At 41.3% G+C, this 889068-nt stretch overlaps 3 protein-coding genes, 1 long non-coding RNA gene, 1 other non-coding gene and 2 pseudogenes across 21 annotated transcripts; 4 read left to right on the forward strand and 3 right to left on the reverse strand.

Annotated features, from left to right (window-relative positions):
- The first annotated feature begins 47839 nt into the window (after positions 1-47839).
- Positions 47840-746502, forward strand: PTPRG (protein tyrosine phosphatase receptor type G). Of its 4 annotated transcripts, none has more exons than XM_058288182.1 (30): positions 47861-48715; positions 207568-207672; positions 445944-446123; positions 457020-457168; positions 529659-529754; positions 583484-583550; positions 604014-604171; positions 612918-613110; positions 631632-631816; positions 635524-635632; positions 639750-639799; positions 641512-642280; positions 653808-653940; positions 666130-666216; positions 685796-685887; positions 698193-698284; positions 706046-706142; positions 710774-710856; positions 711041-711175; positions 712166-712300; positions 713763-713935; positions 715435-715570; positions 716085-716231; positions 726853-726946; positions 727838-727914; positions 728359-728487; positions 733554-733700; positions 734382-734524; positions 740785-740920; positions 742357-746502. In XM_058288182.1, exons 1-30 carry the CDS (start codon positions 48631-48633, stop codon positions 742501-742503), a joined length of 4329 nt encoding a protein of 1442 aa, XP_058144165.1. In that variant the 5' UTR covers positions 47861-48630; the 3' UTR covers positions 742504-746502. The 4 variants fall into 4 exon arrangements, with proteins under 4 accessions (XP_058144168.1, XP_058144165.1, XP_058144166.1 ...); XM_058288183.2 differs by having other exon boundaries at positions 47892-48715; positions 653811-653940; XM_058288185.2 differs by lacking the exon at positions 666130-666216 and having other exon boundaries at positions 47840-48715; positions 653811-653940.
- LOC139437648 (uncharacterized) lies at positions 400462-406010 on the forward strand. Its single transcript, XR_011647543.1, has 2 exons — positions 400462-401178; positions 405234-406010. It is a non-coding gene; the product is annotated as an uncharacterized lncRNA (long non-coding RNA).
- Positions 410652-411146, reverse strand: LOC101426621 (peptidyl-prolyl cis-trans isomerase A pseudogene; annotated as a pseudogene).
- On the reverse strand, positions 689095-689200 carry LOC111761647 (U6 spliceosomal RNA). Its single transcript, XR_002794943.2, has one exon. It is a non-coding gene; the product is annotated as a U6 spliceosomal RNA (small nuclear RNA).
- Positions 746503-760226: 13724 nt separating the features above from the next.
- On the forward strand, positions 760227-786128 carry LOC139437698 (ferritin heavy chain pseudogene; annotated as a pseudogene).
- Positions 786129-816928: 30800 nt separating this feature from the next.
- On the forward strand, positions 816929-833937 carry CEP15 (centrosomal protein 15). Of its 14 annotated transcripts, none has more exons than XM_058288897.1 (6): positions 816932-817035; positions 817656-817854; positions 818392-818473; positions 821484-821607; positions 830875-830949; positions 833583-833937. In XM_058288897.1, the coding sequence occupies exons 3-6, from the start codon at positions 818421-818423 to the stop codon at positions 833715-833717; spliced, it is 387 nt and encodes a 128-aa protein (XP_058144880.1). In that variant the 5' UTR covers positions 816932-817035; positions 817656-817854; positions 818392-818420; the 3' UTR covers positions 833718-833937. The 14 variants fall into 14 exon arrangements, with proteins under 14 accessions (XP_058144883.1, XP_058144880.1, XP_058144878.1 ...); XM_058288895.1 differs by having other exon boundaries at positions 817656-817773; XM_071212133.1 differs by having other exon boundaries at positions 816954-817035; positions 817661-817854.
- Positions 833938-861697: 27760 nt separating this feature from the next.
- FEZF2 (FEZ family zinc finger 2) lies at positions 861698-868159 on the reverse strand. The gene is made up of 4 exons (XM_004482453.4): positions 867274-868159; positions 866829-866963; positions 866505-866637; positions 861698-865632 (listed from the first exon to the last, which is right to left on the reverse strand). Exons 1-4 carry the CDS (start codon positions 868114-868116, stop codon positions 865370-865372), a joined length of 1374 nt encoding a protein of 457 aa, XP_004482510.3. The 5' UTR covers positions 868117-868159; the 3' UTR covers positions 861698-865369.
- Between the last annotated feature and the right edge of the window lie 20909 nt (positions 868160-889068).

An 889068-nucleotide genomic window follows, 5' to 3' on the forward strand; every position in this document is an offset into this window, starting at 1 on the left:
AAAAAGGTAAAATCATAACTGTTATGCAAATATAAAATGAATGTGTGAGATCATTCAACTGATCAATAAGGGAGTCAGTAATATGTTAAAAAACAGTTCAAAGAGCATCTGAGGAGCTAGATATTTATGGTCAATTTTAGTATAATATTGTTGGGTTAGATACAAAACTCATTAATGTCCAACAGGGCCATAAACTATAACTTTTAGAGCAGGGGTTCTTAACCAGGGTCTGTGAAAAGATTTCAGGGGGTCCATGAGCTTGAATTGAAAAAAATCAACTTGATTAGATATCCAACAAGATATATGTGTTGCCTTGTCAAATACTACACCACAGTTTAATATTCTTAAGATAAACATAACAGTCTACACATTGACATGCATTTAAAAAATAAAATTTAACTTTCTTATATTTTTGATGTACTGGATTATTATTTAATGTGTTAAGAAAGAAGGACACTTGTATAGTATTATATGTTTTTTATTTTAGTAACTGTATTTCAATATATGTAACTGATTTCTCTTTAATTTTATTTTACGCAATTAAAAACGATATTCCTTGGAGGAGAGTATGGGCCATGATGTGGACCATTGTCTATGAGGTGCAGAGGTGCCCAAAGATGTACTTACCAAATCCAATGGATGTGTCATGATGATGGGAACGAGTGTTGTTGGGGGGGGGGAGAGGGGGGGTGGGGGGGTGGGGTTGAATGGGACCTCACATATATATTTTTAATGTAATATTATTACAAAGTCAATTAAAAAAAAAAAAAAAAAAAAACGATATTCTTGGGAAACAGACTTGGCCCAGTGGTTAGGGTGTCCATCTACCACACGGGAGGTCCATGGTTCAAACCCCAGGCCTCCTTGACCCGTGTGGAGCTGGCCCATGCACAGTGCTGATGCACGCAAGGAGTGCCCTGCCATGCAGGGGTGTCCCCTGCATAGGGGAGCCCCATGCGCAAGGAATGCTCCCCATAAGGAGAGCCGCCCAGCACGAAAAAAAGTGCAGCCTGCCCAGGAATGGCGCCGCATACGTGGAGAGCTGACACAACAAGATGATGCAATAAAAAGAAACACAGATTCCCATGCTGCTGACAACAACAGAAGTGGACAAAGAAGAACACGCAGCAAATGGACACAGAGAGCAGACAACAGGGCAGGGGGTTTGGGAGGGGGAAGGGAAGAGAAATAAATAAAAAATAAATCTTAAAAAAAATAAAATAAATAAAAATATTTTTGTAGGGACGAGTTGGTGCAGGTGTGATATATTTATTAAATAATACACAATATAGTGTGGACTTAGTATGAATTTTATTTTAATGTAGCGTGTTCTGAGTGCAGTGGATAACTACCTACAAAAAGGTTGGTAAGATGGTAGAGATGGTTTTCTGACACCGTGGGAAAACTTGAATTTCTAAATGTTTGCCTGAAATGACCATTGGAACAGGTGTTGAACCATGTTGGGTTATCAGGTACTAAAATTATGGGAAAGTTGTAAAATGTAATTTAGAATAATCCTAAAATTTAATTTAAAGATGTGCTGATGTTGAGTGTCATAAAACTATCTACCGCTACATTCTGAGAAGGCGTTCATAGTTTTCATCTGACTGGCAAAGAGGTTGTGGAACAGAAAAGGTTAAGAAACCCTGCTTTAGAGTTATCTCAATGAGATAATTATCTACAAGTTAACTTCTGTCCCTACTACAGATGTGAAATGACCCAGACAATAGAAAGCCAACCCAGCACTCCTCTGAAAGAACACCCAGTAACCTCTTCCTTATTTCTAAGTTTTGGATAGATTTTATGACATCATATGGGAGTCCAAATTACCAGTTCGGACGTCATTGTTAGTGAATGTTCTTTCCATCTTTGGAGAGGGCTGCCGTTTTTCCCCGTCAGTTGGCCTTGTTCGGGGCCACCCCAATCCATTAGAAATGTTGTACTTAAACTGGAAGGGAAAGTATTGACATCTAGCTTTCTCCCACTGAGTATTTCCTAGCTCCTATGCACATTTCCCCACCTCTTCCCAGCTATTCTGTGGGTAAGTTTGCCCATATACTTTGCTGTAGGATATAGTTAACTGTGTTACCAATAGACAAGAAATAAAAATAGTACCAGGAAGGAAGTGGATGTGGCTCAAGCAGTTGGGTGCCCTCCTACTGAAGGGTTTGGCTCCTGGCGCTCCTAAAAAAAAAACAAGATGAGCAGGCAGAGAGAGCACACAACGAACAGACACAGGGCAGGCAGTGAGTGCAAACAACCAGGGAGGGGGGATATAAAAAAATAAAATAAATCTTTTAAAAATAGCGTCATTTTCTCTGCCTACAGAGCTAGATTCTCAAACTCTTGCCAGTAATTCCAACAGAAATCCTTATCAAGCACTTAGATTTGTGCCTAAGAGATTAGATTCCTACTTTCTGAATAACTGCTCTTATACGCTGGCTGCCTTTGGTAAATGTAAAGATTTAGCTGAAAGGTTCACTGGAGATTTCTGAAGTTTTTTGTTAAGAGTATTGTCAAATCAGCAGATTTCTAGGAGAACAACAGAGAGAGGAAAATGAGAGACAGAGAGAAAGGAGATGGGGGGACCATGTTTGTGCAGTACTTCAGTTTTTACTAAGCATTTTGAGAGTGACAGAACTCTTTGAGAATATAAAGAAAGCTGAATACTTTACACCCAGGAAAATGCACATAGATATATAAACATAAAACTTTGCAATTTCATATGATTTTGTTCCTTCAAAAAGGCTTCCAGGTAAAGAATTCTTGCTTGGGTCCCTCAAAACCAGCAGAAATGGCCAGGGTAAACCATCTTAAAATGTTCTATGCGAAGGGAGTAGACATACCTCAAGTGATTGAGCACCTGATTCCCACATACGAGGTTCCAGATTCAATCCCCAGCCCCAATTCCTCAAAAAAAAAAAAAAAAGTTCTGCGTGATCTCTGTAAATAAAATCTCTGGTCTGAAGCTTTCATCTTTTTGCAAAGTTCTACATAATGTATGAAATGGCTCCCTTTATTTACAGGTTCCAGAAATGAGGAAATCCAATTGTGAACAGGGAACAAAGCACCAAAGAAGAAAACTTCTTCATAGATTGGCTTTTTTGGAGTTGCCTGTTTAGCTAATTAGTCAACTAATGCTAAAAGACATTAATTTTGAAAAATTTATTTATTTTGCCTCCCCACATTTATTTGTTCACTGTCACTTTTATGTACACAGATTTCTGGTTAATGAAGTCTGTATCGCCTTAACCAGCATGCATTTCAGTTTTAGGCTAAAAGTGCAATGAGCTCTAGATGACAACTTCTAACTGAAATTAATCTTCTTTCCTGTTTTCTCAGCTTGAATACTTTTTATGGGCCTTTATGCCTTTCCTCTTACAAACTCATTATTTTCATCTATTAATTTACTTTTTAATTACTTATTTCTGCCAAACTATGACAATAATATTCAATGGTTCTTGATTTAGTATACCTTTGTCTACTTCAGGATAAAATGTCAGAATGGTCTCTTTTTTTTTTTGGGTCTAGAATTTAAAGTAAGATTTATTTTGCATGTACCATTAAAGGTAATAAACCTTCTGGTGTCAGTGAAGAACACAGCAGCATCAGGTGCCACAGGAATACCATCTTAAAAAAAAAAAAGATTTCTTTCTTTCTTTCTTTCTTTCTCATCTTCCCTCATGTTTGCACTTGCTGTCTGCTCTCTGTGTCTGTCCATTCTGTGCTTGTCTTCTTTTGAGGAGATACCAGGAACTGAACCAGGTCCTCCGATGTGGGACTGAGGCACCAATCACTTGAGCAACCTCTGCTCCCTGCTTTTTGTGTCTCTCATATTGTTTCCTCATTGTGTCTCTTCGTTGCATCATCTTGTTACATCAGCTCGCCACATCAGCCCATTATGTCAGTTCTCTGTCTTAAAGCTCCTCTTTTATGGAAGGCACCAGGAACTGAACCTGGACCTCCCATGTGGTAGGAGGGCGCCCAACTGCTTGAGCCACATCCGCTTCCTGGAACTCCTTCTTTACACCATTTATTTCATTATGAAATTTCAAGTAAAATGTCATAGAGTTGTTAAAAATTGCTTCTGGAAAGATGAGGAGGGAGCTGTAGAACCAGGGCTGGTAATCAGTTGCCATGCACTGGTACCCAGCCTGTGGTTTTGCACCAAGCATCTCTTCTCTTTGGGGCCAGTGTTCATTCTGATAGTCAGTCATCTGTTTTGATTGGCTGAATATCTGGGGACTAATTTGTCCTGGTCTGCATGGGACTTCCCCAGTTTTAGAAATGAAAGTCCCTGGGAAAACTGGGATGGTTGGTCACCCTAATTACCCCCTTCAGCGAAATCAAACATCCCTAATTTAAAACTACCTCAAGCCCACATTTTGTGAATGATTAACTCTTTTCAGGTTTGTAGTACACCCAGAAATTTTTTTTAGTTCAATTTATAACACATTTAAGACTAGAATTCAAATTACATGACTTTTATGTAGGAGAAGCCTTATAAAAGAAAGATTCATTTGCATTGGCATTTATGATGGAAAGAATTTGCATATTTCTTGGGATTTTAAAAATAATGATGTTTTTAAAAGTGATAGATAAGGAACTCTGCCTAAAAGATGTTAATCTGAGAATAGTATGAGATAGAATTTCTCCCAGAGTGTAGATGTGGTTATTCTTGGTTTTAGAATTGAATTGTATTGGTTGGAATAGGTAATAAATGTACATAGTTCAGAAGTTCAAAAGGAACAAAAATATGTAAGTACAATGCAGCATCTCCCTCCTCCCCTTATCCCCTAGCTAATCAACTGCCCAAACAATTGTTATTAAGTTCTAGCATATCCTCCAGAGATATTCTGTGCAAATACAAACAAACCTATTTCTTAGAGAATAAGAGGGATGATTACTAGAGATGAGACTTGAGGGGTGCCAGGATATGCACAGGGTACCCCAAGGGGACCTAAGCAGGAACATGATGGGAGAAGGCCTCCCCTTCAGGATGAATGGGAATTGAAGGATAGGAGTCAACTAAGCTTAAAAAAGGCAAGGAGGGAAACGGACTTTGGCCCAGTGGTTAAGGCGTCCGTCTACCACATGGGAGGTCTGCGGTTCAGTCCCCGGGCCTCCTTGACCCGTGTGGAGCTGGCCCATGCGCAGTGCTGATGCGCGCAAGGAGTGCCGTGCTACACAGGGGTGTCCCCCGCGTAGGGGAGCCCCACGCGCAAGGAGTGCACCCATAAGGAGAGCCGCCCAGTGCAAAGGAGGGAGCAGCCTGCCCAGGAATGGCGCCGCCCACACTTCCCGTGCCGCTGACGACAACAGAAGCGGACAAAGAAACAAGACGCAGCAAAAAGACACAGAGAACAGACAACCGGGGGAGGGGAGGGGAATTAAATAAATAAAAATAAATCTTTAAAAAAAAAAAGGCAAGGAAAGAATTTCCAGGAAGAACAAAGGAACACATGGGCAAAGTCAGAGAGTGGAGCAGGTTGGGACATTCAGGGAACTGCAAGTAGTACAGGAGAGTTAGAGCTAAGGGGACAAAAATGGTGGCGACAGGGAGAGATTAATCTGGACAGAGTCAGCAAATACCCTCTTTTGTTTTAAACGAGTGTGAGCCAAAGAAAAACAGATGAAACCTCCACCAGGGAGAAAAAAACTATAAAAGATATCAAAAGGCATGCCTCTTGATGCCTAGCCCAGCTTAGACCAATGTCTGGACGATGTTTTAGATGACATAGTGTGGGGGAATAGGGTATCTGCTACTATACTTTCAAGACCAAACTGAGATTTAAAGGGATCTTGTGGGAAGGAGATGTGGCTCAAGTGATAAGGTTTCCGCCTACCACCTGGGGCCTCGTGGTGAAAAAGAAGAGAAAGCGTGCCTACGTGATGAGCCAGTGCCTGCATGGTGAGGCAAGTGCTTCCACAGTGAGCCAAGTGCCCACAAGAGTGCCCACGCGGTGAGACAGTGCCTGTGCAGCAAGCCAGTGGCCATGTGGTGAGCCGAGTGCCCACACGGTGAGCCAGTGCCCATACAAGTGAGTCACACAGCAAGATGATGATGCAACAAGGGAGGGACAAGGGCAAGAGTCAAAGTGAAGCCAGCAGAGACCAGGAACTGAGGTGGCACAGCTGACAGGGAACCTCTCTCCACATTAGAGGTCCCCAGGATTGAATCCCAGTGAATTCTAGAGGAGAAAAAAAATGAGAAGACAAAAAGAGAAATAGAGACAGAAGATCACACAGCAAATGGACACAGACAGCAGAAAAAAGGAAGGAGCGGAGGGAAGAAATAAATAAATAAGTCTTTAAAATAAATAAAGGGATCTTGTATGGCCTTTTTCAAATGAGTATTTGATTTAAAATGTGATATATGCTCTTGATTTTTGTAAAAATCCACACACAGTGAAGAAAATAATATGAAAGGTAAAAGTCACCCATCCCCCCTTCTTCCCACCCAAAGTGATTGATATTTATGTTCTTGTTTTCCAGCCATTATTATTGCTTATTCCAACCTAATTTTATAAAATCTGTTTAACTTTTCCCCCCACTTATCAATATATCATAGAAACCTCACATTAGGTGATAGAGAACCACCTCATTCTTGCAATAGCAGAATGGGTATATAATAATCTATATGATCTATGTAATTATTCTTCTACTTATGGGAAATTAGGTGATATCCTTTCTCTTTCTAACTCTCTTACAAGCATGCACACACAGACACAAAGCTGCAGTGAATACCCTAATATATCTTTTCACATATGTGCAAGTATATCTGTAGGGTAATTTATCAGAAGTGAAATTACTGCATAAAAGAATAGGTGCATTTCATGAAGGATCGTGGGAAGATGGCAGAGTAGAGAGCTCCAGGACTTAGTCCTTCTACCAAAACAACTATTAAATAGGCAGGAGCTGTCTGAAACAATATATTGGAACTCCAAAGGCCATGAAAAAACTATACAGCATCCAAGAAAGAGCAGAAGGAAGAGGCTGATAAATTATGTTAAAGAACAGTAAATTGCTCTCACTGTACAGCAGCTACCATTGTTCATGTCCCCACTCTCATAGCAGGCCACTGTGGAGTCCAGCCCCTGGCTAACTGTTGGTGACAGAAAGGAACCAGCTCCAATTCTCTTTCCCAAGAAGAGGAGTAAGCATGGCTGATCACTGATCATGGCTTTTGATTAGCAAATTGGATAACTGGGAGCCTGGGTCTGAGGGCAACATGCCCCAGACAAGGGCAGCAACAGCCATTGTTTCAACCCACCCCAGACAGGTTATGGTGGTAGAAATTTAAAGACATTTTGCTTCCTCAGGGATGCAGGGGACAGTTAGCTGAAGGGCTACATTTGCTGGACAGGCCAGAAAAGCTCAGCTTTGGTGAGCTTTTAGAGAAGCTCATGGTACCCTTCCTGACCCCATCCCCAGACTACTTTGGAGCTGGTCTGAACCCCCTTCATGAGTCCCTGGCCCTATTTCATCTGGGAATAACTGACTTGGGAAAGTCCTCTCCATTGCACCCTCCTCCCAGAATTTTCCCTCCAGGTAAAAGCAACTTGAAACAATAAAAGGAGTGTAAAAAAATATAGATGCAGAAGGTCTGGGACAAAGAGCTCTTTGGATTCAAACATCTGGGAGAGGGAGATGTCTCTGAGAAACAGAGGGGACAATCAAACTTCTGTATACAGGGTAATTCCAAAACAGTTAACAAGCAAAAGCCCAGGACAAGACAGAGGCCCAGAAAGACAGAGAAAACCCTGCACACTATGTTTTCCTTGGGAAGACCTTCCTGATAGGAAGGCTGAAGTCCAAGAAAATCTTGTTCTTATCACCAGCTAGTTACAGAACCAAGAAATGGACATCTCAGAGAATAAATCCCAGGGTTAACATTTCAAAAGATTAAAATGTACAGCATGCAGCAAGAGTATAAGACAAACAAATAAACAAGAAATGATGACCCATCCAAAAAAAGAGGATAAAAATCCAGAGAAAACAAAAAGAAGATGAGAAAGAGGACACAGCAAACAAAGACTTTTGAAAAAGTATTCTAAAAATGCTCAAGAAGATAAAGGAAAATACAGAAAAGGAACTAATGGATATCAGGAAAACAATGAGTAAAAAAATGAGACTCTAAAGAAATAGAAATTTTAAAAAGGAACTAAGCATAATTACTGGAGTTGAAGACCACAATAACTGAAATGAAAAATACCCAGGAGGATTTCAAAAGAAGAATGGAACTGACAGAAGAAAGAGTCAATGAACTTGAAGACTGGACACTTGAAATGAGCCTGGTTGAAGAACAGGAAAGAAAAAGAAATATTTAAAGGGAAGCCTAAGGCACCTCTGGGACACCACCTAGTGCACCAGTATATGCATTATGGGAGTCCAAGAAGGAGAAGAAAGAAAGGGGCAGAAGGGATATTCAAAGAAATAATAACAACTTTCCACACTTAGCAAAAAAACATGAATATGCACATCCAAGAAACGCAGTGAACATCAAGCAGGATAAACATGAAGAAAAATATATCATGGGGAAGTGGATGTAGCCCAATCGATTGGGCTCCTGTCTACCATATGGGAGGTCCTGGGTTCACATCCGAGGGCCTACTGTGAAGGCAAGCTGACTTGCGCCTGCAGAGAGCTGACAGACCGCACCCACAGAAAACTGATGGCCCATGCCCAAGGAGAGCTGACGGCCCGCAACCGTAAAGATCTGGCACAGCAAGATGATGTAACAAAGGTAGACAAGCAGACACAGAAGAAGGCACAGCAAACAGACACAGAGAGCAGACAGCAAGCAAGCAGCAAGGGGGTGGGGGGAATAAATAAAATCTTATATATATATAAGTGCCATATATTAATCACACTATCGAATGCAAAGGACAAGGAGAGAGTTCTGAAAGCTGCAAGAGATAAACAATATTTTACATACAAGGGAGTCACAATTAGATTTAGTGCTGATTATTTTTCAGAAACTATGGCGGCAAGAAGGCAGTGGGTTGAAATACTTAAAGTACTGAAGGGAAACCACTGCCAGTCAAGAATTTTATATCTGGCAAGACTCTTTCAAAAAATGAAAGGGAGATTAAGACAATTGCAGATAAACAAAAGCTGAGGGAGTTCATTATTGCTAGACTTGCCCTATAAGCAATGTTAAAAGGAGTTCTTTCAAATGAAAGGAAAGGATATTAGATTGTGGATCAAAGCAGCATAAAGAAATAAAATCCTGCAATAAAGGTAACCATTTGGGTAAATTATAAATGCCAGTATTATTATAGTGTTGTTTGTTAAGTAACTCCACTTTTTATACCTATAGGTATTAAAATGGAAGGGCATAAAAAGAAATGATTAATCTATATTTTTGGATAGACCATGTGCAAAGATATAAGTGGTAACAAGTACAAAAAAGTGGTGGGGGAACAGCATAGTACAGGAAAAAATATATTTGCATGCTATTGAAGTTAGGTTGGCGTCAAACCAAATATGACTTTTATATATTAGGCATGTTAAATTTTAACACCCAGGTAATCACTCACACAAGAAATACATAGAAAATACATCCAGATATAAATTAGAAGCCACTCAATATGGTACAACACAAAAAATCAAATAAATATAAAAGTGGGAAGCGGATTTGGCTCAACGGATAAAGCATCTGCCTACTACACAGGAGGTTCAGAGTTCAAACCCAGGGTCTCCTGACCCATGTGATAAGCTGGCCTACACCAGCGCTGATGCATGCAAGGAGTGCCATGCCACACAGGGGTGTCCCCCACATAGGGGAGTCCCACGCGTAAGGAGTGTTCCCCATAAAGAGAGCCACTCAGTGTGAAAAAAGTACAGCCTGCCCAGGAATGGCAGCACACACATGGAGAACAGATGACGCAACAAAAAAAGACACAGATTCTCAGTGCCACTGACAAGAATATAAGCAGACACAGAAGAACACACAGCGAAAGGACACAGAACGCAGACAAACTGGGGGGGGCGGGGGGGGGCAGAGGGTGGGATGAAGCAAAGGCAGTGCTGAGAGGGAAACTTTTAGCTCTAAATGGTTATATTAAAAAAGAAGAAAGACTTCAAATCAGAGAGCTAACCTGAAAACTGAAAGAACTAGAAAAAGAAGAGCAAACTAAACCCAAAGTGAGCAGATGGAAAGAAATAGCAAATATTAGAAATAATGTAGAAAAAAATAGGGAGAATCAACAAAACTAAAAATTAGTTCTTTGAAAAGATCAATAAAATTTATTAACCTTTAACTACACTGACAAAAAAAAAAAGAGAGGAAACAAATAACTAAAATCAGAAATGAAAAAGGGGACACTACCGACTGCTGAAATCAAAAGGATTATAAGAGGATATTGTAAACAACTGTATATCAATAAATTAGATAACCTAGATGAAATGGATAACTTCTTGGAAACACACAAACTACCTACATTGACTCAAAAAGAAGATCTCGACAAACCAATTACTAGTAAAAAGATTGAATCAGTAATCAAAAACCTCCAGGCAAAGAAAAACTCTGCACCAGATGACATCACCAGGGAATTCTACCAAACATTTCAGGACCTAACTCCAATTCTGTTCAAACTTTTCCAGAAAATTGAAGAGAAGCGAAAACACACCCTAATCATACTATGAGACCAACATTACCCTCATACCAAAGCTGGAAAAAATACCACAAGAAAGGAAACCTGCAGACCAATATCTTTTATAAATATCGATGCAAAAATCTTCAACAAAACACTAGCAACACAAATTCCACAGGATATTAAAACAATTTTACACCATGATCAAGTTGGTTCAACATAAGAAAATCAATTAATGTAATATACCACATTAACAGACTGAAAAGAAAAAAAATCACATGATCATCTCAGTTGATGCAGAAAAGGCATTTGACCAAATCCAGCACAAACAAACCAACCAAAAAACCACAACTTAGAATGCTAGTAATAGAAGAAAACATCCTCAACATGATAAAGGACATCTGTGAAAAACCCAAAGCTAATATCCTACTTAATGGTGAAAGAATAAATGCTTTCCTTCTAAGATCAGGAACAAAACAAGTATGCCCACTGACACCACTGTTATTCAACATTGTACTGGAAGATCTTGCCAGAACAATTAGGCAAGAAAAATAACTAAAAGGCATCAAAACTGGAAAGGAAGAAGTTTAAATTTCTCTATTTGCAGATGATATGATCCTATATACTGAAAATCCTGAAAAATCCATAGCAAAGCTCCTAGAGCCAATAAATAAATTCAGCAAAATGGTGGGATACAAAGATTAATACCCCCAAATCAGTAGTGTTTCTATACACAAGCAATGAACAATTAGAAGAGGAAATCAAGAAAAGAATTCCATTCACAAGAGCAACTAAAAGAATCGAATATCTAGGTATATATCTAGCCAAGGCTATGAAGGAATTGTACACAGAAAACTAGAAAATGTTGCTAAAGGAAACCAAAGAGGACTTAAATAAATGAAAGGGCATTCCATGTTCATGGACTGGAAGACCAAATATCATTAAGATCTCAATACTACCCAACAACTTTCTTTGTAGAAATGGGGAAACCAACCATCAAATTTATATGGAAGATTAAGGGATTCTGAATGGTTAAAAACCATCTTGAAAAAGAAGAATGAAGATGAAAGACTCACACTTCCCAATCTTCAAACTTAATACAAAGCCCCAGTGAATATCAGTTTGCTAAAGCCTGCTGGGAGAAATACACCAGAAATGTGTTGGCTTTTATAATGATTTATTAGATTAAAAGCTTATAGTTCTGATACCATGGCAATGTCCAAATCAAGTGTCATCAGAGATGCTGTCTCACTAAAGACTGGCTGTGGGCACTCAGGTGTATGGCTCATCTCTCCCCTCTGCTCCAGGCCTCTCTCTTAGCACCTCAGGGTTACACTGTCTCAACAACTTTTTTTTTCCTGTGTGCTTCTACTTTCAGTCCTCCATTTATAAAGGAATCTAACAAGAGGACCAAGATCTACCATGGGTCACACCTCACTGATGTAATCCAATCAAAGGCCCCTAACTGAATCCAATCCAACCAAAGGGTCTCAGGCTCACAGGAATGGATTAGTTTCAAGAAGATGATCTTTTCTGGAAATCCAGACAAAGCTTCAAGCTTTCAAACACAGTAATCAAAAGAGCACTGTACTGGCACACAGGCAAACATACAGACCAATGGAATCAAATTGAGAACTCAAATCAACTCACATTTATGGCCAACTGATTTTTGACAAGGTGGCAAAGATCACTCCACTGGAAAAGAACAGTTTTTTCAACAAATAGTGCCGGAAAAACTGGATTTCTACTCTCATGCACACACAAAAAGACTCCTACCTTATACCCTATTAAAAAAATCAACTCAAAATCAATCTAAGAGCTAGAATTATAAAACTCATGGAAGAAAATGTAGGGAGGCATCTACATCTACAGGACCTTGTCTTAGGCAGTGGTTTCTTAGACTTCACACCCAAAGAATAAGAAACAAAAGAAAAATAGATAAATGGGACCTCAATGAAATTTAAAACTTCTCCGCCTCAAAGGATTTTATCATGAAAATAAAATGACAACCTACACAATGGGAGAAAATATTTGGCACCATATATCTGATAAAGGTTCAATATCTAGAACATATAAAGAACTCCTTCAACTTAACAATAAAAAGACCAACAACCCAATTACAAAATGGGCAAAAGACTTGAATAGACATTTCTCCAGAGAAGATATACAAATGGCTAGAAAGCACATGAAAAGATGCTTAACATCATTAGCCACCAGGGAAAGGCAAATCAAAATCACAATGAGATACCATTTCACACTCTTTAGAATGACTGCTATTTAAAAAATGGAAAATAAGTTTGGAGAGGATGTGGAGAAACAGGAACACTCATTCATTACTGGTAGCAGTGTAAAATTGTGCTGCCCCTGCAGAAGACACTCTGGTGCTTCCTTGGAAAGCTAAGTTTAGAACTACTATATGACCCGGCAATTCCACAAATAGGTACATATCCTAAAAATTGAAAGCAGGGATTCAAACAGATATTTGTATACTGATGTTCATAGCAGCATTGTTCACAGTTGCCAAAAGATGGAAACAACCCAAGTATCTATCAACAGGTGAATGGATAAATAAAATGTGGTATGCATACAAATGGAATATTATTCAATCATTTTAAAAAAATGCTGTTCTGAGGCATGCAATAACATGGTTGAACCTTGAAGAGGTTGAGTGAAATAAGCAGCCACAAAAAACCAAATATTGTACGATCTTCCTGACTTGAAACAATTAGAATAAGTAAACTTATAAAGTCAGAATCTAGAATATTGGTTACCAGGGAAGGGTGTGGGGATAGGGAATGGGAAGCTAAGGCTTAAAATGAAGAGGGTTCCTATCTGGAATAATGGAAATGTTAAGGTAATGGACAGTGGTAATGTAAATGCAATTAACAGTACTGTAAAATATCTGAATATGATTAAAAGGGAAAATATTAGATTGTATATATGGTAACAGGATTTTTTTAAAAAATCCATGGAACTGTACTACACAAACAGGGAACCCTAAGTTAAACCATGGGCTTTAATTAATAGTACAGTTATAAAAATGTGCCCTTATCAATTTAACAAATGTCCCACACCAAGTCAAGGTGTTGGTGGTGGGGTGGTATATAGGAATCCTATGTTTTATGCATGATTGTTTTGTAAAAAATAATAATAACTATGAAGCCCATACAGCAAAAATGAAAAAAAAACAAACAACAATTAACATGTAATTTTAAAGAATACAAATTGTGTCTATTCGGTACACACCTAAAAGATTTTGTTCACATGTAGCCAAGAATCGAAGAAAAGCATGGGAAAGTAAATACAGCTATATTTTTAGGGCTGAAAATATCCTAAAAAGCTGTTTACTTCAAGCTTTATGTCTGTTAATATTATCATGTTGTTTTGAAACAAATAAGGAATAAATTCTAGATGACCCAGGAGTGAAAAAAATAGAGTCTGTGCATTTAAAATGTTGATAATACTCTCAAAATGTATTCCCAAAAAGTACAACTTCCTCTCCCAAGAGTGGTGTATGACAGCCTCTATATTCCCATTTCCTCCTCTCCTCTCCATATTATCAAAATGCACTAGCTTGACCAATTTGATTCATGAAAATAGTATCTCATTCTTACTCTAACAGCATTTCTTTTATTTTTAAGGTAGGCTAAGTATATTTTCCTGTGTTTACTGACCACTTGGATTTTCACCCGGTTCATGAAGAATTCTTTTGCTAAGCAGAGAATCATTTTTCAAAGTGATCCTCCAGCCTCTATGATTTATCCCTTGCTAAGTTTGGGTCGTCATGAATCAGCCAGTACAAGTCATTTCCAAGGGATAACCCTGCACAGGTCACTCTTATTTTGAAAAAGCTGTCCCTTATCCTGCTGACCCCTCTGACTCCATCCCATTTCTCTCCTTTGTTTTGCTGCCAAGAGGTTGATTCTTATTTCCTCCTTGCCCACACTGTCCTCTGTTCCCCGAGATCTGACGTCTGTCCCCACTGCTCTAAAAAAAGTTCCCTCTGCAGTGTCAGCGAGGGCCTGCTTATTGCTAAACCCCGTGCCCTTCCCCTCTGGAACCATTCTTGATTTGTAGGAGTCACTTCAGATGCCCCCTGTGCTCCCTCACCTCCCTGGGTCTCAGATACCTCAGGAGATACTGGTAAGAATTCCTTTTCTGTCCTAGTGTTGTTGGGGGGTTGGAAATGAGAAAACGGGTGTGCTTTGTAAGCTATAAACTGACATAAATACATGCTGTTTTTGTGGTTTACCTGGGCCCCTGCAGTTCCCAGCACAGGGTTGAGCTTGATGTGGACACGCTGATAAACTGTCTCCCTTAGTTCTCTCTCTCTCTGCGGTGACTTTAATAAGTACCTACTGGGAAATGGATGTAGCTCAAAAGATTGGGCTCCCGTCTATTATATGGGAGGCCCCGGGTTCGCTTCCCAGGCACAGGCAAGCTGGCCCGTGCCTGCAGAGAGCTGGCGCAGCAAGATGACACAACATAAGGGAGACAAGCAGGCACAGAAGAACACGCAGTGAATGGACACAGAGAGCAGACAGCAAACAAGTGGTAAGGGGTGCGGGATAAATAAAATAAATCTAAAAAATTAAATTAAATTAAAAAAACAACCCATGGCTAACATTTGTACTGAAAGGTGAAAGACCATTAAAAAATAAATAAAATGAGTACCTACTGTGTGCCAAGCAGCAGGTGAGGTGCTAGACCACCTGCAGGAAACACTTGTGAGTCGCCCTCACTGAGCCTTGAAGATGTGCCAGCACTATCTTAGGGACCACCATGCTTAATCCCCGTAACAATTCTCAAAGGCAAATACCATTTTACCTCAGTGTTAAAGACAGGAATTTGAACCCATGTGCCTTTGAGTCCTCATTATACTAGAGACCTACTTGCCTTATACGACTGTTGGGAGAAGTAAGCGCGATATTGTAGCAGCTTAATGAAATCAAGTGTGTGTGGATCAGATAGCCAGGTGCTTAATAAAGGAAGACACTAACTCCAGGACCAAGAATATTAGCTCAGGTGAGAGCAGGTTCCAGACAGGATTGACAAATGCTAGAGCACAGGCCTCTAGGGCACTTTGATTTTCCAGGTGAGTACAGCAGCCACACTGCATGATGATCAGGCTGTGCCAGGAGCAATTACCTATTTCCAACTCGTTCCACAGGGGTCCATAATTACTCCTGTTTTATTCACTCCTTTTACAGCATCTTGCTGGAGGAAACAACAAGGGATCAGGTGTCACACTAAAGACCTGAGTCCAGAGAAAGGCTTTCGATTCAAGTCCCCGCAGGCAGAGAGCAATCTATTTCCTTGGGAGAGGAATGGAAGGACTTCAGGATGCAGGGGATATTCTGTGGAAATGGGCACCCAGAATTTGGGATTCTGAGTAATTATGAACATTTATCAGATTAGTTTAAGACTGAAGCAAAGTTCACTGGCCAGTCATCATTCCAAAAAAAAGAAAAAAATTACACAAAGCCAAATTGTTCCATTAGAAAATACACTTAGCCCTATGATGCTTAAAAAACATTTAAGTACTATTATCCAAGCACAAATTATGACAAGTACTGCTGCTGTCATTTCTCATCCAATCTAAGACTTTGATAGTAAGATACCCCAGCCACTTTTTAATGTACCACTGAGAGTAAAACCGCTGCTAACTAAACTGGGACATGCCACTAATTGTAATGTGTACCATAATTTCAAAGAGATTTAAAATGTGAAAAAATAAATGCATCTCAGAATGGATAAAATTGTTAACAGTAAGAACTAAAATGTTAGCCTTTTCCATGTATGGGGCAATCTTCCAGCTGCTTTGCATACGTTACCTTATTCAATCTTCAGAACCCTGTGGAGGAGTCCTTATTCAAGACATCTTTCCAGGATGAGGAAATGGAGGGTTGGAATCATCTGAACCACACATCACATCACATAAATACCGCAGGAACCCACATCTGTTCAACCACCCCCAAGTGCTCTTTCTGTTGCCACAACCAATCAATTTGTAAAAGGTCCGCATGTCCTTGGGAATGCATAGCAGATAACGTGGAGTCCCTGAGACCGTGAGGTTCCTACCAGGTTAGAGAATGAGTGGAGGTGGGAGAGCTGCCCGGGCACTACCATTATGCCAAATGAGCCTGGGACGTGCTGAAGACACGTCTGGCTCCCTGGATAGTTTCACCAAGGTCTAACATCAAAGAGCACAAGTCAAGTTCAAAGACACATTCTGGAACAATTTACCAACAGGTCGTTATTAATCTCAAGCAGTGAGCTGATGGTGAAGAGGGTAGAAGGAATTCACTCAGTCCACCCTAACTTCTTAATATTAGAATGCTTGGAGCATTCCCCAGGCAAGGCCGGCTCCTTTCGAGCATATTCTTGTGGAACTCTCTGATGAATGCTGGAAAAACAGTACAATCCTACGTACTTCCATTATGAAATGCATACTCGCAGCCAGGGCTGCTCAGCTTTCTCACACTCTTGCTTGGGGCTGCCTTACCCCTGTCCTCATCAGCTGAGGAAATGGACAAGGAGGCCACACAAACAGGAGTCACAGTTAGGTAAAAGCCAGCCCAATCCCATTCAAACTAGTTTGTCTCAAGAGGAGAAAGCAGCTGGGTGTTTTTACAAGGAAAATCAGTTTTGTGATTAAAACAGACAGCAGTGCCCTCAAGCAATGCTTCCCAATCTGACTGAGTTTTAGTACTCACCTGAGGAGTCTCATTAAAAATATTGGTGCCTGCCCCCAGCCCCCAGACCTACTAAATCAGAGAGTCTAACAATAGGATCTAGAATTTGTATTTTTTTTAGCAGTGCCCCAGGTGATTCTTCTGAGCAAGGAAGTTTGGAAAACTCTGCCCAGGAGGCAGTTCTTGCTTCGGCGGTAGCGCTATTGAAATAGGTGTTACCCTCTGCCAGTAAATTGCTGGAATGTAAATTAACTTCAGGAAAATTTGATAATAGAAAGATTCCTGGCTCTTACACATTATTTTCTCTTAAAACACACGCAGTTTTTCCAGCCAATTGCCTGGACATTGATGAAGATGAGTTGCACCATTAGTGGCTACAGCACAGGAAGGAAACTCAGGAGCTATGGATCAGGAATCCTAATTTTAAAAGTATCAGTTTTAAACAGTATCAGTTGTGCTTGATTATTATTCCCATTTTACAGATGAAGATTGTAAAGCCCAAAAGGTTAGTAACTTACTAGAGTCAAGCATGTGTGGGGAAAATGAGAGATGAAGCGGAAGAGAGTCTAAACATGAAATTGCCCCTTACAACCTCGAGGTAGAAATGTTACCTTAAGCCTTTTAAAAACTCTTAGGGTGGAGCTCAGAGGTTGAGTCCTGCTTTGCAGGTAGGAGGTCTAGGGTTTAATCTCTGGCACCTCCTTTAAAAAACAAACAGGGAAATGGCTGTGGCTTATTCTGTTGGGTGCTGGTCTACCATATGGGAGGCCCTGGGTTCATGTTCTGGGGCCTCCTTATGAAGGCAGCCTCACCTGCACACTGCAGAAAGCTGACTCAGCAAGGCGACCCAACAAAAGAGGAGACAAGCAAAAAATGCAGAAGAACAGCAAGCAAGCTACAAGGGGGGAGGGGAAATAAATAAAAATAAATACAGACACAGAAGAAGACACAGCAGATGGACACAGAGCAGATAGCATGCAAAAAGTTGCAAGGGGGAATAAAAAAATTTTTTTAAATAAATCTATTAGGGTTTAAGATATGAGAACTAAGCTTTACTCTAAAGGAAAATAAAGTCCAACTCCTCCTGCATTTTAACCTCAACCAAGAAGAGTTGTCAAAATCCAAACATATAGGTGCCAAATGATGAGGGGTTTTCCTTTGTAATTGGTCTACTTATCATTCCTATAAAGATTGAAAAAAATATTCATTGTATTTCAGCTGCATACATTTATGGTTCTAATTGCAAAAGGACAAAGTTATGAGAAAGGGTTTTAATTTATATACAAATCCAAACAAGACGGCTCCGTCCATGAGAGTATTGCTAAAAGAATCCCTTAGCTCTGCTGATCAAACTTCAGTGTGCGGCTTGGAAAAGAAAAAGAAAGCAGATTCCTGGACCCCAGTTCCTCGGATTTTAATTCAATAGGTTAGGTCTGGGGTGGGGCCCAGAATGAGTACTTTAATATAAACTGCTCATGTGTGAGATTCTGTGTTAGTTAAACTTATTTGCAACGGCTTTCTACTCTCACTGTTCTCTTTCCCTTCAAGACAGCCAGTTTTTTTATTCAATACAGAATTGTCAGAGGTGACTGAAAGAGCTCCGAGTTTCAGGAAAAAAACGGTCAATTACCAGCAGAATGATTTATGAAGTGAAATAACTCACTCATTTAGGCAAATAGGCTCCCCCTTGTGGAACATCTTCTATGGCAGGTACAGGCTTCATAAATGAACCACCGTCTTGGGGGTAAGTTGATCAACACAACTCAACCCAGAATCTTCTTGTGGTTGTCAGAGCTAGAAATCTGGGAAATCCGTTTGGTTTCCTGCGATCTACTTCACATGATTTCTGATGCCTTGCATTCTTGTCTCACTGGTGGTGTGAATTGAAATTAATTGAATTAGCCTCTCTCCAGTTTTTATTTGCACAAACCCACAAAGAATTTAATTCTGCATTTTCTGCTTTCCTCAAGGCCCTCTCCTTTTTGAGGTAAAATCCTTAGATAAACAAATCACCAACGAAAAGGTTCTTCCCTTGGTTATTTCCAAAGTAGATAAGCTAAATGAATTTTATATAATAGGTTCCATCATTTTGAAAACCAATATTTTTCTTCAAAATCTCTTAATTCTATGATAATCTCCCGTAATATGTGTTTGCTATATTATTTCAGATTAGTCAATTTTGCTATGGAAAATGAGAGAAGCAAACTAGGGAAAAGAGAGGAAACTAAACATAGCCGTAAATAGCTTATGAGACACATTAGATGTAGATTAAGTAGAGCAACATGTCTTACAACCATAGACAGAAAGGGATGGAAAGAGCAAGAGGCACCAAATACTCCTGTTTCACAAGTTAGAGACGAGGGAAATTACATTGCTGCAATGGGTGCCGTCAAGTACATGAGGCTCAGAAAAGAGGCACTCAATATTTGTGAGCTCTTAAATTGACTTGCTGTGGTGACACCATTCTGGGACTATGGTGCTGCCCAAGAGTTGCCTATGGGGCTCATCAGGCTTTTGGGGAAGCTACAGCTGTTGGCCAGGAGTACATGCTGGTGTGGCTCTGATAGAGTAAGTAAGTGTATGTTAAAGCCCTTAGTACTTTCTGTCTTCAGAACCTCACTTCTGGTCCTCATAAACACATCATGGGCTGGGAATACTGATGTGGGAGAAAGATAGTGGAGAGACATGATATGTGAACACCCTGTAACCCAGAATTTCATAGTGTGGGCCTTTCACCCCCATGGTACCCTCTATTAAGTATTTCAGCCTATCCTATCTTGTCCCCCTTGCTTCACATGTGTTTTAAATTGATTCAATAAACCACATGATTTGAGCATCTTAATTTGGTTTGTGAGACTTTCATTTAAGTGACCTCTGAGTTAACTTGCCTGGTAGTGTATTTGGAGACTGTCATTGCATCAAGGTACTTTCCCACACAATGTCCCTTATTTTTATCTTGTCTATAAATCATTTTAAGATGCTTCAGCAGAGACAATGTGTTATGTATGTGCAAGCCAGTGTTACTCTACCACTCCAGCTGTGGTGAATTAGCTTACAAAAGGCCCTAATCAAGAATCCATACTCAACAGCTGAAGGATCCTATTCAGGCACCACCACAGCAGAGACGCCCCCTTCCTCTGGAGGTTCAACTATCCGCTCTGAATTAGTTTTAGTAATTAACTTAAGAGATGGTAAATTTTTAAGGTGTGAAGTGATATGAAGTTAGCAGGAAATACTGTGCAGGCTTCTTCACACTGACATGGATGAGGTTTAATTACCTGGTGAACCCAGAAGCCTTACACCTCCTGAGCAGCACCTAAAGCTGATAATTCAGTTCTAGTCTGTGTTGTCTCCATGTACTCGAGGAAGAATTCTTTCATCTGATGCACCTAGAGAGTTAGACACATTTGCTTCAGAATAAATTTTATGAGCAAGATGCTATTGTTTTAGGTTGCTTAAGGCAGCCAATGCAAAATACCAGAACTCGGATAGCTTTTACAATAGGGATTTATTAGAGTAGAAGCTTACAGTTGCAGGGCTGTGAAAATGTACAAATCAAGGGATCATCAAGAGATGCTGTCTCACCAAGTTGCAGCTGTGGGCAACCAGGCACATGGCAGGGTCATCTAAAGATGCTTTCTCTTGGAGCTCAGCTGTGGGCAAACAAGTCTGTGGCTCGTCTCTGCCCTCTCCTCATTGCTTCAGCTTCAGCTGCTCTGTTGATTCCAGCCTCCTACCTCTGTGTCAGCCTCTCAGGATTTCTCTGTCTTTCTGTACCTGCAGGCAATCCTGGAGTCCTCTCCCACATGGTGGGGTAAAATGGCAGCTCTCTTTCTTGGTGTCTCTGCGTGTTTCTCCCCTTTATGTAAAACTCCAGCAAGAGGACCAAGACCCACCCTGGTCACACCTCACTGAAGTCCTCCAATCAAAGGTCCCCAACTGAATTCAATCAAATGAAGGGGTCCCACACCCACAGGAAAGGAGTAACTCCAAGATCTTTTCTGGCATTCACAAAAAGCTTTAAATTCTCAGCTATCAAAGTTCCTAAATATGACAGATAACAGGGACTTTATAGAGTTCACAAGACTGGATGTGTCTACTGGTTTAAATGGCAGAATTAGATTTGAGAATTGCCTTCCTTGTTTTCATTCAGTCATTGTCAGGGAGGTGAACTATAGCCCTCACTTACCTCTAATTGTTGTAGATGATCAATTTTCATCATAACCATCATTTATGAATGACCAAATATTCTTACATCCATATGAAGCATGCATTAGTTACCTATTGCTGCATAACACATTATCCCCAAACTAAGTGGCTGAAGACAACAGGCACTTATGGTCTTATAGTCTCCATGGGTCAGGAATTCAGGAGTGACTTAGGTAGGAGGTGCTGGCTCCAGGTCTTTCTTGCAGTTGCCATCAAGAAGACAGCTGAGGATGCAGTCCCATCTGAAGGCTTGACCGGGGCTGGAGGACCTGTTTCCAACATGGCTCACTCACATGCCAGCAAGATGGTGCAGATTGTTGACAGAAAACCTCACCTGTCATGTGAATGTCTCCATAGGGCTGCTCGGCATCTTCTGGACCTTGAGGTTGGCTTTCTCAAGATTGAGTGATCCAAAAACAGCAAAGTGAAAGCAGCAATATCTTTTATGTTCCATCTCAGGAGTTACACACACTGTCATGGCCACATTCTAATCTTTAGAAGTGAGGAATTAGGTCTGTTCCACATGCAAGGGGCAGGAAGTTAGACTCTACCTTGTATAGGGAGGAGTGTCAAATAATTTGGGGACATATTTTAAAACCACTGCAAGGCACTTTCTTGATCCTCATCTTTGCAAATCAAATGTAATTTATTCTATCCCCGCCATATTCATATTATGTGGTCAAGCACTTAGTAAGTGCCAGGTCTTGCTATAGATGTTAGGAATACTGTTCTGAACAAAAGCAGATGAGGTATAAGATGGGCAGGATGTAGGAGACAGCTAGTTAAGGATAAACCCAGAGGCAATTGAAAGGGTTTTGCCAGGTGCAATCATAGGGAATGGTGGGGACTATGGTGAAAAAGAGAAAGCATAGTCTGTCTATAGAAGGGAAATAAGGAGTTAGCATTTGCAGACCTTCTAATTGTTCAACAGAAGATAGAAATACATTTATGAAATTTCCAGAATTTTAATGTTAGCAACTAATTCAAATGTTTTTTACAAAACACTGTGAAGGGAAAAAAGCAACAACAACAGGGGGTTGAATTCAACCAATGTTCATTGCTTATTAAGGTCTAAAATTTTTTTTAAAAAAAGCAAACCCTGATGATTTTAGGATAATGTGAGTAAAAGTAACTTTTAGCTAGTGGTTGAAAGATGAGGACCTTGTTTTCTTTCAGTAATATTGTCAAATGGACAAAATGTAAATAGCAAATAGACAAAAGCATTTATGGAAAGAACTGCTATCATTTCAATGTTACCGATGAGCTTGGAATGGATAGGTAAAATGATAGTATTTTTTTCAAGGCTTAAAAACAATAATCTCTGGTAAATAGAATAGAAAAAATGGAGAAAATTTGGGGACAGTCTGCATTTAAATAAAATAAATTTGTAATGCAATATCCTGTATACATTTTTGTGTTTTCACATTATCAGATAAACATGTTTGGTATGATTGATAGATAGGTAGTTAGATAGATAGATAGATACATAGATAGATAGATAGATAGATAGATAGATAGATAATGTCCTAAATCCAGACTATTGCTTTTGGTGGTTTAAAAAATAAGAACTATCAATACTATTAATTGACCAATGCCCTTGTCATTAATTTTCCCCCAATTATTTATCTTGTTCTAATCTAAGTCTTCAGGTTAAAATTAAGAAATAGAAATTATGATGTAACATGTTTTACTTTGATAATGTAAACTTTGCGGTCAGTAAGATTTAATCTACCATGCTTTCAAAGTTAAATAAATCATTACTGATATTTTATAAATAAGAGGGGCTGTGGATATATTGTTTAAGGAGGTGAATGATTTCTGTAGATAAATGACAGGATTTACGTCAAGATGATTATTGCTTAGAACTAGTTTTTAGCTTCAGATTCTTAGTTCAAGTTTTCACTTATGACCTTAGACAAATTTTTACATCTCTCTAAGGTTTTTCTTTTTACATTTGTAAAATGGAGATAAGAAGGTGTGCATTTCAAAGTATTGGAGAGAGAATGGGATCATACAAGGGAAGTCCTGTGCACATTGTAGTGCTGACAAATGTCAGCTATTGTTGTCAGTGGACCACGTGCCTTCCATATGGCCACCTCCTGGGAGAGAAGTCAGCTCACGTCCTATAGATCTTGCGGACCCTTAAAATCCACAGGATTCCTTGTAGGCTTCAATTTGGGCCAACAGCTGCTTTCTTCAAAGATAGTTTAACATCACCAGGTGGGTATTTGTTAAGTCCCTGAAAAATTGCCTTAATGGTCTTTGTACAAGTTCAAATCCTTGAATTTTGTCCCTGACCTCCTCTCTCAGAAAGGGTAAATCACTTAAACTCTCAGCTTCTTTGCCTGGAGAAATGAATAAGAAGTCACTTTCCCAACAGTGATATTAATTAGTAGAAGTAAAGTGTTTTTGGAAATGCAAAATATGGTTAATTTTTAAAGGGTAAAATATAAACGTTAAGTGCTTTGAGTTTTATCACACTGTGGAGGGAACGTAACCATTTTAACTCTTTTTTGGAGGAAAGCATTAGGTGGTGGCAATAATGCTTAGCTTTCAGAAGCCTGGGTTCATTTTGAGCAGAACTAAGAGGAGTCTTGGGAGATGAAGCAAGCTTTTAAAAACTGGAGAAAAAAAAAAAAAAAGACAAAGGAATTTGATAGAACTTCTTTCTCTTTGAGATCTCTTTAGTGCAAATGAATTTGTTTTCTCCAGTTTTCAAAGATTTTCACTATTGAATAGCTCTTTCTTTACTATGGGCATAATGGCATTCAAATTTCTCGTTTGTCATCAAGGGGATCTCTTTTGAGTATTAAATTGCTCCTTTTTACCTGTGGAAGTGAGGGTCCCTGAGCCACTGAATTAATGTAATGGATTTTATGAGCTGGTTTATATCAGTGAGATGTTCTAGAATAACGTTTGCTTAAAGAACTATTTAGCTTTTCAAAATGCAAGTATTGTCCATTTGAGCAATGACATACACACAGAAATACAAAATGGAGGAAAAATTGTCACAGCCCACATTGAAATAAAAGTTGCCAATGAACAAGGATCCTGGCTTGTTTTTTTGTTTTGTTTTGTTTTATTCCCCCTTGTGACTCGCTTGCTGTCTGTTGTGTGTCTATTCGCTGTACACTATTCTGTGTTTTTGCTTATCTCCCTTTTTTTGTTGTTGCATCACCTTGCTGCGTCAGCTCTCTGCGGCATCTGCAGGCCGGGCAGCGCTCCGTGACTCTTGCAGGGCGAGGCTGCCTTCACAAGGAGGCCCCAGGACGCGAACCCAGGGCCTCCCATATGCAGGACAGGAGCCCAACAGATTGAGCCACAGCCGCTTCCCACTGGCTTGTTTTTATTTCATAAAGTATTCATTTCTTCTTCTTTTTTTTAAATCACAGCACTTAAAAATCTCCTTTTGGGTGGTTGAACATTACCAGGTGGGTATTTGTTAAGTCTCTAAAAAATTGCCTTGAAGATCTTTGTACATTTGTATATTGTCCCTACTGTCTAGAGGAGATTGGGGCAGTTGGGCTTGGTGACTTTTCCTGAGTTTGTGATGGAAGCTAATGAAAGAGCCAAAATTAGAAAGACCAAGTTCCTGCGCCGGTGAACCCACTTCATTCCAGGCAAAAGCACTTCACATTACTGTTTCCTGTTTGGTCTCCAAGGAGTTCAGCCCCTCCAGATTCTTTTTTCTTTTGTCTGACCTTCCAAAGACAGGGACATTTATCAAAGTGCTCTCTTCAAATGATCTGCCTGGCACCAGCCATTTTAAGATTTTACATAAAGCACTGGCTGGTGACACCCCAGCATTTAATGAATTTGTTTGAAGGAGACCGTGAGTGTCAGAAAAGGGACTAGCTAGAATGATGATAGAAAGGACTGGGAAATGGGTCCCATGAGGGAAGGATGGAATTAGCAGAGAGAAGGAAAAGAAAATCTAAAGAAGGCCTGCCAAAAGAAGTATTAAAGAAAAGAAAAACAGTAATTGGCCTTCCACGGCCTTTAAGATCAGAGCTGGAAATCAAAAGACTTAAATTGCAGGAAAGAGGTTAACAGAGGAGGAAAATTTCTGTTTTTGTCTCTGAGCTGAAAGGTGAATAACTTTATGATAATGATGTACTTACAGAGTTTAAATACAATGCTACCTGGGGCAGGGGAATGGACTAAAGGAGCCTATTGGGCCTCTTTGAGCCACAGGGTTTCAGATAAGTGCAAAAAAGCTCAAGCATGAGAATCTAAGAGGCAAGCAGAGGCAAGGCTCTTTGTCAGAGGCACATTCTGATTCAGTGGACCTCGGTGGGGCTGGGATTTGCATTTCTCAGGATCTCCCAGAGGAGGCTGCTGCCCCTGGTCAGTGGACTACACTTTTCCCCTCTTTTTAAAAACATGGTACAATTTGCCATTTCAACCAATTTTACATGTACAATTCAGTGGCATTAATTAAATTCTCAATGTTGTGCAACGATCACAACTATTTCCAAAACGTTTTTTATCACACCAAACAGAAACTCCGTATGCATTAAGCAATAACTCCTCATCCTCCCTGCCCTATCCCACCCCACCTCCAACCCCAGGTAACTTCTAATCGACTTTCTGTCTAAATAGTCCATGTAAGTGGAATCTTACAATACTTGTTTTTTGTGTCTGTCTTATTTCACTTAGTACAATGTTTTCAAGATTCATCCATGTTGTAGCATGTCTCAGAACTTCATTCCTTTTTACAACAGCATAACATTCCATTGTAAGAATGTACCACATTTTCTTTATCCATTCATGTGTTGATGGACACTTGAGTTGTTTCTGCCTTTTGGCTATTTTGAAGAAAGTGTACAAGTATCTATTTGAGTCCCTTCTTTCAGTTCTTTTGGGTATATACCTAGGACTGAAAATGCCAGGTCATAAGGTATTTCTATATTTAACTTTCTGAGGAACTGCCAAATTATTTTCCACCTAGCCTGCACCATTGTACATTCCCACTAGCAATGTATGAGGGTTCCAGTTTCTCTACTCCTCATTAGCACTTGCTATTGTCTTTTTTTTTTTTTTTGAGGTACCAGGGGCTGACCAGGACCTCATAAGTAGAAAGCCAGCGTTCAATCATTGAGCCACATCAGCTTCCCCAAGTGGGTTTTTTCACCTGTTTTATTGTTTTTGTTTTTGCAGGAGGCACCAGGAACTGAACCCAGGACCACCCATGTGGATAGCAGTTGCTCAGTTGCTTGAGCCACATCTGCTCCCTATCTTTTTGATTATAGTCATCCCAGTGGGTATGAAGTGGTATCTCATTATGCTTTTAATTTACATTTCCTTGATGACTAATGATATAGAGCATCTTTTCATGTACTTATTGGCCATTTGTATATCTTCTTTGGAGAAATGTCTTTTGAAGTTTTTTGTCCATTTTTTAAATTAAGTTGTTTTTCTTTTTGTGGTTGAGTTGTAGGTATTCTTTAAATATTCTAAATATTAATTCCTCAGACCACCTTTTGAAATGTGATGCTCTACAGCTGTGCTGTCCAAAAGAATGATAATGTCAGTCATATATATAATTTATAATTTTCCATTAACCACCCTATAAAAAGAAACAGGAGAAATTAATTTTAATGTATTTTATTTAACCCAGTATACCCAAAATATTTTCCATGTAATCAATATAAAAATTATTGATGAGATAGTTTTGTTATTTTTTAAAACTAAGTCTTTGAAATCTGGTGTTCATTTTACATTTATAGCATATCTCAATTTATACCAGGCACATTTCAATTATTCTATAACCAAATGTGGCTGGTGGCTCCTGTATTGGGCAGTGCAGGTCTGGACACTCCAGCATGAATATAGGACAATCCAAATGCTACTGGTGAACTGAAAATAACTGTGCTTTTTAGTAGTGAAATCTCCTTGGGTGGGTCCAGGGAAGCCCTGGGGCATCATGAATTCTCAGCTGTAGAGCAGGGATTCTCAAAGTTTAATTATTCATCAGAATTCCCTGAGGACAGGGTTAAAATGCAGATTCTTGGGCTTCTTCCCCAGAGATTAAAAAAACTTTTTTATTATGAAAAAAAAAGTGACTCTGTACATGAATATAGGAAAAGTAGAATATTGAATCTCTACCCTTTTTCTAATGCTATTAATGAGTTTGTTGGAGAAACTGGGTTATTTATTCCTCATTTTAGTTAGCTAAAGGTTGCCAAGGCAATATACCAGAAATAGGTTGGGTCTTACACTAGGGATTTATTACTTTATAAACTTATAGTTCCAAGGCTGAGAAAAATGTCCATATCAAGGCATCAGGCAAAGCTCTTGCCCAGAAGACATGGCTGCAAGCAATCCTGGACTATTATCATATGGCAGGGCACAATGGCTGCATCTGCTCTCTCCTTTCTCTTCCGGGTCTTGTTGCTCTCAGCTTCTGGCTGCCTCCAGCTTTCTCTCTGCTCCTATGGCTTTCTCTCTCCCAGGTTCCTGTATTTCAGCTTCTTGCTCCCAGGGCTTTCTCTCTCAGCTTCCACGGGTTCCTCTCTGAAGTCCTGGCTCTTTTCTCTCTGCTGTCTCTCCATATTCATCACATTTATGAAGGACACCAGTAAGAGGATTAAGACTCAGGCTGGGTCACACCTTACCGAAGTAATCTAATCAAAGGCCCTTAACTGAAGTGACTTAATCAAAAGATCCAACCTACAATAGGTTCATACCCACAGGAATGGATTAATTTAAGAACACAATTTTCTGGGGTCCGCAAAAGCCTCAAACTACCACATCCTTCTTGATTTGGCTAATTGCTATCCCATGGTGTTGTTTTACTTCTTCTTCTATTCTCCTCATTTACTGTAAACTGGCATTTATGGCTAGAGAATTGATTAGATTCATAGTCCCAGAGAGTTCTAATTATAGCAGGGATTTTCAACCTAGCTCCATATTGGAAACATACGGGAAGTTTAAAAATAAATAAATAACTGAAGCCTGGGTCCCACCCTAAGCATCCTGGGCAGTCTTGTGTGCAGCCAGAGTTTAGCAGCATTGGATTAGACAAATTCTGGCTCAAAACAAAGCAAACACTGGTTCCATAAAGCCCTTCTACATCTCCTCATCATTCTTTCTTAAGCAGCCTTGAGAAGGAGCCCCAGAAACAGCTCCATGTCACCTGGGGAGCTTCAAAATATACCAATGTCCAGACTCCACCTCAGAAAGACTGAACCACTTGTTCTGGAGTGGACCCTGGTGTCTTTAGTTTTAGAGTTTCACCTGGTGATTCTCATCTTTAGTAAGGATTGAGATCTAGGACAGTGCTTCTCATACTTTAATGAGCATATGACTCATTACGGTATCGTGTTAAAATGCAGTGTCTGGGTGGGCCTCAGACTCTTCATTTCTAAGGAACTTGCAGGCAGTGCTGATGCTGCTGGTGCCACAGTTTGAGTAGCAAGGGTGTAGATGGGGTGGTATTCGCCATGAAGCTAGAAAGAACCACGTATGAATTTTGCTTTTGTCACGTACTAGCTGTTTGGGTTTCAGGAAGTCATTTCACCTCTGCAAGCCTTTTTTCTCACCCACAAAATAAGGACCACAAAGCCCACTTTTAGTCCATCACTTGCCACTGTTCAGTAAATGGTGCCCTACTGTTGCCTGGTGAGAACGGCATAGAGGCCTAGCTGAATGCTGACCCTGAGGTCTCTTCCAGTGGTGCCAGATCATTAGTGGGGAAGTATGCTTGGGCATTGTAGCAATTTGATATGGTTATGAATTCCAAAAATAGATACCGGCTTATGTTTGTAATCGAGTCTGTACCTGGGTCTGATTAGTTATGATTAGAGCTTTGATTGGGCCACATCATTAGGGCGTTGAGTCCCTGCCCCTTGGTGGATGGGGACTCACAGATAAAAGGCATGATGAAGGACAGAGTTGAGGGTTCTTCCTTTTGGAGTTTTGATGTTAGTGTCTGATGCTGAAGTCTTAAACTGGAGCCCCAGGGAAAGAGACAGAACCATTTGCCTAATAGTCTACACCTGACCTTATAGAGAAACTAGAGGACCTGAGCCCAGAGAGAAGCAAGACTTGGGAAGAGAGGAACCCAGGAAGCCTGAACCCTGACAGATGTCGGCAGCCATCTTGCTTCATGTGGAAATAGACTTTGTTGAGGGAAGTAACTTATACATTATGGCCTGGTATCTGTAAGCTCCTACCCCAAATAAATGCCCTTTATAAAAGCTGGCAGGCTTCTGGTATTTTGCATCAGCCCCCTTCGGCTGACTAATACAGTCGTCTAGCAGACCCTTTGCTGAAAAGCATTTAAATAAGTATTCTCCACCAGCATCTGTACTCGTCTGCTGGGTGGCAGACTTACTGCTCAGCAAAGCCGAATTTGAGATTATCCATGCCGTGAGCTGTCTTTCCACTTCTTGTCCTCATTCCCTCTGATGGGCTTCCCTCCCCTTTGCTTCCCCCAGCACTCTGGATTAATCATCTTTATGTCGTCATAAATCACAGCCAGCACTACATGTTTCTGTGATTATGTTGAAGTAAAGACCCTCTCTTCTCCCTCTACTGTCTGCCAGGCTTGCCCCATCTGCATCTCAGCAGGTTCTCCATGCCCTGAGTTTCATTGCCAAGAACGCACATCAAGAGGAGTGTATCTATCCTGAAGTTTAGAAAAGAATCCCTACTGTAAACTTACAAGCTATAGGTTTGGAGCCTCTATTTTTAGCCATATGGACCAATTTGGAAGTTATCATTTGACTCCGTAAACTAAACCAAAACTACCTTTTTCTCATTAAAAAATCATTTATATTTATTCTGTTTTTTGAAGTTGACAGACAAAAACGTTTGCTGTGGCTTCCTGCCTTCACAAATCTGCCTTCCAGCATTATGCTGCGTGTTAACAGGTCACAGTAGAAACTGATTAACACCATTAACAGTTTTCCAGTTCAACAGCCCTCTTCAATCTGAATTACTTTTAATATTTGTCTGTTTCTCCCCACACGCTCCTCATTCAGGCACCTGACTCAATATCAATTTCAAGTTCCCATTATGTCTTCTGAGGGGATCAAATAAATTAAAAGACTTTCATTTGTTTCCCAGTAGAGACGTCCTTATGCTAAGAAAAGTGACAGAAAACGTGTTTTTTATTCAGGTTAGAGGGGGAGAAAAGTTGTAGCCTCTCCATTTCAGTGTTTTAAAAGCAAACTATTTGTTAACCAATTCAATAAGCAATTATTGCGCACTTGTTAAAAACATCACACTGAGTGCTGGGGAGGGGAACTAAAGAGATGAAAATAATGTTAAGTACAAAGTCGCTGTCCTGAAGGACCTGGCGACCTAGAAAGGGAGAGAGATCTACGTACATGAGTACCTATAATATGAACATAATGTGAAAGATTTTCTCAAAGACTTCCCAGGGCCAGTGATTTTCCTTTTATATTCGGTCCATATTGCAAATATTATCCATTGGGTTGTAATTATTTGTTTAATGTCTATCTCCTTGGGAGAGCTGGAAGGAAACCTTCTCTCAACATCCCTAGGGTCTAAGCAGGGTCTTGTGTACAAAAGGCACTTGATGACAAAGAGGGAGGAGGAGGAGAAGGAAGAGAGAAAGAGGGTCTGGGAGGGATTTTGCCTTAAGACTGAGAAATGGTGTCTAAGCCCAGCTTCAAAACCTGGAAAAAATAACATTGGGTAAAAGTGAGGCAGAAGACATTCGAGGTTTAAGAAATAGGAGGAGAGGACCGGCCGGGCTAATTTGAAAAAAAAAAATCCCTATGTTTGCAGTTCCTACTAAATCCAAGAGACAGAATGAGATATTTTAGGAGGGAGGTTAAGAAGCAGATACCTCAGTGGTGGAAATGCCAATGACTGAGCTGGAAAGAGTCCTGGTGGCAGAGCCACCGCCTTTGTATGTTAACCCACACCCACCTTTCCTTGTATGGATGGAGCCCTAATTACGTGCAGCGTCTTTTCCAGGTTCTGGGGACCCAGTGGCGAACAACCGGGATAAGGGATCAGCTATGAGCCAAGGAACACTAAGACTTGCCAGCAACCATGGCAATCTAGAAGGAGGCAGGGACGGCGCCTTCGCTCAAGCCTTCGAGGAAGCGTGGCCCTGCTGACACCTTGGTTTCAGCCTTTGAGCCTACAGAACCGTTAGGCCATAAATTACTGTTGTTTTAAGGTACTTTGTTACAGCAGCCCTAGGATAACTCATATACCCAAAATGTCAGTAGTGCTGAGGCTGAGCAGACCTGAGCTAGGGGGACGGGCAATTGCCAAGACCCACAAGTGGACGTTGGCCCTTCAGTCTAAGGAGCAGGCAGGACACTGATGTGGAGGGAACTTTCTAGGCCTGGGGAGAGTAGAAGGTAATGAGGGAGAGAGGCAGGTGACGACCATATCGTTTGGGGACCTTGCTGGCTGTGACACCTAAATTGTGGCAATTTAGAACAACTAACCTAAAGATTATAGCTGCTACAAATTATGATTTTCGATGGGAAAAAAATAGTATTTCCTTTAATAACCTCAAAACCAGGCAGTGCTATGGTTGCTATTCCTAGCTCTCTGATAATAAACAGCAAAAAATGATTGCAGTACACTTTTCTTCTGAGGGCTTAAAGAAAAAACTTCTAAAAATTGGCTCCTTCCTTCTGTAGATGAACAAATTTCCTGCAGCGAAGAGGGACCCAGAAAATGGAATCTTGTTTAACTTTGTTTAATCTAATTCTCCAGTTTTGTCATATATCTTTATGGCTCTTTCGCCCACCCAAATTGCTAATGTGGAAAAAAAGACACCTTCATTACTGAGAACTTAGACATGATGGATGATGATGTAATGATTGATTTGCAGTTGTTGGAAAACTGAGATGCACAGGCTAAAACCTCAATAGAGAAAAGCAAGATTGAACTGGGATGTGGCTATTACCGTGGCTGTAGAGATATATGAAATAATATACCTTTAGGGGCTTTTGACATATACACAAATGTATAGTTTTTATAAACATATTGATAAAGACTTTGTTAATCACTTGCTTTATCACTCAGGCATGCAACTAGTAATATTGAGCATCTACTTCATGGAAGAAAATGTGTATGCTGTTGGAAGCTAAAAAGAAAAATAAGATAGGGTCCTTGGTTTCAAAGAATTTATGGTTTCTAAAATCACATAGTCAGTAAAGTACAATGTCATTCAGAATTAAAGAAATCCAGATAGAAACTAGAGATATCTGAGGTTTCTGCCTATCCAGCATATAGCCTCGGTGTTTTAGTAACAGCAGCTTGGTTTTTCTTTGGGAAACTACCTCTCCCTCACTCTCAGTTCATGTGGATAGGATTGGGGGGGAGGAGGGGTTGGCATATGACCCAGGCCCGGCCAACCAGCGTGTTCTGCTGCATTCAGCTCACAATAAGGTGGCTCAAAGGAAAGGCAATGCAGAAATAAAGGTAGAGACACAAAAGGGGAGACAAACCTGGGACCAGGGGACTCCCAGCTTCTGGAACTGAGAGCCTCAACCCTAGATTTCCCATCGCATTTATTGGGAAACTACTAAGCAGCTGTTTGCTATCTGAACTGCAACATCATTTACAATAATAGGGAACAACTGCAACATCTAACAACTGCAACATTTAACAGGTGTAACATTTACAATAACAAACAGGTAAGCCAGTTTCCCACAACAATATTCCATTCCTCTGGCTGCAGGGATTGACTTAAGAATGGACACAGATCCAACAGTCTGTGTCTGATGAGAGTCCCATCCAAGAGGGGGCCTGGGCTGAGGATAAACTCAGCCCATAATAAAAGAATCGGAGAGGCTGAGTCTTGCTGACATTATCTACACCCCTTTATCCTGCCGTTCCTGAAGCCAATCTTCCCTGCACCACTAAAGTCCCATTTTAAACATTATTTTAAAAATATGTACAGTAAAGTTGGCTTATTTTTGGTGTACAGTTTTATAAGTTTTAGCACACACATAGATTCATGTAATCACCAACACAATCAAGAAACAAAATGGTTCCATCACTCCAAAAACTCCCTCATGCTGTCCCTGGCAAAGAAGATTTGTTCTCCATCCCTAAAGTATTAGGTCTTTCAGAATGTCATATAAATGGAATCATACAAATGTAACTTTTCGAGACTGTTGTTTTTTTTTCACTCAGCAGAATGCCTTTGAAATTCATCAAGTTGCCTGTATCAAATTTCCATTTCATTGCTGAGTAGCATTTCATTGTAGAGATATACCACCATTGGTTTATCAGTTTTCCTACTGTAGGATATTTGTGTTGTTCCCAATTTTGGATGATTATAAATAGAGCTGCTATAAATATGCACATGCAGGTTTTTCGAGAACAAAGGTTTTCATTTCCTTTGGGTACATACCTAAGAGTGAGATTGTCAGGTTGGATAAGTGTTTAATTTTGTAAAAAGTTGCCAAATTGTTTTCCAGAGTGGCTATACCATTTCATATTCCCATCAGCAATGCATATTCATTCTAGTTGTTACATGTCCTAGTCAGCACTTGGTAATGTCAGGTTTTGTTTTGTTTATTTGTTTTGTTAAGCCATTCTATTAGGTGCCTAGAGATAACTCATTGCGATTTTAATTTGTATTTCCAAATGGCTTATGAGGCTGAACCTCTTTGTGCTTATTTGTCTTCAGTATGTACTTCTTGGTGAAATGTCCATATCTTTTGCCCATTTTTGTTTGTTTCCTTACTGTTTAGTTTTGAGAGTTCTTTATATATTCTAGATACAAATATTTTGTTGTACTTGTGATTTGCAAATATTTTCTCCCAGTTTGTAGCTTGTTTTTTTAATGCTAGCAATGTCTTTTGCAAAGCAGAAGTTTTATATTTAATCAAGTCATAATCATTGATTTTTATTCTTTTAAGGATTGTGCTTTTAGTGTCACGTTTAAGATTCTTTAACTCAAGGTCACACATTTTCTCCTATGTCTTGTAAAATTTTTTCATTAAAAAATTTATTGAAGTGTATCATTCACACATAAACATACATAAGCAATAAGTGTACAGCAAAAATTGTGAACTTACAAAACAAACACACTTAATGTCATACATGGCTCCCATACTTCACCCCACCACCAATACCTTGCATTGCTGTGAAACATTTGTAACAAATTATGAAAGAGGATTGTCAAAATATTATCATCAACTATAGTCCATATCTTACATTTGGTGTATTTTTTCCCAACACACCTTATTATTTTTGTTGTTGTTGATAAACCATATAATTTATCTAAAATGTACAATCAATGGCATTTGGTATAATCACTTAGTTGCACATTCATCACTTCAATCAATATTAGAGCACTTTCATTACTGCAAAAAAAGAAAAGAAACACAACAAAAAACAAACCACTATCAGACTCATATGTTAGCGCTAATTACAAATCCTATTATATGCTTTCACCATTTCTATTATATTTAGTTCATAATAACAAAATCATACAATATTTGTCCTTTGGTGCCTGGCTTGCTTCACTCAACATAATGACCTCCAGATTCATCCACGTTGTCATATGCTTCACGACTTCATTTGTTCTTACAGCTGAGTAATATTCTATAATGTGTATATACCACAGTTTATCCATTTGTCAGTTAATGGACACCTGAGTTGTTTCTATCTTTTGGCAATTGTGGATAATGTCACTATGAACATTGGTGTGCAGATGTCTGTCCGCGTCACTGCTCTCAGTTCTTCTGGGTATATACCTAATAGCAGTATTGACAGGTCATACGGTAGATCTATATCTAACTTCCTTAGGAATCTCCAACAGACTTCCACAGTGGCTGTACCATTCTACATTCCCACGAAGAGTGAATAAGTGTTCCTATCTCTTTACATCCTCTCTAACACTTGTAGTTCTGGTTTTTGTTTTTTTTTTTTAAAGATTTATTTATTTATTTATTTCCCCTCCCCCCCCACCCTGGTTGTCTGTTCTCTATGTCTATTTGCTGTATCTTCTTCTTTGTCCGCTTCTGTTGTTGTCAGCGGCACGGGTATCTGTGTTTCTTTTTGTTGCGTCATCTTGTTATGTCAGCTCTCCGTGTGTGGGCGCCATTCCTGGGCAGCCTGCACTTTCTTTCACACTGGGTGGCTCTACTTATGGGCGCACTCCTTGCACTTGGGGCTCCCCTACACAGGGGACACCCCTGCGTGGCAGGGCACTCCTTGCGCGCATCAGCACTGTGCATGGGTGAGCTCCACACGGGTTGAGGAGGCCCAGGGTTTGATCCGCGGACCTCGCATGTGGTAGACGGACACCCTAACCACTGGGCCAAGTCCACCGCCTGTAGTTCTGTTTTGTTAATAGTGGTCATTCTAGTAGGAGTGAAATGGTATCTCATTGTAGTTTTGATTTGCATTTCCCTAAAAGCCAGTGATGTATCAATAGAGATGATTATGTGGGTTTTTTCCCTTCGATTTGTTAATGTGGTATAGTACGCTAATTTATTTTCTTATTTTGAACCACATTTGCAAACTAGGAATAAAAATCATTTGATTGTGATATATAATTGTTTTTACATGGTGTTGAATTTGATTTGCAAGTATTTCATTGAGAATTTTGCATCTATGTTCATTAGAAAGATCAGTCTGTAATTTTATTTTCTTGTAGTGTCTTCCTCTGGCTTTGGTATTAGAGTGATGTTGGTTTCATACAATGCATTGGGTAATTTTCCCTCCTTTCCAATTTTTTGGAAGAGTTTAAACAGGATTTGTGTTAATTCTTCCCCAAATACTTGGTAGAATTCACCGGTGAAGCCATTTGCTCCTGGCTTTTTCTCTTGGAAGATTTTTGATAACTGATTCAATCTCTTAACTTTTCATTGGTTTGTTGAGTTTCTTTATTTCTTGTAGAGTAAATGTAAGTTGTTTGTGCATTTCTAGAAATTTGTTCATTTCATCTATATTGTGTAATTTATTGGAAAACAAGTTTCCTAATATTCTCATGGTCCTTTTTATTTCTGTGGGGTCTGTCATAATGTCTCCCCTTTCATTCTTGATTTTATTTGTATCTTCTCTCTTTTTTTCTTTGATAGTCTTGCTAAGGGTTTGTTGATTTTTTTTTTAAATATTCTCAAAGAACCAGCTTTTGGTGGTGTTGATTTCCTTTATTGTTTTTTGTTCTCAATTACATTTATTTCTGCCCCCCCCCCCCCCGCCCAATTTTTCTTTCTTTCTGCTTACTTTGCAACCAGTTCGCTGTTCTTTTTCTAATTTCTTTGGTTTTCAGTTAGGTCTTTGACTTTAGCTCTTTCTTTTTTTAAATATAGGCATTTAGGGCTATACATTTCCCTCTCAGCTCTATAGCCTTTGCTATATCTCATAACTTTTGTTAAGTTGTATTCTTATTTTCATTTCTCTCGAGATATTTACTAATTTCTCTTGCAATTTCTTCTTTGACCCATTGAATATTTTGGAGTGTGCTGTTTAGCCTCCACACATTTGCAAAATTTCCCCTTTCCTGTCTATTATTGATTCCAGCTTCATTCTATTATGACCAGAGAAGAAGTTTGTATAATTTCAATCTTCTTAATTTATTGAGAGCTGTATTGTGGCCCAACATGTGGTCTATCCTGGAGAAAGAGCCATCAGCCCTTGAGAGGAATGTATAACTTGCTGATTTGGAGTGCAATGTTCCATATATATGTCTGTCAGTTCCAGCTTGTTTATCATATTGTTCAAGTTCTTTGTTCCTTGTTGGTATTCTGACTAGTTGTTCTATCTATTGATGTGAGTGGCATGTTGAAGTCTCCAACTATTATTATAAAAAACATCCATTAACCTTTCAGTTTTCATGGAGTTTGCCTTATGTATTTTGGGGCACCCTGGTTAGGTGCATAGATGTTTATGACTGTTACTCCTTCCTGGTGGATTGTCATGTTTATTAATATATAATGGCCTTCTGCATCTCTAAACACTGTTTACATTCAATATCTGTTTTGTCTGATACCAGTTTACCTACCCCTGCTCTCTTTTAGTTAATATTTGTGTGAAATTTCTTCTTCCAACTTTTCACTTTCAGTCTGTTTGCATCCTTGGGTCTAAGGTGAGTCTCCTGCGGACAGAATACAGATGGCTCATATTTTTACCATTCTGTCAGCCTGTGTCTTTTGGTTGGGGAGTTTAATCCATTAACATTCAGAGTTATTACTGTAAAGGCATTATTTCAACAATTTCATCTTTTGGCTTTCATATGTCAAATTTCATTTTTGTCCATCTTTTTACCTTTTTGGTTACCCAATCTGATAGTCTTCACTTCTACACTTTCCTCTAAGCTTTCTCTCCTCTCCCGTCCCCTCCCCTCCCCTCCTCTTCCCTCCCCTCTCCTCTCCTTTCCTCTCCTCTCCTCTTCCTGGTTAACTCCTTCTGGTGTTTCCAGCAGAGCTGGATTCTTGTTTATGAACTCTCTTAATTTCTGTTTATCTGTGAATATTTTAAACTCACTGTCATATTTGATGGACAGTTTTGCTTTAAATTTGTATGAACCTCATTGATTAGTTTTTCCAAGTCCTGTGTCTTGTCTGGTCTTTGCCTGAGTCATATCTCCCTTTTTCTTGGTATGTTTTGTAATTTTTTGCTGAAGTCCAGGCATCTAATTATAATGCTGAGTTTACTCTGATGATCAGTTTCTTTTTCTTGCCTATGGATTTATTGTTAAGAAGTTGTATGCTACCACTGTCCTTTGACTCTTGATTCAACTTGTTCTAGATATTTAGGATTCCCCCTGTTTAACTGTTCAAACCAAGACTAAGTACCCTTAAGGGGTACAGGCCAGTTTCCAAGGTCCTTGGAGAGTGAGGCAGTAAAGGCACCTGATTGCCTCTTATTTATTATTTTTCCTTTTTCATGCACTTTTCTTGTCTGCCAGCAGATGGTGTTCTTTAGCAGAGCTCTCAGCTCAGACCCCATGTGCTAGGGTGGAATGCTTTCAGTGTAACTCCATGGAGGGTGGTACAGAAACAATGTCCCCAGGGCTAGCCAAGTTTCACAAACTTTCTCAAAAGCTTTTCTCTTCCCTTGGCTGGCTATACACCCATCCCTCTGCCTCCTCACCAACCAGATGGGCAGTAGGATGTTTGAGAAGGCATATTATCTTTGGCTCCCTGCTGGCTCTTAGTGAAAACAATGCTATAGCCCCACCCAGCCTGGAAGTATGCCCACCCCTCCAATGGAGCAGACCAAGTTCACTGGCCAAAATCTGAATTTACTGTAGGTTGTGTCCCTCCCTCTCCCCTTTCTTGAATAAGAGGACACCTGTAACCCATTCAGTCTCCAACCACTGCAGTCCACAGCCTCTGCAGTCCACAGACTACTGTTTGCTCCAAGGTTGAGGGGATTGGCATCAGCTGCTGCAGCTGCAGCTTTACTCAAGGGATTTTTCAGCCAGCTGAGACTCCTTTCCTTCACCCTTCTCTCTTCTGGGTTTTGTCTCACCTTCCCCTGGTGTCCTGAGACCCCGAGCAGGCACCAGTCTCTGCCTCTCCTCTAGCTATTTTTTTTCTGGAAGAGACCTGATCCATCCTTCTGCCTCTTTAATCTTCTGTCCTCCCAGAAGCCCTCTTCTAAACTGTTTATAGTTTTATATGATCCATTTTGTGTTAATTTCTGTGCCAGGTGTGAGGTGTATGCAGAAGTTTATGTTTTTGCATATGAATATTCAATTGTTCTAACACAATTTGTTGAAAGACTATATTTACTCCATTGAACTGCCTTTGCACCTTTAAAAAAATCAACTGGCCATATTTGGTAGGCCTATTACTGGATTCTCCTTTCCATTGTTCGATGTGTCTTTCCTTACACTAATATCATAACTCTTGGTGTATAAATTATGTAAGGCTTTATAGAAAGTCTTACAATCAGGTAATGTGAAGTCTACATCTTTATTCTTTTTCAAAATTGCATGGTTATTCTAGTTCCTTTGCTTCTCCATATAAATTTTAGAACCAGTTTGTCTATATCTACAAAAAGTCCTGTTAGTACTTTTTATTGAAAATGTGTTAAATCTATAGATGAATTCTATGAAAATTACCATCTTAACTATAATGAAAATTACCATCTATGAACATGGTATGTCTCTCTGTTTATTGAGGACTTTGATTTCTTCCACTGGCAATTAGTAGTTTTTGGCATAAGATTTATACTTAAGTATTTCATTTTGGGGGGGTTATTGTAATTGGTATTGTTTTGAATTTCAGTTATTCACTGCTAGTGTATAAAATGCAAGTGATTTTTGTAGGTTGACTTTATATTCTCTGAACTTGGTAAGCTCACTTGTTAGTACTAGGAACATTTTGTACATGTCTTGGGACCCTCAATCTAGGCAGTCATATCATCTGCTAAAAAGAACAGTTTTATTTTTTGCTTTCTATTCTTTATGCTTTATCCCCTGCCTCTCCCCACCTCCCACCTCCCAGTTTTATTGCACTGGCTAGGACTTCTGGAACAACATTGAATAGGAATGGTGAAAGTGGACATCCTTGTTGCTGATCTTAAGGGCAAAGCATTCAGTCTCTCACCATGAATTATGGGGTAAGCAGCAAGATTTTTTTAGATCACTTTATCAGGTAAAAGAACTTCCCTTCTATTCCTAGTTTGCTGAGAGTTTTTCTTATGACTGAATGCTGAATTTTGTCAAATGCTATTTCTGCTTTAATTGATTTGGTCATGTGATTTTTCTTCTTTAGTCTGTTAAAATGATGGAATATATGTTTGATTTTCAAATATTGAACTGGACTTGCATTCCTGGAATAAACCACAGTTGGTTTTGTTATATTGTTCTTTTTACACATTGCAGGATTCAATTTGCTAATATTTTATTAAGGATTTTAAGTTCCATTTTTGTTTAAGCCAGTTGGAGTTGGAGTTCTGTAACTTGCAAGTATAAGAATCTTGGCTATTATCTACAGAACAAGCGGAATGCTGTGAGAATGCAGAAAAAAGGACAATAATTTTTGACTGTTATGATCAGGGAAGACTGCACAAAAAAGGGGATATTTGAGATGTGTTTAAATGATGGGTAAGATCTCTTTTATTTTACAGGTAGGAAAAAGAGAATATATGCAGAGGTTCCTGTAGTTGTTTGAGCAAATAATTTGAGACTTACATCACAATAGTAAATTGTTTTAAAAATTGAAATAGCCTTATTTTTTTGAGATTGCATATATAGCATGCAAATTGTAAGGATTTTAAATAACATTTAAATGAAAAGGAAAATATTCATCCCTGTAATATCAATAGATAAAATCACAACCACATGAATACAATTTTTAATATATGTCATCTACAACAGTATGTATCGAACTTTGCTGCAACTTAGAATTATCTGTGGGCTTCGAAAATACTGATGTCTGAGTTAAAACTCTAGACATTGTGTTTTACTTGGTATGGGGTGTGGTCTCCAAATCAGGATTTTAAAAAGCTTTCCTAGTTTTAAAAACATGCAGTTGAATGACTCTAATATGCTATAAAACAATGGCATAAGCATTTGCTTGTTACTTTTTAAAAATGGAATCAACTATTTTTGAATACTCAGAAGACTATTTTATTTTTAAATCAACTTTTTATTTTGAGATAAATATAGATTTCTTTGCATTTGTAAGAAACAATATAGAGAGATCAAATGTACCTTTACCCAGTATCCCCCACTAATAATATGTTACAAAACCATAGGATATTGACAGTGATATAGTCAAGATATAGAAACAATCCATCATCAAAAAGATCGCTCATGTTGAATTATTATAGCTATACCAACTTCTTTTCCACCTGACTTGCACCCCCCTCCCCAATCCTTACCCTCTGGCAACCACCAATCTGGTCTCCATTTCTTTAATTTTGTCATTTCAAGAATGTTATATAAATGGAACAAAATAGAATGAAACCTTTTGGGATGGGCTTTTTTTCACTCAGCATAATTCTCTGGAGTCTCATCCAAGTTGTTGCGTATATCAACAGCTCATTCCTTTTTATTGCTGAGTATTATTCCATGGTGTGAATTTACTGCAGTTACTTTCACACTCACCTGTTGAAGGACATCTGGGTTGTTTCTAGATAAGGGCTATTATGAATAAAACTGCTATGAACATTCACTTACAGGCTTTTCTGTAACCTAAGTTTTCCTCTCCCTAGGATAAATGCCCAGGAGTGCAATTGGTAGGTTGCATGGTAGTTGCATGCTTAGTTTTTAAACAAACTACCGAACTGTTCCCTAGAGGTGCTATTCCATTTTACAGTCCCACCAGCAATGCAGGCAGGATGTGGTTGCTGCATCCCAGCCAGTATCTGCTCAATTTTTAATTTTAAGCCATTCTGTACATTTGTCACACCTGTGTTCATTCTACATAGGTGTGTAGTGATATTTCATTGTAGTATGAATTTGCATTTCCCTAAATGTATAGTGATGTTGAATACCATTTAATAGTATTTTTTTTTGCCATCTGTATATCCTCTTCAGTGAAGTTCATACCTTTTTTCCAATTTTCTAATTGGATTTGTTTTTTTATTTATATATTTATAAAATGAATTAAAATACTAATATTAAAATAAATCTATATTAACATTTTTATTTATAGTTACATATTTATATTTATTTTTATTATATATGTATTCTATTCTAGATACTAGTCTTCATTGGATATGTGGTTTGCAAATATTTTCTCCCATTCTATTTGTCTTTTTGTTCTCGTAACAGAGTCTCATTTATCAATTTTCCTTTTATGGATTGTGGTTTTGGTGTCAAGCCTAAGAAGTTTTTGATTAGCACTACATATGCCTAGTCTTACTTTTTTTTTAAAAGTTTTATAGATTTGCATTTTACATATAAGTCCATGATTCACTTTAATTAAGTTTCATATAAGTTGTGAGGTTTAGGTGAATGTTCAATTTTTTTCCCCTCTGGATGTCCACCTGCTCCAGCACCATTTGTTGAAAAGGCTATTGTTTCCCCAGGAATTACTTTTGCACTGTTGTCAATTATGTGTTGGACCAGTACTGTCCAATAGAACGTTCTGGGATGATGGAAATGTTCTACATCTGCATTCTCCAAAATGGTAGCCCTGGTCTCTTGGGTTATTGAACATTAGAAAATGTGGCTAGTGCAACTGAGTAGCTGAATTTTAAAAATAGATCATTGTAATTAATTTAAATGGCCACATGTAGTTTTTGGCTACTGTATTGAATGGTGCAGCTTTGGACATCTTTCCACATATTAAGCAATATTTGAAGTATGTGTTTGTGTACAATGTACATCTAAATTATTCTGCATAACAATAAACTGACTCTACCAAATAAATATTAATTTTCTTTTCCAAAAAAATTTGCATATGTCTGTATTATAGTGGAGAAGGAAGTAAAATATGTTTTAGAAATTCAGATTTCTTGCATAGAAATAGTATCAGGGCTGCTTTCAAGAGCAAGTAACGAACAACTCTACCAACAGTGGCTTGAACAAATAGGAATTTGCTCTTCTTGTGGAAGGAAACTGGAGGTGAGCACCCTGTGAATGTCATCAAAGATGCAGGCTCATTTCCAGCGTTTCGCTCTTCCCTCCTGGGCTTCCTGATTTTAGCTTCATGGAAGCAGGAGGCTGCTACAGCTCCAGCACCAGATCCAAGTCTAAGTCAAGATGAAGGGGAAGAAAGGAACTGCCAGCTAAATCTATCCACCCCTATTTTAAGGGTTTTATTATGAAAAATTTCAAACATATTCCATGTGTGGGACAGAGTATAAACTACATTCCACGCTTAGTGGCAACGCTTCAATATGTGTTCATCAATTGTAACAAATGTACCACACTAATGAAGGATGTTGCTAATGTGGGAAAATGTGGGAGGGTAGGGAGCAGGGCATATGGGAATCCTCTATCATTTTTATGTAACATTTATGTAATCTAAAGTATTAAAAAAATTAAAGTATTAAAAAAAGATATTCCAAAGTAGACAGATAAGTGTACTAAACATGTACCTATCACCCAGCTTCAACAATAATCAACTCTTAGCCAAGTCTGTTATTTTGAAGTGTTGTTATGAAGCAGGTTTCAGGCATCATTGTAATTATATTTGCAACCATTTCAGCATGCTTGTTTAAAAGAGAAGATTCCTTTATTTAGACATAAATCTAACACCGCTATCATGCTTAACATTTTAACAATAATTCCTTAACATCATCAAGTATATGATGTCTTATAAATGCCATAATTTTTTATAGTTTATTTGAATCAGAATCTCCTGCAAATGATTGTTTTCTTTAAATCTACAGATTATATCTTCATTTCTCCCCCTCTTTCTTTTTTTCTTTGCAATGAATTTGTTGAAGAAATAAGATGTTTGTCCTGTAGTTTCCCTGGTCTGGGTTTTGCTAATTGAATTCCTGTGACGTCATTTAACATGTTCTTCTGGCTTCTGTATTTGCCAGAACAAAGGAAAGCAGAGTCACAGGAGGGGGAGAGGGAATTTGGAGCCATCATTTGAGTTCCATTCTTACCTGAAACCTTGAACTCCACAGCAGTAACATAAATCAATAAATTCCTCTTTTTATTTATTTTTTTAAACTCCATTCAGTTGTTTCGGGCTTCTGTTACTTGTAACCCAAAGAAACTTCTCAGTCATATTTGTTATTGCTATTTAATTCTACTTTTAAAATAGTGTATTTACTAGCACCACTCTTTGTTCACTTAATTCTCTGAACAAGGAAAACAGGCTTTATTAATGACAAATATTCATGTTATTAGAGGACTTTGAGTTTCTACATTTTCCCAGAATAAATGTCTTGCCAAGTCTTTTTTAGTTACGAGTAATAGAAACCTAACTCAAAGAGGCATAAGGGAAAAGGGAATTTATTACTCAAGTGACTGAAAAGCTCAGGATTTGCTCTGACTTCAGATACGACTTAATTTAGGGACTCAACTGATAACATCAGGGATCATTCGCCCTCCAGCTCTCTCCTTGATATTCCTCAGGGTGTGCACTTTACCTTTAGGTGGGCTCTTCCCAAGTAGGGTACTCCCCGTAGCTCAAGGCTTAAGTTCATGCAGCTTGGCAAGCCCAGGTGGAAGTTCCCCAATTGACTCTTGTTGGACCATCTAGAAACAAGAACCCCTCCCTAACCAATCAGGTCCGCTCCAAAGGTCAGGGCTGAGACACATGTTCATGCTAAGCTTGTGAAGTGGGGAGGCAGAGGGTGGGAGTGGGAGATGAGGGGCTAGGCTCGTCAAGACCATCTGGGGAGTGTAGTGCAAAGGAAAACTGGAATGCTCTTACCAGAAGAAAAGAAGTGGATGCTGAGCAGGTAGAAAATAACAGATGCTTACTTCCCTATCACATAGGCTTTGTGAGCAGATAACAGTAATAGCTTACATTTATTAAGTGCTTATTAGGTGCCAGGCACTGTTCTAAGTACTTTATACATATTCACTCCTTTTAATCCTCTCAATTTAGGAGCTGGTGTGGCTATTATTCCTGCTTTACAAATGAAGAAACTGAGGCACAGAGTGGTTGAATAGTTGTCCCAGATCATGCAGATATAAGCAGTATCAAAATCCAATTAGGGAAACAGAATCAATAAGAGATATCTGTCGATAGTATGAGATTTTATGAGTCTCACCTGACCTTGGGGATACACAAGTCCAGGTTCCACAGACAGGCTGCAACCAGGGGCTCAGATGAAAGTCCAGTAAAGGTCCTTGATGAGTTCTGGGAGACGTTGGCTGTCTGAAGAGCTGGGAAATTCTCACTCAATGCTGGAATCACTTCCCCTTTTAAGGTATTCAACTGATTGGATACACTTATTGCTGATGGCAATCTCCCTGACTGATGTAATTGTAATCAGCTATCTATGATTTACCACTGCAGTAAAGTCAATGGTGACTGAAGTCCATAAATGCCCTTGTATTACAATTAGCCTAGTGCTTGCTTGACCAAACAACTGGGCACAACTACCTGGCTGAGCTGACACATTAGCCTAACCATCACAACTGATTTTAGAACTATTGCCTTTAATATCACCAGTCTCTACTCAAAATAGGTCAACAGCACTGTGTGGTAGGCAGAAGTCTAAGATGCCCCCCAAGATCCTGCCCCTGTGAAAATCCCTTTTTCGTGAGTGTGCATGTAAGGGGTTTGCCACTCCCTTGGCTAGGTTATATAAGATTGCTGTAGCAGCCTGTAGGGCGACTGCCCTGCCAGCTTGGAAGAAGTAAGCTGCTTAGGACTCAGGGTGGCTTTGGGCTGAGAGCCAGCAGGAAAACGGGGATCTCAGACCTACAATCACAGGGCCTCCTGCACTACTAGGATAGTGGTAATTCACTCAATCCAACACCATCTGAGGTTTCCCCCACTTCCAGAGGTTTTTCCCACCCCTATTTTCAAACTGCTTCTCCAACTATCATTTCACTGCCTTTTCACATCAGATGAGGCAGACAGGTTTGGGTTCAGAACCCCAGCTCACTCACTGGGGGAGCCATCATTTTACTCCTCTGAGCCTGCTTCTTTGTCTATAAAATGGAGGAAAGTAATTCTTGCACCTGGCAGAATTGTTGTAAGGACCCCTGACAGAATGGAGCATGTACTTTGAAAGGGGAGCGCCACAAAGTCCAGGGCCTTGTCTGTCTTTTGCACAGCTGTATTCGCGGTATACCCTACCCATAGTAGGTGCTCAATAAAATTGGTGACCGAACGAATGGTTCATGGAAAGAACTCAGCTCAGCACCTGGTGGAGGGTGAGCATTCCAAAAGGGAGCTATTCCTCTGACCATTTCATAGAGGAGGAAACTCCCCTGGGAATGCCCACCAGGTGTCTGGATTCAAATTCCACAGATTTTCCCATTTTATCACTCAATCTCAAATAAGGTAGCTGAACATAGGGGGCTAGTCTAACCTCTCAGAAAATCTGACTAAGGGACATCACCTAAACACAACACTCCCAAGAAAACTAACTCTCGCGAGTATTTATGGCGAGTCAGGATTCCAACAAAACCAGGAAGGACCACATTCCAAAGCAAACAAACCCGCTTCATTCTACACCCTGCCGGAGGGTGTTCACCTCGGTGCAGCTAAAGATAGAGCTCGGGCCCTCCCCGGGAACTTCCTGGCTTTTATTAGTTTGTAATTATAAACGTAACTTTTCAAAGGTTTTTCTTTTGCAAGTGTGGGTGTGAAACTGCTTCCCTAATCACATCTTGCGCGAGGATCTCCGAACATCTGTATCTTCTTTGAAAACCTAGGATCCTGTTGGGATGTTTGGGTGGGTGGGTAAGTCTGCGTGGTGGGGTGAGACAGCAGGGGCAAGTTAAAAACACGTCAAGACGGCTTAGAAACAGAGGCAGAAAAATGAGACAAAAATTACAAATGGCTAATTACCTTGGCTCAATTACACGTTCAATCAAGAGCCTGCCTCCCCCACTTCTAGCACCAGCCTACGAGGAGAAAATAGGGCGCTTAGAAGTCTAAGCGATAAAGATCTTCTCACCGAGTGCCAAGGGACAAAACTCATTACAGATAAGCCCGGTTCTCCCATTTCCCCCGGACGCCTCTCCCCGATTGCTAAAAAGGCTCCCCGGAAAGCTGCCAGGAAACCAGTCCAGCCCCGCGTCAGTGCTTTCACCCGCCCGGGGCGGGAAGGAAGAGGGGTGAGAGGCGCACTTCCTGCGTCCTCCCCGCGGCCAGGCCGGGGTGCGGGAAGCTTCCCTGGAGCTGCGAGTTGGGAAAACTCCGTCACCGACCCGTCGTGGAGCGAGGGAAGAGGCCGGGGCCCCGAAGGGCTGGATTTTGCAAGCCTGGGATCGCTATCCCACCCCTCCCCCTCTTCTCAGCCGAGGACTTGGCCAATGGAAGCCCGAAAAGGAAGGGGAAAAAAAAATTAAATCCCAACGCAGCCCGAGTGCAAAGGCCGCACGGCTTTGTTTTCCGGCGGGCGACTGCGCGGGGCTGGCAGGGCGGTAAAACCCGACAGGCGACCCCCTCTCCCTAAAACGCCGCCCTCCTCCTCTTCCCAGATCAGGGCCAGTGCCCTTCCTCCGGCTCCCCCGACAAATCCCTGATCCGCGAGCTGCGCGCACCGCGGGGACCTCTCGCTAACCCCGCACGGCGCGCCGCGGCTTTTAAGAGCTCGCAGAAAAGGAATCTGGTCAAGTGACGGCGGCCCCAGAAGGCAGCCGCCCTCCCCACCCCCTCTCCGAGCCCGGGCCAAAGCCGCCTCGGGTCCCCAGGCCGCCCCGGCAGAGTCGCAGCCCCTGGGGCCGCGCGCGAGGGGCGCCAGGCGCCCGGACTCCAGGCGGGCGGGAGCCGAGCGTGGCTGCTTTAAGAGCGCGGCTCGCGCGCGCCCTCGCCGCGCGCCCCCTGCTCGCGCGCCCCCGCCGCTGCCGCGCGCCCCCTGCTCGCTCGCTCGCTCGCTCGCCGGCTTTAAAGTCGCTGCCAGGATCCAGGCTCACATGTTACTTCCTGTATGGAGGCATGGCCAGTTTCCAGCCCCGCGCTCCGCGTTCCTCCCCAGCCTGCGCCCGAGCCACAACTTTCAGGAGCATGGACTGAGGGCGCCCTCGCCCCAGCGCGCCTCTGAGATCCTTTGTGTCGTCCTCCGGCCGTTTCTATTTTTGGGGGCGCCTCGCTCCCCCCGCCTCTCCCCTCCCCTTCCCCGCGTGCAAACATGCCTCCTTCCTTCCCGGGGCCCTGGAAGGAGCTGCCTGCCTGAAGCCCGGAGACGCCGCGCCGCCCTCGGCCCCACCGCCGCCCGCCGCGCTCGGGCAGCGCTGCCGACTCAAGTTGGGGAGCCTCGGCCGCTGGCCGCCGCCTGCGGACCTCGCCCGCCCCGGGCCCGGGGCATCCGCGCCGCCCGCAGATCCTTGCCCTGACCGCTCGGCTCGCTTTTTTGTTTTTTTGAACCGAAAGAAGCCCTGGTCTGCCGAGAAGATCGTTCCCGGCGAGGCTCCGCGTTCTCGGTTACTTTTTGAGGTTTCGCGGGGGGCGCTCGGCGGCTGCCAGGATTCCAGGGGGACTCGGGCCGCCGAGCGCGGGGGGCCCGGGAGCGGGCGTGCAGGGGAAGCGCCGGTGCTTAGCGGAGGCTCTCACCGAGGCAAGAACTTATTCAACAAGTTTATCCCCCTGCCTTCCTCTTTTCGATGTGCGTTTTTGGACATGCGGAGGTTACTGGAACCGTGTTGGTGGATTTTGTTCCTGAAAATCACCAGTTCCGTGCTCCATTATGTCGTGTGCTTCCCGGGTGAGTGCCAGCCGCCGAGGGGACGCGGCCCGGGCCGGCGAGCGGGGGCTGTGCAGTTGTCGCCGGAGCGCGGAGCTGGGGCGCCCGTCCCGGGGACCCCTGAGAGGGTGGAGGGTGGCCGAGCGCCCGAGGAGGAGGGAGAGATCCGCTCCATTGGCTCCTGGCGGCGTTTGGGGGAGTCTGGTGGCCCGCAGGGGCCGGCCAGGCTGGGGCCGGCCGGGGAGAGGTGGGGGATCGCGGGGGTCTGCTCTGCTTGATTATTATTTTTTTTTGGCGGGGGGAGGGGCTCGAGGTCCTGGAGCCGGGAGAAAAGGGGATTCGCTCTACCGCTCCGTCTCGGATCCGGAGGGCTAGAGCCGGGGGGGCGGTTTGGGAGGCTGGGGCCGCAGGGAGGATATCGGTGTGGGTTTGGGGGAGAGCAGGGTGCGCGGGGATGGAGGGAGCTAAGGACCGGGAGACTCGCTTTGCTGCTCCCCAACCCTTTGGAGAGGCTGGTGTTTGGGGGATGGAAACCGGAGGCTGGCCATGGAGGGGATGAGGATGTGGGGAGCAGCCTGCCCGGTCTTGGGGCCCGGGGCGACCCTCATTCGGGTCTGGGGCAGGATGCACTTGGGTGCCGGAGCGAGACAACCTCCCCGAGCCCGGGGGCTTAGGTGCTTGGGCGTGGGCGCGGTGGGAGAGGAGGGAGCTGGCGGCTTAGGGAGATCCGTGGCTCCCGGAGCCGCGCCCCCCTCTCTCCCCCAGGCACGGTGCACAACCGGGCTACCGGGTTCGGGGTGGTGCTGGCGGCGGGTGGGCGGCAGGGCTCTTGCTCGCGCTCGGGGGGATTTTTCCTGTCTGGGGCGCCTTGCCTACCTTCATCTTTGCCCTTCTGCAGGCAGTTAGTTCACTGCCGACAGACCCAGCCCTGCGCGTTTCTGGCCAGGTTAGGACAGGAGCAATATTGGCCACTGATGATAATTAATCACTGCACGTAACGGGGTGCAACTCGGAGACCCTTCGCTTCCAGCCCTGCGCGGGCAGACCCCCTCCCTCTCTCCCCTCGGGGAGGGTGGGGAGGGCCTCCTCCGTCTCCCCTCCTGCAGGCCCTGGGGGCTGCTGCAGCCTGAGCCCCTACAAGCAATCCAGCCCCCTCCCCGGGGGAGCTGGGGGTGGAGGCCACGTCCTCTGCTCTAACCGAGGGAAGGGATGGGAGTCGCTTTTCATCTCTCGCTCCCTTAAGAACTGAGAGCCCCTCGCTTTTTGTCCTCTCACCCGCCAGCTCCTGGATACCCGGAGATGGGGAGTATCAGAGCCAAGAAACAGAGGGACATGCTTTCGATGTTTCCGCTCTCCCTGGACACCGCCGCCTCTCTCCCCGCGGCGCGAGCGCCAGGTTTTGGTGCAGCGGGTACCCCAGTGCCGTCGTGTGCCCCGGAGCTGGTTACCCTTGCGGCCTTCGGGAGCCCGCTTGAGGGGGGACTGGCAAAGGTGTGCCCTTCGTGGACTTGGGGTGGCCCTGAGGGACAGAGAGGGAAGGGGAACCCCTCACAGCATCTTTTCTTTGGCACCCCCATTTCCATCGCACTTTCATATCCCTTTGCCCCCTTGGAGCCGCGCGAGCTCCAGCCCAGAAAGCCAACCTGGAGGCCAAGCGGGGGTCGTCCACACTCGTCTGGAGGTCTGGGGTTCGCTCATTAGGGTCCTGACACCGGGGGTTGGAGGCAATGGGGACATCTCCCCAAACAGCAGCCCCCTTTCCCTTAATGATTCCTACTCATCGTTCGTATTAATCATCTCCCTCTGCTAGGCTCCCGTTCCTGGACTTGCCGGGTGAGTGGACAAGCCCTGCTGGCACGTTGGAGGTACCCAGAGGGTCGAGCTTTGGTAAAGACCACTCTTCGGTGGGGGCACTGGGAGGCAGCGCAGGGCAGGCATGTGAAGTAACAGGGATTTCTCGGTTCCACTTCTGGCCTTCTCTTTATGTCCGGGAACATACAGAGTTGACCAGTGATGATTTTCTTTTTGCTTGGTGTCTGAGGAAGGTTGAAACCAAAACTGGGACCGCCAGTGATGTCGCCTTGGTGGGGCTTTGCCAGTTTTCCTCTTCCTCATTTTCTTTCCTGTTCCCTCTGCGAGGTACCTAGCCCTTTCGCTTGACCAGGGGCCCTAGGAGGTCGGAAAAGGAAGAGGGACCGAGTGAGGCGCGGACAAGGCGGGGGTTGGTTTGGGAAATTGCCGCCCCGGAGGGTGCAGCAGCCCTAGAGGGTGCAGCAGCCTGCGGTCCTTGCAAAGTTAAGGCGCCTTAGCCTTAGGAGAGGATGGCTTTCCTTTTTTTCCAAAGGTGCCTTGACGCCGCCGGACCTCAGGGGGCGCCCCGGAGCCACTCGCCGGGCTCCTGCCACGGCTTGGCCGTCTCGGCGGGACGGCGGTGGGGGCCGGGATGGGGCGCGGGCGGCGGAGGCGCCCCGCACGGGGAGGCGACTCGGGCTCTGCGCCTGCAGCTGGTGGGCTCTTGCCTGGGTGGGGGCCGGAGTTCTCTCTGGGACACCCCCTTGCCTGCGGTGGCGTGGGAAGTGTTTATCTGTTTTGGATAAAAATGCCCGTGGTTTTTGAATTAGGGTCCTCCTTGTGCCTCTTAACCAAAATCTTGTGTTACGTGGTTTTATTTGTTTTCACTCAGAACCCCACCAAATGTTCCGTTGCGTTTCAATTCTGAGCTCCTTTTGAGGATGCCGGATAGCTGTACTTTGGGGACGGTTTGGGAGCACAGCCTTGGTATGGGTCTTTTCTTTGGGATCTGCAACAGTGGCTTTCAGCGTTTCAAAAGTGGTATGATAGGTGTAGGGGGCCGTGGCAAGTGTAGTGTTTCAACTGATGTTTTCAAGTACGAAGCAGACGTGTTATCAAACCTAATATCGGGCGAGTTATGTTCTACATCTTTTAAAAAATTCTCTTATGGAAAATTTTATAAACATAGAAAAACATAATGGACCCACCACCCAGGCATCAACAATGACCGACTCTCGTCTTCTCTCAACTATAACCCCCCAGCCTCCCTCACATATATATTTTTTATAGCAAATCCTAGATATATTTTGTTTAAATATTTGGTATATGTCTGTAATCATTGAGAATTTAAGTGCCTCCGATAGAAATTAAAATATGTTACTGAGAGGGTTAATATTTTATTTGTTTGACGTTCTTTAGCTATTGAGCAGAAACTACTTAAAAAAATTTTTTTTATTGATTTCTTCTCTCTTTCCACCCTCAGAGTGAAGCCCTTCTCTTTGGTTCTGATATGTTTTATACAGTAATTACATCTAGGAAGCTGGCGCTGGAACCGTTTCAGATGGATAAGCTCTGCTGTGCACGTTGGATGTGTCAGAATTGGACGGTCCATGATTGATGCCCAGTGACTCTCCCTCCAAGCCCCTCTCTCCGTGCATTTGCATGTGATGCTTTAGTCCGGATGGGGCTCTTTTACTGCCGCCTTAGAAAAAAGCCGAAATAGTATTTATGAAGCGGGCAGCCTTCCTCTTAGGGATAAGGTTGAGAAATCATCCAGTTGTTTTTTTCTTTTTCCCCTCAAGTGTCTTGTTTGAAAATGAAGGATCTTTATCCAGTCTCTGAGCTGGGGCTTTTTAACGAAGTCCCTTTGACACGGTGATGGAATAATACCTTTGTTTCCTTTAAACGGCGTTCACAGTAGAGGGTTGATGAGGTTAGAACATTAACCCTCATAGGACTATTTGGAGGTGGCAGTTGCCAGAGGCAGAAAGGTTTTCGGGCTAGGTTGTCTGAAATGAGAAAGGGGACTCGCCCGCAGTGAAGCATCTCCCCTTAGTTCTAGACCTGTTTACGCTGAAATTACGCTCTTGTTTACATGAAGCCTTGCCGGGAATGCTGATGATTTAACACTGCAAGGCAAAACAAAACAAAAACACTTTTAGGTTCATCTTTCAGTTTTCTTGTGAAAATCTCCCAAGGTAAAATAGTATAATGGATTATCCTGGTGCACCAACTATGCTCTCTTACCATTAATGTAAGAGCACTTACAGACGAGAGCAGTTGCTTAAGGCCCTCTCTCCCCACCTCTTGCCTGCCCTCTCCACTTAGCTTTTCCTGGAAACTTTTTAACCAGAAGGCCAGCAGGTGCACTTGTATTAGTTTTACCTAATACCTAATAGATGAAGAAAGTGAGTAAGCGCTGCTTAGAGGGTTGCTGTTTTCTTTAACTCGGGGTAAAAGTAATTTTTAAAATCTGGATTTCCATTCAGTGTTGTACTTAGAGCGTGTGGGATGATAAGGAACTCATTTTTAACCAGGGTGAAGCTTGTAATATGGGTATGCTTTCTGAATTGCAAGGTTTAAAATGAATTTATGATAAACTCTTTAATCCTAGGGTGCACCTTTCACGTGGCCACATCTCCTAAGGCAGAGCTTATAGGAGAAATTCAGGGCATTCGAAATCATCTCAAAGGCCCCTGCCCCCCACTCCCGTACCCCAAGCCCAGGGTACTCTTTGGTTACTGGTTGACCACCATCAGATTACAGGTGGTAATTGCTGACACTGTGGCTGTATCTGTGTAGAGAACAAAAGTCATGTTTATCTAATAATGTAAAGGAAGCCAGGGAAGTGGGTCCTGTCTCACTTCTCTTTTAGTTCTCCATCTGAGCTTGATCCTCGGTAAAGCCGGTAGTGAGAAATGTTCTTCTGAGAAGAGCCTGCCCCCAACAGGCAGTGAGAGCTTCTTGTGGAATTTGGCAGCAGCCGTTGAATTTGTCCCAGAATGAGGTTGCCTGGGCACACATTAGGCCCTCAGTAAATATTTGTCAGCGGTTTCCCTGTCTGGGATATGCGAGTGATCGTCTTGCTTACAAAGAACTGAACCCAGGACTGTGTCAAGGTTCTGTGCCTAGGGAAAGTCAAGTGTGCACCTTTATTGAAAAAAAAAAAAGTTATGTTACTGACTTTGCTTTGATTTTTAAAAAAATGGTTTTGTTTTTATTTTGTAAACAACAAAGGGTAAGTGTTTCAAAAATCCTCATTTACTCTCCCTCCCTTTTTCCTATAATTTCTTTTTTGTCTCAAATTTCTGAGACTACAGAATTGTTAATGGCTTTTTTAAAAAAGTATAATGTAGGGGATTTTTACTTTCAGAAAAGTCTATGACTATTTAAATGCACAGCAGATGAAAGTGTACTCATACTTTGAGAAGGATTATGTGGTTTATAAGTCATGGCTGTGCAAGATTGTTGAAAGGAACTAGAAGACTCCATGTGAGATCTCTCCTGTAAGGACATTATATCATTGGATACCTTTTCACCTGGTACCATTTGTAGCAAAATGTTTGGTGTTTTGACAAAAATGTATAACTTACGTGAGATGGCTTGCCAGGAACAAATTTTTTTTTTTTTTTTGATCGCAGCCTTTGATGCTTATGACTATTTTAAAAAATATATTATTTAAAGAGCTTTTAGGGTTAGATGGTGGAATGACAGTTTGCTGACCAGGAAAGGTATCTGGGTGTTCTTTCCCAATCCGGCCCACCCCCCAGCTGAACTTGCTGGTGTTATTGTCGTGCTTGAGGTAGAGAGGGAGTGGGTAACTTTCACATTGAGTGAGTGCTTTGATATCTGTTAACCAGTTTATGGAAATGGCTGTGCTATTAATATTTTGTCAGTATGTAGCAAGCAGAAATCTTTTAATGCTTTTTATTTTCCTTCTAAACCGGGTAGCCATGGAAAGTTGGGTAAAATCTAGTGAAGGTCATAAAAAATATGACCTCTGGAGCCAGCTGGCCTTTATCATTTACCAGCGGTGTTGCCTAGCTGTGCTGCCTTGACCAAGTTACTTAACCTTTCTGTGCCTCGAGTGTTTTTTGTTTGTTTGTTTGTTTTGGTGGAAGTGGTTGTTTTCCTCCTTGAAATAGGGTAATGTTAGTACCTTGACTTTCCTAGGTTTTGCAAGGCTTGAAAGAAAATGCATGTTAAGATCTTAAGCATTGTGCATGGCATACAGCAAGTGTTCAATAAATTAACCTTTTTAAAATTATGTGCATTAAAGAGATTTGGGTGGCATATGAGAAGAGGTAAAGGCAAGTGAAAAGCACAACTGTGTGTGTGCAAAGAAAACTTTTAAAAGTTTGTCTGATGATCTTTGTAGCTGGCCTTGCTCTTGGGGTGAGGAAGAATCAGGGCTGGCATGAGGACATCCTGTGTAAATTTAGACTGGTTACATTTTGAGGTCTAAGGAAATGAAAGAGCCTCAGTGAAGCCTGTGATACCTCCTCGCCCACGTAGCAAAGGTTCCGGCATACGCGGCTTTAATGGGAAACTGCTGTGTGCGGGCTTCAGTGCTGCCTGTGGATCTCCCATGCCCTGGTGTGGCTCGTCCCTTGTAGAAAGAGCAGCTTGGTCCTCGACGCTGAGCTGCTTCTTACCCTCTCAGACCTTGTGGACTGCATGGTGACCCAGGAGGGTGGGTCTTTTAGCCCCTCATTTCTGGGCCTGTCGTTTGATGCCACTAATGGGATGCAAGCAGGGGTGTTGGGCTGTTTGCTTTTCTTTTGCAGTTGGGTGATACCTGAATCTGTCTTCACGGATTCAGACCTAGAGAACGTACAAGAACCACAAACCTGTGCTCAGCCCTTGCTCTTTAATCCGTTTTTTTGCAAACCGAAATCAGCATGATGGTTTTCTGGCCAAACAACAAAACATGATTTTAAACTACTCAGCTTAGCTATTTTTGGGCTGTAGCAAAGTGACACAGTTGGCTGCTGAAATCTAACAACTAAAAGAAGAAATGAAAGCATAATTCATGGGATATGTAACACTTCCACGTGAGAAAATAGAACAACTGGTCTTATTTTTGGTTTTGTGATACTCTTTTCTAATGAGAATGAAGCAGGGTGTCGATTGATAGTTCAGGGTATACTCTAAGGGATTCAAGCCACTTATATGAATTCTGGAGGTGTTTGAGTTTTCACACCTCATAACTTCTGCGGTGTGCTTAAATCAGATAAATTCATCAATTTGGAATCATTTGGATAGGTGATGGCTGTGGGCAAAGCAATTTGCTAAGTATAAAAGCATAGTCCAGACTAGTGAAGAGATGTCAATGACTTTTCAAGAGTGGAGCTAGCCAAGAATTGCCAAAAGGATTTATTTTCAAATCAGTGGCTATTTATGAATAAGTTCCGTACATTAAAAACAAGAACAAGAACAAAAACAGTGCACAATTTTTCCTGAAGTGTTTCCCTTCAGCAAGTAAGAGGGCTAAGAGCTGCCTGGAGATTTGGCTCTGTCACTTGGTAGCTGAGCTGCCTTGAGCAGTTTTACGCAATGTCTTAGTTTCCTGGGACAAAGGTGCAAAGTACCACAAACTGAATGGCTTAAAACAACAAACTTCTTGTCTCCCAGGTCTGGAGTCCCCAAGGTTGATGAAATCGAGGTGTCAGCAGGTCCATGCTCCGGCTGAAACCTGGAGGGGAGAATCTTTCCTTGCCTTCCTAGCTTTTGGTATGCGGCAGCAATCCTTGGCATTCCTTGGCTGGCAGGTGGAGCACTTCAGTCTCTGCCTCCGTCATCACGTGGTGGTCTCACTGGTGTCCAAAGGATACCACGCTGGATTAGGGTTCACTGTAAGTGCAGTTTGGTCACATTTTAACTAATCAGGTTTTCAAAGTCCCATTCATGGGACCATGGGGTTAGGAGTTGAACATGTATCTTTTTTGGGGGACAGTTCAACCAATAGCACCCAGTCTCTTGTGGAAGTGGGGTTGGGTGGCATTGGGAACCTTGGAGTCCCAAAATATACACATGTCGTATTCAGGATCCACAGTAGGACTCGGGAGGCTCAGGTTGAAATTCTTGGCCTGTGGCAGCAGTGTTACCTTGGGTAAACTGGCGTTTCTTTTTCAATCTTTAAAATGCGAAGAGTGGTTATAATAGTGCACACTTAGCAGGTACTTACCATCATCCAGGCTCTGTGCTGAGTGCCCTGCGTGCCTTTAATCCTTCCTGTAAGTAGGAACCACGATTATCACCATGTTAGGGCGAGGAAACCGAAGGTGAGGGGGGTTGTCACTTAACCAAAGTCACCCCGGTGGTATGTGGGGGTGGGTAGCATGTCTCTCATTTCTCAAGATGACTTTGAATTTCAAATCGGTTGCTATTTGAAGACAGTTGGAGCTGTTTTTTCTAATCGCACAGGAGGGCTAATTAGGAGACAGACCCAGCCTTGTGTACTTCTCCCTCCCACTTTTCCCATATAAGCAGTCTCATAAACACTGGGTGAAATAAAGGTGTCTTTGTGTGTTTGTGATAATTAAGTAAGAAAATAATGCAATTAGTGTAGGATTTTATTTGGTTACATTGAAGAGGTGACCTTTTAGCAAATTGCTTTAGCTTCTGAATGAGCTGGTAATAACTTGATAGAGTGAGTTTGGGGTGGTGAGTTTTTTGACTCTACTTTTCAAAATGGTCTAAGTTGATTTGGCTTGTAATTTGAGAACTCTTGTTTGGGGCCTCAATTATGGTTACCTTATAATAATGTTGGTGTCATTATCCCATATACTGGTTAAGGGCGGGCTGCAGGCTTGGAATATTTGACGTCAGGAAAACGTCTGGGAGAGTTGTACTCGACAAGATGGTCTGGTTTCCAAATTTTCCCTCTGGAATTTAGAGCTAGCCTGGGAACCAGCCAAGCCAGCTATGGAATCTTGGACAAGCAAGACCTTTGATTTCCTTGGGGTTGTTTGCCTCACCCTTAAATGGCTTCTGACATTCCTTTTGGAATTTTAGAGATTGTTGAGTCCAGGCTGGACAGTTTGGAAGTGTTGTGGCCTTATTGCAGTCTGTAAATCAAATGCCTGGTGCATATTATATTGTGTGTTGTGTGTTACAGCTCTTGTTAACTTTTTCCTCTGAGAATTTGCTTCCTAAGGTGCTAAGAGTTCTTTGATTATTTTGCTAACCTTGCAACAGATTATCCCCAGGGAATAGCAAACAAGATGGTGAGTGGGTCTTGGTTAATGAAATGCCTGTAAGCTTTTTTTTTTTTAAACCAGTTTTATTGGTACATATTAATAAAGCATACAGTTCATCCAAAGTGTACAGCCAATGGTATTTGGTATAATCACATAGGTGTGTATTCATCACTTCAGTCATTGTTAGAGCATTTTCATTATTTTAACAACAATAATAATAAACAGACAAAATTCTTCACCTCTTAATCTCTCTGTGCTTCCCCTGCTATTTTTTGGTTTTTAAACTTTATATTTTATTTCTCCTGAGTCCAGAAAAGAAAAACGGAGAAATGACAGTTGTTTGGGTCGTCTGGAACTCTGCAGGGGGCATCTGGCTGGCAGATGTTCTGTTTGACCGTTTGTCTTTTAAAGGAAAAAACTGATTTAAAAATTGGGAAATTTCATATTCATGTTATCAACAAATATTTTTCAAGTACCTACAGTGTGCCAGGCCTGTTGAAGCACTGGGGATACAGTGGTGACCAAAATTAGAAGGAAATTCCTGCCCTTGAGGGTTCCTGTAAAAATCTGGACTACTGCTGAAAAATTGGAAGGTGTGCCATTCTAAGGTTTGTGTTCCTTCTCAGTGACAATAAGCTGGAATTAAGTAGAGGTTGTCTCTTGAGCTAGAGCACACACCTGGCTTGCAGAGGTTATTTACAATACTCAGCGGGGTCCCTGGAGGTGCTTGTTGCAGCATATAGGTAGGTGATTTCTACCTGAGGGATGGAATTTTGGTTTCTTCTTGTTTCTTTTCTTTTGTTTGGGCTTTGTGTTATCCGGATTAGGTTGTGTGTGTCTTTGTGTGCATGTACACTCACCATGTATTTTTTTTTTTTAAGATTTATTTTTTTATTTATCCCCCCCCCCCAGTTGTCTGCTTTCTGTGTCCATTTGCTGTGTGTTCTTCTGTGACTGCTTCTATCCTTATCAGCAGCACCGGGAATCTGTGTTTCTTTTTGTTGCATCATTGTTGTGTCCACTCTCTGTGTGTGTGGTGCCATTCTTGGGCAGGCTGCACTTTCTTTTGCGCTGGGCGGCTCTCCTTACGGGGTGCACTCCTTGTGTGTGGGGCTCCCCTACACGGGGACACCCCCGTGTGGCACGGCACTCCTTGTGCGCATCAGCACTGCGCATGGGCCAGCTCCACACGGGTCAAGGAGGCCCGGGGTTTGAACCGCGGACCTCCCGTGTGGTAGACGGACACCCTAACCACTGGGCCAAGTCCACTTCCCATCACTCATGTATCTTTATTCCTATCAGTCTGGCCTATGAAGGTGAACCTGGCCTTATCCTGGGTGTGTCCTTTTTTTTTTTTTGGCATGTGGCCTGATATAAATTGCTGTCAGTTTGTTTAAAAAAAAAAGTTTTGTTTGGATAAAATCTCATTTGATTTAAGATCTTGCTCCCTTGCTAACTTTCTTTGACCAAACTACCTAAGGATGGGATGATGTAGGATGGGAAGAGGTGGGTAGGGGGAGGAATGGAGAAATACAGTGACCAGCAGCAAGATCCTAGTGATTATTAATTTTGAAGATGTCATATTAGTAGATCCCTTGCCAAAGATAGTAATTTTTTCCATGTAGTATTTGTACATTACACCCCTGTGTGGATTTCTAAGGGACAGAAATATCATGTCTGAATTTTCTCAACAATGGCATATGAAAATCTGGGCTTTGGGTTGAGTATAGGGGCCAACTTTTGGCATGGACAGATGGAAGATTTGAGGTGGGTGATTCTTTCATCCTAATTTCAGCATGTGTTCTTTAAATGGTCATAATAATATGCTTTTCATGTATATATATTCCCCACAATACGATTCAGAACCTAATTAGACTGTATACTCTTGCTTGTTTATTAAGAAAAAGGAGTGCAATATTATACCAGAGCATCTAGGTAGCTTGTATTTAGCTGTATTTGTGGCCTGCCAGAATGAATAGATAATTCTTTCTCTTTTTACAGGACATTTTACAGGGCGTTGATATCAGTGTGTATTGTTTCCAGAATCTCGCATTAGTATAGTGCATTCTCATGCGACATGTGATACCTAAGGTTCACACGTTCCTTAAGAGAATTCCAAGCATCTCTACTGTCATGGTGTTCAAAGTCCATTTAAAAAATGGGAAAGCTAAATTTGTACCTTCTGGTGTTGGCCACCAATATAGCTATTGCTGAAAACAAGATATACTCTATTTAGAAGCCAAGTGTCTTAGGGGAGAGCAGGATATATTTTGATGGTGGCAGTGGTAATTCTTTTCTTCCCTTTCTTTAGTGGAATAATTTGAGCAACGTTCTGCATCAGAAGTGTTGGCTTTAAGGTTTGTTTAACTGAAGTAGGCACTCTTCACTTCGGCTTTGCCTCTTCTAGAGAGTGACACGCCCTGTGAAGAGAACAGCAGAGGTTGCATGAATTGACCACAGAATGTGAAGATGAATGTTAACTGTGGAGTGTATCTGTTGCCTCGTAAAGGCTTTGGACGCATTGGCTGACCACCTTGTCTACCCCCTTTGATTAGAAATGGATTTTGACTGGTGCATCATGATTCCAAATGCACTTAGTTTTCTAGAACACATTGCTAGTCGATGCCTGCCCTATTTTATTCCTCTTCCGACCAGTTGTTTGCTCTTCTAAAGCTAGTCATTTTCTCTTGTGTGTGCAAAGGCCATGAGCGGAGGGTGTGAAAAATACTTTGACGGTTTTAGGTTTCATCGCCTCATTTTCTCCATTGGTCAGTTTGGGCAAAAGTTGCTGAAATTATTTCATGTAATAGAGAGGGTGGCTCTTGCATTAGAGTTCTTTCTGAACAATTTTTTGGGAGGTGATTTTTAAGAGAAAAACTTCCCGGTTTCTGTTGAAGCTTCTTATCTGACGTGAGAGAGCTGTCTGATCATGAGGTTTCTCCTGGCTGGTGACTAAGGGAGGGAAAAGTAGTTTCTGGGGAATTTGGGAAAAATGTAAACACTCTGATCAGATACTCAAGGGAGACTGGGGGAGAAAACTCTTAGTTAATCTTTGCCATGAACTTTTTTTTTCTTTTTTTTTTTTTTTTTAGGTACGGGGGCTGGGCATTGAACCCATGACCTTGTATATGGGAAGCTGGCACGCAACACAGAGCCACATCAGCTTCCCTGACCTGGTTTTTTTCGTCTGTTTGCTTGTTGTTTGTTTTTTTCTGTTCTTAGGAGGCACCGGAACTGAACCCAGGACCTCCCACGTGGGAAGCAGGTGCTCAGCCGCTTGAGTCACATCCGCTCCCCTGCCTGGACTTTTAAACAGGGGTTTCAGGGACTGAGACTTGACAGGTAGATTCTGATGGAAGAAGCCAGTGGCAAACGCATGTTTTTATGACTCCCATGGATGTGGGTTTGAACCCCAGTTTTGCCCTTCCTAACTTAGGCCAGTTCCTTGACTTTATTGCTTTCATCATTTGTAAAGTGGGAATTGTGAGAGTCTCAACCTCCTAGAGTCCTTGTGAGTATTAAATGAGATCAGGTGTGCAAAGCACTAGGAAAGCATTGGTTGCATGGGTTCTAACAGGTGGTCCTGTTTTTAATAGCTCTTAAGGTTTACAAAACAAAATGTTTGTATAATAAATATGCTCTCAATTAATGCCATGGAACCCCCTGAAAAGGTGGGAGAAATGGAGCTCAGGGAGAGTGGAGATCCACAGCTAACGAAAGGATAGAACCAGAATTTGAAGTCATCTTTCTTGGTGCTACCAGGTCCCCTTCTTAGCTAGCTGAGCAGGTAGTAGGTAGTAGATGACTGTGAAAAATAAGGTGCACGTTGTTACTCAGGAATGTTTTCTGTTGACAGGGATTTACCAAAGATGGGTATTAGGCTTTAGAAGGTTTTTATTTTATTTATTTTTTTGATGTACTGGGCTGGGGATTGAACCTGGGACCTCATATGTGGGAAGCCACTCAATCACTGACCCACATTGGCTCCCTAGGTTTAAATTTGCCCTTTTGGTCCCCAGTTTGAAGGGACAGGTTTATAGCTACTCCTGGCATTCTCACTGCTGAAATTGTCTGTATGAATATTCTCTAGATGCCTTGCTGTATATCTCTGCATTTGTGGGGGGCCCATCCTCTGACTTGGGTGCATACGGATGAGACATTAAATGAAAGCCTGCAGCACATGTTCAACCTCTTCCTGCCCCTGTGCTCCTGTGTTATTCAGGTTTTTCTCCCAAGGCACTGGGGGGAGATTGGCATTTCAGCCAACACTCCCCAGTCCCATAGCCATGGCAGACGTTGCTAATTGATCATAGAGCTCTTTTCTTCCTTTGCAAGAGGTGGCCTGGGAGAGAAGACCTCTGTACTACACTGGGACATGAAAGCCAGCCTTTGAAAAATAGCATCGTAAGAAGAAGCATATCCACTTTTATATCCTTGCAGATAGGTTAGCTGCTGCATGGGCAATTTTTAAACCATAGAACCATTTTGAAATTGACTTGAAGGAGGGAGCAGGAATCAAGAGCAGGTACCAAGAGCAAAGCTTTCCCAGCCTCTGGAATTGACTTGGGCTCATATTAGACTCAGATTTGTTTATTCAGGGGAAAAAAGCTATATCCAGCTTCTTGATGGCAGTTACCTCATATTTTAATTGGTGAGATTCGCTCGTGGAGGTTTAGGGATCTCAAATTCATTGCTTATTTTTCCTTTCTTCAAAGCCCAGAGGTTTTGCATCGATTATGGCTCTTGTAGGACTGTTTGTATTCCAAAGCGACACCTTTCCGAATTCTTAGCTATTTAAGTAAGTGTGAAGTGTGGGCTTAGTGACATCAGCTTTTAAAACTGTGACTGACTTAATGGATCCTTTTTCTCTGTTGTTTTTACCTGGCAAAGTGTCTTGTGTTTATTCTGAATACATTCAGTCTTACCTGTAGGGTGACTTCTTTCTCAGAATTTGAGTGGCCTCTGATCAGTGTTATTTTTGATAAGGAATTTGGAACATGCAAATGAAAGGCAAAAGGATTTCTTTTGTGAAATTGCCACCAGGTAAGTTTTTTGTGTTTGGTAATATCCCAAGTGCTTGGATAACATCAAGTAATTCCATATTTGGTTCCTAGGCATGAATTTTTCTTCCCTCAAGGTCCCTTCTGATGTTGAGCCTTAACTTTGTTTATGATGAAATGTCCATAGTGCTGCGCTGTCCAGTATGGTGGCCACTCACTGGCTACTGAAATTTGAAATATTTCTTGAGATGCATTTTAGGTGTAAAATACACACTGGATTGTGAAGGTTTACACAAAAGAAAGTATGTAAAGTGTCTCCTCAATCTTTTCATATTAAATACCCATTGAAACAGTAATAGTTCAGATACATTGGACTAAGTAGAATATATTATTGAAATTAATTTCACCTATTTCTTTTTCCCTATTAATGTTCTGACCAGAAAATTTAAAAATATATATGTGGCTTGCTTTGTATTTTTGTTGGACAGTACTGGTCTAGAGTGTTCATTTTGACCTTATCGCACCTTCTAAAAAGAGCATTTCATGGCTGCAGTCATCTGTGTGGCAATTATCTCTTTCCTTTCCCTGCCCCTTTAAAATATAGAATCAAGAGGAGATGCTTGTCGTTGATGAAGAGAGGGATGTCTTTCTAGAAAGAAAAAAAAAAAAACTGAACACTCAGTCATGAGGAAAGCACTGGAGTCCAGATGTCAAGATAGTGAGTTGGGGTCAGCTTTGTGTGCTTGTTTGCCCATCTGTGACATGGGCTAATAGTCCTTGCTCTGTAGGATGGTTTGAGGACTCGGTGAGATAAGCTGTGTAAGGCATTTGGTGCAGGTCTGGTAGATGGTAAGCACTTGAAAATAGAATATGTTTTTGTTATTTTACTGATTTTTGAGTGGGCATTTAGCAGAGTATGTGGCTTTGACTTCTTCCTCTGCTGCTTCTTGGTGATGCATTGTGGGATCTGTAGAAGGTTGCAAACAGACTGGCATGTTTAAAACTCCAGCCTGTGCAGTTGAGGAAATCCAGGGACAGCATTGCATTCTTGAACATTCTGATCAAGCTCATGTTGAGCATTTTTTAGAGTTTGCAAGGCAGAATGGACATTGGAGATCTTCAGGGATTCTAGGTGGCCATCGGAAGCTTCTTGGGAAAATTCTGATCCGTGGCCCACTCATTCCTCCCACTGGTCGGGGTGGTTTAGAATTACTCCGCATGCAACATCCTAGGCCCTTGCATTTACTTTCCTGAGAATTTATTTTACTGATACCCAAGTCTCCACTTCTAGTTCATAGCCAAGCTTGTCCTAGAATCTGAGCTCTGGCCTCTAGGTTATTACCAGTGCATGGCTCAGGGTCATACCTGGCTGTGGGTTTGGTCAGACAAACTTGGCTGGCGGGCTCTGCATCTTTGCAGCATCGAGCCCTCCAAACCCCCCTCTTAGGGCTTTTGGATCCTCTAACAGAATGTTAGAATGGTGACTCTTCCAATTGGGATAAGTGGAGAGTATTTGAGACACATCCAAAACATGCTCTTTCCAGAGAGCTCTGTTAGGTTCACCCTGAAGGGCTTCTGGCTTCCGGCTCTTGTAGATCAGTGCACATCTGCGGGCCAAGAACTGGGGTAGGGGTGGCCGATGGCTTGGTGGGGGTACAGGTAGAGGGAGGCAGCAGGTCAGCTGGGAAAACCCCATCCCTATTTAATTGTTTTTCAGGTTCATGATGGGAATGCTTCCTTCCCAGGGAAGGTTTGGCAGGGTGGATACAAACCTTTTGTTTAGTGTGGGTGGTTTCCAGTTGTCAGTTCTTTTACAAGGATGTAGAAGTGGTCAAGTGAGGCTGTTGAAGAAGCGTCGGCGGGTCCCAGGGCCATCCGAGGCTGCCTTAGAAGCCCAGGGGAGGAGCATTGAGCCCAGCTATGCAGGGCCACGTGGGAAAAGAGAGGAGTTCTCTCTGGTCTTGTCATCCTCTTCAGCAAAGCCAGGTTTCAGAATGACTCTTAAAGGAGACTAGTTCTCCAGACCATTCTGTCTGCACAGAGTTTTGAGTTGACCTTGCCGAATTATCAGTGCAAACGTCTTTTTAGGGAGTGCTTTGATCACCTGCATCTGCGGCCGGCCGTGCTAGCTGTCTCCCCCGTTCCTTTAGCGGGGCGTGGCCAAGGGAGGCTGGGAGGTAGACTCTGGGGTGGTGTTTTCCATTGTAAGCCATGAGGTTTAGGAAGAACAGCTAACCTCCCCAGCCCTTCTTACGGGCTTGAGGGCTGGGGTGTGGGGTAGGGTAAGGAGGCTGGGCTACAATGTCTTGAAAAATTCCTCTGATCCTACAGATGTTTTGACAGTATTGTTTACACATTAGACTATAAACCACCATTTACTGAACTTCAGCTATGGGCATGGTGGATGGACCTTATGTTAGGGGCTGCACACACCTGATCCCTTACTTCATCCTTAAAACTGTGCAAGGCCCCTGTGCTACCTTGTATTTCACAGGCGTGCAAATAGAAGTTTTACTCAGTTAACAAGCAAGTGGTGGACGTAGGCTTCTGACCCCAAAGCCAGTGTTTTTTTTTTTTCCCCCCTAGCAACATGGTGCTTCTGTTCTACATAGAGAACCATTTATGAACACCTTGTGAATTGCACTTAGGGGATTGAACTCTGGGTCCTTTCGGCTGATGGCTGAGTTCTAAAAAAGGGGGAAAATTGGGCAAGTGAAGAACCAAGGCTAACTTGGCCAAGTTTTTTTAATTCTGTGGCACTTGGCCACAGTAGGGATATGTGAATAACGTCAAGTCTTTGCATGTGTTCTGATGTAGAGCTGACAAAATGCTAGAATGTGGTTTAAACTTAAATAAATGATAAGCATGTTAATAAAAGGTCAGGGAAAAAAACATTTGCTGGGTAAGTGTGTCTTCTATTCCTGTAGCCAAGAATAAAGTAAAAGAACTTAAGGATTATTATTTTCTTTTGGTTGCAGAAATCCTTCAGGAGCTCTTCCCTGTTACCTTGGGTAACGGGCTATAATTAGACCCTTCATCCTCACAGGGCATGTTAGCTGGGTACTTTGTGATTTGTACTGGATTCAGGAGTTTGAGTAGTTACAGAGAATAAATGTCTTTTCACGGAGGAGTACTATTTGGTTTCCTTCATTGCTGTATTAGAAAAGCAAGACCTCTGACTTTTCACAGTTATGGGGTCTTGGTCCACCAAGGTGTTTGGCCATAATATTTTTGCCAGCCATTCGTAACTAAGGAAGCAGTTGTACGGTTTGGGTTGAATTTTTAACTTTGCTTTCTTAGTGGTGGATACTTCTAAAAGCCGAATGGGTAAAACTGTTTGAATAATGATTCCGCCTTCCCGTGCTCTCGGTTGGTTCTAAGCCTAGGTAAGCTGTTAAAAGCCAGTCATCAATTCCCTGGGAGAAAGTTGCCAAGGTTTGTTTTTTTCTTTCTTGCCACACCTGTTGATTAGTCCCAGACACTAGCTAAGCAGACAGGGAGCGGGACAGCTTGGGGGTGAGAAAGAAGGTCCAATCAGTTATCTTTCTCCACACAACAGAAAAGGATAGTCGCAGTATCCTTTCCCCCCCCTCACTTTTGTCTCAGTACGGCTGTGGGGCTTCTTGTCTTCTGTGACGGTCAGATTTATATGTAGCAATTTGAGAGCATTGGCCATAAGACTACGAGAGGGGGAAAGCAGTGGTGCAAACGGGCACAGGATACATTTTTAGAGAACCTGTTCTTCTTTATCTTGGCGGTTTTTATACTCTTATTTTTTTTGGCTGTGAATGCTGAATAATAGTATCCAAATGGTAAAAGTTACAAGGATTACATCCGTGTGTGGCTGAAGTAGTAAGAGTTTTCAATACATTATTTCTCATTCTTCTGGCACGAACTCTGAAAGAGACACTGCTTCTCTAAAAGGCAGTGGACACAGGGTGAGGCTGAATAATTGATCCAAAGTAGGGAACACGGCCAGCAAGTAGCATAATTTGAATCCAGGGAGACTTTGTCTGTGTTTGACAGGAGTGGAGTCAGTGTTGAACTTAACCTTGTGTTCTTGTGTCTGGATGCTGGGAAGGGAGGATGAGCACAGTCACTCCTGGGTGAAGCCGTTGACCTCTGGACCTCACTGTTGCCACTCCACGGATAAGGAAACCAATATCTGAGCTGTCTAGTAGGACAGCATTGTAAAAATTGAACTATGAGGAAGTATCCTTGTGCACATTGTTGCAAGGGAAGTAAAGGGTTAGTGCCAAATATTAGTGGAAACTCTATGTGTTTAGCACTTTCTTGGTGTTTGGGGGATTCTAAAAATATGATAGAATTGGAGATAGGATGAAAGCACCTAACAGTTTGTGTAGTTGTGTGAGGCTGAAAATAAGAAAATGCTGAAATTCTGATTCCGACCCTAAGATTGAGGAGCTGTAGAGGAATGCTAGAGGTGCTGCAGGTGCTCTGGCTGCAGGTGCTCTGTAGCCCTTTTGAGCCTGGCTGCTATTTAGATATGCACATGGAGCTGGAGGAACTAGGGAGCAGAGGCAACTCCAGGAGGATGATTGCCCTTACTGGGAAAATGGACCTATTTCCTAGGGGCAAGTCTGGCACTTGCACCCACGTGTATCTTGTATCTTAGCTGCTTCCTCATGGCATAAAGCCATGACTGTCAGCATGCAGATGGACACTGCAGAGATTTGAGGGGCATGGGAGCCACTCTTGAGTGCATTGGCAAGACCTAGAATGCTAGGCTGAACCATTTGGTCTTGATTATTTTTTTTTTTAAGGTGTGTTTATTCCACAGCCCACCCCCATTGTCTGCTCTCTGTGTCCATTGGCTGTGTTTTCTTCTGTGTCTGCTTGTCTTCTCTTTAGGCAGCACCAGGAACCCGATCCTGGGACCTTTTTGAGTGGGAGAGAGGTGCTCAATCTCTTGTGCCACCTCAGCTCCCCGGTATGCTGTGTCTCTTATTGTCTCTTTGTCTGTTTTTGTTGCGTCATCTTGCTGTGCCAGCTCTTTGTGCGGGTCAGCTTGCTGCGTGGGCCAGCACTCCACTTGGACCTGCTCACCGTGTGGGCCAGCACTCCACTTGGGTCTGCTCACTGCGTGGGCCAGCCGGCTGCATGGGCCAGCTCTCTGCTTGGGCCAACTTGCCTAAACCAGGAGGCCCCAGGAATTGAACCCTGGGCTTTCCCATATGCTAGACAGGAGCCCAATTGCTTGAGCCACATCAGCTTCCCTGGAATTGATTCTGTTGTCAGTGGAAACTTTAAAATAAGTTAAGTCAAGGCTGAACGACTTTCTCACAGTGGCCTTGGACACTGGGACCATAGTGTCTCCCTGCTTTGTCCTGGACTAGCGTCAGTCCCAATTTCCTCATCTAGAAGATGGGATAATGGTCCCTAGCTCAGAGTCCATGTAGGAATTAAATGAGCGTTTGAGTAAAGCCCTGGCCCCCTGTTTTTTGTGGTGGTGGTGGGTGGTATTATTATTGTGTTGTTACTGTTTTGCCTGCCCAGCATCCTTTTGCCTTGTTTTTTCCCAGCAGCACCTTTGTTTTCCTTTGGGTATTGCTCTGTCTCCATAGTCGTGATGGATTGATTGTCTGCTAATCCAGGACTCTGTCCACCCATTTACGGGAGCCTATAACCCAGACTAGGCTGGCTGGTCACACCTTCTTCTCCCTTGAATTGGAGGCTTGGGCCAAGAGTCATGAGGGTGCCGTCCCCTGTCTTGATTCCTGTTCCCTGAATCGCCACAGCTGCTCCGATCCTTGCCCTCAGAAGCTGGGAGGTTTGGCTGCTGATTGGATTCTGCTAGATGCTCGAGATCCTTTCAGTGCAGGCTTTTTCTGCCTACGTTAAGCAAGGGGCGAGCCTGGCCATCTCAGTCTTAAAGCACCAAAGCCTCTTGAAATATGTAAGAGGCCAGGGAGCTAGATGCTAGATGGGTTGAGGACGGGAGCCCTCTCCCCCGCTTGCCAAAAATAGTCCTTTAACACTGTTACATTCCTCAGTTTGGTTTTTTCCAAGTTCATTCATTATGAGCTTTTTATCTTGGGGAGCGAGAGGACTTTTATTTTGGTGCTAGGGACAGGTCTCCGGAGGAGACATGCTGGTAACACTTAGCCTTAACTGCTTCTCTTGATTTTATTTGTAAATTGGAATCCTAAGGATCTGTAAGGAAACCAGTAAAACTTAATTGAACAACATTTAGAGCCTGAATTAAAAAAAATAATAAAAAGAGTTCATAATGGTAAGAGGCCCTGGAGGATGAGATTAACGCGGAGCTGCTTGTCTGGGCGTATATTTTGTCCACACCTAATCCTGTCTGTCCCATTTTAACTACCGCCTGGACTGGAGGTCAGCCGAGAGGCTGATTGCCTTGAGTTCATCCCTCTTCTCATATCTTGTCCCTGCTCGCAGTTTCCTTTTCTGGCGTTATTGGACAGCAAGTGTTCCAACCTAAATTAAAATCAATAAGAAGCAATTTCATTTGCTTTTAACTTCTAAGACAAGCCGCTTCCAGCGGATCACTGTACTTTCAAGTAAAGTTTAGTGTTTTTTATTATTATTATTTAAAACTCTCCCTGGCTGGTGTCCAAAATACATTAATTTTTCAGTGTAGGACTTCACTTATATTGTCTTATTTTGATTTAAGACCTCGTCAGCACCATCATCATCTCTGTAAAATTGTGACTGTTGGTGTTTGGATTATTTTTGTGTTTTATATATCTTTGGTAATCAAAGTGCTGGTGGGTCTGCCCAGCCACCAAGTAGCTCAACCCCACCCAGGCCCAGTGGAATCAAAATTTGCATTTCAATAAGTTTTCCAGGTGACGGATGCATATCTGAGTTTGAAGACTACTATTTGTACGTTTGAATGGGAACATCATTTTATTCTCCTTGTTTTTAAGGCCCTCCCTCCTCAACTGATTACTAAAGTAAAACACATATTCCTTGTAGAAAATGGGGAAATTCCGAAGGCATATGGAGGAAAATAGACGTTATCTTAACCACATTACCCACTGATAACTAATGACCTTATCATGTTGGTATATAGCTTTTTGGTGGGTGTCTGGATTTAAAAAAATTAGAATCATATGTGACTATTAACATCTTTTATTTAGCATACAGCTCAGTTCTTAGGAGATGAAAGATGAAGACTTTTAAGTCTTCCTTTGGTTAATGGCTGCAGATTCTTGAAGGAGAGGTCTCCTTTCCTTCGAAAACTGTATCTATGAATTGGGAACCTGTGATGTGCCAGGCACTGCTACCTGCTTGTGGAATCATCAGGTTGGTAATCAGAGATTAAAATGAGAATTAAGACACTTGGTTAGGCTTTTGAATCCTAACATGCATTTTTGTTGAAGTCTCTGGACAGTTGAAACAAAGGCAGTTTAATATGGTTTGTTTTTTGCTGATTTTTTCCTTTTTAAATTTCTTTCTTTGTTTTGTTAGTATGGATTATTGGATGAATTGTTACCTTAATTGCTATCATTAGATGATAGGTTCCTCTTATTGAGTAGACATTTTTCATCCCCAGATATCTAGGATTTGAAACTTAAGGTGAGAAAGGAGAACCTTGTCAGCTGAAAAATTAAAAAAAAATGGTGGTTTGGTGGTTGTCTTGGCAGTGGAAGTGTGCTAATTACACTGCCAATTGTAGCATCTATTTATGGTGGAGGCACTGGGGACCCAATTAGCAAGTCGTTTTTGTGTGAGGGCTTTGGGATTGGACTTTGGACTCTGCCGTGTAAAGATGCTATAGCAACGGACCAGGACATTTTTGGTGCAGGGGAATTGGGAATGAATGGACTTAGATTTGTGCCACCTTGGATTGCCACAGGTTACCAATAAGAACCTAATGCTGTCCTTTTCCTTTTGTTCATTTGAACCAACAGTTTTCCCGCAGGGCAAACAGGCTTCACGGGAAGGAACAGGCTATCATGATGAGGCCAGTAGGATCCTGTGAATCAATGAACCGGAGGCTCCGGGGTGGAAGAGGCAGTGGGATCAGGGTGGGATTGTTGTGGAATTTAAGAGAAGTTCAATTATTTGAGTATAGAGAGGCCAGGACTCAGCAATGATTTTGAGAAGGAAAAATGGTTTATTGACGGCCGGCCGGACTCCGGAGCTTTCAGTTTGAATCCCGAGCCCTGAACAAGATTTTCAAACGTCTTTTATACAGAGAGGAAAGGCCAAATGGTCCCTTTGTTTCAGGTCTCAATAGGCTTCAATTAGCATATATCTTCCACATCTTAGGTAAGCTTTTAGCATGGACTCCAGACATTCTAGATAAGCCTTTAGCACATTTGGTTTTTGCATTTCCCCTAAATACTTAAAGTTTATAGCCCCCGCATTGTTAAACATTTCCTGGGACTGGAGCCGCTGCCAGTCCCCAAGGGCAGGACTGCAGCCCCCCACCGTTCCACACCCACAAGTCAAACAACTTAGTTATCTCTGAAGAGACAAAGAGCCCTCCACCCATAGCCCACATCAGGATCTGACACATCCCTTTGGGCTGGGTGCCCCATTTGTCTTGGGGCTCTTTCCCTTCCCTGAAAGGAATCTTGGATCCAAGAACACTTGGATTCTTTGACTGGCACGATCTGGAAATGAACGGCAGGACCCCAGGAGAGATTGGGCACTGGTTTTCTCTACTGCTTCTTCCCTGTCACTTGTAGGGCCGAGTATCACTCAAGTATGTGTGCCCGCTTTCAGTACCCTGCCCACAGGAGGGCTCGCCTTGTGGGTAACTGTGCAGAGAGAGGTGGCCTGTGACAGTGCCCGTTGAAGGGACCACTGTTGTGGGGGAGAGGGAGAAACGTTTCGACCCCTTTGTATCTCACCCAGGGAGGAAATTAAGGGCCCATGGGGACTTTACACACAGTCTTGATTTTGGCTTTATTTGCTTGCAGCACCAATGGACAAATTTCACCTTGTTGTGAAATAGGAACCCAGATAGCAAATGGACATGTTCTCTCTCTAAAGGGCTTTTAACAGAGACCTTGTAGTTCTCACTTGTTCTTTTCCTTAAATTTTAAAATTTTTGAAATAATTTACAGAGTAGTTGTAAAAAACAGTGCCAAGAATTCATAAATCCTCTTCTGCCCAGGGTACCCGAGTGTTAAGTTGACCATATTTGCTTTCTCTCTCTCTCTGCACCGGCAACAGAGAGATGCACGCACACACCCGTGTAAAAGTGCGCATGCACATTTTCTTCTAAACAGTTTGACAGTAAGTTGCAGGCCTGATTTACTCTTCAGTACATCAGAGTGCACTTCCCCAAAACAAGGACAGTCTCTTACAGAAGAACAGTACAATTGTCAATGTCAGAAAAGTAACTTGATACTGTTTTATTTGTTACCTAATGAACAGACCTTATTCAAATTGAGCCAATTATCCCACCCATGTCTATTCTAGCAAAACAAAGGCTTTGTTTTTTGCTATTAAACTTTGTCCTCGACAAGGATCCAGGTATATAATCATAACTTCCATTGGGTAGTGCTGGCTCTGGAGCAGTTGCGCAGGGTTTCTTTGTCTTTCATGACCTTGCCCTTTGGTGAGTACAGGCCACTTAAATTTTATCAGATTTCCTTCAGTTTTGGTTGGGTGATGCTTCCTCATGATTAGATTCAGGTTATCATTTCTTCTTCTTTTTTTTTTAAAGATATATTTTTAATTTATTTCTCTCCCCTTCCCGCCCCTCCCCCCCTTTGTCTGCTCCCTGTGTGCATTTGCTTTGTATTTTTCTGTGTCCGCTTATATTCTTGTCAGTGGCACCCGGAATATGAGTCTCTTTTTGTTGCATCATCTTGCTGCATCCTCTCTCCATATGTGTGGTGCCACTCCTGGGCAGGCTGCACTTTTCTTCGTGCTGAGTGGCTCTCCTTACAGGGCACACTCCTTGCATGTGGGGCTCCCCATTCCGGGACACCCCTGCGTGGCATGGCACTCCTTTGTGCATCAGCACTGCGCATGGGCCAGCTCATCACACAGGTCAGGAGGCCCTGGGTTTGAACTGTGGACCTCCCATGTGGTAGGCGGATGCCCTATCTGTTCAGCCAAATCCGCTTGCCTATCATTTCTTCTTTATTGCACTTACGGGTCCAGTTTCTGAGAAGGGGCAAGAAGTTGCCTCAATGTTTTTTTTTTTAATTTTTATTGCATATTCTTATTGATGGGAGAGAAAGTTTTCAATGTGCAGCCTCTAATATACTTATTTTCCTAAATTATAGCTGTACTATTATGCTAATGTTATATACATTATAAAGCATTTCCAAAATGTAAATTGAGAGGGATACATTATATGTACATACCTATATACTTGAACATTTTCATACATACCCATACATGTATATGAATGAATAGATCTTATGTTCAAGTGCTAGAGAATACTATAACAAATAGCAATTACAGTCAGCTCTTTATAAGGAGGAAAAATTCATTACATGGTAGGTTGGGATTCTTGGTCTACTCTCTAGGTTGTAGGATCTCCTCTAACACAGGAGTATGTAAACTAAAGTCCAGAACCAAATCTGGCCTGCTAAACTAAGAATGTTTAATATATTTTTTAATTGTTTGAAAAAAATCAATAGAAGAATAATGTTTCTGAGCATGTAAAAATCTTATGAAATTCAAATTTCAGTGTCTATAAATAAAGGTTGATTGAAACACAGCCATGCTAATTTATTTACATATTGCCTCTGGCTGCTTTTGCCCTACAGTGGCAGAGTTGAGTAGTTGTGACAAAGACTGCATGGCCTGGGAGCCTAAAATATATTCTGGTCTGGTCCTTTATGGAAAATGATTGCTGACTCCTACTCCGACACTTCATAATGAAACTGTCTCTTGTTGAGTGCATGGTAGGTTCCAGGTTTTGTACTTAAAGCTTTGCATGTATTAATTTAATTCTTTTGTGCCCATCTTAAAAATGAGAAAACTTTGGGGCTAATGGACAGAAAAATTTGCCCTGCATTACACAACCAAGTGGAAAGTGTCAGGACTGGGCTTTGAAAGGAGCTCTTTTGTATCTTGGCTCTTGGGGGTTCACAGTCATTCTAAATTTTGAGAATTCTTATGGTTGTTGAGGTGTGTTGGGGGTGAGATCCTAAAAAAAAAAGTGTGGGTAGCCCAGGCCACTAGACTGGCCTGTGCCATCAGGGTTGCCTTGTCCACGGCTACGTCCTTAGCCTATTGCTTAGTAAATGAAAGGTGGAGGGGCCTAACCCCAACTCCCAAGCGAAGACAAAGTGGAAGGCACTAGATTTGATGTGCAGGCAAAAGCCACTTCAGGTTGGGCTGAAGCAAGAGTCTCATAGCCTCGGGGCAAGAAGCTGTGAGGTGTTAGGCAGGAGATGAGGCTCAGAAGCCAGGACGTGAGCAATGGCTTCCGGGACACACTCTGGTGGGTGGTGACTAAACACAGCACAGCTCTTTGGGAAAGCCTGGGCCCTGTCGGTATGTGCTTCCCCAGGGTAGCATCATTTATTTCTGATTGAGATGGAGGGACCCAAGAGCCAGGGAGCACCTCCTGCTGGGGTATGCATCCCTGGCCTGTAGTTTGTGCTATAATTTAAAAAATAAATTGCGTACATAATATATGATTATGTTCTTTTTTTAGAATGTTTCAGCTGAAGTATAACTGTTTACTACCTCCCCTAATCCTGCCTCCCCAGAGTATAAGTCTTTTATTTTAATATGTTTACATATTATATACATTTATATAAATAAAAATTATTTTAACAGAAACTATATACAGGCAGACCTTGTTTTATTGCACTTTGCTTTGTTGTGCTTCACAGATGCTGCGGTTTTTTTTTGTTTTTTTTTTTAACTAATGGAAGGTTTCTGGCAGCCCTGCGTGGAACAAGTCTGTTGTTGCCATTTTTCCAACAGCACAGGCTCACTTCGTGTCTCTTGGTCACATTTGGTAGTTCTTGCAATATTTTAAACTTTTTCATTATTATTACATCTGTTATGATCTGTGATCAACGATCTTTGATGTTACTGTTGTGATTGTTTTGGGTACCCCGAACCATGCCCATGTAAGAGGGACTTAGTGGATAAGTGCTGGGTGTGTTCTGACTGCTCCGCCCATCCTCGGTTCCTACCTCTCCCTCTCTGTGGGCCTCCCTATTCCCTGAGACAAAACAATATTGAAATCAGGTTGATTAATAACCCTGCAGTGGCCTCTAAACATTCAAGTGCAAGGAAGAGTCCCCTGTCTCACTTTAAATCAAAAGCTAGAAGAGGAAGCCATGTCAAAAGCCAAGATAAGCTGGACTCCAGGTCTCTGGTGCCAAACCTTTAGCCAAGTTGTGAATGCAAAGGAAATGTTCTTACATGAAATTAAAAGTGCTACTCTTCAGGCAACACCCAACTGCTAAGAAAGCAAAACAAATTGATTGCTGATATGGAGAAAGGTTGAATGGTCTGGATAGAAGATCAAATCAGCCACAGCACTCCCTTAAGCCAAAGCCTAACCAGAGCAAGGCCCTAACTTGCTTCAATTCCATGAAGGCTGAGAGAGGTGAAGAAGCTGCAGAAGAAAAGTGTGATGCTAGTAGAGGTTGGTTCATGAGGGTTAAGGAAAGAAGTCATCTCCATAATTTAAAAGTACAAGGAAAAGCAGCAAGTGCTGATGTAGAAGCTGCAGCAAGTTATCCAGATCTGACTACTATAACTGATGAAGGTGGCTACACTCAACTACAGAATTTCAGTGTAGATGGAACAGCCTTCTGTTGGAAGGAGACACCATCTAGGACTTTCATAGCTAGAGAGGAGTGGTCAGTGACTGGCTTCAGATCTTCAAAGGACAGCCTGACTCTTCAGTTAGGGGCTAGTGCAGCTAACTGGTGACTTTATGAAGCCAGGTGCTCATTTATGATCCTGAAAATTCCAGGGCCTTTAGGAATGATGCTAAATCTGCTTTGCCAGTGCCCATAAATGGAACAATAAAGCCTGGATGTTAGCATATCTGATTAAACATGGTTTACTGAAAATTTAAAGCCCCTTGTTGAGATCTACTGCTACAGAAAAAAAGATTCTTTCCAAATTATTGTGCCCATTGACAATGCCTCCGTTCACTCTAGAGCTCTGCTGGAGATGCCCAATGAAATGACTAGTGTTTTCAGGCCTGCTAACACATCCATTCTGCAGCCCATGGATCAAGGAGTCATGTAGACTTTCAAGTTTTATTATTTAAGAAATACATTTCGTAAGGCTGAAGCTGCCAGAGATGGTGATTCTGTTGATGGAACTGGGCTAAGTCAATTGAAAACCTTCTGGAAAGGATTCCCCATTCTAGATGCCATTATGAACATTCATGAGTCATGGAAGGAGGTTGAAATATCAACATTCAGAGGAGTTTAGAAGAAGTTGACTCCGACTTTTATGGATGACTTTGAGGGGTGTAAGACTTCAGTAGAGGAAGTAACTACAGATGTGGTAGAAATAGTAAGAGAAGTAGAATTAGAAGTGAAGCTTGACAATGTAATTGAATTTGCTTCAGCCTCATGATAAAACTTTTAATAGATGAGGAGCTGCTGCTTAAAGATGAACAAGGAAAGTGGTTTCTTGAGATGGAGTCTACTCCTGGTGAAGGTGCTGTGAACATTGTTGAAATGACAAGGATTTAGAATATTACATCAACTTAGTTGATAAAGCAGAGGCAGGGTTTGAAAATATTGACTTCAGTTTGAAAGAAGTTTTGCTGTGAGTAAAATGCAACCAAATAGCATTGCATAGTATGGCGAAATCTTTGTGAAAGGAAGAGTTGATCAATATGGCTAAATTCTTTGTCTTATTTTAAGAACTTGTCAACAGCCACTGCAACTGTCAGCAGCCACTACCCTGATCAGTCAGCAGCCATCAACATTGAGGTAAGACCTTCCACCAGCAAAATGATTACGACTCACTGAAGGCTCAGATGATGGGTAGTATTTTTTAGCAATAAAGTGTTTTCTTTAATTGAGGTTTGTCCCATTTTTAAAAAACATAATGCTATTGCACACTTAATAGACTACAATATAGTGTATGCATAAGTTTTATATGCACTGGGAAACCATAAAATTCCTGTGACTCGCTTTATTGCATGACAGTCTGGAACGGAATCCAGTATGCCTGTATATTGTGTGTATTATTCTCCTGCTTGCTCTTTTCTATTAATAGCTTTTAAAAATATTTCATTGTTGATGCGTAATACAGTTAACAGAGTTCTTTTGATTGTAGTATGATATTCCGTTGTTGAGAATAGGCCACAGGTAGTTAGCAAAGATCACTTACAGTTTTTTGGCAGTATTAAACCAATGTTGAGACAGCAGTCTTTATGTGTGCCTCCTTATGCATGTTTGCTGGCATTTCTGTAGGGTCAATTCAGAGAATTGGAGCTGCTGGTCACTGGATAAGAGAAACGAGGATCCTTGGCTAGCCCTTCCATCCCTTTGGTCCTGGACACTATGGGGTGTGATGCAGTTTTCTGAGCTGATTCTTTTAGCCTTGCTTGTCGTGTTATGTTTTCTTTTTCTTTCTTGTTGGAGGCTGAGAGGGCATGGAGATGAGCTTGCTGTGACATTCGCAGGCCAAGTGTACATGAGCACATGGATGTCCGCACACTGTATGACTGGCCCTGTTACCGGTTTCCCTCCCTCTCTTTGCTGTGGAGTGACAGAAAAGATGTGTCAGTGACCAGGGCATCCTTGACTTAATGCTGAACTGTCTTTCAGCAGGAGAGGCCAGTGAAACCTCTGGTTCAGTGGTGTAGAAACTAGATGGAGAGGCAGGGGGAGGAGCAGAGGGCAGTGAGGAAAATAGAGGAACTGGAGAGAATCCTGCAGATGCAGGCTTTGAACTTGACAGTGAAAGTGTGAGATGTTCCTATTTAGAAATATTCCCGGAAGCACCAGTATATGGGGGAGGGAAGCAGGAGCTTTGTTTGAAACTGGGTAAATAGATTCGGTTTGAATCCTGTTTCTAGGCTTTGCAAGAGGATCCCTGAGAATCCTTAGTGAAAGGAGAATGGGAAGTTTCCAGAAGAATAATGGACGTGAAGTGCCATACACAGTGCCTGAGACTTACCATGTGCTGATTGTTGATTAGTTATCGAGCTTGGTCCTGAGACTAGAATGGATAAATAAGACATGTTCTTGTCTTCAGAGCACACACGATCTAGGAACTGGCATGCAAGTAAATGAGCATAAACAGAAAGTACTGGATGAGCCCAAAGGAGGGAGGAGAAAATGCTTAGGGCTTCTTCTTTCAATAAGGAATCTTCCCTTTCTTTGGAGCTTAAAACTGTGCTAGAGCAAGTGACTACTGTCACACACCATTTTTGCTTATATAAAGTTATGCCTAATCAACATGATTGCAAATTATTTTCTAACTTGTATTAAACACTTATTTTTTTTTTGAAGGGTGGGTGGGTGCAATCTGCCCAGCTCATGAAACTTCCATAACCACCCTGTCTTTGAAGATCACTCCCTGAAACTGCACTGGTTCTATGCATTCCCACAAACATGTGTTCCTAGTTTTAACAACCCTATCTGGAAGAGACCAGTCTTTTCCCACAAGTTTTAGCAAGATGACTGGGGCTTTTACTGGACCCGCTGTGGACTTGTCCCCCTCTTTACTCTATTTGTGAAGACTATTTCCCAGGGATAGTGGATGCTGGCCCGGCAAAAACAACATATATTTTGAACGGGCCTAGGGTATTCTATGCTCTGACCAGCAGAAGCAGCAGGTGGCAGCTTGTTGGAAATGCAGAATCGTAGAATCTTGGGCCCCATTCTGGGGTTTTCTGGATCAGAATTTGCACTTCACAGGATTCCCCAGCTGATTCCTATGCATGTTGAGATTTGACTGGTGCTGGGCTGGGACAAGTCAGGGCATCCTTAGATCCCCGCTTTGCAGCATCTCCCCTTACACACCCCGGGCATCTCCAGCCCTGTCACAGCAGCCTCTGTCTGAACCCACAACAGTGTGTGGCAGGAGAGAGGCCCCACCAAGGTGAATTTCTTTTAGATGGCCCTGCCGTTTCCTTTAAGCCCAGGAGCCTTTCTTGGTAAAAATAGCGAGGTTAAATAAAAAGGAGATGACTCAACCAGTCCTCACAGCCTGGTAGCTGTGGTTTCATGAGTAGGAATTGCCATTTAAAGTCTAGTCCTAAAACGTAAGCTGTGTACACAGTTCTTGTTCTCTTCGCTAACCGAAATGAAACCGGTTTCAAAATTTGGAGGTGAAGTTTTTATAATAATCATTTGCATCAGCTCTTCTTCCTGTTCTCTTCGTTTACTTTCAGAGCAAGGCGTTTTTAATGAGGAGAGAGAATTAGAAAAGCGGGTCAGGGAAACCAAACCAAACGAAAACCAAACGAAAACCAAACCCCCAAAAAAGAAGCAGAAAGAAAACCCCTGCTGAGCTCTCTCTAGCCTTTCTCAGTTCTTTACAGTGCTTGAAACATAATATTCTGTTGCTGCTAAGTTTAATAGCTAGCCGATACTCATCAAGGCCTCATTTCTTTCAACCTTGCAGACAGTTGAAAAGATATCCAGATTTGTATATTACCACAGCAAACAAGTTCTCTTGTTTCCTTAATCACTTAGAGCTTCATCACCATTACAGGCAGCAGATGGGCAGCTGTGTTTAAAAAATAAAATGCATCTCAGGGTGTTCACTGTGGCATGTAATGAATGTGTATTGATTGTCAGAATTACTTTAAAAACAATAATAATTTTATAACCGGACTCTAAACGGTGACCTAGACGTAGTTCTTAACATGGTATCCAGCTCGTTCCTGAAGATTTGGATGGAATCAGCACGGGTGTGGGTGCCAGTTCTCTAAAATGGATTTAAACACCAAGAGAGCATGAATATGCTGTCCCCTCAGGAGGGAGCCTGGTGGACTGCAAGGCCGAGCCTGCGTGTCTGCTTGCGTACAGTGCCGCTGTGGGTTGTTGGTTATCCGGGCATTTCTTCCTGTCAGAGCAGTCCCAGTATGACCTGACTTGGTGGCTGCTGTGCTGAGAGGCTCCAGTGAAGCAAGTCCGGCCTTCATTGTGGCTGCGTGACCTTGGGAGCCCAGGCCAAAGAGAGGCGGTGATTCCAAATCTGCTCTGTGTGAGCACCCGCACTCTGTAGCCCCTCCCTCATCCAGATCAGTTATTTTTGTTGCAGCACACCCAGGGCTGGTGTTTTGTTTTTGTTAGGCGCAGTGTTTTTTCAATTTGGCAAATCCTCCTTAAGTCCCTGCCTTGTGCCAGGCCCCTGGTACAGCAGTTTGAGCCCCAAATCTGCCGTTTGGTTGGCCCTGCCAGTGGAGCCGACATCCCCCGGCGTTTGGCACGTCTGTAATTTGTACTATGCTAATAAGCTGGCAAACCTGCTTTCAAGGCTGACTCTTATCAATAAAGCGTGACAGAGAAATCTGCACCGTGTGTTTGGGGAAATAGTTTATAGGAAGAACTATAATGTTACCACAAATTTGGCCTGATCTAAGAACAGCTAAATTCTGAAATGGACCAGGGAATTGCTACAATTAGTGTACTTTCCCCCATTTAACCATTCTTAATCTGTTGTGGGAAAATGGAGTTTTTCTTAATCAGGAGAGAAAGTGAGAAATCCGGTCTGTTTGTTTACAGATGTTTGTCATTTAGTCAGAACAAACAGATGACCGTCTCCGTGTTTCGGTTTCCATCTGGAGAGGATACGTGTGTTGCAGACAGTAGCAATCATCTCCCACCTCCCTTGACTGAGGGAGCAAGACGTAGGGCATTTCCTTTGTGCCCTCAAGGAGACGTTTTGCCATCTGTGTTTGCTGAGGGTCAGTTTATTTCCACCAGGGGTGGGCGGTAGGATCAGCAGAGTGATCATCACATTTTACAATTACTAATTGTACTTCTGTTTTTTTGAGATGGGAATAAAAAGGCTGATGATAGTTTTACTTATCTGCTCAAATAACTTAACTGAAGTAAAACTATGGGAGCTCCAAGGTATCTTTTCTTAGAGCTGGAATGTATCATCAAAATCTGGTGCTCTCTGAGACATGTGCCACTGTTAGGCCTCAAGGCAGGGCCTTTATGGATAACCAGAGATGGCAAGAAGAAAACTTCAACAGAAGAGTTAGGCAAACTCACATTTATTACGTCTGCTGCAGAGGTAAGGAGCCAAGGCCAGTCCAGAGTGACTCAGACCCGACTCCCTGCGCTGCAGTTTACTCTCCCTTAAATACCCAAGTTATTACTTAGCATTTACTTTGATTATGCTTTAGTTTTTATGCATATGGATGAACATTAGTTTTTATGCATATGGATGCATATAGCCGGTTATATAGTTGTATGATTAGTATGTTTAGGAAATCATACTTGTACATACATTGCGTGATCAAGAAAGGGGCAGACAACTCCACCCTTGGGTGGGAATTTTACTATGTTAATTAAGCAAGTTGAAGTGAGGACAGCAAGGGGGCTGCTTCTGCACATATCTGGCCAACCGGTTGAAGCTGGTTTTTATACTTCATTGCTTCAGCAGGATATTCTTGACCTTCAAAAGCGGAATTTGGCACAAAGAGAGGGTTGCATCTCACTACCTTCTGATTTACATACAATTCTTTTCTTTGTATCTTAGCAACAGGGAGCGAAACAAATTACTTTCAGTTATTCAGTTATCATACATCCATCACCACCAGTGTTGCAGTTCCAAAACGGACTCCTGTGAAAACTTGGGGGAAGCTTGCATTTCCTAAGAAGTCTTAGAGAATTTTATTCTGATAACTTGGTAGCTTGGCTGTAGGCCTTGACCTTTCTATTAAATAAAATTATTAATGTCAGATGCCAAAGCTGGTAGGCTGTGGTACCATTTATATCCACAGGAGCAATCAAGCTCTGGGTGATTTAAGATTTACAGGTACGTCTGGGTTTGTGTTTTAGAGTCTTTTAACAGTTTTACAGGTTTGGGTCACTAGGTTTATATAATGACTAAGAAACCAAATTGGTGTTCACATTTGGATACAAATATTTTAAAAATTAATATGTTGTATTTCTTTTATACTTCTCTTCCTTTTAAGAAACTAAGTTTGAGGTGGCTACAGACTGAACTGTTATCACCATTGTATTCTTTAGCAAGACTTGAAAATTGAAAATAGTTTTGAAAAGAAGTTTTTTTTTTTTTTTTGCCATTTAATTTACACCTAATCTACCTTCTAGGTAAAACCTATTTAAGCAGAAGGACAATTTGCTTTGGAAACAAATTTAAGCAAATTGAATTTGTATTTGGTTTCATGGCTTCTGTTAGGCAGTTTAGCCTTGACAGATAACTTGGCAGGTATGGAAAATGGATGGGTTTTCAATCAGTATTTAGTAACTTTGACCAAAAAGTATTTCAGGACAGAAAGCATTCCTTAAAAGCGGCTCATCTTTGAAATGCCTAGATTAAGGAAAAAGTTTTATTTGTGTTTTTCTATGTCTGCTTGTATTCTCATCAGGAGTCACTGGAGATCTCTGTCTCTTTTTTGTTGTTGTTGCGTCATCTTGCTGTGTCAGCTCTCTGTATGTGTGGCACCACTCCTGGGCGGGCTGCGGTTTTGCGTGGGCTGGCTCTCCTTGTGTAGGGGCCACTCCTTGCATGCATGGCACCCTTGTGCGGGGGCATCCCTACGTGGGCCAGTACTTGCGCACAGCAGCACTGCATGTGGGCCAGCTCACCTCACGAGCCAGGGGGCCCTGGATATCGAACCCTTGAACCTCCTATATGATAGGCAGATGCTCTGTCTGTTGAGCTACATCCGCTTCCCTACCCTCTCATTCTTGAACCCCCAAAATTAGTCTCCGCTTTTTTCCATTTTGTGTATGATAACACTGTATATACGCATTTACCTTAAAATTGAATCAAATTTTACTTTAAGTTTTACTTTGCTTCTCTTGTGTGAGACAACATACATATCCACTTATACAAGTTACAGGATTATTTTGCAAACAAAATGACCAGAGAGTTTCAAACTTAAAAAAAAAAAAAAGGTGGAATCCTTTCTTCAAATATGATTTTTCTTGTTGAAGCACTGGATGTGAAACACATAGGATGACTTCTTTAGTTGACAAATGGTGGGCGGCAGTGGCTGAGTTCTTGGCCATCTTCAATTCTAAAACAAGGTATTTGGTTTCAGTCTACTCCAGTTCTTCTCTCATTCCTGATAAGAAAATTTAAGTCTGAAGAATTTGAGGTGTGTTCAAGGTCACCATGAGTTAGTGGCAGAAGTGGGTTTGAAACCCAGATTTCCCACTTGATATAGAGATTGTTTCCTCTTTGACAGATAGAAAGGATGATGAACAAAAATAATTGCATGAGGGAAGCAGATGTGGCTCAGGCAATTGGGCTCCCATCTACCATATAGGATGTCCAGGGTTCCATACCCAGGGCCTCCTGGTGAAGACAAACTGGCCCTTGTGGCGAGCTGGCCCACATGGAGTGCTGCCCTGCACAGGAGTGCTGCCCCACACAGAAGTGCTGGCCCATGCAGAGAGCTGACGCAGCAAGATGACGCAACAAAAAGAGACACAGAGGAGAGATGATGAGTTGCAGCAGGTCAGGGAGCTGAGGTGTTGCAAGAGAATGATCGCCTTTCTCCCACTCCGGAAGCCAGGATCAGTTCCCAAGGCCGCCTAATGAGAATACAAGCAGACACAGAAGAACACACAGTGAACGGACACAGAGAGCAGACAATGGGGGAAGTGGGGGGAGAAATAAATCTTAAAAAAAAAAATTGCATGAATATGCGTTTAGCTTCTCAACTGCTTTTCAAAAGTGGGTAATTTTCTGAGATTTTTATACAATTTAACCTAACTTTTAGTAACTGTATATGTGATTGAAATTAATGCTGTAGCACATTTAACACCAAATTTCTTGTTTCCCTGTTGTTAGCTGTAGTATACCACCAACTACCCTGCTGTCTGTGGCAGCTGAGTTCATTTGTTTAAAGGTCTGAATTAACCTTTTTACGATGTAGCCTTTGGTGTTAGATCACTGTCCTAAACTTAATAAATTAGATTTCACATTCTGTGTGTTGTTTGTTTATGTCATGTGTATAATTTAATCTATAACAATGAGTACATTTGCGAGGACATTGAAAACCCTGTAATTCTTTGAGAGATTTTTGCAAGCTATTTAATCATTTTATTTTTGCCATGTATTGATGTTTGTGTGGAAATAGATAAGTGATTTGTGTTAGGTGTAATTAGGATCATTTTAAAATATGAAATTTGTCCCCTTAAAGCATTTTGGAACCATTATCTTGGAGTATAAAACAAAATCAAACTTTATTCTAGCATGAAAAATCCACTTAAAGGGTATAATTGTTGCCACAGTTTGTTTTTCTTTACCAAAACCAAGATACGGCTTTGAAACCAAGGGGCATTGGCCATGGGAAGGAGCTGTTGGCACGGAATGAATAGAAATTTTGCACATGGTTGTTTTGAAACTCAGCTACTTTTGTTCAGGGTTGACTGGTCTCAGTGGTAACAAGCTTAAAATGAAATAATGCCTTTTTGCCAACACCATCTTGATTCTTCTTGTATGGACTGCTTGAGCCAATGTAACGCATAATGTAGAGCAAAACAAGGAATCGATAAAGCCATTAAGCAGCTCACTGTCTGGCTAGGAATGTTGATGAATGGGTCCGCGTTTCCCCTTGGGTGTTTTTATTCACCTCTGGAAGAAAAGGAGTGGGCTCGCAAAGTAGATTGGGAACAGCTTTTCTTCCCTGGTTGAGAAAGTGCAGCTGGTGTCTTTTGTCTTTGTACCTTGGAGATTACTTACCTTACATCCTGTCCACCCCCTTTCTGTTTCTTAACTTTGGGTTTATTAATTGACGGTAGAGTGGAGAGGTATCATCTACATGCATTAAACCTTGGGAACCAGTTAAATTGCATCTCCAACTTAGTCACAAGACCAGTGCTGAGAGTGTGGTGGCTATAATATGTGAGCTTGGAATGAACTGCAGTATGGTGGGTTTTATGTCGCTAACATCTGAAGAATAGCTCTGACCAAGCAGCTTACTGATTGAGATTAGTGAACAGAGCTTTTTCCAGGTGCTTTCACATATCCTTGGTCCCTTACCACGGCAACTACATTCATGAGTATGAAGTTTATAGAGCATTTATAATAGAATAAAAGGGGGTGAACCTTGTAGATGAGCAGGAACACTCTGAAATCTTCCACTCATCTTCTGTTCTTTAGGTATCGAAAAGCTTAACGGGGAAGTGGATGTAGCTCAACTGATAGAGCATCTGCTTACCACATGGGAGGTCCAGGGTTCAAACCCACGGCCTCCTGGCTCGTGTGGTGAGCTGGCCCATGCATAGTGCTGCCGTGTGCCAGGAGTGCCATGCCACGCAGGGGTGTCCCCCACGTAGGGGTGCACCCGGCAAGGAGAGCCACCCTGTGCAATGAAAGTACAGCCTGCCCGGGAGTAGCATGGCACACGTGGTGCAGCATACACTGAGAGGTGATGCAGCAAGATGACGCAACAAAAAGAGACACAGATTCCTGGTGCCACCAAGAATGCAAGTGGACACAGAAGAACACACAGTGAATGGATAAAAGAGAGCAGATAATGGGGGGCAGGGTGGAGTGGGAAGGGGAAGGGGAGAGGAATAAATCTTTAAAAAAAAAAAAAAGCAAAGCTTAATGATTCTAATCCCGAAATACTTGCCACAGACTTTGCTTTACTTTAGTCAAGCTCAGTGGGTTGCAACTGTTGGTATGTGCAAGGATCATTACACAATGTATGTCCTCTACTCTTTGTGTGACTGAAGGGATTTATTAAGGTTAATCTTGACTCTGAGATCTTGCTGCACTGACTTTGAAATTAACTCCCCCTTTCCCAATAGATGGGAACTCATTGTATTAATTAAAATTTGGTCATGAAGTATCTTGCCTTTTTAGGAAAAAAAAAAACTTAAGGCAGGGGTTCTTAATCAGGGGTCCATAGAAGGATTCCAGGGGTTCATGAGATTGAATTGAAAATTTAAAAAAAACATTACTCTTGGGAAGCGGACTTGGCCCAGTGGTTAGGGCGTCTGCCTACCACATGGGAGGTCTGCGGTTCAAACCCCGGGCCTCCTTGACCCGTGTGGAGCTGGCCCATGCGCAGTGCTGATGCGCGCAAGGAGTGCCGTGCCACGCGGGGGTGTCCCTCGCATAGGGGAGCCCCACGCGCAAGGAGTGCGCCCCATAGGGAGAGCCGCCCAGCGCGGAAGAAAGTGCAGCCTGCCCAGGAGTGGCGCCGCACACACGGAGAGCTGACGCAGCAAGATGATGCAACAAAAAGAAACACAGATTCCTGGTGCCACGGATAAGGATAGAAGCAGTCATAGAAGAACACACAGCAAATGGACACAGAGCAGACAGCTGGGGTGGGGGTGGGGAAGGGGAGAGAAATGAATCAAAAATCTTAAAAAACAAAAACAAAAACAAAACACATTACTCTGGTGGGGATGTGGTGGTGTGGGTGTGATATACTTATTAAATAATACACAATATAGGGTGGACTTAGTAAGGGGTCCGTGGTTTTCACCTGACTGGTGAAGGGGTCCGTGGAACAAAAAAGGTTAAGAATCCCTGCCTTTAGGTTATGTTTTTCAAGTTTTCCTTTTTTGTGGCACCTATTTTGCAAATGAATCTTACTTGAACTCTCAATATGTGAAATAGATATGGAAAAAAATGTTTCTCTGATTGAATGAGGGTAGACCTGATCTGGCTTTCCCCCTTCCTTGGTATTGAGCTCCCTAATCCAGAACATAGTTAGGGAAGACTCTGAGAAACCGTAGTGTGTGAGCATGTTTGCCATGTGATGGGAGTTTTAGCGAGCGCCAAGAGGGAAATTGCTACACTAAGGATATTACAGTATTATGTCCTTCAAGTAATTACAAGTTATTTCTATATTCTTTTGTTCATTTATTCAGCAAAAATTGAATGCTATTTGTGTAAGATGTTGGAGACTCAAAGACCAATGAGATGTAGTTTCTTCTGTAAGAGTTCTTCACCCACATCCATCCACCCAACATAACAAGTGCTTCCTGTGTGCTATGCCCTGTTCTAGGTGGTGGAAAAGTGAACGAATCCGACAAATATTACCTGCCTTCCTGGAGCTTGTGTTTTAGTGAGGCGAACAAGCTAACATGTTAGAAGGCTATGAGTGCTAGGAAAAATGAGAGGTTAAGGGAAATTGTGAATTGTTGGAGGTGGTGGTTGAATAGGTTACCACCTGTTTGAATAGACCCCATTGGAAAAAGTTGACATTGATTAAAAATGTGAAGGAGGTAAAAAGTTAGACATGCAGTATTTGGGGGCAGAGGGAATTGACAAATCACTCTCATGCGTGATCTCATTTGGGTTCTACGATAACCCTATGGATTGCAGGCCCTGTTTTAGTCAACAAAAGCCAAGGCTAAAGTTATCCAGAGTCAAGTTCCCAGGAAATAGTGATGGAATTGCATCCTGCCGGTGGCTTTGTGTGAGATACAGCTAAGCTAGCTAATTGGACAAATGACTATGTGATTGTGTGAATGGGAACTGTCTTAGGCTTCTATTTCAAGCCCTTCTAGCCTCTTGCCTGCCTGTGTGTGCCAGAGGAGCTGAGACTGTAAACTGTCGGGCTCACCGATGTTACTTGTCGCATTATGTGTTGATTCAGATAAAATAATGGCCCTTTCCCCCTTTGTGGCTGAAGCACCCAAACTGGTGGTGGTAGCACATTCCAGAGGGGGATGAGACCAGCTTGGTGGTATCTGTCAAGCTTCCAGCTTTTAGGTGGAGTTGTGAAGCAGGTTGCTTCTGGGGCTCCAGGTAGCTGCCTCCTGCGCACGGGCTTCTAATTTTCTCTCTGGGTCACACTAAATAGTTCATTGTTCATCAAGGAGAGGGGAAATTGATTTCAAATTACTTCTGTATTGGTTAAAAACTGAACTGCCAGAAATGCTTTATGGGATCAGGGAGAAGATAGGCCCAGGGTTTTAGCTGCACTAAAACTGCTTAATTAACCGAACACTGTCCCGGCAGTGTGACTCTCTTCTGCAGAGGTGGTTGGCTTTGAAGACCATACTCCTAGGGCCAGGCTTAGCCAGGACCTGTGACAGTGGAGGATTTATGCTCTGTGTGCTTTCCCCTTCTGCTCCCTGCGTCCATCCCTGGGGTCTGTGGAGTGCTGGAGCCTATTTGTACCAGCTTTTGAGAGGTGACTGTTAACATTTTTGAGTTTTGTGAGCTGGTTTTTAAACCTAGCCTTTTAAATTGTGAAACTATATAAACTTAGTTATATGTTTAAAAAGTTATGAATTACCCACAACTCATTTCCTGATTATTTTACTGCATTTTACTATTATCTATGCTCTTGAAGTTCTTTTCGTGTATTGTATCTGTATGGTGGAAATAGAATACTATATAATGATAATGCTACTGCACCTCTCTTTTCTACTCTCAGGTTGATAGTTTGAAATTGGCCGTGGTGGGAATATTTATATCAAGGAAATTAGCAAATGCAACAAATCAGCCCCCCTCCTAGACCTTAATGATAAATACTGACTGTGAGATTAGGCTTGTGTGTCAGCTTGGCCAGATAATGACACCCAGGCATTGGCCTGGTCTAATTGTACTATGAGCACATTGCGTGTATTTAACTCAGTGAGTTGCATCTATGGCTGATTTCTCTACAGTCAACTGAGGAGAAGGCCTGCAGTGATTTCAGCAGTCAGGGAGAGAAGTCCCATCTCTTCTTTAGCCAGCTTCTCCTGGGGAACTCATTGAGGACCTTCCTTGCAGTTCCTGGCTTGCAGTCTGCCCTATAGAATTTGGACTTGTGTGTTCCCCTGGTCATGCAAGATAGTTTGTAAAATGTACTATTTCCAGCTATCTTCTGTTGGTTCTCTTTCCCTAGAGATTCCTGCCTAATATACTGACCAACACACCACGTCTTCCAGTGTCCACAGGTTGCCTATTGGGACATGTTGCCCAGCTCAAATAATAAAAATAAACATAAATGTCCATATGTATAATGATTTTAGTGGCTTACTATACACTTACTAGGTATTATTCTTTTCTGTGTATCTTTTCATTTAATCCTCTTATTTAACAAATTAGGAGTTGGGGTGGGCACATTAGAGTAACGGTCTCTGTACCATAGCTAGCCTGTGGCATATTAGATATTTGCAGCCAAGTGTCTGACTACTGTATTAGACTATTCCCTCTTGTCAGAACTTGTCCTGGGTTTCTGTTTCCTCAGAATCCCATTAACTGTGCCAGATCTACATGGAGGGTCAGCTGTAGAAGAGAAGGAGTTGCTATATATAAAATTTATTACAGAATTAAGGCACCAAGGCAAGTGCCCTTTCTCCTTTCGCTCTCTTTTTTTTAAAAGATTTATTTTTTATTTATTTCCCCCCGCCCCGTTGTTTGCTCTCTGTGTCCATTCGCTGTGTGTTCTTCTGTGACCACTTCTATCCTTATCTTTGCTCAGGGGGAAATCAAGGTCTTTGCAGCTGGGGCTGTGATCTCATCTGAGGCCCAGGATTCTCTTCCAAACCCACTGGCCAGTGGCAGAATTCCATTTCTTGCAGCTGTAGGAGTGAGGCCTCAGCTCCTGGAAGCTACCTGCCTTTGCCTGCCATGTGGCCATCTCCACGCCATGGAGGTTTGCTACTTCAAGGCCAACAGGCTAAACCAGGCTGTTTCCTTGAATCTTTTTCAAAGGCTGGCTTGATTAGGTCAGGCCCATGCAGGATGATTTCCCTTTTGACTAAATTAACATCAGTCGATTAGGGGCTCTGCATCTGTGAAATACCTATACCTTTGCCATATGCTAATGGCTCCAAGCAAATCACAGGTTCCACCCTGACTCAAGGGAGGGGACCGTGCGGGCCTAACACTGGGTGAAGATCACGTGGGCTACCTTGGAATTCTTTTACCACATCTGGATGTCTCTGACACTGTCACACTTGGAGTTTGGACACACTTATTCCCTCCTCTACCAGGTGTGCCCACGTGGTTTATGTTCACGATATGGTTTGAGGATACTGAGCCCTAACCCTTGGCAGGCTTTTTATAAATAGCCTCTGGCTTACCAAGTCTTGGACTTAGTATTATTAAGCTATTTCTTCAGACCCTTTGCTTAAAGTTCCTCTGGCCTCAGACTCTGGTGTTTTTATTTATTTTTTCTTCTATTTTTGAAACATTCTTAATGGCAGACAAGGGAACATTGCTTTGAGTTTTCAGTTGGAAGGAAGAGAAATGAGCTCGAAGTAGCTTAAACAGATAGAAGAACTTTCTGTTGCTATAGCAGAGATGGCAGTGGATTCAGATATAGCCGGATCCTATAGCAAAGATGACAGTGGATTCAGATATGGCTGGATCCAGGTCCTCAAACCAAGTATCAGAGCTCTGGTGGGTTTTTTTTTGTTTGTTTGTTCATTGTGTTTTGTATTGCTAGCGTCTTCTGGCAGCTTTTGTGATGTGTATAGAAAGATGGAACCCTCACCACCCTGGCACCTGTGGATTTATAACTCCTTGTCTTTAAGTAGAGAAACTCCTCAAGAGTCCCAATAGTCACACCTTACAGCTCTTTTTATTTTAAGATTTATTTTTCATTTCTCTCCCCTTCCCCGCCTCCCCAGTTGTCTGCTCTCTGTGTCCATTTGCTGTGTGTTCTTCTGTGACCGCTTCTATCCTTATCAGCGGCACCGAGAATCTGTGTTTCTTTTTGTTGCGTCATCTTGCTGCGTCAGCTCTCCGTGTGTGTGGCGCCACTCCTGGACGGGCTGTGCTTTTTTCACGCGGGGTGGCTCCTTATGGGGTGCACTCCTTGGGCATGGGGCTTCTGCATGCGGGGGACACCCCTATGTGTCATGGCACTCCTTGTGCGCATCAGCACTATGCATGGACCAGCTCACCACACGGGTCAGGAGGCCCTGGGTTTGAACCCTGGATTTCCCATGTGGTAGGCGGATGCTCTATCAGTTGAGCCAAATCTGCTTCCCTATATCTCTTCATTATCAAGACTTGGGTCACGTTCCCCTGAACCAGCAACTGGACAGGCTTCGATTATGCCACCATCGGTGTGATTAATGAAGGTCGAAAGCCCCAGCCTCTGAGTGGCTTTCTCTTAGAAAAGCGGCATCTTTGTCAAGAGAAGAGGGCAGGTACATTGGGAAGGTGAAAATGACAGATGGCCACTTCAGAACCTCAGTGACCAGTACAACCTATCCAGGTCATCTTGGTGTAACTTCGGGGTTAGAACTGGTATTTCTTTCTTGATCCCACAACTGGTGAAACTGAAGTGGTTGTGGACAGCCACGTGTGAAATAAAAACTCTAGGTAAGTGACGGTTCCTGGTAGGTTTTGATATTGGTGTAAATCCTCTGTCTTGTTGACATGAGTATCCTTTTAATGTTTATGAATATTGTCCTGAGAAAATGCTGCGTGAGTTTAGAAGTCGGATCCAACTATGTTCTTGGGGATTCATTAAAACTGAAATGCCTGGGGCCAAATGCTAGCCAGATGCATCAAACTGCACTAAATCTGAGCCTGCAGGGAAGCTGATCAGTCTGCTTGCTCATTTTATAGGATTTCTCTTTCCCACAAAGTTGCAGCTGCACAGATTCTTTAAATCTTAGATAGCATTTTTTTAATTAATTTTTTTTTTTAGTCTGAGTGAAGGTAACAAATATGTGGCTAAAAATTTGATTATTAACCCCAGTCTCCCCTCTTGCTTCTCTCCTTGGAGGTAAATTCTCTGGCCTAGTATGAAAATGCCAGCTCTTTGGGTTTTATCAGTTGAGAGCCCTTTTCTCCAGTTGGTATCTGTGATGGCCAGTATGAGGGTTGCAGGTGTAAATAAATGTCACCTGGGCTCGGGAAGCTCAGGTAAAGGAGTAAAGTAGGAGAGCAACAGGGAGCGGCCGGGACCTGGGAGACCCAGACGTGCTTCTTGTTCCTTCATTCCTGGTGTGAATTCAAACCATTGTCAGATCTGGTATCTCATGAGAAGCTACGTAGATATCTGAAATTTCACTTGATTACCCCCAGCTTTAAAATTTTGCTAATGAGTTCAGTTTTTATTATACCATGAGGGCTGAAAAAATGGTTTTTTAGCTAGACTTGCCGTGTGGATGGCCAGTTTTGCTCTCTGGTCTGCACATTTCTTGGACCAGAAATCCTATTACTGGAGGCGGCGGACTTGGCCCAGTGGTTAGGGCGTCCACCTACCACATGGGAGGTCCGCGGTTCAAACCCCGGGCCTTCTTGACCCATGTGGAGCTGGCCCATGTGCAGTGCTGATGCGCACAAGGAGTGCTGTGCCATGCAGGGGTGTCCCCTGTGCAGGGGTGTCCCCTGTGTAGGTGTCCCCTGTGTAGGGGAGCCCTACGCACAAGGAGTGCGCCCCGTTAGGAGAGCCGCCCAGCGCGAAAGAAAGTGCAGCCTGCCCAGGAATGGTGCCACACACAGAGAGCTGACACAGCAAGATGACGCAACAAAAAGAAACACAGATTCCCATGCCATTGATAACAACAGAAGTGAACAAAGAAGACACAGCAAATAGACACACAGAACAGACAACCCGGGTGGGGAGGGGGGAGAGAAATAAATAAATAAATCTTTAAAAAAAAAAAAAGTCCTGTTAACGGGGCTGGGCTGTTTGCCTCCTCAGCATCCATTTCCATCCTACCCTATAGAACCTCAGTTTTGCACTGAGCGTGCAGCTGGGGAGAAGCTGACCCCAACCCTGCTACAGTTGGGTTTATCTGGCTTACTTGCTGTCGTTTCCCTTACCAGCAATTTGTTCAGGAGTGGCTGTCTGACCTGTGTGTCCAGTGGAGAAAGAAGATGTGTCTGCTGGGCCCAATGGGGGAAAGTGGCTTCTCTCCCAGCCGCCCAGGAGCCCCAGGTGCCATGAGGATGTGCCAGCAGGATGTGCCTGTAGCGCTGTTTTGCTGCCAGCCTCAGGGTAAAGTTGAGGAGAGTGCAACCTAGAAGAGAAGGACAGACCCTGGATTCCTGTAGATAGCCTTGAGCCCTGCAGTCAACTAACCCTGAAGGCTGCCCTTTCTCTGCAGTTTTGTGATAAAGTCTTTATTATTCAAGGCAGCGTGATTTGGCCTGAGAAGCCAGGGTAGGGGAGAGACTTTTTCTAGATCCCACAAACCATGGATGATAAAGAAGGCCTTTCCTGCGGCCAGGCTGAGCTATTAGTGATTTCGGGCAAGGACGATGGGAGAATTTAATCCTGTATCCTCCTTGCTGTTAGCCCCCGGGGGGTTTTTGTTAAGGAGGGTGGGCTCAGTGGGCAAGAGGAGTATGGTCATTGCATGTGCCCTGGAGGCTGGGGGCAGGAGTGGTGGCAGTGCCGTGTGTTTGCTGCGATGATTTGGGGTCAGGTTCAGCCTGAATGGGATACCAAGACCTTCAGTCCTGTAGAAGGTTAGAGATGCATTAATAATAACTAAACTCTGACCTTTTCCATTTATGACATTATTCTTCAGAATGATGATCCTTCACTATGAAAAGAGCCTCATCCTTCAAGGAAAGGCTGAGTTATACTCAGGCTAAATCACAGAGTTTCAGACTCAGAAGAGTACTATACAGAAAGGGTTTCCTACCTGACCTTTGGTTCTCTGTGAAGGTCAATCAAGTGCAAGCACCCCTCCACTCTAAGCAATCCAGATGTCTCTGTTTCTGGTTGTTTCTTTTCTTTTTTCATTTCTTTTCTTTTCCCTTTTCCCTTTCCTTTTCCTTTTCCCTTTCCTTTTTCTCCTTTCCTTTCCTTCCCTTTCCTTTCCTTTTCCTTTTCCTTTCCTTTCCTTTTGTTGTTTTTTGTTAAATTAAGAAATAACCTTGCATCTTAAGAAAATGTTTTATCAATTAATCGAAGTTATTCCAACCTTTCTCCAATCAGTTAAAAATTAAAGACTGCTCTTTTAGTGTTAATAACCCAGAAGAGTTTTGATCATTTACAACTGATTTTCACACGTCAATTTTTTTTTCTGTCTAGTATGGACTGATAGTGAGGCACGTGGTTAGGAATAGCAAAGGCTCTCATTTAAAGAGCTTGTCTGATGGCACACTGCCTGGGTTAAGTCCCGGCTCTGCCACCTGCTGGCTACGGGCCTCTGGGTAAATTGCTTGATTTCTGTGCGTCAGTTTCCTAATCGGTACAGTTAAGGTATTGACCTTGTAGGATTGTGGGGATTAATGATTTAATACATTAGTATGTTTAATGTGCTTGGAACAGTGGCTCCTGGCAGGCTGTAAGAGCTGTGTGTTTACAAGGCATAGTCACAATGATAATGATGTCAGCACTAGTATTACTGGCTATTTGGTCTATGTATTATCACTGTCTCTTGGATTACAGGCGATTCATTTCTAGTTGTGAAAATTACCCTGAGAATAAAGCATGGGGGAAGGCTCCCAGTGGGGCAAGGATGCTGGTCTTCATAGCAGATGGGTAAAAAGATTAGTGTATTAGTCTAAATGGATTCAGCTGTACTTGGGGTGCCAGTAAGCAACTCTGGAACTGAATGCTGCGTAAGTGCTCACCACGCTTAAAGCACAGGACATTTAATAAGATCCACATGACTCTGTTAAATGACCATTCCTTTTGAAGGTAGGTTGTTCTCTCATTTCATTCACTTAAACAGTATTTATTCTCTCACTGTCTCATTCTCTGTTGTTCCGAATGGCAAAAGCAGTATGAGTTTTAATGCTCTCGTAATGATTAAAAGCATGGGTTTTAGAGCTGATGAAACCTGGGCCATGTTCCCACCATGCACTGCCATGACCTTGTGAGGCCCTTAGGCAACTCTTCTTGGGCTCAGTCTTCACATTTGTAAAATGGGGAGAATGGTCCTCAGAGCCGTACTGTGGAATGATAGAATCATGTATGTAAACTGCCTAGCCCAGTGCCTTCCTCATCGAGTTTTATTTTCTTCTTTTTTTTGTTTTATTTGTAGCCACCATCTAGGCTACCAAGCCAGCAAATTTGAAAGCCTTTTCCTGGGCTTGACAATGTATGTTGGGCCATTGCTGTGGTTTCCAGGTGGAGATGTCTGAGAAGGGGGCCTATTTTTATAGGGAAAGGAGCAATTGTAATTTTTTTTTCACTAGTAACTATGTTTTTCCAGTGGGCCTTTAGTTTATTTGGAGCGGTTTGTCTGAAGTTTGAGAGTGAATTAAGGTAGAGTTTGGCAAAGATTTTCTGTCGCGCCGGTGGATATTTTTGGCTTTGCAGCCACACTTCTCTGCTGCACTGCCTCGCTGCACTCGAGTGCAAAAGCAGCCTTAGACAATAGTCAGGGAAGGGGCGTGGCGTGTTCCAGTTCAACCTGATGGACACTGGGAAAAAAATTTTTTTTCCAGATTTACTTTTTATTTCTTTCTTTCCCCTTCCCCACCCTCCCCACCCCAGTTATCTGCTCTCTGTGTCCATTCGCTGTGTGTTCTTCTGTATTCACTTGTATTTTTGTCAGTGGCACTTGGAATCTGTGTCATGTTTTGTCACATCATCATGCTGCGTCAGATCTCCATGTATGTGGCGCCATTCCCGGGCAGGCTCCCTTTTTTTGCGCTGGGCAGCTCTCCTTATGGGGCGCACTCCTTGCGCGTGGGGCTCTCCCATGCGGGGGATACCCCTGCGTGGCACGGCACTCCTTGCGCGCATCAGCACTGCATGTGGGCCAGCTCACCACACGGGCCAGGAGGTCCTGGGTTTGAACTTAGGACCTCCCATGTGGTAGGTGGATGCCCTATCCGTTGGGCCAACTCCGCTTCCCTGAACACTGAAATTTGAATTTCATATACTTTTCATGTGTCATGATATCTTCTTTTGATTTTTGTCATTTTCTTAAACCAGCAGCTTGTGGGCCATGCAAAAAGAGGTAATGGAAGGGAGTTTGCGACGCCTGCCTTAAGGTTTTGACAAAGCATGTTATGATCCATGCAGTACAGAGAAGGCTCTCATTTAAAGCGTTTGCCTGGTACGTGTCTTGTAATCTGAAGCACCAGTCTGTAACATTCTTAGCAACTGTCAGTTTTCTTGGACACCCTATAGCCATAGTGAGCTGTTTGTATATTTTGGGTAATTACAGGTAGTTCTTTCTGGTAGAGTGTGTGGCCTCTTTCCAGTTAGAAATGTTAATGCTGCAAGCCCGGGTAGCTGCTGGGCATGAATTGCCTGATTGCGCCCCTGAAAAGCTGTTACCTTCTCCATTGCTTCTGCGAGGACTTCTGTTTTAGGCATTTTCCAGCCAGTTTTATTCCTTGATTCCCACCCTCCCTGCTCTTCTCTGCATTAAGAATGCATTAGTGTATTCTCAATGCATCACTTAGGATTCTGGGAGGAGGCATGGAGCAGTTATGTCCCATACTAGTGAGATAATGGATAGAGATAGATTGCCAGGTTGTAAATCATGTGAGAGAATTTGATGATATCAGCTTTGGTAGGGGGTAGGGGAGTGGATCTTCTTACTGGTTTTGAATTCTCTGGTTCCTGGAATTACCTTTTTGTGTGCTTATAATCATTCGAAGGAACAGCCTTGGCCAAGCACTAGAGGATGCCGAAGACCAGTCAGCTTTGTCCCACATTCTCCCTCCGTTCTCGCTGTCCATGCTCACCCGGTATAATTTCAGACATGAGATGTGAAATGCTTTCTGTAGCCTGCAGAGTGGAGTACACTTAACACTGTCAAAGACTGGAAAGGACATTTAATCTACCATATTCAGAAGTGAAGAAAATCACAGCCTTTAGACTAGGATACTCAAAAAACTAGAAGCATTCTAGCAAATGTAATTACCGGCAATAGAAAGCAAAGAGCTTTTAAAAATCCTTTTTAGGAGAAATAAACTGCATTTTTTACTTTTTGACTTAATGCAAAGTGATGAAAATACGCTAAAAACATGTTTGTTGGTTTTTTTAAATAGACCAGAGACATTAGAACCTTCTCATCCAGAAAATCCAGCTTCCCTTTTAGCAGAACATCAGGATTGCTTCAATATTTAGGTATTAATATTCCCTTGTGGCTCAGTCAGCTCTTTGAAAATGAATTTCTCCGCACTCCTGTTACAATTAAAGATAGACATGCTGAAGTGAAAGGGGATTTGTGTGTTTCTTCGATTGGAAGGATGTGCTGAGCCCAATGAACCTCTTCTCAAGGTTAAATTATCTATTTAAAACCCTCCCAATTACAGTGCCAGGTATAATTTTTGATGAGATTCAAAGAGAACAGATGACTTAATCTGTGGAGAGAGTTTCTCTTTGTATGGAGGAAAGCTGTGAAATAAAAATGACTGGACATTGTTTATTATCTGGGAAAGCGGTTACATAAATTGAACATAATGTAGTCTCAAAACATGAACTGTTATTGGGTTACTGAAGGCATCATAAGAGCAGGGGGTCGAGGTGGCTTCTTTGCCCTTTGTGCTGTTTTAAAGGCTTGTGAGGTAACCAGAATGACAACCACCATCGACATACTGTGGCCTCTCTATCTTGAATCATATCCGAGGAATCTGATGAATCTAGTTTTTCATGAAAGGTGGTCTCATGACATGGCTTTCTAGAACAACCACAAAAGTCCTGTTGGATTGACCTCTGAAATAAATCCTGAATCTCTCTGACCAGTGCGTTCTATCTCCGATGCTACTAATCTGGTCCCGGCCACTATCCCCTCTCACCTGGACCACAGTGACAGCCTTTGAAGTGGCCTCCCAGTTTTCAGAACAGGAGCTTCCCATTGCATGTTAAAAAAAACTGCAGTGCTCACCTCTGGACTCCAAGTCTCTGCTTCTGACTCACCTCTTCTCCTGCCACTCCCCCCTCATCCACTAGCTCCAGCCTGTGTGACTGGGATGCTCTTAAAGACCTGGCCTTGTCCTTCTCAGCCTCCTTTGTTCTTATTTGTCCGAGGTTGCCTCGTTAGTGTAGTGGAGTACAAATCCTTGAGCCAGACTAGGAGGTTCAGATCTTTCCTGTGTTACTAACTGGATGCCCTTGAGTGAGTTATCTAAATCCTTCTGTGCCTCAGTTTCTTCATCGTTAACTTGACTGTAAATAATAATACTTTCTACGTAAGGTTGTGAAGAATAAGTGAAGTAAAATACAGAAAGGACTCAGACCATTGCATTTGTACTTTCTAAGCACCGTATCAGTGCTAGCTGATGGAACTATTGTGTTAATAAAACCAACTTTCCAATTATCGCCTATATCCCTTGGAGTTTTGCATGGTGGCTCCTTCTCTTGCACCTTTCAGCTCAAGTTCTCTTCTTTCTAAGTGAACTTTCCATACCACCTTCTGAAAGGGCCCACCAACTCCATACCTCCCTTGCATTCAGCCATTGCAGCTTCAAAAGAACAAAAACAAAAATTAAAAAACTGGAAAGAATTGCGAAAGCAGCATAAAATTTCCCCCTCCCCTGAACCAGTTGACTGTTGCCAGCCTGATGCCCTGTCATCCCTGAGTGCTTGAACACATGTTTCCTACAAACAAGGACATTCTCCTACAACGACACAAAATGTCCATAAACATCCATTCATACTTCACTTTCCCTATAATGTCCTTAAAAAAAACCAAAAACTCTTTGCGATCGTGTGTTATATTTAATTGTCTCCTTCAAATCTGGAACAGTTTCTCAGGCTTTCCTTGACATTTATGACCTTGATGTTTTTGAAGGTAACAAGCCAGTTATTTCATTGACTGTCTCTCAATCGGGCCTTGTCTGAAGTTTCTGCATGATTAGATTTAGATTATGTATGCATTTCCGGCAGAAATATCATAGAAGTGATGATACTCCTCTCATCACATCCTATCAGGTGATACATGATTTCGATTTGTCCCATTACTAGTGATGTTTACTTTGATCACTTGATAAAAGCAGCATCTGCCAGGCTCCCCATTGCAGAGATGCTCTTTTTGCCCTTTGTAATTAATAAATATTTTTTTCAACAGGTCTTTTGAGACTATTCTTCTCAAACTTTCAACCTATTTATTACATCAGTTTGGACTCATGGATTCTTACTTTTCTTAATGGGTTATAATCTGTTACATCATCATTTTGACCTTCAGATTGCCTCACATTTAGGTAGTGAGAGTTCCTTCCAGTCGGTTCCTGTGTCCTTTGACATGTTCCCTTCATTGGAATGCTTCCTTGCCTTCTGGAACAAGAGGTTTCTGGCTTATCTTTTAATTTGCTGGCACAGCCTTCGATTCGGTCAAGGAGCTGAGGTGCCAAGGAGCTCTGATTCCTTTTAGAGGAGAATCACATTTAGAAACCAAGATCTGGGCATTCATTAGGTGTGCTTTTTGCTTTTGGGATATTGCAACTCCCAGACCCTCTTAGTGGACAAGTAAAGGGATTATAAATGTATATGTATATAAATACACATACACATTTACATCTGTGTTTCTGTATCCTCACATATGAAAAGTAATGAGTTCCATATCTTCATTTGTAGTTCAACACCTTGTGGATTCTTTTAGGTTTCTCCTCTGTATATTTGTAACTCCCTTCTCTCATAATGAAAAACCTGGCTCCCACTATCTTCACTATATTTACTTAATCAATCTCATCCATGTTGGGCTGCTCCTGCGTGTAGACACCCTTTCCATCTCTCTTAGACACCACCCCTCCATGCCAGCCTTTCTCCTCCCCTGGTGCAGATGCTCTCCCTACCCCACTTGGGCACCCTTCTGGGCAGGTGGTGCCTTTATGCAAAGAAAGAAGCATCCACCCTCCTGGCAGAAAGCAGCCCCATGCTGTGGTACACAGCTTGGCAAGCAGGGTATATGGGCTGGATTTCACTTCTCTTGATTGGCTGAGCACTTTTGTACACAAAATATGCAACTTGATGTGGCAGCCCTTAAGGTGTCCAAGGTGGGCTCCTAACTCACCTTGGTATTGAGGTGCAGCTGCAGAAGTGTGGCTGTGTTGAATCACGGTGATTCGAGAAAGGGCTTTGCAGGTAATGGACTTCTGCCATCAGCACTGGATGTAAGAGAAAGCCTGGTTCAGTAAGAGGAGAATAAAGCAGATGGACAGAGGGGATCAGCCCGGAGAAAGAAGACTGGGGTCCTGTTCCTAGTTTGTGTCTGAAACAAGTAGCATCCTACCCTGGGGTTTTAAGTAACTGTCCTCTGAGTGACTATCCTTGGAGAACTTCTTCCAAGAACCAGATGGCCTTCATTTCTTATAGGAAATCCACTCTCAAGATTAAGCTACCAACTGAAGCAAGCTGCATGGCCAAGCCTGAAGTCCAGGGAGAGGAAAGTACACTGTGGGTGGAATTGCACATTTACTTGGCAAAGGACCAGGATACAGGGGCCAGTTATTCAGAGAGGTCAAGCCATTTGCCAAAGGTTAACCTGCTAATAAGTCGCAGAGCTAGGAATCAAACCAGGTCTGCTCAACTAAAGTGTCAGTTTTTAATCATTCTATTGCTTCTGGATAACATAGTTAGGAACTTGATCTGTATGTAGGTTTGTCGGGTTGCACAGGCAATTTGCAAGGATGTTCCTTTCTTCTTCCTCCTGTTCTCTTGGACATAGGAGGTTTACTTTCAAGATGATAGTGTGAATCAGATAGAGAACTTCTTCCAAGAACCAGATGGCCTTCATTTCTTTCTTTCTGATTAGCTATATAAAGCTAATTGTCCAACTGAGAGAGGCTTAATTTTACAGACATACATGGGAAGCAAACTTATTGTTTACAGCTTTCCAGCCCCTTCTTGCCTTCTTTGCCAGAGGCTCTGCTCCAGCAGGATAACCTGAATCCAACACTACAGAACTTTGGAAGAAGTTGGAATTTTATAAGGAATCAACACATAGTGGATAGGTATGAAAGCATTTCTCTTTAATTCTGTAAGTTAAAGGTGCTCCTGTGTAGTTCTTAGGTCCTCCATTTTAGCTCTTTGTATGTGTCATATTTTAGATGCGTTTGACCAGCAGCAGCAGTTTGTAGAGTGTTTTCCAGATAATGTCTGCATTGATGTCCTGTAGGCAGAGGGCTGATTGCTGTGGAGACCATATCGAGGAATTGTAATATAAAAATTACACTGAATTATAAACTTGCAGGAACACATTATTAAAACTAATTCTTAAGCTTACAAAGAGGCCAAGTGGCACTTGGTCAATCTTATCATTTAGTGTGGGGGAAGAATTATTTTGCATTAGAGGAAATATTACACTAATGCATTGTGCCCTTTATGCAGAATAAAAAAAAGTAGTAGTGGCTGGAGTACAGGATTGATCATTGCTCTGTGAAAGATGGTAGGCTGACTATGTTAACATAATCCACAAACCTTTCTAATTCAAAATGTGAAAACAAATATTAATAGTGAAGTTTATATCCATTAAGAAATCGGTAAATTAGTTAAGTCTTCCAAGCCTAGAATCTACCATAAAAGGATGGGGTGGGGTGGGAAGTGTATGTGTGCGTGTGTGTGTGAGCATCCTGCTAACAGTTGAATTGTGAATTCACGTTGCATTCCCTTGCAAGGATGTGCCATTTTTAATTAAGATTAAAACATGGTGGGGTATTCTAAATTAGGCCTGATTATAATTGCAGATGGCAATTGAGCTTTTGGAAGCTGGATTCCTTAACTGTTAAATAAAAATTATCATTTTTAGTATTGGTTTGCTGAAGTTTGGCATTGATAGTATAGGGAAGAAAAATCACCCTTTTATTTCCTTTGAACTAAATATCATAGCATATCCATCCTCTATTCTAAGTGGATTTGGCTCTACAGAAACTTTTAAGGTCTTGAAGATTAATCCAAATGAAAATTTTTGGCCCATGCAGTTGACTTTCTGGGAGCTTTCTGTTGATAAATATGGAAAATCTGCAACATATTTTACAGGTGTTCTTTGGATAGTTATTGAATCAATGCAATAATAAAACGGCAGGATTCTCTATTCTGGTGAGTACATTTGCCCATTAGTAGAATTATAATGATCAAAATTAGTACCTCAGCATTGCCTTCTTTTTGGTAAGCAAATTTTACTTGAGTAAGTGTCCCAGAAGGGTTTATGTGCATAATAGACTATTGTCTGGGTAGCAGTGGACTTACGTGTAGAGTGCTTATATGGACCATACACATAAAATTTCTGCCTGTTGATGGATATGTAGATCCATTAAACAAGTGATTCTTAAACAAGTGATTTTTGTCCTTCAGGACATCTGTCAGTGTCTGGAGACATTTTTGATTGACAGGACGGGGGAACGGTGCTACTGGCATTTGGTGGGTAGAGGCCAGGGACGCTTCTCACTATCCTAAATAGAATGTAGACGGCAGCCCCCCACAACAAAACTTGCCTGGTGTTAGTATTGCAGCTGTTGGGAAGCCCAGAAGTGAATAATGAGCTTCTTCCATCTCTCACTATAAAAATGGGCATGGATTCACCTTGGATCTACTGCATTTACTCTCCCATTATAGTCCCAGTGGGTAGCCTGGTAAATGTGAATTGATGTCAAAGTTGAGCAGTGGACCTCAGTGATGTATTAGGTGAGTGGTGTGGCAGACCAGCCAGAGGTTTGCAGTAGGCCAGGTAGTAGATTTGTTTTGAACTATGGGCTTTTGGGAAAATGAATTTCTTTAACCCCTAGGGAGTCTACCTTTGTTAGGGCAGTTGTCACCTTTCGAGTGTTAATTCTTGTAAGTTGGAGTCTTGAAAAGGCAATGATGAATACATCTTAATAAACGACATCACACAGTTTTGTTACTCCTTCACGCTGTATCTTACCTAATGAAGATTGGCTGTGTACAGTGTTCACAGCTTAATTTTATTGCATTTTGTGTACACAGCTCAGAAAATGAAGAGACCAGGGAACCAGTATTGAGTAGAATAATAAAAGGACTTTCTTGAATGGTGGCACTTTTGACTTTTTTTTTTTCTTGCTTGCTTTCCGTGACTGGAGGACTAAGGAAGGAGGATGTCATGGGGCTTGTAAACAGCTGATAACAACAGGCTTCATTTACATTTTGTAGCTTGTGTACCCCCTCTTCAAGCACATGTGTAGGGAATTGCAATTGCAGTTTGCCCATTATGTGTTGGCAGTAATCTTTCAAAAAAAATTTTATGTTTCAAAATCAGGCAGCCAACAGCAGTAGCCAGTGATATATGGGGCTATTGATGTGAATTGAATTTGCAGAGGGAAAATGGGATTTAGTTGCAGTATGAACTTATAATGAGGTGGCCTCACTTATTTGTAATGGTCAGCCGTTGTTTGTGCCCAGGATCAGCTAGGAATCAAGTACCTTTTGAGGAAACTGAGAGGAAAATGTTCAGTTTTGTTGTGTGTGGCGTGTGTGTCCCAGGTAATGAAGTGGTTTCAAAGTGATGTTATTTAGTTTGGCTATCAGGAGTGGTGGAAGTTAATCTTACCCTTTTAATAAATGCATTGGGGATCAATGGCTTTCATTGATCTCATTGTCTTAGTTGGGTTCATACCCTCATATATGTATATTCGTTTTTTAAAAAAATTTGTATGTGTCCTTATATTAGATCTTAAGAAAATTATAAAACGTGAAGTAAAAATTTTTTATGAATAGTGGGTTAAATATTTTGTCCTCATTTCTCCTCATATCCCTCATGTGTCCCTGGGTATCAGTGCTGGAAATGACAGGTGCAAGCCAGTGTGAGGCAGTGGAGACTGTTAGGCTGCCCTCCTTCCAGACTGCAGAAATCCTGTTAAAATCAGTGACTTAGTCTTGACCCTTTATTATGATTGTGCCATGCAAGCTGCGCATGGGATTGGAGGAATGGTTCTCTTTCGTGTGGAGTGTATGTTAAAAGTAAATGAAAGTTGGCTCAAACTCATCTTTTTATGTTAGATCTGGATGCTGGACCTCAGAGTTTACTTTTCCTGATTTATCTCATTAATTTACCACCTTCTTTCCTTCCCTCCTCCTTTCCTTTTTTGTACCAGGGGAGATTGGGACACAGTATATTTCAAATATGTTTCTTCTCTAAGGTCAATTACAGTTCATGAATTAAGAATATGGAGTTTGAAGGTAGGATAATTTTAGTGTTTGAGGAAATGAATGAGTGAATGAATCAGTAGATCCCTACCTTAGTCCAAGCTGTAATGATTGGGTGGTCTTGCTGTGGGAAGTTGGCTCTGATTGTCAGGTGTCTCATCTGTGAAGTGGAGATGATTGCTAACCTATGTGGTTCCAAGTTGAAATACCCAGGCCGTAGGCATCAGAACAGTGCCCATTCACTGACGGTATAGTTATTCTTTCTTGAAAGTCTTGAAAATCTTTGAAAGTCTCCACTGACTCTGGAAATCAACTGATTGCGCCATCCTCAGAGCTCTTACATGCCAGAACTGGCATGTCATATAACTTTGTTTTTTGTTCTACAGACCCCTTTACCAGTCAGGTGAAAACCACAGACCCCTTCTCAGAATGTAGTGGCAGATAGTCTTATAATACTCACCTAGCATCGGGTCTAACAGCTACCATAGTTTCCAAGTATGGATGAGTGTAATAAGCGATTTTTCGAGATATACAGCAACTGTAATGTGATAGGAAATGAATATGACTATAATTTATTGCGTACATTCATAAGTGAAGGAAATGTACATTTCAGTTAGAGGTCAGAGAAAATAAAAGATAATAAGTTGATTTATTTCAGTTCAAACTTGTGAACCCCCTGAAATCTTTGGACCAATGACCCCTGGTTAAGAAACCCTGACTTAGATGTTCTTTTTCTTTCCTTCTCTCTCAGTCAGTTTGGTATCTGGAGGGTAGAAGTCAGGTAGAAAGGCATTTTTGTGTTTAACTTCCTCAAACTTTAGCTTTTAAGTTGAATGAGAAGAATTGCTTTGGAATTAGAGAAAGTGAATGGGGAGAGGGGAGCTAGAAGAATTTCAGGAAGAATACTTTTTAAATTGTAATTAGTGCCAAACAGAAGTTGGTACACTTCTGTAGTTTTCTGTTGTCAATCACTTTTGATGATAATTTTTTTGTCATTATTTTTAAGTGACAGATTGTAGTACATATTTTAGGACCTGCCATCCATTTTGATTTGAAAGATTATGTTGTCGGAATTGTAGACACCGCAGGTAAAGATCTAATTTTACTAAAAAACAAGGGCTTATGAATCTTGTAAATTACTTTCCCTTGCAAGTGAAAGTGTTTTTCTCTGATTTATTATGCAAATAATTTTAAATCCTTATAACTGAGCAAACTAAAACTTTTCTTGTATTTTAGAATCTGTTTTCTAATGTAAGTCTTACCTTAATATCCAAGAAGTATAGGTTTTGTGGATTATTGAAGAAAAATGAGGGGCCCTCGATTTTGGTTATTACTAGTTTAGCAACTGTTTCCCAGTGACTCCAATTCTCCCTAGTGGATCAGTCACATCCTTTTTAACAACTTGTCTTCAGGAAAGCACATTTGTACCCTGTATGTAACAAATGGAGGTGATTATTTTGCTGGCTTTTCTAAAAGCAATAATGTTATTTTCCTGTTCCGGAATTTCAGAGAACACTCACTGAAGCTGAAGGAGGCTATGCTTGTGCTGTTTATCTTAATATCAGGGAAATAATATTGTGTGAAAATCAAAGTGTTGCAATAGGGTCTCCTTGGTTGCAAGCAACAGAATGGATTCTGACCGACTAAAGCAAAAATTCAGAAGGATATTATGAAGTTATTCTTAGGATAAAGGAAACGCGGGCTAACCAAGCCCTGGGAAGGGCAGGATCCTGGACAGTGGGAGCCAGTGGCCAGGGGGTGTTGGAATGAGTCGGCGCCTACCACATCCTGTTGCTAGGGCCAACACTCTGCTCTCTACTCAGAGCTCTTCCAGAGCAGAGAATTCTGGTTGGTTTGGCCGGAGAGTTCAGGATACCTGAAGGTCATGTTACCAAGGCCCGCTGCAGGGGAAGATTGGGGCCCTCCTAATGTGGGGAAGTGGGGAAAAAGGACAGTGATGTTAAAAAAAGAGAGCGTTTCCTTTCTCTAAGGTTTTCCATTACAGACAGGACTTTAGACTCCAACCACGTTACTGAATCTCCTCCTGAAAGTCCTTGTTTTGTTCAGGAGGTAGAGCCGGGACTACAACTATGGACACTTGGACCAGTTTTCTTTCTCTTTGCACGAGGCTAAAGAATCTGCTCCTGAGTGATGCCATCTAAAAATCGGGAAAGAAAATCTCTTTATATTAGCAGAGAAAAAATATCAACATTCTTGTGTAAATCTAGGCCTTCTGTAATGGGACTGGGGCAGTTAAAGAAAACACCAAGAAAACTTCCAGCTGCTTTTTGTAGAGGCCAAGTAAAGGAATACCTGTGAAAGGCATCACCTATTTGAGTGTTAGAAATATCACTTGAACAACAAAACACCTGAGGCGACAGTAGCGGGCAGAGTAAATCTATTCCCAAATATTATTGCTAAGCACCAAATGCAGCTCTGCTATTTATTCAGGAAATGCTGTTGGTCGTGGACTCATCAAGAGCTCTGATGGTCTGGTCTGCCTGCTTCCTTGGGTTCATGTGCTCGACGGTTTTCAGTTTATCTTCAAACCCAAAAAGACCTCGGAGCTCAGGAGCAGTTCCTGGGGAGATGAACGTCCTCCAGGCCTTTTTCACTTTAGGTCACCTCTTGGTAAAGGTTTTGGATTTGCCGATGGTACAGTATACGGAGGTGGTTCCCAGCTTGAATTCTGTAGTAAGGTGAGACGTGGGTTTGAATCTTGACTCTCATTTAGTAGCTGTGAACTTGGGCATGTTTTTTTGTGTTTTCTTTTTTTAAACCTCTCTGAGCGTCTTGTAGAGTGCCTAATCAAGATCCATTCTCTCCTACTTCATTCTAATTGAATTCTGTGTTATTGGGGATGACAGTGAACCTAATTAAAAACAACAACAACACACAAAACTACATTTCCCAATAGTCTATTCAGAGAGGGGTGCTTGGATTCCATGACAGCATGTATTGAGTGCTTATCACGATGACAGCTGTGGCTTTCCCTTTTGTATTTACTGTTACTGTTACCATATATTGCATAGGTACATAGATAATGTATTATCATTATATGATACTCTCTGACTTTGTTTGGAGAAACTATGAAAAAATCAGATATTTCTTCATGAAAAGTGGCTCCCCCAAAAGCTGTCTTGGAAATGACTTCTCACATTTCTAGATTCTAGAATCAATGAGGGTTTGTGAAGGGGCAATTTAAATTTCAAGGTGTTCATAGGATGTTCTTGGATTTGGATCTTTACTAGGTAGATTTCAAGCTCCTCATGGAGAAATACAAGAGTTAGTCCCCATCCTTTAGCCTAAAGTGTTGACGTGGTCACATGCATACGTGTCATGGAACATTTGGTGCTCCTGGTGAATCCATTGACAGTGATGCCCTGCAGAGAGCCTGAGACAGACAGCCTTAGGACATTGAGAGCATTTGTAATCATACCGCTTCTAAACATTTCAGGCTCCAAAGCATGTTCACTGAAATTTCCACGGATTGGTGAATTTCAACTCCATTTAAATTTAGAAAGAAAAAAAAAGTTAAACTAACCCGGAATTCTTTTCAGCTGCCTCCCTTTTTTTTCTTTGCACGTATTTCAGGCATTGAGACCATTACCTCCTGCATGAAGCAGAGAAGTTTAGGCTTTAAATAAATAACCTTCCTGTTCTGACAAGGTCTTTTTTGAAGATAACTTTTAGGCAACATTATGTGTTTGCAGGGACTTGTCTTCAAATAAAAGGCATAATTGAAAAGCAGCCGAAAGGGAATCAAGAGTGTGATTCAAGGGTACGGTAAAATTGATGATATCCCTTATTGCTTCATAGATGAATTACTTCATGATGGCCTTTTTTCCCAATAAAGCTTAAAACTAAAAATGCATTTTTCTGTACTCTCATTGTCCATCCTGACAGCACACACAAAAAAGGTTATTGTTTACCTCCCCCTCCCTTAGCAGTGATAGTAGAAATTGCTTGGAAATCTATATTTGCCTGCTGATGTGTCATTAAAAACTGATTTGTAACCTGAATTCCATTTTTCATTTAACATAAGACGAGGCGTTGAGTTTTCCGTATTTGCAGAAGGTGGGATGTCTAGGGGACTTGAATGCAGTCTTTTTCATTTGGAGTATTGGCCTTCAAAACCCACTTACGCCGAGTAAGGTCAAATGGAAAGAAGGTGATGTTGGTGTTACTTCTTGCTGCATCTACCAAACTGTCATCCACCTCTGAGGCGTGAGCCCAGCCAGGGAAGTAAGTTCTCTACATGTATCCTGCCCCTGGATACCAAAGGTGGGCCTGTCCCCAACCTCCCAGCCGTGTCAGGGCTGAGCCACAGGCTCACTGGTGGGGAGAGAAGGCTGGCTGGCAAATCATGAAGGGCCTTTTACATTTCTCATCCAGTTGAATTTACATGACAAACCTTACCACCCGTGATGTACTCTTCCAAAAAAAAAGGGAATGAACTGTGAACTCGAATCTTATTGAGCCTTTAGTCTAGATCAAATGCTGGGGAGAGAGCATACTATAAAATGATGGACCTGGCGCACCATCAGCTATGCCCAGAATGTGGGGGATTCTGTACTTCAAATGATGTTGTTTATTCAACAAATGTATGGAGCAGCTTCAAGAGGCAGAGAAGAACCTTGACCTTTTAAGAGACATGAGACATCACCTAATCTAAGGGATGGATTTAGGATCCCAATTTGAACAAATCAATGCTGAAAAGAATTTTTTTTTTAGACAGGGAAGTCTGGGTGCTGGGTGTTATAAACTTTGAGGTATTGCTGGTAATAGCATTGTAATTATATTTTTAAAAGAGTCCTTATCTTTTAGCAGTAGATGCTGAATTAGTTACAGGGGAAATGATGGTGTCTTGGATTTGCATTAAGATGGTAGGGATATAGAAGAGAAAAGATTTGCCATATAAGGGGAATGGAGGTGGCTCAAGGCATTGGGCGCCTCCCTCCCACATGGGAGGTCTGGGGTTCAGTTCCTTGTGCTTCCTACAAAAAACAGAAGGGGAATTTCTCTCTCTGCTTTCGAATGTTTGAAATTTTCATGAGAGGGTGTTAAAAAAAGGACCTTGTTGTACTATCTTCATGATGGCTGCTGATTTTACAGGACTTACTTGTTTTTAAGTGTTCCTGTGATGATGAATATTTGCATAGATTACCTTTTACCCCAGTGTAATTTAAGTTTAAATATGGTCACTAACTGCAACAACCAAGGCTGGTAGAATTGGTGGGTTCTATTTAATGACCCATTTTCCTTTATTTGAGCTTGGTCCTATAGAATAAAGGGGTGTTTTATTCATCAGACTCTTTTCACTTAAAATTTTCCTTTTTATGGAATGCCTTTGTAGGAATTAGCAGGTATTTAATTATCGATGGGAAGATTCTTTATTTGCTATATGCAGTAGAAAGGCATTAAAAGAAGTTTTAAATATGAAAGATTCAGATGGGAGAACTTGGGGAAAATGAATGCATCTGTTCTCTTGTGTCCTGGGTTTACTAAGGTCAAGGGAGGTATGGTGTAATGTTTTGCAGCCTCATTGTAAAACAAGCCAAAGGAAAAATCTTCCTGCCCTTTGGTCAAACATTCCTATGCGACGAGAACACCAGCTAAAATGGAACATTGCCAAGGATTTTTTGGGTCATACCTTAGCTCTTAAGCTTAGATAGTTGGGATAAGCCAGGATTTATGGCTGGATTTATCCTGTCTCAACATTTAGCTATTACTTCCACTTCCGCATTTTCCTTGATGCTACAAGTTTTTCTTTCTTTTTTTCCTTTTTGGAGTACTCACTGTATATATTCAGCTCTGTGCTAGACACTGGGGGACAAGATGAAGAATTATGTATGTTTTGTTCTGTGGTCTAACTCAAACATAAACTGTCTCCTTAACTTTCTCCTGTTTCTTTGTGACCTTATTTTCTGTTTCAAGTATCATTGCCCTATGAACTTCTAATCATCTAAGGTGGATGGTGATGATGAATTATTTAAATCTGGGCAAAAGATGTGGCTAAATTGAAGCAGTTTGGTGATGAGGAGGGTTGAGGTGACTAGCTCCCATGTATCTAGTTTTGACTGAGCCTTATACTGCAGGAAAAAATAGCTAATTTATTCCATCCTAAAACCTTGCATGGTATGCATTACTCCCATTTTACAAGGAATGAAAGGCAGCTCAGAGCATTTGATCACTTGATCAAGGTCTGATGACTCTTAAGTCTCTTCGTTGGTATTTGCCCCCAGGTCTGTGCAGAGTCACGCTTGTAACCACCATGCCGTGCCACTTGCATTCTCCAGGATGTTCTGTTGTAAGGACAATTTTTCATTGAAACATCTGCCATCTGTTTTCTTGATGAAGTTGGTTCTTACTGCTTCCATATGGGAAGTTGAGGGGCAGGTAGGAGGAACAGTTGGGAGACAGAGACATTTGTGCCTGTAAACAATTCACTTTCAGCACCCGCAGGAGCTTAAGGTTCCTTCTCTTAGGTAAATAAGCTCAGTATTCTCTGGATAAAAGAGGGGCACAGGAAGGACAGACAACCATTGGTAGGCTCGGTTACTGGGAAATGGCTTCTCTTAGCTCTTCTGCAAGGCTGCTTTGAATTAACCTCAGGGGAAAAGGTCTCCATGATGGAATATAGAGCGAGCTTTGTGAACAAAGCTCCTTGGAAGCCACTTGCATTGACAGGAAAGCAGTATCTTCTTAAAGCTTGTAACTTCTATTACTGTTGTGGTCTCAGGTAAGAAGGAGGTAAAGATTCTTATTGTAGATTCTTTTGAAGGCATGTGGAGTTTGTGAAGTAATAATACATGGCAGATTAAGATTAATCTCCTGCAGGCTTGCGATGTTCATGGGGCTTGTGTGTGCCCCTGTCTTCAGCTTCTGGCTCTTTCCCCACCGCCCACCTGCCCTTCCGTCCGGCTGGTGAGGAACCAGCATGCCAAGAATGAAGTCTGATGTCAAATCAAAATGACTGTTACACAGTCAGAGGTGGAAGGAGAACAGCCTTTTAAAGTAATGGGTAGTAAATCAAAGAAGAATTGGAGAAAGTTCCGCAGGCTGTGCTAATGTGCCTGAAGTTGCTGAACACGGGCTAATGACTGAGACCTGCATTTAAGTGGTGTTTTGATGTTTCTAGGCCACAGGGCAGTAGGAATTAGCGCTATGTGTGTGTTAAAGGGATGATATTATTGGTAGGAAACAATATAATGGCGAGAGGTGTGTATGCTTGCTTCCTGGACCTTATGCTGGGCCTTTTTTTATGAGCTTGTTGACCAGAACAGATTTTGAAATAATCTTCAGTTTATTTAAGAGATTGTCCTGAATTTCATTCTGAAGTTTCCTTGAACTAACCCGAATTTTATGCGAGCAGAGCCCTATCCTTCTTTCTTTTAATTCCACTATTCTGGCTTTGTACTTTCCTATAGAAATATACGTTTACATAGAAACAAAACATTAAAAACTTTTTTTTAGTGTTTAAGTACCAGACTATAAAATACCTGTATTTGGTGTTTTCCTATTGATAGCGACTTTTTTTTTTTTTTCAAGTAAAAGATGTTTTGTCCTGTTGTATGCCCCCAATCAGAAAAAATGTTACAATCTTGCTTTGGTAAACACTTCGGGGATCTTTCTAAAGTTTGGTTAGCTGAAAAAATGTTTCCAGTTCAGTTGACGTTCTTTGTAGTGTGTTTGTGGTTTGGCATGGTTTAAAATATTTACCATCTTGTGTCTTATTCTTGATCTCTGACAAAAAGAGTAGAAAGAAATATTAGGGTACCTTCCCTAAAGTGCTACAGTAATTGTCATTTACTTAGAAAATGTATTTTTAAGATTAGCTAAAATTCAGATCTTCCAAATATTGTGGGCAGAATTTGTTATTGGGAATAAGGAATCAAAGCTGAATTATACTGAAATTTACATAAAAAAGATGAATGGCTAGAAGGTTGTTTTTTTTTTCCTTTTTGCCAGATACAAAGATCCTTCCAGTTTTGTTAAGTGAATGTATTATTTTCCAAAATTATATTTGCTGTATATAGATTGATGTTGCCAAAGTTTTTAAGCCTAATAAAAAAATAAACTGTTAAGTAGTTTTTTTATTTTTATTTTTTAAAAGATACTTAGATTACATAAATGATGCATAGAAAATGTGGGGGATTCCCATATGCCCACTTCCTTCTCCCCCCACGCTTTCCCACATTAACAACAGTCTTCATTAGTGTGGTATATTTGTTTTAATTGATGAACACATATTGGAGCATTGCCACTAAGTGTGGATTATAGGTTACCTTGTAGTTTAAACTCTCTCCTGCATAATTTTGTAAGTTATGACAAGATATGTAATCTCTATCTGTCACTGCAACATCATTCAGGACAATTCCAGTGTCCTGAAAATATTACACCTATTTTCACTGTCTCCCTCCCCTCAGAACCTTCAGTGGGCACTGCGTCCACATCAATGATAAAAGTTCTTCCATTGCTAGAATAACTATGTCTATAGTAGAATAACAGTAAGTGTACTCTAGTCCATTGTTCATCCCCAATCCTGAGGATTCTGGTGTGGTGATGCCCACTCCACCTCTAAATGAGAGGGGCTTAGATCTCATGGGGCAGATGGATGGGACTCTCTTTATTTTTTAATTTTTTTTTTTTTGTATGGGACTCTCTTGCAGTTCAAGACTCTCTGTTCCTTGGGATAGTCATTTATTCTATTTACTTGTTTAGGAGACCCTTGGTCATTAAATGGAAATTGCAAACACATGAAAAATTCTCCCTTGATTTTATGTGACGAACTGGAGGTATGGAGATGATTCCCTGCTCTCAAGGAATTTGTAATATGGTCACAAAGATGGACATGTAAACAAGCAATTGCAGGGAAGCAGATGCAGCTCAAGTGATAGGGCTTCTGCATACCATATGGGAGGACCTGGGTTTGATCCCTGGGGCTTCCTGGTAAAAAAGGAAAAGGGAAAGCATGCCTGCGTAGCAAGCCAGTGCCTGTGTGGCGAGCCCAGTGCCCGCACGGTGAGTCAAGTACCCGCATGAATTCCTGCATGACGAGCTGAGTGCCCATGTGAGTGCCCGCATGGCGAGCCCAGTGCCTGCTTGGTGAGCCAGTGCCTGCACAAGTGAGTCATGCAGCAAGACGATGATGCGACAAAGGGGAGAATCAAGGTGAAGCACAGCAGAAACCAGGAACTGAGGTGGCGCGATTGACAGGGATCCTCTCTCCGTCAGAGGTCCCCAGGATCAAATCCTGGTGAATCCTAGAGGAGAAGGACAAGAAAAGAAGACAAAAAGAGAAAAAGATACAGAAGATCACACGGTGAATGGACACATGCAGCAAAAAACAGGGTGGGAGGAGGGGGAGGGGGAGGTGGAAGGGAAGGAAGAAAAAAAAACAAACGAACAATTACAATAGAATAATATAGATGCCCTGACTGTCCTCTGGAGTGAGAACAGAAATAGGGAGTGATGAATTCTGCAGAGGTGAGATTTGGGTCAAGAATCCAAGGTCTAGAGGAAGTGACACATAGATAATGCTTATAAAACTGGATAGAAAGTGATGAGTGTTAAAGGAGGTGGACGGATAAAGTACTCTTTGTTTCTGGTGAAAGAAATTGCTCCTGTTTTTAGAAAGGCCTCAGAGAGGAGAATGTTAAGTCTTCAGTGAGATTCAATTTGCAAAGAGCTGTCAAATACACCCTCTTTTAGTTGGGGAAAATCTGGGAGGTAGTTGAGATATGTTAGATATGGGCTCAGAGAGGTAGGGTGACTTACCCAAGACCATACAGTGGAGTGGCTCCATGAGCATGTATTAAGTTAGCATGTCTCACCATTTATTCCACCAAGAACCAGAGTGATAGATCACATCACTCCTCTTCATCTCCCCTGCCTGCTCCTCCACTTCCCATCACATAGAATAAAGTCTCATGCCACACCCTTGCTTACTCTGCTGGCTCTTCCTGGAACACCAAACTTGTTTCACTGCACAGCTCAAACCCATGATGTTTCACTTGCATAGAAAACCCCCTCATCCCCCTGCCTTTTTTATCTGCAATTTTTTTCTTTATTTTCTTTTAAACATTACATTAGTCCCCATATACCCCCACCCCCCTTACCTATTTGTCCCACAGCAACAACCTTTTCCATCATCGTGGCACATTCACTGCACCTGGTGAATACATTCTGGAGCAGTGCTGTACCACATGGACAGTGGTCTACATTGTAGTCTACGCTCTCCCCCAGTCTACCTAGTGGGCCATGGCAGGACACACAGTGTCCAGCATCTGTCCCTGCAGCACCACCCAGGACCACTCCAAATCCTGAAAATGCCCCCACATCATCTCTCTTCTTCCCTCTTGCTACCATCATCAGCTACCGTGGCCACTTTCTCCACATCAGTTCTACAATTTCTTCTATTAATCACAGTTCCACAGTAGAACACCAGTAAGTCTACTCTAAACCATACTCTATTCCTCCATCCTGTGGACTCTGGGATGGTTATGTCCAGGCCCCCTCTACATCAAGAGGGGGCTTAGATTCCACATGGATCATTCCCCTTCTTGATATGGCTCAATGGTAAAATATCACCTCATCGGGAGGCTTCCCTGACCTACAGCACACTGTGCTCTCCTAGCAGCCTGCATCTCCCTTTCTTGTTTTGTCAGGGCACTTAGCCCTATCCGTAGTTATAATTATTTGTTTCTCTGTTTGTTATATTCCAAGTGGAATGGGCATTTCATGTTAGGCGATGGCAGGGATTTTTTGGTTGTTATTCACCGCTATTTCGCTGGTACCTGGGATACAGAAAGTAGGCAGTAAGTATTCATAAATGAATAAATGAATCTTTAGTTGCTGAATAAATGTCTCAAGTAGTTTTCGAAGAACCAGAAACAAAATGATGGGGATGACTATAAATTCTAACTTATAGGTTGGAAATCTGGAATTTATTTGGGACTGGGCTGATATAAGACCCTTAGGTTATGATTTCAGTTCTTGATGACTCATTTTTAGTTTATAGAAATAGAGTTGATTTTTATCTATTGATCATTTATCCTGCAGCCTTTCTGAACTTATTAGCTCTCGTAGTTCTTTTGTGTATTCCTTAGGATTTTTTTATATGCAAAATCATGTCATCTGCAAATATAGTTTTACTTCTTTTCTTTCCAATCTGATGCCTTTTATTTTTTCTTTTGTGTATTCCTTAGGATTTTTTAATACGCAAAATCATGTCATCTGCAAATATAGTTTTATTTCTTTTCTTTCCAATCTGATGCCTTATATTTCTTTTTTCTTGCCTAATTGCCCTGGCTTGAATTTCTAGTTCAGTGTTGAATGGAAGTGATGACAGTGGACATCCTTGTCTTCTTCCTGACCTCAGGGGCAGCGTTTTCAGACCTTCACTGTTAGGTATGATGGTACTTATTGATTTTTTAGCAGATGCCCTTCATCAGGTTGAGGAAGTTCCCTTTTTTCCTAGTTTGTTGAATGTTTTTATCATGAAAGATTATTGAATTTTGTCAAATGCTTTTTCTGCAGAAACCTAAAATTGCAGACTAGAATTCTTTATAAAGCATAGATTGCAAGAAAAAACTATGCTTCTTAACCCTTGCTCTGCTCCTGATGCTTGCTCAGCAAAGATTTGTGTTTCTCCCTTTTCCTCTCCAGAGCTCCTTAAACACAGAGGTCAGTTAGGACAGTATTTGTCACCAAGGTTACCTAAGCATATTGTACAAGGGTGCATCTCCTCTGGAAGCAACTCTAATGACAGGATGTTTCCCTACAAGTTTCAGAAACAAACATCTGGAATGTGATCTTATATTTGACGTGCATGCTGTTGCTGTGTTTGTTTTGTGGGTATAATACTGTCAAAGCACTGTTGAATGAGCTGATTCTGAGCTGTTGATATAGTTCAGACCTTGGCAGTTCTCTAATCTCCTTGAAGCTTTAGTGTTTGATTGCATTAGTTTGCCCTGCAAATAGTCAACTGTGTAAGTTATCTCAAAGTGAGAATATATCTAAAGCCTGTACTTATAATAGGCAGGGTTTGAAGGAGAGCCGAGACCTTGTAAAATACACATGTGGACTTCCTGAGCGTGTAATAGACTTAAATTTACTCGTTGGGGCCTGTCAAACAGCCATATTACAGGCATGATTTGGTTGCATGGAACGCCTATTGTTGATGTTAAAATAACATCCTGTAATATGAGTTGGCAAAAAAAAAAAACAAGCTATCAAGCATGTGACTGAAGGAAAAGGTGATATATACATGAAATTATATTGTTTTGATATTAGTTCAGTAGTTGAAGGCCCATTATTCTATTTATTGGGAGAATTCTATCTGATACTACTCCATTAATTCAAGGTATTAAAGTGGCACTGTTATTTCTTAGAATGTTTGCATCCTTATTGGAAAAGAGCATACATTTTTATTAATGGAACTGCATTATCATTGGGATCTGTGTTTAGGACTGGGGCCTGCCCCTTTTAATTAGTGAATGCTGTTGGATGCTGTTTCAGTTTGCTAAAAGCTGCCGGGAGCAATATACCAGAAATGGCTTTTACAATGGGAATTGTTTTTAGGTTAAAAGCTTACAGTTCTGAGACTGTGAAAGTCAAGGCATCATCATGAGAGTCTTTTCTTCAAACTGCAGCTGTGGACACCTGGCAGGGCACAGTGGTGGTGGTGGCTCCTATCTTCCCTCTCTCCCGGGCCTCTTTGTTTTCAGCTTCTGGCCAAAGTGGCTTCTTCCCAGTGTCTGCCTCCTGGCGCCTTTTCTCTCAGCATCTGGGTGCCTCTCTGTCTCTGCGGCCTTCTTGCTATGTCTGGAGCTTTTTTCCTCCTTTTAGAGGATTAAGACCTATCCTGGGAAGCCGATTTGGCTCAGCTGATAGAGCATCCACTTACCACATGGGAGGTCCAGGGTTCAAACCCCAGGCCTCCTTGACCCGTGTGGAGCTGGCCCACGCGCAGTGCTGATGCGCGCAAAGAGTGCCGTGTCACACAGGGGTGCCCCCGCGTAGGGGAGCCCCACTTGCAAGGAGTGCGCCCCTCAAGTAGTGCCGCCCTGCTCAAAAAATAAAAGTGCAGCCTCTCCAGGAGTGGCACGGTGCACACGGAGAACTGACGCAGCAAGATAATGCAACAAAAAGAGATACACAAATTCCCAGTGCCGCTTACAAGAATGCAAGCGAACACAGACTAACACACAGCGAATGGACACAGAGAGCAGACGGGGGTGGGCTGGTGGGGGGGAGAAATAAATAAAAAAAATCTTTAAAAAAAAAAAACCAACAAGACCTATCCTGGGTCATGCAGTCTAATCAAAGTCCCTTACCTGAAGTAGTTTAATCAGAAGGTTCCACCTGCAATAGGTTTATATACCCAGGAATAGTTTTAAGAACAGGATTTTCTGGGGTCCATAAGGGCTTCAACCTGCCACTGATGGTGTTTCATTTGGTAGAAAATTTATATAGCTCATGTTGTGTTACCGAAAATGCTATTCCAGTGAGATGCTATGAGAAGGGATCATCATTCTGTGCCTTCTCACCAGGTACTCTGTGAAGTATCTTTTCATCATCATCAATTCCTTTTTACAAAAATAAAAAACTGTGTTTTAGGCTGATTGGTTCCCTAAGGCCATAACATTAAGTGCTGGAGTATGGATTTATTATATCAGGCAGTCTACCTCCATATTTTATACTCTTAACCATACCCTAGGGACTAATTCTTCAGTCATTTGAATGTCGCCCACGACAAATTTTAGGATTATAGTATTTTAAAGATAGTCTTTTAGAGCTTTCAACCTAGAAGTGAAACAAAATCCCTTTGGTAGTATTCTCGTCCAATACTTGGTTAACTCCTGCTTGAATACTTCCAGCACTGGAGAACTCACTACTTCATGTTGGTTGTCTTTTTCGTTGCTGGGTAAATTCTTCCTTATTTTGAGTCAACCTAAAGATGAGGCAAGCGTTTTTATAAGTTACAGGAATTGTTTCATTGTTATTGCTATAGAAAATTAATTGCTTCAGATGCCTTTTCTTCTTTTGTGTAACAGCTTTATTGAGATATACTTTACCATACAGTTCTCACTTTTAGAGTGTTTTTAGTATATTCGTGAAGTTGTGCAATCATCACTGCAATCAATTTTAGAACATTTACCGTTGCCCACTCTTTAGCATTCTTCTCTTCACTTTCTCCCACCTCCTCTCTTCCAGCCCTTCATAACTAGTAATCTACTTTCTGTCTATAAATTTGCCTATTCTGGACTTTTCATATAAATAGAATAATATGTGGCCTTTTGCGACTGGTTTCTTTCACTTAGCATAGTACTTTCAATGTTCATCTATGTAATAGCATCCATAAGTACTTCATTCATTTCATGACCAGGTAGGAGTTCATTGTGTGTTTACATTTTGGTTATCCATTCATAAGTTGAGGGACATTTGGGTTATTTCCACTTTTTCACAATTTAGGAATAGTACAGCTGTGAACATTCATTCCACATGCTCTTTTCAGTGAACTGCCAAGTCTCTCAGCTCCTGCACTCTATTTATTTGTTAATCTGAATATAATATTTTATGGTAAAATGTCATATTGCTGGAGTATGTCTGTTTCTACCTTGACAGAAATTTGACATTTTGATTCATTCCAACCTCACATTGTGCCAACTGTGCCATTCTCTAGCTTCATTGGAGCCATAGATCAAAATACTGTATGGGGTGGCGTGGCCTCTCTGCCACGTGGCTTGCTGTTGTGGACGGGGCGGGGCCTCTCCTCCTCCTAGCCGCTGCTGTGGGTATAGTTAGGGGACGAACACATTGTGATGTTAAGAGGAAATATTCCCATTTTAAAAACATTCAGTGTTTCCCCAGGAATAAAACGTTGTGGTGTTAGAGGATTATCCGTGCCATTTTCTCCTCTGTGGTTAGGTTCATTATTTCAGGTATTAATGTAGACCAGAGTCTTGGTTCTGGCTCCCTGAGGATCAGCATGGCCTTGGGCAAGTTATTAATATTTGCAGCTTCACGAGGTTACTCTTCTAACCTGGAAATTGGGGATACTAGTGGGACTTAGCTCTCGGCGCTGTTGAGAAGACTGAATGAAACTGTGTAGGAAGCATTCATTCCTGCAGCGCATTGTGCTAAGGCTGTACTTGGAGAGAGGCAGTGGAGGCCAGAGAATTCTCTCTCTGCCAGAATTGGAGCTGCTCATCAGGGAGAACTCTTCCTCTTCTTTTGGAGCCTGTTACCTTCAGGTTTCAGTGTCTCAAGGAAGTGCTACGGTTGGTAATGCTGGAACACACATCCGGGGATCTTCAGACCTCTTGGGAATTGAGCAGCGTTGCCTCAGTGCTGCCCCTTCCTCTGTGGTGTGGTCTGGCATTTTTTGGTTCTGTCTGTGTCATTGTTGGCCAGGTGCCACCAAACAAAGATGTAAGTCTCGCACCCGAAATTCTGCTGTTCACCGTCAAGAGGAAAGTGCCCACAAACATAGGCTGGGCCTTTGAAGACCTTGACTCTCCAGTGATGATGATAAGCGAGGTTAGCCATCTTATCATTCCAATCTGAGAATTATTATTCATTCAAACTGGCATAATCTCAACAAGAGAACTGTGTGTAATCTCTGCCTCATAATTGGATTTTAGTTATCACTTTTTATGAACCTATTATTAAAAACTTTCTTGATTGGTTGTCTTAAAAAAAGGGGGGGGTTGTCACCCTGAGGATAATGTAGCATTCTCTAAATATTTTCAAACCTGTGGGGCAGAGCTGTGATTTGTAAGTATTTGCAAATGACCTTATGAAAACCAAAAAGCTGGAGGGAAGAGACACATCTTCCTGCTCATGTTTTCAGATCCTGTTATGGAAATGCTGTGGATGATTTTCTTATTTAACATTATCCCCTCTAAGGATATTTAAACTAATGTTTGTATATAACTGATTTCTTTCTGTTATTTTTAACAAATTTGAGGACGGTATCTATGTCTGGGTAAGTTGTCTTCTCCTCCCTCAGAATAGAAAGTACCATAGAGCAGTGCTTCTCAAATTTAAAAAATGGACAGACTTCTACCAAAGGGGGGGACATCTTGCAAGAACCTCGAGAATTTATCCAAGCCCCACAAACATAAACTATTTGTTTTATTGGAAAGCGGACGTGGCTCAACTGATAGAGTATCTGCCTACCATATGGAGGGCCCAGGGTTCGATACCCAGGACCTCCTGACCTGTGTGATGAACTGGCCCACGCACAGTGCTGATGCACGCAAGGAGTGCCGTGCCACGCAGGGGTGTCCCCCGCATAGGGGAGCCCCAGGTGCAAGAAATGCACCCTGCAAGGAGAGCTGCCCCTCATGAGAAAAGCGCAGCCTGCCCAGGAGTGGTGCTGCACACATGAGAGCTGACGCAACAAAAAAGAGACACAGGTTCCTGTGCTGCCTGATGAGAATGCAGGTGGACACAGAAGAACACAGCGAATGGACACAAGAGTGCAGACAATGGGGGGGGGGGGGTTGGGGCGAGGAGGAGAAAGGGGAGAGAAATAAATAAAAATAAATCTTTAAAAAAAGAAGGAATAGCGTTTAGGACTGGGTAACCAAATAATAAATGGGCATGGTTTCCTTCTATAAAATTATTTTGACTAAAAATGAAGAAGGAATGCTAGAATTAGAATATCACCATTTTGCAGCTCCTTAATAAGTTGATGGATTTAGGAATTGGGCATCAAAACTTGCTAATCTAACAAAAATTGAGACAGCCGGACATTATGTGTACCTGAAGGTAGAACACATTTACTTTTCTAGGAAGTAGTCTTGCCAAAAAACAAAACCACCCACACATACACAAAGACACAAAGATTCCCTAACTCTGATGAAGTGTCCAAGTACCAGTTTACAGGAATTACAGAGGACCGAGAAACACAGTAAATGCCACACTATAGGAAGACAGGGAAATAGGAATTGGCAAAGTCCAGATTGGTCAAAGATCATTTGTTTAATGAAGAAATTGTAAAGGGGAAAAGTGAGATGGAGAGAAAAATTTATGGATTAAAGATTTTACGAGTCATACGAACTAATCTCTGTATGGACCTTATTTGGATCCTGACTCAAATGAATTAATTAGAAAAATCCAGTTATTTGGAAATCGGAACCCTGACTGGAAGTGGGATCATATTAGGGAACTCTTGTAAATGTTTTTTTTCGGTGTGATTATAGTTTTGTGGTTTTACTTTTTCAAGAGGCCCTGTCTTTTAAATATTTATTGGTGAAATAACTGAAAGTTGTTTCAAATAACATGGAAAGGGTAAATATGGGTCAGAGAGTATATTGCAGCAAGACTGGCTGTGGGGCTGGGTGGTGAGTACCTGGGGGTGGGGCTTCTTTATATTTTTTACATTAGTATTTTTTAGGAATTTTCTAAAATTAAAAATAGGGAGCTATGTTAAGACAGCTCTAAAATTCTTTTCTTATTTTCTTAATGTAAAAGCAACACATGTTCATCATGATAAATCCAGATAAAATTAATCTTTTTGAATTGCTTTGTGTGCAAATACATGTCTCAATTAAAAAAAAAAAAGAAAATAAATACAATTGTACCCTATTTAAATCTGCCCTTTTTGGTGATCTATTTGAGTGTTATCTTAGGCCATTAAATATTCTTCTAAAGCCTTTAAATTTGACTGTAGAGAAATGTTTGATGTAATGCTAGTACCTTGATTTTATTTAACTATTCCCTTATTGCGAAATAAATGGTGCTTCCAATTTTGGATATTATAATGACTGGTGTAATGAAAATCCTTCTAACTAAATCTCTACACATACAATAAGCCTTCTATCCTTAAGATAAATTCCTTGGGAGTGCTAAGGCAGTGTTTCAGATAGCATTTATTTGTTTGTATGCGTTGCTTATAAAATGTCTTTAGCTCTCTTTTGAGTGGATTTCTTTTTCTTTCCAGAATAGTACGCTTCTTGAAGCCAGGTCCCACATTTTCCTTGTTAAATTACTTGAAAGTGGTCTGTTGTGATATACACAGCAGTGTTCATGAGCTTTGGTTATGCTACTTTTTTAGAAAACAAAGTTACTGTGTTAACCGTTATAAAACATAAAATTTCCCATTTTAACCGCTTTCAAGAATGTAGTTATTATGCAAACAGATTCTTCATCTATTCTAGTTAAAGGTCAGATGGTTTCCTCCAACAGAACAGTATTTCATTGTTAGGCGACTAGGTCAGAAGGCTTTTGGCCATCTCTAAGTGAAGACCTGACTGACAAATGACTGATGTTTCTCTAAGGGACTGGGAGTCCTGGCCCACTGAGGCCTCTGCTTTCCTCGGCCTTAACCCCATGGTCACGAGATGCAGCAGCAACTGTCAACATCCTGTCCTTCCCCAGGTTAGAGACAGGAAGCAGGGGCTGCAGCATGGAGCTTAGGCTGCTCTTTTGGGTCCTCTCCTTACCAAGGAGGACAGCTGCTTTCCCAGAAGACTTCCAGCAGACTTGCCCGCATCTCTGACTGGGTCTCTGCAGAAGCTTCGCGGTATTCAGGGTGCAGACCTGTCTTTCTGCAAAACGACTGGGGCACGTGTGCCGTTGGTCTTTGGGGTTTCTGAGAAAAGGCCAGGGCCTTTTTTCATTGTGAAGCACAGATGTCATTCTACTGAGTCTTGTTAGAGAAGCTTGCAGACAAATGAAGGAAGCAAACCCAGATCCCTTTTCCTGGGAGTATTGTCTATTGTCTTTTTGCCTGGGAATGTACTCTGTAACTACCCAAACTGTTTGTAGAAATATTAACAACAGCATGGGAATAATTAGAGCTGTTTCTTCACAAGTGGAGGTTATAGGTTGCAGAGTCTATTTAGCCAGACACTCACGAGCCAAACATCTCGTTTTGGGATGGGGTGGGGAATTACTAAGGGAGCACACACCATTCTTTCAGCAAATTGAATTCTCTGCGATTCATAAACTAGCCTAGATAGCCACAGATGTCCGCACACTCTTACGCCATCTTTAGAAGAAAGCACATTCTTACTGGAGCTTGGCAACAAAGATGCCATCTTTATTACTTAAGGGTGGCTGGGTATCTTACGTGAAATAAAGCGAATATTTAACATTTTCATTAAGCTGTAAAGAAATGGGTCCTGCCCTATGCTCTATTCGTCTGGAGGTAAAATTCCCTTTGTAAGCACAGGACACTGGAAATGAAATAGCTAAGAGATGACTGTTGTTTGCAAGTTTGGAAAAATAGTTCTAAACTAACTGCCCTCACCAGTGTTTTGAAATGCTTTGGGTTGGGTGGCTTGAGTGCAGCCAGCTGCTAGGGTTGTTCAGTTACGTTTTAGAAACATGTATTTTGTGATGAGTCTGCCCCTCTCATATTCCTATCCAGTTTTGTCTCCTGTCTAGATTCCACACATCCATTTTTCATCTCAGTGGACAAAAGGAATATAGAAACTACAGGGTGAAAATGGTGGTTTTGGAAGGTGGTTAGGTAGGGAGGGGGTGTTGGGAGTGTACTCCATGTGCCTAAAGATAGAGAAATGTGAGTCCTGATTTAAAAATGAGAAACAGTAGGAGACGAGAGATGAAGTAACTGATCTGAAATCACACCATGTTAATGAGGAAGGCGAGACACAGGCAGGCCTTCTGTGAAGGCCCCAAGGGAATGGAAGTGCACTGGACCCCATTTTAGTTTGTACAAGTCCTTAAAGAAAAGAGGTTACCTCTAACTTAACAATTAAAAGCTAAAGCTATAGTGTAGACTGAACTGGGTTTGAGTTCTGGCTATGCTACACCGAGCTCTGTGATCTTCAGCAAGTTATGTGAAAGTGTGCCTCAGTTTCCCTACTTGTAAAATGATGGATTATAATTGGACCTACCTCACAGGGTGGCTGTGAAAAGTAAATGAAATAATAAATGAAATAGTGTGTATATTTAAAGTGACGAGAGCTGTGTCTGACACGTAATAATGGCTTTATAAATAATAATTATTGATGTACTAGCTTTATTCAGAAGCATTCAGGCAGCTAATTTAGCACAGGTATTGCATAGAGTAGGCAGCCCCCAAATGCTCTGTTAAATGGTCAGTTTGATTGCATATTATACTCTTTAAATTTAACTGAACTCTTCCAGGTCAAGTAGGATACCCTTTTTTTCTGAGTTGACTATTTACACCCTGTGTAAAGGAATGGATCTGGCTTTCAATTTCCCCCCACTTTGGGCTTGGGGAGTCAAATTCATTACCCTAACAGAGGTGATCGAAATCACACTTAAATTATATCGTGAACCTACAGAGTTTCAGCAGATGTGTGAATATTAAGTTATTAATAACTAATTGGGTGCTAATTATGTGCCCTGAAGTTCTTGGAGCTGATAAAGAGGTGTCACTTACTGTGTCAGGGCTCTGTCTTTTCAGCTCTGGAAATCATTTTTGGCAGATGTGCTGAAGTTTAGTTTTGTTCTTTAGGCTTCATACCTCATTTCCCACAAATCTTGGTCTTATCTTACACACATTATGAAACCTTCATGTGAAACTGGAATGATCTGCCGTAAGTAGGGATTCCAGGGACCATTTTCCAGGCAGGGGTGTTGGTCAGTATGTGACACATAGCTTTTCATCTGTGAAGAGAGAAGAGACCTAAGTGAAACTGAGACTAATAAGCCAAGGGAAGAATTAAAAGCTGCTTAAAGGGCATTCAGGAGTGATTCAAAAGCCTGGTAGGTTTTTGGTATATTTTAGGAGTGACTATTTTTAGGGCTTTGGATTTAGGCCCTTCAAGATTTAGCTCCAGCACTAAGGATATGCATTTCATATTTGGTTCCTTCCCTATCAGTTATTTCACCCCTATCCCAATGGGTAACTTGTTGACTTTTGTTACCTGGAAAAAAACCTTTGAGCTAGGAATCCTGGCTGTAGGTCAGGATTCTGGGAATGTGATATATCATATTTAAGATTTATGGAACCCTGTAAATTTTGAAAGAGTTGTTTTGAATAAGGTAAATAGTAAAAATATCACCCTTTCCCTTTTTACTCCGGTGGTTACTTGCAGGTCTTGGAGTGCTGGGACTTTTTGTTTCCTGCTTTGAGCAGGTTTGGTACTCATTTATCTTAATGGTCAGTCAATCCATCTGGAGGAAAAGGTGTTGCTTTATGGTCCACAGAACCCGTTTGCTGCTAAAAAGTTGTTAGAACATTAGGGCTGCCTGGTTTGCTGTGTCTTTTAAAATTAGCTTCCTAAGTGCACATGAGTGAAGAGGCACCTGAGCTTTGGGGATCAGGTATTGCCTTTCCCTCTCCCAAGCTAAAAGCTTCAAGAGTAATCTAAGTGTTTCTCAAGCAGAGATAAAAATATAGCATTAAAGCTGTAGGGGAAATCTGAAGATGAAAGTAAACAAAAAGAAGTCCAGGTTGAGCAAATATTGGCAACACCTCTCCTGGTTAAGTTAGCTGAAAACCCAGTATTTGGGTTGAGCCTCTGATTGTAAAAACCATCCCAGCTGGGTGGTGATTTAATAGCTTCGTTCACACTCCACATACTTCTTTGTGCTATGTATGTGGTTGTCCAGTGCCTGAAACCTCTTTCTGGGTTTGGCCCTTGCCCACTGTCTGAGTCCTGTTAGGAGGCAGAATCTGTCTGATGTTAGTGTCCAGCCTCCCTTGCAGCTAATGTGTGGGTGTGTGACCTGGGCTCCATCAGTCACATTTCCCCCTAGACTTGGCATCTGACTCAGGGACTGGGAAAGGTTCTCTGGCAGTGGCTGCAACATCCTATTGAAAACAGCAACCACGGCAGTGGGGAGCCCTTGGTCCTTAACTGGTCTAGTTCCTGAGCTTGGTTATCTAGTTTGGGGGTTGGTAAATTGTTTCTGTAAAGGTCTGATAGTAAATATTTTAGACTCTGTGGGCCATATAATCTTTGTTGCAATACTCAACAGAGTATTAGTGCTATTGTAGCACTAAAGCAGCTGTGTATGATATATAAACCAACACACATGGCTGTGTTCCAATAAAACTTTATTTTCAAGGACAAGCAGCAGGATCTGGCCAGTCCCTGACCTAGCTTACCTGGTAATTCTCAGAGCTACCTGATATAGTGAACAAGTTCTTTTTCTTAGAGTAGCCAGAGTTGGTTTATGTTAATTGCCACTAGGATACTCATTCCTACCTCTAGACTCCATAGTCTAAATTTACTGTATATAGGGGTTGTAAAAATCCCACCTGCTGTATATGGATACAAACGGGTGCAGCTTCATGCAGAGACTGGCTCTTTTAGGTAAAATATGCTCATTCCTGATTCTCTGCAGTAGATCATTTATTTCTCACTTGAATTTACCCTCTTTGTCCAACGTTTATCTGGAACTTGAATTATCTACATTTGGAACCTTTTTTCCCCCCAGAGAGGTCCTGTGTATGCCCCACCCATTCTCCCCCATTGCTAACATTCTGCATAATCATAATACTATATCAAAACCAGGAAATTGACACTGATAGTAATTCATGGACCTCATTCAGATTTCACCAGTTTTTTAAATGATTTTTAAATATGGTACTGGGGATTGAACCTGAGACCTCATAAATGCAAAGCATGTGCTCAGCCACTGAGCTGCACCTGCTCCTAGGTTTCACCAGTTCTCATCCACTTGTGTGTATGTGGTTCTGTGCATTTTTATTATAGGTGTGGATTCCTCTCATCACCACCACAATCAAGGTAGGACGGTTCCATCACCATAAAGATCCCTCATGCAGCCACGTCCATCCTCCTCTTCCTTCTGATCATCCCTAACCCTTGGCAACCACTTATCTCTCCATCTCTATAATTTTGTCATGCAAGAATGTTGTATAGATGGATTCATACAGTTGGCAACCTTTTGGAAATGGCTTTCTTCACTCAGCATAATTCCCTTGACATTTATTCAAGTTGTTGATTGGTTATGTCAACCATTTCTTCCTTGTCAGTGCTGAATAGTGTTCTGTGATATGGCTGTACCTGTTTGTTCGGCCAGTTGCTCACTGAAGGACGTTCAGGTTGTTTCCAGTGTTTCGGCTATTGCAAATAAAACTGCTCTGAACATTTATCTGCAGACTTTTGTATGAACCTAAGTTTCCACTTCTCTGAGATAAATGCCCCAGATGCTTGGTGGACCCACTACTCAGTTCTTGGAGAATACTGATCTGGTTCAATTTCTGGTTGTGTCACTTGTTTGTTAGGGGCATATACCAAATACATGTTTAGTTTCTTAAGAAACTGCCAGACTATTTTCTAGTTAGGCACATGACAGCTTGAATTGGCAGTTTGTGAACAGTTCTCCTTGTCTTGTATTTGCCCTGCTTTCACACCATTATCTAGATTAATCTTCCCAAAACAGCAATTGCAGTTCTTCAAAGGCCAGGCATTATTCTAAACCTCTACGTGTGCTATCTAATTTAATCCTCAATAACAGCTCTCCCAAAGAGGGTGGATGCTCTTATTTCTCTAGCGAGGGTAGCGGAGCTCATGATTAACTTGTTCAGGTCCATCCAGCTCTTAAGAGGCCAAGGGAGTGATGCAAAGTCTGGCAGCATGTCTTAGGAGTTAGTGCTTTTAAAGGCCTCATTGACTCTCTAAATCTCCACTGAAAGTTTGATCCACTCCATGCCTTGAGCTGCTGCCCTGTTAAGCATCCCAGGCTGTGATCCTGGCCATCGAGGCGCCTTAGAGCCTGCCCTCCTACTTACACCCCCTGCACCCATCCGTGAGCCCGTTGCTGCTTTGGGTTTTAATTGCTCCCTGGATTTTAACATGCCTGAAGCCCGAGACTTTCCACAGTTTCATGAGTGCGGGCTTGGTGTTCTATTAAGCTGGCCCTGTACATGACCACTGGAGGACTTCCTAACAGCGGAAGTAGTAAAGGCTACTGGTGTAGGATGCAGTGAGGCACAACTGGGGATGAAGGAGGGCTTCTGAGATAAAAGACTGTACACATGTTAACATATTTGTAGGTTTGTTACCCATGCAATTCTGGCTCTATGCACAAGCCTCGTAACTCAGCTGAACTTGAGACTCAGCTGCGGGGATTCCCCGCCCCCTCCCCCCAGGGACCCCGGCTTCTCCCTCCTTGAATCCTTCATGTGCTCCAGGCACAGGCCTATGCACCCAGGAGCCAGCTGTAAGGCCCCTGGTCTGACCCTCTCAGGGTACTCACCTTCACCGCAAGAAAGCCGAGTGGAAAGCCGGGTAGTAAAATGGACGGCGGGTCCAGTGAAAAACCCCACTTCTGTGGTACAAGAGCGGGTTTTTTTTAGAAATTCCTGTATTTCTCAGTCTGACGACAAAAAGCGTTTCATTTTATGCCATAGGGTAAGTGCAGGGTGTTAGATTGGGGTTACCCCAGGCTAATGTACTGAGGAGTGCCTGCTCCTCTGAGGTTTTCTGCGGTCCAACATACAATCCCGACCTACCCCTTTGGCCCCCAACTGAAAGGCTTTTCTTCCTGCGAGAGGGATGGACAATCTCCCATTAGGTTCTATTACCCCTTATTGGAAGAATAATGGTATATTGCTCGAATGTTTCCCAAGGAGATCGTTTTCATGCGCTCCTTGTGTATTTCAAGCTCCAAATAATAAAGAGTGATGGTGTGAGTTGGTTAGTGAATCTCGTTTGAAGGTTCTGATGTTTGTTGAAACAATCCTTTATTTACATAAAAAAGGATGTCTTTTCCTTGGTCTGCAAGTCCACAGGTTGAGAAATGCACACAGATTCAATATGATGTTAAAAAGCTGTTGCCATTTGGGAGTTCATTATGAAAGTTAAAAAACCCAGTGGCAACTTCGTGTGTAGTCAGAATACTCTAACAGCCAAGTTTTATCATACTGAGTATGGTGTAACATTTTTACGTGTGGTTTTTTAGTCCTCCCAGAGGTGGATTGTGCCATTTGATAGATGAGCAAACTGATACTTAAAGTTTTCCTGTATTTACTCATGATCATACTGCTGGTAGCAGACTTTGGGACTTGGGCCCTAACTTGTGATGTCCTGAGGCCATCCTTCCAGCCAGCTGGCTCATCTAGTGCGGACGGTAAAGAAAGGCCCATTACACATGGCGGCTGAGGGGTCCTTAAAGCATGGCCCTTGGGTTTGACTGGGACCTCATCAGGCGCGTGTCTGGTTTCTCTGGATTCCTCCTTGTCCTTAATTCGCCCCTCTTTTTATCCCCAGAGGTCAAATCAAACCCTTCAGCACCGGGGATTACAGTGTCTGGTAATTTTTTTCCCCTGTAGAAATGCAGTGATACACAGGGTCAGCATGAGAAGCAAAGCTGTTCACTGCCGAGAAGCGATCTTTTAATGCATCGGCGTTGCCAAATTGAATCAAGGAGGCCAAGGGTGGGGGCTGCATATACCGGAATCCTGAAACCGTGTTTGTCCCATAAATATTACGGCATTGGCCCTGGCCACACACCCCAGAAAATCGACGGAAATGTGTAATACAAGATTTTTGTGGCATGAGACCTGTGTTCCAAGAGCATAGTGGACAGTTTTGCGCAGAACTGTTGAGAAGCAGCCAAAGACGAGCTCATGAATGATTGAGCGCTGGCCACAAGAAGGGAAATTTGGCACCTGACTTCGTAAAGATGCAGTTATTATCTAACCACTGGATGCCTCTGCGGTTTTCCTGAGGAAGACTGTAGGACTAGGGGGTGATGACTTGAATGAGGAAGAAGTTTTGTGTTTGAGTGTCCATGTGTTTCTCACCGGCGATGTTCTTTTCTGTGGAATAAATGTTTCTGAACACTAATGTGAAAATGAATCAAATTAAATGAGCATTTCATCATCAAATGCAGTTTTTACTGTAAAATTTGTTAACATGACCATTTTCACCTCCTTTGTATTGCCTTAACTCTTGATTTGGAAATAAGTTTGTCAGATGTGTGTGTTTGCAAGGTGTTTTCACCACTGGTTGGCTTTATAGCTTGCTTTTATACTTTAGATTGTATACTAATTTTAACTACCAATAAATGTTGTAGCAATCCTACTTACATCTGAACAATGATTCAGCAATTTCAACCTATATTTTTGGCCGTGGAGAAAAATTATGTCAGAAATTAATATCAGAAGAATTATTTTTGGTGGCGTGTTGTTTTTTGCTTAGCCATCAGTTCCCTTTTTTTTTTTTTTAAAGATTTATTTATTTATTTAATTCCCCCTCCTCCCCTGGTTGTCTGTTCTTGGTGTCTATTTGCTGCGTCTTGTTTCTTTGTCCGCTTCTGTTGTTGTCAGCGGCTCGGGAAGTGTGGGCGGCGCCATTCCTGGGCAGGCTGCTCTTTCTTTTCACGCTGGGCGCGCACTCCTTGCGCGTGGGGCTCCCCCACGCGAGGGACACCCTTGCGTGGCACGGCACTCCTTGCACGCATCAGCGTGGCTAGCTCCACACGGGTCAAGGAGGCCTGGGGTTTGAACCGCGGACCTCCCATGTGGTAGACGGACGCCCTGACCACTGGGCCAAAGTCCGTTTCCCTCAGTTCCCTTTTTGATTGACTACCCCAGCTAGCCCTGCCCCATAACTAGCAATGCATGCACCTCCAGTGATGGAGATAAGAGCCACCCTGAGCTGTTCTGCAGGGGGAATGGCCCTTGCCCCTTTTGCTGCTGCTTCTGCCCTTTCATGCCTTGTAATTGACTAGCAAGGCGTGTTTCTCCATATGGTTTGGCTAATAAGAAGCTGCCCTTCGGCTTCTCCAAATGGCCCTTGCCATTCCTGCTTTTCCCACCTTATAGTTTGAAACTGCCAATCCCCAGTAACCTTGGGAAAGCAATAAAGGCAAGAGCCGGGCCCCACATATCCTCTTCCTACAACCCCCGCATCAGCTAAAGTGAGCCTGGTTCCTTCCGTGCCCTCATTCTCCCCTCTTGCTCACTATGGCCTTTGGTCTAACAAAGTTGTCCTTTCATGCATTTTCAGCTGACTAGCTGAAATGTGCCTCATCACCCAATGAACTTCCACATAACATCCACAACAGAATCGTCTGACTCTAATGGCTCAGATAAATTATTCATTTATCTGTGTATGTTTTTATTTCTTTCCACAGTGTCTAAAATTTTAAGAACACCGTTCATCAACATCAGTTACAGGAATGTATTTAGACACTCTCTTTTTTTATTAAAGAAGAAAAACATTAGTGTCTCTCTTTTTTTAAAGATTTATTTATTTATTTCTCTCCCCTTCCCACCCCCACCCCAGTTGTCTGTTCTCTGTGTCTATTTTGCTGCGTCTTTTTTGTCCGCTTCTGTTGTTGTCAGTGGCACGGGAATCTGTGTCTCTTTTTGTTGCATCATCTTGTTGTGTCAGCTCTCCATGTGGGTGGCGCCAGTCCTGGGCAGGCTGCACTTTCTTTCCGCGCTGGGCGGCTCTCCTTATGGGGTGCACTCCTTGCGCATGGGTCTCCCCTACGCGGGGGACACCCCTGCGTGGCACAGCACTCCTTGCGCGCATCAGCTCTGCGCATGGGCCAGCTCCACACGGGTCAAGGAGGCCCAGGGTTTGAACCGTGGACCTCCCATGTGGTAGACGGACGCCCTAACCACTGGGCCAAGTCTGCCACCAAAACATTAGTTTCTATATGCTACCAGATGGATGTGTTTGCCATAAAAGAAAAATCCCCAAATACTTAACAGACTACTTGGCGTTTTGACAGGGTTTGGTTGATTAAGTTCTTATGTACTGATTTAGAGTCTTAGCAGAGGTAATATCACCCCCTTTGGACTTACACTTTTAAAAAGTCCTTTATATTTTTAAAAGTCCTTTAATAATTTATTTTAGAACTCTGATGCAAAAATATACTGGTGATCGATAGTGCCAGCTATTTACGTGCTCATGCAGTAGCTGGTTGACCAGATGTAGGCCATCCCAAACAATCCTGCGGAGGCTGTAGAGGACTAGGCTTTAGTTCATGGGCTATTGCTTTTTCCAGGTGATGGTAACTGGTCCAGTGGAGATTAATCTTACCTGGATGCATTTGCACTGAGCTTGAAGTGAAATAATTCCTATGCAGCAAGATGTGGGAACTTTTTTTTGATGTGTGCATTGTACTTAGAAGGCTATGCTCTTTTTTTTTTTTTTTTAAAGATTTATTTATTTTCCCCCCTCCCCTCCCCTCCTCCCACCCTGCTGTTTTTTTTTGCTGTCTGTGTTGTCTTCTCTTCTTATTTTTTCTCCTCTAAGATTTACCAGGATTCGATCCTGGAGACCTCTGATGGGGAGAGAGGTTCCCTGTCAATTGTGCCACCTCAGTTCCTGATTTCTACTGCGCTAAACCTTGACTCTCCCCTTGTCCCTCTTCTGATGTGTCATCATCTTGCTGCGTGACTCACTTCTCAGGGCACTGGCTCATTGCACGGACATGCTTTCTTTACTTCTTTTTCACCAGGAGGCCCCAGGGATCAAGCCTGGGTCCTCTCATATGGTAGGCGGAAGCTCTATCACTTGAGGCATATCCACTTCCCAGGCTACACTCTTAATACCGTCCTCCTGAGCATCTCTCTCCTCTGTATCTCAGATCATGTTAGCAGCTTTATATCTATTTTCCCATGTAAATTTTACAGGAACCCCGCAGAGTAAGCAATATAATCCTCATTTTGCAGATGTAGAGTATGTTAGCCATTGGCAGAGCTGGTCTGCAAATCCACCTCCGCTTGACTCTGAAGCTGGAATTTTCTCCACGATGCAACTCTTCTTTCCCTGTTGAACAGGACACTTGCTAAGCCCTGCCCTGTACTATGGACTGTGCTAGGGTCACAGGATAGACAAATATTTATTCTTTAAGGGCACTTAAAGAAATGGGAAAACATTCACAATATAAAGTGAAAATGAAGGCTGCCGAACATTGTGACAAATATTCCCTGCTTCTGTCCTCTCTAACCTTATAACTCAAGTTACAAAACATTTCAAGTACTGTTGATAATAGTATTTCTTCTCTTTTTATTAATTTATATTCAGGCTATGTCCTTGGGCTCCCTGCTTTGTACAGTGTATGATTTTAATCCTCATACCTCTTGAGAAAGGGTTTCTCAACCTCAGATGATTGGTTGGGGGGTTGGGAGGCTAGGCTGTCCCGTGCGTGGGTAGACTTCCTGGCCCTACCCATTAGATGCCAGCAGCACCCCTTCGGTTGCAACAACCAAAAATGTCTGCAGACCTTGCCAGATGTCCCTTAGGGGCCAAACTTGCCGCTGGTTAAGAACCACTGTTCTAAGGTATCTCTGAGATGTTCTTCATTGGTGAAGGATCAGAAACCCGTTTTGGAAGCCACAGAATCTCCCTGTCAAAGTGCTGTGGAGGGGGAATTTATAACACAACCACCGAATGTCCTGGAGGTAAAGCCAAAATCATATTTGTTACAGAACATTTTATAAGTACATATAAAATAGAGGAAACATGCTTTTTAAAAACTACATATAAGGGAAAAAGTAAGACTATTTAAAAAATTGTCTCACAATCTAGAGATGTATGGCAACATTTTGCTATGCATCCTTGTAGTATTTTTTTCTGCATGTATTCTGTACAGAGAGACTTGCAGTATACATAGGAATAGAAAAGCTTACCGTCCACAATGTTCTGCAGCCTTCATTTTCACTTTATATTGTGAACATTTTCCCATTTCTTTAAGTGCCCTTTTCCGGCATGGTTTGTAATGGTTGAACAGCACGTAATTAGCCCTGCTTAGTATTCCTTGTCATTTTTAACAGCTGCCATTCACGGACCAGCATCTTTCTTTGTCTTATTTTGTTTTAGTTTTCATGTTTTGATTTAGTCTCCAAATGTTTATTTTCAACCTACTAGGTGCCAGGCACCCCTGTTAGGAGCTCGGGTTAGAACAATGAATGAAACAAATCCCTGTTCTCAAGGAGCTTATGGTCTAGTACGTGCTTGTAGCTAAATGGTCACACGTGTCTTTGCTTTGTTTTCTTCTGATTCATAGTGCCCTGGTATTTTGTAATATGTCCCTACCTCCAACTTTCTTTTCTCATTAAGGCAACTTCTTCCCATTGAAAGGACAATATGGAAGGGACTCTTTAGCATCTGCTTGCATACGAGATTAGAATAACCTTGGTTCAAACTGCTCCCAGTTTTCTAGTGAAATTAGCATGAGCTAGAATCTGCTAGAAAGGGTGTGTGTGCTTTGTTACTGGAGAATGGGGGGAAACATGTTAAGGGGACATGTGAATCTAATTAAGGAAAATAATCTCTTGCACATGGAGCTCAGTGAACTGGTGTCTTTTTCTGTTTTTCCACTTTTGGGAGAGACACAGAGGTGGCATCATGATTAAGAACTTGGGCGTGTTGCTATAGACAGGTAGTTGTGCGTTCACTCCCAGCTCTGCCCTGAGCTCTTTTGTATGACCTCGGATGACACGTTTATTTCCCCTTCTTTAACATAGGGACCTAATGTCTAATTTAGTGCTTGGTTTCTATCCTCCTGCCCACATCATACTTTTGTTTTCCAATTTTATTTTCTCTCTATCACTTATCCCTGAGAACTTTAATTATTTACTTTGGTTGTTTATTCCCCCAACTAGGATACAAGTTCTTTGAGAGTCAGGTCTTTGATCCATCTTGTTCACTGCGTAATCCGCCTATCTAGCACCTAATAGGTAAAGTATGTGGAGAATGAAAGGACGAGTCTACCAGAGGCTCGTGGCAGCAGTCCTCTGCTCTCTGGCCCTGTTTCTTGGCAGCATCCAGGAAAAAGCCATCTCCACATAAGAACACAGACCATGCTGCATTTTAGACATCATTGATTCTGCCCACATGTCCTTGGCACTTAACTGCCGAGGCTGTTTTCAGACCAAGAAGGTAATGCTCGCTACCCCGGCTTTGGAGGATGGCTTCGGGTACGGTGGCTGACAGCCTTTCACTCGGGAGTGTGTGCTCTGCTGTTTCCTGTTCCCCATTCTCTGACAGCGCCCAAGGTCCGGCAGGGGCCGGCAGGGGCTCCCTGAAAAGCTTGCTGATCCCTGCTTTAAAGGGTCTTGACAATTGGGGTGGGGGTGGGGGATAAATAAATAAATAAACAAATCTTTAAAAAAAAATAAAGGGTCTTGAGCTGTGGCCAGACGAACCTCCAAGACAGGATGCTGGTGGTTTTATTCTGTTACCTTCGCAGCTGTCATCCTGATGAGATGTTTTCAGGGCTTCGTATAGGCCTATAAAATGTACGGTTTCTTTTCCTTGACAAGGCTGTGATTGTGCGGGTCTGAGCAGTGCCACTCAGTTGGATATTTTCTCGTTCAGTTTTCGGGTGCTCTTGACCGACTGCATTCTGCTTCACTGGAGAGGAAGATGACTTGATGATGCCGTGCACGCCTCCTAAAATGAAAAAGCCTTTGCAGACTGTGGGCGGTGAGGTGGCGCAAGAAGCAGAGTCAGAAGATGGGAGCTCACTATCCAAAAGAGCTTCGGCAGTATACATTTTTTAAAAAACCTTTGAGCCTCAAGTTCCTTCTCTGTCAAAAGAAGGCATTTTAGATTCAATGTGGCATGACAAGTAGATCTCATCTTGAATGCCACTGGTGATGAATAGGTAGAGACTGCTTAGAGCACTGTGTTGAGAAGGAGTCTGACGTTACGTGTGGGCCCATGTGTCCTCAAGATATACATGTAATTTGGTATTGTATTTACCCAACCCAAATTATTCTAGTTTTCTATTTATGGAGGTAATGTAACGTTTCCTTGAAGGCAAATTCTTTTAATTGAAAGAAGTGAGCTGACTTTTAAAATAAAAGTAAATGATGGAAAGCGGACTTGGTTCAGTGGATAGGGCGTCCGCCTACCACATGGGAGATCTAAGGTTCAAACCCCGGGCCTCCCTGACCCGTGTGGAGCTGGCCCATGCGCAGTGCTTATGCGCACAAGGAGTGCCCTGCCACGCGGGGCTGTCCCTGCCTAGGGGAGCCCCATGCACAAGGAGTGCGCCCCGTAAGGAGAGCCGCCCAGGGTGAAAAAAAAGTACAGCCTGCCCAGGAATGGCGCCACACACAGAGAGAACTGATGCAGCAAGATGATGCAACAAAATGAGACACAGATTCCGGGTGCTGCTGACGCAAGTGGACACAGAAGAACACCCAGTGAATGGACACAGAGAGCACACAACTGGGGGGGGGGCAGGGAGAGAAATAAAAAAAGGTAAATGTGAGTACAGGTGTCTTGGATATGGCAGAAACCATGAATGTAGTATGTAAAAGATGAAATTCTGGAAACAGGAAGTAGATGAATGTTACCACCTGACAGGATGGTTTTGAATCTGTACTATAGGCGGGAGTACACTGTAATTTCTAAAGGCAATCCACAAATAATACGTTGTTGTTAAGCTTCTTTTTCGACCAGCAGGTAAATCTGAACCTAAAACCTCCACCATAAGCTCTGAGAGACACCTTATGTATAGGGTGAGAGAGACAGTGTAGAACAGTGAGCAAAACACGGACTCCGAAGCTGGCCTGCCTGGGTTGATATTCCCACTCTGAACAGCTGGCAAGTGGTGAAGTTATTTAACTTCTCTGCGTCTTAGTTTCCTCGTCCTTAAAATAAGAGTAATAGTAGTATCTACCTCATGGGTTGATGCAGGGGAAGCCGCTAGAGCAATTCCTGGTTCATTAGGACCATCCAAGTGTTGACAGTAATGATGGTTATTAGACGTAGGAAATCTTAAACATTCATTGCACGGTTTTGAGCATTTCCCCCCTCATTTTAAAATAGGAGTGGTTCACCTTAATGATTCTGAAGACTACTCTGAAGTCTAACTTTTATGAAAGTTCACTTTTATTTAAAAAAAAAAAAAAGAATAAGATGTTATTTCTGGATGGAGGAGTAGCACCTTTGATTTTGGTTGAATTTCTTATTTCTCCTATTTCATATGCTCTTTCTTGTGCTTGTGTATATCTTATTTATCTGGCTGCCTGAAGCAGTTTAGAATATGTAAGCATTGTGCAACTGAATCTTCCTTAAAAATTATTGCATCTTTGACAAATGAATCTTTCTAGACTGGGATGTTTTGTCATGTCATAAATACTTGACACACTGGATATTAAAGGACAAGTTTATTTGTTTTTGTTTATACTTCCTCTTCTACCCCCATCCCCCAACTTTGCAGTGGGGGATAAAGGACTTTGTTTTTTTGTAAATCACCCTTCTTCTTCTTCTTCTTTTCTGTGACGTGAGTAAAGGGTAATCAATTTGTGCATGATTATTAGCATTCTTGTGTAAAGAATGCAGCTCTAGAGACTCACAAACCCAGCTCCTATGACCAGGTTTTGGAACTCAATTGTGGAAATGAGAATAATGATTTTGGTTTAGGAATACTAGACTGTCAAAAAAAAAATCCCTTAGTGTTTGTTTTCACATGTCAATAATTTAAATTTTAGTATGCATCAGGCCTCATGCTTCATCACAGGTGACTTTCTTTCCTTATTATAGAATACACTTTGGGGTAACCGGCCTGTTGACTGAATCTGGTTAGTAGTCCATCCAACAGAAACCAGCCCTTAATACTTAACTTTCCAGGTTCTGGGTATGTAGTTTACAAGCCTGAATTATTTCTTCTTCTCATCTTGCTGGGGTTATCAAGTAATATTAGTTTTAAAATATGTCCACAGATTGTTTGACACTTCTGTCAGTAGCCCTTCCCCTTGAGTATATAGCTTGATTTAGTGACTGACTTCTAATGAACAGAATGAGTTAGAAAGGATCTTCTGTGATTTTGGAGATGAGGTTATAAAAGGTACCACATCTTCCTCCTTGTATCACCCAGTGTGGGAGAAAAAGCTGTCGTGTCATGAGTACACTCAAGCAGCCCTCTGGTGAGGCTCGTACAGTGAGGAACTGAGGGCTCTTGCCGAAGCCATGTGAGTGAGCTGTGAAGTAGAGCCTCCATCCCCAGCCAAGCACTCAACCCCACTTCTGCTGGCCAACATTTGACCGAAGCTTCATGAGAGACCCTGAGCCAGAACCACTCAGCTAAGCTGCTCTTGAATCTGACTCACAGAAACTGTGACAATGAACGTTTTTGGTGTGATGTCACTATGTTGTAGGGTAATTTGTTGCACAGTAATGTATAACTAATACAAGTTAATGTTGGGGCTAGATCCACAGGAACAAACAGTTACCATTGAATCCATAAGAAGATCCCTCTCCTTGCCGTACCCTTTGAAGGTGGGGACCCTGGGCAAGGCCTTTCTAGTGGTAGAAATGTGTTGGGGTCAGATTTGGTGCTTTGCATCAGTAAGGAAGACCTGACCCAATAGTAATTTTGAAAGACTTTCCAACTGAGAGTTATTTGTAGTGACTTGGTACACATTACTGGCAGTCTATAGGAGTGTGGTGATCAAGAGAGGGCAGATTACTGAAACTGGCCAGAAAAACTTCAAGTAGCTTCTGATGCAACTCATTGATTTAGTTTTGAAAAGTGTGGAGACATTGGCATCCTGCCCAGCCTTGGGTGCGAAACCTTGCTTTGTCACTGGTTAGATTACTGAGAGACTACTCTGAAGTCTTATTTTTATGAGAGTTCACTTTTTGTGGGGCAGGGATTTTTAAAGACATTACAGGAAGATAATGAGTAGAAATTTTCTGTCTGAAGAGTTATATATGAAGGTTATTGAGTTGTACATCCCCAATGTTTTAGATTTTTTTCTTCCACCTCTGGCAAATGGAGTTTTCCTTCTTTCTTTCTTTTAATGAAGACCAAACCCTTAATTTAAATGTTCCCTCTTTTGGCCTAAAAACTTACCTAAAGTAGTAGACCATTTGTTCAAAGTAAAATTAAAAAGAAAACAAAACATTCATCCTCCAATTAAAGGCTAATATATTCAGAAACTTTGGTCACATTTTATGTTTTTCTAATTTGCCTAGGATTTTTCTGTCATCTCTTCATCTTATTTGGGCAATGATTAGAGATTTTTGTGAAAAGTAATTCTAGTAATAATAATTTTTCTCTGTCACTGGAGAGTACTTCCCTTCTCAATGCATCTCAGAAATTTGTGTTTTTTTTTTTTTTTTTTTTGAGAAGCTACAAGTTTACAAAACACTCGTGCATAGTGTATCGGATTCCCATACATTGCCCCACCACCAACAATTGTGATGAATTTGTTGCAATTGATGAAAGAATATCGTCATGATATTTTACTGCTATCTGTAGTCCATAGCTTCTATTTGGTGTATTTTTTTCCACAAACCATCCTATTATTAACACCATGTATTAGTGTTGTACATTTTTTTGTAGTTCATGAGAGAATTTCTCATATTTATACTGTTAACCACAGTCCGTCATTCACCACGGGGTTTGCTGTGTTGTAGGTCCCCTGCCTTGTACAATCCATCCAGAGTTTACCTTCAGTGGCTCTCAGTTTCATCGCAGAGCTGTGTTGTCATCAGCTCAGTCCATTTCAGAATGCCTTCATTCCTCCCAATGGAAAAATCCCTCACCCCCTTATATGCCCCATGATTGACTCTGAGTGTTGATAAAGGATCTTCTTTGCCATTGCTGTAAGAGTATTACAGCAGTGCTGTTAACTGTAGTCTATGCCTTGCATTAGTTGTATTTTTGCATGTATTTCCCTCTTAGCACCTTGTAATAGAGGAACATTCTTGTGTCAGTGGAGTTTTCTGATAAATCTTGGTGCCACTGTCAGTGGACTCTCACAAGGGCACTCACACTTAACATCAGAGTTTTGTGTGTCCCTTTTTTTGTTGCTGGCCTGTGATGAGGCAGAAGCTCTGAGGAGAGGCAAGCAGGTGAGGAAAGGTAGGGGCGTCCTGACCATGTTAGCTCGCCTGCCATTCACGGGAGACCCGGCGGAGGTAGGAAGTCAGACCCAGGACGCCCATTGTCTCCTCTTCAGAAATACTCGCCGGGCTGTATTTTCACTGTCCTCTTCCTCGAAATGTGGTTTTACGCCCACGACACTAAGCCAGGAAAATAGGTTTGCTTGTGACAGTGGTTCTTTTTATGGAGGCGTGTCCACATTTTATGGAGGCTCAGCGTGCACATTTGGGCCAAGTTGTGACTTAAGAAGTCCAAAGCAATCATATCAAGTGTTGTCGTATTTTTAAATATAAAAAAATATATGAACAGTTAAAGGTTTTCTTTTTCTAAAAATGAAATATCCAGATGAAACTCCTTTAATGGGAATTTTATTTGTGAGTTTAAGAAGTCCAGAAAATGAAGTAAAATAAGGCCTGTAGTCTGTCTCTTCATGCCTTATATATGTTTGGCCAAATGAGATGCTTAATTACACTGGGAACCAGAGACAGTTGGCTGTGTGTCTTGTTCAGTAAATAAAGAATGGTGGTAACCTCTCCAGAATGCTGGTGGCTATTGAATTTGGGCAGAAAACCCTATAAAGGAGAAAGAGCTTCAAACTGTAATAAACTTCCAGGCGCTCAATAAAACGCCTGCCGCTCTTATGCTGGCTGGTCAAGATCAAGGGCATGCTGCAGAACTGTGGAGGGCTTCTCGCCGGTGCCAAGGTGATGAGATTGCTTCTTTCCTGCTATCTGTCTGAATTACTTCTGGGTCTGACGGAGACAGATGCTCTCTTTTGATAGCAGTCCAGAGACTTTGGATATCTTATTTCCCTTAAGTTAAACCTACCAGTCTTCATTTGCCAAGTAATTTCCGCTTCTCGGAAGGTGATGTGGCGAACTGGGACAAGCTTGTGTTTCGTTAGTTTTCTGCTGTTGCTTTGAGGCTGTGCAGCCTGGAGCAGGCAGCCCAACCTCTCTGTGCCATCTTTTCCTATATCTGCTGGTGGACAAAGGAAAACCAGCTTTGAAGGCCTGCTGTGAATGGAAAACAGAATAAAGCCCTTGGGAGGTGCTTTGATTGTTACTGGTTTTCTCTAGGTCTAGGGGAAGGGCTCTCAACCTCAACATTATTGACATTTTGGGCTATATAATTCTCTGTGGCTTGCTGTCCTTTGCATTGCAGGGTGTTTAGCAGCATTGCTGACCTCCACCCACTAGATGCACCTAGTGTTCCTCCCCACCCTCCTAATTTGTCATAACCAAAATGTCTGTAGATGCTGTTAAATGTTGCCGGTGGGGCAAGGTAACCCCTGGTCAAGAACCACTGGTGTGTATGTATTCAAGAGAGCCTGAGAGCAGCTTTTCCTTTGACCAAAAATGGTACTTGGAATGAAGAGATTATTTCAATTTAATATTTTCCTTTACATTTAGTAAGGAAATTATATAATGTCAGTGCCTTTTTTTCTCTTACTCATTCAACTGATAATTTTTTAAAAGACTTCTTTTTTATGTATTCCCCTCCACCCCCCCCCCCCAATTCCCCCTGTTTTCAGTTCTCTGTGTCCATTCGCTGTGTGTTCTTCTGTGTCTGCTTGTGTTCTCCTTAGGTGGCTCCGAAAACCGATCCTGGGATCTACCGGAGTGGGAGAGAGGCAGTTACTCTCTTGTGCCACCTCATCTCCCTGTTGTGCTACATCTTGTTATTTTCTCTCCTCTATGTCTCTTGTTATGTCATCTTGCTGCATCAGCTCTCCGTGTCAGCTGGCACTCCTGCTTGAGGCGGCTTTCCTGCGCGTGGCTGTATTCCTGCACGGGCTGGCACTCCACCTAGGCCAGCTCGCCACGTGGGCCAGCTTGCCCTCACCAGGAGGCTCTGGGCATCAAACCCTGGACCTCCTATATGGTAGATGGGAGCCCAGTTGATTGAACCACATCCGTTTCCTTGAACTGGTAATTTAAAAGGTGCTTTTAAAATTTAGGCTGTAGTAGTAGGAGTGGTTGAGTGCTTGCTTCCCATGTACGAGGTCCCAGGTTCATTCCCTGGTATTGCCTTAACAAAATAAAAATAAAATGAAATAAAATTTAGGCTCAGCCATTTGCTCCTGAATTCCTATCACCATAAACAAGCATTGATCTCTTTAGGACAGACAAGCTTTGAAAACAACAGCAGAAAACGTCTCTGGTGATCTCAAATCATAGTAGAATAGCTCAGATCCTAAGAAAATCACAAAAGCTTGTGAATAAATGTAGCCTTGACAAGCTAAATTTGGATTGCATAGCTTGTGCTTATGATTTGACTATTTAAATTGGCTTTTTAACTTGTATTAACCTCTAAAAATGTCTGCTTCTAGGATGCATAGGCATTGACAGGGATGGAGAGAGAATTTCTTTTCCTTGAAAGTCTAGCATATAATGTATATTTCTTGTTACTAGTTCTGGGGGTAATAATTATATTAGTTATATTAAAAATAGTGATTATAATAAATTTACATGGTGTATGATGTATAGTAGCCACTGTTCTAAACACTTTCCTATGTTAATTAATTTGCAGCTATGCTTTGATTTGTTGTCCTATGGCTGTTTTCCTGCTACAACTGCAAAGTTGCATAATAGCAACAGAGGCTGTTATATATTTGCTATCTGGCCCTTTATGGCACCCATCAAAGGACCATTCCCATCCACACATGTGGTCCAGAAAGATAAGAAGAGTCTTAATTCCCTAAACTTTCAAAAGGATTTAGTTAATAGTCATCTCATACATTGAGGATCTAAGTAGTTAATGCAGCACCCAGTGGTACAGCGGATGTGAAGACATTTCTAGAATACCCTTTACAGAATTCCCAAATCTTTTATTTGAGTGAGGGGAAAGGAGCAGATCAAGTTAAACACATAGAAGAATGGGAGAGAGCACGGCAAAGCAGACGGAGGCACAGTTGTCAATGAGTTTGCAATGAAGGTGGTCCAGAAATGGGGAAATGAGTGTGGACAGTATCTCCCTAAGAGGCAAGACTTCACTCCCTTGCAAAATTTGAAAATAGGACCCATGAAGTTTTAATTCTTCTTGCTGCTTTCCTGCAGCAGCTTCAGAATAGAAAGGAACAGGCTCATTTTTGTAGAAAGCATATGTCCACATGTACAGTCACCAGTTGGGGAGGTGCTTCATAATGCGGTGCCTCAAGTTTGGGTGCAGGAAGACAAATGCATTCCTCATGTCCAATCTGAAATCACACAAACTTCATAAAAATCCTCGAGCATCTGTATACGACTTTAATAGGTTTTATGGTTTTATCATTTTCTTTGAAAGGTTGTCGTTGTGAGCATTACCCTTTGCTGAACATCACAGACACTTCCTGAAGTTGGATGAGATTTTGGAGTAAACACGCAACAAATGTGACTCAAACATTTTCAAGAATCTGTATGTTATCTTGGGCTAAATGTATGTTACACTAAGGCTGTTATTTGTTAGGAGGATTCACTCTACCACATGAGCTCTTCAACTGAAGTTATTATGAACAGCAACATAAGGCTTTTTACTTACCCCAAATTCACATATTACTCCTTGGTGATCAATGGTGGCTTTATTTGTTAGGGTCATCTATTATGTCGAACTTTAATGTAGAAATGCTTTGTAATTACAGTGTGGGTCCCTGGTAAAACCAATACAGTGCCTTGTATTTTGGTTGTTGGAATCTGCTTTTAGTCCCATGTGAGTGAAAGATGCTGAGGTGATCTCTAGGATTGGTTATTTTAAGTTTTGATCTTTGATTGAGAGAAGACTGGAATTATGCAGATCAAAATGAAAAGTACCAGCAGAAGTGTTTGTTTGAGGCAGACTGTTTTCAGCCCCTCATTTCCTGTGGGGTTGATTGATGCCTTTTGTGGCTTAGAGCTTGAGATGTTCTCGGTTGCTCACTGAGACCCAGAATCAGGTCAGAAGGACCAATTCCAAACAGCGTAGGGCACTCAGCTGCTGGTAATTGTAGTAAAAGATTTGAACTTTAAACTCCCTCACTCTATGACAGCCCCTTAGTGTGCCCATAGCTTACTGCGTCTGTAAGTCTATCCATCCCTGTCCTTCTTTCCCTTCCTTAATTCTCTTCCACTGTTAATTGCCGTTTTTTGAAAAGATTCGTTTGTTTGTTTAATCCTCTCCCCCCCACCCGCCCTGCTGTTTTTGCTGTCTGTATGCATTTGCTGTGTGATCTTCTGTTTCTATTTCTATTTTTGGTCTTCTCATTTTTTCTCCTCTAGGATTCACCAGGATCTGATCCTTGCGACCTCTGAAGCGAAGAGAGGTTCCCTGTCACTTGCACCACCTCAGTTTGTGGTTTCTGCTGCGCTTCACCTTGACTCTCCCTCTTGTTTCTCTTTTGTTGCTTCATCATCTTGCTGTGTGACTCACCTGAGTGGGCACTGGCTCACCACGTGGGCACTGGCTCACTGCCTTTTCTTCTTCTTTTTCACAAGGAGGCCCCAGAGATCAAACCCGGGTGCTCCCATATGGTAGGGAGAAGCCCTATCACTTCAGCCATATCTGCTTCCCTCATTGCTGTTTTATGACTGCTTATTTAGGCTAGAGAGCCAGTCTATTTAAGTTTACTATTGTACTCAAGATCCTACAGTATATTTGTTGAATGATTGAATGCTTTGTCTTTCTTCTTTGAAGCAAGGAAGTTCCTGCTTGGAACCACTTTGCACAGATTTATCTCAACATTCTGTGGGGCACAGTTTATTTTTTATGGCGTGTGTCCTCCATTATGGCAGAAATCAGTTTTACTGGAGATAGGCACGCTTGAGAAGGGATCGTGGCATGCCGTGGCACTGTGGACTACTGGTTGGGCACTGAAGAGGTGGCAGTTGGGGACTAGATGGGAACCCACAGGCCAGAAGGCGTGCTGTCTGTGAGCACAGTTGGAGATCAGAGAGTGCAGTCAGATGGGGCTGCTCCTTCCTGGGAAGAGCCTCGACTCTGAAGGCAGCAGCACGGACCTCTGTCCAAACCCTGGCTGCCTGGCTGTTTGATCTTGGACACCTTTATTTAACCCCTTTGAGCATTAGCTTCCTTGTCTCTTTAATGGGGACGACTGCCCGCCTTATACACAGCCTCTTGGGAAGATGGAAGGAGATAAGACATTCAAAAGCTCCATAGGGTACCTCGTAGCAGGAAATGCTGAGTGTTAGCTTTTCTTTAATCAATTCTGACCTGATGGAGTTGTATAGGTGCTCAGTTTAGAGATCAGTGGCTAATGTTTGGGAGATCCACGGAGGGGCTTGACTTTTTCTGAAATCAGGTTCCTGTTGAAAATTTACTAATTCTTGGAGGGCTTCAAGATGTCATCCAAGGGTAGGAGAGCATTAACTGGTTCCCAGAGGTCTTAAAATGTCGCAGTGGCTTCCAAACAGATCTGTGTTATTCTTAAGAGCACTTTCCCTAGTAGGAATCCATTTTGTAATATTTGTTTAAATTATGGAGCATTGTGGACTTGTAATCTGTTTTCAAATGTGGTATTATCTGCTCCCTTGTTGATCAGCACCACATTTTTGACTGGCTTATCTCTGTTTTCCATATGCTTAGACTCCAAAGATGTACCTGGAAGAAGCCCACTAACTCATTAACCCCTCTGACATGAAACCTAAACCTTCCAGATGGGGATGCAGCTATGGGATGCAGAAGGTTTAAAATATCTTTTCAGTCCCTCTGCATTTTCAGAGGCATTTGACTTGGTGTACGTTTTCACAACACGGAGACATTTGTCATGGTTGAGTTTGTGCTGTCATTTCAAAGTTATCGTTTAGCTCTTTGAGATATGATTAAAGTAGGATCACAGCAAAGAGCCCTTTATTGGCATTTTTTGTTTGTGTTGTGTAAACCCCGGACCTCTGTATGCTTCCCCTAACTTGGAAGAGGTGTGAAGTGGAAACATCACAAAACAGAAGGAATTGGGTCAGTTAAAGCTATACTTATTTTCATTTGGGAAAATGCCAGGCTGAAGTGGAATCTGGGAGACCTGGATGAGGGAAAACACACAACTTAGGTATCTGTGGGAAAAGACTCTTCTGTCTTTTATTTCGTGTGAGGTTTTAGGATTTCTCCCAATATGGAATGGATACTTTGTAGAGAGAATTGTTTTAGCCTCCCTCAGATTTTGGAGTCTAAAAAGTCATTAAGTTGTCCCTACTTCTATACGTTTTCTGTATTTTCTAAAAGTAATGGAGATTTCTATGGATTAACAGCTTGGCAAAGACTCTTTCTAAAATTCTGGGTTGGAGTTATTTGGTAAATAACCAAGAGCCTGAATGGTCCTGTGAGGTAAAACACCAGATTGAGACTTTGCAAAATTGGACTCTCATTGTGGCATTTGTCGATCTACAAAATGAAGATAATGCATCATAGATGTTACTGTAATTGAGCGGCATTATTGAGTGCCAGCTTGGCATTGGCATCATACGCAATAGAAAATAGATCCTTACATGTGCTCCTGTTAAAATATGAAACTCTGAGCAACACTTGATTGGATGGGGAGGGTTGGAGTAAGTGGAATGTATTCCATTTCTATTATGGAATAGTATATAGAATGTTGTCCTTATATTAAGATGTGGTAGGAAAAATAAACCTTTAGTTATGCCTGAAAAAAATTCCTTTGAGGATCTCTGAAATAGACTGTTGGAGCTGGCTTGGGTAGAAAGATCTGGTACTGACCTCCCACTCCCCCACTTGTGTTTCAGGACTTTATTATTACTTAATGTATTTAAAGTCATACTGGAACCTTGATAAATACTCTCTTTTAAAAAATGGGAGCTAGAGAGAGGGGTTCCCCACTTCTCCAAAAAGTGAGATGATGTGCTGCTCTGGGATTCTGTTTATTTAGCAAATGTTTACTGAGCTCCTGTTTGTTGAGCTGCTTGAAGAGGAATTTAAAATAAGTTTATCTTGACCTTTTCTTTTTACACTTTTTACATTACCTCAGTAGGTAGCTGGAAAAAAATCCTGGAATATCTTTCAAGCTATGGGGTGGGAATTACTGTTTAGTAGTTGTCAGCTAGTGTCACTAGGTGATAATTCCCCTGTGTGAATGTCATGGTTACAGTCTGCTTTTTGCCTCTAAAAGAACAATTATATTCAAGAAATTTCCTAGTGCATTTAAAAACAGCTGGGTGAAAGTAATTTTAAATCCCCAAATCCAACACATTAGTTCTTTTATGCATTTAATTAAGCAGAAGTTAAAATAAATTAGAACAGAAGACATTCAGTGCTGATTGTTGAATCAACAAAGCAAGAAACAGCTAGCATTACCCCACCACAGATGTCTGTCACTCAGTGCTGTTGCCCTATAAATTTGCATCAACTCTTTAACATTTTTTTGAATAATGATTTTTTTTTCTAGTAATAACTGGCACTTGGTGTGTGGTAACAATGTTCTTTATAAAAACTTTATTTCTGTGTGTGTGTAGTTTTTTTTCTTGTATAATTTCCTTACCTTCTGGTTTTGATAATTTGGTGGGGGTTGGGGAGGCGGTTAGATTAGTCTAGAACTGTAAAGTTTAGAAAAAGATGATAAAGGCAGAAAAATTAATTTACTGGTAAATTAAAATATTAGTGGAAGTGACTGTTAAGATAGTTTCATTTCTAGTATTAAAACATTCTTAAGAACAGAGCGAGTTTGGATTTAATAAAAAGAGAGGAATTTAAAATTTTTTACATCTTTATAATGCAAGTAACATATGGTTCATTGTAGAAAAAGTTGATTAAAAACACATCAGCCAGAAACTTAGCCCTATATTCCCATCACCCATACGTATCACTGTTACCATCTGGGTGTAGAGACATTTTTCTTGGTATGTATGTACTTTTGGCTGTGTGTGTGTTTTAACATGATTATGCTTTATAGTCAAACTTATGTCTCTCCCCCTCCCCATTGACTAGAATATCATGTTTGATGTGGTGTCAAGTATTGGCTTCTTAATGATCAGAGGGAAGGGGAGAGAGTGTATGGCTAGGGTTTTAGTTGAAACATGATTAGCCCTAAGGTGAAGATAATTTTTGTAGCTGGGTGATAGAATACGTGAGGGCTAACTATATTCTGTTGCTTTTGCAAACATTTGAAATATTCTTTAATATAAGAATTGATATATATATATAACATATATAATACATTTTCTTAAGGAGACTTTGTAGATTAAGATTTAGGTTTTTGTTTTTTTTAAGATTTATTGATGTCCCCCTCCCATTGTATGTCCATTTGCTGTGTTTTTCTGCATCCACTTGCATTGTCAGGCAGTGCTGGGAACTGCATCTCTTTTTTGTTGTGTCACCTTGCTGCGCCAGCTCCCCGTGTGTGTGGTCCCACTCGGCCCCACTCCTGGGCAGGCAGCGTTTTTTTCACGTGGGGCGGCTTTCCTTGCAGGGGCACCCCTGTGTGGCATGGCACTCCTTGGGCGCAGCAGCACTGTGCGTGGACCAGCTTGCCACACAGGTCAGGAGGCCCTGGCTGCTGAACCCTGGACCCTCCATATGGTAGGCAGATGCTCTATCAGTTGAGCCACATCCACTTCCCAAGTTTTCAGTTTTTTATTACCCAACAAGGAAGTCTGAATTGTGACGATTGAAGACGTGAATTGATATTTTGCCTAGTTAACCAAAAATCTTAAGAAAAGTTATTAAGGTTTGCTAAATTACTAAATTCTCTGGATGCTTGATTGCAATTCACATGTCCTTCCATCCACATATGTACTTTAGTCCACCCAATAATTTTTTGTTGCCAGGTGTCTTAGTGCCTTGATGCATTTTAACAGCTGATGTGGTTTGCATCTAACCTTTGTGGTGGCATCTACTGTGTACATGGGAGTTGGCCAGTTACTGTGTGGTGTGTCTTCTTTGTGTGGTTTATTCACCATGAGCTACTAATTCCTGTTTCTCCGTGGAGGGCTATTCTTGCCTTCCCCCCAGTCGGGACACTGAAGCCAGTCCGAGTAGAAACTGGCTAAGTGTGAATGTGAACTAGTGATTTCTTGCTTATTCGAGTCTCCAGTTAGATTGAGAATGCTGAACATTATCTGATCTGTGTGCCTCTGGTTATTTGGGTAAGAATAATACATTGACTATAATTACTACCTCTTATGTGTGCTTAGTTTGGGGCAGGTTTTGTGCTATACTGGGCTCCTACCTTACCTAATTGAATCTTCACAATGGTCTTCAGAGGTAGTCTCTATTATTCTCCCTGTTTTACAAATAAGGAAATGAGGCCCAGAGAGATAAGGTAACTTGCTCAGCTAAGGTAACACAACTAGATGCAGTCTTTCGTGCACTGGAATCAGCCCATTTAGTGGTTCAGATCAAGATGCTTATTAATTATAATGTATGCAATTATAAAATACTTGATATAGGCCTGTGATTAAAATCTGCCCTTGGTTATGTGTCTTAAGGTTTCTTTTTTCTCCATGCCTCAGTAGGTAAATTTTGCCAACTTTCCATTTTCAGTCCCTGTTAATTTTATTTAGGATAAATCAAATTTCTTCTTTTTAAAAAGATTTATTTATTTATTTTTATTTATTTTTCTCCCCTTTCCCCCCCTCAGTTGTCTGCTCTATGTGTCCATTTGCTGCGTGCTCCTCTGTTGACTGCTTCCATCCTTATCAACGGCACCAGGAATCTGTATTTCTCTTTGTTGTGTCATCTTGCTGTGTCAGCTCTCCGTGTGTGCGGCGTCATTCCTGGGAAGGCTGCACTTTCTTTCGCGCTGGGCGGCTCTCCTTACAGGGTGCACTCCTTGCGCGTGGGGCTCCCCTATGCGGGGGACACCCCTGCGTGGCACGGCACTCCCTGCGCGCATCAGCACTGCGCATGGGCCAGCTCCACACGGGTCAAGGAGGCCTGGGGTTTGAACCGTGGACCTCCCATGTGGGAGGTGGATGCCCTATCCATTGGGCCAAGTCCGCTTCCCCAAATTTCTAATATACGGGCTTCCAGAACAGTAGAGACCTTTGCTTATTTGATATATTTTTAAAGTTAGCAATTTCTGAACATTGGTGAAACACTTAGACCATAAGTCGGTCACACAGTGTCCTTCTGAGTGCTGGAACATGGTATGGGTGGCGAAAGGAAGTGACTGGAGGGTTTCTAAAGGTGGCTTCTTTGCAGCTTTTCCTCGTAAATTAGAATTTATGAAAGTTGTTTGGGAAATTCAATACCCAGAGGTCCAGAAACCTTTGCTTGGAAAAACAACATGCTGTGTGTACAGCCTGAGCTGGGGAGCCTCATGTAGAGTAGATTAGGATGCTCTATCATCATTAGACAAATAGCACAGGCTAGCTGGTAAGTCAGGGGCTATGGTGGGGATGGGCATTCTCAGCTCAGGCAGCTTCCAGAAGCCGGTCGAAGGCATGGGTGTGTCTGCCCTCCCCAAACCCAAAGGAAAGTGGCCGATGGGTATGAAACGATGGGCTAGAAGATCCTGGAAAACCAGCAGCTTAGAAAGCTATTCTGAGTCCCTGAAGGGGTGGCCTGGTGAGTTTTACAAACTGAAAGAGGGAATAGATATTCATGTTTGGTTCAGGATAGAAATAATCAACTTTATTTTAAAATGTCTGCTTAATGGTTTGATCTTTACAAATAGGATTGTCTGAATTAACGATGAAGATTAGGGTGGGGCCAGGCGGGTTTGATATTGGTATGCACAACCTGGTGGTGTTTTCCTTCATCTCTGTATTGCCAGAGGAGTGCAGTCCCAAACAAGTTAAACGTAGATCCAAAAGACCTGGCCGTGCCTCGTCTAGGAAGACGCCCTAAAGAACTGAAAGCAAGGACACAGACAGGCATGGTATATTGATGTTCATAGCAGCATTATTCATGAGAGCTAAAAGGTAGAAATAACTCGTGTCCAACAACAGGTGAATGGATAAACAAAATGTGGTAGTACATACAAGAGAATATTATTCAACTCTTTAAAGGAATGACGTCATGATATGTGACAATATGGATGACCCTTGGAGACATCATGCTGAGTAAAATAAGCCCAAAAGACACAAAAGGACAAATACTGTATTATTTCACTTCTATGGAATATTTAGAATAAGCACATTTATAGAGATATAAAGTAGATTGGAGGCTACCAGAGGCTGAGGGTTGGGAGGATGGGGAGGTTTTACACACAGGGTGTGGAGTTTCTGTTTGAAAGGCCCAAAATAATACCCAAAGTACTGTTTCAGATTCTGTTCCACATCCCTGGATTCTGGGACACCTCCAGGTGCCCACCCCCACTAAGGAGCACTGTATTAGATACATTGTTTACTTTTTCCTCTTCTTTTTGTTCCTTGGCAGTTATTTGGGGACAGTGGCTTTTTTTCTTTTTCAGCGAAGGTAGTTATCCCTACATTAAGGTGGATTGTTTTGTTTTGACTAGGAAAGGAATATTCATGGAAGGAACCAATCGGATGTGATTAGAGAGACTAATAGAAAAAGTGTAAGATTGTGCCACAGACAAAATGGATGGTGTGGAAAGGTCACTGCCTTTGGGATGGATGGGTGTCTGAACTCCCACATGACACACTAAGTGATTTTGATTATATGACTACAAAGCTTGAGCGTTTCAGACTGTTTTCAAACTGACGACCACCACATTTGGCAAGGAGCCCAACTGTGTGTTGAGTCCATTATGAAAGGAGATCTTGACGGCACACCAGGAGCATGGGCGCTTGCTCGGTTTTTCTGTAGGTGCTCACTTTCAGAGGTGCTGGCATCATTTTCCCTTAGAAGGCCTCCCCCCGCCCCCGGCTCAGCCTCTCAGACACAGCCTTACCCTAGTAGACATGCATAGAATCTTAACAGTCTGGCCTTAAGACCGCCTCATACGATTTCAGCTCGTAGGACTTGAGATGATCCAGTATTCACAGGGTTCACAGGAGTTTGATGGGAAGCTGAGGATGATCCTCAGGAGAAGAATAACTCCTGACACCTCGCTGCCCCACTTTTCCTCAAACGCCCTGCTCCTGGATCATGTTCTCTTTCTCCATTTCGATTGTCCCCTTAAGCAATTTACTAATTAGAAATTAAATTTTCCTATCCTCTCACTCCCAAAGCAAAACTGATGAGCACAGCAAACTGAAACAGTTGGGCTGGAAAGGGACGAAAAGATGCCCGAGGCAGTGTATTGACACTGGAGCCAAAGTGGGTAACCCGAGGAGGGTGCCCATATGTCCTGCTAATTCTAGCTGTCCTGACATAATTATTAACAGCACCCCCTTTGGTTCTCAGAAGTGTCCCAGTTTGGGCACTTAATTATGAGGTCATCCTAAGAATGAGTGTGGGTGAGTGAAGCAAGCTGGGTGGGCATGTGGTGAATGGGAGAGGGCCAGTTCTCAGGGACAGCCGGCCTTGGGCTGCAGCCAGCATTGTCTTGGATTGGACATTGTCATGTCCCCTGAATGCCCCAGCTGAGTTTCAAGAGAAACCAGAAATCTGGATTTTTAGGTGAAATTAGAAAAAGCACTGTGGGGGGATGCAAAATTACGTGGGTGATCCGGTGGCCACTTTTGAATAAAGTTCTCCATTTTTTCCTTCACAAGGTGCCAGGCCCTGGTATGAGTGATGGAATACATTGGTGAGCAAAGTTTTCCCATGGAAGTTTTTGATCATAAGGTTGAGGTTCAGGGTGTGGGAGTATGGGGAGGGGGAGACAACTGGGGATGCAATAGAATAATTATGGGCATCTGTTTGGTTGTTTGCTACAGTGTAACTTGCTGAGAGATGAAAATCTGTACATAGTCCGTGTCAAGAGCATGGTGAGATGTGTTTAATATATGGTAAAAAGTAGTGGGATGACAAGAATAGTAGTATAGTCACTCTTCATATGTAATCATGGCTTTTAGATGGTGAATTTCGTTCCTTTCCACAACCAGTTCAGATGAGCAACTTTGGTTTGAGTCAGATTGGATTAATCCTGTACCTTTTTTCCCCCTTCTAAAAAATGTAATAAGGTCCAGGCTTCTCTTTGAGCCATTTCTGTCTCTATGAAATAGGTGATTTAAGGTCCATCCTGTTCTGAAAGCTTTTAGCTTATGAAAAGCCTCTTTTCTTGCTTTTAAAATCTTTACTCTTGTGTTTAGAAGTAATGACATTCCTGGATCTGTTAAATAGGCAGCTAAAAATGCCATAGACACTGCCCCTTGCACACCCAACCATAAAACTTGCTCAGAAAGCAAGACATGGATAGGAATATTCTGTAATGATCAAGTGCTGAAACATTGTGATCAGCAGTGACCCTGCAATCTGCATTTATAATTGTAGTTTTCATTTACAGTAGGGTATTGATTTGCTTTTAGTTTGTCCTGAAGGTTGACTGGATCTCAGGAATCTATTCACGCCCATCTGCCTCCTATGACCAGCTTGAATTTGATTCTTCTTGTAGGGAGAAGACTAGGCTGTTTCACCTTGATATATTTTCCAATATATACTTTGTTCTCTAGGGGTAGTTTTTCTTTCATCTTCTGTAGAATGTGGATTATAAGGCCGCATGCCCTGTGGAGTATTTGTGAGGAGTAAAGTATCACAAAAATGCACGATATGGGCACATAGTAAGTACCAAATATATGGTAGCCATTACTACTTCTTGACTCTTGATTTAGTTTTCAAAATTCCTGAGTATTGAATAGGCAATACTGATGACTATTGAGGAAAGTTGAAAAAAAGGTGTGGCTTCATTTTCATGATTATTTTGAAAAGTGAGCTAGTAATGAAAAAGAAATTTGGGGGATAATTGGTGAGATTAGAATATGAACCATAAACTAGATCATACTATATCAATGTTAAATTTTCCTGGATTTGATAATTCTACTATAATTATGTCAGAGAATGGCTTTGTTCGGAAGAAACTCACTGCAGTGTCTGGGGCTGAAGGGACACTGTGTCTGCTTTTTACTGTCAAATTGTTGACGGAAAAATATGTCATACATAGAGATTTTTAAAGCAGATGTTGCCAGTGGTGGGTATGGGTGAAAGGTATATGGTGTTGTTTATGCTCTTCAACATAAAAAAGTTTTTTAAAAAAGTGGCCTGGTAGGGAAACATAATGGAGTTGGCACTGTTTGATATTTATTCACCAGGTAAAAACTACAGTTTCAAATCTCTTACACCTTCTCAAAGGTGGATTTCTCCCAATTAAAGTTTCCCCATCTTACTCTCCTTTCCCACCCACCAATTCTTCATCCCTGGGCATAGTTATTTGAAAAGAGGAACTTCTTTTTCTTTGCCCAGCAGTTAGTGCTCCTGCGGTTTCATTTCCAAGTTGGAATCATAATCCTTTGTTCATGACATTATAATCATCACCACAAGTGGCTAATTGTGATGTCACTGACGGAGGATTATGACTCAAATGAGGAATAAACAGCAGGGGCAGATTAATTTCTAAGCAACAAAGAAGATTCTGTTTGGTGCAAAATGCCCCTGGGAAATAAATTTTAAAACAGAAAAAGGGAAGAGGAAGACAAAGCTGAGCATAGGTGATTAGCCAAATTGTCTAAGTGGAAAGCCTCTTCTCCCCGTTCCCCCCACCTCTTGCCTAATTTTCCCTGTGGTATGAATAGCTCCTCTGTTGTAGATTAAATGGATTTGTTTTTTAGGTCTAACAAAGCTCAAGGTGTCTTGCTCACTAATTACAGGGATGTCACACCTGGGCTGAACAGTGGGTCATTATGGAGCCATTGAGATGTTTTTATTTTCTGGAAATTTGAATTACTCTTCGCAGGCTTCATTGTAAGATCAAGCTATAAAAATCAGCACAATGGCTGAAGACAGCTGGGCTGATAATTGACTGAAGGCCCAACCAGGAGGTCCTGGGGAAGGCTACTTTGGAAGGAGAATGGGGGCATCAGGGGCTCAGGACAGTTTTCTGAATGGGTTACATGTAAATGAAGCAATGGTAACAGCTGTTGCTATGGATTAGCCTAGCATTAGTAGTCAATTCTCCCTGGAACTGTAATTTTCAATTCCAAGTTAACGATATTTTTCCCCCTTTAGGAAATGCAAGGTTCCCATACTATTTGGTTAACCAAACATCTAAATTCTCCTTTGCAAGTGACACTTAACAGCGCTGTTATTCTTGTGGTTATCTGATTGTCTTAGTACTTTAGAGTTTGTGGCCCTTGCTAAAACTGTCGTTTCAGTAGCCAGATGTAGCTAGAATCCCTGTGAAGTGTTTCCCTCTTCATAGGACATCATGCTCCCTTCTTCCTCTGTTCTGCTTAGTTCTCTCTCTTGGGTGCATGAACTTCCTCACTCAACATATGACTTAACCTTGGCTTGACTTTTGGAAACCTTCTTGAAAAATATTGCAGACTTGAGGCTACAGTTTGGCATTAGGAGTGGAAGGAATAAACCCACATTTAAAAAATAATGATAAATTTAGATATAAAGGGGACTTCCAGTTTGAGTGTACACATTTAATAATGGCCTTTCTCCATAATGGAGAAATTATGTGGTTATTATCTTGAGGCTGTGATTAGAATATGTTGTTCTATATTATATTGGTAGCATTTAGAAATGTGTAACTTTGTCCGTGGGTTAGATAAAGCAGCTCTGTGGTAACGGCGAGTGTGACATAAACGTGGCCTTGAAGTTGCACGTAAGTTTGAGGTTCCCTGGAGACAAATCAGCTGTGAGAAAGTCAAAACCCCACTTGTTTCAGGTTACATATATGTTACTCGAATAAAAATGTAAAACAAAAAAATACGACTGTACAACACAAACAGTGAACTCTAATGTAAGCCATGGACTATAGTTAATAGTACAATTTCATGAATTGTAACAAATGTACCACCAGTAAATACAAGGTGTTAATAATAGGGAGGTATATGGGAACTCTGTATTTTAGGCATGACTTTTCTGTAAACTTACAACTCTTCTAGTGAAAAAATAAATTACAAAAAATAACACAAAATACAAACAAACAAAAAACCCTCCGCTTGCTATGGCTTTCTCCTTTGTTTCCTGAAGGGATCACAGGTGTTATGTGTATTTTTAAGACTAGTTCAAATACAAGTTTTGCCCTCTGGGTTGCTTGGCCCCTCCTGTTTACATATAGGTACATGTGATGTGTGTCTGTGTACATGGGGTGGGGTGTGTGTGTGCATAGGAGGTGCACTTTAGCATACTCCTGCTAGCTCCTCTCCAGGAGAAGTTGTCTGTCTGGATGCAGGCATGTATTTGTGTGTGCCCTTCAGGGAATGTTTGGCTGTTCTTTGAAAGTGAAAGTACATGGAGTTTTTCCTCTGGGTTTCTTGTTGGGGAACATCTTTTGGTTTTTTTAAAAAAATGTAGGTTTTGTTTTTTTTTTTACTCCCAGTGGATTTTTCTGAGCTGGTATTTGCCACACTCCAGTGATATTGGAGAGAGAATGGGAGCTCTGGAAGTCCAGGGGACCTCTCTCAGCATGGCACAGTGGCTCCTGACCTCATGTGGTTGTTAGTGTGGGAAGTCTCGTAGCAAGTGCTGTGGGATATACGAATGTTGTAAAAGTGGTGGCCTTGGATCTTGGGGAGTGAAAATCAGGCCATGTGAACCAGCTTAGTTTCAAAACCAGGAATCCACAAATAGGGATTAACATAGATTAAAATTTGTGCATAAAATTCCAACAGACTTGGGGGTCTGAGTTTTAATTTACTGGGGAAGCCTTCTGGGAAGTAGTTGAGTTTGGGATCCAGGTTTCAGCAGACCCAGTAAAGAATGGTGAGGATGACCATGCTCTTTGCCATCAGACCTTGATTTACCTTGTGACCTTGGGGGCAAATTATTTAACCTGAATCTCCTCTCCTGGAGGTGGATCTCTTCTCCTCCCCCCTTCTCTTTCTCTTTTTCCCTCTCTCTCAATTACAGGATACCTACGTATCCCACAAGTTGCTTATCAGGATTCAACGAGACAGTCCATGCGAGGAGTTGGGCATACTTAATGAAACAAAGGATTTGGGATTATCAGTGAAGGCAGAGGTGTGCAAGGTAGGGAAACTGGTGTGTGCAGAAAGGATTGCTCCAGGTACCCTCTTGAGGAAAGCAGACGGGAGACAGGAAGGTCTGCCGTGGGGCTGGAGAGGACCTCGTTAAGCTTCGGGCTGTCGTTGTTGGGCCCCACAGGGACGTGACTGCCCTGTGCGTGTCAGTTCAGAGAGGTAGTAGAGGCGCAGGGAGCATGTTGGGTGTTAATCTCTGTGGCAGATGAAGGGCAGGAAGCAGGGTTGGGCCTGGAGAGCCCCAGAACTCCACGCAAATGTGAGGCAGTCCCAGCCAGCCCCATGAGGTCCTCTGGGGCAGTGGCTGCTTGGCAGAGGAGTGTCATTGGACAGGACCGGCTGGGCCCCAGTCCCCTCCCCTGTGCAGTCTTGGCTGGTTGCCTGGGACTAGCGCTGCCTTGGCTCCAAAGCTGCTCGGATCCTGAAGGCCAACCATGCGCCCTGCAGCCCGGGACCCCTCTGCCATCTAAATTGGGGTCCCTGTCCTGTCTTATTTTCTATCATGTTAATTTGTTTCCTTTCTCAGCATTCTACCATAAACTGTAATAAAAACTGTCTCGTTTATTGACATAATAAAAAATGTCTAGTTTATCTCTTCCAGTTATCTCTTCCACAGACAGGGGTGTGGCCCTTCTCTGAGAGCTGCCTCACTGGGCCCGGAAAAGGGCATCCCCATTTCCTGGGGGAAACCTTTGGTGGTCTGTCATACAGTGGTGTCGTGTCTCTTATTGCCATGATTTCTTATTTTGGCTTGGAAAAATTAGTTACCTCTTGTTGGATTATGAGTGGGAATGCAGTTGTCATAAGCAGTGCATTGCGGCATTTAATTCTTCCTGCATTCCAGGGGAGGGGCTAGTTTATATTTGGTTGGGGGAAGGAGGCATGCATGCATGCCCATTCTGTAGATGAGGACATGAGCCTGGGGTCCCTCACCTCAGGAGCGGCCGAGCCAGGCCTTCAGGGATTTCTGCCCTCCACGCCTGTGATCCTGATTGTTCTGCTACCATGGGCAGGTAAAGGTGGGGGCTCCTGAGTGAATGGAAGGAGGCCTTGGGCCACACCAGCCCTCTGATGCTGCTCCTCTTTGTTTACTGAGCCTGGTAGGGAGTGGCCTTTTAGTACTGGCCTGTATCATTTGGTGAGGCTGTGGCCAAGGGGTATTCTCAGAAAATTGATACAGCTTCTGTGAAGGTGGTTTGGCTATGCCAGGCACGATTTATATATGCACCTCTTCTTTGATCCAGCAACTCTACCCCTATCTGCTTCGCCTACTGGTGTACTTCCCTAAGTGCAAAATGACACTTCAAGGTTATTCATTGCACCAGTGTTTGGATTTGGAAAGGATTGGAAACAGTCTGACAGCTCCATTAATGGGGGCTGTTTTAATGAATTATGCTACATCTAGATCATTATTTATGATTTTACATGCAGCTGTTGCAATCAGTGTGGCAGTTAGCTCTGAACAGGTACATGTGTTTATCTATCTACATAGACATCTATATTTATCGAGATAGCTTGTCAGAGGTCCACAGTAGTATCTGGTTGAAGCTACCTGTCTTTGTGGGGGTGCACACTAGTGGTTGGCTTGGGAGGTGACCGGGCAACAGGTGAGGGAAGAAGATGCAATTTTTACTGCCTATCTTTTTGTACCTTTTGACTTTTATAATACATGCATGTACTGTAGATTCAAAAGATTAAATTCAATAAAGAAATCTCTAAAACCAAGTAACCAAAAATGAATTAGCCTTTGGCTGTTAGTTCCTGGGAGAAGAGACCCGGTGAAGCTTACCAGATAGATAATGCCTACTTGAAATGAAGCTCTAGATATCTGTTTATTACCTGTTGAGAGGAAAACACTAGCACATTTTAACTTTTTTCACCACATTTGGAGGAAATGTTGGGAATTCTTTAACTTGAAAATCTAGTATCTGAAATTTGCTTTAGGGGGTCTTTTGTGGCACCTCAGAATAGTATGCAGTCATTCCCCGGGGGAACCTGGATTTTGGTGGAGGGCTCTTCCGTTGATATAGTGATGGTTTATGGTTCCCCCAGGGAGCACTGGGGAGTTCACCTTGCAGATCTATTTGTTCAGGTTGTAAATGGGCTCTGGGACTGCGTGCTAGGGGACCTGGCCTCTTGACTGAAAGCAGCGTTGACCCTCTTGGAAGTTATTGGTTGAAGTTCCTTCTTCCTTTCAAACCAAAGTGATTGGAATGAAAAGAAAAACAAAAACTCTTAACTTTTATATAAAAGGATGAAAAAGAATGAGAATTTAGGAAAGCGTGAATTATTTCTTAAGTACAACTTTGTAGCTTCGTTGGTCCTAGAAGTCTTTTTATTAACACATTAGACAAACTCTTTAGAGAACCATTTGCATTCAGTTAGAGAAACATTTGTGGGGGTGGTGTATAAAATGTGCAGCAATACCTGCTCCTTTTTGGGAAATCAATTTGTTAAATAGCCCTCAAAATATGACAGCTTTATGGGAGGATTATGGCTTTTTTTGTTTCCATGTCTGCTAAAGGGCTAACAGAATAAGACAGTTTAATCACATGCCATTATGTTGATAGGGGTGTGGGAAGCTCAGACTCTGCTTCCAGAAATTGGGTACCCAGCCTTTGCAAGCTTCTTCTCAGCAGAGGTCCTTAAGCATGTCTCCTTGGTAATTGCATGGTTTGGAGCCTTGTCTTCCCACCCCACTCAGCCCATTTGCTAAGGTCGGTCCACCTGGAGCTCTGGCTGGCATCACCTGCTCTAGCGTGGGTCTGTTGAGTGGTTGTCAGGGAAGGTGTGCTGACGGCTAGGGATGTCTCCAGAGAGAGAGCTTCCTTGGGGTAGTATGTCTTTCCCAGCTGGATTTATAATATTTGCGGGGAGTTTAGGTGGAGACCAGGATTGAGCCAGGCGCCTCCCGGAAAAAAATTTTTTCTGACCTCAGGCCAAAAAGGGGCACCGTGGGTCAGTCAACCTAGGAGGAAGGTCCCCAAGCTGCAGCCTAGACTCTGTATCCGGGCATTTGTCTTCTCAGCTGGGGATCTTTGAGAATCAGAGCTAGAGGAAACATGAGCTCATCAGAAGCTGCTTCCATCTTCTCTAAGACTCTGAGGCCACCAGCTGTGGAAGCAGGACTCCAGCTTTGTTGGTGATTAGCTGCACGGCAGGGAAGGCTCTTTGCATTTCCCTCTGTTCTGGGGCTTTTTGGTGGATTGGAGCAGTCTAATGTGGCATCTCACAGAGCAGGATGTGGCAACTCAGAATAAAAGAAAAGAGCCAATACCCCATCCCCCCTTGTGTTTTCCATAGCAAAAGGCTCAGGCTTATGAATGCACAATTCAATTGTCGGTGCCCTTGGCAGCTGCTACTTTAAATTCTGTGTCCTTTGCCTGTTTCTGGGTCATTGCCTAGTAAGTGGTAAACATTGCCATATCCCAGCTTTCTTTTTCTGGGTTGTCTTGTGTGAGGCTTGTCAGTGGCACAATCTTTTATCTGAGGGTGGCTTGACCTCGACTTACTTGGCATACTTTAGATATATTTGCCTTATTTGGACTGCCCAGTCTCTCTTACCAGCTTATCAGGGAAAATATCTCAACCTGTCTGGTGTGACCTTGAATTTCATAGAGAGGGCAGAGGTTGTGGAGGTTTGACTAATGGACAGGAGCTGATCGTGGCAAAGTCAGAACCAGACCCTGGGCATCCTGACTTCCAATTGAGGTCTTTACTGTACTAATCTATAACTAAATTTATGTTCTAGAATGAAAATTTTATTTACTGTTAACCTACGAAAAGCATTTTGCATTTCACACTTGGGGCTGTTTAACAAAGAGGCCTAATATCAGCCAGAAGTGATTTGGTGATTGGAATCACCTCTTCTTGGGAATGAGTCTTGTAACTTTTCCCTTATCGTTATCTGTAATAAAGAGTTGAAATTCTGTCATACACACATGTATGCACACACATACACAGAAGTTGGTGTGTTTACTGGATTGTATTAAAAACCTCGGGATTTTTAACAGAATCTGATGCATATTTACAGCGGTTAGACTTAAAATGTAGACTGTGTAGCATATGTGAAATTCACTTTTGAAGGGTCCTTAGGCGAGCCCCTCAAATAATTGGGGCAGCTGAAACTGAGATACAAGGAGAGGCCACAGTGCTGGCCAGCTGGGAAGACCTGTCTGTCGTAGAGTGCCGAGGGCCCTGGTGTCATTGGAAATACAAGCGCTAAGCTGAAATTGCAAGGGCAAATATGAATTGCAGACACTGATTTATATAGGATTGGCTTCTTGCGGGGGCATTTTTATGTATCCCTGGTGAAGCAGCATTAGGAATTCTAGTACTTATGTCTATTGTCGGATATATTCTCTAAGAAATTGAGGAAGACAAACTAGTGAGATATAATCGTAAAACAGATGTATCTTGTTTTGTTTTGTTTTTTTACATCACATGAGCAAAGAAATCGGGGATTTGACTAGCTTCCTTTTATTTTCTACTGGAAGTGTTTTGGGAATCTGTGTTGTGAAAATCCCCATTTACTGAGCTTTAGTCGAGCTAGAATGGTATTTCTCTCAAGTGCTTTGGAATGAAAGCACCACATTGGAAGGCTGGACAGGCAAGGGGGCATACCTTCTTGCAAGTCTCATTGTTATTCCCATACTGTTTTTCTGCTCCCTTTTTTGGGGGGGGTGGGGCACTACCCAACCCTCATAACTGTTAGGTAGTGGGGTTAAGCTTTGCCGATTGCCTTCTGTCATTAGCCCAACCATGCAGTGGACTTTACTCCTTACTTGTGACAACTTCAACAGCTCTCACTGGATGCAGCAGATGGCTTGGAATGTAAAGGCAGTAATTCCAGTAGACTTCCGGTCAGTTCTTGGAAGTACAGGCTTTCTGGTCCTCGAAGGTCACTAAACCCTGTATTGGAGAGAGTGAGAGAAGGCAGAGCTCCACCAAGGGGCAGCATCACCTCCCTATCTTCAGGGTGTACCAAGGTTCTCTAAGACAAAAGGCAGGTGCTTAATTGTCCTTCTGCCTGATGGGGACTGCATTTTGTGTAACAGCAGTTTCTGGGTTGTGCTTGTTTTTCCCTGTTGGACATCGTGTCTATACAAAGTAGAGTACACGTGAATAAGAGTGGAAGATAGGTTGAACAAGCAGGCACAGAAACAGGTAAAGTTTGGGTCCCTGAAATCATCTAGGTGTTTTCCCCCAAGAGGTCCATGGTTCATGACACAAGATGAATTCTTGCTCTCTCTTTCTTCCTCATCATTATACATTAAGGCCAGAATTGTGTCCTTTATGGATTCTCTATCTAAGGGAAAATTATTCACTCAAATAGTTTCTGGTAGTTGACTACTGTTCTCTTTCTAAAGACAGTCGAAGTTTTTGACCAGAAACAGAGCTCTTGGAATAACAGCAATCTCCTCCGTTGGCTTTGGAGTATGTGGCAGGCTTTATTTAGGGAATGATTTTTTCCCAAGGAAAATAATAGATGCACTCAGTTCCAGGCATTTTTAGATCTCAGAGCTGTTTTCCTTAAAAGGCACACTATTGTTTCTTTACATCTCTTGGATGAAACTGCTCAGAGAATGATTAATTTTTGGAGAGAATAGCTGTGTTTTTGCATAAATAAAATAAAGTCAGGTAATCTGCCAATAGGGAATAGTTAAGTAAATATGGTACATGAAAAATATGGAATATTAGGCTCCTCAAATGACATTAAGTCTATGTATACTGACAAAGAAGAACATTTAATGTATTTTTGGGTTTTAAAAGCAAGTTGCTGAGCCATATGGAGTATTATCTATTTATGTTTTTAAAGTGAGTGTAAGCACCAGCTAACATATGTATGTGTATCTCTGTGTTACTTACAATCACTTAGAAAAATGAGTAGAAATCAATCTGTTCTCATCGGGACATGGAGTAATATTGGGTAGAAGGAGACAAAGGATGACCATCATGTATTGTTTAGAACTGTTTCTTGTCCTAATCTCTTATGATGAGCGGATATTTATATACTGTACGTATGACAAATTCTGGAAACTATCCCAGCAAGATTAGTAAGGCAGACAAGAGGTACCATTTTGGTTCCCATCAAAAACAGATGTAGTCTTGAGCATTTCAGTGAAACTATAGTACCAGGAAGGATGCGTGGGGCTTTCCTGAGACTGAAGGCATAGTGCGGTAAGATCAGGTAAAGAGGAGCTTTTGCTTGAACCCCTAACTCATAAAGAACTTTGTGATGGGAGGATGGAAAAGGTAGGTCCACATCATATGAGGTTGAAGATAGATGCATTTTAGGCTGTGGAAGAAACATAAGGAAAGAAGGATGGAGAATGAGAAATCCATGTTTATTTCCTTTTCTTCTTGTGCATTATTTTTGGTCCATTCCAGTCTGAGGTAAATAGTGAATACTGTACTATACAATATGTAATGAAGTTCCTTGTGTCATGTGGAATTGATGTCTCTTCTTTACAGATTAGGCTGCTTTTCAATATGAGTGGCATAGTTAATAGTTTGAAGAAGAGTTTTGTGTTGCACATAAGCTGCAAATCAGTGTTTTTTCATTTGAAACATTAGACATTGGCAATTTATGAGAAGCATAGAATAGAGATTTAGATAGTAATAAAGACCATGCTCCATGGAATTGGACAAAACGAGTGTTCAGAATCTCTATTGTACTACTTAGTAATAATACATCTTTGCATTAAGCTTTCGGCTGGGGTTTTTCAGGTAGAATATGTGAGTAACAAATTTAACTCTGGGAATCAAATAAAGTAATGCACAAAATGACACAAGTGCAATGTATGCATATGTTTGATAGATATTAGCTGCTATTGTTGCTTTTTATCCTATGGAAATGATCAGAATTGAACAATTTGTAGCAAAGTTAGCTACCTCTGTGTCAACACATACTAACCTTTTTTGTATGTTGTACATATTCTTCTTCAAAATCTTCCCAGTCCTTTTATTTACAGTGTTTTTACAGCATTTGGATACGATATGAGACTAGGAACTTCTATAAATTGGTTACTATTTCTTGGCATAAAAACGAGAGGAAAAAAAGATGAACAATGAAGGAATATGAAAAGCACAATTTACCCATTCATTATATCAGATGATTCAGTTTTATGGAGACATAGGTATCCTATTAAGGTCTAACTATTTAGCCAGATGTATAAATGATTAATATATTAGAAATTCTGAATTTAATACCTGTCTAAAACTTGTTAGAACAAATGATTTTTATGTTTCCATTAGGTTTTGTGATGGGAAAGAATATGTTTTATGTAAGAAAAAAATTCAGATGCTTCTACTTATTACCCACGAGATGTCCTTAAACTTGGCACTGTATTTCTTTTTTGTAATATATTCTGAACTCTTATTGTTAAATGCCCAGGTAGTGTTTTATAATTTAATATATATTCCTATCAGCCATCGTCCATTAGATTTCTCAGACATTCTCTGCCCATTAGCTGGCTTGACTTAGTGCTAATGAGCACTGGGAGACCCAGAGAGGCCCTGGAGAGGTGTGCTCACATATTCCAGGAAGATGGACAGAGGTGCAGTCTGTGTGTAACCAAGGTTTTAAGACGTATGTATGGCGGGGAGGCACTAAATCTGACTCTAGTTAGTTTCAAGTGTTGAGAAGAGGCAAGACTTTGAATACTAAGTAATGTTTGAGTTGAGTAGAATCTGAGATGTGCATTTCAGAGAGCAAGAACAGCATTTTGGTTAGAGGGAAGAGCATGTGCTAAGCCATGTATTTATATAAATATCAGTTAATTCTTTAGGGAGTGACTGAAATGTGACAGATGGAACTGCAGTAAAATAGGCACAAGGCCAATTTATGAAGGGCCTTATGAGGTTTTTAAAGGCTTTAAGACTAGGTGGTAAGGGGCCATTATATAGATTTTATAATGTCTCTTACACAGTGAGGTAAGGCTCTTTATCTCATGTTGATTGGCAAAGATCAACTCGTTTGATAAAACACGGTGTTGGTAAAGGTATGGCTAAATATATTCTATTACCTGCCTATGTCTGGCCTACTGCTGTGACCATGGAAGTATATATTTGATTTAAAAAATCTATACTTTTTGCTTCAGCAATCCATTCTGAGAATTTATCCTGTGGAGAAACTTGCATATCGGTACCAAGGTTTATGTATAGGGATAGTCACTGCAGCAACTACTGTGATAGTGTGAAACTTGAACAGCCAAAATATGTATAATTAGGGTACTTCTTAAAATGACATGTTTACATAATGGAGCACTATATGGCCATTTAAAAGCAAAGATGTGGTACAGTATGTACTGATTCTGAATGATTTCCAACCTGGCTAGCTGTTGAGTAGAAAAAGTCCATACGCAGAATTTGCATAGTATTCTATTTAAAATTTTTCTTCAGTGGAGGGGTAGGAGAGACAATCTCTCTTTCTCTCTCTCTTTCTCTCTCTCTCTTTCTTTCTCTGACACACACACAGTTTTTGTCAAGACTTTGTTAACAAAGATAGCTACTTTTTGGGGAAGGGACCAAACACCCTCACTGGTGTACCTTTTGGAACTTTTTGGAGTTTTTATTGATTCCTCCATTTAAAAATTTAAAAATAAAAACTTCTGCATTGGCATGAGGAGGCCTCCAGATGTCTTCAGAGCATTGAACTGGGAGAACCAGGATACACTGCAAGCTTCTGCTGTGTCTCAGTTTTCTTCCTCCCAGGAGGAGTTCCTTGAGAATAGGCTTTCTGTGCTCCTGAGGTCTCAGCCAGCTCTGAAAGCCTTGCGCCTTGCAGGGCCCCGCGCCTGCCCCACTGCATTTTAGGCATCAGTTTGAGATTTTACAACTTGGTTTTTAGTTTTGGAGTAATTTAAGAGGAGATATTTTAAAGTCAAACATTTCTTTGGAAGATACCATGAGTTCTATATCCAGTGTGACTTGTTCCAGGTTGTGGTGATGTAATTTTGTTTTAATTTTACTGTTTTTGCCAAATGAACAATAATTGTGCTCAGACGTTATTGATTAGATGTTACAGAGTCAATCCGTTTTGAGAAAAAGAAGAAACACTACTGTATTAAATATACATTCATATATTCCCTTTAATTATCCTTAATAAAAAGTATTAGAGAAGAAGTGTGAGAGAGAGAGAGACTGTGTGTGTAAGTGTGGGTGGATGGAGTGAAATGGGTTTAAGGAAATATTTTTGAGAACATTGTATGACACCAGTACGTGCCATTGGAATGTAACTAAGGCTCTTAAAACTCAGAATTTGACAAGAGGCTGTTGCCATGAGAACAAACCTCATCATGTCATTCCTCCATGTACTAAGTTCTCCCTAATGCTGTGTGGTCATGCTAATTATTTTTGTTGTTAAGGGGCCACCAATGGACATCTTAAGTGCATATCTATTAAAAATACAGCTTACCTACAGGCTCATTTCTATATGAGGCAATCCTCCCAATTTATAAGGGTCTTTTCACTGGTGAGTGGCATGAGCACATGTTCTTGTGTGTCTACCCTGGTGTGTAGGTGCACGGATGAGCAGGGAATTGAACCTGAGAACTCGTCTTTGGGGTGGAAATGAGTGGCATTCTGTGCTCTTATTTAAGTGGAGAAAGGCCTTTTAGGGTTTTTGCCAGTGAAGGGCAGAGTGCAAGAAGGTTTTTGTCTCCTACCCTCGAGTGCTTTGGAAAAGTTAGCAGGTAAAGATTAATCCTGGACTTAGATCTGGCTTTGAATACTGCCTCTCACTCAAAGTCCTTAACCGTGCTGAGCTTCAAATTTTTCCTCCATACACTGGAGGCGATGATAGGATCTCCTTGGTAGAATTACTGGGAACAAAGGTTTGATCCACGTAAAGTGCTCCTGGCATAGCGTCTGACTCATGATTTAAGATTGCATATTGCGGCGGCAGCTGCCGCCACCACCGTCTTTTTCTGTAAAGGACCAGGTAGTAAATATTTTAGGCTTTGCAGATTATAACATCTGTCACAACTCTTCAACTCTGCCCTGTAGCAGGAAAGTGTCCATAGACAATATGTAAACAAATGGGTGTGGTCGCGCCCCATAAAATGTTATTTACCAAAAAGAAATACTGGATTTGGCCCATAGACAATAAGTAAATGAATATCCCTCTGTGCCAGAAGACCCTCATTTACAAAACCAAGGTTGGATTTGGCTTATGGGACATGGTTTGCTGATCCCGGTTCTATAATGGTGGTTCTCAAACTTTTTATTCTTAGGTTTCCTTTGCACTCTTAAAAATTTATTGAGGACCCCAGACAGGCTTTGTTGATGTTTACTGTATTAAAATTTGGAATTGAGAAATTTAAAAATGATTAATTCATTAAAAATAACACAATAAAATCATAGCATGGTCACATAAATATATTTTTATGAAAAACTGTTTTCCAACCTGAGAAATTGCAGTTGAAGAGTGGCACTGGTTTACATTTTTGCATCTCTCTTCAATGTCTGACTCAATAGAAGACAGGCAGAGCCTTCTGACTCCTTTGCATTCAACCTGTTGTGCTATCACTGTAATGTAGTCTCTGGGAAACTCTGCTCTACACCAGTAGGTGCTCCTGAAATATTTTTGGGACCCCCAGGGATCTCTGGTCCACACTTTGAGTGAGAAACACTGAGCTACAGACATCATTAAGGGAAATGAAGGTTACATATTACTTGTAAATGCCAGCTGCATTTACCTGCCATTTCCAAGTTCCTTTGTCATCTTATTCTGAGCTAAATACTGAGGGTTGCAGTGTTTCTCCCTCCCCCCTGCTTTAGAAGGCATATTTAGTCATGTGGTAGGAGTTTATGAAAGCAGGTTTGCTTTCTTCTCTCAAATGATTGTCACCTTAGCTTAAATTGTCTGCCGCTGCATCACAATAGACTTTTACTACTGTAGAGAAACAAAAGCCAAGAGATAGTCTGAATTCACTGGAGTAAAGGGGAACAAAAGAAGCCAGCTTCGGAACTGCAAAATGCCTCTGTGATGACAAAGAAGGCTCAAAGAGTGATTTGCATAAAACTGAAACCCTTGCAAAGCTCCAAGAAAGTAAGGTTCAATACAAAAGGAGAGTCAACCTTCAAGTGGCTGCTTTTCAAAGAACTTTTCAGGATTTTCGAGAACCAATGCTTCATAGTTTGGTTTTGAGGGTCCTTGAACGTAGGGCCTGGCAGGCTGGATTCCTTGGTCCTCCTGGAATTGATCCTTATTTAAGAACAGGTGGCTCTGAAAACTGCTGGTTTTCTTACCCAGTGTCTCCTTATTCCTGTCTGATCCCTCAGGGATTTCCATATGCTAGTAAGACTTGGCTTTTCAACCAGGAAATCCGTTGTCTCTTGCATTGCTGAAATGATGGGGTGAGATCCTAATATAAAACCCCTATGCTTCTCATAAAGAAAGGTAAAATTACTTAATCCAGACCGGTTTTCTTCGTAGATACCTGCATGTAAATAGATTGGGGGCATGAAACTGCAAATCAGCTGAGACTGTTCAATGGAGAGATTTCTCGTGGCCTTGCCTGGGTGGAAATGACTATTAAAGTAATTCAGCACAGTGCTTCAAGCTTCTACCTAATTGACTTTTCCTTATATTTAGCTTAACTTTAAAAGAAATTTATAACTAAATTGGGCTCAATGAATTCCCTGGTTGCCCATTTTTATTATCCATTTTAACATATTTCTGTGTAATTTACTTCTTATAGCGGATGATACTTTGTTGAGCATATGACTGTATTTGGAAGATGGTGAAGTTAACCTGATTGCCTTTGAAGGCTGAACTGTAGGGCTTTTCAATAACCTTACATCATTCTGGAATGTAAGAGGTTCAATGTCCCAGTTCTCTCATATGGCATCACTTTCTTTCTGGGTATACACCCTTTCCCCATTATCTGTTATTTGCATTCCCTTTTGCCTCTGTGAATTTGGAATGATGTGTTTTCTACTCCATAGGAAATGCATGTGAAACATATTAACAACTCTGAAGGAAACAAATGTGCCTCCCTATCCTTAAAGCCACAGCTGTAAGCTTCATCTCCATCCAGGTCAAAAGGCCCTACCATATAAGGTATCACAGCCATGAGAAACCAAGTGAAAACAATGTAGGAGCCAGGCCTCTGGTTTTCTGGAAACATATGCACTGCGAGATTCAGTAGTTGCTACCCCGCCCCCCTCTCTTGCCCCTTTGTTCTGTTTACTGCTAGCTACATATTTTTTCCTGTGTGTTCACGGAGCACTCCACCATCACACCATATGGACTTTTTCCTCTGGTGATTAATCAGGTTGCATGCTGGGTTCTCTGATTCATTGGGGACTGTTTCCTTGTGGTCTTGTCAGAACATGCAGAATAGCAGTGTGCTATCTTTCACATTTGCACCCATCGCTAACAAGGTATCTGACAACTCTGCAATATCACGGAGGATGCAAGCACAGGGATGCAACTTTGGGGGGTGGGGGTGGGGGTGGGGTAGCATGGTTTAATTTTCAGATCTCTGGTTGGTCTGATTTTGGGAACGCCAAGGCCAAATTTTCTTATTTATGTTGCATCTCTAGTCGCATTTTATTATAACAACATTTACTCTTTTTTGTGTGTGTGCCAAAAGGAAAAAACCAAAACTTGTATCAGCAGTTGATTCTTACAATACGTTAATGAAGAGAAGTAAGTGCAGAAATATCCCCAAGAATTATTATTACAATGATGACGATAGAAGTAATAGCAGCCTATGTGGTTTGAAGCATCGTGCTAACATTTCTTGTGTCCTTACCTTGTTTAATTTTTTTTACTGTGGCTTGATGAAAATCAGGTCTATTAGTGTCCTCATTTTACAAAGAGGAATTTGAGGCCCAGGGAAGTAAAAAAAATTTGGTTTTAAGATCCTCAACTAATAAGTGGCACAGTTGGGGTTTTTAAACTTCTATTGAACAAGTAAGAAAATTTTTAGTCTAGATAAAATGTACATATGATACAGTACATAAATCCTAAATACACAAATCAATACAAGTTCATTGTCTAAGTGTGTTTTCACCTGTGTGATCACCACCCAGATCGAGACCTAGAACATTCCCAGCACCCCTACTGCACCAGTCACTCCCGCCACCCCAACCAGGTAATCGCTATTCTGAGTTTTCACACTGGAGGTAGTTTTGCCTTTTGTGGGAGTTAAAATAAATGGAACCATAGAGTGTGTGCGCTTTTTTCTGTGACTTCATTTGCTCAAGATGCTGTGCAGGAGATTCACTAATCATGTTAGGTGAAGCACTGTGATTTTTTTTCGCTAACTGTATGAATATGCCACCGTTTATTCATTTTCCTATAGGTAGACTTTTGGGGTTGTTTCTGGTTTTAGGCTTTTAGGAATAGAGCTGCAAGGAGCATTCTTGTAGCTGCCCCTTGGTCAACCTGTGTACATAGTTTCCTCGGGTATATACCTCAGGGAATCAAGGTGGCTGTGGAGTGTGGATTTGAACCTACGCCTTCTAGTCCCAGGGCCTTATAAGTTCTTGTCAGTTCAGTCGACTGGTATTTCAGGGGTGTTTCTTAAAAGCTTGTCTTTGCCCCACTTACACATGTGCCAGACCATTGAGCTGTCCATATTTGCAGTTTGTTTTCAGACTGATGCCTCTCTGTAAAAATTATAAAGGACACTAGAAGAATGCATCTTAATATATTGCTTGACCTTAAAAGGTTCTAAAACAGTTTCAGTTATACCAATGCCAGATTCTGCAAGATTGGTGTTGAGAGAGGATCTCTGTTTAAATAGACTGAAGCTTTTTCTGTGTTTGGCTTTATTTTATTTAACAGTCTTGATACTAATGTTTGAGTGCTCCGAATCAGTAACCAGAAAGAATGTTTTTGAGATACTCCACAGGGTAGGGGACTCATTTCTTGCGCCCCCTTTGTGGGAATCAGATGTGTCCTTGGCAAGCTGCTTAGTTTTCTCACCTCAGTTTGCTAATTTGTAAAATGAGGAAAAGAGGGGCATAGAATTACATCAAGGGTTCTTAACATTTCTTGGAATCCCATCCCATTCATAACTGAAAAGGATGACCCTCTTCTTGGAAAAACAAATAACAATTTGTGTAAACTTTCATAATGGGTTTGTTTTTGCGTATTAGCTCAGGATTCTTTGACTATAGAGCTTTCCAACTCTTTCATTAAATGAAAGATCAACTCTTTGAATTTTGGAGGAGAAATCTTTCTTTGCATCAGGTTCATTGTTTTGGATATTCAGTATATATGGTCATAGTCAAAATGAAAATGATGCAGTATCTACTGTCATCCTGTAACAAAAGTGAGCTAGATGCACAGTTGGTCACACTTTAAATAACTTTATCTTTGTGGACAGCCGGTCTGTGGCAACTTTGTGCTGTCATTATGAGGGCCAGTGAATGAATAAGTCAGACTCCAGAGCTATCCTACTAGGAATTATGGTGAAGGGTTGGGGCCTGATGTGGATTGCTGCCGGAGAGCAGGAGCAGAAGTTTGTTTTTTGGCCAGGTAGCGTGACAGTGAAGAACGCAGGTTCTGGAGCTAGATTGCCAGGATTGGGTATGATCCCCTGGGAGCCAGTTGTTTATCCTCTCCGTGCCTCAGTTTGTCCTTCTGTGAAAAGGGTATAGTAACTGTACTCATCATTTAGGATTGTTGGAGCTTTGAGTGAGTCATTGTGGGGTTTCTCAGCTTTGGTTCTCTTTGACAGTTTGGGTCAGATAATTTTTGGGGGGCTGGGGAGAGGGGGGCTATCCTGTGCATTGTAGGATGCTTAATAGCATCCCTGGTCCCCACCCACTAAATGCCAATAGCACCCTCCAGTTGTGACAACCACAAATATCTCCAGGCATTGCCAATTGTCTCCTGGGTGGCACCTTCCCCCAACTACTGATCTATTTTTAGATTCAATCTTCTAAATGCTTTAGTAAAAATACTTCAGTAAAACTCTCACTGACCTTTGCTTAAGTCAAAACTCCTTTGAATAGATGGTAATTCCCACCTGATATCCCCTTGTTGGAAACAAAAACAGAAACAAAGAAGCTTAACAAAGCCCAGGTAACAAAAGTCTGTTTGTTCTCATTCCCCTGCTTGCTGAATTATTGATGCACTCCTGGAGATGAACTGCAGTCGTTCAGGCAGGATTAATTTCCACCATCTTCTTGAAGAATAGGAGCTTCCACCTGGCCCCTTCTCCTGGCTGCTGTGATGTGTCAGCTTCCGCTACCTGCCCATTTGCAGCCCAGCTTCCTGGGCATCCTGCAAAAAAAGACTGTTCTCGTGGCCCATTCTCAGAGCAGACCTGTTAAATCATTTTAAAGGTAGGAAGCTCTGCCTGCTGGGATGGCTCTAGCCTGCTAGAAGTGTGGGCACAGGTGCCAGGGCAGTGGGTGAGCTCAGCCGATGGTGATAAAAGATGCTAGCATTGAAGGACTTTGGATAGCTGTGACACAAAGCCCCAGGTATTGGCTTTGACACCTGTTAATGACCACACTCCCAAGAGGTGCAGACTGAGAAGGGGTATGTGGGGCAGCCAGCCCTGGGAAGTTGAGAACATGAAGATGCCTTGATGGGTGTGAAGAAGAGGTGGGAATAAAACTGGTGAAAAAGCACTTGCAAACTAGAGAGTGAAATAACAGTATCTGGTAGATTGTGGTTAATGGGGGAGGGAGTTGTGGGGTGGGAAAGAGAGCAGGTAGAGTCTGATGCCTCCTTTATTCCTCATTTCTTTGTTCTATAATACCATTTTGTCAATGGTTTCTCATTTTAGATATCATGGACTACTTTGAAAAAAAATTGGAAGGCTGATATAGAATAGCTAACCTCTAGAAAAAAATATCCTCCATCACTATCATTTCACAAAAGAAAGGATGTTTCATTATTAAAAACAAAACAAGAGCAAAGACAAAAAACAAAAACAGGAGGGATGTAGCCATAGAATACAGAGTCTTTTGTGTGGAATCATTTTGGTGAAGTGGAAAGTTGCCAGTGGTCCTTATTATTTCTTATTTCACAGGAAACAGGTAAAGATGGCCCTGGCGAAATAAGAAATAAGGTTGCTCCACTTGTTTTATGGCTGGGCCTCTGTGTCCTGCACTCAGGAGGGACTCCATAAATATTGTTGAATGGACAACCGAATTAATGAACTGTGTAATACCATGTTCAGCAGTCTTGGCATATCATGTCCCAGGGTTTCTTTGAGGACTGATGGCTGAGCAGAGGCAGTGCTGTGTCCTTCCATGTGAGGTGCCCTCACCAGTGCATTCCTCTCCTGTGTTCTCCGCCCTCTGTTCTGGTTTGAATCATGTCCCCCACAAAGACATGTTCACGTCTTAGCCCCTGGACCTTTGGATGTGAAGCCATTTGTAAATAGGACCTTCGAAGATCCTCTTAGTTAAGGTGAGGCCACATGGAGCCAGGGTGGGCCTTAATGCAGTCTGGCTGGAGTCCTTGTAGAAGCCAAGGGAATTTGGACACAGGAGGAGGAGGGGAGAGAGAGGGAGAGGGGGAGGGAGAGCGAGCGAGCAAGAGAGCGAGTGAGAGAGAGTGGCCCTGAAAGGCAGAGACTGAGTTACGGGTTGCCTGTAAGCCACCACTGGAAGACTAGGGACCTCAGAGAAAGCGAGGCCTTGTTGACACCTTCATTTTGAACTTCTCGTCCCCAAAACTGGATGCCAATACTTTCCTGCTTTTTAAGCCAAGCTGTACTTTGTCACAGCAGCCTTGGCAAGCTAAGACACCCTCCTTTCCTACCCTTTACTTTTGACCTTTCCTTAAATGGCTGGCAAGATTGTAGCAATAGACAAGCATATTCCCGCCGAGCCTGATGTCCTACCTCTCATTTCATTTTGATTTCATATTTCGGTCTGTACGCTTAGAAACGGGTATCTTGCTCCTTGTTTACCCTATAAATTAAAAGATCGAGTCCCCCAGCCTCCTTTCCACACAATGTGTGGAGAGACCTGGCTGATTGAATGTGCACGCCGTGAACCCTGCTAATGCAGATGGGATTAAATGCTTGCAATTTATTCACATTCTGAAATGCCATGGGCGCTGAAGCTAAAAAAAGGGCTTTTAGGATTGAGGCTACCTGTCATTTAAAGAAAAAAAAAAGAGCCAGGAGATTCAGCTGGGAGCCATCCTGTTGAGTAAGTGCCCAATATTAGCTGCATCTTCAATCTAAATCAAGGCCCTGATGTGTTTCTCTTGCTAATAATTGGAAAATACATGGTGATCTAGTATCTGTAAAGTTATCTGAGAAAGGAGACTTCTAATTCCCTGCTTTGGAAAATGGGTGTATAAACAGCATTCTCCCTTCACTCAATTTCTTTCTTTGATTTCTAATCTTACTGCGTCATATATTATTATTTTCGTTTGATTTTTTGTGTGTGAATACATTGCAGTTTTAAAGTTTCTCTCAAAAACAGAGACATACTTGACCGACTCCGCCTAATTCAAAATCCCTCAGAGATAATTGCTGCAAATTTTGCATGTTTAACTGTGCTTTTACATAATGCAAGAAATACCTAATTTAATTTTCATATTACATAAACAATGTAGGCACATTGTCAGTCAGCCTGCCTTTTCCCTCCATTGAATATCACTTAAGAATCTGTATAGGTCATTCCACAGATAGTGTTTTCATCCTTGTTAACTACTGCATAACATTCCATAGTATGGACGCCCACACTTACAGAACATGTAGCTGTTTGCTCTTATTAATAATGCTGCAAATAAAGACTAAAACCTAGTACATGCATCTTCATGCACATGTACATTTTTATCTAGGTTTAAATACATAGAAAATTAGTTGGTATTAAAGGGTCTTTTCCATTTTAATGGTTACATTGCCTCCCCAAAATGCTCTGTCACGCTGTGCTGTTCCCACCAACAAGTATGAAAAGGCTGTCCTCCTCTCTGTATATGTCAGCCAATTGGGGATCTAAGTCCATTAAAAAATATTGAGCCACTGTGAGTGGTGAGTCTTGTGTAAGAGTGATTGTGATTTAAAGGTATCACTTGAGCACTGATTTGCCTCCAGGAGCATCCGCAGAAGCTGTGGGACATTTGGTGCCTTGCCGCCACAGGTAGAGCATCACCTTGGCTCGTTAGCACTTTCTTAACGAGCTGGGAGATCTCTGCAGATCTGAAGTCCAGCAATTTGCAAAAACTTAGTTCTCTGTGGAGAATACTAGTTTGCATGTCTGAAAGGTGTTTTGGAAACTTACAGAATTTCATGTGGCTACTTCCCAATGGGCTTTGAGGGGGGCTTGCCCAAAGAAGGCAAATCAAACAGCACAATTTAAGCCAATGTCAAGAGCTCAGTCAAGTTTGGATTCTAAATCTTTGGAGAGGAAGTGTTAAGACAGTAATAAAAAAGCCAGGAGGCCAAGGGCACCAACAGGTATGTGAATTCAACACGGTGGGTAAAGACCTGGGATTTTGTGCTTTGCTCTTTCTGTCTTTTAATTATTATCTCCATTTTGCAGATGAGGCAACTGAAAAATGAAGCAACTTAGCTGCTGGGGTTACAGCTAGTAAGAGGGTGAACCAGATCATGCGTGAGATTCAGGTCTGTCTGACTTAGAACACTCCAGCACAGGAGTCATCAAGCCGAGGCCAGTGGGCCAAACCGTAAACGGTTATGTAAATACCCGCATAATAACCTTGATTTTGCCTCTGAGACTACAGAGCCTAAGGTGTTGACTCTGTAGCCCTTTATGGAAAATTTTTGCTAGTCCCTGCACTTGACTCTTATTCCATTCCTCCCTAAGCCTGGAGAGAAAAGTTTCACTTGAATTGGAAAGTCACAGTCTGTGGTTTGCAAAATTTAGCATGGGTTAAAATCACCTGGACAACTTGTCCAACACGGATTGCTGGGCCCACCTCCCAGGTCCGGGGTGGGGCCTGAGAATCAGCATTTCTACCAACATCCCCCAGTGATCCTGATGCTTCTAGTCCTAGGACCACACTTTGAGAACCACTGAGCTAAGGCAATGAACAGGAGTTCTGGATGTTTGTCAATGGACTCTGAGAGTGTTAAATAATTTATATGTGGAATCCCATGTAGTGCATGCAGTAATCCTATGAGATTAGATCGTAGGCGCTCCATTGTAAAGGTAAGTAAATTGAGGCTTAGAGGTAAGAAGGAGCCTCCATCAAAGTCACTTGGCCAGTGAGTGATATAATTTCCCCCTTACTCTCTTAGCAACCTTCCCTCAACTCCTTTGTGGCTGCCACGTCAATTTATGTTAAGTGGATCCTGTCTGTCTCTATAAAATGAGAAAAGTTTTTACTCTGGGGAAAAATGGCCTATTAGATACAGTTTTATTGATGTTATTATTTTCTTAGAAAAAGCTTCTACATGCTGTTTAACTGTCATCAATTATCTTTTAAAATTTTGAATTAGGAAGAATTTTTACAGGGAGAAAATATACCTGACACTCACATTTAACAGATGCTAATATTTTGTTACAGTTGCTTTAGAGATTTTTTTACAATCTCCAGAGAATAGCTAAGTCCCTAAGCATCCCTTCTCTCCCTATCCTGAAATATCACCTTATTTTTTATGCATGCTTATATGTAAGAAAAGTACAGAAAAGTGGGGAATAATACATAGCAGCTTTAGCATATGACATTATAATCAATTATGTGTTGACAACGTATTGTGCGAGTACTCTATGGGAACTGATGATGTTACCAAATGAGATCTCTTGGTGTTTTTGCGGGTTTTGTAGACAGTATGTAATAATATTTTACCAACTTCAGGAGGTCCTAGCCACAGTCCCATGTTTCACACCTTCAGCCAGGTTTTTTTGGGGGAGGGGGAGGGCAGAAGCAGAGAGTATAGAATTATTGGTTTGTTTTATTTGTCTAGTGCCTTGTGAATTCCTAGGACTTGTATCTTTGATTTCAGAGATTTAAGTTCCTGTAGGAGTTTTGACATGTTCTTTAAGTTCTATAGGAGTTTTGACACTTTTTTTGAGCCCCTGTACATACCAGATATTTTGCTAGGCCAGGATGTAGTAGCGAATGACAGATTGATTCCCCTTCCCTGTGGACTTATCTTCAAATTATTCCAAAATTCTTTTTTCCCCCCAAAATTTGGTACCATATGATTCTTCTAAAGGTTACTGATAACTTGTATCTAAATAGAGTCTCAGATTTTCCTGTTGGTCTTAGCATCCAGCAGTGGTTCCCATCACCCCTGTGTGGGGCAGAGGGTACAGCCTGATTTTGATGTCCTAGAAGGTGGTCACCTTATCTATTAGGTGCCAATGAGGCATCCACACTTTTATTAAATGGCCTTTAAGAGTCATGTGCCCGTTTCCATTTGTTATTAGACATTGTGCTAATTGCACGGTTGATTTAAATGTTAAAAAGGCATTAAAGCATTTGTTGTAATGATTAACAAAGGATTGGTAGGTTGCAAATGAATGATAATGCCGTATTTAAAAAATACAGCCTTACTTCTCTGTGCAAAGTGGTATCTGCTATGAAACATTAATATCCAAATGAGAGATTTGAACTGGATGAGCTCTAAAATATTTTCTAGGAAGTCCTTCCTGGTTTCCTAAAGTATTTGCTCTGTAACTGTTAATACATTTTGTCAGAGGTCAACTGCATCACACTGAAAGCATCAAGGAGAGGCTGCGGCCTACTTTTGTCCTATGCCAGTGTATTAACTGAACCTCAGATAGTGGACTAGAGATTGCTGAATGTCTCTTCTTTCTCAGTGATAGAAGCCCCTTCATGGAATAAAGATGAGCCTTTAGCCTTCCTTGCTCTTACACATGATTTATGTACTTGCCATTGAGATCGAAGTGGAAATAACGTGCAACTTCCAGAAAGTTTTCTTAACGATTGGAGGCATCTCCTTCATCTCTTCTTGCTGGCTGGAATGTTGGACACATGGCTGGATCTTAAGCAGCCCTCTAGGACAATTAGGTGTTTGTTCTGCAGGCTGAAGGTAGCAGAGTCACAGATAGAAGAAGCCTGGATAGCACTGTTTATACCGTTGTGCAGATTGTATCTTGGGCCAAGACCTCAGGCTGAGGGCTTAAGCCATTTTACCCAGACTCTGCTTCCCAAGGTGAGTTCCTGGAGCAGGGCACTCCACCAAAGGACCAACTGTTTCCTAAGCCATGTATCTGTAGGGCTTCTTCCACCTGGAAGAGTGCCCTTTTCTAGGTATTCAAAGAAGCCCCTTAAGCCCTGATGCAATGGATTGAAAATTGGGACATACCCCCTGCTGTGGAACCTCCCTCCCCTTGATTAAAAAAAAAAAAGATTATTTATTTATTTAATTTACACACACACACACACACACACACACACACACACACACACACACACACACACACACACACACACACACACACACCCTCCCCCCCGCAGCTTGTTCCATTCTTTGCTGTCTCTTCTCTGTGTCCATTAGCTGTGTGTTTTTTCTGTATCTGCTTGTCTCCCTTTGTTGCATCACCTTTTTGCACCAGCTCCCTGTGGCATACAGGCCTTCAGCTCTCCGCGTCCCCTTGAATTTTATTAATGGAAAAGAGAAGTAACCCTTTATTTTGTTTTAGGTACTGCTGCTTTAACATTTTCTGTTACTGGTACCTGGCGCTAAACTTAATAAATATATCATGAGTATCACTTTGCATATTTCTTTCCCCCACAAACAAAAGTAACCAACACTGGGTAACTGAAGCCAGTTGACGTCTTTTGGGGATGCAAAGGTCTCAGGAGCAGAGAATGGAGAGGCAAGGCGAAGCATCAACTAATGTCCTGGGCAAGGACCAAAGAAATTCCAGGAGGCTGGGAAGCAAGTGCTGGAGGACAGTACACTCAGTGGTGGGACTGAGCGATCAGCCCTGCAGCTCCTGCTGCACAGGCCAACCTCCAGCCCTGTCTTCTCTCCTTAAGGAGCTCCTTTGTGCGTCAGTGCTGGCCTGAGGCTGGGTGTCCAGTGGGCACACTTAGAACCTGTGCCCTGTCCCTTACTCTCCTGTGGCAGGCAGAGGAGTTCCTTCCCCCTTGGCCTCCAGCTTCTGTAGGAGGAGTGTGGGCATCTGGGTTGCCTGTCTCACTCCCTGCTCTGCAGGGAAGATACCAGGCTGCTGGAAAGACGGGGAATGGAGGCTGAGCAACCAGAAAAGAAAAAGAGGGTAAGAGAGAAAAGATGGCAAGGAGGATGAGGAAACACGCCACTGTGCGCTTTCGAATAAGGAACGGCATAGAATAGAGAGCAGGCTAATTTCCCACAACAGCCTTTCTGTTTTCTTTTTAGTGCCTAATTCTCCACCATCAAGAACTGAGTACAGACTCTGTATTTATTAGGCTGTGGATCGATTGGCAGATCCTTATCGACTGCCAACTTTGTATGGGGTGCTGTGCTAGGTACGAGAGGGACGTACTGACTTAATAGGTGGGGAGGTCCTCCCTGTTGTGACGTTGTTTGGAGTCGGGTAATGATCCCAGCATGCTGCAGAAATGGCTTATGAACGCATAGCAGCACTTCCACCTGCCACACCCCTGTCCTCTGTGGCTCTGCTGGGCCTGGTTTATTTGCTTTTCCCCCAGAGTTGGGGATTATGCTTCAGCTTCTGAGGGTTTCACATCATCTTGAGGCCTGCAGAGGTACGAATATGCCTCAGAAGTGCTATTTCCTGGTAACTTTATGGTTTTTGTTTATGAATAATTTATCTGTAGAGTTCTAATATCTTTGTAAGATGCTGAAGTTTGGTGTGTATGAAAGATATGTCTCAAATGGAAGAGAGAAATCAGTTTTTTATTATAAAGCAAGGCAAGACAAAAGAAAATATACCCGACTGGAAAGCGATTCATTTTAATAAGCGTTTTGGATGATTATTATTCACTCTGAGAACCCATGTATAAATAAAAGTGGTATATTCCTTTCTCTTTTTTTTTTTTTAAGATTTATTTTTATTTTTATTTAATTCCCCTCCCCTCTCCCGGTTGTCTGTTTTCTGTGTCTTATTGCTGCGTCTTGTTTCTTTGTCCGCTTCTGTTGTCGTCAGCGGCACGGGAAGTGTGGGCGGTGCCATTCCTGGGCAGGCTGCACTTTCCTTCGCGCTGGGCGGTTCTACGGGTGCACTCCTTGCGCGTGGGGCTCCCCTACGCGGGGGACACCCCTGCGTGGGGTGGCACTCCTTGCGCGCATCAGCGCTGCGCATGGGCCAGCTCCACACCGGGCCCGGGGTTTGAACCGCGGACCTCCCATGTGGTAGACGGTCGCCCTAACCACTGGGCCAAAGTCCGTTTCCCTCCTTTCTCTTTTTATAAGTGTCCTCACTGTCTGTTCTCATGGTTGGGTTATGAAGTATCCTATATTCACAGCGTTCTAGGGCTAAAAGATAATTGTCCTTTTTTTTTTTTAATTTTTAATTTTAAATAGAAATCCCCAGGTTCCCAGGAACATTGACTGTATGACCTTTTTTGTTGACTTGTTCCTTTGTGTTAATCTCTTCTAGCCCTTAATGCAAAAGGTATGTCGATGCTGTCGCTCAGTTTACATATAAATATTGCTTGGAATCACACAGCTTGCAAAGGGTTTGTGTGAACATTAAGTTGAATGTCACAATCCATATAAACTGTACTTTTTGTGATTTCCTTTGAATGCTCAAAGGAAAGATAAATATTAATAATACTAGTAATGGCTGCAATTTATTAAGTTGTTCCCTATAGGCATGCATTTTAGCCCTGATCATAACCCTCTGTGGTATATACTGGTAAAATACCCATTTTACAGAGAGGAAATCAAGGCCTGCTTCTCATGGCTGAAGGGAATAGAACTGGAACTTTAGAGACCACAGTCTCAAAACGAGTTCTGTGGGAAACTAAAAGCCCTCTTCTGTTTTCTCAAAAGTGAGCAAATTAATACATAATTTATTTTCTGACTTGGAGATATAGTAGCTCTTATTGTAAGGAATTCCTTGTGTTTTATCACAGGCTGTTTAACCCAAACACAGCTTTGCAAAAAGACTCAAAGAACCATAACTGATTTAGAATTCTAACCTCATTCTCTTGCTGTTGGCCGGATACAGAGAGGAATTTGTTAGTTTAGTAACACCTTATGTTATTTAAAAATTCCTTCCATATCTTTAGCTGCTTTTCACTGTAGCCAGCAAACTGGGACATAGAAATGTATTGAAAAATGCCAGGTGGATTTGTACTGTACACTGGATGCATGTGGACCCACCTGTCACATCCCACCTTCATGCATTTCTGGATATAGTGAGTGAAATGAATGGAAAATGGTGTGACTTTTTGATACTGTCCTTTAGTATTAATTTGGGATTTTTAAACATTCATAAAAGGCAGGAGAGAAGAAAATTTTGCCTATGTTTCTGTTGCTTTGAAGCAAAATAAGAGGAATTCAGTGTTTTGAAGAGATGCTTATATTCCAAGTTCAGTGCTACTGAGACTGAATGGCTTTTCTATGGCAATTAGAAACCAGGGCCTTGGGAAAGCAGAGGGCACTGAAGTGGCACAGAGGCTCATAAGACAGGTTGATGAACTCACTGAGCAGAGCCTGACTTGGCAGCAAGGTTTTGATAACCTTTTTGGCGTGATATCCTGCCCTCCTCTTACCCTTTCCCATTTGTAATAAAAGTGTGGAATTCAATGCTATTGATTTCAGGCAGTCATTGAATTGGGATGTGCATGGTAAATTTGGAGAATGGTTCATAAGTTGAAAGGGGATACTCCAGTCAACATTTAATTCTCTTACTGCTTTGTTGGCTTGGTAGATTTTGTCCCATGATGAATTGTATGGATACCAGCCATCATCTGGTTTATTTAAAAGTCATAGAATATCCCTAAACTTCCTTTTAGGCAAAGATTTCCACTTTTTTTCTAGCAAAAGCTTTTATAAACAGCAAGGAGTCATATATGAAACATTGTGTGAGTTTGCCTGATACTGAGCTATAAAATCTTACTATAGGAAAAGAAAAATGGGAATTAGTATGAATTGTAGCAATTTGGAGAAAAGAATGGATTTGTATTATACATGAAGATGTAATCAAGGAAAGGCCCCAGGGTCAATTTCTTTAACTGAGAATGTAAGGCTCAGATATTCTCAAGCATTTATCAAGCATCTGCAGGTTTGGGCTTGAGCTGGGAGTTTTGGGGATAGCTGTGGTATGCAGACCTTTGCCTACAAAAGCCTCAGGGGATGTGCCATCTCTTCTCTGTCCTTTGTTACTGAAGATTCTTCTGTGTCTCTAACTGTAGCCCTCATCCCTGATGTCCCACTTCATCCCTTTTCCTGCTTGTAGCATTGTATATTGATCACATCAAGTCTGAAGTCTTGTTTCTGAACTGAGCCGATGTCTCTGTAACTTTGGTGTAGAGGGGAGGGCCACTGGTTTGGTTGGGTTTCTCTGATCATTACTTTTAAGGCTCTGTATTAAATTATACAAAAGTGTTGTGTTTGAATGGGCAGCAATTTTCCGCCTTTCCTGCTTCTAGTCTCACTAGTATTCCTTCAAAAACTCTACAAGTTCTGTGATTTCTTTGCTCCTGCAGTGGGCTGTCATTTGGGGGCGATTTTGTCACCTCCCCATGTGACATTTGGCAATATCTGAAGATATTTAGGGTTCTGGGGATGAGGAGATGCTCTTGGCATAGTGAGACCTCTCCCAGGCCAAAATACGAGCCCACGTTGCCTAGCACACGCTGTCAGTTGCTGATTTATCCGTCTGAAGTGTATACAGATGGTTTCCTAAACCACATAATCATTTTCCTTTAAATTTATTTCATAGTCTCTCTTTTTAGACAAGGCCAGTCTAATTGCTGCCCAAATGGACCACAAGTTCCAAACTAGTAGAACCTGAATTACAAGTTTTATTTCTTTGGAGTCATGTCAGCAATCAGTCACTTAGAGGAAGATGCCTGAATAATCACAGGGTTGTTCACCAGCATCGTATGGGTTGGTGGGTAAGAGTGGGGACTTTGGAGTTACGTGGAGTTCCAGCTAGTAGCACGTGACCATTTAGGTTGATGCCTTAATTTGAGCCAAACCCTGTGCTAGGTTATTTCTCTGGTCTCCCTGTACAAGGCTCTTTGTCCTGGCCTCACTTGGCTCTCACTTCTACCAGGAAGCTTTCCTGGATGCCTCAAGCTCAGAGACAGGCCTGCCCTCTGGAAGTATGGCTCATAGCTCACTGAATCACAGCAGCTTTCATTGACCTTGAAGGCCAGCTCCTCTCCTGTCTAATTCATACTTGCTGCACACATAGTAGGTTCTCCATAAATACTTGCAGAATGAATAAATCAACAACAACAAAAAACCGAAAGCCAGCACTTTGCTTAATTACAGAAGGAGTTTAGTGGAAAAAATAGGAACTTGGAGTCTGAAAACATGTATTTTGGTGTTGTGTCTCTCTCATTTGTCAAATAAGGGAATAAGTGGCCTGAATTAAGTGATTCTAAATTGAGAGCCCCTGTAATTCTTCTAAGAACTCTGGTGTATACAGTGCTACCAGTGGGAAAGCTGATCTGCTTTATTAAAGACAGGAGCATCTCTGGATATTGGAGTCACTAGCAGCCCTGGGAGTGGTGGTGTTAAATGGTAAATCTTGCCACTCCTCTGATTAAAGCCCTCCTGGCGGTCCATGTAAAGGCGAGAACACCAAGCCCCTTTGGCCTCTCGTCCCTCATCTGACCCCTTCTTCTCTCCTCCGCACCCCCTCTGCTGCAGCCTTGCTGACCTTCTCACTGTTCCTCACACTTCCCAGGCATCCTCCTGCCTTCGGCATTTTGTAACTGCTTTCCTGTTATATGGCATGTTCTTTTCCCCAAGACCCACATGGCTTGCTCTTGACTGCCTGCAGGTCTTTGCTCAAATGTCTTATTTTCATAAGGCCTTTCCTGGCCACCCTTAAGGGAAATTATAGCCCATTCTGGAGCAACTTCTGGCATTCTATATATTTTACTTGAACTTGATTACTGCCCCCCCATCTCTACTCCCCCTCCCCCCCTTTAGAAGGTAAGCACCCTGATGGCAGAGGGTATTTTTTTTTTTTATTGAATTGTAACAATGCATATGGAAAAGTGCATGCGTTATTGTGAACAGGGCGATGAACTTTCACATTCTGAACACACCCATGTAACCAGAACAAGAAACAGAACATCACAGCACCCCCTAACCCCCCTCACAGTGCCCCCCCAACCCCCAATCACAGCGCCCCCCAACCCCCATCACAGCGCCCCCCAACCCCCATCACAGTGCCCCCCCAACCCCCAATCACAGCACCCCCAACCCCCATCACAGCACCCCCAACCCCCATCACAGTGCCCCCAACCCCCCATCACAGTGCCCCCCAACCCCATCACAGCGCCCCCCAACCCCCAATCACAGCACCTCCAACCCCCAATCACAGCGTCCCCCAACCCCCATCACAGCGCCCCCAACCCCCCATCACAGCACCCCCAACCCCCAATCACAGCGCCCTCCAACCCCCATCACAGCACCCCCCCAACCCCCATCACAGTGCCCCCCAACCCCCATCACAGCACCCCCCCCCAACTCCCCATCCAGTCACTTCTCCCCACTTCAAGGTCTTCCACCGTCCTGACATCTGACATCATAGATGAGTTTGGGATGGCCTGAACTTTTCTCAATTTCTTTCACATCTGTATCTCCAGCACATGGTGGGCACTTAGGAAACAGATTGAGGGAATCAAAACAACATTTGGAGTGAAACCTGCACATCTGATGCAGCTGGATTTCTACAGCTGATCTCTGTGGATGGATCCCAGTCATTGAAAAATGCATTTAGAGGTTTTTGAAGTATCCAGTTGCAAGACAATGAGCACTATAACTTAGCCAGCTAGATTTGTCATTTGTTTCTGCTGTGCTGGCCTTGGTTATTTAACTGTTTTACCTGTGATCTTTTTAAGTCCACTCTTGTGGCTTGTAATTTTAATTTATTGTCTGTCCTATTTGTGAGGCACTTAATCAGACATCTCTCTGGCGATTGCCTTACAGGATTATTTAACTTCTTGCTTTCAACTACATTGTAAATTCAGCCAAGCATCATAAATTTGCACCAAATTTTACCCTTCAGTCTTGATTGTCTCCTGGCTGGAATTATTGTACATCCCTGTTCCCTGTCCCCAGCCTCTCTCTGGGACGGTTTAAGTGTTGGTTACTGTTCCAGTTGGGTTACCTAGGTTAGAACTACAACGTGAATTTTTTTAGTGCTTTAAGAAAGAGTGTCCTCAGGTTTGATTATATGGCTAACCATTTGAGATTTACTGATAAGTTCAGGTAGTTTCCTAGAAGTTTGGGTTAGAGCTGTCTACAGCTTTAGAGATATCTGCAAACTCAAGGATGTGCCATTCACTGCAAAGTCATTATGTAATTGATTAAAGTGATTGGGCCTCTATCCTGGCAATTGGCAGAGAAGTGTCCAGAGGAAGGGGCACCTTTCCCAAATCACTCAGAGCCATTATATCAGCTGATGATGGTGCTTGACTATTTATATGATGAAAGCCACAAGCATTAAAAATCAAGAAGAAGAGTGTTATATTTCGGGACCAATTTTATGTCCTGCTTTTCATATTTAGCCTCACTTCCTGTGTATTTCCCCAAGCCAGGAAATGGCTAGAGAACTTGATTCTCTTAGAACCCCTGGAGACCAGCCCTGGGCAGGGCTGTCCTGTAAACAAATCCAGTTTTGTCGCTGTGGAAGCTTTCAATTGCAAGTCATGAAAGAACCCAACTGGGAGCAGTCATCTGTATGATGGTTCCAGGCATTCTGTGGCCAATTTCCTTGTGAACCGAGGTTGTTTCCATCTGCTCTGCTATCTCTATTCCTGCCTCGTTCTCACAGTAGCTCCCCTTTAGGTGGCAAGTACAGCAACAGGACTGGCAGAAAGGGGGTCCGATCAGCTCGGACCCCGCACCCGCTGCTGTGAGTGAGGCCGCCTCCCTTGAAGCTCAGCGCTGGGTGGTGGAGGGGGATGTGGGTATTGAAAGGGGCTTCTGATCTGCAGGAGGAGGCTGGTCAGGTAAGGGTGGGGAACAGGTACAGGAGGGGCCTCGAGGCCACTTACTGGAATTAGGATTGGGCTTTTGGAGCCTTGTCATGCAGAAGTCTCCACTGCAAGTTTTAAGTAGCTACATGAACCATGGAAATTAATATCAAATTTCTGGTCTTTTTTTATTTTCATTATTACAGCTTTAAAATGAAATTATTTGTATGGTTGGGTTGAATGGTGAATCTTTCAAATGGTAAATCTTTCAAATGTCATGCCTGTTGATTTGGAACTTATTTATTTATTTATTTCTCTCCCGTTCCCCCTGTTGTCTGCTTTCTGTGTCCATTCTCTGTGTGTTTTTCTGTGTCCGCTTGTATTCTTGTCAGTGGCACCAGGAATCTGTGTCTTTTTGTTGTGTCATCTTGTTGCATCAGCTGTCCGTGTGTGCAATGCCACTCCTGGGCAGGCTGCACTTTTTTTTGCACAGGGTGGCTCTCCTTGCGCGTGGGGCTCCTCTACACGGGAGATACCCCTGGATGGCACGGCACTCCTTGTGCACCATTAGCATTGTGCGTGGGCCAGCTCCACACGGGTCAGGAGGCCCTGGGTTTGAACCTTGGATCTCCCATGTGGTAGGCGGATGCTCTACCCCTTGAGCCAAATCCGCTTCCCATGTCTCTTGATTTGGGTCGAACGTTTGCACATAAACAGATTGCCCTTTTCTTTCTGTTACAGTATAGTATACTGTGTGGCACACATGTGCGTAACAGATATTTAATCATGGACTTATGGATAAATGGTTTATTTTCTACTCTTGAGAGCTGTATCAAGGTATAGCCCCAATTTTAGAGTTTTGTCAGTAATGGTTTAATTTGAATGATTTTGGGAGGTAGAAATAGAATTTAAAGGATTGGGGAGTGGGTTTGGGGGTGGTGGGCAAATGTAGGTGGTTAATTTGGAGGAGTTGGTTTCTGTATCTGGGTTAGAACTATCAAGTACTCAATGTAGGCCAACTATTAAAGACTATTATTTCCCCTCTTCTTTCTGTTCAGAAAATACCTATGCTGTAGCAGTTACATACCCATCTCTTAACTGATACAGTGTTCCTAGGCCTAGCAGTAGTAATATGTGTTAGCACACACTCTTGTTTTATTTCCCAGTATTTTATCAGATGATCAACAGAAAATTACAAGTTTAAAGTAATTGTAACTTCTACTTTTTTTTTTTCCTGTCACAACATCATTAAATTTCATGGTCAGATTGTCGGTGGGGTATAGCTTTCTAAGAAGTTGCCAAGTTTCATACCTGTACAGTCCTCCTTACCCTTCTCCACCAGATATTACTGTTGTAAATAGGATATGGGTGTAAATTTTTGGTGGAGCAAGGAAAGGGAAAACGCGGTATGGCCTAATTGCCATCAAGTGTACGTTTCTTCTCATACAATTTGTTTCCACATGGAGTCATCAGAATGGGTTAGATAGAAAGCAAAAAGGTGTCCATTGTTAGACTGTTTGTATAAGACGTTCTAGACTCTCCTTTTCAAAAACTTTTTATTTGGAAATAATTATAGATTCACAGGAAGCTGCAAAGAGAGTCCGGAGAGGTTCCATGTACCTGTCACCCAGTTTCCCTTAAGGTTGCATCTTACATAGTTAGAGCAGAGTATCCAATCTGGAATTTGACATTGGTACAGTGTTTGTATAGAGTTCTATGCTGTTTTATCACCTGTGTATTTTGTGTAACCATCAATGAAAACAAGATGCAGAGTTACTCCATTATCACAGAGATCTCCCCTGTACTCCACGCCTCCAACCCCTGCCCCTCCTGGTAACCGTTAATTTGCTTTAATTTAGTTATTTTGAGAATGTTATATAAGTGGAATCATACACTCTGTCTCCTTTTGAGATTGACTTTTATCACTCAGCGTAATGCCCCTGGTACTTGCTCAGGGTTGTTGTTTGCACCAGTAGTTTGTTGAGGCTTCTTGCTATGTAGTATTTCATGACTTGGATGCACCGTCATTTGTGTAACCATTCACCGTTTGAGGGCCATTGTAGTTGCTTCCAGTTTGTGACTACAGTAAAGTTGATATTAACATTTGTGTACTGTTTTTTGTGTGGACATAAGTTTTCATATCTCTGAGCAAAATGCTGAGTACAGTTGCTAGGTTGTATGATTAGTTCATGTTTAGATTTTTAAAAATTAAAACTGCTGGCTTTACCATTCCACATTCCCACCTGCAGTACATGAGCGATCTGGCATTTCTGTATCCCAACCGCCTTTTGATGGTGTCACCTTTTTTTTTAAAAGCCCTTCTAATGGGTGTGCAGTGATTTCTCATTGTGGTCCCAATTTGTATTTCCCTGATGGCTAATGACTTCTTTTTTCATGTGCTCATTTGCCATCTTCTTCCGTGAAATATTGGCTTACTCTTATAGTTGGGTTCTTTTTTTAAACTGTTGGGTTTTGAACGTTCTTCATATCCCCTAGATAGTAGCCCTTTGTCAGCTATGTGATTTGCAAGTAGTTTTCACAGTCTGTAGCCTGCACTCTCATCTTCTCATACTTTGCAGGTATGAGTGTGGCTTGGCTGCAGAGTGGAGAACAAGCCTTTCCCACGCATTTAATCTAATCTCTCAAGTTTAAATATTTTCAATGAATCATCATCCTCTGTGACCTTGTAACAGGAGTCCTTGTGGAACTGCATTTCTTATCTTCAGTCAGTCAAGTTTCATTCCTGTGGCTTATGTGTGGCAGCTTTGTTTTCTGGGTGTCCGATTGTCCTTCTCTTTCAAGATATATGGTCTTATGATTTGTGACTTGGTGGAATTCTTTTCAACATGGGTAGAGATTCATATGGGTTGATGGTAGAAAATGTACAGAATTCAATTGTTGGACTATATTTAGAGAAAGTGGATAAATCTTAGGGAATTTAATACCAAATTTCATTTGTGTTGGGGACTTTTTAAATGGAAAGGAAATAGACCGTCCTTGAATGGATAATACCCCCAAATTGTTAAACATAATTGTAAATAGATAATTTCCTATCTAGGGCATGTAAGATGGCCTGATGGTTGGATTATGTCTCCTCTGATGCCTTGCGCCCTAAATTGCCTGTTTTGATTCTCAGGGTTCCACCATTAAGGATTATTACTACTGTATTTTTGTATCCCCAGCAACCCTCTTTTTAGAATACCAATTCCCCTGTGGTGGTGATATGTTAAGCTGTTCCTACTTATTAGGCTTGAGTGATTGAATTTAATTTTGATTTTAGATGGCATTTTTCTGAATGCAGTTGTTTGAAAATGGAGGAGCAGAGAGGGATAGGACTGGAGCCCAACTTGTTTGCGAGAGTGATTTAAGTCATTGCATGTGAAATGAAAAATTTCAAAAAGGAAAAAGTAAAATATAGACATAGAATTAATGCATATCAAATTGAGATCATTAATGAGGCAGACAATAATAAGGGAGAGCTGGCTAGAAGGGTATTTTGAGAAACTGGTATTTATAAAAGGAATGTTAGACTGAGATTGCTTAGGTTCACTCCAATATTTGGTTAAAGTGCTACAAGTTAATAAAACCAAACTTGTTTTTCTCTTTCAGACTGGACATAAATCTACAGGTTAGTGTTTAACTTTACCAAGCCTGGCCTTTAATCAGTAGTAAATAGCATGTCAAACTGTGGTACATTTTCAGAGATAATTAATTTTTGAGTGGCCTTGTGGGATTCTGATCTGATAGGACCTTGCGAGGACATGTTGTGTTCTCCTCACCTTATTTCTATGTCTTGGATAGGTTTTCTTATCAGCAGTTTGTCAAGCTACTTGGAAACTAACAGTGCCTGCCTTTCATCTACTTTATATGGTTTTGGCTGGTCCTGATGGTTAGTCTGCTGTCTAATGGGAAGCACTTCACAGGCTTGCAGTTGAGTGGTTTATGATATTTTTATTGCTTTTCTCCTTCTCTATTGACATTTGGCACTTTCAATCCCTTACCCATCCCTACTTCTTTCTTTCACCCTGTCAGAGTGCATTTAATAATGCTCTTAAACCTGTTAGCATGTTGGCAAAAAGAACTGGCTATTGGAGAACATGTAATTATAGAATCCTGAACAGTTACTTCTATGCAGACTTGGGCTTGGCGTTCTGAGGACATGCTTCCGCCACATCCTCCAAACTATGTGACCTTGAGAATGCCAGGTCTTTTTCACCTGTACTTTTTCACATAAAATGGGTTGAACAATGGAGCCTGTTTCATAGAGAGCTTGTAAAGAGTAAAGGATAAAATCAAAAGATTAAAATGGTACCTACCACATAGAAAATAAGAATAGAACTGTATCTTCTTATTTTAGGGTATGTTGTTATTTATCATATTAGATACTCTCTAAAGGACTTGCAAATCTCCCTGCTTACAAGGACCCAGGAAACACACTGTAAATAACTGATGGGGTTTACAAAATTAAGCATAGGAGTAGTGACAGCTTGCAACTCAGGTTGGCTTCCCTGCTGGGGACAGAATAGTGATTGGTGGTGGCAGTGGTGGAGGGAACAGCATTTACCCTCCATGAGGGTGGGTGCCAACGTGCACCTTGAGCCAATTGTTGCCATATTGTTTTGGATGGCTTGGCATTACCATAATTCTTTTTAGAAAGACTTAAAGTCTGAATTTTCTTGTGTTCTTTCGCCTTTGTAAACGTTGTCATCTGAGTGACATTAAAAAAAAAACAAACAAACGCTATGTGTGCCAAGGGAAGTATGTTTGTGGGCTGCGTATGGTGGGCCATCAGTTTACCATGTTTGCTCTCGGTGGATTTAGATTACTCAACAAGAAAGGTTGTTCAGGTTAGACTGTGCCAAAGCTTTAAGTGACCCTAGCAGTTGTTTCCCCAATTCCCTGGCTTTAACAAATGAGGCAGTTGGGTTTGGGCAAAATCCTTGTGCCAGTCAGTGGTGGTACTCTTAATTTTATGGAAACAAGATTTACTTTCATACTTCCATTTTGGGAATTATAAGATTTAACACAGACTCATTTTTGAAAGATTCACTGTGCATTAAAAAACTGAGCCTATTGATTATTGGAAAAGGGGAGGGAAATACACCAAAATTAACAGTGATTATGGTTATTTTTATTTTTTTGTTTATGCTTTTTATGTACACTCTTGTCTATTTAATGTACTCAGCTCATTAATGTACTTCGCCTAATGTGTTTCTACATTGAATATTTATTGCTTTTATAATCAGAAAAAGCAATAGAAGCTATTATAAAAAGAATTTATAGTGGAAATGCCTACATGTGTGATAATGTGGTTATTGATCAGTTGCTTGGCCTCAAGATTATTGCCTGAAGAGGAATGGGTTCTTATTTCATTTACTCCAGGAGAATGAATGGTTCGTCTTATGTTGCTACTTAGACATGTTTACATAGGTTTTCCTTAGGTCTGCAGTGATTTCTTAGATGGGATGAGGTTGCAACCATCACGGGGCTTGTAAGTTGCCCCTCTGCCTCCTGGGCAGCTTGCCTGCAAGGGACACTGTCTGTTTTGGCAGAGCCAGGGGCATGTCCTGCTGGGCTGGAGCGCATCAACTGTTGCAGCTACGGTGCCTCAGCTGTTGTGCTTTTACACTGACTGCTATTAACCATGCAGACCTCTGTGGTTCAAACCAGGCCACATCTGTTGTCAGCTCCATGACCTTCAAAACCCAGAGCAGAAAGAAATGCAAAGCACACTTTTCATCTTCGGGCTTTCTGCAAACACCTTATTCTGGAGGGTGAATTTAAAAATGCTTTTCTTAACTTGTTTTGTAAAAGAGTTTTCATATTCTTTGTCCTCCATTAGCAGTGGATCTAAGATTTTGATGACTTGAGCAAGCTACTGTCGCTCTGATTGCTGGCCACCTGTATCTAATGCCAAGGAATTTGCTAAAAAATCTTTCCAAGCCTTACAGAAGACCAGTATAATCACCATCTTATTTCTGCACCACCATTTTTAAACCGGTGATTTAAGCCCTAGGACTGTATGTAGGAAGGGACATGCTGTTCTCTTTGAGAGAGGTGGGCAAGGAGTTAGAAAGCTGGCTCTAAGATGTGGTGAATTGGGTAGACCCTGGAATTCCTAGACTGCCTAGAAAGATGTATCTCCTTGTGAAGAATGGGGGCCTAGAATCTGGGGAAAGGCTCTGAAGTGATGTCATGTGGAAAATGTTCATGGTCACTGCAGGAAGGCAGGGAGCTCTGTTTCCAGGCCGAACATATTGATTCACTTGGTTGTGTCTTTCGGAAATAATAATGTTGACATTGAAACTGCTTTCTTTTCAACAGGCTTAACCCAATTCACTCTGTTATATAAGATGGTACTTGCCTGCCACATGGTGTACATAGTGCATTCATCAAAGCTGCGGCGGATGGTTGTATGAGCCCCACTAATACTTGCATTGCTAAGCCCATGCCTGTGCACATGCACCAGAAGTCTTGATAAAGAACCTCTTCTTCTTCCATGGAGTGGGTAGTCTCTTGCAGATAGGGAGTGGGAAAACAGAAGTTGAGTTCCGAACTTGGCTCAATGGTTATAGCGACTACCTATCACATGGGAGGTCCGCGGTTCAAACCCCGGGCCTCCTTGACCCGTGTGGAGCTGGCCCATGCGTGGTGCTGATGCGCACAAGGAGTGCTGTGCCACACAGGGGTATCCCCCACATAGGGGAGCCCCACGCGCAAGGAGTGCGCCCCGTAAGGAGAGCCACCCAGCGCGAAAGAAAGTGCAGCCTGTCCAGGAGTGGCACTGCACACACGGAGAGCTGACACAGCAAGATGACACAACAAAAAGAGATTCCTGGTGCCACTGATAAGAATAGAAGCGGTCACAGAAGAACACACAGAGAATGGACACAGAGCGCAGACAATGGGGGTGGGCAAGGGGGAAGGGGAGAGAAATTAATAAAAATAAATCTTTAAAGCATTCTGGGTCACATTTTGTACTTGAAGAAAGAGCATTGGTGGGAAGTGTGCCACAAAAGGGACAGAGCAGTGCTACGTATATCTTTAAGGCAGCATGTCTCAGGCATTTTTGATGGAGGTATCTTTTCCCCACTTCTTTTTCTAGTGCCCTCTTCCATAGAAAAATGATGTGAGCGCGTATGTACTTTTAACTTTTCTAGTAACAGCAACAAAAAAGTAAAAATAGATTTTGCTGTTATAGAATATATATTAATAATATACTTAATTCCTATTGTTTTCTGTACTATATATAATATAATTATGTAATATATATTAATAATATTTCATTTTACCTAGTCTATCCAAAATATCATTTGAACATGTAATCAGTATAAAAAATATTATCAAAATAATTTTACATTCTAAGTATTTGGAATCATATGTGTGTTTCACACTTGAAGCAAATCTTAATTTGACATAGCTACATGGAGTAGAGGCTACTGTGTTGGATGGTGCAGTTATAAAGGCTTCTTCTGACCTCCAGTTTTCAGTTAAAATGTGAACATATGTCCATGTGGAACATTCTCTTTTTCTGTTTTAGAGAAAGTGAATTGTTTTCTCAAGTGTTAGTTGGTGTTAACATAATGCCTTCCTGTGTAGGCTGTAGTGTTAGAATTCTTGCAAGCCTTGTAATAATTTTCAGAAATTATCACTTTTATCATAGTATTTTTAGTGAAACTGGAGAGTTTTTACAGCGTGAATTGTTTCAGTGCGAAATCTCCTAAAAGGACAATAGAAATTGAAAGTGTTTCTACACAGAATTGGGGCATCTAAATACCTAGTGAAGTCCTTGAGAAAGCTAATGTAAACTTAGAATTGTCCAGGTGTTTCCTAGTTTGAAGGTCATTTTCAGAAAATTATTTAAAAAAAAAAACAAAAACAGGTCATTTTCTATCAGTCCAAGCAGGTTCTGTGTTAGTGTTTTGTGTTTGGATCTTCCTTCTTCCCTCTGTAGTTGAACCTGGATGTGCACCCTCTATTTTCATGTGAATGTGACAGGCCTCCAGTCTTTTTAAGGGAGCCTATGTGTAGAGTGTTGTCTGGGTTTGAATTCCTTTCTTTGCTGGGTAGTAATGCAAATTTGAGAAGGATTTAACCATTCTGTGCCTCAGTTGCCTGGCTTTAAAAAATGGGAATAAAAAGAGAACTTACCCCTCAAAGTTCGGATAAGGATTAAATGAGAGAATCAGTTGCAGAGCTCAGCATCAGGACTCTTGACATAGTAAATGCTAAAGAAGTATTAGCCATCACTGGCATCTTTGTTAATTATTTTAAGAAATGACAGCCTTGCAAGATTAATTTTAATGATGAATTTATTTCTTTGTCATGGAGATTTAAAAACAATCCTGATTTTTTTCCAAAATATATTTTTAAAAATTTTGTTTCTGCCACAATATTTTTAGCCCCATTTCCCCTTTCCTTCTACTTATTTATCCTGAGGGTGAGCATCTTATCACTTTGGAAGAACTAATTTTAATGAAAACTCTCTGATCAGAGCATCACTGTTAAAGAACCACCTCCCTCCTTCCCCCATGAAAAGTCCTAAATGCATTTCACAAAGTCAGGAAGTTGCTTTTTTAAAAAATAATATTTTTAAGCATTTGGTTCCTATATAAACCGCAGATATCTAACATTTGCAGACATTCATTTCTTCAGTTTTAGATTCCTTTGTGTTAAATATTAAAAATGGATTAATCAGAACATGGACTAGTATGAAAGAAAAACCTGAGGTCTCTACTATTTTCTAAATTTACCACCCATTTCACTCATCTTTTTCACTTAATACTCACTGACTATGAAGAGGTGATATTTAAGAAGAACAAATCTGTTTAATAAACCTTTGTAAGTAATATTTAAAGGACTTTACTTTTCAAAGCCTACTGAGAAGTTCTGTTATCTGCAGCCTATAGTTTTGGTATGTGTGTTTTAATAATTTGTTTATACTGTTTTGCTGACTATGTTGCATCTTTCTCTAAAAATCAAGGGAGCTATTTGTTTCATTCAATTTTACTTGATGGGGAATACCTAAAGATATACAATTTCCTTTCAACAGCAGTGTATTTATTTTAAAAAATAGGAAACTGGTTTTTAAAAAAATTCTGCATCCCACTCTGTTTGATTTGACTGTATTGCAGAGTCATAAAAGGATTTAAATTCAGAGGTGAAAAGTCTCTGAAATTGATTTCATTCAGCTTCTTGTATACATATAGATATAGAGAGGAAAAAAAAGAAGTATTGAACCAAAACTTTCAATTTTTGATTTGAGCTTTCTAAAATCATAAAACAACTTTTCCATTTGACATTTCTGATGGATCCTGCAGTAGAATTGGTTAGTCAGAGAAGGTTTTAGAAAAAGCACAACCAGAAAAGAAAAAAAACAAACCCTGCTTATTTAATAGCTACAGTTTTTTTTTTCCCATCAGAAAAGGGCTTCTGGCTAAATAGCATTTTTTCCAAAAAAGTAAAAAAAATTTTTCCACATAATTATTTTAAGAAACTGCTTTTAGAGCTAGACATAGCAGACTTAGAGATAAGTGCTCCAGCCATTTTGATGTCATCCGGTGAAAATTTTTATGTGGTTAGAATTTTTTAATTAAATCATTTTATTTAAGCTTGTAATAGCTCTTTTAAATTATTTTTTTTGAGACTGAATAGGTTGTGTTATTTCAAGTTAATAACTCCTCTTTCAGCAAAGCAGAATGCAAGATATTTCTTCTGATGATTTCTTTCTGCAATTGAAGAGAACAAAGCAAACCTCACTCTTGCAGGAAAGAAAGAGAATCTTGCACCTAATAAAAATGGAAATACGAAAAAAAAACTTGTAGCTCTGGGATATTCTGACCAGCAACATTAAAATGGTTGCCTGGGCAATACTAACCCAATATCCTGGATTTTTTTTTTCTTATAAATACCGGGGACAGGTCTACATTGATTGAATTAAACAAAGCCCATGAGAGGCCTGTTTCTCAGCATTTCAGGAGGGGGAACTGACACCACTGACTTAGAACATGCTGGAGAAGGGTATATTGTTAATTTATCTCCCAACCAGTTGCAAGCATGTTTTTCCATGATAACATGTTCATGGTTGTAGACAATTCTGAGCAGTTGAAAAACACAAAATCTTTATCAAGTTTAATTAATTATCTTTTAATTCTTAATTACCTTTTATCTTTTGCTGTTTCTTTGCTCACATACTTGTCAAAGAGAGATGTTCCTTTTTTTTTTTTTTAAGATTGTTTTGGGTTGCGGAGAGAAGCAAGGGTGGGTTTAAAGCTATTCTCAAGTCCATATTTACATGATGATAAAATTGTTAAGAAAACAAAACAAGACACTAACCTGTGGTTCCATAATAGATTGGAGTGTACCCATACACATAAAAAACAGGCAGGTCCTTTTTATCTTGCATGATATTGAGGGTTTAGTTTTATATACTTAAAGTGAAAGAGAAATTGGTGATAGTGAATATTCTTCCTCTGTTCTTTTCTTCGTTTTGCGTGTAAATAGTTGTATCTGGTTTGACTCTCTTCAACTGAGTCTCTTTATCTTTTTAATTTGGCATAGCTGAACAACCCAGTTCTTGACAAAACTAGTACAAATACTAATTCTGGCGAAAAAGGGCCAAAGTGAAGATAGTAGAAAATCATAGCAGAATAAACTAAACTACAAAGCGAGTTGAGTAGGCATTTGCCAGGTGGATGTAAATATTAGGTTAATATTTTTTTTGTTCTCCAAAAACATGCCTCCAGGAGAACCCATGCGTATACACACTTAAGAAATGATTTAGCTTGACTCATTCTGGGGCAGCTTGGTGAGCTACTATTTTCTGCTTTTATTGGCCTCCCATTTATCTCTTTCCTGCACAGCAGAGTCATCTTTTAAAAACATATATTGGTAAAAATATTCTAAAATTAGCTTACAGTAATGTGTATAATTCTGTAAATATAATAAAAACCATTATATTTCACCACAGCTTTTTTCAAGAAAAGCATATATCAGACTTCATTGGCAATCAGCTTAAAACTCTTCAGTTGGAAGTGGACTTGGCCCAGTGGTTAGGGCATCCGTCTACCACATGGAAGGTCTGCGGTTCAAACCCCGGGCCTCCTTGACCCGTGTGGAGCTGGCCCATGCGCAGTGCTGATGCGCGCAAGGAGTGCCCTGCCATGCAGGGGTGTCCCCGGCGTAGGGGAGCCCCGCGCGCAAGGAGTGCGCCCGTGAGGAGAGCCGCCCAGCGCGAAAGAATGGTGCCGCACACACGGAGAGCTGACACATCAAGATGACGCAACAAAAAGAAATACATATTCCCATGCCGCTGACAACAACAGAAGTGGACAAAGAAAAACACACAGCAAATAGACACAGAGAACAGACAACCGGGGGTGGGGAGAGATAAATAAATAAATCTTTAAAAAAAAAATAAAAAACAAAGAAAACAAAACCCTTCAGTGCTTCCCAAAGCTCATTACAAGGCTCTTTCAGGCCTTACATGATCCTGCCCTGGTTCTCCCTCTGTTGGCTTCGTCTCTCCCACCAGTTCACCAAGCTTCAGCCAGCTGGCCTCATGCCAAACCCATCCCTGCCTCAGCATCCTCACACAGCTTGTTGGCTTGTCTTGAACTCTCTCTTCTTTCTCTGCCAGTGCCCTCAACTAAAATGGTATCTCTGTCCCTGATTACTCTAAGTCCACTTCTTCCTTACTTGTCTTCTCTGTGGTCCTGTCATGTTTGTTTCATTTATACTGTATATACAACTTTTACTCTGTGTATTTATTTATCATCTCCCCCTCATTCCCCAATGGATAGGAAACTATAAGAGGGCAGGTGTACATTGTCAAATGCCTTGTTGTAATAGCATCTCATCGTGGAAATACCACAGATACTTGTCTAAATCTTATAAACACCCTAGAATTTTATTTATGGCCTGAAGGAGTCAGGAACTACTGAGGCAGATGATAAGTGTGGGTTGGAGTAGACACTTTGCTGACCAGGAACGCACAGCTCTGGGGCAGATACAGGCCATTGAGTGGCTGATTAGGATGTGGGTTGGGTCACAGGTCTTGGATACAGTGGAGCTTGGTGACATGGTGTCTCGAGCAAAGGGGTATCAAAGTTGGAGTGCCAGACAAGACTGGAAGCTCACTGTTTTTGATCCCAAACCCAGGGTATAGGCCTACAATGTTTTCTGCCATCAACCATGTTTTGGAATTTTTTAAATGAGTGTATTTGCCTCTGTGAGGCTCACTTAATTTGAACTCTAGAAAAGTGAATTATCTGTTTCCTGCTGGCACATTTTAGTAGAGTTGTTGGATGTGCCGTGGTTATGAAATGGGCTCACAGTAACATTCAAATAAGGTTTCTCTTGTCCACTTTTAGTTCTATTAAACAATAACAAAAACAACTATGTAACACTTCAATATTTCTTATGGAATATGTGTGTATAAATGACTTAACTGAAAAAAAGTAATTTATGAAGTTCACCTGTTCTTTCTCAGGGATAAAAATTTATCAGACAGTCATGATTACAAATTTTAAACAGAAGAATGTGAATGCTGAGGATTTATTTTATCAACTATTCCTTTTTATTTGCTTCCTTATCTCAAAGTTGTAACTTATGCTTAATTCTACTTGGAATATTAGTGACTTTCTATTTTATAGACAGCAACTAATGTTTGTATACTTGTAATTGAATATTCTCCAAAACATGTTAGAAAAATCACCCTAATTTTTCTTCCAGTACCATCAGAGTATGACTTCATTTTTAAACCATCGTCCATTGTGATGGGAAGAGTTGTTTATACAACTTCCTTCCCTTGATAATGTTATGTTAATAGCTTTCTGAGGCTAGAAATTCCTTTTCATTTCTGATGTTTACCTTTGAGCAGGTGCACTAGCTAATAACTGAGAGATTTTATATTCCTAAAATCCAATATTGTGAGTAATAGTTGTAGTGTAGTGTCAGTTGTACAGTCACGAATGTAATATGTAGGTTGAGGGCTACATGTTCTTGGTCAAGTTACATACGTTTTCTGCATAAATGTACTTAAACCATAGGGTTGTTGGCAGAATTACATGAGCCAACATGTTTGTGGTACTTTTAAATAATGCCTGGCTCATAGACAATAACTGATGCAGTAACGAATTATTATGGGGCTAGGCCATGGATGGTTAACTCAGATGGCACAGGGACTGACTAGGAGGAGATGTGACCCCTCAGATGGGAATGGCGGGTGCGGTGACCAGCTGGATATTCCCAACAGTTCTATAAAGAGCTGGCCACTATTTCACATAGCATATTATTATCATTTGGGAACACATTCAAGATCTTTCATTTAAAAAAATACCAATATTGGGGCTATCGCCTGGGTTTACACACGTTGCAAATAGTTTCACATGCACGGTGGCCACCAACTTGGAATCTCTGAGCTGTGTTCGTCATCAAGGATTCAAAGATAAACCACATTTGTAAAACTGGAAGCATAGATTTTGGGCATTTGGTGTTATCAGAACACTACTCATGATTAATTCTCATTTTCCTGGTAATATTATATGCTATTGAGAACCAAACAGTATTAAGATGGACTGGGAGAGTTACTTGATTTATTTGTTTGGTGGTCTAAAATATCTGAGGCCGGGAGCCCATTTACTTTTTAGGAGGGTACCTCTTGAGAAAGAATGAACATTATTGATTAGACACTGTTTAACATGTTTAACGATGAAACCTCATTTTTCATTGATTAAAAATCATTCGGTTAAATAATTTAATTAAATCATTGATTAAAAACAAAAATATTGACCATATATATATATTTTCAGATGTTCGTCACACACATTTGATGAGCCCTATAAAAATAAGTTTTCGAGGTAGTTCCTTTTTTCAGGTCAGACCTATTGGGTGAAACATGTATTTTTTATTTTTGAAGTTTTTAAACTATGGCAGAGTTAATAATGGAAGGGTAGCTGAAATTTTCCTTACCTTTAGTCCTTTCTGATTAAAAAAAAAAAAACAGATTCTGCTTTTTAAAGTTGGTGTTATTTTAGAGTAAAATAACCAAGAGAAGTTAAATTTTTTTTTTTAAAGATTTATTTATTTTTATCTAATTCCCCTTCTCCCCCGGTTGTCTGTTCTCTGTGTCTATTTGCTGTGTCTTGTTTCTTTGTCCGCTTCTGTTGTCAGCGGCACGGGAAGTGTGGGCGGCGCCATTCCTCGGCAGGCTGCTCCCTCCGCGCTGGGCGGCTCTCCTTATGGGCGCACTCCTTATGCGTGGGGCTCCCCTACGCGGGGGACACCTCTGCATGGCATGGCACTCCTTGCGCGCATCAGCACTGCGCATGGGCCAGCTCCACACGGGTCAAGGAGGCCCGGGGTTTGAACCACGGACCTCCCATGTGGTAGACGGACGCCCTAACCACTGGGCCAAGTCCGTTTCCCGAGAAGTTAAATATTTATGGCTGTTCTTTTTAACAATTTTTTTATGTTTGGGTTTCTTCTATCCACCGCCCCCCCCCCCCCACACGAGATTACATTGCTGTATGATTCTCTTTCCATTGAATTGCCTATGAATTTTAGTAATCTATATTTCCAAACAACAAAACAAGCATGGCTCTAAGATATTAGGTCTCTTTATCACTTTAGATGATGCAATTCTTTTTCTGTGTCTGTAGTTGGGACAATAAGTGTATTTGAATGATAAAATAGGTAATCTACTGTAATATTATCTATTGTTTTTGAGATTAGCTACCTTTCACAAACCACTAGAGAGACCATTTATAATGCAGTCATTACAAAGGAACACACTTCTTGATTCTACTTTTTGGGACACTCACCAATTATATTTTACTACAATTAATTGAAATGTACACACAAAGGAAATGAGAGGCTGATGGGAATATTTAATTACTTGAAGTATAATTTGATACTTTTGCCCATTGTAGGCACAAAAAAAGATAAAGATTTATTCATTTTAGACTATTGTGTGGGATTTAATGTTCTTAAATGCTCTTTAAAATTAAGAGAAAATTGTCCTGGATGGAGATTTAGTCATCCTTGAGAGATTTTTAATTTGTTTGTTGTAGGAGCAGTTTTAATAGATAAAAACAGCCTGCTTAACTGCTTGTCTGCCGCTGTGGAAATCTGCATTCTGAATTTGAAAATGTGAGAGCCTGTTGCTTATTCTTAGAGGGCTTATTTTTGGCAGTAACTCTGGCAGAGAACTTGGACTTATAAGAGCCATCCATCCATCATCCTAAGTAATTTTCATTTTGGCAGTGGAGAACCAGAATTTCTTTGTTCTGATATTTTTCATTTTTGGATGGAAGCTTACCTATTATCCCAACCTTCTAAGTCCTTTGGAATGACCTAGAATTTAACATACAGTTAAATGGAAATATTGCCAAATACCCCTACACTGCTTTGGGTAAAACAAGCTGTGTAGGGCCATTTTGTAGATGGATGTTCTGATGTCATTCCTACCTCTCCACAACCTTGCTGTATAACTATTTTCCTCTTCTAGAAGATCATGGCATAGCAGGGATCCAAATGGATATTGCTGGTACTACATAATAAGAATAACTGGCTTTTCAAAAATGTTTGCTGACCATGTGTCTCTCTTTCTTGCTGTGCACCTTAAACTTTCCATTCATTTCCAGATATACAAATGAACTTGTAAATGGACCAATGTGGTCCAACACAGCAAGACATTAATTGTACTTTGTAATTTCAGTTCACACATTTGCAATTTTGAAAGAAAAATATGAGTATGTAATGGTGTTTATTTTTATTCTTTGTAGACTCTGTGACCCATTCTTCTCTCAAACAATAAGACCCAAGAAAAGATATTTGTCAAGAATGTTATTTGATGTAGGTTTAGAGGAACTGAGATCTTTGTATGAAACTTACCCTGCAAATTAACACAGAAGGGTTGAATGTCACCACCCATCCCCCTAGGTCAAAAATTCTGTGAAACACTAAGAGTAAGGATTATCCAAAATCCTCCTGAAGTTGGAGAGGAAGTAGATGGTATACACATCTGCTTTTAAGTTCCCAAAATAAAAATATGTATGGTTATAAACAGTGTCCATTGGCTCTGGGAAATCAAATCATGCATCTAGGAGACAATTTCATTGATACATCCTCAGTGGTAGGTTAACTCTTAGAACATTTTTATATGAAAGGATTGGGACTTTGGGTCTGGAAACATTTTGATCTTTTTTGTTATTTGCTAGAAACGAGGTAGGAGCAATAGCACTTCTAAAAGATGATAGAGTTTATGGAAACTCCCTTATGAAAATACCTGTCACTCATTGAGCTTTTTGCCTAGCAACCAATTGACTTAAGATTTCTCCTTCTGAGTGAGATATAAGCAGCATTGGCTAGTTAATGCTGTTGGTTTTTAAATCTCCGCTTTCACTTGTCAAAGTTGAGAGATTCATCTTTGCCTGGTTGATGTGCGTAACTGGATTTTTGCTTTTTAAGCCAATTTCATTAGGGGAATGTATGTGGCTCAGGTGACCAGGCTCCTGCCAACCACATGGGAGGTTGCTGGTTCAGATCCCCATGCCTCCTAAAGAAGACAGCGAGCTGGTGCAACGGGTAGGTGTGGCAAGCTGACACAATAAGAGACACAAGAAGAAAAAACATAATGAGAGATACAGCAAAGCTGCAAGCAGAGGTTCCCAGTGTCTCATAAAGAACACAGCGAGCTGACACGACCGGCAGGCACAGCGAGCGGATGGAACAACATGACGCAATGAGGTGTGGGGAGGAACATAATGAAAGACACAGCAAAGCAGGGAGTGGAGGCGGCTCAAATGATGAGACACCTCTTTCCCACATCGGAGGTCCTGGGTTTGGCTCCTGGTGCCTCCTAAAGAAACAAGGAAGACAGACAGACTCAGCAATTGAAAAACTACAACAGGGTGGGGAGAAATAAATAAAATAAATCGTAAACAAAAACCAATTTCACTATTATATTAGCCAGGCCCTTGAAGACTGCCCAAGCTTCATATTCATCATGCCCGTGTTTGTTAACCCAGCAGTGTGCACGCGTGCGTGTATGTGTGTGAATGATGAGTAAAATCGTAAGCAAAAGCCTTGACGAGGCAGAGTGTACGTTAATATGGGTATAAACCACTGGGCTTCCCCTATATTTTCTGCAGTTGTTACCTCACAGTGACGATAATTCCTTGGGCATTGTAACAGGACCAGAATCCATCCTGAGCTCTCTGCTGATAAAGGACTTCAGCTCCACAAACGATAGTGGGCTTAGTGCTGGGGTACTTGGTGAAGGTATGTTTGCTAAACACCAACTCCTCCTGCTTGTTATTCTCACGATAACCACAGGCAGATTTACACTTATTGTCTCTTCCAAAGAGTGAAACTACGTATTTTCCTAAGTATGCTTCATTTTTAATTGTGTAATGGAGTTGCTGACATAAGCAAGTATGCAATTTTACATTAAGGTAAGGATCCATAAAGGCATTCATTTGCATAATTTAATTTTCTGCACAGAAGATATTGAAAATCAATAGCATGATTCATAGCCATACCATATCGTTACCGTTGCCATGCCACCAGTGGTTGGCTTTTTGAGCTCAGAAGAGTACAAAGAGTTGTAAAATTGATTGAAATTGGGGGGCTGACTCTCTATCTTTATTTGGGAACCGCAGGTTTCTTTCTATTTGCACATCTCCATTCCTTGCCAAAAAGTATTATTACTCAGGATGCGCTACGTTTTTGACCACTATTCACCTGATCATGTTTAAAGTTAAAAAAAAAACCCAAACTCCTAATATTATTAAAATGCATTTGAGGAGGTTAAAATTATGTCTTGTTTTAAATTATGCAAGTGCCAGTAATACATGATTATGTTCTCATTGGCAGAAATAGAAATCATGCATTACTAACATAGATGGAATATAAAAGCATAAACTAAATATAGTCTCCTTTAATGAATAGTTTATTTGTAAAAAAGAAAAGTCTGGTGCCAGGGCGATAAGGTCGTTTTGCTTGTCTGTTTCTGAGCTGGTGCCTCTAGAGCTGCTGCTTAGGGTGTCAGGATCATTCCCTTCTAGCTGCCAGCTTTAGGTGTTTGCTGTTCTGGGTAGGCAGGGGATTGAATGAGAGTCAGTGGGGGTAGGTGATAATTCTGCCTATAGTGTGTGTAAACACATACATACTCACATGGACACACACAAACACAGATGGATACATACACTTTTTTCCACCTCCATCCCCCAACCTAGACGGCAAACACCTTCAGCCTTGCATTTGTGCATGCTTCATTCATTCATTTACTCACTATTTATCGAAGACACCGGGGGCAGAGCTCCACTGGGGGTGGCGGGTTTACAGTAGTTGAAGTCTATATGTGCTCCTCACCCTGGGCAGGTGTGTACAGTGTGCCCGTCAGAAGCATGTCTTCCTGCCATCCTGACCTTGCTCCAATACTGACCTACCTCTATAAATGGGGAAGTGTGAACGAGACAAGACCAGCCACCTTCCTTGGGTGGCTCTGGGCCCTCTGGTATCTCTGTAGCAACACCACAGCACTTCTTTTTACCCAAGGGTACTTCGTTTCGACAGGCAGTCCTGCTGCTCAGCTCATATCCCTTCCACGAGAACTCTTATACCACAGGATATGTGGAATCAGGGTCTACTGTGAGTACTTTGAAATTTTCTCACTTACCTGATGAAGCTCTGAGCTCCCTCTCAGTTGGGTTTCCTGGCAGGTTGGTAAATTCAGTTGCCAGAACTGCAGCCACTGCAGTAGGAAATGCTACTGGCAGCCGGGTGATCTCAAAGGTGCTGGGAAATTAAAAGCACCTCCTTTTCAGGGCAAAACGGGGGTGGTAGTGGTGAAGGCAATTCTAGAAGTGCCTTTCAAATGAAGTGAAGGCGCTGCATTTTTGGAAAGGTGACAGGATTTAATATCTTTGAAGAAAACTCATTCCTTTCCTTTATACCTAGTGCATTCGTTTGTTTTAGGTTAGAACTCTTTTCTGACTCTATTTAGATTTGTCTGTCTTACTTCTGAAGGTGCAGCCACTCTGGAATTCACTTCATAACTGGCTGGCTCATTATCAATGTTAAGTGTCACAAGATTTGGGAATGCCAGTCAAATGTGACCTTGGGTCTAGCTCTCCCTGTAGGTTTGTGGTTTTTATTTCTGGCTTCAAAAGAGACTCACCCAGGGAGGTTTAAAAATACTGATATCTAGGTACCATCCCAGACCAAATAAATCAGACTCTCTAGGGGTGGGGCTCAGGTGATAGGGTTTTTTCTTTTTTAAATAAAAATTTGAAAGGCCCCCATGAGAATCTGAGCTCTAGTTCAACAATGTCATTTTGTAGATGGGGAAATTGATGACCAGGATTTGAAGTGATTTGTTTAAAGGTCACCCTTGGTGACATTTGGGAATCTTTTGTATGTAAGGGATGCAAAAGTGATCTCAAACTGCCTTAGCAGGTAATTGGTTCGTGCAACTACAAAGCCTCAGACAAGGCTGGCTTCAAATTGGCTTTGTCCAGCTTAAATTTTAGCGACAGAATTGATGACTTAGATTTTGCTTCCTCTGGCTTGGTTCGTTTTTTTCAGCTCTTTCTCTGACCCGGCTACACCATCTGTACCCACCCTCTTGGGACTTCTGGGCTCATGTCAGTCAGTACACCTTCAGGAAGAGAGAAGAATCTCTCTGGTCGATGTCCCCATCCCTGACCGACACATTGTGGAGGCCAAGGGAATGGATGACAGTGATTGACAGGCCCGCACCTGGAGCTGATAGGGATGGGAAGTGGGGAGTGTCCATCAAACATAGCAACAGAGTGGGGTATTATTATGACAAAAAGGGAGACTGTACTATGCAACAAAGTTCTGCTACGTTATCATTGTATAAACAGCCATTTAAAAAATGCTGCATGGCCAGTGGCCAGTTGAGCTTGATGGTTTTTTTTTGTTTGTTTTTGTTTGTTTTTTCCCTCCCCCTTGCCCTGCTGGGGTTTTTTTGCTGTGTCCATTCCCTGTGTGATCTTCTGTATCTTTTTCTCTTTTTGTCTTCTCTTCTTGTTTTTCTCCTGTAGGATTCACCGGGATTCGATATTGGGGACCTCTGATGTGGAGAGAGGTTCCCTGTCACCTACACCACCTCAGTTTCTGGTTTCTGTTGTGCCTTGCCTTCTCTCCCCTTCGTCTCTCTTTTTTTGTGTCATCATCTTGCTGCGTGACTCACTTTTGCAGACACTGGGCTCACTGCATGGGCATGCTTTTTTTTTTTTAACCCGGAGGCCCCAGGGATCGAACCCAGGTCCTCCCATATGGTAGGCGGAAGCCCAATCACTTGAGCCACATCTGCTTCCTGTCCTTGATGTTTTTACCTTCATCTTGCAGACAAGGAAACTGAAGTTCAACCACATACCCCAATAAAAGTCAAGTTTATGACTCCCACCATCAAGGCACAATTTTACTCAATTTCTTGATACAAAGAAGGATTATCTGGGAATAATCATTTAGAGTGGAGTAGCTCCAAGAAGCACAGTAAACAGACATATAAAAAAAATTCCTGTATGCACAGAAAATACACAAGCCTACCAACTATTTACTTCAATGTGTTTCAGTGGGAGAAAAAACAGATAGAAAGGAAATTTTATTTTCGTTCCCTGGTTTAGGCTGGTCATCTGTTCTGGGCCTCTGAATCACTGATTTGCCAAATTGGGATGGATTAGGTGCTGCCTAAACCTTCATCCTACTCTAAAAGTGCTCAGTAACTTAGATTGTGACTTTGTTCCTGAGGGCCATAAATAACACCGGGTTTACTGTTTAGACATGTCTTGAATTTTACAAGATTCACATTTCCCTTCAAAGGGGTTCATCTCTATGGAGCTTCTTTGTTTAAAGCATTACTTTTCTTAAACTCAGTCTTTGCGATTGAAGTGTAAGCATATGGTACGTTACACATAAGTTCCTTGATTTTTCTTCATGATTGGCACATTGTCATCCTGGCTGAGGCCATCATGGTGATATTATTATTTGAGTGACTAATTAGCAATTGAGAATATTAAGTTGGTTTATTGTGTTTCCTTAATGCCATCACAGTCTCAAATTGAATATACAGTTCTCCCAGCATCTTCTTTGCTTTTGAAAACCACACTTGATTTTGTTTGGGTGCATTTACATATTAACATAGTCAGGTGGGGTGTATTGTGTGAAGTGTAATTTCATTTAATTTTGGATTCTGGGCACCTGTGATACTTGTCTTCCTACAAGTTCGTGCATTCAGGTGTGGACTCACAACAAAAGAAATTTACATCCTTGAAGTAAGCTTGGAGGAAAGGGCTTTGAACACTGTAGCAGAGAGATGGGAGCTCTGAATAATGGGGTAGAATATTTTTGCTTTTGCTTCGTTGATTGGATTCATTTTGAATTTTCAAAAATACATCATTAAGTAACATTTCCTTTCTGAGCCTCGGTGGATGCTTTCTTGTTTCATAGCCTGAGGTACAACAGGTGACTCTGTGGCCTGCGGATGTGGGGGACTGGGAGCCCCACAGGGAGTTTCCCAGGATTCTGTGTGTCTAGTGTCTGGGTGGCAGGGGACCTGGCTTTGGTGTAGGGAGGCTCACGTTGTGTTCCCTGATCCTGATCTGCAGCGTGCTTAGCCGTGTGTCTTGGTTTCCTTTGTCTGTAAAGGAGGTGGAATGCCACAAAAAGGCCAGAGGGCCCTTTGCACGTAGGACATACACTGTACTTATAATTGCAACCGAACCTCAGGTTCCAGCTCTGCTAATTGTGTGACCTTGGACCAATTAAAGTTACTTCACCTTCTGAACCTTCATGGACAGAGTGGGCCCTGTATCTACTGCCTGGTGGTGGTTTGCAGATCAAGTAAGATAAACGTATATAAAGTGCTTAGTACACCGAGCTTCTTGGTACAAAGTAAAAGCTCATTCTCAGCTATTATTAATATTAGTAGGAATCCTGATTCTCTCTGAATTCTTTAGAAGTCAGTTTTTTGGTAAAGTAAGGTGGTTGAATTCCATCATGACCAAGACCTGTGCTGGAATGAAGTCCAGCAAAGCACTGGGTCCCCGTGCATTTGACACCCTTCCTGTGTCTCAATGTGCCTCTCCTTCCTTCCAGCGTTGACAGAAGGCTACGTTGGGGCCCTGCATGAGAACAGGCAAGGCAGCTCCGTGCAGATCCGCAGGCGCAAGGCTTCCGGCGACCCGTACTGGGCCTACTCGGGTAAGTTGAACCGTTCCGCTGGCTCAGAATCACGCAGGTCAGTTAACATCCATTAAATTCACTCGAACAGCACACTTTTAATCAGTTTCCTTCCTTAGTTCTGTTTGTTCAAACCTTTTGTAGTTCACTAAAAGTTGGAATATTCAAGTGAGTTTTTCCTCAAGGCTATGAGTACCTTAATTTATCTCTCCCACCTGTTTTCTCAACTTTTTTTTTTCACCTCAATTTGAATTTTATTCCTGAACTTTACTTGTTAATGAGTTATTGTACCAAACTTGTAATTTTCCAAAAGACACAGCTCTTTCTTTTCTTTTTGGTGGCTGATTTGAGAGAGCAAAAAATATGAGCCTAGGCTTCTCACTAAATGCTCTATTGTACTCTAACCAAGAACCGCAACTTGATTTCCAAATCAAATCTTATTGGTTGACTGTATTTCAGCCCTCTCCTCCATGGAATGATGCAGTTCTTTTCATTTTTATTTTTACTCTTAATCTTCTAGCTAGTGAAGTGAGAGAGCATTGAGGCTATTTTGTTAAATATTACATTGACAATATTTTTTTCACATTTTTAAGGGCCACAAAAATGAAGTCCTACAAGAATAAATTGTCATTTCTGGATTATGCTGCCAACAACTACCAAAATATGATAGGTGGATTGGTAATTTTAAAAGAGATTTTGATGCTAAGAAGTATACTGAAAATGCATTATAGCTAATTAAAGAGGAGTACTTGTAGAAGATAGACCACTTTGGGAATTATTTTGACACTGAATAATTCAGATTCTTTTTATGAAATGGCTTGGAAGCATGGAATATTGGTCTTAATAATAAATCTCTAGGTTATGAAATATTGTTGCATATAGAAGTGAAAGGTATCATTTTCATAATGACGGCCTGGTTTTAAATCCTACATTTCCACCTGCAAATCCTGTTAAATTTATGTCAGTGTAAAATTTATAGGCCTGATCTTTAATTATACCTTATCTATTGGCTTTTTGCATCCTTTTGTCTATTGATAAATCTCCTGCCCCTACAGGGAGAATAGCCTATCTGTTTTGTTTTGCAAGGAGCAGATAGTGATTCTGAAGTCTTCCATCACACCCAGTTCCTTCTGATTAGAATTATCTAATTAGAGCCTTTTTGTCACCATTTCTGAGAAATGAAGGAAATTGGGAGGTGAAGGCCAAAATGACATATATATATATAGCTTCTTGCCAAGAAACCCGAAGAAAATTTATCATTTTGTACTCTGAGGCTCTGATATCAGTTAGGAAGAGGCATAAAGTGCCCTGCTATTTACAGTTCATCAATTTAGAATAATAATCCTGTTAGTGGGTAAAATGGAAGTTATATTCCATCAGCTTCTCCAGTTATAAGTGGCAGGAAAGAATGAAAGGCCTAAAACTTTTCCCATTATTCAGTTAAAAATGTGTCTAGGTGGGTTTGGTCTTTGGGGTGGAGTGATTGTCGATGCCGTGAGCCCTGAAGAATTTAAAGTGTTTGCATTTTGCATTTCTTGGGTGCAGAAAGGTCTGTGAAGATACAGATAATGAATTTGTCACACTGGGCAGGACACATGGTCTCTCTCACAAATGGTAAACACTGTCATTGTGGTGCAAAAGCAGTCATAGACAAGAGGGCAGACTGGCTGTGTTCCAGTAAAACTTTATGAACACTGAAATTTGAATTTCATATAATTTTCGTGTGTCATGAAATACTGCTCTTCTTTTGGCTTGTTTCCAACCAGCTAAAAGTGTAAAAACAATTCTTACTTGGCAGGCTGAACAGAAAGAGTTGGCCCATTGGAGAAAATGTATGGTCTATAGTTTCTCGACTCTTGTTCTAGTTGTGTCTTTTCGGGAATCTGAATAGGACAGTCATGTGAGGAATTCCCCAGAAGAATAAGGATTAGTTTAGAAGGACCAGTGGAATCACTTGGTAGACCTAATGGAAAGAATAAGAGTGAAAGAAGAAAAAAAGAATGAGACAGTTGTCAGTTGGTGGTTTGTCCTTATGCTTGAAAGAGTTTTGAAAATTCCACAGTACCACTGGATCCTTCATGCCAAGGCTGTGCACTATTAGTTCTGATGTTAAGAAGAGTTGGAGTCCTTCAGAAATTTCCCTTAGCATTTGGCCAGTGGACTAAGAAAGGGTAGGGAGGAGTGAGAGTTGTTTCCATTACTTTTGGAACTTCAGAACAGTGCATTAAAATGGCAGCATACCAGATGTGGGACTATTAGCTATTGGTATTCACACAGGAGTAAATGTTGCTTGAAGAGAGACCCCTACTATTTGCTTTTGTGAGTTTTTATTGGAGGACAACCACACCCATTCCTTTATTTATAGACTGTGGCTGCTTTTTCCCTATAACTGCAGAGTTGAGCAGTTGTGACAGAATCCATAGGACCAAAAAGCTTAGACTGTTTATCTCCAGCCCCTTTACTGAAAGTTGCTGACCCCTTCTCACATTGCAGTAGCCTGGATGTTGGGCCTGGATGTTGGAGTAGATGTTAGTCTGACTCATGCACAGACCTGCTTTTAGAGATTTGGAGGAGGTCTTTTTTTTTTTTTTTAAAGATTTATTTATTTATTTCTCCCCCCTTCTCCCCCACCCCGATTGTCTGTTCTTTGTGTCTATTTGCTGCATCTTCTTTTTTTTTTTTTTTTTTTTTTTTAAGATTTATTTATTTATTTAATTTCCCCCCTCCCCTGGTTGTCTGTTCTTGGTGTCTATTTGCTGCGTCTTGTTTCTTTGTCCGCTTCTGTTGTCGTCAGCAGCACGGGAAGTGTGGGCGGCGCCATTCCTGGGCAGGCTGCTCTTTCTTTTCACGCTGGGCGGCTCTCCTCACGGGCGCACTCCTTGCGCGTGGGGCTCCCCCACGCGGGGGACACCCTTGCGTGGCACGGCACTCCTTGCGCGCATCAGCACTGCGCATGGCCAGCTCCACACGGGTCAAGGAGGCCCGGGGTTTGAACCGCGGACCTCCCATATGGTAGACGGACGCCCTAACCACTGGGCCAAAGTCCGTTTCCCTGCATCTTCTTTTGTCCGCTTCTGTTGTCAGCGGCACGGGAATCTGTGTCTCTTTTTGTTGCATCATCTTGTGATGTCAGCTCTCCATGTATGCAGCACCATTCCTGGGCAGGCTGCACTTTCTTTCGCACAGGCGGCTCTCCTTACAGGGTACACTCCTTGCGCATGGGGCTCCCCTACACGGGGGACACCCCTGCGTGGCAGGGTACTCCTTGAGTACATCAGCTCTGCGCATGGACCAGCTCCACACGGGTCAAGGAGGCCGGGGTTTGAACCGCGGACCTCCCGCATGGTAGGCATATGCCCTAACCACTGGGCCAAGTCTGCGGCCCCCGATGTCTATTTTTTTACCTTACAGTTCCTTGAGCTGGACTATCCTCAGCAAGTCTTCTAGTTAACATTAATAGTGAATCTGGTGATTCTGATTTTGGAAAGGATTTAGAAGACTGTGTTTAGGAGACTAAGATAGCAGGTAGTACATTAATATCAGTGTCAGATTTCACTTCCCACCTCACACTTTTCAGTTTTGGACTAGCCAGGTTATCTCAGTTTTATTATGTTTGTTTTTTTCTATATTTTATTATTTATTCAGTTTTACTACATTTAAATACAGTTTGCTCGTCACATTGGATAGTACAGACACCCTATTTGTATCTGAAATACTGAAAAACTTTAGTAGGTTTATCAAAGAATGCATTGTGAACAGCTACAACTTTAGCATAGATGAGTATTTATTGAAGAACCTGGAGGTAAGTGTTTTAGTTCCTTGATGGCCACCTGAAGGTTTGTTGTCTCCCTGTCTTAATTTTGGCCACTTTAAAAAGGGGGTCATAATATCTTAGACACATGTGGAAACATCATCCATGAAAGATATCAAATGGAACATGGACTTGAGTTGTTGTTAACTGTTAATAATAACAATAGTCCTAATGCAAATATTGCTTTACTATCATGGGACTTATTTTTCCTTTTACCAAAATAGTGCAGGAAAAAAGGAGAGACCTCTTAATGTATTTCATGGAGGATTATATTGGAACGGAATGTGTTAAAGAGTATGTTATTTGAAGGATTGAAACAACCTTCTTTTCTATTAGTCTACCTAGACTAAGATATAGATATTTTTCTGTGGTACTTGAGGTATGATGACAGCTTACAAATTTTGGAGTTTTCCCAGAACTACTCTAATTATTACATGAAAGTAAACATATGGTAGGTAGGTCATCATCGCTGGAAGGGAGCATGAGAAACAAATCTGTAGCAAGTTCATCAGGAAATTTGAAGCATTTCTATATAACTATGGATTTCTCCCCTCTTCCCTAAAGACTCTGGACAAACAGTTTGTGGTTCTGCCCCCTCCTCTTTTACTTATCCTGTTTGATTTTCTGCATTTTAAATAATCTCTACCCATTTTCCTTTTGTGACTCAATAGGAGGGGAAGGTTCTTGTTGTTAGAAGAGTCCAAAACTGAAACATTAAATGACCAAAATTCTCTGCAAGAAGTGTCTGGCATTGGGCAGAGTGAAGGGCAAGCAGGATTATTCTAAGGGACATTCCTGCTTTGGCCAGGAGATAGTAAGAGGGGATATCCAAGGGCCTTTCTAACTGTTCTAGGGTTTTATGACTTGCTCTACTGTGCCATGGGAGATAAGCGCACATACCTTGTAGGGTGGCTTTGAGGATTTGTAAGTATTGTGTGTGAACCCTTGGTATAATTCTTGGCCTCTACCCTGGAGTGGGGTACATATTACCCATTTTTCTACCCCACTACACTATTAATATAAACATCTTGGTTTATAGCCTACATGTGTGTAGGTGTATGTCTTATCTCTCTAGCTAAATGTAGACTCCTTGAGGACAAGGATTATAGTTTATATAATTCCATGTTTCTCCTGCAGTGTGCCCAGGTATCTCATTTTATAGATATTCAGAGCATGTTTTCCAAGTGGGCAAAGGAATGGATGGATAAATGAATTCATGCCAGAGTCTGTGCTTGGAAACTCACTGAGGAAGTTCTGCTATGAAATTGAGGTAAATTAGTGGGTGATTTACAAAAGGTTTCACCATTGGATCCCTTTAAATGACGAACTCTCCTGGTGATCTTAAGGTATAATTAAGTTCCAAAAATTACATTTCCATGCCTATTTTTAAGAATGTCAGCACAGGGTAAAACAAGTGTACATACCTGCAGAAGTCAGATTCATTCTCTCAGGTCCCAGCCTAAAGGCCACCTCTACTTTGGATCTTAGCCTCATCCCTCTTGCCCCTAACTCTTTAGTTTCCCCTTTGTTTTTGTAGAGTAGAGTGAATTTCTGTCCTCTGTACATTTCTCTTTTAATTCATGTGCAGTTTTTAAGTAGAATTCAATTATTCAATCCTTCAGCTCAGTTTTTAAGTGCTTACTGTGTGATAGGTGGTGTGCTGTATGGGGAGGGGCTCGAGAAGCTCCTCATAGAGTTGCTCTTGCCAGAGCTGAGTCCTTCAAGATGAGCAGGTGTTTGCCAGGATGTGCAAAGGCCTTGAGGCATGAAATGATCTGGCAGTAACTGTGGAACTGGAAGCAGCTCATTCAGACTAGAGCATAAGGTAGGGTAGAAAAAGGTAAGGGAATAATCCATTGGAGTCGGACTTTGAAGGACATTATCGTACTCTACTAATGACCTAGAGCTTCTTTCCTGGGATGATGGGGAGTCATTAAAGGGTTTCAGGCTGGAAATGGACTACAGCTTTATGTGTGTTAAGATTTCTGGCTATGGGATTATGAGTTGGTTGGTTGAGGGAAGAGGGCAGGATGGAAAATGACAAGGCTGTCTGTGTCATCGGGAATTTGATAGATGCAAAGAATGAGCCCATGGGAATTTATTACCATTCGTACATGGAAGAGAAAGGAAAATGAATTGACCAGGCTGATCCCCAGGATGATTGAAGATGGCATTGCATTGAATTTTAAATGACTAAATGAGCCTAGAGGAATGGTAGGCTTGTTGTAAAGGTAAAGATTTGGACTTGAACCTGTTTATATGTGAAGCCGTGTTTGGGCCATATTTCTTATACACTTTAGACTTTATACTCTATTTGTCTCTAATTAATCTTTGTAGTTCCCTGTTCCTACCTACAGGTTTTGGGATAGGAGGGCCTTATGGTAGGGAACAAATTGTAGAACAAACAGTTCTTATATAGATTTTCTTTTACACTTAATTTGTGATTACAAGGATAGATAGGGTGAGAAAAACACACATATGGCCGCACACTAATCAAGGCTTTGTATAAAAGAGAAAAATGTGTTGCCACATGCTTAAGGTACCTTGAGCATTTTTCAGTACTTGGCTAAGTTTGCCCCTCCCCTCCATTTGAAAGAACCTGTTCTCTCCACTCAGAGCTGTTCTCATATGTATGCATTTCCTACATTAATTCTAATCCTTGCCACCAGAGTTCTAAAGTGTGGTGACATCTGCTTGCTTGGGATGGTTTCACAAGTATTTGTAATGTTAATGACGCGGATATACAGTACAAGCAGAGAGGTTCCTCATGACCCTTTTTTTTTTTTTAAAGATTTATTTTTATTTATTTAATTCCCCTCCCCTCTCCCGTTTGTCTGTTTTCTGTGTCTTTTTGCTGCGTCTTGTTTCTTTGTCCGCTTCTGTTGTCGTCAGCGGCACGGGAAGTGTGGGCAGCGCCATTCCTTGGCAGGCTGCACTTTCCTTCGCGCTGGGCGGCTCTCCTTATGGGGTGCACTCCTTGTGCGTGGGGCTCCCCTACGCGGGGGACACCCTTGCGTGGCACGGTACTCCTTGCGCGCATCAGCACTGCGCATGGCCAGCTCCACACGGGTCGAGGAGGCCCGGGGTTTGAACCGCGGACCTCCCATGTGGTAGACGGACGCCCCAACCACTGGGCCAAAGTCCGTTTCCCCCTCATGACCCTTGAAAAAGCCTGTTATGAACATGAAATGCTGTTCAGTCTTATCACTTGGTTTCAAGTGATATATATAAGTGATAACTTTAGCTTTACTATGATAGGTTTTCAAAACATGGGTAAATGGAATGCTGAGAGAGTGTGGGTTTTACATGGATTCTAAAGGCAGCAGGTTGATGGAACCTTTTTAGAGTGCTCTTTGGCAATGTGTAAAAAAATTTTTTTTAATCCCCCCCGTTGTGGCCTTTTCTTTTCATGTTGTCTGCTCTCTGTGTCCATTCACTGTACGTTCTTCTGTGTCTGTATTTATTTATTTTATTTCCCCTCCCGCCCTGTGGCTTGCTTGCTGTCTGCTCTCTGTGTCCTTTCGCTGTGGACTCTCTGTGTTCTCGCTTGTCTCCCTTCTTTTTGTTGCGTCACCTTGCTGAGTCGGTGCTCTGCGGTGTCTGTGGGTAAGCCTGCCTTCACAAGGAGGTCCCAGGATGTGAACCAAGGGCCTCCCATATGGTAGATGGGAGCTTATCTGCTTGAGCCACAGCTGCTTCCCAATGTCTATAAAATTTTTATTATTTTATTTTATTTTTTAAATTAATTTCTTTCTCCTTCCCTGCCCCCCCCCCCCAGTTGTCTGCTCTTTGTGTCCATTTTCTGTGTGTTCTTCTGTGTCCGCTTGTTTTCTTGTCAGTGGCACCAGGAATCTGTGTCTCTTTTTGTTGCGTCATCTTGCCGCGTCAGCTCTCTGTGTGTGCGGTGCCATTCCTGAGCAGGCTGTGCTTTTTTTTACACAGGGCGGCTCTCCTTACGGGACGCACTCCTTGTGCATGGTGCTCCCCTGCACCCCTGTGTGCCACGGCACTCCTTGTGCACATCAGCACTGCACATGGGTCAGCTCACCACACGGGTCAGGAGGACCCGGAGTTTGAACCCTGGACCTCCCATATAGTAAGCGGACTCTTTATCAGTTGAGCCAAATCTGCTTCCCTATAAAATTTTAAAATATTGATTGTTTTTGATCCAGCACTCCTACTTCTAGGAATTGTTCTTTCAGAAGCAAGTAAGTCCCTAAAGTGGCACAGCGTTTAACAGCCTAAATGGTAATGATAGGGATTTGGGTAATAATGGTACATCCTCACAATGAAATGCTTATTAAACAGTCACCAAAATGAGGTAGGTTGAAAATAAGTAAACTGGGGGATGTTTGCAGAGTCATGTGGGTAATATGGTCCTATTAATGTGTGGACATGAGAACTTTGGAGAATATCCACAAAAGTCGATTGTGGCTATCACTGAGAAATGAGGGCTCTTGCACTTTTACATGTCTACTTCAATGATATAATAATCTTATTGGAGTATGTAGAAAATATTTCTTATACCAATATAGCTATAGTATAATAAATAACTTTAATTTTAGGATAGTTTTAGATATACAGAAAAGTTGCAAAGATAGTACAGAGAGTTCCCTTTTACTCACACCTGGTTTCCCCTGTTACTCACATCATTCACATCTTATATGGGTAAGGTACATTTGCCAAAATTAAGGAACTGTTATTGGTAAATGATTATTAAATAAATTCCTCACCTGTTCACTTTTGCTTAGGTTTTTCCTAATGTTCTTTTTCTGTTCCATAATCCCATCCAGGATATGACATTGCATTTATTTGCCATTTTGCATTAGAATCCTCTAGACTGTGCTGGTTTCTCAGACTTTCCCTGTTTTTGATGCCCTTGACAGTTTTGGGGAGTACTGGTCAGGCATCTTATAGAATGTCCTTCAGTTTGGGTTTGCTGATGTTTTTCTAGTGGTTACACAGGGATAATGGGGATTATGGGTTTTGGGAAGGGAGGCCAAAGAGATAATGTGCCATTTCCATCCCATTATTGCTATCGACACGATGGAAGTGTTAACCTTGCCCACGTGGCCAGGGTATTGCTGATCATACTTCTCCACTGTACTCTTTCTCCCTACTGTACACTTGGAAGGAAGTCATTATGTGCACCCCACATTTAAGAAGTGAGGGGAGTTATGCTTTAACTTCTTGAGGTCAGGAGTATCTATATAAAAGTATTTGGGATTTTTCTGCATGGGGGATTTGTATCTTCTCCCTCATTTATTTATTCATTCATATCAGTGCAGACTCATGGATATTTACTTTATACTCTGGGTTATAAGCCAATGCAGCATTATTTATTTTGTTGTTCAAATTATTCCCACTTTGGTCATTGGGAGCACTTTAAGTTGCTTCCTGGGGCCCTTTAACGCCTTGTAAACCCTTCAATACACAGTTGAAATGCTGCTGTGTCTCCCAAGCCTTCAGTGATTTCTCCAGGCAGAATCAATTCATCAGTTCTCTCTTCCAATCACATTTCAGTTCTCCAGTTATTTACTAGTCCAAATGCCTCAGTGGATTGTAAGCTTTTGGAGGGCTAGGGATCATATGTTACCTTAATATCCTCTTGGGGACTTAGCAGAAAACAAGCATTTTAATGATTTAGTAGATGACAGCTTGATCAAATTCAGGCAATTTCATTGGAACAATTTTCTCGAAGGAGAAAGGAAATAAAAAAAAAACTGGAAAAGGAAAGCAGAAAGAAAACCAAACACCTTTTTGTCTCTCTAATCGGCTGTATCTAAAATATTCAGGTGCAGCTTTTTCACTGGGATTTCAGATTTTATAAAATGCTGATATGAACCATGGAGAAATTAATGAACTGATATTGACTTAGTTTAAAAATGAACATTGAGATTTATTGAGCAAAGCAGTAAATATTGGCCCAGTCAGAGATCAGGTCAATATTTACTTTGACAGAACATAAATCTGTATATTCATTCATCTATAAATTTGGTGGCTATACAAAAGGCATACAGAGAGTTATATATAAGTATATATTTTTCATATCTATGAAGGATCAAAGTCAAACGTCCTTTTGCCTGGTAATAAATTTGAAAGAATGTTGTTTCACCTTTGAAACTAGCTTCTTGGTGGGGGTGGGAAGTGGAGGAAGCATCAGGGAGATGATTAATTTAAAGTGCAAAGGACAAACCCTTGCCTCCATACATACCTAATCATTGGAAAACAGTGGTTTGCATGTGCTGTGTGATTTACTTAAAGGCTATTGCTGGTCTTCCTTTCTAACCTGACAAAATGTACTCATTTATTGTATCTTAACTTGGTTCATAAAACACAGCAGTGCTCCAAAATGTATTCACCAAATGCAGTGAATGTCCCACGATGAAAGAGGTTGCTGATGTGGGAGGAGTGGGCTGAGGGGGTGGGGGTATATGGGGACCTCTTATATTTTTTGAATGTAACATTAAATAAATAAAAAGCAAAACAAAACAGTCTGTGATGCTATGAAACATGGGAACATTCCATCTTTCCTTCTGGATATTCCCAAGTTATGTTATAGAGAATTTTCTTTGGAAATGAGAGACTGTTGTGCTGTGGAACACTTCATTGGCCTCTCCCTTGTTGAGATTATTACGCCGAATTGCCCTGCTCTTCCTTTTCTTGTCATCTCTTGGTGGGGTAGCCTTGGCAGCCGCAGGAAAGTAAGGATGAGTTAAACATAACTGGATTGTGAACACTCAGTCTTGCCAATCTGGAGCTGGAATGAGTGTCTAATATGCATTTAAAGACTGATTTTTTTTCCTATTTATTTAAATGCAGAAACTCAGGCCACAGGTTAAATGTAACCTTGTACCCAAGGAAGACTTATGCCTCCTGTGTCCCCATTGTGGCCCATCCCCTGGAGTGTTCTTCTAGTCTGATGAGAGTGTAAAGTGGTGATGTTAGTCTTCAATGGTTGGCTAATTGATTTTGAAATGAACTTTCCTCCGTCTCTGAACTGGTAATATCTCATGACCCTATTACCACTCAACATATTAAGCATTGTGTATCTTCTTGGTTGTCTTTACTATTTAAAAACTGATCTGACCTTCATTTCCTTATTTTACACCCCATTTTCTCTTACATAATTAAGACTTTGTGAAGGTTAAAAAAAGAACTCAGTGGTTTATTGATAACATAGAAGCTTTACATTATTTTAATCGATAAAAGAATATTATTATAATTATACTATTAACTGTAGCCCATAGTTTACAATAGGGTTCCCTGTTCACAGCTTTTGTTTTTTTAATTTTTATTTCTTTGCCTTCCTCAGAAATGCTCCTAACTTGAGGAATCCTCACTTTTCATTAATGTCACTATAGTATATGCTAATGCTTTCCCTGATTGTGATAATGTATGCAAATTTATGTCATATGGAAAGTGATGCTGTGGTGATACAAGGGCATGAAGTTAAATAATAAAGTCATTGTGCTAACTGGTCTTTAACACCTCTCTATCACTTGCTAATATCTCTTTAACAAAGAAAGACAGGTCTTACCTTAGAACCTTCAGCTGGGAGAGTATCTTCTGAGAATTTGATCTTGTGGTTTTCATTAGTTCATGGTAACCTTCATGTACAGTAAACCATGGTAGTTTTCCATTTCAGTGTGTTAAATTTCCTATTAAAGTATATTTGAGATTTTTTTTTAAGTGAACCAGTTTAAAGAAAAATTTTAACTAAGCAAATAGTACAGCTGGCATTCCAATATGATAAAGTAAGTCTTCCTCTCTAAGGGATATTCCCACTCTATTGGAAGAATTGAAAAGTCTTTTGTTATAATATCATACAGTCAAACTAAACCTGTGATTTGACAAATCACGAAGATTGTTGAGTTGTTTCGTTGAATCGGCTTAACAAATAAGGAACAATTTTATGTGCTAATTCAATAAAGAATGGCTGATTTTAAGTGTTGGTCCTGGTACGTCATGAAGATTGTTAAAAACTTAGTCAAAAAGATTGTTAAAAAAATTGTTAAAATGGGTTGCTGAAGCCTCCTGAATCCCCCTTCCATCCCTGGCTGGGTCCCCCTTCTCCTGTCGTGGGACCCCCTCGGGCTTCCACAGTGATCTTTCTGTGCCCATCCTCCAGCCTGCCATCCCTCGTGACTGTTACTGCCCCTGCCTCTGCATTTCAGGGGCATCCCTACTTATCACAGTGGGTGAAATTGCACAGCGTGAAAGGGGCAGTGGCCGTGTTTTAGGATATGGATTATGCTGTGGAGCCCATGACTCGAATTAAGTTGATCTTGAGATCTTCCCTGGGCTTAGAAGCCACTTGATCCAGATGTCCTCTTTATGTTGCTCCAAATTCTCCCAGTTGGAAGGCCATTCCTTGGAAGGAAATAAGCTCCTTCTGGAAGCTGCATGAAATTTTCCTGCTCCCAGAGATATCACTTGGTAGCTCTGCTCCAATTATTGTTGGCCTCTTTTCCTCTTTTTCTCCTGGAACCCGTTTTCCACTGTCCTACCCTTTTTCCTAGTTCCAGGTGTAAAAACAGTGTTCTCACTTTTAGCAAGGTGTCCAGGCCATTAGTATACCCAGTATTGATTGATTGTGGAGAACTTTTAGCAGGAAATTGAAATAGGAACATCCCTTAGGCTGTTGGACTAGTGTCTGCAGATTTGAGAGAAGCCAGTTTTTGCGGGTCTCTGCCTCGGTGCTCATTGGGATAATGGGAGGTGTTTTCTCCTCACTGTTGTTAAGTGCATAGTCCACGCACTCCTCTTGGGGAGTGATTTTGACACTTTTCGAAGGTCCTGTGGCTTTTACATTTGTACACCACCTCCTAATGAGCTATCTTATAACATCCTTTTCATGTAAAGATTGCCCTTCTTTTCGCCATCCACTAGAGTGTAAAAAAGAAGTTTCAACACTCACTGCCAGTTGGACCTCATACCTACTGTGCCAGAAAGAACTAGTCAAAATCTGCTTCACTTTGTCAGAGGAGCACACCATGGTTGGCAGTATTAACAGGAGATTTCTCCCAGATACCCACAGAAGTCATTTCCAGGAACACTAAGTATAAAGATTTGCTGTTTTATTGGTTATGTTTCAGCCTGTGGGGAAGACCCCTGAATTTCCTGGCTTAATAATAAAGGGCATTGATTATTTTACATAGCAAGTATAGAGATAGGGCAACTCTAGGTAGCATCTTTGCACTGTGCCCTCCATAGCATGTACTCTGTGTTTCCAAGTGGTTTTAACATGGCTGCTAGGGTTCCAGAAATCAAACACCAGTTGTAAAGCCCAGAGAAAAAAGAGATTAAAGCACCTCTTCCTGTGTCTCTATATAAGGGCAAGTAAAACTTTCCTGAAAGTACCTGAACCCTGGCCAATCAATCCTCATATCTCATTGGCCAGAACTGGGTGTTCTGTTCATGCTTTAGCCAGTCACTGGCAAGAAGAATGGGATTAGCATGATGGACCTAGACCGACCAGGATTTTACCCAGAGGTAGCAGGAATGGCCATTGGATAAGTAGCCTATGCTGCCTATACTGTATGATGTCATTGTGTTACCTTTTCTAGGTCTTACAAACTAAGTAACCTCATGACACTTAAGGAAAGAAATTATAGAAAAGAAATGTGTTCATTTAGAACACTTGAAATGCAGATTTGATTTCAGAAGCCCGATATGTCAGCAAATGAAATAATAAAGCCCCATGAATTTGGAGACTCTTACATCATCAGAGCCACACTATTTAGCAAGGTAGACACTGGTTATATATGGCTACTTAAATTACTTAAAAAATTAAATAAACTTTAAAATGCAGTTCCTCAGTCATCCTAGTCAACTTTCAAGAGCTCAGCAGCCATGTGTGGCTAGTCGCTACCCAGTTGTACGGCACAGATAAAGAACATTTCCATCATCGTAGAAAGTTGCATTGGCTAGTGCTGGTTCAGAGTACTTAGACATTATACAGGTGTCAGCAGTTAATACTTACCGAGCACTGGCTGTGTCCAGGCACTATGCTTAGTTTTCTGTCTGTCTCATTTGATGTTCACACCAGGCCTGCAGATGAGGAAATGGTCTTCTTGGGGAATGACTTCCTGAAGAGCCGGTTGGAGACCTCCTGAGAGCACTCATGCCTCTGCCCACCCTGCCTGGCCAGCCACATGGCCTCACTGAAGCTAACTTTGGGCATTGGGTGGGCCTGATACTTGCAAGCATTCTCCTAAATGGAAAGTGTAAGGTGCATAAGCCCCACCCAAGCATACAAACTTCTCAAATCCAGGAATGCGCTGTGGAAGGGGTCTTGAGAAGGTGCAATGAGTTCCTGTACTTGATTTTTGCCAAAGTTCTCTCTGGCTAATTAGGAACTTAAAGTGAGTAGGAGGTGTGTGGCTTCATCTCATCAGTCTTCATTCACTGAATCCTTGAGTGAGGAATTACTCACCAAGCACTGGCCACGTGGCAGGCATTTATCTAGGCACTGTCACTGCAATAGAGAAAAGACAGACCAAAGTCCCTGTCTGCCTGGTGGGTACTGACAGCGAAGCATATACTAATACGTTACCTCATCAAAGGGTGCAGTGAAAGTAAGCAAGTAGGACGCTAGAGAGCAGTGGTGTAGGAGGGTGCCCCTGTAGGAGGAGAGGCTGGGGAAGAAGGCCTCTGATGAGGTGATGTTTGAGGAGATGGCCTGAAGACCTTGTGGGACTAGGCCACAGGGCTACGTGGACATAGGCATTCCAGGCAGAAGGAAGAGGGAAATAATGGAACCGGGAAAGGTTAAATGATCCCCTAAAACTACTCTGGTAATTTTAGTTGGGTGTCATGGGTTTTTTGTTTTTTTCTGGCCAAGTGTTCTTGCTTAGGATAAATTAGCCATTGTGCTAGATACATGTTTTCTAAACTGGGGTGTGATTTTGCCCCACTTAGGGGACATTTGATAAAGTCTTAGAGACATTTTTTGGACATGTTGTCATCACAGAGGTAGGGTACAGCTGGTAACCTGGTGGGCAGAGGCCAGAGACACAGGAAAACATCTTACAACGCACAGGGCAGCCCCACCTCCCACTCCCTGAAGGAATTATCTGGCCCTAAATCTCAATAGTGTCAAGGTTGAGAAACTCTAGAGGCTCCCCAGAATTCATCACTTTTACACCGTCTGTCACCATGATGGTTTAAGAGTTCCACCTTTCTAGTCATTATTGACCCAAATCCTAGAGTATTCTGTGGAGTGGAAACAGCAATCTGTGTTGTGCAGCATGGGTAAGGCATTATGGAATCGAGTGAGTGACCTGGTGTTCAGTAGTCTTTGGAGACTGGAAAGTAGAAACGGAAGCTTGGCAAGTTGATCATACCAGGAGTCCATGCGTGAAATAATAAATGAGTGAATCCCATCTCTCGTGTCATGTCAACTCGACGAATGGTGGCCACCTGTCATAAAGAGATTGCTTTTATTATTATTATTGCTATTGTTCTATCATTGAGGTCCCTCGTGACTACTCCATGTGTCTTCTCTTTGATGGAAGAAGTTGTTATGAAATAATAATAATAATGTGGGGGAAGTGGATGTGGCTCAAGTGATTGAGCTCCTCCCTACCACATGGAGGTCCCTTGTTTGGTTCCTGGTGTCTCCTAAAGAAGACAGTAGACAGGTGCGGCAAGGTGACACAAGATGACACAACAAGAGACACAAAAAAGCAGGGAGCAGAGCTTCCCGGGACCTCCTAGAGAAGGTAGTGAACTGACACAACAGGCAGGCATGGCAAGCTGACATAACAAGAGACGCAAGAGACACGGGGGAAAAGCATAATGAGACACAACGAAGCAGGGAACGGAGGTGGCTTAAGCAGTTAGGCGCCTCCCTCCCACATCAGAGGTCCTAGGTTCGGTTCCCAGTGCCTCCTAAAGAAAAGAGGAAGTTGAACAGACCCAGCAAGTACAAACAACGAGGGGGTGGGGAGAAATAAATAAAATCTTTATTTAAAAAAAATTATTAAAAAAAAATGGTAATGTGGACCATGAAGAACCATAAAGAATTAACTGACCAAGCCACTGTAGCACCCTGAGAAAATTTACAGTTACCCAATTGTGAAATCTGACATGTCGCTTCAGGGCTGGGCAGGGAATAGAGCAAGGTCTTTTTTTTTTTTTCCCCCAATTTCTCTCCCCTTTCCCCCCACCCCCATTGTCTGCTCTCGTTTCCATTTGCTGTGTGTTCTTGTGACTGCTTGCATTCTTGTCAGCGGCACCGGAAATCTGTCTCTTTTTGTTGCGTCATCTTGTTGCTTCAGCTCTCCGTGTGTGCGGCTACACTCCTGGGCGGGCTGCGCTTCTTTCACGCGGGGCCACTCTCCATGCGGGGTGTGCCCCTTGCACGTGGGGCACCCCTGCATAGGGGTGTTGTGTGGCACAGCACTCCTTGCACACATCAGTGCTGTGCGTGGGCCAGCTCACCACATGGGTCAGGAGGCCCTGAATTTGAACCCTGGTAGGTGGATGCTCTGTCAGTTGAGCCAAATCGGCTTCCCCACAATGTCTTAAGAGATCACTTTTAAGAAAGTTGTTACATGGTGACTGACAGGTCATCCTGATCCAGCTTTTTGTCAAGTGCTAGCAGCTTAATGCTTGGTAAGAGTTTTGTAAATACGACGCTGATGGCCACAGATTCCTCCCAGAACGAATTCCTCACTTTCTGTTTATGGTTTAAACAAAAGTTACATTGTGATAGGGTACCTATGGGCTTATATTTATTCACGTGTGTCACACTGCCCTTACGTTTCCACAAAGCAGATGGTTATGAAGTGCGTTCTCTGCGCCAAGTCTGCTTCTCTGTATTTGGATATAAAGATGGATTCTCTGTGGTCCTTGCCCCCAGGGAGCTCAGAGTTTTATCGCAAATGAAAGCCCTTTCCACATTCCCTTGTGAAAATGAAATTTCATTATCAATAATAGCCACTGAGTGGGTTAGATATACCAACATCCAATGTATGTATCCTGATACCCCAGTTGAAGGTCTACTGAGGATCTGAAAAGGGATCGGAGTATTCTTACACCAGACCTGCCCCGATGTAGTCTTCCTTTATATTGGAATGATAACATCTTCTGAAAGTATCGGCACATCCATTTAAATTGAGTGAAAGATGTTATTTTAGCTCTCTCTGTCCCTACATTTGAAGCTCACATCCAGAAGTGCATTGATTGGTAGAGTTCATGTGAGAAGCATTTTTCTCCTTCAAGAATTATCATAGCATCATTTTCCTACTCTAGAATCTTCCTCACATCCCCGCATCTTCTTTCCAAAGAAGTTTCTTCAGTCAATGAATTGACAAGTGGCTTTATCTTTGGAGATGTTTATCTTTTAAGTTTTCTCTTTTAGATTTAGTCTAGGGAAGCGGATTTGGCTCAACTGATAGAGCATCCGCCTACCACATGGGAGATCAAAGGTTCAAACCCAGGGCTTCTTGGCCCATCTGATGAACTGGCCCACACCCAGTGCTGATATGCGCAAGGAGTGCCGTGCTGTGCAGTGGTGGTCCCCGCATAGGGGAGCCCCACATGCAAGGAGTGCACCCCATAAGGGGAGCCACTCCACGCGGAAAAAAGCGCAGCCTGCTCACGTGTGGCGCCGCACACAGAGAGAGCTGATGCAGCAAGATGACGCAACAAAAAGAGGCTCAGACTCATGGTGCCGCTGACAAGAATCCAAGCAGACACTGAAGAACACACACAGCAAATGGACACAGAAAGCAGACAACAGGGTGGGGGAAGGGGAGAGAAATAAATAAAAAATAAAATATTAAAAAAAGATTTAGTCTTAACATCTCTAGTTGGATTCATGTCTCCTCCTATGTATAATAGGGGTAAATTTGGAGGATTTCATATCCCTCTGGTGGAAAACAGACTGAATTATAAAAAAGAAATAGGTTCTTATCACAAATGTATTATTTAACACCATTAATATACTGAAATGTATTTTCCTGATTAAAAAATCCTTGTTCTGAAACAGCCATTCATTATTAAAATACATTAGTTAGAAAGCAGAAGGATTGCTAAACTAATTTTCCCCCATAAATATATTTTGGTGGTAAGGAATACACCCTGTTCTTCCTATTTCCTTTTGACTTATTCGAATAGTTGATGGTTTTCTAGTGGTAAACAAGTTTTCCTAATTTTCTTCATGTAGACAACCCCAAAATGCATAGTTTCTCATTTAAATTTGTCTAAAGGTAGCTCCTGCTGAGTGCTGCCCTTTACAGAATATCAGTGTCTTACAGGATATTAAGAACATTTAAAGTATTCTTCTATATTAATTGCTTGGCATTTAGATGTTTTTAGTTGTTTTAATAAATTAGATGAAGCTGTAATATAAAAGGTGGAAGATATATATGCTTTCAGTATTCATAGACACTTCAGTGGGTTGTAGAATGCTTAAAATGCAAGTACAGATGAATATTTGATATTTGATTTTGAGCACTTATTACAGAATAGATTTATGCATTGGAAGGACAGGAAATATAATAATTAGAAATATATTAATTGATTTTAGATTTTTATCTGTAAAATCATAGTTATAAATTCTGTTATTAGAATTCATGTTTATGGTCTTGGAATTTGATCGAGAGCAAGAGTTATTCATCAGAAAAGCTGCCAGTCCCACCATTTATCACAACTAATCATGAATTTATATCTCCCTAATTCACTAGTTGATGTATGTCTTTTTTTGGTAGGGACATTTACTACAGTAATTAATTTTAGACGTTGAGAGACTTTTACTGCCATTTAAAAACTGTTGGTTACCTAAAGATTTTAATAATTTTGCTGGTTCTTAGCTTGAGTCTCTGGGAGCAGAGATTCTCTGAACAAAAAGAGTCACCCTGATACAGAATTGTTATAGTGGCTCTCTGTTCTCAGCACCAAATCTTAGAGTAGGATGACCCTGGCAAGAAGCTAAACATAGTTGGCTCAGAAGAGTTTTGCCAAAGTTTGCCTGGAACAATAGTCCAGCAGGCTGTTAACAGGCCTTTTGTGGCAGAAGATCTGTGGGCAAGGAAGATTGGGAAATGCTGAGGCAAACATAGTAGCATGGTTTCTTTACAACAGAACTTTTCAGAGCCTTTAATATTTAAGTGTTAACATATCCTTGGAAACGGTACCTTCATGGTGCACTCATGTGCTCCATTAGGAAGGGAGTAAAAGAGAAAAGAGGAAAAGGAGTGTCCAGGGGTGTGCTTTGGGGTAGAGAGTCGGTATAAGATTGCTTCTCATGGACCAAATCAGTGCAGTGTGTTCTGTCATATTTATTCCCTGAAGAGGTCTGCAGTGCTGCTGTAATGTTTGTAGGGAAATTTCCATCTGAGAGGATGACTTTCACATGATTCATACACTGATTATGAAGTAAAATGCAGAGATATACTTGATTCCAAGGAAACAACATGCCAATATACATCAGAAATATTTTCCTCTTTTCTTTTTCACGTATTTGAAGTGGAACATTTGTGTATGAAAGAGTTCCTTGGGGGATGAAACACCATTTAGTTTAAAGTCATGAAAACATGTATTCGTGTTAGCACAAATGAAAATATTTACTAGAATTGACTACATTCAGACTTACAGATATGTCTGTGTATACTTACTTCCTTAAGAGGGTGATGATGTGTGGTAGTGCGGGATGGCTTTATTTCATATTGAATTTGAGAGCAATAGAATTGTCACCATCCATTGGCTAGATAAAAGCAGTAAGCCCCCTTAGAACCAAATTTGTGATAACAAAGATTTAAAGATTTTAGTCAAGCCAGATTGAGCCTCAGCAGTGAGGGAATCAAGGAAGATTAAAAGTTTGTAAATTAAATTGTGAGAGGAAAGGGGGAAACAATTGGGAGTAGAGAGTGTGGAGAATAAAAGAAAAATTGGTGGCGTGATTTTCTAATTGTCTTTTGTTCTGACTGGAGTTGTATCACCCAGTTGTGACTCAAAGATGTTTCTAGATATTGCCACATGTCCCCTGGGTGGTGATGGTGGCCCTTGGTTGAGAACTGCTGCTACAGAACATATCAGAAACAATAATAGTAAAAAAGATAATAGTACCTAATGAAGTAGAGATGGTAAAATTGGCCAAGATAATTGACTTGACATGTTTAGATATATATAAAAGATTCCTTATTGCAAGTGGAAGGGTTTTAAGCGTTCCTTGTGTTGTAACACTTTTGGTGGTATTATTGGTTTATATTGGGTGCTGTTGAGTGTACATCAGGGTAAAGATGCTCAACAATATGGAGTTTCCTCATTAATGGGTTATGTGTTGGCTCAACTTATGTTCAAGGTTAATTTAAAGCTGAATGATAGGGTTTGGTTTTGAACATTGGCTACCTTAGAAGGATCCTTCCTGACGGAGCTTCATCTCACATTTGTTTATGTGAAGAATGAAGGATGCTATCTAGAGTAAATCAAAACTATAAACGAGGTCATTTACATGTTAATTATCTGAATATGTTAGGCTGTGTTTTGTTTTTTTGGGTTTTGTGTTTTTTTTTTGGCAGGAGGTGGGAATTAATTTTTTTGAATGATCTTCCCAACTTTGCTTACATTTTTTTCCTCCCCACGTTTAATCTTGTTTCATTTAAATCATCTCTAATTTCTGTGGAAATGTGTTCTTAAAGAATGTGCTGCAATTTGAGATTTTCTTTAGAAAACAGACATTGCATTTATCTGTGAGAATTTCATCTAGAATTATAGTTAAATAGAATTCAGTATTCTCAAATTCATATTTTAAGGTAATTAAAAGGTGGCTTTTAAAATGTGGGGGCAGAAAGAAAATGTTTTCTTCTCTAATGCACGCCAAACAATGTTCCTTGCTTGGCATGGACAGGGTACCCTTCGCCACACCTCTTTTTACTCTCTACCCCTGTATCCTGGGCTTTTAAAGTATATTTGGCAGAATTTCCCCTCTTTACCTTCCGCTGGGCCTTTGGAAGGGCTCCCTCCCTCTGGCTCTTGTTTCTGTCCTGAGATAACTTCATGTCGCCATTTGCCATGGCTGCCTTTATTTCTCCTTCAGTTGAACTTTTATACTTGGGGGGATTGGGGAGGTGGGGAAGTTGAGCTCAATGAAAAGAAAGTGACTCTTATATCTGTTACACTGTACATTACTTTTTAAAAAGCAAGAACGAAGAGAAAATAATATGAACCATAATGAAGGTTTGACTCTTCACCATAATGCAGCTTTTAGTTCTGGTCATGTTGGGATGTTGGTGGAGGCTGGAAAATCTGCCAAGCATCTTACTCCATGTTAAGGATGTAGAAACTTGAGGGCTTTATCTTTTTGCCTTTTATCTTACTTTTATTTGTTTTTAAACTTTTTTTGAAATTCCAAAGATACTTTTTGTGTATAGAAGGATTGTACTGCAAGAGCAGATGGAGATATGTTTTTTAAAATTCTAACACCCATATTCAAGAGTGAAGATTTAAGGAAATAGGAGAAGGAAGCCATATTGTTATGGGGAAAGAGAGATATACTGTTACTGGTCTTTTCCTTGAAAACTGAATATATTCATGTAACACTTAGTGAAAGAGGGAGGGTATTTTGGTGAGTGGGAGTCCGTGTGTGCCGATTATGTGTATCAACTTACTGTATTTGCTTTGGATGATGAGTTGCAAAGCTACTGTTGAAAACTGGAATTAATTTCATATTCTGATGGTTCTTTAAGTTTCACTTAGAACATACAAGCCGACCTTTACATATGATTTCGGTTCAGTATGAAATTCCAGTTAAGGATCATTAAGATGATTGGGCTTATTACATGAATCTTATGGCATCTTTCATCACTTGTGTTGTTTTGTGGTTAATTACCATGGAGATGAGCAGAGAAGTAAATCCAAAGCCAAAAATAGTTATTGTGCCTACATGATATGTATTTTCTACCTTGGTTTAATGTGTTCCTTTTCAGGTGAGCTGCATCCTTGCTTGGAACATTTTTAAAAAGACAAATTACCACCACTTACCCTTTTTTTTTTCCTCTTTCCTGAACAGCTGTAGAGCTGGGACAGTTTGAGAAGGTTTGAAATTCTTATGGTCTCTTAACAATCCTGATGTTCATCTTTCACTGATTCTCATTGTAGACAGCCCAGGACAAATCCAGGATTTTCTGGGAAATGAAAGAATTGAGAGAGGGAGGGTAGAGAAGAGAGCAAGCCAGCAAGAGCTCAAGCAAGGTGGATTGTTCTCATTGAGACTTCTTTGTCCATCAGTTAGAATCTGTCAAGCACTTAGTATTAAATGAGAAGTTTAGAAAAGATTGGATTTTGTTGCAGCAAATCATGATGATGTATCTCGATTATCAGAAACTGTTAACATTTCTAATTGCTAGTTTAACCATTTACATGATTTCCTTATTGTCTGATCTTTGTATCAACTTTTTTTTTACATGTCATAAATAGCATGGTTGTAACAAACCAATTAATGGAGAAACGGATAATGAAATTAGTAATCCCTTTCTCCCTACCCTCTTGAGATAGCCAGTCTAACCTTTGCCACACATAAACACACACACCATTTATTTTTTGTTAATGTCTTTCAGTAACAGTGTAGGTAGCTATCCACCTGTCAGTATCTAGATATCAATGTGTTTTTAAAATATCTCTATGGCAAGCCTTACAGATGGACCTTTCCTTATTGTTTCCTTAAATGATGGACCTTCATATTTATCCAGCTTTTTGATGTTATAAAAGTGCTTTAATATTCATTTGTATGTGTTGGTGCTTTTTTGTTTTCTTTTTGTAGGAGAGATTGCCAAAAATGGAGTTGCTAGTTCAAAGAGTATGTTTTTACTTTTTCCATGCCCTTCAGTATGGGACTTTTCAGATTTGATTATTCCTCCATCTCAAAGAGTGTGAGAAATAAAAGGAATAACTCCATAATACGTAGATTAAAAAATAGCAAATTGATCAATTGATTTATAGGCAGAAACAAATATTTAAAACATCAGATGATGGTATGTAGAGCTCAAAATAGCAATGTGCAGTTACGTATCTTAACAAGTATGTGTGTTACGAGTTGGTTTAGGGTAGGGTGGAGGTAGGTTAGCATTTGAGGAATTGAACACACCCTATAAAGTCTTTAGAAGGGGATTATACAGATTATTTAGGGGAAGGGGCAGAGCCCATACAATAACAACGACTTATTAATTGGAGACTTGAGAGTCCATAGGGAGACTTTTACCATGTAGAAAGAACACTGTGCTGTTTGAAAGATGAAAGTGATCCAGTGGTTTGCTTGTTTACTTATGTATTATTCATAGCTTTGGAAACTACTTTTTGCTTGTGCTGAAGAGGAAGGAGTAAGAGGAAAGATTACTACCTAACTACTGACCAGCAATAACAGAGTAATAAAGGGTTCAGTTTGGTGGAAAAGAAAAGTTGAAAGTTTTAAGGAGGGTCTCGATTTTGAAGTTTGATTCACGTGGCCAAAGTGAGAAACTTTTGGGATGGAAAATGGTTTTTGGATAAGTAATTTGTTGAGAACTTGCTTTGCATATCCTGTACTAAGTATTTTAGGTGAATAACGTATTTTACTTTCTGGCATCAATCCTAAGAGGAGGGCACCATGATTGTTGTTATTGTATGTATAGAACAGTTGAGCATCATGGGATTATGTAATTTGCCCCAAACTCACTGCTGAATCCCCAGAGCCTAACAAAAGTCCTAGTACATGGTATGTGCACAATAAAAATTTCTTATATGAGAAAAACCTACAGTTTCTCCCTGTCCATTTATCCATCCATTCCAGGATTAGAGAGTATTTGAGGGACTGAATTCCTTCCCCAAAGTTGACCACAGAGCACAGCAGAGCTTGTGAAAAGAGATGGACAGTACGTTGGGAGCTGTGCCTGAGACTAGGCCTTGTGGTCATACATTTCTATACTTCAACTAATCATTTTTATGGATGACGATGCGATGTAAATGCCATTTGGGGTTTGCCAGCACTTGAAAATTTGTCTCTCATATAAATAATGGAATATTTCATACAGGAGTGTTGCATAATAGTCCAAGTAGTTTATGGGCAGGGTGACATCAGTTGCCATCTAACTGGAGTGGCACCGGAGCCCCTGGGGCACCTGGATCTGGCTGCCCCATTTGGTGCTCATCTCAACTCTCTCCCAGATTGCTTGCTGTTTCTAAGACTGAATATCTCATCTTGTGAACGCTCTCTTGGGAGATTTTAAAGTGAGAATTATTGTTTTATAATTAGCATTGATATAATTGACACAGGAGGCACGGTACATTGACTTCCACATGCAGGCAGTGGAGAGTGAAGGATGCTTTCTGGCTGGTGCCACTGCCCCATCCCCACTACTCCTGGCTATTGAGCAGTTTCTCTGGTTATTACGAAACCAGAGTGCAAAAAAGGTTTTAAAACAGAAATGATGACATGGATGCCTGAGTGACCCTGGGTTTGCACTGTGACTTGCCCCCAAAATGGAGAATTTATTTCATAATGCCTACTTCTTTCATTTCCAAGTTAGACCTCTTTCCTGCAACCTCTATAGTACTCGATTCCCCCAAACATGTAGCTTCCTCCGCCCCCCCATTTTATTTTGACCAATTCTGTGACTTTGTGTGAAGTATTATAACTTAATGAACGTTCTTTCAATATTTTAAACTTGAAAGACTGCAGCAAAGCTTGCAAAGTAATATCATTTGATTTATATCTTGAATATGGGTGTATCTTTTTACTAGTATTAAAATAATGTTGGAAGAGCAATGTTTACCTCATAACGGAAATCTTCATTTTGATAATTTAGTTGATGGATGTTTAGTTTCCTGGCTGCTAATACAGATATCATCTAGTGGTTTGGCTTAAACAATGGGAATTAATCAGCTTACGTTTTTGAGGCTTGGAAAAGTCCAAAGTTGAGGCATTAGCCAGGCAGTGCTTTTTCTCAGAAGACGGTGGCTTTCTGGGGCTGGTTTCTGTCACGTGACAATGCACATGACGGAGTAGTCTCCTTTCTTGTATGGGTTCAGTTGACTTCAGCCTCTGGCTGCTCTTTGTGGCTTTTCTCTGGCCTTCTCTATAAGGGGTCTTGTAAAAAGATAGACCCGTGCCGTGTGGGCCACGCTTTAACTGAAGTATGTCATCAAAAGACCCTATTTACAGTGGGTCCTTGCCCAAAGGAATGGATGAAGCTTGAGAACATATTTTTTCTGGGGTATATAATTCCAGGCCTCCACAATGGAAAAGGCAAACTGAGTCTTACCAATCTCTCAGTAGTTTAAAGGTAGTTTCACATAAATAGCTCATTTCCATGTAAAACAGATACCGAATGTCTTGGCTGAGAATTCATATCTGATATCAGTGGATATGGTGGGTCTGAAAACCCTACATCTGCAGATTTCTATCTTTGTCATTGAGAGTGATTTGGAGCCTCAGGGGTACTGTTTGCTAAGTAAATAGCACCGCTTTCCAATTCAGAAGTATTTTATCCATGTTTTTCTTTGAATGACAGCTACTAGGATGACTTTCTGAAAAGAATGGGTGATTTTTTTTTTTTAAGCCCTGAGTTCCTATTATTTTATGTTGCAAAATTTAAATTCAGTTTTAGCAAATAGATCAATATCAGCACAGGTGTTTCTGCCTTCTTTGCCAAATGCATGGAATCTTAGGTATCACTTGATGGTGATGGGAAGAACCAGTTTGTGTCTACGGGAAATTATTTTCTCTGTATTAGTTTTCAACCTGAGAAAACTTACCATCATTAGGTCCATCATTAGGAAGATGTTTCTTTTCTTTATGAAACTCTGAGAATATTGTTTGCTGCTAGGGTGGCTCCCATTTCACACTAGAAATTCTGTGCCCTTAATTGGAGTCTCCATGTTCTTGGTGCTCTTGGTTGTAATTATCTCATATTTCACTTTCTCTCTCCTACTTCATACTCGAGCACCAAGAACATTCATCATTCCTGAACATTCTGTTTTTTCCTGCAGCTGATTCTAAATTTGCATACATTTTGAATATAGAATGGCCTTTTCTGTTAAAAATCCTCCCCATCTCAAGGCCTATCCGAAAAGCTACTGCTTTGCTCAAACATGGCCAGATTTTAAATTTTACATCCATTTGAATTAGATATTGCATTACTGTACAACTTTACTTTTTTATTGTTTTTGCCCTGAAGCACTGGCTTGTGAAATTCTTGAGGGTCAGGGTTCAAGTCTCATTCCTCTGAGTCGCTGCTGGGCCTAACCTTAGTATGGCGCGTATCTCTGTAATGTTGGAAATGTTCTTTGCTGTCTGATATTGTGGCCACTAGGTACATGTGGCAGTTGACCACTTGAAATGTGTCCAGTGTGGTTTAGGACCTTAGTTTGGAATTTTATTTAATTTTAATTAATTTAAGTTTAAATAACTGTACATAGTGACCATATTGTATATTGTAGGCAGAGAAATAAGCTATTTAAATTTGCATCTTTCCCTCTTTCATTTCAATTTTTATTAAGTGCCTATTAAATGGCAGCTCATTTTCTAGGCCCTGGAGGTACCAAGCCACATGTATTAATTCCTGGTTTGGGGACACGCTCACTGTACTGCAGGGAGGTCTAGAGATCACATCACTCAGCCATGCAGAGCAGTAAGTGTGATTCCTTTGGGTGTGTAGAGGAGTGTGGTATCAAAACAGTGATGGTTTAGAGCTGAAGCTGTGGAATTGGGAGGCTAAACTGGAGAGGTCAGGGAAGGCATCGCAGAGGAAGGCCACATAAGAAGGACATATTTAATGGGAATAGGGCAGAGGGCATTAACAGTAGGTCTGTTACTAGATACTTAAAATGTGGTAGATGGTAAATCAAGAGGCTTATCTTTGTTCTGAAGAAAAACTTCCATAAACGACAGAGCTCTAAAGTCCTATTTCTTTGTCCATCTGTTTCTTGACTCTAAGCTGTGACGCTGTTAAATTTCCAGGGTTTCAGGTACTGGGTAGGCTTAGCTTATAGTTAGATCTCCAATGCCTAGCACAGTTCTTACTGCATGAAAGGTTTACAGAAAATTCCATTCATTCGTTTACTCCTTCATTTATTGCTTGCACAGCAAATCCCTGGTAAAGACCTACTCCATGCCAAGCAATGACTTTACTCTGGAGAATGTGACCCATTTTGTTCCCACCTCTCTGAGACTCTCATCTTAGAGGGGAAATCAGGCAAGAAACTAGAAGACACAGAAATAGGTAAAATTGATCCGTTGAATTCCTGAAAGAAATGAATGGGTCTGTGTCGATAACAGCGGTACGGACTTATTTTCCATGAAAGGTAAGTGAAGGTCTCCCAGGCACTTGATGAATCAGGGGTTGGGACAGATTCCGGACAAAAGGAGCAGCAAGTACACAGACCACGTGGTGGGGAAGGAGCCTGACTTGGCTAGCATCTGACTGAAGACCTTGGAGGCCAGGGTAACATGATGGAGTAGGGAGGGAGAGAGGAGAAGAGGAAGGAACGGAAAAACCCGAGCCCACAGGGTCTTGTAGGTCTTGTAGGATGTGTTAAAGGGTTAGAATATCCTAAGGATCATGGGACTGTATTAAACTATTTAAATATTGTTTAATATTTACATTTATTTGAAGATTTATAAATATGCTAAGGGAGGGAGGTTTGTAAAGTTTTAGTACATCTCGGAAGTGATGGAACACTTTTGATAGCCATTCGTGCTGCTATTTTGGGATACCCTCCTTGTAGCCATAGATTAAAATCCATTAAGAAATGGCACAGAGTTCTATGTGCCCCTGGGAGTGCTTGAAGCAAAATAAACTAGGGGAACATCTGATGAATCCTTGGAGAGACAAACTGGAGGAGATAGTGCTGTACAAGGAGATTTTGACTCCCAAGTCTAATTTTAAAAGTGAGCCTCCCTGTGAGAGGCATTAATTGGCCAAAAGAGTGTGATTGCTCTTAATTGCCTTCCTAATTACACATGCCCATGGTGGGCTGAAGGTCTGGTGCTTGGCACTCTACATCACAGGTGACTTGTCTCTGGAGAGACGAACATTAAAATATCTCCTAAGGATGAACATTTTCCCCCCACAGCCCTCCTGCCACTGGAGGTGCAGATGGGAGAGCTTGAGGGATGCAGCTTATGGAAATGGACTTCTGCAGATAGGCATAATGCTTGGTCAGAGAGTGGATGGTCCATTGCAACTTTTAGCTTTAGAAAGTTTGATTTCTTAACTTTTCTTGTTTTATGCCAAGAAGTTGAGGTAATGCAGATGCTCTTAGTGCCCTGCCCATATTTCTTCTCATTTCCAAGAATTTATGATTTTGCACACTGACCTCATGTCCACCTGCTAGCATCTGCAACTCTTTGCCTGAGGGCTCTCTCTGGCCACAGGAACCAGCCCTGGCTATGTGTGCATGGCAATCTGAAAGTGCTACCGAATCAATGTCCCTAAGGCAACAGCTTTCAACCAGTGATTGATGGGAGGTGGTGTGTAAGTATCCCACCAGCTCCCTTGCGCCTCTAGGGATGATGCATCCATGTGTCATCCCACCAGTAATACACTGACTCCCAGAGTGCCCCTGTGGGATTTAGTTCCAGTTGTCCACAGGGGTAACTTGCTTGATAACACACCCTATTGGCTTTTATACCACTACCCTGTTGATGTATCCTGCGTCATCTCCTAAGGAAAGTACTTGAACGTGAACCCTGGTCTCAGAGCCTGCTTCTGGGGACTCTCTACCTTAAGAAAACTGGGTACAAGAACTTAATGTAGATCTGTGGGCACAAAACTTCATTACTTGACCTGGAAGTTATATCTGAAACCTAAGTGTGTTTCTCTGAATGGTACCAAGTCAGGACTATTATGTAAAGTATAATCAAGGGATGACAAGTTGCCCAAAATGAGTCATTTAATCAGCACTCTGGGTAATGACAATCACAGTTTATTTTGTTTATTTTTTGTGGAAGGGATCATTTTAGGAAGCTGAAAAATAGCAGCACCTTGAATGGAGAACTGTAGACTCAGCAAAATTTTGGAAATGCTTAATGAAGTCATTGTGAATTCCCTGCATGAAACTAAACATCTTTGAATTAGTTTTCTACATTAAAAAATTGATATTTTAATTTAGAAGGTCTATACTCACATATTTCTTAAATTCAAACCAGTATGCACACATTCTTAAATGAAAAAAAAAAAAAGCAGTCAGCCAGACTGACAACACTGACCTCACATTCCTTCGTGACAAAAGGGAGTCTACATGCAACCATTTATATTATTTGCATCCTTGATCTAAGAATTTGTTTTTGGTTCACTAGCTATTTGAAAAAATGTAGTTCCTGCCAGTTAGCTTCAAATAGGAAGATTAAAAAATTGTGAAATTAAAAGTACATGCTTCTGTCTATCCATTTTTTTTTTTAAGAGAGAGATCTCCTTGATGGTGTGATTTTATAAGTTAATGGAATTTTGTTAACAAAAACATTGATTAGCTCAGAGCTCTCCCAGAACATGCCTCCAGAGGGAATGGGGAGGAATTTTTGTAATTATGTAGTTCTTAGAGCATCTGACTCTGGAGTATCTGCCAAAAAGTTTAGGGAACACATGTATATTAAAAGGGTTTGGGTTTGAAAGACTCATTAATGACCTCTATGGGAGGTAGGATTCTCTGTGGCCTTATCTTTTGGGAAATTCACTCTTGATTCCTCTCCTTCTACCTACATTTAAAAAGGTCATAAACCTTTAGGAGTATAAGAGCCAGTAAAAATGGATTTTGCAAAGCATTTCTTGTAATATAGGTATAGTTGTAGGTACCTTTCAGATGATTGGGTTTAGAAGTATTTATTGTCTGTTTTTCTAGGAATAAATAATAGAGGAAAACTAACTTCAGTATGATGACTTTCCTTTGAACGTCATTATTTTAAACCTCTGTATTTTGAATCTCATGAGAAATACTCTGTGTTGTGTGGAACAGTGAATTTTGGATAAATACATCTTTCTGTGTTCTGATCCCTCCAACGAATAAAACTTGGTCGGTGATCGGATCATGCTTTATATCTGCATAACTCTTTGCAGCTCTAAATATAGACTTGATTTTCACCAGAATTATTATGAGGATGTTGATTACTAAATTAACTGCATTTATGAAGTAATCAGTTTTTCTTCCTATTTTTCTTATTAAAAGTAATTTGAATCCATTAGAGTTTCTAATCAGCATGAGATGACCATTGCTACCACATGGAATTGCTATCATTCCAGACCTAAGCAAAGAGCTTGGTGGGTAGTAATTTTGGGAAACACCATTGTCAGGTTTCCTTATAACTTTTAAAATGTTTAAGGCCGAAGATCAAAATGCTTCATCTTTTATATTCCTTTGGTTTTCATTAAAGCATTTCTTAAATATGACCTCATTCGAATGTACCTATCTTATCTCCTTACTGTCAGATGCTGTTTATTTTCCAAGGTATCACTTGGTTAATTTGGCATACCAATCAGTGCTAATTTAATAATAGTTGAAGACAATGCTTTATTCCTCAGTTTAGTCATATGTTAAATCAGTGAATAAATTGTGTGTGAAACAGCAGCCAGGCTGATGAACCTTGCCTTCACAAAACTTAGTGGGTATGAAAGACAGGCACTAGACAAATAATTTTTATGTACCCCAAAGAAGTTTGGTGTGCAGCTATTAATAGAGTGCTGGATGAGCCAGAAACTGTGAAGACATTTTAAGGAGGGACTTAACTGATGGTATCAATTGAGGCAGATAATATTGAAAAGGAACATGTAACCTAGTTGACTTGAGCATCCGAAAACCCTTCCTCATTGTATGTGATGTTTAAGCTGAGGCTTATGTCTGGGGTCTGCTCTTTCTTCTGAATGTGGTTATTTATTTCATTTTAAAGTATATTTAAAATGCCCAGGTACTCTCCTGGGCATTGGAAGCCTTGTAAGTGTTCGTTATATTTTGAGTGGAAGAGTCACAGATGACAATTCATGTAATATCATCATGTAATATGGGCAATAATTGGGAAATATATGTTGTTATGGCACCTAGGGAGCCTAGCTCTTATCTATCCTAGGGTATGGTTTGGGAAGATTTTGGGGTGTGGGAGATACCTGTGATGAATCACAAAGAATAAACAGAGGTTAACTGGGTGAAGACGGTGAAGATCTTGTGTGTTTAGGGTTGAGAGTCAGGTTACTTTGGGCTGGAGGTCCATGTTCAATACGGTGGACAAAGCATGAGCAAGACATGGTGACCAGAACTGGCATAGCTCATGCCTGGAGCCACTGGCATCTCCTGAGCCCTGGAAAGAACCTGAGGGCTGGCCGGGCCACATACATGATGTTGAGTTACCAAGTAGGAGCCTCGTTGTGGGGAGCCCTTGTGCCTTGTTTCCAATATTGAAACAGAAAACATGAAGGGAATTTTGTGCAGAGGATTGACTGTGTCAATTTGAGGTCAAAGCAGGATGTTTTGTTGGAATAGTCCAGCAGGTCATTGGCTATTATTTCAGCCTGAGTTTGGGGACAACAATTTGTAATTAGCTGAGATGGCTGAAGAAGAATCGAGCAGCATCTCCCTGAGAAAACACCATTGTTTAAAGAACCATCAGTGGAAGAGGAACCCACAAAGGGAAAACAAGAAAGGGTAAAGAGTGGACAGTGAAATAGAACTGTTGGTAAGCCAGAAACAGCTTAGGAAGTTTTAAGAAGGAGACTAGTGAGTGGTATCAGTGGAACCATTGACTCACAGGAGCCTGCCATGGTCTTCCCAGCAACTGCTCTAAGTAGCAAAACTATACGCAGAAGGAGGGGAGTTCGGAAATGTTGGGTTGGGCAAGAAGCAGATACCTACCCTTCAATTAATGCTTTCCTTCCCTTCAATTTAAAAAAAACTCTGTTTCTTAATGTGTGCCATAATATGTAAATACTTTTGATTCTGCAAAGACATTTTTAGCCTCAAGAGTAGAGTGAAAAAGTCAGACACAAAGGGGCAAATATAGTATGATTTCTATTATATGAAATACTTAGAAGAAACAAATTCATAGGGTCAGAAAGGGGAATAGGGAGTTATTGCTAAATGAATGAGTTTGATTTGAGGTGATGAAAATAGGCTGAACATAATAATAAAAGTTAGACAATATTGTCAAGGTACTTAATGTCCAATAATTGTCCACTTAAAATGGTTAAAGTGATTCTTACGTTACATATGTTTTACCACAATAAAAATTTTTAAAAAAGTATATATAAAGAATGCATACATGTATCTATGGAGGGAATCAGAATTTGTTACTGGAAGAGGGGTACTATGCACAGGTAAATTGAGGCTGCTTTAGAAGCTGACATCTATATTTTACTCTAAACTTGTGGAAGGCAGGAACTAGGTTTAGATAATTGATCTTCTGGATAGTTGTTTAAGTTTCTTGTGCATAGTGTTGGGAAATTAGCTTGATAATCTCACTCAGTGATCATTATCTGTTTCTTCTGTCTTTCCATTTTTACACAAAGAAGCAAATATCGTTAACAACCAAAATGACCCATTTGCTCTCATTATGAGATACAATTCTTTTAAAGTATTTAGTATGCATGTCCCTGACCTTTTTTGGAATTAAAAATTATCTTGAAAATTTACCTCTACATCTGTAATTTCTGTGGTGTGCTCAAGAACAGTTTAATAGCCTGAAAACGGATGAATTTAAAATTAGAGAGTTGAAGGTCGTAACCCAGCAGTGATAACTCAGCTAATGAAATATTCATTTCCAACTACAAAATGGCACTGTATATCAATATGTTGTCACTGTCTGTCATCGTTACGTAGAGCGCAGGTATATTTATGCATTTATAAATAGCTAAGGGAAAAAAAGAGGCTAATTACATGCAGGGATGCTACAGACATTTTCATGGTTGTGCTTCTAACAGACAACTGATAACCATTTTTTTAAGCCACATTTGTGAATTAAGTATAGGTTTTGCACATTAACCTCTGCGATATTTGATTTTTAGGAAGATGCAATTAGAGAGAGGACGATTTAGGAGATGTACATACTTTCTGAGGTCATGTCTACACCAGGAGTTTGTTTATACACATGTAAAGTGAAGTGTAGAATTTAGCACTTAGCTAGAAAAACTAAACCAGAAGCTCTTTGGTTTGAAAAATCTAGAACGTTGTAGAGGAGATATGTATTTATGTAATTATTTCTCCCAGTCAAGAATGAGTTTACTTTAGGAGAAAATAATGTAATTCTCCAGATAATTAAGCTATTTATCCTTAGACTTTATTAACTGCATATTTCTGGTGAAAGCAGAGTTTTTGGGTGTTAAATTGCCTTTATAATTTTATCAATCTTAATCTCTTTTGCTGTTTCTACCTGCCTTCGATTGATAGTACCCACCTGATAAACAGATGTCCTGAGGGAAGAAAGAATAAAATGGGAAATAAAAAATATTATATCTTAAATTGAAAGCCTGATGGTACTCATGTTGACAGGGCTCGGAACATAGTGCTTTTGGATGCAGAAAGGACACAGGCAGTGGTGGAGAGTTCTTTAGAAGTCGTGTAAGCAGGGGTGAACATATGCAGGGACATGGAAATAACACCCTAGAGAGCAACTACCCTCACCTCCTCCCACTCCCCAGCATAGCCACATTTGCGGGAAGCTGCGCCAGGCCTGGCCCACCCCTTCCCTGCCTTGGTTAGGGCACTTTCCTGGCCTGCGAGTAAGCACTGCTTCCACCCATTCCAGCTACCCATTGCCTTTCTAAGGTAGCTAATTCGAGCACTAATTTGATCTGTAAAGAAATACTCCTCTAAAGAAACGTCGTATATAGTTTCCCCCCATCATATGGGCCGCTGACTTATCCTCTCATTCATTGTGGAATTAAATTTAAAAAACGACTTATTCCCCCCCCCATTATCCAAGGGGGATGGAGTGGGTGGTGTCAGATGTGCCCATGATGGTGGGGGCTCAGAAATTTTAAAAAGATGATTCATTTGCCTTGGGCAGTTGGCGCTTCATTTTAGCTTCAAAAACTGTATATATATTTTAGTTTTCTTCTTGTTTTTACCTTTCAATGTTTGAGAAGGGGCCACAGGAAGTGGCTTAGGCTCACTTCATAGTATGGAATGCCCATGATACAACGAAACTTAATTTAGTTCTGTATTTTACTCTCGGTTAACTTAATACCTGGTCCTCATGAAGGATTTCATTATCAGTTGGGCATGAGTTAAGCCCATCTCATCTTTGGAGGACTTTGAAAGTTTTTGAGCAAGGAGGAGGATTATGGTAACTCTCATAAGAATTCAAGGGTGGTTGGAGAATCAAGGTAGGGAAGAGCTTGAAAAGGGGAAAGAAATCCATCCCAGAGCTGCATGTAAATCATTGGTCATGTCACAAGTAGGCAACAGTATTATTTTGGGAGGAAAGGCTACTTTTACCTTTTAGTCCTTCTGTTTTTACAGTTACGTCTCATGACAAAAAAAAAATTTTTTTTTTTTTAAAACAGAATTGACGTAAGTCCATCAAGTTTTGGAGCTAAAATATTTAAACATTATTCTCTGGTTAGATCATGTAGATTTAGAGTGTGCTAAGCTTGAGGAAAATTAGCATGAAATATCCCAGTGGGAATAGCAGCAGCCTTACACACTGACACTGTGTTTAATCGACAAGGGGAAAAGAGATTTGCTGTGAATTCTTTCTGAATTACCACCGTGGTCTCCCATGTGCCACTGCAGGTTGTTTTCTGCAAAGTTACAGTTTCTTAACACATATCCCAATAGGGAATATAGCAGGTGATCTAATATGCTTCTTCAAAGGAGCTTTATGAGACAGGCTAAAAGAAAGACTCTTCACATCCTCTAATGTCTACTTGAAATCTTAGTGATTGTGGAAGAAAAAAAACACCAGCAGTGGTCCTTTAACCTAAGAAACAAATTGCTTTTGAGTTGAACTTTTTAAGTAACTCCATTTTCCCCTGGTAAGGTGATTGTTAAAGAGGGATGTACAGTGATAAAATAATTCATAGTGGCATGTTTATGTTAATCTGTATTTCCTGTTGATTAAAGTTAAGGAAAGGTCTCCCTTACTTTGAAAGACCTCAAAGGGCTGAAAAACTCCATAGAAAGGACGATCTAATTTACATAGTTGCTCCCTTTTCTGCGTGGCTTCTCAGATCTGAAGCAGCCTGGGGAGAATCTCACTGTCTCCGTTAGAAAAATCTTTCTTGTGTTTCGTTTCCGTGGGTGGGCAATGGCCCTCGTGGTGGAAACGGTTAAGGATTCTGAGAAGGGCCGTTACTGTTTCGCTTTTCAGTGATTGGGGCAGTGAAAAGCCCCCAGGTAGCGCAGGCCACTGCGGACGGTGTTGGAATCACCGTGGTCTGCATTATTAGGCCCTCCTAGGGATTTCATAAATGCCTGATCACTGGCCCCGTGGACCATAAATGTCTCCCTTGGCCAGCCCTGGCCTTTAATGTTCATTCCTCATGGGAAGGCTTTAATTTTGGTATGATGGACACAATTGTATCATAGTGGTTCCTATGGAGTTGTTAGAGTTATTTTGTGTTTAGAAACTTCTTAAAAGGCTGATTTATTGAGTTTAGTGGGCTGCAGGCCTGTTTCTGTTTATTATGGGGACCACACTTTACGGTTGGCGTCCCCGGCTGCTGCCGCTTTAGTGACGGTCCTGCCAAAAGTCTTGAAATCAGGCCATTTACTCCCCACAGAATAAATGGTGTACTTTTGTTATAAAGAAGGTGCCAGGTGTGGGTGAGACTTCCAACATGTGGGATTGTCTGAGAAAATAAGCAGTGGCTCTGTAGCAATCGCCCAAGTATACAGAGGTGGTAGCTGCCCCTCTGAGAGCCTCCTGCTGCTAGACTCTTCCTCTCTCCTCCAAGGGCCGTGTTGGCCAACTCCTTTCCCCTTTCCAGGTGAAGAGCGATTAGTTCATGTGGTCCACACTGTTATTTTTGGCATCAGTGTATACCACGCTGGTCTTCTAAATACCAAGCCAGAGATTCACATTTCATTCCTGCGAACTAGAAAGATGTTCAGGTGCCTAGGAATACTCCATTGATAATAAAAAAGATTTAAGTGAATAAACCAGAATACATAGCGTTATAGAGGGAACTGATTATATGAAAATAGTTAACAAAATGCTAAAATTTGTGCTTTGGTAACATCTGAATGTTTTATTAACACATTCATAACAAGCTCTTGCAGCGGCTCTGACAACTATTGTCAAGTTGAAGTCATCGTTAGCATAAATGATATTTGGAGGCATCTGCAGCAAGTGTAAAGTGAGGGATTGCTGATGATTGATGATTTTAGGTATTTCTACCGTACAGTGAATTTGCCTACTTGGATATATGGAAGGAAATGCTAATTTCCAGTTTGAGATTGTTGAAAATAAAAACTACTTTCTTTGTCATTTCAAGTTCACAGATAATTGGCATTCTAAACCACAGTTTGTGCTAGAGTAGCTTTTGCAAACTTTTTATGTAAAGAGCCCTATCTTAAATATTTTTGGCTCTGTAGGCCATTGAGTTCCTGAATTTTGTGTGCTCTGAGTATTACAGCTCTGCTCTTACATCATGAAAGCAGCCACAGGTAATACCAGGAACATTACCTGAGCCAGGAAGCCCAGGTTTGGCCCATGGGCCACCGTTTGCTGATTGATCCCTGTTCTAGACCAAGGCTTTCCTTGCAAAGATTCATTCCTGCCTTGGCTGGCCGGTTCTCACTTTGGGACTTAATCACTGGTTCTGTTCTTTGTTATTTCTTTGTTTTGTGGATGTTTCTCATTTCCCTGTCTGCTAGCTGGTCTCATGCTCCTGTTGTATTAAATTAGGTTCCATAGGGGTATTTCTTGAGCACTGGTATGTGTAGTTTCTTAAAATACAAAGGTGGCTAAGGCATCCTGCTTGCCTTTAAGAACCTTATCCTAGTTGGGAGACTAACATATAAATGGTAGCTCTAGTGTTACAGTCGTCACAGCAGATATGCATGAAGTGCTCCTGGAACAGCGAGGGGGACAGAAACAATACCGTGTTCTCCTTTACCAGACCCTCAGTGCTTTGCTCTCAGTACTTCTGAGTCACGGTTTATTTATTTAAGTATTTTATTGGAAAAGGGCAGAGGGCTCAGATATCCTAAGTGTTTGGATTCTGATAATGGACGTTCATTTACAGATAATGATACAGTATGACTTTGGATGTACTTACTTTGTTTAAAATGAGTTGGGAGTTTTGATTCCTTAGGTTCCTATTTTTTAAGTGACCTTGTTTTTAGAGAAGTTTTAAGTTTACACACACAGTATACAGATAGTACAGGGAATTTCCATATATCTGTCCGTCCCCCCCCTTCCCTTATTATGAATAGTTGCATTAAGCCTTCTCTTTTAAGTGAGGTGAGATGGACAATAAAACCTAGTGGCCTAATCTAGGAGGAGTGAATTTTGTTGAAGGAGTGGGTTTTTACAGCTGGCATATCCTGCCCTAGTTGAGACTACGGAACATCAAATTATTTAGGGTCTCAGTTGCAGCAGCTCTTTTCTGATGCTATCAGGGCTGGCATGGCAAGTGGGTTTCCTTTACTGTGCCTGTGCCAGTGGTAGTATCTTAGTTCTCAATCACCAGCTGGGTCTGTGCCCAGTATGGGAAGCCTTAGCCAGGTCTGCCCTGGGCAGTGTTATACGGAGAGAGGCTCCCTGCTCCCCGGTTTCACTGGGGCAACCCCAAGGGCAGATTATTATCCTAAAGTTGTTGGACTTGACCGCTAGATGGTGGATCATTAGGATGTTGCCCTCTTCCCTGCCCCCTTTTCCGCCCTCCCCATGCGCAGAGTACATCTGAGAGCCATCTTGTCTCCATAGCCATCCCACAAGCACATTTATTATAAGCTTGCAGTTGAGTGAAGCATGTTTTAGTCCAGTGATTAGGATTAAAATCAAACTCGACAGCAAAATTCAGACCATATGTTGTTTTACTGAAAATCTCAATATTGAATTTATTTGAGCTTTTGGTTAGAATAAAAAGTATCCTGAAGAACGAATTGCTGCTGATGTTTTATCTTATCTTCATGGATTAAATATTCTTTTGCTTTATGGCTAAGTTTATATGTAAGGTTATAAATGTGCACTTTTCCTATGTATACACGTGATGGTATACTGGAGCAGAACCTTTATAGCTATTTACTTTGCTGTTGGTTTCACAGGTAGCCTCACTGAAGCATCACAAGATAACTTGTCAGTCTCAGATTCCTTTCAGATTCCTTTGGCTCTCTGGTTGTTTGGTTTTCCCTGAAATTCAATTATTTACGTTTTGCGACTTAATTATTTTGGAAAGTATGTCTGAATAAGTCATTCATCTCTGCCATAGTTAAGCACATTGAGTGATTTGTTGATTAGTCTGTTTATCAATAAGGTAAAGTATATGTAAGATCTGATTTATTTGATCTAGTGACTATTAGTAAGGAAATTCTTGTTTTTAAATGAATTATAAACCTTATTATGTTAAGATGAGATGTAAATCATTAGTTTAAAAGAACAAACCAAACAATGATTGCCATGTTGCTAAATTTTTAAGAAAATGAGAAATATGATGGAATTTTAATCATCTGACTTGACTTCACCATATATATTTATATATAATTGATCCTGAGCTATTAGATCTCAAGATTTTAGGATAATTTTGGGAAGCCAGAAACCATCATTTCTCAGTGAGCAGGGGAAAATAAATATCATTTACCTTGGATAGTTAGAATGTCGTGTTTCTTAGATTTGTAATTCAGACTTGTTCCTGCAGAGATTGGGAAATTATTTCCTGTTGTATAGATGAGTTCCTTGAGACACATTCTAGCCTATGCTTCACGTTGCCTAATGAGTTTAGGAACTAAAACAATCTTACTACTTAGATAAGCTGTTTGAGGCAGAGGTTTGGGCAGGTATTTGCTTCAGTTTCAGTTTCCTAGGACTACTATATTTAGAATACATTTATTTCTAATACTTATACAATAATAATATTCTATAACCTACAAGTCTCCGCGATAGTTGGAAATTTGTTTAAGGTGCCCTCTTGCTTTCAGAAGTATTACTCATGAATCTGTTTTACTCTCTTTTTGGTCTTTGTAAATAGTTGCATACCTTTAGGAGAAAAGGAAGGCAGAAAAGAATATTATTAATGCATCTTCTTGAATAGTAAGTAGGGTCCTGAGGCCTAGAAGCTGGAATGCCTCAGCTATTAGGTCTCATCTCTCTGCCTGAGTTCCTTGACCTCAGGAAACAGAGGTTGTAGCAGTTTGATATTATTTATGAATTCCAAAAAGAGATATTGATTATATTTGTGAACTGATCTGTTCTTCTTTGTGTGATCCCCTTTGATTGTATTAGACTTAACTGAGAAGGCTCTGATTAAATTATGTTAAGATTAGGACTCTGATTCAGCCAAGTCACTAGGGTGATTCAGTTTGAGTCCCTGCCTCCTTTGTGGACTATATAAACGGACACTCAGTCAAAGAGACACACGGAAGTAGATACACAAAGAAGATGCACAGGGGAAGAGAGACAGCTCCAGAGACGTGGCAGAGGCTGTGCCATTGCCGGGAAGAGGGATGGGCCATTTGCCTGATAGTTTACAGCTGACCTTGTGAAGAGATCGGAGCATCTGAGCCCAGAAAGAAACAGCCCTGGGGAGAGAGATGAACCCTATGCCAGCCCACAGCTGAGATCGGAAGAAGCTGAACCCACGGAGTCTTAAGAGGGAAGAGGAAGGCTGAACCCTTGCAGACATCACTTGCCATCTTGCTTCAACATGTGGCAACAGAGTTTGGTGAGGAAATAACCTTGAGTTGAACTCTTTAAGGCCTTGTAACTGTAAACTTTTACCCTGGATAAATACCCTTTATAAAAGCCAACAGATTTCTGGTACTTGCATCAGCATCCCTTGGGCTGACTAATACAGGTTTTTATTGGGGTGGGGGTGATGAAGCATGGGTTTGCCATCTACCAATTTGTACAGCATCACCACAGGGAACTCTTGACAGGCATTGGATGCTAATCCACTCCCTCTTCTCTGCAAGTAGGACTTCATTGCATTGCCTTGCCCTGGAGCCACCCTTAATGCCCTCATTTTGGCACATGCCACATTTCTTCCTCTTCTTGGTTCCTTCCCACCAATGAATTTAGGTTCACATCTTAGGTGTGCTTTGCCACATTTTCTTGAATTTTTTAACCATGGAAGTTTTTGTTTATTTTTGTCTTTCTTTTCTCCCAGCCCATAGTTTACCGTTCATTCGTTAAATAGAAAACTAAAAGAAGGGCCTCACAGGTGGCATAAGAAATAGAAATTAGTGGAGGAAATGTTGCCAGAGTTGAGTGATTTAAGAATTGGAGACATCTCTGGATTTGTCTCTTCATTGGCCCAGCCCATCCCTTCCCCCGTGCTCCCTCTTCATGCATTTCTAGGAGGGCTGTCTGTCACAGGGAGTGGACCATTTAACTACCCCTCTTTTTCAGGTGGGTGGACATGTCATCCAGACTGTCCAGGTACCTAGCCACAGTGGTGGTTTCAGGACTGGTCATGTGAGCCAAGCAAGGCTAAGCTTAGTGTGTCTTCTCTGAGTTTGCTAGATGGGTCCCTAACAAACAGAGAGTTCTCTTCTTTTGAATGTTTTTTCTCATCCAAAGAGGAGTATGCTGCAGTTTTGCCCTTGAAAGTAGCTTGTTGATCTGAGAGGTGGAAAGAGAATCAGAGCTATGCTGAATATTTCTTCAATGCCTGGAAGCAGCTGTACCTACTTTCTAATTAAGCCAGTCACTTATTTTTTTCTCTTCTTCATGTAGTTTTCCTTAGGTTTATGTCACTTTCAGTGAAAAGGTTCTTGAGGAATACATCGGGGCATGTGATACAAAAAAGTCACAGATTTAAAGAAAGAGAGAGAAAGAAAATGAAAGGAAGGAAAGGTGGGAGGAAGAGAGGGAGGGAGGAAGGAAGGAAGGAAGGAAGGAAGCCAGCTAGTCAGCCAGCCAGCCTGAGTCCAGCTTCTGGGTGACATGCCACCTTCCTTGCAGTTTCTTTTCAGCTGAAAAGAACCAAAATTTATTTGAAATTTGGTTAAAGTTGTGAAAATGAAACTGGGATTCATCAGCTTTCCATTTTTCCCTGCCACACCGAAATAAACATCTTTTTGATTATTCAATTATAGCAAATCTGATGGTTTTCTATGGTGTGTTGAAGTTGTTTTCACCAGATATCTTGTTGGAGCAAACTGATTTTGCTGCGGAGGCGGTGACATGCCCAGAAGTGGATAATGACATAGTCTTGGTGCATCTGCTTCGTGCTTGGAGGCTCACTTTTGTGTTTAATGTGCGCAGCTGCCTTGTGGCCTTATGGGCACAGAAGACCATTTTGGATGAGGGCTTTTAACCAAATCCTGTGCTTTCCACCACTTTCCTCTGATACTCACCCCCACCCCCATTTCCCTTTTTTTTTTTTTTTAAAGCAGAATAGATTTGAATATGATTGGTTTTTCTGGACTTTTGTGTACTTTTGTGTTTTGAGTATAGTATTTATTTTTTTGTTAAGATATAATTACTATTATTTTTCAAGTTTTCCTTGTCTTTATTTTCCTTTTGCCATCTGTTCATTTACATTTTCTCAGATTGTTTACAGTTTCAGCTTCCATCCATACATTTTCTGGCATTTGGCTCTCCTTTTCTGACTCTGTAGGTCAGGCTTTCGAAAATCTGGCCCCTGTGTAATTTGACTTTTTCTGTAGTCAACACACTGCCTTTGCCTTCTGAAGTCTTTCATCTCTTAGGTCTTTGAGCAGATGTTAACTGTTTAAATATTTTGTTGTTTTGGTGTAAAGAAAATTGAAATGTAAGACGTCAGTGATAGCATGCTTTGCTTATATCCGAGCAGATTGCTCCTTGCAAGTTGAATATGTAAATGCCTCGAAAACATGGAGTGTTCACTTAAGCATTTTAAGCATAGTCTACAGGTTGTATCCTCTAACGAATAAGTTAAATTCTCCAGGTTATAATGAGGATTTTTGTTCAGTCTGGAGGGTGTCTCAAAACTAGTGTTTTTATTCTTTGAATTGTTTTTCAAAAATGGGACCTTACCGTGTGATGGGCTCACGCTTCCAGATGGGAATGAGAAAGGGAATGGGTGTTTTTTTGCTCTATAATTTCTGGCTCATTATATTAATAGTGACTTTTGGGCTCATTGGGATATAAATATGAACGATTACTATGTTGTTATAAATTCAGCTCAGAGTGTGTGGTCTCCAGTGGTAGCATTACGGACTAACATTCAGTGCATTTTCCGTATGTGCTTGATAAGTAGTGGAGCTGAGATTTTATCCTTGGCTGTGTGATCCCATTGCTCTTGGACTTGCCTCTGCATTACAGTTATTCCTGTGTATAGGGCTTAAGAGCACGGGTTGTGTAAAAACCCAGAACACTTTGCTTTACCAAATCTTACATTTTTTCATTTGTGAAAAGTAGACGTGAAAGTATCTGCCTTCCAAGTGTTGAGCAGTTTAAATGAAAAATACGTATGTCTGGCTGGTAAGTGCTCAGTAAATACCAGCTGCTATTATCATTATTATTAACGCAATTGATTACTATTCGACTGTAGAATTTTATATATAACCATTTTCCCTCTCCTCCCCCACTCTCTAATTTGGAGATAGCCTCTGGATAGTAAAAGCTCATTATGGCTTTGAGCATAATATCTTTGGTAGATAATGTATCACTACCTTTGTCTTATATGACATATTAAATAATTAAACAGCTGCACATTTCCCCTTAACTTTATTCAGATTTTGTCCTTGGCCTGTTCCCCATCAGCCAAAACCAGGAGAAATTTGTAGCTTGGGTTCTCAAGTTGAAAGTGTGCATTAATATTGGCAAATTCCCTTTAACAATCATCACATTAAATTTGATGACCAGAGGGGACATCCTGGTTGCTTATAACTGAAAATAATGTCTCTGGGAGACAAGGGAGCATTTCCCAAATGTTAACCATTGAGCAAGATTAAAGAGACAGATGACCCGGGAGGCGGGTGGTGGGCGTTATTAATCCTGTGGTCCACACTCAGATAACTCGCTTTAGGTTTCCCGAGCATCCCTGGCCCTTTAATCTTGTCTGCGGAAATAGAAAAGAAGATTGTAGAAACTCGTCCTGGAGCAAAGATTATTGATGTTTTTTCCCTCTTACATGACTCAAAACAAAAGAGCTCCGTAATAAATAATGGCCCTGACCCCTGGAGTTGCTGAAGAGGAGTCGTTAAATCCAGCTGCCAGGAGGGCTGAGCGTTGCCAGCACGTGCAGAACTGGGCTCCGTGGAGGAACTGAATCTGTTTAGTCGATTATAAAGAATGAAAACCTGCCTAGCACTCTCAGTACAAGATGAATCAGAGGGAGGCTGTACCTGGGGAGTTGCTCTTCCTTGCTTCTTCCCCACTGTTGGAGTGATTCAGGTCCCCCCCCCCAAAAGACAAGTTCAAGCCTTTTATTTTATTTCTCCTTACCCCCTTGTTGCTTTTCACTTGTTTTGTCTGCTTGTCTTCCTTACTTCTTTAGGGGGCACCAGGAGCCAAACCCCAGACCTCTGATGTGGGAGGGAGGTGCCTAATCACTTGAGCCACTTCCTTTCCCTGCTTTGTTGTGTCTCTCATTCTGCTTTTCCTCCCCACGTCTCTTGTTGCGTCATCTTGTTGATATCTCTTTTTTGTTGTGTCAGCTTGCCACCTCTGCCTGTCACACCACACTGTCTTCTTTAGGAGGCACTTGGATCTGAACCAGCAACCCCAGTCGCCTGAGCCACATCTGCTTCCCAAGTTCAAGCCTTCATCCTTGTTGCTGTGATGTGAACCTGTTTGTAGATAGGGCCTTGGTTAATGCCTGGCCAAAGTGAATGAGGGTAGGCTTTAATTCCATATGGCTGAAGTCCTTATAAGCAAAGGAAACTGGACATGAAAGAAGTCAGACGTCTGCAGAAACTGGAGGAGCAGCCTCGGGAGGAGAGAGGGATGGCCGTGCGACCGAGGGTTACCGGAATGCTACAGGCTCCAGGAGCAGCAAGCCCACCAGTACCCCCAAAGCCGTGAGACCATAAGTTCCAGTTGTTTAAGCCAGTGAGTTTGTGGTATTTGTCATAGCAGCCCTGGCAAACTAAGACGCCTTTGGAATCTTGCATATGTAGTTCCCTCTGCTTTCTTCTTATCATGGCTGGATCCTTCTCGCTCTTCTGATCATAAATTAAATGTTGATTCTTAGGTGAGGCTTCCCCAGAGTACTCTTACCTTAGTGCATAATTTTGTGTTGCAGTTATCAACTTGCTTATTGTTTTTCTCTCTGACTACACATCAGAATGAGGATTTGGTTTCTTTTCTCACGGTCTACTCTGGCATAACACAATGCCTCGTAAACTAAGAAATCTTCAAGGAATGAATGTAAATTCTTGGTTTTATTCTACATGTTTCTGTGAAACTTCTGTTTTATCTGTTTTCTCTCAGGTGAAGGGTTAGTTTTTTGACCCAACTTTGTTTTTATTTTAAATATCTAATTTATTTATTCCTCCCTGCTCATTGCTTTGCACATGCTGTGTCTGTGCATCTTCCTTGTTTCTTTGGGAGACACTGGGAACTGAAACCAGGACCTCCCATGTGGGAGGGAGGTGCCTAATTGCTTGAGCCACCTCTACTCCCTGCTTTGCTGTGTCTCTCATTATGTTTTCCTCCACCCGTTGCGTCAGCTTGCTATCTTGTGCATCTTTCAGGGAATCAGAGTTGGCCCAATGGATAGGACGTCCGCCTACCACATGGGAGGTTCGCGGTTCAAACCCCGGGCCTCCTTCACCTGTGTGGAGCTGGCCATGCGCAGTGCTGATGCGCGCAAGGAATGCCGTGCCACGCAGGAGTGTCCCCTGTATAGGGGAGCCCACGCGCAAGGAATGCACCCCATCAGGAGAGCCGCCCAGCGTGAAAGAAAGTTCAGCCTGCCCAGGAATGACACCGCACACACGGAGAGCTGACACAGCAAGATGACGCAACAAAAGGAGACTCAGATTCCCGGTGCTGCTGATAAGGATAGAAGCGGTCACAGAAAAACACGCAGGGATTGGGCACAGAGAGCAGACAATTGGCAGGGGCAGGGAAGGGGAGAGAAAAAAAGTCTTAGGAAAAAAAAAAAAGAAGAATTCAAGGGAAGGACATAGGAAAAGGCAGCACAGAACGTTCTCAGTGGAGCAGGGAGCATACTATTCCCAAGGCTAAGATGTCCCGTCATCAGCTCTCTTTGAGCCTAGTTTGCATTGTTTTTCAAAGGCAGATAATGCTTACTAAGCTACTGGCTTCCCTTGACGATTGAAACGATTTAGCAGAGTTCCTTGATGCTAAGACATTTCGCCCCCACATTTTAACTGAAATCAGGAGGCTACTTTCCATTCTTAGTGTTTGAAAATTTCACATTTGAGTTTCACTGAAATCGGGATGAGTCTTACATCCGTGATGTCTCAACTTCATGAAATAAGCATATTGGTGTTAGGAGAATACTAAATGTTAGTTTCCTTATCCTTTTTCTCAAGTAAAGGGGAGAAAAATGTTTGGTGCAGACATGACTGTGAGAACAAAAGGCACCCTGTGGAAGGACCACCACAGGCCTGGAGACTGGGAGGCCGCTGGGTTTGAGATCCAGTGCTGGCCTGAGCTGGTAGTCACGTAGCTCTATCTCCCCTCCTTTGTAAATCAAGACTTTTGGTTTATCAGGTTGGCAAAGAGGTTTCCGCTGAAGTCCATGGATTGCCAGTGGTCCTTCGAGCTTTGTGTTCAGAATAATTGTGAAACCAAGGCTTCGTTCTGGAGGAAGATGTTGGAATCCCTTAGTTCTGACTGTGGTGGGTGTGGTATGGAGAAGGGGTCTCCTGAGTGCCCTCTATCTCCACTCCTGATGGATCTGACTTTCAGCTCTAATCGTCATTGCCAAGAAAGGAAGAGAGGGAAGCAAGAGAGGAAGGAAGGAAGGGAAGAAGGGAGGGAGGGAGAGAAAGAAGAGAAAGGCAAACTTGGAAAAACAGGCTCCCTAGTAATTTCTTCCTAGCAGAAAATAAAGGAATGCAAGAATTTTGTGTCTGTCTATTGAATCCCAGCCATGTAGCAATTCTGTAGGGATCGTTATGGTTGTATTTTTTTTTAATTCTTGAAAAAAAATTTGTCTGCATTTTAATACAGAAATTATATGAATTCTCTCTCTTAGGGATATAGTGTTTTTCCATGAAGACTAATCCTGCCCAGCAGAGTCAAGGAGCTTTTAAAGAATTTGTTGGCTATGATGTAGGAAAGAAACTACCACACTTCAGATAATTTGAAAAGCATTTAGATGGAAAGTAACGGAGATGACTGTAACTGTAGATGCCGTCTGAATATCTTACATCTCCCATATAAGTTCTCACCAAAATCCTGTGTGGTGGGTTAAGAAGGCTTCTGTGAATGTTGAGGATAATAGCAGATATTAAATTATTTTTCATTTGTAATGCTGGTCAAAATCATTTGCAAGTTTTGTTCTTCCTTTGAGATTTATATACAGACATTTCCCAGAAAGGAATAAAAAGTTTTCAAAGTCACTTTGTACTTAAAAAAACCTGTTCTTTCAATTCTTCTAATGCATACTCCAAGTGATGTTATTTTGTTTTAAGGAAACCTTTGAATGATTTTGAATCCTTTCACTTTTACGTTTACATACAAAGGGGACCATAATGAAGGTCTTCTTTGTTTTTTGTTTTGTTTAATTTGTAATTATAAGTTTATAATTGTCTTAAATAGTTTAATACATTCAAGAATGGCATGCAGTGACTTGACTAATAAATTAAATCATCTGCTTCTATGGGTGTACATCAACTAGAGAATGAAGCTGAGAGTGGAACAAACTAGAAGCATGATGAGTATTTAACTGGTTGTCCTGGTGGCGAGATAGACTGTGTAGTATGGGTCAGCCTTCCAGGTTCCTGAGCACAGCTCTCATCACTGTCAGAAATGGAAACTTGAAGGGTTTCTTGGTCTCTTGTACCTTCTCTCCGACTTTTTTTTTTTAAAGATTATTTTATTTCTCTCCACTCCTCCCTCCCCATCATTTTCTGCTCTCTCTTCCGTGTGCTGTGTGTTCTTCTGTGTCCGTTTGCATTCTTGGTGGCACTGGGGATCTGTGTCTCTTTTTGTTGCGTCATCTTGCTGCATCAGCTCTCTGTGTGTGCGGCACCACTCCTGGGCAGGCTGTGCTTTTTTTGTGCGGGGCGACACAATGCAGGGTGTACTCCTTGCTTTTTGCGCGTGGGGCTTCCCCACGCAGGGGACACCCCTGCGTGGCACGGCACTCCATGCACACGGCAGCACTGTGTGTGGTCCAGCTCACCACATGGGCCAAGAGGCCCTGGGTTCGAACCCTGGACCTCCCATATGGTAGGTGGATGCTCTATCAGTTGAGCCACGTCCGCTTCCCTCTCTCCAACTATTATTTAAAAAAAACAACAATAAAAATAAACCCCATAATTTTTACATTAGAACACTTTTAGATTTAGAGTAAAGTTGAGAATATATTACAGAGGTTCCCATGTACCCCCCATCCAGTTTCCCCTGTTGTTAACCTCTTTACAATAGTATAGTACATTGCTCACAACTAATGAACCATAATTGATACATTGTTATTAAAGTTCATACATTATTCAGTTATCCTTAGTTTACCTAATGTTTTTTTTTTTTTTTTGTTCCAGGATCCCATCTAGCCTACCATATTACATTGAGTTGTCATGTCTGCTCTTGATAGTATGTCAGAGTTTTCCTTGTTTTTGTTGATTTGACGGTTTTGAGGACTACTGGTCAAGTATTTCATAGGCTGTCCTTCCATCTGGGTTTGGCTGATTTTGGTCTTATAATAAGACTGTGGTTATAGATTTTTTGGAGAAAGACCACAGAGGGGCAGTGCCGTTTTCATCTCATGGTATCGGGTTACCCGCTGTCCACGTGATGTGTGACTGTTGATGGTGACCTTGATCACCTGGCTTGAGGTAATGTGTGCTAGGTCTGTCCACTGTACAGCTACTTACCCCTACCCCATGCCCATACTGTGCTCTCTGGAAGACAGTCACTGTGTATAGTCCCTTCTTAAGGAGTGGGGGTTATGCTCTACCTCCTTGAGGATGGGGACCTACCTAACATTTACCCCCAAAGCAGCAAGGGCATTTATTAACCAGCAATTGAAATCCTAATTTGGGAGATGGTGGAACATCACAGATGAAGGTGTGGATGCTGAAGCAAGACCAGCCTAGATGTGAATTCCAACTCTCCTCCTTCCTAGCTGGGTACCTTGTAGAAGTGACCTAACGTCTTGGTGTCTCAGTTTCCTCATCTGCAATGTGGGGATAATAATAGGAATACAGTGAAGAGTATAAGAAATAATTTGTGGTATGATGCTTAGCTCAGTGCTTGCCAAATTCTAATTGCTTAATAAATATTGTGATCACATAAAAAAATAAGCTGTGGGGGGATGATTGTATTATTTCTCATTTTGCTGTCTTTGAGAGTTTTCCGTGTATTTGACGAGTTTTTCCATAGAGCTGGTTTTATAGAAGGTGATAAGCATTTCCATGTGAGTTGAAGGGAGGTGGCATGCTCCTATAGCACCAATTAAAAAAATAAAAACGCAAGAAACTAGAATGGTTTAAAAATATCCTGAGCACTGGTCGAGGAGGAAGGGTTTTTGTTAGAAGGTTAATAGGTGTAGAGACTTGTGGAGAGTCTTAAGGTTGCTTCTCGGTGTCGTTGTTGGTGTAGATGTTAGTGCCAGTTCTTGATTATGTCCAAGTTGCCCACGACTTTTCTATTTTATGATAAATTCTTGAGGTTGTCACAGATTTTCCTCCTATCCCTCAGAATCAGTCTTTCAAGTTAAGTGAAGAAAGTGAAGTTTTCTGAGGTAATATTGAAGAAAGGAGAATGCTTTAAAGGTAACATTCGACTGGTGTGAGATCTTGACTGAGTGGTTTTGGATAGAACTGTATACTGTTTCTTCAGGTAGGAGAAAGGCAATGGAAGCAGAAGTCTGTTAAAGCTTTGTTTGCAGTGTTTCCCCCGGCAAAACTGCTGTCCCAGCACTGCCAGCTATGGCTTCCCTCTGGGAAGTAGCTTCCTGGTGAGGTAAAAAGTCTGTAATCAGTTGCTTCTACAAAACAGATGCACTGGGAGCTCAGGGGAGTGCTTGTGAGGGGGAAATGGCTTCTGACTGCTTAATTTAGCTTTAAAAGTGCACCTATTTTCATGATTACCTTCCAGGGATCTATACCTGGAGGGTACTTTTAAAAGATGTAAACACCTGTGCCTGTGTCCACACGTACACAGGAGGGCAGGGAGTGGAGAGGGAAGGAGTGAGGGAAGAGGGGGTCGGGGAGGAGGGGGCAGCGGGAGAGGAAAGTGCTGCAGTGTTTGGGAGAATAACGGAGGTGAATCGCCTGTTTGGTGCGCTCTCAGGCTTGGTTGGGCCCAGCCGTTGAGGGCTATCGTCTGGGACCCTGTTTCTTTCTGTTTCTCCCGCTGCCATCACAGTGTCTATGTTATCCTAATGCTGGCTCCTCTGATGATGATGATGTCTTTGTCCACAGCTGGGAGGAGAGAAGCCATCCCTGAGAGGAAGAACTTCTGGGACCTTCGGTGTCTCAGTGGCTTAGGTCAGATCAGGGGTACCCCAGTTCCATTATGTGTGCGGCCGGATATCTTGAACCTGAGATCCATGCTGCAGCTTTGCAGTTGGGAGGAACCTTCTTTTCTTCCGTTTCTTAAAGTATGGAAATGATCAGTAATACACAAAAATAAGGGGCAGTAATGTAAGAGGCCCCCGTGTACTTATCACCTACTTGGGTAGAATTTTTAAATCATTCATCTATGATTTGTACAGGGAAGATGTATCCATCCATCTAGACCAAAGTCTGGCTTGTTAGCCAGAGATGGTGAAATAGAGCCTGGGAAAATGACCAAAGAGAGGATGAAATGAATGCCAGGGGGCTGACCGCAACTTTCACCAAACAGATATTAATATTAAGTGAGCCCAGCCACTTGAGATATATTAGGGGCAGGGTTTGTTTAATATTAATACGATGTACTCTAGAAGTGTCACTAACACTTTCCTTCCTTGGTTTTGCATTTGGGGGAAACTGGCAGTGTTTTTATTGTAGGTCTGGTTTCCTTTATCAGCAGGATAACTGTACTTATGCTGGTCGAAGTTTATTTTCCACACATAATAATTATGCCTTCTTTTACCCTCTAAATTGATTTGGTTTGGACAATGAATGAGAAGCAGTTCCTGATAGAAACACACGTTATCTGATGCCCCGACTGCCTGTCTCTTTGGACTACCTCTTTTTCATGACACTGATTTTGCAGCAGAAATGCTAAATGCACATGGCCATTGGGTCAGGAAGGAAACAAATGGGTGAAGAAGGCCAGGGAGACCTAGGGAGTGATGGGGACTGTGAGAAGTGGTCTAAAGGTGTCCAAACTCATATTTGTCCAAAACGCCTGCGGGATACAAAACCGCATTTGTTACTGAAATCGGATCACGGGCTTCTGGTGTGCTCATCTTCTTAATAATATTCTGTTAATGTTTCAGGCAAGCTGTGGGCCACAGTCCACCTGTTTTTGTAAATAAAGTGTTATTGGAGTCCATCCACACCCATTTGTTTGCATATTGTCTGTGGTTGCCTTAGTGCTACAAACCGAGACCTCAGGGCCCGCAAAGCCTAAAATATGTACTGCAGGCGCTTACAGAAAAAGTTTGCCGACTTCTGTCCTAGAAGTGTAACACAAGCCATAAATATAAGTCACATATGTCATTTGAAAATTTTTAGTGGTCACATTAAGAAGTAAAAGGAAACAGGTGAAATTAAATTTAATAGTATATTTTATTCCACCCAGTGTATCCAAAAGATTAGCAATTCAGAATGTAACCAATAAAAAATTATTAATGAGATATTATACATTCCTTTTTCTTGATCCTATGTCTTTGAAATCCAGTGTGTGTTTTACAATGTGAGCACATCTCAATTTGGGACGAAGCCACTTTTCAACGCTTCCTTGGCCACTGCAGCTGCTGGTGACGGTGTTGGACAATGATGTGGGTTTAGAAAGGATGCCTGAAGCGTTTTTCTGAGCATACTCACATCAGGCAACTCTTTCCTAGCACACACTCACAGTACTTTTTCAACTTAGGTTCGTGGTTTAGCGCACACGGGGGATTAACGCTTTCCCACACAATGTCTTTTCGTTGCTTCCGGAACGATGCCTTTTTATCCAGCAGCCCAGTGTTGAGATGTGAATGTCTGGTGGGTCTGCTCGTCGGGGCGACTTGACGCTACACACTGACTCCCTGGTGCCAGCACGTCATCTCTTCCTCCAGAGACTTAAAAATATCAATTTGCCATAGATCCTTTGTGTCGGTTAGAATAATCAAGCATTTGGAAAGTGAAAAGTTGCAACGCCAGGGTCTTTTGTACTTCCTCTAGGACCTAGCTGTCAGGTAAGAATAACCCATCTTGGCAAGATCCGTTTGTTGATTTAATCACTGCTTTTTCCCAGTTGATTTACTGTTCAGTGGGAAATTCTGAGATGTGCTTAGTGCAAACAAGACCACATTCATTCTTGGAGAAAGATTGGGGTGCAGGTTTGAAGTTTTTCTATGGCCGTGGGGGAAGGCATGTGGTCACTTAAATTCCCAAGGGCGTTCTGGAAGTTAAACATCAGCGGGCCACCTCTCCACTGGCCTATTGGCATCTTACACAAGAGCAGGGCAGCAGTGTTAATCACCCCAGCCAGCTCGCTGTTAAAGTTATTTTTATATTCATCCAAGTCTCCATTGTTGTTTGGACACATCATAACTTACTGCCCAGAAATACCTTTCTTCTTTCATTGGGAAGATGTTTCATGGTAAGAGAGAGCTAACCTCAGACCTTCACTTTCCAGCTGCCAGACTTGCTTTGCTTTTGTATCTTCCAAACAGTACTGGAACCCTTTTATCCCAGTGGTACCTTTGTAATAGACTATTTGACAACCTCTTCTGCCAAGGGGCTAAAATAAATCTGTCCCGTCAGTGTCTTTTTGTTGAAGGGCAGCTTAAAATTGCTGATGGTTACCTTTATTTCCTTATAAGCCCATTCTTTATTTTTACTGCACGATTTCCTGACTTTATCCCTTTTTTTATTTTTTGGTCTCTCTTTCTTAAAAAATCCCCATTTATCTGTCAAAAAGATGAAAAGATGTTATAAACATATTTTGACTTTTCTGTTTCTTTACACTCCCCTCCCCCTTTAAAATAGGTTTCATAGTATCAGACGTTTGCCAAAGCAGCAGTTTTGAAGCAAAGGATTTTTCCTTTTTCCTTATGTTCAAATGCTAACTATTCTCCCCTCCTTGCAGATACAAGGCATGTTTTCCCTTTTGGGTTTTAGTTTTATGACGGCACATTATAAAGGGTTTGACATATCCTTTAAGATGAAGTTCTGTTGATAGATTTCCTGGAGACGGTGGCTCCCAACTCCATTGGAGATGAAGCACCTTTATTGGAGGTGTAGGGGCACCAGAGACCCAGAGACAGGACAGACCTGTGGCTTCCTCCCTCGCCAGGGCTGACCTTGGCAATTTTAGGGGTTATTTTGTTTGCTCCAAAGTAGTAGTTCTCAACTGGGAGTGATTTTACCTTCAAGGAGCATTTCATATTTTTGATTGTCATCTAGTGGGTAGAGGCCAAGGAAGCTGCTAAACACCCCGTAATACACAGGGCAGCCCCCGCTGCAAAGAATTATCTGGGACCAAAATGCCAGTAGTGTTGAGGTTGAGAAACCCTGCTCAGCGGGATGCTTTCTAGGATTGAGCTGTTGCCTATGGATTTCTTATTCCTCTCCTTTTTTTAAATAAATATGCCACCAAGTCAAAAGCCACCCAGTACATTAATAATAAATTTTCCTTAAAGAAATTCCTGGGTCCACTTTCCTTGCAAAAAAAGACAAGAAAATCAAAGTGGCCCCATGGCATGAGTTACCCACTGATGACATTTTCCTTTGAGGGCCTTTTTCTGGGTTAAGGTAATTAACACAGCTCAGAAGGTTGTAGAAGTCTAGTTAAGGGTGTCACAAATTCAGTCCCCAGAGGGCCATCCCACTGGGATGTATGATGGTATCAACTGCAATTAAATCTCATGTGGTATTTACTGTGTGATTGGAAGAAAATAAAGGAGTGTTCTTTAGACCTTCTTACCCAGGGAAAACTCGTATTTTTCAGTTTAGTGTGATTTCTTGTGAAGGTTAGATATTGGGTAGTCAAAAGGGGGGACGTAAATTTAGAAATCTTGCACATTGTTGCAAGGTGCAATGTGACCTTTTGTTTTTATATTGTGGACTGTGTTCTCTATTAAGCTGTTGATCATATTTTCCCTTGCCTTTTAAGGAAAAGAAAATGCAGGCCTCTTTGCCCTCTTTGTGGAATATAGTCCACGTGACACAATACAGTGGGATGACTGTTAAAAGTTTAGGGACAGGCCTTTGGAGCTAATTTCTTATGAATTGACAAGTATCATTTAATAAATACAACTTCATTTGCTTAGGTCTCTACTACAGCATGAGTACCATTTTTAGCCTATAGTCCTGAGACCAAGATGATGCTTCAGCATTATCAATTTTGTCATTTAGTTTGAGAGTGACAGTGAGAGAGAAAGAGAGAGAGAGAAGGAGACAATCCAACAGTCAATTATAGCTAGCATACTTGATAGAATAATCATATAACAGACTCTGTGGGAAATAACGGGGCCAGTGAGAAACAGAATTGGGTTTCTAAAGCTAGTGAGCGTGTAGATCTGTCAGCACAAATGCAAAAGTTTTCCTGGAATAATTCTAAGGGTATCTCTAATGGATGGGTTAAAGACTTTGTTGCATTATCATCCTCGTCCAAGTTCTAAATACACATGACCATCTGCTCTGTGACTTGTTTTAGGTGCAGAGAGTGGAAAATTGAATTTAATGATTAAGTCCCTCTGGTTTCTGAGTCGTGGAAATTCTTGTGATTTTTGCATTTCTGGATTTACAGTGCATCTTAATGAGTATCATTTTTTCTTCTCATTATCTCAGAAGCGTGATAGAGTAGTTAGCGGGTTCTGATGGCTATGTCTGAGGACAAATGAAGGAAAAAGAGGTGACAAAAAATAGGCCACATAGACTCTGACAGAATCACAGAGTGGTAATTATTCTTTAAGTACTACAAGGGAGGTTTACCTATTAGAAGCCCCATAAAATGAGTGTCCACCATCTATCTAATTTTGCCATTGAAGTAATTTTAGGAAATCAAATGAACCAAGATGGAAATTAGGTTTCATACTCGGTGACTTGTGTACCACTCTAAGTTCTATTAGATGTAATAGGAGTTTTGCAGGTGGAAACACAGCAGGACTACAGCTTTTATCACTTCAGAGAGCAGGGCCTTCCTAAACAGAGAATATAAAATCATACCTTTTATCTTGGTATTTAAAAATTATTCATTTTCTGCACCCATGTAATTTATCACATGTACAGAGAGGACAATTCAGGATATTGTATTTTGAAAAAGGGAAAGAGAAGCATTCAAATTCCTATTAAATTGAATCGCATGAGCTGTACATCACTTTCTTATTTCTTGGACTACTTGTAAAACATTGGAAGAGAAGGCATTCTACTATTGGTCAGGGGGAAAATGGGAGATTTAATAGTATGTCAAAGACAGTAAGGAAGGATTATTGTGCCGAGAGGCCCTGATTTGGTGATCGAGAACGTTTTGAAATTCCTCAGGCAGATGGAGAGTTTAATGAAAGTTGCTTATCATTACTCATTTTGCCTCAACTCTGTCCCTGGAACTGAAGTGTATGTTTTGCCAGTGTCATTGTCAAAACTTAGATTTAACCCCTAGAGCTGTGTGTATTTCTTTCACCCTCTCCCCATTCTTCTGTCATTCAGGAGCTGATGTATATTTTAAAATTGTGGTCAATTCTGTTTCACAGGTGGATCAGCACAAGTTCCACTGGTTACCTGGACTTTTTTTTTTAATTGGAGGTAATGGGGATTGAACCTGGAACCTCGAACATAATGAAGCAGATGCTCAACCACTGGGCTGTACCCGCTCCCCTGGACTTGCTAATTTTCTTTTATTATTATTTTTTACTTGATTACATTCTATCTTATTTAATAATCTAAGACTGCCAGGAAATACATAACACATACACAGATATGTATAAGCCAAGTACACACATGTGAAAACACCCTGTTGATAAGCATCACATATATGTGCGTGTGGGTATTTATGTGCTATTACTCTATTGCTAATCAGTAAACAGATGCCGTTTACTCTTTCAGACTCTGAAATGTGTATTGTGACTATTTATACAGTCTACATATATATATATATATACACAGTGCCCTTTCCCTCCTGCTCCAACAGAGAAGCTCAGAGAGTGACTTTATCTGCGAAGCGACATTTTTGATCTTGTGTAGAGCTGGTAGCTCTCTGACATATGGTTTAACAGAGGCGCCCAGGCTCAGGCATCCAGCACTCAGGGTGCTTCTGTTAACGCCTGTTTATCAGATTATTGAAGGGCACGCTGCTTTCTCAGAATGTGCTTCCTCCTCCTGGGGTTTATGCAAGCCTGCCTGCTGAATCCCATAGCCTTGTGCAAACAGAGCTCTCATCAGGCTCTCCTGAAACTCGGGGAATGTGCTCTTTAGGGCCAGGCCTTTTGTGTGGCTGTAACCAAATATGTAATCACTCTTGGGAGTTTTTCAGAATGAGGTTGATAGAGACTAAAACGAAGATTCATGAATATCCGTGTTGATTCTTTTTTGGCTTGGTTATTTTCGCAATGATGAGTTTCAGAGGTGTTAATGGTTAAGCTGTGGGATGGCCTGGCATTGTAGGGTTCTCATGTCTGGCAGCACATCAGAAGCTCCCCGTATAATTCTTATACAGGTGGTCCTGGATCCAGTTTGGGAACCCCTAAGATACAGTATCAACCTTATCCTAACTTTCCCAGGCAGATATCAGTTTCTTTGAGTGTAAGCTATTTAAATTCCATAACGTGATACTGTATCTTAAAGCAGATTTATGTGGGACAGACCATCCTTTTCACAAACACACAGATTTCAAGTTAGTCCTGATAACTTGGGAACATACAGTGCATTGGGCAAAGAACCCTGGCCTAGATGCTGAATTAAATGCCCCCTTTTCCTTCCCTCCAAAATAGAAGCTGACCAGGAAAGCAGTAAAGGTTATTCTCAAATCTGGCAGTGAAAATAGCTTTTAAGCTTGGGTCTATTCCTAATGGAACCTTATGATTCAAGTGTTTTAGAGTTTAGACCAAATTTTGTGTCATAGTTGATGAAAACTGAGCTGTGTATGCTTTTTAAAAATTTTATTTATTTCTTGCTAGACCTCTCAGGTTTGAATCTTGGTTTGAGTACCTCTTAGCTATGTGACCTTAGGCAGGTGGTTTAACCATGCTATATACCTTTTTTCCTTACCTGCAAAATGGGAATAATAGAATTCATAGTTGTATTTGGGCTTCAATGAAATAATGTGTAAAGTGTTTGCTCACTGTCTTCCTCGTAGTAAAGTCCCAGTGACTATTGTTTCTTCTTTTATTTATGAGAGGTGGGGAAAGTTACAAAATGAAGAACAGCAGACCTTATCTTAGCCAAGAGCTTGCAGCCTCATATTTGGCATAAGATGTAATTAAGTTATCCTAGTATAAGTAGGAAGGGCTAAAGGCTTTAAGGGAAGAACAGAAGAGTAATTCTATGTTTGCAGAGGGGAGCACAATTGCTTTTGGCTACACCTTGAGGAGAGGCATCCAGCATGAAGGGGTTTTCTCAGCTGAGCCTTTGGGGCACATAGAGGGATGTTCTGGAAGACAAAATATATGACCTAACAGTGACTAACACACAGAAGGTTCCTAGGAAATTATGGTTGAGGAGCCTGGGGCTTTGTGGAGACAAACTTGCATTTGAGTTCTTGCTCTGTTACTTTCTGTAAACTGGGTGTTAACAACACTGCACTCATAGTTTCGTATGGAGCAAGTGAACTCTACTACTTAGCAGGCTGTCTGGCCTATTGGAAGCTTGTTGCATGGCATGCTAGTGCCCAAAGTGTATTCAGTTGGGGGTGCAGGAGGAAATAAGAAAATGCCATTGATAGACTCGAGAAAGAGAATTGTGTAAGTTCGGTTCTGGACCTGAACTGAGTATGAGGTACAGGTAGGCTATCAAGGAAGGAGCGATCTGCGCAGCAGAAGTGTAAGATTGCAGGGCTTGGATGGAAGTTTTGATCTGAGAGTCACTCAGAAGGTAATAAAGAAGCCCAAGAGTCCAAAGTAAGGAGAGTTTAGAGAGGAATGAACAAGAACCAAATAAACTTGAGGGAATGGCTTCTTTTAGAGGCCCTATCTTAAGCAGGGGCAGAGCCATGGCGGGGCACCTTACTTAAATTTGTTTAAACCACCCCCCCTTGGTATTCTCCATCAGCCCCCACTGCTCCACATAGACATATGTCTAAAACGGCAACATGCTTCTTAGGAAAACCTGCCAGGTCCAGCTGCCCACTCCTCACTCCAGCCCATCCCATGCCCTCCTCCCGTTTCTGGCCAGATTTCTCCACCAAACTCCATCTGTGTAGAAATTCATTTGCCTGCGACCCCTGAATGGCAAGTGGCAGAAACCCCAACTCAAACTAATTGCAATAAGGAGGTATTAGTTGTAAGGAATTCAAATGGAGAAAACCTGCTCTGACGGGCAGCTGAAGTTGGGTTTTTTGGCCTGTACTCCAGTGTCCACCAGCCCCTTGACTGCACAGAGGGAGATTGAGTGTCTCTGGGTCTCCTGCTAGCCAGTCAAGTACCTCCCCTTTATCAGCCCATTTCTGCTGACCTGTGGCCTGATGAGGGGGAATGGACGCTGGCAGCAGGAGGGCAGGTTGTGGTCAAATATGGCAAGGCCAGTGTGGGAGACCCGGCTGTTGTTCAGATTTGAATCTCTCTCCCCTTTATAACCCGGTAGCCCCTTGGCTGTGTGACTTGGTAGGCTGCCATGTTGGGGACACTTCATACATCTCACTGCCCTGCTGCCCTTGGGCTGGGCCCCGGGAGCAGCTTCTGTCAGTGGAAGGATGTTGGGTGGCCCTTGAGTGGAGGGCTTGAATGGGCCAGCCTGGCTGGACTTGGCCTCTCTGCTGCCACCACCTGCCATGAGAAAACTGCACTTCCCGGTACCCTTCTTGTGCTAGAATGAGGGACAGGTGGAGCTGTGGAGTAGTCTTGGCCCCAGCTTGAAGCTCAGTGTGCCAGCCAGCATTCTCACAAGCCAGTAGATGAGAAGTAAATGCTTCACGTCCACCAGTGAAACTTTTTTACATTCCCTTCACCCTCCCTTCCTTTCTCTTTTGTTGCACAGGAATATCAAAGCAGAAAGCTGACATATTATTAATAGGCATTTTGATTAATGCACCTGCTTTTGGACTTAAAAAAACAAGAGGAGACAGAGTGGTCAGGGATGTGGGAAAAGAATCTGTCCAGTTTAGGCTCATGTAATCGGTCCTATATTTGACCAGAGTCAATTTCAGTGGCACTCCCTATTCTCCTGCCCGCCTTAAGTGTTGGTAAATGATCTGCTTTTTCACAAAACTGAATGTTAGCCATCATATTCTGATTAACGAAAGCAATACAAACCTATAAATTATTAGATTTAATTTAAAGGTGTAATCAGCTGTGTAAGTCAGATAAGGAAAAAAAATAATACTGTGGACCTTTCCCACATTCCCACATGCTTAATATATAACAACTCCCTAAAGAGTTCTGACAGTACACCTTGCCTGTTACTTCAGCTCGGTTTTTGTTTTGTTCCTCTGCCAGTACCAGAGAATATCATTAGGTTACAAATCAGATATAACAGTTAGATTATTGTTCGGCTTGAGTTCTGTGTTTTCTCTCCATTAGTTGTGGCATTACAGAAATAATTTAATTTATTAGTAGGTTCGTTTTCCAAAAAGCTTTTATTTCAAAATGTGCTGGAGGACGTAGTGGGGAGAACTGTGACTCTCTCCTCTGTGTTTCAGGAGGAAAAGTTGCTAGGATAGACAGGTTTTGAAATATATTTGGTTTTGCAGATGAAGAGGTCCTTGTACCGTGATATGGCACCTCCTTGATGCAGAGAACACATTTTCTGGCGACTTATTTCTGGCAGGTGCAGTTGTTTTTTAGTGTCATTGCCATGATTTTAGATTCACTCTCTCAGAGATAATTGAGCACCGGCATTGACATTCATTTGTTCCCTCGTACGTTCGTACATTTGTTCATTCATTTACTCTGTCATTCTGCCTTCCAGCCATTCAGCAAAGATTTCTTCTCCACCTTCTTTTCAGGGCATAATCAGCTGATCAGTTTTCTTTTTGTGTATAATAGTCATTTTTACAAGGTTGGAGATTTTTCTAAGCGAGTATGTAGATCTTTGCAGTATCGTGAAAACTCGCCAATTAAAACTCAAGGGTGGTTAAATTTCCTGTTCTGTTTATGCCACATTTAGCTACTTTCAACAATAGAAGTTCAGGGTTATTCTAAAGGGATGTATGGACCTTTAATCATCAGTGTCAACACAGGTTCAATAATTTAATTTCCTGTATTTCCAGATATCTCTATAATTTGTTGCTTTCTGTAATAGAGATTCTTAAGGGCCAAAAAAGATGAAAAAAGTTTCAAGTCTCTCAAGTGGTGTGCCCTTAGGGCCCCATGACCATGACAGCCCAGCCCTTCATTAATGTGGGTGCTGGGGATGGACACATACAAAGATAAGGAGACAGATAAAAACGAGGTGAACAACTACTTTGGCAGGTTTGGTGAATATGTAATATGCACATCCTGGATTAGAATGCTCAATTCATCTAAATGTGCATACCTGCCTTTAGGGTCTTACATGCCCATCCTTTCGGAGACATTTACATTTTAAATCCGATGAGCAGTTTTATTACATGTGATGAATAATTCCTTGGATTTCCTTAAACTCTTTTTTTTTTTTTTAAATTTCAAAACCAGTTTACTGAAGTATCTCATCTGTTTGTGAACATACATAACCATAAGTGTATAGTAAAAGTTAGAAACTTTAAAGACAAATGTGCATAATATCCGGGGCTCCCATCCATCATTCCACCACAGTTGCCTTGCGTTGTTGTGAAACATTTGTAACAAACTATGAAAGAACATTGTCAAAGTATTACTACTAACTATGATCCAAACCTTATGTTTGGTGTGTTTTCCTTTCAACCTACCCTATTATTATTTTTGCTCATAAAGCATATAATTTATTTAAAACATACAATCCATGGCATTTGGTATAATCACAGAGTTGTGCATTCATCACTTCAATCAATATTCAGTTAATATTTTCACTACTCCAAACAAACAAAAAACAAACCAATAAAAGCTCCAAACCTCTATCATACCCTTATGTTATCTCTACTAATTACAGATCCTATCATGTGCTTTCACCATTTTTATTCATTTCCAAACATTTGCAAACAACTTTTTATCAATTCTGCACAGATTAAATCTCAGTTTTCTATTCTCTAACCGCATTCTCTGGTGACTTATAGTCGCGCTATTAACTCTGTGAGTTTGTTCATCATATTTTGTTCATAATAGTGAAGTCATACAGTATTTGTCTTTTTGTGCCAGGCTTATTTCACTCAATATATTGTCCTCTAGGTTCATCCACATTGTCATATGCTTCATGACTTCATTTCTTCTTACAGTTGAATAATATCCCTTCATGCCTATATACCATTTTGTTTACCCATTTGTCAGTTGATGGACACCTGGGTTGTTTCCATCTTTTGCCAGTTGTGAATAGTGGCACTATGAACATTGGTGTGCAGATGTCTGTTCCTGTCACTGTTCTCAGTTCTGGCCATATACTTGGTAGCCGTATTGCTAGGTTACATGATAAATACATATCTAACTTCTTTAGGAACTGCCAAACAGACTTCCCCACTGACTGTATCATTCTATGTTCCCACCAAGAGTGAATGAATATAAATAAGTGACTAATTTCCTTCTATGTGATGTTTTGCTTCTCCCTTGCCGCTTTCATTATTTTCCTTTTATTTTTGACATTTGGTGTTCTGAATATTATGTGTCTTGTGGTGGGTCTCTTTGGGTTTATTCAAATTGGAGTATGCTATGCGTCCTGGAAATGTATATTCATGTCTTTCATGAGAGTTGGGAAGTTTTTGGCCATTATTTAATCAAATACTCTTCCTGCCCCTTTTCCCTTCTCTTCAGGAATTCCTGTAACACATATGTTGGTGTGCTTCATGCTGTCATTCAACTCCATGAGCCCCTGCTCAATTTTTTTCTGTTCTTTTCTCTCTGTACTTCTTTCTTCAATTTCAGTTGTTTTTTCCTCTGTGTCACTGTTTCTTACTTACATAATTTCAAGTCTGCTGTTGTGTGCTGTTATTGTATTTTTAATTTCATTTATTGTCTTTCATTCCTATAAGCTCTGCTTTTTTCTAGCTAAGGTTTCAAATTTTTCTTTGTGCTCAGCCAATGTTGTCATCTTCTTTTTTTTCAGAGATTTATTTTATTTATATATTTCTCTCCTCTCCGTTGTTGTTTGCACCTGCTGTGTCTCTTCATCTTCTTTGTTTCTTTAGGAGGCACCAGGAGCTGAACCCAGGACCTCTGATGTGGGAGGGAGGTACCTAATCACTTTAGACACCTTTGCTCCCTGCTTTGTTGTGTCTTATTCTGTTTTTCCTCCCCACATGGCTTATTGCATCATCTTGTTGCATTAGCTTGCTGCATCTGCCCATCACAGTTTGCTGTCTTCTTCAAGAGGAACTGGGAACCTCCACTCCCTTCTTTGTTGTGTCTCTCATTATGTTTTTTCTTTTTGTGTCTTTTGTTGTGTCAGCTTACCCCACCTGCCCATTGCACCGGTTTGCTGTCTTCTTTAGGAGGCACCAGGATTTGAACCAGTGACCTCCCATGTGGTAGGCAGGAGCCCAGTCACCTGAACCACATCTGCTTCCCCTAGTGTCTTCTTAATATCTTTTAGTTCTTTATGTTGTCCTTCAACTCCATTATTTGATTAGTTAGAAACAACTGATTAGCTGTTTCAAGTCACGTATCTTTTCTAGAGCTTTGATTCGTTTCTTTGCCTGAGTCGTATCTTCATTTTTCTTGGTATGGCTTGTAATTTTTTGCTGATGTCTAAGCATCTGATTCTGATGCTGAATTTCCTCTGATGTTCAGTTTCTCTCTCGCCTAGGGATTTACTATTAAGTAGCTGTGTGCTACCACTGTTCTTTGACTCTTGATTCAACTTGTTCTAGCTATTTAGGATTACTCCTGTTTAACTAAGCCAGGGATAAGGACCCAGTAGTGGGGTGCAGGCCAGTTTCCAAGGTCCTTGGAGACGGGGGCAGTAAAGGTACCTGATTGCCTCCTTTATTTATTTATTATGATTTTTCCCTTTTCATGTGGTTTTCTGTTCTGCCAGCAGATGTTGCACTTTGGCAGGCCTCTCAGCTCTGACCCCAAGTGTTAGCGTGGACTGCATTCTGTGCATCTCTGAGGTGGTTGCTGCAGAAGCAGTGTTCTCAGGGCTGGCCATGCCTCAGAAACAAACTTTCTCAGAGGCTGGTCTCCACCCTTGAATGGCCACTCCCTCCTCCCTCCCTCCCTCTGCCTCACAGCAACCAGCCCAGGTCAGTAGAGAGGGTGTTTGAGAGGGCATACTATCTTTAGCTCCCTGCAAGCTCTCAATGCAAACAATGCGGCCCCACTCAGCCTGGAAGTCTGTACCCCTCCAATGCAACACACCCAAGTTTGCTGGCTCAAATCTGAATTTGTTGTAGGCTGTGTTCCTCCCTCTCCCCTTTCTTGGGGAAGAGACCCCTTCAACTCCCTCAGTTCTACATCCACTGCCATCTGCAGCCTATGGACTATTGTTTGCCCCAAGGTTGGAGGGATGGGTGCCAGCTGCTGCTTTGCAGCTTTACTCATGGGGATTTCTCAGCCACCTGAGACTCCTTTCCTTTGCCCCTCTGTCTTCTGGGTGGTGTTTCGCCTTCCTGTGGTGTCCTGAGCCCCAGAGCAGCCCTCCAGACAGTCTCTGCCTGTCCTCTGGCTATTTTTCTGAGACGTGATCCCTCTGCTTCTCTTATCCTCCATCTTTCCTGAAGTCCCACTTAAACTCTTAACCATCCATTATTGTTAAGCAAAGACCCATCTCTCGAGAAACTGGGATAGGTGAGCGAGTTAGAACACAGGAGATTCTCCGGCATGAGGTATTGCCTGGGGCTCAACACAAGAGCAAAGATGAGTCTAAGGCTTTAGAGAGAGTAGAGAATAAAACTCTAAAATCTGCTTATTTCTGTAGAGCTATGCCTCCGTGTGTGTGTATGTTTGTACTTGTTTGCTTTTTAGCTCTCACAGCTCAAAGAGCCCTGGATCCTGTTACTATAAGAGTAATAGTTTTCATAATAGTAATATTTATTGAACACAGAGTATATTTCTGGACTGAAACCATACTCTTAACATGTACAGTCTCATTTGGTTTGTCCCAACAAAACTGTCAGGTAGTTATTATTTTCACATGACAGAATAAGAAGCAAAATCTCAAAGTAGTTTCTTTATGTCCCTGATATGTGTGTAGCCTTTTACTAGGTGTGCTACTTTTCTAAGAGCTATTGAGTTATTAACTTAATTCTTACAAAAACCTTATGAGGTGTATTTTCACAAATGGGGAGATTGAAGTGGAGAAAGTTAAGGCAGTTATCCAAAGTCACACAACTAGTGGACAGTGGAGCCAGATTTAAATTTCTTTCTGGTTGTAGAGTGGGGGTCCTTAACTCCAACATACTCGCTATCCCCTGTATACCTGCTACCCCCCCAACCCAGATTTGCCAGTTTTAACATTTTATCATAAAATTGCTGTATCATTCTAGTTTCCATTTATGTATTCATCTATCTTTCAGTTTTCTGAACACTTGAGGGTAGGTTGTATGCATCGAGCTCCTTGAACACTTACTAATGCTATGTATATTTCATGAGCACAACCTTAAGTGAAGTCACCACCAAATTCAAGAAGTGTAACATTGATATAAAACCTGCATTGTCAGGAAGCAGATGTGGCTCAAACGATTGGGCTCCTGTCTATCATACGGGGCATCCCGGGGCCTCCTGGTGAAGGTGAGTTGGTCCGTGGTGCCGTGAAGAGCTAGCCTGTCCCGTGAGCTGATGCAGCAAGATGGTGCAACAAAAAAGAGACACAGAGGAAAGACAATGAGAGACGTAACAAACCAGGGAGCTGAGGTGTCTTAAGTGGTAGAGTGCCTCTCTCCCACGTTGTAGGTCCCAGGATCAGGTCACAGTGCCTCTGAAAGAGAAAGATGAGAAGAGAAGACAAGCAGACACAGAAAACATGCAGTGAACGGACACAGAGAACAGACAGTAAGCACAGGCAGCAAGGTGGGGGAGTGGCAGAGAATAAATAAAAATAAAATAAATCTTAAAAAAAAAAACGTCCCTTTTGGCCTTTTCTCCTCCCGTGCTAAGATTCCATATAGGCTCGTGCGTTGCATTTAATTGCCGTCATCTCTTTAGTTGCTCTTCCTTTGCTTTTTAAAACAGAGAGCAAGTCAGAAATCTGCCAGAAGGTCATTATTTTGTTATTTGACCTGGTATAGTTCTGCCTCTCTCAAGTTTCTCCATAGGTTTTCTGCTGCTTCTTGGCTGGTTGGTTTGTTTTTAAGATCTCTCTGATGGTCTTCTCTCATGGGCCTCAGGGAACCGTGAATCACAGGGAAGGCAGCTTAGTCTTGGGTTAATGAAACTGTAAGTGGTTTTTACTGCTTATGAGACCTTAGGGCTAGTCTTTATTTCATATATAGGTAAAAAAGAAAAAGAATCTATACACAGACTTAAATGTATGTACTGGGTGTTTCTCTGGTTTTCTGACTCAGTTCCCCTTTTCTTTTTTTTTTCTGCTGACAGGGAGGGCTTCACAGAGAAAGTAAATTTCATATTACGACTCCTTTGGGCCATGTCTGTGGCTAAGTTCTCTACATACATGAGTTCATTTATCCCAGGCAGCAATACTAACAGAGGACTACAGTTTTTAACTCCATTTTACTACTAAAGATGTTGAAGCTTAGGGTGGCCAGTGGTGGAGACAGGATTCAAACTCACATCTTGCCTAGATCTGAGCCACTGCGTTGTACTCTGTGCAGGGCTGCCTCTGCCTCTGGTTCTGTGTGACCTGCCAGCTAGTTAGGTCATTAGTAGCTGCTGCTGTCTCAGATTTCCTGTTGTTTATTATAAAAAGAAATCCCATTGTTTCATTTTACTATCCCTAATGGCTGTAACCGTGTTTCCAGCGCAGTCTAGAAATGGAATACTTTACAACGGGGATAACCATTTCCCAGTGTCATCTCTCATTTGAGCTAATATGAGAATACAAGCTTATATTGGCAAAATTGTAGAGACCCAGATGATAAGGCTTCATTGTTTTACTGAGCAAAAGCAGTTTGTCTATACTTTATTGCAAGTGCTTATTGAGAAGCATATTGCTTTATGGCTGCAGTCATTACCAAGCAAGATGAAAGATAGAGTGATTGTTTATTAGGTTAAGGGAGATCCATCCATCTGTCCCACAAATATTTATAAAGCTCCTGTTACACGGTGGGCTTTGTTATAGGCACTGGGGATGCAGCAGTTAACAAAGCAAATCAGATTCCTGATTTGTCCTAGGAACATAACTAGTCTTTGGAAATTCTAGAATGCTCATTATTTTCATTTTTATTTCATTTTAGACTGTATTATTTTATAAAATCACTGTTTCCTGGCCTTCTTTAGCCCCTGAAAATATTACTGCAAATGATCTTTCAATAACCAAGCTGATTCCTTGAGTTCATTGGGTGTTCCTGTCCTGCTATTGAATAGCACTTTTAATTTTGTTATCGAAGATTACTTCAGGAGCATCTAGCCAAACTCCTACATTTACTAGGTAAGGAAATTGAGACCCAAAGAGGTAAAATTCACAGAGCAAGGGAACTCAGTTCAAAGCAGCAGTTTTGACTTGCTACTATTTTCTATATTGGCATTCTTGAACAGAATTCTTTTTTTTTTTTTTTTTTTAAAGATTTATTTATTTATTTAATTTCCCCCCTCCCCTGGTTGTCTGTTCTTGGTGTCTTTTTGCTGCATCTTGTTTCTTTGTCCGCTTCTGTTGTCGTCAGCCGCACGGGAAGTGTGGGCGGCGCCATTCCTGGGCAGGCTGCTCTTTCTTTTTTCACGCTGGGCGGCTTTCCTCACGGGCGCACTCCTTGCGTGTGGGGCTCCCCTACGCGGGGGTCACCCTTGCGTGGCACGGCACTCCTTGCGCGCATCAGCGCTGCGCATGGCCAGCTCCACACGGGTCAAGGAGGCCCGGGGTTTGAACCGCGGACCTCCCATGTGGTAGACGGACGCCCTAACCACTGGGCCAAAGTCCGTTTCCCTGAACAGAATTCTTAAACCCAGGAAAGGGATCCAAGGCTAATAATATTCCTTCTAGCAACTGAAAGTTTGTAACTTTACTGATTCTTAAGCTTCTGGTGTTCAAAAACTCCTTGGATGCTGTGGTAGTTTGAGGCTTTTCTGGACCTCAGAAAATCTTGTCCTTAGAGCTAATCCCTTCCTGTGGGTGAGAACCTCTTGTAGGTGGTAACTTTTGATTAGATGACTTCAGTCTTAATTCTCTTCCTGGGGTCCTTTATCAGTGGGATGGATATGGAGAGACAGCGAGGAACCCACAGAAGTAGGGGGGAAGCCAGAGGAAGCCAGAAGCTGAAGCAACAAAACGCGGACGAGAAGGGGGAACAGCAGAGGCGCCACTTGCGTTGCCGTGTGAGACAGGCATCCAGGATCTCCGGCAGCTGATCTTCAGGCAGAAAGGCATGGCCTGGTGAAGCTTTGATGTGGATCTTTTCATGGCCTCAGAACGAGAAGCTTATAAGTTAATAAATCCCCATCGTAAAATCAAACCCATTTTCTGTTATGATGCCCTTGGCAACTTAGCAAACAAAAACAGATTTTTTTCTCCCCCCGAAAAATGCACATGCCTGCATGGATTCCAATTGTTTGAAAATGGATTGAAGCAGGACATGAGTGACTGTTTTTGTAGTGGTGTTGGTGAAAGATGATGAAAGATCGGATGAGGATGATAACGGGGGACAAAGAGCAAAGTGCCCAGTTGGAAAGGCTTTTGTGAGATAGAATTGACATCTCGTTGAGCAGTTTCCCTTGTAAATCCAGATGGAAGTGCAGCTTTTTTGGGGAGATAATTTATTGATAAAAATAATTTAAATTTAATGTTATAATGGATGTTTGTAGAAGCTTGAGAGTATCATCTATCTATTCTCTGTTTGGTGTGTATATGTTTTATCAAGTTTACAAAGAGTTATTGATAAATAAAGTAATCCTTAAGCATTTTATTCAAATCACTAAATTATTTCATGGAAGACAAAATGGTTGATCAATTTCATAAAAGATTGTTGGTAGGTGGAAGTATTTGGCTTTTGTGGGAGTGAAGATCTTTTTATGTATATTTTTTAACATTTCTGAGAATTATAAAATGTTTATTATTTTTGCTGTAGGATCATTGTTATTTGGGTTACCAGCAAATTCTGGGAAAACAGCATTTGCTAGGAATGTAGTTTTTCAGTCTTGAATTTGTCCATAGAAATAAAAGGAGCCACTAGTAAAGTGAAACCACAAAACCACAAACACAAACAGCATCTGCAATAAAACTAGGTTACAAGGTCCTCCATCAGTCACAGAGTAGGTGTGTATGTGGACAGGGCACCCACAGGTATAAGACCTTTGTTGGCTCTAGAGAGAACAGAGAGAAGACCTAAAACCTCAAATCAGGCACAGATCCAGAGCACGGAAGTAAGAAGAGGGTCCACAGGATATTCAGTTCATGGATGAAGTCAAGAAGACTGTCCTAGAACTTTCCACACAAACTGAATTTTTCTTCCAAGGCAAAACTCTCAACTCAGGAGGCACTGCTGGGAGTTGATTTCAGATTGTGCAGGATAGGGCAGTGAGAGTCAAGGAAAGGGAAGGTTCAGAAACAAGCATAGGAGTTAAGTAGAAGAGATAGGTCTGAGAAAGCAAAAGGTTACAATTTACCGAGGCAAATCTAGAGCCTTGACACTAGAAAAGCAGAGCTTCTATGCCCTCTGCTTCCCAATGTTTGGGAATATTCATTTCACATAAAAAATGAGCAACCAAGAAGGATGATAGTGGAATCCCATACCAAATTATTGTAATGAGAAAGAAAAAGGAGCAGAACTTACCAAAAGAGTTGAAAACTATATATCTGATATTTTAAGGCAAGACACACAAAAAATCAAGACCATGGTAAAATGGATGAAAAAGCAATATAAATTAGTATTAGAAAAACTCATACATCAATATTTTAAAGGAAAAAATGTCAGAATTTAGGAAAGAAGTAGGAACAAATGGAAACAATCATTTCAGAAATTAAACTAGGAAAACCACAAGAGAGATTAAACACAATTGGTAATAATTAAAGGGAGATAGAGAGTTATAAGATTGAACATTTTTATAATTACATAAAATGTTGTAATGCAATGAAAGGAATTGAGAAAAGTGGGTATACGTACTATCTAAAGGAGAACTTAAAAAAATATGTAGTAGAATTTCTTGCAGAAGGAATTGAAAGTAAACAGGAAAATTAAATATTTATAAGAAAACTTTATTGAAATAAGAGTCCCTGAAGTTACAAATTGGAAGGGCCACCATGTTCCAATGGAAAATTTTCTCAGAATGGCCAGTACAGTGACATAGTCTAGTAAAAGTCTATTTCTTTTAAGTAAAATAATAAATGTATATACTTTGAGCATCTAGAAAAAAAAGATTCTGTCACTATACAAATGCAATAGAGTTTCAACTGAATTTTTTATAGCAATCTTATAGTTAAGATACTCAAGGAAAGAAAATGTAGGACAAGAATTTTATAATCACCAGAATTTCTCCTTGTAGCAGTTTGATATTGTTTGTGAATTCCAAAAATAGATACTGGATTATGTATGTAAACTGGTCTCTGTTCCTCTGGGAGTATTAGATTATATTTACTTCAGAGATTTCACTTTTACTTGATTAAATTATGATTAGGACTTGGATTGAGCCGCATCAGTAGAACATTGAGTCCCTATCCCCTTGGTGGGTAGGGTTTCACAGAGAAAACAAGGCAGAGGAGTTAGTTGGAGTTTTGGATGCTGGAAACCTGGGAAGTAAACACACAGAAGAAGAACACAGAGGAATAGAGATGGCACCATAGACACAGCAGAGGCCCTGGGAAGAGAGAGATCCTCATAGTCTACTACTGACCTTGTAGAGAGAACAGCAGCTGAGTCTGGAAAGAATCGAGCCTCAGAAAGAGAGACAAAGACTGAAGGAAATGGGACCATGGAGCCTTGGAAGAGGGAGGCTGAGCCCTTGTAGAGACTGGCAGCCATCTTGCCCCAACACCTGGTAGCAGACTTTGGTGAGGGAAGTAACTTATGCTTTATGGCCTTGTGACTGTAAGCTTCTACCCCAAATAAATACCCTGTATAAAAAAGTATTTTGCATCAGCACCCCTTTGGCTGACTAATAAAACCCTCAAATATATATCAGCAAATTATTGTGAATATGCTGGAAATAAGGAAATATTCTATGAGCTCTTTTTTTTTTTAAGACTAACTTTTTTTTTTTGTTTTTAAAGAAGCTTTACTATGAACTCTTTCTTAGGAACGTAGTAGAAAAGAAGCTTCAAACCTCAAAGCCTGGAGAAGCATTGATCCTCTAACTAGAGGTGGGTAACAAAATGGTTAATGAAGGATGCTTCTTTTTATAGAAATATTCCAGCTAATTTAATCATTGTTTTGGCCTTGAGACCATTGTAATTAGGGTTTTTAGTGATTCTGGAGAAGCATGCACCATTTGTGACATAGTTTTGCATCCCCCAGTAAATTCATGGACTAGCAGTAATCACTGAATGCCATTGCCATCACAGAGAGACCAGTGGACATCATATGCTTCCTGAGAGGATTATCTACCACCACCTACGAAGTAGTCTTGTAAAAAAATAAAATAGAACTTTAAATTAGATCAAGCCTTTAGATATGTCAATTTTCAGAAATTAAGTGAATAGGGTATCAGGTTAAAGACACCACAGGGTAGCAATCAGGAAAATTAGGAAAATCCAGAGCATGGGAAACTTGGCAAAGTTTTGTGTGATCAGTTAAAGAACATGGGCTCTTGAACACTCGTTGGGATTTTAGTAAAACAAAACAAAACACCCCCTTTCTATTTTTCATAGCATTGTTGCTTTTGTCCTTGTGACTGTAGGTAATCAAAGAGTAATTTCTTGGTGTTGAATTACTGTGATCATCAAAATGGAAAAAGCAGGGTTTGCGTCTCAGTAGATTGAGGCCCCTGGACCTGGGGCACTGTTCAAGTAACAGCTGCGGCCTTCATCTTCAGGGGTTCCATTTTTACATTTCCTCTGTTAAGGTGGTGGGAAATCACATTGAAGTGAGATTTCCTAGGGTCCCTTGGCCACTCTGAGAACGCGATTGCTGGTTATCTCTTACACCTTTAGAGGACATTTTGTATCTTGATTCACTGTGAACATTTGTGGGCTTATGCTTTTCTGAATGCCAAGTACTTCAAATAGTGCTTCCTTTTATCGGGATTTTTAAAAACGGCATGTTTTTTCTGGATTTGGTATTTACTTTCTGACATTGCACATCTCCACATAGATTTGCTGTTGCTGTTGACAGCTACGTCTTTAATCCTGAGTTTTAACTATCTCTTCAGAGTTGATAATAACAGAATCATACTTGTTACGATCCGTTTTCATTGTATACTCTTCTCAATTTGACAGAAGTAGTAGTTTTACTCTTTTTGTATTATTTTATCCTTCATGGCAAGCATTACTTCATTTTACATGTCAGAAAAATGACGCTTAAATGATAAGCAGCTTGCTGTGAGTGACAAAGCTGATTGGGAAAGCTAGCTTAACCCTAAGGGTATAAGAAAGAGGCAGAAGAGGGGCGAGATGGGGAGAGGGCAGGAGGGGGAAGAGAAAGAAGTTAAAGAGGTATGAGCTGTGGGAAGTAATGAATTGTGAGATGTACCTTTGGATAGCATAGCAATGTGCATAATGACAATACTCATATTGATGACAACAGAGGACATTCTCCCAAGGAAATATGCTAATAGTTTTTCTAGCATTATATTCCTGCTTTTCCAGACACCTCCCTGAGGTAGCTACCACTATTTTTCTTCCTTTTTTTCAAATCAGCACTGGGCAGGCTCAGCTGAATCAGTGGAAGAGCTGAACCATGACCCAGTAATTAAACTGCCTCTCAAACACATCATAGTAATTTGTCTTATGTTTCCATCTCCCAGGGATTAAGTAACTGTACCCCAGGCAGGTTAAATTACTTACCTAAGGACTTTAATTTCAGTTCGAGGCAGAGCCAAGCAGAGAATATTGTTTTGTGACTGGGAAGTAGTATGACTTTGCTCAGTGAATTGGTTTTTGGAATAGCTCTTTTAAGGCATCATTCTTGTCTTTTCAGTACAGTTTCTTTGACTTCCATGCTTGTTTCTTATTCATCACTTCTCTTCCCACTCATATCCCTAAGTAGTAAGTAATGGGTGGAAAAAGCAAAAGCCAGACTGAAAATAATTCTGGCCTGTTGAAAATGTTGGCTTGATGCTTAGAGACTCTTTTTTCTTGTCCCTGACTTTAGATTAACTTTTCCGTTAATGAGGACTAACATGTTAATAGTGTCTCTGAACTTTATTCAAAATAATTTGCCAGTGGAAGCACTCAAAGCTGGCTCTGGTAATGAGTATAAAACAGTGACCTTCTGTAGAAAATAGGAAGGAAAAAATCCTTTCTGTCCTCACAAGGATCCTTCCTGTTTGGAAAAACCAGATAGACAAGAAAAATAAATCAAGTACTTGAGGGAAAGGAGCTACGTCCTTGAGAGTGTTCTATTTGTAAAGATTCTAATAGGCCAGGGATTTTCTTTCCAATTTGAGCATGGAGAAATTTTCCAATGTGAAGCTATTTTTTCACATTGACACAAATAGGGTATTTTTGGTGCCAAAATTCTTGCTGGTCCCTTTTGGTAACATGGTTTACTCTTCCAGACACACAGCAGGGCTATTTACTCGTATCTTCCCAAGAAAGAAAGGCTGAAGATGTTTGAAACACTCTCCCTGTGATTCTCTTCAAGGGAAAGGGAAGTCAAAAGGAGTGCCCATTTTTTCTTGCAGGCTAATGGGCTGTGTTCCCTAGTCAGTTCTTAAGACATTTGAATTCCCCAGGTGGCTTTCACCGAATCCACCCCATCCCACCTTGAGCACTTTGTACCCAAAAGTTTGTTTACGCTGGCAGATTGTTAGAGCTGGAGTTGCTGAACAAGTCGCACAACGGTTATTAATTAGTGAAATCTGGGTTGAGAGAAAAGGTGGGTGGAGACAGGCTTCTCTCTTGAAGGACTTTGTTATTTCCTGCATTTCTCTATTTTCAAACAGGAGCAAGTATATCTTAAATGTGGTATGCAGTTGTGGTATAGGAAATCTGCAATTAAAAATGAATTTAAAATAGATTTTAACTTAGCAGAACTGATGGAAAACTTAGAGTACTATGGTCATTTATGCTATTTTTATTGTGTAGACTAGCTCTTAACAGTACAAAAATTGCTGTTCTCCATGGTGCTAAAATTCAAATGGATCTACTATGCAGGTAGAAATTGATAAAGTAGGACAGTGGAGAAAATGGAGAACACCTGCTTGGATAGATATATTCAGAAAATTTCCTGACTTATCATCTGAATGTTAAGAGGATGTTGAAATATTAGATGGCAGTTGTGAGATTTTCAGACTCAACTCTTCTAGACATTTGTGAGATGAAAATACTTTTCATATGAATCAACATGTTACTTTCAGGTTAAATTTCTTCCCCTTTAACTTTCTATTTTGAATAATTTCAAACCTACAGAAAAGCTGTAAAAATCATATAAAACCCATACAGAGAACTCTAACATAACCCTACCCAGATACCCAGATCTACCAAGTTAGGTTGGATTTTAGTTTGTTTGCTTCCTTGGGTGTTAAGGTTGTGCTTCATAAGACTGGAAGTAACCTTCACCCACAAATCCCATAGAGCCTTCTACTACCATTTGCTTAAATAGCACAGGTACATGGACAAAAATCAAAATTTAAATTGAAGGTTCCCCTTGAAGCCTTGCATAGTCTCAATTTGGTGATTAAACAAAGTTGTGATTTCTTGCATGAGGTATAAAATAAAACCCCTTAACTCACTGCTTGTCATGTTCATAAGCCGTACAGTGTCTACCTGGTTTCCTTAGGTTTAATTATCCAGTTAAGACAGAGGCTGGGGCAGTGGGGAAAATGCCCCTTGACATTTCATTGATTTAACCAGATGGCCCAGAAGCCTGTCATAAGAGTTGAGCAGGGCAGCATGACAAGCTGAAGATGACATTCCAGAGAGAGATAAGGAATTGTCTTCTAATGTTGGCTCCTGCATCTGATCTAAATTTCAGAGGATGATTTGTAATACAGGCCAGAAAGCATACCATGGAGGCTTATGGTGTCTGGAGAAACTTTCTGGGTGTCTGGAGAAACTTTCTGAGTTATGTTAGAACTTGAGAACACCGTACATCTGTATGTCTCAACACTTAAAATGATCACCAGTTAAGAGAAATGCAATAGACTCTCCATCCTCCAGGTTTTATTTTTAAGCCTAGTGAGTTAAATGCTTCAAGTATATGACTTGGTCACATTGAACACAGAATAAATAGAAAAACTACCAAAAAATGTAAATAGGCATTTGTGGTCCCCTAATAAGTGAATTTACTTCTGATCATGATCCATAGAAATATTAATGACCAGAATATACAAAAAAGAGTGGAAACAATAAGTGTTACATACCTATTAATTTTGTGATTTTACAATGTGTATCTTCTTACCCTTTTTAAAAAAAAATTATTTCTTTCCCCTTCCCCTCCCTGCCCCAGTTGTCTGTTCTCTGTGTCCATTCGCTTTGTGTTCTTCTGTGTCTGCTTGTGTCAGCAGCACGGGAATCTGTGTTTCTTTATGTTGCATCATCTTGCTGCACCAGTTCTCCATGTGTGCGGTGCCACTCCTGGGCAGGCTGAACTTTCTTTTGCGCTGGGCGGCTCTCCTCGCACTCCTTGCACGTGGGGCTCCCCTACGCAGGGGACACCCATGTGGCACGGCACTCCTTGTGAGTATCAGCACTGTGTGTGGGCCAGCTCCACACAGGTCAAGGAGGCCCTGGGTTTGAACCGTGGACCTCCCATGTGGTAGGTGGGTGCTCTATCTGTTGAGCCAAGTCTGCTTCCCTACAATGTGTATCATAGTTTTTAAAAATTAAAAAGCTGAACTGGGAATTAGTAGATTCTAGGTATTAAATAGGAGACAATATTGCATGGTAGTTAAATTTCACGAAGCTTGTGAAAGACCAAGTGTTACCGGATTTTATCTAGGTTCTTGGCTATGCTGCAGAAATGAATTTCAAGAGCACGCGGGGTGAGTTAGGCCAGTAATTTGTTCAGGTAGGGAGGGAAGAGAAATGGGAGAAGATAACAGAGCAGGGGTCCCAGGTAGAGAGGAAGAAGGTGAAAAGGGATAAAGAGACTGACTTACAAGCTACATTTCCCTATTACAGATTATAAATGCCCAGGTTTACTTGCGTGGCCACATAGCAGAGGAAAAATGGTGAGAGCGGCACACAGAGGACAGGAACAGGTCCAGAGACAAGAGAGCGAGCAAGAGCGAGCTCAGGCCTGTGCCTGGCTTTTAAACTGTTAATTATTCCACCCCTTTGCTAATGGAAGGGGAGGGGTTCCAGCTGTTTGCTGTTTTGATTGATCACCCCACCTATCAATCCCTTAGTGAGGACCCAATGATAAAGTCCCTAGGGAACATTCAGAGCTTTTCTTTGCATCCAGAAGAAGTCTTTGTTCTGGATAGCAGAATCCTGGGGGTGGGGGTCTTCCAGCAGCCATCTTGGGGGTTACTGATATCCACGTGGACTCTCTGCCAGGTTCCAGATCCAACTGTTAATTCCCTGTCTTACCAGCCTGCTTCACAAGGTTTGATCTCACTTCTATTACTTGTAAGTTCCATGATCTTATTAATAAAATGAAGATGATAGGAACAATTTTGTAAAATTCATAGAAATAGCACATGTCTATTATTCAGCTGTGTGCCTGGCACATAAAGGCTGCTCATAAATTCTTTGCTGCCATTACCTATCTCTATTGTTTTGAGAGGATAAAATAGAAATAAGAAAATTTAAAAAAAAATTTATTGAGGGATGAGGTTTTTGGATGGTGTCTCCTGGAGAAGTCTGTCCTTCTGTATCATTCTTGGAGATTCAGAGTTTGTATCTGCTAAAAGTATTCATTGCTCTTTCTTTCAAAGGGAACCCTTCTCCCCCACAGTGTGTTCTTGCACATAGTGAATATCAATGCAAATATATTCAAATCCCTCCTGGAGGCATCAAGAGATTCACCTGCAGTGATGCTAAGTGGATCTGACAGGGTAATGACATGGAGGTTGTTGTCGATTTATCCGGGTCATCGGGGGATCTTTGGGAAGTGCGTTTGTCTTTTCTCCAGACCCACCCACTCCCATTAAAGATTTTGAAGATTTTGAAAGCCCATCTTTCCATATCTTCCTGAAGGTAAAATCTAGTGACTACTATTTCCCCACTTTTCCTCTTTTGTGGACTGCTAATTTGTTAAAATGTAGGAATGACTGGCTGTTTAATGTTTGTGTTAGTGACAACCTAGAGTGAACTAAGATTTTTTTTTAAACAGTGATGCCAAACATGTCTTATCCCTTTACTTTTGCCAACACCAATTTATTGTTGTATGTAAAGGTGAATGTTGTATGTAAAGATGAATGACTGTTGTACTGTTGTATGTAAAGACGAATGACTTCTCAATGCCCCATCTGTTAAGTACCAAAGGTCCAGATTCCCATAGACATGATGTCCAAATATAAATGTCCTGAAAACGAATAGATTTTCTTTTTCAATTTGATGATATAGTGGCAAAACCTAACCTCACCTGACATCATTTGATGACTGAATTAATTACTAAGCATAAACAAACAATTTTAGTTCCCCACTTGCAGGCATATGGTAGCATTTCACTTCCTTGTCATCTTCCAAGTTCTGTGTGGTTCTATGACATGACCAGGCAACTGAAATGTGAGGGAATGTGAAGCGTGTTCCTTTTAGCTGGAAGCTTTAAGAGTTTGCGCACAGTTTGACAGGTATCCCTTTTCCATCCTCTGCAATCAGGGAAGCTTCCCCTCAGCCTGGGTAACTGGGTGAGAAAGATGCTGAGCCTGGTCTCCTGGATGGTACAGCTGTAGCATGAGAATGAAAACACCCTTGTTATAATTTTCTATTCTGGAGGACTGTTTGTTTCTGCAGTATAACCTAGTTCGACCTGACTAATATGAGATCAGCATAAGTCTTCCATTTTTAGTTTTCAGTGAAACTTAATGCAAGTTTGGAGAAGGGTTTAATCTCCATTCCCACTGTGATCTTTCTACACTTTGTATTTGTGCTTCAACTTCCCTTTCCTCCCCCTGCCATTACAGCCCATATCATAGGGCAAGAGAGCTGGGAGGACAAATTTGGAGATGCTACCTTCCATCATCAATTCTAGGTCAAATATCTTCTAGGCCTTATTTAGCCATTGAAGATTCTTCTCATGGCTTCTTGGCACCCTGTCTTTTTTTCCTTAAATCACTGCCTTAAATCCTTAACTCAATTGACAGTTCTTAGATCAAGTCGATTATTGCCTTACTTTGTTTTCATTTTGTTCTTAGTACTGTGTCAGCACAAAGTACGATCTTTATTCTTCATTCCAAAATAATTTTTTACATTTTTTTTGAAGATTTATTTTTTATTTATTTCTGTTCCCCCCCCAACCCCCCGCACAATTGTCTGCTCTCTCTGTCCATTCGCTGTGTGTTCTTCTGTGTCTGCTTCTATTCTTGTCAGCGGCACCAGGATTCTGTGTCTCTCTTTTTGTTGCGTCATGTTGCTGTGTCAGCTCTCCATGTGTGCAGCGCCATTCTTGGGCAGGCTGCGCTTTTTTCACGTGGGGTGGCTCTCCTCGCAGGGTGCAACTCCTTGCACATGGAGCTCCCCTATGCAGGGGACACCCCTGCGTGGCACGGCACTCCTTGCGCGCATCTGCACTAGGCATGCCAGCTCATCACACGGATCAGGAGGCCCTGGGTTTGAACCCTGGATGCTCTATCAGTTGAGTCAAATCCGCTTCCCAATTTTTCACAAAGTGTTACTTTATCACATGCAATAATCAAACCTGGGTGGCGTACAGTGCAAGATATTTAAAATATCTGTCTATCCATCTGTCCATCTGTCCATCTTTCCATACAGCAACCATAGACATGGTTGGTAGCTTCTGGAAACATGCAAATGAAGAAGTCCTAAGTACTAGTTCCTGCATGGGGAGGCTGCCAAGTACAGATGTGTTTTGTCCTTGGCCTGACGTCCTCATTTGTCCAGTACCAGCACATGGTGAATCCCTAGAAGTGAGCAAGTGAATGGATGGGCTTGTAAGGACAATTACCATTCTCCAGCAGGCACTTCAGCTGGCCTCTGAATGAGGTATACTGAGTGAACCGGGAGGGTGGGGTGGGGGATGGTGACAGCAGTGTATAGTTGGGGCAGGATGTGTTTGAAAGTCTTCAAATGAGCTAGTACTGTGGTTGAGCCAGAGGGCACAGTGGGAGTGGGCTTAGCGGGCACCTCTGGAGAAGAAGGTGATAAGTCGTACCTGCAGTGATGGCAGCTTGTGTGAAGTCACAGTGCGAAAGATGTGTGAGAAGAAGTGAACTGTGTTTATTTCCTGAGGGATCTGGGCCAACATATTTATATTTCCTTCTCTTGTTTTAAACCCTTTTCTCAGAAGAGGCCGAAGCTCAGAAAGGTCCATTTCCCCACTATTTTTAGTGTTGCGTTTTGTCAGTATGAACGTGCATTTTATATAATATAATTTTTTTTTTTAGCACAGGGAGTGTATGGGTGTGTATGTGGGTGCGTGTGAAGGACAGGGGGCGGCAGACTTGGGATGTGATAGGAGAAAAGACAATAATCAGTGTTTGTTCAGACAAATACTCGCCAAGAAAGGAGAAGTCAGTGTCTCTGTGGTGTCCCACATGAAAACACGAAGCACTAAATAATATTGAGACTGCCTTGCTGTGACCTCCGTGTATAGTATATTAATGTCAAGGAAGTGTTGAGGAATTCCCAGAGAGTGTTATAGTTCAGTAATGACCTGTATTTGTCACCAACGTGCACTCTGTTGGTGCACATTGGGTAACGTGTGACCTTTCTGTTTCCACGCCTGGGGCCAGACAGGCCTCTGCTATCCCGGGTGCAGGCTGGGGGCCGTTTGTCAAGCCTCACTTACCCAACCACTGCCTTAGAGGACGCCACCAGGGAAATACTCTGGCTTCCAGGGTCAGTCCAAAAGCATGCCTTCACAGGTGAGCCAATCCAAAACTGACCCTCCCTGCTGTTCTCTTGCTCTCTCTCTCTCTAATTTGATTTTCTTTGGATCAAATCTCTTGGGTTTTGTTGTTCTGTTGTTGCATGGCACAACTTACTTTAAATAATTTTTTTCAATCATCCTTCAAGCAAGAGACACACAGTCCAGGAAATCAGTTAGTCATTTTAATTAGCTAGTCTTTTAGGGTCCTAAATTTGGAGTAAAAGGAAACAAAACACCTGGATGTTTTCTGGGGAGAAGGTTGTCTTGATTATTTGTTTGTAGCTATTCGTTTAGTAAAATCCGATGAAGGAAACCACCTCGTTCATTTTCATTTAGTAAGGCCATGGGGGTTTTGTACACTCCAGATGGTGTATATCTTACGGAGAAAAAGAGAAAACCTTTGCATGTGATGATTTTAATACTGAACTGTGAAGACAGCTCATTTGTTAGACATGATATTTGTTGCTAAAAGTTGGGTTTATGTCAAACGCTGATCAAATTTTTTCATTTAAAAATGTATTTAAAAGCCAGCTCTAAGAAATGCTGTGATGTCATCTGGTATAACCCTGGGAATCCTGCCAGTTCTGAGAACTTGTGTACCAAATCAGGATTGCCAGATACTTGGGCAGTTCACTATGTGAATTTTGAGACTGCTATGGTTTACAGCTGTACATTGTGAGTAGTCTCTTGTAATGAAGGATCCTGTTATCTTTTACATTGATAAATATTGCATTAGTTGTGTGATGGTATTTCAACCATAAAACGCTGAAAAGAAATTCCTCCCCTCCCTATTTAAATGGGAAGCATACTTTAGGGGCTTCTCTAGGTTTGCTGATTCTTGACAGAGTTGTTGACATTTTTCCCCCACCTTTGACTTCATCATTTAAAAATAGTCATGATCCCCTCACAGGGAGTTCTCAGCACATCTCTACTTGTGAAGCCCAAATGAAGATTGTGCCTTGTATATCCTTGGTGGCTTCCTTTCTTTTTTAAAAGTGTGTCTGAGTAACAGACATTCTAGTTCAACATCTAAAGTCTCAACTTTCACAGTCTGATATTGTCATGGTCTGAGGAATATCAGGAGAGTGAAGGACATTTAGCTATGAAATAATTTTGGTAATGAACTGTATACTTAATACCACTGAAGTAACGCCATGTGTTTGTCTATGGTATTTTTTATAGAGGAGTCAAATTCAGGCATAGCCCAGAAATACTCATAGCTGATGTTGTAAGTTTGTTCATTAAAAAAGATTCTGATATGTTAATAATGTATATAAATGTCCATCTCACAGATTTTATGAGAACTTATTTTACCCATTTATGGTGAAGAGAAGGAATAAGATGTTTAAAAGAAGCAGTTAAGCAAACAACTCTAAGTCATTAACTTTCATGCAATCATTCGGGCAAGTTTTACCTATTGCAAATATGTCACAAACAGAACTTTTCTTCATTTTGTGGTTCAGGGAGCACCTGTTTTCATACCATTTCCATCACTTGATGCTCAAGCAAAGTTAAAGTGCAATTAGACTCAATATACCTTTCATTCTTCTTCTGTGGACCACATTTGTCTTTTTTGCTATTTTATTCCAATGGGTCTGTCTGCAAGTGTTTCATTCTTTAATGAATTGAGAGTTTCAGGAATGGATGTGTTGGGGCAAGGGCAGTGACCATTGAAACAGAGATGAATTGCTACCTAATTTGGGGTATTTTTTTGACATCTGTTATGAGAAATGATGTTTTTGAAAGTATTTTCCCACATGGAAAAAGGAGGTAGGTATTTAATTGGAATTGTTGGTTCAAACACTGTATAGATAGATAGACAGACATGCCCATATACATTTGTATGACAGGTTTATAGTGGTAAAATTGTTTTAGATGAGAAGGTTGGAGAAATTACTTAGTGAAAGAAGGGATAGACTCACTTCTTAATTTTTGTAACTATTTCAGATAGTATGTTTTTTCAAAATAATTTAATATTTCAAAAAATGTTTCTAGATGAAAGATTTCATTTATATATTCATTTATACATTTGTATCTTATAAATATCTCAGAAGGAGTCAATCAAGAAATTATATCTGCCAAAATAAGGGTAATCATGTTGTTCAGCCTCACACGGAAGAGGAGGTGCTTGGCATGCACAATCCCATGCAAATGAATTGCCATTTCCATCTAACTGTAAGGGGCATATTTTCCCCACAGCTGTGCTTTTGGTTTTGACGCAGTGATAGAAGCTCCATTTTCAAAACGATTGGATTTGGAAATATAATTTGGAATATTGAATTTGCTGCCTAAAATAATAGCTGTCATTTAAAAAACACGCTTAGTGCCAGGCACTGCTCAAACTCTCTGCCTGTACAAACTCATTTAATTCTTGTAACAACCCTCTGAGGGGTTGGTACTTTTGCATTCTCATCATTCAGTTGGGAGCCTTGAGGCACAGAAAGGGTAAGCAGTTGGCCCTGGGCCACACAGGTGGTAGGAGGTTGCCCAACCTTTGGCTTGGGGACAACCACCGCTAACTGCTGTGATGTGCTGCTTTCAAGTTATTAGGCCCTTGCCTCCGTTGTCTCACCTGTTTCCCCCAGGGCTCGTAAAGGGTAAGGTATTATCTTCATTTTGCAGCTCAGAAAATTAAGATTTGGAGAGAGTAATTCCACTTGCACCACCACAGTTCGTGCTCTTATCTTCTATATTATCCTTCTTTTTATTGGGCGGATGGAATAGAGTTGGCCTGAGGTCATGGTGGAGTCTTTTGATTCAAAGTTTTAAACAAATCCATATATGCCCCCTAAATATTCAGTAGGACATATATTTTAATACCCACAATTTTGAAGAGCAGTTTGGTAACATCTATCAAAACCAAGCGGGCCTTTTTTTTTGATAGAGTATTTCTACTTAAAGGCTCGCAGAAGAAATCTCAGAAGCTTTTAATCATTTTATTGAGTTTATTTCAGAAATTTAGATTTTATACTTGGAATAGTGTTTGTCACTTGTAGTCCCAGTAAAAAGAGAGTCCCTTCAAAGTTGTACCCAGTGGGTAACTCCTGCCTGCATGCTTCCATACTTCATTCCTTGAGTGTTGTAGTGCTTTTCATGCAAGCTCATTTTGAAAGGAGACGCTCTGCCTAAATGTTAGGTCCTATTATCCACAGTGTTATGGTTTTTATTTTTTATTTTTTTTATCCACAGTACTTCTTCAGTTAGTCACATCACAACAACTTAATATGATTAATAAAGTGAAAGTCAGCTTTAGGGCTTCTGAAGATATTTTTCTTGGGCAAGCAAACATATAGATAGCTTATTCTTACATTCTTTCTTTGAACTTATTCGTCAAAAAAAAAAGAGACCTTTTTTGAAAAGAAATTATTTATTATAGCATCTTTTTTTGACATGTTGCCTCCCTCAAGTCATTTCTTCACAGAAAATCTCCTGCAGTTACAATTCTTGCACTGAGCTTTGATAAAAATTGGTCTTAGAATTGTCTGAAATATTTTTATTGTCAAGTTTGTAAAGATTTCTTTTTTTTGACCCTAAGATTATTTCTCTCAAAAAATATTCTTCTGTTAGGAGGGCAATTTACAGTACAGAATTTTCTTCACTGTTGAGCTTAATTTATTTAAAAATGTGTTTTGATGTGAGGTGCTAATTTTGTTTTTTCATCCTGGAAGTTTCTAAAGTAGACACGTCAGGAATTCTTGGTAGACATTTGGATTTTATGTCACCTAAATTGTCAGGCCAAGCAATGAAGGCTCAATTTTGTAGATACTTTTTGTTTGTTTTTTGCTTTCTTTGATGTTTATATTCCCTTTGATTGTGATTTCCATCTTTAATTTAGCTAAGTTCAGAAATAAAATTCAAATACCCAAATACACCTAAGATTCAGCATCATATACTACAGGGTCATTGAAATATTATTTACCTTTGTATTCCAAATTATGCTCTCGCCTTAGGTCGTTTCCTGGTATCTTTTGCATTGGGAGATCCTCGGGCCATGTTATTGAGATTTGGCTATATTGTGACTCTACTTTAGAGTTACCCTTGAAGAACTATGCTGAGGCTATGTATCAGCTCTTCTTTATCATTTCTTGCATCTAATGTTGCCATTCCGTAAATGATGGAATCAATCTTCTTTTTCCTCTCAGATCATGTCACTGCCATCATACAAATCTTTGATAGTTCTCACCTTGTTTGCAATCTGAAGTCTACGTGAGTGGTTCTCAAACCTGACTTTCCAGTATGATTACTTCGGGTGTTTGCTAAAAGCACAAATACCTGGGCCCCACTGCAAAATTAATGGGTCTTTGGATATTTTTATTCATACTGGTCCTTAGAGTTGTGTTTAGTATTCACTTATGGAGCTTGATCTTCCCAGTCTCTTCTCTTTTTGCTACATATGGTACTTTAAATCCTTTATCGTAGCCTGTAATCTTGTCTGCTTCATCCACTAGCTTATGACCTCCCTGGTGTAAGCACCCCTCAGGTTCTACCTTGTTTTTGGGATTTGCTGCTTGTGGCAATTGCTTATAAATCCTTGAGGTGAATGTGGTTAGAGGTTGTAACATTCTGTGGCCTGGTGTTTGTGTACAAGCGTGGTAGGCTTCTTTCCGGAAGGAGCTACTGTTTTCATCCTTCCTGGCTTCCAGCGTCATTTAAGGATTCTGATAAGTATAGTGGCTCCTAGTTACTGTGCTCTGACTTCCTTCCAGACACCTTGCTTAATGCCTTGCCGATATTATTAACATCAAGGGTTTCAGATATCACTGTCATCACTTTATAGATGAGGAAACTGAGTCTTGGTATAAGTTTCATAACTCACTTGAGATTACAGATTGTAAGTGGGCGAGGTTCAATTTGAATCCAGGTGTCGTTTGACTTTGGATTTGAGCTGTTACCAGTGGTCTAGTAATACCACTGAAAATGTATAATAGCATATGACAACATGGAATTAGATGCACAAAGCAAGTGTCCTGTTCACCTGTGTTTTGCTCAGGGCTGGGGATGTAGAGGGTGCCAGAACAGTCAATGGCAAAATATAGATGTGCACTCAGAAAAGTATGTCACACACAAGGTTGAGTCAACAGCACCTTCTTTATTGAAAGATAGAATCTAGCATTCGTTTTTGTGTTCTAGGTAAAGGAAAAAGATGAGAAATGCCTCCCTGGGTAAAACACACCACATTTGTGGAATTTGCATTTTCAGCTACTAGGTGCTTTCCCCATACAATTTTGAGGGGGTTTAGGGATCATCAAAAATAGGTGAAGGAACTGATGCCAGGGTTATTAAATGACTCGTGATTCCAGATAGGGTGAGTGAAAGGGACCTGGGACAAGAAGCTAGATTTCTACAGCAGAAGGTAAAAGCAGCGTAATTACTGTCATGAAATTCATATACGTGAGGAACAGTTAATTTGGGAAGGTTGTACTGTTGGGTTGCCCATCTGAGATAAATAGAAGTGTTTTTTGCATTAAACCATCAACCCTAGGAAATCACACAGGTGTTTAACTTTAGATTTAATAGCAAAATAAGATTGCCAGATTTAACCTACAAGTAAGTTTTTAACATGCTTTTGGGTTTACAATTATGCATGACTTAATAACATTTAACTATTTCTGTAAGGACTAGCCTAAAATGAACAAATAGAATGTCTCTAAAATAATATTCTGGCTCCATGGTGATTGAAAACAGGCTTTTCCTTTAAAACTGTACATAGAAGTTCATAGCTGCTAATCCATTAAGTAAAGTGGAAATTAAGACTTAAATCTGTTTGCATGGAACAGGGACTTTTTAAACAAAATACCAAATTGGGAAAACTTTTTAAAAATACTTGACTGTTAATTCAATAACAACATCATAGTATGCATAAAATATGTGGTCAAAAGTGAGAAATTAGGTGTTCTTATCCCTGTTCTTTACCTTTTTCTTCTTCATTTGCTTTCTTCTGCTAAAACTGTGATTTGAAATTAGTTCTTGTCTTATGTTTCTGTAAATAAAATTGATAGCATATTATTAGCATCTTCATTTCCAGAATTCTGAGAGTTTGCATAAGGAGCTATAAAAATCTAAGCTTTCACATTTAATGGGGTAGTCTTTAAATGAACAATGTTGTGCAGGTAGCACATATTAATTAACATGTCTGGAAAACCAGTGCTTTATGAATTCAATAAGGATTGAGAAAGAAGAATGAAGATTTCTGATTTACATGTTACTACTAGACAGTTTTATGTTGTAACAAATCTAAAGCCAACAAAGTACATTTCCTTTAAGATAACAGTTTATCTTTCATTGAGGGAGTTTAAAAACTGATTATAGTGAGAAACATAACTAAGGAAAGAAATAAGAATTTTGTTTCAGAGGAAATTATTTTTATTGGCAACCCAAAAAGTTTATTTGATGTGTTAAATATCTTAAAATGATTCTTGAGTTGATTGCAACTGAAAAATACTGTTAGGTGGATCTGAGTTTGGCCTCTGAGGAATAAAAGAAAGATTGCTCTTTTAGATGGTTAATGGGCACAAGAGAATATTCTATGATATTGTTCTGGTTCTTTAAAAATATGTTCAGCTGCTCCTGGAAGCCTCAGATCAGCAGGCAAGATAAATGCAAAAATAAACTAAAGTAAAACCGTAAATATTCTCCAGCTGTCAGAGAACTGGAATTTCTAGGATGGACGAGCTCCAAGAGTCATGGCCTACAAGTTTTTGAACACACTCAACTGAACTGAAAAGACAGGAATTTGCCCCATAGAACCTTATATAGAAATATTATTTTCTTGTTTCAAAAAATTTGATGAAGTTTAAGACTGCAAAAGCAATGCATGCCCAATATAGAGAATTTGGAAAATAAGGAAAAAATATGGAGAAGTAGGAGTAGCAGATAATTCAGATAATTACATTAGGGAAAAGATCCAGTTTTGACATTTTGTATATTTTATTCCAGTATTGTTCTCCCAACCCTTTAACCCCTCCCTCCTCTACCTCCTCATCCCCTTTACATAGCATTTCATCCCGTTATAAAACTCATCCCCTTATATATTTTGCTTATTTTGTAATGCTAATACATCTTAGAGTTGTATGTATTTTATGTATGTATTTCTTTTTCCTCCAAAAATGCTGCTATTAAAGTGACTGTGCATGTCAGAATTCATGGAGTCTCAGAATTTAGAGAATATAGCACACATATATTTATGTATACACTTACAATTTATATGTGTGTATATATGTAGATGTGTGCCTGCATTTTCCCCTTGATAAGATATCAGCATTTCCTAGCAGTTTCAGCATCTTAACAACTGTAAACCTAAATCTTACTACTTTGTATGATTGTGTCTTAACTGTTGTGATATTATTTAGTCATTTAGGTTGCTTCTCAGTTTTTGAGTAAACATAATTAACCTTCTTAAAACATTTTTTTGTGAAACCTCTGACTAAATATCCAAGGCCTATTTTTGATATGTGTTCTTCTAGTTAGTAACTGTTTAAAGTTTACTATGTTGTGGGTCGTAAACTTATTCAACCTAAAAAGAGAATATCTTGCATATTGGATGATTATATGGGCAAATGTATCTTATCGTTCTAAGGCAATAAAAAACCAAGTAGTTATTAAGTGTGTAATGAGGATGATTTGGGTTTTATTACAAATGATGTCAGGGTGTGAATTGTGTAGCTATTTCTTGCTTTGGGCATGCTGATTTGAGTGCTGGATAACTGTTTATTCATCAAGGAATCACTGAGTGCCCACTCACGGCTGCGCCCTCTCTGGGAGTGACAGAGGAGGTGCCTTATTTTCTAGAGTTCATTTTAGAGGAGAGATGGGTAATGTTGAGATAGACAATATGCAAGTAAAAAAATATACAGGATAAAGATTTCAGATAGATATACCTGCTTTCTCTGTAATACCTTTTATTACTGAGTACAAACAGGAAAAAGTTTAAAAAGCATCGACTCATGCATTGTGACTGCTACAAAAGTCAAACAGAAAACTTTGAAGTGACATTTTATACATGTTTAGGATCGACAGATTATCGTTAGGGGCAGGGAACAAACCTTTCTATTTGGTCATCCATTTAGATGATTATTGAAAAGATCGGAGTTAAAGCGAGTCCCTCCTGTGCATGCTCAAGGCAGAGAAATTGAGGGCCCATCTCTTTCTAACCTCAGAAAACTGATTTTAGTTTTCTGAGGTTTCTTTCTTTCTTTTGAAAGAAAGAAGGAAAAAAAAAAATCTTTGTCCTGTAGGTATAAAGTCATTACACGGGCTAATGGGCCATTGAACTAACCTGAGGTACAAGGTGGGCTCTTTTCAAACCTTTTCATTGAATCCTTTTGACTGTCAGGCCAAATGAGATGTGATTAAACTCAGTCCCCTTCCACCCCACCCTTGCTTCTAAGAAGGGTTTCGGTGCTTAGGAAGCAGCATGAAAAAAGAACAATCTCTTGCTTCCATCCACTGGCAATTTAATACATGAAATAAATTAAAAGCAGGAGGCAGAGTGCATAATATGGCATGGTAACGGGGAGTAAGTAGATGTACCAGTGCAGGCCCTCTCCACAGGGACCACAGCACGAGGAGCGCTCTGTGTGGCACGGATGTCCAACCTGTTCTGAGAAGCCTCCCTGAATTACTGGAGGCAGAGGAAGCCAGAGCCCAAGGGAGTTTCCTTAGGCTCAGTTGGGGTGACTCGCATATTTTTTGTGGAACCAAGGCGGGTGTGCAGACCTGGATGTACAGGCAGGACTCGAAGGGGGAACTGAAAAAGGAGGGGCAAGCTCCAGGGATGCTCAGAGCTTCCCCTGCTGGGTGCCAGCTCTGTCTAAAGGAAAGCACAGCGTCTGAGTAGACAGAGGCGTGAAATGGAAACATGATAGATTGGGAAACCCGCATTTTGGGATTCCTTAACATTAGAGCTGGAAATTGATACGTACTTTCAAGGTGAGCCCAATCAAAATTACAGCAAGCCTTTTTATAGAAATTGACAACCCGATTAAAAAATTTACTGGAAATTCAAAGCAACCTAGATCAGCCAAAATGCATTTGAAAAAGCAGTAGAAGTGAAGGACCCACACTGCCTTATTTGAAAACTTACTGTGAAGCTATAGTAATGAAGACAATGAGGTCCAGACAAAAGATTCGGTTTATTTGAGTGTTCACAAATGCCAGAATCTGGAAATAACCCAAATGCCCGTCCACCACTTGGTGAGTATAAAAGGTGTGGTACATCCATAGAGTGACAACTCAGCACAGAACAACGCGTACGAATCTCAAAAACATTATGCTGAGTCAAGGAAGCAAGATAAAAAGGAAAACACCCTGTAAGATTTCGTTTTTATGAAATTGTAGAAAAGGCAAAATAATAATGAGATTCAGATTAGTGGTCAAGAGGCCCAAGACCAGACTTCAAAGGGGCGGGAGATCTTGCTCTTTGACAGATGGCTGAAAGGAGGATTTGGAAAGGTGTTCCTTTTAGCAGCTGTAAAGTGTCCCTAACCAATTGATGGTATGAACGTAAAGGACAGTGATAATTTACTTTGCCTCAGTTTTACAGTACTTTCAGTGCATGGGATTGGTAATTTGGATAACTTAAAAATAAAAAAGTCTAATGTTTAAGAGAGATTCCAATTTGGGTATCTGGTTAGGCATTCGATGTCAGTTTTAACTAATAGTGCATTTCATATTAGCTTTGTTAAAGAAGAAGTTTAGCTAAGATTTCAGAGTCATAAAGACAAAGTCTTTTCTAGCTGACAGAACCCTGCTGAAAGAATAAATATATTTTGGTATGGTAATAAAAAAGAGAGGGAAGTGGATAGAGCGTCCGCCTATCACATGGGAGATCCAGGGTTCAAACCCAGGGCCCCCTGACCCATGTGGTTAGCTGGCCCACGTGCAGTGCTGATGCGCGCAAGGAGTGCTGTGCCACGCAGGGGTGTCCCCCGCGTAGGGGAGCCCCACATGCAAGGAGTGCACCCCTGCAAGGAGAGCTGCCCCGTGCAAAAAAACAAAAACAAAAACACAGCCTGCCCAGGAGTGGTGCCGCGTACATGGAGATCTAATGCAGCAAGATGACGCAGGAAAAAGAAACACAGATTCCTTGTGCTGCTGACAAGAATGCAAGTAGACACAGAAGAACACACAGTGAATGGACACAGAGAGCAGACAACAGGGGAGGGAGGGAAGGGGTGAGAAATAAATAAAAAGGAAATCTTAAAAAAAAAAAAGAGGAAAATTGCCCCAGAGGTAAACCTCTTGGATTTAGGAAGGACTGCATAATTTGGGAACTGGAAAAGTTATTAAAATATCTTTTATACTAACCTAGTCAGCATTTTATCTTCTTCTTCCCCAAAACTTTTCATTTATGTTTCCCCCACAATAAGTTATCTCAAAATACTCCCTGAGGGTAGGTATTGTCTTATATTCATTTATATCTCTTTTAGTTTCCATATGCTTCTCTTTTTTGGTCCCACATATGTATTAGATTTATCTATGTCTAGTCTTTTTGTCAGTACCACACTGTTTTAAATAGCTTTAGAGTATGTTTTGTTTTGGTAATACAAATCTTTGATTTTGCATTTTTTTCTGGTGGTTCTTGTTCTCTTTTATATATGTGGCTTATGAAATATTAAATTGACAGGCAGCACAACTGAGAATTAAGGAACTTTTTCTCAAAGTGGGAGAGTGGTATAAATCAGGCAGAGAGACGGTTACAGATAGATGCCAGACATTCATTAAATCTAGTTTGGAATTCCAGCATTGCAGTGGCTTGGACATATATGAATAACAGGCTCCATATCTTAGTAGTTCAGCAGAATAAAAACTTGTGTTTTGCTCTTGCATAGTTAGTAATGTAGATGTTCTTGGTAGCAGGATCTTCTCTAGGTTGTCATTCAGGGTCCCAGGTGCCTTCTATCTTGTGGCTCTGCCATCTCCATCTCGCTCCCGGTAGCCTAAACTTTTTCTTTTGTCCTCTCAGCCTGCACTACAAGGAATGTTGGGAAATTCACTTTATCTGTACCATCACGTATCATGTCTTTGGCAGTAAGAAGTCTCTTCTGTGGGAAACGGACTTTGGCCCAGTGGTTAGGGCGTCCGTCTACCACATGGGAGGTCCGCGGTTCAAGCCCCGGGCCTCCTTGACCCATGTGGAGCTGGCCCATGCACAGTGCTGATGCGCTCAAGGAGTGCCCTGCTACACAGGGGTGTCCCCCGCGTAGGGGAGCCCCACGCGCAAGGAGTGTGCCCCGTAAGGAGAGCCGCCCAGCGCGAAGGAGGGAGCAGCCTGCCCAGGAATGGCGCCGCCCACACTTCCCGTGCCACTGAAGACAACAGAAGCGGACAGAGAAACAAGACGCAGCAAAAAGACACAGAAAACAGACAACCAGGGGAGGAGGGGAATTAAATAAATAAAAATAAATCTTAAAAAAAAAAAAAAAGTTAAAAAAAAAAAAAAGAAGTCTCTTCTGTGGCAGAGAAGGAAGTGCCCTGCAGATGCTAACTCTAAGTTGGGCTGAGTTCAAGTGGCCCTGGTGGCAGGGCCTTCAGAATCTTTCCTCTCTGGTCCTGTACAGATGACACACAGAGTGAAGGGGCAATCTGAACTGTCCTCCCTTAGCGATATTTCTGCTACTGACTGAAGTCCAAATTAAAGCCAAGAGGTACTGCCCAGTGGGCTGGTTAAGAGCATGCATGTGTTTGTGTGTACTTGTGAGTGTACATAGTTGCAATGAATCCACCCTTTCAAGCATGTGGCATCCCTTGAGAAACAATAGTTAATTCTACTGTTTCTGAGTAAAGGGTGCACATAGAATTAATTGACAGATGTTTGGAGGGGCACGGTGCTAACCTTGACATTTTCAGATTAAACGTGATATTCAGTATGACAGCACATTCAAAGAAAGGCCTATTTATCTCCTGTCCCATTCAACACTGCGTTGTCTCCTGTAGCTACACTTACCATATAAAATCCGAAGCTGCAATCTTGTAAAGAAAACTTTAGATAACCCTTCCATTTTTTTCCCTTCACTCACTAGGGTTGCTGTGTTATGTAACTCCAAGGGGTGCCAGTCACAAAGACTGTGTGATCTGGGTAGGGACGCTGGCTCTCTTGTCCCAGGCTTCCATATTTAAAAATGAGGATTATTATGCGGTGATTTGCCCAAAATTATGAACTCTTAGGTCTCTGGTACAAAAACATGCATTTCATATTTGTTTCATAATTTCCTATTACCGGCGAAATGTGTAATAGGCTTGCTATTTAAGATACAGGATGCCTAGTTAAATTAGAACTTCAGATAAACAACACATACTTTTTAGTATTAATATTCAATGGACATACTTACACTAAAAATTTATTTGCTGTTTATCTGAAATTCAGATTTACTCAGCATCCTGTATTTTGTTTGCTAAGACTGGCAAGCCCAGTTTGTAGAAGTGAAACTAAAAAAAGTCTCATCATATTATCTTTAAAAGGTTATTAACTGTTTCGATCGTTGCTTAAATTCGTGTTTACATCTGTAATAGATCGCCGGTCATTAAGACTGAACATGGCTCTGAGTTTTATTTTTGTGGAGGGGGAGTTGGGGAATAAGTACATGAAATAATTTCAAGAGTCGAATGGTTTTTGGATTATATAAACTAGGGTGAAGCTAGAGCTCCCTGTTTGTTGCTTTTTTCCTAATCACAGCTCTGTGCTGGGCACATCGTGGCCACTCAGTATCCCTTTCTTATGTGAATGCTCATGAGCGAAAGGAAAATTGATCCATTCATTTTGTTTTTCTGCTTCTGGTAGGTTTGTCTCAATTTGTCAAGCAGCTAGTTTTAAGCCACTTATGGGAAGAAGTTTTTTCAGATTCTCCTTTTGTGGTTTCACAGTATTAATAATTTGAAAGGCACCTGGTAGCAGGAGCCAGTAGGAGCTCCCTGAACGAACATTGACAGATCAAGGGCACCGAGGAGGGGGTGATCATTTCGGAGAACAGCTTGTGGTTCCCATGTTGAAATTTAACTTCCGAATTTTTAGGCTATAGATGAGGACAAATAACCTAACAGTGAGGAAGATTAAACCGCAGCGTGGCCTCCTGAGGCACATGGCTGAGACTCTGTTGCCTTTAGTCAGTCAAAGGCAAATGCCTCCACTGGGAAGTTGCCTATTGATCTTATTATCTGGGGACATGAAATAACATTTCAATTTTCCCCTTGAAAACCCATGATGTCGCTTTTAAAATCACATACTTCATCCTTAAACTCCCTTGCAAAGCCATTACTTGAGCTAAACCTCTCTCACTAGAAAGATCTCCAATGAACACACTCCGTGTAAGGGTGTCTATTGTGGAAGACTATGAAAGAATCCTTTTTGGTGTTACATGGGGGAGACTCTTTTAAGGGGAACCACTTGAGAGGTGGTGAACTTTGTATCACATGATGTATTTTCTGTGATTTTCATTGGTGCATAAGCATGTGTATTAGTAAGTTATATGAAATCATATGGCATAGTGGATCAAGGAGAGAATTTTGGGATTCTAGCAGATGTGAATTTAAATCCTACATGTACCATTCTTTTGCTCTGTGACCTGGGGTAGTTTGCTTAACCTTTGAAAGCCTCAGTTTGCTCATCTATTAAAAAGGGGTAATAGTAATTAATTTTGATGTTGTGAGAATTAAAGAACTGTATAAAACTCATTACAGCATCTAATACGTAATAAATGCTCTAAAAAGTTGAATTGCTCCATTTTATTATTATACATGTAATGTTTAAGAGCTCATTATTGTTACATTGTTAAGACCAAAAGCTGCAAAAGCAATTAATTAATTGCTATAATAGCAATTAATATCTGAATGATGAATTGTTTTCCCATCAGAGGCAGTTAGGAAGGTAGTCATGTGACTGTTGCTTGTCCCAGGACGGTTTCAGAAGTTAAATTGTAAGAGAAGCAGCTGCTGGAGAGACTCAAGGAATAGGTTTTGGACCTGGATTCAAGTTCTGACTGTCTTTAACCTTGAAAAAAGTATACGTAATCATCCTCTCTGAACTTGGGCTTCCTCTTTGGGTGACTAGTGGTACAGCACCCCCTTGGATAGAGCTTTTTCAGGCATCTGAGACTCAGCAAGTCCTTTTGAATGAGTGCAGTAAAAGAAAGTATTTGGAGATAGGCTGCCTTGTAGGGTAGCTGCTAGCCACTTGGCACTGTTTGAATTTAAATGAATTTGAATGAAATAGGGCAAAATATCCATTTCCTCAGTCTCATAGCCTCGTCAAGCATTCGGTAGGCACGTGTCTCATGGCCTCTGTGTTAGCGCATGTAGTGGACAGTGACCTCATCACAGAAAGTTCTATTGGATAGTAGTTTTGGGGATTCCGGGCTGCTCATAGCCCCAGATCCTCAAGCTAAAAACATAGAGAAGGTTTGAATGAGTTATATGTTCTTTTTCGTCAAATCTAGGGCAAAACAAAAATGAGTAAAAAGAAGAAGAAAAAGAACAAAAAAGCTTCGCCTTGAAACTGGACTGGTCGTGGAGGCGAATATTTGCTGGGGACTTCCTGTTCTCTCAGACATGGGAAAAGCAGCCAGGGTGGCCTTCTCTCCTGCTCCACTCCCGTGGTTAAACTCTCATAATAACATTCTCCATAGAGAGCTTCCCTTTCTCCCCGGCTCTGCTCCTCCCCCTCGTTTTCTTCTTTGGAGTGTATAAAAGTGGTTCTTCTTTGGAGTGTTTAAAAGCCTCTGCAGTGGGCTCTGTGGCTGGGCCGGCGAGGCATTTGTGACTAGTGTTGCTACTGCTACGCCGTGCATGTGGGTGGCCAAGTCTTTCCTAGTTTGGAGCAGTGGCAGAGAACGTGCTCCCCAGCTCTGGTCCACTACCTTTGTTGGCTGGAGAGCAGATGCCACAGAGCCTGACCTGCAGGGGCTGGTGATGTGGGACTGGCAGCTAAAACCCTCCCCAGCCGGGAGGAGAAGTTAACCCACCTTACGGGGCCTGGGGCAGGATTTGATTTTATGGGCAGTTTTGTGACCTCTGATGGGTCTGAACTCTTTGGCCCTTCTGCAGTGTTTTCCTTTTCCTGAGTCGTACCTGTGTGGCCCTTGGTCTATTGCAAGCAGTGAGGGTGCCTGACCTCCGACCAGCACCTCTTGGCCCCCCTGAAAGGCCTCTGTTGGCACGCTTTGGCTACCTGAATCAGAATTAAAGAGAAAATGCCAAAGAAACATTTGCATTTTTTAATCTTTTCACACTAAGGTCATTCTTTTAAAAGTGGGGTTTCACTTTAGAGTATCTTTAATATATCTTTTTAAAGGCAACTGATAGGAACTTGAAATTTATTTTATCTTTTCATAGAATTATTTCAGACTGTAGTCGGGTTGCACTTTAAAGTACCTTTAATATACTTTTTATAGGCAACTCATATGATCTTGAAAAAATATTTTATCTTTTCATATTAGAATTATTTCAGACTATTGTAGGGTTGCACTTCAGAATATCTTTAATATACCTTTTATAGGCAACTCATATGCTCTTGAAAAATTATTCCTTATCTTTTTATATTAGAATTGTTATTTCAGGCTATTTCTATTCATTAAGGATTTTTGTTAAACTGGGGTTTTCCTATAATGGAACATAAAAGCTGCTTTTGCTTAAGTAGCTCAATATACTGTATCTTGAATTGTTTTATTCTCAATCTAATACTTTAAGGAATAAATATAATACCATTATGGTGCTCTTTCTTTGTACCAGGCAATGTGCTAAGCACAATATTCTTTTTTTATTTTAAGATTTTATTTTATTTCTTTCTCTTCTCCCCCTCTCCCCCCATTGTCTGCTCTCTGTGACTATTTGCTGTGTGTTTTTCTGTGTCTGCTTGTCTTCTCTTTAGGCAGTACCAGGAACCGATCCTGGGACCTTCCAGAGTGGGAGAGAGGTGCTCAACCTCTTGAGCCATCTCAACTCCCTAGTCTGCTGTCTCTCTTACTGTTTCTCCTCTCTGTCTCTTTTTGTTGTGTCATCTTGCTGTGCCAGCTCTCCGCGTGGGTCAGCACTGTACACAGGCTAGCTCTCCACTCGGGCCAGCTCTCTATGTGAGCTAGCTTGCCTTCAACAGGAGGCCCCGGGAATCAAACCCTGGACTTCCCATATGATAGATAGGAGCCAATCACTTGAGCCACATCCGCTTCCCAATACATTCATTTTTATCATTAAAATGCATCTTTGTAGGGGTGTAGATGTGGCTCAAGCAGTTGGGTACCTGCCTCCCACTTGGGAGGTCCTGAGTTCGGTTTCTGGTGCCTCCTAAGGAAGGTGAGCAGACACACGAACAGACACAGCAAGCAAAAACAAGCAGACAAATGAGGGAGTCATTTCGGGGGGTGGGGAATAAATCTTCTAGAGAGGTAGATGATACATTTAGTTCCTACTTTGTAGATGAGAAACCGAGGTTTAGGGAAGTCAAGTAAATTGCCATGGATTACCTGACCTGAGAACAGAATGAAGTTTCTCTGACATCTCCGGGCAGATTCCCTCCTAAACTGCTTGCAAGATAGTGATTTCATTAAACATTGTTCAAACCAAAATTATGTTTGTTCTTACAGTCTTTGGAGCACATAGGGCCTGTTAGAGTCGGGACAAGCCCATTTCCTTTCTTAGTTGGAAACACTCCAAGTATTCCTCTTAAAACAAAACACTAAGGATTATTTTTGCAGACTTCTGTAGAGTCATTTTTGGACAACACCCTAGAACAGGAAACCATAGTTCTCCTAAATTTGCACAGGATAGAAATAGATAAACTTCTTTATAAAACCACAGCCACAATTAGTGCTTTCAAATTAGCATAATGGTGGATGGTTTTGATTTATACATTTCTTACTTGAATAAATCAATAGAACCTGTAGTGAAGGAATTTCATGAATAATTTTTCAGGGCTTTTTATTTTTATAAACTGGAAATGCAGGAAGAAGATACATGTATTTGAGCCAAATGGAACAATATATAATTTCACTTATTTGAAAGCTTACCTTGGAAACTGGATTTGAAAAATACAGGATATTGCTTCATAAATGATGTGAATATAACTTGCTGTGGCTACTTGAAGCCCTGGTGCTGCTAAATGTTACTGGAGAGAATATGATAAACTTAATGAAATAGAAGACGATGGTGTCTGAGGGAAGCCTACACAGTAATCAAAGGACAAGTTGACTTAGATACTGCATTTTTTCTTTTTTTTTGTTACAGCATAGTAGCCAGAAGTATTCAGAGAGCATATCCCAGGTATACCCATGGCAGTCAAAATGACAGAGTGCTTAACTGGTTAACCCCAGACTTTGCATAATAGTATTTTGTATTTTGGGCCTATTTCATCAGAGTTCAGATAGCTGAGTCCACTTAACGTTTTTTTAAGGCCGAGATATATATATATATATATATTTTAAGGTTTATTTACACACCCCATCCCCTGTTATTTTGTATTTGCTGTATGTTCTCTGTGACCCTTTGCTGTGTACTTTCTGTGCCTGTGCATCTTCTTTTTAGGAGGCACCAGGAACTAAACCTGGGGCCTCCTATGTGGGAGAGAGGCGCTCAATTGTATGAGCCATCTCAGCCCCCTGCTTTGTTGTCTGTCTTTGTCTTTCCTCTTTGTGTCTCCTTGTTGCATCAGCTTGCTGCGCCTGCCTGTCACGTCAGCTCGCTGCCTTGCTCATCTGAACCAAGATCTCCCCTGTGGTAGGTAGGAGCACAATCGCGTGAGCCACATCTGCTTCCCAAGGCTGCTATATTTTTATGATTAACTTTGAAATATATAAGCAATGTATTTTTATATTCCCCTGGCTAAAACAAAACAAAACATGAACTGTTTCATATAACACTTCATTCCCCTTCCTTGTACCCTAATATTTAAAAATTGCTGGGAAGTATTTTCTCATTGTGGCTATTCTGTGGTTATTCCTTTGTTCCCCTATCACTAGATGTTTAGAATGTTTCTATTTTATTGATAATATTAAAAATGATACTTTATGGAGCATTTGTTCACATGTACCATTCTTGATGACAGACACATTTAGGATTTTTTTGTTTTTAATTTTTACTTATTTATTTAACCCCCCCCCCCCCCGCTGCTTGCCACTTGCTTGCTGTCTGCTTTGTGTCCATTCACTGCACGTTCTTCTGTGTTTGCTTGTCTCCCTTTGTTGTGTCATCTTGTTGTGCCAGTTCTCTATGGGCGCGGGAAGCGAACCCACGGCCTCGCATATGTTAGACGGGAGCCCAGTCACTTGAACCACATCCGCTTCCCCACATTTAGGATTTTAAATCACTGCTCAGATGACAGCACCATCTTTAAGCAAATCTTAGGGATGGATTTTGCTAAGCAAAACATGCCTTTGTATGAAGTAGTACGTATTTAAAGATAGACTTCAGTTTTGTTTTTCTGTTATATGTCTAATGAAAATAAGCTCACATGGACCATCTATGATGAGGTTTCTTAGGGGCCATGGCCAGACAGGGCAGGTGCCGGCTAATGTGGGGTTCTCAGGATGCTGGTGGTAGCTGTCTCCCTTCTACCTTGCTCCCTGAAAGCAGAGTGCCCTGGCTGTAAGGTACTATGTGCGAATCCACAAATAACACAGAGTCAACTTACGCTGTATCAGTTAGTGTTACAAACAACAGAAGGCTCTCTGGCTAAGCTTAAGTAAAGATGGATTTAGTTGGAGAAAGATAAGTGAGTTGAAGAAATCTCTGGGAAAGCTGAAAACTCTAGCTCAAAAAGGATTAGATTCAGGGATGAATCTGCTCCAAACTTTATTTTCACTGTGTTTAAAAGTGTCTTTGTTATATGATGGGCCCATCCTAGGGAAGTATGAATGCCTTAAACCAAGACAGGACTTAGTTGGGAAATCATTTTAATGAAAAATAAAATCCTGCTGCTTTTAGTAGAGAGAGGAGCAGATAAGCTGGTGGCCCAAAAAAAACATATAATGTCTGCTGCCACAAAAAAAAAAATTTACCAACGTATCTCATATCTTTCTTGATCAAAATGGATTTACCTGCCATTTCTAAGGTTTGCTTTTACTGCTAGTATTTGTTTACTTATATGGTAGGGGTACTAATTATACTTACCGCTTAAATTGTGTTTGAATTTAAAAATGCCCATGAATTACCTGACCTGTGGAGACTATGGCAGGTAATAAAGGCTTATGAATGTTTTAAGTTGGAAAAATTTTGGACGATTTTGTTATAATTGGATATAAAACTAAAGGGTACTAGGGAAAGCACATAATATGAAGATGCCTTTTTGGGGGAAATAAGTGTGACCCCCCTTCCTCTTCTTTTTCACGTGGAGATGTTTCGGAATGAGCTCTGTTCCCGTTCTGGGCTCGAGGAATGGATGTATAGCCCAGGCCTGGCCATTCGCACGGTGCAGTTACCTTGATTGCTTCAGCCATGGCCTCTCCAGTGAGGCGTGGTGGACCCCGCTTCCAGTTCCCACGACCAAAAGCCCTTTCTGTTTTGAGGCTTCTGCACTGATGCGAACATAGAGGAAGAGAGGAAGGCCAGTCTGAGAGTGCAGCCAGCGTTGGAAAGCAGACTGAACTGGCAGAAAGGGAGAGAATGAGGTCTGATGGCAGAACTTGAGATTTGGATACAGCATCCTCACACGTATATACAAGGTGTACTCCTGAACACTTCGATTATGGGATGCCCTTTAACTTTGTTTTGTTTAAACCACTTTGAGTTGGTTTGTTTCATTTTCAACTTACTGCCTGTTTTTTTAAGAATAATTGTGACGACACTGAGCCTTGGTTTCCTCATCTGTAAATCAGATCTGATTCCACCTCCTTCATTCTTTATGTTGTGAGATGTAAGTGAGGGAGGGAAGGCAAAGTACCCTGTGAAAAGTTATGATTGCTCTGTCCCCTCTATTGATTCTGTTATTTTAAGAGACTTATTTATCTCTCCTCCCTTGTTTTTTTGCACTTGCTGTCTGCTCTCTGTACCCATTCGCTGTACGTTCTTCTGTGCCTGCTTGTCTTCTCTATGGGCAGCACCAGGAATCAATCCTGGGACCTTCTGGAGTGGGAGAGAGGTGCTCAATCTTTTGCCCTACCTCAGCTCCCTCGTCTGCTGCGTCTTTTATTGTCTCTCCTCTGTGTCTCTTTTTGTTGCATCCTCTTGCTGCACCACCACTCCTTGTGGGACAGCACCCCTGCATGGGCCAGCACACCACACGGGCCAGCTCTCCTTGTGGGCCACCATGCTGCCCGAGCCAGCTTGCCTTCACCAGGAGGCCCAGGAATCGAACCCTGGACCTCTTGTATGGTAGGAAGGAGCCCAATTGCTTGAGCCACATCCACTTCCTTCTATTTGTTCTGTTCATCCTTCCTCCAACCTTCCACGCCATTTTAAAGTATTGAGTTTTTCTCTCTCCTAAGTTCTATGCTTCTTTAAAATATACATGTTCATATTTATATAATATATAAATATTTATATTTATGCAAATATACCCCCCCACACTTCTTCTTTTTTTTTTTTTATCTTGCTCAATTAGAAAAACTGAGCTAGAGCATGTATATGTGGGAGTGGTAATTTGCAGGCTTATCTAAAGCTGTGTTAGTAGACAGGGCATAGAGAAGACAGAAAAAGATCTTCCCCTTTAATATGGGCAGTTTGAGTGGGCAATACTTAGCAGAGGTGTAAATCAGGTGTCAGATAAGAGTATCACTCTTTGGAGATCCCTGTATCCTAATAATATATAATGTGGGGTGGTAGATAGAGAGAAAGCTAATATGCAATAGAGAGGGATACATCTGTGTCTTTGGTTTACTACTAAAGCTCTGGGCTTATCTGCATTTATACTGGTTTAAGATTCAAAATTCCATAAGTTTTAGGATTAATTTTTTTGCTGACGCTGCATCAAATATTTGCTCTAAGGTTTTTAGTAAAACTGGAGGGCTGCTAGTTTGCAGAGGTGAAATCTTTATAGAGATGGCTCTGGTTTAATTTTTTCTTCTTTTCATGGCATCAGGAAAGTGAACAGAGTTAACTGTGTGAATCTTGTGTTGGACAATAAACATTTCCTAACTTACTTGGGCCCAGCCCCATGTTCAGGGCCCTTAAAGTTTTGCTAATCTCTCTGTGGTTGCTGCAGCTGACCATGAGACATCAGCACCTAGAGAATGGCAGTAGTTGAAATAATTTTTCTGCAGGTAGTTCTTGCAGAATTCTGGGTTCTGCAGTTGTCTCTTGGCAACTTACTCCTTCAGTCTTTTGTAGTTAACCCCCTCTACATTTTCATGGTGTAGTTGGAGGTGGTTTGACACCCTTTTTGAGACAGCAAGATTCTTGCCTGGGTCCTGTGGTTTTCAAAGCTTTAGAAAATTTTACTCTTCATATTTTGGTCTTACATGTAAAATTTCAGAATTAAGTTTGAAAAAAGACTTGAGATATCCTTAGAAAATTCATGTTAAAGTAGACTTTATAGTTCTGTAATGTTTTACTTTACAGGGATGTGAAATAATATGATAGAGTAGGCCTTTTTAAAGGAAAGCACATACATAAACAATAGTTTCTTCTTTTTCTCTCTTTCTTTTAACACTTTTCACGTTCTTGGTTTGTATAGTGGTTTAGGCCTCTTGTTGGGGAGCTTGCTAAGATTGAAAGCTTTGGTTGTTTGAACACTGTCCTAATGGGGCTCCGGGGGATCTGGGGATGGGGGGTTGGTAGACATTGAATCAAGGAAACTTAGGGAGGGATGATGTCTGAATATCAAAGTGCTGTAGAATCTGGAGATAGATTTCATTTAGGTTAGGGAGAAGCAGATGTCTGTCCCTCTTGTCATGCACCTTCAGCTTCTGCATTGTTCTGAAAGCTTTCAGAGGCCCTGTCCCATCCTTCCCATCTTGGTTTCCATCATTGTTCCAATACCTATGGGTGGAGGGGGTAGTGGGTGGGGTCCAGTGTGACAATTGGTTTCTTGTATGCGGATGCATCATTAAGGCCAAGAGCTTCTTGAAGGTACTTCTTAAATTATAACATTTTTTCATTCAAGCTCTAGCAAAGGGGCAAGCCAAAAGGAACAAAGTTGCAGTTTTCTCCACACCTCATGATATATCATCCCTCTTGTGTCTCCTTTTCCATCCCAACCCACACTAGTTTGAGATATATTCTTCCACCCTGTTTCCATTGCGTGTGCATCTGTATTAATCTATCTTTGATTCATTTTCATACTGTTCATAGTTTACACATCGCTCTGCAATTTGCTTTTGTGAATGCCTCTCTGGATCAGTCCACATAGCTCTAACTCATTCACTCTGTAGCTCTGTTATCTTTCGAGTGTGGATAGATTATAAATTATTCAGTCATGCTGCTCTTGGGGGCCCTTTGAAGACTTAGTAATTAATCTAAAGAAAGCCCTGTGAGGAAGGCTGGACAGGTAGAATTAGCCCCTTTTGTACATTAGGACACAGAACCTCAGAGAGAGGTTAAATAATTTACTTAAGTCACAGAGACAGTGGGACTCAAACTGATACCTCCTGAGTCTAATTCCAGTGCATTTTCTCTACACTCTATGCTGTTCCTTTATTTTTAAAGATAACCTTTATTGTTGGCTGTTTTCATTTTCTGGCCACTTGTCATCCAACTTTCACATTACTGTGTATGTCTATTCTTTTTTCTTCATGCCTTCCACCTAGCCTCATAAATTTAATATGTGGCAGTTTTGCCATTTAGGTACAAATACCTTATTACTCCGGAAATCTCATTTTGCAGCATCTTGTATAGAGTTAGAATTAAAAGGTCTTTTTTAAAAAAGAGCCTTCTCTAGTGTGTGATAGACCCAGAGATATTAGGTGACTTGCTCAATTTCCTTCAGCCCTCCAGTGGCCAAGGCAAGACTCTAACCCAGCTCTCCCACCCCATCGTTGATGGCACATGGACAGCATTTGCCATGCCAGCTCCATGGATTGGTGACAGTCTGGTGCACCACATGAAAAGGATTCTGAGACTTTGATTGATTAATGATAATCTGCCAAGAGTGGGATGGGGGATGCTGTGTTGAGTGGTAGTACAGGTGCTGTGTATTGCCTCTGCCCTGGCATGCCATTTTGCTGACATCCAGGGTTCTTGAGCATGGTTGAAGAATTGTCATAGTTCAAGGCTTCCAAGAGCTAGCCTGGGGACCAATCACCAGCTAGTTTGAGGTCTTTTTTTTTTTAAAGATTTATTTTATTTACTTATTCCCCTCTTTACCCCTTTGCTGCTCGCTCTTGCTTTCCTTGTCCATTCGCTGTGCATTCTTCCATGCCTGCTTGTCTTCTCTTTAGGAGGCACTGGGAACCAATCCTGGGACCTCTGACATCAGAGAGAGGCACTCTATTGTTTGAGCCACCTCAGCTCCCTGGTTTGTTGCGTCTCCCATTGTTTTTTCCTCTGTGTCTCTTTTCTGTTGTGTTATCTTGTTGCGCCACCTCTCCATGTGTGCGAGCCAGCTCTCCATTATCAGAAGGCCCTGGGAACCAAGCCTGCGACCTCCCACATGGTAGATGAGAGCCTAATCGCTTGACCCACATCCGCTTCCCCAATTAGAGGTCTTAATGTCAGAATACTTTGAGACTAATTGGCCAACATTTGCTTTAATTTTATTTTGAGTGGTTTAATTATAAGTTTGTAATTGATACTGTTACTAGTGTTCTTATATTAATCTTGGAAAGACTGATGTAGTTTCTCATTTAATCTACTTTCTATTGGTATATTGCTGTTGAATGCTATGTTTGTGAAATTGGCTTCTTTGTTGTTGTTGTTTTAACATTAAATTGTGACTTTATCCTTTGAAAGAAATAGCACCCACTGGTTTGGGTTAAACCAGGATTTCTCGGCCTCAGCTCTAAGTATACTTGGGACTGGATAATTCTTTGTGTCCGGGGGCTGACCTGTGCATTATAGAATTGCAGATTCCTGGACCTCTATACATGACAAGCCAACGACACTTCCCTCCCTGTCTTGATGACAGGAAATGTCTCCAAACATTGCCCAAAGATCCTTGGGGGCAAAATCCCTCCTGGATGGGAACCACTGGGGTAAACTGGTGCATCTTTTAAATGGATTGTAATAAAATTTACATTTATTTTCTCTTTGGTCCCTTTAAATTGCAGGTGTTAGAATAGTGACAGGAAAGCATGAAGGAAGATACACTCATTATCTTAAGAAGCTTTGCTTCCCTGTAGCAACTGAATAGGAAAACCTTAGATATAGAAGTTCATTTTACAACAATAGGTGGCACACTACTACCAGAAGCTGCTTCAAAAAGTGGTTGGAGGAGACAGTTTTATGAGAGATCTTTCAATCTGCTTTTATTGAGAATATTACAAACTCCTTTTTATCTTATTTCTTGTAAAAGAAGGTTTTAACTGGGCTTCTTCTACAGTCCATTTTTTTGTTCTTGAAAATAGTCACAAATTTGCCATTTAGTTTACAAAATAAACTTGTCATAAATATTGTTTATAATAATCATATAATCTTGGTATGTAAGAAAGTAACTTTTAAATGTTAATTATTTTCTCAGTGTAGTACAGAAAGAGACTTTTTTTTCAAACTTCCCTAGGACATATTAGGTATTCACTGTGCTTTATTTTAACAAGTAAATAAGTAAATGAATGTTTACTCTCTAACACTTTAGTTATGCACACCATTATAACATCTGGCATCTTTTGAAAACAGGTCATGAATTGCTGTTGCCAGGAGGAAGATTTGGGGGGACTGAAATAATGGCAGCTCAATCTCCTGATCTGTTAATTGTGATGCCTTCCTTTGCATTTGAAGAAGATCTTTATAAATGGAAATTTGAAGATTATTACTGTGGTTCTTATAGCCAACATAATAGACTAGTTCATTACAAATTCCTTTTAATAAGCTTCTCCCCTGTAAATTTTTTTAAAAAGCTGCTCAGACATCATTTCAGCTGTCTTAAAAAGTGTGCAAGACAGGTCCTGGTGAAAGAATTGAGAGATGAAGACCCAAAACAATAAAATAAAATCCTGAACAGATTTAAAAAAAAAATTTTATGGTTGTTTCCCTGTGATTTGTTAAGTGGTTGACTTTTAAAAACTTTAAGTGGAATAAAGGGAGGAGACTCTCAAAAAGTGTTAGTCTTCTTAGGAAGACTGCAGTAGATCAGTTGACCGATAGAATGATACAGCAAATGTGATAAAATGTTAAATTGGTGTATCTGAGGGGATAGGGGTATGTTGGAGTTCTAAGTATGGGGTTTGAATTATTTTTTAAATGGCCCTGTAAGTTTGATAGTATTTCAAAATAAAAAGTTTTTTTTTAAAAAACAAAAAAAATAAGTAATATTCTTCCTTTTCAAATTGTTTTTTCCAATAATTGTGTTTTAAGTATATTTTAATATTAATGCATTTGAAATTTTTAAAAAAGATTTATTTATTCCCCCCCCCCCCCCCCCCCCCGTTGCCTGTTCTCTGTGTCTGTTTGCTGTGTCCGCTTCTGTAGTTGTCAGCGTCACGGGAATCTGTGTTTCTTTGTGTTTCTTTTTTATTTTATTTTTTTTAAATTTATTTATGTATTCCCTCCCCTCCCCTCCCCTTCCCCCCGGTTGTCAGTTCTCTGTGTCTATTTGCTGCATCTTGTTTCTTTGTCCACTTCTGTTGTTGTCAGTGGCATGGGAATCTGTGTTTCTTTTTGCTGTGTCATCTTACGTCAGCTCTCCATGTGTGCGGCGCCATTCCTGGGCAGGCTGCACTTTCTTTCGCCCTGGGCGGCTCTCCTTAGGAGGCGCACTCCTTGTGCGTGGGGCTCCCCTATACAGGGGACACCCCTGCGGTGGCTCGGCACTCCTTGCGTGCGTCAGCACTGCGCATGGGCCAGCTCCACACGGGTCAGGGAGGCCCGGGGTTTGAACCGTGGACCTCCCATGTGGTAGACGGACGCCCTAACCACTGGGCCAAGTCCGTTTCCCCATTTAAAAATTTAAAGCTACTTGGTCCTATATCATCAAACTACTATTGATCATTTATTACATACCACCTGTGTACCATGCATTGTTAAAGACTTCAGGGACATTGTTTTTAACCCATAAAATAGTTTTGCAGGAATAAGGAAATTGTGTTGGAGGGAGCATCATTATTTCTGCTCACAGTGCTGAGATTCAAAGCCAGGTTTGATTTTGAAGTATAGATTTTGAAGTATAGACTGTATAGGTAGGAAAAATTGGAGCCATCATGAACTAAAGTCTCCCCTCCTCCCAAGCCGCAGGCTCTCTTTCCATTCTTCCTTTAGCTGTGAAAACCTTTGTTCAAGCAAAATCATATGGGAGCTGCATGTACAAGTGATACAAGGAGAGCTTCTTGCTTGAGGCCATGGTAGGCAGTGCACAGATTTAGACACATAGAAGGATAGGCCATTTTTTTAAATTGAAATTTTTATTGTGGTGATTTACATGCAGTTGTACAAAATATTACAGAAAGTTTTGTCCAGTGGTAACATTTTGCAAAAGTATTGTATAAAATTGCATCCAGGATATTGACACCGATACAATCCACTGTTCTTATTCAGAGCTCCCCAGTTTTCTTATATTAATTTGTGTGTGTGTATTTAATTCTATACAGTTTTATCACTCAAGGATGGATTCACATATCCACAGCTACCCTCAGGATGCTAAACATTCCCAATTCCACAAGAATCCCTCCTGTTGCCCTTTTATGACACACTCACCTTCTTCCTGCCCTCCCACCCCTGCCCCTATCCCCTGGCATCCACAAATCTGGCTCCATAAAATTTTATCATTTCAACATTAAAGTAGAAATGGAATCCTATAATATGTAACCTTTGGGATTGCCTTTAGTCACTCAGTCAAATTCCCTGGAGGTTCATCCAGGGAAATTATTGAGTGAGTCAATAATTTCTTCCATTTCGTTGACAAGCATTATCATCTGTAAGATTTTTTAAGATCCTTTATGAAGCAAGCCTATATTATGATACTTTCTGTGACAGAAGGTGTCTAGGCAAGTTGCTTTTTATTATTGTTCTTCAGAATTTTGATAGTAGCTTTTTTAAAGTCATACACAAAAATGGCACAGGTATTCCTTGAAGCTTTTGTCAAACTGGGGGCCTGAAAACAAAATTCCATGAAGACACTGATCAAAGATATCACTGTAGAAAGAAGTCCTCCAGGGCAGAAAATGTTGTCTTACTTTTACTGTCTGTTGTTGGCTGTTAGTAGAGTCTTGTCCTTTGTCTTCAAAAGCTTTGGAGAAATGCTTGACATGAAAGAAAATGATGCAGAGGCTACCAAAGAGGCTTGTCTTTGTTGTTGTTTATGTGAAGAAAAGTATTGTTCCCTGCTATTGGCAAAGTAATTTTCAGCTCCAGGTGAGCCCAGATCAGTCACAGTGGTTTTCACAAGCCTGATAGGAAGGCCTAGAGCGGTGCTAATTAGTCAGAGGTGGGAGAGGAGAGGGCGCGGGTTGGCATCCCCAGTCAGGATGGGGACTCCTCCGTCGTCATCGCCTGGGTGGGGCAGTGTGTCCTGATGCCTGTGGGTTTATTCTCTGCAGTGTTTCTGCCCTGCATCCTGATGGTTGGAGCACACTGCTGCTTTAGAGATGCATTATGAGTTGAGAAATTAGATTGAAAGATCCTCATGGGGCAGAATTAAGATGATACAACTGGAGGCTGAATGGGGTAAATGTTCTCATACTTTGAAGTTGTATCATCATGTAATAAATGTACTGAAACTTTTTAATAGTGTCACCTAGAATAATAAACTTCTTTGGACTTTGGCCAAGAAGTCGTAGCTGGTATTAGATAGAGGATTATTGGAAATAGGCTTGCCAGACTTAAAGAGTAGCAGAATGCAGTTACATTTTATTTATTGGGACTTTGTTTTCTCTGCCTGATTATAAAAATCTATTTGAGGAATTCTGCCCCCCCCCCCCACTCCATTTACTTCGTTTCTCTCTGGTGTCAGCCTGAGCAATTAGTCTTTCTGTGAAGGCTCAGTGTGGTTTATTGGAAGGTCCTAAGTTTGTTCCTATTATGTGACTCTGGGCATGACATTTAACCTTTAAGGAGTTTTAATTGCCTCAAGTGTAAAGTAAAAGATTACATTTGACTTGATGGCCCTTAAAGTCCCCTCCATTTTCAACAATAAAATCTTTAGCATTCAAAGTATAAGATCTATCGCCTTTTTCTGGAAACATTGATTCTACAGTATGGTTATCTTGAATGTCTTCTGTAGACTTGGGAACTGCTGTCAAATGAAAGGATCCAGTCCCATAAGTTGTCAGTGCTTGGGCCCAGGCACAGGGCAGTACTTTCCGCTCTTTCTGGAATGAGTTGACAAGGGACTGGTACTGTGGAATCACCCTTCTTTAGAGAGGACTGTTTCATCTGCCACCTGTAATCTTTCCTTGGTGGTGGTAGTGATAGAATTAGATGGTTGGATATGTAAGGGGTCACTCTAAAATTCTTTGAACTTTATGGTATGTTTTACCATTTTCATAATTATATGTAAAATTAAATGGAATTTTAATTGCTTACACTTTGGCAGCAAATTGATTAAAGTGTGTTTAGAATTCAGGGGTTCTTAACAAGCAGTTCCCTGAGCTTGAATTTAAATGAAAAACAAAAAACAAAAAACCCACAATATTCTTGTGGGGAGGTGTTGGCGTGGGTGTGATATTTTTATTAAATAATACATAGTATATTTAATATACTTAGAAAGGGCCCCAGGGGTTTTCACCTGACTGGCAAAGGGGTCTGAGGAACAAAAAAGATTGAGAACCCCTGGTTAGGTGAAGGTCCCAGTATCCTAGACTTAATTCCTAGCCTTTTCAGATTGATCTCTATGATATTTTTCTGGAGTGTCAAGTGTCCACAGGTCAGGAAAATTTTGTTCTATCTTTCAAGCCTCTCCAGAGAAACCAAACTAATAGAATATAAATATATGTGTGTGTGTATTTTATATTTTAAGGAATTGGGGCTCTCACAATTGTGGAGGCTGGCAGATGTGAAGTTGAGCACCCCGAGAGCCTAGAAACTCAAGCAGGGATTGGTGGTGTAGTCTTGCGGCAGAATTTTTTTCCAGGATACCTCAAGTTTTTCCTCTTAAGGCCAGCCGCTGATGAAATGAAGCCTCTTCACATTTTTGAGCATAATCTCTATTACTTAAAGTCAATTGTTGTGTGAATATTAGCCACATTTACAAAATACCTTCACAGCAACACCTAAGTTATTGTTTGATCAATTTTCTGGGCTCTATGGCCTAGCTAGGTTGACACAGAAGACTAACTAACCTTCACTTTCCCTTTGCCTTCTCTGCTGTTTTGCTGTGCAAGGTAGTTTACCTGAGCTTTTCAGCCTGGGGCCCGGGAGTTAGTTCAAATTTTAGCACCACTCCTGGTGTTCCCTTGGGCAGCTTGACTCTGGGTTTCTAAGACAAGTCTCAGATGCCTGCTGTAACCTTCAAGCCTTGGTTGAGTTAATTTTCTCTTTTCCCAGCTCATCATAAAATTCTGGTCATGCCATTAAACTGGTGAGAAGAAAGGCCAGGTTTGCATATGCAGTGAATGTGCAGCTCAACCCTGTTCCATTTCTACCAGGAGAGGCAGCTCAGCAGGTTGAGAGGATTGCCTAGAATGAACCACAGGATTGTCTTATTTATTTAGCAAGCTCTTATGTCAGTACAGCTCTGAACAAGTTTCTCAAGGTTAGATTTCTGCTGCTGAAGGGAAGTGGCCATGGGTAATTCTGGGTTCAGATCCTGGATCTTACCTTCTCCTAAGTTATAGAGCTTCAGGAAGGTCACTTAACCTCTAAACTTCCCATCTTCATTCATAAAATGGGTCTAACAGTAATACTTCCTTCATAAGCTTATTATGAAAACAAAATCAGAATCCTCATCATATCCCTTTGCATGTGTCATTGAGTAATGCCCAACAGATGCTATCTATGGTTGTGCAATTCTTTCTGATGCCTAATTAAGACCTCCTCTATCATTTCACCCCTTTTTCATCTGAGGTTTCTTTCTTTTTTCTTTTTTTAAAGATTTATTTATTTATTTAATCCCCCCCCCCCCCCCCCCCGTTGTCTGTTCTTGGTGTCTATTTGCTGCGTCTTGTTTCTTTGTCCGCTTCTGTTGTCGTCAGCCGCACGGGAAGTGTGGGCGGCGCCATTCCTGGGCAGGCTGCTCTTTCTTTTCACGCTGGGCGGCTCTCCTCACGGGCGCACTCCTTGCGCGTGGGGCTCCCCCACGCGGGGGACACCCTTGCGTGGCACGGCACTCCTTGTGCGCATCAGCACTGCACCTGGCCAGCTCCACATGGGTCAAGGAGGCCTGGGGTTTGAACCGCGGACCTCCCATGTGGTAGACGGACGCCCTAACCACTGGGCCAAAGTCCGTTTCCCTGAGGTTTCTTTCAATACCCAGGAGACAAAGGCATCCTAAGATCTCACAGCTGCACTGGGACTTGGTCTTGTGTCATTGATCTCTAAAGGCATCCATCTTTGGCTGATAGGTGGTATATGGCTAGCATTTATCCTATTCCCCTGATTTCCTGGGTGTGGGGGCTCCCAGCCTCCTGAAGCTGCCCAACTGCAGGAAATGGAGTTAAGCTAAGCATTTTGAGGATTCTGGGAGAATTAGGGCAAATCTCACAGGGTTTAGGAAACCAGAGTCATTTGCTTGTCACTTGCACTTTCTCTAATAAACCATCAAGTTCAGCTTTGCTTGTTGAACTGAATTTGTTTCGGCTTTTAATTTTTCACCTTGTAGCTGTAGTTCTTTGGCTGCCTTTGCCGTCTTTAAAGCCGGTTCACCAGCCACCCAGAGTGTTCAATAACCCAGGCATTTTAAAGTTTTCACTTCAACATCTGTGCTTTGGAAATTGAGAGGAGATCACAATTTAGGAATAAAATGGGAAGGAGACAGGGAAGACTGTGGGACCCATCTGCTTGCAAAGGATATTGTCACATTCTTCCCAGATTGTTCCACAGTCTTCCTCTCTGCATTATTTCTATGGTTGGCAGAAGCTCAGAGGTGAATTTCATATAACATACAATTAGCCATTTTAAAGTGCACAATTCAGTGGCATTTAATACACTTAGAGTGTTGTGCAGCCACCACGTCTATGTAGTTCCAGTGATGTAATTCATATACCATACAATTTGCCCATTTAATGTACAATTCAATGGGCTTTTTTTTTTAAAGTATATTTACAGAGTTGTGCAGCCATCACCACAGTTGATTTTAGAACATTTTCATCGCCTTCAAAAGAAACCTGGAAGGGAAGTGGCTGTGGCTCAAGCAATTGAGCTCCCATTTACCATACGGAGGGCCCAGTTTGTTCCCTGGGACCTCCTGGTGAAAAAGGAGAAAATAGCATCCCAGACAGACCTGCGTGAAGAGGTGCCGCCCCCTGCATAGCAAAGTGATGCACCAAAAAGACAAAGGACGCAACCAGATAGAAAAAAAAAAAGGAAACCTAGAACCCTTTAACTGTCACCCGCTGTGGCAGTTTGATATTATCGATGAATTCCAAAAAGAAATTTGATTGTTTATAAATTGGTCTGTTCCTCTGGCCATGATACCCTTTGAGTGTATTAAATTCAGAGGTTTCACTTTTACTTAATTAAATTAAGATTAGGGCTTTGCTTCGGCCAGGTCAGTAGGAGGTTGAGTCCCCACCCTCTTAGTGGGTGAACATTCCGACAGAAAAAGTACACAGCAGGGGAGAGAACTGAGTTTTGGAAGGCAGAGCTCTGGGGAGAGAGCTGAGCCGTGGGCGTGATAGTTTACAGCTGGCCTTGTGAAAAGAGCAGAGCAGCTGAGCCCAGGAAGAGAGACAAGCCTTCTGCCAGCCTACAGCTGAGAATGGAGGAAGCTGGGGCCACGGTGCCTTCAGAGGAAGAGGAAGGCCCTTGCAGAGACTGGCGGCCATCTCGCTCCAGCCCATGGCAACAGACTTTGATGAGGGAAGAAACATACTCTTTATGGCCTTGTGACTGTAAGCTTCTACCTCAAATAAATACTCTTTATAAAAGCTGGCAGATTTCTGGTGCTTTGCATCAGCACCCCTTTGGCTGACTAATAACATCCCTTTATCCCTCTCCCCACCTCCCTGTACTCCTTACAACCCTAAATAACCACAGATCTACTTTCTGTCTCTATGATTTTGCTTGTTGCAGATATTACATATAAGTGGACTCATAGAGTTTTAGGTCTAGCTTCTTTCACTTAGCATATGCCATCAAGGTTTGGCCATTTGTAGCATGAATCAGACTTCATTCCTTTTTACAGTTGAACAATCTGCCGTTGTATGGATATACCACAATTTTGTTCCTCTCTTCATCCATTGCTGGGCACATGGGCTGTTTCCACCTTCTGGCTGCTGTGCACATTGCTTGTACAAGTTGAAACGAGAGTTTGGCGTCTGGGAAAGACCCCCCTGTCAGCATGCCGCTGTCCCAGGGGCACATTCAGTCATTCCCCCCCGCCGCCCCCTTCTCCCCTTCTAGGCCTTTTTTATTTTGTTCCATCTAGTGCTGCATGTGGTGTCTGGAAACTGGGAGTCACTTTTGATGATCAGTGCAGATACTTTTGGCCAAGGGAAAACGAGAGCGTTGTTTTGTGTCTGTGGCCAGGAAAGAAAATGCCTTGGCAATTGGAAAGGTGAATAGCGTGGGAATGAGAATGCTGTCAGGCCCTGTCGTTCTCACTCTTCCCAGGCCACCACTCCACAGTGGTAGTGGTAGCAACAGTAATATAATAGAAGCAGCCAGTTAGAGAACGACATGTGAGGTGCTGTTCTCTCATCTCCGTCCCCCAAGGAAAGTGCTAAAGGATTTTCCCCTTTTTGTCGGCAAGAAAACTGATTGTCAGCAGTCTTAGCCCAAAGCCCGTACCTGGTCAGTTGTGAAGCCAGAACTCCAACTTAGCTAACCAGACCCTGTGCCCAAGTTTGCACTGGCGGTGCATTCATGATCACCTGACTGTCTTCTTCAGCTGTGGATAGGTAGGCGTGGGGGCACCATCCAAATATGGACGACCCCATACCTGGTTGTAATAAAATCATCCTTTTTTTGGACTTGGGCACCACCCGTGCTGACAGGGCAGTTGGCAGCAAGCTGCTCCCACCACGGGAGCATGGAACAGCCAAATTTGCCTTCTCATAGACTAAGTTCTCCTTCTTTTCTGCCTGCGCGGCTTCTACCGCTGCAGTCAGATGTCTGAACCCACTGCCCTAAGGATAAAATGCTTTTCCTCTGATGGCCAAGTAGCCAGATCAGCCCTAGGAGGTCGGAAGTGTTATACCGCTCTCTAGTTCATGTCTGCGTATCTGCAGTCTTCTAGGAAAGGCACTGACATCTAATTATCAGCCTCTTTGCTGTTGCCATAACAAGCCTGCCTAGTGAAGTGAATGCTGATACAGGCTTCTTTTGCCAGCTAGAGGACTCTGGTTTCTTTAATGGGCCAGCATGAGGATACTGGGAAGGCTCTGGTGGGACAATTTCATAATTGAACCAGGAAACTCCTCTGTGCCTGCTTCTGTGTGGAGCAGATTATTCATACAAATGCCTTCCCTACTGCTCCCAGGAACGGGTTTACTTTGATCTGACCTCTCTTTAGGGACACTATCTCCAGATACTTCCATTGGGTACCATTTCATTATTCTAGCTGCCTAATACTTCCCTTTTCCCTGTCTTGACACAGATGAACAAAAGAATTCCACTCTAGGATAGGAGCAGAAAATAATGGGGGTCAGTCACTGGATGGCTTCTGCCGCCGCTGCCCAGGCTGGTGTTGGGAAGTAGCTGTGCCTGAGGACCGGAGGAAACAGGGAGAAGCGTGTCCTTATTTTAGGACCCATGGCTGGCGGAGAGAAGTGAGCATAGCTCCTGTCTGGAAAAATTACATTATATACACATTTTTACAGGGTTTCTCCCATTTGGAACTAGTTGCTCTTTTATCCTAGCAGCGTCTTGGTGGGTTTGTAATGAAAGAGACATCAGGGGAGTGCTAGGCCCTGAGTTCAGAGAAGGGTTTGATGGGAGTTTCAAGGCTCCTTATTGGACTGGGTGAACATCAGCCTTTGAGCCTGAGTACTTCTTTGTCAGATTGCCCAGGATTGGAAAGAAGCAGTACCAGATGGCCTCCTGGCCCCAGAAGCTCCTTCTGGAGCAGAGCAGGCTTTTCTTGTCATTGTGATTCAGCAACAGCAGGTGTTGATGGTGCCCCCACCAGGTGCCTGGCATGGCCTTGTGCCTCCTGCCTTCCAGAGCCTGCAGCTTTCCTCCATGGCAAAGGTGCAGTTGTATATGACATACCAGTGGCTCCCGTCGAGCTGACTTGGTTGCCTGAAGTGAGAATGGTTAAGTGGGTAATTGATGGAAGCAAAAAAGCCAGGGGAAGTAGGTCCCTGCTGGGAAACTGGTTAGTTTAAGAGGCTGTACATGTACAGCAGGGTTGAAATTGGTGACCTTTATAAGGTGAGTCTTACCCCTCCTCTCTCTCCTTCTTCTCCCGTGTTTGTTTACTTCTACTCCTACTGATGATGAGGATGGTAATCATTGCTTTTTATAATTCATTGCATCTTGTGAGCCATGCTCTAAACTCTTTCCATCCATTATCTCATTTGATCTTTTATGATCCTTGTCTTCCTATTGAACATAAGGAAATTGGAGCCCAGTGAGCTCAAATGAAGTGCTCAGGATCACACATTTTGGTGAGGGGCAGGAATGGGTCCCAGGGCAGGTCACTCTAATTTGATCATCCAGGATCTTCATCCTGGCGCTGTCTTGGCTCTCGACTGCCCTGCAGTGTGCTTTCCTCCCCTCCTTTGGAACTTCTGGAACACCTGTCACGACACATTGGTCATGGAGTTCCAGAGAGAGAGGACGACACAGGCCCTTCGCCTGAGGAACTCAGAATTAAAGTTGTGGGAGACTGTGGACAAACAGACCCTTCTGACACTTTGTGAGGGGATAGAAGCTTTAATTGTATGGAGCCCATTGGCAGATTTCCCACTGAACTTGGGGCCTAGGGGTGGGATTTTAAACTTGAGGCTGTAGCTTTTCTTTCACAAGGAATCTGAGCCCTTAGGGCTATGCTGGTCTGAGCACATTTCTCCAGGGACCCTGAGCTTGAGAAGCTGTTGCCCTCCTCTGTGGCTATCCTGCAGGTGCGGTTTACCAAATAGGATTGGTTAGATAGCTTGCTTGTGATTAGTGCGCCTCCTTTACTTACATCAGCCCCGCAGTTCTCTTTTAACCAAGTGAAGAAATGACTGGGAGAACAGAGGTGACGTTTCCTGAGTGCTGTTTGTGCCAGGCTCTGGTTGGAGCATTTGACAGTGCTACTTCTCTCATGCCAGAGAATCGTGCTACATGTGGTCTCATGGTGTGGAACCCAAGTTTAAAAAGAGTTAGAGATCTTTCATGCTCCTTCTGCTCACAACCCTCTCGGGATTCTTTGGCCTCTCTCAGAGTTGACCCAAACTCCTAGAGGGCCGCGTGTGGTCTCGCTCCTGGCCGTACCTTTGGCTTCATTTCTCCGGCTCTGCCCTCTGGCCTCCTGTGGGTCCCCCCCCCCAGGGGCCTATGTTGTCTGTGTGCTCTCCCTTGCCCACCCTCTGCCTCTCCTTGCTCATCTCCCCCTTCCAAACTCTTTCCTCCTTCTGCTAAATTCTTCTTGTGTGACTTTGACTTGGAAGGTTTCTTTGGGCAGAGCAAACACACTTGGTTTATAGAATTACTCTGAGGCTAATTTGTGACAGAAAATTGTTTATAAAGGGAAGGTTTTTTGTTTAAGTAAGCAAAGTAAGGCAGACCAGGGTTGAGGTCACATACTCTTTTTTAGGTTTTTCTTAGGTGCTCTGGTTCCCATATTGGTGCTTTTTGTTTTTTTTTGTTGCATTAATTTTTAAAATTTTTGTTTAATTTTTTATTTTGGAGGTACTGGGGATCGAACCCAGGACCTTGTACATGGGAAGCAGGCACTCAGTCACGAGCTGTATCTGTTCCCTCCCTACTGTTTTAAATTACTGTGGGCATCTGTCTTTGTACCTGGAATAGCATCATAATTAATTGAGCATGCCCATCTATGCAAGATCTCATGTGTTGAGATAATCAGATGTTTTCCTTAGGTTTTAGGAGAATTGTGGAATCTTCTGACCTTTGGGTTGGTCATTTCTGCCTAAGAACTTTTGCGGTAGAGAAAGGCTGGTGTTCTCTGTGGCTTCCTTGCTTTATAGGCCGTGAGGATGTGGGAATTTCACTTGCCAATGGCTATGGCTTTTCCTGCTGCTAATTGTATTTTAGCTCTGAGGTATCTGGTACGGTCCGTTTGCTGTCACTTTACTCTCAGTGGCACCTCAACTGATGTCGCTGCCCGTGAGGGACCAAGCTTGGGTAATACCCATCTACCTATCTGTTGGTAGCCCAGTTCTGTGAAGCTTCTTGTAATTGAGAGTTTATTTTCTCTTTTGACTCAGATGCATCCTTGCATACATCACTCGGTGTGGTCGTGTTTTGGAAGAAGCATAGAACAAAGAGCCCCTTCCTGTTTATTGGCAGATCTTTGTGAGAAATATCATCTCTTTTAAGTATTTTGGCTGTATGAGTAAAGAAATGGCAAAACCCAGAGTGAATATTTGCTCTTCAGTCAGGTATTTGCACCCTTTTCGGGGTCCTCCAATGAGTTCTTTACCTTGTTTATCTTGTGAACGGTCCAAAGTTGTCTCTGGTGCGTGGAAGCCCGGCATGGGGTGCTCAGCTAAGTCGCTAAATCTTCTTTCGGACTGTCTTTGCTCCCCCTCCCCACGACTCTTCTGACCTCTCTCTCCTCCTCCATGTCCCCCTCCTGGTCACTGCTACTGCTTGTTGACCTCTTGCCAAGCACAGGCCTTCTGCTGGAATACTCCAGAGTGCCACCGTTCCTTCCCACAAGGGCATGCTGACGCTTAGGCCATGGGTTGGTAAGCTGGCTTAGAGGCATGATGAAGTAAGTCATCCAAGAATATAGAGGTAGCAGGTGGCAGGGGTGTGACTTGAACCTCACTGTCTCTGGATTGGACTTCTTCGCACTGTACAAGAGACATACTGCACTGTTGATGAACTCAAATGAGGCTTAATGTTTTCTCCCAGGAAAAGATGATTAATAGTATTTTTTAGGGTTGTTGGAAGAATCAAATTGCACACTACAGGAAAGATCCTAAGTTGAATGAATAATGATACTACCCAAAATCTAAAATGATTTTTTAACAGATTTCTGTTAAATAAAACTTTTAATATGCTTTTCTTTTGACTTCTAATTAGCTGATAGGATATCACTTATGTTGTTGAATAAAAACACAGAAGTCCTATTTATTATCCTTTATATACCTTAAGGAGTGTGTTGATCAAAGAGATGTTTTAACTATTTATAGAACTCTTTCTAGCTTTTCAGAGTATACACCTTCACTGAGCACAGTCTTGTCACCTGTCTGGCTTTGTGTATAGATTCAAGGGTGCAGTTAGGTAATGCAATAATAATATGCTACTTACTACATGTTTATTTCAAATTAGTAATTTTTTAGATGAAAGGATAGCATGCATGCCTTAGAATGCAGAAATCACTCGTCAGTGTATAAAACACCTTCAGCATTTTGCTCAAGCATATGTGTAAACCCCACCCAGATGGAGATAGAGAATATTTTCAGACAGTTCCCTATTGATAAACCACTTTTTCCGCTGTTCTGATTTCTATGACCACTGATTAATTTTGTGTGTTCTTGAACTTCCTATACATGGAATAATATATTATGTACTTTCTGTGTCTTAATTTTTTTCTCAACATGGTCATCTGTCAGATTCAAAAAATGGTGACTGCTTAATTACATATAAGCAAATGTTCATGCGATGCTAGCATGTTTGTAGAGATGTCTCATTTAGTGGGGCTGAAATGATGAAAATAATGACATGAAGGAGATGATAACTGTCTATGTAGTCGCATAGTACCTTCTTATTTTTTGCTGTGTAGTGTTCCATTGCATTCTCCTATTGATGGGCATTTGGGTTGTTTCCAGTTTGGAACTGTTATAAATAAAACTGCTATGAAGTACCGTGTACAGGTTTGTGTGTGTGGACTTACAGATATTTTTTTTCAGTATATAAATTAATTGTCATTCTATTAGAAGAATTTGAGTATGTGTATTTGACAAGTTTTTAAGAGCCAATGTGAAAGAGCTAATTTTGTTCCATATATATTCATATCTTGGTTTTAAAAATTAAATCTTTTAAATATGTAATTCTGAAAATATTTCAAGTATCTTTTTAAATGGAGTCAAAAGTGATGATGCCTATTGTCTTAGTTAATTAAAATATAATATTGTGATTTAAAATTACCCAAGCAAAAATACAAGTATGAAATGCCCAACATTATTTCCACCATCTCAGAAAGTCTATATATAGAGTATTGTTTAAACACCATCTGTTCTCTCACTTTTTAAAATGAGAATACCTATAAATAACTTTTATACATAATATACTTTTCTGATGGTGAATTTCCCATTGTCATCTGGGGAAAATAATTCCTACCTCCTGGTTTTGTGCATCAGGTCATTATATAGAATCTGGAAATTGCTGTATAAATCATTAAGTACTATCAAAATATTGGTTAAAATAGAGATGGTCATAATAATAATAAGTGAGTTGTGTTAAGCTTTGTTTGTGAAATAAATTAGTCATTCACCTAAAGCTCCATTAATGCATATGATTAGAAAAAAATTTAAAATACTGTTCAGACATGAGCAGTGAGATAAAGATTCTTACGTATGAAATTTATTCAAATCAGGGGTTTCAGGAAAAAAATGAAATCGAAGTTTTTAGCTCTACATTCTCTCTCTCCTTCACTTCCCTTGTTTCTAGAATGAAGGGGGGAATACCAGAGTATCTCAGAAGTTTCCTTCTAGTGCTCCACTTTCCCCATAGCTATCTCTTTTTGTTGTTGATAGGCATAAAAATGCTTATTTTCCACTGGGGGTTCAATTCTAAAAGAAAAAGGTTGTCCTTTGGACCCCTTTGGATCATGGGCTATATTGTTTGCCATAATCTGTAGAAATTTACATGACAAGAAGAAAGTTTTGTTGATGTGTTTAAAAATATTTATTGTCTCTTCTGCCGGGACCTTTTACTATTCTGTTAGGACCTCCTGAGTTATTAGAGGCTAGTTACATTAAAAGGGACAAGCTTGCACAGAGGACAAGCAGGAAGACTTGCTTCTCTTTAGCTTTATATTTTAGAATTCATCTCGTGTTCCACTTCCCATTGATTCTGAGGCTAGTAGCTTTGGTAGTCAGGGCAGCAGATTCTGGAAATCACCGAGGCCTTTTGAAATTGCAGCTCCCAAGCAACATCGGCTGCTTGCCTTCCCTTTGAAGGATATAACTTGTTCTCTCTCTTTTTCTCCCTTTCTCAGCAAGGCTGTTTAACTTTAAAGGCCATAGGCAGTTAAGGATCCAGGGATCTGTGTTTTAAAGCTGAGTGTTCTTGCCTAACATTTCAAAAGCCTGCTCAATGTTCTCTCCAGCTCAAATCCCCCTTTGCTCTATTCATCAGCACAGCAGCGGCCGCTTCTCAGATAACTGAGCTTTTCTCCTATACTCCAATTACTGTTGAAATATCAGTGAGGGAAACACTTTTCAAAATGTCTTATCATGGAACGAATTGGACCTAATAAGTATATTTCCTATGGAAAGTCACATGTATTTGTATGCAGCTGGTGTTTTGAAATACATAAGAGGTGTTGGTTCTGGAGCTAGAGTGAGCTGGTGCTTGGAGCTTCAGGTCACTAGCTTTGTGATCTTGGGCAAGTTACTTTTTTTCTCTGAGCTCTGGATTTCCCCATGTGTGAAACAAAGATCACACTTAGTTCCGGGATGCCTTGATGATGGAATGAGTCTCTGCAGGCAGTGCTTGTGTGCCTGGCTCTTAGTATGTGCTCTTGCTGCATTAACCACACTTACCTTTTTGACTGCCATTTTTGCAGTGTATTTTTACTCTGTTCAGGAGCTTTTTGTGTGGTCTGCCTCAGTGAGTGGAGGTAGTATGCTCTTCTCAAGAAGGAAACAGTCTCTGGGCCAGTTTGTATATGAGATTTCTGCGTGTCTAGGCCATATGTTCCCAGAATCCTCCAGAGGTCCTGGCAGAAGTAAAGTATCCAGCCTGATAAAACCACTGCATTTGGAAAGGAAGAGATGCCTTCCTCGAAATGCCTTTCCTCACCGAGTTCTAGCTTTAGGAAATCTGAGGAGCTGGTTATGGATCAGACCCATTCATCCTTGGAATGATGAAAAGGCAGAGAAAGAAACTGAGTGATAAGGCGTGACTTTTTTTTTCTCTGTATGATAAAAGTCAGAGTATGGGAATAAATTGAGACAATCTTTTGGGCGAGCTATGTAGTAATTCAGTCAGGTTGAAGATTTCTGTGCTTTATGACCATTGGTAGCTTACAGAAACTATTGATACTTGTCGATTATTGACATGTACAACAACGTTTGTGACAGTGCTGTATGTGATGGGGAAACTGGCTAGCACTTGAATGCCTTCCACCAGCAACAGGTAAATAAATAAATATTCATACCTTGGCAGACCATATAAATAAACAGACAGGCCCAACATAGATGAAATGTGGATAAATCACTTCATTTCTTTCAGAGTAAAACTGATCTGAAGCAAGTACAGCAAACCATTAAAACTTTTTAAATACTGGAGGTTGCTACATAGCTCAGCTATACTGTTTCTGGACATTTGATATGTTTGTTTTTTAAACAAATCAATTTTATTGGTTCATATTAATAAAGCATACAGTTCATCCAACGTGCAATTTTATATAGCTGATAGAAAAAGAAAACTAATATAGAAGGAAATCACAGGTTCTATTACCATTTATTTTTATGGAATAAAATAATTTTTTTCAAGGAAAATAAACTGGTAATGTGTGGCCCAATGCAGTGTTTCATGTGACTGTGCTTATTTTTGTTTTTGGGTGGTTTTCATAGGGGTAGTGTTTTCCCCCCTCTCTAAACTGCAGAAAATGAATGACAGGAAGGCAGGATCGGTGAGTAGCTAAATGATCAAATGCTGAGCCTGCTTTTCTGGTGTCAAGTCTCAGCGCTCCTCACCAGCTGTGGAACTTGAGGCAAGAGACTCCACCTCCTTTTAGCCCTATCGCCTCCCCTGGCAAATGGAATTCAGGAGAGTTGGAGGATTGAATGGGATTATTTCTTTTGACTGAAGCGCTTGCCATGTCAGTGTTGGCCACAGAATAAATGGTAACTGTTTTTACTCTTAAGTTTGATAAGGGAAAAGGAACTCTAAAACACAGGTTGAGGATCCCATCAGCAGAAGCTCGAAGTAAGTCTGTCATAGCCACCAGAAGCAGAGTCCTGAGTATTGAGCCTGTGCTGTTTGCTTAGTACTATCCCCTGTTTTTGCAGCTCAAGAGCTCCCTAGGAAGTCTTTTTTTATTTTAACCAATCAATTTTATTGGTATATAATAATAAAGCATAAATCCATCCGAAGCTGCAGTCAAAGGCATTCGGTTGGGTCACATCATTGTGCAGTCGTCGCTCCAGGCATTCCTAGGACATCTGCATTATTCCAGCAACAATAGCAGCAGCACTAAAAGACAAAAACCAATCAACCAGCACAACAACCAAACAGACCAAACGCATCACGCCTCAATCTCTATACTTCCCTGCCACACATAGCTGCTATTCTGTTTCCTTCTCTCTAGTTTATTTGTATTTATATTTTGTAAAAACAGTATTATTTATACACTGTCACCCATATTCATATTTTCCATGAGGTTTCACTATTTTGTACAGTCCCAACTTACATTTATTTAGCTTTTCTTCTAGCAATATAAGTGTCCTTAGGCTTTCCCTTTCAACCACTGTCATACCCATATAATATAGCTCTTCCAGTAGCAAAGAGCATGATGTACTCTCACCATTTCCATTCCTTCCTAGAAGTCTTTTTTTTTTTTTTTAAGATTTATTTATTTCTCTCTCCCCCGTTATCTGCTCTCTGTGCCCATTTGCGTGTTTTTTTCTGTGTCTGCTTGCATTCTTGTCAGTGGCACTGGGAATATGTGCCTCTCTTTACTGTGTCATCTTGCTGCGTCAGCTCTCCATGTGTGCAGTGCCACTCCTGGGCAGGCTGCATGGTTTTCGTGTGGGGCGACTCTCCTTGCAGGGCATACCCCTTGTGTGTGGGGCTTTCCTACGTGGGGGACACCCCTGCATGGCAGGGCACTCCTTGTGTGCATCAGCACTGCAGTGGGCCAGCTCACCACATGGGTCGGGAGGCCCTGGGTTTGAACCCTGGATCTCCCATATGGTAGATGGACGCTCTATCAGTTGAGTCAAATCCGTTTCCCATCCTAGAAGTCTTTCTAGTTCCATGTCCTGAGATGTGGCATTGGCATGGAGCAGCCTTTGCTGCTGAATTCCATCTACTGGCCCTGGGAACTTTGTGCTCTCGGGTGTGTTCTGACTCACCAAATATGCCTCTCTCCATGGTTTTATCTAGCCTATGCAAATTTGCTTTCAAGTGTTGTTGATAAATTGGGCAATTGTGGGCACTTCCAGGATGGGGTACATTTCTGAGTCAGAGAGATAAATGTCTCCATTTTTGCTTAAATGCCCACGATTCTTTTTTCCCTGCTTCCTTTGTTTCAGCCACACACACATATCCACAAACTTGGGATATTCAGGACTTGGTGTAAGATAATGGTTGGTTCTTAAAAGAGGGCGAGTTTGCTCCCCAGGAGGCATTTGACAATGCCTGGAGCCATGTTTTATCATCTTGACTTAGTGTGGTGGTCGGGCACTAAGTCAAGCACTGAGGTGCTGCTAAACCTCTTTCAATGCCTGGGACAACAGATTATCTGGCCCAAAATGTCAGTGCCTGGGACAACAGATTATCTGGCCCAAAATGTCAACGTGCTGAAGTCGAATGCCTTAGGCCTACTGAAAGAGCTGTAAGCTGAGAACCATAACTGAAGATGCAAGGTCTCTCACCAAGATAGTGTTGTCTCAATGAGGAATAAATCTGGCATCAAAGACTTGCCCTTATGTAAAGCAGAAGAACAAAGCAGGTCAGGAGAAGACAAAAATGGTTCAAATCCCGCATTTATTTTTAGGACACCAACAGGTATAGAAATGGACAATCGTATACCTTTAAAATCTCTCCCTTCTTTTTTTCCCTTCCTCTGCCCTGTGCCGTTATCTAAAGAAGGGAGATTCAGAGTGGATAAAGACTTCCGGAAATCTGCTTCTCTTGCTTTTGATTCCTTTTTCTCATTTTCCTCTTTTCTTTTCAATGTGTAGAAATCGTATGTCAAACACAGACCTGCTCAGAATTTCGATAGTGCTAATAGAGGCTGGAGCTTTCCTTCTTCTACATTCAGGTTCAGCAGCTGACACTTGAAGAAGTATTTCCTCTTGACACCATTCAGGGATACATTTAGAAAGGGCACTGGGACTGCCTGGGGACGGTGTCTGGAAGTACTTGAATTCCATCTGCATGGTTAAATAAATGCTTTGAGGGGAAGAGAATCCCTTTAAAGGAAGCATAATGTTTTTCATGTTAATTATTTAGACCACTTGATTAATCAAAAAACTTTTGTCTTTATATTTAAGGGGAACTGGGAAGCGTTTTAAAATGAAGGATACCTGGTGGCTTAGTGAGAGCTGTTTGTTCTGTGTTTGTATTTGGGGACTCAGCTAGCGATTCAGACATCCATCTGATGGAGAACTATCTTTTCTTGGAGTCATGTCTTCACGGCACACGCATATACACATAGATTTTGTCTACCTTCTGCCATGTCTCTGCCGAGGTCATTCTGTTCTTAGGTTTAAGAGCGTCCCATTTGTCAAAGGAATGTAACTGGAGAACAAAGCCTGTGCAGGTGGATGGACTTTCCCCCCACTTCTACCCTCTGCCTAGAATCAAGATGAGGTACAGGCCAGGTTCCATTTCAGGCTTGGCCCATTTTAATAAAAACGCACTGTTAGGTATTTCTTAGTGAAGAAATTTCGTAATTGAAATTCAGTCTCTGTTTTTTAAAATCTTAATTATAATTGACCTAAAGTGGCTTTTTTTTTTTAAAGGCCCTACGAATAGGGGCTTAAAGATTTGCTTATTTGGTAGTCCAATGTCAATAAAAGAGTTTTTTACAATTGAAAACAGGAATAGGAAGGACAGAAAACATAATTTCTTTGGTATTCTTGCCAAAATTGCATACCCTGGCTCCATTCACAGGAAGACATGGGGCACACCCATTTGGAGGGACTTTCTATCTAGAGGAAACAATCAGGGCTCTTCAAATGTGTCAAGATCTTGGAAGGCATGGAAAGACTGAGGGACTGTTGCAGGTTGGAGGACACCGAGGAGAAATTACATCTAATGCAGTGTGGGATCCGGAATAGATCCAGAACTCAAAAGGGCTTTAGAGGAAAACCTGGTGCGATTCAAATAAGGTCCGTTTTTCATTAATATTGTCCTCCCCTGTCAATTTTTCACTTTTGACCATTGCATCATGGTTATGCTAAGATATCAACATTCAGGGAAACTGAGTAGTATACAGAAACTTTGTACTATTTTAGATGCTTTTCTGTATAAGTCTAAAATTTACTTATTAGTTTTTTTAAAGCAATAATTAGTATGTATCTGAACTGAATTAAACAATTTCTGTTGTTTTGTCATCCAGATAGCAATTTAAGTAGCGTTTCACATAAATAGCTCACTAATGTGTTAGTCCTATGCATTATGAAACCATGAAAGTGTTGGTTCCAAATATTAAATGACAAATATATTTTTAAAACTGAGAGGATACATTATTAAAATCTTTTTTAGGGGGAAGTACCTGGTAGTTTTTTTTTATTATAAAAGTGTAGGCTTATTAGAAAAATTTAAGTAATCTAGAGTAGAAAGAAAAATTCTCCTTAATTCCTATTTCAGCACCTCCTCACGATATCTCCCCTAGCCCACATTAAAAGCTTGGTATAAAGTTTTCAGGATTATTATTTTTTCATAAGCATGAATCTTTATAATATATATTAAACAGAATGGGATCAAACTGTATAAGCCCTTGCATTACTTGCTTTTTTCCTGCACTTAACAGTAGTAGTTCATGGAATTTTTCCTGTATCATTACAGTTATTTCTACTTTATGCCATTTATCTGCTATGAAATAGTATGTTTTATGAACGTCGTAATGCACTGAACTACTTATTTATGGAAATTTCGGCTGTCTCCGAGATTTATTCATAAAGGTTTCCAGTATTGACCACTCTTGTACTGCTGTCTTTACATTTCCTTTTGAATTTTTATTTCTAAGGTGTAGCTTTCTAGAAGTCAAATGTTGGGTTCCAAATATAAGAATGTTTAACATTCATATCTGCAAAGAAGAAAAGTTACATTTAAACTCTGCCTTTTCCAGCTGTTATTTATTTTTTGGACCAGTTTGCCTATGCAGGGAGCACAGAGGTATGATTCAGCATTTGACTATTCCTTCCCTAAGTATTGAGAATGTGGGTATTCTGCAACAGGAGGGAAGTATATGAGAATGCTGATGGCCTGGCCTTCAGAAGTTAGTACTGTGTGTTTAAACTATGGTACAAGTGCTTAAGCTCCTGGCAGGGGCTTAATAGACAAACCATAGAGAAAGTCACACAGGTGCCTAGATTTGGTTGTTTTGGAGTCTATCATTAGACCAGAAAAGGAGGGGAACAGCTGACCAAATAGTTTACAGAAATTCATCATATCTGAGTGGTTAATACAAATATATAAGCAAAATAAATTGGCGCTGTTTTTAGAAGAAATGGTGACTGCTTAATTGCATATCAGTAAGTGTTCATGCAATGCTAACGTGTTTGCATGCGAAAACGTGATATAATGGGATTCAAATCATGAAAGTAATGACATAAAGAAGAGGATAGCAAATGAATGCCAGTTGGTGAAAGGAAGTATTTCTTTGGTTCCACAGTATTTAAACTCCAGACAAGCTGTGTGTGTGTTGTGGAATTTATTGGGTTAGCAGTGACTCCTTTCAGAATTAGATGAAACAAGTTATATTCTTGCATATAGAAGGCTAACACAATTACTCAAAGTATAGTAAATGTCCCTATCATTCTTTGGGTTTAATCTTAACATAATTAGCTCCTTACACAATAGAGTGTTGAATTTGAAATGGTGCCAAGGCTCATTAAGTAAGAAAAGTACTTCCTGAGATCTCTGTTGTTATTAATAAATTTGGGACTTTCTGTATGAGATCATTTTCATTAGAAGTGTCAGGGTTTAAGAATTTTTGCTCATCTTCTGGCATTTATCACCAAAACTCACCGAAACACTTAACATTTTCAGATTTATTGATGAGCTTTTTATGAATATTGGAGAATTTGTGGTGTCACGTGGAAAGAAATTAATTTCGGGAGACTTGACAAGCCTTTTGAGTGATAGATCCATTTGTCGTGCAGAACCTTCCCTGTATAGTGACTCAAGTAGTAAATGTGAGCCAGGAAGATTTATTACATTTTTTTTACCTCTTGTTATGGGTTCTGTTTAATTGTTCATTGCTGAGTTAGGCAACGATATGTAAAATATGACCACCAGGTTTCCTTGGTTTGAATTTCTGTTTTGGTTGTGACAAGTCCTTTTCCCAGGTTGGTAAAAAAAACAAAACAAAACAAGACAATGGAATCCTTTGTTTTGGACTTTGCCCCCATCCACCCACCCATACACAGAGCACATTTGACAATATCTGGAGATATTTTTGATTGTCATGTCTGTGGAGGAGGGATGATACTGGCATCTAGTGGGTAGAGGCCAGGAATGCTGCTAAAAATCCTACGATGCTCAGCACAGCCCCTCACAGCAGAGTCACTAGCCCAAAGTGTCAATAATGCTGAGGTTGAAAAACACTATTACAGAGTAGTGCAGCTCTTCAGATATTGTCAGATCCAATGATTTTCCATCTGCAGCCATGACCTTGAAGAGGCCCATCAGTGGATGTCTGAAAGAACTAGAATAAAGCAAAGGGGGTGCTATTCTGGGCTGAAGTTCTCCACTTCTCTATATAGTGGAGAGAGTGGAGGAAAAGGGGGTGCTGTTGAAAACCGTTAGGTCTGTGTTAGGAATTTGGTTATGTCTTCCTAAATTTTAGGTGTACATCTAAACATACTTGACTGGCTTTTATAATGAAGCATCAACTTTAGAAACTGATCTATTTGCCTCCCCTGTAATTTATCTTTAAAATGGGTTTTACTGATACATTTCTCACAGAACTCACGAGAGTAAATATAGGAAAAGCACATTGCATTTTAGAACTTAACGGCAGAGTGAAGATTCCACCACAGATTGATTTTGTGGTAGTATGCTTATTCCTGAAAGTTTTTGCATAGGCTTTTTCAGAACATTCCAGTAAATGATTTGAAATACATGCTTACTTTAGGGTTGTAATCATTTTTCATGGTACTCACCCCAAAGAAGTAAATTCTTTTATAACCTCCTACCCCCACCCATTTCCAAACATGCACTTTTAACAGAACTGTGGCTTTTCCCCTTGAAAATCTCCTCCTTGGAGTAGGAACTTTGTGGGGTGGGAATTCCATATCTGATTAACCCCCAGTTGTGTGGCGTTAGTACTGACAGTATTCTGCCTTCTCGAAGGAGGTACTTGCCAGAGCTCTCATTTCCTGACAACATAAACTTCGAACAATTTTTCAAATGTAAAAATCACTTGGCATTTTGAACCATAATTAAAGAGCATCTGGGTAATTCATAAATCGTGGGTCAGTCAACTGCATGTGCTATTTACTTAATGCCAAGTCACTAGCTGAAAAGCTGTTTCCTCTGAATAGAATGCCTGGCTTAGATGGATTTTCTTTCTGAAAACACTATGCTTGTTAAATAGGTTTATACCATTTGGGAAGTCAAAATGTGCTGGAAACTGTACTTACTGATAAATTACTTTGAAATTAAATTGATGCCCGTGTTAATGAGCTGCTCTTAATTTATTAGAAACTTACTTCATTGCTCTTGGACATGATGGTTTAGCTGGTCCAATTTTGATGACATGGTTAGTATGGGGGCACTAAGGGCTTACAAGCTAAGTGCCATCTAATGTATCTGCATTTTTCCAGAAAAAAAATTTGATGTCTTAAACTCTCTCCTGAATGTCAAAATTCACAAAAATCTTAGAATTATGTGTCTAAACACCTTAAACCTCACACTAGTTGACATCAGGATTTTTAGAGTATCTCTGGATTCAGGGCAGTTTGATTTACCTCTGTCAGAATCCCTGTTACTTTATATGTTGAAATTGCCCATTCAATTGTTTGTCTTTCCCATGAGATTGTTTGGTCCAGGGCATTGTTCTTGTCTATTTCTGTATCATTCATGTCCCTAAAACACAAGGCATGTAGGAGATATTCACTGATTAAGTGAGTGACCCCGTCTCTTTTGGTTCTTCCTCCAAGACCTCTTTCAGTAGTTAGCCTGCATTTCCCATTTCTTTTGCCATCTTGGCTGGGGGTTTCTAGAGCATATTTAACTCTTCACCCTAATGCCAATCTTCCTCTCTCCTAGTAGAGCTTTCCTTCCAACCTTCAACCCCAGAGTTAGGAAAGTTTTCATTAAAGTGATCTATGTTCACAGATGGTCACCAGCAGTTCAGTACCTTGGGTAGGTCACAGGAACAGGACTTTTGAGGCTGGGCCACTAGATTGTATATCCTTTATGCGGATTTGGAAAGAAAAATTCAGTTCATTGTGGATGTACTATACCCTTGGGGAAGAAAGGAAAGAAGACGAAAAAATTATATGCCAAACTACATGTCTAATCACCCTGTAACTTCTTTCTATTCTTGTGAATATATCAGGACATGGGCTACCACCCCCACCCACCCCATTCCAAGATCTACCAAGTAAAAAGTCCCATCGTCTGGAAATCATTTCCTGATTTCTCCAGGCAGAATAGTATCTCCTGCTGGAATGTCCTTTTAAAAAGTACCTCTAAAATAACATTCCTCCTCATTTAATAATTCAGAACTCACCTTCTTCCATTAAAGGAAGTAAGATACCTTACAGGGGCATGTAAGAGTCAATAAGAATTCCATGAGGATGAAAAACAAAAGTGTCTTTGAGGGTTAGGATATAAAACAGGGCCAGGAATGAGACTAACGTAAAAAAGCATGTCATAAAGTTTGAAATAAATTTTATGAGTTGAAACCCTTCCTGCTTTCTTAGTTGTGTGTTTCTGCTGATTAAAATGGCAGAAAGTAATGGGAAATGCACAACATCTTTGGGGCATTTGTAGCCCTTCTCTTTTCTGACGTCTACTAAACTGTTTTTGGTAGTTTCACATACTTTTTCTCCTGCCCTCTCCCCACCCCCATTGCAAAACTTACTTGCAGGGATGCTAAATTGGTATTTATTTGTTTTTGCTATCATATGCTGTAGGGGATAGAATATTGATTAAGTGATGGGTTTAAAGTTTGCAGCATTCATTTAGTCATGAAGGCACACATTGTGCCAGCTCTAGGTATAGTGAATATTAAGGTTAGCTGAACATGTGTACATCTGCCCTCAGGGAGCTTAGAGTTGAGTCTACTGGGAGATTACAAAAGGTCATCAAAGAAAAAAATGCACGGTATGGTTACAAATTAAGTTAAGTCCCATGGAGGAAAGAAAGTTCTAAAAGTTGATCTCTTGGAAGGATAGTTGGGGAAGGTCTTTCTAAGACTGCATGAAAAGCGAGAAGGCCCAAGCTTTTTTGTTGTCATGGTAGGTTCCTGGAAGTGGGAACAGTTACACCCACAGGGCTTAGGGCTGGCAAGAGTGTGTGATGTGTCTGAGGAAGTGAGGAATGAGGAGCGTGCTTATAACTGGAATAATAATTTCAATTTTTTCCTGGAATAAGTTGAAATTCTCTTTGAGTGCATGAACTTTATTGTCCTTGAATATCCTCACCTTGTTTTGATTTGAAAATGCAGGTGTTTATACGAGGTTACATTGTGCTTCAGGGGTTTCCACATGTCAGTCTCCTAAACTGGAAGGGAGAGACCTTCAAGTTTGATTCCTGACAGATTTTAAAATGCCCCAAGCAAGAGAAAACCCCAGAGGAAAAAACGGTTAAAGCTTGGGAAAGTGGGATGCTTCAGGTTTAATCAGAATACCTGCTCTTAGACCCACAGCCTCTCACAGATCTGTCCTGCCTATGCAGTTGGTAAATAATCTTGACATGTGGTGTTTGCTTTCATTGTGGGCAGGAGCAAAATGTCAGTTATTTCACTCAACCAATTTGAAAACCATGCTCTTTTATGAAAATACAAGTAGATGAGGTGTAGAGGTGGGATTTTTGCTGTCTTTTCAACCAATTGTAAATTTTATAGGTCATATAACAAGGTAAACTGTGACAGTTTTCTTAAAACCAGTTGCTGGGCAAAATGCATTTTGTATTTTATCTGTACATCTCCATTCTGTTGCCTTTTTTTTTTTAAAGAACACCTGTGTAGAATATTTGGAAAACACACCAAAGCCTGGTGAAGCAAAAATGATTTCCCATACTCCTACTACCAAGAGCTTGCCATTATTGGTGTAGTTTTTTTTCTAGTCTCTGTGTGTATTTGCACTAATTTACATAGGAACTCATGTGCCGTCTTGTTATCCTTCCTTACCTTCCCTCCACCAAGTCTGTAACAATTGAGATAACACCAGACATCAGATAAAGATCAAGCCATCTGTTTTTATCGGGGGACAACAGTTATAGTTTGGATCTGCAACCCTCTTTGTGCGTCCTTATGCCTGCTCTTCAGGTCTACATCTTGTGACCTATCCCAGGAGAGAAAGGGCACGCGGGGCAGATCCTCTTCCAGTTAGCCCCAAATTCCTCACAATCACGGTCCCTTCACAGCCAGAACATAGATAGATGAGGATGTGAGGGATGGCATGATAGAGACAGAGAGAACCTGGAGACGCTGTACTGTACCTGCTGGGTCCCTCCTGCCAGTTGCAAATCAGAAAAACTAACGCTTATTCCTGGGGAGATAGGTAGGCGAGGGTATTGGGGTAGAAAAAATATATTACTCTTCTTTTATAGGGGATGGAGGCTAAAATCATTTTCTTCCATAGCCACTTGAGGATACAAATAAAAGTAAGTATTTCAGCACTGACTTCTCAAGTCTCAACATCATGTTCAATGATGATCCCTATATTTGTCTATCTTTTTTATGGGGGGCGAGGGGGGGGTGTATTTTTGTTTTTTTCAATGAATGTTTCGTGTTTAGATCCCAAGGCAACAGTTGCAAAGATTGATGATGACTGGCATAAGGAGAATCAAGTCCAAGGCCATTGATGTGTGCCGCTGATTGTTTTACGTCCTATGTGCTTGCTAGAGCACACCCACTGCTGTTAGAATGTGCAGAAGTCAAAGAGGGAAAGTAGAAAGCTTGAAGCAAGTAGACATTTGTGGGGAAGGTGTGTTTGACATGTGATGTGTTGCTGCAGCTATACTTCCTGGTTCATGAAGACTAAAGATGATTTTGAGCTACATTAACTAGCCATTCCATTTTCTGTTTCTTTTCAGATTTGTGTTTTATAGATAATCTTCTTCCAAATAGAAGGGTTTTATTTTCTGCTTAATTGAGTGTAAACAATTGATTACATGTTTGCTTCACAGACTCTGGGTGTTGTGGCATTTTTCTGCTGTTGGAGAATTGATTAGCAAGAGGACTGGACTTATTTTTTTCAAGTGAGTTTTGATTAGGGATGAAGTCAAACAGTGCACAGTGTTCATGGACAATCAAGCAAACCAATGAAGCATCTTGTGTGCTCTGGTAATAAGAGGAAAAACTCTCCAGTTCCAATTTTCTTATTGTTTTCCATTTAAACATTATCTGTAAATACTATTTTTAAAGTTTAAATTACCATAGCATCTTCTTTTTAAGTTCCATCATTAAATACTCATTTCAGCTTTGTTAAACAAAGTTAGCCCTTGGTGAGAAGGGGAAGGAAAGTAGAAAAAAAAAAATCTACAGGACAAGACTGCTGTGATTTCTAAAGCCTTGGCAGTCATTTCTTTGACCTCACCAAGGGCCATTACATACATTTTAATAAGATCTTTAGATACAGTTAAGAATACATGCTAAGAGTGAAGAGTCCAGCAAAACTTTGAAGATTTTCTCATTTGGAGATTTCCCAATACACATTTACAAACATGTCCCCAGTATGAAAGTGTATTCAGATTTTGTAAGTCTAGAAAAAACACACAAGAAGTGAAGTTGTTGTTGTTTTAAACCAATTAGTGACATTCTTGAAGCAGGGAATGGGAGCTGCTATTAAACCTTTTGTTGTTTTGCAAATTCTAAGCCTTATATTGCCTGACCTTTATTAAGTCTTTAAGTTTAAAAAAGAAAAAAAAAGGTGACTGTTAAGTCATCCGTATTTATATAGGTTTAAAAAGAAGAACTTGGAGTATCTTTGCATATATTCTTCACTCTTAAAAATTAATACACCACTTATCTAAATATTGTTGAGGTCACATTCTTGGAAAAGCAAAGATATTGGAGGAACATTACTCAAAATCCTAGTTTTTCATACCAAAACCAGAAACGGAGATATGTTCAAAACAGAATCAGAGATCTAGAAGGTCCTCAAAAATGTGATGAGTGACTGAGTGAATGAATAATTATTTGTCTTTCTGAGCACTCTTTATGAGTAATTTTTATTTTTATGTTATTTCAAACTTAGAGAAAACTTGAAAGAATAGTACAAAAGCCACCTGTATACCTCTGTTCCTGATTCACCAGTTTAAAAAATCATTCTCTTTCAGTGTGTGTGCGTGCGTGTATAAAGTCTTAGATATCAGGCCCCTTTTCTTATGAAGAGGTCAGTATCCCTTTCTTAGGATAAAAGGACATTTTCTTAAATAACCACAGTGCAATTACTTAAATAAGAAATTCATTCTTGATGTGATACAATTATCCCATCTACATTCCATATGCAAATTTACAATTTATCCCAATAATGTCCTTTGTAGCTCTTTAGTTCCCAATTTAAGATCCAATCTAAGATCACATACTGTATTTGTCATTTCCTTTTAATCTCCTTTAATCTGGAGCAGTTATTGGGTTTGTCTTTGCATTTTACAAAATTGACACCCCAAAGAATATAAGAAGTTATTTTGCAGAATGTCCCTTTAGATTAAACTTCTCTGATAGCTCCTTATGATTAGATTTTGTTTATGCATTTGTGGTGGGAATAATCACAGACGATGTTATGTTTCTCAGTGCATTATATCATGAGCAACCAGTTGTCAGTCTATTCAATTTTTGGTGATATAGACTTTCATAATCGAAGGTGGTATCTACCAGATTTCTCAACTGTAAAGCTACTGTCTTTCCCTAGTTTTTATTAATAAGTTGTTTGTGGGGTGATACTTTAGAACTGTGTAAATATCCTAATTTTCATTAAACCTTTAGTACCCATTGATGATTGTTGCAATCAGTATCATGGTTGCCAAATGGTCAGAAATGGTTAGTAAACTCTACTGTTCTTCTACTTTAGATAGTATTCTACTGTAAGGAAGCACTTTTCTTTCTCTCCCAGTTATTTATTTATTTATTCATTCATTGATTTATTTCATCAGGACTCATGTATTGTTACCTGATTTAGTGGGTTAAAATCTATTATGACGATTATTTTGGAGTTCAAAGTGATTGTCTCAGATTCAGCTAGTGAGAGCCCCTTCAGGCTAATTCCTGTGCTATTTGTCCCTATCATGTCTAAGTTGATTAGCAAAGGGAAATTTTGATAATGAAATTGTTAAACATACCTCGATCAGTGAAAACTTAACTATTAAGTATTGTTCTATTCTATTAGGATTTTTACATTTCTGGTAGGAAAGACTATTATTTCTGATTTGTGTCTTTGTGAGTTGCTGGCTTAGACAGGACAGTCTACTTAGAGTTAGTTAATAATGTCTTAAAATGGAATCTTCAATAAATGGATGGTTCTTGGGGTGGGGGTGGGGGCCTCACACTCCAACCTTGAAATCGTTCATGCTCTGCTGAACTATTTTCATAATGAACTCACATGTGTATATTCTTCCTGTTATTTTGATATTTAGCTTATTTCCCTTGTTACTTTTGCAGCAGGCCCATATTCATAATTTGGATTTAATTAAGCACGGAGTCTTACAATACAGAGCTGATCCTGGAAACAAGTATAGAACCAATGTCAGAGAAACTGGAAATGAGGAGGATTCTCTGAGAAGCACACGGAATCGTTTCAGCAAGTAGTCTGTTAAGGTGCCACCAAATCATGAGATTTTGCACATAACTATTCTCATACTTATCGTGGAAAGATATTTTAAGTTTCTCCCACTTAAAGCTTTTCTACAGGGTATGTGGGGACAGCTGTTGCATCCTTTTTAGTAGCAGAAGTATGATTTATTTTGCAGTTTGAAGGTCGTATTTGAAACTCAATTATTATTCTTAAGGTATTTATTGGATGGAAAATAATCCATTGTTTGATGTGTTAGGTCAACTGAATTGCCAAATGTAGCTACAGGAACAAATTTAGCAAAGGATGTAATCATTTCTACACTCTATTCCTCCTTGTCTCCCTTTTATAAGAGTACCTGTTTTTGCCTGTTGGTTGAACTAAGCCCAGCATTTTACCACACAAGGTGTAATGGGAGATGGAAGTACTTGTGGGTTTTTTGTTTTTGTTCTTTGTTTTTTTGGTCAGCTTTTGCCAATTTACTTTTCAGGTTCTAACTCAACAACTGCATAATCTTTGAGCAAAGACATCTGGAATCTTTGGTAACAAACAGATTGTAGGCATTCCTTGAAATAGCTATGTTTCTATGTTCTACCCCTTTTTCTAAACCATCCAGAGGATTGAAATCAAGTCCCCTTCTGGAACTCCTGAATTTTAGGAAGGGTTTTTTAATTAAAAAAAAAAAAAAAAAAAGACTTAAAAAACCTGAACCCAGCTTGAGCCCTATTTTAGCATTCAGTTTTGAAATCCATCTCACTGCTCACTCTTTTGAAAGCATATGGGTAGTTTTCACCTGCCACTGAGTTTTATACAAGACATTGCTTATCTACGTGTGAGAAAAAAGAGGAGTGTTCTGAAAATAATGTTTGAACTATTAATTTATACCAGTAAAAAAATGGCTCTTTATTTTATAATGAGGTGTAATGCACTTTTACAAACTTTGACAAGTTTAATATTATACCACTGGTTCTGGAAAATTTGATGTTTTTGTGGATAGGAATAGTTAGTTGTATCTGTTTATAATTCTTTGAATTTAATATTTCACGGACCCTTCTTGTCCTCCATCTCAGAATGTGTTTTATCTTAGCTCTAACACCTGAGAGACCCTTTTCTGGATTATCTGAATAATGCAGATCTATGTGGTTTTCTATGTGCAAATAATTTTAATTTTTGTCTGATAGTAGAAACACAGCTTCTGCAGACTTAAAAAAATCCATTTAGTCTTAGTCACTTTTTGGTGAGCCAACCTGGCAGTCACTTAATGATGGTGATGAGTTATGTAATTCGGAGAATAATGTTCAAGATCAAGAAATATTCCTATGAAGATGCTTTCCTTCTGGAAGGCACCAAGGGGTAACTGAAAGAATTAGAGATAACCAGAAGTAGGTTTTAAACTAGAAGAGTCTTAGTCATCAAGATTCTTCAAGATTTGGTTTGTAAACCATTAGATATTAGGTACCTAATTTGGCCGTCATGTTAATATGGGAAGACATTCAGTTTCAAACTTCAGTGAATTTAGTCAGTGTAAGAGATCCCCTTACAGATTCTGTGCAGTCCTTCTGGAAAGTTAGTATTTTTTTTTCCTAAAGAAGTTTTGTTTTACTAAATTGTTAAGACAAACGGTTATTTCTTCTTCAGTGTAAATAAGTTCAGTTGATTCCCCCCCATAAGTTCATGGCTGTTCTGTGAGATTTACTGAGTGTGGGTTATGTGCTAGACAATGTGCTATTTTTGTTTTAAGAAAAATTTTCATTTAATCTCCTCAATAGCCTTTTGAATTAGTATTATCTTCATTTTGCAAAGGAGAAAGTAAATCTCAAAGAACATTCTCTAATCTACCCAACTCGTTAAAGTAGTAGAAATCAGGGTTGGCACCCACACTGTACTGTGATTGTGATGCTGAGGTAGATACTTGTAGCACTCCCGTTGTTTATTACTCTATGTTTATTAATTTTCAATTTGTTTAGTTTTTAATAAGGCAGTCCTAAGGATTTAGGCTGGCTACTAGCTCTAAGGAGATGGCATAATAGGGAAAAAGAATCAAACTCTTATGTCTTCAAAATCTCCTTTCCCAGTTTCTTGCACTGAGATGTAACAGATGTTATTACATTTAGACTGTTATCTAGATAGGTGACACGTCATTATCGGCAACTGCTGATGAAGTGTGGACGAGTGCTGCCGGCAGCCATGTGCGACAGGGGAGGAAGTTCTAATTGGAGTGCTCTCAGTGCTGAAAATTTAAGAACTTACCAAGGTTTTAGGATGTAGCATATTTTAGAAGAGTGAATATTTTTGCAGCCACTAAAAGATGTTCTGGTAGACATGTTCAGGAATCAAGAATGCAGGATTCAAGTTTGTAAATATCTAATTTCTATGCTGGTAAGAATAGCGACTATTAATTGTGCACTAGATACTGTTCAAGTGCATTATATGTAATAACTAATTCAATCCTCATAAGAACCTCACGAGATAGTTAGTATTATTATCTTTTTTTTCCTTTTTCTTTTTTTACAGCTGAGCAAATAAGACCCAGAATGGTTGGGTTTTATCAGTTGTAGTTGGAAAAGGCATAATCTGCCTCTTGTTCAGTTGCTTCTGCAGCTTGATACCTCATGCAAAGGTCCCCTTGAAGACTGGGTAATATTTCCTTTAACTGAAATGTTTGCCTTCACTAAGTAGTTGCCCCACTGCACTTTGGAGTCTTAAGGTGCAAACATGTTCTTCGAAACAGTGATTGTCCTGAGGTGCCATAACTTTGTGTTCACCACTTTAAGCTTAGTATCCAGTGTTGCCAGGTTCTCAGTGGTATGCTATAAATATGTGTTGACTCACCTTTGATTCGTCAGCTGGATGTCTAACCTGAGCATAGGGGTCTGAATAGTTAGGGGTCGAAAGAATTATTTTTTTTTTACAGTCACCTCTTACAGAAAATGTCTGTCAGATATTTCTCTGGTGTTCCTTGAGTGAGATACGGCTTGGGTAGAGGAAAGGTGGTTTCCTCATAGTCAAGTGTGTACCTTATATGAGGGTGGTAGTAGACTGAGGTGGGAAGATAGAGATGCTGGTGGAGCTGACCACACAGAAACCAACTGGAACTAAGTTTACAGGCTAACTAGACACAAATAGCTATTTTCTAAGGCTGGGAGATAAACTAGTTAAAAAGGCAACCAACTTTTAACCTGAGAAAGATGGAGAGTCAGAAGTAGTTTACTTGACTGGCAGCTGAGACGTAAAAAAAAGGGAAGAATGTGAGAGAATATATAATCAATAACAAAACACATTTAGTATCTGAGACCTATGCTAAATTCTTTGACAGCCATATCTTATTTATTTTCATTTTCTCCATGTCTCTTAGAGGGAAAAGCAGTTTTTAACTCCTTCTACAGATTGAAGAAAAACAACTGAGAATTGCCAAAGATTATTAATTACCTAGCTCAGTGCCATCTAGCTATTAAGTGGCCATACTGGGATTCATACTTGAACTTTGTGACTCCAGAATTGATGCTTTTAGATATTAATGGTCACAAAATTTTTCTTTCCTTCTTGGGATGGGTCAGATTCAGATCATCCAGGGAGTATGCCAGAAGGAGCTATCAGTGCCTGCAGGTCATCTATGGTCCCCTATTAGCAGCAATTAGCACATATTAGCAAACTTATTAATAAGTTTGTATATATACTCGTTGTGTCTTAGTATTCCAGTTTCATTAAACCCAATTCAAGTATCCTATGTCAGGGTGTTTTAGCCTCAGCACTCTTGATAGTGTGGTCCAGACAATTCTTTGTTTTGGGGACTGCCCTGTGTTTAACAGTGTCCCTGGCCTCAGACATCTGATGCCAGTAATGTGCCCCTCTCCAGGTATGTCACTAAAAGTGTCTCCCCAGGGAGCTGAGGGGGTGCAAGAGATTGAGCACCTCTCTTCTACTCGGAAGGTCCCAGGATCGGTTCCTGGTGCCAGCTGAAGAGAAGACAAGCAGGCACAGAAGAACACACAGCGAATAAGCAGAGAGAGCAGACAGCTGGGGGTGGGTGGAGGTGAATAAATTATAATCTTTTAAATAAATAAACAAACAAATAAATAAAAACGTCTCCCAACATTGCTAAATATGCCCTGGGGTGCTGAATCTACCCCCTCTCCCCCCAATGGAAACCACTGCTCCATATGATGATGATATTAGTCATTTATAAGCAACCAAGTATTTTTAGGTGTTCTGAAAGTTCTGAGTGTGTAAGAGTCACTTGTTATCTTTCTAACTAAGTCTTTCCTGAGCTTTACCCTGATTTGTTAGGTCTGGGTGGGATCCCAGGAATCTGCTCTTTTGAAATACAGTAAAGAGATTGACATGGGCAGTTTTGGGGCCATCTTTCTATCCTTTTCGAGAAAGAGACCACAAACAGATAAACCTCACATCTTCTTCTCTAAGCCAGCTGTTTCCTTCTTAGCAATAGATTGTAGTAATTTTGGGGTATCAGAATACTTTTCTCTCTCTCCTTTTAATCTTCCTTAGATCTGCCAGCCTATCTTGCCAGTGATTAAGTTTACAGAGCAGCTAATGATTTGCCTCAGGTTTCCTAGCTTGTAAAATTGCATGCTGTGCATATAAATGTGTAAGGTTTTAACCTTATAAACTAAGGAGCAGTTATCCACATGTCTTTAGACAGGGGAGGCCACCTTTTGACTTTGAAAATATCACCAGCAGAGCATTTCATTTTAGGAAAGTCAAGTTTTGTGTTTCTAAATATCTGTTTATTGGGCTTCTGAGAAGCACTTTCAGGAAAAGTTTAATTGTAAATAGAGGCTGTATCAATTGATAAAAATGAAGTTTGGAATTTATTGAAGTGGTTTAGTTTTTATGTTGTACTGGCCTCTTGTTGCTGTAGATAAGCAATAGGAAGTTATCTGGGTGAGCTCTGGAAGTATTTGGTGTGTTCTTTCACATCTCAATTGAGAAGATGCTGTATCAGGAGGCAGTCCGAGTTAAAAAGGAATTGTTTGCTTTTCAGGAGGCAGTCCGGGTTAAAAAGGAATTGTTTGCTTTTCAGGAGGCAGACCGGGTTAAAAAGGAATTGTTTGCTTTTCAAACACTCCATCTGGGTTGGCTTTGAGAAATTCAAAAGGGATATAATTTACATCCAAGGATCCCACCCTTCAAGGCTCTTTCTGTCCTCGTTAGCAGCCTACATCTTTTATTTTTTTTTAAGAAAATTTTTTGAGATCATAGCTACACTTATATTTGTATGACATAGTGCAGAGATCTTGGCCAGTTTCCCCCAACAATATCATTTTGAATAACTGTAGTATGCTATCACATTGACAATGATACAATCCACTGATCTTATTCAGGTTTCTCCAGTTTTACTGATACTTATTTGCAGGTGTGCCTGTGTGTATATTATGTTTTGAACAGGTTCATTCATCCATCACCACAGTGAAGGTACTACATAAACACTTCCAACACCACAAGAATCCCTCTTACTTCCCTTTGATGGGCCCATCCCTAACTTCTGTCCTTAACTACTGATCTCTCCTCCATTTCTAAAGAGTCTGTTACTTCAAAAACGTTACATAAATGGAATCACACAGGATATAATCCTTGAGGATTGACTTTTTCCACTCAACATAATTCCCTGTAGATTCATCCGAGTCATTTTGTGTATCAGTTGAGGGTTCCTCTTCACTGCTGAGCCATATTCCAAGGGAATATGCCATAATTGGTTTACGCAGTCACTCATGGAAGGACATCTGGTTTCCCTCAGTGTTTGGCTATCCCAGGTAAAGCTGCTGTGGGCATTCAAGCTCAGGTTTTTGTGTGGACCTAGGTTTTCATTTCCCTGGGATAAATCACCAAGTGTGCAGTTGGTAGGTCATACGGTAGTTGCATGTTTAATTTTATAAGAAACTGCGAGGCTATTTTATATTCCCATCAGCAGTGTATGGAGGTGATCTAGCTTCTCCACATCTTATGTCAGTTTTGGGTATTATCACTGTTTTTTTATTTTCTGTGTGCTGATAAATGTGTAGTGATTATTTCATTTTGGTTTTAATTTGCATATCCCTGATGGCTAATGATGTTGATGTCTTTTCATGTGCTTACTTATCATCTGCAGATCCTCTTCAGTGAAATATCTGTACATGTCTTCTGCACATTTTCTAATTAGATTTTTTAACTGTTGGATTTTTGAGAGTTCCTTTTATGTTCTAGATACTAGTCCTTTGATGAATATGTGATTTGCAGATATTTTTTCCCTGTCTGTAACTTGCCTTTATTTTCCCTTTTAATATGGGCTTCCTCAGAAGCAAAAATTTTAAATTTTAATTAGGTCCAATTCATCCATTTTTCCTGTATGGATTGTGTTTTGGTATCAAGTCTAAGAACTTTTTACCTAGCCCTAGGTCCCAAAGATTTCTTCCTATATTTTTGCCTGAAAGTATTATAGTTTACATTTCACATTTAGGTCCGTGATCCATTTTGAGTTAGTTTTTTGTATAAGGTGTGAGGTATAGGCCTCATATTTTGGGACTGTGGACATCCAGTTCTTGGAGCATTATGTTGAAAAGGCTGTCCATCCTTCAGTGCACTGCTTTTAAACCTTTGTCACAAAACAATTGTGTGGGTCTATTTCTAGTTCCTCTAATCTGTTCTGTGGATTTATGTGTCTGTCCTTCTGCCAGTACCACAGATTTGTGGTTACTCTAGGTATACAGGAAGTCTTATTGTCTGGTAGAGTTATCCTCACTTATTCTTTGTTATTCAAGATTGTTTTAGCTTTTCTGGGGTCTGGGCCTTTCCTTTTAAATGTTATAATGAGCTTTTTCTGTGCTTATTAAAACTTTGCTGGGATTTTGATAGGAATTATATTAACCTTATAAGTCAATTTGAGAATTGACATTTCTGCTAGGTTGAGTCACACATTCTATGAGCAGAGCACTTTTCCCCATTTATTTAGGTCTTCTTTTATTCCTTTCAACAGCTGTAATTCTCAGCATACAGATCCTATACATGTTTTATTTAGTGTATTTGTATTTAATTTTCTTTGGAGTAAATGGTACAGTTTTCATTTCTGTGTGTTCATTGTTAATATACAGAAATATGATTGATTTCTTTATTTTGATCTTTTATCTTATGGCTTTGCTGAACTTGTGTATTCTAGGAGTTTTTTGTAGATTGCTTGTGATTTTCTGTGTAGACTATTATGTCATATACTATAGAAATAGTGTTATTTTTTCCCTTTCTTTCTGTGTGCCTTTGTTTATTTTTCTTACCTTATTGCAGTAGCTAGAACTTCCAGTATAATGTTAAATAAGAGTGGTGAGAGTGAACAACCTTGTCTTTTCCCTAATTTTAGGGGTAAAGCATTTAGTTTTCATCATTACGAATGATGTCAGCTGTTAGTTTTTTGTAGATACAAGTTAAAGCAATTCCTTTTAATTTCTAACTTGCTGAGTCTATTAATCAGCCAAAGGAGTGCTGATACAAAATACCAGAAATCTCTTGGCTTTTATAAAGGGTATTTATTTGAAGTAGAAGTTTACAGTTACCAGGCCATAAAGCATAAGTTACTTCCCTCACCAAAGTCTATTGCCATGTGTTGGAGCAAGATGGCTGCCAACATCTGCCAAGAGTTCAGGCTTCCTGGGTTCCTTTTTACCCAGGACTTGTTTCTCTCTGGACTCAGCTGTCCTGCTCTCTCCACAAGACCCTCTGTAAACTCTCAGGTGACTGGCTCTGTCTCTCTCCCTGGGGCTTGATTCTCTCTGGGCTCAGCTGCTGTCCTCTTCTGTGTGCTTACTTCCCAGGCTCCAGCTCAGACCTTCAACATCAAAACTCCAACTAACTCCTCTGTGCTTCTGTATATAGTTTTATTTGTGAGTCTCCACCCACCAAGGGGGCAGGGACTCAACGTCCTACCGATGTGGCCCAATCAAAGCCTTAATCGTTATTTAATCAATTAAGAGTGAAACCTCTGAATCCAATACAATCTAATGTGTAAACAGGTCAGTTTACAAACATAATCCAATATATATTTTTGGAATATGTAAATAATACTAAACTGTTACACTGAGAGTTTTTATCATGAATGTGTGATGAATTTTGTCAATCTCTTTTTCTGTGCCATTGATGTGATCATATGCTTTTTCTTCTTTAGCTTATTGACATGATTGTTTGTATCACCTAAATCTTTTATTTTCAACTTTTTATTTTGAAATAATTTCAAACTTGTACAGTTGCAAAAATAACACAAGCCCCATAAAGAGAACTCAGCATACCCCCTGTCCCCAGATATCCAGATCCATAAATTGTAACATCTTAACATTTTGTCACCTTTGACTTTCCTTCCCTCCCTGCCCTTTTATCTATCTGTCTCTGTCTGTCTCTCTGTCTGTCTAACAAACATTTCAGAGCAGATTGTGCACATCCTACCCCTTGAACACGTAATACTGCCATTTATATTTGCTTTAAATAAGGATATTCACCTTAAGTGCTGTTATCAAGTTTAAGAAATTTAACATTGATATGATGCTTACATCCTATATTCCACTTTTTTTAATGCCCCAATAATGTCCTTTTGAGCCTTTTCTTCATTCTTTTTTTTTTATGTACCTGGGGATTGAAACTAGTTGAAACTAGGACCTTGCTTGTGGGAAGCTGGCACTCAGTCACTGAGCCACATTGGCTTCCCTGAGTTGGTTTTTTTCATTTGTTTTGCTTGTTGTTTTGTTTTTTCCAGGAGGTACCAGGACCTCCCACGAGGGAGGCAAGAGCTCAACCATTTGAGCCACATCTGCTCCCCTTTTCTTCATTCTTAGATCCTGTCCAGTATCACATATTTTTTTTTTTTTTTAAAGATTTATTTATTTATTTAATTTCCCCCCCTCCCCCGGTTGTCTGTTCTTGGTGTCTATTTGCTGCGTCTTGTTTCTTTGTCCGCTTCTGTTGTCGTCAGCGGCACAGGAAGTGTGGGCGGCGCCATTCCTGGGCAGGCTGCTCTTTCTTTTCACGCTGGGCGGCTTTCCTCACGGGCACACTCCTTGCGCGTGGGGCTCCCCCACGCGGGGGACACCCTTGCGTGGCACGGCACTCCTTGCACGCATCAGCACTGCACATGGCCAGCTCCACACGGGTCAAGGAGGCCCGGGGTTTGAACCGCGGACCTCCCATGTGGTAGACGGACGCCCTAACCACTGGGCCAAAGTCCGTTTCCCCAGTATCACATATTGTATTCAATTTTCATTATATCTTTCGTTTCTCTTTCTTCTTTAATTATGTGAACGTATATACAACATAAATCTTTCCTGCCCAGCCGCTCCCATTCACTGGGATTACTCATAGTCACAGTGTTGCGGTACCCTCATCACCATCCATTACTAGAACTTTCTCTTCATGCCATACTGAAATCCCACACTCCTTTTACATGAACTTCCCATTGTCCTTGCTCCCAGCACCTGGTAACCGGTACTCTACTTTCTGTCTCAATGAGGTTGAATATTCTTTAATGTTTTCTTCGTGGTTATCATGGGAAATAAATACTTATCTACAAACATCTTGTTTGCTTTAATCCCAACTTAACTTTGATAACATACACGAATTATGTTCCTGTATCCCTATATCCCCCTACCTTTATGTAGTTCTCATCACAAATTATGTATTTATAAATTATAAATCCAAAACCATTGACTTATCATTACATTAAAAAAAAAAAGATTTACTATTCATTTTATTTCTCTCCCCTTCCTCGCCCTCCCCCCCAGTTGTCTGCTCTCTATGTCCATTCACTGTGTGTTCTTCTGTGTCTGCTTATATTCTTGTCAGCGGCACCGGAAATCTGTGTCTTTTTGTTGCGTCATCTTGTCACGTCAGCTCTCCATATGTGCCACGCCACTCCAGGCAGGCTGCACTTTTTTCATGCTGGGCGGTTCTCCTTAAAGGGCACACTCCTTGAATGTGGGTCTCTCCTACGTGGGGGATACCCCTGCATGGCACGGCACTCCTTGCATGCATCAGCACTGGGCGTGGGCCAGCTCATCACATGGGTCAGGAGGCCCTGGGTTTGAACCTTTGACCTCCCTTGTGGTATGCGGACACTCTATCCATTGAATCAAACCTACCATTATGTTTTAAGCATTTGCCTCTTGGATCCTGTAGGGAGTAAAAAATGGAGTTACAAATAGCAAATACAATAGTGCTGGTATTTATATATGTACCTATATCATTATCTTTACCAGAGATCTTTATTTCTTTGTGTAGAAATTGTCTAATGTCCTTTCTTTTAAAAAGGACTCCCTTTTGTATTTCTTATAGGGCCTGTCTAATGATGACAAAGTCCCATAGCTTTTGTGTATCTGGAAATACCTTTCTTCCTCCCTTATCTTTGAAAGATAGTTTTTGCCAGATGCAGAATTCTTGGTGGGCAGTTTTGTACTGTCAGCACTTTAAATATGTCTCCCCACTGCCTAGTCCTTGTGGGGAACACATTGCTTCCCTCCTGTGGCTTTCAGAATTCTCGCTTTATCTTTGGCATTTGACAATTTGATTATAACATGGCACAGTGTGGGTCTATTTCGGTTTATTTGGAGTTTCATGTGCCTTTGGATGTGTATATAGGTGTCTTTCTTTAAATTTGGAAATTTTGAGCCATCATTTATTTGAATATTCTCTCTACTCCTTTCTCTCATTCTTCTCCTCCTTTGATTCCCACCGTGTGAATGGGAATGTGCATACGTATTCCACAGTGTGTATGGGACTTGTATGCTTGATGGGTGCCTGGGGTTCCTCAGGCTCTGCGCATTTTTCTTAATTCTTGTTTTCATGTTTCTTTGTTCTTTCATACCAGATGATTTCAATAGTCTTATCTTCAAATCCACTGGTTCTTTCTTTTGTCAACTTCAATCTGCTTTGAAACCCCTCTAGAGAATTCTTAATCTCTCTATTGGTAGTCCCTTCGGGTTTCTCTATTGTTGGTTTTCTTTAGTTGCTGTTGTTTTAATATATTTAGGGATGTTTTAAAGAAGTCTTTGTCTGGAAAGCCCTAGGTCTGGTTCTCCTCGTTGGTAATTTCTGATTCGTCAATTTTCGCCTTTGCCTGGGCTGTTGCTTCCTGTTTCTCTTTATGTTTTGTAATCTTCTCTTGAAACATGGGCATTTTGATATTTTCATGTGTTATCATTGGAATTTAGACTCAGAGGTATCTGTTCCTTAAGCTTCTTTGCAGGTAGTGTTATGAGAAAGCTTTCCCTGAATTCTAGGAGCTAACAAAAATATAATAAAAGAAGGAAAACAAGAAAACACCTTTCCCAGTCTTTGCAGGTGACCCATGCAAGTGCTCTCCTTCAGGGCTTATCCATACAGTGAGTTTAGAGAATATCTTCAGTCCATAGCATAAGGACGTACCTGGTCTTTTCTGCTTATGTGTTTTGTCTTGGGCACATATGTGTGGCCCTAGGAATTCCCCCCTTTACATGGATAGGAATGTCAGTTCTTCTCTAGGAAACAGTTTCCTCTCACTGCACTGTTTGTCCTATGGTCAGCAATCCCTCTTGACTGTTCTCCAGGGCACTGTGTAAGAGAGCTCTGCGAGCTTCCTTCTACACTGGGGGTTCTTCACCTTTTTTGTTCCATGGACCGCTTTACCAGTCAGGTGAAAACCATGGACCACTTCTCAGAATATAATGGCAGATTTATGGCTGTCAGCTAGAGCTGGGTCTAACAGTACCATAATTTCGAGGTATAGATGAGTGTAAGCGATTTTTTGAGATATGCAACAACTGTAATGTGATATGAAATGAATACTATTGTAATTTATTGCATACATTCATAAGTGAAGGAAATGCTAGGTTTTAGTTAGAAGTCAGAGAAAAGATAACAAGTTGATTTTTTTTCTATTTAAGCTCACAAACCCCCTGAAATCTTTCCGTGGACCCCTTGGGTCCCTGTTTGAGAGCCCCTGGTTAAGAACTCTCATTCTACATGCAGGGGAAGTTCTGATATATGCGTCCCTCCGGCCACCACCGGAAAGAGTGGACCCAAACAAACCTGTTCTCAGTATGTGCATGAGCTTTTTCCTCCAGAACCAGAACCCAGGATCCACCCTGGTAGCATGGGTCAGCTCTGTGCAGAGCCTGTGAAGGTGGGGGTGGAGCCCGCCAAGGTGCCTCAAGATCCTACTCCTTAAGTAGCCCTTTTCTTAACTCAGTGTTTCGCATTACTGCACTTATTTTACGTTTTCTGGAGCTTTAAGGAAGCTGTTTCTTCCAGGTTTTGCTGTTGGTTGAAAGCATCTGTGGGGGCACAGATCTCTGAAGCTTCTCACTCCACCTATATTGCTAGAGATTACTTCCTTGATTGTTTCCTTATTTCTCCATTTCTTTGTTATCCTGACTTTATCTTTTTCCCTTTTGTTATTTTTCTGTAGATTATACTTCAGGTATTCCTGGCCAGAAAAGTTGGAGCATGTGCTCTTATGTGGGAAATCTCAAACTTCAGAGTTGATGTGGAAACCTATCTTTTCTGATTTGTGGTGGAAATAGGCTGGACATGGTTGATTGCTTTGTTTTTCCCAGGTGTTGCCTCTCTTCACTGTATACTTTTTAAAATGGATACTCGTTTATCACCAGCCAAAGCATATCAATAAGGAATTTAAACGGAAGGAGGGTCTTCTCTTAATGGCCCACTTGGTGCTGAACTCATTAAATAGAGGCGAATGAAGAGCTAAAGGAGGAATTCAGAAAGAAAGAAAGAGAAATGACTGTGTTTGCTATGGGGTGAGAGTAATCTGGGTTGAGCCTTGGTTCTGGGACTCACTAATGGTGTGTCCCTGGGCTAATTGCTCAGCCCTTTCTGTGTTTCTAATATCTGATATGGGGACATCAAAAATCACTTCTCAGGGGTATTAGATTAAATAGTGCAAGCCAGCTGGTCAAAACACCTAGTGTTTAGGTGTATTGTATTTTCCCCATAAACGACTGAATTGAAATCCTGGTTTGTTTGCTTCTCATGGAACAGGTAAGAAGACTGAAAATTAGAAGGCAGTTGAGAAATGAATGCTGAAATGGAATTGCTGCTATTTTGAGATAAAATGAAACCCAGGGAAATTTTTTTCAGGAGAAGGGCTGAATTCCATGGCACAGTTGTGTTTCAGAGTGAACATGGTGAAAACTTGTGACTTAAAAGTGATCTCATGATATTTTGAAGTCTGCTTCATGAGAGAGTGCCTTGCGTTGGCAAGGCATCAGCTTTGCTGGCGGCATTGCTTCCTCATCTAATGCTGTCTGCAGGTTCCTGAAGACCCATCAGCAGAGGGTCCCAAAGGAGGACCTCTGAATTGTCTGGGGACCTCTGGCACAGAATAGATTTTTAGAACCCGCTTCCAGGATTCTAATTCAGTAAGTTTGGTGTGGGGTCCAGGAATTTGTATATTTTCTTTGACTCAAGGATCTCAGGAAATTTGTGACACGGAACCAAAAGGGGAATAAGAACCACTGGGATGAAGTGAATATTTGGGTTTCAGTGAATGTAGTAGCATCCTAAGTTCTGCTACCAACTTTGTGTACAAGCCCCAGAAAATCACTTAATTATTTTGTACCCTCCTTGACTCATGCTTTTGAAAAAAGAGGTGTAAGAGATAATAACTCTGACCTACTTTACATGATTGTTGTTAAGAATTACTTTAAAAAATTTACTGTAAAGCACTTTGCAAATAGGAATTGCTCTATAAATGCTTTTTAAAAAAATGCAATTTTCTAACACAGTTTTAAACACAAATAGTCTAGTTGAGTGCATCAGCTCAAATTACAAGTATCAAAAGACATGGTATCATGATGGCCAGAAATCTCTCCCTCTCTTTTTTAATACCCAGAGCTGGAAGCATTAAAAAGCAGCACAAGGTTGTAATGTCTTCTTTTATCTGTATTATCATTTTAAAAATAATGCTGATGCTAACTTCTAAAACCTGCATTTTCCCCACTTGGCTTGCTTTGTGCTTTTAATTGGCTACTCCCACCAATTTGAGAATTTAATTAGGAAAATAAATGACTTCTACCAATGTGACTGTGTTGTCAGTCCTTCCCCCCACCCCTCCCGTCACATATACACCTGTGCTCCTCCGGTCAATTAAAGGCGTGCTCCTCCTGTCACAGATACACCTGTGACCTGTTAGGCGGCTGTAAATGGTTGCACACCTGCAGACTCGGGGAAGACACTGTTAGTCCCCATACTCTGTTGCAAGATGTGTGCCCCTGCCCTTCTCGTGCGCCTGCCCTTCACCATCCCTTCTGGAGTGCCTAACACTGCACCTCTTCAGATCCGTCACAGGGCGGTCCCCTAATCTTCTTGTCTCCAAGGGGAAGGCAGCCGGAGGCTAATTTGTGCAAAGGTTCATGAGTTATGTTTAGAATTTTCGGCTCATTTTCCACCCCATAAATTGGTGGAAGGGGCATTGAGGTGGCACCAAGCATCAGACAGGGTACAGGGAAGAAAGCCCAAGGTAATTCAGAACACTTCAGGGAAGTGGACTTGGCCCAATGGATAGAGCATCCGCCTACCACATGGGAGGTTCAAGATTCAAACCCCAGGCCTCCTTGACCCGTGTGCAACTGGCCCATGCTCATTGCTGATGCGCCAAGGAGTGCTGCCCCATGCAGGGGTGTCACCCACGTCAGGGAGCCCCACGCACAAGGAGTGCGCCCCGTAAGGGGAGCCGCCCAGTGCGGAAGAAAGTGCAGCCTGACCAGGAATGGCGCCGCACACATGGAGAGCTGACACAGCAAGATGACGCAACAAAAAGAAACACAGATTCCTGGTGCCGCTGATAAGGATAGAAGCGGTCACAGAAGAACACACAACAAATGGACACAGAGAGCAGCCCACTGGGGGGGTGGGGCAGGGGGGAAGGGGACAGAAATAAATAAAAAATAAATCTTAAAAAAAAAACAAAAAGGAACATATCACTTTAGGCACTTGTCATTATCTTTGTTTCCCATATTAAAAAAAAAATTTTGCTGGCAGGATAGAAGAGTTGCTCTGGGTAGACTGGCCTTGATGTGGCCTTGCGCAAGCAATTTAACCTCACCTCACCTCACCTCTCACTTTGTTGTTTTTTTTTTAAGATTTATTTTTTTAATTTATTTCTCTACCCCCTACCCCTGTTGTCTGCTCTCTATGTCCATTTGTTGTATGTTCTTCTGTGTCTGCTTGTATTCTTGTCAGGGGCACCGGGAATCTGTGTCTCTTTTTTGTTGCATCATCTTGCTGCAGCACCACTCCTGGGCAGGCTGTGCTTTTTTTGCGCAGGGCGGCTCTCCTTACGGGGTGCGCTCCTTGCATGTGGGGCTCCCCTACGCAGGGGACACCCCTGCATGGCACGGCACTCCTTGCACACATCAGCACTGCGCATGGGCCAATTCACCGCACGGGTCAGGGGGCCCTGGGTTTGAACCTTGGACCTCCCATGTGGTAGGCAGATACTCTTATCAGTTGAACCAAATCTGCTTCCCTGTCACCTCGTCTTTATAATCTGGGAATGCCGACAGTAACTACTCTTAGAGATGCTAAAGTCGTTGGAAGTAAGCAAAGGGAATTCTTAGCTCTGGGCCTGGCACATAGTATGTGTTTGACATAGCTGAGCATTCTTACCTGCTGATAAAGGCAGTGGTGCCCTCATAGGAAAACCAGGTGGATTGATATGGGTTTCAGAGGTCACTGGAGTCTGCATTTGAATATTTATAAACCCAGAAGCTACTTTATTTATCTGTAGGTATAATATACATTTTTCTGGGTTATGTGTTAAGTTATATTTTGCTACCATGCCTGTGTACATTTGTAGTTTTTGGCTCATGCAAAACCCTACAGAATGCTGATACTACATGTGTTTCTTGTGATGTTTTTCCACAGGACATTGAGACTGAAGTTTAGATTGGTCAGCAAAGAGTTGCCTTCCTTTTGTAGGTTTAATTTCTTAATTTTTTTAAATTACCCCCCTCCCCAGCAGCTTGCTTGCCATCTGCTCTCTGTGTCCATTCGCTGTGCGTTCTTCTGTGTGTCTGTATTTATTTTTTATTTCTCCCTCCCTCCCTTGCGGCTTGCTTGTTGTCTGCTCTCTGTGTCCATTCGCTGCATGCTCTTCTGTGTTTTTACTTGTCTCCCTTTTTTTTGCGTCGTCTTGCTAAATGGGCTCTCTGCAGTGCTTGCGGGCTTGCAGCTCTCTGAAATGTGCAGGCGAGCCTGCCTTCACAAGGAGGCCCCGGGATGCGAACCCAGGACCTCCCATATGGTAGATGGGAGCTCAACTGATTGAGCCACAGCCGCTTTCTGCTGCCTCCAGTTTTGAGTTTTGTTATGCAGAAAATTATTGGGCAGCTTTCTACCTATTGTCTCCACTGACTGCTGTTGCTTGCAAAGTGTTATCATTTGCACACTTGGGTGACAGAATTCAGATCAAATGACATTGGAAATAAGAAAATCCTTGGGGGTATAACGTTTCAGTTCCTTTGGAAGCTTTAAAATCACAAGGTTAAATTTACATGATGTGTGCAGAATTTATTTTGTCTCTTCCCTTTGTCCATTTCTCTACTTTTTTCTTTTTTTCCCCTCTCCTTTTCTGTATTCTCCCCTTACTCAACAAAATCCCCCAAAATAAATCCATGGTGAGAACTGTTTATATGCTCCCCAATTTCAAACACAAAATACCACAACCCACAGAGAAAAATTCTCCGTTTGCACTGCCCATTGAAACTGGGCTAAGTGTTAATAGCTTCCTAGACTCTTCAATACAGGAAATTTAGAGTCTTTTGACACTGCGTCTGAGGTAAGGCATTTGCCAACTGCTCTGCTAGGGCAGCCACCTGCTCCTGGGGCTCTGAACCATCTTACCTTAGAGGAATTCAGGATTCACTTTTTGTAGAACGACTTTTCTTCTTCTTATATTTATTTTGTTTAACATTGATATCATAATCTGATTTATGCACCATTAAGAAGCAAAAAGAATCCATTTAATAAAAATGACATTTTAAAATCATATTACCTGGTGGTCCTGATTGCCTGATACTTAGCCCTGTATTTCTTCAAAGAAGATTTTTATCTTGCAATGAAACATGATAATTGTTGACTAGATTGGATGAGAAGGTAATGTATTGTCTTACCCTCTTTGCAATGAGACTGAAAATGTTGACTACATGCCTGTCTGTTGGCCATCACTGAGAATAGACATTCCTGCCCCTCTCCTTATGACGTGCACCGGATGTGGATGAGTCAGCCGGAACTGGAGGCCTGGAGAGGTGCCACCCTCTTCTCTGTCTCCTGGGTGGGTTGGGACTGGGGAGGGATGGGCGTGGCTGTCACCTGGACTAAGTAGTCTTCCTGTCTATTTGAAGGAATGGCTTAGGTTGGAGAACATACCGACTTTCTGTAGTGTGCTGGTTAATCTCATGGGCTGGGTAGCATTGGGCATTCGAACACGTGCTTGGGAGACAGGTGCCTCTGGGGCCAAGGAAACCAATTCAAATTCATGCCCTTAGTTTCCATACCCCGTATTTTCAGATTAATAATACCAAATTTGGTGCAAAGACACTACTGATTGCCAGCCTTACCACTCTTTTATGTACCACTAAGAAAGCTTACTCCCATTAAACTCTGATGTATTGCTGAGATCCCATTAGTTACAGGTTCTATTTTGATTTCAGAGAGATAAAGAGGTGAGTTGTAAAATACAGCTGCAATTACATCATAAATTTGTTAGGACCAAACGAGATAATACCTGTGAATGATCAGTCATGTCTTCACATAGAATATGTGCTCAGTAATCAGTAGCTTTTTCCCTCTACCTATTACCCTCTGGTGTTTTTTTCACAGTTAATCAAGTTTTGAGTATAGAACACACACCTGGGATCTATGTACATGGGATCTATCAGTGGACAAAGTAGACATATATCCCAGCTCTGGTGGAGCTTACTCTCCACTTCATGGGTGCAAGGGGGGTCCTACCACTCAGTAATCAGTCGCCCCTGATCTCAACTCTGCTTTTCCACCAAAATGAGGAACCTGACACAGCCACATCTTTGTGGTTGAATGTGCGTCTCTAGCAGAGACACATAGAATACCTGCCAAAATCCTCGCAGTCCCACCACCTTCCAGCATTCTCTGTGTACCTTGCTCTTTGGTAATCTGATGGCTTACTTTGCCTCAAAGAAACCATGCTATGTACAACCTCCTTACTTTCGCTTGCCCTGTTCTTTGCGTCTGGTGTTTTCTGTCCTCAGTCATGAACATGCGGCTTCTCCAGCCCATCCCTGACCCTGCCTCTTTCCTGACCCTTCTGTCAGAGTCCACTCCTTTGGACCTGCTTCTCCCACGGTCGTCACTCAGTGCAGTGCACAGTCATGTGGCTTTGGGCTCCTTAAGGAAACCCCGTTAGCAGTAACTGGGGGCCACAGATACATGTTTCTACTAATTCATGTCAGCAAGCCGTACTGAATCCTGCAAATATATATTCTGTGTTTTAAACAGATTAAGGCCAGGGCCTCACAATCGGGTCATATGGGGGTCCTGGACTGACTCAGTTATTTTTATATTTTACTAACAGGTGGCGTGTAATTAGAAACTGTGGGCTCTCCTCTTTCCTTTTCACATGTATCTGTTCTATCTTCTCAAATTTCTCGACTGACTTGTCAGCCAGATAGATAGATGTCATTCAGGTATTGGCAGGAAGAGAGGCTTCTGTAAATAGACTCTTTCACATCTGGGTGTTCAATTTCCCCTGCTAGGGCTGAGGGAATCTGATGAGCTGGGGATATTTATTTCCACACCCAGGACAGATTCAACCTGTGTTGTTCTCTGCCTCCGCTCTGGCATAACCTCTTCCTGTCCTTCCTTATTTTCAACCCCAACTGCAGCTGTGGAGCCCGTCCCCAGCCTCAGACTTGCCAGTCTCCTCCATTCGAAGCCCTGCTCCAATTGCTGGTCTCCCTGCAGAAGGAGCCGAGGTGGTTTTTTGTTGTTGTTTTTGTCACTAAAGAGACTGTGAAAGTCTCACGAAAAGGAAGACTTTTGTGCCAAGAGAATGAGGTGCAAACACCATCTTTTTTCTACCTCGAAAGCTGGGCTAACAGTTTCAAAACTCTGTGTTTTTTGTTTTGTTTTATTTTGTTTTAGATGTCGTTTGACTAACTCCCTCCCTACAGGCCCAAGCAAATGTGGGCGGTGCAGACCCAGCCAGCCACCCAGGATCCTTTGAGAGTTACCACGATACAGTATTTAACTGTTAGAAGCAAGACTGTAGACTGCCCTCTTTTACGAGATTTAAAACCTTCCTCCTCAGATGCCCACAGGCCCCCAGCTCCTATCTCCCCAGTTTTGTGGACAGCTTTCTAACTCTTACGTAATCCTCAAGCTCACAGCTGGGTTTTGCACTGCATTTAAATTGTTACTCAGAATTTAATGGAATCTTTTTTTCCTTTTTTCAAGATATTCCACTAGGTAGTTTAAAAAAGGTATAAATCCAGTCTGTAAAAGCCATGAATGGAATATATATGAGTATAGTTGGAAATAAAAATTTCATATATGTATGTGTTTTTCCAGTTGACAAAAGCTAGTCTAGTAACTTTACACTGGGATTTCATCCCAGTAAAGTAAATTGTTATATATTTCAAAAGTATAAAATGATCTTTGATTTTAACCAGAAAGACTTTTTTTTTTTTCCCTTTCTCAAGAAAACTGTATATTTGGTTCTGGCTGCCTGCTTTTTCCCTTACTTTGATGAGCAAAGAGTTTTTTTTCTTCCAGCCCATAGGACTCAAAGGAGCTTTTTGTCTGATGGATAAGGCTTTTTGCTGCCTGAAAGGTTGTGCATGATTGAAAATTAGTAAGGGATACCTTTGCTGACCCAAGTAATATATATTATATGTAGATATGTTGTTACATGAGAGCTAGGCAGGGCACATACACTTCAGTGAGGTAAATGGAGACTAGAAAAGTATAAGAAACTAATTTGTGATTATACAGTCAATAAGTAGTGAACCCAGGACTCTAGGATTCATTTTTCCTCTTTTAAATGGCGAAGACATGCTTTTTCAAGGAGCAGTGCTATCATGTAAGAATCTGTTGCCTGTGAACCTATCCAGTAGACTGGACATTGGTTCAGAATCACTTCCCCTTCTGTCTTTTGCTACTTTGTGTATCCACTCCTCTGGATTCTTTGCCTCCTTCCTAACCTCATTTCTTGAGTTAAACTTTTATTTTCTTAGGTTGTAAGAGTTCTTTTTAACAGTTGCTAGACTATCTTACTGGGTTGTCCTTTTTTTTTTTTTTTAAAGCTTATTACAGATTCCCTGAACATTCCAGAATTTTCCCAGAATGTTTACCTGTATTTCCCAATATTCCAGAGAGAGGGAATACGGGGAATATGGCAGGGGGATACCTGATCGCTTAAGCCACTTCATTCCTTGCTTTGTTGTGTCTTTCATTATGTTTTTCCCTCTTGTTTCTCTTGTTGGGTCATCCTGTTGCGCCAGCTTTTCTGTGCCTCCCTGTCACGCCAGCTTGCTGTGTTCTTTAGGAGACACCAGGAACTGAAACACAGACCTCCCCTGTGGTGGGTGGGAGCTCAGTCACTTGAGCCACATCCACTTCTGCAAAGGGTCTTTAGGTGGATGCTTTAACTGTATCAATTTGAATTTTCAAACTGTTCTCCTCTGGGAGAAATAGAGTATTTTAATATTTTAACACTCACTTCACATGCGAGGTGACTCTAGGAAGAAGGCTCCTGGCATTTTGGAGAAAACATGCTTTTCTGCAAGGATTCATATAAATAATTTTTTTTTTCATTGCAGAGTCATGAATGTGTTTTGTTTTATGTTAAAGCCTTTTCTTTCCAAAAGTTACATCTGTCATCTTTGGAGTAAGAGGCATTCTTTTTTGTCATGGAGAAACTGAAGTCATATTTGAAAAAATCATTTTAAGACCTGGGGTTTTAAAATTATGGGGTTATATACCTATTGTAGAAACCTAGCATATTTAGGTTTTTCACTCTTTGTCACTATTGTTGCTTCTAGCTAAACATTAAGAAAATGATCCAGGCTCTCTCTTTGGGAAGGACTTATAATTTTTTCCCTTAAAACACAATTAATTGAATAAATTAACTCATATTACACTTTTTTTTTTAAGATTTATTTTATTTATTTTTCACCCCTTCCCCCCCACCCCGGTTGTCTGTTCTCTGTCTCCATTTGCTGCGTGTTCTTTTGTCCGCATCTGTTGCTGTCAGCGGCACGAGAATCTGTGTCTCTTTTTGTTATGTCATCTTGTTGTGTCATCTCTCCATGTGTGTGGCGCCATTCCTGGGCAGGCTGCACTTTCTTTCGTGCTGGGCAGCTCTCCTTATAGGGCGCACTTCTTGTGCATGGGGCTCCCCTATGCGGGGGACACCCCTTCGTGGCGGGCCCTCCTTGCGCGCATCAGCACTGCCCATGGGCCAGCTACACACGGGTCAAGGAGGCCTGCCCAGGGTTTGAACCGCAAATCTCCCATGTGGTAGACGGACACCCTAACCACTGGGCCAAGTCCGCTTCCCCCATATTACACTTTTGAGGTGGAGAGCCTAAAGCCTGCAAAGTTTGAAATGATAAAGCATTTTCTTGAGAAGTTCTTTGCGTCACATATTGTCACATGTTGTGTCACATCTTGTGCCACAGTGCCCCCCTCTTTTTTGCATTGATGGCATTACATAATATTTATTATAGAATATGTCCTGTATGTACTGTTGCAAAACAAAGCTTAACAGTGACTGTCCATGTAAAACTAATTTTAAACCCATCATTCAAAAAGCCTTAATCCTGCATATGCAAGGGTATCTTCTCTCTCCCCAACTCCCCTGCTCATGGAATTGATCAGGCAGACTTCCTTAGAGCCCATATATGCCCTTCTGAGTCTCAGCACTGTTCTGCTCGCTGCTACCCTCAGTCATGATGCCTTGGTACTAGAGATGAAATCTGTTTGTCATCCTTGAATGAGTGTTTTTATTGAAGGTCTTTTCATGGGCAGAACTCTGTGGTGAGGGAAGCAGACATGGCTCAACTGATAGAGCATCTGCCTACCATATGGAGAGTCCCGGGTTCAAACCCAGCACCTCCTGACTGGTGTGGTGAGCTGGCCCATGCGCAGTGCTGCTGTGCACAAGGAGTGCTGTGCCATGCAGGTGCACCCCTGTGTAGGGGAACCCCACGTGCAAGGAGTGCGCCCCATAAAGAGAGCCACCCCACATGAAAAAGCACAGCCCACCCAGGAGTGGTGCCTGCACACATGGAGAGCTGACACAGCAAGATGATGTAACAACAAAAAAAAGAGACACAGTTTCCCAGGGCCGCCTGATAATACAAGTGGATACAGAAGAACACACAGCAAGTGGATACAGAGAGCAGACAATAGGGGGGAAGGGGAGAGAAATAAATAAATAAAATCTTTAAAAGCAAAACAACTCTATGGTGAAAGGAGGTACAGAAAACCTTTTCCTCTAGGAATTTACCTTTCTAGTAAGGAAGATTACTCCAATAACAGGAAAAAGTGCAGATAAAAGCTCCTCTAATTATGGGGAGAGAGGTGCTCATGTTCTGCCTAGGGGAATCCTGGGTTGCTCTGATATTATCTGGAATCAGACTCTTAGTTGAATTTCATTTTTCTGCTGTCATAGAGCTGAAGAACTTGTTTCCTTTGTAACTCTTGGAGAAGGCACCAAGGAACAGATTTGAATCAACCTTTAAAATTAATCTTTTTGAAGTCTTAATCTAGTTGTGAATGTATACATTGGGAGGTCACTGCCTGTTTTGGCTCCAGAGCCATACTTCAGGCTTAGAGGACATGTTTAGAGCTTGAGTAATTTAAGATCAAGAGTTCAATCCTGTATAATTTAGTGACTCAGCACAGTAATAAACCCTGGGACCTTCTGCTTCTATGCTTCTTCTCTGCAGAAATTAAGGGCAGACAGAAAGAAAGCAAACATGAATTAATTTGGTTTTATGTGCTTAAGCAGACATAATGAGAATCTGTTGGTGTGGTAGAAGGTACCACCAATCTACATAAAAATGAATAATGCTGACTTTAAAAGAAAGAACATTAATTCCGTTGCTGTGATTGCAGATGTAAATCATTTTAGGGACATATACTGACACTGAACCTCAGGTCCCTGCATTTGTTCGACGGCATGTGGAAGGTGAGATGGTGGAGGGAGGTGAAGTGTTGCCCCACCGAAAGCACGTGAAATTTCCTGTGTCCCTTTCACTGATTTGCCCTATCCCTAAATAATATCTTTTCTCAGAAACACTTACAAGAGTTGTATTTTCAAAGAGTCGGGTTGAAATGGTTTTTCCCAAGCCCTTTTGATAACTAGGCACTTTTAATAGCAAGTCTATTCTTGGCTTCATTTCTTGGCCAATATTGAGGTAATTTTTTGAGCACGTTGAAGCACACATGCTCAGAGCCAGCTCCTCAGTAGGAAATGTAAAGACCAGTTACCGAGAACTCCAGATTTCCTGTTAGAGGAGGTCAAGCAAATGATGCAAATTACATAAGCATTTCTTTGGATGATGAAAGAGCTGTTCTCTCAGACTAAATGTACCCTTTCCAGCCAGCTAATGTGAATCCCTGTCAACTCAGGCTTCTAAATCTTTGGAATTGGAACTGTGCTGCTTCATGTGAAAAGTAGCAAATTCATAAGAAAAAAACACCCTACAGTTTAAGAGAATTATTAGAAAAATGTAATTGCTAATATTGCTTGCCATGATAGTTGCATATCATAAAATACCAAGGAAGATTTTTAAATCACTGATAAAGATTAATGTTTGTTTCAAAATCATTTAAAAAGTTTTGTTTTAAAAACCTTGGCCTTAGATGCTATACATGTATGTATGTGTATTTCTACGTATGTGTCTGTGTATGTATGTGTGTATATTTATATATATGTATATGTATGTGTGTGTTTGTGTGTGTATCTATCCATACATCCAAAAGGGGGTGCCTTGAACTTTTGGTGAATTGATGAATTTAATGAATATAATAAGTTTCACCAAAATCTGCCCAATCACTTGCTAGAGTGATTGCACCGTTCATACCATCGTTTGTATATGAAAATTCACATGAGCCTACCAGAATGTCACATTACCTGGTGTACTAATTTTGCCACTCTAGTGAGTATAACATGGTAACTCACCTTTTTACTTAGTTCTTCTCTGATTGATTGTGAAGTTGAGTATCATTTTGTATCTTTTACCATCCAGTTTCCCCTCCTGGAATTGGCCTGTTCAGATCTGTTCCAGTTTTTTCAAATTGCATAGTTTTCCTTGCAGTAGTTTTCCATATTTTCATAACTATTTTTAAGAAGTTTGGAGTGAAGGCATCCTTGCAGCGCTACCATCTGAGAGGATTCCTAGCATTTCATTTTGTCTTTTAACAACCTTGAGGTGTGCTTGTCCCAATGCAGTGGTTCCTCTCCTAAGCTCCTGCCACCCTGCAGTGCAGACAGAGCACGTCTGATCAGGCCTTGCTTGCAACCGGAAGAAGGCCTGGTTCTTTGCTGGTTCTCAAGTCCTCCAAGATTTAATCTTTGACTCCAGCCATGGAGGATTTCTGCTATATCTTCCCAGCGCTTTCCACGGGCCCTGAGCCTGCTGTTCCCACTGCCAGGATGGCAGCCCTCCCTCCATCCGCTTTCACCTGGGTAATGTCTGCTCTTCAAGTTTCTTGAAATCCCTTCCAGAGCAACTTTTACTTCCTTCTTACTGTGACAATATTAAAAAAATTCTTTACTTTCAGACAAAATCGGATGAGGTGTATGCAGAAGCATCTCCCTTGCAAACTCTGTAGGGGAAGGGCTCGTGGCTTCATTTCTTCCTACTGTATCCCAGGCACCTAACTAAGCATTTGGGGCATAGAAATGCAGTTAACATGTGTTGCCTGCCTGCCTGCCTGCCTGGGGGCACAGAAAAAAGTGTATGTGTTTTAAATGCTAATTCCATCCGGACAAACATTTAGACCAAGTCCATTCAGACCTATTTTTGGTTCTTCTTTTTACATTTAATATAGAAATATATATACTTGCATTTTTAAAATTGACTAAGTATACTTAAACACCTTTCTGTGTGTTAATGTTGTCTAGTGGTCAAATTGTTAATAGGGAATCGTGTACATTATTAATTTAATATCATTAATACAGTGCTCCTATGTCATGATTTGTATAGTTACCCTATTTTTAAGCATTAAGTTGTTTTCCATTTCGTTATATTATAATAAAATATAATATTTCTTGGTATAAATTAATTTTTCCCCAAGTTATTTCTTCAAAATTACTGCTTTTGAACAGCTCTTATTAAAGGCTGCTAGATTGTTTAGAAAGATTGGAGTTGGCTTCATTGCTAGGCAGTGTGTACCTGTTTATCTAGGGCTCAAACAAAATTGAATTTTGTAATTTCATTGTACTTTAATAGCTCTGAAGTGTAACTTTAAAGTTGTTTCAATTTACGTTTCTTTCACTGCTGGTAAATCTGTGCATTTTTCCTCAGGATGATTTACGCCCTCAATTTCCTCAATTTAAATTGTCAGTGTGCATCTTTTGATGCACTCCTAACCTAATTGAATCTCTTCTTTTTTTGTGACTAGCATAAGGAGCAAGTAGCCAGGATCTTATGTAAATGCTTAATATTGTACAATCCAAGAGTATTTTTGGAGTCTCACAGGATTTGCTTCTAAGAGTGTACATTGATACTTTTAGAAAATATACAACAATATGGTCAGCTTTAGATATACTGTTACTCTATAAATTATTCCTATTTAAATTGTAAATATGGGGAAGCGGATATGGTTCAACGGATAGAGCTTCCGCCTACCATATAAGAGGTCCAGGGTTTGATACTCAGGGCCTCCTGGCCTGTGTGGCGAGCTGGCCCACATGGAGTGCTGCTGTGTGCAAGTAGTGTCACCCCACACTGGGGTCCCCCCTGCACAAGGAGTGGCCCCCCCACAAGGAGTGCAGCCCACACACAGGAGAGCATACTGTCCAAGAGTGGAGCTGCCCACACAGAGAGCTAACGCAGCAAGATGACACAACAGAAAAAGCCACAGGGAAGAGTCAATACGAGATGCAGTGAACTAGAGAGCTGAGATGGAGCAAGAGAATGATCACCTCTCTCCCACCCGGAAGGTCCTAGGATGAGTTCCTGGAGCCTTCTAATGATAATACAACAGATACAGAAGAAGAACACACAGTGGATGGACACAGAGAGCAGACAACGGCACGGGGTGGGGGGGATAAGAAAAAAAAAATGTAATTATGGCCCCCCAGCACTTGTAACACCAAAAGAAAACAGTAATACTTATTTGCGATTGGGTGAGAGGTCCTCTGCTCACTGAAAAGGGAGGAATTCATATAATGGAGAGTGTGCTTTCTTGGGTCTCTTTTAAGTTTAAAAGTTATTTATGGATTTGCATTCCATAGTGTCTCTGCATCATTTAGAATTAGTCTTTGCTTACTGAAGGTAAACTGTAAAGCTTCGCTTAAGCATGACTCAATTACCCTTTAATGTGAAAGAAAAGAGCAGAGCAGGGGGAAAAAAATCCATCAGAATTTGTCATTATGATTGATTCTTGTGCACAGAAGACTGGCAATCTTTTCTAAAACTTTCATGGCTGTTTTTTGATCTTTTGCCTTTTTATTTGATTTACTTGAATAATCTGCATAGTTTTGATATTTAATTCCCCTTATTCTTGTCGTTTGGGAGCTTGGCATTTCTTTATTCTCCATGCAGTTAGGGGTTTCCTCTAAAGCATTTAAATTATGCAGGGCCTAGAATCATTTCAAGAGTGGTTTGATATGGGTATTTTGGTTTACTGAGAGGAAATGAATTGCATGAATTTGAGTCACATCCTAACTTGGTGTTTAGATTTTATGTTGTTGTTTGACACCATCTTCAAATTCCATTTTTCATTTTCTTTCCAATGTCTTTTCTGTTTACTGGTTTCTCTCATGTTGAAAAGAACATGAACTTTCACATGTTCCAGGTTGCAGTGCAAGTGCATTAGCCACAGAGACAAATGGTGGGCTGCAGTCCAGAGCAAGACCCACCTTTTTGTAATTTACACATGTACAGCATGAGTTAGTATCCACTCTCTAGTTATGTGACTTCAGTGGGTTGTCAAATTTTTCTAGGCCTGATATTTCTATGTCTAGGTTTAATATTTCTCTATCGATTGCTGTTCCTTTGCATTTTAGTTCCTAAGCTGCCCAAGCAAATAACATGAAATGGTTTGGGTCAGATGATGTCAATTTATTTGCTTACGGTTTTGCAGGTAAAAGAAAGTCCAAAACAAGGTGTCCTCAAGGATATGCTTTGTTCCTGAAGACTAGTGTTCTGGGGTTGGCTGCCGGCAATCTTTGGTCCTTGCCTATTCTGTCACATGGCAATGCACATGGTGTCCTCTCGGGGCCTCTTTGTATTCTTTTGTGGTCTTTTGCATTTCAGCTTCTTGATTCCATGGCTTTCTGTCTGTCTGTCTGATTTTCAGTCCACTTTTTATAAAGGACTCCAGTAATAGGATTAAGACCCATCCTAAATGGCTGGTCCCCACCCCAGCTGAAGTAACCTCACCAAAAGGTCCCACTTCAATGGGTTCATAACCACAGGAATGGATTAAATGTAAGAACATGTTTTTCTGGGTACATAGAGCTCTAAACCACCACACTGTATCTTTTTATAATCTTGTTTTTATCAGCTCTCGTTATCAAGAAGGATATCCAGTGGTCGGTGCCTCTTTTCTATTTAGAGCGTATTTGTGAAGTCAGCGCTGTTGGCTGGATCACTATTACCTGTTCACTTAGCCTAATGTGAGTCTACTCAGTTGTACTCAGGGAAATCTCACCAAGTTTTCATGCTTTATGCTGCTTTCTTCTCACCAGTGTGACTGTCTGGTTTTTCAAAGCCTTGTAAATTGAGAGGCATGGTCCTAGAGAAGAGGCTCAGCTCTCAGACATTTGCACACTTTTGCGAAAGAGTCTTCTTTTGTGTCTATGCTGCAATAAAAGGAAAATCTCCCCCTTTTTTCAGCCTAATTGAGTGTATTTCACAGTGGGATCACAAAGGCTGTGGTTTTATTTCCCGTCCGCAGGGAAGCGTTGGGTCATGGAGTTGCCTTTCTTCTCATAAGCAGCTCTTTTACGATTCCTGTCAAGAGTGGAACAAGAGCGTGGTCCTATAATCGACATCATGATTAGAAAGCATATGAAGGTCAAGAGAAAGATTCCAGTGGTCCATGGGGGCCTGTGTTGGACTTTGAGCACTTTTCTTGTGTTAGAAAGGGTTGATTTTACTTGCTATAACAAGTGTACTTGTTAAAGAAGATGATTCCATGTTGGCTGTCTCTGGATTAAGATAAAATATTGTTTGATGTTCTTGGAGATGGGTCTTTGAGCTCCTTAAGACCCTATTCAGTTCAGTTCCCCCCTGGGGACTTTAAATTTCTACTCCTTTTCTGTATTTACAGAAATGTCCTGGGGACGCTCAGCCATAGTTGGTAGCTCCTTGCCATCTGGTAGTCATCATTGAGTATGTCTCTCTCATGCTATGAATACAGCAGTGTAGGAGGTGGCTATCTGCCCATCCCCTTGTTTTCCTGTTTCCAATTTATGCATCTGAAAGTATTCTTCATAAGTTAGTCAGAATGGTCCTTGTCTTCATAAACAAAGATATTGTTCTGAAATGACATTAGCTTTTTTCTTATAGCGTGTACCACCTGCCTAGTTTCATGGGTTCCATTATTTCCTAGCTAATTACCAAGGACATTATAGAAAAGGTTTGGTTACCTTGGTGTATAGGTAAAGTTCATTTGTGGAGAAAGGACTAGAAGATTACATACAAACCCAATAAATCTTAGTTACCTCCCACCTGAGGAGGGGAATAAGCAGGGAAAAAGATAATGCACTTTTTAAGGAGATGCATTGTATGTTTCAGCAAGCATTATTGTATTGTTTGACCCTTTTAAAATGAGAATTACTTACATAATTTTTTCAATGGGAAAACAATTTTAAACCATTTTAGGACAGTTAGCTGTGTCTATAATTCTGCATTTCCTTTCATTCCTGGCATATTCTAAAGCAGGGCAATCTTTCTCAACCACTTTTCCTGCTTTCTGTCTTATGAAAATTTCAAAAAAATCTCTCTCACTTCTCTTGGGTTGGTGTGAGTACGGCAGAGGCGGGGGAGTTGAACTGAAATCCTGATTAATGTGGAACTGTTCATATTTCTTTACCGTTTTTAGCCAGAGACGGCTTCAAGTTGGAGGAAGGCGTTGTCATTCTGTAAATAGAGCTGTGGAATAGATCTTATTTGTCATCATCTTATTATTCCTTGGTGTGTTTCAGGCGATCAATGTGTTGAAGTTTGTGACTCCTTGTTCAAAGCTGTAGTTTGAGCTTTTACTGAGAGAGGCCTTATAGGGATGTTTTATTTTCCCCTTTTTTGAGCATTTCAGAAAGTGTTTGATTATTTTTCAGGTATTCTACGTTAGATGGTGATTAATTCTCAACATGACAACTAAACCTTCGGTGGTGTTATTAGTTTGCAAAGCTTGATATTATCACTTCATGTAAAGTCGAATACTTGAACCTGAATAATATAGAGAATCCCAAATAAAGACAGTGAATTTAAGACAGCTTGGGTTGCATTTATAACTCCTGGCTGAGTGTCACAAGTATTTTTAACCTGTGTCTGAATGAATGAATATGTGACTTAGCAATATGAGGCAAAAGTAGTCAAACTATTCAGCTGTTGGTAATTCTTATGAATAGAAAATCTACAGAGTGCTATTAAGGCAGGCAGGAATATTCTTGCAGTTTAATCCCAAGAACTGAATGGAATCAGTTACATTTACCATGGGAAAAATTTTATTTTACCCTTTGATCAGGAAGCTGAAGAAACTTTCTCATCTTGAGCCATTATAAGTTGGCTCTTTTTTTTTTTTTTTGGCATTTGTAAATTGACTTTTTCATAGTGTGTACAAGGCCATAATGCTTAATGGAAATAAGAGTTTGGGTGGACTTGGCCCAGTGGTTAGGGTGTCCGTCTACCACATGGGAGGTCTGTGGTTCAAACCCCAGGTCTCCTTGACCTGTGTGCAGCTGGCCCATGCGCAGGGCTGATGCGCGCGAGGAGTACCGTGCCGCGCAGGGAGTGCGCCCCATAAGGAGAGCCACCCAGCGCGAAAGAGAGAGCAGCCTGCCCAGGAGTGGTGCCGCACACACAGAGAGCTGACACAAGATGATGCAACAAAAGAAACACAGATTCCTGGACCGCTGACAACAACAGAAGCGGACAAAGAAGACGCAGCAAATGGACACAGAGAGCAGACAACCGGGGTGGGGGGGCAGGAAGGAGAGAGAAATAAATAGAATAAATAAATCTTTAAAAAAAAAAAAAGAAATATAAGAGTTTGATTTAGAAATAGGGTGGTGGGATTGAAAGTTATTTTAGTAAAAAAAAAAATACAACGGAAATAAGTTAGTTTCAACAATCCAGATTTTAGTGCCACATCACATTCAAATGACCACCTCTTTTGACTCACCCCCCAGTGTTTTTTTACAATTGATTTCTAGAGGTGAAACCATGACAGAACAATACTGAGAATAAGATCTTTGTCAAATCAGTCATCTTTATATGTGTATTCTAAAAGAGATTGTGGTAATTTTAGTTGAAGATCAAGGTACACTTATGCTTCTTTGATAGTTCTCTTTAAATCTGTTTGAGAAGAAAATGTATTATTATAAGTAGACATCATTACATATTTTTAATTGCTAACTTGCATTGGGCTACATACCTGTTCAGAATTCATGTATCTAGCTAATGCCACCTGATGTATAGGGACTTCTATTATTTTACAAATGAAGGAACTAAGGTGTAGGAATATTATCTTGCCTTAGGGTCATCTACCTGATATGTGATAGATTCATTCCAGACCTGAAGCTGCTTTAAATCATTGTTTATAAAACTCTAGCCAGTGCATTTATAAGTTTAATCATTTTAACGTTCTGAGCATGGCAAAATAATGGAATCAGAGATAGTGAATGATGCCTATTCTTGTAGCCAGTTTTTACTTGTGTTCTCAGCTGTTCTCCCATTAAGCCTTCGACCTGTCTTTGTCCCCTTGGTGTGGGGGCAGGAATGCTACAAAACCGGCTGTACTGCCTGATGGCAGATGCATTTTGGGTCAAGGTGGCAGCCAATGCTTTTTGGGTCCCCTGCAGCTGTTGCGACAGTGTGAATCTGTGCAGTGGAGGTCTGCCAAGTTAGGCTCGCGGCTCCTCATTATGCTTCGGGAACTCACACTTTCCACAAACCTCCTGCCCTGCAGTGGCTCACATCAGTGCATTGCTATGTCAGGCTGAATAATTCGCAGCATTTAGCACTTAAATTGGCTCATTGCAGACAATCCAATTAGAATAAAGTCTATTATCGTTTTGGTACCTTGGAATGAAATGGAGTGTTTAAGCGATGAACATGCCACGCTGCCTGGCAGTTGCTTTGCTTCAAGCTCATCTTCGTCTTACAGCTTCTTTTCGTCTTGCTGAAATGACGCCCACTGTGGTGTGAGCCTTGTATTAAGTTTGGTGACACACCTTTCTCACGCAAGCTTTCTTTTGACGTATCCGTGTTTGGAGGCTTCTGAGAGCTAGACAAACACGTCTTAAATTCTCAGCTACATTTCCTGCTACCAAGGCACATTCAGTTAAGGTTGCTTTTCAGACTGAAGTAAAGAACCCTAACAGGCACTGATGGAGGTAGCAGCATCCTGCAGCCAATGGATCATGCAGCTTAAAGGTTTGAAAAATAGAAATTTGGAATAAAAAGCAGTTTATAGGACTTTTGTATTTTTTTTTTTTTTTTTTTTTGCCCCTAACTTGGCCAGTGATGAATGAGAGGAGGAGGAAGGAATAGGGCAACGGCAAACTGGTGGACAGATGATCCAAGGAAGATGGCAAACGAAAATCCCTTGAAACAAATCCAAGATGAAATGATAGGTGGCAGATTTGTGATCAGAAGTTTTGGCGTCAGTGTTAAAATGAGACTTCATTGGGAGACTAACTCAATGAAATGAGAATTAAGTAGAAGTAGCTCCTAACTGATGCCAGAAGACATAGGTACATTTAGATTCACCAGGTTTATCAATGAGAAAAGATGAATTATTGTCTGAGTTTTGTTTTTTTAATTACCCTTCAGTAATTGAAAAATTACCCTTTTAATTACTACATCATAGTACTCTGGGAGAAAAATCAGTTGTCAGAAACACTAGACCTGGATTTGATATTCAGCTACATCATTGTTTATTATTTTCATGATCTTGAGGCACACCAGTTAATCCTGCTGACACTCTTCTAAAAATGAGCATAATATCCCTTGTACAAGATAGTGAGGCTAAGTAATAGTATGTAAAAGCCCCTTGTATTTAGTAAAACCTTTGAGTGGTGTTTGTTTATTTACACATTTGAACTGTAAGCTCAGAAATCATGGACAGGGAAGGTGTTTATTCCTTGAATGCTTTGACAGGGCTGTGTTTGAATTAGCGTGAATAGTGGCCACTGAATATGACCCTGGTTTGAACTCTCTCTGTCCTTCCTTTTTTGTCTAGCATATATTTTATATACCTAGCCAACTCGTCCTCATTGATTTCTTTTACACCGTGGGTCAAAAGGCTACCTCATTTCCTCGGAAAGCATGGTTCTATAAATATCCTTTTTATCCCTCTGTAAACGCTGTTAATGACTTCTTGAGGAGTAATCGGTGGTTGTGAGAATGGAAACGGGAAATCTCGGCATTCTTCTCCACACTGTAGTTGGTGCATTGGTTTTTAACTTGGTTTTCAGTGTTGGAAATGCTTCCAAAGGTCAGGCCAGGGGCACTTGTAATTCTGGTTGTGATCCCCTGTGTTTAAAGTCCGAGACCTGAAGTAGACCGACCAGGTCCTTGATAAGCAGGGATTTTGAGCTACAAGGGGTGTTATTTTTTATGTGAAATATAGCTATCAGCTACACTCTTCGCCTGTGTCATTCCAGATGTGTGCTGAGAGTTGGAGACACGGATGTGGTTGGCAGTGCACAGTTGAATGGGGGAGCATTTGCGGTCCTCCACAGAGCAAGGTGTTGTCAAAATAGTAGGATGCTTAGGGACCAGTCAAATAGTTACTCTGTTTATTCTGTGGCAGATAGAAAGCAGAGGAAAAGCCAGGCAATAGCCAATTGGTACTCTGCAGTGTGTGTATATGGCATCCCGCCACCACGGGGGGAATTCCTGGGTCTAAGCAGCTTTCACCCTCTCTGCAAACTGGAGTCTCCTTGATGGTGATTGTCAACCCAGAGGCGGTTTTACCCAAAGCCCTTATGGCGCATCAAGGGGCACAGGGTTGGGTGAATGGAAACTGTTGTGAGGTGCCCAGTTATGTTCCCTAGGGAATTATGGTGGCATCCAGTCCTAGAAAGGCTTTTCTCTTTCATTTGCCTCTTCTAAGGGAGGAGTGTCTCCTGATTGATTTTTTTTTTAAAGATTTATTTATTTATTTAATTCCCCCCCTCCCCTGGTTGTCTGCTCTTGGTGTCTATTTGCTGCGTCTTGTTTCTTTGTCCGCTTCTGTTGTCGTCAGCGGCACGGGAAGTGTGGCGGCGCCATTCCTGGGCAGGCTGCTCTTGCTTTTCACGCTGGGCGGCTTTCCTCACGGGCGCACTCCTTGCGCGTGGGGCTCCCCCACGCGGGGGACACCCCTGCGTGGCACGGCACTCCTTGCGCGCATCAGCGCTGCGCATGGCCAGCTCCACACGGGTCAAGGAGGCCCGGGGTTTGTACCGCGGGCCTCCCATGTGGTAGACGGACGCCCTAACCACTGGGCCAAAGTCCGTTTCCCTCCTGATTGATTTATTCCCTAAGCCTACTCATCTACTAATCTATCTCTCTACTTGATATGTAACGCCATAGCATTTTTTAAACACAAAGTTTCCAACAACTGGATAAAATGTTGTTCCAGCTCTTTCACCTTGCCCTTTCCTCTTCAGCTCTGCACCCTGTCCTTGAGAAGGGGGCACAGTCATCATCTTTGTAGGACCCTACTTAGGAGCAGTAGCCAGGAGTACCCATGAGAACAAAAACCACCAGAAAATGCAGTTCATGGTAGTACTGAAGACTCAGGCACCAGTTAGGAAACTTTTTTCTCACACATTTCTCACACCAGGAGGCTTCATACGTGAAACCAGACTGTTTTCCCGTGGCAGTCTCAGAAGATGTGGCAAACTCTGTTGTGGGAGAAAGAGCTGCTCCCTGGATGTGGAGATGTTGTTCTGGCTATGGAGAAATACATGCTTGGACTTGTCTCCTTTCTCAGTCCTAGTACAAATCCCAACTCACTTGTCTAGTGTGCCTCTCAGAGTATTTGCAGCTATAGCCTCTGGGAGGCCATGCCCAGGAATTTTGTATATCCTTCATCATTTGAAGACTTCTCCCAGATGTGTTACCCTGTTTTAAGATAGACATATTTTTCACATTTTAGCATCTTTGAAATAGTATGCATGCTTTAAACACTGATATGTTTCTCATTAAAGGAACAGGCAGTATTGTAAAATTTTTTAATGGTGCATTTTAACAGAGGTGAATTTTAAATCAGATGTGGTGAAATACAATACTTTTCTAATGATAAGGCCTCCTCTCAAAAATAAAATCTTTCATTGACCACCACAAAGTTTAACTTAAAATGGGCTCTTTTGTTCTCTCTTCCCCTATTCTTTCCACCATCTGTCTTTTTCCTTCCTTCTTTCAAAGCTTATTGAGAAAATTGGGGTGGAGGAGATGGATAGGATTGGACAGGTAACTGACCTAGCTTTGGGAAAATTTTATTTGCTTTTGTCGTCTTTTTTTTTTTTTTTTTTGTAATCTTAATTTAACCACTAGGATACTGGTAAAGACAAATCTTGCTCAAGAACTAACTGATGAAAATAAATTGATGGAATGAGAAGGTTCATATCGCGTTACATAGGACAGCAGACCCAGAGCCAAAATGGAAACTAGCACGCCGGAGTATAATGGACAGTGGATGGTTTGCTCCCCTTGCCGAGGGCTATTACTGGGCTCTTCACTTGCAGTACAGGACGGTGATTTCCTTTCATGAAGTCTCACATAAAGCTAAAAGCAGAGTCTATGTGTAGAGAACTTCCTTAAACCATACCTAAACATTTATATCTGTCACTCTTCTTGTTTTCTAGAGCCTGTGTGTATTTAATGTGATAAGCTCAGCATCCAGATTTATTTTTAATTGTATCAAGCATGGCCCTAGATTCACTATGAAGGAAGTACTTTCCAAAATGTCAAGTTTACTCAGTTAATCAATGGTTACCGTGTGTGTTGAGCTTTTGCAGCCCTGTGCTAATGCTAATCCATGGGCTCCCAAGTAAATATGATCTGCAGTTAAGATCCTTTTCCCCCCAGCAGCATGGTACTTTTCTGCCAAAAGTTTCTAAAAGTACCTCAATGGATTTGATTCCTGTGTCAGTTGTTTTTTACATTTTAAAAATATAATTGTGAAATTTTGGAAAGCATTCTGTTCTGGATTACATTCGTGCATGTTTATCTAGAAAGTTTTCTCACCCCCCCACCCCCGCCTGCTGTCCCATGGGTGTTTGTGGCACTACCAGGCGGGCATACGGGCTACCTGCCTTCAAGGGCAGTGCAGTCTGCAGGAGGTTGGAGGTAAAAGCCGTCAGAGGCACAGGGCTGTGCAGGCAGCCCTGGGACCCCAGAGGCGCACACGTGTGTGTGTGTGTGTGTGTGCATATGTATGTGTGTGTGTGTAATTATTAGGAGACCAAAGTGAAGTCTTTCTGCATTTTCCTTCTTCAGAACAAGCTCAGGGGCTTGCACTTACCCTTTTCTGTATGGAACATGCTCCTTCTCTCAATACAGGTAGGCTCAAGCTTACACTTTTCAGGCAGCCATACCTAATAAGGCTTTCTAAAAGGGTACTTCTACCATGCTCTCTCTCTCTTCCTTTAATTTTATTCATAAAAATTATTACCACCAGCCATTTTACATGTTGGTTTGTTTGTTGTCTCACTCTGCCCATTAGAATTTAAGTCCCCGGAACAAGGCATTGTATCTTGTTCTCTCGAGCTCCTAAGCCTATAGTTTACTACGTAATGATTGCAATTTATTAAGTCAATTAGTCCTGACAGATCAGCTCAGTCTTTTCCATAACTTCACCCTTTAACTGTTTGTGTCTGCTTTTCCCAAGTGTCACAAAACTAATCTCTGTTTTTAAGATGTGTGGGTTGAAGCCCTGGGCTATGTAATGATAAGTCATGGCTTTAATGTAGCGCTAAGAGTAGATCTAAAGATACATGATATTTGTCATTCCCATAAATTTATTTACTGAATGTAATCACCAGGGTTTTCCCTAAAGCAAAGGCTGGATGTTCAATCTGTGTTTCTTATTCATGGTTCCTTGTGGAGGAATTTCCAGAGACAGCCTGCAATGGATTGCTAATTGATCAGCTTGTATATTATCTGTAATAGCCTTTCTGGCACAGATAAATAATATGGGCTGAAAAGAGAAACATATTCCATTTTGGCAAATACAGAAAACAAAGGGTTTGTTGTTTGTGGGAAAAGGTAGTTACTTTTTAAAATCAATTTTATTGGTATATATTGATAAAGCATACAATCCACCCAAAGTATACATGGGCCGCCTTAGTTTCTGGTGAGCAGTCCACTAAGTCTTACTGGGTATTCCTGTGTGTGTGAAGGTTTGCTTCTTCCTCGCTGCTCTCAGAATTTTCTCTTTATCTTTGGCATTTGGCATTCTGAGCAGTATGTGTCTTGGAGTAGGTCTTTTTGGATTTATTCTGATTCTGGTACCCTGTGCTTCTTGGCCATGCACATTTATTTTTTTCATGAGAGTTGGGAAATTTTCAGCCATTATTTCCTTAAATGCTCTTTCTGCCCCTTTTCCCTTCTCTTCTCCTTTTGGAACTCCCATTACATATGTTTTTTGTGCTTTGTGCTATCGTTCAATTCCCTTCGCCCCTGCTCAATTTTTTCCCATTCTTTCCTCCCTCTGTTCTTCTCTCTCTTCAGTTTCAACTGTTGTGCATCATTATTCCTTCTTCTATCATTTCCAGTCTGCTGTTGTATATCTTTAATGTGTTTTTTATCTCACCTATTGTGTCATTTATTTCCATGAGCTCTGTTATTTTTCTACTCAGGTTTTCAAATTCTTCTTTGTGCTCGCTCAGCGTCCTCTTCATGTTCTTTATCTCTTTAGCCATATTGTCTTTCAACTCATTGATTTGACTTAGGAGATTTATATGAACTTTCTTGATTAGTTGTCTTAAATCCTGTGTATCATCTGGAGCTTTGATAAATTCCTTTGCTTGGGCCATATCTTGCATTTTCTTAGTATGGCTTATAATATTTTGCTGATGTCTAGGCATCTGATTACGATGGTGAGTTCACTCTGATGCCCAGTTTCTCTCTCTTTTACAGAGATTCAGTGGTGGGAGGCTGTGTGCTGCTGCTGTTCTTTGATTCTTGGCTAATCTTGTTCTGGCTCTTTAGGATTATCCCTATTTAGTCACTCATATTTGGGTACTGGACCCAGTAATGGGTTGCAGATTCATTTCCTAGGCTCTTGTAGAGGTAGTCTGTAAAGTAGGGGAAAAGCCTCTCATTTTCTTTTAGTTTCTTCGCATGCACTTCCTTGGCCTGTCAGCAGAGGGCACTCTCTGGCAGCCCTCCCAGTTCAAAGATCTGGTTGAAATGTGTTCACTGCAACACCAACGCAAGAATGTGGCAGAGGATCATGCCTCAGGGTTGTTCAGAGCCTCGCAAATCAAACTTTCTCAGAGGTTGTGTTCCAACCTTAGCCAGCAACCCCCTCCCTTTTCCCAGGTAGGATATAATTCCACTTCCCCTCTGTGTCCTCAAGAACCAGTCCCGGTCAGTAGGGAGGGTGTTTGTGAGAAGTGGGTCTCTTTCGAGAGCATGTGTCCCTCTCTCTCCCCTTTCCTGAGGAGGTGGACCCCTGCAGTTGCTTCTATCTGTAGCTGCTGGCCGAAGGCTGGAGGGCTCAACGCTGTCTGCTGTGAGAGTGGGGAGATGGGTGCTGACAGCTGCAACTGCAGCTGCAGGTTTTACTCACGAGCTTTCCCATTGAGATTATTTCCCTTTGGCCCTCTCTCTTCTGAGTGGTGCCCAGCCTTCCTCTGTTGACCTAAACACTAAAACATTTTTTTCAGATTATTTCTGTTTATCCGTTAGTCATTTTTCAGTGATTCCTGTGTCTCTCTATTCCTCCATGTAATATTTTTTAACTTCTTATTTTGAAATATTTTCAAACATTTAGGGCAGTTGCAAAAAATAATACAAACCCCGTATTAAAGAACTCCAAAATATCCCATCCCCAGGCGGATACCCTACCCAGATCGCCCACTTTTAATATGTTGCCACCTTTTCTATTTCTTTCCCTTCTTCCCTTCTTGCCTCCATCCTTCCCTCCCATCTATTTCTCTATCAGTTTTTGAACATTTGAGAGCAGGTTGCATGCATCATATTTCTTGAACACATTACTTTCATATACATTTCCTACAAACAAGGATATTCACTTTTGTAATCATCTTAAGTACAGTCATCAAGTTCAAGAAATTTAGTAATTAAATAAATCTTACAGTCTAGTTCCCATTTTTTCTTATGTTCCAAAATTGTCCCTTTGAGTCTTTCCTCTTTCTGCTCTTAGACTCCATCCAGTGTGATGTATTGCATTTATTTGTCATTATCTCTTTAGTTTCTCTTCCTTTTCTTCTTACTTTTTAATAGTGGAAGGGAGTAAATTTTTAAAGAGGGTAAGTTTATTAGATAATGTATTTAATAGGTTTCTACATTTTCCATTTCAAAATCAAACAAATAATAATAACTGTAGCCAGCTAGCTAGTATGTACTCACCTAACCAAATGGATAAGGGAAGTGTTATGACACCTATTTTATGGATTAAAAAACTAAGGTTCCTAACTTAACCTAAGTTCCCAAGCAGGAATTCCAGCCAACCTCTGACTCTGAAGCCCAAGTTTTAAAAAGAAATCAGGGAAACGGACTTGGCCCAGTGGTTAGGGCATCCGTCTACCACATGGGAGGTCCACGGTTCAAACCCGGGGCCTCCTTGACCCGTGTGGAGCTGGCCCACGTGCAGTGCTGATGCGCGCAGGGTGTGCCTTGCTGCGCAGGGGTGTCCCCCGCGCAGGGGTGTCCCCCGCGTAGGGAAGCCCCACACGCAGGGAGTGCGCCCCGTAGGGAGAGCCGCCCAGTGCGAGAGAAGGTGCAGCCTGCCCAGGAATGGCGCCGCCCACACTTCCCGTGCCTCTGACGACAACAGAAGCGGACAAAGAAACAAGACGCAGCAAATAGACACAGAGAACAGACAACCGGGGGAGGGGGGAAAATTAAATTAAAAAAAAAAAATTAAAAAAAAGATTAAAAAAAATCATTGTGCTGGACTACAAAACATAGTTGGAGAGACTACATTAATTGCTAATTTTATCAAGAAAACCCTTCATGTTTGAAAATAATCAGTTTACATTCATTTCCATCGTATTATTTGGCTACTAAACCATTTTGTAAAAAATTTGGAGGTCTGTTTAAGATCCCTTATAGTAACTTCTAAGCTACAAGAATCTGGGGCTTTTACCATCTTTGGATCCTACATATCTTTTCTTTTCATCTTTTAATTCAAAATGTATATTTCCTCTTGGGCTCATAAAAGGCTGTCCCCTATTGTGTGTTCTCTTTGTGCTGTGGACTCAAGTTGGCAGGAAATCGGACCACCCATCCCGCGGTTTGCCAAGGGTCTTATGGTCATGCAGGCTCTGACCTGAACTTCCAGGTCTCAGGGTCCACAGCTCCTGGATACGGTGAGTTCAGGTTTGAAAATTCCATCCTGTCCTGTCTACAAGCAGATTGGAGTGGAGGAAGGAAATGGAGCCTGTGGAGGCTGAAAAGCAGGCTATTGTTATTAACAGGAGGTTATTTTAAGAACTGTCATTTTTAGCACATTCTAAATGCCTTATATTGAAGAGCCAAAGAAGGGAAAGGGATCCTCAAAATTCCTTGATTAGAAAATATGAGCTTAATTACAATTTGACCAACTTCTTGAGCATCATCTCCTTGTGCCTGGCACTGTGGTAAACAAGATAGTCTTGGAGCTTACCGTGCCAAGGAAAGAGTGCTATTGAAGAAGTAGGCAAATAGTAAGTGCTCCAAAGGAGAACTGCAAGATTGAACGAAGCATATAGAAAGCTCATTTAATGATCCAGGCTAGGTGTTGGCAAACTGGATAGGGCCAGGTAATAAATATTTTCGACTTACAGGGCCATGTGGTTTATTTTGCAACTGCTCTTCTTATAGAACAAAAGCAGCCATAAACTTTATGTAAACAAATGGACGAGCCTGAGCTTAAATAAGAATCCACTTGGCTCTTTTTAGAATGGTTCTATCCTGTACTGTTGAAACAAAAAGAGATAGATTGGCCTTGCCCCTTTGGCCATAGTTTGCCAAACTGCTGCTTTTGCTGCTTATTTTCTCTTCCACTCTTTATCCTCTGTCATCCTTCACTCTCATCCTTCTTAAGCTCAGGGTTCTGTGAAGGCTGCTTCACCCTCACGAATCGCAGCCTCAAGTGGCAAAGTCCAAAGCAGCAGCGAAATGGTAGGGTAAGAACTCTTTTTTCAGAGGACTTGCTCTGTTTATCAGGTCAGAAAACTTCCCCTTAAAAATCATTGGCCAGAATTGAAGCACCTGCCAAACCCTATACCAGTCTCTGGCAAAGGGGATACTCATACCTTGGGGCTGAGCCTCTTGTTGTTCCAAAAAAAAAATTCAAGGTTCTTTCTGCAAAGAAGAAAGGTGATTGCTGCTGATGAGATAAGGAGCTGTGTTTCCATGGGAACCAGGCTCCTGGCTCCCCACCTTCTGGTCCTCTGACCAGCAGCAGCAGCATCACCTGGAAGCTTGTTTGCAATGCAGAATCTCACCAACTACCCCAGACCTGGAATCTCATCTGTCTTTTAACAAGATCCTCAGGTGATTCTGAGACATATTGAAGTTTGAGAAGTTCTGGACTGGAGAGGTCAGGATATGTCATTGGATAAATCCATGGTTAAAGAGATTTAGCAGAGGATGGATTTTGTGATTGGCTGGCTCCCATTTATATAAGGTAGTTATAGTTTGAGTTTGTACTGATATTTCAGATTTAATCCAAATCTCGGTAAGAGAAAAGGTGTTTGTATATGGTATTATTTTATAATGTTTAGTATTGTCAGTGGACCATGATTATTTACAGGACCCGTATGATTCCTTTTTGCCCCAGCAAATCATAGCAGTATTCCTGGTGTTAGGAGGTTGAAAGTTAGAAACGACGTATGTATACATTGTCTTTTCTACCCATATTATAGAATACTTAGGTGGCATAGCATTTGCCATCTTTATTTTAGAAATAATGTGCCATCATTCAGGGCCAGCTGCCTGTGAGTGTGTGACTGTCAAGTTCCTGGATTCTTTTTTTTTTTTTTTAAAGATTTATTTTTCCATTTTATTTTTCTTCCCCTTCCCTATCTCCCCCACCCCCGGTTGTCTGCTCTCGAGTCCATTCGCTGTGTGTTCTTCTGTGTCCACCTGCATTCTCAGTGAACACAGGAATCTGTGTCTCTTTTTGTTGTATCATTTTGTGTCAGCTCTCTGTGTGTGCAATGCCTTTCCTGGGCAGGCTGCACTTTTTTTGTGTGGGGCGGCTCTCCTTCTGGAGTGCACACCTTGCATGTGGGGCTCCCCTACGCAGGGGACACCCCTGCGTGGCACAGCACTCCTTGCACGCATCAGCACTGTGTGTGGGCCAGCTCACCACACAGGCCAGGAGGCCCTGGGTTTGAACTTTGGACCTCCTATGTGGTAGGTGGAAGCTCTATCAGTTGAGCCACATTCGTTTCACTGGATTCTGTTTTTAACTACTGGAAACTCTATAGTGAAGCAACCAAATGCCATTTCAGAGTTCTGTTTTTTTTTTTTTTTTTTTTTTTTTTAAATTTTAAAAATTTTGTTCATTTGATCTTTTCCATCAGTAGGCACCTCAGTTTCCAAAGCATGAAGCCTTGTGTTGTTTTTGTTTTTCCCTGTTGTAGTCAAGTCAGTCCTGAAGGTCTTTCCCAAGAAATGAAAGCCCCGCTACCTGGGGATGTAGTTGGTCTCGTGGTACATCCTCAGGTCCCACACAACAGCATGCCTGCAGTCCTCTTTGTGAGTCTTGCCACACAGTTTAAGGCCGAGCTCTCAACTGTCTCTTACAATTTCCTTAACTGCCTTGGTGAGCTAGATGTGGGCAGAGTCCGACTGAAGACTGTCCCTGCCAACTGGGCAGGTCTCCCACTTGGCTGGTTTTAGAATGGTTATATCCTGTTCCGTTGAAACAGGATGAACTTGGCCGCGAGTGTCGGCCAGCAGCATTCTATCCCATTTATGCTGCCTTGCTGGCTGGGTTTGGAGAAGTACATGATTTCATTTGGGAACTCACTGTGGTTTGCTGCTAACCATCTGAGTCTGCAAAATGATGCCTACTAAGCCTGACTGGGACAAAATAACCCTGGGCCTGTATTTGGCTTGGTTTGTCTGTAAGCTATAGGATTGCTTAGCTTTGTAACACTGCGGCCTCCCTTAAGTCATTTCTGTGGCTTATCAGTCGTCATTCATTTAATGTTTGAAAGGAAATGGGGATAAAAGTCCTTTTAAAGATTTCTTGATTGTTTTGTAAAAGCGGACATCTCCTTCCTCCTTGAAGGGAAGTATACTTGAACTTGAAGAAGGGTGAGGCTTGAGGGGAGATGGACTGGGAATGCAGCCATCAGTAACTCAGGTGTTTTCCTGTGCCAGCCACTCTGAAGGAGATTTTCCTGTGAAATTGCGGGAGAAGATAAGTTAGCCAGATGATGGATTACACCCATCTTGCTTCAGCTATAAGGAATCTGAGGCGGGATGTTAAGGGGCAAACACACAGCCCCTTCATTTGTCTGTGGGAGAACCCCCCAGAGGTTTGAGGGCCACTGGCGCTGGCTCTGGCTGCGCACACCTGGCTGCTCCTGTTTACCGGGATGGTTTTCTGACCAGTTCTTTGGGGCTGAGAACATGACTGAGGAACCTTGAAGGCGTGGTAATCCGGCTTGCTCTGTCTCCCCTCTCCTGCCATGATAGATCATGAAATTCTGAGGTAATGTGAATGCACTTGTTAACCTCACATACTGAGGATGTAGAATGTGATGATTTTCCACCTCAAATGGATGTAGAAAGAACCTAAATCACATTTTCCAAATCAAACTTGCTATTTTACCTCTGCTTCTAAGTTTTCACCCCTACTTTCTATTTGAAAGATTAAATAACATGAATTTACTGAAAGAAAAATCATAGCAATTGTCAGATTGTGTGAGGAGGGGATTTATTCATCTTTATGATTGGGACCAGTGTTTTCTAGAACAAGCTCCTGAAGTTTATGAGCTTTTAAATTATAGGATGCTCTTTGGGACTGTCCCTAAACTAAAACTTTTATACCACTGTGATAATACAACTCTCAGAACACAGAGACACAGTGGTCTAATTTATTTTTTCATTTTAGCATTTGCTTTTATTAAAAATTTTAAAAACTTGACTTCTAAAGATGTTGGAGATAAAGAGGTTGAAATTGTTTTCTCTCTTTTCAGGCTCCATTTGTTTCTAAAAGGTATCAGCTATATCGATTGCATCTCTAGTTATAATAAAATGCCATTGTCTTACAAAACAGCGTGCTTGAAGTAGCATGATGGTCTCAGTGGGGGGCCATTTATTCTCCTCAGCCCAACATTTTGGGATTGTCTGGAGACATTTTTGGTGGTCAGAAAAGGGAGTGGGTTTTCTGCTTGCATCAACTGGGTAGGGGCTGGGGATACTGCTGCCCATCCTGTAATACACAATACATCCCACACAGCACAGAGTTACGTGGTCCCAACTGTCCATAGCACTGCCGTCAAAGACCCCTGGAGCAGCGTCATCAAAACTCAGCACACATCCTTGCAAACATGGAGAACGTTCTGCTTCTGCACTTTTCATTTAATGGGACATTTAATATGGCCAAAACATGTCAAAAACTTACCAACCAGTTATCACATGTCACAAGCATTGTTTTAAAAATAACAAATATAAGCCTTCTGAGAAAATTGTTTCCTAGAAGTTGTTCTTTCTTTAGGAAGGTTGAGGTGCTATTTCACAAGTTCTATGTTAGTAAAGATTTAGATTTTTAAAAATTACATTGCTTTACTTTTGAGTGGTAGTCTCTTTTAACCCAGTTTTTTTCCTAATGATCCCATGTGTAGTTGAGGCCCAGACTGGAACTCAACATTTATTAATATTTCTAAAATAAATAGCCCATTCTCTTTCCATACACTTTTCATTGTATGCCTCCTTTGAGAAAAGTCTGTTAATTGAGCCAAATTGTCCTTTGAAAGTGAGTTTTGCAAAGTGAATCACTGCCCAAAAGGTGATGAATTAGATTGTTAAATTCTTTGCAGTTTTGACTGGAGATGAAGAGAAATACATTTGAAAAATGAAGCCCAGGTTGTTTACAAGACTACATGTGAGTGTCACGCTTCAGAATTAGAGCATACCAGCCCTGCATGCTCTGTCCCCATGGCCTGCAATGATGGAATAGAAAGGGCTAGTGGTGGGCTCTTCCCAAAGTGACATTCTTTTGACCTTGAACTCTTTATAGTTTTCATGTATACAGTTTCATCTTCTTGCTTTTAATGTTCTTCGAGTGCCTAGCATATGAATACAGATTCAGATGACAAAGGACAGTGAAATTGGTAGTAATGAAATATCAGGTTTTAATTAAACTTATTGGTGATTCCCTTTCTTTTCCTGGATACTTGGATATTGGCAAATTTTAGTGATAGACTAATAAAAAAGTGTGCTATTTTTTGACTCCTACAAATTGCTTTTAAATTCTCCATGATCTGGCTGACAATTGCCAGTAGAAGTATTTATAGAGAAAGTTAAAGGTGGAGCGACGACCTTACATGGTCCTTATAAATTCAGCTGTGCATAGACTGCGATGCTGACAGCCATTTTGGCTGCGTCAGGCGTGCTGTTAGGAAGGTTGGAAGATAGAAGAGTCACATTCATATAATATTGTGTTTTGTCTTTATATGACTTTGTTCCTTCATGGGTGAGTTTTAAAGGAAGATTGACCCAGGGACGTGAGCGTTTCCCAACAAGTCCCATCTGAAGGAACGTTGGTGAATCTCGCGGTCAGAGCTGTGGCTCTTTCTCGGCAGGACTGCAGTGGTCACTCAGAGGCACCAGGAGATCTTTTCTCTGTGGGTTGTAGAACAGGGTTTCCCGTGTTACTGCTTACTCTGGACTCACTATTCCTAACTATATGCTTCTTTAGCTGATGAGAAGCAAATCCTAAGCAGGAGAGGAGGGTGTGACCTCCAGAACCACTAGCCAAACAAAGGCCTGGAAATTCTGAATGTAGGGTAGCCAGTGGTTCTTTTTCTTGTGGAGCCAAACCCCCCCCTCCCCCCCCCAACCCTTGCAAATTTGGGGCATCATCCAGGGGCTTTACGAAATTTAAATAACAGCTGAACAAATGTTATCGGCAATGGTGCAGAGACTAAAAGAAGGCAGTGCGGCTCCTCTTCCAGGCCCTGTGGCCTCGCTGCTCCCGCCTCCCCCACGTGGCCCTCTCCTGGCCTGCCTCTGGCTTGGTGTGCTTCCGCAATGCTAACTGCAGCTCCCCACTCTAGGGTCGGGGTCCTGACCTGCCTTTTCATTGTTTTTATTTTCTTATTCCTCTCCCCTTCCCCTCACTCCTCCAGTTGTCTGCTCTCTGTCCATTCACTGTGTGTTCTTCTGTGTCTGCTTACATTTTTGTCAGTGGCACCGGAAATCTGTGTCTCTCTTTGTTGCATCATCTTGCTACGTCAACTCTCTGTGTGTGCGGCGCCACTCCTGGGCAGGCTGGACTTTATTTCGCACTGGACGCACTCCTTGCATGTGGGGGCTCCGCTCTGCAGGGGACACCCCTGCGTGGCAGGGCACTCCTTGCGCGCATCAGCACTGTGCGTGGGCCAGCTCCACACGGGCCAAGGAGGCCCTGGGTTTGAACCCTGGACCTCCCATGTGGTAGGCAGATGCTCTATCCATTGAGCCAAATCCGTTTCTCCCAACCTCCCTTTTTGAGGTCTCCTCCCTGGGCCTGGCTCTTGCGATGTGGACCTCATCCTGTCCCTCAGCTTCTCTCCCTGCAGGTGAGTGCAGAGGCTGACTCCCAAGTTACGCTCAACTTTTTAGTTACTTTAGAGGTATGTGATGCACATCCACCTTAGGAGTATGAGTTCTTCATCTTTGCCCTGCCTCCCAGGCTTTGGATAGTCCTAGTGGTGCTATATAAATATTTGTCAAAGGAATGAATAAAGCTTTACCCCAAATTATTTAAATCATTGGAATTTTAGTGTTTAAAGGAGGATGCCATTCTCCTGGAACTATGGTTATACTGGATAACTGGAATACTGTTCAGCACAGGCAAATAACTTTTCCTGCTTTATACTGTGAGATGGTGGCATGCACTGTGTAGTCCTTTCAGTCTCCTGCCTTACTAAGGTGTTTTTCCACACTGATCTCCCTGTTCCCTCCAGAGTTCAGCTCACCTCCTGGAGCTTGCTGGAAAGGCGCTGTTGATGACCAGTCCCACTGAGTTATTGCTCACAGCACCAGCCTTCTCTCTCGTCTTGTTGCTGCCTTGTCACTCACCAGTTCACCAGGCTGCCTCTTCATTTTCCTCAAGCCAGAGAGTACAGGATTTAAGTTTATGATCCACCCCGATTACACTTTTTGAGGATAGTTATACCTCTGAAGAGTCAGTGCTGTTTACTTTGTGGTGGTTTAAGGAAAGAATATTAGGGGAGCAGATGTGGCTCATTGATTTTGTACCTGCTTCCCATGTGTGAGGTCCCAGGTTCAACCCCTGGTACCGCCTTAAAAAAATTAAAAATAAAAATAAACATTATTTATAAAAAGGGTGGGGGAGCAGGTATAGCTCATTGGTTGAGTACCTGCTTCCCATGCCTGTGGTCCCAGGTTTAACTCCCAGTACTGCCTAAAAAAAGAAAAGAATATCCCTTCCCCCCACAAAAAAGATATCTGTAGACTGTTCAAGGATGATGATCATATTATCATTTTATAATGTTTAATCTATGCAAGTCACTGGATGGATGAATGTGATGACAAACTTTGATCAGTCTTAGCTCCAGAGGGAGACCTGTGGGCTAAAGGCCACGCTTGAAACTTGCTTGTCTTGTTGTCTTCCTTTCCCACCAATAGGCAGCATTAATTACATCCCTAAAACAAGTAGCCGCCATTTCTATTTGCATAAATTTACTTATGTTTTTGCTATTTACAAAAAATGTTTTCTGCTAAAAGTACTTTCCCCTGCCAAAATTACTTTTTCTGAAATGACTAAGATCAGGTTTACTCCACAGATCAATTAAATGTCTGTTGCTAGTTGCATGTAAGATAAGGTCTACAGACGTGGAGTTGGCTTGCTCCTTTCTTAAGCCGATAGCTTGGTAAAGCTTTGCTAGCCTGGGAACTGCATCTTTGGATTGCATATTGCGTAGATTCTTGTTACACGGCACTGCATGGAATTATCCCAGTGTGGGCATTGGTGTTGAACACAGCAGACCATAAAATTCCATTTCGTTTCTGTTGCATAAACATAGGATCACAAATAGTGTGATTATTTCTGGCATCCTTGAGCGTCTTAGCTAGGAGGAAAATGTAGGAGTGTATGAATACTTAAATATATTATGAGCTTCCCAGCATGAGTGGACCAAGTGCCTTTGGCATTAGCCTTTAAAAGGGTCAAATATAAAAACATCTAATACCCTCACTTGCTGAGTTCTTACCATGTGCATGACACTGTTTTCATGGCTTTATGTTATCGCAGGTAGTTTTCAAACCAGCAGTGTAGTGTGTTATATTCTCACTTTACAGCTGAGGAATGGAGGCCCAGAGAGATCATGAGACTTTGCAAAATTGTGGAGTATGGGAAAGACGTCGGTGCTGCTCTCACAACCTGAAAACTCAAAACCACTCATAACCCAGAAATCTTTGGTCACATAGTCAGAAACAATCCTCTTCTCTCACTGTTTTTTTTGCTCTTTGTTCCTCTTGTGGATTTGTCAGGTATAGCAGGCCCAAATTCTCTTCCTGGTCTCAGGATCTTTTGACAGGCATGCAGTCACCAAGGTGAAACTTGACGGAGATTAGGCTAGAAGAAACCAATGAAACACTCTACTTGCTACTCTACCTTGAGCATTAAAGAAGGTCAGTCTAGCCCTAAAAAGGAATGACTTTTTAAGGCTGATACAAGCTATAAGGATAAAAACTACATGAATGAACTTTGAAGACAATATGCTGTGTAAGATAAACCAAGCACATAACGATAAATATTGGTTGGGTTCCACTTACATAAAATACCTAGAATAAGGGACAGAAAATAGAATCGACTTTACAGGGACTGGGGGAAGGAAACTGGAGTAAATTGCTTAATGGGCACAGAATTTTTATTTGGGATGGTACAAACATTTTGGTAATGGATGGTGCTGATGGTTGCATAAGATTGTAAGTATAATTAAAGCCACCGAACTGTCCACTTAAAAATGCTTAAATTGGGAATTTTGTATATATATGCATATGTTGTCACAATTAACAACAAAAGAAATGAAGCAGCATCTCAAGTCCATTGGTTGAGCTGACCGTCTAGAGATGACCTACCAATTAGGAGACCCATATGGCTAAGAAGTTCCGGTCACACGTTCGAAACTGTTTGAGCAGAGCCTCTCTGTGATCCTGGTTCCCAAAAGCAAATGTCTGCAGGAGCCAGTCGGGATTTATAATGATGTAAGAAAGGAGGTGTAAGGTGTAGTGGGAAAGGATGGCACCTGGTGTACCTAGAGGGGTGTGTGCTCTTCAACTTCAGGTTCAGCTTGGGGGCCAATCCCAACGGTGCTGGCACATGACAGTGTGAAGGCAGAAACCTCGTCTTTTTTTTCCCTCTATTTGTAATGTACATGGCACCTAGTAGGCTCTCATTAAATAGGTTGTGACTGAACGAATGAATCTCCGTAAGCCTCAGTTTCCTCATCTGAGAAATGGCCATGATAACAGTTCACAGCTCAGACTTTTTGAGATTCTGCACAAAGAGGACTTTGCCTCTAGTATCTGTAGGGTGTATGTAATAACCGAAATATTGGCTCTTAGTAATAGTTTAATAGTTTCCACTAATCAGTTAATCGATTCCTACTAAGTCAGTCCTTCTTGCTATACTTGGTAGACATAAACTTTTGGAAAACATGATCCAAGAACATCAACGCATCATCCACATTAGCAGTGGTCACTTTACCCATCTCCCGCTGCTCTTTTTATCCTGTCGTTTCTCTACATTTTCTAAAGTGTTTTTAAGACCCTCTACTTCACCCATAGCAATTGGAAATGATGAGATAATCTAACTGATTCTCCCCTTGTCTCCTCAATGACACCAGCCTTCGCTTACTTTGGCATTTATATCAAACATGTAATCAGTAGATCAGCTAGTTTGAAAATAGTCTCCACTGCAGAAATTCTCCCTATTAGTTATCTGTGCCATCAAGCCCAGGGAAAGCAAATTTCCTCTCTGTAAGTGAGCCACATGTGGACTGGGCTGGTGCCCATTCTTTCACTCCTGCACCTGTGTTTTTGTGCCTGAATATTTTATGAGCTCAGAGATACAGTTATAATTACCTTAGTTTGTGAGAACATTTAGCCGATTCTACTGGGCATTTTTGATTCTTGGTGGAGGGGGAAACATATCCTACTTATATATCCTAGCTAGAATAAAAAGAAAGATATCAGTCTTAACAGGACACTCACCACATTAAGGCTCTTTGTGCATTAACTATGGATAGGTATGTGTATGCACATATAAAATTATACGTATATATTGAATTAAACTAGAATTCAAATCACTGACAATGCCTATTTGGATGAATGTCAGAACACTCCAGGAGATGGATGCTTAAGTAATCTGCAATGTGGATTGCATTCTTTCATATGCTCTTAAACTTTAATTTTCTAATATTGATTCTCCTATTCAGAAGTCAAAATATCTTTTCTAGGAATGTGTATTTGGAATCCTCTTCTATATGCAATAATAATGGCCCAAGTAACAGTGCCTTAAATGATATAGAGGATTTAGTTCTCATTGTCTGCCCTGAAGCAATTCAGAGCTGATGTGGTGGCAACAGTGGAGACCCAGGTTCATTCTATTTTGTTGTTCTGCCATCCACAGCATGTTTCATGATCTCAGGTGGCTCTCCCAGCTCCCACCATCGTATCTTCACTCCAGCCACCTGGAAGTCATAAAGGATAAATGAAGGGTGTGCCCCATTCCCTTTACAAGTAAGGGAAGCTGCACATAACACTCACATGCTCACCCTGATGTCAGAATTAGCCCTAGCTGCATGGGAAACCATCAAATGTGGTATTGAACATGGGTGGACATTTGCCCAATTTAAACTTGGGGACTTGCTTACTCATACCTTTCAAACAAGTTGCTGTGGACTATAATCTTCTCACCATGGCATCCTGCTTGTTCTATTGCATGCTGTGTCCCGAAAAGACCAGTAACTGGCACATCAACCATACATGACACATACTGCTTAAGTGAATGAATCACACAGTATCCATTCTATCTTCAGAACTTACTTTGTGTGGCATTCAAAACGAATCTCTGTCACCTCCGTTTCATTGCTCTTTCCATTCCAGTTGTTTACAAAACGTCCCATCTCAAGTGCGTGCCTTTACTTGGTTTGAAGACACCTGCCATGGGCAGCTCTTCCCTGCACCCCTCACCAGGCCAAGCACCCACACTTCATTTAACTGTTGCATGCTTTCATAAGCTGGTGTCCTTCCCCCATTCCTTGTCTCTCGCCTCCAAACACATCCCAGTTTGCTCATTTCTTGTTTAAAAGTGTGATCTACAAAATGGAGCACATTTCTCAGTTTTGCAAGTAACAGATGGACAGAAAGCAGTCTGTTTCATGTGCTTTTGATGGGCACCCTGTCTTTTCCAAACTTTTGAGTGCAGATATGCATGTGCATACATTTCCGCCTACACACCCTGCCCCCGCCAAAAATACATAATAAAATAAACTTCCTGGCAAGTGGGGAAATGAGGAAGAAGCTCCAGTTGAGTAGTGCAGAGTCTAGGAGTACGGGGTGCTGGGTCCAGAGCGCATTTTGTCCCTCTCAGCCACGTAGCACTCGTGGGGTTTTGGTTTGCTCGCTGGCTCTGCCGCTGATTTCATCTTGCTCTTTCTACCCTCTGTTTCCCCTTGCTCAGGTGCCCTCACCTTATTATTATTATTCTTTAATGTTTTTACTTTTTACGTAATTGTAAGATGCCTCAAATCCAAGGAGGTGCTGTGTGTACTACGCTGTGTGTGTTTTAGAATTACATCAGCTTTAGCCACCCTTACCTAGTCCTCGGCCCTGGGCATTGTTCTAAGCACTGGATGTAAAATATTTAATTTAATAATCCTGTGCCATAATTACCATTTTCATACTCTTTGAGAAAAATAGACTAAGAGAAGTAAGTGACTTGCTTAAGGTTCCTTTTTGGAGAAGGTATTCTGTACCAGCTGGTTTGCTGCCTGACCTCACGCTATTGAGCAGTCTTTATGCTCCTCTATACTCTCTGGTGACTTGGAAGCTCAGCTTTACCAGGGCAAGCTATGGTTGTTGTCATAGTTTACTGTGCATTAAATAAATGTGGGAAGCGGATATGACCGAACGGATAGGGCGTCCACCTACCACGTGGGAGGTCCAGGGTTCAAACCCAGGGCCTCCTGACCCACGTGGTGAGCTGGCCCACGCACAGTGCTGATGTGCGCAAGGAGTACCGTGCCACACAGAGGTGTCCCCCGCGTAGGGGAACCCCACGCACAATGAGTGTGCCACATAAGGAGAGCCGCCCACTGCAAAAAATGTGCATCCTGCCCAGGAATGGCACCGAACACACGGAAAGCTGATGCAGCAAGATGACACAACAAAAAGAGACACAGATTCCCAGTGCTGCTGAGAATGCAGGCAGACACAGAAGAACACACAGCGAGTGGACACAGAGAGTAGACAACTGGGGGGGGGTGGTGGGGGAGGTAGGGAAGGGGAGAGGAAAAAAATCGTAAATATAAATAAATAAATTAAAGCCAAAAAATAGACACAGCAACCTCCTCCCCCACCCCTCACTCCCCATACCAGTGAAAACAGAACTATGCCCAAATCTGCTGGCAATACAAGTGAGCACCTGGGCAGAGAGCTGTAATTAGTAATGGCCCGGTTTCCATTGCTGTTATAGCATTCAGTTCACGTCTTTTGGCTACTCTAATGTCTCGTACAAACTGGGGATAAGCATATGTAAGTTCTCCCTAATGCTGGGAGGACTCTGGGTTCTACCCTAGACCCTTAAGCTCTGAGGGTGGAAGTTGTGTTTTATTTACAGCTGCCATGTGAAGACAATTACCGGCAGCCGTAGTAGGGAATGAATACCTTCTGTGGTTTATTTTTAAAACAAAACAAAACAGACAAACAATCAGTTGCCAAAGCATCCCCTTATAAAGGCCGTGCGAAAGAATAGGACGGGTGGTTAGAAGGAGAACTTTATCCTCTAACAAGTCCAGGTTGGTGACGCACATTTAAGAAATGCTTTTAATCCTCACAGGTATCTTGCAAATTAAGCGACCAGGCAAGCAAAGTTTCCTTTTCCTTTTCAGACATTTCTCCCGATACTCTGAACTAAAATAGGAACCTTTTTCTCTAATGGCAGCACGTCATTGTCCTGCCATTTATTTAGATGAGACAAATAGTCAAATGAAAAGTATCTGGGATATTTCTGATGTAAAAAGTCTTTCCCTAAAAGTTGCAGACTTGGAGGAGACCTCAGTTGTGTGAAACCACTCTCGTGGGTGGTTGCAGTCTAGGCAAGTAAGGGTAGTTGGTTACTCCCACCCTTTTCATGTGAGAATGACCTGCCTTTTTATTTTTACGGTGATCTCCCCACAGCGCTGTTGCAGACTCTGGAGGGAGTTGGTGCAGAGCTGGCTGTGCCCTTTTACATCATGGACCTTACTGTGGGTTTAGTTTACGGGAAGAGTTGCCATCCTCTTGTAAAACTAAACCCTAATTCTAGGCCAGGCCATCCTCTAGACATTGGTTCAGATCCAGAGTCTTAGAAGTCATTTGAAAGACCCTTACCCTCAGTGAGGCTTTAAAGCTGATCATATTTCCATTATTCAGAGCAAACGCTTGAAAATGTTAAACCAACTTGCCTTTGATGAAGGCAGCTAAAGAAATCTTTCTTTATGAGTTCTCTGTTCTCTTCTTTGAGGCATGGAAACTTGGAAACATTTTCACAGCTTCTTGCTTATTTTAGAGGCAAGAAACATGCAGTCAGAGTGATCACATTTTTAGATTTATAACAGGTGACGGCAAAAGGAGAACATTGTGCTCATGGAACTGCTGGTGCCACTTCCAACTTCTAGCCTCAGTATATTTATTAACATCTTTTGAGTAAAGTCTTAAAATTATCTATTAAGCACAATTTTTCACCCTTTGTGACAGAATACTGGTGCTGCCAAGAAGCTTTTAAGCTGTAAATGAAAAGGAAAAACAATCTTGCATTTAATCTTGTTTTTTTTTCTTTAGTGAATTATCTTAGAATTGAATTTTGTCATGAGTGCTTTTATTAGAATTTAAAACTATGATATCACCTTTTCCTTCTGTCTGGACTTAGTTTTCCCACTGTTCAAAAGACCATCTTTGAAGTTCGGTATCTTAGTAAAAGTTTAAAAAAATATCCTTTAATTTAAATTTCCTTTTTCTGTAGGTAACCAAATCTGAGTGGCTTGTTTTGTCCAAGCTTTAGGTATGCATTTTTTTCTGATAGCTTTTCTCGTCTCCATTTTCCTGTCTTTCTCTTTTATTTCTTCATTATTAGAAGTTGTTTTTTTTTCTTCCCAGATTTGGTTGATCAGCCACATCGTCTGAGTGTATAAAATTTTTTGTATGGCCATGAACCTAGAAAATGGGTTTTAAGAAAGCATTTGCACCATCTTATCCTGCAAATTAGAGATTCTGACGAGATAAGGACTTTTGGTATGCCTCATGTATTTTCTTGTAGTTTTATGCGAGTTGAAATTTATTATGAATCAAATTATCTTTTTGGTATTCTTGCAGAATCTGTACATGCCAGCAGAGAAGTGAAATTGATTTAACATTCAGTTATTTACGTATCATAGTGTTTGAAATGTGTAAACGCTCTACTTATATTAGTTATTTTTTTCCTAATAACCTTTCAGAAGAGTCCACTAATGAAAGCCATTACCAATTTTTTTCATTTAGGGTGTGGTCAAGTGAAGTGTTTGCTGTAATTCTATATTTTATATGAAACATAGTTTATAATGGAAAATGAAAATCTGTGTTAAAATTGCCTCTTTCTCTAGAAAAAAATGAACAGGAAGAGCTTCTGGAATTAGAAGAGGGATTAGCATTGCTTAACATTTTTATTACTCAACATGCAAGTTTAATCAGTTTTCAAATATTTGCTTTAAGGGTGAAAACTTTTATAAGTGGCTATAAATTTCCATTATTATTAATATAAAAACAGCTCTCTTTCTATGAATGGACAAGTAGTTTCAGACATCAATAATATTTGTTTCAAATTGCCCTCTGCAATTCAGTGTAAATGTGTCCATTTGTTATAATGTATAAAAATGACTGAAGCAACTGGGAAAATCAGAACTTTGTATAGCTGCAGCATCCACACTCACCATTTTGACAGTTGTTTGGCCGCTGCACAGATTAGAACAAACTGGTAGTCACTGTGCCTTATATTTGGGCGCAGTTTTTGTACAAATTAAGGACACTTGTAAAAATAACTCTGTTTTCTGATGTACAGCAGCTCTATACTTAACACTAGGATTGCAAAGCTCAGTGAAATAATTTGATATCATGTGTGTCTGAGCAGACCTCATGTGAGCTCCTCACCTTCAATAAGTTTAAAAGGAAGCTACTACATAGCAAAACTGAATAAATACGTTCAGAGCTCATAAAAATCCTTAAGTGACGGAGCCTAAATTCAAAGTCAGTGCTTAATGAAATCCCAATGTGAGGATATATTACTAAATCCAGCATCCTAGTGAAGTATCAGGCAAATACAGAGAAATTTCCTAAAAATTTATAAAGTTTTGGAGGTGTAGGCATGTAAAAGAAGTAAAACTCCAGTGTCTGGAGGAAGTAATCCATTCTGAATTTCTGAAATGATGGGTTTCTAGTTTTTATCAGTAGTACACAAAATGGTGTAGAAAGGTGTGTTTAATTTTATTCTCCTGCTTTGATCAAAGAGTCCAGTGAAATGCTGAGTTTTATTATTTAAATAAGAAATAACAGTCTATTTTGGAAAGCTAAATAGAAAATGCCATCCTGGCTTTTCATGACTAGCTGGAGTTTCTGCACTTAGAGCTGTGTGTGTAGCTCCATGGGCTGGGTCCAGTTATTGACTCCACCACTATCTTGTTTTTGTTGTGCTTGCATTCCTTAATTTCTTTATACCTCCATTAAGGTTTGAAGAAAAAGGCATTTTGTAGGAAAATACTGAGTAAATAATTGTTCAGTTGCTAGGGCACCAATTGCAAAGGTCATGCATGAATAAATGAAATTTGAGAACTTACTATTGTAAGGACACTCTGAAGGAGGGTCCAAGATTTTTATTTATTTATTTATTTTAACCCTTGCCAGTTGCTTTCTGTTCTGATTTTTTTCTTCATCAGATTTGATGGGTCTATCATGATTTCCAGTTTCACTACATCAGTGGGACGATAGGGAACGGAACAGATTTTGTTTCGGTGTTTTCTGCGCCCTGTGGATTCAGCAGATGCTTATTGTATGTTGGTTAAACAGGTGTGGTCTGTTGGAAAGAATTCTGTACTTTGAGTTGGACAGATTTGTATTTTGACCCCCACACCAGACATTACTTATGGGTTCTTCTTGAGAAAATTAATGGACAGCTGTGCAATTTTTTTATCGTGTATTATATGGGAAGAAGCTCTTTTTCACAAACTTGGGTGGATCACAGATGATTATCAGTCATGACTGTTTAGGAACCACTGTCCAGTGATTGCCAAACTCACCTTATTATGTAAAAGACCAATGCCTACAATATATAAAACTCAGAATTATTCTCTACAAGGGGCGCTAGCTAATGGTGTTTTAACTAGATGAATGATCCGTAAAGAGGCCAGAGATTTTAGGGCAACATAAATTTTTACTTTGTGCACTTAAAAATAGCCAATAATACCTTCCCATTCCCATTTGTTTATGGGGTTTTTTTTGGTCTTTTAGAGAAGTTTTCAGATTGGTCATTTTCAGGCTGTATATGTTCTTAAACAGTTTTGGTTCATACTCTTTTGACTTTCACTTTGTTTTTACAGAAATGTTTGCTGTGCTAGCCAACATGTAAAAACGGAGATTTTTTTTTTTCCTGAAAAAATCAGATAACTCTACATCATAACAAAACTAGCACAAGTCAAGGTGGGGCTGTTCTCTTAACTTAGATGTGTGCTCTCCTGATAGCCACAGTCCCCACTGTTCTCTAGTGCTTCTCACTGACACACCAGATGTTGAATGCTGTTTGTCACCACACATTTGCTATTGTTTTTTCAAATAGCAGAGCTAAGAGGGAGTGAAGTGATCTATTTTTTTAATATCCTTATTAAATGGGGAAAATATATTAAACCAAGAGCATTTAATATATCCCTTGATTCTCCTCACTCATTTTAGTTAACTAATAGCTCTTGATCATTTTGAGTTTGCAGTGAATCAGATTCAGGACCAATAAATATTTTTTGTTGACTTTATGCTGAGTATTGTATTAGCTACACTCAATATGTCTCATTTAATTCTCCTGACCAGCCTTTGAGATAGATGATGATGATGATGGTGATTTTTAAAAATAATTTTTATTGTTTTTTTTTTTAAGATACATAAATCACAAAAAAATGTTACATTAGAAAATATAAGTGATGGTGATTTCAATTTGCTTAAGAGATGAAGAAACAGAGTGACCCAGAAGTAGATTGTAGATTCACCTCAAACAACAGAGCTCTAAACTAGAAGGTCTGGACCTTATACTCAGACCTGGGAAGTTGTGTTATTTGGAATGAAATGATAGGCTTATGCTACTCGAGGAGATAACTGTGAATTACTGATGGTGCTGGGCCCATCACCAGTCTCAGGTCTGTGGAAAGAGAGAAAACTGAGAAGCTAGTCCCAAATTTGGGGTTATCTCTCCATGCCTCCTTCAGTTCCATTCACTTAAAGTATAAGTAATTTCATGTTTTCCTTCAATATGTATGGAACAGCTGCTGTGTGCTGGGATACAGCTGCAAACAAAATACCATATTTCAACAGTTATATCAAGATTTCTCAACCTTGGCCCTATTGACATCTTGTGCCGGATAATTCTCAACTGTGGGAGGCTAGTGTTTTATATAATAGGATGGCCAGCCACCTCCGTGGCTTCTCCACAATCAATGCCAATAGTGTCCCTCTGCCACTCGCCTACCCCTGGGTCAGGACATTCAAACTTGTCTCCAGACATTGCCAAATGCTCCCTGCAGAGCAAAATTACCCCCCAGTTGAGACTCACTGAGTTATATGATGCACATTTTCACATATTAGTGACCCTGTAATTCAGATACATCATACAGTCGATGGCCTCGTGGAATTATGATTGGCAGTGGTGATTCTTCATTGCATGTGGAATACAGTGCTTCAGCCTTGCTCGTTTCCTCTAGCTTATTCTCAGAGCTCATAACCTCCTGGCTGCAGTGAAAGTCTAGAGAATAAATTAAAGTGAATATACATCCTTCTCCGTTTGAAGAACTCTGTGACTTTAGGACTAACTGAAACTCCCTTTTCCACAGCACCAGACAATCACATACTATGTGATAATCAAATTGGCTGGGAGCTAGAGCCTGTTGAATTCATCCGGGAATGGCTGGATAGCTGGGACGGCTCTGCCTTGCCAAAGTATAATGTTGGGAAAAAAAATTTCGGTTTTAATCTACAGCCTTTCCTCCCTGGAATGTATTATCTGTGTGATTTTAGCTACTGAATTCAAGCCCTTTGGGACCTACAGAATGGTATAATTGGCCAGCTGGCGTTCTCTAATCCCCACAAAAATTCCCTATGGCACTAAAGGTGTTTTGCATGGTGCCCCGTGAGATCCGACAAACTGCAGTGATTCTGTTGCTGAGGAAGAAAGGAATTACGTAGAAACAACAGCGTGTATCATATAGGCCTCCGCAGAGTGAGGGTGTTTGTCTTTTATTCTCCTTCACTTGCCTCTTTTGAGAAATGTCCTTGCAGTGGATAGCAAAGGGGCAGAGGTGAGGGTATGACTCTTAGGCAATATATGAGTAGGATGTTTTGTATGAAAGGTTACAGTCTTGGCCAGCACATTGTAAGCAAAGTGCCAGAAACTTCCTACTCGATTAGGAAAATTTGACTACTTTGACAAACATCTAGTGAAACCACTGATCCAGCAGACACTGAAAGTCCTTAAAAGTGAAACTCGAATCAAGACACATGTGGGAGATGGAGTGAAGTAACCTGAGCTAGAGCGGCTAATCTACATGTTTTTTTCTGGGAGATTATCATCACATGCTATAAACAGCAGGTTTTGTTTGCTCAAATAATTGTGCCAAATTAAATAAAACCGGCAAAGGCTATTGTTTATTGGACACTTACTGTATACCTAGGAACAGTCCCAACTACTCAGAATACAAAATTAAAACTCGCGCGCAGGTAGGCACAGAGTAGGTATGCTTGCCGATCCTCTTCTCAGGGAGAGCCATGAAGCGGAGGCGTGAAGTGGCTTGCCCGAGACATACCGTTGTTGAACACGCACCCACCTATGCCCCTGCTAAGCTTCCTGATTGATTGGTTGAGTCATGCGTTCATTATTTTTTAAAATTACTGTTTCTCTCCATGTTTCAAACTATAAATTGTTACATCTAATACTGGACTTGTGATTTAGTTACAAAATATTTCGACAGCACAGAGTTTACACATCTGGCTGGAAGGTTATTAACACGCAGCTAGGGATTAATTAGTGTTTTGTGTCTCCCAATATAATCCCAAAATCAGCACCCCCTCTCTAGCGGTAAATGAAATCACACTGGACAATAAGTTTCTGGTTATCTGTCAGAGGTATGATCAAGGCTGTGTGCTCTGAGAGTAACTCCACAATTGGTAGAAGCTGAGAAACAAAGTATATGTTTTAATGTAATAAATAAGAATGTTAATTCTTGCTCTGCCTGGGAGATTTGCAACAGGGGAACAGAAAAGGATTTAATTTAGTTGCAGAGAAGGGTTTAATTTAGAAATGATTTCATAAAGACATAGGCTATAATTAAGAAGAATGAAGGGAGAGGAGGAGGACCACAATCCTGCACTTTTCAGTGGGACTATGTAATGGTGAATCTGCTACCACCTTCAGAAGTGTCCTCTATACCGCATGAGTCACAGTGTACATGCTTTATTCCAGATGGGATGCTTATCCACAGGTAAGCCACGTGCAGGTATGATTTTCCATTGCAGTGGCTGAGTGCAGTCTTAATTTTGTAAATGAGAGGCCAAAAATACCTGTGCTTGGTAATTAGTGTCGCTTATTGCATCAGTGTGCTATTTTGGCACTGCTCTCTTCTGTTGCCGAAATTCGAAGACATCTGTTTACTTTCAACTCTGAAAGACCTTTTCAAGCACATGAAATTTGTAGGACATGAGCTTCTTCCTACATTAGCGCTCCTTGCGAGATCTGATCTCTTCTAGAACATTTTCCCCCAATTATTGAAAATTAGTGAAAACATTTGAACAAATTTAGACATGGTATGATGAGGAATGACAGCTCCTAATAAAGGAAAGCACGTTCTGCTAAAATCCCTTCTTGGGGGAAGTGTGCTCTAGTTTAGTGAGGAAGTGTTTCAGAGGTTTTCAGCAGAAGCTCATTCCTTTTTAGAAGAGGCACAAGTTTCTTTTGAAAATCACCACAGTGGACGGACCAGGGTGACAGTGCTTTTATTGGCGGAGATAACTAGTCCAGCTTCATCCTGTCCGCATTTGGACTTTTGATCCCATGCTAATTTGTGGGCCTGCCAAAAGAGATAAACTATTGTGGACAAAAGGTCAGACCGGTTGGCCTGTGTGATGAGCATCTGTTCAAAGTACATAGACAAACGTTTCAAAATTCACGATTCATCAGAGTAACTTACAACGGAAAGGACAGTACCTTATGTTATCTGAGTAATTATACATATGAATACATGATACAGTTTATGAATCAATTGGGTGACCAGTGCCAGGCCATGTGGGAATGACAGATTAAGATTAAGGGAGAAAGAAGTTCTCAGTGAAGGCATGTCAGTGATAAAAAGGAAATCTAAAGAACTGGAAGTTGCCCAGATCAAGGTGAGGAAGTTTATCTTTCTCTTAGGACGTGTTCAGGAGCATGTAACAGAAAATCCAGGACAAACAGGACTGCAGCAAAAACTGGGATTTGTCAAGTGAAGTTCCTGAAAGGTCTGGGGGTGGAAGGAGCTCTCAGCTGGGCTGGATGTGTGCGCCTGTCTGGCTCGGCTTCACTTTGAGTTGGTCCTTGGTAATGCCGAGCCAAAATCATTTGGCTTTCAAAGATAATGGAATGAGAGCTCCTTTCCCTTAAATTTTTCTGTAGAGGTCTCACCTTTGAAACAGACAATCACTACTTTCCGGGGGCTGAACTCTGCCTAATTACAAGGTTTGGATTTCTGCTGGCCTCTTTCTCTAGTGCAGGTTCTATCCTCTTGCTTCCTTTTTCCAGCAAGACAGATATGAATTAAAAGTGGGAGGGTAGTTCCCTGAAAGGAGATGTGAGTGCGTCTTCACAGGGAGAGGAATCCATGCTTGGAAGCCAAGAACAGCGCCTGTTCTATAGGAACCAGGATGGAAATGGTGGTCTGTTAATTCATTCTTTCAGTCATCCTTTCAACAAATATTTTCAACAAGTATCTCCTATGGCCAGGTACCATTCCAGTGCTGGGGTTCAGCAGGGCATAACAGACCCCCAAATCCTTGTCTTCTTAGAGCTTCCGTTGTCTTGCTCTTGGTGGTGGTGGGGTCAGAAGTGGGGCATCTTCTCCAGATGTGGAGTGACTGGTTGCCATAGATACAATAAGGGAAAAGGAGATTGACTGATTCTGGAGAGGAAGAAGGAATCAAGGGAATAGGAGATTAGGTGTATTGGAGAGAGAGGCTCGAATGCCTCTACAAAGAGGCTGACATGGAATACCTCGAGTATTTTAAAAAGCACACAAGGACTGAGCATGTGTGTGTAAAGAGCTTTTTTGTTAATTGGGAGTGAGAGTTAATGCATTTACCTCTGAGAACGCAGTCTTGATACTGTGTTATTTTAGATGCTTTGCCCGCCCTGGAAGAAGCACTGAGTTGATGATCTAATGGCTTGTTACCCCTGTTAATGTCTATGATTATCTTTGTCACACTGGGAATATAGCTGTCAGGGAAAGAGAAGGGCATTTCTTCTTTACTTTCAATAACAGAAGTAACTTGCTAACACTTCAGTGAAGAGGCAACAGCACTTGAAAAATATAAGAAAACAAAAAACAAAAAAACCACACACACAATGTCATTGGTACCTTAAAGTATGGTGGCTTTTAATAGGAATGCTTAAATTGTCTGGCCAATGGCCTGATTTTTTTTTTTTTAAGTCTTAGCTCTTTAGAGAATTACCTGATGGCTTTAAACAAAAACAAAAAAGCATGGATGTAATATGGGTGCTAGTAACTGAGGAAAAATTGGGACTTAAATGAATAGATGGAAAAATAAAAATTGCATAGTTTTTCCTGTTGATAGTAGGCAGGAGAGTGAGTAGTCTGTGGCCATTTAAAACGATTTGAGGGGGAAACGGACTTGGCCCAGTGGTTAGGGCGTCCGTCTACCACGTGGGAGGTCCGCAGTTCAAACCCCGGGCCTCCTTGACCCGTGTGGAGCTGGCCCATGCACAGTGCTGATGCGCGCAAGGAGTGCCCTGCCACGCAGGGGTGTCCCCGTGTAGGGGAGCCCCACGTGCAAGGAGTGCGCCCCGTAAGGAGAGCCACCCAGCACGAAAGAAAGTGCAGCCTGCCCAGGAATGGTGCCGCCCACACTTCCCGTGCCGCTGACGACAACAGAGGCGGACAAAGAAACAAGACGCAGCAAATAGACACAGAGAACAGACAGCCGGGGGAAGGGGGTAATTAAATAAATAAATAAATCTTAAAAAAAAAAAAAGATTTGAGGGGTACAGATGTGAAAGGGGTGATCTGCTCTTTATAGGCTATCTGATCAATTAAAGCATCATTAGAAATTAAGTATGTAGAGGGGAATTGGGGGCTGGGCAGTGTCAGGGGAAAGGCTGTGATTCACGTGAGGATGGTGATGACAGCTTTGTGTTTAGCATGTGTGTTCCCCTCCCCGCGGGCGTCTGTACTGTGTGTACCTTTTGCACAGCTCACCGTATCAGGGAACCAGTATTATCCTAATTTCATAGGTGAAGAATTGGTGGTAGAGAGAGATTAAGAAACTCAGTTTCTCCCACTGTCGAATGGCAGCCCAGGACATTAACTCAGGTCTTCCCCACTCCATAGACGTTGGTTCTTACCACTCGTTAAGACCACAAAGATTGTGGCGGGGACATCCGCATACAGCCCCCTGCCTTTCCCTGTGACTCACAAAAGAACCCCGTGCTCCGGACTGGGTTAGCTTGGCCAGCTCCAGGGACGTGAAGAATGCGGCCTCACCCCCTTCTTGTGAGTGCCTTGAGGTAAATCTCAACCTTTCCCAAGGCATGCAAGCACCTGAGGATTGTCCTGTAGCTCTTATAGACAGTGCCATTGTCAGATGCAACAATACCTACCGATGCAGAATTGAGGAAGGCTTCCATCTTTTCTAGCCCATTCTCATTTTATCTTTTTCTATTGGAAAAGAATCTTCTTTCCCTGCCAGTTGAAGTGACAGTCATTTCTAATCCAGGTTTTCTAGCATTTTCTGTAAAGCCTCTGGTGAAACCTTTTCATAAGTGCTATATCCTTTGTAGTTGGAGTAGGGTAGCCACTAGATCGGTAGTTTATAGGGTTCTTGGTTTTGTAATACTCCCCTCTCTTCAGTTTGCGTGGAATTCATGCTTCTTTAACCCGTGTTAGAGTGTACATTAACCTTTGTGCTAGTTTAGAAAGATGTGCTTTCCTTCCATATTGTGGATTTCTCATCAAGGCTACATACCTACTTCAGGCAGTGTAGACTTCATTTTCGCGTGGTGGTAGTTCTCTACGTGTTTACATCTGGACCGTGGAACATCCAGGTGCCTCCTAATCTGGCCTCTTGCATCCTTGAGGGCTGAGGACTGGCGTAATTTTCCGTGGTTCTCTGGTGCCTGTAAACAGTGCCCGCCTCTGAGGCAGTCTACAGAAAGCGTTTGTGAAGCAATGTGCTAGGGCTTCTTGGCAATAGTTTATTAGCTATTGATTTTTGTTCTTGTCCTTTAATTTTTCTCAAAGTACAGAAATTATGCGCTCAGTCATTGATGCGGCTGTTTATTTGCTCTCCCAAAGTCTTCCTTGTCTCACGGGCATTAGTGAAATAGCTCAAACCCAAATCAAAACGGGTAGAGTCAGAATCGCACTTCAGGTCAGCCACGGAGGTGGTCCGTGCTTAGCACCGGAAGTGCTAAATGAGGTCCCAGAAGCCACCACTCACTTCACTGGGCTGCCTTGGCCCCTGTCCTAACAGGCAGGGTTTCAAAGTTTTTATCTGCAATTCTGCTTCAAGCAGGGAAGGAGAATTCTTTGCTGGTTTGAGATCTGGGAGTGACAGGCCCTCATTTTAACCACATCAAGACTCTGACGATGAAAGGGTCGAATCATTGTCATTCATTGAATTTGTTGAACTGTGAGAATTCCTCTAAGGACCCATCTGGAGGCCCCTTCTCTTCTCACTCTGTACACTCTCTCCCCAGGCAACTTCACGACGGCTTAAATTACCATCTCTTCCACACACGCTCTCAAATTGATATTTCTGGCTGATATCTCTCTTCTGCGATGAAGGCTTGTCTAGCTCGCTTCTTTTTGATGTTGCTGCTTGGGTTCTTAGGACAACTGAAAGCCCAACTCCTTGCCTCCAACCTGATGCTCGTCTCTTGCGGCCTGACCGTGTGAATGGCACAAGCACGTGTCCCTTAGCGTTAGCCACAGGCTGGAATTCCACTCTCACACCATCCGCCTCCTGTTATTAAGGCATGTCAGTTTTCTTGAATCCAAATTTTCCCCCCAAATCTTGGCCAGCATACTATTATTATTATCTCTTGACTGGATGATGACGGAAGTCTCTGAATGAGTCTCCAGGTTTGCTCCTTATGTCCTCACCATTGTCTGCTTGGAAGCTGGAGGATCTTTAAAAATCGGACTTTGATTGTATCGCTCTTGTGTTGACAGCTTTTCTGTGGCTGTCCATTGCTCTGAGGATATTTCCGGACCCGGCGATGGTGATGACTTTCCTTCATGACCTCTTCCTGCCTACCTCCAAGTCCCCCACCAAGCCTGCGGTTTCCCTGGCCAGCCCTCTCCCATAGCTGCGTCTACGTCAAGGATTCTTTTCCTCCTCCCCTACCCAGTTAAATTCTCTCTAATGCCTTGGGCCTCAGCTGAACGCGTTTCCTTCAGGAAGCTTCCCTCACCTCCTACTAAATCAGAGGCTTACCTGGTCCCCCAATGCCGTGCCCACCTTTGCTCCACCACGGCCATCAGTGGTGTCCTCGAGAGAAACAGAGAGAACCGTGCTAGTGTAGACATGCAGGCCAACGGAGTGGTTAGAAGAGAATTAAGGGAAGCGGACTTGGCCCAATGGATAGGGCGCCCACCTACCACATGGGAGGTCCGCGGTTCAAACCCCGGGCCTCCTTGACCCGTGTGGAGCTGGCCCACATGCAGTGCCGATGCGCACAAGGAGTGCCCTGCCATGCAGGGGTGTCTCCCACATAGGGAAGCCCCACGTGCAAGGAGTGTGCCCCATAAGGAGAGCCACCCAGCATGAAGAAAATGCAGCCTGCCTAAGAATGGCGCCATATGCAGGGAGAGCTGACACAACAAGATGATGCAACAAAAAGAAACACAGATTCCTGGTGCCGCTGATAAGGATAGAAGCGGTCACAGAAGAACACACGGTGAATGGACACAGAGAGCAGACATCTGGGGGGGGGGGGGGGAGAAGGGGAGAGAAATAAATAAAAAATAAATCTTTAAAAAAAAAAGAAAGAAAAGAATTTCTGTTGTTGGCTTTTATTAATAGATACCAAAAAGCGCTTCTGAAAGTTTACCTACGGGCTCGGTAGTAAATTAATATTGCTTATTGCAATGGCAGTTAGGCAGTATAATAAACGTGATTGTTGTGGTTGTGCCGTCAGGGAGGGTGCAGCCTCCTGTTCGTCTACTGACATAATTTCTAGGCCCTCTGCACACTGCTGTACTTCCTCCTCCAAAGGAGGCTAGTGGAAGTACACCTTATCCTCTTTTCACTCAGCATAGTTAAAAGGGAAAAGGAAACAAAAACTCCCATTTAAATAGCACACACAGTTCTATGGGCCACACCATTGGAAAGCACATATGCCCCAGAGAAAGTATGTGGGAGTGATAATGAATCTGCTGAACTCTCAGATGTTGCAACCCATTCATACCATCTTTCTCATATGGCACTGAATTTAAAGATGTGTGAATTTCCTTAGAAGGCCATTTTGTAAGTCAACTACTCTATTATTGATAGCCTGAATGAAGAGTGATGGGTCTTAACTCTGGGGAGAGGATAGGCTCATTCAACCTTCCATTTGTCTTCCTAAAGGATTTTGGAGGCTAATTTTGATAATACCGTCCTTGGTTTCATGTTATATGCAGATTTGAGAACCTAATTCCTCTCCATGTCCAGCTCCACCCACGCCCCTCCGACAATGGTGGATTGAACATTGTCAAGATGTGAGTGCAGGCATAGCTCCCTGCTAAACTTCTCTTGTTTGAGGGTCATTTTATATACCCAGTGGGAATGATGTGCTGGGAAACGTGTTAGTGGTAAATTTATACATATTTATTTACAGTTGAATGCAGTGTTGAGAGGGACTGGGCAGGCAAAGGTATTGAATCATGGGACCCTGGCCTCTGAAGGTTGGGAGAAGCTGTAAACACCATCCTTCCCCATCATATTGATGGTCTGCATAAGGTAAAATGATAGATAAAGGCAGGGTTGACTTGTAGAGCTTTTCTATTTAATGAAGTAAGCAATAGAGACCTGTAGAGGTTCACTGGGGAGACATTTATTACAGCCCGGATAAATGGGCCAGTTTGGGCAGGCAAGATTGGAGAGGAGAAAGTGGACTTGGGAGATGCGATCGGAGAATTTAGGATGACAATTTTTCAGATATTGACATTTGTAAGATACTTCCCTTTATCCCTTACAACATCTCAAACTGCATGCATTTTCTTTCTTGACCTAAGTTATAGCAGGGGTCCACTGGAAATATTTTGTTGTGAATTTATGGGAATTGTGCAGCATAAAGTAGAAAGAATTGTGCAGGAGAGAACATCTCAATGAGATGTGTAACAGAGAGCTTCACAAATCAGATGGGGAAGGAGAAGCTTGAGGTGAAATCAATTGAGGTGAAAGGGGTTGCATGCATGGAAGTTTGAACACCAACATGTCTTGGGAAGAGGGGAAACTTCCCTAATTATCATCTGATGAATCAACTTGTGATAAATTGTTGGAATCATGGTATTACTTCAATTTAATGATCATCCATAATGACTTCTCCCAGCAATTAATCTAGCATTAACCACCACCCCCTGCTTAGTTCTTGGATATAAAATATGGTTTAGACTGAAAGCATGATGGATAACAATTGCTGACTGGTCCAGATCTGTGTACTCGATGTCAAATCCTCAAACTTTATTTTTTTTTCCTACTTCAGTTTTATTCATCTTTATCATTGAGTCCAACTCTTTATTATTTGTGTGCCAATAAAATGTTAGATGTTTTTAACTGGAAAATGTTAATGGCCTTTTTTTTTTTTCATCTTATGAGAAGTAAATGTTGTATAAATTGAATTTTAATGCTCTTTTTGTCCCAGAGGAGGATAGAAACCATTAGCTAATGATGATGGTAATGTTCAAATTGTTTTTAATTTTAAAATAATATTTATAACCTGCAATGCTATCCTGTATCATTTTGGATTTAGGAAAAATTTATGAACATCTACATAAATGTATGTAAATTAAGCACTGGGAATAAAATTGCATAAAAATACAATTGTGGCTTAAATCTATTTATATATGTGTTTGGATCCTTTGTGTTTTAGGTATCTGGTTAGAAACCTGCCTGTTCAATTATAGCTAAATGTCAAATTCACCTACAGTTACTCATTATTTAAAATATCTGTCTTAAATTTACTTTGGCAATGGAATGTGCTAGGTGATTATCATACTGTGTTACTCAGGGGAGTTAAAGATTTATATTATGTTTCAGTTCCACTGAAAGAATAACATTCACACAGGCATACACTTATCTATATGTATATACAAATGTATTTGAGAAAGTTCTCCTTTAACAATAGATAATTTTAATATTGTCTGAAATAAAATAAAAAGGCTTTGTTATATATCACCATGGAATGTCACAGAATTGTTATTTTTTTCTTCACTCCTAAAATAGGTAATAAAACATAATATGTTATGCTCATTAAAGAACAAGGTTTCAATTTCAGAAATAGAGTTGCTAAGTTCATTATTTCTGGGGAAAGAACAAAAGTCAGCCCCTTAGTTTAACCTGAAAATGAAAGAACACGAGAACTGATGAAATATGTTTATTGAAAAATGGAATGATCTGTCTTAGAATTGTCTTGTGTGCCTTCATTTCCAACAGACTTGTGATTCTCTCTTCCAAACAGGGCTATGAGGAATTATTTTTAATTTTCATTCTTTAATTATTCACATAGCATGTATCACCATAACACCGAGCGCTCATATACACACGCACTTACAAACACTCTGACTATACACCCACACATTCTTTTTCGAGGGGAAGAAAGTCACAGAAAAGGAGACCGTTATGGATGCTAATATTCCAGCTACATGCAGAATCATTCCAGAACCTCTGACCACAACATTTAGTCGGACTTGTCATCACTATCTCTTAGTGTTACTACCTGTGGTCATTGAACAAATGTTTAATGAGGATCTAGTAGATTCCAGTCTGGTTACTTTAAGGAGACCCAGAAAGACTGATTCTAAAAATCAGCTCTGCAGTCTGCTCAATGGATGTGCCAGGCTCTCCGTTCATGAAGGGTGACTGTAGAGAACTTAAAGATAGAAAAGGAAAATAACCTAGGGACTACAAAATGGGGCAGAAATCATGCTGACTGACACGTTAAGATGAAATAATACACTAGGACTTTCCAGATCCATGTGTTCAGATTTTTACCTGTCAGAAATGGAGGAGTATAATTGCATCCCTTTTTTGAGAGCCATATCAGTATACAGTGATATTTCTGATCAGACTGGTTATGTGGCATCTCAAGAGGGGTTTGCATTATTAGCTTATAAGCTATCTTTCTTGTCCCCTGTTCTCCTCCTGACTCTACAGCACCTCTTACTCTTTTAAAACATTCATTAGTAGCGTTCTCATAATACAAAAACTTGAATGCATTAATGAATTTTCTTTATGTAATACCTCTCCCTATGATTTGCATCTCTTATTAACTTGACATTTTTTCCTCTTTTTTTAAGTTAGAGAAGTTATGAGCTTACAAAACAATCATGCATACTGTGCAGAATTCCCATATATCACCCTTCCAACAACACCTTACATTGTTGTGGAACATTTGTTAGATTATGAAAGAACACCATCAGACTATTACCACTAACTGTGGCCCATAGTGTACACACGGTATATTTTCCCCATACACCTCCCCCCATTATTAACACTATGTATTAGTATTGTGCATTTGTTATAATTCATGAGAGAACACTCATATTTGTACTGTTAACCACAGTCCATCTTCTACCACATGGTTCACTGTCTTATTCAATCCTGTGCCTTGTACATTCTGTCTAAACCATATACTCTCACAGTCATTATCACCCCAGTAAACCTTTGGACATTTTCCTTTATCCAAAAAGAATAAACCCCATAGCCCCTCTTGTTGACCCTTAGTGTTGATATAGTACCTTCTTTGACACTGATACAAGAATATTACAAAATTGCTGTTACCCATAGTCCATAATTGTGTTTTTCCAATGTGTCACTATATTCTTAGCACCTTGTAATAGTGACGTCCGTTTCTTCGAGTTCATAGGACATTCTTGTATTTCTACTCTAACTACAATCCTCATTCACCTCCAAGTTCACTGTTATTCAATCCTTAGATTATTCTCTAGCTTTCTTTCAGTTCACTTATTTACTATATACCTAGAATACCCCTTTCAGCCACAATCCCATTTATAAGCCAGCCTTGTTAGTTATACTCACTATGTGTTACTATCAACTCTTATCAATTTCCACGTTTACAGTCAAGCTAATTGAAAATTCTACATTATTAAGCATTAGTACCTCTTCTCGGTCTTCATCCTATCTCCTAATAACTCCATGTGTTTATTCTTTTTGTCGTTGTTGTTGTGTAAGATTTTTATTTCATAATCATAAATTTAACTCTGCAGTTCAGCTACACCTGGAAGGAAGGGGAGGATGACTGAAACCCAAAGAACTGCCGCAACAGCACAAAGATGATAGGGTACTGAGAGCAGCCCAAGGGTGGTAGGTGCTCTTCTGAGCTGCAGAAGGAATGGTCTGGTGATTAAGACAGAAGCCAAATCAAATTAGACTTGTCCACAGTCAGCAATGGTGATCTTCTTGCTGGTCTTGCTGTTCCTGGACCCAAACTGCTCCATGGCTTCCATAATTTTAATGCCCTCTTTCACCTTGCTGAAGACCATGTGCTTGCCATCCAACCACTCAGTCTTAGCAGTGCAGATGAAAAACTGGGAACCATTTGTGTTGGGTCCAGCATTGGCCATGGACAAGATGCCAGGTCCTGTGTGCTTCAGGATGAAGTTCTCATCATCAAACTTCACCCCATACATGGACTTGTCACCAGTGCCATAATGGCATGTGAAGTCACCACCCTGGCACATAAACCATGGAATAATTCTGTGAAAGCAGGAACCCTTATAACCAAATCCTTTCTCCCCAGTGCTCAGGGCATGGAAATTTTCTGCTGTTTTTGGAACTTTGTTTGGAAACAGTTCGAGACAGATGTGGCCCATGGGCTCCTCATCGACAGTGATGTCGAAGAACACGATGGGGTTGACCATGGCTGTGTGAGGGGCTGTGGTGGCCACGGCAGCATCTGCAAGGCAGCCCATGTGTTTTCTCTTTGTATTTAGTTCTTATTAGTGAGACCATACAATATTTGCCCTTTTGTGTCTGGCTTACTTTTAGCATAATGTCCTCAAGGTTCATGCATGTTGTCATGTGTGTCCCAATTTCACTTCTTCTTACAACAGCATAGCATTCCATTGTATATATATACACATATTGTTTATCTATTCACTGGTTGATGGACATTTGTGTTGTTTCCATCTTTTGGCAGTTGTGAATAATGCCGCTATAAACATCCTTGTGCAGATGTCTGTTCATGTCACCGTTCTCTGTTCTTCTGGATATATTCCTAGTAAAGGGATTGCTGGATCATTCGGCAGTTCTATATTTATCTTCCTGAGGAACTGCCAAACTGTCTTCCACAGAGGCTGCCCCATTTTACAATCCCACCAACAATGTTCCTACTTTTTTTACATCCTCTCCAGCACTTGTTGTTTTCTGATTTTTTAGTAATGACTATTCTATTAGCTGTGAGATGATATCTCATTGTAGTTTTGAGTCACATTTCCCTAATAGCTAGTGATATTGAACATGTTTTCATGTGCTTTTTCACCATTTGTATTTCCTTTTGGGAGAAATGTCTATTTAGATCTTGTGCCCATTTTTAAATTAGATTGCCTGCTTTTTTAATTTGAGTTGTATGATCTCTTTATGTAGCATGGAAATCAAACCCTTATTGATATGTGATTTCCAAATATTTTCTCCCATCGAATGGGTTGTCTTTTCACCTTCTTGACAAAGTCCTTTGAAGGACAAAAGTGTTTAAATTTATGAGGAGGTCCCATTTATCCATTTTTTTTCTTTGTTGTTCATGCTTTTGGTGTAAGGTTTAAGAAACCTTTGTGGCTTAAGAAACCTGTCGGTATAAGGTTTAAGCATGTGGCTGGAGCCACAAATGTATCTGATAATCTAGTCCTTGTGGCCCAAAACACCTGCAGTTGCCTGGAGAGGCTGCGGGACCTCTGTCCCTTCTGCCCTGTCAGGGGCGGGGATGGATCCACAGGCATCCCAACACTCTAGTCCATCAGGCCTGAAGCACCTGCACTTGCCCAGAGAAGCTGAGGAAACGCCACTCCCCATCTAACTGGGGGCGGACACATTTCCACAGGCCTGCCCCCAGTCTGTTCTGTCCCAGCCATAAGTGACTCTGTTGACTTTTTAAGGTACATGGGAAATTGGTTTGAAAGCTTGTTAGTTATTGAGTTAACATACTCAATTATCATGAAAGCACATTCCACATTAATATTAACTTGAGGAGTCTCCCATGTCACTAACCACAAAGTAAAAAGTGGTACTGTGATGCGTGTTGCTTGTCTATAAATATCACCTGAAACTAGAGAGCAAATAAAGCCGTGTATGTTTAACTGGGAAGAGTTGAGAATTAATGCAAAATTAAAATATTGTCACACACATTAGTAGAGGCATACACACAGACAGTCAGTCTCCGATGTCTTCTCTTTCCTGTGAACACTGAATAATAATAATTTTATGAAGGTAGTGCATTGTAAATATTTATAAACAGAAATGTAAAACAGCGAGACCACAGTGAATAAATTATTTTGAAATATTTTAAAACCCAGTTTTTATATGCTTTTTAGTAAAAATTATTCATGGTGATCAATATTTCTTTCTCACTTGCCATCTGCTCTGCTTCTTTGGCTGTGCAGTTCTAGGTGAATGATGCACTGTGCTGTATAATGCACACTGGAAATTTATTGACTTGGATGCAGCATTTTTATGGAGACCATGCAAACATGTAATCAGTAAACATAGGTCTTCTGGTATAGGTAATTGCCAATTCTTTTCCACCCACAGGAACAATTAGGCAATAATTAGGCTTCCAACATGATGTGTTCGTCTTCTTTCTTCCTGCTGTTGTTGTTCAATAAGTTCTCTCTCAGAAGGGGGAAGAGATTCATTCTACATATTCCTGGAGTGCCTAGTCAAAAGAAGATCATCTTGTACCTTGCAGAGGTCCTATTTTGGTGGTACTCCATTTTAATTGACTTTGAGCAGCCAGTTCTGCAGTATTGACTCATCCCACCTGAAAGCTCCAGATAGGATCTTTCGGCTGAAACAATGGCACTTAGGTGGTTTAGCCACCTCTTTTTTAATCTGAAAGCAGATGTCTGTAGCCAGTTAATAATCTGTGAATCTTGTACATTCCCTTTTTTATCCGGCTTGAAGGACTTGCCTTAACGAGGTTTATGTGTGTTGGTGGTTTGTTGGATACACTTTCCATTCCCCCAAGCACACCATTGTAGACGTTCTTTTTTTCTGTTTTTCTGAACACTGGTGGGCTGGTTACAGATACTCAAGAGGTTTTCTAGTTTCAGGTAAAATAAACACAAAGTAGTGATTTTGCCTGTATTTGAGGACAAAAAGGGGCAAGAGTTCTAAATGTTGCCTCTCTTATGAAGCAGCCATCCCTGATTCTGTAGTTTAAATTAATGACCCACTTTTAAATGCTCCCATAGCCGTGGGTTTTTCCTCTGTCTTTTTTTAAAATGAGCCTGCCTTATGTAAGTTGCCTTTATGAGTGTCTTCCCTGCTGGTGGGCAAAGTCTTCAGAGACAGGAACTGAGGCTTATTCATCTTTGCTTCACTCTATAGGACACACAATAGACACTTGATAATTACTTGTTAAATTGGATTGAGTCAGATTTTTCTAGTTTAAATACCCTCTGAACTCTCATTGTATCAGTCAAGGATCATTTGGTGGCGAGGAATGGAAAGCCACACTAGCTGGTTTTAAGCAAAGGCAGAATACGGGAGGGTCTCTCAGTCTCAAGGCTGGAAAGTACATCCAACCAGGGCTACAGGAAAGGAGAAGACCATTTGTGGAAACGTCCTGGGAACTCCATTCTTTTGCCCCAGTGTTGCTCTTTGTCTCCTGACCTGTTGTGCTGTTGTCTCATGGTCTTAGCATCTGTCAGCCAGTCTCTGACTCAGCAGGGCTGCTGTCGGGTTCCCTCCAGTCCCCAGGAGGCCAGGGCCAGCATATACCTAACCAGCTGCTCTGTGTGTCGATCTCAGATTCCCTGGAGAGAGAATATCTTTTGGATTTCTTTGGGTCCAGCCTCCATCTCAGTTCCTTCAGCCTTGGTCCTGGGGACAGGAAGACTTCTAGGACAGGGGCATCTGTTTCAGACAACTGCCCCTTCCTCAGGCAAATGGGCTCTGTAATGGGCAGGTACGGGTGGCAGGAAATGATTGGTGGGGACAGTGATTGGGCATATGCAGTGCAATCCTGCCATCAAAAGATGTTAGAGAGTGACCATATTTGGGTCGAAGAAAATAGTTGCTGTAATTGTTTTGTTTTTGTTTTCAAAACTTCTTATCCTCATGAAACTTGTGTTTTCTCCTCTCAAATGTACCACCCGTGCCCTAATGCTTGGTCAGTGTCTCACCTTATATGAGAAGCCCTCTTGGATCACTAAAGCCCGGAGTGATCTTGCTCTTCTTTGCACTTCTAGAGAATTATGCATTCCAGTCATTTTGCATCTGCTTGGGCTGAGCCTTGCCCTCTTCTCCAACTTTCTGTGCCATTTTCATCCTTGTCTTCTTTGTTCCAGCTTTTGTTCATGTATATTCCCTATACCTGGAATGGCCTCCCCACCTTTATATACCTACTAATGCTCAGGTTAAAAGCCAACTCTTCAGAGTGCCCCTATTGGGTAGATTGTCTGCATTTGGTGGATTGTCGCTGGTATTTTTTTTTAACTCCGTTTCAGTTATTTCATAATCATCATCAAAAGTTGTGGTTCCGTAATTTTGTGTGTGTTTATTTCCTTATTTAATGCCTTTCTCCTCCACTAGAACGGAAGCCCCCAAGGCTTACCATTTTGACTTTGTGCATCTTGGATTCCAGTGCTTAGTATACAGTGGGTGCCCCACAAGTGTTTCTCTATTTGCACTTGACTGTGATACAGCATTCAGAGGTGAGAGATAGCCTCTCCTTGTTGAATGACCGAAGCTCAAACCTGCATTAGGCCATCTGCATCGTGGTGATAAATTCCCTGTTTAGTCAGCTGCCTTGCCATGACCACAACACTCCATAATGTGCATAATATAATCATTTAGCTTTGGGGGTGGTTTTTCTGCATCATTTGATCAAGTTATAAACTTAAGTTGTGAAGTCAACTCTTGAGACTGAGTTTAAGTAAAACAGATAAATGACATCTGTCTTGGGAACAAGAACTTTAATATACTTGTGCTTGACAGTTGACTGGATGCATTGGTTTGGCTTCCCAGATGCAGACCTATCCATCCGGCTATGACAAAGGTGTTTTCTTGACAAGCAAGTAGACAATTTTTCCTCCCTTGTTTCTGATGAGGAATCAGAGGATGAGGTAGTTTTAGACCTGTTACTCTTGATAATAAGATGTTATGGGTAAAAGCTTGCACCCTGGTGACTGGGTTCAAATTTGAGTCCCTTCACTGATCAGCTATGTTATCTTGAGCAAGTTACTTAGTACCTTAGCCTTCATTCTTCATTTAAAAAAATAAGGATAATAATAGTATTGCCTGAGTAGGGATCTAGTAAGAATTGATTAAGATGATATGTGGGGTGGGAAGCAGATGTAGCTCTACTGATGGAGCATCCGTCTACCATACGGAGGGTCCAGGGTTCGATCCCCAGGGCCTCCTGACTCGTGTGGTAAGCTCGCCCACAGGCAGTGCTGCCGCGTGCAAGGAGTGCGCCCTGCAAAGAGAGCCACCTCATGTGGAAAAAGCACAGAACACCCAGGAGTGGTGCCGCACACACAGAGAGCTGATGCAGCAAGATGATGCAACAAAAAAGCGACGTATTTTCCCAGTGCCACCAGGTAGTGCAAACAGATGCAAAAAAACACACAGCAAATGGACACAGAGAGCAGACACTGGGGGGAAGAGGAGAGAAATAAATTAAATTAAATTAAATATTAAATTTTTTTAAAAAGGTGATATGCGGGGGAGTGGATGTGCCTCAAATGGTTGAGCATCTGCTTCCCATGTGGGAGGTTCCAGGTTTGGTTCCCAGTGCTGCCTAAAAAAAAAAAAAAAAAAACACACAAGCAAACAAATGAAAAAAAAAAAAATAGAACAATTCAGGGGAGCCAGTGTGGCTCAGTGGTAAGCATTGGCTGTCCACATGTGAAGTCCAGGGTTCAATCCCTGGCCCCAATATCAAAAAAAGAGATGATATGTGCTCTCAACACAATGCTCAACAGACAGTAAGTCATGAGTGAGCTTTAGCATCATTGTCGTCATCATCACCATCAACATCATCATCTTCCTCTCTCCAGGAGACCCATAAAAGGGAGCACGTATGCTACCTGGAAGGAGGCCAGGGAAGGGAATGGGTGGGACTAGTTCCTGTAAACTTTAGCATGGATTCATTTATCATTCTTGCTCTGAATTTAGCTTTCTTTATTCTTTTCACATGATACCTTTTGGGGATGACTGTTGGGGACAGGCATGGAAACAATTTTCCCTTAGCAGTTAAGGGTACCTGTTTCAGTTTGCTAGGCTGCTGAAAGCAGATACCATAAAATGAGTTGGCTTTTAACAGTGGGAATTTATAGCTTACAAGCTTACAGGAATGGATTGACTTTAAAATTACGTCTCTGGGGTACGTGCAGCTTCAAACCATCGCTGTACCTTTTGACTGCAGTGCATACAAGCATCTTTTTTTTTTTTTAAGATTTATTTACTTCTCCCCCTGCCCATTGTCTGCTCTCTGTTTGCATTTGCTGTGTGTTCTTCTGTGTCTGCTTTTATTCTCATTAGGCAGCTCCAGGAACTGATCCTGGGACCTTCTGGAGTGGGAGAGAGGCGACAATTTTCTTGCGCCACCTCAGCTCCCTAAGTCTCTTATTTTGCTAAGTCTCTTATTGTCTCTCCTCTGTGTCTCTTTTTGTTCCATCATCTTGCTGTGCCAGCTCTCCATGTTGGCCAGCACTCCTTTGTGGGGAGGCACTCCTGCGTGGGGAGGCACTCCTGCGTGGGGAGGCACTCCTGTGTGGGGCGGCACTCGGCGTGGGCCAGCTCACCGCACGGCTCAGCTTGTCTCCACCAGGAAGCCCTGGGTATCGAACTCTGGACCTCCTCTATGGTAGACAGGAGCCCATTGCTTGAGCCACATCCATTTCCTGGACAAGCATCTTAAAATTAGGAATTGGTGGAGGAAAGCAAATCTCTGTACTTCATTATTTTTCCCAGATCAGATTCATTTCTGTTTTTGTAGGGAGAATGTGTTCCAATCCTTTGTTTGGTGTCCCCTAAATAATAACTTTTAGGAGCATCATTCCTCAATGGTTGGACACTCTTGTCTTGAAACCCTGTTCTGTTTGGTCTGCACACTATTTTAAAAGTAAAAATAGATTGGGAAAATTCAACCTTACTTGAAAAGTTTAAAGATCCCTCTGGATCTGCATTTCTTAATTTCAATTTCTAATTTTTTGGAACCAGTTGTTCTCAGAGTGTGGTTTCTGGATCAGCAGCAGCTTCACCAGGGAATGGGTAAGAAATGCAAATCCAGGGACCCCTGTCCAAGCCTTCCAAGATAAAAGTCCTGGGGGTATGGGTGGGGCCCAGAATCTTGTGTTTGTTAAGCCCTCCAGGTATCCCCATGTGCCTAGAGTTTGAGAAGCACTATTGCAGACCAAGCTTGTGCTTTGAAGTTCTTCACAGTCCCTCCCCTTCCCTGTTACCTTGCACCCAGCTCCCCTCATGGAATTCAGTTACTTCCTTTTTCCCTAGAGATATTTGTGTCTGGCGACTTTTTAGATTTCAGGGTTAGCTTGTATGTGTGTTGGTTTATATTGTGGCTCAAATAGATTTGACACCTTAAGCTCTTTGAAGTCTCTTAAGCTGCACTAAGCCTGAGTAAGGAAGACACAGTGAGGAGGAGTATCTCTAAGAGTATATTTAATTCTGTGAGAGACTGTTGACAGCTGTGTTGACTCTCAAGACAAAATCAGGATAATAGACTGACTCAGAGGAATGTACTAATTTTTTCTTTGAGGCATAAGGGAACCAGTTCTTCTTGAGTACACTAGAAAACTGTGGGATTTAGAATCCATTGCACCTGGTTGTGAATCTCAGCTTTGCTCCTGAAATTGCACAGCAGTTTTTAACCTTTCTGAGCACAAATTTCCTTGGCTGTGAAATGCGTGTAATATATTTTATCTCAAAGAGAAATTCAGGAGAGTTAAATGAGATTCTGTACGTATATTGGAACCATCTCCTTCGCTTGAAGATTCATTTCTGATTGCCAAAATCAAATTTATCCAGCTTTTCTGAAGAGCAGAGATCAACTTTGTGAAGTATAGTCAAAATTGGACAATGTATTATTTACGAGTCATTAAGCCATATATTTAATTATGTATTAATCATATACATATATGTCATGTTAGCGTCTTTTCAGTAAGTATATTCTGTATGCCTATTATGTGTCAGAAACCATTCTGAAGGTGTGACACCGTAGAGAACAATGCAAACAAAGATCCATGGTTTTGTGGTGCTTCCATATTTTGGAGATAGAAAGAAGGGATAAGAAACAAGCATATGAAATGAATGTTGTAATTTCACAGTTTTTTCAAATAACACTATTCTGTAGCAACAGTAGCTCGTTTAATTCATGCAAGGAACATATAAACTAGCTGGAAAATGAACTTAATTATTATTGTAAATAGAATTACAAGCATCATGTGCAGTCTGCTTCAGAAGGAGAAGACCACAATGGTTAATGTGTTATCTTTTCAGGAATATAAAACTAAGTTGATGGGACAGAGAGAACAGTTTTATTCTGTAATCACTAAAGTGCTTTGGAGAGTTTCCCAACGATATTGGCAGGATGACTTTATAACATAAACCATGGCATAGAGAAGATAAAATTAATCTGTAATCTTCACTGAAGTATCAAGTAGTGAATGAGGTGGGAAATGTCAGAAGGAAGATCCTTTCTTGGTTGTTGCCTCCATGGGGCAACATTGTCATATGTATTTATTTATTCCAGGGATATGACTAAATGGCACCCCATCTTTTGCCACCATAGCAAAATGTTAGTTCAAAATCAAAACTCCATATCCCATATTGTGGAATTCCACATCGCTAAACTGTCCTTCACTGGAAGGGAAAGAGATACAACCGGTCTGTGTTTCTCTAGGCACCTATCAAGCCAGTCACTCTCCATTCATGTGCATCTCCTCTTGTCTTTATTGCCTCAACCCTTTTCCTCCTTGTTATTTTAATTCCTTTGTCTGTCCTTGTTGTGTCACAGCTTTATACATGTGGCGCAGCCTGTGCTTCAGGCTTTGTTCTCCCTGCCTTTTTAAAGCCTTTTTGATGAGTCGCTAGGTAGTTCCATCCCACGCTACTGTCATTTGATCTTGTTTCATCTCATTGACCTAGAATATTAGAAGGAAATGCAGTCTACATTAGTGACTCTGAATTATTCAGCCTTTTTAAAAAACACTAACCCAACTAAAATGAAATAATTCTGTAGTTCGCAAAGAATACAGGACAATGTTAAGTTGAAGGATTTACAGGGATAGATGAGTTATTTGTAAGCAGGTCCTTCTAAAGTACTTGCAAAAATATATGCTCCATCATTCCTTCACCTTTTCACTGATTTTTATCATGGCCTTGCTGGGTGTTCCGTAATGAGTAATGCTACTATTGAGAGATGTAGTATGCTCATTTTAAGCACTTCACCCCATTTTAGTGCTATGAAGTATATATTTTATTATTCCCATTTTACAGACAAGGAACTGATTTGCAGGGAATTGAGGTGTCTTGCTCAAAGTCAATTACCTACCAAGTGGTGACTTTGAGGTCTATTGGTCTGGCTTCAGAATGCATGATCTTTAATACTGTGCTGTTTCTTTTCTTATTGAACTTGTCACCTAATCAAACTTGATCAATGCAGTTTTATTTTCAGGACTTTCAGAGCTGACCTTCTTTCATAGCAAAAAGCAAGTATTTATTATAGGTCTGTCTGCATTACCAACAGATCCAAATTAACGGGGTTCAAAGGAATGAGATTTAACCATCATTCTCACACCTCTGCCCCGACATTGTCAGTTGCATGCCAGTGAGGTCTTCCATATTGAGTGACACTTACATGTGATATTTGGTGATGGAGTTTAACTTGTGAAGCACCTTGCATGCTTAACTTGCTGCTGTTGAATTTTCTGATGCCATGGACTGTGTCAGAGCCAGTGGAGCATTATAAGTTAATTACTTGTGTGCACAGCATGCAATGCTGCAAAGAGGTGGCCACCAGCAACACAGGGGTGAGATGTTATTTGAGACACCCAAGGTGGCGCTGTCATGTCATCTAGATCAGTGGGAAAAGGGGAATGCCGAGAAGGCCAGGTACATCTCTGTTCTAGTAGAACATTTAGCCCGTGAACCAAAACATTGTTTTAAGCCTGGGTGTGCATGTGAGATTATCTTCCGGTGACACTGGTGGAATTGGATGAACGTGATTCAGTATTTATAATTCCATTTAAAAAAATGTGTGTTAGGATGACTAGAGTCACTGTCCTAATTCCCACTCATTCATTAGTTATTCACTTTATTCATTCCAGAAGGATTTATCAGATGCCTATTATGTGTCAAACACTTTAGCTACACACTAGGGGAACAGTGGGGAGCAAAACGGAGAGATGGCTCTGTGTAAAACAGATTTAGTCTCTGGTCTGGTGGGAAGTTGGGTCTAGTGGGATTTGTCTTGAGGAGACATTTGTATGGCAAGCACTTTTACTTAACTGGTATGTTTATTTCTGGTCACTTTGGACAGGTCCATGACCAGAGATCTCCTCTAGCTACTTCTTGGAGCTTCCATAAACTTAGAGTTGGGGTGGTGGGAGGAAGGAGTTGTCACAAACGACATAGGCACAAATTCATGCAGGCAGATGAATATAACGAAGATTAGTGGTTCCAACGGAAAGCAATATGGTTTTCTGAAGCTTATGGCAAAAGTACACTGGCCTAGAAAGGTGCAACAAGGGAGGCTTCCTTGAAGAAGCGACCCTTGCCCTGCTGTTTGAACACACAACAGGGAGCCCTGGCCTGAGCTAGGACATTACGGGACCAGCTGCAAGGCCTGTCACAGCTGTTAGTGGGGTGACCTGTGTCCCTGTTCCCCATAGGGAAGTGGGTCTGCCAGTGTGGGCTGCTTACCATTGTGATTTGATCTCTCACGTTGAACTAGAAGGCCTTTTTAACAAACCACTCAGAGTGGAGTGTTAAAAAGTCTCCATTAGCAATATTGTTACTATTACTCATTTTATCAGTGACCGCGGACCGCCAATTCATCTCGGCCTTTCAACTCCCTAATCTCTGTTCTACAAGTCAGAAGTGGTAAGAAATACTAACCCACCATAGGAATGGTCTCCAGCCTCATTTCAAATGTTATTAATGCATCAAAACTCTAAGTCTTATATTAGCTGCCTTTTTCCTTCTTATTTTCCTGAGGTACAGGGGCCATGGATTAAACCCAGGACCTCATATATGGAAAGCCAGCGCTCAACCACTGAGCCACATCAGCTCCCCTGAGTTAGTTTTTTCATTTGTTTGCTAGTTGTTTTGTTTGTTTGATTTTAGAAAGCACCAGGGACCGAACCCAGGACCTCCCATGTGGAAAGCAGTTGCACAGTGATTTGAGCCACATTTATATTAGCTGCATTGTAGACGTCTAAGTTCATTCCCTTACTGGGAAGAAAAGGTATATAGTTAAAAGCAGAAAAAGGTTAATGACATAATAATCTATAATCATGGCCTTTTGATCAGAAATGGATGGCATTCTCCCAGATTTAATGTATGTAATTGTCACTGAACAGGGCTGAACAACAAATGCTTTCCTTTTTAAGTAAAATGGCTACTTCTTTCTCAGTGTTTTTGTAGGAAAACATTTTTTTGAAGTGGAATTCCTAGGTCAGAGTGAATGGATATTTTTAAAGATGCATATATAACCATAATGTTGTCTGTGTTTTTGTGAATGCACATGTGTTTGTATACATTCAAATAGCTTTCTAGATTTTCTCCAGTGAACATGTAAAACAAGTATTTTAAGTAATAATAAAATGGTGTAAGGTATAAGATCTTGGCATTCCATGGAGAGGTGGTGGTAGAAAATATAGATGTTAAAATGTGTCCAGGGCACCTTATTGGAAGGTGAGTCACAATAAGAAGTCATTCCTCACAATGACATATCCTTCTTCCATGAAATAATTGCTTCTGACGTTAAGCTAAAGGGTTGCTATTTTGATCATAAGTAGTTACCATATTTGGCTAATAAAATGGTCTAAACCTGAAATGTGAAGGCATTTATTAGCAAACATTTTAGGGCTCCTAAGTGAAATGGTAAAGCTCAAAAAGGATTGGTGAGGTGTGTGGTGTTGTTTTTTTTCAGTGTGTGTTTGATTTCTTTTTTCTTTTGAAAGAAATCCAACGGAGACTAGGAGTAGAGAGGACGCTCATGTTCTCCTGCAGGCACAGTTAACATTTTCATGGACTTGGATCCACTCCCTTGCGGCGGCTTGCTCGGTCGGTAGAGGTGGGGTCTGGCTGCGGACGAGGGGTCGGTCCAGCTCAGGACGAGGGGTCGGTCCTGCTTGGGACGAGGGATCGGTCCCACTTGGGACGAGGGGTTGGTCCGGCAGCAGATGAGGGGTCGGTCTCACAGGGGTTGCGCGGTTCGGCTGACGGGGTGGCCCAGCGAAGCCGGCGATGAGGGGGTCGCCCAGAGAAGCAGGTGACGAACTGGGGACAAGGGAGGCCAGACCCTTGTCGGGGGCTCTCAGGACTGGAGGGCGTACGGCAGAAGAACTACCGCGGAGACGAGGTAAACACGCAGGTCCACTTTATTGAGGGAGAGGCAACAGTTTTATAGGGGCTGGGGAAGGCTGATTGGTCAAAGCCACGCCCTGTTCTGATTGGTTGCCTGCGAAAGGTCAGTGGGCAGTACTGGACGGGGGAGGGGTGGTGGTGAGGGATTGGCTGTCGCTGTTGCTGGGGGAAGGGGCAGGGTTTAGTGATTGGTGGCTGCTGTTGCTGGGGTAGAGGGCAGACTTGAGTTTCCCGCCCATGCCTGGCTGTTGCTGCTGTCGGGGGGAGGGAAAAGGGCAGACTGGATTTTTCCGCCCACGCCTGGCTGTTGCTGCTGTCGGGGGAGGGGAAAAGGGCAGACTGGAATTTTCCGCCCTGCGCCTGCGCAGGGAGAAAGAAGAAGAAGGGTGCCGCCCCACAGGCATCCTGTGGCGCCATCCGGGAGGAGGGGCGGCTGCGGAAGCATGGCTGCCGAGAAGGGGAGACCCGAGGGCACTCAGCGCCCATGCCGAGCTCCCTTCAGGGGTGGCGGTGGGCCTGACCAACCACCCTATTATGGGGGCAGCGGAATTAGGCCTACCGCGGCCGCTCCCCTCGCCAGGCCAGCAAACCACAGTTCAGCCCGAGGGGTGACCGCACTCCCTTTTTGCTTACAGCCGTATATTGTGGTTATCATAATGATGGTGAATGTATAATTTCATATCCACTTTTTTCCACTTTTCATAACCATTTCTCCTGGTTGCATGGACATTGAAACCGTATTTCAGGGAGATGTTATTTTCCAAATGAGTATACCCTCTCATTGTTAGGGCAGCTTGCTCTTCCCTTTTAGATATTAAGAATAATGGTGTGAAGCCTCTTCATTTACTGAGTTGACTTTTCTTAGGTTAGATTTGCACATGTAGATTTACTGAGTTCAAGTCTGAAACTTGTTTTAGCTTTAATGCATCTTGTGAGAATTCTCCAAGAAAATCTTAGGCTCAGTTGCCGTGCCTCTGGAAATGTCTGAGTGTACCTGTGCCATTGTACCTGGACATGCTATACCATAATCACTTCCTACTGCAATTTGTAGTTTCCTGTGGAAAGTTCACTTGATAGAGATTCAGGACATAGTAATATTAAGGCAGTACCCTTTTTAAGCTGTCTTTGGTCAATTCATTTAAGCCCTCTCACCCTCAATTTCCTTACCTTTTAAATAGGATTTGGGCTACTTTGGAAAAAATTGTATTCCTGAGTGTGATGGAGTTTGACTCAGATGTGACCTTCCTACACATGCCTCTTCTGTCACTTTTACTGAACCTGTGGTTGTGCTGGGGTTGGTGTATGCTCAGGAGACTTAAATCTCTGAACTGGCTATGTGCCAGCTGGGATCTGAGCCTCAAGAGAGTTGCAACTCCTACTCTGTGGTTCCTTGGACTTAACGCAGGTCAGCTAACAGGGAGGCGAAGATGGTCAACCACCACACCAGGGAACCAAGAGTACCTACAACTGCAAGCAGGAGAATTACATCCATCATCCATGTGGGATTTAAGCCCCCTGTCGATATAGAGGTGGAGTGGACATCACTATCTCAGAGTCCACAGGATGGAGGAATAATATATGGGTTAGAGTGGACCTATTGATACTCTACTATAGAACAATTGTGACTAGCAATGGAAGATATTGTAGCATTGCTGTGGAGAAAGTGACCATGGTAGTTCCTGGAGGCAGGGAGAAAGAAGAAGAGATGTGATGTGGGGGCATTTTGGGGACCTGGAGTTGTCCTAAATGATATTGCAGGTACAGATGCTGGACATTATATATCCTGCCATAACCCACTGAATGGACTGGGGGAGAGTGTAAACTACAATGTAAACCGTAATCCATGCAGTGAAGCAGTGCTCCAAAATGTATTCACCAAATGCAATGAATGTGCCACAATGATTAAAGAGGTTGTTGATGTGGGAGGAGTGAGGGGGGCAGGGTGTGTGGTGTATGGGAACCTCTTATTATTATTATTTTTTAAGATTTTTATTTATTCCTTCCCTTGCCACTTGCTTGCTGTCTGCTTTCTGTGTCCATTAGCTGCATGTTTTTCTGTGTCTGTTTGTCTCCCTTTGTTGCGTCATCTTGCTCATGAGTTCTCCGCAGGTGGAGCCCTTTGGCTCTCTGCAGGCGCGGGCCAGCTTGCCTTCACAAGGAGGCCCTGGGATGCAACCCCAAGGGCCTCCCATATGGCAGACGGGAGCCCAGTCAATTGAGTCACATCCACTTCCCCCTCTTGTATTTTTTTAATGTAACTTTTGTTGTACTCTATGTATCTTCAAAAAAATATAATAAAAATTTTTTTTAAATTAAAATAAATAAATAAATAGGATTTGGGGGCATGGTGAATGATGATGATCAAGATGGTGTTTCCTAGAATTGATGGTATTTTAGGTGACTGAATAGAGAAGCGACTGAATAAATATATATATATAAGTACTTTAATATAAATGTTCAACTTTAAAGAACATTTGCAGTGCGATTTTTCTCATCCTAGCTAACCTTCATTTAAACCCATGTGTTTTTTCTGTGGTATCTGCATCCTGAACATTTTACTGAAAAGTCCATATTGGTATGATAAAGACTAAGATTCACCAGAATGGACATCCCCACTCCGTGTGATTTAATTCTTTTGTGCGTCAGTTTCTGTGTCTGTACATGAGAGATTGTAATAGTATGCTTGACATGGAACAGGTTGTGGAATAGATGGAAATCATGCAGCACAAGTGCCTGATTCGATGAATACTTCATTAATGGTTAGCAGTGGTGCCTACGACGAGAGCCGCTGTAGCCTTACGCACAAGAATGTGTTTGCCAGGAAGCGGACTTGGCCCAGCGGTTAGGGCGTCCATCTACCACATGGGAGGTCCGCGGTTCAAACCCCGGGCCTCCTTGACCCGTGTGCAGCTAGCCCATGCGCAGTGCGATGTGCAAGGAGTGCTCTGCCATGCAGGGGTGCCCCTGCATAGGGGACCCCCATGCGCAAGGAGTGCGCCCCATAAGGAGAGCCGCCCAGTGCGAAAGAAAGTGCAGCCTGCCCAGGAATGGCGCCTCCCACATGGAGAACTGACACAACAAGATGACGCAACAAAAAGAAACACAGATTCCTGTGCCGCTGACAACAACAGAAGCAGACAAAGAAAAAGATGCAGCAAACAGACACAGAGAACAGACAACCAGGGCCGGGGATGAGGGGAAGGGAAGAGAAATAAATAAATAAATAAATCTTTTTAAAAAAAGAATGTGTTTGCCATCATGGTGGGAAACCTTGTGCCTCAGTCCCATTTCAGTTACCCTGGACTCAGCTCAGTAAAAATGGGATCTGAAAATCCTTGAATGAATATTTGAATCCATGAATGAGTAAAGGAGTAGAAATGGGTAATAAATGTCTTGTGAATGAATTATTCTTCTTGTGGAATTTCAATTAAATATTTGAAATAGTAAACAACAGTTGGGCCTGTAAAGTTTGATATTGAATCCTGTGATCTTTCTCAGAAAAAGTACCAAGGATGGGGACGGCTTCAATTAGAAGGTTGGGCGGGCAGGGAGCTGAGGCGGCTATGGAGTCTTTGGGAGCTGCACCCTTTGAGAAAGGCTTCTCTGCAGTGGCTCAGTGCCCCTCCTTTTTGCAGGTGACTTCTGGGTCCTGGTAAGCACATCTGGCGATCCAGGACTAAAACAGTTGGTATCTGACAGATGCACCTGGCCAACCCCGGGAGCAGATCACCTGGCCAGTGTGTTCGGACTGCCATGGGGGGCGACAAGCTGGGATAATGTTTTCCTCCTTGGAAAGCTGCACTGGGTGGGTGGTACATGTCCATGTGCCTTCTTAGTGACACCTTTTCAGTGGGTTTGTTTATGTGGGCATGTGTTTTAATACAAAACCGAGAAGGTGGTGTTTGAGGTAAATAAATTTCAAAATAATTTTGAGGTAATTTCAAGTTAAAGTTTGATGCAGATCTGTCTCCAGCCATAAATAGATTCCTGTCATTCCTTTTGAGCACAGATAATTGTTCATTTGACATCAGTCATAAATATTCTAAAGCAAGTTAATGAAAAATCATTTTTTTAAACTGTGAAACATGTATCTTCTGATTGTTAGTGTTTACAACGTCAACTCATGTTAATCTGACTCATCAGTTTAGGGTGCCTGAGTGATTTTTTGGATTGAGTTGAGAAATTCCGTATTTCATGAGCAAACATAAAGAATGACTTTAATCCATCTCCTGGCTTCTGCCTGTGTTTTTGTGGTAAGAAGACCATCCTTAAATAGTGTTTCTTATCCTTTGTTTGCTGTTTTTAAAAATTACCACGAAAGAAATGAAGAAAACAGAAACATCTAATGAGACCTAAAGAAAATATAGCTACTTTCTTTTCAAATTTGGTGCTAATGCTTGCTACGTTCAGAAGCTAATTTAATAGATTCATCAGCAAATCATTAAAATACTTGAAAGGACAAATACATGATATGTGTTTTGCTTTGCAATTCTAGTGTAAGTATAACAAATTATCTATAAAGATGCTAAGGAAGTAAACCCCTTGGGAGTTAGTAGTTTGACACAATTAAGAGTAATGGTAGATTAGTAGTGGTGTGTGAAGTATGATTTTTTAAAAAACATTTATTTATTTCTCTCCCCTTCTGTCCCACCCCATTGTCTGCTCTCTTGTGTCCATTTACTGTGTGTTCTTCTGTGTCCGCTTGCATTCTCGGTGGCACCGGGAATCTGTCTTTTTTTGTTGCATCATCTTGCTGTGTCAGCTCTCCCTATGTGTGGCACCACTCTTGGGTGGGCTGCACATTTTTTGCGCAGGGCGGCTCTCTTTGTAGGCACACTCCTTGCTTGTGGGGCACCCCTATGAAGGGGACCCTGCATGGCATGGCACTCCTTGAGCACAGCAGCACTGCGTGTGGGCCAGCTCACCACATGGGCCAGGAGGTCCTGGGTTTGAACTCTGGACCTCCCATATGGTAGCGGATGCTCTTATCAGTTGAGCCACATCTACTTCCCATGAAGTATGATTTTTAAGGTGGATGTTTAGAATTTGTTGTGAAATCTCAAAGAGTTCTTAAAACCATATAATTCTCAGCTCTGAACTTGAAATGTTGGTAATGGGTGATCAGGAAAGAATCACCCAATAAAGGAATTTGAGCCAAGGTAGCACTTATATGGAGAAGTTACATATGCAGCTTACACTGAATTCTATGAAAACTTTTAAAACCTTCAATTCAATAGTGTGGTGTTGGTCAACATACTGTTTATTCTCTGACCTGCCATTACGTCATTAATTATTTACCCCAGTTAAACCAAATCCCACTGTTTCAGGGAGCACTTAGTTTCTGTAAATGAAGTTTGCTATACGCAGACTCCCCATCATGGGAAGGACATAACCTGGACATATTCAAGCAAAGGACAGATGAGAGCCTGGTGTACATTGAGCCATGGGATGTACAAAATCTTTTTCCTATTTGGTCAAGGTAATGCCAGACAGTCAATTTTGCAAGGATATTCCACCTTTCTGATAAGGGGACAGTATTGAAATCCTAAGCATCCTCTTATTTCCATTGCTGTCACTGTGCCTGGTACTGTGTATGAACTCAAAAATGTTTGTCTTAAACAAAAGGGAATTGTAGTATGTGATAAGTAAATTATGTCAAATTTGGGTTCTAGAAATTCAACTGCACTTTGCAGTAAGGTAGGGGATATAATGTAACAAATGTCCAGTCGAAACTCCCTTTCCAGATCATTTGTTGTGTTGGGTGTGCTCTGGTTCTGGGTTGTGATGATGGTTGTACACCTCAGTAAACTTACCTAGAATCATTTAATTGTATACTTGAAATATTTGGCTTTAATCGTACATAAGATATACCCACATAAAATCGTTTAAAACCTTCTCTATTTTCATGTGAAACTGCATCATTATGTTCTTCTAATAAAACAGTATATGGACCTGTGTGTACACGGCAGGGTAGAGCTCATTGAAAAAGTGCTATGTGGGTAAAGCTCTCAAGGTGGCTTGAAGGGTTACTTCTTACCCTAGATAGGCTGGAGGAGACAAGAGGAATATGCTCAACTTGTTTAAGGCATGCCAGGGAGCCCATTTGGCTTCCCCATGGGGACAGAAGTAGGAACTGGGATCAGAGACGGGGCAGGAGATCACTAAGGCCGTAGAATATTGCCAGGCCTTTGGCTTTCCCTCTGACCAACGTGGGGTGCCAGTGGTAAGTAACACCAGCAGGCGAGGAACATGGTCTGACAGGTTTGAACCAGATCACTGACTGCCCCGTTGATGAGAGACCGAAGGGAAGAACAAGTGCTGGAGCCCAGGGTCAGGAGGAGAGGATTACAAGAAGAGAGACGGTGGTGCTTGGGTGGCCAGGATGTTAGCAGTGGGAAATGCATGGAAATGGTCAGTGTTCTGGATCTGTTGTGAAGGTGCAGCCCAGGATTTGCCGCTCTGGGTGGGGGATAAGATGAAAGAAGTGAGGATGAGTCCAAGTTTTTTGCCCTGATGGCTTGAAGGATGGCATTAAGATGTTGGATACTTTACAGATGGGAGAAAGTTCTGGACACTCATATTTGCATGTGTGAAATCTGAGATGCCCCATAATCCCCATTAGAGAGGTATGGTAGGGATGGATTTGAGGCCAGGGTTTTACGTTCAGATGTCCCCAAGGGCTTGCAGCTTCTGCAGAAGCATGTCATGAGAGGTCCAAAACACCGCCCCTTACAAAAGAGCAGCCTTCTAAATTTGCAGAGCAGTGCTGGGAAAAGGTACTGGTGATTTTATTTTATCTGCCCCCCACATTGGAGTTCAGCACATTTTGGACAAATGAAGACTTACACTTTGAGGCCAGGGGCAATGTGGGTATTAAGTTTCACTCTGCTATCTTTATTAGAATGTGACTACTTAGTGGAGTAGTTCAGTTGATTTTTCTCGGTATCCAAAAATTTGCTCCTCTCTTTGGGATCTTACCTAAAGCAAAGCGAGCAGCCCTAGTCCGGCATATCCGCAAACAAAATCCAAATGAAGTATTAAGTGCACTGCTTTAAGTCATGCTCAGAACCACATGGCTTTGAAGTCTGTCCATGTGACCTGACCGGCAAGCATACTTCAGAGCCTGCTGCTTAAAGAATGTCTGGCCCTTGCCAAATGTTTTCCCCCTTGCTGTTTTCTGGAGTTAAGTGTTTGGAATGGGGGTTGGGAGAAAATTTGATGCTAATGAATGAAAACAGCATTTCCTGCTTAGATACTCCCAAGTTCTAAATTCCCCCTGAAAAGAGTGGTCCCCATACCAAGGCTGCAAAGAGAGTGAAAGCTGATTACAGCAGGTTTCCTCCTCTTGTCCAGCAACTTCTGAAAATAATTACTTATATTGAGCCTTTGTCTGCATTAGCAGTTTTATCTGCAAGGAAGGGACTTCCAATTTGCTAATTAGAGCACTTGTTTTTCACAACCAGGATCCAGCTGTTGTGGAAATCACTGGGATGGGAGCTCTTGAACTAAAGAATTCCAGCTAAGTTCATCAAGGTGGGGGACAGGAACTGACATATGTTTGCATTGTTCAGTCCTGAATTCTTAAATCCAGAAGGAAAAATGGATGTGCTGTCTCCGGCTTTGTCACAAGCTGTGGACCCTGAACTTGTTTCTTTTTAATTCCCTTTTTTGCACAGTAGGATTCTTAATTTTATTGGCTGATGCTGAGTGTGGTTTTCTCTACTGTGTGACTAAAAAATGATTATTCTCCTCTCCTTTTTTAAAAGTAAGTTCAAGATGTGTCGGAGGCCGCCATCAGATTATGAAATCACACTCTCCCTTATTAAGAGTGGACCTAGAATGTTATCAGGAATTTTTTTCTCTCATGATATTAGTGATGATTAAACAGCTTAGTTCAAGAATTACAGAACTGATACCCTAAAACCACATTTTAAGTCAAAGTGCTTTCTTTTCATTTCTAGTATACCTGTCTTCTTTAGAGTGGGGTGTTGTTGTTAATAAAAGTTTATAAACCTTTTGTTACCTTAAATAGGACAGACTCTCTCAATACACAAAGATCTGCAGTTTTAATTAGTTTTCCACTTAACTTTTCTGTCAGGTTTTCTTTCCAACTTAATTTTGCAGTGTTTTTGGTATTAGTCTTCTCAAATTGAGTATGGTAATTATGGGAGATTGTGCTTTTCTGTGACTGGCTGTCGTTAGGCAACAAAAGCAGTTGCTTAATCACTTTATTTTCTTTAGCTGCCTACTTAGTTAGCTTTGTGCCCTACCCACAAACACTTGGTTTTATTGAAAATGTGGTACTTCAGTAATAACTATTTTAGTTGCAGATTAAGTACCAAGGCCAAAGCTACCAACAAACCCTTCTCCCTTGCTTGTGGAGCAGCTGTGCCCAGCTTTTGGACTAGACTTGGATTCTGAGTTGCACTTGACCTCCAGACTTCACTGACATTAGAATTGCCCAGAATTACCCGCCCATTTAAACATTGCTATAGGAGGATGATTAAATGGAAGGACTCTGGAGCCAACTGCCTGGATTGGACTCTGGTTCTACATCTTGCTTAGTGCTGTGATCTCAGGAGCAAAGAACCTTTTCCAGGCTACAGTTTCTCCATCCACAAAATGGGAATAGTGTTGCCAGGAGCAAATAAGAGAATCCATGGATCTTGGTCCATTGTCAGAGTGTGCAAATGTTAGTTGTCAAGAAAGAATGAGTGTGAAGTGTGGGGGTTAAGAGCTACTGACGGGAAGCGGACTTGGCCCAGTGGTTAGGGCGTCCGTCTACCACATGGGAGGTCCGCGGTTCAAACCCCGGGCCTCCTTGACCTGTGTGCAGCTGGCCCATGCGCAGTGCTGATGTGCACAAGGAGTGCCCTGCCACGCAGGGGTGCCCCTGTGTAGGGGAGCCCCACACGCAGGGAATGCACCCCGTAGGGAGAGCCGCCTAGTGCGGAGGAAAGTGCAGCCTGCCCAGGAATGGCACTGCACACACAGAGAGCTGACACAACAAGATGATGCAACTGAAGGAAACACAGATTCCCGGTGCTGCTGATAAGGATAGAGGTGGTCACAGAAGAGCACACAGTGAATGGACGCGAAGAGCAGACACCTTGTGGGGGAGAGAGGGGAAGAGAAATAAATAATAAAAAATAAAATCTTAAAAAAAAAAGAACTACTGACTGTGGACAGCTTATTAGCCCTTCTGACCCTGAGATGCCTCAACTGTACAGCAGGGATAATTGTGAAGTATGTGGCTTACAATTGACTTGAGAATTGCATGTGATATTCTTGTAAAGAAGGCACTTAATACAATGCCTGGTACAGTGTCAGCTCTTAATTTCCATGGTTAGTTGCATTGTTCTTAAAATGATTTTCTTGTCTCCACTCCTGGGGATGCTGATGTAGGGCTCCAAAATATGTATTTTATTTTCAGTTAAGTTCCTTGGCACTGGTTTTTGATAAAGTTTTTAGAACACTCTTTCCATCATTCACAGCCATGTTTAGTGAATTGCCATCTCTGGCAAAGGAAAATTCTGAAACGGAAGTGTTTCAATTACAAATCAAATTCCAGGCATTTTTCTATAGAATATATATATATATATATTTAATGGTGGCCAATTTCTTATTGTCAACATGAATGAATCCTTTCTGTATCTCGTGCAATTGCATTTGTTTTTTGTCCATCAATCATCAATTTAAGCCATTAAAAACATGAAAGTTAGTAGTAATTCTTATCGTTTATAAAAATTTTCATAGCACTTTTAAGGTGATCACACATTTTAGAAAGAATGAAATAAAAGAAAGCTAGCTATTTTTGGGTTTTTATTGGTTTGTTTCTTTTTTATATTCCCTTTATATTTCATGTGGTCCTTATTTTTAAAAATATGGTCTGCCAACTTTTTCACTACAGGGGTGAAGAAATTAGAATGTTAGCTGCCCTTGTTCTAGAACCCCACAGGGTGTTGCAAACATTGCTGAGTTTTCAAGTGTAACCATCACAGCCATTTGAATTTCAGCAAAAATCAGGACAGGAAAATCTCTTGGTATTTTCAGAGTCAAAGCGGAGAAAGGATTCATAATAGATTGAAAAACTCTTCCAAGGGTTCTGGATAATGGATCACTGTATTGATGGAAAGTTCTATCTTTGGCCCTGGCCTCTTGTACATTTTTATCTACAACTTGGCAAAAAAGATGGATTTATTAAATTTGTGAGTGGTGTGTTGCCAGGAGGTATAGATCAGAAGTTGGATGACAAATCATCATCTCCCAAGCTCCCAAAAGGCAGAAATGATGGATAAAAATTAAATATAATGTAGTAGAGAAGCAACAGGCTGTGGATGATGACGTAAGAGTTCATTTTGGTTCAAATCCCAGCACCAGGGCTTGTACAGCTAGTGATTTAGTATAAGGGTGTTTTTTTGTTTGTTTGTTTTTGTTTTTGTAGAATTGGAGATAGTAGTAACTTAAACGGTTTTCGCATGAGGTTAAAATATAAAATAATGTGAAACAAATGAGTTTTCGGTAATACTAGCTCATTTGCTTTTGGTCTTGTTTTTAGGTTTAAATAGAGTATCTACTTTAACGTGGAGCTGATGATCAGTCACATGAAAAAGATCAGAAGCTCATTATTGCCCTTGTAATTCTATGATGCATTATTTCTATCTTGTTTTTAATCCTCCCCCAAGAAGCACGTGTAGACATTTTTCTCTTAATGACCTCCCATGACATTTTAATTCCACAGATATGCTGTATATATGATTGTGCATTGCATGTATATCTATGTTTTATACATAAAAAAGGTTCTTTTGTCCTTGCCAAGAACCAATTTTTATACCACTAGAGGCAGTATCACCCTTCTGAGACTATGTGCCATAAGGTAGGAAGACCTCAGGGTTTCAGATTGCACCGAGAATGTTCTAAGGTCAAGGTCACAGAAGTGTATGTGTCCAGATTTTTAAGATAAGTTTTTAAAAAATTACAAATGTACATCAAGTATGAATTCTCAAAGTAAATATCTTCATAGATCAAACTAACATCCTACCCCAGAGGTCACTTACCAATTTAGCAAGGGTTCCTCACAATCTTTGGTGTATGCTACGTCATTAGTTTTAATTTGTATTTGTTTTTTATTTATGTGATATGGTTCCGTAATAATTATTTTGCAACTTCTTTAGTTCTACTGAATGGTGTGGGATCTTCCAAGTCTCCTTTTAAAATTTCTAGTTTTTAAATAAATATAAGTCTTAACCAGGTAATATAGTTTCTCTTCTCCCTTCCTCTAGAGGTCTTGTGATTTCTTAAATATGCTTCCAGAGATTAGTTTTTGGACATATAGATAAGTATATATGGTTATTATATTCCCATTTTGTGAACAAACATCATGCATATTATGCAAACCATTATTCATGTTCTTATTTTCTTTACTTAAAAATTTAACTTGTAGGGAGCAGAATTTTCCTTTTATGGTATGAACTATAAATGTTTTTTTCTGTCAATTTTTTTTTTAGAAGGTGCCAGGGACTGAACCCAGCAACTTGTACGTGGGAAGCTGGTGCTCAACCCTGAGCTACATCCCCTCCCCAATGAGAGTTGGTTTTTTCCTTTGTTTATTTTGTTTTGTTTTTCAAAGATATCAGAGATTGAACACTGGATCTCATACATGGGATGCAGGCTTTCAACCACTGAGCTATGTCTGCTCCCCTGTCCTTTTTCTTTTGATGTTTCTTATGGTGGTGTCTGCCATGCAGAAAATTACAATTTCTTTTAATGTCTTTGATATTATTAGTGCTTTCTCATTTTTGGGTTTTACACAATTTGTGCAAGTGCTTCCTCTGCTCCAAATTTTCCCATGATTAATTCTATTACCTATATTTATTTATTTTAAATATTTAAATCTTTGATACATTTGGAATTTATCCTAGAGTAAGATTATCTATTTTGAGTTATTGCATATAATAATGCAGTTTGCATAGTTGCCACTAATGGATGTTTAAATTTATAACAATTCCTTCATATTGTGACCGTTGTTGAAATGTAATATGCCTTCTTGTGAATACACATATTTTTCTAGGGTGGTTTTTGGGGTAAAGCAGATTTCTAAGCTATAAGGTATGCACATGTACGTATGACATACATTTCAAAATACATAACAGTATTTTGAGGGGTCTTAGAGAAGGAGTCTGCAAACATTTTTTTTTTATAAGTGATCTTTTCCACTTTATGGTATATATATATATTTTTTTAAGATTTATTTTTATTTATTTAATTCCCCCCCTCCCCCAGTTGTCTGTTCTCTGTGTCTATTTGCTGCGTCTTGTTTCTTTGTCCGCGGCAGGGAAAGTGTGGGCGGCGCCATTCCTGGGCAGGCTGCACTTTCTTTTGCGCTGGGCGGCTCTCCTTACGGGTGCATTCCTTGAAATTGAGTACTTGTTATGCCACTTCCTACATGAGGTTAAGTTTCCTAGTTTCTGAACATAAATATCCTTATCTGGAAGATGGAGAAACTACTACGCAACACAATTTCTTAAAAGGACCAAGAAGATAAAATGTAGAAAGTTTTTCATCATAGTGCCTGGAATATTCTCCAAATGGATGATGCACCGTTGATGTCATTCTTCACCCAGCCCTTTAATAGTAGGGCTGGAATTAGGGCAACAAAAGCTCAGTAATCAAGACAAATGTGATTTCGTTGCATTAATTTTGATTGCTAACTTTCCATTTTGCCTCAGGTTCCAATGTGCCTTTTGCACAGGACTTTTACTCATCCTGTCTTTATTTGAAACTTTGACATTTTGTTCATCATGGACTTTTAGGCGTTCATTTCGATTTTTTAAAATATTGTGCTAAAATATTACCTGTCTTGATGCCTCAGTTTTTCGAGGTCCCCTTAAATGTTGTACCCAAGGTGAATGCCTCCTTTGCCTCATTTTTGTTCTGGTCCTCTGTGACATGTGTATTAACTGTCTTCTGGGTTCAAAACAAAAAATCATGGAGCTTCTTTTGTCTTTGGACTGTGTACTAGGAAGAGAAATTAGCAATGTTAAGGAAAGAGAGACTTGATGGGGATGTCACTTTAGAAAGCTCTGTCAGCAAAGGACCCCTGATTAGGTGGAATGAAGGGAGCTGTCAATGTTCTTTCTTCATTACAACTTCTGCGAAATCCTTCCAGTTTCCTTTCTAGATACCCTTTATTGGAACTTACACTATCAGCTTATTGAAATGGAGAACACTACAAGTTGAAGTCACTTGTTCAAAGTGTGACAGAGACACATGGAACCCATCATGTTGTTCTAGTTTTACCTCATAGATGTGGCACTTTATTTCTAGACATTTCCCCAGGGAGTATTTAATAGATAATACAATTGGGAGCATGCCCTCATCCTGTCTCCACCCTCTCAAGTGTTTTCCGGGTCCTCAACTCCATCAACACCAGGCCCCTTGGTTGTTGAGTGAGGACATCATAAAACTGCCTTTAATTTCTTGTCCTTTCCTTCTCAGCCCTTATGTCAGTGGGTAGGTATTCGATCATTCGCCTTCCCAAATACCAAACTCACCAATTCTGTCTCTGGGTGTTGGTTTGTTTGTTTGTTCTTTTTTCCACTTGTTACTGGAATGTCTCATAGAATGGATGGAGCTGAGTCTCTTAAAGAAAATATGGAGCTTAATACTGATAATAGAGAGCCATGGTGTGAAAAAGTCCTTCCACACAAACACAGGAAATCCTAGCCTTGTTTAAACCAGACGTTCACTATCAGTTTTGTTTGCCTCCCTGGGATGCAGCTCTGACCTTTCAGAATAATGCAGGGCTACTTCAGCAGGCCTCCCCCACATAATGGCTTTCGTGCTGATATACCATTGAGGCAGAAGAGTTCAGGTGAGCCGCAGCTCTTCCTAGGAAGACTTTCAGAGGGTTCTTATCCCTTGACCTCTGTGTTACCAAAGTAAAAATTTACAGCAATTGACTTCAGAGCTTGTTACCTCTCCTTTTGTCTAAATGAGATCTTTAAGCCATTATGCCAGTTATCCCTCTCCTTTAGGGAAGGAAGAGAGGGGGGAGAGAGATGGAGGAGAGGAATCAGGAGATGTTATCATGATATATTCCATCCAGTAAGCATTCTGGATTTTTATCTATATAATTTGACATTTTTCTCTTAGTGATGAATGTAGAAAGCCTCGAATAAAGTGTTAGTCTTCTTAAACCAACAGTCTGAATATCTCCTATATTTGTTAGTTATAAATAGCAAAACACTTACTCAAGCTGCTTCAAACATAAAGACCCCTAAGGATGAAAAGTCTAGAGATGAAATTTAAATGTCAGGCATGATTTGATCAGGCTCTCTTCTCTATTTTTCTTCCCTGCTCTTACTCCTGCCTTTTTATTTGTCCACTTTGGCTTCCAGCTAATTCCTTCCTGGTGGCAAGTTCATGCCCTCCTTCCTAGTTCATATTCGGGGGCAGGAAGCCATTTTGTTTTCCCTCAGGCTTTGAACAAAAGTCTAGTGCCTCACTTTAAATGAGATAACCCAAACCACTCCACTGATGGGGAAAATCCCAGGTATGAATTGCTTTAATCCTAGATTAGTACCCCTTCTTGAGTCAATCTCTTGTCAAGGAGAATGGAATTGTGCTTTTTGCCAAATATCAGCCAGATTCAATTCCAGCAGATGAGGGTGAGGTTACATCATCCCAGCCTTCTGAAGGAGGAATGGTTCCCCAGAAGAAAGTATAGATAATAATGTTAATTGGGCACTTAGTATACGCCAAGTACCTTTGGAAATACGCTCCTGTAATAATTTATTTAATCCTCCTCAAAACTCTGTGGTTACTTTTAGGAATGTGTCAGCTGCGGTTGGATATTGGCTAGACTTTTGACAAATGTGTTATATGCCTGTTTGTTTCTCCAGCTCTTGCTGGAAGAGTTCTTACAGAATTTAGAATTCTTAGCAGTTTTAGAGACCCACAGATGTACCCCTGTAATTCTCATGTAAGTTGAATCATTTTAAGACTTGTTCCCTGCCACATTCAACTCTTTCCAGAATTGAATCAGGAAAGAACAGCTATGTGACATGCTTGTCATCCTTCTCCCCTCTGTCACCCATGACAGACATTGCTAATTGAACTCACCTTTACCAATAGGTAATCATCCACTCTGAGTCATTTGGAGCATGTGAGTTAAAGCTTATTTGCCATCTTTGTATTAGAATTTGAGTTGTCAGTTTCCTTGCTCAGCATTTTCTCCAGGATGCCACATGACCATTTCAGTCCTTGGTTGAGAGTGGAGGGTATGTCTGTGTGGACAGTCAGAATTCTAATTGAACTAATCTCTGACAAGAGTGATGCTTGAAATAGACCTTACTTGAAGGATGAAAAATTCAGTTCCGGAACCAACTTATCTAGTTTTGTTTGGCATTGGAAAAGAAGAATTGTGAGTTTTTGCTTAATAGCTTAGATGCTTATTGTAACCAATTCCATTTTGTGTTCACAAGAAGCAAAACCAAAATTGGCCCAACTTTAATCAACACTAGTTTGATTTTGAGTTGGATAAGTGGTGGAGATTTTCAGTGGTTGTTTGGACATGGGGTAGATTTAACCTGAAAGATACAACTTTTTAATCCTGGAAAGCATATACATATGCATAGATACAGACTTCCCATCTTTGAAAGACTCTTAGAATCCTCCAGTCTCTCTCTCTCTTTTTTTTTTAAAGATTTATTTCTCTCCCCGCCCTCCAGTTGTCTGCTCTCTGTGTCCATTGGCTTTGTGTTCTTCTGTGACCACTTCTTTTTGTTGCGTCATCTTGCTGTGTCAGCTCTCCGTGTGTGCGGTGCCATTCCTAGGCAGGCTGCACTTTTTTCACGCTGAGCGGCCCTCCTTACAGTATGCACTCCTTGCGTGTGGGGCTCCCCTATGCGGGGGATACCCCTGCATAGCAGGGCACTCCTTGCATGTATCAGCACTGCGCATGGGCGAGCTACTCCATGGGTCAAGGAGGCCCGGGGTTTGAACCGCAGACCTCCCATGTGGTAGGTGGACGCCCTAACCACTGGGCCAAGTCCGCTTCCCCTCCAGTCTCTTAATAGCATATGTGTTTATAGTGCAGGCCTTACTTGCTTGCACCTTATACATCCATGCAGGCATCTCTAATCTGTCAATTCCTTTTTAGCCTCTACTTGGCCTCGAAACCTGTGGCTCTGTTCTTCAGGTAGTTGTTGCTCTTTCAAATACCCTTAATTTTTACAACAGGAAATAGGTTCCCGAGAGGCTTTGACAGATTCTAATAATCTTGACAAGATTAGAACCTGGAGCTCCTCCCAATTTAGACATTAGCCTTGTTTTACTTTTAACCTGAAATTAGTTTTAGCAGCCAGTCCTAAAATAGAGACCCAGGGAAGTTAGTCAGATAATCATTAAAAAATGATCAAAGTTGTTACCATTTCTGGTATTTTATTATTGTCAATTATTGGTAGTTGCCTTAAAATACACCATTGATGTGAAGCAGAAGAACTAAGTTTTTAGCCCCTAAATTGAAAACCAAAAGTTTGACAACGTATTTTATTATATGGAAGGTAAATTTACATTTTCTTAACTGGCTTAAAAGTTAAAATATTCCTATTTGCATAGATGAATGACTTTACAATGATACTTAAATAAAGTGAAAACAATGGAGATCAGCAAGATGAATGCTATCTGCCTTTTTCATTTCTTATATATATAACATTAAATGCACAAAAGATAATTAAGCTACCAGTACTGGAGAATGCAAAAGAATTGTAAGCTGAATCCTGTTAAGTTTTTTAATTAAAAAATTGAATAATTTAAACATCTGTGTTCGATTTGGGATGAAAAACATTAATTATAAAACTAGGTAAAAAATGAATACATGCATTTTGGGATTGTGGCTGTTGGTTAAAAGTAGACAACAAGATGCAGAGCAATAAGCCTAGATCCAGGTAATAGTTTTGATAAAAGTTTCTTGAGGGAGGCATTAATAAGCATATTTGACTTGAAACAGCACATAACATGTATATTAGTTTTGTTTTTAATTAGATTTAGACAGAATTCATTATTTTTAATGGCTTTTTCTTAGTGAATAGAAACCATTATTTGGATATATTGTGGTAAATTAAATTCCAGGTGTATGCTTATTTTCTGTAAAGAACCTCTTATGTATTTAAAAAAACAAATGTTTAGAATGTGAATCATAGATAAGTACTTGAAATTCCTTGCTTTTAGACTAAAGTATGATTTATGTGCTCTAAAAATACAACCTTTTCTTCTCTTTCTCTTTCCTCATATCATTCCCTAGCATAGAACTATACTGAAGTAAGAGGATTCACTTAAATTATAGAGAAATCTTATTGTTGACCAGTTATATTTATTTGTTAAAGCAATATTGCTTGGAATGAGGGGATATTATTTCTCTCAGATTTTATTTGATTTTTTTTTTCAGTATAACTACTTTTGGTTTAAAACTCATACTTGTCAACCCAGTTCTTTGGGCTAAAATCAGCCTGAAAGAAACAGTAAACATCAAGTGGGATCTTGTGACATGAGCCTAGATTTAGAGTATTTGCCATTATTTTCACTTGAGGAAATATGTCTGCCTTAAAGAGGCCAGGTGGAATCAATCTCCAGCTGTGTGATTTATTCGCCCTACTCTAGAAATATGTCTTCCTGATGCTAGTCTTCTGAATTGTAGCAACTCAGAATGAGAAAAATACAGTGACTTGTTAATGGTACGCTAAGGAGGTAGAAGTGGGTTATTTTAATGCATAAATGAGCCATAAATTAAGTTAATAATGTTTCTTAACTGTAACTTTTAAAGGTGAATTTCTCCAACCTCATGTAAGTTTTTTTATATCACCTTAAAATGATGAAATATTACCTATGCTTGCTCTTTTTTCTTTAGGTTAACCCCTCTGTACAAATTCTTTCCATGCCAAAATAATATGACAACCTTTGTGTATATAAAATAATAAAAACAAAGAAAGAATGTGGTGGAGTGGAGGAAGCTCAGTGGTTGAGGACCTGCTTCCCATGTGCAAAGTCCTGGGCACCTCCTAAATAAATACATACATACACACACAATAAATAACATTACCATAAAAGAGGAGAAGTATTCCATCTGGATTATCTCATATAATCCTCAAAACCACCTTTTTACATGAATACCATTGATTTTTTCCCCATTGCACAAATGAGCCTGAGACACAGACAACTTTTAAGTAAATTACCCAAGAGCTTTCCAAGGGAACCTACAGGGAATTGGGGCAACTATGTTCCCTTACACCAATTTCTCAACTCTTTTCCTGGTACTAAGTGTTTAGTCAATATTTAAATGAATAAATATAGCGATGGATTGGTTAACAAGACTAATTTTGTTCCTTGGTTGACTTTGTTTGAGAGGTCTGTTAAAACATAGAAAACAATAAGACAACTTTAAAAATAATCATGTTTCACAAAAAAACATTGAAAGCAATGGTTCTGCTACAATCTTTCCTTAAAAAACATAAACAAAAACAACACAGTCACCCCGGGAGGGCTTGGTAAATTTGCATACAGGCTCTTTCATACAAGTCACTTATTTGCAGATTATTTTACTTTGTTTCAGTTCAGTCTAATTTAATGTAGTAATGAAGAGAAAAGGGGTATTTACTTTTGAAGATAACATCTTGCACGTTGACTTCAAGGGAGTGAGGAAGAAGTCAGCAGGCGGGTCAATAAAAATAAAACCAAAATAGTGCACAGAGAACATGCTCTAGTGTCTTTATAAGATAGAACTCTGTCACATTCACAGAGTTCTGAGGCATTTATTTATACTGAAAATATATGGAGGAGGTAATTGCCATATGTAGGGCTCTGTACCAGACCCGAGTATAAAGTTGAACAAGACAAAGGAGGAACCAGCTCTCCTGGAATTTACCACCTAGTTGGGCAAATGTATCAAGGAGTAAACGATGAAGGACAGTAGTGCTAATGAGATCCAAAGGAACCAGGCTGCAGTATGAGGAGATCATGGAACCCTTGAACGTTTTCTTGAAATGCCTCTCTGATCAATGGCCAGGAAAACTAAGATCAGACCTTTAGTAAGGGGTTTCAGATGCATTCATTGAATTCATTAAAAAGAAAAAAACCTTTTTTTTACCATAGGTTGAGTAAGAAACACTGTGAAGTTCCCTTGGTACTTACCGATTGCCAATGTGTCTCCATCAAGATCTAATTCCTGTGAGATTTCCTACCAACAGTTGAACGGGAAATTATTTTCCGCAGCCCAGACTGCCCTTTGGTCTCTACCCCGCCCTCATCCGTTCCCCCCAAGCCCTTCTGGAAATACAACCTTGTTATATGGTTGGGATGTCCGAGTTGGTGAACTGTTCAAAATAGTTTGTCAGCAGCCAAAATGCAAATACGTGGCCATTCCAAGAATAAGAGGAAAGTGAAATGCAAAAAGCTTCCCCTTTCTTATTTCAAATGGGTAAAGTCATACCTGAGAGAACTTCTTGCTGATTGTTTTTCCCCAAAAACTTGGCTTAAGTTAAACACAGTCTTTATTTAGTGTCATGTTTTTTACTTAAAAGCATTTATTCAAAGTTCTCAAAAACAAAAGATTCAATATTGGGAGACTTGTGCAACTGCAAATGATTAATGATATAATTCTCCGTCCTTTATAAAGTGTCTTAACGCCAAAGAGATTTATACAGTGTAGAATGGCAATGGTGCTTTGATGTGAGAATAGGTAATCAATACTTGCAAGCTTGGAAAAAGCGTTCTATTTCCTCCACTAATGACATAGGGGTTTTTGCAAGGCAAGGGTGTGTGGAGCATGAAGCACTCCAAAGAAGAATTAATTTAAAATCTGAAGTGGAAGATCAGTTTCAATTAAAATTGCACTTGAACGTATATTGGGTGGAAGCATGAAAGTAAGCATGTAGTCTGCTTAAATCTTCAGATTGTTACCAGTGAATAAATGAATCCCACTGGTATGGGCTCTGATTATATTCTTATAGAGTGCTAAATTATATTTCATCCTTGTATGGAAGGTTATGAGAAATAATATGAATGGCAAGTACTTTTCAGAGGTTGCAGAGAATGTTTTTTAATACTAGGGTAATTATCAGATGTCTGTGTGTTTTTACAAATGATGGCTTGTATTCTTGTTTCATTGGAGTCATACCTGTTTGAATTTATTTTACCATGCCCCATAGCAATTTTCTTTATTAAGTGCGATTTATTTAGGACCGATGAGTTTCTCGAAGGCTTTTCCTATGTGTGTGTACTAGTGTGTACACATACACATGATATTAAATATGAGTTTCCATAATCTTGATCTACAGGCCCAATTGTGGCTAACCAAAATTCATGTTTTGATCAGCTATCAACAGACAACTGGGGTGGGGGCGAGAAGAGGAAATAAATCTTTAAAAAAAAAAAATGTAGTTCAAGTGACTGAGCCTCTGCTTCCCATGTACGAAGTCCTAGGTTCAATTCCCGGTACCGCCTAAAAAAAAGAGATATATATATATAAAATCACATTATTCAATTTTTCAATGGATTCTTTTGCCATCTGGTAGAAAATCTAAACAGTGATAATTGGGTCATTTAACATGTCCCCTTTCCCCCATGTTTTTCTTCAAATATATAAACTCAAGAAGTAAAGTTTGACCAGAATCAGACAGGTACTTCATTCTTTTTTTTTTTTTTTTTAACATGCAAATGCATACTTTGCTCATTTATGACTCATCACATCTTAGGGAGCTTGACCAAGAGATAAAACCACATGATTAAAACACCTTTTACCTTTCCAAATTCAGTTGGAGTCCTACATGCGAGAAAGAGAATGATGATTTTAACTTTTTCTAGAAGGTGTTATGGTGCTTGTAAATGATGTTTGAAGGTGTTGCAAGGTTTCTAGATCTTTGCCAGTCAATAAAGATGTTCTTTCTGAGAGTCCTTCTTAATCTTACTGTTTGGAATTAAGATGGAAGAGTAGGCAAAAAGCTGGGCCTGCTTATTTGTTGGATAGCAAGAGTAAGTGCCATTTTTAGAGAGCTGCAGCAACTGCTCTTGTGATCATGGAGCTTCCTTCCACCACCAGAACTGAAAAGGCTCTCTGTGTTTGCCTCTTTTTTGAAGGTATCGTTGTTGATAACTGCTGTGGAGTATGTCAGACATGGGAATGGGGAAAACACAGCAAATGGGCGCTTGGCAGCGGGGATGGGTGCCAGACGTGGCTCTTCTTTAGGAGAAGGCCGATGGTAAGGGTTCCTGTGTCCTCCACATCCCAGGCTAGGTGTATAGAGGATGTGTCAGAGTACTCGTTGGTGGATGGGTCGGTCCTCTGCAATCATTTTGGCCATTCATCCTCTTCTGATTGTGAAGAAATTTAAAGCTGAAGTTTCATGAGTTGTGCATATGTGTTCTTGTGTACATACATGTGCACATAAACACAACACTCAACTTTATTGACTGGGAAGCCTGAGTTGTGTCTCCTAAAAACTGTAAAGTTTAGACTTTTAATTCTATATCCAATTCTCAAAAAGGGATTCAACTTACTCTTTCCAGCAAAGTGGTCTTTTCACCAAGCTGTTCCTGCTTTATGTCACGTAGGTCAAAGGTGTAGGGTGCAGGAAAATCTCAGGACTTGTTATCAACTTGTCCCATCTATACTTCCTTTTGCGAAGAAGTGAACGCACTGTGCTGTCCCCACCTCTCTCTGCCTGATCGGTGCCTATCTTGGTTTCCTACGCCTACCCTAACGAAGTACCACGGCCTGGATGACTTCAAACTGTAGAAATGTCTTGTTTTTGTAGGGTTAGAAATCGAGGTGTGGGCAAGGCCAGCTCTACGGAAGGAGCCTTCCTGGCCTCGGGCAGCTTCTGGTGGCCCCTGGAGTCCTTTGGCTTGTGGCAGCGCAAGGCCAGTGTCCGTCTCGGCCTTCACGTGGCCGTCCTCCCCCTGTGCCCTAGTGACATTCTCTCTGTCCACATTTCCCTCTTCGTGTCTGGACACCTGTTACTGGATTTAGAGCTCACCCTCATTCAGCTGGACCTTATGTTAAGTAGTTGCATCTGCAGATAAGGTCATCTTCATGGGTGCCCGGGGTTGCGGGTGAGCATAGTTGATTGAAGGAGCACAGTTCAACCCAAAGCATTACCCGAAAGTTATACTTTTTGGTCGTCGTCTCTTCCTTTATTTCTGTGGCATGTGTCCCAAATATGTTTTAGTGACATGAGTACTGAGTGCAGTCTGATAGAAACTTTTATGCCCATTGCCTGTGAGAGAGAGGGCGGGGAAGAGGGAGTGAGGAGGGAATGTGAATGGCTTTACACACAAGTAGATAAACTCTGGCCAAATTGAAAAATCTTTCACAATTTGCCAAAGGAAAAATCATGCCTCATTACCTACATTATTTGCGATGGCTTTCATCCAGTTTTGGGTTGCTTTAAATTTTTTCTTTTTTTTCTTTTTCCTGTTCACAAAGTCCTTAAGAGTTAAGAAGGAGGTAGTGTTTAGTACACTGCTTAGAACAAGAAAATATGCTACATTGGTTTCTCATCAATAAATGCTCTCTCTTAGAAAACTTATTTTAAATAAGTTTTTTATAAATGCCCTTCTAGGCAACTTCCTTTATCTAATTGAAGGCAAAGTTAGAAAAGTTAGGGTGCAAATCAAGAAGCAAACTGTTTTAAGTAACATGTCTTTCCTTAATCCTTCTGGCCACATCAAGCAAATGGCTTTTGTTCCGTAGCTGTCAACACTCTGGCCTCTTTCAAGGGGAGACAGGCAGGAAACTCATCTTTGGGAGATGTAGGGTTCCACTTCCCAGGTCTTGCTCCTTCTATCCTTGACCCTTGAGCCGTTAGCATTGAAGTGTTGTTTTCTTTTGCCAGGTGCCTACGGTCCTGAGCACTGGGTCACGTCCAGTGTCAGCTGCGGGGGTCGCCACCAGTCTCCTATAGACATTTCAGACCAGCATGCAAAGGTTGGCGAAGAGTACCAAGAACTGCAGCTCGATGGCTTCGATAATGAATCCTCTAACAAAACCTGGATGAAAAACACAGGGAAAACAGGTAGACTGTGTCTTCCTTACCTGTCCACAGATCAACCTGAAATAGTTCTGGATGTCTCTGGAATTTACCTTTACCAAGATTTTCTCCTTAAACAGTGTATGTTGCTGTGGAGAACTTCTAACTGAACAAGACACACCAGAACAGCTGTGTGTCTTTGGGCAAATTATTTAACCACTCTCTACCTCAGTTTCTGAAAAATATGCAAAACATAGATAATAAACTTGTTATCAGCCCCATAGGGTTGTGATATCCAAATGAACCATTATGTGTAAAGTGGATGGAATGATTCTATAACGCAGCACTATATATGTGTCTCATATTGTTATTAATTCTAACTACTACTAGCGCATTGATGGGGGGTGGGGGCGGGGGGGGTTTGTGAGGTGAGATTTTCTTGTACTGCCCAAGTTAGCCTGTACTGACCCAGATTTTCAGAAGCCAGTTCTGTCCAGTATGGTGGCCATTAGTTTACATGACTATTTAAATTTAAAATTTATTTAATTAAAATTAAATAAACTTCAAAGTTTAGTTCCTCAGCTGCACTAGCTACATATCAGGTACTCAAAAGTCACATGTAGCTATTGGGTATCATATTGGGCAGTGCAGATATAGAATATTGCATTGTTGCAGAAAGTTTTCTTGGACAGTGTTTTGCCAAACTCACAAGAGGAAATGCAGCCCTTGTCTTCATTGACATTTTGCTCCGTTAATATATTTTTTTATTATATCAGAGTGCAGATGAACAGTGTTTCACCCCAGATCATTCCTTCTTCTGCCTCATTTTACTGTCCCACTTGTCTTTTGGGGATTTATGAAGCATCCTGTTTACATCATTGCTAATGCAGAGTGCTACCTCTCTTTTATCACTCTTACATAACTACCAATTTATAGATTTTCTATGGTAACTAGCAGAGAACACCTTGCTATGTCTTACTGTTCAATGTGAAAATAAACTCCTGCCATGTTTCATTACATCTCTGCCCTGGGTTGCTTGGGGTTCTGTGGGTATCTAAAGATACATTTTATATCCTGCTATTTAACTACTTATAACATCAGCTCATGAAAATAAGTTTGCCTTTTTAAAATGAACCTTTTGCAACCAAGGATGGTACCAAAAAGCCTTCCTGATAATCTCTTTCAGGAGCCTTGCTTGCTTTTAGCTCTCATGGTAGGCTGCTATGACTTTGTCACAGCTGTTCAGTCTCATTCATGTTTTGGGTTAGCGGCTTGACTTTTCCTTTCACTTCTCTGGCTGCACGTGCAGATTTGGGGATCCACTTCCATTCTCCACACCAGCATTTGTCTGAGATGATTCTCAGCCTTTTGTCTGAGATGCTGGCTTTGGGCTTTTTTCTACAACGTCCCCCAGAAACAGTTTTCCTTCATGCTTTATAGCAGTTTTCCATCCCCTAGAAATTGATCCATTTGAGCAGCTGCTCAGGAAAAATTTTTATAGCAATAACATTATTTGTATTTTCTTTTTTATCCTCACCTCCCTACTGCACCACCATAGATGGTGTGCTTATTAATGCTACAATTCAGAATTTCTTTGTACTTGAAATGTGGATGTACTTTGGAGAACTGTAATGGGAATATCACACTCTAGACAATCTGAGTGGAGTGGACAGGAACTTTGCCGCTCTGGGTGTGAGCTGGATTGCCAACTCGGTGCCACGTTCTGGCAGTCTGCCAAAGGCAATTCACTGGGCTCTCTGATACGATTTTCTTCTTGACTTGCAATGCCTGACAGCCTTCTGCAAAGATAACACGTTTCAGTGACAGCTTTCGGCTCGGTATCACCAGTGACAGGTTTTAGATGTGTGGAGGGTTCACTCGGTGCACGTTGATTCATGACCTTGGTCCCCCAGAAGCTGATTATCAGTCTCTGTCACTGCTAACTCCCTAGCATGATCCACAACTTGTTGCATATTTGAGTTTATGCGCCTGATTTTAGAGTACAGCCTTCCCCATACAAATGCATCTGTCTCTGGGATTTCAGAAGAAGCACAGCTTTCTGAGAAGTGGAAATAAATCCTCGTTACTTTTCAAACTGTACGTAGAACTATAAAATTCATGCATAAGAGATAGGCCAATATCTCATAAATACTCTTAAGATGATGCTGTAGGAGGGTTTTTTAAGAAGTGACAACCAAATACATGCCATCTAAAACAAGAGCATGGAATTGATTTTTATTCTCTTGGGAAATTTTTGACCTGTGGTGGCTTGTAAATTTCTGGGCAGAAATCAACCTGTGGTAGTCTTTTTTTTTTTCTTTTAAACACAAACTTAGGAACTTTTTTCACTTGTATAACTAGGTTGTCTCTGTAGATCTTAAAATGCCAAATGAGTTCATAAATTTTCCAATTTCTTGAAGCAATGAAAATTCAGTTGCATTTCTGGATCATATAAATTCAGTTGACCAGTACATAGACAATGCACAGTGCTTGTGTGGCTTACATAAAGGTGGGAGAGAGAATTTCCACAGGTAGTGGTATAGAAAAACAAGCAGGATACATCTAATTTTGAAGCATCTCCTATCATTTTACTATTATTTTGTAAGATGTTACCATTAAGGAATACTGGGTAAAGGCTCTCTTTGTATTCTTTCTTTCAACTGCATGTGAATCTACAGTTATCACATGAATGAAAAGTTTAAATCAAAACACATATCATAAGCCACAAGATCTTTGTTGCATCTGTTCATTTTATAACTGTCTTGCAGACATAGATGAAGAAAAATCGTTTTCTTAACTCATAATTTTTAAGCAACATATATTTTTCTTTTCTCCTACTTCTTTTCTTGAGCCTTGTATTTCAGAACATAAATTCAGGAGGGAGTATTTGTTTTTTTCCAATGGAAATTTACAGGTCACTTGTCTGCAAAATAGACTCTGTCTTCTGGATATTAAAATATGAAGATAGAAAGTTAATATTTAAAATGGCCTATTACATAGAGACAGTAACTTTCCCATAAAACAGCTTTAATGCTCACATCTATCTTAACCCCCCTGAGAGTGCTATAAATTCAATCTGGCACAATCAATAGAGCGACTTGGTGGTAACCTAGCCCACTTCTCAAAAGTTGTCTGAAATATCTTTACAAGACAGATAGTGTCTCTGGTTTTCTGTCGTCGTCGTTTTTTTCTGGAGGAGCTATCACTGTCTGTTGTGCCAGTTCTCATTTGATTTCATCCGAAGTTATTTCCCTTTCTTTGATTTTTATAGGAAGAAAAGATAACGAGCATTTCAAGATAATCTTGCTGTTCCTATCATTAGCTTCCAGCTAAACGATCGGAATTTTAGAGTAGACTGAGCTTCTGTTGCACATGTGGAAGCCATGATCTCCTATGAATTTTAACTGTTTGGAGAGCTTTTGGTTTTTTTTTTTTCCCCCACATTACTTTTTCTCACATCCCACACCAAGGACAAATAGAAATGTGTCTGCCATAATGCATATTACATCCACTTTCCCATTTTGTATCGGTTTACTGTATTTTTCTCTTTGCCTACATTCTTCCCTATATAACTGCATTTATCATAGTGTCAGGCACAGATGGAGTCAAGAAATAGTTGTTAAATTAATAAGAGAAAGTGGATTGCGGGGGACATCGATGTAGAAATGTAGGCCAGGAGCAATTTCATATTATATTGCTGAGCCATTTCCCTGAGAGTATGAGCTAAGCATGGTGTCAGGGGAGCGTGTGGCTCTGCCAACTCTGCTCATACCCAGGGTAAGATTCCCCCAGGGAAAGCCACCTGCACCCACCCACTCCCCTGCCAGGGTAAGGCTTCCCCAAGGCCAGTCAAGTGTCCATCTTTGAAAGATGCTCTGTGCTCTGTCCTTCATTGAAGCTCACAGTCTATGCCATCTGCTGCCCCTGCGACCCCTGAAGAGCCCCCATTCTGTTCCAGGGCTGGTGGAGAAACAGATGCGAGTCTTACCCAGAGTTAGCACCCAGCTGCCATTTGGGGCTCCTTAAGGGGGTCCATGGTGATCTTCAAGATAGGTGATTCCTTCCCAAGTTCATGGACTTTACCACTTAGCCTCCATTTAAGATGTGATTCCGTGGTAGTAGCATGGCTGCCCAAGTGAAACATGCATGTGATAGCCTTTAGCCATCATGACCTTGGGAAGGAAGGTTCTAGGAAATCTGTGTATATATTTGTCTGTCTTCATATCTTTTTTACTTTCTGTGCTTTGTATTCCATGTGCCTGATGGTCTAGATGTGTCTTTCTCTATATGTCTCTGTGAGGTTTCACTTTTTTTCCTGTTTCTTTCTCTCCCCCCTTTCCATTTGTGTCTCCTCCTTGAATTTGTTCTCTTTGGGTCATGATTCTTTTTCTGCCATTTTGTGTGCTATCACACCCGGCTTCTCGCATCGGCACTCTTTACCTACCTTCTGCTGGTGTTCCTTCCTTATAGCTGGCTGTAGTAGAGAACTGAAGTTTGAAAAAGTGTTTTTATTTATTGTGTGCATTTATTTGAGTGTTGATAGTGATTACCTGATCATTTTCTCCTTTCAGTGAAATCTCCTGTCTCTGATAATGTTGAATGGGGAGGGCCTAGACAAATGAAAGACAAGATAATTCCCCAAGTATACTTAGTTTTGGAATTTCCAGACTTGCTTAATAGCAAACCATGACTTTTGTTTTTATTCCCTACCTCTCTTCTTAATGGTTCTTAATAGGTGACTAGGATAAGGGTTATCATTCCTGGGTCAAGGGTTCTTTTTAGCTCTGATTTCAGCTGTGTCACTAAGGAATTGGTCATTTCCCTTACAAAGAGGCTTTCTGATTAAAATTAAATAGACAGAGAAGTGGATGTGGCTCAGGCTAGGTGCTGAGCTCCCGCCTACCACATGGGAGGTCTATGGTTCGATTCCCGGTGCCTCCTAAAAGAAGATAGCAAGCTGGCATGATGGTCAGGCATGGCAGGATGACACAACAAGCTGACACAACGAGAGGCACAAGAAGAAAAACATAGTGAGAGACCCAACAAAGAAGGGAGCAGAGGTTCCCGGTGCCCCCTAAAGGAAAAGGGAGCTATACAGTGAGCTGATGTGATGGGCAGGTGCAGCAAGCTGACACAACAAGATGACACAACAAGAGACACAAGAAGGGAAAAAAAAAACATAATCAGAGACACAACAAAGCAGGGAATGGAGGTGGCTCAAGCGGTTAGGTGCTTCCCTCCCACATCAGAGGTCCTGGGTTCAGTTCCTGGTGCCTCCTGAAAACACAGCACACCACAAATGCAAACAACAAGGGGGTGGGGAGAAATAAATAAACAAATAAAATCTGGAAAAGAAAATGAAATAGACAAATGTTTCGAAAAATCATTTACATTGGGCTTGCCCAAGCCTGACTTAGTAATAACCTGGAGCATCTCTAGGTAGTTCAAGATTGGCCAAAAAAGAAACTTTAATTTAAAAAACAACACGACAAACTCTCTTCTTTTGGGGCATCCTAAGTATGTTTTGGCTCTTTACTTTTTAATTTTTCCTATTTCAAATATCCAGGTTCTTGGGCTCACTCATCCTATTATATTACTGTTCAATCTTACCTGAACCCTAGAATTCACGTTTGAGCTCTTTTACTGGGTCTTCCCTTTGTAGACACACTGCAAGCCCTCTTTCCTCTCTATTAAGCTCCATTTCCCTTCTATTATCCCCACTGCCCCAACCCCTGCGTTGAGGTGGTTGGAACTAGTTTTTGGATGGACAGAAGCCTAATTTACCAATTACCCTGAACTGTGAAGGTTATTTTTGAAGCCCCCTTTTTAGGGCGCAGCACTTTCTGATAGACTGCTATTTGTCACATGTCATTGGGTTAAAAAACCACCTACTCCTGAGACCTATCTAATCCCTCAACTTGACGTTCCTTGGATATCTGAGGTTCTTTCAATTTGGAATGTCCAGTGTCTCTTTATTGGATTACTGCAGTAACTTCCTCACTTTTGTCTTTGTTGGCTAGGATTACCTTCCTCCACGCAATAGCCAGAATCATCTTCTCAGTTCTATAAGTTGATCACGTACACTTCTTCCTCTTTCTTTTTTGTTCTCTCTCTCAAACATATCAAGAACTTCCCCTTTGTCTTGGGATAAAGAGACCACGCACTGTCCCTGCCTCATTTTCTTGCCTTATCTCACATCCTGCTCTCTGGATGTCAGTCACATGGCCTCCTGCTAGCTCCCTCCTGTGACCACAGGACCCTTGCATGACCTTCTGCTCCCTATATGTGCTCTGTCCACCAGTACTTCCCTAAGGTTACCTCAGCTCAGGTGACTCCCGTTAGCCCTTGAACCCCTTCCCCTTCTCTCCTCGAGTTGGATGCTCATGTAGTATTACTTGTCCCACTTGCTGTTTTCCTCCAGTTTAGGGGTCTGTATTAGGACTTGACTTGCTCACTAACTGTAAACTCAGTGTAGGCACAACTTGTGTCTCATTTAGCTTACTTTCCTTCCTCAGTCATTACTCAGTAAATGTTTGTGGAATATTTGAAAACAGAAATGCCAGGGCCACAGAAAATTTAGCGAAAGGTTAGAACTTGGGCCTAGGTATGCTAACTTCCAAAACCAGATGCTTCCCTTTTTACCAAGGGCCCCGAATTGTCACTGATGGATTCCAGTACTGTGGGCGGTATCTGGGTTTCACCATTGAAATTCAGGAAGGTTGCCTTTTCCCAGCAGGTATTTTTAAAACCAGGAAAATTGGTATACCACTTGTTTTCCTATGTCCGTTTTTCTTTGACTTTTGGCACCTGCTCCTCTTTACTGCAATTTGGTGTGAACATTTGATTGAGCTGAGCATTATATAGACATGTTGAGTTCAATTTGTAAACAGTTGGTGCACATCCTGCAAAGAATGCCAAGGATCAGTCACCTGAAAGCTAACTCTTACTCATGGTGTGAGTGAACTCCTCACTTCTCCCTGCCCGTGGGCACAGCCTTAAGGTGCTTTGCAATTTAGGGAGTCCCAGACACAGGCTGAATCTGGTGAAAGCCATGGGTCCTCTCCCTGCAAGCACGACCCTCTTAAGCTACATTTACAGAGTGCCTCCTTTACGCTGTAGGGTCATGTGTGAGTCGCTGTTCTGAGCATCTGTCGTATGTCAGGCCCTTTCATCCTCATAAATCTGTAATTAGCTGTTTTTTAGTCCAGTGTTACAGAAAAGGAGCTGAGGCGTAGACAAACCAACTTTTCCACAACTGGAAAGTGGCAGATCTGGGATTTACACTCTTGGGCACACTGGCTTCAGAGTGCAGCTCTTAAGCTCCAACTGCGCACCCATGCTTGGAATTTTACATCTTACATCAGGCGGGCACGGGTCCCAGAGCCCGTGGGTGGCTACTGCAATGTGCTCTTGGCCCTTTATTAAGAAACCCTGAATTAGAAGCCCCTGGCTCCTTCCACCCTCTCCATCATTCTGCTTTGGTTTCAAAGGCAGTTTCTAGACCAGTGGGGCTAGCTCTCAAAGCCCACTCACACTTAGATTTCCTGCCTCCCCTCCTAGCCAAGTGTTTGCGAAACAAGTTGTTTGCTTGGCACCATCCTAATTTTCACCTTATCCAGATTCAACTGTGACTGCTATTTCTTTTAATTTTAAATTGAATTTCATTATTTGTGGGTTAAGTTATAGTATTACCTACTTCTTTTTTTTCAGTTGACTCAATTTATATTAATTAAATGAATTGATTTTAAAAGAAAACTTCTGGGGAACGGATGTAGCTTAAGTGGTTGAGCACCTGCTTCGATCCTGGGTTCGATCCCTGGTACCTCCTAAAAACAAAACAAAATGGAAAAAATAACTTTCATTGGAGAGTGGATGTAGCTCAGTGGTTGAGGACCTACTTCCCATGTACACAGTCCTGGGTTCAATTTCTGTAACCTAGTACCTCCATTAAAAAAAACTTTCTATCAATACCATAAATGGAAAAAAGCAGTGCTATTAAGACAGATAGACTTACTGTAAAAATATATGTATATTCTTTGAAAATAAATTAGTTATCAAAGTTACTGCCTTCCAGCTTAATATGTACTCTTTGCTCAGTGGGGACAAGAATGGGTATCAGGGGGAGTATAGAAGGTGTATTAGCACTGCATGGAGCTTTTCTTTTCCTTAATGTGATCAAAAGGGTTGAAATATTCAAGAAAAGGAAATATGTTTCTGACTCTGGGTTAGTGAACATAAGGCTTTTCCCTGGCACTTGTATTTGAGCCGTGCCTGTCCTTGCTATTGTCCTACCTTGGGACACTTTTTCTGTTGTGAGAAAGACATTATTTCTTTAGTGGACAGTCGTACCTGTGTGGTTGCCCTTTTGTGCTGCACATGCGCTGCATCCCAGAAATGAATCTGACAATGAACAACCACTGTTCTTTTTGGGTTTTTTGCACCATGCTAAATGCTTGCTGTGTGTGATTTCATCAAGCATCATAAAAGTCTCATGAGGTAGGTGCTGTTTTTATCCCCTTTGGCACAGTGGTGGAAACTGAGGCACAAGGAAGTCGGGTAACTTGCCCACAGTCCCCCTGCCGTTAAGTGACAGAATGAGATTCCATTCCAGGCCTGTCCATCTCCTGGGCTTATACTCTGAAGACATTTCTGCATTCTGCTGTAAGCGCCTTTGGAATGTTCTCTTTTGAAACAGAGCAGTGTTATCTGTGATCATCAGAAAATTGTTTCTGGAGAGCTGGGGAAGTTCTCTCTTTCCTGTGTTATATGTAAACAAAAATATAAGCGGTTCTCGGAAGGGAAGTACGTGCCTGTAGCATGCTGTGTGCTCTAGTGAGAAATATTGTAAAATGAAAAATGAGATTAATGTTTCAGATTGTACAGTTTCCTAATTATGCTTTTAATTATTCATATAAAACAAGTAAAATGACCCCTGACAGAGACATAAATGATTTAAGTAAAATCAAATATTTATAAGATGCTGCTGAGTCCCTGGGTGTGTTGTAACAGACGCACTCAAAATTCTTTGCCTTCTTCCTTCTGATGCAAGATGTTATGTATAGAATTTATAATAGGCTGAGGGTAATCAACAGTATCTAAGACAACACTGAGCTGAATCCTAGGTATTTGTGCATTGAAACTAAAGGTATATTTTATTGTTGGTATATTTTATCTTCTAAAATAGGGGTTGCCTCCCAGCCTGTTGTTGCATTTTTTAATGGTTGGGGAGAAAAATTAAAAAGAATAATATTTTGCAAGCTGTTGAAAGTATATTAAGTTAAAATGTTAGTGTTCCCAAATAAACTCGTTAGCACCAACTTCACCCATGAACTTACAAGCTATCATGGCTGCTTCTGTGTTACCGAGGGAGGGTTGCAACTTCCTAGTGGCAACACAGACCGTACTCTCCACAAAACCCAAACTGTCTACTGTCTGGCCTTTCTGGGAAAAGTTTGCCACCCCATGCTCTAATATAGGCACAGCACACAGTGAAGGGGGAGCAGTGTCCTAACGTGGTTTATTGGCACAAGAAACCCTTGCTTTTACTTCATTTCAGTCCTCAATTCACTGTCCTACTAATTGGAAGTTCACTATATGTGTTTTAGAAGTTGAAGAAAAGGTGCCTTTTGAATGCATTAAAAAGAGATTTATATGAGCAGGGTTCCTCAACGTGCATTTAATGCTTCCTTTATGTGGAGAAGTGCTGAAACTAATAGCACTGTTTTAGGAACGGGTCATTAGTCTAGCCCCCTATCTTTTATGGAGCCCTAATTTTCATTTCCCTCTAACACTCTTTAAGTGGGATCTCTTTAGGAAGAAGAGGCAATAAGGGTATGTGAGAGCTTTCCCATGGCTTATTCAGGCGTGGCTTTTGATCATAAAACATTTGTTATATTGGTTGGCATCTTACAGTTACTTAGCAGTCAATGAATATTTTTTGAATGAATGAATGAATGAACAAATGAACCAAGCAAGCAAGCCACTGTAGAGAACAAAAAGGAAGGAATGCCGCACTTATAAAATTAAATCTGCTTTTGGCGGATTTGAATGTTACACTGCTTTAGTGAAACTAATTTTCCTTCTGCTGGTATAAATCGAAGTTTTTTTCCTTGATTTTATCTTTCCCTTGTTTCATAGAAATAGGGAAATTTTTTTTTTTTTTAATTTAGTGTTAGAATTAGGATTCAGAATGCTCTGCCTTTTTGGATGGGCAAAAGGAAATTTTCTTTTGCTTAGAATTGAAAGAAACGGCAAAGTGCACCTAGTTATCTGCCTGTATTGAAGGGACTTAGTGGGTTCACTCCATGCTGCACTGCCCTGGGCCCTGTTATCAAATACAAAGAATGGCAACCCTCAATTCCAGCTTTCTCTTGACTATCGTTGCCTTAATAATGGAAGAACCCTCCAAATTTGACTTCCTGATATCTTGCCTAAGTTTTTCTGAGCAAAGAACCATGCCTCTCACATCTAGCTTATTTTATATATATATATATATGTATGTATGTATGTATATATGTATGTATGTATGTATTTCCTATCTCATTCTAGACTTTGAATCTTGGGGTAACCCTCAGAATCCTTGCTTTAAAAAATACAAAACTCACTCTCCAGATAGTTTTGATTATCCAGTTTTAGGGTAAACTGATTCAGAGTGTCTTATTCTGTCATTGCCTCTGTTTTCCATCTGTTAAATGGATATGATTTTCTGAAAAGATTCCCTGGGAATTGTCATGATTTGGAGCTAGCTGGCAATGGAGAGCATTCTGCAGCTAGAACGTGCTAATTTATGTAGAATGGTGGTTTTGACTTGTTTTGTAACAGGTACGGAAGGAAATAATTCACATCATCATAATGAACTTTATTAGATGCAATCAAAGAAATCCTTAGAGTTTGGTTTTTGACACTCACTTTGTTTTCCCCCTTCCCTTCCATTTTATGCAGTTGCCATCCTTCTGAAAGATGACTACTTTGTTAGCGGGGCTGGCCTGCCTGGCAGATTCAAAGCTGAGAAGGTAGAATTTCACTGGGGCCACAGCAACGGCTCTGCCGGTTCTGAACACAGCATCAACGGCAGGAGGTTTCCTGTTGAGGTAAGAGAAACTCAAGATCTCAACCCCCAGTCACTTTGCAAATCAAACTTCCTGCGGAACCTACCTTTGCTTCTCTAGAGATCTTTACAGCATGGCAGGTGGATAACCATCCTCAGATTTCTCATCTTTGTTCAACCGGAGAAATCCAGTCACATGTACCAGGGTTCAGGCAGATTCACCTCAAGTCAGTGCTTTTCGGTCACTGGTTTCTTTTGACATGACTTCCATTTGCTGTCCATTTCCGAAGCCCTGCTTTCTGAAGGTGACATTTCTTACGAAATTCGGGTTACTCACTTTTCACCCCACAGAAAAAAGAAAAGTTACTTGACGTAAGAAGAGGAGTCTCCAGTCGTTCTCTCGGTAGGGAATGTGTTGTGAGGTGTTTTGTTCCTGCCGGCTAGGAAGAGGTTGTGGCCATTGGTGGTACGAGTTGCCATTCAGTGTGCCGGGGTCGGTGGTGACACTTCTATTTTCCCTGTGTCAGTGCCGGGTGTAAAGGGATGGAGGGCGCTGATGTGCAGCTTCTTGGAGCGGGGGTGAGGAAGGGAACAAGCCCCAAACTCCTTGTTAATGCTGAGTGGGGACAGCGTATCCCTTTCGCTGCTGATTTTACTTTCCCCTTTAATCATGAGCAGTGTGTGAATACTTTTTTCTTGTGACAAGCAGGAGGTTCTTCCTTGTGTCAGTCTTAATGCTGTGGTATAACTGACGGGGTGCTGAGTGTTGGGCTCAAAGATGGTGTGACTGAGCATTTATCTCACTGTCAGTATCTTTTAATCAGAGGAGCCCAGAGGCCAAGGAATGTTTTCACTCTTAGTCTTTCATGACTTCTGCTAAGACATGGTCTTCTTTGAGGATCTATCTGATGAATGCTTTGCATCCCCTTCATGGAGAAAAGCCATGCATGTGTCAAGGCCCATTGCACATATTATTGATAGGGCTCCGAAACTCCCCACTCCCCAGGCCCGTTTGTGGACCTCCGGGTATCAGGAAGCTTAGGCGATGAGCTCTACCAGAAGATAAAATCAATACTATTTCTTTGCTTACAGTTGCTTATAATGCACATCTATATATTTGTTTCTTATCCACACTTGTCAGAGAAAACAGAGATTACCACTCTGAGGGCATGCTTCGTATTTTTTCTTGTTTAACTGATAAATTCTTAGCTCCCAAGAGCTTTCCGCATTGGAGCCCTCTTTCTGTCATGCTTCCTGTCCTGCTCACTCTTCATGATCTGCCTCATGGAGAAGGCTTCTGCCTGATGGGCTCTTCTCCTCTTTCAAATTGAGTGAATCATTTCTTAGAAGTCTCAGCTTTATTTACACTTGGAACACTTGATTCCTAGAAGCAAATCACCTCACATTTTTACGTTTGGGGGTTCTCTTCTGGTCTTGGTGACCTGTTTCATTGACTTGGTTATTGAAGGGGTAGTTTGTATCTAGCCAGCCTTGCTCTGCAGCCTCTTTATCTTAGAACTGGGTTGCCATTTGTTCAGTTAATGTTGTTCCAGACAAAAGATCTGTCCTTGAAAGTTTGTGAACTTAATCTGGCCGCTACGTTGTAAAAGATCTCTGCAGCTTGGAAATGGGAATGTGAACCTCATTCCTAATGCCAAGCTGGGCTTGTCTCCTCCTTACACTTGACTCTGAAATGATGAATAGAAAAGACGTATATTCTTCTGGAAACCAACAACTTTAAATGAATATTTCTGTTTCCCCTTGCTCTGTCAGAGTTACTGAATTCAGAAACTAATTAGAAATGTCCACTGCAATGCCCAGACTTATTGTTTGACCAAGTTGTTTGCTTTTTTTTTTTTTTTTTCTTCTCATAAGTAATGTCAGATGGTAAGGCTGTCTATATTAAGTGAGTTCTTCATCAAAGCCCATCTGGTTCATAGCTTGCTTTTTAAAAATGTGATAAACATGTTAAATTACTTAGTGGGTATATTTGGAGGAACTTGACTTTCAGAGATTAATGGTAGCTTGATCAAATTTGACTTTAAAATATGCACAGGAAAGTTACTCACTTTTGTCCATAAATATGTCTGTAATATTTTATGTTAAATTGCTTTATTTGAGTTCTTTATTAAACAGCAGCTCTCTTTCAGATTCTTTAAATGTTTGAACATCTCAGACTTGGTTTCTTTCTATCCCTATAACTAAATTATTTTCTAAGAAACTGAAATTAAATGAAAGTAGGCACAATTTAATTGTCACATGTTAGGATATTGTCTGTCTTATGTGCATTTTGTGTGAGGGTCATTGTCAAGGATTGCACTGAGATTGGTACAAGAAAACAGTGGTTCTGAACAAGGGCCGTTTGCAATGTCTGGAGACGTATTTGGTTATCATAACTGATGGCAGTGCTGTGCTACCGGCACCTAGTGTGTAGTGTGTAGGAGCTGCTAAACATCTTACTGTGCTCAGGGCAGTTCCCACAACAAAGCGTTTCCTGAGCCCAGATGTCAGGAGTGTCCTGGTTGTGGTAACCTGGAATAGAGAGAGCAGGGTGTTTAGTGGAAAACAGCCTTCCTTCACTTGAGTAGTGTAGTTTTAAATACACTGTCTCTATGAGACAGCCATGTTTGCTGAGATAGAAGAGATGAATTGGAGCTTGCTGAGGGAATAGAGATATTCAAAGGCCCTGGGGAAGTGATACTTGGTAAGTTTAAGAATAAAGCCAGGGAAGCGGATGTGGCTCAAGCAATAGGCTTCCGTCTACCACATAGGAGGTCCAGGGTTTGATACCCAGGGCTTCCTGGTGAAGGGAAGCTGGCCCGCACAGCGAGCTGGCCCACGTGGAGTGCTGCCCTGCACAGGAGTGCTACCCTGTGCAGGAGTGCTGGTCAACTCGGAGAGCTAACACAGCAAGATGACACAACAAAAAGAGACACAGAGGAGAGGCAATAAGAGACTTAGCAAAAAAAACAGGGAGGTGAAATGGTGCAAGAAAATGATCACCTCTCTCCCACTCCGGATGTCCCAGGATTAGTTCCTGGAGCCACCTAATGAGAATACAAGCAGACACAGAAGAACACACAGTGGATGGACACAGAGAGCGGACAGTGGAGGGAGAGGGAGAAAGAAAGAGAGAGAGAGACAGGGAGGGAGGAAAGGAAGGAAGGAGGAAGAGAGAGAGATTGAGGGAGAGAGGAAGGGGGGGAGGGGGAGGGGAAGAAAGAAATCTTTCTTTTAAAAACAGAATAAAGCAAGACCAGTGAGGAATTGTGGTAAGCAGGGTAATGAACCCTCCCCAAAATGTCCACACTCTAATCCCTGAAAACTATGATTATCTTACTTTACATGGCAAAATGACTTTGCAGATACAGTTCAGTATCCCTACAGTTAAAGGGCTCAGAACATCCCAGTAGTTGCAATAATGATGTCAAAGTGTCCCATTCCAGTTCTTTCTTAGCTATTTGGCATTGCTACCTGTCTAATCATCTTTGCCTATGACAGTTTATGCCCCATACTACCTTTGCTCCCTTTTCAACACACATTCCTTTTTCTTTGGTTAATAACTGAAATAAAGCTTCATATAATCTAATAGGGATTGAATCACGCGGTGTTTTCCACTAATAACTGAAGGTGGAGTTAACATAAAGGGAAACCTCCAGATAAAACCTCCAAGAGCTCCATTAAAGTAGAGGTTCATTGCGTACTTGTTGTCTGAGGTAATTAAAATCTTGTTTATTACAATAAGAGATTGCAGGAGTTGTTGATTCAGACTTATTGGTGCTTTATGAGTTGAAGTCTTCAATAAGCTTTAAATGATCCAAATTGATTGTGTGTGCCCTTTCCAGTGAAACTCACAGCTGGTTCGTTTCAGCTCTGTTTAGAGCATCTTAGCAAGTGAATAGACGCAAAGACATTTTTCCTAATACATACCATTTACGCTTTGCCATATGGTGTAGGTCTACAGTCCCTTATCTGAACTCCTTGGGACCAGATGTTTTGGCATTCAGAATCTTTTAGAAATGTATTATGGTGTATATGCCGTGTATTTTATGGAAAACATTCACAGGGCCTGAGAGTCTTGGACTGTACTCCTTAAATACATTGATATTTCTGCTGCAAGCAGCAGAATATCCATACTACGTGAGAACAATCGGTCCTCTAAATAGCTTCACATCTCTTCTTAGCAGGTCTTACTTCCAAATTAGTTTTGGCACCAAAATTCTAAACAGCTATGACAAAAGTACCTTTCATCTTGGAAGTTTTGGAGAGTTCATAATTGCAGATTTATGGATCCATATTTTTAAAACAGGGTCCATAGTGTGGCACCAGTGGTCTTTGTCCCAAAGCTTAGTTAGAACTGTGGCTGGGCTTTGTTCTTCTGGAGAACTCCTTGTGTCCAGATGCTACCCCCTTTTCTCCTCCTTGTTTCTTCTTTGTTATGGTAATGTAGAGCATTTAGGTCAAAGTTAAGGTTTGTCCAGGGGGCAAGAAATTGCTAGGTTTAGGTTGATAATGGTCTAAGATTGAGTTGGGGCCTGAAGTTGTCTTGAGTATCTAGGGCTTCAGGTAGAGTATCTTGACCTTGTCTGCGCAGATCGTGCCTTCCTGTCTGAAGCCAGACTAGTGATCTGCCTTTGATATCGTGAAATGTTATCCATTTATTTATTTTTTATTTTTAAGGAGGTACTGGGGATTGAACCTGGTACCTTGCACATGGGAGGTCAGCACTCAACCACTGAGCTACATATTGTGAAATGGATCTTGCTTCTTCCCTGGCGTGCTTATGTTACATCCTGGCTGTACCATTGTCTTGCAGTACGTGATGGTTTAGGAGACCTGCGTCTGCCTTCTGCTCCCAGGTGTGCACACACCTGACACATAGGTGTGTGCCCCACCCGTGTCACCCTCTCCACACGGATGCAAACATGGCACGCTACTAAAACTGGGGTGGGGGAGATGGATGTGGCTCAAGCTATTGAACTCCCACCTACAAACGGGAGGTCCGTGGTTCCGTTCCTGATGCCTCCTAAAGAAGACAGCGAGCTGGCGCGCCGGGCAGGTGCGGCAATCTGATGCAGCAAGGGACACAAGAAGAAAAACATAATGAGAGACACAGGAAAACATGGAGCAGAAGTTCTCAGTGCCTCCTAAAGAAAGCCAGCGAGATGATGAGCTGCTGCAACAGACAGGCATGGCAAGCTGATGCAACAAGAGACACAAGAAGTAAAAGCAGGGAAACGGACTTGGCCCAGTGGTTAGGGCGTCCGTCTACCACATGGGAGGTCCACGGTTCAAACCCCGGGCCTCCTTGACCCGTGTGGAGCTGGCCCACGCGCAGTGCTGATGCGCGCAAGGAGTGCCGTGCCACGCAGGGGTGTCCCCCGCGTAGGGGCGCCCCACGCGCAAGGAGTGCACCCATGAGGAGAGCCGCCCAGCGCAAAGGAGGGAGCAGCCTGCCCAGGAATGGCGCCGCCCACACTTCCCATGCCGCTGATGACAACAGAAGCAGACAAAGAAAGAAGACGCAGCAAAAAGATACAGAAAACAGACAACCGGGGGAGGGGAGGGGAATTAAATAAATAAAAATAAACCTTTAAAAAAAAAGAAGTAAAAGCATAATGAGAGTCACAACAAAGCAGGGAGCAGAGATGCCTCAAGCAGTTTGGCACCGCCCTGGTGCCTCCTAAAGAAATGAGGAAAATGAACAGACACAGCAAATGCAAACAATGGGGGGAAGGTGTGTGGAAAAATAAATAAAAAATAATAAATCTTAAGAAACCAAACTGGTGTGCACCGACCCACCTGAAGATTGGGTTCCACCCACCTTGATCCCTGGCTGTGGAGGCATGATACGCTAAAACCCGAACTAAATGTTGGGTTAGGCTGGAATGCTCTGCTTTTTATGTATACTTCCTTCCCCTGGAAATAAATTTAGACATGTGCAATGCTCCCTTGAAGATTCATGCTATATTCATGATACCAGCAAGAATCATTGGTATGGCAGAGGCTTTGAACATGACTGCACTGAAGAAATTTGTTTACCTTGGTTTAACTCTGCATTTTCCTGAACTTATGTGACCATCATCCTTCTCCTTTCTTTTTTCTTTTAACAGTAATATTCTTTTGAAAATGCAGATTTATAACTTATCCTCTCCTCCTCTAACCCATGTTCCTTGTAAGAAATGGGACCTCACTCAGATAAATAATTTCAGATGATTTGGCATTTTATTTATCTTGAAAATTATAAAGACATCTCGGCTTGTTCAAAAATGACTAAGTGTGTTTATGAACATGTGACTATATTGCTTTGTCATTAGAAGGAGTTTTCATTAGAGAACGAGACATTTCCTATTGAAAGTATCTTTTGCAACGTAACACTTTTTCTACTCTCCTGCCTTGTACTTTAAATTCTTGGAATTGTAACAGGTTCTCTGAAAAGTTGCTTTGTTACCAGAGAGCCATTTGTCGGTGGAGCTCAAGGTGTAGTGCCCTGTTTTCTTTGTCCTGTCCCCTGATGGAACAGTAAATGTGTTAAATAAATTGTTTCTTGGTTATCTGGTATTTGCTATTCTGTGGTGTAGCCAATCGTGCTTCGTTCTATAGTGACTTCCATAAAATGGCAAGGGAATTGGTTGAAATTTAATTAATTACTTTATTGAAATAAAGATTCCATTTCAGAGCAGAATGTTTCGTCCTTTACTGGTGAAATATTTAATTTCCATCTGGCTGATCTTTTTATGTGCATGTCCTGTGTTAATTAAGAGGAACATTTGAGGATGCCTTGGTACTTAGAGTGTGCTCAGTGGAGAAGGTAACGCCTGGCTGTGCAAAGCTGGAGAGCAGGCTCTGTAAGGGGAAAGCAGCCTTGGTCCCTGGTGTGGTAAACCTGCGTGATGTCTGCAGTCCTCGTCTCACAGTCATCCTTAGATGTGAACTTGGCTTAGGGCTGTTTGGTAGTGTGTCGCTGACATGTGGCATGCCAATAGCTGATTGAACCGTACTGAGAATTATAGTCATGGAGATGATGACACTCTGCAAAGAAAACTCAGTTAAATTGGAGATACTCTCAGTTCAGACGCTTGAATACCCTGGGGCCCTCAGATAGCCAAAGCGAGAGCCAGGGTGGCAGCAGCAGCCGAGTAGCAGTGATGATGGCAGTGGAGGAGGTGGGAGGGCGGTGAGGGTGCTGGTGGGTGCAGGTCCTTTGAGAGTTGCGGTGGCGATGATGGTGTTGGGGATAATACTGTAGCCACCAGTGAACAAGCACTGCCTGTGGCAGGAACTTTCTATGCCTTAACTCAGTTCAGCCTCACACCCCCTTATGAGAGAGGTGTTCTTCCCATCCCCACCCTAAAGACAGGACAGCCGAGCTTCTAAGAAGCTAAGTGATTTGGCTGAGATGTACTGTTAATTATCTGGAGTCTGTGCCTTGCTGTCTCTGAAATCTTAACCCTAACTTTTTATATGGTGATTTCATTGTGTTTTTTGTCATTACTTTAGGTTGTTTTTAGGATTCTGATGCAATAAAAATAATTTGTTAGACTCTTAATTGCTATTTATAATAAAACAGAAAGAAATAAAAAAACCTCAAATGCTCAGAGATGGCTGAATAACTAGTAAAATATACTGAGAGAAGAAGGGAAGGAAACGAAGTGTTCACTGCTCTACCTAGAGATGTCTGTGGGAAACTCTACTCAATTTATTAGAACTGACCACTTTAGTCTATTTATAATCACTTAGAGCAACACTATCAATAGAAAACATATTGCGAGCCACACATGTAATTTTTAATTTTTGGTAGCCACATTAAAAAAGGTAAACGTGAACATGTGAAATTGATTTTAATAACTTATATTTACCCTATATTTTAAAAAGTTTATTTCCATATGTAATCAATATGGCAATTATTACTGAAGTATTTTACATTTTTTTTATTGCACAGTGGCTTTGAAATCTTGCGTGTGTTTTACCCTTAGAGCACCTCTTTATTTGGTCTGACCACATTTCAAGTGCTCAAGAGTCACATGTAGCTTGTGGCTGCCATACAGAACCAGGCAGACGTAGAAGTTACAAGCAACAATCATGAAATTTAGATGATAAACTATCCCAAGAACTACCAGAAATCTTTAGGAGGAATTTGTGTGTCAAATTTGTGTTCATTTTTACTTCTTCCTTTCAATGAAAATGTTGATACAGGACAAGCCGTAGTTCAGTTTTGTATTAGGGTCCAACTTCCTTGTTGAAATACCTCGAGGTGGTACAGGTTTTCTTTATATCTTAGTTTAGGTGTTTTTTTCCCCTTTTTCTTTTGACAACATTTGTTTACAGAGCTTTGAACACTATTCTTCTCAGAATCCACTTCCAAGCTCAGGAACTCAAATAAAGCTGTCTGGGAGACTTCTCTGGCACTGAAGGTAGAGATCTCAGGTGGGCGTCACAGGCGAATTGTAAGTTCAGGTCAGGAGGATTTATGGGCATTTGCTCAGGGCTCCCCATCCCCTTTTTTGTGTGTGCTGTCAGAACTTGAGAAGGAAGTTTTCAAGCCTTATTAAATCCAAAGCCTTTAGCAAGTTTCTTAGTGCCGCTGTCACTCAGAGGACGGTCAGAAAGATTTAAAGAAGCAGAAAGAAGTCAGGATTGAAAGAAAGCCTATTTCCTGTCTTCCTTTTCAATATGCGGCAGAGAATTTCCTAGAACCCCCGTTCATGGAATGCGGAGAAAATGCCTGAAGCTTCCCTAGCTGGATCTCCTTGGCCTGGTGCTGTGTTACATAGAGAAATTGCTCTGGGTACATTTACTGTGATACGCAGACCAACCAGGCAAATTCGCCCAAATCCTATTATATTTAAAATAAAAATTGAGTCTCTAGAGTGTGTGAGGATGTCTTAAAAGATAGGGCTTTAAACCCCAGGTTAATATGTGGTAGATGTTTGGGTTAATAGTAAAATAACTTCTAAATCCCAGCTCATACCCCCCAGAGCTCCAATTGCTGAATCTCCCTGTTCAAACTTAGAGCACTTGGTTTACAAGTTCAGTATTTCTGTGAGTCTCCTTAGTTCGTGCCTCGTGTCCACCCTTCTCTAATCAAGGAAGGCCTGGAGTGGAAGAACCCCTTGCCGTGTGGTCCCTGCTGTTTCTCAGCCTGCCTCTGTGCTTCTGACTTTGAATCTCCATCTGTCTCTTTCTTTGTCACTCTCTGTCTCACTCATTATTGGGGTAAGTGTGGGCTGAAATACCATAATCATACATAGGCAGCACGCTTGCAAAAATATGCTCTCGGTTGGCGTGTTTTCTGCCTTTTTGTTAGTCGGTCTAGACACTCTGCATAAAACATGTTCTGTGGTCAGCTATATTTGGGACATATTGCTTAATGTGTCTTCCTTTTCTAGCTTGTTAATGGGCTAACATCATAAAATTCTTGAGAAATATTCCAGTACAGAACCCATCTGATTTTCATTTAACTTGAAATCTCCCAGACTCAGTTGACAGTATAGCTGTTTTCATTTGTATGTGTATTTTGTCTTATGAGACAAGAGATGAGGAGCGCATGCTAGGGAAAATCCTGCCCCTTTTCGATGATGATTTAGAGTAGGTCTAAAACCTTCCTTATACTCTACTCTTCTCTACTTTCTCAATTATTGACAGGGTTTGTGCTTTCCGTTGATTGACAGTGCCTTCCCTGTCTAAGCCTCCAGAGACTTATACTTCAGCAGGTGCTAAGGCCCTGAGGCGCACGCAGCCTGCCATGCCTGGTGGAGGCACGGCCAGGAGGCCAGCGCTGCTGCAGCAGAGCAAGCCAGGAGCAGTGACAGCCAGCGCAGTCAGCAGGTCGTGGAGGTCCCAAGCACCTGAGGTCTTGTGGACTTGGGAAGCTTTGCAGTTTTGACACCAGGGGAGATCAGAAGCCATTGGGATGCTGTCATCAGGGGAGTGACACCATCTGCTGTGTTTTAGAAGGCTCCCTCTATGGCACAGGGAACCCGTGTAGACACTCAGAGCCGACGCAGAGAATGATTGTCATATTTCAGGGGAGAGGCGATGGTGGCTTCAGCCAGGAGTGGGCACAGCCAGAAGAGGTGGAATTCTGATTTCATTTTGAGGGAAGAACATGCTGATCCAGGGGGAGGGAAGTCATGAGATTGTGTCAGGTGATAAAGTGTGTATTTCTTCTTTAATAAATTTTTTTGAAGAGGGAAGATCACGGATGACCTACTAGTCTGTCACATTTTAGTGCATTTCATTTAAAACTTCTAAAAAATATTTTTCCCTTTAAATTTTCGATTATGCAATATTGAAATTTTAATAAGAATCAAATGCCAATTTTTGATTATGTAATATAGGTTATATATTAAGAAAAGTGTTACATAGCTAAGTGATTAAACATCATAACAATAAGACAAACCACCCTCCTTATAGAATTTGCATGAATAGAGTGCTTAGAGTGGAACCGGCATGTTCTAAGAACTTGTTCAATATTAGCCGTTCTTACTGTGCCAACAGTCCTCTCATTACATTAAGCAGCAGACTCTCAGTCCCTCTCCTTTCTCCTTTTCCCCGGTTTCTGCCCTGCTTCAAATCATCATCACCTCTAACTTCAGTCCTCATTGTAGATTTTTCTGTTTTTTTTTAAACTGATTCTTTTTTTGGAGGTATTGGGCCTTGAACCCAGGACTTTGTATGTGGAAAGCAGGTGCTCAACCGCTGAGCTCCATACACCGTCCCATTGTAGATTTTTAAAAGATCTCTCTTGACCCTCTTCATCTGCTCTTTATTCAGTACCCAAAGATTTCTTTTAAATTCTTGAATTGCATTACATTTTTCCTTTGCTTAAAATCTCCCAGTGGTTTCCTATCATGTTAAATCAAAGACCAAAGATCTTGGTCCTCCAAGGCCCTCCTTGGTCTGGCTCCTGCCTAACCCTCTCTCCACCCTGTTTGCACTGGCTGATTCCTCATTTCCTCGTGGTTCCCTCTGACTCATTCCTTTCCCAGTCCTACCCATTAGAACATCACCTGCTCTCTCGTCCAAGCTCAGTCATTTTCCTTTGTGTACCCAGGTTCCTTTTCTTCGAGGCTCCTATTACTATTGTAAATTATTTATTGATTTGTTTACTTGCTTAGTAAGCCCCTTTCCCATCTAACCCATATCATGCGGTGGATGCATGCTTCCTGAAGAGTGGGATTTTGTCTGTCTTCTCTGTTCTCTTTCAACTGCTGATGAATACAGTCCCACGATAGGGAGAGCAGTAATATGTTCTAGGAAACACTCTGCTATTAGTTGTATCCTCCTCATGTTGGCGCATTAGTTTAGTGGGTAAGAAACTTTGATTCCCGAGAATGAAAACGTTTAATTCATTCATAAATAGGACTTTTAAAAAGCAAACTCTTCTCCCCAAACTACGTGTTGTAGTAAAGATGTGAAAGACCAGATAAATTAGTTGCTCCCAAATAAACACATTCGTCCTGTTCCCTTATGCTGTGAGGCTGAGGGTTAGTCCTACAGCTCAGAGAATGGATCTTAAGGGTGCAGCTCTTATATTAACAACCATTACATCTACATATCAAGACAGATTGTTCCAATTAGTCAACGAGGTCCAGGATTTTGAGAGCTGTTAATATGTACATGAGCAATTACTGTAGCAGAGTTTAAAAGACTTGCCCTTGGGAATTTTAGATTGAGATTATCAATTTCATTCATGAGCTGTGCTGGAAGCCTTGAAATGCACTGCGTGCTGCCGTTCTCTACAGGTTCATTCACTAAAAGTTTCTCCAGTGCCCTTTCACAAAGGGTTACGGGGTTATCACTTTCCTCTCTTCCCATGTCCACACAACTCACCCTTACCCATTCCAGGCCAATGCCATCCTCTGTATTTATGGAAAATTGGGCATTGTGCTCAGCATTTGGGAATTTCATAGTGAACAAGACAGACAAACCCCTTGACCTCGTGGAACCTGAGATTACAGCAGGGTGAATCTTAACCAAAATTTACATTAAAATCAAGCGGGCATTTTTTATTTTTCAAAACGAGATTCGAGTCATTTTCATTAATTCCCTTATGACTGGTGAATGAAAGCACAACATTCTATTGACTATGTTTTTCCATATTCTGTTAAAATACTCTGTGTCCTTAACCGTGAGCACCATCATGCCTCTCCTCTGTGCTCAGGTTGTAACTATTTCCTTTACAAAGTTTACCAGAATCCCATAACAAAGCAGCAGCTACATCTGGAGTCAAATAATGGGTGATCTTTAGACCCGGGGGCTGTTCCCAGGTTCAAAATTCATATGTTAAAAAAAAATAAGAAAGAAAAAGCTGGACATAGCAGGTAAGCTCTGATGGGACAAAACATGGACAGGCCTTGCTTGGTGAGATGCTTTCCAGAGAAGAAGGAGGGCCCAGAAGTGATGTGAATGAGGATATGGACTGGGGATAGAAGCCTTAGATCTAGAAGGCAAACTGGCTTTATGACTGACAGTAAATGAGCCCGCTTCATCTAGAGAGAGGATTGCAGTGGTCAGTGGTCTGTGGGAAGAGAAGGGCATTTTTGAAGGGATTTTCATAGAAGCAACCAACTTAGTCTTGGGGCCCCGGAGTGGAACCAGGACTAGTATAAAAACAGACTCCTCAAGAAGTAGTTTGCAGAGCTGGCACAGCACCCCGCTGGCAGAGGTCTTAGCAGGGCCTTGCCTATTTCATATCATTCAGGAGAGAGATTTTTCCAAATCAAATTCCCATGTAACTCAAGTGGTAGAGCACCTGCTTCCCATGTACAAGGTCCTGGGCTTAATCCCTGGTAACCTCCTTGAAAAAAAAAGGACTTCCTGATTGAAATCTTGACAGAGCCTGCAGTTGTCTTGCTTGAAAGTTAAGAAGCTTAGGTTTCAGCCTAGAGAGTCTGAGTTCAGGAGCCATTTTCTTTTGATCACAGAGTCATTGCTGTGATCGTTTTGATCCATGTCCTTCCAGTCTTTGGAGGGAGCTGAGGGGAGATATAAAAATAGCACCACAATGTGTATGTTCATAGCTTGCTTTATCGCTTATCATATTGTGAATATTTTCCATATTTTAAAATATTCTCCAAAAAATGAATTCTAGTTCCTTACTTGAACCTTAGTGCATTTTACAGGTTTTCTACAATTAATACAGTTTAATTTAACATCAGAAAAAAGGTAATAGAACAATGAGTCTAACTTAATGTTACTTCTCAGGCTATTGTTTTCTAAATAGGATAAAATTAAAAGGTTGCATATAAAAGCATAAAACATAATTTTCTCAATGCAAATAGTTTCATGGTACTTTGGACTACCAAAATAACATATGTATTCTTTGTAAAATAATTTTTAAAAATGTGTGAGTTAGTAAGAAATTCAGAATTATCTCTAATATTGCCTCCCAGGAATAATTAACATCAACATTTTTTCTTGCAAATGCATAATACTCTTTAGAAATGCCAATAGACTATAGGTAGTTTTATAAGCTTAATTCCATTTTCTAGAAGAGGAAAGTCTTCCAGTGTCAATAAGTAGCTATTTACATCATAATACTTAAATGTTATAGAGCTCAGGCTCTGGAGCCCAATATTGCTGGGTTCAAATCTCATCACTGCCACTTATTGATGGTGTGACTTTGGGCATCTATTAAACCTAGTCTTTTCTGTAAAGTGATATTTAATATTAATATCTACTAATGAAGGTTGTTATGGGAATTAAAAGTGTAATATTTATGAAGCACCCACTTCAGTGTCACATGAGATTATCGATACATTTTTGCTTCTCTTCATAATGTAGATGTGATGTAATTTATTTTAGTAATGCCTTGTTGATGGACATTTTGGTTCTCTCCCATTTTTCCCTGTTACAAACATCACAGCTATGTGGATCATTTATCTGGATAGACTCAGGTTTCTTCTGTGACATGAAGGTGAAAGGTAGGAGTCTAAAATGCTTGTTGGGAATACAGGCCAACATGAGTCAGATCTGGCATTTTCAAACGAAGCTGGAAATATTTGTTTACAAAATCAGAAAGTCTGTGTTTGTATGAAAATGACACCCTTTTTGTGAAATACACTGTCTCGGTTTTTCTGTAGCCTAGTGTGTTATCCAAGATGTTTAATCCCAAAGCTAAAGTAATCTGTGTTACTGCTCTCTGTGTAGCTTTACCTTCTTGAACTGAGAATGTTTTAGATGCTATACTAAAAGTTAATTAGTTTGATATTAGATGGTGTGACTTTACACATAATTTCTAAAAAGTATCGGTAGTAATATAATTATTTAAACATAATTACTTTTCCCCACCAGAAAGGCCTCCTATATGACAATAATAAACCTCCTGAAATTGTGTGTGAAGTTTTGTATGTATTAAGTGCCTTCTTTTGGGGCTAGTGCATCATTAAGATTCTGATATTGTTTTCTGGGAAAAAAGTGAAGAGTCTAGAGATAGAGGAAAAGACTTTTGTCTGTAGAACTAATTTGTCTTTTATGTTCTAATGTGTCACTCACATACTATTTCATTCATAACTTTGAAACTATACTGGCCTCATGAATTCCCTAGAGTTCTGAAATCTCACTGTGGAGTTTGCCTTAAGTGACTGTTCTTCCAGCATCCTGTGGGCAGGAGCCATTGCTGTATTAGTCATTTCTCTAAGCTCTGGCCCGAGCAGGGTACTTTGTAGGTGACCAATATAAATTTTGACTGAATGAAAGCAGGAATCGGTTGCTCTTATCCCAGTTGATTTAGACATGTGAGGAGTCTTCCAGCCCTGGGCCCCAGGAACTGGTTCACATATCCTCTCTCTCTTTTAGTCAGATCTGGTTCCTTTGCCTGCCCTTGGCCTCCCAGCACCAACATTGATGGGCATTTTGGTTTCATGTCCTGACTGGCAGGTGGGATGTTTGCCATTTTCTGTGGTTTTAGAGAGGGTGGAAAGTTCAGCAGGTCTTCCTAACAGGTTTTGTTCAATTTAAGTAGATTATGGTGTGACCAATAGAGGTGGGGATCAAAACTGGCAGGGAGCTGGGATTTGAATAGGACTTTCAATTTACTTGACGTGTTTAATGTTCTTATGAATGGGGACAGAATCCTGGTTTGTGGTGATAGGTGCAAAGATTGGCTCCAGGATTGATAGAGTCTTGGGTGGATTAGTAAATCGATTTGCTAAGACCTGGAGTGATATACCTTTTGGGTCTGAAATTCCCCTAGCAACAGCTTAAGATAACAAACTTAGTGGTACTTACGTTTCAGAGTTATTTTGTACATGTGCTATGTATGGTTTTTCTTTGGAAATAGAGCTGTTATTTTACTTAATAAAAAAGGATCATGGGTTTCTTTTTTATTGTTCTTCAACCTTTTTATTGCATATTTATTGAAATAATATTATAAATAAATTTAAACCAAAACAAACTCATTACTTAGGAAAATACTTGACTAATTACATTTAACCTCAAAAGGCTGCAGTGAAACTTTACTCCTGCATGTGTCATCATTAAATTACCTGTTCTAAATAGTTTAATAAAAGAGAGAAAACCAATACCAATGCATATTATCTGTTCAGTAAAACTGAACAGATATATGCTATATTTATGTTAAATTTACATACAACCTTGAATAACCTGAAATACAAATATGTTTATGAGCCAATATTGTGTTTCTTATCCCATCTTACTGATAAAAATAGCAGGAAATCAAAACATGCCCTTGGTTAAAGGTAGAGCTGATCAAAAACAATGTAATGATGACATTCACATCAACTGTCCACTAGCACACTAGTACTATTGATACAAATATGTATCTCTCTGCTGTGTAGCCACGTGGAAATTTCAACTAAAGACCCCTGGCTCTTTTGGCTCTCTGTACTCTCTCCAATCATTTTTCTTCTAAATGTCTCAGTAAATGCTCTGTCTTGTTGGGTATATTTCTTATTGTTATGCATTTCTCCAAGAATTAATTTTGAATATGTATGACTTTATTTTTCTATTCATCATCCTTGTTTACGCCTATGTCTAAGTGAATAAACAAAATTATCAGTTCCAGACAAGGCTACTAAAAATGGCTAAACATTTTGAAATTTAGTTGTACCCAAAATCTGCCATTTTTACTGACACGGAAACCTGAGGAGGTTAAGTGGTCATTCTGAGATAATGGTGCCAACTTTGGCCATGCCAAATCTTGACTATAAAGAGGTTAACACTGACTTCTATGATCTGTAGTGAACGTTAAAGAAGGCACAGGTTGGGACAGTGTTTTAGAAGATTATAAAGTTTGAATAAATAAAAGGTATTCTTTCAAAGCTACTAACAAGATAAGATACAGTACAACAGTCCTTCAATAACAGCATTATTGTTATTGTTGGGGAATCTTGAATCCTCAGTGAAAAGCTTTTCTTAGGACATATCGTTACAGACACATACGAACTATGTTTTCTCAGCCAAAAAAAGGTTCAAGGAAACTCAGCTTTCAGTCATTATTGGAAAAACAAATGAAATAAGGCTGTATTGAGACTGAATACTTAGTAGTTGCCAACTGTTTCTAGACACTGACTCTCGTTCCTTTCCAAGTCCTTTTTGTCTTAATTCAGTAATTTAATTTAACCCAATGTGCTGGTAGTAATGAATGAATTTCTTTTTCTGTGAAGATGATACTGAGTCCCCACCTCTCTGCCTCTCCATTTTGTAGTTTTTATTTGCCAATAGTGATGATCAAAGTTTATTATTTTACCTTTGTGGGCTTTTTTCTAGAGAGAGATAGGTTCAAAAGTATATTTGAATCTGTTACTATCATTAACTATGTTTGATTCTTCCATTCCAACAAATGTAGGCAACCTATACAACTTGCATATTGGTAGAGAGGGAATGAAAATCAGAGGTGATCTGAGTTTCATTCTCTGTGGGTTGATTTTTCTAATTTATCCACTTCTCTGTAGAATCTTTTTGAGTTTTTTGGTTACTCCTTGTATTACCCATTACTTCTTATGTGGGTTTTGGAGAAAGAAATAAAAAATTGGAGGATGCAATTCTTCTTCCTCTTAGTACTGAGCCTCTAACATGTTATGATAGATAAAGTTTTATCAGTTAGTAAAGATTAATTTACATTTAGTACTTCTGGTAAGTGAAGTAAATTCAAATTCATGGTGTTGAGTTTAGGGTCATAAATAGGGCTTCATTTTGTTTTTTTTTTTTTGAGATGAGCTTTTCCAAATCACCAATTTCAGTTGGTATTTATTGGAACTGGAGCTACTGGAGCAGCACTGTATGTCTTGTGTCTGGCAATGTTCAATCCAGATGTCAGTTGGACAGAAATAATAACCTAGAACCCTGGAACAAACTGGGTCCCAATGAACAATACAAGTTCTACTCAGTGAATGTGGATTACAGCAAACTGAAGAAAGAAGGCTCTGAATTTTAAGTGAAATGTTTCCTTTTAAAGCTGCTTAACATGAAGTTTTTCCAGAAGTCATCTGCACAATTTTCCACTTAACCTGGAAATATTTCCCCTCTAAATATACAAAATCATGTTTGTGTATCATGTTGGGGTTTACACTGATTAATAAATATTTGAAACTTGAAAAAAAAAATCAGGTGATGAAAAGTCATTTCCCACACTTTTGGTAATAATCTGACTTTCAGAGCAGGTTGCTGCCTCTGTCATATTGACCTAACCTTAACAATTTCCTGTTTGTTAGTATAAGAGTTACCTCCCTGGAGTGTGAAAGTCATGCTTGTGACCCCAGTGAGAAGGGAGATCATTATGTAATAGCCAGGATTTGGACCAGAAGGTTTTCGTATGTGGGCAGTGAAGTCAGAGTTAGACACTAACAAGGAGTGGGATGAAGCACTAAAAGTTTTTAATATGTGATGTCTTAGCTGTCACTACCCACCTCGGTGCTTAAGAGAAGAACTTAGTGTAAAAAAAAAAAAAAAAAATTATAGGCCTGAATGCATATATATAGCAATGTCCATATCCTTGATGCAGATGTGCTAATGTTACTATGGGGATTTCTGATTTATGCTTTGCTTTGGAATTTGAGAGGTTGGTTTTGCAACCTTGGCAGAGGGTAACATAATTTGGAAGCCCTCTGAGAAGTGGTGTTTGCATTCCTTTATCTACAATTACCTTTTAGAAATTCCTAATTCAAAACAGCACAAAAACCATTTTTCCAGTTTTTTGAAGATGTCTCCTTTTTTATAATAGCTAAATTTTCATCTCTTATTTCTGAATTGAGCTGAACTGATTTTTCAGTATGATATTAAGAGGTTCTGAGATACTGTTTGTAGACAGTAAAATGTAAACATTATGGAGTTTCATTTATATCTTTTCCCTTTGAATTTTTTCCAGGAGACTCCACTATTCTACTGTTTCCTTTCTAGTATCTTTTCTTAAAAATCACCAATCAGTTCAACTCTTTTGAAATAATGGGAAAATTGCAAATGTTTTAGCAAAAAGAACAATAAAAATAGTTTGATCAGAAAAAAATTATTGGGGTATGATAGCCTAACTACTTTTTATCAGTTTTGTCAGTGAAAACCTCAAGTAGTAGTTTCCTCAAGTATGGGCTTTTAGGAGGCAAAACCATTTTGATATCTTTTTCTCTTAGTTTTTGCTGATACATTTCTAATCAAAATGTTTTTCAAAAAGTAAATAGAAATCTCAGTGCTTCATTATCATGATGCTTACATGATTTCTTTTTCAATAAAGGGTATGTTATTGAAGAGAGAAATGGTTTTTCAGCCCATGCATTAAAGTATGCAATGCTGCATGTCCTAAGGCTAGAGAATCAATGGGGTCAGGGAAGCCAGTTTATTTCTCATAGATTTCTAGTGTCACTGCATAAATACCCATAATGGAATTGATCTCTTAGGCTGAAGCAGCTTTTATCATATACAAGTGCTTGATGATGACTATATTAAATGTTGGCCTTTCATTAGTTGTAGTCTTTCTTAGATACAGGGGTTTCAGAAACTTTACGCTTAAAGATTGAAAATGCAATATTCTTGACATTGCTTTTCTTTTCTTTTTTACATTAAACACCTGACCATGTTTTTTACTTCCTCAGGAAATCATCCTGTTCTATATATCTTGACTGTTTCGTAATGCAATAAAATATAATATTTTGGTTGCTGTGGGCACCCCCTCAGTGTTCATCTTAGAGGCTTATAATGTAATGTGGTGAATAAAAGCCTGGGGTTTGGACTGGGAACGCCAGCCTCTTCATAGCTAGCTTCATGACCTGGACACGTAATTTTACTCTTCCAAGTCTCAGTTTTCTCGTCTTAAAAATGGGAATAACAAATCCGATTTAGAAAATCTTGCATGGAGCCCAACCTATTGAGAGTTGGTGCCTGCCATGGAGACACGTAAATGGTAGCAGTGGTTACTAAAGTCTGCTCTCATTATTGTTAATGCTGTGGAGGCGGAGCAAGATTCATTCATAGCAATCACTTGGAGTCTGTTTAGGCCTCATGATGGGGGAAAAGGGCCCCTTAATTTTTAAATTCCAATTTCATTTTATCATATATGTTTTTTCAGTGGCTATTTAATAGGGCAGATTGGGGGTGAAGCACATTATGTTCATCCAAAATGGGTTTTCTGGAAACAATTAAAAAGTCCCTAATTAATCTGGCAGAGAAGACCTTCCTTCTGGGAGGACCTAGCTGCAAAGAACCGTGTAAGGTTACGGTCGTCCTTCAGTCCAGCGGCCTGGCTGGACCAGAACTGTCCCTCTTCAGCTGACCTCCATTGCCCACCTGATTCCGATTCTGGTCATATAAGGTGACTGACAGTTTCACTTCTACTTCAGGGCAGCTGCGTTCTTATTCACCAGCCGTGCCACCTGCCCCTCCCCCCACACACATGGAAAATGTGTTTTTTTTTTTACCCATGGGCTTGTGTCCCCGGAAATCAGCTCCTCAGCAGCCAGAGAACTAGACACTAAGGATCCTGGCTGAAAGCAGGTTTCTGCTTAAAAATAATTTGTCATTTATCTGAAAAGCCTCTACACCATGCTAAATCTAATTTTTTCCAAGTACTTTTGAATACCCACTAATATTTTAAGCCACGCAGCTGGCAAAAATCTACCTGTAGGCTAGCTTAATCAGATTTTGACCCAGTCAGAGGCCTATCCAAATAAATAAACTTCCTTTGTGAGTACCGATATCCACATCAGTCAAAAAATGTGCCCTAAAGCCAATGTGGTTTTTTAGAATAGATTTGCTAAATGATCACCTGGAAAATGTGTGTGTGTCTGGTAAGACAAGGCCAGGGGTTGGAAGAGAGGCTTTTTTTTTTTTGGCATTCAAGTAATTTTCCTTGTTATATTAAAAAATCACATCACTTGTTAGAAATCTGGTTGGTGCCCAAGTACTCAGGGCAAATGTTTGTGACTCATGATTCTTTATCCCCTACATCTTTTTAGATGTGCTATGTGTGAATCAGCCCAGCCTGCATTTAAGGCTTGAAAAATGTTCTTTAGGATTCTTTGCTATGAAAGCATCCATTAATTACTGAAAGGATAAGGCAGTGGTTTACTGGAACTCAGAATCTGCACAGCTCTTTGTTCTGAAGTGGGAGAAAAGGAATATTCTATAGAAAGGAGAACCACTTTTAAAGACCCCCTTTTTATTACTGATATCCTGTTGAAAGATATACTTTTTTATTATTATTATGAAGAGTTCTTCAAAATGATTTTCTGTAATGACAGCCATGTAACACTGGAAAATATTCTGATGTTTCTGGCAACGATACAGTGATTACTGCCTATACATTTTTAATAGTTTAATCTGTCATATTCTAGGAGAGGAGTGATTTTGATTCCAAACAAAACTGAAATGCATGACCAAACACATTATGAAATGTGTGGTTTCATTAAATCCTGTTGCTTATTCAGGCAGGAAAAAAAGTATTTAGTTCACACAGGAACAGGAGTACTAAGGTATTGTGATTGCATTCCCAAATACTTTCATACCTACTTCTTTTTTTTTTTTTTTTAAAGATTTATTTATTTATTTAATCCCCCCCCCCCCCACCCCTGGTTGTCTGTTCTTGGTGTCTATTTGCTGCGTCTTGTTTCTTTGTCCGCTTCTGTTGTCGTCAGTGGCACGGGAAGTGTGGGCGACGCCATTCCTGGGCAGGCTGCACTTTCTTTTCACGCTGGGCGGCTCTCCTCACGGGCGCACTCCTTGCGCGTGGGGCTTCCGCACACGGGGGACACCCTTGCGTGGCACGGCACTCCTTGCGCGCATCAGCACTGCGCATGGCCAGCTCCACACGGGTCAAGGAGGCCCGGGGTATGAACCACGGACCTCCCATATGGTAGACGGACGCCCTAACCACTGGGCCAAAGTCCGTTTCCCTCATACCTACTTCTTGGTAGCCAAGCCTTGCTGGCTATTCTTGCATATTAGCCATTAAAAGAGAAGTCATGTCACAATTTGAAAGCAGAATGTTGTCATATATTGTGTCTTTGTTTAGCATTACTGGTTTGCACATAACAAGCCCATTCAAGTCATCTTAAACATAAAAGAATATGCTTAGGGAAGTGGATGTAGCTCAAGTGTTTGGGCGTCCATCTACCATATGGGAGGACCTGAGTTTGATCCCCAGGAACTCCTGGTAAAGGCAGGCCTACATGGTGAGTGATGCAGCAACATAATGATGCAACAAAAGAGAGACGCAGGGGAGGGTCAAGATGAGACGCAACAGAAACTAGGAACTGAGTTCATGCAAGCAATAGGGAAGCTCTCTCCCACATCAGAGGTCCTCAGGATTGAATCCCCATGAAGCCTAGAGGAGATAAAGAAGCAGACATGGAAGACCACATACTGAATGAGACAGCAAAACAGCAGGGTAGAGGGAACGGGGGAGAAGAAAAAAAATATATATATATATATGTTTAAAATATAGGCATGCTCATAGAACTCAAGGGCAGAAACGTGGCTGAAAAGAGGCTAAAAGTGAACAACAGTCTTTTTTTTTTTTTTTTAACACATCTTCAGTTTCTGTTTTTGTCTTCATGGTTGCTTCGTTTTTATCTTCTGCTTCGAAACAGGCTTTCTCAGTCTGCTCCTTAGCCTGTATGATGCAGTGTAGTCCCTGTCACCTTCTGAGTTTGCAGGCTATGGGTTGATACACACCAACAGTTCTTTGGACCTAATGCCAGAGACCCAGGGAAGACAATCTGATTGGTCCAGCTTGGGTCAGGTCGTCCATATTCCTTGGCGTATGAACAAACATGGCTGACTAGAACCAACTCTCGTGATCCTCTGTGTGGGTATTTCAGAGAAAAGAGACTTGGGCAGACCTCCTAAAATGTCTCCTCTTTCACACAATAAACAATTGAAAATTTTTTTTACTTCTGAAAGGTTGTATGCAGCTGACCTAGCATCCTTTCTCAAGAGGGATGGTCTTGCAAGACGTCCACATGTGTCATCTGGAAGCAAGTATCCAAAGCAAGAATGACTGATACAGGTTCAAGTTAGAGTCCATGCAGAGACTCTGCATACTTCATTCTCACAAATGAATCTCTCTCTCTCACACCCTTCAACTTTGGCCTTCAGAACAGAAGACAAAGATGTCTATTATTTAAAGATGGACTCATTATCAAGATGTGACCAGAGGTGTCCTAGCTACAATTCACATTCTTATTATGCCTTTAAAAACTGCTAAGTTGCTAGATATTATTTATGAATGAGTCAGAATACCAGCATGTCCTCTGAAGGGGTGTCTGGATTATTTATTTATTAATTTATCCATCTCTGTTGGAAAAATTACCATCTGGATGCTGTCCACATTTTAAAATACAGAAATTAAAACCCAAGGCAAATTGATTGTAATGTGGGTAACCTTCAAAACCCCCTTTTTTTCCCAGCCAGTCATTCCCCATTCAAATTGTGCCTCAAGGAGAGAGGAAAAAGGGGGAAGAGGCATATGTACTTGCATACATGCCCCTGTTCATTCAGTGAGATGACGGCTTCCTCCATAAGAGTCTGCATTATTGTAAACGTTGTAAATGATGATAAAAATATGAATTATGAATACCACACAGGGTTTAAGTTCCTAAAATAACACAGTACATTTCATATTGCCTGGCCACCTTCCACCTGTCACAAGACATTGTCCAATCTGATTTTCCAACTTGCATTTTTTCGGGTTGTGGTTGAATGACTTCATAAATTGCTTTCATGATTATCCTTATGTACTGTTAAAGGATATGGGTTTGATAAGTAAATATATTGTTTACAATTTGCCTCTATCATTTGTGTATTCAAAGTTACTCAAGTTTTAAATTGCCTGAGTCTTTTAGTGAAATCATGTGTATCCAAACACAGGCTTAGCTTTATGCTGGTAGGTGTTCTACATAGGCACACAGGTCTCAAATGGTGGCAAAAAAGTCCCTCGTTTTAAAAATTACAGCCACTTTCTGCATTTTTTTGGAAATAAGTTCTTATCGTTACATTATGAGAAAAGAAAAGATCGTCTGTTTTTAAAAGAACTTTGTTACTGATATTTATCTGGTAACCTAATGTCAATCTGCAGTAGTCCTCATAAATTAGCACCTTGCATATTGCTTTATGGACTTACTAGGTTGTGGGGAGGAGGACAAAATATACGTCAGACCAATTAGTATTTTTTTATTTTATAAATGGCAGAACATTTCTATAAATTAAAACTTTCAGGCTAGGAGTTATTGTAGAATGGTGGTTAAATGTGTATTACTCAGCTTGAGCATGTTTCATCATTACGGGTAAAGGGAATCGGGCTTTTCCTGGAAATGCCACCATCCATCAATCAGTTGACCAAGTGAATACTGAGGAGGCCTAGGCCTGGGAGTGCTGGGGGGATTCATAAATTGTAAAATCCCATGTGGAAGGCAAGGATGCACTCAGGAACAGTTAATGAACAGCGAACAGTATGACATGAAGAATTTTGAGTTGTGGACGAACTAGAAGATATAATGTGAGTTTCAATAATGGGATTAGTTATGCAAAAAACTGAACAAGGCAAGGAATTGTCATTAGCTTCCTCTGGGAAGAAGGCTGATGCACCTCTGGAATGGGGAAGTAACTTAGACGAACACTTAGTCAACAGATAGGTATGAGCATCAACTCTATACCAGCCTATGTACCAGGTGAGCAAGGTAGACCAGGTGTACTAATTGCAGTTATAGTGCAACAGAGGATGTCCAGACTATGCTCGAAGAAATGACATGAGTATCTGTGCTAACCTAGAAGCTCAAGGACTACTTCCTAAGTGGGGTTATATATAATCTGAGACCTAATGAATGTAGAGGAGTTAGATAGGAGAATTTGAGGAAAGGCATGCTCTAGGCAAAGGAGCAGCCTGTCAAGGCCCAGAGTTTAAGGAAGAAGTCCACAGTGGCCCAATGAACAGAGTACAAGACAGATAGTACAAGAAGGGAAAAGGGTGAAAACACAGGTGAGAGAATGTGGCAGTCTGATATTATTTATGAATTCCAAAAGAGATATAAACTATTTTTATAAACTGGTCTGTTCCTCTGAATGATACCCTTTTATTATATTTGATTCAGCTGAGATGACTTTGATTAAATTATGTTAAGATTAGGGCTTTGATTTGACCACTTTATTAGGGTAACTCAGTTTGCGTCCCCACCACCTTTGTGTCCTATATAAATGGACACTCAATCCAGGAGATACACAGAAACAGGTAAGAAAAGAGGAAGGGATCTCCTTAGACACAGAAGAGGTTCCTACAGCCCCATGAAGAGAGATGAGCCATTCTCCTGATAGATTACAGCTGAAGAGAATAGAACAGCTGAGGCCTATGCCAGCCTAGAGTTGAGACCAGGAGAAGCTGGGCCCATGGAGCCTTAAGAGAAAGATGAAGGATGAGCCCTCACAGATATCACCTACCATCTTGCATCAACACATTGCACCAGACTTTGGGTGAAAAAATAACTCTTATGGTACCTTCAGTTGGACTCTTTAAGGCCTTATAACTTTAAGCTTTTACCCCAAATAAATACCCTTTATAAAAAACAAAACACTTCTGGTACTTTGCAATCAGCAGCCCTTTGGCTGGCTAATACAGGGGATATGACAGTAGCGAGTTTGGATTTTATCCTATGGGGAATGAGAATCCTTTAAAGTGTTATTAAGAAGGAGAATGACAACTAGAAAAGACTGGTCTCTTCAACAAATGGTGCTTTGGAGGACTGGATATCCATATCTAAAAGAATGAGGATCACTGTCTCACACCCTATACAAAAATTAACTCAAGACGGGTCAAAGATCTAAATATAAGAGCCAAGATCATAAGGCTACTGTAAGATAATGTAGGAAGTCTATGAAATCTTGTAGTAGGCAATGGTTTCATAAACTTTATACCCAAAGTACAAGCAGCAACAGATTAAATAGGTAAATGGGACGTCCTCAAAATTAAAACCTTCTGTGCTTCAAAACAGTTTATCAAAACAATGAAAAGGCAGCTGTATTAGTCAGCCAAAGGGGCGCTGATGCAAAATACCAGAACTTGGTTGGTTTTTATAAAGAATATTTATTTAGGGTAGGAGCTTACAGACCTTAGGCCATAAAGCATAAGTTACTTCCCTCACCAAAGTCTATTTTCACATGTTGGAGCAAGATGGCAGCCAACATCTGTGAGGGTTCAGGCTTCCTGGGTTCCTTCATTCCTGGGGCTTGCTTCTCTTTCCTCTGTGTGCTTACTTTCTGGGGCTACAGCTTAAGGCTTCAGCATCAAACTCCAACATCAAAAACCCCCAACTCTGTCCTTTGCCATGTCTTTTATTTGCAGCGTTCCCACCCACCAAAGTGTAGGGACTCAACACCCTACTGGCACAAGAGGTTTAGATAAGTACTTAATCAAATAGACCTATGAATCCAATATAATCTAATATACCCAGAGGAAAAGATCAGTTTACAAACATAATCCAATATTTATTTTTGGAATTCATCAATAATATCAAACTGCTACAGCAGCCTGCTCAATGGGAGAAAATATTTGGAAACATTTTTCTGATACAGGCCTAATATCCAGCATATATAGAGAAATCATACATCCTAAAAATAAAAAGACAAACAACCCATTTTAAAAATAGGCAAGAGATTGGAATAGACACTTCTCCAAAGAAGAGATACAAATGGCTGAAAAGCACATGAAAAGATACTCAACATCACTAACTATTAGGGAAATTAAACTATAACTACAATGAGATACCATTTTATACCTATTAGACTGGTAGCTGTTAAAAAAAAAAACAGAGGACTAGAAATGTTGGAGAGGATGTGAAGGAAAGGGAACACTCGTTCATTCCTGGTGGGAATGTAGAATGGTGCAGCCATTGTGGAGGACAGTTGGGCAGTTCCTGAGGAAGCTAACTATAGAACTGCCCATATGATCCTGCAATCAGATAAAAGAACAGATATATTCACACCAATGTTCATAGCAGTATTATTCACTGTTGCCAACATTTGGAAGCAACCCAAGTGTTCATGAGATGTGTTATATACCTACAATGGAATATTACTCAGCTATAGAAGAATGCAGTATTAACACACAGGACAACATGGATGATTCTTAAAAGACCTTATGTTGAGTGAAGTAAGTCAGTTATTGAAGGACAAATGTTACATGACCTCACTGATATGACTTAAGCAAATTGCACAGACTCATAGGAATAGAGTCTGGAAGATAAGTTAAGAGGAGACACGGAGGAAAGGGTGGTGAACTGGTGCACAATATGGACAGTCTATGATAAGGTGGAAGGGGGTAGCTGGTCAGTGGATATGGGTGATAATGGTGCAGTGATGTGATTGGGTTTGATGGTGTGGGAATGAGAGGGTTGGGTTGGACTATCCATGGAACTGGGGGAAAGGCTGGAAGAAGGAACAGGTGAAATCTAGGGATTTGTAGGTCTGTGGTTAAAACTACAGTGGTGGCCATGTTCTTTTGGCATATATGGCAAGGTAGGTTTACTGGTGCAGGGCATTGGGGGTGGGGGGATATGCAGGATAGAATGCATCTGGAGCATTCTTCTATGGAATATGAAAGTGTTTGTCTTATCATAGTATGTTATCTCAGTGGGTTAGAGACCCACACAATAAAGAAAACATTAAACTCCCATCCTGGGGATCCTGCTGTGTTCTCAGTTAGAGGGGCAAGAATCTCTTGAGAACATATTCAGTGCCTAATAAAAGAAAACAGACCAATATGTCAAGCCTTCAAATTTATTGCATCTCACTGTGGACCTTATTCTTCAAAAATGGAAACTTAGTGGTTATCATAGGTTCTAAGGGGAGGGAAAAGGAAAAATAGAAACGATGGAACATAGGTCATTTTTTAGGCATTGGAATTGTTCTGCATGATCTTGCAATGATGGATACAGGCCATTTTAAGTTTTGTCAAAACCTATAAAAGTGTACGGTGCAAAATGTAAACCATAACATAAACTATTGACCATGGTTAGTAGCACTGCTTCAATATTTGTATATCAATTGTAACAAATTTACCATACATATGTAAAGTGTTATTAATAGGGGAGAGTGAGAGAAGGGAAAGGGTTGGATATATGTGAATCCCCTTTATTTTCAATGTGACTTTTCTTTAAGCATTTTTGACAATAAAGAAAAAAAGATAAGACACTGGGGAACACATGGAAGAAATTATCACTGTGCATAAAAGATAACAGATCATATGGTGATGAAAGACACAATGAAAAATTTTTTTTAATTTTTAATTTTTGTATTTGTTATTTTTATTGGTTTTGGTTTTTTGTTTTTGTTTTTGTCTTTGTCTTTGGGGAGGTTTTGGAACACAGAAGGGTCACAATTGTGAATGGGGAATACCACTGGTTCAGGGTGTCAGGGATGGGGAAATGTGTTAGAAAGGGGACACCTGGGGCATACCTCTATGGCATATGAATATGTTCAGGTGGTCTTGGGGTATTGTCTCGGTTGGTGGAGACCCACACAATAACCAAAAAATAGTGAATTCCCGTGCTGCTGGGAAATCCTGCTACATTCTCTAATAGAGCAGCTAGAATTCCTTTAGTACATGGGCACTGCCTAGAGAAGGAGGACAGATCATTACACCAGGCCCTTGATATTGATGGTTATACTTGTGAACCATGTCTTATGAAATTGAAACTTAGCTTAGTATTATATATTGCCTAAGAGTTACCTCCTGAAAGCCTCCTTCTTGCTCAAATATGCCCTCTCTCTAAGCAAAATTCAGCATATAAACACACTACCTTCTCTCCAGTGTGGGACATGGCTCCCGGGGTTGAGCCTCCCTGGAACTGGGATTATTACCAAGCACCAACTAGCAAAGAAGCTGGAAAAAGACCTTTACCAAAAGGGGAAAGTATTAAATACAAATGGGTTTTTATAGCTAAGAGTGAGTTGGGATATCATTCCAGAGGGTATGCTTATGCATGTCTCAACAGTTTCCCATTGAATACCACAGTAAACGTGCCTCAGACAGTAGGGCTACTGAGAGCTCTAGAGACTTCTAGACAATATAAGCAGGGCAGACAGTCTCAGGAATTCAGCACCCTGTCAGTGAACCTTACTTTGGAATATGTGCTCCCCAGCATAACAGAGTTGGACATTTATAGTTTCCCCAACGTGGCTCTTGCCGCTTTTATTTGAACCTATAATTAGCACTATACTCATTAAATTTACACCCCAGAGACTTAAATCTTTGGTCTGTTCATATGCCCATTGAGACCTGAATCTCAGCAGAGTTGCAATACCTACTCTCCAGTTCATTGGACTAGCCCAGGACAACTAACAAAAAGATGGTGATGGATCACTCATCCCAAAATAAAGGGGGTATCTACAATACTGCAAGCAAGACAGTTCCATCCATCTGCCCCATGGAATCTAAGCCCCCTCTCAATCAGAAACAGAGTGGGCATCATCAACCCAAAATTCTCAAGATTGAAGAATGAACAAACATTGGAGGGGAATGCAACTAAGGAGTAAAGTAGACTTATTATTCTAGCAATGGAAGAACTTGTATCATTTATATAAAGACAGTGGCCACCAGAGATTCTGAGGGGAGGGAGAGGGAAGAAAAGATATAACATGGGGCATTTGGGGGACATTGGAATTGTCCTTCATGAGATTGCAGTGATAGATACAGGCCATTAAACATTTTCTCATAACCTATGAAATTATGGGGGGGAAGTGTAAACTAAAATGTAAACCATAGACCGTGATTAACACAGTGCTTCAATATATATTCATAAGTTGTTACAAATGTACCACAGTAGCAAGAGATGTTGTTAATGGGGGAAAGTGTGGGAGGGAGAGGAGGTAGGCTATATGGGAATCCCCACCCCCGTTTTTTTTTGTTTTTTTTTTTCAGTTATTTTAAAATTTTATTTTATATACAAAGAACTAGCATTGTTTTAGTCAGGTAGATGTCCTAGACAGTCCATTCAAGGAAAATCAGTTAGTCCAACCTGATGAGGCCTATGTCCTTTGTATAATGATGGAAACACTGGCGGCACATATTGAGACCGTAATTCTGGATCAGACCATGTCGGTTTGAGCAGACGCGGCAAGAGCAGGAACCCAGGCTGAATTTTTGCAAATGGCTCCAGTAGAGCTGCTGGTGACCCATCTTACTCTCAGGATGCAACAAGGGTAAAGGCAATCCGCTATATTTTTGATGTAGCATTTATGTAATCTAAAGCTTATTTATGGGAAGCGGACTTGGCCCAGTGGTTAGGGCATCCGTCTACCACATGGGAGGTCCATGGTTCAAACCCCGGGCCTCCTTGACCCATGTGGAGCTGGCCCATGCGCAGTGCTGGTGCGTGCAAGGAGTGCCATACCACGCAGGGGTGTCCCCCTGTAGAGGAGCACCACGTGAAGGAGTGCGCCCCATAAGGAGGGCTGCCCAGCGCGAAAGAAAGTGCAGCCTGCCCAGGAATGGTGCCGCACATACGGAGAATTGACGCAGCAAGATGACGCAACAAAAAGAAACACAGATTCCCGTCCTGCTGACAACAAGAGAAGCGGACAAAGAAGAACACGCAGCAAATAGACCCAGAGAACAGACAACTGGGGCGGGGGGGCAGGAAGGGGAGAGAAATAAATAAATCTTTAAAAAAATAAAGCTTATTTATAAGTCTTTTAAAAAGGAGAGTAATATATATAATTAGACTTACCTATTAGATTGATCACTGCGTCTGTGGGGTAGAAGGTGGAATGCAATTAAAGAGGCCTAAAGGCAAAATCAACCTGGAAGCCACCTGAAATAATACAGGTAATTTATGCTGGTTATTTACCTAGAACTATTTTCCTGGGGCTGGGGAAAGTAGAGGCTAGTTCGATGGATATTTTGGAGATGAAGTTGATAGGTCTTAGTGTTAAATGTGGAGAGATGATAGAGAAGGGATGTCAAGATTTTGTGTTTGGCCAACTGGGTCCACCCAGTGCTCTAATGAGCCCGGCAGCTCTGTAGAAGGGGCAGGCTTAAAGAGGAAGCAGATGACTTCCATTTTAGACTGACATAGGTTTATCCAACTGGATATGCCCAAGACACCAATGGATTAGGTGGATCTGCTACTCAGGAGACAAGTCAGAACTGGAAATAAAGACTTGAGAGGCCTTATTAGCACATAATCAGAAAATAATGCCTTAGGGCTGATAAGAGTGATCCAAGAGAGAATTGAGTTGAGTGAGAACTTGTCTTTCTGAGCTGTGAATTACAGCAGTCTATAGGGATATGGAGAGGGAGGGGAGGAGGGGCTTCTGAAGAGATGACTTAGTTGAAAGAGCTGGAGAGACAAGAGGAGAACCTGTGCTCACAGAAGCCGAGGGGCGTGCATTTTTTTGAGAAATGTGGGAGTAGACACCGGTGTCTGATGTTCTTTTAAAATTATGTAGGAATAAGAACTGAGCTGGGATTCAGCTACAAGAAGGCTCATTGCTGACCTTTCCTCAAACGGTCACTTCCAATTTAGTCAATATAGATTTGAATAAGAATTTTCAACACACCATTTGCTGAACAAACCCAAATACCTGATATACTATTACAGGAAATTCTGAAATTTTCAGTAGCTCAACTGGCAACCCCAATAGAACTTTTATGACCCGGAATGAACAAAACAACTGGTTTTTATTGAAGAGCATTCCAATTTTCCAAAAGTATTGAAGGAAGGAGGGAAGCAACAAATCTGGTTTAGTGAAGACATTTTCTTTGACAGCAAGATTTACTCCTGGGTTATAAATTTCCCAAGATCGAGACTAAAATGCGGTGAAAGTTAAATTTCACCTATATCTCATTCAATGCCTAGCATGATTTAAATGACAAGATTTCAGAAGTGACATGTAGCCTTGGATCTAGATATATTTTTTATGGCTGGAAATTTTAATTTCAGATCATTGAAAAATCATGATGCCTCTTCATGTGAAAGAGACTTAAAGAGTGGAGTGTTCGGCTGGTGCAGATGGTTTTGTCAGGCAGAACTATTAATGCTAAGGGGAATCAGATGGCAGAATTTGCACAGGCTTATCTATAAATTCACTCCTGCAAGATAATATTGAAATGGTTGAATGACCAGCCTAGTTCACAGATAGAGACACGATGAGTTCATCTTGTTTTAATCTCACATTGGATGTTCAATTTGCCTATGACATGCTGGCCTAGACGTCCTATAAAAGTATCACATGTGCATGAACCAGCTCCTTCTTCCCATCCCTGGAGCCGCATCAAGAAATACTCTTATCTTCTGTCTTCAGGGGCCTCCTGTCTTCAAAAGGTCTTGCCTCTTTCCACCTCAGGACCTTTGTACCTACTTTCCAGGCTTGTCCAACCCCTGAGCAGACTTCCCCCCCATCTTAATTTTAACTCAACTGTTATTTTAGGAGGAAGCCCTTTTTCACTTCCCAGCCGAGTTTCAGATGCTGTCATTGTTCCCAGCACATTTATATTTTATTGTGATACATTATGTATAAGATAAAATTTGCCATTTTATCCAAACATTTTAGTGACCTTAATTACACTCACAGTGTTGTGCTATTTTCACCTCTCTCATTCCAAAATTTTTTGTTGGCCACAAACAGAACCTCTTTACCCATTACACTGTACTTTTCTGAGAGACTGGAAAACAGAGAGGGCCAGAGGGTGAAAATTTATAACAATAACCTTGACTACTCTTGGGGTTTCTAGCTCTCCTTCTTACTAACTTGTGGTTCTCATAGAGAAAATGATGATACAGGATAATGCTTACTGCGTGCTCACTCTGTGCGGGGCATATGGATTGTTTTAATTCTCCCTGGAACCCTACGATGCCAGTCTTCTCCTCAGGCTCCTCGTATGAAGAAAGTGGTGTGGATTGAGTCCAGACCTTGGAGTGGTACTCGTGAGGGCTGCTTCAGGGTCTTTTTGAAAGGCAGCTGCTCAAAGCCATGTGTTGAGTTTCTTTGTAGAATGTCTTTCCAGCCCCTCTGTTTCCTAATTGTGCTGGTTTGTCAGTTACAATTACTTAGAGGTAGATTAGCATTAAAATTTGTAACAACTGGATTTCTCACCCATCCAGTATACTCAAGTGTTTGAGAGAAGGGAATTAAAACAGTAGTAAGACAGCATTTCATCTCCATCACCCAAAAGAAAAGTTGTAGATGTCCATTCTAGCCGAAGAAAACTATAGATGATTTAAAAAATAAATAAAATGAATGCAGTGGCTTTGATGGGTTTGCAATGTGAGTTCTCTGCAATGGACTTGGCCGTGAAGGCAGCTAGTCGCAGAGGTCTCAGATCAATAACTGTAATGGGAGCAATCTCACTCTATTACGTTTAAATCAACTTAGTCTGTGTGGCTGTCCTTGTCCATGGCTCCTTCTTGGGGAGCAGGGCTGTGCCATATTGATTCAGGTGATCGATGAGAATATTAAGCGTTCTGAGGGGCGACAGGGCCCCATGTCGTATCCGCTGTGGACTCCGCCGATGCAGGCCCCTGAGCCTGCGGGAGTTCAATGCTGCCAGATCCAGGAGCGGTGAAACCGTCGGATAAATGTAAAGTGTAAAGTTTAATGTCAGGGCTCCCTGATCCGGGCTGGGAAAAGGCACTGTTTCCAGACCTTGCATCTGGAAACTTGTTTTCTCTCCTCCAAGTAAAAGCCAAGATAGAAGACTTGCCTGAATTCATGGTGCTTAGGCCTGGATGAGGTTTTAAAAACCTCAGAAGCACCTGGAAAGAGGAGGAGGCCTCCTGCAAATATAAAAGCCAACCAGAAAGTTTGCATTTCTGCTTTCCTTCCCTGATAAATGGACCCTGGGTAGGGAGGTGAGAGGGTGTGAGGATTCCCCCAGGACATTTTAGAGTAACTGTAACAATAATGCATTAACGTGTCAGTAGGGGCAATGATTAATTGAATTTACCTTCATTTCTCTCATTTATTTGCTTTTGCTTCTGTCTTCACCATCCCTTATTAAAAAAAAGAATAAAAATACAAGTCATCTTGTTCTGCCCAGCACTCTCTCTCAAGTCCTTTATTACTGCAAAGTGACATATGTGAAACCTTGCCACTGACATTCATAGACTTAAAATCCTACTCCTTCAATTGCTTTATTAATGCTCTGGCTTTCAGCATAAAAGCCAGCACATTGAAAACCACAAAAAATTTCTGATTATGACAATGACATTTATCATTCTCTAATGGAGGAGCTGTAGCTTCTAGGTGGAAAGTTGGCGGGTGCATCCAATGGGAACGTCCTCATTTTACAGGCTCTGGTTGCTAAGAGTAGTGTTTCTCCCAGGTACTGGATGATATTTAAGCCTCACACAGTTGTAGGTCCATCTCCAGCAATTGGGGGGACCACTGTTAATTTTTAACTGTAGGTTTTATGTATATAGCATTGATGTCATATTAATTTAGTGATATATCCAGCCTATTATTAAGTGCTTTTTTTCTTTATGCCAGGCAGTGTTCTATGTACGATACATCAATGAGCAAAGACAAAAATTCTTGCCATCATGGAGCTGACATTCCAGCAAAGGGCAGAAAGACCAAAAAAAAAACCAAACAGCTATTATTGTATGTTAGAAGGTGTTAAAAATTTTTCAGGGGAAAAAAAATGAAGTGGGTTAAGAGATCATTTTGGCCAGGGAGTTGCTGCAGTTGTGGGTTACAGCTTAATAGGCCTTGTTAAGAAAGTGACATTTAAGCAAACCCTTGGAAAAGGCTAGTCCAGTCTGAAACATCTCAAAGCTGTTGCACAAGGAATTCCCGATTAGGTGATTAGGTGGGAACAAATCCACAGTGGGCATGTATTATTAAACGGGGCTATGACAAACGAAAATCACTTTCCCTTTTTCCTTTCCAACTCCTAATAAGACCTCTTCCTTGTTTTCACACCCTGGCACTATTCAAGGACAGTGGTCAAACCTCCTGCCACGCTTTGTAACAGGGATTGGATTGAAACCTAAGAATTTCGAGTGAGGAGGCTTATGGAATGTTTTCTCTTTGTCGTGAAATCCGCCCAAAAGTTAAATTAGGGGGGTGGCCTCTGGCATGCTTTTGCCTCATTTTGCATTCATTGTGATTCACTGACCTAGTTCACTTCTAATGGTTCACTTATATATGCAAGTTCTTGGGTAGGAAAGAGATAAAAATGTCCCCAGAGCAATTTTACTGAGATTTTGGTCCAAAAAGAAAGTGTAAACAAACAGCAAGAAAAACAGTAGCTGGGGAAATGTGCTACAGAACTAGCCAGAAGACAAATGCTGGGTAATTTGCACCATCCTTTGATTAAATGGCCTTGAGCAAATCATTGGGGCCTCGAGGGCACACTCCATTCCTCTTTGTTGTGGCTGTGGGATGACACACATGCACGCATAGCCCTGGGCTCAAATAAAACTTAGCTGCCACTGTTCCCCTCCACCCTGAGCACTGCGCATCCACAGCATTCACCAATGGACAGAAGCCTGCAGTAGTAATTAATTCATACTCGTAATACTTGAGTAGATGATCTAATCTCATCATGCCCTTAGAGAGAAATGCTTTTATTACCCTCAGTTTACAGATGAGGAAACTGAGGCTATGGTGGGTTAAAGTAATGATACCAGCCTCCATCACTTGAGTAGCTGTGTGTCCTGGGCATCACTGATTCAAAACTACCTCTGCCTCAGTTTTCTTCTTGTTATTTACATGAACTCTGGGGTTAAACTGCCTACTTGGATGTCTCCTTCTAAAAGCCTAGAGGGTGTACCCCTCTTTATAAAGGACTTAATGCATGACTGCCATGAATTTTCTCTTGGTGTTTCTGAGAAGTCTTAATTCCTCTTGCTCAATATGAACACACCTAGAGAAGGACCAGTCCCTGGTTTATCTTTGTAGCCCCTGACAGTGCCTGGCAGAAGAAGAATTCAGTAAATATTTATCGAATTCATCCAGATACTCATGCAAAACTTATTTTGTTTTGTTTTCTTTCATATTCTACATAGTGCTCCAGAGCATGGAATCTTAACCTCAACACTTTTTTTTTTTTTCAGTGTGGTACATTGATTGCACTTGATGAATACATTTTGGAGCACTGCTACACAGCATGGATTATAGTTTACATATCCATTCCATTCAGTGGGTTGTTGCAGGATATAAAATGTCCTGTATCTGTCCCTGCAATATCATTCAGGAGAACTCCAAGTCCCGAAAATACCCCTATATCCTACCTCTTTCCCTGCCCTCAGCAACTCCTGTGGCCACAGAAAAATGATATAATTTCTTCCATTGCTAGAGCCACAATAATTATATAGTAGAATACCAGTAAGTCCACTCTAGTCTACATTTTATTCCTCCATCCTGAGGACCCTGGGATGGCAATGCCCATCCAACCTCTAAATCGAGAAGGGGCTTAGATCCCATATGGCTGATGGGTGGGGATTCTCCTGCTTGCAGTTGTAGACTCTCTTGGTTCCTTGGTGTGGTGGTTGACCATCCTCACCTCCTTGTTAGCTGACTTGGGAAAGTCCAACGAACCAGAGAGTAGGTGTTGCAACCCTGCTGAGGCTCAGAGCCCAGATGGCACATGGACAGTCCAGAGATTAAAGTCTCCTGGACATACACCAACCCCAGCGCCAACCACAGGTTCAGTAAAAGTGACAGAGGAAACGTGTAGAGAAGTCACATCTGAGTCCAACTCCATCACACTCAGGAGCACAAATTCCAAAGTAGGGCCCACTGACAAGACACCAAACTCTGGAGCTGTCTGTCATGACCATAGGACCTGGCTGTCTCCATGGCCCTCAGGAGCACTGCTAACTGGGGTTGTATCTACTTTGGCTGTCTCTGAGAGCCTGACCCCTCTGATGGTTGACTCATTTTGAAGTCTCTTAGCCATATGAACTCATTGGTCTTAATCATTTCCTCCTTTAACATCTTGAACCAGATAGTTCTTTGTTGTGTGGGCTGCCCTGTGCATTGTAGGATGGTTAGTAGCATCCCTGACCTCTGTCCACTAGATGCCAGTAGCAAAGTCCCTTCCATTTTGTGTCAACCAAAGATGTCTCCACACCTTTCCAAATATCCCCTGGTGAGTAAAATCATACCCATTTGAGAACTTCTGCTCTAGATTTTTGGGTTACATAGATTAACTTTCATGTACCACAATTAAGCTTATCATCTCTAGCCAGACTTTTTTTTTTTTAAAGATTTATTTTTATTTATTTCTCTCCCCTTCCCCCGCCCCCCAGTTGTCTGCTCTCTCTGTCCATTTGCTGCATGTTCTTCTTTGTCTGCTTCTGCTGTTGTCAGTGGCACTGGGATCTGTGTCTCTTTTTGTTGCGTCATCTTGCTGTGTCAACTCTCTGTGTGTGCAGTGCCATTCCTGGGCAGGCTGCACTTTTCTTTCGTGCTGGGCGGCTCTCCTTACGGGCGCACTCCTTGCGCGTGCCACTCCCCTATGCAGGGGACACCCCTGCGTGGCAGGGCACTCCTTGCGTGCATCAGCGCTGCTCATGGGCCAGCTCCACATGGGTCAAGGAGGCCCAGGGTTTGAACCATGGACCTCCCATGTGGTAGACGGACGCCCTATCCATTGGGCCAAGTCCGCTTCTAGCCAGACTTTTAATCCACCTAGTCATTGTTAAACTGTGGCTGAACCTTCATTTGTTGAAGGATAAAGTAAGAATATGAACTTACACAGACTAGAGTTCACTCATGTTCCAGCTCCATTATTTGGACAAGTTATTTAACCTTTCATAGGCTATTTTCCAACCTGCTAAATGTAGATAAAACTCTTTGCCTCTTGGGTTTGTTTTAGACATTAAATGGAACAATCTGTCTCATGATGTGCAACTTTTAAGAGGAGAGCTCAGCTTTTCTCTCCAAAAGTCTCTCCACATATACCTAGGGCAGTGATGCAGGTACACATTCAGAATATACTAAAATAAAAGTTTATAGCACTTGGTGTGGTCTGTATGGAATATTCGATAAAATGCATTATCATTTGGTCAGTGATTTATTTCTTAGTAACCACAGTTGTCACAACTCATATTGGACAGTGGTACCTGTGTATAAAGGTTTGTTTTTGTGTGTGGTTTTTTGGTTTGCTTTTTTTTTTTTTGAGGTACTGAGACTGGGGATTGAACCCAGGACCTTGTATGGTGGGAAGGTGGTGTTCAATCAATGAGCCACATCAGCTCCCCTGAGTTGGTTTTTTCATTTGTTTGTTGCTTGCTTTTTTTCATTTTGGAGGCATGGAGTATTGAATCCGGGACGTCCCATGTGAGAAGCAGGCGCTCAACTGCTTGAGCCACAGCTGCTCCCAAGATTTTTTTTTTTTTTTTTGAAGTGCAAAGGTGTTCTTAAGTACAGCTTACGTAGAAATGCTGTTTTGTTTTGTTTTGTTTTTTAGCTAGTGAGAACTACAGGAACGTTGCTTACAGTCTCTGGTAAGAATTAGTGTTCTCAGGCAATGGGAAAAATGTTTCTTTTCCTCTGTAAAACCATAGAAACAACATGAACAATAGCAATACAGAAGCATAGCACATTTTCCTATTGCCACGTTGCTTGCGCTACATTTTCCTTCTCTTAATAAGGCACATTGTGGTCCTGTACACAAGTTTGAACTCCAGACCCCATTTTTTGGTAGATCTGAAGAGAATCTATGTATTTACCATCCCAAGGAATTAATTTCATAGATGATGAGTTAAATGTTAAGTTTAACTTAACTTAATGTTGTGTATTAAGTTTGATTTAAGAATGCATTTGGCAGACTTCTTCAAGCCAGATCAAATGCATGGTCACTTCTGTTTCAATGAACATGGTGGTAAGCAGTGGATATTAATACGTTTTAAAAGCTGTGCCTCGATCATTTAGCAAAAATTAGACTTTTAAATCACGTCCATCACTTGCTAAGAACTAAGAGTTCAGAAGGAAAAGCCAAGAAAAGATAAAGACCTTTAATCATATCTTCTTTACAATGTAAAAAATACAAATTCTTTGCAACACCTTTATCATATGAATTGGACTTACAAAAAAGCAGTATCTGTCATTTGTAAATTTTCTTGTTCCAAAGAAAGCAGTAATATTTGGTGAATTATGTAAGTAAAAGTTATTTTATGCCAAAAAAAGGAATGCATTTGGGGTGATCCCCCACGTTGGGACTCATACAGCTGGTGGGCTTTTAATATGTTCTGTGTGGAGGCCAGTCTGCTGCCAACACAGCTGTAAACACTTGGCGTCTTCGCTTTGTAATAGCTGCAGCACTTGCCTTTTCCTCACCATTAGAACAGTGCTAATCATTAAGTATGTTTAATAAAATATATCTTCTCAGCCTCCAAGTGACTCTACGTGTTAAATATTTTAGAAAGTTATTCCATTCAGTGAGACACTCTTGACATTAAATAGATTTAATAAGAAATTGTTGGTTTCTGATGGTTTTCAGTGTTAAGTATTTTTTATAGGTAGTTACTTTTCCAGCCGACAACCAGCTCTAAGTCTTTAATATTTAAAAAGTTGCTTTTATTGCTGCTTGGTACCGCTATGGATAAAACATAACACGAGGATTGCCTCTAAATTTTGGAAGACTCCTCCTAATGAACATTCTTTAGAAGAAAGCATTTTCATTTTCTAAGCATATTTATATTTCACACACCAAAGTAGATTCTGAGTTTCACGTGTTGAAGACAATTTCCCCCCAAATATCAGTGTTAATGTCTTACAGTGCACCAGGCACAAAGGCACACTTGAAATCTATCCCGCCTTGAGCACCTCTGGGGAATGTGCTGTGTGTAATGATTAAGCTGTAAAATGTTGTGTCCCATCACAGCACTCTGCAGGCACGATAGATGTGTCAAGCTGCCTTCCCAGGCTTGGCGAGGTTGCACGTGGCTCTCAAGAGTAGGTTTCTTAAATGGAACTTAGGAAAGGGAAACCCCCTCCTAGTCCTCTGCTTGATACAGCCCGTAAAGCCAGAGCAAGGCAGCCTCTGTGTTTACCGAGTTTCAATAATTTGGCCAACTCTGATTGGGTGGCTACTTATGCTAAGCACTGGGGTGGACTCACTTCAGGAGGCAGGGGCAGGGGGCAGGCTCAGGTGACAGGCTGAACAGATCCCCTTTCGAATCCTTGCTCAGGGAGCTGGGCCAAGGCACTGCACCTCTGGTCTCAGTCTCATCCTCCCGAAAATGTGGGTGAGAGTCATACCTGATGCTTGGGGGGTTGTGAGAATGAAATGAGCTCGTATAGACTGATGTTTCCTGCTCAGGAAACTCTGCTGCTGCTTTTCATTAAGTATCTCCTGGTGGAATATTATTATTCTGTACACCTGGGCAGCAGAGTTGATTCTTTATAGCAGTGCTTCAGAGGAGGATTGATCTTGGAGTTGAGAAGCCTCTTCAGATGCCGCATTTGATAAATCCAGAAGTTAGAATGTTTTTGCTTCTGACGTGTTTCCCCGCATTGTGAGTTGATTGTTGTCAAGAGGTGGAGATGGTATCCTAAGTGACTTCTGTAAACACAGTGGCCTCTCAGTCTGAAATTACAAGAGTATTGAAGATGTCTTTAGGTACTTCCTTCTTTGTAATGGGAGGAAATTCACCAAAACCTCTTCCTTCAGATCCAACCTGTGAATGCCCTATTTTAAAAATCCAGATTTTCCCCACTGTGCTGAGAAATTGCCTTTTGGCTGCCTCCACCCCCACCTGACATTCTGGGAGATTTTCCTGAATTAAAAGTGTGAGCTAAAAGGAACTTTTTGTTTCTGCTTGAAAAATCTTCCACCAGACCTTTAAGCCCAGACACGGTGGTGGTAGTGGTGGTGGTGGGGACGTCGGGGTGTACGACGATGGTGGGGATGAGGATCCTGGTACGGTGATAGTGAGGGTGGCGGTGGCGGTGGTGAAGGTAGCAGCCTTGGATTGACTACCATGTGATGGGCACTGTCCTAAGTGGTTTGCCTGCATGATCTCATCTAACCCTCCCAGCCTCACCTCAGTTCTATACCTTTATTATCCCTGTTTGATGGCAAGGCTGCGGTTTAACCTGGGGCTCTACCCTTGGGATCTGGGACCTGAGATCAGAACCCAGATCTGCTTCCACTCTTAAATCTTATGCATGCTGCCTCTTGGAGAGGTCCTTGAAAGCCTAGCATAGCCGCATGCTGGTTTTTTCTGCAGCTCACAGGATTTGGAGCGAGTGACAGGCTGAACAAGTCTGGCCTGAGGCTTCTATGCCAGTTTTGGGGACAGAGATGGGAACAGCGTTTCCTGCTGCAGCACTGCCCCGGCTTCTGGTAGACCGTGCCCAGGGACTGGCAAGGGCATTGAGGGTGGGGCCCAAGTGACCCTGTGCCTTCAGAACAAGTCTCAGGGTGGACCCCTGCCCATGTTTGAAGGACCTGTGATTGGTGATACCCTTTGAGAGAGACACCACCCAGACAGCGTAGCCTTCCTCAACTTCTGACGCTCTTGTTCTGTTACTGATCTTTAAGTATGATGTTCCTTTTCATGAAACCCTTGGCCTCCTCTTCACCTGCCTCAATGCCAACTTTTAGTTCGCCTGTGGGTCTCCTCTTAATTGCTTCACCCTGGAAACCTTCTCCAGCTTGCTCCTCCCAGCCTCTACTAGGTGCCATGGTGGCAGTTGACCTTCTCTTGTCATGTGTCCGTCACGCTGTGTCCCAGGTGCCTGCTTCCTAGTTTGTTTTCTTAGAAGACTTAGCTTCCAGGATGTGCACACTCTTTGGTTGGATTCATCCCTGTGTGCTCAGCATTTGGCACATGCTTGACACCACTAGTGCCCAGTAGATATGAGTTGCCTATTTGAATCCATTAATTCACCTTTTCCCTCAGAACCACATCATGGGGCCTAAGTTATGAATAGGGTTCTGACCTTTTCTTCTGACCCACATCTTAAAAGGGTCAGATCCTCATACTTATACGTAGTTAACTACACCGTAGTAAAAAAGAGATTTCCATCAGAAGATACTTAGAGAGGCTCAGATTTTTATGTTGAGCCACATGTGTCAAGCAGGTTATTGGGCAGGGTTGAGGTAAGTTCATCTGCTTGAAATTTTCGTTTTAACAGGCAGAAGCATGAGCAAAGGCAAAACTCACTTTTGTATTCCATTTAATTTGATCGTATAAAAATTATCTCGGCGAATACAAGGAAGCCCAATATGTTCTTCCATTAAGCTTCTATATTTATTTTGTATAATCAACTCCTTAGATATACCTCGAGCATTTTGTCCTTCAAAACGCAATATTGTTTATTTTCTTATCCTATTTTCTCTCTCCAGCAGCACACACATCAAGACTTTTTAAATCAACATTCAATTATCACCAAATGACTTTTCTGCCTGTTTCAGAATGACTTTAATGTGGTGATGTTTATTTTATTAAAGAATTTTTATATTTGCCTTGGGATAATACAATTAGAATTTTTCCCACTTATGCAATCACTCTAGAACAGTTTGCATGAGAGAATAAAGGAAGACAACAGGGAAGGAAAGTTTTGTTTTTTAATGTTTAGAGGACAGAGAGTGTCCTCTGTTTTAAATGGCCTTTTTGGCCCCCTGTGAGTACAACAGTCCAGGGGGGTATGTCCTGTACTTAGGAAATAGGACATCTTGATTTGGGTGTACAAGAACAAGCTGCAGTTGTTGGTCAACGTTTTTCTAAGGTTCTGCCTCTTTTATTATTGGGACCATGGCATTCCCTGTTGGATTAAAAAAATGTAGCAGTCCCTGTTCAAGGGGTGCTATATTTTATTAGGAAGAAAATACATGAAAGTGGGAACAAAATTACCAGTGAAGCAGAATTTTGAAAATCTCCATCAGAGACCACTAGAAAATAGGGCAGCCTATTAACAATCATAGTCACCTTGTGCAGTGGGTTAGTATGTACGAAGAATTGGAGGAAGCAGAGAACAAAGAATAAGAGGGAAATTTTCTGTTTTCTTGGCTTAAGACATTTAGAGGGTAATTTTTGTTTCCAGTGATAATGACATTGGCACCTCTTCCTGGCCATGAGACTACCTCTTCCTTTCTTTTCTTTTCTCCTGATGGAACCTTTCTATATTACTGTTTTCAGGGGCAGAATAGCAAAGAGAGTAGTTATGACTGCAGATTCTCAGCTTTGTTTCTTACTAGCTGTGCCATCTTGAGCAAGTCACTTAACCTTTCTGTGCTTACTTTCCCCATCTTTAAATTTGAGTTATAATGATGCTTGCCTCATGAGATTATTGTAGGGTTAAATGAGCTATTACATTTAAAGCCCATAGTTCAGGGCCTGAAACACTGTAAATGCTCATGATCTCTTAACTGCAGTTTTTTTTATAAATAGTAAAAGTAATCAATAGCATATATTATGTAGCCATATTGTCATAATTAATAATATCCTTCTAAGATATTTTATCGCTAGCCCAAATGCCAAATTTCATTTAGTGTTCCCTTTTTACCCATTGGAATTAATTATCCTTCTCTATTCTTATTTACTCTTTCCTGTATGTTTATTATAACTCTTAATACTTAATGGATTTTATTATATATGTCCAGGAAACTTGGGACTGTTCCTTACTCAAGGAATTATTTTAAATTAAACAGCACTGCGGTAGAGGAGGGGATAAAAGAGCAAGACCAGGATGAGAATTTTAGTTGGCGGTCATTGCCAGAATGGGGAGGAGGGCGTGGAGTAGGGAGTGGGACAGCTGTTTCTTGAAACTTAAAAAAAAAAAAATTGTCCTGGAGTGCCACCTTGATTCCTAGCTGTGCATTTGGCTGTTGGCTTAGATTTAAGTTGTTGCTTTTCAAATGATTCAAGCTCTGGTCGAATATTCGTTATCCGATTCCGGAAGAAGTTTCCCCAGATGGAAAGCCTTGAATTATTTATGCAGTGTTTATCTCTGAGTTTACTTCCCATCACAACCAATTAAGGCTATTTGATTTCATTAAAAATAGCATTTTCTCATTTGGGAAAACATCTATCTGAAGGAAATTTAAATTTACCCACTTGGAGGCTCCAAAGCTAGTGTCAAGTTAGCTGCACCGCCCTTAGCCAAGAAACAGAAAAGGGAACTAACGCATTTATCTGCTCACTGAAGTTTTTTTCCCTTGTGGATCATTCTGCAGACATAACTTACGTAGCGTTCAACCATTTTTGGTCCAGCTTTTAGATTTAAATTTCTACAAGTTGGAAAGCATATAAATGGCACGTATGAGTAGACTGCATTATCCTCAAAGGCACTGTTTTCTTTACCCTGTCAAGTCCCCTTAGCAATAGTTAGCATTGTTTAGCACCTGTAGATGCGTACCAGTCACCCAGCTCCCACCATCGTCATTCTCCAACCCTTATCTTGAGTAAGATGTGTTAGGTTTTCTCTTTTCAGGTCATGACCTGCAGTGCAGGGCTCTGAGCACCCCCTCCCCCCAGGTCTCCAGGTGTTCCGCTGAAAAGTGTACTTGATGGACAGAACTGCCTGGCCTCACCCCTTATAATCCTAGCTTTGCCTTCATTCAAAGAGGCTGCTTCTGAAATGAGTCTGAGTTACACTTTGGGCAAGGTGAGGCAGAGCAGGACCGGTTGAGACTGTTCAGCCAGTGTGGCCAGGAACAGTGGTCCAGCTGCCCCACCACAGCCTAGGGTTTTTCATTAGGAGGTGGCCGACTCCTCCTTCCCCATACAGGATGTCTGCATTAAGCACACTTTCCTCTCCTGCTACTGAAGGCCATTACTGTCCAGCTGTGGGATGCTCAGGTAGTCCCACCAGGACTCTGTCCCGAGTAGAAGCTTCGCAGAAGACAAAGTATGACCTGGTAGGCCAGAATGGAGTTGGAGCAGGACCCAAATTGGATCACACTGATGCTGGATGATTTTGAGCTTTTTTCTCTGAATGATAGCCTCGCCCACTCTCATCCCACTTCTGTCCTATCCATGCTTTGAAAGCACATGTGGGGATGGATCCTGAACAACATCTATGTTGTTCTCCCTTCCATGTGACACTCATCCACCTTTCTTTGACTTTCTTCCCTTAGGGAGGATAATCACAGTTTATAATTGAGGAATAATAGATCCCTTGTATGTCTACCCTCTGAGCCCATGCCAGACCTCCCTAAATGATCATGAAATCCTTTCTCAAGTCTGATACGGTTTCCTAATCCTTCTTTAAGATTGGAGCCAAGCAACCTCCACCAACCAATTAGTCAACTTTAAGTTAAAGGCTTTCTTCCTGCTTTTAGCCTGAGGGGCTTTCAGTTTTTTACCATTTTGTACTGGTTTTTGAAAAATCAAACTTTCAGAATTCATGTATCACCCACAATCTGAACAGGTAACAGAGTCCCATGTAAAACATATTCGTATGCTTTCTTTTAATGTAAGAATATCGACATAGCCTTTTGGAGGAAGGTATCCTTAAATATGATGGGAGATGTTTGTTTTTTATCAGGATTGTTTTGATCCTCCCTTAAACGGAAAGATGTTTTATCCCTGCAGTGTATGCTGGTGAAAATATGCTAATAAGGATCACCCTTGATTGAGTACTTATTGGATATAAAGTTGTGTGCTGAGCTAATTATAAGCATTATGTCACAATTCTGATGAATGTGCTAAGTAGATAATATTATCTTCACATATTATGGGTGATGTACATGGGACTTTGAGAGGTTAATCTGCCCATGTGTTTAAGAGCCAGAGTCACATATAGAAGCCAGAATTAGAACCCATATCTGCCGAATTCGGGAGTTTCAACTGATATTTAAATCATAGTCTTTCTGTTTCAAATGTGCCGTCTCACATCTCCCCACTTACTTCTATATAATTGCCCTATGCTGTGTTTGAAAGTAGCTTCTAGAATACAGTAATTATTAGGATTTCTTGGCTCACATGCCCAATTTACAGTTATTTAAATAGTATCCCCGAATGCCTTGCTTGCAGCTCCAAACTTGCATGAAGTTTAAGTTTTATATAAGACTTCTGTCCTCTGCTCAGCTGTCACCTTATGTAATATGCATTTTCCCTTCTCATTTAATGCTGGATGTCAATGCTGAGTTCCTCAGAGATAGCACCTGCCCCCGGAAGGTAGGACCCCTGTGTCCCAGATAAAAATCATTCCTGCAGATGCTGTGAGTTCCTAAATGCAATAAGCTTTTCTCTCTTCCTTCTCTTCCCACTAGCTCACCTCCCCACTTTTAAAAGCAGATTTTAGGTTTAGATTTACACAGATGCCAAAAACGCAGCATAGTTATTTAATTCTGACTGCAGTGAAATCAGTGGGATGCATCGCTAATTTCACTCAGATTTTTAAAAATGAACATTAGTAACCTGACACTTCATTAATTACTGTATTTCATTTTGGGAAACTAAACTTGCTTTTCTTAGAAGCCTGCTGAAAGTAAGACAATTACCTCTGCAAGCCATCTCTGAGTGTTTCATATTTAATATAACATGTTTACATCATAATGTTGTTTTATGGAGAAAAGAGGATAAATTATATCCCGATGATAAAAGGCTTGCTTAAAAACAAAAGAAAAGAAAAGAAAGAAAAGAAGAAAGATAACAAGGAGGCAATAAATGTTACCATTCCCCAGATTTAGGCTTAGAGAAAATATACTCCACATGAGGCAGAGTCTACTCAAGCCCAAAACACAAAACAACTGCTCTTGTTCAGCTGGATAATGGGTGTTGTAACCTGCTTTCTGGGCCATTTATAACTTTTTTACTGCAGGTCTTTGTATCTTTGGGGAATAAAAAAAGAGTCTAGAATATATTCTTACTTCTCCCAAGATTCATATTTTGGGACCTTTAAATATAGATAAGATAGGTGGGAAGTAAATCCTTTTCCTTGTGCAATGGAAAGCTGCACTAGCTAATAATCACCCCTTGTAAAGTCCAGATGTAGGAGAATACTGGAAAGTCATCAACAAGAAGGGCAATCTGTCATATAAACTTCTGTCTTCTTACCACCTTTTTATTTACCACCCAGACTCTTTAAGAGCCTGGCACACAGGAAGCCCCCATGAATACCTGTAGATTGAAATTGAAGTAAAGTACGTATTAGCTGACTGTTACTGCATTGAAAATGTTTTTGGTTCTTTATTCTCCACCTGGAATCATGCAAGGTACCTGCATTACAGAATTGCTGTGCCATCACATTTTACTTGATCTGTAAAGGTGAACGTGTTCTTTTTACCACTCTTGCAAGGAACAAAGGCAGGGAATATGTATAATTCAAAAATTGGCCCAGTGAAGGCACATAACTTTCATTTAATTAAAGGTGCAGAGGAAAGGAAATTTGAGATAAGCTTGAACAAGGGACTGGCTGCCTGTTTCTCTCTCACCTTTTCAAAGGGGATGCAATGTATAACTGAACATTTTATGAACTGAATGAGGAAATAGGAAAAAGGAGAAATGACTTTGACACAAAATTGAAGTTGATAACCTTGAAACACAGCAAGAAGGTGAAGATCCTAAGAAGTGTTTTTTAAATCAGAACTTAGAAAAGTAGGCTCTTATCTTCCCTCTTTTACCCTTCAGTTGACTTAGTACTCAAGGCATCCCCTGTCCCTCTGAGCGCTTCTGAGGATCTCCCCCAGCAGCCATGCCCTTGAGTCTCCTCTTTATTTATACATAAAACCTAAATTGAACTACTGCCAAGTTCTTTTCTAACCTTCTAACATGAAGACACTTAAGAATGTAAATAGCATGGGCCAATCAAATTAAGTATTTAAAAATAGCACAGGTGTCCGGTCATTGGCCCTTTACCTCCTCTTCCCCCCAAGAAGAGACTGAACCGCTGCGGTTGGCCCACATGGTGGGTAATCAGAGGCCCACCAGGTGCACAAAATGATAAAAATATAAATAAGTAAATAAATAAATACATTTGTTTTTGTTGTTTTGGTTTTTTTTTGGCAGTTGGATTTTTTGTTTTGTTTTAGGCAGTTGGATTTTATTATTTTATTTTTGGTCTGGTTTGGTTTTAGGCTATTGGATTTTATCATTTTTTGTTGTTAAGGAAAATCAAGATTATGATAAATTATCAAGATGAAAACCATTTCTGTAATTGAGTCTGGTTAGATCCCAGACAAGGAGAAATGAAGAGTTGGGCTGTAGACCAGACAAAACTATACATAGTGCCTTTAAGCATATATTTAGGATTTTTAAATAGGCATTTGAGAGGCAGAGAGAATGACCACAATGGGGATAATTGTGCAGCATGTGAGCAGCATGTTTTTGCTGTTTTAAGGTTGCACAGCTGATTACACCTGCTACTTTTGTTTTTCAAAAATGAATTTTGAGTTGGTACCAAACTCCATTTCCTTACAAATAATGAAAAAGTTAACCATTTGGTTGGTATACTGGGAAGAGAAGGGTTTACTCAGAGGTAATTTTGAAAGCCCTAGTCTGGTATAAATGTCTTTCTCATTTGAAAATGTAAATGTTGTTGCATGCAGTAATGAAAATTTGCACTAAATGGTGCTCAGTGTTTCATGTGATCAAGTGCAACTTTATTTGATAATGTTCCACATGATATGTAGGATTTTTATCACTGACTGGAGTGGGGTGGCTACATAAGTCACAAAAGATGCTGAGTCCAAATTTGTTCCTGGACTTAGAAAAATTTAAAATATTGTAACATGTTAGGTGTAAAACTTCTGGGGAAACCTACATGAAGAACATTTTATGAGTTCTCTAGTACTCAGCCTGCATATTGGGTCAAAGGGAATTAAAAGTAGGAAAGGAAAACAGTACTGTGTTGTTCAGGTAGATTTGAGGCAAGTTAAAACTGTTTAGTTGAAATACACTGGTTTTCGGAAGTAATTTTCACTTAACTTCCTATAGAATTTCTCTGTTTTTGTTGGTTCTTCTGAAAAACATCAAGGAAGGGTGTTAAGTTGGGGAAATACTGGAAATAATTGAATGTGTGATTAAAATGACACTAAGGAGTTTTTTCACTGCCATGGATTGGGAAATTATGCTTATGGAGTATTTTGGTGGATGTCAACAGTATCAGGAAAAGGACAGTATCTAAATAGAGAAATGAAGGGAGGAGCCACAGGTATAACAGAATAAATCTGTTAAAGGAAAGAAAACTGTTTACAGTGACCTATGACTTGTATACAGAATAATAGAAATATAAACTTCAAAGTGGCTTGAGAGACAGCCCAGTGGCCTTGTTTTATTCATAAGGAGGTTGAGGAGCAGGGATATTAAGTGGCTGGTCCAGTTGTCTTGGTTAGCATTGTTCTGGCTGGGAACTACAAAATCTGTTGACCCTAGTTTAAGAAAAATGCAGGAATTTTGTGATTCACACAACTGAATAGTCCTAGGGTAGAATTGATTTCCACCTTTAAAGAGAAGTTACCAAGACTCTCTCTGGCTTGGCTGCTCTACTCATCTCAGTGAATCACATTTCCATCCTTGTGGCCCAAGGTTCCAAAGGAAGTTTTCTCTTCAAAAGGCGGTGAAGAAATGTTCATATAAAGAAGACCAGGATTTGGACACCAGAGGTGTGAGTCAAGACAACAAGTGCCCCGTACGCCAGTGAATAAGGCTCGTTAGGGGCGGAACTAAAGCATATCTCCTGAATTTACATCAGGCTGATAGTCATTCAGTCAGACCATTAATCCAAAAAGTACATGAGTGTCTTCCATGAACTAGAAATAGAAAATTAGCAACACAGTCTCACTGTCAAATTGATCTCGGTTTGAATTTGAGAAGCACTAAAGTACTAGTTTCCAAAGCCAGCTGCCGTGGGAATCACTTGGCAGGGCTGCCTTGGACCTCCTGGATCAGAAGTTCTGTTATTGGAACCCTGAAATCTGCTTTTTCAACAGACTCCCTGATGATGCGATGTGCAGCCAAGTTGAGGAGCTACTGTGTTTAAGAGCAGCGCTCTAAATATGTAAAAGCCGTTTGTGGATTACTTCTATCATACACAGACCCAAGTTGGAGTTTCTGAAAGCTTAGGTGCATGGAATACCTGATTCAGAATCATCATGTTAAACTCTTCCAATTCCAGAAACCCACTCTCTCCCGAATAAAATTTCTGAGGTTAGAGCTAGGAATCTGTATTTTCTGTAAACTATCTAGATGAAGTCTTATATGTGATAAAAAGTATTCTCCAGGTGTAGTACACAAAAATTGAATCCGTGGGACTTGGGGAAGAATGTTTGTTAGAACTCTCTTTTAAGTCTTGTCAATTAAAATAAAGCTTTATTACTAGTGATATGTATAAATTGTAGCTGGCGCCCTCACGTGGTCCGTGTGTCAGGTGGCCACATGTCCTTTGGGGCAGTTATCCAGTGGCTAGAATGGGAGTATCGAAGTGCATGAGTGAGCATTCATTTGCTTTCAGCATATTGGAACCCCCTGCATTTTATGTGTGCCTGTATAAGCCTGAATCTATGAGTTCATATTATTTTTAACTAAACCACCTCGCTCAAAATAGACAAGTGGCTTAATCAACAAGTTCTTTGTCCACCATCTTATGCGGTAAAAACCAGTGAGGATCTCATCAGATCTGGCACGAAGGTGGGCATGAAAAGTATACATTTCCAAGACAATTTGAAATATTTTTATGTCTCCTCTCATTATGCATCAGCCTTACCTGAAATACATTTTGTGAATTATTACCTAATGAGAATGTAAACAGCAAGATATTTTGAAATACTGTTTATTTCACCTTTACTTTATGCATTTTTTACTCCTATTTGTGCATGTGTGTTAGACTAAACATACTGTGTTATTACATTAATACCTGTATGATTTATAAGTGAACAGACATAGTGTGCATGTGTACACACTCAGAAATTTCTACCAGGGATGGGCACATGACCTAAAAATTGATCATGGTCTATTTAAAAAGAAGTGGCTAGTTTTTGGAGAGCTTCCACCTGCATTCTGTATATTTTTGTTATCCGTTCAACTCCTTATTCCTTGACTTTAAGAAGACAAAAGGGAAGAAGCAAAAATAACTGCCATTTACTGTTAGATTTAAGCTATAAGAAAATACTTCGTTGGTATTTACATATTAATAAATTGCCTTCACTCTGTCAGGTTCATTTGCATATTGTTTTCTCAATAGTATATGGGGAGATATCCAGAGTAGCCAGGAAGCTAGCTCATGTCTGATATTAATTTTTAAACTATTTGTTAGATCACAGAGTCTCTTCAATCCATTTGTTTTTCCGGTTTCAATACCGTTTGACAAACGGATGTGTTAGTCTGCCTTTTCTGGCTTTGGATTTTTTTTTTCTAAGGGTATATCAAATTCTTGACAGATATTTGCCTGTCATTTTTCATGGTTTAATATAGACTGTATTCATATTTATAAATGTAATTGCTCTCCAAAGGAAATCAGTAATTTGTAAGTGATTATCTGTATTTTGAACTTCACTGCCTTGCTTTTAATGTATTCGAAACTTCTCTAGCTGGTGCCTGATATTCCAAAGGCATGGATTTGTTTGCTGTAAGAAAGAGAAGCGTGATATGTGGTTCACACCTGTGCCAATGGGGATAAAGCGTGGGCCGTTAGTTATATTCAGGGCCCTTCACAGGATCCTCAGGGAAAGGTTCTGAGATTTCTTCTCATCTAAATGTAAACTAAAATATAGTCACCCCACCCCATATACTGAACCCCCTCCCTTTTAAAGGGTCACAAGGCTCAACCTGGCAGGTCAAAAAGTTGGCTTCCTCCAGGGTTCACTCAGTGCTGAATTTTTTTTAACTTTCTATTGAGGTAAAGCTTAAAACGTGAAGTGTTCAAATATTAAGTGTACAGCTTGATGAGCTTTACATGGACCCAGGGACCCACCATCCACTTCAAGAAACAGAACAGTTCCCTCACCTGTGAAGGGCCCCTGGTGCCCCTCCCCCACCAGCAGCCCCACTCACCCCATAGCATCCCTCAGCTGCCTTCTGTCCCCTTTGGCTTGTTCATGACCAGTGTTAATATCTGCTGCTTTCCTTGTTCTTATTGCATAATAATGCTTTTCTTGGGATACTTATAGGATAATCCCAAAACTTCTTTTGTTGTTCTGTGGAGGTGCATAGTTCTGAGGGAGGGAAAAGCCATGCCTGCCTCCATAGTCTTCTGTTAGGTCTTCAGAAAGTATTTACAGTATTTACACTTTTCGATTATGGTTGTATCCCTCCGGTTGGTCTTCTCTTTCCAACTGGTCTTTAGTGAAATGTACCTAGTGCCAGCAGGGGCTAACCTGCTGTAAGGACCCATTGATCTGAATCGCTGGCTCTTGCCTAATATTGGGGGGGCAGGGGGGAAGGCTCCAGAGAGAGAGACATGGCCAAATAATTTTTCATGAAAAGAAACAAGAAAGTTAGGGGTCCATCTAGGTAGCTCCCGGTGTCGTCTTGCTGCCAGGACAACCTCTGCGAGGAGGAAGAGGCTAGATTAACAGTGGAGGCTGAGGCAGCTGCCTAATCATGGGTTTCTTTGGGTCATTTAAATTCTTTCCTGTTTAAGGAAATGGAAGCAAAAATCGTAATTTTAAAAAAAATGGCTTGTACCTTTTTTGAATCACATTTCACAGTCTTAACAAGCTCCTCATTCATTCGTTCATTTACCCTCAAGCCTGCGGTAGCCTGTGACAGGTACTATATTAGCTGCTGGGCATTCAAAGATGAAAAAGATGTGGCTTATAACTTATTTGTATGTTGCCAAGTAAGGTTTATAGATGAGCTCTGAGAGCTGAATTACAGGCTGTGGTGGGAGCAGAAAATAGTCACTTCTGGGAAGTGATTGCTCATTGGTCAGGAAATACCTCACATGGCTGGTAATCTTGAAAATGATGAGTAGTTTCCCAGGTAGAATTATAGCTTAAGCTTTCCTGCTTTTGGTTGCTCTGAATTGATACACTCATATCATAAATTGCTATTGTGGTTAATATTGTAATTAAGACCCAATTATGTTTCAAGTATTAGCGGAATTTAGTCCGTGCTTTCACTGCATTGCAAAATTTAAAGCAGTAATTAATATAGGACTATTATTATAGCATTATACTCATTTTAAAGATGACACCATGCTCGCTTTTTTGCATTTTGGATTAGAATTGCAAAATGTATTAGAAAAAATGGTGACCGTGCAGCAGAAGTATAGCATAAATGGCTCAAATCGTTGAGGCTGGGCATGCTGTTGAGAAAACAGTGACTGTGTGTTGAACATCTAACACAGGCTAGTCCCGTGGCTTCACTTCATCACCTTTGTTTTACACAGCAACCCTAAAAACAAGTTACTATTATATTTAATCCATTTAATGGATATGAAAAACTAAGATACATGTAAAGTTGCCCAAGCTCACCTAGCTAGTAAGCAGGAGAGACAGATCAGATCCACGTCTGTGTGACTCCAGAGCTCAGGGCTTAAACAACTGTGCCTTCATGCATTAAGGAAATGTGTTCATGTCAAAGCATAGCATGTACTTCTTCACTCAGTAGTCAGTAGCCAAAATTCATGATATGAACATCTTGTGCAGATGGGACTGACTTGGGAACATGCCCTGGTTAGAAGTGTTGGTCCAGTTGTCATGGAGTTGGAAGTAACTGATCGAGGCTGAGATGGAAATTGCATGCCCCGTTCTGAGTACAAGGGCCTTTGAGCAGTCATCTCTTTAGGACAGGGTTTCTCAACCTCAGCATTTGACGTTTCGGGCCAGAAGATTCTTTGTTGTTGGGGGGAGTCCTGTGCATTGTAGGAGGTTTAGCAACATCCCCAGCCTCTACCCACTGGATGCCAGTAGCATCTCTCCCTCCAAAAATGCCTCTAGACATTGCCACATACCCCTGTGGAGGCTGTTAGGGGTTGAATTGTGTCACCCAAAAAGATTTGTTGATGCTCTTATCCTCAGTGCCTCAGAATGTGACCTTATTTGGAGATGGGATCATTGCAGAAACGACGAGTTAAGATGAGGCCATACTGAAGGTGGATGGGCCCTTAATCCTGTGTGACTGATGTCCTTAGAGGAAGAGAAGAGGCACGGAGAGGAGTACAGCTTGTAAAGGTGGAGACACATGAGAAAGCCGGGTGAATGCGGAGGCAGAGACTACAACAGTACTCTGACAAGCCAAGAAACGCCACGGACGGCCAGCAATGTCCAGAAGAACCCAGGGGACGCTCCCCTGCAGGCTTCAGGGGCGCATGCCCCTGCTGGCACCTTGATTTTAGACCGCTAAACTCCAGATCTGGGAGAGAACCCACTTCTGTTGTTTTCACCATCCAGGTCATAGTACTTGGTTATGGCAGCCGAGGGAGTAAGACGGGGAAAAACTGCCCCCCACTTTTGAGAACCTCTGGGTTGGGGAGGGAGGGGTGGTATTGTGGCTAAACTGCTGGAATGACGCTAGCCGTGTTTTGCATGGACTCCTGGCTTATTTGGGTGGTTGCTAGTAGACAGTGCGGGGAAGACAAGCCATCCTAGTTGAACTTACTCGTGGCTCCAGTGCGGCCTGTGGACTCGACAAGGACGGCAGAGGAATGGAGAGTGGATGACCAAAAGCGGAGGAGGCAAGCTTTTGTGACAGCTTGAGCTTTTCAAAGCAAGGTAGTGGTTATGGAGTAAATTCAAGATAAAATTAAAGACCTTTCATCTGAACAACAAGGACTTATCCATGTTTCCAGGGGGAAAAAAAGACGATGATAGCTGACTAGAAGTTACTATTTTTACTTAGCTTGTTGGGGGGAAATGTGCAGTTGAAATCAGGGTTTTAATGGGCGTTCCATCTCAGGACAAGGGGTGGTTAGCCCTGGCTGCACCTGCAGGACAGTTTGTCAGCTCTCCATCCTGGTCTGTGTGGTGGGAAGTGGCTGCCGTTTGCAGGCATTGCCAGGAAGTTCTGACTTAAGACTCACCTGCATCCTTCATCTTCCAGCTGACGCCATTTTCTCCTGCTCGAACAGATGGAGAAGTGTCACTCACCTCTCCTGAAGAAATGCGTCTTTGCTGGTTGCTTTGCCGTAACTGACAAGACACGTTTGCCGAGATGTGGCGAGGCATCTGCACCTTAGACAGCATTGCTCTCCTGTTCCCGTGGCAGCCGCTGAGTTTTCTCTTGGCCCCAGCTCTTAACATGGTTGTGTACACTGGTCACAGCTCAAAAAACTGAAAAATGAACTCAGAGCTTACTGCAGGGAATGCCAACTAACAAATACGACTCTGCCAAAGCCCTACCCAGACAGGTTTCATGTCCAAGAGCCACATTGCCCGATGGCCTGGAAGCCCGGTAGACTGCCTTTAAAAAGAAAATAGAAAAAATCCATCTGCTGTGCGGTTAACATTACAAAATGGTAAGGCCCAAGACCTCCAAAAGGGTCCTAACATGCTGCTGAAGACTTGGAAAACTCAGAACTGTGTGTTCCACACCTCCCCGAGCTCCCAGACGGGGAACAAAAGCTGGGTCATCTCCGTGAAACGCAAATAGACCGTCAATGCCGAGGAATCCGTGGGTAGGAATTATTGAGCCGGCATGTTAAAAATACTGAGGTGTAGGCGTTTGAAGAAATAATAAAGCTCGATATTGCAACCTTTAGGCCAGGACATGAGGCTATATTAAGATGAAACACAATGCTCTAAATAAAAATATAACCCCTACCAGGGACTCCTTTGAAAACACGACAGTGCACATACATTGTTGTTTCCCCTGGCATGCAAATCCCCATGGATCCAACCTTGCTCTATGCAGTTCAGAAAGCAAGATGGAAAAATGTGTTTACCTAGGGATAGTTCTTAAGCAGCGCATCCACATTGTCTGGTGTCACTTACAGCCCCATTTCTAAGTTGACAGCATGATGGCATTTGGATGTTCACTTTAAATGTGTCAGTTCTTTACACTAAGTCCACCACCACCATCCCATTTTGTTAGCGTCCAGGTAACCTTGTCCTTGACCTCTGTTTATCGCTCTGCTGAGTGTATTGGCCACGCCAGTGGGCAGTGGGTCTGTGCTGGGCTGCAGTGCTTGTGTAGGTGTTCTTGGTTAACGCCACCTTGGTAGGGGCCAGCCTGAATTCACAGATGCTAACTGCACCCTGCGTGGAGGCCAGAGCTTGAGTCCCAGCCAAAGGAGGTGTTGTAGACAACCAGGTCTCGGCTCCCTGAAGTCGGAAGGCAGCACCCCAGAGATCAGAACCCACGGAAAGTTGAGCTCGGATTGCAAGCAAGGGCTCTTTTCTGCCTTGAACTGCTTCAGGATGTCTGCTAAACGTGTCCTGCCATTTCCCCACGAGTGACCTCGTGCCAAAAAGAGCTGGGACTCCACAGCAGAAGTCTGCTCTAGGTGGATATGGTCACCGAACAGAGGAGGATGAGCCCCTAGTGTCTGAGCAGCTTGGCAGAGGCCTGTCCCCAGGCGATCTGTTTGTTGGTGAGGAGCATAGACTTAGTCTGGACCCCAACTGCTCACCAACTGGGCTCTTAAAGAAGTGCCTTAACCTCTAAGCCTCCCTGTTCCAAACTTTAAAGTGGATTACAGCAGTGCCTCTCCCATATGGTTGTCTTGAAGATAAAATCCCCTAATCTTTGTAAAGTTCTTGGCTCAGTGGCCATTTCATAGGTGGAGCTCACAAAATAATAGTGATTTTTTAGACCTGGACTCTCTCGAATTCTGGTTCCTTGGAGCCCCATTCCATCTACCTACTAACTTTAAAGCTTGCACCCTGAATACTCCAATACCACTCCCCCTTCCTCCACATCCCCATCAGTCATAAAACAAACCAGGGAACAATAACTCAGCTTCTGATGTTATGACTGTCAACCTTGTGAGGAACGTGGACCAAGGCACAATATCAAAGAGAAGTGTTTGGAATGAGCTTAAAAGCCATCTGGTCTGGCGAACTAATCTCTGCTCTTGGAAGTCAGGAAAGTGGTTTCTCTTAGTAGGGGGTCGTGAACAGCAGGAAGCATAAGGAGGCTAGGCGGGGGGGGGGGTCAGAAATGTTTCAACTCCTCATCTGGGTGCTGGTTACACGGGTATGTTCACCTGAAATTTTATCAAGCTGTATACTTAAATTTATGCACTATCTTGTATGAATGTTAATACTTCCTAAACTTTGGAAACAGATCTCATCATCCACATGTTATATGGTTTCCTTTTCATATTTCTTTATGAATGCTGTCTTTTCATTGCAATTTCAAATATTTACAAAAGGAATTCTTCCCATTGACAGTTCTTTAAGAAGTGTTGAGTATATGGAGTAAAAATTGAAATTGTTACATGCCTGTTCCTGCATTTTCAGCTCTCAGTGGTAACTACAGTTAAATTTTTTTGTAGATTTTTCCTCTCTGTGTTTCTGTACTTTTATTTACTTGAAAAATGGGATGATGTGTTCCATAAATCACCTTTTAAACTCAGGAGTGTATCATGGGCATTATTCCGTACCAATATATATAGACTCAACATCTTTCCTTTAAATAGCTGCAGAATATTCCATAGTATGGATGTACCCTAATTTATTTAACCTTTCCCCTAATGACTGACAATGAACTTGTCTTTAGTATTTTGCTAATGTAATTACAGCATCATGAACTTCCTGAATCTCCCACGTAACATCTGTGACACTGCTTGAATCCCAGCTAAAGTGGCCAATCTGAGCTCCTTTTGATTGAAAATATTTTCTTCATTAGGATTTTGGAGTTTTGTGGTCACTATTCTATTTGGTGGCTGACTCTTAAGTTTGGACATTATGAACTGGCTTCCTGGGGAGCTTTCTGAATGTGTTCACTCTTACATTATATATTATTGATTCAAGACAAGCAAAAGAAACACGTGTTTGAGCACCATTATAGCTAATGTATAGTCTTCTCTGGATGTGTTCTAGTATGAGCAAGGCAGGAATAGGGCATGAATGAAGCTAATCGATAACATGATTATTGGCTGACACCATCTCCTGTAGACTTGAATTAAGTACTCTGGGCTTCATAAAGCCACAGCTTTGATTTTTTGTTGTTTTTCACTACCTCCCTTAAACTCTGTCTTTATTCCAAATTATTAACAGTTCCCTGCTGAGATTTATCTCTCAGAGTCTCAAGATGTTCTCATTAATAGAGTTATTAACCCCTTTTCAAACCAGCAGGGCATTCTCTGGCTTGGACTCAAAACATGAAAAGCATTGCTTGACTCTCTCTTGGTGTCGAGGTTACTAGTTTGATAATTGCTAGTTGTCAGAGAGTGCCAGTGGTTTTTTTCCCCTTAACTCGGTACCTGATTGAATAGAGGGATAGAGGGATGGACTGTTGCTTGACAAAACAACTATATTAAAATTAATGGTAGAATCTAGATGGTAAGTGTACACGAGTTAACAGTAAAATTCTTTCAATTTTGCTTGTATGTTTTAGATTTTCCTTGATAAACAGTTGGGGGAAAATAATATGAAACAAAATGGGAAAATCTAATTAATAAAGGGTTTGATCCAAAGTCATACAATAAGTAAATTCATTTGACTAGAGATGTTTATTTTTTAAAGAAGTTTTGTATAATAATAAACATTGTTATTATACTATTAATGAAGACGAGGATGATGTTATCATCCCCTAGGTTTTGTGGTGCTCTCGTTGTCCCTATGGAGTTTAATCCTGACACCAAACCTGCAAGGCTGTATTCGATCATCACACCTTTTATTTTGTTTGTTTGAAGTCATCATCATCTTCCAATTAACCTAATAACATCATTTCAATTTTCCGTGTTTGGAAATGGGGACCCAGAAAGATTAAGTGGTTGGCCTACGGTCTTAGTACCAGATGAGGCAGAGCGTGAACCTCCATTTTCTAATCGTATCTTTTCCACTCCACTTGTGTTTTCTCTGCTTACAAGAGTCTAAAATCCAAACTCATACTCTGGGAGTTCACGGGGATGAGGATCATTCAGCCAAGAATAATCTGCCCTACAAATAAAACGATGAGGGTGGCAGAGTTCTGTCCTCCTTAGCACTTAGACCTTCACCCACTTACCAAAACCCTCTAAATCTGCCATTTCAGACTTGACCCAGTACATCAGCAAAGCTGCTGTTTTTCCTAGGTTTGGGCAGCATTGTTTTGCTTTCTAATTCCCTAGTATCTTTCTGACCAAAGGTGTGGCCTGGAAGAATGAGTACTTTGAGTTTACTAGGTGTGCACACACTGCGGTTTTATGGCTAGTTAGGTGGGAAACTGTTAGTCTAAATTAATACACTTTTCAACAGAGCAAATTAATACACTTTTCAGCAGAGCAACTTCGTTAAATGAATCGTCTGCATAGATTGGAAACAGTAGTTCAATCTTCTCATTCACTTCCTTCTCTCCTCTTTGGAGTGTTAGTGACTGAGTAGTGCAGTGTTTCGTGGCAGTCAAGAATAAATGAAGAGTGAATTTTGTCAGTGTGAGATCAGAAATAAAGGAATATCATACTCTGTGTGATACTAAACTGCCAGTCCCCAGGGGCTGATGAATTCATTCCTTTGGAGCACTTGGCTGATGGGGCTGGTACTCTGAGTTGGTTCCCCAAAATGGATCCATTAGCTTTGCCTTCTCCCTCTGTAGCAGTGGTGGGGTTTTAGTTTTGTTCTTTTCTTTTTCTTTTTTTCTCATTTTAAAGGTGATTTTTTTTTTCAAATTAGCCATTGTTTAGGGCCAGCAAGAATTTAAAACATTTGCACTAAAACAAACCACCCTACTTGGCCTCAAACCAACCTGAGTCCCCTCCCTAGAGAAAAGCACTGTTACTAAGTTCTGTTATTTTCCAAATCCTTACTTTTCCTCTCCTCCCATCCCCTTTCTTCCCCTCTCCTCCCCTGCCATTATTTCTCTGTATATGTGCATTGTATACTTGTAGTATTAGGTTTATGTTTTTTTAATCAAATATGATCATACTATGTTTATTTTGCCTCTTGACTGTTTCCACCAACAGTGTCTTGGAAATCTTTCAATGTCAGTACCTAGTGATCCATTTCTCCACCCCCTCCCTCCTTAGATAGCTAATTTTAACCCGAATCCTATGTATTATATAACATAAGCATTTTTTTCCTTATACCAGCAGTGATAGAGGAGATTACTTGTGTTTCTTTGTTTTTGTGACATTTGTAGAAAAATGTTAATTTTCTGAATAAATAGTCTCCTTTAATAAAAAGGCAAATCACTAGGGGAAAAATGAGGTCATCCTTCTTTTTGGTTATTAGGAGAATTAAAAATGAGACCAGAAACGCGTATCCACTAGGTACAAAATTAAGAAGGATCCATAAATCCAGTGTTAGCAATAGCAATGGTATGGGAAACTTGGTATTCTCGTGCTTTGTGGACAGGAGTGTAAATGGTGTATAACTTTTTCAGGGAGGACAGTTTGAACCACTTCTAGGTAACTGATTTTATGCTCACAGAGGCAAGTTCACATATTTTTGTAGCAGTGATTCTTAATCCTTCTGATTTACAGAACTCTTAAAGTTTCTGATGAAAGCCATAGGCCACACGTGGTCAGGGCTGAAAATGTGTCTTGAAGAGTTACCAGCACACATTAATAATATTAATAGATGGAACTCCGGGAGTTCATGTGATAGTCCAAAGCTGTATACACCCTTTGGCCCCTCCCTCAAGGCAATCCTTGGAGCCTCTACCAAATATTCACCCAAAGCTCTTGGCTGTAAGGAAGACTTAATAATGAGAGAGGATTTGCTTGGAGCAAAGCAATGCATTTCCTCTCTTGTGAGAAATAACTTTCATTCTTCCACAGACATTTAGTGAGTGCCTTCTAGGTAGCCCCAGGGGCCAGTGGCATCTGGGGGAAGGGGGGATTGTCGATAGTCACAGGATTCTGCATTTAGAAGAGCCTATTGTAAGGGGGACATCTACCCGATGACCTGAAGAGCAGAGAACTGTTTTAAAGAACAGATGTTCCAGACCAGGAAGTTGTCCTAAACTCCCCTGGAGGATTAATTGTTTTGATTTATAAAACTCAGATGTATTTGGGAAGACTCCAGGTAGTTTGGTATGTCTGTTTTCAAAGAGATGTTTCAACATAAACCTTTTTCTTATGGAGACCCTGACTCAGCAACATTTACTTGCTTAGGGGAAAATGGAGTTTTCTGGCTTCACCGCAGAACTTGTCTTCGTACACAAGCTTTCTTCAGGGCCTCTGTCTGGGAGAAGGGAAGGGCATTCAACAAACTCTACACCTCTTTTAATTTTATTTGGCTTAATTGTAAATTCAGGGAAGCAGATTTGGCTCAACCGATAGAGCATCCGCCTACCACATGGGAGGTCCAGAGTTCAAACTCAGGGCCTCCTGACCCGTGTGATGAGCTGACCCACGTGCAGTGCTGATGTGCATGAGGAGTGCCCTGCCATGCAGGGGTGCCCCCCACGTACAAGGAGTGCGCCCTGCAAGGAGAGCCGCTCTGCGCAAATAAAGCTCAGCCCTCCCAGGAGTGGCGCTGCACACACGGAGAGCTGATGCAGGAAGACGACGCAACAAAAAGAGACACAGATTCCCAGTCAGTGCTGCTGACAACAATGCAAGAGGACACAGAAGAACACACAGCGAATGGACACAGAGAGCACATGGGGAGGGGAAGGGGAAAGAAATAAATAAATTAATAAATCTTTAAAAAAAAAATTGTAAATTCACAGCATCATCATTTCCCCCAGAACCTATGATGGGGTACAAAATATAATATCAGGAGTGAGGAAAGAACTGTAATGGGAACTTTGGGTGAGTAACAAATAAACTGTATTTCAGCTTTCTTGCGTTTGAAACGGGAGACATATTGCTGATTCCTAGTTGGTTTTGAATGATTTATAACCTTTTATTTGTGGTTGAGTGTTGCAGTCTATGTTGTCATGGAAATTCTATTGAATTTATAGGTCCATTTATCCAAAATGATTTTCCAGACTTCATTTCATGGTGAATCATGTGGCTGTTACTCCCAAGTACAAAGCAATTTCTAAAAAGTTTTATATTACAAAAAGCACAAACCCGGTGGTGGTGATTTTCGTGGTTTTGAAATACAAATGAGTTCCAGATGCACCCAGAGTCCCCTCCCCCTCCTCTGTGACCAAGGTGTTAAGCTCAACTGCATTTCAGAACCCACCTTATTATAAAATAAGTATGCGAGAAAGAAAAACATTGTTTCACCGTAGAAAAGAAAGTTATTACAAGGACCTAAAGAATAGGTTGTGAATGGTCTTGGAATTACTGCCCTCCGGTCTTAGAGCCCAGATACAGCAGACTTGGCCCTCCCCGCTCATAGTTCAGTGGTTGTGGGGAAGGGAAAGAAAAGCCAAGTGCTGTACCACCTCCCCTGACTGGGATTCAGAAGCCAAGAACAGGATTTCTCAACCTTGGCTCTAGTGCCGTCTGGGGCCAGATGATTCTTGGTTGTGGGAGGCAGCCCTGTGCATCGTAGGGGGTTTAGCAGCAGCCCTGACTTCGACCCCTGGGAGCCTGGCGCACCCTTCACCCCATCTCCCAGGCATGTTTCCAGATAGCGCCCAGTGTTGAGCCAGGTGCATAATCACCCTGGGTTGGATTCCACTACCATGGCCTCAGCTAGGATCCTGGAGGTACCTGCTAGGTGGGGGTCATGGATTGTGGTGATTCTAAGCATCCAGGCTCTAGCATCAAATATCTGGGTTCGATTCCCACCTTTATCTCTTCTGAGCCAAAACCTAATATCTGTCTCCATTTCCTTTTTTTTTTTTTTAACATTTATTTCATTTATTTATTCCCTCTGCCCTTGCTGCTTGCTTGCTGCCTTCTCTCCGTGTCCATCCACTGCACGTTCTTCTGTGTCTGCTTGTCTCCCTTTTGTTGCATCATCTTGCCATGCCAGCTCTCGGTGGGCGTGGGTCGTCGTCCGCTCTCGGTGGGCACGGGCCGCCCGCTCTCCGCGGGCGCTGGCCAGCCTGCCTTCACAAGGAGGTGCCGGGTTGTGAACCCAGGGCCTCCCATATGGTAGACGGGAGCCCAATCAGTTGAGCCACATCCGCTTCCCTGTCCCCATTTCCTTTTATAGAAAATGGTGGAAATAATAGTGCCCCCCGCAGAAAGTGGTGGTCAGGATTAAAGAAATTAATCCAGGTGAAGGATGAGAGGAACCTGATAAATGTAGGCAGGGACTGTGGGGAGTTTACGGACAGCCCTGCCTCAGGGCTCCGCTGGCTGTGCCTGACGCCGAGGAAAGAGTGGGAAGAAGCAGTGCTTGGTCCTAGACGCGAGCGATTCCACCCAGCCAGGGATGGGCTCCGTAACCTGCTCCATAAAGCACGGAAATGCAGTCTAGAGCCAGCTCAGAGTCGCCTCTGTTGAGTGGGGGGCAGAATAGGGAGCAGATTCAACCCAGCTCCATGACTGCGTGAGAAAGTCATACTTTTCTTCATCCCAGTTTCAAAGGTACAGCTGTTTTATTATTGTTATTATTATTATTAAAATATTACATACATAAAGAAAAGCTCACGAATAATAAGCATTCAGCCAGATGAATTTCCACACCTTTGTAACTAGCCTCCATGTCAAGGAACTGAACCTTTCCTGCATCCCCAGAAACGTTCCTCCCGTCACTGACCCTGTCCTGGCCTCTGTGCTGATGTCTAACTGCGGAGATGGGTTTTTCTTGCTTTTGTCCTTCATACCAGTGGAATCATGCGGTTTATCCTTTTTTGTATCTGACTTGGATGGTTCGGCATTGTGAGATTTGTCCATATCACTGTGGGTGATTATAGTGCTTTCCATTGGGTCTGCTGTTGTGTGACGATGCCACAATGTATCTACTCCGTTATTGGGGAGCATTTGGCTGAGTTACTGTTTGGGGCCATTGCAAATAACCCATTTCACTAATAATATTTTTTGTTTTCCTTTTTTCCTTTAAACTAATTTTTAAAGAAATATGAATCAGTTGACACAGTGGGAGGTACATTACTTGAATTACTTCATTTAATCCTCACTGTAACCCAGTGACATGTTTCTTATTCTCAATCTGCTCATGGGGATGCTAGGGCTTAGAGAGGGAGACTAACATCCACATGGTCACACAGCTATAGCATACTACCCTCCATACCGAGTACATGATAGGAGTATCATACCAAGCCGACAGATAGCCTGATGCTGAGCCTACCTCATTTGGTCCAAACTTGTATTGAACTGTAAAAAATATTACTCACAAATAATGCCTAGTAACCCCTGAAAAAACCAATTTACTCTTGTGCTCTTTAAATGCAAAGATTAATTTTTTTTTGACTAACCAGATGCATCAATGAAGCAGAATTTCCAAAAGTCAATTAATAAATACACAAAACAAAACAAACACATCGCACACAGAGACTTTTAAAAGGGATTCCAGAAACATCCCAGTACCCAATTTATAGGAGTCCTAGCTCCAGTGTACACTTTGAGTTCTCCTGCTCCAAAAATCTCAATTCCTGCTGTAAAGTAGCTGAAGATAATTTCACGTTACAGAGAGAGTAAAAATAAAAAAACAAAAAATAAATAAAGTAATTAAGGATTAGTATGCTATGTGATTAATGATATTGTATGAAGCAAATGTTTCAGAATGTTTATTTAAATGCTCCCTTGCCTGAAGAGGTGCTGAACACCTGCTATTTTTTTTAGGTCATTTCTCCTAAAAATATTCTTCCAATGAAGGCTGTGGGAAGCCCAAACACAGGTTTTTTGCTACACCTCATGGCATGACGCCTTGGGATCTTAACTGGCCTGTGGAAAGGAATTATTTTCACCTTAATTTACATATCCCTCCTGGTCAAAAAAAGGAAAGAAATAAAGATCCATAATAGTTTTAAAAATGAGGACTGTTTGATTTATTCTTACTCTTCCAATGCATGTGCTCAGTCAGTCTTTATTTTTATGATCCCGTAAAGTAAGTATTATCTCTGTTTAGCAGAAGTGGAAACTAAGATGTGGAGATATCAAGCATCTTCAATAAACAAATCAGGTCTGACTTTATGGCCAGACTCTGTAGACTGTATTCGTATCAGACTCAGTGTAGTTGTCTAATACCACTCAGTTGTATTTTCTGCCAACTTGATGGACATTTTCCTGGAAGCCACAGGTGAGTAAACTGGGTTGTTACAGGAAGTATTTCTTCAGGTGAGAAGCCTGTGAGGAAAATATGAATAATGATAGAGCTCAGAGAAGCTCAAAAAGTAACTGGGGGTTTGCAGAACACTTTTTAGTGTGATACAGACACATCTACCTATATCTATGTATGTTTGTTTAAAATCATTTGTGATTTTTGGGAGGTGCAATTAAGAAGGACTAACATTCTACATTTTAAATTTCTGTGAGTTTCTAATTTCATGCTGCTTTTGTAACAAGGCTTGGCAAACTTTCTTTGTAAAGGACCGGATAGTAAATATATTAGACTATGCGGCCATGCCATCTCTGCTTAAACGGCTCACCTCTGCTCTTACGGAGTGAACACAGCCTGCAGGCAGTATGTCAGTCAGTTCATTGATTGTGTTCCAATAAAACTTTATTTACAAAAGCAACCTGCAGGCCAGATTTGGCCTATGGGCCTTATTTTGCTGATCCCTGTTTTAGAGTAATAGTAGATATTCATTGTTAGAAGTAATCAGAGAATGCAGAGTTATGGCTTCTCTACCTCCACCTCTACTCTGCCACAAAAGAGAGACTTCATTATATTGGGTTACATATAGATACTTCCGAACTCTTCATTTCCTACTGAAACAACCAAAGAGCATATTGTTTTCATTTTGTATTGAGCATTTGTAGTCAGAAAAATATAGTGATGATTCTTAAGGAAAATAACTAGGAATAAAAACTGTTCATTAATACAAAACAAAATACTCATATCATAGTTCTGAACTCAGAGGGTTAGTCTTATATACTTTTATGTAATATGTAGTGTGTAGTTATTATTTTCCTCCATAATTTCAATGAATAGATTTTCTTTTATTTTATTATTGGAGTGTCAAAATTTCAGGCCTGAGTTCCTTAAGTGGAAAATGGTTTGAATTTCTTATAGATTAAAGAAACAGTAATATAATCTGTGTTTAGCAGAACCACACATAGGATCACTAAGCCATTTCACAGTGTTTTTTGGCATATATTTGCACCCTTCCAGGCATTTTTTCCCAGTAGTTTAAATTGCTTCGTTTGTTCAGTATCCTGATTGTTCCTTGATGCTCATTTCTTTATTTATTTCTAGAGATAGCACAGAGTTGATAATAGTGTTTTCAGCTTTATTATTTGGCTTGTCCTTGCCTTCAAGGCCCGCCGGAGCCCCTGCTCATTTTACTCACTCCTGAAATAAATTTATAATATTTAAAATGAAGCAGGTACTGTGCTAGGGATATGGTCTTGAACTAGGGGAACTTAATTCCTGCCTGCATAGATCTGCTCATCTGATGGCAAAACAAAGAGCATGGTGTACTGAATGAGTGTGATCTGGTTCATTAATAGTTAATGTATCATAATTGAAAAACCCAATCAGGTTAAGAACCTGTTATACCAGAACCTTAATTCTGATATCCTATACAACATGTCTCAGAGGCAGAACAAATAGGTCATTAACTATATTTGTTTGTTTTTTGCTTTGCTGCCACTACACCTTTATTTAAATTCTTAGACATTTTGTGTTGTGCATCACCATGTGCCCAATTGGTTGATGCCAGTCATGATTGGAAAAATACATTTCACCTCATTAATGTTATCTGTTGTCTCTTATGTGTTTTAATTCTCCTGTGGCTTTTTAATCATTCTGTTCATCTCCATTTTTTCCTTTCTTGAAGCTTTTGCCTTTGTGTTCTTCCACTCTACTGAAGGTGCCAAACAGTTTCCTGGAAATGTTTACTGATTCTTTCAGTAGAATGCCTTTCCTTTGAGCCTCTGCATACTGTTTCCTTATCACTATTTTTTCTTGGGTGCTGTATATGGGGCATGCAAAAAAATGTAAGTCCTCTGAGAGGAAAAAATAATGTAGTGTTTTCTAAATCTGCATAGAAGAGCCCTGTTGGATTTCCCACTCTTTGTGTTGTGACCACTTACTTCCTCTCATCCCCATCACAGAGAAATTAGAGCTGATTTAAACACGCAACTGTAAACTAACATGTAGAAAGTCAGGTTCAATAGAATGTCCTGCTGCCCCTTGCCCATATTCTTTTAGTATTCATTTAATATGTGCCTCCTTTGACCAAGAGCCCTTCATTGCCTTACACTCTTTTGTCATCTACTTACATTCAACTATGGCATTAAAAAATGTTAATCTGGTCCCATTAATGACATTTCAGTTCTTCCTGAGCACAAACTGTGTCTCAGCTGTCACTACCTTACACAGACTAGGCATTAAGCAGATATTCGCAGACAATTGGAAGGAAGTAGGGTGCTTAAGAGCTTAAACCCTGGGACTGGAAAGAATAACTTTCTAGCCCAACCCCACTGCCCTTCCTTAAAGCTCTGTAAATATTGGACAATTACTTCATCTCTCACATCCTTGGTTTTTTGACTATAGTAGTGAATGGTAGCACAGTACCTGACATACAGTAGGCACTCAGGAAATGTTTGAAAATAACATTAGTAGTACTAGAGGAGTTTCTTTTATGAGCTCTAGCAGATTTGTTGCTTTCTATTCATTCAACTTAACGGAGAGTGATGCAGATAGAAGATCAGGCATATAAATATATTTTAAATCAAATTACAACTGCAGTTATTTTAAATATAAGGAAAATATGACACAAGTCAGGAGAAAGGGGAAGCTAAGTGGGCATTTTGTTGTGACTCTGCAAGCATTTCACCACTACTCTACACCACGAAAACCTTGACACCTGTCAGCCGCATACTCACAGTGGCCATTTTATCTTCCTCCCATTACTTAGTGGAGTTGTCGTTAATTCGGGCATTTCCCATATCTATTTAGACCATGCTTCCCGGTCAGTGATGAGACTTTTAATGTGATTTATTTTTCCCCTGTAAAATTATACTCTCACAATGGCAGGTGAGCCATGTGATACTCTAGGTTATCCATCACCTTGATCTGGCTAGAAAAATGCTTGGAGGTTTTCCCAGTTCAGCCATTCCACAAGGTAGAGATGAATGATCCATCCAGCTTGTGATTCCCGCTCATAACTTTGAAAGCTTGGGCAGAACTGGTCCCATCGATGTGCCCAGTGTACACAGTCTACCAGTGGCTTTTTAGGTGGGCTTAATACAGTTTGTTTCTGTGGTTAAAGAGACTTACATGCCTCACAGCAGTCTGTGTGGCAGGGGGACATTCATTTGTTCAATGGTGGTACAACTTTTCTTCCCTTGGAGAGAAGGTCCTGGTTGAAATAGCTGACGCTCCAGCTGTACAGTTTTCTTGTAGAGCCAGTGTTCTATTCTCAGATATATTTGGGAAATACTGAGTTCAAGTTAAAAACTGATATTTAAATACCAGCCCCCACCAAAAGGAGCCATTTCTCCCTGGAGAAATGGCCAAATCTAGGGCTGAGGCAGAGAAAATACAAAATGAGCTTAGGGTATCTTGGTGTGCCAGATAATAATTAAAAAAAAAAAAAAAGATCCATGTCAGAATGGCAGAGGTATCCTTTTAAAACATCTCTCTGGGCAAATCTGGGACAATTTGAGCCTCAAGATAAATAATAATTGTAATGAATTATAACTCATTGAATAAAGTAAAAAAAATCCCTGAGTTCATCTGGAGATGAATGAATGATTTTTTTGAATGAGTGGATGAATGAACTATGGGTAATAGAAGGCTTCTCCTTACACTAGAAAGTCATTAATAAATATAGAAAGGATGGTTAAAAAATCATCAGTAGATAATAACGCTAGTTTAGGGTGTGAGTTGAATGAGGAACAGGATATTTATATAATTATATGTAATACAATAGAAATATTTTGTGTACATTTAAATGCATAAGTATAATTAAAATATTTCTTAATTACAGCAGGAAAATTAATAACCTTACAGTGGAGTAATCCAGCCAAGTTCTCGAGATAAAGATCCCCAAAATTGTGATAAACCCTTATAATGTGTTTCCTCTTAGTATGCACTAAGAAGATAAAATATTACTGCCATGGCAATCCTGCCCAAAATGTGTTACTGGAATCTAATCATAAGGAACCATCAAAAAGACTCCAGTTCTACAAAATAACAGCTTTTCCACTTCAAAATGTCAAAGTAAAGAAAGACAAAGAAAGGCTAAGGAACTGTTCCAGATGAAATGTGAGATGGGGGGACACTATAAATAGACATGACAATATGAAGTTTGATCTGAAATTGAATCCTGGACTGGGAACCAAAAAAATTACCTGTAGTTGACTGTAATTTGGGCATTTGCCAAAATTTGAAAATGGACTGTAGATTAGATAATAGAAACGTATGATGTAAAATTTGCTAGTTTTTAATAATTGCGCTAAGATTATGTAAGAGAATGAATGTCTTTGTTCTTAGAGATTACATCTGAGGTATTTAGTGGCAAAAGGGGCATATTGGCACCCACTTACTCCCAAATGATTCTGCAAAAATAATGTGTGTGTATGTACATGGAGAGTAAGAGAGTACAAATGGTATAGCATTGGTGAAACTGGATAAGGAATCTATGGCACAGTTAATAGATCTCTTTATTGCCCGATTTTCCAGAGCCTTTCTAGGACGTATGTGCACTGAGTTTTAAGAGGCACTTGCTATGCAGTAAGCATCACTTAGATTCACATTGTTAGAAAACGCACACATTGGGGAATGTTGAAGGGAGCATGGTTCTTGGGAGACGATATAGAAAATTGATGGGATACACGAGATATTTGGTAGCCAACCCAAACTCCTGCCAGAGACATTTTTGGAAAGTAGGTTTCTAGCCCCTGCCCAAAATTTGTCTCAGCAACGACAAAATCCAGTTCAGTCAGCAGAACCCCATCCATTTATTTACACTCATATTTAAGGTAGCATCAAAAGTTAACATAATTCGGGGAACTGCAACTTGGGGAAATAGCAAGAAAATTGGCATTTCAGACCTATGCTACCCTTCTCTTTATGAGACGTTTTATTATTCAGATGGGTGGAGCCATGACTCAAAGACATTTTCTAAAAATGCATTTCCATAGCCCGTTGGAAATGAAAATGCCCTTGAAGAAGTCTTAAAGTATTTTGTATCACACACTATTCATGGGATGCATTAAACAATGCCATCTTCTTGGCTGAAGTATAAGAAAGTCTTCTATGCAACTACTTCATTTGAGAGCCTGAGCTTTAAAAGGAAAGTGAAGTGTAATTTTCTGAATATACTTGTGTGAAGTTTCTTTCTTGGCTTAGTAGTATTGTACCCAAAGCAATTCACCCGGCATTAAACTGCTTCAATCTGAACTTCATTCAGTGGATTTTTCGCAGTATAAATTCACGGTGTCCAAAGCTGTCCAAAGCTAAAGGCAGCACATCTGTAAGAAACTGCCAGAATCGGTGGGAACTCACAGAACTAAGAAAAGGAAGTCTTTTGAAGAAAGGAAAACCTTTCTTCTGTCCCGCCTTTCTAACTCCACCCTCTTCGGTACCTAGAAAGTATCCTGATTTAGACTTTCTTATTTTACCCTCCAGAGTGGAAATCCCACTTTATTCTTACCATGTTGCTTAATTCAGTCAGCATGATTCTGTTAACCTTTGACCCATACCTCTCAGTCGTTCTGACTTAGCTTTGTCCATTGGACATTTATTTGAAAGCAGAAATAGCATCATGTCATTTAGAAAACTGGAAAAATAGAGGTCATGGGAGAGATCTTACGATACAGGGGGTTTAATTTTCTGTAAGGAGTAGAGTCATTATAGAAGATTGAGCAGAACCACATTCTTAACTAGAAATTTTAAGATGGCTGCCAAATGTTAACCTTAAAATACGATGATGATGATGGAGGTGGAGATTTTTTGAGCAATGACTGAGGTCTATCTAGGCATGGTGCTACATGCTATATAATATTACACTGACTTGTTTGATCCCTACAACTGCCCTAACAAGTGTAAATACATGATTTTTTACATGAAGAAGCTGATGCTCAGATAATAGCTTGTCTGAGGTCTCACAGGAAAGTAAAGGAGGAAGCTGGAATAGGAACCCAGATCCTTTATTCCTATCACCTGTGTAAGTCTCTTGGAAACACTCTGTGGTTCATTTTTTTAAAAGCAGCTTTTTTGAGATATATTTACATACCATACAGTCCATCCAAGGTATACAATATATGGCTTTTAGTATAATCGCAGTTATTAATTCATCACCATAATTAATTTTAGAACATTGTCATTATTCCAGAAAGAAAAAACCCATATCCCTTAGCAGTCATCTTTCAATATCTCTATCCTTCCCCAACCCTACATAACCACTAATTAAATTCTGTCTCTATAGATTTATTTATATTTACATTTTATGCAAATTCATTCATACTATTTAAAGTTCTTTGTGTCTGGTTTCTTTCACTTAGCATAGGTATTCTGTTTTTTTAATTACTGTAATTTAAAACTAAGAGACATAGGTTTATATAAAAGTCATGTGAAAAATACAACATTCCCGTATACTCCTCTATTTTTGACACTTTGCATTGGTGTGGTACCTTTGTTTCAATTGATGAAAGAATATTAAAATATTCCATTGTCATGACAGAAACATTCTTCTATTTGCATAATCACTGCAGTCCTTGACTACCACAGGGTTCACTATGTTATACAGTCCCATGTTTTATCCTCAGCTTTCCTCCTAGTAACATGCACCTACTAAAATTTCCCGATTCAACAGTGTTCACACACACAATTCAGCGCTGTTAATTACACTCACAATAATGTGCTACCATCACACTCTACATTTCCAAACACTTAAAATAAACCTAATTAGAAATTCTGCACAAATTAAGCATCAGCTCCCCCTCTCTATCCCTGTTCTATTCCCTAGTGACCTGTGTTCTAGATTCTAACCCTATAAGTTTGCTTATTATATTTAGTTAATATTAGTGAAATCATACAATATTTGTCCTTTTGTACCTGGCTTTTTTCACCCAACATAATGTCCTCCTACTTCATCCATCTTGTGGCATGCATCAGGACTTCATTCCTTCTTTCAGCTGAATAATATTCCATTGTGTAGATAACCCACATTTTGTTTATCCTTTCATCAGTTGATGGACACTTAAGTTGCTTCCATCTTTTGGCAATTGTGAATAATGCTGCTATGAACATTGGTTTGCAAATGTCTGTTGCGTCCCTGCGTGCCTGGTTTCATTTCTGGGTATATACTAGTAGTGGGATTGCCAGGTCACACAGCAATTCTATACTTAGCTCCCTGATGCTCCCTGATATCCAGGAGGGTTCATGCATTAAAATTATTTATTGATTTTAAGTTGATGTATCGTCTTCTGTTTTTTGACTAAGAAGCCCTAGCCAAATACAAGAGAGATATTTAAGGCTGGGACAAAAGCCACCTGGATTTTAGACCCTCCCTGATGTTGGCTATTAAACAAGTTAGCAGCAATTTTCTGGAGCACCATTTCCTCATCTGTAACTGAGTATAGTGGTTTCTGCCCTATCTTCACAGGATTAAGTGAAATAATGTATGTGATAACTTGTTATATTTTCAGTGAAATGTGAAGCATTATTCTTACCATTGCTAGTTTATTTCCCTGTGGAGTCACTAAACTATGCCATTTGGGCTACTTCTCAATGCTCCTGAGAGATCCCTTCAAATTCTCATCATTCGTGTGGGAGGTGTTTGTAAAGATATGCCCATTTAAGCTTGTGTAATTTTAACATGTGGCCTGAATCTCTCAGACTTAGTTTCTAATTAAGGTGTAAATGTTTGCCTTTTATTAGGGAAGTTTCACCATGACCTCAGTATTGTGTAATGGGTGAGACTTGGTCTTATTTATTTTTGGTGGCATGGTGACATTATGGCTATGTGAGGACATGTGTGTCTTAGTGAGGCATACTGAAATATGTTAGGATAAATTGACAAGATGTCTGGGGTTTGAAAATACTTCCACCAACAAAACTTACAGAAAAATGAATACTTTGGGCAGAATCTTAATAATGGGGAATCTGAGTTCATTGTACTACTCTCAACTTCTGCATAGGTTTGGAAATTTCTCTAATACATTTTTAATTGTTTCTTTTACAGATGCAGATTTTCTTTTACAATCCAGATGACTTTGACAGCTTTCAAACCGCAATTTCTGAAAACAGAGTAATCGGAGCCATGGCCATATTTTTTCAAGTAAGTTAACGGTGGCTGAAGTACTTCAACCAGAGAGTTCTCTGAGTATTTTTTTTTAATTCTCCGAATTGTTCCATGTTTAATGAATACATCTGTTTTCTTGTTCACACCTGTCTAAATGAAAGATATTTCATATTGTCTAGTGTGTGATTTAAAATGTAAATAAGTATGTTTAGAAACATAATGAAAGTTTTTGCATGAATTATTCTGACTTTATTGCTACTTGACTGGTGCACAGATTGAAGAACACATTTGTCATCTAAGTTACTTCACTGCTGAAGCATTTTGAACAAGTTCCTTTAGCATATTAAGAGGCTGATGTAAAAAAAAAAAGGTGGTTTTCTTTGGAGCAACTTCAAAATTTGACATTATTTGCAAGTAGATTAATAAATAGCATCAGTCACTTCTAAAGAGACCTCTTTTCTTCCCCTCCCAAAAATCCCCATGGTAACTAAAGTTTTTATTGAGACCATTTCCAAGTCAGTGCATTTTATAAACTCCCATCCTTTCATTTTCTCTCTTAATGTGTTTATACAATGAATCGTTCATAGCGCGTAGAGCCAGTCCTTGCCTCTTTCCGTGGGGAATACTGTCCAGACTATTTAATAAGTCAAATTAAAGTAGTGTTGATCACTGAGTACCTTACCCCAAGTAACCTCAAGGAGGCCTGGTGCTTGTGGTGTGAAGGTAGCCCTAGCAGGAGGTGAAACACTTGTCTTTCAGCCTTAACTTTGCATAGAGGTGTTCCCTTTACCCTAGTGCGGTCGGTCGTAGTGGAAGATTATGTTTGTCTGACAACTCAAAGGGATATTTAAGGATGTCAGAACCTTCTCCAGCATAGGTGTTTAACATCTGCCTTTGCAGGCAAGCCTCTGTCTTTAAGATGAAGCCAGCCTTGTCTGGGTATGGTAATTTTGCTGCCCTTTGTAGTGGTGACTTGTAATTCACAGTTCTCTCCATTGCTTTCCCTTCTTCCCAGTGCCCCCCCCCTGCCTTCTTCTTCCTTCTCCAGGATAGAGGCACAAATGGGAGGTTATATGTGAACATTTGAAAAGCCAAATATTGTGCTCACATGTTAAAAACAGTAAGATCACCAGCATTGGTTGTAGCGTTGGTTTTTGAACTTTGGGTCACCCCTAGTGGCAGGCCATGAAATCACGTCCCTGGATTCTGACCAGCTTGTTTGCTGGTTTACCACTTGGGGTCTATCTGGACCCTTCTGTTGCTAAACTATGATTGGTTTGCCTTTAGCAACCCTGGGGTTACTTAAACCACTCTTCAAAGCTCCCACTTACCTTTTTCTATCCTTGTCCTCTTGGCATGCTGCTTTTCATGTAGTAGAGTCTGTGTCCTGTAGCCCAACACTCAAATCTACCCTTGCCTCCTCTTCTGTCATGCCCTTCCCCAGCCCAACCAGGTCCTACTTTAGAGGGCACCTCTCTTATAGAGCAATAAAGTGTAAAACTGTATTTATGCATACTGGAAGGACCAGTTCACAGCTGTCTACTTTCTATTTTCCCAGCTCTATAAAATCTTATTTAATATAAGACCAATTAGCACCTCAGACAGGCAAGTTGCATTGGTGTGCATACCAGCAGAAACCTCAATGTAAAATCTAGGTATTGTTTTTAAGTACACAAAGAAATTTAACATGTATTTTCATCTGTTAAGTCCTTCTCTAAAGGTTAGCTTGCTATCCTATAGACACAAAATAGAGGGTAGATAATATAAAATAGAACAGTTTTGTTTCGTTAGCAGCTGTGTTGAGCTGCTTCCTCTGTTTTCCTTATAAGTTCACACTATACATTTATACGTTTGGGTTCACGCTATGTCATGCAATGGAGAGAAAAACGTATAAATCGGTTGTTTTTTTCAATTTGGCAGTCTAGTTAGTGTTTTGAATCTCTCTTTAAGAATGAAATATTTGGGAGTTTGGAATTTCTCCCCAAAATAGACAAAGAAATTTTGGTATATATATGTGTGTAGTAAATTTCCAAATTCAAACCTGACATCTCCCATTTTGGTATTCAAGAAGTAGTTATCATCTATTCAGCACTGATTCTATGCCAGGAGTGGTACTAGCTACATAAAAAATAGCATAATTTTTTTTTTAAGAAAGCATAATTGGCTTCTGCACATCAGGACCTCATTGTCACAATCGTGATAATGGCTAGAAAGAGGTGAGGAAAGAAACTCCTCCATTTGTAAAGAGGCTGGGCTCTGGTTTGGTGCTCATAAACCCGCATGTCCTCTACCTGGAGTGCCACGATACGAATGGCCCAGAAGCACACACCCAGGGAAGGCTCAGTTTGGCTTTAGATATTGGTACCCTTGCTGCTGACTTATTTCATACACTTGTATAATTTTCTTACACTCATGTACCTTTCGTTCTGAGTAATTTGGGCACTTGCGTCTTCTAGGCCATCGGCTCTGGTGAAGTTCCTAATGTTCCCAAAGCACCAAAACAAGCACCGTCAGAGGGCACTTGATCGAGAAGGAACCCCACACGGGCCTAGAGGAGAGGTCGCCTACAGGTGGCCCTGCTGTGGCTCACTGCTAGAATTTGTTCAACCCATATGGCATGTACCATTCTTCTCTTCTGTGACTTGAGCCTCTTTGTACCAATATTTTTTTTTCATCTTTAAATTTCTTTCCATAATATGACAACAGCCATTTGGTTTTCCCTAAGGTCTGTAGTTCACTCATTTGGTCCCCTTTCATTTCTGCCCTTATTTCATCATTGAAAGGAAACTTCAAAACTCAAATGTTTCACAAGTTACTAACCCATTCTTTATATCATGTCTGTGCTACAGACTGCTTAATTATTTTTCTCCATCTGGAGAGACTTAGTAATTAAATGAAATGGCAGCACCTGGGATTATTTATAGACATTGAGAAGGCAGAAGGAGTTCTTGATGACTCATCCATCCAGGGCTGGCTAGGAAACCTTTTTCTCCATTCCCTGCATTTCACCTACCCCGACCCCCACCCCTCACCAAAGGTAGATGTGATTTGTCCTTCGTATAAACTCCTGTGACTCTTAGCATTCCATCTTGTCTTAAAAGCTGTTACTTTACTTGCTTGCTTCTGCCTTTATACTGTGAGATCTTTGAATAATTGTAATAGTGACTTATTCATCTCTTGCAAGTGGCTAACACAATAGCTGGGTTGTGCAAATACTTAACTGAATTCAGTGGAAATGTATTTGGGCTCTCTTTTTTCGTTGGAAGGAGACATACTGATAGCCTGTCAGCTAAGGAGTGTAGAAACAGACACTATGAGTAGGAGGACCTAAGAATTGTAGAATATAAACTCTTTGAGTCTGCAGTCCATGTCTTATTCTTCTTCTTTTTGTATCCCATCCACACACCCACTTTTCCTTCTCTCTAGCCTTCATCTCAGTTCCTTGCCCTTAATTGATGCTTAGTAAATATGTTCTAAAGGATTAAGCTAAAGGAAACTTTTCAGGATCCTACCATACCATTCGGGATTTGTTTCTGGTAAAGCATATGTCTAGGTGGCTATGAAAGGTTCACCTAAAAAAGAAGATAGGTATATCAGAAATGTGAGACTCTTGACATAGGTCCAGTAATTTTCACACAGTTTTGCAGGAGGAAAAAAATAACATTGAACATGAAGGGTGTGAGTCTGCTGATTGATTGAGGATGGTAACTCTCTGACCTAGTGCTCCACTGGGTCTAAAATGCCCTCAAAAGGAAGTATCTCTGTTTACACTTGTAGATGTGAAAAAGCAACCAGGCTTTAAAAATCTTAAAAGTGGGAAACGGACTTGGCCCAGTGGTTAGGGCGTCCGTCTACAACATGGGAGGTCCGCGGTTCAAACCCTGGGCCTCCTTGACCCGTGTGGAGCTGGCCCATACGCAGTGCTGATGCATGCAAGGAGTGCCGCGCCACGCAGGGGTGTCCCCCGCGTAGGGGAGCCCCACGCGCAAGGAGTGCATCCGTAAGGAGAGCCTCCCAGCGTGAAAGAAAGTGTAGCCTGCCCAGGAATGGGGCCACCCACACTTCCCGTGCCGCTAATGACAACAGAAGCGGACAAAGAAACAAGACAACAAGATGTAGCAAATAGACACAGAGAACAGACAACCAGGGGAAGGGGAGGAATTAAATAAAAATAAATAAATCTTTAAAAAAAAAAATCTTAAAAGTAGGGAAGTGGATATGGTTCAAGCAGTTGGGTGCCCGCCTACCACATGGGAAGTCCTGGGTTCTGTTCCCAGTGCCTTCTAAAAAAGATGAGCAAGACAGTGAGTTGACATGATAGGCTCACTGGTTAGCTGACGCAATGAAATGATGCAATGAAGAATAATCACAAGGAAACACAATGAGTGACAGAACAAGCCGGCATAGAGGTGGCTGGCATAGAGGTGGCTCAAGCCATCGGGTGCCTCCCTCCCACATGAGAGGTCCCCACTTCGGTTGCTAGTGCCTCCTAAAAAGAAGATGAGCCCACAATGAACAGACACAGAGAGCAGACTGCAAGCGCAAAACGACGAGGGGGGTGGGGTAGAAATAAATAAATCTTTAAAAAGATTAAAATCTGAAGAAATAAATTTTTTTAAAAATCTTTAAGTAATAGTATATTCACAGGCTTTAAAGATGTGTTCTAGTGCCAGGAATACCTGGATATCTGTGTCTCTGAGTGTATTATACTTTTTCCCAACAAAATGCTTTTATCTCAGTACATGGTGGATGGAGAAGGTTGTTTGTGTTATTTTTGCCTTTTTGCTTTCTGGCTTGCCTCAGTCTCTTTCTTAGATTAACCTCATAGGGTCACTCTGCGTTAGCAGATGGGTTAGGTTTTGTATTTCAGTTCACTCTAGGTATCTATGTGTGTTTCTTTGCCCTTTTTTTTCCCACTCCTGCAGTTGATTGCATGTCTGTGCTTTTCTTCCTCTTTCTTCCTTTTTCTCCATTAGACACTCGAAGTGAACGAAAGGAAATGATTTTATTCATTCATGCATTCATTTGCTAACAATTTTTCATTCTACAATATTTATTAAGCAACTTCTCTAGGCCATGCACCATGAAAATTGCAAGCGTATCCTCAGAATTGTATCCTGCCCTGAAAGCAGTGGGGCAAGAGTAAATTTTGAAAATAGATGGTGTTTGAATTCTTTCTTCAAGAGTAGCATCATTTGTCATTGGGAGGTAAAGGAGGATGGATCAGGTCAGGCAGATACTATATGAAGAGAAAATCCAAAAATTATATTTTGTGTATAATTTCAAAATAATAAATGTTTCACTTGAAGTATAAAATGAAAATGAAGTTCCTAGTTCTGGGTTTCAGAATTGGACTCTCTTTTCACCATTTTTCTTCTTCCTTCCCTTTGTCTATAAAGCAAAACACCACTATGAAAGCATAAATTATCCCTTTCGTTCAAAGCGACCTAAACTGATTTTTTTATTTTGTTAACTGTCCCTGAGGAGTCTATAATTTTCGGGGTGTGTTGTTTTGTTTTGTTAATGAAAAATAAATTTTCTATGACTTCTATAGATCTATTTTTTGTGTGTGCTTTTGATTTTTTTGGTGGAAAAGTGAAACTAGAAGTACTCCATAAAAGGGAAAAAATGGAAGAAATTAGAAAGAGATTGGTAAATTTACCCATCTACCTAAACCCTTACACACACCAAAAACCCATATAAACACCAATAGCAATGTTTATCTCTAAGAACATGTAAGTGTGTGTTGGGGAATGGCAGGGGATTGTTTAAAAATTCCATTTTAGACAGTTTTTCAGGATATTTGCAGTAAACTAATATGATTATTAATTTATTCCTTTCCAGTTGCTGCTGTTTGAATATTATCCTTCTCATTTTTTCCACATCCTTGGTTTTATCCAGTTATAAGTTCAATTCTTTCACTACATTACCTAGAAATGCAATTTCAGAATGTTTTGGGTTGATTAAGAAGACTTTTTTTATACACACACACAAATTAAAATACATATGTTCCAATTAAAACTATTCTAACAGCTAATTGATTTGATAGGACTTACCATTAAGTGAAGGCCAGAGTCATTCTTAATGTTCATTGCAATTTTGGAATAGATTGGTGGATGTACAGCATTGAATTAACGACCTATCATGTGCTTTCAGTACGGCTTCTGTCTGCAGATGGCCTGTAATTCAAATTTCCTCTTAGTGGACATTACAGGGGACTATTAATTATTGGCAAAGCATTATATAATTAAGCAGCTTTGAGTTCTTTGAATGTGACCATGTGAAAATCTTTTTTAATTAAATCATTGCACTTCAAGGACGGTTACCAAGTCCTTTGCTTCTATACATCACTGAACGATAGTTTAGAACTGTTTTGACCATTAGTTCTAATGTAAATCTTAGAACCTGATTGCCAGAATCTCAGAGAGGATACAAGGAATGCTTCATGATACCCCTAAATGACAGATAAGGTCACCTCTGAGAGGTTAGGTGACTGACCATGGTCCCATGGACCTTGGGAATCTACCAAACCAAGAATTCAAGTTTCATGCCTCCCAATCCAGCTGTCTTGTTTTTCCTGGCTTTGCTTTCTCTGGAGTGTGATCTAGTAGGATGCCTTAGCTGATAAGGCCTCTTGGGAGGGTTCCATACATAAAGCATTACATCCTAAAGGAATAAGTAAGTGGCAGTTTCCCTCATTCCAGCTGCACCCCCCCCCCCCCCCCAATAAACTAGTTGAAAGATGTTTCTAAATGGAACACAGAAACTGCTAATAGACACCAATACTGATAGAGGGTTGATCCATGTGAAATGCTAATGACAGTGCCCACTTCTCATTTTGGTGTTTTACTCTTCTCATGGGACTCTCTTGAGTTAGCTGTTTTCATTACTTCCATTTTACGGATGTGGAAGCTGAGGTATGAAGCTTTTTTCACCATAAATTACCCAAGATTATACATGTCAATAAATGATGGAACCAGTATTTCAAGAGTAATAGTATATCTCCAGGGTCTGTGCACTTATTGGAGAACCGAATCAAAAAGCTGGGTTTTTTGGCTGCAGAGAGTAAAGGAAGAAGTGGACATCATTCGCTCCTGTTGTTATCCTATTTATAAGTGCTCGAGGGCACCTCTTAATTTTGCAGGTGCTGAAAAGTTATTGTAATGTAACTTATGATTGTGTTCTTGTGTTTTTGCTCTTTTCTGCCCATAGTTAGAACCTTTGATCCTATTCTAAATTATCTTGGGCTCTGTGACTGTTGTTAGTTTTTAAATTTGATGGCAGTAGTTGTGTTCACTTTCCTCCCTTTTATTAAAAAGCCATAAAGAATATTGAAGGAGTGGTGTGAAATACATAAGGAGAGTGTGAGTGAATTGGGCAAAGATTCGAGCAGTCATTTATTTTTTTATAGCAGTGTGATCAATGTGGAGCAAGGGTGACTTTGTCCCCTAGGGAACATATAGCTAAGTGTGGAGACATTTTGATTCTCTCAACTGGGGGTGGGAAGGAGGCGCTGCTGGCACCTAACAGATGCCGGATGCCATTAACCATCCTACAGTGCGTTGGGCAGCCCCCAACAACAAAGCGTTATCTGGCTCACTGTCAGTCCAAGGCTGAGGAGCCCTGCTGTATGGTTATCAGCTAAATGATTGAAGACACCAGAGTGTTACATTTCAGTCGATGAGGGCAGTCAAGGCTGTCTGGGTTTTCCTGTGGGCTGATGGCCATAGAAATAACTGATTATCCCAGGCTTCAGAAGCCCAGTAGTCCCTGACCAACCATGGTTTGGTCTGTTGGGATTCCAAGATAAGACATAAAAGATTTACATGCCAAGGTCTTTAAATCTCACCCGTTTCTTGGTATTCAGGTCCACTTTGACTTCCTTAAATTAAAGAGCTCACACGGGTGTTTGTTCCCAGACGCTGCCATGATTTCCAAAATCAAGACCAATTTATAGGGAAGCGGACTTGGCCCAATGGATAGGGTGTCCGCCTACCACATTCGGGAGGTCCACAGTTCAAACCCTGGGCCTCCTCAACCCATGTGGAGCTGGCCCATGCTCAGTGCTGATGCGCGCAAGAAGTGCCCTGCCACGCTGGGGACACCCCATGCACAAGGAATGAGCCCCGTACGGAGGGCCGCCCAGCGTGAAAGAAAGTGCAGTTTGCCCAGGAATGGTGCTGCACACACGGAGAGCTGACACAGCAAGATGACGCAACAAAAAGAAACACAGATTCCCGGTGCCACTGATAAGGATAGAAGTGGTCACAGAAGACACACAGCAAATAGACACAGAGAGCAGACAACTGGGGAGAGGGGGGAAGGGGAGAAAAATAAATAAAAACAAATATTTTTTAAAAAGACCAATTTATAAAATACCCTTTTATGGGAAGCGGCTGTGGCTCAATCAGTTGGGCTCCTGTGAGGCCCTGGGTTTGTGTCCTGGGGCCTCCTTGTGAAGTCAGGCTCGCCCCCACACTGTGGAGAGCTGATAGCCCATGCGCTGTGGAGAGCTGACGGCCTGTGCATCACAGAGAGCTGATGCAGCGAGCTGACGCAACAAGAGGAGACAAGCAGACACAGAAAAAATGCACAGTGAATGAACACAGAGAACAGATAGCAAAAAAACAAGCCTCAAGGTGGGGGGATAAATAAATAATCTAAAAAAAAGAAAAAAAATACCCTTTTAGACATAAGTAAACAAAGGTAAGAGCATGTACTAACTCCTTTGAATTCAAAATGAGGGAAAACTGGTTTGAAATATTCAGAGATCAGTGAAACTCCTTGTGAAGCTTATCTGTCTCAGAAAATCACAGCACTACACTGTTCCCATGGCATTGTGGAAGTATCTTCCCAGGGCAGGATTTTGAAGCTGTTTGTGCTTGTCGATTTCAGAGGTTTGTTATTTTACCTTTTGAAATCTTTGTACTATCTGGCCATCTAGGCGTTCCCCAGAGAATTATTAATCATCTCTAACTATATTAATCCCCGATGCTACTCACGCTGTGGCACTGCTACATAGAATTCCCCAAACTAGAAGTAGCTTACAGTCCTCTTTTGATTTTGTGTTGAGGGTTTACATTGACATGGTTTTGTTTTGTTTTTCTCTCTGTCCACAGCATTTTAATAAGTCTTATATGTCTCTAGCCATCTGAAGCCCGGGGCTTCCTTTCCCCTCAGTTTGTTCTGGATGATGCCTGCCAACCTCTGGAGTACCTCCAAAATCTACACTCCCAAAGTAGATGCCGTGTATACCGCGTCGGCTCTATTTTAAGATAGACCAGTTTGTTCAGATATTTCACATTTGGTGAAAATCCATTTAACTGTCTACTTGATTTATTAACAAACTAGGAAGAAACTTACTTTCATGTGTTTTAGGACACATTTTATGATCTTCCCAATATCCCCTGATTTCTGTAAGCTTTGATCTTGTTAACACTGTTATGGTATTTTTGAGGAACACACTCCTGTGGTTTGTGAGGGATCAGGAGGCAGAGACTATTTAGAAAACTTCCATAATAGAAATATTTTATTCCCTTGCTTTTTAACTTGCAACAGGTAAGCATCTACATGTGATACAGTAATAGGCAGAGTACTTGGAGTTCACATATTTCTTTCCTATGACAGCATAGCTGTCTTTTGAGAAAATTCCTAGCATTGAATCCTGTTTTGTGTTTCCTTGGAGGTCTGAAACATTCCTCTGCAATGACTTGCCTGAACACATTTTTACATCAGAATCTATTTTTCGTAGCTCTTCGTGTTCTCTGAACATAAATACATGTTACATAATTTGGGGGGGGGGGGTAGGGGATGGGATTCCTAGGCTGCTGAACATAAAATGATAGAGCTAATTTAAATCATGCCGATTTGGAATTTGGGTTTGTTCAAAGTTGAGGTAAGCCAGGACTGACTTTTCATTTCAAGAAAGCAGTAGCCAGGCACCTCAGTTTTACAGATAAAATCACAGAGGAATGGGGGAAATGCTTCCTCTATTGGTATGAACTGGCATCACCAACCCATTTTATAAAGGATTCACTTACTATCAGTCCTGTGGTTCTTACAGAGAACTCTTTCATGTTCGCATAAATGGGTTTGCTGAAGAGTACTCCTGAAATCACAGTACCAGTAATTGGTTTGTACCACTTATAATGAAATAAAATTATTTATCTCTGAAACAATGCCCAGGCCTGGCTCTTAGATAAATTAGTGTCAAAGGCTTCTCAATCTGAATTACTGAGAACTTACTCGACTCTCTGCAGACATTGTTTTCCGTGGTAGTTCGGCACCCTTGAACGCCATTCTAATGAGGGTTCAGTGAATTATTTCTATTTTTAGATACTCTAAAGGTGGCAGCCAGGCTCGAGTTCTTTTTTTCTTTTTTAACTGAAGTGATTATAGGTTTTTGCGCCAGATGCCTCAGAAATGCAATAGCGAAAACAAAGCCAATTCCTCAACCTTTTTAAGAAAGGAAATGAATAGCGTCATATCTAAATTTGGTACCCCAGTTACCCTCTTTTACTTATTTATTTTTATGGCAGTTAGCCTAAAGCTTTTTGGTTCCTCTATATTTTGAATTTTATAAGATAAACTCATCCTACCAAAACAGTTCAGGCAGGTATATTCCCAAGTCTTTTAGAAAGAGACTTTCAGTTTTCAGTTCTCTTTTAATATAATAATGAAAACAACAACAATAACATAAGTATAGTAATAGGTGGTATTTATGGATTCTGGTCACGGGTGAGACCCTCTGCCAGTTCTACCAAGTATTCTGAATGCATTATCCCATTCAATGCTCATAACAGCCTTTGAGAAGGAGATTCTGATTCCAGAATCTTCGCAGAGTGCTAGGAGTCATCTTTGTTTATGAAACCAATATCTAGGAAAGCCATTGAAAGGGTTGGGATTTTAAAGTGAGATGTTCAATGCTAAAATTCTGACTTGCCACTTACTGGCTTGTTCCTTTGGATAAATCTATTTAATCTGTCCCTACCTCAAATTCTTGTTCATAAAATGGGAATACTGATATCTGCTTGATTTGTTGTGAAGATCAAATGAGGTCTTGTATTTGAAAGCATTATGAAGATTTTAAAGCAGTTTATAAAAATTGTTAAAATAATAACAGTTTTGATGATGACAAGTACTTATAAAGACTACAGTTGAAATGCCAAGATAAACTCCCCATATCCCGAAACCTGGATCCACGTTAAAATAAACATATTTCTTTAGTACAGCAAGTATATGCCTCTTCCCAGCCTCCTTCCATTTTGGTGAAGGGTGCTTCAGATCTATGATTGCCTTCGCTGTAAGACAAGTCTCTGAAGTTTTTAAGTGGTTGTTATTGGTGCTGTAACTCCGTAATTCAGGAGGAGGTAACCAAATTCAAATTTCCTCAAGGAGCATCTCCATGTCTCTCTTTTTAAGAGGAGCTAAAGAATTCATTCTAACACCTTGGATGGTGAAATAGTTACTTAATAGGAGCTGCCGATTGAGAGAGACAAGTAACAAACTGACAGGGACCTGGATGCCAGTAAATGGTGGTGAGGCCATCTGGAAGTTCAAGGGCCACGTCAGATTTGCCCCTAGGCTCCAAAGATTGCTTAATCCCTCTCCTGAGTTCCTCTCCAGCTTCAAAGGTATAAACCAGGCAGCCTTCTGGGGCCTTATTTGTGCTTATCTTTTGTGGGATCCCGCATTAATGTCTTCTTAGTTAAAGGCAAGTCCAGCGATAAGGCCAGGAACGTTGGAGAATCTTAAAAACGATGGCATGGGAATTACTGCGGTTCATTTCATTAGTCTCAGTACTTGATGTGGACGGAAAGTGGGTGCTGCGAGCAGGAGGGCATCCCCTTCTACGTTTGTCAGCTGGGACCCTGCGTTCCCCCTCATCTAAAGGGATGAGGTCACCCCGTGCACACAGGCCCTCCCTCCTTCGCCCTTCTTCCCCTTGTCTAGCTTTTTTTAAAATATGTATTTAAATTTTTATGGTGGTAACGTGTATACGAAACAAAAGTTCCCATTTTAACCACTTTAAAATGTATAATTCAGTGATTTTAATTACTTTCACAATGTTGTACTACCATCACCATCCATTACCAGAACTTTTTCATCACCCCAAACAGAAAGTCTGTGCCCGTTCAGCAAAAACTCCTCCTTCCTTCCTCCCTACAGCCCCTGTAATCCACTTTGTGTCTCTATTTATTTACTTTCTCAACATATTTCATATAAGTGAAATCATACAATACTTGTCCTTTTGTATCCATCTGGCCTTTGTCACCCAGCATGAGTCTTCACGTTTCATCAGTATTGTAGCATGTATCAGAATTTCTTTCCTTCTTACGGCAAACATTCCATTTTGTGTATATGTACACACACACTACACATTTCATTTATCCATTCATCTGTTGATGGACACTTGGGTTCTTTCCACCTTTTGGTTATTGTGAATAATGCAACTATAAAGGTTGGTTTACAGTCTTGTTTTTCAATTATTTAGAGTATATACCTAGTAAATACCCAAACTGTTGGAACCACCAAACTGTTTTCCGTACCAGCTGCACCATTTTACGTTCTCATTAACAATTCTCCACATCTATTTCTTCACATCCTCACTAACATCTATTTTATTTTTCTTAATAATATCCACCCTAGTGAGTATGAAATAATATCTCATTTTGGGTTTGATTTGTGTTTTGCGAATGGCTAACGATGTTGAGGGTCTTTTCAGGTGCTTATTGGCCGTTTGTATATCTTTTTTAGAGAAATATCTATTCACATCCATTGGCCATTTCTTAATTGAATTGTTCATACTTTTGTTGTTGAGTTGTGGGAGCTCTTTATATATTCTGAGTATTAAATCCTTATCAGATATATGATTTCCAAATATTTTCTCCAATTCTGTGGGCTTTTATTTTTGTGATAATGTCCTTTTACGTACAAAAGTTCTTACCTTCTTTCTTAATTCCTTTGCAAAGTTGTGGAGTCACTGTGGTATCCTAGAGAAAATGGCCAGAGAATTGTCACCAGGGAGCTTTCATTCCTTCCCCTATCCACAGCCATACCACATGCATAGTCATCTGCAAGCACCTTCAACTAAGGACCTTTGCTTGTTTGACGTTAACATTTTCATACCTCCTCAGAGATACTGAACAAAAATAAAGGCGGATTACTTGAGAGTCAGAATGATGAAGGAAATGGACTCTAGATCTAGATTGCTTAATTAAATTATTTTTTAAAAAGATTTATTTTATTTATTCCCCCCCGTTGTCTCCTGTGTCCATTCGCTGTGTGTTCTTCTGTGTTCGCTTATATTCTCATCAGGTGGCACTGGGGATCTGTCTCTCTTTTTGTTGTGTCATCTTGCTGTGTCAGCTCTCCGTGTGTGTGGCACCACTTCTGGGTGGACTGCGGTTTCACACAGAGTGGCTCTCCTTGCGCAGGGGCCACTCCTTGCACACAGCAGGGCTGTGCATGGGCTAGCTCGCCACACAAGCCAGGAGACCCTGGGTATTGAACCCTTGGACCCTCCTATATGGTAGGCAGACGCTCTATCTGTTGAGCCACATCCACTTCCCAAGATTGCTTAATTAAATTCTAGCTCTTCCATTAGTAACAGAGTCAAGTCAACTTAAGTCAAGGTCACTTGACCTTTCTGGACCTCAGTTTCCTCATTTAGAAAACGGGACAAATAATAACAGACCTACCTCAGAGGGTTGTTCGTGACATTTGTATTAGTTGATACAGGTGAAGTGAACATACACCTGATACATAGTAAGTGTTTAATAAATATTAGCTCTTGCTGCAAGTTAAGCAATAATGTGTATTGTTATATATGCAGTGATAAAAATTAGTCACCACCCCTCCAGCAGTTATGCCATGGGAAGGGTGATTGACCTGCCAGCCAGGAAGGAAAGCAGCATTGTAAGAGAGGAAAAGCATTCTCACTTGACCGGGTTTGTGATGAGTTTTCTATGACTTTTTAAAAAATTTCTCTCCAAACTCAGTGGGCTGAGAGGGCATGAACCAGTGATTGTCTATAATAACCACATATTGGTATCACCAAGAAAGCCTCAGATAAATACAGGGTCCCACCCTAGACTTGGATATAATCAGTCTGAGAGTGGTCTGAGCATGATTATTTATTTTTTCAATTTTTAAAAATCTATTAAAGTATATCACTCATACATAAACATACATAAACAATAAGTATATAGTAATAGTTATGAACTTACAAAACAAGCATACATAACATCATATAGGACTCTCATACCTCACCCTACCACTAATACCTTGCATTGTTGGTAAACATTTTTAACTAATGATTAAAGAGCATCATCGAAATATTACTGCTAACCAAAGGGTTTTTCCCCAACCCACCCTATTATTATTGTTATCTTTATATCATTTATATGTGACCATAAATAATAAGTGTATAGTAAAAGTTGTGAACTTACAAAGCAAACATGCATAACATCATACAGGGCTCCCATACATCAACCCTCCACCAACACCTTGCGTTGTCGTGAGACATTTGTTACAAATTATGAAAGAATACTGTCAAAATCTTACTACTAATTATAGTCCTTATCTTACATCAGGTATATTTTTCTCCCAACCCACCCTACTATTATTTTTTAAAATATATTTTTATGACAGAAGTTGTAAACTGACAAAACAATCATGCACGTGGTCAGAATTCCCACACCCCACCCCTGAGCACGAGCATTTTAACAGGTCTAGGGTAATTCTGAAGCGCAGCCCAGGGGGAGGTCTACCAGCATAGCCAGTGAGGGGCGCATCACGCTCGCCTCGGCTCCCTCGATTGCCCCAGCCCTGCTCCTACCCTGCCAGCTCTAGGCTGAGGCAGTTGGTGACTAATTTTGGCCTTACTCTGTGGTGTTTAGTTTTCTGTAGAGGGCGTGTTCTCAGCTGCCGAGACCCTGGTCAGCCTTCCTCCCTCTCCTTCTCAGTGACACCTGTCCCAGTTAGACTCCGCTCTTATTTTGTAGTGAATGGATGATGCAGGAAGATGAATGACAGGAAATGTCATTGTCTGCTGGAGACCCCACCTTAGTTTCTTGCCAAGGATAGTAATAACCTCCCAGGTGTAGGGGAGCCTAATCCTGTGCCCCATCTCCGACTTGATGAACGGAGACAGAAGAGACTCTGGTATGAGATTCGTTGGTCCTAAGGCAGAGTGAAGGATCAATGACTGGGACCACAGGCTCCTCAGGGTCTTGGATTCTCCTGGAGCTGAGCAGCAGGCAGAGCAAGACTGGCTCCTTGACCCAGGCGTAACGGGAGAAGTGGGTGCAGGGTCTGCTCATTGCTGGAGTCGGGGAGGTAAGGCACCCCTCTGTCTAGGGGTGCTACTTCAGAGGACGCGGTGGGTCTAGGTGCGCAGAGCCCTGTCCCTAGGAGGGGTCCGTGGAGGGGAGTGGGGAGGAGAGGATTAGAGGGAAGATAGAGAGGTTCTTTCCCAGAATTTCTAATAAATAACTGTTGCTACAGATACCCCCTACCAGTGAGCTGTGGTGGGAATGTGGAAAAGAGGAACAATAAATTTCTTCCTCCTCCTTTTTCTCCTCCTCTTCATCTGCTTACTGATGATACTGAGGAGGAGAATTTGTGTTCCTCTGAGCCCTCGCACATGCATTAACTCCTCTGATACCTCAAACCCATGAAGTAGGAATTACTATCCCAATTTAACAAATGAGGGATTTGAGGACAAAGATATGCAATGATTTGGCCAAAGTCACACAACTAGAAAATGATGGGATTTGAACCTATGTCTTTCTTACTCTGGAGTTCCTCTTCTTGTTTCTACCTCAATATTTTGCTGCCTCCTATCATCTTGTATATCCCACAGACTCCTTTTTCTTCCCACAAGTGCAGACCTGAGGTGGGACTGGAGCTTCCTATTATCCCTTCATGGGAGTGCCCTGGTGACAGTACTGGGGACCTAAAGAAATTAAGACTTTGAGGAAATTATTTTTTAGGGAAAACTTCTCTTTTCAAACCAGAGAGCTAGCTTCGGAAATCTGGAGGGTGCTGTGGTTATGAGAGCTTTATGTTTTCCACCAGCCTGCCACCAAAGCACATGATTCTAATTGGCTGCCTGTGGAGCCTCTCTTCAAGCCCATAAAAATTGTTTTTTTAATGGTTGTTGCCGTGTAGTTCCCCCAGTCCTGTCGCTTCGGTAGAAGATCTAGGATGTGCTGTGCTAGGATGTTCCAGGTGCCCACAGCACCTGCTAAAGAGCTCAGGACCCAAAGCCAAGCCTCCGCCAGCCTGACGTGCCCACCGAGGCCATCCAGGGCCAAGGCTGAGCAACGACTTCTGCACTGAACTTAGAAAGATGTTTCTCTTGTGACACTGGGGAGAGCCAAGGATGTTCTCAGGAGGTGATGGACCCTTGGGCCACCGCTGACAACTTTGGAGAGGCCAGAAGCTGTTCTTCTTGCATGTGGCTGTTCAGCCAAGAGGCGTTTTTTAAATCCCCAGCCCAGGAAGGCTGTGACCTGCTGCCAAGGGGTACTTCTACCCCATACTGACTGTGCCGCGTAGAACAATAATCTACCTTCTGTGCCTTTGTCTTCCTGAGCCCAAACACGATCATCTTCTCCTCTAACGACTTTACAAATGATGAAATGTTACACTGCGTTTTTCTGTCAGGCAAATGTGTGAAATCAGCCCTGATACCCAGCAAAGTACCATGCCTTCAATTACATCCTTGTTATCAAAGCTTCATTTAAAAATTTTTGGGTCATAAAGCAAAGTGAGAGCTCTGTTTACCAGCCCCAGTTATTAAGCAAACAGTCTTGCTGTCAGAGGAGGCTCTGTTACCAGTGATGCTATCAGTTACTGAGAACGTCAAAGCTCCATCCCCCGTGTGCCCTTCATAGAGTCAAAGGAGACTTTATGGCTTGGTACGGATGCACTCTCACTGGGGACCTACAAAGCTCTTCTGGATACAAAAAAAAAACAGAAACGAGGGCTGTGAATTGTCTTCCTTTTTTAAAAAAAAAAGATTTATTTTGATTTCTTTCTCTCCCCTTTCCCCTGCCGTTGTCCGCTCTCCTGTGTGCACTTGCTGTGTGCTCCTCTGTGTCTGCCTGCACCCTTGGGGGCCCCAGGAATGTGCCTCTCCTTTTGCTGAGTCAGCTGTCCTTGCCCTGCCACTCCTGGGCGGGGCTGCACTTTTTTCACACAGGGCAGCTCTCCTTCCAGGTGCACTCCTTGCACATGGGGCTCCCTTGCATGGGGGACACCCCTGCGTGGCAGGGCACTCCCTGCGCACGGTAGCACTGCGCGTGGGCCAGCTCACCACACGGGCCAGGAGGTCCTGGGTTTGAACCCTGGACCTTCTGTGTGGTAGGCGGATGGATGCTCTATCGGTTGAGCCACATCCACTTCCCCATGCATTGTCTTCCATTCTCAATGACAGCAGAGTGTTACTATTGGGTTTTTCCTGCCTAATGTCTATAATGTGTAAAATGGTTTCCCTTGGTGTTCACTCACCAAATCATCGTTTTAGCCGAGTGTGAGCTGAAAGCTCTGCTAGATACAGAGAACAGAGACCCTGGGGAGGACAACCTGGCGTGGTCTGGGCCCTTGTTGGGGGAGTGAAAATTGGTCATATAAATGTTCCAGTGGACATGTGATGAAACTGGTGAGAATGCCAGTGATGGGAGGCAGTTTTCTATGCTCTGAGATCATGTGACAAGGACCTGGCTCGGTTGGGGGTGTCGGGAAAGGCTACCCAGGAGAAGCCAAGATTGGTCTGCGGTTAACTCGGTCAGGAAGTGTGAGGCTGAGCGGGAGTAACCTGCCATGGCCCCAAAGCTGAGTGTGCGTGGACCCGAAAGGAAGCTGGGGCTAGAGAAGGGCTGCCCTGGTCCCTGCAGAGCCTCGAAGCTTTTAAGGGGAAGCCATTGAAAAACCGTTAAGCCGACAGGGGTCTAAGTTGGTTAGACTGTTGTGGCAAGGAGGAGGACACATTGTCATCAGTTTGTCATAAAGAGGAGAAGAGATGGTGGTCACTGGGACCACGATTGCAGACTTTTATGTTCTTAAGTAGGAGGAAGAAAATTAGTTTCCGGCTCTAGGAGCATGTGCTTGGAGCAACTTGGTGACTAATATAAATATCACTTCTGGGCTGGGAAACAGGTCAGGAGGGCTTTTATAAATGCCACTCGCGACTGGGTTTGTAGAAACATCCTAATTGTTGTCTTGATCTGGGCCATTTTTCTGAGCTCACTTTGCACTGCCTTTCTCGTCCTGTGCATTCTCCTGGTATGTTTATTTCTTTTCTTGTTTTATGTGTGTTGTATGAGTGAATTGAACGTGGGTCTTCTTTCTTCTGGTTTCATTTTAATTTTGGAGAGTTGGACAGGGATGTGCTTTCAGTATCAGGTCATGTGTGCGTTCTGGCTTATGTTATCTCTGCAAATATAACTGCCTGTCTTCCGTCGTAAAAGTTTATTTTGTAGCCATATTGTAAAGCCTGTTAGACCTCTTGATCTTGATTGAACTTCTTGGGAATTTCATGAGTGTGTTTCTTCTACAAATTGTCCTTCGATGTCTGATATATAAAAATCACAGCAGTCATTTATAGTATCATATTATCTCTGCACCTTCTGTGCTCAGGACCCACTGATGACTAGGCTGAAGCCTGATTATAATGATCAAAATCAAAGAACAAATTAGGTGGATGGTCCCTAGCTACCGCAGCCCTTAGCTGATCACATTTTACACCCTGTTACAATTTATGGTTCCAAAGAGCTTCCATTTAGGTTTCATTTATAGCACAGATGGACTTTTAAATACACAGTTTACCCACTCATCTTAAAAACACAAAGCAAAAAGTCAGCCATTTCAAGAGTGAGATTATGGGGCCAAACTGGCTTAAGACGACACTGTTAGGAACCCACCGTGGGAAACCGCAAAGTAGCCCCCAACCAGCGTTCGAGGTAAGGGCGAGCACAGTCTCTTTGTAACTGATTGCACTGCCCCACTTGGTACCATAAAGGAGGTACTGCTTGTAAAACCTAATGGTATAATGGACTTGGTAAAGGACGGCCTTCCTGGTTCCCCTAGATTGTGCTCATGAAATCTTCCAGCTGAGAAGTGAGAATATGACTCCTATTAAAAGAAGTTCAGGATGTTCTGCCAAAGGCGAAATCGCTCCATTCCTGTGTCCGTTCCAGCAAACAGAAGCCTAAATAACCCCCACAACAGCACCTAGTGTTCTTTAAAGGACTCCTGGTCGGAGCTTTTCCACAATAAGTAAATTAACACTCAAGAGTGATGGTGCATGTTGACGTGCTCACAGTTACTGGCATAAAAATGCAAATCTGGGGGGAGCATACCTCTTCTGGAGAAAGAGGGAAGACCCCTCCAACTCTTCTCCCCCAAACCAGAAAACACCATAGAATAGGAGGGATGTATCCAAAAAGCAAATTTCTATGATTTCTCTAATCTGAAATAAATTTCACTTAGTCTTTCATACTATCTGTACCTAGAATGCCCAGAAAGTAGAATCTCCAAAAAACCCCAGTAGTCTTGTAGTTAATTAAATTCACTGTATGTTGTATATTAAATAATAATGAAAATAATATTAAATTATATATTTAATAAATAATAAATATGAGCTTAATATGGTTAGAAAATATCTTGAAACTAGAAATTTATTCTCCCAAAGGCTCTGTTCTGTGGAATTTCTGCTCCACCATAGTCTTTCTGCTTTGAAACTTGGCTTAAATTAAATTATGCATTTTTAATACAGAGAAATGGTATTGATTTTCCTCTTCAGTCCTCTTTCAATTTTCTGGGTTTTTTTTTAAGATAAGGTACACAAAGTATATTATTTATGTTTTTAGAAATATTTCAGTGGGAGGATAAGCATGGCCAAACATTATCTCACGGAGCTCTTTCCAAAAGATGGGGCATTTGGGATTCTCAAAAGTACTTTCAATGAAATATTTTTAAATGTACAATATAATGGTAGGAAATTAACTTGAGTCATTAAAGCCATAAATATCTCAGAATAAAATTTACCACCGTCATATTTTCACAGGATTGAATGGCTGCTGTTTCTGAGGCTTACTAGTTCTAATCAGAGCTCATCTTCATTGTGGATCCCAAGATTTTTGAGAGGCACTTGACTGATAAAAGAACTAGAAAAATATTTTAATGCCAACTTACTTTTCTATAGGACTTGTCAATTGATCAAGTGTCTTTACTTATATTATATTGTTTGGTCCTTAAAACAGCTAGGCAAATAAGACATTGTAAATTCCATCCCACCCTCCATCCTCACCCCAGCTCTGTTTCATTTTATTAACAGACCTGGGAAAGAAAGATCAGGGGTTAAGTGACATTCCCAAGGTCATCACTATGGAACCTCGTACCTTTTAGCTTCTATTCCAGTGTTCTTCATCACATTCCCTTCCAGGAAAACTGATTTATGTAAAGCTGCTGACCTTCTGACATGTTTCATGGGTGAATAGGTTCAATGAATAACCTGGAAGACGTGCTAAGTATTTTTATATTTGCTTTCCTGAAGATAGTTTGGTAGCTCACAATCTTCCATGCTCATAGCTCATTATTAACAGACGGTAGAACTGAATTGCATCTCTGAACTTGAAGAGTTGCAGCCACAGAATGTATTCTAACTCTAGGGATAAGCAAATTAAAATGTAACATCTAAGAAAGCAAAAAATGCGAATCTCAGGGCCACCTGCTACTAGCTAAGCATCAAATTCTAGGTGAATTCTTATACAGGTTTAATTTGGAGTTGCTCGAGATGGTAAGTGCTCCTGATGACCACCTGCCTATACATATACTGTCTTCTGATTTGCTATTAAAATTACCATAATTGGGAATCATCATTACCACTAGATTTGGAGCCATTGTGTGGGATATGACTCAACAAAGAGGATTAGTCTGTGGTTATGATTTAAAGTAAAGCACTAGAATCCAAAGTGAGATTAGTTTTGGATTCTTACAACCATCTATTTTTGCTTCCACCACAAATTCTGGTTTCACCACAAATTCTGGTTTCACTGTGGATTATGACTTAATGGTTCCTTACCACTCATCACTACTTGCGCTAGTCTTTAAAAATACTTCAGGCTTGAGAGGTAATTCTAAGAAAATAATTCAAAGTATTGGGAAGTTTGGGGCACAAATGTGTTGTTTACACTATCATTAACACTAATATTGATGAAGTGTTAAGATCATAAGCCAGCACAACTATTAAGACTAACAAACATGCTTTTCATACATCAAATCACTTTGAGGTAAGTTCTTATAATACTTGTAAGTACTTTTAATAACTTCGTTTTTAGATGAGGCAGTTGAGGTTCAGAGAGTAGGTAACGTGCATAGTAAGTGGTGGGGCGAGAATTCCAACCTCTGAACTCAAACCACTGTTGCTTTTTTGCCCAATACAGGATGCATAATGAATGATGTCATCCGTAATGCAAAATGTTTTTCTGTGTATATGGACAGTTTGGAAGGGTATATGACACATTTTCAAGCATGGTGATCTGAAAGCTGGGAATCTGAATGGCTTATTCCTGTTACATTCTTTTCTGTATCTTATAAAGAACATGTGATACTTTTGTTATTGGAACATATTGCAATTTTAAACAAATAAGTAAATCAGAGCCGTTCTTTACACCTCCCAGAATATCTTCAGCACTGAACGAAAACCTACCCCAATGCTGCTATTTCCATGTCTTCCAAACAAACCACAGTGGCCAGGCTTCCTCTACCCCACCCTGATTTGACATCGTTTCAATTAGAAAGCAGGTCTGGACATACCCCATATTTGCCTGGATGTTTTTCTGCTGTCCAATCATAAGCAAAGAAAAAAACAAGAGGCACACAGGAATGTCTGGATCCCTCAGTTCCCATCTCGTAATTTTTCAAGGGACCTGGCTAAATACTTGGGCATTTTAGCCATGGAATAAATACTAATAAACTTTATGGAATAAATGATGGGAAGCACTTTCAAACAGTGGCACTGTTTCCTTTGAGCTGTGGACAGATAGGTTGTTTATATGCTGTTTCAAACACAGCATTTTTTTTTTCTTTTTTCCTTTTTTATTCTTTCACTGATGAAATGTAGAACCAGGGTTCTTTTGTTTTTTTCCTTACTCTCTAATAAACCTTCTGCCATATTTAAGTGTTTGTCTCTATAAAATGTAATTTGCAATGACAAAGCAGTACCACAAATGCCAAGGAAACCTGTTAAAAGAAATTTGAAGCGCCCCTTCCTCTTAGAAATATATATTAAAATATTTATAAATGAAATGTTATTTCCCTCAATGTAATATGAGATAAAGTTAACATAAAGTTGAGGGGTGGATACATGGGTGTGCTTTGTGCTATTCTATTTATGTTGAAAAATTACCATCATAAAAAGTGAAACAGCTATCTCCATGACTCTATTGTATCAAGAGGCACAACAAATTAAATTTGAAAGGGAAATTTTCAGGCAAGTTTGTATCTGATACAATTATGTTACATAGAACATTAGTCTATAAAATGCCAAAACAAACCATTGAAATGTGAAAAATTCTGACAATCCATCACATTGTTTGCATACAGGGTATATACCATGCCAAAGAATAATTTGACTGTTTTTATTGTCAACTCAACTGATTCTATAGTAATAATATTGATGAGTTTTGATGGGTTGGAGTATGGCTTTCTAGCTGTAAGCCTTTTATAAACCGTGACTGTCTCACCCTTGGACTATGTGAAAGTATCAGGGGTGCTCCCTTTGCTTTCAGATGATTCTCAGTCCTACCTGCTCCCTCAGTACAGGTGATACTTTTCTTTCATCATTATCCTCATCTAGAACTTGGCAGTGGCTCTAAAGTTACCTGTGAATAAAATACACATGTTTTAGTCTGGCCCAAACCTACCCCTGTAGATTGCTTTCTACCACTACAGGCTGTTCCCTGGAAATGTAATCACATAATAAACAGGAATGGGGAAACGGACTTTGGCCCAGTGGTTAGGGCGTCCGTCTACCACATGGGAGGCCCGTGGTTTAAGCCCCGGGCCTCCTTGACCCGCGTGGAGCTGGCCCATGCGCAGTGCTGATGCGCACAAGGAGTGCGGTGCCACACAGGGGTGTCCCCCGCGTAGGGGAGTCCCACGCGCAAGGAGTGCACCCATAAGGAGAGCCGCCCAGCGCGAAGGAGGGAGCAGCCTGCCGAGGAATGGCGCTGCCACACTTCCCGTGCCGCTGACAACAACAGAAGCGGACAAAGAAACAAGACGCAGCAAAAAGACACAGAAAACAGACAACCGGAGGAGGGGAGGGGAATTAAATAAATAAAAATAAATCTTTAAAAAATAAATAAATAAATAAAAATAAACAGGAATGAACTATTTTAAAGTTCTGGATACTTATTTCCAAGCACTTTTCCAAAAATTTTGTGCCACTTTGCACAGTGCCCATTTCACCATACGCAAAGAAAGAGTGGGTATTATTATTTATCAAAATCTCTCTTAGGAGGGAGAAAGTTATCACTAAAGATGAACACTTTTTCATATTTTCATTGACATATTCATTTTCTAAAATTTAAACTTTATTTGTTCATGTCTTTCTCTTTCTTATCATATTCTATAGTAATATTTTTACAGCAGGTGTTTTAGTCTCGTTTTTTCTGCCAGAATGCCAGAATGCAATATACCAGAAGTAGGTGGACTTTCACAATGGGAACTTATTAACTTGTAAGCTTATTGTCCTGAGGCTGTGAAAATGTCCAAAAAGAGGCTTTCTCAGGCAATGCTTTTCACCCCAAGGACTGGTTGCCAGTAATCCTGGACTCCTTTGTCATACAGCAGGGCACACGGCAGCACCTGCTGGTTTCCCTTCTTTTCTGGGTTTCTGGTTTTGTTGCTTCAACTTCTGCCTTCTTTGGGCTTTTTCTCTTCTTCTCTGGTGGTCTCTCTCTCTCCATATTCATCCTGTTTATAAAGGACTCCAGTAAGAGGATTAAGACCCACCCTGGGTCACACCTGACTGAAGTAACCTAACCAAAAGGCCCTTATCTGAAGTAATCTAATCAAAAGTTTCCACACCCACAGGAATGGACTAGCTCTAAGAACATGATTTTTCTGGGGTCTGTAAAAGACTCAAACTAACACAAGTCAGCTAGGCTGCAGAACTGCAATATACCAGAACTGGGTTGGCCTTTACAATGGGGATTTATTAGTTTACAGGCTTATAGTTCTGAGGCCATGAAAATGTCCAGATCAAGGTAATGCTTTCTCCCAAGACTGACTGCTGTCCGTCCTGGACTCCCCTGTCACTTAGCAAAGCACATGGTAGCATCTGCTGGTCTCTCCCTTCTCTTCCAGGTTTTATTGCTTTCAGCTCCTTGCTTCCATGGCTTGCTCTCTCTCTCTCTCCTTATTCATCCCTTTCATAAATGACTCCAATAAGACTCACCCTGGGCCATGCCCCAACCTAGTCAAAAGGTCCTACTTACATTAGGTTTATGCCCACAGGACTTGATTAGCTTTAAGAACATGATTTTTCTGAAGTCCATTCAGGTTCAGACCATCCCAGCAGGATGGAGGCTTATCTCCCATACTCAAATGTATGTATCCCGAGGTATGTCCTAGTATCTCATTTTAGCATCCTCAGTGCCCTGGTGCAGGGTAGGTACTTAAAAATCTGTTACCAGGTTTTAACACCTCCTTTAACCAAATGAAAATGAATTGATTGATGTCTGCTCTGAGTCGGAATTTCAGTATTATTGGTAGGAAATCTTTTTTTTTTTTTTTTTCTTTCAGCAGAATAAATCATGGCTACTCCAGAGCAGTGGCCTCTAGGGAGGTCTGAGAGGGCAGGGGCTATAATGTGGAAATAATTGTTCTTGTGACTTGCTTTGCTGCCCATACCAGCATCATTCCATAGGAAAATTAATTGTATTGTGCTGAATGTGAAAGTTGGTCATACTACATGGCACCTACCAGTACTTTCTCAGGTACAGTAATTTCTCTTGCCATCATCTAAAATGAAGGCTTAGTATGATTAACAAGTTTTGAGAAGACTTTGCCTTGTTGCTTCAGATCCTTTTAGTGGCAACTTTTTTTGGTTCCATTTCTCAATTATGGTACTAAAATTTAGGAGTTAAACCATAAGCCCTTTTGCTGCTATCCTTCCAGCCCATTCTTTTTTGGTATCCCGTTTCCCTTCCTTCTGCCATGATTTTTGATACTTACTATAAAATCACTTTTTGAAATAGGAATCCTCTCTTCACTTATTCCTCATCATGTTTCCTTTATTTTGTCTTCCCAGTTCCTGAACACTCAGTCTTAAGACTAGACCTTTCGGTAGTAGTCTTGGGCTCTCTCATAACTCTAGGAGCCCCGTCTTTTGCGTTCTGACTGTTCTGGGTAGATGTCAATTACATTAGGCCCTTCAAGAAATTGTGCAGCACTCCATTCTCACCAGCTCACCACTGATTATAGTGCTAAGCAGCATTTTGCCTTCTGTTCCCATCGCTGTCCACCACAAATTCTTCTCAAGGAGTGAAATTAGAGTGACCTACCTCAAACATCTGAGATTCCAATGCCATTGTTTTCTCTTTCCTTTTTTCCATAGTCCCAGGTATACCTAAAAAGGCAAACTCCAAGGTAAAAAAAAAATACATACTTTCTCTCCAGCTTGTTCCATCTCGTTTCCATGAAGCAATTACAAGCCTGTGACACCTTCTCCCACAGATCCCCTTCTTTTTATTCCATTGTCATTTTGTAACAGATGGTGAATAAAAGCAGTGAGCCCAGACCAGGTGGCAGAGTTGCCATGTCTGCATTTTGATGACACTTGTCACTGGAAAACCTAAATACATTGGCAAAATAGCATCCAGGGACAAGGCAGAGGAAGTGGGCAGCCTGGGAACCTCACCAGCTGTGAACCTGTCCTGTGGTCTCAACAGCTTATACAGTTTTGTTATGAGTTTACAGGTAAACCCAAACTTTTAAGCAACCTCCATTTCACAAAGAGTTGCTGAACTGGAGTCATATTTCCTCTCACTGAATGTTCTCACCATCAGGCCCAGAATCCTATGGAAATAAAAACAAATAAATAAAGGAAATAAAAGCACAGTTGCATTGTGCCATCCCTCTGATGAACCAATGTTGTTAGCCCAGGTTCTGGAATATCGGGAATATTTGTTACTTCATTGATTCTCACAGAATACATGACAGACTGAAGTTCTTTTATGAATCGCAAGAAGAGAAGGATTATGTTTTGGACTACGTCAGTGAGGTGTGACCCAGGTTGAGTCTCCACCATCTTGCTGGGTCTGTTAGAAACAGACACAGGAAAAGGGAGAACCGCCATATTTGATCCTGCTTGTGAGACAAAGGACTCCAGGTTTGCCCACAGCTGAGCTCAAGGAGAGAAGCCCCGAGAGTCTCAAGGAGCCGAGGGCCAGGGAGAGATGAGCCATATGCCTCATAGCTTGCAGCTGAACTCGGGAAAAAGCAAAACAGCCAAGACTGATCGAGGAGGCCGGGACCTGGTTTCCTGTACCTGGTTTCCCACAGCTGAGCTCCGTACGTTGTAGATTCTGGAGGGGAAGGCAGAGGCCTCGCCAGAGATCAGTGGCCATCTTTCTCCACCACATGGCTGGAGAACAGGATCAACAGCAGCTGACTTTGGGGAGAAAGCACCCCTGATAGCACTGATTTGGGTATTCCACAGCCTCAGAACTGTCATCTTTTACCCTAAATAAAATTCCCATTATAAAAGCCAACCTGTTTGTGGTACTTTGCATCAGCAACCTTTGTCAAATTAAAACACTTGCTTAGAGCTATGCTTTGACAAAGAGAGGACGTTGGAATTTTTCCTGGTATCAAGTCTACATGCCATTTCTAAGGCAGTTTGACTACACAACTTAAGACAATCCACCAACAAATTTCTTTCCCTAATTTCTTGCCAAGGTGACATTCTGAGGGTGTGTACAGAACCAGAAGAGCTGATCATTTTGACCTCTGGACAGCTGGGTGTGCTGGGATTTTTTCCTCTTCATTCAGCTATCTTTTTCTGTCTTCCTCCTTCCTATTCTCTGCTCCTGTCTTTGTCTCTCTTCATTCATTTATATAAATTTAACTATTTAAAATCTCTTGAATGTCATTTCTACTCCAATTTCGGCTTCTAAATTATAGCAAAACTTGCAACTCTAGGTTGGTAACTTAGTAAAATGGATTCATCATGGCTGTTATACTCTTACCATCTCAGCAGAAAATAAGTCTTACCTGATTTCTGATTAGGAAGATGCATGGCTTAGATTCTGCCTAAAGTCACCACTTGTTCCTGTCACCTGCTTCAGTACACTTGGACTTTAGTTAATAGTACAATTTTTTTAATGTGTATTTATCACCCTTCTAACAAATGTACACATCAATACAAGGTGTTTATTAAAGGGTGGTATGTGGGAATCCTGTATTTTATGCATGATTGTCTGGTAAATGCACAACTTCCCTAATAAAAAATAAAAGAAAATAAATGCACTTTATAGCAACACTGGTTGGAAACTTCCAGGATTTTTTTTTTTAATTGCAGATAACAATAGGACATTATAGTGGTGTTTCACTCTATTTATGAGCTCAGGCACAGTATCATGGTGAGATTATAGTATATATATTTTTTTAATTGCAGATAACAATAGGACATTATAGTGGTGTTTCACTCTATTTATGAGCTCAGGCACAGTATCATGGTGAGATTATAGTATATTAGCACTGTTCTCTTTTTATCCTGCTTTCAGGATTTGCTGTTTTTGTCATCTTCTGCTTTGTTTTGAGAGCCAAATAAGAGATTTGGGCATGAAATCCCACTGCCTTGGAAATTCCAGAATTACTCTCTGATATCCAAAATTAAGTTGCAACTGCATGATACTGAGAAATCTTATCTAACAGGCTTTAAGTCCTTTGCCTTGTTATCTGGAAATTATCTTTTGGTAATTATCTTGGCTTTATTCACTTGTTCATTTGCATAATAGATTATGATGAGGTACTTGGTCTGTGCCAGGCATTGTTAAGACTATTTCACTGAATTTACAGTATCCAGTGGAAAAATATGGAATGGGTATTTACATTTAAGGTATCAAGGATCCTTTAAAATAGCAGACTTGAGCATACTTCTCTGCTTCCCCATTAGGCTTGCATTTAGTGAGGGACAAGTTCACTAAAGAATACTTCCCTGGGATAAGGCCTTCCCATCTTCTGCTGTGGGAATGAAAGCCAGAGCTGACCATAGAAAGGCTGTGGATTACCATGTGGCAAAAACTCAAAGAGCTTTTTAAGGAAGCACTTCCACTTCTAGGAGTTTATCCTAAGGAAGTTCACAGGGATGTGCACATGGTTGTGAAGATGTTCATTTGAACTTAAAAAAAATCTGTGTCCAGCAATGAGATGGGTTACATATATTATAGTCTATCAGTGCAGTGGTATCATAAGCTGCCACTAAAAGCAATGTTGATGAATATTTAATAATCTGGAAAAATGATATTTTTATGTTTATACCTTCCCTGCATTTAGGAACTAGGATAGTGCAGTTGCTAAGATGTGGCACTGGTGTCTGACTTTTCTGCTGCTGGCTCTTTGACCCTGGACAAGCCACTTAACCTTTATATGCCTCAATTTCCTTATCTATAAAATGGTAATCCTTTACCAATTGCCTAAAGTCATTGTGAGAATGAACGAGATAAATCAGGTAAAGTGCTCAGCATGGTACCAGCCACCTAATGAATGTTAAAATAGTGATTGGATTATTGCATTGAAAAAAAGACTCATAGTAGTCTGTACACCAAAACTTCAACATTGTTTATCTATGGCTGATAGGATAAATTCTGGTGTTTGGTTTATTTGTTTGTTTGTTGTGTGTTTGGGGGTTTTGTTTGCCCATCAATATTTTCTAAGTTATCTGGTTTTTTGCAATTAACATGTCTTATTAAGTAATAAAAAAAATCATCATTTAAACAATATGCTTTGGGGCAGAAACACCTCAGTGAAGAAGTGCAGTCATTTTGGAGTTATGAGTAGCTATATTTTAAAATTAATAAATCTGGAAACTGTTGGTATAGTGGAATGTGGGGGGTGGAACAATTGTCCACAGATATTTATAGTGGGAGCTACACTAAGACAAATAACATGTTTTTGTCATTGTCAGTTGGAAAATTCATTGTAGTTTTAGGGCATCTGTATTAGCTGCAGTGGCCAAATAGCTTTATTAATGTTCTGGTGTGTGCTTTGGGTTAATTACTGTCTTAGTTTTATTAGGCTTTGACATGATTTCTTTTCCAGGAAATAAAACCTGAGAAAATTCAAGATTGGTATTAACTATCTTGCCTCAAATGAATTCTTAATAAAGACACAACTAAAATCAACAACTATAAAACCCCACTGTCCATAAGAGAATGATTATTTCATAATATAGAAACAGTAGAGAAAGACACTTTTTTTGTTTGTTTGATTTTTCTTTTAGAGAAGTTGTGGGTTTACAAAACAACCATGTGTATAATATAGTATTCCCATATACCCCCTATTATTAATACCTTGCATTGGTGTGGGACATTTCTTTGCAATAGATGAAAGTACAATTTAGGGTTCACTGTGTAATGTCATTCTGTGGATTTTTAAAAAATTTTATTACCATATGTACAACCTAACATTTTCCATCTTAAATACATTTGGGTATATGTGAAAGCCTCATTTTGATTTTCACTTCCCTTCACATATGTATTGGTTTAATTATTACCAATAGAGCATTTGCTGGATGATGGAGTCCATTCATCCAGGAAATGTTTATTGAGTGCCTACAGGGTATAGAGGTGGCAGGACTGGCAGCACCCTAAAGAATATGACAGTTTCCGGAAGTAAGGAGAGAAATGTAGGAGTGGTTATAGTCCTCTGTGATAAGTATTGTAGTAGAAGTGTGTGTGATTTATTAGGCAGACTTAGAGAAGCATCTGAGACACAGGGTTCCAGAGATGGGGCTGGTGGTGTTGTGTTTGGGTGGGTAAGAAGCTGGCTCGAGGAGCATGTGATAGAGCCTCAATATGGGTGGATTTAGCCTTTCCCGTTTTGGCAGTTGAGGATCTACAAGTAACAGATTCTGTAACTATAGAAATAACATGGGACTCTTGGAATGTAATTTGGGGAAATCAGAAGCTAGTCACTTAGCTAGTAACAAGTTGTGCAGCTTTCACATAGCTTGGCTCTCTTGGTCTCTTCTCATATATTAATTCATTCATTTGATGAATGGTTAATGAGCACTGCACTGTGTGCTTTAGAAACAGCAGTGGACATGATAGACAAAATCTTTTAGTGCGGAGATTTCTGGTAGCTTTATTTTCAGCAATAATATTTACAAATGAGCGATTGTTACTATCTATCTTATAAACGTCAAGGCTATAACACAATAGCTTATCTTTATATTCATGTGTCTAAATAGAATTCCCAAATTTTATTCTTGTGATAAGCCTGAGCTGAATCTTCTAGGTACTCTAAGTTACTTAGTGATGATAAAATTATATCCTTTCCTCCACTCCCAAGCTGAAAAGGGGATGCTGTGGGCAGATTTTCTACCAATTCCATGGTTTTGCTATCCTGAAGACAGACATATTATCTAGAGAGGCGCAGGGACAACATCATCAGCTCATGCAGGGCAGTTCTTTCTTAGGTTAGCTGGAGCCTAGCTGAGCTAGGTGGACATCTCAGCAGACACCCTACACTAAGCAGGGTGTACTCAAAGCCCTAACTCAGGCAGAGAAGTGAGGTCAGGGTGACAGGAACTCCCTCAGGTATCCAATGACTAACGTGGTCTCTTCTGGGACGTTAGTGTGTGATTTTCTCTAGTCCTTGTCCTGATTTTCTTTAGTCCCCTACTACCACTTTAGTAAAACTGTACGGTTCCGCTAGGAAGATACTGGTGCATGTCATGGAGTATAACTCTTTCCGGTGTAACACTTCCATGTAAAAAAGATCTTTTTAACTTTTAAAAAGAGGTTTCTTTAGCACTGAAAATCTTTGCTGTGTAACTTTATGCCCATCTCCTTTCTAAAGGAAAAGATAAAATAATTGCTCTTAGCACAGAACCTTACTGAAAAGAAAAATGGCAGCTTTCTTTTCTTGACTACTTCCTTGGAAATCAAGAACTTGATTTCCTGTGTTGAACCAGGATCTCTCTCTCCTGTAAATTAGTGGTATTCAAGCTGTTCCAGTTAATTCTGAGAACTGTGAAACAGTTAGCTGTAGAAATTGTCAGAAATACAGGCATGTGGTTTTTGCAGTGAACATCCCCATGATGGATTATGTGTCAATCAACATTTTGTCAATAGAACTGGATTCTTAGTTGCATCATGGTAGCCAACTGTTTGAATGATCAGTACAGTAAATCACTCATATAACAAAGCATGCGTCTATTAATGATTAATTGCTTCTTGATTTAAGTTGAGATTCTTGTGTCTCCAAGTTTTCACGAAAAGGAGGCTTCTGGGTCATTAAAATGCATTGATACGCCTACAGCATAGAGAAATGCACATGAAATCCTGTTACAACAAATTCAGTGGTAAAATCAGTTTTGTATAATTCAACCAATATGTGTCTAAATCCCAGGCAATGATGCACCAACTTGAAGAAATGTTTATTTCTGGTATCAATTTCATTGTATAAAATAGATTAGGACTTCTCTGGAATTTGCTGCCATGTGAATTGGATTTTGAGTAATATGTATTACATATTACAGTTAAAGTTTACTGGTCTTGTTATAAAAAGAAATTTTGCAAAATACATTTTCTGGTGTCTGATCACTGTTATTCCATCTGGAAACTGTCAAACTAACCAGAGTCATGGTCAAAGATAAAGTAATAAAAATAGTAATTTGTTCATTCATTAAATATTTAGCGAGTACCTGCTTGGGTCACACGTGATCACAAGTACTTACTCTTTCCTAATTTTCCTGTTAAAAAGAGAAAATGAGAATTTTTAGCACCTGTTGATGATGAACCAATGGAATCCTCGACCTTCTCAGACTCTCGTGGAAAGTGTGCTGCTTACCCATCTGAGGCCTCTTAGTTACAAACCCACCTTTCTTTACCCAGCTTTGGGATAATAGATCTGAACTCTGCAAACATTTCTCCTTTGCCAGCTGGTGCAGTGGTCTTTATATGGCCAATAGAAGGTGCTGGAGGAGCACTGTGGAGCAGGTGTGGGAAAGAGGCTTCCAGTCCTGTTTCTGTGTGCTGTTGATGGGCAAGGTAGCTAGCTGAAGAGCTGGAGGGCAGTCCTCCACCGGCACTCATCTCAGGAGCTCTCACACACAGCTGCAGCCCACACCCTCCAGAAAGTTGCCTAGGTAGACTGCTCCTTCAGACCAGTGCCAGCCCCCTCCACCATTTTTAGCAATCCCTATGGATATGCTCCAGCCAGCTCTCATTCTTCTGCCAGTCTCTCAGCTGCCAGTGGCCATTCTTAGGACCCGCTCCAGTCCATGCCCCCTGGCTAGGGCCTTGCTCTAGGCAGCATGTGACTGTGGCAGCTTTGTCCTCATAAAAAGGTCTAGATCTCAGATTTGTGGGGAGGGTCCTTCTATTAGTCAGCCAAAGGGAGGCTGATGCAAAATACCAGAAATTGTTTGGTTTTTATAAAGGGTACTTATTTGGGAGCTTGCAGATACCAGGCCATAAGCATAAGTTACTTTCCTCCTCAAAGTCTGTTTTCACACGTTGGAGCTAGATGACTGCCGACGTCTGCAAGGGTTCAGGCTTCCTGGGTTCCTCTTTTTAAGGGTCTTGCTTCTTCCTGGGCTCAGGGTTCCTCTCTTTCTGGGGCTTGCTTCTCTTTTCCTCTGTGAGCTTACTTCCCAGGGCTCCAGCTTAAGGCTTCAGCATTGAACTCCAGCATCAAAATTCCAACACTAAAAACCCTCAGCTCTGTCCTTTGCCATGCCTTTTATCTGTGAGTCCCCACCCACCAAGGGATGGGGACTTAATGCCCTAATGACGTGGCCCAATCAAAGCCCTAATCATGAATTAATCGTGCTCAGGTACAGACCAGATTACGAACATAATCCAATATCTATTTTTGGAATTTGTATCAAACTGCTACAGTCCTCCTTTTAAGTTGTTGGTTCCACCATAGGGTTAGTAGTAGCCACTTTGTGCACGTGCTCCACCTGCTCCTTTTAGAACCCTCTTTTACCCTTTTTCCTAGTTAACCACCTTTTACGTGTTAGCATCCCTTCATATTACATTTACCCTGTTCTCATTACTCGCAAGGTTTCTGTCTTCTGACTGGACCCTGTCTGGTAGAGAAGGGAGGACAACCACCTGAAAAAAGAATCAATTGCTACTGATCTACAACTCATGACCAATACCCTATTCTCTTCAACATGCCAAATAAGCGATTTTATTTTAGTATGGATTACATCAGACATGCCATAATCAGGTGCTGATTATTCTCACCAGCATTACTGCACTGAGTACAAAAAAAGTAAATACCCTTTTAGGTCTCCATAATATGAAGGCATTTATCCACTCAGCAGAGATTTATTGAGCAACGTCTGCATGCTTGGCACTGGATTGAGTGCTTAAAGAAAAAAAGATCGTCCTCAGGCCATGCCTTGCAAGTTTGTCAGGGAGACAGAGCCTGGGTGTGTGAAAAGTTAGGCAACAATGCAATAGAGTCTGCAAGGCAGAGTACAGATCCATTAGCATTTGTATTGCTTCATATTTCTAGACTACTATGTAATGTTGCAGAACACCAGTATTCTGTTCTCTGCAATCCATTCACATTTCTAAGCACAGGGGTGTTCATTTGTCTTTTCAATTGTTTCCCATTTTCTCTACATACACAATACTTGCTGGCAGGAATTGGAGGGGCTGCAAATTGGTAGGTTCTTTGTAATCAGTGAAAATAAATAGTTTATGACACTACATCTTTGGAATGGCGTCTGGATATGCACACTTTGGGGCTTTCAGAGGCTCTCTTTTACTGTATAATTTACTAGAAGCCAGCTGGGCAGGATGAAGCGGGGGCTTTGTGGAATGTCTCTGGGTTGGAGATTGTGGAGTTCTGAGTGAAGAGATTCTAGCTCTAGAATCTTTACCCAGGGAAGATTCTTAGAGCCAGACTGAGGGAGCCTGGTTTCTCTTACAGATGTGGACTATACTGAATAATATTTAAGGTGTTATCCTGTAGAATTGAGTCCCTTTTGTGAAATTGAGTTCCTTCTCTGGGCTGATCTTGTAGGATATTAAGTCTTTGACAGGCGATGCCTTCTGGAGCTCTGATCCATTGCTGAAGGTGATGCTCTGTAATTATCGAAACCAGCTTCTCCCAGCACACACTTTGAGGAGCATTATTCCTAAAAGGTATTCAACCTTGATCTAGTTCTGGGAACTGCTATCTAGGATATCCCCCTTTTAGAGTCTGACAGTAGTTCAGCATAATAAAGGACCTGATAAGTCCTGAGGTAAAAGGAAGCTGTCATTTTCTAACATGATATTCCTGAAATATGTTTGTTCTAAATTCTTTTTAACCTTTAATATCAGTTTCCCAATAGAAATATTATATTCTCTGTACTAATTAGAGAAGCCTCTTTTTTAAATATATCTGTCCTCTAAAGCCTCAACTACCCAATTGTGTGTATATGTGTATATGCTGTATGTGTGTGTTATTCTTAAGGACTTAAGGGTTCGAAGGACTGGATTAAAAGCCATGGGGGGAAATGGACTTTGGCCCAGTGGTTAGGGCGTCCCTCTACCATATGGGAGGTCCGCGGTTCAAACCCCGGGCCTCCTTGACCCGTGTGGAGCTGGCCATGTGCAGCGCTCATGCGCGCAAGGAGTGCCGTGCCACGCAAGGGTGTCCCCCGCGTGGGGCAGCCCCACGCGCAAGGAGTGCGCCCGTGAGGAAAGCCACCCAGCGTGAAAAGAAAGAGCAGACTGCCCAGAAATGGCGCCGCCCACACTTCCCGTGCCGCTGACGACAACAGAAGCGGACAAAGAAACAAGACGCAGCAAATAGACACCAAGAACAGACAACCAGGGGAGGGGGGGGAAATTAAATAAATAAATCTTTAAAAAAATAAAAATAAAAATAAAAGCCATGGGGTCTGGATAGGAAAACATGCACGTGGTGTGTAGGAATTGTGATGAACTGGCAATGGCTCAGACCACTGCACCAGGTTTGCGCCCCCCTCCATCACTGCCTAGCTGTCTCAAAGCCTCAGTTGCCAGATCTGTTAAATGAAAACAATTACTTGTTCTTACTTCCTAGGGTAGTTATGGTAGAGTGAAGTAATGAACACAAAGCACTTTGTGTAGTGCATGACATATTATAAGCTCCCAATAGATAATAACTTTTTATTCTAAAGACTAATTAGCTGCTACCTGCAAATTCTACCTGGGACTTCTGGAGGCGAGAGGTGAAATCACTTGAACTAGGCTTGCAAATGTCCTGCTGGCTTCCCAGTGAAATGAAAAGAGCTTATAACTGTTTGCAAGTTGAAACTAGGTGCATGACCATGTGCCTAAGGCTGTGTGTGTGTGTGTGTTTGTGAGGAGGGGACTTTGAGGGAGGAGTAAGAATAATATTTATAATTTAGGAGGCAACTCATACCTTTCCGAGGTTGCATGGAGTTTGGCATCCGCTGTCCATGCTCTACCCTATTACCGTGACTGCGCTTCCACTGGTTACTTTGGGGAGTATTTCTTCAGGTTTTAGTTGCCTTTCAGTGCAGCCCATGTCACCTGAACACAGTTTGCAGCACGATCACATACACCACCATTCATGGGGAAAGTTAACGACTCCCTTCTCAGAGCTGATTTCCCTCTGGGATTATTTGGAAGACCAGTCTCTCTTGCTTGGCACTTCCTTGCCCTTACTGGGGTGAGACTGGGTGCTCTAAAATGTACTGAGATATCCGGTCTTGGATTTTTCACACCCACCCAGGCTCACATGGGAGGAAAAGAGGATTAAAGCTTAGTAGTGTGGGAAAGTGGCCTGTTAACAGCTACCTAGAAGTTAAGCTCTGGCCTTAAAGTGTCAGAAACATGGGAACCAGTTGGAAATGACGAAGGACCAGTTCCCGCTTCAAGGTACCGAGTTCCTGCTGCTTGCCCTGGCTTGGTCATTACCAAAAAATGCATTCTTGCTGTAGTTTAGGCATATAAGTTAATATATCATTTATATGCTTGACACAAGCCTGACAATGAGAATAAAAGGTTTTATGGAATGCAAGTAACTTTTTTTCAGGTTCTAAACATAATATGCTTGTACATGTGGATCCATAAAGGAGAAAAGAAAAGTAGGGTGACCCTTGATCTTGCCATCCAGAGGGAACTGCTGATTTTTGCTCTTCATGGTATCAAAAGTTTTAAAGGCATTTATAAATATTGGTTAACCTAACTAGGATGAAACTACTATAATAATTTTTCATTGCTATTTCCCTTTTTAACCACTTATAAAATGGTTGTGCTCCTATTAATCTATCCTGGACTGTCTTGATGTTGTTAGTATAGATATTCTGTGTCCTTTTAACCACTTCGTAGTGTTCCACTGAATGGTAATACTATAATTTGTTTAACCATTTAGCTATTGGTGGAATCTTTTTTGATAGTCTCCAGTCCTTTGCTATTGTAAACATCACTGACGTGTTACTCTAGTCACATTTTTCTATCCTTATCCAAGTGTTTTTTTTTCTTTGACTGAACCTCCCAAGTCAAAAAAGTAGGCACCATTTTAATTTTGAAAGACTGCCATAGATTGTGCTCACCAAGGATGCGAAAACCCATTTGATCTTTTCCTCATCAGCACGAAGTGTTTTTTATTTCAGGAATGTTATTTTAACACACAAGGTTCCTATGCTGTTATTGAATCTCATTCTTCCTCCTGCCCATCTGTAGTAGCCAAGGACTTCACACACTTCAGCTCTCTAAGTGATGTCAGACAAGTTCGTCGGAGACAGAAAAGGAACTCTGACTGCTCAGCACACTAAGTTATTTTAAACTCCAAAGTAAATATGGTAATTCATGTCATTGGTCCAGCATTGGTATAGGTAGCCTTGCTAAAATGAGATTCTGCTTCAGTTGCATGATGGCACAGTCAAAGCTTATATATTCTCAGACCACAGTCAGGTTAGTCTCTTCTGTTATCCTTTCTCCTGATTATTCTCTACCTCAGTTGCCTGACTACAAACCAGGTGGAATTTTAATCTCTCATCGCTCCACACCATTCCCTCAGGTCTCACAGGGTATCTAAAATTCATAAATAACTCTCCTATTGGCTTATCTTCTTAACGCTAATGCAGATGACTGAAAATCATAAAAGAAAAAACTTCTCTTCCCCTCGGGAGATAAATATCTTTGGCACAGACTTCAAACTAAAATTTTGTTCTGTAGTTTTGAGTAATATCAAGAGATTTTCAAGGGGGTGAAAATATAAGCAGGTGGGTTACTGCTCTGTGAGAAGTGATTGATAATGGAGGAAAGACCATGAAACTCGTGTTTGCTCTTCAATGACAGCTAATCCCAAAGAAAAGAATTAATGTGTCACTTAATACATATATATATATCTGCCTGAAGTCAGTATTATTAATTTCTTTTTATTATCTAAGAATTTCTAATACCACTGTACCAGGTGTGGTGTTGATTGATTCAAAGCACATTATAATAGCAGAAAAGAAAGTATGAGGGTTATTAAAAAAGTAAGTTTATTATGATTTTTAATTAGTCAATCAAGTTTTGTGTATTATTTAAAGCAACTTTTCTAATTATAATAATAGCCAATATTTTGGAGGTGCATATTCAATATATAGGTTATTGTATAACAGTTCAGAAAAGAGGTTATTATTCACACTGTCTTTATTTCGAAGTTAAGGGAATTAAGTCTCAGAGAGGTTAAGTGATTTGCCCAAAGTCAGCCAAGCAGCAAGGGCCCAGAACTCAAACCGAAAGGCCTGCCCAGCCCTTAACATCTTTGCACTTGACAATCACGCCCTGCTGATTCTCTAGGTCATGGGAAAGATTGAGAATTTGTCACAGGTTGGTGGTATGCCTTTGGGCACCATTTAAATAAAATTCAAATTCATCATTGTTGCTGTGCACTCCCTGCTTTCCTGAAATGTTGCATTCCACTTTGATGCGCTCTATTGGTAGAAAACATTCTCATCCTAAACTGCATCAAGTTGGTGATAGTTTATACTACAGAAAGATAAATCATTTTCCATTAAAATAGCAAATTGCATAAATGAATCAGGATATTTTCACTGATGGAAATCTGTATTTCTATAAAAAGAACAAACTACTCTTACATGGAATACCATGGATACATGGCTCAGAATCAGTGATGAGTTTGCAGTGCAAGACTGGTATATGATTCCATTAATAAATACTGAATATAGGGGTCCCCAAAAGACTAGAAGTATTGATGTCCTAAGCTGAGATTGCATGGGTCTGTACATATGTAGTAGTTTGTCCAGCTGTACACTTAAGATTTTTGTACCTTATTGTTTTATGTTATGCCTCAATTAAAAATCAAGACAAAAAGCATATCACACACACAATTCATCCAGGGCCTTGATGTCTATGGATCGGCCAATTTAAAGTAAGGGCATTTGTGTCTTAGAGTTGTTGCTCCGTGAGAACCTCTTATTGGTTCCCAACTTACATGTGGGTAAGTTCCCGGACAACCTTGCGTAGCTAATACTCAAGCTATACTTTTAAACTACTTTTAAAGTCTCAGAGATACCAAGGACTATGGCTCTATGTCCATACACTGATGCACACACACTCCGTAATGAGAGAGCTCTCCAGGGCTCTCTGTATCATTTCCTTCTAGTGACACTTAGCATGGGGTGGGGAACCTGTAATGCAAGATTTTCATTTTATTAGAACTTAGTCGCCCAATTATTATTCAAAAGGACCAGCTTTAATCATTTACAGAGGCTTAAATTATGCTAACGGCAATGAAGTATACAACGCATTTTATAAAGGTCTCGTCTGAAATTATAGGAATAAGTTTTGGGAACTTAACGGAGACCTCTCTGATCAGTGCACTAAGTGCTTCTTGTGACTCCTCTATACTCTGCTACACGCTGGACTCTTGCACTGCGCCTGATACACTGTGGTTGAACTTTGCAAATTTAACATTCTAAAACAAGTCTCACAACTCCCAGTGCACTCTTTGCCTTTTTAAATTACTTTTGTAGTGATACCAGGATCTGACTAACATGCCTGTGTAAAGCTATTTCCAGGTTTTTGGAGATTTTCATGTGATGTTTACAGATCGACACAGTTCACTAACTATGCCATACACCTCGGGCAGTTTGTGCCTCATCTTTGGAAGCCTCCCTGCTGGTAGCTGAACCCTTTGTAACAGCCATCAATCAGTCAGTTATTCCTTGAAGAATTTTAAAGGCTTATTTTGGGAGAGGCACGAGGCTTTCTGTTGCAGTGTTTTCAAACAAAACAAAACTCATTGGTGACTTAGCTGTTACCCAAGGAAAAAAATACTAATATTATTATTAAGTATCTCACAGCCTGTGAGTACTTTTTGGTTGAAACAATTTCATTTTCTTTTTCTTTTTTTGCTTTTCTTCATCTAACACATGTATCTGCAGTAACTAGTACAATTTTTAGCACTTATTAAGTGCTTATTAAATATTTGTTGAATGTATGAGTAAGTGAATTGGATGGACTTTAGCACTGATAATATTAAAAATAATATCTAATATCCAATGTTTATTGGATTCCTTTTTATGTGCCTGGCACTGTTAAGTGTTTGTTTGTTTTTGTGCATTATCTCATTTGACTCTCTCAACTAGCCTCTAAGGGAAATACTGTTAGTATCTATGTTTTACAGTAGAGTTTTACAGATTGCAGAAACTGTGGCTTTGGGAAGTTAAGTATTTTATTTGCCCAAAGCTGAGGTTTGCAAACTTTTTTTTACAAAGGGCTAGATAGTAAATATTTCCAGCTTTATAGGTGTTGGAGGTCTCTGCCCCAGCTAGTCTTTTCTACCTCTGTAAGCACAAATGCAGCCACAGACAATAGGTAAACAAACAGGCAGGTTTGTTTTCCAATAAAACTCTTTATGAAAACAGTCAGTGGTTGGGATTTGCATCAAGGGTCATACTTTGCGACCCCTCCCACCTCTACCCCCAGCAACTAAAGTGTCAGAACCATCAGTGGTGGAACTATAATTTGAACAAAGGCAATGTGATTTTGAAGACCAATTAGAAGCAAATTCTGAAAATAAAAACCATGCCCACCCCAGTGTGATAGTCTCTTGCTCTGTAGGATGGGAGAGTAAGGCTTGCTTGTCACGCTCATCCCTTCCCTTGTTTTCCCTGCAGGACCTCCTAGGAGGCACCCAGAGCGAGTAAGTCACTCTCAGGTCACACAGCCACTACTTAGGCAGGACTTGGATTATTTGGACATAAATCTCAGCTCTCTGGATACCCTAGCAAATGTTTTCTTCCCCTCTTTCTAGAAATAATGGGCTCTAGGTAAGAGTTGGGAGTACACGATGGGGTAAATTAAGTGTGAACTCTGTCCTCGGGAGCTCAGAATTCCGCCAGGGCGGCAGGTATATTAAAGGTAATTACAGCGAGGTATGTCCAGTGCTGTGAGAGAGACGGTGGTGCCGGTGACACTGCTGGGGCGGGGGACGGCCTCTGAGCTGATTTGAACCTCCAGCCTGGATTTCCTCAGCTGTGACAACCAGCTGGGGTGCACCCAGAAAGCATCGGGTATTGACAGGCTGAGGTCAGTTTTTGGAAGGAATTAAGCTGAATGAAGAGTGACCAGGTATTGGGATGGGCCAGTTTGAATGGAGTGGTCAGGAAGGACTTAGTCTAGGAGGACACTCAGCTAAGAGCAGAAGAGGAAGAACCTGCCAGAAGGAGAGCAAGGAAGGAGGCTGGTGGGGCCAGACTGCAGTGGACCTGTGGGAACCATGGTACTGAGAATGTGCAGGTGGGCTGGGCCCCGACCAGGGAGAGCTTTCACGCAGGATGTGTTGTGATTAGATTTACTTTCGAAAAGATCATCCTGACTCAGTGGTTCTCACGCCAGCCTGCACTCTAGAATCACCTAAAATCCAGATGCCTGGGACACACCCAGGTCAGTCAGAACAAGAACAGTTTATTGTTTGGTTTTGTTTTCTTTTTTTTTTTTAAAGATTTATTTTATCTTATTTTTTTAATTTCTCTCCCCTCCCCCCCCCCCCCCACCAGTTGTCTGCTGTCTGTGTCCATTCGCTGTGTGTTCTTCTGTGACCGCTTCTATCCTTACAGCGGCACCAGGAATCTGGGTTTCTTTTTGTTGCGTCATCTTGTTGCGTCAGCTCTCCGTGTGTGCTGCGCCATTCCTGGGCAGGCTGCACTTCCTTTGGCACTGGGCAGCTCTCCTTATGGGGCACACTCCTTGCGCGTGGGGCTCCCCTCTGCGGGGGACATCCCTGTGTGGCACGGCACTCCTTGCACACATCAGCACTGTGCATGGGCCAGCTCCACATGGGTCAAGGAGACTCGGGGTTTGAACCACGGACCTCCCGTGTGGTAGACAGATGCCCCATCCATTGGGCCAAGTCTGCTTCTCTGCTTTTCAATCTCTGTGGTGAGTCCATTGGGTAGCCAAGAATGTGAACCCCTGATCTAACTGCTATGCGGAGGATGTGGAGGGTACAATAGAACAAGAAGAGAAAGCAGTTAGGCAAGACTTTTGGAAGTTGTGTAGGTTCAAGATAGTGGTGACCTAGGCTAAAGTTAGAATGGAAGAGCTGGAGTATGAGAAGAAGTCCAGATATACTTAGGAGGTAGAATCTTCAGGACTTTTGGCTGCATCAAATGTGGGTACAGCAAGAAAATGAAGAATCAGCATTAATTCCTAAACTTGGGGCTTGGTCTACTGGGTGAACCCTAAAAGAAACTGTCTGTAATTAAAAGTTGGGTTATAAATTGCATCAGACTGTGTGTCTGTGTGTCTGTCTGTGTCTGGTTGGATACCAGCAGGGCATCCCTTCCTCTTTGGAAAATGAATGGCTACAGCTACATTTTTTAAATTTTTTTATTTTTTAGTTAGGCCAGTAAAAAGAATTTATTTAGGAAATGGGGGAAAGAACAGAGTTTGCTGAGAAATGGAAGAGAAAGATGGGAATACACACTAAGATTTGGTGTGGGCCCCTCTAGACAGACAGAACACACTCTGCCTCATGATTAACTTTTTTTTTTAATTAAATTGTCTTTTTTTTTAAGGTACATAGATCACAAAATATGTTACATTAAAAAATATAAGAAGTTCCCACCTACCCACACCGCACCTCCCCACTCTTCCCACACCAACGACCTCTTTCATCATTGTGGCACATTCATTGCATTTGGTGAATACATTTTGGAGCACTGCTGCACCGCATGGATTATAGTTTACATTGTAGTTTACTCTCTCCCCCAGTACATTCAGTGGGTTATGGCAGGATATATAACGTCCAGCATCTTTCCCTGTAATATCATTTAGGATAACTCCTAGTCCCGAAAATGCCCCCATATCTCATCTCTTCTTCCCTCTCCCTGCCCTCAGCAACTACCGTGGCCACTTTCTCCAGATCAATGCTACGGTTTCTTCCATTAATAGTCACAATAGTTCTACAGTAGAACACCAGTAAGTTCACTTTAATCCATATTTTATTACTCTATCCTGTGGACCCTGGGTTGGTGTTGTCCACTTCACCTCTTTATCAAGAGGGGGGTGATTAACTTTTAAACTGTTAGTTATTCCACCTTTTTGCTAATGCTAAGGGGAGGGGTCCCAGCTGTTATTGGTTACCCCACCTATGGTGGGGGCTAGTGGTGAGGCCTGTGTGGAATATCTGAAGACAAGGGGAGGTCCTGGAAAGAGAAACTGGGACCTCAAGGTTAAATTCAAGGTCCCAGCGAGGTCTTACAGCCTTGTTGTCTACTGGCCATGAGGTCTACCGCCATGTTGTTTATTGGCCATGTCTGTCAGCCATGTTGTGGCTTGTCTTCTCCTCCATTACCCTGTAATAACCTGCCTCAACTCTCCCCTCTGAGAGTTCACATCCTTATTCTTAAGGGGGTGCTGAGGGGCGATGGTCGTTCTTCTGTAGTTCCTATTACTGGTTAGGACAGTAGTCCCTGCCTGATAGGGCATAAACCTCTCCAGCTCTTCTACTGAGGTTGAGGGACAATGGGTCACAGAAGACACTAGTTGAACTGGCTGAAATCCCCATGTGACCAAGATCTTGTTTTGGAAGGTGCTGATTCTAGGAGAAATAAACTTAGTTAGAATTTTGAAGATACATGGCCCCACTAAAAGGATAAAGATGGTGGTAAGTGGGTCCAAAAGGGGGCTCAGCTGTAACGTAGTAGACCACGAGAGTGAGAAAGACCAGGTGATTTCAGAGACTGCGTCTTCCTAAAGTTGGTGGGCTTGATCTGCAGGTTTCCAATGCTGTTTAGGACTACTCCAGAGTGATTTATAGAGAAACAATATTTTCCCTTGAGGAATAGGTGTGTCCCCCGCTGTGCTGCTGTTGGCGTCTTAAGGGCTCTGCAATTTTGTGGCACTACAGCAGCAAGAGAGTTTGTTTGTTGCTTTAGGACTTCTAAGGCACAGCTAATTTCTTTTATGCTGTTAGTTTATAGCTACATTTTTAAAAGAACTTTGGGTGTGTCAGGCACTGCACTGAAGACTCATTTAATTCTTTGAACAATCTTAAGAGTATGGGGGTAGGAGTAATCCCCTTTTATAGATGAAGAAATTGAGGCACAGTGAGATGATAATGATCTTTCCCATGACCGCATAGCTACTAAGTGGAAGAGCAGGGATTTGAAATTGGATCTACAGTCCTGGTTTCAAAAGCCCTGCTCTTAACTGCTACTCTCATATGTGAACAAGATGAGCTAACGGCATTCATCTACAGGAGATCCTTCTATACTGTTCTCTAAGGAGTTCCTTATTCCCAGGTTAGTGCCAATGCCAGTTTTTATAAAATAAACCTCTTCCTGATTAACTGCTACACCCTGCCTCCTCACCCCCCAAATAGGGACCATTTTTTTCCAGCTGAACTGCTGGAGGAATTGAAAGATCCTAGGCACTGTTGCTTGAATAAGTAGACTACATGCTCTATGAAATCATATTATTTTCTCAAAGGAGAGGAAGTTGGCCCAGTGAGGCAGTGATTGCTGGGAACAAACTTTCTGGTTTTCCATTTTGTTCTGCTACAAATGGCACATTCTATCAATCAAAGCCTGCTGGGAAAGATTTTGTCTTTTCTCCTTGCAATTTAATTTTATCCTCTGTTGAACTCAGGTGCATTTTAAATACAAAGCTAAACTTCAGTTAGCATAAATCTGTATCCTCCTTGAGATGGGGCTGACCTTATTTTATTTAGCCTACCATCCACTAGAAAAGAATTTGCCTAATTTGTGGATTTGAAGATGTCTGTCCTTTACATGATCCTTTTGTACCCCCAAAACTTTAACTAATGGTCTTACATCAGATGATCCAACAGTTTTAATAGTAGTTCCCTGAAAGCAGTTTTCACTGGTTTGTTTGTGGATCAGATGCAGTGTTTAGGCAAGTTAACGCGTTTATTTCAGAGAGCAGTAACAGGGCACGTAAGTCTCCCTTGTATTATCAGGCACCAAATCCCTTACATTCCAGCACGGTTTGGAATAGAGACTGTACTGTGAAGTGTTGCTTAGGAGAGTGAACTGATGCTTTATCAGTCTCTAGGCCCTACGTTATGGGAGCAGCCATTCAGGTCTCCAAAGGAAGCACTGAGAGAAATACCTCCCGCCCTCCCACACCCCAAAAAAAGAAAGCATTGGGATGTGTAATTAGTTTGCACTTACCTTGGTTGCTATGAATCAGAACAACAGCTGTTCATGCCTGTGCGTCTTAAGCTGCACCTTCAGGGACCGCTTTCATTATCAAGGCCTTAGGTTGGGTGATGCAGTTCATTGGTTTTCTATGTTTGTTTAAATGTAAAAACCACTGGAAACTCTTCGGCCCAGCATTGATGATCGCTATTTTATTTGCTCCATTTGGGATTTGCTCATTAATTTTGCTAAGCTTTCCTGGTTGGAGTTTGAATTCTAAACATACTGCTTTCCCTTGAATTCTGGAAGCTGAGATGCAACACAGCAGCTCAGGTCTATGACAGGCAAGAATTCAATCGGAGAGAAGGGAGCTACTTTTTGATAACTGATAAGCCAGAATAAGGAAAATGGTGATGGGAGAATTCTTTATAGGAGCCAGAGGCCTCATGCCCTCTGTGGGAAGCAGAATGAGACTATCAGCTGGGGCCAGGCATCTCTCTGATGCATCCTGGGACCCAGTTCTTGACACATGGTTATCTATTGCTGCATAACAAATTACCACATGCTTAGCAACTTAAAAGCATGTATCATCTTGCAGTTTTTGTGGGTCCTCTGCTTCAGGATCTCTCACAAGGCTGTGGTCAGCATGCTGGCCGGGGCTGGGCCCTCCTCTGAAGTTTCAGCAGGGGGGAGGATCAGAAGCAGCACAGGGTTGTGATGGGCGAGAGTTTATTTTAAAGGGTGGGCGCTGCCTTTTGAGAGCCATGGCCCTAGTGTAAGGGAAATGGTGAAGTATGAGTTCTTTCTGGAAGCCAGTGTCCTCTTGGCCTCTGTGGGAGCTAGAACTAGACTCTCGGCTCTGTGAGGGCCCCCTCGGCTTGGCAGAGTTGAGTTCTTCGAGGGCTGTTTGACTGAGGGGCTCAGTTGCTCCCTGGCTGTTGACCAGAGGCCACCTTCAGTTCCTTGCCATGGGGGCTTCTCTAAGATAGCAGTTCACTTCACCAAAGAGTGCACATTCAGAAGGAAGTAGTGAGAGTGTGCTAGCAAAAGGGCGGTTACAAAATCTTGTGACGGGATCATGAAAGTGACTTTCTGTTGATGGTGCTCTGTCCTTCACGTGAAAAGCAAGCCACTAGATCCAGCTCATGCTCAACAAGAGCATTCAGGGATCAGAAGGGGTCAACTTAGAGTCAGCCCACCGTTGCATGCAGTAGTCACTCAATGTATATTTGTTGAGTGAATGAGCATGAGAGCTGGGCCCTTGTAACTTAGGCTAAGGGCACCATCCCGTTTTTCCCCCCACCACTTCTTCATGCATTTATAAGATGAGCAAGGTCATTTTAATGTTTTCTATATGATAGTCATATGATCTTTACATGGTCTTCCCCATCCCTGATAACGCCACTGGGATGCTTGGACTGAACTTCAGTTCTATCAAAAGTGATGACCTTACCTACTCTTAAGAAAGATCCTTTCAACAGAAGGATCAATCTGGCAACCCCTTTGAGTTGATTTGCCTTGCCTCTTATCTTTTTCTTGCTGCATACATGGTGGGGGATTTAAAGCAGTCCCCACACAGTACTTTCTGGATTGTATCTTTTGTAAATGGAGTGCTGGGAGCAGCTTTTTGCTTCAAGGGAATGCAAAAGCAAGGGTGAGAGTTCACTTCTAATGTGTTTTGGTTAAAGTCAGTTGCTATAGGTGGAAATAGTCGGCTCTGCTTTCCCCTAAGCCTTTGATATTATTGGGGCTTTTCAGTGCATGACAGGATTATCAACAAGTGAAAGTCAAAGTTGTCCAACACTGCCATACCAAGTGAGGGAAACTTGCAGGCAAGTCGCTGAACCCAAAATAAGCTTCTTTGGCCCCAGGCTTCCCCAGATCTACTTTTTTTCTCTCTCTCTCTTTTTTTAATTCAAAGGTCATGACAGTATTTGTATGAAATGGTTTTCCATGTCGCTTAAGACTCTAGGTCGTGCCTTGCTAGGCTGGACTTTCTTTTTTGTTTCTTTCCAGTTCAGCAGCAACCTGTACTTTAGGAAGACGGGCAGGGGTGGAACAGGCAGGTCTGGGACCTGGGTCTTGAACTGCTGTAAAGACTCCCTCACAACTTTCTTGGCACTGAAAGACAACGCATGAAAAAGACAAAGAGGGATAAAAACCACCATGTGGGGCCCTGGGGAAGTCCACTTGCCAGGTGCCTCGGCCTGCCTATTCCCTCCCACTCTTCTGCTTCGGTTTTGAAATTGAGCGTTGAATGAGTCCAAAGCCAGAGGAAATGGCCCTGCACACCCCTCCCAGGCCAGTTTGATCCTCATGAAAATGGGAAATCGCCTGGATTGACAATAGGCAGGCCTGCTGCTGGCAAGATCTGCAGTTGTGCAGATTTGCTCCTGGGCCTGGCTGTCATCTGGCGGGGGCTGGATTTTCCAGTAATGGACCCCTCTGAACCAAGCCTGACAGTGAGATGGTACATATTCTGGTGGACTGGAGAAGGGGAAGGGGAAAGAGTCAGTATTAAGGAGACTTAGAGCACCAAATTGATTTCCTTGGTGGCCTTCTCTGGCCACGATCCCCAGTTCCCTGGAGATGACCAACTTGTGAACTAGCTAGTTTCCACTAATATTATGAGTTTACAATAAGTAATCTGTGTCAATGCCAAAGATCCTTTCGAAGGGGGTAGGGTGAATCCTATTAGCATTTATAATTGTGTTTCCTTTTCCTAGTAATCCCTTCCCATGGCTGAGGATTAGAACTTTTCTCATCTGCTGATGGAAACCAGTCCCAAGAGTCTGTCCCTGTCAAGAGCTGGAAAATGGTGATGATACAGGGCCATACCCTTCCCCTCTGACCCGTGTGCTCACTTCCCTTGTGAGATGCTTCTGAGACATTCTGCATATCTGTTAGATTAGGCTTAATGTCCAATTCTGGAGCTTTAGCAGTTGAATTTAAATCAAGCCGTCTGGAATCCACACTTGGTTAATTGTATTTAGCTGATAGGGAGAATAAGATCCTTCCTTTTCCTAGAAGTCCTACTTTGAGAAAGGGAGCTCCTGTTTCCCTGGCTATGTTTCCTCCTGAATTGTGGCTCTGTTTTTCTGTCCACCCTCACTCCATAACAGTTTTGGTTGCTAAATGCACCAGCACCTCTGATTCTGCTTCTTGTAATGCCATTGCACCAGAGATGCAAGAGAGAAAAGGAAAAAAAACTGATTTAGAGATGTCAAAAGGGAAAAAGAAAGTTCTGCCTCAGAAATTGAGACTATAGACTGTGAAAGAAGGAAAGTAGTATTTGTCATATTAAAAAGAAGAGGCAGGAAAAGACGTTTTTACAGATTTTTCAAGAGCGTTGTTTCAATATCACTTCACGGTTAGTGGTTTAATACTAGAATTGTCTTCTTGAACATAGGCCTGTTCCCTAAAGTATTGATAAGTGTTTAATGTATCTGTAAAGGAATCCAGTCAGCTCCCCGTTTTCTGGTGAGGCATCACTGAAGCAGCGTGGAAATGAACCAAGTTATCAGTTGTTTATGTCAGGAAATTCTTGAAAGCGGCTCCAACCAAAATCTGGTGAATGCCAACTTAAAACAAGGAGGGGAGGTTAAGATGTTGAAATCAGAACAAAAGAAGCTAGAGCTTCTTTAGGGAAGAGACATGGAAGGAGAAGAAAAACAGCTGTGAAGTCAGCATTTATCCAAAGTACTTGCCTTTGTCCTAACAAGGCACTTGAGCTTCTGAAGACAAAGTGACCTGCTAACCACTGTGCTGGATGGATCTTCATCTCTGTGATTCGGGACCCCACAATGCCTGTGGCCCTGCTTTCCTCCACAGCTGCTGTTAGCGGTGTAGCCACTCACCCTTCGCAGGCATAAATCCTTTTTCCCACAAGAGGATATTGGCTGGATGTGACGTTGACGGGCCTGAAGGAGCAGCTGGCTATACCAGATTCAAGGCGAGTAGGTTGCCTTGGCCATCCTATTTAGCAGATGGCCAGGACTTGATAGACTGAAGATTATTGGGAACCAAGTCAAGGGCCACATGCCCGGTAAACAGGAAAAGTAAGGGATTGGCACATTTCTGACCACAGGCACGTGCCGTCTGACAGGGCCTCCCTGCCTCCATTTCATTTTGCTTCAAGCAGAAACAAATACAGGCCCTTCCTGTAGAGCCTAGATTAGAGCCACAACTCTAGAGATTTGCCATAACTTGGCTACTACTTTGATGGTCGGCTGAATCCTTATGGTGGGCAATTATTTGAAAAGAAACTTTTACAAAGTTTAGATTTCATCAACATTTATTTGAATTTGGCCTTCAGTGCTAACCTAAGTGTCCAGGTTTTCTGCATTGCCAATTTCGCTGTGTGTTTTGGTTTCATTTAAAGACAATTGAAAAGCTTTCATTCAGAGCCCTCCTTTGCGTTTGCTTGCCGTCTTTTGAAGAGGACTAATGCCGTGAAAGCTGCTCTGCAATGAAAGTGCCAGGAGCTAAATTTTGCAGTGAGAGCACAGACTCCAGAGGGAAAAGGGGGTTCTCCTTTTCTTCTAGTCCATTTAAGCTCATTTGTGCAATTGCTGCCTTCCCAGTATTACTACATAACTCCTTTGATCTTAAAGTGGAGGGAAGCAAATTTTGAGATTCAGGGAAACTCCTCATGTGGCTTTAAAAGTAGCAGCATATTATAAAATTGAGTGGGTGTCAAATAAAACATAAATCTGGGTCTTTTGAAATTTGAACTCGAGTAGGTGTTCCTTGTAGAGCAAAGCACATTGAAAAGCTCAGGGATGAAATTGTTGTTGTTTGACATTCATTTATATTTCGAGTGTTTGGATCAACTATCCAATAACATTCATCTCTTACTGGATGCTACATTTGTCCTCAGAATTTTACTCTTAAGATTTACGCATTTACTCCTCATAACAACCTTATTAGAGCTTATTTTCGTTTTACAGGTAAGGACCCAAAGCTCAAAGGAGTTATACTTGACTGTATACTTGACTCCGAATTCCATTTTTCCCCATCCCATGGCTTCCTGTATCCTGGACGAAAACCAGAATGTCAACCTGGGTTGCTAAAACGGCCTTCCTCACTGTTGGCATCTTTACAAGCTGCCCAAATTGCTTAGTTTATGCCCGTGACTTACTTTAAGTGGTAAATTTATCTCCACTTAAAACAGTGAGTGGGAGAGAAATATTTCAGTTTAGGTTGTGTCTTACTGGAACCAACCCACTTAATAGCTTTCCATTTGAATTCCCCGTCCTGAGTTTCGGAACCAGCAGGCTAGAGAGTTACTTCGACCAGCAAGTAATCTGCAGTTCTGCTCCCTCCTTACCACCTGCTCAACTCCATATAAACCAGCAAAGGAGGCTGCAGAGGTGAATGGGCGTTGTAGAAAGTTTTCTACCTCTGGAGTTGCTTAGAATCTGGGGGTTGAAATCTGAGCTTGAAGGAGGCCAGGCCCAAGTAATCAGGCACAGAATTTGAACCTGGACTAGGATGCCTGGTTTTTTTTTCCCCACCTGGTCTACAAATGTGCCCTGTGGGTGTCAGTCATGGAGGATTAGGAACATTTTCCTTGAGCCTTTGCATCATCAAATAAGACTAAATACATTCATGAGTACCCCTGAGTATAAAAAATTTCCCTGCAGTTGGGATTGAGGATCAGATTATCTGGGAGATGTTGCCTCATTAGAAGAGAGGGCATAGTTTAAATGAGCACATGAGTTGATCAGGTGGACAGCAGACAGCATATGCTATATGGAGTTTGAAATTTCATTGGGAAACCTTTATAAATCATAAGCAAAGTGTATGGGTTCAGAAATTTTTTTATATTATAACCTGCCCCCCCCCCCCATCCTCCATCCCTTTACACATTTATAGAAAATGTAACAGTTAATTTTTGGTATCTGACAAATGATCCCCCAACCTGATTAAAACAACCATCAAAAGACCATTTTTGCCTGCAAAAATTTACTAGTAGGCTCTCCTATCTTGCCTTCTTGAATTGTGACTCCATTTTTGATCATGGTAGTTTGGATGGTCAGCTCCTCCGGTCTGGATCAGCTGGGCTGGTCTCTGCACACTGTGAGTGGTTCAGCTGAGGCTGGGTATTCTAGAATGGACTCACTCACCTGTCTGGTAGTTAGTAGGCTGGTGGGTCTAAAACGACCTCAGCTAGGACTACTTGTTTCTTCTCCCTTTGGCCTCTCAGCCTCTAGGAGGCTAGCCTGGGCTGCTTCACCTTGCGGTGCCAAATTCCAAAGAGCAGCAAGCGATGGCAAACCCTTGTTTCCCAGTTTGTCTGCATCGTGCTCCTAATGTCCCATTGGCCAAAGCAAGTTACATGGCCGAGCCCTTTTCAAAGGTGAAATGGTTATGATCTCCTGATGGGAGGGTGACGAAGCTGGATGTATAGGACAGGGAAGGGAGGAATCTGGACCATTTTGCCATCTCCCACAGATATCAGATTAACTAATGGTAGTTTAACTGGCACAAAATTCTCCACCAGACTGAACTCGGGGGAAGGAAGACCGTCTTTTTTTTTTTTTTTTTGTCTGTAACTTCAATTTGATATAGAATCTTTCTCAGGGCTCTTATTTTATTCTATTCCTTCAGAAATTTAGCCACATTTTACTACTTGGCTTTCTAATCTTATTTCTTGAATTGTGTTTCCATTTTTGACAATGGTTTTAATTTTGACAAATTATTTGCTGTGGTGCAAATATGATTTTTCTTTTAATACTGTTTTGATTTAGTGTGTTTGCCTTTTAAGGTACACTCAGGCCATCTCCCAGAATTACACCTTCGTGATCTGGGTTCCTATCCACTGATCCCTTTTTTTTTTTTTTTTTTAATTTACCCCCCCCCCCCCAGTTGTCTGCTCTCTGTATCTATTCACTGTGTGTTCTTCTGTGTCTGCTTCTATCCTTATCAGCAGCACTGGGAATCTGTTTCTTTTTTGTTGTGTCATCTTGTTGTGTCACCTCTCCGTATGTGCAGCACTATTCCTAGGCAGGCTGCACTTTCTTTTGTGCTGGGCAGCTCTCCTTACAGGCACACTCCTTGTGCATGGGGCTCCCCTACACAGGGGACACCCCTCCTTGCGCACATCAGCACTGAGAATGGGCCAGCCTACATGGGTCAAGGAGGCCCGGAGTTTGAACCGTGGACCTCCCATGTGGTAGGCGGATGCCCTATCCATTGGGCCAAGTCCGCTTCCCTCACTGATCCTTTTTTCCCCCATACTTGCAGTGTGTTTATCTGTACTACCAAATTCCAAATCATCTTATTAGTCTGTAAATATGAGACTGTATAGTGACACCTGTTTCTGAATTTGGTCATATTTCAGGGCTCCAAACATCTAGATGCAGTCACTATTAACTCATAGAACTTCTAAACTTGGCTTTCTCAACCTTAACTGCAGCATTATTGGCAATTTGTGCCAGATAATCCTCTGCTGTAGGAGGCTGTCCTGAGTATTATAAGATGTTCAGCAGCCTCCCTGGCTTCTACCCACCTGATGCTTGATGTCAGGATTGCCTTACCCTTGCCTCCCCTGTCCACACCTGCCCCTACCCCATTTGTTGACAGAAATATCTCCAAGTATGGCCAATGGCCAGATGTCCTCTGGGGTAGAGCAAAATCGCCCAGGTCGAGAACCACTCATCTAACTTGAGGCGTTAAAGCTGGGGAGAGAATGAGATGTGTGAAGTGTGAATTATTGCCAGAGGGAGCAAACTAGCCCAAGAGGAAAAATTTGTAAGGGTGGAAGGGCTAAGGGAAAGGTACATCATTATAAAATTTAACCTAAAAATGGACCTGGATTCCTTTGCATTAGCGTGGAAACATCAAATTGGATATTCCTACCCAGCAAGAGGTTTATCGATATCTCAACTTCATTAGGCTAGAAGAGGATTAGATATAAATACTGATCCTGGGCAAAAATCAGGAGCTAGGCTGACTACAAAGAATGAATTTTGAAAAACTCTTTATTTTGGGGAAAAAAACAAACATACATCAAAAGTCGAGAAAGCTGTATCATGACTCAAGGTCGAGACTTCCTGGTTCCTGGACAGTCTGGTTGCATCTGTTCCCACTCCCTCCCCCTGCTGTCCACGCCTGGATTATGTTCAAGCAAATTCCAGACATTACATTTCATTTGTAGATATGTCAGTACATATATCTAAAAGAAAGTAGGTAAAAACGGTAACTACAACCTGATGGCGGGTTTTCAATCTCCTTGAAAGGGCAAAAATGAGGATTTCTCCTGAGTAATACCGGAAAGTTCAGGGAAAGGCCAGCTGGGATCAAGGCCAAAGAGCCTTGACGTGTGGGAGGATTAAGAACTCCAGAAGGAAACAAGGTGGAAGACACTTTTGGAGCTCCTCTCCCCTCTTCTCTTACTTTGAGTAACTCTTAGGAATGTCCCTTAGGGACCCCTTAGAGGCATGGGGTCTGGCCGTCAGGGAGGAGATGCATTTTCTACAAGAAGGGCAAAAACACAATCACCAGAAGATAATGAAATATTCAGTCAATGATGGATTGGGCACTGATGACTTTCAAGGACTTTTTAGCTGATCAGGGCCTTCTTTTAATAAAACAAAGTATGGAGAAAGTCTTGTGGTTGCCTTTTAAGATTTTGCTAGGGCTATGGCATTTCTTCTATTATAATGTATTCTGAGAAGTTTCATCCTTTTGATTTAGACTCCCTCACTTGATTTTATTATGTCATAAATCTCCTGCATTTGGTGAGAGCCATGGTATATGTGAGACCTAAGCAGCTTGCTAGATAACATCTATTTTTCCCCTTCCCTTTAGAAGATTAAACTTAGACTGTTGTTTCTGATGCCAGAAGAGATTTAACCAATCATGTTTCCTTTGCATGTAGGTCAGTCCAAGGGACAATTCAGCACTGGATCCTATTATCCACGGGTTGAAGGGCGTCGTACATCATGGTAAGTAAGCCACGCACATTTCCTTTTCCTGAGGTGCGAGAGTGAGGGTCTCATCTAAAGGAACAGGATTGTCCTGAAGAGGACAGAGGATGATTCCCATTCCTCATCCACTGATGTCTAAGGGCATCGGAGCCATTATTTGATGGGTAAAAAGCACACCAATTTATTACCTTCAGATGGTTTTGGGTTAACAGTAAGCGATTTGTTTCTTTTCACATACCATGTTGAACGCATAGCTAATAAATCCAGACCCCAGACATGTACCATTCATATGTGTTGAACCTGCCCTTTGTCTCATGTCTCTCCGAAAAATATTCTTCTTTCAAGTTTCTTTTCATTTGTAAATATCTTGATTTGCCTCTCAGATTTAGGGAACTTCCAAAAAAATTTTTAAGTAGCTATGGATAATTCATTAAACCTTGAATCATGCAAGCAAGCATCACCAGCTGCTGGAATGAAAAAGGCTAGGCCATTGTTCTATGCACCAGACATCTTATCCTCAGGCAAAAACTGGGGGAGAAGTAAGATAAATGGGTTCTGTCTTTTCCAACTGGTTTTTATTGGAAGAATTTCCCTGCAACTTTATTATCGGCAATGCTTCATTACCTGTGACATCAGGATCCTCTCGCTTCAAAAGTGCCGTTGTCGCAGCGAGGTGTGGAGCCTCCATGTAAAGTAATGATTTGCAAAGTTTTAATAAGCTAATTAGAATTCCAAAGACATTGACAGAAATAGCATTAGGAACCATCATAAATCTCCCCTTCATCGCCACGGCAGTGATAAAATATCATTACACCTTTTTTGTGGGATTGTCTTTAGACATTAGCCAGCTCTGGAGAGCTTCACAAACATATTTCCCCCTCTCTCCTGGGAAACTAAAACCAGTTGTTAGTGTTCGATTGAAGCAAATAGGATTTTGGATTAATTGTTCCACTCTCACGATTGTTCAATAGTTCAGCAGGTAACAGTAATAAACCTAGTGAAAAAAAAAATACGGTGATTGATAGCACCCCACAGAGGTTTCATTTTAGGAAGTTTCCATTGCTTCTTCCCAATTTTCAATTTCAGTTTTCGTCTATGAAGTAAAACCCTCACCCTGAGTTGGAAAGGCGATTGTATTTAACAAAAGAGAGTGCAGTGATGATGAAGTTCTCCCCAGGGAATAAAACACCTTTGCCAACAAAAAAGATCCTGACTCTGTGCATTTGATTTTTGAGGTTGGCAGTGGTGGTTTTGAGGGCTGGGGATATTTGCTTTTGTATTCCGGGCAGCCTGAAAAGTTCGAGGAGAGCTGGCATCATAGGTATCCTGTTGTGTATTCTGAGCTCCTTTCCCAGAACATTCCCTAGCTGCTTGGTTGATTAAACTCCTTATTGAAATTCCAGCCCATAGTGTCGATTATGAATGTTGGGTTTTGAAGTGTAGTAAATGATGAATAGATCTTCCTTCCTTGTGATTCTTCTGACGCTTTTGCCAAATTCTTTGCCTTTTTGAAAAACAAACACACCATGAAGAGTTCTAGGATCTTCAAAAGAGGTATCTATTCTTCAGCAGGAAGCAAGCATTCTACCAGTGCAGCATTTGAGTAGATCTTTGTAGTCTTGTTTCCACAATGACAATTAAAGGAGATTCTGTATGTTAAGATAACCAGATCCCCAAATCTCAGTAAAGTCACTGCCTGGTTCATTTAGTTCATGAACTGTGGGTTGTGTTTTCTTTCCTCATCACCTGCAGCTGCCCTCCAAGTGATTTTTACATATAGGAGTACTTTACCTGGCATTTGGGGGTTGCAGAGATGCCCGGCATGTGGTTTCAACCTTGCTCTCTAATTGGGAAGTCAGAGGAGACCTGCATAAAGTAATTACCTACCAAGGAAGTTCACTTATTTATTCAGCAAAAATATGAAGCATGCGCACACTGTGGGATCACAGCGTTAGAGCGGTGAGTGGGACAGACACAGGCCAGGCTCGTGGACGTGGCAGGGAGATGAAGTGACCCCCTCCCTGTCCCCTCCCCAGCCTGTCCAGCATGTGTTACCCCTGCCAGCCTTGGTACATGCCGCCGTCGGGATGATTCTTCCCTTCGTTCTTGGCAAGGGTGTCTGCCTCCCGTGATTTCAAGTCTCAGTTCAGATTTTCCCTCTTGTAATCATCCTATCCAATTACCCACTCCTCCCCCACTCATAGCACTCCCTCTCACATCACCCCAGCTTTCTTTCCTCAGAGCACTTAGAGGTACCTGAGATGATCTTACTCATTTACTCAGATGTTTCCTACTAGAGTGTAAGCTCCAGAGGGAAGCAAACCATGTGTCTGTGGCACATTCTACTGGCACATAGTAGGCACTCAGTAAATATTAGCCAAATGGGTGACTCAAGAAAACATGCAAGTGAAAGTATCAAAGTATGAAACTGGGCGAAGTGGAGAAGGCATTCAAGCCCACTTGGGCTTCGCTTTGTTTGGAAAGAGGAAGTAGTAGGATTGTATCGTGGAAACACGATGCTTGTGCTCAGCTCTCAGGCTGTCCTGCCTTCCTTTTTGATAACCCTCATCCCTTCTGTCATTCTACCAAAAGGGAATGGGTGTTTGAAATACAGCAACAACAACAAAAAACTTTAGTCAAACTAGAGGCATGTCTAACTTTGAAGGTCTTATTGAGGGATTTGAATGATCTGTTAATTTGAAGGAACATAAATAATTATGCCCTGGCTGGGGAACGATGACAGAGATGCATAAAGAGAAAAATCAATACAGATTTCTGTGGCAATTCAGAATTGGCTGTTATTTCTTCACCTCTGGGAGTCATATCTTAGAATGTTAATTTCTCATTAAGTGTTTTTTAAATTATTACTGTTTGTAAGAGTCTTCTTTGTTCCTTCAGCTGTTATGAAATGCCGAGTTATCTGGTCATAACAGCCAACCATCCCAGGCAGTTGGTCAGTTAGGGTTCTCTGTGAAGCAGATGCCAGGAAGGAATTAGAAGTGCCAGAGTCTTTGAGGGACTGCCTGAAAAGGATAAAGCGGAGAAGGTGGGGAGAGGGTTTGGAACCCAGTGTGGGTCTGGCATTAGGGAAGGAGAGAGGGAAGATTGGAGGATTGACCAAGCTCTCAGAGAGCCTTGGCCGCCCAGTGCGAGCCTGTTGGGCAGGAATGTTCTGGCCCTCGTGCCCCCACTGTTCAGTTGTTGGCTGAGCATCTCAGGGAGAGTGACCCGGTGTGAACAGTGTGGTGGATCCCCAAGGTGCAGCAGGTTGTGGAAGGAAGGTCACCAGGTACTCTGCCAGGGCTGCCCTGGGTCCACATTTTCCTTCCAAACACACTGTCCTTTTAAAGTGTCAGAGTTCTCTACAAACAATGCCTGTGCATTTTATCAGTGTTTATCCAGTGCGGACTATAAGTACCCCGGAATGCTAGGCAGAAAGTAGAGCAAAGTACACGGGGAACTTGCCCTCCCTGAGACAAACGGTTACATGTGGGATTGTATTCAAGAGTGGGAGCAGAAACAACTCAGACTTGGGACTCTAGAGAAGGCCTCTCAGAGAAAGGGACCACTAGAAATGAAGGATGACTACAGATTGTCCAAAAAGCGAGGGGGTCAGAGGCAGGGTTTCAAGTACAGGACCCAGTGGAGATGAAGGTGCCTGGGGGTGAGCAAGGACATGGCACGCTGGAGGCTCTGAGCGGGGAGAAGTTGCTCCTCTAATGCTAGAGAAAGACAGCCTGGAAACTTCTTTTTTTTTTTAAAGATTTATTTTTTATTTGTTTTTTATTTTTCTCCCCTTCCCCCTCCCCAAATTGTCTGCTCTCTGTGTCCATTCATTGTGTGTTCTTCTGTGTCTGCTTGCATTCTTGTCAGTGGCACAGGGAATCTCTGTCTCTTTTTGTTGCGTCATTTTGCTGCATCAGCTCTCTGTGTGAGCGGCACTATTCCTGGGCAAGCTGAGCCTTCTATCGCACTGGTGCACTCCTTGTGCATGGGGCTCCCCTATGCAGGGACACCCCTGTATGGCACAGCACTCCTTGCGTGCCTCAGCACTACGCATGGGCCAGCTCACCAAATGGGTCAGGAGGCCTTGGGTTTGTATCCTGGACCTCCCATGTGGTAGGTGGACGCTCTATCTGTTCAGCCAAATCCGCTTCCCGGTCTGGAAACTTCTTGGCGACACAAAATGCTGTTTCTTTTGCATTCTTCTATTTAAACTGTGATTTTCCCAAACTAAGACCATGAAGAAATACAAGCAGAATGGAGGTGGCTTGCCATTGATTCTGGTTCCATCTATCTACTGAGCAATAGATGGAAATATCAAAATGTGTATTCATTTAAGGGTTTGGTTTATGCTACCACCAGCATCTGCTGGAGAGGAAAAATTTAGGAAGAAATTAGAAGAATTCCAGTCACTGCACTGATTCCGTCATTTATAGGTCATAAACGCCTTCTGTGTCAAAGGCCTAGCACTCGGGGGTAGCCAGACCTGCTATAAATGTTGGTTCCAAAAAATTTAGTCTAGTCCTAATTTGTTTAGGACCCAATTTTAAAACAAACCTGCATGTGAGTTGCTGTAGAAATGTAGCCTTCCTAGAATATAGTTTTACCCAATTGCCCAATGCTGAGAAATATCTATTTATTATGTATAATGTCAGTGAAAATGTGTGTAATTTTTTTCATGTGTTTGGATCACCACTTTTTATTCCTTTTCAAAGTACCCACACAAATAATATCCAGGAGGCTGTTTGTCTACCCCTTCAAGAATACTCTCAAAAGGGCATCAAAACACTAAATTACCCCCTCATGTCAATCATCTGAGAAAAGACCATTTCTATATCATGAAAGGAAACTTGCTAATAGCAATTGTTTAGTTGTTGAGCTTTGTCTCTCTGTCCCTCTTTTCCCACCCCCTTCCTCACCATTGCTGAATGTACCGCTTTTATGAACACAAAGGCTTCTTCTCTCCCCCTCAGAGGAGATGTGAGGGGGAATGTTAGACATTGCTTCAGATGCAGCCACATCTTCCCCTGGACAAAGCAGTGCAGCTCTTCTTCCTGTCCTCCCTTTCCAGGCTTGTCCGAGAAAGCTATCAGTGAAAGTACAAATAAATTTTCACCTGAGAGCACCCTTCTATTTATGTCACAAAATGAGGCTCTTGTAAGCTTTTCTTGTCAAAACCCAGCAGTGGAAATTGGGACTACAACAAAAATAAAAATTTTGCTTGCAGAACAGGTTCCCTATGGAATTAGTCTATTCACTGGGCTCACGTTTTCTCCCCTGTCCTGGGACATTCATCATCATCTTACCAAATCTCTGGACAAAGTCCTAGATATGTAGACTCAGTCTAGGCCTCTAGCAGAAAGGAAATAGAATAAACGTGCAAATATGTATCAAGTAAGTACCAACCAAGTGTTTTCATGGAGGGGCAGATGCTATCCCCACTACATCTGTCCTTTTTTGCCTTACGTCCCCTGCTGGGGTTGATGTTTCTGGTATAAAGAATGACTTGGAGGAGTGTTCAGACTGGGTGGACAATCTGAATTCCTTCTAAAGCAGTGGGTGGGCCCTCTCTTGTACAACTGCCATTGCATCCCAGGCTGCACATACTCTGCCTAAAAAGAAACCAGCCCTAGGGGGCAGCCCTGCTGGCACTCTGCCTGGCTGCTGGGGGCATTGTGGTAGTTTGATGCTTTTGCAGACCCCAAAAGAGATCGTGTCCTTAGAGCTAATCCATTCCTGTGGGTGTGAACCTACTGCAGGTGGGACCTTTTGATTAGGTCACTGCAGTTAAGGGCCTTTGATTAGATTACTTTTGTAACAGTGACGCAGGGTAGGTCTTAATCCCCTTAGCTGACCCCTTATAAATGGGATGAATATGAGACAGACAGAAAAACTCCCAGAAGTTGAGAGAGGAAGACCCAGAAGCCAGACTCTGAAAGCAACAGAATCCAGGAGAGAGAAAGCCACAGGAGCAGAGAGAAAGCTGGAGGAAGCCCGAAGCTGAAAGCAGTGAGACCTGGAGGGGGAGGCAAAGATGGCAGGCGCAGCTGCCATGTGCCCTGCCGTGTGACAGGCGTCCAGGATCGCCGGCAGCCCATCTTCGGGGAGAAAAGCATCGCCTGATGAAGCCTTGACTTGGACATTTTCATAGCCTCAGAAGTGTGTAAGCCATTAAGTTAATAAATCCCCATTGTAAAGCCACCCCATCTCTGGCACATTACCTCGGCAGCCTGCTCAAGTATATACCCAAGAGAAATGTCCACAGGAAGACTTGCATATAGCAGCTTTGTTTATAAGAGCCAAAAACTGATACCAGCCCAGTGTCCACCCATGGGAGAATAGAAATACAAATTGTAGTACAGTCACATAATGGGATATTACACAGAAATTAAAAATAATGAACTCACAGTTTACACAAAAGCAAAAGAGTACATACTACATGATTCTATCTGTGTAAAGTTCAAGAACAGGTAAAACTAATCCCTGGTGATAAAAGTTTGAACAGTGGGTGGAGTTAGGGGTATATTGAATGAGAATTGACATGAGGGAATTTTCTGGAGAGATGAAAATATTATGTCTTCGTCTGGAGGATAATTATGTAGGTATGATATAAAAATTGGTCAAACCCTCTACTTAAGAGTTAGGCGTTTTACGGTTTGTAAATTAAAGAATATCCCATGGATATTAAACATTATTTTCTCAACAATATTAAATCCAAAAAAAAAACTTTTAAAAAATCTATAAGCATCTACCAGAAAGTCAAATATTTAAAAAACCCAACTGATATCAAGTGTGGGCAAGAATATGGAGCTTTCACACATGCTGATGAGAGAGTACACTAGAACAACTGCTCTTTGGGAAATGGCTTGGCAGTATCTAATAAAGTAGATCCAGCAGTTCCTCTTCTGTGTCCATCCCCTACAGAAAACCAGGTACAAGTATAGCAAGAGATACATGCAAGAATGTTTGTGGCAGTGTTTTTCCTAATTGTCCTAAGGTAAAAATGACTGAAATGTCCACTGTCGACAGGCTGGATCGACACAGTGTGGTACGTTATACATTCTATCGATCTATGTCTACATATCTGTCCGCCTATACAGACATCATCATACAGTAGAACATTTTACCACCCTGAAAAATAACAGATCCCTACCCTGCTCAACACCATGGGTACATCCGAGGGCCATAAAATTGAGCAGGTAAAGCAGGATACCAGAGAATATATACAGTATTCTTGAACATAAAGTTCAGAAATGGGGAAACCTAATCCATATTTTTTAGGAGTGCATGTATTTATATATATATATATATACGGCAAAAAAAAAAGGGAAGCAGTCATGATTATTTTTAAAATGAGGGTAGTGGTTACCACCAGCGGTGGGATGGGGTAATGATGAGGGACTGACCAGGGAGGGGTGGCAATTGTCTTCTCCTGTCCTAGGTTCCCTGTAGAATTATTTGTTTACAGTACATGTGTGTTTTATGCACCTTTGCTGCAAAAGAATTATATTTCGTAATCAAAGAAGATAACGATTAGCACTAGGAAGTACGGGATTCAGACGTTGCTTCCCTCCGGGACTCGTCAGGTGTTGAGCTACTTCCCAACAAGCACAGAGAGGAGTGACAGCATTTTTCCCCCTGACTTTTTACCATAAGCACTCCTGACAGCCTGTTTGTTCTCTCTCCAAATTGACTGCAAGCCCAAACAAGAACTGTGGCTACCTTGGGATTGTATCATTTAGAGATGACTTTGGAAGCAAATATCTCCTTTTGGAATTTAGGAAAAGGAAATCTTGAAGCAAAGGGGATGGGGTGGTGGTGACAGGTCTAAAAACAGAAGGCTCCTCTGCCACGGTGCCAGTGTGGCTTACTCTGTATCACAGAATCCTCCAGAAACCCTCTGAGGTAGAACTTCCCCATTACAGGGAAAAGGCAAGTGAAGCACTGGGCAGCTGAGTGACATGCCCTAGGGCCACACCTCGAGAATAACCCAGCCCAGAGTAGACTCAAGGTCCTTGTGACTTCAAACTGGTTCTCATCACTCCCAGGCTACCTCCCTCTCTGTCCTCTGCCAAGGTCACCAGCTGCCTCTTTCAGTCTTGATGAGGCTCATCATACAGGCTCTGTTGAAGGCGCCAAGTATTTAACAGGACCGTAATCTATCATCGTCACTCTGGCACTATTGTGGTTGTCCCTGGGGCCTAAGATCTCGAGATAAACTATCTGTCTGAGGCTAAATGGCTGAAGTTTTTGAAAAATATCTTGCATGAACTTTGGAAAAAAGAGGATAAATCACGAAATGAGAATTTTGGAAAAAATTAAAATATTAAGTAGAAATGGGTGTTTGTGTCATTATCATCCCGCAGCAAGAAGACAGAGTAGGGGTGAGATGATGTGGTTTAAGGGAGTCTTGCCTCTGTGTGTGTGTGTGTGTGCGTACGTGAGTGTGAATTTCAGGCTCCTTTAATCATAGACTCCATCAATCTTCCCATCCATTGAGTGCCTAAGTGCTAACCAAGGTGCTGAAGGTAAAATGATGAACAAGAAGTGGCATCTGCCCTTGGAAAATGGTAGTCTCTTAGGGGAATCTTCAATCTTTTTTTTTTCTTCTCTTTTTTCACTCATTCTTGGTGCTGAAAGTCAGAAAGACCAGTGCAAAATTATCTCATATGTTCACCCAAATAGACAGAGCTTTGAAGTGAATTTTTATAAAAAGTCAGAATTATGGAATACTTTAAAAAATAATGGAATTTTGTTTTTGTTTTTTTTTCCATTTGAAATTTGATTCTTGGAAACAAGGATTCTAGAACCGTACTTCAGCATTGTCCTGGATTTGAATTATGGTTCATCACCTTAGCAGTTGTGTGATCTTGTACAAATTGCTTAATCTCTCTGTCCCTGAGTTTCCACCTCTGTAAAATGGGGGTAGTGAGAGCACCAGCCTTGAGAATGTTATTGCTAAATGCAGTAGTACACAGAAAGCACTGAGAAGTGACGGTCTCTGGCATGTGTTCAGTACCCTCTAAATCAGGCGTTGGCAAACTGCATACAAGCTGTGGACCAAATCGGGCCCTGTTTTTGTAAATAAAGCTTTATTGAAACACAGCCACACTCATCTGTGTACATATTATCAATGGCAGTGTTGCATAGTTGTGACAGAGACACTGATGGCCAGCAAGCCTTAAATATTTACTGTCTAGCCCTTTGTAGGAAAAGTTTACCAACTTCTGGCCTGACTGAAGTGAAGGTAATAACTCTACTAATTGTATTGTCTGCAGCCAGGGGTTTATGTTTAGATAGGCCTTGCTAGGAATGGGGATAAGTTTTCTTTGGAACAGTGTAAACATCCACTCAGGTCATGTATCTACCAGTTGGTAGATATTACAGAGATGGGTTTCAGTTTTGATCCTGCCCAAATCTTCATGTAACCTAAATGTGTCTCAATGAAGTAATAGGGTTGTTTGTTTTTTTCTCCCCCTAGAAATTCACCCACACAACTCTTTTTCCATTTATTTGTTGTTTTGGAGGGGGGAATATTTAGCATGAACTGGAAGGGAAAGGGAAGGAAGAAATTACAGTGATAGAGTAGTTGGGTACTTTTTTTTTTCCGAGAAATTGCGAGCTTACAAAACAATCATCCATAATGTGCAGAATTCCCATACATCACCCCTCCGTCAACACCTCAATAGCTGTGGAACATTTGTTACAGATTATGAAAGAACGTCATCAGACTATTACCGCTAACTGGTCTACATGGTGTACACGTGTATATTTTTTGCATATATCCTAGTCGGGGGCTTTCTTAAGATGGGAAACAGAAAAAAGAAGTTCATCATCCTTTTTCCCTTTCCCCACTCTACAGTTCGGAAGGAAATGCTGCCAGTGATCCTTTTTCCTAATTCCAGTGCTTGAGCTTTGACTGTTCTTTGACTGTCACCGCTCTTGGCCCAGAGTGCCAGTGGCTTTATTCTCGGCAACTAGGGAAAACAGATCAACCTCTTCCCCGTAGAATCAGTACGAGACACCTTCGTAAATGTCGACTTCCCCACCACCACCTCCTTCTTTTCTCTTCTAACTTTTCTCCCTTCCTTTTTTTTCTTTCTTGATCTTTGCCCCATGTTTATTCTTTTCTTGTATTTTAAGGTCTAAACTAATGGCGACTTTTAGTTGAAGTACATGAGTCTAAGTACAGATTTTTCATCATCAACATTTTCCTTACACTTGTGTAACGATTTTAATATTTTCAGTTTTTACTGAATTTGTTCCTCATTTTCAAACACATAATATATGTCATTCTTTTTTTTTTCTTTTTACCTTTATTACTATGTGCCTTTTATTATTTTGCTGAGTTATGTGATGGATTTAGCGATTTGTCCAAGATCACCAAACCAGTAATTGATAAAGCTAGAAATGTTGGTGTTAAGAACATGGCTACTAAGAAAAAGCCAATAAAACAAAAAGTTACCCTTTATTAAGCTGAGCAGCAAGATTTTAGAGGTCATCCCTGTGTGAGTTGCAAATTGAACTGTAGAGTGCTACCTCCGTATTGGTGGGGTTAGCCTGTTCCAGTGGCAGAGCTGCCCAGCTAGAATGCAGAGGTAAAAACTATATTGCCCATGGTGATTAAACTGAACAAAGGTAGGCAAGAGGAAAGTTTCCAGCTCAAGGGGGCATCAAGAAAAGTTCACAACAGTGATCTTAGTGTCTTCTTGGTGGTAAAAAGAAAAGACTAGATTTGAGGTTTCATTTTTAGGAAACATAAGGTCTCATAGCTTTTAAAATTATTTCTAATTACAAAAATGATAAATGCTCATTATTTAAAAATTGAGTACAATCTTTTGAAGTAATAAGGTTTTTGATTTAATGTTAACCTTTCTTTAACCTTGAAGAAAGAAATCATGCAAATTATTTTCTCCCTTTTGAATAGGACAACCAATGCTGTATTATCTATCACTCGCTGATAGTTTTGAACATCTTAACATGCAACAGAATTTCCAGTTTGAAGTTTAGGTTTCCAGATTTAATTACTTGGAACTTTTAGGAAGTGTGTTGTAATTAGACCACACCCTGGTCTTGACTGATTGACTCATGTCTGTTATGGATGCAGGAAGAACAGATGTTTATCTGAATACTTTTGATCTCAAAATCTTCTAGAAACAGGCACACTTAAGTGATTTCCACAGTTTCCTGGATTTCAGTGTGTCGGATTCAGTACCATAGAAGTGAACTATTTCCATCTCTTTTCTTAACCAAAGCAGGGAAATGGGATACTGTGTGATTTATATTTTATCACTAATGGCATTGTTAACAATATTGTTAACACATAAAGAGACTTCAGAAGTGATTCCTTGGTATGGTTTGAATTGGAAGCCTGTTCTCATTTGGCCAGCCATCTTTGTCAGTATTTGATCATTTGAACAGGATTATGGGAGTTCAGGGAAATACCCTTTTCCTGGTTGTTTCAGTGGGATGCGAGAGAGCATATAAAATTATGTCTCTGATCATCTTTTGCAAATGTGCTTGCTAAAACGCTTGACTACCTGTGCGGTGTTCTTACCCTGTCATACACGTGCCACCTTGGTGTGGGAGAGGCATGGTTGTGTAGGCACCAAGAGCACAGTCTTTGGGTTTGAGTACAGCTCTGCTTTGACTCATTGAATAACCAGGGCAAATCACTTAACCTCTTTGTGGCTCAGTGTTCTCCACTGTAAAATAAGGTAATAATGGTACCGACCTTACTGGACTGTCCTGAGAATGCGAAGACTTACTATACTTAACTGCCTGGAAGGCGATAAGCTCAGGTGTTAGTTTTTATTGCCGCCACTGCCACCAAGCCCACTGTAGTTGTTATTTGCTGGGTTGAATGCCAAGGCCATGTGATGACAGGGAACCATCACGGAGCTCTGAGTTCTGCCTCCTTCATTACCTGGCTATTGAAAGCGAATGTATGCAGAAGCAGATATGACTCAACTGATAGAGCATCCACCTACCATTTAGGAGGTCCAGGGTTCAAACCCAGGGCCTCCTGGCCCATGTGGCGAGCTGGGCCATGCGCAGTGCTGCCTCGCACAAGAAGTGCCATGCCACGCAGGGGTGTCCCCTGCATGGGAGAGCCCCATGCGCAAGGAGTGCACCCCACAAGGAGAGCTTCCCTGCGCCACCCAGGAGTGGCGCCGCACACACAGAGAGCTGATGCAGCAAGATGATGCAACAAAGAGATGCAGATTCCCAGTGCCGCTGACAAGAATATAAGTGGACACAGAAGAACACACAGCAAATGGACACAAGAGAGCAGACAGTGGGGGAGAAGGGGAGAGAAATAAATAAAAATAAATCTTAAAAAACAGAAATAGAATGTATGTTGTTTGACTTAATTGGGCCATACAAAAATAAAATGAAATGATAAAGATGATGATGATGACAGAGACAATTCCAGGTAACCAGTTACTTTGAAATCGAGGAAAGGACAGTATTTTCCCCTAGAGACTATCACCTTCCATCCAGGTATCCAGGGTGAGAGTAGAGAGCTGGTGAAGAAAGCAGCAGCAGCCTTGCTAAGCCTGACTGTGTACCTGGGTCTGCCTAGATATTCTGTACCTGCAATCTCATTTAATCCCAGCAGGAGCATAAGGAGATAAGTGTTCTTAATCCCATTTTACAGATGGAACAAACTGACGTTCACAGAGGTTAGCTAATTTATCCCAGCTCATGAAGGGAAGCAGTAATTTGAACCCAGCTGTATGGGACTCTGAAGTGCCTTCCCTTTCCACTCTGCTGACCTGGTTTCTAGTTCCAATATCAACCAACTCCCTAATTGCTGTCAAAATCACTTAACTGTGTGCTTCAGTTTCTCCTCATTTACCGAACATCAGAAGGAAGCCAAACGTGTCCATACTGTGTCAGTTAGGGCTGCCAGAGCCATGTAGGGGAGAGAGGCAGGCAGTGGAACTGCTCAGTGATAATACTGCATGATTGTCACCATAGGGCTGTGTAATTTAAATGCCATGTTCACTTCTTAATTGTTGACAAGACTGCATTCTTCATGTATTCTGTCTCTGGAAATACTACTGTCAATATATGTTTCATTCATCCATCAACCATTAAATCAGAATGCTGCATTTTGTCAGCTGAAATCAGAGACGAAGTCAAGGCACCTAGATGTCTTAAATCGGGGGAGAGGGGGCAACTGGGTCCTGACCTTGGTGCTCCTCTCCAGGTACCCAGACCTGCAGGGCTAGTTTTCCATGCTGACATTTGGGCCTCTGGGGTTTTCTCTGGACTGTGCATGTAGGGGGGGGCAGGGAATGTGCATTTCATCCCAGAGGTGAAAATGGGCTCCATGCCTCGACCTCCCCATGGAGCTTGCCCCCTTAATGCTGCTTCCTGGGTCAGCATGATCTTATCGCATATTGCCATCCCTTTTAAGCTTCCTCTTTACAGGACCAGATAGTAAATACCTGAGGCTTTGAAGGCCATGTTTTCTCTGATTGAATGGGTGTTGTAGCTCGGAAGCAGCTGTAGACAATATGTAAACTATGATCCAATAAAACTTCATTTACAGAAACAGGCCGCAGGCTGGATTTGGCTGGCAGGCCGTGGCTTGCCCACTTTGGACACACACATAGTGCTTTAGTTTGAGAAATGGATGCAGCCACGTGTAAAGGACCTACTCCACAGTAGGACACCGTGCAGGATGCCTGTCACCAGCATATCAGACCGATGATGCCTCCCAGGTCACACCGTACATTCGTGGTGCGTCCACACTTAACCCAGCACCTGCTGGCTCTGTGGCTAGTGTCTCACTACACTCTGTGGCCTCTTCAGATCTTGAGCCGTATTACAAATTGCACTGACCCAGCAGTTGTTCCCCACCCTGTCAATTTCTGGCTATTGAACTTTCCCTTCTACCTGTCCTCTTGCTCACTCCAGTCACACACCAAGCAGAGTCCAGGCCCCCTCTGCTTGGAATGTTCTCTCTAAATAGCCACCTGTCTCGCTTCCTTACCACCTTCAGGTTTTTAATCAAGTTACTTCCTTCTCAGTGAGCCTACCCTTAAAATTGCTAGTGGTCAAAGAATACTCATTGAGAAGTGAGTCAGTCAACTATGGCTGAATTGTTTGCTGCTGAATGGCATTTGGTCCTAAGCTCCATCAGGAGCTGCATTGTAACAAGGTCCCCCAGGTGACTTGCATGGACCTTAAAGTTTGAGCAGAGCTGCCATAGATCTTTCCCCCCATTTAGAGTGACTTAATGGCTAGTTCTTTGCATTGTCACCCTTCCCTACCCTTCCCAACACAAAGCAGAGGGCTAGTACTCCCTGGTAATCTTAAGCATTTAAGGAAGTTAATAGCTTTTACTTATACAAAGTTTTGGGAAATCCTGAAGAAACTAAATGGTTATCAGGCTAAAAACAGAAATTTGGGCTCTTTATGGTTGGTATATTCCAAACCCTTCCAAATGAGTTGATGCCTTTTTTGGACTGACTCAGGTTCTTTTCCTCTAGAGACTGCTACACCCTATCCAAGCACCTTCAAATGTGATACTTTGTTCATGGCTGTGTATATATATATATAGTCAATATAATTCTATATATTCTTGATTATGGCACAGACCTTATCTGTATGTTGATTGTTCATCATATTTTATAAAGGACATTTTTTTCCCTATATAACCAAAGCATTGAAAATATTAGGTTATTAACACACCAAAAAATGCAATCAATCAGATGATTATCATCTAATGTTTTAATGATCACATTTTTAATCCAATTATGCATGTTTGAATCTTTCAAATTTTCTTTAATTAAAAATTACCTCCTGGCACTGCTATCAGAAAGAAAAAATTGAACAGCATCAAGCCAGATATAATTTAAGGCTGAAAGCAAACTGCAAGGATAACTGAGCTGCGTTAAGTTTAATGGATGGTCATGTCTTTAAAGCCCTCATGCAAAATTTTCTAATTGATAAAAAAAATTTAGTCATCTTAAAATATACTCCATTGGCATTCAAATAAGGTATTTCTTTTTCTAAATAAACCTCCCCTAACTGATTATTCATACTGTCATTCAGAAAGCTTTAAAAATGAAAGAGAGAGTTAGGTGAAATGTAGACTACTTTTAATACAGTGTGTATTTAATATAAAAGTCATACATTATTCATTTTTGCAATTTGAATAACTTTGAATTTAGCATCCTTGCTCCTCATCTTTTTCTTTGATGAACAATTAATTATTAAAATATAATATTGTCTGCATATAGCACTAGGGTTCCTTAAAGTGGAATGAGATCCATTCCTTTTCAATTCTTTCATCTAGTAATGCATAGTACCTGCTTATTATGGTATAATGGAATGAATGGTAGTATAAGTAGAGTGTCTCAAATATTTTTCTAACTAGTTAAGTGGCTGGGATAGGAATATTTTGAATTCAAATTAATAATTAAGATAAAAGTTGAAGACAGAATGCTCTGTTGAGGATATAGATGAAGTCACACTGCCCTTTTATAAAAAGATTTCTCTAAGCACTTTCTCTGAGTCCCTTACTAATTTTAACTCATTTTATATCAGAACCTCCTTATGAGGTTGATAGTTATTTTTTATGTCATTTTACAGAGGAAACAGTTATAGAGAGGTCGAACAACTTGTCTGAGAACACACCATTAAGAACGGCCATTAGGATTCAAACCCAGGGGCTCTGGCTCCAGCCCTTCCCCTCATTTTATAATATCTGCATTTGTTAAGATTTTCTTAATGGAGTAGTTTAAATTTTCATCCGAAAAGTTCACTACTCCTCCTTCCCAGTGGCTTTACTCAGGAATTCCCAGTCTCAGGTCCCACCAGTTGAGCACCTATGGCTTAAGCAAGCTGTTTGGGCTGTGCTGGCAATATGGGGCTATCATTTCTAGAACTGTTTCTAACTTACCATGAAGCATTTTGAGCATCCCATTTGTCAGGTGAGCACTGCCTAAAGACCTGAGCAGGAAATGGAATTTCTAAAATGATCGGTATAAACTCATGCTCATTTTGAACTTAGAAAACCCAAGGAGAAGAAAACAGCTCAAGAGTTACTTCTGGGGAGCCGGACTTTGGCCCAGTGGTTAGGGCGTCCGTCTACCACATGGGAGGTCCGCGGTTCAGGCCCTGGGCCTCCTTGACCCGTGTGGAGCTGGCCCATGCACAGTGCTGATGCGCGCAGGGAGTGCCATGCTACGCGGGGGTGTCCCCCGTGTGGGGGAGCACCACGCGCAAGGAGTGCACCCATAAGGAGAGCCGCCCAGCGTGAAGGAGGGAGCAGCCTGCCGAGGAATGGCGCCACCCACACTTCCCGTGCTGCTGACGACAACAGAAGCGGACAAAGAAACAAGACGCAGCAAAAAGACACAGAAAACAGACAACCGGGGGAGGGGAGGGGAATTAAATAAATAAAAATAATAAAAATCTAAAAAAAAAAAGAGTTACTTCTGTATTATATTGCTCACAAAAGAAATGACTGTCAACATTGGGGGCCCCAGAACAGGTGGCATGGCTGTGCCCCCCCATCCATGGCTAAAAAGAAACGAAAATGGGGTATTGTGGCCCCAGGCCACGTCCCTCCAACTGTCTATGTTTCTATGGCCACTAAGACTGGTTTTTACATTTGAACCCTAATTGAGCAAATTGTTATTCCCCCCTCCCCCGCCCAAGAAAAAGATTGCATTCTTACTACATAAATCTTAGTACTGAATTATTATCATCATGTATTGGATTTCACAATAAGGTTGTGGACATCTGTCATATAACTACCTACATAATATTTTCAATTTTGTCTCTTGGTCTGCAGAGACTAAAGGGGATTAGTTAACGTTTTTCCTGACATTGACTAATCCCTGATTTACACAGTACGGAGCAGGCCTGGAACTCAGCTGAGCTTGCTCCCAGGGAAGTGCTCACTTTGATAAATCAAGGCTTCTAATGGGCCAGGCACTGTTCTAAGACCCCTCCAAGGATAGCTTGCTTAATTGTCACAGCAACCCTGAGGGATAAATATTCCTATTTGTTCCCATTTTGCAGATTACCTGAAAGGATTCAGAGAAGTCCTTTGCCCAAAGGCCACCCAGCTATTAAATGACTGTTGATTCCAAAGCCCATGCTGGAGCTTTAGCAAAGAAAACTAACTTCTAGGCCTCTGGATGATGGAGAATAGTAACCAGTTATAAACAAAATAAAGGACATATGGACAAGACAATAAAGGAAGTACATGGCTAGACCTTGGTGATTAAAGGAATAGTAATAACAACCCTAAAGGAAATCAGAATTAGAATGCAACTAATAGCAGCTATCATTTATCAAATGCTATGTTCCGAGCTCTTTCTGAACCCCCTTCTTGTATTGACTTATTTAATTTTCACAACGCCTGGGAGGGTTTGGTAGCCTGTGTAAGACTGCACAGCTGAGCAGGTGCCAGAGCCAGGATTTGAACCTGGGATTTGAACCCGGGAAGGCTGAGGGCCTGCTGTCTTCGCCAAACCCTGGAGGAAGACAAGTGGAGTGCTGCTTGGGGCAGTGGTGAGGTTTCATTTTCTCAGCACTAGGTGGTATCTGCCGCTCTCCAGGTTTACAGTTCAGACCCCGCGCAGTTTCCTTGAAGAAAGGATCTCATCCTCGTCTTCCTCAAGGTTTTGGTATTGGGCCTCTTCCTTCCCTCTGGTTTTCCACTTCCCCTGCAGTAAAATTAAAGAATTGGGTTAAATTGGAGGTTTTCAAAGTGTCACTGCAGAGGCTGCACTTTTAGCTGTTTGAGCTACAGACTCCCGGGCTTAATTTTTTTTGTAAGAAAAAGTTCTTTAGCTCCCGGAGCCAGTCACTAGGGCACCATAAGGGCTTTGAGTTCCGCGATCTGATGGCAGAGACGGTGGAAGAATAAGTAAGCAGAGACGCTGAGACCTCCTCTTCCGCCCACCTCACCAGCTCTGCCCACCCCCACTTGGACTGCCCCTTCCAGGCAGCCAAAGCCAGAACGTGCACCTGAAGCCGCTGGTCGAGGCCGAAGCCCTGCACTCGCCGTGGTGGTGACCGTGGCGCCCGTGGGCTCTGCCCAGGTCCCCAGCCGGCACCGAGAAGCTTTTAAGGGTCCTCACCCTGCTGAAGCGGAGTTCCATTTTGAAATCTGGTCTCCTCCGATTGCCGGGGCAGCTGTCTCTGCATTATCTTTTCGTGTGCTTCAAAGCCGCGGCCTGTTTCTCAAGTGGGTACTTGCGATGGGGCTTGGCCGCCGGCTTGTAAGGATCGGCTTGTCACTTCCCATCTGCGCGTAGCACGCTTGACTGCCACCCTAATACTGGATGAGGCCCCTAGGGGAAAACCCTGCAGATTTTCTGGCCATTCAGTCTAGAGCCCTTGATCCTAAGGCAGGTTGGTGCGCGCCAGCGTGACGCCCAGTTCACCCGCAACTTAGAGAGAAACGGAGGCGGTGGGTTTGCGGTTGTGGATGGCAGCCGCCCCCCGCATGCCCCTCTTGCTACCGGCTTTGTGTTGACTGTTTACACAGCCCAGGAAGCACAGAGGCAGCGGCAGAGGCCAGGACACAAAGTGGTCCTGCACCCACCCAAACTTGCCCCAGCCAAGTTCATTTGCAGAGAGTTCCCTGTCATTAGGCTGATGCCGATCACCGGGTTTGAATTAAAGTCCAGGCTTGCCAGTGGGCAATCCCGTGATGTATGGCCTTTTGTCCAACAGAAACTGCTCTTGTGATTTTGATTTAAAAGACTATTGCATTTATTAGTTAGTACTTCTTATAGGAAATGAATCAAAAACCCACGTAAGCATAAGGCAAGCTTTTTGAGCCTCACAAGTAACTGCTGTTGCTACACTGTGCACTCTGAGGACCTTGGAGTTATTTAACCTCTCTGTGCCTCAGTTTCCACATCTGTACAATGAGGGTATTTAAAGTAACCCCATTCAGCCACAGGCCATGAGTTCTCAGGGTGCCATTCCTGGGGCGGGACCTGTGCTAGATGTATGGCTTTCCTTTGGGCTCCCAACCGTATCTCCAAAGGCTACAGCCCAGACTGATTCTCTACTTGAAACCAGGCCAGAACCAGGGCTTGGGATGGGAAGAGAGGGCAGCCGGAAGGTGGAGAAGCCAGCTACAAACTTCACAAGAGTGACTTGCTTCCTTTAGGGCTATTTCTGTTAATTGTATCCTTCTGAGATCTGTGTTTCCTTAAAAGCTATTCCTGTCCTGTTTTGTGACCCCCTCCATTGTTATTAAAAAATAGCTTTAGGCATCCATCAAAAAAAAAATTTTTTTTTTTTCTTTTTTAATAAGTATTTACTTCGGAGGATTGTGAAGCATGTTAGAAACCTGGATTCTAGATTCTGCCTACCAGGTTGTGCATCCCAGCTTTGTAAAACTGGAATTATAATAGGACATATTTGTAGGGCTCTTGCAGGTATTAAGAACACTAATCTTTTTATAAGCTCTTAGTATAGGGCCTGGCACACACATTATATTTAAATGTTTGAAATAATGATTCAAACACGAGTAAAAGCTAAAGAAATGTTAAGTCTTATTCAACTAATTGCTGGTAAAAGGAACTTAAAATTTTAATGATTCTTTTGGAGTTGATTTCTGTTGTTTTTGTTTTTGTTCCCCGTTATCCCCCAGTTAGGTAGACATCTTATGTCTGGAGACACACATTTGCCCAAATGCCTTGTCTGGCTGTTCTGCATGAAAGATAGAGGAGGGAGGAGATGTGTGGCTTGGGAAAACTATTCCTGTGGTTCCATCAAATCACCTGGGGTTCTTTAGCTGAGGCAGAACCATGCGGGCCATGAGTTCATACCCCTGTCTTGCTATTTAACACTGAGTGACTTTGGGCATGCCCTAGCCCATTCCATGCCTTGTTTCCTCATCTTAAATATCATTTCTTCCATTTAAGAAAAGTGAAAAGAAAACTGTTTCCAGTGCCATTGTTTTCAAGTTCAGGGTTGTGCCTAAGTTAGATTCTACTTTGATTTGGATACGACTTAGTTGAAACCACAATGAAATAAAACCAACTTTGAAATTGCACTGTACCATTTGTTTACAGTTCCCATTTCTTATTGATACTTATGATTAGGTCATTGGTATTGGATAGACAAGGGTTCCGCAAGGAAACAAGATTGGGACAGGATGGGTTAAATAAGGTCAAGCCCGTTTCTTTTCTGCAGGTCTTCCCGGGGACTTTGCTATGGTAGAGTACTTCATCTGTTTCCTGGGGCAGCAGGAAGGACTGACCATTACCCAACACTGTTATCATCATGGAGCCGTTCTTGAACTACACTGGGGGGCTGGTGTCCTCTGGGAAGGGCTGCTTTGATTTCTGTGGCTCTCCCACCCCCAAATGTTGTAAACAAACATAAGGCTTGTGAGGAGGTTCCAGCATTGCAAGGGTCTTGACTGGGTATCTGAGCATCATCCAACCTATATTTGTGCTTTTCTTTGCCCTTTTTCCCCAACAGAGAAGGAGACCTTTCTGGATCCGTTTGTCCTCCGGGACCTCCTGCCTGCCTCCCTGGGCAGCTACTACCGGTACACGGGCTCTTTGACCACCCCCCCGTGTAGTGAAATTGTGGAGTGGATCGTCTTCCGGAGGCCTGTTCCCATCTCTTACCATCAGGTAGATCCGAAGCCCAAATGGGATTTTTCCATGTTTCCTTGTTTTGTGCTGACTTTGCTAGAATACCCCAGGAGAGAGTTTTGGTTTTTTATTTATTGCATGCTCTTCACCGATTCCTTTGTTCTTTCGCCCAGCATACATGTTTTGAACCCAAAAATTATAAAATATAAAGCCTGGTTTCTCACTCCACATTAACTAAGCAGCTGAGGAGAACTGCAGGCCTGGAATTAGGACATGTTTCAGTGTTCAATCTTGAAAAATCATAAGAGCTAGCCTTTGTGATGATGATACCTTGTGGCAAGGACTCTTCTAAGTTCTTTGCATGTGTTGACCCATTTTGTCCTTATGTGGTGGGGACTATTACACCCGTGTTTTACAGAAGAGGAAACAAAGACACAAAGGTAAGTAACTTGCCCAAGGTCAACAGCTCTTTGCCGAGCTGTGGTGTCTAACCCCCAGAGTCATGCTCTCAGCCACTAAATCTGCACACAGAAATGAGAGATTTGTGTACACAAAGAAATGAAATAAAAAACACCATTGCTTGAGTTCTTTCTGTGTGTCATGCACTTGACTATCCATGTGACATATTTCAGCTTAATGGGTCTTACGCTGCAGTGTACACATGAGAAAGCTGTGGCATGGAGAGGCTAAGTAACGTGCCCGAGGATTCATGGTTAATGAATGGTGGAGCCAGAGATTTCCTGGGAAGGTGGCACTTTAAGCCGAGCAGTTAGCTGTGGGTGGAAATTGGTGGCTAAGGAGATCAGCAGTGTCTGCCTAACAATGACAGTGGGTACAGAGTACAGAAGCAGAGGAAACAGGGTCAGATAGTGTCCTCATCAGGCCTTTTTTGGATGTAAGAATTAGAGACCCACTTAAAGTTAGCCAAAGGAGAAGAGGTACCTCAAAGAAACAATGGTAGAAACATCCTGAGATGAAGGCAGTTGAGTCACATTGTGACCTGGACTAGAACTAGAGAAAAGTGAGGCACATGCTTTTTGCTGTCTTCCAGGGGCCTGTGGTCTATTAAATCTTGGAGTTTCTGTCATAGCTTTGTGATTCTGTACTTTGCAAAATTCTGGTACCTTCTCTCTCCCCACTTGCATTGTTTTGGTTGCCTGGCCCAATATGGTTGCTGTAGTACCAGATAACCTTACAACTCAAGGGCCGGCTACCAACTCACAATATCCTGGTCTTGAATTAGGTACTCCAGTATGGATCTGAACAGACCCACCAGTGAATTGCCTGGCCTCCTGTCACGCATTCACCCTTGATTAAGTCATCCAGGGCACTGAGTAGGGTCCCAAGACAGGCAGAGTTGCCCTTCTGGAGGTTAATGAACAGGTTCTCTAGAAGGAGCTGTATGGAGGAGAGACGATTTATCCCTCTTACAGATTTAGGTGTAGGGCCAGGCTAAACAGATTTGTTTGGTCTCATTGCTGTTGGCAGGCATTTTACTTTGAGATTTTTTTTTTCCCCTTGTATTTCCACTCTGATGAAAAAGAAAGGACTGGCGATTCGGATTTTATATTGTTTCTGAATAGAATCTGTCAGCCTTAAGGAGCTAATGAAATATGAAACGAGTTTTCTTCCTAATGGTGAGGCCAGCATTGTTTTATTAAAATAAAAGAAAATTACAGTCCAAATATTTATATCCTCAGGGTTTAGGTGGACTGGCTTTTAAAAGGGATCCTTTTAGTCAGCTAAGATAAATGTGTTTGTCATCAAAGATTTAAAGAACTGAGATAATGAGATTAGGAAATACAAGTTTGGCCACTTTTTTGTAAAGTACCCTGGGAAGGAAAGGCAGAGCGTGTTTGATCAGTTGGGGAGAAATAAGGCCCATTAACACACACTGGATTTTTTTTTTTTTTTTTTTTTTTTTTTTTTTTGCAACGTTTGGGGCCTGGAAGTCTAGTCATGTGTTTGTCATTTAAGAGCATTTTGGTATTTGGTAACTAGGGCTTTTAGAAAGTGCTTTGTTAACATTTATTTACCCTTCCACTCCCAGAGAGAAAACTTCCAAGTCATGACTTCTCTATAGGCATTGTATCAAGGAAATAATGAAGAAATCCATTAATCACATTGGCTTTCCAGTTTGTTTACTAAAGACCATCTTCACCCGTACTTTACTTAATCAGGCGCTGTTTTGTACATGTTCCCAAGGGGGAAATGGCCATTTTCATGTGCCCAAACTGGATCCTTGCTTACTAGGGCATGGGAGGTCAAAGCTGTGTCAGTCCTTGGAAGGGAAAGCCCTACCAACCCAAGGATTATCGTTCAGACCTTCCCATCTGACCATGCCAACATTCTTTCTGCCAGCACTTCTTAGCACAGAATGTTCACTTCAGAAAGGCAGACAGCCAGTTCAGAAAAGCCAAGGCGTTCGGAATTCCATGTCTGCTTCTACCAGAAAGAAAACATTCCTAGTTCTTCATTCCTCTCCTCCTCCAAAACCTCTGTTTCCTCTTTTCTCTGACCTCATCCCCTGTGGGTGCCTGCAAGCACTGGAAGTGAGCACTTGTTTACCCTAAAATAGAGTAGTTAGCACAAACTGTTGGCTCCTACCATGTGGATTTCTTTGAAGCTTCCAGAGTAAATTTGATGAACTACTCATTTTTCTTCTTTTGTTCTCTTTTGTGAGTCTACTTGGACATTCAAACCAGCCCAATAGCCAGTGATATCTGCCTATGGTTTATGATAATGTAGATCACATGTTGGCTTGCTTGGTCAGTAGTCAGTATAGGTTATGTGGCTCCTCTAAGTATCTGTGGATATCAGGCAAAAATCATGCCATGACCTTGGCACCCAAACAAAATGGCAGCACTCTCAGTCCTGGTGGGGGTGGTGGGCAGAGGAGCAGGACAAACAGTAAGGCAGTTCACGATCACTCAGAGAAGGTGATCACCTCTGAGTCCAATGTACTTGAATAACTTGTATTATTCTACAACAGTGGTTTTAAATGATGGTTCTTTGGCCATTGCTCACTATTCCACCCCATGCCACCCCATGCAGGACTTTTTGCCTCTTGTACTTTACATATGATACTGCCTGTAATTTTCCCCAATATGAATTTTATTATGTGTTTATTGGGGAGGCTCTATCAAAAACGCAATCAGTAAGTCTGAATAAGTGCGATCTGTTTTGGGGGTATTGACCCTGAAAGATTTACCTGCATGGTGTCTTTTAATCATAGTTACCAGTGTCATAAAGAGTAGAGCAGTGGTTAAGACCATATCTTTGGAGTCAAACTCCCTAGGCTCCATTCCTAGCTCTATTCTTTAGTTAAATGACAACTCCTTTACTACTCAGTGCCTTGGTTTTCTAATCTGTGAAACAAAAGTGATAATAGTACCTACTTCATGGAGACAGCATAAAGATTAAATTATGGCATGTCTATAAATGCCTGCATGAGTTCCTGGCACAGCAGGAAGGTTCCAATAAATTTTAGGTGGTGTTTTTTTTTTGTTTTTTGTTTTGCTGTTATTAAATTATCACCTAGCCTCTGGGGCCGGACTGTCCAATGGAAACAAAATGCAAACCACATACATCGTTTCAAATTTTGTAGGAGCCGCATTCAAAAATGTAAAAAGAAACAGGCAAAATTAATGTTAATGATATATTTTATTACCCTAAAATATCCAGAATATTGTCATTTCAACATGTAGGACTAACCACCTTTCCAATGGAGTAGCCACATGTGGCTAACAGCTGCAACAGCTATAAAGTTCATCTCAAAACCATCACATTGAGTGAATAACTCCATTCGGTATTCCGATACTACATTATGTGCACTGTATATGGATGAAAAACCTTTTTTAAATGGTGGGGTGAAGGCTCCATTATGAATTCAAACCTGACGGCTTTCTTCATTAATTACAGTTAAGTCTTTTCTTAATCGCCTCTATGCAAAGATATTTGTAGCTACAGGGGGTACATGGCTGTGCATTTAGCTTACTTTTTTCAGGTTTTATTTTTGCAGCCTTGGTTCAATGAGTAAAATTTTTAGTGCTTCAGGCTATTGGAAATTTAATATTCCATCATTATTGCCTTGTTTAATAATGAGGCAACAAAACAGGGGCTGCCCTGTCACTGCTCAAATGTATGGCGATGCTGAAGTGTCTCCCTGATGTGAGGTGTGACATTTCAGATCCTAATGCTTAACGTCCTAATGTCCCTGGCGTTTCTTTTTGTGATTATAATGGACTCTGGTTTTGTTTTAATTGCCATTATGTGTCTATCCATTAAAAACGTGTGCTTATCAACCTTTTAGTGGTTCATAATTATATTACTTTTGTTTTCCTATGACTTTCCCCATCAGCTACAATGATCCTCCCTCATGTCTTGTGGACAAGAGCTCTTGCCGCACACAAGTAGCATGAATAGATTTCAACTTGCCTTTGATTCGAACCGACAGATTAAGAACTAATTATTCTCTGTAATACTTTTATAATAAAAACTAAGTTGAAATGATTTATATATACTTCCAGCCAACACATTTGCAATTCAAGGTTAAAATTGCTCTTGAAACAGCACCAGTTAAAATGCAATTACAACTCCCCAAGTAGGGATAAAAGAAAAGAAATGTTTTACATGTTCATTGCAAAAGTTAAAAAGTCATTTTAATACTACAGAAATAAAAATTTTCATTTATTTTTACTAAATGAAAAAGACTTCATTAGTTATAGTAACGTAAAGATAAATCCAAGTATATTTATTATGTGCCACTGAGAAAGAATCAGGTTGAAAAAGTGAGGGCTTTATGAGCTGGATGGCATTTTCTTTGTGTGCCTACCATTTTGGTCACTGTCCTCAGTTCTTTCTGTACTGGTGCAATAGGCCGTTTTCCTTCCAGAGTGCAAAAGGGTGCAAATAGAATTATGTTGTCAGTGGTGGGTTGCCCAGCATGGAATGGCCTTTGGGTCATCTAAAGGGAATTGCTCGGGGACCTCTACTAACACAACATTGTTTCCCCACTGCAGCATTAGGCTTTCGGTGGATAATGCTAAAGTCTGTTTTATGTGTGGCATGAAGTGGCTGAGAGCATGGAAAATAGAGACACACAGACCTGGGTTTCTAATGCATGTGTCGTCTCGATTCCTTGGTGTCTCTAGGTCCCACTTCATCATCAGTCAAATGTTGTTATTTCTGTTGTAGTAATAATATCAACTTCATGGGATTGTTGTGAGAACTAAGAGACAGTTTATAACCCTCTTAGCATAATGCCTAGTACATAATCAACACAGTTGATAAATGTTAGCTGCTAGTGTTAATTATATAATAATAGTGTTATTAATAATATTATTTCAAGCTAAGAAGAGGTGAGAAATCAGAATACTGTCTGTAAAATGCTTCATAAAGTACCCAGCATATTATAGGCTTGATAAATATAAATTAGGAGGAGGAAAAGAAGGAACAGAATTTAACATCTTACGTATTACAAAGCTTAGCTTTGGGTATAATCATAGTTACCATATTCTTCCTAGTAATAATAGTAATGGAACTATAGTAATACTTATTGAGCACTTACTATGTGCTGGGAATTATTCTAAGCACTTTACATTTAATAGTTCCAAAAACCATATGACATAGGTAATGCTATTATCTTCACTCTGCAAATGAGGGAACTGAAACACAAGAAAGGTTAAATAATTTGAAGAAGATCAAACACATTTAGCAAGTAGGGTTTTAAAATACGGATTGAACCTGGGGAACGAGAATAAGAGTTTTTGAGTCTGGGAAATTAGGCGCAGGCCAGGTCCTTCAGGCCCCGCAATAAGAAAGGGGTTGTAGAAACTTATTAAACAGAGACATGGTATGATTTTTAAAGGATGTGACTTAATCAGATGTAGAAGAGTCAAACAAATTAGGCGCCTGGTCAGAAGCCCCAGGAGACAGAGTAAAGCACAGTGTTGGTTGGTCTGTATAGGTTACTCTGTGGCTCCAGCGTTATACAAAGCTGCCATATTGTACATGCAACTCTAGAGGCACCTTCTCATTGTAGTCTCTGTAAATGGCAGCCCTGGAATTAAAGTGGAGGCCCAGATGGTGGTCAGGTTCACCTTAAGTGAGTGTGCTTACAAGACAAGGTGAGAAAGAAAAAAAAAAACGATAAGGTGAGGATTAAGGGACAGTCAAGAGCAGCTGTGTAATGATGTCTCTGTAGCTTTCTGGCCCCGTTGATCAGTGCTCACCTGCCAAGATGAAAAATGCAGACTCCCCTTGCCAGTCCAAGGATCATAGAGGTTTCTACTCAATGACCAAGCAGGCATCTCATGCTAATTACCAGAGACAGGCCACTGGCAACTTTCGTTCAACTTAGAGAAATTACAGGGTTTTAGTGAATGCTGCCAACTGACAGAAGGACATTTGATGAGTCTGTTAAGTTCGTCCTCCTTTTCCTCTTTTGTGTGGCTGTCAAGTGAAGCTGTAATCCTGTTGACAATGTAATATTGTCCAGGTCATCGGTTCACTCTCAGAACCATCACATCCTTCCTTCAAAATCTTTGGGCAAGTTGAGTTAATGACCAGGAAGCAGCCAAGCTTTTAAGCCATAGCATGTCATTAAGCTGTGAGAGCAATTTAAACCAAAGCATTTTTCTGTTAAATTCAAAACCTGCCTCTTTTTACAGTTATATGACTAATTCTTCCTTGAAGCATCAGATGTAAACTTTTTAGAACTAAATGCTAGCTGAAAAAAAAAAAAAAGCAAATATTCTAGAAAATAAACCAACTTCAGAGTCATCTGGCTGAGATAGTCTCCTAGGCCATCCTTTTCTGGCATCTCAGAAATTAAGCTATTTGAGAACAGATGGCTGTCTCTTCCAGAAAATTTCCGGCCTAACTTGCTATGGCAGCCCATTTCATTTTTTAAAATCACCCTAAAAATTAAGGAATTCCTCCCTTTATTCAACTCACGTCTCTTAGGCTTTAATTTAAGCCAATTTCCTCTTATTTGGCCTTCTCTAGACATGGAGAAGAGCTGGTCAGCATCTTCCATGTACAGGAGCCTTTAATCAAATTATTCCTTACTCGGCTTTTCTTTAGGCTAAACAGTTCCACTTCCTTTAACCTTTCCTCACAGGATTTATTCTCCATCCCTTTAATCATTTTGGTTGGTCTTTCCCTGGACTGTGTCCAGAGGGTCTTTGTTAATTCCTTTCATATCATTTTACTAAATTATTTTCTCTAAGAAAATCTGAAACCCTCTCTCCTATTTGGATGCATTCACTCCTGATTTCGGAAGTCCTGTCATGTGGGTACACATCACTAATTTGAGGTAATTTTTTTTCCAACATCATTAGTTGTCTTCCTATGAGTGGGTCATATTTGACAAAACAAATAATCTAATCTCTTAATTTTTCTGCCATTTGTTGCCTTTTTCCCTGTACTATAAATAAGGAAGCCATAGCAGAAGGAAGACTAGGAAAGAAGGCAAGATCTAAATAGACAGAAATGATTTGATTCCTGAAGAGAAGAGACGCTAAGTGACGAGAAGAGAATTGAAATAACACAGGAGTCACATGCCACTTTTGCTCTGCGGCTGTTTGAATGACCATCCTGTCCAGTTACCTTGATGGAAAAGCAGAAGCGCTTTCATGGTTATTACCACTCTCCATATGCAGGAGAATTGGAGGGGAGGTGGAATGATAGGTGACTACATATCATTAAATGGTTTTTCTTGGATAAGGTTGCTATTTGAATGCAATACTCATTTCTCCCACAGAAAGCGTTATAATTGGGCATTCAAAGAGCTAGAATGCCCTTTTTTTAAATTTTTTTTTTTAATGCATAGATCACACAAAATGTTACATTAAAAAATATAAGAGATTCCCACCTCCCCACACAAGAATGCCCTTTTTTAATGATCAGGGTATGGAGGGCCACAAAGAATCCCTTTTAATAATAGAATTATGATCCTGGAGTCCTGATTTTTTTTTTTTTTTTCATTTCCTTTGCCCTAAAGGATTGGTCAGCAATCTTGTGGAAAATGTTTCTTAATTATAATAATAGTAGCTAATCTGTATTGTGGATTTACCATGTGCTAAGAAATTTACATAGATTTTAATCCTGTCAATGACCTTATAAGGTAAGTGCTCTCTTATTATCTGTTTTACAGGTAAGGAAATTTAAGTTACAGAAAGCTTAAGTAAATAGTTTGTCCCTATTTGTCCATCTGGCAAATGTTGAGCTTAGACAATTTACCATGCAAGTCATGCTTTTAGCATCTTTGTAACTTGGTGACTCTTTGCTGAACTCGGTTGCCTAGAATGTAAGAAGACCTATTAAGAATGAAACCACTGTGACTGTCATCACTTTGTTGAGGAAGAACTGAGGCTTAGAGAAGTTAAGCAACTGGCTCAGGGTCTCGGGGGGTATGTGATAGAACAAGAATGCATACCCAGCCAGTCAGGCTCCAGAATCTACCAATTTCACCCTGACTCTCTTTTCTCCTTGCCAATTGCCAGAAGGGCACAGCAAAAAGACCGGGACTGTTGCCTGGAACCTTAACTAGAGGAGGTCTGTACAGCCTGCAAATGAAGTGTTTCCCTGGCTCGTTGGCAGGACAGAAACCGCAGCCAGATAAGCCTGTTGGCAGTGATTGCAGCAAGCAGCCTATGTCCTGCTGGGCGTGAGCCTTGACATCAGCACATCTGACCACTGTGTGTTCTTACCACCTCCATCCCCTTTGGACCACATACCTTTTCTAACTGATGTCCTTTTTTTCCTCCCCTTTCTGGTTCAGCTCGAGGCTTTTTATTCCATCTTCACCACGGAGCAGCAAGACCACGTCAAGTCGGTGGAGTATCTGAGAAACAACTTTCGACCCCAGCAGCATCTGAATGGCAGGGTGGTGTCGAAGTCCGCTGTCCGGGATGCGTGGAACCCTGACATGACAGACTTCCTGGAAAACCCACTGGGAACAGAGGCCTCTAAAGGTAGATTTGGATTCAGGGTCCTTGCCTAGAGAAGGACTTTCTTTCATAAATTACTTAAAATTCAAAGGAGCTCAAAACCAGCCAAGAATTGGAACTTGGTGTTAAGCGCATATGTTTCTCTGCTAAAAGAAACTTGTCTAGATGATAAATACAAGCAGTTGGAGGGGTAACGTCGGTTAAATAGACACGTTAAAAACTGGCCTTGTGACTAGTAATACATCAGTCATTCTCTCAGCATTTTTACCTTGTAAGTATATCCCTAACTAGTTAATGGCCAAAGAAGGCTTTTTGGTGTTTTCTCCTTCAAGTTCAGGATTTTGTCTCTGAGTTCAAATGGCAGGACCTTTGAATTGCTCCCAGCACCCCAAGTGCACCATTTTCACTAGCACCCATGCCAGGCCAGGATTCCATCTCCAGTTTTCCACCCCCACTGGAAAACACTTCATCTTTTAAAACTATTACTTAACAGTTTAATGCCCATATCTGATGAACATGAGTGTATAATTTCCAGGTATCTTAATCTTTTCCATTTCTACCTCCTCATGTGCAAAGAACATGCACTTTTCTCCCAGGAAACTAGAAAATAAGATCCTGCTCTCACAAGCCTCCCCTCAGGCTCCACGATTTGTCATGATGGCTGCATAGAGCCCAGGGTAGCTCTAAGATTCCAGAAGCATTGAGAGGAATAAAGCTGAGCACAGTTTTAGTGCTTGGAGGGGCGGAAAGCCTAGAAGGCATTTCCTTTTGTTGTGACGAGATGGGTATTTCCCAAGCCAATTGCTCTCATTCTACCAAAATTTGAACTTGGATGTATAGGAAGGGCTTGTGCCATTTGTCATCACTGAAAGTGAACTCTGGTGTTTTTATTGTGGCGAATTACATGGGGAGGTTTTGTTTCAGTAAAAGGGACCAGTTTACTGGCATAGGGACTTTGAAAGAACAGGAGAAATGAGATTATATTTTACAGGACTTGGTGAGATAACTATATTGACAGGTACTTCAGTGACTCGAATGAGCCCATTTTCCAGGCTTGTGTGTTTGAAAAGGAGCCAAATGAAGAGGAAAGGGAATTTTAAGAATGTGATCATTTCCTTCCTTTCTCTGATTTTGAGTACAGCGAGGGGAGCCTAGCCTAACCAGGTCCCTTGATTAAGAGTTGGGAGTCAAGTAGTTTGAGGCTGACATTTTGTCAAGGGCATTGTTTATTAGCTGGGAACAATTGGAGGATTAAAAAGCTCACACCTGTGAAATATCTGAGGTTGGACTGGCTTAAAAAACTTCACTTGAGCTCATTGTTTTTTACCTAGCTAAAAATAAATATGACAACGGAACTGGGAGGCTTTTGCCCAAAAGAACTTGCTTGGAAAAAGCAGGCTCTTAAGGATTGGCTATTTGGTGCAAGGTGTATACCGAAGACAGGTGGGGTCGGAGGAATTTATATCACAAATGAGCATAAAATCTGGTAATTCAGAATTGCTAAGGTTTTGACAATTACAAAGCTCTTCCCTGAAAAACAGGCTGAGCATACGCTATATCGGCTGTGCAGAGAGAATGCTTGGCCCTTATTATCCGAGAAAGTTAGAGCAAACAATGGTTTCCATTAGATTAGATTGTCAATGTGGGAAAGCTCTTCCATTGAATGGGCTTCCTTAGGTTTTGAGCAGAGCCGTGGACCTCTCCTTCAATAGGGAGAGTCAGTTCTTCATTCTACAAGGTTTGTTTCAATTATCAAAGTATCCATTGCTGAATCTTAAGATATATGAATATGAAAATATTTGGTGAACTTTCTGGAGGCAAAGAGCTCTAGGTGCAGTCCTGTTTGTGTTGTTCAGTTATTATTGGAGTGTGCAACATATACATCGAAAAGGATACCCGTAGCACATGCACGATTTGAATTTTCACAGACTGAGTATACCTCCGTAACACCACCCAGCTCAAGAACCTATCCTTACCAGCTCCCCAAGAGTACTCCTTTCCCCCTTCCCAACGGTAACCACTAGCATAAGTGAGCTTTGCCAGTTTCTAAATTTCATATAAACCGAATTATCCGACATGTACTCTTTTGTATTCTTTTATGTCTTCTTCCTTTTGTTCTACATTGCTTTTGAGAGTCATCTTTGCTGTTGCGTGTAGTTGTAGTTTTTTCTCACTGCCAAATTCCATTGTGTGACTAAACCTGAATTTATCCACTCCATTGTACGTGAATATGTGGATTATTTTCAAAATTCCTGAACATGCCTTTTCATGAACATTTGGACACATTTCTATTGGGTATATACCTACAAGTACAATGGTGCCATCACAGAGTATACATATGTTCAGATGTTGGTTTCCGAAAGTGGTTGTATATACCTCTTTACACTTCCACCAGCAGTGTGGAAGTCTCCTATTTTTTTTCCGAAGGTTACGAGTGATTGAACTCAAGACCTTATACGTGGAAAGCAGATGCTTAACCACTGAGCTACACCCACTCCCCTAAAGCTCTTTTTTAAAGGCATAATGTATACACCATAACGTTTAGCCTAATGTTTTCAATGTTTGTCGTTGTTGGAGCATGTATCAGAACTTCATTCCTTTTCCTGACTGAATAATATTCCATTATATGGCTGTACCACCTTTTGTTTATCCATTCATCCATTGATGGACATTCAAGTGTGGTCACTTTTTGGCTATTGTGAAACATGCTGCTATGAACATTCCTGTGCAAGTGTGTGTAGATAATATAGACATACCTTTTCAATTCACTTGGATATAGGAATGAAATTGTTGGGTCATATGCTAACTCTTGTCTTCTATTTTGAGGAACTGCCAAACTGTTTTCCAAAGCAGCTACACCATTCTACATTCCTCTCAGCAGTGTATGAGACTTCTAATTACTCCACACACTTGCCAACACTTGTTATTGTACATCAGTTCCATTTTACCCATACTAGTGGGTGGAAAGTGGTATCTCATCTTGGTTTTGATTTGTTTCCCTAATGACAAACGATGTCCCTATTTATTCATTTATTTATTTTTATCATTTTTTTAGGAGGTACCAGGTATTGAACCCAAGACCTTGTACATGGGAATGAGGTGCTAAACCACTGACATATACCTGCTCCCACCTATTTTTTTATTAAAGATTCGTTTTATTTATTTGCGCCCCCCCCCCACCTCATTGTTTGTGCTTGCTGTCTACTCTGTGTCTATTTATTGTGTGCTCTCTGTGTCTGCTGATCTTCTCTTTAGGAGGCACCAGGAACCGAACCTGGGACCTTCCATGTGGGAGAGAGGTGCTCAATCACTTGAGGCAACTCAGCTCCCTGGTTTGTTGTGTCTCATTGTCTTTCCTTTTTGTGTTTCTTTGTTGCATCATCTTGTTGCATCAGCTTGCCGCCCCTACCCATCACACCAGCCCGCTGTCTTGCTCATCTTTGTGGTAGGCGGGAGCTCAGTTGTTTGAGCCACATCTGCTTCCCCTCTATTTACTTTTAAATGTGCATAGGACCATGTTTCACATGACAAAAAATGTGTTCCTTTTATTTTCCCCTGAGGAAACCCAAGCAGTTTAACAACATTATAGGGTGAAGCCAAACAGAGATGCTGAGAATCTTTAGGAATCCTTAGATTCTTGACCTTAGAGATATAATCAGTTAAACCAGTGCAAGAGAAGAATAGTCCTCCCTTTGCCAATCTTCTGCACAAACAAGATAAAAAGAAGGGTGGTGTTCTGAAATTGTCAGACAACTCAAAAATAACTAAGCCTACCTGACTGGCATCATTCTGTTTCTGACCAATATTAGAAGATTTCACTGTCTAGGAGAGCTATGGTATTGGGCATGGAGTTATGCTGCAGAAGAAAGAAAAATAAATTAAAGACCTAGGGCTGGGGTCATTAAATGTCTTTCAGTATAGGACTAGATGGTACATAATTTAGGCTTTGAAGACCATATGGTTTCTTTTTGCAACCACTCAACTCTGCCATTATAGTGTGAGAGCAGTTGTAGACCATATGAGGGGTGAGGATGTGTTCCCATAAAACTTTGTTTACAAGGACAGGTAGCAGGCTGGATTTGGCTTGGGAACCACAGTTTGTTAACCTGTGCTCTAGGGGAGTTGCTCATACTAAGATGGGGAAACCTAACCATACACTCGACTTAAGATAAATGTCTTCTATCTTAAAAATGGTAACAGCCATGACTATGAAGGTGTCTTTGGTTGCTTCTGCTTTTCCATTTGACCACAAGACCCTAGGACCAACGAGAGGTTCATGAACTTGATCACCAACCAGTTACCAGTTCACCTTAACACATGATCATCTTTCATACCAGAGATCCAGAGATGTAAGCAGAGAAGCCGAGCCTCAGTTAACTGAAGGTGGTGTCCTCCCCCGCCCCCCATGCACTGGATTGCCATCAGTAACTGGTGCTCATTGAACAGCACAGTGGTAGACGCCTGAGTTAATGCACCCCCAGAGGAAAAGACCCCTTCCTGCCCTTCCATCAGGATGATCGGACGTACTGGAATAGGGAAAACAGAACCAAGGCTTTCCTTGCCAAGCATGAGCGGCAAGGCCGTGTTAGACACCAAAAGAAAGGTGAAGGTCCTCTTAATATCGTATCGTTGCTGAGGAAAGACTTATCATGGATGTCATCCATAAGAAATATAAAGCTTTAGTTCCAGTAAATGGAAACAATATGTAGTCTCATTCGATTGCTTAAGGGACATCCAAGGCAGTGCTTTGCCCTTTGTCGGTAAATAACTTGGACAGGCTTTAGGATTTAATGGGCTGTCATTTTAGTTATTCTGCAACACATCCCAAGCACATGGAAGAGCATTCAATGATTAAGAGCTGAATACTGTCTATTGTGAAGACTTTTGGAACAGTGAAAGGAGGAAAATAACTTTCCTTCCAACAACATGAAACATATGGTTTATTAATTTAACAAAACCTGTTCAAACCACAGTGGAATCAAAACCACTTGATCTGATAATTTGATTTGATGGCTTAATTAAAGTGACACCGTATAATGTAATAAAAGCAAAGGAAACGGAGAGGACGTGGGGCTGCTGAAGTTATCCTCCTTTCTCCTAAGCCCTGTTTTTTTTTGAGAATGGTTTTGAGTCTGCTAATGGGAGGGATCTCTATTTTAGCCACATTTTCACTGCTAAAGATTGCTTTCTGTTTTGGTTAAAAGCACGGCTGAAGGACAACTATCACTTGTGTGAGAATGCCTAAGTATTTTTAAAATAAAATCTGAATACATTGAGCAAAAAGCATCATGCGTTCCACCCAAATTAACAAACAAACAAGTAAATCCATGATTGCTTTAGAAAGAACGTTGACATCGAAATCATGGTTTTCTGCTATTTTTGGAGAAAATATTAGGGCAGTTCTATATTCAGTTTAATCACTTCCACTCACCAGATTAATAAGCTGGATGCTTTATCTTATTAAAAAAGGCTCCAATATGAACACTTAATTCTTTCATAGGCAGCTGCCCTCCCTGAAACTGAAAAAAGTTATCTTGTTACGTTTAGAAACTTTCAGTACAGGAGCTGCCTTGCTAAGAAAAACGTATTTTTTGGTGCTATAGAGAGCTTTTCACCCCTTCATTTAAAAATAACCGTCGTTGGCCATCATTTTTTAAAACTTGGGAGCAATTAGAGAGAAGGCAAAAAATAGGACTGTTTAGGTTCTCTCATACCTTTGAAAGTTAGGTCGTGTTCTATCAAACATTTTTAAATGCTCAGACATCTCATGACTACTGTAATTTTATGTAAATAGTAAGTGTTGGTGTAAGTTGCCTTTGATTGGTTGACATAACGTTAATGTGTTGTAGACATTTAATGAAGCATTAATGACTTTTGCTTCAGGTTTCATAGCCAGTGAATTTCTTTTCATGTGTCAAACGTTTATCTTCATCAACCTTTGAGATGCTTGTTGGCTCTAGGAGCCATGCATGAAGCATGAAATGGTTTAAAAAAACTACTCAGGGTTTTTGTCTGCCATCTTCTTCCATTCATATATGTTTTATTTAATCCTCAAAACATCTTCTGCCAGGATTCGCTTTTCATTCATCAAATATTTATTGAGCATCTACTATGAAAAAGTTCTAGGTGCTGGAAACAGGTGAGCCAGGGTACCTTGGAGTTTCCTAGTGGGGAGAAATAAATAAATAAGTCAACCGATAATGTGGCTGCCTGTTGTTCTGAAGAAAATCATATGGGGTGTGTGCTAAGAGGGGTGGAGAGGACAGGCAGTGAGGAAGAGGTCCTCCTGGGACAGGACTGGTGATGATAAGGAGCCAGCCCTGCTGGAACCTGAATGGGAAGGGCATTTGCAAAGGCTCAGAGGCACTGGACTAGCCTGGAGCAAGTTAACACGGTGGAGGGGGGTATTACAGGAAAGAGATATATCTCGGTTAAGGTTGTCTTCTTACAGCAGTGAGAAGGTTTTAGGCAGGACCAGGGAATGATTTTAACAGGTTCTGAAAGCTCTCACTCTGGCTCTTCTGCAGGAATGTTTGCAGAGGACCTGGGGTGGAATCAGCAAGATGCAGAAGGCTGGTAGAAATATTCCAGGCAGGATGGCAGTGGTTGGATGAGGCTGGTGGTGGTGGAGGTAGAAGTGATCTTTTAGGGCTGAACTGTGGAGTAGAGCCTCTGCAATTTACTAAGACTTTGGAGGGAGGGTTGGGGTGGTGGATGAACAGAGAAAAACAGTAGTTCCATTTCCCTTTAACAAATGAGGAGTCTGAGGCTCAAGAGAAGATTAAGGGACTTGTCCAGAGGCTCTCTGGCAGGCAGGGGTAGGGTGTGCTGTGAGGCAGATGCTCTTGTGTCAAAGCGTAGTGTTCTTTTCATTTCCCAAGGCAACGCCAGCTTCAGAATGAACCCACATGTGGCAGCCTCTTTGTTTTCAATGTCATCAGGTAGAAGGAAGGCCCAGAATAAAGGAGCTTTAAAGCTAAACACATTTGTGGGATTGGGCCCTCTTGTCTTCCTAGAAACAATCCCTGCGCTCGGTCTTCATCTGCTTGGTTTGGTTCTGGCGTGCTGAGGGCACAGGCTCCTGAGGTCCAGGTCATGGGGTGAGTCCATGTGAGGGCTACAGTGCCCGCACGATCTGGACAACAGGGCCTTCTAGGCCACAGATCGTGAGCATCCCTGAATCGATCATGCCTAGCATGGTGCTCGGCACACAGGAGGTGTATAGCCATTGCTGAATGAATGAATGAATAAATGAATGAATGAATGGATGAATGAATGATGACATAATGTAAGGCAGCCAGGAAGAATATAGACTTGGGAGTTGAGCCAACCTCGATTCAAATCCCAAACCAACCATTTACTCTTACGTGACTTGACTCAGATTAATAGCTAAGCCTCAGTTTTCTTGTCTGTATTGAGATGATGTATGGAAAGTATAGCACAGGGCCTGGTGTATGGCAAGTAATCTAGAAATGGCTGTACCCTGTGGTCCGTAGACCCTGAGTGGCTTCTTTGAATGCTCAGGACAAGCTCTTCTATGTGATGGGATTCCTGGAGAACACATTCAGCGTAAGAGGATGGAGCTGTCTTCCTGGAAGTAGTGTGAAGCCAGCATGTTTGAACTTGATAAAATTCTTCTGATGAAATCCACAACTCCAAACCTAGTCCATACATCTTGTCGCCTGCCCAGCCCCTTCTGGCACTTTGACTCCCTTGGTGCATCCTTCACTCAGCCAACCACCCCCTCCCAGCAGCCTGCCCCTTGTGCCCACACAGCTCAGTTCAGGAGTCCCTTCCCCAGAGATGTTTGCTTACTATCTTGGATGGACCACTTGCTACGACCCTGTCAGGACAGCTGTACCTTCTGTACCTTTCCCTTATAGCACTGAGCACGGTTGGATTTTTCCATTCCTTTATATGACTTTTTTTTTTAATACCTAACTCTTCCATTACTCCTTAAGCTCCAGGAGGGATGTGACTGTCTGGGTTGTTGTTACTGAGGAAGAGGTACTGTGCTTACTGTTGGCTCCTCAGTAAATATTGGATTGGATTGGGTAGGTGTGTGGGTGGATGGATGGATGGATGGATGGAGCGAGCCAACCCAACCATCCAGTGTGGCCAATGATAAAAGATTCTTCCCACAAGTTCTGGCATAGTTGGGGCATCTGTGATCTAGCCCAGGCTGGGTGCTCTTACTGGGGGCACAGCCAGGCATTTGGGTAGGATTCCATGCCACTCCTGTACCTGAAGTCAGCAACGCTTTTGGGATTGGAAATCCATTTTCCTCTCTGTCCATCAGCAACCTTGACTGGAAGCATTCATTTCAAAAACATCATAGAAAGAAGGCTTTCCTCTCTGTCCCAAGGAACAGCTGCTGCATCATACCTAAAAGCAGAGAATGGCGGCACTATGTCAGGATACTCCTAGACAGAAGGGCTGCTCTTGTTTGGGAGCTGATGAGCTGATTCTGGTGACCAGCAACTGGGGCCATTTGTTGTTTCACATTTTATAAATATTACCCAATTACTTAGTCATCTCTGTCCCCAGGCAGGTAGGCAGAGTTTGATCTTCAAGGCCAACATAGCAACCCTCCTATGGCATCTTCTTTTCTTTACTCACTAGAAAAGTCCTTCCTGACACTGGGTTTATTTGTGTGGGCACCATGGTGGTGCCCAGATGGTGTGAACAACAATCTGGAAATTAATAAAGGCCAACAGCTTCCTTCCTTCCAGAGTGACACACTTCGCCTTTCTTTGGCTAACTAGCATCTGCAGCCTGGGAAGCGCGAGGCTCCTAGAGGTTTGCCTGCATTTCCTTGGACCTGCAGGAGGAAGATAGCTGGAGGCAGATTATTTATCTTTCCCATCCTTCCTCCTGATTGTTCCTCAAACAACCATGGGTGAGTTGAGGTGGTTTTTCTTCAGGTACAAGGAACATGGACTTTCCCATTGCATGAGAAACGTGCTCCCTACCCCAGCCCCTGAGGTCTGAAAATCAAAGAACATCTGTAAAGGCACAAAAGTGGAGAGCCCAAGTCAAGTGCTCTTAAGTCATCTTTCTCCTCTTTGCTTCCCAGCACCACCAGTGGTTGTTAGGGCTGTTGACTTCACTCCTGGGCAGCTCTGTTGACTGGTTTTGGGATTCCAGAGCACTGGCTTAGACCAAAATGACTATTGTGGCTCTCATATTTCAAATTTGTGCCTGTGTTGAGAAGGAGCTATCTCTGCTCTCTCTCTGTCTGACACTAAATGCTAATAGGTACTATCAAATGCATGGAACTGCTTGGTTTCTGTGCTTCTGGGCTGGCACCAGGAAGGGCTTCCCAGAGGAGAGGAACCTTCTCAGGGGAAGTGTGCTGACTATTTAAAACTGTTGTCTCTCACTAGCCAGCCGGGAAGCCAAAGCTCCTCAAAGCATATGGACCCACATACAGGAGGCAGCCAAGAGGCCATGGCGCCCAGGTCCTGCCCCTGTGATGAATAGGTGGTTTCCAACTGGTGCCCACTAGGGGGCGCTGCCGTACATGGCCTGGTCTCCCATCTCTCCGTGCCAATGGAAAGCTCCTAGTTTTCCTCCTGTGTCCTGTTGACCAAGCCCAGGCAGGGCTCCCTGAAGGTTAGTTCCTAGACGTGGGAGACCCTGAAACCACAATATTTAAGGCCTTCTTTACCAAATAACTAGTTGGCACAGATTCCACATGTTGGACAGTGTGGGCACGGGGAATGAGGTGATGGGAATCCAAAAAATGGAGCTCTTTCTACAGCCCTTCTGCCAGAACTGGGGACAAATAAGAGAGGCAGGTCAGCAAGAATGAGCAGAGACCCGAAGCTAATAAGCTGAATATCAGGCAGAGCCAGGGCACGCCCTTCAAGTGTGGTAGATACAGAGCCCAGCTGATACCTACGTCCAAGAGGAAAATTATTTTAAGGACCTAATGGTAAACAAATGAGGACACCTTAACCTACTGGATTATAATCACCTAAAAGCAATTTTCAAATAATAGCCTTGCTAAGCTATCAGTGTGAGTCACTGATTGAACTCTCTATATGTCAATTGGCATCACTCAGAAAGACTCCTCATGGGATCTTAGCTCTCGGAAGGTGTGTAGGTAAGTCTCTTGTTGCTGGAGGCAGCCTGAGGGCTGGACTTGAACCAACCCAGCCGTTTCTTCATAATGACGGGGATTGTAACATCAGTTCAGCAGTTGGGTAGAGGAGAGCAGGGCAGAGGATCCCCAACTACAATACAGGGGCTCTGGGCATTTGCCACCCTAGATGTACCACTTGATCTCTGGTACAGACCCTCATTTGGAGCCCACGAACTAGAGCAAGGCAAGGGAGAAGGCAGAGGGTAAGAGGTGCCAAGTGTAAAGGATGCGGTGCTCAATTAAGTGGGACGGGTCCACTTTGCTCTTTGGGCAGGAAGTTGCAACATCTTAAAGTCAAAGGGGAGGGAAGGGCCCTAGGGTAAATAGACTCCAACCTTCCCCCCCAGTGTCCAGGGAGCAGCTATTGTCAAGTAGAGCTGGGAAGACGCAGCCTTCTGAACTTTGCCTCCTTTAGAGCTTAGCCGAACAATGCTACTTCCTGTTCAGGGACAGACACCTCCCACAGCCTTTAGCTCCCAGAGGAAGAGGGATATTATGTGGAAAAAAGGCTCCGAGGAGGTAGGAGGGCTCAGGAGTAACTTCATGTGGGAAAGTCAAAACCGCATCCTTGGAGGACAGATGAATTGAATTTCTGCCTCTCTTCCCAGACTCTGTGGCTACGGCTGCTGCTTTCTGAGCTGGAAGCTCTGTTACACGCACATCAGAGGAACATGAGGGGTTAAGAGTTTGCACATTTGCTGTCTTCCATGGTAATTGCCACACAGAGCACGTAATAGCCAGTGGTTTGCTGAGAAACTGAATTGCAGGTCAGGACTTGTTCCTGGGAATGGAGGAGGTGCCATTGGGCGGTGAAGAAAGAAAGCCTGTGGGTTCCAAGTTGCATCCGTTAGGGCACCATAGATGTAAAGCTGGAAAGTTATCCTGTGGTGCCTGGACGAACTTGACAGCGATTGTGCACCAGCATCTCCCACGTCATGAGGAAGTGATGGTCCAGCAGAGTCTGGCCATGGACTTGGACTTGCCCAGCTCTGACACCTACTAGCTCTGACCCGTAGTCTTAGCCACCCTCCTCCTTATTCTTTGCTTGCCAGCCATGCAGGCTTTCTTTCCCATTTTCCTAGTGCAGGGCCTTTGCACAAGCTGTTCGTTCTGTCAGACCATCCAAGCCTCCTTCCCTCCTGCTCACCCTGCACACACCTGCTCACAGTTCACACCTCTGCTCAGGAAGGCTTTCCTAGCCAATCCCCAAGTCTAGGTCAGGGTCCCTTATTAAACCCTTTTACAGAATTACCTTATTCTTCTTATGAAAAGCTTGTAGTTTTATACATTCCTTAACACTGTGGGTCTTTAAACGTTTTTGTGTCTTGGACTCTTAGCCACCTGATGCATCTTCTAGACCTTGTCTCTTATTGACAGTTTTCAATACATAAAATAAAATATGATAGGTTACAAAGGAAACCAATCACCCTCAGATATTATCACAACCTTTTTAAAAAAGATAGACTAATATATGTGCATCTTGAAGGCAATAAATTATAAGACCTAGGTGCGAGTCTAATAACTATTAAAGTTTTGAAATAATGATGTGCATGCACAATAATTTGAGATACTGGCAGCAACTGTATTCTAATAGGAATATATCTGGTTTCTGTTGATGATAGTGTCACCAAGTCCTGCTCACACTACTATGGTTTGACTACATTCAAAATGGAAGGGAATGCTAAATTTGAGCTAGAAATGAATGAAAATTAAAATACATTTTTCCCCCTCCAAGTTCATGGATTCTGTGAATTCTTTTGAGAGTCCTGAGGCGCTCCAGTTAGGGGGATTACATGATTGGTGTCTCTCTCCCCCCTAGTAGGCTGTATTCTCCAGGAGATCAGGCACCATGTCCACTTCTGCTCACCTTTATCTTCAGTTCCTGGCAAACGCCCTCACATACAGCAGGTGCTCCATCAATATTTAGTGCTGGAGCATCAGAGGGGGAGAAGGGAGCATGAAGGAAGCTTTTGGTGCCAAGGATTGCCGGCCCGCTGCCAAGAAGCCGCTGACCCGCAGCGGCGGTGGTCGCACAGAGCGACCGTGGGGGCGGTTTCCAGCCTTTAAACCCTTTGGACAACCCGCCTGGCATCTGGGTGGAGCCACCGCAGCTGCCGCCGCACAGGTGGAAGTGGGGCCACGTGGACCGGACCTGCAGCCGGGTTCTGGTTCTGACTCCTCCTCCCACTCCATGTCCTTGGCCTCTGGACCCCAGCATCCTCTTCTTTTGTGGGGGAGGATAATTGAACCCTCTCCCGGGGTGGCTGCAGGGATCGTCTGCCCTGCGTGCGCCAGCCTGGTCCACAGTGTGCGCTCGGCAGCTGGCGGCTCCAACCGGACCCCAGTGGGTTGCTGGAAATCTACCAGCTGCCGGAGCTGGGGTCCCGCCTGGGCTCCCCCCGCACCACCTCCCCCCCTCCCCGGCCAGATGTGGCGCCCCCACCTGTGCAGCCGGCCTTTTGCCAGCCCGTGTAGGAGGCTGTGGAAGTCCTTGCCACCGCAGGGCACCACGACTCCGGGTTTGAAGTCCTACCTGGGCTGCTGCGAGGGATTTAGTGTTTACCTGGGCCTCTTTGATACAGCCCTTCAAAAAGAGAAAGCCTGCCCCGAGGCCCTTTCTTTGGAAATTTCCCCTAAAGAACTTGACTTTCCAGGGTTCTTGAGCTGAGCTGGGGCGATAAATGACAAGCTCTCAGGCAGTCTGCGAGCTCGGTTCCACCTGAGCGGTCCCTTCTGCCCTTAAAAGGAGGTCGCCTTCCTGCGGTCCGCCAGGCAGGTCCCCCCAGAGACGTCGTCTCCCCAGCGGGCCTCGCCTGTCTCCTTGGCCCCCCCACCGTGTGGTCTATGACGTCATAGCTCCTAGCCTCGTTCCCTACCCACCCCCCAGGCAGCAGTTTCATCTGGGCGGACAAGCACCGTGAAATAGTGAAGCTGAACCAAATTGCTTTGTTTGAGCAGCGCTCTCTCTTTGACTCCTCCTGATCAATATTTGGCCTGTTGCCTCAGGTGTGAAACTCAGCCCTGGAGGAGGATCCCGGCTAGGGGAGGCTCCCGGGAGAGGCCACAAGCTCCAAGTCGGTTGGAAGCTACAGTGACTTTCAGGCCGAGTCTATCACATCAGTTTATATCTAAAACCCGATTTGAAGAGGCTGGGAGGTGGGGGGCCCTACCATTTGCCTGTGGAACAACTGAGAAAATGTCCTTGACATTGATTTAGAATCAGAGGACTTTGGGTACTCTGCTAGAAGCCTCTTCATTATTTAACGAAGCCTGGGATCATAATTAAAGGTGATTCAGAGTAAAGACAGAAATTCTCAGAGCTGGCAATAAGCATCATCCTAGATGCCTGTGAAAAGCAATCAGACACCAGTGGGGACGTAATCAGGCCCCTGAGAAGGGAAAGGCTGATGTCAGAAGCATCTCATAGGGGCTGTTTGTTTAGAGAGCCAGTGCTGTGCCTCCCGCATGGTTAAAAGGCTTCGATTGTGTGCAAAAAGCTACATCAAGAAGTGTGGCCGATTCCCTGTGCTAGATGCCATTTATGATGGCCCTGTCAATGGAAAGAACCATGCCAAGTATTGGGCACCTACGGTGTGCCTACAGCAGTACAGCTGGTGCTTTTTGTAGACCAGTGGAAAGCTCACATGCCCTTGTAGGCCAGGCAGCTGGGAGTGAAGTGGGTTGGGTAAAGGCAATAGGGAGTGGTGGGGACTGTGTCCAATGTGAGCACACACTCGCAGTCTGAAGGGGACAGCTGCTCTGTAATTCTGCTGACCACTGCCATGTGTGGATGCAGGCCTATTAGAAATCCAGATTTATGGGTAAAATACACAGATTTTTAAAAATACTGTGTGGCCCTCGGTATACGTTGGGCCTGTGGCCCACAACATTTGCCTTAGCCACAGTATTCCCTGAGCGGAAGGAACTGGCAGGCACTCAGGGCCCCATTTTACAGATGAGAACTCCAGGGTCTGTTTGCCTCTCACTGCAATGCCCACACTTGCTTTACTACAGCAGCTCTTCCAACCTGTCCCACAAGACGCCTTAGCACTGCCTTTCTTTGATACTTGGGTTGGGTTTTTTCCCTCCCTATTTCACCACATCATTGCCAACAACTGTTTTCTTGGATTTTGAAAGATGTTTTGTTTGAAAGCAGGTTTTCTGCCCCTTAAAAAGCCAGCAAAGCCTGCTGTGGGAGGTGTCATCTGCAGGGGGTCTGCTCGCCTCCCCCCCCCCCCCCCCCCAGTCTCCTCGGGGAAGGGCTGAGTCTGGACTGCAAGAGGAGCTCACCCAAAACAGCGGCTCTGAAGCCCCTCGGGACGCTGTGTGCAGCCTCTGCAGCCTCAGCATCGTGTCACCCTGAGCGACGTTCAGTCAGAGATGGGAACGTCTTAGCAGCCCTGTGTGAGGGGCACGACACCGCCCCTCGTCCACACCATGAAATTTGAGCCCCTGCCCAGGGCATTCGTGAAAGCGCTCTCCGCATCGCACAGAGGGGCGCAGGCTGTGAGCACGTGGGGCCCTAAGTGCTGGGGGTGGGGGCAGAGGAGCTCCGGGAGCAGGGGCCCCCACCAGCCTGAGACCTCAAACGGGATGTTTAGGCCGAATCTTCAAGGGGGCTGGGGTGGGGGCTGGCCAGAGGTGAGTCAGCCAGGGGGACAAGGGAGAGAGCTGAGGTTGGCGACACGGGCCTGTGGAGCCTGCGGTAAGGCTGAGGGTTCTTCAAGTCCTTGTCCAACCAACCTGCCGTTCTTTCATCACACATTTTATTGGGCTCAAATCCGTGCCAGGAACTGTTGTAACACCAAGGATAACATAATGAACGAGACAGGAAAAGTGCCACTTTTGTGGCATTTACATTCTTGGGGGGAGATTGATTGTAAACAGGTAGTAACTGAAGACAGTACTGCCATGCCAGGTGGGGAGGAGTGCTAAGAAGAATCTAAGGTCTGTGAAGGAGTGGGTGGGCCTGCGGGTTTGTGCTGAGGGGCAGACCTCAGTAGGAAGAATGGAGCTGCAGTTGATGCACGTGTTTCCAAACGTTTGGCCTCCCTTTACCTTCTAAGAGGTTTGGGATCAGGAAACCGTTGGTCCCCGGGCCAAATCCCATCACCACCAGCGATGGTTCATTCGTGAACTAAGAATGGTTTTTATATTTTTAAACAGTTGGAAGAAAATCAAAAGAACGACATTTTGTGATACACGAAATTGAAATTCCCGTGTCCGTAAATAAATGTATATCAGTCCACGCCACACCCGTTCCTTGACATACAGTCTGTACTGCGAGAGGTGAGTTGTTGCAGCAGGGACCGCAGGCCTACAAAGCTGAAGATATTTGCTCTCTGGCCCTTTGTAGGAAAAGCTAGTGCTATACTCTGTGCTCTAGTACTCTGCGCTCTAGTACTCTGCGCTCTAGTACTCTGCAAATGCCTCCTCCAAATCAGGTCCACTGTGCCCTCCAACACCCTCGCTCTCCAGGGAAGTGGCAGAAGGAGAGCAAAAGAGGAATTTCCCTTCAGCCTGCTCTTCCCGTCACCAGGCAGGGGCTCCTCAGCCTGCAAATCCCCGGCCTGGCGCTATTCTGCCGAGCCGTTTGGGACAAACACGGACTTTGGGAGAAACCATTCCCGCACAGAATTCCCTTCCTGGCTGCTGGTCCTGCTGGCAGGAGGCCAGGCCTGCCCCTGTTGCGCGCTTAATGCAATAGTTTCTAGTACACTGTACCTTCATTCAAAGCAGTGATACCAAGCTCTATTTTTTGACAGGGAAATATATCCATAACTTAGTAAAAAAAAATTCTTTTTAATCCAGTTATAGTACCACAACTTATAGCCCGTTTGCATCAAATTTCATGTGCATCCTTTTAGAAGTGTATGAAGTCGTATCTGGATTTGGACCCCGAGAATGTTAACGATGGCTCGCTCTCTCTAGGTGCTGGGATTAGGGGTGATCTTTAAAAAATTTTATTCTTCTTACATTTTTGTAAGACTGAGTTTCTCTTAAAACAAACATGAATCATCTTAATCAACAAAGAAAAACCTAGCTATTTTAATTTTGAAAAATAAGTAAGAATGGTTGCATCTGTACGTGGGTGATGGAATTATTTATGTGGCAGTGATGTAACTGTGAGAGAGAAATGCAGCCCCATGCGGCCCACCACTAATTGGAGCAAGGGAGTGATGGCTTCAGATTAAGGGAGGTAAAAAAGAACGGGGTAGGAGTTGGTATTTGGAAAGCTTGCATGTAGATCCCCCGCCCCCCAACCCCGCACGCGGTCTCCTGGAAGTTACTGACGGAGCTGGGGTAGTTAAAAACAGTGTGTTGGCGCCACCTCGTGCCCGCACTCCGCCACTGCGCCCCTCGCCTCCGGGCAAGCCTCCCTTCAGATGCTTTGTTTGATGTCCCAGCCCTGGAGGCCTGTAGGAGGAGGCAGTGCCCCCCGGGGTTCCACTGGGGCAGTGGGAAGGCCTCATTGATTTATTCCTTCCTTCCTGTCTCCGCCGCACCAAGCGAACCTCTCTAACTGAGCCGTGGTTTGGCAGTTGAGGAGCCAAAGGATGCCTCGCTGGCAAAACCCATCTCAAAACCCATCTCCGCTTTTTTCCAGCAGCCGGGTCCGAGCTGCTCCTAAGCCATCTCCGCCTGGGGACTTGGGATTGGAAATAAGGGAGTCTGGGCCCGTGGCTGGCCTCGTGGCAGACCCCCGCAGGTCAGAGCCAGCCCTCGCCTGCCACTGCGCCCCTTCCGCCCTGCTGCTCCATCGCCCTCACCCTCTCCCACCCCTTCTCAACCCGGCAGCAGGCCTCAGTTTCCCCTTTTAAATCTGAGCTCTGCCTCTGCCCGTGCCCCTTACATCCGCTGCCCCCTGCCTGATCTCCAGGCAGCTGCCTCCCCGCAGGTTTCCCCCCCTACCCCACCCCTGGCTCCCTGGGGCCTTCTGCACCCCGGAGCTTTCTAATCCACAAACCCGATCCTGTCTGTCTCTGGCTGCGCCTTCCCAGGGGCTCCCCAGGGCTGTAGGATGAAGACCGGAATTACAGCTGGCCTCCCGCTGCCTGCCCTTGTTCCCGTGCCTTCCTCCGGCCCCACTAGCTCTCTGCCTCTGGCTATCCCTCTGCCTGCCCTTGACTCCCACCTGGCCAATCCCATGCACCCGGCCGTTCTCAGGGACAGGTCCCTTCTTCGGGGAAGTCTTTCCTGGACCCCACCGCCTCCATCAAAGCCGCCTGCGATGTGCTTGAAAAGCACCACTGAGCCACCCTGCCCTGGTGCTCGTGTCGGCTACACCCCTGGGCTGCTCTGGTGCATTGCCACCCCCCTTCTGAGGAGCAGGGGTCCTCAGTGGGGGACAGTTTTGCCGCCAGGGAACATTCGGCCATGTGTGACAACGGTTTTTGGTTGTTTCCAATGGGGTGGGCGTGGGAAGGACACCCCTGGCATCTAGTGGACGGGGTCCAGGGCGGCCACTGAACCTGCAGTGCCGAGGACGGCACCTCAGCCGAGAGCTGTTTGGCCCAAAAGGTCAGGAGTGCTGAGGTCGAGAAACCCCGCTCTAGCCCATGGCCTCAGCACCGGGCACTGCCGAGAAAGGACACGTGTGGAGCCCAGAATATCGCTGTTAAGACTGATTGGGTGTTCTCGACGCTGATAGTTTGTACATACTTGGATCCACTGTGTCCCTTAAAACCAGCCAGCTGCGAGGAATAAAAAGATGAATTAGCCCCACCTTTCCTTATACCCCTTATCAGGACAATTGCATGGGTGCTGCTGGCCCAGAGAAATTCATCCCTTTTTTGTGTGTCTTTGATTTAAAATCATTGAAAGTCCTTTTAAATTGCATTTATTTACACTTAGATCAGTTTATGATGACATTTCATCCACAATTTTAGTTATTTGGGACATTCCACAAGTCAGATGGTCTAGATGCTTCAAAAAATTCATCATTTAAGGGAAAAAAAGGTAGAGTAAAAGAAGCTAAATGCAGTGTGTGATCCGGGAGAGGGGGCGCAGCTGTAAACAACCCTTGGAGGACACTTGGGAAACTTGAATATGTACTAGGCATGAGATAATATTAATGAGTTACTGTTTATTTGCTTAAGTCTGAAAATAGAATTAAGGGCTATGTAGAAGAATGGTCTTATTCTTAGAAGACGCAGGGCTTAGTATTTAGGGCGAACTGTCAGGGTAGCTGCAACTTGCACTCAGTGCTGCAGAGAAACAAGTGTGTGTGTAACAGATGGGAGGAAACTTTAACAGCAGGTAAACAGAGGTGAAGGGAGTATGGGTGTTCCCTACACTGCTATTTCAGCTTTCCCACGTTGGCGTTTTCGCAAAGGCAGAGCGAGCGCCTGGCCGGCTGCCGTGCGGGAGCCCCCTGAGGTTGCCTCTGTGTCCTCAGTTTGCAGCTCGCCGCCCATTCACATGAAGGTGCAGCCCCTGAACCGGACAGCCCTGCAGGTGTCCTGGAGCCAGCCGGAGACCATCTACCACCCGCCCATCATGAACTACGTGATCTCCTACAGCTGGACCAAGAACGAGGATGAGAAGGAGAAGACGTTTACCAAGGACAGCGACAAGGACTTGGTAAAGCCCCCCCCTTCTGCGTTAGGGTCCCCGCCGCCTCATTGGGAGCGGAGGCCCACACCCCCACCCCTTGGGCAGGCCCTCTGCACGAGCCGTCTGTGCACTGTTCCACCCTGCAGGCTGCCCAGCGAGGGTGGGCACCGCCGTGGGCGAGGGGCGGTGCCCTGGGCTCGACTGTGAACAGTGGGCAGAGACTTCCAGGGGTGGGGGGCCCTCCTGACGTGTGACCACAGCAAGCTAGGTAATTTCTTGGTAAACAGGGGCCTTCAAAACTAGGTGCCTTTTCTTTCTTAAACAGAAAGCCTTCTTTAGCGCTTTTCATCTGCTGTTGTTTTATTGTAAATATTAAATGAGGTATGCAAATGTGGGACAGGTCCTAGCACCTAGTAAGCACTGTATGTTCTTTTATATAGCTATTGATAGCAATAACTGTTAATGTTATTACTCCTCCTCTTGCTCCTCCTACTACTTTCACTACCACTATCCAGTTTTCCACCACACCCTTTTGTCTCACTTCATCACCTCACACATTCCCATTACCTGCTTGACTCCTGTGCTCGTGTCATTTTTGATCACTGTGCTTAGAGAAAGGCCTTCTGAACAGATGTTTTTAGAAGCCATCTTCTTCCCTCATAAAAGCACACTCGCCAGTGAACTCTTTAAGTCTTTGCACAGAATTCAAACTGACACATTTGGGTTTGAAAGCCTGCCTTTATTGTTAATCAAAGGAAGGTTTTAGAATAATGAAGCCCATAATTGTATATGCACATGAAAAATGTGATAGCAATGAGTGGGATTTTTAATGACTGTTATCACTTTTTTTCCCTCCCAATACAGAGTCCTTGGGGCCCATTCAATCAGTTATAGAATAATACTTTTCCATATTCCTTTAGATGAAGATTCTTTTACTTCATTTCCATTTGTGTTTTCAATTTCCCCACTAGACATTGTTATCTGGGTCACATTAGGGGATGATGAGCCTCATGAAATCAGAGAGGAATCTGTTGAAAGGCACCCAAGGTTGTGATGTATTCTAACCTTTCCCTGGTCACGACTGGAAGTCCGTCAGGGACTCTCTCCCTCTGAAGTAAAGATGGCTTGCATTAATCAGCAAAAACCAGCTAGGCGCTTGGGCGGTTTCTGGTTCTAAGTGGAAAATAATTAAACATGCAAAGATGAATAGATACAGGCTTCAAGCGAATTCTAATAAATCCCCACATAGATAGAGGGAAGATTTTGTTCCAAACAGAAGATGGGGTCAGAGGTTTAGCGAATGAGGCATAAATTAGTTTCAGAGAAAGAGAAAGATGTAGGGGAAAACATGCTTTGACAGCAAGTTCTTTTATATAAGAATTTCTAAGAGTGGTTATTTTCTTTGGGGACACACAAAATTAATTTTCTTAATTTTTCAAGAAGTCAAGACTGCTGACTTTGTGACAACAAAGCTGTTCTCTAACTTACGGTTATCGTGGTCCAAAAACCTAGAAGGAATACTTAGCATTTATGCCATGTGTCCCAGTGTCTCTCTCCCTTCTGTGTCTTCACTCTACCTGTGGGGCAGGTTGGTTCACCTGCCCTTTCCAAAAGAGATGGATGAGGCGGAAAGTTAAGTGATGTGGCCCTTGATCCTCCCCCCCCCACCCCCACCCCGGGTGCTATTTGCTAGGCTCCAGCAGCAGGTATGTTCTATAACTTTTTTAATGCCAATTCAGAGGATTTCAGTTGCTATATCAGGAGAACCCACTCGGTGGTTAAGCTCACAGTGCTGGGTTTTGTACTTTGTCCAGAACACACGTTGATGATAAGATATTTAAATTAGGAAGAGACTTTTTGAAAAATCCCTTGCATTTGTTGTTTGTTTCTTCAGAAAGCAAGTCCTGCCCATTTTTAGTTTTTTTTTCTCATTTTTAAGGACTCTTGGAATAAAGCATTGAGGAGTAGGGATCTGAGTCAGGCTGTTGACTATTTTAGTTTCTAGCTGCTAAAACAAATACCGTGCTCTGGGTTGGCTTAAACAATGGAAATTGACTGACTCACAGTTTTGAGATTAGAAGAAGTTTGAAATCAAGGCATCCGCAAGACGATGCTTTTTCCCAAAGACTGTCGCATTCTGGGGCTGGCGGCTGGGAACCCTTGGCCTTTGACTTTCTGTCACATATCAGCACGTGTGATGATATCTTCTGGCTTTTCCGGAGTCCCTTGACTTGCAGTGTCTGGCTGCTCCCCATGGTTTCCCCCATGTCCTGTTTCCTTGGTGTCTAAGGACTTCAGCCGAGTTGGATCAGGGCCCACCCTCATGTAGCTTGGGCACCCCTCAACTAAGAGCACCTTCAAAGGTCCTGCTTACAAATGGGCTCACGCCCAGAGAACCCGGAGTTGGGACCTGGACATGGGGGGCACAGTTATTTCCAGGAAACAGCCAGAGGGTAAATATTTTAGTCTTTGGGCATCACATGGGCTCTGCCACAACCAGTCGGCTCTGCTGCTGGAGGATGAAGGCAGCCACAGACAACAAGTAAAAGATTGGGTGTGGCTGTGTCCCCATAAGACTATTTACCAGAACAGGAGGGCCACTGTACCTGCAGGCTGTGGCATCTTTCCTGTTGCTTGGCTTGCTCTGTCTATGACCAAGCTCTGCCTGGCCTGTGACAAGCAGTTCTCCCAAGACCCCTGTGAGGTAGCTGTTCCTCCACCTGTTTTAAGTTGAAGGCAACAGAGGCTGAAAGACTTGGGGCATATGTCTTGGAAACCCCCAGCTGGTGGCTTGACATGTCTGACCTCTTCTTTATTTCCCCCCGTATTATCCAGTGGTCAAGACACAGTAAGGGCTTTTTTTTTTTAAGATTTTCATTTTTTCATTTATTTCTCTCCCCTTCCTCTCCCCCCTCCCCCCCCCCCCCCCCAGCTGTCTGCTCTCTGTGTCCACTCGCTGTATATTCTTCTGTGTCTGCTTGTATTCTCGTCAGTGGCACCGGGAATCTGTCTCTTTTTTGTTGTGTCATCTTGCTGCATCAGCTCTCCGTGTGTGCGGCGCTACTCCCGGGCAGGCTGCACTTGTTTTGCACAGGGCGGCTCTCCTTTCGGGGCGCGCTCCTTGCACATGGGGCTCCCCTACGCAGGGGACACCCCTGCGTGTCATGGCATTCCTTGTGCGCATCAGCACTGCGCGTGGGCCAGCTTCATGGGTTAGGAGGCCCTGGGTTTGAACCCTGGACCTCCCATGTGGTAGGCAGACGCCCTATCCATTGAGCCAAATCTGCTTCACCACAGCAAGTGCTTTAAACTCCAAAGAAACGGACATGCAGATTTATTGTTGAGGTTCTAAACTCGGCATGGCTGTAGAAATTCAACATGCTTGGGAATTCTAGAGTCCATTTGGATAAATAACTAATTTATAAAATACAGCGGGTAGGACAGAAGTCCAAGCTTGTAAGTATAACGAAGGCTGAAGACACAGTCAAAGCTGTATTCAAGAGCAGGAGTCAGAGAATGCTTTTGTAGGTCTCTTAGCCCGCACACCTCACTGTGGAGGAAAGATCCCCAGGCATGGTTATTTTGAACACTCCCTCCTCACGAAGTGAACAGTTGGTCCCTGGGGATATGTCACATCTGCCTGGCTTGGCCGTGGCCTCGGGTCTGGCTTTGGGATGCCGGGGATGTGTGAACCTTCAGAACCACCTCACTGCCTTTTCTCTCCTCGCCTGCAGAAAGCCACCATCAGCCACGTCTCACCGGATAGCCTTTACCTGTTCCGAGTCCAGGCCGTGTGTCGCAACGACATGCGCAGTGATTTCAGCCAGACGATGCTCTTCCAAGGTGAGGCCCGTTCCTCTCCTCTTGCCTCGGGCACCCCCCGGCCTCTTGCCTGTTGATGCCCTGACTTTTCTGCTGTTACAATGCTTGTGCAAAGGAGAACAAGCTAGAATTGGTGAGGGGTTTTAAACCACACACTGTGATTTAGGACTTTTAGGTTAGCGGCCTCATAGATCAAAAGCAGCAAGGAGGAACAAGGCATTGATTTTTTTTTTCCTTTTTGATTTTTTTGTTTCTTTTTGGTTTTTCTTTTCCACCTGTGGGGATCATAGTTTTTGGACCGTTCACTCATTTGTTGTCTAATACCATGTCCCCAAACCATCCCAAGACGTGTTGTTGATATCCTGTGGGTTTCCAGCATGGTTCACTTAGCGGCCCTCTCATGGACTGGAACTCTTAAAGCAAAGAAAGCTGCCCCTTCAGACCTGTGAGCCACTCAAACAAGCCCTGCTCAGGGCTTCCTTGAGCTTCCCGGGATGTATAAATATGTTCCTGCTGACCTAGGACTGGTAGAAAGTTCCAGGGTCAGGACAAGGGTGAAACAAATGAGGCATTCAGCCTGGGCACAAAATTTAAGAGGCTGCCAAATAATCATGATAAATCATATTTTAATGGAAAAAATTTTAATGAAAGTCAGGGCAAAAAAATTTGTGAACAAAACATCAGAATTTTAAAAAGATAGGACTTACTCTGCCTTACTCGCTCTACTCCAACTCCTGCTCTCGTCTCAGTAAAAACTTGACTTAGAAAATCAGGCAGCCAGCCTGTGGGCCATTGTCTGCCAGCCTGAGGCTTCCTAAGTGCCCCCACCAGCTCAGGGCAGGGGCCGGGGTGCTGGCCATTTGGAGGGCCTCCCTGAGCTGGCTCTTTTTGCCTCCCTGGATCTCAGTTTTTCCATCTGTAAAATGAGAAACCTACACAGCAGGCTGGGAGTTCTTAATCTTTTTGAGTCATGGATCTGCCAAAGGCATTGGCCCTTTTTCCCTACAGTTTCAAGGACCTGATAAAGCGTGCAGGCCATGGACCAGTCATCACCTGGAAACATGAGAAATACACATTCATGGGCCCCTCCCGGCCGGACCGAATCGGTGTCTCTGTGGTGGGGCCAGGAATCCGAGTGCTCCCAGGACAGCCCCGTGCCTGGCGGGCACATCCAGGCCTTCCTGGCTGAGCACCGGGCTCTGGGGTGGGTTTGAATCCTGGCTGCTACTTAGCGGCCATGCAACTCCAAGAATGTTTCTTAACTTCTCTGAGCTGCAGTTTCCCAATCAGAAAAACGGTGGTAATAATAACGCTGACCCAATCTCACAGAGTCCTTGTAGGATCCCTTGCGAGTCGTGCATGTTAAGTAATTAGCATGGAGCTTGGCACTGAGTCTTTACACCCCCTGAGTATTAGGTTGGATTGAAAAAGAGAGAAATGATGAACCCAGGGTGGGGCAACCTCCCACCTGAGCATCCACTCCAGCTTTACGATTCTGCATGGACTATGTAAATAAACATTCTTTGCTAATGTGCATGGCAACCTCATCATCCCCTTTTAACTGATTGAAACAAGCAGAGCTGCGTTGTTTCATATAGAAATCATGCTCGCTACGTCCCCCTGTGGCCTGAGCCTCTCGGCCCCTTTCCCTTGGCTGAGGCGGGCCAGCGGGCCAGGTTTGTCCCGGCCAGGAAGCCGGGGTGGAGCCGGCCAAGGCTGTGGCTCTGGAACTGTGGAAACACAAATTGTGATTCGGCCCCCTGCGTGTTCCCACCAAGGGCCTGGAACCTGCAGAACTGCCCTGCCAGCCTAATAGGCCCCCGAGCCCCCTGGCTCCTGCATCAGCTTAGAAAAATTAAGTGTTTGGAATGTCATGTAATTAAAAAAGGCCTTGTCAGCTATAAATTCAAAGCACAGCATGTTGAACAGGTCTGTTCTCAGTGATTTGATGAACGTTGCCAACATCTCCTTTGTCTACAGACTTTGTTCCCAGGTGGACATGAGTTTACTCGTCGTATATGCTGGTGTCCAGCCTCTATTTTGATCAAAGAGCACGGATCCTTCACCCATCGCCACTGTGGCTTTAGCATCTTCCCTTCCACATCCAGCGGGCAGTATAAAAACTAAATCTTATCAAGGAAAGCTGGCTGAATTTTTGGTGAGCCAGCTATGAGTTTATAAGCAGTATTTAAGCCAATTTACAGAATTGATCAGCTATGAGGACTTAAGTTTTAAAAAAGAACCAAAAAAAAAAAAAGCCTAGAGAATTCCATGGAAGCCTTGCTCAGAGTAATTAGATTTTTCAGGGATAAAACTTACTTGTGATTTGGGAGCATGAGGCAGACAGGTAGATTATTTACCTTATTATGGTAAACATAACAATATGTATATTATATATAACATAACAATAGTATGTTTTCTTAATATAACATATGACAACAAATATTTTGTATTTATCCTATTATGGTAAACAAAACAACAATAATGTCTAGCATTATTTGTAGACCGGGTCAGAGTTACAAAGCATTTGCACATAAATTATCGCCTCTGAACCCCCTGCTGTGGCAGCTTTTACAAATGGGGAAGTGAAGCTCAGACAGATCAGAGAAATTGCCAAAGATTCTTTGGCTACTGAGCGGACCCCAGTTTTCTGATTCCAAAGCCCTGCCATTTATTACACAGCAACAGTTCACCCCAAAGTGTAAATATTACCCACCAACCTCAAGCCTTCAACAAAAGGATAAAAAGATTGATGACAAAGTGTTCAGAGCCTCTGTGCTCATTCTCAGGAGTCATGGAAAATGGGGGTAATATGAGCTTTTCCTTCATGCCACATACTCACTCAGCAGCTGGTTTTTAAATAAATAAATAAAGCACGTAAAAAAGGAGACCAATTATATTCTAATGCAGTTGTCAAAATATTTTAAACAAACTTGTGACGAGGTAATACATAATATGCTTTCTTATTACAGTATTAAACAACAGGTAGTGGCTCTGTTAACTGTGATTCCTGCCTGAGCAGTGATGAACATAAATGATATTCCCAGAGAGCTGTGATGACTACAAGGTGGTAGGAATGTGCCTTTAATCAGAGACAAAGTCACAGGTCCTGCTAATACCACTGAGAGTTGATGTTTACCTCCTCGGTGAAAAGAGTGTGATGAAAATGCAGCTGTAATTTTTTCCCCATCCCTGAATTCCATTAGGTCCTTGGACCCAGGATCAGAAAACCAGACCCAAAATGTCCTGTAGAAACTTGGCAGGGACCAGGACACTAGCTAACCCAGGTGGAGCTCCCTCGAGATGAGTGAGAAGCAGGCACACTCATGGAGAGGCTGTTTGGTTTGTTGACTTTAATTAGAGCCTTTTTTGAGGGGTAGGGAAAAAAGGTCTCAAGGGAACTTCTGTTCCAGGTCTTAAAGGGAGGTGTGTGTGACTGCCTCAGGCAGTGAAGTATTGATTGTTGAGCAGCTAAGTGATGGAGGGAGGATATATTTAGTCCCAAGCTGGGAGCTGTGCTGTTTGCTTCCAACTGCCTTATTTGACCTAGAATCTAAACGGCGGTATTGACTTCGAGGTCACCTGTTCTCTGCGTTTGCGTCTGTAAATTTCACTTTGCAATTAGGCAAACTGAAGATACGGTTAGGTCAGGGGTTGCCAACTCAGGTGCCCACGGGGCCAGGCAAGAAGCACTTACAAATGAGGAGGGGAGCACTCTCAGTGGGATATTGGAGAGCCTGTGCCCACCCACCACCCCAGCAGTTTGGTGCCCTACAGGAAGGTGAGCCAGATGGGTGATTTTCCCTGATAAGCAGAAAATTGGGAGTTTTAGATAAAAGCTACTGTTTACAATGCTGGCAGCAAATTCACCTTTTTTTTTTCCCTAAAGCATGCAGGCCAAACAAAACAGTATGCAGGTCATTTGCCACTTCTAGTTTAGATAAAAACCACAGCAGGTACAGTTATTTTGGTAATTCGCATTTCTTGCTAGAAAAAAGTGCCATAGGTCTGTCTATTATATAGGGACAGATTTTTACCTTACTTTATATAGCCGTATTGTTCTTGGAGATGTCCACAAAGAAGCAGTTTGATATATATTTAAGTTACTTGTTTACAATGTTATATCTTTGTTTCACAGCTAATACCACTCGAATATTCCAAGGGACCAGAATTGTTAAAACAGGAGTGGTAAGTAAAAAATGGTTTATTGTTGGGTCATGCCTGGTTGCTAATTTGCACGCAGTTAAAACCGTCACCACGAGGTGGCAGTGTGATGTTGTTAAACTGTGCAACTTGAAGAGGTTACACAGAAAAAAGTGTTACTCTTGATAATTAAATATATTACATATGTATATATAAAGCCATACAACAGAGATAAAGCAGTAGTGTTATATTGTAAAATTTTGTCAAGGTTAAAAATCTCCAGGTTTTTAATTATTATCTATGAAATTGTGCAATGCGGGAGCTCAAAAGGGGTCACCTGTTCCGTGCCTCTCATTTGACGTATGCATTGCCCAAAACCTGGCTTTACAAAGTTCTGGAACTTGGATTGATATCCAGTTTTCCCCACTCCTAGTACAGTTAATAATTATAATAGCCACAATGGTGGGGTGATAACAATAGTCCAAAATTTACTGAGTGCTTCCTGGTTTCAGGCACCATTACTTGGTTTCCTCCTCACATCAGCCACAGGGTCACTTACCATAAGCCCCTCTTATGGGTGAGGAAACCGAAGCTCAGTCCTTGTCACCTCCCCCGGGAGCAGGCAGCCTGGCTTCTCGCTGTCTGAGTGCCTTCCCAACTCAGCATTGGTTAACTTGGTCATCCTTACACCAGAACGTTTTCCAGGCAGACCTGATGATAAAATGATGTAATCTAAGCTTTCTGGTGACTCTTTTGAGGTGTATAAATGATGGGATGGAATTTTGGATTCTATACACCGGGCTATGAGAATTAAAATTAAAGTAACACTTCTTCTGTTCCTAAGCCACCTTACATGAGTAGAAGCCCAGCCAAGCCCCCAGTTTAGTGGGGTGGGAAGGACGAGCTGAGGTTTGGACACAGGGGGTTCCTGCCCCTGCCCCTGCCTAGCCACATCCCCTTGGGGAGGCTCCTTACCATCTCTGTGCCTCAGTTTCCTCACCCATTAAATGGCATGATGCGCACACGTGCCTCCTGAGTGGTGGGGAAAGCGCCCCCATGCCTGGCACATGGTCCCTCTTGTCAGCTGAGCGCTCAGCACCTTTGCTGTTGTCTTCCACATGGACTAGATTTTGGCACCGATAAGCCCAGAGACTCCGAAAGCACAGCAGCTGGAGGGTGCCGTGTGGAGGGGCAGGTGCACAACATTTCCCCAGAGCTTGTGGTGCAGACCTGGGTCCCCTTCCTCTCTGTCCATCGTTTCCTCGTTTTAAGATGGCACATTGGGCCAGGTCCCTGGGACCTTTCCAGACCCGAGAGCTGTACGTTGCCCACAAGTGCTTGCTGACAGACGGAAAAGCAGGGGGCTCCCGCCTCTTCAGCTGTCACCCCAGCAGCGGGTGGCCATCTCACATTGCCAGTTGAGTAATTGCTACTTATTTGATGTTTGTCTCTAAGCCAGCTTTACTGCTACTTTACTTTTCCGCCACTTAGCCCTGTCCTGAGCAAAACCAGTGAAAAGTCGGGTTTGATATGCTCGTTAAATTTTCTAATGCCCTGAAAGTAATTGTAAAACTGTCAAAACATCAGATGGCCGCCCACAGACCGCCCCGCATCACCGTTGGTACCACGCTTTGGGAAAACCCCTACGAGGGAGGGGAGCCCCCAGCAGGGCCCGCCCCCAGTCCTGGTTTCTGACTCTCCTCTGCTTTCTCTCCCCTGTCCCTGCCCCTCCGGCCTCCCCCGCGCACCCTCTCAAGCCCACAGCGTCTCCTGCCTCCTCGGCCGACATGGCCCCCATCAGCTCGGGCTCCTCCACCTGGACGTCCTCCGGCCTCCCCTTCTCCTTCGTCTCCATGGCGACGGGGATGGGCCCGTCCTCCAGCGGCAGTCAGGCGACCGTGGCCTCGGTGGTCACCAGCACGCTGCTGGCCGGCCTGGGCTTCGGCGGGGGCGGCATCTCCTCCTTCCCCAGCACCGTGTGGCCCACGCGCCTGCCCACGGCCGCCGCCACCAGCAAGCAGGCCGTCAGGCCCGTCCTGGTGACGACGGAGGCCCTGGCCGCGCCGGGGCCCGACGGCGACTCAGCGCCCACCACCAAGGCCGGCGAGGGGGCCGAGGAAGGGGAGAAGGACGAGAAGAGCGAGAGCGAGGACGGGGAGCGCGAGGAGGAGGGGGAGAAGGGCTCGGAGAAGAAGGAGAAGAGCGGGGCCACCCGGGCCACCGCGGAGCGCGACCGGCCCACGCCCACCCCCACGCCCTCGTCCCCCAGCAGCACCGCGGAGCGGGGCGCCCAGCAGACTACACCCGGGCACGAGCAGAAGCCCGCCGCCGCCCCCACCGGCCGGCCAGACGGCCCTGACCCCGGCCTGGGTGCCACCTCGGCCCCCTCCACCCAAGTGCCCCCCACAGTCACAGAGGAGCAGGACGCAGGGAGCGGCCCCCAGAGCCCCGAAACGCCGTCCAGGCGGCCGCTGCCCCGGGGTGACCGCTTCCCCGAGGATAACAAGTTTATCACTGTTAATCCAGGTAAGCAGTGCCGGAGCCTCGGCCTGGGTTCCCTGATGCTGCAAACCGGTTTACGGGATGAGGGCAGAGGGCCAGAGAGGCCTTGGCAAGCCCGGACTGGTGACTCCCCTGACAAGCGTGCTTTGTCCCCATGTCTGTGCACCCGTATGCGTCCCCTCCTTCCGTTCTCATAGGAATAAGCTGCTCTCTTATCTTTGCTGAAGTGAGCCTTTCCGTGCCATTTGTTTTCTGGTAAAATCCACCCATATCAGAATAACTCGACGGACGTCAACTAGGCATTGACATAACTGAGTCAAAAAAGACCAAACTCCCGAGAAGTTTTCCCACTAGGATGTCATTCCTTTATTTATTCACTCAGCGCCCATGTTTGTGGACTGCCCGTTTTGTGCCAGGCACCTCCGCCAGGTAAGCTGGGTCCCCGCCTCTTGACGCTTCGCAGTGTGTAGGGAAGACCGAGAGAGAAGTGACCGACAGCCCGCTAGAGCACGAGCTCGAGAGCAGGCAAGCTCGCCGGCTACTGGAAAATACCCGAATGAAAGTTTTGGATTGTGGAACAGAGGTAGAGATGACAGGTAGGGTGCTGTCAAAGAGAAGGATGGGGAGGACAGGGACCAATCCTAAAACCAGGATAGGAGGCCGCCCAGAGAAGTGAAATTGGCGTTGAATTCTAAGGAGTGAAAAGGAACCCGGCATAGGGAGTGCAGGTCCTACCCCGGGGAATTAGTCCAGGCCCTCTGTTCAGAGCACCTGTTTCCCACCTGGTTTCCACCTGGGGAGCCTCGGGGTGCCCAGCCTGCAGGACCCTGCACTCAGGGGGGCAGTCTCAACGCTGTCGTACGCGTACATCTTAATGAAGCATTCTCCTAGGTTCTGCGAAGAAGCAGCCGTGAGCATGAGGGGCTGTTATTGTTGTGAGGGGTTTTCTTAATAAGAAACTCTTCATTTTGCCAGACTACAAGATGTTTAGCAACAATTTTTTTTGCATCTAAGCTGTTGTGGAGTTATAAGAGTGCAAAAAAAAAAAAAGCAACTGGTAAATATTTATTTGCTTTTGCACTTGTAAACATTAAAATTCATCTAAAGCTGAGATCTCGTATGTTAAGATACAACTTAGAATAAATTTTCATGTTTTGAATTACGATCCCCCTTAAGGCTGGTATGGACTAATTTTTGGAAGTATGGGTTCCTGCGGGTGTCGCTCAGTTTTGTCCTGGGTTTAGGGAAAGATATGGCGTGGCTGTTGGTGAAATTTAGTCACAGAAATGTGGGGCCACTCTTGAAGCCTTCTGCAGCTCTCTCTGCCTGAACAATGACATTCCTTCTAGGATTGCTGTGAAAAAGTTGAATTTCTTGCCTTTGAAGACATTGGAGAGATATTTCTAGAGCACTCACTGTGTCCCAGGCACCAGGCTAGGCTTCAGGAGTAGAACACAGACCCAGACCAGCTTCTGTTCTGCGGGAGCTTGAGACTATTTCAGTAAACAACAGATGCGTGATTTCAAAGAGCGATAAACGCTGGAGGGAGGGAGGTGGGCCCTGTCACCCCCGTGGTGACTTGAGCAGGATGAGCGGTGAGAAGGGGCGAGCCACGCAGAGCACGGAAGAGCAGTCCAGGCTGCATGTCCTAAAGGGGCTGCATTTGGGTGGGTCAGGGAGCTGTCCAAGGCCGGTGTGCTGGACCGTGGAGCGCGAGGAGCACCCACGGGGATGAGCTCCGAGGTGAGCCAAGCCCCGCACAGGGAGGGGCTTCTCGGCCGGGCTTGGTTCTGCTTGGAAAGGAAACCGGTGGTGGGTTTTGAGCAGGGGAGTTATTCACCGGGTGACCTTTTTAAAGGACCACTTGGGCCTCTGTGTAGGAAGGAGGAGGAGACGCAGGAAGCTCAGTTGGGAGGCGATGAGGTTTCCCCGTCGCCTCAGGGATAGATTCGGAGTCGGTTTTGGAGGTCGGGCAGTTGAGTCGTTGGATTAAGCGTTCTGGCAAAATAGTAACTCTCAGCCCACCCGTCCTAAACCTTGGCTTGACCACACTCCTGCGAAGAGCTGGGGTCCGGGGTGTTTACAGCTTGAGAGGCGCCCCCCCTCCCCCCGCCAAGTGGAAATGAATCATGATTGGAGTCAGAGTCCAGGGCAGGGGGAGAAGAAACAAGTGATTGGTCTTGAGGCTCCTGCACTCCACGTTCGGAGCATGTGGGTCTCCAGCCTCCACCCCGCAGCCATCTCAGAGTGTCTGGTCCCGGCCAGGGGGGCTCTCGGAGTCAGCTCAGCCCAGGAGGCCCTGCCCCTCACTCCCTTACTCAGTGCCCTCACCTGCAACGTGGGGAGATGACAGCCATTCGCACAGGCGGTGGTACGGATGGAGCGCGAGAACGCACAACGAGGAGCTTTCCTTGTTTTCAGCGACAAGGAGGAGCAGCCCACTGTTCCCACGCCAGACCCTCATCACCGGGACCGTGCGGTGGCCCCTCGCAGCCTTTCTTGTCCCATCCTCTGTGGGCATTAAAGAGCGTGCCAAGACAGCGGTCCCCAGTTAGCGGGAGTTAACAGGGGCCTCCTGGACTCCAGTGCCGCTGAAGGATCAGAACTGCCCCTCAGCACCTTCATCTCCGTGTCAGGTGTGCTTCTTCCCAAAGCCAAAGGGATCTTCTTTCAGAATTGCAAGGCAGTCAAATTTGGGGATGAAGGTAAGGGTGGGAGTGGCAACTGTGTAAGCCGGGGCTTGGCCGGCCCTTCCTGTAAGGGACCAGATAATGAAGTTTCAGCTTCGGCCCCACGCTCCACCATAGCGCCTCACCTCTGCCGTCAGCACAAAAGCAGTCACAGCCAATGCATGAACGAGTGGCTGGGGCGGTTAATAAATGCAAGTTTACTTAGAAAAGCAGAGACTGGGGGGCCGCTTTGGTTCTCCAGCTATAGTTGGCCGGCCCGTGGTTTCAGCAGAAATGTGTGCTACTGGTTAATAAAGCACATGAGGAACTTGAGGGTAAAGCCAGCAAACCTCGCCTCCCCAAGCTTCCTCGCTTCCCTTCCAGCCCCTTCTGCCCCCCACCCCACCCCCTGCCCCCTCCTCCAGCTTGGTACTTATCTTTTAGATTTTGGGTTTTTTTTAGGAGGTACTGGGGATCGAACCCAGGACCTCGTACATGGGAAGCAGGTGCTCATTCACTGCACCTGTTCCCCAGTGCGTCTCTTTTAAATGAAATTGCCCTCACTTCAGTCTTGGGGGTGATTTTATTTTAAAGACTTGGGATGCACCTTTGTTTAAATCTCACATTTGTTTTTTCCTTTTGCATTAAGTAAAGATAATTTTAGTCAATATTTTTGCTTAGCATCTCTTGTAAAAGGTAATAATGCAAACTGTGTTATAGTTTTTAAGTTTCTCCAAAAGCCTTGTTTAAATTCCTTTGATAACACTTCATAGATACTATGATCTTTATAGTTACTGTTAACTCTCTAGGAAGGGGCCTGTGGCATCCTTCTAGAATCTAGAGAAGTGGCAAATTCAGACGACTACAGAAGTCAGACAGATAGTATAGATGAGACAAAAGGACAGGTGTTAAGACTTTAGAGAGTGGTGGGGACTGTGACAAAATGAAGAGCTCCTGTCCTTTCTAAAGAGGCCTGCCTCCCTCAGCTCCAAGTGATTACAGCTAACAAGAACACAGTGATCTAGAAATCCAGATCTATGCAGAATCCCTCAATTTTTAAGTGAATTCAAATTTTAAAACCAATTTAATTGTTTATGCATGCTCAACGAAGCACATCCCTGGGCCACTGGTGTTTGGCTTCTATTGTCGTGTTGAGTGCTGTGGTCCTGGCAACTCACCAGGAGGAGCAGGGGCAGAATCATGCACCCCCTGAGCAGACCTCTTCCTAGCACCCATCTAGTGCACAGCTCTCGGCTGGCTTTGGGCTGCCTGGAAATCCGGCATTGTCCCTCCCTCAGGAAGCCCCAGAAGACGAAGATGCTGGGTGCACGAACGTGTGCTCGGGGCCGGCTCCGGTACAGCAGGCCCAAGACAAACGCATCTCAAGGTGGGCATGGTCGCCACACTCGTTTGAGAGCACTGTGGTCTCCCACTTTCAGTTCTTTAAAGCAGGGGAACTCTTGTTTTCAGATCCAGTCTTCCTCAGAACTGCGGTATAGAAGGACCCAGTCTCTGACCGCTCGCCGATGGCCTCCTGAGCTGGACGCTAAGGCCTGGCTTTGTAGGGCCCCGGTGCTAAGAGCGGTGCTTACACTGCAGGAAAAGGAGCTGCCGCAGAGACCACAGGGCACGCCCAGCCTGAGCTGTGGACTGTCTGGCCCTTTACGGAAACCGCGTGCCGCCCCCTGGACCTGTTGGACCGAGAGTGGGGGCCGCTGTCGTGCCTTGCGCCTGCGTGTGCATGGAGGAGGGGCCTTGCGCTCCAGCCGTCACACTTAGGGGCAAACCCTGGGCTCCCTCGGGAACCCGCGCGCTCCGTGGAGCCCAGCTTGAGACCTCTGATTTAGAAGAGGAACCGCGTCGTTGCCCAGCATCCGGCAGCTGGCTCTGCCCTGTGGGAAGCTGGCCTGCACTGGTCACTGCGCCTCCAGCCCCCCTGGGAGGACTGCTGCCGTGAGGCCGGCGAGGAAACCGAGGCTCAAGGGTTAAGGGGCAGGTGCAGGGTCACGCAGAGCGCGGCAGAAACGGCTCAAACACGAACTGGCTCTGGTGCCTAGGCGGTGTGGCCCCCTCCCACCTGGTGGGCAGCACGGGTGCTTTCAGTGAAAGGCTGAGTACAAACGGGTTTCTTTAACGTGCGTGCCAGTTTTCTGGCAGTAGTTCCCAGCTAGGGTGAGTTTGTCCCCCCAGTGACTGGTGGGGGCTAGGGATGCGGCTCCGGCCCCCGCCATAGAGTCACCCTGCCCGAGACAGCCACGGTGCTGGGGGTCCATCCAAAGTTCCCTTTTTAAACAAGTTTCCTTGAGACAAACAGAAGAGTTCATTTAAAGTCAGAGAGTCCGGGTTCGTAACGAGAGGGCGGAAAGGACGAGTGCGATGCCCAGCCCTCCAGGGGCCGTGAACAATGCCGCGCTTCCTTGGAAAGCTGTCCCACTGGGCGCCTGTATGGCTTGCTGCCCGTGCTGGCTCCTGATCGGGTGCCTTTTCCATGTGATCCTCTCTTACTTTCCCCTGCTCCCTCTTCCTGGGCACGTCCGTAGAACGAGTACAAGGTGGCAGGAATGGGTTCTACGGTCACTAGGGGTTCAGTGTCCCCCAAAAGGTGCCTGGGTCCTTGGAAGCTTCTCTCCCCCACCAGCAACCTTCGAACTAGGACCAACTGTGCATCTCTTGGTGTCGGAAAGCAGACTTTGCCAAGGACACGTAGGATTCCAGGGCAACTGGAGCTAGGAATTCAGGTCGCAGGTAGCAGTGTATCCGGCATAAGGCAGATACAGCACCTGTCCCCAGCAGATTTCCACTCCACCTGATGCTGCAGTAAAGTATCTGGGGGAGGGGGCAGCTCGGTGGGTTAGACTGGCGGTATTTATGGGGCCTTGGGATTAAATAGCCCCCCAAGTTTCCAATACCTAATTGAAACAGATTATAGACTCTTGTTTGATGGGGTTCGGTCAGGCCGGCTCTGTGTGCATGGTAAGGGAATGCAAGCATCCACAAGAATTCCAGCCGGGGTTGTAAGTGGAAACAAGGGGTGCCGGAGTCCATCTCAGACATGGCCACAGGAAGGCAGAACTAGTGCCCTGGTGCAGGAGAATGTATGGATTTGTGGCTGACGAGCCATCGTTGCTCTGCAGCAGAGCCGTTTAGGTAACATCAGGGCTCCAGGAAGATAAAGGCAAATTCTGTGGCACTGAAAAAAGCAGCCCCTGCCATTCCCAGACAAGAGCCGTTTCTGACGAGCGGTGTTCCTCAGCTCACACGCGGTCACGCTGCCAGGGACGGAAGCAGGCTGTCGGTTTAGGCGTACGCCGAGCATCCTCAACTTTCTTGGGGAAAAAAAAAAATCCTTTTTTCTCCCATTCACGATAGTAGCCTCTCAGCTACAAGCTAGTTTTAGTCTTGACAACGCTGGGGTCCTTGCCTGGTGGCAGAAGTTGAGCCCTTCCTTTCGGGTGGAAAGCATTTCAGAGAGGTCCATCTGATGTATCGCTGCGTGTAGCATTTATAGTACATTGTACTCCGTTTTTATTTGCTTCTACTGGGATGAGAGCCAAGCCAGTAAAAGGCAAACAGCATTAATTCAGTGATGACATATGCCACTGAAAACTGTTTTTCTTTTCTTTTTTTTTTTTTAATTTTTTTAAAAAAGCAGAGTGGAGGCACTTTACTCAGATTCTGCTGGATGCTGACATAAAAACTGGGAGGAGGCAGAGAGGCTGTGGGGCAGTCGTTTAACCTCACCTCCTTCGTGCATGTGCTCCGAGAGAGTAAGCTCACATCTTACTCCAGGCTCCACTTGGGAAGTTCTGAAGCTAGCTCGTTCTTTGAGGCCAAGCCCTGCTGACCTGCCAGCTTCTGACCCTCCCACCAGCCCCTCGTCTGCTCAGCACATCCGCAGTGGGGGTGGGGCTTGAGTTGGTACCTCCCTGTCCCAATTTTCATCCTTTACACACAGACCAGAAGGTGCAGCTCTGGAAGAGTATGAACAGAGCCATAATGAAGGGACGGGACCACCATGTCATCGAGGCTAATTGTCCATTTCTAATTGGCTGAAAACAGAACGTTCTCTGGAAACATTGACTCGGGGAAAACTGCCTTGAACACAAATGGCCTCTTACTTTGGGCCAGAGTAGCGATTTCAGGACCATGGTCAGGAGTTGGTTAAACCGTGATTTTTGCTTTTGATTATGAGGCCCTTGTAAAAGACCTGAGGTGGTGGTCCACTGGATCCCTTCCGTGATGCAGACCGGAATGAGCTGGCAGCAGGAAAAAGGGATGAGAGAGGTGGGTCTCGTGTGTGGCAAGAGGGAGGGGTGAGGACTGTGGCCAACTGGTGAGACTGGCCCTGTCTGAAGGGAGCATGCACTGTGGTTCTAGCTGATGTTTGCCGTGTGGGGATTCAGGCCATGCTATCAACGTTCCTCATATCCTGTAGAATCTTCCATTTCTGCTTTTACGTAAACACTCTAGCTTATTAAGTATTGGCAGCTAAGTCACAATTTAAAAGAAAGCAGTAACTGGGGAGGGGTACCAAATCAAACACCCCCTGGCCTGGCAGGAATCGAAGGTTAGTCCTGCTGGGAAAAGCACCCTCTGGTGAAAGCACTCTGGGAAGTACGTAGCCTGTGCTGCTTCACATAGGTTATCTCATCTAATCTCATGGTTCCCTGGAGAGGCGAGCCTGCCATCTGTCTCCTTTTGGACCAGAGGTTCAGGGATGGGCAGTCACTTACCCCAAATCACACAGCCATAAGGTCCCAGGCAGAACTCGTACCCAGGTCTGCCCGACTCTGCGGGTTGTACCTTGTAGCATGCTGCCTTCTCTCCCCTGAAAGGTTTACAGTTGGTTCCACCCTTGGCAGGGGGGAGATTGTCTGGGGACCGAGGGCACAGGAGGAGGGTATCATCTCAGCAGAGGCGGCCTGTTAGGTATCCTGTTAGTTCACTGAGCTGCCAGACAGGCCATGGACCAGCGTGTCTTCTGAAGGACAGCAAGGTGCCATCTTGCCTCAGGACAAATGCTGGTGGGGTCACTTTTGACCAGCAGTCGCATCACGGCAGCCCCCGTGCTAACGTCCAGCACATCCCTGGTTCTGTGTGATGGGCATTACACTCTCAGAGAGTACAGGGAGGATTCCGGTCCAGTGAACTCCCAGTTAGTACTTCCCATCTGCCTGGGGCATGCGAGGCTGCTGAGGAGGAAGAGGGTGAGCCCCATTTACAGATGAGGAAGTGGAGGCACAGGGAGGTTAAGTAAATTGCCCAGGGTAAGAGGCACAACTCTCTTGCCGTTCGTTGATACAGCAGGGGAAAAGCTCCCTGCCTTTGGGGACCTTAGACTACAAAAGAGCAGCTATAGAGTGTGATGCGTGTAGTAAGTAAAGAAGTGGTTACTTAATGTTTGCTTAAAGCCGGGCACACTTCTAAATGTTCCACATGCATCTTCTCATTGAATTCTCCCAGGCTCCCCATAGAGTAGGTTCTGTTATCCCCATTGTACAGATGAACTTCAAGCCGAGACTGTTTAAAGCTATTGGTCACATAGAAACTGGCGGAGCCAGGCCTTGAACCTGTGATCTTCGCTTTACCCTCCAGAGACAGCACCAATTGAGGCCCACAGAGAAGTTAGCCCCTGAACCAGGGCTGAGGGATCAGTAAGCCTTCAGGGGGCAGGGGGCCCAGCAGGAGAGGACTGGAACACAAGGGGGCCAGAGAGCAACAGATGACCCAGGGCTTGGGCTGGGGGAGGCCAGGCAAGCAGGCCCTGCTCAGGGACTCGGACATGTCCTGAGGGCAGTGAGGGGGGCAGGAGCAGATCTCATATGTGCACACGGACACGGAATCAATCCCAGGCTCTTTGTACCGGGACAACAGAACCAGACTGAATTTCACAGTGAAGTGGATGTCATGCCACCCCTGGAAATCCAGGAGCACGACTACTTTTGGCTGGCCGTCATGTGAATAAAGATCCAGGCCCATCCAGTTGTTTGTGCAGTCAAGGTCGAGCTCAGACCTTGTTGTTAGAATAACTTCCTTGGATCTCTCACTTACCCTGCAAGTTGTTGCCCAACTCAGATCTCATCCAAAGAAACCATCATTTGAGGCCTTTTCACCACAGGATTTCAGACTGATTCCAGTTCACCCCCAGATAACTTAGGCTTTTAAAATTCCCAGGCAGCCCCATGAAATGTTAGAAAGAGAAAAGGCCCAGAGTCGTGAAAGCTGATGGGAGCGTGTCGCTGCCCAGGCCAGCAGGCTTTGTCCAAACCCTTCTCCTTAAGCGGGCCTTGGTTCTCCTCCTGCAGGGAGGGGTCTGCATGGAGGATCGGCCTTTCCTGGGTTCTGGGCCACTCGGACACTAGGGCGCAGACCTCGAGCCCTCGCCTTGGGAATGACGGGCAGCCGCCAACACAGGCATGAGTGCGAGGTTGGGGACGGTGTACTGTGCCGCTGGCCCTCACGACCAGATCGCCACTCCGGAGCCCCAGTGCTTTGTGGTCGTAGGAGCTGATGTTTCCGGTGGTTGTTCACAGATACCTGTTCGAGTAGTCCTTTTGGCTTCAGTGGTTTAGGATGAGTGGGACATGGACCTTCCATTCCAGCTCTGCCCCACCTGCCTACTAAGCAGTAGCATGAGCAAAAAAAACTTTTCTGAAGGATGTAGGGAGAGAAATGCGATATTTGGACACTCAAGGGCCTCCCAGTGTGGACACCAAATTAACTGGACATGTGGCCCATAATGTCACCCTTCCCGACATTTTCCATTAACAAGACCCTCTGTTTCTTGGGGGATATCCCTCCCAACCAGTGTATAATTGCCTGGCTGCACTGCCCCCTGCTGGAGACTCACAGAATTGTACTCGTCTGCCGGTCACCAGAGCTTTGTAGTAAGAGCATCATGTGGAGGAAAAGAAAGCACTACTGAGCCTTGTCCGCCTCAGCCTAAAGCCCCACAGCAGCTTCCACTGCTCTAGGACTAAGTACTGTTCCTTTCATTGCACCTCCAAGACCTAAGCTGATCTGGCTTCTCACTCTCCGTCCTGTCACCCATGCTCCCCAATCTCTCTGCTCCCAGTCCTTGGAGTTTGTTCCATCCTCATAGTCCAGAACGTGTATCCTCTCTGCCCTTGACCTGGCCAGCTCCCCTTCACCCTACAGATGGTACCCTAAACATCTCTTCCCTGGGAAAGCCCATCCAGAGCCCCTGGACCAAGACAACTATTTCCCTCCCACCCCAAATGAACCCCACCCTGTGGGGATGTACTGCCGCATCCTGTCCCCTAGCACCCAGCCTGGTATACTGGAGGGGCTTGCAAATATCTATTCGATGAAAAATAACAAAGGAAGGTGGAGTAAGGGGTTGAGAGCAATGGGCTGGTGCCACTCAGAAGGCACGTGGTAAGTGGTAAAGGGCTACGATGTGGTTTTGAGTCAGGCTGTGCTTCGCCTACCTGCCTGTCTCCTTACCTGTGGCCTGGGGATAAATCCTGCCCCTCTGGATTTGTACAAAATAAAGGAGAAAATAAATGTAAACCCCACTGCAGGAACCCTGGGGAAAGGCACCGTCAGCTGGGCTTCTGCGTGGCGGAGCCTTGCTCCGTAACTCTGCGCCCAGGCCCCTCGTTTCTTCCCTGTGCACCCACCTTCTCTCGCTCAGAAGCCCAGCCCTAATAGTCTTGCGGCTGGTCACCCTGCAGAGGACCCTCCGGCTCTGCTGGCCTCATTTCTGCGGCTCGGGAGGGAGCCCTGCTGAACAGCCAGGGCTGCACTTTTAAAGGGGCTTCTCATTGCGGCCATAGTCAGCCTTAGTGTTCCCCCCACCTGCATCCCATGAGTGCCTCTGCACCTGTGCTGGCCTCGGCCCCAGCCCACACCTGCGCTTCATTTGTACCACCTGGTTTCCAGGAGTCCACCCCTAGTGCACAGGAGACTAGGCCCTCCTGCTGAGACCCCGGGAACATCTGAAGAACTTGAGATGTTGAGAGATGCTGGGAGCTGCTTGGGTAAAAACTGTGGGTTGCCCAGAGAGAATCCGGAGGCATGTAGCAAACGTCCCCCGTTAGCCCTGGGTTTGGGCTGTGCTTTCACAGCAGCTTGTTCTGGGCAACAGGGTGAGGCACAGTGGTGGGTCTTGGGTTGTCTTGGAGTTTTGGGAGGACTGGAAGAGAGATAATGAAATAGAACGGAAAATCAGAAAGCCAGACTTGATGAAAGACTAAGGATCTGGATGGCAGGGACCCATGGACAGAGGCCTCTGGGGGCTCCTCAGGGCACTAACGTGGTTCAGCCTCAGCGTCACTGGTTAAGCTTCAGGTTCCAGGCGAGGGTGCTCGTGACCCACGCTTGAGCCCTGCACCCACTCCAGGCCTGCCTAGCACCATTGGCCCACGCTGCCTTTGTCTATTAGGGGAGGGTGGTTCCCCAGAGTGAAACTGGGATGCGGTTCCTAGAGGACGGGGTAGTAGATGCTAAGCAGGGGAAGAAAAGCCTTGGCCACTGTTGTCGGAGCTCAAGGACGTGGGGCTCACCAAGGTTCTGGGACAGCCGTCCCATCCAGCCCCTTCCAGAAGGCATGCCAGGTGCTGCATCAGACTTGAGTGCGTGTCCTCAGTGTATCCACGGGCTCCTCTAGGTCAGTAGTGTCCTCGGAGCGAGGCTGGATGTCTGCATCTTCTGCACAACTGTCTAAAAGCAGCTCCATTCCTCTGCCATTAGAGTGCGCCCACAGCAGGAGACAGCGAGGGCTGCGGGGCGGCCCAGGTCACCGGGAACTAGGTGGCGTTGCTCTTTCCCATCACAAAACTGGAACAGAACTCCGGGCCCGCTCTGGCTCCCCGCCCGGTTCACCTCTGTCCTCTAACTGGGATGGTTTCTCTCCACAGCAGAAAAGAACAGCTCTGGGATGATCAGCCGCCCTTCTCCAGGGAGGATGGAGTGGATCATCCCTCTGATTGTGGTTTCAGCCTTGACCTTCGTGTGCCTCATCCTTCTCATTGCTGTGCTAGTTTACTGGAGGTGAGTAAAGCAGGCGGCCCCTGCAGAGCGGGTTTGGGGCGGGGTGCCGCAGAGCTGCTGTGAGCCCACTGCCCTGGGCGGAGGCGGGGGCCCTTTCTTCAGGAAGTTGGGAGGCAGCTCGAGAGTTGCTAGTGCCGCCTCCTGGGAGCCCTAGACCCTCTCGTACCTGGGTGAAGTCAGGCAAGCCCCTTTTGAGGTCAAGGCACTCTCTTCTGGGAGTTAGTGCAAAAGAGGTTTTTTGCTTGGGAGTCAGGGAGATCCAGGTTCACATCCCAGCTCAGGAAGCTGCTTGACTCAAATCCCATTTCCACCTGGAGCCTCAGTTTCTAAGCCTGCAAAATGGGTCAATACACTTCATAGCGTTTCCAGTTTCTCTGAGACTGTGTTCCGCTTTATTCTATCCACATAATAAATTCCATTTTACCTTAAAAACAGTTTTCATAGCCTTGTGCTGAAAATTAAATAGCATATTATATGACATTTAATAAATGCCAATTAAAAGTGGTATAGTGTAAGCCATCCTTAAATTGCCATCGTCCTTGACCTGGTTTTCACTGGAGCCAGGGAGCAGCCTCTGTTAAGTGCTGAGCTTTTTCGGCTGCACCATCTCGGTTCAACTGCGTGAGCCAGGCTAAGGTAGGAGGCTTCTGCTCTTTCCCTGATGAGCTTCAGCGGGGATGAACAGCATCTCACCGCCTTACCCATCCTGACTTCATTCCATTCATGCCATTAACTTTGAGTCCCTGCCCTGTGCCAGACTCTCCCAAGGGACTGAGGATACAACAGTAGGTAAAACAGACAAAAATCTCTCCTGTCATGGTGCTGGCATTTAAGTGGAAGAGTCCGACAGTAAACAAAGCAAATAAGTAAAATATATATTGCGTATGATGGTGTTCAGTGTGTAATGGAGAAAACTAAATCTGGAAAGGGATAGAGCATGCTGGGGGGTGGGGTTTACTGTTCAGTTTCTCTAGAGCGGTCAAGGAAGGCCTCACTGGGAGGTGATATTTGAGCAAAGACTAGAGGAGGGAGCAAAGCGACCTCATCTGCAGAAACAGCCCATGCCAAGGCCCTGGGGCAGGAGCTTGGCATGTTACAGGAATTACCAGGAGGCCAGTGGGTCTAGGGCAGATGAGTGAGGGGAGCATGAGAGGAGATGTTGGGAAGAATCAGGGCAGAGGGGGATTGGACCAGGCACAGTTTTGTGGGCCATTGTAAACTCTTGGCCTTTTACTCTAAAAGAAGTAGAGTTTGGGGCAGAGTGTTATGATCTGACTTCAGTTTTAACAGGATCACTTGGAAGTTGGAGATAGACTGAAAGGGGCAGGGCAGAAGCAGAGACAAGCTGAGAGTCCAAGGAGGTGACGGTGGCTCACATAAGGTGGCAGTGTAGATGGTGAGAATGGGTTGGATTTCAGCGTAAGGGTATCCTTGGGTTTCTTCTCAATTGACCAGAACAGGCCAGCAAGGAAGCGAGTCATCTCGGGCTTCAGCAGGCACATACCAGTGACGAGAGCACTGCCGTGCCACAGAGCAGCAAGATGATGAATGAAACTTAATTTTGGGGTGAGCCCAGAAACTGGACTCCCTCCATGCTCTTCCTTCTCCAGGAGAAAGCAATTTGAAACTAACATTTGTCTGGAGCCCAATATCAAATCGGAGGCTGCCTAAGCGCGGTTTCGACTGAGAGTGCAGGAGTCATGCAAGATCTGCCTGTCCAGCTCTTGGCTTTGCTCTGTTCTGTGTGATGCTAGAGCCTGGCTTTCCCCACCCTCCCGGCCCCAGGCTGTGGAATTCTAGCTTAGCAACCCCAGCATAAAGAAGCGTCTTGTTCCGGGTTGTTCTAGGAAAAATCGCAGATTCTTATCAGCCGGCGGTGGGTCCTCAGCCCAGCCCTGAACAAGTCACTGTGGCCCAAGAGCTCCAAGAGCCCCATAACCAGCCAGGCCAGACACAAAGCATTCACTGCGCGCTCTTGTAGAAAGGGGCTGTGCACATAGAATAAAGAGGGCTTGAAAATCCTTCCATTCAAGATGTGTTTTCCTTTTAGAAAATCACTGTTTACGCCTCTAAAAAATTCAGTGACTGCCAATGGAAAATATATATTGACCAATATGTTAATATTTCATGTCATCCAAAATATATTTCTAAAGCTATATATATATATATATGTATTCATAGATTTGGTTTTAAGTAACCAGAGTGCTAAACTTCACCCCAGTAGTCTCGTTAAAAAAATATATGAGCTTGCTTTTTTAACCAAACTCCTAAGGCCAGTAGCACAAAAGTGAGTATGAGGGGGAAGTTTTCCCAGAGCACAGAAAGGAAAATCACGTTAGCATTAGGACGGATGAATTGATTAAGCATGAGAACAGCCTGGAGGGGACAAGGACCTTTTTTCCATCCAACCTGTTTTTATTAATGTGAAGAAAGGAAGCATTGGGGAGCTCACACAGAAAATTGATAAACGCAGAAGAGACGTAAATTTCCCTTTGGCGAAGCAGAATTAAAGCTAGAACAACAGTGTTTCCCTTCTGCCTTTGGAGGCACAGTGAGAGCAGATGATTGGCAAACAGGCCTGACATAAGGAGAGCAATGAGGGCAATCAGAGCCTTCTGGATCGTTTCCTCCAGCGGCAGGCCTTGCGCCCGGGGGTCCAACCCAGCTCGCTGTGGCAGCAGTTTCTAGCATGTTTGCTTAGAGTTGTTGACTCTGCTGTTGAATCGGTACATGAAGTAGTGAAAAGTTAAACCCGAGGTCTCTGAATTCTGTTTCTCTACCATCTCCCACTGTACCACAGTGGGACTGTAGTGGTTGCTAATGTTCAGTGAGGCCTCTTTGCATGCCAGGTGCTGTGCCAAGCACTTGAGTGGCACCGTCTTGTGAATTTTACATGACGGCCGTCTCGTAGGTAGTATGGTAGGTGCTGTTATCCCCATTTTAAAAGTCATGGGCCAGAGCCCATGGAGTTCAAGTGACTTGCCAGGGCCCTGTAGTAAGCGGTGGAACCTGGCTTGAGCACAGGATGTTTCCTCTAGAAAACCATGAGCTTACTTAGCCACTAAGATACACACCTCACACCAGTGTGCCCTGAGCATGACTGCTGTTGTGCTCATCACAGGGAGCTTGGGATTAGAGACCCTGTTGCACCAAAGCTTTCGCTTGCTCTTCAAGTCACCCGTACTCTTTGACCAAGGAAGAGGAAGGATACTAACATTTGCTGAGAGCTTCCTATGGGCTTAGGGGTGTGCATTATGCTCATCTGCTGGGCTGGTCAGAACTCTTTTCTGTTGCATTTGACAAAACCCCTTTCAAACTGCCTTAAGCACAGAAGAAACTTTTTTGTTGGTGTATGAAACAGAAGTTCAGGAGCTTTAGCCGGCTTCAAGTCAGAAGATGGAAAAGGACCTCAGGACTTCATTAGTTTTACTGGCCCCTGGGATGTGCTCCCCTCCTTGTGGTCTTTTCTCTCCGAGGCAAGCCTCGGATTATTTCTACCTGGTGACCTCTAGCCCATGTTAGGAAAGGGAATTTCTTTTCTCTACTAGTTCCAGAAAAGTCCCAAGACTTCTTAAGACTGGCCTAGGCCATTTATCAATCCCTGGAACCCACTGGTGGCCAGAGGGATGGAATACTTTCATTGGACCTGGGTCTTGGACTTAGGTACAGAGCCCATGGTGGGGTAAGTGCCATGGAAACCACGTGGACTGAAACTGGAATGCGTGATTTTTCCAAAGAATCTTCATGGTCCAGAGAGGTAACTGGACGCAGCTTCCAGAAAGATAGAAGTGAGCAGTTTCCTCCAAAAGAGGTTAGAAAATCAAAGTTGCAATCAAGGAGGGAAATGGTTTTCACCAAGAAAAGATCATTTGCTTTTTTTGGATAGTGAAAAAGCAAATAAAAATAATAATGGTAATTCTTGTGGAAAATGTCTTTGGTGAGCTTGGAGTCATGCCCAGCATTGTTGCCTGGCAGAATCAAAGCTCGGAATATAGATGTCGACACATTGTTGTAATCTGATGCCGGGAAGCATCTTGCAGTCCAAGAGCAAGATGCCTTGGGACTGGAAGTAAAACCTAAAAAAAAAAAAAAAAAAAAAAAAAAACTGGTAATGCTTTTGTCAACTTTCTGGACTAACCCAAGATTAATCTTTTTTCTTTACTCTCAGATTTGGAAAGGCTAATTGGGGCAAAAGAAACATGCCAAGATGTGCCTGTGTCCAGAGTGGCTTACTAGGAGTGTACATATTAACAGTGGGAAAGAAACAGGTGGAGGTGGGTGGGCACCAGCGCTCGCCTTGGCCAGCCTTGTGGTTCTAACTTAGAACTCAGGTCTTGAGCGTGCGCCTGCAATTGACTGGAAAAACAGGTAGCTAGGGAGAACTTTAAATTCCATCCCAATTGCATGATTATTAGCGCGCATGTATATAGCATAGAAGATTCAGCTCTACCACTGCCCATTCATTCCCCTACGTGGGCAGTGGGCCCGTGTGCAGCTTTCTGCTATGGAGGCAGTGCTTATGGAGTTCCTGCCACCCAGTGGGCTGAGCCCCGTCATTCAAGGAGGTGGTCCCTTCCCTCCAGGTCCTCCGTGCTCAGAAGGAGAGTGGAGAGAGGGCCATGCCCAGGCTGTTAGAGAATATGTAGGCAGGACCTCAGCCCAGCCTGGCCGGGTCAGGGGACACTCCTGGAAAATGCGATGCCCAAGCTGGATCCTGAAGCCCAAGCAGCGGCCAACCAGGTGAAGGAGGTCTGGAGCACGGGGCTGCGGAGAGAAAGCCTGGCCTCGCTCAAGCAGGTTCTTGTGGTTCCGGGAGGAATGGGAGCAGCTTAGGCCAGGTTAGAAAGGCCTGGATGCCACCTGAAGGGATGTGGGCCTCACCCTGCAGGTGATGGAAATGTATCGAAGGAGCCAAAGCTGCAGGACAGCATGAGAAAGAGGCCGCGCTGCCTAGAGGCCAAGGGGGGACAGCAGCACCAGAGACCAGCTCCACCACTAGCTGCCTGTGTGGCCCTAGGTGTCCTCAGCAGGAGCGCTGTCCTCCCCAAGGGGATGAGAATTGGTTCTTGAAGGGAGTGAAAAAGTAGTACTCTTTTTGCATATAAAGCACAGATTTATATATATACACATATATTTTTTAAACATACACAGATATGAAGTGTATTGGCACTATTAAAATTTCATGGGGGGGAGGTCGAAAAAATTACCAAGGCTCCTTAAGGGAGGCACCAATGAAAAAAGGATGAGAAATACTGCCTTAGGTAGATTGCTCCACAAGCTCCAGGTTCCTCATCGGAGGGCTAATTAAATGTGCCATTGGGTTCACAAGAGCCTTAAGTACAAGCCATGGGAAATGCTTACCATGTGCTTAGTTTAGATGTTGTCGGTAACACCAGGTCTGACTCTCAGGAAAAAATATAAATTTGATTCTGAGTCCCTGCATGCCTAAAAAAGAAAAATGGTTGTTTTTAAATAAGGAACATCAGATTTCCAGATCTAAATGAATGTTGTCTCCTGAAATGCGAGCAAATTCCGTAGCTGTACACAATTTCCAAAAATAGGCCCATTGCTCAAAACATACTTGAAAATAATTTTTGGAATTTCCTTTCAGGTTTCATTTTTTTGAATCATCTCGGTTGTCAAAGTGTTCATCCTAGAAATAGCTAAAAGTCATCTATCTGGAGGTGAATATAATACAAATGTAGGCAAACCAGTTGAGCAAAGCCACTTTGATTCACAAAAGGAAAGGGGTGACTATAAAGGTAATAAAATTGGTTTGGGCGATGCTCGTCACCAGCCTAAAGGCAATTCTAAATGAGAGCCCTCCCCAAGCAACCAGGTCAAAGATACAAGCTACCAGTAATCAACTTCACAGCCCAGCGGTCCTCAGGGTTGAGCTTCGTTAGCTGTTGGCAGCAGACACCCCCCCCTCCAGCGCCTCAGTGGCCTCACACCATCAAGATTGGTTTCTCATCCACATGGAGTAAAATGGGGCAGGGTAGCCCTCCTCAAACTGTTGCACGTGTGTCCCCCAAGTTGCTGCCCCAGGAGAAGAAAAATGGAGGAGGAGCCCAGCTCTCAACTGCTGGCCCAGACGTGAAACCTTTCACCACCATTTACACCTTGGGCCAGAGATGGTCACACAGGTCCACCCCTGTGCACGGAACACAAGGACAGGTAGGGGAGTTCAGAGCATTTGGTGAGCACCACAAGTATCCTTCACTGTTTCATTTGGCAGTTAAGAGTGTGTTTCTGGAAAGGGACAACTTTTGGAGGCCAATTGTTAGTCTCATAATTTCAAATTTGGCCCAAACTAAAAAATATCGGTGGAACCCTCAATTATTTTTGTCAACTGAAAGATCCATAGAGCTCCACTGGGGACTATTTGAGCAGTATTTCTGCAGAGAGCAACATGAATCTCTAGGGAGAGATGTCTTTTGAAATACATGTTAACAGGTGGGATGCTACAGTTCCTCCCCGAATACTCCTTGCAAAGGTCTGCGTTGGAGAGATGTAGGAACCCAAACCTATAGAGAATGCACAAGTGCCTGTGAGGCTGGGTGGAGATGCATCCAGAGTAGTTTGGGACAAGGGGCGGGGTTGTGGGGCAGTTAAAAACAGTGAGGTTCCCTAGCAGAGCTTAACTCCTTTTGCAGGAGTGGCCTTTGTGGGCCCGATAAATGCTGCAATCCATATCCACCGTGCGGTGCTTCAGTCCTGTGCTAGGAGCTGTTGGAAAGGGAGCGAGAAGGAATCAATTCAGGAGATTTTGAAGTGTGCCCTTTGGCCTTGGTACTCGAGATGGTGATTAAATGCACCTTTTGAATTACTACAGTCAGAAAGCGCGTTCCAAGAGCTCCGGATCCCCTGCCTTATTAAGACAAGCTGTTTAGATGGCACTAATGTGCTGACGTTCCTGAAAAGACTTGGAGCGGCACAGCTGCTGCCACTCAGAAGCCGACGTCTTTTGGACGGTCTGTTTCTTTTTGATTTGTGTATTTTGAAGTAGAGGCTGGGAGAGGAGCAAAGTGCAGCGTCTCCCATCAGTGTGCTAGGGCATGCAACTTGTTTATCAGCTGTTCCAGAGAATAATTCAGCTACTGCGAGCCAAAGGTTGGAATTGTGAGTATTGCAAAGATATTTTTAAATTTTTTTTTCCCATAATACCGAGAAAAGCTGCTTTGAAGGTAGTTCTTCTCTCTCTGATGGGCAAAGTCTTAGCCCTGAAATGGCTGCTTCTGTTTTATTAAGGCCTGTATATATAGCCCAGATCATTTTATTGAACATTCACCATTGCCAGACGCGTGCTAGGTGGATTATAATCACTTAATCAGCCTACTAACCCTAGGAAGTAATTGGTATTATTGTGTCCAATTTGCATATCAGAAAACTGAGGCTTAGAAAGGTAAAGCCTAGACTTTCCTAAACTCTGGATTTGAACACAGAAAATGTGACTTCACTCCCCCCCTACCTTAACCCTGCTGAGAAGAGGTAGAGCGTGCATGGAGACGTTTACTTTCTTCCTCTGCCTGCCTTTATGGTGTATGTGTTTGTGTCAGAAAGAGACCAGGGAAGGAAAACTCAACTGTTACACCACCTTCCTAAAGTGACAGACTGGTGGTAAACTGGTTTAGAAGGCCAAATATAAACTACCCTATGGTTCGGATTTACCAAAATCATGTGGAGGAAAGCTTCAAGGGACCAGCTGTATTTTCAGGCCTTCCGAAAGCCATCTGCATTACTTTGAAAAGATTTTGATATTGAATACTATAACCTATTTGGTTTGTCTTGTCCCAGTTAACCAGTGAGAGTGGCTGTGAAGATAAATTTAGCATCTTGTTGCCCACAATTTTAACTCAGAAAAGAACTTCCCAGAAATGTAGAGCAGCCTTACTTCTTAGAGGCAGATAGGGCTGAGCTAACTATACTACACAGATTCTGGAATAGAAAACTGGAAACTCTCTTAAGCAGGAATTATAACATCTGACCCAGATTTGTTAAAGTTCAGTATTGGGAGGATTTCACTTTCTGATCTGGTGAATTCACGTCCCTCTTCAGCACGTGACCGAGCCATCTGTAAATTCTGTGATAAATCAGCCGGCACCCATTTAGCTGCGGGTGCTGGTAGGAAAAGGTCTGTCTTCTACTCGGAGTCCCCTCTTTAGACTTTCAGAAATTTTGCCATGTGTTGGTGCCTCCTCATTAAGAACACTGTTCATGAAAACAAGTGAGTTGTGTTGACATTGCAATTTTTTTCTTCCGTGGATGTTCATTGGGAGACAGGGTGTAATAAATATGAGGGGAGGCAAATCGCAGATGTGGGGTGGGGGGAAGGTTGTGTTTGGCATAATGAGGCTTGGCAAACAAACAGATGCATGTGAAAGTCAAGTGTGGGCATGTGCTAACACCCCACTTTTGCTCATGGAGTGACTGACCACATGTGCCTCACTGGAAAGCAGAGCCTCTGTATTCCCACAGTAGTGACAATGACACGCTGAGCTGCCACCATCGCAGGCACACACACTTCTTCCATCTGCTCTAGCAGCCGATGCTTCCAAGTGACTTCCTGATGGCTGCACTGATTTTAGGTATTTGCTCCCCTTCTACCCCACTGGAGCCACACAGGAGCTGCAGAGGAAAGGATCTTTCTCCCATGCCGGTACTGTGGAGGGAAAAAAAGCCCGTTACATTATCCAGTCCTCGCAGCAGCTGCGGGTGGCAGGCAGGGCTTCAGGGACCACGAAGAAGCAGCTTCTGGAAGGTGAAGTCATGACTTTTCCAGGACCACACAGCTTGTGAGTTTTGGAGTTACTGACACCTAGGGTCTTTGGTTTCTGTTTTAACCTAAGACCCTTTATGCCCGCCCATTTATTCATTCCTCTGCTCATTTACTCACAGACGTTTCTGAAGCATCGGGTGTGTGCCCGGCACTGGCAGGTCTGAGAGGAGTTAGAGCGCTTGTTTGCAAGGGGCACTCGGCTGGCTGGAAGAGCAAAGGTGACCTCCAAACCCCTGTGGGCTCCAGACCGGTTTTATTTAGTGGAAACGTTGTTTTTAAAAATCTGAATTACTCTGAAAATAGGGAGTTTCCACTTACAGTCTCTGGCTGCGGGTTCTCATGATAAACTGGGGATCTGGCAGCAGGGTCCTCAGGGGCGCTGGGGGTCTGGTTGGAGCTGACCATCGTGACCCTGTGCAAGCAGGTACCGGCTCTCCCCTCCGCTGGCCCCAGCCTGGCCTCTGGGAGGGCTGAATTTGCGTTCTCCTGGGTTGCAATAGTGATAAAGGGAACAGTGCCCTCTGGGAGGGACTCTGAGCATGGCCTAGGAAGGAAGGAGAGGCAACCCGGGAAGGCTTTTTGGAGGAGGGGAGGTTTGAATAGTGATTTTCACGAAACAGAAAGGACAGGTGCCCTAAGGGGAGAGAACTGCAGAGGACATCACTAGAGGCCCATGATCAGGACACGATGCTCTGTCTAAACACTCTTCTGCAAAGAAAATTCCACTTCCGTAGGTAGAATCAGGTTCTTTTCCAGGCAATTCTGCATCGTCAAAGGTCAGCTCAAGCGGCTCAGTGTCCTCTTGGGCCGAGGCAGGGAATGAAAATCAAGTGGTTTTATACAAAACTTTTCTCAAACCTAGAAAAACGTGAGCTTCCAACTCAGGGTTTTTTGTGGCTTTGCATGATTGCCCTTATCTTTCCTGCCAGCTGACCATGCACTGAACCTCAGGGATTCTGGGCATTGGTTTTTTCATCTTAAACTGGTGACTGCCCATGCCACTCATCTCTTTCTGGACCCTGTATCAGTGGCCATATTTCAAGATTTTCTTTTTAATCATTAGGAATAATTTTTACAGTTCAGCTCTTCAAAGCCTGACAATGTGTCAAGCCAGTGGGGAGAGCTAAAGCGTATTTCACGATGCCAAAACATGGCTTGCCTTGGAGGGTTTGAGTGTATGATGACACTGTCGTGTTAAACTGTCTTATTCGGGATGCTAAAAGGGATGGGGGGAGAGGAGCCTTTTGAGGTCCCCAGCTGTTCCTGGAGGTGGGCACCTGTTCTGTTTTGTTTTGTGTTGGTTTTTTTTGCTTTCTCTGTGCAGCTGTGTGCAGGGAGATGGGGTCACGTGGCAGCTAATGCTGCCGATCCCGGGCAACTTTTGCTCAATAACTGTTTCCCAAATGGCTACTCGGGGACCTTTCAGAATTCACGAGAGCTGTCAGTTGTTATAGTAACCAACCCCCTGCTGTCGAATTGGCCCTGAGATGCCAGTCGAAGCGCTTGGAACAGGCTAACACATAGTCATTAGACAAAAGCGAGGAGAGATTCACGGCTCAAGGTTCATTTAAACACGCTCCGTGATACTTAAAAGACTGGGCCGATTCTCTTGGGGAAGTCGTGGATGGAGAAATTTTTAAGCACAAGCACACTTTTCAGGAAAGGGAAACTCGTATGTGTTCAATTTGTTCTTTCCTAAAAGCAAACCACCTTCCTCTGCGTTGGTCAAAATTAATTGCCTTCTCTCCCACGGTTGCTTGTGGGTGTCCTGTCGGTTCACCCAGACAGCCCCTCGATTGTTCAAGTTATTAGTTATTGATTTTATGGCATTTGCTTCTCGGCTAAGTGTTGTCAGTTTATGGGTGGTGGTTTTAAGCGCCTGTGATTGTGTGTGAGGCAAAACTGCGGAGATAGCCGGCTCCGCTCCAAAATCCCCGGAAGAGTGAATCTGGCAGAATTCAGAGTAGGGCTAAGGGTTGAGAAGAAGTCTAAATATTTTAGGAAGCTGCAAATTTCAAGTTTTTATGAACATTTGTAAAAACACTCCAACACACTCAGGATTTCTTCAGATTAATGTTTGCAGCCGCACCGAGCCTGTTCGTGATGTTTTTAAGGACAGTTGTAGTTCCAGACTGTTCTCCACAGAGGGAGACAGGAAGTTCTGAATTACAGCCCTCTCCCCTTCCCCCTTTTTATCATGTTCCCAAATTTTTACTTCCCCAAATTTTGGTCCCTGTGCCAAGCACTTTTACCCAAAATGGAGACTACTACCTATCAAAATAAATAAAGCTTATCTTGAGGGAAAAGGAAAAACAGAATATCTGGACCTAAAACTGGAGATTTAGAGGGTGTGTGTTCTTAGAAATAAAAAGCTAGGGAGCAGATGTGGCTCAAGCAGCTGAGTGCTCACCTCCCACATGGGAGAGCTCAGGTTCAGTTCCTGTTGCCTCCTGAAGAAAACAAACAACAAGCAAAACACAAAAACCACGTCAGGGGAACCGTTGTGGCTCAGTGGTTGAGCTTCAGATCCCTCATAGGCGATCCCGCGTTCAATCCCTGGCCCCTGGTACTTGGAAAAAAAAAATTTACCAAGTGAATCAGAAATTAACTAACATTGTTTGGAATTTCATACCTGAATTAATAGCTCTGCATGGGATTCTACAGAGCTTCCAAAAAGAGAGTCTCAGGATACCTGAGTTTGCCTTTGCTGATCTGTCAGCAGGGTTGGGAAAGAATGGGAATTATTTCTGGTGAAATCCTATAGCCCAGGGGGTTAGGAGGGTTAAATATAACTAATTAAATAATTAAGCACTTTTAGGTGTTCTCCCATGGCAGCACTGCATCTTTTCCATGCAAACGCCAGCCTCAGACTCTGGTTATTTAAGCTTTAAGCAGGAACTACGTAGAGGACTGAAAATACCATTATTCCTTACCAAATGCTCCTCCCCTCCTCCTTAGACATGCCTCTTCTACATAGCCCCAGTCTATTGTAAATCGGGGGAGTGTTTGTACAGAGATGAGAGGAATGCGTGGAAATCAGTCAACACCCAGGGTCATTTCCCAGCACCTCATTCAGAGAAATCCGTGGCAGAGGGAGGCCCAAATGGTACCCAGTAGATGTGTCCATTTGATATCATCCTATTTGGAGTGTGCTGACCTTCCACCCATACCAGGGCTAATACAGGCTGCTAATACACCAGGACAGCGTCAAGAGCAAAGTTCTCATTTCCTATTTCTTAATAAAGCCAGCCACCTCTGTGTCTACGCTGCCTCTTGAAAGTGTCCCAGACGAGGCCGGTGATGTGGTACATCTGTGTTAGAGTGGAGGGTGGCGTTGGTGTGGAACTCTCGGTGGCCAATTGAAAATACTGTCTTCTACACCTGTTCTCTTTTGTTTTTTGTCCATTTAGAGGGTGTAACAAAATAAAGTCCAAGGGCTTTCCCAGACGTTTCCGTGAAGTGCCTTCTTCTGGGGAGAGAGGAGAGAAGGGGAGCAGGTGAGGGGGCGGTCAAGCTTAAGGGGGGGAGGGGTCTCGATGGCCGGGACTGGCTTGCCCGATTTTTGTTTTGTTGCAATGGGGGTTAAAGTCTCTCAGCACAATGCTGAAATGCACCTGTTCTGCCCCAGTTCCCAAAGTAAGACTTGTAAATACCGATACCGGTTGGGGGTTATCTGCTTCCAATTCAAGTATGTCCTGTGTGTGCTTGCTTTGCTTTATTTTGCAGTTTTGAGGGTATTTTTTGTCTTTAGGGTCCTGCATACTGGGGGTGCTCTATGTTTGTGTGTATGTGTGTTGCATCCATTTTCTTTCCAGAATGTCAGATTTTTGCATGTTCTAGAGCTTTTTTTTTTTTTTTAATGCATGCATTTAGCCTTGCAAGTGAAAAATATCTTTTAGGAACCTAAAATTCCAGTTAAGTTAGGGATGAAAAGTGAGTAAGAAAGGAAAAGAAAAGTGAGGAAATGGGAATGTATCATGTATTTTTCCATAAGAAAGATAAAAATAAAAGGTAAAAGTACATGAGTTCTAGGTAGTTCAAATACTTCAAAAACGTACTATCTTGGAAATATTTATAATCTTTAGAAGTCATAATTGAACAATCTTAATCCCCACACATGAGCCTCTTGATAATATTTCTATAAGGTTTATCTTAGGGAAATTCTACTTAAATTAATTGCTTAATATTAAGTTGCTAATTAGGCTAATTCACTAAGTTCGTTGTGAGTACTTTTTCCTTTCAATGAGCTAATTTATAGAATTTACATAAAAAATTTTTACATGGAATAATTTGTTATTATAATTGGTTATGGATAAATCAGATTATTGAGAGAGAATTTTTAGTATCTGTCTGCTGTAGTCACGTATCCCTATGAGAGATGAAAAGGTATGATGAAGTTGTTGTGAAAGATTAATGAGAAAGTCCATGATTTGTCTTCTTTTTTTCTTCTTTATTTTTAAAGGAGCTTTAGATTACATAAATGTTACATATAGGGGATTCCCATATACCTCACCCTCTCCCCTTCCCACACTTCTTTTTTAGACTGCTTTTGGCTATCCAGGTACACTTTCCCTTCCAAATGAATTTGGTAATTGCCTTTTCTGTTTCTGTAGGCTTTTGGAATTTTGATTGGTGTTGCATTGAATCTATAAATCAATTTGGGTAGGATTAACATCTTCATGGTAGTCTACCAGTCCATTCACACAGAATGTCTTCCCACTTGTTTAGATCTTCTTTGATATCTTTTAGCATTGTTTTGTTGTTTTCTGAGTATAGGTCCTGAACTTCCTTGCTTAAGTTGATTCCTAGGTAGTTGAGCCTTTTTGTTGCTATTGTAAATGCAACTTTCCCCTAATTTTCTCCTCCGATTGTTCAGTACTAGTGTACAGAAGCATTACTGATTTTTGCATGTTGATCTTGTATCCAGCAACTTTGCTGTACTCATTTATTAGCTCAATTAGCTTTGCCTTAGACATTTCAGAATTTTCCAAATATAGGATCATGTCATCTGCAAATAGAGTTTTACTTCCTCTTTTCCTATTTGGATGTCTTTTTTTTCTTTTCTTGTCTAATTGCACTAGTTAGATTTTCTAGTACAACGTTGAATAACAATAGTGATAGTGGTCACCGTTGTCTTGTTCCCAGTCTTAGGGAAAGTTTTCAAACTTTCCTTGTTGAGTACGATGTTGGCTGTGGGATTTTTGTATATGCCTTTTATCCTATGGAGAATTTTTCTTCTATTCCTGTGTTTCACACTGTTTTTATCAAGAAAGGATGCTGGATTTTGTCAAATGCCTTTTCTATATCAATTGAGATGATCATGCGGGGGGTTTTTTCCCTTCAATTTGTTAATGTGGTTTATTACATTGATTGATTTCCTTATGTTGAACCACTTTGCATACCAGGAATAAATCCCAATTGTTTGTGGTGTATAGTCTTTTGATACGCTTTTGGATTCAATTTGCAAGTATTTTGTTGAGAATTTTTAAATCTGTGTTCATTAGAGAAATAGATCTGTAATTTAGTTTTTTTATAGTGTCTTTATCTTGCTTTGGTATTAGGGTGATGTTGGCTTCATAAAATGTTTTTGGTAATGTTCCCTCCTCTTCAATTTTTGGAAGAGTTTAAACAGTATTGATATTAATTTTTTTTGAAATGCTTGGTAGAATCCACCTGTGAAACCATTTGGTCCTGGACTTTTCTTTGTTGGGAGATTTTTTTTTTTTAAGATTTTGTTTATTTATTTATTTCTCTCCCCTTCCCTTCCCCCCATCCCGGTTGTCTGTTCACTGTGTCTATTTGCTACGTCTTCTTCTTTGTCCTCTTCTGTTGTTGTCAGCAGCACGGAAATCTGTTACCTTTTGTTGTGTCATCTTGCTGTGTCCGCTCTCTGTGTGTGTGGCACCATTCCTGGGCAGGCTGCACTTTCTTTTGTGCTGGGTGGCTCTCTTACGGGGTGCATTCCTTGCATGTGGGGCTCCCGTACACAGGGGGCACCCCTCTGTGGCATGGCAGTCCTTGCACGCATCAGCACTGCGCGTGGGCCAGCTCCACATGGGTCAAAGAGGCCCGGGGTTTGGACTGCAGACTTCCCATATGGTAGACGGACGCCCTAACAACTGGGCCAAGTCCGCTGCCAGTCGGGAAATTTTTGATGACTAATTCAATCTCTTTAAATGTGATTGGTTTGTTAAGTTCTCGTATTTCTTGTTGTGTCAATGTAGGTTGTGCATTTCTAGGAAATTGTCCATTTCATCTAGGTTGTCTAGTTTGTTAGCATACAGTTTCTCATAATATCTTCTTATGATCCTTTTTATTTCTGTGGGGTCAATCGTAACTTTACCTCTTTCATTTCATTTGCATATTCTCTCTTTTTCTTTGTTAGTCTAGCTAGGGGCGATCAGTTTTATTGATCTTCTCTGAGAACCAGCTTTTGGTATTGTTGATCTTCTCTACTGCTTTTTTGTTCTCAATTTCATTTATTTCTTCTTTATTTTTTCCCTTCTCCTTGCTTTGGAAATGGTTTGCCATTCTTTTTCTAGTTTCTCCAGTCATTCATTTAGATCTTTGATTTTAGCTCTTCTATTTTTCTTAAAAATTTATTTATTTTCTTATTTATCTGGCCCCCAGAACGTTCTCTCATCTGTCGGCTCATTGTTTGCTCGTCTTCTCCAGGAGGCACTGGAAACCAAACCCAGGATCTACCACATGGGAGGCGAGTGTCCAGTGGCCTAAGCCATGTCTGTTCCCCACAGGCTGCAGCTTGTGGCATCTGCTCATTTAGATGTCTAGCTCATTCCAGCAAGTGCAGCATCTGCTCATCCTCTTTAGGAGGCACTGGGACCTGAACCCAGGACCTCCCATGTGGTAGACCACATCTGCTTCCCTCTTCTTTTTAAATATAGATGTTTAGGGCTATAAATTTCCCTCTCAAGACTGCCTTTGCTATATCCCATATGTTTTGATAAGTTGTGTTCTTGTTTTCATTTGTCTTAATATATTTTCTGATTTCACTTGCAATTTCTTCTTCGACCCTCTGATTATTTAGGAGTGTGTTGTTTAGCCTCTATCCATTTATGAATTTACCTCTTTCCTATTATTTCCAGTTCCATTCCATTATGGTCTGAGAAAGTGCTTTGTATAATTTCATTCTTTTTTATATTTATTGAGAGCTGCCTTGTGACCTAACATGTGATCTATCCTGGATAAAGATCCATGAGCACTTGAGAAGAATGTATAATCCGCTGAGTTTCGGTACAACATTCTGTATATATCTTTTAGGTCTAGCTTGTTTGTCATATTGTTCAAGTTCTCTGTTTCCTTGCTGATCTTCTAGTAGTTCTATCTAATGATATGAGTTGTGTGTTGAAGTTTCCAGTTATTATTGTAGAGATGCTGTTTCTTCCTTCAGTTTTGGTAGAGTTTGCCTCATATATTTTGGGGCACTCCAGTTAGTTGCATAGATTTTTATGACTGTTATTTCTTCCTGGTAGATAGTCCCTTTTATTAATATATAATGGCCTTCTGTATCTCTTGAAACTTTTTTGCATTTAAAGTCTGTTTTGTCTGATATTAGTATAGCTACCCTTGCTCTTTTTTGGGCACTATCTGCATGGAGTATCTTTTTCCATCCTTTCACTTCCAGCCAGTTTGTGTCCCTGAGTCTAAGATGAGGCTCTTGTAAGCAGCAAATGTATGGCTCTTGTTTTTTCATCCATTCCATCAGCCTATATCTTTTGATTGGGGAGTTTAATCCATTCACATTCAGTGATATTACTGTAAATGCATTATTTTCTTCCACCATTTTATTCTTTGGTTTTCATTTGTGTTATCATATTTTCATCTCTCTTACCCTTTTGGTTATCCTTTCTGGTATTCTTTCTTCTATACTTTCCTCCAAGCCTCTCCTGTCATTTTTTTTCAGGCCGTAAGGCTTCCTTTAATATTTTCTGCAAAGGTGGATTCTTTTTTATGAACTCTCTTACTTTTCATTTGTTAATATTTTAAACTCACCTTAATATTTGAAGAATAATTTTGCTGAATAAAGAATTCTCAGCTGGTAGTTTTTCTCTTTCAGTATCCTCATTGTATCTCATACCACTGTCTTTGCCTCCATGGTTTCTGATGAGAAATTCACACTAAGCCTTACTGGTTGTCCCTTGTATGTGATGGTTTGCTTCTCCCTTGATTCTCTCAGAATTTTCTCTTTATCTTTGACATGTTACATTCTGAGTAGTATGTTTTTTGGAATAGATCTATTTGGATTTATTCTGACTGGGGTATGCTGTGCTTCTCAAACATGTAAGTTCATTTCTTTCATGAGTGCTGGGTAATTTTCAGGTATGATTTCCTCAGATACTCTTTCTGACCCTTTTTCCTTCTTTTCTCCTTCTAGAACTCCCACAACATGTATGCTGTTTTTCATGTTATCATTCAATCACTGAGACCCAACTTTATTGTTTCCATTCTTTTCTCTCTTTGTTTTTTTCTTTCTTCAATCTCTCTTCTATATCACTTATTCTTTCTTCAATCATTTCAAATCTGTTGTTGCATGCCTTTAATGTCTTTTTGATCTCACCAATTGCATTCATTCCCATGAGCTGTGTTACTTTTTCATTCAGGTTTTCAAATTCACTCAGTGTCTTCTTGATGTTCTGTATCTCTTTAGCCATATTGTCTTTAAACTCATTAATTTTATTTTGGAAATTTGTGTGCATCTCGTAGATTGGTTGTCTCAAATCCTTCATCTCTTCTGGGGCTTTGATATATTCCTTTTCTTGGGCTATTTCTTCCATTTTCTTAGTATGGCTTGTAATTTTTTGCTGATGTTTAGGCATCTGATTAGGTGGTGAGTTTACTCAGATGCTCAATTTCTCTCCCTTTTGTAGGGTTTTAGTGGCTGGAGGATGTGTCTTACTGCTGTTCTTTGATTCTTTGTTCAACTTGTTCTGGGTCTCTAGCGTTGTTCTTGTTAGTTGCTCAGATCTGGGCTATGGACTCAGTAATGGGTTGTAGACCCACTTTTTAGTGCCTTGGTTAGGGAGACTAAAAGCTGGAAAAAGCCTCTCTTACTTATTTACTTTTAATTTCCTCGCATGTAGTTCTTCAGTCTGCCAGAAGATGATGCTCTAGCAGCCCTCTCAGTTCAATGCCCGGTCATAGGGTGTTTGCTGCAACACAGGATCAATGTGACAAGAGCCTCATAATTCAAACTTTTTTTCAGAGGCAGTTCTCCAAGCTTTGCTAGCAGACTCCTCTCTTTTCCCAGGTAGAAAGTAATTCCACTCCCCTCTGTGTCCTCAACAACCAGTCCTGGTCAGTAGAGAGGGAGACTGAGAGGGTTAGATCTCACGAGTCCCTTGTTGGCTCCCAAGGCAAACAATGGCACAGCCCTACCTAGCCTGGAAGGGCTCATGGGACACAGCACACCAAATTTGTGGGTCAGAAGCTGAGTCAAACTTAGGCTCTGTCCCTCTCTCTCCCATGCCCTGGGGAGGTGGATCCCTGGGGCCCCATTTGTAGCTGCCAGCCCTGAAGACTGAGAATTCAAAAGTATCTATAGGGTGGGAGGGTGCCAGCATTTGCAGCTGTGGATTTTGACTCACAGTTTTGCCATCACAATTCTTTTCCTTTGCCCCTCTTTCCTTTGGGCAGTGTCCAGATTTCCCCTGGTGTCCTAAACCCTACAAGATTTTTTTCCAGGCCATTTTTGCTTGTCCTCTACCTATTTTTCTGGGAGAGAAGAGAATCCCATGTCTTTCTAGTCTGCCATCTTCCCAAAAGTCCAAAGATAGACTCTTAAGAGAGTCTTGACCTTGGGCATCACTTAGATGGTTTTGAACTAAAAGGTAGCACACCTCAAGGATAGCACAAAGATAAATGCATCTTCAGTTTCTAAGTCTTCCCCAGAAAGGACGCCATAGCCTTACCCATGACACAGGTGTGCTATTATTAACTCAAATGTATGTACTTGTTCCTAGATGTGGTAGTGGGCTCATTCCAGATTTATTTCAGATCATAAGAGAGATTCCTAGAGACTGTCTTTTGTTTCAAGGCACCTGCTGTCTTCTCTACTTCTTGAGTGCCTGAAGTGGGAGGAAGCACATTGTTTCATCTAGGTCTCAGAGTTGGGAGCAATCTTGGGAAACTATTGGTATTTATAGACTCCACCTGATTGTGAATCGAATATTTTACTTAAAATGTTTATGATGTAGTGGCTGAAAAGACAGACTTTGGTTCAGAGACATAGGTTCTAATTGCAGTTGTCATCCTTCCAGGCTACCAAAGCCCTCTGTGCCTCAGTGTCCTCCTCTAGAAGATAGTCTGATGATAGTTCCTTTTCATTGGGTTGTGGCTGAAATGAAATGAGGTGATAACAGGGCTCAATGTATGAAATACATTGCTCCCTTGAAAAGATGAGGAAAATGAGGGTCTGAGAAGTTACGGGCTGGGCCACCCTGCTTACTTGGCCAAGTTGGGTCTTCCATCCGAGGAGTGGTCCGAGCCCTGAACAATACCCCTTCTCCATGGTGAAGAGACAGGTGAGATGCGAGTCCTGTCCTCGGGGAGCTCCGAGTCTCTGCCCTTCCACAGTCCCTTGGCATGCTCAGTTCCCCGCCGAGCCTAGAGTCCTCCTCCCTCCTGGGGGTTCTGGGAACTTAGGACCACTTCTCCCTCGGCTCCTACTCTCCATTCTCTCCCCAGGTGCTTTTGCTGCCGCCTCCTGACCCAGAGCCACCTTTCTTCTGCTCTATAAAACCCTTCCACTCTAAACCCACAATGTCTAATAAAGAAAGAAAAAATAACAGAAGCCTTCCGGAGGACAGTGTGCCCCTCTCCTCTACCAGGCTGCTGCCGGAAGCAGGAGCATCTCAGCCGAGGCGCTTCCATCAGCCTCTCCTTCTCCTGCCTTTGTGTCTCTCCGTACATTCTCGTTTCCTTTCCTGGCCTGCATCTCCATCGAAAAGGTGGCCAGCAGCCAGGAGAAAAGCCCGACGTGGAGGCCAAATAGCAACACTCCCAGCAATTGAAAGGGCTGTTTCAAAGTTCATGTTCATTAACCGAAAGGCAGCAGCCCGTTGCCCCTTCCCAGGATTCCATCTTCTCCCACGGCAGGCGGAAGTGGGCTGTGCAGTCTGAGGAGCACAGGGGGAAAGAGCCGCCCAGGGCAGGAAAACAGCTGGAGCAAGTGACAGCTGATAATCCCCCAAAGAGGAGAGAGAAAAATGATAACAGTCAGACCAGATACTTGATAATTTTTTAAATTGTTGATTTAAATTTTGAATAGGTAATACTTCACATGGTTCAAAATCAAAAAGTTTTAAATAATACACTCCTCAGGATCTCCACCCATCCTCCACTCTGTCCTGTTCTCTACCCATTTGCTAGGAGGTAACCATGATTACTAGTTTGTGGTCCATCTTTCCAGAGATTGTTATGTTATATAAGCAAAATGAATATACATCATTTTATCCCATTTGTTTTACAGCAGAATACCATATACACTACCATGTGCCTTGCTTTTTCCACTTGCCGTGATTGTTCTCTATGCATATGTAGCTTCCTCATTCTTTTTTTAATCAAGTGTAGTGGTCCTTGTACAGATAAATCATGATTTATTTCACCCTTCTCCTGTGCTGTCATTTTGCTACTGTTCTCAGTCCTTTTTTTCTTACAAGCAATATTGCAATGAAGAACTTTGTCAGGTGTGTCATTTTGCAAGTTTGTAAATACGTCTGTAAGATAAATTCAAAGAATTGGCTGCCTCAAGGGGTATGTGCATTTGTAACTTTGGATGGTGCTAAATTGCCCTCCACAGTGGGAAAGCAAGGGGCGTTTGTATCAATAACACATGAGCACACCCATTTCTCCACAGTCTCCCCAGAGAAGTGTGTTTTTAAACTATGGGGTTTTTGTTTACCTGATAGGTGGGGGGGAAATGGTATCTTAGGATGGTTTTAATGTGTTTTCTCTTATTACAAGCAAGATTGAGTATCTTTTACACTTTAAGAGCCATTTGTATTTCCTTTCCTGTGAACCATTTGCTTATATTTTTTGCCCATTTTTCCTTTGACTTGCTGGTCTTTTTCTAATCAACTTGCAGAGGAGAGGTAGTCCTTGTCAGTGACATGGGTTGCAAATATTTTTTTCCCCAAATTGTAGTTTTCCTTTCAACTTTATGGTGCATCTTTTTCTTTTATATATCAATTTTATCCATATTTTCTTTGGGGGTTTCAGTATTTTGAGTCATAGTTAGAAAGTCTCTCTCCCTTCTGAGGTTACTTTTTTCTTTTAATATGGCTTCAATTTTTAAAATCAATTTTATTGATACATGTTAATAAAGCATACAACCTATTCAAAGTGTACAATCAGTGGTATTTGGTATAACCACATAGTTGTGCATTTATCACTTAAATAATTATGAGAGCATTTTGATTTCAATTTTTAATATTTAAATTCTTACATCACTTGAAATTTAACCTGGTTGGTAGTATCCACCTGGTTGGTAGTATTTAACCTGAAGTTGTAATCAACTGTTGTTCTTTCTCCCAGTTGGTCCCAAGTATTTAAAAAGTACTGCAATCTGGGGCCATGTAATGAGGAAGCACAAAATACCTCACTAGATCCTTAGAATATCACTCTCACAGCAAAGCACAGTTATTCAGTATGTTAATGGAACAAGTAGCTGCCCAAAGGCTTTTACCAGATCATTTTGGATTATAGACACTTAACAATATGTACAGTAAATAAAATGTGAATTTCCATTTCCTACTTCCTCCACAAGTGAGCTGCAGTATCGTGCCACTGTTAACCTTTCCAGTGAGGCATGGGGACTCTGCTTGTGCATTATGACAGTGATAAAAATGAGGCGGAGAGTCCCACAAACCTCAGTTCAGATGCTCGGAATATTCCCAGCCAGGTTCCACAGGGGGAGACCACCATCTCAACCCCCTGAAGTCAAGCCTACTTTTGTGGACAGCAGCTAGGCGCATTGTCAAGAACTGTCCAGTGCACGCCTCTCCGAGGCCAGCTGTAGTAGGAAAACTGCCGTGTTCAGATGCTTGGTCTTGTCAAAAGTGTGGTTTATGACATGGCTTTTGTTCTCTTACCTCCTGCAAGGATTTCCTGGCAAGCTTAATGTCTAGCAAGAGAGTATGCTCTCTTGAGACTACTTTTTGTGTATATAATTTGTTTATTTTCTCCCACTGCCCAAAAGACATTAATCACAGGCAGTTTGTATTATCCAATAAAACTCACTGGAGGGATCAGATTTGTGTCACTTCCAGCTCCACTAAGAGTTTAAGGGGATGTCTCTCTTATACATGCAAAATATTTTTAAACATTTTCTCTGTGTTTAAAAATTTAATATCTACATTCTCTCTCTCCCAAGCATCTTCAACATGATTTTGTTCTCTCTTCTCCTTGCGTCTGACAGGTCCCCCTTATCCAGGGGATAACAACCATATGTCCCAGAATTTCCAGGACATCTCTGATATGAAATGTGACCATCCAATTATCCCCCAGAGCACATTCAGATTGGTTAGATCACATGTCCTTTGTTACGGCTGGGGAAGTGTGCTTGCCAGAAGTGCATTTCTGAGTTTTTCTTTCTAAAAGAACCCTTCCTGAAAACGTACTGAGTATAAACTGAGTTTTGCAAAATAAGTCATTTAGTGTGCAGTAAAGAAAACTTTGCAAAAAGTGAGTGGTTGCATATTAAAAAATCTCACCTTAGAATTTAAATTAGGCTCCTTTTCAAGTCAGGCCTATGAGTGATTTCAAAGAATTCCTCATTGAGGAAAAGTCCAGCACCCACAGCTGTTTTCTTCTGTTGTAATGTTTGTCACTCTAGTGTCTTGAAATGTTTTGCTCTAATAAATCAATCCATGTTTTTTTTAACACAGCTCTCAGTCATCTTCCTTGAAAGCATGCAAACATTTTCGACTTTCAATTAAATGGATCTTAGTCACACAGGGCTTACCACACCAGATTCATTTACCAAAATAAATATTAATGTGATTTCTGTACTCGACAGCATGAGAAGAAATGGGTTTATTAGCAGGCGTGCCACTGTAAATTTAAATGAGGGCAGTATATAAATCAGTTAAGATTGCTTAATTAATATTCAGCAACCACTCAGCCAACTGTTCTGGTCTGCAATTAGAATTTTCTGTGTACACTACTAACAAAATCCTTGTCACTCAGATGTGATTATAAAACCATTGAGCTTAATTAGAAGACAGTGACTTGCTTTCTAATCCTTATATATCAACGTTTGGTTATTTTATAAACTCAGGTTTTCATTAGGCATCTAGAAACTGTTATGACCCCCCCCCCCCAGTGCCCCTGGAACAGTTGTTGTCAAGAGAGGTAGTGCTGTACCAAGGATGCTGGATGAGAACACCATGACCTCACAAGCGTGTCAGAAAGGGTGTATGTGTAAGTGGGCCTATAGGCCTAGAAATGCATTCTCCTAGGGCAGGCTTTGGATGCCTATCTTTTAAAATATACACAGCACTGCTGAGTAAAATTCTAGACATTACCCATGTTCAGTCTTCCTGGGTTTCGAGATCAGCACCTTGCTTTTGAAAATTACTGGTCATCTAAATTTTCCTATCGGAAGGTTCAGGTTCCTGTCAGAAGGACAGAAAGAGATGTGGCCAGAAATTTGTTTGACCACATCAGAGGTTGCTAAGCAGGTACCTGGGAAAACCAAAGTAGCAGAAAGGAAAGGCTTTATGTAGAAGGCTGGTCTACGTAAAGACGTGTCAGATGCCTGGAAGGAAGGATAGTGGGAGTAATTGCCTATTCCTTTTGATTAGGAAGCCTCTAACTTTTGCAGTATTAATACTTATGAATCACTGTTGCAGTAGTATATGTGTGTCTGTGTGCCATTAGTCAAGAAGGCCATTTTTTTTTTTTAAAGATTTATTTATTTATTTAATTCCCCCCCCTCCCCTGGTTGTCTGTTCTTGGTGTCTATTTGCTGCGTCTTGTTGCTTTGTCCGCTTCTGTTGTCGTCAGTGGCACGGGAAGTGTGGGCGGCGCCATTCCTCGGCAGGCTGCTCTTTCTTTTCCCGCTGGGCGGCTTTCCTCACGGGCGCACTCCTTGCGCGTGGGGCTCCCCCACGCGGGGGACACCCTTGCGTGGCACGGCACTCCTTGCGCGCATCAGCACTACGCATGGCCAGCTCCACACGGGTCAAGGAGGCCCGGGGTTTGAACCGCGGACCTCCCATATGGTAGACGGACGCCCTAACCACTGGGCCAAAGTCCGTTTCCCAGTCAAGAAGGCCATTTAAACCCACCTGAGCCTACGCAGCGCAGAGCATGTGTGTTTCAGCAGGGAGCTCCGGGAGGTAGAATTTTTGGTTTATTGACGATAGTCCATGTTTGCTGTATCTGACTGGGAAATGTTCTCCACCCAAGTGCCCTGCTTTCCCAAAAGTAGAATTTCTGAATGCGGAAAAAGTCTTTTTTTTTTTCTTATTTATTTCTCTCCCCTTCCCCCCCCACCCCCCCAGTTGTCTGCTTTCTGTGTCCATTCACTGTGTGTTCTTCTGTGACCACTTCTATCCTTATCAGCGGCACTGGGAATCTGTGTTTCTTTTTGTTGCGTCATCTTGCTGCGTCAGCTCTCCATGTATGCAGCGCCATTCTTGGGTAGGCTGCACTTTCTTTCACACTGGGCGGCTCTCCTTACAGGGCGCACTCCTTGCGCATGGGGCTCCCCTACGCGAGGGACACCCCTGTGTGGCACGGCACTCCTTGCGCGCATCAGCATTGCACATGGGCCAGCTCCACACAGGTCATGGAGGCCTGGGGTTTGAACCGCAGACCTCCTATGTGGTAGGCGGATGCCCTATCCATTGGGCCAAGTCCGCTTCCCATGGAAAAAGTCTTGATCTTCAAGATACCTCCCTTATTTGAAAGAATGGAAAGTTCCTTTGAGAAGTTGCAGTCTAAGAGCCAATGTTCATGACCATAAACCTCGTGTGGCCCATGGGCTTTTTAGAAAGCAGGTTCATACATATATACACACTCCTACCCCCTGACTTTCAGGCCCTCTGTGACCCTGAACCACAGGCTGAGGGCAGTAGACATGAGGCCAAGGATGCCATTACCCAGAATCAACACAGACTTGATCATCTATGAGAGGATATCACACATGACCCTTTGACTTCCATTCCAGCCTTTCTGAGAAATCTTGAGAAAATATACAAACCCATGTTGGTTTTCTAACAAGGAATGAGTGAGTAGAGAGTTACATAGAAAGACCTGATTCCATTTTTCTGCCTAGACCTCTCTGTGAGATGCACATAGATCCAACTCAGGGACCAGCAGATTCACATCTCATTTCATTGGACCACATGCACATTGAGTTTGAATTAGGAAAAATCATCTCTCTCCAACGGTGCTGTCCCATTCTCACTCCCAGATGGGAAGCAAGGATTCAGTAAGTTCAGTGCACATTTGATGTAGTCTGCCCCATCTTAGTGCTTTCTTGATGGTGGTGGATTTCAGAGAGCTGAGAACTCAATAGTTTTCAAATTTGTTCAAGTGACAGGATACTTGGAATTCAGGACATCAGAAGGCGAGGAACTACTTAATACTAAAGTAAATATTGACAACTTCAGTTCCTTCATAGAAATGAAAATTAATTCTGCTGGTGAACAAGTGGAGTAATCCACAAAGGTTTAAGAAGTAGTTTTACAAGGAAGAACTTTAACTTGAGGAATCTAATTTTTTTTCCCTGTGGTCTGAGAAAAGACTCTTTTATTCAATACAAGTAGCAGAGCACTTTGTTCCACCTTAAAGAATGCTAGCCTATTTAGGAGAGCTTAAATTCTTATTCAAGTTGTGTGCAATCCAGGCTTTCTTTCTATTCAAGATGATTGTTATCCTAGAATTTTTAGCTTCTGTTTCCTCTCCCACATGGTCCCTTCTAAATTCTAGAGTCTTACTTTTTCAGTTCTTTTATAATACCCACCTCTCAAAATTGTATTGTTTCCTTAGTGACTTGTTAGTGAGAAAACTGGAGACTCTTAGGGGCCGTTTTCTCCTTACAGCAGTGGTTATTTACCAGGAACAGGGTCTTGGTTTCCCCTGGCTGCTATGACACATACCACACAACGGGTGTCTTGGATGACAGGAATTTATTCTCTTACAGTTTTGGAAGATAGAGGGGAAAAATAAAAATCTCGACCAGCCATGCTTTTTCCTCAAGTCTGTAGCATTTTGGTGCTGGCTGCTGGAATCCTTGGGGTTCCTTCTTGCATCTCTGCCTCTGTCACATGGCAGTCTGCCTTATTTGCTGGCTGCTGCTGACTTCTTGTGTTTACCTCTAGGTCCAATTTCCCTCAACTTTAGCCATATTAAAATAAAACCCACTCTCATTTGGTTCGGACACACTTTAATAATGGCATCTTTTTTTTTTTTTAAGATTGATGTATTTCTTTCCTCACCCCCTGTACCCCCATTTCCTCATTCTCCCATTCCCCCCTGTTGTCTGCTTTCTGTGTGTTCTTCTGTGTCTGCTTGTATTCTCATTGCGCAGCTCTGGGAACCAATCCTGGGACCTTCTGGAGTGGGAGAGAGGCGATTACTCTCTTGCACCACCTCAGCTCCCTATTCTGCAACATCTTATTTTCTCCCCTCTGTGTCTCTTGTTGCGTCATCTTGCTGCACCAGCTCTCCACATCAGCTGGCACTCCTACATGGGGCAGCTTTCCCATGCATGGAGGAATCCCCACACAGGGTGGCTCTCCTGCATGGGGCCACATTCCCCTGTGGGCCAGCACTCCACGTGGGCCAGCTTGCCCTCACCAGGAGGCCCTGGGCATTGAACCCTGAACCTCCTATATGATAGATGGGAGCCCAATGAGTTTAGCCACATCTGTTTCCCAATAATAGCATCTTCAAAGGTCCTCTTTTAAATGGGTTTACACCTACAGGTCCAGGGGCTAGGACTTGGATATATCGTTTGTGGGAGACATGTGTCAGTCCCCAGCAAACAGTGTGTACCAGAATCCTCAGGGAAGGTTTTTCAGAATACACAGGCTGTGTCCCACCCTGAACCTAAGTTTGAGTCTCAGGGAAAGGGGTTCCCCAAGGCACAGAGGTGTGCACTGCTGGTTAATAACCACTGCTTACTTAAACCAGACTAATGAGAGAGATTTTGTAGGGCCCTCCAGAACTACAAAGTGTGCCTAAATTTGGAAACTTGGGAGCATTTGGAAAATAGGTCCTGCAAATGTAGATTAGAGGAAAAAGAAGACAGCGAATTTGCATCATTATTAAACCAGTTAGGATCAATGAAAAATATTATCATCTGGCTGCCTTGGTTCTTCCAGGAGACCCTGTAGCACCCAGGGGGTGGGGGGATGGGGGGGATGGGCACTAAAAGGGGGAGGGGAGAAGTAGACACATATAAAGTATGTGAGGATTCTATTCATTAACAGTTTAGAGTTAAACTTGTAAATGTAGTTTTGTTCCAAGTATGACCTACTTCTTCATTTCCCTTTTTAAAGGTACTTGCATGAATTAATGTTCATTATGAAGGAAGTATACTTTTGAAGATGGTTCTTCCTGATCCTAGAATCTATTTCATTCAGGGAGGGTCTTTTAGGGTGGGTTGAAAGAGAACTGGACCCAGACAGAAAGTTGAAATTGCATGCTCAGTGACACACTTGAGTATTTTCAAGAATTCTCTCCATTCCTCTGAGCTCAGAAGGAGAGACAGTGTTGCCTTTTTGAACGTATCACAGTTGAGAAGTTTAGGGGCATTAAAACTTGGGTTTTCTTTTCCTCTTCTCCAAAGTCCCTGCCTTAACTTTTATATTCCCTGGCACTGCCGCAGCTCAAGAAACAAAATCGATTGTAGGATTTCTCTAAAATGAGCTGGTTAAAATGTAATGCCACACAATATTTATTCTGAACCAGCTGCTTTTCTTCAGTATTAAACTCACAATGTATGTGCGAAGATTTCATCTGAGTATTGATGGAAGTAAAAAACTGACAGCAACCTAGCACCTTGCTCAACCCCTGCCCCAGCCTAGACCTGTAAGAAATAGTTCATTAGAGGAATAAACTCAGTATCCAATTATATAGTGTATTCATGTAACAGAAGATTAAGTAAACATTAATAATGAAGATATCAACCCGTAGTTGCTATCTAGTATAATCTCATTTCGTTACACACACACAGCCTGTCTGTACCAGAATGCGACTACAGCAGTAGCCCCTGACTGCCCTTCTGTCTATTCCTGCTGCCCTGTAATCCATTCAGCACATGGCTCCCAAAGTGAGCTTCTTGTAAAAATACAGATGAGACTGTGCCACTTCCCTGTGTAGAGCCCTCCATCGGCTTTTTTTCCTTGCTCTGACCCATTCATGAAGATGCTCTGTGGCCCCCAGGGCCTGGCATGATCTGGGCCCTGCCTGCCTCTCTGGCCTACCTCCTGCGTCTTTTTCCTGCGCTCGCCTCGGGCTCCTTTCAGTTCCACGACGTGCCAGACTCGCTCTGCTCTGCAGCTCGGAGCAGCTGTTTGATCTGCCTGGAATGGTCTACCCAGGAACTTTGCGTGGCTAGTTTGCCTTCATCAGGTCTCTGCTCAGATTCCTCCTTGGTCAGGTCCCTCCTTTGCCCCATCAGTTATCATGTTGTGCTGCTTTGTTTTCTTCATAGCTCTTGACTACTTGAAACTGTTTGATTACTCGTTTGTTGTTGATTTTCCCCATGAGAACAAGTGCTGTGAGGGCAGGGACCTCGTCTGAGTTGTCACAGATGATCAAGGAATAGAAATAAATGGGGAAAAGCGTGGAAAGATACACCCCCAAATGTTAGGGGTGGGTGAATTTCACTAGGAGGAGGATTCTGGGTAGTTTTAAATCATTTTTCCCCTTTGCCCATTTGTATCTCCTGATTTTCCTGCCGAGACCATGCTTTACTTGTGTAGCTCTTTAATTCCTCAGATGCTCAGCAGACTCAGGGAAGTGGTCTTAAGGCTGTAGGCAGTGGCAGTGACGTGGTATCTGCACACTTGACGCGGATCCCCTAGCCCCTGCAGTGCCATGGGTGCCGACTCAACATTGGTGACTTTTTCAGCCTTTGTGAAAAGGGAAGACACCCCCTTCCCCCAATAAACTTATGTACTTAGCTGCCCACCCAAGTCTCCAGGAGGTGCAGCTATCCGGCCTCTTTGTCTTCCAGGTTCCGACCCTTGTCTCCGGTTGTGCGCTCTTCTCCGGCAATCACAGAGTTATTTTGCTCCAGGGAAAATCCATTATAAACAGCAGCACATGGGGCATTAGAGTGTGATTTGCTTCAGCACACACTGCCCTTTTCTAAGATAATGTAGGGCCTTTAGCTCTCTGTCACGGACAGGCTGGCTGAACTGTCTGCCTCTCTTCCAGAAAAAAAACAAAACAGAACCAAAAAATGATACTATAGTTTATCCTTTCCGAGTTTCCTAACTTTAACAGTAATTTGGTCAGTAACAATTCCTTTTCCTAATAGCCTTTTTTTTTTTCAAAGATTTATTTTAAACCACCCCCCCGCCGCCCCGCTCCAGTTGTCTTTTCTGTGTCCATTATTTGCTGTGTGTTCTTTGTCTGCTTCTGTTGTTGTCAGCGGCACGGGACTCTGTGTTTCTTTTTGTTGCATCATCATCTGTGTCAGCTCTCCCTGTTGTGAGGCACCATTCCTGGGCAGGCTGCACTTTCTTTCGCGCTGGGCAGCTCTACTTACAGGGCGCACTCCTTGCACATGGGGCTCCCCTACGCGGGGGACACCCCTGAGTGGGACGGCACTCCTTGTGCGCATCAGCACTGCGCATGGGCCAGCTCCACACGGGTCAAGGAGGCCCGGGGTTTGAACCTTGGACCTCCCATGTGGTAGACGGACGCCCTAACCACTGGGCCAAGTCTGCTTCCCCCTAATAGCTTTAGATTTTTTTAAAAATTAATAGGTGTAATACAGAAGGGTTGTTTCTTTACTTTTTCAATGTGTTAAAGGCTGGCCTGGTAAATTGGCTGTCATTCCGTGACGTAGATCACTTCTTAGGGCTAGTAAATACTTGAATAGTCCCCATATTTTAACAAAAGCAGATGTTCCTTTGCTATTGCTACTTTGTAGTTAAGGTTCTAGCTCACTTGAGAGGTCCACAAACTATGTTTTGTTTTGATTTTGATTGTGGTAGTATATATATAACAGGAAACTTTTTAACCAGTTTTTAAGTGTACAATTCAGTGGTATTAATTACATTCACGTGGCACAACGTGTATTTTAACTTTCATTCTGGAAATCAATGCACACTTGGGGGTTGTTGGGTGTGGGTAGGAATCCAGAGAGTGGAAAAGTTGAAAACTAATTTAGAAACAGGAAGGAGCTGTTACCTCGAATACCATATCTATGTTTTGTTCACATGGAAGTTTGTCATTTTACAATCAGTAGAAGGTTCTGTTTGCACCCAAGCCCTGGAATATTAGGTACTATATGCTTGTAGCTTTCATCTGACTGACTGATATTCTTCCCAAATTGAGATAAAGGCAGCTAAACAAAGAGTAATGAAAACATGTATTATTAATATGACAAATGTCAGGCAATTCATGGAAAAAATCATTTTCTTTACCGTTCTGCAAGAGCAGACCTGGGGGACATGCGCCAAGAGTTGAAATAATTTACATTCAGAACCCCCTAGTGGTACGGAGTAGCAGCTAAGATGGATTCTAGAGCAGATCCCAAATATGTATTCAGTTAGAGCTGTTTTCCTAGCTTAAAGAAAACTTCATACTATGATATGTGATCATTTGATTGTATGTGGCTACCACAGCTTTATACAAAGCTGAGATTGAAGAATCTGTGTAACTGCGGTCTCGCCACTCCCCCACAGTTCTTCCTTGGTTTATAGATTTGTTTGATTTTACCATCCCTAGCTCCCTTCTTTGGCTTCCTAGAAACACAGTGTGCCAAAAGAATCATCCCAAGATACCTGTGATTAGATGAGAAAAGACCACTCTGAAGAAAAGTTGACTTCCTCTAGTAGAGTTCTGCCGCCAGAAAAAGCAGAGCTCTGGGGTGCGTAGATGGTAAATGCTGTGAGATGCCAGAGAAGGAGTGGGGGGGACCCCAGTGACACCGAGTACCAGAAGGATGCCACCTGCTTGGCTAAAAGACCCAGCAGTAGGGCCCGCTATTGTGAAGCCCCTCCGCCAGATGAACGGGGACCCTTCTCTGGTCACAATAGCCATTCACACTGAGCAGCCTCATTAAATATTCAGCCTGTGCTTCCGGCAGCTCATTAGGGCCGCAGCGAGCAGTGACGTGGATGCTGGAAAGCCGAGGGCCGGCCAGCTTCAGTAGGCAGAGGCTGAGGGAGGTGCTGATGGCTTTTCTGCTCACTGCCTATGATGACCAGTGTCTGCTCCCTGCTTTGCCTGAAGTACAGGTAAAAAAAAAAAATAAACCCAGCAGGTGACACTTGAGGGCTTTGGGTCCTTGTCTCAGATATTGTCTGGCAAGGACCTCTGTTGAGTGCTTACCCTCCTGAAATCCTCTCACCCCTAGAAAGAGCTGTCTGCAGCTTTGGGGGAGGGAGGACCTTTGCTAAGCACCTAACAATATGGGGAGGTGGTGTACTTGAGCAGTTAGGTGACTGCATTTGAAGGGGTTCAGATATAGTTTTGAACTTGGTGCTGGGAGTTTAGAATAGCAAATTATTCCTCTGTAAAGTGTCAAATTTAGAAATAGTGTGGGGCAATTATAGCAGTCTGTGCAGCAAGTTTACCCTGTTTGTGCCAAGTTTTCATATATTCAAACAGTTCAGTACTATGCCTTTCCCTCTCTGATTGGATATGGACAATAACAAATGGATATTCTTTAACTATTTTGGGTTTTTCCAGTAGGCTGAATGTTGTCCTTCTTGAGTCTTGTTACTTTTCCGTGGGTTTGTACTCAATACTGTGTGATGTTTAAAGCTGGGAAGATCTATGAAAGAACTGAAAAATGATGAACTCAGACAAAGTGTCTTTTTCTGGTCTCACCCTTTGCATGGTGTTTTTTTCTTTCCTACACAGAAAATGTTTTCAGACCGCTCATTTCTACGTGGAAGATAGCAGTTCACCTCGGGTGGTCCCCAATGAAAGTATTCCTATCATTCCCATTCCGGGTGAGTGAGACACTTATTTCCAGCGGGCTAATTGTTTTTCTCTTTTGTTCTCAGCTGTATATGACAGCCACGACAAAATATTTTTTATAGCCTTTTAAAGATTGTCCAGTCCAAGGCATCCTTAACTAAGTGTAATTGAATGAAATTTATTCTTATCTGCAAAGTAAAGGAGTCCTCTTTAAAGAGGAACAAACACTTTCAAGTTAACATATTATAGATTCATAGCTAGGGAAGGGAAGTAGGAAAAACATGTTTACATATTTACAATATACTTGGACTAAGTTTCACTTTGACAATTTCTGCTTCTGAAAAATAAGTTTTGTTAAGTGAACTTTCTTTAAGATTCCTTGCTCTGAAAATAATTTATCTTAGTTTGGAAGTTTTGGTTCTTGGGATGTTTGTGTGGAAGTCTTGGGATGCATTATTGGTCTGATAGATATTTCATTGTCTTCAGAATAAAGATAAAACACTTGGTTAATTTTTGGGATAAGGATTGGGAAAACACACCATAGTGAATCCTATTGAATGCCAGGAACATTTAGAAGTGCTGCAAGGGGTTGGTTGTAGTAATAGGGTATGGGATTTGAAGATGGCGCCCACAATTTTCACTTGGCATTCCTTCTCTTTTGTCAGATTTGAACTTCTTTCTCTCTCTGGGTTTCAGTAAATGCCTCCATGTATGCATCCCCAGATAACTCATATAGCCATCCTTCTGACACTGTTCTTTTGTAAACAGAGGCACTGCTTTTTCTCTAGTGTCACCCCTCACACCTGCAACTCCCCTGTCCCACTGGCCTGCCTAATTCTACATTACACCTTTCACTGTCTGATTTACTACATCTTTTACTTGTTTGGCGATCTCCTCTCACTGGAATGAAAGCTCCATAAGAGGAAGGAAGTATCCTCAGTGCTAGAGTTATATCTGGCACATAGTAGGCACTCCATAACTATTGACGGAAAGAATGAACAAATTGATGAATGAATGAGAAGTACAGCAAACCTTCCTTAAAGTTCTTTTTTTTTTTTGTCTTTATTTTTTTAATGTTACATTTAAAAAAAAATGAGGTCTGCATATACCCCCCACCCCCCTCACCCCACTCTCTTAAAAGTTCTTAAAGGTCCATGGCTGTGAAGCTCAGAGGTACCATCCCTCTCTGGAAGTCAAGGGATGCTTCCATTGTTTGCAGATCTTCACTAAGTGCTGTTGTGGTTTGGCTACTTACGTGGCCCTCTGTGAGATAGTGTTAGGATTTGCCATATTCTCTCCATTCTGGTCAGCTTCTCTCACTAAAACATCACACAGGAACAAGAGGGTTAACAGAAACATCTCTGATTAAGTACTTGTTTGGTCATTCTATGGCTGCCCTAAATGATTCCCACATAGATGAGAACAGTTTTGTGTTACTGTATGTTCTCCACTCACACTAACCTTTTATTCCTGGAGGAGGAAATTGCATTCATTCTGGCTTCGAGAGGAAAGAAAGCAGTTGGGAATCATCATTCTTCCTTCAGCATGGAATTTCTAGTTTTGTTGAGTCACTGGATTTGTTCAATACATGTGTATATTCATTTTCCTCTTGTATCACCTAGATTGTGTGTTGACTTCTAGAAAATGCCTGAGAGACTCTGCTCTCTTCTTAAAACTCAGCTGATTGATCTGATAAACACAGCTGCTGAGTAACTATGTGCAATCCAAATGCATTTTAAAAGGTTAAATGGTGAAATCTATCTTGGGCTGTTTTTCTTTCCCTTTCCTTTTCTTTTCACTAATGAATTAAGAATCAGAAAACTAAGACTCTCGCCCTGCTTTCACCATGAAACTGTTGGTCAATACCCTGACTTCTGAGCCTTAGCTGACAGTATCTGTAAAATGAGGATGCCTGCCCTACTTGCCACTTTAAGTGTCTGGGAAGATCACATGAGATTGTATATGTAAAGGCACTTTGGAGACCATAAAGTACGCTAGCAACATAAACTGACGAAAGTTTTCTTCCCAGCTCATGGTATTGTTAATACCAGCTGTCAGGTGAAAAAACCATTTGCATGCTCCTCATGTTAAAATTATCCAGAGAACCAAACTATGCCCACTCGGCATGGACCCCTTGCAGCTCTCCGTTCTTTGACTTGGACTTCAGAACTTTCACTTCCTGGCATCCTCAGAAAATGCCATAAATTACACTTGCCCTGTCATACCTCTTGAGTAGGTAGGTATCTTAATCCCAAAATACTTTTGAATACTTTCTGCTTCATTGCCCAGCTGCCTCCTTAATTACCAAGTATAAATACTCACAAGCCAAAGGCATTTCTTTAAATGTGTGTTTTTCCCCCTTTTAAATCTGCACTTCTTCTACTTCATACTAACTGGCAGTATGAGTTTACAGAAAGAAAATTTCTTCAAATTCTTCACTGATTGAGAAAGCCACAGTATTCAGTCCCACCTCAGTTGGTATAGTAGATGTGTTCTTGACAAGCTGTAACACATTTGTCAAATGAATTACTTTAAAAGCTTTAAGGCAGTTTGTGATGGTAAGGGACTTAACCTGGTGAAATCACAAATGATGCTAATCTTCCTCTTTTTCAGGTCTTCATAGCATAACATCTAGGTAGAGGCACACGTAGACAAATAAACATACTTCACCCTTAACAGGGAAAGTTAACCTAAATAACATTTACTTAGAGTGTTTTACTTGATCACAATCTCTTGGGTTTTTTGTTTTGTTTTGGTTTTGGTTTTTATTTTTATTGAAGTATATCATTCATACATAAACATACATAAACAATAAGTGTATAGTAAAAGTTGTGAATTTAGAAAACAAACATGCATAACATCATACATCATCCCACCACCAACACCTTGCATTGTTTTGAAACATTTATTAAAAATTATGAAAGAATATTGTCAAAATATTACTACTAACTATAGTCCATATCTTACATTGGTGTATTTTCTCCCCAACCCACCCTATTATTTTTTTAAATATATATATTATTATAGAAGTTGTGAACTTACAAAACAATCATGCACATGTGTAGAATTCCCATACAATACCCTTACACCAGCACACCACACTGTGGTGGCACATTTGTTATGGATTATGAGATAATAATATCAGACTATTACCATCAACCATGGTCCATAGCATACACTTGGCACACTTTTCCATACCCCCCCATTATCAATATAGTACATCTTTGGCATTGATGTAAAAAAATAAGGAATGCTTCACGAATTTGCATGTCATCCTTGCACAGGGTCCATGCTAATTTTCTCTGTCTCATTCCAATTCATTATATGTGCTGCCAAGGTGAGCACAACTCTTGTTTTTCTCTAATAAAACCATACAGTTCTATTTAATAAATCACTTAACATTTGGAAAATATTTTGTAATTTATAAAGCACTTTAACAGTTCATTATTCTGTTTATTCTTATGGTTTCTCTTGGTAGTTGCAGTACAATTGTGTCTTACATAAGAAAATTCAGGAAGACAAAACCACAACTTTTTATAAATTAGTTATTTTCACTCTGTCAAAGCTTTCACTACAACCTTTCTTTAATAGATACTTCCATGGGATCATTTTAAATTATTTGCCTTAAAAATTATTCAATTGTTCTTATGTGTTAAACTTATTGGGTGTTTATAATGCTCACAGGATATACTTGTTCTGCCAAATGAATTTCGGTTATATTTTGTCCTTCAAAACCTAATGAAAATAGACTAAAAATAGAAGAAAAAAAAAAAACCTGATGACAAGACTGCTGGGCCCAGATATATCAACTTATTTATACTTGAACACTTACAATCAACCACCAGGCATCTAAACCATTATATTGGTTAAAAATGCATGCAAACGGGTGAGATTGAAAATTCAGGTACCCAAACTGTGTCATAAAATAGAGCTGCCAGATTGTCACTGTAGACTGTATTCCCTCCCTAGAACTTACTTTAGACTTAACCTTTTTTTTAAAGCAAATATCATCTATTTGTTGAGTATTTACTTACTTAGTGTTCTGTTATCTTCACAACAGTGTAATTGGATCTCCATTTACAGATAAAGAAACTGAGGTTCAGAGGCATTATTTAATTTGTCCAAGGCTGCAGAGCTAAATGGTGGTGCTTGCCCTGGAACCCTCTGTATAACTTCAGAGTCCAGACACTTAGAAACGGTTCTGCCCTGTCTTGGCATGCTTCTCTGACAGGGCAGAGATAATCTTGAGATTATCATCTCAAGACTTCATGTTCCTCATTTGGACATTGCTCCATTACACCAAGGCATTTTCAAAGATAATGAATATTCTTTTTAGTCTTTTCTGAGTTGTTCTTTATCCTCTTCTTCTTTCACTAACATTGACCATTTGCTTCTCCTTTAAACTCTTTCATCCTCCTGGAAGGAGTTTTGTAATTATTCCTTTGAAGTTTTCCCCATACCTGAAAATCTCTTTTCACCTTTGTTCTCTAGTCATTTTTGCTCTCTTCCTTTCTAAGAGAAAGATTCTCAACCCACCAATAATTTCCCTTTCCTGTGCATAAACAAGCCTCTGTGATCTGAGTGGCTTAGGGAGCAATTCACAGACACACTGAATGTTGAAGAAATTTATGACACTAAATCAGTGAACTTTTAGATGACGCTGGTGTGATATAAAATTCATAAATAGGCCTGGTCTTTAAATTCTAAAACATAAACAGAATCAGTAAATTGTGATGACTTTAGGAAAATATTATAAAAGAGGCAGATTAACTAACCTGCTAACCTTTTGGTACTCATCCTGTAGAAATAGCAGGTATAAGAATTTGTGAGGAATTTTGAAATATCAATTACACCAGTTCTAAGCTGAAATTTAGGAATGATCATTAAGGGAATTTAGTGTGTTCTTCCCATTTATAATAGCAAAGACAGTCTTTTAAGAATGAAAACAAATTTTCTCTGGTCTCAACCACACGTATATAACAAGCTAAAGATAGGGAATATGGTGGGAAGTGGGGAGTGGGTTAGTTGGCCACGTTAGGAAGAACTCATGATGTAAGAGCATTTACCCAAGGTAAAAGAAGTGGTGTTTTTTTGAGGTTAGGTTCCAAGTTCTACAGAAGTGACATCAGTTATTTTACCAGAAAGATTTTTAATCATACCCCTCTCCCATATATGATATATGTGCACCCCCCACACCCCAGATAAATTAAACTGTGACTTATTCAGAAGAATTGAAGGGGTTTGGGTTTTCCTTTTTAATATTTTTCTGTAATGGTTTTTCAAAATCAAATGTTCCATGGTGAGTGGTTTCGCATTGTTATTCTGTGAAAATAAAGAATAATTGAATGCAGTAACCCAGTTAACAATTCTCATATGCTTTCCATTTTCTGTGATACTGAGGTAGTCACAAATTTCTGTTTCTTAAGATCCATATTACTTTTTTTAACAAGTCAATTTTATTATTACATATTAATAAAGCATAAATCCATTCAAAGAGTACATCAGTGGTATTCAGTGTAATCACATATTTGTGCATTCATCACCTCAGTCATTCCCAGAGCACTTTCATTATTCCAATAATAACAATAAACAAAAAAACAAACAAAACTCATCACCTCTCAGTCTCTCTATGCCTCGCCTGCCATACATAGCTGTTATTCTTTTTCCTTCTCTCTAGTAAGATCCATATTCTTTTTATTTTAGCAAATTTTTATTCTTTTTTTAAAGATACATAGATCACACAAAATGTTACGTTAACAAATATAAGAGGTTCCCATATATCACACTTCCCAACCCCCCACTCCTCCCACATCAACAACCTCTTTCATCAGTCATATTATTCTTAATACCTACACATACCTTTAAAAATTAAGTGTTTACAACCTGGGGATTTTTTTAAAAATAATAAACTTTAATAATATTTCATTGTTGTCAATGATGAAACATTTATCCACACATCCCATCTTCAAAATACATCCAATATGACAAAACACTTACTCTTTTAGACTTTTATTATATATCACTTTTTAAAATCATAAATTGCCTTATGAAATTAACCTGTGAGTAGAGCTTATTGATGGGGCTCTCCATATGCACATGTTGTCAAACACACATGACCTTTACATGATTTTTTTCCTGAAAATTAGAAAATCTAACTTTCTAATAAGACTGTTGGAAAGCAAAATGTTGCTACTAACCAATCGCTTAAAAATCCAGAGGTGAGTTCTGCCTTTCTAGCAGTTAAGATCCATCTTAATAATTTGAAGGTCACTGGCTTCAGCAGGGTGCCAGCACATAAAGGGGCTTTAAACATGCAGTTTAAAACCCTTGGGATTAAACCAACCTTGTTGGCATATTTTATTTATACAGAGATTATCTCCAAAGGAGATTCATTGGTCTTTTGACTATAATGAAGCCCTTTCTTTATTGCCTTTATTGTGTCATAAATGAAAAGCGATTTCTTTTTAATGGCAGGAAATAAAATGTTCCCATCTCCACAACAGTCCTTGCATCTTAAGAGTCTGATTTAGACGAAGGTCTGTTTGTTGTATCCTGAGTCAGGAACTAAAATCTTGGTAATGTTCTTTTATTTTATATTTGCTTTATCTTCCTAAGTTGACACAGAGGTGTTGCCAAGCACAGAGAGAGGTTTAAACTTAACCTCTGAGAGGCTGAGAGGGCAGACAAGATGGGGGCACCGAGTTCCTGAAATCGGGGTCTATCCTGCAGAGCAAAGAGAACAACCTGAGACAAACCCAGTCATGGAGACCAGAGAGTAAAGTCAGAGCAGCACTGACTTGAGTGAAGTCCTGGACTGGGGCTTTCTAAACTCTCCCTGCCCATGGACAGAGTTTGGGATGGGGATGAGGAGTCTGCAAAGGGTTAGATGAACTTTGTAGGGACTGGCCATGGAGTGGGTGATTCAGGGATCCCTGGAATCTTAATTGTATTTGTGTGTATACCCATCACAAACTGCCAGAGTAAGCCAGGAGGGATCTTTTCTTAAACAAACATTAAGGCCATCAACCCCAGCAGCTCTGCATCTTAGAAGGAAGGTAAATACTTTAATACTTTATTGTCCTGTCATCATCAACGTGACTAAGTGACCAGTGTGAATTTTCCAGGCAGCTGAAGCCTCCCTTGAAAGCCAAAGCTTATCATTTCAGCCCTTTTCATTGGAAAATTTCTTTACCGTTTATTACATGATTCTCTGACTCTCAGATCACACATATTAAATGTAAGATCTAGGGAGGTTATGTGATGTGGAAGAACCCAGGCTGTGGAACCAGATAACCTGGGCACCACTTGATAATGACAGTGGACTCTGGTAAGCTCCTGAGCCTCTCTTAGCCACAGTTTCGGGATCTACCAAATGGGGGTAAACTCCAGCACCTAGTTCACAGTGTCGTGTGTGAAAAGCGATTAGCACCTAAATCATAGTTACTGAACATTTACTAAATGTCAGGCACTCCTATAAATATTTCTGTTATTTCATTTAGTTTCCACGACACTCTTAGGAATTAGATACTGTTGTTATTCCCATTTTACAGATGAGGAAATGGAATCACAGAGGTGCCATCACCCCACCAGCCAGGCCCTGATGCCCATACACTTACCACTCTTACTCATACCACTGTCTCTGGGACCTGGCACACAGGAAGTGTTCCATCAGTGGGGGCTGATAAAAATAACAGCTGCAGAGTTTCACGGGATTACAGGCTAATAACCCCACTGCTGAGCACAGTGACGGGCTGGGCTTCCCTCTGGGGTCTGTTTAGGTCACCTGGGCTGCTGCTTTTCCTTTTCCTATGATAATGTCAAATCAAAGCTTAGACAAGAAAGTTTACTTTCCCCCTTTATTGCCAGTTATTCCTTAAGATTAAGAGAAAGCAAATTGACTGTAGGCAAAACCAAGGCACAGACCAAAGTATTGGTGATTTCCTTTTGCGTGTTCTGAAGGTACAAATACGATGGACATTGAAGACTTTGGGAACAGCTTTTCTTTATGTTCAAATGCATTGTTCTTTATTCCCCCACAGCATCACTTTTGAAAGCAACATAATTTGTCTCTTTCCCCCCGAAAGAATCTCTCAATTTTGGTGCTTTATTATCAGCAAAAGTTGCTGTCATCAGTTCACCCTCTTCTAATGCCTTGCTTTGGCAGTTCGCCCTCTTCTAATGCTGTGCTTTGGGTACCTACAAACTAGAGACTGGTCTCAAGTTTCATCAAAAGTGATACATAGGGGCAAGCGGATTTGGCTCAACTGATGGAGCATCTGTCTACCATATGGGTGGTCCAGAGTTCAAATCCAGGGCCTCCTGACCCATGTGGTGAGCTGGCCCATGCGCACTGCTGATGTGTGCAAGGAGTGCTGTGCCATGAAGGTGTGTCCCCCGTGTAGAGGAGCCCCACATGCAAGGAGTATGCCCCTCAAGGAGAACCACCCTATACCGCTAACAAGAATGCAAGTGGACAAAGAAGAATACACAGTGAATGGTCACAGAGAGCAGACAATGGGGGGGGAGGGGAGAAAGAGGGAGATAATAAAAAATAAATATTTAAAAAAAAGTGATATATAGGGACTTTTTATCATTGATTGGCCAAAATAAGTTGTTGTTTTGTTTTTTTTTTTACAGAATATAATTCCAACCACAAAAGGCTAAAATCTTGGAATTAAACATAAAAAATATTGTTTAATAACAGTAAGTCCCATTATCCAGGTGCTGGTTCTTAATTTAATCTATCAACCATTTATAATGGGGTGATTAAGGGATAAAAGTAATGGTCCCATTTTTGCTTAATTTAAGCTTTTGGTATCTGAAAATTCTGTGAAGGAAAATATTGGCACAAAGTTATGAAGCAGTATTTTATCAGATTGAGTTATTCTGCTTAGTCCCTTTTCCTTCCTTGAATCTGTGGTACTTTGAAGGAAGAAGAGCCGCACAGAGGAGCACCTGTTTGGGGGTAAGAGACATGGGTTCAAGTCCTGGCTCTGCCACTTATAAACTATCACTTTGGACAAGTTGCCTTGGTTTCCTTATGTGTAGCATGAGGATAACAATGTCCCCTTTGCTTGGTTCTTGTAAAGATAAATGAGACAGTGTATGAGAAGCACTTAGTACAACCCCTGGCAACCAGTAAGGCTCAATAAATGGCTTGTTGTACCTAACTCTGTCCTTGTACTGTTTCCATTATAACGGTAAAATCTCCCATGTAACCTGTGTCATGCTCATTCAGATAGTGAAAACATCTTGACTTTGATTTTCCAATCCATCTTATTTTTATGCACCCCAACCACCTACATCAGTGACATTTACTCTCACCTAAGTTATCATACCCATCCATTTTATGGCACTTGGAGTCTTCACATATTTACCTGCTGCCCTGCTGTCTATGTTCCTTGTTCTCCTACATAAATGTTGTCTTTGGGCACAGACCATCTCCAGGTGTTCAGTAAATGCTTCAGCAGTTTCCTGTTCGCTGTGACCCAGACAACAGCTATTCTCTGTCAGAGTCACAGCTCTCTTTACTTGGGCCTGTGGCCAGCTTCCTCTGCCATGCTTCAGTCTTCAGTTAACCTTCTGAGCCTGTTTTCTCAACTGTAAGATGGGTATGAAAATAGTACCTATCTCTTAGGATTGTTGGGATGATTACATATTATCACATCTGAAGTATTTAGGGAGTACCTGATATAGAGTTAATGCTGCTGATATTCTCAAAGGACAACCTGGGATGTACAGCTGTGTGAATGAAAATAACATCTTATGGATACATGTCTTCTTTACAACACAAGGCTTCCCAGAGGACAAAGAGCAGGTCAGGTCTATATGTGCAGTCCTAATTGCCTAGCCTACTACTAGTTACTGAAATTTTATAATTACTTGTCTGCCTCATGTTGGGAGAATTTAATAGAAAAACTGGGTAAGAGGAAAGGTTTTTCGTCGTGGGCTTACATTCATCTTACTATAGGGAAAAAAGGATTTAGGACCCCTCCACCACCTTTATCTTGATTGAAAGACAAATAATGTGTTACCTGGGTAGTGGTGCTGGTCAGTACTGCCTGTCTGATCATTTTCTGATGTGGTGGTGGTGGTATCTGAAAACCCTGAGGGGGTGTGGTTAGCTTTCCTTAGATAAAGGAGTAAATTGGAGAGACCAGTGAATCATAAATTCCGATGATTATCGAGCTGAGCACTGCTGGATTTTTGCTGCATCTAGCCATGGGGGCAGCAGGCAGACAGGTTTTCGAGCATATTGTGGCATTAGCTTGGATATTACAGTTGAGTACTCCGCAGGAAAAAATAATAAATTCTGAACCTAAAAGCATTCTTTTTAATGATTTGAGACAGGCTGTGACCCTCAAAATGCTATGGTTTTTACCTTGCAGAGTAAAATAACTCTTAAGCTGACATGTTTTGTTTTGAATCTACAGACCAAGTCCTTAATCGTGGCACCATTAGTTTATTGGGAATCTACAATTCTAAACTATCATTATGGAATTAATGTTGCCCTCAGCCTATTACGTTATTAACTGTGTCACTTCTGCACTTGGGAACCATGTTGTGTCTTTGATTTCTAAACAAAATAGGAAAGAATGGTTGCAGTCTGTCTGTGGCGGTGTTCGTGGGGTGAGGGAGTCTCCCACCTTCTCATTTTGCCTCTGTTCAAAGATGGCTTTATCCTTGGGTTTATCTTTTAGAGACTCCCTTTTCTTGTACATGTTAACCCTTCTCTGAATTTAATGAAATTGAAGTCATCGCATTACCACTTGAACACTATTGTAGGATTCGCTTACTTCTAAACATTTTGAGTGAAGTGATCAGATAATCTTGGAAATTTTTCCTGAACTGTGCATTGCATTCTGCTAAATATTCTGGGGGAACGTTTTGGCTCCGCTTACTTTGTTAATGCTAGTTACATCATTATGGGAGCTTTAGATTTCTTGGGTGTGTAAAATGCATGCATATTCATGAACACCTTCAGTCCTGAAATATTTGTAAATAACTTGGCAATTTTTTTCTTAAGGTTGCCTGTTGAAATAATTAGATCTTTAATTGTTCACACAGAAAGAATTTTGCTTACAGAGTACCACCTATTTGATATAGTAACACTTCCGTGCCGAAAACTTGGATTATGAACATACAAGTCGTCTTCCTTAAGAGAAGTATATAGATGCTATTTTCCCCTTAAGAATGATTCAAGTTTGAAAATGTCAATAGATGCAAAAAGCCACCCTAGAGCTTTGCTCTCTCAAAAGAAAGTAGAGAAGGAATGACATAGTCAATGTTAACTGTCACCAGATGAAGAGAAATCAGATTGTCAGGCCTGGATCTATAAAATTCTTGCCAAAGTAGGACCTCATTTACACATACAGATCTTCATACCCTTTGCTAAGAAAAGCATCTGTGGCAGTTTAGATGTTTGTGCGTTTGCCAAAGATCTTTCACTCTGAATAAAGTAAATGTCATGTCTGTTGTTTATCTCAAATTCAGCAGAGTATTTTTAAAAGGAAATATTTGGGGGTGGGGGGGAGGTAGGCAAGGGAAAAGGGAGGAAGGAGGTTGGGGAGCTCCAGTTCATTGGGTGTGGCAGTTTTGCAGCAATACTGAAGTATCAGATTGGGTCTAGATAAATAAGCTTTAAACATACTTTGGGCTCATGACTGAAAATGTCCTTTTGAAATGAAAGTGACATGCTACAATAATTTGGAACATGGAGTCTTCCTCAATCTATACCTAGTCTGTCAACACTAAAAAAATCCAGTTAATTCAGTCAAAGTGATTGTTTGGCATCATGTAGACACAGCTGTCTTGAACTAAAATTTTGAGCACTTAAGGATAGATGGCATTGTACCCAAAGCCAGCTGGTACAATGGCATCTCTCTGCCATTGTGTGTAAGAGATTGCTTTGACTTCAAAGACTGGAATAGAACTTAATTGTTCCACATTCAAGCTGGACCTCATTGAATAGCAATTTTTTTTTAAAAGTCTGTGATAAAATTTCTTGGTAGATCGGTAACCTTGGTAGGTTCAGACGTTTAGCTGAGAGTATGATGTGGTAAGTTAACTATGTAAGTTGCCTTGAATAAAAAATAAAGGGAATTCTCTACCTATGCTTTTTTTAAAACCGTGTCTAATCTGGCTTATAAGTGCTGAAAATCAGAATGAGATCCTAATGTAAAATAAATCCTGAGGCTTTTCTTGAGAACATCTATTTCAGGTGAATTATATCACTCTTGGAAGAAAATCAAATATTTGTCTTACATAACCCTTTCTCAGTGTCATTTGTTTGATGGAACTATTCTCTGGGACTTTGAATATTGTTTTATTCCCACAGATGACATGGAAGCCATTCCTGTCAAACAGTTTGTTAAACACATCGGTGAGCTCTATTCTAATAGCCAGCGTGGGTTCTCCGAGGATTTTGAGGTATGTTTCAAAACTGTAAAATTATTATTTTGCAGGGATTTTTTTGTGATCTTTGAATTTATTTCCAAGAATAACAGAACAATCACCGTGGAGAGTGGAAATTGTTTTTTGTTTTGTTTTGTTTTGTTTTACACTTAACAATTTTAACAGGCGTTCCTTTCCCAATAAAAATTAGGTGAAGGAGAGTTGGTTGCACTCATCTGGAGCATGCACTTCTAGGAGAGAACAGATTTAGTGAAAGAGAAGAAGAGGCAAACTGGTGGGGATCAGCTTTTAAGATTCCTTCTGCATTTTAATTCTGACCAAGCACAATAATCGTGATGCAAAGCAGAGGGCCCCCTAATTCCACAGCGTTTCCGGTATGCATGCGGTGGTGGCCAGAGCAGGTCTGAAGTGTGGGAACCCGGTGCTGGCTCCACCCATCGTGAGCTTTGTAATCCTACAGCCAGTCGCATCACCTCTCCAACCCCGTTTCCTCCTTTTTAAAAATGATGCTGATGCCACCTACATCCCAAAGTTGTTGGAAACAATAAATGATTAACATCTTCGGAAGTGCTGGGTTTACTCTTAAGCACCGTACAAAGGTTGGTAGTTGTTCTCCTGATTATTAATCCTCCGAGAGAAGAGACGGGTTAATGCAGCCCTCTGATCTTGGGAACTGGCGTGTAGGAAACAAGGTAGAGAGCGGCACACACCACCCTGCCAACTCCGAGTTCCGTGCCAGTTCAGCAGTGACAGGGTGTCAATGAGGAGCTATTAAACAGACTGCCCTTTTCTTCACTGAGGCGCTTAACTAAGGCACATCTCTGGCAGCAAGAGTTGTGCCGAGGAGGCCAAGTTTTCATGGCAGCTCGGCTGTCTTCTAGCTTTGTGGGTAAGTCAGTTGCTTTCTGTCTCATTTCTCCTTTAAAATGGAAATGACGATGATGCTAACCTGCCTACCTCTTTTCATAAAATTGGTCACGGGGACCAATGAAGTGCTAGAAGGTAAGCACTTCAGGACCGTCAGGGAGCTGTGTAGCTGGGAGGGTGTAATCATCTCACAAGAACAATGAGAAATAAATTTAGGGCCAAAAGCTGCTGTCTATGCGAATGTGGAGTCCCCGAAGTCTATCAGAAAGACAATAATATTGGCAACTACCTTTATTTTTTTTTTATGTTCTTTTTATGTTTTTTATTTTTTATTTATTTTATTTTATTTTATTTTTTTAATTTTTTATTCATTTTTTTAAAAAACATTACATTCAAAAAATATGAAGTCCCATTCAACCCCACCACCCCCACCCCCCACTCCCCCCACAGCAACACTCTCTCCCATCATCATGACACATCCATTGCACCTGGTAGGTACATCTCTGGGCATCGCTGCAGCTACCTTTAAATTAAGTCTTTCTCTTGGTTTTATTTTCTTTGAGCAGAATGAAAGCAAAGGTAGTAGAGAGAAGGAACTCTTTCATTCATTCTGCAAAGTCATATGTTCTATAGAATGAACAAAAACATTTCAAGTATTTAATGATGCTATTAGATTCTTACCGAAAGAAAAAAAAAGTGCCTATTAGACTACACTGAACACGGTTTAAGTCAAACATTTTGTATTCATGAGGACAGCAAATGTGTGTGGTGTTAAAAGTGATTTAGTACAATTGACTGTTGGCTGGGTGACTGAGCAAGAATATTGAGGCATTTAACAATGTTTATGGTATTCAGGACAAACATTTATCCTCTAGAGAGCAGAATTTGATCAGGATGATCAAATGCAACTCTGGTTTCTCAATTATTTATGATTTGAGACCCCAGTGCTATTCATCACAGCTGGTTTTGACACCACTTAATTATTCAAAATAATCAGCTACACCTCTGTAAACTTGATCTGACTTAAAATGGGCTTTGCTGCATCAAAATCACGCCTGTTAACAAATCCTGGGCATCTGTACCCTATTTCTATCCTTTAAAAAAATACTGTGGCTAAAAGCTTTCATCTCCCAGACTGAACTCGATGGCATAAGTATTATTAGCTAATAGTTGTGGGAGGGGAGCATTGTGGGCAAGGAGGAAGGAGACATTATTCTATGGTTGTCATTTCCCAACCTCTCCTGGGTTGAAAGGTTTAAAATCAGAGCTATTCAGAATAGGAAGAATATCCTTTCTCCTGAAAAGAACAGTCAGGCAGCCACATGAAAGGGAGTGAGAGAGTAGCAAAGCTCAGTAATACTGTGTCTCCTAATTGAGAGAAAATTCAGTGCATTTTAAAACCATAATATTCCTTCTTGGTAGCTCTGCTAAACGGCACAATTGCTAACAGTCTCTTTAAGAAAAGGCAGGAGAAATGCTCTCGTTTTATAAATAAGAGATAGTGACGAGCTATCTGAGGAAGAGCAGGAAAAGAGATTTTGTGTAATCAGGAAAAAAAAATCCCTTGTTATGATGAAGAAACCTCGGCTTCAGATTTCCAAATCCATTTATGTAAAATAATGATGGCCAGCATTTATACTGAGCACTGTGAATGGATTATTTCCATCCTTCCTCACAAACACCGCATGAGGTGGGTACTCTTTAATTGTCCCCATTTTACAGATGAGGTAACTTTACAGTTGAGGCACGGGGTAGCTACATTTTGAAATGGCAGCGATACGATTGAAGACCAAGGCTGTGTGATTTGAGCCCACATTTTTCATCTTGACCCCTCCTGGCTCTCATTAAAGTAGTGTCCTCTAATAAGCTGAAGTCAGAAAGAGAAATAACTGGGATCACCAGTGACTGCCTTAAACTAATGGTGCAGAGGAGAGGACAAAATGGGGGGCGGGCGTAGCCAAAATAAGGAGCCCCCGTAAGAGTACTAAGTGTCTCGTTTTATGGTTTAGATTCTTCCCAGATAGGTGGCAGTTTGACTTACGAAAATCTTATAAAACATCTGAATGGGGGCCTAAAATTCATCAAAGAACTAATCTTAAGATGATAAAGAAATATGACCTAACAGTTGATATTTGGCCATAAAAGAAGTTGAAACAATCCATCTTAGTTACAAAAATGAATTAGAAAAAATCCTTGCCCTCAAGGAGTTCAGTCTAGTGTGGGGAGACAAAAGTGTGCACAACTGATAGAGAAATAGGCAAAGCAAAATAAATGCTATAATGCAGGTGTAAAGTTCTAAAGGAGTGCAGAGGAGAAAAGCACCAAAGAATTTGCATGGGATATTTCAGCAAAAGTCCTCTCTGCCAGATCTTATTTGAAAATCTTGGGTAGACATAAGAAAAGCTTTGGTGAATAGCTGTCACATTTTCAGAACTTTTCTGTTTGGAAGAGAATTTTTAAAAAAACAATTCACTGGCAATTTCAAGTCTTTGTCTAGAGGTGATGCTGAAAGCAAGCACTTTGTTCTTGTCAGATAAATTTTGGAGACTGCTAAAAGTTGGCAACATCAGACCTCTAGCAGATTTTGCCTCATCTCAGGATAGCGTCCCCTGCCTCCATTCCCTCTGTTACCTGAGGTGACTTCAACCTCACTCTTCTTCCCAGGAAGTGGTTTTGCAGGGTGGCAGTTAGAGATGAACAGCCTCTTCTCCAGCCTCCACATACATAATCTGTGAGGCTTCCAAAGGCACATTGCCGGGAAACGGACTTTGGCCCAGTGGTTAGGGCGTCCGTCTACCATATGGGAGGTCCACGGTTCAAACCCCGGGCCTCCTTGACCCGTGTGGAGCTGGCCATGCGCAGTGCTGATGCGCGCAAGGAGTGCCGTGCCACGCAAGGGTGGCCCCTGCGTGGGGGAGCCCCACGCGCAAGGAGTGCGCCCGTGAGGAGAGCCGCCCAGCCCAGCGTGAAAAGAAAGAGCAGCCTGCCCAGGAATGGCGCCACCCACACTTCCCGTGCCGCTGACGACAACAGAAGCGGACAAAGAAACAAGACGCAGCAAATAGACACCAAGAACAGACAACCAGGGGAGGGGGGGAAATTAAATAAAAAAATAAATAAATAAAAGGAACAAATGTTTAAAAAAAACAAAAAAAACAAAGGCACAATGCCAGCATACTCTTTCAAAAGGAGGGCCTCCAAGGCTCCGTGGGTTGACAGAACTCTAATGGGCAGTGGTCAGGAGAATCTGATATTGAAAGGCTGAGTGCAGAGATGAGACCAGAGGTCCACAGCCCCTTGACAAGATCCTTTGGGGGTTCGCCTGTATTACAATTAACTCCAGCTGAGCTCATTTTGGGCTGGTTGTTGATCTTAAATCAAGAGAAAAAAGCTTTGTCCACCTGAGCCCAGGCCACTGTGGGATCAGTGGCCACAATCATTTTATGCAAAATGAAGAGTTTCATTATATTGTCGATGACATATAATAGGGGAGCTCCTGGACAGAGGTGCAATGCTCTCTGCCTACAGGATGGCAGAAAATGATGCTCTATAGAGCTTCCCTGAGCCTCTATGTTACAAAATACAAGCTTTGGTCATGAATATCTTAAATAAAAACATTTTTAGACCCTTATGAAGAAAATCATAGTTGAAGTCGAGAATTTTATGAGTGAGACAAAAAGGGAGTAAGTCAAATTTCACATTCGCTATGAAAAATACTTGTCTCCTAAGATGGGATGGTTTTCTGGAGATTTTCATAAGTCAACCTGCCACCTATCTGGGAAGAATCATTTTAGGTAAAGATATCAGGGCTCCGATGGGGGAGAGAAGGAGAGGCTTTCTTTGCATGGTGAATGTCAATGAAGCAAAGAGCAGGAAATCATAGATCTTTTCAAGGGCATGCAGTTAAAATTGGGTTTGGAAGGGATCGAGGAAGATAGGATCGGACCTGGTTAAAAAATTTGGAATCTCGCCAGAGGTTTCTGAGTAAGAGAATAAGAAAATGAAAGCAACAGCAATCTGGCCACAGTTTGTGGCCTGAGCAGAGGAGAATAAGACAATAAGTCATGGTATGACCCAGGACCTGCAGAGGGCCACTCTGCCAGCACAGGTCTCCAGTCAAGAAATGGACCGAGCAGTCTTCTGTAGAATGCAGTTCTTTTAACACAGTTTGCAGGCTGTCTGACCTCAAGACATGAAGAACATTATAAATATTCGGTCAGTACTTGGTCACAAGGGCTCAAATATTTTCTTTTCCCACTTGCTTTGTGAAGCTGAGTAATCTGAAAGATTTCAAAATATACTTTGGTTCAGTTATTTTTTTAATTGAGCCATAAAATGGTAGAACATCAGGGCTTCGGGTAGTCTGTAGACAGCCTCTCACTTAAAGGATTCTAGGCAAAAAGTTATTTACCCTATTTCATCTCCCATTAATTCTGGGTACCAACTTTTAGTGTTTTGGTTTTTTGGTTGTTCGTTTGTTTGTTTAACTTTATTTTAAACCTCCTGTTTTCATTTGGCACTCTCCTGTGGTTGTATGCCTGTTAAAACTCAAAATATCCATTTTAAGAATTCCAGCTTTGTTTCATAGACAGTAATATACAAACAAACTTAAATTATAAGCTATTTATCAGAGTGCTGAATAGGTAACTATATACATGCCATCGACCAGTGTCACTTTAAAGGGTTTTAACACTTATTAAAATCACATTAACTTTGCATTGCCAGTTCTGATGGAGAAAAGCTACTCCAGGATCAGATGATATTATCAGCATCTAAGTGAGCCACACAGTACTGTAAGGAATTACAAATGACATTATTATCCACAAGACAAAATCAGAAGGCCTTAGGCAAACCCCTTGGGTTCTAATAAATCAGATTTAACATTATTTATGACTATTCTTTGTTTTCTGTCATTCACATAATTGGAAAAGTGAAAGAAGGAACGGATCTGACCAAAGGTTTTAGATAACAAAGAGTTTGATTGGCCATATTGAATGACTGCTTTAAACAGCATGGACAGCTGCTCCCAAGCAAGCAGTTATAATAGAGGCACAACCTCAGCCCACAGTTAGTGTGGCCAGATCCACACAACAGGAAAAATATATTGTAAGACAAAGTGAAACCCAAACTTAAGTACTAAAAGCTAAAATCTCTCAGCAGGAGATGTCTGAGCAAATCAGCTCTGAAGGCATCCATGCCAAAGGTATGACCTTCAAACCCCAGAAATAAAAGGATGTCAGCTTGTTTCCCGGATTCTCCAAGAGATTAAATTAATGCCTTCCAGAATGCCAATCCATTTTCAAAGGTTTTCTGCCCTTGAAACTATTCAGAAGGGTATGTCTTAGGCTTTTATAGCAATTCCAAAAGACAGTTTCCCCCCATTTTCCAAGAATGGCTGGCGTTGCTAATGTTCTAGATGTTAAAATATCAGATTCATTACTTTGTGTTCACACTCTACTATCTCATTTGGAGAAAAGAGACAACACCTTAAGGCCCTTTAAATCAGTGTTTGCCAAACTGTGGGTTATATATCACTTTTGAGTGAAATAGAAAATGTCAGTATTTACCACATCTAGCAAGGTTAAGAAAAGGGTAAGACTTACGTCATGAAACACACACTTTACTGAGAAAGGACTGCTGGATTAATGTCTATGGGGCTTTTTTTTTAATGGACTAGACAGGTCTACAATTATGAAAAATTCAGTATACAGCTTCTAAGAATTGGAGAGTCAATGAACATAGTTTCTTTGAATGGATAGTAACCCTTTGTCTTTACACCTTAGTTATAGTCCTTGATTACAGTGAGTTCCTCCTTGGAGGGGGTGGGAGGACGACTCCTCACTAGAAAGTACTTTGTGAATATAAAAGACAACCAGCTCCTTATTTTCATTATGCTTAATGTAAATGCTGTGGAAAATATCCAGAATTGCTATGCAACTCCTTTGTTAAAAGTCTGCATGCTCCTAAATTCTGTTACATCTGTTACATGTAAAACATTTCTCCTGATAATTTTGTGTCACTTTGCTCCTGCTTTCTGTAGCAGCTGTGCACTGCTAATGACTTCCCTTATTAGTTAGCTCCCATACTTTGTTGAGTTTGAAGCATGCAGTGTAGAAAAATTTGGCTTTTCAAGCAACCTTGTATGAGGCAAATGGATGATGCTTATATCCATGGCAAAGGTAGCTAAAGAGAGTTGCTTCTTATACTGCTATTTTTCTAAAGCAAGATACTTCAAATAAAATTAGAGTTCACCAACAATTTGTCAGAGCCATACATATCTGAGCCAGATATGGTAACCAGTTGTGTTATAAATTAGTGTCATTTCAGGACTCTGTCTTTAGGGTCAATTTGCAGACTGATTGCGGGCTGCAAAAAGGCCCGTAAGCATATTTCAGAGCCCTGTGGCAATTGTACTTCTCCCTCCAGGCTGTGCATACAGTTCTGTCTGTCTGGAAAATACTTGTTCATCCTTTAAGACCCCATTGAATCATCTCCTGTCTAAAGCCTTCCTCTGTTCTTCTGTGCTCCCATCATTGTTTTTTCGGGCCTCTTTTCTGTTCATCACATTTAATTGTCATTATGTTTGCATGTTTTTTGTTCCCATTGCACTGTGACTTCTTCAAAAACAGATATCATTCTATTGCTCTTGTAGCCCCATGCCTCGGAGGGTACCTCAAATGAAGTAGGTAATTGATGAAGGGGTGAAATCCTTAGATCCTCCTCACATCCTTCATAAACTTGTTAGAACAGTCATTTCTGAAGTTGGGTCTGGGGAGGTAATGGTGGCTGTGGCTAGGGAATGGGTAAATGCTTTATGCTTTTGGATGTTTATAGTTTCTTTCTTCCCACAACCTTGTTGTTAAACTTCAAAAGTGTGTCTGAAACTCTGCTGTTTGCTTTCTTTTCTAGGAAGTCCAACGCTGCACAGCTGATATGAACATCACTGCAGAACATTCCAATCACCCAGATAACAAGCACAAAAACCGATACATCAACATTTTAGCATGTGAGTAATACACTCTAAACTATCTTCAACTGCAAAGAAATGAAATCTTCATGCGGGGTAGAAGCTGAGAACGAGGCAGGCTGAATCAGGGTGCCAAGAAAGAATTTCGCTTATAAGCTAACCTCACATTACCCAGACTTCAACAGTCCATAAGAATTAGGGACATTTTCTGCCCCTTTAGTGTATTGTTTGGCTCTCTGGGCTCCGGTAGCTTCATAAGGTGGCTAGAAGAAAATGTTTTGAGCTTCACTGTGTTCACATGAAGTGGTTTCATATCAGATGTTGGGAGCCAAAGTTTGACCCTGGAAAGTCAAATAAGTTTTTGTTCAAGGTTGAATGTCACTTGGCTATGTTGACATTGTTTGTAACCAGTCAGAGCCATGTCTTTTTTTTTTAATGTAATTTATTTTGTTGTAATATAAACCTTTATTTTAAAGGAAGTTTTAGATTTACATTTACAGAAAAATTACACCAAAAGTATAGGGAATTCCCATATAACCCACACACACACACAATTTCCCTTATTATTGGCATCTTGGATTAGTGTGGTACATTTGTTAAAGTTGATGAACCAATATTGAAGCATTGCTACTAACCAATTCATAGTTTACATTATGGTTTACACTTTATGCTGTGTAGTTCCATAGGTCTTAACAAATTCATGATGTCACTTTTCCATCACTCCAGTATCATACAGGAGAATCTCACTATCCCAAATATGCCCTGTGTTCCACCCAATTTATTCCTCCCCCTCTCTTTTGAATCCTTGGCAACCACTATCTTTATATCAATGTTACAAGCTCTTCCGTTAACACAAGATGATAACTATGATAACAGCATATCTACTTTGCTCTGTGATTACACTCCTCCCTTATGATGTTCAAGTAGAAATATTGGGGATTTGACCAAGTAAGCTGAATTTCAGTTCTTTAGGCATGTGTGCTTCATCCTCTCCATTATATGTGCAGGGTCCTGAGTATCACCAAGGTTAGAAACTTAAACAAATAGGTGTTCTTCATACAGAGCCCTAAGAAATACCCTAGCGCGCAAGCTATTTCTGTGAGTAAAATGACACTTTTCATGGATGTGCAGGGCTTGGGTCATTTGTAGTCCTGGCAAGTGGTATATGCTTTCATATCAAGGGCGGGGGCAGAGGTGTTTATGGTTAGCATATACTATGGTGAGGAACATGTTTCATAGGATTTTATGGAATGGTGCTTTTAAATTAAAATTTGAAGACTTCTAGATAGGTTTTTAAATAAAGATTTATTGAGGTATAATTCATATACCATATAAAATTCACCCATTTAAAGTGAGCAGTTCAGTGGTTTTGAGTGTTTTCAGAGAGCTGTGCAACCATCACTACTATCTCATTTTAGAAAGTTTTTGTCACCCCCAAAAGAAACCATTAATAGTCACCCTCCATACCCCCATCTCCCCAGCCCCGTGCCACTATTTATGTACTTTCCTTTCTCTATGAACTTGTCTATTTTGAACACTTCATGTAAGTGGAGTCATGCTGTATTTGTCCTTGTTTGTTTTTTTCAATTAGGAAATGTTTTCAAGGTTCATGCATGCTTCTGTCTGTCATTTTTTTGTTAGCCATTCTAGCAAGAATAAAGTGGCATTGTGTTGTGGTTTTGTTTTGGATTTCCCTTATGTCCAATTCTCCATTTCTGTGGAGAAATGTCCATTTAGATCCTTAGCCCTTTTTTTAAAAAATTAGAATTACTTGTCTTTTTATTGTTGAGTTGTAAGATCCTTTATATATTCTGGATAAAAATTCTTTATTAGATATTATTTGCAGATAATTTCTCACATTCTCTGGGTTGTCTTTTTACTTTCTTGATGGTGTCCTTTGAAGCACATAAGCTTTTAATTTTGATAAAGTCCAATTTATCTATTTCGTTGGTTTTTATTGTGTTTTTGGTATCATATTAAAGAAACCATTGCCCTAATCCAAGGTCACAAAGATTTACTCCCATGTTTTCTTCTAAGAGTTTTATAGTTCTAGCTCTTGCTTTTAGTTCTGTCATCCATTTGGAGTTAATTGTTTTCATGTGGTGTGAAGCAGGGGTGCAACTTCATCTTTGCATGTGGTTATCCAGTTGCCTTAGCACTATTAGTTGGAAAGTTTATTCTTTCTCCATTGAATGGCCTTGGCACTCTTACCAAAATCAACTGACTATAAATGTAAGGTTTATGTCTGGACTGTGTCTACCCTTTTGCCATTACCACACTGTCTTGTATATGTTCCACTCTAGAAGGCACTCGAATTAGATGTGGTAGGTTGAAGTTTGGAAATTGGAAAGTGTGTCATCCAGCGATGCTCCTCTTTTTCAAGATTGTTTTAGTTATTCTGGGTCCTTCATATTTCCAAATTAATCTTAGGATCAGCTTGTCATTACTGCCTCACCCCAACCCCCCAAAAAAGCAGGCAGCTGGGATTTTGATAGGGATTTTGTTGAACTTGTAGACTAATTTGGGAAGCATTGCCATCTTAACAATATTAAGTCTTCAAATCCAATCTGTGGACCTCTTTTCATTTATTTAGGTCATACTTAATTTCTTTTAATATGAAGTGTTCTAGTTTTCACTGGATAAATTTTGTACTTCTTTTGTTAATATTCATCTTGATGCTATTGCAAATAGAATTGTTTTCTTAATTGCATTTTCAGATTTTTCATTATTAATGCATAGACATACAAACAATTTTTGAGGATTGATACTGTATCCTGCAATGTTTCTGAACTTGTTTATTGGTTCTAAAGGTTATTTTATATCGATTCCTTAGGATTTTCTATATATAAGATCATGTCATCTGTAATGAGAGATAACATTTTAGATAAACTTTTGAAAGACCTACAAGTCAGTTTTGAATAGGAGTGTTTGTTTCATTTATCTGGGAGAATAAGGAAGCAGTTAAAGAGAGGACAAGGAAGAATAAACCTTTTCTTTTCTCTCCAGTCTTAGAATAAACTGTCTCTGGCAGTATTTGTTAGCCTCCGCAATCAAGGCTGAACTTGCTATGATTGTGAGGATTTGTCCATCTCTATACCTCCTATCTAACCCTACAAGTCAAGCAGGGATATATACACATCTATGCCTTGCTTACATCCTCACACATCATTCTCTCCACTATAGCAACCTTTACTTCTAGTGACCTCACTGCCTTGGTTAAAAGTATTTAGCAAAGAAGAAAGAGGAAACCCAAGCAACTTTTGTGTATAATGGTCAAAGGTCATGATATTTCCTAGAAAACTATGATCTCTGGCAAGATGTGATTATACTTTAATTCTTTTGTGGTTATTATATTTGCTCAAATTAGATGTGTTTCTACTGTCAAAGTTCACAATTTGGGTCTTGGCATGCTCTTGACTACTTGATTACAGTCTGGTCATTTTGATCCACCTTTATTCATAATATGGAAATAAGTAAAATGAGTGCTTGAATGTGCTAGGAACAAGGTAGAGGGGGAAAGCCTTTTCTCACAGAGCCGTCAAAGGACCTGTGGGTACTACTACACCACCTCCTACATTGATCTATTTAACTGATTAATAACTAGTTGAAGAATGCCCATGTCGTTATTTCTGAGGGAGAAATAAAATGTAATTCTATACTATGCCCCACTTACACTAGGAGAAATAAAACACAAGTTTTGTTTGTTTGTTTTTATACATGCCCTATTTATACTAGGGCATAGTAATTTGCATCTGAATATCTTAGAACTTTTTCATTTTGGGCCCTTCTATTTTCTAGCAGCCCCACTTCATGTCATCTCCAGTCTTAGAGGTTGCCAGGAACAAAAGCACGCCACCATTGCAAGAATGGTTAGGAGTGTTTGTTATAGTGTGTGGTCAATAATGTCCAGGCTAATCTCATTGGGCTTCTTTCTGATCTAACATTTTATAGTCATGACTATAAAAGTAAAGTTTACAGAAATGTAAAGTTGCTTTTGCCCATTCTGTTTCTAGCTAGGGAAAACCCTCTTATTTCATTTGTTATCCCCAAAAAATGAGGGTTCACACTGTTGGGCAACCAGAGATACCTACCCCCTTTCATTCATAAGCTAGGGTTAAGTGGTTCCTAAAATCTGATCACTGACCTCAGATTTCCTCCAATGAGATTACTCTTAAAGTCAGCTCATTTCCTCAATTTCTTAGGTTCTGTTAGAGTAGCAGGAGGTCCAAATGAATTTAGCCATGAAATCTCCTGAAAATAGATAGTTCCAGATTTAATAATCAGCTTTTTATATGTATATTAATGAGGCGAGAATGGGGGCTGTGGGTAATCAAAGTCCTTTGTTTCAAAGTATAAGACAAGGAAATTTCGAGGGCTGCAACTTGCGATAGTTTTGTATGAACTAATGAGGACCTTAATTTGCATTTCTTGGACACACAGGTCAGAGCATGAGGTAGAGGTGGCCCTGTGTTCTTGAGATGGGTTAGAATGGTTCTTGAGATGGGTTTGAATGCTCTACCTTTGACTATTTCCTTTTTCTTCTGCCAAAAGGTTTCTTGGGGGCACTCTTAGGGATGCTGCATTGCCTGTTTGCCTTGCTTTGTACTTTAGAATACTCCTAGTTTTTTAATTATACATTTTGGTTTTTTTTCTTTCCTTATCCTCTGTAGATGATCACAGTAGGGTGAAGTTAAGACCTTTACCAGGAAAAGACTCTAAGCACAGCGACTACATTAATGCAAACTATGTCGATGTAAGTCAGAAATGTTTTTATAAACCTGTTGCTGAAAATTGAAGAGTATAGCAGAGAGTGTTATGTTTTTATATTGTACAGAGCTTTCACTAAAAACTGCCTATTCTGTATGGAAGTCATTAAATTACTAACTGGTCTTCTGTGATCTGCTTTCATCTTACTTTGTGCTATGTCATCTTTGAAGGGTTACAACAAAGCAAAAGCCTACATTGCCACCCAGGGACCTTTAAAATCTACATTTGAAGATTTCTGGAGGATGATTTGGGAACAAAACACTGGAATCATTATCATGATTACAAATCTTGTGGAAAAAGGAAGAGTAAGATATTATTGGCTTAATATCTTAATCATGCACATTCATTCAAAAAATATTTATGGAGTGCTTGCTGTAGGGTAGGAACTTGACCAGGTTTGACCAGGTATAAAGAGTTATAGAAAAGAAAAATGCTTCCCTGCCCTTATCTTGCCTTTGGTCTAGTGGGAAAGAGAGCTATGTACTCATAAGAGTGGATTAAATGTGATAGAGATGAACAGGGGACTAGGGAAGTATTACAAAATAAATGAATGTATCCTCTAATACAGAGATTTTGTAAAGAAACTAATATCTTAGGTGAGATTTTACAATGAGTAGGAGTTACATAGGCTGAGAAGGGAAGGAAGGGATTCTAAGTAAAGAAGATAGAAGGAATAAAAGCAAGGATGTTGGAAGAAGCATGGTGTAATCTAGGGGACTCCTAATAGTTCAGATTGCAGGAAGCATAGATGGCTTACACCTTCACCACCATGAAGAAAATCTTTTTTCAAGATGATAATTGATATTGTAGAATTTATTGGATTATGAGCTTGTGTTATTCAAAGATGATGCTGGTTTTGACTGCAATAAGGATGAAGCTTCACATTCATTGCTCAGAACAATACTGTGGAATCCCTAGTTTTGCCTTTGGTGACCCAAATATATAGCACATAGTTAGATTCTCACAGTTAAAATGAGCCTTCTGTAAATCCAGCTCAGCCTCCCTATCTACCATGTCCTAGCCACATTTTCTTTAAAGTGCATCATGTGTTCAGGGATGATCATCAGTATTAGGCCCATTTCTCAAATGTGATTGTGCCCAGATTTATCCCAAGCCAAAAAGTCTTCAGAGGTCAAGTCTGCCTAGAAGTAATTCAGCCCACATGCTCCCTTTTCAGTCAACTAGATGCACTGCTACCTTCATTTTAACACATCATTTGAAATTACATTATCAACAGTAGAATGGTGGTATAAATCACAGGTATAATTTACCACATTTTTTTTTTCTTTTTGCAGCGAAAATGTGATCAGTACTGGCCAACAGAGAATAGTGAGGAGTATGGAAACATCATTGTCACACTGAAGAGCACAAAAGTACATGCCTGTTACACCGTTCGTCGTTTCTCAGTCAGAAATACAAAAGTGAAAAAGGTAGTGAAGGAACTGGGTGGGCTGTCAGAGCATCTTTTTTAAACTTGTAATGAAAATTACTATACAACTAGGGCCAAATCTCCTAACCAACTTGGTTTTTTTAAAAAGTATTTTTAAAACAATCTTTCACAACTCTTTTGACTGACATCAATGTAGGGTATGAAAGATATTGGCAAAGCGCATTATAGAATTTAATCAGCCTGATTGAATTATTTAATCTTTTCATTTAAAAAAAAGGTAAAGGGAAAAAAGGTCCTCTTAGGTTTTAGAAACAGCAAATATGACAGCATCTGTTTGATGGTTTAGTTTTTAATTCTAATTTTCTGACAGCTGTAAAGCAGTATTTCTCAAAGCATGTCCCAAGGATTATGAGTCCTACAAAAAGCAGGTCCTGCTATTTAACAAGAATGGAAAATGGTGCATAATATGTCCTCCTCTTAGAAATGTGCAATGACCATGAGTGACCAGAGTGGGAGAGTTAAGAAGCCTGTAAAACATTGTTTTTGCCTTAATAGTGAAACCCTTTTTGATAGAGCTGTTACATCTGAGAATCACAGTTTGTGGAAATGCTGCTTTCAAATTATCTGTTTCTGTTTTTCAAAATATTTTATCACATCAAGAATTGTAGACCATCACAGCAGTATATGAATTCTAGAAAGATGCTTTTCAAGAAAATGTAAAGTCATTACTCAGCAGAGACTTGGGCTTTTCTTGGTAGCAATGGATCTTATTTGAGTCTTGGATATCTAAACTGTATCACTTTACCCCAGAAGAATTCACATTTACTGAAAAAAATTTTATATACTTTTAGTGGGTCGGAAGCACACCCATGCTCCAAGGTTTTACAATCCCTTCATGTTGGTATATTTCCAAGAATGGAAATGTATATGACAATCTAGTACTCTATTTACCTGCATTCTTTATAATGTAGCTGTTAGCTGCCTCCCACAAACCAAAACCATTGTAAAAGTTACAAAGGCCATTACTCTTAAGGTATTGAAACAGTACCTACTTACTCTTATTTTATATCAGAAGAGGAAGTATAGGAGGAACTTTAGGTATTTTGCCTGTTGACACCAGGAAAAAGTAGTAGCTGAAGATAAAGGAAGAAACAGAAAAATGAGTTGACAGGAGAGTTGCTTTTGGTCCAATGAAAGCAAAACACTAAAGGCTTCTGGAGTTGGGGCAGAAAGTCAGGAAATGGAGGTCTTGTAAGCAGATTACAAAGTACTTTCTAAAAACCTGGTCCCAAACAATCCTCTCTTCTAAGAGGTGATGATACTGCACATCCAGCTCTGTGATGTCTCCGTTTAATGACCTGAGCAATGGCCACAAAGAGGAAGAACAGCAGTTAGGGCAGGTGGGACCAGAGCTCTTATTTCCCAACACCCTTATGTTGTTTTTAACCAGAATGCCCACCCTCTGCTTAAAGACATCCTTTTTTTTTTCACCTTTCTCCTAGGGTCAGAAGGGAAATCCCAAGGGTCGTCAGAACGAGAGAGTGGTGATCCAGTACCACTACACGCAGTGGCCTGACATGGGCGTTCCCGAGTACGCGCTCCCGGTGCTGACCTTTGTGAGGAGATCCTCAGCGGCCCGCACCCTGGAGATGGGGCCTGTGTTGGTACACTGCAGGTAGGCCCAGCGCCCCCCTCTTGCTTCTCTCCGGGGCTCAACGTGTGCGTGGGCAGAGCAGGGGACTTGGCCCTCGGGAACTTGAACCGCTGTGGTTGTGCTATTGCCTTGTCTAGAAATGAGTCTTCCACTGACAACTGAGACGAGTAAGTTCTGTTTGGGCTGCTGTGAAATAACAATGTTCCCATATTATTAAGAAATCATCTGCTGCTTCTGAAAGGTAAAAAAGGAAAAAATCTGCTTTTAGAGGATGAATCTCAAGCTGTTATGGCCTCATCTTGTTGATTATGAATAAAATTGCTATTGTTTATAGGGAAATTGTAGGCTAGTCCTAATATATGAAAGTTAGACCTTAAGTAGAAGTTAAATGCTTCAAAAACCAGAGATTTTGGGTTTTTGTATATGGCTTTTCTGTAGGGTTCCACCAAATAATGTTTATAGGATTTATGAAAGGATTTGCGTTTTTATTTGCTATATAAAATACATTTTAAAAAGCTCTAGTTTTCTTAACTACCTTATGCAACATTTGTTACTACATTCTTGGCTTTAAAAAAGATTTTTGGCATTCAAATAGATGTTGCTTATTCTGTGATTTATATCACATAGCTGTATTCATTTTGGGGTGTTCTTATAATATGCATTTACCAGGTAAGCCCTAACCCATCTTCTGCTAATATCCCAGGGGAACTCAGCATTTTGGGTAACCACTTTAGGGATTGCTAAAATGGAGATGATAGTCTACTGAACAGCTTAAACATCAAGAGAGTTGTGCTATTTGGAGAAGCTGCTCAGGGATTCTGGTAAAAGAAGCTTGTCATTCAGTACCATAGAAATCAGATTTCCTGCGTGGTTTTTTCCTTAATAGTTAAGAAATGTAAATAAAATAGGCCAGATTTTCCAGATATTCCATTCTTATTCTATACCTAGGTTACTACAGGAAAGTACTTTAAAAAGGAACTTTCTAATACTGTGCATATTAGACAGTTTCTAAGTTGGAAGCAACAGCAGCAGACTGGGTGGGGGGAGTCGTGTGGAAATGGGTTGATTAAAAGGATAATGGGTAGCACACACAATCCCTGGGAGGGTTGGAGAGCCAGGCATAAGCTAAACAGCAAGGGAAACTTCTCTAACGATGCCTCAGCAGTTCTGGGGGCAGGTTGCTGTGGGCATAGCTGCTGCTGCAGGAGACACCACGCAATTCTCTGCATGACTGAGTTACATGCCTTTCCTGGAGCTCCAAGGGAGGATGAGATTGCAAGGGTGTTTCTTCCAGCTCCTTAGGTATAAAGGCAGTGTTTCCTCTCCATCGGGATATTATATTGTCTTAATAAAGTTTGGGATGCTATCCATAATTAAAAACCTCCGTCAATGATACTAAGTTATCTAAACAACAGGCTTATTTGTAAGCACCATGAGACATTTACATGGCAGTTTTTCCAATCATGGTTCATGGCATGATAGAGCAGAAGTTACTAGTCGAGTGTCTTCATTTCTTGCAGCGCTGGCGTGGGCAGGACAGGCACCTACATTGTGATAGACAGTATGCTGCAGCAGATCAAAGACAAAAGCACAGTTAATGTCCTGGGGTTCCTGAAGCATATCAGGACCCAGCGTAACTACCTCGTCCAGACAGAGGTAAGGAGGAGCTGCTGGGGCTCTCGTGAGATTCTGAAGGTTGAATGATGTTGGAGAGGGAGATTCATTCTCTTAGGACTTAAAGGAATGTACAGGTTTGTGTTAGAGGACATCGTGAACCTGATCTTATTCTTTGGATTTCTCTGCACTTAGGAAGCAGATACAATTGTATCTAGTGTTATATTAGATGCTATGGGGAGATAAACATGTTACCTGGCCTGAAACTATATAAGGATGGTTCTAAACACAGATTTCTTGCTTTATTGAACCCACTGCTTCAGTCAGGCACTGTATAGATACAGAGATATACTGAACACAGTCTGTACTCACAAAGAGGTTATGACAGATAAGCAAGGCAGTGTTGGAGCAAACTGCCTAGGTGGAAATGCTTGAAGGAATTCACTGGGAGAGCCCTGTCAGGAAGAGTGTTAGGATCTAAGATTTCACAAACAGGGTGGAGGTGGCTGCCCCTTAAGAGCTCCCTTCAGTGTCCACCCTACATCGTACCTTTTAGGAGCAGTACATTTTCATCCATGATGCCTTGTTGGAAGCCATTCTTGGAAAGGAGACTGAAGTAGCTTCAAATCAGCTGCATAGCTATGTTAACAGCATTCTCATACCTGGAGTAGGAGGGAAGACACGACTGGAAAAACAATTCAAGGTAATGCTTTGAATAAATTTCTTTGGGAAAAAGCAAGAAAGTGAAAAATGCCTTTGAGTTAGGGTGTCATGTCTTTTTTGCCTCAGTGTATAAACTGAAATGGATTAAAAAGTACAGGAATACCTCAAGATATTATGGGTTTGGATCCAGACCACGGCAATAAAGAAGAGTTTTGTTTATACTCTACTGTAGTCTATTAAGCATGGAAGAGCATTATGCCTAAGAAAACAATGTACATACCTTAATTAAAAAATACTTCATTGCTGAAAAAAAAAAAATGCTAACCATCATCTGAGCCTTCAGCGAGCCATAATCTTTTTGCTGATGGAGGGTCTGGCCTCAATTGTTGATAGCTGCTGACGGATCCGGGTGGTGGTTGCTGAAGATTAGGGTGACCATAGCAATTTCTTAAAATAAAATAGCAATGAAGTTGCCCACATCAACTGAGTCTTCCTTTCATGAAAGATTTCTCTGTAGCATGCCGTACTGCTTGATAGCATTTTACTCACATTAGAACTTCTTTGAAAATTGGAGTCAGTCCTCTCAAATGCTGCTGCTGTTTTATCAATTATATTCAGGTAATATTCTAAATCCTTTGATGTCGTTTCAACAGTGCTCATAGCATCTTCAGCAGGGGTAGATTCCATCTCAAGAAACTACTTTCATAAGAAGCAACTCCTCACCCATTAAATTTTTATTATGAGGTCGCAGCAAATTGTCAGAATTAGTAAACTCTACTTCTTCCCACCACATTTGCAGTTACCTCCTCCACTGAAGTCTTTTTTTTTTTTTAAGATTTATTTTATTTCTCTCCCCTTCCTCCACACCCCAGTTGTCTGTTCTCTGTGTCTATTTGCTGCGTCGTCTTTGTCCGCTTCTGTTGTTGTCAGTGGCATAGGAATCTGTGTTTCTTTTTGTTGCATCATCTTGTTGTGTCAGCTCTCCATGTGTGCAGCACCATTCCTGGGCAGGCTGCACTTTATTTTGTGCTGGGCGGCTCTCCTTATAGGGTGCACTCCTTGCGTGTGGGGCTCCCCTACACGGGGGACACCCCTGCACGGAACAGCACTCCTTGTGCGCATCAGGACTGTGTATGGGCCAGCTCCACACAGGTCAAGGAGGCCCGGGGTTTGAACCATGGACCTCCCGTGTGGTAGATGGACTCCCTAACCACTGGGCCAAGTCCTCTACCTCCACTGAAGTCTTGAACCCCTCAAAGTCAGCCATGAGGATTGAAATCAACTTCCAACTCCTGTCAATGTTGATATCTTGGCCTTCTTCCATGAATCACAGATGTTCTTAATGACATCTATAATGTTTAGTCGTTTCCAGAAAGTTTTCAGTTAGCATTGCCCAAGTAATCAATATCAGGCAGATACAGTCTTATAAAAAGTATTTCTTTTTAATAAAATTTTATTGAAGTATATCATTCAAACATGAACACACATAAATAGTAAGTATATAGTAAAAGTTGTGAACTTACAAAACAATCATGCATATCACCATACAAACCTCCCATACATCACCCCACCACCAACACCTTGCATTGTTATGAGACATTTATTACAAACTATGAAATAGCATCATCAAAGTATTACTACTAACTATAGCTAATATTTGGTGTATTTCTCCCCCAACCCACCCAACTATTTTTATAGTTCATGAGAGAACATTCTCATATTCTATTACCCCCAGTTCTTCCACCACTGGATACCCTGTGTTATAGAGCCCTATGTTTTGTACAGTCCATTCAAAATGTATGCTCAGTGGCTCTCATTTTCATCAAAGTTGTGGTGTCATCACCTCAGTCAATTTTAGAACATTTTCATTACTCCAAAAGGAAAAATCCCATACCTCCTTACACCCCTTATAGTTGTCTCTCAGTATTGATAAAATATCTTTGCCATTCGCCCAGCGCGAAAGAAAGTGCAGCCTGCCCAAGAATGGCGCCACACACATAGAGAGCTGACACAACAAGATAACGCAACAAAAAGAAACAGATTCCCGGGCCACTGATGACAACAGAAGTGGACAAAGAAGAACACGCAGCAAATAGACACAGAGAACAGACAACCGAGGTGGGGTGGGGAGGGGAGAGAAATAAATAATTAAAAAAATAAAAAATATATCTTTGCCATTGCTGAAAAAATATTACAATATTACTGTTAACTATTTTCTATAAGTTACATTGGTTGTAATTTTCCCATGTTATCACCACATTCTTAACATTTTGTGAAAGGACATTCTTATATTTATGCTATTAACCACAATCATCATCTACCACCAAAATCACTATGTTAAACATACCCTAGATTATTCTCTAGCTTCCTTTCAATTGATATTTAGGTCCACAGTCTACCCCTTTCAGCCACAGTCACATTTATAAGCCAGTAGTGTTAGTTATACTCACTATAATGTGTTACTGTCGACTCTATTCATTTCCGTACTTTTACAATAAACCTTAAAAATTCTGCATACATTGAGCATCAGCTCCCCCTTTTCAACCCACATTCTGTTTCCTAGTAACCTATTCTAGAGTTTACTTCCGTAAGTTTACTCATCTTATTAAGTTCATATTAGTGAGACCATGCAATATTTGTCCTTTTTTGTCTGGTTATTTCACTCAACATAATGTCCTCAAGGTTCATCCATGGTGTCACATGCATCTTGATTTCATTTCTTCTTACAGCTGAGTAGTATTCAATTGTACATATATACCACATTTTGTTTAGCCATTCCTTGGTTGATGGACATTTGGGCTGGTTCCATATTTTAACAATTGTAACTAACGCTGCTATGAACATCAGTGTGTTTTCAGTTCTTTTGAATATATTCCCACTAATGGGATCACTGGTTCATATGGCAGTTCTATATTCAGCTTCTTGAGGTACTGCCAAGCTGTCTTCCACAGAGGCTGCTCCATACGACATTCCCATCAGTAGTGAAGAAGTGTTCCTGTTTCTCCACATCCTCTCAAGCACTTGTAGTTTTCTGTTTTCTCAAATGATGACCATCCTATAAGGTGTGAAATGGTATCTCATTGTAGTTTTGATCTGCAATTCCCTAATAGCTAGTGATGTTGAACATTTTTTTCATGTGATTTTTGACCATTTGTATTTCCTCTTTGGAAAAATGTCTATTCAAGTCTTTGACCCATTTTTAAATTGGATTGCTTGTCTTTTCTTATAATTGAGCTGTATGATCTTTTTGTATAACATAAATATCAAGCCCTTGTCAGACATGTGGTTTCCAAATATTTTCTCCCATTGAGTATGCTGCCCTTTTTACTTTCTTAACTTAGTCTTTTGAAGGAAAAAAAAGTGTTTAATTTTGAAGAGGTCCCATTTATCTCTTTTTTTTCTTGTCATTCATGCTTTGGGTATAAAATTTAAGAAAAACTACCACCTACCACAAGCTCTTAAGAATGCTTTCCTACATTTTCTTCTAGAAGTTTTATGGTTGTAGCTTTTATAATTACATCCTTGATCCATTTTGAGTTAATTTTTATATAAATTGTAAGGAAGGCACCCTCTTCCTTTTGGATATGGATATCCAGGCTCCCTACATCATTTGTTGAATAGCCAGTTCTGGCCCGGATAGGTGGGTTTGACAGCCTTGTCAAAAATCACTTGACCGTAGGTATATATTTGAGTTCTCAGTTTGGTTCCATTGGTCAATAAGTCTATCTTTATACCAGTACTATGCTATTTTTTACCACTGTAGCTAAGTAATATACTTTAAAATCAAGAAGTAAGAGTCCTCCAACTTCATTCTTTTTAAAGACATTTTTAGCTCTTTGGGACCCCTTACCCTTCCAAATAAATTTGATTGTTGGCTTTTCCATTTCTGAAAGAAAATATAAAGGCTGCTGGAATTTTATTTGGATTGCATTGAATCAGCAAATCAGTTTGGGTAGACTAGACATCTTAACAATATTTAGGATGTCTTTCCATTTATTTAGGTCTAATTTGGTTTAGCAATGTTTTGAAGTTCTCTGAATATATGTCCTTTGTATCCTTGGTTAATTTTATTCCTAAATATTTGATTCTTTTAGTCATTATTATAAATGGAGTTTTTTTTGTACTTTCTCCTTAGATTGTTGATCACTAGTGTATAGAAACACTATTGACCATGGTGTGAACCGTTGACCATGGGGTGCGGGGGTGCCCAAAGATATACTTGCCAAATGCAATGGCTGTGTCATGATGATGGGAGGGAGTGTTGCTGAGGGGGGGGAGAGGTGGGGTGGGGGAGGTAGGGTTCAATGGGACCTCATATATATATATATTTTTAATGTAATATTATTACAAAGTAAATAAAATAAAATAAAATAAAAAATGGGGAAGGAAAAAAAAAAAAGAAACACTATTGATTTTTGCTTATTAATCTTGTATCCTGCCCCTTAACTAACCAGTCTATTAGTTCTAGTATCTTTGTTGTGGATATTTTAGGATTTTCTAGCTATAAAGAAAGTTTGACTTCTTCCTTTCTTATTTCGGTACTTTTTATTTCTTTTCTTGACTGATTGCTCCAGCTAGAACTTCTAACACAATATTTAATAACAGTGGTGACAGTTGGTATCCTTGTTCTGAATCTCAGTGAGAAAACTTCAGTCTTTCTCCGTTGAATACAATGTTAGCTGTGACTTTTTCATATATGCACTTTACCATGTTAAGAAAGCATCCCTCTATTTCTATCTTTTGGAGTGTTTTTATCAAAGGATGCTGTATTTTGTCAAACACACTTTCTGCATCAATCAAGAGAATCATATGATTTTTCTTCTTCAATTTATTAATGTGGTTTATTACACTAATTGATTTTCCAGTGTTGAACCACCTTTGCACACCTGGGATAAAACCCACTTAATCGTGGTGTATAATTCTTTTAGTGTGCTTTTGGATTTGGTTTGCAAATATTTTATTGAGGATTTTTGCGTGTATATTTATTATACATTAGATAAATTGGCCTGTAATTTTCTGTTTCTCCCTTCAGTTTTTCATGTATCTTGGGGCACTCAGGTTAGATGCATAATTATAGGTGTTTCTTCTTGGTGAATTTCCCCCCTTTTATTAATATATAATAACCTTTTCATCTCTTAGAACAGTTTTGCATTTAAAATCTGTTTTGTCTGATATTAGTATCACTACTCCAGATCTTTTTTACCATTTTCATAGAATATATTTTTCCAAACTTTCAACCTGGTTGTGTCCTTAATGTCTGAGGTGAGTCTTTTGCAGACAACATATAGATGGCTCACATTATTTAATCCATTCTCTCAGCCTATGTCTTTTGGGAAATTCAGTCCACTAACATTCAGTGTTATTCCTGTAGGGCATTACTTACTTCGTCTGTTTTATCCTTTGGCTTTCCGTTGTCTTACATTACTACTGTCTGCCTTTTTACCCTTCAAGTTATCCTTATTAATAATCTTCATTCCTACCCTTTTCTCCAAGTCTCTTACCCTTGTTTTTTCCCTTTAGGCTGTTTTTCCCTTTCTCCTTTACTATCTTTTATGATGTAACATACTTGCTCAGTTTTTGTTTGTCTGTGAAGACTTTGAACTCACCTTCATTTTTGAAGGACAGTTTTGCCAGATAAGGAATTCTTGGCTGCTACTTTTTCTCTTTCAGTACCTTAAATATATCATACCACTTCTCACCAGCATGGTGTCTGATGAGAGATAGGCACTTAGTCTAACTGAGATTCTCCTGTATGTGATGCTTTGCTTTTCGCTTGCTGCTTTCAGAATCCTCTCTTTATCTCTGGTATTTGTCATTCTCGATATTGGGTTTTTTAGTATAGCTCTATCAGATTTATTCTACATGGGTGTGTTATCCTTCTTGTGTGTATTCACAAGTGTTGGGAAGTTTTCAGCCATTATTTCCTCAAATATTCTTTCCGCCCCTTTTCCATTATCTTCCCCTTTTGGGACACGAATAACGTATATGTTTTTGCATTTTATGTTTTCATTCAATTCCTGAGACTCCATTTCATTTTTTCCAGTCTTTCCCCTTTCTGTTCTCCAGTCTTTTTTTTTAAAAGATTTATTTTATTTATTTCTCTCCCCTCCCCCCCCCCCCCACCATTGTCTGGTGTGTGTCTGTTCGCTGTGTGTTCTTCTGCATCCGCTCACATTATGTAGCGGCATTGGGAAACTGCATCTCTTTTTTGTTGCATATCTTGCTGTATCAGCTCTCTGTGTGTGCAGTGCCACTCCTGGGTGAGCTGTGCTATTTTCACGCAGGGTGGCTCTCCTTGCAGGGCGCACTCCTTGCACGTGGGGCACCCCTACAAAGGGGCGCCCCTGCATGGCACGGCACTCCTTGCACGCAGCAGCACTGCACACAGGCCAGCTCCACATGGGTCAGGAGGCTCTGGGTATTGAACCCTGGACTCTTCCATATGGTAGGCAGATGCTCTATCAGTTGAGTCTGCTTCCTTCTGTTCTCCTTTCTTTAAGTCCAGATATTCTGTCCTCATTTTCACTACTTCAGTCTTCCATCCATTCAAATCTGCTGTTATATGCCTCTAATGTATTTTTTGTTTATGTTTCTTTGTTTTTTAGGAGGTACCAGGGATGGGGAAGCCAGTGCTCAAATAAGTGTAGCCACATTGGCTTCCCTGAGTTTTTTGTTTGTTTGCTTGCTTGTTTGTTTGGTTTTTAGGAGGTACTGGAACAAACCCAGAACCTCCCATGAGGGAAGCAGGTGCTCAACGACTTGAGCCACATTCACTCCCCCCAATGTATTTTAATCTCATCCATTGTGTCTTTCATTCCCATAAGCACTGTCAACTTCTTCGGAGGCTTTCGAAGTGTTCTTTATGCTCACCCAGTGTCTTCTTTTTTTTCTTTTTTATTTGTTTCTCTCCCCTTCCCTCCCCCCAGTTGTCTGCTCTCTGTGTCCACTCATTGCATGTTGTTCTGTGACCGCCTCTATCCTTAACAGCAGCACCAAGAATCTGTGTTTCTTTTTGTTGTCATCTTGTTGTGTCATCTCTCCATGTGTGCAGCACCATTCTTGGGTAGGCTGCACTTTCTTTCGCACTGGGCAGCTCTCCTTATGGGATGCACTCCTTGTGCGTGGGGCTCACCTACGCGGGGGACACACCAGCATGGTACGGCACTCCTTGCACGCATCAGCACTGTGCATGGGCCAGCTGCACACGGGTCAAGGAGGCCCAGGGTTTGAACCGCAGACCTCCCATGTGGTAGGCGGATGCCCTAACCACTGGGCCAAGTCCACTTCCCACCCAGTGTCTTCTTAATATCCTTTACCTCTTTAGTCATATTTTCCTTCAACTCCTGGAATTGATTTAGATTTATGGAGTGGAATTGATTTAGGAGATTTATGTAATTATCATTGATTAGTTATCTTAAATCATTTGTCTCATCTGTACTTTTGGTTTGTTCCTTTAGCTGTGTCCTATCTTCCTCTTTCTTAGTGTATCTCCTGACTTTTTGCTGACGTCTAGGCATCTGAATATGATGGTGATTTTACTCTGATAAGTTTCTCTCTCTTGCTTAGTGGTTCTGTTTCATGGCTTTTATTTTTGGTTCGACTTATTCTAAGCCAGCTTAAGTTATCGACTCACTAATGAGGTTCAGATCTGCTCCCAGGGGTTTGTGACAAGACACACCTAAAAGCAGTTTTTCTCCTTACAGTTTTCCGGCTGGCCAGCAGATGGCGTTTGTTGGTGAATCTTTCCACAGAGGTGACTCAACTCACTTGTCTTTGATTCTGCTAGCCAAATTCACTGACAAGAACCCACCCTCCACTGCAACCTTGTTCTTCCTAGGGAGGAAGGTGTCTCTTTCCCTCTCAGTTGGCTGCAGTGAGCCTGGGGTTTTATCCAGGCTGTTCACCTGAAGGGTGAGAGATGAGTGCTGTGCCTGGCCCCAGGGGTAATAGCTCACAGTTTTCATCTCTCTGTCCTTTGCCCTCTTTTAGCCCCTAGCAAGTTCCTTTGAAACTTTAAAGTCGGGCATTGACTTCTAGAACTCTCTGACTCCTATGAAAGTCCTAGATTGTATCTGGTTTTGTGTCCAGGGAAAATCTGCTGTTTAGTGTATCCCCTTCATCAGTGATCTTAGCTAAATCTTCTGGAAAACTTGCTGCATCTTCTGCATCAGCACTAGCTGCTTTTCCTTGCCCTTTGGGGTTATGGAGGTGTCTTTTTTCCTTAAGCCTCAGGAACCACCCTCTCCTAGCTTCACGCTTTTCTTCTGCAGCTTGCTCACCTCCTTCAGCCTTCGTAGGACTAAAGAGAGTTAAAGCCTTGCTCTGGATTAGACTTCAGCTTAAGGGAATTTTATGGCTAATTTGATATTCCATGCAGACCACTCAAACTTTCTCTACCTCAGCGATAAAGCTGTTTAGCTCTCATCATTTTTCTGTTCACTAGAATAGCCCTTTTAATTTTGCTCAAGAACTTTTCCTTTACATTTACAACTTGGCTAAGTGTTTGGCATAAAAGGCCTAGATTCCTGCCTGTCTTGGCTTTCAATATGCCTTCCTCACTAAGCTTAATCATTGCTAGCTTTTTTCAAAATTGAGAGATGTGCAACTCTTCCTTGCACTTGAACACTTAGAGGCCATTGTAGGATTATTAATTGGCCTAATTTCAGTGTTCTTGTGTCTCGGGGAATAGGGAGACCCGCAGAGAGAGAGGGGAGAACTGCCAGTCAGTGGAGCAGTCACATCACACCCAGCACTTACCAATTTTATATGTGTGTGTGGTTCACTGTGCCCAAAACAATTACAATAGTAAAATCAAAGATCACTATAACAAATATAGTAATAATGAAAAAGTTTGAAATATTGCAAGAATTACCAATATGTGACACAGAGACACAAAGTGAGCACAGGCTATCGGAAAAAGTGCACTGTTAGACTTTCTTGAGGCAGGGTTGGCACAAACTTCCACTTGTAAAAAACACAAGAGCAATGCTTGTATACTATTTGCACTCTTTGAATGTAATGCAAAGGAAAAACATTTCAGCCTATGTACACATTATTGGTATCCAAGTAGATAGTATAGAACTGTATTTTTCACTCAGCAATTAGGACTTTTTCTGAACATCAGCATCAGCCCTTGGCCACCATGACATGATACTTTGAGTCAGTTATACCAGTCCAAACAAAACTGTATTTTTTTCCAGAAATAATCTAGCTCAATCTTATTAAGAGTAGTTATTTCTAGATAATGTTGTCTTAAAAATCTGTCTATCTGAAAGAGATTGTTCTAGCAGTTAATTTAGAAATTTAAAAAAAAAAGAATTATTCAACTAAAAAAATACAAAAGACAAGTTTCCCTTAGTGGTTGTCCTGTTTTTTTTGATAGGGCAGGAAGAAGTTTAAAGGCAGGCAAGGTTTATATGAAATGGACAGAAGTGAAGGTGAAAAAAAGACTGTAAAGACTAAATAAAATCAGATAAGTTCTGGCACTTTGCAGAATTTATGAACTGTCAACTGTCTCCAATTACTAAGTGATTTACCATTTATTAGTCTCGTTATCTCTTTAAGTTCTATTTTTATCACATTATTTTATGTAAATAAGTAGTTTCTTTGTGTCAAGATAGAAAGAATGAAATGAAACTATAGTGTTAGTTTTCATGGTTTTGCCTACTATAGCATGAAAAATCTTCGTTTGAATGTTGGCTGAAGAAATGAGACTACCAAGCAAATTATACTAAGTGATGTGAAGATGAAAAACAGATTAATTCCCCGAGTTGAATTTTTAGCTCTCATTTTATATCCTAAGTAAAAAAACTCAAAAAAAACATTTGAGTTCATTAATTATAAGAGCACAGAGGACCTGGTACCTTGATTTAGATATTTAAAATAAATTCTTAAAAGAAATAAGCACCAACCTTTCTTATCCATGTTTACAATATTTGTCTGCACATACTTTAAAAAAAAAAATCAAAGAAACAAGTTCACTGAGTTGAAAATTTATAGGTACTAACTATTAATACCTCAGAACTTAAGTAGAAGAAAAAGGAAAAGAAAAACAAGAATCGGAAAACAAAAACTATAATCAAAGCCCATTATACTTGGAGTAGGAGATCATTCCAATATACTCCACCAAAATAGACAATAAAAAAAGAGTAGGATTGACAAGATGGTTCATCCAAGCATTATAAACAAGAAGAACAACTAAACTACTAGGCTTATCATTTATAAAGGATCAATATCAGCTCAGTTCGCTGATATTTACTGAAAGCCTATTCAGTGCTCTTGAAACATAAGTAGCTCTTATTACCATTAAGCAGTCTTTTCTAGGGTAGACTCACCAAGTCACATGAACTAGGAGGGATTATAGGGAAAAATTCACAGACGAAGTAACAGCACACGACAGAAAGATCACATTAATTCAGTAAATCTCTACTGTGCATATAGTGCGCGTCAGGAAGCCTGGGCCTGATAGTAGAAGATAAGCATAACACAACCCAGGAAATTGAGAGAACACTTCATTAGATGAAACCCAAAAGTGTTCTTTGGGGGTACAAAAATGTTTTGGTTCACCAGTAAATCTGATCATTGGTGTTTTTGCCAAATGGTCAAGTAAATGCTATCAAGAGTATCTTTGAACGAAGCCTAAAATGTTGCTTTTCTTTCAGTTGGTCACACAGTGCAACGCGAAATATGTGGAATGCTTTAGTGCTCAGAAGGAGTGTAACAAAGAAAAGAACAGAAACTCTTCAGTCGTGCCATGTAAGATCTTAAAATCAGTTTAAAATCAGTTTAAAATTTAGTTGAACACGTTAATTTTTTAAAAATTGGATTCTGTGTATTGTGTAAAGAGGCAGCTACTTCCAAGGAGAAATGTTAGGATCAGTTGAACTAAGGCAGCCTAATGAACTTGGAGGGGTAGCTATCAGCCCTACCAAGCCAGTGCATCTGCCAAACATGAAATCTAGCTTCAGTTTACCTTCAGAGTCAAGAATTAAGTAAGCTGCTACCATGTTTTAACTTTTGAACTCTTAAGCTATTTTTACTGTGGCATTAACACTTGATACTAGATCCTGGGTTGATCTGTGCAGCTTTCAAGTGACATCAGGACGTTATTCTGGCTATTGCATTCAGGACATTCTTGGTTGGTGGTGACCTTTGTGTATATAGTTCCAACCCAGCAGAGGATATTGTACTTGTGATGTAGACACAGGCTTAAGCGATCATTGGAGAGATTATCTCTACCGAAAAAGGCCACAGTTTTCTAACCCCTTCATGGAGAAAGATATGGGTAAGCAGCTGGGCAAGGAGCAAAGTACAAAAGAAGGAATATCAAGCCAGTGTCAAGGATTATCTGAAACCCTCTGTCATCTATGCACAGAATATTCTCTTAGTTATCTACTGTGAGAACCTTTCCCTACAGTAAAATTTTATTCCTATAATGCCTGTACCATTCTGAGAATGTGGAACAAAATTTAATTTTTTACTCTCTTAGGTGATAACATATTAGCTTGGTTAAAAAATATAGGTAAGTCCTAAAGAAAAGGGAGCCAGGGGGGATACATTACTCACCAAGTAAATCTCAGAAAGCTCTGTTGGTTCTGTATGTATAATAAGGCAAATGTGGTGTTTTTGTTTTTTTCCATATGATAGCTGAGCGTGCTCGAGTGGGTCTTGCTCCATTGCCTGGAATGAAAGGAACAGATTACATTAATGCTTCTTATATCATGGTGAGAGTCAACAGTTATTATAAATAAAGTCAGTTAAACTGAAAGGTGCTAAAGTGCAGATACCACCTTTGTGACTGATTCATTTGGAATATAAAAAGTACTAGAAATTTCCATACCTTGAAATCTTCAACAAAAGATACCGAATCAGTGGGGGTACAAAAATGCTTAAATTAAGCAAAATTCTTTGTAAGGAATTAATTTTATTGTTAATTTCACCCACCTAGTCTTTGAATAAATGTTGAAATTACTGTTAAGTGAAAACAGCAGGGGTAACTAGAAGTGCATTGCGCATGGAGAGAAAATTGTCTACATGTTAGCAGAAGTATATCTAAAAATTAGTTAAATATACTGAATGCCCTTTTCAATTATTTTTAGTTGCGTCAAAACAGTGCTGTCTTATTGCACGAACATACCTTGCACTAATTTTTTTCTTCCCAATTGAAGGGCTATTATAGAAGCAATGAATTTATTATAACTCAGCATCCTCTGCCACATACTACGAAAGATTTCTGGCGAATGATTTGGGATCATAATGCACAGATCATTGTCATGCTGCCAGACAACCAGAGCTTGGTAAGTAAAGCACATCTGCTATATATTAATGAGCCCAAAAGGCCATAAGCATAAATTACTTGTGTACCTTGCCACAGGGTTATCTTAGGCTTCTCAACTTAAAGTCTATACAGATTGCGTTCATAGTCTGAGAATTCTTGCCCCTTTCCATTCCATTGCTGATGTTATCACCCCTCAATTAGACTATACATGGCAGTACAATAGAAGGGTTTTTTTTTGTTTTGTTTTAAAGATTTATTTATTTAATCCCCCCCGCCCCCCCAGTTGTCTGTTCTCTGTGTCTATTTGCTGCGTCTTGTTTCTTTGTCCGCTTCTGTTGTCGTCAGCGGCACGGGAAGTGTGGGCGACGCCATTCCTGGGCAGGCTGCACTTTCTTTCGCGCTGGGCGGCTCTCTTTACGGGGTGCACTCCTTGCGCGTGGGGCTCCCCTCCACGGGGGACACCCCTGCGTGGCGCGGCACTCCTTGCATGCATCAGCACTGCGCATGGCCAGCTCCACACGGGTCAAGGAGGCCCGGGGTTTGAACCGCGGACCTCCCATGTGGTAGACGGACGCCCTTACCACTGGGCCAAGTCCGTTTCCCAATAGAAGGTTTTTAAAAGGTCCTTTTACTAACTTCATTAATACAACCTCAGACAGCCCTCTTATCTACCTTATGTAAAACACTGTTTACATGTATTAGCTTATTTAATCCATTGAACAAATTTATGAGATAGGTGCGATTATCATCCCATTTAACAGCTGAGGAAACTGAGGGCACATACAAGTAAGTGGACCCAAGATTTGAGCCTGAGTCATCTGGATCCACAGCCCATGCCTATAATCATTTTGCTATAATATATGTCTCATTCTGTATCATAGAAATGTTTCCCAGCAACAACAAAAAAATTCTATCAAAAATACTAATGTCTTATTTGTTCTCATTCTATCTGTTGCAGGGGAAGGAGATGAGCAAAGGCTATTTTTTCTGCCAACACTCTTTAAGATCATGATTAAATTAGTAGTTCCTTCTCCTCCCTTAGTCCTTCTCTATACAGGTCTTTAGACTATATAAGAGAAGGGTGAGCAAGTTTATCAAATTAGTATGCATATAAATTAAGCACAAACATTTAAGCTTAAGTTTCAGAATTAGTTGGGTCTTCAAAAGTTGCTATCTGAACATTTAAGCCTACAAGGTCAAAACAGGAAAAAAAATTATACAATGAGGATCTGCCTCCATGAGTGTCAGATTAATGAGTTTTTTAATCAAGAAAGAACAGCATGTGATCGAACCCCTAGTCTTGATGACATGCATTTGACTGTGTGCCCAGTCAGTAGGAACTTCTTCACTTTGTCGTATTTTGCTCCAGCTTCAGTATACCAAGACTGCTTCTGTATGATCGAATGGCAATGGCAACAAAGTTGAGAATCTTAAGCTAAAAGCTGGAGTGTAAATTTTCAAATTAGCTGGCACCAGGGTCTATTCTCTTTGGCATGCGGAAACCGGAGGCATTTAGGGTTGTTAAAACGTTCATTTGTTGCATGAATCAGTATTTTGTTATTGTCACTTAACAGAGGACAGTCACCAAAAAGCATCTACCCAGGAACTCATTTGCATGGGAAGGTCAGTGGGAGACTGGATGAAATAAGTCAATATATTTTCTGCAGACAATAAGGATGCAGGAACTGCCCTAAAATATGCCATCTAAGGATCTGAAGTATAGCTAGGCCATAATTGAGTCCAGTATACATGTCTGTTTACTCAGTTCAGGTATGCAAAGTTGGATTCTGCACTGTACAGTTTTTCCTTAACAAATCCACAGATATTATTTCCAGTGAAGCCTTACAAGACCATAAATCTATAAGTAGCAAAAAAATCACTAGTTCCAAACTTAGAAAGTACTGTTATGAATGCCCAGGCATCTTTGACCTATAAATAAATGTTTGTAAGCAAAATAACCATGAGATCATTGTGTCTGCTGAATGAAAGGAACATTTATTTTTCTTAGTGTTACAAGAGTTTCAAGATGAATAATTATTCCTTAATTCAATATCTTTGTTCAAAAGCTGTTCTCTGCCTTTCTTCCACCATAACTAAAATCCTTTTGGTAGCCTTTAGGCTAATTAGATCATTCGCTATTTATGTTATCATTTTTTAGGTATGCAATTTTATTTTTCCCCCTTTTCAGATAGGGGAATTAAGGCTCAGAGAGCCTTCTCCATGATCACATACAATTCTAGACCCTAAACTTCTTTTAACATGGCCCTTTGCTTGCATGGAAGTAATAAATGTTTAATCTGTTCTTATTGGTTAAATTTCAAGGCCCTGTCCATCATTACTTTATGTCTGTAATATCTGTTGAAAGGGCCCTACTTTCATTTCCTTGGCCAATATGTATTAAAACACCCACGACAGTTACAGACTTCTTTTGTATAGACTAAACCCAATTGCTAATCTGTCTCCCCTTATGCTGAGCTTTAAAAATAAAAATGTATTTGGCAATAAGCTATATTGAAACTTGAAAGGGTGATAAGTCTTATTGGACTGTTGGCTCATTTCTAATGCAACAATGTAAGATTAAACAAAGCCTTCTTTGTTTTGAACATTATTCAGAATTATTTCTGACTTCACTGGTAGTAGCTAAGTATTTTCAGGAAAATGCCCATAGAAATCTCAGTAGTACAGCTTGCCATTTGAACTCATTAGAAAAAGAGGCAGGGGACTCATCATCATAATCACTATATTTATCCGCAAGGTTCCAACCTATACAGCAAATGACTTTTTTTTAAGCTTCCATAATTTTCAGTGATAGAATTCAAATACCAAGCCTGGATATCTATTTTTAATCTTTAAAATATCCTGATTCAAGGGAGAAAGACATTCTATGTTATCCCATCTTGAAGACTAACATAGACATTTATTTTTCTTTTAAAGAGCAAATTATAGCCAATATAAGCATGTACCACCTCTTTCCAAAAAGGTCCTATCCCTTACCATTTACTAGCACTATGATTTTAGACAATTTAAACACCTCTCTGAGCCTTATAGTATCCTCATCTGTAAAGACAGAGATGATAAAAATCCCAATCTTTACTAGTATATTAATATATAAATTAAATAGTATGTTTATATAAAATGCTAATCAACTCAAATTATTATTAACAACCTATAAGGAATAACAATTAGCATGTCTTCATTGCTTAGACAATGCAAAATAATGGATTAAAGTTAACTAGCTCTTTTTTTTTTTTAATTGACTTTGTAATAATATTACATTAAAAATATATATGTGAGGTCCCATTCAACCCCACCCCCCCACCCCACCTCTCCCCCCCCCCCCCAGCAACACTCCCTCCCATCATCATGACACATCCATTGGATTTGGTAAGTACATCTTTGGGCACCTCTGCACCTCATAGTCAATGGTCCACATCATGGCCCATACTCTCCCCCATTCCATCCAGTGGGCCCTGTGAGGATATACAATGTCCGGTGATTGCCTCTGAAGCACCATCCAGGGCAGCTCCATGTCCCAAAGACGCCTCCACCTCTCATCTCTTCCTGCCTTTCCCATACCCATCAGCCTCCATGTCCACTTTTCCCAATCCAATGCCACCTCTTCTATGTGGACATTGGATTGGTTGTGTCCATTGCACCTCTATGTCAAGAGGAGGCTCAGATTCCACATGGATGCTGGATGCAATCCTCCCACTTTCAGTTGTAATCACTCTAGGCTCCATGGTGTGGTGGTTGTCCTTCTTCAACTCCATCTTAGCTGAGTGTGGTAAGTCCAATAAAACAGATTGTAGGTGCTGGAGTCTGTTGAGGCTCAGGACCTGGCTATCACATTGTCAGTCCAGAGATTCAAATCCCCTAAATATATCTTAAACCCCAACATTAACTGTACCTCCAGCACATTAGCATGAAAGTCTTATGAAGGGAGATCCCATCTGTGTCCAGATTCATCACACATAAACACCATTTCCAAAGAGGGGCCATCTGACCTGGTAGTTAACCCCATCGGCCATGACCATAACTCCCATGGGTCTCTTTAGCCCTCAAAGGAACCAATATCTGGGGGTTGTATCTGCTTTATCTGTCTCTCTGACTCTGCTCAGTTGTGCATAAGGGCAGTCCTTCTGCCAGCCTCCAGACTCTTTTTTAGAAACTCGTAGCCATATAAACTCATTTCTCCTTTCCATTTCCCCCTTACTTTAGGTCAAACAGCATTTTAAAGTCATGTTATTTTATGTAGACAGGGATATTCTGCTGATCCGCATTGAACCTTCCGTATAAGGTCATTTTCCAGTTGCATCATCAGTTGGTAAAGTTAACTAGCTCTTGACTCCTTTTTTACAATGACAATTATATTACAGTACACTTTTCAACTGTGGGTCATACATCCCCATAGAGGGAGCAGTTTTGGTCATGACAATGACACAGGTGAGAGGTGCTAGCGTTTAGTGTGCAGGGACCAGAGATCGTTCAGTACAACATAGAATTGTCCCTACTGAAATGCCAGTAGCATACTCATTGAGATTTTTTTTTTTTTTTGGCATCTCTTATTTTCCTAACTTTTTACCCACCTCTGAAAACAGAAGCAATAGGAAAACTCTGGCCTTTCGGGTCTAGCATCATTGTCAAGGCTAGTCTGAATTCATACAGCTATAGCCAATAATGAAAAGTGCGTTTCTTGACTGGTATGTAAGACTTCAAATCTGTAGCTTCTCTTCTCATGTCCTCTATATCATAGGTTGGCTCTCTGGAAACAAGACATTGGCTGTAGTTTTCTTACAGGTACCATGTTTAATAAAATCCAGTTGATCTTTAGACATTTCTCTGGCAGTACTGTAAGCACTTTGACTTTTTTTACCCTAAATGCCAGAGTCTAGGAACTGGTTATTATTAAGTATATTTTATGAAAGAATACAGTAACAACTGAACTCAGCATGATTTGATGAAGATGTAATTCTGTGAACCCTATTTAAAAGATGACTTGATAGATAGGGAAAATGGCAACCATGAAAAATCATTTTGCAAGAAAATTCAAACATTACATAGGAATTTTTTTTTTGGTTCCCACAGGCAGAAGATGAGTTTGTGTACTGGCCAAGTCGAGAAGAATCTATGAACTGTGAGGCCTTTACCGTCACCCTTATCAGCAAAGACAGACTGTGCCTCTCTAATGAAGAACAAATTATCATCCATGACTTTATCCTGGAAGCTACACAGGTAACTTAACCCTCAGTTCTTCAGTAATAGTCATGCATGGACCCTGGATCATTAAGTGAGACTTAATTTTAAGTATGTTTATTTCTATTTTTTCTTTCTTCAAATATTTGCTTTTTCCAGCTGGAAAAAAAATGCTTTTGATTCAGCATGCATACAGATAGGTCTGTTGACCTCATTATAAAACAATATACTAGAACTCCATATTTTCTTTGCCACCAGAAATGTAAGCCTCACAATGTGTTGCAGCGATGATAATAGGAAGTGTTTTTGGGGTTTTTTGTAAATATTTCAATATGTAATAGCTACCTTCTTATGAGGTGCATAAGAGTATAGAGCCCTCTTACACAGTAATTTCAGTAATGATCCTTTAAACTCTTGTTTTTCTTCCCATTTTACATTTTATTGATGAAAAGATAGAGTAGGACATAAGGTCCTTTATAATTTATTGTCACTTAAAATTTTTATCTGAACAATGTGGGATTCTGTTGTTTCACTTCCATGACCTAGTCATTTTTCAATGGCACACAGACTCCTTAGTATTTTTCCCCTTGCTGCAGTTCAGTTACCTGGCATTCTTAAGATTTACCTAAAATACACTTTCTCAGAAGCAAATTCTGGTTATTAGAGTATAACTAGAATGAAACAAAGGATGGACTGTGACTCGTGTGGTATTGGTTGTAGGATGACTATGTCCTAGAAGTCCGGCACTTTCAGTGTCCCAAATGGCCAAACCCCGATGCCCCCATCAGCAGTACTTTTGAACTTATCAACGTCATCAAGGAAGAGGCCTTAACAAGGGACGGCCCCACCATTGTTCATGATGAGTATGTATCTGCTTCTTAATTTTAAAATACAGACTTTTTTTTTCTTGTTGACTTGCTAAAGTAGTAGAATGGGGAAAAGGAATAAAAATATCTGTCCTTTCTCGGCTTGTGGCAATTCCATCTTATTCCTAACGTCTACATGCACAGGGTGTCGTAGTCCTGTTTACAATCTAATATATCACCTAAACCCTTCCAAGGCTTCAGGTTCTTTCAGAAGGTAGATTCTTGAAAGGGGAAGTACCTTGTAAAAAGTAGCATGCATTTAAAGGTTTTATGTTTTACTAACACAAATTAATGAAATTATTGTATTCATTTTAAAATCGTTACACTAAATTTCAGCAAACTTTTTTAGGAAAAAGGAAAGAAACCTTTTCCAATACATCTTGGTTTTTCGTGGGGATGAAGCTGCTATTATTAATGATAATATTTAGAATTCACAAATGTGTTAAAGTTTACACTATTGCCTTTGGGGGTTTAAAGGTAAAAAATACGAAACTCAATGAGAATGAATAACATGCCCTGGTCACAAAGCTTCTGGTGTCAGAGGTGGTATTTAAACCCAGCCCCTTTCTACTTTGATAGAGGGAGTGTGTCCTAAATGTATCTTGCAGTATATGGATATTTGGAACCAAACTTTATGGTCAGGATCAGCCTCTAAGTCAGCTGCGTAGGTCCTGATCGTTTAGTATCTTGTTAACTGTAATAAACCTTTATAACCTTTTTTTTTTTTTTTTTTTTTTGAGGTACTGGGGCTGGGAATTGAACCTGGGACCTCCCACATGGGAAGCAGGTGCTCAGTCACTTGAGCCACATCTACTTCCCCTTTATTTTATAAATCATTTCTCTCTCTTAATCTCAAGGTAGCTCCCTTGGTCTACAGATCCTCAGTATCCCTTGTGCTCATTATGTTTAGTAGCATAGGATATTAATACATTTTGAAAGCTTATTGATAAGCCTTCTGTTATTCCTGAACTGATGCTGTAACATGACGTATACAGTCCCTGGGTGGGCACCTTACCCTCCTACTTCAAGTAAGCCATATGACTTAGGCTGCTTTCGAAGAGTTTTGTGGTCTTTCCTGGAAAAAATGTCTGACTCCTAATGTTGGATTGAGGCTTTAGTTATATAGCACTCTAAGCTCCCTGGAAATGTGACAACCACCCAGCAGTTTTTAATAGCACAGACTCAGAATAACTGGAAGGCAATTTTAGGATCCTCCCTTCACATCTGAAAAAACAGACACAGTGAAGTTAAGTAACTTGCCTAGAACTTGTGCACAAAGTACCTTTGAGGAGACAGCACAAAATGAAAACACAGGGCACCATGTTCAAAATTAATAAGAATTTCCAGAGGCTAACAGCAGAGCATCCAAGCGAGCAGGGCCCTCCTGAGCACGTGACGCAGTGCAGTTGCAGAGGAGGCGCGTCCAGCCTGCTGGCCCTGGTCTGAGCTGCCTGACCCCACCACTTGCTCTCTGCACAGCACACTCCCACTGTTAGTAGTTTACAAACAGTCTTAAGAGCCCAATTGTGGTTTTTTTGTTGTCGCTGGGTTTTTTTGTTTGTCTGCTTTTTTTTATTCAAACAGCCCATGATTCTTTGGGAAGTGATACAAGACTGTAGAAATTATGATCGGATTGGAAAACAATCTCTGTAATTAACCACAAAATCAAAAGGTTTCCACTTTCCCCACCCCAATTCCTTTTTGGCACCTATATGTGACATGTCATTTCTGAAAAATGAGGGGGAAATATGCTGCATACTGGGCTTTTATCATACTACTCTGATAAAAAATTTTCTGATTGTTCAATTTAGACCATTGATACAACAAGAAGGATTAGCAATACCTCCTTAATAAAAATGTTTTTTCTAACTAACTCTATGGCTATCTCAGAAGAAACAGAGTACTTAAAAATGTTCTGTACATCAGGAACTAAATTCTTTGAAGAAGAGGCAGTGATAGATGAAAGTACTTTCACTTTTTTCCTTAACAGCAGCCGTTAAATAAGCATTACTTTTCATGAGTCCTTAGAGGAAGGAGCAAACTATGAAAGCCAGTGAATTTATGTACTATTCTTGTTTACCTGGGTTATAAATTACTCATGTCACTTTTTCACCTAGTCTCTGTAGTTTTTAAGTTCTAATCCATGAAACTCGACAAACACCTTTTAATCCTACTTAATTCCTAAATTTCTGAAAGACCATCTTTAATCTTTCATTATAATGATTGCCATGTGTCTGTGCATTTGACTGACTTAGTTTCTAGTCATGTTTAAAGTCTTAGTGGTTATAGGTACTTCCTCATAATTTAAGGACTTAGGAGTGACTAAATCTAGGAAAGGCAACCCACTTTAAAATATATGCAGAGAGATCTAAAGGAGGTCTTTATTAAATGAATTAAGAGCATTTAATTCTTATAAATGTCTTATAAAACACAGGAACCAGTTAGACTCTCAGAAATGGAAACATGTTATTTGTGAAATCAGAACCTTCAGGTAGGCTAGTAGTAGAAGGAACACAGCTGAAATCAAGCTAGGTATGGAAGTTATAGAAGTTCTGACAGATGCCTAAGATATGGTCCATGGGGAGGTGGAAGGGGGAGAAATAATAGCTGTGATTTTGTACAAACTGAATACAGGGGTGAGTTCTCAAACTGAATGACCAGGGCACATTTGAACAATAACATTCATGAAGACTTAAATGCCACAATTAATGAGCCTGATCTAATAGTGATATATAGAATTCTTAACCCAAGAGAGATTATTTAGTCTCTTCAAACACAAATGGTTTATTTACATAAATTGACCATAAATAGAATTTCCAATACATTCCTAAAAAGCCTTCTTCATTGATTACAGTGCACTGATATTAGAACAAACAGTATTTCATTGAAATTTTATAGAAATTTAAATCCTTACATCTAGAATTATTTTTCAGTTATTCATGAGTTTAAAAAGGAAACCAGAATAGAAATTTTTAAATACTTGAAAACTTAATGATAATGAAAGTACTGCATTTCAAAAACTTCATGGGATGTAGCCAAAACTGTACTCAGAGAAAAAATTTATAGCCTCAAGTACATATATTAGACAAAAGATTAAAAATAAACTAAGCTTTCAGAACAAAATAAATTGACAAAAACTACAAGGAATTTTGAAGATAAAAATAAACTAATCAAATGGGGCCAGGAAAGAGATAGTAAAATTAACCAATAAGTAAAGAAAGATACAATTTTGAAAAGTATGGTGAAGAGAAAAAATAGAAAAGGCATAAATTAACTTTGGGAAGAGAAAGTAACCTACCATTTTATCTATAGTTACATTAAAAACATGAGAATTGTTAATTCACTTAGTGTAATGATATCACGCTTAGAGGGGTTTTTTAAGTTCTTTTCTTTTAGAGTTTTATACTTAATGTCCAAACCTAGATAATAACCATAATAAAAAGCATTTTTTGAACATGAGGTTTGTGCTATGCTTTGTTCTGAGCTATATTCTCACTGCCTTGAGACCTTGGCCATTTAGTTACTGCATCTGAATATACCTCCTGTTTCTTCCTCAAAATGGGGATAATAGAACCCATGCAATAGGGTTATTGTGAGGATGAAATAAGTTAGTGCTGTAAAACACCTAGAAGGTTAGTGATCACTACGAAGAGAATAAAGGGATGAGTTCTTAAATCGTTAGAGCTTGTCAGGTCCTGACTAGACTAGATTTCAGCAGTAACACACAGAGAGTGGATATAACATAACTTTTAACACAAAATCTACACAAGGCTAGCACCAGAATGGAGAAAAGCCAGTCTCATCTACTGAATATGGCTACAAACATCCTAAAAATATTGAAAGCCCAGTGTGTTATAGACTTTATTCATATAATTTATAGAATTACACAGCATAAGAAAAGTAAGATTTATCCTTGGAATCTAGAGCTGGTTAAAGCTTACCAATAATAAGTGGGTTATTATCGTTACTGAAAATTTAGATGCTTTACCATTAAAGTAAAGAATATGACATGGATACCTGTTCTCAATGCTAGTCCTCAAAACTACTGAGGTCCTGGCCAATGCAGGAAAAACAAGTATGAGGGTTGAAAAGAGGCAAAACCAGCATTTTTGGCTGATAAGAGTAGCCAACCACCTAGAGAATCCACATAATATTAGAACCTAAGAGTCCTGCTACATAGTGGGATACAAGTTTATCATGTGAAAATTGATTAACTTCTATATACATCAACTGAAACCAAACAGTCATCAGAGGAGGCTGTTCTTAGGAGTATAAAAACCTCTAAAGTATCTAAGAATCACCCTAAAAAGAAATCATCAAGGACTAAGAAGAAAACTACAAAAGACCTGGATAAATGGAGAAAAGAAATCTCGCTCATGTAAAGAAACACTCAAAATTGAGAAGATGTTAATTTCCTCACATCCCTCTGTACTTGCAATGCAACCTAATCAAAACCCCAACCAACTTTTTGAGTGCCTTGACAAGCTGGTTTCAAAATTAATATGAAACAATAAATTTAGAAACAGCCAAAACAGTGCATAAAAATAGACAACTAGATTAATGTTCCAAAATAGTTCATAAACAAGTTCTTTATCTGTGGGATTTTAGTATATGATAAAATGACAGTTCAAGGAAATGAGGAAAGATCAAACTATTCAATTAAAAATGTCAAGAAAATTAGTTATTGGAAAAATATCAGTCCTTACCTTGTATCACAACAAGAAGAAGATTCAGATGAATTAAACAATTAAATGAAAAAACTAAAATTAGGAAAGATAGGATTCTTCAACAAAATATTTTTTAAACCTCCCCCCCCCCAAAAAAAAAAAAAAAACTTGATTGTATTTAATCTGTAATTCAGTTTAACAAAAACTACCATGAGCAGTGTTAAGGTGAGCCAGATTGGGAAAAAAAATGGTTTGCAACAACTACTGTGGTAAAATGGCCAAAGTATATTAATAGGTAATTTCAGAAGAAGAAATATAAATGGTCTATAAACATTTAAAAAATTCAGCCACCCAGGTAATGAGAAAGTTCAAATTAAATAAGGTACCATTTCTCACCAATCAGATTGCAAAAATGTTTAAAGTTTAAAATGATGTGCAGAAACATACTCTCACATTGGTAGGGGTATGAATGAATAGGTATCATCCACTTGGGGAAAAAATTGTGGTGGTATTTTTAAAACTAAAAATGGGCATACCTGTGATATATCTGTTCTACTCATGGTATCCTGCTAATGTGCACAAAATAAAACAAGCGAAGTGTCCATCAATAGGGAAGTGGGTAAATCCAACCATTTCATAAGCATTTAGCAGATGGAATAATGAGCTATACCTAAATCCAGAAGGCCTTATTACCTAAATATATAACAACTTTTACTTTCAGATAGGTTACCTCTAAAGTTGGGGTAGTGGTTAAAGAGAACTTTGATCTTACTGTTGCACCAAGGACATAAGACATCTGTCATTTTTTAATTGCATAGAAGAATGAATTCAATAGCTACATGTTTAATAGGATCTGAATTCTAGTCTCCTTTCTACCACCAGCCAGCAAAAATTCATTTCATCCATCTGTTTTCTCATCTCCACACTGGGAACTGTGAGCCATCACAGGTTCCTATGAGAACTGGACTTCGCAGCCATGCCTGATGAAAAAGTGCACTACCCTTTCTAAGCCTCCTTTTGTGAAGCAAAGCGAACCATCTTTTTTTGCTCCCAAAGCATTTTCATAGAAAGTGCTCACGTTTGAAAAGTTCCACTTCAGTACCAAAACTAATAATCACTTAATATGAAACTCATTTTGAAAATTCTCTGAGTACGTTTTGAGGCATATATTTCCAGTGTTATTCTTGCTATTTTCTAAGGTTAATTTAGCTGTTTTGGTCTGTTAAGATTCTCTTACATAGTTAAGGTTCTCTTACATCCTGTTAGACCACCCAACTGATCCCCATCACCCAGTCTCCCATAGCCCTCCCAAGTCTAATTCCGAACCTCTCATTTCATATTAGATATCAAGCTAATTATGCAATAAGCCAGTTTGGGAGATTTCACATTCATAAATTCATCACCTTTATGCTTCTCCAAATCTCTCCCCCTGTCCAGCATTTCATTAATTTCTGTCTTCTAGAATACCTGTCAGTATCATCTATTTAGCTTCTATGACAATAATGATGGGAATTTCACTCCAGTATATTCAGACCCTTGGTAAATCTGAAGCAACATTGGTTTTGTTTTGTTCCCCCCTCCCGCCCCAAGGTATGGAGCAGTTTCAGCAGGAATGTTATGTGCCCTTACCACCCTGTCTCAGCAACTGGAGAATGAAAATGCTGTGGATGTTTTCCAGGTTGCAAAAATGATCAATCTTATGAGGCCTGGAGTATTCACAGACATTGTGAGTAGTTTGCTTATTTGTGAACCGACATCAGCTGAAACCTGAACTGACCCTCTAGAGCAGTGATTCTTAACTGAGGATGATTTTGCTCCTTGGGGATTTTTAGCATGTCTGGAGTGCAGGGGTGGGGTAGGGTTTGGTTGTTACAACTAGGGGCTAGGAGAGGAACTACTTGGATCTAATACGGGGGTTCTTAACCTTTTTTGTTCCATAGACCCCTTTACCTGTCAGGTGAGATGAAATTTATTTATTTATGTATTACATACATTCATAAGTGAAAGAAATGCTAGATTTCAGTTAGAGGTCAGAGAAAATAAAGATAATAGGTTTTTTGGGGTTTTTTTCAATTCAAGCTCACGGATCCCCTACTCCCACCCCCGATTAAGAAGCCCTGATCTAATGGGTAGAGGTAGGGATGCTGCCAAATGTCCTACAATGCACAGGACAGCTTTCTCAACAAAGAATTATCTGGCCCAACTATCATCAGTACCAAGGTTGAGAAACTGCTTTAGAGCATAGTATTCTCTAGTTATAAAACAGGGATTTGCCATTAACTCAATTACCTATGAACATCGAGACTCAGTTCCAAGCTGGAGTGGAACATCACCAACCCAGGGTCCACAGGATGGAGGAATAAAATATGGATTAGAGTGAACTTATAGGGATTTGCCATTAACTCAATCACCTATGAACATCAAGACTCAGTTCCAAGCTGGGGTGGAACATCACCAACCCAGGGTCCACAGATGGAGGAATAAAATATGGATTAGAGTGAACTTACTGGTATATTACTATAGAACTATTGTGACCAATAATGGAAGAAACTGTAGCATTGCTCTGGAGAAAGTAGCCACAGTAGTTGCTGAGGGCAGGGAGGGGGAAGAGGAAATGAGATGTGGGGGCATTTTCGGGACTTGGAGTTGTCCTAAATGATATTGCAGGGACAGATGCTGGGCATTACATATCCTGCCATAACCCACTGAATGGACTGGGGGAGAGTATAAGCTACAATGTAAACTATAATCCATGCGGTGCAGCAGTGCTCCAAAATGTATTCACCAAATGCAATGAATGTGCCACAATGATGAAAGGGGTCGTTAATGTGGGAGGAGTGGGGGTGTGGGGTGTGGGGAATGTGGGAATGTCTTATATTTTTTAATGTAACATTTTTTGTGATCTATGTATCTTTTTTTAAAAAACTATTTAATAAAAAAATAATTTTTTAAAAAGACATGAAGACAATGTAGGTCTTTATTGTAAAAGAGTTAAGTAATTAAAGAAAAAAAGCCTTTCTTGCATAGTATAAATATATATTCCTGTTCTTCTAGTGTGTTTGTTACAATTACAGTCTAATTGTTATTTCCACCTTAGATGAAGTGACTTAGCTGTTTTTTGGTTGGGAGTTAACTAAAACTGTCTTTCTCTTTTTTTTCCAGGAACAGTATCAGTTTGTCTATAAAGCAATGCTCAGCCTGGTTAGCACTAAAGAAAATGGAAATGGTCCCATGACAGTCGACAAAAATGGTGCTGTTCTAATTGCAGATGAATCAGACCCTGCCGAGAGCATGGAATCTCTAGTGTGATTGGAATCCTGAAAGGGCACTTAATTTGTAAAACTTCCGAAGACTGAGAACTTTTTTGAGGCCTTTTTTGCCAGACTCTAGGTTATACAATAACCCAGTTACTTTTTTACACTGATAAAAGTTTTGATATTTATTTTTTGCCATTTTATGTCTTAATGGTATCCTACTGAGCATTTGCACCTCTGTTCATTTCACACAGTGAAAGGCAATTTTACCTAGATTGCACTATCTGATCAGTGTTACTGCCTATAATCTAATATGAAATCAAACCCTGATGTGACATTCCATGACAACATACATGCTACTTTTTTGTTCAGTAGTGCAGTGGAGGTCTTTATAATGACAGTGAATCTAGATTTTGTTATTGCTGAAGCAGTTGCATTCTACTTTTCCCCAGTCTTCCTCTCCTATTTTTTTTTAGGCACTGTTAAATACTGTATGTCTTCTGTATTTTAATGGAGTGGGTGAGCATTGTTTTCTTTTACAGAATAGCAGGCTATTGGGAGGTATTAAAGAAAGTTTATCAACCTTATGGCCTTGAAACAGTTCCACTTATGATGGTTGAGATATCCATTTAGAAAGTAGAAGGCACAAGAGTCACTTCATGTGAACATCACTTATTAGTTACAAGGTTATTTTCACACTTAATAAAATGCCCAATTGTGTCAAAATAAAAGGATAACTCTGTATTACAGTTTTCACAGTAGCTATGTGAACAGTGTGTGTTATTTCCATTTTAACTCTTTGATAAAGCTATCCCTAAAATCAGGGCTATCTTTTACAATAGAGAAATGGCAATATTTTACACAACTCAGCTAGGAAACAACTGTAGTTACTTTCCATTAATGCTTCTTCATTTATAATACCACACCTCACAGTAGATAGAAGAATGACATTGTGCAGGTGTCTTCTAAAAATTATAGCAATCTAATAAAGACTACCTATATAGTTAACATTCTTTTCTTTCCTTTTTTTGCCAAATGTTTCATGATAAATCTCTTAATCACATACACTCAAAATTAAATCGAAAATACTATATTAGCAAAACTCTTGGGACAATCTAAACTCCCACACATGGATAAATCTGATTTGAAGAGAGAAAATCAGAATCTCGAACAAAGGTGGTATCTACATTTTTAAGTCGCATTTTTTTACTTAAGAGGGAGACTTTTTATATACTTTCGTGTACTTTAGCCTCAAGAATAGAATGCTTTGGTGAAAGAGGCTGATAATCATTACATGAGCCCAAGGAAGATATTTGGTCCAGCCTCTGGAGCCAAATTCACCCTGCAGTACACAATGGGAAAATCAGGAACATTAATAAGACATTTCAGTACAGTTTGTTAGAAAAATAAGCTACTTACTGAGTTCTGCTGCTTCTATTGCATGTTTCCTTTGAAGGAACAGCTTTGAAAGTAAAATCATCAAAAGAACTAGACCTGTTAACATGAAAAATAAATCAAACCCTGTTCTTGTTAATAAATTTCAACAAATAGGCCACTCTGACTACTTTCATATTATCTAGGCAGGAATCAAAATAGTAGTAATAATCAGCACTGAGATTCTATATATCTTGAATTAGCATTATCTGAAATTTGCCAAGAGTGGTACTGGAGGCCGAAAGCTGCAGAAGAGAGAGAGGCTACAAGCCAAGTCCAAGAGTTTAAATGCATAAACCAGATCCATGGAGTTTTCATGAACTATATAACTTGCCCCAGTTAATCTCATCTTTTCATCACATAGACTCAACAACACAGAATAGCCCAGTGGCTTTCAAGAACTGCATAGGCTGGGCTTGAGAAATGTGTTCAGTTGAACAAAATATTCTAGGTTGTATGTACTAGATGGCACAGTTTCCAGCCATTCAGCACCCACCAGAGGTGATCCACAAGGAAACTCTTAACATAATAGAAACACTACAATTCCCAGAAGACTGACAGAATCAGGAAGGGAAAGATTTCACATGGCAAGAGCTAGATCTTTATAAGTCAATTGAACAGGTTCTTTCACTTGTGTAGAGTAGATGGCACAGGGGGCTTCACCTTCAGAAGTATATTAGAGTTGGGGTTATAAGGATCATTTAGATTTGAAGTTCTCTGTGAGCAGTTATGTATCTATAGCAGGCTTGAACCAAAGTCTTCAGATCCTGACCCACTGAACTATGAGCAATTGCTTTTTGCCCTTCTTGCCAAAGTGGTCCAAACACATCACTGAGGATAGTTATATTCAGCAATTCCTCACTTTCACCTCAGAGTGTATCCTTACATCATTCTTCATTTGTTATTGGCAAAAACATGCTTTCATCTTTCCAGAGGCAGAGAGTTTTGAAGATGGTGGTAGTGTTTTTTTTGAGACATAAGCACATTGCTTAGCCACATAACAAGGTTATTACCACTTGCACTCAGGGGGAAAGGAAATAGCTATTTCAAATTAATGTGTGTTATGGGATAAAATAAGCTTCCTGTGTGTATGAATTTAGCTGTGTAAACAGAAGGCACACATACAAAATTTAAATGCAGTGATAGACCAAGTGGCCGTGCTGGACATCAGAGAAAAGACAATTTTTTTTTTTTTAAAGTTAACTTGAATTTCAAGAAAGAATAAGATAGTTCAATTGGTTTTCTAAACTTTTATATTTTGGAGCTTTTCGAGTCCATTTCGAGCTCAAGAGTCCAGCAAGGTCAGAGAAAGGTTATGGTATCTAAGGTCTGGCTCCTGGAGTTCTTAGCCCAGAGTGACACTGAAATCAACAAATAACCTTAATCATTTTATAGTGACAGCACAACTGCCTTGTTATGAATTTTTAAGTGCATATATACTATATTTAAAAAATAAAATATAGATACCAATTTACCAAAGATACATATTACTAATTCTAAGCAAAAAAAGAAAAAGGAAACCCAAACTCATCATAATTTAAGAAAAAATATAGTTTGTCTTAAGAATTTAGCAGTTTTACTGGAAAAAGCATTTTCAACTCCTGTGTTCTAAAGTTTATGTTCAAATGGTGCCAGTGAATTTTTATATGAAGGGAAAATGCCTGCTTTTTTTTTTTAACAGCTATAATTTCACTTAACCCTTTGCACTTTCCCTAAGTTGCCATTTAACATGCAATTTTGGTTTATCTCTAGAAAGAAGGCATGCTACAATTAGGAAGGAATTGTAATAATGATATTTGGCCTCTACTTTGTCTTAGCTGTTAAACTGTTTTTAGTATTTTTGTTAAATATTTGCAAAGGGAAGCATTTTCTACAGAGGGTAATTAATTTCAAGAAAAATATCTTGAGTTTTAAGAAATAAACATCTCCAGAAAAGGAGACAGTCAATTTTATAAAATGTCACAACTCTCCAACATTTGGGGTAGTGACTCCTTCTTTGTTAGGTCATTTGAAACTAGCAAGCAGCCATTGTTTCTAAAGAACTCAGCCTTCATGTTAACTCATGTTTCTTTCGCTTCATTTCAAAATACCTAAAATCATTAAAACTGTAAATATTTTGTTGCTTGGATAAGCATCTTCTGGGAACTTTGTATCTATGGTATATAATCATAGAATTTTATATTTTCATATAAAGCTAATTTTTTTCTAGTTTCAACTCTGTCATAGTTTTGTTTTGTTTTTTTGTTTTTTTTTTTGTGGTGGATATGTGAATTCAACTTTCTGTGTATTGAAGTAGCAAGAACCATCTTTGCATTCCAAAAGAATCCAACATGTGTTATTTCTTTGAGGCAGTGATTGATTGTGAAAGTTGGGTTTTCTTTTTAATTCCATTGACCATTTGTGCAATAGAAATTAGACATAATTAGTCACTGAATACATTGTCACATTGACCCATTTGGGAAAAGTGGTTTTTTTAATTTGTTTGGGAGGGAGGGGTTTTGTAACCTGAAATTTTCCCTTTTTTCTTCTGTTTAAAACTATATCAAATCATTCTATTATAGTGTTATTTAATATGTAAATTGTATTGCTATACATAAAATAAAGTATGGTTTTTGATGTATTCATTAGTGTTGAGCATTTCTATGAAAATGTCTATATCCAATAAAAACAGGTTAATAGTCTCCCTTAACAGGTCATATTTATGCCCACATACTCTCCCGACCTCAGATTTCATAGCAGCCAAATGAATATTAGGAGGAATCTTTTACATATGCAGCAAACCAAAATGAAAGCACTAATTCCAGCACAAAGAATGAATTTATATGATGCTAGAACCCAAGTCTGACTCAAACTATATCCATGGGAATTCAGTACTCTTTTGCAGACACCAGAGCCATACAGAGATTGACTGCCTATGGATCATATTCAATACACAGATATATTTTATTTAACCGTAATTTTTAAGATTCAAACTACCAACCTTTAAAAACTGGAAAAATTTACAGTAAAAGATTCAGATTTCAAGCTTCTTTCAAAATACTGGGAGGTGTTACAATACCAGGTTCACATCCCCACATACATAACAAGCTGGAGAGTAGTATCAGTTGCCCCTTTTAGGTGGGGTGTACACTGAGTCGCTCAGAGTCCCCATGTCTTTCCATCACCTTCATTAGACATAAATAACATGCCTGGATCCTGTGAGCAGTTATTCTGACACAGACCATAAGAATTTTAGGACCATCTGCCTTGATGTCTCAGACTATGTTTTAGTTTCCTAGGCGACTTAAAGCAGATAACATAGAATGAGTTGGCATAAACAATGAGGATTTATTAGCTTACAGTTTGAGACAGAAAATGTCCAAATCAAGACATCATCAAGGCAATGCTTTCTTCCTAAAGACTGGCAGCCAGCAATCTTGAGTTCCTCTGTCAACATGGCAAGACACATGGCAGCAACTGCTAGTCTCTCCCTTCTCTTCTGGATTTTGTTGATTTCAGCTTCTTGCTTCTGTGACTTTCTTTTTTTACCTTTATGTATTCATCCCATTCATAATGGACTCCAGTAAGACGATTAAGACCCATCCAGGGCCACACCTTCACTGAAGTAGCCTCATCAAAACATCCTAATCACACTAAGTTTGTATCCATAGGAATAGAGTCGCTTTAAAAACATGATTTTGGGGGGTACCTACCAAGCCACCAAAAGCTGGTAAACTAACAACTAAGTGTAGTATTTCTATCAATCTTCCATCATCATAATCCTGGACAGCCAGCCTTGGGCAATGGGGATTCCCACATCCCTAGCAACCTCCAAGTTCACCCAAGAGGACTCTAGTAAGCAGCAGTTAAGACTGTTCAAAATAATTAAGTCAATTTTCTATTCCATGACTTTTACTGTCCAAGATATAACCCTAGAGGAGGAAACTCATTTCTGCTATTAAGACTGGGTCAAAGTGTACAAAAGCCATAGTCCAAAATTACATTTTCTACCAGCTAATCATAGAACTTTAATAAATATAATTAAGTAACTACTAATCATGCCTGGAATTAGAGACAGAATTAAAGACATTGGTTCTGTATTTCTGCTTATGTCAGTGAAATAGCAGAAAAGCACTCTAAAATGGGAGCTAGAAGTTGGGTACAAATAAGTTAAAATGGGCTGTTGTGATTATGAAGTTAAGCTGGTCAGGAAAAATAATTAGATTAGAAGCATCTCTGAATCTAACAATTACACTGTTTCTAAAAAACTAAAAATAAGGAATTTAACTCTATATCTGATTTATAGCAATTTGAAATAATTTGACATTTGTAGTTAACAGCCTATAAACTAATTATCTTCCCTTTCCCTGCTTCTCGCCTTTGCAATGTGCAGTCAAGATCTGTGACAATATCCAATTGGGCATACAAACCTTAGGAGAACATTCTAAACTGGAGACATTGTTAGCATTCTCTTAGAATTCACCCCAGAAGTATTTACTGGATATCCACTAGAGGCCTCGTGTATACTCTGTACAAAATGTGAAGTTGCTGGCAGAAGCATTTCTACTCAGATAAGGCAAGAATTACCATTTAATCTCAAAGTTTTTCAATTTATTTAAAAATATTTACTTGGCATTAGAGATGAGTTTTAGGGAAAGAGTAAAAAAGATAAATGTGTACCAGTGTTAGCTAGCAAAGTAAAACCTGTAACCACAGTCGCTTCCTAATTTATGAGTAGACTGTTCTCACAAAATTCTATTTGGTCCATATTAAATTAGTTATTGAAATTTAGAAAGCATTTTCCCATAGGGGGAAAATGTTAAAGAATGAGGACTAAAGAATCAAAACAGTCAAGGGTTCCAGTCAATTCTGTCAGGTACTGACTGTGATATGGAACAAGTTACTTCATATCTCTAAGTTCCATTTACCTCACCTATAAACTGGAAAAACTCATGTTAGCCTCAAAAGACAGCTCTGAGGAGTGAAGGAGATAACGCATATGAAGCTCTTGGAATAATAAATGGTAGGTATTCAATTAATGTTAGCCATTATAGTTATCTTGCTTCATTTTCTTTAATTGCTTAGCAGACCTTTTTTTTTTTTAACCTTTTTTCAACCTTTATTTTTTAAAGAAGATTTGGATTACAGAAAAGTTACATTTTTAAATATAGGGGATTCTGATAACACCACCACCTCCCTCTCTCATATTTTCCCCTACTAATAATATCTTAGTGTGGTACATTTGTTAAAATTGATGGAAAAATACTGAAGCACTGCTACTAACCATGGCCTATAGTTTACATTATGGTTTACACTTGGCACTGTACAATTCATAGATTTTTACAAAATGTATAATGCAGAACAATTCCAATGCCCTAAAAATGCTGTATATTCCACCTATTCTTTCCTTCCCCTCCCTCAGAACCTCTAGTAACCACTATCTTTATATCAATTTTACAAGGTGTTCCATTACTACAGTAGTAAGTTTAATAAGCCTACTTTGGTCCATAGTTGCATTTCTCCCCCTCTCTCCCCCACCCCCCATTGTGTTTGTTCATTCCCCAATCTCGAGGATTTGGGAATGGTGATGAGATTGAGAGGGGGTTAACAGGCCTTTTTTTTTTTTCCTTAAGATTTATTGTCTTTATTTCTTCCCACCCTCTCGTTTGCATTTGCTGTGTCTGTTTGTTGTGTGCTGGTCTTCTTTTTTTTTTTTTTAGGAGGCACCAGGAACTGAACCTGGGACCTCCCTTGTGGGAGGGAAGTGCCTAATCACTGGAGCCACCCCCGCTCCTTGCTTTACTGTGGCTCTCATGTTTTTCCTCAGTGTGTCTCTTGTTGCATCATCTGATTGCATCAATTCACCATGCCAGCCCATCACATCAGCTCACTGTCTTGCTCATCTTCTTTAGGAGACACGGGAACTTATCCAGACCTCCCGTGTGGTAGGTGGGAGCTCAATCGCTTGAGCCATATCCGCTTCCCTTAGCAGGGCTTTTTATCAATCATGAAACAAAGAGTCAACTACTCTACCTTGCCCAATCAAATAGTAATACTGAGAAATCTCCATCACTGATGAGGAAGCTCAGCAAGTCAGATTAGATCCAAGAGAGGTGGATGGGGATGAAGGAGGATATCCAGAATAACCCATCTGTTCTACTGTTCAGAAATAAAAGTGGCAAATACAGGAAATGGATAAACATCTATGATGCCCCAAAGTTTCAATAATATTCCTCTAATGGTTTAAATCTCTCAGTGCATTCCAAGTAGGTTTTTAAAGAAAAAAACCTGCATAATTTCAGAAAAATCAAACAGGAGGCTTCATATTAGCTAGTGTCATATAGCAGGTGCAGAATATTGCAGAAAAAGACGAATGTTTTTCTACCACACCAACTGACATACTCTCTCTACCCTAAAATCCTATAAATAACATAAACAGTGATAATTTCTGTCTCCTCAGCCAATTTTTATCTTCTCCATCTTTCACTGCCTTCTATATATCACTTTCATTATCATAACCTTCGCCATCCCTCACTCTAGACTCACTGGCCTCTTTCGCCACTCACTATCATATGTGAAGAAAAGGCCATAAATTAAATAAGAGCTATGTCGCTGTCTGTGGAACATATTCTTTAAGCCTACAAAGTACATTATTTCAGAAAAGCTTTACTAAAAGACTTTGTCCTATGCCAAAACTTTATTGATTGTTGAAAGAAGAAGTAACTGGAACATAAATTATGGGTATTTTATAACAATTGGTGTTCTAACAAAATTAAAATATCCCTTCTAAAATTTAAAATTTTCATGACTCATGAATCTTGACAATGCTTCAAAATTAGTCATTTTTAAAAATAATATGGAATAGGGTATCATGGTAGGCTACTATGTATAAGAATTATTTTTTCATGGAAAGATACATGGAAAATGCACAGTAATCATGTTAATTTAAACTGAACATATTAATATAATTATTCATCAAAACTTTTTTTATTGGGACAAAATTCTCAAATTACTTAAGAATATTTGAACTTGATTTTGTATAGACCTTCCCAACAGATTAATCCAAGGTTTTTCTTTTTAAGCTTTCACCATACAAATAACCAAATAGTCTCCACTAGCCAAAACACTTCTTCTCCCCCCTTTCTCTTTCTCACTTCTTCAATGCCAAATGTGTTTGTGTTTGTGTGTGTATATGCATCTGTACACCCAACCTATGTGGTTTTTAAAAAAAACTAGAAAGTAGTTTCTTACTATTCTCAAAAGAGTTTGGGCTTCAATATCCCCTGATATTCTAAAAAGAACCAAGGAAAACCTATAAAATGCTGTAGCAGCTGCCCCACCCCTATCACCTTCAAAGGCTCTCCTTTTATTGGTATTCTGGAAATGTTCTGGGTTAGACCCACAGGTAACCCAGATCTCTAAAGAAGGCTCTGCTCCAAAGCAAGTGGATTATAGCCACTCAGATGGCAACCCTATTGTATCCCCTTATTTATAAAACATAAACCCAATTGGAAGGAATAGTATTATTCACTGCAAAAACTTTTCAAATAGAAATAGTCTCCAGAACTTACAGTGTGCTCTTACACCTCCACTGAAAAATAGGTAACATATTTACATTTTTAAAATACTTAAATAAAGGAGTTGGTCCTGGCCTGTCTCAATAATGGATGCAAAAGTAACTAAAATCTTACCTATCTGCCTGTGTAATGGCAATCTCTGCCTCCTCCTTGTTACAACAGATGAAATGTTTCTGCTACTATGTAAGGCAAACCCTTCCATGTCCCATTACTTGTATTAACCCAGGCTTTCTTCCCCTTTCAAGGACTTCATTTGTGCAATTAACCTGTTTCTCACTAGAATCACAAGCTTCTCTTTCTCTACCAAATCATTCATTTAGGTATATAAATATGCCATTTTATCACCAACTTAGAAAAACCTTTTCTGGCTGTCAAAGCTCCTTTTGACTGCCTTCTCATTTGGGTGCTTCTCTTTGATAGTAAAATTCTTGAAAGAGTTGTCCATAGGACAAGCTCCATTTCTTTCTTCCATTCTCTCCTCAAACTATTTAAGTTGGGGTTTCACCATCATCATCTCACATATTTTACAGGGTTCTCCAAGTACCTTTGTCTACTACTAGCAGTAAAATGCTTCTATGTCTGGGATTGGCATTAAAGTAGACCCACAAACACACACAGTAAGGAAGGGAAAGATAAAAATGACTGGAAACTGATCATTTTTATACTTTGTAAAGGGTACATTACAGGACTTGTAATACTATTTTCTCTACTTGTGTGTTTATTGGGAATTTGCATTGTTTTCTGTTTTTTTATAAGCTTGACCTAATTGATTTAAATGACCTAACCCAAACAGGAATTTTGATAATGAACTAAGAGACAAAGAAAGACAACAAACAAAAATAAGTCCACAATGCTATAAAATTAGAAATCAAAATACTTTTAAAACCCATATATGTAACAAGAAGAGGATTTGGGGAAGATGGCAGAGCAGTAAGCTTCAGGAATCAGTCCTTCCACCAAAACAACTATTGAACTGGCAGGAATTATCTAAACCAACCACTTAGAAACTCCAGAGTCTAGGGAAACACTGCAGCATTCAAGGAGAAGTGGGAGGAAGAGGCTTATTTGTGATAAGAACTGATGAGTTTCACCCTCCCTGCAGCATCCCCCTTCTCCCAGCTTCAAGGTGGGCAGCACTGAGGACTAGAGCTCCAGCTCCTCACTCTGCTTGCTGGTGCCAGATTGAGACTTATAGAACTAGTCTTTCAAATTCTGGGGATGGGTAGACTCTGAGGACAGCCACTGTTCCAACCTTGGGCAATGATGGCAGAGGAATCTTAAAAGTCTGTGACCTTCCTCAAAACTACGCAAAATAGTTAAAAGGCTGCGTTAACCAGGCAAGTGCAGAATTAAAACACAGATTCAAAAGCCATAGAAGAAACTCCTAGCATCCTTGCTGGTCCTCCTCCACCCACTCCACAACACAAGGTGGAGCTAGCTCATGCTTCCACTGTGAGTCTTGGGCCCAGTTCCAGAAGGAGCCAGTAGCCCCTGTGTATCCTGAGGTACATGTAAGTCAGTGCCAGTCTATTGAGACTGAGCTGGGTAATGTGTCTTGGGCTCACCCTCCAAGAATTTGTCTTAAGGGCAGAGAAACTGCTAGCAGACATCTAGGACTGTGTAAGAAACAATTACGTTGAAACGACTTGGCACAGAGGACTACCAGTATTAAGTCACTTGAAAGAGCATCCAGAAAAGGGAGGATTTTGGGGGTAATCATTCAAACTCCTATGTACTGTAAATGGTGAGTTCCTAGGGCCTCTAGCAAGCACAGGGTGAGGAGGAGAAGAAGCAGTTTCCCTGGCTCTGGCTCCATGCAAGCTCAGCAAAGACAGAGAAGACTGTATACTTCTCTTTGCCTTAGGCTGATTTGCTTGATAGGAGACCTAAGCTCTGAAGGAGACCAAAAGAAAGTCAAAGAAGAGCCAATTTGTAAAGAGAGTGAACAGTTACTTTTTGCCTTGGTTTGTTTTGATTAGCTCCTGGCATTCAAGAACATTTCTGTCATATCACTAACTAGATACAAACTGAAGGAACAGATAGCTCAGGGACTAAATCCCAGAGTTAACACTTTAAAACATTAAAATGTACAGTGTTCAACAAAAGATTACAAGACAAAGAAATAGGAAATGTTGGCCCATCAAAAGAAAGAGGATAAAAATCCAGAATCAATCAACAAAGAGGAACAGACTTTAAAATAATGATCCCTAATATGCTCAAGGAGATGAAGGAAAACATGGAGAAAGTACTAAAAGATACAAGGAAAACAATGAATAAACAATATGGGGATATCTCCAGAGAAATACTAGTGCTGAAAAACACAATAACTGAAATAAAAAAATTCCCTAGACAGTTTTAACAACAGATTGGAGGTAGGGGAAGAAAGAATCAGCAAACTTGAAGACAGATCACTGAAATGGTCCAGACTGAAGAGCAGAAAGATAAAAGAATAAAAAAGAATGAACAGAGTCTAAGAGACCTGTGGGATACCACCAAGCATACCAGTATACACATTATGGGAATTTCAGAGGAAGAAAAAGAGAAAGGAACAGAAGGAATATTCAAAGAAAGAGCAGCAGAAAGCTCCCCAAATTTAATAGAAGACATGAATATGTACATTCAAGAGACCCAACAAACCCTAAACAGGATAAATTTAAATAGAACAATATCCAGAAACATATTTTAATCAAACTGTCCAATGCCAAGAACAAGGAGAGAGTTCTGAAAGCTGCAAGAGAAAAGCAATGAATTATGTACAAGGGAATCCCAATAAGATTAAGTGACAATTTCTCATTAGAAACAATGGCAACAAGAATGCAGTGGTATGAAACTTTAAAGTGTTGAAAGAAAACAATTATCAAGAACTTTATTTTTTTCAAGATTTATTAATTTCTCCTCCCCTCATTGATTGCATTCGCTGTCTGCTCTCTGTGTCTATTCATTGTGCACTCTCAGTGTCTGCTCATCTTCTTTTTTTAGGAGGCACCAGGAACAGAACCCAGGACCTCCCATGAAGGAGGGAGGTACCCAATCACTTGAGCCACCTCTGTCCCCTGCTTTGTTGTGTCTTTCATTGTGTTTCCTCATTGTGTCTCCTCATTGTGTCATCTCGTGGTGTCATCTTGAGGCATCATCTTGTTGCATCAGCTCAATGTCTTGCTCATCTTCTTTAGGAGACCTTGGGAACTGAACCCAGGATCTCCCATATGATAGGCAGGCAACCAACAACTTGAGTCACATATGCTTCTCTGTCAACCAAGAATTTTATACCTGACAAGACCTACTTTCAAATATGAAGGAGCGGTGGGGGGGGGGGGGGGGAACCAAGATGGCAGCAAATTAAGGGGCTCCTAGAGTCAGTTCATGATACAGGGCAGTTGGTAGTCATCCAGAGCTACCTAAAGCACCTGTTTGGAGGGTCCAAGAGACTAGAGGAGTTTCCTGCAATATCCTTGAGAGTGTGGAAGGAGACTGCCCATCTGCACAGAGGATTCATGAGTAGAGCCACACCACAGACGTCAGTGCCCATCGCATGCAAGCTGCCTTGGAAGCTATTCCATGGCTACAGTTGGAAGCTCCATTTCCCTCAAAAAAACAGGGTAGGGAGGCATGGTGTGGCATTGACTTCAGCTATTGACTAGTGGATTTGGTGGGCTGAAGTAGAATCCTAGGAACAACTAAAATTTGAGCCTGTCCAGGTCAGAGGGGAGCCAGTGGCTGCCATTTTTACTCCACTGCAAGCATGAGGGGAAGTGGGGCTGACTGAAAATCACAGTGTTTGTAAGGACGGGTTTCTTTCCACCCAGGTTGGATTGCAGGTCTAGCCTAAACCTCAGTCTCACCTCCAGAAGGGAAGAAGCTGGGGGGGACCTGCACCACCTCTCTGGAAGCTGCAAGCCACACCACAGAGGCTGGTGCCCATCCTATTCCATAGGAGCAAGCTGTCTCAGGAGCTATTCTGACTGCAGCCCTAGCCTAGGCTCCAGCCCTACCTCCAGCAGAGAGCTAGCTGGTGAGACCTGCACCAGGCTCTCCAGGCAACTGCAAGTGTTCTTTGCTGGCACAGGCTGAATAGGAGGAAGAGTTGGGTATCCTTGGACTCTCTGGGCAATGACAGGAGTTTTCAGCCCACATAAATAGGCTTGTTGAGTACCTTTGAGCCCATCTCCACCTCTGACCCCACACAGGATAGGAGGGAGTTGGTGTTCCCTCAACCTCTCAGGGCAACTTCAGGTGGTTTGGTCTGCATAAGCCTGACCATTGGGCACCTGTGGCTCCACCTCCATCCCCAATAGGACATGAAACAGACTATGTTTGCCCTGTCTCTCTTGTTAACTGCAGGTGCTTTTGGCCCACACAGCCTGGACTGGTGGGTATTTGTGGGCCCACCTCAGCCCCCAATAGGAAAGAAGGGAGCTGGTGTTTCCACAGTCTTTTTGAGCAATGGCAGACCTTTGGCCTCAATGAACTGGACTATTGGATGCCTATGAATCCACCACCACCCCCAATAGGATAAGAGGTACCTGGTGTCTCCACAGTCTCTCTGGACAATGGTGGGTACTTTCAGCCAACAGGGACTGAACTTTTGGGTGCCTGTGGATCTAACCCCATGCCTTAAGAGGACAAAATGGGGCTGGTGTTTCCTCAGCCTCTCCAGGTAACAGCAGGTATTTTTGGTCTAAAGGGACTGAACTGGGGAATGCCCACAGACCCACCCCCACCACTCAATAGGATAGGAGGGGGCTGGTGATTCCCCAGCCTCACCAGGCAATGGTGAGTACTTTCAGCCTACAGGACTGAACTGTTGAGCATTGGTAGTTCCATCCCCACCCCCTAAAGAGCAGAAGGGACAGTATTCCCTCAGCAGGCATATTTGGCCCACAGAGATTAGATTATTGGGCACTCCAGAGAGTTCATTCCCACCCCTGGCAGAGAGAGGGTCTGGTGCTACATCAGTTTACCTGAGCAATTGTGGTCATTTTGGACCAAGACAGCATAGATTGCAGACCACAACTATAGTTCCATCCCTGCCTAAGGTAGGGAAGAAAAGGGTGTGAAGCTTCATCGTGTCTCTAGGGGACAACAGACAGTCTTGTTGTGCCCAACTTGGATTATTATACACAGCTGTAGCTCTGTCCCTACTCCTGACAGAGAAGAAAGGTGGGAGAAATTTCCTCAATTCCTGGGGTAACATGGGCAGCTTCAGACTACATAGCCCTCAACACCAACTATCCTTGGCTTCTACTACACAACCAGCAAGGGAGAAAAGACAAGAAATCCCTAAACTAAAGGGAGAAACTGTACCCAGAATAAATACATCTAGCAAGCCAGATGCAGAAACACCAACAAAAAAAATTACAATCAATACCAAGAAACAGGAAGAGATGGCCCAGTTAAAGGAAAAAGATAAGTCTGCAGATGACACAAAGGAGTTGAGACAAATAATCTTAGATGTTCAAATAAATCTCCTTAAAAAAATTCAATGAGATTGCTAAAGAGATTAAGGATATTAAGAAGACACTGGAGGGAAGCAGATTTGGCCCAAAGGATAGGGCATATGCCTACAACATGGGAGGTCCAAGATTCAAACCAGGGCCTCCTGGCCCATGTGATGAGCTGGCCCATGTGCAGTGCTAATGCACACAAGGAGTACCATGCCATGCAGGGTGTTCCCCATATAGGGGAGCCCTACATGCAAGGAGTACACCCCATAAGGAGAGCTGCCCAACACAAAAAAAGTGCAGCCTGCCCAGGAATGGCACCACATACACGGAGAGCTGATGCAGCAAGATGATGCAACAAAACAAGATACAGATTCAAGGTGCTGCTGACAAGAATGCAAGCAGACACAGAAGAACACACAGTGAATGGACACAGAGAGCAGACAACTGGGGGGGCGGGGAGAGGAGAGAAATAAATAAAAAATAAATGAATCTTTAAAAAGAAGAAGACACTGGAGGAGCACAAAGAAGAATTTGAAAGCATATATAGAAAAATAGCAGATCTTATGGGAATAAATGAAGATGCAAAAAAGATGCAATAAATGAAATTAAAAATACACTGGAGGAGGCAGAGCAAGATGGTGTCTGACTAACATGGAGTTGAAGAATGTCAACCACCACAACATGGAGCCAAGAATGCCTACAGCTGAAAGCAGGAGGATTGCATCCAGTATCCATGTGGAATCTAAGCCCCCTCTTGACATAGATGTGGAAAGGACACAACCAATCCAAGGTCCACAGGATGGAGGAATACAGTAAGGATTAAAGTGGACTCACTGATATTCTATTCATGAACTATTGTGGTTAGTAATCGAGAAAATGTGGCATTGATGTGGAAAAAGTGGCCATGGTGGCTGCTGGGTGCGGGGAATGGGAGGAAGAGATGAGATATGGATGTATTTTTGGGACTTGGAGTTGTCTTGGGTGGTGCTGCAGGGACAATTACCAGACATTGTAGATCCTCCCATGGCCCACTGGATGGAACGTGGGAGAGTGTGGGCTATGATGTGGGCCATTGACCATGAGGTGCAGCGATGTCCAGAGATGTATTCACCAAATGCAATGGATGTGTCATGATGATGGGGGATAGTGTTGCTGTGGGGGGAGAGGTGGGGTGGAGGCAGTGGGGGGTGAATGGGGACCTCATATTTTTTGAATGTAATATCTTTTTTAAAAAATGAATAAATTGAGTAGAATTTGGAAAAAAATGAATTAAAAAATAAAATTTAAAAAAAAATACACTGAGGGCATATAACAGCAGATTTGAGGAAGCAGAAGAAAGAATCATTGCACTCGAAGACATGGCCTCCGAAAGTGAATATACAAAAGGACAGATGAAGAAAAGAATGGAAAAAAGTGAACAGGGTCTCAGAGAACCAAATGACAGCAAGAGACATGCAAACATATGTGTCATGGGTGTCCCAGAAGGAAAAAAGAAGGGAAAAGGAATATTTGAAGAAATAATGGTGGAAAATTTTCCAATCCTCTTGAAGGATGTACATATCCATGCCCAAGAAGCACAATGTACTCCCATCTGAATAAATCCAAATAGACCAATTCTGAGATACATACTAATCAGAACGTCCAATGCCAAAGACAAAGAGAGAATTCTGAGAGCAGCAAGAGAAAAGCAATGCATAGCATATAAGGGATCCCTGATAAAATTAAGTGCCAATTTCTCATCAGAAGCCATGGAGGCAAGAAGGCAAGATACTGCAGAAGAAAAACTGCCAGCCAAGAATTTTATACCCAACAAGATTATCTTTAAAAATGAGGGTGAGATTAGAATATTCACAGATAAACAGAAACTGAGTTTATAACAAAAAGACCAGCTTTGAAGGAAATACTAAAGGGAGAGTTACAGTCTGAAAAAAAAAGACAGGAGAGAGAGGCCTGGAAGAGTCTAGAACTGACAACTGTATCAGTAACAGTAACTAAAAGTATAAAAAATAAAATGACAGATAAAACAAAAAGATCAAAATGATGAAATAAGAACTGCCTTTACAGTAATAACATTGAATACTAATGGATTAAACTCCCAATCAAAAGACACAGACTGGCAGAATGCATAAGAAAATATAAACCATCTATATGTTGTCAGCAAGAGACTCATCTTAGACCCAAGGATAACAATAAATTGAAAGTGAAAGCTGGAAAAAGATATTCCATGCATGAAGTAACCAAAAAAAAAAAAGCTGGGGTAGCTATACTTATATCAGATGATATAGACTTTAAAAGCAAAACTGTTATTAGAGACAAGGAAGGACATTACATATTAATAAAAGGGATGAGTCACCAGGAAGAAATAACAATCATAAATATATATGCACCTAACCAGGATGCTCCAAGATACACAAGGCAAACACTGGCAAAACTGAAGGGAGAAACAGACATCTCTACAATAATAGTTAGAGACTTCAATATACCACTCTCAGCATTGGAGAGAACATCTGGGTAGAAGATCAGTAAAGAAACAAGGGCTTGAATAATATGATAAATAGACTACACCTAATAGACATATACAGAACACTGCACCCCAAAACAGCAGGATATACATTGTTTTCAAGTACTGATGGATCTTTCTCCAGGATAGACCAAATGTTGGGTCACAAAGCAGATCTCAATAAATTCAACAAAATCGAAACTGTACAAAGCACTTTCTCTGATCATAATGGAATAAAGTTGGAAATCAACAGTGGCAAAAAATGGGAAAATTCACAAAAAATGGAGATTAAACAACATACTCTTAAATAATCAGTGGGTCAAAGAAGAAATTTCAAGAGAAATCAATAAATACCTTTAGATGACAATGAGAATACAACATATCAGAACATATGGAATGCTATGAAGGCAGTGTTGAGAGGAAAATTTATAGCTCTCAGTGCTTACATTAAAAAAGAAGAAAGAGCTAAAATCAATGACCTAACTACAGAGAGGGAGGAACTAGAAAAAGAACAGCAAACTAATCCCAAAGCAAGTAGAAGGAATGAAATAACAAAGATCAGAGCAGAAATAAATGAAATTGAGAACAAAAGAACAACAGAGAGAATTAACAAAACCAAAAGTTGGTTCTTCAAGAAGATTAACAAAATTGACAAACCCTTAGCTAGACTGACTAAGAAAAAATTGAGAAGATGCAAATAAATGAAATAAAAAATGAAAACAGGAACATTACTACTGACCCCACAGAAATAAGAGAGATCATAAGAGGATACTATGAATATCTTTATGCTAAAAAACTAGACAATATGGAAAAATTCCTAGGAGTGTACAAACAACCTACATTGATGCTAGAAGACATAGAAGACCTCAACAAACCAATCACAAGTAAAGATGTTGAAACGGTCATCAAACAGCCCCCCAACATGAAAAGCCCAGAACCAGATGGTTTTACAGGTGAGTTCTACCAAGCATTTAAAGATTTAATACCAACCTTACTCAAGCTCTTCCAAAAATTTGAGAAAGAAGGAATGCTACAAAACTCAATCTATGAAGCCAATATCACCTTAATACCAAGGCCAGATAAAGATATTACAAAAAAAGAAAATTAAAGACCCATTTCTCTAATAAATACAGATGCAAAAATCCTCAATAAAATACTTGCTAATTGAATCCAACAACATATTAAAAGAATTAACCATCATTGCGGCGGCTTGCTCAGTCAGTAGAGGTGGGGTCTGGCTGCGGACGAGGGGTCAGTCCAGCTCTGGACGAGGGGTCGGTCCTGCTTGGGACGAGGGTTCGGTCCCACTTGGGACGAGGGGTCGGTCCAGCAGCAGACGAGGGATCGGTCTCACAAGGGGTTGCGCGGTTTGGCTGACGGGGTCGCCCGGCGAAGCCAGCGACGAAGGGGTCGCCCGGAGAAGCAGGCGACGAACTGGGGACGAGGGAGGCCAGGCCCTTGTCGGGGGCTCTCAGGACTGGAGGGCGCACGGCAGAAGAACTACCGCGGAGACAAGGTAAACACGCAAGTCCACTTTATTGAGGGAGAGGCAACAGTTTTATAGGGGCTGGGGAAGGCTGATTGGTCGAAGCCACGCCCTGTTCTGATTGGTTGCCGGCGAAAGGTCAGTGGGCGGTACTGGACAGGGGAGGGGTGGTGGTTAGGGATTGGCTGTCGCTGTTGCTGGGGGAAGGGGCAGGGTTTAGGGATTGGTGGCTGCTGTTGCTGGGGTGGAGGGCAGACTTGAGTTTCCCGCCCACGCCTGGCTGTTGCTGCTGTCGGGGGAAGGGAAAAGGGCAGACTGGATTTTTCCACCCATGCCTGGCTGTTGCTGCTGTCGGGGGGAGGGGAAAAGGGCAGACTGGAATTTTCCGCCCTGCGTCTGCGCAGGGAGAAGGAAGAAGAAGGGTGCCGCCCCACAAGGCATCGGGTGGTGCCATCCGGGAGGAGGGGCGGCCGCGGAAGCATGGCTGCCGAGAAGGGGAGACCCGAGGGCACTCTGCGCCCATGCCGAGCTCCCTTCAGGGGTGGCAGTGAGTCCAACCAGCCACCCTAGCCTACTGCGGCTGCTCCCCCGCCAGGCCAGCAAACCACACTTCAGCCCGAGGGGTGACCGCAATCATGATCAAGTGGGTTTTACACCAGGCATGCAAGACTGGTTCAACACAAGAAATTAATCAGCATAATATACCACATTAATAAATCAAAGAAGAAAAATCACATAATCTTATCAATTGCTGAAGAAAAGGTATTTGACAAAATACAGCATCCTTTCTTTATAAAAATACTACAAAAAATAGGAATCAAAGGAAACTTTCTCAACATGATAAAGACCATATATGAAAAACACACAGTTAACACTGTACTCAATGGTGAAAGACTAAAAGCTTTCCCATTGAGATCAGGGACAAGACAAGGATGCCCACTGTCACCACTGATGTTCAATAGAGTGCTAGAGGTTCTAGCTAAAGCAATCAGGGAAGAAAAAGAAATAAAAGGCATCCAAATTGGAAAAGAAGAATTAAAATATTCACTATTTGCAGATGATATGATTGTATATCTAGAAAGTCCTGAAGAATCTACAAGAAAGCTGCTAGAGCTAATAAATTATTTCAGTAGAGTGTCAGGGTTCCAGATCAATATGCAAAAATCAGTGGTGTTTCTATACACTAATAACGAGGAGGAATTCAGGGAAAAAAATCCATTTACAATAGCAACTAAAAGAATCGAATATTTAGGAATAAACCTAACCAAGGATGCAAAGCACTTGTATTCAGGAAACTAGAATGCATTGCTAAAAGAAATTTTAAAAGACCTAAATAATTGGAAGAACATTCCATGTTCATGGATTGGAAGACTAAATATCAGTAAGATGTCAATTCTACCCAAATTGATATACAGATTCAATGCAATCCCAATAAAAATTCCACGAGCATTTTTTAAGAAAATGTAAAACACAATTATTAAATTTATCTGGAAGGGTAAGAGGCCCCAAGTAGCCAGAAACATCTTAAAAGGAAAAATAAAGTTGGAGGACTCTCACTTCCAGACTTTAAATCATATTACCTAGCTACAGTGGTAAAAACAAACAAACAGCAAGGTGTTGGCATAAAGATAGACACATAAACCAATGGAACCAAACTGATGGTTCAGAAACAGACCCTCACATCTATGGCCAAGTGATTTTTGACAAGCCTGTCAAGCCCACCCAGTTGGGGCAGAACAGTTTATTCAACAAATGGTGCTAGGAGAACTGGATATCCAAAGCCAAAAGAAAGAAAGAAGAACCCTATCTCCCCTTATACAAAAATTAACTCAAAATGGATCAAAGACCTAAATATATAAGTAAGTACAATAAAGCTCATAGAAGAAAATGTAAGGAAACATCTTCAAGACCTGGTGGTAGGTGGTGGATTCTTAAACCTTACACCCAAAGCACGAGAATGAAAGATAACATGGATAAATGGAACCTCCTCAAACTTAAACACTTCTGTGATTCAAAAGACTTCATCAAACAGGTGAAAAGGTAGCCCGGTCAATGGGAGAAAGTATTTTGAAACCACTTATCTGATAAGGGTTTGATTTCCATTCTATATAAAGAGATCACAAAACTCAGCAATAAAAGAGCAAACAATCCAATTTAAAAATTAAATAAAGATGGTAACACATTATAGTGAATAGCACCTGGTTTATAAATGGGATTGTGACTGAAAATGGGCAAAATATTTAAAAAGACATTTCTACAAAGAGGAAACACAAATGGCCAAAAGCACATGAAAAAAATATTCTATATCACTAGCTATAAGGGAAATGCAAATTAAAACAACAATCAGATATCATCTAACACCACGTAAAATAGCCATTATTTAAAAAAAAAACAGACAACAATAAGTGCTGGAGAGGATGTGGAGAAATAGGAACACTCCTTCACTGTTGGTGGGAGTGTAAAATGGTGCAGCCTCTGTGGAAGACAGTTTGGCAGTTTCTCAGGAAGCTAAATATAGAACTTCCATATGATCTAGCAATTCCTCTACTAGGAATATATCCAGAACTAAAAACTATGACATGAACAGACATCTGCACACCGATGATCATAGCGGCATTATTCACAATTGCCAAAAGATGGAAACAACCCAAGTGTCCATCCACCACTGAATAGATAAACACAATGTGGTATATATCTACAATGGAATACTAGGCTGCAGTAAGAAGAAATGAAATTGGGACACATGTGACAACATGGGTGAGTCTTGAAGACATTATACTAAGCAAAGTAAGCCAGACACAAAAGGACATGTCTCATTAATATGAACTAAATACAAACAATTAACACATGGAATTAAAACCAAGAGCATACATTATTAGGAGGGAAGAGGAGGGTTGAGAAGAACTACTGAAGCTTAATGTATGTAGAAGTTTTAATTAACTTGACTGTAAAAGTGTGGAAATGGATAGAGTTGATGGTAATACATTATAGTGAGTAGTACTGGTTTATAAATGGGATTGTGGCTGAAAACGGTAGTCTGGGAAAGTAAATGTCAATAGAAAGAAAGCTAAAGAATAATTTGGGGACTGAATAACACAGTGAACCCAGAGGTGGATGAGGATAGTGGTTAAGGGTAAAAATGCAAGAGAATCTTTCTGTGAGATATTGCAGGGTGATGGGAATATGGAGAAGCATGGGAAAACTACAATTGGTGTGACCTATGGACTGTGGTTAATAGCAATACTATAACATTCTTGCATCAATGCCAAAGATGTACTGTGTTGATAATGGAGGTGTATGGAAAAAATGTGCCAAATGTATCCTATGGACCATGACTGGTGATAACAACAGATGATATTATGGCATAATCTGTAATAAATGTTCCACCATAGTGTGGTGTTATATGGGAAATCTACACATCTGTATGATTGGTTTGCAATTCACAACATATGTAACAAAAATATATCTTCAAAAATAATAGTGTGTGTTGGGGTAAAAATACACCAAATGTAAGATAAGGACTATAGTTGGTAGTAATATTTTGCTGATGCTCTTGCATAGTTTGTAATAAATATTTCACAACAATGCAAATTGTTGGTAGAGGGGTGATGTATGAGACCCCTGTGTGATGTTATGTATGTTCATTTTGTAAGTTCACAATCTTTACTATACACTTATTGTTTATGCTTGTTCATGTATGAATGATATACTTCAATAAAAAATAAAAAATGAAGGAGCAATTAAGACATTCCCAATAAACAAAAGATGAGGAATTTTGTCACCACTAGACCTGTTCTATAAGCAATGCTAAAGGAAGTTCTTCATACTGAAAGGAGAGGACACAAACCAGTGGAACAATGCAGCATAAAGAAATAAAGACTTCCAGTAAAGGTAATCTATGTATAACAGTTAAGGCCAATACTATTGTATTATATTGTATTGTTTTATGTAACTCCACTTCTTGCTTCACATAGTGTTAAAATGCATATGCATAAAAAAGTATAAATTGATGGTTTTGGACATATAATGTACAAAAACGTGGTGGGATAGAAGGATATAAGAACAGTGTATATATTATTACTGAAGATAAGTTGGTATCAAAGTAAATAAAACTAGTATGGATTTAGGATGTTAAATTTTAACCCAATTGTAACAGAAAGGAAATACATGAAAAATACATTTAGGAAGAAATAAGAAGGGTCTCAAAATAGTATAATACATAAAGTCAAATACATATGGAAAGAGGCATTAATGGAAGAATTGAGGGTCAAAACAGGAATGAGACTTAAATAAACATAAAAGGGCAAAATGTCAAAAAAAATTGTCCTGCATTATCAGTAGTTACTTTATTTTTTTATTTTTTAAAGATTTTTATTATTTTATTTCTTTCTTTCCCCTTCCCCTCCCCCCCAGTAGTTTGCTCTCTGTGTCCATTCACTGTGTGTTCTTCTGTGACTGCTTCTATCCTTATCAGTGACACCGGGAATCTGTGTTTCTTTTTGTTGCGTCACCTTGTTGTGTCAGCTCTCCGTGTGTGTGGTGCCATTCCTGGGCAGGCTGCACTTTCTTTCGCACTGGGCAGCTCTCCCTAGGGGGCGCACCCCCTGCATGTGAGTCTTCCCTGTGTGGGGGGCACCCCTACATGGCACTGCAACCCCTGCATGCATCAGCACTGTGCATGGGCCAGCCCCACACAGGTCAAGGAGGCCCGGGGCTTGAACTGCAGGACTCCCATGTGGTAAGCGGCTGCCCTATCCATTGGGCCAAGTCCGCTTCCCATCAGTAGTTACTTTAAATGTAAATGGAATAAACTCCCTAGTCAAAAAGCACAGAGTGGCAGAATTGATTAAAAAGTATGACCTAACCTAACTGTATGCTGCTTACAAGATACTCATTTTTTTTTTTTAAAGATTTATTTATTTATTTAATTTCCCCCCCTCCCCTGGTTGTCTGTTCTTGGTGTCTATTTGCTGCGTCTTGTCTCTTTTGTCCGCTTCTGTTGTTGTCAGCGGCACGGGAAGTGTGGGCGGCGCATTCCTGGGCAGGCTGCTCTCTCTTTTCATGCTGGGCGGCTTTCCTCACGGGTGCACTCCTTGCGCGTGGGGCTGCCCCACGCGGGGGACACCCTTGCGTGGCACGGCACTCCTTGCGCGCATCAGCGCTGCGCATGGCCAGCTCCACACGGGTCAAGGAGGCCCGGGGTTTGAACCGCGGACCTCCCATATGGTAGACGGACGCCCTAACCACTGGGCCAAAGTCCGTTTCCCAAGATAATCATATTAAATTCAAAGACATAAGTGGTTAAAAATGAAGGGATGGGAAATATATACCATGCAAGTAGTAACAAAAAGAGAGCTACAGTAGCTATACTAAGAACAAATAAAACAGACTTTAAGTAAAAAACTTCTATGAGGGACAAAGAGTGTCGCTGTATTTCAATACAGGAGTAGACAAAGAAGATATAAAAAGTATAAGTACATATGCCTCTAACAGCAAAACCCCAAGGTATATGAAACAAATATTAACAGATTTGAATAGAGAAATAGATGGTTTCATTTAGTAGTAGGAGATTTCAATATATCACTTTCAGTAATAGATAAAACAGTTAGACAGAACATCAATAAGGAAATAGAAGACTTGAATGATATTCTAAACCAGCTAGATTTAAGAGACATATATAGAACACTTTACCCAACAACAAACACACATTCTTCTCTAGTACACAAGGATCATCACATGGTAGATCACTAACAAGTCTCAATAAATGAAAAAATATTGAAATCATACACTGTATCTTTTCTGACCACAAAGAATGAAGCTGGAAATCAATAACAGAGGAATAAATGGAAAATTTGCTATGTAAAATTTAAATACTGCACTATGGGTCAAAGAAGAAATCACAAGGGAAATTAGGAAATATCTTGAGCCAAATGAAAATGAAAACACAATATACCAAAACTTATGGGATCCTGCAAAGGCACTGCTTAGAAGGAAATATACAGCTTTAAATGCTTACATTATTAAAAAAACATATATCTCAAAGAGACCTTACATCAAAACTACTAGAAAAAGAACAAACTAGACCAAAAGCAACCACAAGGAAGGATACAACAAAGATTAGACTCTAATCTAATCTCAAGGGCTCTTAAGCAGGGGTCCACAGACCCCTTGAATCAATTTATTATCTTTATTTTCTCTGACCTCTAACTGAAATCTAGCATTTCCTTTACTTAAGAACTTATGCAATAAATAAATTACAACAGTATTCATTTCTTCTGACTGGCAAAAAGGTCTGTGGAACAAAAAAGCTTAAGAAACCCTGAATTAGAGCAAAGATAAATAATACAGAAAATTAAGAAAACAATAACGAGAATCAACAAAACCAAAAGTTGGTTCTTTGAAAAGATCAATAAAATCGACAATTTTTTTAGCTACACCAACACAGAAAGGACACAAATAACTTACATCAGAAATGAAAAAGGACACATTACTACTCACCACACAGAAATAAAAACAACTATAAGAGGATACTATGAACAACTGTATGTCAACAAATTGGAGAATCTAGAAGAAATGGACAAGGTTTCTAGAAATATATAAACTACCTATGCTGAGTCTAGAAAACATAGAAGGTCTCAACTAACCAGTAACTAGTAAAGAGATTAAATCAATAATTTAAAAACCTCTTAACAGACAAAATCCCAGGACCAGATAGATGGCTTCACAGGGGAATTTTACCAAATATTTCAAGAAAACTTAACACCTCTCCTGCTCAAAACCTTCCAAAAAATTGAAGAGAAGGGAATATTCCCTAACTCACTCTACAAGGAACATCACCCTCATACCAAAGCCAGATAATGATACCACAAGAAAACTACAGACCACAAGCCTATATGAATATAGATGCAAAATCATCAACAAAATACTAGCAAACCAAATTCAATAACATATTAAAGAATTACATATCATGATCAAATGGGATTCACCCCAGGTATGAAAGGATGGTTCAACATAAGAAAATCAATAAATGTAACACATCACATTAATGGAACAAAGGGGGAAACAACATGATCATCTCAATTGATGCAGAAAAGGCATTTGACAAAATCTAGCACCCCTTCTTGATCAAAACATTTAGAACAGTAGGAATAGAAGGAAAACTCCTCAACATAAAGGTTATCTATGAAAATACCAGAACTAACATCACTGTCAGTGGTGAAAGAATGACAGCTTTCCCTCTAAGATCAGAGGGTCACCACTATATTACTCAGTATTGTCCTGGAAGTTCCAACTAGAGCAATTAGGCAAGAGAAAGAAATAAAAGGCCTCCAAACTGGAAAGGAAGAAGTGCAAGTTTCCCTATTTGCAGATGATATGATCTTATATACAAAAAATCCTGAAAATTCCACAACATAGTTACTGGAATTCAGCAAAGTGGCATGGTACAAGATCAACACACAAATATCAATAGTGTGTCTATATACTAGTAATGAACAATATGAAGAAGAAATTAAGAAAATAAATTCCATTTATGAAGGCAACTTAAGGAATGAAATATCTAGGAATAAATCTAACCAAGACTATAAAAGATCTGTACACAGTAAACTATAAGATACAGTTAAAAGAAATCAAAGAAAACCTAAATAAATGGTAAGACATTCCATATTCATGAATTGGAAGACTAAATATAATTTAGATGTCAGTTCTATCCAAAGCAATTTACAGATAAAATGCAATCCCAATAAAAATTCCAACAATCTTCTTTGCAGAAATGGAAAAGCTAATCATTCAATTTATACAGAAAGGTAAAGGACCCTGAATAGCCAAAATAACCTTGAAAAAGGTGAATAAAATTGGAGGGCTCACTCTTCCTGATCTTAAAACTGATTGATAATTGCAAGCACAGTGGACATCACTATCCCCAAATCCTCAAGATTGAGGAATGGCCAAACATAAGGGCGGAAAGCAACTATGGACTAAATTAGACTTATTATTTTAGTAATAGAAGAGCTTGTGACAGTGATATAAAAGCAGTGGTCATCAGAGGTTCTGAGGGGAGGGAGAGGGAAGAAAAGGCGTAACATAGGATATTTTGGGGACACTGCAAGTGTTCTGCATGATATTGCAAAGACAGATACAGGCCATTATACATTTTGCCAAAATCTATAACATTGTGCAATGCAAAGTGTAAACCATAATGTAAACTATAGACGATGTTAGTAACAATGCTTCAATATGTGTTCATCAATTGTACCAAATGTACCACACTAATGAAAGATGTTGCTAATGGGGAAAAGTGTGGGAGGGGGAGGTGGTGGAGTATATGGGAATCCACTATATTTTCAATGTAACACTTATTTAAACTAAAGCTTCTTTAAAAATAAAATAACACTATTGCTAAGCCACTGTAATCAAAACAACATGGTACTAACACAAGGACAAACATATAGATGAATGGAATTGAATTGAGATTTCAGAAATTAACCCTCACATTTATGGTGTGAATAAATGTGACAATATTGTCAAGCCAAAAAAACTCAGTGGAAAAAGAACTCTCTTTTCAACATATGGTGGAAGAAAACTGGATGACGCTGTACAAAAAAATGAAGGTGGAACTCTATCTCATACCACGTATAAAAATCAACTCAAAATGGATCACAGACCTAAATATAAGAATCAGATCTATAAAACTCCTAGAAGAAAACATAGGGAGGAATCTTCAGGACCTTGGGTTAGACAATGGTTTCTTAGACTTTACACCCAAAGCCAAGTCAATAAAAGAAAAAATAGGGAAACAGATTTGGCTCAACTGACAGACCATCTGCGTACCATATAAAAGGTCCAGGGTTCAAACCCAGGGCCTCCTGATCCATGTGGTGAGCTGGCCCATGCACAGTGCTGATGCATGCAAAGAGTGCCATGCTATACAAGGGTGTCCCCTGTGTAGGGAAGTCCCACGTGAAAGGAGTGTGCCCAGCAAGGAAAGCCATCCTGCGTGAAAAAAAAGTGCAGCCTGCCCAGAAGTGGCACTGCACATACAAAGAGCTGATGCAGCAAAATGATGCAACACAAAGGAGACACAGACTCCCAGTGCTACTGACAAGAATGTGAGCAGACACAGAAGAACACACAGCAAATGGACACAGAGAGCAGACAATGGGGTGGGGTGGGGGAGGAAGGAGAGAGAAATAAAAAATAAATCTTAAAAAATAAAGAAAAAATAGAGGTCCCACTGGACGTCATCAAAATTAAAAACTTTTGTACAAAGGACTTTATCATGAAAGTAAAATGACAACCTACACAATGGCAGGAAAATATTTGGAAGTCACATATCCAGTAAGGGTTTAATATCCAAAATGCATAAAGAAATGCTACAACTCAATAACAAAAGGATAAACAACTCATTTTAAAAATGGGAAAAGACATTTCTCAAAAGAAGATATACAAATGGCTAGTAGAAAGAACATGAAAAGATGCTCAACATCATTAGCTATTAGGGAAATGCAAATCAAAATCACAATGAGATACAATGTCACAGCCACTGGAATTACTCCTATTAAAAAAGAAAAAGAAAAGAACAAGTGTTGGAGAGGATGGAGAAAAATAAGAACACTCATTCGTTGTTGGTGGATTGTAAAATGGTATATGCTCTGTGAAAGACATTTGGAGGTTACCCATAAGGTTAAGTATGGAATTGCCATATGACCCAACAATCACACTTCTAAGCATTAATATATACCAAAAAGATTTGAAAGCAGGGACTCAAACAGATATTTGCATACCAATGTTCATAGTGGCATTATTCACAATTACCAAAAGGTGAAAGAAACCCAAGTGTCCATCAACTGATGAATGGATAAATAAAATGTGATATGCACATAAAATAGAGTATTCAGCTGTGAAAAGAAATGAAGTCCTGATACATATGACAACATGACTGAACCTTGAAGACATCATATAGAGTGGTATAAGCTAGACACAAAAGGGTAAATAATTGTATAACCCCACCATATGAAATAATTAGAATAAGCAAACTCATAGAGTTAGAATCTAGAATATAGGTTGCCAGGGGACAGAGTGGAGTGGAGAATGGAGAGTTAATGCTTAAATTTTAGCATTTCTATTTGGGTTCACTACACAGTTTTGGTAATGAATGGTGGCGATGATAGCAGAACATTGTGAACATAATAGCACTGAATTATACATGTGAATGTGGTTAAAGGGAGAAATTTTAAGTTATATATATGTTACTAGAATAAAATATTTTTAAAAAATAATATAGGACTCTACACACAAATAGTGAATCCTATTGTAAATGGACTATAGTTAATAGTACAATTATAAAAATGTTCTTTCATAAATTGTAAGAAAAGTATCACATTAATGCAAAGTGTTAATAATAGGGTGGTATATGGGAATTCTGTATAGTGTACATGATTTTTCTGTAAACTTACAACTTCTCTAATAAAATATAAATATATATATTTAATAAATGTTTAAACACTCCATCATAATTAAGCAGGTAATCAAGATCTTCCATCTTCTACAATGATGACTAAATATTCTTAACCCTTCCAATGAAAAATTAAAATACTAAATAAACAAATATACTAAATAAAACATTAAAAAATGCATGTCTTTGGAGAGTTGGCATAAAAGTAAACTGCAGTCATCTAAAATAAAATGAAAAGAATTAAAACTCTCCTAGCTTTTATCTTGAGGGTTTCTGTCAATCCTTGCATCTTTGAGCTTTTGATTTAGTAGTCTACCCAAGACAAAATATAGCTGAGATCAAAAGGGCTATAATCTAAGTGTAAGAAATAAACTTATCCTATAGAAGGGAAAAGCTAAATAGATAGGGAATATAATCTCCTATAATTCATAATAAAAGTCATGGATTTGTGATCTGAAGTCATGCTACCTGTGTGGGCTGAAAAGCCTCATATAAACAATGTTATATAAAAGGTCATGGGGAAACGGACTTTGGCCCAGTGGTTAGGGCGTCCGTCTACCACATGGGAGGTCCACGGTTCAAGCCCCGGGCCTCCTTGACCCGCGTGGAGCTGGCCCATGCGCAGTGCTGATGCACGCAAGGAGTGCCCTGCCACGCAGGGGTGTCCCTCAAGTAGGGGAGCCCCACGCGCAAGGAGTGCACCCATAAGGAGAGCTGCCCAGCGCGAAGGAGGGAGCAGCCTGCCGAGGAATGGCGCCGCCCACACTTCCCGTGCCGCTGATGACAACAGAAGCGGACAAAGAAACAAGACGCAGCAAAAAGACACAGAAAACAGACAACCGGTGGAGGGGAGGGGAATTAAATAAATAAAAATAAATCTTTAAAAAAAAAAAAAAAAGTCATGCTCTAGGGGAACAGATGTGGCTCAAGCGGTTGAGCACCCACCTCCCACATGGGAGGTTCTAAGTTTGGTTACCAGTCCTCCTGAAAAAACAAACAAACAAACAAGCAAAACAAAGAAACAAAAAACCAACTCAGGGAAGCTGATGTGGCCCAGTGGTTGAGCACTAATTTCCCACATAAGAGACCCTGGGTTGAATCCCAGCCCCCAGTAACTAAAACAAAAGAAAAAGTCATACTTATATGATTGATACTATTAAACACCAATCTTCTCTTAAAACACCCAAATTTAACCCAGTCCTCATGAGTTCACTCAGATAAAATTCCAAAGAACATGAGTTAAATGTCACAAAACACGTAAGTAAACAAGGTATCAAAAGGTAGCCAGTTTCTGGGAAGATGGAGGATTAGAGAGGCACAGGGATAAATTCTCTCCCAGAAAAAAATAGCTAGAGGACAGGTGGAGACTGGAGGGCTGCTCAGAGGCTCAGAACACCAGGGGAAGGCAAGATACCACCCAGAAGAGAGAGGCAAAGGAAAGGGGCTCAGCTGGCTGAAATACCCCATGAGTAAAGCTGCAGCAGCTGTCACCCATCGCCCGCCCCCCCCACTCTTAGAGCAATTAGCAGCCTGCAGACTGCAGCTGGTATGGACTGCAATGGCTCTGGGCTGAGGAAGTTGCAGGGGTCCCCTTCAGCCAGAAAGGGGAGAAGGTGGGACACAGCCTACAGCAAATTCAGATTTTGGCAAGTGAACTTGGTCTCTTCTGCTGCATAGGTGGGGTGGTGTTATTGTTTGCACTGAGAGCTGGCAGGCGGCTAAAGATAACTGGCCTTCTCAAACACCCTTCCTAATGCCCTGGGCTGGTGACTGAGGATGCACAGGGAGGGAAGGTGCGGCTAGCCAAGCAAGGAGAACAGTGTCTGAGAAAATTTGTTTGTGAGTCTTGGCCTGCCATGAGGACATTGTTTTTATACCACCCACCTACCCTCAGAGTTACACTGAATGCATTTGCCCCAGTACCTGGGGTCTGATCCGAGAGGTCTGCCCAAGAGTGCCATCTGCTTGCAGACCAGAAAAGTTCATGAAAATGGGAAAATAAAAATAAATAAATAAAAGACACATTCAGGTGCTTTTATTTCCCCCCTCTCCAAGGACCTTAGAATCTGACCTATACCCCATTACTGGGGTTTTAGCCCTGTTTTAAGCAGCTAAACAGGGAAATCCTAAATATCTAGAAGAAGTTGAATCAAGTGTCAAAGAAAAGTGGTAGTATGTAGCTACTTAACAGTAAATCCCTAGCCAAGACAGAGAAACTGAACATCAGAGTAAACTCAGCATCACAATCACAGCAATGGACACAGAACACAGACAATGGGAGAAATAAAAAAAAAAAGATAGATATAAAAGGAAAGTTCCTCAACATGATACAGGGCATTTATGAAAATCCTGCAACCAACACTGTACTCAGTGGGGAGAGGATTAATAGCTTTCCTTCTAAGATCAGGAATAAGACTAGGATGACCACTGTCACCACTGTTAATCAACAGTGTGCTAGAAGTTCTAGCTAGACAATTAGGCAGGAAAAAGAAATAAAAGGCATCCAAACTGGAAAAGAGGAAATAAAACTCACTATTTACAGATGACAAGATCCTATATTTAGAAAACTCTGAAATATCTAACATATGCCATATACTCATTTATTAGAGCTAATAAATCAGTTCAGCAAAGTGGCAGGATACAAGATCAACACACAAAAATCCGTAGTGTTTTTATATACTAGTAATGAGTAAGTTGAGGAGGAAACAAAGAAAATATTTCATTTACAATAGCAACAAAAAGACTCAAATATCTAATAATTAATTTAACCAGGAATGTAAAGTATCTGTATTCAGAAAACTACAAAACACTGCTAAAAATCAAAGAAGACCTAAACAAATGGAAGGACTTTCCATGTTTATGGATTAGAAGACTAAACATTGTGAAGATGTCAATTCTACCCAAATCTACCCAAACTGATCTATTCTACCCAAACTGATCAATGCAATCCCAATAAAAATTGCAACAGCTAACTTTACAGAAACAGAAAACTCAATCACCAAATTTATTTGGAAGGGAAAGGGGTCCCAAATAGCTAAAAACATCCGAAGTTAGAGGGCTCAGGTTTCCTGGCCTTGTAGGATATTATAAAGCTAGAGTGGTCAAAACAGCATGGTATTAGCTTAAAGACAGACACATTGATAACTGGAATCCAATTGAGAGTTCAGAAATAGACCCACAACTCTATGGTCAACTGATTTTTTTTTTTTTTTTTTAAGATTTATTTATTTATTTAATTTCCCCCCTCCCCTGGTTGTCTGTTCTCTGTGTCTATTTGCTGCGTCTTGTTTCTTTGTCCGCTTCTGTTGTCGTCAGTGGCACGGGAAGTGTGGGCGGCGCCATTCCTGGGCAGGCTGCTCTTTCTTTTCACGCTGGGCGGCTTTCCTCACGGGCGCACTCCTTGCACGTGGGGCTCCCCCACGCGAGGGACACCCCTGTGTAGCACGGCACTCCTTGCGCGCATCAGCGCTGCGCATGGGCCAGCTCCACACGGGTCAAGGAGGCCCGGGGTTTGAACCGCGGACCTCCCATATGGTAGACGGACGCCCTAACCACTGGGCCAAAGTCCGTTTCCCTATGGTCAACTGATTTTTAAAAATTATTTATTTTAAAGAAGTTATAGATTACATAAATGTTACATCCCATATACCTCGCCTTCTCCCTGTCCCACACTTTTCCCCATTAGCATCATCTTTCATTAGCGTGGTACATTTGGTACAATTGATGAACCCATATTGAAACACTGCTACTAACCATGATCTATAGTTTACATTATGGTACACTTTATACTGCACAATTTTATAGGTTTTGACAAAATGTATAATGGCTTGCAGTGTCATGCAGAACAATTCCAATGTCCCCAAAATACCCCATGTTACACCTGATAAGGCTACCACATCCACTTTTCTGGGGCAGAAAAGTCTCTTCAACAAACGGTGCTGGGAATGAATAAGGACCCCTTTCTCACTCTCTGTCAAGAATCAACTCAAAATAAATCAAAATATAAATATAAAAGCCAGGACCATAAAATTTCTAGAAGAAATTTAGAGAAACATCTTCAAGACCTTGTAGTAGGTACAGGTCTTAAATCTTATACCCATAGCATGAGTCACAAAAGAAAAAATAGAGAAATGGGACCTCCTCAAAATTACACACTTCTGCATCTCAAAGAACTTTGTCAAAAGTGTTAAAAGGCATTCTACTCAACAGGAGAAAATATTTGGAAATCACACATCTGGCAAGGGTTTAATATCCATGATACATAAAGAGATCCTACAACTCAAAAATAAAAAAACAAATGACCTGATTATAAAAACGGCAAAAGACCTAAATAGGCATTTTTAAAAGAAGGAACACAAATGGCAAGAAAACTACTGAAAAACTGTTCAACATCACTGTCTGTTAGGGAAATGCAAACCAAAGATACAATGAGATCTATTTCATACCAGTATACTAGAATGGCCACTATTTAAAAACCAAGTGATGGAGAGGATATGGAGAGACAGGAATTCTTATTCACTGTTAGTGGGGATGTAGAATGGTACAGCCACTATGGATGTCCGTTTGGCAGTTCCTAAGGAAGTTAGATAAAGATCTGCCATATGACCCAGCAATACCACTACTAGGTATATACCCAGAACACAGCAGTGACAAAGACAGACATCTATACACGATATTTATAGTGGCATTATTCACAACAGCCAAAAGATGGCAACAACCCAGGTGCCCATCAACCGATGAATGGATAAACAGTGGTATATACACACTACGGAATATTATTCAGCAGTAAGAAGAAATGAAGTTGTAAAATGTATGACAATATGGATGAACTTGGAGGACATTATGCTGAGTAAAGCAAGCCAGACATAAAAGATCATGAGGAGTGGATCCTGGCAATATATTAGGCCTCATTTTTGAAGAAGGTTTGGACCACAGAGAGGTTCAACTACAGCAGGGGAGGAACACTGGTGTGGGGTGTTATTGATAGGGGGCACATGGTTGGGAGGGAGTTCTCCAGGGCATGTATACAGGGTACATAAAAGTGTTTAGATATTTTCATAGTGGTTAAATTCTCCAGAGAATTAGAACATGATGCAGATGCAGAGTCTACACCACATATTAAAATTGTACAGGTTCCTGGGGCCTCCTAAAGAAGGCAAACAAACAATGAGCAGACAACAAGCAGACATTGAGCAAAAAGAAGAGCAGACAATAAGAAAAAAAAAAGACAATGAACAAGACAATGAGCAGAAACAAAAATGAGCATTTAGGCACCAGCCTCCCATGTCCCAGGTTCAGTTCCCAGTACCTCCTTTTTAAAAAAGGAAGAAATGAGCAGAGAAAGGGAGAAGGAGAGGGAGAGGGAGGAAGAGAACAAACAGAAATGAGCAAACAGACAAGGGAGCCGGGGTGGGGGGCATGTACAGAATATAATAGGCACCGGCCTCCCACATGGGAGTTCCTAGGTTCAGTTTCCAGTACCTCCTTTAAAAAAAAGGAAGAAATGAGCAGAGAGTGGGAAAGGGAGAGAGAGAGGGAAAGGGAGAGGGAGAGGGAGAGGGAGGGAAAGAACAAACAGAAACAAGCAGACAAAGGAGCCATGGAGGGGAACGTACAGGATATAATCCATAATTACTCAACAAACAAATAACCAACCAATGTGACTAAAGACGCCAATCCCAAATGAGTAAGAGGTCAGAATTATCAGAAAAACTTTTAAGGAGCTATAATTATGTTCCATTAGGTAAAGCCAAATACATGGGAAATGAAAAAGAGAAATTCTCAGTACAGAAATGCAAACTATAAAAAAGAACAAACAATAGAAATTTTAGAATATATAAAATTTATATTTCAGTAGGTAAGCTGAATAGAAAAAGGGTTATGAGAGAGGAAAGAGTTCAATGAATCTGAAAATACATCAGTAGAAATCATCCAGTATGAACAGAGAAAAACAAGTGAAGATAGACTCAAGGAAAACAAAAAAAACTCTAATATATTGCAACCAGAGTCCCAGAAAGAGAGATGATAATATGTTTGAAAAAATAAAGGCCAAAAAATGCCTACATTTGAAGAAAGACATAAATTTACAGAGTCATGAAACTCAGTAAACCCCAAAGAGGACAAAGTCAAAGAAAATCAGACAGGCATATTACAAATTGCTAAAAACCACAGATAAAGAAAAAATCTTGAAAACAATTAGAAAAAGAGATACATTACATATAGCAGAACAAAATATGAATGATCACAGATTGCACTTCAGAACTCATGCAGGCAAGGCAGCAGTGGAACGTCTTTCAGATGTTGAAATAAAAGAACTGTCAACTCAGAATTCTATATGCAACAAAAATATCTTACAGAAATGAGGTCAAATTAAAAACATTCTCAGATGAAGGAAAACTATGAGAATTCATTGCCAGAAAATCTGCTCTAAAAGAAATGCTAAAGGAAGTTCCACCAGCAGGAGGACAAAGATACCAGAAGAAAACTTGGATCTTCAGAAATAAAGGAAGAGCAACAGAAACTGTGATTTTTCTGGGTAAATATAAAAGACTATTTTTCCCTCTTCAGTTCTTTAAAATATGTCTTTAAAATATGAGTGTTGAAAGTAAAAATTATAACATTGCCTGATGGGATTTTCAATATATGTAGATATAATGCATATGACAACTATAAATAAAGGTCAGTGGGAGAGGTGGCCTCCAATGACCCTGCTTCCTGGTATTCATGCCCTTATATGTTCCTCTCCTCTATTTTACCAGGGTAGGTCAGTGTGACCAATGAAATCTATCATAAGTGATAGCATGTCACTTCTAAGATTAGATTATAAAAGACATGGTAAGCAGGGTTTTAAAGGATAGCAGTGAGGACTGCTAAGTTAACACATTTTTTTAAGGAGGTACCAGGGATTGAACCCAGGGTTTGTACCTGGGAAGCAGGAACTCAACCACTGAGCTACCCTGGCTCCCTGTTACCTCTTTTTTGCATAACAATCCTCTCTCAGCCATCAATAGAAAAAATAGACTAAACAGTAAGATTGTAGAACTGAAAAACATTTATCAATCAATTTAACCTAATTGTCATTTATAGAACTTTCCTCTCAACAAGGAGAGTATACACATTCTTTTCAGGAATACTGGATAGACCATATTCTGATATCCAAGATAGACCATATTCTGGTCTATAAAATAAACCTTAACTAATTTCGAAGAATTCTCTAATTAATACTAAATATGTTCTGTGACCAAAATGGAGTTAAATCAATAGCAAATAAGATACCTGGAAATCCCCAAATTTTAAAAATTAAAGAACATACTTTTCAAAACCCCACGGGTCAAAAAAGAAATCAAAAGGAAAACTATAAAGTACTTTTAACTGAATGAAATTGAAAATACAACATATTAAATAACCAGGGGATACAGATAAGCAGTGCTTGTATTGTATTTTATTGTATTAAATATTTGTATTCAGAAAGAAGACAAGACTCAAATCAACAAACCCAGCTTCCACCTTAATGAGATAGAAAAGTAAGATTAAACTAAGCCCACAAGAAAAGAAACACAGGTACATCTCAGGGATATTGTGGGTTGGGCTCCAGACAGCAAAATACAGTGAGCCACATGAATTTTTTGGTTTCCTAGTGAATATGAAAGCTATGTTTACACTATACTCTAGACTATTAAGCATTCAATAGTATATGTCTTTTAAAAATGTACATACCTTAATTTAAAAATACTTTATTGCTAAAAATTGTTAACCATCATCTGAGCCTTCAGCACGTTGTAATCTTTTTGCTTGTGGGGGGTCTTGCCGGGATGTTGGTTGCTGCTGACTGACCAGGGAGGCAGTTGCTGAAGATTGGTGCAGCTGTGAAAATTTTTTAAAATAAGACAATGAAGTTGTCTATGTTGACTGACTCTTCCTTTCATGAAAGACCTCTCTGTCATATATAATGCTGTTTGATAGCATTTTACCCACAGAACTTCTTTCAAAATGGGAAACAGTCCTCTCAAAGTCTGACACTGTTTTATCAACTAAGTTCATGTAATATTCTAAATCCTCTGTTTGTCATTTCAACAAGATTCTCAGCATTTTCACCAGGAGTAGATTCCATCTCAAGAAACCATTGTCTTTGCTCACCTACAAGAAGCAACTCTTCATCTGTTCAAGTTTTATCATGAAGTTACAGCAAATTCTCCACCATTAATTCTAGTTCTCTTGCTATTTCCACCACATCTGCAGTTATTTCCTCCACTGAAGTCTTGAACCCCTCAGTCATTTATGAGAGTTGGAATCAACTTCTTCCAAACTCCTGTGAATGTTGATATTTTGACCTCCTTCCATGAATCACAAATGTTCTTAATGGCATCTAGAATAGTCAATCCTTTCCAGAAGCTCTTTTTTCCCTAGATTTTATTTATTTCACAACACCCCCCCCCCCCATTGTTTACACTTGCTGTGTCTGTTTGTCTTCTTTGTTTGTATAGGAACTGAACCCAGGACCTCCGATAAGGGAGGCAGTCACCTAATCGTTTAAGCCACCTCCATTCCCTGCTTTATTGTGTCTCTCATTATGTTCCTCCTCATATGTCTCTTGTTGCATCATCTTGTTGCATCTGTTTGCCATGCCTGCCTGTCACATAAGCTCACTGTCTTGCCTGTCTTTCTCTAGAAAGCACTGAGAAACCTCTGCTTCCTGCTTTGTTGTGTCTCTCATCATGTTTTTCTTCTTGTGTCTCTTGTTATGTCATCTTCTTGTGTCACCTTGCCACACCTGCCCATCGTACCAGCTTGCTGTCTTCTCTAGGAGGCACCAGGAACCAACCACAGACACCCCCCCATGTGGTAGGCAGGAGCTCAATCACTGGAGCCAAATCCACTTCTCTCCAGAAGCTTTTCAATTGACTGGCCAGATCCATCAGAGGAATCACTATCTAGGGCTGTCATAGCCTTACAAAGACTCTTCCTTTAACCTGAACCCTTAGAAGCCATTGTATGGTTATCAACTTGCCTAATTAAAATATTGCTGTGTCTTAGGAAATAGGAAGGCCCAAGGAGAGGGAGAGATGGGGAACAGCCAGTCAATGGAGCAGTCAGAATGCACAAAAAATTTATCACTTACGTTTGTGGTCTTATACAGTCATCATTTGTGGTACCCCAAAATAATTACAATAATAACATCAAAGACCAGAGATCACCATATGAGATAAAATAATAGGAAAAAGTTTGAAATATTGTGAGAATTGCCAAAATGTGATCCAGAGACATGAAATGAGCACATGTTTTTAGAAAAATGGTGCCAATAGACTTGTTCAATGCAGGGTTTTCACAAACTTTCAATTTGTAAAAAACATGATATCTGTAAAGCAAAATAAAGTGAAGCACAATACAAGATATTCCTGTAATAAAAACAGGAGCATAAATGAGTGAAATAGAGAAAAAAGCAATAGAAAAAAATCAATGAAACCAAAAGCTGATTCCTTGAACGATCAATAAAATTTCAAAAACATATAGCAAGACTGACCAAATTTTAAAAAAGGGGTGACACAAATTACCAAAGTCAGGAATGTGAGATGGGACATCAGTTTCAGGTGACAGTTACTAAAATAACAAAGGAATATTACACACAACTTTATACCCAAATTCTGACAATTTAGATACACAAGGACAAATACATTTAAAGACACAAACTACAAAAGTTCATGCAACAAGAAATACATAATATAAATATTCTTCTATTACCAAAGACAGTGAATTTTTGGTTAAAACTTCCCAACAAAGAAAAGAGCCAGTCCATCTGGCTTTACTGGGGAATTCTATCAGGGTTTTAAGGAAGAATTAGTACCAATTCAAAAAATGAAAGGGAACACATCCTGACTCATTTTATGAATTTGCATTACTCAGATAACAAAACCAAACAGATTTCACAAGAAAACAGAAGAGCAATATTCTTCATGAGCAGAGGCAAAAAAGTTCTTGCCAAAATATTAGAAAAAGAAATATAGAAATAAGTAAAACAGATAACACATCTTGACTAAGTGGGATTTATACTGGAAATTCAGAGTCCAATATATGAAAATTAACCAAGATAATTCACCATATCAACAGATTAAAAAAGAAAAAAAAAAAACATTTCAATAGATGTAAAAAAAAAATCCAACATCCGTTCATAATTAAACACTCAGCATACTAAGAACAGAAGGGAACTTATTTTACTTGATAAAGAACATCTCAGGAAAAAACTAGAGCTAACATCACTTTGAATACTTATTGGTAAAAAGATTAAATGTTTACTCTCTAAGATTAGAAAAAAGGCAAGTATGTCCACTCTCACTACTCTTATTCAACATCAGGCTGGAGGCTCTAGTCAGTGCACCAAGGTAAAAAAAAATGAAATAAAAGGTATACAGATGGAAAAGGAAGAAATGAAACTATTTATGTAACATGATCGGCTATATTGAAATCCCAAGGGACCTACCAAAAAGCCCATATAACTAAAAAGGGAATTTATCAAGATGCAGGATACAAGGTCAACATACATAAATCAATTTTACTCCTATATACTACCAATGAAAAATAGGAAACTGAATTTTTTAAAAGCTCCATTTAAAATAGTACCACAAAACAAGAAATACATGGTATAAAGCTAACAACATAAGAGTAGGATTAATGTGCTGAAAACAATGTCACTGATGAAAGAAATCAAAGAAGATATAAATAAGTGGAGATAGGTACCTTATTTGTGGATTAGAAGATTTAATGTTCTTACAGATGGTAATACCCCAGACTGATGTAATAGATTGAGTAGAATTCCAACAGCATATTAAAAGGATTATATACCATGACCAAGTGGGATTTGTCTCAGGAAAGTAAGTGTGTTTCAACATAAGAAAATCAATCAATGCAATAAACCACATTTATAGCAGTAAAACAAACAAACACATGCTCTTCTCAATTGGTACAGAAAATCATTTAACAAAACTCAGCACACTTTCCTGGTAAAAATATTCAGAGAACTAGAAATAGAAGAGAACTTCCTCAACAAGTAAAACAACATGTATGAAAAACCACCACTGACATCATATTCAATGGTGAAAGACAGAAAGCTTTCTCCCTAAGAACATGAACAAGACCAGGACGACCACTTTCACCTCTACTATTCAACACTGCTTTGGAAGTGCTAGCCAGAGCAATTGGGCAAGGAAAAGATATAAAAACCCTCCAAATTGTAAAGGAAGAAGTAAAATTATCCCTATTTTCAGACATGATCCTATATATAGAAAATCCCAAAGATTCTACAAGAAAGCTACAAGAGGTAATAAATGAATTCAGCAAAGAGGCAGGGTACAAGATCAACATACAAAAATCAGTAGTATTTCTACATAGCAGGAACGACAAATCTGAAAAGAAATGCAAGAAAACAATTCCATTTATAGTAGCAATTGTGATTATTTGAATTTTGTGAATCCTAGAAAATATTATTGAACTAATCCATTCTTGAGGGTGTGGTTCCTTTTGATTGTATTAGATTCAATTAAGGGACACTTCGATTAGCTCACTTTCAATTAAATCACTTTAGGATTTTTTAATTGGACTACATGAAGTGTGACCCAGGTTGGGTCTCTGCCCTTTTGCTTGGTCTTTTATAAACTAGAACACAAACAGAGAGAAAAAGAGAGAGAAAAGGAGCTCTGCCATTTTGACCCTGCCATGTTTGAGAGAGGATTCCAGGTTTGCCTATAGCTGTAGAATGAGAGACGCCCAAGAGGCTCAAGGAGAAGAGGCCCAGTGGAAGATGCCTGATCACACACAGGTGAAATCAAGGAGAAAGTATAGAGAGACTTGCAGACCCACCATCTTGCCTCACCACATGGCAGGACTCCAGGATCTGCTGACAGCTAACCTTTGGTGAGAAAGCATCTCAAATGATGCCTTGATTTGGACAACTTCACAGCCTGGGAACTATAAGCTTTTTCCCCATTATAAAAGTCAACCCATTTCTGGCATCTTTGTATCAGTAGCTTAGCAAACTAAGACAGCAACTAAAAGAATAAAATAGCAAGTAATACATTTAACCAAAAATGTAAAGAACTTAGAATTACAAAATCATTGCTGAAAGAAATTAAAGACCTAAATAAATGGAAAGCTATTCCATGTTCATGAGCTGAAGAGAAGAAGTAAACAATACTCAAAGTGATTTACACACACAACACAATTCCAATCACTATTTCAACAGCCTTTTTTGCAAAAATAGAAAAGCTAGCCATAAAATTCACATAGAAGGGCAAGGGGCATGAACAGACAGAACCATCTTGAAAAAGAAGAACAAAATTGGAGGACTCACATACCCTAATTTCAAAACTTACTACAAAGCTACAGGAATCAAAACAATGTGGTATGGCACAAGGACAGATATATAAACCAATGGAATAGAACTGAGAGTTCAGAAATAAACCCACTCATCTGTGATCAATTAATTTTGACAATGGTGTCAAATCTACTCAATGGGGAAATAACAGTATCTTCAACAAATAGTGATGGGTAACCTGGATATACACATGCAAAAGAATGAAAGAGGACCCGTCCCTCACACCATATGCAAAAATTAACTCAAAATGGATCAACAACCTAAATATAAAAGCTAAAACTATAAAACCCTTGGAAGAAGATATAAGGAAATATCTTAAGGACATTGTATTAGGCAATGGATTCTTAGACTTTACACCAAAAGCAGGTTTCAACAAAAGGAAAAAAATAAGATAAACTGGACTTCATCAAAATTAAAAACTTTTGTGTATCAAAGGATGCTATAAAGAAAGTGAAAGAAGAACCCTACAGAAAGGGAGAAAATAATTGCTATCCACACATCTTATAAGGGTTTAATATCCAGAATATACAAAAAAAAAATCCTACAACTCAAAAATAGATAAACAGCCTAATTTAAAAATGGACAAAGAACTTGAATAGACATTTCCAAAGAGAAGATATATAAATGGACAACAAGCATAAGAAAAGATATTCAATATCACTAGTCATTAGGGAAATACAAATCAAAACCACAATGAAATACTACCTCACACCCACTAGAATGGCAATTATCAAAACAAATGGAAAATAACAAGTGCTGGTGAGGATACAGAGAAATAGGAACCATAGTACTTTGTGGGTGGGAACGTAAAATTGTGCAGTTTCTGTAGAAAACAGTTTGGTAGTTCCTCAAAGTTTTAACATAGAATTAGCATATGAACCAGAAATCCAACTTCTATGTATATATTCAAAATAATTGAAAGAGGGACTCAGATGCTTGGACACCAATGTTCAAAGCAGTATTATACAAAATAGTCAAAAGATAGAAGTAACCTAAGTGTCCAACAGCAGATGAGTGGATAAATAAAATGTGTTATATACATACAATGAAATATTGCTTATCTGTAAAAAGAACGAAATTCTGATACATGATAGAAAATGGATGAATCTTAAAGACGTCATGTTGAGTGAAATAAGTTAGACATAAAAGGACAGATATTGTATTATTCCACTTACATGAAATAATGAGAATATTCAAGTTCGCACAAAGAAGAATATAGGTTACTTGGGCCAGGACAAAGGAGAACGGGGAGTTAATGCGTAAGAGATGTAGGGTCCCTGATTGAGATGATGGAAAAGATTCTATAATGGTTGATGGTGATGGTGACATAACATTATGAATGTGATTAAGGCCAATGAATTGTAGGCTTGGGAGTGGTGGAGATGGGAATTTTTATGTCTCATATGTAATCACAATTTTTAAAAGGAGAGAGAGAAACTAAGAGACAATGACTGCAAACTTTAATACACACTCCTGAACAGGAACATTACTGGGACAAATGAAAATGTGGAATATAAACTGTATATTTATATCTTAAATTTCTTTAAGATACAAACTGATAATTGTACTTAATGTAGTTACATAAGTAAATAACCTTGTTTGCAGGAAATGTACATGGAAGTATTAAATGGTAAAGGAGCATGATGATTGTTGCCTACTCTTAAATGTTTAGAAGATAGAGAAAATGAGGAAGAGAGACCAAGACTGACTGACAAATGTGACAAAATGTTAAAAGTTGGAGCCAGACATCTTCACAGAGAGTCACCATGGTTTCCTGGTACAACACTGAATGGAACCTGGCACTCACCCCTCTTCAACTGACTGCTTCGATCCAATTCTCTGGCACCTGCTCATAGCACCCTTGGATCACTCTGAGGACCTCACTGCTGCTGTCACTTCTTCCTCAGCTGCTCATCATAATGAGATCATGTCCCTGATGCACATGTGCCAGAACTATGACCTGAGCTCAGAGGCAGCCATCAGTCATCATATCAACCTGGAGCTCTATGCTGCCTACATCGGACTGTCAATGTCTTACGACTTTGGCCATGCTGATGTGACTTTGAAGGACTCTGCCAAATATTTTCTTCAGCAATTTCATGAGGAGAGAGAATACGCTGAGAAACTTACAATGCTGCAAAAGCAATAAGGTGGCCAAATATTCAAGAGACTAGAATGCAACAAATGGGAGAAGAGGCCAAAAGCAATGTAATGTGCATTGCACTAGGGAAAAAAAGTGAGTCAGTCACTATTGGAAATTCACAAACTGGCCACTGACAAAAGGACCCCCACTTTGTGAATTCACTGAGACTTTTTACCTGAGCCCACAGGTAAAATCCACCTACATAACCAACTTGCATATGATAGGGGGCCCCCTGGAATCCGGCTTGGCAGGTATCTCTTTTACAAGTACACTCTGAGAAACAGTAATGACAAGAGCTAAGCCTTAAGCTGACTTCACCTTAACCATGGGGGTGACATCTGTGGTTACAACAGCAATGGATGCCTGTTGTGTTTAGTCACCTTTACCTTTTCTATACATTGTATCATAACATTTACCAACTTCCATCACTTGTAACAATTCCTTCAAATAAAGTAATTTGGTATACCCCACCCCCCCCAAAAAAGTTACAAGTTGGTAAATCTGGATAACTGAGTAGGGGATATACTGGAGTTCTCTGTATTATTTTTGTATTATGTTTGCAGTTTGCTGTAAGTTTGAAATTATTTCCCAATTAAAAGTTTACAAAAAGTGATGCTCGGGAGGCGGACTTGGCCCAGTGGTTAGGGCGTCCGTCTACCACATGGGAGGTCTGTGGTTCAAACCCCCGGCCTCCTTGACCCGTGTGGAGCTGGCCCATGCGCAGTGCTGATGCGCGCAAGGAGTGCCCTGTCCCACAGGGGTGTCCCCCTCATAGGGGAGCCCCACGTGCAAGGAGTGCGCCCCGTAAGGAGAGCCGCCCAGCGCGGAGGAGAGTGCAGCCTGCCCAGAAATGGCACCACACACACAGAGAGTTGACACGACAAGATGATGCAACAAAAAGAAACAGATTCCTGGTGCCTCTCATAAGGATAGAAGCGGTCACAGAAGAACACACAGTGAATGGACAGAGAGAGCAGACAACTGGGGAGAGGTGCAAATAAATAAATCTTAAAAAAAAAAAATGACAAGGAGGCTATTACAACTGCTCTGCAGAAATTAAAAGGATTCTAAGAGAATACTATGAACAATTGTACACCAACAAATTAGATAATCTAGAGGAATTAGACAAGAAATTAGACACAAAATTTACCTAAACCAACTCAAGAAGAATATCTCAATATACCTACAATAAGTAAAGGGATTGAATCAGCAATCAAAAATCTCCCAACAAAGACAAGTCCAGGACCAGAGAGCTTTACTGGTGAATTTTACCAAATATCCTAAAGAAGAATTAAAAAAAAAAAACCTTTTCAAGGCAGTGGTCACCAGAGATTCTGAGGGGAAGGAGAGGAAAAAATATGTGTAACATGGGACATTTTTGGGACACTGGAATTGTTCTGAATGATATGCAATGAGGGATACAGGCCATTATATATTTTTTCATAACCTATAAAAATGTATGGTACAAAGCATAAACTATAATGTAAACTATTGACCATGTTTAGTAGAAATGCTTCAATATATGTTCATCAATTGTAACAAATGTACCACACTAATGAAAGATGTTGTTAATGGGGAAAAGCATGGGAGGGGGTGGGATTGGGCATATAGGACTCCCACTGTATTTTCAATGTATCGTTTATGTAATCTAAATCTTCTTTAAAAATAAAAAAATAGATTTAAAAAACCTTTTCAAACTCTTCCAAAACAAATTGAAAAGAGAAATTTCCTAACTTAGTCTATGAGGCCAGCATCACTCTAATATCAAGACAAATGAAGGAAAGTGGACTTGGCCCAATGGATAGGGCCTCCACCTACCACACGGGAGGTCTGCGGTTCAAACCCCGGGCCTCCTTGACCCATGTGGAGCTGGCCCATGCGCAGTGCTGATGTACGCAAGGAGTGCCATGCCACACAGGGTTGTCGCCCACGTAGGGGAGCCCCATGTGCAAGGAGTGCGCCCCATAAGGAGAGCCGCCCAGCACAAAAGAAAGTGCAGCCTGCCCAAGAATGGTGCCACACACACAGAGAGCTGACACAACAAGATGACGCAACAAAAAGAAACACAGATTCCTGGTGCCGCTGATAAGGATAGAAACAGTCACAGAAGAACACACAGCGAATGGACACAGAGAGCAGACAACTGGGGGGAAAGGGGAAATAAATAAATAAATAAATCCTTAAAAAAAAGGCAAATGAAGATGACAGAAGAAATAAAAATTATAGGAGAGTAGATGCAGCTTAAGTGGTTGAGGGCCTGCTTCCCACATATGAGGTCCCAGGTTCAATCCCTGGTACCTCCTAAAAACAAACAAAGAAATGAAAAGAAAAAAAAAAAAAAACCAACCAACTTCCACTGGGGAGTAGATGTAGCTCAGTAGTATAGTTGAGTATCTGCTTCCCATGTACAAGATCCTGGGTTCAATTCCCATACTACCTTAAAAAAATTATAGACCAGTATCATTTATGACTATAGATGCAAAAATCCTCAACAAAAAAATAGCAAATTGAATCCAAAGGAACACTGAAATGATCATACATCAATACATCATGACCAAGTGGGACTTATCTCAGGAATGCAATGTGGCTTGACATAAGAAAATTAATCAATGTAATACACTACATTAACAGAATGAAGGGGGGGAAATTATATGACCATCTCAATTGATGCAGAAGGGCATTTGAAAAAATCCAACACCCTTTCATGATTACACACACACACACACAAAAAAAAAAAACCCAAAAAATTAGAAATAGAAGTGAAATTCCTCAACATGATAAATGACTTGAGAGGATTGATTTCACGTGTCAGGTTGGCTAGGTTACAGTGTCCAATTGTGCGGTCAAGCAAGCACTGAACTGATTGTTACTTAAGGGTAGTGCATAGATAGATTTCAATCATTAGCCCATTGATTGCATCTCTGGATGATTACATCTACAATGAACAAAGGAGATTGCCTTCGTAAAGAGAAGTATCCTCATATAGCTCCACTTTACCTAGCCAGATTCTCTGGGGTAATTCAACATTACTTTCATGTGATTTCTCCTGGGGACTTCAACTTGACTTGTATCAAGTTTCCAACTTGCAGCCTGCCCTATGGAAATCAAACTTTCCAATCCTCACAGTCATGTAAGCCAATTCCTATAATAAATGTGTGTGTCAGTGTGTATATAAACACAAACAGATATGACTTCTGTTGGTTCTGTTTCTCTGGAGAACCCTGACTAATACAGGGCATACATGAAAAACCCAGAGCTAACTTTATACTCATTGGTGAAAGACTGAAAGCCTTTGCCCTGAGATCATGAACAAGATAAGAATACCTGCTTTCACTATTGCCATTAAACATTGTGCTGGGTGGCCTTGCCAGGGCAATCAAGCAAGAAAATTAGGTATAAGTTTGAAAGGAAGAAATAAAACTATCTCTATTCGAAGATAACATGATACTGTATATAGAATAAGTCCCAAAGAATCCACAAGAAAACTGCTAAAACTAATCAATTCAGCAAAATTGTAGTCTACAACATTAACAATCAAAATCAGTTGTGCTTCTACTCAAAATCAGTTGTGCTTCCACACCCCAGCAAAGAATATTCTGAAATGGAAATTTCTAAAGATAATTCCATTTACAATAGTTCCTAAAAGAATAAAATTCTCAGAAATAAATTTAACCAAGGAGGTAGGGAACTTATAACAAATTTATAAAACATTGCTGAAGAAATAAGACAAAGAAATGGAAGGACATCCTGTGGTCATGGATAGGAAGACTTAATATTACTAAGTTGTCAGTATTACCCAAGTGATATACAGATTCAACATAATACCTATTAAAATCCCATCAGGCAAGCGGATGTGGCTCAAGTGATAGAGCTTCCGCTTACCACATGGGAGGACCCAGGTTTGATCCCTGGGGCCTCCTGGTGAAAAAGAAGAGAAAAGTGTGCCCGTGCAGTAAGCCAGTGCCTGCATGAGTGTCTGTGTTGTGAGCCACTGTCCACACAAGTGAGTCATGCAGCAAGATTTTGACACATCAAAAGAGAGACAAGGGGAGATTCAAGGTGAAGCACAGCAGAAACCAGGAACTGAGGTGGCACAATTGACAAGGAACCTCTCTCCACATCAGAGGTCTTCAGGATCGAATCCTGGTGAATCCTAGAGGAGAGAAACTGAAAAGGGAAGGCAACACAGACAGCAAAAACAGGAGGGTGGGAGAAGGGGAAGGGGGAAAAATAAAGTTAAAAAAAAGAAAAATATTATCAGTCTTTTTTACAGAAATGGAAAAGTTGATCCTCAATTTTCAAATGGAATCTTAAGGGATCCTGAGTAGTCAAATCAATATTTCAAATGAAGAACAATGTTGGAGGCCTCACACTCTTAGATTTCAAATCTTATGACAAAGCTACAGAAATCAAAAGAGTATGGAACTGGCATAAAAATAGACATGTAGAATTGAGAGTTCAGAAATAAACTCATACATATACAGCCAATTGAATTTTGACAAGGGTGCCAAGTACATTAATGGGAAAGAATGGCCTCTTCAACAAATGGCCCTGGAAAAACAGGACATCCACTTGTAAAAGAATGAGGCTGGACCCTTATCTCATACCATGTATTAAAAAATAATTCAAAATCATCAAGGACCTAAATATAAACTAAAATCATCAAACTCTTAGAAGAAAACACATGGGCAAGCCTTCTTACTCTTGGATTTACTAGTGATTTCTTAGAGATGACACAAAAAGCACAAGTAGTAACAACAGAAATTGATTAAATGGACTCATCAAAATTTAAAACTTCTGTACATCAAAGGACACTGTCAAGACAGTGAAAAGACAACCTATAGAAAGGGAAAAAATAATTGCTAACTATATATCTGATATGGATTTAATATCCAAATATACAAAGAACTGCTATAACTGAACAACCAAAAGACAATCCAATTTTAAAAATCCAAAGAAGATATACAAATGGCCAATAGACACATGAAAAGATGCTCAACCTCATTGGCTATCAGGGAAATAGAAATCAAAACCACAATGAACAATCACTTCACACCCACTAGGATGGCTATTAAAACAACACAAACAACAGAAAATAGCACATACTAGTGAGGATACAGAGAAACTGGACCCTGGATTCTTTATACATTGTTGGTGGCACTGTAGACGTGTGCAGTTATTGTGAAATTAGTTTGGCAGTTCCTCAGAAAATTGAACATAGAATTGCCATATGACCCAGCAATCAATCCCACTTCTTGGTATATATTCCAAAGAATTGAAAGTAGGGACTCAAATAGAAATTTGCACACCAGTGTTTACAACAGCATTATTCACAATAGCCAAAAGATAGAGGCAACCCAAGTGTCCATCAACAGATGAATGGATAAACAAAATATGGTATATACACATAATGGATGATTCCATTGTAAAAAAGTAATGAAGTTCTGGTACCTGCTATAACATGCATGAACCATGAAGACATCATGTTGAGTGAAATAAGACAAGCATGAAAGGACGAATATTGTATGATCTTACATACATGAAATACCTAGAATAAGCACATTTCATAGAGACAGACAATAGATTACAAGTCAGAAGGGAAGGAGGGGAAATTACTACCTAATGGGTGCAGAGTTTTTCTTTGAATTGATCATAAAGTTAGAGTAAAGGAGGTTGTTGATGGCATCACGATATTGTAAACACAATTAATACCACTTAAAAATGGTTACAATGGGAAATTTTGAATTCTACAAATGGTGCTACTAAAAAGTTTTTTAAAAAGTGAAGGAGAGGGAAGCAGACTTGGCCCAGTGGATAGGGTGTCCGTCTACCACATGGGAGGTCCACGGTTCAAACCCCGGGCCTCCTTGATCCGTGTGGAGCTGGCCCATGCGCAGTGCTGATGCGCACAAGGAGTGCCATGCCACACAGGGGTGTCCCCCGTGTAGGGGAGCCCCATGCGCAAGGAGTGCACCCTGTAAGGAGAGCTGCCCAGTGTGAAAGAAAGTGCAACCTGCCCAGGAATGGCGCCGCACATACGGAGAGCTAACACAACAAGATGATGCAACAAAAAGAAACACAGATTCCTATGCCACTCACAACAACAGAAGTGAACAAAGAATACACAGCAAATGGACACAGAGAGCAGACAACAGGGGGTGGGGGTGGGGGTGGGGGGGAAGGGGAGAGAAATAAATAAAAAATAAATTTTTAATAAAATAAAATAAAAATAAAAAGTGAAGGAGAAATGAAGACTCAGAAAACAAAAAAACTGATGCAATTTAGTATATGGTATGTTGGCTTTTCAAATCAATATGCATGCATGAAAAAAATTAAAAATTAAAAATTAAAAATATGCATACATGGATGTATATGAAAGGAAAAGGTCTAAAAAGATATTGTACATAATAATTATCTCTGAATAATCAAATGGGAAAGAGTAGAAATTTATTTCCGATGTACTTTGATATTGTTTGAACTTTAAATTTTTTTAAATTTATTTTTTATTATTTCTCTTCCCTTCCCTGCCCTCCCCCCCCACCAGTTGTCTGCTCTCAGTGTCCATTTGCTGTGTGTTCTTCTGTGTCCCCTTATATTCTTGTCAGCAACACTCGGAATCTGTCTCACTTTGTTGCGCCATCTTGCTGCGTCACCTCTCTATGTGTGTGGCGCCACTCCTGGGCAGGCTGTGCTTTTTTCATGCTGGGCGGCTCTCCTTACGGGGCGCACTCCTTGCGCGTGGGGGTCCCCTACACGGGGGACACCCCTGCGTGACACGGCACTGCTTGCACACATCAGCATTGCGCGTGGGCCAGCTCCACACGGGTCAAGGAGGCCACGGGGTTTGTGGTAGGCAGAATGCTCTATCTGTTGGGCCAAATCCATTTCCCTTGTTTGAACTTTTTACAAAAATACGTTACCTTGATAAAGTGTAAAAGATATTTTCCCTTCTAGAAAAATCATAAAACATTATCATTTCAATGTTAGAAGTATGGAATTATTTCTAAATAGAATATTGTTTCAGTTGATGAGTCAAGCCCACATTTGTAATACTGCTTTATGTTAAATTTGTTCTATATTTTAATTTAAGACCTGATTTTTCAAAAATAATCAATGCTTCTACTGCCATAGTGTGTTATTTTTCCAAACTGAATTATGTAAAATGAGTAAAACATACTTTCTACTTAGTTATACTTTTACAGTTTACTTTTTATATTCCACATGAAAGTAAATATTTATTGTAGGTATATTTTCCTGGTTGTTTCACAGATATGATTTAATGAGAGCCTAATTAGGAGTCACTAATGTATTTTGTTTAGGGAAAAGTTTAGGCAGTTAGTACAATCCCTAAGTAAAATTAATCAAAAACTGAGGGGGGTGGGGAGTATATGGGGACCTCATATTTTTTGAATGTAATATTAAAAAAATAAAGACAAAAAAATTAAAAAAATAAAATAAAGTATGGACAGGGAGGTGAAGAAGGTCAACCACCACCACACCAGGGAGCCAAGACTGCCTACAAGTGCAAGCATGAGAATGGCATCCATCATCCATATGGAATCTAAGCCCCCTCTTCATATAGAGGTGGAGTGGACATAACCATCCCAGGGTCCACAGGATGGAGGAATAGAGTATGGATTAGTGTGGACTTACTGATATTCTATTCTGGAACTATTGTGATTAGTAATGGAAGAAAATGTAGCATTAATGTGGAGAAAGTGGCCATGGTAGCTGCTAATGGTAGGGAGAGGGAAGAAGAGATATGATGTGGGGGCATTTTCAGGACTTGGAGTTGTCCTGGGTGGTGCTACAGGGACAGTTGCTGGACATTGTAGGTCCTGCCATGGCCCACTGGGTGGACTGGTTGAGAGTATAAACGACAATGTAGACCACTATCCATGTGGCGCAGCAGTGATCCAGAATGTATTCACCAGGTGCAATGAATGTGCCATGATGATGAAAGAGGCTGTTGATGTGGAAGGAGTGGGGTAAGGGGGTGGGGGCTATATGGGGACCTCATATAGACAAGAAAATAAAATTTTAAAAAACTGAGCTAAAACTAGCAGAAGGAAACCTATTATTTTATGATACTTTTGCCATTAAAATAATAATGTTGCTTTATTAATAGAATACAATGCAGAAAACTACACTCAGATTCACACCCACATTACACTGCAAGAGAAATGGAAATCAAAGACAAGATTAAATGTATGATTGGAGAAGAACCAGTGTGTCTTTTAAAAATTTCAGCACAGAGCCTAGAGAAATCAAAGTATATTGGTATACTGAGTTTGCATCACGCAGTCTATATGTAGGTAACATGATACATAAAGCAAAAGGGGTAAAAGAAAGTTTAATGAATGCTTTCTCTTCTGCTGCTGCTGCTGCTTCCTCTTCCTCTTCTTCTTCTTCTATACTTACTTAGTGCTTCCTCTTCCCAAACCTCTTCTCCCACTGTTCCCCCACCCCCCAGATTTTCCATTATGATCTCAGGAGCTCACATCCATGTAAACAAACTCACTAAATCTTGACTCAGCATTTCCTTGAACGTTTTCTTTAAAATCATTCTTTAGAGAATACAAGCACAAAGCTGTGCTAATTAATCTTCCTTTAAAAAAAACCCCAATTTAATCTTGTCAGTTCTTTTCAGAACATTCAATAGTTCTTTCTTTTTGAATCACATCAAATGTCAACTCTTGAGTTTTGAAATATCATCATTACTCCCTTTATTAATACAATTTATCTGACTTTATATTCCCCTTTCCCTTTAACTCTCACCTTCTCAAGCCAAGGCCAGTCTCTTCATTCTGTTTCATTCCTACACCTAGATGTTTACCCATAGCTCCTATCACTTGGAATACCTTCCCCCTTCACTTCCATCCAGTGTTCAGATGACTAACCTTGTCCCTGAAACCTGTTTCTGATTAGTTGACCTATAACTTTATAAGATGAACCACTTGTTATAACAACTTCTAAACCTGTTCTTCATCTAGTTCAACAGGAGTTGCCTCTGACTGAGAAACAGGATTTAAAGGAAAGGTAGTGAACATGGTGGTAGTAAAGAATGGGGACATGAAAATATTTTTTCCTATAAAAAGAAAACATCTCTAAAAGAAATAAAAAGGCCAACAACCCATAAAAAGCCTTTGGTGGATGGTGTCGGTTTAACACTGCATATTGACAGGTGGATGACCTCTTAATTATGACTATGGAAGGTGAGGGGCTTTCAGTAACAGAGCTATGAAAAAGAAAGTATGACTAAAGATTGTTCTTTTTCCTAAATAGTCTTTTAAACACGTTGTGGTCTGAATTTTTCCAAAATGAGAGTACTGCTCTGCATGAAGAGCATTCTTCTTATAGTATCTATGCCTGGTTTTTAGGAATGGAGTAGGGTCAGTCCAATGGTGACAAATGTTAAATGTTAAGTCTTATTCCATCCAAGAAATACAATACAGGGGAAGGTAAATATTATAACCATTTTAATACTTATTGAACATGTTTTATTCATCTCTCTCTACATATTCCAAGCTTTATAGGAGATAGAAGCAGTGTAAAAATAGTATATGGTCTCTATATAACAATATTAAAAATATACAGACCTGAAAAGTTAAATAACAGTACATGGCAGTTTATCATTAGGTCCCAAATAGATTAGTATTATTAACACAAATAAGTGCTAAGAAACTCAGAAAGGTTCAAGGAGTATATAGGATTTCAGCTAGGACTTAAAAGATAGATAACATTTGCCTGGCAAAAAGGTAATGAAAGACTTTCTGTACATGTGAATGTTGGAGGAACCCTTGCTTTAGCGAAATTTTCATCTTAATAGATTAGATAAACCTGGAAAAGAGGGATGGGACCATGTGATGGTTTGATACTGGCCAAACCCTAGAAAATCATGTCATTAGAGCTAATCCATTACTGTGGGTCTGAACCTATTGTCCTTTTTTATTAGATTACTTGTGTAAGGCATGGCCATGGGTGGGTCCTAATCTTCTTCCGGAATCCTTTAAAAATGGGAAGTATACAGAAAGAGAAAGCCACAGAAGAAGAGAGAAACCCAGGGAAGCTGAGAGAGTAAGTCACAGAAACTAGGAAGCAGAAAATAATGAGACATGGAGGAGAAGAGAGATGGTGCCATGTGCCTCTCCATATGACAGAAGAATTCAGGAATGTTGGCAGCTGGTCCTCGGGGAGAAAGGCTGACCTGATGTCTTGATTTGGACATTTTCATGGCCTCAGAACTGTAAGTTTTTAAGCTAATAAATCCCCATTGTAAAAGCCAACCCATTTCTGGTATATTGCTTTCAGCAGCTTTTAGCAAACTAAAGCAGTTGTGGTAACAGAAAAGTGGGATGCTGCTATTGCAAATACCAAAAATGTGGGAATGGCTTTATAAATGGGAAAGGGGTAGATTCTGGAAGGATTGTGAGGTGCTTGATAGAAAAGGCCTAAATTGCTTTGAAGAGATTATTGGTAGAAATAGGGACACTAAAGGTCCTTTAGATGAGGCCTTAGAATTGATGAATATGTCATTGCAAACTAGAAGAAAGGCAGTCCTTGTTTTAAAGTGACACAGAATTTAGTCCTAATATTGGATGGAAGGCAGAATTTGAAGGTGAAAAACTTGGATATTTAGTGGAGGAGAATTTCCAAACTAAACGTGGGAAATGCGGCCTGGTTTCTTCATGCAGTTTATAGTAAAATGTGTGAAGAAAGGGATAAGCTGAGAACTGAAATCCTTGGTACAAAGAAACCAGAAGGTGATGGTTTGGAAAATTCTGAACTTCCAGAGAATAGTGCTCCTCATGCAGATTTTACTGAACATGGAACCAGTCAGCCATTTCAGTGCAAGTCAGGATTGGAAATGCAATTATCCAGAAAGGATCCGTGGAAGGTCCTACTGTCTGATGGTTTCAAGCCCTGTGTACTACATGTGAAACCAACAAGTTTTTTTGCAAGATCTGTATGAACAGAACTACTGCCAGCCTGGACTAATAGGGACAGAAAAAGGACAGATTGAAGGAAAAATTATTTCAAAGGCAGAAGCATGGAAACTGAATCTGGACTGCTGATATCTTCTTGAGTTGAGAGAGCAGACCCACCCTTGTATGTGGAAAGGGTGAGTATGCTTCAGAGCTTAGAGAGGGTGGATCTTCCACACCATTGTTCAGAAAGGGTATTACCATCCCAGGTTTCTCAAATGCATGGGTGATTACAGAAAGGTTAGATACCACCATGTTTGAAGAGGATTGAGCCTAGAGCCTGACTGTCACCCCAATGCTTAGAGATGTTAGAGCCTTCACACTAATGTTTAGGGACAGCATGGCCCTGCATAAGCTCTTTGATAGGGTAGGGCTGCCACTCCATCAGGCCCAGACACAAGGCATCTTCTAAAGATGATTCCCAGACCTTGAAATCTAATGGAGTATGCCTTGAAGGGTTTCAGAATTGTCTGCAACCCATGACCCATTTTCCTTTCAATTTCTCCTTATGGGAATGGAAATTTTTATCCTATAACTGTCCCTCCATTGTGTATTGGAAGCAGATATCTTGTTCTCCAAGTTTCACAGATCCAAGGCTAGAGGGGATTTGTGCCCCAGGACAGACCATACTTGTAACTTAGTTTGATGGGACTTTGTACTTAATATTGTTACTGAAATTATTTAAGGCTTTGGGATATGGTGATGGAATGAATGTATTTTACATAAGGAAAGAAAATATCTTCTTGGGGTCCAGAGGCTGGAGTATGATGGTTTGAAGCTGTATGAACCCCAGAAAAACATGTTCTTAAGGTTAGACCATTCCTGTGGGTGTAAATCTATTGTAAGTAGGACTGTTTGATTCAGTTACTTCAGTTAAGGCATGGCCTAGGGTGAGTCTTAATCCTCTTACTGGAGTCCTTTATAAGAGTATGAAATTCAGATATAAAAAGAAAGAAAACCACAGGAGCTGAAAACAACAAAACCTAGAAGAGAAGGGGGAACCCAGCAGATGCCACCATGTGTTTTGCCATGTCACAGGGTATCCAGAATTGCCAATCTTTGGGAAGAAAGCATTGCCTTGATGATGCTCTGATTTGGAAATTTTCAAGACCTCAGACTGTAAGCCTGTAAACTAAGAAACCCCAATTATAAAAGCCAACTCATTTCCAGCATATTACATTTCAGTAACCTAGCAGACCAGAGACCCCAGGTCCCAAACAAACCCAAAACCCAGCAGGGCAAACTCCATTAGGTTTTAAGGTCTAAGAGTCATCTCTTGAATGATGTTCTATCCTCTGACCCTGCTGGAGTAGCAGCCCCACTCCTCCTAAGTGCTTGTGGAGTGGCCATGCTCTCCCCAGGCATAGGGGTATAGGCCCCACCATCTCTGAGCACTGAGATGGCTCCCTGAACACAGGGGTATAAGCCTGTACCCTCCAAGCACTGGGGCAGAAGGCCTGTTGCCTTCAAATTCAGGGGTAGACCTGCCTTTTGCATAAACATGGGTGGGCCCACACTTCTGACCTGAGATCTCTTTGGTCCAGACCTTAGCTTCCATGATTCTACCCTTGAAGTTATTCTTCTTTCAGTTCTTTCCTTCTCTGTCCCTTTCAAGCATTACTTCCATTTTTAAAATTTTGCAAAAGTCTTGGTGGCTTTGTGCAGTTTCATAAGGTCCAAGCCATCAGACAATAGAACTTTCCACAGCTACTTCCTCAATAACTGCATTTCCAATCCTGACTTCCAATGAAATGGCTGACTGGATCCATGTTCAGCCATACCCTTTTTAGCAAAGGGTTATTTAATTAAACCCTTCCATGGAGCCCTGTCTTCCTGGGACAAACTTCCCAAAAGCTCAGGCAAGTCCCTGATAGAACCACTTCTGGCCCTAGTCTCAGAGCACATTTTCTAGATAGGCTCATATTTTCTAAACCACCAATTTCTGTTTTCTTCATGCATGAGAGTTCACTTCTCAGCTTATCCCTTTCCACTCACATTTTACTATAAGCTGCAAGAAGTCATGCTGCACCTTCCACACTTAACTTTGAAATATCTTCAGCTACATATACAAGTTCCATTTTCAATCCCAAAACAGAATGTGATTTTGCCAAGTTATCTGTCACTTAATAACAAGGATCTCTTTTCTTCCAATATTTAATTACATATTCATCATGCCCTTTTAAGGCCTGACTGGAAGTAACTTTAACATCCTTATTTCTACCAATGGTCTCTTCAAAACAATCCAGGCTTTTTTCTATCAAGTACCTCACATTTTTTCCAGCCTCTACACACTACCTTATTCCAAAGCTGTTTCCACTTTCCTGAACCAAAAACTGTTTTAGTTTCCCACCTGTTAAAACAACTACCATACAATAGGTTAGCTTAAACAACAGGAATTTATTAGGTCACCGTTTTGAGGTTAGAAGTCCAAAACTGAGGCATCAAGGTAAAGCTTTCTCCACAAATCTGTGGTGGTCTGGCGCTGACTGCTAGCTGTTCTTGTAGTTCACTGGCTTTTCCATCACGAGGCTGAGCTTGGTGTGCATCAGGGGAAACGTAGAGATGAGAGAGGTAAGAAGGGTCCTCTTCAAGAAGGACCTTGTAGGCCATGGCAAGAAACTTGGATTTCACTCCAAGAGCAATGGAAACCCACAAGAAGGTTTGGGGAGGGGAGTGACAAACTGATTTATGTTTTAAAAAATCATTCTGACTTTTTAAAAGACTGTAGAAGGGGAAACGTTGAAAAAGGAAAATGAATAAAAGAGCTTTCCCGTATTTCTTTTGTATTTGTGTTCTTGGACAAAAAGTGGTGGCACATGGAGCCTATGCTAAGTTACTCTCAAAACGTAATTTAAGTTGGAGTAGGTAGGCAGGGTTCAACTTTCTCACAAAAACAATGGAGGAAGGGCAAAATCTATCTGAGGGAGCAGCTTTGGGGATCTGCAGACTATGAGAGTGCTGCACATCATCCAGAAGGAAGAGGGATGGAAAGACAAAGAGGCCAACTGAGTGGGGAAAGAAAGTACTCCTCCCTGGGAGGAAGAAGTTCTGGCAGAAGGCAGAGAATGGTTTCTCCTCAGTGAGTCTGGCCAGCTGAGCTACCTTTAATCTCATAAAAGACCCCAGCCAGCACTGAAGCAGCCTCAGGGAGAGGGGAGGGAGGGTCTTATCAGGCAGGCTATCACACCCAACCACCCTGAGAGACAGAGGAACTAAGTCAGTGAGGGGGTAGGTAGACAGGTACCTAACCAGCCTGGGAGAAAAGGAAGCCAGGAGAAATAGCCAGCAAATTGTTAGAATCCCAATTCACCTGAGATAAAAGAGGGTGTGGAGTGACAGGTAAGTTTTCAGAAGCCTACCTAACCTATGGAGTGGATGTATTTCAACGGAGGAATACCTGCCTTACATATACTAAGTCCCTGGTTCAATTTCTGGTACCTCTTAAGAGAAGGGATCCAGAGAGTGATTCAGCAAGTTATCAGGCACCCAGTCAGCACCTTGTGATAGGGAACTTATAGATTGAAATTTTTTGTTTTAGTTTTTTGATCTGTTATTATACATATATATATATATATAAATACATATATATTACCTGTGGAGGGCACACTGTAGGGTGATTGACTTATGAGCACCAGCAGGCTTAGATGGTTTCTAGGGGCCTAAAAGGAATGCTTGTTTTTCCTGGGTTGTTTTTTGCTTTTTCTCTTTGTTTCCATTTTTTTCTTTTATTTTTTGACTTCTTAGTTTCTTTATTTCTTTTCTTTCTTTTCTTTTTCCCTCCTCTGTTGCTTTTCTTTCATTCCAACTTCTCTTGTTTGGTCTTTTCTTTTTTTCTTCTCATCTTTCCTGTCTTTTACTTTATTCTATTTTTTTGCTTGGTGCATTTTTTTAAATCCCCCCCTTTGTTATTCTTATCCCTTTGTATTTTAATGATTTTTTTCACTCATTACTTATTTTTTATCCTGATCTTTTATGGTTCTTTTTCTATCTTTTTAAAATTATTATTATTATTCTTTTTTTCTTCTTCTCTCCTTCCTTTCCTATAGTCTTAATTTTTTTCCCCCAAGAGAATATAGACAACTACAAGAATATAGAATAATTGGAATCAGTGTCAAAGAGGAACCTTACCAAAAAACAAACAAAACAAAACAAAACCCTAGAGTAGAAAGAAAAGCTAGTCATCTGAATAAGCCCAGCAAGATAAATAGATGCCTAGATACCAACAAAAAATTACAAGCTATACTAAGAAACAAGAAGACATGGCCCAGTAATGAACAAAATAAAAACAGGAAGAGATGCAGAATGTGGAACAACTAGTCAAGGATGTCCAAACAAATATCATGAATCAACTTGAAGTAAAGGAAGAAATAAAGGATATTAAGAAGACACTGGGGGAACATGCTGAAGAAATTATACACATACATAAAAAGATAACAGATCTGATGGTAATAAAAGGCACAATGCAAGAAATTGAAAATACACTGGAAGAACATAACAGCAGATATGCCCAGGCAGAGGAAAGAATTAGTGATGTTGAAGATAGTACATTTGAAATTGGACTTAGAGTAGAAAAGATAGATTAAAATATAGAAAACCTTAGCAGAGACTCAAGAAGTTGAATGACAACATGAAATGCACATACATACACATTATAGGCATCCCAGAGGAAGACAAGGAGAGAAAAGGGGCCGAAGGAGTGTTGGAGGAACTAACAGCTGAGAATTTCCCAACTGTTTTGAGGAACATGGCCGTATATGTCCAGGAAGCACAGTGCACTCCAAGCAGTATAAATCCTAACAGGTGTCTACCCTAAGACATATACTTATCAAGTTGCCAAATGCTCAAGACAAAAAGAGAATATGGAAAGCAGCAAAAGAAAGGAGAGCCATCACATACAGGGAAGCTTGATAAGATTAAGCCCTGATTTCTCATCTTAAACCATGGAGGCAAGAAGGCAGTAGTATGACATAGCTAAGGCCCTAAACTATCAGCCAAAAAATGTGTATCCAGCAAAGTTAGCATTCAAAAATGAGGAAGAGTTCAAAATATTCACAGATAAACAGATAAACAGAAATTAAGAGTCTGTCAACAAGAAACCTGCCCAGAAAAATACTAAAGAGAATTCTGCAGGTTGAAAGGAAAAAAACAGGAAACAGGGTTGGAGGAGAGTGTAGAAGGAAGAGTATTAGTAAGAATAACTAAAAAGGTAAAAAGAGAAATAAAAACAAAATATGATGTATATAGGGAAACGGACTTTGGCCCAGTGGTTAGGGCGTCCATCTACCACATGGGAGGTCCGCGGTTCAAGCCCCGGGCCTCCCTGACCCGTGTGGAGCTGGCCTAAGTGCAGTGCTGATGCGCACAAGGAGTGCCGTGCTACACAGGGGTGTCCCCCGCGTAGGGGAGCCCCACGCGCAAGGAGTGCACCCATAAGGAGAGCCGCCCAGTGCGAAGGAGGGAGCAGCCTGCTGAGGAATGGCGCCGCCCACACTTCCCGTGCTGCTGACGACAACAGAAGCGGACAAAGAAACAAGACGCAGCAAAAAGACACAGAAAACAGACAACCGGGGTAGGGGAGGGGAATTAAATAAATAAAAATAAATCTTAAAAAAAAAAAAAGATGTATATAAACCGAAATAAAAAATGGCTAGTGTAAGTACTGCCTTGACAGTAATAACATTGAATATTAATGGATTAAACTCTCTAAATGAAAAGATACAGATTGGCAGTATGGATAAGGAAATATGACCCATCAATATGCTGTCTATAAGAAACTCACCTTAGACCCAGGGACACAAAGAAGTTGCAAGTGAATGGTTAGAAAATTATTTTAAAGGCAAATGATCACCAAACAATGATGAGAGTAGTTATACCAATATCAGACAAAATAGACTTTAAATAATGCAAAATTCTTTTAAGAGACAAAGAAAGACACTACTTATTAATAAAAGGGCTAATCTATCAAAAAGAAAGAATAATCACAAACATTTATGCTCCTAACTAGGGTACCCCCAAATAGGTGAGGCAAATATTGGAAAAACTAAATGGAGAAACAGATGCCTCTATAATTATAGTGGGGGACTTTAATACCCCATTATCACCATTAGACAGAATATCTTGACAGAGGGTCAGTAAAGAAACAGAGACCTTAAATAATATGTTAGATGATCTAGACCAATACAGAATATTACACCCAAATACAACAAGATATACACTCTTCTTGAACACACATGAATTATTCTCTAGGATAGACAATGATAGGTCACAGAACAACTCTCAATAAATTCAGAAAGATTGAAATTATACAGACAAATTTCTCTGACCACAATGTAATTAACCTGGAAATCAATAAGGGACAGAGAGCCAGAAGAGGCATCAAGATATGGAAGTTAAACAACATAATATTAGACCATCAGTGGTTAAAGGAGGAAATTGCAAAAGAAATCAGTAACTACCCTGAAATGACTGAAAATGAGAACACAACATATCAAAACCTATGAGATGCAGCAAAAACTGTATTGAGAGGGAAATTCATAGCATAAATGTCTATATTAAAAAATAAGAGCTAAAATCAAAGACCTAACTGCACACCTGGAAGAACTAGAAAAAGAACAACAAACTGACCCCAAAGCAAGCAGAAAGGAGGAAATAACAAAGATTAGAACAAAACTAAATGAAATTGAGAATAAAAAAAGATAACACTAGAAAATTTAATGAAACCAAAAGCTGGTTCTCTGAGAAGATTAATAAAATTGACAAATCCTTAGCTAGAGTAACAAGGAAAATAAGATGCAAATTCATAAAATTAAAAAACGAGGGAGAGGATATCACTATTGATCCCACAGAAATAGAGTATCATAAAAGGATACTTTGAAAAATTGCATGCCAATAGGATGTATAATTTAGAAAAAAATGGACAAACTTCAAGAAACACACAAGCAACCTACATTGGCAAAAGAAGAATCATGCAACCTGACTTTAAAGCATATTACAAAGCTACAGTGGTCAAAACTACATGGTATTAGGGAAGCGGACTTGGCCCAGTGGTTAGGGCATCTGTCTACCACATGGGAGGTCCGTGGTTCAAACCCTGGGCCTCCTTGACTCGTGTGGAGCTGGCCCATGAGCAGGGCTGATGTGCACAAGGACTGCCATGCCATGCATGGGTGTCCCCCGTGTAGGGGAGCCCATGCACGAGGAGTGCACCCCATAAGGAGAGCCGTCCAGCGCAAAAGAAAGTGCAGCCTGCCTAAGAATGGCGCTGCCCACACAAGAGAGCTGACACAAACAAACAAACAAAAAAAAAGAAACACAGATTCCCGTGCCGCTGACAATAATAGAAGCAGAAAAAGAAGACAACGCAACAAATAGACACAGAGAACAGACAACCAGGGTGGGGGTGGGGAAGGGGAGAGAAATTAAAAACAAAAAAAAACACAAAAAACTACATGGTATTGAAACAAAGATAGACCCATCGACTAATGGAACCAAATTGAGAGCTTTGGTATAGAGCCTCACATACACAATCAACTGATATTCAACAAGGCCACCAAGCCCACTCAACTGGAACAGAACGGCCTCTTCAACAAACGGTGCTGGGAGAACAGGATATCCATATACAAAAGAATGGGAAAGTATCACCATCTCACACTCTATACAAAAATTAACTCAAGATATATCAAAGATCCAAATATAAGTGCTAAGACCTTAAAGTTCCTAGAATATAATGTAGAGAAGCATTGATGTCATAAGAAATCCTGAGATCTTGTAATAGGAAATGATCTCATAAACTTTACACCCAGAGCACAAGCAATGAGAGGAAAAAAAGAAAAATGGGACTTTCTCAAAATTAAAAACTTTTGCCCTTCAAAGGAGTTTGTCAAGAAAGTGAAAAGGCAGCCAGCTCAATGGGAGAAAGTATTTGGTAACCATTTATTCAATAAAGGCCTAATATCCAGCATATATAAAGGAATCCTACATATCAAAAATAAAAAGACAAACCACTAAAAAAATGGGCAAGAGATTTGAATAGACACAAATCACTAAAAAGCACATGAAAAGAGGCTTAACATCATTAGCTATTAGGGAACTGCAAATCAAAACTACAATGAGGTATCATCTTACACCTATTAGACTGGTGGCTATTAAACAGAACTGCAAGTGTTGGAGACGATATGGAGGAAAGGGAAAACTCATCCACTGCTGGTGGAAATGTAGACTGGTGTCGCCATTGTGGAGGATGGTTTGGTGATTCCTCAGGAAGCCAACTATAAAACTGCCATATCATGCAGCAATCTCAGTGCTAGGTATATACCCACAAGAATTGAAAGCAAGGGCATGAACAGATAGATGCACACCATTGTTCAGAGCAGTATTATTCACTATTGCCAAAAGTTGGAAACAACCCAAATGTCCATCAATAGATGAATGAATAAGCAAATTGTGGTATATACACACAATGTAATATTGCTCAGTTGTAAGAAGGAATGAAGTATTAATACACAGGACAACATGGATGAATCTTGAAGACTTATGTTGAGTGAAGTAAACCAGTCACTAAAGGAAAAGTATTACATGACCTCACTGAAATGATCTAAGCAAATTGAGCAGACTTATAGAGCTAGAGCCTGGAAGATAGATTATTGGGAGACAGAAAGTGAGTAGAGTGTAGTGAGTCAATGCTCAATATGGGTAAAACCCATAATAAGGTAGAAGAAGGTGACTTAGCAGTGGATGGGGGTGATAGTGGTGCAGGGAAATAAGTGGGGTCAATGGTGCTGGAATGTGAGGGTGAGAAGGGTGGGGTGGGTTGGGTTGGACTATCCATGGAACTGAGGGAAGGACTGGAGGAAGGAACAGGTGAAATCTGGGGGCTTGTAGGTCTGTGGTTAAAACCACAATGTTGGGAATGATTTTTAGCAAATACAGCAGGGGAAGACTATAGGGCATTGGGCAGGGGGATATGAGGGAAGGATACATCTGGGGCATGTGTCTATGGATTACAAAAGTGTTCACCTTGTCATAGGATGTTACCTCAGTGAGTAGAGACCCACACAATAAACAAGAAAATATTAAACTCCCAGGATGGGGAATCATGCTAGGTTCTCAAAGAGAGGGGCAAGAGTCTCTCAAAAATTTAGGCATAGGCAGTGCCTAATAAAAGACAGACCAATACATCAAGTCCTCAATATTAATGCATGTAGAAGGAAATAAAAAAAAAACAAAAAAAAAGGGAAAAAATTAATGCATGCAACTATGAACCTTATTCTTCAAAAATTGCAACCTAGTGATTACCATGGGTTCTGAGGGGAAGGGGAGGAAGAATGGATAGGGAATGGGGTATTTTTAGGGCATTGGAATTGTTCTGTACAATCTTGCAATGATGGATACAGGCCATTATGCATTTTGTTAGCACTTATAAAAGTGTATGGTACAGAATGTAACTGTAATGTAAACAATTGACCATGGTTAGTAACACAGCTTCAATATTTGTTCATCAATTGTAACGAATGTACCATGCTCATGTAAGATGTTATTTATAGGGGAAAATGTGAGAGGGAGATGGGTTGTGGTATGTGGAAATCCCCTATATTTTCTATATGACTTTTCTGTTACCTAAAGCTTCCTTGAAAATAAAGTGAAAAAAATAAAACACTGGGGGAACATACAGAAGAAATTGTCACTGTACATAAAAGTTAACAGATTTTACAGGATTAAAAGACAATGAAAACATTTAAAAATTTTTACATATGTTTGTATTTTTTATTATTTTTATTATTTGGCTTTGTTTTGAGGGAGATTTTCGATTGCAGAAGAGTTGCAACTGTGGCAGAGGAGGATCATGCACCACCTTCCCTCCCCCGCATGGGATGTGACATCTTAGGAGGATCTCACTGACTGCCACAGTAAACAGTGCCTCAAGAGGGGGGATTTGAGGGCTCTGGAGACATCTGGACATTATAGAAAGGGCAGATAACCAGAGGAATTTGGCAGCCTTTCAGTGGGACTTACCTTGGAATATACGATAACCTATCCCCCCAATATATCAGAGTTAGTCTCATTTATAATTTTCCTACACATGGTTCTTATGCCTCTTTTATTTGAACCTATAATTAGCACAAAATATGTGTCCCAGACACTTAAATCTTCTAGCTGTTCATATGCCAGTTGAGCCCTGAATCTCAGTAGAGTTGCAGCTAACATCTACCCTTATTCACTGGACTCAGTCAAGGCAACTACCAAAAGGATGGTGGTGGACAACACCCATCCCAAAAAACAGAGAACATCTCCAACTGCAAGCAATATAGTTCCACCCAACTACCCCATGGGATCTGAGTCCCCTCTCATTCAGAAGCAGAGTAGGCATCACCACCCCAAAATCCTCAAGACTGAGGAATGAACAAATATAAGGGGGAATTGCAGCCAAGGACTCAAGTAGACATTTTTATTCTAGTAATGGACTTGGAATTGTCCTGGGTGGTACTGCGGGAACAGTTACTGGACATTGTGTCCTCCCATGGCCCACTGGGTGGACTGGGGGAGAATGTAAACTTAAATGTGGACCACTGACCATGTGGTGCAGCAGTGCTCAGCGATGCGTTCACCAAGTGTGGTGAGTGTCCCATGATGTTGGAGGAGGTTGTTGTTGTGGGAGGAGTGGGGTGAGGGGGGTAGGGGTATGTGAGGACCTCATATTTTTTTAATGTAACATTAAAAAAGAAAGAAAGAAAGAAAAAAAAAACAGACAATAGTAAGACATGACAATGAAAAGCCAAAGGGCAAAAGGGACGAAGTAAGTAATGTCTTTATAGTAATAACACATTATGTTAATGGCTTGAACTCCCCAATCAAAAGATACAGACTGACACAATGGATAAAAAAAAAAAAGAACCATCTATATGTTGTCTATAAGAGACTCACTTCAGATGTTAGAAAACAACCAGGTTGAAAGTGAAAGGTTGGAAAAAGATACTTCACACAAATAGTAACCAAAAAAGAGCTGGAATAGCAATATTAATACCAGACAAAATTGATTTAAAATGCAAAACTGTTATAAGGGATAAAGTAGGTCATTATATATTAATAAAAAGTGCAATTCACCAAGAAGAATAACCATAATACATATTTATACATCTAACCTGGGTGTTCCAAGATACATGAGGCATACACTGGCAAAACTGACAGGAGAAATAGATGTCTCTAAAATATTAGTTGGAGACTTCAATACCCACTCTCAGTATTGGATAGAATATCTAGACAGAGGATAAACAGAGAGCTTAAATAATATGATAAATTACTAGAACAGACATTTATAGAGCATTGCCTCCCAAAGCAGCAGGCTATACATTCTCTGCAAGCACTCATGGACCTTCTCCAGGATAGACCATATATTGAGTCAGAAGACAGGACTCAGTAAATTTAAAAAGATGGAAATTATACACTTTCTCTGAGCATAACAGATTAAAACTGAAAATCAATAATAGATGGAAAAGGGAAAAATTCATAAATATATGGCAATTAACACACTCAGATAATCAGTGTGTCTAAGAATAAATTACAAGAAAATTCAGTAAATATCTTAAGACAAATGAAACTGAGAACAAAACATATCAAAACCTATGGGACACTACAAAGGCAGTGTTGAGAGGGAAATTTATAGCCCTCAATGCTTACATTAAAAGAGAAGAAAGAGCTAAAATTGATATAACTTCACACCTGGAGGAACTAGAAAAAGAACAGCAAACTAATCTCAAGCCAAGTCGAAGGAAAGAAATAGTAAAGATCAGAGCAGAAATAAATGAAATCAAGAACAAAAAAACATAATAGAGTCATCAAAACCAAAAGTTAGTTCTTTGAGAAGATCAACAAAATTGAGAAACCCTTAGCCAGATTGACAAAGAAAAAAGAAAGGATATGCAAATAAATAAAATCCAAAATGAACCAGTAGACATTACCACCGACCCCACAGAAATAAGAGAGATCATAAGAGAATACTATGAACTGTATGCCAAAAAATTAGACAATGTAGACGAGAAGGACAAATTCCTACAAACACACCAACAGCCTACACTGACCCTAGAATAAATAGAACACCTCAACAAACCAATCATAAGTGAAGAGATTGAAACAGTCATCAAAAACCTCCCAAAGATGAAAAGACCAGCACCAGATGGCTTCACTGGCGTTCTACCAATCATTCAAAGGAGACCTAATAACAATCTTGCTCAAGCTCTTCCAAAAAACTGAATAGGAAAGAATGCTACCAAACACAACTATGAAGTCAACATCACTATAATAATACCAAAGCCTGATAAAGATACTATGAAAAAAGAAAATTACAGACCAATTTCTCTAATAAATAGACATGCAAAAATCCTTAAAAGAAACTTGCAAATTGAATCCAAAAGCACATTTAAAATAATTAAAATCCATCAAGTGGATTTTATCCCAGGTATGCAAGGGTACGTCAACATAAGAAAAGCAATTATTGTAATAAACCACATTAATAAATTGAAGAAGAAAAATTAAATGATCCTCTCGATTGATGGAGAAAATGCATGTGACAAAATACAGTATCCTTTCTTGATAAAAACACTCCAAAAGATAGGAATAGAAGGAAGTTCTCTTAATATGGCAAAGTACATACATGAAAAATTTACAGCTGGCATAGTACTCAATTGTGAAAGACTGAAAGCTTTCCCACTGAGATCTACTATCACCACTGTTATTCAATATTGTGCTAGAAGTTCTAGCTAGGGCAATAAGGTTAGATAAAGAAATAAAAGGCATCCAAATAGGAAAAGAAAAAGTAAAAGTTTCACCATTCACCAATATGATCCTATATCTAGAAAATCCTGAAAAATCCACATCAAAGCTATTAATATTAAAACTAACAGATGAATTCAGCAAAGTGGCAGGATACAAGATCAATAAGGAAAAATCAATAGTGTTTCTATATACTAGTGATGTACAATCTGAGGAGAAAGTCAGAAAAAAATTCATTTATAATACCAACTAAAAGAATCAAATATTTAGGAATAAACTTAACCAAGGACATAAAGGACGTGTGTTCAGAAAACTATAAAATATTGCTAAGAAGTCAAAGAAGAAAAATAAATGGAAGGACATTCTGTGTTCATGGACTGGAAAACTAAATACCATTAAGATATCAATTCTACCAAACATATCTACAGATTCAATGCAATCCCAATAAAAATCTAACAGCCTTTTTTTTTTTTTTGCAGAAATGGTAAAGCCAATTATCAAATTTATTTGAAAGGGTAAGGGACAAATAGCCAAAAATGTCTTAAAAAAGAATGAAGTTGGAGGACTCTCAGTCCCTGACTTTAAAAGCACACTACTTAGCTTCAGTGGTAAAAATAGCATGGTCCTGGCATAAAGTCAGATTGACCAAAGGAACTGAATCAAGAGCTCAGAAATACACCCCCACATCTATGGTCAAATAACTTTTGACAAGGCTGTCAAGCCCTCCCAGCTGGGTCAGAACAATCTAGTCAACAAATGGTGCTGGGTGAACTGAATATCCATATCCAAAAGAAAGAAAGAGGACCCCTATCTCACACCTTACAGAAAAATTAATTCAAAATGGATAAATGACCTAAATATAAAAGCAACAACCGTAAAACTCCTAGAAGAAAATGTAGGAAAACATCTTCAAGATCTATGGTAGACTGTAGTTTCTTAAACCTTACACCCAAAGCATGAGCAACAAAAGTAAAAATAGATAAATGGGACCTCCTCGAAGTTAAGCATTTTTGTACCTCAAAGAATTTCATCAAAAGGGTGAAAATGCAGCCTACTCAATTGGAGAAAATAGTTGGACATCATGGATCTGATAATGGTTTAATATCCACAATATATAAAAATATACTACCGCTCAACAATAAAAAGACAAATGAACCAATTTAAAAATGGGCAAAAGATTTGAATAGACATTTTCTGAAGATGAAATACAAGTGGTGAAAAAACACATGAAAAAAATGTTCAGCATCACTAGTGATTAGAGAAATGCAAATCAAAACTATAATGAAATATAATTTGACATCTAAAAAATGGCCACTAATAAAAAGTCAGAAAACTACAAGTGTTGAAGAGGATGTAGATAGACAGGAACGTGTATTTCCACCAAGGAAATGTAGAATGGTACAGCCACTGAGGAAGTCTGTTTATGGTGGTTCCTAAAGAAATTGAATATAGACTTGCCGTGTCACCCAGCAATACCACTTTTAGGTCAGATGAGACTCATCAGGTCTACTTAAGCCATATTTGTCCTAGACCAATGTCAATGCATGGTAATGATAAACACAATGATTACATAAGTGTTCATGGATACCATAAGTCTATAGAAATGACAATCCACTTAAAAAGCTGAAATCATGGATGACAACAAAGTATGATCTCACAAACTGTTCTTTTCCCTTATAAATAGTATCAGAAACATAATTTTAGTACCCCCAAATAATAAGCTAATACCATAAAGTAAATACTTGTAAAAAACATGATATCTTTAAAAGTGTGGTAAAGGAAAATAAAATCACAAATGTACGGTGTGGATTTCTGTGCCAGATTTTGGAGTGGACTTTTATGAAACATGTTTCTCTATGAAAATAGGCTTTGCTTCTATTTAAAATTTCAAAACATTAAATATGTAATAGTGCTTCCAATGACATATGGTTTGAATTGATATTGCTAAATAATTGTATATGAAATGAAATTACACTGAACTAAATGTTAGTAAAGATGACAAAATAAAATGCAGGCAATATAAACCATTGCACAGGTGTATGCCATATTACCAGATGAAAAAAATCTTGCAATTACAGGCCTCCAATATTTACTTCGCTTGTGTGTAATTACATTTTATACATGTTTGTTTAGTAATATCAATCCAAGACATCATTTTGAGAACATAATTAACTGGATGATAGGACAGAATGTGGGTTTGTTTGTTTTTAAAAGAAAATTTTGTGTTTCTGTATTTCAAAGAAGTTGATCTTTGTTAGTTGTGTTTAACTGCCATCTAGAGTTAAAATGAATCCATTTCTTTTCCTCTGTACTTATACTTCACAAAATTTGGGGAATATAAACCAACATATTTAACCCCATTTCATATTAAACAAATGTTCTTCAGACAAAAAAAATGTAAAAAGGTAACTTTCTTTATCCAAGTTTTCTAAGTACTGAACAGTTCCACCCACGACAAATTTTTAAGTTGATTCAAAATTGATATTGACATTTTTTCTAATTAAAACACTATTTAAAATGATAAAAATCAACAAACAACCTAATACACACTTGGACTTAGGGAAATACATTCAAAACTTAAAATTAATTTTCAGTCTACTTATATGGTCTTCTATTTGCGTTTTTTTTCAGAGCCCAAGGAAAGCAGTCCCAAAGGGAAAGAAAAAATTCAGGAATTCTTTCTTTTTTTTTCTCTCTGAAAAACATGATTGGGAAAGCTACCTAAATCCAAAGTGTATATTTAACTGATTGAACTTTAATACTCTTATGTTAAAAGTAACATCTGTATCCAAGTTTGAGGAGAGGGTTTTTAAGTAGGCAAAATATTTTCTTTGTGCTCCTCTCTTATGCTTAAGATTATGTAGTTTTGTTTTGTTTTTAATTAACTGTACCAAGTTAAAGCACAACTGCCTTTTCTGACAATATTTGTACACATCATTAGATCCTGAAACAAAGAAGTTGCTCTCCAGTAACAATGCAACTCTTATTCTTTGAAAGGAAATTTTATGAAAGTTTTCAAGTTGTTTCATATTGCAAACAATAATGATGAAAAGCTTCTAGTGCAAAGAGTCTTGAATGATCTCAATAAGCATAGTTATAGAGTATTTTTTAAAAAGATGGGAAGGACAGAACACAATGCTTACTACATAAAGTACATATTTAAGAAGGTTCTTAATTGCTTGCTCAGTTGTGGACTAATGATAAAGATATTGCAGGATTATAAAACCAAAAGAGAAAAAACATGGAGAATATAAAGAAACAGACAAGAATGCTATGACAGAAAAGCCTTGGTTATAGAGTTACAGAGAGACTAGTAAATATATTGAAACACACTGGGAAATGAGGTGAAAGGATTGGGGGAAAAACGTCTTCATAAATTACATGCAGCTGGAAATATGTCAGTTTAAGACAAAAGGATTGTGTGGGCTTTAAATTGCTGAAATTTGGGAAGTAAAAGGTATACTTATTTTGCATACAACATATAACTGATTTCCTGAAAATTATAATGTTTGCTCTGATTTCTCAAGTGCATTTTAGAAGTAGTGAGATTTTTAATTTGGTTTCTTAAGGAAGGGTAAAGCCAGTGCAAATTCTCACTGGAAATCTCTAGGATTGAGAATAGCTGCATCAGCATGACCTTGTTCTCTCTGGCAAGACATCTGCAATGTCGGCACCAGCTGTGATAATGATTTCTCTGTTAGGATTTTATCTGATTGGACCTAGGTTGATACCTGGTTCATCTGACAAAAGTTCCTAAACAGGTATCTGGTTTTAAATTCTCTCTGGTCACAACCATCAAGGCCCAATTTAAATCATTTCAGATATATTTTGAGTATAGAATATTTTTTCTGTATTAAAATGGACAAGAACTATGGAACAAGGTAAATTTCCAATGATTTCATTTCAAACTGAAGAAAAGCAGAAATATAGGCAATTGGATCCATTTTGCCAAATTTCATCTGGTATTTCCTGGAACAGGAAGGAAAACTAACTCCATTGCAGTCATGAGTTCTTCATTTTCTTAGTATTTGTCTACCCAGAGTAAAGTCAAAGGAAGTCTAAAAACATGACATCTATATAAACTTAAACAGCGTTAACCATCAGTAATTTCATGTCTTTGAAAAAGTCAAAGGTTCTGCAATTTTTAATATACTTTAAATATATATATATACTTAGATTACATAAATGTTAAATTAAAAATATACGGGACTTCATATGGACCACTCCCTAGCGCTTCCACATTTTCCCACATCAACAACATCCTTCATTAGTGTGGCCATTTGTAACAATTGATGAACACATTTTGGAGCATTGCCACTAAGCATGGACTATAATTTACAGTGTAGTTCACTCTCTCCCACATATTTTTGTAAATTATTTCAAGACATATAATGGCCTGTATCTGTCATTGCAATGTCATTCAGGACAATTCCCAAGTCCCAAAAATGCCTCCAAATTACAGCTATTTTTCCCTCACTCCCCTCAGAACCTCAAGCAGCCACTGCCTCCACATTAGTGATGAAAGTTCATCTACTGCTAGAATCACAAGTCTATAGTAGAATAATAGTAAATCTACTCTAGTTCATCATTCATTCCCCAATCCTGAGGATTCTGGGGTGATGATGCCCACTCCACCTCTAATTGAGAGGGGCTTAGATTCTATAGGGCAGATGGATAGGACCACCTTGCTTGCAGTTACAGACACTCTGTTCCTTGAGATGGTTGTTGTCCATCATCATCTCTTTGTTAGTTGTCCTGAGTGAGTCCAAGGAACTGGAGAGAATGTGTTGCAACTCTATTGAGATTCAGGGCCCAACTGGCACATGGACAGCCCAAAGATTTAAGTCTGTTAGACATACAGCTATACTGTACTCTAGTACTAACTATAGGTTCAAATACAGGGTGCAGAAGAGCTATGTGTAAGGAAACCATAACTGAGTCCAACTCTGTCACCCTGGGGAGCATAAATTCTACAGTGGGGCCCACTGGCAGGGCACCAAAATCCTGAGCTCTCTGCCCTACCTATAGTGTCCAAATGTCTCTAGAGCCTTCAGGAGCTCTACTCTATGAGGCAATATTTACTTTGGCAGTCAATAAGATCCTGCTGAGACGTGCATAAGTGTAACTTCTGGAGTGACCTCTCAACTCACTTTGAAGTCTCTTAGCCATTAGCCATTTTTATGTTGTCAGCCATCATCCTCTAGCCTCTCATGAATTCCATAAGAGCCCAGACAGCCTCTAGGCTCTAGAGGTAAGGGGCTGTATCTTACAGATGTTTAACAAATACATCTATATAGAACTTAGGACTAAATGACAATACTTTCTAAACAGTGAAGCTAAGGAGGCAATTGCTCCTTAGCTAAAGACCAGAGCTAGTTCAGGGGTTAGGAGACATTAACTTCGCTACACATTTACAGAATACCCCATTATGGTCCAGGTGTTATGTATAGGTTATGTATAGGTTGCAATAATTTGCATGGTAGATCATGGGTACCTCACTTCAGAAGATATCCAAACTTACCTAATAAATACAGAAGCTGTATGCTAATAGATATGCTTTGCAATTACCGGAGAGTCTGCCTCACCAGCCAGGTGTGTCACAAAAGAATAAACTGTCATGAACTTATATCATGAAAGGGGTTTTCTCTTTTAGTAGAGAGGAAGCACTTTTATGGGATGCTATAAAAATAAATGATCACAGTCTATCTAGACAACCTCTGTGAGGGGTCCCTGGTCACCATTCTCCTAGAAGGAAAAAAAAAAAATTCCAATAGTCTTTGGTTCATAGCTAAGGCAGATAATCTTAAAAAAGCTGGGCTCAATATTGAAAGAGCTGGGTTGGTCCCAAATGTGTCACTATGCAAACATACACAAAGCAGGAAGGTGAGCAAAATTTGTCTTAAGCAACACAAATGTTTTAATGTGCTGTCTCTCAGGTCTCTAGGTTATGCAGCCCATTATCAACTTAAGAAAAAGCCTTATCTGTACACTTACATAAAAGATAAAAAATACTGTCTTGAGCCACGCAAAATCCCTATTTCATTCCTGGAACACAGGACCATTCAAGAGTCTATTTCTCATCTTTACTAAGCAGTAAGGGTGTGAAACAGCTAAATGAAGAGTCCTATCAACTGAGTATATTCAGCCTATCTCAAATTATAATGGAATTTCAATAGGGGGATTCTTTCATTCAAAAATATTTACGGAGCACTTACATGTCAGACAATTCTAGGAGCTGAGGATACAATAGCAAATAAAAGAGACCAAAATAGCCATCAGAAGTTTGAATTCTAGTTGAGGGGCCACTGATAAATGAACAGATAATTCTATAAAATGTGGTATGGTGTTGTGTTGTAAGGGAAAAAGAGCTGGAGGAGGATGATAGAGAGCCAAGGGGGGAGGTGCCATCTTAGATTGCCTGTTCAGGGAATGCTTCTTTGAGGGAGTAGCATTGAAGGACATGAGGGACTGAAACTATGTAGGTATCAAGCAAAGGAAACATTATGCGCAATGGCCCTGAAGCAGGAGTTGTGTTTCATGTACATCTCCTGGGGGCGGGAAAGGGAACGGAGAACACCTGGATTGCCCTTGATCAGTTCAGCAACCTTTAGGAAGAAAACAGCTTTACCCCTCTTGAACCTCAGTTTCTTCCTCTGTACATTGTACCTCAGCCTTTTATTTCAAGGACTAAATATGCTACTGTATGAGAATGCACTCTACAGCTCTAAAGAATTATTACTAAGTGTGTATACTGGAGACTGAGGGAAATTTAATGAAGGCTCTGAAGGTTTCAAGCTGCAACCCTGGACACATCAATGGCCAAACTGGTTTCCTCTCTGGCAAATGAAGATGACAGTACCTATCTCTCGGGGTACTGTGGGGAGATTCGATAAGATCACCCAAGTAAATAGGGTCAATGACACACAGAAACCTTCAAGACACAAACGATCACTATTACTGTTGCTACGGGGGCTGAGGAACTACAAGGCGGCAGAGGCTTCGCTGCTTTGTTCAGCACCTGACGCCCAGGGCAGAGTGCCCTAAAGGCACTGCATAGGCTTTGTTAAATGAATTGAATAACTGAAATTCGTTCAAGTACTTCGGATTTCTTGGAAGAGTTCTTTCCCCGTTTCCACACTCTGCTGTGACATTGCAGCTTATAAGAAACCAGTTTCACTCACTGGATCCCTTTAAACATATGCAGCTCCCATTTTAACAGGCTTTGAACTTGACTATCGCAAATGGCTTTTCTCCGAGCCACCCTCCCGCGTATCACCGCGCCCACCCTCTGTCAGAGCCGCTGCACTTCTCCGGCCACTCGCGGCCGTCGCCCGTATTTTATAGCGACGTACTGACGTCACCGCGCGGCGCGTGCGCAAGGATGACGTGACCGTGCCCTGGCCTGCGCGGAGGGTCCGGCCCCTGCACCGTCCGGGGAGAGCCCGGGGGTGGGCTCCGTGAGTGAATCCGGGTGGTGGTGGGGCCAGCGGGTGGGCTCCCCTGCTGTCCCAGGCGGCGCAGGTAGCTGCAGCGCCGGAAGGGAGGCTGCGGTTATGGAGGAATGGCTGGCGCGGTGGAGAAACTTGGTCAGTCCTTCGGCTGTCTCACCGCGCGTTGGGGCGGAAGCCGCGGCTTGGGTTCAGCGGCCACAATCGGCCTTGGGGTTTGGTCAGCAGTGCTGATGGCGGGCGTAACAGAAAAGACATTAAAGCGAACTAACTTTCCGGGATTTCCCTGACGCGTGCACTAGTCAGCTCTATTGTAAAACGAAACCGGGTGGAAGGCGACGGGAATTGGCCTGCAGGGGTCTTAGCGGAAAATCGTGTAAATGAACCTCCCTGGCCGGCTGCGGAGCGATTGCTGCCCGCGGGACTGGAAAACACCCGATGAGGGTCGGGTCGTGTCTCTGTTTCCCCTGGCTGTGTTTCGCGTCCAGGACTTCCGTGAGAGTGTGCTAAATGAAAAGCTCAATCTTTTTTCAGGGCTGGATTAGTAGACAGTGTTTCATTTCATAAAATTTAGGAAAGCCAGTGCATCATTCCTGGAAGGAATTTCATTCCATCTTTTTCTCCCTTAGAGCAGGCACCTTCAGCTTTTGCACCAAGTCAATCAAGCAGAGACTCCCCTTCAGGCTCAGGGCCTTCAAAATATTTCTCTAGACCTTCATCCGTTTTGGAACAGGCATTTGAGCCAAGGTGAGCTTGGCTCGTAGTGTAGAGTGTGCCATGGAAGTGGGTGTTCCTAAATTCCTCGCCTGAGATTGCTTAGCTGCCACGGTAAGATGAAGGGACCTGATTGTGCTTTTCCCCACAGTTACATATAAAAAATACTTTCCTGTTTGGGAGATGGTGGGACTGGGCAATCTTCCAATAAAAGGAAAGACCATGAGTTTCCAGTTGGTTTTCATACTTGTTTGCCTGTCTGTGTGTGCGCACATGCTTAAGGGATGGTATTCCTGTGTTGAAATTTACAGAGTGGATGTTTTTCTTTCTGTTGATTCAATAAAATGTTTACTAGTCTTCGTACCAGCTGCTTGTTTGTTTTGAATTCTGATTAAGGTTAGAGGAGGGAGGGAAAAATATGAAATAAGTTGAATTTTCTTTATTCATGTTGTTCCTGGATGCATCTAGCATACAAAAAGCTATACATTGTGGATAAAAATGTTTTCAAATGCATTCTTTCATTTTATATATTATTACATCTTAAGGCTAGTTTTTCTTCTGAGAGAGCGGATGGGCTGAAGTGCTAAAACCCAAGTGTTGCAAAGCTGTGGACATGTGGTAGAAATAACTTTAAATGTTTTTATTATTTAGCAGAAAGCTTACCTCTGCTTTGAGTAAACATGACTTCCTTGTTTGCACAAGAAATTCGCCTTTCTAGAAGACATGAAGAAATGTAAGTATGTTTTTTCCCCAGATTAACCTAAATATATTAATAGTACTGACTTTATTAGGTAGACATTAGGTGCAGAGGAAGACAAACATTTGAAAGGGTTTAATTTTCTGCTGCTTGAATTAATAGGTTCTGGTGTTAGAGAATGTCATTGTCTCTTAAAAATAGCAAAGATTAAAAGGTATGGTATGAAAAGGCGATGACTGCACAACTTTGATGAAAGTGAGAGCTGCTGGATATACATTTTGGATGGATTGTACAGGATTGTCCAGGGAATAGGACAGTATAATACAGTGAACCATGTGGTAGATGATGAACTGTAGTTAACAGTACAAATATGATGATGTTCTCTCAAGAACTATAACAAATGTACAGTAGTAATATATGGTGTTAATAATGGGGGTTGTGTGGAAAAAATATTCCAAATGGCTCTATGGACCATAGTTGGTAATATTTTTGATGATGTTCTTTCAAAATCTGTAATAAATGTTCCACAATAAAGCAGCGTGTCTGTAGAGGAATGATGTATGGGAATTCTGAATGTTATGCATGATTATTTTGTAAGCTCACAACTTCTTTAATAAAAATATATATACACGTTTAGAAGGTGTACTATGGAAAACGTTTTGCTCAGTGAAATAAGCAAAGCACATCAGAAAAAATATTGTATGATGTTGCTTTTGCAATAGCTAGAGTTAGCAGTTTCACAGAGACAGGAAGTAGATTAGAAGTTATCAGGGATGGGGACAGGGGAAATGGGGAGTTTTTGCTTGGTGGGTATAGTGTTTGTAAATAAATTTTAAAAAAGAAAGGCATGATTATGGTCAGTATAGTTTTACTTGTCGTTACTAGTAGTGTATTAATTCACCCTCCTCCCACCCTTTGTAGAGAAGCTCCATATTAGTATTTAATGAACTTCTCTAAGCCTCTTGCCTAGAGCTGACTTCACGGGCATGTGACCAGTGCAGTCACAGGTCCCATGCTTAGAGGGAACCCACCCTCAGTTGAATGGTCTAATATCACTGTCTTGATCTTTTTTTTAAGATACTCAGCTTACATAAAATGTTATGTAAAAAAATATAAGGGATTTCTATATGCCCCACTCCCCCCACCTCCCACTTTTCCACACATTAACAACTTCATTAGTGTGGTACATTCTTTGCAATTGATGAACACATTTAGGAGTATTGCCACCAAGCGTGGATTATAGTTTACATTGTAGTTTACACTCTCTCCCACTCAGTTCTGTAGGTTATGGCAGGATATATAATGGCCTGTATCTGTCGTTGCAATGTTATTCAGGACAATTCTAAGTACCAAAATGCCCCCATATTATGCCTCTTTTCCCTCTCCCTGTCTTCAGCACTGCCAGTGGCCACTGTCTCCACATCAATGATATAATTTCTTCCTTTGCTAGAATCACAATAAGTCTATAGTAGAATACCAGTAAGTCCACTCTAGTCCATATTTTCTTCCCAAAACCTGAGGATTCTGGGATGGTGATACCTACTCCACTTCTAATTGAGAGGGGGCCTCGATCCCATATAGCTGATGGATGGGCCTCTCTTACTTGCAGTTGTAGACACTTTCCATTCCTTGGTATGGTGGCTGTCCATCCTCACCTCCTTGATAGTTGTCTTGGGTGAGTCCAATGAACTAGAGAGTAAGTGTTGCAACTCTACTGAGGCTCAGGGCCCAGCTGGCACATGGACAGCCCAAAGATTCAAGTCTCTTGGATGCACACCTACCAACTCCAGCACCAAGGTTTCCCTTGGGCTTGTCCAGTTCCCTCCAGATCGATGCCCTGAAGCCTTCTTCTCTGTGGGTTTCCAAAACAGCTCACTCAGGTAGGATCTTGCCCCTTCTCAGCCGTTTTTTGTGAGAGAGCTGGTGAGTGCCCTTTTAAACTGACACCATCTTGCCCCTCCCCCTCTGATCAATTGTTTTTATTTTTATTATGGTAAAAATGTAACAAATTTTGCCATCTTACCTATTTTTAAGTGTACAAGTCATTCATTATATTCACAATGTGGTCAACCATTACCAGTATTTCCAAAAATTTTTATTACCTCAAACAGAAGCTCTGTACCCATTAAGTATTAACCCCTCATTCCTCCTCCCTTCACCCCTGGTAACCCTGAATATACTTTCTGTCTCTATGAATTTGACTGTTCTAGGTATTTCTCATAAATGGAACCAATATTTGTCCTTTTGTGTCTGACCTGTTTCATTTACCATAATGTTTAAAATTCATTCATGCTGTAGCATGTACGAGAATGATAGTCCTTTTCATGGCTGAATAATATTCCATTGTATGTGTATACCAGATTTTATATACCCATTTAAGAGGATCAAAAACTTACAAAATGAACATTGGACCAGTGAGAAACTTTTCAATTATATTCCATATAACAAAGTAGTTTGGTAATCACTTCAACTTTTTCCTTCAATTACTATTTCACCTTGTGACTATGCATACATACACACAACCTCTCACTCATATATCAAACCATCATCTTTTTCTTTTAGAAAAGAAGAAAAATATTTTTATTGCTTCTTCAAACATATGGAAGTTTAGCACAATTCTAAATGTGTAACATGAGATTCAGGGGTACTGAAGTGTTAAGCAGAAGGTTTCATATAGCAAGTTACATCAAAGTATATGTGTGGGGAAGTATATATAAGTATGTGTACAAAGGGATATGTATTACAGCTTGCATTTTCTTAAAAAAATTAAAGCATATCTTCAATATACTAAAATAATTTCAAAACACTAGAAGGGCCAAAAAACAGATTCATGTACTTATGGAATATATAAAGAGTATGCTAATGAAAATAAAAATCTTACCTAAATTGTCCTAAGATTTACTGAACTAAATTTATCTAACTTTTTCACTTGTCTTATTGACATAATAATTGGCTTTCAAAATAAGTTGGAATCACTCACAATTAAAATTTACTTTTTTTTTTTAATATCAGGGAGGCAATAAATTGTTTCCATCTTTTTTTCTAGAGTATCACAAAGATTAATGTTACTTCAACAAATGAACAATAGATTTGGAGAGCAAAACATGGAAAAGATATCTCAGATGCAAGCAGCTGAGACTGCTTATAAAAGGAACCTTAGTCTTTTAAATGTAAGTTTCCATAACTTGAGTATAAATATTTTTCCCACCTTTCCAAAAATGTTTTCATAATTTTTATTGATTTAATTTCTTTGGTCCGAGTAATAAATAGGATTAATGAAGCAACATATCTTTTTTTTTAAATCTTAGATAAGTAGGATCTGAATTCTCATTTAAATAAATAAAATTGAAAGATGCTCAAGCTAAATGTGTTCAGTCAACCAGAAAAATCAATGACTATAGAGGAAATTTTAAGGTCACCTTTGTGCAAGAATAAGAAAGTGAGAAAAAGAAGACATAACTGTCTATCTGCTATCTTTTATTTGAAGGAAGATCCTGAAAGACCATATAAAGTACCTATAAGGTATTTAGATCCAACTCTAAGTTCTAACTGAAAATACAGAATTCATATCTAAGATAAGAGATTTCCCTGTTCTTTTTAGATGGAGATGAGGCGTGGTCAAAGTGTGTGATTGTACAGGGTCTCACCATTTGGCCAATGTGCCCATTTGGAGTAAAATCGTATGTGTAACATTTTTGGCTGCTTGCTATACTTTGCTTCCAGAATTGTATGGCTTCATCCATAATTAAAACCCTAAAGTTTGCTTCCATTCAAGCTTCCAAGAGATCCCATGACTAAAACATTTGGTAGTAAGACTATATTATTTAAGTTATAAAGCAGTGTTTTCAGTTTTTTATTGTTAAATATTTTCATCGATAGGCATAATATAGTTATCTCCTGTCGTCACTATAGGGTAAAGAAGAAAATTCAGTTATCTTCTCAGCTTCTGGCAGTTTGATCCACAGTAATTTAAGTCACAGCCATAGTGCTACCAAAGCATTCTATATTGCCATATGTCTTACTTGCCCAGTGGTGTTTGCAATATTTATTTTTAAATGAAAAGATATGGGATAATCTGGAATGAAACGTCAGGAAAGCTAAATTAGAAGGTTTGATCGCTAGTTACCTGCAGCCAGTGATATATTTGGTTTTCAAGTGTCTGTCTTTTAATTAGCAAGTATATAATGACTACCTGGGGGTCCTATTGAACTATCTCTGAGCAGAAAGTGAGGAGAACAAAATAAGTATAAACCAGAGTTCTTGACATGAAGGAGCTTACAGACTTAGTTGATGACATAAGATGTAAGACCTTATGTGGTAAAACATTAAATTATGTGGAATAGACTCAGTGCTGAAGGAATAAGAGAAAGAAGATCTTTGAGAGCTAGAATATTCTAAGAGGGCTCAGAGAAGAGGCTAATTTGAACTGTATTTGAAGAGGCAGAAAGCAAGGCATTCCGTTGGATTCTTGCAGTATAGCTAAGACCAGAAAAATGAGTGGCCCTGTTTAATATCCATGGGACAGTAAGCTAACTGGCTTGGAAAGTCACAGGAAACAAAATTGGATATGTATTATGAGGACAAACTAAGGAGATAAGACTTGATATATAGAAATAAACAGAAAATATTTAAACAAAAGAAAAATATAGACTAATAAGAAATATATGAGTGGTTCTAGGTGATTCCAAGAATGGAGAAGCTGAAGTTAAAATGGGAAGCAAAACTTGGTTATATTTAGAAGGAAGATGACAATGAACCTGATTTTGTGGTCATGAGAAACTTTAGTTTGGCATGCTCTTTTTTTCCCTCTGATTATCAAAGTAATATATCTCACTGGAAAACAAATTGGGAAAGAGTGAAGAAGATGAAATAGCACACCTTACACTTCAACCCTGCCATCTTGAAATACTGTATATTTCCTTTTAGTCCTTTAATGAATGTTTATTGAGCAGCTATTGCATGCCTGGCTCAGTGCTTGCTTCTAGGGCTGCAATCTCTTCCTTCCCCCTTTTTTAAACATACTTTGAATCATTCTATGTGCAATTTTTTTTTATCCTGCTTTTCCTTGTTATTTTTTTCAAATTTTGGATACAATTTTAATAACTCTACCATAGAAGTTATTTTGAAAGTAAAATCAGTAGGACTCGATTATAGAATTTGAGTTAGGAGAGACTTTAAGAAGCATCTAGATTAGATTAGATTCTAATCTAATGGTAAAAATTAGATTCTCATCTAAAGGTTTTCATTTTTTTAAGCATAAAAATCTTTTTCTAAATACATAAAGAAGATAAAAGTGGACCTACTTTGGTACAAAGCCCTGCTATAGCTCTAGTAATTCTTAGAAAAACCGCTGATCTGAACAAACCCCTTAAATTAGAGATGAGGAAACCAAAGGGTAACTCCTGCTTCTTTTCAGATTAACAATTTAAGTTACTGCCAGGATTTGTACTTAAGAAATACAGAGCACACTTTAAAAACAGTTCCACTAAAAACTGGAAGCATTCCCTATAAAGATGGTAACAAAATAAGGATGAACTCTATTACCATTCATTATTTGGTTTCATTTAGATAGTCTTTACCAATGTAATAAACATTGATAAGAAATGAGTTTTAACTTTTGTAAAGGAAGAGTCACACTAATATTTTTAAATGATATGATGAGAGACTTAGTAAAACCAAAGTTGTTTTAAAACCAGTATATTTCAAGTTGAGTAAAATTAATGGATAAAAAGGAAACATGCAAAAATCTATAGTAATGTTATGTATACATGGGATTATATAAGAGATCAGTCACATTAGCAATAAAATTATAAAATATTTAGGAGCGCTCTCAACAAAGGATAAATATGATTAGTGTAAAAAGAATTATTACACTTTAATGGAAGATTTAAAAGAAAACTTAAAAGGAGATGTATACCTTAATCTTGACTGGGGAGACTGTCTAAAGTCATTTATCACAAACTTATTTTTAGGTTAAATGAAATTCCAACAAAGTTTGCAAACTCAAATTTTTCTAAGTTCATTTGAAAAAATAAAAAAGAATATCTAAGAGTTTTAAAAGACAAGCAACAAAGACGAGATTAACCCTATCAGATATTAAAACACATTAGTAGACAAATGAATATGAATATAAGGAGTGAAGAAAAATCACAGCCAGGGTTTACAAAATATTCCCTTCAGTCACTAAATATCATAAATAGCGGAATTTGAAAGCACAGCTGAATGATTTTTCCCTGTTAATATTAGTAAGATGAAACATGTCTGCCTTTTAAAATGTAAATATAATAGTATGGTCTTGGAAGAGAAAGGAAAGATTTTGTTTCTATAAATATTTCCATAATATAAATTGTCAAACATCCCCTAATTTAGTTTTACTGGAAAGGCAATTTTGTGGTAATTAATATCATCTCAGGAAAAAGAAACACCCTGGGTTGAGAAAGCATGGGAAGGTGCTAGGGCAGATAAGAGATACAGTGCTTCCATTAAGGAGTGCCTGGAAGCCTTCGTGAGCAGGGCCTTCAGCACACTGCCCCCCAGAGTGGCCAGTGACTTACAGCACCATGTCTGTTCTCTTTCCTCCTTACATTTTTCACTTTCTCCATTTCATTTCAGGTACAGTGGTAGAAAATTTTAGTGGATGCTTAAGTGTTCCTTATACCAATGACCCTGTATCATGTGCTTTATTATTTTTTTTCCTATGCCAAAAATTGGCCCTTCAGCAGATTAAAAGATTAAAATCAGCCAGCTGCAGCTGGGTTTGCTATATATACAGGGTGAGATCACTGTTGCTGGATTGGGGGTAAGGGGGAGAACACATGTGCAGGTGGTAGGGAAAAAGAGATCTTAGCATGTGACTCTGTGCTCACATTGTACCTTTCACAGTCATGAGTAGATTCATTTAAATATGCACTTCTGAAGTCCGCCATAGAGTGGCATTTGCACCATTATCTGTATTAGAAACTAATTTTTAAATAATTATAAAAAATTTTAAAATTTATAAAAAATTTTAAGTAATTATAAAAAGTATCTACAGAAGAGAGAATAGAAGAATGTACTTTCATGTGCTTAACACAGTTAATGAACAATTATAAGCACATGGCCAATCTTGTTTTATCTATACTTCTCGTCTTCCTAGAGAAGTTAATCTTGTTTCATCTGTAATTAATTCAGTATATCTCCTTATGTATTTCAGTATCTATCACTAGAAGATAATGATTTTAAGCAAAATCACAATACCATTATCAACCTAAAAATTTACAATTATTCCTCAAATATCTAGGCAAGGTTCGAATTTCCCTGATTATTTTATAAACATTTTAAAAAATATTTATTTTTCTCCCCTCCCCCCCCCCCATTGTCTGCTCTGTGTCCATTCTCTGTGTGTTGTTCTATGTCGACTTGCATTCTTGTCACGTGGCACTGGGAAACTGCGTTGCTTTTTTTGTTGCGTCATCTTGCTGTGTCAGCTCTCCACGTGTGAGGCGCTACTCCTGGGCAGGACTGTGCTTTTTTTGCGCATGGTGGCTCTCCTTCCGTTTGGGTCACCCCACTCGGGATACCCAAGTGGCACGGCACTCCTTGTGTGCATCAGTACTGTGCGTGGACCAGCTCACCACACAGGTCAGGAGGTCCTGGGTATTGAGCCCTGGACCCTCCATATAGTACGCGGACGCTCTATTAGTTGAGCTACAACCGCTTCCCTGTAAACATATCTTTAGATTTGTTTGAATCAGGACCTGAATAAGATCTAACCTTTTATTGATTGATAGGTCTCTTTCAATCTTAATCTTAATCTCTTAATCTTTAAACCCATTTTCCTCTTTTATTCCCCTTTTATTTGTTGAAGGAATTGGGTCATTTGTCTTATGATCAAATTGCTAATTAAACCTCTGAGGTATAATTCAACATGTTCCTCATAATTCCTATAATTCCTTTAAATTGATAGATCTAGAGCTGCACTGTCCAGTAGAAATTTCATGCAAACCATACATGTAATTTTAAAGTTTCTAATAACCACTTTTTAAAAAGTAAAAAGAAATAGGTCAAATTAATTTTATAGCATTTTATTTAACTGAATATATATATATTTAAATGTAATCAATGGAAAAGTTGTTTATTAGGTATTTTATATTCTATTTTCTTCAAATTCAGTCCATATTTTACATTAATAGCACATCTTAATTTAAACTTGCCACATGTGGCTAATGGTTCCCACAATGAATATTTTAGATCTAATGCCTGATTAGATGCAGGTTCAATTTTGTAGGGAAGAATATCTCTATGAGGCCTGATTATCCCTCTTTTTGGAATTTTAGCAGTTACTGATGACCATTGCCTAGATTAATTAATTCATTAGGGACTGCAAATGTGCTATTCCAGTTCTTTTATCCCCTCTCAGTCGCTAAATGTTTCTTGGAAGAGAAACTTCCCCTCATCAAATACTTGATTATACTGAAGCACAGTTCATATAGGAAAAAGCCTGATGAGTGCTTGATCCTTAGCCTTATTTTGTTTTCAGAATAGATTTGGTTTTGTAGCATCCTCCAAAGGAGAAAGATGATCAGTGAGGTCTTTTTTAAAAAACATGTCTAGGATTTGAAATATTTCAATCCATTATAATTTGTATCCTTACCAATGCTCAAATCAGTCTGTCTTTACCAAATGGAGCCTCTTCAAATTAGCTCCTGAATGCCTTTGACACAGTCCTATCAGTCTTGGATAGTTTCCTTTTCTTTGATATGAAAAAGATCTTTCAGGATCATCATATACATTTGCTGCCCAGATTAGAAATTGACCATTTCTCCAAGATGCCCTTCATCCTTTTGATGGGAAATATATTTCGAGCATAAGGGTATTCATTGCAACTTTCTTTTTAATGATAAAATACATCAAAAACCTATATCAGTATTTCCAATTAAAATACAGGATCACAAAATTTTTAACTTAGAAATCCTCAATCTTGTACCTGTTTCCTTTTCCTCATAACAAAAATTTCAGTTACCAAAGAATTTTCTAACACTAACTGTCTTAGTTTCCAGGCTCCTGTGACAAATACCACACAATAGGTTAGCTTAAACAATGGGAACCTATTAGCTCATGGATTTGAGAGTAGAAGATTGAGGCATCAGCAAGGCAATCCTTTCTTCCCAGTCTATAACATTCTCGTGTTAGTTGCTGGTGATCCTTGGGGCTCATTGGTTCCTATTCCTGCCTCACACCATGGCAACCTTCTCTCCTTTCTCATCCACATTCTCTTGACTGCTGGCTTCCTGCTTCCAGTTTCTCCCTGTGAATTTCTCTTTATAAGGCTCCAGTAATAGGATTAAAACCCATCCTGACTCATTTGACCATAGCCTAACTAAAAATACATCTTTGAAAAGTCCTGTTTATAATGGATTCACAACCACAGGAACGAAGCTAAGATTGTTTTTTCTGGGGTACTTAAAAACCTATCATACCAACATTACTCCTCATTTGTTCTGTCCTCTGATACAGACATCACCACCTCCAAAAATGTGATTACTGAAAATAGTTTTCAGTTAAATTTTTTTTTTATTTTACAATTCTTTTTGTCCTTAGGGTATATCTCTGTAAAGCTGTTCAGTGAAAACACTGTGTTTTAAGAACACTTGAATAGATCCTATCCATGTGATTATACCACCAATTCCATAACAGATTTGTTTCATTTTGTTTTCAGTTTGTAGGGGTTGTTTTTTTATTTGTTTTATAACTATGTAGAATTTGATATGGCCCACTGGCAAATCTATAAACAGGGTAATACACCATGTAGTCAGTGAAATCTAGCTTCTCCCCCTCTTCCCTGCCTCCTCTTTTGGTAATTATCTTAATTTTTAGTTTATACTCAGGAAACTTAGATACATTAGTCATGTATTCATTTAATGAATATTCAGTGCATATTATGTGCCCTGCATGTAGTTAGATACTCTGATGCATAAGAGTTGTATCGAACATAATTCTTACCTTCTGGTAGTTTACAGTTAAAGGGAAGGTTCTTACATGGAAGTTTTAGGATATAACTTGCTTTAGAAGGCCGGGGTCAAATTGCAGAGATTTTTTCAGTCAGGCTAATAAATTCAGACTTCATGCCCTATATCATGGGTTTCTATAGATTATTCTATGGAAGGACTTAATCTAAAGTAGTTCTTTAGGAAAACTCATCAATCCCACATTAGGGATAAAAGGATAGAAATAGACTGAGATATAGTCTAGATCTGAGTCAGAGTAATCACTAAGGATTTGTTAAGTGGACGTATGTAATAAGGCAGAGCATTGGGAATTAAATGGAAAGGCTAGAGAAGAACATCCTGAAGGAACAATCTATAGAACTTTGGGATTTTAAATGGTAGAGAAGAAGAGTTGAAGATAGAGAATACAGCATAAGTATCTAGGTGAATGGAATTTCTACTAATAGTAATACACTCAGTAGGAAGATGAGTTTAGTTTTAATTAGGTTGAGAAATAATGGCCTACAAAGAAAAGTTAGTCATCCCTCTATAGTAATAGCTGAAGCTACATAAGAGAGACATTCTTGGAGTGAAAAAAGTAAAAAGATGAGGACAGATGTCACAAATCTTAAGAAAGCCCATACTTAGGAACAGGGAGAGAAAGAGGAGCCAGCCAAGGAGAAAGAGAAATAGGAGTCAGAGAAGAAAGAAGAAAATCTAAGAAAGTGAAACAGCACTAAGCTAAGGAAGGAATTTTTAGGAGGGATGATAATCCCTTGTTGAAATGCTACAGAGATGACACAGTCAAGTTTGTAATAACAGGCCTGCTTTGCCAGGCCACATATCCCCTATCCCCTGTTTGTATCTGCTCTTTTGTTTGTAAATATGCTCTTCTTTCAGAGATATTCAAAATCCTCATTTTCTCGTCTTCAGGAAAAATGTTCATAATGTCTATAATGCTAGTGGCACCTAGACCTGCCACTAACAGTAATTTTTTAGAATCATGTTATCATTTGTGTTTTGATTATTCTATTTGTGTTCTTTTCTGCTTTTGTTTATTTGATTTATAAAAGTGAAAGTTATTTTATTCCAGGACCTTGTAAAATCTCAGTGTAATCATAGAACAATTTAGCTTCCGTATCTTTTGTAGCATCCATGTCAAAAGCTATTTGCCAGCGTCTTAGCTGTAAATGTCTGATATGGGATAGACACGCTAATAGATGGGCTTTTTATCCCTAAATTGTTGTTTTTCCCCTTCAAATTACCTTCCTCTAGACAGCAGGTGCATTATTGGTTGTGCAACTTTGGGGAGTCCCTTTAGGGAATTTCCTGTTTTTCCCTTTTACATTTCACACCCATTCCTTTCTCCTGCCGCTACCATCTGCTATCTCTTTTCTCCTGTTCAGCATTGGCTTCTTCACACCCCACTCCCACGCCCCTTTCCATCTCTCTCCGTCTGTCCAACAGCCCTGTACGTAGATTGCTCCAATGCTTGTACATGTATCAGACAACTTTCTCTTTTCTCTCAACTCACTAAGCTCCACACAGAGACAAAATTTACATGGTCTTCAAGCAAGGCCTCTGAACTTTACAACCATGATCAATAGGCATGGACAACACAGATGCTGATTTTGGGGGCATTTATTACATGTTTGTACAATTTTCCAGGGCCTTAACATTTTGGACTTGGAATTCATGCATATATCAAGGTAAAATCTTTACCAGGGTATGAATTCAACTTAGTTACCTTTGCATTTTTACAACCATAAGAGAAAATACACCTGCAAGTTAAACTACAAAGGAAAGGATGGTGTTTGTTTATAATTGAATGCCTTCAGCTGAATGACATACTCCTTAGCAGTAAGACTTGCATTTGAATTAACTTGAAAATCTAGTACTAAAAATCTAAGTAGGACAGTGGAAAGGTTCTTGTCACAAAGTACTGAGGTACTTCGTTGAAATAGGTAAAATATTCCCATAAATATAAAATTTTTAATGGAATTTTAAACACATAAAATGTATACCACTGATCTGAAGAGACAGGAAATCTTCACTTTAAAGGTTAGCATGGTCTGGGACCGAGTATCAGACTGCTTTAGTATCAGAATATTCAACTGCTTATCCATCTGACTGTTTTTGGGTAATTTCAGAGCTAAGATAATGCTGAGTGGTTTTAGAGGAAAATCTTTTTGCAAGAATTATTGGCACTTACTAGCTATGTAAAGTGAAAATACAGAACAAAGACATATTACCACCTCCCTATTTTAATATAAGAAATCCTGCACTCTCTACTTCGAGGCTGGTTAATTGACGAATGATCAGTTCTGCTACCTCAGCACCCCAGCCTCAGTTCAAACCTCGTGACCAGAGAATAGTGAAGGTGAGACACTTGGGATATAGATATTGCTAGTGCAGGTGTAATTGTGTGTGTTTCTGTAAATACACTTCTTAAAATGGTGATGTCTATTACAGGATATAGAAGCAGCAGAAAAGTCTCTACAGACCAGGATTCATCCACTTCCACAGCCTGAGGTGCGTTCTCTCGAGGTGAGAATCTTAAGGAACAAACATAAAAAGAGAGAACCTTTCATGTTAGTAGTGTATTGTTATAGTGTTTATATGTGCTCCTTTCCCAGATTTATTTCTTGAGTAAAATAAACAAGATGTGTCTGATCATTCTTTATATGTCCACAATGCCATGCTTTTATACTTATTAGGTATTGGTAAGTATTTTGATTAAAAATTATTTTCTTAATCAAGTGGAAATTTTATAAAGATCCTGTTATGTTTTCACCCAGTCACTTAGAGACAACTACCTATTAAACCGTAAAGACAATATTCACCAATCTTAAGAGGACAGCATAACTTACCAAAGTGATTTTCCTGTTGGCTGATGTTAGAAATAGCATTTCAGCCCTCTCACCAAAAATTTAACCAGAGCTGTTTAAATTCATATTTTCACGCAGTATAATGTGACTTTTACCTGTTTTATTCTGCTTAGGCAGTTCAGGATCACATTGGGAAGATGGTTGGCAAAAAAATGCCAAAGAAATCATACTTGGTTTATGAATGTATTTGTGATCAATGAGAATTTATTTCTTTTTTTAAAATATATATTTTTTATTTATTTATTTTCTCTCCCCTTCTCCCCCACACCCTGGTTGTCTGTTCTCTGTGTCTATTTTGCTGCATCTTCTTTGTCCGTTTCTGTTGTTGTCAGCAGCACGGGAATCTATGTTTCTTTTTGTTGCGGTCATCTTGCTGTGTCAGCTCTCTGTGTGTGTGGCACCATTCCTGGGCAGGCTGCACTTTCTTTCATGCTCTCCTTACAGGGTGCACTCCTTGTGCGTGGGGCTTCCCTACGCGGGGGACACCCCTGCATGGCACGGCACTCCTTGCTCCTATCAGCAGTGCGCATGGGCCAGCTCCATACGGGTCAAGGAGGCCCGGGGTTTGAACCTCAGACCTCCCATGTGGTAGACAGACGCCCTAACCACTGGGCCAAGTCCACTGCCAAGAATTTACTTCATATGCAATAGTTTGATTTTATATATATATACACGTACATACATACATACATACACACACACACACACATATATATACACACACATACATACATTTTTTTTTTTTTGGAGGTACTGGGGCCAGGGTTTGAACCCAGAACCTCATATGTGGGAAGTTAACATTCAACCACTGAGCCACATTGGCTCCCCTGAGTTGGTTTTTTCATTTGTTTGCTTGTTTGTTTTTGTTGTTGTTTTTAAGGCGGGACTGGGAATTGAACCCAGGACTTTGCATGTGGGAAGCAGGTGTTCAACTGCTTGAGCCACATTCGCTCCCTTATATTTTTATTTTTCAAATATAGTTTTGCTTTCTCCCTGACCAGGGATATGAACAGACTCAATATTAAAGGCTGAGAATTTGCCCCTTAATTTTCTCTGTCATGTAAGGTAAGAAAAGGCAGTGGTTGAGTTTAGAAAAATACCTTGGTACAAAATTGTGCCTTGGCCATGTCTTTTTCTTTACTGAATTCTCCAGTACCTTACTCTGGTATGTATAGGACCCACAGTCAGGTTAACCCAGCCATGAATGGCTGAGAAACTTCCAACACAGGCCTTGGTTGGTATTTTTCTTAGTCAGCCTTGCACAGGAAGACCTTTATTTAAGTATGCCAGACTATTTCTAAAACCACATCCATAGTTGCATAGATATGTAAAATCCCTCACCATTTTCACCTTTTATAACCCCTGTACTTTTAAAATATCCTTAGTGAATAACTGTGTGTTCCTAAAGCTATTTAATTATTTGGCTAGACTTCCCAAAATGGGTGATAGTGATTATCTATCTAGTACTTCTATGCCTGCCTTTGGCAGTGTGGTTCTCTTTGGCCTCCTTAAGACAGTACCATGGAAACCAGGAAAGCTTGGAGGTGCAGCGTGGTGATGTTGTTTGAGCTTCCATAGCCTGTAGACTCCTAGAGCAAGGCCAGTAATATAGCATCTCAATTTTCAAGTTATTTATATTGAAAATTGGTGCATGATATTGCTGTTATTTTCTCATCTACAAAAATTTGGGAAAAAACTACAATTTTTCATATCTGCTGTTCTTCAAGATATAGTAGATGTGTGTTTTTAGTGTTCTCCACTCCACAATTATGGGGGTTATTCTGAATCCTATACAGTAAAGTACTAGCTATATTTCAGTTCCTAATCTTGTCCTAGGTCAAACTTTTGATGTTAATTCAGATGGTAAAAGTTAATCATTTCGTTTTAATAATTTCAATATGGGTAATCATTGGTGTAGGATCTGGTATGTTAAACAAAAACATTTAATTGTTGTATAGCCACATATGATACTACCGGAAATAATCACAAGTTTGGCCACAAGATGGCGTGTAAAATCACTATAAAATTCTAAAATCTGTACTTCTGCCAGCCTCCGGTTTTACTGAGAAAAAGAAAATTAACACAAGTAAGTAGCCAGATTTTTTTCTAAAATTATCATAAAATGTTCTGTAGAGGAAGTGCATTCTGTGTATATTCTGTGTGTGTGTGTGTGTGTGTGTGTATACATGCACATACACACTTAAGTGAATAAACATTTAGACTATTATGAAGCGCCAAGTTCAATTGCTTGATATGCTTTTTCACTTTTGGGTTTTTGTGTTTTTTTTCCAGACTCATTACTGGGCATCAGTAGAAGAATATATTCCCAAATGGGAACAGTTTCTTTTAGGAAAAGCACCATGTCCTGTTGGTTTTGAAAATCAAAATGAAGCAGAAAATACCATTAAAAATGAGACACAGCTATAATTTCTTAATATGCTATTTCAAAAACCTTGTTTAGTAACACTGAATATTAAAGAATGTCGGGTCAGTGCAGGAACTTTAGGAATTGGATATTTTCATATTGGTCTGTTACCTCCTAAGTGACAATGAGACTCTGAGAATCTCCTGGGAGAGGTCAAATTACCACTAAAAGACTAAATTTCAAGTTGGATTATTTATTAAATAAAATATTAAGTAAGTGTTACATGTATTGTTTAAAAAATCATTTATAGGGAAGCGGTTGTCGCTCAACCAGTTGGGCTCCCGTCTACCATATGGGAGGCTCTGGGTTCGCGTCCCAGGGCCTCCTTGTGAAGGCAGACTTGGCTGCAAGCTGCAGCAAAGCCCCCCAGAGTGCCGCCCAGCCCCCAAAGCGCTGCGGAGAGCTGAGTCAGCAAGGTGACACAACAACAACAACAGAGGGAGACAAGCAAAAAAACAAAGAAGAACACACCGCAAATGGACACAGAGAAGAGACCGCAAGCAAGCACAAGTGGGGGCGGGAATAAATAATAAAATACAGACACACGAAGACACACAGCGAATGGACACAGAAAGCAGACAGCAAGCAAAAAGCTGCAGGGAGGTGTAAAAAAAGACATTTATAGTCATCTTAACTAAACAGTGATTAACAATTACTAGTTCTGATTAAGTTTTCAAGAATCTTTACTTTCCAGTTATTTTATTATGGGGGGTGAGGTACAAGAATCAAAGTGTTTACATCGTTTCTTCCAACAAATGAAAAGACAATGAAGTTTAGCTGCTTTCGTATAATAAGAATATTTATCAGAAAACGGATTCATAAGATTTTGAGCTTTACAGAAAATTAAACCTCAAAGTTCTAGAGATGGGGAGAACTGAACTATAAACCATTCAATAAGTAGCCACTTTGAATAGGTCTCAGACTTGGTTTTCAACAAGGATACCTATTAAGTCTACAAATGGCTATTAGATTTTCACTTGGTTATTTAAGAATTGCCAACCCCTGTGAATGAGAATAACCCATCTCTCGTCTTTTCATCTTTAAACTTGCCTTTCCTTCTCCCTTCTATTTTCATCATTTTTGAAACAGTTGACAGAGAGCTTTGGGTCACATCCCTCCATCTACCAGTGCTTATGCACTAGAAAAAATATAATTTTTCTAACCATAGAGGCAACTTCTAATAAAAGATGTTGACACTATATTAAAATTTTTAATATTTCCAACTGGTTTGTGTTTTTAAAAGAAGACAATAGGACAAAACAAAACAAAAACTATTGAAATGTCCATTGTGCTGATAAGTTCCTTTAAACTACTATCTTGGAAATATCCTGTTGAGTGGGTGTTGGTGTGGGTAACAATAACGTTGTTTTCATAATATGTGCTGGCAGATTAGCACACTTCTCTACAGTGTTAGCAGTTGTAATTAAGGAATAAACAGCACAGGGTGTCAGTCCGATGACAATTTCATCTATAGTGTCACAATACAAAATGTCGCAAAATATTAAAACTGTTACATAACTATAAAAAGTAGCTTAAAAAAGGAAAATAGAGGAAAAAAAAACAGGAGAGAACAATTTTATACGTTCTCAAGAATGTTCTATTATGAAGATAAATTGATAATTTTTTTCCTGTTATATTACAGTTTGGTTTCCAGCCATCCAATTGATTTAGCAGGAGAATGCAGCATTTTTTTTTTTTAGCAGCTTTGAATTGGTAAACAGATTTAGATGTAGTAGAAAGGAACATGAGGAAGTTTTGTTTTTTTTTAACATCCAATCTTTTCCAGCATATGCACTAAGAAGGTGAATGAGGCAATGTGAAACTTACTTCTCTTTAGTCAAATGGAAAAAAAAAGGCTAAACATTTGTTGAGATAGTAAAATATTGTGTCAAGCAAGTAGGCACATTCCAAAATTAAACAGTGGTTGATACGGTAACGTCCTAAAATATTTAAGTATACACTTTCTTTGAAATCTGTAAATTAAATCACCAGCAGTTTAGAATAAAATGCAAAATATTTGAATGGCAATTTAACTGTCTCAGAAGAGGTTGTTTTTCTTCCCTCCTTTGAAGTGACTAATACACTAAATAGTGAAAAAGAAAAGCATAAATTTATTATACCCTGGATTACAAATTTAGGTCAGGAGGGAAACTATTTTTAGGCTTTAGCTGTACCATTTTTCCTATTTCTATTTAATACCTCGAAAACTTCCATTGAGGACTTTTACTTCTGGCCCCTACAAAGCTTTTTCCCCCCTCCCCTGCTTGTAGACTGTAACAGGTTGCACCACATGATTTATGTTTTAAAAAAAGAAAAAAAATATCCCCATAGGGACCTGGACTTCCCATTAAAGGGCTTTATATTCCTCATGGCAAATTAGGTTCATATATGAATTCCCAAATATTGTTTTTGGTGAGGCAGAGAGGAATACCGTATATTATGTTTTTGTGCACAGTGAGTAGGAATCAGACAAGGAAAAAGAAATGTCTTATCTTTTCCCCTAATTTAATGTCCTTACTATATTCTACATTGTAGATACTATTCTTCATGAAATCTGTCAATTTTTTTTTTAGAATGATGATGTTTTCAAAATAAAAGTAATTTCAAGAATCTGTTTCCACACCTTTCTTGGATTATTGCTAATGCATAAATATACAAAGTCATTTTCTGCTAAATACTTCTGGTATTATTAGACCATACATTCTAAACTAAAGATCAGAAGGAGCTGCAGCTTTTCTCCAAACTTCAAAAAATTAAGTACTCAGGAAAAAGTATGATTCTCTGGAAACCTGACATCTGGTCTTTCCCTTGTGCAGAAAGTAGCGTGATTGAAAGTGAAGTCAAACGGACTCTGTTTTCTTTTGCGTTTATCACAAGGTGTTTTAACTTGTCAGCCCAAGACTTAGATGAAGATAATAATCTTTAACTTTCTTTAAAATTTTCACTTCTGTGCCTCAATCCCCTTTTCCCCATTAAATAGCAACAACAATATCCAAAGGAGACACATGTGGGCATATTTTATTTTTGAAGCAAACTTAAAATTATTTGGAAATTATTTAGTCACTTCTGAGATAATTGGAGATACCCTGAGGTGTGGGGGATGTTGAAAAACTAGGGTTTGCAATCACCAGTTTCAGCCAAGGAGAAGACATGAAGCTTTAGCTGTAAGGTGGATGTTAATGTATAGAATTTTACGCACAATGCTATGATTTTGGTTCCTCTACAAAATATACTCTTTCCTTTTCCTTTCTGAGTCTATTAATTTGTCTTTTTACTCTAAACTCTTTCACATCCTTTTATTTTGTTAAAAGAAAAAGCAAGTCTTTTATTTAAACAAAGTCTTAAATCCCACCGTGGAGTTATTTTTTCCTCTTTCAAGAATTGCCCAAACATAATAGGTACATGACTTAAAGCACTCTACATTTCAATAGTCACTTATTTTGACCTCTTCCACTTTAATTGTGATACTGAGATATCTTTTTAAAGAGTTGCTGACCAAAATCTAGTCTCCAGAGTAGATAATAACCAGGTGGTGATTTGAAACAAGAAAAGTCTGTTGGAAAATATGGAGAAGGGAAAGAGGAGATTACTTTGAGAAAGCTTCTAGTTGGAACAAGGGCTTTCTTTCTTTTCTTTTCTTTTCTTTTTGGTGATGTTTTTGTTTGTTGCTCGTATAATTTAGAAGTAAATTTGCCTGCATGAGAAATTTAATTCCCTGTTGCTAATAAAAAGAACGTTTAGAGTTTTCTGGGACAAACATGAGGACATGTCAAACTTCAGCACTTAAGGAGAGAATTGATTTGTGGATTTGACACCTGGCATTGTGATCTCCTTTTCTAAATGGAACTGAGATTATATCCTTTCTAAAATCCAACAAAAGGAAACCATCTCCAACAAAGACAGAAGGCTAAAAACGTTTCCGGACGTCAACTCACCTCTCAGAGTCATATTTCCCTGCTTGTAAGAAAAAGGACCTGGTCCCTTAAGATATAATATTTTTAAAAATTTATTGCTATTTTACAGACTAAATTGTACCTCAAAGACAAAAACTAAGATTCTGCAAAAATAGTATCTAGATTAACTAGGTAAACATCAGATAGTTGTACTGACAGGGAACAATGAAGTTCTTATTTCAGAAAGGGATGATTTACTTTGTTTCTAGCGATGATAGTTGTGTGTTTGCAAGGAACCTGCCTCCACTGTTAAAGTCAGGATTTTATTACTATTATTCTTTTCTGAGTCTAGCTGTCAACTTAGAAATTTGTGATGCTTCTACACAATGCCACTTTGGAGACAATGCAGACAAATTAGTGTGGGACAATTCCATATATATTTTTTGTCTATACCATATATATATTTGTCCTTAGAACCGCTTAATTTTCATACCTTGTCTCCAACTATTTATAAGGTCTATAACACTTATGAATTGATCCTTGTACTGTAATGCACTATCCCAGGAAAACCTGAAATACTGAAATCATCAAAGGAGGCCAAATCTCTATAGAACCCTTTAAAATGATATCCAGGCAGCATGGAGGTGGATGACATTTGAGGACCATTCATTCATTCGACTTACTGACTGCCTGTGTTCTATGCAGTAAGAATAGAGCAGTGGACAAAGCAGCCAAAAAAAATCCACGTTCTTATGGAATTTAAATCCTTAGTAGGGAGATGGTGAAGGGAATGGGTGTTGGAGATAGGCAATAAACAAAGAAAGTAATACGTGGTATATTAGATGGTAATAAATGCTAATATAGTATGAACAGCTACTAAAATGTCTTCAAGGCAAGACAACAAAGCAGGTTTCATAGTTTCTTTGATAACATGACTAGAACCAAGGGATTTTTACCACTATTGAAAGGTCTTGTGTTGCAATTTTCCAGTGAAGCATCATTTCCACTGCTCCTCATTTGGAAGTTGTATAAGCTTAACAAATAGTTTTATAATAAAGAATGCATAGGAATCTTCACCAAACATAAACTGAACACTTCCATACTGAAAAATATTTTCTTTAAATCTTGTCATTTGTGAAAACCAAGCATATATAAGCAGGTTAATTCCCTCTAGAAATTCTCTGTTGATGGTTAAACAGTGTGTTACATTCCAGTTGTTTAAATTAATTTGAATACTCATCTGTTGAAAGGTTGGTGGTCTGAATTTTTTTCTTTTAATGTCTATGAAACAAGATTCCAGTTTCAGGTCTGCTGCAAAATGGCACTCGGTTTCCTTTGTGAGTTGAATTAGACCTGTACTATGCAATATAACTTTCTGTAGTGATATTGATTTTCCATATATCAATGCTGTCCAATAGATAGCCACTAGCCAAACATGGCTATTAAGCACTTGAAATAGAGTTAGGGCAACTGAGAAACTTAATTTTTAATTTTGTTTAATATTTGATGTTTGGGACAAGTTGAGTATGTGAATTTACTTGTTCAATTTCAAATTTTATGAAATCTATATAGAAATCAAGTATTTCTAGTGAAAACTTCTGTCCCAATTAAGATATACTATAAATGTAAAATAGACATTGGATTTCAAAGATATTATGAGCAAAATAATGTAAAATGGCTTGGTAATTTTATATTAATTTTATATATTGAAATATTTTCAAAATATTGGGTTAAGATGTCTTGTTGAAATTAGTTTGCCTATTTCCTTTTAGTTTTTTTGAAAGTGGCTACTAGAAAATTCGAAATTACATATGTAATTTGTATTATATTTCTATTGAACCACACTAACTGGATGATTCCTTAAAGCCCTTACAATTCTTTGTAACTTTTAAAAATATACTCTAATATTTATTTAATCATGAAGCCTTTAACTGCTGAATTTGGGGAAAAAAACCTTAAGGTAACACAGATAATTGAGATTTCCATACTTCTAATAGTATACTTTAGAATATAAGAGTAAGCATATAAGGGCAGAGCAGAATGTTGTATTGTCCTCAGAGTTATATGTGCTTAGACTTTATCCTTCATTTTTGTTCATTTTTAGAGTCCCATGTCCGTCACAATACATAGTAGATATTAGATGCTCAATAAAATTTTTTTCTGAATAGTAAAACCAGGATTTGCATTTTTGACCAGGCTCTTGAAGTACATTTGATGAGGACATTTATTAAAGATGAAATGGCATGAAACTGCAAACCAGATAAAATAATTAGGCATTGGTTTTCTTACAGTACAAGATAAAAGAAGCTGAACACTGAAATCAAAGGTTTGTTTTTCCTCAGAGGACCCTGATAATCATTAGAAGTAATGTCAGTGCTTGTTGGTGATAACAAAGCATCTTTTACAGGAAAAAGTACATTACAGACAAATACTACTAATCACCAAATTACAGGTGGTGAAATGGAAGCAATGTGACATTAGGTGACTATCAGTCTACACCAGCCCCCTCTTATACCTGGAGTCTCAGCATTCTTGGTTTTAACTTGTCCCCTATTCCCACTCCCACATCACACAGGTTCTCCAGTAGTAGAGAAGCAATTACCAGTTAAAATTAGGTTGAAAGAAAACACTGGCCTCGCGGAGCATGTGTTTTAACTTCATAAACTTAATAGGCCATGATTTCAAAATGGAATTCACACCATTGTCACTCCCTAGATTTAAGCACTGAGCAAAGACCTCTAATACCTTCAGTCTAACATTTTTAAAGATACATGAGGTCCATTTAGTCCCCTGAGCTGCTGCTATTGGCCATGCCAATGTCATGAGAAATAGTGCTGTTTTTACAGCAAATAGATAGTTGCTTGCTCATCTAACGGACCTTACTTTCCTTATTTACTCCTCCATATGTCTGTCAAATTCAGAAACTCCTGTGACTAGAACAAGACTTCCTTTTACCATGTCCTCCCTTTTAAAATTGAATTTAAAACATTCAATTTTTAAAAATTGAATAAAATTGTTAAACTTCAATTTAACAAATATTTGTTACTTCAATCCAGAATAGATTAAGAGGTATGGGTAAAAGTAAACAATGTGCCTCCCTCAGAATCTCTTGTCTGTGGGAGAGTCAGTTGTATATTCAGATACAGTAAAGGGTTGTTGAAAGACAGAGGCAGGGTTATTTACACAGCCTTTGGGGTGGGGGGAGGCAGGTAAGGAAGCTGGGAGAGGGAAGGAAGAGAAACCTGTGCTATATTTTCAGGGATGAGTGGAAGAGTAGAAATTAGCCAAGAGACTTCCAGTGTCAAGATGACAGAGAAGGGAAGCAGATGTGGCTCAAGCAGTTGAGTGCGCACATACCACATGGGAGGACCTGGGTTTAGTTCCTGGGGGCCTCCTAAAAAAGACAAGACAAGCAAGCTGATGCGATGGGCTGGCACAGCAAGCTGACACAACAAGATGATGCAACAAGGAGAAATAAAGAGTGGGGAGGAAGGGTGGCTCAGGCAATTGACCCCTCCCTCCCGCATGGGAGTTCCCCAGTTTGATTCCCGGTGCCTCCTAAAAAAAGATGACGATGAGCAAACAATGAATGAACAGACAGAGCAGACAGCAAGTGCAAACAATGGGGGGGGGGGGGGGGAATGAAAGAAATCATTAAAAAAAAAATGACAGAAGCAATACTGACATCTCTCTACACTCTGCCCTTATAAGTAAAGGGACACATCCACCTCCTCACCTCTGATTTTCTCTGTCTCCTGAAGTCACTCTAGTCAAGGTCACCAATGCCTTCTATCTGACTGAATCTATTTGTCTAAGTACTCATTTTTTGCAATCCTTTGGCACCATCGATCCTCATTTCTGAGATACTTCATTTGGATTCCTTTGTTATACCTGACAACTTCTCAGTCAGCTGGCTTCCTATTCCCCAACTCCTCAGTACTGGAGTGTCCATGGCTCAATCCTGGTCCTATTCTCCTCTCTACCTGATGCTCATTTCCTCAGTGATGCTATCCAATTCATGGTTTTCAAAGGAGACAACTCCCAAATGTATATCCTCAGCTCCAATTTTCCTCTTGAATTGTATGCCCACTTGAACTTGGATATCTAACAAGCATCTCACATTTAACGTATCCAAAAGAGAAGTCTCGATTTTTCCCCTCAAACCTACTCCTCCCACAGTCTTCTTCATAGGAAATACCATCACCATTCTTCCAGTGGCTTAGGTCAAATCTTTGTAGTCACCATCAACTCATCTTTTTCCCTTCCTACCAAAGCAAGGTATGCTGGCCCCACTATCAAAATAGGCCCCATATCTGTCCATTTCTCACCAGCTCTAGCACCATGATCAAGGACTTCCTTGCCTGTGCTACAGCTTCCATTTTTGTCCCTCTTTCACCAAAGAAAAATTAGAGTAATCAAAATGGCACTCTGCTGCCCACAGATCCCCAAGGCTTCCCATTACCCTTAAAATGAAGTAATCTCTATCATGGCCTAGAAAGCCCTAGCTCCAACACTGTTTCCTGTCACTCTGCCCCTTGGTCTCTAAAGCTCCAACTGTACCAACTTTCTTCCCCTTCCTCACTCCTACCTCAGAGCTTTTGCACTAGCTAATGGATCTGAAGGGACCCGAATTTCATTCAGGCCACTGGTCAAATCTCACCTCTTTGTAGAGGCCTTCCCTGTCCACTCTCTTTAAAATAAGACACCTTCCCCAGTGCTCTGTAACTGCCATCATACCTGCTTTATGTTCTTTGCACTATACATTTACTAATATGTTCATTGTCTATTTCTTCCACTGAAAGTAAGTGCCATGATGGCGGTGACTATTTTGTCACCACCATATCATCAGCCCCTATCACAGTGCCTGGAACCTAAGGTACTCAATGAAAATATATTGAATAAATTAAAAAAGACATTGATACTATATAACTTTGCTCAAAAGTAAAGAGGAAATCTATTGAGCCAGGAAGAGTTGGCCGTCAACCAGAGCCCAAGTGAAAAGGAGCCAAGGAGGCAACCAGAAGCAAGGAAGTCACAGAAAAAGAAATGACAACAGCCAATAAAAGAAAAGATGCTAAACCTTAACAAAATCAGGGAAATATGAATTACACCAAGATACCATTTCTCACCGGATTGGAAAAATTAACAAAACTTGATATCATGAAGTGTTGGCCATGATATGAGGAAATGATCCTCTTTTTTTTTTTTTTTTTTTTTAAAGATTTATTTATTTTATTTAATTTCCCCCCCTCCCCTGGTTGTCTGTTCTTGGTGTCTGTTTGCTCCGTCTTGTTTCTTTGTCCGCTTCTGTTGTCCTCAGCGGCACCGGAAGTGTGGGCGGCGCCTTTCCTGGGCAGGCTGCACTTTCTTTTCACGCTGGGCGGCTCCTCACGGGCGCACTCCTTGCGCGTGGGGCTCCCCCACGCGGGGGACACCCTTGCGTGGCACGGCACTCCTTGCGCGCATCAGCACTGCGCATGGGCCAGCTCCACATGGGCCAAGGAGGCCCGGGGTTTGAACCACGGACCTCCCATATGGTAGACGGACGCCCTAACCACTGGGCCAAAGTCCGTTTCCCCGAAATGATCCTCTTATACACCGCTGGTAGGGGTGTAAACAGGTGCCACTATTTTGGAGGGCAATTTTGCATTACTTATATACAAAACCCAAAAATGTGCATATATTGTGACCCAACATTTCCATTTATATTCTAGAGAAACATTCATACAATTGGACAATGAGACATGTAAGGACGCTTACAGAAACTTGGCTTTTAGTATTAAACTGTGGCTCAATTGATTGGGCTCCCATCTGCCATATGGGAGGCCCTGGGTTTTGCGTCCTGGGGCCTCCTTGTGAAGGCAAGCTGGCCTGTGCCTGCGGAGAGCTGATGGCTCGTGTCTGCAGAGATCTAGCGCAGCAAGATGACACAACGAAGGGATACAAGCAGAAACAGAAGAATGTGCTCGGAGTGGACACAGCAGAGAGCAAGCAAGCTGCAAGGGAAGGGATAATTAATTAAATAATTAAATAAACCTTTTTTTTAAAAAAAGTCATTGTCTAGTCATAGAACACTGCACAAAAGTTGAAAGGGTTGAGGTAAACCTACATGTAATAAATGGACACCTCTCCAAGGTACTCTTCATTGAATAAAAGGCTATTTACAAATGATCCAATGTAGCATTTCTGTTAAAAATGTGCATACACAATATTACAATATGTTTTACAAGGAGATGATATATATGTATATAGTGGGAGAACACAGAAGTAAGTGGATTGTCAAAGGATCCCTCATTCTTATCAGTAATGCTTTAATGTTTTATTGGCAATACATGAATACACACATATTTTCTCCTTTTCCCCATGGCTCCCTCATCTGTTTGCTCATTGTTTTTGCTCATTATCTGCTTGTTTTCCATTTGTTTCTTCTTTGAAAGGCTCCAGGAATGGAACCCAGAACCTCCCATGTAGAAGACGGGCCCCCAACTCCTTGAGTCACATTTGCTCCCTGCTTGTTTGTTTTGTTTTTGCTTGCTGTCTGCTTGTTGTTTTGCTTGTTGTTTGTGTTTGTGTTTTTTTGCTTGTTGTCAGCTCGTTGTTTGCTCATCTTGCTCGTTGTTTTTGCTCATTGTCTTGCTATTTGGTATTTTTTTGCTCATTGTCCTGCTTGGTTTTTTACGTTCATTGTCTTACTTACTATTGTTTTTTTGGCTCATTGTCTTGCTTGTTGTTTTTTTCTTGTTGTTTGTTTGTCTTCTTGAAGGTGCTGGATATTGAATCCTGGACCTCCCATGTGGGAAGTGGGTGCCCAACTGGCTTAGCCACATCTGCTTCTGAATACACATATTTTTAAGGTATAAAGACATTAACTGAGGCGGCAGACTTGGCCCAGTAGTTAGGCCATCCGTCTACCACATGGAGGTCCACAGTTCAGACCCTGGGCCCCCTTGACCCGTGTGGAGCTGGCCCATGCGCAGTGCTGATGTGCACAAAGAGTGCCGTGCCATGCAGGGGTGTCCCCCATGTAGGGGAGCCCCACGCGCAAAGAGTGCGCCCCATAAGGAGAGCCGCCCAGCGCGAAAGAAAGTACAGCCTGCCCAGGAATGGCGCCGCACACACGGAGAGCTGACACAACAAGATGACGCAACAAAAAGAAATACAGATTCCTGTGCCGCTGACAACAACAGAAGCGGACAAAGAAGAGGCAGCAAATAGACACAGAGAACAGACAACTGGGGTGGAGGGGGGAAGGGGAGAGAAATAAATCTTTTTTTTGAAAAAAGACATTAACTGAGAGAATTGGGACAGGGTTCATATTGGGAATTGGGACATATTCAGAACAAAGAAAAATACATGAAGGCATGAAATAACTTGGCATATTTGAAGACCAAATAGGTCCATATTATTGGAGTGAAGAAATTTGAAGTATGGTGTGGCAGAAACTGAGACTTGAGAGGCTGCTTGGTCCAAGCTAAGTCACATGGCCTCTATCCAATGAGTCCATGTAATTTATTCATGTCTCTAAGATAATGGCTTTGACAGAAATAGCAAATTTCTCAATAATTAAAGTTGATCTTATACAGTTTTAAGTATATCTTAAACTACCTAATTCCCTTGTAGCATTGCAAACGCTGCTAAAAACCATTCTATATATTTTTTTAAGATTCTTTTTTAAAATTTATTTATTCCCCCCTCCCCCATTGTTTGTGCTCACTGTCTGTGTTCATTCGTTGTATACTCTGTCTGCTCATCTTCTCTTTAGGACACACTGGGAACCAAACCTGTGACCTCCTATGTGGGAGAGAGGTGCTCAATCACTTGAGTCACCTCAGCTCCTTGCTTTATTGTGTCTCTCATTGTCTTTCCTCTTTGTGTCTCCCTGTTGTGTCATCTTGTTGCATCAGCTTACTGCACTTTCCTGTTGTGCCAACTCGCTGTCTTGCTCATCTTCTCCAGGAGGCACCAGCAACTGAACCTGGGACCTCCCATGTGGTAGGCAGGAGCCCAATTGCTTGAGTCACATCCACTTCCCATTATATTATTTTAGACATCATAAAAAACAACACATTACATGTTATAGGATGGAGACGGAGGGGAAGAGGGAATTACTGCTAAATGGATGCAGAGTTACTCTTTGAGGGATGAAGAGGTTGGGGTAATGGCTGTTGGGGATGGTAGCACAGTATTGTGAACATAATACTACTGAATTGTACACTTGAAAGGAGTTAAAATGGGAAATTTTGAGTTGCATATGTTACTTCAATAAAAAGTTAAAAAATAAAGCAGAGAGTGGCTATGGCACCTTATAAATTATCCATGCCCTACTTCTTTGGAATTTTGGGGGAAAAAATAAGACAATGTTGCCTAATATAAGGGTGTTTTCAGGCTGCCCATTTAACTGCTTGAAAGGTGTCAGCACTCAGCCCCATCAGTCAGCACACCATTCATTCATGAACTATTTGTAGAGCGCAACTGCTTTAAGGGCTGAAGCTACAATGCTGAGCAAGGACAGTCCCCAAACTCGTGGAGCTTACAGTTTAGTCAGGGATAACAGATATTAAATGACTTACTACAACAGAGAAATAGAAAATTGCAACATTAGTAAGTTCTGCAAAGTAGTGGTCCTTGGTGATTTAAGCACATAATGGGGAATATGACTTAGGGAGGCCAGGGAAGGCTTTGCTGAAGGAGGGAAGATTGAGATGATTTAAAAGAATGAAAAAAAAAAAAAAAAAAAAAACCAACAAACCCTAGAAATGACAGTGGGGATGAAGGTTTGTTTTGGCAGATGGAACAGCATATGCAAAGGGCCTGTGGCTGGATAGGTGCAATGCTGATATTTTAACAGACCTTTGAGAACACAGTTGCTGGAAAAACATTGTTTCTTGTTGCTCCCTTATTTGTTGCCCTGGAGGAAGATGGAGGGTATATAAAAATATCACATACCTCAACACTTGACCTTGCCATCTTTCCCCACTATAGGGCTCTTTTAGCAACAAGCAAAGCTCTAAATTCATTATTTGAGGATGAGATTCTTACACTTGGGGCTACATTTCCTACACTCTGAGATACTTAGTCAAGTCCCACAAATAGTCAAATCAATAGCCTCTGATATATATGACTTGTGTATTCATGAAATAAAATCCCGATCCCTCAGTTGGGAAGAAGAAAAAAAAAAGTGAAAGCCAAATGCATTTCGTTTGCTCCACATAGAAATAAAAAATCAAGCATTGAAATTTTTACTCTATTGTATCTTTTTGGTATTTTATAGATACTGCCTGTCTTCAAAGAGAAAACATTGCTCTTTACTCTGCAACCAAAAAATTGTAAAACCCTCAGAAACATTTTCAAAAATATTTTTGAGCAATCCATGTAAGAAATCTATTTTATATCACGATCTACCACATGCAAATAAATATCTGAAAAGAAAGTTTTATGTTTCAAATAAAATGAATAATAAAAGATTTTAATTTTTATATTTTTAAAGATTTATTTATTTATTTATTTATTTCTCTACCCTTACCCCCCCACCCCGGTTGTCTGTTCTGTGTCTATTTGCTGCGTCTTCTTTGTCTGCTTCTGTTGTTGTCAGTGGCAAGGAATCTGTGTTTCTTTTTGTTGTGTCATCTTGTTGTGTCAGCTCTCCGTGTGTGCGGCACCATTCTTGGGCAGGCTGCACTTTCTTTTGTGCTGGGCAGCTCTCCTTATGGGGCGCACTCCTTGTGCATGGGGCTCCCCTACGCGGGGGACACCCCTGCATGGCACGGCACTCCTTGCGCGCATCAGCACTGCGCATGGCCAGCTCCACACGGGTCAAGGAGGCCCGGGGCTTGAACCGCGGACCTCCCATGTGGTAGATGGATGCCCTAACCACTGGGCCAAGTCCGCCACCAAAGATTTATTTTTAAAAAGCATCAGCTGTGGAAACTGAAATATAGATTGGGTATTATATTATTTCAACTCATTATTAATTTCATTAGGAGTCATAATTATACTATGGTTATATAAGAAATGTCTACACTTTTTAAAGATACACACTGAAGTATGTAAGGGTGAAGTGAGTAATGGCTGGGATTTGCCTTAAAATATATTGACCAAAAAGAGAGAGACAGAGATTAAGCCAGTGTGGCAAAATCCCTGGTACTGGTTGAATCTGAATGATGAGTATGTGGGGTTCATTATACTAGTCTCTCTACTTTTATATATGCTTGAAATTTTTCATAATAAAAAATTTAAGTTCGAATGAGATGAACTTTATCTTAGCTTTACCATAGAGAATGCCCTCTGATATTTTCTGTTATTGCTTTTTGTAAAGAAAATAATTGAAGGATAAAAGTCTTCTGCCAACACTAAGCTGATTTTATGATGCACTAAATGACCTGTGATAAATCCTTTAAGATGCCAAGTACCTCAGAATAATAAGGAATTACTCTAGTACACAATATCTTTTTGGTCTCTTGAATGCAAATTTTTTTAAAAGCCTAATTCTCAGTGTTTCCAGCTTCCAAAAATACAATGTTTCTTGACATTTTTGTAGTGGTCTATTTGAGTTCAATGTAAATAGCTGCTGCTACTTTGGGAGGTGCCTGATAATGTCTATCACAGTGCGAGGCTATATGTCTCTCTGGTGACATCTAAATGTTGATCTTGTAAATTCTGCAGCAACACATAATGTAATACCAGAGATATGCCAAGTGCCATCAAAAAAACCCCTTTTTTTTTCCCAAAATCTGGGTTTAATCTAAATGTCAAATCAAATTTAGAAGAAAACAAATTATGAAGTGTATTCAGATAATAAGAGCTAATTAATTCTCTCCATTGATAATATTTTTAATGTTGGACACAAAGGTTGTTAATGCTTTATTGCTGCTGTTACTTATGGTTAATAATTTACAAAGCAAGTTAATTGTATAAGCTGTTAAATTTTTTTAAATACCTAAATTCTATTTTTGTCCTAAGTGGGAATTACTAAAATTAAATAAATCTATACCCAGCATTTTTATTGTGCTGAGATGTGGATAAAAAATCAATTATCCAAAAGATAAATATATCACTTTCTCTACCTTCTTTTTGCTAATCTGGGGGAAAGAGTCCATGAGTTCTAAAATGCCACTCTGACTTTTCTTTCTCGTCTTCTTTTCCAAAATGATGTATAAAAAAAAAAAGATGTATAATATAGACACTGTTGATTCCCTGCCTCCTCCCCGCCCCCCCCCCCCCTTTCTTAACTATTTTATTCAGATAGCACCTTTCTCTAAGTTATTGAGTGCCTTGGGGAAGCTGCCCCATCCCAACAGTAGTTTGTGGCTTGTGTATTTTAATTGATCTAAGTTGGTCCTGCCAGTTTCCTCCTCCTTGCCATTGGCTGGTTTAGAAATGGGCATGTGATAAAATTCTGGCCAATGAGAGAGCAAGTCTGCCAGGAAGGTCTCTGGAAAAGGTTCTATTGCTCAGATATAAGAGACACAAGACTTTGTTCCTCTGGACCTTGTCAGGGCTGCCCGTGATGCTGGGAGCTGCCAAAGCATTTGCTACCAACCTAAAGGAAAACCGATCAAAGAGGGGGCCGATCCCATCGAATCACACTGAAAGAGACCTGAGGCCTCTTCTTTTGGGTTTCTAGTAATGCGAAATGATCATTTAATTTTCTTATGGTTCAAACCACTTTTCATGTTACCTGTAGCTAAGAGCTCTAAGTAATACATTAGGTTTTTAGAATTTCAGGCAAATCTGTTATTTGTTAAGTAATTCATGGGAATAAACGTATAGTAGATCTTTGAGACTCCAAAACAGCTGGTCATTTCAATTAAAAGAAAGAAATTGTATGAGATGATATGGTATTAAGACAAGACCCTAATAATGCAAGTCTCTGTGAAGTTTAGGGGTACTCTGGCAAATGGGATGAAGTTGAATAGAGACACACACAAGTAAACCAGAATAGTGATGCCTAAGTTAACCTTATTAAAACAAGGTGGGGGAGAGACCTCACACATCTGAATTTCACACATCATTATCCCCCATACATTTGGAGGCATGACTATAAGATGTCAGCTGCTACCGAGAAAGATCTTAGCATTCTGGCTAATTATGAGATAAGCTGTACACTAAAAATGAGGTCCAAATGGCTAAAATTCTGAACACAAACTAGATGGGCTGACCTATATATTTCATTACATGGTACTGCACAGTGTATATAAGCAGATGACTTCTGAGGTTAAACATCAGTAGAGGGAGAGAGGCTGAAAGTAAAAGCTAATGCTTGGGAAGAAAGAAAAAAGACTGAATGATCTTTTTGTGGGGAAGGGGAGACTAAGTCACCCTCATTCTGCAAATGTTAGGAGATGACTGGGCAAGGAACTGGCAGAATTGCTGTATCACTCTGTCTCCCAAGGAGTGCACAATCTCTCTTTTCCACTGCCAGTTTTTAGAAAGGCATGCCTGATGGAAGAAAAGGTAGGTAGGACTTGGTTTCCACTAAATTCAGGGGGGTAATGTGAAGGTAATGTGTTTCAACTCTAAAAATAACTTGAGCTCTTTGGAAGAAAGGAACTACGTAATTTTAAAATGAGAATTACATATATTTATATGAAGTAATTACATGCTTGGCTTATGATATTTAAAGCAAAATCATCACAGCATGATTTTATGTTATTTGGGAGGTGACCTTTGATTTGGAATAGTGCTGGGCACATAATAGACATGCAGATATTGGTTGAAGGAATATTTGTTGACTAATTGCTATAAGAAGTTTTTTAAAAAGACAAAGAAATTGTTTATTCATCTGAATAGGGATGAAAACCTTTTGTAAAAAACTTCTAAATAAGTTTAAAGTCTTTCACGTGATATAACGTTAGAATAAATTATTTCTATTATTACCTTAAGGTTTTTTTTAAAGCTGACAATTTTTTAAACTAGCAAATATATTTTTAAACAGTATCTAAAACTAAATTAATCTTGATAATTAGGTGTAAATGGAGATGTGAGTGGCAATTCTATTTAAACTCTTTAAAATCCATTGTATACTTGTCAGTATTCTTAACATTTGAATTTTAGAAGAATTAGAATGGAGATAACATTTTGGCATATCTGCTACACAGGCTTCATGGATTTATTTCAAATATGTTTTTGCTTTATTAAAAATTCCCTTTAAGTCTAATAAAAATCTAATAGGATTTTCATTAATGGGGGAAGGTAATCTGTACTAGAGTGGAAAAGTACATTTAAATCTAGTCTGACCCATACATGTACTATTTTTTAGAAGCTTATCAAATGCAGGCCTTTGAAAATGCATACACTGTAACAGATTTTTTAAAAACATGATGGAAAATATATATACCACCCAGCTAAACACTCTCTTGATTTAGAATCGAGGCCTATATGTTTCTATTTTCACAGTGACTACTGCTGTGGAATCGACATGTTTTAATTTAGATATGAGATTATAAACATCATTTGGAGACAGAATTTATTTTCTTCTACAATTTCTGAAAATTGATCACTGTAAGTGCTATAGCACAGAAGCAAATTCTGGAGCAGGATTTAGAAATTATTTGGCTTAAGGGGTATTTGGCTAACAAAAGGTGAGTTTTTACAGAAACCCATGGCTTTTTAATCCTTAATAATTACAAGTATTTGTGAATTTCCATACTTTACAAAATAAGCTAAAAAGAATCCTTAATTAAGGGAAGCATTTAAACTGTGCCAATGTGCAATTGTTTTTTTAAAAAAATTCTACATAAATACAGATTCTACAAACATTTTTTGTCTAAATTTCCCAGAAAATTGAATTCTTACATTTTATGGTCATCAATTACTTGAGAAATTAGGGTGTGACTCATATTCAGGTCAAATAAAAGTCGGCAACACAAATCACTAAGGAAAGGAAAAGAAAGGAAATGATTATGTTCATGTATTGATTTTTTTAAATGAATTTTTTGAACCCAACTATTCTTGTGCTCAAGAGATGTGTAGATAAGGATGGGGTAGAGATGAGAAACCAGGCAAGTGTAACATTCTGGTAAGTGCTATGGTGGAGAGAAGCTCAAGGTGCTGGCAAACCCCAAAAAGAATGCAGAGGGTGGCAGGTAAGTACGCCAGGGTCTCTACTAAAGGGAAAAAAAATACACACACATACACACTAAATGGAGGAGAGTCTTCTAAAAAAGCAAACAGAACATCTCAAACAACTCTGCTCAATATGATGGCATTACAAAATCCAGCTGTCACATACACTAGCATCATCCCATATCTAGTGAACTGAAGTTATTAAAAGTCACACTAATTAAGGTAACCCTGGAGGTGTAGCTTCTAGCCTTGCAGTGAATAATGTTGAAAAACTATTCGTAAATTCAAACTCTTCAACTCTTTCTGATTGCTTTTGAGTTGCTGTTGTTTCTTTTAAGAATAGAGCTAAACCAAAAGCTTGTACAACCCAAGGATGGCTGGAACTGCCCATTCTTTAGAAGCACAGTCCTTAGTCCAGAGATGGTCTGCAATGAAACCTGAGTTTTCAGAGCAGATGTCTTGTCTTGCAAGTTGTTAGCAGGGTGGAGGGGTAGGGGGAGAACCCAGATGAAAAGACATTTTTTTAAAACCGATGCTTAGCCAGGCCCATCAATGACAGCAAAAAGCAAAAAGCTAAGGCTTTGTGGTATTATTTCAGGCTTGGATTTCCTCAGAAAGTCCTGCAAGTGTTTGCTGAAGATCTTCCACAGCTTAAACAAAATGTGTCTTAGTTTCTGACAGGTTCATTCATTCTTGGAAGTAATAGCCAGTGAATGCTTGCTGGGACTCTGGGGCTATGAAGAGAGATAGGGCATATCAGAAGGGATGAGATAGCCATTCATTCAAGATTTATTGAATACCTGCTATGTGTTAGGGGCTATTCTAGAATCTGAGGAATTCAGCAATGAAGAAAACATAGAAAGATTCATGCAGTAATGAAGCTTACCACCTAGTGGGAGAAGATGGACAAATAATAAGTATATATTTACCAGGGGGTGAGAGTATTTTGGAGAGAAAGCAGGGAACAGAGATAGGGAATGTGTGGGAGTTAGATCATGTGTATATATAAAGTGGGGAACATTTCACATTTCTACAGATTGGTAAGAGCAGGCCTTCCTCAGAAGGTGAGATCTGAGGAAAGACCTGAAGGAGGAAAGGATGATCCATGGAGAAAAGGGTTCCAGAGGAAGACACAGCAAATGCAAATGTCCTGAGGCAGGAGCTTTCTCAGTGCATGTGTGAGGTGCATCAGGCAGGCCAGGTTAGTGGAGTAGATTGAGTGAAGTAGATGAGCCCAGAAACCTCAATGTGAGGGAATGCGGGCAGGTTCCTCATCAGGCATAGTGAGGACTTTGGCTTTTATTCTGAGTGAGATGGTGAAACATAGGGTTTTGAACAGAGAAGTGACAAGATCTGATGTTTTTCAACAAATATTTATGGAGCACCTACTGTGGGTCAAGCACTCTGCTGAGCCATACACTGGGGTGTGGGGATTTACCGATGAATAAGACAGACATGGTCCTTTCCTTCATGGAGTTTATGTCTTAGAAGGGAGAAAGAAAAAGAAGTAAACTGGCTCACAAAAAATAACCACTAGTTGTGATAACACTGGGGGAAAAAAAGAAATCAAGGAACTTGCATCATGAGGAATGGAGTGCAAAGAACACCCAGGGAAGCCTATCCTTGTGTAGGGTCATCAAGAAAGACTTCTCAAAAAAAAAAAAAAGACTTCTCAGAGGAAGTGACATTTAAGGGGAATGTGAAAGAATGCAGAGCAGCTCGCTAAATATAAGGTTCATCAGGCAAAGAGAACTGCATATATAAGGGCCAGGGAACGAAAGGATGTGGCTTGTTGCAAGGTGAGCAAAACCAGCAGGGCTAGTCCCCAAAGCAAGAGGGAGTAACATGGAACGAGATCACTGCCACTGGATGGAGCCCAACCAGGCTGAATGTAAGCCCTGCTAAAGGTAACACGAGGCAGAAAAATGCCAGACATCACAAGAGATATACACAGAACAAGCCATGCGAGTTTTGAGGAAAGACAATTCATACGGGCATTTGGAAGGAAGCAGTGTTGAAGTATGCTATGAGGATGCACAGAATTTGGTCAGCTCCAGAATGGGAGAAGACATCATGGAGAAGTGGAAAGGGCATAGACAGGGAGTCAGGTCCAGCTTCACATTCCTGCTCAGCCTGTAACAAATAGGGTTGAACTGGAACCTTTGGGAGCCTCCATTCTCCCCGACTGAAATAATGGTATATGCTGTAGAGCTACGGGGGAATTAAAAACAACGTTCATAAAACTCCCTGTGCATAGTAAGTGCCATATAAATGATAGCTATGGTGATAGACTGCAGATTCCGGTGATCTGAGTTTCTGCTCTCCCACTTTGAGCAAGAGCATGGAGCCAGTGACAGCTATAGCTGAACCTTACAAATCATTTTCAATGCATGGTTTTGTCAGGGAGGCGACTACCTAACTTTATTCAGACTGTCAGCCTAGAGGTGCTGACTGCCTATGTGGCCAGATGCAGTGCTGGGCACTGGGCACACACTGGTGGCAACATGAGCCTGTGCTGTGGCACCACCAATGTACTTGGGAAACAAAAAGAAAGGGACAGGTAAATATGACTTGAGATGAGTCTTATGAAGGTAAAGAATGGAGGAAATGTGCAGTGAGTGAGGGGGAGAAGAAAGGAGTAAGAATGAAGGTTCTCGCAGATGACCAGGGGGAGTGAAGGGGAATGAAGGCTCTTTCCAAGGATAAGCCTCTTCATAAGCCAAGTGTCACGATCTTGTCTGTCCTGTTTAACTCTTGCCTTTCCAGGAAAGATCTTTCTGAGTTCATGACAAAACTTTGAGCTCTACTCTGAGGATGACATAGAGCCACCGAAGAATGAGGAAGGGAAGGCTGGAGCGGGTGCCTCGGGGCTGAGCTGAGGGAAGAGCATGAGCAAAATACCAGAGGTGGGTGCCACACACCGAGCAGGAAAACAGCACTATTACACTCCCAAATCTCTTCTCGCTAGCAGACATTTCCTCTCTGCCCTGGAGGGCAGAATGTATAACACTGACTTCCAGAGCTATTGATTTCCCACGATCTAACCCGAATGATATGATGAGTACTTTAAGCTCAGAGCAGCCACTTGTGAGTTCTACCAAGCACCCCTCCAGGGACGCAATTGCAAACATCAGTACATTTTTTCCAACACAATATTCCTTTGCAGTAGATATGTCAATTTTATAGTCTTGAGAGAAAACCATAGAGACCCTATGCATCTTCTTCAAATTAATCCTAGACCTTCAGTTTAAATCCCATGTTTACTCTGCCTCACTCAAAACATCAAACTCTGCTCTGCCCTCCAACCCCCTGAGAAAAGAGACACGCAAAAAATATATTATGGATGTATAAGATGTGAGATATTTCTACGAGAGAAAACTCTGGCCAGGAGGACCGTTTTACCAAAAGGCATGCATTCTCATGGAACAGTCACAATAATCAGAGAGTTTTGGCTTCCTGTATTTCTTTTTCCACGAACTCTATGCCATGACTGAAGTTGGCTGGCACCTTCTAGTTGTTACTACACAACCCAACTGGTGCTAACCTCTAACAACTTGTTCAGCATTAGGGTTTCTGGGCACATATTCCATGATATTCAAGACTCAAGAGGTACCTTGAGGGAAAATCTGAAAGAAAAATCTGATCAAGGAAGCCAATTTGTTTTCCCTTGTTTCTTGAAGGATTATCAGTATAATATAACCCAGTGTCTTTCCCTTTTTACCTTAGCTACCGGGAGATTCAGCTTCTGTCAAATCACAGTAACCATTATAGCTAACATATGTTTCTCCACTTTACTTGATTTTCTATTATACTGACAAGCTTATTGACTATCTGGGGAAATTAACTCACTTTTGGGAAAGGACAAGGATAAATAAAACTTCTTGCCCCAAATGTGCACCTGGATTTGCATTCTTCAAGAAACCAAGCACAGACTTCTAGGCAAACACCCCCAGCCGTCGTCCCATCTCACTGCTTGACCTCAGGCCACTGTCTTCCTAAAGTCAATTCAGCTGTCATTTTTATTATTCTACACTTACGTTGTTCCTACAATGGACGTGTTGGAAAAAGAAGATCCTAGTCCTCTGCCCAGGGATCTAATTGGAGAGAAAGCATGTCTAACTTAGCTCTGGTCTCAATTCTGTCTCTCGGTGAGTGGACACGATGTGGGGCCTTGCTTCACAGTGCTATCGGCCTATGCTCAGTGGGGGAACAGCTCCCCCAAAGCAAAACCGCAACGCTCTTAACCAGAGGAAGGGTGAGGGGAGGCTGGTCGGGCAAAAAGGGAGAACGCAACCATGCTCTCGTTTGCGAACGGCGAACTAGTGGCAGTCGCCGGCGCCAGGACATCTTTCAAACCTCATGGTTCTATTGGCTGGATAACAGTTCACTTTGTCGCTCTCTCCTGACACTACAGTGAGGGCTCTGACTCCTGTGACTTCAGGAAGTGAGAGAGAGAGAAAGAAAGAGTGGTATCCTGGAAAGCTCCCACCCCAAAGTCTGTTAAGAGTCTCAAGTTCCTAAGACAAGCAACCACCTCCTTGTGGAAAAATATGGCCTACCCAATATAACTGTTAAACAGTCACATTTAAGTCAAGGATGTGTTGCTTCGGTGATTCCATCTGGAGACTTGGCTGGGAAACACACGCTTTAAAAACATGGCAGCAGTGTCTCTTTCTATAAAATTTGTTGCTGTGATCAATTACTATGCCATTCGGTGGGAAGATGGTATTTGGGTCGATGTTGTCCTGCCTATGGCCCAGGGGTGCTTTTTGTTTCCTGAAGCATGCCTTGGAAAACTCCTGTTCCCAGCAGCAAGCAGATATGCACTGGGCCAACCAATGGGCAATTTGGAGTTGGGGCTGGGAGGGGAAGCTTTTTGCTGAAGTCCAGGTGGATTAATTCAAGGGGTAAACTTGAGTTGTGTTGATGCTCCTCTTAGTTCCCGGGTATAAAGGGGGCTTTAATTGCAACAGCACTGGCACCGGAACACATATTTAACGTGGTTTCCTCCCAGACCCAGCCTATCACATCACCCTCTTTATCTTCTTCCTGGTGTTTACCATAATCTGACATTATTCATCTGTGTATTGGCTTGTTTATCACCTCCCACCCACCATGAGGATGTAAATGCAAAAGGTCAAAGTCTGTCTTATTTGCTGTAGTATCCCTAGAACAATGCCTTACAAATAGTGGACCTTTGATAAGTGTTTATTGTATTACTGAATTGCTGCAAGATAGAAATACAACTTGGATGCCCAGAAGACTGAGTCAGGGGAAAGTTCCCACTCATGAGGAGGAGCAGAAGTCAGTATCTAACTCTTGATTTCAGTGTCATCCTCTTTGTGCCAGTCATCAGACACATTAGCCGTCAACCAAGTGGGCACAGTTCCTATCCTTGTGGTGCTTACAGCACTTTCTTTGCTGCAGAATGTTGCACTCCTACATGTTCTGCTGACCAAGGATTCTAATATTATTTGAATGGTGATAGTAGTAGTAGTAGTAATTAGTAAAAATAATAAATAGCTTCTAATATATTAAACATCTGCTATATGGCAGGGGCATTACACAAACTATCTCATTTAAATCCTTCCAACAACCCGCTCTGTTAAAGATTTTAAATGAGGCAACTGGGTCTCAATCTCAGGAGGAATGCCCAAGTCCACCACTCAGCTGGTAAGTGTTGAAATCAGCAGGTCTACACCACTCAAAACCAATGGCATTTCATCTACATCCCACTGCTTTGCTCCAGTAAACAGACAGGCTACTCCTCTGCCCTAAAATATCTGTAGCTTCAGGAAAACACTCCTTTAGACCTTTCAGGAAACTTAGAATACCAGCCTATCACTTCCCTCTAAGGCACCTCACCTTTCAGTGATAATCATCGCAACCACTTACTGGAATGCCTGCAATGGATCAGGTATGTGACTCGTACCCCACCCCCACCCCCACCAAATCATTCTAACAGAGCTGTGCTGTTGTTCAGGGTGCCCATTTGGCAGAGGAAGAGCCTGAAGCTCAGAGAAGACAAACCACTAGCACAGAGTCCCACAGCTGCTCAGAAGCCCAACTACGTTTCCAAGTCAGATCTGTTGACATTAATCCTGGCCATGCCAAAACCACATCTAGCTGTCAACTCTCTGCCTTTCTTTTACTTTTGTGCTTTCAGCTATGCTACTTCCATTCCACCATAAGTAATACCTACTGCTCTTTAACGGCTCTGTCAGGCATCACCTCCTGTAAAGAGGAATCTAAGACTTTCCTTCTGCCTGGTGTCACTCTGGAACTTTAGGTTTAGAGCACAGAAGCTCCATTAGTGGACATATCTGGAAGTCCTGGGCGCGACTGGCTTCAGGCACATTGGGGTCCAATGAGGTGGTCAGGGCCAGGTCTCTGTTTTTCTCACTCTCCATCTCTAATAGTCTCAGTACAGGTAGGGCTTCCCTACCAATGTAACACACATGCCAAAGCCAGGTCCCAGAGTAACAGTCAACCTGTTTATAAACCGCAGAAGAAAGGCTTCTGCTCTGGTGGAAGTTCGGGTAGGGCCCTAACTGGCTCAACTTGAGTCAGGTGCTCAGTCCTCAACATTCACTTTGGCCAGGAATATGCTGTGCTCTGATTAGCCAGGCCAGGGTCACATGACCACTGAGGGAGGGCTGAAATAACCACCGCCCCTCCCCCACCTTAACCAGATGGCCTGAGAGTGAAGGAGGGGTGGTTTCTCCAAAGGAAATTCTGGATGCTGATATCAGACGATGGGAGAATGATGATCAGCAGGCAAAAATAACAGATGTCCACTGCATACCCAGACTAGACTGAATGCCCAATCTCATCTTCATATCCAAAATGTTGTACAGAGACTGTTTTTTTCCCCAACTAAACTATAAACTCCTCTAGGGCAGAGGCTATGTCCTTCTCCTCTTTGTAACTCCAGCACTGAGTCCAGTGCCTGACACTTGAGAGGTATGCAAGCCGTATTTGTTGAATGACTGATCTAATTTATGAAGAGCTGATGATGGTACTTCATTTTTCAAGGCAGCATCATGATGAGTTGGAAAGAACACACATGCTACATAAATGTTTCTCATAGTATAGTGCGGGGACCTGCCCTTATCAGGTGAAAATGCAGATTCTTGGTTCCCAGCCTAGATGTACTGACTCAACATCTCAGTTAAGTGGAGTCCAGGAATCTGTATTTTTAGAAAAAAAAATGTATATGCTTCTTATGCCCATTTAATGTTTAGAACCATGACTCTCTAGTCAGAATCATCTGTGTGTGAATCCCAGAGCCATTGTGTTCCAGTTGTGTGAACTAAAAGAAGTCACACCCTCTCAGCAACTCAGTTTACTCTCCTTTAAAATGGGGCTAAGAAAACTTGCCTAATAAGTGATGAGGCGTCTGCAAGGTAATACATGTTACATTTCTCTATAAAATGCTGTGTTGAAGTTTTACTACTTGGGTTTTTCTAATAATAGCTAAATTCTGGAATGCTTACTATGCATGTGACAGGCACTGTCCTACGTTCTAATCAAAGCTAATCTAATCATTTGCCCTGATAAAGTGGTTGAGCCAAGTTTCAAACTCAGCTCCTCTGATGCCAGATCCCATCCTCCTAACTACTTGCTCTACTCTCCTTTCAGATACCAATCTCACCTTGCAATTCACAACTAATCACTGTGGGGAGAGGGGTGGTGGGGGCAAAAGAATGAAGACATTGAAATTCTTGGAGGAAGAAGAGCTCCAAATAAGAGGTAGGACTCAAAAGCATTGAAGAAGGTAGAGGAACGACGACAGTCCTGTCAGGTCATGTGGCCTCGCCAGGATGCCATGGTAAAGAACCAAGGACATGAAGAGTCTGGCTTATCTGCAACAGAGAAGTCTCGTTTTCATCCCCCTTTCCCGAAACCCATCTTTCTAGATTCAATAGCATCTCTGTGCTTGAAAACCAGAAATTGTCCCTAGTCTTAGATGACTGTTTTTATTTTGAGTTGGTATACTTCTTCTTTCCCCTTCCTTCCTTCTAGACACCAATATATTTTTCCATGAAGCAAGAGCAGCGCCTGAAGTGCAAGCCAAGCCCTCAGAAATGTGATAGCTGTTACCAGGGATTTGAGAGTAAGAATACAAAACCTAGAAGCAAGACTTTAACTGTTGCACTTTATTATCTGAGATGGCACCCATCCCACCTCAGAGATGGAATAAATAAGGCATTAAGAATCCACATAAATTTGTTCTGAGTTCCTTAGCTGGTGGACGAAGCTGAAAACCTCCTCATACCTCTAAATTCTGTTTCCCTGGGTCTAAAGGACACGGAGTGTAAAAGAACCTCCAAAGACTTCTGCTGTTGGGACGTCTGGATGTTTGCATTTAATTAAGAGGTAATATGTGTTTCTTATAGACCTATACCATTGACCTACTTTGTTCAAAAAAGGAAACATTAAAATGAGGTGGCTTTTGAAAGCCAGGTGAACTGCTGTTGGAAATCACTGAAACATTTCGTGACCTGTCCACAAAGCCTCCGTGTGCTCGAGTCTTCATTTCCCCACCACCTCTGCTCCATGCATTCTTAGGAAGGCAATGCTTGGAGTTCAGGGTTTTGAATGGTCGTTAAGGGGAAGGCTGGTAGGACTGGATGTGAGTTGGTGGTCTGAGACACCCCTTGCGGCCCCTACAGCTCTAGGAGAAAAGACGGGAGTGGTTTGGGGAATGCCAGGGGCTCATTACCAGATCTTTGGGGAAACAAGGAAAGGCTAGCCTGATACATTTTTCACTCAAGAAAGAAACACCCAGAGCCTGGGAGCTGGGCACCAAGAACTTCAAATCAGCACCTTCAAAGGCCTGGGGCCTGGGGCTGGAATTTGCTGTGTGCTGGAGAGCCCACCTTTCTGCTTATTTCCTAGCTCGTGGCCTGTTGAGTTCTTCACACTGTTTGTCCACTGTCCACAAGGGTTCTGGCCGTGGCTCTCTTTTCTTGGGCTATGTACTTTCAACCAGTTTTGAGCAGCCCCATTTCAGATTGGCCTTTTTATGTTTGATATAAAGAATAGTTGTTGGCCAATTTCATCTTTTCATCGCTGTTCTCTAGGCCTGAATCCAAGCCGTTTGTCAGATGCTCATTAACTCCCCCTTTGGCTCTTTCTAGTGTGTCTCCTAAGCTCATTGTGCCAAGAACTAACGCTTTCTTTTACACGATTCGCTTTCTCTGCTCCATCAGGGAGACAAATTACTTTCCAAAAGGGATCGCCAGGGATGGTTTAATGAGAATTTCTTTGGGGCTAGGCATGGAACGCAATGTAGTTAACATTCGGTGGACTTAATTGGACTTTTCTTTTCTGCCTCTTTTTTAAAAAATCTGAAGCTATCCTGTTAATCTCTCATTTGTAATCAATTGTGTTGACTAAACAAAAGTCTAGGTCGTCTTTTCTTCCTGTCCCAGACAATCCTTTGTTGCCTCTAAATGCCTCATTCTTGAGTGATCCTGGTTGCGTAGATGGGCCCGATTGTTGACAGTTCATTATTGCGCTTTTGTCCATTTAATCTTTCTAGCTGTGTTTTGCATGTGCATGCCTTAATGAGCTCCGTTGGCAATTAACATGTTTCTAGGAGCAAACTGGTTGCTCAGACGTTTGAGAGAGAAGTGCAGGGAAAAGGGCAACGCAGCTGCCTTGAGGTTGTTTATTTCCCAGCGTTTTCTCAAGACTCCTGTCCTCCCTTTGGCAGTGCCCCCTCTAACCCTGCCTCTTGTCCCCACTTCTCTTCCCCAACCCCTTCCGCACCAGCACACCTGGGCACCTTGTTGCTGTAATCTTGGTCCTGACTCTCTGCTTGTGGGCCGAGCGGCAAAACGGGGACCAGAGAGACCCGCTGCTGCAGCAACGAAAGAGCGAGCACAGTGCCCCCCAAAATGTGTCTGGCTGCTGGCAACTTCTCTGTGTCGCTCTTTGCAGAGAGGAACCTCTAACCCGCCTAAGGCAACAGGACTGTTCAATCTGTTATGTTCAAGGCTGTGGCTTTGGAAGAGGGGTTTTTTTTTTTTTTTTTTTTTTTTTGAGGCTTGCTGGCAAGATTGCTGAAGTGTGAGCAGTCATGGACAGAACAAACATCTTGTAGGGGAAAAGATAATTGGAGTCTTTTTTATGTCTGTGACAGGATTCCCCTCCCCCGCAATTTGATTTTTTTAAAAATATTTTTTAAGGGCGGCCTCTTTAATTTAATCAAGGTTAGAATATTAATATGCAGTTGATGATTACCTTGTCTAAGTCATGTATTAATATTGCAAACTACAAGTCATGCAAACAGTTTAATATTAAGAAGAGGGGACAAAGTAGTTAGAAAAACAGAGCCTTTCGCCCACCAATTCCAATGCATGGTGAATAACTAAGAAAGGTCTCAGCTATGATAGTTACCGAAAGGACTCAGTGCTGGCTGGGAAAGTTGTTTAGTAATCAGGCAAAAGATTCCCTTTCTTCTAGCACTACCTTTTAGGAGAAGGAATCCTTTCCTGAGCCCCCCACCTGAAGGCAGCAGACATCTTTTATTCGGGAGGAGCAACTTCAAACCTGTCAAAAGCGGAGCTGAGCCCTATAGATACAGGAGCACTCTGTTTATCCACAATTACCACCAGATGTGAAATAACACCTACTCAGGTGAGAGCGATTGGCAGGAGACAGTGTGAGGGTTAAGTAACAATCAGGTTAGGAGGAAACAACCTCAAGGAGGTTGGCATAGACCAGAAACTGCTCAGGTAAACCCCTGTGCCACATCCACGGCACCTCTCTCTCTGGCTGCAGATATGAGCAGTCCAAGGGAGCAAGGCCCACAGTTTTATTTTCATCTGTCGCCTGGTTTACAAGCAAGCAATCCCTCGGCCCTTTTCAGAATTGCCAGCTGGAAACAAACTGTGCAAGTTTTATGAGATGAGTGACCCCTTTTATTCTTTCTCCCTTGAAAACTTATTAAAGAAGGATTTCTCCAAGAAAGTTCTCTCACTTGATGGCTGGGGAAGTGATTTCACTGGATGGGGGTACCCCATAAATTATTGATTTATCCTTTCTTTTTTCAAAGGTTAAAGGAGAACTTGATCATGACTTCCACATGCAGGCTACCTTTCTCCGCCACTTCTGCAAGAAGGATGCTTTTGCGCTAGATTTTGGACTGCCTGCCGCTTGCCCAGCGTTCTGGGATTGTTGGGAAGGAGGCGAGCTTGGCCTGACCATTGCCTGGTCTCCAAGAAGCACGTCTGCAAAGGATTTTTTCCGGAAGTCAAAAAAACAAACAAACAAAAAAAAACAAAAGAAAACAAAAAGACTTTTGGCTGAGCGGACGGTCCTGAAGCACCCAGGATCTTCCAGAAATGGGGAAAGGCGGGCTAATAAAACCCTCAGTAAGGGCACGGGCTGGAGCTGGCTCCTCCAATCGGTCTGCAATCTCCCCAGGGATAGAAGTCTGGGAAAAGCAAGGCAGTATTTCCATACCCGTAGCCGCCAAGTCCTCCTCACCCATCCTGGGGTTTCCTGGGGTGGGTGGCACCCACTGAGATTTCGGAATTGAATCTGCATATTCCTCTGGGTCCCAATCTTCCCTCAGCTTCCCGAAGCCAGAACGAGCTAACATTTAAATCCCCCCTTCGCTTCCTCATCCCCCCTTCCCCTGGCTGCATCTCCCCAGACTTGTTGGGGGGTGGGGAGAACACAAAAAACGAGGACGCTCTCCTTTCAGGAAATGGAATTCTAATGTACACGTTCCTATTTCTGAATCGGAGGTACTAAAAATACTCCCGCGACAGCCGGAGGAAGCTGTCGTCGTCCACTGTGCAAACAAGATCAACTCTTCTCCTTCCCCGCGCTGCGGGTCTGAGAGTAGGGGACCTTACCGACGCCTCAGACCAGGGCAGGCCTTCCACCCCGCTTCCGCACGTCCTTCCCGTGGCCCCACCCTTGGGCTGCTGACCCTGGAAGTCCAGAGTTCGAAACCCGGCCATTCCTAGCCCTGTCCCGCGGGTATGTCACTCAGCCATCGCTGCCACGATTTCTTTGTCCGTAAAGTGGGACTAATTCCCCGATTGCGGGGTGTGGTCACCATTCGAGAGAAAATGTCCAGGGCCTGGCATGGAGCAAGTGCCCGGGAAATGTGTGTCTGTGGAAGCCACGGGCGCTCACTGCCCTGAGCGCCTACTGTATACCAGGCGTTGGGATCAAACTCGCACGAAGTCACTTTCAGAGTGACTTGGAGATTGCCCTTCGCCCTAACCAATTTTTCCTCTAAATAGCCGCACCCAGCCCCGTGCCCCCCGCAGAGGAAATCCTCACGGGGTCAGCGCCTAGCCTCCTTCGCCCCCGCACTGGCGAGGCTGCGTGAAAGATCACGCCCGGACCCCGCGCCGCATTTCCTCCTGGCGCTGGGGAACATTGTTCCAGAAGACGTGGGCTGAATCGCCGCGCGGATATTAAAAGTGTGTGTGTGTGTGCGGGGGGGGGGGGGGAGGAAGAGCGCGCCGCGCCAGTAATCCGAGCTCTTGATTATCCAGATTCGGATCAAACGGGGCGGCGGTGGCCGGCCCCCTCCTGGGAATGATTAGATGATTAATGTAATGCTGTTTGAAGGGTCTCTGTTTTCTCTCTTAATTTGGGTCATTACTTAGAAAGCAAGCGTGAGATCATTTCATCAGCGCGTTCGGCGGCGGAGATGGCTATTCAGGAAGCGGCTGGCTGCGCGGCGCCGAACGCGGGCGGCGAGCTCGCGGGCCCCGGCGCGCGCTCCGGCTGCGGCGCTCGCGGCGCGGGTCCCGGCACCCGCTGGCCTGGGGACCCTTAGCCTCCAGCTCCCGCAGCCTGGGAAGATGGGGAGCGGGCTGGATCCCTGCAGGCGGCCCAGAGGAGGGGGCGGACCCAGAGACGCCCCGGGGCGGGACCGTGCCCTGGCCGCGGACCCCCGCTTTGCCCACGGTCACACCCAAAAGCTGCTCCCCTCCCCCACGCCACTTTTAACACTTAAAAAAAAAAAAAGTCTTAACCCAACGAGGCCAAACCCAGAATCCCAAGCGTCGGACGAGTCACTGCATAGAAACCTCGCCCCACGTGGAGGCCTGCTGGAGGCCCGCGCGTCCTCCTCCCGCGGCGGAAGCGCTCCAGCGCCGCGGGAGCGCCGGCCCCGGCACTCCACGGGCAGTCGCGTTTGGGGGAGGGGATGCCATAAACTTCTATTTCCTTGGCGTTCCTGGGGGCTGCCGAGATGACTTCAGGGCGAGGGGAGAGGGGGAAAGACGCGCACTACGGGTTCTGTTTATTTAGTCATATATATGCATATATTTCGTGTTCGCTTGTACAGGAGGATTTACATGGCTGTATAAAGAAGGCTGGGGGGCGCCGCGCTCTTCTGGGGAGCTCACGGTGACCGGTTGGGGTGAAACCCCGCCGCCGGAGAAGCTGAGGCCTTGGAATTAAATACGTTGCGGCGCACTGGATTTAAATAAAGTTTCCCGAATGCACAAAGCTGGGAGCCGCGCGTTTGCTGCCAGTCATCGAGGAAACGTTTAGCTTTCCAAAAATATGCTGGTTTCGATAAATAGATTCTAGCCTCTCTGCTAAAGTTGTTTGGGTTTTTTCCCCCTTTTTTAATATTAGAAATGAGTTTGTACGTATGCTCTGTTTGGGGGGGTGGGACAGGGCTGAAAGAGTGAGCGAGGCGGCAGCAGCTCTCAGCTCTGCGCTGTCCGAGCGGTCAGGTCCTTTGCCGAGGGGGCTGCGGGGCCAACGCTGTCGTGGAGTTTGCGCACGTGTTTCTTTAAGTCAAAGTTTCTGCAAAACCCTTTGCCGCAAGTGGCGCACGTGAAAGGCTTCTTGTCGTTGTGGGTGTGCATGTGGAATGTCAGGTTGTAGACCTGGTGGAAGGCCTTGTTGCAGATGGTGCACTTGTACTGCTTCTCGCCACTGTGGGTCAGCTTATGGTTCTTGTAGTTCCCTACAGGAGACCAAAAAAAAAAAAAAGTGGGGGGATGGAGTGGAAGAGGGGGGCTTCCCCCCCCCCCCCCCAGTCCCGGGGACGGCTCAGGTGCCCGCGCAAAGGAGGAGACGCTTGGCTGCGCAGGCACGACCTCTACGAGTGAAGAAGTTGTCAGACTTCATCTATGTCAAGCCAGGGGCTCTCCGACACGACCGAGGGCCGCGCCTCGCCGCGCCCCGCGCCAGCCTTCCCCGAGACCTGCGCTCCAGCCCTCCCGCCGCTCTCCGGCCGGCCCGGAAACTTTTGGGCGGCTTGGAGGCCTTCTCCCGGCTGCTGCCTCGCTCGAAGAAATTTGCACGAATCCGGGTTGACGCCCTCATTTTTTTCCCTTCTCATTTTTAAAGGTACTCCCTGCCGTCCCCCAGCCACCACCTAGGGACACAAAGGTGCTTTGGGAAATCCCAAAGCGGCGCTGGGCCTGCGGCTGCTGGGTCATGTGGCCGTTTCCCCGCGAGTCCTACGTGGTTCCCAGGAGGTGGATTTTGTTTCGCATTTTTTTTTTTTCATCTGAAAGGGGAGTCCCGGCTACAAAGGGAACCTTTTGCTACAAGGCAATACGCCCTCCTCCTGCTTCCTTTCTCTCTGCCCCCTCTCTTTCCTTCCCACCCCCCAAATTGTGAGTGTCCCTGTGCACCCACCCTGAATCCTGCAAGGTTTACTCCCCGGCCCAGGAAGAGTCCACCTAAAGCCGACAAAACCCTATTCCAAAGAAATGTTGCGTCCTAGCCTGCCGGCTCTCGCGCTCCCTTTCTCCGGATCTCTCCTCGCCTTCCCGCCAGCGCCACCCGCCGAATCCCCAGGTGAGGAGAGGGCCCCGCCAGGCTCGTTACCTTTTTGGTGAAAGCCTTTGCCGCAAAATTCGCAGACGAAGGGCTTGTAGCCTGCGTGGATGCGGATGTGCGTGTTGAGCGTGGAGCTGCGGTTGAAAGCTTTGCCGCACTGGTTGCATTTATGGGGCTTTTCCTGCGGAGAGGGGCGCGCGCACAGTGTCACCGAGGCCCCAGTCGCGAGAGGGCAGCTCGGAGGCACCTCCAAGGGACACGAGCCCCACGGGAGGGACAAAAGGGGGACCACTGGCCAGCCTCTCCCCAAAGCCATCTGTCGGGCGCGGGGCGGTTGGGAGGCGGAGGGGCCCGGCCGCGGGGGCCACGTACCTGGGTGTGGATAATTTTGTGCCGGCAGAGCGTGCTGGCCTGGCGGAAGCCTTTGCCGCAGACTTTGCACACGAACGGTCTGGCTCCGGTGTGGACCGGCATGTGGCGGGTGAGGTTATAGTGAGCGTTAAACACCTACGGAGGGACACGAGGGGGCCTTGTAGGGTGGCCACACGAGGGTCTAGAAGCAGCCAGCACCCCCTTCAGAAACCAGAGCCCTTTTCAATTTCCAAAGCGCTTTCCAATCCGCTGCTGGAGCCAGTCCTGCAAGGCCGCTAACAAAGCCACCCCCATTTTGCAGAATAGGAAACTGAGGTCCAGCTACACCCCCCCCCCCATTGGGTAGGCAGCTACTGGAGAGTTCCCCATCTGAAGAAAGGGGCGCTCCAGGCTGCCCCCAGGAAAGCGGCGCTCCCCTCCCGGCCCCGCGGCCCCCGGGCCTCACCTTGCCGCACACCTCACAGGTGAAGTTCTTGGGCTTGCCGTCCGAAGAGCCCCCGGTCAGCTTGCCGTGGCCCTTGACGCCGCCGCGCTCGGCGGTCAGGGCCGAGTTCTCCTTCAGCACCTGCTCCAGAGGCGCGGGCAGGCGCTCCTTGTGCGAATACGTGGCCGGGTGCGGGAACTTGTCCGCGGCCAGGCCCGCCAACTTGGCGTTCTCCAGCAGAAAGAGCTTGGGGTGCGCGGCCAGCGCCGCGGGGCCTTGCGCGTTGAGGAGGCCGGAAGGGAAGAGGTGGCCGCCGAGCAGCTCCGACGGCGGGTACGCGGCCGAGTCCAGGTAGTTGAAGTAGTAGAGCGAGCCGCTGGCGGGCAGCCCCATGGCCTGGTTGATGACCTGGGGCTTGATGACCCGGCCCGCGGGCAGCGCGGACGGCGTCAGGCCCAGCTCGGCCTTGCAGCACACGCCACAGTTGGTTTTGCACAAGCCGCTGGCGCCGCACACCGGGGCCCCCCCGCCGCCGCCGCCGCCGCCTCCGCCGCCGCCGCCCGCCCGGAGGCTGCTCTTCCAGAGCTCCGAGTAGCTGAGCAGCGTCTTGGACGGCACCTCGTAGCCCAGGGGCTGCAGGGGGATCATGCAGGGCAGCGGCGAGCAGAGGTTCAGCAGTTTCTTGCCCTGGCCGTCGTCCGCGTCCAGCGCCCCGGGCCGCGGCTCGAAGGGCGCGCGGGGCTCCGACGTCTTGGCCATGATGCGCTCGATGGAGAAGGCCAGCGTCTTGGAAGTGGCCGGCGACGCTCCGGCACGCGGGCAGGCCGGGGGCACCATGGTCTCCAGGGAAGCCGAGCTGGCCATGGCGCGCGGAGGCGAGGCGGACTGGGCCGGGGCGCAGCCTCTCTTAAGTCTGCATTCCGGAAAAGGCAGGAGGGGAAACCTCAGTTTAATAAGCACCTTGTTAGTCCCAGGTCACCCATTTGCATTCAAATGAACAGGGCCGAACAAAGTGCACCCAAGGGTACCAAATTACCGCCCATTAACTGGGCGCACGCAGGAACTTACCAGCCCCTAGCCCGGGACTTTGAAAGGGGTAGGGTTTACAAAGGGAAAGGAGGGAGAGAGAAAGAAAAGAGAGGAGGAGAAGAGCCGCAAATGAAGTCCCCCGAGCCCTGCCCTGGAGCCTCCGCACGCAGGCTGCGAAGCTGGACAGTGACCCCGCGAAGTTAAAGAGCGCCGGGAGAGCCGGCCCGCGTTTACCTCTTTCCCCCACCGCCAAGGCGATGCGTTCCGAGCCATGCAGGGTTTCTTCGCGATCACATTTTGATGGCAAACATCTTCCCCTCCGCGTGAGGTCACTGTCTTTTACATTCGGCTGACATCACACGAAGTCACTTGAAGTGGAATGACATGGACGGCGGCGCGGCGCCCGTAGCGGCCGCTGTGTTCCCCCGCGCCGCCCGGCCGCCGCCGCCACCGCCCCTCAAACTTTAAAGGAGGCAACTGGCGCCCGCGCTCCTCTCGAGAAAGTGCGAGCGCTTTGCGAGTCGCGGAAGAGGGAAGCGACGGGAGGGGGAGGGGGAGGAATCGTGATGGCTTCGCCGGTGGAGGGAAGGGGGGAGGGAGAGTCCAAACCCAAACCGCGGCGCGAGTTCTGGGCGTGATTCACAACTTTGGGGGCCTACAGATTGGGGGGGGCGAGGAGGGCGGGGGGCCCCGGACGCGCCGCCCCGTAGGGCCCCCGGGTGTCCATCTCGTCGCCGAGGTGTCCTTTAGCCTTCCGCAGCCGAGCTGGGCATCGTGCTAATAAACTGCCATTTACCCACGGAGCCAGCGCCAGCCCCGAACACGCGCAAATGATAATTACCTCATTAGGATGTGGCGCATGGACGCGGGCGCCGCGTTTGGGTGCGGGGGGAGTGCGGGGTGGGGGACGACGACGACGACTTGTTAATGGGGAAATATTAATTTATGCAAAAGCGGCGAGCTCGCCTGGGCTGGCGTCGGAGGTCTGCCAGGAGCTCCTGCCGCCGGAGGACGAGCCCGCAGCGCCCGCAGGCGCGAGACCGCGCGCCCGGATCCCCGGGGGGTCTCTGGGCCCGACGGGCCGGCCTCGTCTCCGATCGACCCCCCTGCCGGCGGCTGGGGGAGCCCGGCGCGGCAGCTGGAGGAGCGTGTGAGCTCCTGATCGATCAGAATCGCTGATCTGTGATCAGGTTTCCGAGGCAAAGCCCGGCTCTGCTGCGGGTTTGGCGCCGCGCGCGGGGAGGCTTCGGAGGGCCGCTCTCCCCGCTGCTGGGTACTTACTGTTGGTATAATTGAGAAGGTCCAATCCCCACCTGTTTAAGAAGCAGATTGAAACAGCAGAACCTCCCCTGGATCCTATTAAAACGTTTTTCCTCCCAAGGCCATTCAGTCGAACCAATTTTCCGAAGTGATTCATAGAGCTGAATTCTGCCAAGGCAGCTCTTTCACTTTTAGCCACTAAAGCACCGCGTGGAACCGGGTTTTGTGTTTTTCTAAAATAAAGAGAAGGATTATCAGAGGAGAGAGGGAGGGGGGCCTGAAGGGGGGCGAGCGGAGACTTAGTGTGGCCAGAGGTACAAGCAGAGGGAAGAAAAGACCCTTTTCCAGGCAGGCCCCAAGGAAGTTCGGAGGAATTCAGCGTTTTGTGCCGGGAGCACAAAAGCTGCGCGCTCCTCGCTCGGTTTGGAGGGGCTGAATTCATCTGTTTGCAGACCATTCCACCTGCGTATCACAACAAACTGCTCAAAGACGCTCCAGCACTTTCAACAGGCCGGGTGCTCTTGGCGACAACAAAAGTGGTCGAGGCTGAGGGTTCTTACGGGGCGGGGAGGGGGGGAGGCGGCTAGCGAGCGAGCGAGAGAATGAGGTTTAGGAGAGGAGGAGGGGGGTGCAGTTGGGTTTAAAAACTTTTGGTTGGTTTTGTTCGCCGGGCAATTATATCTTGCCAGCCGGCTTTTGCAAGACCACGAGCTTTGTAGCCGCCACCGCAGTTTAAGAGGATTACGGTGGGTATAATATGAGCAAACAGGGTTGAGGGTTTGGTAGTGAATTCCATCTCCGAAGACACACGATGGTGTGGCGCCCGAGGAAGGGCTGCTGGAGGCAAACCCTGTCCCTTACTCGTGGACGAGTATCCTGAGCCAAGCCCCCAGCGCTTGCAAAGCATCCCCGGAAACCTTCCGGGGAGCGGACCAGGACAGGTCTAGTTTCAACTTCAGCCAAATCGCTCCCTTTCCCCCTTCAGAACTTCTCTCTCCTACCTTCTACCCACCCGCCCGGTTGCAGCTTCTCGGACGTGCAGTTGCAGACAGGATTTTGACAGGGCAGGTGAGGGAAAGGGAGCGTGTACTTGGAAAGCAAAGAGCGGGGAACAAAGAGTTCTCAGAAGGAAAGTGGTCGGAGGGCGATTCATTTTCTCACCCTGCCAAGCCTCAGAAACTCCAAAACTGCCCCTAAATTCAGCAATCGAGAGTCTGTCCTCCTAACAGCCCCCTTCAACTTCCAGATACCGCTGCTAGAAAGAGGCTGGCTTCCCTGGGGCCGAACATTACCCTACAGTCGGGTTAATTTAGGAGATTTTCAGGGGGGCGAAATTTCAGACCTAATGTATCCCCACCTTCACCTTAATGTGAAAACAAGCGGCAGATTAACCCCCTCCCGCCCGCAACCAAATAGGAAACAAACCAACTCACCCCGACACTGAAACAATGTCAGTACACTTAGCCTTGCTCTCAAAACCCGAATTTCTATCCCGACTTTCTTGTGGATTCCCCTTTATCCACCAGCACCGCAACCAGCCCCCTTTCCAAATTGGGTAACTGTCGATCTCCGCAGCAGCTCGAAAGATCTGTTCGTTTGCTCCGTCAGGCTGAAAGGCTTCCCGTGAACCTGCCTCGCCATCCCTAAGCGCTTTTTGTGGCTTTGTACCCCCCCTTCATCACAAAGGAGTGCTACCTCCACAGAAAGAAAACATTTGGGTAAAAACAAGTTGTCCCTAATGTGCCTCTTTTTCCAAATCTGGGGTGAATACACTGGCTTTTATGAAAGTATTTAATTAGCTTCCACAAACTTCTTCCCTCGCCTGCAGATTATATTGAAGTGGAGGGTTGGAAACTATTTTACACCTTGCCACTCACATGTTAATTAATCTCTATCTAACCCTAATTGCAGTTTATTCAAGCACCGCTCAACAGCTCACCCACACAATAAACACTGATCCTACTTTTATACATATTACTTCACGTTAACACATTGAGTAATTAACTCCAGTACCAACTAATAGTGCAAACAAATATTTTCTGTAAACGAGATGATTTCAGGCAGAATAATAGAGGACTGGGGTAACGTGGCGCATGGTGGAGGAAGTGCAGAGATTTCCATTTGCTGTCCCCCAGCCCTCCAAATTAATTTTCATACACAGCAGCTTTTTTTTTTCTTGGATGCTGAAATGATCCAAAGAAAAAAAAAAAAAGAAAAAAGAAGGGGCAACTATAGGAATTAAAATTTGACAATTTTAGGGAGTTGATGGAGGAGGTTCTGTGGGATTGGGGCTAACTTTTTTTTTTTCCTACCTACACATTTTCAGTGAAGGAAATAATCCAAAATAACTCCACATGAAGAGCAACACAAAACTCCGGGAATCAGCAGAGATTTCAGGGAGGAGGGATCCAATCATGGAAAATAAGGTGTTCCAGGACCTGACGCTTTAAAGCAGTCCTGCCCTTTCAGGTGGTAATTTCCAGCCAGAAGTGGGCAGAGAGTGTGGTGATGGACGGAAAGGCCCCGTCTCTCTCCCAACCCGGACTGTTTGACAAGCTCCATTTGGAGGCGCCCGGGTCCGGGCTCCACATTCTCCGTTGCCTGGGGGCAGGCAAGGGACCGCGGCCCAACCGAGGCCTACTAGGCCGCAGCGCGCCGGGAATTTCAAGGCCGCGGCCGAGCAACCGGGGTGCCCAGCCCCGCAGCGGCCCTCCTCGCGGGACGGCGCGGGCTGCGGCCCGTCGCGCTCAGCCCGCCCAGCCTGGTCCCGCTGTGGCGGCCGTGGGCAGATCTGTTCTGTCCCGCGGCCTCTACTCCGGGCCCATCTTGTTCTCTCTGCCTCAGCGGAAAATGGGCCGCCTGCGCCTGAACGCCTGCTTGCCCACCGTGCTTGGGCCTCAACACCCAGACCGCCTCGGGTAGAAGCCGCAAGGGTGAGGCCTGACGCCTCCCTGCGGCCTGCGCGTTCCCGCACGCTGGAGCCGAGCAGGGGCCCTCGTGTCTGGGTACCGGATCGGCGGCTGCTCCAGGCCTGACATCGGCCGCGATCTAGCCGATCCACGGCGTGGCACTCACGGACCCAACCCGCGTAACTCTCCCCCGGCTCTTTGGGCATCCGGGCTCAACCCCAGTGCCTGGAGCGCAGAGTTTAAATTTAAACCGCAGGTTCAAGCACGGCTGGCAGCTCCCAGTGGGTGCCGCAGGGTCTTCTCTTGTGGGGAGCATGTCAGTTATATCTGGCGTGGCTAGAGCTATCCTTCCCCCCTGAGCCCTCTCCCTCTGACCCTTTTACAGTCACTAAGTCTCGAGCAATGGTTATTATGACGTTTGCTTTTATTTTTTTAATGCCAGAAATTGCCCTTACCTTAGGACAAGTTACTTAGACTCCTTCTCAGAGTACAGACAACCTCAGTGGAAAACCCCTGTGCAAAAAGCTCACTCCTGAGGTCACGGAAGAAAAAGATAAAGCATTTCTTGAAGGTGTTGCAATCTCAGCATTGGTGGCTTGCTGATTCTAGATGAAAAGGGACACTCTTGTTGTTTTAAATACTATTATTATTCTCCAACCAGATCATTAGGGCTGCAATACATAGTCCTGGCTGCCTTCTCCCCAGGGAGTTGAGCAGCTCCCGGGGTCTCGGATGGCAAGGCACGCACAGGGCGTCTGAGGATGAGGTCCCATGCCCTGGGCAGGTAGGATATTCTTTCACCTAACTCCTCAGTGAATAGTTTGGACAAAAACCAAATAACCAAACTTTGTTTAAAGAGTCTTCTCTTCCCTTCCCTCCTTCCCTCCCTCCCTCCCTTCCTCCCTTCCTTCTTCCCTCCCTTCTCCCTTCCCTCCCATTCTGACATTTAGGATCTGATTTGCACAGTGCTGCTTAACCGCTGCTGTAAATTGTTTAACTTCTGAAGAGCAATTCTGCGATCCGCATTTTAGGCCTCTTCACCCCCGAGCATTTTATTGAAAACATTCGAACAGGCTTGCCGGTGGTGGGCTTGTGCCAGGCGCAGAGACCTCCCCTGCCTCAGCCCTCGGCTTGCAGCATTAGCACCATCCGGAGACAAAAGAGGCCCTGATTCTCCGACCGGGCGAGGCAGGGCCGCGCTGGGAGAAGTCCCGGCCCCGAGTGCCCGCTCGCTCGGCCAGCGTAAGGCCAACCCCGGGCTGGGCCTCTCGGGACACCTAGGCCAGAGCCATCCGCATCTGCCCGCGTCCTCCCGGAGACTGTGGTGCGCTGCAGCCCAGGTGGCCGAGCGCCCGGCACACTGCAGCCGGGGGCTGTTTTGCAGCGAGTGCTCCCTTGCATTCGGGAACTGGTTTGCAAATCCCAACGCACCCACAGAAAGTGGTTTTCACTCGCGAGCAGGAGAGAAACCTAAAAGCCAGGGGAAGCCAGCTTTGCAGCCTGCGGTGGGCGTGGGGGCGAGGCATGGAGGTGCAATCCTCTGGTGATTTCCAGGATGCTCTCATCCCCCTCCACGATTACATCAGAGGACATTCGGCATGTTTTCAGAAATCTGCGCAGTGAGTGTGCCTGCTCCTAGGCCAGAGAGTCTCCCCCAAGAGTAGATCTGCAGCCTCTACCAGTGCAAGCCTGGTGGACCCTCTTCTCTGCCCTGGACGCATAAATAATCACAAACATATATGTGCATATCCTATATGTGCGGGTGTGTATGTGTGCGTAGTCACTGCTATCGTCATCCTTCACTAGAAATGCCATTTAATTAGGAATCTGATCCAATACGCGCCCGCAGCAGTTTGCCAGCGGACGTGTTACATTGCGAGGTGCAGTGGGACAGGGCTGTCGCCTCGCGCACCTCCGATTTCCTCTTGCCACGCTATTTTGGTGTGCAACTCAAAGGAAACGGTTGTTTACAAAAGCAATCATATACACACATATATTGAGAGAGATAAATATTGAACTATATTGAAATAAAGAGGCGTTTTGGTGAGTGACCGGCCTGTGTAGTCGGGTAATGCCGATTTCTGCCTCTTTGAGAAGACCGCTTATAGGCTCTTTCGCGTTATTTAACTTGGCAGCTGATTAAACTCCGCAGTGGAGCCTGCCCAAAGGTATTAGCGTTAAGTGCCGAGAGCAGGAGTTAAGCCGGCAGGGAAAAGCAAGGACTGGAAGGGGCAAAAGGGTGAGAGCAACCAATTTCAGGCTTCCCCCGCACTGCTGTAAATTTCCCGGGCAGCCTGGGTCTGAGCTGAATGGTCCATTGGCTAAAAGCCTGAAAGGCTCTGATTACTTTACAGGAGAGTCCCTCGACTGTTCCTTATTTTTGTTGGTTTGTTTGTTTTGCTTTGTTTTTGGTTGTTTTTTCAAAGGACCTTCTCCGAATATGTGCAATTGGAAAAGTTCTTTCCTGCTCCTGAGTCTTGAACTCTACATTGAGCGGCCTCTGCCTGCATGCTCCACCCTCCACTGGTAATTTTGTAGCTCGACTTAGGTAACGACAAAATGGGAGCTGCAAAAATGCTGTGTAGTGCTCCACCAAGAATGAATCAATCTCTTTCTGCTTTCACCCTTGTCTTCCTCACATAGACAGGAGCTTCCTCTTTGGGATTAAGCTAAGGTAGTAATCAATTAACAGTTACTTAAAACTAAATGCCTATCAAATGCCAGGCGAAGTACTAAGGTAAATGTCAACCCCAGTCAGTTCTCCCACCATCCCTCTATTAAATCAATGTATATAACCAATATTGCCATTACAGGGATATGGAAAATTGAGGCTCATGGAGGCTGGGCAACACGTCCAAAGTTAGGTAAGATGTTGTTTTCCAAACTTATGTTCTTAAGCACCATTCTAAAAAAATAAAGTTAAGCAACTAGCTTGAGTTGCTGGAGGAATGAAAATGGGATCAAACACAAGGGATAATTAATTGGCAGTTTATACTAAAGTTGCTTTCCTTATGACCCAGCAATTCCACTCCTAAGTATATACCCAATAGAAATGTGTATGTTCACAAAAATAAACAAAAAAACCCCAAACGAAGTAGAATTCTTATAGCAGCAGTACTTATAATAGCTCTAAATTGAAAATTGTCTGAACAACCCTGCAGAGTAGAACTGATAAATAGTGGTATGCTCACACCATGAAATACTATATACATCAAGAAGAATCAACAAATCACTGCTACACTCAACAGCATGAATGAGTCTCACCAACATAACGCAGAGCAAAAGCAGCCAGACCCAAAAGAGAACATACTGTACGATTCCAAGTAAATGAAGTTCAAAAATAATCAAACATTGGGGGCACAAGTGGGGCTTCTGGGATTCTGGTAATGGTCTGTTTCGTGATCTGAGTTTTGGTTTGTGAATATTCATCAAGCGATGTACATTTATTATTTGTGTACTTTTCTATGTATCTGCTATACTTCCATACATGGTGTGCTGTATAGCCAAAATATACTATGTATATAATTTTCTGTGTATTGATTATAGCATCTATCTGTTAAATAAGTGAATAATCAGCACGAGTTTGTCTGATTTGCCTTCTCCCCACCCTAATTCCCCAAAGAGACATAGTCTCCCAACTGCCTCTTGAGTAATGACTCTTGAATTTCTTCTTCTGAAATAGATAATTTCATCAATTGATTGGACTTTCACATATATGTTTAAAAACACACTGTGTCCAGACTTCTAACATGGTGAGGTTTGGAACTGGGATTTGATCCAGATTCTCAGGGAACTTGCAAAGAACTTAGGAATGCTTAATAAAGAGAGTTGATTTGAAGCCTTCTTCTCACCCAAAACTTCAGCAGGAGGGTGGCAGCTTGGAACTTGGACTTGGAACCCGTACCTGCAGGTCCGGGTGAAGGCTCTCAGGTGAGGGACTGCCCCTGTCTTTTCAGACACACTGTCTGGCAGGTTTCCTTGGAAGGCAGAGGATCAGTTGAGGATGTTTGTAAACTGGCATGAATATAGAGAGCGCCTTGGCAAGTCCCTAGAGTTCAACTTACTAGGTCTTGGCTCTAGACTAGACCAGGGGAGAAAAACGAGAGAATGCTGGCTCTCTGGCAAAACCTAGCAGTTTTTCTCTGGGAGGGTTGGGGAAGGTTTATTTGAGGAGGAACAAGCCTTGGGATATAGACGCTAAACTGATTACTTGACAATGCCTTTGTACAAATCTCTGGTGGATTCTGCTATGCGTACTGGTTATGAATGTGACCTCAGCACTTCAAGAAAGATGTGAAGAACCTACAACTAAAGGGGTTAAGTCAGATGACAAGGTAAGGGCTGGTGTTCTAACTCAGGTGGACTAAAATGATTAGAACTCTACTGTCCTGAAACAGTGAGTCAAGGTGCTACAATTCATTCAGTAGTTAGCCAATACACCTATCTTTTTTTTAAAGATTATTTTATTTTTATTTATTTCTCTCCCTTTCTCCCCACGCCCCCGCCCCAATTGTCTGTTCTCTGTGTCTATCTGTTGTGTGTTCTTCTTTGTCCACTTCCGTTGTTGTCAGCGGCACGGGAATCTGTGTTTCTTTTTGTTGCGTGATCTTGTGTCAGCTCCCTGTGTGTGCAACGCCATTCCTGGGCAGGCTGCACTTTCTTTCGCGCTGGGTGGTTCTCCTTACGCGTGGCACTCCTTGCGCTTGGGGCTCCCCTGCATAGGGGACACCCCTGGGTGGCATGGCACTCCTTGTGCGCATCAGCACTGCGCATGGGCCAGCTGCACACGGGTCAGGGAGGCCTGGGGTTTGAACTGCGGACCTCCCACGCAATGCACCTATTTTTTTTTTTTAATTATAGAAACCATGTTTATTTTCCGGCACCCTCGCTTCCACTTCCTGTGGGAGCCAGTGGCATAACAGCTCAGGACCACTTGGTGGTGGTTCCCACCCACTCGGTGGCCTGAGCAGAATACACCTATTTTGAGATTAACTATACTGAGCATCACCTACATATCGCGGAAATGGTCCTTACCAAGACAGACACAGCCCTGCCCTTGTTTACCATTCTGTTATTCAGACAATAAGTTGAAGATAATCTTCTGTATGCCAGGCTTTGTGCCAGGCATTGGGGAATGGATAACAGGTCCAAGACACTACAAATGGGAGGAATTGGGGGTGGTGTAAAAAACCCACAAAACTCCCTGACTGAGATTAAAAAATTAAGAAACTCCTTATTCCAACAGGGGTTACAGGCTGAAATAATAAATAACCAGGGTTTCTGGGGACATTTCCATGCCAGGTGCATAGATTTGTCCTTGGACAGTTTATTGCCTGATCCTTTTATGAGAGGCAGAATTCTGGTTGGAGTGGACCTTGGGTCTCCCTGGAGCATGGTGTTTCTTAAGATGTTGTGGCTCAACGTGAAATTCCTTTTTGGGCTTTGTAGGGCTGAGCGTCTTTGAGGTATTCTGGAATCATCAAATTAGAAGCTTGGTTTTCCCTTTAACTGTGTGCCCACAGGCAAGGAAGTCAACCTCTCTGCATGCCTGAGTTGCCTGGCTTTGACGAGAGATGAATACCTACAAGGTGTGAGGATGACACGAGACAGGTACAGAAGAGCCCAGCACTAATGGTTGGCAAATGGAATGTCCATAATGAACGTTTGTATTGTTGTTACAGCAACTATTATTCAGAACGCCAGTCCTTCAAGGAGACAGGCGGAGGAGAGGTGAAAAGAGGGCAAAAATTCCTTTTTTATTCTGCTCTTTACTTGTTTTTGGAAAGAAAGCTTTTTATTGAATAAGTAATCAATGAAGACATTTTGGGAAAAGCAGAGAATTACAAAAAAGAAAACTAAAATTGTGCAGAATGCTATTTTTCCTGAAACCACAGATAGTGCTTTGGTGTATGTTCTTTCTGTGCATTTACAAGATTGACATATGATACATACTGCTTTATAATCTGTTTTTCTCTTTAATATGGCATGGGTTTTTTTTCATGTTCTAAATATGCTACTGGGATATGATTTTAATGCTATATGGCTGTAACACCAGTTAAAGAGTCTTTTGTCGTTGGATATTTAGGTTGTTCACAATTTTTTTTTTTTTTGCAATAGTTCCATCAGGAACATTCTCACACATAAATCTTTGCACTTAACTCATTCCCTTAGGACAAATTCCCAGAAGTGGAATTACTATGGCAAAAGATACATACTTTTTAAAGTGTCAGATACCAATTCATAAATTGCTCTTCAGAAAGGGGTACATATTTACCCCCAATCCAACCAGCAGGATGTGAGATTGCCTCTCAGCATCTTTATTAACACTATTCTCCTTTTAAAAAGTCTTTACCAATTTGCTAGAACCCAAATTCTCTCTCTTTGCTATTTCTACCCCTGTGTTCTTGCCCATAGCAGTAGCAGGGGCCAGATTATGGAGGCTTTGGAATGTAGAAATGAAGGTGACAGACCTGGGTAGTAGATTAGAGGAAGAAATATGGGAAACCAGGATGTCCCAGAGAGAAAAATGTCCAGAGAAAGGGGAGGGGGGTATCACATCTCTGTTGGCATCCAAACAGTTGTGGGTTGCTTTGGGTTTTGCATGTTTCCTTGAAAATCTTCCTTGCTCCCCTGCTCTTTCAGAACCTTCTAGCCAGGAAGTGAGGTGTTGCCTCCTCTACACCTTCTGCACCCTAAGCGTGGCCCAGGGGCTGAAGGCGGGGGTGCTTCATGCCAGTGAGGCCAAGGTGGCCTGAGCCTCTTCCATCAGGTCACTCCCTTTGCCCTGCTCCCTGGCCCATGTAAGCTGGCTGCCTGGGAGGGGGGCTGCTAGTGAGATGAAATCTTTCACCATGCCTAGGAAAAGAAGCAAAAGTTAGGAAATACTAGTAGTAAAACACAAACATATTTAGAAGTGAGAAGAAGTGTCCTACCCATTCCCCACAAATAGGAGACAAGCTGCAAAGAGGAGGACTATTTACTCCCAAGAGCTAGATTTTTATACTGAATTTGAACACCCCTCTAACCAGAGAACTGCATGCTTTCAGTTAACTCTTATTTCTGCTGGGTCTCCTCTGGTGATTTTGAAAAAGAAACTAATATAACCCAAGCAAAGTTTATTATGAAGACTTTTGAACATGCTTAAGAGATATACAGAATAATATAATGAACCCATATGACAGCTCCAACATCATCAATCCATGGCCAATCCTGATTCATACGTATTCCATCCAGTTCCCATTCATAATACTCTAAAGCAAATATGAGACATAATATTTTATCATTTATAAGTTATTTAAAATATTAACAATAATGCCTTAATGCCTAGGCAAGATCTGGGAGTCAGTCACTACCTGGTCAGTGTTCAAATTTCCAATTATCTTATAAATATCATAATTTAAAGAGATCTGTTTGAAGAAAGACCCAAATAAGGCCCATATATTGTTATTAGTTGTTTTTCCTTAGTTATCTTTTAATTTACAGATTTCTCTCCATCTCTTCCTTTTTTTCCTTGCTATTTACTTCTTGAACAAACCAGGGGGTTTATCCTGTGGCTTCCCACTGTCTGCAGTTTGCTGATAGTGTTCCTGGGGCAGTTGGAGATTATTTATGAATTCCAAAAAGGGATATCGGATTGCATTTGTAAACTGGTTTGTTACTCTGGATGTATTAGATTGTATTATATTCCGAGGTTTCATCTTTAATTGATTAAATTAAGATTAGGGCTTTGATTTGCTAATTCAGTGGGATGTTGAGTCCCTGTCCCCTTTGTGAGTTGACACTCAGACAGAAAAAGCACACAGAGAAGGAGAACACAGAGGCAGGTACACAGGAAGAGAGGGTGCTCCATAGATACCGCCCAGGGAAGAGATTTAAGCCTGCAAGTCTACAGCTGACCTCGTGCAGGCAACAGAGCAGTTGAGCCTGGAAAAAAACGAGCCCTGGGGAGAGATGAGCTTTATGCCAATCTACACCTGAGATCAGAAGAAACTAGGACCACAGAGCCTTAGAGAAAGAACCCTGGCTGACAACACCTGCCATCTTGGTTCAACACGTCAACACATGGCAACAGGCTTTGGATGAGAAAGTACCTCTTATGGTACCTTAAACTGAACTCTTTAGGGGCTGGAAACTGTAAGCTTCTACCCCTTTATAAAAACCAATGGAATTCTGGTACTTTGCATCAGCAGCCCTTTGGCTGACCAATACAGTCCCCGTGATGCTGGTGACTTTACAGACTCACTTCTTCTCAAGGAGCTGCCCTTCGTTCTGCCACTCCTGGTACATTCCTTTGAGAGTAAGCCTCCTGTGTTTAAGTGCCCTGGCCTGTTACTCCTGGAGGGCAGGGGCCCTCTCTTGTTCGGCTTTGGTGCCTGCCGCCGCCACCACCCAGACGGCAGGTACTCAGTACACTTGGTTTGTTAGCTGAATCAAATATCAAACAACTGAAAGAATTACTCTTCCTTTTCTTTTTTATGTCTGGCATATGCACCCTTGAACTCGGCCTGTAGCATTGCATTTTGCACTACTTGTGCTTTTCTGTGTGTGTAGTCTCTAAGTCAGGGCAGGCCTCATGTTAATTTAAAAATATAGACATTTCCCTCATTTTTCTTTAGATGATACGCAGCAAAGATAATAAATCAAAAGAGAACATTTACAACAGGGAACTACTCTCCTGCCCTTAGCTACACTCTAGCCGTCATGGGTGGGGAGTAGGAATGTCATTTCCCCTTCAATGTCCATGATTTTGGGAAGTCAAAATGACAAATATTCAAATGTACACACATATAAGTAGATTTGCTTATTAACTTTTTTTCCCCCACACAAATGGGAGAATTCCTTTAATGCTTGTCTACTCTGTGCTTTCACTTTTTAAACTCAATTATATATCCTGGAAATCTTTCAATACGAGCACATATAATTCTACTTTGTTCTTTTTCCTGGCTGCCTTGTATTCCATGGTATTGATGACTGGAATTAATGCTACTACTCTGGGAGGCAATGCTCCTGGCATGAGCAATGCTGACTCTGTCTTGCTCTCCTCTACCAGCATTGACCACATCCTCTGCCCTGGCCCCGCTTCTTACCACCACTTGTGCATGGATTAGCCTGAGCACTTTCTGTGATGGTCAGAGTATGCTTTGCCTACCTCCCCCCCAGGCCTGAAGCATTGTGGCATTAACCCTCCTGCCCTCATCCCCAGCAGTCAGCAACCAACGATAGGAGTTGGTGGATAAACAAGTTACCAAAAGAGCTAACTCTGAAATACATGGTCTAACCTGGCTCCTAGATCTCGCCTGGGCAGTCATACTTCAGCCACCTGCAGTGGCTTCCTTCCCTTCCCAAGCTCCCTTCCTTCCTCCCTTCCTGGTGTTACTTTTTTTTCCCAAGATTTATTTATTTATTCATTTATTTATTCCCCCGTTCCCCTCCTCCTGCCATGCTGTTTTTGCTGTGTTGTCTTCTCTTCTCATTTTCTTTCCTCTAGGATTCACTGGAGATGAATCCTGGAGACCTCTGATGTGGAGAGAGATTCCCTGTCAATTGTGCCATCTTAGTTCCTGGTCTCTGCTGTGCTTCACCTTGACCCTCCCCTTGTCTCTCTTTTGCTGTGTCATCATCTTGCTGCATGACTCACTTGTGTGGTGCACTGGCTCAAGCACGTGGGCCCTTGAGCGGGCCCTCAGCGCGGGCACTGGCTTGCCGTGCTGGCATGCTTTCTCTTCTTTTTCATCAGGAGGCCCCAGGGATCAAACCCAGGTGCTCGCATATGGTAGGCAGAAGCTCCATCACTTGAGCCACATCCTCTTCCCCTAGTGTTTCTTGGAATCTCCTCCCAGCAAGGATTCCCAGCACTGGAATTCTTGCCCCAGGGTCTGTTTTTAGGAAATCCCAAATGGCCTTGATGAGATCCCAAATGGCCTTGATGAGATAGGGGAAGAAATGGATATATTGATTACTTTATCCTCCAACAATTATTTATAGAGATCCATGATCAAAGGAAAGCAAAGCAGACATGAGCAAATGTAGACAAAGGGAACAATTTCTTGTTTTTCAAAGCACAAAAGTGAAAACTGAAAAAAGAAGTGGGCAGCCAAAAAAAAAAAAAAAAGCTTTGCTCAATATCTTGCTGGACACATTGCTGCCCAGGCAATTATGAATTGTTCTCTTGGGAAAAGTAGAACAAGAACAGTGAGTAGCAGAATCCAGCATCTTAATGGTGGTAACTTGGCCTTATCTATGTTTTGAAGAGCCCGAAACATGCAGCAGGCTCTTGAGAGCTTAAGAAATTATCAGTAAAATCATAGGTAACACTTACTGTGTGCTAAGCCTATGCATGTGTGAACTCATTTTACGTGTATTCATACTTTTAATCTTGATGATCCCTCAATGAGTTTATAACAATAGGTAGTACTTAATGGAATTATTCTGGTTATTTCTATCTTTCAGATGAGAAAAGTGAGGTCTAGAGAAGGTAAGGAATTTGCCCAAGGTCACATGGTTCGTGATTGCCACTGATCATCTGAAATCTGGACTCAGGTCAACCTGTGCTTTTAATCTCCACCTTCTACTCCCTGCTGCTATACCTACTGCCTCATGGGCTACCAATCCTGCGGCCCCTTGCTTTTACTTTTACTTCGATTTTTTAAAAGAGTGGTTAGACCCCTTATCCTTTGTAATAACAGGATCTAGGCCCCTCCACCTTGCAAGGATCATCTTTCTCTAAATGTATTTGTGGGGGAGGGGGAGGCAACATTTCTCTCCTGCCTGCTTCTGAGTCAGTCCCAGTTCTGCTTTGCCTTTTGTTCACATAGTGGAAGGTTCTTCTCTGCGACAGGCACGTATTTTCCTTGCATTCTCTAGAGGATTATTACCCACGACCGTGCAGATAGGAACCTTGCCATGGAGCTGTGGTAGCAACACAGGGTAGACACAATGTGACTTTGTTTCCTTTAGTGGAAAGATGCATCCCGACCTCAGGGATATTAAAAGTGAAAAAAAAATTGGAATCAGTGAAGAATGGTGTAAATATTGATTTGACTAGATGCTGGGGAAGAAATTGATCAATGATGATCTTATGCCAGGAAACCCATTTCCTTGATTTGGAGATCATTAGTCTACCTTAAGTTCTTCAGAATTATTTATCTGAACTATTTAAATAGTCTGAGTTTTGGAGAGAAAGCCATTTCCTCATCCTGCCAAAAAAATCACTTTATAGAAGGTCAGTTTTTCAATATCACAAAACTAGAAACCATTGCTTAATTAAAGCATCCTTTGAAGAGTTCAAACTTTCCAAATACATTGCCATGTCACTACTCTCCATATGCTCTGGAATTTTTAGTGTATATTCTTGATGTTATGATTTAAAAAAAAAACTTTTTATTTTGAAATAATTTCAAACTCACAGGAGAGTTGCAAAAATAATACAAAACCCACACAGAGAATTCTGATATACCTCCCACCCAGATACCCAGATTAATGTTATGATTTCTGAAGGACACTTTTTATTCAAAATTAAAGTAATTTGATCAACCACTATTTTGGAGAAATTTATTACATTCAAAATCCTTTTCCTGGAGGTATTTGATGGGACTGAGTGAGGTGCACAGTTCAGGGGTCCCATTTACAATAATATAGTGACATTACAATTTGAAACCCAGTCATAATGTCCACATAAGTTTACTTTTCTTTGCACCAAATGCCATCAATATTTGTCTTCTTATGTTGCTTTTGATTTTCTTTCAAATGCATTCCAAAATTTCTAACACGTTCTCTGAAATCCGTATCATCTTAAATCACATGTTTCCTGCTTGGAGATTTAAGCAAAACCTTGTTTATGCTCTGTAATTGTATTCACCACCCAGGAAACAAGCCAACTTGTTTCTGATGGACAGAGGGAAATATGCCAACTTGAGCATGTTTACAATTGCTTTTTGCCATTCCCATCAATTCTTAGGAAATAAAAAACAATCTTGTTTGTATACTTTTGGCCTATAGTTGCCTTTGCATTTCTTTTATTTTGTAGTTGTATATATTAGTTTAAATCGTTCTATCCCTTTGCTAGCTTGTGGCTGTGATTAATTTGTTGCTCAGTGTTTCTCTCTGACCTTCGAGGCACTGTCGTCAGGGTAGAGAACTCCACTGGCAGATTGCACCATCATCGGCCTTTTCTTATGATTTGCTTAGTTACAACAAATGCAGATTTACATGTTAGATGAAATCCACAGTTTCATAAGAAGGAAAACAGATGATAATTTTAGTATTTAGATGAAGAAGCAAAACAACCTTGAATAAAAAATTCATATTGATTTTTAAAAAATTTGTTTATGAAGAATTGCAAAATTGTGCATAATTGGATTTCATTTCAGAGTTGTTTATCATGTGGCTGATGGAAGTTGGTCACAAAGAACACTCTTATTTTAGATTTTAATATTTAAAGAAAATGAACTTATTATATTTTTTGCTTAAGCAATGATGATACAACCCTTGTTGGTTGGCAATTTCCTAAAATTCTTATAGAAACCCTAATTCTGGACAGCATGACCGTTGAGGCCCACACTGGAAATTCAGGTCACATTAGTGGTAAAGTCAATGGGTTTCCCACCAAGATCTTCATCTTTTTTAGTAATTCTTTCTTTGTAGATGGATTACATTATAGTACATTCAGTTAATGCTTTCTTGGTCATGATCATACTTAGACATGCCTCTGTGATGTTCACCCATTCAATTAACCAGCATTTACTGAGTGACTACTATAGCCCAGGCACCAGACTACCAAACACAAATGGGTATGCCTACTCTAACCTCAAGAAGTTGGGAGTCTAGTGGGAGACAGACACATAAACAGATAATCATAATACAGAGCGATTAGACTGTGATTGGATTTGGGATGTTTCAGAATTGCTTCAGTCACATATTTTCAAGCAGTCTTTTGGGTCACTTCCACAGATGGTTCATTTCCTCCATTATGCTTTAATCTATCCTAACTTCATCCTGGATTGTAAGTTTACCTTACTTTGCTCTTGTTTCTTCTTTGATGAGAAGATTTCCTTAAGTACAGTATAACCATTAAAAATAATATGGAAAATCTATGTGTGCAGACATGGAAATGACCCTGCACTGATAAATGAAAAATGTAATTTGCCAAATAGTAGGCTCAGGATGATTCCCTTTTGTGTAAAGCATATATATCATTAAATCCAATATGCTTGTATATGCTTTGAACATATTTGGAAGAAAATATGCCCATCTGTTAGCAATGGCTACTTCGGGGAAATGGGTTGGGGAGGGGAGAGGTTTGAACTCTTTGTTTCATACAATTCTGTTCTATTTATTATTTTTTTAACTTTAAAAAATTTCTCTAAATATATTAAAAAACAAACAAACCTTAAAAGTACTGGTCACCTTTCAGTTATGCAGCCCAACAACTAAACTAAGCTAAATATCTTTCTTTGACATCGTAATCTACTCTTCCCATCATTTAATCTCTTCCAGTTCATGGAAGCCAGTCTCCTCTAATACACTGAACATATTCATCAATTCAGCCAATATGTATTTGTTTTAATATTCATTTATTGAGTCAACATGTATTTGTTGAGTGTTTATCACATACACTGGGAATCCATCAGAGAGAAAACAATTTCCCATCACTTTGGAGCTTGCAGTCGAGTGGTGCATCCCCTTGCTGCCCTCTGCTTTTGCTCATGTCCTTTCCTATGTGCTCTTCAAGACCCACCTCCTTCATGAAGCTTTCCTTTCCTTCTCCTGTCTCTGATTCTACCCAGTCTGTGGGTCATCTGAGGTTGCATACTACTGAGACTAAGGGCTTTAAAAGAACAGCAGTGAGCCATCTACTTCTTTGTATTTTCAGCCTTCATTTTTCAATCATATGTTTTGAGTGCACTGACGGTAGTATTGGGGAACCTGGCACAGCTTCCGACGTGGAGAAAATAGACCTGAAGTATGTAATTATGCAAACAATCCATTCATGAACAGGGTGAGGAAGAGTGTTCTGACACTATATACCAGGGAAATGGATGGAGGTAGAGGTGGGGTTGGGGAAGAATTCCCTGGGACAGTCAAATTTAGCTAGGATTTGAAGATAAGAAGAGGTGGTTGGGGGAGAAGCCCCAGGTGGTGAGAACCGTGGTGCACGGTGGGGGTGAAAGGTGGCAGAGGTCATTGAAGCCAAGGAAAGAGGGGAGCAGGGCAGACAGACAGGGCCCGAGAGGTGGGCAAGGGTGAGGTTGTACCTGGCCTTGCACACCACTCTATGGAGAGTGGGCTTCATTCTAAGGGCAACACTTTTTTTTTAAAGAATTATTTTTTATTTATTTCTCCCCTCCCACCCCTCCGTTGTCTCCGCTCTGTGTCCATTCACTGTGTGCTCTGTGTCTGCTTGTATTCTCATTAGGTGGCTCTAGGAACTGATCCTGGGACCTTCCGGAGTGAGAGAGAGGCAATTACTGTCTTGCGCCACCTCAACTCCCTGTTCTGCTACGTCTTCTTATTTTCTCTCCTCTGTGTCTCTTGTTGCATCATTTTGCTGTGCCAGCTCTCTGCTGAATAATATTCTGCAAGGAAAATGAGCCACAACTACACCAGCAACATAATATAGAGCAAATGAAGCCAGCCATGAAAGAACATGCACTGTGATTCTGATCATACAAAGGTTTAAAACAGGCAATTCCGGCCTGTGGAATTAGAAATCAGAGTAGTGCTTACTTTGGTGAGTAGGGAGGGGTAGTGTTTGGGAAAGGGCCTGGGTGTGGGGGATGTTGGGTATGTTAGTTAGGCTCTCTTTCTTGACCTGGGGTGGTCCATGAGTGTGTTCGCTTTGTGATAGATCATTGAATGGTACACTTAGGATCTGTGCACTTCTCAGCGTATTTTAATAAAATATTTATGTATTTCAATATATTTATGTATTTTAAAGAGAGTTTTAAAAAGGAAAAAGGAGAAAGTTCAAGGATTCTGACCCAACGAATAAAAAAGGAGACTCAAGATACCAAAGCTGTCTCCTTCTCAGCTTCGAGTTTGTGGCAAGGATACCCTCAGGCTTAAACTTGGACAGTTCTTCCTCTCTTCTGATGTCATTTCTTTTCCCAGGACTCTTACTCCAGTGTTGCGGAAATGGGGGATGCTGTTTCACAGGCTCCTCAGTGCTATGTTGTGGTAAATTCTCCTTCTGAAGCAATCTTTGTTTTTTTTAACATTGGTTTTGGAGACACAGTCCTTTCTGGCTTTGTCCTCTTTTTGCCCTTGGCTTAGTTATCTGATCCACTTACTTAGCACACCTCCAGGACCTCTGAGAATTTTCCTCCTTTTTCTAACTCCTCTACACTGGGCAGATCCTCCTCTTTACTTGCATATTTTGAACTGTTTGAATTGCTGCAAGAAATATGCTTTAGTTTTGCAACTAAAAATATCACAAAAGCAGATTTTTAAAAAACTGTGGCTTTGCCACTCCTACCTAACAGTGCTGCTGGGCAAAGTTTTGTTTTGTTTTTTTTTTGCACCTGGATGATCTAGCCCCACCATTTGTCTTACCACTTCTATTCTGCTATCTCTGAAATAATGTTTCTGCATTAAGTTGTGTAACTACTGGACAAGTTAACTTAAGCTTTCTGACCTCGATTTCCTCATCTATAATGGGGGTAATAAGAGTCCTCTTCTTGTATAGTTGTTGTGAGCTTTAAGTGAGGTAATACATCCAAATGCCTGGCATAGAACAGTTGCTCAATAAATGGGATCTATTCTTATAAAACCCACTAAGGGCAGAAAGTACTGTTGGCATGCACCTGCAGATCTCAAAGATTAAAAGAGTGGGACGTGCTGCCTAAAGGGTTGCTCTGTAGAGAGTCACAGGGGACCCTTCTCCCTTACCCTATTGGAAAGGTAGCTCTTTCCCTAAAATCTCATTCAACTTCCAAGGAAAGGTCAGCATGATTTAGGGATAGATACAAGAAAGAAAAAAAGAATAAAAATGCTTGATTTCTTTCAAACCTAGGTGATTACATTGCTGACAGGAACTGGGGAGTGAGAAGAGTGCTCTATATCTTAGAGAATCTTGTAAAATGTTTTAACAAATATATAAGAATCATATATAATTGGCACACACTTTGTTTGAATGCAAACACTGCTGTTAAAGTGGTGCTTAAAAACAGTTTGTTGGCCTTCCCTCCATACAGGAGAAACATTTCTCTCGTTTACACTACTCACTTGCTTAGCAAACCCTTATTTATCCTATAATGCAAGTGTAATCTGCCCAACATGTCCAAATGCCCACAGATTCTGAATTAGAGGAGTCAGAATTAACAGAAATTTAGGCTGTCTCTCATGGAGAACTACAAGCATTAGAAAACTATTCAGGGAAGTGGACTTGGCCCAATGGATAAGACATGGGAGGTCTGTGGTTCAAATCCTGAGCCTCCTTGACCCGTGTGGAGCCGGCCCATGCGCAGTGCTGATGCGCGCAAGGAGTGCCCTGCCACGCAGGGGTGTCCCCCGCGTAGGGGAGCCCCATGCACAAGGAGTGCACCCTGTAAGGAGAGCCGCCCAGCACGAAAGAAAGTGCAGCCTGCCCAAGAATGGCGCTGCACACATGGAGAGCTGACAC

The sequence above is a fragment of the Dasypus novemcinctus genome, chromosome 26 (assembly GCF_030445035.2).
Source record: "Dasypus novemcinctus isolate mDasNov1 chromosome 26, mDasNov1.1.hap2, whole genome shotgun sequence".
In the NCBI taxonomy this organism is placed as follows: Eukaryota; Metazoa; Chordata; class Mammalia; order Cingulata; family Dasypodidae; genus Dasypus; species Dasypus novemcinctus.

Coding starts and splice junctions, on each gene's coding strand:
- CEP15 (XM_058288900.2), top strand. CDS start 818,421: ATGACTTCCTTGTTTGCACAAGAAATTCGCCTTTCTAGAAGACATGAA. Junction 818,474..821,483: donor TCTAGAAGACATGAAGAAAT/GTAAGTATGTTT, acceptor CTTTTTTTCTAG/AGTATCACAAAGATTAATGT. Junction 830,950..833,582: donor CTGAGGTGCGTTCTCTCGAG/GTGAGAATCTTA, acceptor TTTTTTTTCCAG/ACTCATTACTGGGCATCAGT.
- FEZF2 (XM_004482453.4), bottom strand. CDS start 868,116: ATGGCCAGCTCGGCTTCCCTGGAGACCATGGTGCCCCCGGCCTGCCCG. Junction 866,638..866,828: donor ACAAAATTATCCACACCCAG/GTACGTGGCCCC, acceptor CCCTCTCCGCAG/GAAAAGCCCCATAAATGCAA. Junction 865,633..866,504: donor CAAAGGCTTTCACCAAAAAG/GTAACGAGCCTG, acceptor GGTCTCCTGTAG/GGAACTACAAGAACCATAAG.
- PTPRG (XM_058288182.1), top strand. CDS start 48,631: ATGCGGAGGTTACTGGAACCGTGTTGGTGGATTTTGTTCCTGAAAATC. Junction 604,172..612,917: donor TTCCCATCTCTTACCATCAG/GTAGATCCGAAG, acceptor TTTCTGGTTCAG/CTCGAGGCTTTTTATTCCAT. Junction 613,111..631,631: donor GGGAACAGAGGCCTCTAAAG/GTAGATTTGGAT, acceptor CTGTGTCCTCAG/TTTGCAGCTCGCCGCCCATT.